The following is a 1153433-nucleotide window of genomic DNA, read 5'->3' as shown; positions in this document are numbered from 1 at the left end:
AAAGCTTCTTCCAGTACAGATTCATGCATCCATCCATTCATTCCACAAGTATCTGTTAAGCAGGTACCACGTGCCAGGTACCGTCAGAGGCACGGCAGACACAACAGTGCATGTATCAGACGAAAGTTCCTGACCTTCTGGAGTTCACACTCCAGTTAGGAGAAACAGACGAGAAACAAGATAACTAGGTAAACACTGTACTAGAGAGAGAGAGGTCGTCGTTGTTGTTGTTGTTATTGTTGCTAGTCAGCAAAGTCTTTACTAAAATAAAGCAAACATCCTGTGAAATCAGATTGTTATGATCATTATACAACTACAGATGTGATAAATTCATTTGAGTAATTTAAAAAAATGAAAAAAAATTAATTAATAAAATAAAATAAAATAAACAGCTCCCAGGACAGACTGGGAGGGGAAAGAAGAGTCCCCCTCTCTATTGTCTTATAGGGCTTTTTATCCCTTAAAGATAGGGGGTACCAACGTGGTTTCTCCCATTGGCCTCGCCCAGTTACCTCTATCAGTCCTTGTCCAATAGGAGTCTTAGGGGTGGAAACGCCCCGTAAGTTTTAGGGTTTCTTTGCTCCTCTTTGCCTCGGGATCGAGATAAGTCTTGAGGAGGAAAAAAAAAATTAAATCAGGGAAGGGGAATAGAGGTTTGTGTGTGGAGTATGAATGCATCCTTTTGCCGGGAGAAGGGTGAAGCGGAATTGAAATTTTAAATAGGGAGCCAGGAAAGGCTTTCCTGAGAAAGTGGCATTTGAGCAGACGCATGCAGGGAGTGGGGGCTGACGGTGAGGGAGTGAGAGGGGAGTGAGCCTTGAGGTATCTGGGGTAAGAAAATTCCAGGCAGAAGGAACAAAGGAGCACAGGCCCCGAGGGAAAGGTGCAGGTGTCATTTTCAAGAGCAACGTGATGGAGCAGACGGGGTCAGAGAGGCTTGATCACACAGGGACTGGCTTTTACCATCGGTGGTTCAGGAAGTCATTGCAAGGAAGGTGCCTAATCAAAGGAGTTATAGGACTTGATGTATATTTTATTATTTCATTTATTTATGTATTTATTTTTATTTATTTTCTTTTTAGGGCCACACCTGCAACCTATGGGAGTTGCCAGGGTTGGGAAGTCAAATCGGAGCTGCAGCTGCTGGCCTAGGCCACACGCCACGGCAATGCCAGATGTGAGCCACATCTGTGACCTACGCTGCAGTTCGAGGCCACACCAGATCCTTAACCCACTGAGCAAGGCCAGGGATGAAACCCACATCCTCTCAGAGACAATGGAGGAGCCTTAACCCACGGAGCCACAATGGGAACTCCTGACGAACATTTTAAAAGACTCCTTCTGATCGCTGTCATGATAGAATCAAAGGAGAGCAAAGAAGCCAGGGCCTTGAGCCCAGTTGGGAAGCTGCTGCAATAATCTAGATGGGAGGCAATGGTGGCTTGGACTCAGGTCTTGACAGTGGAGAGGGCAAGAAGGCATCCGATTCCGTGTACACTGGGACAGTAGGGCTAGAAGGATTTGCTGACTGTCCTTGAGGCCTACGAGAAAATGCAGAGTCAAGGCCTTTGGCCTGAGCCACTGCAAGGAGGGACCTGGCATTAACTTCTATGGCGAAGACCAGATGCAGAGCAGGCTTAGGGCTGAAAAACAGCAAGAGTACAGTTTAGCCCCATTAAGCTAGTGGGGATCCAATCAGGAGATGCTGAGGGGGTCCAAGGCCCACACTGCAGGTTGAAATTCGAAGTCATCAGCACAAAGATGGTGTTTAAAGTCGTGAGCATGGATACGACCACCTAGAGGGTGAACACTGACAAAGAAGAGAAGCAGGCCAAACTTCGAGCTTTGGAGACCTCCCACGTAAAGAACCGGAGGGAGCTCCCATCGTGGCTCATCGGGTTAAGAACCCAGCTAATATCTGTGAGGATTTGGGTTCAATCCCTGGCCTCGCTCAGTGGGTTAAGGATCTGGCGTTGCTGTGAGCTGTGGTGTAGGCTGGCGGCTGTAGCTCCCATTGGACCCCTAGCCTGGGAACCTCCATATGCCGCAGGTGTGGCCCTAAAAGGAAAAATAAATAAGTAAAAATAAAGGGCTGGGAAAACAAAGAGGGAGCAGCAGAGTATACTAAGAAGGACTCCCAGAGAGGCAGGAGGTGAATTTATGGTGATGCAGAGAGGCCTAGGGAAGGCCAGACTCAAGCCGGGGAGAAGGCTCCACCTCCGAAGAGCTGTGAGTGGTCATCTGAGGACAGGCAACTGCGGACCACTGGATGCGGAACCGTGGAGGCCATGAGTGATGGTGCAGAAGCGTCTGGTGGGAGAGGTGGGGCTGATGTCCCCTTGGAATGTTTTCCTAAAAGAATGGGAGGAAACGGAAGGCAGCAACTATAAACACATTTCAAACGATTTATGGTAAAGGGAAGAAAAGCAGCATTGCAGAAGCTGGCTCAAGGGGGAAGGGGGCTCAAGAGGTTTTTTGTTTTCTTGTTTTGTTTTTTTGTTTTTTAAGATGGAAGAAGTTGGAGTTCCCGTCATGGTGCAGTGGAAATGAATCTGACTAGGAACCATGAGGTTGCAGGTTCGATCCCTGGCCTCGCTCAGTGGGTTAAGGATCTGGTGTTACCGTGAGCTGTGGTGTAGGTCGCAGACATGGCTCGGATCTGGCGTTGCTGTGGCTGTGGTGTAGGCTGGCAGCAACAGCTCCAATTAGACCCTTAGCCTGAGAACCTCCATATGCCACAGGTATGGCCCTAAAAAGATAAAAAAAAAAAAAAAAAAAGAAGGAAGGATTAACAGTATGTTTCTATGACCCCATGAATTATCCAGCAGAGAGAAAAAAAAAGACAAAGAATGCCAGAGGCAGAGGAAGAATTTGCTGAAGCAACTTTCTTTTTTTGTTTGGCTTTTTAGGGTCACACCCAGAGCATATGGAAGTTTCCAGGCTAGGGGTCTAATCAGAGCTGTAGCTGCCAGCCTATGCCAGAGCCACAGCAAAGCCAGATCGGAACCTCGTCTTCGACCTACACGACAGCTCACGGCAACAACGGATCCTTAACCCACTGAGCGAGGCCAGGGATCGAACCTGCAACCTCCTGGTTCCTAGTTGGATTCGTTAACCATTGAGCCACGAAGGGAACTCCTGATCACCTCTCTTTACACCATGAAGGACGGGGGGTCAGGAGCTATGGAGGGTCACAGAGAAGGAGTGCATGGAAAGCCTGTCTAGGAGTTTGGAAGAGAGAATGCATTAGGCACAGAGGATTATGATTTTAAAAAACTATTTACCTCCTCATTTCCTAACTTTTCATTTTGTAAGCATTTCAGAATTGCAAAAAAAAAAAAAAAAAAAAAAAAAAAAGCACAAAAACAGTTTAAAGAATTCCCATATGCCCTTCATCCAACTTCCCCAAATGTTAACATCCAACCACAGGACAGCAGTCAGTACCAGAACGTTCTCAGTCACCCAGCACTCTTCACTCAACTACAGACCTTTAGTTGATTCAGCAAAGGGTCCTATTGATGTTATTTTCCCAGAATAGGATCCAATCCATGAGCCCACATTCTCTGTCGTTGTGACCTCCTCTTAGTCTCGTGTAACTTGGGATAGTTCCTCAGTCTGTCTGTCATCACTTTGACACCTTTGAACAAGCTGCCCCTCAGTTTGGGCTTGTCTGTTTCCTCACTATTCATTTTATTTTAATTTTTTTTTTTTTTTTTTGTCTCTTTAGGGCGACACCAGGCTAGGAGTCAAATCAGAGCTGTAGCCGCTGGCCTTCGCCAGAGTCACAGCAATGCAGGATCCAAGCCGAATCTGCGACCTACACCACAGCTCACAGCAACACCAATCCTTAACCCACTGAGCGAGGCCAGGGATCGAACCTGCATCCTCATGGCTGCTAGCCGGGTTCGTTAACCACTGAGCCACGATGGGAACCCCAGTTTCCTCACAACTTAAATTGGGTGCATATGTTTGGCAAGAATAGCACAAAAGAGATGTGTCTTTTTTAGCGCATTACATCAGGGGCATGTGTCTGCCAGGGCCCCCCACGGTGAAGCTACTATTTACTTTCTAATTAATACTCAGGTAATACAAACATTCCACACGGCGGCGTTTCTTCCACCCTATTCATCTCCACTGGCGCGGGTACTGAGTAGGTGGACGACTGATTCAATATTGCGATTTTTTTTTTTACTAAGGGCCGCACCTGCGACATATGGAAGTTCCTAGGCGAGGAGTCGAATCAGAGATGCAGCTGCCAGCCTACACCACAGCCACAGCAACGCCAGATCCAGATCCCAGGCCTCTCCGTGACCTACATCACAGCTCACGGTAACGCCAGATCCTTTAATCCACTGAGCGAGGCCAGGGATCAAACCTGCATCCTCATGGATACTAGTTAGGTTCGTTACTGCCAAGCCACAGGGGGAACTCCTACGAATAATTACTAAGTGAGGATTTTAACCAAGGTATAACTTAAAACGGGTGGAGATGTCATGGAAGAGAAGGGGTAACTGCCTCAATAGATTTTTCAATGTAGATTTAGACCATCGATTACAGAAAAGGATGTTTAATAGATCAAGGGAGAAAAACAGGTCTGATTTTAAAGCTTTCCAGGACTGATTGATTTATACTCATCTTTACTTGAAAAAACTCTGGGGACTTCTGGGAAATACTTATTAAATCCATTTTTGTCATCATAGAGTTATATACAAGCGTACTTAAAACAGCCTGTTGGGAGTGCCCATTGTGGCTCAATGGTTAACGAATCCGACTAGCATCCATGAGGATGCGGGTTCGATCCCTGGCCTCGCTCAGTGGGTTAAGGATCTGGCGTTGCCATGAGCTGTGGTGTAGGTCGCAGACATGGCTCAGATCCCACGTTGCAGTGGCTCTGGCGTAGGCCAGTGGTTATAGCTCCAATTTGACTCTCAACCTGGGAACCTCCATATGCTACCAGTGCAGCCCTAAAAGACAAAAAGACAAAAAAAAAAAAAAAAAAAAAAAAAGTCTTCTGAATTGTAACCTCTTCATAAGCAGGAAAGAAGTTCTAGACTTTTATTCATCCATTCAACAAATAGTCATTGGACCAATATCTGGTCCCAAACTCGAACACCTGGTTTGTGGTTGTGTTTGTTCTACCACTCCACAGGTGACAGAGGAAATTAAGTGTCAAACTTTTAATTAAGACATTCCAGGGGTTCTATGAAAAAAAGTTTTTCCCCAAATGAAACTGAAAATATGATTAAATATTCTGGACTTGTTCTAGCAGATGTGCCTAATGAAACTTTTTTCTTGCAATAGGATTTTGAATGACTCTGTGGCTTCAGGTACATACTTTCAAAGAAATGGAGGCCTAAGGCCAGGTGGACAACGTTGACCAGGTCATAGGTCAAGAAACCTTGGATCTTCATTGGGCTGAGTTTCAGCTTGTGTGGGCGGATGAAGCTGGGGGAAAGGTGGTTAGGAGCCCGTGGGCTGCGGTTACAAAGGCTTGGGTTCCTAACCCAGTTCCTACGTGTATGGTTTTTGTGCCTTGGGACAAACTTCTTTTTTTAAGGGCCGCCCCCAAGGCACATGGAGGTTCCCAGGCTAGGGGTCAAATCAGAGCTGTAGCTGCCGGCCTACGCCACAGCCACAGCAACATCAGATCTGAGGCATGTCTGTGACCTACGATACAGCTCATGGCAATGCTGGATCCTTAACCCACTGAGTGAGGCCAGGGATCCAACCCAAAACCTCATGGTTCCTAGTCAGATACGTTTCCACTGAGCCACAACGGGAACTCCTTGGGACAAGCTTCTTAATCCCTCTAAGCCTGTTTCTTCGTCACAATAGGAAAGGTAAATAGCACTCACATCCCAGCTTGGTGACAAGGTACACATGAGGCGATGCATGCAGGGTGCTTAGCATCATGACTGGTACACAGCATTTGCACCAAAAGTTGTCATATTTCACGATTTTTATTATAGTTACTATTATCCTTAGTCACCACTCTGTGTATGCTTCGTTTTACTTAACTGTGGAGTGAGCAGAATCAACTAGACCGGAATTTCTCTAACATGAATAAGCATCTGGGAAAATGATCCCAAACTTCCAGTTGTCTTTTTTTGCTTTTTTTTTTTTTTTTTTGCTTTTTTAGGGCCACACCTGCGGCATATGGAAGTTCCCAGGCTAGGGGTCAAATCGGAGCCACAGCTGCAGGCCTACGCCACAGCCACAGCAACACTGGATCCTTAACCCACCGAGTGAGGCCAGGGGTCGAACCCACATCCTCATGGATTCTAGTCAGGTTCGTTAACCACTGAGCCACGAAGGGAACTCCCCCCCCCCGTTGTCTTTATCTCTATTACATATCAAACATAAAACTTGGCATAAACTGCTAATGCTGTTAGATCCTAACTATAAGCCCAATATTAGCTTAAAATGAAGTTCAAGACATCAGCAACGACAAATCCAAATTAAGTATCTTTATGAGGAGGGTGGTGATTTTCGGGAATTAAATTGCCTCTCAAACACGGCACTAATGCCCTGTGGTGTGGCTTTTTCTGTGTTCACTGCCAGCACCCTCCCCTGTGTCCTGCAATAGCTCAGTTCTCCCACTTTGCTTTCTTTGAACTAGCGCAGGCTGCAGTGACATTGAGCCATCACTTTGCATGATTTCTTTGGAGCTGGTTCTTTTCGTATTAGCCCTTGAGAGTTAAGGGAGGATGCTGGCCTCAATTCCAGATGCAGCTCTTAATGCCGAGCCTGTAAATGTCATTCCCAGCTCTAAATCTTTCAGTGGCTCTCTACTGCCTGTCAAAATCCAGACCCTGACGTCCCTCCCAGACTTACTTTGGCAGCCTTACCTACCCAACTTCTCTCTAGTCAAACTAGGATACCTTCTGCCATAGACTGAATGTCTAAGTCCTCTAGAAACTCCTATGTTGAAACCTAATCAGGAGATGAGGCTTTTGGGTGGAGCTCTCATGAATGGGATTAGTGCCCTTATAAAAGGAGACCTTAGAGAGCCCCCTTGCCCCTATTGTCATGTAAGGACACAACAAGAAGGCAGCCACCTGGAGAACAGCAAATGGGCCTCACCAGGCAGCAAGCCTGCTGATGCCTTGATCTTAGACTTCCCAGCTTCCAGAACTATGAGAAATAAATACGTATTAGGCAGTCTACGGTGTTTTTGTTATAGCAGCCAGAAGAGACTAAGACACCTGTAAAATATCCTTTGAGATTTTCATTACGGCCAAGCAGGCATCCATCTTGGTCAATAGTTCTTGAATAAGGAAGAGCATGTGTGTTCTCTGTTTACTGGATACAGGTATCTATATGTGTGTATCAGATCAGACTAACAATTGGGTTATTCAGATCTTTCGGATCCTTGGTAATCTTTTGTTGGCTTGCCCTCTTAGAGGCTCAGAGACGGTGTTTATAAAATTCCCCACTTTAGACGTGAATTCATCAGTAACATCTTGTAATTTTGTCCATTTTGGCTTCATGTATTTAGAGTTATGCTGTCAGGTGCAGACAGTTTCATGTTGGCATGTCATCGTGATGCATCGTTTCCCTACATCCTTAAAAATAAGTCCATGACAGCCCACCTTGTCCAATATTCATATATTTTTGCCCCAAGCCTTATGGTCACCTTCCTTGACACTTGGCTGACCAAGGTGTGGATTTTCTAGTTCCAGAGAAAAGGGTCCCAGTTTGGAGGCTCTTGACTTTACACAGGGAGTTTTCATTCAGTTCTCTGTCCGATGCAGGCTAGAGAGCTCATCCCTACTTCCCGTGCGAGTGATACAATCCCAGCAGTGAGCCCCGAAAAGCCCACGTCCAAGGTGGATACCCCCACGGAGAACCACAGCTTCACCTTGACCTTACTTCACTGCCATTAAGTTTTCTGTTGGTTCTAACACCCAGGATCTCTCTTTCTGTTCATCTCAGCTACATATTTCATCCTGCATTTCTCTGTATTTGGGGTGGGGAGGAGGCTGTCCTCATTAGCACTGTTACCGCACAGACTGCAAGTTCTAGTACCATTTCCTAATCAACCCAACAGACTACACATGCTCAAGTGTAAGATCACACACGAGGAAGGTGAGGCAAAAAAAAAAAAAGATGAAAAAGTTAAGTATAAGATAACTTGATCACTATTCATATAAATATATATTTGGTTGGGGGGGAGGCACAAGTTCCATTTTCGTATCATCTGGCAACAAAGAAAGTCACTGTTATACTTAATTATAGTAATGATGGTCATGAGTGTGGCCGTTAGATTACTATTAAATTCTGGAATTATCACTGAGAAAAAAAAATCACGGTTGGCATTCATTGAGCTTTTTTTTTTTTTTTTTTTTTTTTTTTTCGGTCTTTTTGTCTTTTCTAGGGCTGCACCCACCGCGTATGGAGGTTCCCAGGCTAGGGGTCAAATCGGAGCTACAGCTGCCAGCCTACACCACAGCTCACAGCAATGCCAGATCTGAGCCAAGTCTTTGACCTACACCACAGCTCACAGCAATGCCAGATCCTCAATCCACTGAGCAAGGAATCGAACCCACAACCTCACGGTTCCTAGTCAGATTCATTAACTACTGAGCCACGATGGGAACTCCGCTGCGCATTTTCAATACCCCAGGCCCTAGGTTAAGGCATATTGAGGTCATTCAATATGAATTTTCATAACAACTCTATGTAGGGTCCCAACCTCACAGATGTGGACATGAACACTTAGAGGGGTGAGTAACTTGACCAAAGGCACACAACTAGCAAAGGGTGGCGGCGGTACTCAAACGATACCTGCTTGGCTTTAGGGCCCAAATATGTAACCGCTCTGTGTTTCAGCTGAAACAGCAGAGGTAGGCAAACTGGGGATAGCAGGCATCCATAATATACACAGACCCCTTCAAAATCACCAGGGGGATTAATAAGTGCTACAATGTAAAAAAAAAAATAGGCAAGAGACTAGGATAAGTCATGCATAATAAAAAACATTCAGTAATAAAGAAAAGATGTTTAAGCTCATTAATAATCAAATGCTAATGACGATGCTATTTTCCACCTATCAGAGCAGCAAAGATTTAAAAAAAAAATGATTAATTCCCAGAATCATTTAGGATGAAGGGAAATAAACACTCTTATACATAGCTGGTAGGAGCTTAAGTTAGGATTTCTGGAAGACAAATTGGGAGTATTTTATCAAAAAGCTTTAAAATGCTCATGCACGTGGGAAAAAATTCCCATACTTTTGAGAGAACAAGGTTATAAAATAGCAATGGAACAGAATATTTTAAAATCAAAATACATATAAATGTGCAATGTATTTATCTGTAAGTATACAAAATGCTTTTATTTATTTATTTATTTTAGTTTTTCTTTTTAGGGCTGCACATGGACGTTCTCAGACTAGGGGTCAGGACATAGCCACAGTTCCAGCAACGCCAGATCCGAGCCACATCTGCGACCTGCACCTCAGCTCGCGGCAATGCCAGATCCTTAACCCACTGAGCGAGGCCAGGGATGGAACCCACACGCCAAGTTTTTAACTTGCTGAGCCACAAATGGGAACTCCATTAGATGCTTTTAATTATATACTTATATCAAAATGTTAACAATAGTTTTCCCTATTGGAAAGGATTACAGGGAATTTTTCTCTTTTTTTGTTTCTCTGTATAACTGATTTTTCTACAATAAACATGTACCAATTCCATGACCCTAGTTCACGAAATTAGTATGTCTACTAACATTTACTACATGTTTTTGAAGAAAATACTCGAACAGACCGAAAAAGCCAGGCTCTGAGCCTGCAAAATCAAAGGCTGGGATTAGAAAGAGTAAGGTGATATATCCTATTTCATGAAAGAGCCGGAATAAAATATCAGGTGAAAAAAGCTAAGTCACCAAATACTACACATAATGTAATCTCTTTACATAAAAATTATGTATGAGTATATATCATATATATTGTATATAGTTTTAAATATATGTAAATCTGGAGTTCCCATCATGGCGCAGTGGAAACGAATCTGACTAGGAACCATAAGGTTGCCGGTTTGATCCCCGGCCTCACTCAGTGGGTAAAGGATCCAGCATTGCCGCGAGCTGTGGTGTAAGATACAGACTCAACCTGGATCTGGCATTGCTGTGGCTGTGGTATAGTCTGGCAGCAACAGCTCAGATTAGACCCCTAGCCTGGGAACCTCCCTATGCCGTGGGTGCGGCCCTAAAAAGCAAAAATATATATATATATATGTATACCAGACATTTAGGATTTGGGAGAAGACTGAGGAAAAGATACTTTCTACCCTTCTGTGGTTTTTTCCCCAACAAGCATTAATTACTTTGTAATTAAAACAATCAATGAAAAACATGAAAGAGGAGCAGCTGATCAAAATCCATAAAGCAGACACATATTTTTGTTCATTAAATCACAGAAATAGCAAACTCAAGAGCTTCCATTCACCAGAGCTTAACAGCTATGATTGAATGGCAAATAAAATTACTTAGTCTACTACTTTGAAAATCAAATATTTTATAGACATTTTTACCCCAAGATCGGTACACGAGGAAAATACCAATACATTCAGGACTGATTTCGTTACCCTCATGGCTAATTGATCAATCTTTCATGAATGTAAATTAGGAACAGAACCACAGAGCATGAATATGGAAGGAGGCGTCAAGGTGAGGAAACTGAGGTTCCCAGAGGTTAGTCGACTGAGGAGTCCCAAATCAGTTTTAGAAACTCTCGAGATGGGTAGCATGGATGACACCAATCCCAACCGTTCTCATGGCTCTTCCTTGGGAGACTCAGGATGGAGTGACGCAGTAACATAATTCTTACGTAAATTTCATGATCACACATTCCACAAACACACCACCCACTGTTTAAAAACAAACAGAATAGGAGTTCCCATCGTGGCTCAGTGGTTAACGAATCCGACTACGGGTTCGATCCCTGGCCTCGCTCAGTGGGTTAAGGATCTGACGTTGCCATGAGCTGTGGTGTAGGTTGCAGACATGGCTCGGATTCTGTGTTGCTGTGGCTCTGGTGTAGGTTAGCAACTACAGCTCCAATTAGATCCCTAGCCTACCCTAGATCCAATTAGAACCTTCATATGCGCATGGGTGCAGCCTAGAAAAGACAAAAAAAAAAAAAAAAAAAAAAAACCAATAAAAACGAACGGAATAAAACCTCTATAAAGGGCAGGAGACAGGATCTTGATCTTAACCCTGATTGAACTGTGTGGCCTCCAATGGCCTGTGCTTCACCCAGACACCATCAAAAGTCGGTCCCTTCTGCTTAGTGAGATGCTATGAGGTACCCAGAGCAAAAGAGCCTGTTAATCTTTGCACAGATGTTCCTAAAGGGCAGAGGTCATCTGGGGCGGTCTAGAGGTCAAGCAGGAGATGAAGTCCTCACTTCCATCTCAACCTGAGCCCTTCCCCTCTGTGGTTCTGATAGGGATGGAATAGGTACAGGTAGGTGGAGAAGTCCCCAGTAAGGGACCACAGACAGAGGAGGAACTCTGGGACATCACGAAGTTACTAACTGCTCCAGAAAGCCGTCAGCACAGGGCAGGCTTGCTTGATCAGTGGAGGCGCAAGATTTAACTCAGGTCGTTGGGTGGGGGATGGGGTGAGGCCTGCGTTCAGGTTCAGACCCAGGGCAGGAGCTTAAGGACCACCCTTCCGCTGATTTGAATACGGGATACTAAGGAGGAGCAACTGCTTCCAGAAAGGAAGGGGTGGGTCTTTTCCCACCCCTACACCCCTTGGATGATAAAACTGTAGCCTCCCCAAACCTCCTGGCCTACCCGCTAGCATCTCTCACAAGCATCCTATCTTAATAAATCTATTTCTTTTTCTTTTTTTGTCTTTGTGCCTTTTCTAGGGCCGCTCCGTCGGCATATGGAGATTCCCAGGCTAGGGGTCAAATCGGAGCCATGGCCACGGGCCTACGCCACAGCCACAGCAACGCGGGATCCAAGCCTCGCCTGCGACCTACACCACAGCTCATGGCAACGCCGGATCCTTAACCCACTGAGCAAGGGCAGGGATCGAACCCGCAACCTCATGGTTCCTAGTCGGATTCGTTAATCACAGCACCACGACGGGAATTCCAATAGATCTATTTCTTGCCCATCCCTTTGTCTCTGGCTGAGTTCCTTCTGCGAGGAGGCATGAAGAACCTGAACCTCAGTGAGTCCAGACAGCGGCTGAGGGCTTCTAACTTAAAACTGGGGGTTCAAGTCCCAATCCGGGTTCTGGCTGGGTTCAGACCATTCGTGCTGTCAGTCTCCATTCCTTTACCCTCCAGCCAGAACAGGTCAATAACTCAGGGAAAAATCTTGACCTCTTAACAACAGCCACACCTCCACGACTGTGGGACGTTCTCATAGCGGTCCCTTCTTGGATACTTCCACAACTTACAGAAAACACTTCTCTTTGAAAACGACTTTTCCCCTTGAACAAAATAAGTGAAAAACACTCTGGACCAAGTCTAGTCCTCAGGTGTGGGTCTAAAAATCACAGCTGCTCTAATGCATCCCAGCTCGTCTTCCGTCTTCCGGCTCACGGTACAAGATTAGCAAAACCGGCCCTTCTGGTTCCTAAGTAAATAATTCCCTCTGTGCAAATGGTGACAAGCCGGATTGGTTACACTTGTGCTTCCACTTTCACTCGCTGTGGTCTCTCGGTTTAGCTCCTCACTGACCCTCTCTTAGTCTCTTTTCCCTTCACTGGGGACACCAAGTGACTCACAAATATGTACTGAGAAGAAGCAGAGAGAGGAATCACCTGGGAAAGTGATACATGAAGGTACAAGGTCTCCAGACACAAGTCTTTTCAATGCTGGGAGTCTGGGTTTGGGAAGTGGGGGGTGGGGAAGAAGGCGACGGCCTGCTAAAGCTCCTGATGTAGGAAGCGGTGACTAGACTACCTCCTTATGGGTCTGATTCAGGTGGGTTCAAGAGCGATGGGGCGTGCAGGGATCCTGGGTGCGAGGATAGTACCCCACCAGCAACAGCATATACAAGGCCTCCATGATTCAGGGTAAGGTACTCTCCCAGAAGAAGCAGGAGCACAGACTTATTCTCACATGGTTTGGTGGTCTGCATGCAATTATCTTACAGCTACTGAAACTCTTCCTCTTTTTTGGGGGGGAGGGGGGCTGAGGCATGCAGCAGCTTGATGTGGGATCTCAGTTCCCAGACCAGGGACTAAACCTGGGCTGCAGTGGTGAAAGCACCAAACCCTAACCCCTAGACCACCAGGGAACTCCTCTGAATCTTAACCACTAGACCACCAGGGAACTCCCTGAAAGCAGGTCTTAAGCAGAACCATAGTAATATGTCAAAGAGATAAGCTGCTCTGCTTGGAACTGCAGTGGAGGGCAGAGCAAAGCCTCATGCTCTGTCTTCCCTATGGCTCCTGAACAGAGCTGGACACCCGACTCTCCCGTGGGAGGGTATTACTTCACCTGGAATAACTGGCAGAGGAAGTGAAGCAACAGGGTGAGGAAAGAAGCAGTGTCTTGGGACTTTTTTTTTTTTTTTTTTTTTTGTCTTTTTGCTATTTCTTGGGCCGCTCCCGCGGCATATGGAGGTTCCCAGGTTAGGGGTCTAATCGGAGCTGTAGCCACTGGCCTACGCCAGAGCCACAGCAACGCAGGATCCGAGCCGCGTCTGCAACCTACACCACAGCTCACGGCAACGCCGGATCAGTAACCCACTGAGCAAGGGCAGGGATCGAACCCGCAACCTCATGGTTTCTAGTCGGATTTGTTAACCACTGTGCCACGATGGGAACTCCTGGGACTTATTTAAATCCTGATAAAATCTCTGCCATCCAAACATAAGGTTGGGAGATTGAGATTACTGTCAATCTTTTTTTTTTTTTTTTTTTTTTTTTTTTGTCTTTTTGTCCTTATTTTAGGGCTGCACCCGCAGCATATGGAGGTTCCCAGGCTAGGGGTCTAATCAGAGCTGTAGCCACCGGCCTACACCACCGCAACGCCAGATCAGAGCCGCATCTGCGACCTACACCGCAGCTCACAGCAACACTGGATCCTTAACCCACTGAGCGAGGGCAGGGATTGAACCCAAAACCTCATGGTTCCTAGTTGGATTCGTTTCCACTGCGCCACAACGGGAACTCCAAACTACTGTCACTCTTAAAGAACTGTCAAAAGCATGCTAAACTCACTGTGTGATACTGAAACAAAAGTGGTGATTCTCTCAGTCTAGTTGCAGTGTAAGAAAGACAGGTTCTTAAAGTTCCCACTATGGTGCACTGGGTTGAGGACCTAGCACTGCCACCTCTCAAGTAGGGCACAGCTGCAGCTCAGATTTAATTCCTGGCCTGGGAACTTCCATATGCCACCGAAAATGAAAAGAAAAAAAGAATAAGAAAAAGAAAATGAAATGCACATTCTTCAGCAGCATAGAGAATACAACGCACCACGACATATCCAGGCAATCTGTGTTCTTCTCTGCCCACCGTCCCCACACACAATTACAGCCTCATGATACTTAGGACCGTGAGCATAAGGCAGAATTTTGAAAAGCAAAACCATCCTGGGAGTTCCCTGGTGGTCCAGTGGTTAGGACTCGGTGCTTTCACAGCTGCGGCCTGGGTTCAGTCTCTGGTCTGAGAACTGAGATCCCTCATCACGCCTCTGCATGCCATGGCCCAAAAAGCAAATCCATCATACATACTGTTTAAGAACATAAACTGCTATTTGCCTTAGAATGAGGAGTAAGTCACTACAAAGCACTTCTCAGCTGTGGCTCTAAATGCTAGACGCCCTTTTCTGAGGACTAAAGAGAGGGCGTGCAGCCCATACAGCTCACGCTCCTTGTAAGTTTAGGACTAAACCCCAGCCGGTCCCAAGGACTCAGCAGATGACTCTCCCGAAGTCGGGTGCGCACATTAGGAAAAGCCTGAGAATGATTACATGCTTTGGGAACATCTCTCCCTCTAGCCATGTCAGAGGGTCACACTACAGCCCTTTGGCCTCTTCCACCTTTGGGAGGCTCACCAGCTGGCCTGGAGGACGCTGAGAACAAGGCGGCTTTCAGCCTTGGGTCGTGGGTTGGCATTTATCGTGGATTCGATCCAGCTCAATCAATGCGGATGGCAGCTCTCGGACTCAGTGTACAGGAAGGGCATGAGTCAAGACCTCCTTACTCGCATCGCTGCACTTGGCACTGCATTTTCAGGCACGAGCTGTCCCCATGGTTCCTCTGCGGTCCAGGGGGTATCAGCACCAGTGACAGAGTGCAGGGACCTTCCTGGAGCATGCAGAGCGTTTGTCACAACCGGAGGGCTGCAGACCTGGGTCTCCAACATACAGGAGATGTTGGCAAACCAAGTGTGATACTTTATGGATAAATGCCCAGGACTCACCCTTTGACCCTCCAAATACTCTGGTTAACCTCAACTGTCATCACATAAAGCAGGGACAACGCAGATGAGAAACCTGAGCCAGTTGTTTTTAACACCTCGCATCTAATAAGGACTCAGCTGCACCCCGCAGCAGCCCAAGTCCTTGACCCAGATTCTCTCTTTAAATCCTGACAACAGGGAGTTCCCGTCGTGGCTCAGTGGTTAACAAACAAACAAATCCGACTAGGAACCATGAGGTTTGGGGTTCGATCCTTGGCCTCACTTAATGGGTGAAGGCGAGGCGGTTGCCATGAGCTGTGGTCGCAGACTCGGCTCTGATCCTATGTTGCTGTAGCTGTGGTGTAGGCCGGCATCTACAGCTCCAATTCAACCCCTAGCCTGGGAACCTCCATATGCCGCAGGTGCAGCCCTAAAAAGACCAAAAAAAAAAAAAAAAAAAAAAAAAAAGACAAAATAAATCCTGACGCTATCCCGAGTCAGGTACCATTTTACCCCAATTTTACAAGTGAAGAAACAACAGAGGCTTAGAGAGGTGACATAGCTGGTCCAAGGGCACAGAGCTGTCAGGGGGCGGCCAGGGATTTGAACCCAGCCAAGCTGAGCTATGCTGCCTTTGACTGACATTTGATGCAGAAGATAGAGTTTTCAATTAAGGCGATAACTTTAAGAGAAAACCTAAAATCAACACAGAGACCAGTGCTTTCCACAAAGTAAGGAACCGCCACTGACATTTCACCACTCACAGCACTGAAGGCAACGCTGCCTCGAAAACCTAACATGAGGGAAACAAATACTATTTGTGTTTTTGGTGAAGGACACAATCTGACAACATCCACAGCTCTCTAGTATCAGCTGGGCACAGAGAGTCTAAGACAGTCACTGGAGCTAAGGAAATACAGAAGTGTTTCTGAGTATCCAGGCGAGTGTGGATAAACAACACTTATTCTACCTGAGCAACATGATAAAAAAAAAAGTTAAAAAATTTAAAAGCCTCAAGTAGTCATAATTATAGATAAAGCCTTTGAAAAGGACTTAAAATTTCATTTTAATGTCTACGACTGTAAAGCCTCGAATAAAATATTACAAGTTGTTTCGATCAAGTTTAAAGTTGAGCACCTAGCAAAGAGCCTTACCGCAGGTTCCAACAGATCATTCTGGAATGAATGGCTGAATTCATGAAGACGCTTTTTACAACAGACAGATATTGTTCTTTCATTACGTTTGGGAATTTTTTTTAATTCTCTGATGCAGGTTGTATAACATTCCTTATTAATAATGACTGTTTTTGGAGGGGGGGAAATCCCAGGACAAATCTCTAGTTCAAACAAAAGAAAAGAAATAACTAATATCCTGAAGGACAAAAAAAAAACCAAAACAAAACAAACGAACAAACAAAAAACAAAAAACCTACATAACTGGCCCCCAAGTAATTAAGAACAAAAATGAAGTTTTTGCCTTTGCAGTGAGATACGAGAGGCAAAATGAAAAGCAGCTTCTTCAAAATGTCTTTATTAACATTTAAGAAAATAGAAAATTGTTCTCTATGCAGCAGCATGGAAACACACAAAATAAATGTATACATGTTCTCTGGTCACTGGTAAAGAGTAAAGGCTTTTCCCAATACAGCTATAAGAAAATGGTCAGGTAAATTCAGATAAAGAAAATAACCTCTTTCCCCAAAGTATTTTCCTGCCCTGGGTTAGCCTGGGGACTCAGCAGTTTCCCCAGTGTGCTCTCAAAAATAACTCTTCATTTTTTTGAACTCATCTGAACATAAAAATACAAGTTACTGCAGTTATTTCCATAAAGTAAAATGTGGGATTAAATCTACACGGATCAAACGATTTAGTAAACATCCATCCTATTTAAAAGGAAAACAGCCAAACAGAGAGGTGTCTAGAAAATAGTGAAGATTTCTAGCAAGTTCCTACACCACTGCAACAGAGCTGTCTCCTCTCACCCACAGCAAATCTGAGACGCTCCCAGGATTCCCCACTCACTAGGAAAATCAATAGCATTATCTGTGGGGTACCTGGTAAGGCTTTTATCTTATTTTGGCAACGTTAAAAACAAAAACGCAGGATGTATATCACCTTGGCCCTCACCATGACCGTGGCCTCCTTCACACAATCTGCTGAAAGTGTTGTGGTTCAGTTTGACAAGCTTCATCGCATGGTTCTGCCAAACTGTAAAGCTAACGGGACAAACCAACTGTACTGTGTACATCAGATAATGAAAACCCTTAAGGTCAAAGAAGGAGTTACATTATATAAAGAGACCTGATTTTTTTTAAAAAGGAGAAAAGGAAACTGAGGTAGCGATCGTTTCAAAAGTAATTTCAAAATCAATAAGTTAAATAAAAATAATAAACAAATCCAAATTGACTGAGATGCGCACTTTCTAAATCCAGCCTGAATATCATTTCCACAGACGAAGAATGCAATTTGTGCTAGAAAAACTGATACGTGCATATAAACCACACAAAGCCAAAGATTTAATTTTTCATAATAACTATCTCATTTGCCTACATGTTTGGTGCCAAGCAACAGAAGCAGTAAGTGGAAGAAGATAAAATAGTCACACTTAAGGAGGTTACATATTAAATAGCCCTAGGTTCTGCCTGGTACACGCTAGAAGAAATCTGCAGAGAAGGAAGAAGCCAGACGGCTGTTTCCATGTGTGACAAAGCATTTTTTAAAAAACTACTGATGAGCACATGGTTTTGATTTTGACTGTGTAATTCTAGGCATAAATTTTAAAGGTCAAGCATTACTTAGCACAACTGAATCCCAGGAGTTGTCATGGTTCAAACAACTTCTAAGAGGACAGGAACCTGACTCAATTGATCTATTGGAACATAAACATTTTGATCGCTAAAAAACATAAACACTTTCACACTTAGAAAATATGCACAACAAATATAATTTGAGACAAAACCTAGCAATCAGATCTATCTATCGTCACCAACTTTCTTGTCTTTCTGAGGAGCTACTCAGTCATTGCGGTGGACACACACAAAAGTGGAATAAATTCATGGTCTGAGGCAGCAGTTTAATTGGGACGCAGTCATCTTACAAGGAAAAAAAAAAAAAACCACATGCCAATAGTCTATAAAGGAAAACACGGTGCATAATATTTCCCAGAGTCTGATGAAATACTTTTTCACTTTTTTCATCGACTTTTAAAATGTATGCTTGCTCCTAAGGAAAACAAGAAGACTTGGTTAGGGAGTAAATCATGAAAGATCCCCAAAGCTCTAAGGATTCACGCAGAAGTCTCTCATCTTCAAACAACTGTTACTACAGTTCCTACACTTGTCCTTAAAGAACGTAACAAAACACAAGACAGGAAGGAAGCTGCATCTACTTTACTTTCAGAGTTGGGCTTAGACACCTACCTAGCGAGCTCTCACACTTCCTCCCTCAAATTCCCGAGAAACATATGCACATACAGGCAAACACACACGATGGAATCGATCACTGTAGTACAAATCCATCAACACCAGGACCCAAGTCACAATGCGATAGTCAGAACAAATAACCACAACAGTGAGAAATGGGATCTTTCAAAGTCCGCTTAGATCCTTCCTTAATGCCCCCTCCCCCCTTTCCCACACATTTCCTCTTCATTCATGAACTTTAAAGGATCAGAAAGACAAAAACAGGTTGCACTAAAGGAAGAGAAAGAAAACAGAAGGTTCGCTTTTCGAAGGCCACTGCAAAATCAGCCACGGGACCCTGCTGCGCAGAAGTGCAGCATCAAAGACCGCCAGCCCGGACCCTAGATACCCGAGTTAAGCATCTTGCAAGCGAGAAAAGTAAATAAATGACAGTGGTCATTGTCGTTAAGAATAAAGACAGTAATAACGATTGTCACCGCGGGGTTCCGTACAGCAGGTGCACGTGGAGCGGGCTCCTCCGGCAGCCCCACACCGCCTGCTGAGCGAGGCTCGAGAGCTCCGGGCACCGCCCGGTGGGGCGGGGCCGAGTGCCGGCTCCGCGGGTGGGCGCGCGCCCCGCCCGCCCTGCCCAGCCCCGCCCTCTCCTCCTGCGCTTGCGCGTCTGACGGGGTTGGCGTCCCGTTGCTAGGGCCCCTCTGCTGCGGGCGTCCGGAGGCATCTGGGCGGTGGGTGAGGGCGGCCTGGGTGCTTTCTTTTGGGACAACATCCCGCGGGAAGACTTGCAACCTCACTTGGGCTTCACCTGCCTACATGCCCAGGAAAAGGAGATAAAAGAGAAAAAGCCAGTTGTTTTGAGAAGCAGCTGATTGCCTTACGGGATAGTCCAATATTTCCAAGCGTCTCTTCCAGTAATACAAAAGGAAAAGTACTGGCACCAAGTGGGGCGTACCAGGAAGCGTACTTTGAGTGCTGTGTGCGAAGTCATCTTTGGGGGATAAAAAGGGTGCATTCGTGCAGCTCCAGAACCTTCCCTTCCAGGCTGTCAACGGATGGGGATGAGCCAGGCACTTCCATGTCCTGAGAACCAAGCACACATATTTGGTTCTATCTTCTGGCATCATTTCTAATGCCATTTGTCATTGAGACTGTGAGCCAAGAAAATCTTATTATATTGAACACCATTTTATTTTTAGATTATAGACTTATGGCCCAACTGTAGTGGTTGAAATTTAAAATAAGTCATTATTACTGAAAACTTAGTTGTGAGCAATTAGATACTGTGGTTTTTCAGTGGCCATGGAGAGTTTTCCTCACCCTTTTGATCAAAAACGCTTTCCAAATTTATAAACTGATAACATTTTGGAGATAGAAAAAAATGAGTGTCATTTCTACTCTTCTGGAAAATCCGTACTTACTAATTGAAATAATACTGACAGATTGAACTTTTTGCTAACATGAAATTTTAGAATGATCCTGTTGGTAATAGTATGCGTATTTTGAAATTTTTGTATTTATTACACACCTAAATTTTATCTAGATTCTTTCTAGAAGTTTTAAAAAATTATTTTCTTCCCTCTTTTTCTTTTATAGGAATTCCATTTGGACCCAGTAGAGTATCAGTGCAGAAGGACTCTCACTAGGATGTAATCTGGATTCTACTGAATTATTTTTCAGCAACAATTCAAACAGATTCCAAAACCTTTCCATTCTCAACCAAGAGCTGTGAACAACAGTGCTTATTATTAAAATGCAAAACCACCCTCTACTTCTTCGGAGACCTTTAGCTCCCAAACTCCCTAAGTTGTCCTTATGTCTGAAGAAAGCCCGTCCAGGTATGTTTATTAATCAGATATGTTATTAGCTTTATTTTTCATAGAAGTTTCTCAACCTGCAGAGCTCAGCATCACTAATAGTGAAAGACACGAATGGCCTGCAACTTAGATTTGTTGTAGGATGATAAGATCCAATTCATTTCCACAAGCAGAATTGACTCTACTTATTTGTGGATTCTGTACGAGTGAATTTACCTAGCTGCTAGAATCTATTCGCAACTCCCCAATTAGCACATGGTACTTACTATACTTTGGCTTTTTGGCCCCAAAATAAATAATGAGGAACACTTCAAAGCGGTACATACAGCTTTTCCTCACTCCTTTCGTAACAGTGACAAGGTGTGCAGGAGGGGGGTGTTTATAGTAACTCTCAGGATAATGTAAGGAAAAAGGCTAGGGCTCCCCCTTCTTGTTTTAGCGCTCACATTGTAAACAACTGCTGCGTTCCCGATCTTATTAGTGCCAGGTTTTCCAAATTCTGTACTTTTTGTGGCCGATTTCACTGCCTAAAATAGCCCCCAAGAGTAAGTACTGAAGTGCTGTCTACTGTTCCCAAGCATGAGAAGGCTGCAATGTGTCTTAATGGTGAAAATGTATGCCTCTGTGTTTTCCCAAGAAGCAATGGCTCCGTGTTGGGTAATTCAGTGTGCACAGACGCTCTAGAACAGAACTGAGTTTCTGAGCAGAGTGCGAAGAACTGGAGACATAATAGCAAAACAGACTCTGCCACGCCTCATTACTGGTTACCCTCCGGCGGCATCAAATAATCATATCATTAAATGTAAAGTTATGCTGTGATAAGGGCGATGAAGTCAGATGAACCACTTTGATGATTATAACTTCATATAATACCCTTAACCCTCATGTTGGACATGGTATCTAAAGGACTCCCTACTTATAAACAACGATAAAATTAGCATATATTCTCATCTTTCCCCTTTTCGGTTCCCTCCACTTCCTGACTTTAGTTGATTACATTAATTATTTTAGTGTCAACATTTATACTGTAAAAATACGCCTCATCTATAACTTGATTTACAATGCTAAATTTTTACCTTTTGACCCATGGCTGTGAAAGATGTGTGAATCGGGGAGTTCCCATTGTAACACAGCAGAAATGAACCCGAATAGTATCCATCAGGATTCAGGTTCCATCTCTGGCCTTGTTCAGTGGGTTAAGGATCTGGCATTGCTATGAGCTGTGGGGTTGGTCACAGATGCGGCTCAGATCCTGGTGGCTGTGGCTGTGGTGTAGGCCGGCCGGCAGCTGCAGTTCCAATTGGATCCCCAGCCTGAAAACTTCCCTATGCCACAGGTGTGGCCCTAAAAAGCAAAAATATAAAAAATGCAACATTTTTTAAAAATTAAAAATTGGAGTTCCCGTCGTGGCGCAGTGGTTAACAAATCTGATTAGGACCCATGAGGTTGCGGGTTCGATTCCTGCCCTTGCTCAGTGGGTTAAGGATCTGGCGTTGCCGTGAGCTGTGGTGTAGGTCGCAGACGCGGCTCCAATCCCCGCATTGCTGTGGCTCTGGCATAGGCCGGTGACTACAGCTCCAGTTTGACCCCTAGCCTGGGAACCTCCATATGCCACGGGAAGCGGCCCTTGAAAAAGGCAAAAAGACAAAAAAAAAAAAAAAAAATTAAAAAATTAAAAATAAAGGTGTGTGAATCAATACACCTGTGTTATCTCCAATTTCCTCTCCTTTCTCTACCAAATTTTGTTACATCATTTCTACATTGTCATTTCTACATTTCTATATTGTTCTATATTTCCTCATTTACAGTCTGTTCTGTAATAATAATACCCACAGTTATGGAGATACACTGCTGACTACCAGTTCTTTTTCTATAGTTTTTCCATTCATCTTTTGGTTGAAGTTTATTCTGTAGTAGAGTTTCTCACTACTGTTATTTTACGTTTGATAATTCTTTTATGTGGGGACTCTCCCGCCTTTGGCAATTCGGAGATTTAATGACCTGAAGTTAAATGAGCTTTTTTTTTTTTCCTTCTTTTAGGGCCGCCCTTGTGGCACATGGAAGTTCCCAGGCTAGAGGTTGAATCTGAGCTGAAGCCGCTGGCCTGCAACACAGCCACAGCAATGGTAGATGCAAGCTGCATCTGTGACCTACCCACAGGCTCGTGGCAATGCCAGACCCTTAACCCACTGATCGAGGCCAAGGATCGAACCTGCATCCTCACAGACACTATGTCAGGTTCTTAACCCACAGAGCAATAACAGGAACTCCAGCATAGAATTTATGTCCAATTAATGGTGTAGACAGCAGTAGTTCATAAATGTGAGAAACTCTGGGCAGGGATGAGATCTGAACGAAGACTTGAGGAATTCGTAAAAGTGAAATGTATTTGGCCTTGCTGACATCTGGATTTCAGCTCAGCGATGCCGATTTGGACTCCTGGCCTCTAGAGGTGTGACAGAATAAATTTCTGTTGTTTAAAGCCACCAAGCTTGTGCTAATTCATTATGGCAGGCAGAGGAAACTAACACAAGAGGAATGAAGAATTCTGGATGTGTGTGTGTGTATATGTGTGTGTGTAGAGAGAGAGCAGGTGTACCTCTCTGAGATAAAGGAGAATAGAAACTGCTGATGAACTTGATTTAGACATGCTTAGGGCTTCCTGACCCAGATTTTAGAATTATCATTATACATGGAAAATGAATCAGAGTGAGAAGAGGGATGATGCTAGACCCCTTAAAAACACGAAACAATAAATTAAGGACGTGAAGGAATTGCCAAGACAGCAAAGATAAACCACCAAGGTGGGGGGCGTGGAAGAAAGGAGGGAATGTTTTCATGGGAGCCAAGGGGAGAGTGAGTTTCAAGGAGAATAGAGTGGATTAAAATATCAGATGCGGAGTTCCCGTCGTGGCGCAGTGGTTAACGAATCCGACTAGGAACCATGAGGTTGAGGGTTCGGTCCCTGCCCTTGCTCAGTGGGTCAACGATCCGGCGTTGCCGTGAGCTGTGGTTGCAGACGCGGCTCGGATCCCGCGTTGCTGTGGCTCTGGTGTAGGCCGGTGGCTACAGCTCCAATTCGACCCCTAGCCTGGGAACCTCCATATGCCGCGGGAGCGGCCCAAGAAATAGCAACAACAACAATAACAACAAAAGACAAAAACGACAAAAAAGACAAAAAAAAAAAAAATAAGATGCTAAAAAGAGGTCAACGAAAGATAAATAATGATGCACATCCACTGGATTTAGCAACAAGATGTCAATAATAACTTTGTGATAATAGTTTTGATAGTCAAGGTGGCAAATTCCAGGTCATAATGGTCTGAAAAATAAACAGGAGGAGACTTTCCGGTTCAGCTACAAAATGTAAAGCGATTAGAAGTAATCCCTCCCATTTTCACAAGAAAAAAATGAACAAACTGATAATCAATGAATTTTCTTAGATCCATCAGAGAATGTGGGTCACCAGAGCAAACTGCCATTCTGAAATCTGGAGAAACGGGTAAATACACAGAGTCACAGCTAAGATCTGCTTACTGGGATTAGAAGATGCTTAAGCCAGTAACTGGTAGGAACACCTCAATGCTTAATTTTGACAAATTACTGGAGGTTGAGTGTGGACGAGCTGGAGAATGAAAAACTCCTGAGTTCCCAGTCTTTGGGGAGTCTCTCCACTGCAGTGGGTTTTGCTCCCAGGAACCCTAACAGGTTCTCATGAGGATCAAACAAAAATTTTCTCCTGTTTCCTCCAGGAGGAGGAACAAAGGAATCATTTTGAAACACTCCCAGAGCATCATCCATTTCAAAGCCCTGCCTCCTATGGGAAACGAGATTACCAGAGCCTCATCTGACCCAAGGGAAGGGATTTAGGCACATTCGAAATCTCGGATTTATTCATAAGAATATGGAAAAATTTCTTTCCCCAACAGCTTACCTCTACCTCAACAGGGCTCTAATATAATAACCATGGATTACAACTGAGAGAGCTATAAATATGCAGAATTTCGGAAGGAACTTGTAGGGAAGCCCAAAAGTAACAGAGCAGAAAACCAGACAAACAAGCAAACGAAAAACAAAGGGAACTTAAGTCTCCGATACCTACAGCTACAATTACCTCGGTTCCTATTACCTGTAAACATCACACCCAGCTTTCAGCAACAACAAAACTACAAAGCAGACTAGGAAAGACATAGTCTGAGGAGAAAAAGCAAGCATCGGACTAATACTCAGATATAACATTAATGCTAGAATTATCAGACAGGCAATTGGAAATAACTACGATGGGTATATTAAGAATTGTGATGGTAATAACAGATGTGTAAGCTAAATAGATGGAACCTCTAAGGAAAAATTAAAAGGAAAGGCTGGAAATAAAAAACACTGTAATGAAAATGAAAAATGCCTTTGACAAGCTCATCAGTAGCCACGACACGAACGAGGAAAGAATCGGTGAGCTTGAAGATGGACCAATTGAGACTCCTCCACCTGAAATGCAAAAAATAAAAAGGGTAATAGCTTTTAAAAGAGAAGACCCAAGCCTGAGGTAAAATTACATAAGGTGTGGCAGACACGCAATGGAAACATCAAAGAGTGAAGGGAGCCGAAGAAACATCAGCAGTAATAATGGCCGAGAATTTTCTGAAATTTAATGACCAATCACAAAACCCCCCACAGATCCAGGAAATTCAGGAACCACCTACCAGAATAAAAAAATAAACACACACACACACACAAAACCACTTAGGCATATTACATTAAAATTGCATAAAACTAAAAACAAAGAGAAAATCCTGAAATAAGCCCAGGGCAGAGGGAGGGGAGAAATACCTATCAATAGAGGGGAAAAAAAAGATAAGAATTAAATTGAATTTCTTATCAGAAACCAAGCAAGCAAGAAAAAAGGAGAGTGAAATATTTAAAGTATTGGAAGGAAGACAACAACAACACTAAACTAGAATCTGTATCCAGTGAACCAAGTCAGAAAATCAGGTCTACCTAAAGAGGAGTGTGGGAAAAGAAACAAGTGATCTTACCTGGTCTAATAGATAACTATTTGTTCTAAGGAATCGCAGCAGCTTAGAGGTACTGGGTCACTATAGCATATGGATAAATGGAATGAATGACAGTGATGTTATGAGGAAAGGGGGGAGGAGTTGGGAATTCTCTGTTAAAAGATAGTTGCCAACCCATTAAGCAGTGCAGTGTTTTCAATAAGCACTAAAGAAATAAAGTAGACTTAGATTCGTTGTAAAGGTGTACTGCAAACTCAAGGGCAACCACTTTTGTAAAGATTTTTGTAAGTATACTCGATATGGTAAGAGAGGAATGAAACTGAGGAATCGATGGAGAGAAAACGACTCCTAAACTTCTCAATCAAAACCAGAAAAACGTGGCAAATGTTAAACTAACAATGTCAATAATTCATTAAAATATAAATGGTCTAAGTATACCAACGAAAAGATAGAAACAGTCAGAGCAGATTAAACAAGAGCCAACTATATAGTCTCCAAGAAACATCCTTTAAATATAAAAACACAGGTATATTAGATGTATGGTTTTTTAAAAACAGGAGACAGAGAAAGATACAGCATACTAACACTAAGCAAAAGAAAGCTGGAGCCGCTGTGTTCATTTGGGTTGTTTTCTTATTGTTGAATTTAAGAACGCTTTATTTTGGATGCAAGTCCTTTATCAGATGTATGTTTTGCAAATATTTTATCCCAGTACATGGCTCTTTTTAAAATTCTTTTGACAATGTCTTGCACATAGAAGGTTTTCATTTTAATGAAGTCCTACTTGACCAATTTTTTTTCATGGACTTTTGTTTCAGTGTCATATTTGAAACGTCATTGCCAAACCCAGTGTCACCTAGATTTCGCTCATGTTCTCATGTCTTGTTTGAAGATGAGAGAGAGAGAAAATAAAGTTGAAGGCTCTGGCCATTTTGTTGAATGACTTGGCTGTGATTAGTTCCACATAAGCAGAAAGCAAACATTATTTACCTGAAATACCACTGCCCTTTAAATTCACACTCAAGGCTTTTCTAGTCACTTTCATCTATTAGCCTTGTCTCAGTTTTAGATATTAACCAAGTCCAATCTAGATCCATGCTTTGATCTAGCATGCAAGCAAACCCTGCCCTTTCTCCCAGCCCAGACCAGGTCTGCTAATTTTTAGACAAACCCAGGGAAACAGAGGCAGGATACACTCTTCCCCCTGGTTCTTTGACTCCTCACCCCAAATCCTAGTTTCTGTTATTTTCGAAGGTGGGGCTAGGAGTGGGGAAGAGTTAAAGAGCTAAGTATGAAGGGGAGAATTAGTCATCAGTCTATGTAAGCCCTGAAATGCTGGGGGACAGAGGTCAAGCAGTGTCAAGGATTCTCTTGTCTTATTCTAGCTGCAACACAGCACTGGGTGAACCAATACATTTTTGCTGCTTTGTAGGTACGGGGCCGGGGGGGAGGGATGTGGGCAGAGAGTGGTAAGAGGTTATCTTCTCCTTGCGGTGCACACTCCTGTTCTCTAGAGACAGGTCTCTGAGAGTCCCCCTAATTGGGTTTGAGATGGGCATAAATCCCCCTCCTCCACCCACTGTGGGGCGGCAGGAGATCGGGGAAACAGAGCACGCCTCAGCTCTATTGCAAAGAAATCTCTGAAGGCAGATCAACCTCTAGTCATCGCTTATATACAGACAACAGGTGAGACTTGGCCTTCTCTTGGCCATCTCTTTGCAAATCTAGCCTTAATGAATCTATGACCCTCTCATTAGGATGTTGAGGTCCTCATCATTTATCGTGCTCAACTGAGGCAACAGACAAAAATGTCATTTAACATTCTGGCACACTGGCAAGAGAAAGCATAATATAATGTAGTGAGGTCCCTACGAATGAAGGCACAGAACATTTTCTGGACCTAAGAGAGGAAAGAATCGTAACCAGTATAAATTTGTGTATGTTGTGATTACAATGTTATCATGTTCATAAGGCACCTTGTGGACAAGTTCTCCTCTGGTGCAGCTGGTTAAGGATCCAGCATTGTCACTACAGTGGCTTGGGTTGCTGCTGTGGTGCAGGTTCGATTCCTGGTCCCGGGGCAGGGGTGGGGAACAGCCAAAAAAAAAAAAAAAAACAAGACACCTTGGTCTGACATCTGGCATTGAAAAGAAATGTAAATTTCTGCTCAAAGAAGTTTCAAATGAGGAAGAGATAATGATAAATGCTAAACAGCCAAACTCCACTGAATCATTTTTCCCCTTTTATATGACCAGAGTTTTAGTGGCAACTGCTCAAAAATCATCCTTTATGTCCTACTCTTCTCCATCAATTCTGTTCTTCTAAGAGTAGCTCCCTCCTCTTTCTAAATCGAATCTAATTTAGCCTTTTCAATTCTCCAGTTGTTCACTCAAACTTTATCGCGGTCAGCTAAACAAAAGCCCTGATAGCTGAATTAATATATACAGAAACATTTTTATTTTACTTTATTCTATTTTATTTTGTCTTTTTAGGGCCACACGCTCGGCATATGGAGGTTCCCAAGCTAGGGGTCCAAGTGGAGCTGTAGCCGCCAGCCTACGCCACAACCACAGCAACGCCGGATCCTTAACCCACTGAGCAAGGCCAGGGATCGAACCCGCATCCTCATGGATACTAGTCGGGTTCATTAACCACTGACCCATGACAGGAACTCCCCAGAAACATGATTAGAAGGTGAGAGAAGATGAGTGGATAAAGGAAAGCTATGAATGCTGAGACATGAACAGTTTTACCCCAGGACACCTTGATAAATATAATCTGACTGGGCTTTATTTTTTTCTTTTTCGGATTTAGCTGAGATTGGTCAAACTAAGCTACCACGTGTACGGTTCGCTGAAGATAATATCACTTCAAGGGAAAGAGCTGAAACTAGTTTTCCTGATGTCCTTCCGAGAAATCAATCACAACCCCCAGTCAGTATTCAAAATCTCCTTCTTGATCATCATGTACAAAGAAGAGTGACGACTATTTCGACAACCAAAAAACCTTCTAAGGGGATTGACTGGCACATTCCAGAGACTGCTACTGGGTGCATATTTTTCCCAAGGTGCTGTTCAGCTTCGCATCGAGTTTTCGGAAAAGAAATAAGCAAAATGGAAAGTGGCAGAAAATCAGAAGACATTTTAAAAAACATTCTGATTCTCTCCTCAGAGTTCTCCAAACGCCCAGGTGCCCCTTCTCCAGAGCCTCCTCCCAACATCCAGGAGGTTCATGCCGAGCATCTGCTTTTGCAAAACAGAACCTATTCTTTTAAGCAGCCCCTGCTACGTTTAAGCGCAACAGTGCCGATCCCTGTACCGAGGACACCTGTTAAAGCAGAGACACAGCAGCCGGACCGTCTAGGACACTGTCCTATAGTGACGCTAAGTATCACTCATGTTCCAGGTCCCATGTTCATACCAACACCAACTTTGCCAAGGAAACCTCTGAGACAGTCCGTGATAGGTAAATCCAATCTGAGTGTCATCTGTAATAACCCGGCAGGTACAGCGCAGGGGAGAGAAGGCATTCAAGGAAAAAAAAAAAAAAAAAGTGGTTCCTGGAGTTCCCGTCGTGGCTCAGGGGTTAGCGAATCCGACTAGGAACCATGAGGTTGTGGGTTCGATCCCTGGCCTTGCTCAGTGGGTCAAGGATCCGGTGTTGCCATGAGCTGTGGTGTAGGTCGCAGAAGCAGCTCGGATCCCGCGTTGCTGTGGCTCTGGCGTAGGCCAGCGGCTATGGCTCTGATTCGACCCCTAGCCTGGGAATCTCCATACGCCACGGGAATGGCAAAAAGACCAAAAAAAAAAAAAAAAAAAAAAAAAAAAAAAAAAGAGGTCGTTCCTCCTGGGCTTTGCAGCATGGAATGGTGGGATAGCTTTTTTGCCCGGGCAGTTAATACATGGGGCAGAATGCAATAACGGGACTCCTGACCTTGCAGTCTGCCGGGGCCAGACTGGGAACTCCACCCAGAGAGTGGTGATGGGAGCCAGTGAGAGCCATTCAACGGGTCAGAAAAGCTAAGAGAAAGGAGCAGGGAGGATGAACAGTTACCCCTAGGGTTCATCTAGGGGTCTAGATGAACCCTAGAAGCAGAATGCCAAGGCGGATGGATACCTCCATGGGCACGTTTCCACATTTAATCCCGATTCATTAAAAGATGAACAATTATAATGAAGGCAGAACACCCTCGACATGAATTTTCACAAGGTTCTGAACATTTTCCTATTTTTAATTCTTTTTCCCCAGAAAGTCGTGTAACAGAATATGATCATGTAGAAAGTGCCCCAAAGCAAAGCGTCCAAGGTACACGTAAAGGTAAATGCTAGGTTTACAGAATTCTTTTTAAAAATTGTATGCATGATTGCCCTTCCATAATGGTATTCGTGATTTTGTGTGTTACCTGTGTGTAATTCACACGTATGTCTGCCCTCATGTTCAGTTCCTTAAGCTATTTACTCAGAAACTATTTTTAAAGTGTTGGCTATAAATCCAACTTGGTCCTCAGAAACAGAAAAACTGGAGTATCCTTTTTCACTTTTTTTTTTTTTCTTTTTTTAGAGCCGCACCCGAGCACATGGAAGTGCCCAGGCTAGGGGACAAATGGGAGCTACAGTCCCTGGCCTATGCCACAGCCACAGCAACTCGGGATCCGAGCCATATCTGTGACCTCGTGGCAACGCCAGATCCTTAACCCATTGAGCAAGGCCAGGGATCGAACCTGCATCCTCATGGGTACTAGTTGGATTTGTTTCTGCTGCGCCACAAGGGGAACCCTTAATCTGGAGTATTCTTAATCTGAGTGGGGAAGAGAGACACGCAATCGTGAGAGTAACTGCTTGCCATGTGGCAGGCACCGTTTTAAGTGCTTTGACCTTAGCCACCTAGCAGAAATGAAAAATCATCTTTAAAGAGAGATTACATCCTTCTAGATCTCACATTATTTCTGTAAACAATTTCACAAATACAGTGTGCAGTAAACAATTCACAACAGTCAGGTACACAAAGAAAGACCAAATGAATGAAAATGAGCAGAAACAGTAAGCAAATGTCATTAGGTCACTGAAAAATCTGGATCTGATCATTCCAACACCTGATACTCCTATGGATATATTTCTTCTGCTTACTGTTTCTGCAACTGTGTCTGTTGGACAAACTCTCCCACCAAAAGCAAGTATTAAAGCTGCCCCAAATCTACAAAAGAGCCATTAACGTTACGGCAGAGTGACCCTTGAGAGCATGACCTGAGTGGCTACAATCCTTGAAATAAGCTGAATTAGCTGCACATTTACTGTGGCTTTTGCCCGAGGGCATTTATGATGTTGGGAGTAGGGCACAGGTAGAAGGTGACAGTTTTACTGGATTGAGGAGGTGGCCCTCAGACCTCAGAGCTGACAGTACAGCTGGGTTTGGAGGGGTAATTATCTCCAAGAAAAAAGAACTGAATTAAATGTCTGCATACACACTCCCGTAAGGGTTTTGGCTGACGTCTAAATGGGCACGTGCAGGAACACAGCAGAAAACATCAGCCGAGATACTAAGGAATTGAGTGTGGATTTTGACAGTTGCACAGGAGACAATGACTGGAGTTCAAGGTCTGCCAAAGTGATGGGGCCTTGGTAAACGCACAGGGCTGTCAGTTGAAGACCTGTGCCTTAGGAATAAGAATGATGTTCTAAGAGAAAGGACAAAACTAAGAGAGATTATCGCCTACAAAACTCAAAATCCAACCTTGATAAGTCAAAGTGATAGCTTTTTGCATTGATGAAGAAAGCCTAAAGTTTAGTAGAGACAGGTATTATTATCCAGACCCTTTAAAATGTTCACCCACAGTGTCCAGCAACAAATTTAAAAATCACGAGGCATCCTAAAAATAGGCTAAAAGGTCTGAAAATCAGTAGAAAGAAACAGGCAATAGGAAGAGAACCACTGGTTCAAATACTGGCATTTTCAAAAGACGATTTTAAAGTGACTATGATTACCCTGTTGAAGAAAATAAAAATTTGGAGTATTTTTATCAGAGAGCTGGAATTTCTTTTTTTTTTTTCTTTTAGTCTTTTTGCCTTTTCCTAGGGCCCCACCCACGGCATGTGGAGGTTCCCAGGCTAGGGGTCAAATGACAGGAGCTCCTGGAATTTCTATTTTTAAAAATCAGAGTCAAATAAAATTTTAGAAAAGAAAAAGTAATGTAACAAATTAATGATTCAACAGGTTGTTTAGTGGGAGGTTATACACAGAACACGCCAATCATAAAACTTCCTCTTTTTCCCCGTTTCACTGAGATAAAATTCACATCTAACTGTGTAAATTTAAGGTGTACAACCTCATGATGTGCTACATGAATATGTGGTGAAAGAATCATCACAATAAATTAACATCCCCTCACTTCACAGTTTCTTCTTGTGACAAGAACTTGAACAACAACAACAAAAAAAACCTCAAAAAAAAAAAAAAAAATGGAGTTCCCGTCGTGGCGCAGTGGTTAACGAATCCGACTAGGAACCATGAGGTTGCGGGTTCGGTCCCTGCCCTTGCTCAGTGGGTTAACGATCCGGCGTTGCCGTGAGCTGTGGTGTAGGTTGCAGATGCGGCTCGGATCCCGCGTTGCTGTGGCTCTGGCGTAGGCCGGTGGCTACAGCTCTGATTCGACCCCTAGCCTGGGAACTTCCATATGCCGCGGGAGCGGCTCAAGAAATAGCAACAACAACAACCAAAAAAAAAAACTCAAAAAAAAAAAAAAAAAGAACTTAAAGATGTACTCCAGGAGTTCCCTTCATGGCTCAGCGTTTAATGAACCTGACTAGGATCCATGAGGATGCAGGTTCAATCCCTGGCCTCGATCAGTAGGTTAAGGATCTGGTGTTGCCGTGAGCTGTGGTGTAGGTCACAGATGTGGCTTGGATCCCACAGTGCTGTGGCTGTGGTGTAGGCTGGCAGCTACAGCTCTGATTCAATCCCTAGTTTGGGAACTTCCATATGCTTTGGGTGCTTCCATTGAAAAAAAAAAAAAAAAAAAAAGAATCACTAAGCCTATAGAATATGTTGCATCAAGTAATGCAGCAAAAATGGCTGGGAATGTAAAATGTATTTCAGACTTCCCGTCATGGCTCAGCAGAAGCAAATCTATGAGGACAAAGGTTGGATCCCTGGCCTTGCTCAGTGGGCTAAGGATCTGGCATTGCCATGAGATGTGGTGTAGGTCACTGTGGTATAGACCAGTGGCTACAGCTCTTACTCTACCCCTAGCCTGGGAACCTCCATATGCTGTGGGTGCAGCCCTGAAAAGACTATATATATATATAGTCTTTATCAAAAAAAGGCTGTTTTTGATAAAAAGTCAAATCCACAAGAGTCATGATAACAGAAGTGTAAGGGGCTGCTGCTTGGCTACTCCTGAGTTGTTTGGGTTTTGGTTTTTTTTTTTTTTTTTCCTTTCCTGTGTGAGGTCTTCAAACTGAGGGAAGAGACGAACCATCCAGGGTATCTGAATCATGCATCAAGGTGATATTACGGAAAAAAGCAAGGTTGCTCTTTGGGAAGTGATCTCTGTCTGAGTTATGCTTATATGATGTCCTTTGGTGAAGGAAGAAGTCGCTTATGTGATTCATAGTAAGATAAGATATTTTTACATAAGGTACAAAAAGACTCAGATTGGGAGTTCCCACTGTGGCACAATGGGTTAAGAATCCGATTGCGGCAGCTCAGGTCTCTGCAGAGGCACGGGTTCAATCCCTGGCCAGGCGTGGGTTGTAGCCACAACTTAGATTCTTAGATTCACTCCCTGGGCCAGGAATTTCCATATGCACCCATAACCAGCAGGGTGGGGGGCGGGAGAGGCTCAGGCACTGTGGAATCTATCCAGGTAGAAATCTATGAGCTTATGGTTTTCTTTTTGAAAGACAACTGTGCTATCTAATATTAAAAAAAAAAAAAAAGTTTGGGGGTTCCTATTGTGGCTCAGCAGTAACAAACCTGACCAGTATCCATGAGAATTCGGGTTCGATCCTTGTTCCCACACACAGTGGGTTAAGGATCCAGCATTGGGGTGAGCTGCGGTGTAGGTAACAGACACGTCTCAGATCCTATGTTGCTGTGGTTGTGGCACAGACCAGTAGCTGCAGCTCTGATTTGACCCCTAGCCTGGGAACGTCCATGTGCCACAGGTGCGGTCCTTGAAAGCAAAAAAAAAAAAAAGTTTGGCAAAGAGAACCAAGTGAGATTTGGTGGGTGAAGGCCATGGGGTATCTCTTCCATTGGATATGTGCAGGTAAACTATTTGTGATGACTTACTGTTACCATAACAAAAATAGCTTTTAACTTTCACTCTAAGTGACGACATATTTAAGTTTTATGTTTCTTTTGTTCATTTAGGGAGTCTTCAATCTAGAAAACCACCAGAATCACCAATTGAAAACGTCATACATGGTGAAGGTTTTAAGACTATTGTGGCAACTCAATATGAAACAATAATGGCCATGACCGACCTGGCGATAATAAACTGTCAAATACATGGACACAACGCACTGAATCTTAAGGTATGCTAGATCTTTTTATTGGCAATTTCCTGTCGAATCATTAGTTATTCTTACTTTAGGTTTCCTACCTTAAGTTACTCTCCCTGGTATCAAAGAAGCAACAGAAAGTGGGTGGGGTGGGGAAGATGATGGAGTTACGTAGTAATAAGAATTTTGTGAGCTACTGAAGTGAACTTGGTATCAATCCAAACTAGGTTGTTTTAAATTTAGGATGCCAATTGTAATCTTCATGGTAACCCCTCCTACGACACTTTTTTTTTTTTCTTTTTAGGGCCACACCTGTGGCATATGGAAGTTCCCAGGCTAAGGGTCAAGTGGGAGCTACAGCCGCTGGCCTACATCACAGCCACCACACTGGATCCGAGCTGTATCTGCAACCTACACCACAGCTCACAGCAACACCGGATCCTTAACCCAGTGATCAAGGCCAGGGATCCAACCTGCATGGATACTAGTCAGATTCATTTACACTGAGCCACAACAGGAACTCCAGAAACTATTTTTAATATATACATAAAGGTTAATAGAAAGAAATCACTATGGCAAATTGCAAAAAATTAAACACCAAGGAGGTAGTAATGGAATAAACAAGGAATAACAACAGCAACAAAAAACATTCCAGAAAAGGCAAAACTATGGTGACAGTAGGTATATCAGTGGTTGCTGTGAACTGAGGGGCGGGGAGGACAAGTAGGAAGAATAGAGGGATTTTTAGGGCAGTGAAATTATTCTGTATGGTATTGTCAAAATGGATACATTTCATTATAGAACTGTCAAGACTCATAGAATAAACAATACAAAGTCTGAACTCTAACATAAATTATGGATTTAGGTTGATAATGATGGTCCATTGACTAATGTTAGTCCATTGATTATAACAAATATATTGGCGTGGGAGATGCTGATGATGGGAGATGCTGTGGGAAAGGGCTACGTGGAGAAGAAAGATCTCAAATCCATAACCTACCTTTACACTTTAAGGAACCTGAATAAAATAGCAGACTAAACCCAAAATTAGCATAAAGAAGGAAATAATAAAGATGAGAACAGACAGCAATGAAATAGTAGAAAAGCAACAGAATCAATGAAACCAAAAGTTAGTTCTTTGAAAAGATTAATGAAGTTAATTTTTAGCTAGACTAAGAAAAAAAGGGCAAGATATAAATAAATAAAAATGGAAATATCACTACTGGTTTCACAGAAATAAAAGGGATAGTATTTTCTTATAAGAATACTATAAACAACTGTATGCCTGAAAATTAAATATCCTAGATAAAATGCAACATTTTCTAGAAAAACACAAATTACCAAAACGGACAACAACAAGCAGAAATTTGAGCAGACCTATACAAAATAAAGAGACTGAATAAATAATCAAAACCGCCCAACAAAGAACAGTGCGGGACTGGATGGCTTCATGGGTGAATGCTGCTAAACGTTTAAAGAAAAACAAATGCCTATTCATGTCAAAATCATCCAGAAAACAAAAAGCAGAAGAGACACCTCTAATAGTATTCTGGACGCAATGCCACTGTGGTAGGGGATCGCATACCACCAAACAATTCTCAGACACCAGCTGGGTGTCCTATAGCTCAACTCAACGTCTGACACTATCTACCCAGAGATAACATCAGATTCCACAAATCTACAAAAATGATACAAAAGAACCTACAAAACAGAAAGAGACTCGAAGATTTCAAAACCAAACACATGGTTACCAAAGGGGAAATGTTTGGGGTAGGGATATGTTGGCAGGGGGCGGGGAGGCGGGGAGAAATAAATCGGGAGTTTGGGATTGGCATCTACACAGTACTATACAAAATCGATAAGTAACAAGTACCTACTGCACAGCACAGGGAAATCTATTCAGCCCTCTGCAGAGACCTATATGGGCAAAGAATCTGAAAGGGAATGGATAGATGCATATGGATAACTGATTCACTTTGCTGTACACCTGAAACTAACACAACATTGTAAGTTAATTGTATTCCAATAAAATTTAATTTAAAAAACAAACATCTCCCCACCCCCAAACAAAACACATCAGATTCTGCAGGTAAAGGGCTCAGTCCCGGGAGACTGTACTTCACATGCCAATCACAAGTCCAGATTGTCACCTGTGATTATGACCATCCAGCTACTGATGAGAGGTTCCCACCACCCCCTCCAACCCAGGGCGCCAAGCACAAGACCAGGTTGTTACCTCTACTTCTGACCCACTGACTTTTTTGGTTTTAGGGCCACACCCATGACATATGGAGGTTCCCAGGCTAGGGGTTGAATCAGAGCTGTAGCTGCTGGCCTATGCCACAGCCACAGCAACACGGGATCTGAGCCATGCCTGCGACCTACACCACAGCTCACAGCAACACCAGATCCTTAACCCACCGATCGAGGCCAAAGACTGAACCTTCGTCCTCATGGATACTAGTCGGGTTCATTAACCAGTGAGCCACAATGGGAACTCCTGATGACGTTTAATCAGAAATTCCCATGACCTCCTCATTGGGCTCCATTAATTTGCTGGAGTGGCTCACCCAACTCAGGACACCCATTCGCTTACTTGACCACCACTTTGTTACAAAGGATGTCAAAGGATGAGGATGAGCAGCCAGAAGAAGAGGGGCAGAGGGCCTGGCACGAGCAACAGTGCGGAGACGCCACACCCTCTCCAGGTGCCTCTCTCCTGATGCCAGTCTCCGTGTGTTCGCCAAGCTGGAAGCTCTCCATGTCGGCTCTTTTGGGTTTTATGAAAGCTTCATTAGTAGTTGCAATTGATTAAATCATTGGCTGTTGATGACTGAATTGGATCTTCAAGCCCTTCCCCTCTTCAGAGGTGGGGGGATGGAAAGTTCCAATCGTTCTAATCACATGTCTGGGTCTTCTGGCACCCAGCCCCCATTCTTAGGAGCTTTTCAAAAGTCACCTCATGAACATAAACCCAGGAGGAGTGGAAAGAGGGTTGTTCGGAATAACAAGATCCCCATTTCACTTTTATGGCTCTGAAGCAATTTCAGGAACTGGCGACAAGAGACGCGTGTTATGACAAAAGACGCTGCCATTGCTCTAATTGTTCAGGAAATTCCAAGGGTTTGGGGAGCTGGTAGCCAAGCCATGGACGAAGTCCAAATACATATGGGAAATACATTTTGATCACTAAGATGCCACTATAACCCAGATACCCCAGGAAGACAAAGATACTATAAGAAGACTACAGATCAGTAACTGTTGTTAATTAATAAAGTTGCTACATCTATGATATGATTAAGAAAAAAAAAAAACCCTAAACACCAAATTTAAAATTTAAAAATGGGAAATTAGCACATTTCCTACAGACCTTAAAATAGAAACTAATGAAATAACAAGAACAACATTTTCCCAATAAATGCAACAACTCTGATGCAATGGAAACAGTTTGTGAAGAACACAATGTGCTGAGACAGACACAACAAGAGCCAGAACATCAGAAAATCTTGCCTTTGTTAAAAGATCTAGTTGAAATTTTATTTCATGTCTTTATTTTTTGGTCATGCCCGTGGCATGTGAAAGTTCCTGGGCCAGGGGTCAAACCTGTGCCACACCAGTGACCCCAGCTGCTGCAGTGACAACACCAGATCCTTCACCTTCTGCACCTCAAAGGAACTCCCACAAAATCTGAAATTTTAATTGAGTCTTCACACAAAGAAAGCTCCAGGCACAGAGGACTTCAGTGGTGATTCTATCAAACACGGAAGGAAGAAATAATGAAATAATGCCACTGCACCCCAACTTCTTCGGAAAGCAGAAGAGGAAGAACACCTGCTAACTCATTTTATGACGCCTGTGTAACTCTCCTACTAAGGGCAGACAAGGATATTACAAGAAAGGAAAATGACAGGCCAGTCTTTTTCGTAAATGTAAGTGCAAAAATCCTCAAAACATATGAGCAAATCAAATCCAGATATATCAAAAATTTTAACTGAAGGGCCATGTACCATGACCAAGTAAAGCTTTCCCAAGAAATGTGAAGTTGTTTTCATACTTGAAAATCAATGTTTGTTCTCGACAGTATCATCTCAGTAGATGCAAAAACTTGACAAATTCAATACCCATTTAAGATTTAAAAGCAAGGAGTTCTCATTGCGCCTCAGTGGTAATGAACCCAATTAGTACCCATGAGGATTCAGGTCTGATCCCTGTCCTTGTTTAGTGGGTTAAGGATCTGGCACTGCCATGAGCTGTGGTGTAGGTCACAGAGTCAGCTCAGATCCTGCATTGATGTGGTGGTGGCGTAGGCTGGCAGCTATAGCTCTGATTCACCCCCTAGCTTGGGAATTTCCATATTGCTGTGGGTACCGCCCTAAAAAGCAGGAAAAAAAAAGATTTAAAACAAAAAAAAAAGTCTAAGTAAACTAGGGTTAAAAGGAACCTTTTTTCTTTTTTCTTTTTTTTTTGCTATTTTAGGGCCCCACCTGAAGCATATGGAGGTTCCCAGGCTAGGGGTCCATTTGGAGCTGTGGCCAGCTTATGCCACAGCCAACAGCAATGCCAGATCCGAGCTGCATCTGGGACCCACACCACAGCTCACTGCAACACTGGATCCTTAACCCACTGAGGCGAGGCCAGGGATTGAACCTCATCCTCATGGATCCTAGTCAGGTTTGTTAACCACTGAGCCATGAAGGGAATTCCAAAAGAAACCTTTCATAATTAAATAAAAGATGTCTAAGAAAATCTACAACCACTAATACAGATTGAATACTTTTTCCCATAAGCTTGAGAACATGGCAAGAGAAATTTGCCATTCGGTGTTATTCTACGCTGTAATGAAGGTTCCAGCCACTTCAGTATCGTAAGGAAGAAAAAGTCATAAAGATTAAAAAGGAAGAAGTAAACTGTATTTATTAGCAGAAAACATATAGTGTATGGAGAAAAGATTAAGGAAATTTAAAAAAAAATCCCATTAACAAGTAAATTTAGCATGATTGCTGGGAACAATATTTTAAAAATTGACACCAGTTTTAAAAAAGTGTCACCAGAGAGCAAAGTCATAGTGTGGACATCTAGACTTCTGCCTTTCATGTAAATTAACAAACAAACAAGACAAAAGACTTCAACAGATCCTTCACAAAGGATGACACGTAACAGCCAATAAGAACAGGAAAGTGTTCTCATCAGCGTTGTGTGTCAAGGACACTCACTGGGATGACTTAAGAAACTCTTTAAATCAACTATACTTCAATAAAATTTAAAACGTAAAAACTCAGACAACATTCCCTTACTTGTCTGTTCAAAGAGCCAACTTTTTGATTTGCTGACTCTTTCCATTCTATGTGTTTTATTTTATTAATTTTTTGTTCTATCTTTATTATTGTTTCTCCTCTTGGGAGGGTTCCATTTGCTGTTCTTTCTCTAACTTCTTGATAAGAATATGAGAATCAGACTTCCCGTCATGGCTCAGTGGTTAACGAATCCGACTAGGAACCATGAGGTTGCGGGCTCGATCCCTGGCCTTGCTCAGTGGGTTAAGGATCCAGCATGGCTGCGAGCTGTGGCAGGCAGTTGCAGCTCCAATTAGACCCCTAGCCTGGGAACCTCCATATGTTGCGGGAGCGGCCCTAGAAAAGGCAAAAAGACAAAAAATATATATAAATATGAGAATCATTGATTTTTCAGCCTTTTCTTCTTTATTGATTAAGGATATACATTTTCCTATAATCATGATTTTAACTCTATCCCCCGAAGTTTTAAATGTCATATTTTTTAATATTTTAATTTTGCAACGATTTAAAATTTACAGAAGTATTGTCAGCAAAGGATAAAGAACACCTGCGGGCATTGTGCTTCATGACCCCCGAGTACTTGAGTGCATATTCCCTGTGAGCAAGGACACTCTCCTATATAACCACAGAGCAGCCCTCAAAGTCAGGAAATTAATTTTGATTCATTACTCTATCCAATCAACAGACCCCACTCACATTTTGCCGATTTACCCAATAGTGTTCATTGTATCAAACGGATCCAACCCAGGGACACAGGCAGGTTGTATAGTTGTTTCCGTTTCTCTCCAGCTGGTATGCGGCTTGGGTTGCAGCTGTGGCTCAGATTTGACCCCGGGCCCTGGAACTGCCGTATGCCAAAGGTGCAGCCAAAAGAAAAAAAAAGGCAACTTGAAACCAGTACTGTCAACTGGAAGATGCTTTAGCCATGAACCTTATCACTCTCTTACAGTACATACCACAACCTAATCCATTGGTAGCAATGCCTCCTTTCACTATAAGCTGGGGTTTGATCTTCCAGCAGTAGAGTTCCTTGTTTCATTCAGTTAAACACGGCTGATGCTAGGATCCTTAAGAAACAAATGCAGGAGTTCCCATGATGGCGCAGTGGTTAACGAATCCGACTAGGAACCATGAGGTTGCGGGTTCGGTCCCTGCCCTTGCTCAGTGGGTTAACGATCCGGCGTTGCCGTGAGCTGTGGTGTAGGTTGCAGACGCGGCTCGGATCTGGCGTTGCTGTGGCTCTGGCGTAGGCCGGTGGCTACAGCTCCGATTCAACCCCTAGCCTGGGAACCTCCATGTGCCGCGGGAGCGGCCCAAGAAATAGCAACAACAACAACAACAACAACAAAAAAGACAAAAGACAAAAAAAAAGAAAGAAAGAAAGAAAGAAACAAATGCAACAATTACCCTGGAACATTAAAGATACTGGGGGCAGCTAAGTATGTCTTAGCCAGTTTGGGCTGTTATGACAAAACACTGTAGAGTGGCTTAAACAATAAACATTTATTTCTCCCAGTTCTGGTGGCTGGGCAGTCTGAGATAGAGGTGTCAGCCAATTGGTTTCCTGGTGAGGGCTCTCTTTTTCACAGCTGTCTTTCTGCTATATCCTCACATACAGGCAGAAAGGGATCTCTGATCCATTCCTCTTCTCATAAGGGTACCAGTTCCACCATGAGGGCTCCATCATTGACATCATCTAACCCTAATCACTTCCCAAAAGACTTCCCTTCTAAATGCCATTACTTTGGGGATGAGGGCTGCGATATATATTTTTTAGGGGAATATAAGCATTTATTCCATAACAAGGTATATGTTTTCCTCAATAGAAATCAGCATACTTAAGCAAGAAATGTTAGATAGATGTTTGAAAAATAGAAAAATAACAGAGAAATAGAAGTAGAAACATGAAAGAAAACAGGAGGTAAAGAGAATTAAATATAAAATATACTTAATTATTTATTTTAGCATGTAATGGACACTCAATAAATGTTTGCTTCTTAGTAATTGAAATAATGCCTGTCACATATATAACACTATATTACATACATAAGTCCTCAGTGGTTTTTCTATTTTGTTTCTTTGCTTTATATATTTAAGAAATTATTATCATGAAAGACTAAAATAAATGAATGGAAGGTTATTACAGGCTTGTTACATAATGTCAAATATTGTCATTCATATTATGTGCTCATTTTTTTTATTCCTGTATAAAACATTTTGTGCCTTGTTAATTATTAACTCCTTATCTTTTATCATTTTCTTTTAGGGCTTTTTTCTCCTGAATTGTCCAGACTTAACACCTTTGGCTTTCCAATTAATATATCTTAATTTATCATATAATAACATCTGTTACTTTCCCACAGAAGTGAGTCCACTTTTATTATTGTACATATTGTAATAATCTATGATTAATAATAACTATAATTTAAAAATAGACACATCATACCCTGGAGTTGCTATAAAGTAAATATATTTTGGATTGCATTCCTAAGGCTTATTTTCAGAAGTACCAAAAGTAGAGGGTATTGTTTCTTAGGAAGTCCCATGAATCAGGTCTCAAAGACTGTGTTACAGTCAGACTCTCAAATATGTTCTCATATTGTATAATGCATATAAAATAATTTATTTTTCTAATTCTGAATAAAACCTAAAATATGCTTTATCAATATATATTTTTTTCTTTTTAGGGCCAAACCTGTGGCACTTGGAAGTTCCCAGGCTAGGGTCGAATTGGAGCTGTAGCTGCCAGCATACATCACAGCTCACAGCAATGCCAGATCCTTAACCCACTGAGCAAGGCCAGGGATCAAACCTGCGTCCTCATGGATACTAGTTAAGTTGGTAATGGCTGAGTCACAATGGGAACTCCCTATAAATTCCTATCTTTTAAAATGGAAGAAATCAAAATCTAACTTTCCATCTTAAGTCACTAGAAAAAAAGAAGCAAATTAAATCTAAAGAAAGAAAAAGGAAGGAGATTATAAAAATCAGTGAAATGGGGACTGGAAAAAAAATAGAAAAAATTAATAAAATCTAAAGTTATTACTTTGAAAAGATCAACAAAATTGACTACCCTTACTTAGATCAACTGAAAAAGAAGATTCAGGAAAGATTCAAGTTACTAATATTAGGAGTGAAGGATGGGATATCATTATCAACTTTACCAAAAAAAAACTGTTTACGATTTTAAGAGAATACTGCAAATAACTGTATACCAACCAACTGGATATCGCAGATGAAAATGGACACATACCTAGGAAGACACAAGAATGAACTCAAGAACTGAGAAAATCTGAAAGGTTCTGTTAAAAAAAAAAAAGTTTCAATAGTAATTTAATTTCTTTTTTCAATAATAATTTTTAAACTTTCCATAAAGGAAATTCCAAGATCAGATAATTCCATTGCTGAATGCTACCAAATGTCTTAAAAAGAATTAACACACATCCTTTCCAAACTCTTAGAAAAAATGGGAGAGAAAATTTTATCATTCAAACTATTAAACCAGTAATACTCTGATAACCAAACCTAGACAAAGATATAGAAAGAAAAGCAAACAATAGAACAGTATCTCTTATGAATGTAGATGCAAAAATCCAAAAGCTAGTAAACCAAATTCAGCAGCATAGGATTTTATTCCATAACCAAGTGAGTTTTATTCCAGAAATTCAAACTTGGTTAAACATATTAAAAATCCATGTAGGGGGGTTCCCGTCGTGGCGCAGTGGTTAACGAGTCCGACTAGGAACCATGAGGTTGCGGGTTCTGTCCCTGCCCTTGCTCAGTGGGTTGACCATCCAGCGTTGCCGCGAGCTGTGGTGTAGGTTGCAGACGCGGCTCGGATCCAGTGTTGCTGTGGCTCTGGCGTAGGCCAGTGGCTATAGCTCCCATCCGACCCCTAGCCTGGGAAGCTCCATATGCCGCGGGAGCGGCCCAAAGAAATAGCAAAAAGACAAAAATAAATAAATAAATAAATAAAGATTGTAAATTAAAAAAAAAAAAATCCATGTAGGGAGTTCCCATTGGGGTGCAGCAGAAACGAATCCAACTGGTATCCATGAGGATGCAGGTTCAATCCCTGGCCTCGCTCAGTGGGTCACCAATCGGGCATTGCGGTGATCTGTGGTATAGGTCACAGACAAGGCTTGGATCCCATGTCGCTGTGGCTGTGGTGTAGGTGGCAGCTGTAGCTCCAATTTACCCCCTAGCCTGGACTTTCATATACTGTGGGTGTGGCCCTAAAAAAATAAAAAAATAAAAATCCATATAACGTAGTGAAGGGAGAAAAACTATGCGATTATCTCAATAGAAACAAAAAAAAGCGTTTTTTACAAAATCCAACATTTTTTCATGAAAAAAAAAATTCAATAGCTATGCATAGAAGGGGGTACCTTAAACTTGACGTCTACAAAAAACTCACAGCTAATACCATACTTAACGGTGAAAGACTGAAAGTTTCCTTCCTAAGATGAGAAATAAATGAAGACACCTAGCCACTATGTATTCAGCATCGTACTCAAGTGTCTAGCCAGGACCATTAGGCAAGAAAAAGAAATAAAAGGCATTCAGATTAAAAAGGAAGGAGTTAAACTATCACTAGTTGTAAATGACATGGTCTTGTATAGAGAAATTCTAAGGCTTTCTCTAAAACCTGTTAGGACTAATGAGTGAGTTCATTAAGGTTGCAGTGTTAAGATCTGTACACGACAACCAACCGTGTTTCTCCACATGACCAACGAACACGTCTGGCAATAAAATTAATGTTAATTCTATTTACATGAAAAAGAATCAAATATTTAGGAGTACGTTTAACAAAAGCACAAAACGTATCCTGTGAAAACTACAGAGCATTGTTAAATTAAAAGAGACATCCGTAGATGGCAATACATCCCATGTTCATGGATCTGAAGATTTAATACTGTTACGATGCCACCATCTGCAACTTGATCTACAGAGTCCCTGCACTCTATGAAAACGACAAGTTGCCTTTTTTTCAGAATTTGACTGGCCGATCCTAAAGTTTTTATGAAACTGCAAGGGATTCCAAATAGCCAAAACAATCCTGAAAAAACAAACTTGGGGGACTGAAACTTTCTGATGGCAAGAATGAGCAAGCTCTACTCCACCAATATTAAATCTTTATGATATAAAAGGTCCAATTTAATGCTAAAGAGAGCTAACGCAAAACGCACTATAGCCACAGCAACACAGGATCCAAGCAGTGTCTGCAAACCACCCCACAGCTCAGGCAATGCTGGATTCTTAACCTATTGAGTGAGGCCAGGGATCGAATGCATCCTCATGGATACTACTCAGGTTCATTAACTGCTGAGCCACAACAGGAATGCCTCTATTTTTAAATTTCATAAGAAAGGTCAGTATATATAAAATTACTGTGACATCAGAGTAAAACGAGCTGGCTAAGGAATCCGACACCCTATTGGTCACTAAGGTTAATTCCACTTATTTTCCTGCAGGTATCTCCTACATTCCTCAGTCTGCACATAGTTGCTTCTTATGAAACCATGACCTTGATCAAACAGGATCATTTTTTCCATTTAGAAAAGGAACATTCTTTTCTTTTTTTTTTTTTTTTTGTCTTTTTGCCTTTGTTTGAGCCGCTCCCGAAGCATATGGAGGTTCCCAGGCTAGGGGTCGAATTGGAGCTGTAGCCGCTGGCCTACACCAGAGCCTCAACAACTCAGGATCCGAGCCACGTCTGCGACCTAAGCCACAGCCCACGACAACGCCGGATCCTTAACCCACTGAGCAAGGCCAGGGATCGAACCCGCAACCTCATGGTTCCTAGTCGGATTCCTTAACCACTGAGCCACGATGGGAACTCCAAAAAAAAGGAACATTCTTTAATCAAGGGTATAGTGTAATCAAGTTACACTATCTTACCATGTAATTCATATTAATGCTGGTCAGTTATCCTGAAAGCTTACCAAAAATATTTACTGAGATATATGAAATACAGCCATTTAGTGTTAACTTGACTGCATTAGTCCAATGGTTTATAAAATGTAGCAAATAGAGATCTGCATACTTTACTAGTCTACTCATGTTTGTTTCTCTTTTCTGCTCCTCAGGTATTTTGTCTTGAAAATTTACAAATACTGATCCTGAGAAACAATCCTATCAAAGAAATTCCTTCTACGATTCAACAACTTAAGTTCCTTAAGTCTTTCAACATTGCCTTTAATTTGATTACTACTCTTCCACCTGGGTAAGGCTGACAGTCTGAGATCATAAACACAGAAAATCAAGAACTTATAATTTAGAAAAGGATCAATTTCCCTTTTGAAAGCAGCTAGCTACTTCTTAGCCACTTGATAATTCTTATTCTGTTCCAATTAGCTGATTTGCTTTCTATTATTGTGTTAAAAGGATCCTATGGGTTACACAGATGGCAGTTAATCTGGGGCTAGTTAATACACATCCAGACATCCAGACATCCATTATCTGACTACAGATTCAATCATATAAAGCTCAGGTGAGAACCTTATAGCGAACTCTTTTTTTTTTTTTTTTTTTTCCTTTCCCCTTTGGCTGCACCAGCAGCACATGAAATTTCCGGAGCCAAGGATGGAGAGAACTCACGCCACAGCAACGACCGAGGCCACTGCAGTCACAATGCTGGATCCTTAACCCACTGTGCCACAAGGGAACTCCAAGAACCTTATACCTAACTTTTGGTAGCCTTTTTGTATGTGTAAAGCATACTGAACTTGAAATTAGAAATTCTAGCCTATTCAAAGTTGAGAATTACCTATTTGATCTGTAGAAAGTCCATTCTAGGCTTCAACTTCCTCATCTGCAAACTAGGAAATTACTTGTACGATATCTAAAATCCTTTAAATGCTAACAGAAATGTCAGTATCCAGGTATAAAAGAAGTTTTTCTTCCCACATATGGACTGGTAATCATTTATTTAATTGCTAAGGAAAATTCTGAACCAAAAACTTAACCAAATGCCAAAAGAAGATATCTCTTTCAGTTAGATTTTAGCAAATTGAATGTAGGTTAAGGGCAAAAAGTTAAAAGCATAGGGACTCTTCAATAGTTGAATAACATTTTGCAAAAGAAGATTCGAAAAGTAATTAAGTGCATCAAAATTCATTTATAAAGTTGTTAATAATTAACAGCACTGTTTATAATTAACAGTCCAACAAAATCTACATTCATACACTGTAAAACTATTTGGTCATTAAAAAAAATTTTTTTTAATGGCCACACCTGCTGCATATGGGCATCCCCTGCCAGGGACTGAATCTAAGCTGCACCTGCGACCTATGTCACAGCTGTGGCAACTCCCCGATCCTTTAATCCACTGTGTTGGGCCAGGGATCAAACCCACACCTCCACAGCGACCCAAGCTGCTGTAGTTGGATTCTTAACCCACTGTGCCACAGCAAGAACTCCTGAAAAAAAAATTTTTTAAGTATGTAAAAATTCCTGCTGTATAGCACAGGGAACTATTTCCAATCACTTGTGATAGACCATGATAGAAGATAATGTAAGAAAAAGAATGTATACATATACATATATATGTGTATATATACAAAACTGGGTCACTTTGCTGTACAGAAGAATTTAACAGAACATTGTAAATCAACTATAATAAAAAAAATTTGAAATGGGGTTCCTGTCATGGCTCAGTGGAAAGGAATCTGACTAGCACCCATGAGGATGCAGGTTCGATCCCTGGCCTCGCTCAGTGGGTTAAGGATCCGGTGCTGCTGTGAGCTGTGGTGTAGGTCACAGACTCAGCTTGGATCTGGCGTTGCTGTAGCTGTGGTATAGGCCGGCCACTGCAGCTCAGATTCAGCCCCTAGCCCAGGAACCTCCATATGGCCCCAGTATAGCCCTACAAAGACCAAAAAAATAAAAAATAAAGTATGTAAAAATGATATCATTTCTGTGTAAAAATACATATATACACATTAGACATTACATATAAAACATAAAAAAGAAGGAATAAACACTAAAGAAGTAAAGGTGTTGCACTATCCTCACTGCTGGACTCACCTCTGTTTTTTCCACAGTAACATACGCTCTGCTGCCTTGATACTAGAATCAGCCATTTCTCTAAGGAAATCCTGTTTCCTTTTATGGAAGATGGGATTTAAACACCAAGATCTGGGTGGTGGATATTCTCACTGATGTTGGGATGCTATTGCTTTCAGACATTCTCAGAGGACAGTGATAAGTAATTTATGTATGTATACTAACCTGCGTGTACACACGTCTGTCACTGTTACTGTACACACACACACAACTCACTCCCTGAAGTTAGGCAGACATAACTGTAACAAACATTAAAAAAAAAAAGAAAAAAGTTATTATCTTTTCCTCATGGATGGCAGGAGGAAAATAACATAGAAAGTAGCTACATTTAAAAACAAACAAACAGGAATTCCCATCATGGCTCAGTGGTTAAGGAATCCGACTAGGAACCATGAGGTTGCGGGTTCGATCCCTGGCCTTGCTCAGTGGGTTAAGGATCCGGCGTTGCCGTGAGCTGTGGTGTAGGTTGCAGATGCGGCTCGGATCCCGCGTTGCTGGGGCTCTGGCGTAGGCCGGTGGCTACAGCTCTGATTCGACCCCTAGCCTGGGAACCTCCATATGCTGCGGGAGCAGCCTTAGAAAAGGCAAAAAGACAATAAATAAATAAATAAATAAATACAAAAAAACAAAAAAAACAAGAGAAAAAAAGAAAATGGCTAATTTTACCTAATAGAATCAAATGTTTGCCTTGCTTTTTTGATGCCATTTGACTTAATTAGCTAGCGTGTTCCTTGGTAAAGAGAAACTGTTCAGGAGTTCCTGTCGTGGCGCAGCAGAAATCCGACTAGGAACCATGAGGTTGTACGTTCGATCCCTGGCCTAGGATCCAGCATGGCTCGGATCTTGCGCTGCTGTGGCTGTGGTGTAGGCAGCTGTAGCTCTTATTCGACCCCTAGCCTGGGAATCTCCATGTGCCTCATGTGAGGCCCTAAAAAGAAAAAAAAAAAAAAAAAAAAAAAACTGTTTAGAATAAACTTAAGAACATACTTGTGAACCCTGAAGTAAGAAATGACTCTGGAAATGCCCACATTTATTTTCCCAAGTTGCTAGTGATTAAAAAGATAGGGATTGGACGACTTTGTACATCTGAAGAGTTATATCTGATTTCACATTAACTTGGCTGAACTACTCAACTTCTTGTAGCTTCCTTTTTTGGGGGTTGTAAATAATATTAACATTGCTGTTGTCCAGTGATAGATCATTCTAAACTGCTAGGAACACACAGTAGGCTCTCAAAAGGTAATATTTATATCATTGCAGTGGTAATTAATGTTATCACATGCAACTTTAGCTAGCCCAGTCTTCCAAGCTAGGCTCCAGTTTAAGCAGCTCAATAATGTGCCAATAAAGACAGCAATGAAATAAATGTAAAAACTGTGATAGGGAGTTCCCGTCGCAGTGGTTAACGAATCCGACTAGGAACCATGAGGTTGCGGGTTCGGTCCCTGCCCTTGCTCAGTGGGTTAACGATCCGGCGTTGCCGTGAGCTGTGGTGTAGGCTGCAGACGCGGCTCGGATCCTGCGTTGCTGTGGCTCTGGTGTAGGCTGGCGGCCACAGCTCCAATTAGACCCCTAGCCTGGGAACCTCCATATGCCGCAGGAGCGGCCCAAGAAATAGCAAAAAGACAAAAAAATAAATTAAAAAAAAATTTAAAAAATAAAAATAAAAATTATAGTTGATTTACAATGTTCTGTAAATCTCTCCCATACAGCAAAGGGACCCAGTCACATATACATATATACATTCTTTTTCTCACATTATCCTCCATCGTGCTCCATCACAAGGGACTAGATACAGTTCCCTGTGCTAGACAGCAGGACCTCATTGCTTATCCACTCCAAAGGCACTAGTTTACATCTTCCAACCCCAAACTCCCAGTTCACCCCACTCCCTTCCCCCTCCCTCTTGGCAAACACAAGTCTGTTCTCCAGTCCATGAGTTTTTTCTTTTCTATACATAGGTTTATTTGTGTCATATACTAGATTGCAGATATAAGGATAATTAATGCTATTACACGCAACTTTAGCATGTTAGGTATTTGTCTTTCTAACTGACTTCGCTTAGTATGAGAATCTCTAGTTCCATCCATGTTGCTGTAAATGGCATTATTTTGTTCTTTTTTATGGCTGTGTAGTATTCCATTGTGTCTACATATATCACATTTTGATGTGCTAGGCACCATGCAAAGCACTGGATGTATGAAAACATAAAGATGAACCCTTGGCCTCCAGAATGTCATGGTTTAGTGGACAGATATTTATCACACACTGTGATAAGTTCTATGGCAGAGGTAAGCAGGAAAGTGCAGAAGAGGCAGTGCATCCAATCTGAAAGATCAGGAAGAGTTCCTTGGAAGAGGTGACATCTAAGCCAAGAGTTAAAAAATGAAGACATAGATCAAAGAATCAGGTTTGGGGGAATTGGAGATATGTGAGAACTGGCTAATTCTGGGAAATTTAGCAATTAAATTCTGGACCAGGGGTGAATGTGGGGCAGTGTGAGAGGTGAGCTGGCCAATGTAGTCTGGGGCCAGATCATAAGAATCATTATATGCCACATTAAAAGAGCAGGGAGTTAATGAAATATTGTGCTCATGATGCTTCAGTTAATAATCATGCGATGTTTCATCTCTTACTTTAGGGAACACGGGAAGGCTTTAAAAAGAGCACTGACAGGGGAATATTTACTAGGGATTTTGGTGACTGTCATTCCAGTCATCAAGAAGCAACCCCCCCCAGCCCCCCCCCACACTCCGCCGCCGCCAGGAGGCAGGGCTCTCTGTGTCAGTCTTTGTGTTCTTTGGCTCTTACTTTCAAGTACTTCACTAAATGGAAAGACAGACCAAAGATATGTCACCTGGAAAATCTTAGTGCAACTGCACGGATTTGAATCGTGTCCCACAAACACTCATGTCCGTGCAGAACCTGAGATTGCAACCTTATCTGGAAACGGGATCTTTGCAGATGTAACTAGTTAACCTGAGGTCACACTGGATTTTAAGGTGGGCTCTAAATCCAATAAACGGTGGCCCTATAAGAAGGCCATGGAGTTCCCACTGTGGCACAAAGAGATCGGTAGCCTCCCTGCAGTACCAGGACACAAGTTCGATCCCCGGCCCGGCACAGTGGGTTAAAGGATCCAGCGTTGCCACAGCCGAGGCGCAGGGTTGCAACTGCAACTCAGATCTTATTCCCAGCCCAGGAACTCCATATGCCGTGGGGCGGTCAAAAGCGAAAAACAAAAAAATTAAAAATACAAAAAGAAGGCCATGTAGAGACAAAGGTGGAGACTGGAGTTTTGCTGCCATAAACTAAGAGACAAAGATTGCTGCTGCCCCCTAGAAGCTAGAAGAGAAGCCAGGGAGAGCGTCTCCCTCACAGCCTCCACAAGAACCAACCCTGCTCACACCTTGATTTCGGATTTCTGGCTGCCTGAACCGTGAGAGAATCCATTTCTTTTGTTCTAAGCCACCCAGACTGTGGTAATCTGCCACGTCAGCCCTAGGAAGCAAATACAGCAACCAAGAAGAAAATGTACCTATGAAAGTTGTCAGGAATTTCTTTTTCTTTTAGATGGGATTCTATCCACTCCAAACATCTCAAACCAGTCTTAAGGGATCATCATTTTTTTTTAGGAAACTTCATGGTAATTATACCATCTAGAGTGAAAAAAGAAAGTCTCTAAGTTTCAAGATCTGAGAAAAATAGTTTCTCTCCACTTCTACCTATTGGCTGAAGAATTAAACTATTTATGCCCAGTAATGATGAACAGATAATCATTTTTACAATGCATTTTCTCTTTCTATTTAAGGTTATTTTGCTTGTTTAATCTTGAAGAACTCGATATTTCCTACAATAGCATTGCTTTTATTCCAAATGAAATCCAGAAACTCAGGTATTTTGAAAGTAGTAAGTACTCAGCAGACATGTGTCCCCTAAGGATCTATTTGGTGATGACTGTGATGGAGAAAATTGAGTCCTTTCACTTATTTAATATCAGGAAACATAATACTTGAAGCATAAAGTTTGCCAAAATGTACTTGGGGTGGCCATTGTGTACTATTTTTAAGAGATCACATTTTCAGTAATTATTTCAAAGATAGTACTAGAGTTCCCGTTGTGGCTCAGCTGCAACAAACCCGACTGGTATCCATGAGAGGTTGTAGGTTCGATCCCTGGACTCACTCACTGGGTTAAAGGATCCAGCGTTGCCGTGAGCTGTGGCTTAGGTCACAGATGCAGCTCCAATTCAACCCCTAGCCTGGGAACTTCCATATGCCCTGCGTGCAACCCCCACCCCTCAAAAAAGATAGTACTGCTGACCACTTAAATGACAAGCTGCTTTTGCCCATTTATCTGTGTGTGCACCTGTAATTCTTTTTTTTTTTTTTTTTGTCTTTTTGCCATTTCTTTGGGCCGCTCCCTCGGCATATGGAGGTTCCCAGGCTAGGGGTCTAACCGGAGCTGTAGCCACCGGCCTACGCCAGAGCCACAGCAACGCGGGATCCGAGCCGCGTCTGCAACCTACACCACAGCTCACGGCAACGCCGGATCGTTAACCCACTGAGCAAGGGCAGGGACCGAACCCGCAACCTCATGGTTCCTAGTCGGATTCGTTAACCACTGCGCCACGACGGGAACTCCTGTAATTCTTATAAGTTTATTTTTTGTAAGGAAATACATATATACAAAATGCTAATAATACACAGTGCTATAACACTAAGCTCCAATTCCTTCTCACACTAATTTTTGAAAGTCTCTTAAGCTTATTTCTGTCCTAGGTCAGTACCATACAATTTTCATTATGACTTTAGAATAATATTTCATAATCAGTAGGGAGATTATCTTTCAATAACAGTGTCTTTCAATTGGGATCTTTAAGGTCATTTAATACAATACTAAGACTCTCTTCTTCCCCCCCGAAATATAAAATTGTATTGCTTCTATGAATGTACTACTTTCTGTAATTTTCATTTCTAATTGACTATTACCAGACAGAATAGAGAAATGGAGAGTTGAACAAAATAGAGAAAGTTATTTACTTCTTCACATTAATTTAAAAATATACTATGTAAACAGGAGTTCCCGTCGTGTCTCAGTGGTTAACGAACACAGCTAATATCCATGAGGACGCAGGTTCGATCCCTGGCCTCGCTCAGTGGGTTAGGGATCTGGTGTTGCCCTGAGCTGTGGTGTAGGTCACAGACACGGCTCAGATCTGGCCTTGCTATGGCTGTGGTGTAGGCCGGCAGCTGCAGCTCCAATTCGAGGCCCAGTCTGAGAACTTGCATATGCCAAGGGTACAACCCTAAAAAGTCAAAAAAAAAAAAAAAAAAAAAGGAAAAAAAGAAAGAAAAATATACTATGTAAACAAATTATCTTAGTTCTGGTTGAATTTTATTAAATTCTATTTGGTTTTTCTAGGAGCATTATCTTCAGTAAAATGAGATCATTTTATATCTGCTTTTCTAATATTTATACCAATTATTTAATATCCCATGTAAAAATTTTTATATTTTAATAGAATTCAGCCTGTTCACATTTGTTATGACTTACATATTTAATTTTTTGCCGTCTGTTTTATTTCGTATTTACTATTTATTCACTTTCACCTTTTTATATTTTTTTTCAGGATGCTATTTATTCTCTTTTTTTCTCCCTTGTTAATTCTGGAACTCCACTGAACTTTCCCAGTCCACTACAGGCTCTCTTTCCTTCCCCAAAACTCAAACATATATTTATTTAATATTTTATAAAGCAAGATAAAAGCTACTTCCCCCAAACGGATGGTCTGTCTCCCCACTGCTGTCTTCCACCAAGAGTTGAGACCTTTAGAAAACTTGAATGAGAAAAAAAGTGTTGATGTTTAATCTGTCTACGAAAATAAAGTTTTCTTTATATCATTATACCATATTATATTTTATGTAGTATAACATTCATTCTTCCTTCCATATCTGTGATTACTCCTTTTTCCATAATGATGACAGGTTGCAAAGACATAAAATATGTATTTTAACTCTATCATTTACATAAATGCATTTATTTGCATAACAACATATTGGTTCAGTCACTTTTAAAATTAATTCTCTTGATTCTAAGGAAATACTTAACACTTGGTATTTTATTATTACTAAGTTTTATACCAATTTCTGGGAACACGGGGACATATTTCTACATCGGTATTAAACCTCTGTGAATACCTTTCAAAATAGAGTTTCCTTTATTTGCAGATCCCTTGAAAGATTGATTGTTGATGGGAATGAACTGACTACTTTCCCACATGGAATTCTGAAGCTTAACCTTAAAAAAATCCTATTTGAGAATAACTTCACTAATCCCAGCTTTTGGAAAGAGAATTCTATGAATAATCCGCAACGTCTTACTCAACTTGCTTCTTGGTTCTTTTTAAAGAATAATCTACATAAATATTATCCTGTGATCCCAGTGGAAATTCAAAAGTTACTAAAATGGTGAGCAAATTCTGAAGCCCTTTTAACCAAAACACACTTTGTAGCCTTTAAAATATTCTCTTTTTTTGTCTTTGTTGTTGTTGTCGTTGTTGTTTTAGGGCCACACCTATGACACATGGACCTTCCCGGGCTGGGGGACACACTGGAGCTGCAGCTCCTGGCCTATACCACAGCCACAGCAGATCCGAGCCATGTCTGCAAATGGCTCATGGCAAGGCAAGCGACTGAGCGAGGCCAGGGATTGAACCCGCATCCTCAGGGATACTCGTCAGGTTCTTAACCCACTAAGCCACAATGGGAACTCCTAAAATATTCTTTATTACAAGGCCGGATGATACTTTTACCATACACGCACACACCAAAACATACATGCAATTCTTCAGACTGTTTCTTCTACCTCTTCAGGCACCATAATGTGGTCTGACTTCGGCCCATCTCCTAATATTCTCAAGTTATTACTTAAATCCCGTCTGAGGGGCAGGTTGCTGAGTTGTAACTGGCAACATCTAAAAAGGTGAAGCATAAGGCTTTCCTGTGAAACACCAAGGACACAGAGTGGGTTCTTCAGTCTCAGGCGCATTAGGAAAGAAAACGCCTTATTCCACCTTAACTTTGTAAAGAACAGGAATAGGGCAGAAACACAGAGAGCAAAATTTCTTCCCTCAGGGGTCAAGTGAGAATTATTCCCTAGTTCAGGACTAAGGTTCTTAAATCCCACACACTGAGTCCACTTAGGCTTATCACTTCCTTTTTAAAGAAAAAAATTATTTTAATCTTTTTAGGGTCACGCGTGGCAGCATATGGAGGTTCCCCAGCCAGGGGTAGAATCAGAGCTGTAGCCACCAGCCTACGCCACAGCCTCAGCAGCATGGGATCTGAGCCGCGTCTGCGACCTACACCACAGCTCACGGCAACACTGGATCCTTAAGCCACTGAGCCAGGCCAGGGATCGAACCTGTGTCCTCATGGATGCTAGTCAGGTTAATTTCCGCTGAGCGATGACGGGAAATCCTAGGCTTAGCACTTCCTTTCTTCAGATGGCGTGAAACTATTTTTACTGCAGGACTAGTCATCAGTGCTTGTATTACTGACTTAACAAATATTTGTTGTATGCCTAAGTAAAATGGTTTTCCAGGAGTAAATTTATTACCAAAATTTACTCAATAAAAAGGCAGAAATCCTGAGCAGACTAATAACCATTGGAGAAACTGAAAAAGATGATTTATAATCTATCCATCAAAAAAGGAACTGGGGGGAGGTCCCATCGTGGCACAGTGGTTAGGGAATCCGACTAGGAACCATGAGGTTGCGGGTTCAATCCCTGGCCTTGCTCAGTGGGTTAAGGATCCGGTGTTGCCGTGAGCTGTGGTGTGGGTCGCAGACGCGGCTTGGATCCCCTGTTGCTGTGGCTGTGGCCGTAGGCTGGTGGCTACAACTCTGATTTGACCCCTAGCCTGGGAACTTCCATATGCCGCAAGAGCGGCTCAAGGGAAAAAAAAAGGCAAAAAGACAAAAAAAAAAAAAAAAAAAAGGAACTAGGGGCATTCCCTGGTGGCCTAATGGTTAAGGATCTGGCACTGTCATTGCTGTGATGAAGGTTCAATCCCTGGCCTGGGAATTTCCAAATGTCACAGATACGGCCAAAAAAAAAAGGAACCAGGCCCCAGAGTTTTGGTGGGGTTTTTTTGTTTGTTTGTTTTTGTTTTTTGTCTTTTTGTCTTTTCTAGGGCTGCACCCACGGCATATGGAGGTTCCCAGGCTAGAGGTCTAATCGGAGTTGTAGCTGCCAGCCTACGCCACAGCCACAGCAATGCCAGATCCGATCCGCGTCTGCGAGCTACACCACAGCTCACATCAACACTGGATCCTCAACTCACCAAGCGAGGCCAGGGATCGAACCTGCAACTTCAAGGTTCCTAGTCGTATTTGATAACCACTGAGCCACGACGGGAACTCAAGAGTTTTTAATTTTAATGCATTGAGATGCTAATGTGCATGAGATTTGAATGCACAAGGAAAGTTTGAAAAAATCACTAAAGACAAAAAAAAAAAAATTTTAAGAGAATTAAAACCTACCTAGTGAGTTCCACGTATGAAACCAAGAAATCCGAAGTCACCAGAAAGTAGGGACGCTGAACACAGCATTCCTGGGTCAAACCTGTACCCCCAAAGGGGCTGGTGGTCCCAGAGCAGTGAATACTTCCCTTTCTGCACAGCAAATGTTTTTGAGAGAAACAGCCTCAATTTAGACATTGAAGATTCCAGAAAATTAAGTTCAAATATATATTATTTCAAAATTTAAAGAAATTTTCAAATACATGAGGAAATAAACACCAAGAGTAAAAACTGGCAAAAACAATCAACAGATATAAATCTCCAAGGATCTCAGTTACTAGAATTGTGGAAAGAATATGAACCACTTACTTTCAGTGTTTAAGAAAGAAAAATATAATTTTGAACTGCTTAAGGAATAGAATAAAAAACCGTTAAATACGACCAGGCAAATATGAAAAAGAACTTTCAAATGAAATGATATTCTAGAGACTATAAAGTGTAATAGTTGAAATTAACTTGGTCCATGGGTTAAATAGACAATTATCCACATATGAAGAGAAAGCTGAAGAAACTGTTGTGTATACAGACAGGAGGTAAAAAGACAAGGACTATAAAAGGAGAAAATTGAACATACAATCAGAGTCCAGAAAGTGAGAATATATTCAAAGTCCCAACGTCGGGAGTCGTTGTTCAAAGAGATAATGACTCAATTCTCCAAAGTGATGAAAGACAGGAATTCACAGATACTGAAAACTCTACACCAGCTACGTAAGACGCTTGGTTGTGAAATTGAAGAAGATTGAAGACAAAGACTTAAAATCAGATGGGGGAGAAAGTCACAAAGAATAAAAAATCAACTGCCAGCCACAGTGGAACAATGAGTGAATAAATGTTATTTTGTGCAGCAAAACTAACTTTCAAGAGCAAGGGAAAAAACATGGCTTTTTCACATAATGAAACAGAGAATTTATCACCCAAAGATTTTTCACCTTAGTGAAACTTGCAAAGGATGTGTTTTAGAAAGAAGGAAGAGAACGCCGGAAGCATATTCTGAGATGTAAGAAGGGCTGGAGGGAAAAGAAATTACAAAATATGGAGGTAAACAAACATGATCTCTATTATCCATAAAATAACAGTAAGAACAGCAACTGCAGTGCGGTATTAAAAAGATGTAACTAAAATCAGACATCAAACAGAAATGTAATGGATAGGAGTTCCCATCGTGGCACAGCGGAGACGAATCCCACTAGGAACCATGAGGTTGCGGGTACAATCCCTGGCCTTGCAGTGGGTTGAGGATCCGGCATTGCCGTGAGCTGTGGTGTAGGTCACAGATGCGGCTCAGATCCCGAGTTGCTGTGGCTGTGGTGTAGGCCAGCAGTTGTAGCTCCAATTTGACCCCTAGCCTGGGAACCTCCATATGCCACAGGTGCGGCCCTAAAAAGCAAATAAATAAATAAATAAAAATTAAAAATGTTGCAGTTCTCACTTCAAATATAAAAAGAAATGTAATTGATAAAAAGATATCTTTTATGACAAAAGGTATAACGTACATAGAACTATATCAAGTGAAACATATCCAAGATATTTTTAGAGAAAGAGATTAAAACTTTACCAAAGTAAGTAAAGAAATCTGAATTAAATTGGAGAGACACATATTTTCAGGTACAATAAGATTTAGTGCCAATAAAAGGGGCTAGAGAAGGGGCTACTGCTGGGAAAGTAGGGAAGAGATTCAGGAACAAAATGATCTTTGAGAAGAGTCTTAGAAGTGCAGGTATTTGCAGCAACATGGATAGAACTAGAGAGTCTCATACCAAGTGAAGTAAGTCAGAAAGAGAAAGACAAATACCATAGGATATCACTTCTATCTGGAATCTAATATACGGCACAAATGAACCTTTCTACAGAAAAGAAACTCATATACATGGAGAACAGACTTGTGGTTGCCAAGGGGGAGAGGGAGGGACTGGGAGGGACTGGGAGTCTGGGGTTAATAGATGCAAACGATTGCATTTGGAGTGGATAAGCCATGAGGTCCTGCTGTCTAGCACAGAAAACTATATCTAGTCACTTGTGATGGAAAATGATGGAGGACAATATGAGAAAAAGAATGTATGTATACATGTGTGACTGGGTCACTTTGCTGTACAGTAGAAACTGACAGAACACTGTAAACCAGCTATGATGGAAAAAATACAATCATTAAACAAACATACAGGTAAAATTTACATATTTGTAAATATGTGTTGTATTGAAGGGACATTCCCGGAACAGGGAACCAACTGGGGAAATGAACCAACGTTGAATAAAAGAAGAAATGTGTGCAAAGAGAAAAGTGAATGTTCTGCCAGAACAAACCATCTATGAAGAGTAGCCACAAGGAAGTGTGAAAAGGAAGGTTGGAGCTCGTTGATGGGGACACTGAGAAACCATGGGGGGTTTCTTCTTTAGGGCACAGGAGCCAGAGTGGGACAGGAGCAGACCTAGATGGACTAGAGGAGGGGAAGGCTGGCTGGTGCTCAGTGAAATGGTCTTGTTAGGATGGTAAGGAGGGACTAAGCCACAGTAACAGACACGGGACTAAATGGGTCGGAAATAACACAAGACAAATTATGAAGGTGAAATTAACTCAAGAGCTGCCTAGGTAGGTGGAGCAAGTCAGAGAGGAGGGAGTGAAAACGACAGCAGGGTTCCATCTCATCACGGCCAACTGCAGTGATGTTAATACAGACAGAAACAATGGAGGTGGCATTTGTCACCCCATCCCATTCTCACCTTCTAAAGTCTACTCTGGGCTTTTTTTTTTTTTTTTTTTTTTTTTTTTTTTTTTGTCTTTTTGCCATTTCTTGGGCCGTTCCCGAGGCATATGGAGGTTCCCAGGCTAGAGGTCGAATTGGAGCTGTAGCCACCAGCCTACGCCAGAGCCACAGCAATGCAGGATCCGAGCCGAGTCTGCGACTTACACCACAGCTCACAGCAACGCCAGATCCTTAACCCACTGAGCAAGGCCAGGGATCGAACCCCCAACCTCATGGTTCCTAGTCGGAATCGTTAACCACTGCGCCACGACGGGAACTCCTACTCTGGGCTTTGATGCTTAAATGCCAGCTTAATTCAGAGTTAACACTTTGGCCGAGTTCTCTGGATGGCAGCGTAGCTCTGGGCTCGAAGCTGCTCCAAGCTCAGCTTCTGCAGCCACTCCAGTGACTTTGACCTGTCAGGTAGCAGCTGCTGTATTTCCTTTGGACCTCTACAATTTCTGTTCATCTTTTGCCTCCCTCAATCTGCACTTGCATTCTGTCACCTCAATCAGATGGAGACACTGCCTTTGTTGACAGCTGGGTCAGAAAACGTCATGATCCCTAGAATTTCACCTTAACTTCCTTGTGCCTGAGGATGATAGAAACGTTGAATTAGAGATACAGACAAAAGCTGCAAAAGTACTATTCATTCCACTGAACTGCAAAGCTTTGATCGTACCTAATACTTGCAAAGTCATCTTTACTAAAGATAACTCACTGTGCTTAATCTCCCATGTAATTGTATTAATACCAGTGTATTTTCTCAAAGACATATCGCTTACTCGAAGGCAGTAATAGAAATGTCAGAGGGAAAAAGGAAATAACTCAGGCCACTACACTCCCTTCTTCTGAAGCTGACATTCCCCAAGAGTTTAGGTGTCCTGCTCAACCAAAAATTTTGTTCTCTTTATCTTTTCAACACAAGTATTTAAGAGACGAATATTTGGGGACAGTACTCAGAGCTTTCTGAGATGCTGTTCCCAGGTTATACTCCTCCATTTGGCTCAAAGAAAATATTCCCCCCAAAAGAATATTTACTACTAATGTTATAATGAAAATTATCCCTGCCCACATCTTCCCCCCTTTACCGCCAGAGACACCTAATGCCAAACTCTGTTTCCAAGTTTCTTCTGGTATTTGCTCCCAAATTTTCAAAACTTTATTTTCAACTGGGGTAAAATACACATAAGATTTACCCATCTTAACCATTTTAAAGGGTATATTTTTATTTCTGTGGAACCAATCTCCAGAATTCTTTTCATCCTGCAAGCCTGGAATGGGTCTTCATACCCACTAAAGATCAACTCCCCACTTCGCCCTCCCCCTCGGCTTCTGGAAAACACCCTTCTATCTTCTCTATGAATCTGACTACTCTAGAACTCCCATATAAGTGGAATCATAAACCATTAGTCTTTTTACATGTGCGATCAGCTTATATCAGTGAGTATAGTGTCCTCAAGGTTCATCCATGTTGTATCATGTCAGAATTGCCTTCCTTTGGGTGGGTGGGTGGGTGTGTGTGTGTGTTGCAGCAAGTTTTTTTTGTAAGATTTTTATTTTTTCTATTATACTTGATTTACAACGTTCTGTCAATTTCTGCTGTACAGCAGTGACCCAGTCACACACACACACACACACACACATATATATATATTCTTCTTCTTCTTCTTTTTTTTTTTTTTTTTTTTTGTCTTTTTACCTTTTCTAGGGCCGTTCCCATGGCATATAGAGGTTCCCAGGCTAGGCGTCTAATCAGAGCTGTAGCTGCCAGCCTACGCCAGAGCCACAGCAACTCGGGATCTGAGCCGCGTCTGCAGCCTACACCACAACTCATGGCAACACCGGGTCCTTAACTCACTGAGCAAGGCTAGGGATTGAACCTGCAACCTCATGGTTCCTAGTCGGATTCGTTAACCACTGAGTCACGACGGGAACTCCTATATATTCTTTTACTCACATTATTTTCCATCATGTTCCATCACAAGTGACTAGATATAGTTCCCTATGCTTATAGAGCAGGATCTCATTGCTTATCCACTCCAAATGCAATCATTTGAATCTACTAACCCCAAACTCCCAGTCCATCCCACTCCCTTCCCCTCCCACTTGGCAAACACAAGTCTGTTCTCCAGTCCATGAATTTGTTTATTTTCTGTAGAAAGGTTCATTTGTGCCTTATATTAGATTCCAGACATGATATCATATGGTATTTGTCTTTCTCTTTCTGACTTACTTCTCTCAGTATGAGACGCTCTAGTTCCATCCATGTTGCTGCAAATGACATTATTTTGTTCTTTTTATGGCTGAGTAGTATTCTATTGTGTATATATACCACATCGTCTTGATCCATTCATCTGCTGATGGACATTTAAGCTGTTTCTATGTCTTGGCTATTGTAAATAGTGCTGCAGTGAACACAGAGGTACATGTAACTTTTTCAAGGAAAGTTTTGTCCAGATATATGCCCAGGAGTGGAATAGAATGGCCTTCCTTTTTAAGGCTGAATAAAATTCCACTGTATAAATATTTTATTTATCTGTTAATGGACATTTTCAATGCTTCCACCTTTTGGCTATTGTGAATGATGCTGCTTTGAACATGGGCATGCAAATATCTGCTCTCCATTTTTCTTCTAATTCCCAGAAATGAAATTACTGCATCATATGGTAATTGTATTTTTAAATTTTTAAGGAACTACTACATTGCTTTTTACAGTGGCTGCACCAGTTTACATTCCCATCAGCAGTGCATAAGGTTCCAATTTCTCTACATCTTAACACTTGTCACTTTCTGTTTTGTTCTCGGTTTTACGGTCGCCATCCTAATGGGTGTGAGTGGTATCTCCTATGACTTCGATTGGCATTTCTCTAATGATTAGTGATGCTGAGTATCTTCATATGCTTGTTAGCCATCTGTACACCTTCTTTAAAGAAATGTCTATTCAAGTCCTTTGTGTATTTTTTACCTGGATTGTTCATGTTTTCTCTTGTCAAGTCATAGCTGTTCACATATTCTGGATATTAACCTCTTCTAAGTGATTAACAAATATTTTCTCCCTTTCAGTTGCTTTTTCTCCCTGTTGATGGTGTCCTTTAATGTCAAAAGTTTAACATTTTGATAAAGTACAACTTATCTATTTTTTTCTTTTGCTTCCTGTGCCTTTGGTGTCATTTAGAAGAGATTATTACCAAATCCAATATCATAAAGCTTTTCCTCTATATTTTTTCTAACAGTTTCATGGTTCTAGTTCTTTGATCCATTTTGAGTAAATTTTTGCATATGGCGTGAGGTAAGGGTCTACATTTTTTTTTTTTTCTGGCTACACCCACAGCATGCAGAAGTCCTTAGTCCAGAAATTAAACCTGAGCCACCGCAGTGCCACTCCTGAATCCTTAACTGCTAGGCCACCAGGAAACACCCTCAACTTCATTTTTTTGCATTTGGGGGTGTTCAGTTTCCCCAACACCATTTGTCGAAAAGACTGTCCTTATCCCCACTGAATGATTGTCTTGGCACCCTTATTGAAAATCATTTGAGGAGAGTTCCCGTCGTGGCGCGGTGGTTGGCGAATCTGACTAGGAACCATGAGGTTGCAGGTTCGACCCCTGGCCTTGCTCAGTGGGTTAAGGATCTGGCGTTGCTGTGAGCTGTGGTGTAGGTTGCAGATGCGGCTCGGATCCCGAGTTGCTGTGGCCCTGGCATAGGCCGGTGGCTATAGCTCCGATTTGACCTCTAGCCTGGGAACCTCCATATGCCGCGGGAGCAGCCCTAGAAAAGGCAAAAAGACAAAAAAAAAAAAAAAAAAGAAAAAGAAAAAGAAAATCATTTGAGGGTTTTTTTAGGGGTTGCCTCTCTATTTTTTACTGGCATCCTTGGAGGAAGGAGACATGATATATATGAAGGCTGATAAGAGTCATAAATGCCTTTCCTTCTTAATTGGAAATTTAGAGATAATTACCAAAATTGAAAACACAAGGAGAGTAACTCAAGGATGCCAAGCTTCACCCAAATGAGGAGGTAAACAAAGAACAAGCTATGTGACGTGACATTAATCAAGGGAAGCTCGCACATTCTGGCCTACACGTGCCCATTTCCCTCCCGCCAGCTTCTGGCAACCTTCGCTCTACTGTTTCTATGAGACTGGCTTTCAATACCTGGATTGGACTTGAAGCTCAGCCTGCTAGGGTTATGACATGTACTGTAAATAGACAACTTTCTTTACCAGTAGTTGCTCACTAATTGAGCATACACTGCTTTTCTATTTTGAAATGTATCTATAAGGAGTTCCCATCGTGGCTCAGCAGAAACAAATCTGACCAGTATCCATGAGGACTTGAGTTCAATCCCTGGCCTTGCTCAGTGGGTTAAGGATCCGGTGTTGCCATGAGCTGTGGTGTAGGTCGCAGACGCAGCTCGGATCCTGAGTTGCTGTGTCTGTGGCGTAGGCCAGCAGCTGCAGCTCCAATTTGACCCCTAGCCTGGGAACCCCCATATACCATGGGCGGGCCCTAAAAGACAGACGAAAGAAAGAAAGAAAGAAAAGAAAAGAAAGCTATACGAGCACATTTATATAATGAATATAGTTTAAATTGAAAATTTCATTGCTTTGCCATATCTTATCATTTTGTTATGTACGCTTTATATCACTATTTGTAGGTAAAACATCATAGATACAGTGAAGCCTCCTTTGACCCTTCTCTAATCTCATTTGCTTCCTCCTTGAAGGTAACCACTCTCCTCATTACGGATAATTATGATTCCCTTACATGTTCCGGTCTAAGAAAAAAATATTTGCTTTTTGCCCCCAGTTCCTGGCACAGATCTCCTAAGACTCTTGGAATTGTCTGAGTGATAGGCGTGTCTTGTTATTTGCAGCAAAAGGCCCTTTGAACAGTAGCTGAGTTTATACAAATGAAGTGATTCTTGCCGGTGTCTGGGGATGACGAGATCAGACAGCTTCTGGATCAGGGCTGTAGCCAGACAGACCATCTGCCTTCAACAAATAGGCGACTAGATGCCCTAGAGATTGAGTTCTGTCTCAACGGCCAATCACTTAACCAATCATGCCTATAAAGTGAAAATCCCTAAACAGTGGAGTTCAAGGACATTCCAAGTTGACAAACACATTCCATGCCTAAAAGGTGAGGCACCCCAACTCCATAGGGATAGAGGCTTCTGTGCTCAAGATCCTTTGAGACCTCGCTTCAGCTGATTCTCCATTTGTATCTTTTACAACAAACTCTAACAGTTAAGTACAGCATTTTCCCGAGTTTTATGAGTCATTCTAGCAAATTATCAGAACTGGGCAGTGGGCTGTGGGTACCCCCGGTTTGTAGCCATGTTGAACAGAAGTGTAGGCAACCTGGGGCCCCAATACTTGGAGGTGCACCTGAAGTGAGAGTAATTTTGTGGGACTGAACACTTGAGTGTGTGGCGCCTGATGCTTAATTCCAGGTAGTGTCAGAATTGAATTGAACACTAGGACACCTAGTTGGTACCTACGGAGAACTGGAGAACTGGCCGGTGCCAGAAAAACAGCTCGAACAAATACACGGTATCATTTTTCACGGTTTTCAGGTTTATGTAAATATCACAAGATATGCGCTTCTGCAACTTGTTTTTTATGCTCAACCTCTCTTTTTTTTTTTTTTTCTGGATTCTCCACCTCTTTTTATAGAGCTCTAGTTCATTTAAGTTTCCTCATCTGTTTATCCCCTCTCGCTGGTAGACATGCGGATTGTTTCTGACTTGACTATTACCAAGAAGTCTGCCCAAACATCCTAAAGTAAATCTCTTTACACAAATATGCAAGTGTCTCTCAGGCATCGAGTCTGTGCACCTTCAGCCTACGGAGAAACTGCCACATGGCTCTCCAACGTGATGACACCACGGAGGCGTGCGAGCCCCTGGTGATCTTCATCCTCAGCAAACTATGTACAGTCAGACTTTTCCGCGTCGCCCATCTGCCGATTTGGGAAATGGTGTTTCTTGGTTATTTTCGTTTTGCATTCCCTGACGACTGATGAAACTGAGACGCTTCCCTTCTCAGTGTTGTCTGGACATTCAAGTTTCTTCTTCCGTGAACAGTTAGTTCTGTGCTAATGTTAATGTAGTAAGGGGCTGATATCTTTAAAAAAAACACACAAACTGATTTGTGAGCATTTAAAAATATATACCCAGAAGTTTTGGTCGTGGCTCAGCAGAAACGAATCTGATTCGTATCCATGAGGACGTAGGTTCGATCCCTGGCCTTGCCCGGTGGGTTAAGGATCTGGTGTTGCCGTGAGGTGTGGCTGTGGTGTAGGCCGGCGGCTATAGCTCCAATTGGACCCCTAGCCTGGGAACCTCCATATGCTGTGAGGGTGGCCCTAAAAAGACAAAAAATAATAAATAAAAATATATATCCTACACTAATCATACACTAGGTAACGACAGTCCCTTTATTTTTAAAATGATGTATCTATTTTGAGTAATAAAAATAACAGATATTTATTATAGAAGATTTGAAAAATACAGAAAAACAGTATGAAGAAATTTTAAATTTCCTGTGATCACACAGGCTAAGTCCAAGGATAATTACTGTCTATTTGAGATTTGTCCTTAAAAGTGTTTTCTTACTATGAATCGATACTTTGTTTTAGAAAATCAGGATTGTTTTATATAAATATGTATTTTTAGCATTTTAGTCTTTCATTTGTGGATATCTTAGCTCCTCGATGAGACGGTAAGATCAATAATGATAAAGGCCATATTTTATACTACTCTGAGTCTCCCGTAGCATCAAGCAAAATGTCTTTCCTCTGGTGGATCTGATATTTCCTGTGTTGCAGCACGTCCAAATGTGAGTGGTGTCACGGGCCAAGGTTCGGTGAAGGTTTTCGCATCATCCGATCCTACGATATTTTCGGAGCCACCCAGCTTCCTGTGCTATTTTATGTCTGTTCCTCTTCCTGCTACAGAAGAGTAAAGGAAAGCAGTTTGGGTTTTGAGAATGTTCCTGGTAAAAGAATCTCTCTAAATCCCGAGTTGATGAGTTATACAGTGATTTATGAGTCCCCCTTTAAAAGCCACTGAAGTTTATGTGTAGAATCACGCATTTCTTTCAGAGCACAGGTGCTGTGTGGACGATGTAAGCGTTGTCTCATGTGACTCCTCTCTGCAATCCTAGCACCTGATGCAAGTTGGTGATTGTTAGGGAATCTTGGTAGAATACTTACTTAAGAAGGATTAGTAAAAGTCTTCGGATTCCAAAGAAGAGCTAGAGAGTTTCTTTTGGAGCATGTTTACTATAAAAAGAAAAATGTTAGCATCCTTTGTAAAAAGGATTTACCTTACAAGTGGCCTTTTTACCCCATTCTCAGGGATAAGGTAGTATTTCATCAGTGGAGTCTGGGCCTCCTATGGATTCAGAGTCACGTACCCAAGTTCCCAATGTTTGTGCATTTCTGTGGATACCTGTCAGTGCCACTCATCTCAGTTGTAGACTGCTTTGGGGAAATAAAGATTGATTCCAGTACTGTATTTTGTTGTTTGAATTTATTATTCAGGCTCTTAGAAAAGTGGTACTATCTTTCAGGGGTTTTTTTGTTTTTGTTTTTGTTTTTGCTTTTAGGGCCATACCCTCAGCGCATGGAAGTTCCCAGGCTCAGGGTCAAATCGGAGCTACAGCTACCAGCCTACGCCACAGCCACAGGAACTTGGGATCCGAGCCACATCTGCAACCTAAACCACAGCTCATGGCAACAGCAGATCCTTAACCCACTGAGTGAGGCCAGGGATCGAACCCAAAAACCTCCTGGTTACTAGTCAGATTCGTTTCTGGTGTGCCACAACGGGAACTCCCTCTCAGTTATTTTGACCATCATCTTGTAAAGCCTGATTCCTTAGGCTAGGCTAGTGCCAGCATTCAATAGGTTTTCAGTGATAGCCTGTCAAGAAAATAAAACTTATCAAATTACACTGCAAAGCAACATATGCAAACAGTAGAACTTGAGACTTTAAAAATTAGTATTTGGCAAGAGGAAGGTAAAAGAGCATTTTGATACAAGAGACAATTCTAGAAAGGCATAGAATTGTTTCATATATGGCCTACCTTTTGTGTGCGATTAACTTAAATCTAAAATGTCATTGCCAGGGTTCTCTTGTGGTGCAGCAGGTTAAGTAAGGATCTGGCGTTGTCACTGCAGCGGCTCAGGTCACTGCTGTAGCACAGGTTCCACCCCTGGCCCAGGAACTTCCACATGCCATGGGCGCAGCCAAAAATAAATAAATAAATAAATAATTAAAAGGTTGGGGACTTCCCACCTTGGCACAGTGGTGAACAAATCCGACTAGGAACCATGAGGTTGTGGGTTCGATCCCTGGGCTCACTCAGTGGGTTAAGCATCCGGCATTGCCATGAGCTGTGGTATAGGTCACAGATGCGGCTTGGATCTGGCATTGCTGAGGCTCTGGTGCAGGCCAGCAGCTACAGCTCCAATTCGACCCCTAGCCTGGGAACCTCCACATGCCTCAGGTGCGGCCCTAAAAAAAAAAGACAAAAAGACAAAAAAAAAGTGAAAAATAAAAATTGAAATGTCATTGTTAATTAAATTTGGTGAAATGAAATGAATTTATAATTTATACAACTGTCTTATTAGAGAATGTCAGAAAATATACTTTATGTCAGGTTTGTGCATGTTGGGAAGTAATATCATTTAGATAAAAAATAAACTAGGGGAGTTCCCGTTGTGGCGCAGTGGTTAACGAATCCAACTAGGAACCATGAGGTTGCAGGTTCGGTCCCTGGCCTCGCTCAGTGGGTTAACGATCCAGCGTTGCTGTGAGCTGTGGTGTAGGTTGCAGACACTGCTTAGGTCCTGCGTTACTGTGTCTCTGGCGTCGGCTGGCAGCTACAGCTCCGATTTGACCCCTAGCCTGGGAACCTCCATATGCAGCAAGAGCGGCCCAAGAAATGGCAAAAATAAATAAATAAATAAAAATAAAAAAAATAATAATAACAAAATAAATTAGGCGAAATCCTCTTTCAACTGATGATTCCAATAAATTGGGATGCTTGTATTCTTCTCCTTGAGAATTCAATTTTAAGCAGAAACAGGAAAACTTTGCCTGAGAGGTATATGAGGTATTCTCTAGCAAAAGAGTAAAATTATTTATGTAGAAGTACCTGCCAAATTACACATGTAATCCAGAAAGGTTATTTATAGCATAACAAATTCATTATAAATGTAATATACCCACAATTATAAAATAAGATTTTAGAAAAAGAAAATCCGAGTGGCATATAGCCTTTTTTTGTTGTTTTTTTTGGGGGGGGGGGTTGTCTTTTTTAGGGCCGCACCTGCAGCATATGGAGGTTCCCAGGCCAACGGCTGAATCGGAGATGTAGCCACCGGCCTATGCCACAGCCACAGCAATGCCAGATCCAAGCTGCCTCTGCAGTCTACACCACAGCCACGGCAATGCTGGATTCTTAAGCCACTGAGCGAGCCCAGGGATCCAACCTGCATCCTCATGGATACTAGTCAGATTCGCTTCCACTGAGCCACAAGGGGAACTCCGCATACAGCCTATTAATGCGTACACTTTTCCCTGAGTTATTTCTTTGAGAAAGAAGTGCATTTACTTTTTAATTCAAGAAATGTTGGGTTTTGGTTTGAGTAATTGGGTGCTATCACGTTGAGTTAGGAATAAACACTAAAGAATAGGATTCAAGGGAAATTATAATAACACAGAGACATTGCAGAGAAACAAATATACCTTACTTAGACAAATATGAAAATATACTTAGAGCTCATAATCATGTGTACATATACACATCAAAGCGATTATCTTGTTCAACTTTGGACAAATATGGAATAGAGTTCAATCTCATGATGAGTACACACCTTGAATCTAAATGATCTTTCAAAAAAATAACTTCCAGTGTGCTTTTTAAATATGAAAGTAAGACCCACTTATTATAGAAGTATTTGAAAACAGACCTAAACCTAAGAACAAAGACCCAATTATAACGCCACCACCCGATGAACAAGAGGTCATCATTTGGAGATGCCTACATATATGCCGTACATGTTGATAGAACATTATTCTTGTTAAAAAACAATTATGTATCTGGCTCACATCCCATACAACAATTGCTTCCCAGATTCCTAAAGGTCAAAACTGAAAATATAAATATAAGGGATAAATAGGGTCTTAATCAAGACTCAGAATGAGAAAGGTCTTTTTAAGCAGGAAATGAAATTCGAGAGAAAAGATGAACCAATTCACTATGTAAAAAAATTTTTTTAATTCCTGTCCAGCCAAAACTACCGTACACTTCGTCAAAAGACAAGCAACACACTGGAGAAAACATCTGAAACACATAAGGCCGACAGAGAGCGAGGCTACTAACCCAGGAATCTCGACTGAAAAATGACAAAAACCCGCTAGAAACTGTGGAAGCAACAAAAGCATTTAAGTAGGTGTCTTTAGGCACAGCCAGCTCAGGAGCTCAAACTGTGTCATCAAGAGTTATCGATCCATCAATCAATCATCCATCTCTTAGTAACACCTTTCTGAAAGCCTGCCTCATTTCAAGGTAGCAAGGATGACCACTGATGATTCCAGGCTCATGTGCTGGAATGTCAGGAGCCTCCGAGAAAAGTGTACTATCTGCCCCACTGTTACTACAGAATAGACGAGGGATGGTTTTCATTGGCTCAAATTGTTTTCACATCTTCAGAGATGAACAGGTCATTACAGCAGCAGGAATGGAATACTCTGATTGGCTGAGTCACACGCCCATTTCTGTAACTGAGAAAGGGGCAACTAGTCCCCCCCTCCCAAAACACATGGAACAGATTCTTTACAAGAAAGAAGAGTCTGGAACTGAAAATTGAGGCAAGGGAAAATGTTTTGGGCAGCTAAAGTCTAGAACTATCAGATTTTTTACAAATAATAAAAAGATGAACTAGGAGTTCCTGTCATGGCTCAGTGGTGAACAAATCCGACTAGGAACCATGAGGTTGGCAGTTTGACCCCTGGCCTCGCTCAGTGGGTTAAGGATCTGGCGTTGCTGCCAGCTGTGGTGTAGGTCGCAGCTCGGATCTGGCGTTGCTGTGGCTCTGGCATAGGCTGGCAGCTATAGCTCCGATTGGATCCCTAGCCTGGGAACCTCCATATGCTGTGGGTGTGGCCCTAGAAAAGACAAAAGACAAAAAAAAAAAAGAAAAGATGAACTAAATATTTAAACAGCTATAACAGTCAAAATTAAATACACATATTCTTATCCTACTATTAGACATTATTGCTCAAAAATATTTGCACATGTGTGCAAAATTATATCCAAAGATATTTCTTTTAATGATATTTACAACAGTGAAAAATTAGACATGCTAAGTTTTCATCAGTGGAGAATTGGTTAAATACAGTAAATCCAACAAAGTATTATCATTCAGCCATTTAAAAAGTTAGAGAGCTCTGTTTTCCCTGACATGGAAAGATATCCACCAAGTATTTTTAGAGAAATATTTACCAGGTAGTATAGTCACATAACACAAAATTTAAAAGATACAAAAGAGTACATCTTAAAAATTTTTTAACCCCAGTGCCCAGTCCTTCATTTCTTTTCTCAGAGATAACAAATGATGTCAAGCCTTTTATATTCTTCCAGGATATTTTATGTATGTGTAAGCTTACACATATATTTCTTTCCTATTATTTATAAAATATTAACACAGGAGTTCCCTTCGTGGCTCAGCAGTTTAGGAACCCAACAAGGATCCATGAGGATGCAGGTGCGGCCCTAAAAAAGCAAATAAAATAAATAAAATAAAATGTTAACATAATATACGCCCTTTCTGAAACCTTTCATTTAATGTCACTGAGACAGTTTCACATCAGTGCATTATTAGCTTATTTTTATTTTACCAGCTCACACTAACGGACTTTCAACTTTTTGTAACCTCCTGCTATAAAAAAGAAAAATTGCAATGAATCATCTTGTCATTTGCACGTGTTTAGATACAGCTGTGGGAGAAATCCTTAGAAGTGAAATTGTTGGTTCAAAAGGTATGAGTATTTATATTTAATAGGGAGTTGGAGGAATATGTAACATATTTGTTTGATTTACTTTTTTTTTTTTTTTGCCTTTTTAGGGCTATACCTGTGACATATGGAGGTTCCCAGAGTAGGGGTCAAATTGAAGCTGTAGCTGAGGCCTACACCACAGTCACAGCAACGCCAGATCCAAGCCGCATCTGTGACCTACACCACAGCTCACGGTAACACCGGACCCTTAACCCACTGAGAGAGGCCACGTCCTCACCGATGCTAGTCAGATTCGTTTCCACTAAGCCACAAAGGGAACTCCTGTTTCATTTACTTTTGAATGGGTAATGGTAGCACATAATATCCAGTTCAAAAAAGATTTAGGTAAGAGTAAAAAGTAAGTCTGCCTCATATGAATTTCCTCCAGATGCCAGTTTTCAGAGGCAAACATTGCTACCAGCTCTAGAGAAATGCTACACACATATATAAGCATTCAGCTGTATATAGAAGAATCTCCCTTATTCTAGCAGGCTTTAAATTTTTCTTACATTATATTCTATAGGAGCATCATTTGTAAGACTCTTGGAAATGCAGATTCAAAGATCTACCTCAAACCTACTGGATCAGAATCTCTGGAATGGTGTCCAGGAATCTTCATTAACTATGAGCTCTCCAGGTGATTCTATTGCTCACTGAAGCTGGGAATCACTGGTCTTCAGAGGCCAGAGGCCCCCAGCAGATGCTGGTTAAGTAAGAGGTGCAGGTTCTGGTGCAAATACTTTACTGTCTTCTGATTCACTCTCAACTGTACACCGTCATCACTGACATCCCATCTGTAAAAATCAGCCCAGGAATGCAGCACTAGTTTAACGTTTAAAGATCAATCAGTCACTGGGCATCCACTGTAATTTCCAGAATCCCCGGAGCATCAGAGGCAGGAGAATAGAGATGGGTGAGTGTTTCTACTTTGACGTTTTCGTCATCCTTGTCCAAAACCGCTCAGGGGCATATGGAGGTTCCCGGGCTAGGGGCTGAATCAGAGCTGCAGTTAGCAGACAGTCACAGCCACGCAGGGTCCGAGCCACGTCTGTGACCTCCACCACAGCTCATGGCAACGCTGGATCTTTAACCCACTGAGCAAGGCCGGGGATCGAACCCGTGTCCTCACGGATACCAGCCAGGTTCATTACCACTGAGCCACAATGGGAACTCCCAAATGCTTTAACTTTTAATGGGATCACGGAAGGAATAGTGCTGTGTTGTAACTATCTTTCTCCCCTCAATCATATATCACAAACATTTTTCTTCTCTGTTAGTATATCCAATACTGATATGTCATCATGGAAGTGGCCTAACTTAGGAGTCTAATATTCTCTTGCTGAATAAATTCTCTTCAGTTTTTATCAATTGTAAACAATTCAATAAAATTTTGTAAAGCTAAGTCTTTGCCAAAAGTTATGCTTGCTTTGATTTTAATACAAATTTTTGACTAAGATTGTAGACATTGTATGAAAGTTTAAATCTTTTTTTTTTTTTTTTTTTTTGGCCACACCCAAGGCATACAGAAATTCCTGGGCCAGAGATTGAACCCGCACCACAGCAGTGACAATGCAGGGTCCCTAACTGCCAGGCCACTTGGGTACACCCAAGTCGTTTTATTTTTAGGGTAAAAGGTGCTCTTTCCTATCAGTTTCTTTTCTTCAGGAGTTAAAAAATGCCTTTTTACTTGAACTCATAACATCATTTTTTTTTTTTTTGTCTTTTTGTCTTTTCTAGGGCCGCACCCGGGGCATATGGAGGTTCCCAGGCTAGGGGTCGGATCAGAGCTGTAGCTGCCAGCCTACACCGCAGCCACAGCAGCGCCAGATCCGAGCCACAGCTGCGACCTACACCACAGTTCACAGCAGTGCTAGATCCTTAACCCACTGAATGAGGCCAGGGATCGACCCCGCAACATCATTCATTTTAATGAATTAACTAGTATATTCATTTGCCAATGAGAGACAAAAAGTACATATGATTCATTTACCTTCTTTTATTATTAATAAAGTTGATTTGGGTTCCATGTTAAATAGTCATGATTGTATCAACTTTTCTGATTTTCCATTTACATCTTTCTATGATGTTTCTACTGATGTTTATTTTATTGATTTATAAAATTTTATATATATTAAGAACATTAACCCTCTGTCCTGAATGTTGAAAATATATTTTTTTAGCTAACTGCCTCACTTTTACCATGTGAAGTGGGGTGGTTTGTTTTGGGCTTTTTCTGATGTGAGGATTTTTATATTTTAGGTTATAAAATCATGGGTGAACCTGGAGGACAGAATGTTAAGCGAAAGAAAAATACTGCATGATCTCACTTATATGTGGCATCTAAAAAAAACCAAATTTATAGGAGCAGAGAGTAGAATGTTGTTTACCAGGAACCAGGGATGGCAGGGGAGACAGTTGGGAAAATGGGGAGATGTTGGTCAAAATCAATCTAGTCTTTTATATTTTTGTTTTTATTGCTAAGCCTAACAAGTCCTTCCTTATTCCCAAATTTACATAAATAATTGATCTGTATTATACTTTTTTTTTTTTGTCTTTTTTTTTTTTTTTTTTTTTTGCCATTTCTTGGGCCGCTCCTGCGGCATATGGAGGTTCCCAGGCTAGGGGTCGAATCGGAGCTGTAGCCACTGCTCTACCCCAGAGCCACAGCAACGCAGGATCCGAGCTGCGTCTGCAACCTACACCACAGCTCCCATGGCAACGCTGGATCGTTAACCCACTGAGCAAGGGCAGGGACTGAACCCACAACCTCATGGTTCCTAGTCGGGTTCGTTAACCACTGCGCCACGACGGGAACTCCGTATTATACTTATTTTAAGTATACCTATACATGTATATAAGTATACCTATACAGGTGTATACTTTTAAGTACATCATATAGGTGATAGCATATGATGTTTGTGTCTCATCATCTAACTCCACTTAGCATGATAATTTCTAGGTCCATCCGTGTTCCTGCAAATGACATTATTTCATTATTTTTTATGGCTGAGTAATATTCCATTGTGCATATGTACCACATCTTCTTTATCCAGTCCTCTGTTGATGGACAGTCAGGTTGCTTCCATGTTTTGGCTATTGTATATAGTACTGCAATGACCATTGGGGTACACATATCTGTTTTTTGCTTTTTAGGACTTCACCTGTGGCATATGGAGAGTATTGAATTGGAGCTACAGCTGCTGGCCTACACCATAGTCACAGCAACACCAGATCCGAGCCACTCCTGAGACCTACACTACAGCTCACGGCACCACCTCGGGATTCAAGAACACACTTCCTGCAGACATAGTAGTCAATCCAAATGAACAGGGTTTTTTGGGTTTTTTGTTTTTTTTGTTTTTTGTTTTTGCTTTTTAGGGCTGCACTCTCAGTATATGGAGGTTCCCAGGCTAGGGGTCTAATCAGAGCTACAGCTGCCAGCCTACGCCACAGCCACGCAGGATCCCTAACCCACTGATCGAGGTCAGGGATCGAACCTGCCACCTCATGGTTCCTAGTCAGATTTGTTTCCGCTGAGCCACAATGGGGCGGGCGGGGGGGGAGGTAACTCCTGAATAGGGTTATTGTTGTAAAGTGCACAGCAGAGCATTGTGGGAGATAAGGCTAGAGAAATAACCAGAGTGGGGTCCTCAGACTTGCACACTATGCAAAGGAGGGTCACTGACTCCTGAAGAGTCACTGAGGGATTTTAAGAAAGAATGACACAATTAAATATGGAAGCAGAGTAGGCAATTCAGAGAAGGTGCTAAGGTTTCCCCCCAGGCACAAGAGTCATAGCAGGAGAAGAATTTTCAAGAAATATTAAAATATAAAATTAGTACATCTGGAGTTCCCGTTGTGGCTCAGCAGAAACAATTGTGACTAGGAACCATGAGGACACAGGTTCGATCCCTTGCCTAGCTCAGTGGGTTAAGGATGCCGTGTTGCTGTGGCTGTGGTATAAGCCAACAGCTGTAGCTCCAATTCGACCCGTAGCCGGGGAACCTCCATATGCCGCAGCTGTGGCCCTAAAAGACAAACATTTTTTTAAATAAAATAAAATTAGGACATTAGACGTTGTAGGAATTCTTCATGAGGAAGAAGAGGCTAACATGAGGAAAGGCAGTGAGTCTCCAGAATGGTTATCTTGATTTTTATTTCATAGGAGAAAGCCGCACAAAAAAAAAACCCCTTAACTCCATTCTTTAATTCATCAAGCCTATACAACTTTGTCAGAGGGGAAAATTAGTTTTACAGAACTGATACATATTCAAAGTATATGTTGGGTTTAAGGCACAGTCTGTTCCCTTCCAGGCACTAAAGTGGAGTCGAGGCCACTTTAGGTAAGTGTCACATATTTTTAAAAAAATCTAGATTTGTCAAGCAAAATAAGGGTGACTATTCTCTTTATAAAAGCATTTTTTGAAAATCTTCATATGGCTCCTTTAAATTATCAGCCCTAAGGATGATTTAATATACTACCCCTCAGAAATATATTTATTTTATAAAAACATGCATATACATCTATATATCTATAGATATATATGTAGATATATCTACAGATATCTTCAAATTGATTTGTGGGTTTTTTCCCTACGATTTTTTTTAGAATAAGAGGCAGGTCGGTATCTTCTAAGATGCGTTTCTTCATTCATTCAGTTAACAAATATTTATCCTAGACCCTTCCGTTACAACAGTGAATGAAACTAACAGAAGTTCCTAATCTCATGGAATTTACATTCTAATGGGTTGTTCTTTTTTTTTTTTTTTAACTCTTATTAAAAAAAGGGTATGCCACTTTCCCTTTTGCTAGTTTTTCAGGTATTTTCCAGCACAATGCCTTGCACACAGCAGGCACCTTCTATGCTTTTATTTAATGGACTAAATCTCAAGAGAACAGAAAGTGACTCTAACAACATACTGCAAAATGACTTCCCAAACTTTTTTTTTTTTTTTTTTTTTTTGGTCTGTTTGCTGTTTCTTGGGCCGCTCCTGCCGCATATGGAGATTCCCAGGCTAGGGGTCAAATGAGAGCTGTAGCTGCCAGCCTACACCACAACCACAGCAACGTGGGATCCGAGCCATATCTGCAACCTACACCACAGCTCATGGCAACACTGGATCCTTAACCCACTGAGCGAGGCCAGGGATCGAAACGGCAACCTCATGGTTCCTAGTCGGATGCGTTAACCACTGAGCCACGACAGGAATGCCTGCAAACTTTTTTTTTTTTTTTTTTTTCTGGCCTCACCCACAGCATGTAAAGTTCCCAGGACAGGGACTGAACCTGAGGCACAACAGTGACTTGGGCCACGGCAGTGACAATGCCAGATCTTTAACCCACCTCGCCTCAAGGGGACTACTGACTTCGTAATTTAAAATATTCTGATCTATTACCAGACTCAGATGAGATGCCAGTCTATACATTCTTGGGTTTTTTTTTTTTTTTTTTAATTAGATGTGTGGTCACGATGTTTATAAGTTACTCATCAGGAGCAAAAGACACTATATTTGAATATTCCTTATTTGCTCACTTAATCTCTCTTCAAATAGGGTGCTGTCTTTGCATCACTTCAATCTCTTACAACCCATGATAAAGCAGATTCCATTACCCAAATATTTTATACAGAAATGCACTTTCATATACCAAAAGAAGGCAGGAACTTAAAAGTCATTGCTTTTCTCGTATTATCTGTGTGGCACACAAGACACAACGCTCAACATTTCCTTACTCATTTTTCCTCGTTAGGAGCAGATTCTTGATTTTTAACTAGGCATAACTGCCTCCTAGTATAAGATACTGAATTTCCCAGGCTCCCTTGAAGATAAATCTGATCACGAAATTATGGCCAATGAAATATGAGTGAAAGGTTCCATAAGACTCCAGGAAATCTGTTTAAAGGGAACATATTGATCCGAGAGAAGACCCTTTCTGCCCTTTTCTCTAGCCTAGGATGTAGATGAGATGACTGAGCTCCAGCAGCTATTCTGGGCCATGAGGTGACCTTGAGACTAGAAAGTAGAAGCCCAGGGATCTGATGACACCATAAACCACAATATCAGACCTGGTACTGCCCAACTTGTATATGAGGGAAAAATCAATTTCTACACTGGTTTTGCCATGGATATTTTGCATTTTCTGTTATATCCAGGTAAGTCTAACCTGAACAACTACAGCTTATCATAGACTCCAATCAACTATAGCAGCAACAAGCTAATATTCCCTCTACTAAAGTAATCTATCTTGAGCGCCCTTCTTTTTCCCCACAAGCTTCTCTTTTAAACCTGATTTCACTTAGGTTTATATGTCAGGCTGGGAACAAGGTTAAGCAAACTGATTTGCCAAGATCCCACTCGGGAGAAGCAGGGGGGGGCCTGGCCCTTTCACCTCACCAGATATTGGTCTACACGGCTACTGGCAGAAAGAAACCAACCGCCTCTGGTCCAATTAATTTCCTTTTTTGTACCTCTGCATACCTCTTCAAAGGAAAAAAAAAAAAAAAAAAAAAGTTTTCAAAATCAGCAAACCAAGATTGCCTGAGAAGAGCATGTAAGACCTACTTTGACACAGAGGCCCCAACGTCTTCTGGGACACAGATTCCTAGCCTCCATGGTCACATCCCCCAGCTCTCCGCAGACAAGACTAATCAGTCCCAACACTCACACCTTTGAGGCCCTGACCTTGTCAGGATAACCCTCCAAACTAAGCCTTTCTTCGTTTACATGTCAGCACCTTATAAATACATTTGATATCACTACTTTTTAGGTTGCTAAGCTCATGTTTGGAACTGGTTAGCAACTGTAACAAGATGCTAAAAATGGGACTCTTGATGTTTCCATCTTGCTGAGGTTTCAATGCTTAAAGTTTCCAAATCGAGGTGTTATCCATGACATTCCAAATCAAAACACTGTATAGGGTGTGAGTGAAAAAGACGGGCCTGCCGGATGGGTAAACAGAGGCTGTGAGAGCCGTCAGCCACGACAGCCGACCCCCTCCCAACAGCGAGCCCTGAGGACACCCAGGAAAACACAGGTTCCTGGCCCTGGACCCCCGAGGTGCACATCAAAGGAATGAGTTCCAGGGGCTCTTGCATCTTGCCGTACACAGAAAAGCGCTAAATTCCTTAACCTGAGATGTCTGGTTTTCCTTAATCAACAGTCATCTTTCGATGTTCCGACTACCCGGTCTCTGTTGCAAAACCTCCTCCATATTCTAGCCCCCTGCTTGTCTCTTTAGAACAGAGTTATCTGAGATGCTGTGTCTCAGGCTCAAGTCCTCAGTTTTGCCCACCAAACAAATCACAATTCTCAACTTTAAGCTTGTGCATTTTGTTTTAGTCGACAATAAGGTGGACAAAACGAGCTTTGTGAGAGCCAGTCACAGACAGACAGACAGACAGGGACCCTCCAGCTGCTGGAAAGAAAGTGTGGTGGTTGCCTTCCCCTTGCCTTAAGCCCAGTGGGAGAGGTTTCAAGGGGCTGCCTGAGGAGCTTTGCAGTTCACAGGAAGCTCACGGACTCCAGGACCTGGTGAAGGACGCGCACAGAGAGTCCGAAGAGCAGAGACTGCGGCTCGAAGCCTTTGGCGGCCACGCAGCCATAACAGAGACAGGGCAGCTTGGGCACACGTGGCAGGAGTTTTCCTTCGAGTCAGGTGACCAGAGGCAGGCTCTGGCCTGGTGTCATCCTCAGAGGGTTCCCTCTGGGGGCTTTACTGGGCTGTGGAGCCCAATGACTCTGCAGAGGGCTCTGCTGCTGGTGGCACAGGGCTTGAGGGAGAAGGCGGAAAGTGACAACTGCAGGCCGCATCGCCTGAACAGCAGGAGCCGCAGTGGGAGATTCCGGGCTGGCCGGCTCTCCGAGAAACCCACACAACTGCCCAGAGAGAGGGGGCTTTGAGCATCAACCCGGCCCACAGGGCACAGGGCACAAGACTAATCCCCTAATCCCCTCCCACCCACCCCAGTGGGGGGGGGCATCTCTCTGAAAGGTCTGAAGCTGCAGCTAAGCGACGCAGAGCAAGCTGGGGCGGGTGGGGATGAGGGGTGACAGATGCAGCTGATCTCAGCCCCTCCTGCGGTGGGTTCCGGGTCTGACCCAGTAGGTTGTCACTTGCTGAAGAGTTCAGAGGATAATGAGTTCACTGGTACTGCTCGTACGACACAGAAGGCAGGAGACTCTGCGATTTGGCAGAGACTCGGTGCAAGGGCCGGGGAAGGACCAGTCCCTGGACACGGGGCTCTAAAGGGCGGTACAGAGAAAGGGCCAAGTTACTCCGCGAGGGCCCCACGGCCTCACCCTCCCTGGGTCCCGCTTGCTCAAAAAAGCAGCCGCACCCCCCTCGCCTTGGGGCCCTCTGGGCCCAAGGACAGCGCCTGTGTCCAGGACCCTAGGACCCCCTAGCCCTTTGGAGAGAATTTCCACCCCGGACTGCTCTGAAAATGGGAGAGGATGCTTCCCGACAGCTGCAGCATGAGAAGAATAGGATCGGGTCTCTTCAAAGTGTCACATTAGGAATGAAATGCCCCGCCTTCCTCAACAACACCCCACAGCGACGTGCTGAATATGACCACTGGGAAAACCTGAACCAATTAAAATTCCACTGCGTTTTTCTTTTCCTTTTCTTTTTTTGTCTTTTTAGGGCTGCAGCATCAGCATAGGGAGGTTCCCAGGCTAGGGGTCAAATCGGAGCTACAGCTGCCAGCCTACACCACAGCCCCAGCAGTGCCAGATCTGAGCTGTGTCTGCGACCTACACCACAGCTCACGGCAACGTGGATCCTTAACTCACTGATAACCCGCTGAGCGGGGTCAGGGACTGAACCCTTGTCCTCATGGATGCTGGTAGGATTTGTTACCGCTGAGCCACGACGGAAACTCCTTCACTGTATTTCACATACAGAAGGCCGATGTTATAAAATTCTGTCGAAGCCCAAACTGAAACTTTATGGGGACAGCTGGCAAATTCCTCAGGAACTCGGCCAAGCCACTTACCATAATTGCAAGAGTTCAGCAAGAACCATGGGTTTACTTAAAAGGGTACAAATAATAGCTTGATTTTCTTCCTTTACGTTTTTCTAGCTCAATTCCATGGGGCTAAGGGGCTGTAGAAGTTTTCTGTACTAAAAAGAGATGCACACTAATTGCAGTTCCTGATCCCTGAGTCACTCTCGCTTTGATCATACACTTTCAATTTAAGGAGGAGGCACTAAAAAGTAAGAATTACCCGAGTAATTTAGAGTAATGCAAAATTTGGCTCAGCAAGCAGATCGATAGTCTCCATAAGGCCCGGGACAGATGCGGAGACGGTTACAAAAAGTCATTATCTAATTGCGACATATCTGCTCAGCCACGAGATTTCCAATTGACCTTAACTGAGCTTCTCTTGGCCCAGAAAGCAGAATCATAGACAGTCCTTGAAACAGCATCCAGCCAAGGTCACGTTTTTGTAACACCGAGTGTCACAGGAAGAACTGCCTTCACTGAAACTTGCCAATGGCACTCTCCCTTTCTGCTTGGCAACACACCAAGAAAGAGACCCCACGTGATCTGCAGTCTTCCTTTTGGCAGTGCTCAAGAACTCTCAAACATCCTTGCATTTAGATTCCAGCTGCGTTCACTCCATTTTGGTAACAGAGGGTGTCGTTATCATGACGACTGGAGCTACCTCTTTGACCCCCTTTTTACAGAGCAAATGGAATTACAGCTCTTTATAGGACACAAACAGATAGCATCTCCTGTGTTTAAAAAAAAAAATAGGTTTTTAAAAAACAGAAAAGCAATATTACCTTATAATGGTAATAGGGAGGCCATTAGGCATGGTCTCGGCCAAAGGGTCTAGTATTTCAGCTGACAGAGCACAGGGCAGATGGAGGTCAGGTCTATGCCACATGCAGCCCAGGGGCCTGTGAAGGCTTGTGGGTCAATGATGAAGACACCATTCAAGGCGGCTCGTCTACCCATCTCCCCACCTCCCTCCCCCACTCCCCGGGCAGCACCCCCACCCCCCACCATTCTGACCATTCCCTTTTGCTCAGGTCCCAGCTAACCAGCTCTCCATCCCGTAAACACCACTTGCAGCTCTCTCTATTTTCTGTGAGTTCCTGCTGCACCCCCCATGCACTGATGTCCCAAACAGCTGAATTCTCTTTCACAACAGACCTTGCGTTGCTCATCCAAACTCCAGCTCGGTCATTACCAGCCAAAGCCAATCTGAATCTCCTTCCTTAAGGCCAAGGAAGGCGTGTCTTCAAAGACCTTTGAAGCCCTTCAAACAGACCCAGATCCTAATCCTACAAACCTGGCACTAAGAAGCTCAATAAGCCCCCACAAAACTCTCAATTCCAGGCACTGAGCCCTCACTAGCATGTTCCCTCAGGAGAACACGAAGCTGACCCTAAAAGCAACCCATCAAAATCACACATGCAGTTTTCTTGCAACAAAGAAGGCCTTAACCCTTTTTATGACAATGTCTGCATGAAATCGAAAGCTCCAGTTTACACAACTCTGAGACATCTTAAGAGGTCTACTTCAAGAACTGAATGGGGGAGTTTCCACTGTGGCTCAGTGGAAATGAATCTGACTAGTACCCGTGAGGACGCAGGTTCGATCCCTGGCCTCACTCAGTGGGTTAAGGATCCGGTGTTGCCATGAGATGTGGTGTAGGTCGCAGATGTGGCTCAGATCCCTCGTGGCTGTGGCTGTGGCGTAGGCCAGTACAGTGGCTACAGCTCTGATTAGACTCCTAGCCTGAGAACCTCTGTATGCGCAGGTACAGCCCTAAAAAAAATCCGAATGGGCCGTGAGTGGGCCCATGCGCTCTTCCTAAAATAGTATATAGGTTTGTTCAAGCACATAGAGTATCAATAACTGAAATTTCTATGCCATCACGTTGTTAATAATTTTTATCTGGAAAGACTCTGACTTACTTTCATCAGGAATTATGCCTAACAATTATCAAACACACGATGTGTGCCAGTTTTCCATTATTTAATACTCAAATCACTCTATGAAATAGTCTCTCTGAGAGTTCCTGTCGTGGCGCAGTGGTTAACGAATCCGACTAGGAACCATGAGGTTGCGGGTTCAATCCCTGACCTTGCTTAGTGGGTTAAGGATCCGGCGTTGCCGTGAGCTGTGCTGTAGGTTGCAGACACGGCTCGGATCCCGCGTTGCTGTGGCTCTGGCGTAGGACGGCAGCTATAGCTCTGATTAGACCCCTAACCTGGGAACCTCCACATGCCCCGGATGCAGCCCTAGAAAAGACAAAAAGACAAAAAAAGAAAGAGTCTCTATGAGCATTTTCTATTTGAGAAGTAAGGAGACTGAAAGGATGAGTGTTAAAAGGATAAATTTTGAACAGCATAATTTCAGGGTTTTATATATAAACATGCTGAAGGCTCTTGATACAAAAGGCAGTTTGCTTTCTGGAAAATTCACGCCCCGCACTCGTGTACACACCAGCAACCTACACCATCGTCCCCTCGTCTTTTCCACCGCACACTCACCAAAGCACTGAAGCCTGTCATTTAAAATAGTTCATGGTTTGACAGGGAAATTGGTGCCTTACTGTGCTTGTTTTAACTGCTTTTAAATTTTTTCCTATTTTTGGAGTTCCCCTCGTGGCACAGTGGAAATGAATCCGAATAGTATCCATGAGGCCATGGGTTCGATGACTGGCCTCGCTCAGAGGGTCGGGGATCTGGCATTGCCGTGAGCTGTGGTGTAGGTCACAGACGCTGCTGGGATCTGGCGTGGCTGTGCCTGTGGCGCAGGCCGGCAGCTGTAGCTCTGATTCCACCCCTAGCCTGGGAATCTCCATATGCTGTGGGTTCAGCCCTAAAAAGCAAAAAAAACCCAAACAAACAGATTTCCTATTTTCCACTGGTTGAATGTCATAATCCTTCTGAATTTTGTGGGTGCAAAGATGGGCATAAATCCAGAGGAAATGGATTAAATGCTTCGTTATTTTGCCTGGAGCCAAACTTAGCTATTTTATTCTAAAAAAAAAAAAAAAATTAGAAAAGGGAGAAACTCAAAGTATCCCACTCTCCTATAGCTTGTTCCAGAAACAGGAACAGCTACTCTACTTTAAGGAACCAGAAAAAACTTTGTTCCTCTTCTCAACAGCCAGCGGGTCTCCGTCAACATCGTGTCATCAGAGAAGCTGGAGAAGCTGAGGCCAACCGATCCCCAAGATTGGGAACAAGCAGGCAAGGACGTATGTGTCAAAACAAGGCTGAGCCACACTCTGCTTTTTCTCTTTTTTTTATATAAACTCATCGCTGGCAACGGTCATGTTACGGTGTCTCTGCGAACTGAGAACTTGATGCAACGTAATGAATGCGAGGTTATAAAATTTGCACACACCTATACCTGTGCTCGAGTGGAAGGAAGTGGGTCAAACAGCAGCGCTCCCTGCCGCTCACACGGCATCAAAGGGTTGCGTCAAACAGGATGATGGGTGTTGCAAGGGGCAGAGACCACAAACCGTCTACCACCACTGCCGGGCACCACAGATGCCACTCTCTCAACCCTTTCCTGGCAAACAGCGTCCTTGACACATTGCAAGAGGGCAGCACTGACTAAAACGTAAGATCAGGCAAGAGAAAAAAAAAAAAAATCAGGTTGCCAGCCATCTTAGAGTGCATTTGAATTGCCAAGTGTGATGACTCCCAGATGAAACCACGATTTTTGATTTAGCTGTAACCAAAATAGCTAGAAGCGACTGAAAGCCAAGGGAGAGAAGCTATACCCTCAGGAGACACAGGCTTTCTGCTTTGATTGCCTCTGTTACAGCATATGCCGCCCCCAAATACCATCATGAGGTGTGTCTCTCAAAAAGCTCCATATGGAGTTCCCATCGTGGCTCAGCGGTTAATGAACCCAACTAGGATCCATGAGGACCAAGATTCAATCCTTGGCCTCGATGAGTGGGTTAAGGATCCAGCGTTGCTATGAGCTGGGGTGTAGGTCACAGACATGGCTCAGATCTGGCGTTGCTGTGGCTGTGGTGTAGGCTGGCAGCTGTAGCTCCAATTAGACCCCTAGCCTGGGAACATCCATATGCCTCATGTGCGGCCTTAAAAAGACAAAAAAAAAAAAAAAAGCTACGTCTTCCAAAAGACAATGTAAGGACTGCTCTAGGAAAGCAGGAATCATGCTCAGATGAAAGGCATATTCGTTTCCTACAGCTACTTCAATGAATTACCACCAATCAGTGGCTTAAAAGAACACAATTTCATTATCATACAGCCCTGATCATTTAAGTCTGAAATGGGTCTCCCTAGGTTTAGAGATTAAGTCACAGTGTCAGCAAGGCTGTTCCTTTTGGAGGGTCTAGGGTAGAATGCATTTTCTTGCCTTTTCCAGCTTCTAGAAGCGGCCTACACTCCTTGGCTCATGGCCCCCCTTCTATCTCCACAACCAGCAACGTTAGACACCCTTCCTCTCACTGACAACTGACAACTCTTAAGCTTTCCTCTTCTGCGGACTGTTGTCCTTGCAACGCCCCCCCCCCCCCATGATCCACAATCATCTCCCCATCGCCGGATCAGCTGATTAGTAACCTTAATTCCACCTGCCAATGCTAATTCTCAATTGCCATGTAACATGGCACAGTCACAGGTTCCAGGGATTAGGACCCAGACATCTTTGGGGGACCGATACCCTGCCTACCACACAAGGGAACACCAGAGACATCAGGTTTGTATCTCTCGCCCTCACAGCGGACTTCCAGGTGGGGTGCTGACAAAAATCAGAAACTGAGGCTTTGAGGAATTAATTCGTTTTTCCAAAGATATTCTCTAGTAAGAGACAGAGCTGGAACACGACCCCATCTATCTAGTTGTGTTTTTTGTTTGTTTGTTTGTTTGTTTGTCTTTTTTTTTTTTTTTTTTTTTTTTTTTTTGCTATTTCTTGGGCCGCTCCAGCGGCATATGGAGGTTCCCAGGCTAGGGGTCCAATCGGAGCTGTAGCCACTGGCCCAGCAATACGGGATCCGAGCCGCGTCTGTGACCTACACCACAGCTCACGGCAACGCCGGATCCTTAACCCACTGAGCAAGGGCAGGGACCGAACCCGCAACCTCATGGTTCCTAGTCGGATTCGTTAACCACTGCGCCACGATGGGAACTCCCTGGTTGTGTTTTTGATTTGCTTTTTTTGCTTTTTAGGTCTGCACCCTCAGTATATGGAAGTTCCCAGGCTTGTGGTCAGGTCACAGCTGCAGCAATGGGATCCGAGCCTCATCTGAGACCTACATCACAGTTCATGGCAACGCCGGATGTTTAACCCACTGATTGAGGCTGGGGATCAAACCTGGATCTTCATGGATACTAGTCGGATTATTTCTGCTATGCCATGATAAGAACGCCCTTTTTTTTCTTCTTCTTCTTTTTATGGCTATACTCAAGGCATACAGAAGTTCCTGGGGCAGGGATTAAATCCAAGCTGAAGTTTCAACCTACGCTGCAGCTGCAGACTACCACTGCAGTCAGGTTCTTAACCCACTGTGCCAAAGTGGGAACTCCTATCTTCTCATCCTCCTCATTATGCTCCCGCCCAGGGGGGCACGCCTGACCCTTCTACTCAGTCCCTGTGTCAGATGGAGCCTACAACTAGGGAGCGGGAACCTAAGAAGAAATTTGTCTTCCCTTGGGAATCTCAGGGAGTGCTGGTGATGAGAAAAACTTAGGACACTTGGCCTCTACCTCATATGGCATTGCACCTACTATAGGAGTCTGGGCAATTTACTAAAACTTCCAGGTTCTCAGTATCCTCGACTGTAAAACCAACGATTTGGACTGGATGGGGTCTAGCATGCCTTCCATCTCTAAAATCGAATAATCCTATGGGTGAAACCAGGGTGGTACAGAACAGGGCCCCATAATGATCCAGGCTTTGTGGATCCCGGTCAGTCCAAGGACGATGTTATCCGTCTGTCTTAGTCCATGCAAGCTGCTGTGACAACACACCAACCGGGTGAAATTTATGATTCATAGTTCTGGAGCTAGAAGATCAAGGATTTTTGTCCTCAACTTGTTTGGTAAACTTGGGAGAGCTGGTGGGTTTTTTCCTCTGGGTTTTTGTTTGTTTGTTTAGCAAACGGATGCAACAGTAGTAACATTTATATAATGGATATTATGGATATTCTAATTTCTAGAAACAGATACCTATTTTGAATACAGGAAGAATGTCTGTTACATAGGGTGGGAGTTAATGTACGAGACGCTTTTATTCCACATAATGATAGAGGTGAGTACAGAGGTCAAGGCTGATGGCGATTTCACTTGGACACTTAATCGATCGCATCTGTGGTTGATAAGTCAGCTCTCGGAATGATTACCATTCTTTTTTTTTTTTGTCTTTTTGCTATTTCTTGGGCCGCTCCCGCGGCATGTAGAGGTTCCCAGGCTAGGGGTTGAATCGGAGCTGTAGCCCCCAGCCTACGCCAGAGCCACAGCAACGCGGGATCCGAGCCGGGTCTGCAACCTACACCACAGCTCACGGCAACACCGGATCGTTAACCCACTGAGCAAGGGCAGGGACCGAACCCGCAACCTCATGGTTCCTAGTCGGATTCGTTAACCACTGCGCCACGACGGGAACTCCTGATTACCACTCTTATGCAGGTAAACCTGTGCATCTTCTCCTTGTGTTCAGTATTTCCTCCTTGTCTCCGATGTTCTGAAGGTGGACCCTGACATATTTAGTGTGGATTTGATTTTCCTTGTTATGCTGGGGAATTCAGAATGGTTCTGCAAAAAGAGACTGTATACTGTTCCTCTCCAGAAAATTCTTGTTGTTGTTGTTGTTGAATTTCTGGAAATTCTATTTCTTTCTTAGCTCTCTTTTTCGTAGACGCTATGCTGTTATTATAATTTCTAAGCTTATTAAAAATTTAGTCATTATATCGTGTTGAATCAGCTGTGTACAGACTCTAGGACTCATTCTGCCCTGTTCAAAAGGTACATTTTCTAGTGCGGAAATGGTCCTATTTGTTCCCTCTCAGTGAACAACTCAGAGAGTTACTTTAGTAGACTAGGTTTCCACAACTAGCAAGTAAATAAACTCAGCATCTGCTTTGTTTAAAAAAAATTTTTTTTAGTCACTATGTTTCTTTTATAGTTTCTTTCAGATCAGCCTGTATTTAAAATTCTCAGGGAGTTCCCATTGTGGCTCCAAGGGTTAAGAACCCTACTAATATCCAGGAGGACGTGGGTTCGATCCCTAGCCTTGCTGAGTGGGTTAAGGATCCAGCGTTGTCGAAAGCAACTCCGATGGGGCATTGCTATGTCGTAGGAAGGCAGCTGCAGCTCCCATTGGACCCCAGCCTGGGAACTTCCATATGCTGCAGGTGCGGCCCTAAAAGGGAAAAATAAAATAAAATTCTCAGTATGTTCATCTCCTGTTTATTATATATGTTAACTCTCCTCCAGAATGGCTGACTTCCTCTTTTAAATAGACTATCTTTTTATCGTATCCACATTTACTAGGAGTTACTTTTTCCCTGGGAGGCCCAAGGAGCCCTGGGTTAAGAAAATCTTGCATTTGTTTTGGCTGGGGTGCCAGAGCTTTCAATGGCTCTGCATCGGTTTGCACATTCACTTCTTGGCTTGAATTTCATGATCCATAAAAGCAGGATATAGAGTTCCCATCATGGCTCAGCAGGAAGGAACCCAACAAGTACCCATGAGGATGTGGGTTCAATCCCTGGCCTTGCTCAGTGGGTTTAGGATCCAGCATGGCTGTGGCTATGGCATAGGCCAGCAGCTACAACTCCAGTTGGACCCCTAGCCTAAAAAGCAGCCCTAAAAAGACAAAAAAAAAAAAAAAAAAAAAAAAAAGCAAGATACACTGAGGCATCATGCCTGTTTGCAGTGCATGTCCAGAGTTTTTATTTTTCATGGGTGACTTTTTTCCCCCACGTTCCCGCACATACTAAAGTTTCTCATAACTTCCTCGGGCAAGTGGCCAACATTTTTCTAATATGTATTTGTTGCCAGAGCTGCCTGAGTCTTTGCTCAAAACCCATCAACCATCATCTTTCGCGAGAGTGCCTCTGCTCAAAACCTGCCGAGTGAGCCCTCTTCCACCTTTAGCAGGAGTTAATATAAACCTTTAAAGTACGCGGAGATAAGGAGGGACGCAACAAACAAGCAAACAAAAAACCAGATGGAATAAGGAGGGATCAAGACAGCAACAAATCTGACCTCCCACACACCCTGAGTCTCATGACACGCTGATTTTACTAAAAGAGCATAATAAATGACACGCCCACCTGCAGTCAACACTAGACCTGAAGGACCAAAAAACCCCACTCCCTCAAAAAAAGCCCTGTGCCTTCCCTGGGAGACTAATGCATAGGCCTCCCCTTCGTGAGCCTCACTCCTCCTTCGTCGTAACTCGCGATCAAATTAAACCCCTCTCCGCAGGTGGGTGAGACCTTGTCCACGAACCCAGTTTCCTCGTCTCCATACTCTCGCCACGGAATAAAGCTTGTGCGGGTGTGGATCTCCGCTTGGGTTTCCTTACCTCCTTGAACCAAAGCAGAAACTCCCCCACCCCCACCCTCACCCCCACCCTCACCCCCACCCCCAGGGCAGGGGCGGGAGCAGGGTCCAAACAAATTAATTCAGTAACATTTTGCATGGCGCTCCTCCCCCAGCCCCCTGCTTTTCCTGTCTTAAGCAAAATCCTGATTCAGCTCCACTTGGGTTTTGGAAAGTTGTTATCCTTGAGTTTTCTCACTGGAGTTGGCATCCTCCGGTCACTCCCTTCACAGACTGAGCTCAAAACCAAACATTTTCCAAACTCAGAATTCGCCGTCTTACCCTGCTGTCTCAGAAACGGCCTGGGGAAACTTCGAAAGAAGAGGAGTGGCATACCTGTGATGGTTCTAGGTGTCAGCTCGGCCAGGCTGAACTGCATTTTCCAGCATTCCCTTCCCGGTGTGTTTCCAGTTGGAAACCGCAGGAGAAACGTGCAACGAAGCATTAAGCACGTTTCCGGTCCTGGGAGGAACGGTGGGGGCAGCGCATGCGCATTGTCAGGGTTCCATAGGCTCACCTTGAAGATGCTCAGCCGCCACTGAGCCCAGAGACCTTCCAGCATCCTCAGGGTCACTTTCTTTATCTTTTCCACATTCTGGACCAGGCACGAGTGCGGCTCCACTGCAGGAGCACCAGTTCCCCCCCGCAAGCCGTCCACACCGGCGAGGTTCGAGTCCTGGAGTGGGGAGGCCCATGCAAGTACTGTAGGCTCACGAAGGTATGGGCGGGGTACAGTCGAGCGTGAGATGGCAAAGGCGACCGGGGTGACAGCGGCAGAGCTCGCATCATCCTCCAACAGGAAGGGACAAGGACAGACCTTCTACAACCCAAAAGGGGAGAGGGGTTATGTAGAGCAGGCCACCTAGACGAGAGCCTCGACTTTGATCAAAGGACACGGCCAATTCAAGGGAGCCTCGTGGGAAAGAAGCAGGAGGAACAGCAACCCCGACCTGAATCTCCTTCGTCTCTCAGGTCTCCTTACAGCACACCTGATCACCCAGACCCACCTGAGACCAGAAGGCAAGGGAGCCATTGACCCACAGCTTATAGACTGGCTTCCTGGGGCCACCGCAGCTAGAGAGGTTGGTGAAGCACCCGGAGGAGCAGACACGAGCTCTCTGCTCCTGGCTCTGCCTTCTCCTACCACTCCTCATTGGAGGAGAAAGTAGGTAAAGTTCAGCAATACAGGCAGAGAAGCCCTACCAGGTATCATTCACTTGCCCAGGAAAACCAATACTTCCTTTTTTTTCCAGCCACACTGGCAGCATGCAGAAGTTGCCAAGCCAGGGACGGAACCTGTGACACAGCAGTAACCTGAGCCACAGCAGTGACAACGCCAGATCTTTAACCCACTGAGCCACCAGGGAACTCCCAAAACCAATACTTTTAGTGCTAATACCGTCTTTATACCAACATAGTTATTGCATATCCACTTGTTTTTCCTCTCGCATTTGTATGAAACTCATAGCAAAACTTTCTTCGTGAATGCAAACTATTGCATTTAGAGTGGACAAACAACAAGGTCCTATGGTACCACACAGGGAATTATATCCAGTCTCCTGGGATAGACCGTGATGGAAAATAATACACAAAAAGAATATTATATGACTGGGTCACTTTGCTGGACAGCAGAAATTGGCACAACATTGCAAATCAACTATACCTTAATTTAAAAAAAAAAAAACAAAAGCAAAAACCTTTCTTTGTGAATATCGAAACAATGAAGTCTCAGCAACACGTTTCAAGTTTCACCCGGGGAGCTTCACTGGGTTGCAAGCAACACAGACTCTTCAAGGGAACTCAGACAAAGGGGATTACACAAAGTAATAGGGAAGGTGGACTGTCTTTCAAACTTTAAAGCACAAGCTCTTACAGGGACTGGACCCGGAGAGGATTTCTGGTTCCACAGCCTCCCCGGGAGTCTAGCAGATAAGACATCCCATCACTGCGAGGCTCTGGTTTTACTCTGACTTAGCTATACTCTGTGCGTCTCTTTATTCTTGTCTTACTATAGTATGACACAACTTTTGTCACTGCCTTCAGTGACATGTACACTATGCCCAGGCCCCTTTATTATATAGCTCTTTGTGTTTCTTTTTTTTTTTTTTTTTCTTTTCTTTGTTGTTGTTATTGTCTTTTTAGGGCTGCAGCCTCGGCATATGGAGGTTCCCAGGCTAGGGGTTGAATCGGAGCTGTAGCCACTGGCCTGCACCACAGCCACAGCAACGCCAGATCCAAGCTGCTTCTGTGACCCACACCACAGCTCACAAAAACCCTGGATCCCCAACCCACCGAGCAAGGCCAGGGATCAAACCCGCAACCTCATGGTTCCTAGTCTGACTCATTAACCACTGCTCTATGATGGGAACTCCGAATGTCTTTATTCTAACCTCAGAGTTTAGCTTACAGAATTCCAGTCCAGGAGTTCCCGTCGTGGCGCAGTGGTTAACGAATCCGACTAGGAACCATGAGGTTGCAGGTTCAGTCCCTGCCCTTGCTCAGTGGGTTAACGATCCGGCGTTGCCATGAGCTGTGGTGTAGGTTGCAGACAAGGCTCGGATCCTGCGTTGCTGTGGCTCTGGCGTAGGCTGGCAGCTACAGCTCCGATTCGACCCCTAGCCTGGGAACCTCCATATGCCGCGGGAGCGGCCCAAGAAATGGCAAAAAGACAAAAAAAAAAAAAAAAAAAAAAAAAAAAAGAATTCCAGTCTGAGAGGGGACTGTCACTTCCGTTGCTCCATTGTCCCTTGAGGCTCTGACACTGCTATTCAGCCACCTGATGCTGGTCTGATTCACAATCTTTTGTAGGTGGTTGTTGGTCGCCTTCCCAGGCCGCTTTTAGCATCTTTGTGTTTTGCAACTTCAGAGGCCAGCTTTGGTGTGGGTCTTTTTCCGCTTGTCCTGCTCAATCATCCTGCCACCTGGGAATTCAGGTCCTTCAGTTCTGAGAAATTAGCACATCTTATTGCTTGAATGATTTTCTCCACCTATTTTCTCTCTTCTCCTTTCTGGAATTCCTATCCGTTTATACTGAGCATTCTAGACTAATTGTCTAATTTTAAATTCTTTCTCTCATAGTTTCCACAGCTTTAACTTCACTTGTGTTTTATGTGAGATTTTTTTTCAGGATTATCTTCCAGCCCTTTAATTTTTTGGAAATGAATCTTTTTTTAACCTCAAAGAAATCTGTCTTCCTTTGATTATTTTTATGGTGTCTCTCTCTCTCTCTTTTTTTTTTTTTTCTTTTCAAGGCCATTCTAGTGGCATATGGAGGTTCCCAAGCTAGCGGTTGAATTGGAGTTGCAGCTGCCAGCCTACACCACAGCCACAGGAATACGGGAGCCAATCTTCATCTGTGACCTACACCACAGCTCACGGCAATGCTGGATCCTTAACCCACTGAGCAAGGCGAGGGATCGAACCTTCAACCTCATGGTTTCCAGTCGGATTCGTTTCTGCTGCAGCACAACGGGAACTCCTAGACTGCTAATTTTTAAGTTATTTTCTTCTGCTTTCAGCCTGATGTTGCCTCCATGTCCTTCCTGAGCTTCCTTCCCTCCCTCGCTCCTCCTCGCTCTTCTTCCCCCTCCCTGTTCCCCCCTCCCCTCCCCCCCTTCTGTTTTGTAGTTACCTGTAAACCTCTGGTGATCTTGCCTATTCTTTCACGTTTAAGCACGAAGCTAACTGCACGTTCAGTTATGGGAATATATGGGGCTTCATCGCAGTGGGATCAGTTGGCAAGTTCCCATTCTCATTGGAGGGGCCTCCAGGCTTGATGCCTGGAATCTTTTCTCTTGGTTCTTTCAGAGAAGAGAAGAAGCCTCTGATCTTCTCCCCAAGGATGAGGAGGACAGTAAGCCTGGCTGCGAACTTCCTGGAAGCAGAGTGTGGGGAGGGGCTGAGAGCCTACTGTTTAATGGGCCAATTTTCACTTAATTTCCTTGTTTTCAACTTGTATTCCATCTCTCCCCACCCCCTTTACTGTGATTCTACCAAGTTTCTTTTCTTTTTTTGTTTTTTTTTGGGGGGGGAGGGGGGAGTGGAGGGCTTCACGCATGACATGCAGAGATTCTTGGGCTAGGGATTGAACACGCATCGCATCGTAGCAGCGACAACCCTAATCCTTAACCCACTGCACTACCAGGGAACTCCTGTTAAGTTTCTTACAGTCATTTTCTCTAGGGACTAAGCCTTCAGACGCTGGGGGGTGGGGAGGGCAGTTGCCTAACTTCACAAGGATGGGGAGAGTGGCTAACTGCTCCACGGACGACTTCCAGCAAATTCTCCTTCTCAGCCTGTGGCCTTGTGGCACCACAACCTGGAGAAGCCTTTCTGTGGGTTTGAAGACAAACTCTTGGCTTCCCATCCTGCCCCCTCTTTGCAAATCCTCCATCACCCCAAAGTGTGTTGAAATCTCTCCCACCTGATGCTGTTTTCTATCCAATTCATTTTGCCCTCTTGGACTTTTGTTTTTTACAATCGTTTTAATGAGATTCTAAGAGGGAGAGTGGGAAGGGGCACGCAGGTTATCTGCCATGTCTATGCAGCACACAACAATCATTTTTTAAAAAACAATATTTGAAATATAGACGAAAACCAAATGTTTTATCTGAATGCATTTTAAATATAGACATAACATGAGGATTCTAGTTCAGACAAGGCATCACCCCCCCCCCAAAAATTAAGATTACTTGCATGGCTTCAGAACAGAAGGAATATTTTTGCCTCATTTGCCCTTTTTTTTTTTGTCTTTTGTACTTTTAGGGCCGCTCCTGCAGCATATGGAAGTTCCCAGGCTAGGGGTCTAATTGGAGCTGTAGCTGCCAGCCTACACCACAGCCACAGCAAGGCCAGATCTGAGCCACGTCTGTGACCTACACCAAAGCTCATGGCAACGCCGGATCCTTAACCCACTGAGCAGGGCCAGGGATCGAACCTGCAACCTCATGGTTCCTAGGCAGATTGTTTCCACTGCGCCACAGCGGGAACTCCCCCTCATTTGCCTTTTAAACTTTGTTGAGTGACACAGGGCTCTGCCTTCCACTTATAGTCACTCCCACTTGCTGTTCTTAGAGCATCAGTGTTGTGAAATTTGACAGGATATGCACGGAAGGCTAAGTTTAAATGAGCTCCAGACTATATATGCACCTTTGGTCTCTAGAGTTAATCATCTCTAATCAACCATCCATGGATCCACAGGCCTCTCTCTCTTTGGGTTCTTGGCGGATGACCTGAATGAGTGATGAATTTATCTGCTCTTACCGTCTTTGTCGTCTAGAATCCACACCGCTTCTGACTGACTATGGCCCAAGGGGATGACAAACAGTGTGGGTGGGGGCTGGATCTGTAGCTGATTTGAAAAGCTCTGAGTGGAGTTCCCATTGTGGCTCAGTGGGAACCGTCTCGACCAGTATCCATGAGGACTGTGGGTTCCACCCCTGGCCTCGCTCAGTGGGTGAAGGATCTGGCATTGCCATGAGCTGTGGTGTGGGTGGCAGATGTGGCTTGGACCTGACATTGCTGTGGCTGTGGTGCAGGCCATTGGCTACAGCTCCAATTCAACTCCTAGCCTGGGAACTTCCATGTGCTTTGGCGGCTGCCACAAAAGGGAGAAGGAAGAAAGAAAGAAAAGGAATTCTCCCTGCTAGAGAGAGTAAAAATTAATTAACACAGCCCAACAATGTTGTTAGCTAAAACATGTTGACATACTTACATCCTAGAACCCACCAGTTCACCCCTGGGCATGTGCCCGAGAGAAACTCACATACACATGTATTAGGAGCTTTGTCCCAGAAAGTTTGCAGCTTTGCTTTAACAGCCAAAAGTGGGAAAACTCCAAATGTCTACTGTCAACTGAAAAAAACAAAAAGCACAACCTACACGTTGAGAGTTATGTTTTATTTGGTGGACCTTCTGAGGATAAGAGCCTGGGATGCAGCCTCTCAGATAGCTTTAAGGGACGGCTCCAGATAGGTCCAGAAGAGCCAGGATTTATAGCAGTTTTTACAACCAAAACCAGGTAGCGGGAACATCAAAAGATTACTGTTTTTATTTTATTTTATTTTATTTTTTTATTTTCCCACTGTACAGCAAGGGGGTCAGGTTATCCTTACATGTATACATTACAATTACATTTTTTCCCCCAAAAGATTACCGTTAATTAAAGAAAGCCAGATATCTCAAATGAAGGAATTTAGTGCTTTTTTTTTTTTTTTTTTTTTTTTTTGAGCTTTTTAGGGCCAGCCACAGCCACAGTCACTCGGGATCCAAGTCACATCTGCGACCTACACCACAGCTGATGGCAATGCCAGATCCCCAACCCACTGAGCAAGGCCAGGTATGGAAGCCACATCCTCATGGAAACTAGTCAGATTTGCTTCCACTGCGCCACCACGGGAACTCTGGTGCTTTTCTATATACAGGAAGATGCAAGAGACAAGGCTTACTGAAATCACCCCTTTGACAGGCATCTTGGCTAGCTAGGGCCATCCTGAATCCCCTCAGGGTGCCCAGATAACAGTGGCTGCAGTGGCTGATGGCTTGTTCAGCAACATCCTTTTTTGTTTTGTGCTGGCTGGGCCTGCAGCACGTGGCACTTTCTGGGCCAGGGATTGAACCCAAGCCACAGCAGTGACAACACCAGATCCTTAACTGCTAGGCCCTCTCATCTGCAGTGATCTTACTAAACTCAAAAACAATGACTGGAGTTCCTGCGGTGGCTCAGTGGAAATGAACCCGACAAGCATCTATGAGGATGCGGATGTGATCCCTGGCCTCGCTCAGGGGGTTAAGGATCCGGTGCTGCGGTGCAGGTCAGCGGCTGCAGCTCCAGTTTGACCCCTGGCCTGAGACCTTCCATATGCAGCCCTGAAAAGCAAACAAACAAACAAACAAACAACCAAAAACGACGACTGTGTTGAATTCCTTTTTGAACACGGTGACAAGAGACAAGCCTCATGTCTGGATGTGATGCAAGGCCAAATAATGGTACATGCAGATGTGGAAATCTAGAAGAGAAAAGTGTGAGAAGCGGGGCCCAGAAACTTTCAGAAATCCTGGGAAGGACTTGAGAGGCTGCAAGTCTGGAAATGAGCGCCCCCCCCCTCAATCCAGGGTAGCCCTGCTTGGAACAGGCAGTGGGCATTGCCTGTAATCTCTCGTGTGTCCAAGAAGGAAAGTGGGTCTCAGAGAGATTAAATATTTGCCCAAGACTGTTTACTTGCTCAAGTGGCAGAGGCAGGATTTGAACCCAAAGCTCACTGGACTCCAAACGTGTGGCGTTTTCTCACTTCTGGCAGCCAGAGAAGACAAATACTTCCATTGGGTTCCAAAGGGAGGGAAAGGGTAGCGGGAGAGCGCCAGGAGGAGAGAGAGAGAGAGAGAGAGAGAGAGAGAGAGAGAGAGAGATGTGTGACGGGTCTCCTGCTGAGCCCACAGGCATGATGACCAGTAGGTCCCCAGTCATCACCAGTTATCGCCTCCACCCTCCAGGACACATTATCACCTCCAAGCATGTGAGTTCTTCCTCCAGAGTCCCGCCCCCTCGGTCTTTATCTCAAGAGCTTTTCCTTATTCTTCTAATCTTATCTCCAGGATCTGTTCCTCCAGGCAGGCCTAGAAGCTCCAGACACTCCAGTCCGGTGCTGGACTGCGTGTTCCCTGAAGCAGAGGAATAAGAACTTAAGTCGTGGCTCCTGCACAGAAAGGGCCACAAGTTCACGCCTGTGACATTTCCCGCCCAGAGCATGCCACGTCATGGCAATCACGAGACAACGAAGCCAGACTCACTCGGGGACATCCTCCAGCAGGACTAGACTGTTAAGGGCATGAGAGACAAAGAATGAAGAACCGACCCAGGTGGAAGCTTCAAATACAGGACAGAACAGGAGAAACACAGCAGGTGCCACCAGATGGAACATGGACGGCAATTTTGGAATAAGGTTTGGGGGTTTTTGCCAAGACAATACCACCATATCAATGTTCATTTTCCGACTTGGATCCATGAGCTCTGATGATCAAAGAGAGCATTCTTCTTCCCATTATTATTTTTTTAAATCCCCACTGAAATGTTCGGAGGCAAAAGGCCACCATTTCTGCAGTTATTCCCAAACATCTCAGCAGCATCCGCGCACACACGTGAAGGCGGCCTGGGAAGAGGCGGCGCTGACATTTGGGGACCCGAGACAGTGGCGGATGGGAGAGCTTTGTGCTGGCTTTGCAACATTCCGTAATTTGGAAACTCTTTCAAAAGAAAAGGTTTTTAAAAGTTAGATATTCGAGCTAAGGAAGAGACAAAGAAGGAATAGAAAGAGAAAGAGAAGGAGAAGAAGCTGAAGAGGAGGAGGGGTGGGGGGAAGGTGGAGGGAGGGGGAGGGGGACTATTTCCTCTGAACATGCGCGCCCGCCCCCCCATTCCACGCCACAGAGGCGCCCCAGCAATGTTGCCTTTATCCGGAGGTTTCCAATCTGACTGTCTTCCCAAGTGGATCTTCATTAAGCAATTGAGTTGCAAGAAACTAGAGACCCAAACAAAATGCTCTGAAAAAAATTGGGGGACAGGATGCCGCAGCAACCCCCATCTCCCTTAGCACCTCCCTGATCTGTGGTCTCGTCCCCACTCGGGGCCCTGCTTACCTTACTGCTCTGCGACACCTCAGCCCTGTCCCCTCACCCAGGGGCGCATGCGTGGTCCCCCAGGCCACCCTTGCCTCCTTCTGCCTCGTAACTTTCAGGTGGGACTCCCTCTGCACCTCACCTCTGCCCCTCTTGGATAACTGAGGGCTCATCCAGCCGACTAGGTGGCCAGCAGCAGGTCCCAGGGAGTTCCTGTCATGGCTCAGCAGAAACCAACCTGACTAGTGTCCATGAGGAGGCAGGTTCCATCCCTGGCCTCCTTTGAGGTTTCAGTGTTGCTGCAGCTTGGATCTGGTGCATCTGGTGTGGGGCTGTGGTGTAGGCTGGGAGCTGCAGCTCCAACTCGACCCCCAGCCTGGGAACTTCCATCTGCTTCAGGTTTGGCCCTAAAAAGCAAAAAAAAAAAAAAAAAAAGGCACCACGTCCCAGCCAGTGCAAGGATTGGACCCCTGGGGGTCTGGAGTGGCGGGAGAGGAGGAAGAAGGGTGGGCGGGGCAGTTCCCTTAAAGGGGCCGTTGGTGTGGAAGGAAGATGCTCCAGCCTCTGGGGCTCAGCCCCTCAAATGCAGTCTTGAATATTTCAGCCCTCTGAGCTGGTCCAGGGGAGAGAAACAGTACAGAATCTGGTGCTTCTTTTTTTTCTTTTCAATCTCTCCCCTCTCTTACACACACACACACACACAGCAGCAGCAGCAGCAGCAGCTTCAGCTCAGCACTGCTGCCAACCCATTTGATGTCTCCCTTCCTTCTGGAAAGAGTATTTCTGTCCTACCAGCCAACTCCACAGACAATGTTCCTGCAGTCATTTTCCTGCCACTGTGTTGGTTTTTTCGGTCAGGCTCACCAGCTCCACAGTTAACCTCTGTGGTTTATAACTGCAAAATCCAGTGATTTGGATTCCATCATTGGCAGGGTCTCTTCTGGCTCTAAAAATCTGTGGTTGGCAGTTCCAGAGAAATCCGGTCGAGGACACAGGGAGAGCTGCCAGCGGGGCCTTCCCACTGGGTCTGGAAATGCTTGGAGGCAAAGCTGTGTGGCCAGCGCCCTCTCGTGGGCACATCTGACACCTCAAACAGCCACAGCGCCTGGAGGAAATCCCAGGATCAAGACAAGAAAACATTTCGAGGATCATAGTTAACCTTGAACTGAGGGCTTTCTAAGTGCGGGTGCTCATCTCACGGAGGTAACCAAGTGACACCCTGCCTGGTGGGGTTGCTAGTACTTCCACTGTATCTTTTTTTGTCTTTTTTAGGGCCGTATCTGCGGCATACGGAGGTGCCCAGACTAGGGGTCAAATCAGAGCTACAGCGGCTGGCCTACACTACAGTCACAGCAACGCAGGATCCGAGCTGCATCTGTGACCTACACTACAGCTCACAGCTATGCCAGATCCTTGACCCACTGAGTAAGGCCAGGGATTGAACCCGCAACCTCACGGATACTAGTCAGCTTCCTTGCTGCTGAGCTGCAACCGGAACTCCTACTTCCACTTTAGAGGAGAGGAAATTGAGGAACCCAAGGCTGAAATAACTTGTCCCAAGTCACACAGCTCACAGGTCGAAGAGCGGGGTCTGAGCTGTCTTCAGAACTCATCATTATGCTGCCTCATCCAAGGAAAATTCCTTTAAATGTTTTTTAAAATGGAAACCCATTTGGAGATTACCTCGCCGGCATTTCCCTCAATGGCCCACTGTCTAGAGGCAGTTTTGCATGAGGGTAATAAGGTTATGGGGAAAAACAAAAAATGGAGTTCCCTGGTGGCCTATCAGTTAAGGATCTGGCATTGTCACTGCTGTGGGGTGGGTTTGATCCCTGGTCTGGGAACTTCTGCATACCATGGGTGCAGCCCAAAAAAACCCACACAAAAAACAAAAACAGGATAATAAGGTTATGGGTATGTGATGGCGGGGGCAGAAGACAGTGTGCCATAATGAAACGAGTCCGAGAAACGCTGGGTTAAAGAACATGTGTGGGCAGTCCCCGTTATGGCACAGCAGAAACAAATCCAACTGGTATCCATGAGGATGAGAGTTTGATCCCTGGCCTCACTCAGTGGGCTAAGGATCGGGCGTTGCCATGAACTTCAGTATACATCGCAGACACGGCTCGGATCCCACTGTGTTGGTGTAGACTGGCAGCTGTAGCTCTGATTCAACCCCCAGCCTGGGAACTTCCATATGCCTCATGTGTGGCCCTAAAAAGGAAAAAAACAAAACAAAACCACATGATGATTCTCTGCCTTCATTATGCTAATGTGCACTGAGAAAGTGAAGGCAATCTCCAGAAACCTCAAACTCCTTAGACCAGAGCTTCTTTTTTTTTTTTTTTTTTTTTTTTTTTTTTGCTATTTCTTGGGCCGCTCCTGCGGCATATGGAGGTTCCCAGGCTAGGGGCTGAATCGGAGCTGCAGCCACCGGCCTACGCCAGAGCCACAGCAACGCGGGATCCGAGCCGCGTCTGCAACCTACACCACAGCTCACGGCAACGCCGGATCGTCAACCCACTGAGCAAGGCCAGGGATCGAACTCGCAACCTCATGGTTCCTAGTTGGATTCGTTAACCACTGCGCCACGGCGGGAACTCCAGACCAGAGCTTCTCATTAGAGTTTAGTTCCTTGACCTCGGAACCCCCGGGCCCGATGCTGCTTTGGGGTGGGTGTTGCGAGGACTGTCCTACACTACAGGAGGTTTAGCAGCATCCCCGTGTCTCTACCCACTACATGTCCAGGCAGCCCCGCTTCCCAAGTCCTGACAATCAAAAATGTCTCCAGAGGAGTTCCCATCATGGCACAGCGGAAACGAATCGGACTAGGAACCATGAGGTTGCGGGTTCGATCCCTGGCCTTGCTCAGTGGGTTAAGGATCCAGCGTTGCGGTGAGCTGTGGTGTAGGTGCAGATGAGGCTCGGATCCCATGTTGCTGTGGCTGTGAACCTAGCCCGGGAACCTCCATATGCCATGGGTACGGCCCTAAAAAGACAAAAAACAAAAAACAAAAAAAAAAAAGTCTCCAGACATGGCCAGATGTCCCCTGAGGGCCAAGAATGAAGCTGCTGCTTTAGAGCACATTACAGTTTTTTTCTTGAAGCAACCCAAAGGACTAATGTTCCAGGGAACTCACTTCTGGACACAGGTTTAATTCATTTCTGTTTAATTTATAGGTAAGGAAATAAAGGCCTAGGAAGGTGAGGTGACTCACTTATGGCAGTCACTGAACTTGAGGGGTGCAATTTCTACAGTCTGAACCCCCAGTACCAGGTTGAATAGAAGTGGTGGGGGCAGGAGTTCCCCTGTGGTGCAGTGGATTAAGGATCTGGGGGTGTCACTGCCGAGTCTCAGGCCACTGCTGTGGTGAGGGTTTAATCCCTGGCCCAAGAATTTGCACGTGCTGCAGACACAGCCAAAAAAAAAAGTGGTGAGAGCAGATAAAAAACAAACAAAGCCCTGAGTGATGCATATAAAAGCCATGTTTCTAAATAAACTGCAGGCCTTTGGGCTTCAATCCTATCCTAGGTTTTCTTGGGTGATGCTGAAAATGCAGGCTGGGGTGGGATCGGGAGACAGCTTTCCCTCAGATCTGTAAAGTCCTATCTTTGTCACTAGTGCTGCATCACAGATATTCAAACACCCTACACATTTCCTTCTCTTACTGATGCAGCTCCTGGACCCAGGGCACTAGACACTCACCGAAGGACAGACCAGCTCATGGCTGACCCTGTGGTCAGAGTCTGACTGTAGTGAATTTCTATTCTTTAAATCAAAAGCAAGAAAGAGGCTAAGTTCAGAAAGAGTCCTTTTGCCTGGAGTTCCCGTCGTGGCTCAGTGGTTAACGAATCTGACTAGGAACCATGAGGTTGCGGGTTCGATCCCTGGCCCTGCTCAGTGGGTTAAGGATCCGGCATGGCCGTGAGCTGTGGTGTAGGTCGCAGATGCGGCTCGGATCCTGAGTGGCTGTGGCTGTGGCTGTGGCGTAGCTCCAATTCAACCCCTACCCTGGGAACCTCCATATGGCGTGGGTGCAGCCCTAAAAAGACCAAAAAAAAAAAAAACAAAAACAAAAACAAACAAACAAACAAAAAAAAACCCTTCCCTTACTGAATTCTCCCATAGTCCCTTTTCCTTGTGGGTTTCCCAGCAGTGGCAGTGCTGGGACCAAAGCTGGCATCTTGAAGAACAAGCTTGCCATTGATTGAGGCTAGTGTGAATGTGGCATGAGGATCAGGGTGGAAGTGACAGATGGGCAGGTGACATTGGCAGAGAGCACACTCTGTGCGCTCTGAAAGTTGGGACCCCACGGGAGTGGGAAGTTGGACCAGGTGCAAATCTATGTTCTACTCTGCCTTCCACGGGCTTGGTGTATGGTTCATTCTAGAAGCAGGGACGTACCTTATGTCTCTCTGTCCACTCCCACTTGGGGTTTCCACCCCCTGGACTTGGGAAAGCCAGGAGGTGTTCTGCAGCCGGCTGTTCCTGGTTCAGGGCAAGGAGCACTCGGTGCTCTGCAAAGCGGTTCTCAGCCCTGAAATGCACATGCATAATGTCAACAATATCACTGTCACTTGCTTTCCACGTGGCCAGCCCTGCTCTGCATGCTTTACACTTACAACTCATTTACTCTTCACAACAACCTCGTGTGGCAAACGCTGCTATTACACCCATTTTACACATGAGGATACTGAGACACAAGCATTAAATAACTTGCATGAGGTCACAGAACGAGTCAGTATAAGAGCCAGCTTAGAAACTCAAGTGGTCTGGATCCTGAGCCACTTAACCTCTGTCCTCCCCAGCACCTCCCCTCCCCAGGTGTAAAAAGAGCCCTGGGAGCCCCTCCTTTAAAGAGGTAAAGACACTAGACTTACCAGGAAATCATTCTTGATGCAATATGGTGCTTTGTAATGACTGGAAAGATGAGATAAGCCAACTTTTCCCTGTGAAAAGGTGACATGCTGTCTTTATGGGAAAATGACATGTGTAAGTGACAATCTCATCAACCCCCTTCCTAAAGGGTGATTGTCTAGATGATGATAATGATCGATTAGCTGCTTCTCTTCCTGTGGAGACACCAGAGTGAGCTTAAAATCTGTTGACTGGGGCAGCCTTGCCACACACACTTCATTGCTCCAGGCTTGCGGTGTGTGGAACGCAAGGCGATGCTGCCACCTGCTGGGCAATGGATGATGTTTTCTTCTTTTTTCTTTTTTCCTAAACAACATTAAGAGTCAGGGAAAGGGGCAATGATCAATCTCAACTAATTTCCCCAAGTGCCAACTTGGTGCCTACTTGGGGTCATGACCAAAGTAATTTTGCAACTGCATTTCTTCTCACAATTGAGCATATGTATAATTTCAGGTCTTCCTTTTTTTTTTTTTTTTTTTTTTTGTCTTTTTAGGGCTGGACACGGCGCATGGAAGTTCCCAGGCTCGGGATCCAATTGGAGCTATAGCTGATGGCCTCCACCACAGCCACAGCAACACCAGATCCAAGCTGCATCTTTGACCTACACCATAGCTCAGGGCAACACCAGATCCTTAACCCACTGAGCGAGGCCAGGGATCGAACCCGCGTCCTCATGATCACTCAGCCACCATTCCCTCCTCTAAACATGCTCTGCTACTTCTTTATTTTTATTTTTGGTCTCTTTGTCTTTTAGGGCCACACCCATGGCATATGGAGGTTCCCAGGCCAGGGGTCCAATAGGAACTGTAGCCACCAGCCTACACCACAGCCACAGCAACTGGGGATCCAAGCTGTGTCTTGTAACCTACACCACAGCTCACGGCAATGCTGGATCCTTAACCCACTGAGCGAAGCCAGGAATCGAACCCACAGTCTCATGGTTCCTAGTTGGGTCCGCTAACCACTGAGCCACGACAGGAACTCCCTCCCTGCTTCATTTGAAATGCAGGGCAGAGCACCACTGCTCCCCTTCACACTATCATCCTATGGGCTCCTGTTTCACACAGAATCAAGCCCAGACTCCTCCCATGGCCTTGGCGGCCTGATGGGATCCAGCTCCTGCCTGTTCTCCAATCACTGCCTAGGATGCTCCAGCCATGACTTTCTGGTTTTGGGACACAGCAGCTCCCTTGTACCTGGGGTCTTTTGCTTTTGCCATTCTTTCTGCAAATGCTCTGGCCCCCGGTCTTTGCATGTCTGTCTACTCTTTTATTTATTTAATTAATTAATTTATTTATTTGTCTTTTTAGGGCTGCACCCACGGCACATGGAAGTTCCCAGGCTAGGGGTTGAATCAGAGCTACTGCTGCCAGCCTACAGCACAGCCACAGCAACGCAGGATCCAAACCACATCTGCGACCTACACCAGAGCTCACAGCAACACCGGATCCTTAACCCACTGAGTGAGGCCAAGGATTGAACCCATGCCACAGCAGCGACCCAAGCTGCTGTAGTGACAGTGCCAGATTCTTAACCTGTTAAGCCACAGGGAACTCCTACTCTTTGTCTTTAAGGCTCAGCATCAATGTCATTTCCCCAGAATTTCTCTGGCCGTTCATTTAAAAATGGAAAATCTCAAGTCTCTACCACATAATAGATGCATAATAAATATTCGTTTTCTTCCTTTTCCCAGACAGCCCTGGTTCTGGTGCTGTTCACACACAAAGCCAAGGGGAGAAAGAATTATTGCTTGAAGCCCACACTGCCCCAAGCCCTGGCGTTGGTACAGAGCTGGCAGGCCTCAACCACCTGTTAGCATAACAGTGTCCCCTGGAAGGTGGAGGGAACCATCGGAAGTAGGTGAGTTTGGCTTCTATTAGTGTGGGGCTGCATTCCTCAGGACACGGGGAGCCCTGGCTGGAGCCACCGTTGGAGTTCCCGTCGTGGCGCAGTGGTTAATGAATCCAACTAGGAACCATGAGGTTGCAGGTTCGATCCCTGGCCTTGCTTAGTGGGTTAAGGATCCAGCGTTGCCGTGAGCGGTGGTGTGGGTCACAGACATGGCTCAGATCCCGAGTTGCTGTGGCTCTGGCGTAGTCTGGTGGCTGCAGCTCCAATTCAATCCCTAGCCTGGGAACCTCCATATGCCGTGGGAGCGACTCAAGAAAAGGCAAAAAGACAAATAAATAAATAAAAATAAATAAATAAAAAATAAACACCCACCATTGCATTCATACAAAGATGACTTTGCAGAGGCAAGCAGGACTCAGGGGACCTAACTAGTATTCGACCAGCTCTGTGGTTCCTGAATGCAAAGCGCTCCATGGGAGAAAGGAGATGCCAAGCAGCACTTCAAAGCTTCAGGCCACAACCAACACACAGCATCCTTTCCAACAGAATCGCCAGCCTCTCTTTTGCTACGTGCAGGGGGGCTAGGACTCCCGGCCCATGAAGAGCAGAGCAGAGATTGGTGGACATGCTATAAGCTGTAAACACATCCTCCTTCTTGGTTTTTGTTGTTTTGTTTTGTTTTTTTTTTTAATAGGCTAATGAAACATTGTCTTACATTTCATCTTACTCATCTTATTCTGTGTGCCTAATTTTTTTTTTCTTTTTATGGCCGCACCCACAGCATATAGAGGTTCCCAGGCTAGGGATCAAATCAGAGCTGCAGCCGCCAGCCTACACCACAGCCACAGCCACACAGCATCCAAGCCACATCTGCAACCGACGCCACAGCTCAAGACAATGCTGGATCCTTAACCCACTGAGCGAGGCCGGGGATGGAACCCGCATCCTCACAGATCCTAGTCAGGTTTGTAACCACTGAGCCACGATGGGAACTCCCGTTAGTCTGTTTTTTCATAGTTGATTTACATTGTTCCGCATTGGTTCATTTTTTAATGTCAACACTTGTTTAAAGTGAATGGTCCTGAGGATGAGAACAAGACAGCGGGGATAGGGAGGTGGCAGAAGGTGACGTTTCCCAAATAAGCAATGAGGAGTTCCCGTCGTGGCGCAGTGGTTAACGAATCCGACTAGGAACCATGAGGTTGCGGGTTCGGTCCCTGCCCTTGCTCAGTGGGTTGACGATCCGGCGTTGCCGTGAGCTGTGGTGTAGGTTGCAGACGCGGCTCAGATCCCTCGTTGCTGTGGCTCTAGCGTAGGCTGGTGGCTACGGCTCCGATTAGACCCCTAGCCTGGGAATCTCCATATGCCGCGGGAGCGGCCCAAGAAATAGCAAAACAAAACAAAACCAAATAAGCAATGAGAAGCGTCTGCTTGGGTGGCGGCAGGGGGGCTCTGCGGGCAGAAGGCTGGTTTGCAGCCCAGGGCTCGACGCCGGAACTGTGAGCTGGTGCCTCCAGGCTGCCTCCTTGAACCCAGCATCCTCTCCTGGCAGAAAGGAACACTGCAGACATGCCAGGGAGTCAAAACTTCAGTCGCTGCCCCCACGGCTCAGCCAGGCACCTACACCCAGGAGGCCTCCGTCACAAGATTCTCAAGGCCATGTCCACAGGGGGACGTGGGGGAGGACTGCCCCGTCTCATTGCCAACATCCGCCCCACGCCCGCTTCTTCAAAGCAAACACCGAAGGACCTCTGCCTTTAACCAATCCCCAGCTGGTTGTGAAAAGAGGAATCGGACTTTTTCACTTCACCAGAAACTAAAATGGTGCTTTGATGGGTGACATCATGAGAGGCAGACATGTAAACAACCACTGGAAAACCTCAGCGTGGAACTGAGAACACAAGGTTGCCGGCTTCCTCACACCTGGAGCAGTCGCTTTCCCGGCGGCGGAGGGGACCCAGGAGCCAAGCGATTAACCACAGAGTGGAAGCAAATTCTATGCTTTTCTCTGCACTTGGCAGCAGGCGTCTCTGCCTGCACTGTCCTGGTGCTTTTTGTCCCAAGGCTGCCCCCTGATCTTCATCCCTCTGCGTTCCTGCCACCACACTCTGCTTGGGGTCAGGCCTTCTGCTGGGGGCTTCATTTTCATTTCCTTTTTTTTTTTTTTTTTTTTTTGCTTTTTAGGTCCACACCTGCAGCATACAGAGGTTCCCAGGCTAGGAGTCAAATTGGTGCTATGGCTGCCGGCCTACACCACAGCCACAGCAACACCAGATCCAAGCCGCGTCTGTGCCCTACACCACAGCTCACGGCAACACCAGATCCTTAACCCACTGAGGAAGGCCAGGGATCGAATCTGCAGCCTCATGGCTCCTCGTCAGATTCGTTTCCACTGTGTCAACAGGAACTCCTCATTTTCATTTCTAATTTCCGTAACAATCACATGGAACTCTTATCACCCATGTTCCAAACAGAGGCTCATTTAAGGAGCGTGGTCAGAGGCACACACGCAGGAAGCCACAGACCTGGGATTCAGCCCATGGTGCTGGGCAAGGATTTGCACTCACGTCACCGCATCAGAACGTCTCTGGGATGCTTGGCGCTCCTTGCCCGGTGGCCCCTGCTTCAACTCCCTACCTGCAGAGACTCACAACTCTAAAGCACATGTTACTGGACTTTTCCAAGGAAAGAGTATAAAGGTGGAAAAAGAATCACAGATCCCAGCAGGACGCCACAATGGAGGGACGGTCTGATAGGATATATACCAGGGGTTCATCTTCCTTCTGGCAGCTGAGGAAGAAGTGCCGGGGGGCACCACACCGGGAGTAAGGCCCATTCAAGAACAATGTCTGCAGCAACTCACTATCCCCCTCCGCGGTGCTGCACGTGGGAGCCACCCCTCTGCTCCATCAGGTACCAGGAAGGAGCCCCTGTTACCACAATGGGAGGAACTACATCCCAGTCAAACCTGTAGACTGGTGGTTTAAATCACATCCTCCTTCCTTAAAATAAAAAAAAATAAAAAAATTAAAGGACTTCCCATTGTGCTCAGTGGTAATGAAGCCAACTAATATGCACGAGGAAACGAGTTCAATCCCTGGATCCGGTGTTGCCATGAGCTGCAGTGTAGGTCACAGACGTGGCTTGGATCTGGTGTTGCTGTGGCTTCGGTGTAGGCTGTGGTGATTTGACCCCTAGCCTGGGAACAGCCCTCAGGTGCAGCCCTAAAAAAAAGTCCATATGCCGCAGGTGCAGCAAAAGAAAAAAATCCAAAGCATCACTTCCTGGCCGTTCCTGTGCACTCTCTCCCACAGCATCCAAGATGCATCACACCCCCAGGAGCACGCACGTGTGTGCACACACACACACACACACACACACACACACACACTCACCAGTGCCTTACAAACATAGCAGCCTCACACTGAGCCCTTCAAGCAACACACAAGCCACAGCCACTTCCTCAAATCAACGCCAGGGGAGGATGCAAGAAACTCCTCAGCATGATGCCACCAACTCAGGCTTGACCTTACAAGTGAAAGGTGTTTTTTGTACTATCTCAAAAAGATGCCACGGAAGACGTGGGAGTTAGAACGTGGTCTTTGGAGGCAGGCAGCATGCACCTCTTGTGGGAACCTACGTAAGTTATCTTTCCTCTGAGGCTTACTCAGTGTCCTTATGTATAAAGTGGAGACAGTGGCATGACCCTCGCGGAGCGGTGGAAAGGAATAATGACATGCCCCCCGGACCCTGGATTCCTAACAGGGAATATAAGCTATGGGGAAGAATGAAACATTGTCTTAAATTTCATCATATTTTATCTACTTAATTTTTTTTTCTTTTTATGGCTGCACCTGGGGCATATGGATGTTCCCCAGCTAGGAGTCAAATCGGAGCTGCAGCCATCAGCCTATGTCCCAGCCATGCTGGATCCAAGCCACATCTGCACCTACACCACAGCCACAGCGACACCAGATCCAAGCTGCATCTGCAACCTACACCACAGCTTTCAGCAATGCCAGATCCTTAACCCACTGAGCGAGGCCAGGGATCAAACCTGCCTCCTCATGGAGACTACGTTGAGTCCTTAACCCACGGAGCTGCCAGGAGAACTCCCTAAATTTCTATTTCAAAGAGACCTGGCTTGGGAGTTCCTCTTGTGGCTCAATGGTTAATGAATCCAACAAGGAACCATGAGATTGCAGGTTCGATCCCTGGCCTCACTCAGGGGTTAAGGATCCGGCGTTGCCATGAGCTATGGTGTAGTTTGCAGATGTGGCTCGGATCTGGCATTGCTGTGGCTGTGGAGTAGGCCGGTGGCTACAGCTCTGACTTGACCCCTAGCCTGGGAACCTCCATATGCTGCAGGCGTGGCCCTGGAAAAGACAAAAAAAATTTTTTTAATTAAAAATAAAAATAAAAGAGACCGGCTTAACTAATAATGGGACACGGCTCTGGCAGAGGCCCCCGGGATGGGAAAACAATTGATGGGATGAGAAGACACCGAAGTGACAGGAGATACTCATTTCTGCATCTACTCAATATTATCCCACTGAATGAACCAGACACACACACACGGGATTGGGTGGGGGTGAGGGAACGACCTGTACCACTTTACTGCCTGCCTGTGCTGTCTGATAAGTTCATTCAGAGTAGGTTTAGTCAGGGCGTAAGAATGCAGGGATCCAGCACCATGCTCCAGGCTGAGGTTGTGTCGCGAAGGGACCCTGTCACAGGGCTTTCCTCAAGTGGAAAAAGTAGAGAGGAAATGGAACAAAAACCATAGGCTCAGGTGTTTTAAGAAAGCATAGAAATATGGAGTTCCCGTCGTGGCTCAGTGGTTGACAACTAGGAATGATGAGGTTGCAGGTTCAATCCCTGGCATTGCTCAGTGGGTTGAGGATTCGGCATTGCTGTGAGCTGTGGTGTAGGTTGCAGACGCGGCTCAGATCCCATGTTGCTGTGGCTCTGGCCTAGGCTGGTGGCTACGGCTCCAATTAGACCCCTAGTCCCTAGTCTGGGAACCTCCATATGCTGCAGGAGCAGCCCTAGAAAAAGGCAAAAAGACTAATATCAGGAAAAAGCAATTCATAACAGTTTAGTGATTCACCTAACCTGCTCAATGGAATGTCTTTATTTATTCGCTTTTTAGGGCCTCACTCACAGCATATGGAGGTTCCCAGTCTAGGGGTCGAATCGGAACTTGTAGCCACCAGCCTACACCACAGCCATAGCAAGGTGGGATCCGAGCCATGCCTGCGACCTACACCACAGCTCACAGCAACGCCAGATCCCCGACCTACTGAGCAAGAGCAAGGATCGAACCCACATGCTCACGGATACTAGCTGGATTCATTTCCACTGCGCCACTGCAGGAACTCCATCTATGATTTTAATATCATTACTAGCATAACACTGGTCATTAACAGCATTTTCCCATAACTTATTCAAGTCTTCAAATTCCTAAGGTTCAATCTGATATCTAGGAGACAAAATCCTGAGGGGCAGGGATAAAGTTCTACTCACCCACAGATCCCTTGACTTTGAGGGATAGAGGTGACAAATACAGGTTTGCTTTGAGCCATCTGAACGAGCGCCATCTAGAGGCAACTACTTCAAATGGCACCTCCATGCACCGCAAAGCAATTCAAACTCATAGACACAGACGTAACTGCAGAAGCAATGGGTATCCTTTCTACAGACCCTGGAATGAGTAACATCTGTAAGACTGACACAGTTACAAAATGAAATTTAAGTGCTGGAAAAAAAACCCAGAGAAAACATACTTTCGGTTTCATTTTTGTTCATTGGAAGTAACAATCCCTTTCACAAAATAAGCTTTACAAAGAAGGGGAACTGAGTAATTCATCTTGTCAGTTACAATTCATAAAAAACAGGCTAGGTACAACTACTCAAATGCAATTTAAGTATCAAAAAAGAAACCCCACAAACTCTTAAAAAAAAAACAGTAGCAGCAAAAACATTAAAGATTTGTAAACAACATCACCAGTAACAACCCTAGGCTTAATAACAAAGAATCTTCATTCTTTTAAAATATTAAATATATATATTTATATAATAAAGAGAATATTGGCCATCTTTTTCCTTAATAGACAATACTCCATAATAAAACAATGTCAGGACACAAAGGACGCGATAATTAGCTGTGTTGAACAGTCTTCTCGCGATAGTCAGGGGCATCATGTGGCCGCAGAGGGCGGACTCTCCAAAAGCCTCCTCCTGGCTGTGATCCTCGCACAGCGGGGGCACTGGGAGGACTGGAAGCACTGCTTGTGAAAGCAAGCTCTGCACGCTGCAAGCAAGGACACGGCCATCAGCAAACAGGAAGCCGGGTTTCCCAAATACGTACCGATGCCCATCCCCACCCTGGGGAGAAAGGGGATCTGAACCCAGAAACCAGTCTCCCGGAGAGAAATCAGGCAGTTTGGAACTCGGAGGGACGACCAAGCTCCCCATTATCCTGCTCCACCCCACTCCTCCTCCCTGTGCACCCCAAACCTCACTAGCTCACATTCAACATAGAAACACACACCAGCATCGTTACACTTTAAAGAAACAATGCCGTGCTTTAGTTATTAAGCTACTGTCAGGTCATGAAGCTCAGAGAGCTTGATGGAGCAGATGCTGCACTGCCTCCCAGAGCCGCCCAAGACCACTCCCTGAGGAGCTGAAGATGTTGGTGGCCCACGGCTCCGGCGGCATCGTCTCTTCTCTGGAAATGGCCCAAACCAAAGAGAGCTGCCTCGATCAAGGCCATGGCCCCTCGCTGGCCCCAGCTTGCATCCAGAGGCTGGTCAAGGTGCGCTTTACAGGCCTGGCTGGCTCTCTGCCCCCAGTGTGGCTGAAAGGCCACCCCAGCTCCAGAGTTCCCCACGAGATGCGCTGAGCCTTCATGGCAACCACACGCAGCTCAACTTCTCCCTCTGTCCATCCGGCTGTCTCCACATCCAGCGGGTGATGAGCCCGAGGACACTCCCCCAGGGTACGTCCTCCACGCAAATCCCGCTTCTGAGTCTCTCTGCTGGGAACCCATCCTGCACTGCCTAATGGGTGAGGGGAGAGAACCCCGGGGGATGCTGAGAGGGACCTGCTGATACCAAGGATGAGGCCAGAACTCATCACGCAGCTCTCTCCCATGAGAGAGTTTAGAGAGCAAGGGGTCTCCTGGGGCCCTAATACAGGCAGACCTCAGAGATACTGGAAGTTCAGCTCCAGACCATCACGGTAAAGCAAATAACGCAATAAAGTGAGTCATGTTTGTGTTTGGTTTCCCAGCACATATAAAAGTTATGTTTACCCTATACTGTAGTCTCTTACGGAGGCAATAGCATTGTCTTAGAAATGTACATAGGTTAACTAAAAAATACTTTATTGCTACAGCAGAAACTGGCACAACACTGTAAATCAACTATATTTAAAAAAAAAAAATACTGTATTGCTTAAAAAATGCCAGCCAGCACCTGAGCCCTCAGTGAATTAAAATCCTCTTGCACGAGTAACACCAAAGCTCCCTGATCACAGATCACCATCATGAATAGTGATGAGCAAAAAGTTTGAGGTATTGGGAGAATCACCAAAATGTGACACAAGGACACAGGGTGAGCGAATGCTGTTGGAAAAATGGTGCCGGTAGACTTGCTCCCACCGGAATTGCCACAAACCTTCAAACCTTCAGTGTGTGAAAAATGTACCATCTGTGCAGCTCAGTGAAGCAAGGCAAAATAAAACGAGGTGTGCCTGTATAGATGAACAAGGGTCTGCAAACTTTTTCTTTCTTTCTTTCTTTTTTTTTTTTAGGGCCGCGCCTGCAGCATATGAAAGTTCCCGGGCCAGGGGTCAAATCAGAGCTACAGCTGCCGACCTTTGCTTACAGCCACAGCAACACCGAATCTAAGCCCTGTCTGCGACCTACTCCACAGCCTGCAGCAACACCAGGATCCTTTGACCCACTGATCGAGGCCAGGGATTGAACCCACATCCTCATGGATACTAGTTGGGTTTGTTTCTGTGGCACCACAACAGGAATTCCTGCAAACTTTCGCTGTAAAGGGCCGGTCAGTAAGTGTTTTCGGCCTTGCGGGCCATTTGGTCTCCGTAACAACTACTTGACTCTGCCACGTGATTGATGCCAGAGATGCCAGAGACAACACTTCGGGGTCAGGTGTGGCTGGGATTCAGTTACAAAATAGAGGTGGCTGTCACTTGAGCTGATGCAGAAAAACTGGGGCATAGGCCAAACAGAGGTCTCGCCAAACCCTGTTCCAAAGGACATCATCCTTTCTCCCTGCCCCGCCCCAATACTCCTCCCTGTGCACCCCAATCCTCACTAGCTCACATTCTACATAGAAACACACACCAGTATCCTCACACGTTAAAGACATAACTCTGTGCTTTGGTTATTAAGCTCTTTTTTTTCTTTTCTTTTTAGGGCCACACCTGCGGCATATGGAAGCTCCCAGGCTAGGGGCTGAATGGGGGGAGCTGCAGCTGCTGGTCTACACCACAGCCACAGCAATGCCAGATCCGAGCCGTGTCTGTGACCCACACCCCAGCTCATGATCATGCTGGATCCTTAACCTGCTGAGCAAGATCAGAGATTGCAGTGACATCCTCATGGGTCCTACAGCAGGTTTTTAACCCACTGAGCCACAACGGGACCTCCTGAGCTACTACTAAGCTTAAGTTAAATTTGCGCTCAAGCCATCAAACTTAACTTTGCCCCTAAGGGATCAAGCGCTGAGCTCGCTTACAGCATGTGGGATTTAGGTACCTGAACATCGTCTGCACGTTGCCGTCTGAAACGGGAAGATGACAGCTGCGCTCCGGCAGAATTCACAGATGAAGCCCTTTCCTTGGCACAGCTGTAAGAACAGGAGTCAAAACGTTAGTCCTTGTTGGTAACGTTTCTTTTGATGGAGAAGCTGAGGTGCCACGTGTACAAAACTGATTCCAGCCATAGAAGGAACAGGATGCTTTATCCTGCCACGGTGGATGGATCAGAACAATAAATGTGCATTCATTTTGCCTGGAGAAACTGCACTTTAAGGCATTCGAGGCACAAGAGAAAGACAACAATTTTAAACATGTGGTTTTTTGTTTTGGTTTGGGTTTGTTTTTGGTTCTTGTCTTTTCTAGGGCCGCTTCCCACGGCATATGGAGGTTCCCAGGCCAAGGGTCTAATCGGAGCTGTAGCTGCTGGCCTACACCACAGCCACAGCCATGCCAGATCCGAGCCACATCTTCGACCTACTCCACAGGTCACGGCAACGATGGAGCCTTCACCCACCGAGCAAGGCCAGGGATCAAACCCCCAACCTCATGATTCCTAGTCGGATTCCTTAACCACTGAGCCATGACGGGAACTCCTGTTTTTCCTTCTTTTTAAGGCCACACCTGCGGCATATGGAAGTTCCCAGGCTAGGGGTCGAAGAGGAGCTGCAGCTGCCAGCCGACACCACAGACACAGCAACGTGGGATCCAAGCTGCATCTGTTACCTATGCCACAGCTTGTGGCAATGCTGGATCCTTTACCCACTGAATGAGGCCAGGGATCAACCCCTGGCTTCATGGATAATAACTGGGGTCTTAACCCACTGAGCCACAATGAGAACTCCCAAAACGTGTTCTTAAATGACCTCATTTTGCTTCTGACGGCTCCCTTGCGATTCTTCAGTCCCCGAGGGCCCAGAGCTCCCCTTCCACGGGATCCCCAGTCTCCTTGGCGGCGTGTGTCACATTAGAGCAGATGGGAGTGAATGGGGGCCCCACGCAGGGCTGGGCACCCGGACTCTAAGTCTCTCGGCCCAGGCTTGCATCCCACTAGGATGCTCTTGGTCTGACACCTAACAGCTCTGAACCTCATTTTTCTCCTCTGTGAATGGTGGTGCCAGAACTTTCTGCAGAGTGTGTGGGGGTTAAATGAGATAAAGTGCACAACACCCAACCTGGGCCCCGCTGAAGAAGGGACAGCTTGGGACGCGCCCTCCTGGGCCGGTCGAACCTCACCTCACAGCCAGCCACGTGCTCCAGGGAAACTTTCAGAATGTCCTTGAGCGAGGGCACCAGCAGCCCTTTCTTAACCTTGACCAGGTCCTCCAGGGAGAAGAGGTGGAGGTCATCAGTCAAGTGTACTGGCACCTGCTCAAACTCCGCCAACGCGCTGCCGGAGAGGAAACAGAGCGAGTCAAATCCCACCCGCACGGGCCAGAGCAGAAGCAGGGGGATGCTTTTTTCTGGCCCTCCACTTAATTTTGTGATCTCAATTAAAAAAAAAAAAAAAAAGCCCCAGGAACAAAGAAACCTTATGGCCCACTTTTGGCAAATCTGCTTGGACGCCAGAAAGTTAAAATTCCATCACTGCCAATTTCAAAAAGCTGAAGGAGAAAACTGTCTCTGGCAGCCTGCCCACGCAGACACGGAGTAAAAGAAACTCCACCTTTGTTTTCCAAGCCTGGAGAGGTGTCCTGAGCTAAAAATTGCCACCTTATTCATTCCAGCTCGATTTCAAGTCCTCGAGCATCACTGACGGATGTGTCAGGAGAGTTACTATGACACCTGAAGCCACGGGTCCAACACAGAGATTGGGAATCAGACGTCCGCCTGCGGGCCGGTGGCAAAGGCATTCACACCTGAACAGGCCCTTCTCTAAGCCCTCCTGACCTCCTCCTGACTCCCCCAAACCAAGGAGCAGCATCGCCACGCACTGCATCCCCGAGCCGGCCGCTGCCTCCATTGGACTTGACATCCTAGGAATGCCAAACCACACTGGAGTCTCTGCCCAGCCTGGGGTCCTCGGTCACACTGTTTCCTTGACCAGGGGTCCTCTGACCCCTGTCCTGGCTCTGACTTGCTCTTCAGGCTAGGGTTTTTTTCCCCAGGAAGCCTTGTTTGTGAGCTTCATCCCCCCACGCCACCTCCACTTCCCCCAAGGTCCCTTAGGGAGGTGCTTGCAGCCCTCTAGGCCCCAGGGCACCTGCGCACGTGACCGACACACCCCAGCAATGATCCCTTTGCGCTAACTTTCTCCCCAGACTCTACCTCAACATGTGTCCTGTTGCTCTTTTATCTGAAGCACAGAATGGATACTCAAGAAACTTTCACAGATGGTAAGAACTGTAGATATTGTTACATGTTACAGAGAAACTGGGGCCCTGAGAAGAAATTAACCTTTCGCCCCAACACCATGAGGGGGCGCTCAAGGCCAAATGACAACAGAGGACAAGCTCCTCCCCAAGAAATGTACAGAAGCAAAATACAGCATCATCAAACAGAGGTTGGAAGTGGAAAGCAGCTTTAAAACAGAACCAAAAATGTGAAAAACCTATGATTCCAACTATTATAACAAATAATCCTAACTCCTTGAGGAACGTGCTTTTCCCTTTAGAAATCTCCATCAGTGAATTCACGTCTGTGCCTTTATGGCCTTGGCCTCCAGAAGTTCATCCTAAGGGATGAACCTAGGGATGTGGCCAGAGGTTCAGCTAAAGCCTAGTGGTGTCTTTCTTTCTTTCCTTCTTTCTTTCTTTCTTTTGCTTTTTAGGGCCACACCCGCATTAGCTAGGGGTCTAATTGGAGCTGTAGTTGCCGGCCTACACCCCAGCCACAGCCACGGGGGGTCTGAGCCACGTCTGTGACCTACACTGCAGCTCATGGCAACACCAGATCCTTAACCCAGGGAGTGAGGCCGGGGATCGAACCTGTGTCCTCACGGATACTAGTCATTTCTGCTGCACCACAATGGCAACTCCCAATGATAACAATTTGTAAAAGGCCACTGGCTAGAGTTGTTTCACCCTCATATTGATCCATTCTTCTTAACATGTGAAATTCCCCACTGGTGAGTTAGAAGCTTAGGCAACATTCAAGAGAAGGTCTGCATTGCCCAGGAGAGACACAGGAGATCGCCCATCCCGGGGGCACGGGACCAGGAGGCACAGCGGACTGACAAGTGCATGGAGGCCACATGACCTCACCCCCCCCCCTGGGGCCCGCCCTGTCCCAGCCAGCGGTCGTACCTTTCGGCAAACCTGCAGGTCTTCAACAGCTTCTTGACATGGAATAGCTGCTCCTGGATTTCCTAATGTGAGAAACCAAACAGAGAGGACAGGGTGAATGTGATACATAACACAGGCAACGTGGAAGTCAGAGTTACATGTCATTTCTAACCTCGAAATGCTGCAACTCTAGAAAATAAGCCTTTGAAATACACAGTCTAGCCTATTGTAGAGCAGAGAAAACTATAGCCAATCTCTTGTGATAGACCAATGATGGAAGATAATATGAGAAAGAGTATGTGTACACACACACACACACACACACACACACACATGAATGACTGGGTCACTTTGCTGTACAGCAAAAATCGACACAACACTGTAAATCAACTCTAATTTTAAAAATTAAAAAAAAAGAAATACACAGTCTATAGAGGTTCATAACTGAGTCCAGAGAGGTACAGATGGTCCAGGAGGGACTCAGGCTTTGGGGAACCTGAAGTTGACACAATGTTTGGGACCTTTGTTAAGAAAAACACCAAAAACTCTGCTCAGAAGAAGGAGATCCTGCCACGGAGATGCCCTGGAGGAACGTGGAGGACCTTATGCTGAGCGAGATGAGCCAGGCACAGAAAGACAAGAACTGCGGGATTTTACTTTGATGTGCAATCTAAAAAAGTCGAGTTCATACAAGCAGCGAGGAAAAGGGGGCCTCCCCGGGGGCAGGGAGGTGGGGAAACGGGGAGATGCTGGACCAGGGCACAGCGCTGCAGTAACACAGGACGACCTTGCCGAGAGACGCTGTGTGCGGCATGACGACTGCAGTTCATGAGACTCTTATTAAACTCTGGAAATTTGCTGAGAGGGAAAGCTGCAGGTGTTCTCATCCCACACATAGCAGGTAATGGTGTGAGGGGATGGATATGCTAACTAGCCTGACACCAAATCACATGACCACGCACCCACACATCAGATCATCACATGGTTTTGTTTTCTTTCTCTCTCTCTCTCTCTCTTTATTTTTATTTATTTTTATTTTTTTTGCTGCCTGCCTCTCGGCATATGGAATTCCCAGGCCAGGGACTGGATCTGAGCCACAGTTGTGACCTACACTGAAGCCGGGGCAACGCTGGATTCTTTAACCCACTGTGCTGGGCCGGGGATCGAACATGCGTCTTGGCATTGCAGAGCGGCTGCCAATCCCATTACACCACTGGTGTTTGTTTTCTTTTTAGGGCCGCAGCTGTGGCCTATGGAGGTTCCCAGGCTAGGGGTTGAATTGGACCTACAGCTGCCAGCCACAGCCATAGCCACAGCAACAACCTGAGCCACATCTGCGACCTACACCACAGTCTGTGGCAACACTAGACCCTTAACCCACTGAATGAGGCCAGGGATAGAATCCAAATCCTCGTGGACACTATATCAGGTTCCTAACCCACTGAGCCACAAGGGAAATGCCATCATGCTGTACACCTTAAATACACACAATTTTTATTTGAATGGCAATAAAATCCAAAAGCCATGTATACATGACAACTATGCATACATGTCAAATGTGATATGGAGCCACGGAAAGAGCCCAAGCAGGCGAGGGTCTCTGAAGCATAAGCTCCATCCACTGGATGCTAAGCTGACCCCTTAAAGGCTCTGTCTGGATCCCCTGAGCCAGGGAAGATGTCCATTTACGGACCCAGAAAGGCAGCTGCTCACCCGCACTCTGTCCAGCTCCTTGGCTTTCGTGTAGAGGCTGCGGCTGACGTGCAGCAGGTTGAAGACGGGCTGGTGCCATATGCTGTCCAGCAGCCGTTTGGAGAAGTTGCTGACGGAGTACTTCCTGAAGTCCCACAGCTGGAGGATGCGGGCCGGGATGCAGGACTCGGCATGGCTGTGGCAGCAGTCGCAGAAATACTTGCCCAGGTATTCGCAGTAGCGCAGCCGCCTCACGAACTCTGGGGGCGGATGGCCGGGAGGATGAGCACCACGCACCTGCCGCCGGAAACCCACCCTCGTCCGGTCCCACCGCCAATTCCCACTCAAGGTCAAGGCTACGCTTGCAGAGTCTGTGCTGCCCAAGTCATGCTGGGGACGCTCTGGCAGACCCTGGGGGCCTGAGGTCGTGGCTTTTCTCGAGCTTAGCTTTTGTGGAGCAGGTGGTGGAAGAGAGACCCTTCCCCAAATGCTCCTGGATTTGGAAGATGGGCATCGTGAACTGACGTGTGGCCAAAAGAACATGAGATTCAAGGTCTGGAGATTGTGAGCATCCAGACTTGGCCTCCTAGTGGCCGGAACTCCTACAAGCCTGACTATCTTCAGGTTTTCGGTCCTGATGCCACAAGAACCAACTCAGAACTGGATTCCGTGATATCATACATACGAAATGCGTTTTGTACGTGCTAACGCACTCTACCTGTGCTGCTAGGAAGTAGCGCCCAAAAGAGTTCCTGGATAAAGAGTGAGGAAAACAATACCACAAAAAGCACAAAGGATGGAAATGCATGGAAAGAGGAAACACAAATAACCAGTAAAGAAAGGAAAAATACTCAGGCTCAGGGAGTTCCCGTCGTGGCGCAGCGGAAAGGAATCTGACTAGGATCCGTGAAGACACAGGTTCGACCCCTGGCCTCGCTCAGTGGGTTAAGGATCCAGCATTGCTGTGACCTATGGTGTAGGTCGAAGACTTGGATCCTGTCTGGCGTGGCTTTGGCTGTGGTGTAGGCCGGTGGCTACAGCTCCAATTCGACCCCTAGCCTGGGAATCTCCATAAGCCATGGGTGCGGCCCTAAAGAGACAAAAAAAAAAATTCACTGAATACATGTTACACATTATACTATCAATGCAGAATGAATTATATCCATCTCTTCTGGCTTCCTCAGTCCTTTCGTTAAAACAGACAATGACACTGGACAAAGGACACGGATTGATGTCTCCACGGCTGCTGGTGCTTCTGCCCTCTGCGCTGCGCTACCTCTGCAGCAGGTTTTCTGCTCTTGCTCTTACTTTCCAGCCACACAGGACTTTTGTGCAATAGCCTTTGGTTCCTTTGCACGTGGCGGCCTCCCCCACCCCCACGCCTCTGGGGACAATCACTTACGAAGCCTTTCGCCCCGCCCCCAGCCCGCATCAGGTTCCCTGGTGGGAAATCGCACTGCGCTTCTGACTTTCTCTCCCCTTTCGGGCATCCACTCGAGGACCACTTCCTGCCGGCAGCTCCACGCGGGAAGGCCCGTGCTGCTGTCCACAGTGGGCCCTACGTCTGCCTCCTCCTCTGAACAAACTCCGGGAAGGACTTGCAGAGTTGCTGGAATCCCGGTCATGCGCTCAGAGTGTCTGACTCACACATTCAGTGTTCACTGGGGTACCAAGATCCTGTGGTTAACCACGAGGCATGGTCCCTCCGAGACGAGCTGCGAAGATGAGTCACTCCAAGAAAATGCCTTCTAACTGTGATGCACGGCAGGTGTCCTCACGCAGTGCGGGAGAGGGATGTTCGGAGGGGTTTCCGCATTCTCTTTTTATTTCTTGAGGTGGAGCTGCTCAAAGCCTTCTTCCTTCCAAGGCTGCCTATCAAAGGCCAAGGGAACCCTTCCTGGCAGAGCCCTTGTGGCTAATCTTCGGCAGGTCAGACCCACGGACGTCCTCGCAGCAGAATAAGGGAGTCCAGGCTCAAGTGGCAAATGGCCTTTCTGACTGGGTGAAACCTGATTTTCTAGGCCCTCGGGCCACTCCCTGGAACTCGCTCAGAGGAGCCTGGCTCGCTCCTGGCGAAGTCATCTCATCCTTTAACAACTTTTAATTCATTAATTAATTAACTGTAGGGCCACACCCACAGCATGTGGAGGTTCCCCAGGCTAGGAGTCAAATTGGAGCTGGAGCTGCCGGTCTACACCACAGCCACAATAATGCTGGATCTGAGCCCTGTCTGGAACCTACCCCACAGCTCACGGCAACGCCAGACCCTTCACCCACTGGGCAAGGCCAGGGATTGAACCTGCGTCCCCATGGATACTAGTCAGATTCGTTTCTCCTGAGCAACAATGGGAACTCCTATTTATTGATCTTTAATTTTTTTTTTTTTTTATTTAGGGCAGAACCTGTGGCATATGGAAGTTTCCAGGCTAGAGGTGGAATCAGAGCTATAGCTGCCCGCCTACACCACAGCTACAGCAACTCGGGATCCAAGCCATATCTGGGAGCTTCACTGCAGCCTGAGGCAACACTGGATCCTTAACCCACTGAGCAAGGCCAGAGATCGAACCTGCATCCTCACAGGGACAACATCAGGTTCTTAACACATTGAGCCATGATGGGAGCTCCTAACAACTATCTTTTGAGTCCCAACTGTGCACCAGACACACTTGTAAGATCAGGCAATAAAGCAATGGATGAAAGAGACCACATACCTGTCCTCAGGGAACTTAGAATCGAGGGAGGGAGACAGACAATAATAAGAAAAAAAGAAAATCAGTGGAGTTCCCGTCGTGGCGCAGTGGAAACGAATCTGACTAGGAACCAAGAGGTTGCAGGTTCAATCCCTGGCCTTGCTCAGTGGGTTAAGGATCCGGCGTTGCCGTGAGCTGTGGTGTAGGTCGAAGATGCAGCTTGGATCTGGCACTGCTGTGGCTGTGGCATTGGCTGGCTGCTGTAGCTCCAATTTGACCCCTGGCCTGGGAACCTCCATATGCCACAGGTGCAGCCCTAAAAAGACCAAAAAGAAAAGAAAAGAAAACGAAAAAAATCAGTAAAATAGGAAAGGGTATTTTAGGAAAATAAAGGCTAGAATAAAAAAATGAAGAAAGGAGGGAATATAAGGTGTGTACGTGTGTGTTTGTGGCCAGGAGGGGGGCCAGACGGACAGTTTCAACAGCGCGGCCAGGGCAGACCTCAGGGTTTTGAGTGAAGATGGAAAGGGAGGAAGGGAACCAGCAGGGGGGATGTCCGGGGTGCGGGGGGGGGGGGGGGGGCATGAGAGGGACAGAAAACCACAAATGCAAATCCCGGAGACAGGGGTGGGCCTGCCACCTTCAAGGACCCACAAGGGAGGCCATGTAGCAACGTGCCTGATGGAGAGAGAACCAGGAGATGCATCTGAGAGGCAACGGGCCAGGCACATAGCCTCGGAGGTCACGGTGGCCTCTCTACGAAGGAGAGCCCAGTGTCCTGAAGCTCCTATAACAACAACTTCTCATCAAAAACCCCTCTTACAAAAATAGCGTACTGCCCTGCCCGACTCTGTTTTTCGGTCATCGCGTAACAAGCAGAGACCCCATTATCCATACTTACTGGGTTCGATGGGAGTTCCACAGCCAGCACAGAAAAAATTTTGGGCTGCTACCACGAGATCCCTCCTGAGAACAAAAAATGAGAAGAGTTTAACATTTTAGAAAAAGCCATGGAGCACGTTTGAATGACTGGAAAATAAACTGACATCGTGAGACTTTTCTTGCCAGGGTGGCTTGGTTTTATCATTTTTCATTTGGGAAAGAAATACAATTATTTAATAGTTTTCCAGTTGAAATCTCTGGGACTTTTTTTTTTTTTTTTTTTTTTTTTGGCTGCACCCACAGCATGCGGAAGTTCCTGGGCCAGGGATCAAACTCGTGCCACAGCAGTGACAATGCTGGATTCTTAACCCACTGAGCCACCAAGGAGATCCGAAATTTTGGGTCTGTTTAAAAGCCCCTGCTACCACCAAAGCAGAAGTCAGGTGCACAGGTACCTATTCCACTAACGGGTCTTTAGAGACTTTGTGTGTGTGTGTGTGTGTGCTTTTTAGGGTCACACCTGCGGCATATGGAGTTTTCCAGGCTAGGGGTCAAATCAGAGCTGTAGCTGCTGGTCTATGCCACAGCCACAGCAACGCAGGATCCAAGTTGCATCTGTGACCAACACCACAGATCCCGGCAGCACCGGATCCTTAACCCACTGAGCAAGGCCAGGGATCGAACCCAAGTCCTCATGGATATCAGCTGGGTTCGTTACTGCTGCACCACGTCGGGACCTCCTTCAGAGACTTCTTACTCGACATCCACAGGCTTCTCTCTCTAGAGAGAACTATAGGCACATAATAATACATGGGAGAAAGTTCAGGGGGACAAGACACCAAGAGCTAATATACTTGGGGAGTTTACAAATGGATCCGCAGAAATTTAGAGGAATAAGAGATAACAGAAGGCAATGCTCACGAACGTTTTTGGTGAGATTGCCTATTGAACTGTTAGTGTCACAATACCACATGGGATTTGGAAATATGGAGAAAGTTATAAAATCTTTTTACAGTTTAGGATCATCAAAAAGAGCCAAGGTAAACACAGGCGGAACCTTTGGGTGTGCCTTAGGACCCGGGAAAATCCCCGAGGCAAGACTTCCCAGCCAAGGAAAGGAATGCCTCAGAAGGCCTGTAGAGGGCGCGCTTCGGCCCACGCAGCCCCGAGACCTTCCTGCAGGTCTCGCCAAAGAAAAAAAATACAGCGTCTGCAAGGTCACCTCCACCGGGCACAGGCCATGACCCTCACCAGTCCCTTCATAACTCTGCAGTGTGCACGCTGTAGTAAATACCAACCAGAAGGAATGGAAAAACTGAACTTGGTCAAAATGTCCCTTTGTCGATGTCATAGACTCTCAGAAAAAATACATTAATTTACTACTTTAAATTATTATATGTATACTTATATATAATATATAAAACATTTGTTCCCTTTTCTTAGTTGGTTTTTTTATAGGATTTTGTTACTTCTTAGAGAACAAAGATTTTTATTTGCATCCTATTACATTTCTTAAGTACAGACGTTCTCAGAATTTAATTTTCCTTTAAAAAATTTATTCACTGGAGTTTCCACCTTGGTGCAGTGGGTTAAAGGAGCCATGCTGCCACAGCTGCACGTAGGCTGCAGATGCTGCTTGAATTCAGTCCCCAGCCTGGGAGTTCCCATATGCTGTGGGTGTGGCCGTACAAATAAAGAAATTTTATTCGCTGATTTTTTACTTCACATGGCACTGGAAAATAGAGGGCTCTAGTCTTAAAATGATTGTATGCACTTTTTAAGGTTCAATGGTAGTCACTTATTAGGAGCCAATTTAATTTTCAATTGTTATGCAATGTTCATAATGCAGGACACAGAGTTAAATTCTCCGACTGTCAAAACGAAACTTACAGAGCCTAAAAGCCCATGATGAACGTGGTGCCAAGACAGCTAACTCAGGAAAAATACGCCCAACTTTCCTTTTCCTGAAACAGATTTTCCTTTGTCCCTCGGTGTATTATTTTTTGCCTCCACCCATTTCCGCAGAGTCAGGTAGGAGCCATCACAACTTGATTTGTTTTTTTCTTTTTGGCTTTTTACAGCCACGGCTGGGCATATGGAAGCTTCCAAGCTAGGGGGTGAATCGGAGCTGCAGGTGCGGAAGCAGTGTGGGATCCCAGATGCATCTGCAGAACTGCACCTGAAGCTTGTGGCAATGCCAGATCCTTAATCCACTCACTGAGCGAGGCCAGGGATCAACCTCGAGTCCTCATGGCTACTAGTCAGGCTCGTTAACCATTGAGCCATTATAGGAACTCCACTAGTTGGGTTCTTAACCCACTGAGCCACAACAGGAACTCCCATCACAACTTGTTTTAACTGGGTTGGGGGTCCAGGCAGCAACTCAGACTTACTTGAGTGGTGGATGAACATTAAATATGATTTGAAACCTGGGGGGCGCCCAGTCTCCAGTCCCTCTGATCCTTGACTTCAGTTTAATTTCCTGCACCACCTCCAGACTGGATTCAAAGTCTTCCCGGACTCGCTCTTCATTTACAACCTGCATAAAGAACGCAGAAGAGGATTCAGGAGCCACTGAAACAAGCATCTTTCAGGAACGGAAACAAAAAGAACATTCAAATGTGTTTCCAACATTAAAATTCACCTTGCAAAATGAAAACAGCTTCCAACTGGACTCAAGGACCTGGCAAGAGCCGCCCCTGTATCTAAACCCGTCTGCAGGAGAAGTGCTTAAAACCTCACCCCGCTGAGATCACTTTGCTTCGTATTTTTAGGGAGTTCTTTTGCTTTCAGACTTCAAATTACTGTAAGTAGGTCAGTATGACCTGGAATGCTTTCCTGCACAGCAGAAGCTTTGCCCCGCTTAGTCAAGAGGCTGACAGATGGAGCTGATCAGAATCCCCTGTGGTCAGACTTCCCCAGAAACTACCCTCCGCAGACTGCAGAGGCTCCCCCTCTGAACCCTTCGACTTCCTCCTTAGCATTTAACATCCCAACTTCTCAAATTAGCATCTATGCCCCAGTTTGGCCGCTTTTGAGCCTTATTTACCAGGAAGATTAAGATTAACCCTCCCCTTGGAGTTCCTGTTGTGGCGCAGTGGTTAGCGAATCCAACTAGGAACCATGAGGTTGGGGGTTTGATCCCTGCCCTTGCTCAGTGGGTTAACGATCCCGCGTTGCCGTGAGCTGTGGTGTATGCCGGCAGCTACAGCTCCAATTTGATCCCTAGCCTGGGAACCTCCATGTGTTGCGGGAGCAGCCCTAGAAAAGGCAAAAAGACAAAAAAAAAAAAGATGAACCCTCCCCAAAACACACAGAGCTAACTAAACACAAACACATGTTATCCAACCACGCCGAATCGCTCTGCTCATGAAACATACCACGCGTCTCCCCGCCGCTGTTCTCCAGCTGCCGTTTGCCAAGAGGGCCCTTTCACATGTCCCTGCCTGCAGTCCTGCCTGGCCTGACTTAGTTCCGAGATCTCCAATCAGCCCTTCCAAGTTCCCCCGATGAAGTGGAACACTGCCTCCCCACACTTGCAGAGTGCTTTTCTCCTACTTCCATTTTAGCCCCTGGCACAGGGCAGTGCGTTCTACCAGGGAACCAGCCTGGACATGCTTTTTCTTTTCTTTTCCTTTTTTTTAGGGCTATACCTGCCGCATATGGAAGTTCCCAGGCTAGGGTTCAAATCGGAGCCACAGCTTGTGGCAACGTCAGATGCTTAACCACTGAGCGAGGCCAGGGATCGAACCCGTATCCTCATGGACACTATGTCAGGTTTTTAAGCCGCTGAGCCACAGTGGAAACTCCCAGCCTGGACTTTCAAAGGAAGTAGCCTGGGACTCACCACTCTACCACTGACCAGCCTGGCTGAGGGTCTAGAACTAACACTCTCAAATTAAAATCACAATAGCACCTCCCTAATAGGAGTCTGATGAGGATTAAAACATGAATTGCTGAGCACTCAATAAACATCAGGCTGGAGTTCCCGTCGTGGCGCAGTGGTTAACGAATCCGACTAGGAACCATGAGGTTGTGGGTTCGGTCCCTGCCCTTGCTCAGTGGGTTAACGATCTGGCGTTGCCGTGAGCTGTGGTGTAGGTTGCAGACTCGGCTCGGATCCCGCGTTGCTGTGGCTCTGGCGTAGGCCGGTGGCTACAGCTCCGATTCGACCCCTAGCCTGGGAACCTCCATATGCCGCGGGAGTGGCCCAAGAAATAGCAAAAAGACCAAAAATAAATGAATAAATAAATAAATAAACATCAGGCTTATCAGTTCACATCTCCCCCAACACCCAGCAACCTTCAAACAAACACATAAAGGTCTGATGGGAACAGCAGGCAAAATGAGAATTCAGGAACTTTCAATTCAAGGTCAACTCATGTTGCTACTTACTATGGAGCCAGCTGCATTCAGGGAGCTAGCCAGCTGATAACGATCTCCCAACAGCATCCAGCACCTTCGGAATCCTCGGTATAACTCTTTGGCTATTAGCTCAGCAGAACTGAAGTCTGGCTCATAAGTGACACTGAGAGATAAGAGATGGAGAAAATGGGCAACTCTGCTCCTGAGGCGTGTGTTGAGGGTCTTCTGCTTCAGGTTTTCCACCGTCCTCCCTTCTCCAGGCACCAGAGGGGGCGTCACATAAGAGACCCAGCATCGGCGTTCCCGTCGTGGCGCAGTGGTTAACGAATCTGACTAGGAACCATGAGGTTGCGGGTTCGGTCCCTGCCCTTGCTCAGTGGGTTAACGATCCGGCGTTGCCGTGAGCTGTGGTGTGGGTTGCAGACGCGGCTCGGATCCCGCGTTGCTGTGGCTCTGGCGTAGGCCGGTGGCTACACCTCCGATTCGACCCCTAGCCTGGGAACCTCCATATGTCGCAGGTGTGGCCCTAGAAAAGGCAAAAAGACCAAAAAAAAAGAGAGAGAGAGAGAGAGACCGAGCATCAACCACCCACTGAGGGTTATCCTAACGCAATTCCGCCACGCTCAACAGAGCAGCTTGTATCTATGGAGGGGACCGAGGCGGAAAGGGGTGGTGAAAAAAGCACTTTAGAGTCAGGAGACCTGAGTTCAAGTCCTACCCCTGCTATTTAACAGAATGGTGTCCTGAGGCACATCCCATCTGAACCTCAGTTTCTACATCCGTAACATGGGATTAAAAAAAAATCTCACCCAGCCTAACCATGAAGATTAAGTGAGAATGCATACAACATTTCTTTTAAACACTTAAAAATCACTGTAGGAACTTTAATGGTGATTTCTAAGCAGTGATCCCTGTTACTGGAACTGGTGGAATAAGCTCCAAGTGGCCCGTGAGGTCAGAGGTGCTGGCCCCGGGGACGGTGCGTGGTGACCATGGAAGACAGATACCTCTTAGAGGAGCTGCAGGAACACCCACAGGTCTCCGTGGTATTGCTAAACTCTCCAAGTTCTGTGGGGAAACCAAAGAAAAAGTAGTGAGGTCCTTTAGTCTGTTTCACTTAATCACAGTCGATTTTATAAGAATGCAAAAATAGCGCCCTGCGTTGCAGAAAGGACCAGTTATTCAGCATCTCCATGCTTCCTGTTCTTCTTCGTTTCTATTATGAGATGACAGCTAATGCCCAGAGACAGGATGTCCAAATATGCCCATCGGAAATTTCATCAAAGTGTAACTGAGGGACCAAAGAGCTAATCCAATTTTGCATTCAGGTCTATGAGAGGTTAATATCAAGCCATCTTATTTGTTTTATATTGGGGACATAATCTGACCTTGGGAGGAGTCTCTCTGAATGGTGTCTCTCGCTGCGATGTGGCAGAGTGTGTGTGTGTGTGTGTGTGTGTGTGTGTGTGTGTGTGTGTGTGTGTGTGTGTAGGTGTGGTGGGGAGGTACTTGGTCACAGTTCATGAGTTTCCAAATCTTACCTACGATAACAAAATCATCCAAGTCACATTTGCAGGACTCTTTCATCACATCACAGTAAGTAGCTGCTTCAACCACTGGGCTGACCTGTAACACAGCACAACCTAGAGAAAGAAAGGGGCTTTCACCAACAAGGAGTAAAAGAATAACCGCCCGACCTGCAACAGCCAACTAAACAATTTGAAACTGGGGGATGCAAGCGCTAAGAGTTCCTTTCAAAGAATTCAGACATTCGGCTGCAAGAATTAAAAAGTGCAGGGGGCTATTTTTGTGATGATTAACATGATTAAATGAACCAGACGGCTGAGTCACAGTCATAGTCTGTCTACCTCTATGTAAGTGTGAAAACTTCTAAAATACAAAGAATGAAAGAGGAGGGAAAACAATCTTTTTTTTTTTTTTCCACACAGTGAAGCAACGTTGACACAAATACTGCATTAGGTTAAAATGTTCCCCCTAAAATCATATCCACCCAGAACCGATCCCTGTGACTTGGAAACGGGGTCTTTGCAGAGATAATCAGTGTTAGAGCAGAAAATCAATGAAGAGGCAGGAGGCTGGAGCCCCGAGATTTCAAGGCAATTCTATTGACCAACAGATTGGCCAGGAGCTCTGAGAGAGAACCCAGGCTCCCTGGCGCTTAGGGAGCATTAGCTATATAGGAAAGGGGGTTGTTGCTATTTTGAGCACGGGGTTGTTCTTTGGGCTAAGTCAGTATTCAAGGGGGGAGGGGCAGCAATCTCCTTAGGAGTGTGGGTGATGGTTTTGGGTAGGGGGTAGGGAGATGTTGCAAAGAAACATCCCATGACGAGTGACGGTTTAACTGGTCTCCAAGGCCAGTTATTAACTGGTCTCCAAGGCCATTATTGGGGGAGAGATTGGCCGTCTAGACTGTAAGTCTGATGAGAGTTTTGGTGGCGCCTAGCAAGTCAGGTCCCATTCCCCACCAAAGAATCAAGTTAAGCTGAGGTCATACGGGACCAGGGGGAGCCCTAAATCCAATGTGATGGTGTCATAAAAAGAGGGAGGTTTGGACACAGACACACACAGAGAGAAAGAACACTATGTGCAGATGGAGACAGAGATCGGAGGATGTATCTATGCGCCAAAGAGCATCAAGGATGGCCAGCAACCGCCAGAAGTCAGGAGGGGGCATGGACCTGGTTCTCCTTCTGGGCCTCCAGGAGGAACCAACCCTTCCTGGCTGGGGACTGGCCACCACGACACGACAGTGAGAGGATCAACCTCTGTTGTCTTTTTTTTTTTTTTTTTTTTTTTGCTTTTTGCTTTTTAGGGCTGCACCCTCGGCATACAGAGGTTCCCAGGCTAGGGGTCGAATCGGAGCTGCAGCCGCCGGCCTACACCACAGCCACAGCAATGCCAGATCTGAACCGAGTCTGCGACCCACACCACAGCTCATGGCAATGCTGGATCCTTAACCCACTGAGCAGGGCTAGGGATCGAACCCGCAACCTCATGGTTCCTAGTCGGATTTGTTTCCGCTGCACCACGGTGGGAACGCCGACTTCTGTTGTCTTAAGCCACCCAGTTTGTGGTAATTTGTTAACGGCCCTAGGAAACTCATACAAGTATGTTCATGCTTTTCAATCCCTAATACTGAAAGGATGAAAATGCAACCTGACTCTCCCAGAACCCAGGAAGTTAATAAGAAGCTCTAAATGCCCTCGAATTCCAGACCCTGTTCCCTATAGGTAAAAGATCATACTTTTTGCTGTTTTAGGGCTTGCTTTCTGCTCTGTACAAAACTTTGTGGAAGGGGAAAAACAGGCCCCTGAGTATGTGCCTCTATGCTTGAAACTTCTTGAAACTGCTCCTAACTGCTTGTTTGGCTTCTGTAAACCTGCTTGCATAAGATAAAAAGAGGAGAAGTCAATTGCCTAACGGACCCCAGTAAGATCGGGCGTGCCACAAAATGTTGAAAATCCTGATAAATATATCTTGGTGACAATATGTCTCCCCCACCCAGAGACAGGCACAAACATGTAACTCCAGAACAACTTAAAATTAATTGGTCCACAAAGCGCGGGCTCTCGAAGTTTTGAATTGACTGGTTTGCGATATTTTAAAAATGATTAGTTTGTAAAAGCGCGGGCTTTGTTGTGAACCCCATAAAAGCTGTCCCGACTCCACACTCGGGGCCGCAGTCCTCTACCCCTGCGTGGCGTACGACTGTGGGCCCCAGCGCGCTCGGAATAAAAATCCTCTTGCTGTTTGCATCAAGACCGCTTCTCGTGAGTGATTTGGGGTGTCGCCTCTTCCGAGTCAGGACGAGAGGGATTTTAACTCGACTGGCCTTTCAGTTTGGTGCGTTGGCCGGGAAACCCGCGACTACCCCTCACACCCGAGAACCGACTTGGAGGTAAAGGGATCCCCTTTGGAACGTGTGAGTGTGTGTGTCGGCTGGCGTCTCTGTTCTGAGTGTCTGTTTTCGGTGATGCGCGCTTTCGGTTTGCAGCTGTCCTCTCAGACCGTAAGGACTGGGGGACTGTGATCAGCAGACGTGCTAGGAGGATCACAGGCTGCCACCCTGGGGGACGCCCCGGGAGGTGGGGAGAGCCAGGGACGCCTGGTGGTCTCCTTCTGTCGGTCAGAGGACCGAGTTCTGTTGTTGAAGCGAAAGCTTCCCCCTCCGCGGCCGTCCGACTCTTTTGCCTGCTTGTGGAAGACGCGGACGGGTCGCGTGTGTCTGGATCTGTTGGTTTCTGTTTTGTGTGTCTTTGTCTTGTGCGTCCTTGTCTACAGTTTTAATATGGGACAGACGGTGACGACCCCTCTTAGTTTGACTCTCGACCATTGGACTGAAGTTAAATCCAGGGCTCATAATTTGTCAGTTCAGGTTAAGAAGGGACCTTGGCAGACTTTCTGTGTCTCTGAATGGCCGACATTCGATGTTGGATGGCCATCAGAGGGGACCTTTAATTCTGAGATTATCCTGGCTGTTAAAGCAATTATTTTTCAGACTGGACCCGGCTCTCATCCCGATCAGGAGCCCTATATCCTTACGTGGCAAGATTTGGCAGAGGATCCTCCGCCATGGGTTAAACCTTGGCTGAATAAGCCAAGAAAGCCAGGTCCCCGAATTCTGGCTCTTGGAGAGAAAAACAAACACTCGGCTGAAAAAGTCAAGCCCTCTCCTCATATCTACCCCGAGATTGAGGAGCCGCCGGCTTGGCCGGAACCCCAATCTGTTCCCCCACCCCCTTATCCGGCACAGGGTGCTGCGAGGGGACCCTCTGCCCCCCCTGGAGCTCCGGCGGTGGAGGGACCTGCTGCAGGGACTCGGAGCCGGAGGGGCGCCACCCCGGAGCGGACAGACGAGATCGCGACATTACCGCTGCGCACGTACGGCCCTCCCATACCGGGGGGCCAATTGCAGCCCCTCCAGTATTGGCCCTTTTCTTCTGCAGATCTCTATAATTGGAAAACTAACCATCCCCCTTTCTCGGAGGATCCCCAACGCCTCACGGGGTTGATGGAGTCCCTTATGTTCTCTCACCAGCCTACTTGGGATGATTGTCAACAGCTGCTGCAGACACTCTTCACAACCGAGGAGCGAGAGAGAATTCTGTTAGAGGCTAGAAAAAATGTTCCTGGGGCCGACGGGCGACCCACGCAGTTGCAAAATGAGATTGACATGGGATTTCCCTTGACTCGCCCCGGTTGGGACTACAACACGGCTGAAGGTAGGGAGAGCTTGAAAATCTATCGCCAGGCTCTGGTGGCGGGTCTCCGGGGCGCCTCAAGACGGCCCACTAACTTGGCTAAGGTAAGAGAGGTGATGCAGGGACCGAATGAACCTCCCTCAGTTTTTCTTGAGAGGCTCATGGAAGCCTTCAGGCGGTTCACCCCTTTTGATCCTACCTCGGAGGCTCAGAAAGCCTCAATGGCTCTGGCCTTCATAGGACAGTCAGCCCTGGATATCAGAAAGAAGCTTCAGAGACTGGAAGGGTTACAGGAGGCTGAGTTACGTGATCTAGTGAAGGAGGCAGAGAAAGTGTATTACAAAAGGGAGACAGAAGAAGAAAGGGAACAAAGAAAAGAGAGAGAAAGAGAGGAAAGGGAGGAAAGACGTAATAAACGGCAAGAGAAGAATTTGACTAAGATCTTGGCTGCAGTGGTTGAAGGGAAAAGCAATAGGGAAAGAGAGAGAGATTTTAGGAAAATTAGGTCAGGCCCTAGACAGTCAGGGAACCTGGGCAATAGGACCCCACTCGACAAGGACCAATGTGCATATTGTAAAGAAAAAGGACACTGGGCAAGGGACTGCCCCAAGAAGGGAAACAAAGGACTGAAGGTCTTAGCTCTGGAAGAAGATAAAGACTAGGGAAGACGGGGTTCGGACCCCCTCCCCGAGCCCAGGGTAACTTTAAAGGTGGAGGGGCAACCAGTTGAGTTTCTGGTTGATACCGGAGCGAAACATTCAGTGCTACTACAGCCATTAGGAAAACTAAAAGATAAAAAATCCTGGGTGATGGGTGCCACAGGGCAACAACAATATCCATGGACTACCCGAAGAACAGTTGACTTGGGAGTGGGACGGGTAACCCACTCGTTTCTGGTCATACCTGAGTGCCCAGCACCCCTCTTAGGTAGAGACTTACTGACCAAGATGGGAGCACAAATTTCTTTTGAACAAGGGAAACCAGAAGTGTCTGCAAATAACAAACCTATCACTGTGTTGACCCTCCAATTAGATGACGAATATCGACTATATTCTCCCCTAGTAAAGCCTGATCAAAATATACAATTCTGGTTGGAACAGTTTCCCCAAGCCTGGGCAGAAACCGCAGGGATGGGTTTGGCAAAGCAAGTTCCCCCACAGGTTATTCAACTGAAGGCCAGTGCTGCACCAGTGTCAGTCAGACAGTACCCCTTGAGTAAAGAAGCTCGAGAAGGAATTCGGCCGCATGTTCAAAGATTAATCCAACAGGGCATCCTAGTTCCTGTCCAATCTCCCTGGAATACTCCCCTGCTACCGGTTAGAAAGCCTGGGACTAATGACTATCGACCAGTACAGGACTTGAGAGAGGTCAATAAACGGGTGCAGGATATACACCCAACAGTCCCGAACCCTTATAACCTCTTGTGTGCTCTCCCACCCCAACGGAGCTGGTATACAGTATTGGACTTAAAGGATGCCTTCTTCTGCCTGAGACTACATCCCACTAGCCAACCACTTTTTGCCTTCGAATGGAGAGATCCAGGTGCGGGAAGAACCGGGCAGCTCACTTGGACTCGACTGCCCCAAGGGTTCAAAAACTCCCCGACCATCTTTGACGAAGCCCTACACAGAGACCTGGCCAACTTCAGGATCCAACACCCCCAGGTGACCCTCCTCCAGTACGTGGATGACCTGCTTCTGGCGGGAGCCACCAAACAGGACTGCTTAGAAGGTACGAAGGCACTACTGCTGGAATTGTCTGACCTAGGCTACAGAGCCTCCGCTAAGAAGGCCCAGATTTGCAGGAGAGAGGTAACATACTTGGGGTACAGTTTGCGGGGCGGGCAGCGATGGCTGACGGAGGCACGGAAGAGAACTGTAGTCCAGATACCGGCCCCAACCACAGCCAAACAAGTGAGAGAGTTTTTGGGGACAGCTGGATTTTGCAGACTGTGGATCCCGGGGTTTGCGACCTTAGCAGCCCCACTCTACCCACTAACCAAAGAAAAAGGGGAATTCTCCTGGGCTCCTGAGCACCAGAAGGCATTTGATGCTATCAAAAAGGCCCTGCTGAGCGCACCTGCTCTGGCCCTCCCTGACGTGACTAAACCCTTTACCCTTTATGTGGATGAGCGTAAGGGAGTAGCCCGGGGAGTTTTAACCCAAACTCTAGGACCATGGAGGAGACCTGTTGCCTACCTGTCAAAGAAGCTCGATCCTGTAGCCAGTGGTTGGCCCGTATGCCTGAAGGCTATCGCAGCTGTGGCCATACTGGTCAAGGACGCTGACAAATTGACTTTGGGACAGAATATAACTGTAATAGCCCCCCATGCGTTGGAGAACATCGTTCGGCAGCCCCCAGACCGATGGATGACCAACGCCCGCATGACCCACTATCAAAGCCTGCTTCTCACAGAGAGGGTCACGTTCGCTCCACCAGCCGCTCTCAACCCTGCCACTCTTCTGCCTGAAGAGACTGATGAACCAGTGACTCATGATTGCCATCAACTATTGATTGAGGAGACTGGGGTCCGCAAGGACCTTACAGACATACCGCTGACTGGAGAAGTGTTAACCTGGTTCACTGACGGAAGCAGCTATGTGGTGGAAGGTAAGAGGATGGCTGGGGCGGCGGTGGTGGACGGGACCCGCACGATCTGGGCCAGCAGCCTGCCGGAAGGAACTTCAGCACAAAAGGCTGAGCTCATGGCCCTCACGCAAGCTTTGCGGCTGGCCGAAGGGAAATCCATAAACATTTATACAGACAGCAGGTATGCCTTTGCGACTGCACACGTACACGGGGCCATCTATAAGCAAAGGGGGTTGCTTACCTCAGCAGGGAGGGAAATAAAGAACAAAGAGGAAATTCTAAGCCTATTAGAAGCCTTACATTTGCCAAAAAGGCTAGCTATTATACACTGTCCTGGACATCAGAAAGCCAAAGATCCCATATCCAGAGGGAACCAGATGGCTGACCGGGTTGCCAAGCAGGCAGCCCAGGGTGTTAACCTTCTGCCTATGATAGAAACACCCAAAGCCCCAGAACCCGGACGACAGTACACCCTAGAAGACTGGCAAGAAATAAAAAAGATAGACCAGTTCTCTGAAACTCCGGAGGGGACCTGCTATACCTCAGATGGGAAGGAAATCCTGCCCCACAAAGAAGGGTTAGAATATGTCCAACAGATACATCGTCTAACCCACCTAGGAACTAAACACCTGCAGCAGTTGGTCAGAACATCCCCTTATCATGTTCTGAGGCTACCAGGAGTGGCTGACTCGGTGGTCAAACATTGTGTGCCCTGCCAGCTGGTTAATGCTAATCCTTCCAGAATACCTCCAGGAAAGAGACTAAGGGGAAGCCACCCAGGCGCTCACTGGGAAGTGGACTTCACTGAGGTAAAGCCGGCTAAATACGGAAACAAATATCTATTGGTTTTTGTAGACACCTTTTCAGGATGGGTAGAGGCTTATCCTACTAAGAAAGAGACTTCAACCGTGGTGGCTAAAAAAATACTGGAGGAAATTTTTCCAAGATTTGGAATACCTAAGGTAATAGGGTCAGACAATGGTCCAGCTTTCGTTGCCCAGGTAAGTCAGGGACTGGCCAAGATATTGGGGATTGATTGGAAACTGCATTGTGCATACAGACCCCAAAGCTCAGGACAGGTAGAGAGGATGAATAGAACCATTAAAGAGACCCTTACCAAATTGACCACAGAGACTGGCATTAATGATTGGATAGCTCTCCTGCCCTTTGTGCTTTTTAGGGTGAGGAACACCCCTGGACAGTTTGGGCTGACCCCCTATGAATTGCTCTACGGGGGACCCCCCCCGTTGGCAGAAATTGCCTTTGCACATAGTGCTGATGTGCTGCTTTCCCAGCCTTTGTTCTCTAGGCTCAAGGCGCTCGAGTGGGTGAGGCAGCGAGCGTGGAAGCAGCTCCGGGAGGCCTACTCAGGAGGAGACTTGCAAGTTCCACATCGCTTCCAAGTTGGAGATTCAGTCTATGTTAGACGCCACCGTGCAGGAAACCTCGAGACTCGGTGGAAGGGACCTTATCTCGTACTTTTGACCACACCAACGGCTGTGAAAGTCGAAGGAATCCCCACCTGGATCCATGCATCCCACGTTAAGCCGGCGCCACCTCCCGATTCGGGGTGGAAAGCCGAAAAGACTGAAAATCCCCTTAAGCTTCGCCTCCATCGCGTGGTTCCTTACTCTGTCAATAACTCCTCAAGTTAATGGTAAACGCCTTGTGGACAGCCCGAACTCCCATAAACCCTTATCTCTCACCTGGTTACTTACTGACTCCGGTACAGGTATTAATATTAACAGCACTCAAGGGGAGGCTCCCTTGGGGACCTGGTGGCCTGAATTATATGTCTGCCTTCGATCAGTAATCCCTGGTCTCAATGACCAGGCCACACCCCCCGATGTACTCCGTGCTTACGGGTTTTACGTTTGCCCAGGACCCCCAAATAATGAAGAATATTGTGGAAATCCTCAGGATTTCTTTTGCAAGCAATGGAGCTGCGTAACTTCTAATGATGGGAATTGGAAATGGCCAGTCTCTCAGCAAGACAGAGTAAGTTACTCTTTTGTTAACAATCCTACCAGTTATAATCAATTTAATTATGGCCATGGGAGATGGAAAGATTGGCAACAGCGGGTACAAAAAGATGTACGAAATAAGCAAATAAGCTGTCATTCGTTAGACCTAGATTACTTAAAAATAAGTTTCACTGAAAAAGGAAAACAAGAAAATATTCAAAAGTGGGTAAATGGTATGTCTTGGGGAATAGTGTACTATGGAGGCTCTGGGAGAAAGAAAGGATCTGTTCTGACTATTCGCCTCAGAATAGAAACTCAGATGGAACCTCCGGTTGCTATAGGACCAAATAAGGGTTTGGCCGAACAAGGACCTCCAATCCAAGAACAGAGGCCATCTCCTAACCCCTCTGATTACAATACAACCTCTGGATCAGTCCCCACTGAGCCTAACATCACTATTAAAACAGGGGCGAAACTTTTTAACCTCATCCAGGGAGCTTTTCAAGCTCTTAACTCCACGACTCCAGAGGCTACCTCTTCTTGTTGGCTTTGCTTAGCTTCGGGCCCACCTTACTATGAGGGAATGGCTAGAGGAGGGAAATTCAATGTGACAAAGGAACATAGAGACCAATGTACATGGGGATCCCAAAATAAGCTTACCCTTACTGAGGTTTCTGGAAAAGGCACCTGCATAGGGATGGTTCCCCCATCCCACCAACACCTTTGTAACCACACTGAAGCCTTTAATCGAACCTCTGAGAGTCAGTATCTGGTACCTGGTTATGACAGGTGGTGGGCATGTAATACTGGATTAACCCCTTGTGTTTCCACCTTGGTTTTCAACCAAACTAAAGACTTTTGCGTTATGGTCCAAATTGTCCCCCGGGTGTACTACTATCCCGAAAAAGCAGTCCTTGATGAATATGACTATAGATATAATCGGCCAAAAAGAGAGCCCATATCCCTGACACTAGCTGTAATGCTCGGATTGGGAGTGGCTGCAGGCGTGGGAACAGGAACGGCTGCCCTAATCACAGGACCGCAACAGCTGGAGAAAGGACTTAGTAACCTACATCGAATTGTAACGGAAGATCTCCAAGCCCTAGAAAAATCTGTCAGTAACCTGGAGGAATCCCTAACCTCCTTATCTGAAGTGGTTCTACAGAACAGAAGGGGGTTAGATCTGTTATTTCTAAAAGAAGGAGGGTTATGTGTAGCCTTAAAAGAGGAATGCTGCTTTTATGTGGATCATTCAGGAGCTATCAGGGACTCCATGAGCAAGCTCAGAGAAAGGTTAGAAAAACGTCACAAAGAAAAAGAGGCTGGCCAAGGATGGTTTGAGGGATGGTTCAACAAGTCCCCATGGGTGACCACCCTGCTTTCTGCTCTAACAGGACCCCTAGTAATACTGCTCCTGTTGCTTACAGTTGGGCCTTGCTTAATTAATCGGTTTGTTGCCTTTGTTAGAGAACAAGTGAGTGCAGTTCGGATCATGGTACTTAGACAGCAGTACCAAGGCCTTCCAAGCTAAGGAGAAACTGACCTTTAGCCTTCCTAGTTCTAAGATTAGAACTATTAACAAGAGAAGAAGTGGGGAATGAAAGGATGAAAATGCAACCTGACTCTCCCAGAACCCAGGAAGTTAATAAGAAGCTCTAAATGCCCTCGAATTCCAGACCCTGTTCCCTATAGGTAAAAGATCATACTTTTTGCTGTTTTAGGGCTTGCTTTCTGCTCTGTACAAAACTTTGTGGAAGGGGAAAAACAGGCCCCTGAGTATGTGCCTCTATGCTTGAAACTTCTTGAAACTGCTCCTAACTGCTTGTTTGGCTTCTGTAAACCTGCTTGCATAAGATAAAAAGAGGAGAAGTCAATTGCCTAACGGACCCCAGTAAGATCGGGCGTGCCACAAAATGTTGAAAATCCTGATAAATATATCTTGGTGACAATATGTCTCCCCCACCCAGAGACAGGCACAAACATGTAACTCCAGAACAACTTAAAATTAATTGGTCCACAAAGCGCGGGCTCTCGAAGTTTTGAATTGACTGGTTTGCGATATTTTAAAAATGATTAGTTTGTAAAAGCGCGGGCTTTGTTGTGAACCCCATAAAAGCTGTCCCGACTCCACACTCGGGGCCGCAGTCCTCTACCCCTGCGTGGCGTACGACTGTGGGCCCCAGCGCGCTCGGAATAAAAATCCTCTTGCTGTTTGCATCAAGACCGCTTCTCGTGAGTGATTTGGGGTGTCGCCTCTTCCGAGTCAGGACGAGAGGGATTTTAACTCGACTGGCCTTTCAATACCAGTCTGGGGAATTATCCTAAGAATATCATTAAACAGAGAAAAAAATGTGAAAGAGGAACTGATCACAAGGGCGCTCTCTGAAGTCCATTTAAAAGGTGAAAATATTGAAAGCGGTGATTTTGCAAACCACGCTGTTGCCTCAAGAAGTACCGTCACTGAAGAATGTGAGAACTGAAGCAACATGGAAAACTGGGTATGAACGACTGTTCATATAAAATAATCACATTATGAATGTAATTACATCAATCTGTGTCTATAATTACTTTGAAAATGTATTTACTTGAATAAACAGGAGATACACAGCACAGTGAACTGTTGCTCGGGACAGTATTCTAGCCCGCAGCTGACACGGAGGTTACACAAATGGGCTTCAGAGTGGACTTGCTGAGGTTTAAAACCACCCTGGACCATTCCAGCTCGGGGACAAGCAATTCTCAACTTTGGTTTCCTCGTGGGTTAAATGAGGGCGATTTCAACCCCTCCGTGATACTTTTGATCACAATGAGCAGTGACATACAATTTACACGGCAACCTAGTACAGGCACAAAAATCTGTTTCACTGATAAAGTTCCAGGAAGCAGTGCTCACCCTGTGGGAGGTGCATGCTGATCCTATCTGGCTTAGGGGGGTTTTTTGTTTGCTTTTCAATGCTCTCTGGATCAACCTGCAACTATAAGTTGCCCTACCTCATGGACCATAACTATCACAAGACAGATACTTGCTAAAAGATAAATATTTCATCTGTGTGGTAGAAATATTTTAAATATTTTAATATAAATAGAATAAAAATAAATAATGTAAAATATTTAAATAGTTTGCAATTTCATTGAACATAATCATATTTTTCAAAATTTTTCCCCAAAAAAATTTCAGCTAAAACATGAGCTTCCAATCATTCGACAAAAAAAAAATTTTTTTGTCTTTTTTGGCCAGGCCTACGGCATATGGAAATTCCCGGGGCAAGGGATCGAATCCAAGCCATGGCTGTGACCTACACCACAGCTGTGGCCATGCTGGATCCTTAACCCACCCTGCTCTGCTCGGGATCGAACCTGAGCTGCCACAGAGACGATGCCAGATCCTTAACTTGTTGTGCCACAGCAGGAACCCCTCATCAAATATTTATAAAATAGCTATTTCAGGCAAGCTTATTCTACCAAATGCAAATATAACTAAGACCAATTCTCATCCACCTGGAGTTCCCATTGTGGCGCAGTGAAAACGAATCCGACTAGGAACCATGAGGTTGTGGGTTCCATCCCTGGCCTCGATCAGTGGGTTAAGGATTCGACGTTGCCATGAGCTGTGGCGTAGGTTGCAGATGTGGCTCAGATCCCATGTTGTTGTGGCTGTAGTGTAGTCTGGCGGCTAGAGCTCCAATTTGACCCCTAGCCTGAGAACTCTGTAAACCATGGCTGCGGCCCTAAAAAGACAAAAAAAAAAAAAAAAAAAAAAAAAAAAAAAGAAGCAGCAGCAGCAGCAGCAGCCTTAGACAAAGGGTTTTCCCGAGGAGATGGATGTGGAGAAGACAGCACAAAGCCCCACTCGCCTTCATATCCACTGTCGGATGAAGTAGAAGACCCAGATTCCTGCTTTATGTTGCTGAAAAAGGTCACTTCAGAGTCCACCTGATCGTTCCCAAGTGACCTGCTGGTCTCTCGGACACTCCAGGTCTCTGTGTGCTGCTGACTCAGAATATTACATTTCATTTTCTCAATGACTGATATAATCATATCTGCAACATAAAAGTGGGCATTTTCCTGCAGAAAAAAAGGATCAGTTAAAATACTCACAAGCATGATCACCTTTTTCTTTTTTCCACTGAGGGTGTATTAAATTGAAAAATCAAGAAGCTGTATGTAAGCGGAGTAAATGCATAGAAATATAAACGTGCATTTAACGGAGTCATCATAGGACATTATATGAAGTGTAGCCCATATCTTCCAGAGATATAAGACTTAGCCGACTGATACCAAAAGATGACCCAAGTTGAATTTCTTTCTTTCTCTCTCTTTTTAGGGCCACACCTGCAGCACATGGAAGTTCCCAGGCTAGGGGTTGAATGGGAGCTTGCAACTTGTGGCAATACCAGATCCTTAACCCACTGAGTGAGGCCAGGGATCGAACCGGCATCCTAAAGGCTATTAGTTGGGTTCTTAACCCACTGAGCCACATGGGGAACTCCCAAAGGTGAATTTCTTGTGAGGTAAAACCCAAGACTGGTGGTTCCCCAATGTAGACATCACCAATCAATTGTGGAAAATGTAACTGCTGGGTACAGACACTACTAATCAAATGCTGAAATGAAACTCATTTGCCATGCCTCATCCAACCAAGTTTCCAGACTGCAATCAGCACAGCACTCTCGAAGGGATTACCACTCTTAGTGGTTTTAAAAAGAAAAAAGAAGATATATTCACCTTTTCAACATCGACAGGGAGCACAAATGCCTCTGGGGAGAAGGAATTCAAAGGAACGGTTCTTCCACTGACTTGAACAGCACCTGCCCAGAAAGAAAGTTATTAAAAATGAAGAAAAAAGAAGTTCAAAGGTTATCTAAGAAATCAGCCCTAGGGAATGCCTTTTAAATGCTAAAATGCTTTGAAAAGCAGCACAGGAGTTCCCATCATGGCTCAGCAGTAACAAACCTGACTAGTATCCATGAGAATGAAGGTTCCATCCCTGGCTCAGTGGGTAAAGGAGCTTAAGGCATTGCCATGAGCTGTGGTGTACGTCACAGATGAGGCTCAGATCCCGAGGGGCCGTGGCTGGGGTGCAGGCCAGCAGCTGCAGCTCTCTTTCAACCCCCAGCCTGGGAACTTACATATGCTGCAGGTGCTGCCGTAAAAAGACAAAAAATGAAATTAAATTAAAAAGTAGCACAATTCTAGAATAATTAGGATGGCATAAGAAGAAAGACCTTTCTGATGCTGGTAGGCCTGGCAGATGGCAGAGAGTCATTCTTTCTCCAAGAAGCTACCAGAGCAACTTGGGAGGAATCCTCAGAGAAGGCAGGTGAGAACCGCTCCTCCTCACGAAGGAGACCCACGAGGCAATGAGGTAGAAAGAGAAGAGCATCCCGGAAACTACGAAAGGAGACGGAGGGCGGGGAAAAAACAGCCTAGATGCAGGGTCATGAGAAAGAGATCACTCCCTCAACTCACTGTAACTGACCCCAAACTTCCTGTTTACGGGAACAAAATCTAGCTGAAACAATTCAGCACTGCTTCTCTAAAATGATCCTCCTCCAGTCAAAAATGAGAAGAAACTGCAGAGGTTATAATCGGATGACTCATCCATTCTGCACCCTATTAAGCCACTCCATTCCTGGCAGTCAAAGCCACCGAGGGGGGGAAAAAAAAAAACCAAAAAAAACGAGATCTGTCATGTGATCTCTCATTGCAGCCCTGAGGCAGCACTTTGCCACAAGAGCCAAGCTGAGCTGTAAGCACTGTTGTCTCAACCTGATGCATTAGAAGAAAATGCCACAGAGGTCTGGATGGTTTTAAACCCTCAGGGCAACAGAGAGGCAAGCAGGATCCTTCCAACCCCTTGGCTCGACTTCCAGAATTCCATTGTTCCGTGGAAAACTCGGGACCTCCTAGCTTCAGAAGCCACCTGGGGGCGGGGGGGGGGGGCAAATGTGCTCTGAAAAGGACTGGGTAGTGAATGTGGGAGGGTCTGGGGGGCTACACAGGGTCCACTGCAACTGCAATTCAGTCTTGCCACTGTCTCCAAAAAGCAGTTCTACTGAAAACAAACACAACTTGATGCGTAAAATCGGGAGTCTGGCCGGATTTGGCAGCAGGTCATAGTTTGGGGACCCTGAGGATAGAGGAAAAAGCACGGGAAGACTTAGACAGTGGATTCCGGTTCCCTGATGATTATCTTATTAGGAAACTAAAGGACAGAAGGGATGCGAAGGCGCTTTGCAGATCCTGTGCAAACAAAAGGGCTGTGGAATTGTTTCTCACAGCCTCAGGAAATGCTGACGGGCTCCAGTGGTGTCTTTCCCTCCCAAGTAACCTAAGACAGGAAAACTCTGCTGCTGCCATAGGAGAGGCAGCCGATCCAGGAAAATTCCAGGGCTTGTGGCAAATGCCAGTTCTCCCCTTGCCTGCCCCCACCAAAGAAAGGGCCAGATCGCTCAGGACTTCTTCATCTTAATTCCACGGAATGAATCCCTCTATCAAGTTCAAGAATAACTCTCAAAGGACAGAGTGGTGGATAAAAGTACTTAGAGAGACAGCTGAGGGGGTGAGGGGGTGTGTCACTGTTTTTGAACAAAGGAGCTGGGGCATCTGTGTTCTGGGAGGAAGACAAAGCTACAGGATCATTTTTTCTTTTTTGGCATTTTTTTTTCCATATGCACCTGTGGCATATGGAGGTTCCCAGGTTAGGGGTCGAATCCGAGCTGCAGCTGCCGGCCTGCACCACGGCCACAGCAACGCCAGATCCAAGTCGTGTCTGTGACCTATGCTGCAGCCCATGGCAACGCCAGATCCTTCACCCACTGAGCAGGGCCAGGGATCAGACCTGAGTCCTCACGGATACTAGGCAGGTTCGTTTCCACTGAGCCACAATGGGAACTTCTACAGGATCATTTTAAATTGCAGAACTACTTCCTGTAGAGGGACACAAAAAATGATTCGGGGCAGGGGTACACTAGGCCCTAAAGATCATGTTCCATCGCCTTCTAACATGTCATGGTGGCGATCCATAGGAAAGAAGGCTTCCACTGGCGTGTCTTCCTTACCCTTCCCAGAGACAATGTGGTAGGAGACTAAGCTCTCACTCGGTAACCACGAAATCTGCAAGTCGCTCTTTTCCTGAGAACTATCGGGCGGGTTGTTGAACAAAAAGATAGAAAAAAGACCTGCAATCGGACCCTGCCATTTTGCTCAAACTTGGTTCTCATCTCAAAATAAGCCCCTGAAAGATTGCCCCCACTCTGCTCTCTTCTTGAGCTATAAGTAGTATGTTAAAGAGTGTCACCATCTTTGACTTTGCAGAAGATTCCAGTAAAACAAACAAATCTATTTTAGGAAAGGGGGAGGAGGGTTCCTATTAGCGAGAAATAAATCACACATGTGCATGGGCACAGGTGGGCAGCTTTTAAAATTTTTAAATTTCTTTAAAATGTTTTGAAAGAAAAAATATCTTTGACTATTTGAACTAGGGTTCCAACAGAAATACAAATTAATGCAAAGTGTAAATATAACATAGTGAATTTTTTTTTTCGTTTTCGGGCTGCAGCTGCGGGACACGGAAGTTCCCAGGCTAGAGGTCAAATCAGAGTTACAGCTGCCAGCCTAGGCCACAGCCACAGCAACATGGGATCCAAGCGATCAAAGCCGCATCTGTGTCCTACAGCACAGCTCATGGCAACGCCAGATCCCCAACCCACTGAGCAAGGCCAGCGATCAAACCCGAATCCTCATGGATACTAGTAGGATTCGTTTCTGCTGTGCCACAACAAGAACTCCCAACATAATATCTCACAATAAATGAAGCATGCCACACTTATAACAATGAGACTTGTGAATTCATTGTCTCTGGTGTGGATTATCTCATTTTAGGAAGTTTAGTATTTTAGGAATATGTGCTTGACCTAAAAGAAGTGGGAGCCCTAGTTTTAAGAGAAAAAGGTTTTGTCCAGTTTAGAGGAGCTGTGGTTGCTATTTTTAAGCCTTACGATTTTTCTAGCCACGCTCTGTCCAAGTAAGTCTAATGCGTGAGTTCCTCTCCTATGTCACCGCTGGCGTCACACAGAGCCTGCTCTGTCTGGACCACCTTCCAACACCACACTGAAGCCAGAGCATTCCTGGTGCTCTAGCTGGCAGAGTTTTAATGGGCTGGAAACTCCTGAGGGCACATACCCACTCCAAGACGGGAGGTGACACTGCCTATCAACCAAGTTGAGCTAAGGTGAGATTCCCCTGCAGTCCAAGGAGAAGGGAAATCCTTGATTCCAGCCACTGGGGCCAGCCAGGCGGCTGGGCTGAAGACAATATGAACTGAGCTGGTGCCCTGGCTTGTGGGCAAAGTGGTAACGCGGGAGCTTTTCCTGTACAAGGAGCACTTGGCTTCAGACCAAGGTAAGGCGAGCATGAGAACAGACAGGAAGTTACCTGCATCAGCGGAAGCTGTGGGCTGCGAAGGGTTGAGAAAAGCACTGTTCGCCTCCCGACCTGGGGAGGTGGCCGCAATCTTGGAGTTTGTGAACAGAGACGTCAGGGAACAGTGTCCCGGGAGCACGGCCCGCTCTTCCGTGGAGGTGGGAGAGAAGGCACTGCTCTTTTCAGCTGAGCCCGGGGCAGGGGAGATGCCCGTGGAGTCTGCAATGTCCTTGGACAATGAGGTCTCCGCCACGGAGCCCCGAAGACACAGCCCCGAAGGGCTCAAGGGAGAGGCAGCGTCCCCCGCATCGTGCCTCTCACTGTCCCCCTCTGCTGGCACCTGGGGGGTCAAGTCCTGCAGCTCTTGCTGCACACACTGGGGGTTAATCCAGGCAGCTCTGTGCCTTGTGAACCTGACATCTAATTGGCAAGGGGGACGGTCAGTGTCCAGGAGGCTGGGCGAACCATCGATGTCAGCAGGGTCATCGTTGACCGCTTCCCAGAGATCCACGGGAGAGTCCTGCCGGGCTGCAGACTGTGACACCATCTCCCAGGCTCCGGCCTGGTGTAAATTCCTTTGTACGGTTGGGTTAGGACCTTGAACTCCCCACGTGGCCAGCTGGAGGGCTGCGGAGCCTGTCATTGGAGAAAAAGGACTCATCATATTTTGAACTACAAATTCTTTTGAGGAAGCAAAGAACCAAGAAATAAAGTTTGGACTTCACCCTACCCAACACAGCAGCTTCCACTTGTATTTAAATATAAAAAAATGAAGAAATAAATTGGTCAGAAAACTAGCAGCAAACAGGAGTTCCTGTCATGGCGCAGCGGTTAACGAATCTGACCAACATCCATGAGGTTGAGGGTTCGATCCCTGGCCTCCTCAGTGGGTTAAGGATCTGGCATTGCCATGAGGTGTGGTGTAGGTCGCAGACGCGGCTTGGATCTGGCATTGCTGTGACTGTGGTGTAGGCTGGCGGCTGTAGCTCCAATTACACCCCTAGCCTGGGAACCTCCATATGCCTGGGATGCGGCCCTTAAGAAAAAAAAAAAAAAAAAAAAGCGAAAGAAAGAAAAGGAAAAAAAAAAAACCTATCAGCAAACACAAGGGATATGACACTGGGATAAGAAACAGGTTTCAAAGCATAAAAATAATTATTTTTATATAAGGATAAAGTCGTATAAGGACATTGCTGATAAAACAGGTAAAAATGTAAAACATCCGTGCAGTATTTCAGTAAAATCAAGTATCAAACCCCAAATGGGAATACCATCTGGAAGCAGAGACACATTTCCATAGCTTCTTATTTTTATTTAGTTTGTGTTTGTATTTCAACAAAGTAGAGAAGTGGCGTGTGAAACTGAGAACAACGAATAGCTGGAAAACCTTTGTCTTGGTAGAACTTTAGCGGAGCTTCTAATCCTTAGAATAGCAATTTCCATTTATGATTAGCTTGTAATGGCTAATCACATATTGAATAGCTTGTGACGGCTCAGGAACACCCTGCGGACCTAGACTCTGTAAAATAGCCCTCGCTCGTTTCGGCTCCGCTTTTCGCTTTAATCAATTAGGTAATGATTAACATGTTGAGAGCAGCACAAATGAGACGCACTCTCGCCCCTGCAATCCCAGGCCAGCACATGCGTCTTTCTCCCACCATCCTTCACATTGTGAAGTTCAAAGCCACCTTCAACAGCAGAAGCAAGGTCAGCAAGGGGAAGGCCTGGGGGTGAAGGCATCGGCTTCGGTGCTGAGCCTGGAGGGAGGGTGGAGCCCACAGCAACCCTGCCGTCAGCCGGAGACTGTGGGCTCCCGAAAGTACCAGGGCTTTAAATACCATCACGTATGTAGGTGGCTCCCATGTGCATCTCTAGTCATTTTATTTTATTTTATTGCTTTTTAGGGCTGCACTTGCAGCATTTGAAAGTTCCCAGGCTAGAGGTCAAATTAGAGCTGCAGCTGCCAGCCTGCACCACAGCCACAGCAACTCAGGATCCGAGCCTTGGCTGTGACCTACACCACAGCTCACGGCAATGCCAGATCCTTAACCCACTGAGCGAGGCCAGGATGGAACCTGTGTCCTCATGGATACTAGCTGGGTTCTTAACTTGCTGAGCTACAATGGGAACTCCCCAGAGACATCTTTTATAAACCTCAATCAGATGCTACTCCCCTAATCAAAGACCGCCCCTCTTGAAAGCATCTCATCAAATCTGGAACCAAATCCAAAATCCTTTCCTGGTCTATCCAAAGTCCTTATCTGGTCCTTCAGGCGGGATCCTGTCCTGCAGGCCCTTCTCACCTGTTCACCCTCCAGCAGGCCCTGGAGTCAGTCCCACAAGCTCTTGGCCCCGTTCTAGTCCGTCTGCCTGGAACGTTCTTCTCCCAAATGATCACACATCTGGCTCCTTCCCGTCTTATGAATGAATGGGTTATGAATGACTTCCTCTAAGATGTCTTTCCTAACAGCCTCTCACAAACCAGTTCCCTTAGTCCTCATCACATCGCCTTGCTTAATTTTCATCACCGTCATTCTCACTTCCTGATGTGTTTCTTTTTTTTTTTTTTTTTAGCTCCTTAACTGTCAGCCCCGTCCACTCTCTCCCCCTACCCTTACAACTAGAAACTCCAGGAGTGCAGGAGCCTCATCTCAGAGTGGCAGGTGGCGGCTCAATAAACATTACGGACCGAAAGAACAAAGCAGACAAAGTGGAGACAAAGTTCCGGGCCAAGGGAGAGACTGCTGTGCTAGACAGAACCGCAGTTGCATCTAGTACCAGCGACAGGTTCATCCAGGGCTGGAAGTCAAGACATGAGACTTTTTTTTCACCCAGTGTTTAAAGATAGCCCTAAGGTAATGTGATTATTGAACTAAAAATCCTTGGGTTTTCTTGATTTGAGAATCTTGCATTCTAGGTCATAGCTTCTGGAGTGATGCAGATGTGTATATGCATGTGTGTGTATATATATATTTTTAATTTTATTTTCCTCAGTATGTATACCTTCCTGAAAACACAGCACAAGCTCCAAGTCACCAGTCACAAACTATCACAGGATTTGGTGACCACTGCCGGCACTCACTACTCCTTCTCCTGACCTTGTGCCCCAATTTCTCTTTGTCACACATCTTTCCCTGCCCAGTAATTTTAGTGTTATAATTACCAAAAAACCCATTCCATGATGACTATGCTTTTATAAAATTCCCCAAACACAGAAGCCTAGAGTAAAAAGCAAAGCACTCTCATTGCACCAAGTCCCAGCAATCCTTCTTTCCCAGAAATAACACTGTCAACCATTTTACTCCTTCCAGACTTTTCTTTTTTGGCAAGAAGTAGATTTATTAAGATAGGACGCTTGTGAGAGGTACAGCGGGCAGGCACAGAAGCTTTTCAATCAATGAACAGACCTTTTTCAATGAATGAACAGACATATGTCAGTTCAGGAGGTGTGTCTTGTTTTCTTTTTTATACACAAACAAGATTATACTGGACATATTCTAAAGTACCTGCTTTTTCTCCCTACAATATGTCTTGAGGGTGTATGTCCTTTTTCTTAAATCTCTTACCACTTTCTATGGTATAAATATACCATAATTTCTCAGCCAGACTCTTATGGATGAAAATTTATTTTCAGTTTTTTCACCAGTATAAGACATACTGCAGGGAACATCTTCGTTCTTATTACTTTGGGTTGATCTTTTATCAGATTTTTTCTTTTAATAGTTCCAAGTTTAGGTCTGAGTCCACTGCCCATGAAAACCTCACTATTTCCAAAAGAAGGAAGATATGCATATTACTCTCAATTTTCTACACATCATATCTGTATTTGTGAGGGGGAAATGATTACAGATGTGAAATCACATGAAAAATACACAACCTCAAACAAATGGTAAGCGACAGTGATTCCTGTTTTTTCTTAAACAGATTCAAGTTAATAATGCAAAGAGAGGCGTTCCTGTTGTGGTGCAGGGGAAACGAATCTGACTAGGAACCATGAGGTTGTGGGTTCGATCCTTGGACTCGCTCAGGGGGTTAAGGATCTGGTGTTGCTGTGAGCTGTGGTGTAGGCTGCAGACACAGCTTGGATCTTGTGTTGTGGCTGTGGTGTAGGCCAGCAGCTGTAGCTCTGATTCGACCCCTAACCTAGGGACCTCCATATGCCGCGGGAGCGGCCTTAAAATGCAAACATAAAATAAAAAAGATAATAATAACAATGCAAAGAGAATGGCACTGTTTATGAGCCTCACAGACACGGAACTGACTTATTTGCACTGAGCAAAAACAGACTTCCTTTATAAAAAGAGGCGGATGCTTGTTTCACTTCCTTCTAGAAAGTAGCTTCACGCAAACAGCCAGGAGGTGCTGGCTTTGCCAGGATATCAAAATGAGAACATTTTCGAGCTGGAACAGGCCCACAGAAATTCAAAGCCGTATCTAAGGTCATAGCAGGGTGGTGGCAGAAAGGACAATAAGCCAGGGTGGATGCTCATTAAGGAGCATGAGTTTCTCTGAGAGGCAGAGGGACCCAAAGGAGAAAGCAATGCTTGGAAAGAAAGGCCAGACCCTCGCGATGGGAAACCATCTCTGTTTCTTGATCTTTGGGACAACACATAATTCATGAGACACCAAGGTACAGGTGCTGGTTGGTGTTGCTTGTTGCCACATTGCTTGTCGCTGCTAGTTATTCAACTAAACCCGTATTTACTGAGTGTCTACTAACATAACTGGCATTGTTTTTGTTTTGACAGCCCTGGGGCAACAGCGGTGACTAAAAGAAGCTTCCTGCCCTCCAGCAGCTCACATTCTGGTGGAGACGAGACAGTGACTGAACACATGCATTCAGGCACGGAAGGGCCGTTGGGAACAGGAATCTAAGCAAAGCCTGGCATCTTCTCAAAGTCCCTGCCACTGTCATAAATGAGCTCCTTGGAATCAGAGATGCTTCGGTGCAAAGACAAACATCAATTTCCAAACCCATTTTAAAGGAAGAGAAACCCAGCTGCAGAGCGTACTGGCATTTTCCATTGAGATTTTCCTAGGGAGGGTGAGCAGAGGCCAAATTACGAGTTAACACATGGGCAGCAGCAAAGGCCCGAGACAAAGGACAGCCTCCAGGACTCCCCCGCCAAGTCACTCTGGAAGGTCCCCGCTCTCGTTCTCCGGGGACCTGCTGAGAATGACTGCAGCACTAGGGCCACTGCAACCTTTGCAAGAGGGGTGGGCGACTCGGCTGGGCATGAGCCACCAGGACCTCTGTAGTGACCTTGCGAAAAAGCCTTGCGGACCGGATGCCAGCAGCACTTTGATGGCTGATAAACAGCTTTAGCTGCTCATCCCGCTGGCAACCTTAGAGATGCTCTATGAATGGGCACAGCATGTTAGGATTTCAGATTTTTTTCTGCCTCGGCACTAACTAGTACTTCAATATAGAACTGGGAGCATCAAAGACTCATCCTAAATGTTACCTTCTCAGTGAGGTCTCCCCGGTCACCCAATAAGTAATAGCAACTGCCCCTCCCCAGGGGTCCTTTTCCTCCTTTGCAGCTGTTCCATTTTTTCTCCCAACTCCTCAGCGCTCATCCTCATTTTATTTAACCTCAGGGACTAACACCCACTAGAATATAAAATCTTTGAGGGAAATTTTTCTTATTTATTTATTATTATTTTTGAATGGCTGAACCTGTGGCATAAGTAAGCTCCCGGGTCAGGGTGAGCTAGAGCTGCGACCTACGCTGCAGCTGTGGCAAAGCCAGATCCTTTAACCCACTACACCTGGCAGAGGATCGAACCTGGGCTTCTGCAGTGACCAGAGCCACCGCGTTTGGATTCTTAACCCACCGTGCCACCGTGGGAACTCCTGGGCCATTTTTCAAAAATTGTATTTTCATCACGGCTCTATCTCCAGAACCTAGAACAGAGGCACAGAATAGGTGCTCAATAAATATATTCTTTGAGCTTATGAATGAAAGAAGGAACAAATTCACCAACAGTACCTACGCAGGCTTAGGCTGGTTATTTCTGTTGCCCGAGGGAAGCCAAGAACAGATATCACGCTGTAGAACAATCTGGAGATCACGACCTAAAACGCCTGCCAACCATTTCCCCAGAATAAAGGATATTAGAGAAGAGAAGTTACCAACAAGAGTTGAGGGAGGAAGGAAGGTCAAATTCATTTCTTTCAATTTTATGGTATCTTACTGAGCATGCTCAGTATGAGACCAAAGCATGCAGAAGGCAAAACGATCTTTACCAGAACATTCCAGCTCTTTGATTAATACACCTTCCCAGGGGTTCCCATGGTGGTGCGGTGGAAACAGATCTGACTAGTAACCACGAGGTTGCAGGTTCAATCCCTGGCCTCACTCAGTGGGTTAAGGATCTGGCATTGCCGTGAACTGTGGTGTAGGTCGCAGACATGGCTCGGATCCTGTGTTGCTGTGGCTGCGGTGTAGGCGGGCAGCTACAGCTCCAATTCGACCCCCAACCTGGGAACATTCATATGCCGTAGGTGCGGCCCTAAAAAAAAAAAAGAAAAAAAAATATATATATATACAGCTACCCAGGCCCTGTTCCCATTTTTCTGTATCTACTTCCGTTCGTGCTTTGACTTTAAACAAAGGCTCACACTTCCCAAATATGTCTACGAACTCGCGCTCTCACGGATCACACAGAAACCATTAAGATATCCAATGATGTGGCTCCACGGCTTCCATGACAGTGACCAGATCAGAGGAGACAGCTGCACTTCACTACAGCACAGGCTGAATGCCGTGTTCTCACGCTACAGCACCAGAAAGGGAACGGTTCCATATTGGGATGGTGGCTGGTGACATCACACGAATCCTCTCCAGCCAGCCACACGTTTGGCCATGAACCTATCTTTTGAAGGTCAGCTGTCAGAAGAACCCAGAGAAAGGACATAAAGCAGGGTGGGGTGGGAAGGGGAAGACCCAAGCAGAGCTAAGATCAAGGAACCCCAGAAATTGCCTAAGAGAACAGCAGGGTTGCCCAAGATGCATAAATGACCAACTTCCTGTGGGCACCAATTATGTCACACTTACCACTCTCATTCTGCACAATGATAACATATATTTCAAGGGTCATGAGGCCAGTTTGGGAACTGAAATGAGGGGGCCGTTAAGGGACTTGCCCAAAGTCTCACCATGAGTAATCAGCAGAAGCAGAATAAAAAGTCCAGCACCTGATCCAAAGCTCTTTCCACTAGTATTTATATGTTCCCCTTGGGCTGAATTGAGCAGGATATTTTCAATTTCATTAGCAAGGTCATTTTAAGAATTTCCTATCAGATTTGGCACAAAGCATGGGATTGAGAATCATACAGGCCTTTAGAACAACTGTCCCCAGAATTTTATGATTATGACTTACTAGTTGTAAAAAACAAAAACAAAAACAAAAAAACACCTCTGCATTTACATCTCCAACACAGGACTATTTACTTATAAGCTTTACATGTGTACAGATATTCTAATACATTGTATAATCATAAAACATCATTGAAAACAGAATTCTGTGGGAATTCCCCTTGTGGCTTAGCTGGTTAAGAGCCTGATATAGGAGTTCCCATCGTGGCTCAACAGAAATGAATCTGACTCGTATCCATGAGGATGCAGGTTTGATCCCTGGCCTCACTCAGTGGGTTAAGGATCCGGTGTTGTTGCAGGCCAGCAGTTACAGCTCTGATTCCACCCCTAGCCTGGGAACCTCCATATGCCGTGAAAAAGAATCCGACATAGTCTCCACGAGTGAGGATGCAGCTTTGATCCCTGGCCTAGCTCAGCGAGTGAGCAATCTGGCATGGCTTTGGCTGTGGCATAGACTGCAGATGTGGCTCCGATTCGAGCTCTAACCCAGGAACTCCCATGTGCCACAGGTGCGGTCATATAAAAAAAAAAAAAATAGCATTTTGTACTTGCTTTCCAGTGAATCGTTTTGTATCTTAAAGGTAGATAGAGGGACCACTTTGGGGACCACTGCCCAAGTAGTGTTTGACTCAAAATCTTATACACATAAATCAATAGCTTCAAAGAGATCTCTACATGAATATAATTGGGTTATCTCCATCAGACTCAGAAAAATAATGATACCAAAGTCCTTGCCCCACAGCGAGCCACAGTCACCCCCTGTTTCCCAGGAGATCCTCTAAGAACCGCAGGCAGGTCTGACCTAGATGCCTCTGGAGTCTCCGCTTTGCCCTGGGATCCAGCGCGCATGAAAGCCCGTGGGCGCCTTTCGAGAGGATGGTCTGTTTTCTCCACTCCTGCAGAGCTCCTGTGCACAAGCCCCGCTGGCCCTCAACACCAAATGCTCCAGGGGCTCCTCCTCCCAATGCCAGATCCCCAGGCGTGGGGCTCAGGACTCTCACTCCTCTAGGTGAGCCTCTGCGATAGTTACTTTCCAGGCTGTGGGCCGCCCACCGGGCGGGTATGGGGTTGCCCCTCCTACTGTCTCAAGGTGGCCTCCTCTTTGTCTTCTGGAGTAGGATATCTTTTTTTTTGATAGTTTGCGGTCTATTTTGCTGAAGGATGTTCAGCAGGTGGATGTAATTTTGTCGCTCCAGTCCTTCTCCTCTGTCATCTTCAGAAAAATGATACCAAAATTTACCAAAGTAAAGGCAGGGACCTGCGCTTCAAAGCTTGCTAGATTCCCATATTTGGGCAAAATAAAATGGGGAGTCATAACAGAAAACAATCTAACAGTTCCTCAAATGGTTCAACATACAGTTACCATATGACCCAGCAATTCCACTCCTGGCTATGCCCAAGAGAAACGAAAGTATTATGTTAACCGTAAAAACTTGTACATGATTTTTTTAAATATTGAGCTAGCCCTAGAAAAGGCAAAAAGACCAAAAATAAATAAATAAATAATAAAAATTGAGCTATAATTGACATTCAGCACTATATAAGTTTAGAGGAACAGCACAATGAGTCAATTCATATACATCATGAAGTGATTATCACAGTCAGCTTAGTGACCATCCATCAGCTTACATGGGGATAAAATTAAAGAAACAGGAAAAAAAACTTTTTCTCTTGTGATGAGGACTCTTAAGATTTGCTCCGTTGGAGTTCCCTCTGTGGCTCAGTGGTTAAGAACCTGACTAGTATCCATGAGGACGCAGGTTCGATCCTTGGCCTTGTTCAGTGGGTTAAGGATCCGGCATTGCTGTGAGCTGTGGTGTAGGTCACAGACATGGTCTGGCATTGCTGTGGCTGTGGCATAGGATGGCAGCTAGAGCTCTGATTCGACCCCTAGCCCGGGAACCTCCATATGCTGTGGGTGCGGCCATAAAGAGACAAAAAGACAATAATAATGATGATGATGATGATGATGATGATGATACAGCGGGAGGTGCTATGGTACGGGCCCTCGCAGAACAAAGGGAAGGCGATAGTGCAAAACCAGCATCTGTGTGCGCATGTGCAACTTGGTGGCAGTATGACAGATTCCCTATCCATGTGCAACTTTGTAGCACAGACCATCCAACCAGAATTTCCAGAATGTATGTTATGTTATAAGGGGGACAAAGAGACCAAAGTGTAAAAGAAAAAAATAACAGAGGGTATATAAGACAGCGCCCCGCGCATTTGGGGCTCAGCCTTTGGATATGAATCCCCTGAGCCAGTGGCGGCACAAATGAACGCTGCTTCCTGGGAAAAAGCTGTGGTGTCCCGTCTCTCTGTACGAGAATCCTGCAACAGTGCCAGTGGGGGCTAGGGATGGAACACAGTTGGCCGTGTTGATCCCTGCTGAAGGTAGGAGAGGGGCACATGGACTGTGCTCTCTACTTAGCGTTTAAAATTTTCCATGAGAAAATTCCCAAGTGGAAAAAACCTTCAACAGTCGCTCTATCTGTGTGTGTGTCCCTGAGCCACCTCTCTGTCCTCCCTCTCTATCTCTGTACCCCAACACCTCTACACCATCTGCATACCTACACTCTTCTCTACTCCGCTACCCACCCCCCTTTATTCAAATGGGGGACCTTCTCCATCACGCTACTAAAACCTGCATCGCTACAGCTCTACGCCACCCCCACCGAATGCTCTATTTTTCCCCATAGCGCCCGTCTTCTGATCTCTCAACCCCATCATCAGCTCATTACCAACACTTAGATGGCATTTTCTATTGCCTGACAAGGTTCTAAGCTTTCTTTTTTTTTTTTCCTTTAAGATTTTTATTTAGTTGATTTACAATGTTCTGTCAATTTCTGCTGTACAACAAAGTGACCCAGTCATACATACATACATACACATATATACATTCTTTTTCTCACATTATCCTCCAATATGTTCCATCACAAGTGACTAGACATAGTTCTCTGTGCTGTTGTTCTAAGCTTTCTTTTTTTTTTTTTTTTTTTTTTTTCTATTTCTTTGGGCCGCTCCCGCGGCATATGGAGGTTCCCAGGCTAGGGGTCGAATCGGAGCTGTAGCCACCAGCCTACGCCAGAGCCACAGCAACGCAGGATCCGAGCCGCGTCTGCAACCTACACCACAGCTCACGGCAACGCCGGATCGTTAACCCACTGAGCAAGGGCAGGGACCGAACCCGCAACCTCATGCTTCCTAGTCGGATTCGTTAACCACTGCACGATGACGGGAACTCCTGTTCTAAGCTTTCTAAGCACACATGCACACACACTCCATTCTCCTAAAAAACCTATGGGGTAGATAGAACAGCAGCATCTTGATTGATTTATTTATTTATTGCTTTTTAGGGTCGCACCTGTGGCATATGGAAGTTCCCAGGCTAGGGGTCAAATTGGAGCTGCAGCTGCCAGCCTATGCCACAGCCACAGCAACTCTGGATCCGAGCCGTGTCTGTGACCTACACCACAGCTCACGGCAATGGCAGACCCCTAACACACTAAGTGAGGCCAGGGATCGAACCCGCATCCTCATGGATACGCGCTGAGCCACAATGGGAATGCCCATCTTTATTTTACAGGTGAGAAACTGAGGCTCAGTTAGTCAAAGGAGCCAGTTTCCCACCCAGGCAGTCTTGCTCCGAGTCCGCGTTCCTACCCACAAGAGCACAGGGGTGAAGGGAAGGCCTTTAAATCTCAAAGGTGCAAATATCTCTACAGAACAGAAAATTCACCGAGCCTGGAGTGGCCGCTGTGAGCCTGGCAATATCAGTAACACTGACACACTCACCTCCCTCAGCTCAAATCTCCACAGAGACCAGAGTCTAAATCAAAGGTGAGACTCTTGCCCCCCAAAAGACTTTATATAGGTCATAGGATAGTTCAGATGATTTGACAATTGAACCATATTCTTTAAAATACCCTTAAAATAGGAGTTCCCGTTGTGGCGAGAAGAGACAAATCTGACTAATGTCCCTGAGGATGCGGGTTCCATCCCTGGCCTCGCTCAGTGGGTTAAGGATCCAGCATTGCTGTGAGCTGTGGTGTAGGTCGCAGATGCGGCTCGGATCTGGTGTTGCTGTGGCTGTGGTGCAGGCCAACAGCTGCAGCTCTGATTCCACCCCTATCCTAGCCTGGGGACGTCCATAAGCCGCAGGTGTGACCCTAAAAAACAAAAGAAAACAACCACCACCACCACCTTAAAATAAGCATGTACAGAAGTTCAAGTTTCCTCACCTCCTAGGTTTAAAGTGGCCATCCCAAAGCTACTGTCTAAGAACGACTTCCAAACAAAGAGAGAGAGAATAGGGAAGTAACTGACATCTATTTTCAGGACTTGGTTGTTCTCTGACCCGCGAAAGCTCCTTGAAATAAAAGAATGTAGAAGAATGTAAGGACTGGAAAAAAAAAAAAGCCTCTGCCCTCCAATTTTTATCACCTGAAATCAACCAGAGACCCACAGCTTGCAGGCCATGGGTGCTATTTGAATATTTTTTTTTAGGGCCATACCCACGGCACATGGAGGTTCCCAGGCTAGGTCGAATCAGAGCTACAGCTGCCGGCCTACACCACAGCCTCAGCCCCGCCAGATCCAAGTCACATCTGCGACCTACACCGCAGCTCACGGCAATACTGGATCCTTAACCCACTGAGTGAGGCCAGGAATTTAACCCGCATCCTCATGGATCCTAGTCGGGTTTGTTAACTGCTGAGCCACGACGGGAACTGCCCATGGGTGCTATTTCAATGTTACTTGCCAGAAAAGCTGAGGTCTAATTTGCATTTCTCTCTTTTATTAATGTAATGCTAAGGATCCAAGAACAGAACTAAAGAATATTTTAAAACAATATTCAAACATCATTGTTGGACAAATCACATTAAGCAAGTCCTTTCCTCCAGCTTTTCCTCATTTGCCATCTGCCAGCCTGAGGTTACAGATGACAAAACACTCAACTCAGAAACCTCCCTTTGCATGAGTATTTTTCACAGTTCATGCTCCATGTTCCAGAGAGAAATAAAGGATTCATTCAACATGGGATTATTATCACTATCGTGTAGATGCGAAAACTGAGGCTCAGAAAAAGGGAGTGAAGACCACAGAGCAACTAACGCGGCAGCAAGTTCAAGGTCCTGGGTCCTTGCTCCAGAGCCCTCAGTTTCACCCCCGCCCAGGCTGCCTCTTTGTGTGGGATAAAACCCAGTGTGGAAGAAAAAGAAAAAAAAAAAAGCCTACCAATCAAATACAATCGTTATGCCAATGCGAGAGAAATTATGCACTTACTAGCTGTGTGACCTTGGACAAGGCACTTAACCTCTCTGTGCTTCAGTTTCTTTACAGATTCTTGTGAGAACTAAATGGGTTATAACATGCATATCTGAGTCTGGCACACAGTAGTCTATAAATTATCATCATCAGTGTTATTTTGTAAAGATTTACAGTTCAGTATAAGACAGTCTAGTTTTAGTTCCCAAGCATTTAAATCAGTCCTCTTCCAACTTTCTTTTTTAGTTAAAATGGAAAAGCCAATCAGAGGCCGTATTTGCTATCATGGAAAGATCCACTATGACATACAGGCTCTAGTATTGCTCACATTTATAATCTCTGGGAGGCTGGACATGCTTATCTAAAAAGAACTACTTAAATTTTCAGTTATGCAAGGAACCACGGGACTCTCTCCTTTCAGTATTAGAAATATGAAGCTAAATTTAGTAATAAGAGAAACCATTCAAATGTGTCCCTGCTGTTACTGTATGCTCTGACTTGTGTACTATGACTCGCTGTGACTTCCCGAGCTCTTAATTTATCTTCCTCTGAAGACTTTCAAATTAAAATGCTTTTTCTTGCATGTTCATCCTTGGCTCTGACAGAATGTTCCCTGTGTCAGCAAACAAGAACTCCACCTTCAGAGAGCCGACAATGTTTTCAGAGCTTAATGGTCCCAGAAGAACACATCCATCAACTCTAAACCCCCAACTGCCACACCAACGCCTCTCAACTTTCATCAACTCTAAGAGCAGCTCCCCCACTGAGTACACTCTCTAAGGAAGTCGATGAACTAGACAACCTTCTTGCCCTCTGATGCCACACTGTGGATGGGCAGTTTCACGGCGGCTGTGCTGGTGAAGAGATGCTGCAACAAGAGATTGAGAAACACACATCTTGCCCTCTGGACAGGTAATCGGGCAAACGCCAGCACTGGCGTGAAGTTCCTGCCTTAACTCGGCTACAAACAAGCTTCCGTGGGCGGCCAGGAAGGAGGTGTGGGCAGAAATGCGGTGATAGCTTAATTTGTAGAAACCACACTTTCTCCTTTTCAAAACACTACACCTCGCTCCAGTTATCTTCCAAACCACCCAGTGAGGTGAGGGCAGGAACTAGCCTCCCACTTCTCACACAAGCAAACTGAAGTTCAACGAGGTCTGCTGACTTGCAGAGACCTCACTGCTATTCGACCTCAGGACAGGGTCTAAGAAACCCAAGCGCGCCAACCCGCAGTCCCTGCACTTTGCCTGCACATCTTCAATTCAAAAATCCTTCCAAATTCCACTGGAATAACACAGGGCAGCCCTTGAAATATCCCCTTTCCTCCGAGTCTTCATTCCATTAAGACTAAGTAACCCCTGTTCTGAAGCTTCTCCGCGTTCTCCAAGCTGACAGCATCAACTTGGCAGGAAGTCGGTAGCCAACATCCCCGCGTGGTCAAGGGCGGGCGGGGTGAGGGTGAAATGCCGCCTCCTCTTTCCCAGCCGCAATCTCAGCAGGTGGATTTCACACCTGGCGCTAGGACCGAAGCATGCGCGGCGCTTTCATGTTCCTACCCAGCGCGGTTAAGCAGCAAAAAGATTGTTTGCCACCAGGTTTGGGCTTGTTGGGGAGGCGGTCCTCCCCCGGCCTTCGCCATCTGTGTGCGCGCTTTTGTGGAACCGAGAAAAGCCACCGAGTCTGCAGCTGCAACCCCGCGTCCAGAAGGGACCGCGCCGGGCGCAGGCTTTGCGCTCACCTAGAGTCTCCCTGCGCTAAAGTGCCTTGTGATCCGGCTCCTGCGTCCCTCCGGATGCTAGCCAAGCACAGAGTCGCCCGCCTACTCCCTTGCAAGTCAACTCCACAAAAATCTGCGACCCGCTGCGACGAGCCCCCCTCCCACCTTCTCCCAGGGACTTGGCACAGCCCAGACTTACCTTGGGGTACCCAGTCTCCGCTCTGCGCACGCCTTTCTCGACCCCCTTTCACCACCCTCCTCTCCAGCGGCCTCTTCCCACTTGAACCCCCAGCCCCGCTCGGCTCACCCAAGTGGTGGAAAGCCAGGTGGGCGCCGCGCGTGGGCTCCTCAGGGGCTCGGGTCGGAGCAGTGCTGTTAGGTCACTACGCCCCCCAGGGGCCGAGAGACGGAGCGAGGAGGGGGAAGAGGCGCCCTGACGCCGCCACCATTTCTCCCCGCACCAAAAAAAAAAAAAAAAAAATCCGGGGCTCCGGCTGCAATCCGAGAAACTGCTAAGGAAAGGGAAGCGCCACTCCTGGGCCTGGGGCTCGCTGGGAGACGCTGAGGCGGCGAGCTCCTGGAAGGAACTCGGGCCCCCAGCGCTCCCCCGACCTCGGGCCCCGGGCGACGCGGGCTGACGACAGCCAGAGCAGCTGTGCTCCGCTCTCCCCCGGTTCTCTCCGGAAATCACGCCCTACCCTCTCTGGGGGCCCAGGTGGAAAAGAGCTTTTCGGGATCGAAATGAGATAATCGCAGACCTGGCAGACGTGAATGCCCAACCCCAAAGCCCCAAGCAGCGGTTTAGAGCACCACTGTAACTGCCTGAAATGATGATCTATTTTTGTAATTGGGATTCAAGCCCGCGCTGAAACCAATGGGCCCAGCGTGGACCTGCAACTTACCCGGAGCGAGAGCCGCGTCTTTCTGACCTCAGCCGGCTGCTCCCCGGCCACTGGGAGGGCGCCACTGTCAGCATTCGTCCAACCTAATCGTCACCTCGTCCTCTTGCAGCGAGGGGGTTGGAATCCCATCACAGCTGTGCCGCCGAGAGCGCGCAGATCGCGGTGGAGGCTGGGGAGACGCTGCCAACCAATACAGAAAGTTTTCACAAATAGAAACCTAAGCCCTGACAGTAGGGCTGAGTGCACGGCGACCCTGCCCCCTAGGGAGCTGCAGCGCGCTCTGTCAGCGCCCCTCACGTCTCTTGGGGAAAGAATCTCCCAGTTCCCTGCCCTGGTAACAGCACGCAGATAAGCCCCTCCCGGCTTGCTTAAGGAGAGGCCCTTCTCCGTACAACCCGCATCGCACTGCCTCTGGTCCCTTGGCTTTGTCCTTTGTCACTTCCAGGCCGTGGAAGCACAGTCACAGGTATTTTGGGCTTTATTTGCCAGGTGTGTCTTTGAAACACCCCCTCCTTGCTCCAGCCCGGCATGGAGTAGTTAAGAGCTGCGCACAGTCGCAACTTCTTCACATGAAGACCTAAGTGGGAAGCCAGGGAAAGGCTGTCAATCACCCGCTGACCTTGAGGGCAGCCTGAAGAACGTTGGATGCCTGGTGTTCTGCCTCAGGAATTCAAGTCTGCTGAAGGCTGACTGACATGACATTAAATCACGGGCGTTCCGTGGTGGCCTAGCGACAAAGGATGCCACGGTGTCACTGCTGGGGTTCAGGTTCAATCCCTCTCCCAGAAACTTCCACATGGCACCTGAGTAGTTAAAAAAATAATAATCTGGAGTTCCCGCTGTGAGGCAATGGGATCCGCAGGGGCTTGGGAACGCCTGGATGCAGGTTTCATCTGTGGGCTGGCCCAGTAAGTTAAGGACCCAACGTATTCACAGTTAAGGTTTAGGTTGCAACTGTGGTTTGGATCTGATCCCTGGCCCAAGAATTCCATATGCTGCGGGGTGGAAAAAAATAAACAAACATACAAACTGAATCGAGAAAGAAAAGAGTTTGGGATGTGAGCTAACACTTCCTGAGTCTCTATGTGCCAGGCACTTTCCTTAATTATTTTAAGCAATCCTATCAACATCCGTTAAAACAAGAAATCATTTGTTCTGATTTCACAGGGGAGGGATCTCTGGCTTAGAGAGGTTCCGTTGCTTGTTCAAGGTCACAGGGCTAGGGAGAAGCACAGTCATGCTTTGAAGGCAGATGTATCTAACACGAAACTTTGTGTCCAGTTTCCATCCAACCAGTAGCAAGACACAGAAAAAGAATGAAATGGAGCAGCCAAAGCCAGACCCTTTTTTCAGGAATATTTAAAGAAGGAGAGGAATCAAGAGGAAACTGAGAGAAAAATCTTAAAACAAGGGCAAATGTCATGCAGAGTAAATCAGAGTTTACTAGTCAAAAAAAAAAAAAAAAAGAGAGAGAGAGAGAGAGACAGGAGTTCCCTGGTAGACTAATGGTTAAGGATTCAGTGCAGTCACTGCTGTGGCTCTAGTTCGGGAACTTCCACATGGCTCTGGCATGGCCAAAAACAAAACCAACAAAAACCAAACTGAGTAGGTGGTAAACATAGCCCAGAGCAAGACAAGCCGTCTTGTAGGGAAACTGGGAGGTTCTGGACCAAGACAGTAAGTTTGGGCAGTTCTTTGGAATTCCCATCGTGGCAAAGCAGAAACGAATCTGACTAGGAACCATGAGATTGCAGTTTCAATCCCTAGCCTCGCTCAGTGGGGTTAAGGATCTGGCATGGCTGTGGCATAGGCTGGCAGCTATAGCTCCATTTGACCCCTAGCCTGGGAACGGGTACGGTCCTCATAAGCAAAAAAAAAAAAAAAAAAAAAATTGGGCATTTCCCTCTGAAGCCACTTTAAAATCATCTTTACCAATAGGTAAAGATCCTATAAATGTACTTTTTTTTTTTTTTTTTTTTTTTTTTTAGGGTCACACCCATGGCATATGGAAGTTCCCAGGCTAGGGTTGAATCAAAGCTACAGCTGGCAACCACAGCCACAGCCTTGCAGGATCCAAGCCGCATCTGCAACCTACACCACAGCTCACGACAACACCGGATCCCTGACGCACTGAGTGAGGCCAGGGATCAAACCCGCATCCTCACAGATCCTGGTCGGATTCCTTAACTGCTGAGCCATGAAGGGAACTCCTGGGCATCCTATAAATGTGAATAAACACCTTCCATATCTAATCACAGCTAAAGGAGGCCCACATCTGGAAGAGCATCTCCAGAACTAAGTAAGTTCCAGGACAGAGTTCTCAAATTAGAAATACTGGCTGGAAATTGATTCTGTTCCGCCCCCCCTTCCCCAGGGATCTGGAAGTAGAATTTTCCAGGCACCAAATGCTGCAGGCTAGGCTTTCCAAGACTGCCTAATTGGTCGGCCCTGAGAAAGTCACAGATAATTACAAACCAGGAACCATGCAGGAAAAGCAGAGGCGGGTTTGCTTTGTTTTTCACGGGGAAGGTCATCTGCCAGGTTACAGTGTCCTCTGACCTGGGGTGAGAGTAAGTACCAGCAACAACTCAGCACGTCTGCCAGCGAGGCCCCGGCCCAGCCCCCGTTTGTCACACACAAAGCTCCTCTGTGGCCAGGACAGCCTCCCAGGAGACTAGAAGCCTGGCAGCTGCCCATGCAAACCCAGGCAGGCTTCACAAGAAGTGATGACTTGTGCCCCGGGCAGAGATGCGACCCTGTTTTGAGCTCAGCGGACAGAGCCAGCAAGGGGGAAATCGGTCTCTGTACAAAACAGGAAGGAAATGGGCTGAGATGAACCGCACGATGAGCTTCGAGAAGGTGCCTCGTGGCATCCTCACCCCGCGGCCACCCAGGGAAGGAGGGACCAGGCTGCAGTGAAGGAAGCCAGGACACGGGCCAGGGAGCGGAAGGAGCAGGGGAGGCCCCATGGGGCTTGTCTCTGTTTCTTTTCCTTCTGTCTCTCTGAAAGACATCCACTCTTTTCACCCACCAAAACCCAGACTTGTAGGATTCTATTTACATGAGAAAACTAGAACAGGCAACTTCATGGAGGCAGCAAAGAGAACGGAGGGCACTAGGTCCTGGGGGAGGGGAAACGGGGAGCTGTTTCATGGGTGCAGAGTCTCTCTTTGGGAGGATGAGAAAGTTCTGGAGATGGAGGGCAGGGATGGCTGCACAGTAACGCAAAGGTACTAAATGCCGCTGAATCGTATCATTTGAAAATGGTTACAACAGTAAATGTTCTGTATATTTGACCATAATAAAATACATATATATTTTATTAATCTCTCCCTCTCCCTCTCTCTGTGTATATATTTAAATGTATTATCCTGATGTGATATTGGATGCTTCTTTCAAGTAAAAGCCGAACTGAAAGCAAATGCTGGAGTTCCCGTGTGGCACAGTGGAAACGAATCGGACTAGGAACCATGAGGTTGCGGGTTCGATCCCTGGCCCCGCTCAGTGGGTTAAGGATCTGGCGTTGCCGTGAGCTGTGGTAAAGGCCAGTGACTACAGCTCAGATTCGACCCCAGCCTGAGAATCTCCATGTGCCGTGGGTGTGGCCCTAAAAAGACAAAAAAATAAAATAAAATAAAATAAGATCCACAATGACTCACCAATCGTTCTGGAGGCATTCTTTATATTTTCCTACCTCTGTACCTCAAGCCATTAACCACCTCTTCTGCTGTCACATCTGCTCCTAGGAGCTGACCCTTCAGTGTTTCGTGCCTGACATTTCAGAAATTCCCATGGTAGCTTTCTGGCCCAGTGTAGACAATCCCCCAGTCATTTCCACATGGACTGTTTGATAAGGTAAGGCTGGAATTCAGTGCCTGGCATTGAATTTTTCTCTGTAACTGTTACCGAAACCAAAGTTACCTTATTTTTCTTTCTCTTTTCTTTTTTTGGTTTTTAGGGCCGCACCCACAGCATATGGAAGTTCCCGGTCTAGAAGCCAAAGTGGAGCTGTGGCTGGCTACCCAAAGCCACAGCACCGAGGGATCTGAGTCATATCTGCGACCCACACCACAGCTCACCACAATGTCCCATCCCCAACCCACTGAGTGAGGCCAAGGATCCAACTGGCATCCTCAGGGATACTAGTGGGGTTCGTTTCTGCTGCCCCTCAACAGGAACTCCCTTATTTTTCTCAATTTTGTTCTAAATTAAGTTGTCTTGGTATCTTTACTTGAATAAATGGCAAGAAACATCTGCTGTGTGTTGGAGAAACTTGCCTCCTCCCCCCCCCCCCCCCCCCCCCGCCGCAGAGTTTCTTAAGATCCCAGATGCTTATGTAAAGGATGCAGAAGTTTCCAGGCCAGGGACTGAACCTATGCCACAGCAGCAACCTGAGCCACAGCAGTGACAATACCAGACCCTTAACCTGCTGAGCCACCAGGGGACTCTGCATGGGTTCTTAGTTTGGGAAGTTCCACCACTCTGTGCCAAACATGGGTACGAGGATCCTGCAGCTGGCTCATAGGGATTCATTTACTCAGCATTCAGATGTCCCTTCAGAGTCTGACCCTCTCTCACAGACGCTCTCTGCCCTTTCCATTAAAAAAAGGGGCGGGGGAGTTCCCTCGTGGTGCAGTGGAAATGAATCTGACTGGGAACCATGAGTTTGCAGGTTCAATCCCTGGTCTTTCTCAATGGGTTAAGGCATTGTCATGAGCTGTGGTGTAGGGTGCAGACGAGGCTCATATCCCATGTTGCTGTGGCTGTGGTGTAGGTCAGCAGCTGTAGCTCTGATTAGACCCCTAGCCTGGGAACCTCCATATGCCATAGGTACAGCCCTAAAAAAAGCAAAAAAAAAAAAATTTTTTTTTAATTTAAAAAATTAAAACAAACAAAAAAATCTCTTTTTCTTAGCTCCTACTTAATGAGGCTACTTCCCACCCAGGAAACTCCTGCCTTGGAGTCTCCTGGTGGCTCAGCAGGTTAAGGATCTGGCACTGTCACTGCAGATAGACATAAGATGGCTGGAGTTCCCATTGTGGCTCAGTGGTAATGAACCTGACTAATATCCATGAGGATGAGGGTTCAATCCCTGGCCTCCCTCAGTGGGTTAAGGATCTAGCATTGTGGTGAGCTGTGGTGTAGGTCTCAGATGCGGCTTGGAGCCCACATTGCTGTGGCTGTGGCATGGGCCGGCAGCTATAGCTAATGTGACCCCTAGCCTGGGGGATTCCGTATGCAGCAGGTGGGGCCCTGAAGAGCAAAAAAAAAAAAAAAGGAAAGCCCACTCTCACCACTGCTCCTCAACATAGTTTTGGAAGTCTTAGCCACAGCAATTAGACAAACAAAAGAAATAAAAGGTATCCATATAGGAAGAGAAGAGATCAAACTGTCACTGTATGCAGATGACATGATACCATACATAGAAAACCCTAAGGACTCAACCCCAAAACTCCTTGAACTGATTAATAAATTCAGCAAAGTAGCAGGATATAAGATTAACATTCAGAAGTCAGTTGCATTTCTGTATACCAGCAATGAAACATTAGAAAAGGAATACAAAAATACGATACCTTTTAAAATTGCACCTCACAAAATCAAATACCTCGGAATACACCTGACCAAGGAGGTAAAGGACCTATATGCCGAGAACTATAAAACTTTAATCAAAGAAATCAAAGAAGATGTAAAGAAATGGAAAGATATTCCATGTTCCTGGATTGGGAAAATCAATATTGTAAAAATGGCCATACTACCCAAAGCAATCTACAGATTCAATGCAATCCCTATCAAATTACCCAGGACATTTTTCACAGAACTATAACAAACAATCCAAACATTTATATGGAACAACAAAAGACCCAGAATCGCCAAAGCAATCCTGAGAAACAAAAACCAAGCAGGAGGCATAACTCTCCCAGACTTCAAGAAATACTACAAAGCCACAGTCATCAAAACAGTGTGGTATTGGTACCAAAACAGACAGACAGACCAATGGAACAGAATAGAGAATCCGGAAATAAACCCTGACACCTATGGTCAATTAATCTTTGACAAGGGAGGCAGGAACATCAAATGGGAAAAAGAAAGTCTATTCAGCAAGCATTGCTGGGAAACCTGGACAGCTGCATGCAAAGCAATGAAACTAGAACACACCCTCACACCATGCACAAAAATAAACTCCAAATGGCTGAAAGACTTAAATATACGACAGGACACCATCAAACTCCTAGAAGAAAACATAGGCAAAACACTCTCTGACATCAACATCATGAATATTTTCTCAGGTCAGTCTCCCAAAGCAACAGAAATTAGAGCAAAAATAAACCCATGGGACCTCATCAAACTGAAAAGCTTTTGCACAGCAAAGGAAACCAAAAAGAAAACAAAAAGACAACTTACAGAATGGGAGAAAATAGTTTCAAATGATGCAACTGACAAGGGCTTAATCTCTAGAATATATAAGCAACTTTATACAACTCAACAGCAAAAAAACCAATCAATCAATGGAAAAATGGGCAAAAGACCTGAATAGACATTTCTCCAAAGAAGATATACAGATGGCCAACAAACACATGAAAAAATGCTCAACATCACTTATTATAAGAGAAATGCAAATCAAAACTACCATGAGATATCACCTCACACCAGTCAGAATGGCCATCATTAATAAATCCACAAATAACAAGTGCTGGAGGGGCTGTGGAGAAAAGGGAACCCTCTTGCACTGTTGGTGGGAATGTCAACTGGTACAGCCACTATGGAGAACAGTCTGGAGATACCTTAGAAAGCTATACATAGAACTTCCATATGACCCCGCAATCCCACTCTTGGGCATCTATCCGGACAAAGCTCTACTTAAAAGAGACACATGCACCCGCATGTTCATTGCAGCACTATTCACAATAGCCAGGACATGGAAACAATCCAAATGTCCATCGACAGAGGATTGCATTCGGAAGATGTGGTATATATACACAATGGAATACTACTCAGCCATAAAAAAGAATGACATCATGCCATTTGCAGCAACATGGATGGAACTAGAGAATCTCACACTGAGTGAAATGAGCCAGAAAGACAAAGACAAATACCATATGATATCACTTATAACTGGAATCTAATATCCAGCACAAATGAACATCTCCTCAGAAAAGAAAATCATGGACTTGGAGAAGAGACTTGTGGCTGCCTGATGGGAGGGGGAGGGAGTGGGAGGGATCGGGAGCTTGGGCTTATCAGACACAACCTAGAATAGATTTACAAGGAGATCCTGCTGAATAGCATTGAGAACTATGTCTAGACACTCAGGTTCCAACAGAACAAAGGCTGGAGGAAAAACTGTAACTGTAATGCGTACATGTAAGGATAACCTGACCCTCTTGCTGTACAGTGGGAAAATAAAAAATAAAAAAAAAAGGAAAAGAAAGAAAGAAGATGGCTAATCAACTGACCTGGATGATCCCCATGGGTCCAGTGTAATCACAAGGGCTGTCATCAGAAAAAGAGGGAAGCAGGAGTCAACGTGATACAATGTGACAAATCTGAAACCGGCCATTGGTGGCTTTGAAGATGAAAGGAGGCCATGAGGCAAAAAAAACCTGCAGGCAAGATCTAGAAGCTGGCAGAGACAAGGAAGTGGGTTCTTCCCTGAGCTTCCAGAGGAATGTAGCCCAGCTGACACCTTGATTTTAGCTCAGTGAGACCCAAAACGGTGCAATCACTAATTGGTGTTTTTAAAGCCACTAAATTCCTTTTTTTTTTTTTTTTTTTTTTGGCTGCCCCACAGCATATGGAGTTCCCTCCAGGGATCCGATCTGAGCCCCACTTGGGGCCTACACTGCAGCTATGGCAACACCGGATCCTTAACCCAATGTGCTGGGCCGGGGATTGAACTGGCGTCCCTGAGCTCCAGAGATGCTACCTATCCTGTTGTGCCCCAGTGGGAACTCCAAGCCACTAAATTCTTTTTTTTTTTTTCCCCTTCTTTTTACGGCTGCATCTGTGGCAAACAGAAGTTCCCAGGCTAGGAACTGCAGCTGCCCAGCCTAGGCCACAACAGCCACAGCAATGCCAGATTCAAGCTGCATCTGCAACCTAAGCAGCGCCTTGCCACACTGCAGGATCCATAACCCATGAGCAAGGCCAGGGATCGAATCCGAATCTTCATAGGCACTCTATTGGGTTCTTAACCTGCTGAGCCACAACGGGAACTCCCCACTAATTCTTAATATTGTAAATCAGCAACAGGAAACTGCTACAGCTCTATGAGAAGGAACTGTGACTATTATAGCAAGACTAGTACAGACCCCAAGGGACTAAGAGATTTTTGGGTGAACTGACAAAATGCAGTTCCTGGGCTGCAGCGCACCGGCACTGCCAAATGGGTTCCAAGACTCCCTTGAAAATGTCTCAATGTTTTTCCCTCTCTTTCATCAACAAAGTGCTCTGAACATAATATAAACCCTTAAAATATTTGTTCAGTAAATGAGGTTTGGCAAAAGATAGAGACAGAGCCATAACTGGTCTATTTTATTTTTTTAATTGTATTTTTTAACTCAATGAATTTTATTATAACTGGTGTATTTTTGAGAGACTGAAAAATTTAAGGTTTAACCCTCTCTCTAACTAGTTGCAAATGAATGGCTCTACTCTCAAGAAATGGGTAATTAAATTATACGAACTTGAAATAACAGCAAATTTGTTGATGATAATGAACACCACTTAAAGGGAGAATGTGGGCTTGATTTAAAAATCAATGCCTGGGAGTTCCCGTCGTGGCTCAGTGGTTAACTAATCCAACAAGGAACCATGAGGTTGTGGGTTCAATCTCTGGCCTCCATCAGTGAGTGGGTTAAGGATCCAGCATTGCCCTGAGCTGTGGTGTAGGTCGCAGACACGGCTCAGATCCCGAGTTGCTGTGGCTGTGGCAAAGGCTGGCGGCTACAGCTCCGATTAGACCCCTGGCCTGGGAACCTCCATATGCCACAGGTGCAGCCCTAGAAAAGACAAAAAGACAAAATAAATACATAAATAAACTTTAAAAATAAATAAATAAAAATCAATGCCTGGTCTTAGCCGTCAGTAGTACCCTCTCTCCCATAAGAGGAGGCTTCATTTCTATTCCGAGGCAGGGGGAAGCTCTTCGGGCTGGCTGGGGGAAGAGCTTGTGACATTCTTGTCAACACAGCAGACACCCATATCATGTCCAGCACTAAACACTAGGCCTATTCGAAGAAGGGAAGACAAGGAGAGCATATCAATGAATCATGACAACATTCGGTCAGCCAAGCAGGGCTCCCAAGAGTCCTGTTGTCATTCTCTAGTGTTGGAGCTGCTGTCAGAGAGTCAAACCAAGTGTAAATAACAAGGGCCCCTGGAAAAAAAAGCCATCCACAGGAAGGTGCTGACTCAGGAACCCTCCTGGGAAGAGATGTGCTTCTCAAATTGAACTGTGTGCACAGCCGATGCCCTGACTTGGCCACGTTCACACTTCCTGGGCTCCTATGGGCCAGGCGACCCTTTTCTGTGTTCAATGTCCCTAACTAGTGGTGTATTTACTTGGCTTTCGAATAGGTCTATTTCAGTTAGCAGAAATGTATGCAACACACAGAGCAAACGAAGCCTTGCTGGTTTGCACGGCTTCTCTGAGTTTGGCTGGAATATCAGCGGGATGAGTGGGGAGCGGGGGCTGAACACTGAGTCTAAAGCCACGTTAAGGAGGTGGAGCCTTATCCTGATGGCAGTGGGGCTGTCAAACGGTTCTGGATGGTGGGACTGGGGTTTGCACTTTCCCTCCTTGGTGATCTAATGCCTTAGGTTCTCAGACTTTAATGTGCTTGGGAATTGCCTGGAATCTGCATAAAAAGCAGATTCGGATTCAGTAGTTTTCAGGGGGGTGTCCGATGCTGCAACAACTCCTGGGTGATGCCAGCACTGCTGAGCCATGGACCACATTTTCAATAGCAAACGCTGAAACAGAACTGCTTGTCAGCATCCACCATTGATTTTTTTCAGAGCCTGCAAGAAGGCGAGGGAGCAGCTGGAGGGCACACAAAGCTCTCTTCCAGCCTCAAAAGAGCCGTGTGTTTTCCTGGGATGACCTAAGAGCCCAGGCAAAGAACACTGTGGCCATGACCTTAGTCATTCATTCTGAGCGCTGTGTTTGTTCCGGACCATTACTCAGACTCTGTGCTTTCAGCTCAGAGCTCTCTGTCTTGTCTTGCTCTCTGGGTGCTCCGTTACCAAAGAGGCGTCTGTCTTTCCTGCTGTCTTTAGCTGGATAGATTTCACCAATTCTTGAGGTTGACACCGAGCCAAGAACATCACACCCTTCCAAATGACCACCATGCTGTGGTGTCGATAATTTAGGGATGTGCAGGAAGGCTGCAGGTAGATAAATTAGCTTCTTTTAAACTGATACTGCTCTCATAGCCTTTGTTTTGCCAATATAGCACATATATATGAATATATTTATACACACAGTGGTATGTGTGTGTATATATATGCACACACACTATACAATAGTATATATATACAGTATAAATGAAATGATAAAAGTATTTGGCACAGTGTCTATCCAGCACACAGGAAGCATCCAATTTTTGGTAACTATTACTATCAATGCACATGCTTTATAGACAGGTTGCAAGAGCTAAGGAACAAGTGTAAAGCACTGAGAATAGCACGTGGTAGCTGCGGAGCACACCGCTGAGCTCATTTGATGATGATGATGATAACGAGAAGGAACAGGGTACGATGACGATGAGCTTTGCTCCCTCTTCTGTCAACAGAATGACCTTCCCGGGATGAGAACTTGGGAGGATTATGGAGGTAAAGTGATCTGCGTGAACACATTTCACCAACCAACAATAATTACAGCCCAACCAAAACTCTTTCTTGGCATCGCTTGAGCATCACCACAGGTGATCCCACTCTTTCTTTCTTTCTTTTTTTTTTTTTTTTTGCTTTTTAGGGCTGCCCCCATGGCATATGGAAGTTCCCAGGCTAGAGGTCAAATCAGAGCTACAGCTGCTGGCCACAGCCACAGTCACAGCCGTGCCAGATCCAAGCCACATCTACAACCTACACCACAGCTCACGGCAACGCCGGATCCTTAATCCACTGAGCAAGGTCAGGGATCAAACTCGCAATCTCATGGTTCCTAGTCGGATTCATTTCCACTGCGCCACAATGGGAACTCCATAGGCGATCCCACTCAACTCTACATCCCATTTCGCGGCATCCCTTTCCTCCCCTCCAACTCCTTTACACCCAGGCTCTACCCACAAGCATCCTCTCTCTCTCTCCAAATGCCACTCACCTCACTGGGGCTTCCACTGTTTTTGACACAGAGCCCACCACCCAGGGAGAACTTGGCCAACACTGGCGGAACTGAACGGAGTTTTATCAGAATACAGAGTTCTTCCTGCAGAAGTACTAGCACCAATGATTATTTCTCATTTAAAACACCCTTCAGGAGTTCCCGTCGTGGCGCAGTGGTTAACGAATCCGACTAGGAACCATGAGGTTGCGGGTTCAGTCCCTGCTCTTGCTCAGTGGGTTAACGATCCGGCGTCGCCGTGAGCTGTGGTGTAGGTTGCAGACGCGGCTCAGATCCCGCGTTGCTGTGGCTCTGGCGTAGGCCGGTGGCTACAGCTCCAATTCAACCCCTAGCCTGGGAACCTCCATATGCCGCGGGAGCAGCCCAAGAAATACCAAAAAGACAAAAAAAAAAAAAAATTATGAAAAATAAATAAATAAAATAAAATAAAACACCCTTCACCCCCTCACCTACCCAAGACAGAAAGGAGCATGAGGAACAGGATGTGGGCGTCTCCTTGACCAAAACGACACGCCACTCCTCCCCCGTGCTGTCAGCTTAGCTCAGTGGGACAGTGACCAGGGAGTGACCTCAATCAAAGTTAGGGTGCTGCATGCTTCCCTCCAGCTCTGTCTGGAGTGCTATCTTTTGGCCACACCTGCAGCCTGCAGGAGTTCCTGGGCCAGAGATTGAACCTGAGCCACAGCAGTGGCAACTGCCAGATCCTTAACCAGGAAACTCCTGCCTGGAGTGCTTCTAACTCCTTAGGATGCAATGAGATGTTCTTCCTTAAACGTGTACAGCTAGCTAGCTTTCCAGGGGTATCCAGGTAACCACAATTCTTTTTTTAACTCACTACCAAGGGGAACTGAATCACATGGTGCAAATTAAACTCTCCTCTTCACTTCTGTCAACCCAGATACACGCGTACATCTACTCTCCATTTTCTGGTAAGAGGCTCCCGTCATTGCTCCCTGGGTCACATTGCAGAGGCTCCTGGTCCTAAGGCAAATAGAGCAGGCACTTAGATTACACCCCTGGGGGTAAAAAAGAAGAAAAAAGTTCATCCTGGAGCTCAAGAGAAGTTTGCAATCCCTCGAAATATGGTGGTGGTATTTCGAGGGATTGCAAACCAAAAAATCAGGTAAATGACATAATGTCTGATAAAGGACATTTTCTGATGTGTATTGATGGAATTCATACAGTTATAAAGACTGTTCTAAACTTAAATACTTGCTCCTTTGATTCTTATTGGCAAGAAAACAATGGAACAAAATCACACTCATCTGGAAAATCCATGAAAGACGCCTACCATGGATTTGGATTTGGTGAAAGGGCCAAGAGGCCTATTTCAAAAAGCAGCCACAAATTCCCTAAATCAGCTTATATACTTGTGTCTCTATTTTTTCTTTCTTATCAAATCAAATGGCTCTGAATTCACTTCAACACATTTCTTTTCTTTTCTTTTCTTTCTTTCTTTCTTTCTTTTTTCCTTTTTTTTTGGTCTTTTTGTCTTTTTATGGCTGCACCCACAGAATATGGAGGTTCCCAGGCTAGGGGTCCAATTGGAACTACAGCTGCCGGCCTACACCACAGCCACAGCCATACAGAATCGGAGCAGCATCTGCTACTTACACCACAGCTCACAGCAACACCGGATCCTTAACCCACTGAGTGAGGCCAGGGATTGAACCCACCTCCTCATGGATGCTAGTCGGGTTCGTAACCCACTAAGCCACAATGGGAACTTCATACTTCAACACAATTCTTTTTTTTTTTTTTTTCAACAGATTTCAACCAGCAGAAATTATAATGCGATCAAAACCCTTTCTTCAAATTTTTTGAGGATCCGTCATCAAAGACAACCCCATTCATACCTGTCCACCACGATTCACTGCATTCCTTCCCCCCGCCCCAAGTCATTTACACCCAGGATCTGCTCCCAAGCATCTTCTCTCTCTCCAAATGCCACCTAAACCTGCTCTCTCAACTTACAGGACAATTGACCTCTGGCTTCTCTCTTAAATTTTTTTTTTTTTTTTTTTTGCTTTTTTCAGGGCCACACACAGGGCATATGGAACTTCCCAGCCTTGGGGTTCAATCAGAGTTGTAACCATCAACCACAGCCATAGCAACCAGGGATCTGAGCCATGTCTGCAACCTACACCACAGCTCACAGTAACACCGGATCCCTTTAACCCACTGACCGGGGCCAGGGATCGAACCTACATCCTCATGGATATACTAGTCAGGTTCGTTTCTGCTGAGCCACAATGGGAACTCCTCCCTTAAACTTTTTTTTTTTTTAATAATTTTTTTTTTTGTCATTTCTTGGGCCACTCCCACGGCATATGGAGGTTCCCAGGCTAGGGGTCTAATCGGAGCTGTAGCCGCCAGCCTACGCCAGAGCCACAGCAAAGCGGGATTGGAGCCACGTCTGCGACCTACACCACTGTGCCACAACGGGAACTCCTAAACTTTTTAAGATGCTTTCCAAACAAGCAATACTCCTTATTTGTTATGGGTGGGAGAAACTAAACAGGCAAATACAGGATTTGCTTTATTGGGTGCATCTGGTGAGGAAAGATCGCAATACTTAGATGCTGGCTGGTTTTTGATCCATCAGATATAAATGTATGCAGAATACCTTTTCACCTCCAGGAAACTTTCTTAAAATTTTATGTACGGCTTTATAATCTAGTTACTATATTAAACTGTATTAAACTTAGGTCTTCTTTTCCTTTCAACCTCAGAAAGACAGTGTAACTCACTAGTTAAGGCAAAAGGCTTCCACTGACTAACAGATGAAGAGAACGTCCAAACACAGACTTGGAGACCTATGGCCACCTGGGTGACAACAAAGGGGCCACTGCGGTTCAGTGGGGCAGGTATGGTCCTTGCAGATAAACAATTTGGTGCCATGTGGAACACAGCCGAACGTGGCCCTCTCCCTTACACGATACACAACAATTAATTTGAGAAGGATCCAAGACCTTAATGAAAAAGGTGGAACAATAAGGCTTTTTTTTTGTCTTTCCTAGGGCTACACCTGCGGCATATGGAGGTTTCCAGGCTAGGGGCTACATCGGAGATACAGCTGCTGGCCTACACCAGAGCCACAGCAATGCCAGATCCAAGGCATATCTGCGACCTACACCGCAGCGCACAGCAACGCTAGATCCTTAATCCACTGATCGAGGCCAGGGATCGAACTTGCAACCTCAGCATTCCTAGTTGGATTCATTTCCACTGAGCCATGACAGGAACTCCCAATAAGGCTTCTTTTTAAAAAATATGTAGGCAGAGTTCCCGTCGTGGCACCAGTTAACGAATCCGACCAGGAACCATGAGGCTGCAGGTTCGATCCCTGCCCTTGCTCAGTGGGTTAACGATCTGGTGTTGCCGTGAGCTGTGGTAATAGCTCAGATCCCGTGTTGCTGTGACTGTGGTGTAGGCCGGCAGCTGTAGCTCCGATTCGACCCCTAGCCTGGGAACCTCCCTATGCCTCAGGAGCGGCCCTAGGAAAGGCAAAAATACTAAATAAATAAATAAAATTTTAAAAAACATGTAGGGGAATGAATATCTTCATGATTTGAAAGTGAGCAAAAATAATCCAGACACAAGAAGCACTCATCATAAAAGATATGATTGGTATTTGAAATAATATATTCAATAATGCCTACAATTTAGCTGTCTTTTGTATTAGCTATGGTTTGGATTAGAGATTCACAGTGTATGCGAATGATATTCAGATGGACTCAAATGCTCACAGACACAAAGCATTCCACATTAATTTTGTAGCTGCATTACAGTTGCAAAATACCAGACCCTTTCCAAAACGCATGATTTACACGAGAGAACCAAAAAGAGGAATCAGATGTGCTTTTAGAATCTCCCTAGAAAGACAAGAGGATGGAAAGAAAACTGGTCCTCAGCACACAGACAGAGCTCTTGATGAAGGTGTCAGCATAATTTGAGTCATGGGACCCTCCCAGCTACTGAAGTGATGAGCTTGTTTTTCTCAAACTTTTTTTCAGCAGACGATTCACCGTCAGACTTAAAGATGAATCCTGCCTGAACTTGCTGACATTAAAGGTTGGCGGTTCCAGGGAGTTCCTGTTGTGGCTCAGCAGGTTAAGAACCCAACTAGTACCCATAGGGATGCGGATTCGATCCCCTGGCCTCGATTAGGGGATTAAGGATCCAGTGTTGCCATGAGCTGTGGTGTAGGTCAAAGACTCGGCTTGGACCCCTCGCTGCTGTGGCTGTGGTGCAGGCCGGCAGCTACAGCTCCAAATTGACCCCTAGCCTCAGAACTGCCAACTGCTGCGGGTGCAGTCCTAAAAAGCAAAAAATAAAAAACAAAACAAATGAAACAAAGGTTTGTGGTTACAGGGAAGTCTTCATTTTGTTGCTTTTATCTTTTTTTAGGGCTGCACCCACAGCATATGGAGGTTCCCAGGCTAGGGGTCCAATCGGAGCTATAGCTGCCGGCCTACACCACAGCCACAGCAATGCCAGATCCGAGCCACGTCTGTGACCTACACCACAGCTCACAGCAATGCCAGATCCTTAACCAGCTGAGCAAGGCCAAGGATCGAACCCGAAACCTCATGGTTCCTAGTTGGATTCATTTCCACTGCACCACAACAGGTACTTCAACAGGGAACTCCAGCAGGAATAAAATGCTAGATCATCATTTGTGCAACAAGCCACTGGACTACTCCCCCCTTAAAAGAGCTACGTCACTTCTGGCAGCCCTATGACATCATGATTCTTCATTACTGTAACTGCTTTTTTTTTTTCCAAGCTAAAATTTATGCAACACACTTGATCTGCTGGCATCATTTACCATCTTAACCACTTTAGTTTCAACCATAAATCTTCACCTTCCTCTTAAAGGTTTTTGGTTCTCTCCTTAAATCTTTTCAAAGTTCACAGTGAAAACAAGCTGAAACAGGATTGGTATATAAACCCTTCCTCAGCCAGCAGCCTTCCCCTCAGTTCAGTTTCCGAAACACTGAGCTGGGTGTTTAGGGCTGGGGCTCAGAGACAGACATCTGTAGGTTCTCATGCTTTTGCCACTTACCAGCTCCCAGTCTTGAGCAAGGTACTTCTCTCAGAGCCTCACTTCCCTTCTTTGCAAAACAGCCATAATAGTAATACCACGTATGGTTTGTATTTATTAGAGATGCACAAGTATTTGTATTTATTAGTCCATGTGAATGACTATTCAGATGGACCCAAATGCTCGCACACACAAAGCCTAACATTTCACACTAATTCTGTAGCTGCGTTACAATTATAAGATGCCAGACCCTTTTCCAACGCGTGATTTACAAGGAAGGACCAAAATGAGGAAGCACTTGTGCTTTTAGAAGCCCCCTAAAGGAGTTCCCATTGTGGCTCAGTGGAAGTGAGCCCGACTAGTACCCATGAGGATGCGGGTTCAATCCCTGGCCTTGCTCAGTGGGTTAAGGATCCAGTGCTGCTGTGAGCTGTGGTGTAGGTCACAGACTAGGCTCGGATCCGGAGTTGCTGAGGTTGTGGGGTAAGCCAGCAGCTTCAGCTCCGATGTGACCTCTAGCCTGGGAATTCCCTATGTCACAAGTGCGGCCCTAAAAAGAAAAAAAAAGAGAGAGAGAGAGAAAATCCCCCTAAAAAGAAGAAAAGAAAACTGGCTCCCAGTGCTGAGATTTAGACTCCAAATCTTAGCACGGGGTCTGGCATGGAGAAGTTAACTGTTCACGTGATGATCACAGCTGTCCTGTGCCCCAGAGCTACAATCTGGTTTTGCCCGACACTCATATTCCCTAAAGATTAACTCCCAAGCACTTCATCGTCAGACTCTCCCAAGCTCCCAGCATCTAGGCTTCCCAGTGTCCCAGACGGAGGTGGCCATCCTCTTATTATGGAAATTAAAGAAAAACGGGCGCCCTTAAGAGACCGAGAGGCAAGTCTGAAGACACGGAATCCTCCTCATTCCAGCCTTTCCCTGATTATCACGAACAGAAAAGTAACTTGCCAAAGTGTGTCCATCTGGTATTGGTATGTGGTTCTGAGACAGGCCAAGGTCAAACAGGGACTCATTAGGACGCAAAGCACTAGATCACAGAAATGATGGGTGTTTATCTGACTCTGGGCATCTCTAAGCCTCCATGTTCTTATTTGGAAAGATGAGTGTGATAAGATGCCTACTCTGACACAGTGGTTGTCATCGTGAAGATAGATCACATGAATATTTAGTACAGCTGATCACATGCTAAACACTCAAAACATTATTCACAATTCTGATCAGTTCATTAGAACTTAATTTCCCTGTCCATAAAAGAGGATAATAATATCCATTATATAGGTTTTTGTAAAAATTAGATATTTGAAATGCGTATGGCAAAGCTTCTGACATACTGTAAGAACTTAATAAATGTTAGCTTTTCTTTTTTCCTTTTTTTCTTTTTAGGATTGCACCTGTGTGGCATATAGAAGTTTCCAGGCTAGGGGTCAAACTGGAGCTAGAGCTGCTGGCCCATTCCACAGCCACAGCAACACCTGATCTAAGCCCCATCTGCAATTTGCTTGTGGCAACAATGGATCCTTAACCCACTGAGTGAGGCCAGGGACTGAACCTGCATCCTCGTGGTACTAGATGGGTTCTTAACCTGCTGAGCCACAAGGGGAACTCCATAAACATTAGGTAGCTTTTTTTTTTTTTTTTTTTTTTTTTTTTTTGTCTTTTTAGGGCCACACTCTCAATACATGGAAGTTCCCAGGCTAGGGGGTCGAATTGGAGCTGCAGCTGCCGGCCTATGCCACAGCCACAGCAACACAGGATCCAAGCCACATCTGCGACCTACACCACAGCTCAGAGCAACACGGGATGCTTAACCAACTGAGCGAGGCCAGGGATCCAACCTCATGGGTACTAGCTGGTTTGTTATTGATGAACCACAATGGGAACTCCCAATGTTGGCTTTTTAAAACAAACTTGTTTCTTTGTTTCACTAGCCATGTACACCCATACACACCCATACACACCCATACACACCCATACACACCCATGTACACCCATACACACCCTGCATGTACATTTCCCCTGCTCAGCACTGAGAGTTCCCAACAAGGAGGCTTCAAAGTTGCTTCATGAACTTGCACAGTGCTTGAGATTTAAAAGGTCCAGTCATTGAGATTTGTGCCATCGAAACTTACTGGATAGATAAAAATAAGCATTCTTTTTAATACGTGCTTTTCCTTAAATAAAATTATACTGGGGGGGGTCTATAATAACCTGTAAGAGAAAAGATTCTGAAAAAGACAACATATATGTTTATGTATAGCTGAATCACTTTGCTGGAAGTAACACAACATTGTAAATCAACTATATTTCAATTAAAAAATAAATAAAATAAAATTCTTGGAACAACCCCCCCAAAAAAACTATACTTGAGGGGAAAAGGGCAGTTTCTACTTATCCTTTGTCCACTATTATTTTTCCCCTAATCCAAATGGAAAGCATAAACCACACAATCTCTTCGAAACACAGATTCCTGGGAGTTCCTGTCGTGGCTCAGTGGAAACTCATCCAACTAGTATCCATAAGGATGTGGGTTCGATCCCTGGCCTCACTCAGTGGATTAAGGATCCGGCGTTAGCTGTGAGCTGTGGTGTAGGTGGCAGACATGGCTCGGACCCCGAGTTGCTGTGGCTGTGGCCAACGGCTATAGCCGCGATTCAACTTTCAGCCTGGAAACTTCCATATGCTGCAAGCACGGCCCCAAAAAAGAAAAACAAACAAACAAAAAAAACCAAAGATGCCCCTGGAATGTTGTTCTCTCTCCTCAAAAGCCAGTCACTTCCCATCTAACTTCTCATAAAGCCCTACTGGTCCTGTCTTTGTCCCAGTCCATCAGACCTCAAGTCATTTCCCTCTCAGTGAATCAACATTAGCCTTTTTTACAGACTTTTATGTTTAGATTTATGAGTAACTTGATAAGGTGGTCGTGGGTCCCAATAAATGTCTTTTTTTTTTTTTTTTGTCTTTTTTGTTGTTGTTGCTATTTCTTGGGCCGCTCCTGCGGCATATGGAGGTTCCCAGGCTAGGAGTTGAATCGGAGCTGTAGCCACCGGCCTACGCCAGAGCCACAGCAACGTGAGATCCGAGCCGCGTCTGCAACCTACACCACAGCTCATGGCAACACTGGATCGTTAACCCACTGAGCAAGGGCAGGGACCGAACCCGCAACCTCATGCTTCCTAGTCGGATTCGTTAACCACTGCGCCACGACGGGAACTCCATCTTTTTTTTTTTTTTTAAAGAAGCATTTGTTTAAGCAGCTAAATATAGTAATTACTCAATACATTTTTTTCCCTCCACATACTTTTAGAAAAGGAACTGTGCTCTGTGTCAGGGACACACAGCAATGGAGCGTGAATGATGTGTGTATTGATCTTAGGCAAGATAGGGAAGGTCTCCAAAGCCTCAGTGTGAAAATTAAAATACAGTGGAGTTCCCACTGTGGCTCAGCGGTAACAAATCCGACTAGGATCCATGAGGATGCAGGTTCCATCCCTGGCCTTGCTCAGTGGGTTAAGGATCTGACATTGCTGGGAGCTGTGGTGCAGGTTACAGACCTGGCTCGGATCCCAAGTTACTGTGGCTGTGGTATAGGCTAGCGGCTACAGCTCCAGCTCAACCCCTAGCCTGGGAATTTCCATATGGTGCAGGTAAGGCCCTAAAAAGAAAAAAAAAAAAAAAAAACCCTTTTCTTTTTCTGCCTTAAGGCTGCCATACTCTCTGGCCTATGCTAGCTCCTCATACCTGCCACCCCCTGAGCTCTGCCTGGCCCTCTGGGATGGGTTGATGTGGAACCTTCTGCTCCCTGCTAGTCTCATTTTAATAATAGAACAGTTGGAGATGAGAATAATTGACTGTAAAATACTAAAAGCTGCAAACATCTCTGTAGCCTTACACAAACACTCAAAAGAAGCCATATACCAAGCTGCACTATAGAATTTAAAGATGCTTTTATTGAATTAAAAAAAAAAAGCTGCTCTGCATTCTGGTGGAGTGGGGATCTATAGGACTAGATTCTAACAAGTGCAAGTGGAAATGAAGTGGAACTTTGGGGGAGGGTGAGAAGGAGGCAGGAGGAGGCCAGGAAGAGCATTTATCACTTAACTTCATGCTGGAATTTTTTTTTTTTTTTTTAATTTGATGGCGTTCGAAGAGAGGGCAAAGAAAAGGCCCCTGCCACCCCACTTGGGTATGTTCCTGGGCGGCACAGATCAAACGAGCTCTGAAACTGGTCTCCCAGCACAGACTCTTCGGAGGGTTTTTTTTTTTTTTTTTTTTTGGTCTTTTTGCCATTTTTAGGTCCGCCCCCGCATATGGAGGTTCCCAGGTTAGGGGTCGAATCGGAGCTGTAGCTGCCAGCCTATGCCAGAGCCACAGCAACGTGGGATCCGAGCTATGTCTGCAACCTACACCACAGCTCACGGCAACGCCGGATCATTAACCCACTGAGCAAGGCCAGGGATCGAACCCGCAACCTTATGGTTCATAGTCAGATTCGTTAACCACTGAGCCACGACAGGAACTCCCTCTTCAGAGGGTATTTTTACACTGAATCCTGCTGCTGTGTGTGGCTTCCAGAAGCCATGGCTCGCAGAGGCGGCTGCCCTGACAACTCTCAGCTGCTCTGTGCAGTCACCCAAGCTCCCTCACCACCCCACAGCCTTCTGTCCAGGAAGGAGAGCTCCTGACACGAAGTCTGGCCGAGCACCAAGAGGTCCTCATACACTTCATGTCTCGTTTCCTCTTTTTCCCTAGATGTGCTATCCCACAAATGGTTATGTGAAAGCTAACCTCGCTCGTTTCCACTTCCTCTGTCTCATTTGCAAGGGAATGTTTGGACTTTTTATTTATTTAAGTGCTGCATCCGAGGCATACGGAAGTTCCCAGGCTAGGGATTGAATGGGAGTTGCAGTTGCCAGCCTGCACCACAGCCACAGCAACTTGGGATCCAAGTCACATCTGCAAGCTACATCACAGCTCATGGCAACGCCGGATTCTTAACCCAATGAGCGGGGCCAGGGATTGAACCTACATCCTCATGGAGACTAGTCAGCTTCATTACTGCGGAGCCACAATGGGAACTCTGGGACGGGAATGCTTGGCTGTGGAAGGGCAGACACACAGAGGCAGCCTGGCTGTGCGAGTGTGCCCGAGGGTGCTGGGCTTCAGGCTCTTACTCCTGAAAGGAAGAGTATTTGGTTAAGTTGGCATATTTGGTTAAGATCGAATAAATCCAACCCCTTGGATTTATTCCAACCCCTTGGATTAATCCAACCTCAGCAGCTGGGAGCCGGGGTAAGAAATAGAACCTGCTGATGCAGCCCTTTGTAACCACTGCACCCTGGGCCAGACGACCCCAGTGCAAAGCATGACTGAGCTCAGAGCAGCAGGAGGATTTATGCAACCATTTCTCCAAACCACAGTGGAAGCTTCTGAATTGACTGCCAACATAAGGGCGCTGGGTTTTTGTTTTACTTTGTTTTTTGAATTTTTTCTTTCTTTGCCTCAGATTGATCACGCTCAGAGTTTAAGTCAGTCCTGGGTGACGCCACTGACATAGAAAGCCAAGTTTGGAACAATGACAAGAGGCATGACTTTCCACCCAGGCCCTACTTACAAAGTTGGGTGACATAAGTACAATTGCACAAAGAGGCTTCCCCAAAGATTCAGCTTGACCCAAAAAAACTTATTTATATCACAATTTTAAGAAAACTGTTATATTCTAGAAGTAGGCGATCTCAATGTTCAAATGCTATGACTATACTCTAGAATCGGGGTACTTTAAAATGTGTTCCCTTTGAAAGCCCTAGATAAAAGCTTCTCTTTATAAGAGACTAGTTGTTAGCTGCTCAATTTTGACGGTTTTTATCCAAGATGGGTCAATTCTTTGATATTCTTTTCCTACCTCAGGACAGTGGCCTTAGGAATTCTCTTGCTTTGTTTATAGAGCGAGAGCTTGTACATTTACAGTCCAGGTCCCAGTGCAAGTCACTGAGCATCCGGATCTCTATCTCTAAAGCATCTGTGTTCTTTGTTTGGTGGAAGGGGTGGGCAGTAAGCAGCTGGGGGGACTTTAGAGTCTGCACGAGAGAACTGGATTTCCTACCAAGCAATCTAGAAAACAGCAATAAACACTGCCTGGAAACTGCAAGTCACATTCCAAGAGAGGCTGGACTGAGGAAAGGGTTAACTTAGCAATAGTGATTCTTGCTAGATCCTACTAGTGTAGGTAGAATGGCAAAAAAGGAGAATGTGTTTTCAGAACAACTTTCTTCTTAAAAAATATTCATCATCAAGAAAACAAAAAGACAACTCATAGAATGGGAGAAAATAATTTCAAATGATGCAACTGACAAGGGCTTCATTTCTAAAATATGCAAACAACTTATACAACTCAACAGCGAAAAAGCCAAGAACCCAATGGAAAAATGAGGCAAAAGATCTGAACAGACATTTCTCCAAAGAAGATATATACATGGCCAACAAGCACATGAAAAAATGCTCAACATCACTGATTATTAGAGAAATGCAAATCAAAACTGCTGTGAGGTACCACCTCACACCAGTCAGAATGGCCATCATTAACAAGTCCACAAATAACAAATGCTGGAGAGGGTGTGGAGAAAGGGAACACTCCTGCACTGCTGTTGGGAATGTAAGTTGGTACAACCACTATGGAGAACAGTATGGAGGTACCTTAGAAATCTATACATAGAACTATTATATGACCTAGCAATCCCACTCTTGGGCATATATCTGGACAAAACTTTCCTTGAAGAAGATACATGCACCCGCATGTTCACTGCAGCACTATTCACAATAGCCAAGACATGGAAACAACCTAAATGTCCATTAACAGATGATTGGATTAGGAAGATGTGATATATATACACAATGGAATACTACTCAGCCATAAAAAAAGAACAAAATAATGCCATTTGCAGCAACATGGATGGAACTAGAGACTCTCATATTAAGTGAAGTAAGTCAGAAATAGAAAGACATGGGGGAAAAAATATAATTGTAATGTATACATGTAAGGATAACCTAACCCCCTTGCTGTACAGTGGGAAAAAAAAAAAAGAAATAGAAAGACAAATACCATATGATATCACTTATATCTGGAATCTAATATATGACACAAATGAACTTTTTTTTTTTTTCTGTCTTTTTGCCTTTCCTAGTGCCACTCCCACAGCATGTGGAGGTTCCCAGGCTAGGGGTCAAATCAGAGCTGTAGCTGCCGGCCTACGCCAGAGCCACAGCAATGCAGGACCCGAGCCGTATCTGCAACCTACACCACAGCAACACTGGATGCTTAACCCACTGAGCAAGGCCAGGGATCGAACCCGCAACCTCATGGTTCCTAGTCAGATTCGTTAACCACTGAGCCACAACGGGAACTCTACAAATGAACCTTTACACAGAAAGAAAATCATGGACTTGGAGAACAGACTTGTGGTTGCTAAGGGGGAGGGGGAGGGAGCAAGATGGATTGGGAACTTGGGCTTAATAGATGCAGACTCTTGCCTTTGGAATGGATAAGTAATGAGATCCTGCTTGTGTAGCACTGGGAACTATATCTAGTCACTTATGATGGAGCATGATAATGTGAGAAAAAAAGAATCTATACATGCATGTGTAACCAGGTCACTTCCCTGTACAGTAGAAAATAGACAGAACACTGTAAACCAGCTATAATAGATGGCTGGAGCTCAAGATTCTCATACTAAGTGAAGTAAGTCAGAAAGAGATAGACAAATACCATGTGAGATCACATATCTGGAATCTAATATATGGCACAAATGAACCCATCTACAGAACAGAAACAAACTCATGAACCTGGAGAACTAACCTGTGGTTGCCAAGGGGGAGAGAGAGAGTGGGATGGACTGTGAGTTTGGGGTTAGTAGATGCAAACTAATGAGATCCTGCCATATAGCACAGGGGACTATATCTGATCACGTGTGATGAAAAATGATGGAAGAAAATGTAAGAAAAAGAATGTATGTATATATGTATGACTGGGTCACTTTGCTGTATGGCAGAAATTGACAGAACACTGTAAGTCGACTGCAATAAAATAAAATAGAAAAACCAAGAACGGCTTAGAGAGGGCGCAGTACTCAAGAATGATGAGAAATGCTCTTCCGGAGCAAGAGCAAGTAGAGAGACCACGAGGTGAGGTGTTACCCACATCCTTCAAGAAGTTGTCAAGTGCAGAAGAGAAGAGAGATGAGGCCTGTGACTGAGGTCCAGCTGCTGAAGGTGGCTCAAGGCCAGGACTCTAACCACCTGAGAAAACTCGGCAACAACCCGGTTCTTCAGGAGCTGAGAAACCTGACCCCATCATCGAAGCAGGGGTCCACGCTCAGCAGAGCCCACAAGAAAATGTGACTCCATGGGGAGCCAACCAGGAGCTCGATTCTAGGAATGAGTCCAAAGTCAGAGGCAGGCCACAGAGCCAAAAAATTCTCCACTGGAAGACATGTGAGGAGTTCCCATTGTGGCTCAGCAGAAACGAATCTAATATTCATGAGGATGCAGGTTCAATCCCTGGCCTTGCTCAGTGGGTTAAGGATCTGGCATGGCCATGAGCTGTGGTGTAGGTCGCAGACGCAGTTCAGATCTGGCGTGGCTGTAGGGTAGGGCAGCAGCTGCAGCTCCAATCTGACCCCTAGCCCTGGAACTTCCAATGCTGTGGGTGTAGCTGGGGGAAAAAAGAGAAAAAAAAAAAAAAAAAAAAAAGACGTATGATTCCATTTCCTGAGCCAATTACCTCTTCCCCAAGGAAAGCTCAGACCTCGGGCCTGGAACGTGCGCTGTGATGTGTAACACACCCCTTGAAGCACATCAAAGCTGAGAACACTACTGGATTCTCTCTTCTCAGCTTAGGATGCCTGCCGCATTCCAGATGTCCTGAGGGCAGAGCTACACAGGGGCAGGGAAGGCAGACAGGAGCCCCTGCGCCTCCAGAGAAGCCCAGAACACAATGGTCAGCAGCCTGCTTTCAGAGTCTCCTAAAAAGACATGGGCTTCCGAGAACACTGACCTTGGAAAGCCCCGAACTCACACAGGGTAGGGTGGGCGACCCTGTCCACCTCACAGCCTGCTTTTCGCATATTCAAAATGAGCCCTTCGCTGCTCAGGGACGCATTCTGGGAGGGTCACTGAGCCTAACACAGCAGCCAGTTCTGGTCCAGAAACATCAAAGCTAAAAACAGTTGAGACCAGGGTAAGAAGGATGACTTCCGGAGAAGGGCCAGGATGCTCCATGGGAGGCTATGAGAAATTCCCTCCCCTTCCCCCTAAGGGGCCACCCTGGAGATTCCTTGCTCTTGCCAGGGCTGACTCAACTTGTCACATCCCCGGCCAGATCACCACTCAAGCAGAAAGCTTGATAATCCTTCTCGCCCACCTCGTAGCCGTGTCGAGAGGTCAACTGAGGAGAGCGAGAGCTTAACCACAGGACACCTGGTAAAGGTCAGAGATCATCCTTAGTATTAGTTTAGAACAGGACCCTTCTCTAGCCCACTGGAGGCCCGCAAGTCCAATGGCTCAGCGGAAAAATAAGCTGCTTCTGTCTAAAAGGAGAGGGAAGAGTGTTGCGGGAAATGTTTCACAAGTGACCCTCCGGGGAAAAGAGCCCTCATTTGTAGCGCCTACCAGTTCTGTGGTGCCAAGAGTCCCACCACGGGTGACATGACGCTAGCAGTGCGATGCTGCTGAGTAGAGAACGGGAAAAGAGAAGCGGAGGGTGCGAGCTGGGCCCGGGATGCTGTCGGCCGTGCAAAGGACTCGGGGCCCAGAGGTACCTAACCACAGTTTAGGCCCTCGGAGGTGAATGGCTGGGCTGGTTAAGGAGCCAAGTAAAGAGAAATATCCTCCAAACCAGAGTGAGACAGTGTGACATCTTCTTTCCTCCATCCAAGCCCTCAGGCTTCCCTGATGTGATGGGGGCTTTAGCTCTGGCCAAAGTGGAACACACACACACACACACACACACACACACACACACAGACTCAAGACGTGCTGTCCTAAAACTGGGACAGTCCCCACAAACTGGGACAGAGGGTTGGCCATCCTATGTTTCTCACTCTGTCTCCCCTTTCCAGCCTCCCTTCTCTTTAGGTGTGCTCTGTTGAAAAGGATAAAGACACACGTGACATATTTTCAGCTTGCTTAGAGGACGATGAGGAACTCCAGCTGATTTTGATCCCGCCTTCAAGAAGCAGCATGGCCTAATGATTTGGTAAAATTAAAAAAAGAAATATTTTATCCTGTTAGGTCCCATCTAAGTGCCTACACTGAGAACTGGGAAAATAATCATCTTTAAAATGGTGTTGAAATTCAGACGTAGAGTGGACCTATTCTGAGTATGTAACCGTGACTTCCACCTGAACTTGGACCCTTCCCTTATAACCAAAAGCCTCTGAAAACAGCCTAAATTCACTCTCCCCTCCTTCTGTTGCGTTCTGGCCTGAGCACCCACAGCTGTAACCCTGATGCTTTCTGAGGATTATCAGAACGCGCTGGTTGTCAGAGTTCATGGACAGCATCTTCAGCCATGGATGGCTGAAGTTCAAAAGCCTGCCGCGCCAAGCGCTGGCGAGCATGTGGCAGAACGGGATTCGTACACACTGCTGGCAGGAAGGTAAACTGGGAGAACCACTGTGAAAACTGGTTTAGCTGTTTCTTAAAAAGTTAAATATACACATACCCACATGAGCCAGCCTAGGCAGTCATCCAGGAGAAAAGAAAACCCAAAAAGACAAAAAAAAAAAAAAAAAAAAATGCAGGTTCCATCCCTGGCCTTGCTCAGCGGGTTAAGGATTGGCATTGCCATGAGCTGGGTGGGGTGTAGGTCACAGACGCAGCTCAGATCCCATGTTGCTGTGGCTCTGGTGTAGGCCGGTGGCCATGGCACCGATTAGACCCCTCGCCTGGGAATCTCCATATGCCGCGGGAGAGGCCCTAGAAAAGGCAAAAAGACAAAAAAAAAAAAAGAAAAGAAAACCTATGTTTGACATAACACTGTAAGCCAACTATAATGGAAAAAATTTAAAAATGATTAAAAAATAAAAAAATAGGCAGTGGGATGGACTGGGAATTTGGGGTTCATAGATGCAAACTATTGCCTTTGGAATGGATAAGCAGTGAGATCATGCTGTATAGCACTGGGAACTATGTCTGGTCACTTGTGATGGAGCAGGAGAATGTGAGAAAAAAGAATGTATACATGTGCGTGTGACTGGATCACCTCGCTGTGCCGTAGAAAACTGACAGAACACTGTAAACCAGCTATCATGGAAAAAATTAAAATCACTATAAAAAATAAAATAAAATAAATAAAAAGTAAAAAATCCTGAACACAAAAAAAGGAAAACCCATGTTCATACAAAGATACGAACATGAATATTCAAAAGAGCTTTAATTGTATAAACTAAAAACTAGAAACAACCCAAATGTCTACCAACAGAAGAGATAAAGAGAGATCTACAACCACGGTATATCCACAACGGAAAACGACTCAGCAAAAAAGCGAAAGGGGCAGGGGGTGGAGTGGGGAGACAGAGAGAGAAGCAAACAAAGACAAAGCTATCTGATACACGCTCCAACATGAATGAGTCAATCGCAATTAATTAGGCCAGTTCTCAAAATAAGGAACCCAGGTTTGAAAAAAAAAAAAAAAAAGAGTACACACTGTATGATTTCATGTATATAAAATTCTAGAAAATGCAAACTAATTTATGGTGACTGATCTGTAATTGCCTGGGAAGGACAGATGAGGGGGTGAGGAGACGGGTTACAAAGAAGCAGCGGGAAATTTCAGGGCGATGGGCGTGCTTCTTAGCTTGATGGTGGTGATGCTTTCAAGAGGTGTACATGTGTGAAAACTTATCAAACTATGCGCTTTAAGTATGTGAGGCTTAGGGAACACCAATTATCCTTCAATAAAGTTGTTTTTAAAAGCTCCATGCAGGAGTTCCTGTCTTGGGTCAGCGGGTTATGAACCTGACTAGTGTCCAGAAGGATGAGGGTTTGATCCCTGACCCTGCTCAGTGGGGTTAAGGATCCGGTGTTGTGTAGGTTGGCAGTTGCAACTCCAATTTGACTCCTAGCCTGGAAACTTCTATATGCCACAGGGACAGCCTTTAAAAAGCAAAACTAAATAAACAAATAAATAAAAGCTCTGTGCACATTTCAATCCTGTATTTACTGACTCTGCTAGAGTATTTGAGAAATCTGACAATGTCTTTTTTATTTGTTTTTGTTTTTGTTTTTTTGTTTTTTGTTTTTTTGGGTTTTTTTTAGCCTCATCATGACATGTGGAAGTTCCCAGGCCAGATAGGGAACTTGAGCCACATTGGTGACAACACTGGATCCTTAACCCACTGATCCACCAGAGAACTCCCAATTTCCTCCTTTCTGCTGTGTCTCTCTTCCCAGGCTCTCCTAATTTCTTCCTGCCACACTACACGTACTGGAAAGGCCATAGCAGTAGCTGTACAGATGAGATCAGAGTCTGGCCTGTTGACTTTAAACATACAGACCTATTTTCCTACTGTCATCAGGAGCAGTCGCAATAATCACAGAAATGCAGAGAGACTTCTCATCAACCTGCAAATCCAGATGTCTCAACAGAGGAGTTCCCGTTGTGGCTCAGTGGTTAACGAACCCAACTAATATCCACAAGGACATGGGCTCGATCCCTGGGCTCACTCAGGGGTTAAGGATCTGGTGGTGCTGAGAGCTGTGGTGCAGACATGGCTCGGATCCCGAGTTGCTGTGGCTGTGGTGTAGGTCAGCAGCTATAGCTCTGATTCAGCCCCTAGCCTGGAACTTCCATATGTCACAGGTGCAGTCCGAAAAAAAAAAAAAAAGACCAGTGTCTCGATAATTACTTTTGTATTTCCTGGCTGCTATGATACCAGAAAGGGGGATAGATTAGTGTATTGGGGGGATATTTAATCATTTTTATCATGTGTAAGTGACTGCTTTTATAAAATAGGGAAGTAAGGAAAGACGAAAGTTTCAAGAACCAGCTCCCAATTAACCCAACAGCCCTTCCTGTGCCCCTTAAAGCTGCAGAGGTAAGGAGTTGAGGCCCAGGTGCCTGGGTAGTCATTTGGCTTTGCACCCATCACTGCAACAAACTGGTGCAAAGGGTGGGACCTGGCTGGGCCTCATTCTCCTTAGATGCTGTGTAGACACATATCTCTGGCTTGACCCCAAGCCCTATCCTCACCCGTTTAGGAAAGAAGAGCAACTTTCTCAGTCCTCATCTGTCCTGCAGCTGCTCCCATCAAGGGCTTAAAGAAATGGCAAGTGGCCAGGCTTTCAAAGGCCGCCTTGCTTACCAGACAATTGAGTAACTTTTACGAGATCTGCTGCCAACTTCTCAGTTTGCCCGATAGTGACCCAAATATGTTATGACATATGCTTATTTAATAAGTCACTCCATGTGGTTTGAATTTAAAAGAAATATACCAGACTGTGGATGTGCAGTTTTACCAGGACGCTGTAGTGCAACACCAGCCCAAGTTTCTGTCTAAACACCCAAATCACAGTTGTTAATCCCTGGAGGGGTCACATGCCTAGGAAATGACAGGCGCCTGTTTTGAGATTCTCCTTTTTTACTAAACTCAAGGTTGTCATGGGTAACAGTCAAATTTGCTGACTACTCCACTTAAATTTTTTTTTTTTTTTTTTTTTTTTTTTTTTTGCTGCACCCACAGCATGGGGAAGTTGCTAGGCCACTGATCGACCCTGTACCACAGCTGTAACCAGAGCCACAGGAGTGACAATACTGGATCCTTAACCCTCTGAGCTACTAGGAAACACCCACACTTAATTTTTTTTTTTTTTTTAGGAAACTTTCTGCCAAGTTTCACTTTCAAATTGTGTCTTAATGGTAGATGTTCTTAAGCCCCTTAGTTCAAAGATCTCCTATGAATCTATTTGCTGACTTCTTCCAAATAAGGATCTAATCCCTTGCTCAGAGAGAGAGACATTCTGTACACTTATAGGTAAGAAAGTAAACGCTGTCTGATGGAACCATTGTCTAAGGACCAGGCAAATCCCACTCGACTAGGGGAATGTAGGTATGAAGAGAAAGGAGAAATACCACTGCATCCAACAGTGAAAAGGAGAATCCAGGAGCTCAGTGAGATGTGATTGCTATTAGCTCTTTGGGGATACAGAAGCCAGAGGGCCAGAAGGCACTGTCAGTTCTCTGATCTATCAAGGGGCATTTGCATCATAAATCGGTATTAAAGGAGACAGAGGTCAGAGGGACAGAACCATTTAGGAGGAAATAACAGTGATCGAAGCCAAGCAACGCCCCAAGACCCAGCTTCCCTTTGGGGGAGTCTGTTTAAAGAACAGCTTCCTCTGAGAAGTAAATAGGCAGGGCTTCCTTTTTCTGTATTAATAAGAGTCTTCGCCAGCTCTTTAAAGAGTTTCCTACCTTGAGACTCCGAACCTCAGAACTGTGACATGTGGAAAGCACAGAAGGGCTTACTCTTATGTGGAGCAATAGCCCTGAAACTAGTTTTTAACTGCGAAATCAAAAGAGAGAGACACACACACATAAAAAGAGGAACGAGCAGGTTCTGTGGCTATATATAGCATAGCAAGTGAAATAAGCTTTACTTTAACGAAATCATCTGTCAAAAGATCATAGCTAGTAAAAAGAAACATTTTTAATGGTGTAGGGAATTGCACCACTGTAAACAGTCCAATCCGGAAAATGGAAATAATCCTTCAATAATAACTAAAATTGGGAGTTCCCATTGTGGAAACAAATCCAACTGGTATCCACGAAGATACAGGTTTGATCCCTGGCCTCGATCAGTGGGTCAGGGATTCGGCGTTGCCACGAGCTGTGGTGCAGGTTGCAGACGAGGCTCGGATCCCGAGTTGCTGTGGCTGTGGTGTAGGCCGGCAGCTACAGCTCCAATTAGACCCCTAGCCTGGGAACTCCCATGTGCTGCGGGTGCAGCCTAAAAAACACATACTCACACAAAAAGCTAAAGTCAACTGAATATTTGGCTTGTGTACCAGAATTCATTGAACTCTCTCAACACACACAACTCTTCGTTTATTTTCTACATGAGGAAGTGAAGGGAGAGAGGACTCAGTTGCCAAGGGCCCTAAGCAGGTAAGTGGCAGAGCACGGATCTAAAGGCAGCCTCAGTGACTCTCCAGCCCTCCATCCTGTTCCTGATACTCTGCAGATCCTCTGGGAGTGTGGTTGATGGTTTTGCTCATTTGTTTTCATCAGTGGCTTTGTTTTGATTATTTTATTTTAGTTCGGGACTGGGGTAGGGGTGGGGATGCCTGGTCAGTGAGAGTTGCCTGTCGAATCTAAATAATATTTAACATTCACTGAAGTGTTGTGTACACGTGGTGCACAGAAAGCTGAAATGTCCAGTTCAGGAGCAGGGCTCCCTGCCAAGGGGAGACACTGCACGACGTCATGAACGGAGCGCAGAACTGGGAATAAGGCGGCACGGTCTGGTCCTGGCTCCATTACTCATAAGCCACGTGATTTAGGGCAAGCATAACCTCTAGGTCCATGGTGTGTTTTTCTGTTTTGGTTTTTTTTAAAATGGCTTCACCCCCAGCATATGGAAGTTCTCCAGGCCAGAGATTGAATCTGAGCCACAGATGAGTCAACCTCAGGTCCTTTAACCCACTGTGCTGGGCCAGGGATCAAAGATGCAAGCACCTGAGCCACTGCAGTCAGGTTCTTAACCCGCTGTGCCACAGCAGGAACTCCCACGGCTTTTTTTTTTTTTTTTTTTTTTATCAGTGCCTTGAGTTCTGTCTTCCTCACATACTCACTAGAGGACAAAAGACAGTGCCTTCAGCTCTCTCCAACGTTTCACTGCATCAAAGGTTTGGTTTGACTTGATGCTTTCCCAAGTGTACAGAGCGGTGATGGAAAATGTACCTTGTCTACCCTACAGGCCTAGGGGATCTGCAGGCGGGGTGGAAGTAACGCTGCCTTTCTATCTCTGCACCAAACAGCAGGCCAGTGAGATGAAAAGGGAGGGGAATCTTGGGGCCCCTGCAGACAACTACTAGTTTTTGCCTGTTCTTTGCTTCCATTAGGACTTTCTGTCTTGATCTTCAATTTCCAGTCATTCAACCAACAGGTATGGCATCTCTGTGCTAAGCCCCGGGTGAATGGCAATAAGCAGTTGCCTGAAGACCTAAAGCCTGCACTCAAGGACCACAACCCTTGGGAGTTCCCGTTGTGGCTCAGTGGTTAACAAACCTGACTAGTATCCATGAGGATGCGGGTTTGATCCCTGGGCTTGCTCAGTGGGTTACGTATCTGGCGTTGCCATGACTTGTGGTGTAGGTCATAGATGTGGCTCAGATCTGGCACTGCTGTGGTGTAGGCCTGCAGCTGTAGCTCCGATTCAGCTCCTAGCCTGGGAACTTCCATATGCCGCAGGTGTGGCCCTAAAAAGCAAAGAAAAAAAAAAGGACCACAACCCTTAATGCAGCACAGCAAAGTGCAATAGCTATCAGCCAACAATGAAGTTAAAAGTGGAGGAGGTGGGGGTGCAAAGAAAAAACACAATTTTTTTCACCTAGACAGTGTTTTATCAAGGAAATGACATAAGTAGTTTTGCAAAATGAGCTGCTGGTCTTCTGAGGGTCAAGAGACAGCAAAATGGGGAGAAACTGCAAGCAAGACATGGGCTGGATCACGAATGTCTTTGTACGATACCTGGACTTGACCTGCCGGTAAGTACATTCTCTTTCTTTGGAGAAACTCCGTATGACCTCAAAGTACCTGCCTTGGTTATTAACAACAACAACAACAGTCACGACCACGGAGTTCCCACTGGGGCACAATGGGATCGGCAGTGTCTCTGGAGCACTGGGACTCAGGTTTGATCCCCCAGCCCAGCACAGTGGGTTGAAGGCTCCAACGTAGGTCACAACTATGGCTTGGATCTAACCCCTGCCCTGGGACCTCCATATGCTGCAGCGTGGCCAAAAACAAAACAAACCAATTAAAAAAACCACAACCAGCCTGACTATACCTTTGGTGGGTGGAATATCCCAATTTGAAGCTGTGGAAAGACATCATTGCAGTAGAAGCCATGATTCTCAAGGAAGTAGTCTTCTTCCAGAGAGAAGCTAGATGCTATTTAGTGGGGAAAAGATGTCCGAGGACAAAACTTCTGGCCGCATCCTGCTTTTAAAAACAAAAGGCCACCAGAGGGCACCAGACTTCACTTTTCTGGATGGAGAAGACAGCCAAGCCGGCCTTACACCAAGGTCACCATGGAAGGGAATTAGCTCTTATTATTTGACGTGTATTTTTGTCCTCTCATAAAATTAGAAATATATATATTCTTAGTATTTTGCATAAATTTGAGTACAGGCTGGGTGACTCATAAACAACAGAAATGCATTACGGTTCTGAAGACCGGAAGTCTGGGAGGAGGGTGCCGAGCACGGCGGGTTCTGGGAGGACCTCCTTCCAGGCTGCAGACGGCCGCTTTCTCCTTGTGTCCTCACTTGGCAGAAAGAGAGGGAGCACGCTTTCTGGGGTCTCTCCTTAAAAGGGCATCAATCCCATTCCCGAGGGTGGAGCTCTCGTGACCTAATGACCTCCCAAGGCGCCACCTCCTAACGCCCTCATCTGGAGCGTTAGGGTTTCAACCCAGGAACCAAAGGGAACACAAACATTCAGTTCACAGCACCTCCTTTACCTGAACAAGCAGGCGAGGCCAGGGGTCCGAAGAGCTGGTGTCCAGGAAGTTTAGAACCTCAACACTCCATTCATGCCAAGTATCAGAGACCAGAAAGTTGAGTATGGGAAACGTGGTCTTACGACCACGAGAAATTGCTCAGTGATGTGGTCATGAGGAATGAGATTTCAGGAAGGAGAAAATCAAAGCCAGTTTGGTCCTAGAATTTTTTATTTCTTGCTCAAAGGTAGACTAGACGTATGTAGGAGACCACTGGCCAGAAGCACTGCTGCTGGAAAGCAGACAAGGAGCATACTGACATCGAGAGCATTTGCCCAAACTGCAAGAAAATAATACGGTTTTATTTTCAAAGTGACTGAACCTCTTGGAGGTTCACCATTGCTTAAATCTGTGCTCTGCTGGAAAACTTTCTGGAGGTAAAGTGTGAAAGGCAGAATTAGGGTCTGGGCACGGGTCACTGGGAGGCTAAAAGAATTTTGCACTAAAAATAAAAGACATCATTGATACCAAGCTCCCTTTTTCCCTAATTGAAACAGACCACAAACATAGGTTTCCATATCAGCACACTCTCAATGCCTCCAGCTTAAAATAAATCAGGTTGGTTGAATAGAAAACACATGGCCCTTATTCCTTAAAGCCCCAGGAATAGTGTGCAGTTAGGCTGGACCAGGGTTTAAACCTGGACTGCCTGGTTTAAACCCTGGTCCAGCCTCTCCTAGATGTGCAGCCTTGAGCAAGCTAGTTAAGTCCCCAACATTCAGTTTTCTGTAAGATGAAGAGAATAATGGTATCATAGGGTGATGAGAATTAAATGATAAATCTAAACCCACAGCACCGTGGTGTTTTTGGTATTATTATTATTGGTTGGTTGGTTGGTTTTGCTTTTTAGGGCCGCGCCCACAGCATATGGAGGTTCCCAGGCTAGAGGTGGGATCAGAGCTGCAGCTGCTGGCCTGCACCACAGCCACAAGCCACGCGGGATCCAAGCCACATCTGTGACCTACACCACAGCTCACAGCAATCCTGGATCCCTGACCCACTGGATGAGGCTGGGGATCGAACCCACCTCCTCTTAGATACTAGTCGGATTCATTTCCACTGCACCACAGTGGGAACTCCTATTATTATTAAGTGGCTTTGGGATTGGATCCGTTTTCTCTTAGCCTACCAACCTTTAAGCAGATAAAATAAGGGAGACAACACGCCACAGAGGAGAAAAAAAAATAATGGCCTCTGCCTGTAGGTCACTGCATGACCTTGGGGAAATCATTTTACCACTGATCTCAAAGCTTAGTGTGATATCTGTGTAATGATGATGAAGCAGATATGAACTTTCTTCCTCAACTGTGTGCACTAGATGCTGTGACACTCTTCTGTTTTTCTAAAGCCAAGTTTGCTCTGACCCTGACCCCACCTGGGAGGCAGGAACTCAGTCTTAATGGGCTCCTCTCCCCAACCAACATCGGAGAAAGGACCCTCTGCCTTTAGTCCGGGAGTTGCACTGGTGCTCCATCCTCTATCCAGGTCTTTTGAAGGTGGGTCACTCTGACTCTTCTCTGCCCAAAAAGCATAGGGTGATGCGGAGTGACCACTCCCCCTTGGTGTGCCATCCCTTCAAAAGCCTGGTCACCCCCTCTCGGTGCTGCAAAGGATGGAGGCTCAGATTACCAGTACTTCATGCCACCCGAGTTCCAGACCTGGAAGAAGCCCTCTGCCCGCTGTGCTGGCCCAGCTTCTACCACTTCCGCCATAAAGACCTTCACTCTCTTCCCCCTCCCTAGGAAGCTGCTTTAGGCTTTTAAAACAAGTGCCAGGAAGGTGGGGGTATTAGTGGGGTTATGCCCAAGATACCTCTCTTTTCAGTCTTGAAATAAAAGAACATAAAGGCCCAGCCATCTTCCAGAATCAGAAGAGAAGGTACCCTATTCTCAGGTCTAGCAGGAAATCTCAATTGGCTTAAACCAGTCGATGTGTAACGCCCAGTCCTCTTTCCAAGTGAATCTTTCAAGAGATGGGAAATGTGACTCCATTCTGACCAATGATATGTAAGGAAAATATGACACACATTAACCGCTCAGTAAATGACTCATTATTCATTATTCAATGAAGACGATTCATTGGCACAATGATGAGTCTCCACTTTGCCTCTAGAAGAAATTCTGCCATCATTTTATCCTGTTCCCAAATAGCAATTGTTAAATGCTTCGAAGCACACTTTCAATAAATATCATGTATGCTGATTTTTAAAGTTCTTATTTATTTACTACAGCAAATGTGTTTCTTTTTTGTTAACTAAGTTGCATTGATAGTAACACCATCTATAGAGGACAAAGGACATCTAAACCGATTCTATGTCCTGTCTTAATAGTATTCCTGGTTAAAAAAAAAAAAACAAGTCTTGAAGAGATACATAGATAGGAAGAAAAGACTTCAAAGGAATTTCAGCAAGAAAATAAAGCAAATGATGCTATATTTTCAAAAGGTTATCCCTAACTTTACAGTATCCACTTTCAACAATTTATCCTGTGAAGGTAACTGCAGTTCACCTCGCAGTGAAAGAAGTGGATCCCAGGCTTTGCACCTTTGGGTGACAGCTGGCAAACTAACCTTGAAATAGCACATGATAAATGGGAACCTATCCCACGTGACCAGCATCCAGCTCACACTGCATCCCGCCCACAAGGAGTGTGACACCATCCAAACTGGTCCACACCCTGTCCAGTAAGATGAGTACCCTGACCAAATGCCTGCACTTCACAACAATGTGAAAGTGTTAGAAGAGTTTCTAAATGCTTACTCTCAATTTCTATAGGAATCTTCGGCAGCTCTCTGTAAACTGATGGAAAAGGGCATGAGTTTCTCTGACCTCTTTCTCCTCTTCTTCCTTTGAGTTTTGCATTTTCATCCACAGGCACTGTTTCCCTTCAGTCCTGGGAAATAGTGATTCTCTCTTTGTCTGCATATATTACTACTCCCATCTTTCCTGATATTCTTGGGAACATCTCTACAGCAGACACTTTTGATTGCCTACTCTAACTTTCCTCCTGGCTTGTAGAGTCCCAAATTTAGGGGTGAAATCTATCCTGCAGGAAAGATGACTCTTGTTAAAGGTCTTTTTTTTTTTTCTTCCCCAGGGCCGCACCCGTAGGACATGGGGGTCCCCAGGCTAGGGGTCGAATCAGAGCTGTAGCCTTCAGCCTACGCCACAGCCTATGCCACACCAGATCCAAGCTGCACGTACAATCCACACCACAGCTCATGGCAATGCTGGATCCTCAACCCACTGAGCAAGGCCAGGGATCGAACCTGTGTCCTCATGGATGCTAGTCAGATTTGTTTCCGCTGAGCCATGACAGAAACTCCTAAAGAATTTTTTTTAAGATAAAATCATAAGTCACATCCAAATTTAAAATAAACGTGTCAAAGTGGGGTTTTTTTTGTTTGTTTGTTTGTTTGTCTTTTGTCTTGTTAGGGCCGCCCCCCAACCAGTTCCCAGGCTAGGGGTTGAATCAGAGCTGCAGCTGCCAGCCTACACCACAACCACAGCAATGCAGCATCCGATCCTTGTCTGTGATCTACACCACAGATCATGGCAACGCCGGATCCTTAACTCACTGAGAGAGGCCAGAGATCGAACCCGCATCCTCATGGACTAGCCGGGTTGGTTACTGCTAAACCACATCGGGAGCTCCAGGTCAAAGATTTTATTTAACTCACTTGGTAATGAGAGAATCAGTAAGATGTTACAACCAGTCCAAGGAAGAATTCCAATATCCATACACAGACAGGCGGAAGAGGACGGCTGAGATGAATTTATGAAGAGATGCACCAAATCACAAGGCAGTGATCAACTGCATCCACTGCACGTAATTTACTTGCATTTCTCATGATAAGAATCACTTATGTTACTATCAGTTTTTTACAATTTCCAGATTTCTCAAATAGCTCAAAAGCAATGAAGGTGGAGAAAACCGGGGGGCGGGGGGGGGGAGCTAGACCTGTAATCTTTTCCCTCATTTCGAAATCTTTCACTTTTTTTCCCGATACCCCTAGAGAGAGAGAGCAAGGGTGATGGACTCCTCCAGAGGCATTTAAGTGAGACATCAAAAAGGACCTTCACCTCATACAGCCAGGTGAAAACACTGTGCACAAATATTCACATGAGAGGAGTTCCCATCGTGGTGGGGGGGAAATGAATCCGACTAGGAACCATGAGGTTGCAGGTTTGATCCCTGGCCTCGATCAACGGGTCAAGGATCCGGCGTTGCCGTGAGCTGTGGTGTAGGTCACAGACACAGCTCAGATCTGGCGTTGCGGCTCAGATGTGGCTGTGGTGTGGGCTGGTGGCTGTAGCTCCAATTAGGCCCCTAGCCTGGGAACCTCCATATGCCATGGATGCAGACTAAAGACAAAAATAAATTAATTAATTAAAAAAAAACTAAAAAAAATTCATATGAGATAGTCTACAACAAATTCGAAGAACTTGATCTGTGTTGTGTTAGCTATTATGACCCCTGCGAAGTAAGAATGTTCTGTCGTAATTTGCACACTTACTCTTGCCTCCAGCCATCATCCTGGGAGGAAGACCATTATAACAATATAAGACATGAGGTAACTGATCAATGAAGTAATGCTACAAGGTGTAGCAACTCCTGGATGCACCTCCAGGAGTGGCTTGGTCCTTAGATAATTGGTGACCAAACCTGCCTCTCTGACAGGCATTAATGAGGTAGAATGGGTCTTGATCAACAAGACTCTACCTGACCTGGAATGAAAGCCGGTGCTCTTAGTCAGCCATGAAATCTCAAGAATGGGCATGTGCTCAGGGCTATGGAGGAATTTAAAAAGAGCCAGGACACACAAGTGAGACACATCTAAATTCCCATCAGAATGCTTTATGCTCTTGGCTATATCTCCTACAGGTAATTTTTTTTTTTTTTTTTTTTTTTTTTTTTTGCTTTTTAGGTCCACACCCAAGGCATATGGGGGTTCCCAGACTAGGCATCCATTTAGAGCTGTAGCTGCCAGCCTACGGCAGAGCTACAGTAACTTGGGATCTGAGCTGCATCTGTGACCTACACCACAACTCACAGCAACGCCAGATCCTTAACCCACTGAGCGAAGCCAAGGATCGAACCCACCATCTCATGGTTACTAGTAAGATTCATTTTTGCTGCACCACAGCAGGAACTCCTATTTTTTTTTTTTTTTAATCTGGAGAGCAGATGAAAAGTGAAAATAGTTAAGAAGAAGCAAAAGACATTGCTAATAGAAATCAGATGCTGTTTAATTGCTAATTAAATTCATAGAAGCACTTTTGAGCAGCAACCTAGGAAGGATTGGACATGGAAAAGCAGCGAGGTTATCTGCAGGTGTGCAAAGTTCAGGGAGTGGGCTGACCAAGCTAAATTCCTCACCGCTCTAGGTAATGCCTGGTTCTCAAAGGAAGCTTAGCAGCTTGGAGCCACCCATGGTCTCCAGATTGCATCCACTTGGAAGTCTCTTTGACTTTGCTTTTTATTTATTTATTTTAGGGCTGCACCCATGGCATATGGAAGTTCCCAGGCTAGGAGTTTGCATAGGAGATGCACCTGCCAGCCTACGCCACCACAACTTGGGATCCAAGCTGTGTCTTCAACCTACACCATAGCTCACAGCAGCCCTGGAATCTTAACCCACTGAGCAAGGCCAGAGATCAAACTCATGTCCTCATGGATCCTAGTCAGGTTCATTTCCGCTGAGCCACAGTGGGAACTCCTCTTTGACTTTGCTTTAAATTGAAAAGGAATTGATGCTGTGTAGCAGCTTTGCATTCTTAGAAAGATGAGCTTCGTTGACTATGGAAGACACTTAAAATCCTGATCAAGAACATTCCTTCTGGTCACTAATATCTGGTATTGACAACTAGTTATGAGAATACTTGAGATAATTACGCACAGCTTCATTCTGTCATTTACATGTAAACATTCCAAGAATCCTAAACACTGAAAACTCTGTCAGCAGTAGCCAGGCCCTAATCACACGCCTGGAGACGGGCGATGCCGTGGTGCCTCCCATCCTTGTAGGACTGAGGAGGAGATGGGCTTTCGGATGCAGACTTAGACACGGGGTACAAGATGGGATTCAATTAATACAACCAGACTGTTGAGGGAATGGGTACTAGGATCAAAACACAAGCTCAGTTCTCAGAACCGGAGAAGTGGCCTGAAGTCAGACCGGCAATGAAGGCGAGTGGCTAACTTTGGTCAAGGACATAGGTCAAGGGCCTTTTAAATCCTTAAGTGTAAAGGCAGGGTAGATCCTTCAGGCTGGGGAAACGGTGAGTCCATAAAGGGGGGCCTAACTGCTCGATTAGCAAAGAGGGATCACGAGCTTAGGAGCTCAAGCAGGCCTCCACATGGGGTCTGCTCTCATCCATTGTGGGGAGATAATTTGAGCTCTAGGATCTGAGTTCTGTTAGGATGAATTGATACTAAAAAATAAATCTTTGCAAACATATGCTGAACTAGTCTTTCTTTGGGGGACAGGTCTCAAAAGTGAATCAATGTGTCATTGAAGTCAGTCTTAATTCCTCCAATGAGCAGAAAGCCAAAACGTCCTTCAGAGCAGCAGTCCCCAAACTTTAAAAAATTGCTTACAACCTTCAACAAAAAGCCTTTGAGCACCTTCATGTCCATGAATTTCACATGCATAAATAATGTATGTACAGTGTACCTAAAATATTATGTATGTTAAAAAACAAAAACAAAGGCAAAATAGAAACTTAAGATGACATGAATACATGGAAATTCTAACATGCTGCTGTCGCACCCCAGTAGATTATCTTGGGGCCCCTTTTGGGTGGGCACCTTCCATTTCAGAGATCTCACCCTCAGAATATTAATGGTGAGATGCATGGATGCATGGCGTGACTGAGCTTTCAAATGACCCATGCCAGGCCCGGAACCGTGCTGCTTCTTCCTCCCATTCGTTAAGCTGACAGTGAGGGCCTTACAGAGCTCTGCCTTGGTATTCTGAAGCCTTCTGATTAATGGCAGACAGCGCCGGCCTCAGACGGCAGTGCTGTTCTGACCTGATCATCAGAGCAAAGCAAGCGTGCATTGATTCATTTTCTGCATGCAGAATATTAGGCTCCAGCTGCTGAGGTCAAAGACCGAAGGAAACGTCACCAGATGCCAAATCCAGGAAATCTCCTGGCACCTGGGGCTCAAGTTCAGAGCCAGAATCTATCTATTTCCTGGAGATCTGGGCCTCTGGGATCAGAGGACAAGCACAGTTAGACACAAATATGCTGCTAAAGCAACCTAGAGCCGCTCCCGGGACTGCGGTATCATGACTATTACCACAACCCAGCTCCTTAAACTTGTGAGCCTGAGCCTTGAACCCCAACAGGGTCCATACTGAACCCCAAAACTTACTGAGGAGGTCACAAAATCATTTTGTTACCCATTTCTCCATAGGTTTTTTGGGGTTTCTTTTTTGTTTTTTTTTGGTTTTTTTGCTTTTTAGGGCTGCACCTGTGGCATATGGAGGTTCTCAGGCTAGGGGTCAAATCTGCAGCTGCAGCTTCTGGCCTACACCACAGCCACAGCAACTCGGGATCCGAGCTGCGTCTGCAGCCTACACCACAGCTCATGGCAACACCAGATCCTTAACCTACTAATAGAGGCCAGGGATTGAACCTGAGTCCTCACGGATACTAGTCAGGTTCATTAACTGCTGAGCCATTCCTCCATAGATTTTTTTTTTTTTTTTAAATAACAGCTTGGAGATCCTGTCGTGGTGCAGTGGTTAACAAATCCGACTAGGAACCATGAGGTTGCCGGTTCGATCCCTGGCCTTGCTCAGTGGGTTAAGGATCCGGCGTTGCCATGAGCTGTGGCGTAGGTCGCAGACGCGACTCAGATCCTGCGTTGCTGTGGCTCTGGTGTAGGCCGGTGGCTACAGCTCTGATTAGACCCCTAACCTGGGAACCTCCATATGCCATGTGAACGGCTCAAGAAAAGGCAAAAAGACAAAAAATAAAATAAAATAAAATAAAGTAAATAAAAAATAACAGCTTTATTGAACTATAATTCACATTCCATAAAATTCATTCATGTAAACCAATTAAATAGCTTTTGATACATTCAGAGATATCTGCAACCATCACCACAGTCAATTTTAGTACATTTTCATTGTTCCAAAAATAAACTAATTGGGGAGCTCCCATCATGGCTCAGAAGTTAACAGTTCCAACTGGTATCCATGAGGATGTGGGTCTGATCCCTGGCCTCGCTCAGTGGGTCAAGGATCCGGCATTGCCGTGAGCTGTGGTGTGGGTTGCAGACGAGGCTCGGATCCCGAGGTGCTGTGGCTCTGGCATAGACCGACGGCTACAGCTCTGACTAGACCCCTAGCCTGGGAACCTCCATATGCCACGGGTGCAGCCCTAAAAAGACAAAAAAGAAAAAAGAAAGAAGAAACTGATTGGCAATCACTCCCCAGTTTTCTCCAACAAACCCTCCCCCCTTCCCTCCAGCCGGGGGCAACCACGAGTCCACTTCCTGTCTCTGAAGATTTGCCTATTTTACATTTTCTATAAGTGGAACCATATAATGTGAGATCTTCTGTGACTGGCTTCATTTCCTGAGCGTAACGCTTTCAAAGGGCACCCATGCTATAGCTGAGCCACGGTGGGAACTCCAAATTTTGATGATGTCCACCTTATCTATTTTTTCTTTTCTTGCTTGTGCTTTTGGTGTCATGTTTAAGAAACTACTGCCTAATTCAAGACCATGAATACTTACATTCAAGTTTTCTTCTAAGAGTTTTATAATTTTAATGCTTACATAGAAGTCTCTGATCAATACGAGTTACTTTTTCTACATGGTGGGAGGAAGGCGTGCGATTTCTCTCTTTTGTTTGTAGATAATCAGTTATCACAGAACCACGTGTTGAAAAGACTATTCTTTCCCCCACTGAAATGTCTTGGCACCACTGTTGAAGATCAACTGACATAAATTTGAGTTTATTTCAGAAATTAACAATCAATAAATTATGCTCTACCTATGTGATGGAATTTTATGAAACCATTAAAAAGCATTAGGTATTTTTGTATCACTATAAATGTAATAAAATTCATTGAGTAACTAAAAAAATTTTTTTAAATAAAAATTAAAAAGAAATTTTTGTACCAACTGACATGGAAAGACAACAATATACTTTCTGAGTAAAATCAAAATAAAACCACAAAATCCTGACCCAGATTATAAAACCACATGTGGCCTCCCTCTATGGATATTCTTCCATATGCTTTTATGAATTTTATGAATGGGCAGGGTGTATGTACGGGGGGAGGATTTACTCTGTAATTTACCTTTATCATTTTAATGTCCGTGATGAAATAAATATATGAAAATTGAAGTTAAAAAAGCAATTGCCAGTCTCGCCTCCAGAGGGCAGGAAAGCAAAACAGCACCATGAAGCCCAACGGCATCTCTCTCAAGTTCTGCCACACGGAATCAGCCAAAGGATCCCCACTCTTCGTGTCTCTTGTCCAAGTTTCAAACCCTCGGGTGGGAGAATGTGACTGGGGTTCCTGAGTCTTCCCTTAAAGCGGCCCCTGACGGCTGGGAACACAGGTGCACAGACACTTTACCAGGACCCCTCTTTCTGCTGGGAACTATACTAAGACAAGACACCCAACTCCTGGCATTGCAGTATGTCTTAACTCTTCTCTCTGTTTCCAGTCTTTCTTAACTGGAAAGGTACAAAAACCTGAGCCCTACAGAAAGTGATTGGAACAACTGTTTTCTCAGTTCTCTCAAGTTTAAAGCTAGTTCCATTCTAGACGCATAAGAGAGAAGTTGATCTACTAAAAATACATCAGATGGAGTTCCTGTCGTGTGTTCAGTGTAAATGAATCTGACTAGTAACCATGAGGACGCAGGTTTGATCCCTGGCCTCGCTCTGTGGCTTAAGGATCTGGCGCTGCCAAGAGTGTGGTGTAGGTCGCAGATGCAGCTCAGATCCCAAGCTGCTGTGGCTGTGGCGTAGGCCAGTGGCTACAGCTCCAATTCCACCCCTAGCCTGGGAACCTCCATATGCCACGGGTGCGGCCCTAAAAAGAGACCAAAAAATGAGAAAATAAAAATCCATTAGCTGCCTTAAGGCATTAAGGATTAACATTATACAGGAATCCCAGCTGAGAAGGGCTGGCAGCCTTCCAGGAAGTGAGCCGTCTGAGCACGTGCTCTCGGCTGGTGGGTGTTCAGGGCGCTCACCTTCCACCCACATCCCCACCCCGACTCGCACGGGTACAGCCCCATGTGAGCCTGTGGGCTTGCCTCACATACACAAGCAACAAGGGAGACCTGGAACTAGCCAGGACCAGGCCTTCCCATCCTGAGAGCAAGCAACATTTTATCAGTTTTATAATCCGACTCTGGTGATTGTTTCTGTAGGACAATAATACAGGATACAATAATAGAGGATCTGGAGCTTTTCCTGAAAATAAAAGAAAGGCATATTTCCCTGAGTAAACCCTTCCCCCCAGCAGCTCATCAGCACCAGCAGGATAACATCTGAACTTCCTGACCCGGCCCACTGGAGTCACAATCTGGCCCCAGCCCTCCCTCTCCTCCCCTCTCGTACGCTCCCTATCCTACAGACACGTCACCTCAAACCCACGCCCATCTCACTCTTCCCCCTCTGTCCGTGCTGCCTGCCCTTCTCCTCCTCATTCCTCAAGACTCTGCTTTAACGTCACCCTACCATGAAGCTTCCCCATGCATCCCTTCTCCTTCCCGTGAAATTGGAACCTCTCTATTCCACGCCTCCTCGGCCCCTCTTACCTCATTCTGCTACCTCACTCCCACGTTGTCTTCCTCACCATCTATCTATCTGTCTCCTGCTAAGAACATGTATGTCCCAAGGGCAAGAACCTTCCCACACCCTGCATCATCCTGCTCATCACAGATGTCAGGGAATGTTATTGAGTGAACGTGTGTAAAGAAATCCCACTGATGTCTGCTGTGAGACAGAGGCCAACCAGTTATCTGTAGCAATCAAATACATATATATTTGTTTTGTTTTGTTTTGTTTTGTAGGGCATATGGAGGTTCCCAGGCTAGGAGTCGGATCGGAACTACAGCTGCCGGCCATAGCCACAGCCACGCAGGATCCAAGCCTCATCTGTGAGCTACACCACAGCTCACGGCAACGCCAGATCCCTAACCCACTGAGTGAGGCCAGGGGTCGAACCCACAACCTCACAGTTCCTAGTCAGATTCGTTTCTGCTGTGCCACGATGGGAACTCCCAGCAATCAAATATAAAGGGTAATGTTTATGCCTAATTTGAAAAATCCAAAGGATTTCCCTGAAAGTCTTCCCAAGAAACTATCACCACATTTCAACTATTCCAATAAATCAGAAGAAATGACTTCCACCTGAGCTACTAGAGTAACTTAGGGTGAAAGTTGACCAATTGAGAAGAACTGTTCACTGGAGTTCCCATAGTGGCGCAGTGGTTAACAAATCCAACTAGGAACCATGAGGTTGCAGGTTCCATCCCCGGCCTCGCTCAGTGGGTTAAGGATCTGGTGTTGCTGTGAGCTGTGATGTAGGTCACAGACGTGGCTCGGATCCCGCGTGGCTGTGACGTAGGCCAGCAAGTACAGCTTCGATTAGACCCCTAGCCTGGGAACCCCCATATGCCATGCGAGCAGCCCTAGAAAAGGCAAAGACAAAAAAAAAAAAAATATATATATATATATATATATATATATGTAAAACTGTTCAGGTTAGCCTTTTTATTCCTGAAGTTCACTTATAAAATGTCAGCCTTACTTCATGCTGCACGAAATCTTTGAAGGAAAGCAAAAAGGCTGATGATCAAGTTGTTTTTTTTTTCTTTTCTTTGTCAAGAAGAAGAGGAAAATGAATATTGCTATCATTTGAGAGGAAAGTGGCAAAACCACAAGCCATTTGCCTGGCTTGTGACACTTTATTTCTCAGCACGAAATGTCACATGGATCCTATATCCTGTTTAGCGCAAGGAACTGTTATTCATCCCGCACAGGGCAGCATTTGGAATTCATTTATCTGAGTCCCGTAGCCCCGTGCTCATAATACCTACGGTGGGAGGCTCTGGTTTCACCCTCCAGAGCAACAAGGAGACCTCTCAGATGGTATGCAGATCACATGCATCAGATTTTGTGCAAGAGTCAAGATTTGGTTCCGAGGGGACAAATAAGAATAAAGAACAAAATAAAACAGGACAACAAAACAAAGCTAAAAGAAAGAGGGGAATTAATGACAACAACAACGGAGAGCAACCCGTTAATCCAGGAGAAAAGTACATAACATCGTTTTCATTATTAGGATTCTCTTGGTTTTTACCCTCACTCGAGTCAGCCAATAGGGTTCCCATTTAATTCCCAAGGGGCCCTTCTGGTGTCTAGGAAAAATGCCAACCAGGATGGTTCAGAAAAATCTATTTACTCCCCAAAGAAACACGGGAGACCACTTCTCTTCTTGCTCTGATGTTTATCCTCCTCTTATTTCCTATAGGGACTGACGTGAAAATCCAAAAACCAAAGGCTTACCTGTGACATCCAGGAACGGCGACCGATGGGAAGTGGGCCAGCCACAGCCTACTCATCCTGGCCAGGGCCGAGGAGCCTCCAGCGGGGGTGTGGAGGCAGGACACACTCTAGCAAAAGGAGAAGAAAGGTGAGGACCCAGCCCCGTTCCCAGGAGGACAACCAGTGCAGAGCGGACCTGATGCCACTCAAGCTTACACGTTGTCAGGAGGGCAGTGACCTTTATTTTATCCCCAAATGTAGAGGAACAAGCCACGTACTCCCCCACTGCAGTTCCAGATCAATCATATGTTTCCTGGTTGGTTCTTTTTTATTATTATTCATTTCCTAAACTTCAGACTCAGATATCTAAATGCCCACACAGTGTCTAGCTCAGCCTCAGCAATGCTGAAACGCATCCTCTTCTTCCCTAAATCAGCACTTCCTCTATCTCCTCTGTCTCGCTTAGTGTGAAGGCACCACTTCAACCCAGCCATACAGGCGACAAACTGAGAAACCATCTCATTTCCACCCTCTTCCTCAACCCCACTCCCTACCCCGGCCTCACATCACCAGTTACTAAATTCTGGCTAATTTACCAACCACTTCTCAGTTCCTCCCGCCAGCCTTCTCTTTTTCCTGTATGACATTTAAAGAATGTTTGGGTTTTGAGTTCCAGCTATGGGCAATGGGTTAAGGATCTGACTGCAGCGGCTTGGGTCACAGTAGAGGTGCGGGTTAGATCCCCGCCTGGCAGCAGCGGGTTAAAGGATCCAGCATTGCCACATATGCAGTCTAGGCCACAGCTGTGACTCAGATTCAATCCCTGGCCCAGGAGGTGTGGCCATAAAATTAAAAAAAAAAAAAAAAATAGACTGTTTGGTTTTGACTGAATGAAAAAGGATCTTCCCACCCGATTTTTTAGTGTTGGGCTGGAGAGAGAAAACAGAACAGGATTTCACGAAGCTGCCTGAGACGAAGGACTACTAAAGAGGGCTATAACCCAAATTTCCGCCGCTTTCATCAGCCCGTCACTGAACTACTTCTCAAAATTGATCCTCTGTCCTGTCTTTCCGACACTTTACTAATGAGGAACTGTGGGGAAGGGGAGGCCGGGAGGGACAGGACCAGGGCCCATCTCGGGGGATTTTCCTGGACATCAGGCGGTCCCGCCTGCGGGTTTAGAAGAAACACCTCCATGGGTAAATCTCCAGAGGGCCGCGCTGTGACTGCCAAGCGGCAGGGGATGGAGGGGCACACGGGCACAGCCGGGGGCCTGGGACCCGCAGAGCTTCAATGTCACGTGTCACGTTCCATGTCGACGGCTGTACCTGAGCTTGGGCGCACCATCTGGGTCCACCAGAAGCCCCTCGCAGTTGCAGGGGACGTCGCTGGGGTACAGTGGAGACCAGGTGATGAACGTGGGGCAGGTCGCGAGGGCCGCGGCGGCGTCACTGGGCGTGGCCAGAGCGGGGGGGGGGGGTGGAGGGCGTCGTGCGCCTGCGCGACCTTCACCTCGCACTTGCCCAGGGCCTGAAGTTGAACTGCTACCCGCCATTCGGTGGAATGAGGAGCCAGTTCAGGATCTGCTGGTTCTTGGCGTTTTCCTGATGTCCAAACTGGTGGCAGGGAAAGCGGAGCAACACCAGGCCCCGGGGCCAAGGCGCCATTGACGTCCGTTCATCTAGGTGTCCTCAGAACCTTTGTGCCCCAGAGCAACGCTGCCTCCCCGGCCACCCGCCCCGCCCCAGCCCAGGTTCAAGGTTTCCCTGCCCCGCCAGCAGTATGCATGAAAGGCAGACACCCAGTGTGAGGCTGCCACCGCCAGGTGGGCTTCCGGGCGGCAGAGCAGCACACCCCGCCAGGGTGTTGGCAAGGGGAGAGCCCTGGAGTAGAAAAATCCCTCTGCACCAACGCACCTTTCTACCAAACAAAAACGTACTCACAGAAAGAACAGATTCGTGATTGCCAGCGGGAGGGGGAAGGGGGAAGAGAAGGCCTGGGAGTTTGGGGTTAGAGGCAAACCAGTATGTATAAGGGCCTACTGTATGGCACAGGGAACTGTATTCAGTATCCTCTGATAAACCATAATGAAAAAGAATATGAAAACGAACATATATGTATAACTGAGTCTCTTTGCTGTGCAGCTGAAATTAACACACGGTAAATCTACTGTTTTTCAATATATATTTTTTAAAGGTGCCCCTGTCCTGTCTTAATCCTTTTGAGCTAGGCTCTGCATGTGGAATATTATCTAAAATCTCAATAATCCGTGGGTTACAAGAGAGCTTTTCAAAAACCGCAATTGCTTGGAAGCCTGTTGAAATGCAGATTCTTAGTTCATGAGGTTTGGGTGCAGCCTGAGTTTTAACTTTGCTGACAAATTCCGGGTGATGTGGAGGCCACTGGGTTGCAAGGGCTTAGATGGTCTAGAATTTTATTGCCCCGAACTCTAGCTCAGTCAATACTGAACCCTTAAAAGCATGTCAGGAACAGAGCATTACAGAAAAAGGTGGGAAATGGATATGGGCTGGTTAGTGGAAAATTTAAGCAGCTCATCAGACCTTACAATAAAAGCTTCACACTGGATTGAGAGTTCTCATCCTCTTTGTAGAAATGTGTGACTATTTTAAACACGTCATCCCTTAAGACAGAGTGGAGAAAAGGCCATTCTTGACATGGTCTGTTGGACACCCTGACTGCTAAGGCGGGGTCAGGCCTAACAGGAAGCAAACAATAGGTGTGACCTCAGGCTAGTCCCCTTCCCTGTTTTGACTGAGGACACCACACGAAGAATCTGGCTCCAAGTCCTACTTTCCTGGACAAGTCAAGTCCTGTGTGTGTGTGTGTGTGTGTGTGTGTGTGTTTAGGGCCACACCCACGGCATATGAAAATTTCCAGGTGAGGGGTCGAATTGGAGCTGCAGCTTTCAGCCTGCGCCACAGACATAGCACTGAGCGAAGCCAGGGTTCAAATCTGTGTCCTCATGGATCCGAGTCGGGTTCGTTACCATGGAGCCACAACAGGAATTCCCAAGTCAAGTTTAAAGGACTCTGGGCAAATATGTATTCGTTCAGACACTAGTCTAAATAAAGTTGCTGGCTTTTCCAAGTAGATTCCTGCTTTCTTTTCCAAGGAACATTTTCATGTCTAAGAAGGTATAAATAGGAGAGAATGGTTTCCACACACCACGCCCTGCTCCAGATGCACTGCAAACTCTGCAGAGGAAGCTGGGGCAAACTGCTTGTGGGAAAACACACAGGACACTTGGATCAGAACGTGAGCCGTTGAGTTCATCCTCCACTGAGCCATAGGATGCAGAATGCTGAGGCCTGGCACATCCAGCTTAGGAGGATAACGGGTTTCTCTGACCTCACTGCCTCAGAAAAACTCAATAGGTCACATTTCCGGCTTTGGCCACCAAGCCCTCCTTTGGCTTTTCCTTCCTATGCACAAAATTTCAGAAGTCACTGTGTTGCTGAATTTCCTTTGGTCACAGAAAAAACAGTCATTATGATTGAATGCAAGGAACTGATCTGACCTAAAGTCAATGATTTCTTCCTGCAAGTGACAAAGCCTGTTTCCTCCAGCTGATAATGAACCCCCGAAAAGGCACTGAACATGCATTTTCAAAAGCAAATCATCTACAGCCAGGGTGCAGGCCAGTACCTCTTTCAATCAGAAGTGAAATACTTGAAATCAATTCTTTCTGTTGTGGTAAAACATATAGTACCATAAAATTTACCATTTTAACCATCTTAAGTGTAAATTCAGTGGCTTTATGTACAGTAAGAATCATATTTTACAAATAAATAGCTATAAATGGGTTCCTAGTCTCTCTGAAGAAAGAGACCCGATAAGGGCATCAAAGAAAGAGCTACATTTTTCATTCCAAAGAAGGATGGAAAAAGTGTGATACTTCTATATGAATAATTTACAGGCCTAGAACAAGGGGAAAAAAAAATCCTAGATCTTGTTGGAACACTAGCTCTGCTGCTTCTGCTGTTGTTGCAAGTTACTTAAGCACTTTGCTGTAAAATGAGAATGAATATTAGCATCTACTTCTTAGAGTGGTAACAAGGCTTACACTGGATAAGAGGATTCATCAGGATAGGAGAGGTTCAGCTGCAGTAACAAATGAACCCCAATATTTTAGTGACTTAACCTGACAAAAGTTTACTTCTTGCTCATGTCACAGTCTGAGGTGGGGCAGGTGGCTTTCCTCCAAGGGTGATGAAGGATCTGGGCTGCTTCCGAATAACATCTCTGCCATCTTGCAGGGCTTTACTTCCTGATGAATGGAGGACACACATCCTTTACACCCTTGGCCTCAAAGTAGCTAGAGTTAATGTCACTAATGGTTCTTTACACTCTTGGCCTCAAAGTAACTATGTCCTTTCTCGTTACAGTCCTTTGGAAATAAGCATGCGTATCAGTCAGAATCTGAGCAAAAACCAGATGGCGCACTCTAAAGGCCCACTTATTTAATGGATTTACAAAGGTGTAAACAGGGTTAAAAGACACTGCAAAGGATGGTGAAACACCACAAGACCACCAACAACTCAGGACAGGTGCTGGGTTGTCAGCAGCTGAAACTTAAGGCAGGGATGGAAGATGGGAGGCTAGGAACCCATAACGTAATCTCTCTCCTGTCCTGCTGACTCTTGCTGTTGCCTCGCATGGGTCACACTCCACAGTCAGTACAACCTGGTGGGATGCCATCCATGCAAGGTCAGCTTCCTGGGGGCTCAGAGCAGGTGGAAAAGTGGATCTGGAGCAGCAGGTGGAGAACACCCAGCATGACATGCAGAAGGCCTAGCAATGTGCCAGGCACATAGTTGGCACTGAAAAGAAAATGAAGGAAAGAAGCTAAGAGTATAGCACAGGGAACTATATCCAATCTCTTGGGATAGGCCATGATGGAAGATAACATAAGAAAAAGAATGTGTGTGTGTGTGTATATATATATGTATATGTATATATGACTGGGTCACTTTGCTATTCAGCAGAAATTGGCACAACACATAAATTAACTATACTTTAATAAAAACAATTTGTAAAGACCAAAAAAGAACTTAAGAAAACATGAAGTCGCAACAGAAGAAACGGTGGGGGAAAAAACTGTAACTGCAATGTATACATCTAAGGATGACCTGACCCCCTTGCTGTACAGTGGGAAAATAAAAAAAAAAAAAAAAAAGAAAACATGAAGAAAAAAAAAATATATTTTTTTTTTGTCTCTTTAGGGCCATACCTGTGGCACATGGAGGGGTCTAATTGGAGCTGCAGCTGCTGGCCTACACCACAGCCACAGCCACTCGGGATCCAAGCCATATCTGTGACCTACACCACAGCCTACGGCAATGCCAGATCCTTAACCCACTGAGCAAAGTGAGGGATCGAACCTATGTCCTCATGGATGCTAGTCAGATTCGTTTCCACTGAGCCATGACGGGAACTCCTATATTTTTTTTTAAGAAAAAATATTTTAAAGTAGCTTATGTTTATTGAGGTCTTCACAGTTCACTTCACCTCTGACAAAGAGAGATTCACATTTGCTAAGGAGAATTTTTCTCTCCACAATAGATTTTTCTTTTTTTTTTTCTTTTCTTTTTTTTCTTTTTTTCTTTTTTTTTTTTTTTTTTTTTTTTTTTGGTCATTTGTCCTTTTAGGGCCGCACCTGAGGCATATGGAGGTTCCCAGTTCCCAGGTTAGGGGTCTAATTGGAGCTGTTGCTGACGACCTACGCCAGAGTCACAGCAACTCCAGATCCAAGCTGCATCTGCGACCTACACCATAGCTCACGGCAATGCCGGATCCTTAACCCACTGAGCAAGGCCAGGGATTGAACCCAAAGCCTCATGGTTCCTAGTCGGATTCGTTTCTGCTGCACCGGGACAGGAAGTCCTCCACAATAGATTTTTCAACCAGAGCTCACTGTCCAAAGCTGGTTTGTCCTCTTTCTTAAAAGATGGATTTAACGGGAAGAATAGCGTTTTGTTTGCAAAGCGAGAAACACTGAGAGCTACACCCCGTAGAACTTTATCTGTGCAGCCAGTAATTACAACCTAAGTTAGGTTGAATGGCACAGTTACACTGATAACTGCTGTTACTGTTTTCACTCTTTCACCTGCCAACAAGGTCCTCTGGTTCCTTATCTTGTACTCGGGCCAATCCAACAAGACCGGGAGAAGCTGAAATGCTGACACTTCAAAGTACAGGACACTGGGAACAAGCTGGCGAGTTGTTTGTGTTGGGCTTTGCTAAATAATAGGCTGGGTTCAGTGCCAGTAAAAAGCTCTGGAGGGTAGCATTTGATTTTATGCGTAGGAATCTCCTCACTCTGCACGTAAGCGAAACCATCTCTTCCGAGGATCAAATCCATTTCTTGTTGCTTTCGTACCATCGAGTATCTTGATGTCAAAAAACCAGGGAAGTTTTGCATTTGAAGGGAGTTTAGAAGTTGTTTTGCCCAACCTTGTCCCACACCGTCAATGCTTTGCAGGGACGGGGAGGGGGGTGGTGTCAGTCCTTGGACCCTTTCAGGGACAGGATGTTTCGTGACGCCAGCAGCTCCTGCTCCTCCAGTCCTCACAGCTCTCTGAGGTAGCTGCCACCATTAGCCCCATTTCCCAAATCAGGAAACCAGAGCAGAGAAGTAACTTGCCCAGGGATCCTAAGCTCAACTGCACTGAAGCAGGAGTTCAAACCCAGGGCTGTTTTTCTCCAAACCCCAAGCTTTTCTCCATGCAGGTCTCTCGGTGCCTTTCAGGACAATCCATTCCCACCAGGAACTCTCTGAAACAGTCTTACCCGCAGCCCCCATAAGCTTAGCTAACCACTGTTGGTTTCACATGCTCTCCAAAAATGGAAATGAAAAAAAAAAAAAAAAACTATTCATGATAATTCACATTACGTGCCACTTTACCACTTATGAAACATGTCAACAGTTTCACTTGAGCCTCTCAACACTTCTGTGAGATGGGTTATCAAGATCTCTAGTTTATCTGTTAGAAAGTTGAGGTTCAGAGAGTTTGCACATGGTCACATGTGCAAGAGGGTGGCAGAGCCAGGAGCAGAGCCCAGGTCCTTTAGATTTGAGTCCTAGGCTCCTTCACTACAACATACTATGGACAGCAAGAGGTGAAGCAAGGAGGTATCCCTCTGGCCTTGGGTTCCATACTACTTCCTATCTTGTACCAGTGCACTGTGGCCTAAAAGCTTTCCTTAAGAGGTTCATGGAGTTCCCGTTGTGACCTAGCAGGTTAAGAACCCTAGTATCCATGTTATGAATAACTAGTATCCATGAGGATGCAGGTTTGATCCCTGGCCTCACTTAGTGGGTTAAAGGATCTGGCATTGCTTTGAGCTATGGTGTAGGCGGGTAGCTGCAGCTCCAATCTGACCCATAGCCTGGGAATTTCCGTACACCAAGGATACTGGCCCTAAAAAAAATAAAAATACAAGAGGCTCAGCCTTCCTAATAGGCCCGTCTCACATAGACTCCTTAGATCGGAATCCCAGTGGGAAAGTCCATCTCCATCAACTTTACTGCCTGACCTTGGCCCCAGCTGGTACCTGCCCTGCTTTGTCAACAATGTCTCTGGGACTGCATCTTAGGAGAGTGGGCAGATCAGTCAGAATAGATCCAGAACCCCAGTGGTACAGTGATGCTTCTGTTTGGGCCACAGGATAGCAAACAGCTGCTTCTAAATATCCAGATGTTTGACATCATGTAGAACAAAACTTTGATTCATTCGCCAACTATTCCATTGTCATCTAATTAATCAACATACGCTGGAATGTTTTGTCATCCCACAGACAGAAGTGATTTGATTTTCATATTTCGGCTTCCAAGAAGTCTCCCACAACAAAAGCCCACCCCTGCTATTTTCCAGTGCATAAATCTTCTTTCCCTGTTGCTTGCCAATCTGACAAAAAGTCCCCCACATTTTGCGAATTCTTTAATCAGCTGAACACATCTGCATCAAAGGCCAATATGTTCTGCTGAGAAAAAAGAAAATCTTGGTTTTCTCTGGTGCGATGAAGCCCAAACCAATGTAAGCGTGACACATTTTATCTTCCTTTACTCGGTCTTTGATTTTATTTTGTAAATTGAGGTATAATTAAGATATTACATGGTATTAGTTTCAGGTGTACAACAGGATGATCTGATAGTTGTATGTATTGCAAGATAATCACGACAAGGAGTGTAGTTAACATCTGTCACCATACACGGTGACAAGATTGTTTTTCTCGTGATGAGAAGAACGTCTAAGATTTGCTCTCTTAGCAACTTACAACTTAGCAAATTTTGGGTTTCTCTCCCATACTTTACATAAACGCTTCAATGAAAATTATTTCACTGTTTTTCCTAATTATTTGTCTTTTAGCATGGCTACCTGGAAATATATTTTCCAGATACTCTGCAATGAGGATTGGAAGTGGTTGCCAGTAAACAAGATTTCCAAGCTTGCTTTCCAGAAGAGGTGATACCTTGTTTCTCCCTGGGAGGTCCTTAGATACACCGGAAGTGTCTCTACCTTCTTTTAGAGCCATTAGCCGACTGCTACTCAAATTACTAATAGCACCTACATTGTATTAAGCGATCGCTACAGCGGTCAGAGTCTGTGGTAAGTGCTTTAAAGACAGACTCGTTTAATTCTCTCTAGACACCTTTTCGGGGTACACCATGAAGAGCACCGATTTGCAAATGAGGAAACTGCCGCTTACAGAGGATCCTCAGTTTGTTCAAGGTCACGCAGCTCCTGAGCATCAGAGCTGGGACTCTGAACCCCAGCCTAGCCGCTGCCAGAGCCCATGTGCTGAACCCCTTACTCTTCGGCTTTCAAAGTGATCGCCCTTCAGCACAGGATGGAATTGACTCACTCAGAGTATCGGCTCTGCCCAGGATGGCCGGTCCCCGACTTTACCCGCCCGGTCTTCCGGTTCCGCCTCCCCGGAGGCCGCCTGTTCTTCCTGCATCCTGAGGTTCAACCCCACAGATTGCAAGTCTTCCACGAGACACCATCCCTTCATTTGCTTTCTCCATAGGGAGCATCGTACACCCCCAGACTCACTGCCTACAAGCCAACCTCTTTCCATGGGAAAAATCCCTTGCTCATCCAGCAAGGATCACTCAAAAGCTAATGCCTCCGGAGAGTCCACCTGACTCTACGCTGGACCCTCCTTCCTCCATAACCGGGCCTTCCTTGGTGATAGAACCTAACACGTTTATCATCCTTAGAGTGTTGATCACGAGTTTTGAAATATTTTGTTTGCTTGCCTGGTTCTCTCATCAGCCCAGGAGCACTCGGGGAGGGCGCTGATTTCTCTCTGTCTCCCAGGCCTGGTGCGGTAGGCTCTCTCTTGGTGTTGATTGAATAAATGTGCACAAGTGTTGATGACGTGTGAATGATAATGAACGTTTATTTAACACCTCCAGGGATTTCAGACAGGTCAAATCTGTGCTTCTATAGGTTTCCCTAACACAGGACTCAATTTTTATCTTCACAATCTCTGGGCAGAGAGTCTCTGCTTTGCTTTCAGTACAAACTGTGAAAGTAGCCTTTAATGAGAAAGAGAGAAAGAGACACAAAAAGAGAGAGGGAGGGAGGGAAGGCAAGAGAGTGAACGGATCAAGGGCTCTTTTTCTCTGCACCTCAGTCCCAAAGTCTCAAGGAAGATTCGATGAACTCAGTTCTGACACTAGAACGATCACCACCAATAATCGCATTATTCTAACAGAACTGTTCCCCTGATGACCTGGTCATTGGAAGGAAAAGGCCCTTTCATTAAGTGCGAGTGGGGGTGGGGTAGAGAGCAAAGAAAACAGCAGATGTCCGCTGTAGACGCTGACATCAAGGGTTGAAAAACAATCTCTTAGGGGGTTAGCAAAACCTTGTTTATGCAGTCATCCCTCTCAGCGTTTTGGAGATTTTAATAAGGGCCCCTTAAAGGCCAAAAGGTCACCCAAACTCAGAAAAATGCCTTTCTAATAGAGGCATTACAGGCCCTGATGGATGAGATATTTAGGGGCATAAAAGGCCTCTCAGAGTCTTCAAATTACCCCATGGAGGGAGCTGTGAAGGTCCTTTCATAAAGCCAGAGAGCTCTACTTATTGACATGGATACTTGTGTCACGGGTAGAAGCTATGGGGCAGTTAGATTCTAAGAGTTAAAATCTGGCAGCACCCACATCTGCAAAGCCAATGGACTCTAGAATTCCCAAAGCACTGAGCTCAAGGCATCACCCAGTGGCTCTAGGCTCTGTGTTCAAGAATCGAGAATCAATGACTTTTCTGAGCCTCTCTTCCCGCCACTGTAAAAAGCAAACTCACTGAGTTGCTAGGAGAATCAAGCGAAACAAAGTATAGAAAGCTTGAAATTACACAAGGGCTATTTACTTGTGTTATTTTAGGGAGAAATGGAAAATAAAGGAAGTACTCATTTAGAAGGAATGGTAAATAAGCTTTGTGTAAGTACTGGTTTGGACATTACATTTTGCGCCATAATTAAAATAGAAACAAAAAAATGCACAGGGACATGACAGTGGTACAGGTTAAATGAAGGTGACTGTTATATTTTACTACTACGATTTTGTAGACAATATGAATGCAAATGGGAAAAAACCTAGAGATGGAGTTCCTGTTGTGGCTCAGCGGTAATGGACCTGACTAGTATCCATGAGGATGCGGGTTAGATATCTGGCCTCGCTCAATAGGTTAAGGATCCAGCATTGCCGCGAGCTGTGGTATAGGTTGCAGATGCAGCTCAGATCCAGCGTTACTGAGGCTGAGGCCTAGGCCGGCAGCTGCAGCTCCCGTTCAACCCCTAGCCCAGGAATTTCCATGTGCCACAGGGCAGCCCTGCAAGGAAAAAAAAAAAAAAAGAATGAGAAAGCAAGTTCAAATAAAAACAATTTGGTTTTTTGGAGGTGGTAGAGTTGGATTTATATTTTTTTTTCTTCTACTTTAATCCCTGTTAGGCTTGAAATTATATTTTTTTAAAGTTTTTCCTTAAAATGAAAAAAGCAAATTGCTTTGTCCCTCGTCACTCACAGGCATCCTTCTCCTAGATGGTTTGTTAGCCATGGGATTCTTGGCCCTTTGCTTGAGTCCTAACGAATTATGCTAGTCTGCGTGGAGTCCTGAGCCCAGTGAAGACACCAACGAAGGTGGGAGTGCCCGATGTTGAGATGGATTAAGAAATAGAGCCTCTTGGCGTTCCTGTTGTGGCTCAGTGGTTAACGAAACCAATTAGCATCCATGAGGACTCAGGTTCGATCCCTGGCTTTGCTCAGCGGGTTAAAGGATGCAACGTTGCCACTGCCATGACCTGTGGTGGAGGTGGAAGATGCAGCTCAGATCCCGCATTGTGGTGGCTGCGGCGTAGGCCGGCAGCTGCCCCTCCTTAGCCTGGGAACCTCCATATGCCGAGGATGCAAGCCTAAAAAGACCAAAAAAAAAAAAAAAAAGTAAAAGAAAGAATACAGCCTCTTAAACAGAGGCGGGAGCATGGAGGTAGAGCACACATGGGCATGTTGGCACAATTCCCAGTTTCTTTCCCTGCTGACCATTCATTCGCCTTCCCCCGGAATGGGCACCATCTCCGCCTCAGTCAGCGTGTTCCAGGTGGAGCAGATTATTGAGGTCAAAGTCAATCAGCATATCAATCAAGAAATGTGAAGTCTCGGAGCTCCCGTCATGCTCAGCGGTTAACGCACTGACTAGCATCCATGAGGACTCCGGTTCAATCCCTGGCCTCGCTCAGTGGGTTAAGGATCCGGCGTTGCAGTGAGCTGTGGTGTAGGTCGCAGATGCAGCTCGGATCTAGAGTTGCTATGGCTGTGGTGGAGGCCAGCAGCTGTAGCTCCAATTTGACCGTTAGCCTGGGAGCCTCCAAATGCTGCAGGGGCAGCCCTAAGAAGACAAAAAAAAAAAAAGTAAAGTCTATGAGATTTTATCTTGTTTGCAAGAAAGCAAGCTAGCCTGTTACCACTTTATGGCAAAAACATGACTCCTTGACAGACACACACGCACTGTACATTACTCACAGTAAAGCAGTAGCCAGAGTGTCAGCCATTTGCACTGGTCCCCCAAACTCCAACTCCACAGGGTGATGAAAAGGCTAGATGACACCTGCACACTTAGTGGGTTGTGTTACAGCAGAGAAACTCAGAGCCGAGGGCCCAGAAGACTGTGAGTGAGCAGAGGACACTGTGGCCAGCAACCAGTCAGTCTTCCCTCCCCAGCCCCTGCCCTGAAAGCTGAGGTCAAACGGTAGCTCCTTCACCTACTCGGTTGCCTTTGTGACCAAGTGCAGAGCTGCTCAGGAGAAGGACAGGCCTTGGACACCCAGCAGGTATGCACAAGATGCTCAGGGCCATGATTCTCTGTGCATGTGATCCAATCAGAACTACTGAGATGAAATGAAACCTTTGAAGCTTTTGCTTCAGATGATAGGCATCTGACTTCTCTCCCAACCTCTACCTCAGAGAAGAATCTAGAAGAGCCATCTTGTGACCAGTTCAGAAAAGTCTGTATGGGAATGAAGCCCACTCAAAGAAGACGGAACTAAGAAATGGAGAGATCAGGAAAAATGATTCTGATATATCATCATTTGATCCTCTGTATAAAGCCAGGCTTCTCAGAAAACTAAGTATAGAACTACCATATGATCTAGTAGTCCCACTCGTAGGCATATATCCAAAGCTTTCATTGAAAAAGATACGTGCACCCGCATGTTCACTGCAGCACTATTCCCAAGAGCCAAGACGTGGAAACAACCTAAATGTCCGTTAACAGATGATTGGATTAGGAAGATGTGATATATATATGCAATGGAATACTACTCAGCCATAAAAAAAGAACAAAATAATGCCATTTGCAGCAACATGGATGGAACTAGAGACTCTCATATTAAGTGAAGTAACACAGAAGGAGAAAGACAAATACCATATGATATCACATATATCTGGAGTCTAATATATGGCACAAATGAACCCACCTACAGAAAAAAAACAAACTCATGGTCATGAAGAACAGACTTGAGGTGCCAATAGGGAGGGGGAGAGAGTGGGAGGGACTGTGAGTTTGGGGCTAGTAGATGCAAACTATTGCATTTGGAGTGGATAAGCAACGAGATTCTGCTGTATACCCCCAGGAACTATATCTGATAACTTATGATGGAACATGATGGAGGATAATGTGAAAAAAAGAATGTATATATATGTATACCTGGGTAACTTTGCCATATGGCAGAAATTGACAGAACATTATCAATCAACTATAATAAAAAATTTCTTAAAGTTGAAAACAGAACTACCGCATGATCCATCAAAAAAAAAAAAAAAAAAAAAGCCAGTTGTAAAACCAATCCATCTACCTCCAGAATTTCCATTTATGGAAAGCAATTTGGGCACATTTTTCTGTCACTTGCCATCAAGTGACTCCTAATGGTCATAAATATCAATGTAAACCTGTGTTAGAATTCTCGAGAGAAACAGAACCAATAGGATCTAGAGATCTCTCTCAACAGATAGATGGCTGATAGATAGATCAAGTAAGAGAGGAAGAGAGAATGGTATGGAAGAGAGATTTATCATATGGAACTGACTCATGTGATTACAGAGGCTGACAAGTCCCAAGACTTGCAGTTGGCACGCTGGAGACACAGCAGCACTGACGGTACAGTTCTAGCCTAAACGGCAGGAGGCTTAAAACCCAGGGGAGAGCCAGTGTTTTACTTTGAGTCTGAAAGCAGGGGAAAATCAATGTCCCAGTTCAAGGCTGTCAGGCAGGAGGAATTCTCGTCCTCACAGGAGGGTCAACCTTGCTTCACCTGATTGGCTGAGGCCCACCCACAACAGGGACGGCAATCTGTTTTAGTCAGTCTCTAAATTCAAATTTTAATCTCATCCAGAAACACCCTCACGGATACACCCAGCATAATGTTTGGCCAAACTTCCAGGCACCCTGTGGCCCAGTTAAGTTGAGGCAGTAAAATCAACCATCACAATACTTTATTAAATTACATTCATCAAATGTTATGAATGTGAAGGTCTTTCCTCCAGTGAATGTTTCAAGTCCCTGACTGATTCAACAACAGACTTTTCATTCTTATAGACTCTTGAAAAAAATGGGACTGTTTGAAGAATCATCTGGGGTTTTTTTTGGTTTGGTTTGGTTTTTTTGTTTGTTTGTTTTGTTTTTGCTTTTTAGGGCCACAGTTGTGGCACATGGAGGTTCTCAGGCTAGGGATCAAATCAGAGCTAAAGCTGCCAGCCTATGCCACAGCCACAGCAACTCTAGATCCGAGCCGTGTCTGCAACCCACACCACAGCCCACAGCAACACCAGATCCTTAACCCACTGAGCAAGGCCAGGGACTGAACCCGCATCCTCATGGATCCGAGTCAGGTTCGTTAACCACTGAGCCCAAAGGGAACTCGGATGAATCATTTGTTGATTCATTTCATTCAAGGCTTTGCAGGGGTTTTAAGGACTTGGGACTCAATTGTCATACTTGTGTTCTTCCTTAGACTAAATCAAAACCCCTGGGCAAAACCTTTCCTTCTGTTCTAAGTGTGATTCCCCCATACACAGCTCTCTTTTTGAAATACAAATAGGACTGAAAAAAAGAGGGAGAAGAGAGAATTTTTCAAGATAAAAATCTGTTTGGATTTTCTCATGCTATTTTAAGTTCACAATCTTGTCCATTTGATATTCATTTTACATGCCTGGCTTTCATCACAATGATTACCATTTAATTACATTTTAGCTGAAAAAGCCAAATAGCATTTCAGTGAGATTGGGGAAAGACTGAGAGTCATTTCCAGGCTTTTCTGTAGCCTTATATCTCTGTTTTAACTTTAGAGGCTATCTTTCATAATGCAGGGGCTACACTGTAGAGAATTGGCCTCCTGATGATGTCAAGTACATTAAAAAATGGCTTGATTTCATTTCTGTTCCACACTAAGCCTTCATACATGGATCATCCAAGTGTTCATCCCCATTAGGAGCTTCTTCCAAGGGAGCCCACAGTTCAACTGCCAGAGTACCAATCAGCCAGGAAGGAAAAGAAAGAAATGATGAAACCTGACTCACCACAGAGGGGGATTTCTTTTCATTCTTGTCCAGCATTCTCCCTCCACCTTGGCTGTAGAGCGCTAACTCCTGAAGTTCCCGGAGATGCTGAGTAACTTGCTCCAGCCTTCTTGGAGAAGCGCTGGGAGGAAACGTTGCCTCTTTCTGGCTCCTCCCCATAGCGGAGAGACCCACGGATCTTACCTGCCAGCAATGAGAGATGGTCTCCTCCCCGCCTCCTCCCTTCCCGTAGTAAACTCAAGAAGAGGTTTCCCATCTTGAGTCCTCTGCCATTCACCCTAAGACCGTGGTATTTGTCAGGGTGAGGAGGACGCTCTAGTTCCGCCTTGGGACGAGCCACCATCTCTCGGGCACTGGCTGTACCAGAAAGAGAGCCGATGTGTTGCAGTGAAGCCTGGCTTCTTGTGTCTTTTTTGGATTCGTTCAGAATCTGGAACAGAGACTAGGTGACAGGTACGATCAGCTCCTTTCAAATCCCAAACCTACACCAAGGTCTCGCGAGAATTTGCAGGTAAGTAGATTACCGTAATAACTGGAAACCAAGTTCCTAAGAGAACAAGTGCTTAGAAGACTTGGAGGAAGGCAGGAGGAACTTAGGGACGCTTTTTCTCTTCCACTCTTTTTCACATCCTATCAAATGTAACATATAAGACAGTTCTAGTTGCAAGAACTGTATAAAGTGTTTAGTTAGATCTCTAAGTTCCCCTTTAGCTCCAGCTTTTGAGGTGCAACTGTAAATGATTAAACAAAAAACATATTTGCAAAGTAAATGACTATCAAACATGAATATTTTAAAAACTAAAAATAATTGATTGAGAGGTTAAAAAAAAAAAAAAACTTGAATAAGTGAGAAAAATCATGTCCCAGAGGAACACTACATTTTATAAACATGTTAACTGTTCGAAATTAACTTAACTTTTAATACAGTTCAAATCAAAATCTCACAGTGAAATATTTTGGAAACTTCCAAAATGATTTTATTTTCTCCGCACAAATTTTTATTATGTGAACTGTTTAGGCAAACAAAAAATTTGGAAAAGAAGTTCCTTTCCTGGCTTAGCGGTGACAAGCCTGATTAGTATCCATAAGGACATGGGTTCCGTCCCCGGCCTCGCTCAGTGGGTTAAGGATCCGGCATGGCTGTAAGCTGTGGTATAGGTCACAGAATTAGCTCAGATATGGCAGTGCTGTGGCTGTGGTGTAGGCTGGCCATTACAGCCCCTATTCCACCCCTAGGCTGGGAACTTCCATATGCCGTGGGTGCCACCCCTTAAAAAAAAGAAAAAAAAAAGTTGGAAGATATAGTTTCAAGAACATTAATATTTCCACCACATAGGTTTGATAATTATTAATATTTTTCTATACAAGTATACATTTATTCATGTATGAATATATAATATATACACACTATAAATATATTTATATATATGTTATAAATAATTATTTATTCTGTGTTTTTATATTTTTCTTGACTCATATGAAACCAAGTTGAAGATGTCATTATACTTCACCCTCAATGCTTAAATATGCATCTCCTCAAAATAAATTTTCCTGTATAGTCACAATACCATGATCATGTAAAAAAAAGTAACAGGAGCTCCCATTGTGGCTCAGTGGGTTAAGGTCATAACATTGTCACTGTGAGGATTCGGGTTCAATCCCTGGCCTTCCTCGCTCAGTGGATGAAGGATCTGGCATTGCTGCAAGCTGTAGGGTAGGTCACAGATGATGTTTGGATCTGGTGTTGAGATGGCTGTGGTATACCAGCAGCTGCAGCTCCGATTCCACCCCTACCGCAAGAATTTCCATGTGCCGTGGGTGCAGCCATTAAGAAAAAAAAATAAGGGCTGGTCTTCTTGTAGCACGTGAAAATGCAATGTAATGTAATATAGGGATGCATTAGGCCAAGAGGAAGAAAAAAGACATTCATAAGCCGATGGTGCAGCAGTAAAAAAAAGGGGGGAGGGGAGAAAGTAACAATTATTTCCACATACCCATCCCATATTTAAATTTCTTAATTGTTCTGAGAATGTCATTACTGCTTTTTTTCCACCCTCCAAATCAGTATCTAATCATGGTTCACAAATTACATTTCATTATTATGTATGTCTCCCTCTCTCTCTGTCTCTTTTTTTTTTTTTTTTAATCTTTTTTCAGGACCGCACCCATGGCATATGGAGGTTCCTAGGCTAGGGGACCTACACCACAGCTCAGGGTAACACTGGGTCCTTAACCCACTGAGTGAGACCAGGGATCGAGCCCGAGTCCTCATGGATACTATTCGGGTTCATTAACCACTGAGCCAGGACGGGAACTCCCCTATATGTATGTCTCTTTAGGCTCTTGAATTGTAGACAACAGTCCCTCCCTCCACTATTTTTCATGTCTTTGGCTTTTTGAAAATAATTTTGAGATAATTTGAAAATGATTTTGATCTTTGAAAAACATCAGGCCGATCCTTTTGGCCTGGACGTGCCTGATTATCTCTCCACGGTACTTGACTTTGTTCATCTAGTCCCTGTATCTCCTAAAAAGGCTTGATTAGCCCAGAGTCCACATTTTTGTTTGATTTTGGCTGTTGGTTTTTTTCTCCATATGCAGAATTAACAGAAAAAAAATGTATCTATCCTCACCCCACCTCCAAAACGGGGTGCTGGGCTCTGCAAAAAGGGAGATGGCTTCCTGCAAAGGCCTTTGTTCTGCCGTGTATTGTACCCTGATGGATTTCTGAGGGCAGGTTGGCGGGCAGGGGCGAGTGGAAGGTAACCTGCTTTGTCTGATGGAGCCGCACAAATGATGGCGTGTGTGAAGCTCTTGTCCTTCACTAGCCATCCGGGAACCCTACAAACGTGCCAAACAGCTACTTCAGCCCTAAACGGGGTGGACTGGGTGAGTTACCTTGTCAGGCGTCTCAGCAGGGGTCCTCCCCCTCATTGGAGAGGCGCTCTCCTAGGATCAAGATTCCATTGGCTTGACCTGCACGATGGGTTATTTTCTGCTAGTCCAACCACAGGAGTCCCCACACTGATGTTTAGGAATGAAGAGGGCACTTTGACTACCGCAAAGCCTGCGTGGGTATTTGGGGAAAACTCTCCCGACTGTTCTGCTGACAGAATCGTCCTGTGTCACCTCCCCTTCCTCCTTCCTGAGGTCAGCACAGGCAGCATGAAAGAGGAGGTTCAGGCAGTTGGACAGACTCAAAAACATGGGCTGGAGTTCCCGTGGTGGCGCAGTGGTTAACGAATCCGACTAGGAACCATGAGGTTGCGGGTTCGATCCCTGCCCTTGCTCAGTGGGTTAACGATCCAGCGTTGCCGTGAGCTGTGGTGTAGGTTGCAGACGCGGCTCGGATCCTGCGTTGCTGTGGCTCTGGCGTAGGCCGGTGGCTACAGCTCCGATTCAACCCCTAGCCTGGGAACCTCCATATACCGCTGGAGCGGCCCAAGAAATAGCAAAAAAAAAAACAAAAAACAAAAAAAAAAAAATGGGCTCCTCACGTTGTTCTTAAGGGAAAAGGGTGGCCCAGACCATTATGCTCGTAGATCATCTAGTCCAGATCAGCAAATCCCCCTGTTAAGGTTCCCCTCTCCCTTTTCATTTCCACCCCCCCGCCTTGGAAATCAGTTCTGACACGTCTCTCATTCTTTCCTGGTGAGGGCAGCATCTGGGTTCTAAGAACAGGCATCCAAATCAGAGTGAGTGCTGTTCGCTTGTGTCAATGGATCCAGAAAAGGCTCATTTCCTTGGGATGCCCGGGAAGTTTTTGACTGCGGCGCTAAAGAGAAAGCTATTGTATAACATGAGTACATCAGCTGACTGCCTTGCTTTCATCATCCTGCAGTAAATCTTTGCAGCATGCATTTTGAGCCCAGACGACTAGCTTTCCTAAAAAGCTTCCACTCTGTGTATAGCGTTTTTCCACAGTTGAAAAGAAATTCCTTTAAGGCACACATATTCCGTTAATAGTGATAGGGTACTGTCCTTTGTAATAAAAACAAGACTGTGCTTAAAGCACATAATCTAAATAATAGAAATAGTTATTTATAACAATAGTTAAGAGTCCAGAGGAGTTCCCGTCGTGGCTCAGTGGTTAATGAACCTGACTAGTAACTATGAGGTTGTGGGTTCGATCCCTGGCCTTGCTCAGTGGGTTAAGGATCTGGCGTTGCCATGACCTGTGATGTAAGTTGCAGGTCGCAGACGGGGCTCGGATTTGGCATTGCCGTGGGTGTGGTGTAGGCCGGCGGCTACAGCTCCAATTAGACCCCTAGCCTGGGAACCTCCAAATGCCGTGAGTGCGGCCCTAGAAAACACACACACATGCACACACGCACGCACGTGCGCGCGCGCGCGCCCCCAAATTTGTTAAGAGTCCTGAGGCCTTAGGACGCCTTAGGTACCAGGAATGCTACAAAAAACAAAAGCATTTAACAAACAGAATGCCATGGGCGCTGACCAATCAGAACTGACATTAGCCTCAACCCTCCAATAGGACAGCTGAGATCTGTTGCCATGCTGGGTGCCGCCGACCCTCTGCTGCTGGGTCCTGAGGAAGCGAGAGGAATCTAAGGGAGGAGCCAGGCAGGTGGTGTGGGTGTCTGCAGTTGGGGACCTGGGCTCAGAGAAGCTGCTTACTACCTGGTAGGGAAGTGATCTGTATTTAAACAACAAATACCAGGTACATCTGAATCTCAGTAGTGCCAGGCCCTGTGCTACAGTCCTATTCCCTCCACAGCCCGGTGAGAGAAGATCCTGCCCTGACATCCCAGTTACAGATAAGGAAGGCCTACAGAGTTTAAAAATCTTCCCCAAGATCACACAATCAGTACAATGAAATAAGTAATTAAAAAAAATTAATACATTTTGAGGGGGGAACAGTTTTAGGTTTACAGAAAAATTGAGTGGAACTTATTGAGAGTTCTCATATACCCCCCCTCACCTGTCTGCCTCCAGTTTCTCCAAAGATTTTTTTTTTTTTTTGTCTTTTTAGGGCTATACCTGTGCCATGTGGAAGTTCCAGGCTAGGGGTTGAATCTGAGCTGCAGCCTCCGGCCGACACTACAACCACAGCAATGTGGGATCCGAGCCACATTTGCAACCTACATCACAGCTCACAACAATGCTGGATCCTTAACCCAATGAGCAAGGCCAAGGATGGAACCTGCATCTTCATGGTTCCTGCATACTAGCCGGGTTCATTACCACTGAGCCATGAAGGGAACTCCCAGTTTCTCCCATTATTAACATCTTGAATTAGTGCAAACATTTGTTATATTTGATAAGCTGACATTGATACATTATTGTTAAAGTTCATAATTTGCATTAGAGTTCACTCTTCGTTGTACATTCTATGACAAATGTATAATGCTATGTACCCAACACTAAAATATTACATAGAATGGATAATGTGAGAAAAAGAATGTATACGTGTGACTGGGTCAATTTGCTGTACAGTAGAAATTGACAGAACACTGTAAACCAACTATAATGGAAAAAATAAAAATCATAAAAAATAAAATATTACACAGAATAGTTTTGCTGCCCCCCAAAATCCTTTGGGCTCCTCCTATTCATCTCTCTCTCCCTTCCCCAAGCCACAGCAACCACTGATTTGATTTGATTTGATTTTTTTCCATCTCCATAGTTTGCCTTTTCCAGAATGTCATACTGCCAGAATTATATGGTACATAGCCTTTTCAGATTGGCTTCTTTTGCTTAGCAATATGCATTTAAATTTCCCCTTTGTCTTTCTGTGGTTTGACAGCTCATTTCTTTTCGTCGCTGTATAATACTCCATTGTCTAGATGTACCACCATTTGTTTTTCTATTGAAGGACATCTTAGTAGTTTACAAGCTTTGGCAATTAGGAGTAAAGCTGCTATCTACATTCCTGTGCAGGTTTTTGTGTGGACATAACTTTTCCTTAGTGTGGGATTACACTAAGGAGTACAATTGCTGTATCATATGATAAGAGTGTGTTTCGTTTTGCAAAACTACCCAACTGTCTTCCAAAGTCGCTACCATTTTGTACTCCCAGCAGCAAGTAATAAATAACGAATCTTATATATGATTTTGTAATTTGCAAAGTACTTTTACCTCTATTATCTGAACCTGAATCACAGAAAGACCTATTGGTTCAAAAGTAAAGCCATCATATCTCTTTGGTACGCTATGGGCTTTTCTGTGTAATTATGACTGCCAAATAAAGCCTACTTATTCAGAACCTACTTGGTGAATGGCACTCATTTCTTTACATGTGTGTCTTATTTAACCTTCGTCACCATCCTGAAAGGTAAGGATTGTCATCCCCCGTATTACTGAAAAGGAAACAGACTCAGTGGAGGCAGGTACGTTGCTCAGCCTGACAAAGGAATTCAAAGTCAAGGCTGCCTGTTGCCTGTTGTCCTGTCCTGGGTTCCTTACGCTCTACAGCGTTATGCTTCCTCAGGGTGAATTAGCAGGAAAAATTGTGAAAGGCTTTGAGGGGAGAAACAAAAAAAGAAAAAGGATTACTCAATGTCCTGTCCAGTACATCTTTCTGAGTTGTCTTCCCCTTTCCCTGTTTCAGAGCTATTTTACAGCTCTGTAAATTGTAGAAAAATAATAATGATAACGAAATGATTCCTGTCCACAGAGCTGCAGATCCGCTGTGGCTGGTGGAATGCAACTGACCATTGTCCTGAGGATAGATGGTTCTTTGTATCTATTTGTAAAACCACTTCATCATTCCTTATCTGTCTTTATATTTATTAATTCGATTTCTCCTTTGAACCAGCTGAATATGTTATTGGTTCAATGATTAACGAATGAGTTCAGGAAATTCCTTAACAAGTGTTTATTTTATTTTTTGTTTATTTTTTGTTTTTTTTGTCTTTTGTCTTTTTTGTTGTTGTTGTTGCTATTTCTTGGGCCGCTCCCGTGGCATATGGAGGTTCCCAGGCTAGGGGTTGAATCGGAGCTGTAGCCACCGGCCTACGCCAGAGCCACAGCAACGCGGGATCCGAGCCACGTCTGCAACCTACACCACAGCTCACGGCAACACCGGATCATTAACCCACTGAGCAAGGGCAGGGACCGAACCCGCAACCTCATGGTTCCTAGTCGGATTCGTTAACCACTGCGCCACGACGGGAACTCCATCAAGTGTTTATTTTAGACAGGTATGACAGTCCTGATTTTGCCCTTTAAAAAAAAATATCTTTTAACAGAAGTTATTTTTGAGTGTGTGCATCAATTAAATCAGAAATAATGAGAGTGTTATTTCATTATTGTGGTTCTTTTTCACAACTTAGGTGCCCATAACACTAGTATATCAAGCTGTATGAAAATCCTGGACCTTCCTTAAACACACTCGACTGACCAGCTACCTTTTGAGATTAACCTTGAGTTGATCCTTGCCTTGGTTTCTTCTCCAACGTTACCATTGTGTCATTTGGGGCCGCACCAGCCGCATATGGAAGCTCCCAGACTAGAGGTGGAATTGGAGCTGCAGCTGCCGGCCTCTGTCACAGCCACAGCAACACAGGATCTGAGCCTCATCTGTGACCTATACCACAGTTGATGGCAACGCCGGATCCTTAACCCACTCAGCAAGGCCAGGGATGGAACTGCATCCTCGTGGATAGTAGTCGGATTTGTTTCCTCTGCACCACAGCAGGAACTCCTCATTTCCTTCTGAAATGGTTTTTCTCTTTTTCTGAACAATTAAGATGCTCTGCTTATTGCTTCTACAGGAACAAGGTAGTATTAGAAGGGGAATATCCAATAGTCATCCAATTAAGAAGAATTTTAGAATTTTGTGTGTGCTCACACCATGTCACACACTCATTGCGTGACAGGTGATCGTGTGTTGTGTGGATTATTTCAGATATTAGTTTCTCCTCCCGCCAGACTCAGGCTCTCCCCTAGCCATTCATCCTTTCATCCTGAGTAGGCAGAGCACACTTTAGAATTATGTCTTTCTCTGCAAGGGAAGTACTATCAAAATACTTATGGTAGGGAGTTCCTGTTGTGGCTGACTGGTTTAAGAACAAGGCATAGTATCCATGAGAATGTGGGTTCAATCCCTGGCCTTGCTCAGTGGGTTAAGGATCTGGCATGGCCACAAGCTGTGGCGTAGGTCTTAGATGTGGCTCCGATCTGGCGTTCCTGTGGCTGTGGCTTAGACGTTAAGCTGCAGCTCTGATTTGACCCCCAGCCTGGGAACTACCATATGCTGCAGGTGTGGCTATTAAAAAAAAAAAAAAAAAAGGAAAGAAAGAAATTCCTAGTAGAATGGAAACTTGAAATTATTGTATTGGGGGGTGGGGGAGTGTGCTTGGGCTATGGGATGGAAATCCTGTGAAATCAGATTGTTATGATCATTATACAACTACAGATGTGATAAATTCATTTGAGTAATTAAAAAATAAATAAATAAATAAATAAAAGCCAAAAAAAAAAAAGAAATTATTGTAAACTGTAATTTTGAGAACCCCGACATTTTAGAGAAAAAAATCTTAAGCGGAGTTCCCGTCGTGGCGCAGTGGTTGACGAATCTGACTAGGAACCATGAAGTTGTGGGTTCGGTCCCTGCCCTTGCTCAGTGGGTTAAGGATCCGGCGTTGCCATGAGCTGTGGTGTAGGTTGCAGACGCGGCTCGGATCCAGCGTTGCTGTGGCTCTGGTGTAGGCTGGTGGCTACAGCTCTGATTAGACCCCTAGCCTGGGAACCTCCATATGCCGCGGGAGCAGCCCAGGAAATAGCAAAAAAAAAAAATTCTTAAGCATAAACTAGCCAGTCCTTTCATTTGACAGAGGTGGCAACTGAGTTCTAGAGAAATGAAATGACTTGGCCACAGTGACACAGCTGACCACGGATGCTGCTAGAAAGAGGGCTGCATGCTTATTTCCAGTTCAGTTCTCTTTCCAGGATGTGCAGCATTTCAATGACCTTGGCCTTCAGGAACTCTGGTCAGCCATAGAGAACACACTTGTGGTTGCTGAGAGGGAGCAGGGAGGGAGTGGGATGCACTGGGAGTCTGGGGTTAATAAATGCAAACTATTACATTTAGAATGGATAGACAATAAAGTCCTATATCCAGTCTCCTGGGATAAACCATGATGGAAAATAATATTTAAAAAAAAAAAAAAAAGAGGAGTTCCCGTCGTGGCTCAGTGGTTAACGAATCTGACTAGGAACCATCAGGTTGTGGGTTCAATCCCTGGCCTTGCTCAGTGGGTTAAGGATCCAGGATTGGGGTGAGCTGTGGTGTAGGTCACAGATGCGGCTCAGATCCTATGTTGCTGTGGCTGTGGTGTAGGCTGGCAGCTACAGCTCCAATTCAACCCCTAGCCTGGAAACTACCATATGCTGCAAGTGCAGGCCTAAAAATACAAAAACAAACAAACAAACAAAATTCCAGTCACACAGTAGTTTAAATAACTGTAGCACACATTATTTTTCTGAACTTCTCTGATCTTATGAAATCATGCAGTTTGTAAACGCTTACTGTTTTACTCATTTGAAGGAGAAGTCAAGGGCAAGGTCAATGGTAGCAAATTTACATTGACGTGACAACTTGCAAAGATAAATTTTAAGTTAATGCTAGCTTTTTGTTGCTGCTCTCACTATCTGGACTAGGTAGGCGGTATGACTGTCACACAAGCCCCCTCCCTCCATGTATGATGGCCTTCTGGATTTTTCCTGGGCTTGCCGAAGTTAGGTAAGGTTGCCTAACAGAGGTGGACCACATATTTGCCTGTCTACTGAATTCAATAGCTAACGACTATGAAAACAGTCATTATCAAGAGCCCGAATTTGCAATATTACAAAGCCATGGTAATCACGACAGTGTGGCTGGTACCAAAGCAGACATAGAGACCAATGGAACAGAATAGAGAACCCAGAAGTGAACCCAGACGCCTACAGTCAATCTTTGACAAAGGAGGCAAGAATATAAAATGGGAAAAAGGCAGTCTTTTCAGCAATTGATGCTGGGAAAACAGGACAGCCGCATGTAAATCAATGACACTGGAACGTGCCCTCACACCATGCACAAAAATAAACTCAAAATGGCTTAAAGACTTAAACATAAGACAAGATACCATCAAACTCCTAGAAGAGAACATAGGCAAAAAACTCTCTAACATCAACGGTACAAGTGTTTTCTTAGGTCAGACCCCCAAGGCAACAGAAATAAAAGCAAAAATAAACCAATGGAAACTAATCAAACTGACAAGCTTGCACAGCAAAGGAAACCATTAAAAAACCAAAAAGAGGAGTTCCCGTCGTGGTGCAGTGGTTAACAAATCCGACTAGGAACCATGAGGTTGCGGGTTCGGTCCCTGCCCTTGCTCAGTGGGTTAACAATCCGGCGTTGCCATGAGCTTTGGTGTAGGTTGCAGACGTGGCTCAGATCCCGCATTGCTGTGGCTCTGGCGTAGGCCGGTGGCTACAGCTCCGATTCGACCCCTAGCTGGGAACCTCCATATGCCGCGGGAGCAGCCCAAAGAAAGAGCAAAAAAAAAAAAAAAAAAAAAAAAAAGAAGCCAAAAAAAAAAAAAAACCAAAAAGACACCTACGGAATGGGAAAAAATAGTTTCAAATGATGCAACTGACACGGGCTTCATCACTAAAATATACAAACAACTTATACAACTCAACAGCAAAAAAGGCAACAACCCAATGGAAAAATGGGCAAAAGACCTGAATAGACGTTTCTCCAAAGAAGATATACATATGGCCAACAAGCACATGACAGAATGCTCCACATCCCTGATTATTAGAGAAATGCAAATCACAACTGCTGTGAGGTACCACCTCACACCTGTCAGAATGGCCATTATTAATAAGTCAACAAATAACAAATTCTGGAGAGGGTATGGAGAGAATGGTACCCTCCCCTGTTACTGGGAATGCAAATTGGTACAACCTCTGTGGAAAACAGTATGGAGGTACCTCAGAAAACTAAATCTAGAACTACCATATGAGCCAGCTATCCCACTCCAGGGCATATATCCAGACAAAACTTTCCTTGAAAAGTATACATGCACCTGTTTGTTTCCTGCAGCACTATTCATAATAGCCAAGACATGGAAGCAACTTAAATGTCCATCAACAGATGATTGGATTAGGAAGATGTGGTATATATACCCAATGGAATACTACTCAGCCATAAGAAAGAACAGAATGATGCCATTTGCAGCAATATGGATGGAACTAGAGAGTCTCGTACTAAGTGAAGTAAGTCAGAAAGAGAAAGGTAAATACCATATGATATCACATATCTGGAATCTAATATATGGCACAATTGAACCTTTCCACAGAAAATAAACTCATGGACCTGGAGAATAGACTTGTGGTTACCAAGAGGGAGGGGGAAAGAATGGGATGGACTGGGAGTCTGGGGCTAATAGATGCAAACTATAGCATTTGGAGTGGATAAGCAATGAGATCCTGCTGTATAGCACAAGGGACTAGACCTAGTCACTTATGATGGAACATGATGGAGGAGAATGTGAGAAAAAGAATGTATATGTGTATGTGTGTGTGTGTCACTGGTCACTTTGCTGTACAGTAGAAACTGACAGAACACTGTAAACCAACTATATTGGAAAAAATAAAAATCATGAAAAATTTTTTTTAAAAAGAGCCCTGATTTAATATCTTTCATCTGCATTCAAATGGTTGTTTTAGTTGAAAAGGAAGTCCGAGGGAGGAAAAGTGAATAAGAGCCTGGCTTTATTTTTAGAAAACCTGAAACCTTGAGGCTCTCTTGGACTTTCAAGAATGATAAAGAGAAACAGGTATTGCTTAACGCAGCCATCTGGACCCACCCAATCCCGTTTACAGGAAGAAGCGCGTATAACGGGAAACAGCCGGTGGAGGACAGTGTAACCTAATCAGTAGCAAGGACCTGAAAGAGGGGAGCTTCTCCCCCATCTGATCACGAGGCTGCCATGCACCATGTGGGGGACCTGCGCCTTTGGGGCCCGCCCTCTCCACTCCCCAGTTTTCACACGGAACCGCCAACCACACAAGGTCATCTCCACGCTTACTAGTTTGTCACCTGATGAAGTGTGAAGACAGAAAGCACCACTTCTGTTGCAGAAGTTTTTTTTTTTCTCATCTGTTTTTTTAAACATCAGGCTTGGAAATTGCCTTTCCTCTCAGGCGTAATTCACTGCATGACCCGAGTAATCCAGAATCCCTCGGGGATGGTGTCGGGTGAACATCTGTTTAATGCAGCCTCCACTGAACTCAATAGTCAAGCCCTTGCCTTGTGATTTTTAACCTTGCAGGTGTAATGGGTGGCTTCGTTAGGTAAAATCTGTGCCTTCGTGGGAAACAGCTCCAGGTAAATGGGAGGCGATGGATGGGGCTTAAAGATACCGCAAATACAGTCATGTCATTCACCACCGACTCGGCCCAGAGTGGGAGGAACCTCGGTCATTTGTGTCCTAGTTGCAGATTCATGCAAAAGAGATGTCTTGTGTCCATAGGACGTGAGCCACACGCTGGGAAGCCATGCTGTTCGTGAGGTCAGATCTGTGCCCCAACCCACAGGCGGGTACCCACAGCCTGCTGCTGACATATGGTGCCCCGTCATTAGCCAGATGGCAGAAATGCTGCAAGGGGCCTGAACACACATGAATAATCTAACCTGGGCCGTGGGAGGCAATTAGGATCGGCTGGGTGGGGATCGAAGCTGGGGTGAGGCTGTGGAAGCCTCAACAGGAGTTTAAAGGGGTAAAGGCGGGGCTCTCGGTCAGCAGGATGACTCTTTAGCACCAGCATCCCCTCAGGAACCCCGACTCTACTTAGGGGACCCTCTGTGCCCAAAAGAAATGTCAGAGCTTCAGGACAAGAAAAACTTGCTGCACATAAAAAGTAGACTATTTTTGGAGTTCCCATCGTGGCTCAGTGGTTAACAAATCCAACAAGGAACCATGAGGTTGTGGGTTCGATCCCTGACCTCGCTCAGTGGGTTAAGGATCTTGTGTTGCTGTGAGCTGTGGGGTAGGTCGCAGATGCGGCTCGGATCCCTGGTTGCTGTGGCTCCGGCGTAGGCTGGGAACACAGCTCTGATTAGACCCCTAGCCTTGGAACCTCCATATGCCACAGGAGCTGCCCCAGAAAAGGAAAAAAGACAAAAAAAAAAAAAAGTATTTTGGAGTTCCTGCTGTGGGACAATGGGTTAAGGATCCAGTGTTGTCTTTGCAGCAGCTTGGGTCACTGCAGACGGGTGGGTTTGATTCCCTGGCCCAGCGCAGTGGGTTAAAGGGACTGGTGTTGCTGAAGCTGTGGTGTAGGTCGCAGCTGCAGCTTGGATGCCATCCCTGGCCTGGGAACTTCCATATGCTGTGGGTGTGCCAAACAAACAAAAAAAAAAAGTAGACTATTTTTTGAGACTGAATCACAGAACAAATTATTTCTCTTGAGATTTTTTTTTCAATAAAGATTTGCTCAGAATCACAGTCAAAGATGATGCTTGACTAGCCCAGAAGGATTCAGAGAGCTGCTAATACCTTTGAAATGATATGCAAACCAGTGTGTAGGATTTCACGCTCATCTTTCTGGGAAGAGGGTCTCTCTCTTGTCAAAGAACCTTGGAAAATCTGTGATCCCCAAATATTTTGCAGCCACTGGTCTAGAAGCCAGAGGAACCCAGCCTTTCTGATCAGTGCAGAAAGAATCCTGAAGGATCACTGCATGAAGTGGATATGCGGTAACTCATGGCCTTATTTTTGTTTTTGGCGATGCCCGAGGCATGTGGAAGTAAGTTCCCCGGCCAGGGATCGAACCCCTCGCCACATCAGAAATGAAGTCACAGCAGTGACAACTGCCAGATCCTTAACCTACTGAGCCATCAGGGGGCCTTGTATTTTTGCCTGGCCTCTGGGTACTTCCATTGCCCTGCAGCTGGGCCAGGTGCCTGTCCTGTTCCAGAGACAGGTAGCCAGACCCTCTCAGGTCCTTCCAACCAGCTCCCAAGACAGCCCTTACCCCGTATCAGCTCTGTGAGCCAGTGCCCTGGAAGACATCCTTTTAATGAGGTTATACTCTGGCAGCAAGCAAACAGACCATACGGATGGGAGGACAGGAGCAGACGTCCCAGCAGGACAGTTTGCGGCATAGTCAGTGACTTCTAGTGTGATGAGGGCAAGGAGATGGAGACCAGATTCCTGGTCCACATTCTGCACCGGCCAGCGCCTAGCATTAGGCAATTCACCCTTATGCATTGGTTTCAGTTGCCCAATCTGTAGAATGGGCAAGTTGGACTAGATTCCTCAGGCCTCTGGGACTGAGGACCTGGCAGGCTATGGACAAAGTTTGTGGTGTGGCCCTGTCTGCGGAGAAGTATTGGAAGAGCAACTGGTCTTTCATTAGGAGCCGGCTTATTCTTTCATCTTAAACTCCAAGCTCTGTGTTTTAAGACCGGCTGCGTTTTGCAATCTATAGAAGGATTACAAGCAAATACACCCAAGAGGAAGAATATCACTTGTGGGCACAGCAGCAAGATTTCAGTGATGGGTCAAGGTGCTACTGGGGCTGAAAGCTAAAGATTGAATATTTCTGATGATAAAGAGGTGCCTGCTCTGTGGTTTCTGATTTGGAAATATTGTGCAGCAATCTCCTTTCCCACTTCCAACCTCCAGTTCTGTTTTTAGCAGATAATGCATATTTATTTTTATATACTTATTTTTCATTTTTATTTTGTTTTGTCTTTTTGCCTCTTAGGGCCGCACCCGTGGCATAGGGAGGTTCCCAGAATAGGGGTTGAATTGGAATTGCAGCTGCCGGCCTACGCCAGAGCCACAGGAACACGGGATATGAGCTGCATCTGCCACCTACACTGCAGCTCACGGCAACACTGGATCCTTAACCCACTGAGCGAGGCCAGGGATCGAACCCCCATCCTCATGGCTGCTAGTCAGGTTTGCTAACTGCTGAGCCAAGTTGGGAACTCCCGACAATGTATGTTTAGATTCTAGACTCTTCAGCATACAATTGCTAAGGTGTCTGAATCAATATCTTGGCATTTTGGTCCTATCCAGGTCTCGTGACTTTTTCACTCTCAGCCCAAAGGAGGCCTCTGAATCCTTTAATCTGTCCTGGATTCCTTTCTTCTCATCTCCTCTTGGGTCCTGGATGTCACACCCCTAATTCTCCTCTCCACCCTCACTCTGCCTCCTCCTCCGGGTGCTCCAATCTTGCCTTCCTCCCAGACCATCCCTGTCATAAACAGTAAACCAGTTTCTCAGCTGTTTGTCTTTGTAGTCACTTTAAAATGTTTTTCCTTTTCCCAATCGCCAAATTCTTGGAGTGAATCACTTACACCTGCTATTGCTACTTCCTTTGTCTCCATCTCGCCTCTGCAGTCGGGACGTTCCTAAGCTGCCCTGGAGATGCTCTCTCTAAATGGAGCTGCCGTGCTCTCCCTTCTTTGTCTCTGGCGTGAGATACGCCTGCAGGACTCCGGTGCCCTGCATTGAATGTGATTTAGCAGTGGCTCAGCAAACCGTCACTGAATACGGAAGCTCTCTTTCCTCTTCCTTTCAGATCTTTATTTCTGTCTTTCCTCCTTCCTTCCTCTCTTCCTTTCTCTCTCTTTCTTTATGCTTTTTTTTTTTTTTTTTTTTTTTTTTTGTTGTTGTTGTTGTTGCTTTTTAGGGCTGCACCTTGTAGCCTATGGAATTTCCCAGGCTAGGGGTTGAATCGGAGCCACAGCACTGCCAGATTCGAGGCACATCTTCGACCTACACTGCAGCTCAAGGCAATGCCGGATCCTTAACTCACTGAGTGAGGCCAGAGATTGAACCTGCATCCTCATGGATACTAGTCAGGTTCCTTACTACTGAGTCACGAAGGGAACTCCCAGATATTTCTCATCCATTCATCCAGTGTCTCTGTTACTGAATCCAAGTCCATGTGCCCGACGCACAGTGAGGCCAAACGACACGGAAACATCCGTGCTTGGAGCAGAGAAAGGTTTATTTCAGGGCTATGCAAGGAGAGGGATGGCTCCTGCCCAAAAAAGCCCTGAACTCCCTGAAGGCTTTCAGCAAAGCCCTTTTAAAGGCAAGGTGAGAGAGGGCCGTGGTTAGTTGTTGCAAATTTCTTAGAGTCCGAGAGCCTTTGGTCTTATAACTCTCCGTGTAGGTCAGGTCATCAAGTTCCGGTAAACTTCCAACAAAACAAATGTTATTCTCTGTTCTGCAACTTTTTAGTCTAAAAATGTAATGTTCTTGGAGCTCCCTTTGTGGTTTAGCTGGGTTAAGAACCTGGCATTGTCTCTGTGAGGATGTGGGTTCTATCTCTGGCCTCAATCAGTGGGTGAAGGATCTGTCCATGTTGTGGCTGGGGTGTAGGCCAGCTGCTCCAATTTGACCCCTCGCCTGGGAACTTGCACATGCTGCAGGTGTGGCTGTTAAAAAAAAAAAAGTAACACTTTTAAATATTAGAGCCTTAAGAATAAGGCTCTCCTGTATATTTCAGGCTATAGGTAGCTTCTTTTTGCAAAAGGTGCAGAGCCAGGATGACTAGCACAAGTGACAGAGGACAAAGATTAAAATAAGGTTAAAGGAAAAGGAACTTACCTAATATGGCGTCAGACTTGTTCTTCCCTATTACATCTCATTCTAATTCGAGCCCTCCTTGTCCGGCTTCCTATCACTGTAGCAATATTCTGGCTCACTTCTTCACTTCTAGTTCACTCCACAGAGCACAGTATCACTTAAATCTTCCTCAGGACTCACCAACAGTTCCCCAGTGACTACTGATCCAAGCTCCATCTTCTCAAGGAGTATTTTTTTTTCCGGCTGCCTCCACGGCATATGCAAGTTCATGGGTCAGGGATTGAATCTGAGCTGTGCCACAGCTGTGGATCCTTAACCCACTGCGCGGGGCCAGGGATGCAACCCATATCTCATCAATGATCCAAGCCAGGGCAGAGGCAACACTGGCTAAGAACAAATCCTTAACCCACTGCACTACAGTGGGAACTCCTCCTCGATGGGTATTTTATAACAATTTTTTTTTTTTTTTGGTCTTTTAGGGCTGCACCTGCAGCACATGGAAATTCCCAGGCTAGGGGTCCTATTGGAGCTGCAGCTGCTGGCCTATACCACAGCTCACAGCAACGTCAGATCCTTAATCCACTGATCGAGGCCAGGGATTGAACCCAAGTCCTCATGGATACTAGTTGGGTTTGTTACCACTGAGCCACGACGGGAACTCCTTCCTTAATGGGTATTTTTTAAATGTGGCTCATTGAATCTAATCACTTTTGATGGAGCATGATAATGTGAGAAAAAAGAATGTATACATATATTTGTGACTGGGTTACTTTGCTGTGCAGTAGAAAATAGAATACTGTAGGAGTTCCCATGGTGGCGCAGTGGTTAACGAATCTGATCAGGAACCATGAGGTTGCGGGTTTGATCCCTGGCCTTGCTCAGTGGGTGAAGGATCCAGTGCTGCTGTGAGCTGTGGTGTAGGTTGCAGATGCGGCTCAGATCTCGCGTTGCTGCGGCTGTGGTGTAGGCCGGCGGTTACAGCTCTAATTGGACCTGTAGCCTGGAAACCTCCATATGCCACAGGAGCGGCCCTAGAAAAGGCAAAAAGACCAAAAACAAACAAACAAAAAAAACCAAAAAACGAAAAAGAAAATAGAGCACTATAAACCAGCTATAATGGAAAAAATAACAGTCATTATTAAAAAACGTAATTAATTGCTTAAAAAGAGTTACAGATGCTCAAGTGAAACGTTTAAACTGAACAAAGGCACCAGAGAAAAAGTTTCTCTCTCCCGTTGTCCTAGTGTTCCTTCGCGGGAGCTCACTGTTAGCGGTTTCCTGTGCATCCTTACCCATCCTCGCAGGGAGAGTCCGCGCCTGCAGTGCTTCCTGATTGGCCTACAGCTCACCCGCCTGGGGCCCTGCCCTGAATCCAGCCATTGGGGCTGGGGTGCTACCTGCTGGGCGTTTCTCCCAGAGCTGGGAGCTACCATACGTACGTCCACTCACTGGTCTGCGATTTGCGCGGCCTGAGACTATCCTTTGCTCTCATTCAATGGGCTGGAGCTTCTGGTGGCCAAGAGACCTGCAGACAACAACGCCCCCGTGGCTACTGATTCCAGAACGGTTCATCCTCCTTGGGGCGAAGCTCTTTTCATGTCCATGGTTCAGTGTGAATCCCCCTCCTCCTGATTTGGCTCTTTCTGCATCAGCCAGAAATTGAAGAAAGTCCCCTTTTTTAAAATTCTAATTCATTTTGCTTCTGCAGCAAGGTAGGTTGTGCTGCCTCTGGACCTCGTTGCCAGGAGATGAGGCTGCCATGACAGCGTTTCTTTGTTTCTGCATGACCAGCCCCATCATGCGGCATTATTCCCAAGTCTGGGTCTGACCCCTCATCGAATGATGTCTGGAATGATGTGACTTACACCTGAGGTTGCGCGCGGGTACAGTGAAAGACCCTGTGTGCCCCGTGATTGCATCGGCGTGTAGAAAGCGTCCTGTCCTCAAAGCCAGATTGTGTGTCCCGCCAAATCCGGGGAGAAGAGTCACTCTGGGACCCATCCTATAGTTCTGCATCTGACCAAGCCCTAATGACAGCCTTGGGTTGGGAAAATAACCCGGTCATGACATCAAGAGTCTGAACTCTGCCTTGAGGGAACATAGAAATGAGTGTTTTAGTTAAATGCAAAGTATCTGAAGTACAAATCGGAAGACCTGTTTGTTCTCTGAAGATCCACCTGATGAACAACAGGCCTGGAATGGTATTTACTGGAGGACCTGCATTAGTGACACTGGCCTTATTTAAAATGTAGGTTAGGAGGTAAATTTTAATCCTTTATATACTATAGTTATGCTATATATGTATTATATGTTATGTCTGCTACATATGTTAACATATATAACACAAGCACATGCTTTATATGTTATATACATAATATATGTTAAGGTTATATATGTAATGGTATATATGAAACATGAATATATAATACATACATATAAAATGTTTCCCAATGTGTGGTCTAAGGATAACAGTCTTACAAGAAGAGATTTATTGGTCAAAGGTCTGTAAGAAAAGCTGGATATATAGTATCTCTCCCTCTTGCATATTCGCAATGCACTTTCGCATATCAAAGCCTCTGAGATGCCCCAGAGTAAAACAATTTCTAAATTTTTTATTAACCCAAACTTATTTGGCAGCGAAACCCATTTTGCACAACGCCTATTAACAGCCTAAGGACTAAGGTTCAGAGGACTTCAGTTTATTCAGGCAAGACAAGTATTTATTTAAAAAAAAAAAATTTCCCTTAAATACTTTACATACTCTTTTTTTTTTTTTTTTTTTTTGCTTTTTAGGGTCACACCCAAGGCATATGGAGGTTCCCAGGCTAGGGGTCAAATCAGAGCTGCAGCTGCTGGCCACAGCCACGAAACACGGGATCTGAGCCAGGTTTGTGACTTACAGCACAGATTGCCAGATCTTTCACCTGCTGAGCAAGGTCAGGGATCAAACCTGGGTCCTCATGGATACTAGTCGGATTTGTTTCCACTGTGCCATGAAAAGAACTCCTGTTTTTTGTTTTTTTGTTTTTTGTTTTTTGTCTTTTTGCTATTTCTTGGGCCGCTCCTGCGGCATATGGAGGTTCCCAGGCTAGGGGTCCAATCGGAGCTGCAGCCACCGTCCTACGCCAGAGCCACAGCAACGCAGGATCTGAGCCGTGTCTGCAACCTACACCACAGCTCACGGCAACGCCGGATCGTTAACCCACTGAGCAAGGGCAGGGACCGAACCAGCAACCTCATGGTTCCTAGTCGGATTCGTTAACCACTGCGCCACAACGGGAACTCCTTTGTTTTGTTTTTTTAACTAATTAGGACAGATGCTGTAACTTTCCCAGACCAGCACTGTATTTTATATATTCTTTATATTACAAACCAATAACATACCATGCATTATATTGTAACCCAATAACATGAAATAATAAATAGGTGAAATATTTAGGGGAAATAATCATAGTAAAGATATTGTCTAATATTAGAAATCACATTTTTTTTTTTTTTTCTTTTTAGGGCTGGACCCGAGGCATGTGGAAATTCCCAGGCTAGGGGTTGAATCGGAGTTGCAGCTGCCAGCCTACGCCACAGCCACAGCAATGCACGATCCAGGCCATATCTGTGAGCTACACTGCTGCTTGTGGCAACACGGATCCTTAACCCATTGAGGGAGACCAGGGATCGAACCTGCATCCTCACAGGGGCAACATCAGATTCTTAACACGTTGAGCCACATTGGGAACTCATACACTCACATCTTTAAAAAGCCAGCTGCTTAAAAATATGTTTCTTTATAAGTTAAAGTCCTATTAGCTGATGCCCTTATATCCTTAACATCCAATGACTTTTTCCCTGGGATCCTCCTAAGTAACTTCTGACAGGAACCAGAGTGTCGGCTCTTGATCACGATAATTTTTTCCTTACAATTTATTTAAGGAGAGATCAACTTCATTAAACCAAAGAATCCTTTTCGTTACAATCAGTTTCTCACCTCAATGGTCCAAGTTCTATTGTCCTCATAGTTTCTTTCAAAATGCTGTATTAGGAGTTCCCGTCGTGGCACAGTGGTTAACGAATCCGACTAGGAACCATGAGGTTGCGGGTTCGGTCCCTGCCCTTGCTCAGTGGGTTAACGATCCGGCGTTGCCGTGAGCTGTGGTGCAGGTTGCAGACGTGGCTCGGATCCTGCGTTGCTGTGGCTCTGACGTAGGCCGGTGGCCACAGCTCCGATTAGACCCCTAGCCTGGGAACCTCCATATGCCGCAGGAGCGGCCCAAGAAATAGCAAAAAGACAAAAACAAAAAAACAAAAAAAACAAAAAAAACAAAATGGTGTATTATATCTCATAGGTGCTGGTTAGATGCAAAGTACCTTAAGTACAAATAGGGAGACATTCTGGGTCAGAATGTTGTTTTTCTGCTACACAATTGGTTATAACATCTTATATATATAATTTTAAAACATTACTTAAAAGAAATAAAAAGCACACAAAGGGAGTTCCCATTTGTGGCTCAGCAGAAAAGGATCTGACTAGTATCCATGAGGATGTGGGTTCCATCCCTGGCCTCGCTCAGTGGGTTAAGGATCCGGCGTTGCCGTGAGCTATGGGGTAGTGTGGCAGATGTGGCTTGGATCTGGTGTTGCTGTGGCTGTGGCGTAGGCCAGTGGCAACAGCTCCAATTTGACCCCTAGCCTGGGAACCTCCATAGGCCATGGGTGTGGCCCTAAAAAGACAAAAACAAACAAACAAAAGCAACACACAAAATTGGCATTTTGTCCTAAGCTCAAGTATATTTATGAAATAGAACACAGATAAAAGCCCATAACATCCAGTTATACACAGATAGCTCTTCTCTTGTCATTTGGAGGATGGTTCCAGAAGGCAGCCTCTTTGAGATGGATATTTTGATGGCCCAGATTTTGTGGCTTCTTCATTTCAAAGGAGCTGCAGTGGAAAGGAGGGCGTAAATAAAGTCTCCCTGGTCTAGGAGCTAGAGCTCTGTTTTGATAGAACAGGGAGAAAGGCAGAGCGGGGCCTGGCCACAGAGAAGCTTCTGGGGCTTTTCTCAGGGAGGACCACACATGAGCACCAGTGACTGAGGTTGAGGGTTTTGGTTGGGAGGATGGAATGGAGAGGGCAAGAAAGCTGGACTGGGATAAGGGTTAGTTGCAAAACCGTTCAAAATCCAAAGGCAGGCAGGTTTTTCTTTTCAGATTTAGGATCAACTCTGGAATGAGAATGCCTAGAAAATAGGTTGGGAGTTGGGGTGGCGACCCAAACAAAGCTTAGCACCCTCACAGAGATTCGAGGCATTACATTCAATTACAGTTTGGTGTGAGCAAAGCTTGAGAAAAAGCTTGAAGGCAGGTTAAGTAAGATTAACTCCTCTCTCTCTTAAGAAAACTGAGAATCTCAGCAAGCAGTTTGTGGGCTTTCTGATTTCACAGAGAAATAACATTAAACAAACTAATTTGGGAGCTGACTCTAGCAGCCTGCTTTTTTAAAAAAAATGTTATTATTTTTTCTAGTAGCCTGCTTTTTTTTTTTTTCAAATAAGGGTAGACTAATTTGACCAGAATTTATTATTACCATTGTTTCATTTTTTCCCAAGAAAAAAAAAATAGGAGAGCACAGTCTTCCATTGATATACACAGTTCAACATTTATACACAATTCTTAAAATTGAAAACATTCAGCATTAATGAAAAACTCAGGATACTGTTCTAGTTTTTTCTCATTTTGTCAGGTTTGCTTTGTCAGATTCGTGTTTTGGAATGCTAGGAAAAAAAATCTCCTGAATATGTCCCAGGTAGTATTATCATCTTCAGAGAAATTCACATTGTCTTATTCGTTGCCTTACGATATGCAAATATCTCAGACAGACATTATTTACTGAAACTTCTAGGGGAAAAAAAGGACTGAGAGCTGCATTTTATGTACCTAAAAGCTAATGAACACAAACCCACATACTCTGACCACTTACAGAGAAATACTTACTGAAAAATATTTATAAGTACAGATACAAAGAGAATACTTTAGACTGAGAGCATGTGGACAGAGTAACCAGAAAAGGGGCAGAAAAGGGAATATTCTTCCTCCTTTTTTTAGAAAAGAGGAACCTGAAACTGAGAGGTTGGAGAAGATTAAGGTAAAAGATGTAAATAAGCCTGATTCTTCCTGCCTTTGGGGTCAAATGCCTGTTGTTATTTGCCTATGGTTTTGGAGTGCTTTTGCTTAAATTTTCAGGAGAGAGAGTCCAGTCGGTACCCTCACCTACTGTGGCTGGAGGGGGCAGTGAGGACCATGAAAGACACACTTGCCTTGTCTGGAGAAAACACTACTTTGATAAGTTACATGTACCCCAAGATTCATAGTAGCACTATTTACAACAGCCAAGGCATGCAAGCAACCTAAATGTCCATCAACAGGTAAAGAAGATGTGGTATGTATACCTACCTATCTATCTAATACAATGGAATATTACTCAGCCATAAAAAATAATGAAATTAAGTAAACCAGCTATAATGGAAAAAATAAAAATCCTTGTGTAAAAAAATAATGAAATTACAGCAGAAATTGGCACATTATAAATTAAATATTTTAATTAAAAATATGAGATTTGGAGATGCAAAAAAAAAAAGAGAGAATGAAATAATGCCATTTGCAGCGACACAGATGGACCTAGAGATTATCATATTCATATTTTAAGTCAGGGAGACAAATATCATATGATATCACTTACATATGGAATCTAAAATAATGATAGAACTTATTTACAAAATAGAATTAGACTCACAGATGTAGAAAACAAATTTATGATTACTAAATGGGAGAGCAGGGGACTGGGGCATGGGGGGAAGGGATAAATTAGAAGTTTGGGATTAACTTATACACACGACTACATACAAAATAGATAAACGACAAGGACTTACTGTACAGCACAGGGGACTATATTCAATACCTTATAATAACCTATTATAGAAAATAATCTGGAAAAGAGTATATATATATATATATATATATATATATATATATATATATACTTTTCTTTTTTTTAAATTTTTTTTGTCTTTTTTGTCATTTTAGGGCCACACCCACAGCAAATCTTCCCAGGCTAGGCATCGAATGGGAGCTACAGCTGCCAGCCTACACCACAGCCTCAGCAATGCGGGATCCGAGCCATCTCTGCAGCCTACACCATAGTTCAAGGCAATGCTGGATCCTTAACCCACTGATCAAGGCCGGGGATGGAACCCGCATCCTCATGGACTCTAGTTGGGTTCATTAACCACTGAGCCATGACAGGAACGTCAAGAGTATACGTATGTATAACTGAATCACTCTGCTGTACACCTGAAACTATTACAACCTTGTAAATCAACTACACTTCAATCAAAAAAAAAAAAAAAAAAAAAGACACACCTGACTGACTATGACCTCTTCTTGGGCAAATGTTTTCCTCCCCCTTCAAAAGAGAATTCTCAGTGGTTTTCTGAGAAGGTGATATGGGCTGAATAGCCCTGCTCACCTCTATCTGCCATTTTTAACAAGTTTGATTTTTATAAGCTTGTCCACACTTCCATTTTTAGGTGAGAATAAAAGAGCAAAGTCTTAAAGGTGGAAGAGTCTATATAATCTGATATGTTTTCTGAGTACAAGAATTAAAAATAAGTTCTCAAATTTGTTGATTTATTGGTGAAACACCAATTTTCTCCTAATAGCCAATATTGTAAACAGGGAATATTTCTATTTCCCCCATTCTCTCAATCATGTGAATCTTGTTAACTTGGTGAAATGATTGGAAGGTACCAAAGATGAAACATGGGGAAAAAATTCTGCTGCCATCATTCAAACAGTGTGTAAAAAGGACCATCAGAAAATGAGGCTATTTGGAAAAATAAGAGGGAATAAAGGCTAAAATGTGGCAAATTAAATGTATTAACTAGAACTCTTGGCTGGATTTTCAGAAAACAAAAAAAAAATTGACTTCAGTAAACTGTAGAATATTTTATCTATAAGCTACTGGCTTTCTCAGAGAAATTAAGGTGGGATCAGAAACAGTCAGAATCTAGGTTTTTTTTAATTTATTTTTTTATTTTGTTGTTGTTGTTGTTGTCTTTTTGCCATTTCTTGGGCCGCTCCCACGGCATATGGAGGTTCCCAGGCTAGGGATCTAATCGGAGCTGTAGCTGCCAGCCTATGCCAGAGCCACAGCAACGCGGGATCCGAGCCGCGTCTGCGACCTACATCACAGCTCACTGCAACGCCAGATCGTTAACCCACTGAGCAAGAGCAGGGATCGAACCCTCAACCTCATGGTTCCTAGTTGGATTCGTTAACCACTGAGCCACCACGGGAACTCCCAGAATCTAGGTTTTGAACACAGTCAGGAGCCTCCGATCCTTTGGGCGCTCTGTCATTTGGTCAGAAGTTCACTTCTGGAACAACCAAGATGGTGAGCCGGGTGGATATAATAACACAGCTCTTATCAGAGGACCATCTGCATGGCGTCGGGAAAGTGAACCAGGAAGAGGAGTCTTTTCAGAAGAAACAGAAAGGGTACCGAACCAAGCAGAGATGTCCACCTTATTTAAAAAAAAATTAGTGAAGAAGCAAGATAGCAAGAGAAAATGGCTGTGAAGTTTCTGGAATATTTACAAACAGCCAAGATCAGTTTCAAGGGTTAGTATTCTCCCCATTTTAAGGAAAAAAATTCCTTCCTCAGGAACATCATTTAAAAGATGTGTCAATAAATGGCCACCTGTAAAACACAGGTTTTATGTCAAATGGCCTATTGTGCAACATTTAATTACTAATCATGGGGCACTCATTATATGCAAAGTAGTTTTCTGGATTCTGGGATACAGGGAGGAAGCTGTAAAAATGACTAGGTCCCTCCCTCAAGGAGTTTACACTAGAAATCTGGAGAGGGTAAAGCAAACTGGGATAACTAGGTCAACCTGACATAAGAACAGATGACTCGTTCCAAAGCAAACTCTGCCCTTATATCCCATCATTTCTTCTAAAAAAGAATCTGTGGTCTTAAGAAATTATGCTCTAGGAGTTCTCATTGTGGCTCAGTGGTTAATGAATCCGACTAGGAACCATGAGGTTATGGGTTCGATCCCTGGCCTCGATCAGTGGGTTAAGGATCCAGCATTGCTGTGAGCTGTGGTGTAGGTTGCAGATGTGGCTCAGATCCCGAGTTGCTGCGGCTGTGGTGCAAGCTGGCGGCTACAGCTCCGATTAGACCCCTGCCTGGGAACCTCCATATGCTGCGGGTGCGGCCCTAGAAAAGACAAACAAAAAAAGAAAAAAAAGGAAAAAGAAAAAGAAAAAGAAGTTATGCTCTACAGCTTGTATCACCACCATTCATGGTCTAAACAAAATTTGCAGCCTTGCAGAAGGTGTCCTCAACAGTAACCTCCATGCTGATCCCATAGACTGGCACCTGGTCTTCGCTGAACACTTTCAAAGGAAATTTGAAAATTTTCTGTGTCTTGCTTCTCACTGGCTTTTGGAGAAAAGAATAGTGAGGAAAGGGACTGGTAGGTTGCTTTTTTATAGGTACCCTTTCGTTGTCACCGTCATCATCATCATTTTCAAGCCTGGTTTTTACACATCTAGGAGGCAGAGGGGTCGAAGGCTTTGGTGAGAGAGGGTGTTTGGGGGGAGGATACCAGCAGGTGGCGCTTGTCTCCTCCTTGGAGGTTAGAAAGCTGTAATTCTAGAATCCCACAGGAGTCAAAGCGACTTACTATGCACGCAGTCAATGCCAGTGACATAGATCATGCCAGGCGTTAGGCCCCGCCTCGGGCTCAGGTCATCCTCTTTCTGCAACACCACTTAAAAAAAATGACTCCCCCGCTCCAAGCGTTGAATTATTTTCTCACTCGGCCCTCATCCTCACTTCCCCTAGCTTAAGTCGCTCAAGGGGGCGCTGCTCAAGCCTAGGGTGTAGAGCAAAAAATAAAGGCTCCCTCCCAGGGAGCTGGAGCTGGAACTTTGGGAAAGAGTGGGACTTGATCCATCTGCCAGCTGATCTGCTCTTATGGTGTCAGATGCTCTGTCACCTCTGGTGTTGCAGGCGTTGGTCTGGGCTGAACTGAAATTCGCTTGCAGGCAGATAGATGAGCTCCCATGCCCCGCAGGGGTAAGAAGAGCCCACGCGGGTACCTTGACGATACCAGTGCGCAGGCTTCAACTGTGACTGAGTTACCGGCCAGTTGGGGTCAGGGACTTTCTGACCTCTCCAGCTCCACACAGTTCCAAGCTCAGCCACAGCCAGCCCATCTTTCTCCTGTGCCAGAGGGGTCTGTCTACCATAACGCCACCTTCATTTTGAAAGTCCTTTCTTTCTGTGCCTGTGGTTTTCTGCCATCACTCAGAAAACTTTCTGCCCGGCTGCTATTTGTTTGCAGTGGGGTTCAGCCCGAGTTTACAGGAAGGAGGGCGGCCCTAGAACCTGAAGGCTCCACTTTCGAAACCAGCTCCGTCTCTGACTGCGCGGGTGACCTCAGACTAGTTTCTAAACTTCCCCTGGGGAGTGGAGAAGGCGGTTTTTCTGCTCGTGGGGTCCCTGGATTAATTGAGATCATTCCTGTAGACGACTTAGATCAGCGTCTGGCTCATTGGCGGTGCCCACCTGCCAAGGGTCCTCCGTTGGCCAGACCCCCCCACGGTGAAAAACTGCCTTCCCTGTGGGTCAAAGAACAAGAAAAATGTGCAGACTTGAGATAACTTCACCTCCCCGTGATCTCACTGTATTTCACATCCCATCTATTGGCTCGCCACTGTCTTCTCAGATCCCCTAAAACCTCTGCTTCCGTAAAGCCCTCTAAGGGGCAAAAAGAGCCCCAGAGGGACGTTCGGCATTTGAATGAAAGTGACCCCTGGGCAGGCGTCCAGCCCCGCCCCCCCCGCCCCGCCCCGCCCCGCCCCGCGTTCAGAGAGAAGGGCCCGGCGGCGCGCGGCGGAGGAGGGCTCGGGGCTGGGCTGGCCGCTCGCGGGAAGGAGGAGGAGAGAGCGGGCGGCGGAGGAGGGGAGCGCGCCGAGAGGAGGGAGCAGGGGCGGGAGGAGACACATGCGCGCTGCCTGCTGCCGCCGCCGCCGCCGCCGCTGCCGCCGCCGCAGTCCTTAGCTTCCCGGGGACAGGAAACCTTCGAGACCAAGCTGCCGCTGCCGCTGCCGCCTCCCCGTCTGCTCCTCGTACCGCGCGCCTGCCACACCCTCCTCCCGCTCTTGCAGCATCTTTCGGTGGAGCCCTGCAGGAACTCGGCCCGGGCAGCTGTCTCCCTTTCCCGGGTAAAGCTGTGACCCCCCCGCAGGAGCGGCGGGGCGGGGTGGGGGGGCCCGGGAGAAGATGGCGACGCCGGGAAGCGAACCCCAACCTTTCGTCCCTGCCCTTTCGGTGGCTCCTCTGCACCCACATCATCATCCCCACCACCACCACCACCACCAGCAGCAGCAGCTCCACGGAGGAACCGGAGCCAGCGGCGGGCCCGGGGGAGGCGGCGGCGGCGGAGGCAGCGGGGGCTTCAACTTGCCCTTGAACCGGGGGCTGGAGCGCGCGCTGGAGGAAGCGGCCAACTCCGGGGGATTGAACCTCAGTGCCAGGAAACTGAAGGAATTTCCCAGGACTGCGGCCCCCGCGCACGACCTCTCGGACACGGTGCAGGCAGGTGAGAGAGGGCCGTGGGCGGGCAGTGGGTGTGGGTGGCTGGTTGTCGTGCCTTCCCGGACGCGGTGGCCGGTCTGAGATCTGGCCTTGCTGGGGGTCCAGCGGCCCGTGCTCTCCCGAGGAAGGGAGCCGCGGGGGCGATCCCGCTGTGCGGCGCGGAGAGAGCGGGACTGCTCCCCGCCGCAGCGCCCACGAGCGCGGGGGTCTGCGGCTCCGCACCCGGCGGCGGCCGCTCGGGGGATGCGGCAGCCAGGCTGGGACCTGCGGGCGCGCCCCGTGCGCGCCGTGGATGTGGGAGGTTTTCGCCCGCCGCAGCTGCTTCCTGGGCCCCGCGTGGGGTCTGAGGACCCGTCCGCGGTGTCTGCACCTCCGTCCCGGGCAACTCCGCTTTACTGGGAGGCGTCGCGGCTCTTGATGGGGAACCCCAGACAAAGGTGGCGCGGCCTCCGCCGACTGGAGGGCACCGGCTCGGTGCCTCGAGACCCTCTCGGCGGCCTCGCGCAGCGATCGGGCAACTTGGTGCCGCCTGCGAGGAGGTGCCGAGGCTCCCCCTTCCTGCGCCTGTGCGAGGAAGGAGCGGCGGCGGTGGTCGGGAAGCCGAATCGCGGCCACTTGGCAAGGCGGTTGGCTGCCTAGTGCCTTGCCTCTAGCTAACCGCCCACGCGGCTTGGTTTCTGCCACCGAGGCTACCTAGTTCTCAGTAACCCAATCTTTGCGGGGGCCCTGGAGAGGACGGCCTGGCATGTTTTAAAGAAAAAAAAAGTAAAGTGAGCCGGTTTTCCTCGGTGAGCCGGGCAAGTTGTAACTCGCGCCAAGGAGCATACAGGGTTTTCAAGTTATGTCATGTGTTGACATATTTCTGAGACGTCTGCTTTCTCTTTGGTAACTGGAGTTATTGGAGCCGGGATCTATAAACAGGAAGGAAGGAGGGTGGTGGAACGCGATTCAGGCCTTGGGATCCTACAGAACGGATTCGGTTCCCAGCAGTCCAATTTCATCTCCTCGTGGGGAGGGTTTGTAGCATGGCCAGCACCTAGCATTTCCCAGAGCAATGGGTGCCCCATTTGGGAACCACTGTCCAGACTTGCTGGCTGTCATCACTTCCCGGGCCGAGTGTCAGACCCCTTGGATCCCGAATGGCCTGTGAGGTCCAGATCTGCCTGTTTCCTCTTCGGTGGGAAGAGATGGTGGCGGAGGGAGCAGGCAGTGGCTTTTTGGAGCTAGTTTTCCAGTGCTTTCTCCCCCCCTCCCCTTAATTCCACACACATTTATTGAGAGTCCTAATGACTATTTAGGCAGAATTCTGAGTTCACTAGAGGCAAACAGGACACCTCAGGGTCATTGAACTTTGTAATTTGGATTCGGGGAGAGTCCAGGATGGGCAGAAAAGAGGGAATTTCCAGAGCAGAGCTGTCAACAGCTGGGGCAGTCTCTTGATAGGATCTCTTAGTTGCCTTTTCTCAAGTGGAAGTTATTCCAAGAATTGCTTGAATCATTAACTTAAAAAAAAATCTGTTGTTAAGTTCTGCTTCTCTTTTGCCATAGAGTGTACCACGAGCTATGGGAGAATTAGATGTGACTGCAGAAAATGGACCTGGCGTGACCAATAATAATATGTGTTTGTACATTTCAGACGCGGGGATCAAAAGTTGTTCCTCTGTTTGTTCCGCTGATGTTTATTTCCAAAGTGGAGGAAACTTTGGACGTGTCTGCTCTGCTGGCATTTCTTTTAAGAGCAGGGACCACTTCTTTCAGTTAAGACCTTAACCATGGGAGGCATGGCAATGCTTAAAAATATTTCCGTTCACCTCTCTTGCTTGCTTGTGACGAGCTGTGGTTGTGAGTTCTGCAGGTTTTTAATTATGAACTTCCCTTGCATGGTTGGCGCTCAGGAAATTCTACCTAGTTATAACTTGGAGGCTTAACTCCACGTCAAAAAAAAAAAAAAAAAAAAAGAGAGGCAGTGTTCATTATGGGAGGGAGAGTGTCAGTGACATTTTGTGGAAAGTTAGGGCAACTTGCTAAAGAATAGTCAATGAAGGCAGCTCTTTTCCAGGAAATTAAAGCACCTGAATGTGTTAAAGAGTTGCTTTTGCCAAACATCTTTGCCTCAGGTCAAAGCTGGGTATAAACCAAATGTCTCCTGCCCTTTGTTCTGTTTACTGAGCACTGTTCCTTATTTGGAAGCGCAAAACTCAAAATAAAACACGAGTTAAAATTACCTTCAGTTTGGAAGTGTTGACATTTGCTGCATATGAAGAGTTCTAGTAGAGCGCAGAGTTCGAGTAGTAACATATACAAGACAGACACGGTGTCTCCCGGGAGTTAATATTTAGTTTACAGAACATCTCTTAACATCAGAAGGACGCATGAAGGTCCTTAAAGACCTAAGACGTAAAGTGGACTTTTTCATAAATTTTGTTAAGACAGGGAGTGACATAGACAGCTTTTTCTCCCTGTACGGTGGTGTATACTCCAGGCCATTTGGTTTATGCCTTGTAAAAGTAACTCTGTTGGCAGCCGCCTAAACAGAACTGCACTCTTGGGCAATGTAGCTTATCCGGACAGAGGTGAAAACCCAGGTGTAAACACCCAGTAGAGAGGCCCTGGGCCACCGGGCAGATGTCTAAGCTCTGTCCATCGAGTGCGTACGCATTTTTCTTAGGGGAAAAAACCCATTTTCCTTAAATGGGTTAGGAAGGCCCCTGATAGCAGAGGTGGGCTTTGGGGCAGGTTTTGTAGGATGACTAGGTTTGGGATAGAGGGGCTCGTGAACATTCTGTGCCGGGAAAGGTGAACACGTGGAGTGAGAACCTGACAGCCTCAGATCTGCTGTGAATAAAAGGGTGGGAGAGGGCATTCAGGCCTGTTCCAGTTGCTGTCCTCCGCCGCACGGTCACCCGTGGGGTAGCAGCACAGGGCTCTTAGGACCCTTGGAGGATGCTGGGGATGGCCGGAGCCTGGGATGTCTCAGTCTGTGGGGCCAGTGCCCAGCCTGCGTGAGATACCTCTTTTCAAATGTCTGCAGAGGCAGAGCATCCTCTCTGAGATTTGTGGGCAGGCTTATCTGCTAAAGCCTGACTGCCCTGTGCCGCTCCCATCCTACAGCAGCCTGGGGATATTAGCACTCTTGAGTCATTGGGATGTGACAGGATGTGATGAAATCTATTATTTGTCCTCACATACTATTCCATAATTTCAGCATAAAGATTTTTTATTACCAAGATAATGAAACCTGAAATCCCATATGCTTTCTTAGAATGTCTGATCTGTAGTGGTTACAGCTAGTGGCAAATTGTTTCTGCTATTGAATTAAATTTATTAGTCATGAGTGTAAGATTGCTTATGGTGGTAATCACTCTCATTTAAATGGCCTTTTTTTTGTGTGTGTGGTCTTTTTCTAGGGCCTCATCGGCATACGGAAGTTCCCAGGTTTCTAGGGGTCTCATCAGAGCTGTAGCTGCTGACCTACACCAGAGCCAGGGCAACACCAGATCCGAGCCATGTCTGTGACCTACACCACAGCTCACAGCAACGCCAGATCCTTAACCTACTAAGTGAGGCCAGGGATCGAACCCGCAACCTCATGGTTCCTAGTCGGATTCCTTAACCACTGCGCCACTATGGGAACTCCCTCAATGTCTTTTATTCATTACATATATTCTAAACACTTCACTCAGAAACAATGAGTCACATCCTTTGCATTCCTATTATTTTTTCTTACTGATCAGTTCCTCCCTTGTGAGGTGTAGAGGATAATGCTACTAGGACTACTAAGACTGCACGCGTTTGCTGGCCCTGAACCACGTCCAGCTAGGCTCGCTCTGCCACGTTTCTGTGTGTGGCTGAAACCGTCTCCCCTCTCACACCTCTGTTCTCATGGCCTGCATTCTGGGCTGCTCTGTATTGAAAAGGCAGGAGCACACTAATCATGTTTCTAGAATAAGAGCACACAACTGTAGGCCACAAAAACCTCTGGGAATTTTTGATCTGTGCCAATTTATAAAGGTCAGTCCAGGGTTTGCCCTTCAGCATTGAAAGGATTCCAACAGATAATAGTGTGTTAGTCACCATGACTTCTTGGATTTCGGGTGCACGCGGATTATTAGGCAAAAATGTGGCAAACTCACTATTTACATTTTTTAACTGCAATTATTGGCTAAGTTTTTTTGTTTTGGTTTGATCGGCTAAGAAATTTTTTTTTTTTGACCTCTGTTGCAAACTTAAATTTTTCATGTTGTGGTTTAGCACTTCTTTGGTATGAGCATTTCAAGGGTAGAGATACCTTTTGAAATTCATGTCGCTGTTGATCTGGGCAGCGGTCAGCTTCCTCTTGCTCTTGCTGTCCTGCTGGTGTGAACAAAGGCCTTTTCTATCCTGTTACACAGCTTCACCGCTACTTATTTAAACATAAGTGATTTCCTCCTTTTGTCTGTACTCGTCTATTTTTCCCCTTTTTTCATATCTATCCTTCTATCTACCTGTGTCTCTCTATCTATAGGTGTATCTATAGGTCTACTGATTTCCTGTAAGGATAGTTATCCCCTGTATTTATAGGCATATATTTCTATGTATGTAGATATGTGAGTGGCTTAACCAAAAAATAAAACCCAACTGTATTTATGTGTCCGATGCTTTTATTTCTGTATAATTTATAGGCAGTCTAGCAGCATCTGTTATTTCGACAGTTTTTTTGTGGCATGAAAGTTCTTTTGCACTAGAATTTTCAATTGCTGCCTATGTCTTTACAGATAGAAGTACAGATATAGAGACTTACTTTGTTTAGGCTGGGCAGCCTGTACTTTTTTCTTAATAGCTCCCCAAAGTCATATCCCCCTACGTGCTGTATTGAGTGTGCTTTTCCGCAGACTTGGCAATTTAAATGGCAGAAACGCTCCGCTCTGCTTAAGGTGGTCATGGGTTCATCAGACAGACCACATGACTTGAACTTTTGTCTGCGCCTCACAAAAACCTGTTTGTGATGCTCCTTTCCAGATTTGGCTTGGTTTTTGGAAAATTAGACGTAGGTCTGCCTTAGAGAGACATCTGGGGAAACTGGCTTGGGCTTAGCTCTGGTACTGCCACCAAGATCACCATTTGTGGACTCTTGGAATGATTGTGTCACTTGTTGGAATAAAGGTAATTTGGTGTTAATTGCTGTGTTTATTTCAAATGATAAAAGTATAGTCTGTACTTTTAGAGTCCATCACAAGTTTAAGGATGTAAGACCCTAAACCCAGATATTTACATATCGGATGCCTTTATTTGTGTATAAGTTATAGGAAGTCTAGAGGCTTCTGTTCTTGCTACTCTTTTTTTGTGGTGTGTAAGTATTTTTTGGAGCAGAATTTTCGGTTGCTGTGATGTTTCAGATGCATTTTTGTGTGTGTCATGTGAATTGTTTAACGAGAAAGGGGAAAAAAAGCGAGAAAGAAGAAAAATAAGAAGGTCGGGCTTTCGTGTAAGCCTCCATTCAAGAAAACCAGGCCTGCCAAGACAGACGCAAGCTTGAAGTATGTCTGTGTTTTCTTCATCTTAATTTCAGAGTTCAGTAGTATTGCTTTCATATACTGTAGTCAGAAGTCAGACATTTGGAAACCATCTGTTCCCACAAAGTAATTCAAAAATCAAGTGAGATTGTTTACGCAAAAAGAAAGTTGAGGAACTGTGAGAATTTGGCGTTTCTTGCTTTTACTCAGCAAGAGGGAAATGCCTTGATAGTCAGATTTCTGTGTATATTAATATTCTCCCATGCACATCCTCCTTCACTGGCCATAAAGGAGGAGTAGAGGTGGGACCAAAAAACCAGACAAGGGAGTTCCTGCTGTGGCGCAACGGGATCTGCCAAGTGTTGGGAGCGCTGGGACGCAGCTTCGATTCCTGGCCTGGCTCAGTGGGTTAAGGATCTGGCGTTGCGAACTCCATATGCCGTGGGGCAGCCAAAAAGGAAAAAAGAAAACCAAACCAAAATAGAGAAGAACAGTGTTTTGATGTGCAGAACAGAAGCATTTTTAAAATTAATTCAGTTATTTGTTGCTTGATGAGAAAGCATTGCTTCTGTAGTAGTGCGAGGTTGATACGGAACCAGCTCAGCTTCTGGTACCCGAACCTCTCCCAGGATGTTTGAAGTCACCAGGGCCAGCCTTGTGTCATTTTGGATTCTTCCGTGATGCTTGCTTTCCTCCTTCTGCTGTGGTTCCTCAGTCTCTTTGCTGGAGGGGGCTTGAGACCCTGGGCCTTGAAACAGAGCCCGGATCCCTCCCCCTCAGTGAGCCTTGAATTTCCTCTTCACTGTTCAATCCAGAGGGGCTGAGAGGCCCCGTCTTAGTTTCCTCAATCCTCTGGCTTCTCCCGTGGCCTTGCCTTTGACCTCGGACCCCCGCAGCGCAGGCTGTAAATTCGCTACCCACTGTATTTCTCTAACGTCCTCTCCTGTTTTTTGATGTTGGTGCCTTAGAGTGCTACGCCTGGCCTCAACGCATCTGACCTGGTTCCGTCAGCTTGGCTCTGATTTGACGCACTTTATCTCTGCAGGCGACAGGGACAAGTTCAAAGATAGCATCACCAGCAGACTGCCTGACCCGGCCTTCTTTAGATGGCCTTCCTTTCGCTTTTCCAGGTCATTTCTCTCCCTTGGGCCCCCTCCCTGCCCTGGGAGAACCTCCTTAGCCCAGTCCCCCTGCAGCCAGTCCTGAGCCTCCTCCAGTTCCAGCCTCCCTGCCAGCCCCTCCTTGCAGAGCTGAGCCTTGTAATTAGCAGCCTTAGGGCACTTTGGCATCATTTCTTTATGGCATTTTGGGGTTAATTATTGCCTTCCTCTTTGGTACTTTCCCCGTGTTGAAGCTTTCTCCCCCTTTGCTGGCCTGTGAAGTCTGGCTAGGCAGGGCTTTTTCCTTATTGTCATATGTGCCCTCCAAGCCTCTCACAGAAAGTGCTAGATAAACACAGGGCACTCTTCTGCTTCCTCCTTCCTACTCACAGCTCTCTTAGTCCATATGCTTTGTGTGTGTGTGTGTGTGTGTGTGTGTGTGGTCTTTTTTGTCTCTTTAGGGCCTATGGAGGTTCCCAGGCTAGGGGTCCAATCGGAGCCATAGCTGCCAGCCTACACCACAGCCACAGCAACTCAGAATCTAGGCCGCCTCTGCGACCTACACCACAGCTCACGGCAACGCGGGATCCTTAACCCACTGAGCCACGCCAGGGATCAAACCCGAAACCTCATGGATGCTAGTCGGGTTCGCTAACCACTGAACCACGATGGGAACTCCAGTCCATACACTTTCAATCCATCGTCTTAGATCTGCCACGATGCCACCCCCTACCTGTGCATGGTTTGCTGATTGGCCGCCTTTTTTTTGGGTCCTGACCTTATTTTTTCATACAGCTTTTTTTTTTTCTTCGCTTCTCACTGTATTAGTGGGTTCAGTCTGCCATACCAAAATACCACAGTTTGGGTGGCCTAAACAACAGAAATTTATTTTCTCAACCGTTCTAGAGGCTGCTAGTCCAAAGTCAAGGTGCCGGCAGGTCTGGTTTTTCTCCCAAGGCGTCTTGTAGACAGGCCCCTGGCCACCCTCCCTGTGTGTTCCCATGGCTTTTCCTCTGTGTGAACATCGCTGGTGTCTCTGTGGGTCCAGATTTCCTCCTCTTATAAAGACGTCAGTCACGCTAAATTAGGGCCTCTCCGTAAGAGCTCACTGAACCTTTTTTTCTCTGGCCTCGCCACAATGCCAGGTCCTTAACCTGCTGAGCCACCAGGGAACTCCCATAGCTCATTTAACCTTACTTACCACTTTCAAGGCCTAATCTCCCGATAAATCACTTTCTGGGGGACTAGGGGATAGGGCTTCCGTTCACAAATTTAGGGGGCCACGATTCAGCTCAGCACGAGCTCACCCCTGGTGTCACTGTAACTCCTCCCTGGGCCTGGGTGAAGTGACTTTTTTGCCTGTGCAAGGCTGCGCTTCCACCAGGTCCGGACCAGGCTTGTCTTGTTCCCTGCCCCATCCCAGGATCCAGCACAGCTCATGCCGATCCCGCCTCAGCCCAAGGTAGACCCTCCATGAATGCTACTGAGCCCATGAAGCTGCTGTGAAAGGCAGGGGCCACGGTCATACTTAAAAATGGGTGACTCTGGCTAGTCTGGGCCCCCTTGATCTCTCTCAAGTTGAGAATCTTCTTTTTTGGTGGTTGGTGGGTCCCTAGAGTTACTCTTTATTGACAGCAGTGAAAACAAAGATAAGGTTGCTTGCTTCTACATTTGCAAGTGTTTGATAAGCCCTCTGAAATCCAGAGGCTGTTACCATGACTTCTGAGGGGGATGGGTGGAGATTTTATTGTATTAAATATTGCTTGAAATTGACAGTAAAGTAAAAGTAAATAGTCTTTGAGTACCTGTCATGTGTAGGGGCTGTGGGTGATTAAAAATAGAGACATTGGAGGTCCCGTCGTGGCTCAGTGGTTAAGGAATCCGACTAGGAACCATGAGGTTGCGGGTTCGATCCCTGGCCTTGCTCAGTGGGTTAAGGATCTGGCATTGCCATGAGCTGTGGTGTAGGTCGCAGACATGGCTCGGATCCCGCGTTGCTGTGGCTCTGGCGTAGGCCGGTGGCTACAGCTCCGATTCAACCCCTAGCCTGGGAACCTCCATAGGCCGCGGGAGTGGCCCTAGAAAAGGCAAAAAAAAAATAGAGACATTGGAGTTCTCTTCGTGGCTCAGTGGATAACGAACCCGACTAGGATCCATGAGGATGCTGGTTCCATCCCTGGCCTTGCTCGGTGGGTTAAGGATCTGGCATTGCCATGAGCTGTGGTGTAGGTCACAGACATGGCTTGGATCCCAAGTTGCTCTGGTTGTGGTGTAGGCTGGCAGCTGTAGCTCCGATTCGATCCCTAGCCTGGGAACTTCTACATGCCATGAGTGCAGCCCTAAAAGCAAAAATAAAAAGACATAGTTCTACCTCCATACTTGGCAGAAGTGCACAAAGATTAAAGAAATAACATATTTAAAAGTACTGCACATGTTATAGCATTCTCATTAACAAGGGTCATTTCCAGGTAAAGCCTTGCAGCCTTAGCCAAAGGGACTTTCTCTCCTCTTGTGTACCTTAGAGATGAAAAGTCAGCTCTCTTGCGTCTCAGAGACTTGGGTCCACCTCTTGGCTTTGCTGATTGTAAACTAGGCCACTCTGACCAGATGGCTCAAACCCTGAACATCAGTTGCCTATAAACTGATGTCAGCTGTAAAATGGGAACGATCTGTACTCAGTAGTGTGGTGAGGACAATGATTATAAAACAATACGTGACTTTATCAAGCGCTTTCTCTGTGCCAGGCATGCTCCATGTGCTTTGTATGTAAATATATGTATTAAATATATGTGACATATTCATTACTTCATTTAATTCATGCTAAGTGTTCTGTTCTAACTGCAGCAGGAGCGCAGTAACTCCTAAATCTTCCGGCTGTTCGCTGGATTCTACCCAACCAGTATCTGGTCAAAAGTGATCTCTGCCTCTGAAATGCCTTTCTTGACTATCATAACCTGAAGAGGGAGTTCATTATTTTATTTTATTTTTTAATTGAAGTACAGTTAATTTACAATGTTGTGTTAGTTTCAGGTGTACAGCAAAAGTGATTCAGTTATACGTATATATGTGTGTGTATATACGTATTCTTTTTCAGATTCTTCTTATCTGATAGGTTATTACCAAATATTGACTGTAGTTAAAGAGGGAGTTTAGAGTTCTAGAAAGCACCCATTCACATCCCTCCCTCGTTTAATAGCTGAGGACACTGAGGCTCAGAGAGCTTAAGCCATTTAACCAAGGTCACACAGCAGGGAGGTGGCCCCTCCCAGCGGAGGGCTGTTTCTGTGGAGCCGGGAGGATGGGTGCATGGAAGACCCTCATTCCATAACCTTCTCAGGCCGGCCCCACCCGGACCAGCCATGAGGAAGGTCTCTAAGAAAAAAATTCATGTGGCCCAAAGCTGGGAAGACTAAGACAGAAAACTAAAGAGTTCCCGTTCTGGCTCAGTGGAAATGAGTCTGACTAGTATCCATGAGGACGCAGGTTCCATCCCCGGCCTCGCTCAGTGGGTTAAGGATCTGGCGTTGCCGTGAGCTGTGGTGTGGGTCGAAGACGTGGCTCAGATCCTGCGTTGCTGTGGCTGTGGTGTAGACCGGTGGTTACAGCTCTGATTAGACCCCTAGCCTGGGAACCACCTCCATATGCCGCGGGTGCTGCCCTAGAAAAGGCAAAAAGACAAAAAAAAAAGAAAAGAAAACTAAGAGTGGTTACAGATTGGACGTGTTAGTTCAGGATCGCAGTGAGTGTGGTTTGAGGACTTGCACTGGCTCCGTGCGAACTGGATCGCAGAGGTGACTCTGTGTGGCGGGCAGTCACACCCAGACTCGCCAACTGGAGATCCGCCGCGGCCGGTCACAGCCGGGCTTCCTCGGAACCTGGAATACATTTTCCTGGGGAAATGAAGTAGGAAGTGGTGGTTTGGTTTTTCCGCCGATCCTCAGTTTAACCCTCGCAGAGGTGGGCCTGCGTGTGGACGGTGTGTCTTTGGAAACAATGCAACCTCCGTTCCGAGAAGGGATTCTGACTCTGGAGAGCAGGGGCAGCCTGGGGAAGGACCCCTTCTTGCGGATGACTTTGTCTCCTTTGGTCATTCAGAACATTCCCCTCCGTTCCAGGCCACTTGGTCAGTGGGTCCAGCAGATGGGGTGTCCTGCCCCCCTGGCATGGGGAGCAAGGATTGGCATAAGGGGGCGCTGGGCTCTGGGACTCCAAGGCCTCCAGGCCGGAAGATGCTCTCCCTGGCAGACAGGCAGGGATTTAAACATGTTTCTACCTCATTGTGGTATTTTTGACATATTATCTCTCCCATTTATTAATTCTAGAATTTGGAGATTACAGAGGCTCCTTGAACTTCAGGTTTGTAATTTGTTAACAGTGAAAATAACACCCCCCCCCCAGTCCCAGGGTCATTGTGATGCGAAGAGATACGGCCCCCAGCACGGAGTCTGGGTCTGGCTGAGCAGGAGTGATGGATGGATGTCGGCTGCCTTCCTGGATTCCTGTGGGTTATGTATCATAGTTTTCTTACGTAAAATAAATCATTGGGCATCGTCTGCCTGTCATTGACACAGTGGCTAAGAGCACATGTACGTGGCTGGATCTCAGTCCAGGTTCCACCAGGACGTGGCTGGTATGTAACCTCCCTGTGCCTTGATTTCCTCCTCATGAAATGAGGGGTAGTACTCATCGGATACTGCGAGGAGCAGGTGAATGACTGGCTGGGAGTGTCAGGTCGACGCATGCATCCATGTTTGCTGTTATTCTCATTAGAGTCCATTATCTTTAGAAAAGAGGGTCAACTCGGAGCTCCCGCTGTGGCGCAGTGGGTTAGGAATTCAACTGCAGTGGCTCTGGTGGCTGCGGAGGTGCTCGTGTGAGCCCCTCTCTGGAGCAGTGGGTTAAAGGATCCAGCGTAGGCAGCAGCTTTGGCTCAGATTCAGTCCCTGGCCTGGGTACGTCCATATGCTGTCGATGTCATAAAATTTTAAAAAAGAAAAAAAGGCAACTTTCTAAGGCCCAAAAAACTAAATTCCTAGAAATATTGTGGCATGGATAAAATGATCCTGATATCCGGAAAGCTTCAGTATACATGCTTTCAGTCGGTGGAAGCAATATTTGTATTCTTTTGACAGTCTTTGGAAGGTGGCAGGGTAGGTGGTATTTAGTCTTCCAGCTCTTAATATTCAGAGCTAAATTACATGGACGGAAACCCAGACACAAGGGTGAAATGTTTTATTTTATTATTAGAATTATTATTTTTTTTTTGGCAGCGCCTGTGGTATGCAGAAGTTCCTGGGCCAGGGATCAAACCAGGGCCACAGCAGTGACAACTGCCAGATCCTTAGCCTGCTGAGCCACCAGGGAACTCCTAAAATGGTTTTCTTTGGGTTATGTTCCTTACTTAAGTGGGTGAGCCAGGACTCTGTCTTCTGAGGTTTTTAAAATTTTTTTTTATTATTTTTTAATGTGATTTCCATTCATTCCTCAATATAACGTGTTTGTAGGGTTTGATTTGATTTTACCAGGACAAAGAAATCCTGAGGGGACAAGGCTGATGGAGAAGAATGAGTTCAGGCTTCTCCCAGGGGAGAATGGGGCACTTATTCTGGGGCACACACTTCCTGGGATCTAGGCCTGTTTCTGGCTTGGGGAGGGAGAGGACGGAAAGGGGAGGGAGGGGGAGGGAAGGGGGGCGGGGGGGGGGGAGGGAGGAGGAGCATGGCCCCAGAGGAGAGTTTGGCTCACAGCTCTCTGACCTCTGGGAGAGTCCAGTTATGGACTTAAACGCCTTTCCAGATTAAAATAAATAAATTGATCATCCTTTGATGCTCTTGGCAAAAGACAATTTGTGAGTCTTTTCATGTTCTTGGCAGCTGCTCTGAAGATGTATCGCAGATCCTTCTCTGAGGAGTGAGGACCTGTCTACAAAGAGGCAGAGGTTAAAGAATAAATATATAGATGTCAACGCAGGTCTTCTTTGCTATTTTTCCTGGCTTCCAGCATTTGTTTTGAACTTGAACGGGAAGTTAATTTCATCAAAAGCCTGGTGATGGGTTCAGTGTCAGCCTGAAGTTACTGATAAGGGAGTGGGTGGGGGATATGATCTGGGTCCAGGGTCCTTCAGGGTATTTCCTCATTCGATCTTCACAGCCACCTGCCAAGGTAGGTCGTGCCCTTGAAGCCAAGAAGGAGACATCAGTTAGGCCACCTGAGTACTTCCTTGTGCTCGTAAAGGCAGAGCTAAAGTTGGAATCAAAACTCTGGTTGAAGGAGTTCTCCTTGTGGCTCAGTGGGTTAAGAATCCCACCAGTATCCAAGAGGATGAGGGTTCAATCCCTGGCCTCGCTCAGTGGGTTAAGGATCTGGCGTTGCTCTGAGCTCTGGTGTATGTAGGTCACAGATGAGGCTTGGATCCTGCACTGCTGTGGCTGTGGTGTAGGCCAGCAGCTATAGCTCTGATTCCACCCCTAGCCTGGGAACTTCCACTTGCAGCAAGTGTGGCCCTAAAAAGCAAAAAAATAAAAATAAAAAAAAAATAAAAAAAAATTAAATACACAGTTTTTTTTTTTTAGTTTTGGTTTAGAATCTTGTGAGACTTTATGCTACATAACTTGAGCAGCCAGTTTAAAGTTTTACTTGATTTTATTTCCTCCATTGAGAAATGAATGAATAGCCATTGGTTGAGTGACCAAGTAACTTACTGTTTAGAACATTCCTTCTGCAATACAAGTGCTTATATTCACCAAGTTCTTTTTTTAAGTAAATTTCTAGAAATGCATTTTATTTTGTAATGACGATCCTTCAATGCATTAATGCATTGCTTTTACAATCTAATGAAATAGCTCAACAGCACATTTTGGCTCAACTGGCAGCACCATTTATGGCTAGAGAACCCCAGTGTTTCGTTGATGCAAATTGATCTCATTCAAAGCAATCTGATCGTGCAGTGAAGGCAAATAGATCTCTTTAGGTGCCCTTCCCTTGGGGGTGAAGGTGATCCGTCTCTGTGTGCAATTTAAGGCAGTTAATGTGTTTTTTTCTGGTCTTTAGAAAGCCGGGATAAATCAAATTTAATCTTGAGCTGTACCTGTCCTTCCAGTGGCTCTAGCCTTGTAATAAACTCTTAGCTGTGATTTGATCAGATGTTTGCAGTTAATGCTTTCTGGTGTCTCTGCAGTACTTTAAGGGGGGCCATGCCATAGCTTTATGAGCACTCAGGTGTCAAAGTCTGATCTGTTTTATGGCGTTCGGTTGGCAGCTGTGAAGACCTGCTGCTGCTCCCCCACCGCCACCCCCACCCCAGAGTCCTTGCCATCAGAAGGTTAATGAAGACCTGCTCTCTCTCCCCCTAGGAAGTTTGCACCGAGGGAGTTTGGAGGTAATGTGCCCTGGTGGAGCCCTTCCTGTCTGCCTCTCAGGGAGTGAGTGACAGACAGGGGAGCCCAGCTAAGTGCGTTCACATTCAGGCTGCCTGGATCTTTCTAAAGTCATTTCGCGGTTTCGGGGTGTGCGCTGTTCCTGAACCCTCAGGGTGTGTCTCAGTGTCTCGGAACCCTCTTCTCTTCTGTCAGCCAGGCCACCTTGTTTGTCCGCTCTCAGTACCACCTGGGATTTGGAGTCGGATGAGTCCCATCACCTTCTTAAGAAAAAATCGAATGTAATATTCTTTCATTCTAACGTGCTTTGCAACTGTAAAAAGTGTCACACACATGATTTCATATCATCCTGTTATAACCCTCCCCCCTGCCCCGTACTGCCCGTTGCCCTCGCCACTCTCCCTGTGGTGACCACTGGTTTGTCCTTTTTATCTGTGAGTCTGCTTCTTTTCTGCTTTATTCATAGTGCTGGGTGTTAGTGAAACGTTCCCATTAGTTATAGGTCAATTAAAAAAAAAAGCCAAGTTTCCTTTTATTCTGTTAGAAGCATGAGCATGGGCGGAACAGTCCAGAGGGGAAGAGTCGAACTCACAGAGAAAGAGAATGTTCAATTTAGGGAAGCGAAAGCCTAAGAACAAAGATGAGGGAGAATAGATTCTTGAATGGCAGGTGGAGCCATACATTTTGTTTCTTTTCTTTTTGTGGCCATACCTGTGGCATAGGGAAATTCCCGGGATGGGGCCAAATCAGAGAGGCAGCTGTGACCCACGCTGCAGCTTGTGGCAATGCCGGGTCCTTGACCCACTGAGCGAGGCCAGGGATTGAACCTGCATCCTTATGGAGATTACTGTAGGTTCTTAACCCTCTGAGCCACAGTGGGAACTCTGGGAACCGTAGAATTTTTATCTTGAGAGACTGACTTTATACCTTCCTGAATTTTACTCTGGCAGAGCAGGAATATCCAAAATGAAAGGACGGGAGGGGGTGACGTAGTATTTCTCTTCTGATTTTGAAGTTGCTTTTTTTTTGGTCTTTTTGCCTTTTCTAGGGCCGCTCCTGTGGCATATGGAGGTTCCCAGGCTAGGGGTTGAATCGGAGATGTAGCTCCAGGCCTACACCAGGGACACAGCCACGTGGGATCCGAACCATGTCTGTGGTCTACACCACAGCTCACGGCAACTCGGGATCCTTAACCCACTGAGCAAGGGCAGGGACCGAACCCGCAACCTCATGGTTCCTAGTCAGATTCGTTAACCACTGAGCCACGATGGGAACTCCTTGAGGTTGCTTTGTTAGCTTTTTCCGGTCAGCGACTCCCCTACTTCCAACAGCCCTTTTCGGGTACAGAATTAAAAGCTGATGGTTGATTACCTCCCTCAGGCCCTTTCACTGGTCCGCTTGCAGACCATTGAAATTCACCCTAGAGCTCACCCTTCAAAGTAATTAACTATTTAAAAATTTTTCCCTCTGTTAAAGTTTTATTGAAGTGTAGTTGATTTACATCCATTCTTTTTCGGATCCTTTTACCATGTAGATTGTCACAGAATATTGGTAGAGTTTCCTGTGCTGTGCTTTAGGTCCACGTTGGCCAGACATTCCATATACCTCAGTGTACATAGGCCACCCCAAGCCCCCAGTCTGTCCCTCTCTCCCTCACCACCTGTCCCCTTTGGTAACCATAAGTTTGCTTTCAAAGTCCGTGAGTCTGTTTCCATTCTGCAATTACGTTTATTTGTATCTTTTTTTTTTTTTTTTTTAGATTCCACATATAAGTCATATTATATGTGTGTCTTTCTCTGATTAACTATTAAATTAAACTAATTAAACTATTAACTAATTAACTGTTAACTATTAAAACTAATTAACTATTAACTATTAAAACTAATTAACTATTAAAAAAAAAATACTTGGGGAGTTCCCGACGTGGCGCATGGGAAGTGAATCTGACTAGGAACCGTGAGGTTGTGGCTTCGAACCCTGGCCTCAGTCAGTGGGTTAAGGATCCAGTGTTGCCATGAGCTGTGGTGTAGGTCGAAGACATGGCTCAGATCTGGCGTTGCTTTGGCTGTGGTATAGGCCGGCGGTTACAGCTCTGATTAGACCCCTAGTCTGGGAACCTCCATATGCCGTGGGTGAGGCCCTCAAAAGACACAAAGACAACCTCCCAAAAACCAACCAACCAACCAACCAAACAAACAAATACTTGGGAATTCCTGTTGTGGCTCAGTGGGTTAACTAGTATCCACGAAGATGCAGGTTTGATCCCTGGCCTCAGTCAGTGGTTTAAGGATCTGGTGTTGCTCTGAGCTGTGGTGTTAGAGGTCGCAGGTGCAGCTGGGATCTGGCTGTGGTGTAGACCAGCAGCTGTAGGTAGCTCTTATTTGACCCCTAGCCTGGGAACCTTTACATGCCACAGGTGTGGCCCTGAAAAGAAAAACAAACAAATAAACAAGAAAAAAACCCTTGGAGTTCCCTGATGGCGCAGTGGGTTAAGGATCTGGTAATGGCTCCCTTGGGTCATGCTGCGGTGTGGGTTGGACCCCTGGGCCAGGAACTTGCACATGACCCAGGGCATGGCCAAAAAAAAAGAAAGAAAACTAAACAAAAAAGGAACTCTTATGTTCTAAAAATATGTTAACAATACATTAGAATTTTGTTGATCAAAACACATGCGCCCTGACTCCCCGTTTAGCCTGTACTGCTTGTAGCTCTTCGTGCAGGTCACCGGCCTGAAGCGGTGACGGGTCTGCCTCAAATGCAGCTCCTGGGTCTCGGAACCTGTTCTGTCAGCGGAGTGTTTCCCCGTCGTGTGCTGCCTGCACGGAAACAGTTGGTGGATATTCACAGATGTGTGTGTGCGCGAGAGCCAGAAGAGACGCGAGTGTAGACTCTTGAGTGATGGCCACCAGCTCTGCCTTCCACCCTTGGCCCTTCGTGCTCCGGGGAACTGGAGACACGCCGGCTGTGTGCGCTGGGTTTTCTCCGAGCCGGTAGGGCCATCGACTCCCAGGCCGGCTCCCGGCTCCTTCGACCCGTGGGTGCCGGGCGGGCTCTCCTGCAGTGAAACCCCGCGGGGCGCACCTCCCGTGCCTTTGTCCCTGGCTTCCTTGTCTTAGGAACTCTGACCATCCATGAGGTTTAAGACGACTGTGGCTGTTGAGGTGATGGACTTGGAGGCCGGTGGATCAAGGTCAGATCCCTGTTCCTTCGGTTGCTCGTTGAGTGACCTGGAGAGAGATTGCTTCATCTCTCGGAGCTCGGATGTTTTGTCTCTAAAGTGAAAGTAGGAAAACTTATCTCCTGGGGTTGCTGTGATGATTAAAATAACAAATGCTAAGTACATGGCGCTTGGCGTGCACTCTTGCGAGTGTGTGTGTGAGCCATTGGTAGTAGCTGCTTTTTGGAACTGTGCTGGCCCCAGAGGGGGGCTATTTTTAGACCCGAGTGATCTGCTCCCTGCCTGCCATCCCCACCCCAGCCGGGATCTGCATCTGTCTCTGTCACTAGTCTGGGAACATGTCCCTTGGCTGATACAACTGTCACCCTGTTCCCTTCTGTCAGCCCTCCTCGTCCTCCTTGTACCCCCCCCCACCCTGCACAGGGCCTGGGGACTCCTGGTTGCACACAGGGTGGCAGTGGTACCCACTCAGCCTGCAGCTTGCTGAGGGGAGGACTTTGGCTCCTCTTGGCTGCCTAGGCAGCTGCAGCTCCCCTGAGGTTTGGGCCTCTGACCAGATACATTTATCATCTTAGTTGAGTGCTCTGGGGACTCCCTGCAACATTTCTTTACGCTGCATGACTTAAATTTGGGACCCAGTGTACGATATGGCGTGGTGTCTTAGCTCTTGGTAAACATAGAATGGGAGGGAAAGAGAAAGAGAGCGAGCAAGTGAGAGAGAGAGAGAGAGATGGTAGCTGGAGAGCAGAGTGCTGTAAAGGCCAGTTCTATTCAGCGATGTGAATACCTTAGGGTGATAATGCTGAATGGTCAGGGATACAGTTTAGAGAAAATATTTCTGAGCATTATTTTCATTACAGTGACAAAAGAAAAAATAGCTCAATAAAATCATGCCAACTTGGGGAGTTCCTAGTGTGGCTCAGCCATAAAGAGCCCGATGAGTATCCAAGATGACATGGGTTCAATTCCTGGCCCCACTCGGGGGTTAAGGATTCAGGATTTCCATGAACTGTGGTGTAGATCGCAGACACAGCTTGGATCCGGTGTGGCTGTGGCTGCGACTGGCAGCTGCAGATCTGATTGGACTCCTAGCCAGGGAACTTCCCTATGCCGCGGGTGTGGCCCTAAAAAGACAAAAAAAAAAAAAAAAAAAAAAAAAAAAACCAAACCAAAACAAAAAAAAAACTTCTTGCCAACTGGTGGGGGGTGCAATGCAGGAGGCAGAGTGAGAAGGCAGTGCCAGGGGACATGGGTGACTTCAGGTAGTAAAAGGCTTTTTAATCTCTGCATTCAGACCTCATGCTTTTATTACTTTATAACAAGTGCTGTTATTCATTCCTTCATTCATGGATGCAGCAAGTATCTGTTATCCACTCTGCGGACTGTTGCCGGGCTGGTTCTTCCCCTGCTTATCTCCCCATGTGATAAGGGCAGCAACGTGCACAGAGGCTAGAACCTCACTGACAAGGTTGGGGTTCCTGCTCTTCCACCTCCTGGCCTAGTGACCTCAGGCAGGTTACAGAATCCCTCTGTGCTCCAGTTTCTTGCTTGTAAATAGAAGAGGGAGTCAAATGGGTCAGGTGCATAGAACAGCGAGAAACAGTAATCATTAGCTATTACGTGTTTCCTATTTATTGGTCTGCCTCTTTGTTGTCATTTTCTGTCTCCATCATCAAATGCTGAGACCTTGTTTTTCCTTTTCTCTTGTAACTAGTAGCCCTAGTTCCCAGGACCCCTGGTAGAAGCTTAGTAAATATTTGAGCTCAAGACCTGAATGAATGAATGCACAGCAGGCTCCAGGCTGGATGCTTCATTTACCCTAGTGAACCCAGCGTGGTGCCTGCCTTCACCGGGCTGCCAGTTAGTCCAGTGGAAGGAAACTACAGATGTATAATGACAAATGGCAACCCGGGACGTGCAGGCAAAGAACCAGTTGGGACTGTTCTGGTTGAGGAGGAAGTGGCAGTGGCATTTTCAGGCTACATTGTACCCTTTTTTCTTTCTTTTTTTTTTTTTGCTTTTTAGGGCCACACTTGTGGCATATGGAGGTTTCCAGGCTACGGGTCGAATCAGAACTGTAGCTCTTGGCCTACACCACAGCCACAGCAACGCCAGATCTGAGCCGTATCTTCAGATTGTACCACAGCTCATGGCAACACCGGATCCTTAACCCACTGAACAAGGTCAGGGATCGAACCTGCGTCCTCATGGATGCTAGTCAGATTAGTTTTTGCAGAGCCACGACGGGAGCTCCTACATTGCACAGGTGACTCGTCAACAGGACATCTTTTTCCCCGTCGTCCATTTAAAGCCTTAGTTCTTTGTGGGTTCCTCCCCCTGCTTTTAAAGCATTTCTACCCAATTATTCCCTCTCTTCAAACATATAAACTATTTAATATCCGTGTGTTCTAAAGTTTTTAAAAGGAAGGCAAACAAACTTTAATGATTTACAAGATTTTAAAAAGTAAACCCATGTAACTTAAAACTCATTATGAAACCCTTGTTTACTCTTGGTGGTTTGGAATTAGGTTTTTTTTTTTTTTCTTTTTCTTTTCTATTTTGGTATATAGAATATTTATTGGGTTTTCTTCATCTCCTCCTTGTCTGTTTGGATAAATTCAGCCAGCAAAATTCTTTCCGGATGCAGTAATAATGAAAACTGCCTAGTCTTAGGCTTTGGAGGAGGTTTACCTTAAATATTTACAAATACACTCCTGAATGTTGGAATTACAGGTTCTTTTGGCCAATGGAGAGTGAGATGACAAAAAAGAAAAAAAATCAAACCAAAATATGCCCAATGGACAAGAACCACCTTCTTTTGTTAGACAGAGTCCTCGCTAGGGTGGACTCTTTCTTTCATTCCTGTCCTCCCTTGGGAATGACTCAGACCTTGGGCAGCAGAGAATTGCTAGAAGGGCTGGCCTGGAGCTGCTGCTTCTCACCACTATCATCAGCTTGAAGGACTGCATTTCCTGCGGCAGATCAGTCATTTTATAGGCTGGAAGTTGAGGCTCAGCTCTGCACCCTGGACTCCTGGTGAAGGTTGCCTATTGTCCGGCTTAGCATGGCACAGCCAGGAGACGTGTGTGTGTGTGTGTGTGTGTGGTTGTCTAATAAATGAAGAAGCTGTGCTGGGGAGGGCTTTTCATTCATCTACACAAAGGGTTTTGTCTCCAAGTTGAAGGGGACCTTGCTCTCCAGCCTAAATCTGTAAAATCGAAAGTTGTGCACTTGTGTTGGGAGCAAGGGGACAGAGTGGTCTCTGTCCTACTTGTAAACGTGGTCAGAAAGGGATTTTCAGAGCTTTAGCACAGGCGGGTGTTTTTCAGCTGCTTGTGTTGATTAAATATTAGCAGAGGTTCTCGAACCCTGCCCAGTTCCTTGAAATCAGTGGGAGATTGCTGTGTGCGCAGGCGTCCATTTAGGCTGAATTAAATGATTGGTGGTATTTAGATGGAAAGGTACAGAAATCATCGCCCCGTTTATATGGAGATAAATTTGTGTTTAGGTGTTGAGATGTTCCTTATCTCTGTTTAAATTTTTCTTGAAATGCCTGCAGGAACTTCTTGGCCGAGCCCTTGAGCTCAGGCCTCTGGTGACATCCTAAGGTCTGTTGGGGAGACAGGGAATGAAGGTGATTAGCAGAAGCTGAGGGAAGAAAACCCTGGCAGGGGTGATGCGAAATGGTACCTCATTCAAAAGGAACCAGTATCTACCTTGGGAATGCATTTCTATTTCTGGCAGTGGCTTTACTTCCCGAGTTCTAACACTGGAACTAGTCAGCATTCCGGAAGCACGTGCTGATGATAGCCAAGAAAGTGGGAGCCCCGGAGTTCCCATGGTGGTGCAGGGGAAACGAATCCAACTAGTAACCAAGAGGATGTGGGTTCGATCCTTGGCCCTGCTCAGTGTGTCAGGGATGTGGCGTTGCTGTGAGCTGTGGTGTGTGTAGGTTGCAGATGCGGCTTGGATCTGGCGCTGTGGTGACTGTGGTGTAGGCTAGTGGCTACACTTCCGATTCGACCCCTAGCCTGGGAATTTCCATATGCCACGGGTGCAGCCCTAGAAAGAAAAGGAAAAAAAAAAAAAAAGTGGGAGCCCCAGGGCACAGCCATTTGGATTAGACCTTTGCCCTGGACCTTGTATTCATGTAACTTCTCCCTAAACTGCAGAAATGAGAAGCTGCCAGGCACTTTTAGCGATTTCTCTTGCAAGGCAGCATGTTTTAGTAATAATGCTTCCTTTATGTTGGCCCTAAAGGAGAACATTTTTTCCCTTTCCCTGAAGGGTTCAGGTTGTCAGTGTAAAAACTTGTTCGAATTCCCTAGTGGAACAATTTCAGTGCCCTTCTGATAACCTGAAGTTGTTGGTTGGTGCCGAGCTCCACAGAAAGAATTGCATTCTTTATGCTGATTCTCTGCACGTTTCTAGACCCAGGACGCCTCTTGCAACACGGTCCCAAGACTGTTGGTGATTAGAGCTCTGAGTTTTCAAGCTTTGACAAGTTGGGGAACCAGACTGCCTGCCTTGAGATGTTCTCAACCTTCCCCAGCCAGAATTAGAGGCTCCCTCCCTCATCCCACGGAAGTCTGTATTTACCCTTTATCGTTTGTGGACACACACACACACACACACACACACACCTTGCTGTGTCCTTTTCTCTGTTTCTTTGTCCCGACATTGCCAGGTCCACCCAGCACAGTGCCAGGTCCACGTTGATGTTTGTGTTAGCTTTCTATTGCTTCATGAGAAATTGCCACAAAAAAACATAGTGGCTTAAAATAACATGTATTTATTATCCCACAGTTTCCCTGGGTCAGGAGAAAGGGCATCCTTTGATGGATCCTTTGCTCAGGGTCCAACAAGACTGTAATCAGGGTGTCGGCTGGGGCTGCCCTCATCTGAGGCTGGAACTCCTCTTCCAGGTTCATGAGGTTATTGGCAGACTCCAGTTCCTTGTGGTTGTAGAACTCAGAGAACTCATGGTGGCTTTTTTTTTTTTTTTTTTTGTCTTTTGTCTTTTTTTGTTGTTGTTGCTATTTCTTGGGCCGCTCCCTCGGCATATGGAGGTTCCCAGGCTAGGGGTCAAATCGGAGCTGTAGCCACCGGCCTACGCCAGAGCCACAGCAACGCGGGATCCGAGCCGCGTCTGCAACCTACACCACAGCTCAGGGCAACGCTGGATCGTTAACCCACTGAGCAAGGGCAGGGACCGAACCCGCAACCTCCTGGTTCCTAGTCGGATTCGTTAACCACTGCGCCACGACGGGAACTCCTTTTTTTTTTTTTTTTTTAATTTAGTAGAAGGGTCCAAGTCCCTGTTTTAAAGATGTTACCTGATTAGATCAGGCCCACCCCTCCCATCACCTCCAGGTTGATGACCTCAAAGTCAACTGTTGGGATCCTTAATTATTTTTGCAAAATCTCTTTGCTCTATGAATTAACATCATCCTAGGGGTAATATCTATCATATTCATGGACCCCACCCATATTCAAGCAGAGAGACTGGTACAGGGCAGACATATCCCAGCGGGTGGTGGTGGGGGGGCAGATAACTTGGGGAGCATCTTAAAGTTCTATCTACCACATTGCTCAGTAATGTTCAAAGGATAAATGAATGAAATGAATGAATGCTGAGAGGTGGCATCACAGCCAGCAGCTAATTGTAAAATGAGTGAGAAGGTCCTGAGTTCCTCACGGCAAAGTGCAGTGGCAAAAGCAGTTTATCACTAGTGCGAGCTACTTCCTGGAACTGTAAAAGCATATGGAGTTCCCATCGTGGCTCAGTGGTTAACGAATCCGACTAGGAACCATGAGGTTTCGGGTTCGATCCCTGGCCTCGCTCAGTGGGTTAAGGATCTGGCGTTGCCATGAGCTGTGGTATAGGTCACAGACGCGGCTCGGATCCCGCATTGCTGTGGCTCTGGTGTAGGCCGGTGGCTACAGCTCTGATCGGACCCCTAGCCTGGGAACCTCCATATGCCGTGAGCGCAGCCCTAAAAAGACCAAAAAAAAAAAAAAAAAAAAAGCATAAGCAGAAGAGAGGAAGCAGCAAGAAAGGAAGGAAGGAAAAGGAGAAGAAGGAAATCCTGTCTTGGGCTGCTTTCATGTGGCAGTGCCCGGCGCTCTACCCACTCTCCAGGCTGCTGAGGTTAATAGTTGGTCAGAGCCCAAGAGCCTCATGTCTGTTCCCGGGCACAGCCACTGTGGATTCGGAAGCACGGAGGCATCCGCTTAAGGGAACCCCTTTCCACTCTGCTCTTAGTTTCCAGAGATGGAGTCTCTGCCTTTGGCTGAAACGAAAACCCAGGGTGAGTCTCTCTTCCATCCCTTTTAACCATATGCACATGCTGTATCCCCTTGGAATAAGGCAGGGGGGGTGCATTTGGCGTGGAAAGGAAGCCTTCATTTCAAATCTCCTGGCTGTGATTGGCTATAAAAAAAAAATCAAATTGAACCATGGCTGTCTGTGTTTAATTTGCAAGAGCAGAGAAGGATGTGTGCCGTGTGGTGCCCACATGGTATAAAAGCCTCCATGACATAAATACCCCTCGGCCCAGCCTTGGAAGCTTCCAGGGCAGGCAGACAATAGCCCTGCTTCCTGACAGTTCCCAGGCCTGGGTGCCACCTTGTGTAAACACGGCTGCTTTTAGTGCCTCGCAGAAGCTAGGAGATGACACATTAATAGCAGCTGGAGGATCTCATTAGAATTCGGAGGAAAATAGGGAAGCTGGAGCCTGGAAATGTCCAAACAGTTAAAAGAGCCTTTGTGTCATCTGATTAACCATCGGATACATTCTGAGTGCTTTTCTGGATGGGAAGAACCAGCCCTTCAGCCGGAAGTACCATGTTATTCTTCTTTAGAGTAGCCTAGACAGCCTAACCTTGTTTTTCAGTTTTCTTTTTCCCTCCCAAATTGATACACCGGACCCTCGGATGCCTTTGAGAACTGAAGGAGCTTGATGGCCGGTCCCTGCGAGCCAGTGCCGAATTGGCAGCTGCTGGGTCGGAGGTAGGAACATCTGGATTGTGCAGTCAGACACTAATACCCCGGGAGCTGGAAGCACAGGGGTTGGTCCTCCTGTCCAAAGGAACAAGGAGACACTCTCTCGGGGAGCTCCTTGCGGGGGAGGGGTGGGCATTCTCTTGCTCTTATTAATGGTTTTAACTGATGGAGCCACACTGCAGCCTCTCAACTCTGCAGGAAAAAAAACCCTAATGCCGGTGAAAGTTGAGACAGTTTGCCCCGTGGTGTGAAAGGTGAAAGACTTGCCTTGTGCAGGCAACGGACTGCATTTTCAAGAATTTGCGAATAGGTCCTGGAATAACAACAGAATATTCCCAAGGACTGTTCTTTTGAAAGCTTGGTCCGGTGGACTCAGCCGAGCAGGAGAGTCGTCATATGCTCACCAGCAGCATCTAATTATGGGCAGAGTTTGCAGCCTGCGTGCCACCTGATGGGAACCTGCAGAACACAGTTTAACTGTAGCTCTGACTGCCAGCCAGCATCAATGTTCTGTTCTTTAACTCATCAGAGAAGTAATAATCACCATGCACAGTGGCCTGCCTGTCCATGTGGCTTCTTAGAACTCCATGGAACAAGCTGTTGATCTCAAATGGATTGATATGCCCTGTGTCTTGGTGTTTTTTGTTTGTTTGTTTTATCTTTTTTGGCTCCCCCGTGACATCTGGAGTTCCTGGGTCAGGGACTAGATCCAAGCTGCATTTGTGACCTATGCTACAGCTGCTGCAATGCCAGATCCTTTAATCCACTGTGCCGGGCTGGGGATTGAACCTGCGCTCTGATGCTGTCGCGATGCCGCCAATCCTGTTGTGCCATAGCGGGAGCTCCTCCTTGTGTGTTTTTGCCCACGGTTATTTTTCCTTGCTGGGTAATGGTTTTTCCACATATGCCCACTTGCTGCTGGCGGGAAAGAGAGTATTATTTTTTCCTTAAATTGAGCCTTTTTTGGCCGAGTTCAGTAGAGAGTAGAGTCAGCTTCTTTTCTGGGACTTTTCACTGTCACTCTGATGATGTAAACGATAAAGAGGTAGTAACACCTCTGTGAACACAACGACGCAAATCATCTTATTTTCTTCCCTCAGTTACCTTTTCTTTTCTTTGCTTTTTGTCTTTTGTCTTTTCTAGGGCCACACCCACAGCCTATGGAGGTTCCCAGGCTAGGGGTTCAATCAGAGCTACAGCTGCTGGTCTGCACTGCAGCCACAGCAACGCCAGATCCGAGCTGCATCTTCGACCTACACCACAGCTCACGGCAACACTGGATTCTTAACCCCCTGAGCGAGGCCAGGGATCGAACCCGCAACCTCATGGTTCCTAGCTCGATTCGTTTCCGCTGCACCAGGACGGGAACTCCCCTAAATTACCATTTTATCGCCTTCATACGTTTCAGGGTTAATTTTTCCGTAGACTCATCCAAAGGCAGCTGCCTGCTTCTTTGTCCCTTATGTACTTAAGCAATGTGAACAAGGGAATAATCGCCGGTTAAAAAAAACCTGGTTTCAGAAACAGCTGTCCAGATGTTCACCCTCTGGCGACTTAAAACGAGGGAGCTTGAGGTGCATGATCTCAGGACAATCAGCATTGTGACACTTAATCTTGTTGGGGCTTCAGGGTAATTTGAAGGGACTCCCAGTCTATATCTCGGCAAAACAGGACAAAAGCGGCTTCAAGAAGGAGCGAGGCCTCTCTCGCAAGTGGGATGGGCTGGGGCAGCTCCTGGCGTGTTTTGGCACGAACATTTGTTCGCTCAAGGCCTTTTTATAGCATTTGTTCCTCAGCGCCCCCTCCCCCCCACCGCCACTACCTCCGATTTTTCAAAAATTTAGTCCCATGTAACTCAGACGTTGTTATTTGATTGTCTGCTAGGTCTGGAAAAGCTTTATAGAACTATTTTCAGTGAAGGAATTTTAAAACTAATATCACTTGTCATCACATTGTAAGTTGACTATAGACTGTATCTAAAATTCTAAAATAATAAAAAGAGCCACAGTTCCATTACTCTTTGTTTTCTTTTTCTTTTTTTTTTTTCCTTTTGCTTTTTAGGGCCACACCTTTGACCTATGGAAGTTCCCAGGCTAGGGGTCAAATTGGAGCCTCAGCTGCCGGCCTACGTACGCCACAACCACAGCAATGTGGGATCCAAGCCGTGTCTGTGACCTACACCACAGCTCACGGCAACGCTGGATCCTTAACCCCCTCAGCGAGGCCAGGGATCAAACCCGCAACCTCATGGATACTGTCGGGTTACTTACCACTGAGTCACAACAGGAACTCCCCTTTTTTCCTCTGTCTTATAGGGCCTTTCTCTTATTACTGCCTTCTGGGAATCCTGTGTCTTTAGATTGAGGATATGAAATAACCCAAATGGTAATTTGTAAGTTACATCCTACCCTGCAGTTGCAACAACAATAGCAAACCTGCTAAGAAAAAAGGAACCTGTGTTTTCTTGTAATGCCAGTGATTAGAGTTAGTGCCCGCTGCTTTCTGTTCCAGGGGGGAACAGAAACACTAACATTGAAATTGGGGACTTTTTGATCTGATACAAATCTGTAAGACTGCTAAATCACATGTTCACATTTTGAAGCAGAGGTTGTGAGACGTACTTGTGAGACCAGAAGGCAAGTCCCTTCCGCTTTTGCTATTATTGATCCTATAATGTGGATTACTTAGTGCTGATAGGGTGGCAAAACCTACTGTCACCTGTATGCAGCGGACCCAGTTGGAAAAGCTTAAATATGTTGCTGTGATAACAGAAGCGACAGAGCTTTTGGAACAAAGTTCTTTTCACCAAAGAGGAGCAGAACACAAGGGGAATTGGTTAAAAAAAAAATCCTAGGGAGTTCCTTTCATGGCTCAGTAGTAACAAACCCGACTAAGATCCATGAAGATGAGGGTTTGATCCCTGGCCTCTCTCAGTGGGTTAAGGATCCGGCGATGCCGTGAGCTGTGGTGTAGGTCACAGACGTGGCTCCGTTCCAGTGTTGCAATGGCTGTGGCTTAGGCTGGCAGCTGCAGCTCCGATTCAACCCCTAGCCTGGGAACCTCCATATGCTACAGATGCAGCCCTTAAAAAAAAAAAAGAAAAAAAGAAAAAAATTGTATAATTTTCAGTGCTGGATCAGTTCTAATGAAGCTCTAGGAAATGGAATTTATGTACAAGGGCTGACTCTAGGCTTCTAGTGCTATTACTGTTATTCTTAGCAGCAGTAGTACTTTCATGCCACTTCGGTATCGCAGTGTGTAGCTGGAACTTGTCCTTGTGTTAAGAGATGCATCACCAGTAGCCTCACTTGGCTTAATCAAATAAGGGAAAACAGCCCCACAGCACTGTTGTACCAGAAAGTGGGTTCGCGAGTCCACTCCCTGCCGACTTTTGGAACCCAGCAGGTGGGATTGTGTTTGCATCGTTTGTTGGTCTCCTCATTCTTTCATTGCCTCAGTGACCCCCAAACAGCTGGAGAGCCTTTGTTTCCTGTCTCTTACTCCCGGGGCCGCCTCCCACCCCCGCCACCCAAACCTTTGTGGGCTGCAAGGAATATGTGTTGACTGTGCCTTTGAGGCATCTGAGGAAAGAGTGGGAAGAAGTGAAGACAAAGCCACTTTAACAAGAGCCGCAGCAGGGAGCTGGGGGCTGGAGGAGAGGAGACGGGGCAGGAAGGATTGGGAGGAGGGGATTGAGAGAGGACGGGAGGTGAAACTCGCCAGCTTCCCTGGAACGAATGCGCGTGCGAGGCGTGGTTCTAAACACTCAAGGTGCCTTTATTTCATCATTATCACCCTTGTGTGAGATATGAGGGACCTGCAGCACGAAGGGAAGTGATTTTTCAGTTGCCAAGTAGCCGTTTTCAGGGATTAAACCTCAGCAGTTGGACTCTTAGTTTATGCCCTTAACCGTCATATTGGACCGAACAGAGGGGGGAGCGAAAAATCACAACTCGAAGGTGGGCTGGGAGCTTTCAGTGAGTCCCCCCAGCCCTGCTCCCACCCCTGCATTAGTATTCCAGCTGTTGAAGCCCACGTGCTGCTTTTCATGGAGCACGGAGTTCCCAGGCCAGGGATCAGATCTGAGCTGCCGGTGCAGCCTACAGCGCAGCTGCGGCAGTGCTGGACCCTTAACCCACTGTGCGGGGCCGGGGATCCAGCGTGGATCCCAGGGCTCCTGATGATATATAGTCACGCCATAGTGGGAACGCCAAGCCCATATACTCTTGTTCTTTCTATTTTCCCTTCTCTCCATAATCAATCGGTTGCCATCACTTTATGTACTCCAAAAGAACTTTTAAAATTCTTTGCAGAAATGGAAGGGTAGAGCTCGAAGCTGCTTATTCCATGGGACCCTGACAGTTTTAAAAATCAGAGTGCATTTTGCAATTCAGAGGATCCTTATTGCCAGGTTTTTGCACCCATGGGAAAACCACCACCACTCTTGTCTTTTTTTTTTTTTTTTTTTTTTTGCATTTTGTCCTTCTGGTGGCTGAGACCAATATGGGACGACACTCTGTGGTTGCTTTGAGTTCCTTTGGAGTAAGGGGATGAGCCTGCTGCAGTGGGATGGAATTCAACTGTATTACTAGGCACTGCCAGCGGTTATGGGGCTCAGAATAAAAGCTCCTGCTCTCACCTCTTCCAAAGATCCCAAAGACCTGCTTTCTCAGAAAGAAAACAAATAGCAGTTCTCTTTGTTCTGTCCAGCCAAGGGTGGAACCAGGAGCATGACACATTTCTCAAAAATGTATTTCCTAAGAACTCCCCTCTGACCCAAGCCAGAGACCATCCAAGGTCTGTCTCCTGCCATCTCAAGGACTAATCTGAATGTCATAAAACTGAAAACCTTTTTATCTTTTAAAAGTTATCAATTCTCACACCAAGTGCTTAATTTGATAGCTACGAAGACAGGTCAGGTCTGGCTTCCCTTAAAGGTCTCGGTGAAATTTGCTGTACCCTCGTGTCCATCTTCAGTCAACCATGTTGAAAGCACGAATGTTCTGTTCTTTTCTAGGTGCTCTAGAAATACAGCCAGCGAGCGTGCTGGCCAAGTTAAAAAGAATGCGATTCGCTGGACCAAGACATTTTCCTTGCCAAATTAAGCCCGTGGCCTCTGTCGTGCTCTGGCAGTCTTGGTTGGGAGAACGGTGGTGTGGTTTTGTCTAACTTCTAGTCTGATGCTCTTGAACTCAGAAGACACCGCAGGAGAATTTGGCTCCAGAAGGTGCCTGTGGATGTCTGAGTGTGTTCTTGAGTGTCAGGACTCAGTCCGGGCAGGAGGTCTAGCTCTTAGGTTCTAGGCAATTGAGTGGAATAAATCCTCCAGGTTTCTTTTCTGTTTAATAGAATAAATGTGATTTGATCCAACCAGATTACTACAAACGTTTGACTAATTATTATTATTATTATTATTTGCTTTTAAGGGCTGCACCTGTGGCATATGGGGGTTCCCAGGCTAGGGGACGAATCAAAGCTGTAGCTGCTGGCTTACACCACAGCCACAGCAGTGCAGGCTCCAGGAGCGTCTACAACCTGCACCACAGCTCATGGCAACGCCAGATCCCTAAACCACTGAGCAAGGCCAGGGATCGAACCCACATCCTCATGGATACTAGTCGAGTTCATAACCCTCTGAGCCACAACAGGAACTCCTTAACCTTAATTATTGATTCATATTTTGGTTCACATTTCCAATAAGGTTTTTTTGTTTGTTTTTAAAAAAATTTTTTTAGTCACATTGATTTTAAACTCCATGAAGTCAGGTAACTTGTTTTTCACATAACGTGTTTTTCCTTCATCTGGAAGACTATTTTCTAGGGGTTTTTTTTGTTTGTTTTGTTTTGTTTTTTTTGTTTTTTTAGGGCCGAGCCTTTTGCATATGGAGACTCGAAGGCTAGGGGTCTAATCGGAGCTACAGCTGCCGACCTACACCATAGCCACAGCAATGCCAGATCCTTAACCCACTGAGTGAGGCCAGGGAGTGCAACCTCATGGGTCCTAGTTGGATTCGTTTCCACTGCGCCACAACGGAAACTGCTCTAGCTATTTTTTAGAGATGGTGTGTGTAGCGGTTGAAGACTGAAGTTTCCTTATTTTCTGCAGATCCTGGCCTGGCCACTTGCTGGCTGTGCAGCTTTGGGCAAGTTCCTTAATCTCTGGGGGCCCAGTTGGGGATGCCAGAGGATGCTGAGTGAATTAAGTGAGATCCTCCACCTAAAGTGCCTGACAGTCAACATTTAATGAATGGGAATGGGTATTACTATGTTTCTATTCATGTCATTTTATAGCTTTTTAATAGTAAACAAGAGAGTGAGACACAGAGACCAGTACAGTGGTTTTTATGAATAGAGCAACTAAAAGACTGAAATAAATCAAAACCTTATTCTTCAAAGAATGGTTGCAGAAACCAGATGTTTAGCCTAGAAAAGAAGAAGGAAATACAGAAACTATGGTAACTGTTGTCCAGTATCTCAGGGGAGCCTGCCTTCTATTACAAATTTATTTTAACCATCAGAAAGACAACAGAAGCCTGGAAAAGCATTCCATTTGTTAGTTAAAATGAATCTTTCTATAACTTTTTCTGAAGTGTGTATGATTCTGAAATTCTAGGCAACAGGGACTTGTACTCAAAGACCAAGGGTAATTAAGACACATCAATTCTAGTTCGTTCCATTCATCACTGGTGGCATTCTCATTTTAGTTACGGAGTGGCTTTCTTCCAGGGAACCTAAAATTCTTTACACACATAGCCTCATCCTTTGGTATAACATGGTGCTGTGTTAATCCCATTTTTCCACATTTGATTTAAGATCTTCCTGCCCATGGCAGTTCCTTTCATGGCTCAGAGGAAGCAAATCTGACTAATGTCCATGAGGACGCAGGTTCGATCCCTGGCCTCACTCAGTGGGTTAAGGATCTGGTGTTGCCGTGAGCTGTGGTGTAGGTTGCAGACGTGGCTTGGATCTGGTGTTGCTGTGCCTGTGGCTGGTGGCTACAGCTCTGATTCGGCCCCTAGCCTGGGAAGCTCCATATGCCGTTGGTGTGGCCCTAAAGAGACACACACAGGAAAAGATCTTGCTGCCCGGGGTATGTTCTGTGGAGCAGCAGCATTGCCATCACCTGGGAGCTCCCAGGGAAATGCAGACTCTCAGGCCCCGCCTTAGACCTCCTGAATCAGAGTTTGTATGTATTTTTTTTTTTTTTTTTTTTTTTTTTTTGGTCTTTTTGCCATTTCTTGGGCTACTCCCGGGGCACATGGAGGTTCCCAGGCTAGGGGTCTCATCGGAGCTGGAGCCGCCGGCCTATACCACAGCCACAGCCACTCGGGATCCTAGCGGTGTCTGCAACCTACACCACAGCTCGCAGCAATGCCGGATCCATAACCCCTGAGCAAGGCCAGGGATCGAACCCGCAACCTCATGGTTCCTAGTCGGATTCATTAACCACTGCGCCACGACGGGAACTCCCAGAGTTTGTTTGTTTGTTTGTTTGTTTTTGTCTTTTGTCTTTTTGTTGTTGTTGTTGTTGCTATTTCTTGGGCTGCTCCCACGGCATATGGAGGTTCCCAGGCTAGGGGTTGAATCGGAGCTGTAGCCACCGGCCTTCGCCAGAGCCACAGCAACGCGGGATCTGAGCTGCGTCTGCAACCTACACCACAGCTCACGGCAACGCCGGATCGTTAACCCACTGAGCGAGGGCAGGGACCGAACCCTCAACCTCATGGTTCCTAGTCGGATTCGTTAACCACTGAGCCACGATGGAAACTCCAGAGTTTGTATTTTTAACAAGCTCCCTGATGATTCAAGTGCGTATTAAAATTTGAAAAGCAGGAGTTCCCGTGGTGGTGCAGCGGAAAAGAATCCGACTAGGAACCATGAGGTTGCAGGTTCCATCCTTGGCCTTGCTCCGTAGGTTAAGGATCCGGTGTTGCCGTGAGCTGTGGTATAGGTTGCAGACACGGCTAGGATCCCTCGTTGCTGTGGCTGTGGTGTAGGCCAGCGGCTCCAGCTCCGATTCGACCCCTAGCCTGTGAACCTCCATATGCCGTGGAAGTGGCCCAAGAAATGGCAAAAAGACAAAAAAAAAAAAAAAAAAAAATTTGAAAAGCAGCATTCAAGACGCCAACGTTCACTGTGTTTTGGAATCCATTGGCAAGCAGAGTTTCTGCCTGGCCTGGGATTCGTAGCTTTTGTTGCTAATATAAGAGAGATACTCTCACTCCTTTCTTCCCTGCCATGCTTCAAAGCCCCCTCTGCCACCCTGGGGCCTCTGATGGTCCCTGGGGCCTCTGATGGTCCCTGTGTCCCCTGTTTTCTTCTTAGGCTTTTAATTTTTTTTTTAATTTTGTTTCTAATTTTTTTAATTTTTATTTTTAGGGCCACACCTTTGGCATATGGGTGTTCCTGGGATAGGGGTCGAATCAGAGCTGCAGCTGCACCAACACTGGATCCTTAACCCACTGAGCGAGGCCAGGGATAGAACCTGTGTCCTCATGGATACTAGTCAGATTTGTTTCTGCTGAGCCATGGCAGGAACTGCTTTGTCAGGTTCTTAACCCACTGAGCCACAGTGGGAACTCCTCAGTAGGCTTTTTGCTATGCCCCCATATGCTTTTGTTCTTTAAGATTTTGTCCATTTAATTTCTTCTTAAGGGCTCTTGAACTTGAGCTTTTTATTTCTTAATTTTAACATGGCATTTCAGTCTGGTGACAATTTTGTTTTATTTATTTTATTTTTTATTTTTTTTGTCTTTTTGCCATTTCTTGGGCCGCTCCCGCGGCATATGGAGGTTCCCAGGCTAGAGGTCGAATCGGAGCTGTAGCCACCGGCCTATGCCAGAGCCACAGCAACGTGGGATCCGAGCCATATCTGCAACCTACACCACAGCTCACGGCAATGCTGGATCGTTAACCCACTGAGCAAGGGCAGGGACCGAACCCGCAACCTCATGGTTCCTAGTCAGATTCGTTAACCACTGCGCCACGACGGGAACTCCAGCTGACAATTTTAGAGACAAAACGCACATGGTACCTATTTAATAATGTTTTACAAAGCACCAGTTGTCATTAAAAAAAAGGGATCTTCCTGAGATGAGGCTGTCTGTAAAATATGGAAGGAATTTGTGGGTCATTTGGGAACTGATGGAGAAGTATATTTCAGCTTGCTCTAAAAGGTCCTTCCTCAAACTGCTTCCATACAACTCCGCAATTAAAGCGCAGAGAATTCTCAGTTTGCTTCACGAGTGACATGGAAAGAGAAATTTATAGGGTAATAGTGACATTGAGAAGAAGTAGTTCTTTAAGAGAACTGCGTTTTTCATAGGTACCTGGAAACGTTTCCAGCTTTTATAATGAACAGATGTCTTTTTCTCTCATGATTAGTAAGGTTTTGGAAATGAGTAGGAACAACTTGGTGGAGTTCCTGATGTATATTTCAAAACATTTGGGATCTCCTTGTTAAGTATGATGTCTTAAGAGCTGCTGGCACTTGTATTTTTGCTACTCGTAAGAAAACATTTAGTATTTCTGTACCTTGCAGCCGTTTTGTAGACATGAATGTGACCTGAAATTCGTGTGTCTGCGTATACTTTACCTTCATGTGTCTTGTTTATTTCAGTAATTTTCACTCTTTAGGTTACAGCTCTCTGTCTCTTTTTCATTGTAACTGGATTTACTACGGATAAGAATAAACATTGTCATTTATGCCCTTCCAAGAATGATAAATGTAATTGCAGTACTAAAAAAAGCCTTTCCAGCTGAAGGAACAAACCGTGAAGACTGTGGTTTAAGTCTTTGTAAATGTATTTTTCCGCCTTTTCAATCTAAACCATACATTCGCGTTTGGTTGTGCTTCGCAGGTGTCCATTTTAAGAATTTTCTTGACTTTGTGGGCTCCCCGATCTCAGGCAGGACTCTTTCCAGTCCTGGGGGGAAAATTGCACTTTTTTTTTTTTTTTTTTCTTCTCGACCATGCTCGAGGCATATGAAAGTTCCCAAACCAGGAATCGTATCTGAGCTGCAGCTGCCACCTAGGCCATAGCTGTGGCCACACGGAATCCTTATCCACTAAGCCACAGCAGGAATTCCTGCACTTTCAAGTTTATTTTCACTTTTCATTTTGAGGTTTGAAACCTTCAAAGCACGATGCATTCTTCTCACCAGGATAACATGTATTGCCAATCTAACATCTAGAAATAGCTTGACTTGGAGGAGATACAAAGTCAATGGTCATAAAAAATAAAGAGAGGGGAAGAGAGAATGACAGGCGGGGAGAAAGATCGGTGGGTGTGGCCACAGAAACGGCACTTTTTGCCAACTCCACATGGTAATTGTTGCCCTTGAAGATCTTCGGAAAGGTCACACATGGGGTCCAAGGCTGCTGACACATGTGCTTGGCGGTCCAGGACAGCCCCGGCAGAGGCGGAAGAGAACTTCCTTCATTTGTTATTTCATTTGGCCAACTTTGATGGACTCCCTCCCTAGGCTAAGGAAGTCTGTGACAGTTGTGCAATAAGTCTTGGGGGCGGGGCTGGGGTCTTGTCACCCTTTGCTGTCTAGAGCAGCTTTTCCTACCCTTGACTCTCCCCAAGCTGAAAGGACCATTAGACGCAGTGTATAGATGTGGCTTGTCTCCGCTTCCACAGAGGGACCATGACTCGCATTCGATCTCGGTTTCTTTATTAGGAAAATGAGAAGTTGGCCGTGAAATAACCGTAGTCGTGGCTTCTAGCTCAGACCCTAGTTATTGTGTGGTTTGCTGAGGATCAGACAGCTCATGACAGATACTGGACGAGGGTTATAGGTCTAGACCTTTCTCTAACCATCCGGATTGCTGGAGTTGTAAATGTTCTGACAACAGCATAGCCGATCTCGCTGAAGGTAAAGCTTCCTGTCTCCACTGGCCCCGATTCTAGGGAAGAGTGGACGCCTGGTCTGGAGCGCCATCTTGGTCCTTGGCTCCATTCATGGGCCACACTTTCTTTAGTCCCTGGAATGGCAATTCTTCGAAAGGAAACACTATCCTCAAATATGCCCTGAGCCATCAAAAGGGCCTCATAGGTCGCACTGCCTGTGATTGTAATGCTGATTAAGTGAAAACATGTTGAAGCTTGACAACTGATTTTTTTTGGCATTGATGAAATAAGGCAGGTTAGACAGCTTTTCAGGACACTTCTGATAACCTTGTTATAAGTGAAAGACTTTTTTTTTTTGTCTTTTTTAGGGCCGCACCCTTGGCATATGGAGGTTCCCAGACTAGCCTACACCACAGCCGCAGCAATGTGGGATCCGAGCCCCATCTTCAACCTACACCACAGTTCATGGCAACGGTGGATCCTTAACCCACTGAGCGAGGCCAGGGATCGAACTTGCATCCTCATTGATACGACTCAGATCGATACTAGTTCGTTTTGGCTGAACCACGACAGGAACTCCGCAAAAGACATTTTAGAAGAAGAATCAGAAGAAAATAGGGTGCTGGAACATAATTATAGATTCCTGAGAGAAAGTGTTTGACTCAAGCTAAATTTTAGGTTGTCCCTGATTTATGAATGCGCTTCTTAGTAAATGCTTTCTTTGATTAGTTAGGAATTAGAGACAAATTTTAGAGGAGGACATTGTTATTATTGTTTTATAGCAGACTTTTGGTAAATTTCATTAAATGCCATTGGTTTTATTGGTGAACAGTTGAAACATATCTCCCGTATTGTGAACAAATCTGTGATAGTACAGACTTGAAATTAGAATCTTAGCGCAGGTCAGAGAGCTATGAAAGAAGGTAAAAATACGTAAATCACTTCCATTATTATGCACGATGCATGAAATTAATAATTTCTCTTCTGTATCTCGGTTGCTGAAATTAGTCTTAGCATTTCTATTTAATTTTTGGTATGACTAAGTTAATAAATGGTGGGGCTATGATTATGAGTGCTCTGGGGATATTTAGATATAATTTGATATGAGGAAATTAAAGGAATGTGCAAACTTGAGGCTGTATTGCTCCCTCATGGGTAAATCCAGTCATGTATCTCAGACAGAATTATAAATGCTGAGCTCTTTGATTTTTCCTGACTGGCTGATCTTGGAGTAATTTACAATTTACAACATGCTGTTCATGAAAGCCTGAAAACCAGAACCATACAGTTTTGCTATGGTGAAGTGGTTTTTATTTACATAGCAAACCCGGGACAGATTAGAGCAGATAACTCCTGCAAATCTTAAGGTAGTGAAAGTGGTAGCAGCGTTCAGATATAAATAAGTTACCTATTAGTCTGATTAAATGTCTCTGCTAGTTACATGATAAATAATACGTACCTTTCCTTGTTCACTCTTTTGAGTTTCCTTAGAGATGTACTTACTTGCTGTTCCCGTGTTTAAAGTCTCAGCAGCATTGCCACCTCCGCCCTGCACAGCTTTTTATTATAAAAAATTCCAACAGAGAGAAATTGAAGGAATAGTACAGTGAACTTCCATGTTTGTATTTACTGCCTCGATTCCTTAATTGTTGACGTGATGCTGCATATGCTTTATCTGAGTGGGGGGGGTATGTATATGTATATTTTTTTCCTGAACAATCTATGTTGTCACATTGGGGCAGGCAAACCTCATGATGCTTGCCCCCAACTTGGTTAACCATCTGTCTCAAAAATAAAGACATTGTCCTACCTAACCACAGTAACATTTCAAAATACGAAAGGTACTAAGACTTTTCTCATGATCCCTGATCACCAGTCTGTATTCACATCTCCCTGTTTCTCCAAAATGTCTTTCGTGATTGTCTTTTCCCTGCACTAAGATTCAGTCAGTGTTCATGCATTGCAATGGTACGGCCATAAGGGCTCTTTTGTTTTAGAATCTGGAACAGCTCTCTGACCTTTTTTTCTACGACAGTGACTTTTTAAAGAGACCCGGCTGCTTGCCTTGGAGACTCTTCCACCCTGGGGATGTGTCTGGTGGATTGTTTCCCTTGGAGCCATTCAGTTTTCTCCTGCCCCTGTATTTCCTACAAACCAGAAGTTAGGCATAGAGTGTGGAGGTGATTTTTTATTTTACTCTTTTTGGGGGTTGGGGGAGGAGACTAAGAAAAACTGAATGCTGGAGTTCCCGTTGTGGCTCAGCGGGTTAAGAACCTGACTAGTATCCATGAGGACGCGGGTTCGATCCCCGGCCTCGCTCAGTGGGTTAAGGATCTGGTGTTGTGGTAAACTGTGGTGTAGGTCGAAGACGTGGCTTGGATCCTACGTTGCTGTGGCTGTGGTGTAGGCCAGCACCTGCAGCTCGGATTCGACCCCTAGCCTGGGAACTTCCATATGCTGCAGGTGGGGCCCTAAAAAGACCAAAAAAAAAAAAAAAAGGCAGAGATGGGGCGGGGGAGGAAGGAAGGAAGGAAGGAGTGAATGTTGCCTTTTCAGAGCAAGAGTCCTTAACACCCTTCCTAAATTAAGTGAAGAAGAATAATGGCTTTATTGGCAGGTAAGACATGGAAGTTTCTAGTTTCAGATACTCCAGGTGAAGTGATAAGTACGTGTGTACATCAGCGGACGTCCACTTTTGAGGAGCAGATGTGTGTCTTCTCTGAACGTAATTTTCTGTTGCCTGCGGTGTTTTATTTTCTGTGCGGGCTCTGCCGGCTGTCGCTGTGGAAACACGGGGACCTGCTTTCACTTTCCCAGGTTAAAGTTCCTTCCTGCCTGAACAGGCGGATTGGCCCTCTGGCCTTAAAATGTCAAGCTAAGTCCACTTCTTTTTGCATGCCCTGCAGCCGAGCCTACCCTTTGCTATAAATGGCAAAGTTACTGAATTGCCGTGGCTCCACGCCAAATGCTGGAAATAATTTTAGGATCTAAAAACACAGCATTCATAGGAAAATATTTATTTTACGGGCTTTCGATAAGCACGTAGGCATGCTGTTCATTTTCCTAATGAATTAGTTCCTTTTTTTCAGTTGTGAGAAGAAACCTTCATTAAGATCTAATTTGTTGGAATGGAAATGGTTCCAGTAGGATTATTATGACTTCGTTGCGACTCCCTTCTGGAAGGGCATCATGAAATGGATACTTTAATCAAATTTGAGGGAAGAGGAATATAACTGCGCATATGCATAAAGAGGAAAGGCAGCTTCCAGCATTCATTTTTAAATATTATTTTCTCAGCTAAAGCTCCAGGCTAGCCACCAGGTTCCTAAAGGCAATTAAGAAGAGAGTTAGGATTTTGGAGATCTTTGTGTCCCAAATCTAATTAAGTTCAAGTTCTTAGACCTAGAAGGGGCCAGAGAAAGCCAGCAGGTCAAGCCCTTTGCCTTTAGGCAAGTACGATATTAATCCTTATATTCTTAGGTAAGAATTTGAAAGCAATAAATGGTGCTTTGAAAAAAATGAAGGAGCACAGAGGACTGGAGCCTGGATTGTCTTTTTTTTTTTTTAATTGCAGTTTTCCTTCCCTAATAGTAGGTTTTTTTGTCCATTCAATTCATTAGGTTCATATCAAGGAAAATAACATTGACTGTTGGAGAAATTAGAGACATTCAGCCATCGGTTTGCAACTTAAGTCTTTGTGGCGGAGTCCTTCTTGAAGTTTGGAACAGAACTGGGTGGAAAATGTCCCTGGTTTTCAAGGCTTCCCTGGCGTCATTTGGTGTTTGAATCAAAAATAGAATCTTGTTTTAAAACCGTCAGAATAGGCACAGTTCCCACCCAGCAGTGCTGCTTGTGGCTCAGTCCATATTTTGAACACAGCAGCTGAGTGCTGAGGCTCCTCAACGCTTTTGACTGATGTTCACATTTGGTTAGGTTTTTATGAATCTTTTTTTTTTTTTTTTTGTCTTTCTTTTAGGGCTACACCTGCGGCATAGGAAGGTTCCCAGGCCAGGGGTTTAATCAGAGCTGCAGCTGCCTGCCTACACCACAGCCACAGCCACAGCCACAGCAATGCGGGATCCGAGTCTGTGACCCACACCACAGCTCATGGCAACACTGGATCCCTAACCCACTGAGCAAGGCCAGGGATTGAACCCACAACCTCATGGTTCCTAGTCGGATTCGTTTCCGCTGCACCACGATGGGAACTCCATGTTTGGTTAGATTTTTAAAGTAGATCATCTCACATTCTTGGAGAATGGTGGTCTCCTGACTTTGGATGGCTTTTTTTTTGTTAAAAATGGTAGCGTTCCTGATTCAGAGTGAGCCACGGCTGAGAGGCAGCAGTTTCTGGGAGATTTCGCTGCCAGTTAACCCCTGAAAACATAATGCCCGTGCCAGTGTTTAAGTGATACATGGCACTGTGTCATTCCATCCTTACAGCCTCTGGATTTGCCTTTCCAGTTCAGAAGAGGCTGGACACTGGGGGTGGGGTGGGAGCGCAGAGCTAACATTACTGCCTGCCCTGTCCCCCCTAAGGCTCTGTGTCTTTTATATGTCTTTTTTTTTTTTTTTTTTTTTTTTGCTATTTCTTGGGCCGCTCCCGCGGCATATAGAGGTTCCCAGGCTAGGGGTCGAATCGGAGCTGTAGCCACTGGCCTATGCCAGAGCCACAGCAACACGGGATCCGAGCCGCGTCTGCAACCTACACCACAGCTCACGGCAACACCGGATCGTTAACCCACTGAGCAAGGGCAGGGACCGAACCCGCAACCTCATGGTTCCTAGTTGGATTCGTTAACCACTGCGCCATGACGGGAACTCCTCTTTGTCTTTTATATGGACATGAGGGTTCCCTATGACAGGCACACAGGCCTTTGGAGTCACAGTGATCTGGGTAATTTATTTCATCCTCGATGTCTCAGTTTCTTATCTATAAAAGGAGATTATAGGAGTTCCGGTTGTAGCGCAGTGGAAACAAATCCTACTAGGAACCTTGAGGTTGCTGGTTTGATCCCTGGCCTGTCAGTGGGTTAAGGATCCGGCATTGCCATGAGCTGTGGTGTAGGTCACAGACGTGGCTCGGATCTGGCGTGGCTGTGGCTGTGGCGTAGACCTTCGGCTGCAGCTCCAATTGGACCCCTAGCCTGGGAACTTCCAAAGCTTCGGGTGTGGCCCTAAAGAGCAAAAAAAAAAAAAAAAAAAAAGCCCCAAAACAAACAATTATATTGCTAGAATATGTTATGCATTTAGCCAGTCTGTTACAAGTGGTACTTAGCATCACCCCACTTATATGTCTGCCAGTTTAATTATTTTAAACCACTCATGGGATCACCTCATTCCCATCCCTTGGTCTTAGAGCTGAAGACCCTTGTGTGGTCCCTCCTGCTGTGGACTCACATGTCACCTCCTAGGTTTGGGAATTTCCCTGGTGGCTCAGCAGATTAGGGATCTGCCCTTGTCACTGCAGCGGCTTGGGCTGCAACAACGCTGAACATTCAACGCTGCTGAATTTCTGGCTTCCCTAGGTTTGGGTCTTTTCTCTACCTAAAACCTCCTCAACACCTGCTTTCTCACACCCTCAGCCCCCTACCCCACCCCCCGGTCTCCACCTGCTCAGAAATCCCCTGGTTCCTTCTGAGACTTGCACCTCCAAAGTAGTCTTTCTTGTTTCCTGCTGGCTGTTTTCCTCTGAATTGCTAACTCCTATGTTTATAGCTTGTCTTAAAACCCTAAGCAAGTTTATTTAGAAGTCAAGTCATTAAAAAAAATTAAACAAAGTTCAGGACGTCCATTTATTTAGTATGCAAGTTTATCAGTGTATTTTCAAAACAGTTTCAAAAAGAATTGAAACAAATGTTTGTTGCTCCCAAGGAGTTTTATTTCTTTATGTTTTCGTCCTCCTAAAACCTGATTTTAGTTAGACAAGTGTCATTAACTGGAACATGCCATTCTTCAGACCTTTCTGGGAATCCTAGTACTTGGTAGCTGATTCGGTCATGCTGCAAAATACAAAGGCAGAAATGAAAAATCTACACAGAGAGTCGCTGAGTCTTAGGACCAGGAGCGGTCACCGTGACTTTTGTGCACCATCGCTGTGATCCGAATAAAGCACCATCTCAGCTAAGTGAGGCAAGCTTCTGAATAAATGTGTTCCCTCGGTTGATCCAAATGGCTTGTTTTTCTCGAGGCTGCCTCGTGACCCAGTGGACACGCCTGTGCATTGGCACACCTGTGCCCCTCAGTGCCGCTGCCCTGCCAGGCGCGTGATCCAGGTGGGGGCCAACCCGAAGTTGGTGCGCTGCCCAGGTGAGGCTGTTGCTGCCACTACGTCAGGTCCAGGGAGCAGGGCGTTTCCCCGGGGGGACCTGTATTTCACTCCCATCAGCTGCTTCTGCCCTGCTGAAATTTAAACTCGCTCTGATCTGATTTTCTCTTTGTTCCCTGTGGTCGTTTTGGTTCTGTTGGCTCACAATAATGATGGAGAAAAAACACTGCGTTTTTTGGTATTTTTTGGTTAGGTATTTTTCTCCTCTGTTATTACCTGTACAGACATACCTCGTTTTAGTGCTCTTGATATATTGTGTTCTGTAGAGACTGCACTTTTTACCAATTGAAGGTTTGTGGTAAACCTGCCTCTAGAAAAATCTGTCAGTGCCCTTTTTTCCAACAGGATTTGCTCCCTTCATGTCTCTGTGTCACATCTTGGTAATTCTCACAATATTTCAAACTTTTTCATTGTTATGTTAGTTACGGTAATCAGTGGTCTTTGGTGTTACTGTTGCAAAAAGATGATGACTCATGAAGGTTCAGATGATGGTTAGCCTTTTATTAGCAATAGGGTGTTTTCACTTAAGGTCTGTGCGTATTTTACACATAATGCTCTTGCACACCTAATAGACTACAGAAGAGTGTGAACATAACTTTCATATGCCCTCGGGAAACAAAAATACTGTGTGACTCACTTTATTGTGATATTTGCTGTATTATGCTGGTCTGGAATTGAATCCTCATGATCTCCTCAAGCTATGCCTGTATAAAGCTAATTTTAATTTGATATGGTAACATGTAAAGATATCCTTAGGAATTAAGTATTACCACTTCCAATGTTATCAATTTGGAAAGGTGAAGTCATCAATATCATTATTTATCATGGGGTTCCCATCGTGGCTCAGTGGAAATGAATCTGACTAGTATCCATGAGAATGCAGGATCGATCCCTGGCCTCGCTCAGTGGGTTAAGGATCTGACATTGCCAAGCTGGTGTAGGTCACCAATGTGGCCTGGATCTGGTGGTGGTGTGGCTGTGGTGTAGGCAGTGGCTACAGCTCGGATTCAACCCCTCACCTGGCAACTTCCATATGCCGAGGGTGTGGCCCTAAAAAAAAAAAGGGACAAAAAAATTATTCATCAAAAGGGGCCCACCCACAGATGGCATTTACTATGTGCTAAGAAAGAACAGTTTTTAAAATTAAATTTAATATAGTTTTTTTTGGGGGGGGTCTTTTTTTTGCCTTTGTAGGGCCGCTCCTGCCTGCATATGGAGGTTCCCAGGCTAGAGGTCTAATCGGAGCTGTAGCCACCGGCCTACGCCAGAGCCACAGCAATGCGGGATCCAAGCCGAGTCTGCAACCTACACCACAGCTCACAGCTAATGACAGATCCTTAACCCACTGAGCAAGGCCAGGGATCGAACCTGCAACCTCATGGTTCCTAGTTGGATTCGTTAACCCCTGAGCCACAATGGGAACTCCCTAATATAGTTTTTTTAATTGAAGTATAGTGATTTACAATGTTGTCTTAGTTTCAGATATACAGCAAAGTGATTCCTACACACACACACACACACACACACACACACACACACACACACTTCCTTCCCTCAGAGGTTATTACAAGATATTGAGTATAGTTTCCTGTGATATATCCTTGTTGGTTATCTATTTTTTATATAGAAGTGTATATGTGTTAATCCCAAACTCTTTTTTTTTTTTTTTTTTTTTTTTTGTCTTTTTGCTTTTTAGGGCCGTACCCGCGGCATGTGGAGGTTCCCAGGCTAGGGGTCGAATCAGAGCTACAGCTGCCGGCCTATGCCACAGCAACGTGGGATCTGAGCTGTGTCTGCAACTTACACCACAGCTCACGGCAACACCGGATCCTCAACCCACTGAGTGAGGCCAGGGATCGAACCTGAAATCCCATGGTTCAGATTTGTTTCTGCTGTACCACGATGGGAACTCCCCTAACTCTTATCTCTCCTTTCCCCTTTCCTCTTTGGTAAACCGTATGTTTGTTTTCTAGGTCTGTGGTTCTGTTTGTTTTGTATGTAAGTTCATTTGTATCATTTTTTATTTTTTTATTATTAAAATTCTTTTGTTGTTTGATTTTAGGGCTGAACCTACAGCATATGGAAGTTCCTAGGCTAGAGGTTGAATTGGAGCTGCAACTGCCAGCCTACACCACAGCCACAGCAATTCGGGATTCGAGCTGAGTCTGCGACCTACGCCACAATGCCAGATTGTTAACCCACTGAGCAAGGCCAGGACTCGAACCTGCATCCTCATGGATAGTAGTTGGGTTTGTAACCAGCTGAGCCACAACAGGAACTCCCTGTATCATTTTAAAAAATATTCCGGAGTTCCCGTCGTGGCGCAGTGGTTAACGAATCCGACTAGGAACCATGAGGTTGCGGGTTCGGTCCCTGCCCTTGCTCAGTGGGTTAACGATCCGGCGTTGCCGTGAGCTGTGGTGTAGGTCGCAGACGTGGCTCGGATCCCGAGTTGCTGTGGCTCTGGCCTAGGCCGATGGCTACAGCTCCGATTGGACCCCTAGCCTGGGAACCTCCATATGCTGCGGGAGCGGCCCAAGAAGTAGCAACAACAGCAACAACAACAACAACAGACAAAAAGACAAAAGACAAAAAAAAAAAAAAAAATTATTCCATATTTGGAGTTCCTATCGTGGCACAGCAGAAGTGAATCCGACTAGGAACCATGAGGTTGCAGGTTTGATCCCTGGCCTTGCTCAGTGGGTTAAGGATCCAGCATTGCTGGGAGGTGTGGTGTAGGTTGAAGACTTGACTCGGATCTGGCGTTGCTGTGGCTGTAGTATAGGCCGGTGGCTACAGCTCCAATTAGACCCCTAGCCTGGAAACCTCCATATGCCGAGGGTGTGGCCCTAAAAAGCAAAAAAAAAAAAAAAAAAATTCCACACTTAAGTGATAGGGACAGTTTTTTTTTTTTTTTGTCTTTTGTCTTTTGTTGTTGTTGTTGTTGTTGTTGTTGTTGTTGCTATTTCTTGGGCTGCTCCCGCGGCATATGGAGGTTCCCAGGCCAGGGGTCGAATCGGAGCTGTAGCCACCGGCCTACGCCAGAGCCACAGCAACGCAGGATCCGAGCCGCATCTGCAACCTACACCACAGCTCACGGCAACGCCGGATCGTTAACCCACTGAGCAAGGGCAGGGACCGAACCCGCAACCTCATGGTTCCTAGTCGGCTTCGTTAACCACTGCGCCACGACGGGAACTCCGGGACAGTTTTAAGTGCTTTATATATTTAGCTTTCCCATTTAATTCTCACAATAATCCCATGAGGTAGTAGCTATTAGTATCCTCACTGAAGCACAGAAAGTTTAAGTAACTTAGCCAAAATCACACAGCCAGTAAATGACAGGACTGTGATTTAAACCCAGGGAGTCCGACTCCAGGAAACAAGTTAAGACATTCATTGTCTTTCTCTCGCCTACCTATAGTCTTGTTGTTTGGTACTAGATCCCTCTTTCATTTCAGGGGGAAAAAGTGGAAAATCTGTATTTAACAATAAAGCGTAGATTATAATAAATTTCCACACTCACAGGGAATTGTTCAAAAAGTGTATTTGCAGATAAGGTTTCTAAGAAAGCCACTGTAGGACAGACATGGGACCCTGGTTTTCTGATGAGTGCTCCTTATTCAAAGAAAAATTTAGTGAAGAGATTCTTACAGAATAACCAATGACGTTTTATCTCCCTGAAGAAGTAAAGATGCTTTGATTTAAAGCCGCTGTTGTGCTCTTTCCTTGAGGTAGAGAACTTTTAGGGCCACAGGACAGCTGCCCGCTGCGCTGGGAGTTTGGTGAAGCTGGTGGCCTCCAGCTGAATTTTGCAGTAGAATTTGTTATTTGAGGTTTCTCAAAGAGACTTCGTAAGTGACTGCTTCGTGTAGCTTTGATGAATAAGGCAATCACCAAATTCCGTGGCGACAAATTCTGAAAAAGACACTCACCCCCGCTTTCTAGTTGGTGCTTTCTAGAAATAAAACATGCCTCTGTCTGAAACGTGAAGACCATCCTAAGATCACATAACACGCGTGTCACTTTGGAAAACCTGATTGCCTCCAGTTTATGTGGCTCCGGTTTATATGGCTCTCCAGGCGACAGCTGTAAAGAAAGGCTCATAAACAGATTTTATCTGAGTCCCGTTCACACTGCGTTCAGTGCTGCTGCATTAACGTCCCCTCACTTTGTAGGCTCTGGGTTTTCTTCCTACCTTATTCTGAGTTAACAGTCTTTATTTTTATTTTATTTATTTATTTTTATTTTTAGGACCCCACCCAAGGCATATGGAGGTTCCCGGGCTAGGGGTCCAATTGGAGCTGTAGCCGCCAGCCTACACCACAGCCACAGCAACGTGGGATCCGAGCTGAGTCTGTGACCTACACCACAGCTCACGGCAACACCGGGACCTTAACGATCCTTAACCCACTGAGCGAGGCCAGAGATGGAACCCGAGTCCTCATGGATACTGATCGGGTTCATTAACTGCTGAGCTGCAATGGGAACTCCTATCTATTTATTTTAAACATTTTATTGGAGCATAGTTGACTTACAATGTTTTGTTAGATTCAAGGGCACAACAATCTGGATCAGTTCTCCATATACATATATCCATTTCTTCTCAGATTGTTTTCTCATATAGATTATTACAGAATATTGAGTAGATTTCCCTGGGCTATTCAGTGGGTCCTTGTTCCTTATCTCTTTTATTTCTAGTAGTGTGTATATATATTAATCCAAACCTCCTAATTCCCCCCCCCTCCGCCAAGTTTCCCTTTGGTAACCATAAATTTGGTTTTGAAATCTTGGAGTCTGTTGTGTGAATATGTTCTTTTGTATCATTTTTTTTGGGGGGGTCCTTTTGTCCTTTTTAGGGCCACACCCACAGCAAATGGAGGTTCCCAGGCTAGGGGTCCAATCGGAGCTGCAGCCACCGGCCTACACCAGAGCCACAGCAACGCGGGATCCGAGCCGCGTCTGCAACCTACACCACAGCTCACAGCAACACCGGATCCTTAGCCCCCCAGAACAAGGCCAGGGATGGACCCCGCAACCTCATGGTTCTTAGTCGGATTCGTTTCTGCTGTGCCGCAACGGGAACTCCTGTATCATTTTTTATTAGAGCCCCCATGTTGGTGATCTCATGGTATTTGGGTTTCTCCGTCTGATGAGCGTGCAGTCTTTATTGAATAACCATTTTCATGATGATCATTTTCAGGTTTGCTCTCACCCCTCGTTCACTGAAGGTTCATTTCATACCATCCCTGAACCTTCCTGGCTTTGTTCTCTCAACCCCCTCCTCCCCCATTTGCTCATGGCAGGCGGGTAGGAACGTGGTGACGCTGGATCACACATCTTCTTTCTCTGGGGAGCCAGAGGAGGAACAGGCCTGGGGGCAGCTGTTGGGAGAAACCAGAGCTTTCCAAGTTGTGCTGCTGCGAAACTGCCCATCTTGTAATAAGCTCGCCTCCTCGCCACTCACGCCCCGGACCTGCCCTATGTCTCCGTCCATTTCTGGATTCTGCCCCAGGCCGTGTGCCTGTCTCCACCTGGCACCTGCAGAATGGGCAGGAAGTAACCGGACGCGATGTGCGATGCGTGTCAGCGTTGTCACCTAGGAGGCGTGGTGGCTGTACCCCAAACTTCTCGGCTCTCTGAGGTTTTTTACTGACATCTCTTCTGCCTGAGCATCTCCAGCTGGTGCTGAAGCCGCATCTGCCCCTTACCCTTCCACCTGCCTTTTTGTTTGAAATGTAATTGAGGTTTCATTTGTTTTTAATGGTGAACTCCATAGAGGAAGGGGGCTTCTAGCTGTGACTCAGGCTTAGTTCCTATGTCCTAATTCTGCATTTCTGGAGTGTTTGCACCTGACAGGAATTGACTCAAGGAAACAAAAAGAACAGGAAAGGCCCTAGGCACCCAGTGGTTGGCCCAGACACAGAATGTTTGCAAAATCAGCCACGTGACATCTAAGGCCTGGCTCGACCTTTTTTCTTTGAATATTTTATGTAGTAGGAAAGGGGACGTTAAAGTTGGGAAAGTAATTAAGAATGACAGACATCTCTTTCCACGTAATAAATCATAACTTTAATTCTCAAGCTTTTTTAGTTGTAGCATCAAAAGTCTTTCAACAGCTGTAAAAAAAAGACTAAAAACCACCGTATCTTCTCCACAGTGTTTGTCCAATCGTTGCCTATTAGAAACGCAACGTCAGTTTCTCCTGCCAGACCTTTTATAGGAGACTTTATCTTCTCCTGACCAAGGCTTATGAAATTCCACAGGAGTAGAATAAAGGTGAATTTTGTTTGGGGGAAGAAAAAAAAAGGCTTTACAAAAGTAAGCAGTTACTGAGTTCCCGTCATGGCGCAGTGGAAACGAATCCGACTAGGAACTATGAGGTTGCGGGTACGATCCCTGGCCTCACTCAGTGGGTTGAGGATCCGGTGTTGCCTTGAGCTGTGGTGTAGGTTGCAGATGTGGCTTGGATCTGGTGTTGCTGTGGCTGTGGTGCAGACTGGCAGCTGTAGCTTCGATTAGACCCCTAGCCTGGGAATCTTTATATGCCGCGGGTGCGGCCCTAAAAAGACAAAAGACAAAAAAAAAAAAAAAAAAAAAAGACAAAAAAAAAAAAGAAAAATGTAACCAGTTTTGGGACTTTCAAAAAGCAGAAGTTTCAAAAAGCCATGGTTCCTATTTTCGTACTGGACTGGAAGAAGGCGGAGCTGAGACCCGAATAGTGGTGCTGGGGGAGGGGGTTTGAGTCACAGTCAGAAGCACGTCTTGAGTGCTTATTGGTTTCATTCCAAGCCAGTGTTGGGCTGGTGAAGTCTCACCTTTCCCTGCAGCTCTGAAGAAACACTATGATCCCAGGGCACGCCACCCCCCCCCAGTGGTGGGGACCTGCGTCCTGTCCTGTACCCCCGAACGTTTTCTGCCTCAAAGAGGCAGCGTGAATGGTGCACTCTGATTCAGTGACAATAAATCTGAGTCTTTATTTTTCCAGAGAGATAAAAAAAATCATTTGTTATTTTGCAAGGATCCCATATCAGTTGCATTATGTCTGTTGTATGTTTCCATTTCCGTGATGGAAGATGCTTGGTGTGACCATGAATATAAGTAGGAGAAAACCGGGCATCTTTTCATCCTGCGTTTTTATCTTAAGCATATGGGTGGAAAGGAACTATTCTGAAAAACAGAGATATCTTTGTTAGTGTGTGAAAGAACGCCAGCGACTTCTAACTTGAAGTTACATTCAGATGAGACTTTAAAGGCATGAATAGACAAAGGGAATGATTTTGAGGAAGTGCCTTCTGGAGATGGTGGGAAATCCCGTTGTGGGTAGACAGGCGGCTGGTGATTGGATCAGAGCCCCTCAGATGTTGTGGTGGCAGAAGCTGGTGGTCAGACCATTAGTCCATGGTGATTGGCGCCTTGCCTGCTGGATTTGGGGGAGTGAGGGGTGCATTTGCAGTGCCTCCCACAGATGGTCATTTGTGTGCACTGTATGCAGCTCAGAACACCCGAATTTTCAAGTGGCCTTTAAAAGGTTTGCATAGACTTCATATTAATTACTCTAAGTCTAGGAAAGTTTCCAAGTTGCCTAATACAGCTGGTCCTTGTTATTCGAGGGTTCCGTATTTGTGAGTTTTCCTACCTGCTCAGATTTGTTTTTTGCCCCCAAATCAGTACTTCTGTTGCTCTTGGGCTCATTTGCAAATGTGTAGACTGGCAAAAAAATTTGAGTTGCTGGAGGCAATGCTCTACCTTCTTGTTTCAGCTCTCGATCTAAACAAGCAGCCGTTTTGCTGTGGTAACACGCTTTTTGCATTTCTGAGCTTTCCTTCACTGATTTCACTGTTTAAATGCCCCCAAGCGTCGTGCCCAAGTCCTGTCTGTGTTTCTGAGTGCAAGAAGGCTTGAGGTGCCTTTTGGAGAAACTGCATGTATCAGGCAGGTGTTGCAGGGCCGTGGGCTGTGAGTACAGTGTGGTAAGGAAGGAATCCGTATCCTGTGTCGCGTAAGGTGTTTTTAAACCAGAAACGCACGTAAAACAAGATTGCTCTGTTCAAGTTGACCTTCCAGAACAGAACACAACTAGCATATATAATGAGGATCAGCTTTATTTATTTATTTACTTTTTCTGTCTTTTTTTGCTATTTCTTTGGGCCGCTTCCGAGGCATATGGAGGTTCCCAGGCTAGGGGTCGAATCAGAGCTGTAGCCCCCGGCCTACGCCAGAGCCTCAGCAACGTGGGATCCGAGCCGCGTCTGCAACCTACACCACAGCTCATGGCAACGCCGGATCGTTAACCCACTGAGGGAGGCCAGGGATCGAACCTGCAACCTCATGGTTGCTAGTCGGATTCGTTAACCACTGCGCCACGACGGGAACTCCAGGATCAGCTTTAGATAAGAGCTTCTCTTCTCCCCCTCCCGCCCCCAAAGTTGGACAAGCGTAGTTAGAGGCCAAACCAGATGACCCTCCCCAACAGCACCCAACATTCTGGGAACCCCTGGGAGGTTTTGATCCCATGTTATAGTTGGTCTGTCACTGCAAGGGCGGATCTGTGTTGGTGTGCAGTTCCGCAACCCCAGGTACGCTAAAAGGACAGCAGAATTCGAACGTCACAGTTTTTGAGGCGGTTTCAAAGTAAGTCAGTGTCTGGTACACGCTTTCCTCCACAGGTTCCAGAAACACTGCTCTTTCTTTGTGTGCGAAGTGGCCTCTTTGGCACCTTGCTCGCGTGGTTTCCTCTGGCCTTCTTGCAGCCGGGGTGCCTCAGTTCAGCGCACAATCCGAATAAAAATAGACAGCACAGGAACTTGCCTGTCTAGAGGAAAGAGATGGTTGCAGATTTTTAGAAGGTTTTGCGTCTGAGTGGCTGATACATTACAAGCTCAAAAAAAAAAAAAAAAAAAATCCAGTTTCAGAAAATTCAAAGGAAAAATTTGTCTGTCTTTTTAGACTCCCCATGCCTTTTTCTTTTGTAATTTCACACCCCATCCCCACCCCTGAGAGAAAAAAAAGGACACAAACAAAACAGCCCTGTTCTGTGTTTTGAGGAAATGGATTGGGGAGGCTGTTTGGTTAGACAATGAATTAAAGATTCAGAACTTCCTGGATGGGCTTTTTGGAAGGGAAATGTGTGTGGCTGCAAAGCCTGAGATTCAGCTTCCACAGGACACTTGAAAAGTTTGTTCTCAGGAGCTCTCTGACGGCCTAGGGGGTTGAGGCTCCTGCATTCTCACTGCTGTGGTTCTGGTTGCTGCTGTGCGGCGTAGGTTCAGTCCCTGGCCCAGGAATTCTCACTTACTGCCTGTGTGGCAAAAAAGAAAAAAACAAACAAACAAACCAAAAAACCCCAAAAGACCAACCAAGAGAGAACCTGAAATATACGTTGCAACTCTCATTTAAAAAAAAAAAAAAATGGTGTTCTCTGTGTCAGAACCACAGGTTAACACTATGGTACATAAAACTCCAGAGCTAAACGTTGTTTGTATATATATAATATATAATGTATATTTTTTAATCTCTCTCTCTCTATTTTTTTTAGTTGTGATAAAATATATATAAAATTGACCACTTTAACCACTTTTAAGTGTACGGTTCAGCAGTGTTAAGTGTGTTCACAGGTTATTGTACAGCCAATCTCCAAAACTCTTTCATCTTGCAAAACGGAAGCTCTGTACCCGTTAGCTACTAACTCTCCACTCTCCCCACCCCTCAGACCTTAGACATCACCCTCTACTTTCTGGCTCTGGATTTGCCTGCTCTGGATGCTCCACGTAGGTGCAGTCACACAGCATTTGTCTTTGGGCGACTGGCCTGTTTCAGGGAGCGCTGCGTCTTCGAAGTTCATGCAAGTTAGAGCATGTGTCACCATCTCCTTCCTTTGTAGACCAAAGCGCATTCCCTTAGCCACGTACCCTCTATTTTTTTGTTTTTTGTTTTTTTTGTCTTTTTGCTATTTCTTGGGCCGCTCCCACGGCATATGGAGGTTCCCAGGCTAGGGGTCGAATTGGAACTGTAGCCGCCGGCCTACACCACAGCCACAGCAACGCGGGATCCAAGCGTGTCTGCAACCTACACCACAGCTCATGGCAACACTGGATTGTTAACCCACTGAGCAAGGGCAGGGACCGAACCCTCAACCTCATGGTTCCTAGTCGGATTCGTTAACCACTGCGCCACGACGGGAACTCCCGTACCCTCTATTTTACTCATCTGTCCCTCTGTTGAGGGGCACCGGGGTTGCCTCTACCATTGGACTCTGGTGAGTGATGCTGCTGTGAGCAGAAATGTGCTGATACCCCTGCTTTCGATGCTTTGGGTCCATACCCAGCAGCGGCATTGCTGGATCACTGATAATAATTCTATTTTTGAACGTTTTGAGGAAGTACTGTACGATTTTCCATGACGGCTGCACCATTTTCCATTCCTACCAAGTGTGTGCAAGGGTTCCAGTGTCTCCGTGTCCTTGCTGTCACTTGTTACTTTCTGTTAATTACTTAATGGATTGGTTAATTAATGATGGTAGCCCTCCTACTGGGTGTGAGGCGGTATCTCACTGCTGTGTTGATTTGCATTTCCCTCATCATTAGTGAGGCTGAGATCATTTCATGTGCTTCTTTGGCTACTTTCATATCCTCTTTGGAGAAACAAAGTTTCTCTAAGTACTTTAAGTTCCTTAAGTTCTTTGCCCATGTTTTAATTGGGTGGTTTGTTTTTTATGTTGAGGTATAGTTGTTGTTTATATATTATCAATATTTAACCCCTTATCACATATATGATTTTTATGGGGTCTTTTATTTGGGGGGGAGGCTTACCCGAGGCATATGGAAGTTCCCAGGCCAGGGGTGAATGGGAGCTGCAGCTGCCAGCCTACACCACCACAGCAATGCTAGATCTGAGCCACGTCTGCGACCTACACCGGATCCTCAACCCACTGAGCGAGTCCAGGGATTGAACTGGCACGCACCCTCACAGAGATGAGTCCTTAACCTGCCGAGCCACACAGGATCCCCCACCCCCCCACCCCCGCGCCAAAGTTCTTGGACCAAGGATTGAACTCGAGCCACAGCAGTGACATGATGATGTCCATAACTGCTGGGCCGCCAGGGAGCTCCTTCGCCAGGCTTTTAAATGTAGAAACAAACATTTTTATCCTAATAATGTCTTTATGGTTTGGGAATGTGGCTTCCTGTCTTTCAAAACTTGATGTGATTTGTTTTATTTTTTCGGACATGCCTTCTAAACACCTGCATTCGAGGTTGAAATTTCAAGTGTTTTGCAGTTGTTTTCTCAGATAGTTGGATTCCATCAGGCCAAGAATAACAAGAGTTAAGGGTCAAGGCCCTGAACTGTATGGTCAGCTCTTCCAAAGAAGTATTTATCTTTACTCATTTTTGTTTGCCTTTCCTTGGGTTTTGCTGCTCTTACCCCCAGTTTTTTCCACTGAGCTTTTTCTGGGTGGGCCATGGAGTGGCAGGTCTCCCAGCAAGGTCACCGGTGCCTGGCATGTTAGGGACATAAGCTAGCCTTGCATCATGATGTCAGCACTGTTGCCTGACTCTTGAAATCCAGCTCCAAGTCTGAGTTTCCATCTACTTTCTTTGGGAGGAAAAGTCTGTCTGATAAACCTGAGACTTCATAGCTGGTGTGTTGTAGTTGGGTTTGTAGATTGGATATTTTTTGCCTCCCCGTTTGCGCCATTGTCGCATAAACTAGAGATTAGGGATCCAGCTGTGGTTTAATGGTAACTGCCTTGGATGTGGATTCAAAAGATCAGGATTTGTATTTTGGAGTTCCTGCTGTGGCTCAGCATCCTCAGTGGGTTCGGTGGGTTCGATCCCTGGCCTTGCTCAGTGCGTTAAGGATTCGGTAACTACTGTGAGCTGTGGTGTAGGTCGAAGATGCTGCTCAGATCTGGCGTGGCTGTGGCTGTGGTATAGGCTGGCAGCTGTAGCTCAGATTCTACCCTGAGCCTGGAAACTTCCATATGCTGTGGGGGTGGCCCCAAAAAGGAAAAAAAAAAAAAGAATTTATATCTCACTTCTTTCTGTTCTAGCCATGTAGTCTCAAGGAAGTCTATCTCTCCTCACCTTAAAGGTGTCAGGAAGATGAAATGTGACTGTGTACCACTGATCCTGAGAAATTTGGGGTTCAGATTGAACAGAGCCTGGATTTTGGATGTGCGAAGTCTTTGGAGATGGTCTGGTTTCGTTGTCACAAAAATTTAAGTGTGTTTCCTCCCTTTATTGTCTCAACTGTAGTGTCATTATTCCCACCCAGAACACACGTGTCATTTAATCTGGGACGGGGTGTCCACTTCGGGTTGAGAGCATGACTTCTGGATTAGTCTACCGAGGATCTGAATTACTGCCCCGAAGTTTACTGTGCTGTATTCACACAGGCTGCTTCATGTCTAGCACTTAGTCTCCTTGTGAGATTAAATAGAAATAAGAATCCTTTTTAAAAATTTTCTTTATTTAAAGTATAGTTGATTTACTGTGTTTTGTCAATTTCTGCTGTACAGCTTTTTTTTTTTAACCCACACTCAGAGGAATGTGATGAAAATTGAATGAGATAAATTTATGCAAAACCGTGGCTGCACTCAGAAAGCACTCAGCATCTTTATTGTTTTTTTCCTCCTTCCTTCCTTTTTTTTTTTTTTTTCCCCCTGCTTTTTAGGGCTGCACTTGAGGCATATGGAGATTCCCAGGCAAGGGATTGAATCAGAGCTGTGGCCACTGGCTTAGGCAACAGCCACAGCAACGCAGGATCCGAGCCACAGCTCGCAGCAATGCTGGATCCCTAACCCACTGAGCGGGGCCAGGGATTGAACCCGCAACCTCATGGTTCCTAGCTGGATTCCTGTCTGCTGCGCCACAACGGGAACTCCCATTATTATTTCTTTTTTTTTGTTGTTGTTGTTGTTGTTTTGTTTTTTGTCTTGTTGTTGTTGTTGTTGTTGTTGTTGTTGTTGCTATTTCTTGGGCCACTCCCGCGGCATATGGAGGTTCCCAGGCTAGGGATCGAATTGGAGCTGTAGCTACCGGCCTACGCCAGAGCCACAGCAACGCGGGATCCGAGCCGCGTCTGCAACCTACACCACAGCTCACGGCAACGCCGGATCCTTAACCCACTGAGCAAGGGCAGGGACCGAACCCGCAACCTCATGGTTCCTAGTCGGATTCGTTAACCACTGTGCCACGACGGGAACTCCCCATTATTATTTCTTAATCAAAGGACATTGCTGTTGATCCCCCAGCAGGCTTCTCTGGACAGCAGGCTGAAGTTCTGCATGGTCAGAGGGTTGGTTATTGATAGTCATTGCTCAGTACTTTAAAAAAATAAGTGAATTTAAATACATTTATTTCTTGCTGCATACATGGCTGTGTTTTTATAGTAGAAGGTCTGCTTTCTGTGGCTCCATCTTTTAAATCATTTATACCCCTTGCACTTTACATGATCCAGGAGGAGGAGGTGCCTTCTTTTTCACTATAAGCATCAAACGGAGATACAGACAATCTCCAGATTACTTCTTTTTGGCCTGGTTTTGTATTTTGAGCATGGGTGTGTCCGATCACCCAGGGAGGAACAAAGCCATGCCGCTGAGATCGGAGGAGCTGGAAAGCCGTCCAGTCCTCCTCCGGACCCTGACTCAGGCCTTGCCTGAAATCTGTCAGCCCATTCTCTTTCCATCAGCCACCCTCCTTGACATAACCCCAAAGGGTTATTTCCAAGGCCGGCATCCAAAGGGGTGTTCTGTGTGTAACAAAAGTTTTCTAAGGGCCGCACCATCGGCATACGGAGGTTCCCAGGCTAGGGGTCTCATCGGAGCTGGAGCCGCCGGCCTACACCACAGCCACAGCAACGAAGGATCCGAGCCGCGTCTGTGACCTACACCACAGCTCACGGCAATGCTGGATCCTTAACCCGCTGAGCGAGCCCAGGGATCGAACCTGTGTCCTCATGGATGCTACTCAGATTCGTTTTTGCTGAGCCATGACAGGAATGCCAGCTAATGTATTTTTAATAGATCAACTTCTCTAACAAAAGTTTTTTTGGCAGGGGGCAGTTCATATGTGTCACCAGAGCACATAACTTAAGTGGAAAATGGTGGATGCTGACAGTGAATGCCAGCAACAAACTTGAAAATTTTATCAACTGTATTCAGCTTAGTCAATTGTCTTGAAAACCTTTTAAGTATTAGTGAATTTTAAGCATTTAAAAACACTTTCTGGAGTTCCCATCATGGTGCAGTGGAAATGAATCCGACTAGGGTTGTGGGTTCAGTCCCTAGTCTCGCTCAGTGGGTTAAGGATCTGGCGTTGCCATAAGCTGTGGTGTAGGTCCCAGACCAGGCTTGGATCCTGCATTGCTGTGGCTGTGGTGTAGGCTGGCAGCTGCAGCTCTGATTAGACCTCTAGCCTAGGAACCTTCATATGCCGCGGGGGCGGCCCTAAAAAGCAAAAAACAAAACCAAAAAAAAAACCCCAAAAAACACTTTCTAATCTATCTTCAGCTTTTTAATCAGATGACTTCATATTCAGAGTACTGTGAAAAGGAGTTCCTGCCCTGGCACAGTGGGCTAAGAATCTGACTGCAGTGGCTTGGGTTGCTGTGGAGGTGAGGGTTCAATTCCCTGCCTGGTGCAGTGGGTTGAAGGATCTGGTGTAGGTCACAGCTGTGACTCAGATTCAGTCCCTGGCCTGGGAACATCTATATGCTTGCAGGCAGGGCCATTAAAGAAAAAAAGTCCTGTGAAAAGAGGTTTGTTCTGCAGACCTTGTTTCAAATAATGATTCCACTGATGTTCAGATTTGGGGATGGTACAGTGATAATGTCTAAAATCACTTGTCTTTGCTATTGTTGAAATTTTTTTTTTTTAAATCCACCTGGTTGATCCCTCCCTCCCCCTTTGTTTTGCTGGCAGTAACTAGTTTTTCTTCTTGCAAATTACCATGGAGAAGTTTTGGAAGGGTGGGGGAGGGGTTGCCAGATTTAGCAAATAAAAGTTCTGGACACCCACTCACATTTGAATTTCATGTAAACAGTGAGCTCTTCTAGTATAAGTATGTCCCATGCAAGAGTTAAATTTGAATTTCAGATAAACAAGGAAACATGTTTTTAGTATAAGTATATCCCATGCAATATTTAGGATATACTTATAACTGAAAAAATTTGTTAGTTGTCTATCTGAAATTCAATCCTAACTGTGCATCCCTTATTGTTATCTGACAACCCTAACTGGGGTAGGGAGTGGTGGGGAGGGTCCTGAGCGTGACCAGAGGAGAGGTCTCAGAAAGCCACATGTCCTTGTGGCCACCAGAGGTTGCTGCAGCGTGGTGGTGGCCTGACCTCCACATTTGCAGGCCTTTCCCTCTCCCATAGTCGGTCAGAATAGGATGAAGGGGATGGCTTGAGATAGTAGGATAGCTTTATTCTGAAGGAACACATAAGTTAACTTCTTCACAGTGTTATGTTATTATTTATTTATTTATTTAGTCTTTTTGGCACCACACCTGCAGCATATGGAGGTCCCCAGGCTAGGGATTGAATCGGAGCTGTAGCCACCGGCCTACACCACAGTCACAGCAACTTGGGATCTGAGCCACATCTGCGACCTACACCACAGCTCACAGCAAGGCCAGATCCTTAACCCACTGAGCAAGGCCAGGGATCAAACCCGCAACCCCATGGTTCCTAGTCGGATTCGTTAACCACTGAGCTACGCCGGGAACTCCAGGGCCTGCGGACTTCTATGTCATTTATCTCATCACAGATGAGTGTTTGACCTTCATCCTCAGGAGTCAGCCATTGCTGTGACCATCATCAAGTCAGCAAATTGTCCTAGTGCTTTAATGAGAGGAAAAGGTGCCTGAGAGAATGTTCTAGGCCATGTTGGCTCTCGGTTGAAGGGTAGTGAGTGAAAGGTCACAGGATGAGAAGCATGTGGGCCAGGGGACAGGCCATTACATCATGGTGCTGCTTCCTCAAGAAATCAGCCCCTTCATTTTTCAGCAAAGGCCCTGGCGCAGGCCTCTGCTTTCTCAGCACAGAGCAGCAGCACTGAGAAGAGTTTGGGAGTAGTAAGCCCCCCCTACCTCTCCCAAATCTTAACTATTCTGAGTTTAAAGCACATTTTTTTTTTTTTTTTAAACGCAGGAAAATTGGAGTGACATAAAAAACACACGTGTCTGGAATTCTCTCTCTGAGCCTTTTTTGTAAGCAAATAAGCTGAGACTTGGAAGGGCACACCTTCGGTTCCAGGGTGTTTTCCTGGGCTGGGCTCCAAAGCTTCCTGACTCTTGAACAATAATGGGTTCTTTCCATGGTACTTTACGTATTTATTTTATCTCAGACTTGTGCCTTTTATCCATTCATGTCCACTTGGAAAACATACTTGGGTCCTGCAGGAGCAGAGGTACAAAAATTGTGGACGATTTTCTGATGCTCCATAGGCCATACGGGCAGAGGAAGAGGGAATGTCTCCCCCCTCCTCCTCCCTTCTCCCCCCTCCCTTCTCCCCCCTCCCTTCTCCCCCCTCCCTTCTCCCCCCTCCCTTCTCCCCCTCCCCCTCCCTTCTCTCCCCCTCCCCCTCCCTTCTCTCCCCCTCCCCCTCCCTTCTCTCCCCCTCCCCCTCCCTTCTCTCTCCCCTCTCTCTCACCCCCTGCTTTCTCCTTCCCCAACCTTTTAATCTTTTTTTTTAAAATAAGCATAAGGACATTTTTTTTTTTTCTCATCATGTGCCTGTAAACATTTTTGCGGGAATTCTTAACTGGGATTTCTAAACATCCTGATGAGGAAGTTGGGTGTTTCCTCATGAGGTAAATTCCTTAAGGAGAGGTTTGAGGAGTTTTGCCCTTGGGAGTTTTCTTTTCTCTTTCAGTTTCCTGGCTGTCTAAAAGTCTAGTTATGAGGCAAAACCAGAGCTGTCAGTGGTGCTAGTAGCTGAACTATGCGTGATTGGGATTCACATTTTGAGTTTAATAGTGACAAATAACTTCTTAAATATAAGATGTCAAATCTAGGAGGAATCTTAGATTTTGATCTAGTCCAACACTTTCCCTCATTCCAGGAAATGGAGACTCAGAGACATGAAGTGTCTTCCCCAAGGTCACACAGCAATGATAGTGGTAACGTTGGAGAGTCGGACCTGGGGTGCTTAACTCCAGAGCAGAGTTTTCTTCCAGCTGTTGAAGAAAAAGGAATTCAGTGTTGAAACTGAAATACTCCTCTAAATGCCCCAGCTCTAATTGTAGCAGTTTCTGGTGGAAGTCTTTCTGAACTACTTCTCTGTAGTCTGAACTGACCATGTAGCACATACTCCAACCTCTTCTCAGTCTCATCATTATCAACTTTGTTTGGCGAGCATCAGTTATTGCTTGTGGTTTAACACGTAGATGCCCTTATCTGAGGTTTTGTTTTCATTGCCTTCAGTTACCTGTGGTCCAGAAGTATTACACAGAAACTTCTAGAACTAAACAATTCCTAAGGTTTTGCTTTTGGTTTTGGCTTTTTAGGGCCGCACCTGTGGCAGATTACGTTCCCAGGCTAGGGGTCGACTGTAGCTGCCGTCCTACACCACAGCCATCGCAACGCCAGATCTGACCGTCATCTGCAACCTGCACTGCAGCTCCCGGCAATGCCGGATCCTTAACCTACTGAGCGGGGCCAGGGATCGAACCCGAGTCCTCATGGGTACTAGTCGGGTTCGTTACCACTGAGCCACGGACGGGAACTCCCAATTCCTAAGTTTTAAATTGTGTGCCACTCTGAGTGGCGTGACGAAATCTCTCACCATCTGTCTCTGTCCTGCCTGGGATTCCCAGCCATCAAGGTTGTCGTGGCTCCTTGATCCAGGATAACCTGAGGCAGACGATCCTCTGCTTCTGAGGACAGGGGGCAAGGTCAGCTGTAGCCTAACTCTCTGTCCCAGTGCGGGGTCAGTCACCTCACTTCATCCCATCGCATAGCCATTTTACCATCATCCCAGTAGGGTGGGTACAGTACAGTAAGATGCTTTAGGAAGAGAGAGACCACATTCATGTGACTTTAATAAAAGTATGTTGTTAGAATTGTTTTATTTTATTGTTATTGTTGTTATTCTTTTACTGCGCCTTATTTATAAATTAAACCTTGTCATAAGCATGCGTGTATAGAGTTGGGTACCACTTGGGGTTTTTAGGTATCTATTGGGGGTCTTGTGGATCAGGGGAGAGGGCTCGGACTGTGTATAAAACCTCTTGGTCCTTAGTTATACTACAACTCTAGCGGGACTTCCCATGGTGGCTCAGTGGTAATGAACCTGAGTAGGATCCATGAAGATACAGGTTCAATCCCTGGCCTCACTCAGTGGCTTAAGGATCTGGCAGTGCCGTGAGCTGTGGTGTAGGTTGCAGAAGCAGCTTGGATCTGGCATTGCTGTGGTTGTGCTGTAGGCTGGCAGCTGTAGCTCTGATTTGACCTCTAGCCTGGGAACTTCCATATGCCTTGGGTGCAGCCCTAAAAAGCAAAAAAACCGCAAAAAACCAAAAAATCAAAACCTCCAGCACGTCAAGCTCCTTAATAAATAGATCTGAACTTAAAACTTTTTTTTTTTTTTTAAACTTGACATTTTCTTTTTTCTTTTTTTTTTTTTTCGTCTTTTTGCTATTTCTTGGGCCGCTCCCTCGGCATATGGAGGTTCCCAGGCTAGGGGTCCAATCGGAGCTATAGCCACCGGCCTACGCCAGAGCCACAGCAACGCGGGATCCGAGCCGTGTCTGCAACCTACACCACAGCTCACGGCAACGCCGGATCCTTACCCCACTGAGCAAGGGCAGGGACCGAACCCGCAAACTCATGGTTCCTAGTCGGATTCGTTAACCACTGCGCCACGACGGGAACTCCTGAACTTAAAACTTTTTGATATTTTTCCTCATCGTCAGTGTCACTTTTTGCTGCCTTATAATAGCACTTTGTAAGTGTCACTTCCCAGTCTCACTTTGCTGCATTTCTTTCTTTGGTGAACCAGGCAATCCCAAACCTCTTGGAAATGTGTGCATTTTCATAGAGATAGGTCTGGAAGAGTGGCTACCTTTTTTTTGTGCACGGTGGGGTTTAGGATGGATTTTTATTTTTATGTTTTCTGTAAATTTGAGTTTTTTAAAAAACAAAACCTTGATAGCTCTATAATTAGAAACAAGGCTGTGTTGTTTGGACACACAGCGTGCATAGTGATAAATAGATACTGAGTGAGGATTTTCTGGTTCCGGGACCCCTGATGCATTTTCTTTCTCTTCCTTGGAGAGGTTTTGCGGTGAAATTCTACCTGTGAAACTAAGCCTAAGTGCCCCTTTCCAGCGACATCATGGTCTGAGGAGCTGCCTCTGACCGCCTCTGTCAGCTCAGACTGCAGGCATCATTTTCGGATTCTCACATGGCATTTCCCACTTCTTGGTGTTTTCCTGTGTGCCGTATCTTTCCTCCACTAAGCATGGTCCTTGCTTATCTTATGTCTTCTCCTTAGTGTCTAGGGCAGAGCGGTGTGCTCAGTAGGTGTCCAGAAGTAAATATCTGTCGAATGACATCCCTAGTGGCTTATCATTTGCCATTGTTGCTTATCTGGATGCATGTCAGATTTGTCTTGATAGTGGAGGCCGTCTGCAGCGTGACTCCTGGAGTGTCAGAAATGACTTGATGTAATTCCTGTGACTCTGTCTAACAGGTGAAATGTTAGGAAGCATCACAGCAGACAGACCTGACTCAGCGTTTCTGGGTGTAATGGGGTAGTCTTTTGCTTTTTAGCGCAAAGGAGTGACCAAGGTCATATAATGAAAACTAATGAATCAAAAAGACTGCAACCTAATCTTATCTGTTGGTAGGCAGAAATTACATTTTTTATTTGAATGCACATCCCCAGAGCCAAAGCCTTTAGGAAGAACACCGAAATGTAGTTCCTTAGTGAGGGAGGTCATGTAAGGACCACCCCCACCCCCAGTGGATATCCAGGTCCTGATCCTTTTTACCTTACGTGGCAGAAAGCACTTTGCAGATGTGATTAGGTTAAAGATGCGGAGGGACAGCGATTGTCTTGGATTTTCCCAGTGAGCCCAACGCAGAGTAGATGCGGTGAAAGAACAGAGGCAGAGGCTGGAGTGATGCAGGGCTGAAAGCAGCCTCTGGAAGCTGGAAAAGGCAAAGAATGAGCCTCCCGAGGGAACCAGCTCTGCTAACTCCTTCCCTTTGGGCCTGTAAGACCCATGTCTGACTTCTGACCTCTAGAACTGTGAGTGGATACATTTCCGTTATTTTAAGACACTATGTTTGTGGTCATTTGTTGTAGCAGCAGTAGGAAACTAATACAGTCTGCATTGGAAACTTTCTTAATTTCTTCAATACTTTCTTAATTCCTATGGAGCAGTGAGTGCCTGGGACACGTGGGTGTAATGAAAAGAAGGGCCATGCTGGGAAACTGATTTCTACATCATCTCAAATGCTCAGAACAAGACCCCTCACATTCCCTATTCCCCCCAACCCCAGTCTGCACTAACACGCGCGCACGCGCGAGCGCACACATACACACACACACACACACACACACTGCACTTTAATGGGAATAGCTGAGAGAAAGAATGCACACGTGTTTCAGTTGGTTTTAAGCGACTGAGTGCCTCCACGCTGCCAGATTCTGAGAGAGGCTCAGGTGAAGGAAGATACAGCCATTGCCTTTCCCGAGTTGAGACCCAAACCTTTCATTTACGTTGTCAGCATTAGACCTTTTCTGTCAGAAATAACCAACCCTTCCCTTTTTAGAAATTTCTGCTCTCCATGCAACCATGTAAAAGACGCTTGGCATGTTAAAGACTTTTATTGACACCATTTAAAGCATCTTAGGAAATGCCCGAGACCCCTTCGGAAAGTGATTGTTGTCTGCTAACCAGGTGAGCACCTTGCGTGCAGGTGAGGGGTGGGGCGGAGAAGGGCTGAGAGGCCAGGTGGAAAGGCGAGGCTCCCTTTGTAATGAGGGCTTCGATGGGGGGGGATCTCTGCACGGAGTGCAGCTGTTCTCTCTAACACCCTTCGTGATCACCGGTCCTTGTGAGGCAGCGGTGAAGACAGCGCGCATCTTCTCTGCGTGTGGGGCAGTCAAAGGACTTCCTTCCCCGGGAGGTGCCAGTCGTATGGTCAGAGTGGAAAGGTGATGAGTCACTCTGATCAAAACGAAGGCTGGGAGTGGCCGGTGGATGCACTGTGACCCTGGGGGGCAGTCGAAGAAGTCCGGGATTTGTGAAGGGGGTCAGAGGTCACGAATGCCTTTCCGAAGTTGCTTGAACCTGGGGACCAGTGGGCACCCAGGTTTTGTTTGGAGGTTTTGGAGGTTTTGTTTTTGGAGGTTTTGTTTTTTTTTTTTTTTTGTCTTTTTAGGGCCACACCCTCGGCATATGGAGGTTCCCAGGCTAGGAGTCCAATCGGAGCTGTAGCCGCCGGCCTACACCAGAGCCACAGCAACGAGGGATCTGAGCCATGTCTGTGACCTACACCGCAGCTCACGGCAAGGCTGGATCCTTAACCCACTGAGCGAGGCCAGGGATCGAACCCGAAACCTCATGGTTCCTAGTCGGATTTGTTAACCACTGAGCCACGATGGGAACTCCTGCTTTGGAATTAAAGAGGGACTTGGACACTGTGTGGCCTTTGCGGATCTTATTTTCCACGGACAGAGCCTTGTGTCATTGGGGGTAACTTTGACTTTTATTTCACTAAATGTGAAGAAAAGACCATAAGACATAATTGGAGTAACTTCTGAAAAAAAAGAAGTATATGCCTCGTGGAGTCTTCTCCTAATACGGATTTGATGAACATGCTTGTATGACCCATGCTTCCTCAGGAGGGCAAACCAGGTTCTCTTCCTGAGGCTGCAGCTTGGAGGGTTTTTAAGGTAACCCATGCCCCGCCCTCCTCCCCTCTTTTCTTCTTCCCTTCTTATGCGATTAGAAGGCAAAGTTGAGTTCCCGGTGGGTACTGTTAACATGCAGTGGCGTTTGTCACTTGATTGTCAAAAGGGTTAATAATGTGACCTTCACATGGATTGATTTTTATACAGTGCACTGGATTTTTAAAGAGAGACGCGTCTTCCATGTAACTGACAATTAGCTTCCTACGTGACACTCGAGCGATTTAAATTCTTCTGGAAAGGGCGCGATACACTGTGCATCCCTCTTTCATGCAAAGTGGACAGAATACAGTGTCATTCTCGTTCTGGAACGTGCTCGCCCGCCGCTTGCTCATCCTGTGAAGAGAAAATGCACAGCACTTCATTGTGTGATGCGAGCCGTGTAACCCTCTTGAATGAACCGGGTAGAGGCGACCTCTTCCCTGTGGTTCCTTCGGATCCACAGAGCCTCACCGACTTCAGATGAGTGGTTTGTGACCTTTCACTTGGCACCATAAATTTTTTTTTTTTTTTGTCTTTTTGCCATTTCTTGGGCCGCTCCCATGGCATATGGAGGTTCCCAGGCTAGGGGTCGAATTGGAGCTGTAGCTGCCAGCCTATGCCAGAGCCACAGCAACGCGGGATCCGAGCCGCGTCTGCAACCTACACCACAGCTCACGGCAACGCCGGATCGTTAACCCACTGAGCAAGGGCAGGGACCGAACCCGCAACCTCATGGTTCCTAGTCGGATTCGTTAACCACTGCGCCACGACGGGAACTCCAATTGGCACCATAATTTAAGATGGGCCGATAATCTCCACCTCGAGAGGGCACTGAGCAATACCCTGTCCGCCGAGGTCTGTAGCCTTACTCCTCACTCGGGCATGAGCATAAGGCATGAAGGCCGTGTGCCTTTCCCTATTTCGATGTTGTTCTGGGCTGGAGGTCCAGGGCGGTTGCCTTAAACAAAACATCTGCACACCTCATCCTTAGAGGGGGGTGGTTTTGCTGACGAGACTCTATGTTTCCCCCCATGTTTTCATACCACTTGTGCTCCCTTACTAATCACTAGTCATTTTTAAGATTAAAACCCGCATTTGGACAATAACTGAGACATGGAAGCAACGTTCCATGACATGAGAGATGAATGGATGAAGGAGATGGGACATAGAGGTACAATGGATTCTTACTCAACCATAAAAAAGAATGAAATAATGCCATTTGCTCCAACATGGATGGACCCAGAGATTCTCATACTAAGTGAAATCAGCCAGCCAAAGACGAATATCACATGATATCACTTATATGTGGAATCTAAAAAAAATGATACAAAGCAACTTATTTACAAAACAGAAATAGATTCACAGACATAGAAAACAAACTCCAGAAGAATTTAAATCGTTTGAGTGTCACTTAGGGTTACCAAAGGGGATATTGAGCGGCAGGGATTTACAGATTAACAAATAGGTACTGTATTTGTTAGTACTTAGTTGTTATATTTGTTATACTGTATATAAACCGGCTAAACAACAAGGACCTACTTCGTAGCACAGAGAACTATACTCAGTATCTTGCATTAACCTATAATGAAAAAGAATCTGAAAAAGAGTAAATACACATGTGCCTGTAACTCAATCCCTTTGCTGTAATTCCCACCTCTAACACACCCTACCTTGTAAATTAACTATACTTCAGTTAAAACAAACAAACGAACCCCCAACCCTGCGTTTTGAGGAAGCCAACGACAAGAGTACAAGGCGAAAATCATATGTATTTGTGGTTTTTTTTTTTTTTGAGAAAAGAAATAACATCATTTTTATTCAGAGATTATGTGACCGTACACTGAAAAAAATTAGATACTATATAAATCAGCTGGCAATTTGTGTTGAGTATGATTCCTGCACTCCAGATCCCCATATGAAAAAAAACCTATCGCTCTTTATTTTTTCAGTTAAAGTTTAGTTGGTTTGCCATGTTGTGTCCATTTCTGCTGTACAGCGACCCAGTCATGGTCTGTCCCAAGAGGCTGGATGTAGTTCCCTGTGCTGAGCAGTAGGACGTCTTTGCCTGTCCATTCTAAATGGAATAGTTTGCTTCTCCTAATCGCATATAAACACTCAGCTGCTGATCTTTTTCTTTTCTCTTTATTCAACGGTGAAGCATTATTTAAGGAAGGTCTCATAGAGAGTTTTAGAATTTCAGAATGAAAAGAGGTCTTAGATGAACTCACCAAATAGCCAATTAATTCATTCAACCAGAAAGACCTACTGGGAACACCTACTGGGTGGCGGCTTCTGGGCTGGGAACTGTGCTTAGACGGTGAACAAAGCAGCGGTGGTCCCCGTTCCACGGGGCTCATACTCTACGGGGTGATGGATAGTATTCAAGTAAGTGGAAAAAAAAAAATCTCTAATCATAAACTGAAACAAACTATGGCAAGTCCCCTGTAGGAGAGAGAAGGGAGCTTTGAGGGGGGGGACCCTATCTAGTCTTGGGGGGGAAGGAGGCGGGGGATGTTTGAACAGATCTGGAAGATGAGCAGGAATTAATCCGAGGAGGGGGGGAGAGAAGGGGATCTGGGAGAGGGACCCTCTTGAAGTCGTAAATACTCATCTTTTTTTTTTTTTTTTTTTTTTTTTTTTTTGCTTTTCAGGGCCATACCTGGGGCATATGGAAGTTCCCAGGCTAGGGGTTGAATTGGAGCTGCAGCTGCTGGTCTACACCACAGCCACAGCAATGCCAGATCCTTAACCCACTGCACCAGGCCAGAGATTGAACCCTCATCCTCATGGATACCAGTCGGGTTCATTAGCGCTGAGTCACAGCGGGAACGCCTCAACACGCATCCTTAAAGAAAGGTGACCAGGAAAGGAGAAGAGGTGGTATTTTATGAGCTGTGGTTACCAAGATGTCCAGGAGCCCGTAGGACACGTCTGATTCCTTTCTGTCCTCGTTGTCGTGGTTGCCAGTGAGACCTCTGGGCTGTTCACAGGCTCCACCATCAACATCAAACAGAAAAGAAAGCCCGGGAAGTGGACCGCTCACCTCTTCGGCTTTACTTTAAATCCTGCTGGGGATTCATTTGGGAGCCAGTTTGAAATAACAGCCCAAAAATGATCTCTCCCTGGGACATCCGTAGACGTTCATCATTTGAGCGTTGTTTTTAACACTTTGTTGTATCCAATTTTGTACTTTTCGGACCATTATTTTATGTTCAAAGGCAAATTTCCTCAGGTAGTGACAGATATTTATGCTGCCTCTGCCTTCGGTGCTCTTTGGGTAAGTGGTGTAAGATCCGAGGGCTGAAATGTGATTGGCTAGAGCCGTAATTGCTCAACTCTGGCTGTTCATTAGACTTGCTCTGGGAGCTTGAAATACAGATGCTTGAAATACAGATGCAGTTACGTTCTGATTTAATTGGTCTGGTGAGGACCTGGCTGAAACCATTTTGAAATGGGTTCTTTGTAACTTGTAGCTGAAAGCATTCGAATAGACGCAGCATAAGGAAGGTGACCAGAGAATTTATCATGCGACTCTGATATGTCCCTCAGCATCTTCAGAATCCCTACGTCCTCCTCTCAGCCTTTTGAAGTGGTTTGATCCAAATACACTTTTTTTTTCACAGCATCAAAAACATGAGTGGGTTGTTTTGCTTCATCAACATGTTCTTAGCTGAACCGGGTTGTATGTGTTTTAATCTCTTGACACTGGCGTCATTAATTATGCCTTTTGAGGTAGTGTGATGGTTGTTGATCACTGCATTTTGGGAGCCTTTGTCTGGTTCCAGAGAGATGAAATTGATAAAGACCAGAAGGATGACTATGAAAGAGCTTAAGGATGACCTGTGAACCAAATCCTAAAACTAAAGTTGGAAACATCTGCCAAACGAGTCCATATATGGAAAATATAAAAAAAGAAACAATGAATTCATGCAAGACTAAATAACAAATATATTCTTAGAAGGAAAAGTGTATACAATGAAGAAAACAGTTAAAAAATTAAGTCTGAATCCAGTCTGATCTCCAGTGGTAGATATTGTGTCCCAATTACATGTAGAATTTTACCCCGCATCGTATTTTCTGGTTGAGTTTGGTTCATTTTTCCTTTGAAAACGACTTCTCAGTGGATTCTCTTTATTGCAACTCTCTTATGTTTTATGGAGTTCACTCTCTCTGCCGAACTCGGATGAAGGGCACTGGGACATAATAATGACGTGACAAGGACTTCCTCTAGTGTCTGTCAACGTGATGTCAAAATATTTTGTCCCAGGAAGAGATGACAGTAGCTCAGAAAACCCGGTCGGAGTTGAACGATAATCTACACCACCATTTCGGAATTACCATCTGACACACTTGGGATTCTGAGACGCTGACCTCGTTCCACGGCCTCCCCTCCTTATAAATTAATGAGAGTGCTGTTGTTTTTAGTGCCAAGACCGGTTTCCTGTCCCCACTGCTGAATTCCTTGCATAGCAATGAACCTGATTTATGGCTACCACTGATTGGCTCCTTATGCTCTCTCTCTCTCTCTTTTTTTTTCCTGGTTGGCCTCATTTTGTTTCCTCATATTATTTAAAAAAATTTTTTTATTATTATTCTTAAAAAGGTTTCTTCCACGACCAAGTGGCTGGAGATGCAACTATGGCATTTTTTTTTTTTTTTTTTAAATCTGGCTTTCAACTTCTAGTCCTTCACCCAGACCTCACCCACCCTTCATTGTGGATACGTAGTGCTTTTGTCTGATTGTGTCCCAAGAACAAAAGGGACCTTAAGCAGGAAGGTTTTTGTCCCCAAGATGGAATATTTTCGATTGTATTTTCTTCGAGTGTTTCTGACATGTGTAAACAGGACCCATTATGGTATTCTGTGTGGATTGTCTCAAAAAATGAGTTATTATTATGATTAGGGGTTTGCTGGGAAAATTTCCCAGGAAGCCTTAGGCCTTGTGTGCTGGCGAGGAGAACTGAGCAGATAAAGCAGAGCAGATCCTGGACCCCTTGCTTTCTTTGCCCTGTTTGCACCCCTGTAAGGCAACCCCGGTCCTTGTGGTTTGTAAACAATTTGAGTAGCCCCCTCTTGTATTCCTCCTGGAGTAATTAAACAGTGTTTCTTGGAAATGTAAACATGAGACGTAGAATTAAGTTGCGGTAATGCATTTGGCAGAGGAATTGTGTGCTGGGACAAGAAAAATATCCTGGAGTGAATTTCAGTTTTGCAGATAAGGAAGCTGGCTTTATTTAGCCAGTTAGAACAAGACAAGACCTTATGCCCTGATGTCCGTCCCTTTTCTTCCCAGATGAGTCTACCTGGGCACAAAACCAACTTCCAAATACGACGTGAAGGTCAATGGCACAAGACAGAACCAGAGCCCTGTAAACGAAGTTTTTATGCTACAGCTGCGTAAAAATAACTAATTTGCTATCAAAAGACGCTTAGAACAGAACTGCTGTCTGAGATAGCTTGGCCTCTGCCTTTAAGATGACAGCATCCTTGGAGTTCCCGTCGTGGCGCAGTGGTTAACGAATCCGACTAGGAACCATGAGGTTGCGGGTTCGGTCCCTGCCCTTGCTCAATGGGTTAAGGATCTGGCGTTGCCGTGAGCTGTGGTGTAGGTTGCAGACTCGGCTGGGATCCTGCGTTGCTGTGGCTCTGGTGTAGGCCGGTGGCTACAGCTCCGATTGGACCCCTAGCCTGGGAACCTCCATATGCCGCGGGAGCGGCCCAAGAAATAGCAAAAAGACCAAAAAAAAAAAAGATGACAGCATCCTTCACCCCATCCTTTGGTCGTAGCCTGACCCTTAAGAAAATCACGGGGTGGATGGGGTGTGAGGGCCTGGTGGCGAGGTGGGGGAGGGGCTGGTGTTTCTTTGGTATTTGGTGAGTTTCTCAAAATGAAAATACGTGTGATTTCTTCAAGTTCCCAGGGAACTGTAAGTACTAACTATATGGAAAAGAAGTGACCTATCCTTTGTTTTTTTTTTAAAAATGCCCCTGAATAAATCTCTTTTTCTGTTTGGAGGGTAGGTGATGTGAATTTTTTATTTTTTTATTTTTTCTTTAAATTTTTTAATACTTGTTTTTCAGAGGTAGCCTAACCCAGGTTGAAAACTCTCAGATCGGCTGTCAGGTGAATGATTTCCCAGGCAGGCCTCTGGTGGACGGCAGGTGTGTTTTGGGTGGTGTGTACTCTGGATGGGGAGAGTCAGGGAGTCAGGCTTTTGTTCCAGGCAGAGCAGTGGTGGAGAATTGAGACACAGCTTTGGACCCTGGGCCAGGAGAACTTGCTTCTCATCCCGGGGCCAGTGACTTACTCGCTGTGTGGGCGAGTCACCTCCTTTGACTGAGCCTCCCTTTTTCTTTTGTGAAATCAGGATGCCGGCTCATCTGTCCGGTTCCCTTCACCACCGTGTTTTTGTGACTTGCAGCCCACACAGTTGAAGCAGGAGCTCCCAGCTCCTGAAGGGTCATCTGAGCTGTGCAACCGTATGGGCTGCTCAGGGAGGCTGCCCGAAGCTGCCGTGTGACCTGGCAGGGCCAGTCTGGACCTCACGTCCCCCGAAGGTCTCCTGATGTTGGATGCTCTGGTCCTTGCCTAATCCTTCTCTTTAGAAGACAGGTATCTAGGCCTCGCTGTTACAGTTAAGTGGCCTTAGATTTACTGACTCAGATTCTTCTTAGAGCATGATCACTTTAAAAGAAATTTTTCTTTTTTTTTTTTGTCTTTTTGCTGTTTCTTTGGGCCGCTCCCGCGGCATATGGAGGTTCCCAGGCTAGGGGTCGAATCGGAGCTGTAGCCACCGGCCTACGCCAGAGCCACAGCAACGAGGGATCCGAGCCAGGTCTGCCACCTACACCACAGCTCACGGCAACGCCGGATTGTTAACCCACTGAGCAAGGGCAGGGACCGAACCCGCAACCTCATGGTCCATAGTCGGATTCGTTAACCACTGCGCCACCTCGGGAGCTCCTAAAAGAAGTTTTTGAGGAAACGTAACAGCTCTCTCCTCCAAGAGAAGCCCCAGAGCTTTTTCATCATCTGGATAGGATGTCATTTCCTTAGTTTGTATTTGTTCATTCACTTATTCATTCAATATTTTTTTAGATCGAACATTTTTTTAATTGAAGTATAGTTGATTTACATGCTATGTCAGTATCAGGTATACAGCACAGTGACTCAGTTTGACATATACATGTATGTATGTATACATATGTGTATGTATGTGTGTATCATACCCCAGAGAGGCAACTTGCATAGCAGGGTGGGTCCCAGGCTTGGTCAGTTCTGTGAAATTTTGCCGTAGCAATGACATTGTTTTCAGGATTTCCAAGAGTTCTGTCTTTTCCACTTTTGATTCAGAATGAAATTTTTTTTTTTTAATTTGAATAGTTGCACCCACGGCACATGGAGATTCCCAGGCTAGGGGTCGAGTCTGAGCTGCAGCTGCCGGCCTGTGCCACAGCCACAGCAATGTCAGATTTAAGCCACATCTGTGACCTACACCACCTCTTGGGGCAATGCCAGATCCTTAACCCACTGAGCTAGACAAGGGATTGAACCCACATCATCATGGACACGATGTCAGGTTCTTAACCCACTGAGCCCCAACGGGAACTCCTGAAATAGTTTTTTTAAGTTCTGAAAAAAAAAATACTCTTTTCTGTTTCCTTTCCATTATCAGTCATTACAGGCTACTGAGTATAGTTCCCTGTGCTATACAGGACCTTGTTGATTATTTTATATATAGTAGTCTGTATCTGTTTATCCCAAACTCCTAATTTATCCTTCCCCCTTTCCCCTTTGGTAACCTTAAGTTTGTTGTCTGTGGGTCTCTTTCTGCTTTGTAAATAAGTTCATTTGTGTCATATCTTTTAGGTTCCACCTCTATGTGATACCAGATGATATTCATTCAATAATATTTTTAGGAGTTCCCGTCGTGGCGCAGTGGTTAATGAATCCGACTAGGAACCATGAGCTTGCAGGTTCGGTCCCTGCCCTTGCTCAGTGGGTTAACGATCCGGCGTTGCCGTGAGCTGTGGTGTAGGTGGCAGATGAGGCTCGGATCCTGCGTTGCTGTGGCTCTGGCGTAGGCCGGTGGCTACAGCTCCGACTAGACCCCTAGCCTGGGAACCTCCATATGCCGCGGGAGCCGCCCAAGAAATAGCAAAAAGACAAAAAAAAAAAAAAAATAATAATAATATTTTTAAGGGTCTGCTGAGTGGCAAGTGTTGCTAAACAGTTGGACCCAAAGATGCATCAGACACATCCCCTCTCTTTGAGAAGCTTCGTACTCTACCAGTGACACCCTCAGTGTGTTGCATCGGCTGTGGGTGGGTGTTCCTCTAGATAAAATGATAGCTACTTCAAATTAGAGCAAAGCCTGGTGTGTAGGAAAATTATTCTTTGTGTCGGTTGCACTGAATTTTGCTATTTTTCCCTCAGCTCATAAGACAAAAGAAAAGTTGCTGTCCACAAAGGCCCTCTTCTGCATTTAGGGTAGAGGTGATGGATGCTGAGGTCGTGGGACCGAATCCCGCCCCCGTCCCCTCAGGAAGCCCTCAGTGGGCACGGCTTCAAAGCCTACATTTAATAGGAAACGACAACAAAACAGTGTACCCTGAGCAGTTCGTAGGGCTTTTCCCCCTTGTAACTGATATTTTTTTAATCCATCAGTCATGTTTTTGTTTTTTTCTTCCAGTTTTGGCCATGAGGAGTAGCCATGTAAAACTTTACTGTCCCGGAGTTCCTGTTGTGGGGCAGCGGAAATGAATCCTACTAGGAGCCACTAGGTTTCGGGTTCGATCCCTGGCCTCGCTCAGTGGGTTCAGGATCTGCATGAGCTGTGGTGTAGGTCGCAGACTTGGCTCAGATCTGGCATGGCTGTGGCTGTAGCATAGGCCGGCAGCTGTAGCTCCGATTAGACCTGTAGCCTGGGAACCTCCATGTGCTGCAGGTGCAGCCCTAAAAAACAAAAAAAGAACTTCATTGCCTCGATGCCTCTGCCACTGTCCTGTTTTCCTGATAGGGGTTTTGTTAATGTATTTTTATGTTACATGGACGGTGCTTCACAGGTTACAAATATGTTTAGAAGATTCCTGCCAGATTCTTGGGATCTTTAGCTTCCTGTCTTGTTTCCATTTCAAACATTTTCTTCTGACTTCTTTTAGTTTAAGAAGTTGGGTTTGGGGGTTCCCATCCTGGCTCAGCGGAAACGAATCTGACTAGGATCCACGAGGACGCAGGTTTGATCCCTGGCCTCGCTCAGTGGGTTAAGGAGCTGGCAGTGCCGAGAGCTGTGGTGTAGTTTGCAGATGCGGCTCGGATCCCATGTTGCTCTGGTTGTGGTGTAGGCTGGCAGGTAGAGTTCCAATTGGACCCCTAGCCTGGGAACCTCCATATGCCGCGAGTGTGGCCCTGAAAAAAAAACAAAAGAAAAGAAAAGAAGAAGTTGGGTTTGAAGCAGTGACCACGTATGTCCCGGGAAGCCATTAAGGCGCGAATTATTCAGCAAAACAGGCTCAAAATGAGCTCCCTGGTTTGCAGGACAGAGGCAAGAAGATGGTGATATTATAGAAAGAGAAGATACTTCAGTATAGAAACCATCCTTGGAGTAATTTTATTCTTGAAAAGAGATCACATACAAAGCTTGGTATTTTAAGTCAGAAGAAAGGAAAGTGAACATTTGGCTGAAGAGGCTGTTGGATTGGCTTGAATTTTACTACTGTTTTTCCTTTGGAAGATGGAGCAAATGCGCCTTGCGGATTTCGTGTGTTGTGAATTTTAGCTAAAATAGATCCTCATGTTGAAACATTTCCTAAATTCTATACCCACACACTCAGTCCTGGAATTCCTGCCAGTAAAACATTTTCCAAGACACCAGAATTGCATTCTACTTCTTTTAATACTGGATGAAATATACTTTCAAGAGAAAGAGTACATTTAACTTCCTTTTGGTTCAGTAATAATTTAGATTATGAATGGAGAGCATGTAATTCTGGTGTCTGCATTGGGTTGTTAAAATATTTGGACTCAATTCATTTATGTTTTTAAATTTGGGGAGCTCCCCTTGTGGCACGGTGAATATGAATCTGACAAGTATCCATGAGGATTCAGGTTTGATCCCTGGCCTCACTCAGTGGGTTGGAGATCTGGCGTTGCTGTGAGCTGTGGTATAGGTTGCAGATGTGGCTTGGATCCCTTGTTGCTGTGGCTGTGGTGTAGGCTGGCAGCTGCAGCTCCGTTTTGACCCCTAGCCTGGGAACTTCCATATATGGCAGGTGCAGCTCTGAACAAAAAAAAAAAAAGGCAGATAGGAAGAGGTATAAACTTATGAGATGTATCCCCAGCCCACCCAGTTTACCTCCTTCTAGGCAGTGTCACCAGTTTCTTGCACATTCTTCTGTATGTAATAACAGATACAAAAGAATACTACTTTCTTTCCAGTTTTACACTACGATGACATACTGTGTTCATTGTCTAGGGTGTATGCACTTAAGTTCAGGTAATTCTTAAGGGGAAAAGTGAAAAGTGAAGGGTGTGTTGAAAGTCTTTAGTGTTCTCCACTGGAAACTGGTGTGAGGTTCAAAGGACAGTGTGCTTCATCATCACAGAGACCTTAGTAAGGTAACTCAGCAGAACGTGGAGCCGCAGTGACCTGTAAGATCTGCCGTATTTTTCTAAAGCAGTGACGACTTGTGTAGCTGAAGTCAGTCTACAGGAACTTGCTTTTTGGCTCATTATTTAGGGAGAATTTTGCCTTTGGGTTTGGACATTCACACACTTCCCATCTAATTTAAATTTTAGTTATGACTATACTCAGCACTTCTTTCTTTTTTTATAGAAACATAATTATGTATTTTTATTGAAGATAATTGACATAAAATATGAAATTAGTTTCAGATATACAGTGTAATGATTCGATATTTGTACACATTGTGAAGTGATCCCAGTAGGTCTAGTTAACATCCATTTGAAAAATGAGAGCTCTCCTGGCCTCTCATGGCATTTCATGCTATTGCCTTTGTAAAGTATGATCCCAGACTAATATATTTGTTGAGAGATACATGTTTTTCTGCAGAGTTTTACAATCTTGGAAATGCCTCTGGCACTTACTATTTCTAATTTATCTTGTGCTGGGGAGCACTTATTTCTTTTCCATTTTATAGGGATATGAGTAAATCATTAGCCGACGATAATTAACTACTTTCTATCACGTGCTGAAATGTTGTGGGGCTCCTACTACCTTTCTTGGCTTCTGTGAGAAATGTGTGATTCATTGAGTCTGACTGCATTCGGGGCGAGGAGGTTTAAGCATCGCGGGCGCTGAGAACAGGTGCTGGGTCTTGTCTGCCTCGTCCCCCAGAGGCTCCTTCTCTTCCTGTTTTGAGCCGCACGACTCAGGACATCTTGGGATCATTACAGTAGAGCTGTGCTTGAGCACCTTTTCTTGTATTTAACAGCCTTTTCAGCCCCCTTCCCCAGCCCAGACAGAAGGTGTGCCAGTATCATGGCAATACAGTCAGATTTTTCTCCATCTGCATCAGCCCCCCTGTGGGAGGTGCATGGCAGGTACCAAGGTGCGCTTTTCTGCGCATGCTCGCTTAGCGCCTAGTGGCTTCAGGACGGGCTGTGTTTACCCCCCGAGTCTAGCGCGCGGTAGGAATGCCTTGCACGTCGAATGAATGGAGACCAGGCTGACTCTGGAGAGTCCAGCTCTGAGGATAAGTGCCTGGATGCCATGCAAACGAGTTTAGAGCACAAGTTGAGACTTTGTAGGAAACCGTAGAAGATGAACTGAGCGAGAGAATGATGGGCTTTCATGTGCATCCTCAGCAGTTAATTCTCACACATTAGATGCGGGGAGAGGTTGGAGGGAGGCTTTTGACAAAGTCTAGGTGAGCAGCGACGGAGCTCTGCGTTGCTTATTTCCTGCTGCTTGAACTAAATTTCTCGGAAAAGAGAAATCTAATATATGATGTATACAATAAATCTGACATTGTAATACCCTTCATATTATAAAGTTATAGAAAGCCTAGTATAATAAGGGAATACAGGGTGTTAGTAACCATCTTATACTCAGAAAGGATAATATTTTATAAACAGCTGATTTTTTTTACAGTGTCTTATATGATAGTAACGTAGAACCCATCAAGTGGGTAAGAGTGTTGCTTTGAGAAGTGTGCATTCATCTCTTGGTCGCTTTGTCCAGTCTCTTCTCTATGCTCTTAGAAGCTAGAAGGACTGAACAGATGGATAAGATACGGGGCTGTTTGGGTTCCAGACACTGGGCTCCCAGCAAACACTGCATTATTCCTCCTTAGATACTAGACATGTGTGTGCAAGGTACGAGTGTAAATCAGTCCTGAGTGACTTGAATTAAGTGGAATTTTCTAACCAAAGTCACTATTTAAAGAAGCCCTGGGATGAAACTTCTGTGAAATAAGCGCACTCTCATTTCTACCCTTGTTCCCCAGGCAGGGTATCCTGTAGCTTCTGTGTGGATTGAATTCTAGTTGGCTTACAACCTGCTTGGCGTGTACCATTAACCAGCTCAGTGACACGGGAGCCCTCCAAAAGAAATAAAACAATCTAGCATTGTACAATCTCGGCTAGTAAATAGATTTTAATTCTCTTCAGCTTGGGTGGGTGTGATTTGCATCTTCCCTAACAGACAAGCGTCTGCAAGTGTTTTGCCTCCAGAAGCTCATTAAAAATCAGTGCAAAGCCTGACAGTGACTCTAACAGCAGGCAATAACTTGCAGCAGCCTTGTAAGTGGATGGCATTTCCAGTATCAGTGACGCTTCCTCATTTGTCTCGAAGCGCCCCATGGAAGTTTAGTCCTGTAAGATTTAATATGATTCCCACAATGCTGATTTTTTAATCAACCCCAGGGGAACTGTGAAAGAACCTACAGAGGGACAACAAAAATCCTCAGATTGTCTATTTATTGAAATTAATTTATGCTCTGAGTTAAGCGAAAAAAAAAAAATTACTTTCAAGTATGAACAGCCGGACAGCCTGCAGAAATTTCCAACAGTGTTCCAGAGCCCTGTGGTAAAGCCGGCGTTTCTGTCGTGCTCCTTTAACACGCCCTTTTATTTTTGTAAAAAACTTTGCAATTCGTAATTTCAGTGAAGCAGCTTTGTTGTTGCGTCATACTGTCCATTGAGCCGAAGCCTTTTGGGAAAACGGCATTTGGAGAGGGACCCAGGGTGTAATAGCTGATCCCGCTGGCACGTGTCCCAGAGTAAGCGGGGGCTGGAAGCTTTTAGTGTAGTTAAAAGATGCCGGGCTGTCATTTGCATCCATTGACACTGAGCAAGGAGGTTTCAGCCTGCGATTTATAGTCTGCTTCCCAGGAGAGCAGCTGGGGAAGAGCTGCGAATTCCGTGTGAGCTGGGGACCTGTCATCTGGTGTGCTTAATGCAATTCCACCTCATCTTGGGAGCAGTTTCTGGGACCTGATCATCATAATAATGCATGCTCATGGTGAAAGATAATGCTTGTGGTTATGAGAATGTGCAGAACTGAGTTGGGGCTTGGGCATAAAGGTGGCAGTGGGGGGAGAAGGCAGATATTTGATAAATGGATGGTGATGAGGAGAAGGCAAGTGTTTTGGATAAGGAAAGCCACACACATATGATTAAGAGCCTTAACAATATTTATAAAATGATAGCTTTTCAGTACTAGTAAGACAAAGTGGCCCATCTCTGGCTTCCTTTATAAAAATCTACTTCATCCTTGGAGGGTGCCTTTTTGTTGTTTTTGTTCAAAGTCATCCTATCCCTCCAGGGATATGTTTAATTAATCCCATCATCTTCCATTAGTGACTGTGCCAATTTGATCATTCTTTTCCCTTCTGCTGCCCAGCCCCCTTTTCTTGACTCAAAGAATAATTAATGCAACCATGACTCTGTTTCCTCCCCCAGCACATCTTCTGCAGACTGAGTTTATGTAAGATGGTCAGATTTGTGGACATACTAGAACACTCCATTGTCAGAGCCGCCTTTCATTGGTTCTGTTCGCTGGTGTTTGATTTGACTGGCGTGGCGTTTGGAAGTGGTTGTGATCTATGCCGTCATTGGAAAGCACTTTGGGGAGGATCCAGGACCCACCAAACTGATGAGAATGAGCTCACTTGGACAGCCGCTCAGTCTCTCCCCATTCGGGACCCCCACCCCCACCCCCGCTCACAGACATGCGGGCTGTTGTGCTGATAAACCTCCATTTTCAGTGCAATATACTCTTTCATATTTTTCCTTCCCGAGAAGACACAGATGTCTCTTAAAATGGCTGGACTCTCAAGAGATGGCACAGAGTTGAAGAATCTTGCGGGGAATCAGTGGAGCCTGAAGAGCTTCTGTGGCGAGAATGTCCCAGAACAGGTGCAGGACTGAGAGCAATTCCTGTCACAGTTAGAATTCAGCTGCTTAGCTTGTTGACACAATCTGGTTCAGCCAACATGAAGAAAAGAAAAGAAAAAAAAAAAACAACAAAACCCACTAACATCCTTGGAATGACCTAGTGGGATTGTTGATGGGAAAATTCTCAATATTGTGAGCTTAATCTAGCCATTCCAAATATGTGAATTATTTTTTCAAGACACATTTTAACCCTTGTTACGACAGCATTTACTCGCGGAGCGGAATGCTGGGTTAGGCAGATTCATTGGGATCAACCTTCCATCCACCAGAACTCTTCCTGTTACTTTTTTACTGAAAAACCTTCGGGAGTTCCTTGGTACCCTAGCCGTTAGGGATTCTGAATTGTCACTGCTGTGGTTTGGGTTCGATTCCTTCCCCAGGGAATTTCCACCTGCTGAGGCTGCAGTCAAATAAATACATGAATAAAATTAAAAAACCCTTCGGTAGCTACCAAGGCCTCAGGGTCATGTGCACGGAGAGTCTGTTCACCCTCATATTCGCATTACCCGGCTTCTGACCAGGTTCTAGCCCTACCCGTCTGCTTTTCCAGTTTGCGTGCCCAGCCCCCTCCCCCAAGCACATGGTCAGTGAGGAGCTGTTGGCACGTGGGCTTTAGGCTTAAGTGTCTCCCTGGGTCTCCGTTAGGGCTGCCCGCTTCCAAACTCGCCTGGCATCCTCTGTGAAGTCTCTGTTCCCCGCTCTCCACCACGGTGGCACCCATCGCCCCCACACAGCGGCTTAGAACAGGAGCAGTCATTTATTTTGCCCGTGAACCTGGAGGGTTGTGGCTGGAGTCTCATGTGGTCACAGAGGGTGCTGGCAGGTCATCATCAAAGAAGAGGCTCCTTTGCTCCCGGGTCCAGGGCTGGGGCCGGGGAAGGGGTGGGGCGCGGAACCTCTCCACGTGGCCTCCAGTAGCTAGACTTCTTCCCTGGTGGCTGAAGGCTCCTGGAGTGGGTGTCCCAAGACAGGCTGGTAGAACCTGCCTGATCTTGAAAATCATGCAGAGTCACTTCTGCCAAGTGGTATTCATTCAAGGGGTCACAAAGGCCTCCCTGTTTAGGGGAGGTACGTAGACCCCACGTCATGATGGGAGGGATATCTTAGGGGAAATTTTTTAAAAATTTTAATTCCTGGGAGTTCCCGTCGTGGCGCAGTGGTTAACGAATCCGACTAGGAACCATGAGGTTGCGGGTTCGGTCCCTGCCCTTGCTCAGTGGGTTAAGGATCCGGCGTTGCCGTGAGCTGTGGTGTAGGTTGCAGACGCGGCTCGGATCCTGCATTGCTGTGGCTCTGGCATAGGCCGGTGGCTGCAGCTCCGATTCAACCCCTAGCCTGGGAACCTCCATATGCCGTGGGAGCGGCCCAAGAAATAGCAACAACAACAACAACAACAACAACAACAAATTTTAATTCCTAACTGTAAAAATTCAGGTAACAGGAAACTTACTGTCTTAACCATTTTTAGGTGTACACAGTTCGGTGACATTAGGTACAGTCACTTTGCTGTGCAGCTACCATCACGTCTGTCCACAGAGCTCTTGTCTTGCAAAACTGAGGCTCTGTACCTGTTAAACAACTGCTCTGCATATTCTCATACCCACGCCCCCACGCCCAGCCCCTGGCAACCAGCATTCTCTTTTCTGTTTCTATGAATTTGACTCCTCTGGATATTCCCTGTAAGTGGAATCATACAGAATTTTATTTCTCCGTCGGGCTTACTTCATTTAGCATAATGTCCTTAAGATTCATCCTAGTTGTAGCATGTGTTAGAATTTCCTTTTCAAGGCTTACTAATGCTCCATTGTATGCGTACACAGTAGTCTGCCTATTCATTCATCTGTTGATAGACACACGGGTGGCTTCTACCTTTAGACTTTCGTAAATAATGCTGCTATGAGCATGGCTGTACAGTGGAGGACATGTTTTAAAACCAGCAGGCTGTTATGGTTAATTCTTTTTGTTGTTATTGTTGTTTTGTCTTTTCTAGGGCCGCACCCGTGGCATATGGAGTTTCCCAGGTGAGGGGTCGAATCAGAGCTGTAGCCACCAGCCTACGCCAGAGCCACAGCAACGCGGGATCCGAGCCATGTCTGCAACCTACACCACAGCTCACGGCAAGGCCGGATCCTTAACCCACAGAGCGAGGCCAGGGGTCAAACCCACAATCTCATGGTTCCTAGTTGGATTCACCAACCACTAAACCACCACGGGAACTCCTGTTATGGTTAATTCTGTCTTTTGAGGTCTTTTCTTCACTGGACTGGAAATACTTGACCTCAGGAACAGTGAGTTTCCATCTTTCCATCTCTAGGGCCCAGCGAGGCTCAGAGGTGTTTGTTGGATGAGTGATGGCTGGATGGCGGGGTGGCTGGATGATAACTGCTGTAGAGGGAAGATGGGAGGTTTGATTTCTGAAGTGTGGCAAGAGCTGTCTTGTGTCCTGCTGAAGAAGGGCTCATCCCGTGATGTGCATCCTCAGGACCGTCGCTGCCAAGCTCGACTCCGTTATTTTAATATACATATTGCCTAATGTCAGGCAATAAACGTATATAAACATGGGTTGAGTTAAACTGCAGTTGAGAAATGGGCTCTAGACTTGAGGCGGGGACATTTTAAGAAATTTTCGTCACTCGAGTCTTCCACTGTGCTTTACACACAATCCTGTGTGGAGTGCTTTTCTGGGTCATTTAAGGAGTTGTGAAGAAGAGCCACTTCCTTTGATTGCTGGTTTGTTTCTACTTAATTACATTTTAAGCCTGGCAACCTTGATAATGACATGTTACATGCAAACCCTGTGATGACAGACTCAGTTTTCATTAGACCAGTTTTAGCCTTTATTTCATGTGCTGAGATGGGGGGAAAGAAGACATATGTTAATATAGCAAATAAACAGCCACTCATGCATTTCTTTGTTTTCTCTCATTACTTGCCCCTATTGGTGGGTTTATGCAAAAAAAGAACCACCTCCAACAAAAGTGAAAGTGATAATATCCTGAGTTCCTGTTTTATTATAAGTTAGATAAATGCTAGGTAGTGTTTCCCTTTAAATTATTCATGTGACTTCCTTAAATTAGTGTTGGAGGCATGGTTAGGAGTTTTCATGGACCTCATACACAAGTGATGTAGACAGATGATAAAATGGGAAAAGCCTTGGGTTTGGACTCCAACAGGTTGAGTTTGGGTTTTGGTTCTGTCATTTCCTTGTAAACGTGCTACTTGGAAAAAAGGGGCAAAGCAGAAATAATAATAGTTTCTCTTGGCCAATTGGAAAGTCAGTTGAACCCAACCGGCCCCTGCCTGCAAGTATCTGTGCACACACGGAATGTGAGCGTCACATTTCGGCCAGCAGCATTTCAGGCTTCCGTGTCTGCTGGTGTCTGTAAATGTAAATGTGATGCCAGCTGAATCCTCCTTCTTCCTGGGATCCTGAGAAAGGAGGCTCCTGTTTCTGACTCTTTCCTTTAGTTTAGTATCAGACAGTTTTTAGACAAGGCTGGGTGTTTATTTGACAGATGGGGAAGTTGAGGCCGAGAGGATGACAGGAACCATGCAAGCCCCTGTAACACGGAAGAGGCGGAGGTGGGGCTTTGTCCAGTGTTTTTTGGTACCGTTAGGTGGCTGCTTGTCTTCCCGTTTTTGGGGTCTTTCCCTCCCCTCAACCTGGTTCTCCTTATTCAGTGCGGGCGTCCAGGCTCCTCTTCCAAGGGAGCTGCCAGTACCATTCCTGGGGAGACGTGGTTCATGGTTTAGGTCCCTTACAATGACAGAGTATTTTGAAGGGCTTCATGTAATTCTCTCTTTTCAGGTTTGCCTTTTCATTTGTAGTCTTTGGACCCAGGTGATATCTTTGAGGCACCCACATTATTTTCTTTTTCTGTTTCCCTGACCCGATTCACTGTTACAGATATCTCAGCAAAGAGCTTGATACACACCTTCCTGAAAATCTCGAGGTTCCTCAAGTCATGCATTCAAACGTCCGCAGCCGACAGGAAATAGCAGACTGGGCCCGCCACTCTAAATTTGTGCGAATTTGCAACCAGAGCATTAACAAACCCCCCAAAACCAGAATTAAAAGATAGCATGATTCAGAAGACATTAAATTCCTCCTGTACCCAGACATGCTTTCATAAATATGACTTTCATTTATTAAAAAAATATGTGGAGTCAGAGTTCCCTGGTGGATCCGTGGGTGAAGGATCTGGTGGTGTCACTGCTGTGGCTCTGGTCACAGCCGTGGCTCAGGTTTGATTCCCTCGCCTGGGGACTTCTGTGTGCCGAGGGTATGGCCAGAAAAATGTAGGGCTGCTTCCCACGACGAGGAAAACCACGATTCTCCAAGGGGGCGGGGATTGGGAAGGGATGGATGGGGAGGGTGGGGTTAGCAGAGGTAACCTGTTATACCTGGGGGTATGGACAACAAGCTCCTACTGCATAGCACAGGGACTATATTCCATGTCTTAAGATAAACCACAATGGAAAAGAATATAAAAGAGAGAGAGGGAGTGTGTGTGTGTGTGTTTCTATGAATATGACTCCTCTGGGTATTTCCTGTAAGTGGAATCATACAGAACTTTTATTTCTCCATCAGGCTTATTTCATTTGGCATGATGTCCTTAAGATTCATCCAAGTCATAGCATGTGTCAGAGTGTCCTTTTTTATGTATATATATAACTATGTCATTTTGCTGTGCAGCAGCAATTAACACAACATTGTAAATTAACTACACATCAATAAAAAAAAACATGTAGGCCTGCTTCATGGAAGAGGAGGTAAGGAAGGAGATGAGTATTGGAAGCAGGAGAAAAGCACAAAGCCCTGAGATGCACACAGAGCCACTGGCACAGGGGGCACTGCTGAGACTCGGGGCCCAGCATCCTCAGACGGCCAGGGCACCTCCCCGGTGCTGGGTGGAGTGTCAGCTTCCCTATTTCCTTTGTGTCCAGCCGCAGCCACTTGGAGGCTCAAAGCAGTGATGTTGGGGGGCGCACATGTATGAACCAGCGTGACTCCTGCCTCACGCTGCAGCCAGTCCCGTTTCCCGTCTGTCGCATCACAGAAATGCCATGTAGCCCCAGACCACATCTAGTGTTACTGAGGCCATGAAACGTTCACTGGACATGCCCATTGGTTTACCCACAGGGCAATTTTTATAAAGCATTGTGAACGTTGTATTCATTCTGAATGTGACCCTGGCCCACGCTAAATGTCCCCAGCACCGGAAGGTAAAGATCTCTCAGAGGCTTTTCCTAGGAACTTTCATGCCGTGTTCCTGGTAAGCCGTGGAAACAAAAAAGACCAAGGGTCATGTTGCAGAGTTTCTCAAGGGGTTCCAACCTTGGGCAAATGCAAGGAGAGCAGCAGACTGCTGAGATCAGGAGAGAATCCTTTGGGGGGGGGGGAAAGACCTCTCTCCCCAGATGAAAACTGTCTTCTCAGGTCTGTAGCTCATGTCTGTCTTTTGCTTTTCACATCTCACTTGTTATTGTTACTTTTGCTCATCCTATGGAACTGTGCTTTATGTTATCCTGTGCACAAGCATCCTAAGATGATCCGTTATCTAAGAATCCAAGACACACATCCTGCCTCTCTGCAACCCCACAGTTTGACGAGCGCTGCATCCAGGAGTCCGTTCTGTTTTTCTTTCAGTTGTTCTCCGCCAGGCTTTGGGGTGCATTGAGAAATTGGGTTTGGAAAAGGACTTGCATTGTTTGTTCCATGACAACTCCACACAGCATCGAGGCTTTGAATGAAGAGGGAGGGGGTATTTTGACTTCCCTTCCTTTTTCAAATGCAGTTAAACTGATATTCAGAACGATGGTGAGAGAGTTGTAATAAATCTAGGAAAGATGGCAAAGGAAACGAAGCGGCCGGTCGTTTACTGGAGACTTTTTTCCCCCCAAGTTTTAAAGTTTCGTTGCAGTGTAGTTGCTATGCCTTGTTGTGATCATTCTGCTGTGCAGCAGAGTGATGCAGTTACGCAGGTACCCACATCCATTCTCTTGCAGGTTCTTTTCCCACATAGATGAGCACAGAATAGTGGGTAGAGTTCCCTGTGCTCTACGGCAGGTCCCCATTGGCCAGTCATTCCTTATAGCATAGGGTGCACATGCCAGTCCCGAACCCCCCGTCCATCCCTCCCCAGCATCTGTCCCCTCTGGAAACCATAAGCTTGTTTTCAAAGTCTGGGAGTCTGTTACAGAAGCCAGCTGTGAACTTCACTTTGAAACTGCAGGCTTCAGGGAGATCTGCTTGTCTCTGGTTTTCTGCTGCTCCCTTCCCGTTCTGCTCCCTAGATCTGTGGGAACCTTGCTGTCTGAAGGCCACCAGGAGACCTCAAAGTTGGGCTCTGTTCCCTGCTTCCTCTCTCTGAACTCTATTTTGGATCTGCAGTCGAGTTTTGAGGCTTTTTGCAAGCCTGCAACTCTGAGGTATTTTAGAGAACTGTAATTTTGTTTGTTCTCCGCTGTGTGCATGTGGTTTCTTAAAACATGAGTGTGATTATTTTCTGCATCCTTTCCATAGCAAACATTTCCCCCTAAACTACAGACTCCAAAAGTGGGTTCTCCGTGCACTTGGCAGCCTCCCTTGGCATCCTCAGGCAGCGAGACCGTCTCACAGTGAACAACGTGTTACAGTTTTGAGGCTTTCTAGGTGGCTTCCAACCTTGTTTTGGGGTCTGCCCCTCAGGTGTTCTGTGTTTTCCAGCAGCCATGCAGTGCTGTTGAGCTCTTGTGAAATTTAATTTGAGGATGATGCAGTGCTATTGAATTACTATGAAACTTAAAGTGCTATAAACTAGCACTTTGGGGGCATTTTTAGCCATAAACTAGCAATTTGTGGAAGACCATTAGCATATGTAGCCTGGGCTCTGAAGCTTGATTATTTGGGTGTGAATCCCAGCTTTGCAGTTTTTGTTTTCTAGCACTTTTATTTATTTACTTTTATTTATTTATTTTTTCTTACTGTTAGATTATTTCATTTCATTGCCCACCTGCGGCAGGGATTGAATCTGAGCTACAGCTCCCGTGACCAGTACCACAGCTGTGGCAATGCTGGATCTTTTAACCTGCTGGGCTCCTCTTACTGTTAAATTTTTAATGTACTTGAAATTAATTTTGGTATAAGGAGTCAAGTTTGACTCTAGCTTTTTTTTTTTTTTAAATAATACTTTAAGTGTTTTTTTGGGTAACATATTGCATAACATAGGATTGACTGTTTAACCACTGGTACGTGTACAGCATTCACTTTTCCACTTTTTAGCTGTGTGTTATAGGTCAAAATATTTTACCTCTCTTTGTCTCAGTGTCTTCATCTGCAAGTAGGGATAACATCCCCTTTAGGTGCTTTTTTTGTTGGTTGTTTTTCATTTTTGTTTTTTTTTTTTTTTTTTTTGGCTACACCCACGGCATATGGAGGTTCCCTGGCTAAGAGTGAAATCGGAGCTACAGCTGCCGGCTTGCGCCACAGCCACGGCAACTCGGAGTCTGGGCCATGTCTGCAACGTACACCACAGTTTATGGCAACACCAGATCCTTAACCCACTGAGTGAGGCCAGGGTTCGAACCCAAGTCTTCACGGACACGAGTGGGGTTCGTTACTGCTGAGCCATGCCTGGAACTCCCCCTTTGGGTGTTTATGAGATCAGTTAATTCATAGACAACACTCGATGTGCCTGGGAGACAGTAAGTGCTCAATAATAATCAGTGGCCGTGGCAACTTGTATTACGGGCAGGGAGGGCCGGCATCTGCTCATAGGAACTGTGGGTGAGCTAGTGTCCTGTGTATGGTGCATGTGTACGAATGCTTAGCTGGGGCAATTACTGCCCATGGAATCAGCCTGAAGACCCAGAGAATTCTCGTTGTAGACACTTACTTGATAATTTTGCATCACGTCTGTGTTCACTTTAGCACGGGACTAAAATGCAGTTTGAATTTCAGGGGAAAAAAGGATTTTCTAAGATTTGAATTTCAAATTGTTTGTAAGGCAATTAATAATAAAAGGTAGAACCTACTTTGTCTTCAATTATTATTATTATTTTTTTTAGGGCTGCCCCTGAGGCATATGGAAGTTCCCAGGCTAGGGGTTGGATCAGAGCTGCAAGCCCACCTGCACCACAGCCACAGCAACGACAGATCCCGGCCACATCTGCGACCTACACCACAGCTTGTGGCAACGCTGGATCCTTAACCCCCTGAGTGAGGCCACGGATCGAATCCTCATCCTCATGTCCAGTTCTTAACCTACTGAACCACCATGGGAACTCCTTTTTCTATTTTTCATTTTTCTTTTTGTTTGTCTTCAATTTTAAAGCGTAATTCAAGAAGGTTAATAAAGAGAGTAGACTTCTGAATATATTCCATTAACATGGTAACATGTGCTAGCTCTTTTCAAAAACTTTGATAAAAGCTCTTGCTTAAAAGAATATGAGCAACAATTGTTAGGCATGAATTCTCGATGAATTTATAGAGTTTATATAAACAGCCTTTCTCTTATAGTTTCTAGTCGGAGGTAATGGGAAAGTTTCTACTTTATTATTATTATCAGTAATCTTTAATTCTCTTTAGTTCAGCAGGATCTGTAAAAAAGGATACAGACCTCATCTGAAATAAACTATTTCTAAACTTAAAATTCATGTTCCTACAATGGAATATACTAGATTCAGTCACCATCACAAAAACGTCTTTCTTATCAGTGCTGCCCTAGCCAAATGCGAACTTTCAAAATTGGAAATCAGGCATTTTGTAGACAGTTCAGGCTTTGTTTCCTGTTTGGGGGCTAAAAAAAAAATTGCCCAAGAAAGTGTTTCTGGAAGTGAAACCACACTGCTTCTCAGGTGGGACTGAAACCCAGCCGAAAGTCAGATTGGGACTCAGACACAGGGGTTGGGACTCGAACCCACCTGCATCTCAGACTGGAACTTGATCCCGAGATCCCTGACTTAGGAGGAGGCTCGAACCCACTGTCTGTTAATTGAAACCACTCACCTGGTGTCAGGACTTAGCGAAGTTCAGGATCTTTCATCTCCTTGCAGAGAGAACTCAGCACGAGGCCAAGCATCAGGGAAAGAGTGTTTATTAGTGTAGGATGCTTGTGAGTGACACAAGGGGGCTGACAACAGAGCGCAGTCCTGAGAACAAAGAGGCTACAGTTTTTTGTCTTTTTTTTTTTTGCTTTTTAGGGCCGCACCCACGGCCTGTGGAGGTTCCCAGGCTAGGGGTCGAATTGGAGCTACAGCTGCCGGCCTACACTACAGTCACAGCAACTCGGGATCCTTAACCCACTGAGCGCAGCCAGGGATCGAACCTGAGTCCTCATGGATGCTAGTCGGGTTTGTTAACTGCTGAGCCACAACAGGAACTCCAAAGGGACTACAGTGTTACAATCAAAGAAAAAGTGGAGGGGGAGAAGACCCCTTTCTCCCTCATTTTTGGGTTGACGTCAAGGCTTCCATCATTAGTTGCTTCTTTGACCCTTTATGGTTTAACCAGGACTGTCATGGTGCTATTTAAATCATATGTGAATCAGCAAAAGGTTGGTAACATGTCCTAAAATATGGTAATTCATCTCAGGATTGGGTATGGTGTCCCCCTTCACCTAGTTTTTCCCCCTTTTACCTACATTTCTGTCTTTGCTACATGCAGACCTGCTCTTCTCCAAGGGCTGTTCACTCCCTGATTTCATGTAACAAAATTGAGACCCCACCTCCATTGTCCTGTGTTCTAACCATGGGGATTTGTGGCTTGAGTGTGTCTCGAGCATACCTGTGCCTGGGCTTCCTTCAGTGTAGATTGTTGCTCGGTGATTGGATTCTTTTCTTGAGTCACAACAGGAACTCCAAAGGGACTACAGTGTTACAATCAAAGAAAAAGTGGAGGGGGAGAAGACCCCTTTCTCCCTCATTTTTGGGTTGACGTCATTCGCTTTCCACAGTCGACAGACACCCTCAAAATCCCCTTCCTGTCGGAGTTCCTGTCGTGGCGCAGTGGTTAACGAATCCAACTAGGAACCATGAGGTTGCGGGTTCGGTCCCTGCCCTTGCTCAGTGGGTTAAGGATCCGGCGTTGCCGTGAGCTGTGGTGTAGGTTGCAGACGCGGCTCGGATCCCGTGTTGCTGTGGCTCTGGCGGAGGCCGGCAGCTACAGCTCCGATTTGACCTCCTAGTCTGGGAATCTCCATGTGCTGAGGGAGCGGCCCTAGAAAAGGCAAAAAGACCAAAAAAAAAAAAAAAAAAAAAAAAAAATCCCTTCCTGTCTTTAATCTGCTAGTGGGATTTCTAAACTGACTACTTAATTATCCTACTCTATCCCCATAAGAAGGAGTCGCACTTCCCAATTGCCTTGGTAGTTTAGCCTACAATATTTTTGTTGTTCTAGGAATTGGTAGTGACCCTAAGTGTAACTGAAAGAATACTCATTTCTGAAGCCTGGATTGTGATTTGTTCCTAAAAAATGAGTGATAATGTAGCAATTGAATGCTGTCATCATAGTGCACACACTCAGTCAGAGTGTCATTATAAAACCACCATTGGGTAATAACCCATGGAGTAGGGTGCTGTAGTGGAAATAGTACTGGATTTTGGTTCAGGACGTCTGAATTCCAGGACTCATCATGGCCCTCAGGTCATGGAATCAAGCCTTTAGGATTCAAGAAATTATGATGGGAAAGAGAAAGGCATTGGCTTTATGGTAGCAGTTGCTGGAAAGTCTTTTCCTCGTTCATTTTCTCTCATTTTTCACCTTCTTGCAGGGTGCTGTCATAGATGGTTACTCCTTATTTATATGCCGATGTCTTCCAAACCTACGTTTTAATCAAGACCTTTCTTGGGCTCCAGACCCCAAATCCAATGGCTAAGAAACTGTTTTCCTTGGCTGCTCCATAAATACATTAAATCAGTGTATCAAAAATGAAACTCATCAAGACACTTCTTTCCCACCACTACCCACAAACCTAATTCTTTTCCTACATTCCTTTTGAGCAAGTAGCACGCTTCCGGCATTTACCCAACCAAAGCCCCTATTTCTTTCTCTTCACTTTCTATATTTAACAGCTCACTAAGCTCTGCCAGTTCCGCCTCATAAATGTCGCTCCTGTCCATTCCCTTCTGATGATGATGGAAAGATCCAGGACTTTCATCATCATTGTCCATGATGACAACGACAATGATGAAGTCCATTCTTCCACATTAGCCGTCTCTGCCTTTCTTCCTGGCCCTTCTCATTTCTCACCTGGATTTTTGCGGCCGCTCTCTTTAACCACAGTTCCATGCATCCCTTCTTACATCAGTCCCGTGGGCCACAGCCAGAATGCCGGTGACACTTTCTCAGCAAGCTACCCAATCCTCATTCTTCACTTGGGTTGCACCTGCTAGTCTGGAGTGAATTATCCACTTGGCTCATGGCAGTCTCCCAGACACTGGTCCAGAAATTCAGCTTACAGGTCAACGCTACTTTGAAGCCTTTCTCAACCTTTCAGACAGAGTTGATATTTAACCATGCTGGGAAGTGTAGTTCCAATTCAGTGTGTATTTTCTTTTGTTTATTTCTCTGCCTCCCCTGTTGACTCTGAGTTACTTGAGGTTGTGAATTGAATCTTAACTTCATGTCACTCTATACAGTGTCCAGCATGATGCGCCCCCTTGTAGAGACATCGGTAAATGATGGAGTGAATGCAGATGGTTTCCTTGAGGTGGGAAGGGGTAGGGAAGATGCCACAGAGCCCCGGGAGTCCCCCACCCTCCAGCATCTATGACTTCCTGCTGAGGAGGCTTTCCTGTGGTGACTTGCCTTGGCTCTCCCCTTAGATACGAACTCTGGAACCCAAGCTGCAAATGCTAAGGTGATATGTTTTTTTTTTTTTCATCTCCGAATTTTTGATAGGCAATAGTACTTTCAAGTAAGCGCGGTGAAACGCGCGTGCCTTCTCGGAGGCGTCTATGCGCACGACGGCCATCCCAGCCATCTCACTTTTCATTCATGATCACCCGGCACTCACTCTACATTTCTCAAGTGCCGTCACATTCCCACTCTCTGTGTGTCTGTCCCTCCACCTCCTCCCAGCCACAGGCACTTGCAGGCAATCAGAAGGGCACTTGGCCGTGTGTGTGCGCACCAGCCCCTCCGTTACGTTGTCTGCATCTGTGCGCCTGTCCACTGCCTTGCTTCCTATGCTGGAGAGGCTGCCACCTCCCCACAGGTTCACTGGTGTCCCCACCATGCCCCCCCCACTCTGGGCTCCATCCCGGGTGGGGGGAGGGGAGGCCCCGCCCTCCCAGATGTTCCCAGGACTTCCTTTCTTCCTTCCTTCAGCGCTTCATTCTTTGTCACTTTATTGGCGACTTTGCCCAGGTCATCCTGTTCACAGGTGCACTCCCCTGCTCCATGCTTCTTACTTCCTCGTTCCACTTGATTCTTCTCTTCAGCACCTACCACCATCTAACATACTATGTATTTTCCCCTTTGGTTTTGTTTAGGTCGCCCCACTAGAATGTAAGCTCTGGAGGGCAGGGATTTTGGCAGTGTTGACTGCTGTTTGCCCACTGCTCAGAACTATTCCTGGCACCTGGTGGATGCACAAAAAGTATTTGTGCAGCGTGTCTGTTGAGAAGAAGCTTTCCCAGACAGAAAAGCGTAATGAATTGTCTGCTTCCCTCTTAAACCTACAGGCTTCATTTGAAATTTAAAGTTTTGAGTTTATCCAAAAGATGACAAAGCTGAATTTAAAATTCCTCCAAACAGGGAGTTCCCTTTGTGGCTCAGTGGTCAATGAACCGGCTAGGATCCATGAGGATGCAGGTTCGATCCCTGGCCTTGGTCAGTGGGTTAGGGATCTGGTGTTGCCGTGAGCTGTGGTGTAGGTCGCAGATGTGGCTTGGATCCCATGTTGCTGTGCCTGTGGTGTAGGCTGGCAGCTACACCCTAGCCTGGGATTCTCCATTTGCTGCGGGTTCAGCCGTAAAAAGACAAAAAACAAAGAACAAAGAAAGAAAAAGAGACCAAATCTATAATATATGTGCAAGTGCTGGGTAAATTGTAAAAGCATTGTATCCTCTTTACTTTGAAGGTGGGTAATATTAACTTCCCTAATGTTTTTATTTGCTATTTTCAAAATATATAATGAAAGAATCTAATTAATTGATGCTTAGGATTAAGGTAAGTTTTCAGACTTTCACAGTATATTTGATTTCAGGAGTTTCTTGCAAAGGTAAAAATCTTGGAAAAAATTCGTGATGAGTCATTTTTATTATGAAAGACTTTCCAGCAGATAACACTTCTTTTATGGTTGAGGGTCAGTGGTTCTGTCATCAGCTCACAAGAGTGCGTTGTTTCAGTCTTGGTAGTAAACCTGGAATGGCCGTAGAGCTCCGGTGACACAGGAGACCCTGGAGTCCTAGTTGGCTGTTATGCTTTTTTCCCTGCCTCCCGCTCCACTTACAGAAAGCCTCCTTCCTCCTCTAACTCCAGTATACTCATGTGAGTGAGCCCTTCCGGCTCTTGGACTCAAATTCTTTGCCAAAAAAAAAAATTGGGGACAATTACTCATTTTGTAGCACTTGTCAGATCCCTGAATCACTAGCAACTAGGCTTCCTCTGATTACAATGTGACAGAGACTGTCCATGAGCTGGCAGCTGAGTGATTGTCATCAGCTGCTCGACTTTAGTCCAGCAACAAGTTAGTGATACATTTAAAATACTTAGGGGGAAAGGGTGGAGTGGGAGTTTGAGGTTAGTAAATGCAAACTAGTGCATTTGGAGTGGATAGGCAATGAGAGCCTGCTGTACGGCACAGGGAACTGTATCTAATCTTTTGTGATGGAACATGCTGGAAGATAATGTGAAAAAAAAAAAAAGACCGTGTATATATGCATAACTGGGTTGCTTTGCTGTACAGCAGAAATGGACAGAACCTTGTAAATCAACTATAATTAAAAATTTTAAAAATAAAACCTTGAGATGCTCTTAAAAAACAAAAAACAAAAGCAAACCTTAATCCTGGGCTTTAGGGCAGGGCCCTTTCCGCTAGAGCCTCACAGTGAAAGCTTCCGAGCCGCTGTTGCCCTCTTACTCCGCAGGGCTCCCACCCCTTCCCAGCACCTGAGCAGCTGCCCTTCGCCTGCCCCGCCCTGGGGTGGGTGGGGGCTGTGTCTCCTTTGGGCTCCTCTGCATGCTGGGGACCCCGTTCCTGCGGTCATCTCTGGCCGTGCTTCTTCTGACATCGCTCTAGAATTTAACCATCGGGCTCTGTGTCTCCTCCCTTCCTTTCTGCTCCCTGAGATTGATAAGCAGAAGCCCTGCCATGATGACATTTTTTTGGTCAACTGTCATTCATGCAGTTCTGGACACTGCTATCCAGTCTTCTTCTCAGCCTTTATGACGTGCAGGTGTATCAAGCACACGTGGTTGGCGGTGTGCTGAGTGAGAGCGTACGTGTGGAATCGAAAATGGGTGCAGCTCGAGAGCACTGTTAGGTGAGGTGAGTGCGACCCAGTGGCACTTGGTCACAGAGCTGCCTGAGACCGTGAAGGGTGGGGATGTGCTCTCGGTCCCTGTGCGCCTCCCCGAAGTTGTCCCCTTCTTCACGTAAGCTTCCCGCCTGGAGGAGTAGTGTTTTCTGTTATTCTGAGAAATTCTAAATTCTGAAATCGTGTTTGTATTTTGTCACCATTTTAAAAAGCATTTTTTTTTTCCAGTTGTGATGAGAGAACACGTAGTATAAAAAGGACCAGGTCCACCACGTCTAAGTGTCTAGTTCAGTGTGGCATTAAGTACATTCCTGTCGTCATGTGCCATCGCCCTCATGCATCCATAGAACGTTTTCACCTTGCAAAGCTGAAACTCTGCCCCCGCTAAACAGTGACTCACCACTCTGCCTGCCCCCCAGCTTCTGGCAGCCATCATTCGACTTTCTGTCTCTATGAGTTTGAAAACTCCAGGAGCCTCGTCTAGGTGGAATCATACAGTATTTGTCTTTTTCCGATTGGCTTATTTCACTTAGCGTAATGTCCCCAAGGGTCAGCCGTGTGGTAGCATAGGGCAAACCTTCTTTTTTAAGCTGAAAAATAGGGAGTTCCCATTGTGGCTCAGTGGGTTAAGGACTCAGTGTTGTCTCTGGGAGGATGCAGGTTTGATCCCCGTTCGGTGGATCCTTGCTTGTGAATCCAGTGTTGCCACAAGCTGTGGGGCGTAGGTCACATATGAGGCTTGGCTCTGGTTTTGCTGTGGCTGTGACTTGGGCAATGGCTGCAGCTCTGATTCGACCCCTGGCCTGGGAAGTTCCGTATGCTGCAAGGGTGGCCCTAAAAAGGAAAAAAAAAAAGCTAAATAGTATTCTATTGTATTTATAGACCACATTTTGCTCATCTCTTTATCCGTCAATGGAGATTTGGGTTATTTTTACCTTTTGACTATTGCAAGTAAAGCTACTTAAAGCATTCCTATTCCATAAGAAAATTAGTATTTCCTGTTCAAATTAGTATTTCTCATTTTAATTTAATTTTTTTTGTCTTTTTAGGGCCGCTCCTGTGGTATATGGAGGTTCCCAGGCTAGGGGTCAAATCAGAGCCATAGCTGCTGGCCTACACCACAGCCACAGCAACTCAGGATCTGAGCTGTGTCTGGGACCTACACCACAGCTCACGGCAATGCTGGATCCTTAACCCACTAAGTGAGGCCAGAGATTGAACCTGCGTCCTCATGGATGCTTGTCAGATTTATCTCCACTGAGCCATGACGGGAACCCCAGTATTTTTCATTTTAAAGATGGTTACTACTAATGGGGCTGTTTTTATTGTCTCAGAGCAAAATTCTCTTAAAGCAAATGAGAAATAATTCATTAGCTAAACAATCACTAGAGGATAGGTCATTTCAAAGAAACTGCGACTACCTAAAATTTTTTTTTTTTGCTATTTCTTTGGGCCGCTCCCGCGGCATATGGAGGTTCCCAGGCTAGGGGTCGAATCGGAGCTGTAGCCACTGGCTTACGCCAGAGCCACAGCAACTCGGGATCCGAGCCGCATCTGCCACCTACACCACAGCTCACGGCAACGCCGGATCGTTAACCCACTGAGCAAGGGCAGGGACCGAACCCACAACCTCATGGTTCCTAGTCGGATTCGTTAACCACTGCGCCACGCCGGGAACTCCCCTAAAATGTTTTTGTTTTTTGTTTTTGCTTTTTAGGGCCACACCCATGACATGTGGAGGTTCCCAGGCTAGGGGTCTAATTGGAGCTGCAGCTGCCAGCCACAGCCACAGCCATGGCCACGCCAGATTCGAGCCTTGTCTGCACCCTACACTGCAGCTCACAGCAACGCTGGATCCTTGACCCACTGAGGGAGGCCAGAGATCAAACCCGCAACCTCATGGTTCCTAATCAGATTCGTTTCAGCTGCGCCACAGCAGGAACTCCCTGAGATGTTTTTCTTTTGCGTAATTTTGCATGACAAGAAAACAAAAAAATAGTTAATGCACTTCCCCGCTTTCTTGAACAGAACATTTTAAAAGCAGTTTAATTCTCAAATATCTTAATAACTCTTGTTAGATTATTCAGTGTTGTATTATTTTGGTGCTGCAATTATGTTGCACTATGTCGTTTAGAAGGACTCTGACACTACATTTAATGTTTTTAAATTTAAATACTTAAAAAATACGTCACTCTTCATTACTATTGTTGTTAGAAGCATGCTTTTTTATGGCTACCTCCCTTTAAAAAAAATCTATTCGTTGTTTCCAAAAGGCAGTGGAGCTGAAACAGTCAATCATAGTGTTAGTTAAATTGTGTTCAAGAGGGAAAAGCCTCCGAGTGAGGCTTTTAGAGATTCTTTGAGTGAAATGATTACGCTTTGGGACAGGAATTCCCCCTTCCCCCTGGCCAATTCTGTCTGCGCTGGTCGTTTAAAATCTTATCTCCTGATTTTTTTGGGCAGCACTTTGGATAGGAGAGGTGCAGTAGAGAAATCAATTTTTGCTGTCAACATTTCAGTAATGCATTCAGTAAAAGGCCACCTATATGTAATTACCTCTTTAGTATTGTATGGGCTTAATAGGTATCAGCTGCTAATAAAATCACTGGGCCAAGAGTCTAATCTGTCATTGTATCCTTTTTGGCATTTACCAAAAATAATTTCTCTTTCTTACTTCCTTCAGCCTGGGAAGGGTAACCTTCAAACCAACTGAGAGATTGTTCACTCATAATACGCAGTTGGCTTTTTTTCTTCTTTTATCTCTGATTTCTTGTTTTATCATGAAACATGTGTATGTGTGGTTGCTTCATGCACTTGTCAGCTAGATTTTTAAGCTCCTTCCCAGCCCAGGCCTTTTTTTCTTGCCAGAAATTCTGTATTCGGAACCCAGCATTAGCTAACATAATGATAGAGACTATTCTTGGAGTCCTTTCCTCTGTGCCCGGTGCCGCTCTGAGGTCTTTATATGTATCATCTCATTTAATCCTTCCAATAATTCAGAGCGGCCAGTACTATTATTATTCCCGTATTGTAGGTGAAGAGACGGAAGCATAGAGAAATTAAGTAATTGTTTCCAAATCCACACACTAAGAGGTGGGATCAGGATTTGAACTCAGGCTGTCTGCCCGAAGAACCGGCTTTCCTACCACATGCGTTCAGTTCATTCAGTGAATATTTATTAAGCTCTTACTGTATACCAGGGAACAGTGCAAAGATCTCAATCTTCATGGAACTTAACATTCTAGTAGAGTGAGAAAGTTCACCAAAATATGTGAATAAATTGTATGCCTTGTTAGAAGGCTACCCAAGTGCTAAGACAGAAAAATGTCGAGCAGAGGAAGGCAGTGAAGAGGGTATGTTGACACTTTAGATAATCAGGGAAGACTTCCATGGTTCAGGCTGAGGATTTTTTTTTTTTTTTTTTTTTTTTTTGGTCATTTTAGGGCCACACCCCTGGCCTATGGAGGTTCCCAGGCTAGGGGTCGAATCAGAGCTGTAGCTGCTGGCCTGCACCACAGTCACAGCAAGTCAGGATCCAAGCCCCATCTGCGACCTACACCACAGCTCACCAGATCCTTAACCCGCTGAGCAAGGCCAGGGATCAAACCTGCGTCCTCATGGATGCTCGTTAGATTGGTTTCCGCTGGCTGAGCCACAGCGGGAGCTCCAGGCAGAGGAATTCTTTAACAAATCTCTTCGGTTGGACAGCATTTTTTGGTTGTTGGATCTCTCTGAGATGTAGCCTGAGATCTTAAGTGACTCACTCAAAATTTTTATGAAAATCTGCTCATCAGTTCTGCTTGTTTAACCCTGCAAGCGTCTGGTGGTTGTATCTCCACAGAGTCAAGGATGACTCAGCCCGTGGGCTCGCTTCACTGCCTGGAGCAGAGTCCCTCGTTCCAGCGCCTTTCCGAATGTGCGGGAGTCCTGGGAGCGCCCTGCGGGTGCTGAATCACGGGGCGGGTGGGGTGTCTGTGCCGAAGGAGGAGTGGGGGCAGTGAGGAGCAGTCAGAAACCCGGGACATTGTGGAGGGGTCCCCTTTAGAAGGACATTGCTGAGATTCTTCCAGCAGGACCCCTGCCTTCCTAGGGGAAGAGGGATGTGGCTTGTCCAGGTAGAGCAGGTGGCCCCCAACCATCCTTCCATCCAAAGATTCTCTCTCAGCAGCGGTCCCTGGAGGGACCAAGCAGGAGGGGAGGAGGTGGCCTGGCACAGAGGGTCCCCCTTCACTATCAGGAAGACAGCGGGTCCCCTAGGCTTGTCTGTGGGTCGGGGGTTTGGATTTCTCTGTGAAGGACACACATTTCACCCAGTTACTGAGACATCACAATTAGTGTTTATCTTCTAAAATTAAATGTCCGTGATAACATGTTTACCCTCCAGCTCAAAAAATGGATCATTGGGTCCTTCCGGCCCTGGGCATGATTCACTGCCAATGATGAGGCCTTTTCTTCCGACCAGAAAGCAAGACGTTGCAAACGAGGTTCCCAGCTGCCCCTGGTGGCCGGGAGCTCAGGATGTTGTTGCTGGAGAACCAGGGCCTCCAGTTCCTCCCGAGGCACCACTTTCCTTTTTTATACAAAAACAACGTCGTGCCTCCGAGGGTGCTGACTGCACACCAGATTCCATTGACTGTTTTTCTACCCTCCTCTGCTTATTTTTATTCATCTGGCTACTTTATTTTAGGGCTTTGCGAAGCTTGTTTTGGCCGGGGCGAAACTTATTGTTTTATTTCTGGCCGCTGGGCTCGCCTGTGAACGCTTCAGTGAAGAAGCGGCAGCAGGGAGGGTGCGGCTCTGGGGTTTGGATTTGCTGCTGGGTGTTCGATCCCCAGGGCCGCGCAAGCCCCCCGGGGGTGTTTCCAGCCAGGAGGACCCCGTCCAGCTCGGGTGGCAACCACGTACCCAAGACACAGGCTCTGCTTGCCGGAGAAATATTACGACCTGGTCAGAGATGACTTACTTTTAGTCCAGAGCTGTGATAGGGGATCATTCATGCCTCCTGACCCCGGCACCCAAAATGACTCTGTTGATTTTTTAAAAAATTAGAGATGGCCACAGAACAATTCAGCTTCCCTAACTGTCATCCTCCCAGGCTGAATCAGCAATGGTTCAGGGCTTTGGTGGCCTACGTACTGGTTTAGTTCTTGTGTTTACCACCTGACTAGCTCTGGGTCCTCAGGCAAATTACCTAACCTCTCTGGGCCTCAATGTCCACACATAATGGGGAGCTTTAATAAGAGCACCTGTCTCTCTGTTATGGTGAAGATACAATGAGGGAAGAATCTAATTTTCTATGACACAGCCAACTGATAATATGTAAAATGGCACTGCAGCTCAGAATTTTGTTGCTCTGATTGTATCAGAAGCTAGTTGAGTTGTAACTTAGAGTAAGAATCTAATCATCTGATCATGCAGTGATGAACTCCAGAGTGAGGCAGATTTTCTTTCCAGAGTGAGACCCCTCCTGGGCCCAACCACCTGCTCCTGGGAGAGCACCACCTGTTGGTGGGTCTTGGTTTCGGTAGGAAGCAGAGAGGGCAGATCACCTGCCTTTCTCCCTGCTTAATGGGAATCACCCAGACATCCAAGGATGCTCAAGTCAAACCCTAAAACTTCTGGCCATGGACCCTAGGCTTCCAGATTTTGCAAAGCTTTGTTCAAGTGATTCCAGTATACTAAGGAGGTTAAGAAGTACTAGGTGAATATTTTATTTAGGAAACTAGCTCATAAATGGATTTGTTCATACCTCTATGTATTTATAACAGAATGGGGGCAATAAACAACAAAAATAAACACAGATTCTTTATCTCTGTTCATCTCTAGTTTGAAAGCTTCCTTAAGTTTTCTGTCACTGCTGGATCTTTCCATAGCTCCTGACCCATTTCCCCAAGCTGTTTTGGGTTGTATTTCAAAATAAAAATACACATTACCTTCTTAATACTTGCCTGTTATCTATGAGCTCTTCTTTTTTCTGTCTTTCCTGAGCTGGAGAACTTTCCTTGCTCCCATGTTGGTCTGTCTGTAAATCATTATTGGGACAGCCAGGCTCGGGCTTGGGCTGTCTGTCTCAGGCGGGATCTGCCCTTCCAAGGGCCCAGTTGGGGACACTCACATCTGTGTGGGCACCATGAACTGACTGTCTGCTCATGTCTTCAACTACAACCAAGTTCTAGATTTTTCCCTCCTTCTCCCTCGTGTGTGTGTGTGTGTGTGTGTGTGTGTGTGTGTGGTTAAAGAGGGATCAGACCTCATTTTATTTCTCTGCTTTCAGGAACACTTTTAAACACATTTGTGTCATTTTTTTTACATTGTTGATAATCAGATTATCCAGTCTGGATTATCAAAGTCAAAACAGCTTAATCCAGACCGACTTCCTCAGCCTTCCTGAGCGTCTTTCCTGTGGTGGATGAGTGAATGCCCGAGGATACAAGAGGATTTTTGCATTAGCCCAAGTAAATCATAGGAAAGCAAAGCGTACCCTTTTTTGGGCACCCTCTTTCTCTCTCCCAATAGGACAGTTGATTGAGAATTAAATGATAGTCAGACCCAAGTAGGAAAAATAAGTCATGTATTTGAAAACTCATTCTGAATTTTGAGTGAAACAGAGGGCTTATGTGACATTAGGATCATTAGCAGTTTAAGCCAGAGTTTCTACTCACCACCTTTCCTGCAGCCACTTCCAGAATTTAGCCTATCAGGTAGCATATTGTTTTCAGGCCTCTCTCTTTTGAATGTAATGTTTGTAACTCTCTTATCCTCCGGGTCTTTGCACAGAACGTGTTGACTTTACTTTTATTGCATTTCGGACAACTAAAAATGCAGTGATGATTTAATCGCTCTGCTTCCTAATCCTCTATCTTCCGACCATTGCTCTTGCTGAGCATCAGTCCGTGGAGGAGGAGGGTGGGAACTCAGTCAGGCCTTGGAGTTCGACGTACTTAGATACCTAAGTATAACTAAGATACCTAAGTATGCCTGAGTATAATTACTTTATTTCCGTGGCCTTAGATAAGTCACATAAGCCTCCTGAGCTCAGTTTCCTCATCCTTAGGTGGGTGGTGACCCTGTTCTTTGCAGTGGTTTAAATAAGGTAATAGACACAGATCCCCAGATACAGTGTCTGGCTCAATGGATGTGCTCAAGGGATGGTACTTTGACCCAACCGGATGTTAGCTCTTGATTTGTACTTTTTTTTTTTTTTTTTTTTTTTTTTTTAGGTTTAGCACAATTGAAACCTTTCAGCCATATCTGTGACGTACAGCTCGTGGCAATGCCGGATCCTTAACCCACTGAGTGAAGCCAGGGATCCAACCTGCATCCTCATGGATACTAGTCAGATTCTTAACCCACTGAGCCACAAGGGGGACTCTCATTGTTTAAATAATTTGAAAAATCCCTATATTCCTAGAATAAATCCTCTTTGGGATGTTGGTCTTTTTATGTGAGTGCTCAATTCTGTTTGCTCATTTGAATTTAGGACTCACGTCAGTATTTAGAAAGGAAATTCGTATATAGTTGCCCTTTTGTGTATTTCTTTGTGGGGTGATGGCATCAATATTTTACCTTTTACTATTTAAATAAGAATTTGGAAACTTTCCTTCCTTTCGTATGATTGGAAATGGGTTCAGTCTTATCAGGATTGTCCCTTAAAAGTTTTCTAGAATGCCCCCTCTGAGGCCATGTAAACCTGTTTTTATTTATTATGTATTGATCTGTTGGAAGGTCGTTTGGGGAGGTAGCCTTTTGACTTGTATTTCATTATAGTATTGACCTACTTAAGCCCCCCACCCCCGTGTAGTGTGACACCTTAAGTATGTCTGAAATATTGTTTACTGAATATATTCAATTCATACTGATTGAGTCCCTCTTAATTAAGGGTGAAGTGATCTGTTATTGTTGAGTTACAGTTTTCAAGAGTGGCAGCCTTTTTTAATATTCAGTGTTTTATGGCATTTCATAAGCATGTCTACCGTTCCCTGGAGTTCCTGCCGTGGCTCAGAGTTAATGACCCCAACTAGGATCCATGAGGATTCGAGTTAGATCCCTGGCCTCGCTCAGTGTGTTAAGGATCCCGCATTGCTGTGAGCTGTGGTGTAGGTTGCAGACACGGCTCGGATCCTGCGTTGCTATGGCTGTGGTGTAAGCCAGTGGCTGCAGCTTCAATTCGACCCCTAGCCTGGGAACTTCCATATGCTGCGGGTGCAGCCCTAAAAAAAAAAAAAAGAAAGACGTGTCTCCCATTCCCAAATTTGGACTTTAAGGATTGGTCCATATTTTTATTGTTGAGGTGGGGATATTATAAACTGTACTTACTGTATGTGTACACTGCTCTGCAGACCGTCACTAGTTAATCTTTGGTACCTTGGCCAAGAGAGCCAGCTTTCCTGCAGGTCATGCCCCAGACAGTGTCTGACCTTAACAGACACAACGGATCTGTCTCTTTCTTAGACAGTGCAGGTACTCCGTAATCCTAGTGAATGAAATTCTTGTTTAGTATCCACTGTGTGTTTGTTTGCAAAAAGTATAAAACGCATATTCTGAGAGACAGTATATGTTATGAATGCAAAACTGAATGAAATAAATATTATGGTTAAGTATGTGTGTTCAGATATGTTAAAGGATGCAATTGTACACATTTGTCTAGCGGAGAAGTAATTTTCAGATTGAGTGCAAAGTAAATATTGATTCAGTTGTCCTTATATCTGGCCTGAATTTACACATTAACAACAGAGAGCTAAAACTGTTTCAGCAGCATTTTTGCTTTTCCGTGTAAATTGGGCTACTGTGCTAAGAAATGGGAATCACAGCACTGTGGTAAGAGTGGTGCAAAAAACGATACTGTTGATTTAACCGTAGGTTATAATGTTTATTTTAAAACATGTTAAGGAGAAAGTATTGATAGTTGATACGATTGTATTGCATTATGTTGAAGATTTACTGACAAAATATTCTTTCCTTTTCTTGTAGATTTATCTAAAAACAGACTGGTCGAAGTACCAATGGAATTGTGCCATTTCGTATCACTGGAAATTCTTAACCTGTATCATAATTGCATCAGAGTCATTCCGGAAGCCATCGTTAATCTGCAGATGCTGACTTACTTAAATTTAAGGTAGGTGGACTCTAAAGGTTGTAATCCGATTCAATGAAAAAAAAAAAAAGAGTGCTTACATTTCTATCAGGTTTTTCTCTTTGCAATTTCTCATCACCCTTTGAAGCAAATCACATGAAGACTTTTATTTTTTTGGTCTTTTTAGGGCTACACTCACCACATGTGGAGGTTCCCAGGCTGGGGGTCCAATCGGAGCTGTAGCTGCTGGCCTACACCACAGCCACAGCAATTCAGGATCTGAGCTGCATCTGTGATTTGATTCGAGGCCAGGGATGGAACTTGTGTCCTCAGGATGCTAGTCAGATTTATTTCCACTGAGCTACGATGGGAACTCCTCACACGAAGATTATTTTAAAAGTTTCTTTTATGATACATGTGTAGTGCTGTTAGTATTGTTTTTGGTGCTAGACTTCTCCGAATGGCCATATAACAAGGTGTTTTAACTTCTTAGAAGAACTTATGCAGCATCATTTATACTCTTTGTCTGTTTGGGACTTGAAAGTTTGCTGGTGTGTTTTCATCAGGTATTGATATAGATTTTGGAAGCGGAGGATCCGAGGGAAGTGAAAAGGAATTGGATGTTGGGACAGATTAAAGCCCTGTTGGTTTGGGACCCCTGGATTTGCTGCCCAGCACTCACTGAGCCTGTTTGCTTAAAGCCACTGGAGAAAGTTAAAGAGGGGCACAGAGCAGCCCCAGCAAGATATCGTTTGCTGTCTTTAGCCCATTGAAATAGGTCAGTGTTTGCTGAGGCTGGGTCAGTGGTCTGTACTGGCTCTGATTATGTATGACCAGTGTAACGTATTAGGGCAGTGAATAGCCCTGAAGTTAAGAAAACCAGCTAATTTTAAGGTCTAGCTTTTAGATCTTGCTGCTGTGACTGTCAGCTGCTCTGGTCAGGTTTTGGCACCTTGTCTTCTAAATCCTCGCCTTGCATCTGGATGTGAGGAGAGATAGGGAGCTGTTTGAATTAAATCTGTCTGTACTTTTAAAACAAAGTTGCAAGGTTTAAGCATGAGCATGGCCTTCACTCTTGTCAGTTGCAGTGTCTTAGTGTGCAAAGAGTAGCACCTGACTTGTGCTGTGTAATAAACATGCCAAACGTTAAATCGTAGGCTTCCCAATAACCCAAGTATAGCATTACTTTACAATAGATAATAATGTCACTTATATTTTAGGACTTTTGTTTGTTTTCGTTGACCACTGAGAGTTAGGAGTCTTCTGCAGCTTTCTTTGCAGTCAAAAATAGGTGTTGTTTTTTTTTTTAATTATTTTTTATTTTTTCCCAAAAATGCGTTTCTTTTTTTTTTTGTCTTTTTGCTATTTCTTTGGGCCGCTCCTGCGGCATATGGAGGTTCCCAGGCTAGGGGTCGAATCGGAGCTGCAGCCACTGGCCTACGCCAGAGCCACAGCAACGCGGGATCCGAGCCGAGTCTGCAACCTACACCACAGCTCATGGAAACGCCGGATCGTTAACCCACTGAGCAAGGGCAGGGACCGAACCCGAAACCTCATGGTTCCTAGTCGGATTCGTTAACCACTGTGCCACGGGAACTCCCCCCAAAATGCGTTTCTGTTGTGTTTTATTAGGACTGCATTTTTTTTTTCTTCTTTTTTGTCCCTCTGCTATCTCTTGGGCTGCTCCTGCGGCACATGGAGGTTCCCAGGCTAGGGGTCGAATCGGAGCTGTAGCCACCGGCCTACGCCAGAGCCACAGCAACGTGGGATCTGAGCCGCGCCTGCAACCCACACCACAGCCCACGGCAATGCCAGATCATTAACCCACTGAGCAAGGGCAGGGACCAAACCTGCAACCTCACTGTTCCTAGTCGGATTCGTTAACCACTGCGCCAAGACGGGAACTCCAGGACTGCATTTTTTAACTCGGAGTGAGAAATAAATCCTAGTCATGCTTTTAAGTGGCCCTTATTTATTTATGTATTTTTTTACTTCATTTTTGGTAACTAGGATTTAGGTTACTATTCAGATAGCCTAGAGGCTCAACATACCTAGTTTTCATTTTTCTAGGGTCCTAGTTCCCGGGAGCTTTCTTGCATAAGAAGCTTTCAAGCTGTTTCTGCTGCAGCAGAATGTTAATTACCTTGGAATTGCCTGATGGAGCCACCAGAGTGGTGTCTGTAGTTATTGCTGCATTATCCCCTAAAACATCTGCCTTCTAATCCCAACCCACAAAGGTGAAATAAACCAAGAGCATATGTAGTCAGTCTGGTTGCTTTACTTACCTGCTCCTCACACTTTCACCTCCAGCAGCCCTTTGTGCAGCAAGGAAATAGACTTAACTTTGCCTGGTTGTATTAAATGTATGTACACGGAGAAACTTTTGGGCGCACATGACATATTTCTTCTGGGATCATACAAACTATAAAATTCTATGGAGTTCCTGTTGTGGCCCAACTGAAATGAATCCAACTAGGAACCAAGAGGTTGCAGGTTCAATCCCTGGCCTTGCTCAGTGGGTAAGGATCCGGCATTGCTGTGAGCTGTGATGTAGGTTGCAGACGTGGCTCGGATCTGGCGTTGCTGTGGCTGTGGTGTAGGCTGGCAGCTACAGCTCCGATTGGACCCCTAGACTGGGAATTTCCATGTGCCGCAGGTACAGCCCTAAAAAACAAACAACAAACAACCCCCCCCCTACAAATACTGGAGAATCTAATCTTAAAATTTATATTTTGCTTTAACAGCAGTAGTAAAATTGGTTTTTGGTGGGATGATTTTTATGTTGAGCCTCTTTGAGAGAAAAATAATACTGATGTCTCCAGATGGTAGAAAAATTATATTGGAAAATGAATCTCAGGAGTCTTTAAACCAGGAACAGAGAGAATTTGTTGAAACTGACACTGGCTGAAGAGGAAGTAAGGAAGTGTTTGGTATATTGTTTTGTTTTGCTTTTATTTTTTTAGGGCTGCACCTGCGGCATATGGAGAACCTTCCCAGGACTTTCCCAGGCCAGGGGTCAAATGGGAGCTGCAGCTGCCGGCCTACATCACAGCCATAGCAACTCAGGATCCGAGCCGAGTCTGTGACCTACACCACAGCTCACGGCAGCACTGGATCCTTCACCCACTGAGTGAGGCCAGGGATCGAACCCACATCCTCATGGATACTAGTTGGGTTTGTAACCACTGAGCCACATTGGGAACTCTGTGTTTGGTATATTGCCAACAGTTTTGTGATGCCTTCCTGGGTAAAGGAAAAGACAAAGAAATAAGGGGGGTCATTAAGCGCCCAGCTTTTTTAAACTTTGTTTTCTACGTGTAATGGTTTAGTTTCTCATTTGCCTTTATCTTTGCTCCCATTTCTACAGGTCGTTTTATTTTGTTTTGGTTTTCTTTGCTCACATCTCCTACTTTTATATGATCGTGTTTGAAGACATATTCTCTAGTGTTGAATCGTAACTCTTTAAAGGAATTGATCACTAAGTGGAAAAAAATGAAGAAAAAGTATGTCTTTTACCTTTTGGAGATAGTACATCAGGGTACATGAAAAATTTATGTACATCCTCTAAACTCCTTGAAAACCAGATACTAAATACATAAATGTGTGTGTGTGTGGGTGTGTGTATGCACATCTGTAATTATTTTTGAAGACTTCTATCAAATTTACTTCACGAATATAAAGACGTAACATAAAATAGTAACAAAGGGCAGTCTTTCACGTGACCAGGAGATGGTCATTCTGTCTATGCAATTTTAAGGCCTTTAATTCCTGTGTGGGAGTTCCCTTTGTGGCTCATCGGGTTAAGAACCTGATATAATGTCCGTGAGGATGCGGGTTTGATCCCTGGCCTCACTCAGTGAGTTAAGGAGCCAGCATCGCCACAAGCTGTGGTATATAGTTTGCAGATGCGGCTCGGATCCCACATTGCTGTGGCTGTGGTGTAGGCCAGCGGCTGCAGCTCCTATTCGACCCCTAGCCTGGGAACCTCCATAGGCCACAGATGGGGCTGTAAAAAGAAAATCATAATACTAATTCCTGTTTGAGTATTGGGTTGAAACATGTCTTTTAGGAATTGGACGCTTGGAATTGAGTTATTTCTCTGGCAATGATTTGAGGTAGAATGCTGTATTTTCCTAAAGGATTTATTTATGGCTTGTGAAATGGCAGGTGACTGTCAAATCTGTCTGCAAATATGTAATAATCTCTAGAAAATACTGTGGCGTCTAATTAAATGCACATCTTCTAAGCTATGTTGAGTAATAACATCACATGTCAGTCGTGTTGTGTACGTGAGTTCTTGCTGTCTTCAAGCTACTACCTGTACTCCCAGCCGCCCCCACACTGGTAACCAGGAGGAATTTAGGATGTTGCGCTTGTGTGTGGTCACAACGGAGTCCAGTCCACGACAACCAGGGTGAGGCATGCTGGGCTTTTCACGTCTTTTCCTCCCCACGTGAAAACTAAGTCAACGCCTGAAGAGACATGATGGCGTTCTGTTGACTTTTGGCCCCCAGAGGAGAAGCTGCTAATCCAGTTCCTTGGAAAAGAAGCAAGGCACTCAGGAGACTGCAAAAGCACTGCTTTGTGGGAGAGCTGTTGAGTTCCTGTCAACCCAGTTTTTTTTCTGTGATGTTGGAAATGGGATATCAGGCCAACCAAAAAACTTAATTCTATTTTTAATAGTTCATTTTATTGATTGATTTTTTTTTTTTTTTTAATGGCCGCACCTGCAGCATATGCAAGTTCCCAGTCGAGGGACTGAATCCGAGCTGCAGTTGCAACCTATGCCCCATCCTTTAACCCATGGTGCCGGGCTGGGGATGGAACCCACACCTCTGTTGTGACCAGAGCCACTGCAGGCAGGTTCTTAATCTGCTGCGCCACAGCAGGAACTCCAGATTGATTGATTGCCTTTTATTTGAAGAACAGTTGATGTTATATAAGTTACAGGTGTAGAGCAGAGTGACTCACTATCTTTAAAGGTTGTGCTCCCTTTGTAGTTATCCTGAAATCTTGGCTTGAGTCCCTGCATTGTGCAGTATATCCTCAGAACTTATTTATTTTATACATAATAGTTTGTACCTCTTAGTCCCCTCCCTCCCCTCTCCCCACGGGTAACCCCTAGCTGCTTCTATCTGCGAGTGGGTTTCTTGTTTGTTACATTCACTGGTTTGTTTTATTTTTTAGCTTCCACATATAAATGATATTATACAGTATTTGAAAAAAGATGTATTCTAGACAAAAGCATATAATCAAATCAAGACACTGTCACTAATTTAGATGTATTGGGAACGTCCGCATCAATTTCAGAAAAATTAAAGAAATGCCGTGAATTATTTCTGAGCGCGTGCGCACACACACACACACACACACAATGTAGATTGGATCAGACAGAGCACGTTCTGAAACAGCTTTAGCAAATAGGCAGTTTCAGTAGGCTTTATCAATAAATAGCCCAAAAACTTTTTTTTTTTTTTTTTTTTTTTTGTCTTTTTGCCGTTTCTAGGGCCGCTCTCGCGGCATATGGAGGTTCCCAGACTAGGGGTCGAATCGGACCTGTAGCTGCCAGCCTACACCACAGCTCACGGCAACACCAGGTCCTTAACCCACTGAGCAAGGCCGGGGACCGAACCCGCAACCTCATGGTTCCCAGTCGGATTCGTTAACCACCGGCGCCGCAACAGGAACTCCCCAAACACTTTCTTTTCTGTATCACTCAGGATGTTCCCTCTTCTTCCTATTAACTAGAAAGAAAAGCTTGTTTGATAAAATAGTACGGAGAAGCTACTTTTCAAGTTCCACAGATTTCATGTTACTGTACTTAAAATGAAACCTCGTCTCATATGTATTTTTAATTTTTTTCTCTTTTTAAGTAAGTCACATGGCTGATTTTCTAGGTTCCAAAATAAGAAATGTCAGACGAAGCGACTCTGAGTTTATGGGGCCCTTTCAAAACGCATCACCCCCTCTGGGATATCCGCAGAGTCCGGCGGCGTAAATAAACGCTTATAAATATTTGATGGCTCAGCGATAATGATAACAATTGAGGTGACGATGGTGGTGTTGGGGGTGTGTCACTGCCTCCCCAGCTTCTTGGTTGACAGGCTCCCTTCGTGACATGATCTTGAAATGTCCCTTGACTGCTTGGTGCCGGCTGCCCAAGGCTGGTCTTGTACTTAGAGAGGGGTTTAATTAGCACGTGGAAAGAAAACCTTCCTTGTGAAACACGCTTCAAAACATTTGCGTTTTGTCGTTTTTCTCCGGGGATGGAAATGACCTCTTTTGGAAAACATTAATTTATTGCTGTTTGTGTCGCCTGCATTGGCAGGAACCGGGCTTTGAATCTCCGCGTCTCTGTGTTCACAACAAAAGGTTATTTTGCTTTGGTGTAGGTGCCACTGGGTCTCTTCCTGTTAGAAGGCATCTTAGTCCAAGAGAGGTGGCCAAGAACAATACCCATGATTAAGCAAGACTTGTTCCCACATAGGAGCAAACACTTTGAACTTGGGTTACGTAGGAAAGCCTCCCAAGTTTAAAATCTATTTTCAGTTGTCGGAGAGGTTGTTGTTGATGAGGCTCACGAAGAAAACGTACCTTAGAAAAACAGAAGCGCCCAGAGCGGAGAAGCTTTTGGCAACTCGTAGGGCTGTTGTGAAACTAAAAATAGGGAGTTTAGTTTGAAAGTTTGATCTCAGAGAAGTTTGGGAGTAGAAGCTGCCAAAAATGCAGGTTCTTTACAGCGTCTGCTCACATTGCTTCCAGAATTCTTGGTGAGTGGTTGTACTTTCCTGGGGTGAGAGGCGAAGGGCCAGGAGCTGGTTTATTCATTAGAAGCCCCCCTTTTCCAAAATCCCAGTCTCCCAGGAGTGGATGGTGAGGCATCCGTCACCTGTAAAGGAGGGGGCCCCCGTCTCTTGAGCAAAATAGTATCACGCCGTAAAAGGAATCTGTCTTGGCTGCTTTTTCTGAAGCTTGGCATCCTTCTTGTCTGCTGAACAATGTGCAGAAAGAGCCAACTTCCTGATGGCAGTATAACCTGTATCCCCACATTCCTTTGGGGGTTTATTTAGAGAAATAATCTGTAATCCCCAGAACCTAACTCTCTATTTAAAGGGCTTGGGAGAAGCATCCTACTTGCTAGAGTTGCCTTAGAAAAGCACAGATTTTATTTTCTTTTGTGGTTTTGAACCAAAAACCGAATTTTCATTGTTTCTAGGAATTTTAATTTCATTCCTAAGAAATATACCTCCTTGCACGAAAGAAAGTCTCAATTGTAGGACAGAGTTTTTTCTTCCCAGAAACAGAAAATGGACGGTGTCTTCCTCAACTGGAAATGGGAAGGAATTTTGCTCGGTTCAAATGGAATTCCTCTTTCTTTTAGGAAGATCTTATCTCATTCAAAGGGAAATGAGAATACTTTAAGTGTGTATGTATTTTAGAACAAGGTTGTGCTTTGTGAATGACAGATCAGCAGGAAGATACCAAAACACAATGAACCATGTTGGAATTTGGAAGTATTGTCTTCAAATTGGAAAGTATTTTTCATGGAGTGCTGGAGTTCGAAGTGGCCTCCAGAGTTGTTCTCTGCAAGAGCAGCAGCTTGTGGTTTAAGCCTTGCCTTTTCTTTTTCTTTCTTTCTTTTTTTTTTTAATTCCTTTTTTGGCCACCCCAAAGTATATGGAATATTTCTGGGTCAGGGATCAAATCTGAGCTGCAGTTGTGACCTATGCCGTAACTACAGCAACACTGGCTCCTTTAACCCACTGCACGGGGCTGGGGATTGAACCTGTGTCCTGGCACTGCAGAGACACCACCCCCTTGCGCCACAGTGGGAACTCCAAAGCCTTGCTTTTTTTTAATGCGCTCAGTGGGTGTTTGTTTTTAAGGTGGAACCTTTAGTCAACAGTCCCTAAATATTTTAGTTTGTTTATAAATTATTGTGCCTGTAATTGGCATTGGTAGTGGAAGGGCTTTGTTAAATGTAAATGAGTTCACCCTAGGTGTTTCTCCCCAGACTCCAGTCCTTTTAGTACAGCCCATACTTGACAAGACTTCCAAAAGGGATTTTTCCATCCTACACGTCACCTGATCACTGATATTAGATGTTGCTTTTTTTTTTTTTTTTTTTTTTTGTGCTTTCTCAGGCTGCGCTTGTGGCATATGGAGGTTCCCAGGCTAGGGGTCGAATCAGAGCTGTAGCTGCCGGCCTACACCACAGCCACAGCAACTCGGAATCTGAGCCGCATCTGCCACCTACACCACAGCTCCTGGCAACCCCAGATCCTTAACCCACTGAGTGAGGCCAGGGATTGAACTCGCAACCTCATGGTTCCTAGTTGGACTCGTTTCCACTGCGCCATGACGGGAACTCCTATATGTTGTTTTATATCAGTGTTTGTATTGAAAAAAGGAACAGAGTTCCAAAGAGACATGATGGCTTTGAAGGTGAGACTGCTGTCAGAATGTGTTGGTTTGGTTTTCAGTTCTGCTTCTGATCTTAAAAAGTTTTTAAGATCTTTGTGCTGCAAATTTGCTTCCTGAAAATACTGTGAATACCCACTTCTAATGCACTATATAGATTTTTTGCTTATGGTAATCCTCAAATTTTTTTCTGCAAGCCCCAAATGAGCAAGCTGCAAATGGCATTTATTTTTCTCACAAAACAGACCATAGCTCTTTGAAACATGGCCATTTCATCAATAAGCAACTTAGGAGTTCCTGCTGTGGTGGAACAGACTAAGAAGCTGGCGTTGTCTCTGAGGCGTTGCAGGACAGTGGGTTAAGGGTCTGGCATTGCTGAAAGCTGTGGAGTAGGTTGCAGATGCTGCTTGGATCCCGTGTGGCTCTGGCCTAAGCCTGCAGCTGTGGCTCAGCTTTGGTGCCTGGCCCAAGAACTTCCATGTGCCATGGATGTAGCTGAAAAAGAAAGGAAAAAAAAAAAAAATAAGCAACTTATATTTCCTCTAAGAACATTACAGTTTACCAAGTCTTATAACAAGTAATGTAGAGGAGAAGAGAGAAAGAAGGAAAAACAGTCCATAAACAGGGGAAAGAGGATGTGCAGGTTTAGAGTGACCTTTGCCACTGTCCTGTCACCATCATCACATCTTAACAGCTGAATAGGGTTTAGCAGATGCACCACCTTATTTTAGTCCTTCAAAAGTCCTTATTTTATTTTATTTTTTTATTTTGGGCCTTGCCCACAGCATGCCGAAGTTCCCGGGCCAGGGATTGAACCCACATCACGGCAGTGACACCCCGTTTTCAAAAGTAATAAAATGTATGCTATCATGGCTAGAAAATTGTAGAATATGATGTTTAAAATACTATCCTACTTCTGAGTGGAATATTTGTGCCTTGGGAACTCAGGGAGGAGAAATCTTGGTAAAATCCTGTAGCCAGGAATTTCATCATAGGTAAGAGTCCCAAATAACATATTTTCCAGGGAAGAGAAATTAAGTCAGGAATAAATGCACATTCTATACTAGTTTTCTATCTAGTGAAAGATTCAGTGGGTTGGATGCTTAGGGTACAGAAGGAGTGGTTGTGAGGGGAGCAGTTTATTCTGTAAGGTGGCTTTTTTTTTTTTTTTTTGTCTTTTTCTAGGGCTGCACCCATGGCATATGGAGGTTCCCAGGCTAGGGGTCTAATTGGAGCTGTAGCTGCCAGCCTACACCACAGCCACAGCAATGCGGGATCCGAGCCTCGTCTGCGACCTACACCACAGATCATGGCAACACTGGATCCTTAACCCACTGAACAGGGCCAGGGATCGAACCCAAAACCTCATTGTTCCTAGTTGGATTCGTTAACCACTGAGCCATGACGGGAACTCCTGTAAGGTGTTTCTCTCCCCCCCCCCCCCGCCCCGCCCCTTTCCTGGCGTGTCTTGGGACACCTTAATGGCATCTGGACCAGATGGACTGTCAGAATAGACAGAACGAGCTGATCTCTCTGAACGGCGAGGTCCAAATAACCAGAAGATTTGGGTCATTTTGAGAGCTGGATCACGTGGAACTGTGTTATCTACTAATCTCAGCTTATCTCTCTCATCCTCATGCAATCAGGCAGTGTTTTTCTGAAACTCCATTTGGCAACTGGCAAACCACCGCAGAAAGGGCTGGGGAAGTAACATGAGAAAATTGACTCAGTCTGCTCAGTGATTAATCCTTCTTCTCAGGAACAGAGAAAAGTAGATCTGGAGAAAACTCCCCTGTCCACCTCCCTTGGAGAACAGAAATGATTTATTTCTAACCCCAGAGATGCCATTGGATCAGTTAGGGTGTAAATAGAATATCATTTCCGAAAAGTGCATTCTGTGGAAAAATAGTCTCTTGAGTGTTAATAGGTATACTTTTTAAAAAGTCCACATTTTGGGGAGTTCTCGTCGTGGCTCAGTGGAACAAATCCTACTAGTATCCATGAGGATGCGGGTTTAATCCCTGACCTCGCTCAGTGGGTTAAGGATCCGGCATTACCATGAGCTGTGGTGTAGGTTGCAGACACGGCTCGGATCCGGTGTGGCTGTGCCTGTGGTGTAGGCTGGTGGCTGCAGCTCCAGTTGGACCCCTAGCCCGGGAACCTCCATATGCTGCGAGTGCATTCCTAAAAAGTGGGGGGAAAAAAAGTGCACATTTTGTGCTCTCAGTTTTGTGACTCTCCAAGCCACATCGAGCTCTTTTTGCTGTTTATGTGAGGTCTGTTCACCTATGAGCGTCTCCTGCAATGTGCTTGTCAGAGCACCAGTTCGTAAACACTGATGGAGAACTGTGCGCCCAAAGGATCCTTTAGGAACTGACCTGACTAAGAAAAGGATGAAGTTAGAAAGTCTGTGTCTTCCGGATGTCCTCTTCAGAGGCCAGGGAGTCTCTATGAACTGGATATTTGAAAGATAAACCGAAATGTCAGGAGAAAAGAGAAAGGCCAAGGAGACACTAAAGCATGGCGTGCGTTCACAGAGCTGCCAGCCGGGCTGAGTGATGCTTTAGGTAGAACCTTTTAAATATATATACATATTCATGTATTTAGTATTCACTATTGATTAAAAATGCAGTGAAAATGGGAAAAAAAATAAGTACTGGAAAGTACCAAGAATGTATCCATCGCTTATACTAGGACTCTGGTTAAGGTTTTTCCTTCGCCCTGGCTCCTGAATAGGGTTGACCTTTTTTCTGGGGGAGGCAAGGGGACTTTTTCAGTTTCTGAGAGCTCTGTATTATATAATGGGGAAAAGAAGGACCTTGACCGGAAGTCTAAAGCAGCTGAGTCTTTAAATTATCTGCACTGAAATTTCATTGTTGAAGCACCAGAGTCCCTGTGGTTAAAACGAGTCACCGTTTAAAGGGTTGTCTTTTAAAAAAGGTACCATCATGATGCTCATGCGGATATAAAATGTACATCTGTCAAAGACTGTATTTAACCCATTCATGAATGAAGGAACTAGCAAAATGTTATGTCTTTAATTTTAAGGAGAAGTCAACACAGACAGACAGAAAACGTTGTATCTTATTTAAAGGAGAAGTAAGGAGAAGTCAACACAGACAGACAGAAAACGTTGTATCTTATTTAAAGGAGAAGTAAGGAGAAGTCAACACAGACAGACAGAAAACGTTGTATCTTATTTAAAGGAGAAGTCAACACACACACACACACACACACAGTGGGCTTGCTGATAGTTGCCAAACTGGTCCGTATCCAGAGGGCAGTCATCCATTGCCGCTCCTCTGTGCTCCCCACTATGCATCTCTGTTTCTGTGCACAAAAAGGGTTTGCATTCCTCTCCATTTCTGCAAACACAGGGTTGTTAAACAACTCAAAAACAGTGAAAGGCAGAGGTCGTCTGGGAGGGTGTGTCAGGCAAGTCCCCCAGGAATGGTTTTTGTCCATTTCAAAATCACTGTCGGTTTTCTTCCTCTGCCGACTCTTTTAATGTGTGTGTATATCACCGCGTGCAAGGAGGGTGGAGCTCGGTGAACTCTCTGAACAGGACCATAGGTAGAAGAAGACATAGGAGGTTCAGTGGGGATTGTGAAATCCTTCCCTTCAGATCCTGTGTTCCAAAGACTGAGAGGCTGTTGGCATGTAGGCGGGCGGGCAGGGAGGACCAAGGAGATGGTGGGGGTGCTTTGAAGGTTTTTGTTTGGCCAATCATCTAGGGAAACTGAGGGGCGGCCCCGCTGGTGCATTTGTCCCACCAGGAGGCCATCGTGACCTCAGTACCAGCAGAGGACAGCCTGGGGCCTTCAGCAGAGGCCGCCTCTGAGCCTCTGACAGTGGTGCGCAAAGTCTGTAAACACTTGTTTAAAGATAAGTTAGCAGCAGCCTGGGGTCCCTTCATTCCACCTTACAGGATAAGATCCGTAAAGGAAGTCTCCCTTCCTATATTCCTTAAGAGGCGCTAATTTCTTATCTTAAATTTGAGAACTCAGAAGACTATATATGTATTTTTTTTTTTTTTTTAAGGGCCGTACCTGCGGCATATGGAAGTTCCCAGGCTATGGGTCGAATCAGAGCTGCAGCTGCCGGCCTACACCACAGCCACAGCCACACTGGATCTGAGCCACATCTGCAAGCTACACCGCAGCCACAGCAACACCAGATCCTTAATCCACTCAGCGGGGCCAGGGATGGACCCTGAATCCTCATGGATCCTAGTCACGTTCTTAACCCTCTGAGCCGCAACGGGAACTCCAACATTTTCTGCTTTTAAAATAAATGATTCACATTCAAGTTGGAGGCAGGAGATAGCAGCTCAGAGAGATGTGGCCTAATCCTGGTAGGAGTTAGGTTTTGGGATTCATAGTAATTTCACATTTTCTCAGCATGTACAACAGGATCATGGGCAGAGCGAAATTCAGTGAGGGTAGAAAATAATTGACTTTGATCTGAAACATCTTCCTTGGTTTGGTCACATGCTTTCCTGCTCATTGTTCTGCTTCTTTCTGTCGCTTCTCTATTCCGTGTCTGGATGTTCTTTCTCTTTCTGCACCGTAATGCTCATATTCCCCCAGGCTCCATCTTTGGCCCTTAAATCTTCTCTCTCAGACGATGCTTTATTTGTAGCCAATATATTCTCTGTCACCTTGACTCTTTTTTTTTTCTTATTGAGGGCTGCACCCTCAGCATATGGAAGTACCCAGACTAGGGGTCCAGTAGGAGCTACAGCTGCTGGCCTATGCCACAGGCACAGCAACACCAGATCCGAGCCACATCTGCAACCTACACCATAGCTCATGACAACGCCGGATCCTGAACCCACTGAGCAAGGCCAGGAATCGAACCCGCAACCTCAGGGTTCCTAGTCTGATTCATTTCCTCTGTGCCACGACGGGAACTCCACTTTGACTCTTTTTAACACTAGTCCTAATTGTCCCAGTCGACAAAGATTCAGTTCCTCTTGGGTGCCTATTCACTGTTCAAAATTCAGCATGTGCTCAATGAAGCCCATTTTCTTCTGTCCCAAATTAGTACGTTTGGAACCTCTTTTCCTGGCCATGCTCCTACTACTTTTTTTCCAGCACCCTCGCCTGGAATCTCAGAGGTGGTCTCTCACCCTTTCCTCCATCCCTTTTTCTATAAGTCCATCACTGAACCGCCAGGTAGCCTCTTGCTGCCTCCTGCTTGGAATTCAGGATCCTCCTCCTCTTGTTTTCCTGGTTTACCTTACTTTTTATTCCAAAGTAAAATGACGAGGTGTTTTTTTTTTTGTTTATTTTTTTGTCTTTTTAGGTCCACTCCCTCGGCATATGGAGATTCCCAGGCTAGGGGGTCTCATCGGAGCTATAGCCACCGGCCTACACCACAGCCACTGCAATGCCAGATCCGAGCCTCATCTGCGACCTACACCACAGCTCACGGCAGCACCAGATCCTTGACCCACTGAGGGAGGCCAGGGGTGGAACCCGCAACCTCATGGTTCCTAGTTGCATTCGTTTCCACTGCGCCGTAACGGGAACTCCATAAGGAGTTCTTTTTGTGGCTCAGCATTAACGAATCCGACTAGTATCCATGAGGACCCGGGTTGGATCTCTGGCCTCCCTCAGTGGGTTAAGGATCCAGCATTGTGTGGCTGTGGCACAGGCCGTCGGCTACAGCTCCAGTTCGACCCCTAGCCTGGGAACCTCCATATGCTGCAAGTGCGGCCCTGTAAAGCAAAACAAAAACAAAAAAACAAAGTAAAATGAGAAAAGGCTGTGTTGTGTTGAGGGTAGATCAGACTTTGATCTGAAGCCAACCCACCTGGTTTCAACCCTTATTAGCACAGAGTGACTCACTAGTGAGGCAGCTTGGAACTAGTGATTTAAATTCTCCGAATAACATCAGTTTTTGTGTCAGAAGAATAGAGGGTTTTATACTTAGAGTCCAGGATTGGAATGAATCTAAATAATAGTTGTCAGAGTGCCTAGCATGATGCCTTATCAATAATAACCAACTAAGGAATGTTTGTTTAAGTATTAGAGCAGTTAAGCAGAACTGAGTTATTATTGTATTAGTTACACGAGAGAAGCTTCCTGAAGGCTCATTCCCCTGGAAGGGTATGTGGGAAGAAGAGAATGTAGAGAGACTTAGAATCACGCAGATCTACCTGCGTTACACATTCAGTGATTCCTGGAACTCAGTGGAAAGGCACACGTCGTCAAATGAGACCCAAAAAAGGTTCAAGCACCTTATATTTTATTATGAATGTTTTGTGTTGGCTCGGTGTCCCTGGCAAAAGTTGATCTGAGCAGCCTGTTCTCATTTAAATCGCTATCCACAGCCCTTTCTTTTTTGGTGGGGAAAAAATGTTAAAGTAAAAAAATATATATCTGGAGTTCCCATTGTGGCTCAGCAGAAATGAATCTGATTAGCATCCATGAGGACGCAGGTTCGATCCCTGGCCTGGCTCAGTGGGTCAAGGATCTGGTGTTGCTGTGAGCTGTGGTGTGGCTTGCAGATGCGGCTCGGATCTGGTGTTGCTGTGGCTGTGGCCAGCAACTGTAGCTCAGATTCACCCCCTGGCCCGGGAACCTCCCTATGCCACAGGTGTGGCCCTAAAAAGAGAAAACAAAATGAAATAAAAAATATCTATTTCCGTGGCAGAGAAGGCAGGGAAGGGGGGTGTACCTTCCTGGGAAGAGGTGGGTAGTGTCCATTCTACCTGGGACGGTGGTCTCAAAAGTGGAGGAATTCTCTTCAGTGCTGATACATCTTTTTTTTTTTTTAAAATCAAAGTATAGGTGATTTACAGTGTTTCTTCGATTTCTGTTATACAGCAAAGCGACCCGGTCATACATAAATGTACCTTCCTTTTTTTTTTTTTTTCCATACTATCTTCCAACCTGAGAAATTGGACATAGCTCATAGCTCCCTGTGCTGCACAGTAGGGCCTCATTTGCTCATCCTTCTCTAGCCATTGAGTGATAGTTTCCCCACTCGCCAGCAGCAGCGTTTTGCACACAAGCTCAGGTCTCTACATTCTTAAGGCCTAAAACCTCAAATCTACCTTGTTGCCTCTGGAGGTATTTGGCTCATTGATATTCTTGCTCGTATCAGGTGTTGGGTCCTCTTCAAACATCCACAGCTTCTTTCTTGATTTTGAACATTTAGCTCCATTTTAAAGCAAAGAAAGGACACCACAGATATTATAGAGGAAACTTAAAGGAATAGTTTTTAGGGCTTGTGCTTTGAGCATGAAAGAGCCCTTAAAAAAAGGAGAGGAAATAACCAAAAAAGGAGCAAGTTATCAATAACCATACTTTGAAATCTAATTACAGACATTGGTAGTGGTGGTTGCTGACCGTTAAGGGTGTAAAAACCCAGACTATTTTAAGCAAGGGTTTATTTCTGCTCAAGAGGAGACTGACAGGCTCTTACTGTGGGAAACCGGTTCAGTTGCACAGCTGCAGAAACAGGGTGCAGATACGCAGAGCAAAAACGCACAGCACAGTGGTTGGTGCAGCAAGTTGCCTGTGTTCTGAGCTGCCTCAGAGGCTTACTTATTTTTGTTTCTTGCTCTTCATTTTCTTTTTTTAAAATGATTTTTATTTTTTCCATTATACTTGACTTACAATGTTCTGTCAATGTCTGCTGTACAGCAGTGACCCAGTCATACACACACACATATATATATACACTTTTTTTTGCACATTATCCTCCATCATGTCCCATCACAAGGGATATAGTTTTCTGTGCTAGGCAGCAGGATCTCATTGCTTATCCACTCCAAAGGCAAAAGTTTGCATCTATTAACCCCAGCCTCATTGCTTATCCACTCCAAAGGCAAAAGTTTGCATCTATTAACCCCAGCCTCATTTTCTTTTCTAAAGTTTGACTTTAACCTTCTCAAAGCGTGGCCTTTATGTGTGTAGGGTGTGAAACGGATCGGCATAGTGTTCAAGAACTGGTTCAAGATTCACTTGAAATGATGGCTCTGGGTTTCTAGTTTTGCAACATTTGAACTTTTCGAATGACTGTCATCCTTCTGAGTGGCGGGTAGCAGAACTGCTTTCAAAGTTAGACGTACACGTGCACGCCCAGATTTTATGTGCATCCATAATGTCAAATGTCTGCATTAAAAATGTCATGTGAAATATTATTGAAATGATATTTATAGAATTTATCTTTATAAAATTCAAGTCGACCGAGATAGCTCCAGGCAACTGAAAGCCAGGCTCTGCTTGTTGTAGGTGACTGTCTCAGGCATAGAGTGACAGTGGAATGAGTTGGGGGCCTGGGGGTGGGGGGTGGGGGAGGCTGGCGATGCCAGGGAAGGGTTTAGTCATGTGGGGAAATGAGGGTGAGAAATTTTGCCATGGTGGGTCTTCAGAATGAACCAAGCAGGAAAAAGGAAGTAGTTCTCTATGGATATTGTTCCCTGTTGCGTCGGCGTGGAGACAATTAACAGTCAAGTGTCCTGTGCCCAACAGAAAAGAGTCACTCTGCCTTTCAGGAGAGGGAAAGGGGGTTTGCAAAAAAGAGCATAAAACAAAGTTGGCGAGGTATCCTGTGCCAGAGGAAACTTGCTTGGCTCAAGTAAAATAACTGCTCTTCTGTGTATTTCGTGTGCCAAGCACGGCCAGTGCCATTCATACAAGCAATAGAGAGGAGCTCCTGCGGACTTGTTTATGCCCTTTCCTGGCTGAGACGCCTATAGGGCGAGCCTGGGGTGCCCTGCCCTGCCTTCTGTGTGCCCTTTACATGCACACTGTGACGTTTTGTTAATAGGTTTTCATTGGAGTTTCCGTCATGGCGCAGTGGTTAACGAATCCGACTAGGAACCATGAGGTTGCGGGTTCGGTCCCTGCCCTTGCTCAGTGGGTTAAGGATCCGGCGTTGCCGTGAGCTGTCGTGTAGGTTGCATACAAGGCTTGGATCCCGCGTTGCTGTGGCTGTGGTGTAGGCCGGCAGCTACAGCTCCGAGGAGACCCCTGGTCTGGGAACCTCCATATGCCGCGGGAGCGGCCCTAGAAACGGCCAAAAAAAAAGGAAAAAAGGTTTGCGTTGGTTGGTGATTTTATGTCACGATTTCTATCATGTTTTGGAAAACCAGCTAGTAAATGGCGATGATGATCTCCGGGTATTCGAGTTTTCCCGGAGAAATGGTAGGATCTTAGAATCAGAGAAGATGAGAAAGGAAAAGTCATTCATATGATGGTACATTCCTGCCCTGGTCCTCCAGGACAGAAAGAGTTACTGGGTTGGTTTGAGCCTGAAATTTTATAGCCCAGCCTGGTTCTCCCCGGCAGCCTCAGAATGGTCATCTTTAATTTGTGTATGTTTTTAACAAATGGAACATGAAACTGTATTTTAAGACTGGATGAAAATGGGGAGTTCTCATCATGGCTCGGTGGAAGTGAGTCTGACCAGTATCCATGAGGATGCAGGTTCAATCCCTGGCCTTGCTCAGGGGGTTAAGGATCCGGCATTGCTGTGAGCTGTGGTGTAGACCAGCAGCTGTAGCTCCGATTAGACCTCTAGTCTGGGAGCCTCCAAATGCCGCAGGTGTGGCCCTAAAAAGACCCTCCCTGCAAAAAAAGACTGTTTGTATCATCACGTGATAAAAACAGTTTGTGGGTGGAGGATGGTGCAGGATTTTTTTTTTTGTTTGTGATGTACCCACAGCATATGGGAGTTCCTGGGCCAGGGATTGAATCCTAGCCCCAGCTGCAGCCTGTGCCACAACTGTGGCAACACCAGATCCTTAACCCACTTTGCTGGGCCAGGGTTCAAATCTGTGCCACAGAGACAATGCCAGATCCTTAACCTGCTGCACCACAGCAGGAACTCCATCCTCACATACTTTAAGGGAAATAACTTTCTGATAAGCCAGTAATATTTAATGTGCAATACTGAAATTAAGCCTGAAAGCATAGATTTTAATAAGGAAGGCCATAGTCAAAATCCATTAAAATAAGACTCTGAAAGAAACCATACAGAAGTGACTTGGTTTGTGAATTCCAGGGTGGTGATACTTGAGAAGTTGAGCCTGCAAACTCAGGCTATCAAAAGTGTTCAGATTATGTCGAGCTGCCTTGTTTCAACCTGAAAGGAGAAAATCAGGCCAGTAAATCTGTGGGGGAGTCATTCAGCTGAGAAAGGAGGAAGGCAGATCATGAGCAATTAAACCCGCTGCCTTCCTGCCCCTCCTCGTTCCTGCCCGCACCATCCTCCACCCAGACTGGGCAGGGAGGGTGACAGGGGACTCTGCCCTGCGATGGCAGGAAGGCTCAGGCCACCATGACCGAATCTGTAATTTCTACTTCTGAATAAGTGCCCCCTTTCCCTCACTAATTTACTCTTTTGTAATGAGTGAGTTTAAAAAAGTCTTTTTTTTTTTTTTTTTTTTTAAATATTGCTTTCAGATGTGACTCCCGGGCTGGATTTGAAAATAAATGCTGGCCATTACCTTATCAGATAGTCCGTGGTGGTATTTTTAAACATCCTTTCCTCCTCTGTTCATAACACAGAGGGCTGAGGAGACAAGTGCGGGCCAGGGGCTGGTGGAGTGTGGCCTGAGGCACTTATTTGCTGGAGAGAAATTGCTGCCAGATGAGTGGTTTCAAAAGGCTCAGGCAGCTGATGTGGTCTGGAGCGGGGAGCGGATTAAAGGACGTGCAGTTTCTCCTCTTCTTGATAAATATTTTCTGGAGAGCTAATGGGTTTCTGTGTGCATGTGTATTTCCTTTTTCTATTGGGGAAATTACCAGTAATACAGGAACATCCTGCCGTAAAATAGGCGAAGTGCAGGCTGAGGGACGAGATGGATGAGATCGAAGAAGTGTGCCCCAGGGCTGTGGTGTGCCCATCACAACCCGTCCTGGCATCTTGATTTGCCTACAGGCGATAAACTACAGTCTGAATAGAGGAATGTACACGGCCTAAATAAGTGGGCTCTTCCGTCTGCTGCTTTTAGCGTCAAAAGCATTCAACCCCTTCAAGGAAACCACAGATGCTTTCACAAGCCTCTTTTTTATTTTATTTATTTTATTTTATTTTATTTTAATCTTTTTAGGGCCATACCTGGGGCATATAGAGGTTCCCAGGCTAGGGGTCTAATCAGAGCTGCAGCTACCAGCCTACACCACAGCCACAGCAATGCCAGATCTGAGCCATGTCTGTGACCTACACCGCAGCCCATGGCAATGCTGGATCCTTAACCCACTGAGCGAGGCCAGGGATCGAACCTGCCACCTCATGGTTCCTAGTCGGATTGTTTCCACTGTGCCACAACGGGACCGCCCTTGTTATATTTTAAATTAGTTACCCACCCAGGAAGAATTCCAGGGGGAAGAATCCCATGTAATTTCAAATGCTCATGTGTCTAAAGGAGCAGAGCCTCCACTGCATTGCTTAGGTGGTTATGCAGATGCTCTCCCAGGGCAGCGCATCCCAGTCAGATGAGTGCAGAGCTCCTCGGACTAGATGCCTGCATGCAGGCAGGGAGACTGGCAATATTTTATTGGTATTTATTAGGGCCACACCTGTGGCACATGGTCCCAGGCTAGGGGTTGAATCGGAGTTGCAGCTGCCAGCCTACACCACGGCCACAGCCAACGAAGGATCCGAGCCACATCTGCAACCTATACCACAGGTCACGGCAATGCTGGATCCTTAAGCCGCTGAGTGAGGTCAGGGATTGAACCCAGGTCCTCATGGTTGCTAGTCGGGTTCATTACCACTGAGCCACGACAGGAACTCTGAGACGGGGAGGCCTTTAAATCCGAGTTCCTAAGCAGAGAAACACAGGAAAGATCTCCAACTGTAATCGTTGATTCTGTGGAAAATAGGAGTGTAGGAATTTCTAAAAATACTTATCTTTGTTCCCGTTATTCTCTCTTCAAAATAGAAGTTTACGAGCTCTCCTGTTAAGCAGGTTAAGGATCCACTGTTGTCACTGCAGTGGCTTGGGTGGCTGCTGTGGCTTGGGTTCAATCCCTGACCTGGAAACTTGCACATGCCACAGTGCAACCAAAAATATATATATATATATATATTAAATATGGCTTATTTTTAGTATTTTAATTTATCAATCCTCACTTTATGAAATTGCATGTTAATAAATATTTTAAACCACAAATTACATTCTGAGTTATTTACTTGCCACTTTGTAATAAACCAAGTTCTCCTGTCTGGAGGGAGCATCTCAGGAGCCTTTTTTGGAGCTTGAAGAAAGCTCTCCCATCCAGGCACCAGGAAGGCCCCCTCACCCAGCCAGAGGAGCCCCTGCAGGTGACAGAGGGCAGCAGGAGGGGTGTGAAGGCACAGAAGGACAGGCTGATAGCCCTGGCTCTCCCTTCTGCTGCCCCCAGAGATCAGGAGACAGCACCAGGGGTGACCCTGCCGCCCTTATTAACCTGCCAGCCTCACCAGGGGGAAGCTAAGAGCCAGCTGGTCTTTCCAGGGCCAGGACACATCCCCCACCCCTGGGCTCACAACCTCTTTCCCCTTCTGCTGGACCCCCTTAGAGAAAGCTCTTTGCCTTTGTCCCTTTCTGAAAACAGCTTGCTTTGCAGATTTGGGCAGTTGAGAGAAGATACAGCTATCCATTTTCTTGCTAAAACCTGGCTACCTGGGCATCGGGTGTCAGACACCTGGTCAGGTGGTCACAGTGAGGGAATCCAAATTGGAAAGGTTATTTTGACAGCACAACACCTGCTTATTCTTTTTCTTTTTTTCTTTTTAGGGCCACGCCCACAGCATATGGAAGTTCCCAGGCTAGGCGTGGAATCGGAGCTGCAGATGCCAGCCTACGCCACAGCCACAGTAATGCCAGGTCCAAGCCACATCTGCAACTTCCACCACAGCTCACGGCAACACCAGATCCTTAACCCACTGAGTGAGACCAGGGATCAAACCTGCATCCTCGAAAGTACTAGTCAGGTTCCTTACTCGCTGAGCCACAGTGGGAACTCCCAACACCTGCTTTTTCTGAACCCATCAGTCAGACACACCCTTTGGCTAACCACACAGCCATTCCCTCTTATGGTAGCATGGGGAGTAAAACATTTAATTGAAATATGACGTACATACAGAAAAGTGCACAGATCATAAGTGTACATACATCTCAATGAATTTTCACAAATAGAAGCATTCATGTACCTGGTATCCAAATCTGGTTTATCTTTTTATAATGATATGTCTTCCCTAAGTATAAAAGCACTTTGTAGGAATTTTGGAAAACAGAGCAAAGTGTCATGAAAATAAAATCCACTCTTTGTACCCACTCCCCCCTCCCCCCAAAATGACCAGCGATAACGTTTGGGTGTGTTTCCAGCCTATCTGTCTGTCCCTTCACGCACAAAAATAATGCATGCTCATCAGTACACACATAGCCCCGCAGTGTGCAAATGCACACAGAGGAAGTTCCAAAGAATTGCAATAACATGGCACAGATTTGTAGATATTTCACTGCCTGGTTGTTAACTTCCTCAGCAGAATGGCCGAGAAGGAAAGGGAAGCTGAAGACCATCTGTCTCCTTACTTGATCGCAGGAAAAGGGCTCCTTGTGAAGGAGGAGGGGAAATAAGTGGCTGACATACCCTTAGGGGTGATTCATAGATTTCACTTCTCCAGTATTTTCCTCGTCCCTTAGACAACTGGGATTGACGGTAGAAGGTTTAAAAACCTCCGAGCAGAGACCTCTTAATGCAGAACAGGTGAGCTGTGGGCGCACGCTTTTCAGCTTCTCTGTGAAACAGAACCCCTCTTGGCTCCAGCTCCACTTTTACCATAAGGCCAACTCTCCCTTTTTCTTTTTTAATTAGCCCTCTCGCAGATACCCAAGCAGCGTTTAACCACAGAGCTCTTGCTTTAACAAAAGGAAGCTGAATCAAAACGTTGGAAGTGGGCCCAGTGGTTTTGTGAGTTGTGGCCAAACCATCTCCCCATCACTCCAAAGATGGATGCGGTGATGCTTTCCGCTCTGGTCCTCGCCGCATCTCCTGCTTATACCATCAGGCAGGGAGCGGTTGGCACCAGCTGCCCATCACTGCTGGTGGTGCAGCCTATGTTGCCCATCTGCTTGGAGGCTGCCCAAGGACTCAGCTTCTGCAGAGGGGGTCCCTTGTGCTGGGGAAAGTGGTTTCCCTCAGAGCTGTCTATGCCTCTCCTTTTTTTAAAAAAAAAAAAAAAGTTTGTTTTTTTGGGCTTTGAGTTCTTACACATCTAGGAAGTTCCTTGGACTTGGTATATTTGCAAAACCTTTTCCTCCATCACTCCTTTCTCCCTGCTTGGTAAACAGCATGTTCTCACAAACAGGATGAAGTGGCCTGCCTGTTTACCAGAGTTCTTGTTGTATTTCTTTGCAGTCGGAATCAGCTGTCCGCCCTGCCGGCCTGCCTGTGTGGTCTGCCTCTCAAAGTCTTAATCGCAAGTAACAACAAACTTGGATCGCTGCCCGAAGAGATAGGTCAGCTCAAACAGTTAATGGAGTTGGTATGTTACCGATTTTTAAGATGCCCTTTTCTGTGTGTTTACTGATCGCAGCTTATCGAGGGAGTCAGAAGGACTTTTTGCTCCGGTGGGACGAGGAGGAGGTGGTGGCGCTGGTGGCGGTTTGTGTATGATAAAGACGTTCAGTGGGAAAAGGAATAATCATGGCTTTGCTGTGACAGAGTTCCTGAAATTTACAGGTTTCCTGTAGTTTACACTTCCTGAAATGTGCAGGATTTACAGTTCCTGGAGCTTACAGATTATCCTATCATAGTTAGATCCCCTTTTTCCAGATTGCATAAGTGAGCTGGTAATACATGATAAAAAAAAAAATACACTGGCCAAAAAAAAAAAAATCTGCAAATAAGTTAGAAGGCCACAGTTTCGTTTCTTTTCTTTTTGTGTGTGTGTGTGTCTTTTTGCCTTTTCTAGGGCTGCTCCCTCGGCATACGGAGGTTCCCAGGCTAGGGGTCTCCTCGGAGCTGTAGCTGCCGGCCTACACCAGAGCCACAGCAACTCGGGATCTGAGCCGTGTCTGCAACCTACACCACAGCTCACGGCAACGCCGGATCCTTAACCCACTGAGCGAGGCCAGGGATTGAACCCGAAACCTCGTGGTTCCTAGTCGGATTCTTTAACCACTGAGCCACGCCGGGAACTCCACAGTTTCTGAATGTGTATAATTACATTGGAAAGAACAGAGCCTCTGATTCTGTAAGGACATTAGTAACTATTGTTCCAAATTGAAACTTTAAAACGTGGCCATGTCCCTGGGGATAAGAAAGAAGAACAAGTTATAGGTAGGCAGGGATGGCGTCTGAGTGCGTCCCTGAGGCCGAGATGTCAGCTCTCTGATTGAATTACTGACCTCGCTTTTTCAAATGGGCAAGACTGAGTTTTTGTAGACTTCCACTGAGCTCAGATATTTTGGGTGCATGCAGAGGTACGAATGAGCAACTGGGTGACACCACGGTAGTCATAATTTATTGTCCAGCACCCATCCTTCTGCCCTGCCCTTGTGTCCAGCACAAAGCTGAATGTCACAATTACAACCATGAAAAGGACACATTACCTTCCTTTGCGTAGCCTCCAGTCTAGAGCACTGAGGGTCAATGACTTTTCTCTTGTGAGCCGGTTCCAGTTAATTTCTTTGAGGCCACCTGGGGCATGAGGGTGATGGCTTGTGAGGCCCAGACAGAGAATGCTGGGACCCTTTAGTCATGTCTGCACCTGGAATTGGCTTGGAAAGTGACACCACCCATGTTCTATTTGTATCTCTTTTTTTTCTCCCTTTTTTTTCTTTTTAGGGCCGCACCGCGGCATATGGAAGTTCCCAGGCTAGGGGTCGAATCAGAGCTGTAGCTGCCAGCCTCCACCACAGCCATAGCAACGCCAGATTGAGCTGCATCTGCAACCTACACTGCAGCTTGCAGCAGTGCTGGATCCTTGACCCTCCGAGTGAGACCAGGGATGGAACCCACATCCTCATGGATACTAGTCTTGGATTTTTAACCCATTGAGCCATAGTAAGAACTCCCACCACTTAATTGTTTTATTTTTATTTTTCTTTTTTCTTTTTCCTTTTTACGGCCGTAGTTGAGGCATATGGAAGTTTCAGGGTTAGGGGTCGAATCGGAGCCATGGCAGCACTGGATCCAAGCAGCATCTGAGACCTACAGTGCAGCCTGCAGCAACACCGGATCCTTTAACCCACCGAGGCCGGGGATGGAACCTACATCCTCCCAGAGACAACATTGGGTCCTTAACCCACCGAGCCTCAGTGGGAACTCCACATTTGTATCCACTTCAATTTTAGGATGGAAGTGAGTAATTGCTGTTTAAAGGCCATGGAGCTTTACAAAGAGGGCCTTTTTCAGAATGCCTATGACAGTAGTATCTCCACCCATCGAGCGTTGCGGGTGGGGTCTAACCATGCAGGGGTCTTGGTGTCACTAGCATCATGACATCTGGACACATCACAAGGGACTAGAATAAGACACTGAAAGTTTCACAAATCCTGGCAGCCACTGGTTTTCTTGCTTGGCTTTCTGTTTTTCTCTCTACGACAGAGAGGTTGCCACGCCCACAGATCCCAAGTTTAAATGTCCTCCAGCTAAAGCAGTTGGCACGACCTATTTTTTTTTTTGGGGGGGGGGGTCTTTTTGATTTTTTAGGGCCACACCCATGGCATATGGAGGTTCCCAGACTAGGGGTCAAATTGGAGCTGCAGCTGCCAGCCACAGCCACAGCAACCCAGGATCTGAGCTGCATCTGCGACTTTCACCACTGTTCACAACAACGCCAGATCCTTAACCCACTGAGCCAGGCCAGGGATTGAACCCGAAACCTCATGGTTCCTAGTCGGGTTTTTTTCCGCTGTGCCGTGATGGGAACTCCTTGGCATGATGGGAACTCTGTTACAAGAAGTGCCTGGGGTAGGGGGATGGGTGAATCAGTCCTGGGCTTAGGAAGGGTTTGGAAGGGGAAGACGCCTTTGGGAGGCCCCTCCTCACATAAGTCCATGTAAGGGACCCAGGAGGCACCCAAGAGAGAAGGGACAGCTTATGCAAAGGCCACACAGCCAGGGAGTGCACGGCTAGGAGGGGGAAGCAGGGTGACCCCACTGAGGCTGGGTGCCCGACACCTCCTTGCGCAGAGCATCCAGAGCCTCCTGAGCCGGCCCTGCTCACCCGTCCAGCTTCATCTCTTGTCCCGGCCCCTTCACACGCTGGATTCCAACCTTGTTCACTTTCGTGTCTGGACTATTGAGCACATCAGTCTTTCTACATGGACTCTTTCTTCCTTTTCCTCTTCTCTTGGTCTGTTCTTAGCCGAGTTAGATCTCCCTTCCTGCAAAAACGCCTTCCCAGATTTCCAAGCCCAGCTGAGTGCCCCCAGGCCAGCAGTCTCTCCGAATCCCTGAATTTTCACGGAGCCGAGTTGATCTTCTCACTTGGCGTTCTCCAGGCCAGCTCCCGCCATACCTTGAAAACTTTGTCAGGACAGGAACTGCAACCTGCTGTTGTACCCAGTGCTTGACCTAAGACAGACACCCCCAAAATGTTTGCCGAAGGCTGCTGTCAAATTGCAGACAAATCGTGGGCTAAGAAGGTGGCTTGGAATGAATCGTGAGGACTCCAGGTGCTGTGCCAGTGTGTGTGTGTGTGGCGGGGGAGTGGTGGCGGCTCTGTCTTTCAGTCCAAGCTAATTCAGAAGGTGTCATTCCTGCCCAGCCACCCCACGATTTATGGAGTTCCCGGACCAGGGATCAGATCCGAGCTGCAGCAGGTGCTGCGACGCCAATCTTTTCACCCACTGTGCCGGCAGGGGATTGAACCTGTGTCCTGGTGCTCCAGAGACACTGCCCATCCTGTTGTGCTGCAGCAGGAACTCCAGAAGGTGCCATTTTAGTTGATTCCAGAAAGCAAAAAATAAACCAAATAACCCTTTGGATGAAGCTGAGAGATATATGCGTTTCTAAAACATGCTTCTTTTAGGAGTGATAACCCCCCAAATCTGGGTTTGCTAGAATTTGGATGAGGTCTTCATAGGCATAAAGGGTTGGTTTTATTCTGCTTCCCGGGCTCCCTGGGAGCAGCTGGGTGGCACACAGGTGAGTCAGTCTTTGGCAGCTGGAATATGTTTCTGTTCTACTCCGCCCTGGGCTAAGCCGACAGGGTGCCACCCATCAGCGGTGCTGCTGCGGCTGCCGACCGCCCTTCTGCTGAGCCCTGGAGCCAGCCCAGGTTTTGAAGGATGCGCTGAGCTTTTCTTAGGCTCCCTGTCCCAAACCCGCTCTAGGGAAGGCTGCCCTGCCTCCTAGTTCAGCATCATCATCAACTCATCCTCATGTCACTTTTCCACCCACACTTCCTCTTGTACCCTTGAGTCCTAGAATGTTAGAGCCAGAGGGGTTTTAAAGGCCACCTAGTCCAGAGTTCCTGACGTGGCTCAGTGGTTAACGGATCCGACTAGGAACCAAGAGGTTTCGGGTTTGATTCCTGGCCTCACTCAGTGGGTTAAGGATCTGGGGTTGCCAGGAGCTGTGGCTGTGGTGCAGGTTGCAGATGTGGCTTGGATCCTGTGTTGCTGTGGCTGTGACGTAGGCTGGAGGCTACAGCTATGATTCAACCCCTAGGCTGGGAACCTCCATATGCCCTGGGTGCGGCCCTAGAAAAGACAAAAAGACAAACACACAAAAGCATATGAAAATAAATAAATAAAATAAAATAAATCAGCAAGCATTGAAGTTCCCTGGTGACCTAGAGGTTAAGGGGACAGCATTGTCACTGCTGTGGTACAGGTTCGATCCCTGGCCTGGCAGCCTCCATGTGCTGCGGGTGCAGCCCTAGAAAAGACAGAAAGTAAAATAAAATAAAAGCCATCTAATCCAAGCACTTGACATCTTAAAATTAGAAGAAACCCATGGCAGAGAGACCAGGAGCAACGTCGGGAAGGTCATCCGGGCATAGCTGCTTCACGATCTAAGCAGAAATGCTGGTGTCCAGTACTGCCCGTGAAAAGAAGATGCAGGCGGCAAATGTCATTTTAAATGTACCGGTAATCACCTTAAAAAAAAAAAAAGAAACAAGTGAAATTGATTTTAATAATATGTTTTGGCTAACCCCAGATAGCCAAAATGTTATTTCAGCATCTCTGCAATATAAATTTACAGATATTTTACTGCCTTCTTTCTTTCATACTAAGTTTTTGAGGCCAGCTGTATATTTTCCACTGACGGCACATCACAGATTAGACGAACCACAGTTTTCATGCTCAGTGGCCACGTGTGGCTGGTGGCCACCCCACCAGACCCCACAGCTCTGTAGCCTGTGTTCTTTCCGCCCTATGAGCATGCATGATCTGTGCAAAAAAGCATTTATTTGCAAAGTTGGTGAATATTCATACATTGCCCTTATTTAACTGCTGGCCTTGCTTAAGGTGACAGACTAAAAAAGATTAGTTTCCCTTTTTTTTTTTTTTTTTTTTTTTTTGCTTTTTAGGGCTACACCTGTGGCATATGGAGGTTTGCAGGCTAGGGGTCGAGTCAGAGCTACAGCTGCCAGCCTACACCACAGCCACAGCAACATGGGATCCAGACCGCATCTGTAACCTACACTGCAGCTCACGGCCACGCCAGACCCTTAACCCACTGAGCAAGGCCAGGGATCGAACCGGCAACCTCCTGGTTCATAGGCCGATTCCTTTCTGCTCTGCCCCAATGGGAACTCCCCATCTATTCTTATTTATCTTTCATATCTTTTTGCTTAAAATAGTGTGATACTACAAGTATCACGTCAGATGATTTTTGGCTATTAATTGGAAAAAAAAATTCCATGGAGAGCCTGTAGTAATTCTAGAATTGCCTGGGAGGCTTCTGTTTTGTGGTTACATAGTAACCAATGTGTCCAGAGGTAGAGAGAGAGAGAGAGACAACAACACAAAAAAACAGACACTCCCGCTGGGATTCAAGAGTACCTTCAGCCCCCTAGGTACTGATGAAATCTCTCAGCTTTCTATTAGGCTCTGAGCATTGTTTAAAAGATTTTGGAAGAGGAGTTCCCTTCGTGGGTCAGCAGAAACAAATCTGACTAGGAACCAGGAGGTCGCAGGTCCGATCCCTGGCCTTGCTTAGTGGGTTAAGGATCTGGTGTTGCTGTGAGCTGTGGTGTAGGTCACAGACTCGGCTCAGATCCTGAGTTGCTGTGGCTGTGGTGTAGGCTGGCAGCTGTAGCTCTGATTGGACCCGTAGCCTGGGGAACCTCCTTATGATAAGATTTTGGAAGGAATATTTTAAAAACTTTCATATGAGACTCAGAGTATCCTCAACTGAGCTGTCAACTCTCTTCTCTTCCAAGTATGAGCGAATGTTCGGGTCATCATTGTTTTAAAAAACCAAAATGAAAGCAGTGCGGCCCCCTGTGAGAAAGGAGGTGCCGTCTAATGTTTGAGAGCAGTTGGAACAATTAACCTAAGAATCTTAAAACACATAAAGCATTGCCATTCAGTCATTGCGACTGCACAGTGAATCTGGACAAGCAATTTTTCCTCCTTCCATGAAGACTTTCTTTAAGAAACATGTCTGGGGCGTTCCTGTTGTGGCGCAGTGGAAAGGAATCCAACTAGGGTCTATGAGGACGCGGGTTCGATCTCTGGCCTTGCTCAGTGGGTTGGGGATCCGGTGTTGCCATGAGCTGTGGTGTAGGTTGAAGATGTGGCTCGGATCCCGAGTTGCTGTGCCTGTGGTGTAGGCTGGCAGCTGCAGCTTCGATTTGACCTCTAGCCTGGGAACCTCCACGTGCCGCTGGTATGGCCTTGAAAAAAGAAAAGCAAGAAATACTTCTGAGGCATCTTTTCTTGAATCCACAAGAGAGGCCGAGGTGTATTTCCACATAGTTTCAGGAGTAGGGGACTTAGGGAATCTTAGCTCTTTGGACCTGCCCCTCCAGGGTCATTTCCGGTGGGAAGGATCTAGAACTTTCTGACCTCCTCGGCCACTTTGGCTTGTCTCCTTAGAGTTGTAGCTGTGCTTCTATGTTGCTTTGTAAGTTTTTGTATCTGCATGTTCTTTCTGTTAAGGGAAAGAGAGGAGTTCTGCCCTTGACGGAGCACCTGCTGTATGCCAGGCACTCTGCCGGGTACCTGACCTGTATTCTCTCATCTGATCGTGACAGGAACCCAGCATGGTGGATGGCCTGTCTTGCTTGCACAGACAAGTCTGAGTTTTAGAATTCCTTACCCCGAGGCTGGGGCTGTGATGGGGTGGAGCTGGAGTGAAAACCAGCTTTGTCTGATGAAAGCCCCAGGCCTTTGCCCAGCACAAGGTGGCGGTGCCCGCTGGGTCCTGGTCTAGATGGAGCCTCCCGTGGAGAGGAGCCATGGTTTCTTTCTGGGGTCTTCCCTGGTTCAGCTTGCACTGGTTTTCCCACCAAAGTTGAGGCAAGTGATGGACAGCGGGGAGAATGTTACAGAAACGGGGTGTGGTCCAAATGGGCCATGACTGTCCGCGAGCTTCCTCGCAAAGAACCACAAGGCAGGCAGAAGGGTCTGCAGACGGCGCTGGGCTCGACGGAACCTCATTTTACTCATAAAACAGTGTCGGCATCCTGGACACATGATTCTTTTACTTGTCGCATCATGACTGAAGGATAAGGTGTGTTACCTATTGGGTTAGAAATACCGTATGAAGGCCATGTTATAGTAACAGACAGCTGGCTGTACGAAGCCGGGCACTCTACGTTGTGGCTCAGTGGAAGTGAGCCCGACTGATATCCACGAGGACACGGGTTCGATCCCTGGCCTCCCCCCGTGGATTAAGGATCTGGCATTGCCTTGAGCTGTGGTGTAGGTCGCAGACGTGGCTCGGATTTTGTGTGGCTGTGGCTGTGGCTGTGGTGTAGGCTGGCAGCTTCAGCTCCCATTCGACCCCTAGCCTGGGAACCTCCCTATGCCGCAGGTGTGGCCCTAGAAAGCAAAGCAAAGCAAAACAAAGAAAAGAAGGATAAAAAGGAGAAAAGTCAAAGAACATTTCTCTCAAGTCCGTTAAGTATCTATCTTTCTAACAACACCTCTTCATTATTTCTGATGTGGTAAATGGATTTTCCTGATGTCGGAAGGAAATCAGAATTGTTTATAAAATCTCATCTCTTCTTTCTTCATAGGCACAGAGAAGTTAAGATATTTACCTACAGTTACACAGTGAGTCATACAAAAGACGTTTTTCAAAAAAGGACACAGTCGCATGATGGCAGGCCGGTATTAATAGCGTGTATTTCCTGTCAGAATGTTTGTTTTTTCTTCAACTAAATAGCTAGATTCTAAAAGATGACTTCAGCAATAGTATCACCACACTGAGTTTTTGAAAACCCTAGAGTCCGGGGAAGGTAGTGCATGAGAATAAATACCACATGCAGTTTGGCAGCTTAGCCTGGCCTTGCTGGAAATCTCTCTTCATTAACAGAGATCATCTTAGCCCAGTAGTCTGTTGGCTTTCATCAGAAGTCACAGCTTAAACAAACATGTCCAGTCTTTTAAAAAATATTACTTTGAGCAAGTGAGCGTTTCCGGAGCTCCCATTGTGGCTCCGCAGAAATGAACCTGACTAGTATCCACGAGGACCTAAGATCGATGCCTGCCTCGCTCGATGGGTGAAGGAGCTGGCTTTGCCATGAGCCACAGTGTAGGTCACAGATGTGACTCGGATCTGGTGTGGCTGTGGCTGTGGTGTAGGACAGCAGATGCAGCTCTGATTCGATCCCTAGCCTGGGAACTTCTATATGCTGCAGGTGTGGCCCTAAAAAGACCAAAAAATAAAAAAAAAAAAGAAAGAAAGCGAGCATTTCCTAGTTTAATGATCCTTGATCCTAGGCTGATATTTTCAATCCTTGTCATTTTTGCATTCTCAAGGTAAGTTAACAGCTAACCATTAGTCAAGTAAAATGGATTAATCTCCAACATGCACTTAACACTTCTAGAGACGTTTTTTATTCCTAGAAGTGTTGTTTGGAATCTTCTAAAGTTTTTCTTTTATTACTTAAAATCATCTTTTAAGTAACAAAATCAGTGGAAACTAAATATATTTTAAGTCATACCTAATATTCTCTATTTTGTTTTCTTACCTAAATGACAAAATTAGGAGTTCCTGCTGTGGCACATTGGGTTAAGAATCTGCAGTGGCTCAGATTGCTGCAGAGGCGGGGGTTTGATTCCCTGCCTGGTGCAGTTGGTTAAAGGATTCAGCATCACTGCAACTGTGACACAGGTTGCCATGGGTATGGCAATAAATAAATAAATACATAAATAACAAAAGTTAGACTGGAAGGCCCATTAAAAAACTTAAGTTTGAGTTTATGTTATATACTGTATAATGATTAGGTTCATTCCAGTATCAAAAAGAATAGAGCTAATAAGTATGACATATTTATGATTTCTTTGGGGCCTACCTGTATACTTATAATACTGTGACACTACAGATATGGTAATTTGATGTCGCTGTAGCTTGGAATAATTATTCTCCAAGACATTGCTTTGGGCTAATTGACTGTTCAGAAGGGATTCATTTAACTCTTCTAAGAAGCTACTGGCTCCCGAACTCATAGCTTGATTAATTCTCACTCATTATAGAAATGTGGGGCATTCATGTTTGTTTTTAAAATATTTTTCTAAATCTTATCTTTTAAAAATGAACTCTAGGAGTTCCCCCCGTGGCTCAGTGGACACGAATCTGAGTAGCATCCACAAGGACTCAGGTTTGATCCCTGGCCTCTGCTCAGTGGGTTCATGATCCTGTGTTGCCATGAGCTGTGATGTAGGTTGCAGATGCGGTTTGGATCTGGCGTTGCTGTGGCTGTGGTGTAGGCCGGCAGCTGTAGCTCCGATTTGACCCCTAGCCTGGGAACCTCCATGTGCCGTAGATGCAGTCCTAAAAGACAGAAGAAGAAAAAAAAAAAAGGAACTCCAAAAAAAAAAGCCATCTTTTCTTTCAGGCTAAATGTGGACAGGCATGTTCTAGAGATGCAGGCTATTCTAGGAATGTTGCTTTTACAGTTTCTAACTTGAAGTGTCTTATCCCCAAACATCTAAACTATTCTCTTCTCTGTCCTCCTCCTCATTCCCCAACTAATTAGGACATAATTACCTATGGGGTTTTATTTTTGTGACGCAATTCATAACCTCTTTAAAACTTGGCAGGTTTCAGCAGTTGGGAGGGAATAGAGTTTGCACAGTTTTAATCATCCAGCAGTGAAAAGCCTTCATCTAGCTTGTCCGCTGGATCTGCCTGGGCATTTTTTCCCTTGTTATGTTGGCAGAACGGGAAGTAACTGACAGCAGTGCAGAGGACTATTAAAATAATTTGACCTTCACCGTATACCCTTCCAATTATGAATGGACAGTTGGACCTTGTGTTTCTAATTGTCTGCAGATGTCCTGTCCTGTAAGCTACAAGGAACTTGTTTTTGTCCTTATGTGAAGTTTTTTTTTTCTTTTTTAAAGGTAAATTAGAAAAGCATTTTCCCTGCTGGTAAATAAGTATTTAAATAAAGCTGAGGGGGGGTCTTGTTGGCTTCCTTAAAGCCGGTTAGAAATATACGTTGGGGGAGTTCCCCTCGTGGCACAGTGGTTAACAAATCTGACTAGGAACCGTGAGGCTGCAGGTTCAATCCCTGGCCTCGCTCAGTGGATTGAGGATCTGGCGTTGCCGTGAGCTGTGGTGTAGGTTCCAGATTTGGCTTAGATCCTGCGTTGCTGTGGCCCTGGCATAGGCCGGCGGCTGCAGCTCAGATTAGACCCCTAGCCTGGGAACCTCCATATGCCGCAGGTATAGCCCTAGAAAAGACAGAAAGACAAGAAAAAAGAAATATACGTTGGGAAAATTACCTTGTGTTTACGGGGATAGCTCATTCTAATTTCATGGCTGACCAGGGGTAATCGACAAAGTGCGGAGTGAATCCAGTGCCCACACAAACCATTGCATAAGGATGCACGTCACCTCAGGCGATCGCATGCTGAGAACATGCTGCCTAAATAGATCTGTTATCTTTTGGCCTTCCTCACCCTCCTCTTTCTTTTTAAGAGAAAGGTTTTTGAAAATTGTGTCCTTGAGGCGTTCCTGCTATGGTGCGATGGGATCGGTTGTGTCTCTGCAGCACCAGGATGCAGGTTTGATCCCTGCCACGGCACAGTGGGTTAAAGGATCTGGCATTGCCACCACTGCAGCTTGGATCTGATCCCTGGCCTGGGAATGCCATATGCCGCTGGGAGGCCAAAAGTGAAAAAGGGAAAAAAAGAAAAAAAAACTGTGTCATTGAAACTTCTGAAAATCATCAGTTTCACATTAAAAATCTGTGGTTTTCATGATCTGCCAAAGGGTCTTTCTCATGCTGTCACTCACAGATTTACCAAAACATTTTCGATGTCGGTGACATAAATTCTCCCAGGAAAACAATTCCCACTAATTCTTCCCGCACAGTCTCCACTCCTCTCAGTCACTGCCAAGGTGACTGTGCCTGGTCCCGAGTCCAGTAAAAGGACTTCATCTCATATGTTTCTGGGGCTTACCTATGTACGATTTGTGTGAGGGCTCCTTGATTAAAATGGGACCTCTCGCTTATTTGTAACTTGGTTAAAGCAAAGAAAGATAAAGCTTTCATTGAAAGGATTTGTCTCTTGACTTCTGTGGCTGATCAAATGCCATAGTAATTGGGGAAAATGGCATTTCACTTGTCACTACTCCTTTAGAGAAGCATCTTCAAAAAAGCAGAGTAATTTACTGACTCAGTGAAGGACTAAGGATGACTGAGCAAATCTCTGGACCTCCTAGTTCTGCGATTATTTCCTTAGACTTTTACTTATTTATTTATTTGATTTTTATTTTTTTGTCATTTTAGGGTGGCACACATGGCCTATGGAGGTTCCCAGGCTAGGAGTCTAATTGGAGCTGTAGCTGCCAGCCTGCCCCACAGCCACAGCAACGCAGGATCCGAGCCTCATCTTCGACTTACACACACCACAGCTCACGTCAATGCAGGATCCTTAGCCCACTGAGTGAGGTGAGGGATCGAACTGACAACCTCATGGTTCCTAGTTGGATTTGTTAACCACTGAGCCATGACGGGAACTCCTATTTCCTTAGACTTCTGTGCCCATAGATGTGCTCGTGGGGTTTTTCTTTTGAACACTAGGGGTGTTTTTCATAAAATTTGCTGTGACTTTTCCGGGTCAGAAGCAATGCAGCAACAGCCAGCTTGGTGATGGGGGAAGGATATGCCATCAAACACCTAATGTTCTTTTTTTAAAAAAAATTTGGCGCAGCATATGGAAATTCCCTGGCCATGGATTGAATGAACCTGCGCTACAGCAGCTTCCCAAGCCGCTGCAGTGACGACACTGGATCCTTAACCCCCTGTACCACTAGAGAACTCTGAACACTTAATGTTCTTCACCTGCCACCCACCAGCCCCCCACCCCCACCCCCACCCACGTCAGACAGCTGAGTGCAGAACAGCACGGCGGGCTGGTCCCGGTGTGTGCACCAGCCTTTACAGATCCCAGCTTCATTCCCTGTAGGAGGAGCAATGTTATTCCTCTTCATCCAGCGACAGCCGTTTAGCACCTTCCTGACCTTGACAGGTGGGCCCGTCCCCTGAGAGTATTTAAATGAGACGCTCTTAGAGGACAGTGGTCCACTGTGTCCAGCACAGCTCCGCTCGTACACGGACCCTGGGGGTTTCAGAATGCCTCCCATTTGAGTGAATGTGCAACATTTCTGAAACAAAGCCTTGCTGCCTTCTAAAAGCAGGAGTGAACAGGGGCGTTTTTGCAGGCTCGGCAGTGATGTGGGATCTTTAAGGACTTGAGCTCTCGGGGGTCATTTGTAGCCTCAATACACCTGTGGGTCCGTGACATCAGGCGGGACCTGTAAGGGATTTGGTGTGTGTGTGAGAGCCTCCTGTGATCCCAGCCAGAGACAGAATGAACTACAGCATTAGAGAGCATCAACATAAGTGGACTTTAGACATTTCAGCCCGCATTTATTGATCCCTTATTTTTTTGGGGGGGGGGCGCTGCACCCTTGGCATATGGAGATTCCCAGGCTAGGGGTCAAATCAGAGCTGTAGCCCCCAGCTTACACCACAGCCACAGTAACGCTGGATCTGAGCCATATCTGTGACCTGCACCAGAGGTCACAGCAACGCCGGATCCTTAACCCACTGAGCGAGGTCGGGGATTGAACCTGCGTCCTCATGGATTCATTTCCATTGAGCCGGGACGGGAACTCCCCAATCCCTTACTTCGTACCTGGCATTCTGCTCGGCGCCAGGAAAGCGTGAACAAGACGCCCTTTCTTCCAGCGAGGAGCACACAGGCTTAGAGGAGAAGGCAAACGTTTGAGCAGACCTGCATTTGGGACCTTACCCTAGAGTTCCTGGGAGCTGTTGGAGAGGTTTCAGCTGGTGAATGATACAGGGAGATGCACACCCTGTACCTGTTCACTCTGGGGAGGGTGGATCCGCGGAGGAGACTGATGCCTGGAAATAAACAGGAGACCATGAGGGTGTCTACCTGAGGGGTCCTGCTGGTCTGGACTAAAGGCGTAGCTGGGGTGAGGAGGTGGAGAGCCGGGCCGAGGTCTAGAGACAAAAGGAAGAGGGGGACTAGGGCCGATAATAGGGATATAGAAGATTAAACATGTTGTGCTTAGAATAGATTTACAAGGAGATCCTGCTGAATAGCACTGAGAACTATGTCTAGATACTCATGTTGCAACAGAAGAAAGGGTGGGGGAAAAATGTAATTGTAATGTATACATGTAAGGATAACCTGACCCCCTTGCTGTACAGTGGGAAAAAAAAAAAATCGGAAATGCTTAACCTTTCACCAGTAGCTATTGCTGAACAATAAATTATTTGCTTCCACTGCTGAAAAAAAAAAAAAAAAAAAAAAAAACCATGTTGTGGCCACTGGTTTACATGTGCCAAGAGGTGATGCCCAGCAGGGATTGCGAGGAAGGTGGTCGTTTTGCGAAGCAAAGAAGACACCATCTTCAGAGCCCACAGTCTTGCTCATCAAATATCTGTGACGGCGTTCAGGTCCAAAGTTTCCAGCCTTTGGATATGAATTCCGTTTTGAATAAATAATGCGTCCAAACAGTGCATTAATTTAAGATGCATAGTGATGCAGCGTTGGGCTGGAAATTCCTTCTTAGCGCGAACTCTGGTGTGCGCAGGTGGCGGCCAGCTGCCTGGACTTCGCTGCGTGTCATCGGTCTCATCTGTGACTATTAGGGCGTGATAGTGCCTCATGGATTTGTTTTGAGCATGAAATAAGACCCAAGCCTGCGAGAGCAGTGGCAGAGGAGCTCCCAAGGGCTGCTCACATGCTTCCTTCCTTTCTCTCCTCTCCCCGGAGGATGTTCCAGACGTTACCCATTCGTTTCCTTCTCTGTGCTCACAAGCCTTTCTTGGCCTGGGACCTGGAGACCAGCAGAAAAGGGGACCTACCTGTGTAGTTATCCTAATGTTTACATTCCTTCAGGAGATGTCACACGAGCAGTCTGAGTTCCTGAAACAGGGCCTTCATCGTGTCCCTCTGTGTTTTCAATACAGGACGTCAGCTGCAACGAGATCACAGCCTTGCCTCAGCAGATAGGACAGTTGAAATCCTTACGAGAGCTGAATGTCAGAAGAAATTACCTTAAAGTTTTACCACAAGGTAAAAAACGGAAAGTGGGGAAAATGAATCAAACAGGAGACTGTTAGAGTTTTTTGTTTACCTTTGGGAAGTTAGATCTCGTCATGTTTGTCGGTGTCTTTGATAGTAATTACCATTTGCATTTCATGTGCAGATAACAGAAAAGTTATACTCAAGTTGTAATTTTAGTCAAGGGGTCAGTAACGAAATCATTCCTGGTTTAAGGCCGTGTGTGTGTGTGTGTGTGTGTGTGTGTGTGTGTGTGTGTGTGTGTGTGTGTGTGTATTAGTTTTCTCAGGCTCTCATAACAAAGTACCACGGATTGGGTGGCTTAAGCAACAGAAATGTATTTTCCCGCAGTCTAGAGGCTGGAAGTCTGAGATCATACGGGCCGATTCGGTTTCTTCTGAGGCCTGTCCCCTTGGCTTGTTGATGACCATCTTTTCTCTGCATTTTCGTGTCATCTGCCCTCAATATCTGTGTCCTAATCTCGTCTTCTTGTAAAGACACCCATCCTATTGGAGTGGGGCCTGCTCTAATGACCTTTTTTATTTTTTTGGTCTTTTTAGGGCCGCACCTCCGGCATATGGAGGTTCCCAGGCTAGGGGTCTAATCAGAGCTGCAGCTACCAGCCTACACCACAGCCACAGCAACGCAGGATCTGAGCCGCATCTGTGACCTACACTACAGCTCATGGCGATGCCGGATCCTTAACCCCACTGAGCGAGGCCAGGGATCGAACCTGCGTCCTCATGTGTACTGGTCAGGTTCATTACTGCTGAGCCACAACGGGAACTTCTAAGGACCTCCTTTTAACTCGGCTACCTTTTGAAGACTTTTCTCCAAATACAGTCACGTCTGAGTCCTGAGGGTTAGGGCTCCAGTATGTGAGTTTGCAGGGCACACAATTCAGCTCCTACCTGGAGGCAACATGAATTGCTTTTGGTGTAAATGTGTGACCTTCCGGAACGGCCAGCCAGCCTTTGAGTTGTTGTGCTTGGTCCCGCAGATCCTGCCTCCAGAGTTTCAGGTTTGGGTGGGGGTGGGGGTGTCTGGGAGCCCTGACTGGGAAGCTCCAGTGCCTGGAATCCATGATTCAGCCAAGGGCAGGCTCCGGCTGAAGTGAAACTTGGGCTGTTAACACTTGTGGTTTTGATGAATTTCTCAAATCCTGGAGCAAGAATGGCTCTAGAGCCTCAGCATTGAGACTCGGGGCACTGAAAACACAGCAGGAGCACCGAGCCCCACAAGACAGCCTCATTCCAGAGCCAGACTCCGGCAAACCCTTCCCTGCAGCCGTGGGCTTTCCCCGTGTGTCCTTCTGATAGGTCATGTTGAAGTTCAAGTAAAAAGGTACTCAGTCAAAATATTGTCAATCAGCTGTACTTCAACAAAATAAAAATAAACTTAAAAATTAAAAGAACTATTTATTCAGGGAGTTCCTGTTGTGGCTCAGTGGAAATGAACCCAACTAGTATCCTCAAGGATGCGGGTTCAATCTCTGGCCCCGCTCAGTGGGTTAAAATCCACTGTGGCCATGAACTGCAGCACGGGTCGCAGATGCAGCTCCGATCCCGAGTTGCTACGGCTGTGGTGTAGGCTGGCAGCTGTAGCTCCCATTCGACCCCTAGCCTGGGAATTCCCATATGCTGCAGGTGTGGCCCTAAAAAGAAAAAAAGTAAAAAAAAAAAAAAAAAAAAAAAAAAGAAATATTTATTCAGGAATATTATATCATTAAGAACTTGGACAAACACCTTGTGGGTGGTGCTGGATTTGAATTTCCTATTTTGGGGGTTCCATTTGGACCTGGATTAGGAATGCGTTGACAGGCTGCAGAACACTGAATGCTTTCTCCAAAACATACTCTGGTTTTCACAGATCGCATTGATTTCTGTCGTTTTCATTTAAGGACATCAAGGCATACCTGATTTCGAACTTCTCTTGAAAAATATACCTCAGAGCGAAATCCTGTATTTGGAAACAGCATTTCGTTAATCTGACTCTAATGCTGATTTTTGTATTTTCTCTGAGAGCTGCCTGATTTTTATTATTCTCTTCCTGCTTCATGATCTTTGGCTTGAAATGCTTCGTTATGCCAGGCAAGAAAACAGAGCTCATGAATGCGAAAGACCTGTATCAGGTGCTGCGGAGGTGGGAGTTTGAAGGGTTTTCTGCCACCTTCACCTTTCTCATGCCGGCTAGTACTTTAAAGAAGAAAAATCAGAAGCTGTCTTGGTATAAAGATTTATTACTTTATTCCTCGAGATGATTTGATACAAAAGCATTGATTTGGAGTTCCTGCAGTGGGTTAAAAATCTGACTGCTGCGGCCCAGGTCCCTGTGGGGGTGCAGGTTCAATCCCAGGCCAGCTCAGTGAGTTAAAGGATCCAGAGTTGCTGTGGCTGCAGCCTGGATTCAGTCCCTGGCCCGGGAACTTTCATATGCCATGGGTATGGCCATCACAATTAAAAAAACATCAATTTTTCGTTTTGTCATTGTGCAGTTCCAGTTTTGAATGGATGAAATTGTTGTCCTTGGTTTGAGTAAGTACAACAGAAAAACCCTTACATCAAATTTACACACATATAGCCTTTCATAGCATTAAAGAAAACTTTCTTTTAAATGAATGAATTAATTTATTTTTATTTATTTTGTCTTTTTGGAGCCGCACCATTGGCATATGGAGGTTCCCAGGCTAGGGGTTGAATCGGAGCTGTAGCTGCCAGCCTACGCCACAGCCACAGTAACATGGGATCCGAGCTGTGTCTGCCACCTACACCACAGCTCAGGGTAACGCTGGATCCTTAACCCATTGAGCGAGGCCAGGGATCGAACCTCCGTCTTCATGGATGCTAGTCAGGTTCGTTAACCACTAAGCCACGATGGGAACTCCTCTTTTAAATTTAAACTCTTAGGTTAATTATCGAGAAATCATCACAAATTATTAAACTCTCATTTTCAAAAGAAAAATGTAATTACCATGGAGTAGTTTCCTGTAATAGTTTAGAAACGTGTGGGAGAACGTGCATCTGTATCATCGAGTTATTTATTTCTCTCGCCACTCCTTACTCTCTTAAGAGCCTTCCTTCGCCTGAAAAGATCAATTACAAATGTCTATATTTTCCATAATTATGTTTTTTTAGGATTGGCATTTTCATGTACACTCAGAGCTCAAACTTGAGTTTACTGGGGGGGAAAATTTTTTCTTTGGTCATAATTTTCTGAATATCGAGTTCCTTTTTGCTTCACTCTGGGGATCTCTGTTAACAAAAGAGCACTGATAATGTTCTCAGGCAGTGGGTTTAAAGACTTTTCATATTTAGTCATTTGTTTATCTTCTGTGAGTACCCCTCCTCATGTGCTTTCAGTTTGGGGAGGCGGGTGGGAATGTTTGTGGTCTAATTGCCCACATCAGTTTGGGGGTGGTTTTACTACAGCTTATACAGTGGGGAAACTATTTTGTTCTTTCTGGGACCAGAACGGGCAGAGGATTAATGGGGTCATTCATTGCCCCTCTTAGCGGAGCAAGAGGCGTGGGATTCCTTGTTAGTTTTCTTTTTTAAAAAAATTAATTACCTTAATTACCTTAAGTATAGCTGATTTAAAGTATTGTGCCAGTTTCTACTGTACAGCATAGTGACCCAGTCGTAAGTATAAATACATTCTCTTTCTTCTATTATCTTCCATCATATGCTATGGCAAGAGACTGGATATAGTTCCCTGCGCTGTACAGTAGAACCTCATTGCTTATCCATTCTAAGTGCAATAGTTTGCACCTATTAACGCCCAACCCTCTGTCCATCCCATTCCCTCCCCCTTGGCAACCAACAGGTCTGTTCTCTATGTCTTTGAGTCTGTTTATGTGGTTTTTTTTTAATTACTCAATGAATTTTATTACATTTATAGGTGTACAGCAGTCATCACAACCGAATTTTATAGCATTTCCATCCTAAAGCCCCAGTACATCCCCCCACCCCCCAACCTGTCTTCTTTGGAAACCATAAGTTTTTGCCTAAGGGCAAAACGGTAGCCACTATCTCAGAGGCTGCTGCAAGATCTGGAATTGCTCCATCCGCAGCCCAGCAGCTGAAGACACAAAATGACCTCACATTTAATACAAGACTGTCTGAAGCTAAGGTTCTATCTCCTTTGCCTCCCAACAGTTTGCAGGTGAGGGAGGTTTCAAAATAGAAAGCGTATCAGAAGAGGGTCGCCAGACCCTCCCTACAGAGGGCATCTGTTAGTTTGCTTTCTGCTATTCCTTTTGTCTACTTTTAATAATAATGTCTTATTTTTTTCTTCAGGGAACCATACTCTTCCAGTATAAGTCCATGTGGTTTAGTTGGTAGTAACCCTATTCAGTGGCTTCAGGGACAGATACATGATTCAGGAGATGGCCCGTCAGAGTACTGACTCCCTTGACCACGATGCCTGTCTGGCTAACTTCACTTAGCATGGTAATTTCTAGGTCCATCCATGTTGCTGCAAATGCCGTTCTTTCATTCCTTTTAATGGCTGAGTAATATTCCATTGTGTATATGTACCACATCTTTTTTAGCCACCTCTCTTCTGATAGACATTTAGATTGTTTCCATGTCGTGGCTATTGTATATAGTGCTACAGTGAACATTGGAGTACATGTATCTTTGCCAGTCATGGTTTTCTCTGGATAGATGCCCAGGAGTGGGATTGCTGGATCAAATGGTAATTCTATTTTTAGTTTTTTGAGGAATCTCCGTACTGTTTTCCACAGTGGTTGCACCATTTTACATTCCCACCAACAGTGCAACAGCGTTCCCTTTTCTCCACACCCTCTCTAGCATTTATTGTTTGTAGTCTTTTTGATGACGGCCATTCTGGCTGGTGTAAGGTGGTACCTCATCATGGTTTTGATTTGCATTTCTCTCATAATGAGTGATGCTGAACATCTTTTCATGTGTTTTTTGGCCACCTGTATGACTTCTTTGGAGAATTGTCTGTTTAGATCTTCTGCCCATTTTTTGATGGGGTTGTTTGTTTTTTGGTACTGCACTGCAAAGGTGTTTATAAATTTTGGAGATTAATCCCTTGTCAGTGGCTTGATTTGCAAAGATCTTCTCCCATTCTGTGGGTTGTCTTTCTGTTTTGTTTAAGGGTTTCCTTTGCTGTGCAGAAACTTTGAAGTTTAATTAAGTCCCATTTTTTATTTTTGTTTTTATTGTCATTACTCTAGGAGGTGGATCTGAGAAGATGTTGCTGTGGTTTATGTTGGAAAGTGTTTGGCCTGTGTTTTCCTCTAAGAGTTTTATAGTAACCGGTCTTATATTTAGATGTCTTTAATCCATTTTGAGTTTATTTTTGTGTGTGGTGTTAGGAAGTGTTCTAATTTCATTCTTTTCCATGTAGCTGTCCAGTTTTCCCAGCACCATTTATTGAACAGGCTGTCTTTTCTCCATTGTATATTCTTGCCTCCTTTGTCATAGATGAGTTGACTATAGGTGCGTGGGTTTAATTCTGGGCTTCCTGTCCTGTTCCACTGATCTACATTTCTGTTTTGTGCCAGTACCATATGGCTTGGATGACGAGTCTGTTTCTGTTTTGTAGATAGGTTCATTTGTGCCATATTTTTTTTCCATTTTTTTAAAATTACTCAAATGTGTGCCATATTTTAGATTCCACATATAAGCGATATAATATGGTGTTTGTCTTTCTGACTTAATATGAAAATCTCTGCTAAGATTGCTGCAAATGGCATTATTTTGTTCTTTTTTGTGGCTGAGTTGTATTCTATTGTGTATATTTACCACATCTCAATCCATGCAAGTGTCAGTGGACGTTTAGGTTGTTTCCATGTCTTGGCTATTGTGAATAGTGCTGCGGTGAACACAGGGGTACATGTATCTTTTCGATTCTTTTGACCTTTTTTGAGGTGGCATTACCCTTTTCTCCTCCATTTCCTTGTTGTGAAACCATCAGGTTCCAGCTTCCCTAAACCAAGATGCTAATTGTGTTCCCAGTGGGCACTAAAAGGCATATAGTCATCATAAAAACCATTTCTTACTTATTTAACTGTGAGCTGCCTTCCTTCCCCCTCCTGCTACGTCTTCCGGAAACTTAGCTCTCTAGTCTTGCGTAAACATCTTCATTGTAAGTGGCAAGTTGCTGAGGATCTAGGGTCCAGTTAACCTTCGCTACCAATTGCCAAGCTAACTTTAGTGAGTCAGGTTAACCACTGGAGAGATGGATTCATGTTCCTGGAGGTTACAGCAAGGAGAGACTCTTTAGTCCCTCTCGTTCTCAGCCCTGTTTAAGAAATGGAAAGAGATCTTAGTTTCCCCTTTCCTTTGACTTTCTTGATTCCATGCTGTCCTCTGGGTTCACCTGCTTCTCTCCTCTACCTGCCAGTGCTCTTGAAATGCTTCATCAAGGCAACCAGCACCAGTGAGGCCAGAAGCAAATCACTTATCCTGCTATTGAGCGGAGTTTGAGCAGAGAATTACATGGGGCTATTTTAAAAATACACATCCTGTTCAAATTAGAATTCAAAAATTCTAATTTGAAAATTCTAATTCAAAAAGATACTTGCATCCCAGTGTTCATAGCAGCACTATTCACAGTAGCCAAGACCTGGAAGCAACGTAAATGTCCATTGACGGAGGAATGGATAAAGAAGATGTGGTACATGTATACAATGCAATATGACTTAGCCATAAAAAAGAATGGAACAAGGCCATTTGCAGCAACATGGATGGACCTAGAGGTTTTCACGCTAAGTCAGAGAAAGACAGGTATCATCTGATATCATTTATCTGTGGAATCTAAAAAAATTGATACAAATGAACTTATTTATAGAACAGAAACAGACTCACAGACATTAAAAAAAAAACCTTATGGTTACCAAAGGGGAAAGCGGGGGCAGAGAGAAAAATTAGGAGTTTGGGATTAATGGATACAAACTACATAAAGCAGATAAACAATAAGAACCTACTGTATAGCACAGGGAACAATATTCAATATCTTGTAATCAACTCTAATGGAGAAGAATCTGTAAAAGAATATATATGTCTATAGGTGTGTGTATATGTATTATAGACGTCTGTATATAAAACCCAATCACTTCGCTGTGCAACAGAAACTACCACAACATTGAAAATCAACTATACTTCAATAAAAATAATAAATGAAATATTTCAAAAAGCACATCCTGAGTTCCTCTTCCACAGCCACCTGCCTGTCATGCGTTTGAGAACAGCTGAGCTGCCGCTCTTGTGCTTCTGTTCTCACATTTCAGTCTCAGGACTCTTTAATACACAGTAATTCACGAAGGTATGAAAGAGGGACGGTCCCTTCCACACCCGGAGGAGTTGAGTTCTGTGAAGTGGTTGCCAAGTGAACCTTTGTTGGTGAACTTGAAGTTGTCTAGCCGGGTAACGAGGAGAGCCTGCTGCTGCACAGGGGGGGCGGTGGGGCTGGTGGGAATTCTTTCTCCAGGCCACTGCCTTCGCATCCTTGTCTGGACATCGTCTCTGCCCTTCATCGGCTTGGGACCTTGAGTATTGGAAAGCCTGGCACATCACCCCTTACCAGGTTGCATAACAAACGTGGTGAGGCCCGTTTGGAATGAACCCTCCGCAGCCTCTCACCCGGAGATCTTAGGCTTTGCCCTGTGTCACCCTGCATGTCTGGCATTGCTCAGCCCCTTTGCTCGATGGAATATATTTGACTTCATTTCTTGCAGCTGCCAGCGTCCGTTGGCATGCTTGAAATTACTGAGCGTTTACTAGGCCACTGGGCGGGGATTTTAAGCTAAATATAATGTTCTGTCTTGTGTGCGGAGCTACAGAAGACTTTTTTTAAAAGCAGTGGAAGAAAGCCTTATCAAATCAGGATGACGGCGTCTGTTGGAAAATTTGGAATTAGATCGCATTTGTATTTTGAAGCAGAGTTCAACAATCATGAGCATATTGCTTGTACCTCGTTCCGAGACTCTCCCGGCCCACACACGTGGGATGCATAAGCATATGTTGTAACTAGCATATTGTCCATAAGCTAGCAAGCTGTTTGAAAACAGTTGGAAGTTAAAACATAAGCATATCTTGTGTGGTGTGACTTTTGTGATTGTTTTGCTGGGGGAAGAAAAAAAAAAAAGCGTGTTCAAACAATGGATATTGTAAATGTCATGTTTCCAGCTCTTCGTAGAAATAACAAGTTGACACTGCTGAGCCCCCAGTGAAAGCTTTCCTCTCGTCTTTAGTAAAATATTCTATAAACAAGATACATATCCCTAATGTACAACTTGCCTTAATTATGCTAAGTGATACATTGCTTGATGAGCAGAAAATTGATTTTTGAATGTTTAGCCATTTCATCTTGTTGCTTTCTGAGTTTTTTTCTTTTCTTTCTTTTTTTTTTTCTGTTCTTGTAGAACTAGTAGATCTTCCCTTGGTAAAGTTTGACTTTTCCTGCAATAAAGTGCTCGTGATTCCCATTTGTTTTAGAGAGATGAAGCAGCTGCAAGTATTACTGCTTGAGAATAACCCTTTGCAGTCTCCTCCCGCGCAGGTGAGGGGGTCTCCCAGCAAAGCTGTTGGGGGGGGCGGTGGGGGCGGGGAAGGAAATATGCCATCAGTAGCGCCTGCCTCGCTCTCAGCAGAATCACTTTTTTGATATTCTGCTCAATTCGTGTATGAGACTTGATCATAATCAGCCACAAGCTCTTAAAAAGATGAAACTACGTGTGAATCTGACTACAGTATGTTTTTGCAACATCCAGTCTGTTTAGCAGCATTTGCTTCACTGTTCTGGTCACCGCAGTCCCAGAATTGCCGTGTTCAATTATTTCAATTATTCAGTGATTACAGTGATCATTTGTACATGCATTTGAAACGTTTTCATGGAGCATATGGCTTACAAAAGGAGTAATCGATTTCTTTATTTTTTGTGTGTGTTTGCATGTGTCTTTTGTCTTTTTAGGGCTGCACCCGTGGCATATGGAGGTTCCCAGGCTAGGGCTCCATTTGAAGCTGTAGCCACCGGCCTACGCCACAGCCTTCAGCAACGTGGGATCCGAGCCGAGTTTGCAACCAACACCACAGCTCCCGGCAACACTGGATCCTTCACCCACTGAGCAAGGCCAGGGATCGAACCTGAATCCTCATGGATCCTAGTCAGATTTATTTCCGCTGAGCCACAGTGGGAGCTCCAGTAATAGATTTCTTTCTTTAAAGTTAGCTGGGAAATGGAGTTTAAACATTTGAAAATATGTTTGTCAGTTATTTGGAGACAAGCAAGGTACAGGCTCACATATTAAACTCTGTGAGAATAAAATGAAGTAGATATGCCTTCAGAATTGGAGACTTACCAGGTCAGTTATCAGAAGTCTATACTTTTTACAGTTTGTACTTAAATATATTTCTGTTAGAATTTTGCAGTTTAGTGCAAGAGAGATGGGAAATTTCTTGAACATGGTTTTCTGTTCAAATAGAATTTGGAAGAAATGATTGGCTAAAATCTTACCTGTTTTGGAGAGGTCAGATTTGGTGTGCATTGTGAACATGCTGAATGAAAATGCGAAAATGAAAATGTGCGGGAGTTCCTGTTGTGGCGCAGTGGAAACGAATCCGACTAGGAGCCATGAGGTCGCAGGTTCGATCCCTGGCCTCCCTGAGTGCGTTAAGGATCCGGCGTTGCCATAAGCTGTGGTGTAGGTCGCAGACGCAGCTCAGATCCCATGTTCCTATGGCTCTGGCGCAGGCCAGCAGCTGCAATTCCCACTCGACCCCTAGCCTGGGAACCTCCATATGCCTCGGGTGTGGCCCTCAAAAGCAAAAATGAAAATAAAATGTGCACAGCAGGATGTCTAGTGTTTACATTTTGTTTTACCATTAAAATCGAAATATTATTAATTTCTCCATAGATTTGCACCAAGGGTAAAGTGCACATATTCAAGTATCTGAGCATCCAAGCATGCCAGATTAAGACAGCTGACTCCCTCTACCTCCACACCATGGAGAGGCCACACTTACACCAGCACGTGGAGGACGGGTAAGTGTGACCGCCCTTGGTTAGAAACCGCTGTTGGAGTATTTGCTTAGACCAAGACGCTCCAGGTAACTAACTCCAACAGTCCTTTTGATTCAACCAGTGCAGATTTATAAATGAGACTTTCAGCAACTTTTGGAATAAGAAGGGGAAAATTGATGCTGTTGACAACATTTTGGCATCTTTCAAGTCTCATCGACCTTCTCCCAATCAGTCTTTTGTGAATGCCACGTATGTGTGTGTGCTCACACACGTATATACACGTCTGTGTATATCTTTGTATATAAGAGCTGTAATATAAATATATATATGTTTTACTTGTCAGTTAAAACAACCATATCAAACTGAGACATGTTTTTTTCAATTAATGTTTAATATGCTTCCGCAACATTATTAGAAGGAATGCAGGCTTTGTATTTTTTTAATTGTCTTTTAAAAATGCATTGTGCATAATTGTTCCCATTTCCTGTTTAGAATGGAAGCTTTAGAATCATTTCACGTGTCCTTGGCCATTTTTGGCTTAAATTGGGCCTTGGATTCTCAGAGAACAAAATTCTCACCCTGAAAGAGAATGGGTCACGCTGCAGAAATTAGCACAACATCGTAAATCAACTATACGTCAATAAAAAATTTTTTTAAATTTTAATAAAAATTTAAAAAATTCCTATACTGAACACACTTGTTAGAAACATAGGGTTTTTTTGAGAGGTCTTCACTGCAGAAATCTTTCCTGAACGTTTTTCTAAAAAAGTAAATATGGTGACTTAAAAATCTCAGCCTACCCTGGTGGTACCTGCATAGAATGCTTAAAATATGTATTTGTCATTTTATCTTTTTAAACGTACTCTCCAATTTATTTAACCATTGGATACAAGTTTATAGAATTATTGAAAGTCGGGACCTTTTATAACAATCGAAGTAAAAGCAATTGGTAGTTTTTGCTTTTTTATATGCTAGAATTAATAAAGTAATAAAACTGTTAACTGTTTCAAAGAACAGGCCACTCCGAGTGTAAACCCATGAAAACTCTGAACACAAAGACTGTCCCTTGTACTATATTTAGACAGTACAAGTATCTGATTTTCATTAGGCCCTTGTCTTAACATCCTTTAATCCTGGACTGGTGTGTCGCCTTTGGGTAATAACAAGAATTTGTAGAACAAAATCATTATTTGAATATAAGTTGTATTTTGTTGTAAACTTTGTGACTTTCATTTTTTTCTAAGTGAATTTAATATTTACTCTTCTATCCCAGCAAGAAGGATTCTGATTCGGGAGTCGGAAGTGATAATGGAGACAAGCGATTATCTGCCACAGAGGTAAAGCTCGGGATCAGATTTTTTTTCCTGCTGTGCTTCTAGATCTATCTGCCCACGTTTGCTGAACTCCTTCCTCTCTGGTAAAAGACATCAATGCATTGGCATGAGAACATGCGGTAATGTTCGTGAAAGTTATTTGAAATCCTCTAAGTGTTATATAAATAGAAACTGATGTTAGCTTTTTCTGCATCTTTGGTATATTGTAAACGTCTCAAGAATGGAGTCTGTCTCTCCTTCCCCTCCTGCCACAACCCTCACATTATCTAGAATATTCTTGCATGCTTAACACATATTACGAAACAGCTAAGTGGTGTGGAGGTATCTGGGGGGCTTTTTTATAAATGTTGTTTTGTTTTTAAGTGATGGAGTAGTTTAGGGAAAAGCTGGTATATGCCTGCGTAAATGTCAAGGAATCCAAATGCATGTTACATTTGACCCACAGGGAATTGCATGTTGGAGCTGTCATAATTTTTATAGCAACATTTGTTTTCCTGAAACTTTTTGGTAGCGTTCTTTTCAGTTCTTTTCAGACAATTGAATGACCTTTGGCTATGTTTGAGCTAAGAGCCCCCCCCCCACGCTGGAGCTTCCTTAAGTGGCTATAAATAGGTCATTGAGAACATTTGTTAGCTTCTTTATAGTCTGTTAGTTTCCCCAAAGTCTTTCACTAATAAACCATTAAATGGGGCTTCTTGACCAGCAGAGCTGGGAGGGGTTGGGAATGAGTGGATCTTCAGGCCTTCCCTTTTTGAGGGAACTTACTGGATTTTTGTGATTATTGAGTTTTGAAACATTATAAGACTCTTTGAAGATATAATTGGTAGGTCAGTTACCCCACCTAAGGAATCTCCGTCTTTACTACATATAAGTCCAGGAAAAATGCCTTTTCCCTGTTTTCTTCAGGTCTTCGAAGTATAATATGTAGTAACTAAGATGGTTGAATTTTCCGTGACATCCTTCATAAATCAATATATTTTTAAAAATTAAAAATTAGGATACCTTAAAATCTTTCTAATGCAGACTCTTTTCCATGAAATAATTCATAAATCAATATATTTTTAAAAAATTAGGATACCTTAAAATCTTTCTAATACAGACTAGTAGGCAGAAAAAGAAGGCCAGTGTCAATAAAATAAAATTACCTTTCTGAAGCTGCATGAATAGTTCACTGGGGTTCCCTGGGGGAGAAAATACCCAACACATTGCTTTACAAGTTATATTTAATTCAACTCCCTTAGCTTTATTAAAACTCATAAGTCCCCTGAAATAGCCCATTGTTTCAGAAATTACTCACCCAAGCTTCTTTTCTATTAAATTAAAACAGACTCTGCTTTAAACAGATCCTTTATCTGTCTTCTAAGGATAATTAAGTTCATTAATAAAACATTACACAAAGAACTTCATTCTCCTTTTGTTCTCACTTACTGTATAAGTGGGAGGCTAATATCATTCTAAAAGGAGGCCAAGGGTTTATTTTCTCCCTTCTAACTAGATGCCTGTGTTGGAATTTTGCTAAGTTTTTAAGACAGCAGGAAGGTGGAAGAACTGCAGAGAGGATTAGATTCAACAGAATGAGGTGTATGCATTTTCCCTTTGCCTTTTTTTCCCTTTTGTCTCACGCTGTCCTCTCATTAGCTGAGAACACCTCCAAGAAACTTTGTTTTTAGTAAAGGGTAAAGGTTCTGACTTACCCTCTGTCACTTTCTAGTTTTGCTTTGCCTGGAGGTCTGTGGTCAGTCATTTTTGATCCGTGCTTCTCCCTCAAGGTGGAGTTTCAAAATCACACCAGATTCTCTTCTTTGGCTGTTGCCATTGTCTGCTTGATTTAGCATTTGTCCCTCAGACGTTGAAAACACCTTTTTTGTAAGATAAACAAGTAAGAGAATGTGGGGCTCAGTGAATCGCTGTGTAATGAATGAGAGGCATGTTTGTTTTCCGCCAGTTTCTGAGCACTTTGTGCACGTGTCCAAAAGTCAGCAAACATCCTTCTCTGAAAGTCGTAGCCTCGGGAATTTAGGAGCCAGCCTCAGTCACCTGCGGTGTGTTCTGTGGAGGTTCCTGATTTGCGTGTTTTGAAAAGCCTTTCATGAAATCGCGACACTGCAATGGAGACCCAGGAAAATACATGAGGCTTCGTATTTCATGTGTGATGGAATCATAGACGCTCAGAATACACTTCCATCAGTTAGCGTGGGGGAAGCAAGACCCCCCCCCCCCCAAGGAGAACTAACTGTAGTTACTAAATCCACGTGCTGTTCTGAAAATTGCACAGAACCCCTGTTCCTTTTAAGACCTATAATTATTTAGCACTGTTACGTATTTAAAACAGCTTTCTCAGCTTGAAACAGAGAAATAACCAGAAGCTTCATGTTGCCCATAAGATGCACTGTAAATAAATGGGATGTTGTCCCAGGGGTTGACTGCTTGCTTTTCGTGCCTGACCACATGAAACCTTAATATATTTTGGTAAATTGGTGTTGTCCTCAGAGCTCAGGGCACCGTTACTGTTGAAAAGATCAATGAGACATAGGGCTGGTGTGGTGGTGTGTGTACAGTTATTTCTTTCTTCCGTCAGCTGTGACACAGGCCTTCTTGGTGCCCTGACTATGGCTCTTAGGTTAGAAAAATACCATCAGGTTCCTGAAAAAAAAATCTCAGCTTAGAACGTACCTGCAGAGTACCTGAGTGTTAGCTTGATGAATTTTGGCAAAGTGAACACACCTCATAACCAGTTCCTCGTTAGAGAAACAGAATTTTTCCAGCCACCGAGAAAGCCTCCTCCTGCGCCCACCCCCCAACCCAAGAGCAGCCGCTGTCCCGACTTCAAACACCGTGGATCTGTCTTGCCTGTGTTTGAACGTCTGTGAGTGGACTTGGCCTTTGTATTTGGCGTCTTGTACTCAATATTTATGAGAATTGCAGTATTTTTTTAAATCACGGAGCATGCTCTTAGTGTGTGTTGATGTGCCCTTGGATGAAGCCGTGCCCCGTTTCCTTTCAGCCTTCTGATGAAGACACCGTTAGCCTCAATGTGCCAATGTCCAATATCATGGAAGAAGAGCAGATCAAAGAGGACTCTTGCCATCATCACCTCAGCCCCGTTAAAGGTCAGAGAACCAAGACTGGGGCGACGAGTGCTTGTCTTAAGGTTGAAATGCTATGTTTAAAATATGCGGACCAGGGGCAACACTAATAGTTCATGTTTAGTGAGCATTTCCTGGGTACCAGGCGCCATGCCAGTCTGTGACAGTGACCTCATTTAAAGTTTGAAACTCTGAGATGCCTGCTCTACTCTAATCTCCATTTTATAGGTGAGGACACCAAGGCTCAGAGAGTTTAAGTAACTCCTCACAGCACGTGAGCAGGGGAGCTGTTCTTGTTCTGAAGTTTCATACAAGATTCTTTAAGTCTGTGATTGGGAAGAAAATATTGAGATATATTATTTGGGACATTTTGGGTCTTTAGTGTTGTAATGCACAAAATCCCCAAATTGCATTGGCTTAACCCAATCTAAAGTAAGTCCCAATGGGAGGTAATGATTGCCAGGCACCTCTCTTCCAGGTGGTGATTCGAGGATCCAAGCCCCTTTTATCTAATGACGCCACCATCTTTAACACCAGATTTCCAAGTCCCTCTGCTTCAAACCCAAAGAGGAAGAGCATGGAGGTTTGCTCCTGGGAGGTTTTTAGGGCTGAGCCTAGAAAAGTGTCCATCCCTTAGAGCCAGCCTTGGTTACTGGGTCATATCTAACAACATGCCAGGCTGGGAAATGTAGTTGGAAAGTGTGCCCAGGAACCTGGACTGTGTGCTCTTATGCTCTTGACTTTGGACAAGTCACTTGACCTTAATTCTCTCCTCTGGCAATGAGGTTAGATGAGGATATCTCTAACATCTCATGGAGCTCTCGAATTCTCCGGCTCTTTGATAATCACCACATGATCACTGAGCTCTCTATGTCTTGAATACCTTCAATACCCTAGTAATAGGTTTCATGTCTCGATGAGAAAGCTCTCATTTGATTATATATGGCAGGACTTTGCACCTGTTTATTCAAATGACTTTTTAAAATAAATTTTAAAATTTAGTGTTTCCCGATTTGTTGCAGAGATGGTTGGATGACATATGGCTAGAAGAAGACTAGATTAATAGGCAGATTTTCTCCCTAGTAGCTGGACTATGCGCTCACTAGTGATGGGAGAGCACTCCCACTCCAGTGTTTGCTTTCACTTCTTATGTTCAGGTTTTTAAGTTTAGCATTTGCGTTTATCTGAGATGATCATTGGAACCATCCATTGTCCAAAAATATAACTGTATCCGTTTGGCAAAAATAAGATATGCTTTGTAACAACATATGTCATATAGGTGTTTTAGGCAACTTTGTCAAATAAAAAGAATTACATAATTTATTACCACTGAGTTTTCTCCCCTCTTCTAGAAGGGGGTATTTTGCTGGCTGGGAGTCCTTGAAGGTGGCGAGGTCCTACTAGATTTTTTTTGTTTGGTTGGTTGGTTTTGGTTTTTTAAGGCCGTACCTGTGGCATATGGAGGAGGTTCCCAGACTAGGGGTCGAATTGGAGCTACAGCTGCCGGCCTACACCACAGCCACAGCAACACCCGATCCAAGCTGCATCTGCAACCTACACCACAGCTCACGGCAACGCCGGATCCTTAACCCACTGAGCAAGGCCAGCGATCGTACCCGCAACCTCATGGTTCCTAGTCGGATTCGTTAACCACTGCGCCACGACGGGAACTCCGTGTATTGAATTTTGAATTGGAAATACTTGTCACACGCTGCTGAGAGCTCAAAACACCCTCTTTGATGCTTTCTTTTCTCTGTTCCTTGAAAAAAAGAATTGGAGGTAATTTCATTTCTGTCTTGGGAAACTGAGCCCTAAAGAGGCCTTGACTTTTAAGTTCATTCGGTTTGGGGCTTTCTGTGTCTTTTCCTTTTCTTCCTCTTCTTCCTTTTTCTACCTTTTCCTCGCATCCTTGAGGGAAGAGAAAACTTGGGTCCTTCATGCAGAGAAGATGGGAATAATCAGATGATGTATTTGAGAGTTGTCTGTTTTGCTCATCTGACCATGAAGTCATGCTCTCTGCCTTTCTCTGTGTTTTCCTAATAGGGGAGTTTCATCAGGAATGTCAACCAGCGCCTTCCCTTGTGAGGGACGGTGACAACCCTGGAGAAGAAAGAGACCCATTTCCACATGAAACGGATACCCTCCATCCAGAATTTATAAACTATATTGAGGCAAGTTGAGACTCGACTAATGTTTAAATGTATTTACGTCTTTTGGGCGCCTCCGACGTGAAGTGCAAGGTTCCCAACCCATCACCTCTGAATGATGGCTGTCAGCTTATCGCCAGCTTCCTCAGGCCTTTATAGCATCTTCTCAAAGCTAAGCACGTTTATTTCCTGCTATTAGGAGCTGGTCCCTGCCACCCAAACCTCTCCATTTGTCCGTGCATCTTTGATTTTCTTTTGTTTTGAGAAATGACTCAGCTTTCCGGTTGGCAGTGCCTCGTATAGGTTAGCAAACTTAGCAGAATTACCGTGATCCTACGGAAGCTGAAACAGAGGTTCACATGCTTTTCAGTGCATTCTAGGTGAATGCTTTTCTTGAGAGTATATTCATAGTCAAAGGGGAAAAACTGAGACTTTTAAAATCTGGGAAAAATGTCTTCCCTTTTGAGAAAGCTCACTCCGAGGACACACGCTCCTGAACAGGTGGAGAGTGGCACTGCGGTGTTGAAAAGTTGGACAAAGTCACTAAATTGCCAGGTGAACCTTTAGGGGTGGCAAAAATGAGGGATAATATCTAGCCCTTTGTAAAGCTGGTCGTGACGGTTCCACTTTGTGACATGATTAGGTGCCTTGGTATGTTTCTACCTGTCCTTTTGGTTAAATTGTGGCACCCAAGGGTCACAAGGAAAATCCTTTTGGAAAAATTCACATTCCTTGTAGCTTTCGAGATTCAGTGATCTCTGAGTTAGTGTTACAATCAGGTGTGGGCTCTCCAGGGGCTGGTCCTCTTTTTCCCAAGGATGCTGTTACAGTGGCGGGGCTCTATCTAGACTCACGTTTCTGGGCATCGCCTTCAAGGGAGCCGGGAGGAAAGCAGCCAAATTGTACATTCTGTGAGCCTGGTGTGCTTGCGAGGTCTTTATGCCCTCAAGACAAAACCAGTGAACCTGGCATATGACATACACTTGTAGAAAGCTTAACTCTATATCTAACCCATCGTTAATCCATCAGTTCTCGTTTCCAAATATCTCACACCCACTGCCTCCTTTCTGCCCTCCACCTGCACTGATGGTGCTTCAGGGGAGCCTCATCACGGCTCACTTGGAGGATGCCAGAGCCCCTCCCACCCCAGCGGGGCATCCAGCACCCCAACCTTGCATGCCCAAGATCACCCATGTACACACACACACACACACACACACACTCTCTCTCTCTCTCTCTCTCTCTCTCTCTCTCTCTCTCTCTCTCTTCTTCTGCCACCAGACATTTTCCTAAAGTAAAAATCTAATCGTGTTACTCTTCAGCCAGTGGTTCTCACAAGGCTCTCCCAGATTTGATGCCTGTCTATCAGCTCTGAGGCAAATCTGTCATGACAATGTGGAAAATTGGTCTTTTGTCCTTTTTTTTTTTTCTTTTAAAGGGCCGCACCTGTGGCCTGTGGAAGTTCCCAGGGTAGGGGTCGAGTCAGAGCTGCAGCTGCTGGTCTCTGCCACAGCCACAGCAATGCAGGATCCAAGCCACATCTGCAAAGCTACACCACAGCCACAGCAACGCCAGATCCTTAACCCACTGAGCCAGGCCAGGGATCAAACCCTCATTCTCATGGATGTTAGCTGGGTTCTTAACCCACTGAGCCGCAATGGGAACTCCATTGTCTTTCTGGTGTGAAGAATTTATCTTCAGTTGAGAGTCTAAAGATGGAAGCCTTGAAGGAAAACAATGAAAGCAATTAGGAAAATAAAGCAGATTGTTTCAGAAAAGCAAATTTCTCTAGATCTGGAGATTTCAGGAAGCAGGGGGCTGGAAATGCTGCTCCACAGAATGGGTCCTGGGGGAGGAGTCCAGGGGAGCCACGAGGGGGCATGGAAATCTACCAGGCCGGTGTTTCCAGAGCGCCCACTCCTGCAAGAGGCTTCTGTTGGCAAGTGGAGAGGAACGCTAAGCTAATAATAAAATAGAACCCATATCACTTTTACAGTCCGGGGGGAGTGTGTTTGACTGCCAGCCAGGGTGCCGAATCAAGAGTTCCATATTTTGTATAACCCGGCTTTCTCTCCTTCACCGAGTTAGCATCTTGAGCTGTCAAGACCACAGTCAATCCTCATTCGGGGCAGTTCTGTTCTGTAGACTCTGCTTGAACGCTGCTATCTGATCCTGAACCATTGCTCCTAGGACTGGGGTGTGGGTGGGAATACAGAGGTCGGTTCCTGCCAGCCACTGGCCACACGGATTTGTCCACTGGTCAGCATATAAGCTGGTTTTATGTGCATTACTGTCTCAAGACACCTTATTTAACGTATATTGTCAGTTCGTTAACATTGAACTTGCAACCGTCAGCCCCGTCACTCACTCGCGCGGGAAGGAAGCTTTGGTAACACAGATGTTTTCTCTGTAGGGTTCGTCACAGCCTTCTTGCGCTTAGGACAGCTAGACGGCATGTCAGTGCCAAACTAGAGGGCATTTTAAAAAGCAAAATCAGGAATGAACAACAGGGAGGTGTGAAAGTGGGTACTAAAGAGACTCTGGAAAGGACTCTTTTTTACAGTCGGAGAGCTGAAACAGGAAGGCAGGGTGTCTGTCGCCTTGTTCACCCTCAGCTGGAAAGGAGCTCCAGTTTTTCACCAAGCTCTGCATGTGTCTCCAAAAGCACCATGAGCATTAATTTGGGGGTTCCAAATAAATTTTGGTAGGTAGGCAAATTTATAAATACAGAACGCGTGAATAATGTGTAGCAACTGTATAATCCACTACCTTAGCCAAAGAAGCCCCGTGTGCCCCTGTTTTGCCTACTGAAAAAAAAATGTTTTATACCATTGGCTCCTTTTTTATTATAAAACTAAACATTAGAAGGAGGAGTTCCTATTGTGGCTCGTTAGGTTAAGAACCTGACATAGTGTCCATGAGGATGCGGGTTCCATCTCTGGCCTTGCTCGGTGGGTTAAGGCTCTGGCGTTGTCACGAGCTGTGGCGCAGGTTACAGATGTGGCTTGGATCCCGTGTTGCTGTGGCTGTGGTGTAGGCCGGCAACTGCAGCTCCAATTCGACCTCTAACCTGGGAACTTCCACATGCCACAGGTGCTGCTGTTAAAAAAAAAATACAATTAGAAGGAAATACTCTTGGCTCCTACAGTTGAAACCCAACTGGATCATATAAAAATATGTTTTCTTGGTTATTTCTGGAAGTATATTTTCGCCCAGGAGTTTCACTATCATTTGGCTAGTGGCACAGTAATTACTGTATTGATTTGATTAGGTCCCAAAAGTATAATCAATCTAGAAGAAGTCTGAGTGGATTTCAAGCCGGAGGCGGACATTGTATAGCAAGAAACCTCCTTGAAAGACTTGTTCTCTGTGGCACATCCAGGGACTTGGCTGGACCTGAGTTCGTTCACGATGTGTCAGAACTTTGACACAGAAAACAGTCCTTTTGTCTGTTGTTCCTTCCTTGCTCGGGGACTGTCCCCCTGTTCAGGGGTGGCTTCCGATCTAGCCGTCAGCTGAGTTGAAGCCGCATTTCCCCGTGTCTGAGATCCGAGTGGAAAGAGGGGGCGTGCCAACAGTGGGCCGTGCCTTTCTAACTACTCCCCCCCACAGTGCTTCTTTGGGGTAATAAAAGGGGGTGCATTTCAGGGAAATCTGGATGTTTACGCATGAAAACTGTTAGATGCAAATTGAGGCATCTTATGTTGTTAAGTATTTTATACTTCCTTTTTTCCTAACTGCGCGTGCACGCGCACACACACACACACACACACACACCCCCCTCCTCTCACTCACAGTAGAATGTACCTTCTCATGTGACTGATAAGCCCAGTGGAAGAATCTGTCAACACCCGGAGGTGCTGAGAGGGCCATAAGGAATCCAGTTAAGCTTTGCATTTCTTTTATTTATTTTTTTATTTTAGTGATTTTTATTTTGTCCATTAAAGCTGGTTAACAGCATTCTGTCCGTTTTCTATGTACAGCCAGGTGACCCAGTCACACATCCATATATACATTCAAGCTTTGCATTTCTGACTCTTTTCTGACTCTAAGGTATTGTGGCTCTGGGCTAGGGTTTCTTTTTTTTAATTTCATTTCATTTTTACTTTTTTATTGAAGTATAGTTGATTTACACTGTCGTATAATTTTATTTTTAACTGTGGCACAGTGTAAATCACATGAGGCTGACCATCTGCAGCACATGGAGGTTCCCAGGCTAGGGGTCCAATCAGAGCTGTGGCTGCCAGTCTACACCACAGCCACAGCAATTCGGAATCCGAGACGCATCTGTGACCTACACCACAGCTCACGGCAATGCTGGATCTTCACCCACTGAGCGAGGCCAGGGATTGAACCTGCAACCTCATGGTTCCTGGTCGGGTTCGTTAACCCCTGAGCCACGATGGCAACTCCCATCTTAGCGATTTTTAAGCATACGATTCAGTGGTAAGTACATCCACATTGTAACCATCACCATCCTCCATCTCCAAACACTCATTTCATCTCGTAAAACTGAAACTCTTCGCCCTTTCAGCGATAGCCTCCTGGGGGCTCCCTGGTGGCCTAGTGGTTGGGACTTGATGCTTCCAGCACCATCGTCCGGGGTCAACCCCTGGTCTGGACACCCAGATCCCAAATCAAGCCACAACCATCCTACTTGCGGTCTTTAAGAATTTGGCTCTTCTAGGAACCTCACCTACGCAAAATCATACCGTATTTGTCTTGGGGGGAACTGGCTTATTTCACTTACCGTAACGTCCTCATGTCGTCACAAGTGTCCGAATTTCCTTCCTTTTTAAGGCTGAGTGATATTCCACCGTATGGATCGACCACATTTTGTTTCTCCACGCATTTGTCCACGGACACTTGGGTTGTTTCCGCCTTTCGGCCGTGGTGCGTGGTGGTGCTGCCGTGAACACGGTTCGGGGCAGGCTGAGACTGCTGCCTGTTACAGCCGGTGTTTCTCAGGATTCCCCTGTGTTCTGTCCACAGGAGAGGGTTGAGACCCGCATGGAAGTGTTACGGATAGACGAGGACGTGCACTGGCTGTCCAGGGAGGAGCTGTGAGTACCGAGGGCTGGCGAGGAGCCGCCCTCCTGTGAGGTTCATGTTTCGCACAAATGGCAGCCCCGTCCTGGTAGAGCTTCAGTCCCCGTTGGGCAACGATGCTGCTCAGAAGCTGCCAGTGTTCCTCTGTGCGAGGCTTATTATCAAAGTGTGGGGGCCATACAGGGCCGGGTCATCTCTCTTTCTTGGCCTCGGGTTTTATCTGGACATGAGGCTCTTGGGTAAAATGGGGTCTGGGAAATCAGATCGAATTCCTCGACGGGAGAGTGTAGCTTATTTTCACTTGTCTGCACGCACTGACCCCTGGACCAAAAGTGATAGGTGGTCCTGTTCCCCCATCGTTCCTCAGAGCCTTCAGAGTCAAGTGAGAAGCCCATTACCTCGGATGTCCTGGTCTTGAGTCTCATAGTCATAGTCACTGACAGTTATTAAAGAGCACACGCCAGGCACCGTTCTGAACGCCTCACTTGTAGTAACTCGTTTCATCTAAGCAACAATTCTATAGAGTAAGTTCTGTAGTTATCCATTTCATTGATGCCAAAACTGAGGCACAGAGAAATTGACGACCTTGCCCCGGGGTTACGGAGGGCTGGGATTGAACCCAGCGACCTCGTACCAAATGGACATCCCTTCTACTCTATTGTGTATCAAGATTTCCTTGGCCAGCTTTACGGGGAGGGCATAGCTGTCAGACAGTGAACTCTTGGCGGGGGCATTCAGTTTGGACTTGATGGCACGGGGTTGATTTTTGGTTCCCAGGATTTAGTTTTCCACGATGCAGCACAGAGGCGTGGACCTTCCATCAAACCTCACGAGGGTCTTCCCCCTTAGTGAGGATTTACTGCCTTGTTCAAAGGTTTCTCCACTTACAGATCAACATTGGCTCATGTTCTGTAGTGGAAAAGAGTAACTTTGGTTGACTCTCTCTTGCCCTTTAAAAACAGTTTAGAATTCCTTTCAAATCACTGTCGACTATAACAGGCTATTCGTTGGCTCTATTTCTGTGATGCGAAGGAGAATTAGCTTCGATATAGAATTAGAGGGGAAGGGATTTGATAGGGAGAGTTTTTAAACGGTGTCAAGCTTTAGAAACCCCCTTCTCAATCTTCTAACTGTTGTTCTCAGCTCTGCCTGTAAATCAGTATCATTGGTAGAGCTTAACAAAATGTCCAAGCCCGCACAGACCCACTTGGGAATATCAGACGTTTTAGGCACCGTTGATGAGGTTGCTGCCTAAAGAGACTCTGAGAACCAGCATCCCACACTGAAGTCCCATATTGTATGAAAGCAGTAAAACAGCCACGCTGGTTGAACCAGATTTGGAAGCAGTGCAGGCCCGCCCTCACCGAGCACCCCTGGGCATCCCCTTAGGGCTCAGGAAAGCATGGTGAGAGCAGCACCCAGCTAGTCCATTGCCCTGATTTTATAGAGGAGCAGGTGGGGGCCCACAGGCATTGAGACTTTGTGTGAGCCCTTTACAGTGGGGGCTCCCCCACCCCACCCAGTAGCTTTTTCTGCTCTGCTCTGGCAACCTACCCTATAGGATATGGACACACCATCATTAAAATACTGAGTTTGGGAGTTCCCGTCGTGGCTCAGCGGAAACGAATCTGACTAGCATCCATGAGGACTGAGGACGCAGGTTCGATCCCTGGCCTCGCTCAGTGGGTTAAGGATCCACTGTTGCCATGAGCTGTGGTGTAGCTCACAGATGCGGCTTAGATCCCGCATGCTGTGGCTGTGGCGTAGGCCAGCAGCTATACCTGCAATTAGACCCCTAGCCTGGAAACCTCCATATGCTGCATGTGGCCCTAAAAAGACAAAACAAAGTAAAATAAAATAATAAAATAAAATATTGGATTTGTCAAAATCTTTTTTTTTTTTCTTCTTCTTGTTCGATCTGCACCCTTGGCACATGGAAGTTCCCAGGCAGGGGTTGAATCGGAGCCACAGCTGCCGGCCTACACCACAGCCACAGAAATGCCAGATCCAATGAGACCTACATCAGAGCCAGGCCAGATCCTTAACCCTCTGAGTGAGGCCAGGGATCAAACACGCATGGTTCCTAGTCGGGTTCATTACCACTGAGCTACAACTAGAACTCTATGAGTTTGTCAAAATGATTTTTTTTTTTTTTTTTTTGTCTTTTTGTTGTTGTTGTTGTTGTTCTTGTTGCTATTTCTTAGGCCGCTCCCGCGGCATATGGAGGTTCCCAGGCTAGGGGTCCAATGGGAGCTGTAGCCACCGGCCTACGCCAGAGCCACAGCAACGCGGGATCCGAGCCGCGTCTGCAACCTACACCACAGCTCACGGCAACGCCGGATCGTTAACCCACTGAGCAAGGGCAGGGACCAAACCTGCAACCTCATGGTTCCTAGTCGGATTCGTTAACCACTGCCCCACGACAGGAACTCCAAAATGATTTTTTAATGTTAGATGGACTTCTATAAGTTTGCTCTTGAGGACAAGTTTGCTTTAGGTGGTATTCATATTCTCGTGACCACTTTCTGTCTCATGCTTGGTTTCCAGCTGCAGAATAAGTTCATCCCCAAACCAGGAAATGGATATAGCAATGATCAAACAGCTGAGAGAAGCAGTGGATTTTCTGCAAGAACCTGACAGGTATGTTGGTTTTTCCTTGGCCCAGGTTTCCTGTGTAAATAATGCGCACTAATTTATTGAGCGCGTTATCTCAGTTTTCAAAATATTTATACACACGGCATGAGCTAACCATTAACCACCAACAAAGAAAAGTCATTGTCACTGCCTGTTTTTCCAAGATCCGTAAGTAGAAGGGTCAGACTTCTGGAGGGACCCAGATCAATTCCCCCCTTCTCCATCTCTTCATGAAATTCATTCACCCTTCATGCAATTCATAGGGCAATTTTTTTTGTTTGTTTTTTGTCCTTTTTAGGGCCGCACCTGTGGCACATGGAGGTTCCGGGGCTAGGGGTCGAATCGGAGCTGTAGCCACCAGCCTACGCCACAATCATAGCAACGCCGGATCCAAGCCACATCTGTGACCTACACCACAGCTCATGGCAATGCCGGATCCTTAACCCACTGAGCAAGGCCAGGGATCAAACCCTCAACCTCGTGGTTCCTAGTCAGATTCGTTTCCACTGCGCCATGACAGGAACTCCAGTCGGGCAATTTTTGGAATCAAGTACTATCATATTTATTTCTGGTGGTGCCAAATCTATGTTAAAGAAATCATATATTTCTAAAGATTTGGGTGACAAGATAATTTTTTCATTTGTCACTATCAATAATTGGCATTGGGAATTCCTGTCGTGGCGCAATGGAAACGAATCCAACTAGTATCCTTGAGGATGTGGGTTCGATCCCTGGCCTCGCTTAGTGGGTTAAGGACCCGGCGTTCCCGTGAGTTGTGGTCTAAGTGGTAGACGCCCCTTGGATCCCGTATTGCTGTGGCTGTGGTGTAGGCCAGCGGCTACAACTCCGATTTGACACCTTGTCTGGGAACTTCCATATGTCGTGGGTGTGGCCTTAAAAAGCAAAGTAGTAGTAGTAGTAATGATAATAATAGTAATTATGATAATAAAAGGCACTACATGCAGTAGATATATTTTTTGATTTCTTAGCTGAGGATAAGGGAATTCCCATGAACAAAATCTTTTTGAGGAAGGAAGTATATCTAGTATCAGGTAATAACTGCCCTATTGATAGAGAAATTGATCCCAAGCTTTTCCCCAAGAAATTCTTCAGAGACCCTGGGAACTTAAATATGAAGATGAAAAAAAAAAATATGAAGATGACATGGTCTTGTAAGATGGTGTGTGTGGAAATTCTGGGAATGTGTGAGTCCCAGCATGCTGTTGTGTGGCTCTGAAAGCACAGTGACAGGTCAGCTTGCGTACGGCTGGAAATCTTCAGCAATTGATTTGAAAAGCATTTCAATTCTGCACACACTAGTTAGGTGCTTAGAGCGTGGGCATATCGACGGTGTGCCCCTTGGGAGCCATCAAGATGGACGAGACGCAGCCCTTCCTTCTAAGAACTTACGCTGCAGTCAGAGAGAAGGGCCTTGAGCAGTGATTGATGGGTGTACTTGATTTCAGTGCTTGAAGCGAAGGGGAAAAGTGATAAACTAGAGTGAATGCCCCACCCCAGAAGGGAAAGGGGAGATGGCCCAGCTGGCCTTCCTGAAGGTTGGAGAATTTTACTGGGCTTCATAGCGGGCCTTTTCAAGGAGAAAGCACGTTCTGGATTGAAACACAAGCTTATACAAAGGCACCGAGGTCAGAAGGAAGGGAGCAGACTTGAGAAGTCTCAGGTGGGAAGGACCCATGGCGCTGGGGTGTATTTTGTATTTTGGGGTGAGAGAGAAATGATAAGAAATAGGGAAATAGCTGGTGAAGAATATACCTTGAATCAGTCAGTCACTGGTTGCAAACCCAGCGTTAACACCTGTTAATCTGGGTAAGTTATATAACTTCTCTGTACCCCACTTTTCTTATCTTTTTTTTTTTGTCTTTTGTTAGGGCCACCCCCTAACAAGTTCCCAGGCTAGGGGTCCAATCAGAGCCGTAGCTGCCAGCCTACCCCACAGCTGCAGCAACTACGGATCCGAGCCAAGTCTGTGACCTACACCACAGCTCACAGCAATGCCAGATCCGTAACCTACTGATCGAGGCCAGGGATCAAACCTGCATCCCCATGGGTCCTAGTCAGGTTCATTAACCACCAAGCCACGATGGGAACTCCCAGTTTTCTCATCTTAAGATGGGTTACAAGTACTTATCTTTCAGGGTTGTGAGGATTTGAAATGATGTATAAACGGCTGGTGGAAAGGTAAGTTTGCAGAACCACTCCAACAGGCATCCTTTGTAGTATGTGGCCATAATATAAAAATAAATATAAACCTTTTCAATGAATTCTAAAAATAGATCCTAAGGGACAAAGAGATGTGAACAGAGATTGCGAGGGGAGAGATGTTTTTAATAGCATATATTTGGAAACAAGGAAATGGCCTCACAGTTTGGAGATACTTAAATGTAGTTTGGTCATTAAGAAGATGAACTGTGTGGCCAATAAAAATTTTTAAGTTTCCAACAAATTGTTTTTGGCTGCGCCCATGGCATGCAGAAGTTCCTTGACTAGGGATTAAACTCAAGCCACAGCACTGATAATGCTGAATCCTTAACTCGCTGAGCCTCTGGGGAATTCCCTCTAATATATTTTTAGATTGCTCATTATATAGTGTTAATTTTAAAAAGTATAAAAATGGCATAGCGTTTGACCCTGGTGATATAAATAGAATTAGGTTCCAGTTGTCTAAGAAGTTTAGAAAAAAGTAAAACTAAAAAGATAGGTGAAGATGGATTTCTTTGTGTGTGCGTATTTCCCCTTTTTTGCTTTTTAGGGCCACACCCGCAGCATATGGAAGTTCCCAGGCTAGGGGTCAAAGCAAAGCTACAACTGCTGGCCTCCACCACAGCCACAGCAACGCCAGATCCAAGCTTTGTGTGCAACCTACACCATAGCTCACGGCAAAATGGCAGATCCTTAACCTACGGAGCAGGGGCAGGGATTGAACCCACAACTTCATGGTTCATAGTCGAATTTGTATCCGCTCCACCACGACAGGGACTGCCGCCTGTGGGTATTTCTAAATTACCCTTTTTCTTTATACTTTTGCGTATTGTAGAGACACGGCGGTAGATGGTGTTGCCGTTGTTTTTCTTGGGTGATTGTTTGAAGCGGGTGGTGAGGATGAGAGGGAACAGCCCAAGGAGTTTTACACCTGAACCCCTTTTGTCTCCAGCTGAGATGCGAACCAGGAGGAGGATGTTGGGACCAGTCCTGACCAGCTTAGGACTGGATGAATAGCATCCAAGATGGTAATGCCATTTAGCTGCTAGAGGTTTAGGTCTGGGATTTTGAGACTTAGATTTAAAAGTTACTTTCAGGAGTTCCCGTCGTGGGGCAGTGGTTAACGAATCCGACTAGGAACCATGAGGTTGCAGGTTTGGTCCCTGGCCTTGCTCAGTGGGTTAACGATCCGGCGTTGCCGTGAGCTGTGGTGTAGGTTGCAGACGTGGCTCGGATCCCGGGTTGCTATGGCTCTGGCGTAGGCCGGTGGCTACAGCTCCGATTGAACCCCTAGCCTGGGAACCTCCATATGCCGCGGGAGCGGCCCAAGAAAGAGCAACAACAACAAAAAAAAAGACAAAAAAAATAAAATAAAATAAAATAAAATAAAATTATATTCTGTTGTAAAACTTTATATGGATTTGATTTCCTCCCTGAGAGAATCCACTACTTTGGCTGCGTTAGATCTTCGTTGTTCGTCCTGAAATAGCTGTTATGACAGGACAATGCGAACTTGATGATCATGTGTCTGTGCGCCTGTGTAATGGGAATAAAGAAAGAGTCCTGGTTTTGCTTCTGATAAAGAGAACGCACCTCAAGAGGTCATTTATTTCCAGCTGCTTGAATGAAGGGTAGTAAAAAGTTTATATGCACGTTAGGGTTTTCCTGTCTCTCATATTTCATAGGTCCAGATTTCGTTGTTTTAGTTACGTCACTGATGATAGGATTAAGTTTTAGAGATTTATGTTTCATACAACGTCAACATCAAAAATTTTAGTTGAATACTGTTTTAGTTGATTCTGTTTTGCCTTTATGTTAATTTTTTTTTTGCTCTTCAGGATTTCTAATAGTTGATATGATAGCGTTTTCAATAGGCATGTGTTGTATGAATTTATCCCTGCCTTAAGGTCTGTAACTTTTATATGACTTATAGAAAGTCCCTATTTTATAGATCTTTCTAAAAAGTCAACCCTTAAAATTATAGAAATTCAGAAACTATCTGTAAGACAACTTCAGAAATGAAAATACAGATCAAATTGCTTATGAATTCCTTTTTTTGTTGTTGTTTTTTTGCCTTTTCTAGGGCCGCTCCCATGGCATATGGAGGTTCCCAGGCTAGGGGTCGAATCAGAGCTGTAGCTGCCGGCCTACACCGCAGCCACATCAAGGCGGGATCTGAGCCGCGTCTGCAACCTACACCACAGCCCACAGCAACGTCAGATCCTTAACCCACTGAGCAAGGCCAGGGACCGAACCCGCAACCTCATGGTTCCTAGTCGGATTCGTTAACCACTGCATCACGACGGGAACTCCAATGAATTCTTAATTTTTTTTTTATAACCCAAGAGTATTATTGGTGTCTGTCTACAAAGAGATCTTCCTATTAAAACAAATGTCCTTGATATAAATACCATAATATAGCCCATGTATAGTATAGGATAGAACAGTTCGTGAGGGAACCTGATGGAGGATAATGTGAGAAAAAGAAGGATATATATGTATGGCTATACATATGTATGTATGGCTCGGTCACTTTGCTGTACAGTAGAAATGGACAGAACACTGTAAATCAACTATAGTGGAAAAAATAAAAATCATAAAAAAATAATCTAGTACCTTAAAAAAACTTTACTTGCTTCTGTAAACTAATAAAGTTCGAGAATAAACGCTAGTGTGAGTTCCCTACAAATACTATGACCCGATCTGAAATTACTACTGTATTTTAAATAAGTTGGATTTTGATACCCAAGCAGATGGAAAATTATATTAAAATTACACTACAATAAATTTGGCCCGTGGTGGGAAAATACCATGAAGTATGAAATTTCTGCCATAAACCTTTCATTACTTAATCCGAATGATAAACAGAACTTTTTAATATTGAAATTTAAAACTGAATATGCGTAAAAGCAGGAGGGTATGTTAGAAGTTTAATAGATTTGCTAACATCTTTTCCCCCTACTCTCTAGGGTAAACATAGATGTTACAGAGAGAAGTGTTGCAAACTTTTATCCTGTGGAATCAGCAGAAGACTTGGAATTACAAGACTCTGCACTAAAGTATGTTGGCCCTTTTATAACAAAGTATTTTCTCTTGTTACATTGAAACTTTTTTGCTTTAGATTCTACTTTATATCTTCTTTTTCTCTTATTCCTCCAGTGGTCAAATACAGTTGGAGCCATCTCCAGAATGTGAGGTAAGACTGCTTGCTTTCGGATTAACGAGAGATCCGGTGCAATATTCTGCCAGAATAGGGGCCACATACTCTACCAAGATTTATCGTGGAGTTGAACACTCATTAGTGAGATCAGTAGTCAGACCTGTTCAACATCTGGTTTTCCAGTCTTTTTAGCTTTTTTAGTTTTCCTGCTCCTCTGCTATACTTCACCTCCCATTAAAGATGAGAGTTGCCTGTTTCCATTAACTTCACTAAATCTTTATGTCAGTCTTAAGTCAGGCCATGGCAACTAAGACCCACAGAAAACCTGCTTTCGTAGAAACTGAAGGCAAAACCATCCGATGCAGGTTTTTACAGCCGCAGAAGAAGCCTATGAACTGACCGGATGAACATCAACTTGGAAAGACTTGAAAGCCAAAGAATAAGTGATTTTGGAAATGCCTAGGAAGATTAAGAGACTCTAGCAAAGAGCCACTGGTGGGGGAATTTGGGGACAGAGTTCAAGGTAGGTTAGGTGGCTCCATCGGGTAAAATTTGGGTGGCGGCAGAGAGAGCAGTTTGGGCATAAACCTGGAAATAAATCTGCAAGGTTCCAAGCAAAACCCAGGTTTGAGCTGGTGACATGGAAGTAAAGCATTGCTTACAACTCTTTCTTCCCTTCTCCCAGAATGAATGGGCTTCAGATGGTTAATTTCAATATAGCTCATTTCTGTGCCATGAGGTGTCTGAACATGTACTATCAGAAAGCCGTTTTCAGGAGTTCCCGTCGTGGGGCAGTGGTTAACGAATCTGACTAGGAACCATGAGGTTGCCGGTTCGATCCCTGCCCTTGCTCAGTGGGTTAAGGATCCGGCATTGCTGTGAACTGTAGTGTAGGTTGCAGACGCGGCTCGGATCCCGCGTTGCTGTGGTTCTGGCGTAGGCTGGTGGCTGCAGCTCTGATTAGACCCCTAGCCTGGGAACCTCCATATGCCGCGGGAGCGGCCCAAGAAATGGCAAAAAGACAAAAAAAAAAAAAACAAAAGCCGTTTTCACACTCTTAACGGGCTCAGTCTCTGTGTTAAAAAGCGAGGAAAAGAGCTGCAATCACAAAACCCATGTTCCTGGAGAGTATGGTGTCATGGTTGTGGGCAGTGAGTTGGAATTCAGTTTCAGCCGCATGTCAAAGACGTGTTACCCACCACAGGCTCCTTTGAACTGCCCCTCTCTCCTTACCTTTATCTTCTGTGCATCGGGATTAGTCTCACAATGCTGGGCACCTAAATGTTAGCTGTTACTGTTACTCTCATATGTGATGGTTGTGTGCTCCTTAGATTCGCTGAGCTACCTCTTCCCCGGGGGCGGCATCGCTGAATGACCCAACAGTGGGACCTCAGAAGGCCTCTTATGCGAAGGCTGCCCAAGCCCCATTTCCCCAAGCTATCCTTTTGAGACATGGTGCTTTTGGTTTGGTGCAGACTCACTTTTTTTCAGCCTCTTATTTGGAAGTAATTTTAAATTGATGAGAGGCTGAAGAAGAAGTACAAGTTTCTACAAATGGTTACAAAAAATTATAACCTTCTTCCCAGATTTACCTGTGATGAACACTTACCGTATTTCTCTCTTTTTTTCTCCTCCACACACATAATTCTTCTTCCGAAGATTGGTGGATAAGTTTTGTACTTCCTTGTCCTTTTCCCTAAACATGGATGGGAATTTTATCTTATGTAACCTCATTTCAGGTATCACCTTCATAAACTTTACATTTATAACGTATTTTCATCGGATCGGCCACCTGTATTTCAAATGTTAAGATTGATCTTTTTCATAGCACTTCTTCTTCCCCTTTGGTGTGGGATGGTTGTCAGGTGGCTGTAGTTTCCCTTATTCTGAAATATTTCCATAACCTTTCTTTGATTTTTTCTTATGACCTTAAGATTTTCAGGAATATAATGCATCCTTTTTCTTTCTTTTTTTTTTTTTTAGGACTGCACATGTGGCATATGAAAGTTCCCAGGCTAGGTGTCAAATCAGAGCTACAGCTGCCAGCCTACACCACAGCTCACCTACTCAGTGCGGCCAGGGATCAAACCCACATCCTCATGGATACTAGTCGGGTTCGTTTCTGCTGCGCCACAATGGGAACACCTACATCTTTTTTTTTTCAATGAACTACCTCTTATTTTGTGAGGCAAAGTCCCCCCTGGTTCCTCATGATAAAATTCTATGGAGTTCCTGTTGTGGCCCAACTGAAACGAATCCAACTAGGAACCAGGAGGTTGCAGGTTCGATCCCTGGCTCTGCTCAGTGGGTTAAGGATCCGGCGTTGTCGTGAGCTGTGGTGTAGGTTGAAGGCATGGCTCAGATCCTGCATTGCTGTAGCTGTGGCGTAGGCTGGCAGCTGCAGCTCCGATTTGACCCCTAGCCTGGAAACCTCCACATGCGCCGGGTGCAGCCCTAAAAAGAAAGAAGATAAAATAAAAAGAAATTTCTAGCTCTGGTGGAAAAAGATGTCACAAGGGAAAGGAGGAGGAAAAGAAAAGAAGGTGGTGGATTAGCAAGACTAGTGCTAATGATTACGTAGAACTTAAGTGGGACCCTCATTATTTATTTGGTTATTTCTGTATTTTCTCTTCCATCTCATTCAGGAAGAAAGCAATATCTTTACCATAGTCTTGAATCAATTAACCAGCATTTATTAAGTTCTTGTGCTGGATTCAGCCTTGTTTTTGGTGTTGAAGGCTAGCATAGGAAAGAGATGAAGTTGCCCTGACTTTTAAGGCATTTTCAAAATTGTGGAAGAAGACTTAGATATTGAGAAAATTTAGAGAGGAATTTGACATGGTCCATACCCCTGAGAGTTTTAGGTACTCTGGGAGATGGAGAAGGATAAGAGTTAAGGAAAGGGAACTAAATCTAGACTTGGGGAACATTTTGTATTTGGATTTGTTCTGGGAAGCTGTGCTGGAGCAAGACAGCCTGGCTGTGGTCGAATTAGCACAGAGTATTAACGGGGCAGAAATACCGAGGGGCAGGCTTGTGCCCGGGTAGATAAGTGAGGCCAAGATTATGAAATGGTTTGTGACTGTCAGCACATCATGTTATCTGACTTGAAACCCAGTTGAGTTTCCTGTCCGCATGGAGTTTGGGGAGCCCTGGCATCCATTCAGGAAGAATCACAGATTATATTCTCACATGTAAATAATACCCAGTGGAGAAGGATGTTTGGGGAACACTGGAAAAATAGAGGAAGGAGTGTCTCGTGGAGAGAATCAAATCTTCAAGGCACATATTAACACTAAGATGCTTAATTGGGTAGGAAGTTCGTGACGCTTCCCTCTAAAAATATGTTTGTGGCTGGGATTTGTCAACATCGGGAATCTTCTGTTTACAGCACTCCTCAACAACAGGAATAGCTACAGACATCTTAAATGTATACCGATTTGGTGACAGATATGAAGATATTTATATTAGCTGTCACCAAAATTTTGATGAGGATCCATCAGTGGGCTGCTTGATTACCTTCTAAAGAAGGCGGATTGGGGTAAAATAAGCTATCGCGTTTCCCCATTGGGTACCAAAGCAAACGGATGTTGAATTGACAGCATCAAATTTTCCTAGGTCCAGGCATGTGCATTTATTAAAAAGCTTCCAGTGAGATTCTGTGCATTTGAGAACTACGGCCTTGGACCATTTCTAAAGACGCTTAGGCTCCCAGTCGGTGGGAGCTGTCAGGTTGCTTAGCAGCCTAGCAAGGAAAGCTGATGTTCACGGTACCTTGGGCAGAGCTCTTTGCTCTGGGAACCCCCTTTTCTTAGTTTATGTGATACTTTAAATGTATTTTTCTATGAATAGATCTGCATGGTTTTAGGAAATGTAAGTATGACCCTACTTTTTTTTTTTTTTTTTTTTTTTTTTTTTTTAGGGCTGCACCCACGGCATACGGAGGTTCCCAGGCTACGGGTCCAATCGGAGCTGTCGCCACCAGCCTCACCACAGCCAGAGCAACTCAGAATCTAAGCCGCCCCTGCGACCTACACCACAGCTCACGGCAATGCCAGATCCTTAACCCACTAAGCGAGGTCAGGGATTGAACCCGCAACCTTATGGTTCCTAGTTGGATTGTTTCCGATGCGCCACGGACGGGAACTCCTAATATGACTTACTTCTAATTAATTAATTCTGTGTATTATTCATTGTGCTAGGGATGTGACGGAAGTTAGAAAGACTCAGTTCTTGCCTCGGTAATTTGCGTCTCATGCATTTTTTTCTTCTTTAAGGTGCAAAATAATCTAACATTACAGAGGAATGGGAACGAGTATTCTCCCACTGAGGTAAGTTTCCTGAGGTTAATGAAAGCTGAGGTACGTGGTGAAGCCTGACTTGGGACTGTGCTTTTGCAGAAAGCTGCAGTCTGAGACTGTCCTGACTCATGAGTTAATTGTACTGCAGATTCTCTCAAGGAATCTCTCATCCGGCCCTATTCAGAATTAAAGGTTCATTTTATAAGATATATTTTGCAAATCAAATATGGGAACATTTTTATAGAAAAAAGAAGTGAAAATAGCTCAAATAGGCAGCACTTAGAATGTCACGTTAGCCTTAAATCATTCAGGGCATGGTTTCCCTGTAGCTAAGGCATCTGTTCCGTGTTAGCTGTTTCTTCATCACCTGGTGTCAGGAGAGTCTTTATTAGATGTGCCCTCTGTGACGTGTACGTGTACGTGGGTGTGCTTGTGCGTGTACGTGCCTGTGTGTGAATACACGCATCTGTTCTGGAGCAGAAGAGGATTGCCAGTTGCACAAGATTGTGCCATTTTTATAAGGACCACATAAAAAATGGAATGGACCTCCCCCAAGACACCATTCTGTCACTTCTGCCACTGAAATCATTTTCATTGTGAAGAAGCATCAGCGATGCTGTTGTTTAAGTCAGGACTTCCTCACGGCAACAAATGCAAGGAGGGAGTGGATTTATTATAATTCTTGATCATAGAGAAGCATACGTGGTTCTGCTCCAGTTCTTTTAAAAAAAAAGTCCTTTCCACAGGTGGGAAGGAGGAGGGGTGGACTAGGGGTTTGGAATGGCAGTGGTCTAAAGTTAGGTTGTGATGATGGTTGTACAGCTGTGGGTGTATTACAGTTCATTGAGTTATGAAATAAAAGTTTAAGAGTTCCTGTTGTGGCTCAATGGAAACGACTCTGACTAGTATCCATGAGGTTTGATCCCTGGCCTTGCTCCGTGGGTTAAGGATCCAGCATTGCCGTGAGCTGTGGTGTAGATTGCAGATGCAGCTCGGATCTGGTGTTGCTGTGGCTGCTGTGTAGACCGGCGGTTACAGTTCTGATTTGACTCCTACCCTGGGAACCTCCCTATGCTGCAGGCGCAGCCCGAAAAAGACACACACACACAATTTTAAATGTCCTTTCTTTCCAACACCACAGATGAGAGAGAACTCACCTGCCATCTCTCCTACCAACACCAGCACTGCTCTGTTTGGCCTGAAGCCTCGATCAGGTAAATTAAAACCTCTGCATTCGTGTATGTGGTGTGAGCAACTCAGGTGTTTCTCTCAGGTCCTTTAAATGTGTACATCACAGTGTGAGCAGCGCGTCAGCTCTGGTGAGTTGAGTCCTGGTGTCCGAAGTTCTCTGCAGGTTGGGGAGGCCCGATTTTCGGGCTTTGTGGTCAGTGAATCACCTGTTAAGGCCGTATTATCTGTGATCGATCCTTTTGAACCAGAGCAAAGAGACAAAGGTGTTGGGGCGTGGAAGTGGGAGAGAAATAGTCTGTTGATAAAACGGCTCCCCGTTTGCCCCCGTGGTTCCCGGTGCTTGCTGAGTTAAGGATGGTGACTCTTTCTCTGAGACATCTCTCGTTTGTTCTGTGGGTCTTGGTAAGGTTTGGGTCTTTGTTCATATAACGGTGTGATCCTTTCCAGGCTCACGTGCGTGATCAGGAGTCCTTTTTTAAAGAGCCTTTCTGTTTTTGAAAAAGAAGGACTGATTTGAAAAAGAAGGACTATGGATAGAAAAAAATTGGTTCTTCTGATTTCTCCACGTACTTAAAGTTCTAGCGCAGTCTACCTTTTAGGTGCTTCTTTGTTTTAATATTTTTGACTCTTAGGTCTTTTGCATGTACTCACTGCTAATGCTTTTCAGTACATGCTAAGAAAGGGCTCGGATACTTGAAGCAAAAGGTAGTCAAGAACGCAGATGTTTTTGGGTTTTTCAGGAAAACATTTTGGCAACAGTTAAAGTTATACGTGTGTGTATTTTGGAAAAGAATACCCATAGGGCAAAAGAAAAGATGATTCTTTTATAAAGGATTTTTCTTCTTTAATTTTGAGGAAGTTGACTGAGGACTAACTTGTGGGCAGGTGTAATGGTTTCCCAGCATTTGGAATGAGCTATACGACAAAGCCATTTGAGAAGATGCTTGGGTGTGGCAAGGGTTAGGAGATGTTTTATGGAGGACCACCTGGGCATGAATTAGGGCTCAGATGGCTGGCCTCCCCGATTATGGAACTGAGCGTATGCAGCCAGGTCTGAGCTGGGCTTCCATTTCCAAGGTCTCAGGTTGTGCTGGGAGGAATGGAGGCATCCCTGCCTTGAGGATGGATCTGCCTGGAGAGTTCTCTACACACAGAGGACCTCACATTGGGCTGCAGGCTTTCTCCTGTCCCTTACAGGCGTGTTACACCATTTAAAAATATCTTACAATTGAGCCAATCCCAAGCTGAGTGGATCACAAAGGATAATATTCTTTTGAAGGTGCATCTTTGCCATTTTGTTGTAAAACTGTCTCTGTGACTTTTAAAATTATTTTTATGGGGACTGGACTCAGCTTACCAACCTTCTACCTGAACTGTGAACCATTTCAAATTCTTTGTAGTGGTGCAAAAACAAAGTATTTATTTTGAATAGTGTGAAACAAAGCTAATTTCCTCTCTTAGCTTCCAAGCTTTCTATAATGCTGACCAACCAATGTGGAAATTGTTCTAGTTGTTGAAAGCTTTGTGGAGTTTGGTTACTATAAATAATGATGTTTTTCTCCAGGAACATTAAGTGGCATGTTGGAACTTTATAAAACTAGCATCACGTATTGGGAATTGAAAACTTTTATTTAGTAATTTTAAAATATTAATGTATGTTTCGCATTTTCTAGAAAATAATATATACAGTCATCTTAATTGAAGATCATATGACTAAAAAAGAAACTCTTTTTGATTGAGTGGCTTTGGAACTTTAAAAAGTGATTAACTTTTTATTTTAAAGTTAAGCATATAGAGCTCTTTGTTTCTGTGTTATAAATAAAAGACGACTCAAATCAGCAAGATGAAATAGAAACTTAGAGTCTTAAAGTAGGCTGATAGTTTTCTTCGAAAAAAATATTTTTTTTTCTGTGTTTTCCTCCAAAGATAACTGTATATACCCAGCTGTTCATTCCTAGAACCCTGTCCATTTGTTTTACGGGTCCCGCCTTAGGATTAAATAAAATTGTATAGTTAATTCCTAAACATCTGAAGTTAGTATATGGATAGTTAGTGCAAAAAAGTTATTTCTTAAATGACCCACTCAGAAGTGCTTTGAAATTGATTGATATCTATTGCTGAAATGGGTTTGTTATCAAAAAGACTCTGTTAGTGTCCAAAATTGGTTTTATCCTGATCAATATCAAAGACAGTTTTGAGAGCTGTACCCGTGTGTCAAGAGTTGAACAGAGTTGGCTCCATTCAGCTATCAATAAAGCATGCCAGCAGACTTAACAAATGTCTTTAAAGAGAAATTTTACATTGCGTTGGGAAAACAAATTCACCAGTGCGGAACACTGATTCTATAATATTTTATTTCTAAATAATAGATGTATTTACAGCACTTATTAAGCTATGTCTATGAAACCAAACTTTTTGTGTGAATCATATTTGCTAAGATGGTTAGTTGTTGAGAAGGTCTTTGGAAAAGGTATCTGGTAGGTCGTTTGCTTTGTATCTACATAAGGTATGGGTCCTCTTTCTTTCTGCTGACATGATTCATTGGTACTCAAGTCTGTGGGCTTGCAGAACTGTTAAGATTAATGATATTAACTGCATGCAAAGTCTTTGATTGATAAGTACTAACACTCAGTTTTTATCATTCTTTTTATTCCATGCGCCATCTTTCATTCTTCTCCTATATTGTACATTTGAAATGCAATCCCATAATGTGAAATTCGCTTCATTTCCATGCAATCCTTATGCCATTTGTGAAATGCTGCTGCCCCTTTGGTTTTTCCTGGTCCTTGTGCAACTGTACGCGGACTGGCTCTCTCGCTCTCCTGCAGACCCAGCCCTCACTCTTCCTCCTATCTCCTTCAACAAACTTACACAGGCACAAACATGGGACAACTCTAGCTACAGTGTTCCATCTGAAGGAGACAGTGACAATGGTAGGTGGCTTTGTACCTATTCCTCCATGTGCTAATGAGCCAATGAATGAATATACTGAACATGCGTTTCTGTGCAGCTGCAGATAGAGTATAATTCGCCTGCATGCCTGATATGATAAGGGATGATAATACACCTGGAAAGTCCAGAAAAGTGCATGTGCATTGTTCTCTGGTGGTTTTATCAAACTATGTTTATCTTGAATATTCTGAATTTTGGAGGGATTTTACAATAATTTCTTCTCTATCCTTGCTGTTTGGGTTTTTTATTTTCTGGAGGGGTGTGTTTGCTTGTTTATAAACATGTGGGGTTTGCACATTTGAATTATCTCTGCTTCTTGTGCTTCTGAACTTTCAACTTTAAATGCTTTCAGAGTTTGATCTTTTATTATCTATGCTTACCATAGGAGATTTTTTTAAAGTAATTAAGACATACTGTGACTGAGCCTAGAGGGGTGCACTGAGAATAGTAAAAATTAAGAAATTTCTAAAAATGAAATCACTTGCCTTCTTTTTTTTGCAAATTGTTTGTGCATTTGGACTTTTGATGTCTTCTGCCCTTTGAGTTAGTTTCATCTAAATATTCAAGAATGGGAACTTGGCCTGAAAACAAATGTGCAAATCAAAAACCAAGGACACCTAGCTAGGATTAATGTGGATATCTTTTGATTGTAGGCCATTAAATATCTGAAGTAGCCTAAAAGATAAAAATAAAATAAATACACTTATTTACATCTACTTACCACAGATATCTGAATCTCTATATGGGTGTGCTCAGATTTTAAACATTTTATTCCAAGATACCAAGTGAGAAAAGTAATGGTAAATGAAATAGAGAGGATGATTTATGGGGAGAAGTGAGATGTTTGGGATACAACTACAACGCAAACACAGTAGGAAGGTATCTTTTCCCATGATTCCTGTTTTTTAATCTAAGTATGTTATATATAATAAATAGAAAACATATATTCAAAATGTTTGCTGTGATTTATCGTCAAAGTTCAACCAAAAAAAAAAAAATGCATTTCCAGATTTCCTTGCAGAGAAAGACATTGTATACCTTGGCAGGTTAGTTATAAAGGCAATTTTATTATTTCATAGATTTCTGAAAGTTTTAACTAAAAACAAATATGATTAAACAACAGTGACAAAACCAAAGTCTCTTCTTATATCATCCCATTTTAAATTCTGGAATTCGAGGGAGGCCAAATGGAAACTTTGCTGATAAACTGGTCCCTTGACTTAAAAAGGGGGCGAGAGGCATTTTTGTTTTCGGAAAGCGTGGCTATTTATAGGTCTGAGGTTGTTTAAAGGAAGTAAAGCCTAGAATGAAAGATTTATGTGTGATTTGGTATTTCCTTAGGAATGATATCTGAAACCAAAGACTTTTTTTTAAGCTCACCAAGACCTAAGACATTTTACAAAGCAGTAGAATTTCTATCTTTGTAGATGAACTAACTAAAAGGAGAACCAACGAAAAGGGGGGAGGGGACCACGTCCAAGGCTCCTAACTCTCCAATCATCTCCTCTCTACCGGGTCTACCTTCATCACTGGCAGCTGTTATTGAGGATTCTCCCCCCGCCACCACCCTTTTCAGGTCTATACCTGCAGCATATGGAGGTTCCCAGGCTAGGGGTTGAGTCAGAGCTACAGCAGCCGGACTTCGCAACAGCCACAGCAACGCCAGATCGCAGCCGCATCTGTGACCTACACCACAACTCATGGCAATGCCAGATCCTTAACCCACTGAGCAAGGCCAGGGATCGAACCCGCAACCTCATGGTTCCTAGTCGGATTCATTCCCGCTGAGTCACAGCGGGAACTCCTATTGAGGATTCTTTGTGCAAGCTACTAAGTGAAACTGCCTTCTTTTTATTAAAAGTCCTAAAATTTCCATTGAAAATGATCACTGTGAAAATCTTTCAGAAAATAACCCTGCGGTATTTATCTGGTATTTTTCGTATGAGGGCAAATTCCAGGGATTCACGTGTAGCTGTTACACTGGACCACAGAAAAATAATAATGCAGGGATTGTTTTCAGTGTTCATCTCCCTGGGTTAATCACCCCAGATATGGGGCAGTTGTTATTTTCCTCTGTTTGCACTTAGTCTGCCGTATACCCTGGGCAAGGGGTAGTTTTCTGACAACTTTCTGGCAGCAGCAATCCTTATAAATATTTGTGTAGGTTCCCAGATCTGACCTTTCAAATTCAACCATCCTTCTCTTTGTGCTAAACATTGCCTTCTGATTTAAATGCATTTTCCAGTGTATTTTTTAAGTTAATGAAGAAGCACTCTATGTATCCCCAAATATATGAGCTGAACTTGGAAAAGGATCATAGCCCATTTTTACGGTGTTCTTGCTGATCCCTCTGAAATAGCAGGTCCCATTTAGTGGCCTCTCATGGCATTTCACACCTGATGACCCATCAGTCTGGTTTCCTCATATTTTCTCCATTATCTGGTATTTGTGACTCTCTCAACAGGTTTAAATAAATGGCATCATGTGACCAGCTCAACCCAGCATAATGTAACCTGCCTTTCATTTATATTTTTTATTTATTTTTTTGGCAGAGTTGGCATTTTGATCTCTTGCCCACTGTCTTTCTTTGTGTTAAAATCCCCCCTTTAGTTAAATGTCCATATTGAAGTAAAATTTACATTACATTTATGGTAAATGTAAAATTTTAAATATATACATATATTTATATGAAATATAAAATTGTTACATTTTTAATAGTAATATTGCTTTCTAATATTTTGTTTCGCATATATCTCAAGTTCCCTATATTCCCCGGGACTCATTCTTTAAGGAGATAAAAGATTGGCAAACTGGCTATAGAAGGTCCGTGGGAGTTTGCATTCCCACAGTCCCCAAAGTTCTGCCTCCTGAGATAATCGGGGAAGGATGTGGACGCGTGTCTGTATGTCTGTCCACCCCGGGCCGGATGGGGCAGCTTCACTTCGAGTTGTTCTTACCCTGAAAACCTCTCTTCGGCTCTTTGTCTTGCGTGCTCTTAACACTCTGCATCTTTCTTTCCTTTCTCCTTCACGTTGAAGTCAAAACCAGCCCTATCTTCTTTTGAATCCTTTTCCCTTTTTCATATGCAGTGAATTGGTGGGCGCTAATTAATGCTTATTTAAGATCGATATTTAAATTATCCCTGGAAAGTGAATGAATGGACCGATCCCTTTGGGGCAGCTTCTGGACATTTTCTGGAATTGTTTTTTACCTTCATCTTGCATGTCTAGGTAGTATTTTCCCCATTACAAAAAGGAGGAACCCGAGGCTGTAGAGGCAGGTCTGTGGGTCTCAACCCAGGCTTCAGATTAGAATCACCTGTGCATCTTTGGTTTTTTTTGGTTTTTTGTTTTCCTCTTTTTAGAGCCGCACCTGCAGCATGTGGAGGTTCCCAGGCTAGGGGTCAAATTAGAGCTGTAGCTGCCGGCCTGCACCACAGCCACAGCAACGCCAGATCGGAGCCGCATCTGTGACCTACACCACAGCTCACGGCAACACTGAATCTTTAACCCACTGAGCAAGGCCAGGCATCAGACCTGCTTCCTCATGGATGCTAGTCAGGTTCTTGACTGCTGAGCCACAATGGGAACTCCTACACTCGTTATTATTGTTATTATTATTTTCTTTTACCAATTTTATGTTATATTTAAGTAGGTGAAAACCACTGGGTTAAGTAAACTGCCCAAGACCAGAGAGAGGGAATTTGAGCATTTTGAGGGCCGAGGATTTATGTAATTCATTTTTGGGCACCAGAGGGAATAAATGAGTGTAATCAGATTTCTAACTGACATTAACCTGAGTCTACAACTCAAGATACTCTTTCGAAGCTACCATGTTGCTACTAATTTCCAAGAAGAAATGGAGAGCTAAATTCCATAACTTCATGTGTCCACAAAGAAATCGCTTCTCACCAAGTTAAATTTAGATACTAAAGATTGATAACACAGGCTGGTAATTTCTACACAAAGTGCACTTCATGTAATAATTAAATAAGAGGCCTTTCTGGCAATTTTTAGAGGAATGGGCTTTCTTTGCTAAATTGAAAGAGATTCTTAGCACATGTGGAGAAGTGGTTTCTTGGGCCCATCCTTAAGTATCTGTTGGGAGCCTCCCATGTGTTAGGCATGAGGTTCGTTTCTATGGATGTAGCTCTGAAAGAGAGTCGATCTGTGCTTTCCTGGAGCTTCTATTTCAGTCTAATGCAGTCACACCGGAAACAGGTTTTAGGGAGTTTTTCATGGTTAAAAAAATTCAGTTGACTGATTATCAACTGGGTAATCTTTGCCAAGGTGCTCTCCGGGTAGAATGATCTTCGAATGAGGGAGCGTTTCAAACTCTTCGTTTTGTTTATTCATCTAGCAAACGGCTTGGTGGAGCAGGGGTAGAGGTTTAAATTGGAAGCAGACTTAAACTCTTAGAGTCCCGATGGAGAAAAGCAGATCTCTGCTGTAAGACAGAAAGTGATGAGTGCCCTGAGAGATGGAGGTAAAGAATGTTCTAAGTTCCTGGCTGACAGACCACTCCCACGACAGGGAGGAGGAGGAGGGAGAGAGAATGGAAGAATCAGTGGAATTTGACCTGTACCTGCAAGGATGAAGTTAATATTCTGCCTCAGCACAGTCATCCTGCCCAGCAGGATTTTTGCTTAAAAATTTGTCTTTTCAGCTAGAGAAATTGCAAATACGATCGAATTGTCCTTTTCATTCTTTGACTATTGTATGATATACAATAATTAAACAGCTAAGCAGGACTCTGGGTTTTTTTCCTGCATCTTTTTTTAAGCATTTTTTGTTTGTTTGTTTTAGGGTTGCACCTGCAGCATGTGGAGGTTCCCAGGTTAGGTGTCGATTTGGAGCTGTAGCCACTGGCCTACGCCACAACCAGGGCAGCGCAGGATCCTTAACGCACTGAGTGAGGCCAGATATCGAACCTGCGTCTTCATGGACACTAGTGTACACACACACACACACACGTTCATATAGACACTCAGACACTCACTCTGCTCCCTTGCCCCTCTTGTTTTCTTCTTATTTACACAACCAGGGTGGCATCTGATTTGAAAAATAATGTGTTAACGGGGTGGCTCTTAATATTGTCCTGTAGAGCCTCAAGCTAAATTTTCATTCCCCAGAATTAAGTAGGGGAGTTCTTGAAATGCAGTGATATGAAATTAAGGAAAACCAGAATAATTCCTCCGTGGACTCGTTTCTTGAAACTTTGATCAGGCTGGTCACTGCATTTATTATTTAAATATGACTTGAAAGAAAAAAAAAAACTATAGGTAATATAATCAGAGCCACCATAAATGGTCCCAGTTAAAATTATTTTGTCATAATAAACTTGCTCTGTAGATTTATTATCAGTCTAAATAGTTTGTTTTCAATTCATATATAAACACTGTAAACCAGCTATAATGGAAAAAATAAAAATCATTAAAAAGTTCTTATATATACTATGATAACTAATCCATTTAGAAAGCTAGTAGTATTATAGTCAGGTTTCCAATAATTGTATGTACATTTGAAGTGTCCCCTTTTTTGGGGGGTCTTTTTTTTTTAGGGCCTCACCCGTGGCATATGAAAGTTCCCAAGCTAGGGGTTGAATCGGAGCTGCAGCTGCAGGCCTACACCACAGCCACAGCCACGCCGGATCCAAGCCGCATCTGGGACTACATACAGCTCACAGCAGTGCCGGATCCTTAACCCACTGAGCCAGGGATTGAGGATACTAGTCGGGCTCTTTAACTGCTGAGCCACAGCGGGAACTCCTGAAGTGTTTGTTTTAAAAACAACAGCTCCCATGTGTTTTCGTGCTTTTTAATCGCTTCCGTGGATAAAGCAAATAGTCAAGCATGCATTTTGTATTTTTTTTTTTTTTTTTTTGTCTTTTTGCTATTTCTTGGGCCGCTCCCGCGGCATATGGAGGTTCCCAGGCTAGGCGTCCAATCAGAGCTGTAGCCACTGGCCTAGGCCAGAGCCACAGCAACTCAGGATCCGAGCTGCATCTGCAACCTACACCACAGCTCACGGCAATGCCGGATCCTTGACCCACTGAGCAAGGGCAGGGACCGAACCCGCAACCTCATGGTTCCTAGTCGGATTTGTTAACCACTGCACCACGACGGGAACTCCGCATTTTGTATTTTTTAAGATGTACAGGAATTTAAAAGGGAAAGCAATGCCAGGAAATTGAAATGCAGACATCACTGCATTATCTCGTTATCTCATAGAGGGCTCTAACAAGGCGTCGGTATTTGAATAGTGTGCTGTTAACCAAAAGCTCACAGTTAATTTAACTTCCTGATAGTTTCGTATTCAGAATGAAATCTGCCAATAAAAACATATTGAAAATATTAGACAGGCAGTATTAGATAAGATTGCCCCCAGAAAAGAAAAAGGCAAAGGAAAATAAAACCTCCAAAGAAAACATTGGATTTGTTTAAACGGTGTTGGGCTCCCCTTGCTGGTCAGTGTGTGTATTACTCAACTCGGTCCACACTCCTGGGCTTGGTCCGTTTGGTTGACGTCTCTTCTTTGGGGATGTGGATTATTTCTCCATTTTCCATTTTAATATATAATCTCTTTTGGTCGCTGTTTAAATGCATAGATTTGGGGGGGGTAGGGCTTCATGTGGTGCAAAGGCAAATTTCCTGCATTTCCAGTGTCTCCCCTGCTTCTTAGGTTGTCAGACTCTTCCTCATTTCCCTCTGCTCGGTGAGCTTCTCATCTCTCCCTGCCAGTCACCCTACTCTACTTCCTTTGCTTGCCCTGCCTTTAATTTTTAAAACAGCCGGTCTCATTTCCTGCGGGGTTTGGTATTTGTGGGCCTTGGTGACTAGCCTTTGGCTCTTTCTGCCTGTGACTTCCTTGGGTGCCTTGAGGCAGAACCTGTCTGAGGTCCAGAAGGTACAGTGTACCACACAGATCAGTGTAGATCACCCCCTTTCCTTTACCCTGTAAGTCAAGAGTTTCTTAAGATGTGTCAGCTTTCGGGTTCTCGCTAGTGCACCAGAGTGCTGATTCACATATCCCAGAACTGAGTTACAAAGAAAATACTGAGACGGGCGTGTAATGCAAGACATTTATTCAGGTGTTTTGGTTCAAAGATACAAGTTGAGATGAAAATGACGCCGTTGGGAGAGTTCCCTGGTGGTCTAGTAGTTAGGACTCTGCATTTTCAGTGCGGCGGCCTGGGTTCAATCCCTGGTGGGAGACCTGAGATCTCACATCAACACAGTGCAATGTGGCCAAAACCTAACCAAAGCGAGATAAACAAATGAGTAAAATGATACAGTTGGGTGAATGTGGGATAATTGATTATATGGTGGATAGGTTTGTAAGCCTTATTTAAAAACAGCTAATAAATTGGAATAGCTTTTAGAGTGGCTCGTAGGAAGTCTTTGTCTGAATAGGATAAAAATTGTATGATCTTCTTACCCTACATTGTTGAAGATACAGCGATCGAAATTTCTAGAATTGCAGTACGTCAGTGCAAGCCTTCTGCATGGCATTGCTTTTTAAAATTAGAGTGCTCTGCCCAAAATATTCTGAAGCCCTTACCCCCCTCCCCCCACAAGCTGAAAATCTATGGGATACGGGGAACCAACCACAACTCCTAACTGCTCTGCCCCCCTCCGCCCCCCCCCCACCGCCCCCACCTGGCAGAGGGTGGGCACAGAACGTTGACAGTCTTAAGATAAACATCTCAAGGAAGAAAAAGATTCAAGTTTAAATCTGCCTTGGGCTCTGTATTCTAACGACATGGCTATAACCACTCTGCCACACATAGAAGATTTTGTACCTTCTTTATTAATTAGTCTTTAAAAGTTGTCATCCTTCAGCGTTGAGACCATTTATTTTCTCTGCAGTCAGAGGCTTAACTCCTTCCAAAGGGAGCGTCACTGTGAGTTGCTGTTCCTGGAGGTTGTAATTTTAAGGACCTGAAGCCAAAGAGGCTCTCTTAAAGCATCCTCTCATCCTGCCAGTTTTCTAAAAGGGGTTTGGGGTCATCCCTGAAGAGCTGACGTTTAGGATAAGGGTGTCAGTGACATGATAGAAGGCAGATTTTGTCCTCCTGCTACCGCAGCACATGGAAGTTCCCGGGGCCAGGGATCAAATCTCAGCTTGTTTTTATCATGTAAAGCAATCCTGACTTCTTACTCGAAATGAGTTATCTGAATTTAATGAAAGGCTTGTGGAACCTCACCTATAGATGGAAACTTGTATAGACAAAAACTTGGGCAGAAACCAGTGGGAAAAGGAGAGAAGGGGTCGGGAAGGGTGTCAGCAAGGACCCAGCCCTCTCCTTCCTGGATTCAGCGGATTGTCCCCCGAAGGTACAGCTTTTCAGACACACAATCCAGAATAAGTGAAAACATAACCTTTAGCATATTCGAAACAAGCGTTTTCACGTGAAGTCAGAATTTCTGGTTTCTGTGAGTGGTAAATGAATTATTTCAGATAAATTAACAATTTGATTTAAATAGGAACAGCCTGATAGGGCAGCCTGGACTGGGCTCTCCATAAAGACTTTTTTCCCTTTCTGTTACAGTGTTTCTAAGACCACAGAGAAATCTGGAATCTATAGATCCACAGTTTACGATTCGGAGAAAAATGGAACAGATGAGAGAAGAGAAGGAACTGGTGGAACAGCTGCGAGAGGTACTGAGAAGCACCGTGTAACTGACTAACAGTTTGCAGAATTGAAGCAGCAGTCAGTATTTTTAAAAAGCAGACTTTGATGACACGCTGCCAGCAGACCTGGTGTCAGAGCCAGTTCACCTACTGCCCGTTTCATCCTGGGAAAGTCACTCAACATCCCCGAGTTTCAGTTTTTTCATGTATTAAAATAATAAATAGTTCCCATCTACGTTCATGGGATTTTGTGAGGAATAGATGAGAGAATGTAAGTAGAAATACTTACTACCTATGTATAAAAGCTAGTATTGTTTCAGTCCTGGTACTCTTTTTTTGTTTGTTTGTTTTGTTTTTTAGGGCCGCACCCACGGCCTATGGAGGTTCCCAGGCTAGGGGTCGAATTGGAGCTGTAGCTGCCAGCCTACACCACAGCCACAGCAATGCCGGATCTTTAACCCACTGAGTGAGGCCAGGGATCGAACCCGCAACCTCATGGTTCCTCATTGGATTTGTTTCCGCTACGCCATGATGGGAACTCCAGTCCTGGTACTCTTGAAAAAGGAATTGTTACTAATTTAACCTAATAACATTCAATGAATTTAAAGATGTTTATAGCTATTCTTGCTCTGTACCCCAAACTGATGAGAATTTATTTATTTATTGCGGGGGGTGCACTTGTGATATATGGGAGTTCCCAGGCTAGGGGTTGAATCAGAGCTGTAGCCACTGGCCTCTGCCACAGCCACAGCAACTCTGGCTCCTTAACCCAGTGATCGAGGCCAGGAATCGAACCTGCGTCCTCATGGATCCCAGTCAGATTCATTTCCTCTGAGCCACGATGGGAACTCCCTGATCAGAATTTTTGAGTCACTCATTTAATAGGCAAACCATTTGAGTTTGCTGCCAAGGGTGATGTCCTGTGCTGGTTGCCAGGGAAGATTTTAAGCTTGGTGATGGCAGGGGCCATGGCTTCTTCCTTGTTATATTTCTGTTGCCAGCACAGCTCCCAGGCAGAGCCGTGGATGTAATTTTCCACCCTCACGGTCTTCGTCTTTAGTTACGAGGATCATACACACGTATGTGGAAGGTCAAACAGCAGTACAAGGGTCCGTCATCAAAGAACACAGTTATTAAAGGTGTTAGTTGTTAAAAGTATTGTTATTTTTTATTTTTATTTTATTTTTTTGTCTTTCGTCTTTTTTTAGGGCTGCACCCATGGCATATGGAGGTTCCCAGGCGAGGGGTCTAATTGCAGCTGTAGCTGCTGGCCTACACCAGAACCATAGCAATGCCAGATCCGAGCCACCTCTGCAACTGACACCATAGCTCCCGGCAATGCTGGATCCTTAACCCACTGAGCAAGGCCAGGATTTGAACCCACAGCCTCATGGTTCCTAGTCAGATTCGTTTCCGCTGCACCATCACAGGAACTCCCAAGTTACTTTTCTTATAATGATTTTAATTTTCTCCATTATAGCTGGTTTACAACGTTCTGTCACTTTTCTAGCTGTACAGCGAGGTGACCCAGTCACACATACATGTATACATTCTTTTTTCTCACATTCTCAGGCTCCGTCCTAAATGACGAGATAGAGTTTCCAGTGCTGTATAGCACGATCTCATTGCTTATCCATTCCAAAGGCAATCTGGAAGTTTGCATCTGTTAACCCCAAACTCTCAGTCCATCCCTCCCCCTCCCCCTTGGCAACCACAAGTCTGTTCTCCAAGTCCCTGATTTTGTTTTCAGTGGAAAGATTCCTTTGTGCCATATATTAGATTCTACATATGAGTGATAGCATGTGGTACTTGTCTAGCTCTTGAAAAATATTCAGTTATTAAAAGATAAGTTCTTTACATTCCAAGGGAAGTACCATAGCCATTGAACGAGGCCAATATAAGAAGCTTCTTGAGGAGGCAGATCTTCCACCACAGTGTCTCCTTGCACTAGCAAATCATGATTGACTGCTGCTTTGTAGGCTGTATGGATGATGGATAGAGAAAGGAACAAAAGGCCCTGCTCCCATGAAGTCTATCGTCTATTGAGAAGAGTAAGAAGGAAACAGGACACAATTTCAAACAGCAGTGCGTTCCACCAATAAGCAATGAATTCTGTACATTAAATTACGGCTGAATTAAAGTAGGTCAGAATCATTGTTGTTGTAGATGATAGTTAATATATGGTTTAGTAGGTAGTCAGGAAGAAAGAAAGAAAAACCCAGAAACCGGAGTTCCTGTCGTGGCGCAGTGATTAACGAATCTGACTAGGAACTATGAGGTTGCGGGTTCGATCCCAGGCCTTGCTCAGTGGGTTAAGGGTCCAGAGTTGCTGTGAGCTGTGGTGTAGGTCACAGACGTGGCTCGGATCCCGCCTTGCTGTGGCCCTGGTGTAGGCCGGCTGCTACAGCTCCGATTAGACCCCTAACCTGGGAACCTCCATCTGCCGTGGGTGGTGCAGCCCTAGAAAAGGCCAAAAGACAAAAAGAAAACCCCAGAAATCTCTCACTACCACTTGAAGCCACTGTGGTTGACTCAACAGTCACATAGGCAAGTCTCGGACCTCTGCCACCTGCCTAAATTAAACTCTCAGCAGTAAACATCAGCCTGTTAGCTTGGGAGGTCAACTTTCAGAAATATGCCAAAATAAGCTCATAAGTTGAAAGATACCTCTCAAAGAGTGATATAGTTTTATCTTAAAGCCTGAGTCATATTGATAACTTATGTTTTACTTTGGTGATGTAGAATCAGAGACCGAAAGCATGCTTAGAGAAAAATGAGGCGTCTCGACACAGGATAGTTCTGGTCTTGTGGTTGCCAGTGGGGAGGGGGTTGGAGGCAGGATGGAGTGGAGGGTGGGGTTAGTAGCTAAAAGGTGTTATAATGTAGAATGGATAAATAACAAGGTCCTACTATATCGCACAGGGAACTCTCTTCAATATCCTGTGATAAAACCCAACGGAAAAGAATATTTTAAAAAAGAATGTAGGCGTTCCTGCCGTGGCTCAGCAGAAACAAATCTGACTAGTGTCCATGAGGACACAGGTTCGATCCCTGGCCTCACTCCAGCATTGCCGTGAGCTGTGGTGTAGGTTGCAGATGTGGCTCGGATCTGGTGTTGCTGTGGCTGTGGCACAGGCCAGCAGCTGTAGCACTGATTCAGCTCCTAGCTTGGGAACCTCCATAGGCCATGCATGTGGCCCTAAAAAGACAAAAAAAAAAAAGGGGGGGGGGATGTATGTGTGTGTAACCAGATCACTTTGCCATATAGCAGAAGTTAACACAACTTCATAAATCAACCAGACTTCAATAAAAAGCTCCCAGATTAGACACGGGGCAGCTCTAGGAGAAAATTACGGAACACTGTTGCATGCGCTGATTTTCAGCTGCTTCACTTTGCAAATCTCCAAATTAAGTCATCTTTCTTCCACTATTACTCATTTGCAAGGAACTTCTGCTGTAAAGCAGGAATTTCTGTTTGAAGTTTTAAAAACAGATCTGTCTCCTCCTTCTGTGCAGAGATGGAGTAGATGTCCTCTTCCCCGTTCCTCCCACTAAATACAAGTAAACCCTTTGGACCGTAAATGCAAAATAAGCCTAAGACCCCTCTGAAAGATGGAGAGAAGAATGCAGACCAGCTGGATCCCTTGGGCCTAGGAATGACCTGGTGTCGAGTCCAGTGGGTTTTCTTCTTTGCTTCATCTTTCTCAGACTTGGCGCTGAAGTAGTGGAAATCAGAAATGCTAATAGGCACAAATTAAAAAAAAAAAAAAGTCCCAACAAAAGCTAATTTTCTTTAGTCAGAGGACCAGGAAAGAGGCAGCCTAGTGAGATTAGGAAACTTTTAGATGATAAACGCTTTACTCAAGCTAAACACAGCTCCATCCTTACCCGTGCTTGCAAAGAAGGAGCAAACAGCTGGACTTTCACCTCCACTGGGTATCAGAGAAGGCCGAATTGGGAACCAGGAATTTCATCCCCATCAGCTAAGAGCTATCCTGTCCCCTGCCATGGCGTCACTTGGAGCCCATATGGGGAGCCTATCCAGGCTCCCCTACCCCTAGGCATCTGACACCAAGTGGGAATCCTAGCTTTCTGCACTTGCACAGCAGTGACAATGTAGGAACCCCCTTTCCCCTGCCAGAGCAATGTCCCAAAAAAAAAAAAAAAAAATAAACCCAGCAAAAACAGAAAGTTTACATAGGATTCAGTAGGATCCAAAGTTTCTTAACATAATACCAAAATGTCCGGGTTTTAACCAAAAAAATCACTCATTTTACCAAGAACAAAATGAATGTAAAAAGATAATCAGCAGCTGACAGCACTGATATGGCTGAGGTACTAGAATTATCTGACAAAGATTTTACAGCGTTCGTGATAAAAATGCTTTAACAAGCCATTGTAAACACGGTTGAAACAAAGGAAACAAATCGAATGCCTCTGCAAACCAATAGAACATCTTAACAAAGAAATAGGAGACATAGAGAAGAACTGCAAAATACATCATCCAAACTCAGCAGCAGAAGGGAGGTAACAAAGGAAAGCATCAGTGAGCTGGAACAAGGACCAATAGGCATTACCTCATCTGAGCAACGGAGGGAAAACAGACAGAAAATAAATGAGCGGAGCCTCAGGGACCAGGGAGAGTGGAACAGATGATCTGCATTCGTGTTCGGGGAATTCTGGAAGGAGAGGAGAACGAGCAGGTGGAGGCAGCACTGGGGGGAGGGAAGTAGGTGTGCCCGTAAAAGGACAACGCGGATCCTTGACCCTGACTTGACCATCAGTGTCATCGTCCCCATAGGGAGCTTGTGGTGTACACGGTGGCACGTCATTACCTCTGAGAGAAGCTGGGCAAAGGATACATGGGATCTTTCTACATAACTTCATATAACTGCACAGGAGTTTATGATTATCTCAAAATTAAACATTTAATTTTTGTTTTTCTTTTTTTTCTTTTTTTTTCAAAGCGTCGCACCCATGGCATATGGAGGTTCCCAGGCTAGGGGTCGAATCGGAGCTGCAGCTGCCAGCCTACACCACAGCCACAGCCACGCCAGATCCAAGCCATGTCTGTGACCTACACCACAGCTCACAGCAATGCCAGATCCTTAACCCACTGAGCAAGGCCAGGAATCGAACCCTCTTCCTCATGGATGCTAGTCAGATTTGCTTCTGCTGAGCCATGACAGGAACTCCAAAAAGCTAATTTTTTAAAAAGGGAGAAACATTTATTTTTGAACTAAAATATAGTCTTAGAGGAAAAAGCATTTCCGCTGCTAAGTCTGAGGCCATATTGAACTCAAGGAGTGATTCCATTATTTTGTAAATTCGACCAGTTAAAATTTTTAGACACAATTGTGTTTTTTCTACAGAGGGATTTTTACTTTTAGTATCTTTTCAAAGGTTTAAATCATGACAGTGGTATCCACAAGTTCTCATCCTTCTCCTCAATGAAACTTAAGTCTCAATTCATAAAATGCCCATAACTGTATTTTACCCTCCATTGCCTGAGAGCAATTGGCTTCTTTCTGATTCCTTCCCAGAGCATCGAGATGAGACTCAAGGTCAGCCTGCATGAAGACCTGGGGGCTGCCCTCATGGATGGGGTCGTCCTCTGCCATCTGGTCAACCACATCCGCCCACGATCCGTTGCAAGCATCCATGTCCCCTCACCAGCAGTTGTAAGTAACACCATATAGAGGCAGACTAAATTTTACCTAAGACAAATTCCTTGGGACTGTATTGCTGGTTAAACATGCTGATGGTATTACCAGGACCCCGTTCCAATTCTCCTCTTGGACCCCAAACAGCTAGAAGAGCAGAAAAGGAATAACATTTCTAAATGAAGCAACATTTTTACTGCAAAAAGGGAGACTATTTAAAATAAATATGTAAATGGCAGAAAAGAAACATTTTAGGAGTTCCCTTCATGGCTCAGCAGTAACGAACGTGACTAGGATCCATGAGGATGCTGGTTCAATCCTTGGCCTCGCTCAGTGGGTTAGGGATCTGGCGTCGCCATGAGCTGCGGTATAGGTTGCAGATGCAGCTCAATCTGGTGTTGCTGTGGCTGTGGTGTAGGCTGGCAGCTGCAGCTCCGATTGGACCCCTAGCCTGGGAACTTCCACGTGCTGCAGGTGCAGCCCTTTAAAAAAAAAAAAAAAAAAAGGAACTTATTTCAGATGTAAAGCAAATCACATTGAATAAATGATTGCTTGGGGTGCTAAATTTAAGACTGTAGGGACGTAAAGATTCATTCCTCATCGAGGGTATTTAAACAGGGAGAAGTCTTTTTGGTAAACTTCTTTGGGTGGGTGGGTTCTCTTCTAAATGGAACCTCTTTCCTTTATTAATTATTAGGGATTTTAGGATAGCTCTGAAAAGATATGGATTCTATATAAATATCATTAGTAACCTTTCAGGCCAGAAGTGGGTCAGCCAGTCATTAATTCAACACTCCTTGATTGCTCATTGTGCTCAAGGGGGTAGGTTGGAGAGAGTGAAGAACTGGGGGGGAGATGAGTCTGCCTGAGATGCCCTCAGAGCCCTAAATAGCCTCATCTCCCTGTTGGGGAGAGAAGGCCGGCGCAGGGAACCTCTTCCTGTGCTTCAAAGCGCATGTTCCTGTCCAGAAGAGAGCCGTGGAGTCACTCCATGGGCATTCAGATGAGGGCAGGGGAAGCAATGATGAGTTTGTCTTCGAAGCCTACAGAGAGCGCAGATAAGTAGAGGTTTTCTGTCTACACTCTCTGCTGGTAGGTGCGACCGAGGAGTTTAGAGGCTAAGCATGTAGGGTTTGGATCCCAGTTCCACATCTGTAGAAGCCATAGGACTTCGGGAAAGGTATTTAACTTCTCTTTAGCTTGATTGGCTCTTCTCTGTCACGGAACTGCTCTCAGGAGGATGAAACGAGGTCCAAGCCACTGTCGTCATCCGTGTCTCTGCGCACATGCTCAAGAGGCAGAGCCCCCACCTCCAGGCACAGCGTTCATAAAATATCGCATGAAGAGTGTGTGGAGTGAAAGCCTCCTGCGAAGCCCCCATCCCTCGCTCCCCAGGAAAACAGTCTTAGGGGCATTATTTGTCTTCATTTCTTTTCTCTTGGCAGCAAGAAAAATCCGCTGAAGACAGTGGTCTGTTTTCTTCTGCACACTTAAACATACTTCTCCTTTCAAAAGCTTTGCTGCTTTTTTGCCTCTGAAACACAGGAAAAAAAAAAAAATAGACCCCTTTGTCTTCTCATTCCAGTCTGTTTAAGCTGCCTGAGTTTGGGCAGTAAATTTTGTTCTGTATTCCAGAATATAGGACGGGATTACCTATAGGACAGAATTTACTGCCCAAACTGAGGCACGGTAAGTCCCAACTGCTGTCACGTTGTTTGAGCTATGTACCAAATTCTCATTCAGTCATTCTTCCCAAGTTGTGAGAACCAATTCCTCAGCCTCCAGTTTAAATATACAATTGTTGTTTTATAAGGTATGAGAGGATACCTGGAATCATGTATCTACACGTGTTTTATGTTGCATTTGTATGTTTTATTAATTCTTCAGGGAAAAATGCTACATTCTTTTAGAATCCTTTGATTGTCACCTTTTTTATCTTTTTCAAATAAAAAAATTTCATTGAACATGTCATGGGAAATAATGCCTGATTGGAGAAAAAGAGAACATGGAGAAATGCAGGAGGATAATAAGTCGTCTTTTATTCCACCTCCAAAGACAAGCACTATTTACATTTTGGCTGCTGTACTCCTAGTGTTCCTCCTACATATGAGGAGTTTTGGAACTGTGAACTTCTCACATATCCTATTTAGTCATTTTTTAAATTTATGGAAACCTAAGCATTTTTCCACATCATTAAAACTCTTCATAAATGTCCCTTTTAATAACTGTAAAATATTTTAGCTTATGTTATTGTACTGTAGTTTTCCTCCTTAGGAATGTGGGCTGTATTTAAATGTCCACTTTGCAGAAATTCTTCCCTGAGCATTTGAAACTCCCATTGACCAGGTCCAGCCACACTGTGGCTGTAAAATCTGCTTCCATCTCTAGGCTGTGCCGTTGCCGTCCACTCCCATGTTTGCACAGGCTGCTCTTGCTAAACTCGAAGGCTGCTCCCCACCCTGCCTCTAAATCTCCTTGCCTTGCAGCATCACTAGGGCTGCACCTGTAGCATACGGAAGTTCCCAGGCTAGGGGGTCGATTCAGAGCTGCAGCTGCTGACCTACACTGTAGGCACAGCAACGCTGGATCCGAGCCGCGTCTGTGACCTACACCACAGCTCACCACAATGCTGGATTTCCGACCCCCTGAGGGAGGCCAGGGATCAAACCTGTGTCCTCATGGGTACTAACTGGATTCGTTTCCGCTGCTGCGCCACAATGGCGAGTCCCCATCACCAGCTTTCTAATAAAACCCATTGCTTTGGTGGGAAAGGAGTCATTTGCCTGGTGAATTTAACCCTCCATATGGAAATATATTTGCTGATGGGAAAAGATGATGGCTGTGGTGTACTTTTAAGTAAACTAAAGCAGGTCACACACAGTGTGATCTCATAAAAATTGCGTGTGTGTATCCGCACATATACATACACATACGTTTGCAGAAAAAAACTGCATACATGTATGTATAGACATCTATACATACATTCAGGAATTCTACATATAAACACACATCTATGTGTAAACATGTCTTTGTTTATATACACACACAGGTACATACACAGCGTCTACAGGATATAATCCAAAATATTAGCACTGCCTTAGGGGGATGTTCCTGGATAATTTCTTGTCTTCTCTTTGCTTATGTAATATTTTTTTTTCCTCCAATAAACATGTATTACTTGTGCCATATAGAACATTTAAGATTTAACCTGTTATTATAATTATTTCTCTTAATAATTCATTTTTTCTGCATATGTGCATTTACAGCCTAAACTTAGCATGGCCAAATGCAGAAGAAACGTGGAAAACTTTTTGGAAGCATGCCGAAAATTAGGCGTACCAGAGGTAACGTCAAACTTAATTCCGATAAGATGTTATTTAATGTACGTGTTGGGATGCCCTTGTCCATCTTTTTCAGTCTCAGTCTTTCCTGAGGAATAATACTGAATAAGTGATATAAAAGTCTAGTTTAAATTACTCTATTGCAGTGAAATTAAAATGGCCTAAAATGGTGTGGTCAGTTCTGAGGAGAAGGGGCATATATTTTCTTGAGTGTTTTGAAATAAATGTGAAATTCTAAACTTTAAAAAAAAAAATTTGAGTCAGATTGAATCTCTACTCATAGAGCAGAAATTGCTGAAGTTTTCGTGAGCCTTCTGTTGGGGTCCAGAGGATGCTTTGGAGGTGATGTTTTTCCTTATCCAAAGCTGTTAAGCAAAGTTGACCTATAGTGACCACTGATTTGTTGATTCCCTGCCCTCCCCTGCCCCGCCCCCGTGTAGGTTTTGGGTATGTAGATCAAAATAGTCAGCCTTGAAAATATTATCATTATTGTTGGTATCATCATTAGGCAGTGTCATCGGTAATAGCCGTGTTTGTGTATTGCTTTATAGTTGCATTTTACGTTTTCCCCTTTAGCCCACTGCTGACCCATCTGGCAGTTCCCTGGAGCCAGCCCAGCAATAACTGGCTACTTTTTCTTTCTCCCAAGCTAAGCCCCAGCCTTCGCCTCAGGCAGATAGTTGATTTGGGGAAAAAACTTGAAGATTAGTAAATAAAATGATTTCATAGGGAGATAAAAACCAGTCCACTCAGAATTTGGGGGTACGTTGGCAGGCTTCTCACCATTGTGATGAACAGAAATGGACAGAAATTACATTTCTTAAAAATGTCTTGCCTTTTCTAATGTTCCAGGAATAAAGTAGCTGTAAATTCTATGATGAGATACTGTTTTTGAGTATGTGAAGGAATTACATCTTCATCTACTTCTACCCAGTGATAGGAGTTATTGGAATTGAGAAAGGCTTTTTCTCCCTCCCTGCCTCCCTCTCTCCCTTCCTTCCCTCTCACTTTTTAGCTTGGTGCAATTTGAAGGTGAGGGTTAGTGGTGGGCTTCTAATTTTATTTGAGGAAAAGGAGAGAATTATTAAAGTGTCTCCAATCAAACCTGTATCATTTACAAGAAGTTTAACAAATGCATTTTTTAAAAGAATGCCGTCTTTATACAATGGTCACTCTACATGTATTATGGTCACTCTACATGTTTTTCAACAGTGTAAATGTGTGTGTCTGTACTGTATGTGTATTTTATTATTGCATGTACATCTTGGCTTCAGATGTTTGTGAAATTCTCGTATGCATACCTTTTTTAAAATCATTAGATTCCATCATGGGTTAATCAGATTTCCCATGTGTGAATCAAAATTACCATACTAAGTTTCAGATGGTAAATTATTCGTGTCCGAACTCAAAAGCTCTGATGAGTTATGACCTAATCCCTCGTGGTATTTTATAACTCATCAGGATTTTTTTGGCTTAGAATGGTACAAAATGAAATGCAAATGCCCTTAACCATTTATTGTGAGTAAAGATTGGTAATTATGATTTCCTTTTAAAGTGAGGAAAAGGAAATTAAATTACTATCAAAATGCAGAGAAAAATTTATCCTAATTTCTGAATTATGCCCCTGGCACTTACAAGCAACGGATGATTTCAAACAAATGAATTACAAGAAGCAAACCATCTTTTTGCCAGTGTCCTGCCTAACTATGCTTTGTAAGAAATATATCACTTAGGCTATTTTTGAAATTTTTTTAAGATTTGAGGTGACTTTCAAGTTTGCATTGTGAATATATGCGTGCGGGCATGTGTGAACATCTGTATCCATTCTGATGGGTGATGCAGTAGCATTTTGCTAGTGACTAGAGTTACGTCAAGTTTATTGCTACTAGAAAAAGTCTACTGGCTGGTTAGCAGTGGCACTTCTTTAAGGAGATATGTTGAAGGAAGGGAGGAATATTCTAGTGGAAAACCAGGAATTGCCGATTGGAAGGCAACTGGCACATCTTTCTGTATACTCAAAAGGAGTGTGCTTTCATCTCTTGGAATGAATGAGGGATAAAGTAGTGGAAATGAGGAAATGTTTTCATCTAGGAATATGACACTACGTTGGGCAAGGGGTGGAATGACTTCTTCCCACTCAGTTACCCTGCTTTCACTACTTAAGAAGGTTGATGAGTTGAATGTGTATGTGGCACACTGTAATTCATGATTTATACGGAAAAGATAGTTGTATCCTAAGTCTAGTTGCAGAAATTCTCCCCTTGCAATCAGACATTTTAAAAGACTGGTACTTAGAAGCAGACTACTTTTAACATGCATTCTTTTTTGCATTAAACTTAATACTTGGGTGACAAAGTAGTCATTGATTTCCCCGTAGCGTAGTTTAACGCCTTCCTAATCTGCAAGTTTGTCTTGTTTTCTCCTCCATCCGTAACTTGTCTAGTCTACATACGCATGCCCATGAGCCACAGAGATCTGGAACTCTGTATTTTTTTAAGCTAAATATCTCAATGACAGTGATAAATCATCCCGTAAAGACTGAAAATTCACAGCTGTGCTCTCAGCCCCGTTAGTCGCCCTTCGTGATAGAATCACAATTTGAAGCTATAATCCAAAGTCAGGGTCGTCAGTTTATTCACTTTTATCGGTTCATCTAGAAGGTGGCTGCTGAGTAGATTTAGTTAAATTATTATGTATAAAGTAATACAGTAGGAAGTCATTGTAAAATCGTTCCAAGTGTTATAGTTTATTATATGATCTTTAGAAGTCTCCGTGGAGACAAGCCTAGCTGTCTGCCTTGGGCTCGATCAGCGTTCACGAAAGCTTTTATTGTGCGCTTTAGTGGAGCGGTCCTGGTGTGGGCTTACCTATAAACGTGGCTTCTTCCAATTGGCTGCACTCAGAACTGCAGATGATGGAAACAGCCTAGTTGATTTGCAGAAGCTTCGGGTATGTCGTAAACGGGCATGTGGTGCCTGTAGAGTCGACACCACTGATGGACAGGAGTTGACATCGCAGGAAGAAGTCGGTGATGGGGTTCTGGGGAAATTCCGTTGGGGCAACAGCAGGCACATTTGCTGTCAACGGCGGGGGATCCTGGGATGACACAGAGGTTCGCGAATGAGAATGCCAAGGAAAGATGCTTTAACAGACACACGCAGAAATGCCACTCCCTGACAGGTTCCTTTTCTGGCGTCAATGCTAATATTCCTTGCGGGAATTATTTTAGTCTGGGTCACTTCTCTTCCTGCTGCCCATTTTGAGCGGGTTTGGTTTTGGTTTTCTGTTTGGGACCAGTTCCCCAACTAAAGGGACACAGACGTGGGTGGCCATCACCCAGGAGAAGCGTGCGGGTGAGCACAGGGGATCCCTGAGCAGAATGAGGGACACGCGAGGTCGGAGGTGGATTAGCCACGCCTGGGCCCGTAACTGGTTCTGTGACCCGAAGGTACGCGCGTCAACACCTGGGGCAGTTAGCTTGTTACACCTGCATCCTCTTCTCAGCTGCTCCCGGTGGAGGACTGGAAGGAAATAGTTTATTACCATGCTCTGAGGAAAATGAGGTCCAGAGGGGTTAAACAATTTCCTGAGCTTACACTTGTAGCAGGGAGGCAGCAGAGCTGGCGTTTGTTTTTTGTTTTTGTTTTGTTTTTGGTCTTTTTGTCTTTTTAGGGCCACACCCGAGACATATGGAGGTTCCCAGGCTAGGGGTCGAATCGGAGCTGTAGCTGCCGACCTACACCCCAGCCACAGCCACGTGGGATCCGAGCCGCGTCTGCGACCTACACCACAGCTCATGGCAACGCCGGATCCTTAACCCACTGAGCGAGGCCAGGGATCAAACCTGCAACCTCATGGTTCCTAGTAGGATTTGTTTCCGCTGCGCCACGATGGGAATTGCAGAGCTGGCTTGTGAACCCAGTTCTGTCCACACCAAGAGCCTGCCTTTTTCCCAGCACACACACAGGCTCTCTGTGGCAGAGTTCCCTGCTCTGCAAACTGCAGGTGTTGGACTGCAGTGGGTTGAAGCCACATTCTCCAGAGCCCTTGATTTTTTTTCAGAGGCTCCGCACAGGAGGTGAGGGAAAAGCCAAGCCCCAGCCATAGCTCTTTCTCCTTTGCCTCTGGCATGTATTGGATTTCCAGTTAAGAGTTCCTTTGGGGGGAGAGTGTTCTCTTGCTAAATACTGTTTGAAAATCACTGGACCCTTAAGGTTTCTTTGAGCGCAAGTGGTCCATGAACGCTCAGCTCCGTCCCGAAGCCCCGTAATTGCCTTCCCCCATCGGCTGCTCAGCTGCTGGAAAATTACCTCGCATGCATCCAGGACCCTGGAACATCTGGGCATTGGGTGACATTGCTGGCACCATCCTGTAGTCCCTTGTCGTGTTGATGCCAGTGGTTACACTCCGCAGCCGTCTCTGACCTCTGGTGCAGGTGTCCACTTGATCTTGAACACAGGCTTACCCCTGGTGGGCTTCTAGATTCTTCACACTGTAGTCCTTGTATCACTCAAGAATTTGACTCCAGTTGAGCCTTGAGGTCATGAGGCATTTGTGGGCCTAGGGAGGCTTCCTGCTCCTTTTCTGAGTCAGCTTGGTCATTCCTAGCCTCTGACCTTGATAGAGACTTTTCACGGTTACCTCCTGAGGGTTTCCAAATGGATCCAAATTTAGGGCTGTTTCAAAGCTTTTATTATCATCATCTCAGGTCAAAAGAAATCTAGGAAGCATCAAAAGTATTAGATGTTTTTTTCACTCACTAGGGAACTATTTGAGACAGATGGTCCTAGGGCCGTTCAGAGGGGAGTCTCCCAGTCGCTGTTCAAGGAGAGAGCCTTCGATCTCTGGCCTCGCTCAGTGGGTTGGGGATCCGGCGTTGCCGTGAGCTGTGGTGTAGGTCACAGACATGGCTTGGATCCCACGTTGCTGTGGCTGTGGTGTAGGCCAGTGGCTTCAGCTCCGATTCGACCTCTAGCCTGGGAGCCTCCATGTGCCTCGGGAGCGGCCCAAGAAATGGCCAAAAAAAAAAAAAAAAGGAGAGAGCTTTAGTCTTTTTCTTTTTTTTTTTTTTGGTCTTTTGTCTTTTTTTTTTTTTTTTTTTTTGTTGGTTGTTGTTGTTGTTATTGTTGCTATTTCTTGGGCCACACCCGCGGCATATGGAGGTTCCCAGGCTAGGGGTCGAATCGGAGCTGTAGCCACCAGCCTACGCCAGAGCCACAGCAACGTGGGATCCGAGCCGCGTCTGCAACCTACACCACAGCTCACGGCAACGCCAGATCGTTAACCCACTGAGCAAGGGCAGGGACCGAACCCGCAACCGCATGGTTCCTAGTCGGATTCGTTAACCACTGCGCCACGACGGGAACTCCTTTAGTCTTTTTCTGATAGAAGTTGCCCAGGTCTCTGCTGGGAGACGCTTGGTCCTTTTCTGATAGAAATCGCCCACGTCTCCCTTACAGATCCTGATCTCTGTCTACTGGATTTTAAATAAGCAGCCTTGGCCTCCAGCTTCTGTTAGGAGCAAGGTCTTTAATTTAACAGGCTTTCCCTGTTTATAGGAGGAAGGAACTTGGACTGGACATGCACTTTGTTTTCTAGCTGCCTGGCCCTTCGTATTCGGCAGTGTCTGGAGAGAGGAAATAAGGAAGAGAATGAGAACAGCAACTCCACTAGCACAGCACAGAGGCCAAGGGTCCTTGCTAGACGGTGGGAGGTGGAAGGACTTTCTCCGTGTCCACAAGGACAGATCCCTTGATGTCCAGCCTCCGCATCAGCCAAACGGAGTTAAAAATAAAATCCTAAAGTATATTGAGAGTCTAATGATGATTGTGTTGATACAAATGAAATGATGGCTGAATCTTCCTTTCAGTACCTTTCATGTTTGTATTTTTTTTTAATTTTTATCCTGAGATTATATTTGAAAGTAATTGCAAAATCTTTCCTACTTTACATCCGTTGGGTGGTTTAGGACACTGTACATATGTAACTAATCTCAATTTTTTTTTTTTTTATTGAAGCACATTCTGTAAATTGAAGCTACCTTTTTTGTTTTAATCTTGAGGAGATAAGAGTTCCTTTTCCTCTTTGAGCCTTATGCCTCTTTTTCATCCCCAAGTCGATGACTTTAGTAGCAATTAAAGTCATAACTAATAAACACTTTGGGGGGGGGTGAGTTGCTTCTTAGAAGATTTAAGTTTCCATTCACATTGGTTACTTTTGAAGTTGAATAACCAGAGACGTAGATTGACACCAAGTTAGGATTTTATTAACATCAATTCTTAAATTCATAATTTATTAAGAAGAGCCAGTCTCTCAAAACCAGTCATCTCTAGCAGAACCACATCTGGTCAGTGATCTCTCAACCTTTCAAATGTACGTGGTAGAGAATAAATAGTTTCTCCCAGCAGCTTCTTGAGAAAACTTTCTATTTCTAGATAAAGCAGCTTATCAATATTAGAGTTTCTATCTAAGTGCATAAAATTGGTGATGAGTTCTCATATATCCAGAGAAAACCCTGGAAGCCTTTTTCTACCTCGTCCCCCTCTGCCAGATTACACCTTGTCTGTTAGGGCTTTACATTTTCAGAGTGACAGTTAACATTCCTGTGCTGTGACATTTTAGATGAAAAATACTTGGTAAGGCTACTGCCTTTCAAAATTAAATTTAACGAGACACTATATTCTGTCTTAGCAGTTCGTCTCTATCACACTCAGAGTGCCTGTAAGTTAGACCTGTTGCCAGCTCTGTCTACATTTTTCTTTGTATCTGTAGTATTTGGGGAACTTGAGTTAATCTTTAATAGTAATCTTTGTCACACACTCTTGTGTTGACATGTGTGGGAATCAGTTCCCCTCTGGTGATTGTGATTTCTGTTCACAGTAATGGAATTAGCATCTGCACTTGCCTCGGGGGACTCTGAGTGTATTAACTACGGGTTTTTTTTGTAATGATTTTTATTTTTTCCGTTATAGTTGGTTGACAGTGTTCTGTCAATTTATTGCTGTACAGCAAAGTGACCCAGTCACACACACATACATACATACATTCTTTTTCTCGCATTATCCTCCATCATGCTCCATCACAAGGGACCAGAAATGATTCCCAGTGCTATACAGCAGGGTCTCAGTGCTTATCCACTCCAAATGCAGTAGTTTGCATCTATGAATCCCAGATTCCTAGTTCATCCCAATCCCTTAACCATATTTTAACGTGGCTTTAATGCTCTGGAAATACGTGGTGAAATTTGGCCTCTTTAAATTTACTTCCTTTTTGTGTTTTCCTTTTTTTTTTTTTTTTGTCTTTTTAGGGCTGCACCACGGCACATGGGAGTTCCCAGACTAGGGGTCCAGTCGGAGCTGCAGCTCACGGTAACGTCGGATCCTTAACTCACTGAGCGAGGCTAGGGATCGAACCTGAGTCCTCATGGATACTAGTTGGGTTTGTCACTGCTGAGCCACAAAGGGAACTCCTCCTATTTTAATTATAAGAAAAACATAAAGCATAATCTGTAAGTCCCTCTTATTAATAGATTGATATTTGGGAAGCACCAGGGTCGTAAAGCCTCCAGCTTTCCCGGCATTGCAGCCCCGGTTCCCACCGTAGCATCCTCGAGGGACTGATCGAAGGCCCACGGGCTGTGTGACGTGGGATAGGACCCGAGAGTAGCCCACCCTCCACATTATGGTGCTTCAGATTTTTGCCTGCCAGCCAATCTTTCTTAGACCCATGCTTTTCTCTTCAGAGATGGCACTTTAATTTAAACCACCCACCATGACTGTGAGTCTAGGCTACACCCACTTTAATTGAATAAAGCTGAGATTCTGTGGCATCATGAGATTATTTCCAGAGTAAGAAGAATGGTCTGCAGTTGCCTGCCCATATGAGAAGCGAACTAAATAAACACTGCAAACCGCAGACAATCTGATTCTGAGTGCTTTGATGGAGTTGCTGGGGAGCAGACTAGACATTTTTCCATAGGGTTCCAGGAAATGTACTGAAATATGTACTGGCGATAGAGTAATTTGGTTTTCACATAGAAATACTATGTTTGTGACAGTCACATTTCAAGTTTGCATCTGCCTTCTGTCTTATGTCCGTTTTGCTCCGAGTTCACCATTGCAATAGAAAATTCTTATTGCAAGAGAAAACTACGACTCTTAGATGTTCCCCGTCCTTTAATTCCTGCCCAGCATCTCTGTCCCAGTGAAATCCATTCTATGTGTAGCTGTTTTAATTCTTGAGAAAATAACAGTGGTAGTTGGATTCCTCCAAATCCACTGAGAAGAGATGCATGATCTGAATAGATATAACAGGATTTATTAACATCCTTAATTTTTTTTTTCTAAGAGTATCTTTACCTTCGTAGGTTAAAATAAGAGGAGGTTTATAATCTTATCGATACACTTAACATTGTAGTTTCCCACCTTACCAGAGGGCATCAAGCTACCTTCAGAAGATAGGAGCAAAACACGATCTTAGACTCATCTTTCAGTTGCTCTGTGATCTGCATCTCCTTAGCAGTGAGGCTCAAACAAAGGGCAATATTGCTGCAAAGGATATTATAAAATATATATTATATATATATATATATTTTTAAATGCTTTGCCTAATTTGGACCTAAAGCTGCATTTGTAAAATGTATCACAAGTATTTCCAATCGTTAACTTAGAAACAAATCCAGAACTTTTGTTTCATACTGACATAGCAATTTTAAATCACTCTTAATTTGGAGCTGTGTTCATTTCTGGTTCAGGAATTCAGGGTGTCAGAAAACCCTTTCCTTCCTGAGAGCAGTAGGCATCCAGGGGTCACCTCCTAAGACCCAGCCTCGTATTTTTGCATTCGGTTGATGAAGTGAATGTCAAGTAGACAAAACATGGAGGCCCGTGTCCCCCACACCTTTTTAGTGGTGACGAAATGTACATACTATCTCTGTGGGGGACTAGACTTCTATTCTAACAGCAGATCTAAGAAACTGCTTCTAGACTTTTGGTTTGTGCCCAGTTGCAAAAAAGTGAAATGTAATGTACTCTTTTATTTAGCACATGTAAGGACATCTTAGAACTAGCCCTCCCCAGAGTTAATCAGTGAATCTAAAGGAAAACAAGTCAGGCCTATGAGAGAGAAATATTTCATATTCAGTCTTCATAGACCAGGGTAAAAATGCATTAAGAGACAGGTGAGGACTAAACTCTAAAAATTCCGTGTTTCCCTTTAGCAGGGTAAAGATTTAAATGTCCCTGGTTTGAAAAGCTCTTCATTTTATGTTGTTGATGATAACATGACACCACTTGAATATTAAAATTGTTTTTTAAGAGTTCTTTCCCCAACGAAATGTTCAAATTGCTGGAATGCCGGAATGACAAATAAATTACAGAACACACAGTCCCCAGCGAGATTGTGGGTGAAGGATTTCTCTGCCTCCTCTTTGCTTAGACCCCGTTGGTTCTGCTGCTTTTCTTTTGTAATGAACTAAAAAAAAAATCTTCGGTTGCACTGGTTTTACCTGTTTGAAATGAAGGTTACTCTTGCCGTTTGCTAGTACCTAAGAATGTGTGCTTCTCTCCAGCCGTTGTTCTGTGTATTTTTAATTGTATGCACTGTCTCTTTCTGTTCTGACGGCTGCCCTCGGAATAGGCTGACCTCTGCTCTCCGTATGACATCCTGCAGCTGGATTTTCGTCACATTCGAAAGACTGTTGACACTCTGCTGGCACTCGGGGAGAAAGCCCCACCACCAACCTCTGCCCTCCGCTCCAGGGACCTTATAAGCTTCTGTCTTGTCCACATTCTCTTTATAGTGCTGATCTATATCACTTACCGCTGGAATGCTCTGTCTGCGTGATGCCTGCATGTCCATCCCAACGCTCTGCTCTGTCACCCTGCTCCGGGACAGGGTCCTTCCCCGCCTTGGGCCTTTGCCTTGCCAGCTTCTGTCCCTGTCATCTCTTCCGTAATCCCTCCGCTTCTGAAGGCGACCATTTTTAAGTCCAGTTTTTCAGAAGCACAAGCATTACAGCACGCCGTTCCCATTAAATAATTTCTCTCCCTTGCTGAGACTCAGTGGGGACAAAGAGTAGCCACAGCTCGTGCTTCCTCATCCACATTGTGCCAGCAGCAGTGCCATGGGTTCCTCTTCTCTCTCCCAGTGAGCTTTGCTGCCCTGGGTGGAGCAGAAGAAGGTTCCAGAATAGGAGCAGAGGGGATTTAGCATATGAAGATCTTCCCATTGGGTCAGTATTAAAGTCACATCCTAATTCAGGATTGGACAGGTGAGGGGCTGCCTTGCGGGGGAGACAGAAAACCAGCATTGGGGGCCCAATTTGGTCTATAAAAATCTGTAATAATATTGCTGTTGACCAAGTTGCAAAATACCATGTGGAGAAGCACTGCTTTGCTCGCCATCCGATCGATCGCATCCCTCCCTGCCTCCTGCAGCGGAAGCTGTGAGGGGCATTAGGGAAGGTTACCCCCCGCCCCCAGCTTCCACCCTGAGCGAGCCCCTCTGCCCTGCTACTTGATAGGGGGCTGTGCAGAAGGGGCGCAGGGGAGGGTCTGGCCCCCGTTAGCCGCCCCCAACCTCCGGAGCGTCCACTGCACACCACTCTTTCTGTATATTTTTACTTCTTATTCCTTGTTTGGTCTACTCTGAAGCTCTAAGACAAGCATTTTCCAGAAGGAATTTCTATTTTTAAATGATATAATGGGTCATTGCGCTTTTTTTGCTACATCACATCATAACTTCGAGTCTAGAATGTGAAGGACTTGACACTATTTGTTTTCAAATAAAGCCATGAGTCATGGAACATTCTTTGTCCTGGGACTTGGGTTACTGTGGCAGGAGCCAATGAGATTTGCTCTTATTTTGGAAGAATGTGCTTCTCCAGGGACTCGAAGTTTCCGTTTCTCCTTTGATTTCCATGGGCCGTAGCGGGCTGCATTTGTATCTAAGTAAGCTTAAAGGCGCATGTGTTAAGAACTATGTCTGATTTAGGAGCATTGTGATCTGTTTGTAATTAAAAGAAGACACCCCGAGACTCTTACCTAGGCCAGGATGTTCCTGGGTCTGGGATGTCATTTTCTAACCCGAGAAAGCCCTGTCCAAGGTAAAGACAGACTCCTCTTTGCTTCAGTTTTCAACCGGTGGCCAAATATTGCTTCTTAAACTGGAGGGAATGACGGAGATCACGTCCTCAAGATAAATTTCTAGTTTACGCAGATGGAAACTGTCTTTAGAGATGGCTGCTAAGAAGATCATTCTATTTTTTTCTGAACATTTCCATGAATCCAGGGGACTTGAGAAAGTGTAAAACCCAAAGCGTTTAAGAGAGTATATTTCTAAAGATCCTTTGCCGGATCAGATTTTCTAACAGGAGACATTCTTTATCTGATACTACCTTGAGGTAACGGAGCTTTCCCCTCCCGACTTTGTGTTGATTGCTGACTTACCGGGATGTGGCTATCATCTAATTTCCCTCGGCTGTGTATGAAGTAACCCGCAGATGTACTGAATTGCTATTGGTTCGATCTTGTACCCTTCCGTCTGTTACACAATAAAGTCCCATTGCCCAGTGTCCGCGAGCACCCTGAGCCATACGTTTGTTTAATAAACGCATTTTGGGTGTTAATTCCAAGTTTTTATTGGCCCGTCGGTACATTAATTTCTGCACTTCCCCAGTTGCGCTTAGCCCTTCCATCCAGTTCTGCGGTGCATTGAGGCTTCCCGCCAGTGGTCACCCCATCTGGATGTTTCTTCTTTGGCGGGCGGGGCGGGGGGGAGTAGAGGGGAAGGAGAGAGATGTCTTACTGGGTGGTCACCTGGAAGAAAATTCTGTCAGGAATTCCCGTCATGGCACAGAGGAAGTGAATCTGACCAGCATCCATGAGGACGCAGGTTCCATCCCTGACCTCGCTCAGGGGGTGAAGGATCCGGCGTTGCCGTGAGCTGTGGTGTACGTCACAGATGCGGCTCGGATCCGATGTTGCTCCAGCTGTGGCTTAGGCTGGCAGCTGCAGCTCCGATTCGACCCCTACCCTGGGACCTTCCACATGCAGCCCTAAAAAGACAAAAAAAAAAAAAAAAAAATCTGTCCTTAAAGACTAAGGGGCACAATCCTGTGAAATCAGATTTCATTTTCAGTGTTGACCTGACATCATTCTTCATAATTCGATTCTGGCAGCCAGAGTATTTTTTGAGTGCACTTTGATTTCTCATGTCATTAGTGTGTCTGTACCCTAATGTGCTGCTCCTCTGGGGATCCGTTGGATAGTATTTTTTTCATCAAGTAGTCTGGTCACCAGCAGAATGCAATTAAATTTGCCCTTTAGGCAATGCTTTGAATGAACTGTCTTGCCTGTTACCAAGCTGTTAATTTCACTTCAGAATATTGTTAAGCCTCCCCATGGTTCTTCCCCAAGGTACCAACACACCGACTCATATGCTAGTGTGATGCCTGCCGTTGCCAGGCGCCTGGGGATACCTGGCCGACCCACTTGTCATCTGAGAGGTGGTTGGGGATTTAGTTGTGTAATTTATGCGTGCATACTAAATTTCCATCCTCTCACAAAAAAAAAAACTATTTTTTCAGGACGTCTAATACTTGATAAAAAAATTACCAAGCATTTATTTACATATTTTTATTGAAAAAAACTTGAGGATAATTTTAGATATGTATAAAATTGTGGGAAAAGTACAGAAAATTCCCATACACCCTTCATCCAGTTTCCCCTAGTATTAACATTTTATATTAGTTATTTACGTACTCTTTTTTGAAATAGATCTGTTTGAAATAGGAAGTTCTCTTTCTCCAGTTCTTGCAGTTGGTGGCGACTTGTCACTCCGTGTGAAGATTTCCAGGAAGTCCCCATCGTGTCTCAGCAGTAATGAACCCAATTAGTATCCATGGGGATGCAGGTTCGATTCCAGGCCTCGCTCATGGGTTAAGGATCCAGTGTTATGTGAATAAGAAATGAAATTTAGTGAATGGTAGCTCGGGTCTTCTCTCTCAAATCCGTGCTGCTCTCTGTCATGAGGACAAAGGATGATTCCCCTACAGGGTAAAAATAATGGGCAGTAGATTGAAATTTCAGGAGCTTGAAAATGGTTTTGGATTAGGTGAAAAATATTTGAATATGATTTTATTTCAGGAGATTTGGTTTTCAAAATCAGGTTTCTCAATAAACAGGTATATTGAGTGTGAGCTTTTTTTCTTAAGATTATCAGGGTTCAGGAGTTCCTGTCTGTGGCTCAGTGGAAATCAATCTGACTAGCATCCATGAGGACACAGGTTTGATCCCTGGCCTCGCTCAGTAGGTTAAGCATCTGGCGTTGCTGTGAGCTGTGGTGTAGGTGGAAGGCTCGGCTGGGATCTGGTGTTGCTGTGGCTGTGGCATGGGCCAGCAGCTACAGCTCCGATTCAACCCCCAGCCTGACAAGTTCCATATGCCATGGATGCGGCCCTACAAAGACCAACACACACACACACACACACACACAATCAGGGTTCAGTTCCTTGGCTTTCCGTTGGATTCGGTTTATGATTTTGTTCATTCATTCATTCCTCGAACACTGCATGAGAACTCTTTGTATAAGACCCAGCCTTGGGAATAAAAAGGTGACCATGACACATGACCCCTGTCTTCAGAAAACTTAGATTCCAGACCGGGAGTTGGCAAATTTTTTCTGTAAAATGCCAGTAAATATTTTAGGTTTCGTGAGCCATCCCATCTCTGTTAGGAACACCAGCTCAGCTGCTGTAGGGGGAAGGCAGCCACAGACACGGGTCAGTGTGTCTCAATAAAACTTTATTTCCAAAAGCAGGCCATGGGCTGGATTGGCCTGCAGGTTTTTGGCCCCTGTGCCATGGACCTAGCGGACAAATAAAGAGGAATTCAGTGTGATGAGACCTGCGCTAGCTTGGGTACAAGGTTCTGTATGTGAGACTCTGGACAGGGGGCTGATCCTGATGGGACTGATTGGTCTTTGAAGCTTTCCTGGAACCGTGATGTTTACACTGAGCCCTCAGAGGTGTGTAGGGATAGCCAGGTGAGCGGGGTATGGGTTAGGGAGGTGAGAGGAGCGGCAGAGGTGTGTTGAGAAGAAACGTTCGAGAAAGTAGCACGGCTGGGAAGCAGAGAATCCAACGAAGAGTGACGGGGATCCATTGGGTCTGGGAGAGGTTGACGTGGTCTGCGTGTCACATCGGAAGAAGCTGCTCCTGAGAGTCCTCGTTTGACTGGCAGGAAGCCAGGTTCTCTTCACACAGACAGTTTTATTTAAAGGGTCAGTCCGTGTAGTGCCAGCAAGCCGACTGCACAAAATTTAAGGTGCCACGTGGATGACATCACTCTTTTTGTCCAGCAGGTGGCCTGGGAGCAGGTGTGCAGCGATTGGGAGGTGTTAGAAACGGCAGAGGCAGGAGAGCCAGGTGGGGATGGTGTTTTCTGCCAGAACAAATGCCTGTCCCTCCCTGGCAGGAGTAACTAATCAACGTGATGAGGCTTCATAATTTCCATTCTAACTTCTGAAAATGAATGAGCATTCTATAGCTGTCCTGGACTGCCAGAGTAGTTTTGCTTAGTCTAGGTCATGAACACTTGAGATATAGAATTTATTTGATTTACCTATTTTTTGGCCACATCTGTGTCCTCTGCAAGTTCTCAGGCCAGGGATTGATCCAAGCCACAGCCGTGATCTACGCCATAGCTGTGGCAACGCCAGATCCTTAACCCACTGTGCTGGGCCAGAGACGGAATCCACTTTGCTGCAGAGAAAGCACTGGATCCTTAAACCCTCCCTGTACCACAATGGGAACTCGGAGATAGTTTAAACTTTTTAATTTTTTTAAATAAGAAGCCAGATGAGCCAACTGGCAAAGCCAACGCCTTTCCCCAAGTTGAGGGTTCCCTCATAGCCACCTGACCTTGAATTTGGTGGGATTTGCCTGGAGAGGATGCTGACGGGGACAGGGCCCTCTTCCTGTCTCCTGGGCACAGACAGAACCGACTTGCTTGTCGGTGAAGGACCTTATGGGAAACAGCATGATGTCCTGGAAGAGGCCGTGGCTCTAAGATGACACACGTTCAGAAGTCTAGTATCGCTGCTGTGTGACTTCAGCAAAGTTAGACTCTCTCCATCTCCATTTTCTTATCTGTAAAATAGAGGTAGTGTATCTACCTTGCAGAGTTGTCATAAAGAAAGAACCTACGAAAATCTGATAGATTGCTGCCAGGTCTGTAGCAAGCACCCCAGGAGTCTTGCAACGTTTGAATTTCGTCTTTATGGCTTGCCCGCCTTTTCCAGCCTTGCCTGTTGTGACTCAGAAGCGGAGTGAGTGAGCGGGTCGGGGTGAATAATTGTTTCCACACTGGAGAGACAATACACAGGACAGGAGGAGGTCGGCAGAGGGGGGTCGGGATATTTTGGTACAGGATACGGCTTAAGGATTCTGCTCCATGCTTAAAAAAGAAACACAACAAAAAGAGCTCGTGCTGTACCAGAACAGTCTGCTGGTACGTTCTCAATGAAAGCCACTAACATCCTCTAACAGTAAAATCTGAGTGCATTTAAACTCACTGGCAATGTTCACCTCTCGCGCCTTGAAATCCACGGTAGACGGGGTGAGGTGATCCCTCGCTGTTATTTTGCCTCCACCTGTGAATCCACAGCGGCAGCTTCCCCATCCCAACGTCCAGCTCCCTTCAAGGATTCCCTCCCCCATGGGCGAGGCAGTGACAGGACCACGGGGAGGGAAATGGCCTTCGGGTCATCCTTGCAGCCCCTCCCTATTGCAGGCTTCCCTTGTGCATCTTGGTAACCAGCGCCTCAAGTCATAATTCCCATCCGGGTCTCCCTCGCAGTCCTGGGATAGAATAACCGCAGCTGCCATGGTTTTGCAAGGGTTCTATGATCTGATGCGAGTCTTCTTAGGTACCTCCGACCCCATGATGTGATCCGAAGGCACCTCGGGGCTTCTTAGGAAGTTGGAATGAAAAGAGAAAGCCAGGAAGGATGCAAGGGGTACCTTTTTTTTTTTTTTTTTGGTCTCTTCTAGGGCCACACTTGTGGCACGTGGAGGTTCCCAGGCTAGGGATCGAATCAGAGCTGCAGCCACCGGCCTACAGCCACAGCAATGCGGGATCCGAGCCGCATCTGCGACCTACACCACAGCTCACGGCAGCGCTGGATTCCTAACCCACTGAGCGAGGTCAGAGATCGAACCTGCAACCTCATGGTTCCTAGTCGGATTCGTTAACCCCTGAGCCACAACGGGAATTCCAAGGGGTAGCTTTTTATGTCTTCTCTTTACTCATCGCCAGCTGTAAGGGTGGGAGGGAGGATCTTGAACTCTGCACCTGGTTTAGAAGCGAGGAGACCAGGAAGCCGAGAAAGTGCCTGGGAGTGAGGATGTCCTTTAGCTAACATGCTGTGTGACATCTCCAGGGTCCTGTTAGCAGGAGACTGAGGTCTCCGTGTCTTCCCATCCTTGTTTCTCTGGAGCCTCCAGACCTTCCCAACCATGAACCCTGGCCTGAAAACGCAACACTGCTAACCAGTGGAGCCACCACTCAGTGGGACTGGAGCAGTTGTCGTAGAGACAGGTCACAGCTCAAGCTGGGCCCTGGAGAGCCCTCTCAAAGGCACGTGGCACACAGAGATTTAGGCTCTGCACATATTCTAGAATTCAGGAACACTTGGGACTAAATACAGGTGAACACTGAGGTCAAGAAGCAGAAGATCTTGTTCCAAATGCCCTGGGCAAATCCCCTGTTTTTATTTTGTAGTCTATTTATTTATTTATTTTTTAGGGCCGCACCTGAAGCATATGGAGGTTCCCAGGCTAAGGGTCGCATTGGAGCTGTAGCTGCCAGCCTACACCACAGCCACAGCAATGCCGGATCCTTAATCCACCAAGCGAGGCCTGGGCGCGAACCTGAATCCTCATAGATACTAGTTGGGTTCTTAACCTGCAGAGCCACGATGGGAACTCCCAAATCCCTTGTTTTTAAATTTCCGTTGATAGTCTTTGCCTGGTGCTCTCTTGATCTCTTTTTCTCACGGATTTGTTGAGCTTATGTGTCAACATAAAACCCTTTGTAATTTGACGCAAAGAATTGTTTACAGTTTGATATTTATCTTTTAATTAATTTGGGGTTTTTTGGATACACAGAAGCTTTACGCTTTCTGATGATCATCTTTTTTTTTTTTAATTTTTTCCTCTGTGATTTTTTATATCCCTCTTCTAGCTTAGAAAATCCCTCCCCATCCATTTATCAGAGAGAATATTAAATATTTATCTATATTTTATTGAGAAGAGTATTTGGGGTTTTTAACATTGAATTCTTCAACTCATCTTAAATTGATTTTAGCATATAGTATAAAATGAAGATTTGTGGGGTTTTTTTCCCCCAAGTAATCCTTGCACCAGGAGCTTAGCCATAATTACTAGCCATTTATAATTCCCTGCTTGGGTGCTCCGGGAGCAGGGGAGCCATAAGAATGAGGAAACCTGCTCTGCCCCCGTGGGACCCGCCTTAGCAGTGAAATGAGATTCAGTGATCCCACAAACCCGTGGTACACAGAAGGTGTCAGGAAAGGGTACAGCAGCATAAACTTGCATCCCCGTCCCATACACCGTTTATGACAAGAGAATCCTATTTGATACCCAGCAGCCACTTGAAATAATGGTTACAATTGCGTTTTAAAGAATCAACTGGCGTTCCCGTCATGGCTCAGTGGTTAATGAATCCAGCTAGGACCCATGAAGTTGTGGGTTCGATCCTTGGTCTTGCTCAGTGGGTTAAGGATCCGGCGTTGCTATGAGCTGTGGTATAGGTCACAGATGTGGCCCAGATCTGGCGTTGCTGTGGCTCTGGTGTAGGCCGGCGGCTACAGCTCTGATTCGACCCCTACCGTGGGAATCTCCATATGCCGCGGGTGCAGCCCTAAAAAGCAAAACCAAAAGAATCAAGCGTTTTATGTTGACAAGTGGCCATTTCTTAAGGCCCGGCGTCAGAGTGGGAAATACTCTGAATTTGCCACTGGTTAGGGAAGTGGGAGGGATGGGGGCTGGGAAGACGGTGAGCGTGGGGGACCCACTGGCATTTCCGAGGTTGTGGAACAGATTCTTGGAGATGCCATCATGTGTCCTTTGAAGATCTTTTAAAGAGCAGAATGCCCATCTCGGTGGCAGTTTATGGAGAGTCCTGCATTGAGGCAGCAGAAAGATCTGGTTCCTCAAGCAAGAGTCACATGAAAGGAAACAGTTCTGTCCAGAGACTGATTGGCTTCATGGCAAACACTGTGTCCACCGCCTGGAGCTTGAGGCAGATTCCACTTCCAAACTCCTTAAAAACAGCGATCAGAGTTCCTGCTGTGGCTCAGCAGTAACGAACCTAACTAGTATTCATGAGGATGTGCATTCAATCCCTGGCCGGCTCAGTGAGTAAGGACCTGGGTTGCCATGAACTGTGGGGTAGGTCACAGATGTGGCTCAAATCCTGTGTGGCCGTGGCTGTGGTGTAGGCCGGCAGCTACAGCTCCGATTGGACCCCTAGCCTGGGAACCGCCATATGCTGTGGGTGCGGCCCAAAAAAACAAAAAACAAACCAAAAAACCCAAAAAAACTACTCAAACAAACAAACAAAACAGCGATCACTGAACTGTGGAGAACATACCATCTTGGGGTAGATGGGAGTGAGAGTTTGCTGTGGAGTCGTTTGCCAGCCAAGGAGACACGCTCTGCAAAGAGATTTCCTTGTACGGTATCAGGCCAGGGTCAAATGACAGAAGTGTGAAGTTATTTTGTCTCTGCTCTTTTGTAAACTGTTTGGTTGAATACGCAGGGTGCCACACAGAGGGAGTGATTCGACTTGATTACCTCCTTTGAGTCGTATGGCTGGCCATCTTCCAAGAGCAAAAATACAACATAAGAAAGTAGCAGGACATTTGTGTCTTTGACAGTTTTATAAAAGCATCTTAAAAGAGAGGCTCTTAAAAGTTCTGGCTAAAATGACTTATTTACAAGGCTGTTCCTGAACTGTGAAGAAAGCATGCCTCCATTCCAGAGATCACGAGAAATCAAATGAACTAAGCCAAGATTTACGGTCAGTAGGATGCTGTGTGGTCTGTCTAAACGAGCATTCAGACTCCTTTAAATTGGGTGAGAAGTTCCCCTCGTGGAGCAGTGGTTAACGAATTTGACTAGGAACCATGAGGTTGCAGGTTCGATCCGTGGCCTTGCTCAGTGGCTTAAAGATCCGGCGTTGCCATGAGCTGTGTTGTAGGTCGCAGACGCGGCTCGGATCCCGGGTTGCTGTGGCTCTGGCACAGGCCGGTGGCTACAGCTCTGATTCAACCGCTAGCCTGGGAACCTCCATGTGCCGCTGGAGCGGCCCTAGAAAAGGCAAAAAGACAAATAAATAAATAAATAAATAAATAAATAAAATGGGTGAGAGGCTGTGTACAATCTTGCTTTATGAGAATATAAGCTAATGTGTTCTTGATGTGTGGTTTCCAACTGACTGTATGGAGCTCAGTTGTTCAGTGTCATGTTTTCTGAAGTGTCTAGATCTTTGTAGATTTCAGGATGATTAGAAGCCTTCCTAGAACAACCCTCCCTTGTGGAACAGTCCTTGTTTTCTCGGTGACCCCAGAAAAGGTCATTGCAGTGGGTTGAAAGCAGGAGAGGGAGCACAGACGGAGGGGATCAGACAGACCTGCCACAGAGCTCCGCTGAGCTCCCGTCAGTGTCTCAAGATTTTGTGATTAGATTCCAGTCATCTGAAAACCAGTGCCACTGTACGGTGGAGAACTGGCAGAACACCGTAAACCAACAATGATGGCAAAAGTAAAAGTCATGAAAAATAAATAAATGGACAGAACACTGTAAACCTGCGATAATGGAAAAAATAAAAATCATTCATCATAAATACATAAATTAATAAAATAAAAGCCAATGCTTTCTTCTTCTTTTTAGGAAAAACTGTGTCTGCCCCATCACATCCTTGAAGAGAAAGGCCTGGTCAAAGTGGGCATTACGGTTCAAGCATTGCTAGACCTAGCTGTCACCAAGGCTCTTTTCACATGAGACCAGCGGCTGTCCTTTGCGTCAGCTCAGATGCTTCTCCGATCAGGGACCCTGGACTCCGCTCTCGGCACCCGTCCCCTCCGCCCTCCCACGTCCTGCTTGTCGGTTCCCTGACTCTGAACTGAAGGGAGGGCTTAAGAGGAGACCCCGGCCCCCTTTCCTCCCCGACCTCCGAGGTCCAGACGTGGACAGGTATTTACCTAAAACCTGGGAGGGGGGCTGGTTGTGAAGACGCGCGCAGCACGCCGACGCCTCTGCAGCCTCCTTCCTCTTCCGCGCTCACCCACTGCCATCACCCAAACACCAAGCACAACCGTCCCGCCGCCAGGTGCATTTGTTTTCTTGAAACCAAACGCGTTGCCTAGTTCGTGGGGTGGGGGGAGGGGCGGGGGGAACTCCATCAGGTTTGTCGCCACCAAATTTTTCAAGAAGTTTCTTGAGACCATTGCCTTTAAAAAACAACAACAAAAAACACACAACTATTTTCGACATAAAAAATATTTATATAAATATTATTTATTAGTGAGTTGTTATTCATCCTTTGGATGCAAATTGTAAATTAGGAAACTATTTTATTACTGCTTTTTTGTGGTTAAACACTTTATTTTAATATTATAAATATTGAGTTATTTTCTATCCTCTTTGGTGTGCACATAGATCTAGGTTTCCATTGTCATGTTCTTTGCTGTCTATGACTCAAAAAAAAAAAAAAGAAGCAAAAAACAGGCACTTCTGTGACGAGAACTGTTTTCTGGGGAGGCATTATTTACACTTTGGTTTATGCAACATTGGTCTTATTTATATTTCTGCATTCCATCCAGCTTCCTACATTCCAGCAGCCCTTTTGTCCCCCTGATAGAATGAACTGACTGAAATCAAGAGAGCACCCCAAAGTTATGTGTAAATAGCTGTGATGGGAAAAAAAAAAAAAAGACATATTAAACTTGAAGATCAAATGTGAACAATCACCTTTTGGGGTTCATCCTTATTTTGCTATGCACAGAACCTTCACATTTTAACACACAGACGTAGCAAGTATCGGCAGCATGTGTCTTGTATCATTTTGCACTGTGACTTGGGTAATGAAAAGTCTAGCACCAAAGGTAGATACTAAGGAAGAGGCAGGGAAAGTGGAGATGAGAAAAAGATTACCGTTTAACCAAAAAGGTTTCTCGAGGACAGTTTTGGCTGAGCGTGATCAGGAATTATCTTGGCACACAGGACCTGGGTCAGGAAACCAGTACTTCTCCCATTGCCCATTCAAAAGAGGAAATGAGGCGTTCCTGTTGCCCAGCAGGTTAAGAACCTGACCTAGTGTCCGTGAGGATGCGGGTTTGATCCCTGGCCTTGCTCAGTGGGTTAAGGATCTTGCCATGTAGAACGCAGATGGAGCTCAGATCCAGCATTGCTGTGGTGTAGACGGGGGGCTGCAGCTCTGATTCCACCGCTAGCCTGGAAACGTCCATATGCCTTGAGTGTGGCCAGAAAAAGAAAAAAGAGTTTCGCACACTCACCATGTGATATAAGCACAATTTCTTTTTTAAAAAAAGAAAAAAATTCTGAGATGTAGACATGCTTACTTGATTGCAGCTTAGTTGATGGCTTTCAAAGAAGTCTGTAAAAAACACTGCAAGATTTGCAGTGTCTGGTATGAAAGCACAGAAGTGAGTCAGAAAATTGGTGGTGCAGATGCATGCGACCCCAAGGTGGGCTCAGGAGAGGGTTAAGTAAGTAGCATTCCTGAGGCTGAGTGGCCAGGAGAGAGCAAGAGCAAATGAAATAAGGACTGGAGAGGGAGTTCCCCTCATGGCTCAGCGGTGAACGAACCCGACTAGGATCCATGAGGATGCAGGTTCATTTCCTGACCTTGCTTAGTGGGTTAAGGATCCAGCGTTGCTGTGAGCTGTGGTGTAGGTCGCAGATGCAGCTGGGATCCTGCATTGCTGTGGCTGTGGTGTAGGCTGAAAGCTGCGGCTCCCATTCAACCCCTAGCCTGGAAACTTCCATATGCTGTAGGCACAGCCCTGGGGAAAAAAAAAAAAAAAAGACTAGAGAAAACCTAGCAGAGGAAAGGGATCCGTGTTGGTCTGAGAGAGTTACACACACAACCTATTTTAGACAGTTCCGTGAGCCTGCGGCCACCCTGCAGTTAAATTTCCCAGTAACTGCTCTTTCAAAGTCTAGTGATTGCTGATTGCATCTTTGCCTTTGTGAAAAGCCATTGTACATTTTAAGACAGGTCGTAAGACAACTATCCAAGTGAACACGGAAAAAAAGACAGGAGGACAGGATGGATTGAACACAGGCTTAGGGCAGCCAACGCCAAGGCTGCCCTCCAGCCGCCAGAGGGAGGGGTTCCTGAAAACAGTGGTTTGGGTTGGCAGCTAGCAAGTTACTCCTATCAGATGTACTGTGCACTTTAACCTAACTTAAACTATATTTTAAGATTTTCCTGTACTGCACAAATACCTGTTTTCTCAAATAGAAGAATGATGTAAAGAAGAAAGACGTGTGAACAAGGAGGGTCTTGGATGTGAACAGCAAAGGTGATGACAGCAGTAGGAGTTCAGATGACTGCACCTTGATGGGCATGGAGAATGCAGGGTCCTGAAAGATTTTTTTTTTAACCTGTGTATATAGCAACATGAAGCTCTGTAATCCTTGTTTTCAGAGATTTTTTTTTCAAAATTAAAGTATTTCTTTTGATATGAATTTCCAGTATTTTCTTGCGGTTGACTGTATCACAAATGGCCTCAATATTTCATAAAATGGCTTTTTTTTCCCTTCAAAATGCAGTTCTCGTATGGTTAAGACGTCTTCAAGATCCTCGTATATTGTTTCTCTGTGCAGTAAGATGTGCGTGGCCGGCTGTCTGCATCCTCGGTGGACAGAATGTGCCCAGTGCGAATAGCCTTCCTTTTATGATATACCAGCCACTAAAACTTCAAATGTGTACAAACCATCTTCCAGTTGACCTACCCGTGAGACCCCAAGGTTGATTATGGTCACAGAAGAAATTGTGCATAGAGTTTCACCGACAAAACAGATGGTAGCAATCATATATATATATAGATGTATATGTGTATCATATATAGATGTGTGTATGTGTGAAATATACATATATTTTATATCTATATAGAAATAGGAAAAAATTTTTTTTCAAACTAAAATTTTTCTTGGACCCCCAGGACATACAGCAGTTAAAAGCAGAGTTGTGGGAGTTCCCGTCGTGGTGCAGCAGAAACGAATCCAACTAGGAACTATGAGGTTGTGGGTTCGATCCTTGGCTTTGCTCAGTGGGTTAAGAATCCAGCATTGCCGTGAGCTGTGGTGTAGATTGCAGATGCGGCTTGGATCCCATGTTGGCTGTGGCTGTGGTGTGGGCTGGCAGCTCTAACGCGGATTCAACCCCTAGCCTGGGGACCTCCATATGTCACAGGTGCAGCCCTAAAAAGCCAAAAAGAAATTAAAAAAAAAAAAAAGGCAGAGTTGCTATGTTGGGGGGGCGGAAATGGGCTAGAGTCAAGGTGGGCATCAGGTCCCTCCCCCTGCCCCTTGGGTGGTAGCTCCTGAAGCATCTTCAAGGAAGCCTGCAGGGTCTCCAATGCCTGTTGTGAAACCACGTGGTCTGGTCCTCTCTCTGAGGAATCTGAGCCTCAGAGAGTGAAGTGGCGGGTGGTCCTGATTCCCCCGTGCATGAATCCGGGCCGGTGTTCTCATTTCCCCCACACATCCAGCCCACCTCTGGGAGAAGAGCAGCTGCCTTGAGGAATTCAAGGGAAAATTGTGACGGACGATTTCTGTCTTCTCATCCCAACCGACACACAACACACACGACCCGAAACCCACAGCCTGGGCAGGAACGGCAGGGACCAGTGTCAGAGCCTCCACGGTGAAGGGCCACGTCTGCCAAGTCAGAAGGAGCTTCGCTGGCCCGTGATGTTCTGACTGGAGGTGCTGCTCCTGTGCCCACTCCCACAGCTTAGCCGTCTTGCTCTCCTTCTCCTTATGAAGAAGACACTTGGCATCGTAAGTTGGCTGACCCACTGGAATGCGTGAAGGACAAGGGGAGGGATGGCAGCAGGGGTCTGGGGGAGGTGGAGGGGGGGAGCCTGGCAGGGGCATGTTTGAGTTGGGGTTACCCAAGCAGCTCAGCCACACAGCATCGGCCACAGTGGGGATTGTCTCAGAGCCTGGATTCTAGCCAATAGCTGCATCTGGGGGTCTTCCTAGTTCTTCCTGGGGGAGCCTGAGAGATTGGGGTAGTAACGACTCCAGTGGGACTGGTTAGCTAATCTTCCCTCTTTCACCAGAGGTCAGCTAGCACAGATCAGATCCAGTCGCGTCTGGTCCAGGGGATGTATGAACTCAGCGATCATCCGAGCTGGTACTTCCTGAGGGTGGGTATGTGTATAAGGCAGGATTCCACCCGAAAGAATTCCCTTACTGGAGTTCCCAGATCTAACATTGCTGTGGCTGTTTGACCCCCCCCCCCCCAGCCTGGGAACCTCCATATGCCGTGGGTTAAGAATCTGACTGCAGCAGCTCAGGTCACTACAGAGATGTGGGTTTCATCCCCAGCCCAGCCCCGTGGGTTAAAGGATCCAGCATTGGCACAGCTATGGCTTAGATTCAGTCCCTGGCCTGGAAACGCCCACATGCCTCGGAGGTGGCCTTTAAAAAAAAGAAAGCCAACAAAGCCATGTTAATGTCATACAAAAAAATGACCAGTGAGATAGGATAAAGTTTGGCCGCAAACAACAGAAAACTCCAGTAACAGTGACCAAAATAGAAATTTATCTTTCTTAACATGTGAAAGAAAAAGTCCCAGACCAGGGGTGAGCTGCCAGGGCTGAGATGCTCCCCTGGTCAGCAGGTATCCCCTAGTCAGCAGGTGTCCTGGCTTCTCAATTCTGCCCTTTTTTTGGGGGGGGGGTCTTTTTAGGGCCGCACCCGCAGCGTGTTCCCAGGCTAGGGGTCTCATCGGAATTATAGCCACCAGCCTACACCACAACCACAGCAACACCTGATCTGAGCCACAGTGCCATGAAGTGTTCAGCATTTCATGAACACTTCATTCATTCTGGTGTGTCTGCGACCCACACCACAGCTCACAGCAATGCCGGATCTTCAACCCACTGAGCAAGGCCAGGGATCGAACCCACAACCTCATGGTTCCTAGTCGGATTTGTTTCCACTGGGCCACGACGGAAACGCCTTAGTTCTGCCTTTTAATGGATGATCGATCCACTTGGGAAAGGCACTTGAGACTCATCTAAATAGATAAGCAGAACCTTCCAGCAACGGCACGGGACATCTGTATCTATACACACCCAGGGCTAAGACAGCCGTATCCAATCTAAAGATCTTTGAAGAACTACACGTGTTAATGGGCAGAGGACAGTATCCTGCCTGGCAGGTCTGGAGCTGAGGATCCTTGCGCTGAGCACGGTGTCACTGAGAAGGCAGGGCAAACGTCCCCAAGAAGAGGGCAGAGAGGGATTCTCTGACTCAGAGAAGTGTTGAGACCAAGGGGATGGGAGATAGTTACCTGTATGAAATCCGTCTTAGCACTAGTCCCTGTGCTTTTCAAATGCTGGACTTGAAGGTTGATGGGTACAGAAATACTCACGAAGAAAAATCTCCAAGGATTTAGAGAGGATGGCAGGGAAGGCTTGGCATTTCTGCAGGATCAGGTGGGGTTGGTGGGGATGGGGCAGGGAGGAGAAGCAGGTGGGGGTAGGCTGCCTCCTTTCCTCTATGCTTAGACCTGCCAAAGCAAATAAAATTTGGTACTTGACCAATAAATACTCCCTAACAATGATTACTTTTCTGTGAGTCAGAAAGAGAAAGACAAACACCTTATGATATCACTTCTATCTGGAATCTAATATGTGGCACAAATGAACCTTTCCACAGAAAAGAAACTCATGGGCTTGGAGAACCCACTTGTGGTTGCCAAGGGGGGAGGAGGAGGGAGTGGGATGGCCTGGGGATTGGGGGTTAATAGATGCAAACGATTGCCTTTGGAATGGATAAGCAATGAGATCCTGCTGCATAGCACAGAGAACTGTATCTAGTCACTTATGATGGAACATGAGGGAGGATAAGGTGAGAAAAAGAATGTATATATGTGTGTGACTGGGTCATCTTGCTCTACAGTAGAAATGGACAGAACACTGAATCAACTACAATGGGAAAAAATAAAAATCATTAAAAGTCAACAGCTGTACTTCTCCCACCTTAAAAAACACATTACTTTGAGAAGTAGAAGAAAGTATCTGATCTCTTGGAATTCGATCCCCACATAAATACGTACTCTTGTCACAAAAGCTGGGGGCTGGTGATGGGGTGAAGACGCATCTGTTTGAGGAAGACTCCACACGAGACGTGCCGGCGAGTTAAGTGGACACCTCGTCCCACATTTTTATTGTTTTGCTTGGTACCGCGCTGCTTGGAAATGAGGGCTGACTCCGTACCCTTTGGCTCTTTTCCTGCTTCCTGCTTCGGTTCTTCACATCGTTCTCTCAAATCTTCAATCTGCTCTCAGCATGTCCCTTCCCTTTCAGGGGACATGGAGGCCATCAAGCTCTGAAATGTCAAATCCTGTCCTGTCTTGGAGGAAAAAAACGACCCCTTGACCTTCCACGGGGAAACACTCACGCCACGTCTGGGAGGGGTTTGGCGTGATTGGTCTCTGTCTCTGTTCCTTCCTCTCTCCCTTCATCTTCAACCTGTCCTCTCCTTCTGCTGTGATTCAGCCACAAGCTCAAGACTTACCAGCCTTTGGGACGCCCTGCGTTTGACTTTTCTCCCCTCAAAAAAGCATCTAGTCTCTTGCCTTCCCAGATCCTTGGCGGATGTTCTTTGAAGAGTGTCCTATGAACCATTGCGTCTGGAGTGGATAAGCAATGCGATCCTGCTGTCTAGCACGGGGAACTGTATCCAGTCACTTGTGATGGAACATGAGGGAGGATAATGTGAGAAAAAGAATGTGTACATATGGGTGTGAAAAAAAAAAAAAGACGAGTATTCTATGAACAATGCTGGTGCGAAAGCCCCAAGAGTACAGGGGTCTTTGTTTTGTTTACTGCTGTATCTTCAAGGCTTAGACAGTGCCTGACATATAATAGGTGCTTGATGAATGTTGAGTAAAAGAACAGAAAAGAACGGATTGCTCCACTTCCATTCATTCCCGCCTCGGCCCTCCCCTCTCCGTTGGGAGCACTCATCGTTACATACTGGGTCCCGGCGCTGTTGCCAGATCCAGTGGCCTCTTTTCAGTCCTCGTTTCTAGTTGAGCCTCCTGTAGCTTTGAGGTGGTTGAGTCCTTGCTACTTGAAACCTACGAGTTCTCTCTCCGTGCTATTTTTACCCTCTTCGAGTGCGCCTTTATCATTTTCTTCGTAGTGCCCTCCTATTTTTTTCTTCTAAGGAGGAGTGAGGGTTTGGGGCTCTTCTATCCATGCCGAAGCTCCCTGGCGGTGGCCCGCAGCAGCGGTGATGTGCAGATCTGCATACCTCCGCAATTCTAGGTCCTGCTTCCCCTCCGAGATCCAGAATGTGTCTCTGGGTATCTTCACTGGGATGCCCTTGTGAAGGTCATCCACATGGAGCTTCTGCAAGCTTGAGGTGTTTGTGGGTGGTTTGGTTTTTTTAGGATTGCACCTGCAGCATGTGGAGGTTCCCAGGCTAGGGGTCAAATTGGAGCTACAGCCATCGGCCTACACCACAGCCACAGCAACTCGGGATCTGAGCTGCGTCTATGACCTGCACCACAGCTTATGGTAACGCCAGATCCTTAACCCACGGAGCAAGGCCAGGGATCAACCTGCATCCTGATGGATACTAGTCAGATTCGTTTCTGCTGCACCACAACGGGAACTCCCAAACTTAAGGTATTTGAAATTGAACTCCCTCTCTACCTTCTCCAACCCTTTCTTCTTCTCATGTTTTTCCTGATGCCGTGGTTTCAGCTCCCCAGCCTCCCAGGCTAGACACTGGAGGGTCATCACTGATGTGTCCCTTTCAATTGGTCACTAAACCGTGTAGAACCTTCTTCAGGAACATCCTTCGGCCCTGGCATCTCCTCTTCATGCTTACCACCTTAGTGACAACCCCCATCTTCTCTCCCTGAGGTGAGTGGCCAGTGGTCCCTCTGGTGTCCCAGATGCCCTCATCTTACCATCATCCCCTGCAGTCCCGCAATGATACGAGTCGAGCACAAGCCTTATCGTGTCTCTTCCCTGCTGGAAACCTCAGTAATTCCTTCAGTACCTCATTAATACTGAGTACTATGACCTCAGTACTAAGTATTGCTTCAGTGCCTCACTGATACTTGTTGAACAGATTTCAGTGTGAAGTGTTACCTCAGTACTAAGTATTACGTCAGCACCCCACTGATACTTGTTGAACAGATTTCAGTGTGAAGTGTTACCTCAGTACTAAGTGTTACTTCAGCGCCTCACTGATACTTGTTGAACAGATTTCAGTGTGAAGTGTTACCTCAGTACTAAGTATTACTTCAGCACCCCACTGATACTTGTTGAACAGATTTCAGTGTGAAGTGTTACCTCAGTACTAAGTATTACGTCAGCACCCCACTGATACCTGTTGAACAGATTTCAGTGTGAAGTGTTACCTCAGTACTAAGTATTACTTCAGCACCCCACTGATACTTGTTGAACAGATTTCAGTGTGAAGTGTTACCTCAGTACTAAGTATTGCTGCAGTGCCTCACTGATACCTGTTTAACAGATTTCAGTGTGAAGTGTTACCTCAGTACTAAGTATTGCTTCAGTGCCTCACTGATACCTGTTTAACAGATTTCAGTGTGAAGTGTTACCTCAGTACTAAGTATTACTTCAGCACCCCACTGATACTTGTTGAACAGATTTCAGTGTGAAGTGTTACCTCAGTACTAAGTATTACTTCAGCACCCCACTGATACCTGTTTAACAGATTTCAGTGCCATGCATGCCTTTCCAACCTGTTAACAATTTGCTGCTAATACTGTCTGGTGGCAGCCCCTGCAGTCTCCCCTCCCCTACACCCTGCCAGGGTCTCTGATGTCTCTGTTTCCAGGGCCGCACTTGCCGCTTAGAATTTGCTTTGCAAAGTGCTACCCAGGCTTGAAGACTTAGGGCTGAGGCCTTTCTTTGCAGTGAACTTTCCTCTCCCCCTTCAGATGACGTCTCCCTCCTTAGTATTCCCGAAGAAAGAATCTATCCCGCTGTAGTTGAATGTTTCCCAATAAACTTCTTTTATCAAGTTCGTATTTAACAAATAATATTTTTTTGGGGGAAAAGGGCATAGTAAGACCCACAATAATTTATCTGTTCCCTTATAGAAGTCTTAATAATCAGAATAGTCACAGGTATGAGGGATGAAGAAAACGAAATACAACAGCTGATGCTTATTGAGTGTTAGGACCTGAGTGGCCCTGTTCAAAGTTTCATTGTGAAGTTTCATTGCAAACCTGTGAGGTGACACCTGCAACAACCCTCAGCCAGATCAGAACAACTGAATAAGGCTGGACTATTAGCAGGATTATCTTAGAATTTGTATTTTAAAGACAAAATGATCATTCCAACAGCTGGAATAGGCTCTCAACACAACGCAGCAGCAAGATATGGGCTTTGAAGGCAGAAAGTGTAGGTCTTCTTTGTGTGTAAGAAAATGCTATTTGCTATTCAGTCTAGAAAACTTTATGTGTTATGTGGTCAACTGTGCTTCTTCTAATCAAAACACTGGGTGGCAGTATTTTTGCTGAAATGATTTTAGAAGAAACCCCAAAGGAGTAGGCGTTGGTCTTCTGAGAAGAAAAACAATCCGAAGTTCCCGTTGTGGCACAGCAGAAATGAATCTGACTAGGAACCATGAGGTTGTGGGTTTGATCCCTGGCTTCGCTCAGTGGGTTAAGGAACTGGCATTGCCGTCAGCTGTGGTGTAGATTGCAGACGTGGCTCAGATCCGGCATTGCTATGGCTGTGGTGTAGACCAGTGGCTCAGCTCCGATTGGACCCCTAGCCTGGGAACATCCATATGCCACGAGGTGTGGCCCTAAAAAGCAAAAAACAAAACAACAACAACAAAAAGAAAAACAATCCTGTTTACTCAGCAATGACCAAAAAGGCAAGATGCCTTCAATCTACCACCTGAACATCTGTGCTCTATGTGACAACCCTGCATGCAGGGGTTAAACACATACACACAGAGTCAGATTTCAAAAAGCTTTCTGCAACAAATTGCAGAAAAAATTGCAAAAAAGAAAAGAAAAAGAAAAAGTTCCTTGCCTCACCCAGCTCCTATCTCCATGCCCCATTTTCAAATTCGTATTAAATTTGTCTAACAAACTCAATGAGATGAAAATGCGAATTTGACTGGCTGAGTATGTACCGTTACCATCCCAAAGAGAAAGGGTTAGAATTCTCTCTCTACCATCCCCAGAAAATGAGCTTCTCATTAAGCATCATCAATGGCAGAAGGCTGCCACCTGGTGCCAAAGATGGGCAGAAATTGGAAATGCCATGTTCTCGCATTGGAGTCCTGGCCTCAAGCCAAATACAGCAAGGATCTAGATTCTTTTATTATCTCTGAAGACCAAAATGACGTTTGCTCCTGGACTGTCCAGGGCTACTGAAGGATGGGAAGAAGTTTACAAACTATATTTTCCTGGAGGAAAATATTTTATTTCTACAGTTAAGGAGGCCAGGTGCCGGCAGAGTGCAAATTAATAGCACAGCAGATATTCTGTGTTGGTCCTCATAAATTCTTTGACACAAAAAATTGTGGTAAGAGACTTTTGATAGTTTCACACTTGCCGCATGCATCCACAACTTATGAACTATTTAATTTTTTTTTCAGTTTTTTTTTTTTTTTTGGCTGCACTTGTGGCATGTGGAAGTTCCTGGGCCAAGGATGGAACCCAAGACACAGCTGTGGCAACGCCAGATCCTCAACCCTCTGTCCCATGAGGGAACTTCCAACACATTAATTTTCTATGTGGTTGTGATAGGGAAGAATCTTTGTATTCAATTACAAGTTAATCACTAAGGGGATGCTGCCTATAAACTTATAAATTATACATAATGGCCCATCTCTGGGAACCCTGCCTCCCAGGTAATGAGTGTGAAGCTAAAACACCTTTGTTAGCTCGCAGGCACCATCCTGACCAGGCCCACCTGGGAAGGGCGGCGGGGGTGGAGGGAGGGAAATGAGCATATCCCTTCCGGAGGCTGACCGGAACCAGGAAATGTTTGACTTCCTGCCCGTTTAGTTTAAAAGAAGCCTGAATTCTAGCTCCGGCAAGATGGTTCTTCCACATCAGGGCTCTATTTTTCTCAGTTTGTTGTCGTTCTGGTTAAAGTCACTCTCTTGCCCCGGCAGCTCATCTCTTGATTTCTTGACCTGTCCTGAGGTGAGTAGTATGAAATTGGACTTGGAAGTGGTATTAACATATGTTTGTTTGTTTTGTCTTCTTTTTTTTTTTTTTTTAGGGCCCCGCCTGTGGCTTATGGAGGTTCCCAGACGAGGGGTCAAATCACAGCCATAGCAATGCAGGATCTGAGCTGCGTCTTAGAACTGCACCACAGCTCACGGCAACGCCAAATCCTTAACCCACTGAGCAAGGTCAGGGATCGAACCTGCATCTTCATGGATAGTAGTCAGCTTTGTTACCTCTGAGCCACAACGGGAAATCCCGGGTGTTTTCTGTATATTACAAAGTATGCAAAAAATACACACCTTTCCCCATTTTTTTAAGGTTTTATAGAATTACAGTTGATTTACAGGGTTGTGGTGATTTCTGCCGTGCAACAAACTAATTCAGTTGTACATAAAACACATCCATTATTTTTCAGATTCTTTCCCACATACATTATCACGGAATATTGGGTAGAGTTCCCTGTGCTGTACAGCAGGTCCCTGTTGGCCAATCATTCCATACTCCACAGTATATGTATGCCAGTCCCAGCCCAGAGTCCATCCCTCTCCCACCCTGTCCCCTTTGGTAACCATAAGTTTGTTTTCAAAGTCTGTGAGTCTGTTTCTGTTCTGCAAAGTTCATTTGTATCCTTTTTTAAGATGCCTCATGTAAGTGATATCGTATGTTTGTCTTTATCTGACTTAAGTTCACTTAATAGGATAAATCTCTAATTGTATCCATGTTGCTGCAAATGACATTATTTCATTCTTTTTATGGTTGAGTATTATTTCATTTATATATGTACCACATCTTCTTTATCCATTCCTCTGCTGATAGACATTTAGGTTGCTTCATGTCCTGGCTATTGTAAATAGTGTTGCAATGAACATTGGAGTGCACATATCTTTTCAAATTACGGTTTTCTCCAGGTAGATGTCCTGGAGTGGGATTGCTGGATCAGATGGTAGTTTTATTTTTAGTTTATTGAGGAACCTCCATAGTGTTTGTACCAATTTACATTGCCCCCAAAGAGAGTTCCCTTTTCTCCACACCCTCTCCAGCACTTATTGTTTGTAGATTTTTTTGATAATACCCACTCTGAACGGTGTTAAGGTGGTACCTCATAGTAATTTTGATTTGCATTCTTCTAATAATTAGCAATGCTGAGCATCTTTTCATGTGTTTTTGGCCATCTGTATGTCTTCTTTGGAGAAATGTCTATTTAAATATTCTGCCCATTTTTTGATTGGGTTGTTTGGTTTTTTGAAAAAGTGCACATTGTAACAGGAGGGGATTAAATAAAAATAAACACATGTAGAAGCTCTGTTACATTCCAGTGGGTGCTCTAAGGAAAACACGCCTCATTTTGGAGTCCACTGGCGCTAATGCACCTGGTCACTAACATCTGAATAGGATGAGTGTGATTTCATGGGAATCTGGTCTTGCTCTGCTCCATGGTCCTGGGAGTGGGTGAAAGGGCTCTTGTCCATGCCATTTGCAGATGAGAAATCAGGCTTAGAAGGATGAAATGACCTGTCCAAGGTATATTATGGAAGCAGAACACATCAGGTTTCCTTCTTCTAAAAGTCTTATTAAAGCAATTCTACTTTTTAAGAAAGTGTTTCTGAATCAGAACTTAAAGTCTCAGGACTGTAAAGAAAGTACGAAGCACAAAGATGTTGATGCCGATGGCTGTAAGCACAGTTTTCTCTTCCTGCCTTTCAACATTTATTAAACATTAAGGTTTAAAATTCATATTTTATAACCCAAAATATACACCAATAACTTGTTCATAAAAATGACACCATCTATCAAAAGTAAAGCCCCTTTGTCACCCAGTGTGTCTGTCGTGTGGCCAGATTCAAGACAGCCTTCAACAGCAGGAGATCTGCATTTTTTTTTCTGATGAGAATAAGCAAAAAAGTTGTTTGGCCGATTTAAAATATGTTTAAGAACGCTTTAATACAAAATTCATGTCTACTTGTCACAACTTAGTACACATTGTAAAAATATTTATTTTTTTTAATTTTAAATGATTTTTATTTTTTCCATTATGGTTGATAAAAATATTTTTTTAAATGTCAGCTTGGAATGTTTCCACTCCATGTTTTCAAGAAATCATTTTATCCCGACTCTCCACTTCATCACAAACCATCGCACATCACCGTCGTTTCCAAGTGATTTCTAAGTGAGATGCAACATGATTTGAGTTTATAAATGGCACGGCCACTGGAAACTTTGTCCCCCTAAGTAACCATCCTGGTAGAACATCAGGATTTTTTCCTTTTCATGCAGTAATATATTTATAATCCCCACGTCATGACTACCTAATACATTTTTAATGTAAACTTGACAGTAGTATAACATATATGAAAAAGTGTATAGGAGTTCCCATGGTGGCTCAGTGGTTAATGAACCCGACTAGTATCCATGAGGATACAGGTTCGATCCCTAGCCTTGCTCAGTGGGTTATGGATCTGGCGTTGCCGTGAACTGTGGTGTAGGTCAAAGACAAGGCTTGAATCCTGCATTGCCCATGGCTGTGGTGTAGGCTGGCGGTTACAGCTCTGATTTGACCCCTAGTCTGGGAACCTCTGTATGTCGCTGGTGCAGCCCTAAAAAAACAAGTGAATAAATCTTAACTATATGCCCTGATGAATTTTCAAAGTGAACACACTCAGATGAAGGGCATCACTAGTCTCCTAAAGGACCTCACATGCTGCCCTCTCATCACCTCTGTTTAAGGCCCCTCCCTTCCTCCTGCTCTAGGTAACCCCATTCTTACTTCTGATGTCACGGATAAGTCTCGCCTGGCTTGGATCCTTAAATGGCACAAAGTGACTTATAGCTTATAATTTCATGTCTGGATTCTTCCATTCAAGATTGTGTTTGAGGTGCCTTCCATGTTGCAGCATCTGGCTTGAGTGTGTTCATTTTCATGAATGAAGACTATTCCATATATGAAAACTTCAGTTCTATCCATTCTATTGGAGATGGACATTTGGGTTGTTTCCAGATTTGCAGCTACTCTGAGCAGTGCTGCTACGAACATTCTCATATAGGTTTGTGTACATGTTTCTGTTGGCTGCACCTTGGGTGGAATTGTCCAGAATGGCCAGAGGTTCCATCTCAGCAGACTCTGCCAGTTACACTCCCATTAGCAGGTCACCATACAGCCTGGCCCAAGCTTGGGATTTCTGCTGTCTCAACTTTAGCTGTTCAGGTAGGCATATTCAGGTAGTGGCATTTTGTTGTTTTTGTATTTCCCTGGTTTTAGGAAGTTAAGCATGTGTTCATGTATTTATTAGGCATAGGTATATCCTACTTTGTGAAGGACTCAATTGAATCTTATTGCCCATTTTTCTCTTGCCTTATCTTTAACAAAAATTCATTGATGGAGTTCTTAATATATTCTGTTTCCTGGAGGCTGATAATCTCCTGATCACTTAGCTGTTTTTCTGGGGTTTTTTCTTTCTCCCTTATCTGGGTTACAGTTCTCTGTCTTTTCATTTTTATAGGTTTTTGGTGTGACTTTTTTGCAGACAGTAGAGTTGTAGCCTCCTTACTTCTGGTGTCTGTCCCACTTGTGGCTGAAGTTGGTACGGGGGCTTGCTGTAGGCTTCCTGATGGGAGGGACTGGTGCCTGCCCCCTGGTCGGTGGGGCTGATTCCTATCCCTCTGGTGTGTGGGGCTTTGTCTCTGGGTGAGATTAGAGGCGGCTGTGTGCCTGGGGGTGGGGGTCTTTAGGCAGCCTGTTTATTGATGAGTGGGACTGTGATCCCACCTGGATTATTGTTTGGCCTGGGGCTTCTCAGGGCTGATGGGTGGGGCCAGATTTTCCCAAACTGGCCACCTCCAGAGAAACGCATGCTGATGAATATTCCCAAGAGCTTTGCCTCCAATGTCCTTCCTGCACAACAAGCCACAGTCACCCCCTGTTTTCCCAGGAGGTCCTCCAAGAACTGCAGTCAGGTCTGACTCAGATTCCTATGGAGCCTTTGCTCTGCCCTGGGACCCGTGCTCATGAAAGCCTGTGTGCGCCTTTCAAGAATGGGGTCTCTGTTTCCCCCAGTCCCGTGGAGCTCCTGCGCACAAGCCCCACTGGCCTTCAATGCCAGATGCTCCGGGGGTTCTTTCTCCCAGTGCCAGATCCCCAGTTGGGACTCAACTCTCACTCCTGTAGGTGAGTCTCTGTGAAAATAGTTACTTTCCAGTCTGTAGGGCTTCCCACCAGGAGGTATGGGGTTGCTTATAACTCGTAATCACTGCTCCTACCTCCTGATGTGGCCTGTCTTTGTCTTCTGGAGTAGGCTATCTTTTTGAAAGTTCCAATCTGTTTGGTTGAAGGTTGCTCAGCATTTGGTTGTCATTTTGTTGTTGTTAGGAGAGAAATTGAGCTCCAGTCCTTCTATTCTGCCATCTTAATCCCATCTTCTACTCAATTTAATGCAAGGAGTTCCCATCATGGGTCAGTGGTTAACGAACCTAATTAGGATCCATGAGGATTAGGGTTCGATCCCTGGCCTCGCTCAGTGGGTTAAGGATCTGGTGTTGCCATGAGCTGTGGTGTAGGTTGCAGACATGGCTCGTATCTCAATATATTCTGGTTATAAGTTCTTTTAGATACCCATACTGCAAGCACCTCACCCACTTCATGACTTGCCTTTACTAGTAATAGTGCCTTTACTGCATTGTGTTCTTTCCTTTTTTTTTTTTTTTTTTGTCGTTTTAGGGCTGCACTTGTGGCATATGGAGGTTCCCAGGCTAGGGGTCTAATCGGAGCTACAGCTGCTGGCCTACACCACAGCCACAGCAACGCCAGATCCAAGGTGTGTCTGTGACCTACACCATGGCTCATGGCAATGCCGGATCCTTAACCCACTGAGCAAGGCCAGGGATCAAACCCTAGTCCTCATGGATGCTAGTTGGGTTCATTAACCAGTAAGCCACAACGGGAACTTCCTGTGTTGTTTCTTAAAGGGATCTTAAAGAGGGTTTTACAACATTGTAGAGTGATTTACAGGGATTCAGGAAATCTGTCAATTCCTTTGCTTCTTTTTATACCTGAATCTATCAGGTGACTTTTAGAAGCACTGGCATTAGGAGTTCATTTTTAGGTTATTTGTTGTTTACTATAAAATGGTTGATATGGTTTCTTATGTGACAGACTGAGAATTTTTTTCTGATGGGGGAAACACAGGTATACATGAGTTGAGGTACATGTAAGACTTCATCCCACCCTAAGGCCAGGATCTTAAAACCAAGTTCAAATTTACTGGCTTCCTGTCTGTCCTCATGGTCAATTCTGAAGGCCTTTGTCTTTGTTATCATTGACGGTATGTTAGTAACTACTTACTAAGTAGTTAAATGGTTTTGTATTTACCCTGCAAAAAGGCAAAGCAGCTCTTTTCTTATGATGTGCCAACCTGGCAAGGCTGTAGTTCCCAGTTAATTCAATTAAACACTAATCTAGGGGTTGCAATAATGGGATTTTTGCTGATATAACCAAAATCCTTAATCAACTAAAATAAGGATTATTCTGGAAAATCTGGTGGGCCTCACTCAGTTAGAAGGCCTTAAAAGCAAGACTGGTTGAGAAAGAGAAAATTCCAACTGTGGACAACAGCTTCAGCCCTGCCCAAGGAGTCCCATCCTGTTTTTGAACTTCCCTTCCTGATTTAGATTGCTTGGCCAGCCCCCACAATCATATGAGCCAGTTCCTTGTAAAAATCTCTTAACGTATGTATCTACTACTGGTTCTGCTTCTATGGTTTAATCCTCAACTAATGCAATGATTTTAAGACCACACAATTTTTATTTCCAAAGGAATTACCAACAATATGCAAAAAATTTGTGAACTTAAAAAAATATCTTCCTTATGAGAAGGACACAAATCTGTTTAGACTTAGAACCATTTTGGGTATAGCTCATCAGAAGGCTCGGGACTGACTGCGGACACTTAAACAGCATTATTTTTAAGAACCTGAAGTCTTCCTCAATTACCATGTAATACGCATTCTTATTAAATGTTTAAAATGTATAAACTTTGTGCTCTGTAACAGAAAAATATGCTTCTTTAAAAACCAGACTTCACTTATCATCTTTCAAAAATCCGTCCCTTAAGTTCTTCAAGGAACACACTTTGGAATTTACCAAGAGACTGATTTACTTTTCTTGGCAAGCTCATCAAATGAAATTTCTGCGTGTAACTAAAGGAAAATATTTGTATTTATAGTAACATATGAAACAAGTTTCCTAACTACCTATATTTTCATACTGAATCTTAATATTTAATTCTTGTCTTTTGAGAGATATCCATAAACCAATGTCCGCAAATCTACTTGACAGATACGAAAAGAAGTATCACTGATGGGCTTCCAGAAATCTGACTTCAAATCTTAGATTCTCCCACAAATAACTGTGTAATGATGGGAAATTCACCTCATCTTTCTGCGCCTATTTCCTTATCCAATAACTAACAGTTAATGAATACTAGAAGCCAAGCAGTTGCGAGTCACTAGATATATAACAATGAACCGGAAGAAGACAGTCCCTGCCTTCAGAGGCTTGAAGTCTGCAAAGATGAGTTTAGGCTCAATTACCTTCAAACCCTCTGTTCCAGAGTTCACATTCCATGATCTGAACTGGGATTACATTCATAGTTTATGTCCTGGGTCGTTTCCAAATGACCTCGAAAAAGCTGTAAAGAATGAACTATTTCCCACGTGAACACTGGTAAAATAACTTTTTAAATCAGAAGGCGGTTTGATATATTTATTCAGAGGGTGATTCAATTGGAGAAGGAAGCATTTATAGCATTATGAAATCCAGTGTTTTAAACTCTTTCTTTGTCACTCTGTTTATTACAGTTTCAAAACCCTGGAGGGCGTCTCTTATCTGACGTTTCTCACGCATTCAGGTATTTGGCGTGATGTCTGATGTGATCGGTAATGAAGGTTGCGATGAAGTAGTAGCTGTGATCATAACCCTAGAGGACAGAATAGGGAGATAACAAGATGCGTCACCATTCCGAAACATCAGTGCTAAGGACATTAAATGTACCTCTCCTGCCCCTAATTTGCTTATAAATAATCAAACTATCACAATATGAGGAAGGTTAGGAATCCAAGCAAAGCTTATTACACTTCAACACTGTCACTGAAAAAAAAGAATAGCAAAAATGTGGGAAGAAAAGCAAACATTCCGCAGAGCCTCGTTCCTCGAGGCCGCTGTTTCATTTGCGAGCAGAGGAAAGAACCTGTTGATTAAATGTTCAGAGTAAACATGTGGTCACATCCACAAGGACTAAAAGACTCAATTCAGAGAGCTTAGACTCCTGGGCAAGAGTTTCAACTCACAAAAGAAATGCACTAACACCAACAAGAGAATGCTAAAACACAGAATAAGCACACAAACCATCCAGAGAGAGAACAAACACCCCAAGGCTCTATCACCGGGAAGTTAAACACAGCCATCATAAATCACGGGAAGCATTCCACCTCCCACGCGGTAAAATCATATCATATCTTTATCTGATTAAAAAAAGGAGTAACTCATTAAACCCTGATGTCCCTCAGCCAAAAAACTAAACTGGGTAAAAAAGTCAGTAAACTTTTTAAAACCATCATGAAGCAGAGAGAAAAAATGTTATGTGTCAGACAGGGGAGTTGAAACAGATCTTTCTGGTCAAATAAAACTGCTGTCAGGTAATCAATGGTAAAGGAAGAGGGAATCCTGGCTCAGGGTGTCCTCTGAGAGCAAAATAAGTAGTTTTCAAAGGAAAAAAAGAAAAAAAAAAAAAAGAAACACAGGGTAGGAAAAACCTACGGGCATCAAAACACCAGATGATTTTTGAGACAGGCCTTACCTAGCCAAGAGAAAATTAAAACAAAATGGAATACGATGGGAAAGATAAAAGTCTAAGAAGGATTTTTGGCTTTAACTTAATCGAGTGAATAATCGCTGATGGGAGGAAATGGGAATTTTTCTAAGCACTTAAGAAATAAAAACAGACTAATAAAAACATCACCCGGGTTTCAGGGAACAAGGCAAAGACTCTAAGGTTTGATGAACAATGAGAGATGTTCTCAATCTCTTACTTCCAGGGCTGGGTAATGCGTATCTTGGGAACAGCAGTTAGGAAAGCGTTTTAAATCATCCAAGTAACTTAAAAGCAATCTCTCCTGTTGCCAGTGGCCACACGCTAGAAGGGAATCGGACAGGAGAGACGTCAAAATTAAGGCTGAGCCTTGGAATTACTTGGTTTCACATCTCTCACTGATTAGAGCAGTCACAGCTTATTAGTTAAATTTATTGATGAGGGACAGTTTCTTATAGAAAGAAAGTTAAAGAAAAGCATTTTCCACTCTACCTCTTAAATCGTTAAAACGTTAACCATGCCCATGATTCTCAGGCCACAAAACTTGTGAAATAGATCACCAAGTAGTACCTGTCATTTTTCACAGATGAAAAGATGGATCTGGTTGAAAACAGATATAGATGCAAGGGAACAGATGCCTCGAAACACTAGTTAACAAAAACCCTAACGTGACTCAGCTGTCTTACGCTCAGCTTCACGATGTTTAGCACTGTGCAGTTTCAGGCACATAGTAGGCAGCCACCATTATTACTGTTATTTATTATATTATTTTATTTTTTCTTTTTAGGGCCACACCTGTGGCACATGGAGATTCCCAGGCTAATCGGAGCTGCAGCTGCCGGCCTACACCACAGCCACAGCCACACGGGATCTGAGCTGAGTCTGCGACCTACACCGCAGCTCACTGCGATGCCGGATCCTAAACCCGCTGAGCGAGGCCAGGGATCGAACCGCAACCTCATGGTTCCTAGTCGGATTCATTAACCACTGAGCCATGATGGGAACTCCCCCATTTGTTTATTTAATAAGCACTTCCTGGGAGCTTATGAGCTAAATAATTGTGCTAAGTGTGGGATACTGATTAGTGAAAGCTTTTACAACTCCGTGCAGTACTCCTTCCTCCTTATAAGAGGCAGGCACAGGGGCTAAAACAACTTATGAATCCTCAAAAACGGCCTGAGACTTGAGGAGGTACTATAGCCTTGCTTCAGTGTTGTTTCTGGAAGTTTCCATTAAGTCACTGAAATTTTTTCTTCACTATGTTATTTTGATAACCAATAATAAAGACACACGGGTCTGTTCCGCATGAGACTAAGACTTGATCTGTGTACACTAGCTATCAGAATTCTGCTCCCTTGCACATTCTCAATTTAGATACACTGAAACCAAAGCAGAAAAAGAAAAATGAGGAAACAAATACATATCGCTACACACTACAACTTCCCTCTCAAATTTTTTTGACACTTGGTAGAGAATAAATGTAGATGATGAGCATTGAACACCATTAAAAAGAGGAAAATGGGAGTTCCCCCTCATCCTTAAAGATTACAGTGGTACAGACGGAGTTCCTGTCATGGCTCAGTGGTTAACGAATCCGACTAGGAACCATGAGGTTGTGGGTTCGGTCCCTGCCCTTGCTCAGTGGGTTAACATTCCGGCGTTGCCGTGAGCTGTGGTGTAGGTGGCAGACGAGGCTCGGATCCCGTGTTGCTGTGGCTCTGGCATAGGCCGGTGGCTACAGCTCCTATTCAACCCCTAGCCTGGGAATCTCCATATGCCTCGGGAGCGGCCCAAAGAAATAGCAAAAAGACAAAAAAAAAAAAAAAGGAAAATGAAGTTAGGTGAACCATGTACATGATGGCAATAATTGTTCTTTGTCCTCCTTAGACCACTTATTTATATTTATCCTCCATTATGTTTGGCTTAGTTAATCCCTCACAGCTCCTATTTCATAATGAAATACTTGAAATGATAAGCTGATTATAAGACCCTGAGACCTGAGGTAATCTGAAGTCTGTGGACGTTGGCTTGAAAATCTGAAAAGCAGCCTCTCTGAGGCCACTGCCCAGGCCTGTCCATTCAGTCGCTCATTCAATTACGATAAACCTAAACCTCATCCGCTGCAGCCGACGTGGTTCACTCTTAACCTGACCGTGCAGGGAGGAAAGTGAACGGGAAATTGTGCCTGAGCTGAAGACTGACGGATGATTTCAAGACTTTCTCTCTCTCTCTCTTTTTTTTTTTTTTTTTAAAGAATTGAATGCTTCGTCTTGACTGTTCATTTGATACAGATGACTCTGTCAGTTGCTTGGGATATCGGCATTTTAGAAATAAATAAATTGACTTTTTTTCCCTCGAAGAATTTCATCACTGTTCTAACTAGGCTCTTTTTATAACAAACTAGAGATTTTTCAGTCTTTGTTGGCAGGCTGAAACTTTTTTGTTGGTGGTAACAACAGAACTTCCTGGCACAGACATAGGGGAAGTAGGAGAGGCATCCAGCACCGCTAGTGCCAAGAAGTGAAAAGTCATTTGGAAAAAAACCCATAAGTTTGTTACCTCACTTTTAGCTATAGTTAAACACCAAACACTCTTCACTGTCAAAGTTTTCCGATCTGTGTGGAATTTGGTCTTAGATATCAATAACTTGAAAGGGAGGCTTTCACTTTAAGTGTCTTATAAGTGGAAACTTACCTGGAGTTCACTTTAAGTGTCTCATAATTGAAAAATTATCTGGAGTTCGCTTGTGATGCATCAGATTAAGGATCTGGCCTTTTCATGCGGCAGCCCGAGGTGCTGCTGTGAGGCGGGTTCAAGCCCTGGCCCAGGAATTTCCACATGCCAGGGGAGGGGGAAAAAAAAGCTACAAGAGGGAGCTTTCTAAATTCTAAAATAAATTAAGAAAATACTGTGGAATCTTGCTTTGTTGCAGTTCATTTAGAATAAGCTAAGGTTTCTTAGTACTTGCCTCTTGTGATCTAAAAACAACAGGGATTTTCTTTTCTGTACAAGCAGCTATGAAGTTATCAGGTAGTAACTGTCCATCTGAAAGGAACTGGTCATCTTTTCCTTGATCAATTAGTATATCCAGCTGAGAACCTGGATAGGACTTCACAAGATGGGTAGCATCATAAGCCTAAAAAAGAGAAGCGAAATCAAGAAAAATAAATTTGAAAGTGCCCAGAAAGATATTCTTCAGACTGTCCTATACTAGAACCGCAAAAAATATTTAAGTTTTTAAGCTCTAAGGCTGATTAACTTGAGAGTATACTTTTAGGTTTGCTTGTCTGGTGTTTATTTATAAGGTCTTTAGAATTTTAGTCTCAATTATAGCCTCTTCCCTACTCTAAGCAGCCTAGACCAATAGCAAGAATTCTGCATCTCAAGTATTCTTCATATTATAGCTTTTTTTCTTCTAAATCTTTAAGGTTCTTAATCACTTCTCAACTCCAAAAAACGTATTTTTTTTTCCCTTTGTAAATCTTTTCACAAATTGACTATTTCTTCTAACTCCGTTATCTTTTTATATTTCCAAATACTCTCTACTTCAAAAGAATAGTCTGTTTTTGTGTCTCTTCTTGTTGACTCTAATTCCAGACATCAGTCTCTCTTGTGCAGTCTGTTGAACAGCACCAAATGTCTCCTGGCTCCAGGAACTTTCAGAAAGACTTGAATAATCTGAATCATATTAATGACACAAATTTATTATCTGAGGAGCTGCCACTCGTTACAACTTTCTATTTTACCACCCATCTTTAAATGTTAGTTGCTCATGTATACTCAGTAACCACAACTTTTATGCATCAGGATAAACAAAACCCCAAAGATTTCCCCTTCTAAAGTATCGTGTTTTTATTTTATTCAATTAATTAATTTTTGCCTTTTTAGGGCCGAAATATATGGAGGTTCCCAGGCTAGGGGTCAAACTGGGGCAGTAGCCGCTGGGCTACACCACAGCCACAGCAATGTTACCTCCAAGCCAAGTCTGTGACCTACACCACAGCTCACAGCAATGCTGGATCCTTAACCCACTGAGCAAGGCCAGGGATCGAACCTGCGTCCTCATGGATGCTGGTCACATTCACTTCCACTGAGCCACAGTGGGGACTCCAGTACCATGCTTTTTAAACTTGGTTTCTTTAATCTTAAAAGGTGAGAGTGGAATGAGCCCTATGAAGTCACACTAGTTGTAAGGTCTATGATTTCCTAATTCTGCATGGCCTCCTTATTCTAAGAACAAATTAAATAATAGCATAAATATGGCATAATCAAGATAGTAAAATCCACTGCCACTTGGAGAAAAATGATATAAGTAGGTTTCTTTATAAGCTACTTCTCCCCTACTTCTTTGAATCAGTTATTTTTTATTCTTCTCTCTCCCTTTTATTTTATTTTATTTTTTGTCTTTTTGCCTTTTTAGGGCCGCACCTGCGGCATATGGAGGTTTCCAGGCTAGGGGTCGAATCAGAGCTGCAGCTGCCGTCCTACACCAGAGCCACAGCAACTCGGGATCCAAGCCGCGTCTGCAACCTACAGCACAGCTCACGGCAACGCCGGATCCTTAACCCACTGACCAAGGCCAGGGACCGAACCCTAATCCTCATGGTTCCTAGTTGGATTCATTAACCACTGCGCCACGACGGGAACTCCTGTACATCTCTTCTATTAGACCATAAGACCCCTGTGGACAGTAAAGGGTCATCACCTTCATGACACAAGATCTTAAAACGCTACACAGACTCTGCACGTGGTGAGGGCTCGAAACACCGATGCACATACATTCTCAATGCACTGTTCTCAAAGTAATTAACAGCAATAATTTCTAGCATTCTTCCCATCTAATAAAAATTTAAGCCTAAGCCAAACAATAATCTAGTGACCAAAAGATTAACCTTGCAAATGTGTCAGAATTTCAGGGACCGATCTTAAATAAAATAGGGGTCCATGGGTAAATGACTTTGAATCCACAGAAATAAGACCCCCACTCAAGTATTTTCTACTTATTAATATGCACAAGATGATGAATTCATTTGCAAAATATTCAAACTCTTGGTGGAGTTTGCAAATAGCCCATTTCTGCACAAGAGTAAAATCAGTCTCAGGAAAAAGAGCCATTAAAAAATTTTCATTTGGAAGCATCTGCTCCTGTGCTTGAAATAGTAATCTTGCTGTTGGAAATATACTCATAAATGTACATTATATACACATTATCTATTTTTAAAAGCTTTTAAGTCTAGAATTTAAAATCCAAATCTGAGAGATGCTGGATTTTGAAACAGATAAAACAAAATGAAAAGCCAAGCCTTATGGTTCTTATAATACAATTAAGCACATGTTAATAAGAGGTAAGTTTAAATATGGGATATTTTGGGGATGTTAATTTAGGAAAATAAACATAAATTAATCATTAGTAGAAAAAAAATGTAGCCTCAGAATATCTGCCACGATTCAATACAATTAAAAAACCATTCTTAATTGTTTTTGTTATATGTATGCACTTTTGCTAATTATTTCTCACTCTGGATCCTTGAGTAAGTTAGGAATATGATGTCTGTAGTGTGTAGCTACTGAACAAATTTGAAAACTTAAGAATGAGGAGTTCCCATCATGGCTCAGTGGTTAACGAACCTGACTAGGATCAATGAGAATTAGGGTTCCATCCCTGGCCTCACTCAGTGGGTTAAGGATCCAGCATTGCTGTGAGGTGTGGTGTAGGTTGCAGACTCAACTTGGATCCCAAGTTGCTGTGGCTGTGGTGTAGGTTGGCAGCTGTAGCTCCGATTTGACCCCTTGCCTGGGACCTCCATATGCCATGGGTATGCCCTAAAAAGAAACAACTATGGAAACTTAAGAATGAGTATTAAAGAACAAAATAATGCCATTTGCAGCAACATGGATGGAACTAGAGACTCTCATACTAAGTAAGTCAGAAAGAGAAAGATAAATACCATATGATACCACTTATATCTGGAGTCTAATATGCAGCACAAATAAACCTTTCTACAGAAAAGAAACTCATGGACTTGGAGAACAGGCTTGTGGTTGCCGAGGGGGAGGGAGTGGGATAGACCGGGAATTTGGGGTTAACAGATGCAAACTATTGCCTTTGGATAAGCAATGAGATCCTGCTGTATAGCACTGGGAATTATATCTAGTCACTTATGATGGAACGTGATGGAGGATAATGTGAGAAAAACAATGTACATATGTATGTGTGCCTGGGTCACTTTGCTGTACAGTAGAAAATTGACAGGACAATGTAAACCAACTATAATGGAAAAAATAAAAATCATTACAAAAAAAAAAAAAGAACGAGTATTAAGACAGTCATCCAGGAGTTCCCGTCGTGGCGCAGTGGTTAACGAATCCGACTAGGAACCATGAGGTTGCGGGTTTGGTCCCTGCCCTTGCTCAGTGGGTTAACGATCTGGCGTTGCCGTGAGCTGTGGTGTAGGTTGCAGACTCGGCTCGGATCCCACGTTGCTGTGGCTCTGGCGTAGGCCGGTGGCTGCAGCTCCGATTCAACCCCTAGCCTGGGAACCTCCATATGCCGCTGGAGCGGCCCAAGAAATAGCAATAATATCAACAACAACAACAACAACAAAAAAAAAAAAAAAGACAGTCATCCAGTACCTACCTTCCATTTACTTTCATCTGTTCCCAAATATCCACTAAAGGCTTTTTTGCCCCAAGGACAGAGCACTGGGTTGCAAATTGGAGCAAATGCTGACACAGACTTTAGAGACAAAAATAAATTTAAAAACAAGTTATATTTTGCTAAATCAAATATGAACAGATATCTGCAACTCGCTTAAAAACTCGGACTTGCTGAGAAAATCCCTATGAACAGTTTTCCTTTTGCTGTATTACAGGCTTAGATTGAACGCCTCTCCAGATACCACATCCTTTGTGTGTTCTATTAAGAGGGCTAATAAAATCTAAGTGCTAAAATAATGTAAAGCAATGCATGACATTTTCATTATAAAGGCACAAAAGGAAGTTTATGAGTTTCTACTCATTTTTCCACTGAAAAAGTTAACTTTACAAAAATATTCTTGATAAAAATATAAGTAAATGATAACATACTGCCAAAATAATGTTAATCAAGGATAACTTCTAGGAAAAAAAATCTAGAAAACTATAGTTTGAATAGAAGCAATGACAACTGCTTTCTAATACCACTAGCAAACCAACGAGAAACGTCTGGGATACAAGTTCCATACTTCTGATTTTGCAGCATATACTGTGTGGTCAGATTTAATACTCTTCCCCCACAACCCCTTGAAATTCCCAACACCAGAAAAGTTAATCTCAAAACGAAAACAACAGTATCTTAATTTCAATCTTTGAAAGTTCCTAATAGTATATTATGCAAGAGAAACATCTGTCATTAGAAGTTTAGGTCATCTTACTTTGTATTTTCCAGGATTCTTCAAAGTACAAATCAGAGCTCCATGGCCTCCCATGGAGTGGCCGAAAATAGACATCCTTTGGGGGTCTACTGGAAAATTGGCATTTATGAGTTGGGGAAGCTAGAGAGAATAGTTGGACAAAAGATAGGAGAGAAATAAGTTCAGACTTTTTCAAAGTTACATACAATAATCAATACTTCGAAAATCACAGTCTTAGAGTTGTTTACACTTGCAAAGATTTTAAAAAATGTCAGATAGGGAGTTCCCGTCATGGCTCAGCAGTGACGAACTGGACTAGTATCTGTGGGGACACAGGTTCGATCCCTGGCCTCGGTCAGTGGGTTGAGGATCTGGTGCTGCCATGAGCTGTGGTGAAGGTCTCAGACAAGGCTCGGATTTGGCATTGCTGTGGCTGTGGTGTAGGCTGGCAGCTCCAGCTCTGATTCAACCCCTAGCCTGGGGGAACCTCCATATGCTGGGAACCTCCATATGCTGTGGGTGTGGCCCTAAAAAGACAAAAAAAAAAAAAGTCAGCCAATGATTATTAATATTACTACTGGAGACTATAGGGCACATCCAACTTGGAAAGCAACTTTAAGAAGATAATGTGGGAGGAGTTCCCGTCGTGGCGCAGTGGTTAACGAATCCGACTAGGAACCATGAGGTCGCGGATTCGGTCCCTGCCCTTGCTCGGTGGGTTAACGATCCGGCGTTGCCGTGAGCTGTGGTGTAGGTTGCAGACGCGGCTCGGATCCCGCGTTGCTGTGGCTCTGGCGTAGGCTGGTGGCTACAGCTCCGATTCAACCCCTAGTCTGGGAACCTCCATATGCTGCTTGAGCGGCCCAAGAAATAGCAACAACAACAACAACAACAACAAAAAAAAAAACAAACAAAAAAAAAAGAAGATAATGTGGAAAGAAACTTTAAAGTGTTCTAAATTTTGATCTAGTAATTTCACTTCCTGGAGTCTATTCTAAGGGAAAAGTCTTTATGGGGAAAAATTATATTCAAAGATAATCAAATGCAGTAACACATTTTATGGTAAATAATACATACATAAATATAGCCTCTGTTAGGAAAAAGTATTCATGTCGTATGACAGAATACTACCCAATTATTAAAATTATGTTACAAATAGAGAATATTAACAAACATTTATTTTACACAACTAAAAAGAACGAGATAAAAAAATGTTTTATAATTACATGAAAACTAGTCATAACAAAAAGCTTGAAATATACCAAAATGTAATTCTTGTTTGAAGTGACAGAATTACGGGTGATTCAAATTTTATATTATTGTTTCTGAGTTTTTATGAGGTGCACATTAACAGTTAAAGTCATATAAAATTTAGAAAATGCATAAACTGCACACAACTATTATTAATAGAAGCATTATCATTTATCCTGATTACGGTTAATCACTTTGAAATACATCTGAATGAACCTGCTGTCAAAGAAATGCAAAGTTTTATGGAACATGATGGAAGATAATGTGAGAAAAAGACTATATGTACGACTGGGTCACTTTGCTGTACAGCAGAAAATGACAGAACATTGTAAATCAGCTATAATAGAAAAAATAAAAAGAAATACAAAGCTTTTTCATGTACTATTTTCTCTGTATAATATGGGTAGTGTATACAGGCATCAAAATAATAATTCAACTCTTTAAACTTTGGAATTTTTACTAAGATAATAAACATATACCAAATAGATTCAATAATACCATATATTAATTTAAAATTCTTGGGACTAGAAGGACCTTGTGTCTAAAATCAAACTTTTAGCAATAGTTACAATACAAATGAAATTACCTCCTCCGTTACATAAGAGTACATTCTGTAGTTAGTTTTCCAAGGATCTTCAGTAGCATCCAGATAAAATCCGGCCCCAGTGCCAAAATCCCAGCTCTCATCTTCGCCTTTAATATTACAGCCACCTAGGAAAGAAGAAATCTTGTCGCTTCATTTACTTTGTAGTAATGGCCCATGTTTAACAACACACCTTAAAAGGAACCTGAAATTTCATGTGCCTTAAGGCTGTTCACCAAATATTATCGGCTCTCTGCCTGCTGGGGCGGGTACTTCCGGGCCCTCTGAGTCAGGCCATGTGACTCGTTCTGGCCAATGAGGCAGGGGAGGAAATGACCCTGCGGGCTGGGGTGTTCACCGACAAGGTAAAGCACTGGCTTTCTCGGTTGAGGAAGCTCCCTCCACTGCACTCTGAACATACCCTTCCTCACTCTGTTTTACCCATCAAAGTGCTTATCCCCTCTTTGTCTCTTGCAGAGACGTGTTCAGATTCCTTCTCTGAGAACACTCCCCGTGACCAACACTTCTTCACTTCTCTGTACCACTGTATTCTTTTTTTTTTTTGGTCTCTTTTGCCTTTGCTAGCTAGGGCTGCTCCCGCAGCATATGGAGGTTCCCAGGCTAGGGGTCTAATCGGAGCTGTAGCCCCCAGCCTTCGCCAGAACCACAGCAACCCCCGATCCTTAACCCACAGAGCAAGACCAGGGATCGAACCCACAACCTCATGGTTCCTAGTCGGATTCGTTAACCACTGAGCCATGAGAGGAACTCCGTCTGTACCACTGTAATCTTTAAGGATGAGGGGGATAAATGCTTGTGTTCAATTCTCTGTCTTGAACTGAAAATGTCTCCTCATGTACTTGAGTCACCCCATCATGTTTTCCCTATTTACCCATCCCCCAGTGGGATTTTCTGATATTCTTCTTAAAACTTAGTAGGTTTTATTTTTTATACCTGTATACAGTTAAAAAGCCAACCAATGGGATTTCAAATAAAATTACAGTGATATGTAATTTGATGGAAATGACTTCATAATATTGTCGGTTTGCCCATCCAGGAATGTGGCATTTTTCCATTTATGGTCATTAGGAAATTTTATATGCTTTTTTCCCCTATTGGCTTATTTTATCATATAGAGAATAATCATTTCCCTTTTCTCAGTTCTTTAATAAAGAAGGTACGAATTATTCCATTTTATATTTTTGATGCTATTCTGAATTAAACATTTTATTACATCTCCTGTGAGACATGTCTTACTTTTACATAATATGAACCATGAAAGGAAATGAACTGCTTCACGAGTCCAGCCATTTTACTTCCAGATGGTTTTAGCTCCCATTTAAATTCCGTTTCCTAACCATTCCAGGGTCACAAAACAAGTTTCAACTATCTTGATTTGGACTGAATTCTCAAACATTTGATATTCTCATTTCCCTAAGGTAAGCATTATAATCATTTATATTAAAACTAATACTTGTTTAACTGTATGACTGTCTGATGACTAACAGAAATGAGAAAAGTTAATTATCATGTGACAAAGCAGTTTACCCAAGGAATTAAAAAAAAAAAAAATCACTTCCTAAGCATGTAGGTTATTTTGGAACTAGTGCCAATAGGACATATTATTATTATTATTATTTTTGTATTTCAGGGCTGCATCCACGGCATATGGAAGTTCCCAGGCTAGGGGTCGAATGAGAGCTACTACAGCTGACAACCCACACACAACTCATGGCAACATCGGATCCTTAACCCACCGAGTAGGGTCAGGGGTCAAACCTGCATCCTCATGGATACTAGTTGGGTTTGTTACTGCTGACCCACAACAGGAACTCCCAATGTGACCTATTATTAATTGAGTTGCTCAAGCTCTGTTTTAAAGTATCCTCATCTGTAAAATGGGAAAAATACGAGTGATGTGATGAGTAAAATTCAGTGAGGAAGAAGTACAGCATGGTATTTTACAGTCATGATGTTGCTTCAAAGATTAATAAATAGCAAAAATATGAATTGTGTAAATGTTATGCCGCTTAGACCTTAGTCTTTAAGACTTATATTTTCACAAAAGATCTCATAAAAAAAGACTTACGAGGGCTGGTATCTGGAGCAATGACGACAAGGCCGTGTTCTGAGGCAGCTTGATGATAACCAGATTTTGTAATAAAATTTTGTTCTGTGCAAGTTAAACCTGAAGATCAAAAACATTGTTATCTCATGTTATACTGTGAACAGTTTATAAGCTTTAATCTTTTTGTAAAACAGGAAAACAAGCTCATTTATTATTACAAAGATTTTTTTTTAAGAAATAACGCTGAAAAGACATTAAAGTTCCCCTTCTTATAGAATTTATAACAGTATTAATCTAAGAACGGTCTTAGGTTAAATGCTCCCATAGCTGTCCTTTGAAAGTCACTCTCTAAATTTCAAATACTGAAGTCCTTTGGAGCAGATATATCTGGGAATTCAGGATTTTTCAAACTGTATAATGGCAATATGGTGTATAAATGAAACATTATAACAAACCCAATGGATCAAAATCTGCTTCACTATGTAACTACTCACTAGTCTAGTTCTGTTCTCTGGAAACATCTAAAACACACTTGGGAGTCCCCGTCGTGGCACAGTGGAAACGAATCCAACTAGGAACCATGAGGTTGTGGGTTCGATCCCTGGCCTCACTCAGTGGGTTAAGGATCTGGCGTTGCCGTCAGCTGTCGTGTAGGTCGCAGACACGGCTCGGATCTGACATGGCTGTGGCTGTGGCATAGGCTGGTGGTTACAACTCTGATTGGACCCCTAGCCTGGGAACCTTTATATGCTGGGGTGTGACCCTAAAAAGCAAAACAAAAACAAAAACAAAACCCAACAAAACACTCAGATGATATGTCCTGACAGATTTCAATCGTGGTTAGAAGTTCAGACCTTTCATTGCAGTACATGTTACACAACACCCTGGTACTTCCAAACTGGGTTATTACTCCTTTAACAAGAGACATGACCCCTTTACTTTACTCCTGTAACAAGAAATAGAGCTCTCACGAAAAACAAAATGCAAAAATAGGAGAAAAGACTGAACACAGCTTTGAACCACACGTCAGAAAACTTGTTCACTCTTTGAGTGACCTTGGGTGATATATAATTTCCCTAATCCTGTGGGATAATTTCCTATTATATAGGTTACATGATTTCTAAGATCATTTTTAGCCTCACCATACTACGTTTCTAAAACAGACATATAATTTGTTGTTGCTTTTGGCGATACTCGGTGCTCTTCTAGCAGAACTGGTCTGTTTGCTCTTCCCCATCAAAGAAATCAGTTGAAATTAGGTAAGCACTTCATTTTTACCTTTTTTAAATAAAATATCTATTCTCATTTTTAAAGACTGGTATTTGAGGCTTAGCCTCGATGAAACATAGATAAGGGAAGATTTATTAAACCAAAGTTAGAAGAAGCAATTTTAGAGAAACAAAAACAGAACTCTATGACGTAATTTGGTTTCTATGAGTTCTTCTTATGTTTGCTTCTAAAGAGGAAGTGCCAAGATCTTGTGAAATAAAAGTTAGCACAAAGGTTCAAAGTTACTCTCTCACGATCCATTTGACAATCTTAAGATTAACCCTGGTTAAGCAGCCTTAGTATGATGTTCCAGATTGTTGCCAGAGGAGATCTGAGTCCAAGTACAGCATTCTAGAGATCACTGTAAGCAGTTACTTGTCTCTGGTTTCCAATTAGCATTCCACAGGTATGCTGGTTTTACCTGAAATTGTTCTATCTGCATGGTAAAGTCGCTAAGAAATGCTTGGGAAGGTACAAAGAAAACTTATCTAAGCTCTTGCCACTGAGTCTAGAACTTTATATTCTCTGTTAAACTACTTGGTCTAATGGAAAAGGAAGCAAAGTAAGCGTAATTCAGCAGGTCTGAAATTATTCTCAGGATAAAGTAAGAGACTATGACAGGCTTCTCAAGTCTTTCATAAACAGTTCAGAAACACACCAATAAGTCAGGACTGAAGAGTAAGATAAGCCAGTTAAAAAGATAAAGAGACTCTCCCCGCTACCCCCTTTTAAAGGCCGTATCCAGGGCATATGGACGTTCCTGGGTCAAGGACTGAATCCAGCGATTTTACACCACGGCTGCGGCAACGCTGGACCACTAAACCACCCCACCAGGCTGGGATTGAACCCGCACCTCCACAGTGACCCTGGCTGCTGCAGTTGGATTCTACCACACAGGGAACTTGAAACTGTTTTATAAAACTCAAATGCATAACACTCACCAGAGAGCCAGTATAGTGCAGGGCATTTTCCAGTTTCTGCCTTTGGTGGTAAGTAGATAGCAAATTTCATTTTGCACTTCAATTCAACACTGAAATTTTAACAGCCCCAAGACAAAACAAGACAAAACAAAACAATTGCCCTTCATTAGCTGAGAGAGAAACACAAATGATTTAATGTCCAAAATAACTGTTTCCACCAACATTTAAGGATCGTACTTCAGCCCTTAAAGAAATGGGGCCAATTTAGCATAGTGAGTAACCAACCTGAGCCTATGCCATGCATGGTTTATAGTCATTTTGAGCAGAATGAATTAAAAAATAAATGTAATATACTCAATGTAGCACTAATATTATTAAACATTGTTTCTGTTTCTAAAGAGATGTATGAAAAAACCAATCAGTTTTCACAAAAAAATGAATTCTAAAGATCTTAAACTACAGGTTTGCTCCTGGGCAGTGAAATGGACCACATCCTTAATTTGCTTTTATCACTAATATTACCACCACTAATATCAAAACTGGATAAAATAAAGCTCATAAAAACCACAGGTATTTTTCCATGTAAATAGTAATTCATGCAACAGGGATCTTTTACGGGCTTATTGAAAGAATCAAATAGATGGAAGCAGGGAACGAGAGATTTCTAAAATTGTATCTTCTTAGTAATTACCTGTCATGTTCAAAAACCTTTTGCAATCCTCCAAAGCACTTGTTGCTGGAAAGCTGTTTCAGTGCCATTCTTCACCTATTAGTGAAGATTAATCTCATTAATTTCTAGAGAAATCGTTGCTAAAAAAATCTGAAACAAAACTTTTTTCAGATAAATTATCTAAACAAACAACTGTTTCTACCTTAAATTTTTTCCACATGCTGATTTTCTCTGATAAATAATATTATGAAACTAATTTTGATACGTACACTTACACTTGTTATTTTAAAAACTTTAATACTTTAGCATGTCATTACTGATTTATTAACAAGCTTTTTTGTGTGTGTTTGTCTGTGGACTCCTCCAAATTCTTTTTAGAAAGAGGCAGAATATAAGTAAGTTATTAACTTACTACTTTAGCTTAGAAGATCAAAATTATTAATAGTTTTCTTGTTAACTGTAGCAAAGGAGTCAATGGTTATGGTTGATACTAAAATGGGAGGAAAATGATGTATCAATCATAATTTTGATAATAATAATAGATAACATTTATTGAACACTGACAGTGTGATAAGCACTTTCCCATATGTTAACCAGATCAAATTACTCTTCCTAGGAGAGTTTTTCTGAGAAAGAGATATATATACAACTTTCAGATCAACATTCCTCCTTTTAAAACAAACCGGCAAGTAAAACCTAAGGCTCTCCCAAGTGAAATATTTTATTTATTTATTTTTTTTTTGCTTTTTAGGGCTGTACCAGTGGCATATGCAGGTTCCTAGGCTAGGGGTTGAATCAGAGCTGCACCTGCCGGCCTATACCACAGCCACAGCAACATGGGATTCCCAACCCACTAAGTGAGGCCAGGGATTGAACCTGCATCCTCGTGGATACTAATCAGATTGGTTTCCCCTGAGCCACGCCAGGAACTCCTCCCAAGTGAATTAAAAGTACAATTTGCCGGAGTTCCCGTCATGGCTCAGTGGTTAACGAATCCGACTAGGAACCATGAGGTTTTGGGTTCGATCCCTGGCCTTGCTCAGTGGGTTAAGGATCTGGCGCTGCCGCCGTGAGCTGTGGTATAGGTTGCACATGCAGCTCGGATCCTGTGTTGCTGTGGCTGTGGTGTAGGCCAGCAGCTGCAGCTCCAGTTCAACCCCTAGCCTGGGAACTTTCATATGCCTAGGATGCAGCCCTAAAAAGACAAAATAATAACAACAACAATAATAATAATAATAATGATAAATAAATGAGATTAGTTTCAAACCTACCTTTAAGCAGTCTCCTCAATAAATCCAAATCCTTATCTGTGCGCTGGAGAGCTGGGATGTGAACCAGGAAGTCTGACGTCAGAGCCCTTACTCTGCTACTATGCTCTCCTGCCTCCCCAGAGGGTCTTAAATACTCTTACAAAAATGTCTTTTAGAGAAGAGTGACTAATTTTTACAGTATTAGGGCACCACAAGTACACACAGAGGAATTACCGTCTATTCGCAGGTTTATGCTTTCAATCTATAAAAGACCAATTTTTATACAAACTGCCCACAGGATGTTACTAATTACTGAATATTAACTTCAGCTATTCTTGTGTATGACACTATCTTAAATAATGAATTAATGGAGATAGATGTATACTTTTAAAATACATACACATGAGACCAAGGAATAACATTTATTTGTTGAGTTACTCTACAAGGAAAATCCTATTTTTTTAGACCTAGCAGGGACTATGTTTGCGTTCCCAAAACATGGTTCACTGATCATGTATCTAGTACATGAGGTACCTAAGAATCATTTTTTTAAATTAATGAATAAATTTAACTTCTAACTACCAATTATGTGAAAGTTTTTAAGATTAGTCTTAAAGATTAATTTTTTTTTTAATTTTATTTATTTTGTTGTTGTTGTTGTTGTTGCTATTTCTTGGGCCGCACCTGCGGCATATGGAGGTTCCCAGGCTAGGGGTCTAATCGGAGCTGTAGCCACCGGCCTACGCCAGAGCCACAGCAACGCGGGATCCGAGCCGCGTCTGCAACCTACACCACAGCTCACGGCAACGCCGGATCATTAACCCACTGAGCAAGGGCAGGGACCGAACCCGCAACCTCATGGTTCCTAGTCGGATTCGTTAACCACTGCGCCACAACGGGAACTCCCCAAGATTAATTTTTAAGATTAGTTTTTATTCATCTACTTTAGTGATCCATAACTAGTCTATTTCCTATGCTCTTTGAATGTCCTTTAAGTTAAGTGCAAAATCAGATAGTTCCCATTTGGCCAGAGAAAACAAAGTTAAAATATTTTTTTTTTAATTGATAGAATGAAGCAAAAAATAAAACGAAAACCTTAACGAGTTCCCATTGTGGTTCGGCGGTAACGAATTCAACTAGTATCCATGAGGACATGGGTTTGATCCCTGGCCTTGCTCAGTGGGTTAAGGATCCGGTGTTGCTGTGAGCTGTGGTGTAGGTGGCAGACATGGCTTGCATCTGGCGCGGCTGTGGCTCTGGCTGTGGCAGGCAGCTGCAACTCTGATTCGACCCCTAGCCTGGGAACTTCCATATGCTGTGGGTGGGGCCCTAAAAAGACAACAACAACAACAAAAAAAGAATCTTCAAGTATGAATCAAAAAAAAAAAAGTTCAATAAAAAGTATGACATAGCTAAGAAGTAGATGTAACATACTCTGTAGCACATGACCTGGTACCCTAGGTGATTACCTATTTGCTGACATTATTCCATGGGAAAAATAGCATATTTAAAACCAACTTTATCAGATATTTCACTCAGCTTCCACAATAACACATAAAAGATAAAACTTTAAAATTTTAAAACGTAGTTGGCTTGTCCACATTAACTGGCTGATGAGAAATGCTTGGGCAACTCCTGGATGCTGCTGCTATAGGTGTAGAGAGCTAATCCCACTCAGTTGTCAGCCCAGTAGTTGAAAACCAATGTCACCAAAACCAAGACACTATAATTAATGATACGATTTTTTTCAAGCTTGAGGCCATTAAAACTTAACAAAAGTGAAACTATAGGAGTTCCCCTCGTGGCGCAGCGGTTAATGAATCCGACTAGGAACCATGAGGTTGCGGGTTCGGTCCCTGCCCTTGCTCAGTGGGTTAACGATCTCTCGTTGTGAGCTGTGGTGTAGGTTGCAGACGCGGCTCGGATCCTGAGTTGCTGTGGCTCTGGTGTAGGACAGTGGCTACAGCTCCGATTCGACCCCTAGCCTGGGAACCTCCATATGCCTCGGGAGCGGCCCAAAGAAATAGCAAAAAGACAAAAAAAAAAAAAAAAAAAGTAAATAAATAAAAGTGAAACTATACATTGACAAAAAGATAAGGATGAATAAGGCTCCATATATACTGGGATCACATTTTTAACTGTGTACTAAACATAATTTCTTTTCCTTCACAAAAATTCACATGGCTTGCCCATAGATGAATTTTTAATCCACCCTAGGGAAAAACCCACAGCATCCATGAGCTCTAAACACCTCACCCTGGCTCTTAAAATTGTCTTCAACGGTCCCAGACTATTTTTCTGGCCTTGTTTTCTATTACTTTAATTTAGTCGAACTCAATTATGTACATAATTCTAGGATAGCCTGGATGTTTCTACTGGGTGCCATGGTATAACGGTTTGGGACCAGGTAGGTTGTGGAGCCAAACCCTTCAGGTTCAGATTCTGGCTTCACCAGGTACTACTAAGTCGTAGTACTTGGTAGTGGTAGTGATTTTGGGCAAACTACCTCATAGCTCTTTTTTTTTTTTTTTTTTTTTTTTTTTTTTTTTTTTTATGGCCACACTCTCAGCATATGTAAGTTCCCAGGCCAGCGACTGAACCCCAGTAGCAGATGAGGCAAGAGGGATCCTTTAACCCACTGCCACAGCAGGAACTCCTATGCCTCATTTCCCCATCTGCAAAATGGGCCTATTAATATGATCTACCTGATAGGGCTGTTCCTGGGACTAGGTAAGTTAATTCACATACTTGGAACACTGCCGGCCATGATACACAAATGTTAGTTATCATTATTCCCGCAACATCGAATGCCCTCCAAGTTCTGCTCAAGTGCTATCTCCCTGGCGACCCCGTGAGACATGACCTCCAGATCCCTACACAACTCTGACAGCGCATTTACAACACGATCAGGCTTCGAAAGTGCTTGCAAGCGTCCGGAGATGCGCACGGGCTTCCTGACCCAGGCGCCCATGGGGCCTCCGAACATTTTGGGTCTGCTTCCTCCACGAGCGGGGGACACATCCACTTCCCGCAGGAAAAGCTACAGAGGCGTAGCGGGCTCTAGAGACACCCGCACCTGCTCCGCAAAGATCGCACGCCCGAATGCCCCGGGGTACACATGCTTGGAAGCGCAGAGAGGAAAAGGTCCAGTGCCCCTCCCTCGGCTTCCTGCCAAGGCTTGGTCGTTCTCCCGGACAGAGGCCGCGCGGTCTTCGCATTTGCGCCCATGCGACTCGCCGCAGGCCTCAGCGTCCTCCCCTATCCGGCCCCACAGCCCCACAGTGTCATCCGTGCAGCAGGAGACCCTGGCCGGCCCAGGACGTACGGACCTCGGCCCAGCCCCAGTCTTACCTACGGCAGCAGCCGGAGGCCGAGCAGTAGCCGTCAGGGAAAGGCGGAGCTTCAACATGGCCGCTGTGCCACCGCCTCGGTCCCACCCCCTCTAGGGCCCGCCCCTCGGTCCCAACCACCGGACCCGCCCATCTCGGGCCCGCCCACTAGGGTCCCTACTCCTCAGCCCCGCCCCTCATCGACCCCGCCCCGAAGGCTCCGCCCAGAAGACCCCGCCCCCAGCGCCCGCCTCCCTGACCTCACATTTCCCGGGAGAACTCTCTGCGGCTCCACTTCCTGTGACGGATCCGAAGTCAAGCACCCGCCAGGCGCTATGGTCCCGACCCTTCTCAGGGGACGCTTAGTAAGGCTGAGGCTTGAATAAACACGAGATCTGGCCCCATTTAACTCGTGGAAAATGTTTCCGCCTAATCCTTTGAGGTTATTTAGAAACCGGGACATAATTTCAGTTCCCCTATTTGGTAGCTGGGGTTAAACAAAAGCCATTGAAAAAAATCACCTGTGCTAGAAAAGTAGTAGGTGCTTCACCGGTGTCCTTTTTTCTTCCTTCTCTCAGTGTTAGAAGAATTGAGTAATATAGTTGCTGGTTGCTGACTTAACAACAAATAGTTCCTTGACCTTTTGCTTCCTTGGCTTGCCTTAACCAAATTGATTGTGATGTACTTTGCCTGTTGAGAAAATTAAATCTGATTACAAACAAAACAAAACAAAACCCTTAAAAAAATTTAACAGCTAGGCCATCAGATTGTGAATGACATCTTCGGAAGGACAAAACTGGTTTTGTGGGCATGCAGCCCGTGCAGTAGAGCAAGATCGCCGAAGGACCCTGCCCTTAATTTCTTTCCTGTGCCACATTGTTAAGAAATTTTGAAAGGGGCCTCATATTTTCGTTTTGCACTGGACCCTGCAAATTATGTGGCATATCTTCCTGAAAGGACTGGTAAGTGAAGTGACCTCTATTGAAACTGATGTTATAGATGCTACAGAAGAGATTACATGGCGCGGGTCCATTTGGCCACAGTGACTTGTGGGTTGCACCTGTGGAGCTATATCGATTGGAATTCAGCCCAAAATTGGTACTTAAAATACTATTTTCATTTTGAGAAAGCATTGAAATGAAAAATGTTTTATTTTCTACCATTTTAAAAATATAAATCACCGAAAAGGGAATTTTCTTCAAACTGAGTTTCACAACTAAAACAGTACCCAAGGAGTTCCCGTCGTGGCGCAGTGGTTAACGAATCTGACTAGGAACCATGAGGTTGCGGGTTCGGTCCCTGCCCTTGCTCAGTGGGTTAACGATCTGGCGTTGCCGTGAGCTGTGGTGTAGGTTGCAGACGCGGCTCGGATCCCGCGTTGCTGTGGCTCTGGCGTAGGCCGGCGGCTACAGCTCCGATTCAACCCCTAGCCTGGGAACCTCCATATGCCGCAGGAGCAGCCCAATAAATAGCAAAAAGACAATGAATAAATAAATAAATAAATAAAACAGTACCCAAGCTTGCAAGTTATTTAGAAAGGATAGGAAATGATTGAAGAAAGTTATTTACAGTGTGTTTATTTAATAAATTGATTGCTGTGGGGTGTAGAATAGCCTATGCTATGAGATGAAGTCTTTTACGGCAAAGTTCTTGCGTTGACACTGTGTGATGATAACCAGAGCTAAAATTTATTTTGCTTAACATAATACAATTTTAATTTATAGCTCCAATACATTTGTTTCTTCTAAAATTATATATGTATAATTTTATAATATATAGCTTAAAAAGACAGAAAGACATGTGTACTCCCCATGTTCATTTGTAACATTATTTACAATAGATAAGACCTGGAACCTAAGTGTTCCTTGGTGGATGATGGATGAGTGGATGAAAAAAATGTGAGATTATATATATACGTGTGTGTGTGTGTGTGTGTGTGTATATGAAATATATATATATGAAATGGAGTATGTCAGCCTTAAAAAAGGAGAAAATCCTTAAAAAAGGAAACTGAGGGCATTATGCTAAATGAAATAGACAGAAAAAAGACAAATACTGAATGATCTCAAAAACCAGACCGGGGAATTCTCATTGTGGTGCAGCATAGACGAATCTGACTAGGATCCACGAGGATGTGAGTTAATCCCTGGCCTTGGTCAGTGGGTTGGGAATCTGGCAATGCCATGAACTGTGGTATAGGCTAGCCACCGTAGCTGATTCCGACCGTAGCCTGAGAACTTCCATATGTTGCAAATGCAGCCCTAAAACAAACAAAAACCAGGGCTCAAGGATCCAAAAAACAGATTGGTGGGTGCCAGACGTGAGGAGCTGGGCAAAAAGGCTGACTTCCGGCCAAGAGATAAACAAGTCCGAGGAGGCAGCTCAAGATGGCAGCTCTCTCTTGCCAGAGACACACCAAGTCTGCTGCTACTTATGGTACAACTGACCTGCAAACGAGCGGAGCAACTCCTTCACATCAGCAAACGAAGCACATCAAAGCAGGTAGGAGAGGCTGAGACCCAGTCTCGCCATAAACCCCATCCCTGGCATGGTGACCTGCAATTTAGAGGGACCTCACACAGCTGGAGCTTCTCCCTCAGGAGCAAAGGGTTCATCCCCGCTCGGGCCCTCCACCTTTTAAGACCTGCACCTGAGAAGTGAGGCCTCTGAACATCTGCCTTGGAAAACCACGAGACCCAAAAAGCTGTAGGAGCTGAGAAGCAGCCCCTAAAGGGGTTGCATCCTTTGACTCACACCCCCTTGGAATGACAGAAGCAGCCCAGGGGTTGAACATCGCCCAGATTTATGTCAAAGAGATTATTAATTTGCTAATCTTAAAACATCACAGGCTGGCTGGAGGGACCTGGCCTGTGGGGATAAGCTCCAAACAAGAGGTGCTGGTGGGCGCCATTTTTGTGCTCTCCCTCTGCTTTGCTAAAGCTGGTGGGTGTCAAGATGTTTTGTTGTTTCACATTGGACTTTTTTTTTTTTTTTTTCCACTTGGGATGGGGCACCGTCTTCATGCTTTACTTCTGACGTACTCCACAGTGCCAATATCTCCTGGAGGAGACGGTGTACACATCTGCTGCCCTCCCTGGGTTTTGCAGCTACAGCCCAGGGGATGCCCCCTGACCACCTGGCTCTGGAGGCCAGACTGTCGTGGTCAATGCACCCAGGTCGGAAAAAGAATTTTCCAGCATAGCGAGGTGAAGAGAAAGAAGAGTTTATTGCTGTAAGAGATGTTGGGCTAGCAGCAGGATGACTTCCTGATGATCCGGGGAGAGCTGACTCTGAGCCATGGTCCTGTTTTTATAGCCCAGGGAGAGGAGCGATCTTAGGGTATACCTGCCGACCTGCTGATTGGTTGGGGGAAGAGGGGCCTTAGACACCCTTGCTTATTGGTTGGTTGCCTATGAGGCCTCTATAGAGGCGGGGTGAGGAGTGGGCCACATACCTTTCCTAGAAGGGGGAGGACAGAGTAGTACAGGTTAAGGCGGGGGAGGGGCATTGGACTGAGACGGGTGGGGCAATGATAAGGGTGTGGTAACTCTTGTCTTGGCCGGAGGCTTTGAGTTCTGTCTCCTTGAATGGGCCTTGAAGCCCCACACAGACTACCAGCCCAGGGCACTGCTCAGACAGCAGCCAGAACACCCCCCAGTCTTGCTGAGAAAGAGGCCGATTTGCCTGTCCTGGAGCTTTGGCTTAAGGGGCAGACTGCCTTTATGTTCTCTTTCTAAATATCTCAACGTCCCCAAACTGATACCACTTAGGCCTTACCTTTCATTGATTTCAAAGTTTCATAAAGTAAAATTGCATATTCCTGCTTTCATGATTTCAGTTAGATTCATCTCAGTTTTTAAGAAATATTCATTATATTATTAGCATTAATTACATTAATAATACAAATATACATTTGAAAAGAACACAAACTATGGAATAGTGCAGAAGATTAAATAACCAATAAGCCTACTATTTAAGAGAGAATTTAATTTAATTTCTCTATAGGTCATTTGACCATTTAAGATTTGAAAACACGTGCCTCGAAAACTTTTTTGCCTGACACATTTTTGAAGTGGCAATGAAAGCTTTTTCTCACTTTCTAACATGGCTATTTAGAATTTTAAATTCCTTTAAGGTAAATTTTGATAATTTGTGTTATCTAAAAAGGTAATCTCTTTTACCCAGATTTTATATTTTTGGTAGCATTTTCTTTTAAAAAGTTAAAATTTCCACACCTGTGGTTGTTACACTTTCCCCCTTCTTAGTCCTGAAATGTTTGCGTAATTTCTCTTTTTAGCTTGTTCTTTCAGAGGTGATTCTTTGTAGTTGGCCTTTCTGAAGAACAATACTTAGATTTGTGTATGCATTTTTTTAAATGAAAATTTAAAATGCATTCCTACAAGAGGGATTATTGGGTCAGCTGTTTTGAAGGTTTTTACTATTCTTGAAATATACTGCCAAATTGCTTCTAGAAAGTTTATAAGACTCATGTGCAGTGTTTGTTTTTCTCTTTCACAAATTGGTCATAATTGCCAATTACTCAATAAAGTTGGAGAAAAGAAAACCCAAAATAAGAAAAAAAATATTAGGGTCATATTCTATGAATTGTTCTAAAATTACTCCATCCTTTAACAGTTGTATAGTGTTTCATTCTGTGGCTTTACCATATTTGACTGAATCAATGCCTTATTGTTCTGGTGACCAATGCTTCATAAAAACTAGTCTAAAACTTAGTCATGTGAAATAGCATTTTGTTGCACTCACTCTGTGGGTTAGGAATTCAGAGCACAGTTGAGATGTCTTAATCTCTGACACCTGATGTCCAGGGCCTCAACTGGGGAGAACTAACAGCCGAGGTGACTCAATAACTGGGGAATTGAAGTCATCAGTAGATATTTTTCCTTACATGCCTGGTGGTTGATGCTGGCTTTTGTCCAGAGCACCTACCTCTCCAGGTGGCCTGACTTCCTCACAGTGTGACAGATTGAGGATACCTGGGCTTTTTACATGGTGGCTGAAGGCTCTACAGGTGAGTGTCCCAAAAGAACCAGGCAGAAGCTACATAGCCTATTCTGGCCACTTCTGCTGCCTTCTCTTGGTCATAGCAGTCACAAGCCTACCTAGATTTTAGGAGAGGGGATGTAGACCCCATCTCTTGAGAGGAGACATGTCGAAGAATTTGTGGACATGTTTTAAAACCACCATACTGGAGTTCCCTTCGTGGCACAATGGAAATGAGTCCGACTAGGAACCATGAGGTTGTGGGTTCGAGCCCTGGCCTCGTTCAGTGGATTAAGGATCTGGCATTGCCGTGAGCTGTGGTATAGTTTGCAGATGTGGCTTGGATCTCGCCTTGCTGTGGCTGTGGTGTAGGCCAGCAGCTGCAGCTCCGATTAGACCCTTAGCCTGGGAACCTCCATGTGCTGCAGGTGCGGCCCTAAAACACAAAAATAAATAAATAAAACCACCATACCTATTATGAACTTGTAGACTGTTTACAGTTTTGTCCATGACAATGCAGCAGTGAACATGTACATACATATATCTGTGTGCACACAGCACGGATTCCTGAAGGGCATATTTCCCATGAACACAGCATGCATATTTAGAATTTTGATAAATCTACCTAATATCACTCCTATCACTCCTTTGCCAGATTTATGCACATGAAAGAAACTTTCCTTATCCCTTTTCTAACATCAAACTATATTTGAACAGCTTTCCAAGATGAAAGTACTTTCCTAGCAAGAAATTTTTCTTTTTATTAAAGTATAGTTGAACAGTGTTGTGCCACTTTGTGCTATACAGCAAAGTGACCCAGTCATGCAGATATATACACCCTCTTTCTGATATTATCTTCCATCGTGTTCTAGCCCAAGAAACTGGATATAGTTCCCTGTGCTCTACAGTAGGTCTTCCTTGCTTATGTATTCTTTTTTAAAATTATTTTTTTATTTTATTTTTTTGCTTTTTTAGGGCCGCACATGCAGCATATGGAGGTGCCCAGGCTAGGGCTTGAATTGGAGCTACATCTGCGGGCCTATGCCACAGCCACAGTAACACCTGATTGGAGCCACGTCTGTGACCTACACCACAGCTCACAGCAATGCCGGATCCTTAACCCACTGAGCAAGGCCAGGGCTCGAACCTGCAACCTCATGGTTCCTAGTCGGATTCGTTTCCACTGAGCCATGACGGGAACTCCTGCTTATCCATTCTAAATAAAATAGTTTGCATCTACTAACCCCAAACTCCTCATCCATCCCACTCTTTCCCTCCTTCCCCTTGGCAACCACAGTCTGTTCTCTCTGTCTGCAAGTCTGTTTCTATGCCATATTTGAGATCCCACATATAAGTGATATCATATGGTTTTGGTCTTTCTCTTTCTGACTTACTTCACTGAGGATGAGGATCTCTAGCTGCATCCCTGTGGCTACAAATGGCATCATTTCATTCTTTTTTTTTATGGTGCCTTGTGTACATGTACCATATCTTAGTCCATTCATTTGTCAAGGGACATTTAGGTTGTTTTCATGTCTTGGCTATTGTGCATGGTGCTGCTATGAACATACAAGTATATTTATCTTTTTGAATTATTGTTTTGTCCAGGTATATGCCCAGGAGTGGGACTGCTGGATCATATGGTGGTTTTATATTTAGTTTTGTGAGGAACCTCCATACTGTTTTCCATAGTGGTTGTGTCAGTGTCCATCCCACCAACAGTGTAGAAGGGTTCCCTTTTCTCCACACCCTCTCTCGAATTTGTTATTGGCAGACTTATTAATGATGGTCATTCTGACTAGTGTGAGGTGGTACCTCATTGTAGTTTTGATTTGCATTTCTCTACTAATTAGTGATGTTGATGACTTTTTCATGTGCCTACTGGCCATCCGTATGTCTTCATTGGAGAAATGTCTGTTTAGGTCGTCTGCCCATTTTTTGATTGGGTTGTTAGGTTTTCTTTTTTTCCTTGGTTGTTGAGTTGTATGAGTTATTTGTATATATTTGGATATTAAGCCCTTTTGCTTACATCATTTGCAACAGTTTTCTCCAATTTTGTAGTTGTCTTTTCATTTTTCTTATGATTTCCTTTGCTGTGCAAAAGCTTGTAAGTTTGATTATGTCCCATTTGCTTATTTTTGGTTTTATTTTTATTGCCTTACCGAGGGATTTTTAATGGGTGAATAGTTTCCATAAAGTGTATTTTACCTTTCATTTGCATGGTTAGATTGTTTCTAATTTTTCATTACAATAAAGAATTTGAGAATATATATCCTTGTAAGTAAACCTTTCCTACTTTCTTAATCATTTCCTAAGGACGCCGTCCTAAAAGCGGAATTACTAAGTCAAAATTTATTCTCCTTTTTAAGCCTTTGGATATGCATTGTCAAAATAACAGTGTTTATGCCATTTTACATTCCCACCAACATCTCTCATTCCCTTTTTACTCTTTTCATTAGGCAATGCTCTTCAACAGTGGGACACTTTGCATTTTGTGCACATTTCACTACAAATTTCCAGTGTGAATTCAGAAATCACATGTAATAACTGTCTAGTTGTAATTTTCTATGAATGGGATGTTTTGGTGAATGCAGTGTCTCTTTGATCCATATCATGTATTTAAAAAATTAGAAAACTCAATACCTAGACTTCAACACCTGTCATTATCTCCCTGTCCCCCTGTAGTTTGCATTTCCAGAATGACGCTTTGGCATTATTTTCTTTTTTTCTTTTCTTTTTTTGTCTTTGTAGGGCCACGCCCAAGGCATATGGAAGTTCCCAAGCTAGGGGTCGAATCAGAGCTGTAGCTGCTTGCCTACACCACAGCCACAGCAACGCCAGATCCAAGTCACATCTTTAACCTACACCACAGCTCACAGCAATGCCGAATCCTTAATCCATTGAGCGAGGCCAGGGGTTGAACCCGAGTCCTCATGGATGCCAGTCAGATTCATTTCTGCTGAGACACAAGGGGAAGCCCTGGCATTATTTTCTTATATAAATAGCTGAAATGAAAACATGTAATGTTTGACATGGCTTTCTATAATATGTATAAAGCAGTTCAGTGTGTTCTTACAAACTCTCCTATAAGTATTTCTCTAAGCACTGGGAGTATGAATAAAAGTTTGTGTTCCCCAATAAACTACTGTACTTCTGTCCATCAGTAAGAGGTATGAATTGTACTTCCTTATATGTCCTATTTTTTAGGATGCTCAGAACTAAGTTTTCCCCAGATACTATAGCATGTTTACTTTAATCAAGATTTTTATAAAGACCAAATTTTCTTCTGTTTCTTATTTTTTCAATTTTTTGGCATGTGGAAGTTCCTGGCAGGGATCAAACCTATGCCACGGCAGTGACAAGGCCAGATCCTTAACTGCTAGGCCACAAAGGAACTCTTCTTCTATTTCTTATCCCTCTCTCTTTTATGGGAACATTTGGGTCTTGCTTAAATTAATCTACTTTCAATTGTTTTTAGAAGACTGAGAGGGAAGTTCAAACCATAAATCAACTGATAAAAAATTATATCTTTAGTAATAAAAGTGATTTGAAGATTGGGCTAAATATGTATTTGTTTTATATGACTTAGAAGCAATTTAAAAATTAGAGTGCAAGTTATTTTGCTATTCATTTTTCTGTGTCTGGCAAAAGGTTATAGGAATTTGGGAGTAATCAAAGGCTTTATTTTAGATTTTATTATTATTATTATTATTATTATGTTTGCGGCCGCACCTGGGGCATATGGAAATTCTTGGGCCGGGGATTGAATTCAAGCCAGAGCTGCAGCCTGTGCTACAGCTGCAGCCACGCAAGATCCTTTAACCCATGGCACAAGGTAGGGGATCAAACCTGCATCTCTGCAGTGACCCAGGCTGCTGCAGTTGGATTCTTAACCCACTGCACTGTGGCGGGAACGCCCTAATTTTTTTTTCTGAACTATATTTAATAAGACATCTAATGGATCCTTTTGTAACACAGAATTAGCTGTAGAGAAAGTTTTGCTCATTTTAACATTTTGCATTTATAATGGTGATAGATCCAGCAACCCGAGGCTGACATCCTGAGATAATCTGTCTCTGATTCTATATTTTTGAAACATTATGTTTAGAATTTTAGTTTTCTATTACTCTGTGTTAGCTTGGAGTGGACCAAGGTCTGCAAGAAAGGCAGCATCTGGAAATGCTGTAAATATCTGTAAATGACTGTTGCTTTCAGTCCAGACTAGCTCAGTTGAATTTGAGAAAACAGAGCTCGTGTTTCCTGATTCTTATTAAATTATGATTTTTTTTTTCCAATGTCCCTCTTCCTAAACCATAGATGTGGAAGTCAGACGATGTTATATAAACATTCTAGAAGCATTATATTTTGAGTAGGAAACAGGGGTAATGAGCCAGATCTAAAAATGTTTTCTTTGGAATCAACAAGGGAAGGAGAGAACAGAGTTTTTAAAAATAAGAGTAAATGAGTGAGTGGAGAATAAAAGTAAGATAAGAATAAGCTGTGTGAATAGGAGAGATTTTTATAGACTGAAACCTGAATCAGAATGAAAGAATTGGAAAAATGCCAGGGCCATTTTGAACTTATTGTAAATGGTTGGGAAAACAGTGATATTTTATTGTTATATTTGGATTGCCTGGTATACAAAAGGCCATTCTTGCAAAACTGACAGATTTCTGGAATTTTCATAAACTGGTTAGAGAAAACCAGAGGCTAGGATGTTTCAGGAATATACTCAGGTGAAATCAGAGCTCACATAAGAATTTATATCTCACTTTCAGAGTTCCCATGGTGCAGTTCCCATGGCGTGGCGCAGCAGAGACAAATCCGACTAGGAGCCATGAGGTTTCAGCTTCTATCCCTGGCTTTGCTCGGTGGGTTAAGGATCTGGCATTGGCGTGAGCTGTGGTGTAGGTTGCAGATGTGGCTTGGATCCCACGTTGCTGTGGCTGTGGTATAGACCGGCAGCTGTAGGTCTGATTGGACCCCTAGCCTGGGAGCCTCCATATGCCGAGGGTGCAGTCCTAAAAAGCAATGAATAAATAAATAAGAATTTATATCTCACTTTTAATTTTATTGTCACTCGACAAAACTTGATTAATAAATGGACGTTCATCATAAATCTGGTCCCACATTTCTCAATGTGACCTTGAGAAACTCTAATTCCATTGGTTTTATTTAGATTCGTGTCTCTGTGATTGAGTATGAGAAGGATAGCCTAAACAAAGGACTTTGCTGAATGTTTAAAGTGCTGCCATGCATTATGAATATTCCATGGCCTGGGGGTGGGTGAGTGTAGTACTGCTTTTGTCCTGGAACATTCTGATAGATTTGTGCCATCTGGAACGCAATTTGGGAAAGACCGATCTAGTTTACTGCTGGCCATGTTCCCACTGAATCAGACCCCCTCACAATCTTTTTCTGTTCACAGAGTCCTTAACTCTTCACATTCCCCTGATGGCTTGGTTTCTCTATCTTAGCTTTCAATACTGTGGTATTGATAGGGATGGAGTAGGCCCAGGTAGTTGTAGAATTCCCTGTCAGGAACCACGGATAGAGAGGGAAACCTAGGGAACTTTGGGAGATCTCTGGAAGTTAAAAACTGCTCAGAGGGCCATCAGAACAGGGCCGGCTTGCTTGGCTAGTAGAGGCATGAGATTTGCCTCGGGTCACTGGGTAGGGAATGGGGGGAGGCCTGAATTCAGATTCAGACCCGGGGCAGGAGTTTGAGGACCGCCCTTCTGCTGATTTGAATAAGAACCAAGACAGTCCTAGTCTGATCTTACAGGGTCAAATACACTCTCATCGGATATCAAGGAGGAGCTACTACTCAAAGAACGAGGAAGAGGCGGTCTTTCCCAACCCCCACTCCCCTTGGATGATAAAAAGTGTAGCCCACCTGAACTTGAGGCAGAGTCTCCTTGCCTGCCCGCTTGCATCTCTCACAAGCACCCTATCTTAATAAATCCATTTCTTGGCTATCACTCTGTCTCTCTCTGAATTCCTTCTGCACAGAGGCATAAATAACCTGAGCCTCAGTAAGTCCAGACACCAGGCGAGTGATTCTAATTTAAAAACCGTGGGTTTGGAGTTCCTGTTGTGGCGCAGTGGTTAACGAATCCAACTAGGAACCATGAGGTTGAGGGTTCGATCCCTGGCCTTGCTCAGTGGGTTAAGGATCCGGTGTTGCCGTGAGCTGTGGTGTAGGTTGCAGATGTGGCTCAGATCTCGCCTTGCTGTGGCTGTGGCGTAGGCCGGTGGCTACAGCTCCAATTAGACCCCTAGCCTGGGAACCTCCAGGGAAGCAGCCCTAGGAAAGGCAAAAAGACAAAAACAATAAAAATAAAAAAAATAAAAACTGTGGGTTCAAGTCCCAAGCTGGGTTCTGGCTAGGTTCAGGCCATTAGTGCTACCAGTCTCAGCATCACCCATTTCTCCAAGCATTTTATATTTGATTGCTTTTTATTCTACCTCCCCCATCAATCGCCAAGTCCTATTGCATTTTTTTTCACAGAATTTCACAAAAGTTCTCACTTTTTATTTTTCTGGACTAACATCCTCATGTAGGGGCTTTGATCAACATGTGTCTAGGCTGTTTCAGCCTTTTCAACCAGCCTAATTTCTCTCCATGGAAATTTTGTTACTGATAAAGGTGTCATCCTTCCTCTTCTTCTTCTTCTTCTTTTTTTTTTTTTTTTTTTTTTTTGCTTTTTAGCGCCGAACCTGAGGCATATGGAAGTTCCCAGGCTAGGGGTCGAATTGGAGCTATAGCTTCGGGTCTACACCACAGCCACAGCCATGCCGGAACTGAGCTGCGTCTGCGACTTACACCATAGCTCAGGACAACGCCAGATCCTTAGCCCACTGAGAGAGGCCAGGGATCGAACCCACATCCTCACGAAGGGAACTCCCTTCCCGCTTCGTTTAACCATGCTGCCTCCTTGGTTTCCTTAGAGGAACCACATATTATCTCACTTATAGTACTACTAGTGTAATTTTTAAAAGGTTCTGTGCATGATCTCTTATATAAATAAAAACTGCCCCTGAAAGATTTTATTCACCTCGTTAAATGAGGCACCAGTAAGATGTTTAAACTGGTTCAAATGGGAACTTGAGTTGCAAAGATTTTTGTTCTCTGCCTGGTAAAATTAATTTGCATTAAATACTGTGAGTAGAAATCATTTGCATAGCTATTAACTGGAATTATTTGCATGGCTATAAGTTTTCTACAACTTTACCTCTAGAGGGTTGTAAAATAGCCTAGTCAGTAAAACATCAATCACAGATACACACTGGCATACAGTAAGATGACACCCAGTGTCCTTACACCATGCCCAGTCTCCCCTGGGTTTAGCTTGCCAGAGCAGAGGCCTAGCATAGTACCACCAGAGTTAAGAATTTTAAGGCTTTTAATGAGAACTTTTTTTTTTTTTTTTTTTTTTTTTTTGCTTTTTAGGGCCTCACCCAAGGCATATGGAAGTTCCCAGGCCAGGGGTCGAATCAGAGCTACAGCTGCTACAGCCACAGCAACTCGGGATCTGAGCCGCATCTGCAACCTACACCACAGCTCATCCTCTCATCACAGCAGATCCTTAACCCACTGAGCAAGGGCAGGGATCAAAGCCGCATCCTCATGGATCCTAATTGGGATCATTAACCCCTGGGCCATGAAGGGAAGTCAAGAGAACTTTTTAGAAGAGAGATTTTTCTCGTGAAACAAAATGAAAAGTAAATTTCCATGTAGATTTAAATAACCTGTGATTTTACAATGCCCTGCTTCCCATGCCCCAGGCCTCTAAATACTGAGCTAAATATACAGTCTTCTGATAATTACTGCCTAGGTGGGAGGACTGCCGAGGTGCGCGTACAGTTTGTGGTTTTGAGGGTTTCTGTCTGAGCAAGGCTCATCCTTTCAACGATGAGACCCATGCATTGGGCTCTTTGAGCACAGCTCTTTAAAACGGGCTCTACTGAGAGCATAATTCAGTTATAGTGGGGATACTGGTTTAAGTCAAATAAACAAACCTCCTTACCAATCCATTGGAGGCTTTATCCTTTCAGTGAAAGAGTTCAGCACCTTTCCAAAAGCAAATGCCCCTCAGAGGCTGGATTCTTTACGCATCCCTCAGTCCTTTACTTAGTTTTGTCCCTCTGAAACTGTCAGTGGTGAATAACGATGCATATGTAAATTCCAATGTCATGGGCCAATATCATAAAACTGACTTTCCAGTAAAGTGCAACAAAAAACCCACTCTGGTTCAGAGAAAAAGCAAGCTTAGATCAATGTGTGTACCATGCTCACTTTAGAATATAAAAGTGAAAAAAATACAAAGAGGTATTTGTATTTGGGTAAGGAAACACTGGGAGGAAGTGCAAATCTACTAAAGTGTGCTCTCTGTAAATAAATACGTACATAAATAAGTAGATAAATAAATTATAGGGAGTGGCCATGAAGAACAAGAGGGAGTGAAATTCCTAATTATAGTCATTTGCTTTTTGAAACACTTAAATCTATTCACTATAAAATGAATTTTAAAGCAAAATGAAAACATTTATATTCTGTACTTAGCTGAAAAAGAAATATTTATTTAAAAGTTCTGACCATTCATCGTTGACTCAAGGACTATGACTAAAGGGAAAGATGGCCTTGTCTTGCTCAAAGTATGTGCCACACAGCTTTCCATTTGATTATCTGTTTTAGATGAAAATGACATTTTCTCACATCCCCTCTCTTTCATCTTTACTTTTAAATAACCAGTCTTTGTATTCCAGCTTTTTATTCTCTAAAGAAAATAAATGTTTAATTCCAGAAATGAATGCTACCAACTGTTGAAGAAGGCCATAGACTTACTTTGGGCTGTAAATTTTTGTCAATTGCCAGGTCTTCTATTCCCCGACTCTTTAACTTTTTTGAGTAAATGGTTATTCTCTATGTTAAGTTAGCAAAAGAGTAAACAAGTACTGAGAAATATGTCTTTTCTTATGAATAACTAACAATGGACTGTTAAGAAGAAGGCTAGTTTGTGTGTATGGTTACCTCATCTCAGGCCTGTACCTGGCACTGTGAATCCAGGTTATCGTGGAGTCTTGGATATGAGAAACATGCAAGATGAACAAAGTCTGGCTAGGAGAAAACAAAAGATGAAAGATCCGGGCCATCAGTTAGAAACATAAAACGCTGGTTGGAGGGGAAGATATTCACATCACCAATAAAAGACCTAAGAATACGTTTGATCATGAATTGGCGAAACCCACGCAAGGAGGAAGAATGAAATATAAAACACAAAACCTTGCTGAGACTAGTTTCCTGAGAAGGAAACCAGATAATTAAAAAAATGTAAATACCTTTCACATGGATTGACAAGTTTTGTGTAATGCCTATCACAATTCCATAAGTATTCTTGCGGAACTTGGCAAAGGACTCAAGATTCCTTTGAAAGAATAGGAATTAAAAATCTACCACAAAACCAAAACCCAAAACAAGCCAAAAACACAAGGCAGGTTAATAACTAGGTACAGGGATGATTAGACAGGGATAAAGCAAATACATTGACTTGTAAATTACAGAGTCCACATGATGTGTGTAGGGTGTTAAGTGTACAATTCTTTGAACTATTCCTGATATATGAACATTTTACAAATAAAATGAAAAAAAAAATCTGGCACAGCTCCCTCTTCTTATTATATCAAGTCCAAATATCTCTGCCTGGTTTTCAAAACTCAGAGTTAAAAAGTTAGACCATCCATACATGTTCAACAGTATTTTCCACTGCACCCTATTCTGGAGCCAACTGATTTCCTCACTCTCTCTTGCTCCTGCTATGCTCATCTTCCCTTTCACACCTTTGCTCCTTCTGTTTCTCCTGCCTAAGTTGACCTCCTGTGCCCTCTTCACCAAGATTCACCAAGCTTTCCCGAACTTGCCAGACCTCCATTTCCACCATACCCGGGTCCTGCTGTATGCAGCCCTCCTCTGGTCCAGATACTCTGATCTCTTATTATCCTTATGATTTCATGCAAACTCTACAGTGCCTCACTCTTAAGTGCTGGTCTATTAGTCTGGTCATACCTAACTGTGGGCTCATCTCGATGCTTCTCTGTGTTACTCAGCGTCTAGCATGGTTTACTATATGGTTGATCAAGAATTGATCAGCTTGACTGATGGGTGAGCAAGAATCATAGTCATGAATTTAACTGTTGAATGAATCAGTTGACTTCGTTCCACTTAGTGGCTGGCATGGTGCCTGCCATGGTTATGGTGTCTGGTCCATAGGAGATTTTCAGTAACTATTGAAAAGAAGAGAGAGGGAGTGAACATTAAAAGGAAAAACCATTGACTTCTCCTTCCGAACTATCTGGAGCACAGGAGAGGATGTGAAGGGTGAAATGACCTACACCAAGCTATTGTCCTTGGTGTAAAATAGGAGAGCCTCAATGCTCAATGGCCCTCAAGGACCCTTTCCATCTTGCTGTGTGTGGCTCTACATTTGAATCTTTTATGGCAACATTGTCATCTTTTGTTACTTGCATAACTTTCAAAAAGTTATAGGTAAGACTGATAACTTTTACAAAGGACACACTTCTCTTCAGGCAGCATGTACGCCGTTTTAAATGAGCTTTGCAGAGATGTCGGTTAATCAAGAGAAATAGTCGGCCTCTACAGTTAACAAGGACACTGCAAAGTGCCGTGGAACCTTCTGATAGATATAGGATTATAAGGAAAGTGCAATCAAGAATGGAACAGTTTAATGTGTTATTGAGAGGAGATTGAGATATAAATACAATTGAGGTTAACCATGTATAATTATAGATCTAAATTTTTTTTAGAAGGGAGATACGTTTACTGATTGAAAAGAAAATGGTGATCAAATTATATTGTCAGAATGCTTGAACGGAGGGAGGTACAGACTGCCTTTATTTTATTTTAATTTTTTTACAGTGGTCCCATACTGCTGTATTATTTGATAAGTTCAGATAGTTGTCAACATTTTTCATATTGATGTGGAAGTATAACTAATTAGAATGTGTGGCTCTGTAGACTCTGTTTCTGAGAATATCAAACCCTTTTCTGCCCATAGAGGCTTTTCTGGCATTGAATGTATTTTTTGAAATATAACATATATAAACATATACTGAATGCTTTTTTTAAAATTAAGATTTAGCTGAGCACATGCATACAAAAATGCCTTGCAGTTCAGAGGATTCAGTGCAGTGATTGTAGGAAATTTCTCACAAAGCTTAAAGCACTACAGTGACATGAAGCATTGTTTTTATTCTTGCTTACCTGCTGTTAAGAGGTTTGAGATAGTATAGACACAAGGATTTCTAGATGTGTACAATAATGCATTTAAACACCATTTTAAAAAAATGAATACTTTGAACTGGAAAATTCCTAAATTCCTGTAGAATGTTCCTTAATCTTTTGGCTCCCTCTTCCTCATTCTGGGTAGTGATAATCTTATTGTCCCAAACTCAAGCCAGACATGGGATTTATTCCTCTCCATTGCCCTCATGGCTAAGTCTTGTTGATCTTCTCTTCTTTCCACTGCTACGCATTTGTGAATTCAAATTGTTCTGGTTTTACGAAGATAATCTGAACCCTATACATTCCATAACATCTCCAACAGGATCTAGAACAGCTCCCAGGAACCATATACATAAATATTTCTGTGGTGGAACATATGAGTCGTCACACCAAATGGCTAACTAAAAATTACGCCTAGTCTCCTATCAGCTCAGGGCAGATTTTGCCAAAAAGACTTCAGGTCAGGTGTTGCTACCAAATCAAAATATTATTTTTGGGAAGTTCCTGTCATGGGTTCACGGAAACGAATCTGACTAGCATCCATGAAGATGCAAGTTCTAACCTTGGCCTCGCTCAGTGGGTTAAAGGATCCGACACTGCCGTGAGCTGTGGTGTAAGTTGCAGAGGCAGCCTGGATCTGGCATTTCTGTGAGGCTGTGGTGTAGGCTGGCGGCTATAGTTCCTGATTCAACCCCTAGCCTGGGAATCTCCATATACTATGGGTGCAGCCCTAAAAAGACAAAACAAATATTTTTTTTAGTGTCCAGAATGTTTTGGTTTTGGAATTGAGGATTCAGGATCTTGGAACTGAGGTTAAAAGATTGTGAGCCTGTTATAGCATTTTTTTCTGGAGGGCTTGATGCAACAGTTCTCCCATCTCCAATTCATCTTTTGTGTTAGTAAACGATTTCCACATTTAAAAAAATTTATTGGAGTATAGTTGACTTACAGTGTTGCGTTATTTTCAGGTGTACAGCAAAGTGAATCAGTTATACATATATCCATTCTTTTTTTTTTATTACTCAAATGAATTTATCACATCTGTAGTTGTATAATGATCATAACAATCTGATTTCACAGGATTTCCATCCTACAGCCCAGGCACATCCCCCCACCCCCCATGCTGTCTCCTCCGGAGACCATAAGTTTTTCAATGTCTGTAAGTCAGCATCTGTTCTGCAAAGAAGTTCCGTCTGTCCTTTTTTCAGATTCCACATGTCAGTGAAATCATTTGATGTTGGTGTCTCATTGTATGGCTGACCTCACTGGCCTTCAATGCCAGATGCTCTGGGGCTCTTTCTCCCATTGCCAGATCCCCACACGTGAGAGTTTAATGTGTGGCTCAGATCTCTTACTCCTGTAGGTGAGTCTCTGTCAACCAGTTAGTTAGTTTCCAGTCTGTGGAGCTTAAGTATGGAGTTGTTTATATCGCGAAATCACCCCTCCTACCTCTTGATGTGGTCTCGTCTTTTTCTTCTGGAGTAGGATATCTTTTTTAAGGTTTCCAGTCCATTTGGGTGAAGAGTGCTCAGTCTTTAGTTGTGAATTTTGTTGTTTTTAGGAGAGAAGTTAAGCTCCAGTCCTTCTATTCTGCCATCTTAATCCTGTCTTTCTCTCCACACCACAGAGACCGATGCCAGCGACAGGGTAGGGAGCGAGAGGAGATGATGGGGACGAGCTCCCGCTGGCTCCAGTGGCCCCTGGGCCTCAGAGCCGCCCAGCACCGCCGCCTCCTGCCGCTGCTCGCTGGGCTGCGCTTCTCCCATGTATCCATTCTTTTCAGAGTCTTTTCAGGTTATTGCAGAGTATTGAGTAGATTTCCCTTTGCTATATAGCAGGTCCTTCTTACTTATTTCATATCTTTTAGTATGTTTATGTTAATCACATTCTCCCTCTCCCCACATTTGCCCTTTGGAAACCCTAAGTTTGGTTTCAAAATCTTTAAGTCTGTTTCTGAATTGTGAATAAGTTATTTTGTATCATTTTTATTAGATTCCACAGATTAGTGACTTCATGTGATATTTGCCTTTCTCTGGCTGACTTTACTTAGTATGATAATCTCTTGGTCCATCCATGTTGCTGCAGATGGCATTATTTTGTTCTTTTTTTTTTTTTGGACTTTTTGTCCTTTCAGGGGCACAGCCTCGGCATATGGAGGTTCCCAGGCTAGGGGTCTAACTGGAGCTGTGGACGCCAGCCTACGCCAGAGCCACAGCAACGCCAGACCCGAGCCACATCTGCAACCTATACCACAGCTCACGGCAATGCCAGATCCTTAACCCACTGAGCAAGGCAAGGGATCAAACCCGAAACCTCATGGTTCCTAGTTGGATTCGTTTTCACTGTGCCATGACAGGAACTCCTATTTTGTTCTTTTTTTATGGCTAAAGAACAGTCTGAAGATGTGGGTACATATACACAATTTTTGCGTTTCTTGCTTCTTCACCTGTGCTCCTCTTCACCTCTTGCTTCAGATAAAGTCCAGGGCTGTGTGTTGCAACCGTAATCAACTCCACTTGAAACAGTGGGCTTCCCACTGGTGCCTAAATGATCAAAGGTGCAAACTTGGTTACATGTTATCTTGCTAATTTCATAGTCAGTGGCTCCCCATTGCCCACAGGAGAGATTCCCAACAGGCAAGTTTCCAGTTTAGGGTGGTTTTTGTTCCAGCGCCCACCTGTACAATTCCACCTTGTCTTCTGCTGCTCCTCTCTCCCCCCCGCTTCACTCGGCGTGAGATTTACAGTTCTTGGAGTAGCCTTACTTTGCCCACCTCTGCTCTCCTTTATGATTTCAGTGCCCTTCCCTCAGGTCAGCTTGGTGAATTCATCCTCACTGATCACAGTACAGTCATCAGGGAAGGTTCCTCAGCCCTCCCCACGCAGAGTTCGCCACCCTTTCTTCATGTCTCCCATGTGGATGTTCTTTGTTGAATAGATGCCTGCGTAGCTCCGATGACATTCCTGCAGATTTTGTTTACCTGTCTGAGTTTCCACCAGGGCTCCGGTCTTCCTGATGGCAGGGACAATGTCTCTGTCATCTCCACATTCCCAACATCCCCCAAACTCGTATGTGTGGTTTTAACATATACTAGTGGAAAGGATGACTAAGTGGAGTGTGATTATACCTTCAGGTCAGTGTTTCCTGAACTAAGTGTTGAAGAAACACCCAGGGTCTTAGAGAGACCTCAGATTTCTGGGCCCAACCCTAGGTAACCCCAAAGAGAATTCCAGAAGGAGGCTCTGTTTTCTACACTTCAAACCAACTCTCAAGGCATTCTGAAGACAGAGAACCATTGTGTTGGGTGCCCGTGAAGCATCTGGGATCTGTAGCCAGGAGTGAAACTCTCAGACCTAAGGTGATTTTCTCCGGCTAACCAATTTGTGGTTTTTCTCCTTAAATTTTCAAGAGCAGTCAGATACCTCAGCTGTGTGGTTTTTTTTCTTTGGTTATTTTTTGTTTGTTTGTTTATTTGTTTTTAGAACTGCACCTATGGCATATGGAAGTCCCCAGGCTAGGGGTGGAATCAGAGCTGTAGCTGTTGGCCTGCACCACAGCCACAGCCATGCCAGATCTGAGCCACATCTGCAACCTACACCACAGCTCACAGTAACATGGGATACTTAACCCACTGAGTGAGGCCAGGGATCAAACCTGCAACCTCATGGATCCTAGTGGGGTTCATTACTGCTGAGCCATGACGGGAACTCCACCTCAGCTGTTCTTTAGATCCAGCTCCCTATTGCTCAATCTTCTGTTTCTTCTCTATTCTGTAACAAGGAACCAGTGGACGGCAATGCACAGCCCCTCACCCCCTCACAACAATCCCAGGGTGCATGGGACTTGAAGTTGGTAAGAGTTGGGGGTTGAAAGAGTGTCTCTCATTACCTTGACTGGCTGCCTCTGCTTCAGGATTCGCGGACTTTTTCTGTGGAATGAAGGGCAGAGTTGTGTCTAGAGCTACTCAGAAGCTCTTCTCAGTCATTTCTATGTATAGCCTGGTTCTAGAATCCTGAGATTGCCGAACAGCCGGTGCCGAGAAGGTGTCAGCCACGATATGAGAATTCCCCGATTAGAAGGCTCATTCTTCCCAGGAACGGCTCAACTAGATCAGCATGGGGCCTCCCTCTGCCTGGGTGTGTAGGGCTGATATGTCATCCAAGGGCAGATCTGAAAAGGAAGTGTTAGCGTTCCCGCATTCCTCCTTCGCACCCCTCTCTACAGTGACACTAGAGAGAAAAATAAAAACTCACCTGTTGTTCTAAATAAATATCAATCTGGGGAAGCTCCCTGGTGGTGCAGAGGCTTAAGGATCCGACGTTGCTGTAGCTGTGGCTTGGGTTGGACGTCTGGCCTGGAAACGTCCACATGCCGAGGGTGTGGCCAAAAAAAAAAAAAAAAAGAAAAAATCTGGTCCTGATTTCCCCTGTCAAAAGTTGGTGGAACTTTTATCACTATTGCCAAGGAGCATCAATCCTCTTACTTTATTTATTTAGAAATTTTAAAAATTAAAGTAGAGTTGATTTACAATGTTTTGGCAATTTCCGCTATGTAGCGAAGTGACTCAATTATACATACATATACATTCTTTTTTCAATTTTTTTTTTCCATCGAGGTGTATCCCAAGAGATTGGATATAGTTCTTTGTGCTATATGGTAGGACCTGTGTAGCTATTCTAATGTAATAGTTTGCATCTAGAAACCCCAAACTCCCGCTCCCCCACCGCCCCCTCCTTGGCAACCACAAGTCTGTTCTCCATGTCTGTGAGTCTGTTTCTGTTTGTAGATAGGTTCATTTGTGCCATATTTTAGATTCCACACAGAAGTGAACAATCCCCTTATTTTAGAAGAGTCCAAAGGTCATGGTCCAGAAGCTTGGAGATGCTTGCATCCGTGACTGTGCAGTGGATGGAGGCTGGGAAGCTCACTCCCTCCTTGCCAGCATCAGACCTGCAGTGCTTTGATCAAGGCACCTCGTTTTCTGTTCTCTGCCATTCAGCAGCAGCCTGACAGAGGCCTTACTATCTGGCAGCTCTTTCTCACGTGTGGAAGTGCTCACCTCTTTACCTTGCTGAGCCTCAGGGGAACCTCAGCATAGGCCGTCCCTCCCAGCTGCAGTGAAAGCCTCCGTTCCCAGCCTCTCCGCATCTGCTATGGACCAACCTCAGTATTGGGCCTGTTGACCAGGCTCCTCTGGGAAGGAGCCGCAGACCGTTAGAGACAGGTGCAGGCAAGGGAAGAAGATGCCTTCTTTCCAAGTGCGTGTTGGTAAGAGCGCCCCGAACAATAGTAGATGGGTTTTTTTTTTTTTTTCCCTTGATAAATCACCCTAATCTACAAACACCAAGGGAAAAACGAGGTGGGGTTAGATTAGTGTGAGAGGCTGCCAGATATCACGTGTGAATTTTGCCTATGGTTTGTTAACGCTGGAGGTCCCTTTGCCTTCATTTTTGCCTCCCTTTCTGTGGAATATCGTCAGGCATGTTCTCCTAATGGGTAGCTGGCTCTTTGCTCTTGACCCAGTCATGTTAACCTTATCACGGGTTCTGTAACAGCCCAAACCCTGGTCAAGGATCTCCCTCTAAATCTCACAACTCCGCAAGATGTCATCACCTCCATTTAACAGATGAGGTGTGCAGAGGGTAATTTTTTTTCTCTTTCTTTAAATTCTTCCAGTAAACAGTACAGGTAGAATTTGAAGTCATGTCTGTGTAACCCTTAAGCCCATCCACTTTCAAACATGTTCCTCAATCTGAGTGTTCCCGTTGTGGCTCAGTGCTAAGCAATCCGACTAATACCCAAGAGGATGTGGGTTTGATCCCTGGCCTGGCTCAGTGGGTTAAGCATCTGGCATTGCCGTGAGCTGTGGTATAGGCTACAGACACAGTGCTGATCTGGTGTTGCTGTGCCTGTGTCATAAGGCTGTAGCTCTTATTCAACCCCTCACCTGGGAACGTCCATATGTCCCAGGTGTGGCCCTGAGAAGCAATAAACAAACGAACAAAACAAACCAAAAACATGTTCCTAAATTTTTAGCCTTAGTTTTTTTTTTTGTTTTTTTTTTAAATTTTTTTTTAGCCTTAGTTTTAAAACACAATCTTCCCTTAATGGCCTTACTGTGAACTTTGAATCGTTGCAAAATTCACTAAGATAAAGTTCCCACGCTCTATTAGGTAACTTCTTGGTTTTTGTGAAACTAAGGAATATGGAATAATTCGAACAATTATTGCTATGCTGCAGGGGGAAATATATTTTATTAGCTTATTTTTACTAATGTCCGATAGTTCTCTCTTCTTAAAGTTTTGGTTTGTAGATAATTAAATCCATGCTCAACTCACAGGTGTAAACTGGGTATCTCCCTGAGGGCTGCAGGTGCCTGTATCATTCTGTGCCTTTCCTCTCCCAGGTATGTCAGCCCAATGACATAAGTGTTTCTAATTCAGGTACTAAATCACTTTCTCCTCTAGGAGGCTTGGCAGATTTTTCCTCCTGTATTGTCTAATTTTCTTTAGATTGTAACATGGCTATTTTAATCACAGTGCACTGTGACTGCCTGTTGAGATCATCAAATCACAATTCCCAGGACAAGAGGTGGAAAAGCATCACTGAGTTTGGTTTATTTCCTGTCCATTGTATTTCCCAGATTTCATACTTAAGCTTCTGTTTTTTTTTGTTTTGTTTTTTGTTTTTTTTAAATAGCGATGACACTTTTGCCGATTGCACCATAAAAGAAAACTGGCCAGTTCACTTTTTGGTGACATTCTTTAAAGTGTGTAGGGTCTGTCTTTATAGTTTAGGCAAGAGATAGGAAATTGGAAATAGCTGTATTGGAAGGAAAAAACATGTAAAGTTAGAAATGGGAATGCTATTTTTTTGGGGGGGGGTTTCTTTTAGGGATGCACCTGTGGCGTATGGAGGTTCCCAGGCTAGGGGTGTAAAAGGAGCTGTAGCTGTTGGCCTGTGCCAGAGCCACAGCAACGCCACATCCAAGCTGCGTCTTCGACCTACACCACAGCTCATGGCAACGCCGGATCCTTAACCCACTGAGTGAGGTCCGGGATCGAACTCACAACCTCATGGTTCCTAGTCGGATTCATTTCCGCTGCCCCACGACAGGAACTCCAGGAATGCTATTTGACAGCGTTGGCACCCCTTTCCAGAACCGTCAGTAGATTCTGTTTTTGTTCTATCAGGTGTTGACTAGACATGGCGTTGACCCTTCTTAGCCCCTTGTGTGAAAATTCATCTTCTGTCCAGGGATCCAGCGAGGGGAACATTCTGCACTGCCCACCACAGCTGGCTGGATTGGAGCATCTGGACATGGTCTAGTGAGAAGACTGTAAGAGGGGCTTAGAACAAAATCTCTTCCGGAACAGGGAGAACCTGGACCAACCTGCTCGCCATCCCTTAGAAATCTGAAGGGGGAGGATGGGAAAGGTCCAGTAAACAGTGGCAGGTGCAGGAGATGAACAAGGTCACGGTGGACCGCGAGAGAGCACGTAAAAAGTAAGGAGACAATGAAGGAAGCCACTCGATAGCAGCAGAAGGAGAGAAAGGGGTGCAGAGAGGAATGGGCTGGGGGCGAGCAGAGGAATCTCACGAGGACTGGGGGATCTCGGGCCTGTGTAACCTCAGGAGCCTTCGGTTTGGTACAGAGCTGGTTGTGTTTTTCTTTCTTTGACATCAGTGATTCCTGTCTGCTTGTTCCTAAGTGGGTCCTGACAATAAACTCCATGTTCTCTGAAGGAACTTGGCTGGAGAGTTTCCAATGAGTAAACAGGTCTAACACTCATTTTAAATAGTATTTTCCCCCCTTAGTCCAAATTCATTCTTTTATTTGTTAGTGCAAGGAGTAGAAAGGATATATCGGAAATTTCCTTTTGAGCATAATTCTGCTGGGATGAAGGGCATCTAATTTATTCATTTAACCCCCTTTTAAAAGAGGAACTTAATATTAGATATATTCCGTGGGCATAAGGGAAACCAAGAGAAGACATAGTGGGAGTTCTATCATGATGGTATCTTATAAGATCTGGAATGACCCTTCATATGGAGATTTAATCATGTTGATGGTGAACCATATTTATGGGTCAAAGTTATGTTTATTCATAGAAGTCTAATTTACCCTGCACGGTAAGTTAGGAACTTTGGGAGAAACTATGTTTTCACACAGTTAGAATTCCTGTGAGCTTTATTCTTCAGTTTAACTGAGGCCAGGCAATCTCAGGGATAAAGCAGGTGTGAGGGCATTGTGTGCTTGCATTTCTGAATTAGGGAAGAAATAGAGCAAAGAACTGAGAATAAGAATGTTGATTAAAACACAGCTCTGAGAGTTCCCATCGTGGCTCGGTGGTTAATGATCTGACTAGGAACCATGAGGTTGCGGGTTCAATCCCTGGCCCCTCTCAGTGGGTTAAGGATCTGTCATTGCCGTGAGCTGTGGTGTAGGTTGCAAATACAGCTCGGATCCCGTGTTGCTGTGGCTCTGGCGTAGGCCGGTGGCTACTGCTCCGATTAGATCCCTAGCCTGGGAAGCTCCATATGCCTTGGGTGTGGCCCTAGAAAAGACAAAAAGACAACCCCCCCCAAAACCAAAAAAGCCCCACAGCTCTAATGCTTACTAGGTGTGAGCCTGAGCATGTCACTTAGATCTCCAGTTTCCTTATATACAAAAAGAGGTGATAAATGGAGATGATAATAGTGTTAAGCGTGTAGTCTTGATATTGTGAGAATTAAGTAGAATAAAAATTTAAAGGGTCTGCACAATACTTGGCATTTTATAAGGGCTCAGATACATGGCTGTGAAGGTAGTCGTCATATGTGGCTAGTGTTGTATTCGTCGAAATCATTGTTACTGTTCTCGGTGTGTGGTGCAGTCTGGAGATCGCTAACTACGGCTCACGGGATTTGTCTGGCACACAGCCTGTTTTTGTAAATACAGTCTTACTGCAGGCAGCCCCATCCTCTCATTTGCTCATTGTCTGTGGCTGCATTCACACTGCAATGGCAGAGTGGCATACTGGTGACAGATGGCATGGCCCGCAGAACCTGAAATATATACTGTTTGGCTCTGTACAGAAAACATTTCCTTGTCTTTGGCATAGTAGAAATAGGAAACAGCAAAGACTTGACAGCCGTACAGATGTGCACTTGACTTTTGATTCTACTCCTCAGTCCGTGAAATGGGGCAAGTTCTCCTCTGAGACTCAGTTTCTTTCTTGGTTACAATGAAACATAAATAGATATATCCGTGATTACATGTGTGAAAGCACTTAGTATAGAGTAGTTGTTGGGATGTAAATAAGCCTTGACATCTGTATCTTCCTTTTACATTCCTTCTGCTTTCTTTTTTTTTTTTTTTTTTTTTTTTTTTTTTTGTCTTTTTGTCTTTTTGTCTTTTTAGGGACGCACCGCAGCATATGGAGGTCCAATTAGAGCTGTAGCTGCCGGCCTACACCACAGCCACAACAATGTGGGATCCGAGCTGCATCTGTAGCTCTCATGGCTACGCTGGATCCTTAACCCCCTGAGTGAGGTCAGGATCAAACCTACATCCTCATGGATGCTAGTCAGGTTCGCTAACCGCTAAGCCATGATGGGAACTCCTCTGCTTTCTGTCTTATAGTAAGGAAGGTAGATTGATGGTTCTGGGTTTAATTTAATTGTTTCAAGAAATGTCAAAACATTGCTAATTATGCTTTATATACAATTATCATCCACCTATAATTGGGTATTTGTACTTTATCTGAGTTCTTAGAACTAATCGGGGATTGCTCAAAGCCATTAGCAATGTAATCTGTTACTAAATTTAAATAAAAAGTATTTTTTTCCAAGGGGAAAATAATTTGTCTTTCAAAGTCATTAAAAGGCTTTTCTTAGAGAACATTGCATGAATGCCCCTGTAGCTTCAATATTTTATTTACTATGCTTATTACAAGTTGAAGTAACTTGATATTTGCATTGTGATTATGATTATAATTCTAAGGCTGATAAGATTTTCTCTTTTTGAGTGGTCCTCGTGGGTTTTTGGACATGGTCCGATCCATCTGGTAAACGGGTAGAGGAACAAATGTGAGTCATAGTTTCAGCTTCTGCTGCAGACAAGTGCAGGGCTGAATTAATCATAGTCAAGTTCTCTGGTGACTATATTTGAAGACTGAGTGTAATATGACATTTTCATGCAAATCACTCTTCTTTCTCTTCAGTCTTGAACATGTTTAGTTTTTGTAAATGTGTCATACTCAGAATCACTCATGAATAACTATTTCCTATTTTCTTGCTAATTCAGAAAAAAGTCATCATCTCATTTTTAGAAATGATATACTTATAGATATATCCCATTTTTAGAGATCAAAGAGACAAATGATGAAATGTGCACATGCTGAGCAAATTAATTTTAATTTTTATCGCTGTTTTATTTCTTTTATCTTCTTTAAAAAAATTCTTCTTGGGAGGGATAAATTAGGAGTGTGGGAATATCAGATACAAATGGCAATATATGGAGTAGCTAAACTGCAAGGTCTTACTGTATAGCACAGGGAACTATAGTCAATATCCCGTAAAAATCCTGAAAAAGAATGTGAAAAAGAATATATGTGTAACTGAATTACTTTGCTGTACACCAGAAACTAACACAACATTGTAAATCAACTATATTTCAAGAAAAAAAATAAAGTACTTAACTCTTCTCCCACTTAAAAATTCTTCTTTATTTGCTCTTCTATGTTGACTTAATTTCCATCTTTTGGATATTCTTTTTAATATACCCTATTATGAACCCTGGGTCTTAGAATGTAGACCATTCATAGTAGAGCCTGGAGACAGCGATTATGAACAGTCTCTCTAATTTTAATTTTTTTCCCTTTATAACTCATTTCCAAATGCTGTGTTCTTAACACCTTTGCCAATAGCCTACCTACGTCTGCTTTTCACTGGGGTAGGCCATGGCCAAAACATCAGCATCAAGGTGGTGGCCTTGCAGCAGGGGACATCTATCAGATGCTGACTCTCAAGATGCATCATTGGATCGGTGTGTCAGGTTATCCGCCTACTCATTGACAAAGCTGTGGGTTCAACAAAATCAACATGAATTTTATAAAGAGGACAGGATCATTTGTCACAAAACATCTTGCTTCCACTATTAAAAAAAATTCTATTCCTGATCTTCCCACACTTAATAATGTCTTAGGTGTAACACACACACACTGTAGACACTCACTAAGAAGCCTGTTGAGAGGATATGTGAGTCAGCAAGATGGGTGTCTCAATCTGATTTAAATACATATTTTGGTGATATTATCAAATAAACCATATAGGCCATAAACCAATGAGCCCTCCTTAGATTTGTTTTTCATAGAAAAGGGGAAAAGTAGAGATTGGTCACCCTTGCTGACTCAGATGCTTCCAGGCCTGGTGACCTTGGATAATTTCTCTAAATTTTCTGACTTTTTATCACCACTCCCCCTAAATGAGGGGCGTGGACTAGATGATGCCTGAGCTCTTAAATTTATCGACTCTGTTTCTTTTTGTCTGTTTCAATAGTTTATTTTTATTAAAGTATAGTTGATTTGCAAATGTAGTGCCAATTTCTGCTGAAACCGGTCTCATATATATATACATATATATATATCTCCCCTTTCTTATCTCCCATCTTGGTCTCTCCCAAGAGACTGGGTTTAGTTCCCTGTGTTATACAGTAGGGCCTCATTGCTTATCCATTCTGAATGGAATAGTTTGCATCTGTCAACCCCAGACTCCCCATTCATCCCATTTCTTTCCTCCTCCCCTTTAACACTCACAAGTCTGTTCTCCATGTCTATGAGTCTGTTTCTGTTTTGTAGATATGTTCATTTGTGCCATATTTTAGATTCCAGCTATAAGTGATATCTTATGGTATTTGTCTTTCTCTTTCTGACTTCCTTCACTTAGTATGAGAAATCTCTAGCTGCATCCATGCTGCTGCAAAAGGAATTATTTTGTCCTTTTTATGGCTGAGTAGTATTCCATTGTATATACGTCCCACATCTTAATCCATTCACCTCTTGATGGACATTTAGGTTGTTTCTATGTCCTGGCTATTATGAATAGTGCTGCAATGAACATAGGGGTGCATGTATCTTCTCGAATTACAGTTTTGTCCAGATATATGCCCTGGAGTGGGATTGCTAGACAATATGATAGTTCTATATTTAGTTTTCTCCATTTTGGTAGTTTAGATTGATCACTTAGGCTAAATAAATAGAATGCATATAAGAAATTGGGCAAAATAGAAATCACATAAAGAATTTATCATTTACATTTTAGAAATGTAGAGTGCTCTTTTTGGTCTTCTAGAGTTCTTGTAGGAATAATGATGGCCGAAAATAACCATCTTAGCAGAGCCTGAAGGAATTATCTGCAGCATGCTTCTGAGTTTGATTCTGTATGAAATGTGTGTGCTGGTCCTAGGGTCTCAGGAATAAGTTTAGAAGTGATTGTATTATATGAGTCTGTTTATTTAAAAGTTGTTAGTGATACTACTACTACTACTTTCTATTGAGGAGGCATAAAGACTTTTGAGACCATGATTAATCACCAACTGGGTGAAACATTCATGCAAGATCTCGACCACGTGCCTTTGACTCACCTTTGATTTTAACTGTAGCTGTGGTGCAGAGTTCCAAGTTATCCTCTACTGTTGGTGGAATTCCTAATTGTCTTCAGTACCCTGGACGCCACACCATTAATGAGACTTTTACATCTTCCCTACTTCTATCTGCTTCCTGGCATTCTTCCCACAGAAACAGCCTGCACCCAAGTTCTCATCTCAGCTCTGCCCTTGGGGTCACCCCCAACTACGACAAGATCATCTGGATAATGGCATATTATTACCTTTCAATAACTGGAATAAATATAGGATAGGAAGTACCAATTGTACTGTTCTCTAGCAGCCAGAATAAACACCCTTCTAAGACCTCATAATCTTAATTATAAGCAAAAACTTAAATGACCTTGGCTCACTTTCAGCAAAAATCTGGCTTTAAAAAAAGAGATTTTTCTCTGCACTGTGCATTCTAAATCTATTTAGGCTTTTAAAGTTTAACCCTTCAAGGAGATCGAACTTCGCTAGTAGGAACACTTGTTCTTCAGGAAGCCTGGGAGCTGTTTTTTTTTTTTGTCTTTCTGCTATTTCTTTGGGCCACTCCCGCGGCATATGGAGGTTCCCAGGCTGGGGGTCGAATCGGAGCTGTAGCCACTGGCCTACACCAGAGCCACAGCAACGCGGGATCCGAGCCGCGTCTGCAACCTACACCACAGCTCACGGCAACGCCGGATCGTTAACCCACTGAGCAGGGGCAGGGACCGAACCTGCAACCTCATTGTTCCTAGTCAGATTCGTTAACCACTGCACCACTACGGGAACTCCCTGGGAGCTGTTAAAAAGAGCAACTTGATATCTTGGAGCAGCTAGAAACTACAGAAGAGAGGCTGACTTTGAGAAAAATGCCACAGCAGGAATCCTTCCTGTTGAAATCTGATTCTTGGTCTCATAGCTTAGGAAGTCCTTCGATCATTAACAATTTGACTTTTCTCATGAGATTCCCATATAAATGTGAAAGCTGTCATATATTTGAAAAGCATCTAAACAATTTTGGAAAATGTGAGAATTGTGAGTTCCATGATATTCCTTGCACACAGAACTGTGCCTTGGTTCATCAATGCTTTGACCGGACATCCTGGCACTCAAAGAAGCATAGACTGGATCCTGCAGAGATCATTGACTCTAAGTCCTTCATCAAACACTTGAAGGAAAAGAGGCTTCGACTTGTCCAGGCAGCAGACCCAGGTTTCCTGCCTCGGTCTTCTGCTCCAATGGGCTCATGTCAAATCCTGAGGCTCCAAATGGATGTGAAACCTCCCAAAATTGTTGCTCAGGTGGACATACTGGTGTTAAATATCAAAAGGAAGAACAGAGCTAAGACTGATGTGAATAGCATTAAGGGAAAATAAGCCATTTTTTTTTTGCAAGCTGTCTGCACAGATAATAAAAAATTAACAAAAAAATTTTGTCTTCTTGCATATTTACCAGGGCACATATCCATTGAGAGTAACATTATGAGTGTCCTCAGTTTGCAGTGAGTCTTTAAAGATGCAGATGCTTCTTTCAAAATCATCATTATGATTGTGGATTAACATTCAAGGTGAAGTTATACAATTTTATATAAATTATGAAGTGTCCGAAGGTATTTGTTTTTTTGTGGGTCACCTGAGCAATACCAGGAGGATGTTTCCTGCCCCCAAATTCCTTTCTCGCTTGTCTCCCGGCGCCTAAAATTTTTGCCTTTGGTTTCTGTCTTTTGGTTCATCTTTGCAGCGGACAGCTAAAGGGACCTCAGTGGAGACAATGGGTTATCCGCTTGAATTACTTATTGATGCCCTAGCAGAGAGGAGAAACCTGAGGGAGTGGGACATAAAATCACTAAGTTTTGGTGGAAGCAGGAAAGATCTACACTATGGTGAGAACAAAGCAGAAGCAAACAGTTGGCAAAGATGAGAAGCACTCAGAGAAAGGATAATAGGAGCTGTTGAATAGTAATGCGGCCTCTCCCACGATTTTATCTAGAATTTGTTCTGATGGCTAATAATGTATAGAGGCTTTTTTTTTTTTAACGACACATTTATAACATTTATATAGCATCTTACAGATTTTTAAGTACAACTCTAGAATGATTTAAGCAACATGGTTTGTTAGCTAGGGTAGGTACTAGAAGTTCCATTTTAGAGACAGTGACATTGAGGCCCAGGGTTAGTAAGTGACTTGTCCAAGCTCATATAACCCGTGCCCAGGGGAGCTAAGATGGGAACTTGCATCTTTGGGTCCTCAGCCCAGCGCTCTTTCATCTGCACCGAATTGAGCAGGGGAAAGAGTTTATGCTTCTGAGTCAGATGACCTAGGCTTGCACTTGCTACTCTCCTAGCCAGCTGTGTGACCTCAGGTATGTTACTCCCTCCTCTGAATCTCAGTTTCTCCATCTGTGAAATACAGGGAATAATAACACCTATGCTGTAGGCTTGTGAGGATTCCATCAGGTAAAGCAAGTCAAGCGAACCAGCTTAATGCCTGGCATGTGATATGCACTCAATACAGGGAGCTGTAAACACCTGGCAAGGATACCTCCCCTCCCTGTTTCCATTCTCCTACACTTGCAGGTGAAATGATGAATCAGGGCAGCTTTCCAGCTTATTCAAGGATATGGCGTTTTCTTGGTTTACTTTAATTCCCGAAACTAGCTCCTGTAAAAGTGTGTATGTGTGTAAATGCACCTGTTGGTGTCTTCAGGTACACCTGTACATGTGTACCCACAGGTGGAACCAGACATTGTGATTGAACATGGAGCACTTGGCTGCTACAGATAACCAGAAACTGAATCCTGACCATGCATCGAACTCAGCCTGGTGGGTCCTAGCTCTGTGACCAAGCTCCAGAAGCATTGGCTCTGTACCCTCAAAATAACTGGATGATACCTGGAGTTCCCAGCTTGATGACCCAGGAGGTTTCGGGGATCTCTTTTTAGCAGACATAGCCATAGATTCACAAAATTGCATTTATTTTTGAGTATATTTTATTTACAATTATTTATTCTTTCTTGAAATCCTTTAGAATAGCCTTGATTAAAATCATGACATAAAATAATCTTCCCTGTATTTGTTACATATGGCACAGAATAACTTAACACTTTATATAAATATGTTTCATTGATGCACAAATGGAAGAAGCACCCTTTGCCAAAAGCAGTACAGTAACTTAGTTCCATTTGGCTATGGTAGCAGTTTCAAAAATGACCATGAGATGGTGCTGTGCTAAAGTAGATTAAGTGCTTTAAACTGAGCGTGTTCCCTAAAGATGGCACTTAATTCTTTTCTTTAAATGTAGAAGAATCTACCGTTCAACTTAACATAGAATAAAGTTGGTCACTCTATTTTAATAATATAAACTAGGAGTGAGTCCTTTAATCTCAGATCCATAAATTAGTCAAGGACTGTATTTCGCTGGGGTGAGGGGTGTGTTTAAAAAGCTTTAGTAGTCAGAAAGTCCCCAGACTAATTAAGAAGCCCAAAGGTACCATTTTATTTAGCATCAATCAACCACATATAAGGAGCATGGTTCCCCCCACCCCTGTGTTAAAGTCGTCCCACAAAATTAGGTCAACTTCCAGTTTATTTAAAGAGCTGACACCTCTGTTACATTTTAATCTGCTTTGACAGCAATGGAAGATCATAGAAACATTAGAACAGGAAATTCACATTTAAACTGACATGATACAAACATGCACACAGGTGTATATACTACGTATTTTCATCAATGACTCTTGCTTTTCCTCCATATAAATATATAAATATTGAATAAAGTGCATGGGACCATGTCTGTACAAGTATACAGATACAGGTTTGTCTATATACACTTGAATAGATAGTGACGGAGAGAAAAAACACACACATTTGTAATATATATGTAGTCAAAAGACATCAGGCAGTATTTACGTTCATTCTGATCAAGATTGAGTATAGGAGTGTAGACGCCGTAGTCTTTAATATATAATGAGATGTGCGGAGTTATAAACTAAGGCGAGATACATTAGAGCAGAGACTTTTAAACATCTGCATTTTTATCTGTTAGCACAGAGTAATCATTAAGATAGTTCAGTTCAAATGCAGCTTAGATACCAGTGGCTTACTATAAATTCTAGCTTTGGAAAAAACCTTTCAATGTACCTAAAAGAACCTAATTAGGATAGCCCTAATGCGTTTCCACATTATACAATGGTATCTCCCACATTTAGTTTTCAAGGACATAATTTTTTAAAAGGGTGTAGAGGAAAAAACCATTTCTCCTTCAATAGAAACACTTCAGTATTGTAATCACATCTCTAATATCTATTGAATAGGAATGTGCAATTTAACCTAGAGTAATGTAACATCAAGGTGAATTAACTGCTGTTAATTTCTGTCTCTCTTTAACAAATTTTCAGCAAAATATTCTTTTTCCCCCCCTTTTTTAGGGCCTCACCCGTGGCATATGGAGGTTCCCAGGCTAAGGGTCCAAACGGAGCTGTAGCTGAGGGCCTGCACCCCAGCCATAGCAACGCCAGATCCAAGCCACGTCTGCGACCTACAACACAGCTCACGGCAACACCAGATCCTTAACCCACTGAGTGAGGCCAGGGACTGAACCCACAACCTCATGGATGCTATCGGGTTCGTTAATTGCTGAGCCATTTCTGCAAAATATTCTCTCACAGCTTTTTCCAGTGTGGGGGAGTCCAGCATCAGTGAGTAATACCTAAGTTTGTTTTTAGGAAAGTGAAACAAAAAATTTGCTCAAAACCTTGGTAGTCATAGTTGGGGTCCAGGTTAAGTGCATATTCCTAAACTAATTGCAAAACTGACCTTCGGGTCACCCTCCCACCTTTGGTTGGTTGGTATTTGTTGGCAATCAGTCCGGAAACTTACTGAGAAAACTACCCTCAGAGGTGAAACACACCTGTTTCTGAACCAGGTGAGAAGGAAATAAATTGAACTGATTCTCAAAATAAGTCAGTGATTTACTCTTTTTGGTGAGGTCCATTCAAATTAGGTCACTTTCTTTAAAGGCAAAGATCTTCTTTCAATTATTTTTATATATGTAGTACCTTGGACATTTCTTTCTCCACAGTATACATTCAGGAGAGCATTGTGAGTCCAAAGCTGAATAGTTTTAATAAATAATATCGATGGATTTGGAGCCTCACTTTACCTAATGGGTGCCAACAGGTGGGTCATCTGCATTTTTTAAGACATGTCCTAAGACTCTACTGCTGTTAGTAGTCGCAAACCTGAGTTTATTCCTCAATCCTGTCCCAGTTACATCAATACTGCTTACAGCTCAGAGGAGCGCATGCAAAAATGCAGTCGTTAAAGAGCAAGTTACCAGACACTTCTCTGGTGCTGTTTAGGAGAAGCACATTCTAGGAATGCATTTGGTAAATGTTTGGTTATCCTTTTGATCGTTTACCTACTAGAGCAAACACTAAACAAGACCACGTTGGAAATTCAGAATAAAGCACAAGTAGTAGAAGAGAAAGCAGCCAATAGTTATTACATAGCATTTAAACTCTTTTTCGCTTCTCAGGAGGATGAACTTGAAATGCAGCCAATGCCAGCAACCTTGTGAATATTTCAAAGTGGCATCCATGAAAAAGCAGGAATGAAAACGTTGTCAAGTATTTCCTTTAAGCATCTCAGCAATGCAGATCTCATAACACTGTCCTTAGTGTCTTTTTGTTGTTGTCGTTCAAGATATGCATCGTGGTGAGTTTCAGAGAAGATTTGACTTTATTCGAGAGGTCATCATAGTCAACCAGTGTTTCACAAGTTAGAGCGATTTTTATTTACAGCAATAGGCAACCGTCTCATGCTGGCCATTAACAACACAGCAGCAAGGTTTCCACTTGAAAACAGAAGTTAATCTAGATTTATTTATGGCCTCATTGTAATTATACAATAAAAGCTAATTATTTTAAGGACATAACATTTACAGTGTTAAAAACAATATCATAAAGCTCACAGCTGAAATGCTGTCAGAATAGTTTTGGAGCGCACATTTTGCGGCACTGAACCCTGCTTTTCATTGACGGAATAAAATGAAGCACATAGATTCTCTTGTTGCTTCCACTAGACTAGCCTAGTTTTTTCCAGTCTCCCTATTTTGTTTCCTTTCTTTCTTTCCTTCTTTTTTCTCCCCCTCCCAGATAGGGGAAAACTCGCTCAGTGGGCCCTCCACGGTTGCTATGGCAACCACTCCATCATACACAGCTAACCTTTTCGTTCACTGTGTTGCAATTGTCTGCAGGAGCATCTTCTGAATGTTGTTTTCCTAGAGCAACCATAGTGCAGTCGTTTTCTGTGGCCTTGTCCTCTTGCTTTGAATTCTCTTTTTGTCCCGTTTGGAGTTGACTAGACTTGTAGGCCAAGGCTGGTATGGTGTTCACTAAAATTAACTGCAGCGGTTTTTTATTTTCCTTGTACTGACACTGAATATACCTGGAAAAGGCCGACCTGTAGGTCTTATTGAACAGTGTGTACACTAGCGGGTTGACGGCTGAGGAGAGGTAACCGATCCAAACGAACACGTTGAGCAGGGCTCCGATGACATCCTCGTTGCAGGACTCTTTGCAGATGACGGCCATGATGTTGGTGATGAAGAAGGGGCACCACATCACCACGAACAGAAAGAAGACTATGCCCAGCACCTTGCACGCCTTCTGCTCGTTGCTGATGGACTGCATAGTCCTCCTGCCGTAGGAGCCTGGCTCCCTGTGGATGGACCGCTGGAAGAGCTTTTCGGAAGACAGGGAGCTCTGAGGGAGGAAGCTGAAAGAAGCTAATTTGGCCCGTGTCCCAAGATCACTCACACACAAAGTAGCTTCTTTCTGGAGTGACTTGATGGTTAGAAAGTAGGTGATCACCATGATGGTTAAGGGAATGAAAAATGACACAAAAGAGCCAATCAGGACAAAGTTATCATCCGCAAGTAAGCAGCTCCCTTCCTTGAAGACCTTGGAATCATCCTGGAGCCCAAAGACAGGGATTGGCATGGAGATACCTGGATTGGACAGAAAGTGACACACGGTTATTAAGGGAGCGGGTGTATCAAGGCAAGAGCATCACTGCGTCATGGTGGCTCTTGAAAGGATCTCGTGTCGGCCTTGTTTCAAAGCTTAACATACACTTCCAAAGAGGATTAAGATTCCCTTGGACTTAACCTTTTTATAAGTGTATATTATATAGTTCCTTATATGTTTATACTGCCTTATATAGACAATCCTTTGCTTAGACAGAAATACAACTTTATTTTTTCATGCTGTTTTCCTGATTATAACATTATACTTAGTAATTGAAGAAGGAACATAAAGAGACAAAGAAACAAAAATAAAAATGACCAGTGGTGCCATCACCCAGAAATAGTTATCATTAACAATTTGGTGATGTTTCTTTTCTTTTTCTTTTTTTTTGGCTGCCCTGCAGCATATGGAGTTCCTGGCCAAGGGATCAGATCTGAGCCTCAGTTGCAGCAAGGCTGGATCCTTCAACCCACTGTGCTGGGGGCCGGCCAGGGACTGAACCTGTGTCCTGGCACTGCAGAGATGCTGCTGATCCTGTCTTGCCACAGTGGGAACTCCCATGATGTTTATTTTAGGTATACACACACATCATGCATACACATTTAAATACAAATTCAGATATTATTTCATGAGCAATTCTGTAACTTTTTTTCACCTTACCTATCATGAGCATGGTTTACAAAAATAACTTTATAAAATGAAAAACATTTTCTTTCTAGAAACTTTGGAAAATGGAAAAAAATAACCGTGAATAAAGAAAAAAAACATGTATTCTTGCCTGTTAGGAACAACCATAATTTAATTTTCCTTGACTTACATGCATATGTAAATATATATATGTACGCACAATATTTTATGTGCAGTTTTAAATCTTACTCCATTTAAATTAAATCATAAAATTGCACCCATTTTAAAGTATTTTTGAAAAATATGATTTTCATGTGAATTTTAAATAATTTTAACCAATTTTGAGTCTTTTAAAAAAGGCTTTTTATTATGGAAAAATTCTAACATACACAAACAGCACAAATCAAAACAAGGTCCAGCACAATGAACCCATTGCCCAGCTTCAACAATGATCAACTCGAGGCCAATTTTGTTTCACCTTTACCCCCACCGCTGCAACCTTCCCATGCTATTTTGAAACAAGTCCTGGACATCATATCATTTGATCTGTAAATATTTTAATATGTATATACCAAAGCTATGCACTCTTAAGAAACCTAATATTATCACAATACCATTCCCACTCCTACACATAAATTTAATATCCCCTTAATATCAGTAAATACAGCATTGGTGGTCACATTTCCAATGTCCCATAAACATCATTATGTATTTTTTGTGGTAGAGCATTCATAAGGGTAGATTACAAAAAATAAGCAGATACAGATTTTTTTCTTATGGACAAATACAAGATTTGGGCACATACCTAGCCAAGCAGGTGGGAACATGTGTCCATGGTTATTGTCACTTCAATCTGGGGACACTGTAAAGCTCTTAGGCTTAGGCAGAGGTGGGAGCGGAACCAATAAGGGCAACAGGTGGCCTCTAATCATGCTCATTTCTCCCTCCTGATGACAGGACCAGGGTCTGCCACCACCACTCTACAGTTTGGAGGAAGCGGGAATGGCTTCCTCTACTGGCCTGGGACTGGTCAGGCTGAGGCAGTCATGTGATGGCCATAAAGGAAGGATCAGGATGATGGGGAAAGGAGAAGAAACATGAATCTGATAGTCTGTGTAACTTCGTGTAAGGTCGCTTCCTTCTGGAAGGGGTGCCCTGGGAGAAAGTCCGCCAAGTTCCTTTCCAACTCCTGCCTATGTTTTCAGCTCCTTCAGAACTGTAGAACAGGCTGTGTCCTGGTCCTGCTTCTAGGCCATGCTGTATTTATTTATGGCCACACCTGTGGCATATGGAAGTTCCTGGGTAGGGGTCAAATTGGAGCTGGAGCTGCCGGCCTACGCCACAGCCACAGCAATGCCAGATCTGAGCCTCATCTGCTACCTACACCACAGCTCATGGTAATGCTGGATCCTTAATCCACTGTGTGGGCCCAGGGATCAAACCTGCATCCTCATGGACACCAGGAACTCCTGAACCATCCTTTAGAATCTAGTAAGTGGTCACCATCCAGCCAAGAACACAGACTTATTCTAGAGTCAGGAGCTACTATAGTTTGGTTCTTGCCATCCATGGAAAAACTTCCTTTGAGATTCTGAACCTAACTTCTGCCTACTCAGAAGAGAGTTCCTCTCCATCCAACCACGGATCGGACTGTCCTAACCTCACGTCACCTCACTTGCTTGCAAAGCGGGCGGCACATTAGCTTGAGTTAATGTAATGCCTGACACAAATCTTCCTCAGTGACATTGGCCATGATCTCCACAGACTGAACTGACAATATTTGTCACTTGTCTAGGCAAGGCCATCCCAGGATTCTTGGAAGGCGGGGATCAATGACATCAGAGCTGTTCTTAAGGACACTACTCAGCATGGCTAATGACTCTTCATTTCCTTCCTTCCTCTCTGTCCCTGGCCCTTTTCTGGGAACGTTCTGTGGGCCAAGAAGAGACGGAAGAAATGTGGTTCTGAGAGGAACATCCTCTCAAGATGCTGGATACAGCCCAGTTGTGCTTTTCCTTCAAAATAATTTGACTGTAAAAGTTAACGCATGGTTTCTAAGAAGAACGTTTTGTTTTTCTAAGTGTTGGAACGTATTATCTGTGAAAGGTGTTCCGGGTACTCACCTGCATGATTTAAAGTACTTGTTCACTAATTAGAACAGATGCCACCTACTTGCCTCCCTGGACGGGGTGAGGATAAAAGGGATCAAATATATAAAGCACCTAAGACAGTGCTTAGTGAAGAACGCATGTTCTACCAGTGGTGGGTCATCATGAGGTTAGCTTTCTTTGCAGGGTTATTCAGATCAAATGCATTCATTTGATTTTTCTCTAGTTTTGTTCTATTTGGCTTTGCTTGTATATGCTAGACTTTAACCTATGATAGATCTTAAATCAAAAGAAGTTAAAAAGACTTTTTGCTATTGGCTAGTCTACTTTAATAAATAATGATGTAATTATTATCTTCTGCCAGGGTGACAAAGGGTCTAAATCAATTTTAATTTCGTGCAGCTCGAACTGTGGCTTGCTTTTCTAATGTGATGAATTACAGCCATTACGATTAGTCATGATAAACAAAATATCAACTGTCCAAAAAAAGTGGATGATTTTTGTTATGCACCTCTTGGGTGTGCATTTTCCTGATTAATACAAAGGAAGTCACCTCCTTGAGAGCCTTTTGCCCTATTTGTTTGTCACCTGGTAATTTACAGAAGTGGCAGTTCTCAGTTAACTAGAATATAGGATTACCCCAGACACCAAAATCTTCAATTCATTTGGAGTTCAGATGCATGTCCTTGTTTGAGAAGAAGATGGTTGTGTGCGTGCATGAGTGTTCGCATGTGTGTGCGCGCACGCACACACACACACACACCTCTCCAAATGAAAGGTCAGGGAGGGAAAGGGATGGTTGATGCAGCCACTTGACTGAAGCAGAGATTCCTTCATGAGCTTCCTGGGATGGAGAGCCACTTTAAAGTGGCTGGAACAAGAGGACAGCTATCTGCAAGGCGGACCTTGGTTGGAAGGGGCAGAATCCAATGATTAGGTATTTATGTATATAGGTATGTATTTATTTATCTTTTTAGGGCCGAACCTGCGGCATATGAAGTTTCCCAGGCTAGGGGTCCACACGAAGCTGTAGCTGCCGGCCTACACCACAGCCACAGCCGTGTGGGATCTGAGCTTCATCTGTGACCTACACCACAGCTCAGGGCAACGCTGGATCCTTAACCCACTGAGCGAGGCCAGGGATCAAACTTGCATCCTCATGGATGCTAGTCAGATTTGTTTCCGCTGAGCCATGATGGGAACTCCTGATGTGGTCTTTAAATGGCTCATTTGTCTTTATATATGACAAAAATATCTTGAATCCTCTCATATACCATTTTATTCAGTGCTTCACTCAGAGTAGATGGTAAGCAAGGGTTTAGGGAAAGAAGAATGAGAGAGTGAAAGCAATACTCTGTAAAAGAAAGGGGGGATTTGACGTCAAAGAAGTAGCGCACTTAGACAAGCCTGGTGGATATAATAAGCAGTTCAAAACCATGCTCCTACCAAGAGAGATGAAAATGCTGGCTGAGAGCCAAGACTGTGGTCCCAGCCGTCACCAGGGCATTCATTTTCTGGTTGCTTTGTTTGATAATAGCTGTTTTTGGAGACCTGAGATCACCTCTCACTTGAAATTTTTTCATATAAAGCATTTTCCTTTATGAACAAACAGAGAGTAGCTTAAGCTGCGTGACTCTGCATTTTGTTGAATATCTTTTTTTTTCTGAGGCATGGAAAACAGCAGTCAAAATTTAGTATCAGTATGAGCTCTTCCACATTCATTTTAATTTCTTTTCATTAAGACTAAGACAAGGACATGAACAGGAAAACCAGGGGTTGGCTGGTGTCTTTCTTCTAGGGTAGCCCTGCTTACGCCTGGCATATAAAGTCTGCACCTCTGGTTAACATCTTAACCACAATCAAGATAAATAGCTCTAACTCTGTAGCACTGGCTGTGAAAAGCAGGCTTATTTTAAAAATTTTTAAATTTTTTTGTCTTTTTACGGCTGCACCCGTGGCATAGGGAGGTTCCCAGGCTAGGGGTCCAATCGGAGCTATAGCTGCCTGCCTGCACCGCAGCCACAGCAACTGAAGATCTGAGCTGTGTCTGAGACCTATGCCACAGCTCACGGTACCATCGTATCCTTAACCCACTGAGCGAGGCCAGGGATTGAACCTGCATCCTCATGGATACTAGTCAGATTTGTTTTTGCTGAAGCACGATGAGAGCTCTGAAGCAGGCTTATGTTTAACCCTAGATTTTTACACTTCATTGTCTTGAAACTGAAGGCAGAGTTCTGAGACAGTGTTTTCCTTGGGAACTAAGAAGGTTGCTTTCCTAGGTAGGGACCCTCTGCTAGGGAACCAGTGCCAAACCTCAAGGCCTCCGTTCAGGTAGGAGGTGGAAAGAAAATACTTCCGGGCTCCTGCGAAAAAGACGAAAGTTTGGTTCAAAAGTTTCATTTCCCCTGAAAGGACTACTTTTCCTTTGCATTTTAACACATGCTGAATTTTTTTCAAGTTATAAAAATGGATGTACTAGCAGCTTGACAGAAAGCATGACAAATGACTACTGCAGGCTGGTCACCTTTCTGCAGGGAGAAAGAGATTGAATATATAGGCCAGCTGGGGCTGGGACTCACCATCCCACTAACACGATGTGAACTCATGTTACCAAAGGGGACAGGTGGTGGGGGAGGGATAGACTAGGGGGCTGGGACTATGCACACTCAGGTATATGGAGTGACGGGCCTCTGGGGACCTGCTGGGTAGCACGGGGAACTCTACCAATATTCTGTGATGATCTTTGTGGGAAAAGAACCTGCCAGAGAATGGATGTGTGTATATGTGTAACTGAATCGCTTTGTTGCACATCAGAAACGATAAACTACACTTCACACCAATGAAACTTTAAAAAATGAAAACAGGAGTTGTGACTCAGCAGGTTACGAACCCAACTAGTATCCATGAGGATTCAAGTTAGATCCCTGGCCTCGCCCAATGGGTTAAGGATCCAGCGTTGCCCTGAGCTACGGTGGAGGTCGAAGACATAGCTTGGATCCGAGTTGCTGAGGCTGTGGTGGAGGCCAGCAGCTGTAGCTCTGACTCGACCCCTATGCTGGGAACGTCCATATGCCGTGGGTGTGGCCCTATAAAAAAAAAGAAAGAAAAAGAAAAGAAAGCAAAAACCAAGCCAAAAGAAAAAAACAATGTGAGCTCTGAGTTAGCTGAAGAGTTTCTGAATTCCTTATCATCTGTGGTCTGCTGACAAACCAGTGTGCATAACAGAGGAAGCTGGATACTTGTGTCAGTTACTCAAGAAATTTTATGTTTCTTCTTAGATTAATTCTGAATAGCTCTAATAATAAATCACAACATTTCAAAGTGCTTTCATACATATAGTCTATGCGTATATCAGAGGTCCATAACATTGGTTTTAGGAAGATGGTGATAGTCTTAAAATTGGAAAAATCTGTATATTATGTTCATTGTTTTGGAGAAAAGAGAGCCTTTATCAGATCATCAGAAATGTTTCTGCTCCTAAGGCTGTTAGTAACTCCTGAATTATATCAACACCCTACCTACAGAATGTAGACACGCACACAGGCACACACACACACACACACACAGGTACACACACACACAGAGTCCCCAATGATTCTCTATGCATTGATACTTTCTTTTTCATCCTTTTATCCTTTCTTTTTCTTCCAGGAAAGTGGAAATTTCCTCTAGTGAGCCATTATTTTTTGAGGCCAGACAGATATTTCAAAACTAAAACCCTTATTATAATCGACACCTAGTTTCTTTTTTATAAAGTGTGATTCTCGACTTTGGCTGCTTATTAGAATTACCTGGAGAGTTTTTGAAAATTCCATTGTCTGGGCTCCGTTCCCAGAAGTTCAGATATTAGTATTTTAAAAAATGCTAATGCTCAGGCCCCACAGGGACATTATTATCAAAACAAGAGAATAGCCAGGTGGGATCCTAACCTACGACCAGCATTGAGAACTTGAAACATATAGGATTGAAAGCATAGTAAAATGGTTTATTTTGAAATGAAACCAAATCAAGCAAAGCTTTCCAGTTCTGCCCTTTGTCTTCATTAAATAAACCTATTAATTTCCCAACAGGCTCAGGTTCACTTTCCGCAGCAAACCGCGAAGCAGCGTGGAGAGTAGATGGAAAGGACCAGAAACCTGCCCTTTGTTGCTGCCCCATCATCTTGGGCAGGAGTTGTCCGGGTGGCGGGGAGTTTTGAGTGAGGTTATTGTGTTAAGCCCCAAGTCTTTGTTTCAGATCTTCCCCCGCTATGGCTAAATCTCTAAGAAGCTTTTAAACCTTGTGTTCTGCCTGAGTCCATATGCGGTACTTGGGAGAAAGGCTCAATCTCTCTGTGCGGTACAAGCAGTTGTGCAGTCACTGCCCAAGTGGGTGGCCTCAGCATCATGTCCTGGCGACCTCTTGCTTGTCTGACACTGACTCCTTTTCCGTTGTGTTTCATAGCCCAGAGGGTGTACTTTTGAGGCGACTCTCTTGCACTGAAAGGTAAAGAAACTGGCTTCTGACTTGTCAAATGTGGGTTGTCACTGGGACACCTGAAATCCCACCCAGGTCTCTTGTCCCAGGCGGATGGATGCCCGCCCACACCTTCTTCCCCTGACAATACATCATGAAGCACAAATAGAATCGGAATGATACGATGGAATTTCAATAAATTATCAGAGCCGTGTTTTGTTGTTGGAATCACAACTTCTCCAATTATTTCATTCAATTTGTCCCCTCTAATAAGCAGATATCACACATCGATGGAAAAGTGTTCTTTTCTAGACTGTGTATTTAGCAAGGTGTTCATGAGCAGAGGTTATTTACCAAAAAATTCATCTCTGCCCGACATGACTGAACCTCAGTTTAAAGAACTCCATCCTATCTTCTTCTTCTTCTTCCTTTTTTTTTTTTTTTGCTTTTTTAGGGCCATACCCATGGCATATGGAAGTTCTCAGCCTAGGGGTTGAACTGGAGCTGCAGCTGCCAGCCTACACCACAGCCACAGCAATGCATGATCTGAGCTGCGTCTGAGACCTACACCACAGCTCAGGACAACGCCAGATCCTTAACCCACTGAGCGAGGCCAAGTATTGAACCTGCATCCTCATGGATCCTGGTTGGGTTCATTAACCGCTGAGCCACGAAGGGAACTCCCCCATTTGTTTTAAACATTTTAAAGGGGGTAGATTTGGGGAATTCTGCCTGTGGTGCAGTGGATTAAGATTTGGTGTTGCCTCTGTGGCTGCTCAGGTTAGGTCCCCGGCCCAGAACAGAGGGTTAAAGATCTTTGCTGCTGCAGCTGTGGTGTAGGTTGCAGCTGTGGCTCGGATTCTATCCTTGGCCTGGGAACTTCCATGTGCTATGGGTGTGGCACAAGTAAATAAATAAAGGGAGCACCTTTTGGAGTAATTCCTTCTGAAAGCTTAGAGAATGAATCTCACATGTGACATCTCCTTTCAGGCTTGGGTCTAGAAGGTGTGGGTAGAAACAGTTACAGTGTCTGGAGAGTGAGCTTGCAGCAGGTACCTGCATAATCCAGGCCAACAGCTGGTCCGTTCTTCCCCCAGCCTCTCTCATCCTCAGCTTCCCAAAGCACCACATTTGTCATCATGAAAAACCACAGCGTCCCTGATGTTCAAGCCATTACCAATGATGAGAGCCCTTGCAGAGCCCACCCTGCAAGGTCTCTGTGATTTTAATGTCATTATTCAACTTTCTCAATTGTGACATAGCCATGTGGGTTCTCGGTCTAATTTATGTCTTGAACTCTTCAGGAGGGTGTTACATTGAGCTTGACATGGCAGCAAATCACATAGTGTGACTTGAGGAGCTTCTGAGATCTGCCCATTCTTTTCCCCATGGAGTGCTTGGGGCACTCAGTGTCTACTGTTAGAGTGAGGGGTCCCTGTTTCTGTCCCTGTAATACTTCAGAAGGTTAATGATTAATTATTCCAAGCTCAAGTTGCAGAGGTGCAGAGATGCACAGTAGGGGAGACTCCTGGGGGCACGGGCCTCTGAAAGAAGCTCATCATAGGAGAGGGACACAGAGCACAGCCCAGGGATGCAGATCAGAGATGTGGTGTCTGTGGCATGATGGGTTGCCCTGAGCACCATGGGAGAAGGTGCACAGCACTTAGTGACTGGGAGGTACAGACTCACTTCTCCATTTTGCCCTGGACCAGTTCTGACACCATCGCCTCCCCTGAAATGCTGGTCCAACCACTGGGGGCTCCAGAATTTATCTGCAACAGGAGCTAGGGGTGGCAGCCGGATGGGTGGGGGGAGCAAGGCAACCTGTTTTGACTTTGTATGATTATGTGGGGGTGGTTTAGAGGCTGCAGATGGAGATGATGGCCCCAGACCACATGAACCTGCGGCTTACGGAAGTCTCTGGGCTAGGGGTTGAATTGGAGTTACAGTTGCTGGTCAACACCACAGCCACGGCAACACCAGATCTAAGCCGCATCTGCGACCTGTGCCGCAGCTGTGGCAATGCTGGATCCTTAATCCACTGAGCAAGGCCAGAGATTGAACCCATATCCTTGTGGACTCTATGTCAGGTTCTTAACTTGCTGAGCCACCATGAAAACTCCCATATCCTACAACTCTTTTGAGACACATCTCATGACATCGTTCTTCAAGACATGCCCTGTATGAGGTCTTTCCCGAACTATTTCTCTCTATAATTAGATCTCCTTTCCTTACTGTATAGACCTGCATAACCCCATAAATAATTTATACTGAGCTAATTCGCACTTCTAATAGCTTAGAATTTTTCTCTAGAAATGTCATTTCAACCATGAGATGATATTCTCAGTAATGGCAGGGATAGATTATCTTTTTACTTATTGCAAACCCCTCCAGCATCTCATGCAGCTCTGCTCATACTGGGGGCTTAGTAGATGCTTTGGGATTGGTGAGCAAATGAGTGAGTGGGAGAGAAATGATAGGGAATCATAAATGTGGATTCTAATAAATTTTATATCTACCATTTGCATTTATTGGATTGTTTCACAATGTTTTCCTTCATGTTTGCTGGGAAGACACAGTCAAGGAGGCAGTCAATTAGCTACAAAGGGTAGAAAGAGGAAAAGGGAAAGTCTGTGTAATAATGCGTATACGCTCCTGAGAGAACTGCAGAGAGGATGAAACAGCACATGAGCTGACCACCTTAACAGCTAAAATCACAAGGGAGAAAGATGGCTGTCAAATGCAGCACCTGCAGGAGAATCAGGAGACCAGGGTTTATTCCTGTCTGTTCTGACTCACAACCTAGATCTAGGGCTGTTGGTTTTCTCAAAGCTCTTTCAAGTCCGTTAAACGGGTTTGGTCCTGTGATAATCTGTATGGGAAAAGAATCTGAAAAGGAAAGAAAGAAATAGCATTGGAAAAAAAACAAACAGGTATGCACTAAGAAACTAGAACAACACATGGTCAGGAAAGCACAGAGTCGGGCATCAAAAGATGCACGTTTGCATCTGACTCTGTCCATTGCTGGCTGGGTGACCTTGATCTGCTTAATTTTAAAGCCTCCCTCTGTCAGGTGGAGATAATAAAAAGAGGCCTTCCCTAATTTATCTCTAGGGGGCTGGTGAGAAAACCATGAGGTGATGTGTCTGAATTAAGATCCCATGATTAGAATTTACTTGGCACTATGCTAGACTCTGTGGGTACCCCAGAAGACTTTTGAGAAGCTTCTCGAAGCCTAAGATTTTGTCGGGAAAATGAAATATACACAGGTGACTTAGAAAGACAGCAGTGCAAAGTTCCCTGGGGGCCTAGGGGTTAAAGATCCAGTGTTGTCATTGCTGTGGTATAGGCTTAATCCCTAGCCCAGGAACATAAAAAGACAAAATAGAACAAACAAACAAAGAGACAGAAAGACAACAATGCAAGAGAGAATGAAGTCAAGAGGGGAAATAGGTGACAAGGACAAACACTTGATGTCAGAATGTGATTATCACTGTGGGTTTTGTCTCTGGGAAAGGGCTGTGTAGAAGATGGGATGGCTGAGCTGGGTCTTGTGGGTGAATATACTCTGGGCAGGGTTCAGGTTCAAAGGCAAGGAGAAAGGTATATGATTGTTGTACATCCAGGGCTGTAGTACAGCCCACCTTGCTGGGGCTGAGTTCAGCTGTGTCTGGCATGCAACTGTGAACTTGGGAGCAAGCATACATGCTTCTCAGAGGCATCAAGCAGGTCCCCTCTGTGTGACAGCAATCTGTTTCAGTCACTCATCTGGTAATCAAATATTAGGTGAACAGGAGTTCCTGTCGTGGCGCAGTGGTTAACGAATCCGACTAGGAACCATGAGGTTGCGGGTTCTGTCCCTGCCCTTGCTTAGTGGGTTAATGATCCAGCATTGCTGTGAGCTGTGGTGTAGGTTGCAGACGCAGCTCGGATCCCGTGTTGCTGTGGCTCTGGCGTAGGCTGGTGGCTACAGCTCCGATTGGACCCCTAGCCTGGGAACCTCCATATGCCGCGGGAGCGGCCCAAGAAATAGCAAAAAAAAAAAAAAAAAAAAAAAAAAAAAAAAAAAAAAAAAAAAAATTAGGTGAACATACAGTGAACTACGTACTTTAGGAATCTGAGAGGAAGGAGCTTGAGTCTATAATCACTCTACTTCCAGACTTTTAGGGATCCTTCGTGAACTCACCTATCCAAATTAAGACTGAGGAGGAAGAGCATACAGAGATGTATGCAGAAAAACAATCAAATTGTTGCAATAATGCAATCAAGAAAAATCCTGTCTGATCGTTCTGCTAGGCAGCATCATGTCAAAAGATTGTATAACACAAGCTTGTGCTGAGCACTGCTTTTTCTCCAGTCATCCCAATCTCCCCGGCCTCCTCCTCCCTGGCTCCCTTTTTTAATCCACCTGAGCTTTTCTCCCATAAAATGGGGGATTATTTAATAGCATCCTCATTAAAAGATTCTCAGGAGGAATATAAGTGAGAATTGCTATACCGTTGGTAGTAAATACAGAATTGCCTACCAGACAGAAATCATAGAGAAGAATGTTTGACAGTCTTTCTTAATGTGCAGCGTCCTTCATTGCTGTCTTAAAATCCCTGTCGTAGCTGAAGTCGCCTACATCCTTTGTTTGGCTCCACCAGAACTGAAAACCAGCTTGTTGTCATCCTTATAGCTTAGCTTAAAGTTTGTGTCTTGCTTGTGTCCTTTGCATAGGTCTGTGACTAGGGAACCAATTTATCAGTCCCCGGGAGAGGCTTGGAGAGCAAGACTGTCTCCCAGCTGATAAAGCACTCCTCAGAGCTATCATTTTCCCCAACTGACCAAGTAGCAAAGGGTGAAAATGTAATGACCTCTTATGTGGATGGTACCAATTAAGTCAACTGCCAGGAGCACTGAGTAATGGGTGTGCAATATGATAGGACTATAGAAAGTCCATGTTGGGATTCACAGAGCCAGGATCAAAAAGGGATTTTTACCATGCGCTTACTTCCTCTGTGGGAGCAGGGGCCTGATGAAATCGAGGGCGTCTTTCACACAGGTTGGGGTTTGTGGAAATTAGTGCCAGTAGCTTTCTCCCAAGGCAGCTCCAATGAAATGTTCTCAAAGATGGATCTCTCATTGTTTTTTTTTAAATTTTTAAAATTTTTTTTTATTTTTTATTTTCCCACTGTACAGCAAGGGGGTCAGGTTATCCTTACATGTATACATTACAATTACATTTTTTCCCCCACCCTTTGTTCTGTTGCAACATGAGTATCTAGACATAGTTCTCAATGCTACTCAGCAGGATCTCCTTGTAAATCTATTCTAAGTTGTGTCTGATAGTTTTTTCAGTCAGCTGTGGTATTTGGTTTTAAGCATAGAAGCTGATTTGGGCTGATCTAGCACAAAATAAGTTTCATAAAAGGATATGGAGTAGTTCAAATAATTCTTGAGAAGGCTAGGCTCCGGGCTAAAATTCCAGGAGTAAAACTGCAGCACAGACCTGGTCCGACAAGGAAACTGCTGCTGTTTTCCTTGTCTACTCCGCCCCAGTGCCCCCTGCCTTGTCCCTGTCACTTCTCTACCAGGGACTCAATTATGCAACCACTGGGGACCTGGCACCTCTGTTACCTCCACGCTGGCACAGACATCCTATTTGTTCACTTTGCTCTTTACTATGTCACAGTTTTGCCAAGGGGCTACTCTTGGGAGGAACCAAGGCCATGAACCAATGTCCTAGCTAGAAGGAAGGCTGGGGAGTTGAGTTCTGCTTCTTGGGAATTTCTCCAAATATAGAAAGGCAAGTTGAAAGGGATGGGCAGCCACGATTATGGCAGGTACCCATGTCCCCTGACATGGTGGCTGCTGTAATTGGGCTGGGGGCAGGGAGATGCTTCTTCCAAAGATGGTGATGCTGGCAATTTTGGCCTTTTCCTCTTTCCCCTGTGACTATCCTCCTTCTCTGCCATCCCTGCAGTCAGCATGTGTTCAAATATTTAATATTGAAAAACTTGAGCCAACCTGGAAATGGCATACCAATAGCTGTGGACTTGAATGCATACAGAACTAGTGTAGTCATATAACCGAGATGTGTGTTGGGGTAGAAGATGATGGGAGACCACTGCTTGGTACACTGGACGGTGTCTAAGGACAATCAGGTTCAGTTAAGAAAATAAACACATTGTGCAAGTCAAACAAAACAGATCTGTGGGCCGGGCTGATGGTTCATTATTCAGTTAGCTTGGCATGGGTTTGGAGTTTAAAAAGTCTTTTGGGGGGAGATTTTTCTTTATTCTCATCTCCTATAGGCTTCTCATCTTGGCCTTGCTCTTTGGGTCACTGTCCCTGAAACTTCCTATCGCAAGGCTCAAAGACACTTTTGTTTTGGTTCCTAAGTCCTCTAATCAAGCCGTGTCTTTCTTAGCAAGCATGGGATTCAGATGCACCCTGCTCCCCGGACTCAGTTCAATGCTGCTGCCACACACATGAATAAGATCTTGTTCTGAGGGTGTCTCTAGAGAAGGAGGACCCAGAAAATCCTAGCTAGTGACTCCCTTTTCTAACCTGAGCTGAAATTCTGTGTCTTCTCTCTGCCTTAGCGACTCTCTCCGTGAGTGGCTAGGATTCTAGAAGCTTCTTTACAGCTTCCCGCTCTTTTATCACTCATCAAGCCAGTTGGCCCAGACCTACAAACTTCCCATCGACTTGCGGGAAGCCTGAGATGAAGAGCTTTGAGTTTTGATTTCTCTTGGACTGTATTTTCAGCAAGTGATACTAAAATTGCTACTCAGTAAGATTTCATTTACTCTGACTTCTACAAAGGCGTTTCCATCCTGAAATCGGAGAGACATTTCTTTGGTCTAATATCTGCTCCTGAACGCTGCATATTCCTCAGACTACATGTGACCTAGGCTTGTGGAAGGATGCACTAATATCAGGATAAAGAGTGGCTTTAACTAAGAAATCTATCTGGTTGTTTTCAAGTGGATAATTTTATGGCTTTTTAAAGAGCTGCAATAGAGCTTAATGATCATCTAATGAAACATTTTCTTTTGCAGTTGATGAACCAAGGTAGAGAGATATTAATTAAAAAGAGTAGAAAAAACCCCCAAGTTTATAGATGCCTATCATAGATAGTGTAGACACTGTGTAAATGTCCACAGCTGTCGGCAAATTTCATCCTCATAAGGCACAGATGAGGCAGGGACTATTATCCCCATATTACAGGTGAAGAAAATGAATTTCTAAGATATTCCATAATTTGCTCTAGGTTTTTCAGTCAGACCCCTGCAGCCAGGGGTCAAGCCTAGGACTGATTTATTTTCTTTGTACCTTATGTTTTGTTAGGACCTTGGCCTCATAATCCCTAGGCTAGGGGTCCTTTGACTACATCAGAGTGTTTTTCATTAGTGTTTTCATTGCTTTCACTTTATAATGAATACTTTTTTGAATGTGAGGGATTAAGACTGTTCACTGGTAAAAGAGCTTGAGATGCACACGAATGTCACGTGGGAACTTAGACCCAGGAGGTAGGGACAGAAACAGGAGTTAGAAGCGGAAAACCAACAACACCCCCAGCCAAGGGCAGTGAGTCACCACCGATACAAATAGACCTCATTCTCAGAGCTCTTCCATAAAAGCATCCTATCCCAGGTCCCAGATACGTCTAGGATAAGCAATAGACACATATCTAGCTGCTGACTTGGCCTCTCCACTTAGGTGTCTTTAACAGGCATCCCTAACCTTACTCGATAGACCGCTGGATCGCATCCTTCCCCACCCCCTAATTTTCTCCACTTTTCCCATCCTAGTTAATAGCACTACCTCCCATCCAAGTGCACAGCTCAAAGATTTAAAGAGTCATTCTTTTTACGACTGCACTTGCTGCATATGGAAGTTCCTGGGTCAGGGGTCGAATTGGAGCTTCAGCTGTGACTTATGCCACAAGCATGGCAATACCGGATCCTTAAGTCACTGAGCCACAACGGGAACTCCTTAAAAGCGATTCTTTTCATTATCCCCTGTTTGCAGAAAACTCATCAACATACTATGTAGTATACCTCCAACATGTATTTTATGGCCAAATCTGTCTACCTTTCTCTAGCTCCACTGCCATCTCTGCACCCCCATTAAGACTCACACCTGGATTATTGCAAGAGCTTCCTCACTGTTCTCACTGTTTCTGCCCTTACCTGTGTAACCCTTTGCTTAAACCCTTCAGAGATCTCCCCTTGCACCTAGAATAACATCCAACTCCTTACTCTGGCTACAAGGCCCTCAGGGATGCAGTCCTGCCTCCATCTCCTTCCCCATCTTCTGACTCTCGTCGTTTCTTGAGGAACTGCTTGAGCTGCACTGGTGTCTTTCTGATCTTTCAACCCCATCGGCTGGCTTCCACATAGGACTTAGGACTTGCTGTCTCCACTGCCAAGAACACGTCCTCCATATGCTGTGGCTGGCTCCTTCTCATTATTCAGCATCAATTTTAATGCCCTCTTCTTAGTGAGTCCCTTCCTGACAACTTCACCTAAATTCGCCCTTCCTCGCCCTGCCTGAGTCACTCTATATTTCCCTGATGTATTTTCTTTCTTTCTCTCTTTTTTTTCTTTTTGGTCTTTGTAGGGCCACCCTCGTGGCACATGGAAGTTCCCAGGCCAGGGGTCCAGTTGGAGCTGTAGCTGCTGGCCTACGTGACAGCCACAGCAGCTTGGGATCTGAGACATGTCTGTGACCTACACCACAGCTCATGGCAACACCAGATCCTTAAACCACTGAGTGAGGCCAGGGATCGAACCCACGTCCTCATGGATACTAGTCGGGTTTGTTAATGGCTGAGCCACAGCAGTAACTCCCCTGATGGTTTTTATTTATAGCACTTGTCAGTTTGTGAAAATGTATTTGTTGGTCTATTTATTTGCTTGTGTACTGTTCATCGCTTTCCATGAATGTGAACTCCATAAAATGAGGGACTTTTCCTAAGAGAGTGCCTGGCATATCGTATTTAAGTATGAAAAACTAAATAAATATTTTTGAAATAAATGAACAAGCAAATTCAGAGGTCTTTGGGTCATAAAAAGAAGAGAAGAAAACAATTATGATTAAATAAGAGACTTTCTCATTACCTTGGTTATAGTGGTAAGGGCAAGAGTTTGCCCAAATATAGGCCATTTGGGGGACTAGAAATTCTAGGCAAATGAAGTCTTTATAGGTGAGGAAGTTAAAGCTATGAAATAGGGCTTTTAATAGACAGTACCCTTTCTCTAATGTGCTGCGGTTACGAAGATCTTTCATCTTGAAAACCTAATGCTTCTTTAGGGACACTCTGTAGTGATGGTAATATTTAATAATGATCTTAAAAACTTGTGTGACATTTCCTATGTTCCAAGCACCGTCCATCCTAGGTGCTTTATATAAATTAGCTCGCTTAATTGTCACCTCAACCTTGGGAGGCAGGTACTATTATTATCTCTATTTGCTGATAAAAAAATGTAAGATTCCAAGAGGTTAAGTGACTTGTCTAAGGTCACACGTAAGTGGTGGAACCAGGATTTTGAGATGCGGTCCGTATGGCTCCACAGTGTGTGAGCTTCTTGCTCTGTGGCCCCAGCACAGTTCAGCTGTTAGGCATGCAGTCTTGAGGCATCAAACTGTCATATTTCAGCAAATCTGCTACTTAACAAATCACATCACTCCTGGATCCTGCATCATCAGATCTGGGTCCTGAAATTCACATTGGGCCCCAGCTATGAAATACGCTGATGAGTGCATGCCTCCTTGTTTCTTTGTTTGTATTTAAATTTGGCATTGAGAGCTGCTTAGATGCTTTTCACGGGAAGGCCATTTACGGCTTCCCATGGGAGACATGAAAATGAAGAGATTCGGTATGGGACCTGTCATCTAGGAGCTTAAAGTCAAGGAGGAATTATCTACTGTGTCTTGAATGTGCATCTCCTAGTTTTTAAAATTTTACACTTTTATATGAACAGTTTTAACACTTAAAAAAAATTCCAATTTCCTCCACTGTTTTTCACAATGCTCATTCTCTTTCCATGAGTGCCAGCTGACTGGTATCCTGTGCCTGGACTGATGTTGAATGTTCTTCTTCCAACTTAAACTTTGGATGGTTTTGCAGATGGGGATGGGGCAGAGACCCTCTGAAAATGAATGCACAAGTTTATGTTCTTGTGACTGTGTCAGTTTTTCAGGAGGGAGGTAATCCTCTAATATGCTGTAACACAAAAATGATTCTGGATCACTGAACCTGGATGTAGAAAGACTATGTCGTGTGTGTGTGTGTGTGTGTGTGTGTGTGTGTGTGTGTGGTGTGTATGTGTCCTGGTAAAATCACAGTCTCATAGGTTAATGTCTCCTGGATAATGCTCTTCTGAGACTACTGAAGCAATGTATACTTTATCAAGATACAAAAGTCACAGTTAAAAATTTAATGAGCCAAGTAGCTTTAAGGAAATGCAGGAAAAAGTGATAAAGGATGAAGCTTTTTTGTTTTTTTCTTTTCCACTGCACCTGTGGCCTATGGAAGTTCCCAGGCCAGGGACTGAATCTGAGCCACAGCTGCGGCAGTGCCAGAGGGGATGGGCTTTTTTTAACCCATTTAATTGGGTATTCAGGTTAAAACACACACACACACACTCTCTGCAAAACACATTAACTTTAGTGTCTTGGGGAGAAGGTGATTTGCTGTTTACATACATTGTACATCGCTATTTACATCCAATTAAAGTTGAAGCCCTGCTTAGGAGGAGGCAGACCGAGAGAATACTTTCACGCAGACAAAAGACAACTTTCATACAGTGGAAACAGGAACTTCTGAAAAATGCTTCGGCTGTCCACTTCGGTTACAAGGGCAGGATAGTTTTAGAGTAGGTGGGAGAGAGCGCCTCCTTTTAATGATCTCTTGGGCGTGTGGGGTAGTAGGGGATCCAGCGAAGTTAACTGAATGAACCTCTCAATGATACATTCACTGCTTTTCTAAACTTTGGGACAGTAGCAAAGACCCTGTTTAACCAATCCCATCAATGTATTTTTAAACGAATACTCTGTGGGGGGGCGGGCAGAATAATGATCCCCTGAAATGCTCCCACCTAAGTCCTGGAACCTGGATACCTTGTGTTTCACAGCCGAGGGGCGTTGAGGTTGTGGATGGGCATTAAGGATGCCAATCAGCTATCTTCAAACAGGGCGAGGGGCCTGGGTCCTCCAGGTGGGCTCAATGTACTCACAAGCATCCTTAAGGCGGAAGAGGAGGCGGGGACTTAGGTCAGTGATTCACTCTTCAAAGATGGCGGCAGGCGGCTCCTGGAATTTCAAGAGGGCAGGGGGATGCTTTTTTCCCTCTGGAGCCCCCCTGGAAAGGAAGGCAGGCCTGCAGACACCTGGACTTGGCCCGGTAAGACCCATTTTGGACTTCTAACTAGACCAGCAAGTAATACTCTTGTGTTTTTAAGTTGACAAATTGTTGCCTGAGTTTGTGATAATTGTTACAGCAGCAACAGGAAAGTGAGTACATGTTGCCTAGACCTGCTACTGCTCTGAAACTTAGGTTTTGTTGTGGGTACAGAGACACCTGGGGAGGCAGAGAGGGGCTCTCCAGGCTGTGAACGTAGCTTTGGTTGGTACACAATGCTCTCTGCTCCTACTGTTTTAATGGCATTGCCCTTGTGCGTTGGGAGTGGGATTCACCAGGTGAATTCTTCAAAACTGGATGAGTTTTGATGCCATCCAGGCTCATGTATGAACTTGTTAAACCTTTCTCTGAGGAAGAAAATTGACAATATGCAAAGTGGTATTACTTTTCATCTTTATGCTATGGAAGTGGATTTCACATCAGGCACCATGTCGGGTGGAATCAGCAGGAGACTCGGGGTGGGGTGGGGGTGGGGGAGATGGAAGCCTTTCCTCTTCCTCATACACACTGCAGATGTGATGGAGTTTTGTTCTGCTAGAAACATTTACAGTAACTTTATCAAGTCCCTCAAATGCTTTTGGTATTTGAATGGAAATTGGTTTAATTTTGGGGAAAACTAACCTCTTAGTTCTGCAGTTTACGATGTCAGATTATTTCAGTATGAACATGTTATATCTTTTTACCTAGGTCAGTCTTATTATTTTGTCCTAAAGTCTTTTTTTTTTTTTTCATAAGTCTTGAGGATTCTTCATGTTATTTTTGCACCCAGTATTGCTGGGTGGTGGTGATTATTCTTTGTCTGGTGTGTTACTTCTGAATTGTCAGGGGAAGGTTGGTCTACTTGTATTTCCTTTGTAGACTTGCTTCTCAAAGGCCTGAGCACTTTTCCTTGAGTTTAGGTTCCCCGTGGGGATAAAGGGACCTCAGTCGATAGGACGTGCACAGCAGGAGGAGGGGTTATACAGCTCACTCTCTAGCCCAGGTGACCCTGGTGGGGGAGGAGGACAGTCCTTAGGGCAGAGGACAGAACATTAAAATGTGGGCTCAGAGGTTCTCATCATAGCTTAGCAGAAATGAATCCAACTGGGAACCATGAGGTTGCAGATTTGGTCCCTGGCCTTGACCAGTGTGGGTTAAGGATCCTGCATTGCTGTGGCTGTGGTGTAGGCTGGCAGCTGTAGCTCCAGTTAGACCCCTAGCCTGGGAACCTCCATATGCCGCAAGTGCGGCCCTAAAAAGTGCAAAAAAAAAAATGTGGGCTCAAATATGCCCCGTTAGCCCACATTGTACCTGGATGTCTCCATGGATACCTGCGTGGGCTGCCAATTGAGCTTGCCATCCCCGACCCTTTGGGCTGGGAGGAGTAGCAGGAGAGAAAGCTTGGAGCCAGCTGGCTGCTCCCTTCTCCCCTCTCTCTGCTCTCATTTGGTGGTTCTCGACCTTGGAGCACCTTGGAACCATCTCAGAGCTTTGAAATACTGACACCTGGGAGTTCCCATTGTGGCTCAGCATACTAAGAATACGATATAGTGTCCATGAGGATGCGGGGCAGATCCATGGCCTTGGTGGCTTAAGGATCCAGTATTGCTGCAAGCTACTGTAGGTCACATGTGGTTTGGATCTGGTGTTGCAGTGGCTGTGGTGTAGCCCGGCAGCTGTAGCTCCAGTTCGACCTCTAGCCTGGAAACTTCCATATACTGCAGGTGCAGCCCCCCCAAAAAAAAGCTAACACCTGGATTGAATCCAGAGGTTAACTATGAGCCCCAGGTGAGGCCAGGACAGAGGTTTTAAAGTGCCGCAGGTGGTCCTCATGTGCTGCAGAGGCTGAGATCTTCAGACCTGGCCTGAATGTGTCCCACTGGCTGGAGGAGGTGCTGTTTCTCTGCTTTGCTTGATCACCAGGCGGCAGCCCCCACCCAAGGCAGCATGGAGACTCTGGAGAGAGGATACCTACCCTGTCTGTGGCTCTCAGGGCTTTTCCCTTCTGGGGTATGTGTCATTTATGCGTGGACCTGATCCCCTAGATTTTTTTCCTAGAGATTTTTTTTTTCATAGCTTTTATGCTAGTTCTCAGATGAACCAGTTTCCATCCTGTCTCAGGTGTTGAGAAGGGAGGCTGCAGTCCTAGTGACCTGGTTTTGGTAACAACATCTGGAGGCCCTTGTTTACATTTCAGCCAGAAAGGCTAAAAGGAAACCAGCTTGAGTGACTACACCAGAAGGGTCCATGTTTTCAGCACCATGTGTATTTTCCTTCAGAACACTATCAAATTGCGGGGTGGGGGGGCTGGGGGTGGGTTCAGAGAAGACTCTGGACACAGCACCAACTCTGGGATTGGATTCTTAGCTAACAAGTTTACCCCTCAAGATGTGGTCTCTTATCAATGAGCTAAGAAGGAAAGGCCCCAGCAGCATCTTGTAGGAGATGCCCACAGGCATGAGCTGAACTTGAACTCTTGTGGCGAATAGGACAAAAACTTGGAGGGATGTGTGAGGGAGGACCAGCACTCTGAATCTACAAGAATCATCTAGGAGGGGCTGTTACAAAGATGACAGACTTCGGTGGCTGTGAGCATAGCTTTAGTGCTCCCTTCTGTTAGGTTGCTTATTAGAATTTGTTAGAATTTAATGAGACATCTCTGTTACCCTACAAGAGGGGCTCGTAATAAAGCTCATCCAATTTAGCTCATTTCTGGCTTGGACAGGCTCGAGGTGGAAGCAGCCAGAATTGACTTCTGTTGTCAGGACTTCCAGTAGTGGGCTGATTGTTTGAGCCTGGATTGGGATAAAGTATCATGACGACATGTTGGTCTAGCCCTTTCTGACTTCACCTCTTTCTGGGCTGACACTTGCCCTGGGATTGTCTGATGGACATCACTAATAACAGAGGTCAGCAGAGATGCCTCGGTTCAGGGATGTGATCATATTTTAGCACTTGATAATACTCAAGGCAGAACCAGACTCAAGGCAGAACCAGAACAGAGCCTTTGGTCAAGAGATCATACTTGGCTCCCAGAACCCCTGTTAGGAGTTGAAGACTATCTCCCCAAAAGAGGTGAAATCCTAATCCCCCAGGACCAGTGAATGTGACCTTGTTTGAAGGGTCTGTGATGATCAAGTCCAAATAAGGTCATTAGAGTCGTAAGACCTAATCTGCTCTGACCAGTGACCTTTATGACAAGAGGAAATGAGGACACAGAGACAGACAAGCACACAGGGATAACGCTATACGAAGATGAAGGTAGAAATTGGGCAGTGCATCTACCAAGACAAGGAGTGCAAAGGATGCTTAGCGAACCACTGGAGGCTGGGAGAGAAGCATGGGGCAGCGTCTCCCCTCCACGGCTCTCAAAAGAGCTCATCCTGCTGCTCCCTTGACTTTGGGCTGCTAGCATCCAGAACTATGAAACAATACTCTGGTGTTTGAGTCATTGGTTGGTGGTATTTGGGTGTGGCAACCTAGGAAACTGGTAACACCCCCTTTCCCTCGCTCTGGCTCCTCAGAGAAGTGATGCTATGGATGGGTCAGATTCAAGGACACTTGTGGAATTAATCAGGTTGAAATGTGAAAGGGCTGATAGTGAACCAGTTTTGACCTTCAGAAAGGACAACTGCACATGACCCAACCCAATGTATTTCTGGCCAAATCTCAACAGGGTGTGATGGGCTGGGGGAGCTGTCTCTTATTTCCATTCCCTCCCCCGCTTGTGGAAAGTGGGAAGGGGCTCACAGCTGGAAGAAATCCTGGCCACCTTTTCCTTAGGGCTTTCATAAGGTTTTCCTTAGATTTCTGAGTACTCTTTATTCCATGTAGCTTGGTAAACAGGTAAACTAACTGGGGACAGAACCCCAAAGTTTGCCTTTCCTAAAAAGGTCTGAGGTGGGGTGGCAGGTGGGGACCTTTCAGTGTTATGAAAGGCCTATGAAAACCTTAGGGCCTGGAGAAAATGATGAAAAAATAGCAATATGTAACCTTTTTGAAATAAACATCTAAAGAGCTATATAACATTGTAGCCATCAAAGCTGATCTGGCTAGTGACATTAATATGCACATGAAACACAGCTTACATATTTAAGATGATCTAGGCGGGGTCTCCAAAAGTTAGAGTTAGCAAAAGGTGATAAATGGCCCTGGGCACTAGGGCTAATGTTCTTTCCTCTGGTTACCGTCAAGTTAGACTCAACAACTACTTCCTTGCTGGTGTATTTCTTGGCATTCGTGGAAAGATCAGAGACTGGATTCAGGACAAAAGGGATAGAATAAAGCAAGTGTTTGTTTTGCTTCGTCTTTGGCTATACATTTCTCTTGGAATAGCTGATAGGGTTCTAAATAGTGTGGATTAAGAACAGGATTCATGTATTTCTGTGTCCTACCACTAGGATCCTAACCCTCCTTGTAAGAGGACCCAATTCATTCATTCAGTTTCCTCTATAAAAAAAATCTTAAATAGCCATCCCTCAGGCTTGGAAATCAACCTAATAGGCAGTTTTGAAAAAGGCTTGAAGTAAATGCAAATATCTTGGTACAGCTTTCCATCTTCCTGTGAAATCGCACAGAACCTGAACTAAAGATGTAAGAATGTTGCTTCATTCACTATGAGCTTATGAGACTTGAGAAGACTGTAGCAGGATTCTGAATAGAAATAAGCATCTTCTAAATGGACATGGGGCTTGCTTGTCCTTCTACTTGATGGGCTATTGATCTTTTAAGTGAACCTGAGTCTTAGATGTGCCTTAAAGTTTGTGGAAGGGAAGATCAGGTTGCCTTTCTCTGGTGTGGCCTTTTCAACTCTCTTAACTACAAAATGCCAGGGTAAATGGGGCCCCTAAAATCACCATCATTTGGTATGGTGATTTTTTTTTTTCTTTTTTTTGGCCATGTGTGCAGCAGATTGATGTGGGATCTTAGTTCACAGACCTGGGATGGAACTTGAGCCACAGCGGTGAAAGTGCTGAATCCTAAGCACTAGATCACCAGGGAATCTCCCCCGCCCCTCAACCCAGTATGGTGATTCTGAAACACTCTCAAAGTACTTTGATCCTGGGATCAAGGTCTCTTATGAAAAGACCTGTCACTTAGGTTAAAGGGATATCATTATTTAATTATCATTAATCCAGAAAGTTTGTGCTTTTTAGAGCCACACACACGGCAGATGGAAGTTCCCAGGCTAAGGGTTGAATCAGAGCTGCAGCTGCTGGCCTATGCCACAGGCACAGCAACACCAGATCCAAGCCACATCTATGACCTACACAACAGCTCATGACAATGGCAGATCTTTAACCCACTGAGCGAGGTCAGGGATTGAATGGCATCCTCACAGAGACTCTATTGGGTTCTTAATCCTCTGAGATAGCAGGAACTCCCAGAAAATAACTTGTGAAAGTCTCCGTCATGTCAGGCATGATGTGAAGCACCAAGGATACAACCTTGATGGAGACGGTCCTTGACATCAGGAGCTGACAGTTGAGTAGGGGGCATTGCTAATTCAGGGGAATGCATTCCAGGCTGGTAGCTGTTGCAGGCTGCAATGAGCACTACAGAGTGAGATGTGGGGGCAGATCAAGAAAGCTTTCTGTAGAAAGTGATCAAAAACCGAGACCTCGAAAATAAGGCTTTATCTAGACAAATGGGATAGGTTCCCTAGAGATAAGAAAGCACAGCACATAATAAGAACTGAAAGTAATTCAATATGAGGTCAGGATCCTGCAGAAAGAGATGAGCCTGAAGAAGGATGCAAGAGCCACATCCTGCAGGGCCTTGCAAGCCATTTGGAGCAGTTTTAACTTGTATCCTGAGGGCAATGGGCAGCCATGAAATGATTGAAACCAGAGTGGAAAATGGATTAGAAGAGAACTCGACCCGTCAAGAGGCTGATGGGGTACACAAGGTGAAAAGTGACACAGGGCAGTGGGGACAGGGAAAAGCGGGGGATTCATAAGACAAGAAGAGAACTGGAAGAACTTGACACTTGGTATGGGCACAAGGAAGGAAAATGAAGATGGAAGCTTTTTAAATTTGTAGAGTGGTGCCCATCATGGAACCACTTGAGGACTCAAGTTTTATTTAATTTTTGCATTTTAGGGCTGCCCTGATGACATAGGGAAGTTCCCAGGCTAGGGGTTGAATCGGAAGCTGTAGCCGCTGGCCTATGCCACACCACAGCAACACCAGATCCAAGCTGTGTCTGCAACCTACACCCCAGCTTATGGCAACGCTGGATCTTTAACCCACTGAGCAAAGCCGGGGATTGAACCCACGTCCTCATGGATACTGGTTGGGTTCATTGCCGCTGAGCCACAATGGGAACTCCAAAGAACATATTTTAGGGAAAATGTAGTAACTCAGTTTGGAACACACGGATTTGGAGATACTGACAGTATATCCAAGGATAGCTTCTTTTAAACAGATAGGAGTCTGGAGAAGGAAAGTGATAAGGACTCCTCCAGGACAAGCCCCTTAGACATCTGGCTGGAGATAACTCTAGGAAGAGGTGAGTACTGAGCTGAGTCTGGGTGGATGAATAGTGGTGTCATGTTAATGGAAGAGCCCAGAAGGCAATGAGGAGTTTCAGGTAGCGTAGAGGGGTTGGGATGGAGCAGGAAGGCAGGAAATCATTCCTGATGGGGGCCTTGCGTGACAGGCCTTAGGCATAAGGAACTAGGAACAAGCCAATAAGATTCTAGGCAGGGGACAGACCTGGTCTTTTTTGTACTCTACAAATTATTTTATTTTATTTTATTTTATTTTCCCACTGTACAGCAAGGGGGTCAGGTTATCCTTAGATGTATACATTGCAATTACAGTTTTTTCCCCCACCCTTTCTTCTGTTGCAACATGAGTATCTAGACATAGTTCTTTGTACTCTACAAATTAGACTGGGCACTAACATGAACAAGAACTGGAAATGACAAGTCAGCCCATTAAGAGATGCTAGTGCTATTTCTGTCAAAAGATCAAATCCCAAACGAATGCTGAGGCAGAGGAGAAAAAGGAGTGAAACGGGGCAATACTGAGGAGAAAGAAAGGGCAGACATAGCCATGCCCTCTGGGAAGCAAGGAAAATGGCATGAATGATGCTGAGGCTTCAGCTCAGCTGGTGGTGGCCACTTGATAAGATAGACAAGGTGGGTAATGGGAAGGAGTTAGTAAGAAAAGCAGGATAGATGGGCCATAATCCTTGGTTTTTCATTAAACCAAGTCAGGAGTTAAAAGAAAGGAATTTTTGTTGGCTATGAGAAGCAATTATAACTTTCATCTGTAGTAAAGAATTTTCAGTGATGTCACATTATCCTTGTCTATGAATACTGAGGCTCAGGAATTATTTCACTCTGGAAAAACTCCCTTTCTCTAAAAAGAGACAGCAATATTCAACATGGGGCCGAAAAGAGAACACTGCCATAACTTGGTATTTGCATATGTCTTTCCCAAATAGAAATCTTTGTAACAAAAGTATTTTTTAATTTGTCCAAGCCCTCAAGATCTTACAACATGGCTACTTATTTTCTAAGTTTCAGTTGAGATAAAAATGGTCAAAAAAGCCTTCCCTGAAGATCTTCTCTAAATGGTTGCCTTTCCTAATATCGAGGTACCATGTCTCATTCTTGATAGCACTTTTTTCTTCTGCTTCAAGTTATATTTTGTTCAGTTATTTCTTTCCTTCTCAGTTTATCATAGGGTTCTTCGTTGGTGGCTCTGTTGTAGAGAATAGTAGATATTTTGACAGCTATCCCTGGCTAGACTTCTAATCTAAACCTACTCTAAATCTGCTAAAGCTACTCTATGTTGCTGTATAGTGCATAGAAATCTCCATTAGGAATTAAAAAGAGCTCCCCATGGTAACATGAATAAGAAAAGCAAAAGTGGAGTGTCACAGAAAATGGGTGGGAGGGTCTGTGTGGGCGCGTCTGTGTTAGGGCCTGAGATGGGGAGGTCTGTGGCAAAGGAGGATTGCAGAGCAAGCTCCTCAATTTTCTTTTGGTGGAAGAGAAGCGTTGTTGCTTCCACAGAGAAGAGCTTCATTGAAAGAAGCTCCAATTCAACTACTGTGGATTCTATGACTATATTCTGGAGTGGGGAGATCCTGAGGGAGCCTGTCTCCAGAAGCTGGCTTAATTGGGTTCCAACTGGGCAGAATGAATTTTTAATCAGAACAGATTTTATTTGCTTTAAATGAATATTGTTGCAGTTAGCTATTAATGACCCCTTTGTTGATCAATAGAGGCTATCAGTGGCTGACCTTGACAGATTCCATTACTGAAATAATGAGTCTGATGGGTTATGATGATTAACATTTGCGAATGGTTTTACATTTGCAGGGCAGGAGAGGGGTGTGAAATAAAGCTGCTTATTCAGGCGGGTTGACCATGGGGAGATGGAAGGAAGTAGTGAAAAGTGCAGGGAGCTTGATTAAAAAATGAATGGCTCCCAGGAAGAAGTCGTACAAATGAAGGCATATTCAGATACATATCTTGGAATCACCATGTTGAAAAGGTTGATTACTTAAAATTGGAATTACCAGATGTTTTGGGCAGAAATGGGGAACCAAGTGGGAAAATAGGAATTTATCCTTTTAAAAGGTCCTGGTTTATTTCTTAACAGCTGGTGGGAACCTGAACCAAACTGACAAATTGAAGAAAGCAGCCAGGTTCAGAGGGAAATGTAGGAGAGACGCTTATAAGTAGGATATAAAAAAAAAAAAAAAAAAGAGGTGAAATCCGATTGAATGTGAGCACTTCTGAAACTTGGAAGCTTAGGTTTCCAAGAAATGTGATTTTATTTTTTCCCCCCTAAGCAGCTTCCTTCTCAATGACATACTTTTAGATTGTAAAAAAATTTCTTCCCTTATCCTCAAAACTATTAAAAAAAAAAAAAAAAATTCAGTGCCTCCAGACACATGACCCAGCAAACAAATACCAACACAACTCCTCCTATCCGCCCCCCGCCCCCCAGTCAGCTGTGGGAAAATGTGAACTTTTTCTTGTGATACAGTTTGGGCGACTGTGGAAAGATCTGTTGTCAAATTTTCCCTCCCACCTTCCCCCAATTTTCCCATCACAGATTGATTTCTTTGTATCTATTGAGCATCTTGAGTTTTCTGGCACTATGTCCTTAAGATGCACCCATTTCTGGAAGGGGTAATAACTTTGCATCCATAATTAGCTCATACCAACTAAAACCTTTTGCAAAGAGAAATCACATGGGGACCAATGCATGTGAAATGAATTACTTTGGAGACAATAGTTTTCTCCTTGTCCCGGTGCTACTTTTCAGAGGTGGAAGAGCCTATTTTTGGCCTCTTAAACGACTCTGAATAGGAGTTTCCTTCTCTGGCTTATTAATCTCTATTGTCAAACTTCCTGGATCACTAATTAACCGACTGAAGGCAATTTGTTCTATGCCTTTACATATTGCCAAAGAACCCAATATAATGAGGAATATTGAATATACATGGAGGCAAACTCCTATATAAGACACAAATAGACCCTGTCTTGGTGTTGCCTATCCTTGGTTTCTGGATAATGGGTCCAGGATCCTACTAACTGCTTACATAAGAAGTTAACAGGCTTCAAAATGACCTGTGCCCAAGCAAGCAAAATAAAGAACCAGATGACAATGAGTAAGTTCCTTGCCAGATCTGACTCTATTGTAATGAATCAAATTACTGTACCTTCTGTAAGTGCAAAGCCAACAGTTGGTGCACAGCATATGGGCAATGCATACAGTTTTGAACCAATCCATCCATTCCACACCTTAGAGGAGATGACTCAGAGAAAGAAGCTCCTTTAGAAATGGTTTTCCCCATCATTAAGGGCCTATTCTATGTTGGTACCACAATCTAAGTATAGAGGTAAGCACTGTATCAGCTAGGCTGTAGGCAAATTAATATATTAGGGACAACAAACTATACTATCAAGTTTAATAAAATAGAGCACAGGGAATTATAACCACTTGTGATGGAATAAAATGGAAGATACCATGAGAAAATGAATGTGTATATATATGTATAACTGGGTCACTTTGTTGTACAGCAGAAATTTACAGAACATTATGAGTCAACTACAATAAAAATTAAAAAAAATCCCAGTAGGCCGTTATAGGGAAAAAATAGAAACAGAGCAAGGAAAATCAGCTGGGGAAAAAAAGTACTGTAGAATTCATCTGGGGATAGATCCAAGGTGGCTTTTCGGGACATAGAGGCCCCCAATGAGAAACTCTCAAAATAGGAAAAAGAAATGGAAAATCAAACTGGTGGACCCTGATGGGGAGGTCCAGTGGTTAGTGACTCCTATTAACTGAAGTCTTTCTAAGACAACTCCAAGTTTTTGTTGGGTCACTTCACCCTGTGTCCTCTCATGGGTCATAACTTCAGTGGTAAAATACACCACTTCGCAAAACTTGGAGCCAAGACCTAGAGGAAGACGAGGAAGTGAAGTAAAGGGGAGGGTGGGATCAGAAATGATACTTCAACCCTGAAGTCAAAGACTGTGGTAACTGGGGAAAGACGAGGCTGGTCTTCAGGGAGATAGGGAGCAAGTGAGGTAACGAAATGGGCAGGTGCCTCAGGGTGAAGAATTTAGCGTTTAAGCCTAGAGAAAGCATCTCAAAGTCATCCTAAGGGTGATGGGAAGCCACTGAAAAGTTACTAAAAGACCTTCACTTACTTAGCTCATATCGCTGAATTCTGAATGAGTCACATCTGTAGGTTGTTGAAAAATCCCCGTGTTCGCCAAATTAACTGGGTTAATAGGTACATGTATAATGGAAACTTTCTGACTACTTACTAACATTAAGGTATTTGATGAGAATGAAATACACAGAGTACGTGGACCACAGCTGATTTTTTTTTTTGTTGTTGAAATAAATGATGGTATGACTCTTTGTTGAGTATGAATCTTTGCAATTTTTGCAGTCAACTTTTCAATAAAGTAGTATGGGGGGGTTAGTTTTCCTAAGTTATAACTAAAGTTGCTGAGAGCTTGTAACATGCAACATTTTCAATATAGTCTGGCAGTACATCCAAGGAAAATTCTTTGCTTGGTTTATTATAACTTGATTGGAATGCCACTACTTCAGACTCTGTAGAAGAATACTGGTACTACTTATAAAATTACATTTGTTCTGAAAATAAAACAAGTTACGGGTGGGTATGTTAATATTTAGAATGCTTTCAAGTACTTAGGGGTCACTTTCCTGTAAGTGACTTAAATCACGATGGAACTTTTCAATCTTGAAAATACTAAGGACCTCTAAACTAATTTCCTCCTTGGTATAACCCTGTATTACTACATGAATTTCAGAGTAAAGATTTCTTTTAAAAAAAACTGTAAAAAAAAAAAACAAAAAAAAAAAACAAAAAAAAGTTAACATCATAAAATGTATAAAACAAAAATACAAACCTACTGAAAATCTATAATTTAGGTCCTTTAATTCAGACTTACTTGCCCAACATTAGTCAAATAAGGTCATATTATTAATGATCATACAACTTTGAGTTAATGTATTACTTGTACAGATGTTAAGGGAATAGATAGAAATTAAAAGCAAGAGACTACATTCATATTAAAAATAAGAGATGTTCCCTTTCATTTTCTTAGAGCGTTTTCCTTTGTAAAGTTCTAAGTTCTTTATTTGGCTCTGCGTTGTAAATCTTTTAAAAGGCTTCTTAAGTCTTCTAACTAGGAACGTCTTTGTCCAGGACCTAGAGACCAACCCTTGGAAATGCCATCATCATAAGTGACTAGATATAGTTCCCTGTAACTATAATGGAAAAAATAAAAATCATTAAAAAATTATCAATGGTCGTGTTGCAAAAAAAAAATACCATCATCAAGGGGGAGATAGAGCTTTTAAATAGCTTTTAAATAGACATATCTGGTGGCTATCTTTATAGATCTATTGGATTCAAAGCAAAAACATTTTGGGGGTCATTCACTTAGGGTATATGTCTATATGGATACACCTGTATATACACATACCTGTGCTAATGGTGGGGGACAAATCTGACGTATGGAAAGCTGATCGGCATTTACCACTGATGGGAGGACAGGGATGCTAAAGCTAAAAGCTGCTGGAAGCCATGGGGCCATCTGGATGTTCCGAACAAGGTCGGCTTTCCTGCGCCTTAGCCAGCCATCCCATGAGAACTTTGGGCTGTCCTTTTCGCACTCACTTCATTATGTTTCAAGTTCTGCTACCTTTATCTTGCCCACATCCTGGGGATCCTAAGAGGATTCATTTGTGAGAGTTTTGTAAATTGCTTTGTAGATTAAAATTCTCTATAAAGTGTTTATTACTACGGGCAGTCCTGACCGGGAGAGATTAGACTTCTGACAGTTGCCATTTCTAGGCTCAGAGAAACGTGTCTGTGTTATTCACCCACAAGGCTGGCTCACACTGATAGCGTTGATCAGGTGATGTGCTTCCTGATCTGCTTCCCTGTACCGATGACTTGTCTTTCAGCCTTAGCCTGGCCTCACCTTTCTCCTTCCTCTGCTTCCCTCCTTTTCCTGGGGCCTCCCAGCTCCTAAGCAGAGCTCCCCTAGACTTGTCAAGAGCCCTTTGGATAGGGAGAGGCCGAGGAAAGCAGTGTGGCGCAGTGAGGAGCTTCTGTCGTGGCTCAGTCGTAATGAACCTGACTAGGATCCATGAGGGTGTGGGTTTGATCCCTGGCTAAGGATCTGCACAGTGGGTTAAGGATCTGGCTTTGCCGAGACGTGTTGGGTAGGTTGCAGATGAGACTTGGATCTTGCATTGTTGTGGCTGTGGTGTAGGCTGGCAGCTGTAGCTCTGATTCAACCCCTAGCCTGGGAACTTTCATATGCTGAAGATGGGTCCCTTTAAAAAAAAAAAAAAAAGACACACACAAAGTGTGGAACAGTGGATATGGTCCTGAACTTCAAGTCTGGAGATCTGCCTTTGACCAATCCTGCCTTGTAGTTACGGAATCCTGACCGGGTACTTCATCTCTTGGAGCCTAGTTCTCATTGAACACATTTATTGAGCCTTGACTAGGGCCGGGCTAGGTATAGTGTTTGGGGCTGGAGAGTCATCAGAGAACTAGCTCCAAGCCCCTGTCCTCATGGAACTTATATTTCAGCGGGGGAAGCTGAAGATAAAGCATAAGTACAGAATGGAAGATAGCAACCTAAGGTTGGGGGACACCTGGGTGAAATGGATGGGGAGCGGATGGGTGAGAATGTGATCGTTTCTCTGGGGGATCAGGGTAGACTTCAGAAGAAAGGGGCATTTGAGCAAAGACCTAGAGGAAATGAGGCAGTAGGACCAACACTGTACCTATCTTGAGAAGAACTTGCCAAATAGAGTCCAGGATCAGGAAAAGGGGAAACTAAAAACTAGTTGTTGACCCTTGCCTGGAACTAAAAACAAGGGCAACAGCTACTCTTAAAATGGTTACTATAGGCTAGGCGTGTAGTAGACAGAGCTATCTGGTAGAGACCTTGTATCTAAAATATGTCTACTTTACAAGCTGGTCATGGCTGACCTTCATCTTGTCCACTTCTACTGTACAGCAGAGTGACCCAGGCATACACGTAGATACATTCTTTTTCTCATATTATCCCCCATCATGTTCTATCCCGAGAGTCTGCACACAGCTCCCTGTGGAGGAGGTCAGTTCTTAGAGTTGATTTCCTTAGGCAACTGGGAACCTACTTAGTCTGTGAAATTGAAATTCACAAGTTTACATTATCAGTGGAAATTCTGTTTAAACATCTTTTCTTATTATCTCCCTAAAGCTGTGGGAGTATCTTTCCCCTAGAGAGGTCCGATTTCAGGAGCACATAAACTTTGAATAATCCGAAAGCTCAGCATTCTTGGCTGTGCAAGGTGCCAGAGCTGGGTCAGAGTCAAGCTGGATGGAATTACTGAAGGTGGCTGTGTGGCCGGCAATGCAGTCTGAAGACTAAATGCAAGGCACCACTTAGACCGCTTGGTATTGAGAATGAAGGTTTGTACGAGGTCTTTGAGGGTGAAGGCCTTGCTTAGGAACAAAGAAAACTGTTGAGAAGATGATGTATTTGGAGGAATTCAACCCTGTGACTGAAAGCAAATTCCAGCTCAAAGAATTAAGAACACTTCCTTAAATTATCATCACTGGCATTTTTCCCCCTTAAATGAAGGAATCCCATTTTCAAAGACCTGTAACTACTAATACATAGTTCTTTGAGAGGACCCACTTATGGGGATTATACCTTAAATCCCCCATATTTAATTGAATTCTGTTATATGGAATTTCTATGATTTATCTTCAGACTTTGGAAGGAAGTCCAGGGTGGCAGTTCATCCCTGAAGTATCCAAAAGGCTTGCAAGCTGGGTCCATATTCACTAGCCACAGGGAAACTGCCATTTCTCAGGATGGAAACATTATTCTCGGCTATTAAGATTGTCACACAGGCATTCCCGTCGTGGCTCAGAGGTTAACGAATATGACTAGCAACCATGAGGATCTGGGTTTGATCCCTGGTCCTGATCAGTGGGGTGGGGATCCAGCGTTGCCATGAGCTGTGGTGTGGGTTGCAGATGCAGCTCAGATCCTGCGTTGCCGTGGCCTTTGCCGGTGGCTACATCCTGATTGGACCCCTAGCCTTGGAACCTCTATGCCGTGGATGCAGCCCTAGAAAGACGAAAAAAGTGTCACAGAGAAAAATTTCCATACTGACAATACTTTTAACTAGGAAATTAGAGGAAAAGAATGTTATTGCAAGTCTGCATTATTTTCAGATAACTATTGCTGGATTACTATTTAACAGTAATACTTGGGGTGATAAAGGAACCTTAAAGAATCTGAAGGAAATAAAAAGGGATACAAGATTAAAGGGACAGTGAAGGAGGTCACACCAAAAGCACAAGAAGAGAAGAAAAAAATTGGGCTTCAGGAAAATTAAACTTCTATACATCAAAGGACACTATCAAGAAAGTAAAATGACAACCTATAGAATCTGGAAAATCTTGGCAAATGATGCCCGACAAAGGCTGATTATTCAGAATAAAGAATTCCTGGAGTTTCCTTTGGGGTGAAGTGAAAAACGAAATCTGACTAGTACCATGAGGCTGCGGGTTTGATCTCTGGCCCTGCTCAGTGGGTTAAGAATCTGGCATTGCCATGAACTGTGGTGTAGGCCAGCAGCTGCAGCTCTGATTCACCTCATAGCCTGGGAATTTCCATATGCCAAGTATTATGACCCTAAAAGGCAGGGGGCAGGGAGGAGACCCTGGAACTCAAGCATTCTAATTAAAATGCGCAAAGGACTTGAAAGACACTTCTTCAAAGACAAAGGCCAAAAAGCACATGAAACAACAAATGCAAATCAAAGCCACAATGGGATAACACTTCCCACCTACTAGGATGGCTACCATAAAGAGCAAATAACAGAAACTGGAATCCTTGTACATTGCTGGTGGGAATGTAAAGTGATGCAGTTACTGTGGAAAATAGTTTGGCAGTTCCTCAAAAAGCTAAATATAAAATTGCCACATGACCCAGCCATTTCACTCCTCACTAAATTCCCCACATTGAAAATGGGCCTCAAACAGACCTTGTCCGCCAGTGGTCATTACAACATTGTTCACAATAGCCGAGCTGCTCAGTGGATAAATCAAACAAGATGTACATGCAATTGACTCTTCAGTTATAAAAAGGAGTGAAGGAGTTCCTGTCGTGGCTCAGAGGAAGCAAATCTGATTAGTATCCGTGAGTTTGCAGATTCGATCCCTGGCTTCACTCAGTAGGTTAAGAATCCAGCATTGCTATGAGCTGTGGTGTAGGTTGCAGACCTGGCTTGGATCCCTTGTTGCTGTGGTGTAGGCTACAGCTCTGATTGGACCCCTAGCCTTAGAACTTCCTTATGCCCTGGGTGCAGCTCTAAAAAGACCCCCCCACACAAAAAATTTCTGATAGTGCTACAATATAGGTGATGAACCTTGAAAACATGCTAAGTGAAATAAGCCAGACAAAAAAAGACAAATATGATTTCACACATATGAGAGATCTAGAAAGGATAAATTCACAGACAAACTAGATTGGAGGTTACCAGGGGCTGGGGTAGGAGGGAATGGGGAAAAATTGCTTTTTGGTCAGGGTTTCTGTTTGGGGTAATAAATCTAGAAATAATGGTGATGGTTGCATAAGGTTGTGGATAGAAAACCCCAAAATCGTATACTTGAAACGGCAAATTTGTTCTTGAATCACAGTTTGTTTAGATGGAAATACTTTTTATTTGTGATTTTTAAATTAACTTCCAAACTGGTCAAAGGCTTTTTTTAATGGAAAAAGTAAAAATTATTGGGATGACAAGTAAATATATCTGAGGTAATTATAGGCAAGTGGAAGCACATAGATTATCATAGGGATAGAATAACATCCTAGCGTAGGCCAAACTACTGTTTTGAATATACTATTAAAACGAGAACCAGAATTGGGAAAATGGCTAATGATGATAATATACTAACACAAGGGAATGACTTGCCATTAAAATCGTAATTACGAAGCGCATATGAAAAAAACATAAATACGTGAATACCTTACATGAAGTATGAGAATATAGAATAGCATGTAGAGTATCTTTGCTAAAATAGGTTTTATGTGGGAGTGAAAACATTAAACCCATTTTAGGGATAAAATATTTCTAATGCCTGTGGCTTTATTTTTTTTGAAAAAAAAATGAAAACTGCTGGTGGGCTCAATACTTTGCATCGCTAGTCATTACCTTTTGTGCAGAGTAGAGTTGGCGTTTTGAGCTGAGAAACTCCTTCAATTCTGGAGCTGTATCCATTCTATTCAGTTTTAATCTGAAGACTTGTTAGGTGTACATGAGGCTAAAATTAATGACAGCAGAGATAAACTACTGGTTTAAAGATGTTATAAGTTAAATTCCAATTAAGCGTTGCTTGCAATCTCACTAAATATTCTCATTTAATACCAAGACCCAAGACTTCAGGGTTTCTTTCATGTAACTATAGGATGATAGAGTGAACAACTGCAGTCTAAATCCTCATTTTGAAAGTGAGGGAACTGATAAACACAGTTTGTATTCTGACAAAAGCCAGGCAGTAGCCCAGGTCTTAATGCTTAGCCCATATCTGGTGCTGAACTGTGCATGGAAGTGTCCTACAGACAGAGGGGCATGTGCTGGAAGATATAACTTCAAAATGTGGTTGGCTTAGTGATATTCATACCAAACTAGCCACACCTGTCATCCTTTCTCTCCTCCGACTTTTGGAATTTTTACATTGTGAGAATTATTTCAACTTAGCAATAATAGCACTTTGCTTCATGCTGGAAGCTTAGGGCAGGAAAAACTTTCTCAAGAACATAAATGCAACCTGATGGGTGTTTCCTATCTTGGTGAAGAATCTGTTAAGAACCCACAACCCAACAGGTCAATTTTGACCTGAAAACAAAAAAGAAACCAATCCCCAAACCCTGATGCTTTTTAGGACTGTTAACTCAGTTCTACTTGAAGCAGGGGCTGGGTTACAAGAGAACTCTTTCAGGTCCCTCAGTGTTCTCCTGGCCTAACTCAGGATGCTGAACTACTGATGGGGCTGTTAAATAATCCATCATCAGCTCTGAATGCAAGCAACCATTACAGCAAAGGAAACAGGCCAATCATCCTGAAGATATGGACTATTTAGCATTCATTACTGTGTTGATAGGGTTGATGATGTGGTTTATTCACCTGAAAACCAACTCTTTGGAAACAATTACAAAGTGTTGGTAAACTCTGAAAGCAGGGAACAGATGGGAGTTGCAGGTAACACCACCTGTCCTGGTCAGGCCAGTAAGAGGTTTCAGTGCCGTTCTTTATGTCTTGACACCCAACTTCATAACATAATTCTGAAGGTCGAATAGAATCTCTTGGTACCGGAACAAAGGCCTCTTTGTTCAGTGGCTTGCTGACAATTTTAAGTATTGAGATATCTAACAGGGGAAAATGGAATTACAGAGCTGGAAAGGATTATCAAAATGTAATTTAATTCTAGACAAATCCCATCTAAGTCCTTAGCTTTCAAAAGAGCTCCAGGGAAATTACTTCAGTTGTACCTTTATTTTTTCCCCTTCCATTCTGGGAGCTTTATTGATGATGGGTAGTGATAGTGTGAGAATATCATGGTGCTCTTTGAGATGTGGGAAGGTACCTTATTACCTTGCCCAACTTGGAACAAAAATGATCCTTCAATTTAGATTTTTTCTTTCTTTTTATGGCTGCATCTGTGGGATTGAACCCACATCCGCGTGGATACTAGTCTGGTTCTTTACCTGCTGAGCCACAAGGGGAACTCCTTCAATTTAGATTTTCAAGATAACATAAGAGAGGATAAAGAACCAAGTCTAATGCACTTGCTTGAGGAATTGCTCAGTAATGGTCAGTTCTGCCAGCATTTAGCAAATTCTTACTACGCTAGCGATGACTAAATCAAAGAGTAAGAATGATCCCTTCCTGCACCTGAAGGGTTAAAAACCTAGTATGCTCTAATGAAGTAAGTCGGAAAGAGAAAGATAAATACCACCATATGCTTTCACTTATATCTGGAATCTAATATATGGCCCAAATGAACCTTTCCACAGAAAAGAAAATCATGGACATGGAGAACAGACTTGGGGTTGCCAAGAAAGAAGGGGAGGGAGTGGGAGGGACTGGGACTTAAGGGTTAGTAGATGCAAACGATTGCCTGTGGAATGGATAAGCAATGGGGTCCTGCTGTGTAGCACTGGGAAATGTCTGGTCACTTGTGATGGAGCATGAGAATGTCAGGAAAAAAATGTATGCATGTATGTGTGACTGGGTCACCTTGCTGTGCAGTAAAAAATAGAACACTGTAAATCGGCTATAACGGAAACAATTAAAATCTTTATAGAAAAAAAACCCCAAAACCTAATATGCTCTATTGCATGGTTAATAGGCCCGTGCACCACCACGGTACCACTGGTTCCTTGCAAGGAAGTGGAATGCAATGTATGTATCCGAAATTTTTACAAGTGCATGTGTGAGGCAGTTCGTCAAGAGTCTACATTAAAACGTCTAGCCACATCCTAGGCTGATAGTGCCAGCATTGCTCTTGGTGCATTTCAAATCCTGGTCTTCCCTGTGATTTCTGCTCAAGTCAGATCATTTGGGAATGGGCCTAAGACGAGGCCCTCCTCTGTGATCCTAATGTACTTCCAGTGTTTCCTTCCAGAAAAGTCATCCTTCAAATAAATAGGTTCTCGCCCAAGGGTGAAATGGTCTTCAGTTACGGGTCATTATTTTTGGCTTTTCTATTGTTGCAGAAACTGGTTTGAGAAAGGTTTTGATAGCTGCTTAGATAAATACTTCACTGTGACAGTTCAGGCTTCATCTCTGAGTTTTCATTTGTTTTCTTTTTTTTTTTTTTTTTTGTGCCTTTTAAGGCTGTAACTGTAGCACATGGAGGTTCCCAGGCTAGGGGTTGAATCGGAGCTATAGCTGCTGGCCTCCACCACAGCACCACCGGATCTGAGCTGCATCTGGAACCTATACCACAGATCATGGCAATGCTAGATTCTTAACCCACTGAGTGAGGCCAGGGATTGAACCTGCAACCTCTTGGATTCTAGTTGGGTTTGTTATCCCTGAACCACAATGGGGAACTCCTCGTTCAATTTTCTTTTACACTTTTACAAATGGTCTAGCCAAATGTGAAGAAAATAGCTCAAATGGGCAAGCGAGCAAGTGCTGGCTAAAACCCTTAACTGAGGGGAGGGTGCCTGGTAGCGGCATTCTCCGGGCCAAAAGCAGAACCCTATAGTCCCCCATCCCCTGAGGAACATTCCGAGTAACACTGCTCCTGGAATTGCTTTTGTTTTTATGGGATGTGTAAACAGTCGAAAGTGAAACCCTCATTAATGTAATGAAAATTAATGAAAATATTTCTTGCTTAATAAGGCACCCTCCTGTTGTGTCTAAAGCACTAAGTTATTAAAAAGACAAAAGTGTGACTTTGAGCTTTTGCTTGAAGTTAGAACGTGAGAGTCTCATGGTATGTGTCTCTCACTCTTAGCTTCTATGACCAGCCTTGCCAGACCTGTTTCTATGGAGACAGACATTAAACCGGTGAACATACTAGAGAAACTACTATTGGGATGTTCTTTGAAACTTGGATTTGCCAGGTGAGGCCCCCATTTGCAAAACAGGCACAGGGAGACACAGTAAAGATGACTCGCTATCAGGGCAAAACTACAAGGGCTTCTGGGAAACCCTTTTTCTCTTTATTTTCCTCTCCTCTTTTCCTTTCTCCTTCTCTCATTGATTGTATTTATTCAGTCAAGCATAATTGAGCTCTTAGATGTGGTTAAAACCACATACTTTTCCCTTCCTCTTGTGTGAGTCAGATAGATGGCTTTAGGAGACAAAACCAATAGGAAACTCTTTCAGGATATCTGGGGAGCACATCTGTTAAACACACTGATAGAAGGGCAGAGTTGGTACCTCTGCCTCTCGAGCATCCCAAGCATGATGGCTCAATACACATCTAAGCATGGTGATGCCTGAATAGGATGGCTGGAGCCACAGGAGAACACTGGCAGACTCTTGGACCCAGAGGTGTTGGGGAGTTAGCATAACTGAGAAATAGAATCTTTCCTTTCCTTTAAGTAGAGAAATCACAGGTGCATGGTTTGTGTAACGTCATGGGCATCTCCCAGGGGTTCAGAAGCCAGTGCCTATAACAAAGACCCAATAGCCTGTGTGCCAAACAGAAACAATGAATGAAGATTGACTTTCTTCCAGACAGGCTTAAATGTCTTTCATGGGATAAAACAAAGCTGAATAAGCAACAAACACTTTACCCAACAGGTGGGTTAATCGCTCTCTTAGGGAAATAGAGAGCCACCTTGAGCAGAACTTGGGAAATCACCCAGTTGACCCTGAAACCAAAGTTACTATATTGGATGTAAAAACTGGGTGGTTTCTTTGAATAGAACACACAGTAGTAACTTGGTTGTGTTTTACCCATTTGAGCCTGTAAACACATTCACCCATGTAAACCTTTAGAGCAAATCATCTGGGAGTTAAAAAGGAATAGGAACATGAAAACAAATTCATCCCATAGGCAAGAGAGAAATGTAGGAGACACATTAATTCACAATTTTGGGATGTTTTAAAAATCTGAGATGATGGCAAGCATTTACAACGTATAAAGGTTCTCATGAGCACATTCTAATAAGAATTGAGCAGGAAGCTTCTATCCAACTCTACACCCCACCAAAGCCAATGGTCTTAACTTCTGAAATCAAGCCTTTATTAAAAAATGAGAAATAGGGTAGATTAGAAACTACATTTAGGAAGACAATTCAATTTTTTTTTCTTTTTGTCTTTTGTTGTTGTTGTTGTTTGTTGTTGCTATTTCTTGGGCCGCTCCCGCGGCATATGGAGGTTCCCAGGCTAGGGGTCGAATCGGAGCTGTAGCCACCAGCCTACGCCAGAGCCACAGCAACGCGGGATCCGAACCGCGTCTGCAACCTACACCACAGCTCACGGCAACGCCGGATCGTTAACCCACTGAGCAAGGGCAGGGACCGAACCCTCAACCTCATGGTTCCTAGTCGGATTCGTTAACCACTGCGCCACGATGGGAACTCCCAATTCAATTTTTTTTAAAGTATAGTTGATTCACAATGTCGTGCCAGTTTCTGCTGTACAGCAAAGTGACCCAATCATATATATACACATACGTACGTACATTCCCTTTCCCATATTACCTTCCAACATGGTCTATCCCAAGAGATTGGATATAGTTTCCTGTGATGTACAGTAGGACCTCATGGCTTCTCCATGCTAAACGTAAGAGTTGGCGTCTACTAACCCCAAACTCTCCGTGCATCCCACTCCTTCCCCCTCCCCCTTGGCAACCCCAAGTCTGCTAGCTCCGTGAGTCAGAGGAAGACATTTTTCAAGTGCTGGCATACTTCAGGTTTCCTGACTTTGTTTCTAAAACAAAGGCTGTTCCCTTTCGCTAAGCAAGAGACCTGATTGTCGGCGAAGATCAGAAAGTGGTACCTTCTGGAATTAAAACCCTGCAAGATCATAATGAGATGGATGAAACTCTTCATCTGCGGAAATCTTCCGAGACGCAACTCTCTAAAAGAAAGGTGCGAAAGTGTTTCTGAAAAACACCACAACTTCCTGTTCATCCAAGACTCCAAGGTGCCTCCCTCCAAGTCAGCCAGCACCTGTAACATGACTAATGCCAAGTGCTAATCTTTGAGCTGCAACATTAATGTATAATGGGCTATTTTGGTGACAGATGAAATATTGAAAGGGTTCGATAGCTACAAAATCTTTAGCATTCTTTCAGTACTGTCCAGGGAAAGATGTTCTGACTCTAGATGACTAGTCTTGCTTATTTAAAGACAAATATCCCTAGAGTGGAAAAGGGCAATTTATCAGTGTTAAGAGTTATAGAAGTAGCCTTTCAAGGGTGTCTAAATCCATATAGCCAATCCCTTGTATATCAAGCTATACTAGAATGTTTTCCCTCTACATTATTACTCTTTCTGAAGAGTTCTCATTCTCCATTTTCCCAACTTCATCCTATTCTTCAAACCCCAACTCAAATATCTGTCTTCACGCAACCATCTCTCATCCTCCATTCTTCCAAGTTCTTGGCATTTTTTTTTATAATAAATTCTGCTTTCTGTTATAGCTGGCTTTATCCATCAGGCTGTATGTTCTTTGCTGTGTACTTACTTTTTGATTCGTGTTTAAAAAGTTTGCAGATACATGCATCAAACTCTCCTTTAGATGCTTGCATATTCGTTCTATCCTGTGTCTGGCAGGTGCTTAGACTTGCTCTAGCCCATTGTAGACACTCCCTAACTGCACACTGCTATTTGGTATGGCATCTGAGGGGATTGCCCTACTGCAAGGAGAGTCCCATGAAGGTGAACGGGTCCAGGAAAATGGGTCTGTATTACCCACGTATGAAATAAATCAAGTGATTGGAACTTGACTCATGTAAGTCAGCTTCAGAGAGTGTCATTATTCCTGGGTCAAGGTGGGGAAAAGAAGTCGGAACTTGGAAAGTTGATGGTTGGTATTGTGGAATGTGGAGACCCCACTGATGTTCACCTGCAGTGGTGAGATTCTGCCTGGGAGACCCATGAGGCCTCTGAGAGATGCATCGCACCTCTTCGCATAATGATTGCAAAAAATCAGCCAGATTAATGGAAAACTACCCTGAGATGCTATGTAGATTCTGACACAAGAGAACTTGGTTTAGGAGAACAATTGTCCAAATGGGTCTTAAAATCTCAAACCAAAGCTCAGCAGTTGCTGGGGGAAAAACATTCAACATCGTTCTTACAGACCCTATTAATTAGGCATTTATAATAACCACAATATGGTTGGTATTTAGTAGAAAAAGGTAGTTTATTTTTTAATAAATGTTAGGCTTTCATAAGGTATGGGAAAAGTAATCTAAAAATAGCATTGTTGGGGAGAGTTTGGGGTTAACAGATGTGAACTATTACATTTAGAATGGATAAGCAATGAGGTCCTACTGTACAGCAAAGGGAACTGTATCCAGTCTCTGGGATGGATCATGATGGAAAATAATATAAGAAAGGGAGTGTGTGTGTGTGAGAGAGAGACTGGGTCACTTCGCTATACAACAGAAATTAGTACAACATTGTATATCAACTATACCCTAATAAAAAAAAAATAGCAGTTTGAAACCAAATGGACAAAGAAGGAAGTTGGTGAAAGGTGCTTTCAGTTCAGACTCTAGAAATTAATTCTGACATGCATGCCTGTATAGGCATTATCTATTATATAACTTGGGCTGAAGATTAAGTGTATTTTTATTCCTTGTGTTCTCTGGAAACACATAATCTAGTGAGGGAATAAAAGATGATGGTAAGATGTGAAAAGATAATATGTAAGGGCTGTGGAAGAATCAAAGCAGGGTACATATCTCACCCTTGGATAGAAGGGAAAAACGAAGGCTTCCTGGAGGAGGTGATGCCAAAGGTAGAAATTGGCCAAGCAGGGAGATGAAAGGGCATTTGAAGCAGAAGATGCAATGATGAAGGTGAAGGGACGTGGGAATTCTAGGTAACTGACTGTAGATGGAGAATGTGAAATAGAGGTGTGGGCAGGGACCTTCTTTATGGGGCCCTGTGTGTCTCATTTAAGGATCTGTAATCTTATTGGCAGCAAAGTCATTCAAGGGTTTCCAAAAGGAGAGAGATTTTAGTTAAATATTTATTTGATATGGTTAACTTTGGTGAAGAGGTGGAGAATGACAGCCATGGAAGGGGACATGTTTGCCATAACCCAGGAGATGAGATGGGGCTGAATGAAAGGAGGGGAGGCTGATGTGTGAAACAGCGAGGAAGCAGACAGCAGAGGCCTCAGCAAGTGCTCAGATGTGCAGGTGAGGAAGGGGAGGAGTTTGGGGCATCTAGTGATGGAGCAGACTGTAATGCCATATTCTAAATCAAAGATTTCAGGAAGCGGGGGACGGAACACGAACACAGCTTGGGAGCAGGTAAGACTGAGGTTCCAGTGGGACTCGAGGCTAGAGTCCTTCATCACATAGTTGGATGCAGGAGGCCGAGGCCCTGGGGAGCGGGGTAGTCCAGAATACAGATTTGTTAGTTCCTCGGTGTTCTGCTAATAGCTGAAGCCATGGAAATGGAAGGGACTCAGCAAGAGCAAGGAGAGTGAGAGATGAGAAGGGAAAGAGTGGATCTGGGGAGAGCCCTACCATATAAGGAGTAAGAGAAAAAGGAGTCTGCAAAAAAGAAGCAACAGACCTGGGCGGGGAGATGCTGAGGGAGGAGACCGTTTGGAAGAGAGGTTGATACGCAGAATGAGGTGCATGAAAGAGTAGCTAAAGAAAGATCTAAATATATAAGGAAAATTGGGGTTGGGGTTGCCACTGCAGTGCAGTGGAATTGGTCTCTGTAGGGCCAAGACACACGTTCAGTCCCTGTGCTGGCACAGGGAGTTAAAGGACACAGTGTCGCCACAGCTGCAGCATAGGTTGCAAACTGCAGTTTAGCTGCAGCTGCAGCATAGGTTGCCAACTGAAGTTCCCTGGCGGGGGGGTAGCCAAAAAAGAAAAAAAAAATTGGGGTCAAGATAGTCTCCAAGCACATGTCCATGTGTCTATAAGCTCTCATTCCTAATCTTCAATTTAATGATTAAAAGAGGCAAAAAGCACGTCAGTCAGAATAAGCTACAACCCATGAAAATGTCATCTCGTGAGTATTTCACAAATGATGGAGGAATCCCTGGAAGACAGACAGCAGATGGGACCTGGTTTACAGAGAAGCAGAGGCCAGCAGGGTTTGGAGGGCACAGCTTGAAATGTAAGCACAAAGTCAAAGGATATACAAAGGGAAGGAGGAGTTCCCACTGTGGCTCAGGAGAGACAAATCTGACTAGCATTCATGAGGATGCAGGTTTGATCTCTGGCCTCGCTCAGTGGGTTAAGGATCTGGCATTGCTGGTGAGCTCTGGTGTAGGTCACAGATGCTTCTCGGATCTGGCATTGCTGTGGCTGGGGTGTAGGCCAGCAGCTATAGCTCTGCTTAAATCCCTAGCCTGGGAACCTACATGTGCCGTGGGTGTGGCTCCAAAAATACAAAAAAAAGGGGGAGGGAGGCAAGGGGAAGGCTACTGTGGGATATTCTCAAAGGGAATATCCTGAGGAGGCTCTGCTTGGCCATACTCCATCCTTTCTGCTATGCTCCACATTGTGCAGGAACAGGTTCAAGGTCAGCATGGTGATGATGGGTGCTGGTCTGTAGAGGCAGGGAGGCGTGAAGGGCAATTCACTTTTATGCTCTGTAGTTGGAGCTGTTTGACTCTCTGACATTGAGAATGTATTCATGTGTTACTTGAGTATATTATGAAAGTAGAAATAGTCTTTTGGATTTGATGAGCGATCAGGGAGGTTTGGGTGACCTTGAGAAGGACAGTAAAGAGGAGGGGTCAAAGCCGGATGGTGCTTGGAGGTGTGAACAAGAGGTGACAAAATGGAGCGAGTGAGGGCAAAAATCTCAGAGGGAATTAAAATTGATTAGAGGGGGGTGGGGAGACGTCAAAGATTGTTAAGAAAGAGATAGGAGGTAGAGTTAGAAAGTACAGAACATGGATATTCTTGGAATTACCCATTTGGAAACTGAAAACTGAAAGCGGAATTGGAACGTGGGAGTAGAAACAGAAGAGGAATGGCTTTCGGGCCCCTCCTTGGAGCCAAAGGGAATAAGAACATCTGCTTGGAGAAGGGCACCCCAAGGTTGAAAGGAAAGACTTGAACAGAAAAGGATTTGGAAAAACCCACTAGGGTTGCACCGAAAGGTCAATAGCAATGAGAAGTCATGGCAAGGTTGGAAACTACAGACAGGTGGTGTCTGATGCAGTGCGTGACTTTCCCTGGCAGCTCTTGATGACTTGGGTGCCATAACCATAAGGGCTGGTTGTCCAGGGTTTGGGTTAGGGAGGTCCATGAAGGAACAGGTGGTAAGGTGCAAAGAGTGTGGGTGATAACAGACTGATGGGGTGATCCGCTATAGCTCCCGACTTAGAAGGAAACTCAGAAGATTCCCATCTATGGTCCCCAAAGAACTGAAGAGACTGGAGCAAGTAGACTCCCCTGTAGCTCTGGCCCAGCTTAAAGGGAGGAGTTCCTGAGTTCCTGGCACAGCCCAAGGGCCAGGAGGGAATCTTACATAGATGCTAGTCTTCTGCTTTAAGTGGCCAGAAGCAGTAAAATTCCCAGTCCTGTGCTGCCACCGCCTCTGACCTCTCCTTCTTAGAAGAAACTCGGTCCATGAGGCAGGTCCAGTCAACAGAGAACAAAACTTTTTTTCTTTCTCATCGGGTCATCTCTTCATTTTTGCCACCAGTTTCCAGTGGCCAAGGAGAGCTCTTTGATTCAGCACGTAGTCCCATAGCTACTGGCTAGAGTCTGCCATGCAGAGAGACGTCAGCTGTCACTTTGGCAGGCTCTGAGCTGCCGGGGCCATTAAACCGCCTCTTACCCTTGGGCCAGTGTCCTGAAGGACAACCAAGGACATGTCCACCAAGAGCACAGTCTTGCTGCAATGTTAAGTTCCATGTGAGAAGTGGTGGACCAGTGAGGGAGATTTTCCTAAGTTCCTTGTACCTGTGTGTGGGCAGAAAGGGACAAGACCACTGCACTCAGGGGTCAGAAGGAGCTTGGCTGAGTGGTGGCCCTGCAGAGGCTTTGTTTCAGGGCAGTGACAGCCTGGCTGGCTACTTGGCAGCTCTCTGGTGCTGTGACACCCTATGGAGGGCCAGCAGTCCCTCTCAGCATGGCTGAGAGCAGCCTGCTCACATTGGACATTGACCTCCTCATCTACGGGCTGGGGCAGCACCTGGAGCTCCCTTCTGTACCTCTGATGAGATACTAGATACTGCATTGTGCCAGGGGACAAAAGGTGGGGGCAGTTGTACCTCACCCAGGAGAGAAATGGGAAGATAGTAGAAATCCTTGCCTTTCCTTCAGCTTCTCATTTGTCACATGTTTGTTTCATTTCCTGTCCTGCTAGATGCCCCTACTGTGTGATGTCTAAGCATGGGGCTGGGAACGGGTAACCCAAGTCCCTTCCTTCCTGGTTGCATCATGAGTCTTTGAAATCTGATTCTTAGGCTGACTGCTGGCAATAGGGGGTTGGCAATTTTTTTTTCCTTCAGAAGATAGATATGATAGGAAAACTCAGCATGTGTATTTCACTACCATTCCTCTTGGACCTAAATAGGCATATAATTTTTTTAAACCCAAGTGCTAAAATTGGAGGTAGATTTGTTTATATACTATTGACACTTCATTCCATATGGAATCTGAGGCTGCTCACAAACACACAAAAAGTAAATAAGACCAAAAAAAAAAAAATAAACAAGTAACCAGCTATCGCAAAAGGTCTAAAAAATTAACTTACTAAATTACACGCAGTTCTAATAAAATTTTTTCTCTTCTGGGACTAGATAGAAGCTGATTTCCATAATACAAAGAAGCAAACGAAAAGGGTCAGGAAAAGTCTGAAGAAAAGCAACAAGGAAGGAAATACTAGTTGAAGAGTTAATAAACGTCATTAAATATATTCCACTAAAGTATGCTGTAGGTGAATGTGAAAAAATGATCAAGAGAATTGAAAGCCCAGAAATAAACCCAAATATAAATATACATATGAACTGAGTATAATGATAAAGGTGGCATATCAGATCAATGGGGAAGGAGATGGGATAATAAGTAGCTGTGAAGAAAAAATGTAAACCACAGGTTAAGTTCTAAATTGGTCAGGGACTTAACATGTATAAATGAAACCATAAAAAGTAATGGAAGAAAATATGCAAGAATTCCTTTAACTTTGCAGTGGGAAAGGTAATTTTAGAAATGACTCAAAATTCAGAAGCCATAAAGGAGAAAAGAACATTTATAAATAAAACCATAGGGAAAGAAACATCTATCCAAAAAAACCCCCACCAATAATGGCAAGTGACAACATACTGGGAAGACATAAATTGTGCCAACACGGACAAAAAGTTAATTCCCCTAATGTGTGTTAGGAAGAGTCCAAGGACCTTCCAGAAAAGAGTTCAAATGATGGTTGTAAACTTAAAACACTTATGTGACAAGACAAACACTGCGTTCGCTCAGTCATGAAAGCAACCTCATGGCAGAGGTGCTGTTCCCATCATGATGCACTCATCAGGAACCGAAGGTGCAGAGAGGTTAAGTCACTCGCCCAAGGTTACACAGCTCATGGGGACAAAGTCTGGCTCCAAACTTTTGCTTATAGCTACCAAGTTCTACAGCAAAAACTATAGGCAGCCGGCCATAGAAAACATAATATAAATTTGCTCACAAACCTGAAAAGATGCTCATAATCCTACTACATACTAAAATAAATAAAACTATACTGAGAGTTAGCATTTTCACTGTCCCTTAAAGCGGCTTCATTCACCTGCACTGTCTAGGAAGTGAAATGTTTTGAAGGCCTAAGCATTAAGTTTCAAAATCTATGTCTGCTATCCCAGTCGGTGAAGGCAAAGGGCCAGATAAATGGACACAGTGTGTCTCTTCTATTATAAAAGTAATAGTGCATAAAATACAAGGTCATGATTAGCCTTGAGGGAAGAAAAAAATCTTATTCATACTCATGATACCTCAAAATTACTCCATGAACACAAATACATTTCTGAAATGAAAGAAGGGCAGAGAAAAAATTAAATTGGTGTCTCTGCTTGCTTGTCAGGATGTGACAATGTGAAAAGAGTCATTTTCACGTTTTCTATACTTTTACCTGCTAAAGACGGTCGGAGAATAAATAGCATCTATTTTCTTTTCTGATGTGGAGTTAGCAAGGCAATCATCACAAGGAAACGGTTTGCTCATTTTGTATATTGTAGTGGAGTCACGGCTACCTCTGATCAAGGGAATTGGGTGTATGAAGGCAAAATGAAATCCAGAGAACCTCAGGATCATTCTTGATGCAATGCTTCAATCTTTGACTGTCGTCACCTCTTTATTCAGAGAAGCTCACAAAGAGAAAAACGCAACTGATTCGTAATTATGTTCATTTTCTTCAGGGTAAGATAGAAATATTGGCAAAAGTAAAATGACCAAGTCGGTCACAGTAATGAGAGGGAGAGAAGCAGGAAATCTTAATAAACTTGAGTCATCTATGATGAGGTCCCAAGGCTGCTGTCTGTGAAATCCTAGCAAACTTGGGGGCTCAGCTACCTCCTCTACAGAGCCTCTGTGCACCACCCCGTGATGCAGGTGTAACTGTTTGATTCTTGATCTTCCCAAACATCTTATCATCATATATGTGACAAAACTATAGAGAAATATATAAGGGAAAATACAACAATCGGCCACTCTTGATAATTTTACCTTTTTTTTTTGCTACCATAATAAATTTAATAAAGCATGGAATTATATCACAATTAATAGGTAGGAAGGACATAGTCAAAAATTAAGTCAAATGGAATAAATGTCGTTTTATCAAAAACGATCTACATTTTTCTTAAAGAGTATCAAGACTTGGAATGGTTTCTCAGTGCTAATCCTGTGTATCTCCATATGTTATTACTCTTCCCTTAGCAGAATGGGCTCAGACCGTGCATACTACCCTGAAACTTGCTTTTTGCACCTTACATCACAAACACTTGAAGGTCCCATAACCCCAACTCAGTATTTTTAAGAGCTGCAGATGGGAAGTGCTATAAAATTGGGTTGTGATGATCGCTGTGTACAACTATAAATGTAATAAAATTCATTGAGTTGGGGAAAAAAAAGAGCTGCAAAATATTCTGTAATTTAGATAAAAAGAATATATTCAACCACAACCCAGCCCTTCCGCTTTTCTGCTCTTCCCCCAAAATGATACAGATTCTTGCAGATGCTTTTGTTTTTCTGCAGAACAGAGTCTCTCGAGTGGGGTTGGGAGGTCATATTTTGAAAACGTTTGCTAGATTGTCCAAGAGCAAACAATGCATGTTTACATAAACGGAATATGAGGGCATAGGGAACCATCTCCAAAACAGTAGTGGATGTTTTCACTCACTTGAATTTGGCCTATCAGATGGATAAAGAAGGTACTGCATTGTCATTTTAAATTACACTTCCATGGCTGTTTAAAAAAAAAACAAACAGACAAAGCCTTTTTCACGAGCTTGGTCCATTTCAACTTACTTGCTGTGAATTGCCTATGCATATTGTTTACTTATTTCCCTGCTGTATTGCTTGTCTTTTCATTTTTAAAATCAAAATGTGGGTGCTCTTTGTAGGTTAAGCATAGAAACCCTTGGTCTGTTACGCATAGACATTGAAAAATTTTCCTCTGACTTTATGTTGATTTTAGCCATATAAAATGTACTATTTCTCATGTAGTCACCTAGGTCTATATTGCTCTTGATGGTTTCTGCTCTGCATTTTTTTTTGGGGGGGGAGGGGGACTTTCTTTTTAAAGGCCTATTACACCACTGGGTTATTTTTAAATGGTGGCAAAACCTATGAATTGGGACTCAGGGTGAATAAGGCAATAAAAAAATTGAGTGGGGTTATTTATTTTATATATAGAAATAGAAGTATCAGTGTGAGGAGTATTTGGAATGGGACTATAATCCCAAAAGGAATGGATGAAACTCAAACAAACTGGGATGGGGGAAGGGAAGTGAAAACATTGTGGGAGTCGGCAAACATGAAATCAGGAAGAAAGTCAACTCTTAAAAAGAAGGATGCATGACGAATGTAAAAAAAGGAGGGATAAAACAAAGTGTGTCACTTGTCCCAGTTCATGGAGCCGGGCAGAATTTCATTACGAAAAGGTGGCGGGTGTCAGACTTTGTGTTTTTTAAAAAAATCCATCTGTAAGTTACTTGTAAAAATATGTATGTAAAACAAAAGAAGAAAGATGTGAAAAGGTGGGAAAGATACACTGGAGAGATTCTACGGAGGAGGAGGAGGTGTGGTAATATTAATACCCAATAAAGCACATTTTGAGGCCCCCAAACTTGTCTCGAGGTGGGTGGGGGGGATAGGGAGATCAGAAATTGGAGTTAGGACTCTCAAAACACTTGGGATTTGAGGGAGTAAGATTCTGGAGTGAAGGAAAGAGGGAAAAAAAAGTCAAGTAATGGTGTGAGCTGCCTTTCCCTTCAAGGCCTTTACCAACTTGTTAGAGAAGGAGCTGGAGGGGAGAGGGAGGAAGTGGGATGGACGGGGAGTTCTGGGGTTGGTAGATGTAAACGACTGCATTTAGAATGGATAAGCAATGAGGTTCTGCTGTACAGCACAGAGAACTATACCCAGTCTCTTGGGACAGACCATGATGGAAGATAGTATGAGAATCATTCATATACATGTGCATGGACTAGGTCACTGTGCTCTACAGAAGAAAGGGACAGGACACCGTAAATCAACCATACCCTAATAAAAACAAAATTAAAAAAATAAACACAGATGGAGGGGCTGAGCATCTAAAGAGTTAGTAGCAGTCTGGTGGTGCTGAGGAGACAAAACCTGGAGTTGAGAAGTCTTCAGAATGAAGAACAGCTCGGTCCTTGTTCTGGGGTCCTGAAGGAATATGTCCTAGGCGTAGGGTAGACTCAAAACTCAGCAGTGCTCACAAAGCCCAGCCTCACCCAAGCTCGATCCCTGACTGGATTTAGGGGACCTATTCTAATTGCCTGCTCAAGTTAAAGGACCCCTCCATGAAGAATAAGAACATCAACAAAGGACCCACACATTTTATCCAATGTCAGTATTCAGTAAAAGCACTAAGCTTACCAGCTGACAGAACCAAGTAGGAAAAGACCTGGAAAATAGAAATCCCCAGGTAACTCAGATACCCAGATACCTCTGATTACTATTCAAGGAAATAGATGAAAAAATGGAGAGTTATTCCAGAGAAGCAGAATCTATAAAAAGGATCAAGTGGGAATTCTAAAAATGCAGTACCACGTTTTGAATACAATATGTAGTTTTAACAGCAAATGAGAAATAGCTGGTGAGAGGATGAGTAACCCAGGAGAAGAGTCAATAAACTTAGCCAGACTAAAGTAAGAATTGAAAAAAGGTGAAAAATATAGAAAAGCATTTAAGAGTCATAAACATAGGTAAAAATTCTACCATACAAGAAACTGGAGTCTGAGATGGGTTGGGGAAGGGAGAGGGAATGGGCAGAAGCAGTCTTTGAAAAGATAATGTCAAAACCTCAATTCTCCACTGAGCAAAGATAGGCTTAAAAATGAAGGGAAAATAAAGATGTTTAGAATAACAGCCAAAATAAAACTACATGATGCTCTAAAAGACATCCTTTAGGAACCCAGGCAGAATCACAGAAGTGACAAAAGCAATAGAAAAGATCAACATGTGAAAAAAAAATACTGAGGGAATAGGACACTTAAGATGACTTCGAGGTTTTAAAAAGATACAAAGAATCGGAAAATAGGAAAAAATACAAAAGGTAAATTGAATTAAATAGCCCAAGGTTTTTATATTATTTCAGAAGTGATACAAGTAATTTGTACTAGTCTCTATTAGGTCACAAATATTGTAATCACTAAAGGGATTTAAAAAAATGGAGTAACTAATAAGCATATAAAGGGGATGATGAATTAACAGTTATTGATTAGCCCAAAAGGTAAGGATTGAGAGAAACTGGAATAGAGAATAATAGAAAATGAAAAGACTATAAGAGGGTAAATTTAAACCCCAGTATATCTGAGTTACAGTAAATGTAAATGAACTAAAGATTCCAAATAAGACAGTGACTAAATTAAAACAAAGCAACTTTAATAGGCTTCTTAATAAGCAATATACTTTAAATATTAGGTTAGAAAGGAGTTTGACAGTAATAGGATGGAATAGGATATATACAAAAAATGATTAAAAAACTAAAAACTGCAAAGCTATAAATCAGATGAAGCAGACTTTAAAGTAGTGTTATATTTAATAAAGATAAAAGAATCAATACAAAGAGAACTTAAGCTTTGTATGCAGCTAATAACCTAAAACAAGGTAGAAAATGTAAATGAAACATTTCAAAGATACTTGAGATATAATTAAAGATACCATTTGAAAGACATCAGGACAAGAAAGATGGGAAACTAAATTCTATATAGCTTTAAAGAACATGTATGTTCTTAAAAGACCTTAAACATTTTAAGATCTTAGGGAACAATCAGAAAACTGTCAAATTTTGTGTGACTTGGTTGATTATTCTTATAAGTCCCATTCATTTATGAATATCTTCTAGGCATGAAAGGGCAGTTTAATATTCAAATCTACAAGGAAAATGCAATATATCAATAAATCAAAGGGGTAAAACATATCTAAGAGATAGATTGCTATCGATCTAGCTCTCTATCTAGATGCTAAAAAGGCTTTAATCACTGGTAGAAGAAAATGTTGGACTATATACAAAAATCCCAGCCAAGGATTTAAATGTACAACAACAAAAATTAAAAAAAAAGGTGGAAATGGAAACAATAGAAAAATAATTCAGAAGAATATTTATGCTAAGCCCTTTCATTAGAACTGCCTTTCGTTCTCTTTTTAAAAAATACTTCTACCAACTCCTCAGCCACACATCTTACAGACGTGTGGCACTGAGCCTAGATAACCACCTCAGCTCTTCTGAGGTTTCCGTATCTGCCTTCCCCGATTGCACGGTGGGAGACCTCTAAATGCACGTCTTAAGATATTCAGTGCCAAGCACAGAGTAGCTAAGCAATAAAAGTGTGACCAAATGGATGAATGCTGACCTCTGACCAGCACCCCAAGAACCATTCCCTCCAGCCTGCCTGTCTGCCTCCTGGGGTGGCGGCTGGAGGAAGAAGGAAGCAGACTGTCTCTATGGGCAGTAGTAAGGGTGAGGGCTTTCAGATAGGATTGACTCAGGGTGACTCTTAGTTACAAGCTGTGTTATTCTGTGCAATTTGTTTCTCTGCAGCTCATTTTTTGTAAGGTGCTTTGAACACGACTGGGTCTCTGGTCGTTGTGCAGAAACAGCCATTACTAACAAATGATGATTTTTTTTTTTTTTTGGCCACACCTGTGACACACAGAAGTTCCCAGGCCAGGAATGGAACCTGAGCCACTGACAACTCAGGATCCTTAACCCACTGTGCCACAAGGGAACTCGATACCTGTGCTATTCAGCTTGACTAAGACAGGGAAAACGGTGTCAGTATGACTGAGGGTAAAAGATAGGTGACTCTTGCAGCCTTGGTCTTACCAATGGGACAGTGTCCAGGCAGGGGTAAAGCTAGAGTAGATTTGACCGTCGCTTGGCTGGCTTTGTTTACGTTATTCTTGCCCCCACTTTTGCTAATTGCATCTCCCTCTTGGACAGTTGATGTCAGTCCTCAACCCTGGCTGCACCTTACGGTCACCTGGCTTGCCATGGACCGATGAAATCAGAGCGCTGCCCAGGGGTTTTATATGTGCCTGGATTGAGAACCACTGGTCCTTCATTGTCTTGATGCTAGAAGAGCAAGTCCAAGGTTGCAGAGTCCCAGAAGCAGCAAGCATTCTGGGGATCAAAACCTGGCTCCCAAGAAGGAGGTACATTTAGCAGTAAGAGATGTGGTGCCGGGAGCTGAGAGTCTCAGCCCTGATCCTGGCTGGAGAGGAGACCCAGCCAGCCACACACTTCTCTCTGCTCCAGTTTCCCAAATCCTTCACAGAAGCACTAAATAAGATCTCCTATCCTGTCTGCCTCAGACTGTAACAAAATAGAAAACAGACTAAGACCATAAAGAACTTTGGAAATCATACAAAGGTGGTTTGTTAGCGTTGCCATCACAATCGAGCATGACCTTGGCCGTGCTCTTGACTAGCCATAGGGTCCTGCAAGGTCCACCTCACTTTTTACACCTGTCTTGTCATCCATAAAACCGAGTGAACTGCTCTGCAGATGACACATTCCGCAGCAAGGCAAACCACAGGCGCTGACACACAAGGTATCCTATTACTTCACTTGCCATTGATGTGCATTTTGATCATGAGAGAATTGTGGGTAGGCTGAGTCAGAGATGTCAAACCCACCACCAGGTCCCATAGATGCTCAAGTTAGACACTGGCGCACATGTAACCATAAGCAGGGGCAGCATTTCTGCTTTGCAACTTGAAAATGAATCCCAGAGAATCTTGGGTTAAGAACCAAGCCCACTGAGGTGACAGGTGCCATTGGCTTAGCTGCCTGGGAGCTCCCATTCAGCTTCTACTACCTGGCTTTCCTGTCTGTCAAGTGTGAGACAGATCAATTCTGGCAACGGGTCAGGTGTGTAATCAGCCCAAGTGGAGCAGCTTGAAATCCTAGCACGTGATATCCTAACAGGAGGAGGAAGAGTCAAGGAGGTGCTGGAGGCCCCGTGAGTGCCCAGTCCTGCTGCCAGCCTCTGTCCTCACCTTCTCCCTCTGTTATGGCACCTGGGACCTTTCTCTACCCTCTAGAAGCTGTGTCTGCTCTAACAGGGGGCTCTGTATTCTTATAGTGACAACAGGTAGAGTGATTATCAACACTGAGGTCTCGGGGAAACTCAAGATCGAGAAATTTCAAAACTCGAGTGAGTTTGAAAGTATGAGGTGGGGGGAATTCCTGGAGGCGGCAGGGACACAGTTACTCTCGATTTTGGTTCTCTTGGGGGATATGTACATTCTTTTCATGGCCATACCCAGAAGTTCCCAGGCTAGGGGTTGAATCAGTGCTACAGCTGCCAGCTTATACCACAGCCACAGCAACACTATATCCTAGCTGTGTCTGCTACCTGCACTGCAGCTCGAGGCAATGCCAGGTCTTTAACCCACTGAGCAAAGCCAGGGGTGGGACCTCCATCCTCATGGATACGAGTCGGATTCATTTTTGCTGAGCCACCACGGGAACTCCTGGCTATGTATGTTCTTACCCGTACAAAGCAACACAAGTTTATGTTGTTAGCTAGTCACATTAACAGATTTTTCTTCCCTAAAGCAAATTGGATAATTTGCTGGGTTAGAAAATCTCTTGCAACAAACAGAACAATAGACTCAGGACGTGAGCATTCCGTGCAACAAGAACAATTCTACTTAGAAGGCATGAACCATCACTTCAAATAGGATTGAAAAATACCATTCCCACTTACCTACTGATATAGTCCAAACAGCAATTATTTTCAGAAATGCCTTAGTTCTAGAGTTGAATCGGCTGTGATGGATGGGGTTCTGGATGGCAACATAGCGGTCCAGCGAGATGGCACAGAGGTGCATGATGGAGGCCGTGGAGAAGAGCACATCCAGATAAATCCAGACGGCGCAGAGCTTGCTGGGCAGAGGCCATCGGTACCCTATGGTGCAGAAGATGAGCATCAGTTACCAGCTTTGAACTTCTGTGGGGTGTAGTATTTATCCTGCTTGAACCATTTCTGTCCTAGGGAAAGGCACAGGTAGCAGCAAAAGACAATGCAGGCTTTTTTCAACACTTCAAAAAAGCCTAGCAACAACTGTGCTTAGCTACAGTAAGATGGTACTGACCGATGATGAACGTAAGGTTTGAAAACTTCTTGTGGCTGGAATCATGCTGGTGGGTTGCAGACTCGGGTTGTGTCTCTGAGGGTTTCTCTTGTTCTATGTCTTCCACCTAACAGAATCTACCCCTGTTTGTTTGTGTTTGCTTTTTTGCTTTTTAGGGCTGCACCTGAGGTCTTACCCACGTTCCCGGGCTAGGGGTCCAGCTAGAACTGCAGTTGCCAACCAACGCCACAGCCACGCCAGATTCCAGCCATGACTGTGACCTACAACACAGCTCCCAGCAACGCCGGATCCTTAATCCACTGAGCGAGGCCAGGGATCGAACCCACATCCTCATAGATACTAGTTGGGTTTGTAACCCGCTGAGCCACAGGGGGAACTCCCTGTTTGTTGTTAAGGACTTGGGTCAGGAGTTCTGATGTACTTTGGGTTCCTGTGTCAAAGCGCTCTACTGTCACTATTTAGTCTCACGTTTTTCACCGATGGTGTATCCCCTGGGGCTAGGCCATCTTTTAGCCATTGTTACAACTGCTCAGTGTCACAGCGATGGCATTTAGTAGTCTCTCATTGGTGCGAATGAAGAAATCATGAAAAATCCGGAGTAGAGGCCATGTCTTGGTGAAAATGGAAAATCATTACCTGATACTACTTAGGGAGTTAAACTTAGGGAGGTGTGTGTGGGGGGAAATGAAGACAGTGGTGAAGGGAAGTGTGATACTCGTATCCTGAGAACGGTTTCAGGGCAGTGGCGCTCAAACTTGAGGGAGCCCTGGCACCTCTGAAGTGGTTTCTGAAAATGGGACTGTGGGACCTCATCTCTGGAGCTTCTGATTCTGTAAGTCTGTGGTGGGGCAGGAAGATCTGCATTTTTCATAATGTTCCAGGTGGTGTCGATGCTGCTGGTCCAGGGACCATGCTTGGGCCACGGCTGCCTAGGGCCGTGGTTCTCACCCAGGGCTGCACATGGAATCTGCTAGGCAGCATTTCTGTGGCTCCTGATGCCCAGGAGGGTGGGTAGAGGTGGGCCTCAGACAGGAAAGTGGTTTAAAGCTCCTCAGAGGATTCCACTATGAGACGCATTCAGGAAGTCACCTGCTGCGTTGGCAAGCCAGGGGATGCCTCATGGGCATAAAGTCTCCTCTTTCTGTTTTAGAGGGAGATCAGATGGTTATATAAACCTCAGTTAGTTGTGATGACAGTTGAAGTAGTGATCTGTGTGATGGGAGGAGGAAAATGAAGACCACCTTTCATGACATTCTGGACCCAAAGCTGAAGCAACTCTCTATTCACAAACATACTCTCTACCAAAATACCACCACCGTGCTAAGAAAAGGGTGCGGGATGCAAATTTGACTTGGTGCTTTTCACCCTGTTCGCGGAAAGCTTGAGCTAAAAGCAGAGGCTTTTCTTAGCAGTGCCTGGTGAGGAAGCCACGCTCTGCCTGGTCGGAACTGATGTTAGCCCTGGGCGGAGTTTCCTCTGTAAGGGAACAGCCTCAGGCCATAGTCTGGGTTTTCAAGACGGGGGATAAGGAGGGGGGAATTTCCTCATCAGCCCTGCCGAGTCAGGGGGACCAGTCCAGGGGGAGGGAGAAGCGCATCTCCAGGCAGGAACCAGCTGTGCGCTGAGCGGCTGCCACCAGAGGGCGCCATTGCACCCACGCCCGAGGCACCGGCCAGGTCCCGGCTTCCTAAGCCGGCTGGCGGGTGCCTGCCCCACACCCACCGCTTAGGGTCCCTCCCAAATTCCCACCCAGGTTTTAGTTCGCAGACGGGCCCACTGGGAGTCATCTCCCACTCCTGGAGTTTGCCTTCAACGCAGAGCGGTTTAGGAAGTGGGAACTCCTCCAGGATGTCTGGGAAATGACAGGCGAATTTAATCAAATCATCGTGATGTGTGACATTTTGAACGGTCAGGCGGGGGCTGCCCTGGCAATGAGTATTATGGATCCTGTGCAAACTGGCGCCCGCTCTCTGTTGCTCATCTCCTTCCTCCTCCTCTTTCTTCAGGGCTGGGTTGATATTTTTTTTTAGCCCCTAAGATTTGGCCAGAAATTCCCCTCTAAAAGATAGTGCTCACAACCTGTTCCTAGCTCTGGATGACTGCTGGTGGGTCGTGTGTCAGCGGTCTCAATATTCTCTCCCCCTTTTTAAAGGGCGAAATCTGGTCGTATTGACATGTTCTTAAGCACTCATAATCTGGAAAGAATATCACATTCTGCTTCCCGCTGAAGCCGTCCCAGTGTTTGCTGACTTGCTGGGAGGTTTGACTCTTTCAGACTCTTGGGAAGAAAGCAAGATTAATCTCTTCCCATGGGTTTCCCACCCTCCCCCAAACCAGATGAGAGGAGTTTCTGCAGATGCATTTTTAAAGAGTGGAGGGTATAATTCAAAGGCACGCTTCCAAATGAGCTTCTCCGGGCAGGGAACAATTAAAACTGGAGTAATTAATTTATTCTAATGGAGACTCTGCATATTTTAACATTAAACCTGCTGCAGCCCTCATGTTCCCTCTGCAAATGTTCCAAGGTAATTGAGAAGGTTTTGCCACTCCGTTAGAAGTGCTGAAGACAGTGTGACCAAGATAAAACTGTCCTGTCTTGAAGGCTGGCAGATTTGGTGGTAGATAGAAAGGAGCAAAAACCAAGTGGATTCAGAATGACAGAAAGCTGGTGGCTTTATGGCTCTGTTGGGACCTTGATAATTCTACACAAAATCGACATGGTCTTAAGCACACTTTGTCTCTCAACGTAAAATGTACATGTTGCAAAAAGCATACGACTCTCCAATGATCACAAATAGGAGATTGATATATAATTTCTTTAAATGTGAGACCCCATTTTAAGAGTAAAATTTAAGCAGCCTAACAAGTTGGACCCTCCTTTATAAACAAAGCCTTGCCCTTAAATTGTCCCATCAGCCCCGGCTCGGCTGCTAATGACATGCACATGCTCTTCGTTACCAGTGTGAGTACAGCTGGGAAACTAATGCCACTCACCATAGAGAATGGTTAACATGGACACAGGCATGACAAGGAAACCCAGCAGCATATCCGCTATGGCAAGTGACATCAGGAAATAGTTGGTGGCATTCTGCAGCTTTTTCTCTAGGGACACTGCCATGATGACGAGTATGTTTCCAGCAATGGTCAGGATAATCACTACAGCTGTCAACAAGGCAGACCAGTTTTTTTCCTGGAGATGAAGCAAGGAGAAGCAGGGTGGTGAGAGACAGCCCTCACAGGAAAGGTTGGTTCGATTTTCTGAGTCCACGGTCCAGTTAAATGCGTCTGAAGTGTTAGCTTCTCCCGAGTTAAAGTCGTTATGGTAGAGCCTTGTGTCATCGTTTAATTGCATGAAGGAGTTCGTAGGTGAGCTCAAAGAAGTGTTTTCTTCACAGAGAACATCCATGTCCGAGCCGGAACTTGTAGCAGATGAAGAGTAGAAAAGCTAAGGAGTTAACAGGCTCTGCTCACCACTCAGCTTTATGTTTCCGTGCTCTGTCACACTGAGGCTGCTCTACAGGCAGGGCTCCTTCGGTTGGCTTTTTCTCTCCCATTATTACAACAGTTGTTACAGAACTGCAGTGGCTTCTTTCTGTTTCCTTCCTTCAAAATTTTAGTAGAATCTTCTGTTGGGTTTCATTCTTTGTTTTTTCCCTCTCACAAGCAAGGTCAAAAAAGCAGAAGGAACTTTGGACGGAGAGGTGGCTGAGTTGTGAGCATTCCGGGAGAAAAATGTGATCCTGGCCAGAGAAGCAAAGTTTTGTAACTACCAGGAATCTTCTTTCACTCTATCTCATTCGGGTGGTGATGCTGATGATATTAGTTGAGCCACAGCAGCATTAAAAGAGCATGCCCTCCAGAACAGTCGGGCTATAGGCATCCTACACTAAGAAAACGCGGTTAAAAATACATCCAGAGTTAATCCCATAGTAATCGGATGTACTTTGGGTTATAGTTCTCCGTGGGTCTTAGGCTGAATGGCCCCCCGGCCCCTGTCAGGAATTTCAGCTTGAATTATGTGGCTTAGTTAGTCAGAGAAAGAAAAAGTCTTAAGCAAAGGATGAGCAGACAACTTTCCACGCTAGAAATTCCCATTGAAGCGACTACATTTCGTCCAAGAGCAGCCTTTCAAGCCAGAAAGAAAATTACACAGCCATAAAATACAGCCGCCCCAGAACTCACAGAGGTCTTCAGGGTCCACCCGGTAGACACGCTGGGCTGTTCTGTGACTCGCAGCATCTCTCATGGTAATGAAGCCGGTAATGAGTCCCTTCTCCCGGAGCTTCCCCCCAGCATCATAGTAAGTCGATTCCTGTTCTGCTGACTTCAAAAACTGCCTGGGAGAGTCGAGCCAGTGCCAGCGCTGCTGCAAGGTCCGTGGCGGCTCCCTCTGCCCCCGAGCCCGGGTCCTCCCCCCTCCCGTGTGGATCGCCCCAGCCGGGAGGGATCGTCCCCCAGCCCCTCTCAAAGTCGCCCAGCAGACAGCGCAGGGCAAAGGAGGCAGAGCTGGTTTCTCCGGGAAATGGACTTGCTCCCCTGCGGCTGCCTCTTTCACTCCTCAGACCTCCCTCTATCTGTGTGTCATAAACTGCAAGGTAGCAACTGCCAGGGAGGGCGGACCAGAGGAGCTCCCCCCCCCCCCCCCCGCGCTTTTTGCTACACATTAACATGGGGAAGTTTTTGTTTTAAAAGCGACAAACGGGAGAAAATTGCCTTTTGTCCAGGTTCCTAAGGCAGGTAAGCCCCACTGTCATACTGTTGAGTGTGAAGGGTGAAGACAGAGGGTAAATGAAGGCAGGAATTTTTTTTTTTTTCCTCCGGGAGCACTGTAAGTGTGGGGCTTCTTCCACCCAGAGCCCACCCGGCTTAAGGCTGCCTTGGAATTGTTGACCTTGGTGACCAGGGCTCAGCGTGGCTGAGCAGAATTTTGGCCATAACTCTGATAAACCATGAGTATTCTTTTTATTTATTCTTAAGTACATATATATCATGCAACTAGCTTATTTTGCTTCAGCGGAAATATTCCCCCTAGAAGTAATTCAAAGGCTCACTCGTGGAAGAGAGTGAAGTTGGTTTTTCCAGAGGTAACACTAAAGACAGCCAGCTTTACTGGCCAAGAAAGCCTCTTCTCGGGTTTTTAAAAAAGGCAGGTATGTCGAGGGTGTATGGGCTGTGTGTGTATCTATCTTATTTTTACAGATGGGAAAATGGATTCTTTGCTGAATAGTTGAGGTTTTTTAGGTTGCTACCCATCTTCTAACTCTCTGCATTTTCCCTAGACAAATCCACCTCCTCTCATGCCTTCAACATGTCTTTTTGCCCAAACCTGTACCTTCCTAGCAGATGGATTTTCTCTGCTCCCAATCTAAATAGCTGACTGCCCAGCAGGCCTTTCCACCCCTAGTCTAGGAGCCCTTGGCCTCAGCATCTTATCTTTCTCCTGTTCCCCTGCCCCCCTCTGGTTCTGGTGCTTATTTCTGCCCATTCTCTTGATGAAGGCATTGCCAGCTCTTCCCTTCCCTTGTCCTCACTGCCCCGAGCTTACTAAGTCCCCGCTGCCACCTCTGTGTACACATTTCTCAAATCTCTTCTTTCCTGCTGTCCTCTTGCCCCTCTGCTTCCCCTCAGGGAGGGGGTGGGGAGAGGGAGAAAGGGGGTGGTGGTTGCCATGGATCTTAGAACTGGCAGCTGAGAGCGTGGGCTTCGGGGTCAGAGTTCCCTAGTTTGGAGCCACAGCTCTGTAACTCATAAGGGGTAGAACCCTATACCCTCGAGTTGCTTCCTTTGACTGTAATGAAGCTGAAGCTAAAATGTGATGGAAATATTTAACCCATGTCTGGCTTAGAGGATCATCTTAAAGAATGTTGGCCATGTTTATACTTACTAGTATTCTTCTTGGAATTATTAAAAAATGTAGCAGTTTGCCTGCCCAGCACCCCCAGCTCCCACTTTGGAGTCCTGGACTCTTGTTCCTCTCCCACAGGCAGCCTCCATGAAGATGAGACTTGCCACAGGTTTCTGACAATTTTTAAAGCATTTGTACTTGAAGTTCCCTGTGTCTGGAATCCTCCCCCCCAACCCCCCGCAGCCGCCTTCTGTGTCCATCTGGCAAGTTCCTACTCAGCTTTCAAGACTCATCTCCAATGGTGTGTCCTCTGCAAATCCTGGGCTACCACTTGCTACCTGTGTGACCTTGGTTAAGTTACGTAGTCTCTCTGTGCTTGGATTTCCTCATCTGTACATAGGGAATAATAATACCACCTCAGAGGATTGACTTGAGAGTTACATAAATTGACCCATGTCCCTGGCACACTGTGCACCCTCCATGAAGATCAGTTGCTATTGTTACTATTGTTGCTAAGCTTACTGATGACAAAACTTTCCATGGTGCTCCTTCCCATGTCAGCTGAGACTATAGCACCTTCTATAGCCTTCTTTTTGCATACTTCTCATACATTGCATGTAAGCCCCCTAAGAGCAAAGACTGTGTTTTTGTTCATGGTAGGACCCATTGTTGGGGTTTAGAATGAATATTGAGGGAATGAATGATTTCTAACCACTTGTTTACATGTCTGTTGTCTTTATTAAATGATGAGCTTCTTATTCATCTCTGAACCATGGATACCAAGCATGGTGTCCCCTTGGTGGATGCATTTGTTTTTGTTTTTGTCTTTTTGCCATTTCTTGGGCCGCTCCCGTTGCATATGGAGGTTCCCAGGCCAGGGGTCGAATCGGAGTTGTAGCCGCTGGCCTACACCACAGCCACAGCAACTCGGGATCCAAGCCGTGTCTGCGACCTACACCACAGCTCAGGGCAACGACGGATCCTTAACCCACTGAGTGAGGCGAGGGATAGAACCCGCAACCCCATGGTTCCTAGTTGGTTTTGTTAACCACTGTGTCATGACGGGAACTCCGGTGGATGCATTTTGAGGGACTAAGTGAATGGATTATTAGCGTATATTTAAAAGCAGCATCAGGGAGAAACTTAGAACCTCTAAGCCCTTTTTTATTATTTTGTCCAATGGGATACTAATTGAATTTTATTCAAAAAGGCAAAGAGAACAACAAGGTCCTACTGTATAGCATAGGGAACTATTTCAGCATTTTGTTATAAACCATCATGGAAAAAGAAATATATATATATCTGAATCACTTAGCTGCACTCCAGAAACTAACAACATTGTAAACCAGCTATACTTCAGTGAAAAAAAAGGCAAAAAAGGCAAATGAAAGTATGATGTTTAAAAAAAAAAACCACTTCAGGGTAGAGAAGTGACTCTAAAGTTTTTGACGTTACTTTTGTTTTACTGATCGCTGTGTTAGAATTCTTAAAGGCGTCCAGTGGTCTCAGGCCATTGTTCTTCCGGAAGAACACCTAGGTTTCCAGTCATGGCCAAGCCAGTCACTGAGTTTCTTGGTATAGAGTTTATATAGTGAGGGAATTTTTTAGTAACCATTTAAGATTATTTTCAGTTTCTACCGCAGTGGTATGAACGCTTGTCATGGACAAAGGACAAAGCGATTTGGGCAAAATCTAGGTCTTTGGCTGCTGAAACAGAGCTTGTCTGTTAACAGTCTGAGAATTAGATGTGGTAGGAATGGTTTCTTGCAGATCAGACACCCGCTTGGAAGCCTGGTGGAGGGGGGTGTCTGGGCTGCTGTAGTGGACACTGTGGTGTGGGTCTCATCTCCGCCTTCAGCACAGGCGCTCATTGTCTTTGCTGCCAGGAGTGATGGTAGCCTAGAGCTCTCGGCTGAGCCTCCCTGTGAAAATGACCCTCTGCCAAAGAGGCCACCGTACCCAGAGCTGTGCCCCTTCCTAGGGCAGCCAGCATACAGTGGTTGGTCTCTTGTGTGGATATAATGTGGATGCAAAAGTCTGGTCTCCTTGCCTCAAAACTGGACAATCCTTAAGGGCCACCCTGGTTGCAGAGCTCCCCAACTTTATTGTGCCCACAAGTTAAACTCCTCCCCCTGCCTTGTTCTGCCTCCCTCCCTCCCTCTACAGGTGTTGATCTGCTTTCCTCCCATAAATCTCCTGCACGCAAGTGTCATCTCAGAGTCTGGTTCCTGAGGAACCCAACCTAAGACCGCTGTATTTGAACTTGTGTTTCAGTACCTTGATGCACTTCTGCATGAGTTGCATGTCTTGCAGAGAATGGAAAAATAAATATTGTCTATATTGATGAATACTTTCTTGCCACAAACTTGGAGTTCTTCAATAGGCAGGTGGCTCTCCTACCTAATTATTGCCAGAAGGAATTTGAGATTATCAACTCTAAAAGGAAATTTGTTATTTTGGGTAGAGCGGCTCCAGTAGTTAATTGGGCTTTCTCTAATGGCGTATTTTGCTACTAGTTTATTCTCAGGGAGTCACCAAAAAACGATGGCCTAAAATTAAATGTTGATTTTACATTTTCATTGGCTACAGTGGTATTCATATCCCTTGTTGAAATTTTTCCAGGCTAAAGTTACTGAGTTTTGAAACATGAGTGCCTTGTAGATGTTAATACATGTAAGAAGAAAAGTAAGATTCCGTGAACAATTGAATCTGGAACATAGAGCATCCGGTATTTTCCTCTTAGAGATTTACAGTGCACATGAGTATGTTGCAGGCTATGAGAGATACTGCAATGAAGACATTTGTTTTTATTTTTCCCCCACCCTCCCGGCACTCCCTGCACTCTCTGCAGGAAACTTAATTGTTTAAATCAAATTATATTGTACATTCATTGAAATGTTAAGATCTTCAGCAGTTTGATGCATTTTGATAAATATATTCACCCATTTCACCATTACCTCAAACAAGATAGCTACCGCCTCCATCATTTCAGAAAGCTCCCTTTTGCCCTTTTTGGACCTTCACTTAAGTGGAAGTATGTAGTATGTGCTCATTTTGTGACTGCCTTATTTTGCTTGACAGTATGTCTATAAGATTCATTCATATTGCTGTGAGTAAAATACTGTTTAAAATTTTTTTTTTTAATAGATGGCAGTCTGGGAAACTTAAATGGCCTGGATGTTGGGGGTGTCAATCCCTTATTATTCAGAGGAGTATAGTTTAGATCCTCTGTCTGGATCTTTATTTTTTTTTTTAAGGTAGTGGCCATCTTAACCTCCGCTTGACTGTATCTGATTTTTCTCTGAATTGGCAGCAGAGAGTTTGTTTATTCCATGTTCTTTCTTAACATTATGTCCCTGGGATTTCTATTACTCAACTAATACTAATGGTCTAAGAATGAAAAATAAAATTTCACAGATTTCCTGAATGGTATGTAATCCATCATTTCCTTTCGATGTTCCAGTTCTGAGGTTTGGAGCAAGCTAGACCACCTGACCTCTGCATGCTTGGAAAACAGTGTCTTGCATTGCCTTCTGTTCATGCCATTGGCATGTGTGAAACGAAACAACTACTTGAAATTAGCTAATGACTGTCATCTATCTTTTCAGTTTTCCCACAGTGGTGTCTAGTTGAACAATATTCATACATTTAATGGATAATTAACAAAGTGCTGTGTCAAACACTCTTTTAGGAGCTGAGTGGAATGGAGAAGTTGGACAAGGTTCCTGCCCTCATTGATCCACTCAAGGAATTGTTGGTAGTAGCATGTGTGAGTGTAGGGTCGAGGTACAAACTCGGCTGTCAGGCTGTCAATGGCACGTTGGTGGTGGTTAAAGTCTGAAATGGGATGAGATCATCCGGAGAGTGAATAGAGGTAGGATAGGAAAGAGATCTGAAGCCTGAGCCCTGTGTTGCTCCAGTCAAGGAGCTGTAGAGGGACCAGTTAAGCAGATCGATAAGGAGCAACCAATGACTAAGCAGGGATGCAAAATGAGTGGTACCCTGGAAGGCAGGTGAAGAAACTGTTTAGAGCACTCAGCTAGGTCAAAAGTCTGAGTATCATGAGAATTAAGAAGTGATCATCAAATTTGTCAAGATGGAGGCCTTTGGTGGCCCCAGTTGGAACTTTTCCAATGGAGTGGTTGGGTCCGAGAAAAAATGGGGAGAGAAAATTGATCACAAAGACAAATAACCACTTTGAGAATTTTGTGGAGGACACAGCAGAGTGATGGAGTCATAATTGAAGAATGAAGAGGCAAAGACTTTTTTTTTCTGGCAGGATAAGTTATAACATACTTTTGTAGTCATGGGAATGGTCCAGTTGAATGGGGGAAACTGACCATGCAATAGAGGCAGGGGATAGTTGCTACAATGACGTCCTTGACTTGGTGAAAAGGGATGGGTCAAGGACACAAGTAGAAGGCTTCCTCCATCCTGATAAGAGAGAAGACAGACTATGTGGGATCAAAGGCAGGTGACTGTAAACGTGTTGATGTCAGATGATGATCAGAGTCCTTTATGAGGTTTGTATTTTAGTTGGAGGAGAAGAATATTTTTATCTGTCCTTTCAGTTCTACTAAGGAAGTGATGTTTTGATATAAAAGAGTAAGGATGAGTGACAGCTTTTTATATGGGCATCAGGAGGGTCTCCTGTGGCATCAGAGCTGAGAGCAGAAGGATAAGAAGATGGGAGAAGACTCAGCCAGAGCAGCACGTGGGGAGGTCCTGAGGTTGGACTAAGCTTGGCAGGGGAGGGGTGGGTTCTGAGGACCAGTTGGGGTTGGGGGAGGATTGGTGCAGGATGAACTGAGTGGTGGTGAGGCAATTTGTAAGGCTTTCTGGGCCATGGTAAATGGTCTGGATTATGTTCTAAGTACAACGGGAAGGCACTTAGGGCTTTAGGAATGAAATACCATAATTTATGTTAGGAAAGATGATTGTGCTGCTATATGGAGAATAGTGGATGGTGACAGAAATGAAAGCAGGGAAAGTGGTTAATAGATACTGCAGATGCTCAAGTGAAAGATGGTGGTGGCTCAAACTAGGACCATGGTAATAGAGATGGAGGGAAGCATTAGGACTTGTTGGTTTATGGGCAGTGGGAGAGTGACGGGTGAGAGAGGAGGACAGGAATCCAAGGTCAAGGATCTCTCCTAGGTAGAGAACAACTGGGTAGATGAGTGTCATTTATGGAAATGGGAAAACTGGGTTTTAGGGGCAAAATCAATAATTCTGTCATAGATCTCCTAATTTTATTATCCTAGTTAGGATTAAAGTTAGCTACACGTGACAGAAATCTAGGATAATAGGATATTAAACAACTGAGAAGGTTTTTCCTTTCTCATATCAAGGAAGTGTGCAGGGGTCAGGCCAGGCTGACAGAGGCCTTTCTAATCATCAAGATCTAAGGTTCCTTTTGTCTAGCTCCTCTGCCTGCCATTTGCATTGGGAGCAAAATGGATGCTTCAGCTCCAGACATCTTGTCCACATCCCAGCCAGCACACAGGAAAGAGATGTTTCTCCCTTCCTCCAGTGACACTTCTTTTTTTTTTCTTTTTTGTCTTTTTTTGCCTTTTCTAGGGCCACACCCACGGCATATGGAGGTTCCCAGGCTAGGGGTCCAATCGGAGCTGTAGCTGCCAGCCTATGCCAGAGCCACAGCAACGCAGGATCCGAGCCGTGTCTGCAACCTACACCACAGCTCACAGCAACGCTGGGTCCTTAACCTACTGAGCGAGGCCAGGGATCGAACCCACAACTTCATGGTTTCTAGTCGGATTAGTTAACCACTGAGCCACGATGGGAACTCCTTTTTTTTTTTTTTTTGACACTTCTTCTTAATCCCATTGGCCAGAATGTATATACATGGTTGCTCTAGCTGCAAGGGGAGGGGAAGAATCTGGAAAATGTAGTCTTTATTCCAGCTGCTTCTGTGTCCAGATAGAGATCAGGGATTCTGTTACTGAGTAAGAAACTGGGAATGGAAATTTGAGGAAAATTAGCAAGCCCTGCCGCTGGTCTCTAAGAGGAGTTGTGTGAAACCTGTCGAATATGTGGATCAGGAGATACAGAAGGTACATTTGGGAGTCATTCGGCTACATAAGCAGTGTTTAAAGTTGTATGTGTTAGTTTTCTCTTCCTGCCATAACACAGTACCATAAAATGAGTGGCTTAAGACAACATTCATTTATTATCCTTTAGTTTTTTTCTTTCTTAATGTTAGACATCGAGCAAGGGTCTTACTAGGCTAAGATCAATGTTTTGGCGAGGCTACATTCTTTTTTTTTTTTTTTTTTTCTCCTTGCTTTTTAGGGCTGCACCCATGGCATGTGGAAGTTCCCAGGCTAGGGACCGAATTGGAGCTACAGCTGCCAGCCTACACCACAGTCACAGCAACGTGGGATCTGAGCCACATCTGTGACCTATACCACAGGTCACAGCAATGCTGGATCCCTGACCCACTGAATGAAGCCAGGGATCGATCTCGCATCCTCATGGATCCTAGTTGGTTTTGTTTTTGCTGTGCCTGGATGGGAACTCCAGGGCTGCATTCTTGTTGGAGGGTCTATGGGAGCTTAGACCTAGTATTTTCTAGCTTCGAGAAGACATCTGCATTTCTTGCTGTGTGGCCCCTTCCTCCATCTTTCAAGCCAGGAACTAGAAGTTTGCATCTTCCCATGCTGTCATCTCTCTGGTTCTCTGAAAGTGAGAAAGATGGTCTACGTTTAAGAACTTGTATGACTAGGTTGGGCTCACCTAGAACATTCAGGCTGATCTCTGCATCCCAAGGCCCTTAGACTTAAACACATTTAAAGTAACATAGTCACAGGTTTGGAGGACTGAGGGGGGATCATTATTCTATCACATGGTCCTTCAAAGAAAAAGGGTATAACAGAAGGATGGAAGGCCTGGGCCAACCATGCCAACATTTAAATTCTCAGTCTTAAAGGTTTCTAGGATTCCACAGATAAAGCCTGTAAGGAGAGGCCAGACCACCAGGAGAGTCTGATGGCAGAGAACTCGACAGTATCTCAGGCCAGCTGAGACGTCTGCTATCTTGAGAGCTCTATTTAGAGGAAGACCTTGAGTTCACTGGATTTGGCAATGTCGCTTTGTTGGTGACCTTGACAAGAGCAGGTTCACTGAAAAGGTTGAAATATACAAGAGCAACAGGCGGTGAGCCTGGAGAGCTCTGAGAGTGTGAGGAGGAAGGATGTAAATTACGGGGTATACACAAGTGATACCTGGTACGGAGAGAAATAAAGCACGGGAAGGGGAAAGGGACGGGGAAGGATTTCTAAGAGTAGGTGGTCGGGGAAGGCTTCATGGGCAGGTGGTATTTGATCAATGACTTGAAATCAGGGAGGAAACAATCCAGGCAGGTAGATGGGGAGAGGGATGAAGATGGTTGAGCAAATTTCTCTCCTTGCAAAGGCCTGCAGTTGGGGGCCTGACCTGGGTAGGTGCGAAGAAGCAACGAGGTCAGTGTGGCTGGAGTGGTGTGAGTGGGCTGAAAGGCCAGAATGGGGATGGTCTTGCCCGGGCCAGACAAAGGATGTGGCATTTGCTTCGTGATGTGGATCCCGCATTGCTGTGGTGTGGTGTGGGCCAGCAGCTGTAGCTCCGATTCCACCCCATCCTGGAAACTTCCATATGCCACGGGTGTGGCCCAAAACCAAAAACTGAGATGTTCAACTCTAGATGTCTTCTGACAAACAAATGACTATGCTGGATATAAGAGTCTGGAGTAGGAGTTCCCTTGTGGCTCAGCAGGTTAAGGACCTGGTGTTGTCACATCTGTGGCTCAGGTTCGATCTGGGGCCCTGGAATTTGCACATGCTTGGAGCAGCCCAAAAAACCCAAAACAAAACAAAGAGTCTGGTAGAGAGGAGAGTCCAGACTGCAGATGTAAATGAGGAAGCTGTCCGTGTATGGAAGGTGTTGAAAGCCACGAGACCGGAGACTTGCCAAACATCTGAGGAGAGAAAGAAGCAGTTGGAGAACTGAATCCGAGATACCTCAACATTTAGAGGTGAGGAAGCTGAGGGAAAACCAGCGAAGGATAAGGATGTGTGTGTGTGTTGAGGAAGGAGGAAGAGCAGAGAATGTGGGGTCTTGGAAACCCAGGGAGTAAAAAATTTCAAGGAGGAGAGAAGGCAAGTGAAGCATCATGAAACCTGAAGAATCATACACTTGAATTGCACAGTATTACGTGGGAAGTTAAAAGTTCATGTTAAATTATAGAGATTTTGTCCTGTTCTTGAATATGATCTCAACTTGAAAAAACCGGTCTACATGGTCCTAAATTGAAAGGAAATGCATGAAAGCATCTGGGCCTGGCGGTCCGCTAAGTGGTAACAAAATTCGCGTGTGCGTGTATGTGTGTGGTTAGAGAGACAGAACAGAGACAGAGATACTATTCAGTGCATTAAAGTTGAAGAATGTTTTTCAGATGGTGGCAATACTAAACAATACTCGTTAATTGTTAACTGTTTTCTGGCTTGAATTTTATTTTGTTATTAATCTAACCTTTTTGAAAACTGTTCCTTTGGGAGTTGGGGGTTAATAGATGCCAACTATTGCGTTTAGAATGGACAAACAATGAGGTCCTGCTATGTAGCATAGGGGACTATATCTAATCTCTTGTGATAGACCATGATAGAAGATACTAGAAAAAGAGCGTGTATAAATGTATGATTTGGTCACTTTGCCATATAGCAGAAAATGACAGAACAGTGTGAATCAACTATAATAAAATCTGGGAGTTCCCGTCGTGGTGCAGTGGTTAACGAATCCGACTAGGAACCATGAGGTTGTGGGTTCAGTCCCTGCCCTTGCTCAGTGGGTTAACGATCCGGCGTTGCCGTGAGCTGTGGTGTAGGTTGCAGACACGGCTCGGATCCAGCGTTGCTGTGGCTCTGGTGTAGGCCGGTGGCTACAGCTCCAATTGGACCCCTAGCCTGGGAACCTCCATATGCCGTGGGAGCGGCCCAAGAAATAGCAAAAAGACAAAAAAAAAAAAATCTGTTTTTAAAAATTATTTCCCCAATACTTTATTTTTTTTCCTACTGTACAGCATGGTGACCCAGTTACACATGTATATGTTCTTTTTTCTCACATTATCATGCTCCATCATAAGTGACCAGACATAGTTCCCAGTGCCACACAGCAGGATCTCATTGCTAATCCATTCCAAAGGCAATAGTCTGCATCTATTAACCCCAAATTCCTGGTCCATCCCACTTCCTCCCCCTCCCCCTTGGCAACCACAAGTATATTTTCCAAGTCCATGATTTTCTTTTCTGTGGAAAGGTTCATTTGTGCCATATATTAGATTCCAGATATAAGTGGTATCATATGGTATTTGTCTTTCTCTTTCTGACTGACTTCACTCAGTATGATTAAAAAAAAAATCTAAAAAGAAAACTGTTACTGATACACTTTTTCTGAAAAAATATGATTGAATGAGTTCCCTTATGGCTTAGTGGGTTAAAGATCCAGCATTGTCACTGCTGTGGCTCAGGTTACAGCTGAGGTGTGGGTTTGATCCCAGGCTCAGGAACTTCTGCATGCCTCTAGGGTGGCCAAAAATATATGTAAATATAAACATAAGTATAAATATCCTTTATAGCAATTACTGGGCCAAGGAGTTATAGTGCTTTTTCTTATTTATGTTTATTTTGGGTTTTACAAATTTTTTGGTGTTATGTTTATAAACATAAAATAATTTAAAAATATTTAAAATGCTTGAAGGTCATAGGAAGAGAACCGGGGTAATATGTGCTAATGGTGACTAGGATACACTGGCTTCATGGTGAGATCAAAAAAAAAAACAAACCAAAAAACTTGTTTGCTTGAAGCATAGCTTTTGCGTTACTCAGGATTATTATTGGCAAATGGCAGAAATCCAAGACAAAGAAGCATTAAAGGAGATTCTTATGTAACTGACAAGTCCAGGAATGGAAATAGTACTTCAGGCATGGCTGGATCTAGGGCTGTATTTCTGTCTCTGAAATCTGTTTTCTCTAGATGGACCTGATTCTCTTCTACTACAGAGGGCTCACTTCTTGTAGCTGGGAAAGATATTGTTGGCAGTTCTGATTTTTAAGTGCAGCTTGTGGAACAAGGTTTAACTTTAGTACATGCAGGGAGGACCCTGGTTGGACCTTCATGGCGCACGTGCCCATCTCTGAGCAAATCATGGTGGCCACGGGGACAGAGTCCTGGAATTGGCCAGTCTAGGACCTGCCACCTGTCCATACCTGTGGGATGAGATCAGAGCGAAGTGATGGACTGCTTCACTGGGACCCCTTTCCTAAATACGGGTTTCTGCCAGACTAGTAAAACGAGGAGGATCCACGCTATCAGTGGAAGGTGGAAGGTAGTACTTAGCTTATCTATGTTGTGCTCTTAAGTATTTTTATTCAGTCAGACTGACTCTGGTGCCTCAGTCATACTTAGGTGCTTCAGGAGGTGTGGTACTTATTGCAGGCCTTGGGGAAGCCCCTTGGTATATTCTTGCTCTGGATATGAATAGCCCCCCAGTCATTCAGTGTCCCCAAGGAGTAAGTTATTTCCTAAGTTACCTGATTTACTACCAGGCATGACCTAGGCTTGGGAAAAATGAATCTATTCTCATTTAGATTCTCATAGCGCTAGACGATACCTTCTTTCTTACAAGAAGAGCACAGCACTACTGTGAGGTAAAGTCCCGAAGAATTATCCTCATAAAATTTTGCAGATACCTATTGGTTGAACTCCAAAGATCCTTGGACAGGGTTCCAAATTTTGTTCTAGAACCAACTCTGGGCACAGATACCCTGTTAGATGTTTATGGTATGAGCCGAAGGAATGTTGCAGACACATTTACTTTTTACTCCTAATTGGGGAATGTAGTGAACTGGACTGGACCATGTGGCTTGTGAGAGTCTGTTGGTTGGGTCAGAGCCACGCCTAACGGCATGTTGGGTCTTTCCTCCGTGTTCGACTCCAGCCCCACCTGAGGCTGTGGGGGGCAGTGGTGGATGGGAGATTGATGGTCAAGATAGTTTCCCTTGGGGTCAGTTGTACTAAACTAGCTCTATGAGAAAAGCAGCCTATAGGAGGAAATAGACTCATCTAAAAGGCAAATAGTGAGAGCTCACTGCTGAGAATAGATTTTTGTTTTTGTGTGTTTTTTGTCTTTTTTCTTTTTTTTTTGCCTTTTCTAGGGCCACACCTGTGGCATATGGAGGTTCCCAGGCTAGAGGTCTAATTGGAGCTGCAGATGCTGGCCTATGCCACAGCCACAGCAACTCCAGATCTGAGCCGTGTCTGCAGCCTACACCATAGCAATGCCAGATCCTTAACCCACTGAGTGAGGCCAGGGATTGAGCCTGCGTCTTCATGGATACTAGGTGGATGCGTTTCTGCTGAGCCATGATGAGAACTCCCGAGAATAGATTTTTATCCTCTCATTCCTCTCAGTGAAGGCTGTATCTTTTAGCATTATGGCCTAATTGTGACCTTGGGGCTTTGACTCCGCTGTGGAGTAGCCCTGTGGGAGAAGGGGAATCCTGAATTTTGATAGGATAAAATGGGTAGGCCATACACGGCTTTCTTCTATTCCATTGGGTTTAGTAGCCATAGATCAAGCAATATGAATATGAAGTATTGACTGTCTTAGGAGGATAAGGTTTTCACCTTTGTGAGGTCACTTTATTTTTAAAGCATAGTTGGTTTTACAGTGTTATGCCAATTTCTGCTCTTCAGCAGAGCGACCCAGTGGTACACACACACACTCTCTCTCTCTCTCTCTCTCTCTCTCCCTCCCTCTCTCTCTCCCTCTCTCTCCCTACCTTTCTTATCTTCCATCATGGTCTATCCCAAGAGGTTGGATGCAGTTCCCTGTACTGTACAGTAGGACCTTGTTGTTTACCCATCTAAATGTAATATTTGCATGTATTAACCTCAAACTTCCTGTCCATCCCACTCCTCCCCCACCCCTTGGCAACCACTAGTCTAATCTCTATCTGTGAGTCTGTTTCTGTTCTGTAGATAGGTTCATTGTTGCCATGTTTTAGATTCCACATATAAATGATACCATGTGGTATTTGTCTTTCTATGAGGGCCCTTTTTAAGGCCAAATTACTGTTCCTTTTGTTTATCTGATAGCGATGATGTGGGCAGTTCAGCTCCTCAGGTCCTTTGATAAATATCTCAGATGGGGTCCCACAAAGTACAGAAATGGATAAGAAGATTAATTCAATTTTGTTTCTTCTAAGGCCACCCTATTCATTGAGATAAAATTACTCTTACCATTGTATTTCCCATCTCAAAGTGAGGCTCACCTCTCTTGTCCAGGATAAGGTGGTACATCATACACCAATGTCCCCAGTAAGACCTGGACCACCAGTTTGGAGTAACAAGTAATGCTCAATGTCTTATTTGTAAAAATGAATCACTTAAGCTCCTATATGCCCTTAACCCAGGAGGTCCAAGATCTCCCCTTTGAGGCCTCTTCAACTTTAAGACTCTGGGGTCTTAGAACCAAGAGATGAGTTGTTTCAAACTTCACATAGAGAGGGAATTGCAGCTGATGAGTCCAGTACTGCCCTTGCTTCTTGCTGCCACACGGTGTCTGTGTTGAAGCCTCTTTCTGGCATTTTTCAGGAAAAGCTGATCTTCTATAATGAGAGTCCCCTTGCTCCTTGGCATCCTGCCGTGGTCCCCGCCGTTCCTTGTTCATACTCATGCAGTGGCCGTTGCCAGTGAGGTCATTCCTCTGTGTTAAGTGGCGTGGTCCTGGCTCTCTTTCTGCCAGAACCACAAACACTTAGGATCCCGAGAGGTGGTAAATTTTCAAAATAGAGGGCTCAAAGGAGAGATTAGATAACTGCATTTCAGAGATTTTTAGAGGAGACACATAGAATGACTTAGCTTTGTCCTTGTAGGTCCTTTCCAATTTTAATACTGCTTGATTCTGTGAATCTAAAAAAAATGCAAGTAAAAATAAATTTAGGAGTTCCCATCATGGCACAGTGGAAACAAAACCGACTAGTGTCCATGAAGATGTGGTTTGATCCCTGGCCTTGCTTAGTGGGTTAAGGGTTTGACAATGCTGTGAGCTGTGGTGTAGGTTGTAGACGCGGCTCAGATCTGGCGTGGCTGTGGTGTAGGCTGGCAGCTACAACTCTGATTTGACCCCTAGCCTGGGAACTTCCATATGCTATGGGTGCAGCCCTAAAAAGAAAAAAAAATGATACTATGTCTTAAAATTGGTTTTTATTTTTAACTATAAAATAAATGCATATTGTTTAAAAAAAGTCAAACCATGGAAAAGAACTCTCTTCCAATCATGCTGCCCACATTTTATATTCTCGCTGATATTTCCTTTGCATATGCAAGTGTTGGCATAAAGTATATGCATACATGTGATATATAGATGTTACACATCTATATATAATGTTAAATTTGTACATTAAAATTTAAGTTACATATATTATAAACATATAAGCAATATAATTCTACTGATGGATATACCATGACTCATTTGATCAGTCTTTTCTTGATAAACAGGTTAAATAATGCATTAGGATTGAAAGTACTCAATTTTAAAAGTACCACCAATGGGAGTTCCCGTCATGGCTCAGTGGTTAACGAATCTGACTAGGAACCACGAGGTTTCGGGTTTGATCCCTAGCCTTGCTCAGTGGGTTAAGGATCTGGAATTGCTGTGAGCTGCGGTGTAGGTTGCAGATGTGGTTCAGATCTGATGTTGCTGTGGCTGTGGCGTAGGCCAGCAGTCATAGCTCGGATTAGACTCCTAGCCTGGGAACCTCCATATGCCGTGGGTGCAGCACTAGAAAAGACAAAAAAAAAAAAAAAAAAAAAAAAAAAAAGGCAGCTGTGCCTCTGGTTTGATCCCTGGCCCAGAAACCTCCACACACCGTGGGTGTGGCCTTTGAAAACAAAACAAACTATATCGAGTCCCTTGTGATGGAGCATGATGGAGGATAATGTGAGAAAAAGAATGTATATATGTATGTGTGACTGGGTCACCTTGCTGTACAGTAGAAACTGACAGAACACTATAAACCAGCTATAATGGAAAATATAAAAATCTTAAAAAAAGGAATATACCCTGATATTATAATAATAAAAACCGAAACAAAAGCAGTGTGTGAGCTGTATATTCACATGTGGGAGTGTATTTTCCAAAAATAACCCAATCCTTTTTCGCTAATGAATGTAAATGTTTATGAAGTATTGATACTTGGAAAAAATTTCTTTTCCTTTATGTATACACGTTCAAGACCTAAGAAATAGAACAATTTTCGGAAGCCACAATCTTAGTAGCTACCTAAAAACCCCGACTTCCGCTTGGAGCCCCTTTGTCTCTCCGTTGGCGATTGTCTGCTTTGACTGTTTCCATCAATGTTCGTTTAAACTGCGTTCTCGTAACTTGGTCCCAGGTAATTTCTCTACAAAGATGAAGTGCTTTTCTCTAGATCGTTTGCCATAAAGAAAAGTGTCAGAGGCTGTATTGTGTTCGGAGGAAATACTTGACCTCCTAAGGCCCTGTGAAGATTTCACACACAGGCCTTGAATAGATCTGTGCCTGTGATCAGGGTCTTCCCAGCTCTCTGACTTCTAAGTGTGTGTGTACCTTTACTATCAGCTTTGCATAGACGCTGAAGGAAGAGAAAAATCAGCATGCTCTTAATACTTTTTATCTTCTTTCCTCCTTTTCCTTCCAATTTTGATAATTACATCATTTCTAAACATTTCTGGGGCTTACAACGTTAAATCCACTTGGTGATCATAATCCTCACATGGCTTTGGGCTTCATCCCACAGTTTGCTGGGATGGGTGCTTAGCAACATCTCTTTGGCCGTCGATGGCTACTTAATCTCTTGGTTGATGGAGGGTTATTCGCTGGTGGTTTCTTTAAAAATGAGTCATGGAACTATAATGCTTGAGGGCTTCGTAGTTCAAAAGACACATCTCTGTCTTTACCTTTGAACAATGTTTGGTCTAAAGTTCTGGTCCCATTTTCTTGAACACTGTACACAAAATTTTGACCATTTTATTCAAGTGTGATGGAGATATAAGAAGCTGTACATGTTTAATGTGTACAACTTGATGAGTTTGAAAATAAATAGACTGGTGAAATCATGACTGCAGTCTATGTAGTAAACTATCAGAAAGTTTTTTACTGCCTCCTTCCCTTCTCTTCTCCCCTTTCCCTCCCCTCTCTCCTACCTAAAAGTTTGCTAGCAGGGTAGATCTTCCCTCCCCTCTCTCCTACCTAAAAGTTTGCTAGCAGGGTAGATCTTCAGTGTACAGTGTACAAGACAGAGTTGTTGACCGTCGGCACTCTGCAGTCTGCAGTGCAGTGGGTATCTAGGACCTACTTCATCTCCTGTAACTGAAACTTTGTACCCTTTGACTAATACTCCCCCCATTTTCTCCTCCTCCCCAGCTCCTGGCAAATACCATTTTACTGTCTACTTCTGTGTGGGACTATTTTCGATTCCTCATGTAAGCGGTAGCATCGAGTATCTGTCCTTTTGTATCTGGCTTATTTCATTGAACATAATGCCCTCCAGGTCCATTCACGTTGTGGCAAATGGCAGGATTTCCTTCCTTTTAAAGGCTGAATAGTATTGCGTTGCACGTGTATATCGCAATTTCTTCATTCATCCCTCAGTGGACATTTACGCTGCTTCCATGTTTTGGCTGCTGTGACTAAGGGGGTGTTGTACATACTGTCTTCGCATCTTCAGGGGTTGAATGTGGTTGTGAAGAAGTGCCAGTTCAGGGAGATCGTTGCCCCTTTTCAAGTGTATTAAACTGTCTTGATGCTCAAATGACTTTGTTGTTGTTGTTCATGTGTTTAAAGCTTTTGATGTATAGTTAATCAGGAAATGTATTACTATTGGTGGTTCTGTGTCATTTTTTTTCTGAAACATTATGTGCCCTTTTAATGCCTTTTAGATTAAATTATTCTTAAATTTATCTCTCTGTCTGTTTCTTTCTGTCTGTCTCTTGGTCAGATTGAGTTAGAGTTGTTTGATGTATTCTACTCGGTAGGAAGGTGGTCTTAGCAATACTCTACAGCAGGGATCATCAGACTCTGGTCCTTGGGTTAAATGTTGCTTGTTGCCCATTTTTTTTTTTGAATAAAGTTTTATTAGCAGACAGCCATGCTCATTAACTTATATATTGTCCATGCTTTTTTTTTCTGCTACAATGGCAGAGTTGAGTTGAGACAAAAATCATTTGGCCTACGTATTCTAAAGCATTAATCTGGTCCCTCATTGAAAAAAAAAAAACTGCAATTCCCTGTTTCAGAAGAACTAATTATCTATAACCTTACAGTTTTCTCCTTTAATTTTTCCATTGTAGTAACTCTAAGAATAAACCAGAAACGTCCATTTCCCATCTCTGTCACTCTGGTAGATGGCATGTTATTTGGCACATAAACCAACTTTTTATTTCTTAGCTGTAAACTTGATCACATTTTTGTAAGTCATCAATTCGCATTTTGGGAGATGTTTGAAAATTAAACTTGTGAAGATTTAAAGGTAAAGAGGAAGGTTATCTTTTCCTATTGGTCAACCTTTTCGAAATTCTGAAGTCATGTAATATATCAGTCTTTAATGACTACGTAACTGCCCCCAAATTTTGTTCATATTAGGGGGTTCCTGGTAGTGCAGCAGGTTAAGGATCTGGCATTGTCACTGCTGTGGCTTGGGTTACTGCGGTAGCACAGGTTTGACCCCTGGTCTGGGAACTCCAATGCTGTGGGCATGGCCAAAAAACATTTTTTGTTAGTGTCTGTTTTGGGGGTGGTCATGTCCAAGACTTGTAGAGCCATTTACAATTGACTCTAGTGGCCAAGGAATGTACTAGAAGATGGTAGAATATAAAACAACTTGATTCACCCAAGTACCCCTTTCTCTTCTAAGCTACATTTTTATTTCCATTCCAGGCATATGTTTCCACTGTTGTAATCAGAAGTTACAGTGATTATATACTGACTGTATGTGCTTTTCTGAAAACGAGGCTAGTGAGAGAGGTGTCATTTTTGCCCAGGAAATCAGTGATGGAACCTTAGGCAGGGCGCTAGAAACAGGCCAGTATGGTTGATAACTGGCTTTGATTTTGTTGACAATGTACTTGGTATTTTTCCCCTAAATCCTTGATTTTTTTGATTCGAAGACAATTAAAATTGTGGTTGAATGGTACCCTACTTTTCTTTGTGTGAATAATGCTGGATAATTTTAAGCTTTGCTTATTTGTCTTAGTTTTCAACCTTTGCTCCTCTCAGTTGTCTCCAAATCCCATCAGTTGGGAAGCCCAGATGAAAACTGGGTGAGGCCAGAGGCGCTGTACACAGTAGATGTTCAGTCAGTGTGCCCTGACTAACAAGATGCTGGCTCTGCCTCAATCTGATAATGATCTGCCTTTTTTTTTTTTTTTTTTTTTTGCTTTTCCCAGGCAGCAGCCACAGCATATGGAGGTTCCCAGGCTAAGGGTCCAATTGGATCAGCAACACCAGATCCGAGCTGCGTCTGTGACTTACACCAGAGCTCATAGCAATGCTGGATCCTTAACCCACTGAGCAAGGCCAGGGATTGAACCTGCGTCCTCATGGATACCAGTCAGATTCATTTTCACTGAGCCACGATGGGACCTCCCTGATGTGCCTTTTAAATGGAAACATGCTCATGCTGACTCTCATGCAGGTCAAAATCCTTCAGTATTCAGATAGGTCTTTTTTTTTTTTTTTTTTTTTCTTTTTCTCTGGTGCGTTTGAATTTGGCTCCTGGAGTTTGATCATCATTTCTTTCTTCCATGACACTTATTTTCGTGACACCCCACCGAGTCAGGATCACAGCTCCTGGTTGTTAAAAACAGTGTGTCACAGCCAGTAAGTATGCTTTCAGACATCACATTATGTACCCACGGATACAGTTGCTAGAGAAGATAGCCATCTTTTTGGTAGCTTAGTCACCAACTACCCTTTGCTTTCCCACCCTCGAAAAGCATGTAAAATTGGAAATATTTAAAAATCCTCTGGAATTGTCTAATTTTAAGCTGGTATGAACATTCCCTTGTACTGTGCTTGTCCACCCTGAGGTTGAGTTATAGTACTGGTTATGCACCCTTGCTCCATTTAAGAATAACAGTAGATGCTTTGGTATGAAACGTGAGATTGCATCTTGTTTTGAAACCAAGGAAGAGAAACAAATGTTGATGGAGCCCAGTCCTAAGTGTTAGGCTTTACATGCATGTTCTATAATCATGGCAAAAACTCTGTAAGAGAGCAGAAATAAGAATCTATGACACAGATGCCCTGCAGAAGGCAAGAGCTAAGCCTGAGTTTAATCTTGGCCAGTGCTGTTGTTGGGGTATTTTTTTTTTTTTTCTTTTTAGGCTTGTACCTGTGGCATATGGGAGTTTCCTGGCTAGGGGTGGAATTGGAGCTGCAACTGCTGGCCTATACCACAGCCACAGCAATGTGGGACCGGGGATCCGAGCCTCGTCTGCAACCTACACCACAGCTCACAGCAATGTTGGATTCTAAACCCACTGTGTAAGGCCAGGGATCAAACACACATCCTCATGGATACCAGTCGGGTTCATAACCCACTGAGCCACAACAGGAACTCTTGGGATTTTTCCTGTGGCCACATCGGAGGCATATGGAAGTTCCTGGGCCAGAGATTGAATCTGAGCTGCAGCTGTGGCCTATGCTATAGCTGTGGCAATGCTAGATCCTTTAAACCACTGTAATAGGCTGGAGATCAAACCCGCTGTGCCACAGCAATAACTCGTAGTGTTGGGGTCTTAACCCCTGTCTCCATTACTCCCTCTCTTTCTATTACATCATATTTTCTTTGACTATATATTTTACACTTTATTATGTCTTGGCTTTTAAATTTTAAACTGCCAAATAACTGCTATTTGCTTTGTGATGAACATTTTAGTTTTATTTTGCCTTCATTATGTTGCTATCTAATATATTACAGCAAAGTACATATATTGTAAGTGTCGAGCTTGATTAATTTTTCCTGAAATGAATATACCCATGTGTTCAGTATTCAGGTTGAGAAACAGAAAAATTCCAGCATATAAAGAAATCCACTTTATTTTCCCTTGCAGCCCTTCTATATTCACAACAAGGGTAATCATATCTTGACTTCCAACAGCAATAATGAGTTTTATCAGTTCTTAGATTTTATGTTAATGGAATTCTATTATACGTGACTTTTTGGGTATCTGGCTGCTTTTGTTGTATGTTTTGTGAGATTCATCTTATTGTTGCATGTAGCTGTTGATTGCTTTATAGCATTGATTGTGTGCGACTAGACCACAACGTATTCAGGCTACTGTTGTTAGGCTTTTGGCTAGTTTGAATATGGGGCTGTGATGCATGTGTTGTTATTGGTCTAGTCAATGTCTTTTGGTGAATAAGTATTTTAATGTCGAACATATGTTTAGGAGGGGAGTTGCTGAGTTATTTTTTAACAAAAAAGTTTTAGTAGGGATTCTCAGTCATTGGCCCATTCAACAAATATCTCTGAAGATTTTTCAAAACATCTATGCCTAAATTCTACCTTAGGAATTTAGATTCAAGTCTTTTGGAGTGAGGCCAAATTTTGCTCATTAAAACAAAAACCAGGGAGTTCTCTTGGGGCACAGCAGGTTGAAGACTGGGTGTTGTTGCTGTAGCGCTTGAGTCATGGCTGTGGTGCAGATTCGATTCCTGGCCTGGGAACTTTCCATATGCTGTGAGCACAGCCAAAACAACAACCCCCCCCCCCAAAAAAAAAAAAAACTCCATAGAAATATACTTGTGCAGCTGACGTTGAGAATCACTGACCTTTTTTTGAATGACAGAACAATGTTCAGTATTCTATAGGTACCTTTTCTTTATTCCATATAAGGATATGTATACATTCACTATAATCTAGTGATACTTTTTTATATTATACAGACACATTATTTATACTTGGCTAATTATTTTCTGTTTTGAGCTTTTATTTTCTTGGAAGAAGAATAAAATACTTGAACCCAGTTGAGTTCCATCTAGTATTTACTCAGCGGTGTGTTCCGCACTTACGGGATTTGATATCCATGCAACAGGTGTCTTAGCAGATCAAGGAGTTCAGTATCTTTTATTATAAAAGTAATCCATTCACTTTGCTTAAAAAAGGCAGTAGATAGAGAAAATGAGAATAAAACCTCTGCTCGTTCACCCACCTCCTCACGCCCACTTCCTAGAGGCACCCCTGCCCTCCTCCTTTCTAAGCATACGTGAGGTATTTGACTTTTCTTGGTGGCAGTATGGTAGTCTGGTTTGTGTCCTGAGGCTGGTTGAATCTCTCAGAGCCTCACTGTCCTCTTCCACCTCATGGGATTACTGCGGGGATTAAAAGTGACGGCATTTTGGAGGACACTAAGTGCAGTACCTGGCATGTGATGGGAACTCAATACTCAGAACTATTAGGATTATAACTCTGATAGCTGTTAATCTGCTTTCATAACAAAGCACGTTTATGGCATAAGAAAGGAAGGTGCTTCATACGAGACTCTTGGGCAGCGTTGCTCATCTTATGAAAATGTCGGTTCCATTTGAATCCCATTTCCACATGAGCAGAAGCAAGTGGGAAGCTGGTCCCACTCACAGAAAATGTCAGAGATAATGGTTTCATAATTTGCTGAGTTAAAACGTCAAGCTGCTGGAAGGTAAATTTTCTTGGGTCCAGTACTTCTCTCACTATATCAGGGTATAATGGAGTTGCATTTTTTTTTTTTTTTGTCTTTTTGGTCTTTTTGCCTTTTCTAGGGCCGCTCCCGTGGCACATGGAGGTTCCCAGGCTAGGGGTCGAATCGGAGCTGCAGCCACCGGCCTACACCAGAGCCACAGCAACATAGGATCCGAGCCGCGTCTGCAACCTACACCACAGCTCACAGCAACACCGGGTCCCCAACCCACTGAGCAAGGGCAGGGATCGAACCCGCAACCTCATGGTTCCTTGTCAGACTCGTCAACCACTGCACCATGACGGGAACTCCCGGAATTGCATTCTTAAAGTCTATGACCTGTGTGGGCATCATGCATGTAGCCTTGTATCTCCCTGCATAAAAGCACTTTCTTAATGTCATAGTACAAGTGCTCTAATTGCTAAACTATTGGACTGCTTTTTGGCTTGAGTTTTTCATTCTCCATAGAATGAGTTCCTGACACTTTGCTAAAGCCTCCAGCTTGCCTTTAGTTGTCATACAACAAGCTATGAGATTGGTTAGTGTGGTTAGATTTATACATAAAAAATCATCAATACAACCTCAGTAGTTTTACTTTAAATGGACTCATTTCTTTAAAAAAATAGATTTATTAAGATAGGACGCTTGTGAGAGATACAAAAGAGCAGGCAAAGAGGCTCTGCAAAATGGACTGATTTCTGCTGCTTCCCTTTGCACATCTCAGCATACTTGTGTACAATTTGAGATGGAGTTCACAGACCCACTGCAGATGTGGTTCCCTTATTGTCTGTGAGGGTCTTAAGGACTAGCAGGATTTTATACATCGAGTGCATTATGTAACAGTGTGAGGACCAGAACTGTGTCAAAGAAATGCACACATAGGTGGGTGAGTGCTCCTTGCTGTGTATAATAAATATGTTCTGAAACAGTTACGGCTAATTTTTGTAAATCTGAATTTTCTGAGAGGTAGGGATTGCTCTTTTAAATTAACCCCAGAAAACCTTCTGAAGGGATCATGTCTTCAGTTGGGAATCATTTCTCTTTCTAAGAATGGAACAGAATCACCTTTTACATTGAATTGTGGGCACATTGAGAGCATAAGAATGAGTATAAGAATAAGAGCATAAAAATCAGGTTTCACTCATGGTCCACACAGCCCAGTAATCTAAATTGATTACCACTTAGGCTATCCAGCTTGAAAAAATACATGTCCTCCTATTTCTATGAACTATGATTCTCTTGTATTTCTAATTACTGAAGATGAACTAATTTAAGGATAAAAAAGTGAGGTAGGATCAAAACAGCTTGGCTCAACTACTGGGAAAATGAGAGATTTTCCCACTGAAATGGAACATCTCAATGCCATTATATAGTTATATCATAGGTTAGTCAGTCTGGGCAAGTGCATGCTTACCATGTCATCAATACTAGTAATAAGAATATTTCTGTACATTTACTACCTCATACTAGATGAGCTTTAAACAATTTGTGCCTCGTGGAACCAAAACAATAGGACATGTACCTGTGGGGTATCCTACACATTGTAAAAATATTCCACTTGGTTCTGAGGGGTTGCATAATTGTGAACAGGCCCGTTTCTTGGAAAATTCTTTCCCAGTAAGAAATAGAACTCATCTAGTCTAGTTTAAGGTCAAAGGAACTTGAACTGCAAGGACACAAAGACATGCGCCTAGCAGATCTTAAAGGCGGAAGTGCTCCTGTGCCTTCCAGTGGTGTAGACCTAGAACTCAGCTTCCAGGAGTCAAGCCAGCTTGCTCTTCAGATGGCTCCTTTTCTTTCCTTGCTAATTCTTATCTGTCGCATCATTAACCTCATTCTCTAATCACTCACTGCAAACAGCTTCCTCTGCTTTATCTGGTTGAACATCTCTTAGCTGAGCTGTGGCTCAGTGGGGTAAGAATCCGACATAGTGTCCGTGAGGATGGGGGTTTGATCCCTGGCTTTGCTCAGTGGGTTAAGGATCTGGTGTTTCCACAAGCTGTGGCACAGGTTGCAGATGCGGCTCTTTCAATCCCCTAGCCTGGGAACTTGCTTGTGCTGCAGATGCAGCCTTAAAAAAAAAAAAAAAAAATCATTTCTCAGCTCAAGCTCCCAACAAAGACTTGCTATTTTTTTTTAAATTAACATTTTAAATGTTGAGATAACTGTGGATTCACATGCAGTTGTAAGAGTATCCTTAGCTTCCTCTAATGGGAACATCTCACTAGACAATCGTACAATATTAGGATGAGGATATTGACATTGGCACAGGAAAGATACAGAATATTTCCATCACCACAAGGCTCCTGATACTATCCTTTTATAGCCACATGCACTTCCTACTGTCTCCACTCCTTCTTTAGCCCTTGGCAACCACTAATCTGTTCTCCATTATTATAATTTTGTCATTTCAAGAATGGTGTGCAAATGGAATCATGCAGCATGTAAGCTTCTGAAATTTGCTTTTTCTCTCAGCGTGATTATCCAGAGAGAGAGATCCAGGGTTTTGTATATTAACAGTTTGTTCCTTTCTATTGCTGAGTATGTTTAACTCTGCAGTTGGTTTAACCATGTACTTGAAGAACATCTGGGTTGTTTCCACTTTGCTCTTACAAATAAAGTCTTTTGTAAAATTTGTGTACAGGTATTTGTGTGAACATAAATGTCATTTATCTGGGATCAATGCTCAGTAATGCAGTTGCTGGGTTGGAAAGTGATGGCATGTTTTTAAAATTTTTCCATTTTGTTACAACATTACAGATGCATTGCCCTCTGAAACATCACATTTAAGAAGGGGACAAATCCTTTAAATCCCAATGATTATTAATGAAAATGACAAAACTTTGTTTTCTCTAAACATTGATGAAAAGTGACATGTGTCTGGTTATTCTTGTACAAGAAGGCCTGATGTGTAGCCAAGATGATTTCACATTTACTTTTTTTATGGTCTAAAGGAGCTGTAGTATTTTACATTCACACTAGTTAGGCATGAGTGATTCGGGTTCTTCATATCCTTGCCAGCACTTTGTGCTGTCACTTTTTATTTTTAGCTATTGCGACAGGTGTGTAGTGATAGCTCATTGTGCTTTTAATTTCTAGTTCCCTAATGGCTAATGATAGTGAACATCTTCTCATGTACTTCTTGGCCAACTGTATGTTCTTGTCAGTGAAATATCCGTTCATGTCTTTTGCCCATTTTTAAATGGAATTCTTGTTGAGTTCTGAGAATTCTTTATACATCAAGATATGTTCCTTTGTCTTATATGTGGCTTGCAAATACTTTTTCATATTACATAGCTTTTTTTTGTTTGTTTGTTTTTGTCTTTTTAGGGCCCTGTGGCATATGGAGGCTCCCAGGCTAGGGGTTGAGTTAGAGCAGTAGCTCCTGGCCTATACCCAAGCCACAGCAATACGGGAGCCAAGCTGCCTCTGCGACCTACACCATAGCTCGTATCAGCGCCGGCTCCTTAACCCACTGAGGAAGGTCAGGGATTGAACTCGTGTCCTCATAGATACTAGTCTGTCTTTTCATGTTCCTGATAAATCTTTAACAGAGAAAAATTTTTGATTTTAATGAGATCACATTTATAAAGTTTTCCTTTCATGGATTGTGATTTTTGTGTCAAATTTAAAAACTCTTTACCTATCTCTAGACTCTCAAAATTTTCTCCTATATTTCTGTTGGTTTTATAGTTCTGCAGCTTACATTTGTCTGTAATTAATTTTGAGTAATTCTTGTAAAGTTATTAGATTAGGTAGAGTTTCATTTTTTGCTCTATAGCTGCCTAGTTGCTCTAGTACTGTTGGTTGAAAAGGCTGTTTTATTCACTGAAATAGTTTGCATCTTTGTAGGATAAGTCGGGCATATTTGTATGGGATTACCTTTGAATCTTTCTGTTTTGTTATCTATGTGTCAATCCTTCTGCCAACAATAGTCATGATTACTCTCTCTATATATAAAATATCTCTTGAAATTGAGTAAACTGATTCCTATTTTATTATTATTTTTTTAAATTACAGCTATTCTAGATTCTTTGCTTTCCCATATAAATTTTCAAATAGTTTTGCCTATATCTATAAAATTATTGGAGTTCCTGTTATGGCTCAGCACATTACAAACCTGACTGATATCCATGAAAATGCAGGTTCAATCCCTGGCCTAGCTCAGTGGGTTGAGGATCTGGTGTAGCCTGCAGATGTGACTTGGATCCCACATTGCTATGACTGTGGTATAGGCTGGCAGCTGCAGCTCTGATTCAACCCCTGGCCTGGAACCTTCCATATGCTGCAGTTGTAACCCTAAAAAACAAACGAAACAAACAAACAAAAAATTTAATTTTGATAGGAACTGTCTTAACTCAATTTGCATATCAATTTAGGGAGAATTGACATCTTAAATATGTAGACTCTTCCAATCCATGAATATGGTATATCTCTTTAATTTTTTTTTAGGTCTTTTATTTTTTTCATCAGCACTTTAGAGTTTAGCATTACAAGTCCTGTTTGTATTTTGTTAGATTTATATATAATTACTTTATATTTTTTGAATGGCTGTAAATGATACTGCATTTTAAAATTTGGTGTCCTTTATTCATTGATAGTATATAAAATAAAATTGATTTTTGCATCTTTACTTTATATCCGTGACCTTGCTAAATTCATTTCTTATACTTCTGAGTGGTTTTTGGAGACTCATTGGAAGTTTCTGCATAGACAATCATGTCATTTGCAAATTGGGACAGTTTTCTTTCTTCCTATCCAATCTGTACATCTTTTGTTTCTTGTCTTATTGCACTGGGTAGATCTTCTAACACTATGTTAACTTAGAATGGTAGAAGTGCCTTAATCTTTGCTTTAATCCTGTTTTCACCATGAAGTATATTAGCTGTGGGTGGTCTATAGACGCTTTTTATAAAGTTGAGGAAATTTCCCTGCATTCCTGTTTCTTGAGTGTTTTAAAATCATGAATGGATGTTGAAGTTTGTCAAATGCCTTTTCTGCATCCATTGGTCTGATCTCATGACTTTCCTGCTTTAGCCTATTAAGATAAATAAAATTGACTTTTTTTCTAACTTGAAATCAGTCAAGTATCCCTGAAATAATCTCCACTGGCAATAGTGTTTAAATTCTTTTGATGTTAAAGACTATTTATATTCTTTTTATGTGCTCCTATTTGTTATCTTTGGTTAAGAATTTTTGTGTCATATTGATGAGAGATATTGACCTACAGTTTTTTGTACTGTTTGTGTGTGGTTTGGGTATTGGGGTGATACTGGTTTTATAAAACATGGGAAATGTTTTCCTCTTCTGTTTTCTGTAATAGATTATATAATGATGTTAATTATTTCACTATATGGTAAAGGTTTGCTGTGAACTCACCTGGGGCTAAGATTCATTTTTTGAGGAGTTTTAAAATTAATAATTCAATTTACTTAATAGCTATAGGGCTATAAAATTATCTATTTGATATTGGGTGGGTTGTGGTAGTTTGTGTTTTTCAAGGAATTGGTGTATTTCAACTAAATTGTAAAATTTATGTGTGTAGAATTATTCATGATAGTTACTTTTTTTTTCAATGATTTTTATTTTTTCCATTAGAGTTGGTTTACAGTGTTCTGTCAATTTTTTTTTTTTTGGTCTTTTCTAGGGCTACCCCTGTGACATATGAAGGTTCCCAGGCCAGGGATCCAATCGGAGCTGTAGCCGCCGGCCTATGCCAGAGCCACAGCAATGAGGGATCTGAGCCGCATCTGAGACCTACACCACAGCTCATGGCAATGCCGGATCCTTAACCCGCTGAGAGAGGCCAGGGATTGAACCTGCAACCTCATGGTTCCTAGTCAGATTTGTTAACCACTGTGCCATGACGGGAACTCCTGTTCTGTCAATTTGCTACTGTACAGTAAAGTGATCCAGGCACACATACATAAAACTTATTCTTTTGATGCCTACAAAGTTTGGGTTTCATCCTAGGTTTTACTCCTGCTGTTGGTAATTTATCTTTTCTCTACCTCTTTTTTTTCAGTCTTGCTAGAGATCTGTTGGGTTTTTTTTTCTTCTTTTCAAAGAACTTTCTGTTTTTTTTTGTTGGTTATTGTTTTTGTTTTTTTTTTTTTTTTTGTCTTTTTATGGCTGCACCTGCAGCATGTGGAGGTTCCCCGTCTAGGGATCCAATCTGAGCTGTAGCCACTGGCCTACACCACAACCACAGCAACAGGGGATCTGAGCCGTGTCGTCTGCGACCTACACCACAGCTCATGGCAATGACAGATCCTTAACCCACTGATCAAGGCCAAGGATCGAACCTGAATCCTCATGGATACTAGTCGGGTTCATTAACTGCTAAGCCATGATGGGAACTCCTATTTTTTTTTCTGTTCATTTTCCTTGATTTCTTTTCTTATTTCATTCCTTGCATGAGGTTTATTTTGCTTTTCTTTGCTTCGTTTATTGATTTGAGACTTTTCCTTATTTCTAATGTATGCCTTTAATGCTGTACATTTTCTTTCTAGAGCTGTTTTCTCTGCATCCCACATTTTTTTTTTTGTCTTTTTATAGCTGCACCCAGGGAATATGGGGTTTCCCAGGCTAGGGGTCGAATTGGGACTGTAGCCACTGGCCTATACCAGAGCCACAGCAACACATCTGCAACCTACACTATAGCTCAGGGCAATGCCAGATCCTTAACCCACTGAGTAAGGCCAGGGATCGAACCCATGTCCTCATGGATAGTAGTTGCTTTTGTTAACTGCTGAGCCATGACAGGAACGTTCACAATTTTTGATATACGGCATTTTCATTTTAATTAAGTTCAGTTATCCTTTGTATCCTATAAACTTCTTTGACACATGGATTATTTAGAAGTACGCAGTTTAGGAGTTCCCATCATGGTTCAGTGGAAATGATTCCTGTATCCCTGAGGACACCAGATTTGATTCCTGGCCATGGAAAATGGGTTAAAGCTGTGGCATTGCTGTGAGCTGTAGTGTAGGTTGCAGACGTGGCTCAGATCTGGCATTGCTATGGCTGTGGCTGTGGCCAGCGTCTGCAGCTCTGATTCATCCCCCAGCCTGGAACCTCCATGTACTTCAGGTACAGCCCTAAAAAAAAAAAAAAAAAAAAAAAAAAGTATGCAGTTTAGTCTCCTAGTATTTCAGAGTTTTCCCTGTTTTTATTTTGGTACTTATGTGTAGTTTGAATCTACTGTGGTCAGAGAACATGTTTTGTTAGATTGTAATTCTTTATAATTGCTTGAGGTTTGTGTTATGGGCAAGGATCTATCATACTGTGGGAAGAGATGACCTTTTAGTAGCCAGTAGTGAGCATCCTGCCTCTCCAGCTAGGCTTCCTGTGGTACCACCTCATCAGAGGAAAGAGGACCTCGTTTCTGCAAGTGTGGGCAGAAATCCAGGCTCCTATGTGGTTTCCACAGACACCAAGGTCAGGATAAGTGTCCTGGAGATCTGCTCGGTCTTCTCTAGCACCACGTGGGTTGTGGGCTGTGAGCGCCTCACTATAGTCTGGTCAGCGTGGAAGCATAGTCTCTTTACCCTGCCTTTGCTGAATGGGACCACAGTTACTTTGTGGTGTGTGAAGTAGCGTGCTTTTTAAGTGAACATTTTCTATCTTCCTAGGCTGTCGCTTTCTTGATCCTTTGGCTAGAGAGAAGTTCTGGTTGAGGCATTTCTTGTTCATTCCTCTTGGTGTTTCTGAGTTGCTGTCTCCTCCAGCACCCAGTGTGGGCTAAATGAGGCAAAAAGAGAACCTAGGAGCTCCCCAGGGAATGGTGTTCCACTGTTGGGTCTCATGACCCTAGTCATTCTACCACTTAATGACCACCTTTCAGAGTCTTAGGTTCATTTTATATATATATATTAGCTAGGGCTTTATCTTAGTGGAAGACTTAGTGGAAGGAATAGGGAGCCATATGTCTATTCTCTATTGCTAGTGGTAAAAGTTCTCTTGCTGGAGTTTTTGGAGACCATTTCAGAATCATAGGCGAAGACCACCTGATTGGCCCTTTTTTGGGGTCAAGTGCCCTCTTCTGTTGCATTTATCCATTGGGAGGTCAGCAGCCCCCTGGCTTATTACCTACCCAGGTAGCATAGTGGAGGTAGAACCTTTGAAAAGGGGATTGGAATAGTCTGATATTCAAGGAGATGGTGGCTACATAGACTGTGAAGGTTTTTAAGAACTATTACCTTACTCCTTATGTGTTTCCTTTTTTTTTTTTTTTTTTTTTGTCTTTTTGCTATTTCTTTGGGCCGCTCCTGCAGCATATGGAGATTCCCAGGCTAGGGGTCTAATCAGAGCTGTAGCCACCGGCCTACGCCAGAGCCACAGCAACGGTGGGATCCGAGCTGCGTCTGCAACCTACACCACAGTTCACGGCAACGCCGGATCCTTAACCCACTGAGCAAGGGCAGGGACCGAATCCGCAACCTCATGGTTCCTAGTCGGATTCGTTAACCACTGCGCCACGACGGGAACTCCTGTGTTTCTTTTTTGAGAAGAGATGCCAATTATTTAGGTTAGCCATACTGGGGCAGTCTGGAAACTGCATAAATGGCAAATTAAATAGGATGTAATGTAATGTCTCTACATTAGGTGATAGACTGAATATTTCTTTTAGATAGATAAAATTTAAACTATAAATAAATCATGGATGTTGATAATCTTTAATAATAAATGGGGAAGAAATGCCACTAACAATCTTTGTAAATCTTTGAAACTATCCACTTCCATATGCATTACTTAAACGTATTAGTGCAAAAATACAATCTATTAATCATAGCCTACTCAGTTGGAAGATGTTCATTACAAATTCCTGACAAATTTCAAATGTCATTTTCCTGTCAGAAATTTGACAGCCTCTACAGTGTTTGCTGTAGCCTTTTTAACAGTATTTAAAAATCAGTTAGATTCCTGCAAATGTAATTAGGTTAGAGATGTTCTGTCTCTGATAAAAACCCTCTAATTGAACAGAGGGATGTTTTCTGTAACCTCTTTCCAGTTCCAGTTACCCTGACAGTTCCTCATTTTCTCCCCAGTTTCTCTGAAACAACCTCTTGCATTTTATTCATTCATTAGCTATTTATTAAGGATATACCATTTTCTAGGCGGTGTTGTAGATGCTGGGTATGCTTAGGTGAGGAGGGTGGAATTACGTTTCTCTCTTAGAGGGCTTCCATTCTATTTGGGACGGTAAATCACCATATACACACACAGATGTGTAATATTGGACCTAGTGGATGATGAGTGTCAAAAAGAACAGTGGCACAGTGCTAACAGGATAGAGCGTAAGGAGTGGCGGGGGAGCATTTTTGACAATATTCTTAGGAAAGATTTTTCTGAGATTGTATGAGAGCTAAGAGCTGAGTAGCAGGAGAATCCAGCTCTGATAAGAATGGAGGCGAAAGCACTCCGGGCAGAGGGAAAAGCAAATGCTAAGATCCTTGATGTGTGATTGACTTGGGGTATTTGGGGAACAACAAAAAGTCCAGCGTAGCTAGAGTGGAGGAAAAGGGGAGGAGCGGTGGGACATGAAGTTGGAGAAATAGGCAACTATCAGATGATGTAGGGCTGTGCAGGTCATGGCAAGAAGTTGGAAATGTTGGAGCACAAGAATGTTTTGACTCTTGGGTCGAAAATGGACTGAAGGAAGCAAGTGCAATAGAAAAAATGTCCAGATGGAGGTTGTTGTAAGAATTGGGCTTGAACCAGCTGGAATGGGTGAATGCAGTAAGGTGTCAATGGATTTGGAATATTTTACGAAGGCAGACCCCATGTAACTTGCTATTGGCTTCAATGTGAGGTGTGAGAGAAAGATACGTGTCGAGGGGGCAGGTGACTTTGAAGTTTGTGACCCGAAGAACTAGAATGGAGTTGCCATTTACTGAGATGTGAAAGGTTATAGAAGAAACATATTTTGGGGTGGAGGGTAAAGGTTAAATCTATTAAATTGAGGTGTTTTTTTGACACAAATGGAGATACTGAGGGAGTAGTTGAATATAGGAGCCTAGAATTGAGACTAGGAATGGAGTATCAATTTGAGAGTCCTCAGCATTTATGTGATGTTTGAAGTCATGGGATTGGAAAAAAATGCCTAAGGAGTAAATGGAGTTGAAGAAGAGAAAATGACCGAGCCCTGAGGTGGTCCAGAGATGAGTCAGTAAGAGAAGGGGAGGGAAAGCTGGCAAAGGAAATGTGGGGAGCAGCTACTGAGATGGTAGGAAACTCAGGGCAGAAACCTATTGTGAAGTCCAAGAAAAGAGTGTCGTCCAAAATGACCATGATGTCAAATGCTGCTGAGGAATAAACCAAGAGAAGAACGGGAATTGAGAATCAGTTTTGGCTATATAACCCGAAGTGGGATTGCCGGATCATCTGGTAGTTCAAGTTTTAGTTTTCTGAGAAACCGCCATACCATTTTTCATAGTGGCTGAACCAATTTACATTCCCACCAAGAGAGCACCAGCCTTCCCCTTTCCCTACATCCTTGCCAATGTTATATTATCTCTTGTCTTTTTCATGATAGCCCTTCTGATAGGTGTGAGGTGATATTGCAGTTTTGATTTGCATTTCCCTGATGATAAGTAATGTTGAGCATCTTTTCATATATCTGTTGACTCTTTGTATGTCTTCTTTGAAGCAATGTCTATTCAATTCTTTTGCCCATTTAAAAATCTTATTTTCTGGAGTTCCCGTCGTGGCGCAGTGGTTAACGAATCCGACTAGGAACCATGAGGTTGCGGGTTCGGTCCCTGCCCTTGCTCAGTGGGTTAACGATCCGGCGTTGCCGTGAGCTGTGGTGTAGGTTGCAGACGCGGCTCGGATCCCGCGTTGCTGTGGCTCTGGCGTAGGCTGGTGGCTACAGCTCCAATTAGACCCCTAGCCTGGGACCCTCCATATGCCGCGGGAGCAGCCCAAAGAAATAGCAACAACAAAAAGACAAAAAAAAAAAAAAAAACTTATTTTCTTGTTGTTTTGACTTGTATGAGTTCTTACATATTTTGGATATTAACCCCTTATCTGGATATATGGTTGGCAAATATTTTGTCCCATTTCGTAGGTTTCCTTTTTGTTTTGGTGGTTTTCTTTTGCTGTGCATAAGCTTTTGGTTTCACATAGTCCCACTTGTTGATCTTTGTGTTTGTTTTTTAGAGTTATGTCCAAAAAATCATTGCCAAAAGGATTTTCTTCTATGTTGTCCTTAAAGAATTTTACAATTTCAAGTCTTAGGTGTAAGTCTTTAATCAATTTCAGTTAATTTTGGTAGGTGATATAAGTTTGGGATCCAATTTTGTTTTTTTGCATGGAACCTCTCTCATATTGCTTTAAAGGAGACTCTTGACATTTTTGTTACATCATTCTTCAAATGTTACTTGTTGTCTTGTAGAGAAATGGAAGTTTTTGAGAGCATGTATAGTTTCTAATGTTCTACTCTAAACAATTTTACTTAACTTCCAAGGATTTGTGCTACCTTCAAGACTAAATACTCCAGTAACAATTCAGTGGCACACACATAACTCGGAGCTTGCTTATTCCTGGATCTTTTTTTCCTGAGAAGGTTTTCGGTGGCTTGTAGCCTTGCCAGTAGTTCCTTTGTCTGCTTGCTAATGGGCACCAGCAATGGTGCTGTTCTCAAGCAGTCCTATCTCAGCAGGTGAGAAAGGGTGGGCTCTTGAATGAGCCAAGACCTATCTGCCATGTTGCTCCTCTCTCCTTTCTTAAAGTGTGCATTTCTTAGGAACCTGTGCTCCCATAGAAGTTGGGTTGCACATTATTTCATGCCTGCAAATTCATCTGAGACTGTGTTAGTTCGGTAACTCACATAGTAATTCATGTGCCTGACTCTCCATCAGGAACACGCAATACCTCATAGCGCATTTCCCCAACAGTTGTGAGGCTGGTGACAAAATAGCTCTACAGTTTTCATCCAACTGGTAGGTGGTACCCCAGAGGGTCATCATGACTTGATCAAGTTTATTCCTGGGTCTGTTAAGACGATCTGCTTAAGAGTCACAGTGAAGATGTATTTTTGGTCCATGGAGGTCTGAGGAATTATGTCTTAGCCACCTGTGGCCAAATCCTTGACAGACACTGATTTTAGGAAGGGGGACTGAGAGTTTCAACACAGGTTTTTAAAGCCAGTCTGGGACACTTTGAGAGGAAAAATGTTTACATCAGTGTAATAACCAATAAGAACAACAAACTTGAAGCAGGGAACTACAATTCCAAGCAACAGGGAAAGACTGGGAATAGGAAACTCTAAGATATTATTACATCCATAACAAGGAACATAGATGGCTGAAAAGACTGAAAAATGGTTGAAAATTAGAGCTTTGAAACTATATAAATGTAAGGTGGAAATTGAGCTCTGTCACTTAGATTAAACTTTCTAAGCTTCAAGTTACTCATCTGTGAAATAGGGTAATGCTACTGGCTACTTCATAGAGGTTTTGAGAGAATTAAAGGAGATAATGCCTATAAAGTGTCATGCATGGTACCTGGCACATAATAAATGTAAACACTAAGTATTATTTATTCTGGGTACAATTATATCAAGGCTGATTCGCTAGACATAATCTAATTATATGGGGGCTTGGTTGTAGTGCACCATTGGCATCTGTGTGTGTAAAGACGGAGTCAGAATGGCATGTCGGTAATTATTTCCTAAAAATTGATGGGTTTAAATGTGACAAACATCTTTGTGGTTTATAGCTGCAATGGAAAAAGGTGAAAGATCATGTTTCCAAACTTGGTGTTTGAGGGAGTTGTGTGATTTGGTAGGTACACATATGGATATGTTACTTAGCTTCTGAGCTCCAATTTATTCCCCTATAAAATGGGAATTATAATAATAACCATACATAGAAAATCCAATTAAGTAAGCATTGATACATATACTTTTACACATTAAAATATAATAGTAGTTATTATTATGAACAGATGCAAATTAGCAAGTAGACTTACTTAAAAAGGCTACCCTCAAAGAATCCAGTTTCCATGTTAAAACATTGTTTCCCCAACACCCTTGTAGAGAGGATGCCAATGGAATGTATCAGCAGCTGTTACATGGAGGTTCAAATGAAGACCTTGAGTTAGATGACAAAATAAATGCTTCCATGTTTAACTAAAGTATTATTTAGTATAATGTGATGCAAGCATCTGACTTATTTGCAGTGTATGTGGGGTTTATTCTTTCAAAAAGTGTTTGTGTTTCTACTATGTGCCCTACACTAATAGTATGAAAAGTTTCATAAGGTGACACTAAATCGAGATGGGTTTTACCAGATTAAGATTTAAGTACTTGTTCTATGCCAGGTATTATGTTGATTGCACAGCATTTGATTGTCCCAATATTATGTGTTAAGTACGACAGAAACAGAAACATAATGACTGAAATAACTTGCCCAACGTCATACAACTTGTGAGTTGCAGAGTTGGAGTGACTCCATGGTCCATGCTTCTAACCTCTACATTCTTTGGTGATGACACCCAAGACTAGAAGTGCCTTTGGTATGTTTAATTTTACTCTGTGCTTTTCCCTCATAGTATTTGTCAATTTGGGTTGTTGTTACATGAAGAATGGACTGTCTGCTCAATTTAGCCTCGGTGCCTAATAAGATCCAGCACATAGTAGATGTTAAAAAAAAAATACTAGCTAAATGAATGAATTAGGTTGACCAAAGGGGAAGACATTGGAGGCAGAGGAAATGGTGTGGCAGAATAATGGAAGCGTGAAATGACATGGGTGTTCTGGAAACAAGAGCTACCCACCATTGACTGCAAATCGTATGCTAAGTAAGATTGTCAGTGTAGAACAAATATGAATTCTCACAAAAGTCCTTCAGAACAAGTATAGTTTTTTGTATTTCCATGTTAAAAATGAGGAGATCAAAGTTCAAATAGATGACATAACTTGTTCAAGATCACTTAACTATTAAGTGATAGGGGTTCAAATGAAGATCTGGGTAAATCTCAAACACAAGCTCATAATACAATAGTATCTCCCTGTTGGTATTTCAAGATGACATCATTCAGAGAGAGAATTGTTCTTTAGAGCCTAAAGCTCTCAGAAAACTTGGGAATTGATATTCAAGGTATATAATTCCCATAGTGTATCTAATGAAAAGTATAGACTACAGAGGAGTTTGCCCATGTGTATAGTATATACATACATTTAATTACTTCTCTATTCCTGGACACTCCAGTAATGATTAGAATTATTGTTGGTATATAGATAACATGAAATATTTTCCCCTAATATTCTAAGGTAGTATCTTATACTCAAAATTTGACGTTACTCGGTTAGGCATATTCTGATATAATTGTCTATCAAGGTCTTTGAGATAAGATCTCCTCTCTGTGGGCCAGAAGCAGGGTCTCTCAAAATGAGAATGATAGTCCCGATAGCACTCAACTTGTGGAAGGCAAATCATCAGAACTCAGAAGGCACATGAAGGTAGAAGAGGGAATTTATGGCTCCTTAATTCTTACTCCCTTGGAGTTTTCAGCATCAAGGCATGCTTGGGGGCATTCCTGGCAAGTAGAGAAAAAACGACCCATGACATGTGAAGGCAGACAGAGCACTTAGAAGACCCCTTGTTGAAAATCAATGTGGTGTATTTTACATGCAAACCTTACCATTCATTGTTCTCAACTCAGAATGCAAATAGAATTATCTAGGGAGCTCTTAAAAAATACTGATGTATAGGTCATGCCGTATTCTAGACCAGTGGTTCTCAAGTTTGGCTGCACAGTGGAATTCTTTGGGGACATTTAAAAGCTACTGATGCCTGGCACATACCCAAGTTTTTTATTTAATTGGTTTATTGTAAGGCCTGGGTGATAGGACTTTTAAAACTCCCCAGGTGCTTCTACTGTGCTGCCAAGTTGGAGAATGATTATCATAAACCAATTGAATCAGAATCTCTAAAGGTTATCAAGTTCAGTGATTGTTGAACTTGTATTCACAGAAGAATCATGTCATAGCTTATTAAAGCAAGGATTCCTGAACCCTATCCCCAGATACTCTGACTCAGTAAGTATGGGGTGAGGGTCCATGAATTTGCATTTGTTACAGACTCCCAACTGCTACTGATACTGCTGATGCTGTGTCCACTCTTTGAGTAGCCATGATCTCGTTTTATGCTACTCTTAGTGCTTGTTTTCTTTTTATTATTCCTGAATTTTAACTGAAATCTTGTCCAAGTGTTTCAGTATTAGCTCATTTTTTGCTTGAGGATATAAGAAATGTATCCTATGTTCTAACCTAGGTCAGAATATGAAACAGGAGTGACAGGTCATGCATGAGGCAGCTGTACTCAATAAAGTAAATCTTTGGGTGAGAGGAAGGGTTACGAAGTCTAGTGGTTAGTCCTCTTCCACCTCAAATTCTTTTTCATTATCAGTGGAAGATCTGGGGTTTGATGTTTTTAAGACATATGATAATTTGAACTAAGAGTAAATAATACAAGACTCCAGATAAAAGTGACTGCATTTTAAAGCAAACATGTTAGAACTTATAACTCAGAGTTATGCTCCTGCAAAATAGTCACCTTGGGAAGACAATTGCATATTTGAATGAGGGTGAAATAAACCCAAATCTTTTCTAATTTTCATTTTCAGAGATGCTTTTATAACTTATCTGACAGACTTTGAAATATCTTTATGATACCATCAGCAGTAACTTTTATTAAAAACATTTTTTAATAAATAACATTTTAAACATACAGAAAAGTAGAGAGACTAGTGTGCGTTGCCATATATTCAACATCAAGATATGTTACCAGACTTTCCATATTGCTCTATGTATAAATTTCTTTTTTCCTCCTCCTTTCTGAAGTGTTAGAAGGCGAATATCAGACATCATGTCATTGCACACCTTCATGCTTGAATGTACATCTCTAAAAAAGAACATCTTTAAAAATAACTACAATATCTTGGTCTTAATCAAGTGTTAATTCCTTAGTATCATACAATGCCATTGTTTCAGAGGTGCAAAGATGTCTCTTTTTAATTTTCCTTCGGGTCAAAATTCGAACAAGATCTATGTGTTGGGTATTATGTTTCCTCCATTGTTACTTTTCATTTTCATGACATTTTAACTGGTTACAGCACCTGGCCAGTGACTTGGCAACAGAAATCTGTAGATGGTCCTAATTTTAGAATAGTTTTGGGAGTTCCCGTCGTGGCGCAGTGGTTAACGAATCCGACTAGGAACCATGAGGTTGCGGGTTCGGTCCCGGCCCTTGCTCAGTGGGTTGCTGTGAGCTGTGGTGTAGATTGCAGATGCGGCTCAGATCTGGCGTTGCTGTGGCTCTGGCGTAGGCCGGTGGCTACAGCTCCGATTGGACCCCTAGCCTGGGAACCTCCATATGCTGCGGGAGCGGCCCAAGAAATAGCGAAAAAAGACAAAAAAAAAAAAAGAATAGTTTTTTTTTTTTTTTTTTTTCTTTTTTGCTTCATTGTGTTGTGTTGTCATGTAGTTTGCTTTTCTATCTCCTGGGTTTTTCTTTTCTTCTCTTTGTAAGTTAGCATTAGCTTTAGATATTTGATTTGTTTTGGCTTAAAATATTTTTGGCATGACTACTTCATAGGATGGATTTTATGTACTCCCTATCGCATCACATTAGAAGCCAGCGATGTCTGGTTGTTTTAATTCTGAAGTCCTGATCCCTCCATTGTGAAGCTCCCCATTAACCGATTGTCTAATGGTTTCTTCCTGTTTGTGTTTGTTGCCTGACTCAATTATTTCATTTAAGGACTGAAAGATAGTGATTTTCTAAATGTATTATATTTTCCTACATGGTTTAGCTAGAATATTTTGATTCAAAATTAACTTTCACCTCCTTATTCAGGTTTATTCCTAGGTGTTTGATTATCTTGGGGTGCGATTTTAAAAGGTATTGTATTTTTATATTCCTTTTCTAATATTTCATTGTTAGTATACAGAAATGCCACCAATTTCTGAATGTTAATCTTGTATCCTGCTACTCTGCTGAATTCGTTGATCAGTTTGAGTAGTTTTTGTGTGGAGTCCTTAGGGTTTTCTATATATAGTATCATGTAATCCCCATACGGTGACAATTTCACCTCTTCTCTTCCAATTTGGATGCATTATATTTCTTTTTGTTTGTCTGATGGCTGTGGCTAGGACTTCTAATACTATGTTTAATAAAAGTGGTAAGAGTGGGCATGCTTGTCTTATTCCAGATTTTAGTGGGAAGGCTTTCAGCTTTTCTCCATTGAGTATTATATTTGCTGTGGGTTTGTCATAAATGCTTTTATTATGTTAGGGTATGTTCTTTTTATACCCAGTTTGGTAAGAGTTTTTATCATGAATGGATGTTGGACTTTTTCAAATGCTTTTTCTGCATCTATTGAGATGACCATGTGGTTTTTGACTTTTCTTTTGTTAATGTGGTATATGATGTTGATTGATTTGTGTGTGTTGAAGCATCCTTGTGAACCTGGGATGAATCCCACTTGGTCGTGGTGTATAATCTTTTTTATATGTTGTTGTATTCAGTTGGCTAAAATTTTTTTGAGAATTTTTGCATCTATATTCATCAAAGATATTGTTGGCCTTTGTCTGGTTTTGGTATTAGGGTAATGGTGGCTTCACAGAATGTCTTTGGGAGTGTTCCTTCAGCTTTTTGGAAAAGTTTAAAAGGATTGGTATAAGTTCTTCTTTGTATGATTGGAAGAATTCACCTGTGAAGCCATCTGGTCCTGGACTTTGGTTTGTAGGGAGTGTTTTTATTACATGATCAATTTCATTTCTACTGATAAGTCTGTTCAGTTAATCTATTTTTTCTTGATTCACGTTTTACAGGCTGTATGTTTCTAGAAAGTTGTCTGTTTCTTCTAGGTTGTCAAATTTGTTGGCATATAATTATTCACAGTAGTCTCTTATGGTTGTTTTTATTTCTTCAGTATCCATTGTGATTTCTCCTTTTTCACTTCTTATTTTGTTTATTTGGGTTCTTTTTATCTTCTTCTTGGTGAATCTGGCCAGAAGTTTATCAATTTTGTTTACTGTTTTAAAGAACCAGCTCTTGCTTTTATTGATTTTTTTCTATTTTTTTTGAATCTCTATTTTATTGATTATGCTGAGAACTATAAGATATCTATCTAGGAAATTGAAGAGGATTCAAAGAAGTGAAAAGATATTCCATGGTCCTGGGTTGGAAGAATTATCATCATAAAAATGGCCATATTACACAAAGCAGTCTACAGATTCAATGCAATATCTATCAAATTACCCATGACATTTTTCACAGAATTACAAAAATCCAAAAATTTATATGGAACCATAAAAGACCCAGAATTGCCAAAGCAATCCTGAGGAACAAAAACCAAACAGGAGGCATAACTCTCCCAGACTTCAGGCAATATTACAAAGCCACAGTCATCAAGACAGTGTGGCATTGGTAACCAAAACAGACATACCAATGGAACAGAATAGAGCACCCATAAATCAACCCAGACACCTACAGTCAATTAACTGTCGATGAAGGAGGCAATGATATAAAATGGGAGAAAACAGTCTTTTCAGCAAGTGGTGCTGTCAAAACTGGACAGCTGCATGTAAATCAATGAAACTGGAACACACCCTCACACCATGCACAAAAATAAACTTAAATGGCTTAAAGACTTAAGCATAAGACAAAACATCATAAAACTCCTAGAAGAGAACATAGGCAAAACATCTTCTGACACCAATCTTACAAATGTTTTCTTAGGTGAGTTTCCCAAGGCAACAGAAATAAAAGCAAAAATAAACCAATGGGTCCTAATCAAACTGACAAGCTTTTACACAGCAAAGAAAACCATAAAAAAAAGCCCAAAACAATACCCAAAAAGACAGCCTATGGAATGGGAGAAAGTTTCAAATCATGCAACTGACAAGGGCTTAATCTCTAAAATAGACAAACTTACACAACTTAACAGCAAAAAACCCAACAAACCAATGGAAAAATGGGCAAAAGATCTGAATAGATATTTCTCCAAACAAGATACACAGATGGCCAACAAGCACGTGAAAAAATGCTGAACATCACAAATTATTAGATAAATGCAAATCAAAACTACTGTGAGGTACCACCTCACACCAGTCAGAATGGCCATCATTAACAAGTCAACAAATAACAAAGGCTGGAGAGGCTGTGGAGAAAAGAGAACCCTCCTACACTGTTGGTGGGTTTGTAAATTGGCATAACCACTATGCAAAACAGTATGGACGTACCTCACGTAACTAAATACAGAACTATCATATGACCCAGCAATACTACTCTTGGGAATATATCTTGACAAAACTTTTCGTAAAAAGATATGTGCACCCTTGTGTTCATTTGTTGCAGCACTATTCACAATGGCCAAGACAGGGAACCGACCTAAATGTCCATCAACAGATGAATGGATTAAAAAGGTGTGGTATATATACATGATGTAATACTACTAAGCTGTAAAAAAAGAACAAAATAATGCCATTTGCAGCAACATGGATGGGACTGGAGAGTCCCATAGTAAGTAAAGTAAGTCAGAAAGAGAAAGACAAACACCATATGATGTCACTTACATCTGGAATCTAATATATGGCACAAATGAACCTTTCCACAGAAAAGAAACTCATGGACTTGGAGAACAGATTTTGGTTGCCAAGAGGGAAGGGGAGGGAGTGGGATGGATTGGGAGTTTGTGGTTAATAGATGCAAATTTCATTTATAGTGAATAAGCAATGAGATCCTACTGTACAGTACAGGTACTATATCTATTCACTTGGATTGGAACATGATAGAAGATAATGTGAGAAAAATAATATGCATATATATGTATAGGTATGACTGGGTCACTTTGCTCTACAGTAGAAATTGGCACAATAACTGTAAATCATCTATAATGGAAAAAGTAAAAATCATAACCTTAGAAAAATAACAGAAAAACAATCTTTCCATCATCAACTAAGACTGTTTAGATATCCAGAAATACAGTTCATGTAGGTTAGGGCAGAATGACTGTTTAATTATTTCCTTTTAGCTTCTAATTGCCAACTTTCATAATAAGAAATGGTTGATCAGTTCCTTCCAAAGATGGTAAATGCATTTTCTGTCTTTCATTTTATCTCTTCTAACATCAGTACTAATCATTCATTATTTTACAATATTCATTGTTTCCAATCATTCTTTTTGATAGAAACTCTTTCTAATTAGCTTCTTGATCTTCTTGGCATAACCCACTTGTCTTTGATAGATTATCACTGGTGTAAAATATCTCAAAAATATGGCAAATATTTGACAGGTCTTTGTCAGAAAACTTTGTTGCATATGATGCAAAATTGAGCTTGATGACACCAGGTTTGTTTAAGCAAGCAACAGGAAAACCCAACATTTAACCATAAAATAAAACAAAGTTTTTGTGGTTGGTTAGCTTATTTTAGAGGTAAATCAAAAGGGCTACAATGGATTTTAGGAAAAGTTTTGTGGAATTTGAGGTAAAGACCTTTAATCATACTACTTTGGTGAAGGGAGGTATATGTGTGTTGTAAAGAATGTAGCCCAGTGTCTCAGGTAGGTGAGTGTCAACTATTAGACCTTTGCATTGAGTTTCTTCTATTTTTATATTCTAAAATTTTCAGATTTATTCTTTATCCATTTATTTATTTGCTGAGACTTTGTTTTTTCATTTAAGAGTTGTTATGATTGTTTGCTGGAGCTTTTTAAATAATAGCTGCTTTCAAGTCTTTGTCAGGTAGTCCTAATATCCATCTCATCTCAGTGTTGATGTCTGTGGGTTGTCTTTCCCATATAACGTGGGGACGGAGAGTTTTCTGGTTCTTTGTGTGCTGAGTAATAGTGGATTATTTCTGACACATTTTGAATATTAGGTTGTGAAATTGTGGGTCTTGTTAAATCCTATGGCAAACAAGTGTTGATATTTTTGTTTTAATAGCCTGATTAGCTTGAAGTCGAAAGTTTAAAACTGCATTCAGTACACTGGGGTTCCAGTGTCAACAGTTTTCAAAGACTTTGCAGTGTTATTTGAATGTATTGCATGTGTGCATCAGCCAGTGATCAGTCTGGGATCTGGGTAATGGTCTTTCAGTTCAGTTCTCAAAGTCTTTTATATTCTGGTTAAGATCTTAGCCATATGTACACAGGTCAGGGATAAGCCGAGTAATTAATAAACTGCTTCGTCTTTTGTCTTTTTTTTTTGTTGTTGTTGTTGTTATTGTTGCTATTTCTTGGGCCGCTCCCGCGGCATATGGAGGTTCCCAGGCTAGGGGTTGAATCGGAGCTGTAGCCACCGGCCTACGCCAGAGCCACAGCAACGCGGGATCTGAGCCGCGTCTGCAACCTACACCACAGCTCACGGCAACGCCGGATCGTTAACCCACTGAGCAAGGGCAGGGACCGAACCCGCAACCTCATGGTTCCTAGTCGGATTCTTTAACCACTGCGCCACGACGGGAACTCCTCCAATAAACTGCTTCGTAAGATCATTTTCGTAATCTTCTCCACTATTACAATCTTCTCAGTTCTTTCTAGACTCCTGGGTATCTCCTTTTCAGTCTTTTGACCAAAAATACAGGGCTTTAGTGATCCTGGTGTGCCATGGATGTCTACAGCTGCACCCACATATGAGGACAAATGGTGGGAATTCAACCAGAGGGAAGAAAATGGCAAACTCACCACTGGTTTGGTAGTAATTTGAATTGTGGTCTTTATTCCCAACTCACCTGCCCCTGCTTTTCAGAGTCTTCCAATTCTTCATGCATTCAGTCCAGGTTTTAAAACTGAACTCAGTGGAAGAGACAGGACCATCTTACCCAGAACCAGAAACGTTTGCTTAGAATTTAAAGATTGACGTTCCCCCCACCCCCCAAAAGGGTCAGATAGTAAATATTTTAGGCTTATAGGTCATATGATATCTGTTGCCACTACTAACTCTGCTAATAGATCACAAAAGCAGTCGTAAGACTTTATTTTAAAAACAGGTGTCTGGCCCGCAAACCATAGCTTTCCAATCTCTGTTTTTGATAACAAATTCAATGTTGACTGAGTGAAGGAATGGCAGTAGGAAATATAAAAAGTTTTATCATTTCACCATCAGTCTGTCATGGATGATAACTCTTAATCACTTTAAAACTTGGGTTTAATTACTTAGGTCTTTGCTTAATGTTGGTTTTTGACGGGGTTAGGTTGGGACAGTTAATTGGCTGATTATCTGAACTGGATGCATAAGCATACTTGAGTGGTGCTACCTCTGCAGCTGTCATTCAAGAGGATGACAAGCAGGAATAATGCTTTCATGGTACAAGATTGACATTTCTTTTTCATTTTTTAAAGTTTTATTGAAGGATAGTTGATTTACCATGTTGTGATAATTTCTGTTGTACAACAAATTGATACAGTTAAACATATACACAGATTCATTCTTTTTAAGATTATTTTCCCATATAGATTATCACAGAATATTGGATAGAGTTCCCTGTGCTATACAGCAGGTCTCCGTTAGCCAGTCATTCCACAGACCACACTGTACCTGGGTCAGTCCCTATCCCCTGCCTCTGTCTATGCCTTCCTCCACCTGTCCCCTTTGGTAATCGTAAGTTTGCTTCCAAAGTATGTGAGTCTGTTTCTCTTCTGCAAATAAGTTTGTTTGTATCCTTTTTAAAAAGATGCCTTATATAAGTGAAATCATATAATGTATGTCTTTTATTGTCTAACTTCACTTTAGTATGATAATTTCTAGGTCCATCCAAGTTGATGCAGATGGCATTATTTCATCTTTTTATGGCTGAGTAATATTCCATTGTATATATGTACCACATTTTTTAATCCATTCATCTGTTGATGGACATTTAGGTTTCTTTCATGTCTTGGCTATTTTGATTTGTGCTGTAATAAACATAAGGGTGCATGTTATTTTTTGAGTGAAAGTTTTGTCTGGATATATTCCCAGGAGTAGACTTGTTGGATCATGTGGTAGTTCTGTATTGCTTTGAGGAACCTCCATAGTGTTTTCCATAGTGGGTGTACCAATTTACATTGCCACCAGCAGTGTAATGTGGTTCACTTTTCTCCACACAATCTCCACCATTTATTGTTTATAGACTTTTTGATGATGGCCATTCTGGCTGGTGTAACATGGTACCTCATAGTAGTTTTAATTTGCATTTCTGTAATAATTAGCAATGTTGAGCATCTTTTCATGTGCTTTTTGGTTATTCTGTATCTCTTCTTTACAAAAAAATCTATTTAGATCTTCTGCCCATTTTTTGATTGGAATTTTTGCTTTTTGAGCTGTAGAGGTTGTTTGTATATTTTGGAGATTAATCCCTTGTCTGTCACTTGGTCTGCAAATTCTTTATCCTATTCTGTGGGTTGTCTTTTTGTTTTGTTTAAGATTTCCTTTGCTGTACAAAATCTTTTAAGACTGACATTTCTAACTAACGCATGTAGACATATCAGCCCTATATTTACCATTTACCATAGCAGAGATTGCTGATATTAGTACTGGTTAATCAGAAGCATTATTTTTCACTTTTGTCCCCAGGCTACACAAATCTCATTAGAAGTGCATTCTAATGAGTGTTCAAGTGTGTAAGCTGATGTGTATAAGGGTCTACCTGGGTTGCCTTTCAGGCTTAAGTGTTATCCCACCGACTCCATTTTTCCCTATGGGCACACAAAAATAGTTTTATAAGATCCCAAGAACCAAGGAGAATTGGCGGAGAATGTATTGTCTTGATTTCAAGAGGAGATCTTTCAGGAGAACCAAAATTTTCAATTTTATATTCTGGACTCAAGTCTGGCCAATCTTGCACAAAGCGGGCGTCCCTAGAGGTTCTGAGACTTCTGTCTGCCTGAGATTTCACGTCTGGTGGAAGCTGATGTGAGTCTGTATTCTGGGGCTCTCACTGACGTGTACCATGGTCCTTTCCTTTAACCCTACTTTCAGCAACCCCTTTGAGGAGCAATGAGCTTTTCCACATGCTAGGTCTGATAATGAGAACAAAAAGGATATAAAGAGGAAATGATGGGAGGATAGACTAGTAGGAGAGAGGAAATTATAAAACCAACACTCCTTTTTTTGAATTAAAAAAATGTATTAGGGTATAGTTGATTTACAATGTGCCAATTTCTACTGTACAGCAAAGGGACTCAGGCATACATGTATACATTTAAAAAAAAATATTTCCCACTATGGTATATCCCCAGGAGATTGGATATCTGCTGTGTTTCCTGTGCTATACAGTAGGAGCTCATTGCCCATCCTTTCTAAATGTAATAGAGTGCTCTTCTTAGTTGGCACTGGGACATGGCAGAGACAATTGTTTAGCTGATAGGACATTGCTAGGGGTAAGATCAAATTTGTGGCATGGCCATGGTCACTGGGTTTGAACCTTACTTCCTCACCCTAGGATATTATTCACTGTAGATGGTGACTTTAGTAATAGCTTTTTGGATAAAAAGAAAACATGAAATATGTGTACAGATTTTTACAATTAAAACCATTACGAAATTAGTGGAAAAAGCGAAATATGATATTTGATTACGTTTCATGCTTGTGTGATCTGGGTTACTTAGAAGTGAAGGGACGTCCAGAGATTTTAGGTATCTTTCTCAGTGTTGCCTAGCTAGTTAGGCACCAGTTGCTGGAACTCATGTATTACTCTTTCTCCTGACTGGTTCCAAATGGCAGTACATATCAGAATCATTTGGGGGAGCTTTTAAAATATGAACATACTTGATACCTGTACATCTCCAGTAAATCTGAGCATCTGAGGGTCTGTTCTAGCACATGTATTTTGTGAAATCTTCCCAGGTGATTCTGATATGCAGCCCAAGTAAGAGTTCTGTTAACCAAGCTGAGTGTTAGGTAGAAAACTCTTGAATGAATGATGTGCATTTACAGTTACCCAACTTAGAGAACAAATGTAATTTACTTTTAGGAAGCAAACCTCTATGTATTTTGTGAACTCACCAGTTAACAGTTAGGTGTTTATGAAGAACTCTGTTGGAAACATTCTTGATAATCTAACTAAAATATGTCTAGGATACCATTAGGATAGAGTTTTTGTTGTAATTTTCTGAAAAAAGTACAGAGCAGAGTCTGTTTTAGGAGTTGACCTTTCTTCAGGATCCATTGCCAAATTTTAACCATTCCTAAATTTCGTGCAAGGATTTTTGGGTTTTATTTACCTTTTTTCCATAATTGCTATAAATTAATATTGGTACAAACAAGTAGTTACTCCAATATTGTCCTTCAACTTTGACTAAAACAACAATGAAAATAATCCCCGCATAATGTAGAAGGTTGATATGACCTGTTGACTATAATGATCTTGCATTTCTGCTTCCAAATGGCAGTCCATATCAGAATCATTTGGGGGAGACTTTAAAATATGAACATACTTGATTCCTGTCTTTTTTAGGGCTGCACTGGTGGCACATGGAGGTTCCCAGGCTAGGCATTGAATTGGAGCTATAGCCACTGGCATACACCACAGCCACAGCAACACCAGATCTGAGCCGTGTCTGCGACCTGCACCAGATCCTTAACCCACTGAGTGAGGCCAGCGAGTGAACCTGTGTCCTCTTGGATGCTAGTCAGATTTGTTTTTGCTGAGCCATGACAGGAACTCTTCTGCTGTATTTTAAATACTTAGCATCTATATCCCTTGGAGAAGATGACTCCAGATCAGAAAGAGAGGCTCTCATTATTTATGCAGGAAGATTTGATAGCTTAGTTTACAACATAACAACAACAATAACAACAAACAATAATAAACCCCCAAACCAAACCTTATTATACACCTTAGCGGAGACATTTCTAAGGAATGAAACCCCCATTTGGACTGATGGTTTTGTGAACATCACTGGGCCAGGACTGAACTACTGAGCTGAATTCTTGCTTTGGCATAGACTGTGAGTAGATCAGACTCCCATATCTGAGCCTATTGAAGGATCTACATATTGTGTTCTCAATGAAACTGGTCTCTGTTCCTCTTGACTGCAGTTTTCAAGCTGCTGAATTTTGCACCTGTAGCAATTTCTGGCTGATTTTCAATAAAAACCCAGGGACTCACAAATTATAGAGTAATAACACCTTGTAACAAAAATTGAGCACCATGGGCTCATGTGGTCTTTTGCATTAAATGTATCATAAATTAGAGAAAATAAAGATGAATTAAGGAGCAAATACTAAAATTTTGTTGCTCTCAGCTTATGTGGAGGTAGGAGTTATACAGGCATTTTCTTAGTGTTTTCATGGTCTGGATAAAGCCTGCTTTTTCAATTATATCATACAGCTTTCTAGAATCCTAAGTGTCAGGAATAATGAGGTTCTAGGTTTTTTTTTTTAAAGAAAATTATATTGATCCTTATTAAATCTAATAGTGAGATCTTTGCAAATAATTCAGATAGTACTGCTGTCAATCAGCAGAGCTTCTCAGAGGAAAATTAATTGTCCTGTGCAGTGGTGCAGGGAGCTGTGTGGGTGAAACAGAACATGGGCACAATCTCTAGCCTAATGTCTAGTGTCTGCTTTGATGTTGTGGGTTCTAACCTCATGGAAGACTTGTACTCTGACCTTACAGTTATTTTCATATCTATTGATTGAGCAGATATTATGATATATTAGTAAATAAATGCAGAATAAAGTTAGAAAATCACTGTCTTGGCACTTGGCAGCAGAATAAAATCAATAGGTGTTTAACCTATTGGGCAAAGGTTGTTGGGAACAGGAAGATGATACAGTCTTGCAGTTGTCCCTTAGATAACTTATTATTTTCGTTTAATACTCTTAAAAAATTGAGATATAATTGACATACAACACTGTGTAAGGTGGGTGTGTTGATTTGATGGACTTATATATTACAATAATCCTGTGGTACCATTAGCTAACACTTCTATCATGTCACATAACTATCATTTCTCCTGTGGTGAGAACAAGATCTAGTCCCTTAGCAACTTTGAAGTTTATAATATAAGATTGTCACTACCTGTGTGATGTGTGTAGTAGACCTTTGGAACTTACTTACTGCCTAGTTCCAAGTTTGTATGCTTGATCATCTCTCTCACATTTCCCCAAATCTCCAGCCTCTGGTAGCCACCATCCTACTGTTTTTATGACCTGAGCTTTTTAGGCTCCTTATGTAAGTGAGATCATAGAGCATTGGTCTTTTCTTGTCTAACTTAGGTCGTTTAGCATAATGCCTTTAAGGTGCATCCACATTGTCACACGGACGGGATTTCCTTCTTTCTCATGGCTGCATAGTATTCCATTAATGAGTAAATATACACTGCATCTTTATTCATGTGTTGATGGACACAGATTGTTGTTTTTTAATCTTGGCTATTGTGAATAATGTTGCAGTGAATATGGGAGTGGTGCAAATAATCTCTTTGAGATACTGATTTCAGTTCTTTTGAACATATGAAAGTGTGGAGTGGGAGTGGTGTTGCCAGATGATATGATAGTTGAATTTTCAATTTTTTGAGGAACCCTCACATGCAGTTTTCCACTGTGGCTGAATCAACTTACATTCTCATCAACAGTGTACAAGGGCTCTCTTTTCTCCAAATCCTCACCAGCAATCATTACCTCTTGTCTTTTGGATAATCGCCATCTTAATGGGTATGGGGTGATATCTCATTGTGGTTTTGATTTGCATTTCCCTGATGATTAGTGATGCTGAGTATCTTTTTATATACCTATTGGACACTTATATGTTAGCTTTGGAAAAATATCTTCAGGTTCTTTGTTTTGTTAAGTGGATTACTAGCTTTTTTGTTGAGTCATGTGAGTTATTTCTGTATTTTTTAATGTTAACTCTTTATCCCATGTATGGTTAATAAGTGCTTTTTCCCATTCTGTAGGTTGTCTTTTCAATTCATTGTTTGCTTTGCTGTAGGGAAACTCTTTAGTGTTTTGTTGTTGTTGTTTATGGCTGCACCTGTGGCATATGGAAGTACAGGTCTACACCACAGCCACAGAAGTGCCAGATCTGAGCCATATCTGCAAACTACACTGCAGCTTATAGCAATGCTGGATCCTTCACCCACTGAGAGAGGCCAGGGATCGAACCTGCATCCTCATGGACACTATGTCAGATTCTTAACACACTAAGCCACAACAAGAACTCCAGAAGCTCTTCAGTTTAATCTAGTCCCACTTACTTATTTTAGATTTTGTTGCTTGTGCTTTTTGGGTCTTATCCAAGAAATACTTGCCAAGGTCAGTGTTAAGGGTCTTGTCCTCTGTTTTAGAGAAGTTTTACAGTTTCAGGTCTTAACATTTAAGTTTCAGATCTGATTAGAGTTTTTGTTAGTGGCATAAGACAGGGGTCCAGTGTTATTCTTTTGCATGTGGATATCCAGTTTTCCCAACACTGTTTATTAAAGAGATTGTCTTTTTCCCTATCATGTAATCTTGGCACCCTTGTCAAAAATGAGTTGACCATATATGTGCTTATGTCTACACTCTCTATTCTCTTCCACTGCTTTAAGTGCCTGTTTTTAATGTAAGTGCTATACTGTTTTGATCACTTTGTAATGAGGTATAAAATCTGGTCAGGGGATGCCTTCAGCTTTGTTCTCAGAATTGTTTTGACTGTTCATTGTCTTTTGTGGGTCACCCAATTTTTTAGAATAGTTTTTTTTTTTTAAACTTCTGTGGAAGATGCCATTGGTATTTTGACTAGGATTTCACCGAATCGTGGTTTGCTTTGGGTAATAGGGACATTTTCACAATATCAATCCAAGAATACAGGCTATCTTTCCATTTACTGTGTCTTCAATCTTTTTTGTCAATGTCTTATATATTTTGTTGTACAGATATTTCATCTCCTTGCTTAAATTTATTTCTAGGTATTTTATTGATTTTTGACATCGTAAATGGGATCACTTTCTTAATTTCTCATCTGAGGGTTCGTCGTTGCTGTATACAATTGTAACTGATTGCTACATGTTGATTTTTATATCCTGCAACTTTACTGAGTTCATTAGTCCTAAAAATTTTTTAAGGACGTCTTTAGGGCTTTCTATATATAAAATCGTGTCAGCAGAAAACAGGTAACTTTACTTTTTCTTTTCTTACATGGATGCCTTTTATTTCTTTTTCTTGCTTAATTGGTCTGAGTAGGATGTCCAAAATTATACTGAAATGACAAAAATGGGATTCTTTGTTTTAGAGGGAAGGATTTTAACTTTTCACCATTGAGTATGACGTTGGCTGTGGGATTGTTGTATGTGGTCTTTATTATGCTGAGGAATATTCTTTGTATGCCCAGTTTATTGGGTGTTTCTATCATGAAGGGATGTTCTATTTTGCCAAGTGCTTTTTCTGTATCAGTTGAGATGATCGTGCGCTTTTTATTTTACTGTATTCATATATCGTATCATATCTATTGACGTGTATGTTGAATTACACAGAGAAATGCAACTTGATATTCACGATGAATGATTCTTTTAATGTGCTGTTGCATTCAGTATGCTAATAGCTTGTGGAGAATGAGGCAACTTATGAGTTACAAAGGGAAAAATGAATCTTTGTAATGGAGATAGATGCCAGGGATGCACTTAACTAAGTGATCAAACAGTGTCTGTAACGGTAGGACAGTGGGTATTATTTGTCCTATTTCAGTGAAATAAGTACACAATATCACCTCTTTAACTTTTTGGCCAAAAAAACAAAAGTTAGCTGAATCTATTAATGAGGCATCAATCAGACAAATTAATTGCCTGACATATTCTACAAGACCATTGGCTGCCCTCTGGCAAAACTCAATGCCATTAGAGAAAGTGAGGGTAAAATTCTATCCTACAAGAGACTGAAGGGAATATAACCAAATTCATCCTCTGAATCTCATTTTGAGCCTGGGTCAGAAAAACAATCTCTAAACTTTTAAAATATTTTTAGGAATTGGTGAAATGTAAATACAGTGTCCTCCCCCCCCCCCATTTCTTCATTAGATAAGTGAATCAAATTGTGGTTGTGCAGGAGAATGTCTTTAGTTGTAACCTTAGGAGGTGATGCTAAGGGATTTAGGGGTGAAGTTGTGGACTCTGAAATTCAGTTTTCCAAATAGATCAGGGGAAGAAAAAACACAGGGAGTGAAAAAGAATGGCCAGAAATGCTAAAGATTGGTGAATCTAGAAAGGGCCTAGGGGTGTTCTTCATGTGCTATTCTTTCAGCTGCTCTATAGATTTGAAAGCATTCAAAATAAAGAGTTGGGGAAAGTCTGTTGATTGAGTCAAACATACATGAACACCTCTTAAATGTAAGAGAAAACTGAGTCCAAAAAGGCTTTTGCAATAAGTTGAATTTTATTGAATATAAAATGACTGCTTACATTTGAACAGTCAGAACATTATATGTAGATGACACATTCAGCCTATAAGCATTGAATACTAGCAGGTAGACTCCCACAGCACTTGAAATAACTGGAAGCCTACTCATGCTCACCTCTCATAGGTGTGTTTCCTTGGGAGGAAGTCTCTGATCCATTGAAGTTAGCTTCCTTGTCATCAAAGCTAATTGGATGGATCTCTGTGCTGAGTGTAAAGCTACCTTAATTAAAAAAAAATAATAATGAGAAGTTCCCATCGTGGCTCAGCAGAAACAAATCTGACTAGCACCTATGGCATCACTCAGAGGGTTAAGGATCCAGCGTTGTCATGAGCTGTGGTGTAGGTCACAGACATGGCTTGAATCTGGTGTCGATGTGGCTGTGGTGTAGTCCAGTGGCTACGGCTCCGATTTGACCCCAAGCTTGGGAACCACCATATGCTGTGGCTGTGGCCCTAAAAAATAAATAAATAAATAAATAAAAATTAAAAAAAACATACCCTGTGCAGCTGCTTTGGAAGATACTGTTCATTCCTGGGCCGATGGCATCTGCATTGCTGGGATGGCTGCCCTACTACTGACCTCTGTCCTGTGCACCTTGCGAGTTCTGTGGAGAAAAATACCCAAACTCTTTAGTTCTGTATAAAATCAAAATTGGTTTGATATCTTTAGCTTTCTGTGGCTATCCTGCTTGCTCTCAAACTTCTGAATCTCTTACCCCAAGGGGGGCACATTTTGCTTTGCTTTGTAACCACTTCCTGAGAATCTGCTCCATGCTCTGTTTTGTTCAAAGCATGGATACAACCATAAATATAATTTTCCAATGCAATGGTAACTCCAGAAAGGGGAGTTCTTAGTTAAAAAGCATGGCTATCAATGCAGACCAATAAACAAAAGACAGCTTGAAAGAAAGTCTTTAAGGAGTTCCCGTCGTGGCACAGTGGAAACGAATCCAACTAGGAAACATGAGGTGGTGGGTTCAATCCCTGGCCTTGCTCAGTGGGTTGGGGATCCAGCATTGCCATGAGTTATGGTGTAGGTCACAGATGCGGCTCGGATCTGGTGTTGCTGTGGCTGTGATATAGACCGGTGGCTATAGCTCTGATTGGACTCCTAGCCTAGGAACCTCCATATGGTGCTGCCCAAAAAAGACAAAAGACAACAACAAAAAAGTCTTTAAAATATTTTATTTTTCAAGAGCCATTTTTATTGTAAAAGCAAGGGATTACATAAAACACATGTATCACAATGCAACAAGGCAACTCTCTTTGTAAGTTAGCTATGGCGGGGAAAGGGCTTCGTTAGTCACCTTAGCAGCCTGCCTCCTGCACCTTTATATTTGCACTTCCTCATTCTCTTCACAGCTGCTTCTGTTTCTTCTAAAAGTGACCACTATGCCGGCTTCTAAAGTTACCACTTTTTTGCTTTTCTTCGTAATTTCATCACCAAAGTGTGCAACCTGGGGCCCCCTCCCATCCTCCCTCCCTCTCTTCTTTTATATAAAGTCCCTATGTAGTAGAGTCTAATATAGTATAAAAGAGTCTAGTCCTTTTACAGTGTCCTAAACGTACACTTTTCCTCCTACTCCCACCACCTCTTTCCCTTGCAGTGTGTGGAAGAAACTCAGATCTTTGATCTGTGTGTAGAGTTTCTCTCACTCTGAATAATGCTAATCGCATCCCCAACATAAGGCTTAGCATGTTTCTCTGTGCTTTTTGTTTCCTGTGTATTGTTAGGAGGTTAGCCAAGTATGAGTATTTGACAGCAGTGTGTGATTTTTGCTGTTAATGTTAGCAGCCATTGCTGCACACGGCTTAGATCTGGTCCTTCGTTAAGATAGCAAAGCAATGCAACCCTCTGTCATTCTTCATCTGTTGAAACCTTCTACAAGAGGAAACTCACCCTTATCTACTACGTGATTATTCTTAAGTATAGCTAGACTTAGAAAGACAGCACTTCTTCCCCAGTGGTCATCAGCTTTCAAAGTAATGAGTTGGTTCACTCTGATTTTTTTTTTTCGAGTATAGTTTATTTAGAGAGTTCTGTCCACTTCTGTTGTACAGCATAGTGACCAGTCATACATATACATACACACTGCTTTTCTCATACCATCTTCTGTCATTGTTCTACCCCAAGAGATCGGACAGAGATCCCTGTGCTGTACAGTAGGAACCCATTGCTTATCCATTCCAGATGACTCTGATCTTGCCAGGCTGAACAATCAGGCTATCCCTTTTTGGCAAATATTGCTGTGAACTTAGGGGTTTGAATACCTTTGTGTCTCCATCCATTGCAGTTAGAATCTTTATTAACCTCACATCGGCCCCTCTTAGGCTATGGAGGACTCCTTAGGTCCTTCGTGTATACCCCTAGGAGTCTTGGCCTCTTTTTACTCTGGTAAGATAATAAATATAAGGTAATATACTCTGGTCCAGCCTGTTTTGTGTCCCAAATTTGTAAGCAGCTATTCCCTAAGGGTTGCTGGTATCTTTCAGTGGAAAATAGTTTTCAAGCCCATAACCTTGGTGTGAGGATACTCACCGCTACTGGTTGGTCATTGTTTCTAGACCTTTACAGTGGATGTTGGGAAAGAAGTTACCTTAATAACAGTGCATGTGGAGTGACGAAAGCAGAGAGATCCTGCTGTATAGCACGGGGAACTATATCTAGTCACTTATGAACATGATGGAGAATAATGTGAGAAAATAAGGTATATATATATATGTGTGTGTGTGTGTGTAACTGGTCACTTTGCTGTACAGTAGAAATTGACAGAACACTGTAAACCAACCATAATGGAAAAAATAAAAATCATTAAAAATTAAAAAATACCAGTGTATATAAAGTTGTATGCTGAGAAATGACACTTTCAAGTCAAATTGTGATGACTGGGTTTCTGTTTAATAGGTTCTTGTTTCTTCCAAGAATTCTGGTTCTCATGGACCTGGGATGATTGAATTAAAATGCCATTTAACTGCTTATTCATGTTATGTACATAGCAGGCTCATAATCACACACTGATATTACCATCACCAATATAAAAACAGTTAACATTTCCTTATGTACCTGTTCTTATTTTTCCTCATTAAAAAAATAGTTGCATGATGTTTTTGTCAGACTATAGCTATGAAATACTATATTACTAGTCTTTCAACCATCGTTCAGCCCTAGTTCTTCAGGTAAGTGTATATTTAATGCTTATCACTCATCGCTATTTATATTTAGTAATCTGAAACTTGTTCTCTAGCAGATTTCTCCAGGAAACCATGGAAAAAATCCCGAGTTCTTGTGTGCTGATATTGGTTTGATGTGGTTATTATATTTGCAAGTTAGACAGTATTTAAAGTCTGTGGCTTGCTTTTACGTTCCTTGAGATCATAAACTTTAGTTACTCTGTTTTTCTTGAGCATAAGAAAACTGTTGAAGAAAGCTGTTTGAGAAAGCATTGCTGCTTTCTTTGCTTTGTAAGTAAGTTAGTCTTTTGCCTGGATATAGGTTTCTTTTCCCCCTTAAATTCCCTTAATTTACTAGAATTTTTCTTGGGGTTGGTAATTTTTATTTTCCCAGGTACATCTTTTGTTTCAATATCTTGTTTCAAAATGTTTTAATATTTTTATTGACAGAAAACGTTTTATCAAGTTACATATATTTTGTAGTCCGTTCCCACAATTTTATTTTCCTCTTTGGGCACTCATAGTTATGTACATTGAAGCTTCTCTGCTTACTTTAAAAATTCATTACTTTCTCTCAAATCCATTTAAGCTATTCCTTCAAACCTTACCTCTTTTTAAACAGACTTTACTTTTTAGAATAGTTTGAGGTTTACAGCAAATCTGAGCAGAAAGGACAGAGTTGAGTATAGCTCCTGCCCCTCTCCCCACAAAACCTCTCTCCATCATCAACATCCCACACCAGAAGGATGCATTTGTTAAAATAGGTAAATGTACACTGACACGTTGTTATCACCCAAAGTCTATAATTTACTGAGGGTTCACTCTAGTGTTGGACAGTCTATGGGTTTTTGACAAATGTATCCACTGTTGCTGTATCATACAGAATACACTTTCAGGGTAGTGGGTGCTGAGTTGTTTATGTGAACATGTTTCATAATTTTCAATTAGTCCTCCAACCTTTGCTGCCTTACATCATTTCAAAGAAGAAAGAGTAAGAGTGGCCATTTTCTGTCTAGGACCACAGGCATGAATTTCTCACTGGTAAAAGAATCCTTCTTTCCAAAACCATGAACCATGCTTTACTTCCTAATTCTCTTCACTTCTAGGTTATATTTTTCTTTTTTTTTTGGCGGGGGGGGGGTGTCTTTTTGTCTTTTAGGGCCACAGCTGTGGCATATGGAGGTTTCCCAGGCTAGGGATCCAATCGGAACTATAGCCGCCGGCCTACACCACAGCCACAGCAATGCAGGATCATTAACTCACTGAGCGAGGCCAGGGATCGAACCCGCATCCTCATGGATGTGAGTCTGTTTTGCTAACCGCTGAGCCATGAAGGGAACTCCATATTTTTCTTTTAAAAAAACCCTTATAAAATTGGGTTGTAATAATTGTTGTACACCTATCAATGTAATAAAATTCATTAATAATATGTATATGAATAAAATTAAAATCTTCTCTAAAAATATAAAAAAACCTTTTTAATTCTACTTCTAGTTTGCTTTATGTAAATATTCTTTGGATGTATAAGGAATGCAGAATCCTAAACTTTTACTCTTTGAAGGATTTTTGGTTGAATTACTGAGATCTTAGTTCAGTATAGAAGCAATCCTGGTAGTTGATGAAATAGCATATTATAGGGAAAGAAGGGAACAAAACCATAATACAATAAATTGGAAAAATTAACTTGAAGTCAAACTTTAAAATTAAATACATTTTTTTCTAGCTCAGACACATGAAAAAAAAAAAAGTCCAACAGCATTTTAGGTCTTTTTGTCAACTATCATTTCTGTTGTGTACCCTTAGTGTCCAGACTTTGTATGATCCCAAGTTTGTTCTCTACGTAAAAGGGGCCAGGTCTCGTTGGAGGTATTTGATTTCCTACTTTAAGGCAGGAGAAAAAAATCAGGATTTGTGTGGAATATTCTTTTGTCAGAAAGCAAGAATGCCTTCAGAGATGTAAGGGGCAGTAAAAGGGTGAATAGATCTGCCTAAGAGAACTCAAATAACAACAACAACAACAACAGTATTAATACCTAGAAATTTGCGTCAGATAATACCAACAATAATACTTAGAATCAGCATCTATAAAAAGCCATGAATTTATAACACCCCAAATAAAAGTTAATATTAAGTGTGCAAAGAATAGTTTATATTTAAAAGGAGCTCATATGTACTGGGATATTAAAAAAAATTTTACTGAGTTTTACAGTAGCGAGCACTATCATGTGTGGTATTTTCCTTCGGTTAAATACATACACACATGCGTGTGCACACACACAAACACACTTGTTTCTATCTGTGTAAGCAGGAAAGGAATCCTGCGTTATGTAGGAACTCTACCAAGAACACGAAGTCGTGATTAGCATTTGTGGTCATATCAAATAACCTAGCAAATTAGGCATAAAAGTTAATCAGACCTGTTGTTCAAGAAGCTGGAGATTATAAAATTTGTTGCCAGTAAAATAGCCTGTCTCTATTCTGAGCCTGATAGCTCAAAGGGGGGAGGTATTCATGGAGATGAAACCCTAGATGGCTTGTGCAATTAAAATTTTTAAAAATCTAGTAGAAATGGCTACTTTTAATAATACCCATAGACTAGGTGCATATATCATTGTGACAGGCCAATCCAGGAAATCCAAAAGGTTAAGAATAAATCATTTTCAGAAAAGGCTCCAGCTTAAAAAAATGCAAACTATTGCATTTGGAATGGATAAGCAATGAGATTCTGCTGTATAGCACTGGGAACTACATCTAGTCACTTGTGATGGAGCGTGATGGAGGATAATGTAAGAAAAAGACTGTATATATGTATGAATGAATGAGTCACGCTGCTGTACAGTAGAAAATTGGCAAAACTCTAAACCAGCTATAATGAAAAAAATAAAAATTGTTTAAAAAAACTGAAACTTAAAAAAATTTATTATAGAAAAGGACTCTGCTTATGATACTCGGTGTCATATATTTGAATTACCCAGAGCCATTATAGTCAAAGCTGAGGTCCTGAGCTGGAGTCTCCCTGCTGACAACTAGAATCTGCAACCTTGATTTGTGTGGTGATGATTTTTTTCTTACGTATCTGGAAAGATTAACAAGACTCTTAAGAGCTTCTAAAAATTCCACCAGCAATATGTCAAAGTAAGGATAAGAATGAGAAACAAATTTAAACTTTTTTTTTTTAGCATTTTGATAATGACCTTTAATGTAAAGGTATCATACAGTTTATAATCAGTGTACTTTGGTAGGATTTGTTTGCTTTTTTAGATGCTTAATATATTCAAAGGAATCAATCATACTAAATCTATAATCACTACTTAAGGACATGTAATCAAATTTCTAACTGATGTCTAAGTGCTCAATAAAACAAGCTTGAAAGTTCTCAGTTGTGAGTTTAATAAATGGCACTGACAATGTGAAGCACCCTATCCGTGTATATTCCTCTCCTTCAATAAAAACCCCTTGGTCATAATCATTATTGGTTCTCTAGCATTTTAATTGAAAACCAATCTTCTCTAATACATAAAACTTTAACTTGCCTTTCAAGTTCTTTCCCCTCTGCATTAGGAAGCTGTAGCAATGAGATGAAACCAGCCTTGTGACTCACCACGCTGTGATCCATCACAGTGTCCATCACCAGCCCTTGGTCATCTATTTCAGTTATTGCCGATATGGAAGCTGAGGAGAACCAGCACCATGAATAAGCTGGTTGTGGAGAAGCAGAATTGTCTTATTGGATAGTAGATTTGCAGACAGGGTCTGGTAACATGGTCTCAAATGAGGTCCTGAAGGAGAGAAATACGAGGCAGAGAATGGTACTGTTGAAGTGTTTGTAGCGGGTATCTGTTGTTTTGTCTTCTGCCCTTTCTTCTGGGGGAGCTCTTCTTTCTTCATCCCATTCATGTGCTTCTGGTGGTGGCTACAATGATAGCCCCTGATTTCCTCCCTCCAGAAATGAGCATATGTTGCATGAGGCACCTCTTGATCACAGATGCATTAAAGAAGGCAGTAGGGATAGGGGACCATGAGTCGAAACTCCTTCAGTGTGTATTTATTAAAAAGCCGGAGAGAAGATTTTCCCCCAATTCTCAACCTCTCCTTTGGTCGTGATTTGGAAAGTATGATCCTGGATGGTGACAATGTCCATGATCCCTGACTTAGGAAAGAGCCCAGCATTACTGAAATAGAGAATGAGGGTGATTCTTAGACAAGAGCAAGATCGGGGGTGGGAGGTGCTTGAGAGGAAGATCCGGATGGTGTTGTCTCTGCTGCTAGCACCTGAGGTCTCAGAAGCTGTCGTGGGTATTATAGCACTTATTCCTGTTGGGCGAGTGTGCAGGCTACTGATTGCTTCTCATCTCTAAACCTCTCCTTTTTTGTCCTGTTGTTTGCTAATGCATCTGGACTTAGAGGACTCCCATTTGTTTTTTACCAGATGGCTTGATGCTAAACTCCCCCAATAGGTGGTGCTGTGGAAGGGAAAGCGAGGTGAGAGAGGGAAGGAAGAGCCTTTGGTCCTTTGCTGTCTCTCTGTTCTGTGGTGCATGCAGATCAGCGCTCAGTGGGTTGACTTCCTGTGATTTTGGCAAGTAGCCTGGAGCCTGTTTCTTCTTTACCTTGACTAGTGGCTACATGTTCCTATCACAGCCATGTTCTCAAATGCTGGAATCTCTGTCTTGCTGGGGGAAGGTCCTTCTTTTAAGTTTCTAAGTTCCTTATACACTTCTTTAAGTCTTAACAGTGGCAACAGCGTTCTGAAGTTGCTACCCCATTATACCTTAAACCTTTCTTTTACATCTTTCAGTAATGACCTTTTACCCAAATTCTTAATACAATTTTATGATTCTTGGTATTAATATTGTCCTTGTTCAAATTGCTGGTATGGTTTTTGTCTTCTAATTAGACTCCAATGGATATAGACAGCTGACTGAATTTATTACTCTCTAATATACTATTTTTGCTTAAGGGAACTCAATTGGGTTTCTTCCCTTATTCCAGCCCTTCACATTTATTATTTGGACTCATTCAATAAATCATCAAGAATATGTGAGGCACCCGGCCAAGCCCTCTATTGGGGCTTGGGGTAGAAAGATGAGTGTGCTAACATACCTTCAAGGTAGTAGATAGTCATGTACAAAATAATGCTGACACACAAGGTGTTGGGTTGAGAGATAGGTAAATGATTAAGATGCACCTAATGATAGGGAGTTCCAGGTGTGGCTCAGAGGAAATGAATCTACTCTATCCATGAGGATGCAGATTTGATCCCTGGCCTTGCTCATTGGGTTGGGGATCCAGTGTTGCCATGAGCAGTGGTATAGTTCACAGACATGGCTTGGATCTGGCATTGCTTTGGTGGTTGTAGGTCGGCGGCTGCAATTCTGATTCGACCCCTGCTCTGGGAACTTCCATATGCCTTGGGTGTGTGGCCAAGCTGTAAAGCAAAAAAAAAAAAAAGTGCACTCTGATAAGTATTATAAACAAAGGATGAGGAAGCCTAGAAAAAAGAGTGTTTAAATTGGTAGGAGGGCAGGTTGAGGAACTGGTCAGGAAAGTTTCACAGAGGAGTCAAAAGATTTTAGCAGAAACTTAAAGGATGAATTACATATTAAATAGGGAGGAAAGTGGCAGAGGGAATAACACAAACCAAGGTAAAAAGTCTGGACTTAGCCTGTTCAGGGAGCTATAGCTGGCCACTGGATATAAGAGGATCTGAGGGGAGAAAAGCTGGGGGTTGTGGTTTTCTAGTTGGATCGGAAAAGGCAATGTGAGTTATATTAAGGAGTTGGGGTGTATTTCATCCGTAGCAGAACATGCAAAGTTTTTTCTTGGTACTGTATATTGTGCCAAGTGATTATATGCATTATTATATTATTAAAAGAACGATATAGAGTGGATAATCTTATTTGCATTGTGCATATGATACTTTTTTTTTTTCAAATTTTAGGGCCACACCCACAGCATATAGAGGTTCCCAGGCTAGGGGTTGAATCGGAGCTACAGGTGTCAGCCTACACCACAGCCACAGCAACATGGGATCTAAGCCATGTCTGTGACCTACACCACAGCTCATGGCAATGCTGGATCCTTAACCCACTAAGTAAGGCCAGGGATCAAACCTGCATCACTGTGGATACTAGTTGGGTTCAATGAACCACAACTGGAACTCCTAATTTCTACTTCATATGTAATCCACAAAGTAAACCTAAGTACAGTAAAGGACAATGGTTCCCCCTTATGTGCAGGGAATATGTTCCAAGAACCCCTGGTGGATGTCTGAAACCATGGATAGTACTAATCCCTATACATACTGTGTTTCCTCCTGTATGTATGTACCTGAAAGGATGTTTAATTTCTAAATTAGGCCCGGTAAGAGATTATCAATAATAACTAATTATAAAACAATGATTATAACAATATAGTGTAACAAAAGGTGAATTTGGTCTTTTCTCTTTCAAAATGTCTTATTGTTCACATGCAATGCATTTTTCCATCTTAACTAAGCACACGTCGCACACTGGAGGCATAATTTTTGCTGTTCGAGCTCTGTCAGCAAAACCAGCATGAGTTTTTTTCCTTCTTCACAATTTCACAGTCCAAAGATTCATTCTCGTCATAGATCTTAGCAACCTAAGCATAGGATTTTTTTTTTCTTTCCTTGTTAAGTCGAGAACTTTCACCTCTTCGCATAGAAGAAGCACTTTATTGCTTCTTTCAGGCATGTTTGAATCACCAGCAGCACTACTCTTGGGCTTTGGGGCCGTTATTAAGTACAATAATTTTTACTTGAAAACAAGCCCTGGGAAACCTAGACAGTCAATGTGGTAAGTGGATGGCTACTAAGTGGCTAAAGGGTGGGGTAAGGGGGACAAACGGATGGTCCACATCTCCAGTGGAACAAACCAGGGCCATGCAACATTTTATGACGACACTCAGGATGGTGCACAATTTAAATCTTAGAAATTACTTGTTTCTGTTTATTTTATTTTACTTTTTCAAGTGCAGGTGATTTTGGAGTTCCCACCATGACTCAGTGAAAACAAATCTGACTAGCATCCATGAAGACACGGGTTCGATCCCTGGCCTTGCTCAGTGGGTTAAGGATCCGGCATTGCCATGAGCTGTGGTGTAGGTCTCAGATGCGACTTGGATCCTGTGTTGCTATGGCTGTGGCGCAGGCTGGCAGCTACAGCTTGGATTAGACCCCTAGCCTGGGAACCTCCATAAGCCGCTGGTGCAGCCCTAAGAAGACCAAAATACATACAAATATATATGTATATATATAGCTAATTTACAGTGTTGTGCCAATTTCTGCTGTACACCATAGTGACCCAATCAATACACATTCTTTTTCTCATATTATCTTCCATCATGTTCTATCCCAAGAGAGTGGATGTAGTTCCCTGTGCTGTACAGTAGGATGAATTACTTATTACTAAAATTTTCTACTTAGTAGTTTCCTGCTATGGTTGACCATGGGTAACTGATGCCATGAAACATGCAACTGGGTTGGGGGACTACTGTAACTTTATTGTGTGCATATGACCATGCAATAGTAAATGAATATATTTACCAAATATATCCAGCATCAAAGTCTAAGTCTTTTGCCACTACTGTTTCCACAGACAATAAATGCTTAATGGGGCTATTTTACAGGACAGAGACTCAAATACAGTATATTGTCTTTTGCCCCCTAATTCAGTGGTGTGTCAGAGCTGGCTAGTACAAGTTTACAGGGGCCAACTGTGCCCATCTGTTTCCAAATATGATCACTGATATGTGTCAGTAGCTTGGAATCATGGAAATAGGCAGACACCAGAGATGAGTTTTCTTTTTCTGTATACCTGGTTGTTAAACGTATAGCAACACTGCTGTTCTAAACTCTTGGATTTTTAAATGTACAGATTACTTAGACCAATTGTTTTTCTATCTATTATGATTTCTTCTAAATTGAATGATTTTTGTTCCAATAGTTAGCAGTCCTTCCAGAATAGTTAAATTGCATTAATTCACATAGTATCTTCATGTAAGAGCTGATATTAGAATAAAGTCAAAACATTCACCAAGAGCCCTGTTTAGTATTTAACCACTGGCTTCATTACTATTGTTATTTATTAATAAAAAATTATTCTTAATTATGGATTTTTATCCCTTTTTCTAAAAAGTATTAGTCAACCTGAATTGCCATTGCCATTCTTTTTCTGCCTTAAATATATGTGCTTATGTACTTACTTTTAATGACTGGGATAATATTTGCTTTCCCTCGACTGTTTTCTTTTCCCTTTAAACGTGTCAAGTATGTAGTTCATATTTTCTCTAATTAGGCTCATGTTTTCTTTAGCATTCATTTTTGGCTTATTATAATTATGTTCCGTTCAATGATGTATTTATGGTCAGGGGAGAGCCCCATGCCTGTAAGGAACAGCAAAGACTATACCTTGAACAACTACATACATCTCAAAGTAGACAGGGATGTGAAGGAGACCATTATTTATTCTTATTTAATGCACAGTAAGCAGAGTATCAACATGGTAGCACTGATTTCCTTGCCCCTGAGCCACAAAAGCAATGCAGTGAACCCAGGGTGTAGCGGGTTGGGTTCTAGGAGGGGAACACAGGGTCCAAAGGAAAACAAGTCAGGGTCAGTGCCAGTAATTACAGTGGACAACGGATGGGCCAAAAAACAATCTTCATGGCAGATATGCCACGCCCCACTCTCCTTCACCTATAAACATAGAACCAGAGGGCATGGGCTACTCCAGGAGATGTCATTAAACTTAATCTGGCTGACCTTTACATGGTTTTGGTTAAGCCTCATGGGCAATGTTCCCAGGGAGTTGCAGACTTGATTGTCATCCATGGCATAACTCAAGGCTGTTGGGGCTTCAGAAGACATGCATGCATTTGTATCAGTTGCCTTGAAACAGATGGTGACAGTCTGTGTGTTTGACATAAGTTGGGGAGGGGAGGTCCACACTGGGAGCTGTTTACATTAGTGTCAAGCACAGAAAGTAATTCCTGGATGGCCATGCCCACCTGAGTCTTCTGTTCTCATAGCATGGGGACAGGGACCATAAACCCAGCAGAGGACCAATGGCCAGCTTAGATGCTGCTTGACTCAAGCAGACCACAGGACTGCTTTGCCAAGTTGTGATGGTCGATCTAGGGGACAAGGAGAATATTGATCATTTTCCTCTCCCCACACTTCGCAGGATCTAAGGTCTTCCTTCCTTCAGTGTCAGTATTGTTTTCCTCCTCCAAATCCACATAGTTTGTTCTAATTTAGAACGTACTTCTTCCCTTTGCCCTTCCTTTTGCCTATGATGGGTTATAGGCATCAAGGGGGCTGGTGTACCATGGTAGAACTTGTGATGACCCAAGGTGCCCCATCACTTCCCAAGTGGGCCATCATAAGATTGTTTTAGAGTTTACTAATTCTTTCAGCTACTCAATCTGCTTATGGGCTGTGATCTGTCCTACTTAATAAATGAAACCAGGTATAGTTTAAGCCACAGGTTGGAGTCGCCCAAACCCTGTTCCCTAATTGCCACCTACAATGAAACTAGTCAGGCCTCCGAGATGTAGGGTAAGTGGGAAAAAAAGAAGAGGAATGGTTGGCTATTGTCAACCTTTGGGATCACGTGCATTCCACTCCCCATGTTCCCTTCTGAGTTTACATGAGCATTTATTCCAAAGGGCATGATCCCTTGTCAGGGACAGCTATATTTAATGCCCTGTCTTGGATGTTGATGCACAAGGCTGACAAAGTGTTCTGTCCAGAAATTTTTTTCAGCCAGGTGTGTAAATGTCCATTCCACTGGGTGATGACACTAGTATTGTTAGAATCAGGGTGTGAAGTGTCTTTCAAAGGCCATGTCCATTTGTCCACTGTTGGCCTCCTTTTGCCATGAGTAGGATGCCACTGTCATATAGTGAAATGAAATGGCCTGGATATAAAAAAACATGGTATATCTCGTTTCCAATGCTATTACGATGTGGCTGTAGCTGGAGTAACTGTCAATGGCCTTTAGACCCTAGTGGTAGCAGTGAGATGGCAGTAGAGGGCCAATGTAGACTACTTGCCAGAAATGGGCAGGAGCTTCGGGCTATGAACTCTGCTTAAGATTTAAGACTTGTGGTTCCCCTGGGGACAGAGAGACGGTAGACACATCCCTAGTTGTCCTCTTCAAAAGCTGTCAAATCGGGTTACAGGGATTCTGGGCCAGGCAGCAGAAGTCCTGAAGGAATAGTTTGTTCTAAGGAGGCTGCCCAGATTCTTAGTTCTTCCATTCGAGCACTATCAGTGTCCGTGGAAGAATCCAGTCCTGCAGAGCAGTTGGAGTTTCCTTGGTCTTGGAGATGTCTCCCTGAGCAGCCGTGACGTTTCATTAAAACATAGATCCAGGAGTTCCCGTGGTGGCGCAGTGGTTAACGAATCCGACTAGGAACCATGAGGTTGCGGGTTCGATCCCTGCCCTTGCTCAGTGGGTTAAAGATCCGGCGTTGCCGTGAGCTGTGGTGTAGGTTGCAGATGCGGCTCGGATCCCGCGTTGCTGTGGCTCTGGCGTAGGCCGGTGGCTACAGCTCCGATTAGACCCCTAGCCTGGGAATCTCCATATGCCGCGAGAGCGGCCCAAGAAATGGCAAAAAAACAAAACAAAACAAAACAAAACAAAAAAAAAACATAGATCCAAAGTAGGAAGCCTTATTGTGGAGCATGGTTCTGTCTCTACTACATTGGATGCCTAGATAGAAGCATGGAGGGCAGCGTGAGCTGGCTTAGGTGTTGCCGTTCACCTTTGGAGAGAGTCATCTTTCAGTACCTCCCTTTTCTTTGACACTTTCCCTTAGTGGATTTCAAAATGACACTTCTTCCTAGGATAGCCTTCTCATAGCATCTCAGATTTCCTCCGTGTATTTCCTGAGGATGAAATACCTGTTCATTCTGAATTGGGTCCACTTCTTCCCTTTCCTGATTGAATCAAATGATGTGTTATAGTTACCAGATTGCTTTAGGAGTGATTTCTCCAAACTAATGGGTAGAGCTAAAAGCAAAGGGGATGAGCTGTGGGAACATCTCCAACTGGCTTGGAAGTACACTAAATTGAGCGTGTATGTTATAGCCAGCGGAGCAGTGACTGTCATACTGTGCAACAATCCCTGTCTGATTACTTTGGCTCAACATTTTTCAAAAACATGTTCAGCATAAATCATGTATATGCATTTTCTTTACTAAATAAAGACAGTGATTATTTTGTCAAGATCAGGTACCCTCAGATATTTATTTCAGAGAGTGAAAGTTTATTCATGGAGTTCAGAATTGTCTAATCCCTTACCAGCCCTGAAAGTACTGTTTTTTATGCTCTTTCAACGTCCTAATGTCTCTAGGACAACAGTAAAAAATATAGACTGTGTACTATCAACAAACCAAAAAATATTTATAGACCACTGTCTATATAGGAGAGAGGGGAGAGAAGTTTATATGTACGGACCAAGATTTACTGAGGTGGAGGTGAGGAGAGGAGTGGCAAAAGGAAAATGGACCTTACCAGTTTGTAATGTGTCAAGGGAGAAGGCGTGCCTATGTGGCACATGGACAGAGGGGTGGGGCTGGGATGAACCCATGGAACTTCACAAGGCAATTTTAGAGGCTAGAAGGATCGGAAGAGAATGAATTGGATGAAATAGTCATTCCTCCTTGATGTTATAGCACCAACACAAAATTTATAAAAGTGATAGTTCACTTGTTAAAGCTGAGCGAATTTATATAAATGTTAGAACTCAAATATCTCTGATTCAGGGGTATCAAAATATTTAACAATCAGTAATGCATATGGCCAGTGACCAGTCAGGACCCTGGTCACAGTGGTGGAGCCCCTTTATGCAACAGGTGTTGACCCTTTCATTTTGAGATCCTGGACTTGTCAAGGTACTTCTGAGGGAGGGGTTGATGATGGGATAAGGGGACACTCAGGAGGTGCTGTCCGCTGGCTGTATACTAACTTATGTGGACTTGTTTTAGTATTTTATAAACCATTATGGCTATGCTAGTGTGTACTGGCTAGGTATGAATTGGGTCCTATGATCTAAAATTCTACATTATAGGATTTTTTTTTCTCAGAGAAAATGAGCCCAAATATTGAAAATACTATATGCATGGTAGTAGTCACTGTGATAATTTATAGATGGTAGGACAACTGGGAATAACCTATATATTCCATAGGAGACTATTTAAGTTTTGATGTACCTAGCAGAAAATTACACAGCTTATAAAATGATGGTTATGAAAGATTTAAGATAACATGCAAATGCCTCTGATACTCTGTTGAGTTATAACACTGTTGCATGAACAAATTTATTTATTTTTAATGATTTTTATTTTTTCCATTGTAGTTGGTTTACAGTGTTCTGTCAGTTTTCTATGTACAGTCACACACACATATATACATTCTTTTTCTCACATTATTCTTCATCATGTTCCATCACAAGTAACTAGCTATAGGGTCCCTGTGCTATTCAGCAGGATCTCATTGCTTATCCACTCCAAATGCACTAGTTTGCATCTGTTAACCCTAGACTCCTGGTCCATTCCATTCCCTCCTCTTCCCCCTTGGCAACTACAAGTCTGTTCTCTAGTCCATGGTGTGAATGTATTTAAAACATACACACGGATGAACATACCACCATGTTTTCTGTTACTTACTATCTGGGGTTCTGTTGAGTATGGACTCAATGGAAATTCCAAAACCTTTTTTACATAAACTTGTGTTAGACCAGATCTTCTCAAACTTGTGCTGTGGTTTGAAAAACAATAAGGGTAAAAATTTTAAATTGATCTTTATGAGAGTTTGTCTTGCATGTTTGAGCTCATAGTTGGAGACATCCACATTCTATTAGCATATGAATTCTGCCACCAAAGCTAATTGCCTAGGATTCACTCTTTTTAATTTAATCTTTTAAATTACTTAATTTTATTTTATCATTGTACATGCTATAAAATTGAGTTGTGATGATCATTGTACCACTAGGATCCATTCTTGTTTGCTCTCTTCTCCTTATCTCCTGATCAAATAATCAAGTCTCAATCAGCAGCATCTTCAAAATCTTGCCTGAAACTTACCCTCTCTCCCAGCTTCCACTGTTATCATCCTACTCTAAGATGCCCCACCTCCTGTCTGGATGCCTATGAGAGTCTATCAGCTTCCACCCCCACCCCATCTCCAGTGCCCACAAGCAATTTTCTACCTAACAGCTGGGGTGATCATTCTGGCATGTCAACAAGATCTCATCACTTGCCTGCTTCAAAGTGTCAAATGGCTCTCTACTTGTCTTAGAATAAAATTCAGACTCCTTGTCAGGGTCTGTGTCTCCTGCCTGACTTGGCCCTTGTTTACATCTATAATCTCATCTTTTCCCTTTTTCCCCTCACAGGTGATGCAGCCACTCTCTCTGGTTTCCTTCCCTAAAGCCCATCAAGCTCATTCTGCCTCCAGACATGTGCCCAAGCTACTCTTTCTGTCTGAAAATTTTGCCCACAGAAACTTCAGCCACAGACTCCTTCTTGTCATTTGAGTCTTAGCCAAGATAGTTGGTATTTCGACATTGGTTAAAATGTGCGGGCATTTTATACGTAGGACTCTTCGCATTGTGCAAATGCTATGAAATATCTATCTTTAACAGGCAGACATTGAAGAGATAGTATGAAAAACTCTCCTCATTGGCTTGCTAGGTATATTTTAAAATTGCTTGTGTGGCTTCTCATTTTAAGAACAGTTGGAGGGTAGGGAACATGGTTTTCTGAGCATTATGGTTACATTTGTCAAGAAGTAGTCATTTCCTACGGGACTTAAAGGGATTTAAAGAGGGGCGAAACTGTGTGTGTAAAGGAGAGACAAAAGAGGAAGGAAGTGTATGTGGGGCTGCTTAAAGCTGCATATTGCTGAGCTTCCAGCAGAGAAAGCTTGAGACCCACGCCCTTCTGAGAATCTGCTAGAGTGGTGAGCATGGCAGAAACTGGACCTATGGTAACGGCTACATCTACACATTTGCATCTGTGATTGCTTATTTTCAATTTAAATACGTATACCATTGTTGCCTTGATCATGCTAATCAACCACCATAGTCGTTACTATTATTTTATTACTAATACAAAAATCGTAATATTTTTATTACTAATCATATGACTACTAAATTTCACTTGAGAATAATTTTGTTCTACCACAGGTCATTTTTTCCTTTTTTGTGTTTTGAACTACAAAATAGACATTTGAATTTGTATGTAAAAGTTGAAAAGGTGCTTGAAAAGGGGGAAGCATTTTTTTCATTTATAATAATTTTTTTTTCCCATTATAGCTGGTTTACAATGTTCTGTCAATTTTCTACTGGACAGCAAGTTCACCCAGTTACATACATGTATACATTAACTGTGATGAATAGAGACTTACCTGACACTGTGTTTGTCATACCTAGAAATTTAAGAAATACTCTTGTCAATGTTTTCGGCAGTAGCCCATCCTCTTTCTGCATTGTAACATTCTCCCTTTTGCCTGTGTAATTTCTTCCTGTGTCATTCGTCTCAAAAGGTGTAGGATGTTGGAGTCTTATAGAACACTACAATCAAATGCCATAGGCCCTCATTTCAGAGGTGAAGAAATGACAATTTGAAAAGGAGGTAGGGTCATATTAACCTATTAAGGGGACATAATATAAGAGTGACATTAGAAAGATAGTGGAATAGGAAGTTCCAAATCTTCCAACATCCATTCTAGAGACCAGTTGGAACAAATCCTATTAAGAGGATCCTTCACCCCCAAAGTGAACCTCAGATCAGCTGCATTCATGACATGACTTCCCTGCAATTCAATGTGATGTGATCAGGAGAAAATTTCCAGCACCGGGCTTCTCCCAGGAGGAGGGAAAGAAAAGGAGGGACTGTACACTCAGTGTTCATACTTCTGGTTGTGAAGGTGGGGATGCTGCCAGAGGAACTGGCTTCTGTGTTGCCTGAATCTAAGCACTGACAGGAAAGGCACCAGGTTAAGGGCCACTGAGAACAAAGGCAAAGATTTTGGGAAACACTGTCTTAATTGTCAGAGTCCCTCCCCTGGCTCAGTGCAGAATAAGTAAAAGAAACTTCCAGCTTCTAGATTCTGGTGAGGAGAAGAGTTGGAACATGGGTTCAACATTTCAGCATTTTAGGGGGCTGAGGGACTGGTTTCTGTCTCATCTGTTGAGGAGCCCTTCGAGGGCCTTGGCATACTTTAGATACCTGGGGGCCACTGAGAACAAAAGAGAGATGAAGAGCTTGCTATTGCTGCAGATGACTTGTGGGACAGCAGGCAGAAGCTGACCCAGCTTGGTGGCCTTTCCCTTGGTGGGAGAAGGGGATGAGAAGCATGGAGCATGCATCCAGTGTTCTAACTTTTACTAGTCTGCATGAGGGACTAATTCAGTCTTGTCTGACTTGGAACACTAATGGCACCTTGGCGTAGTCTAGAAGCCTGGGGTCCATAAAAATAAGAGAGGAAGGAAGAGATTATCAGCTCCTTAAAAAAAAAAAAAAAGAAAGAAAGAAAGAAAGAAAGGAAAAAACCTGGCAAATCCATAACTAAAACTTTTAACTTCATAAGACACATCCACAGAAAAGGTTTGAGAACCCACCTGCCACAGTCTTTAGCTCGGCTTCTTGGTGAAGCTCTTTTTATGTATGAAGCTAGTCCATAAAGACTAGGAAGCATAGCTGTTTGTTGTTTTTATTTTTGTGTAATTTTTTCTCAAATGTGTGGATCCCAACCTAAAGATACAAGGCACGTGAAGATGAAAATATCGTTCAGTCAAAAGAACAAGAAAAATCTCCAGAAACCCACTCTAAAGAAATGGAGGTATATGAATTACCTAACAAAGAACTCAAAGTAATGTCATAAAAAATGCTTAATAGCTCATAAAAATGATGCATGAACAAAATGAGACTATCAGCAAAGAGAGAAAAATGTTAGTTTTTTTTGAGCTGCAGAGACAAATAATTGAATTAAAAAATTCACTAAAGGTGTTCAACAGGCTTGATCAAGCAAAAGAAAAAATATCAATGAAACATAAGACTGATAATTTTAAGTTATTCAGGAACAAAAAAATAGTATTCAAAAGAGTGGGAGGAAGCTTAAGGAACTTAAGAACACTATCAAGGAGATAAATACACAAATTACAGAGTCCTAGAAGAAGCAAGAGAGGGGGACAGAAAGCTAATTTGAAGAAATAATAGCTGAAAACGTCCACCTCTGGGGAGGGAAATAATATGCAATGCAACAAGTCCACAGACTTCCAACTAAAATGAAACTAGAAAGTCCACAGTGAGACACATTATAATTAAATTGTCAAAAACAAAGACAATTTTCAAAGTAACAATAAAACAGTGACACATCATGTATAAGGCAGCCCCCATATGTGTATATCCAGATTGCTCACCAGAAACTTTACAGGCCAGAAGGCAGTGGGATAATATATTCAGAGTGCTAAAAGAGAAAAAATGACAACCAAGAATTCTATATCTGGTAAAACTGTCTTTCAAAAATGAAGGAGACATAAAGACTTTCCTAGAAAAACCTGAGGGGATTCATCACCAATAAACCTAATTTACAAGAAATGCTAAAGGAAGTCCTTCAAGGTGTAATGAAGAATGCTAGACAGCAAAATGAAAGCATATAAAAGCATGAAGCTCACTGATAAAAGTAAATATATAAGCAAATACAGAATGTTGTAATACTGTGTAATGGTGGTGCCTAAATTGATTTGAATTCTGGCATAGAAGTTAGGACAAAAGTATAAAAATAACTCTTCACAATATTTTAAGAGATAAAATATAAAAGATATAATTTATGATATCAGTATCATAAAGTGTTTAGGAAGAATAAAAGCAGTAATTTTGTATGTGGTTTATGTTATTATCATAAATAGATTTTGATAGCTATACTTGATGTAAGTCCTGTTGTAACCACAAAGAAAATATTTATAGATGATTCAAAAAGAAAGTAAAAATGTATCAAAGCATGATACCACAAAATATCAGTGAAGAACCAGGGAAGACAGCAAGAGAGAAAAAGAGTAACATAAGAAATACAAGACAGAAAACAGTTACAAAAATGTCAATATTTTACCCTCCCTATCAGTAATTACTTTAAATGAAAACTCCCTAATCAAAAGATACAGTGGCTGAATGGATTTAAAAAATCTAACTTCATGCTAAATCACTGTATTTAAAAATTTTTTTAATTTACTTTAAATTGAAGTATAGTTGATTTATAATACTGCATAAGCTTCGGATGTAGCAAAGTGATTATTTTTTTCATTTTGTATTCCATTATAGGTTTCTACAAGATACATAAATCCTTGTGCTATACAGTAAATCCTTATTGCTTATCTATTTTATGTATTAATTTTTTCCTTTTGTCCTTCCTTTCCCTTTGAGAACCATGAATTTGTTTTCTATATCCATGTAAAGTCTATTTCTGTTTTGTATATAGATACATTTATATTTTTTATATTTCATGTATATAATATCATATTTTTCTTTTACTTCACTAAGTGTAATATTCTCTATGTCCATCCATATTGTTGCAGATGGCAATATTTCATTCTTTTTTATGGCTAAGTAATATTTCATTGTATGTATATATGTACACACACACACACACACCACATCTTCTTAAGCCAATAGTCTGTTTCCATGTCTTGGAAGCAGAAGTGGTCTTAGTTATATCAGATAAAATAGACTGAAGTCAAAAGTGTCATAGAGACAAGTGCTTCATATAATAGCAAAAAAATATAATAATTTAACAGGAAGCAGTAGCAAGTGTAAATATGTATTCATTCAACACTAGAGCACCGAAGCACTGAACTAAAGGGATAGTTAGTAGTAGAAAATTTCAATATCCCACTTTCAAGAATGAAAGGAATATCCAGACAGAGGATCAAAAAGGAAACAACTTGAGCAATGCTATAAACTAAATGAACCAAATGTACACATACAGAACATGCCGCCCAACAGCGACAGAATACATGTTCTTAAGAACACACAGAACATTTTCCAGGATAAATCACATGTTACGTCAAAAACTAGTCTTAAGGAATTGAAGGAGACTAAAAGCATACCAAGTATATTTCCCACCACAGTGAAATAAAAATACAAATCAATAACAGAAGAAAAACTGGACAATTCATAAATTAAGGGGAAATTAAACAGCCTGCCCTTGGACAACCAATGAATCAAATAAAAAAAATCAAAGTGGAAATTAGAAAATATCTTGAGACAAAGGGAAACAAAACCTCAGTGTACCAAAGCCTATGGAATGCAGCAAAAACAGTATAAGAGGAAGTTTACAACAATACATGCATAGGTTAAAAATGAAGGAACATCTCAAATAGCCTAACTTTATATTTCAAGGAACTAGAAAAAGAATAAGCTAATGTCAAATTAGTAGAAGGAAGGAAATAATAAAGATTGGAGTAGGAATAAATAAGGCATAGAGAAACAGTAGAAAATTAATAACAATGAAACTTAAACATTTTTAAAAGATAAATTGACAAAGCATTAACCTGCCTAACCAAGAAAAAGAGAAGTCTCATATGAATAAAATCAGAAATGAAAAAGGAGACATAATAGCTGAAATAAAATGGATTGCAAGACTGCTATAAACAATTATTCACAACAAATGGGATAATCTATAAGAAATGGATAAATTCCTAGACACAACCTATCAAGACTGAAATTACAGAAATATGGAAAATCTGAACCTGACCTCTAACTCGTAAGGAGATTGAATCAGCCTCCCAATGAGAAAGGCCTAGAACCAGATGGCTTCCCCAGAGAATTCTTCCAAAAACTTAAAGAATAATTAATGCCAATCCTTCTCAAACTCTGTGAACAAAATTGAAGAGGAAGAGACACTTCTAAGCTAGCATTTTTAGGCCAGCATCGCCTTGATGCCAAAGTCAGACAGATCCTACAAAAGTAAAACACTACAAGACCATACCTCTGATAAATATAGATGTAAGATTTCTCAACAAAGAACTAGCAAACCAAATTCAACGTACATTAAATGGATTATACCCTATGGCCAGTATAGACCACAGCATGACACCCCACATTAACAGAAGGAAGGACCAAAATTACATTACTTAAACATCAGTGCTGAAACTATAAAATCTGACAAGAAAAACAATATAAAATCTTGATAGCATTGTTTTTGCAATGATTCCTTAGATATAATGTCAGGAGCACAGGAAACAAAAGCAAAAATAGGCAAGTAGGAGTACATCAAACTAAAAATCTTCTGCACAGCAAAGGAAGCATGCAAAAGAGTGAAAAGGCAGCCAATAGAATGGGAGGAAACATTTGCAAATCATCTGATAAGGGGTTAATATACAAAACAAAAACTCATATAACTCAACAGCACAAAAACACATAATCCAATTTCAAAATGGAGAAAGAAACTGAATAGATACTTCCTTAAAGATGATATGTGGATGGCAAATAGCTCTGTGAAAAGATGCTCAACATCACTAATCATTAGGGAAATGCAAATAAAAACACCAAGATAACCACCTCAAACCTGCTAGGATAGGTAATATATATTTAAAGAATGTTGGAGAAGATGCAAAGAAAAGGGAATCCTTGTACACTGTTACTGGGAATGAAAAATGGTGTAGATGCTGTGGAAAAAAATATGGAGATTCCTCAAACAATCAAAATTAGAACTACTGCATGATCCAGCCACCTGCTTCTGCTTCTGGGTATTTATCCTAAATAATTGAAAACAGGATTTTTTAAAAAAAGTTTTTTAATTTTTAATGATTTTTATTTTTTCCATTGTAGCTGGTTTACAGTGTTCTGTCAGTTTTCTACTGTACAGCAAGGTGATCCAGTCACACACACACACACACACATACATTCTTTTTTCTGACATTATCATGCTCCATCATAATTGACTAGATAAGAGTTCCCAGTGCTATACAACAGGATCTCCTTGCTTATCCATTCCAAAGGCAGTAGTTTGCATGAAAACAGGATCTTGAATAGATGCTTGTACACCCATGTTTATTTCAGCACTGTTCACAATAGCCAGGAGGTGAAAACCACCTAAATGTCAATCAGTAGATGAATGGATAAAGAAAACTTGGTTTGTATACACACAATGGAATATTATTCTGACTTACAGTGTGGATGAACCTTGAGGATATTTTGCTAAGTGGAATAAGCCAATCACAGAGGGACAAATACTAGATGATTGTACTTACAGGAGGTTATCTGAAGTAGTCAAATGCAGAGCAACACGAAATAGAATGGTGGTTGCCAGAGGCTGGAGGTGGGGGTGGAGTTCCAGAGGCCCTGGAGTTCAGCAGATGTAGTTTCAGTCACCGAAGAAAAAACTTGAGACCTCTGCAGTTAAGCCATGCACATGTAGTTAACATACCATGCTGCTCAGTGAAAGAGAGGGTAGATTTCAAGTTATGTTTTTTTACCACAATAAAATAGAGGGAGAACACAGCATCAAAGATGTGTCATCTCTGCCACTCCTCCTACTCTGGTCTATACCAGATTTCTGCAAAGGCAAGAAAACAAATGGAAAGAAAACAAAAACACGTTCAGTTTGGGGCCTGAAGATTGATAATATTGTGTGTGACCAGATGCCTTGATGCTCCTGTTTAGGAAAACCTGTGATGAATAGCTTGTGATACTGGTGTTGATGCTGTTGGTGATTTTCAGTTTTAATACAAATACTCTTTGCTTTTAAAAGTACCTGAAATTTTAATTTATAATATTGTACATAGAAATATGACGTGGAATATTATATATATACAGCAGTATATCTTTATTTTTCTTTACTTTACTTTGCACTACTCTACTTTATCTTACTCTACTCTATTCTACGTTACTCTACTGTACTTTACCTTACTCTATTTTACTCTACTCTACCCTACTTTACTCTACTCTACCCTACCCTACTTTGCTCTGCTCTGCTCTACTCTACTTTACTATTTTTTTTTTTTTTTTTTTTTTTTTTTACAGCAGTACCTGCAGCCTATCGAAGTTCTCAGGTCAGGGGTCACATCGGAGCTGCTGGTACCAGCCTATGCCACAGCCACAACATCACTGGATCTGAGCCACATCTGTGACCTACATCACAGCTTGTGGCAATGCCAGATCCTTAACCCACTGAGTGAGGCCGGGAATCAAACCCATATCCTCATAGAGCCAACATTGGGTCCTGAAATCACTGAGCCACAGTGGGAACTCCCAGCAATATAGCCTTTGTATGAAGTATTTTTTATACTTTTTTTTGGCAGAACATATAAAATTTATGTTTACGTAATAGAATAAGGTTTCCATATAAGGTTATGATTGCACCATTTTACATTACTGTTAAAAATATATAAGGGTGCTTATTTCACTTGCCAGTATATACTTCAGATACAATATTTATTTATAATACATACAATTTATTTTATATACATATAGATACAGACTCCTATATACTACAGAAGATAGCTTTTGGAGGACAGTAGGAGGGATAAGAAGAGGAAAACAGGGGAGCTGAGTCTGTCTGAAATTAGAAGTACGTGCTCTTCCTCTTTACTTTGACTTGATGGAGGAAGGGTGGTTATTTTTGAGATGGGAAGGGAAGTGCAGAAGCTTCACTAGAGCATGCCTGGTCCCTCAGCATTCCCGGCCAGGTGTCTTCACCATCCCTTGTCCCGAGGAGCGACCTCGTGGCAGAACAGATGTTGGCTCTGGGCACTGGGGAATGTGGCTTTTGTCCTGTGCTCTGCTATCAGCCAGCTAAGGCACATGGAAGCAGCTCCCCAAACCTGGATTCCTCATTTGTCAAATGAGGAAATTAATCTACCTGTCTTTTAGATGGATTTCCTTGTTTTTTCATCACCTTGTCGGTTTCAAATGTTTTTCCCTTCTCAGACTGTACTCTGATTTTGACTTAGTAAATATGGCGGGCAAAGTTTTCAAGTCTGTCCCACACTGAATCTTTGGTCTTTAGTCACTTCTGTGATACCCGGGAAACTCTTTGCTCTGAAATGCAAATTTGTCCAGAAGAAAGGAAGGAACAGAGGTGGGATGAGCTGCTTTTAGCAACATCCCTCCGCTCAGGTATCTGTCAGTCTCTGGCTGATGCTGGGTGAGTGCTGGTGGCAGGAATGGTCTTTTGCAGAAAACAGCAAGTGAATCCACAGCAGGGGGTTTTACCATTTAACCCCTCAGTTCTGCTGAATTTTCCTCTGGGTGTAATTTGTTAGTATCCATTGTTGATCATCTGAAGGTAATTACACTGTCTCCTGTCAGAATGTGTCTTAATAGTGATGGGCAAGAAAGACCCTGCATGGATTTTGGCAGAGATTAGGGCCTCTGAGCCCATGCACTGTAAGATCATCATTAAAAAAGCAAGGGGGAGGGAGAGGAAGTGGGATGGACTGGGAATCTGGGGTTAATAGACCAAACCATTGCTTTTGGATTGGATAAGCAATGAGATCCTGGTGTATGGCACTGGGAACTCTATCTAGTCACTTACGATGGAGCATGATAATTTGAGAAATAAGAATGTATACATGTATATGTAACTGGGTCACCTTGCTAATACAGCAGAAAATTAACAGAACACTGTAAACCAGCTATAATGGAAAAAATAAAAATCATTATGAAAATACAAAAAAAGGAGGCTCTACTATAAGATAAACAGGAATAGCAATAATAAAAAAAACCCCAAACACTTGAGCACATATTGTAAACTAGGCATCGTGCAAGATGCCTTCTCTTATTACTATTTTGCTCATCCAACTGTAGTTCAGCAGGGTTTTTTTTTGTTGTTGTTATTTATTTTTTTTACATTTCATTTATAATTATGTGCCAATTTCTGCTGAGCATAATTATTAATTTTTTAAAACTATGACCTTGAAATGGAGACCATCCAAGGTAATATGGTAACTTAGAGTTATTCTCTGAATAAATTTTTAGCTTCAAAAGAGGCAGAACAGAACCTGAAGTCCTTGACCTGTAGCTTTCTCTTGTGCCCTAAATGCAAATTACTGCCTTGTCATTCGATCCTACATCCCTGGACAAGGATACCTCTCCAATTTCGTATATGATACATGGCATATACTCAAAAGCAGGGTGAGGGCAGAGGTAGAAGTTCTTTTTTAAAAAATTTTTATTGAAGTATAGTTGATATACAGTGTTGTGTTAGTTTCTTCTGTACAGCAGAGTTATTCAATTATTCTTCTTTTCCATTATGGTTTGTCACAGGATATTGAATATAGTTCTCTGTGCTGGACCTTGTAGTTTATCCATCCTACATATAATAGTTTGCCTCTACTAATCCCAAACTCCCACTTCTTCCCTTCCTACCCTCCTCCCCCGTGGTAACCACGAGTCTGTTCTATATATCTTAGTCTATTTTTGTTTTGTAGATAAGCTGATTTGTATCATATTTTAGATTCCACATATAGGTAATATCAAATGATGTTTGTTGTTCTCTGTTGGACTTCACTTAGTATGATAACCTGTAGGAGCATCACTTTGCTGCAAATGGCATTATTTCATTCTTTTTGATGGTTAAGTAATATTCCATTATATATGCATACTACATTTTTTTTTTTTTCAAATCTTTTTTTTTTTTTTTTAATTTTCCCACTGTACAGCAAGGGGGTCAGGTTATCCTTATATGTATACATTACAATTACATTTTTCCCCCACCCTTTCTTCTGTTGCAACATGAGTATCTAGACAAAGTTCTCAATGCTATTCAGCAGGATCTCCTTGTAAATCTATTCTAAGTTGTGTCTGATGAGCCCAAGCTCCCGATCTCTCCCACTCCCTCCCCCTCCCATCAGGCAGCCACAAGTCTCTTCTCCAAGTCCATGATTTTCTTTTCTGAGGAGATGTTCATTTGTGCTGGATATTAGATTCCAGTTATAAGTGATATCATATGGTATTTGTCTTTGTCTTTCTGGCTCATTTCACTCAGTATGAGATTCTCTAGTTCCATCCATGTTGCTGCAAATGGCATTATGTCATTCTTTTTTTATGGCTGAGTAGTATTCCATTGTGTATATATACCACCTCTTCCGAATCCCATCATCTGTCGATGGACATTTGGGTTGTTTCCATGTCCTGGCTATTGTGAATAGTGCTGCAATGAACATGCGGGTGCATGTGTCTCTTTTAAGTAGAGCTTTGTCCGGATAGATGCCCAAGAGTGGGATTGAGGGGTCATCTTCTTTATCCATTCCTCTGTGATGACCATTTAGGTTGCTTCCATGTCTTGGCTATTGTAAATACTGCTGTGATGAATATAGGTTATGTAATTTTTGAGTTATAGTTTTGTCTGATTATGTGCCTAGGAATAGAATTGCCAGATCATATGGCAACTCTATTTTTAGTTTTTTTAGAATTGCTGTACTGTTGTCCATAGTGATTGCACCAATTTACATGCCCACCAATAGTGTGGAAGGGTTCCCTTTTAGCCACATTCTTTCCAGCATTTAATTATTTGTAGACTTTTTAATAATGGCCATTCTGACTGATGAAAAGTGGAACCCCATTGTAGTTTTGATGTGCATTTCTCTAATAATTAGCGATGCATAAGTTATTTTCTACTCTAGGTATTGTTGAACATTCGAATACCCTGATCTATGGCAGATCCTGTCTGCTTTATTTCCACCTTCCAGATTCCGACTCATAGCCTCCTCTTCACGACACCTCTGCATTCCTTCTAACTCTGAGACATATATGGGACCTTTTCTATATTTTTAATTGAATTTGATGGTTTGATGTGCAATCGTATATCCCCAGAGAGGCCCTCAGGCTGGAGAAGTCTTTGAGTGTAATATTAGGAACTTTCTCTTGTGGGTCCTGCCTTCTATGTCAGAGGAGTCCTGCTTAGGAGTGTTATTGGCCTCATACCTGTTAATCAGCCAGAAAGTGTATTTACTGAGCACACTCTCAGGCACTAAGATTACTGTTACTGTGATATCATAAGTTAAATATGCAGGCGTATTTTAAAGAATCTTGAAACAGGTTACTCTCCTCTGGGGAAAAAAAAACAATTATATCAGTAAGAGCTGAGAGTTTATCATATCCTCTCTTAATTTCCACGCTTAAAAACTATGAAATCATGACATTTCTGTCACCCATGGCGTTTTTCTTAGTGATCATAAATGTAAAAGCTAGGTTATAAAGGTGGCCATTTGAGATTTAGTTTGTGGATTGGAATTAATTAGTATGAAATTGATTTTAGTCTTAGACACATTTGAGAGAAATGTAATCATTTGTTAAATAGAGCTTAAGTGATTGTATTTTTTGGTGTTGTTTTAGAATAAGGTCCAAATGGTAATACCTAGCATTTATTAGGATGTTGCTTTATTATAATCGCCAGGTGTTTTCACAGGTATTACCTCATTTAGATATGGACTCTGTTCACAAAAAGCGTACGTTGAATAATTTGGAGGAGGAAAAACCAACATATGTGAGTAACTATTAGAGAATGATTAAGTGGTTGTTGAATAAGAATCTAAATATCATAGAGCAGAGAAAGGTCAGTAGAGGTTGAATAAATCCCATTAAGTGAGAATCTGCCTACTCCTTTCTCTGGTTCGCTTTGTAAAAATGTATTTGTTGAACCTCCTTAGACTCAGACCACAGCACTGTTATCCTAGCTCATGAATCACTGATTCATCAGAAGGGCAGAGGTTGTTTGCACTCTCCAGATACAGAACATGCTGGTGCCTAATCACCTTTGATTGATTCCCTCATTTTATAAGCCAGAGACATGGCAATTATAGAATAAAATCATGGCCAGAAGAAACACTGAGAATAGTAAATTCTTTGATTCCGAGGGAGAAACAGATGAATTGTTCCGCTGGCGTTACATGATTTTGTTGCTCTTTGCCTCTGCCATGACACTGGATTCTCCCTGAAGACCCACGGAAGGTCTTGGAATTTGTTATGTTTCCCATCAGTTTCCTGACGGCACAGCCTCATGACCTCAAGTCACACCATTTACCTCTCATGGGAAATGTGTGCAGCAGGTGGAAAATTCAGACTCAGAATTAGCACAAGTTTGCATTAGGAAAAGGGAGAATTCGCTTATAAATTCTTTTTGCTTGAACTACATTGTGTTAGGAGCCCATTTATTTCATGGCAGTCACCCCCGCGTCCTACAACTCAAGGGCTATAGGGAACAAGACGCCCCAGAAAGGGCTCATATTGGTTACTCTGGTTATCACGTGTGTGTAAGATTTTTTTTTCTTTCTTTCAGTAAATGCACATTTTAGAAAGGAAGGGAAGAGGGAAAGGAAGTATAGCTTATTGAAGTGTTTTAGTTGTTGGTCCTTTCATAATGTGTGATTTAAGGCTCACAGTGATCCATATCATATCAAGAGATCCTTATGATATCACGTGGTAGTTGGCTTTCTTTTCTGACTTACTTCACTTAGTATGATAATCTCTAGTTGCATCCAAGTTGCTGCAAATTGCATTATTTCATTCCTCTTTTTTGGCTGAGTAATATTAATATTCCATTGTATATATGTACCACATCTTTGTCATTCATCTGTCAATGGACAGTTAGGTTGTTCCCATGTCTTGGCTGTTGTAAATAGTTCTGCTATGAACATAGGGGTGCGTGTATCTTTTCGCATTATGGTTTTCTCCAGGAGTGAGATTGCAGGATCATATGTAACTATTTTCAGTTTTGTGAGGAATCTCCATACCCAGGGGCTGCGTCAATTTACATTCCCACCAACTGTGTAAGAGAGTTCCCTTACTCTCCAGCATGTATTATTTGTAGACTTTTTTTTGTTGTTGTTGTTTTAAATTACTCAATGAATTTTATAACATTTATAGTTGTGCAACAAACCACATGTGTGTAAGATTAATTGCGAAAGCAACACTGTGTTCAATGTTGTATTTAGGCATCGTAAGAAATTAGCATCTTTAGAACTGAAGGGTTTATTACATGGAGGCCTGTAATTTTGTATAGAACCTGAGTCAGTGATTCTCAAACGTGAGCAGCATGACACATTTTGGTTTCTTGAGCCTCTTAAAAATACTGAATCAATCAATCTAGTACGGAACCTGGGCATTTGCATTTTCAAAAGTATTTCACAATTTTCCACTAGAGTTGGTCCATCTTGCTTTAGAAATACTGAGCTAGATTATTAAAAGATTGAGAGTTGAAACAATTCACTGCAGTTTACCTGAAAACAAATTCTGATGTATCGGCTCTAACTGAGCCCATCTTTTTTGTGATACATTAAGTCGGGTTAGTTTGAGTTTATTCACATGTGAATGATACTGCTTTTGAGAGTCTTTTCAACTTTGGAAGACTGAGTGTTTTTCTACTACTTTATTACTGTTTTATGTCTTATTCAAGAAATATTCTTAGAGTTATTTTGCTTCTGAAGTAAAAATCTAATGCTATATATGTGAATTTGGACTATTCTGAATTCACATGCATAATCTTATTTTTTCTTTGTTAGATTATTCAATCAATTGATTTTATTAGTGCTGTATCACTTCACTGCGGGGAAGTTTAGGCTTTAGTAACAAACAATTTCTGATATTTTTTTGGTGATACGTTATTACCTAAAATGCCTGGTTTTACTTTAGGGTTCACTCTGTACGTTCTGTGGATTTTGACAAATGCAAATAATATCCACCATTACATTATCATACATATAATTTCAGCTGCTCTAAAAATGCCCTGAGCTCCACTTACTCTTTCCTGCCTCTCCCCACAAAAACCCTGGCAACCACTGATCTTTTACTGTCTCCATAGTTTCGCCTTTTCCAGAATGTTGTATTATTACAGTCTCTTCAAATTGGCTTCTTTTGCTTAGCAATGTGCATTTGAGCTTCCTTCATGTCTTTTCATGGCTTGAAAGCTCATTTCTTTTTAGCGCTGAATAATATTTCATTGTCTGAATTACCACAGTTTGTACATTCAGCTCCTGAAGAACGTATTGGTTGCTTCCAAGATTGGGCAGTTTAGACTAAAGACGCTATAAACATTTATGTTCAGGTTTTTTGTGTGGATGTATGTTTTCCACTCATGTGGGTAAACACCAAGGAGCATGATGGCTAGATCGTATGGTCAAACTTCAATATTTATTTTTTGCTCAAACAAGATGTTGATTTTGAATTAGATTGGGGTCACTGCTCTCTTCTTATCTAGGATCTCAGGCTCAAAAGCATCTCTCAGCAGTCACTGGGTTTCCACGATCAGCACGGTAGAAGAAACAGGGAAAGAACTCTAGGGGGTCTTAAATGAGCAATTCAATACTCTAGCTTGGAAATGACCCACACCATCTATGCTCATGTTCTCATGGCCCCACGTCCACAAAAGGGAGCCAGGAAATTCAGTTTTTGATTTCCCAAAAGGAAGAAGACTGGATTTCAGTGGGCAGCAGTGATAACTACTACCATTTGCCCATGTGTTCATAAACTGTTTGGTTTACTCTTTTAACCACATATGAAGTACACTCAGCCCTCTCTGAGCATCACAACCCCAAGTCCCATTTATTCATAGCATCAAACTCAAAGCTCAGATCTCTGCATCATGCACAGTAGTCTCTACACTGGTGAGCAAGGAGTGGGGGGATGGGTAGGAGGATGGCCCTTCTCTCTGGGTGTTATCTGGGGGTGGAGACTGTTGCTAATTGGCCTTTCTGGGAGGGACTCCTGCTCTGTTACCCTCCACAGCCCTTGGCTTCACTCTCTGGGGGATTCTTGTTTTTCTAACACCCTTTGTGATCTCATAGGAAGTAAGGGTTGGGCCGTAAATTATTTGGGGTCTAAACTGATTGTTCTCAGCTCATTTCTTGGCTGGACATGTGTGAAATCCCAAGTTTTGGTTTGTTTTGGTAATCCAGCTCTGTGAATATCTTATCTTTTTGCTTATTTTAATCCGATCACCAAAATTTGCCAATAGCCACACCAGCAGTTGCTTTCTAGGTTTTCCTGGATTTGCTATGTATCTCTGCCTTCTTAGCCCCAGGCCTCTCTCTTAGCTTAATTGTGGATTCTGTGGACCCCCTGCATCCATGGCAGAACCATGGCTTTAGTCTACCTTCTGCTGAAGCAGTTTTTTTTTTTTTCTTCCAACTTTTACAGTTTACTGGATGCCACCTAAATCTGTTCAGAAATTTTTAACTGTCGGCGAGTCAGCTAAAGTCAGTGTAATTCTTGCTGCAGTGCGGAGTTCTAGTTGGCATTTGTCGCTAAAGATAATCTCTCATCTTTCCCCCCCTTATTCATTGGGCTTGAGATTTGGGTGTGTCTTCAAAACTTAGAAGTTTCTGCTTTTGTGGACTCTGTGCCCCAGTATTTTTTGCTTGCGATGGGGAGGTAATTAGGTTAAAGTCGTTAGGATGACCTCTACTACAGTATGATACGTCCTTATAAAAAGAGAAAATGTAGACACAGAGATGGGAAGGTGGTCTCAGAGGCGAAGATGAGGGCAGAGCTCAGAATAATGCATGTACAAGCCAAAGAACACCAAAGGTTGTCAGCAAGATCCCGGAAGCGAGGACAGAGGCATGATACTGATTCTCCCTCTCGATACTCGAGAGGGACCAACACTGTCAACACATGGATCCTGGATTTCTAGCCTCCAGGGCTAAGATCAATATGTTTTCTCTTTTCCTTCCTTTAAAAAATAATTTTTTTTAATGGCCATACCCACGGCATACAGAAGTTCCTGGGCTAGGGATTGAATCTGAGCCAGAGCTGAACCTATGCCACAATTGCAGCAACGCTGGGTCCTTAACCCACTGTGACAGGCGGGGAATCTAATATCTTCATAGTGACCTGAGCTGCACTTGTCAGGTTCTTAACCCAGAGTGCCACAGGGGGAACTTCCACATTTTCTACTGTTGAAGCCATCCAGTTTGTGGGAGTTTGTTATGGCAGCGCTGGCAAACTCCTATACCCTGCAAATGAAGCCAACCATGTTAAGAAAGTACCATACCGTTCTGATTCCTAATCCCTTCTGGAGATGTATGTTCACGAAGTATATCTATCAGCTTTCCAAACTATCATAGATAATCATTTTGTCAAATGCTATTACTATGTAACACAGAGCACCATATTCCTGGTACCAATTTCTGCCTTTATTTGGGGTAGGTTATGCTGCTGTTAGAAACAACCCTGAAATCTCAGCTCAAATGGTTCAAGGATTTCCTTGAAGGACCAGAAGCTCATCTCCATGGCTTTCTCACTCAGCTACTGTGTGGTAGAGCCTTGATGGGAAACAAACTTACTGAGTCCAAGTTCAGTGTTTTTTTCATCTTACCACCAGGTATCTGGGGATTAAGGCATCAAAGTCAGAAGTCGAAAATACTGCAGAGTACCGTGGAGAACTTGGCCCAAAGAATAAGATGATAAGAGAGATAACAAATACAGTAGACTTTGCTTCCCCCAAACAGTGTCTTTGGCAAATGAATCTTTTTTTTTTTTTTTTTTTTTCCTCCAGGGTTTTCCTCCCACTCCGTATTCTGAGTGTCTGCCCTTTGATCTAAAACAGAGTAAACTTCCATACGAGAACATTTGATTTTTTTCTCCAATCTGACTATTTATAACCTATTTAAAATTGATTTATAGTCATACAGTCTTCAAATTAATTCCAGGCATAAGCCCGGAGAAGGTCATCTTCCTCACGACTTTTACAGCTTCTCAGGGTTTTTCCTCTGCCTGGTTTAAAGGGACAGCTTCAGCTTCACTGCCTTGCTGCTCCTGCGTTTAGCATGCATTAACCCAGCCTGATGGCCCTGACCTGGCTTATCACACACTTTTCTCTGCTTGAGGTTATCCACTCAGGAGGCCGCCAAGGCCAGGAAGGCAGAGATGGTGAGCCACTTGCTCAGTGTTGGATCGCTAACTGGTCTGAGAGTTGCCTAGTCCTCTTCCTAGGGCATTGCCATTCAAAGCCTCAACTTCGTTGCTCCTCTGAGGCGGAAAGAGCTGCCATGAAAGTGACAGCTGGTCCCATGCGGAGTATTGCAACCCAGGAATGGTTTGATTTGCTCTAAAGAGATTCTGTTACGGTCTGCTCTGCCACTCTGGGCTTCCCCTGTGTCTGCTCCTACTCACTCTAGTTCGTTCTTTTTGTTTTTTGTTTTTTAGGGCTGCACCTGAGGCATATTAGAAGTTCCCAGGCTAGGGGTCTAATTGGAGCTACAGCTGCCGGCCTACACCATAGCCACAGCAACACGGGATCCGAGCCACATCTGTGACCTACACCACAGATCACTACAATGCTGAATCCTTAAGCCACTGAGCAAAGCTGGGGACTGAACCCATGTCTTCATGGATACTAGTTGGGTTTGTTGCCACTGAGCCGTGATGGGAACTCCACAGAGTATTTTTTAACATTGGGCTTGTATGTATCATCTTGAATTATAGTTTTGTCCAGATACATACCCAGGAGTGGAATTGCTGGGTCATATGGTAGTTCTATATTTAGTTTTTTTGAGGAACCTCCATAATGGTTTTCCATAGTGGTTGTACCAATTTACATTTTAACCAATAGTATAGGGGGGTTCCCTTTTCTCCACACCCTCTTCAGCATTTACTATTCGTTGACATATTAGTGATGGCCATTGTTAGGCAAGAGTGCATTGTTTTGCTTTGTTGTTACTTGGAAGTGTAGTCATAAGAGAGAAGGAAAGGACATTGAGTTGTGCAAGGAACAACTGATACTGTAGGTTGGCTTATTGAATACCTGTTCTCACTCTGTCGTGGCTTGCTCTCCTCTACCACAGTGACAGTGCAGGCAAGGGGCTTAGGTTCTCCCGAACCAATGAAGCAGTGAGAGAGTTGGAGACAGATGGCAACCACAGTGGCCGTGAGCAAGGAAGAAAGGCGGTGGTGGAGGATCTGAGTGTGTGGGACAGCAGTGGCCCAGCTCTGCCAGTTTGTTGTCTGGTGGTGGTACCCCTGGGGACTTGCTGGCTCTTCTCTTGGCTGAGCAATACCAAGCTACGGGGTGTCTGCGTATGCAGCAAGCAAGTTTGGTTCTCCAGAAGCCACAGAGATTGTCAGTTGCACAGTTCTTTTACCAAAGACCAGTTAGCTTACATTTCTCCGAATAGACTCGGTCATTTTCAACTGCACCCTGGTATATACACTACATGTTCTGATTCCAGTTTCCTCGTCTTTGTACTTTATTAAGGCTTTTTCTCAAGAAGGGAATATACAGCCAAATGAGTTTGATTAGTCACCTAAGTCCTACTTGTAAGTTAAGTAAAATAGACTGGCAGAGTGCACGGGGACACTTGGTGACTAGTCATTTTTAAAGTTTTCACCTTGGAGGCTTTAGATTAATTTCTAGAGTCAAGGCAGTTTTAGTAGATTGTTGTCACTGATTAGTTGTATGACTCCATTGAAAAGACAATAAACTATGTTTCCATAATGAAAAATTTGAGTTGTTTGTTCTTGCATTAACTAAAGTTGCCGTGTTACTAATTACATTTTGAAGACAGTGAAGTTATGGATTCCCCAAGGGTTTTAGAATTTCTAACTACTCCCCAGACTTGTTACTCTTTTGTTACAAGTTGCTTGTTTTGTTACAAGTTCTTGCATTGATTAACTGACTGTCACTAATGCTATCTTTGTGGCTATTTTTGCAATAAGAGTGGTGGCTGCTAGAGCATGAATTTCCCCCCTTCTCTGGTGAGGCTGTGTTTAAATTCCAGCATGAATAAATATCGTAATTCACATGGGCTCCACTGGGAGACCTCAGAAACACAAACTCAAGGGGTGGAGGAGGAAGTCAAGTCTGTGGATATGATGTAACTCCTAAGGACATATCAGAGGAGTATGATCAAATCTGCTTGGTTCTGGTCTGAGGTTTAAAAATGTCTGATTTGTCAGCCTGGTAGCATAAGTCAAACCCTGGTAGTCAAGGAAACACTTCAAGTTCAGATAGGTGGTTGTGGTCTGGTTGGTTTCCGGAAAGAACTTAATGAGTGTCTAGGATTTTTAAATGCAGCATCTAGCTTTTAGGAGAAGGGAATTGTCAGGAGCATTTCAAGTCATAAGGGTGCTAATCAGGTGGGCTATGGTTCAGGCAGAGGTATAATATCAGCCAGAAGCAAAAGTTCTGAGTGGGAAGCCGCAGTAGATACACACAGTCTGGTATTGGGACAGAGGGATGTGTGTATGTGTGTGTGTTTGTACCTGTGCAGGGGGCAAAGGGGGAAGGCAAAGAGATGAGTAGTGAGGCAACCCGTGATTTTTGAGTTTTACCTGAGGCACCTAGAAACCTATATGTAAAAACCTAAATAGCAGCAAGACTGCAAAACTCCCAAGAGTTAAGGTGAGGCTGTTGGGTTACTTGCTGCCACACAGCTGTTACTTCAAGAAGCAAGGAGGGAGTTTCACTGAAGGCATCAGTAAGCCTATTGAGGGAGGCTAGGCAGGCAGGGGCTGACAGATGGGTAAGGGAGGCATTGCGCTTTGAAATGGGAAACAACGCAACTAATTTACACATCCTGGATGAATGAGACATTAGCAGTCACTTTCGGGCCAATTATGTTGGCCATCACATTTTCATAGCGGCAGTTGCAGCCAATATAATTAGGAAGTTTTTGAGAGTAATTTAACATTTCACTGAATGAAAGACCATTCTGAGGGGAACACAGGTATCCTCTCTAAATAATATTCACAGCTATGCAAAAGCAAATCAGTTAACACAGGGACATTTGACAACAGAGGCATTGTTCCATATTTTTAAAGTGACAATTTAATTAGGTATTTAAAAAGGGAAAATAGAAACACTGTTAGCTATCAAAGGTGGTGATGCATAAGTTGGCTTAAATTTTGGCACTAAACTGTATTTGTTATCACTAGTTCCTGGATTCCAACTCGTTATTGAATATGATCTATTTCCTCTTATTTTCTCTCCTTTATTCCCTCCCCCCATTTCCCCACTAAGCTCTCTTTGCCTGGTTTCTCTTTTCTGTGAAATTCTGGGGTTCTTTCTCCTACGAACCCACCCAGTGATTAAAGCTTTGAGAAGAACTGTTGGGTTCTTGGTAATTCTTTGTTTAAAAGGAAAAACCATTCGTACCATGCCTTTGACCAATTCCGTGTTCCTCTGCAAGTCTGCCCTTCATCTGTCTTTTCTAGTCAGAGTTCTTTTATTTTCACATCTTCTTTTATATTCCAATCTTTTGTTTGAGACTGACTCACCGTCTCTTGAAGATATGTCTTCTTCCCAGAGAAGATGAAAAGATCTATATATTTCCCATATATAGGTATAAAAATATATAGGTCTCATTTTCTCTAATTTTGTCTATACCAGTCAACCTGTTAGAAGCCTTTACTTTAGCATTCTCCTTAATTATATACAATTAAGAAAGAGTCCTAATTTAATCTCAGGACAAACACCAAATCCAACAGAATTTGGTCATCTGTTATGGGCTGAATTGGGTCCCCCCTCCCCGCCAATTCATGGAGTATTGAAATCATAAGCCTGGAAAATGTGACTCTATTTAGAGATAGATCCTTTAAAGAGGTCGGGAAGTTAAAATGAGGTCGAAAATGTATGGCTGGTGTTCTCCTAAGAAGGGATGAGGACGTGTTAGGACAAGAACAGGAGGACGAAGATGCGAAGATGTTGGGGAAGGACCTCAAGCCTCCCTGGCAGCACCCCGATGTCTCCTCCAGGTGGCTGTGCACAGGGGGACCTAGTTCTTCGCTCCCTTTTTCTCCCTCTGTTGTTCACTAAGCGGACCCCCTTGAGTAAACTGCCAGCTTGCCATACTTAGCGCCTCTGCTCATCTCTTTTCTCCCTTTCCTCACGGCCTGAGGCTAATCTTTACATCCGCAAAGCAAGCATAAAGCCTCGGCTGTCGTTCCCGAACTTCCAAGGCCCAGTTCAGAGTTCCCCATGAGCAGTCTTCCACTCAGGTATTCTTCACACTTGGTGTTGATAAGAACACGTGCCCCTTCGCCACACTGTCCTAATTCCCTGTGCATGCCTCTCCCATCGTGTTGGTCACATTAAACTCCAGAATCTAGGTGGCGTGGGGAAGCCATCCACAGTGTCAGTTCTCACCGTGCTGTCGTCCCTGAGGCCGACTCAGTACTTGAGAGCATTGCTAGATGGATCCAACTTCCCATTGTGCTAATGAGAGATGGACAGTCTACTGCAGGGTTAGTGGGGAGTTGAAGTGTGAGTGAGGCCAGCGTGGCAATGTTCCCGTCCTACATCTTAACCTGTGTTCACTTCAACCACCCGATGCTTCCTTGAAAATCTCTACTGAACATGGCAAGAAAACTCTCAGCCCTAGGCTGCATGTTTCACTCCCCCCCGCCCCCCAAACAAAAGCACAGGGAGAGAGAAATCTGCCAGTTATGCTTATGTCCACCAAAAGGAGAGGTTGAGTTTCCTATGACAAGTGCATCAGCTTCAAAGTAAAACAAGACTCCACAAATACCAGAAGAGTTGTCTGGGGAGACTTAGACGGAAAAAAGCATAGCTTTTAAAGGTCCTTATTTTAAGGATGTAGCTAGTGTCTTCTGCTATGTGGAATTGATAGTAAGTTCCTTTGTGATCCTGAAATAGGTGTATTACGTGTTAAAAGCTATGTTAGTTTCCACTGTGGTTTAAGTGAAGACAGAATATTGAATCTTTGCTTTTTAGCTTTGGAAATATACATGTCATTAACCTATGCAAGGCTTATGAATTGTAGGGGTAAATCAGATACTGGTTTGTACATATGTTTGTTTTTGCCATCCTTCTGTGGCATTTTCAGACTTTTTAAAAATGATTCTGTGGATCGCTAGTATGAATGCCTCATTATTTTAGTTTTTCTTATGAAAAGCATTCTGAAATGATTTGTATTGTTTGTAGATGGCTCAAGAACTGTCCTTCACATTTGACCTTGAAAAGGAGAATAGACCATCTGATCTGATAAGTTAGGAGAGTGCATATGAAACATGTCTACAGAGGGAAAAGGAAAAGAAATGCCATTATTAAAACATGGTAATACAAATGATCTAATTGTCCGCCAGAGTAACTTTGAGAGACATTCATAAGATAGGGAACTGCTTAGAGTATTCATCATTGGTTTTGGTGGGACGGGGTTAGGACTTAAAAATGAAAAGGCAATGCAGAAATAATCTTTATTAGGCCCATACATGATTCCTGGAAAATTATCTGCAGTCTCAGGCTCCCTTGCATTTCAGGCACTGGTTTAAGCCAGTTGTAAAATCACTTAGCTAATTTCTCTGAGGTTTTGCCTCAAAGCAAGTCTCTTCTCTGTGCTTATGCCTTGGAATTTTCTTGGAATTTATATGTACAGTTAACATGGATTCTTTAAAAAAAAAGTGAATGACACAAAGCATGTGTTTTTTTTTTTCTTCAGTGATCCAGGATAAAATTGGTTAAAAACATATTTTGGAGTCGTATTGGTGATCTCACTTGGGGCCGCCAGCTGATTGATGGTTCAGATGGGATCCCAGGTGATGGTTTAACAGGTCATTCAGGTGGAGAAAAGTCCTTAGCATATGAACAAAAAAGTGACACAGAAGATCACTACTGAAGCACAGCTATAAAAATGATCGACTCAAGGTTGCCTGTTCCAGCCATGTCTTTGTAGGCCTTTGGGGCCTCATGGTGACAGTGGTGTCTGTCATATTCCTGGACATAAGACATGTCTGTTAGTCATTTGAGTATCTTTTGGCATCATTCTGTTTCTAATTCAGTGTTTGCTTCTTGAATCCAACACTGGTCCAATTATCTTCCAGAGATGGTAGAGGTGGTCAGTGGCCATGTTAATAACAAGGGCAAGTACCGCTTGCTCTGAGCCTTAGTTTTGTTGCCTGTGAAATGGACATTATAATGCCTATATCACTGTCATTTGCAACAACCAGAAGTCAATCTCTCTTCCTCTCCCACTCTCTCTCTCTCCCTCTCGCTCTGTAATACGTCCACACAACTCCTCCTCATCACTCTAGTGCCAACTGCTTCATATACTCAGTATTAGAAGTCAAGAGAAAAAATACCTTCTGAAGGCAGCGTTACTCGTAGTTTGTGGAGCGCAGTCTATAAACAGTTTCTGTTACCCTGACTCAGGGTGTCAGCACCATTGTATAGAAGACCAATCTTAACCCCCAGAAAGAAACACCTCACCGTGAACAGGAATGATCTGCCTGCCAGATCCCCTGCTCCTCTCGGGGGGCTGGACGTGGAGTCCCAGTGTGACCCCAGTGGCACAAGTCCCAGAGTTGCTTAGGGCTTTGGTCGACTTTCCATCCAGAAGAGAAGGTCAGAGAATATCCTGAGGGGAAGAATGGGTTTGCGCGTCGGGTACCCTGCCAGGATGACTGCCCATTTGTCCCAGACACCAGAGAAAGACTTAGAAAGCTGTAAGATAGGCACTCCAACTCATGAGAACATCTGACTTGCGGACCCTGTGTGTGGCGGGGACCCCTTTTTTTGAGAGCCTAAGGGAGATACTGTCTGAATCAGTGGTTATTTTCAAAAGTCTCAATTCCAATCACTGTTTTCAAAACTCCCTGTGTTGGGGCTATGGATTTTCAGGCTAAACTCTACCTTCTCCACGTAGTGTTCACCAGATAAAATTTAAAATAATGGAGGCTGAGAACCTGTAAGAATTCCTGGAGAGAAAAGTTCAATCAGGCTACATCTTAGTGTGAGATTCAAACAAAGCCTCACTGTTTTATAGCTTTCTTTTGCTCAGGAAATAAGAGTTTGACAGTAGAATTTCTTGGGCTTGTCATCTCAGATCTTCCTGGACTTTCCCTTTTTTTCTTTTGGTCGACAAGAGATTTTTTGGGGACATTTCTGCAGGTACATAAAGCATTAGACTGTTTAAAACATAAACATCTGTGCTGCTACCATCTGTTGGTTGATTGCTTATCACTCATAGGATGACCTGATCTTTTTTCTCTCTCAATCATTTACACTTATTTCCAAAATTATCAGTCAACAATTAAAGAAAAATAACAATCTAGCTTTATTAGTTACTTAATAAAACTAACACTTAGCTTTATTAGTTATTTGCCTTTATTAGTTAAGTTCTCTAAGATCTCCTATTTCTGACTTTACTGACTCGGGAATGCTTCTGATCTTTTCCTCATTTTTCCTCTTAGTGAAAGTAGCCAACTATTTTGTTGTTTTATTTACAGCATTTCTAGCATATTTATTGTCCCCCTAAGTGTCAGCTATCTTTGTATTGGCGAATTGAGATATCTCAACATGCACTCATATGTTGAAAAAGCCCACAAACCCTACTATTTTTATATATAATGGTATTGATTTTTGACTTCCTTGATTTTTGGCATTAACCTCAAAAATTCTCTTGATTAGGTGATTTGTTTGCATGCCAAACTTATGCTGGTTTTATTAGGAAATATGAATTAGTATATTTATTAACCATTTAGAAATGAAGCCATTTAACCTGAATCTATTTTTAAAAATTGTTTGATTTTAAGAATATTTTCTTATTTTAATAATTACGTAATAATTATATTACAGTTATGTTATAACTAGTATAATAATATTTATTTACTTAGTTTTTTGCTTTTTAGGACCACACCTGCACCATATTGAGGTTCCCAGGCTAGGGGTCGAATTGGCTGCCCCTGCCAGCCTATGCCACAGGTGCAACACAACCTGCAGCATAGCTCGTGGCAATGCCAGATCCTTAACCCACCTAGTGAGACCAGGGATCAAACCTGCATCCTCACAGTTACCACTTGGGTTTGTAACCTCCTGAGCCACAATGGGAACTCCATAATTTAGTATTTTTAAAGAATATTTTAAAAATATTTGGTAATGCCTAAGCCTCCTAAGAGATAACTTTAGGGAGTCCCCTCATAATAAAGGTCAAGAAGGTATGTGGTTCCTAGCATCAGTACTGACCTTCACACCTGGCGTTTGCAGACCTGCGTTGCATCTCTTACTTTAGAGGGATGCAACAGAAAGAATTCAACGGACAAGGAATACCTTATCCCAGATTATTGCAATAGGAGAAAGAGGAAGAAAGGGAACTCAGCTCTTGGGAAACCAATTGTGGCTGAGTTTTCAAAGGCAGGAGTTAGCTAGGTGAAAAGTCCTGAAGAAATTTAGAAGGGAAGTATGGCAATGTGATTAAGCTCTTTGTGTTTGCTAATTTGTGGTTTGGAAAATTAGGCTCTTCTACCTTTTTGAGACTGAGAGGAGGGACTTTATCTTCCTTGATGCTGACACATCAAAGAGATGGCTCTCAGGTCCTTGAGAAAGACATTCCTGGATTATAAAACTAGCAAGAGGCTAGGAGAAGATTTGCATCTTAACAGAGGCAGAGAAATAATTTATAAGTGCTTTTTTTCTTTTGTTGTTCAAAACATATAAACAGTGACACATATAAATACATCCATTCTTGGGAAAATTCCCATGTAGCTTATTACAAACTATTGTGTAGATTTTCCTGTGCTATATAGTAGGTTCTCATTAATCATCTCTTTTATGCAGTACTATGTATGTGTTGTTACCACCCTCCCAATTCTTCACTCCCCTTAAGTGTTTTACTTACTATGACTTTAAGATTGGTTTTAAAATCTGAGTTTGTTTCTATTTTCTAAATTCTTTTGTATCATTTTTATTAGCCTCCATGTAAAGTGATATCATATGTTTGTCTTTCTCAGTCTAAATTACTTCACTGAGTTTGAGAATCTCTAGGTCCATCCATGTTACTTCAAATGGCGTTCTTTCAGTCTTTTTATGGCTGAATAACCGTCTATTGTATATATATACGCCACATCTTTATCCATTCCTCTGTCAGTGGACTTTTAGGTTACTTCCATGTCTTGACTATTGTAAATAGTGCTGCAATTAATTTTTGGGTGGCATATATTTTCGAATTATGGTTTTCTTTGGATGGATGCCTAGGAGTAGGATTGCTGGATCATGTGATAGTTCTGTATTTAGTTTTTTAAGGAATCTCTGCCCTGTGCTCCATAGCAGTGGCACCAATTTGCATCCCCACTAATGTGGAGGAGGGTTCCCTTTTCTCCACACCGTCTCCAACATTTATTGTTTGTAGACTTTGAGATGATGGCCATTCTGACTGGTATGAGATGATACCTCACTGTAGTTTTGATTTGCAAATATCTAGTAATTAGCCAAGTTGAGCATCTTTTTATATGGTTTTTATCTATTTGTATGTCTTTGGAGAAATGCCTATTTAGATCTTTTGCCTACTTTTTGATTTTTTTGTTTTTGTTTTTTAGAAGTAAATCTCCATGAGATGTTTATATATTTTGGAGATTAATCCCTTAGCAGTTGCTTCATTTGCAGAGAGTTTCTCCTATTCTGTGGGTTGTTTTTTATTTTTTCATTCTTTCCTTTGCTGTGGAAAAGCTTTTGTTTAATTAGGTCCCATTGTTTTATTTTTGTTTTTATTGCCATTATTCTTGGGAGTGGATTAAATAAGATATTGGTGTGATTTATGTCAAAGAGTGTTGAGCCTATATTTTCCCCGAGGAGCTTTATAGTATCTGGGCTTATATTTAGGTCTGTAATCCATTTTCAGTTTATTTTTTGTATGGTGTTAGAGGATTTTCTGATTTCATTCTTTTACATGGAGCTGTCCAGTTTTCAAAGCACTACTTATTGAAGAGACTTATCTTTTTTTTCCATTGTATATTCTTGCCTTCTTTGTCATAGATTAATTGACCGTAAGTGCTTGGGTTTATATTTGGGCTTTCTGTTCTGTTCTACTGACTTACATTTCTGTTTTTGCACCAGTAGTATTGTTTTGATTACTGTAACTTTGTAGTATAGTCTGAACTCGGGGAGCCTGATTCCTCCAGTTCTATTTTTTCTTTTTTAATCTTTTCTTTTTAAATCTCTTTTAAAATATTTTTTTCTTTTGCTATTGAGGGTCTTTTGTGCTTCCATACAAGTTTTAAAATAATAGGTTTCAGTTCTGTGAAGAATGTCATGGTAACTTTGTATGGATTGCATTGAATCTATAGGTTGCCTTGGGTAGTATAGTCATTTTGACAATATTGAATCTTCCAATCCAAGATCATGGCATATCTTTCCATTTTTGATTTCATTCATCAGCATCTTATAGTTTTCAGAGTACAAGTCTTGTCTCTTGTCTGTTGTCTTTTTTTGTTGTTGTTGTTGTTGCTATTTCTTGGGCCACTCCCGCGGCATATGGAGGTTCCCAGGCTAGGGGTCCAATCGGAGCTGTAGCCACCGGCCTACGCCAGAGCCACAGCAACGCGGGATCTGAGCCGCGTCTGCAAGCTACACCACAGCTCACGGCAACGCCGGATTGTTAACCCACTGAGCAAGGGCAGGGACTGAACCCGCAACCTCATGGTTCCTAGTTGGATTCGTTAACCACTGCGCCACCACGGGAACTCCAAGTCTTGTCTCTTTAGGTAGGTTTACTCCTAGGTATTTTATTCTTTTTGATGCTGATGCAGTGGTAAATGGGATTGTTTCACTAATTTCTTTTCCTTTTTTATGTAAAGATGGAGTTTTTAAAAAATGATTTTTATTTTTTCCATTATAGCTGGTTTACAGTGTTTTGTCAATTTTCTACTTTACTGCAAAGTGACGCAGTCACACATACATATATACATTCTTTTTCTCACATTATCCTCCATCATGCTCCATCATAATTGACTAGATATAGTTCTCATTGCTGTACAGCAGGATCTCATTACTTATCTAAAGGTAATAGTTTGCCTCTATTAACCCCATATTCCCAGTCCATCACACTCCCTCCCCCTTCCCCTTGGCAACCACAAGTCTATTCTCCAAGTCCAAGAGTTTCTTTCTATGAAAAGGTTCATTTGTGTTGTATATTAGATTCCAGATAGAAGTGATATCGTATGATATTTGTCTATTTCAGACTTACATGACTCAGTATGAGAGTCTCTAGTTCCATCCATGTTGCTGTTTTGTTCTTTTTTATGGCTGAGTAGTATTCCATAAATACAGCACATCTTCTTAATCCAATCACCTGGTGATGGACATTTAGGCTGTTTCAATGTCTTGGCTATTGTGAATAATGCTGCAATGAACGTACTGGTGCATGTGTCTATTTGAAGGAAGGTTTTGTCCAGATATATGTCTAAGAGTGGGATTGCTGGGTCATATGGTATTTCTATATTTAATTTTCTGAGATACCTCCATACTGTTTTCTATAGTGGTTGTACCAATTTACATTCCCACCAACAGTGCAGGAGGGTTCCCTTTTCTCCACACCCTCTCCAGCATTTGTTTCTTGTGGACTTATTAATGATGGCCATTCTGACGAGTGTTAGGTGGTACCTTACAGTAGTTTTCATTTGCATTTCTCTAATAATTAGTGATGTTGAGCATTTTTTCATATGCTTGTTGGCCATCTGTATATCTCCTTTGGAGAAATATATATTCAGTTCCTTTGCCCATTTTTCCATTGGGTTGTTGGTTTTTTTCCTGTTGAGTTGTATAAGTTTGTGTATTTTGGAGATTAAACCCTTAGCAGTTGCATCATTTGAAATTATTTTCTCCCATTCCATAGGTTGTCTTTTTTTTTTTTTTTTTTTTTAGTGGTTTCTTTGCTGTGCAAAGGCTTGTCCGTTTGATTAGGTTCCTTTGGTTTACTTTTGCTTTTATTTCTGTTGCCTTGGAAGAATGACCTGAGAAAATATTTGTAAGGTTGATATAAGAGAATGTTTTGCCTATACTCTCTTCTAGGAGTTTTACAGTGTCTTGTCTTATATTTAAATCTTTAAGCCATGATGAGTTTATTTTTGTGCATGGCGTGAGGGTGTGTTCCAGTTTCATTGATTTACATGCAACTGTCCAATTTTCCGAGCACCACGTGCTAGAAAATACTGTATTTTTCCCATTTCATATTTTTGCCTCCTTTGTAAAAGATTAATTGACTTTAGGTGTCTGGGTTTATTTCTGGGTTGTCTATTCTGTTCCATTGGTCTGTGTGTCTGTTTTGGTACCAGTACCACAGTGTCTTTTTTTTTTTTTTTAATAATAATTTTTTTTTTATTTTCCTACTGTACAGCAAGGGGGTCAGGTTATCCTTACATGTATACATTACAATTACATTTTTTCCCCCACCCTTTGTTCTGTTGCAACATGAGTATCTAGACAAAGTTCTCAATGCTATTCAGCAGGATCTCCTTGTAAATCTATTCTAGGTTGTGTCTGATAAGCCCAAGCTCCCGATCCCGATCCCTCCCACTCCCTCCCCCTCCCGTCAGGCAGCCACAAGTCTCTTCTCCAAGTCCATGATTTTCTTTTCTGAGGAGATGTTCATTTGTGCTGGATATTAGATTCCAGTTATAAGTGATATCATATGGTATTTGTCTTTGTCTTTCTGGCTCATTTCACTCAGGATGAGATTCTCTAGTTCCATCCATGTTGCTGCAAATGGCATGATGTCATCCTTTTTTATGGCTGAGTAGTATTCCATTGTGTATATATACCACCTCTTCCGAATCCAATCATCTGTCGATGGACATTTGGGTTGTTTCCATGTCCTGGCTATTGTGAAGAGTGCTGCAATGAACATGCGGGTGCACGTGCCTCTTTTAAGTAGAGTTTTGTCTGGATAGATGCCCAAGAGTGGGATTGTGGGGTCATATGGAAGTTCTATGTATAGATTTCTAAGGTATCTCCAAACTGTTCTCCATAGTGGCTGTACCAGTTTACATTCCCACCAGCAGTACAGGAGGGTTCCCTTTTCTCCACAGCCCCTCCAGCACTTGTTATTTGTGGATTTATTAATGATGGCCATTCTGACTGGTGTGAGGTGGTATCTCATGGTAGTTTTGATTTGCATTTCTCTTATAATCAGCGATGTTGAGCATTTTTTCATGTGTTTGTTGGCCATCTGTATATCTTCTTTGGAGAAATGTCTATTCAGGTCTTTTGCCCATTTTTCCATTGATTGATTGGCTTTTTTGCTGTTGGGTTGTATAAGTTGTTTATATATTCTAGAGATTAAGCCCTTGTCAGTTGCATCATTTGAAACTATTTTCTCCCATTCTGTAAGTTGTCTTTTTGTTTTCTTTTGGGTTTCCTTTGCTGTGCAAAAGCTTTTCAGTTTGATGAGGTCCCATGGGTTTATTTTTGCTCTAATTTCTATTGCTTTGGGAGGCTGACCTGAGAAAATATTCATGATGTTGATGTCAGAGAGTGTTTTGCCTATGTTTTCTTCCAGGAGTTTGATGGTGTCTTGTTGTATATTTAAGTCTTTCAGCCATTTGGAGTTTGTTTTTGTGCATGGTGTGAGGGTGTGTTCTAGTTTCATTGCTTTGCATGCAGCTGTCCAGGTTTCCCGGCAATGCTTGCTGAATAGACTTTCTTTTTCCCATTTGATGTTCTTGCCTCCCTTGTCAAAGATTAATTGCCCATAGGTGTCAGGGTTAATTTCCGGATTCTCTATTCTGTTCCATTGGTCTGTCTGTCTGTTTTGGTACCAGTACCACACTGTTTTGATGACTGTGGCTTTGTAGTATTTCTTGAAGTCTGGGAGAGTTATGCCTCCTGCTTGGTTTTTGTTTCTCAGGATTGCTTTGGCGATTCTGGGTCTTTTGTGGTTCCATATAAATGTTTGGATTGTTTGTTCTAGTTCTGTGAAAAAAGTCCTGGGTAATTTGATAGGGATTGCATTGAATCTGTAGATTGCTTTGGGTCGTATGGCCATTTTTACAATATTGATTTTCCCAATCCAGGAACATGGAATATCTTTCCATTTCTTTACATCTTCTTTGATTTCTTTGATTAAAGTTTTATAGTTCTCGGCATATAGGTCCTTTACCTCCTTGGTCAGGTGTATTCCGAGGTATTTGATTTTGTGAGGTGCAATTTTAAAAGGTATTATATTTTTGTATTCCTTTTCTAATGTTTCATTGCTGGTATACAGAAATGTGACTGACTTCTGAATGTTAATCTTATATCCTGCCACTTTGCTGAATTTATTAATCAGTTCAAGGAGTTTTGGGGTTGAGTCCTTAGGGTTTTCTATGTATTGTATCATGTTATCTGCATACAGTGACAGTTTTATCTCTTCTCTTCCTATATGGATGCCTTTTATTTCTTTGGTTTGTCTAATTGCTGTGGCTAGGACTTCCAAAACTATGTTGAAGAGCAGTGGTGAGAGTGGGCATCCCTGTCTTGTTCCAGATTTGAGTGAGAAGGCTTTCAGTTTTTCCCCATTGAGGATTATATTTGCTGTGGGTTTATCATAAATGGCTTTGATTATCACAGTGTCTTGATTAGTGCGGTTTTGTAATATTGCCTGAAGTCTGGGAGAGTTGTCTTCTGCTTGTTTTTTTTTTTTCCCACATCTGTAGTTGTATAATGATCGTAATAATCTGATTTCACAGGATTTCCATCCCACAGCCCAAGCACATCCCCCCACCCCCCAAAATGTCTCTTCCAGAGGCCGTAAGTTTTTCAGTGTCTGTGAGTCAGCATCTGTTCTGTCTGTCCTTTTTTTCAGATTCCACATGTCAGTGAAGGCATTTGATGTTGGTGTCTCATTGTATGGCTGACTTCACTTAGCATGATAGTTTGGTTTTTTTTTTTGTTTTGTTTTGTTTTTTTTTTTTTTTTTTTTGGTCTTTTTGCTATTTCTTGGGCCACTCCCATGGCATATGGAAGTTCCCAGGCTAGGGGTCCAATTGGAGCTGTAGCTGCCAGCCTATGCCAGAGCCACAGCAACGTGGGATCCGAGCCGTGTCTGCAACCTACACCACAGCTCACGGCAAAGCCGGATCATTAACCCACTGAGCAAGGGCAGGGACTGAACCTGCAACCTCATGGTTCCTAGTCAGATTCGTTAACCACTGTGCCACCACAGGAACTCTAGCATGATAGTTTCTAGGTCCATCCATGTTGCTAAAAATGCTGGTATTTCGTTCTTTTTGATGGCTGAGTAATATTCCATTCTGTATATGTACCACATCTTCTTGATCTACTCCTCTGTCGATGGACATTTAGGTTGTTTCCATATCTTGGCTATTGTAAATAGTGCTGCAATGAACATCTGAGTACATGTGTCTTTGCGAGTCATGGTTTTTCTCTGGATAGATGCCCAGGAGTGGGATTGTTGGATCAAATGGTAGTTCTATGTTTAGTTTTCTGAGGCATCTCCATACTGCTTTCCACAGTGGTTGCACCAATTTACAGTCCCACCAACAGTGTACTAGGGTTCCTTTTTCTCCACACCCTCTCCAGAACTTATTATTTGTAGACTTTTGGTTGATGGACATTCTAGCTGTTATAAGGTGGTACCTCATTGTGGTTTTAATTTGCATTTCTCTCATAATGAGTGATGCTGAACATCTTTTCATATGTTTCTCGGCCATCTGTATGTCTTATTTGGAGGATTGTCTGTTTAGATCTTCTGCCCATTTTTTGATGGGGTTGTTTGTTTTTTTGGTATGGAGCTGCAGACGTTGTTGATAAATTTTGGAGATTAATCCCTTGTCAGTCGATTCACTTGCAAAGATTTCCTCCCATTCTGTGGTTGTCTTTTTGTGTTGTTTAGAGTTTCCTTTGCTGTGCAGAAACTTTGAAGTTTGAGTAGGTCCCATTTGTTTATTTTTGTTTTTGTTGTCAATACTCTGATAGGTGGATGGATCTGAGAAGATGTTGCTGTCGTTTATGTCAGAATGTGTTTGGCCTAGGTTTTCCTCTAAGAGTTTTATGGTATCTGGTCTTATATCAAGATCTTTAATCCATTTGAAGTTTGTTTTTGTGCATGGTGTTAGGGAGTGTTCTAATTTCATTCTTTTCCATGTGGCTGTCCAGTTTTCCCAGCACCACGTATTGAACAAGTTGTCCTTTCTCCATTGTATAGTCTTGCTTTCTTTGTCATAGATGAGTTGGCTGTAAGTGCATGGGTTTAATTCTGGGCTTTCTATGCTGTTCCACTGATCTATATGTCTGTCTTTGTGCCAGTACCATGCAGTTTTGATGACTGTTGCTTTGTAGTATAGTCTGAAGTCCGGGAGCCTGATGTCTCTGGCTCCATTTTTCTTTTTCAGGATGTCTTTGGCTATTCTGGGTCTTTTGTACTTCCAAACAGACTTTAAAATATTTTGTTCAAGTTCTGTGAAAAATGTCCTTGGTAATTTGATAGGGATTGCATCGAATCTGTAGATTGCCTTGGGTAGTATAGTCATTTTAATAATATTAACTCTTCCAATCCATGAGCATGGTATATCTTTCCATCTATTTGTGTCATTCTGCTTGGTTTTTGTTCCTTAGAATTGCTTTGGCAATTCTGGGTCTTTTGTGGTTCCGTATAAATTTTTTGATTGTTTGTTCTAGGTCTATGAAAAATGTCATAGGGTAATTTGACAGGGATTGCATTGAATCCATAGATTGCTTTAGGTAGCATGGCCATTTTTACAATACTAATTTTTCCAACCCAGGAGCATGGCATATCTTTCCATTTCTTTGAATCCTCTTTAGTTTCTTTGTTTTAATGTTTTATAGTTCTCAGGATTACTCCGTGGTCTGGTTTATTCCCAGGTATTTAATTTTTTGGGGTGCAACTTTAAAAAGTATTGTATCTTTGTTTTCCTTTTCTAACATTTCATTGTTAGTATACAGAAATGCAATCAATTTCTGAATGTTAATCTTGAATTCTGCTACTTTGCTGAATTCCTTGATGAGTTTGAGTAGTTTCTGTGTTTGAATACTTAGGGTTTTCTGTATATAGTATCATGTCATCTGCATACAGTGACAATTTTACCTCTTCTCTTCCAATTTGGATACCTTTTATTTCTTTTGTCTGATTGCTGTGGCTAGGACTTCCAATACTATGTTGAATAACAGTGGTGAGAGTGGGCATCCTTGTCTTGTTCCTGATTTTAGCGTGAAGGCTTTCAGCTTTTCTTCATTGAGTATTACATTTGCTGTGGGCTTGTCATAAATGGCTTTTATTATGTTAAGACATGTTCCCTCTATACCCTCTTTGGTAAGAGTTTTTCACTGATTTCTCTTTCTGATCTTTCATTGTTACTGTATGGAAATGCAGTCGACTTCTGTGTATTACTTTTGTATCCTGCAACTTTACTAAATTCACTGATGAATTCTAACAGTTTCTCAGTAGCATCTTTGGGATTTTCTAGGTATATTATCATGTCATCTTCAAACAGTGGTAGTTTTACTTCTTTTCCAATTGGGATTCCTTTTATTTCTTTTTCTCTCTGATTGCAATAGCTAGAACTTCCAAAACTATGTTGCATAACAGTGGTGAGAGTGGACATCCTTGTCTTGTTTCTGATCTTTGCAGAAATGCTTTCAGTTTTTCACTGTTGAGAATGGTGTTAGCTGTGGGTTTGCCATATATGGCTTTCATTATGTTGAGGTAGGTTCCCTCTTTGCCCATTCCTGGAGAGTTTTTATCAGAAATGGGTGTTGAATTTTATCAAAAACTTTTTTGGCATCTATTGAGATAACATATGGTTGTTTTTCTTCAGTTTGTTAATGTGGTGTATCACACTGATTTGTAGATACTGAAGAATCCTTGCATCCATGGGATAAATCCCACTTGATCATGGTGTATGATCCTTTTAATATATATTTGTATTTGGTTTGCTAGTATTTTGTTGAGAATTTTTCCATCTGTGTTCACCAGTGATATCGGCCTGGATTTTCTCTCTTTCTCTCTTTTTTTTTTGTCTGTGGTTCTTTGTCTGGTTTTGGTATCAGGGTGATGGTGGCCTCATGGAATGAGCTTGGGTATGTTCTTTCCTCTGCAGTTTTTTTGGAACCACTTTTATTGGATAAAATTTAAGAAGAGAAATTATAAGATATGAATTTCATCATCATAATGACGATCACTACTTGTGCCCAGCTGTACTCAGCCCCCTGTAAGTTATCTCACACCTCTAGAGGCAGGCAATGCAGCCTGCATAACAGAAAATCACACAGTGTACAAATTAAAGATGGTGAGATGTAACTAAACTTTCTGAATATGAGGTTAGGAGAAACAAAATCTAGTAGCATAGGTTCACCTTGCATCCTAAATGGCCACAACTGTGAAGTGTTTATCGTGTACTGTGTTAGAAAGTGACTTAGATTCAACTTTTCACTGTTTGACCTCACTGGGAATTTTGGAACTGATTCCATTGTTGACTTTGGGTGGTGGGTACAGGAGGAGGTCACTCATGTCTGTTCATGCCTTAGTTGAAGTAGCAGTTTAATGAAATCTCTGAGTTTTGGAGAGCCTCTTAACAATTTATGCATTCAGTTACTCGTTCAAAAGATATCCATTTTCTACAGTATATAACGCATTCTGAATTCTGTCCTTATGCAAGGAGCTTAGGGTTTATTTGAGGATATGAAACACACATATAAAATAACGATACTTTAAAAGAGAAAGTGATGAATTTTTGCTGTTTGTTGACATATATTTATCCCTTAGACTGAGTTTCTTGAAGGCAAGAACACACATTATGTTGGAACTAATGCCTGAATCTTTTGTACGCAGGAGGTAATCTGTTTTCCTAATGCCTACCTCATTTTATTCCAACAATTCTTAATACATTTAGCAATCTAATATGTGCCAGGTACTATATTAGGCAGGGGGAACAGGGCAGAAACAAAAAGACCATGTCTCTGAGGTCAAATAGCTTATCTTGAAAAAGGAAGTATTTGCCTCGATCTTAAAGTATGAAAATAATTTCTAAACATGCAGCGACTGAACAAAAGAAAATTCTAGGTAGAAACAACAATGAGGGCAAATCTATGAAAACAAGACATTGTGGCGTGGTAGGGAGAGCAATTAATAGCTCAGACTGACTAGAAAAAAGAACAAATCACCAAAGAGAGAACATAAGGTGTTGAGGCCATGATAAATAAATCTCTCTTCTTTGCTTGGGTTCTGAACCATGTGAGAACAGGTAAGGATGGAATTAGATGGGCAGTGGACCTGAATTAAAGCTGTGGGTCAGTTAGATTGACTTTCACTGTTACAGGCAGAGCTGGACCAGCAAGGCCCTACCTGTGGTGAGAATTTGTCTCTGCTTCATTTACAGAGTGATTTCTATGTGTTGGCTTTCTCCTAAAAGGGAAAAGTGTTAGGTCAACACCCATCCCAATTGTTTTCCCCAAACTTATAAATTAGATAAGTCACTTCACTTACCCAATATTAGAAAAGCGTAAAGGTTTGCATCTAGTAACCCCAAATTCCATGCAAACTGTTGGATTTATAGTGGTTAAGCAATGGAAACCTGCTGTATCACACATGATGACACATGATTGAGGGTAATGTGAAAAAAAGAATGTATATAATTGTTACTTTGCTGTACAGCAGAAATTGACAGAAAATTATAAATCAAATGTAACAGGAAAAATAAAAATCTTAAAGTATAAGGGTAAAGAGGGTCAGGGTTAAACTAATGAAACTCTCTCCTCAAGAAACAAAATACATCAAAAAGTCCACAAACAATAAATGCTGGAGAGGGTGTGGAGAAAAGAGAACCCTATTACACTGTTGGTGGGAATGTAAATTGGTTCAACCACTGTGGAAAACAGCGTGGAGATGGCTCAGAAAACTAAAAATAGAATTACCATTTGATCCAGCAGTCCCACTCTTGGACATCTATCTAGAGACAACCATGACTCAGAGAAGCATGTACTCCAATGTTCATTGCAGCATTATATACAATAGCCAAGACATGGAAACAACCTAAATGTCCATTGACAGAGGAGTGGATAAAGAAGATGTGGTGCATATACATAATGGAATATTACTCAGCCATGAAAAAGAAAGAATGTTATTTGCAGCAACATAGATGGACCTAGAAATTATCATGCTAAGTGAAGTTAGTCAGTGAGAATCCAGTGTCATATGCTATCACTTAGATGTGTAATATAAAAAAAAGGACACAATGAACTTCTTTATAGAACAGATACTGACTCAAAGATTTTGAAAAACTTAGTTTTCAAAGGAGACAGGTTGGGGTGGGGGAATGGGCTGGGGGTTTGTGATGGAAATGCTATAAAATGATGATAATCATTGTACAATTATAAATATAATAAAGTTCATTGAGTTAAAGAAACAAAATGAAACAACAAAAAATAGAAAATAAAACAAAAACAGTTGGAGGGAAGCATTGCTTTTCATAAATAACCCCTTTATATAACTTTTAACTCATTGGATTAGAAGGGGAACATCCTCATGCTCAGGAAAGGAAATCTGAAGTTTCTCAGGACAGCCTTGTGTGCACCTTCCTGAAACTCTCATATTAATATCCACCATTGCTCCTTTGAAAATCCTTCCAGACTGCTGGTGGGCAGATTGTATTTTGCTTCTAGAATCTGAAATGATTAGTGAAGTAATTCATTACCTGAAGTTAATCCATTCTCAAGACTGAAAATTTGTTCCCTGTTATATATCCCGTCCAAATTAGTCTGGCCACATTGTCCAACACAACTTATCAAAACCCTGCAATGCGATTAAGTGACAATATTAAGACATTCGTATAATAGGCTTTATAAAGACCCTCTGATATAAAAGGCCAGCAAGCATAGAATTGCCCCAAATCTGAATGTTAAAGCCCCACAACAAATTCTTGTGTTTTTGTGAATTAAAAGTACAGATGGAAAAACTGGACCAATGCTCTGTTCAAACTCAAGAGTCAGATTCTAGCTTTATCCCCTGGATTTTATCAAGTACTCTCATGTTCTCGAGTAGTTCCTATTGCAGATATGAGTTGGTTGTTTGCATTTAAATATTTGACTTGACTTGTTAGGTAGCTTTCACCCAAGGAGTTAGGGTTAGGTTTTTAATGTGGAAAAATTCGATTTATGGACATGTCTATGCACAGGTCTTGGTCAAATTTCTTGCTTAGAATCATCCCCTTTAATCAAATCTCAGAGGAACCCAGAGACCCTTAGAGGCGAAAAGACCTTGAATTTTGGGGAGGGAGGGAGAATGATCTTTCCATCTCTGTCGCATCCCCTCTCTTCCACTTTAAGATTGTCCACTAGAGAAAAGGAGAAAGGAAAAGAACAATTCTAGAGCTGTCCATACTCTTATAGAGGTGGGTGAATCAGTTCATTCATTTAGCAAACAGTTAAGTGCCATCTGTGTGCCTTTGTTCTAAACATTGGGGATATGTTGGTGATCAAGATAAAACTTCCACTCTCATCCTGAGAGTCTAAAGTGCGTGGTGGTACGTAGCTGCAAGGGTTTGAGGTCTTGCTAAAAATCACAGGACTCTCTCCTGATTCTTTGGAATTAGGTCCACACTGTTCTTTTTTGCCTTTTTTTTTTTTTTTAAAGAAACAGCATGCTATAAAAAAAAAAGAAATAACTTGTTATTAAGAATAGTTCTTAATTGTTGCAAATGGCCACAATTGGCAAACTTTGTCTTAAATTACTTTTCAAAGGCAGGAAATAAGAAACTGGAGGACATACTGAACAATATTATTTCTAATTAGATCAATACCTTTCAATTCTAAGGTATCTTTTAGATTCCAAGGGTGCAATGGCTGTTAAGAGAGAATATAGTGACGGGTATTTTCCCACCTTTTTACCCTATGGCTTTTGTTCCTTCTTAGAAGATAAAACTGGATAAGTGCCAGGTAGTGGATATGATTCTAATGGATTTGCCATTGTTGCCACCGCTATGAATTATAGAATATAGCAGTACTCTGCAGGGGCATCTAAGTTTAAGCACCTAGACTTTTTCTGTGCAAAGCTTCTACCATTTCATTTATAGATTTGAAATGTCTTTGGTGCTTCTAAATTAAACTCTTAGATATAATGAGAAAGGGTTAGGTGCCTATGGAACAGCACCTGGAATTCTAACCTGATTTTCTTATTGGTTCTTTCCTACATCTGAATGTAGAAGACCTCTTTTGACTCTCAGGGGCTGCCACAATAGTTAATCAGTGAAACTAACCTCTCTTGTGGAATATGGTGATAAGTTGTCTTTCATAGTTGACTTTGTGTCATCTTTTATGCTCTGTGTCATTCTTCTAACCTTGTGATGAGAACCCTTAGTTTACTCGCAAGAGCTTTCAAATATACCACACCTCAGTGTTCACTATAGTCACTGTATGGTGTGTTACATCCCCAGTACCTGTTCATCTTAGAAATAGAAATTTATTTATTTTTATTTATTTATTTATTTTTTTCCTTAGCTATTTCTTTTTTTTTTATTTTATTTTCCCACTGTACAGCAAGGGCGTCAGGTTATCCTTACATGTATACATTGCAATTACAGTTTTTCCCCCACCCTTTCTTCTGTTGCAACATGAGTATCTAGACATAGTTCTCAATGCTATTCAGCAGGATCTCCTTGTAAATCTATTCTAGGTTGTGTCTGATAAGCCCAAGCTCCCAATCCCTCCCACTCCCTCCCCCTCCCATCAGGCAGCCACAAGTCTCTTCTCCAAGTCCATGATTTTCTTTTCTGAGGAGATGTTCATTTGTGCTGGATATTAGATTCCAGTTATAAGTGATATCATATGGTATTTGTCTTTGTCTTTCTGGCTCATTTCACTCAGGATGAGATTCTCTAGTTCCATCCATGTTGCTGCAAATGGCATGATGTCATCCTTTTTTATGGCTGAGTAGTATTCCATTGTGTATATATACCACCTCTTCCGAATCCAATCATCTGTCGATGGACATTTGGGTTGTTTCCATGTCCTGGCTATTGTGAAGAGTGCTGCAATGAACATGCGGGTGCATGTGTCTCTTTTAAGTAGAGTTTTGTCCGGATAGATGCCCAAGAGTGGGATTGCGGGGTCATATGGAAGTTCTATGTATAGATTTCTAAGGTATCTCCAAACTGTTCTCCATAGTGGCTGTACCAGTTTACATTCCCACCAGCAGTGCAAGAGGGTTCCCTTTTCTCCACAGCCCCTCCAGCACTTGCCATTTGTGGATTTATTAATGATGGCCATTCTGACTGGTGTGAGGTGGTATCTCATGGTAGTTTTGATTTGCATTTCTCTTATAATCAGCGATGTTGAGCATTTTTTCATGTGTTTGCTGGCCATCTGTGTATCTTCTTTGGAGAAATGTCTATTCAGGTCTTTTGCCCATTTTTCCATTGATTGATTGGTTTTTTTGCTGTTGAGTTGTATAAGTTGTTTATATATTCTAGAGATTAAGCTCTTGTCCATTGCATCATTTGAAACTATTTTCTCCCATTCTGTAAGTTGTCTTTTTGTTTTCTTTTGGGTTTCCTTTGCTGTGCAAAAGCTTTTCAGTTTGATGAGGTCCCATGGGTTTATTTTTGCTCTAATTTCTATTGCTTTGGGAGGCTGACCTGAGAAAATATTCATGATGTTGATGTCAGAGAGTGTTTTGCCTATGTTTTCTTCTAGGAGTTTGATGGTGTCCTGTCATTTATTTAAGTCTTTCAGCCATTTGGAGTTTATTTTTGTGCATGGTGTGAGGGTGTGTTCTAGTTTCATTGCTTTGCATGCAGCTGTCCAGGTTTCCCAGCAATGCTTGCTGAATAGACTTTCCTTTTCCCATTTTATGTTCTTGCCTCCCTTGTCAAAGATTAATTGCCCATAGGTGTCAGGGTTAATTTCCGGATTCTCTATTCTGTTCCATTGGTCTGTCTGTCTGTTTTGATACCAGTACCACACTGTTTTGATGACTGTGGCTTTGTAGTAAGAAATAGAAATTTATACCTTTTGACCACCTTCTTCCACTTCTTCCCACTCCTGCGCCCTGTCTTGTAATCAGAAATCTGATCTTTTTTGTCATTTTTTAGATTCCACATATAAGTGAGATCATACAGTATTTGTCTTTGTCTGTTTGTCTTACTTCACTTGGTAAAATGCCCTAAGGATCATCCATATTGTCACAAATGGCAGAATCTGTCTTTAAGGCTGAATAATATTCCTTTGTGTATATATGTGTGCATAATTTGGTGTATATGTACATATGTATGTGTATATAAATATAACTGCATTTATGTATAGATATGTATATATATATATGCTTGTGTATAATGTACCTGTGTGTGTTATACCATACCACAACTTCTCCATCCTTTATCCATTCATGTGATGATACTTCGGTTGTTTGCATGTCTTGGCTGTTGAAAATAATGTTGCAGTGAACATGGGAGTGCATGTTCCCCCTGTGACAAATCATTTTCATTTCTCTCATTTATTCCCAAAAGTGGAATTCCTGGATTGTCTGGTAATTCTATTTTTGATTTTTCGAGGAAGCTATATACCATTTTCCATTTTGGCTGTACCAATTAAAATTCCATCAGCAGTGTATATGGGTTTCCTTTTCTCTGCATTCTCACCAGCACTTGTTATTTCTTATCTTTTTGAAGGTAGCCATCATAACAGTTGTTAGGTGATATCTTAGTGTGGGTTTTGATTTGCATTTCCCTAATGATTGGTAATGTTGAGCACCTTTTAATGTACCTGTTGGCTATTCATATATATGTATATGTGTGTGTGTGTGTATATGTGTATATATGTATTGAACAAAAGGATCTGCATATATATATATATAAATTGAGAAAAGGGTCTGCATAGACATTATATACATAGATTATTTCTTTTTCCTATTGAGTTGTGTGTTTTTTATATATTTTAGATTTAACCATTTAATAATGATTTGCAAATATTTTTCCCATTTTGTAGGTTGTAACAGTTTATTTTTAAGTTAACGGATCTGCTATCCTTTCTAGGGGGAATATTTTTAGTTTAATTGTTTCTATTCATATATAATAGACATGTTTTGGATAAGAGGCTGATAATCTGAGTCTTATTCCTTATTCTGCTTCCTGCAAGGCATCTGAGGACATGGGTGATGGATATAGTTTAAAAAACTCCATGATGGACTTAACTTCCTGTTCTAATAAAAACAAAAAATTTTGCAAGAGACTTTTGCTCTCATCCTAAAATACCAAAATAATCTGGATGAGCTACATAATTAAAGAAATTATTAAGAGCCATGGACATGAAAAAAACCTCAATAAATTAAACTCCAAAAAGTGATGAGCTTTTCATAAGAGAAAAGAGATCCACAGTGACACACAATCCCAACCAAGAAAAGGGGGAGGAATCTTCCAAACACAGGAGAAGAGAAATAAGACTAACTTAAATGAGAATAACAGCTAAGTGGGGGCTGGTGCAACAGAAGTAAGAAAAGCCCCAGGTTCAGAGTGAGACTCAGCTACCACCACCTCCACTTCCCCCACTGGTCTTCACTGAGTGCTCTGAGTAGGCACAGGGGAAGAGAGTTGAAAAAACACTTAGGTGCTCCAGGATTTCAGTGAGTCTGAAGAGTGAGTTCAAGGAAAAACCTGGGCACCTCACAGACAAACTATTGGAAGCCAAAAGAAAATACAGATCTTAAGCCAAGGGGTGAAGAGAGAGACATTGCATATAGGAAAACAATTCCCATTAACTTTGCATCAGAAAAAAATGAAGACAAGAAGAAATTACACCTTCTAAGTATTGAAAAATACTCTGTAGTCCTAGACTACTCTAGTCAGTGAAAATAATATTCAAATATGAGGGTGAATTCAGACAGGTAAATGCTGAAAGAATTCATCTGCAGAAGACCTACACTGCCAGAAGTGTTTAAAAGACTTATTTCATGCTCATGGGAAATGATTTTAGGTGACTAAGATAGAATCTCAGATCTGTAGGAAGGAATAAAGAGCACCACAAAATGTAAATACCTGTCTAATATAAAGGAGAAATGTTTTAATAACATTTTATATGCCTACAAAAATACATTTATTTTTAAAACTATTAACTGTTTAAGCAAAATACAGTAATGGTATATGGTGGTGGTTATAGCATATTGTGGAAGAAAAATTAAGACAAAATAAGCACGAAGGGTAAGAGAGGGTAAGTGGAATAATACTGTTTTAAGATTTTCCATTATATATAAAAATATTATATGTAATAAGATATATATTGTATGTATAAAATAGAATATATATGATATAATTATATATCTAATATATTATAAATTATAAAGATTAAATTTTATGCATATAATGTATATTTTAGTGCATATTTTTATATATAATTATTATTTGAAGGTACATCATAAAAATGAAAGAAACATATTGTAATATCCAGAATCAATGTGTGGGATGCAATTTGTAGCATTAAATGTTTGTTAGAAAACACATCTAAAATCATAGCCTAAACTCCTACCTTAAAACAATTTGTTAATTTAACCTCAAATTAAGTTGAAGAAATGAAATAATAAAAAATAAGAGCAGAAATAAATGAAATAGAAAAGAGACAATCAGGAGAGAAAATCTAAAAGGTCAAAACATAAATCTTTGAAGATTAACAAAATTGGTAAATCCTTAGCAAGCTTAAGAAAGGAGGAAAAACACAAATTACCAGTATCAAAAAAATGAGATTACTACAGATCCTACCAACATTATAAGGTAGTATAAGGATTTGTAGCAGTAAACTTGACAACTTACATAAAAAGGCATAAAGAGGACACATTAAAAAATGTGTCATCAAAATGGTCAAAGAAGAAAGAAAATTTAATTATTACTAACATAATTAAAAATTTGAATGTGCAAACAATAACCATTCTACAAGGAAAACTCCAGGCCCAGATGGCTTTATTGGTGAATTAATATTTCTTTTCGTGGCCATGCCCATGGCATGTGGAAGTTCTGGGGCCAGGGATTGAACCCATGACTCAGCAGTGACAATGCTGGATCCTTAACCTGCTGAGCCATTTATTGGTGAATTATGTCAAACATTTAAGGAAGAAATAAAAATATGGAATAGAAGGGAACACTTCTCAATTCATTTTGTAATATAAGCGTAATGTAATAATAAAACCAATCAAAAATAAAGAATAAAACATCATTCTTAATGTAGACACAAAAGGCATTAGTAAAATATTAGCAAATTAGATCTAGTAAATTTGTAAAGGATAACAATAAATCATGGTTAAGTGGGATTGATTCCAGGAAGGCAAGGTTGATTTTGCACGAAAATAAATCGGTGTAAATACAGCATTGAAAGAACAACAGAGGAGTTCCCGTCGTGGCTCAGTGGTTGGTGAATCTGACTAGGAACCATGGGGTTGCAGTTTGATCCCTGGCCTTGCTCAGTGGGTTCAGGATCTGGCGTTCCTGTAGCTGTGGTATAGGTCACAGATGCTGCTCGGATCCTACGTTGCTGTGGCTCTGGCATAGGCCGGCAGCTGCAGTTCTGATTGGACCCCTGGCTGGGAACCTCCATGTGCCATGGGAGTGGCCCTAGATAAGGCAAAAAGACCAAAAAAAAAAAAAAAACAAAAAACAAAAAACCCAAAAAACACAAACAAACAAAAAAAAGCAGAAAATACTGTCATTTCAATAGGTACGGCACGGCAAAAGTATTTGACAAAATACAATTCTGCTGAGCATACAAGGAATTGAAAATTTCCTCCATTTGATAAAGGCAATCCTCAAAAAAACAAACCCCAAACAAAACTAACCCAAACAACCCTATAGCTAACATCATACTTAATGATCAAACATCATCATTCTCCTAAGATGAGGTGGGAAGAGTGTCAGCCGCTCCCATTGCCTCTTGTACTAGAGGCTAGAAAATAAAACACAAGGCATTAATAATGAGAAAAGATTAGGTAGGGAAGATGATTGTATGCATAGAAGACCTATGGAACTCACCCCCACCCCCCAATTCTGCTAGAACAAATAAATTAAGCATGGTGGAAATGCTTAAAATTCTTTATTCATAGGAAATGTTGTGTGCATAGAAAACACTCTGGGATCAATAAAAAACCCACTGAAACAAATAACAAATAAAAAAATGCTAGCAAAGTCACAAGATACAAGGTCTGCGTGCAGAAGCGAACTTCATTTTCTACATGAACAATAAACAATTTGAAAATAAAATACCACTTAAAATAGTATCAACAGAAAAACTAGGAGTATATTTACAGAGTAAGACCTCTACACTGTAAATTGCAAAACAATGCAGAGGAAAATTAAATACCAAAAAAGTGGAAAGCTAAATCGTGTTTATGAATTAGGCGATTCAATATTTCAGTACTCATTCTCCATAAAACTGACATAGATTCATGCAGTGCTTCTCAAAATTTTTGCAGTATTTTCTTTTAAGAACTATGAAATAGGATTTTAAAGTTTATACAAAAATGCAAAGGACATAGAGCAGCCAAAACAATTCTTTACGAAAGAAAAGTTGAAAAACTTACACATTTGACTTCACAACTTACTGTACATTTGCAGTAAGCAAGATAGTGCCAAACAAGGCTAAGAACGGACAAAGAGACTAATGGAACAGAATGAAATCCAGAAGTAGACCTGCATATGCAACCCACTGATTTTTTTCAAGGTATCCAGTTAATTCAATGGGGAAAGAAAAGCCCTCTAAATAAAATATTCCTGGAAAAACTGGACATGTGTGTGTGGGAAAAATTCAACTTTTTTTTTTATTCCACATATAAAAATAAAATTTAGAACTCAACATAGACTTGTAGAAGATCATAAAACTTCTAGAAGAAAGTGTAGAAAAGTATTTTTGCAGTTTCTGGGTAGGAAGAACTTTGACTGGAAACAAAAGGCACTAAGCATATTTTTAAAATTTGATAATATGTATCAATCAAAATTAAATATTTTTGTCTTCAGAAGATGCCATTATGAAAATGAATAGGAAAGCCACACACTCAGAACATGTTTTTGTGACACGTATCTAACAAAGGACTTGTATCCAGAATACATAAGCTATTAAAAATGTAAAAAAATGAACAATCTAATTAAAAATGGGGAAGATATTTGAACAGACGCGTCACAAGAAATATACAGCAATGGCCCATAAACACAGAAAAACATAAAACCTAGTCATCAGGGAATGCAAATCAAAACCACAGTAAGAAAGGCTTTCACACACATTAGAATGAATAAAATAAGATTAGATATTGGTGAAGATGAAAAGCAACTGCTATTGTGTGAAATGATGCAGCCACTTTGGAAAACTGTATCTACGAACCTCGCAGTTTCAATCTTATGTTTTCATCGAAGAGAATACCTGTGTTATATATTAAAAAAAACCTTGTATAAAAATATTTATAGCAGTTTCATTTGCAATAACCAAATTTTGGGTATAATATGAATATCCCTCAATAAAAGTATGGATAATCACATTTTGGTTTCCTCACACAACAGAATACTATTCGGTAATGAAAGGAAATTAATGACCAGAACACACAACAACGTGGATGGTCCTCAAAAGCATGTCAAGCAAAACCAGATCCAACTGGTAAACATTGTGTGGTTACCATTTATATAAGACCCAAGAATAGACAAAATGAATCCCTGAATCTACAGTGATGGAAATTATAAAGTGGTTCTGGGAGGTGCAGGTAAGGGCAGGAATTGACTGGAGGGGGAGGCATAAGAGAATTTTTTGGGGTGTTGTAAATGTTTTATATATTTTTCAGGCAGTTGATATAGACGTATATACAACTGTCTAAAGTCATGGTCAATAGTCAAAAGTTAGGACATTGGAATACCTGGTGTATCCTGCTTACTTTATTTATGGCAGAGGCGGTGAGGTGTCACTACCTTATGGTACCATAATTATTCATGTTGCATTAAATGAGACTCCATTTCAGCAAACCAGAGCACGCTCTCCTGCTGGCCTTGAAGAAGAGAATGGCCATGATGTGCACTGCCTGTGGGGAGGGTCCTGTGGCAGAGGACTGCAGCTGCTTTCCCAAAACGGAAGGTCTCCATCTTACAATAACAAGGAGCTGAAGCCTATAAACAACCACGTGATCTTGGAAGGGGCCCTCAAGTTCTAGTTGAGCATATAACCTGGCTGACGCCGTGATTATAGCCTTGTGAGGACTAAGGGGTGCCCTGACTCCTAACCTAGGGAAATTGAGGTAGTTGGTGGGTGTTGTTTCGAGCTGCTAGGTTTGTGGTGATAAGTTACCACAAACTGATACCAGTTGCTGAAACCACAGCAACTGAACACCAGTATGGAAGTGCTGATGTACCGATCAAGACCCCCCAGATAAAATCAGCTCATGTATCAACAACTAGAAAATGAATCTGAAATATTTCTACTGTGTTCAAAAAAACGAATTGAAGAAGAATACTTGAGGCACATCTGCCTCGTTGTGAGAGCTGAGTGACCTACTGGAAACAGAAAGATAGATGGGCCCCCTTACCCTGCCTGTGCCCTGATATTCTTGCCTCCCTTAATGTTGAACGTGAGCAGCTCCAGATGTTCTCACCTTCTGTTTCAAGTCATGGTAGCTTGTTTTTTGGTGCCTGTAGGTTCAACAGCAGTAAATGAGGAAAGGCCCCAGTGTCTCTTCCAACCCTTTTGCATTGTTCAACTCAGTACTTTTAAAAATGTCTCTGAACTTGCCTCTGTCGTGCATGTTCATGGTATCCTAAGGAGAGTCAGTATGAATTGATGAACTGTTACTTGAGCTTTGCACCAGGAGCTTCTCGACTTATAAACTGTTATTTTATCCAGTTCTGATGAAGGGCATGAAGCTATGGGCCAGAATGGCTCAGCTCTGCTACCACCAACAGATGATGTTGGTGGTTTGGGCAGTGTCCTTAGGAATTTTGGAATAAAAGGTGTTATGAATCTCCTGAATGTATTTGGACTTTAAACTTTTTGGAGTCAGAGGGCATCAGTATCACCTTAACTTTGTAGACATAGTACTGAGGCCCAGGAAGTACAGAGGGAGACGATTTCTCCATCACCAGTGAGCCCACCCCCTTCTTCATCCACTAACAGTGCTCCACTTGGGCACCTGCATCCTTTGGCTGGTTCTAGATGCTTATCCACTAAGTGAACATCCTTACCTGTGAGAGAGGAGGTGATTTGGCCAGATGATCTACTATTTTTAAACTGAAATCATTGGTAGTATTTTTTAGTGGCTTATTGCCTCCAAAGCTTACCTAAAATAGCATCATAGAAATAAAGAATTCTCACAACTCAACAGTAAAAATATAATCCAGTTAGAAAATGGACATAACACATGAACAGACATTTCACCAAAGAGTTATGCACATGGCAAATAAGAACATGAAAAGACATTCAGCAGCATTTAACACTAGAGAAAAGCAAATTAGAACCACAATGTGATATCACTATATGCCTGAATTAATGGCTAAAATTAAGAAAAAAAGACAACACTAAACTCTGGCAAGGATGTAAAGAACTAGATGGCTGATACATTGCTGAGGAATTTAAAAATAGTACAGTGACTTTAGAAAAGAGTTTGATAGTTTTTAAACTAAACATTCAATCACCATATGGTCCAGTACTTGCACTCTTGGGCAACTCTGGGAAAATATCACTGGTTCAATAAAAAGGAATGTATTACTGAAACATCCAACATTGTGGATCAGTCTCAAGGGAATTATGCTGAATCAAAAAGCCAATCCTAAAGGGCATGTACTGTAAGATTACTTTTGCATAGCGTTTTTGAGATGGTAGTATTAGAGAATTGGAAGGCAAGGTTAGTGTTGGCCAGGGATAGGGGTTAGGTAGGTGACATTATAAAAGAACAGTAGAAGGGATCCTTTTGGTGATGGAACTGTTCTGTATCTTGTCTATGGTGGTGGATACACGAGCCGATACATAGTATACAATTGTATAGAACCTACTACGCATATGTGCACCATTGAATACAGGGAAAATTAGGAACATCTGAGTTAGGCTGGTAGATGGTAGCAATTTCAATATTCTTGTTATCATATTGTATGATAGTTTTGTGAGATGTTACCATTACGGGACAGTGGGTAAAGGGTGTACAGAATTCCTCTCTTATATCTTACAATTGCATGTGAATATACACTTATGAATTTAATAAGAGTTATACGTACCCTGTGGGAAATAAAAAGCAGAAGCATCAACAGACATTTATTTTTTCCCCCAAATGTATTTTGATTGAAATATAGTTGATTTACAAAGTTGTGCTAATTTCTGCTGTACATCAAAGTGATTCAGTTTTATATGTATGTATATAGATTTTTAAATATTATTTTCATTATGGTTTATCAGAGGACATTGGATATAGTTCTCTGTGCTATATGGTAGGACCTTGTTTATCTCCTCTATATGTAAGAGCTTATATTTGCTACCTCTCACTCCATCGCTCCCTAACCTCTACCTCTTTGGCAAACACAAGTCTCACCAGGCATTTCTTAAGCACTTATTGTGTGTCCCTGTGGCAGCCACTGCCCTGCCCTAGAGATCACTTCTTTTGGTGACACAATTATGAAACTTTCAGAGGACTATGTAACATAACGGTGCTCTTAGAAAGTGTCATTTGGCCAACTTGGCCCATCCGGACAGCAGAGAAATGACAAAGTTTTTCCTTTGTCATCCTCAGTTAACATAGCAGTGATGCATACTGACTTGAATCATTTGACATTTCTTTGATCGCATAACTCCTGGGTACCAGGTGAAATAATAGAAGAAGAATTCAGCCTAAATCAAAAATTGACATTCTTAGCAGAATTAGAGACATCTCATTGTGTAAAATTCTGCAATCCCCTCATAGTTTCAGCCTAGAACTGTAAAAACTTGCATCTTATGATGGGAATATATCTGGTGATGCAGGCAGGCTTGATACCATCACCTTTGCTGTTTTGACTGGGGACTGCTGGTTCTGGGAGGTTTTATACAACTTAATATATACACACAAAGATTTTTAGAGATCTTGAACAGTGTGTAGTTCGGTCATCAGAAGTAACATTTAATGAAAATTTCCTTTTGGGTCACTCTAAAATGCTTTTAGAGTTTACATTTCTTTCTCTCTTAGATGCTAATGAAATGTTCTGAACAGGCTTCTGAGGTGATCATTCCAATCTGATGATTAATAGATGTGTTCCTGTGTTCCAATATGTTATCTTCTGTTCATAGAACTATGCTGTTATTAACTACACAACTTAGAGTCAACATTTGCTGAAAACAAAAATAATTGTCATGTACTTTGTGCTGGTTTGCATTTTGCCTAATAGCTGTCAAGTGGCAGCATCTTTCTCTTGAGAACAAATTTGCTGCAAGATTAATTTTCCCAGTGATTACTCTAAAGATTTTTAATGGTGGTACACATTGGAAACTGTGGTAGTAACACATGCTGACAACTTGGGCTTGGCCATTAGCCTTGACCAATTATGTCATGCACTGGATAACAAGTACTTTATTTCTTTTCTTTACAATGTTGAGCTGTACAAATTGGTTTGAAAATGGACATGGGAAGAGGCAGTGCTTTGGGGATCCGGTGCATCCTGTTCACAGGGCTTCATTCTTGGTCTCCAGCAAAGGCAAGAGTAATGGTGTAGCTGACATCTCTGAGCACCTTGCATCCTCAACTCCAAAGAGTTCCCCTGTTTGGTCTTGGATCAGTGCAGAATCTCACTGTTCAGTGCTTTCTGTTTGATTCCTTTATACTTCGGATCTTAAGCTTTTGATCACTTTATTTACTTTTTTTGTTGGTTCTCCTTTTATTTATACTCTTTTTAAATTTTATTTTTGTTTAAAAATTTTTAATTATCATCGATAATGTTGTGTCAATTTATGCTGTACATAAAGGTAACCCAGTCATACATATATAATGTGAGAAAAAGAATATTATATTTATATATGTAATTTATACTCTTAAAGATCAGTGTTCCCTGGGACCTTCACGTCTTCACCATTTAAAACCTAGGGAGGAGTTCCTGTTGTGGTTCAGCAGTTAATGAACCCCACTAGTATCCATGAGGATGCGGGTTCAATCCCTGGCTTTGCTCAGTCATTTAAGGGCCCAGTATTTCTGTGAGTTATGGTGTCCTGCATTGCTGTTGCTGTGGCCAGCAGCTGTAGCTCTGATTCAACCCCTAGCCCGGGACCTTCCATATGCTGCAAGTGTGGCCCTAAAAAGGCAAAAGATAAAAAAGAAAGAGAGAAAGGAGAAGGAAAACCTAGGGAATGGTGTTTCCAGAATAGATACATTTTGATGATTTTGTTTGGAGAGTCAAAATATGAGAGACGGAGGTTTGAATGAGGAGTACAGCTCAAAGTGTGGCTGAAGTTTCTTCTTGCTAGGATTTTGGTGGTGTTAATGTGGTTGTGGGATTTTCTTCCAGATTATTCTCAGCTCCTAAATAAAAATATAATAAGATATATATATACAAATGTTTAAGATTAGTTCTAGTTTGTTGGATACATTTTATTTGTCAATATTATATTACTCACCTTTGCAGGCATTTCTAATCTTTGAATTCTCATAACGACTTTTATAAAAGAATATTTTAATCTTCATTTGACAAAGGTCTTGAGCTCACTGCAGCCAATTTACTAATTAAAAATAATGAAATAAGCTGTTGATGACATCTTTTAGGCATTGTATTGGACGGTTTACAAATATAAATGTAGTAGATATGAATTTGACATTGTAATACTAGGATGAGAAATGGCTCATTTATTTCTCTTAAATTAGTTAAATCTGCTTCACTGGGGGAAAATTCAATTTCCATTGCGGGAGGGAGAATGGATGGGTCAGGGGAGCCCTTTACTTCTCTAATGATAGATAAGAATGTGAGGTCCTTTACCATACAGACTCTGTGAAAAAGTCCCTGTGTTCTTTAACCCACAGTAGCTACTGCCTTGCCAGGACTTTTTTGCCTCTTGCTGGCAAGTCTAAGATTAAATCCAGGGATGGACTGACTGGCTTGCAGCCAGTGTCTAGCAACTCACCCACCTTCCTTCGCCCTTCCCTGTTCACTTGCCTTGGGCTGAACTATTAAACATGATGGCACTCATTTTCCCTGGCTTGATGCCTGGAGCCCCTTCAGGAAGAGAAATTATCTCTTCGTCCAGTTGTTCCCTTGCTCTTAGCTCAGGGACTTTGAAAGCTGGCATCAGGAGCCTTTTCGTGACTGCCAGCTAATCAAAAAAGACAGAGCTGGGGGAGGAGGGTCGGCTCACCATCCTGCTCCTCCTCTGTGTCCCACTTTTCATTGAATGTCTGTCAGGTATTGAAAACGCTGTGGAAGTACACTGCCTGACAAAGGGACTAGATGGCCAGGAAGTTAATTTGGGAATGTTCAGTTATTTGTTGAATCAAATGAGCAGAGGAACATCAAAAGCCCCAAGCATATGAAAGCACCTATGAATCAGAGTAAGGAAGTTAAATTGCTTCTATTTCTCCAAAGAAGAAGAATGATCAAGGCCCTAAAACTCCGTCTTGGGTAGTGCAGAGCCAAGAACTGAACCAGTACGGCACAGAGAAAATTAGACAGAGGAAGCACAGCACAATAAGACACAGATTGTTGGTCTACGGTTTGCAGAAAGAAGATAAGAGGAGGAGAAGACCAGAATGAATTGTGAGAGACAACCAAGAATGGAATTAGTATTGACCAACTTTCCAGGGAAAAGAGCTGCTGCAGCACTGACATTTACAAATGAGGAGACGGATGATGATCAAAGGGGCTTAGATACTAAATTAAAACATGTGACTATAGGCAGGAAAGCATAAGAACTTAAAAACATCTATTGATAAAGGGTGCAAAAGCAACTACCTGGAAGCTTGTGGCACTAAATGATCAACATGACATAGATCCAAGGAAGCTGAATGAAGAAAACAAAATTTCATGGTCAAATTGAGAAAATACCCTAGTTTTTAAATTAGCCTGTCTATGGGCAATTTTAGCAAAACAGGGCAGCAAAAACACATGCCCTACATGCCTAAGTGTGATTCATAAGGCCACACTTTAAAATGACAAGGAAAAACTCAACATCTAGGAGATGACCAAGGCGAGCTAAGTTCTAAATGTACCATCTTTGTAGCAGAATTATAAAGTTTCTTCTTAAAATAGTGAGTCTTTGAGAAGGCACAGCTGACTTACATATGAAATTGCATGGCTTAGTCATCGAATTAATATATTTTTTCCTGGCCATGTCTAGACATTGAAAAGTAGGCTGTGGGTTGAGTGCAAGCACATGATAAGGGTGAGTGTCCATCTTGTGGCAGGAAGTGGTTGTCAAATTGATGAATTCCAAGTCTGTTCTTAGTAATTTCATTAATAATCTGGACAAAAAAGACTATGACTTTTGGATGGACCTGAATTTTTAGTACAAGTGTGGGCTCTGGATAACCTTGGGGAAGTTAGATAATGTCACTGAACTGCTTTTGAAATTGTAAAATAATAACAGTAGCTATCTTGTAATACCTGTCTCCAAGGGATGTTAAAACATAATAGGATAACATAAGCAAAGTGCCTGATGCAGTAGACACTCAATGCCTACAGCTTCCTCTTCTACTCTTACCTGTTCTTGTAAGTATAGCCTGTCCTTGCTGGGTGTGAGGCTTTGTGTGTATTCTCTTCTCTTTTATACAAGTCATCATGTCTTGGTTTATCATCAAGCCCTCTTTTTTCTCTGCTCCCCTTGCTCACGGTCCTTACAATATTAATGCAGTTTGCTGCTCCTGGACATGTATTCCTGCATATTCTTCAGTTAGTTTGACGCTATAATTAAGCACCTGTGAAGTGCGTTAGGAATTTAAATTCTATCTTCAAGGGGGTGGTTTGCACCCTTGGCTGTATAGTAGAATCACCTGAGGAGCTTTAAAAAATACTGATGCCCAGACTGCACTCCAGACCCATTCATTTAGATTCCAGGGTGCTGGACCCAGAAACCAGTTTTTTTTTAAACTCCCCAGGTGATACTAATGTGTAGTTAAGGTTGAGAATCCTTGTTCTAATGTTTTGACAAGGTACTTCATCTTGATACCATCTGGATACAAACTGTACATTGTCTGAGCTCATTTAGATTTGCAATAAATAGAAAAATTTATTTATTTCTCTTTAATTTTAATGAAATTTTTCTCTTCTGATATCAATACTGTGCCCTGGGGAGTCTTATTTGAAATTAAGTCAGTAAATTTCAACAATAATTATTGGTTTTTTTGGTAAGTTTGTTTTATATAGAAGGTCCCATTCAGTGCTAAGTGATGTGTGTAGATGTTGAGTGAACGTATTAATAAATGAAGGAGTGCAAACTTAAGTCACCAAATTAATTGCAGCAACAATAAGGACTTGACAGGATTTAAAATCCCAAAGACTCTGAGGCTTTTAAGAGTTGAACCTGGCCCCTAGAGTGCAGTTTTGATAGCAGAAGGGAGAACTTGGTTTATATGTTCTGCTTCTGAATCTCTCTGAAAATAGACCATTCAGCTCATCTGTATTTTTCTGCAGGGAGTATCACTCAAAACTTAAACTCTGTCAAAGAAAAATTGCACCTGCAGAGTCAAATAGGCAAGGTAGATTTTATTCAAGACTATTGCAATAGGGGAGAAAGATTGACCTCAACTTGTCTGAAACAAAGGGGGGGAGGATTTTTCTATTGTGCATTTTTTTTCTAAGCTATAGTTGATTTACAATGTTTCAGTTCCTGCTAAAGTGACTCAGTCACACACACACACACACACACACACACACATGCTTTTTTTATATTATTTTCCATCACAGTTAATCCTAGGAGATTGGATATAGTTCTTTATGTATAGAACCTGTTGTTTATCCACTTTAAATGTAATAGTTTGTGTCTACCAACCCCAAAGTCCCCATCCATTCCACTCTTCCCTTCCTCCCCCTGCCCTTGGCAACCACATGTCTCTTCTCTGTGTCTGTGAGTCTCTTTCTGTTTGTGGATAGGTTCATTTGTACAATATTTTAGATTCCACATATAAGTGATATCATATGGTATTTGTCTTTCTCTTTCTAACTTCACTTAGTATGAGAATCCCTAGTTGCATATATGTTGCTGCGAATGAAATGATTTCATTCTTTTTTATGGATGAGTAGTATTCCACTGTGTATGTATACTACATCTTCTTAATCCATTTATCTGTTGATAGTCATTTAGGTTGTTTCCATGTCTTGGCTATTGTGAATAATGTTGCTGTGGACACAGGGGTGCACGTATCTTTCTGAATTACAGTTTTGTTCAAATATATACACAGGAGTGGGATTGTTGGATCATATGGTGGTTTCTATTTTTAATTTTCCAAGGAACCTCCATACTCTTGTCCATAGTGGTTGTGCCAATTTATAGTCTCACTAACAGTGTAAGAAGTTTCCCTTTTCTAAAAGTGGGAGAATTTTTAAGCACTGGTGTGAACTCTACCCAATATTCTGTGATAATCTATATGGGAAATAATTTGCAATGAGATCCTGCTGTGTAGCACTGGGAACTATGTCTGGTCACTTATGATGGAACATGATAGTGTGAGAAAAAAGAATGTATACATGTATGTGTAACTGGTCATCATGTTGTACAGTAGAAAATTGACAGAACACTGTAAACCAGATATAATGGAAAAAAAAAGACTATCATTATATATAAAAATGTGTGAATATGTATAACTGAATCACTTTTTTTGTACAAAAGAAATTATTACAACATTGTCAATCACCTATACCTCAATAAAACTTTTAAAAAATGAAAAATACTGAAGAATGTAAAATAGACTTTCATCACTTTGATTAGATCTTCTGGCTTTCTAATTGAGGCTTCTGGGCTCTATTCCTCCCAAAGACTAGGAGATAGGGGCATGATCTTCTTTGATTACATTTCAAAGAATGGTGTCTATCCTTGAGAAAGACATTCCTGGACTGTAAAATCGGCAAAAGGCTGGGAGAAGCTTTACATCTTAAAGAGGCAGAGAAGGAATTTACAACTTCAAGCTGTCTCAAGTAAATGTTAGGAAAAGAGAGGTCAGGATGGCATTGTCAGGAGGAAATCTCTGCACATTTAATTACTCTAAGGAGAATGTTGAGAAACTTTGGTTGCCCTCATGAGCCATCCTTTCTGATTGCGTCAGATATGTGTAAACTCCCACTGGACAAACAAAGCCCCATGCAGATGACTATGCTCAGGTCAAGAGTCCAGCCAGAGCTTTGGCTAAAGCGTTATAAACATTCCTGCACAGAACTTATCATTGGGCCTGGAGATTGAGTCCATTGCTGAGCATTAGAATTCTCTGGGGAGATTTTCAACATTTTCAATGCCTGCCCCCCCCATCTGAGTATCTGATTTAATTGGTCTAGGTTGACTCAGGCCCTATATTGTTTTAAAGCTGCTGGAGAGATTTCAGTGTACAGCCAGGGTTGAAAACCACTGAAGGAGGCCAAAGCTCTCATTTAAGTTGTGAGAGAGAAATGGGGCCAGACAGGAGGGGACGATGGCCTATGACTTTGTCTGTCAGTTACAGCCCACCTAGGCCCCACGCTCAATCTCTATTGATAGCTCAGTGCTTTCACTCAGTGTTCTCCATAGTTTCCACATTTGGACTTGAGGTAAATAACTAAATTTCCTTAAATTTAATTTCTCTTCAATGTGCATCTGATTAGTCGTTTCAGAATAAAATCTTGGTGTGTTAGGGGATGTGAGCGTTCCATGTGGTAAGGTGACTGTGAATAAGGCCCTTTGCTTCTCTGCCTCAGACTCTCATCTTTAAAATTGAGACTGTCTGTACATCTGTTTGAGCTATGATTTTTCAATAGAAGAAATCGTCTGTGTTCCTTAGTCCTTGGCTATGTGTCTGTCCATAGAATAGCACACAGATTTTGAAAACAATTTTAGCAGGTCTCTGTCTGGATGAGTCTCATTTCTGGGGGACAGTATAAGCACAGAAAGGGCCTAAAAGAAGGGCATCTTCCATTCCTAGAGATGTGCAGTTGATCCTTGGAGAGAGAGTCTGGTATGGCTGGCTTAGTAGGCAACCTATGCTGAATAGTAAATATTTTCCTTTCAAGATGATGCAAACATTGTTTCCTCATTGTAGTTTGCCTTTTTTCTTAAATATACTTTGATACCAAAAAGATTTAAATTTTTGTGAGGCCAAATCTCTCTCTTTTATTTATGGTTTTGAGGCTTTGCACCTTGCACAGGAAAGCCATTCTTCCTAGAGTATCATTAAAAGAGTCCCTTCTTGGGTGGCTGGGTGCATGTACTGTAAAGAAGAGGTCCTTGTAACCAGGCTTTTTGATTTTCAGTTAGGAAATGTGCTCTCCCCACTTTGTCAGTATACTTTGGAACTAGTTTTATAGGTGCTTGGGCTGGGACAATCAAAGAGGAGAGGAGGGGTTCTTGCATGTTCTTGCATTGTTCCTATGCTTAGCCTCATAGTACTTGACTTAGAATTGTCTGGAGATGGGGGCACATCCAGAAACATGAGTCCAGAAGACAGATGACTTCCTGTGGGTGTGTGTACCTCCAACAGAGCCTTGAGATATATTGTAGCTAATGAGTACTTATTAAAAAGTATTTTGGGAGTTCCCAATGTGACTTGGCAGGTTAAGGACCTGACAGAGTCTCCAGGAGGATGCTGATCCCTGGCCTCGCTCAGTGGGTTAAGGACCCAGTGTTGCTGTGAGTGCAGTATGGTTTACGGATGTGGCTCAGATCTGGGGTGGCTGAGGCTGCGGCCACAGTTGGAGCTCCGTTTCAACTCCTAGCCTGGGAACTAACATATGCCACAGTTGCAGCCATAAAAAAGTATTTTGAAAATCATTTCCATGAAGGTTTATTATTTTCTGCTCTTCTTAAAAAGCTGTAAGAAATGTGGACTTTGTGATCAAGGTGACCCGATATTTCGGAGGTATCCCACTGATGGATCAATGATATTTATCTGTAGAACTTATAAAATATGTCACCAGTCATTTTTTCAGTTTCTTAGACAATAGATTATTTTAAAGGACTTATTTAGGTTTTAAAGGACATAGCTTATTTATTTAGGACACCGAATCTTTGATCTTTCTAGTTTATGGCATGCCAGGAGTGAAAGAGGAGGAAACAAACCTTTGCTGAACTCGTACTTTGTGCCAAACTTTGATCAGAGATCTTGCTTCTGTACTTTTCCACTATTTCACAGAAAGTGATATTTTCTTTTTGTTTTAATGTTTGAGCATTTGAGCCCCCTAATGAAACTTGCTGCTCTTAAAGATAGTTCTAGCTGGATTCTCGTTTCTTTTTTTTTTTCTGTCTTTTTAGGGCCGCACCCACAGCAGCATATGGAGGTTCCCAGGCTAGGGGTCTAATTGGAGCTCTAGCTGCTGGCCTACACCACAGCAATGTGGGATCAGAGTCACATCTGCAACCTACATCACAGCTCACGGCAATGCTGGATCCTTAACCCACAGAGTGAGGCCAGGGATAGAACCCGCAATCTCATGGTTCCTAGTCGGATTTGTTAACCACTGGGCCACAATGGGCACTCCCTGGATTCTTGTTTCTAGTTGTATCTCTCACCAGTCTCGAGAGTTACACCTAGGAGATGTTGATTAATATGTGTAAAGAAAAGGAATTCTGCAGGTATCACTATAAAAACGAGTTATATGTAATTAATTATGAATAAATTGAAAAACAGAGCTTCAGATAATGAATCTTTTAAAATTTAGGGTATTAGCTAAAGTGAGCATTTAAAAAATTATGGCATTTCATGAAGTCATGGATGACTCTGAGTTGAGGGCCATGGAAAGAGCTCAGCTTAGAAATGAGACAGAAGTGGGTTTGATTTCCAGCTTGGCTCTTTGGCAGCGGGGTGCCTGAGTTGAATTAATGTTTTGGAAGGTCTGTTGGCTCATTTTCAAAAGAGGAGTAATAATTACTTCATGGGGTTGTGAGGAGAATTAAAGAAAATAAAGTATGTAAAATATATGGAAACATCAAATATACATGATTTTTCCTGTTTAACATTTTGAAAATGTCTATATAGTTCACAGCTCTCTCAAGAACTCTGATGTGGGTCTATTACCTTGAGCTCAAAAACACTGCTATGGTTTCTTGGGTTGTAAAGTCATATTATATATTTCCTCCTTGACAGATGTAGAACATCTTTTAGTATTTTCTAGAGGCCTGTTCCAGAGCTTGATGTTGTAGTTATTAGTATTTTTTTCCCCTGGCAAATCTATCTTACTCCAAAAAAAAAGCCAAAAAACAAAAACAAAAAAATCCACAAAAAACAAACAAACCGAAAAAACAAACAAACAAACAAACAAACAAACAAAAAAACAAAAAAGCACAACTATTTGGGTGTTCCTGTTGTGGCTCAGTGATAACAAGCCCAACTAGTATCCATGAGGATGTGGATTTGTTCCCTGGCCTCACTCAGTGGGTTAAGGATCAGACATGGCTCGGATCCCACATTGCTGTAGCTGTGGTATAGGCTGGCAGCTGCAGCTGCATTTCAGCCCCTAGCCTGGGAACTTCCATATGCCATGGATGCAGCCCTTAAAAAAAAAAAGACAAAAAATAAATTAAAAAACTATTTGGAATTTTTCCTTGTCCATGGAACTCAATTTTACTCCTTTTATAAGTAAAATCTCCCCTTTCATTGTCTGTAAATACTGCATATTTCATAGAAAAAAAACGATGCAATCACATGAGAAGTATTTCATTTTCCCAGCACCAGTTTTACAACTCATTTTCCTCTGTTTGTACAGAGTGTCCACTCCCTCCCCTTAGAATAGAAGTGTGTGTTCTTTCTGCCAAGGCCAACCAGCCTCTCTACAACCCTTTCCATCTTCTCAGAAGATTGGCTTTTGCTGTAGTGTCCTCTTGCTCTCCTCTCACCAGTTTCTACTGGCTTGTTGCTATCAGCATGCAATGATGCCTTAGGAATGGTTGTATTAATATTTTTACTGACTCCACGTCTTCCTCCTGCTACTGCTCTGTCCTAGCAAACACCTCTACAAGGCTGCCTCTTCTTACTGTCTCTGCTCCTTCAGTTACATTTTCCCACAATCCAGCTCAATGTGGCTTTTATTTCCTCCCTCCCCTCCTCCCTTCCTCCCTCCCTTCCTTAACATCTTCCTGTCAAGGATTTATTTCTATTTTTTAGTTTTAATTTTTTGTTGAAGTATAGTTGATTTATAATATTGTATTAGTTTGACGTACACAGGACATTGGTTCAGTTCTACACACACCATCTATTTTTCAGATTCTTTTCCCTTATAGGTTATGACAAAATATTGAGTGTAGTTCCCTGTGCCATACAGTAGGTCCTTGTTATCCCTTTCATGTGTAGAAGTATCTATATGTTAATCCCAAACTCGTGGTTTGTACCTTTTCTTCCTTCCTCTCTGTGGAAGTGGCTCTAGTCGGGGACACCTGCTATGTCAGCACTCGACACCTGTAGGAAGTTCTCTGTCCTCATCTAACCGGCTCTGTGGGTGGCACTCGGAGGACCAAGAAGTGCTCCTCCTTGAAGCACTTTGTACACACCTGTCCTGTGACTCCACATCTCCTGTTTGCCTTCCGACTCCCTGGCAGCTCTTTCTCATTCTCTTGCACTAGCTTCTCCTCTATACACACTACTAAATCTTGAAATATTCCAGATGTCTTTTCTATGAGTCATATCCAGTGTCCAGACAGTTGCTCACACCAGTTCCCTTTCCCTCTTATAATCTCTCTCTCTCTCCTCTTTCCTTCCCTCCCTCCTTCCTTAAGTTAATGGACTTCAGTTGACTATCTTCTATGTCTTTTTCTAGGCAAGATATTAGGGTTGGAAAACTGAATAAGATGTATTCCATCTTCAAGCAATTCAGTGTCTACTAACAAGTTAGACGTGGAAAGAAATAATAATAAAGAAGTGCTATGAGAGGACTGTGGGTAGGTACTGAAGGGTACACAGGACAGAGGGGATGAGGGTGGGAGCCACTCCTGGGGGGCTTTCTCCCTGAGCTAGGAATGGCTCACCGCATTCTTATTCCAAACCTGTAACCCACAGGGGACAAAATGAACTGAAGATCACACATTAATTTTTAAAAATGTGATCTTTCAGGTAAAAAAGAAAATGCAGCTATCTCAAACCATCTGAGTTTTAAAATATTAATTAGAAGCAAGACATTTTACAATTAAAGTAATTTAAAAATCTCTTTGGCAATTTAGTTTTTACTTTTATTAAAGCTGTATACATCCATAGATTTTAAAAGTCAAATGGTTCTACCAGGTCAGTTGTTAAAAACAAAGCTTTTTTGGTTCGCTTCTCCCTCCATTCCTGTTTCCCAAAGATAACCCCTTTCATCTATTTCAGCTACCTCTTTAAGTGTTTCTACTCCTATTGCTAATTTAGTTTCAATAAATGATTGTCTTCCTGATTGTGTTTTCCTCTTGGTGAAGGGTGAAGATGTCATACTCTCACCTGCTTCTCCAACATGCCCATATACAGCCTTCCCCTATCTTCCTGTATATAATTTTTCATTTGGTCTATATTCAGTTTTTATATTTTTGTGACTGTGACATTTTATCACTGCTATGTCATGTAGTATACTATTATTACATTGGATTTTTTGTATACTTTTTTTCCCTTGGTTGTAATCCTTCCGTTCTGGTGGTTTACTAAATTTTTAGGTGACTATTACTAATTTACCCCAAGACTCTGCTTAAAAAGTGAATCTTTTCTGTATGAGTTCAGATGCATCAAACATCCTGTAAACACAATCTTCATGGTGACTTCCCACTTGGAGCCCTTTGCATTTCTGCTCCAACCAGGATTGGAACCTCTCAAGATGTGTTGTACAGCTCTAGTCCTGAGACGTCCCTAATCATTATTCTGGGGATTACCTTTGTTTCTCTTCTGTATTCGTGGCTGTGGGTTCTGTATTCCTTATTCTTTTATTTCTTGGTTTATATTCCTGTTATGGCAGAGTTCCTCTATCAGCTTCCTAAGAAAGGATGTATAAGAATAAATTTTAGGCCTTTTTTGTGGGGGTCACATCTGTGGCATATGGAAGTTTTTGGGCTAGGGACTGAAGCCGAGCTGCAGCTGCAACCTAAACCACAGTTGCAGTAACTGGAGATCCTTAATTAACTATGCCACAGTGGGAACTCCAAGACTTTAAAAAAAAAAATCCTCACAATTAGTAGCTTTAATTTTCAGGGAAAATTAAATAATTTTTCTTGAAAATATTTGTCACTGTTCCATTATCTGCTGGCTTTCAGAGTCTCATTGAGGAGACGAATGTCATTCCGATTCTTCTTTGGCTAGGACCTAACTTTTTTTTTTTGCTTTTTGAGCCTCATCCATGGCATATGGAAGTCCTCAGGCTAGGGGTCAAATTGGAGCTACAGCTGCCAGCCACAGCCACAGCAACACAGGATCTGAGCCACATCTGTAACCTACACTGCAGCTGATGGCAGCACTGGATCCCTGACCCACTGAGTGAGGGCAGGGATTGAACCTGCATCCTCATGGATACTAGTCGGATTCATTTCTGATGAGCCACAATGGGAACTCCTAGGACCTAACTTTAAAGAATGAACTCTACGAAATCATTTTCTCTTGACTCTGGAATTTCACTAGGAAGAGATATATCTGGGTTTTTCTCTCTTCTCTTGAGCTACGCACTCAATGGGCTCTTCAGTCTGAAAGTTCACAAATATCAGTTCTGGAAGTTTTTCTCAATCAGTTCTTTGATTTCCTTTCATTGATTTTGTTTTCTGTTTATGCAATTCTGTTATTTGGATACTTAGCTTACTAGACTGATTTTCTAATTTTATTTATCTTTTAACTCTTTTTGAGCTACTTTTTGAGGGATTTCTGTACCTTCATTTCTATACCTTCTCTGATTTTTTTCCTGTTACTGCATTTTTAACTTCCAAGTGCTCTCTTTTGTCCCAGAATATTATGCATTTATAGTATCCAATTTTTTTTCATGGTTGTAAGATCTCTTCTTATCAGTCTGAGAGATAAGAGTTTTTAGTGTGTTTTCTTCTCCCTGCAATGTCTGTTTCTTCCAATTTCCTCTTTCCTGATGGATCTGATCTCTGCTGTATGAGAGGCTTTCCTTAAATGTCTAGTGTTCTCAGGCTCATCGCTCGTATGTAAGGCAGAGGGACTAACAATCCTGATTCTAAGCATCCTGTGTGTGTTGGAGATGGGGGTTCCTCTGCACTATTTTGTTGGTGGTGGCCATCACTCACCTGTCTGTATCATTAGATCCTTCCTCTTTGTTTGATGATACTTGCTTCAAAAGACTTTCTGTTACCTTTGGAAGGTACAAGTCTAGTTAACTCTGCTGTGGGATCTGAGCTGAAGAGAAGACTGGGGACCTTACCATTCAGTGAGGAGACTTCCACTCATTCAGTATCCCTGTTCTTAACTCTGCCTGGCACTCCTTTGAATCCCCCAATTTACCCTATTCAGAGAGAAAAATTTCTATCATTCATTGAGATGGGAGAGGGTATCTGTTTTCTTTCCAGACAGATTTTCATCTAGTCAGCTCTACCTTCACCCAGTCCTTTCAGATGTACCAGGTAACTTCAGTTCCTGAACACCTCCAGGATTAGTTGTGTACACTGGCTGGTTTGGGGTCTCCCCATGAACCAGACTGGTTTCCATGTTGGCAGGTTTGCTAAGTCATTTACCGGCTGGTTTCTAGCTTCTAAAATCTCGTTGATGCTGTCTCTTCCTTGTTCTCTTTGTCCTTGAGGATTTATGCCTTCAGGGGGAAAAATCCATATTTTCACTTTACAGGTGTTTTGAGAAGAAAAAGAAGTTTAAAATATGTATTTAGCCTTCCATTTTTAAGCCAAAGCTTGCCAGTTTATTCACATAATCAGTTAAGGAGAGACTGAAAAGGAAAAAAGGCATCATGAATACAAAAAGAGTGAATAAAGTAAAACTGGGGTGGTGGAGAGGAAACTATCAAGAGGAAGCAGGTAAAGAGATGCTCACATTACAATGATGCTAATTTAATTCCTTCATTTCCTTATCTATTCGTTCATGTTTCCCTAGAGCCTTTGGACTGGAAAGTCTGATAGATGTTGCACATAGCAAATATGAGAGTCGAAAGTGAATCTGAATCAGTGTCTTTCTTTGATAGTAACAATACCTAACCTATATGGCGTGCGCGCCCCCCCCCCCCAATCTTATAGCCTGGTGTCTTCAGATTATTTCAACTAAAAAGAATTATTTTTATTCAAAGCCTAGTGAGATTCAGGCATGGTTCTGGGTGACAGAATAGTATTAATTTCTTTCTGTTATAGCTGCTGTTTGTTGATTTGTTGATACCAACCTTACTTTGTGGATTACTCACTTTTCATACCTCTTCAGGTATTATTTCTCTTTAAAACCATGAAAGAGACTAAATCCATTCACATGTGACTATGCAATATGCTTTTGTATTCTTATACTGGTATGTTTATATCTTTATGTGGCCAAAAAGCAATACAAAGATTTTTCATGTGTGACTTAACACATCTTCACTTAACTTGTAGTTACTTGTGGTATACTTAGATGGTACATGAAACTTTTGCTTGAAGAGCAAGTATATAGAGCTTAATAAAAAGAGCTGACAATACCAAAGTAGCTGTATGGCTACATCACTAGAGGTTTAGAGTAACGTAGGGGTAGAGAATTTGGTAATAATAATTGTGTAATTAGGTAACATGTACTGAATGCTTGCCATGTGCCGAGTACCTGTGTTAACTCATTTAATCCTCAGAGTGAAGGAGATGCTGTATTTATCTCCCATTTAGAGATTGGAAAACTAAGGCATAGATTCAAAACCAGTGGGAGAGGTTCTCTTAAGAGAACCTAGATCACAGTCGTCATCAACATCAAGGTCCTCCACTGCAACGGAATCATCTGTCAAAGAAAACCAGGACTGGATGGTAGTTAAGGCCATAAAAACAGATTTCACACGGGAGCTTTTGCAATCAGGAAAAAGAGAACTCTGCATAGAACTGAGCTCAATTCCAAATACAGCCAAAGAGCAGGGTAGGGGTCTGTGGATGGAAAATTAGTAAGAGTAGGGTAATCCTTTGCTAAATAAACTAATAGGATTCTGGCTGAAGACAGACCAGGTTGATGAAATATTATTTGGAGGATGGTGGAGAATGAATAATTTGGGTGGGTAATTCTGGCTAACCTGACTTAGAGGAATTTTTGCTGTAACTAGGTCCTACAAAATTAGAGACAAGGTCAAGCCTAGTTGAGCAAATGGCTCACAGGAGCCTGACTCAACCTAGGTCAAGGGAAGCATCTTTCTCTATTGATGGGAACTAAAAAGCCTCTTAGAAAAGGTCCCAGAACACCTCAAAGGTATCCAGGGAGGTGATAGATCAGCCCAGTTTTGTTTGCTCATTTATTTATTTGCTGGTTTTAGGGTTAGATTTGTACCGATGGATGAGTGGCTTGATAAGTATGGAGGAGCCAACGAAAGGAATTGCAAAGCTTTGAAATTTTTAGTGTTGGAAGAATAACTTAATATTAGAGATTCTTAGTTCATGTCTCTGCCATTTATTCAGAAGGACCCATCCATGGATTTTAAGGGAAAGGTTTTGTTTATATTGGTTTTATAGAAGGAGGCACTTTGGGAATTATTCTTAATGCTCCATATATCCACCTAAACCCGGTTTATGACTTGGAAATTACCATCTTCTAATATCAGGGTCTCCTAAGTCATATTAGCGGTCATGGTTTGCAAATGAACACCTACACCCTACTGCCACTGATTTTGACTTCCTTTCCTTGTATTTTTAGTTTAAATAATTAACGGTCATGCAGTTTTCTAGCAGTTGCTAGTTCGTTCAGGCGCTTAAGGAAATGACAGTGTCAGATGCAGTGCTTACTGGATAAATGAGGCTGCACCATCACTTCAAGAGTTGTTGCCTCTTAGACAACATGATGGTTCTAAAGAATTCTGGATCAACCTCTCTTTTCCAAAGATGATCCTGAATTCCTCCAGTCCTTGGTGGCTACTGTATAGAATCAAAATTAATTTGAGTTAGAAACCTAAGCTCATACCTTTTTATAAAGAATGTGTGTTGGTCTTTCATCTCTGTTTTCATCTCTAAACATTATAAGTAAGCTCTCCTTGGAGTTCCCGTCATGGCGCAGTGGTTAACGAATCTGACTAAGAACCATGAGGTTGCGGGTTCGATCCCTGGCCTTGCTCAGTGGGTTAAGGATCCGGCGTTGCCGTGAGCTGTGGTGTAGGTTGCAGATGCGGCTCAGATCCTGCGTTGCTGTGGCTGTGGTGTAGGTTGGCAGCTGTAGCTCCAGTTCGACCCCTAGCCTGGGAACCTCCATATGCTGCGGGAGCGGCCCCAGAAATGGCAAAAAGACAAAAAAAAAAAAAAAAAAAAAAGTAAGCTCTCCTTTATATGAGCTAGTGTTTAAGTAGTCTAATATTTACCACTCCCCCAAAGGATCTAATGTTTAGGTGTGTTGTTGCACTAAAATCTGTCACTTGCCTTATATAAATCATGTCATTTTTCATTTGGTGTTATCTCTTATTTTTTATTGAGACACAGTTGATTAACAATATTATAGGACTTTGAGGTGTACAACATATGAGTCATAATTTTTAGAGGCTATATACTCCACTTAGAGTTATTATAAAATCTTGGCTGTATTCCCTCCCTGTGCTGTACAAGATATTATTGTAGCTTCTTTTATACACAGTAGTTTATACCTCCTCATCTGCTATCCCTGTCTTACCCTCCCTTGTAGATCTCATAATTAACAAAAAAAAAAAATGACTGCCTTTGTAAATAAACTTGAGCAAATGCCCTAGCCGTCCTGGGCCTCACCTTTGTCCTCTGTTACATGGGGATGATATCATACCCATCTTCATGGGTTATGTGAGAGTGAAAGAAAAGTAGAATCAAGTCGAGTGAAATGTTGTCGGGTAAAAATGATCTCGCAGTAAATGTCAATTATTATTACTACCAATGAAAAGCTCTCATTTCCTTTCTGCTCACATGCTGCTTTTGAACATTGGAATATAGAGAAATAGTCCCTTCTTCAGTAGTCACCTGGAAGTGTATCTGTTTACCCTCTTCTTTTATGCCACGTCTCTGCAGGTAAGAGGCAGAGGGCAGAGATGATCCAGCCCAAAAGACTATTACCTAATGAGTCTGTGGAATCGATCTTTAGGATTTGAGCTCCCGTTGTCACTCCGTGGAAGAGAAAGCCACACCTGCCTTTAAGTGAAAACATTCCCCTGTTGAATGGTGCTCTCACAACATGATTCTCTTTTCTGGCATCTCACTGGTGGTAACATGAGCATCTACCTTGACCCATTGGGAAAATATCTGTATAGAAGAGCCTTGTTGAATGTCAGGCATTGGACGCATTTGAAAATTCAGTGCAAATGTGGTGGAAATCCACTGCAAAGTGAAATCTCAAGTCTTGGTGGGGAGAGTGTAGATTTCACAACATCCAGGAATGTGATTAATCACAGGAAAAACCACAGATAGTTGAAAATGTGGTAGAAAATGTGCTGTGCTATTTAACAGTTGAAGAGAGACAACGATCACGAAGTGCCAGACTTAAAAATAATGGTTTGAGTATCAGAGGTTCTAGTGTCCCTTGAGAAAATTAAAAATTCTCAGAGTTCTCTTGTGGCTCAGTGGGTTGAAGATCCTGTGGTCTCTGCAGTGGCTTAGGTCCTGCAACATAGGTTCAATCTCTAGCCCAGAAATTTTTGTATGCTGTGGATGTGGCACACATAAATAAACAAACAACCCCCCCCTTTTTTTTGGTGAAACATGTTTCTTTACAGTCATCTGTAAGGATCAAGTATAAATTGATCCGCATACTTGTTTTTGAAAAACCAGGTTTCAAACACTTGTTTTTTTCCCCTAAGAATTAGTGCTGTGTTGCAATAATAAGCAAACATATTACGTATAAGAGATAATAAAGGTATTTCCATAATCTTAGGTTTTTTTTTCTTTTTAGGATATAGTCCCAAACAACCCCAAATATCTTTGTTTTCAATATATTCACATTCAAAAGAAAAGAAAAAAAATCTTTGTGAAATCCCTACCATTCCTTAGGTAAGCTTCTTATGCTTTTCTTAGTGGCTATCAGCATAGGTCAGAAATTACTCATCTTCAGTTCTTCTGCATGGATTATTTGGGAATCAGTTGCCAAGAGTGCAAAGCTCAGGGAAAAAAAATTAAGATTCAGTTTGTACTTGTGCTTCTGGAGTTTGAAGCACCCCCTTCCTGTACTTTCAATTTACATTATCCTCAAATAGGTTTTCATCCCTGACTGAACATGCCAATTAATATTCTAGCTATTATTATGTCATTCGTTTCAAAAAAAGTTGCAGTCAAGCCCAAATTAAGTTACTGAAAATATGAAGTTAAGAAAAATAAACCTTAACAAAGAAAAAATTCCTACTGAGAGGAGAAAAAAAAGTGCTCTATTTGACATCAAATTTTAATGTTATCTTGCAAGAATGTCAATTTCTAACTTAGCTCTGGTCAAGTGTATGAAATAAATCAGTTCAGAATTTCTATATTGATGGTTCCAGCGTTTACTGGGGAAAAGATAGCCGTTAAGATAAAATTTCTGTTCCAACTATTTATTCCATAGAAAGGAGATAAAAGCAGAAACGTTGAAGAGTTGTGTTGGTCTTGGGAAGCTTGGCCGTTTTTGTTTATGAAAGGCCAAGCTAATGCGATGGGTCCTTCTCAAGGAAGTAGCTTTCTAAAATTAACTGTTCTACCTCGACGCTCATTTGCAATTCGGTCTTCTTCCTTTGAGAATGTGACTTGATAAACATCTCTAACGAGTTGGCTTTCTCCAGGTCCTTCTCTGGCCTCCTCTTCACTTCTTTTCTTACTATGTTCTCTTTCTTAGTCATTTCATCCACTCTGAGAATGGTAACTCACACATTGAGGCAGATGATTCCCAAATTTGTATTTATAGCCCTGTCTTATCTGTCAAGCACAGTCTCACATGTCTAAATATCTGCTAGACATTTGCACTTAAGTGTACCACCCGCACCTCAAACTCAAAATGTCTTAAACTTACTTTCTTATTTTCAGCTTTTTTTTTAAATGATAGCCCTACTCTTCCAACCAGGTACTCTCAAAACATGCAAGTATGATTGTATCTTTTTTATCTTTCTTTACATGCAAGTTGTCACCAAATCCCTCCAGTTGTGTTGTGTTTTGTTTTTTGTTTTGTCTTTTTAGGGCCACACCTGAGGCCTATGGAGATTCCCAGGCTAGGGGTCAAATCGGAGCTGTAGCTGCCGGCCTACACCACAGCCACACCAGAGCCTAGCCGCATCTTTGACTTACACCACAGCTCATGGCAATGCTGTATCCTTAGGCCACTGTGTCCTCATGGATGGTAGTCAGATTTATTTCTGCTGGGCCACGATGGGAACTCCCACCAATTTTTTTTTTTTTTTTTTGTCTTTTTGCTTTTTCTAGGGCTGCTCCCACAACATATGGAGGTTCCCAGGCTAGGGGTCTAATGAGAGCCGTAGCTACCAGCCTATGCCACAGCCACAGCAATACTGGATCTGAGCCACGTCTGTGACCTACACCACAGCTCACGGCAACGCCGGATCCTTAACCCACTGAGCAAGGCCAGGGATCAAACCTGCAACCTCATGGTTCCTAGTCAGATTCGTTAACCACTGCACCATGATGGGAACTCCTCACCAACTGTTTTTTAAATGAACTCAGCTCAATTGTATAAACTCATCTATTGGAAGCTTCTTATTAGGTACAGCCCCGTGCTAAGGACTATGGTGTCAACAGCAGACATATCAAAACACGATATAAATTCTGTGCTCAGGACGTTGTAACCTAGCAGTGAAAATAGAATATGGAAGTGAATTTCATTTCCAAGACTGTCAGATGAATTTTCTTACATATCATACTGTCCTGCTCAAAACCCACCGATGTTTGTTTTCTTCTAAATGAAGGCCATATTCTTAACTCTGGCTTCGCTCAGCCTGTAATAATAACTTACCTTACTTCATGAGCTAACTGTGTGCCAAGCTTTGTTCTAAGTACTGTTCTAAATATTTCACCTGATATTTCAATAATCCTCATAACAAGCCTATATGGTAGATATTACTGTTATCCCTTTACACTCTGTAAGAGGAAGGAGGAAGCTAAGATGCAGAGTGATCAAATAACTTGCCCAAGGTCACATAGCTTATAAATGAAAGATCCAAAGGTTGAACCCTGGAGTCTGGCTCCAGAGACAAGTCTCTGAACCTCGGTGCCCTAGTGCCTGCCCTGTACCTCTGGGCTCTGCTTTTGCTCAGTACAAATGACAGGAAAGGACCCTGACCCTCCAGAAGCCAATCTGCTGGCTGGACCGTCACTTATAATTTGTGTGTTGTGGCTTAAGGAGATGAACTGGACCTCTTGGAGGTTTGTCTCCTGAGAATTTGAAATAGAAAATCACAACTCCTACCATGTACACTGGTGCTTAAAAAATAGAACTTTTGTTCTATTGTTTTTTTTTTTCTCTATGATTCTGGTATATTTTGGATGCTTTTGAATTGAGAATTTTAAATTGAGATTAAAAGGGCTTTTACTTCATATCGTTTAATGTAAAATGTTCTTGTTGATCCTTTTAAAGAAATTTAATTCAGTTTAAATATTTGTGTCCTGTTTTTCTTTCCAAATGGTCAACCTTTTTAATATTCTTTTGTGCATTTTCTCTGGTGGCTTGTCAGCTGTATTTATTTATTTATTTATTTTAGTTTTCCCAATTAGAATCGCAAATTTAATATTTGAGGTGTTTGTTTTGACATATCTCTGTAGTTTTCTCACTAGTCCAGATTTACTGATCCAGAATAGTAACCTTGTCTGGAATACTCCATCCTCCTCACTGCCTGTCTGACTTTTCCCTTTGCTTTTTTATATTTCTGCAAACTTCTATTGATTAATCAGTCATAATTATCCTTGTTATAAACACTTCACATTTGTCCAGGTTATTTTGACTAATTTTAGTTTCCTTTAAGTCTTTTAAATATAATTTTTTATTTGTTCAAACTTAATTTTCTTTTGTGAATTCTTGAGAGGCTACTAGCCATTTTTTATAATGACCAAGTTAAAACTAATTTAAATTGTTTAATTAAAATTGAAAAAAGGTAACTCAGAATCATCATTATAATTAAAAATATTCTCAATATTTAAATCAGTATCACAGAAATATCTCTATGTGAATTAGTGTTTTAATTTTTTTATTAAAGTATAGTTGATTTACAATGTTGTGCCAGTTTCTGTTGTACAGCAAAGTGGGCTAGTGATATATATATTCTTTTTCTCATTTATCTTTGAGTCTTATTCAGCAACATCTGAACGGAATCAGAATTAGCTGAGATAACCCTATAGGAAAAATGATGAAATGATGGAGTTCTGAGACCTGCTAATGAAAGATAATTTTCTAAACATTTCACTAGAAGTCATAAAAATTGAAGATACCTGTTACAGCCATTGAAACATTCTTGTTACATTTCTTAACCATTCTTAACAACAGTTTGATACATTTAGGAAATGGACTTTTCTGTCAGCTGGCTGCTTGGTAAAATAGCTTTCCAGAAATAAATTTTTGGTCTGTATTGGCCTCCGCACCGAAATCCCCATGGTCAAGTCAGTCTTAATTCTCTCAGCATTTCAGTAGCGTTTGTTAGAATTAACTTCTCCACTGTTTGACATGCTCTCTTGACCTGACTTCTAAAAGACCATGCAGCTGTCTGGTTCCTTTCAACTCCCTGCATTCCCTTCTCTGGTTCTGGCTCTTCTTAACATCTCACTGTGGGTGTCTTTTCTCTCCCTACACAGCTTTTCCTGGAGATCTCAAACAGTTCCATGGTTTTTAAAAGGTCCTCCTGCTGCTCTCTCCGGAGCTTGTATGTCTAGTCCTTGCCCTGGTTCTTGACCTCCAGACTCTGGACCCAACTGCTGTCCACATGGATTTCTAGCCAGATTTCAACTTCAGCATGCCAAAAAGAGAACAGTTAATTTCACCCTACCCCTCTGGTCCAAATCACTACCAGTTTTCATCTTTGGGTCCAATTCACTGCCAACCGGGAGCTGCTTCTGCTCTTGCTCCTCTAAGTTCTCAGAACAGCCAGCAGCGTCGTCTTATTAAAAGCACACTCCAGGCTCGATAGCCTGCACTGTCTTTGTATCTATGCTTTTCTGTATCTATGCTCTTCTGCAGGACCTGTCTCTGCCCATCTCTTTATCCCTCCTTCCTTTTCTTACTCTGTCCCAATTCGGCTCCCTCCACATACTAACTAGTATTCTTGTTTCTAGAATACGCCAGGCTCGTTGGCATCTCTGAACATTTTCTACTTGCTTTTCCCTCTGCCGGTGGCACTGTTGTCACTAACATTGTCTTGTTTTGATCTTTGCTCAAATGCTCTATCCCCAAGGAGGCCTGCTCCAATCCTCACATATATGGTTGGACTCACTCCTGTTTTCTGCCTTGAACCTTTTTTATTTTCTTCATGGCCACCAACTCTACCTAATGTTATAATGTGTCTCTCTCACTAGGCTTCATGAAAGCAGGGACTTTGTTTGACTAACTCAGTGCTTTCCTAGCACAGCACCTGGTACATAGCAGATGTTCAATAAACATTTGCTGAGAATGAACACATATGAGAAATAAATTACATTTTTCTTGGCTTTGTGAAACTTTGGTAAAAATGGCCATCTTCAGGCTAACAAAACTGTCACCCTTACAAGCTCATAATCAGTGTCCTGATGGTTTTCACTGTTTTACAACTGTTTCCAGTGTCAATTGTATATCATACTGCTGCCAGTAAAAGCCATAGTCAAACTTCGTAGGGACTGCAAGGAGCTGGTTCAGGCAGATTGGTCCCTTCCCTCCAAAGACGAGTTTTTGGTTACCTGGAAGGGCGATTCTCTTGAATCAATAGTCCCTGGGCTGGGTCACCTTAGTTATTCAAGAAAATAATAAAAAACACCAGGAGAAAAACTAAGGTGTCCTTCTAGATCCCAAAACCTCCCTAAGGAAGAGGGTTTTAGCTGGAGTTGAAAACAATCTATTCAAATGAAATATTAACATTCAGTGGAATTAGAATATTTTTGACATAGGTTCAAGAGGGCTTTATTTTGTGTTCCAACTCACAGCCATGCACATTCAAGAAAATGTACTGTCGTTTTTATTATTATATGGCCTTCAGACAATACATGACCAATGGTGTCAGTGTTCTGCCAGGATTTATCCTTGCCCTCTGTGAGCACCAGATCTTATATCTGTCACTGGGCTCATTCATTGTGCTCAAAATCTTTATCTCCAATACTCGGGAGAGATTAAGATGTCTCACAGGTTAGAAAAGTGCTGAATGGAGCTGTTGATGTAATGTTTGAAGGGTGACCTGAGTACTAGAATGATGTCTTAACACATCATATTCAAACCTGATTATTTGTTTTGTCAGACAATTTTCTCTGAAAGAAAAAACAAAACAGAAGAAGCAGCGTTTTGCTTCCACGCATGTGTGCATGATCTCGCACCTTCAGATTCACATGGGTGTGTGAAAGGGCATGTGGTTAAAGAATAGGTAGCAAGGCAAGCAAAAATGAATTGAGAACTTAGAACTTGCTGGTAAAGAGAATAGATTGTGTCTTTTTAGTGCATTGGTGGTGTTCATATGTTTCTGGAAGCATGCCTTGTCTCTCTTCCTCCTAGTACTTGCCCTTTATTCCTTGCTGATGGTGGTAACATTGCATTGGTTCAAGATATTAGCATTTCCTTTTTCGCTTCTTTTTTAAAAAATTATTTATTTTAGGAGTTCCCATCATGGTGCAGTGGTTAACGTATCTGACTAGGAACCACGAGGTTGTGGGTTTGATCCCTGGCCTTGCTCAGTGGGTTAAGGATCTGGCGTTACCATGAGCTTGCTCAGTGGGTTAAGGATCTGGCGTTACCATGAGCTGTGGTTACAGATGCAGCTCAGATCCCACAGGGCTGTGGCATAGGCTGGTGGCTACAGCTCTGATTAGACCCCTAGCCTGGGAACCTCCATATGCCTCTGGAGTGGCTTAATAAAAGGCCAAAAGACAATAAAAAAAAATAATAAAACTATTTATTATTGGAGTTCCCATCATGGCTCAGTGGAAACGAATCTCACTAGCATCCATGAGGACACAGGTTCAATCCCTGACCTTGCTCAGTGAGTTAAGGATCCATCATTGCCGTGAGCAGTGGTGTAGGATGCAGATGCAGCTTGGATCTGGTGTTGCTGTCAGTTACAAGGGAACCCCCATAAGGCTATCAGCTGACTTTTCTACAGAAGCTCTACAGGGCAGGAGGGAATGGGAAGGGATGTTTGTCATTTTTAGATAGGATCATCTGTTCCATATTTTATTTTTTTTGTCTTTTTTTTTTTTTTTTGCTATTTTTTGGGCCATTCCCGCAGCATATGGAGGTTCCCAGGCTAGGGGTCAAATCGGAGCTGTAGCCACTGGCCTATGCCACAGCCACAGCAACACCAGATCTGAGCCGCATCTGCAACCTACACCACAGCTCATGGCAACGCCGGATCCTTAACCCACTGAGCAAGGCCAGGGATGGAACCCACAGCCTCATGGTTCCTAGTTGGATTCGTTGACCACTGCACCACAACGGGAACTCCTGTTCCATGTTTTAGATTCCACAAGTGAGTGATATCATGTGGTATATGTCTTTTCCTTTCTGGCTTACTTCACTTAGTATAAGAGTCTCTAGCTCCATCCATGTTGCTGCCAGTAGCATTAGTTTGTCTTTTTAATGGCTAAGTAGTATTCCATTGTATGTATGTACCACATCTTTTTAATCTGTTGATCTGTTGATGGACATTTAGGTTGTTTCCATGTCTTGGCAATTGTGAATAGTACTTACAACATAGGGGCACATGAATCTTTTTCAATTAAATTTTTGTCTGGATATAAGCCCAGCAGTGGAATTGCTGGATCATATTATAGCTCTATATTTAGTTTCCTGAGGTACCTGCATACTGTTTTCCTCAGTGGTTGTACGAGTTTACATCCCCACCAACAGCTTAGGAGAGCTCCCTCTTCTCCATACCCTCTCCAGCATTTATTGTTTGTTGTCTTGTTAATGATGGCCATTCTGACTGGTGTGAGGTGGTACCTCATTGTAGTTTTGATTTGGATTTTTCTAATAATTAGTGATGTTGAGCATTTTTTCATGTGCCTATTGGCCATCCATATGTCTTCTTTGGAGCAGTGTCTCTTTAGGTCTTCTGCCCATTTTTCAATTGGGTTGTTTTTTTTTGTTGTTGTTGAGTTGCAGGAGTAGTTTGTATATTTTGGAGATGAGGCCCTTATCTGTTGCATCTTTGGCAAAGATTTTCTCCCATTCTGTGGTTGTCTTTATGTTTTTTTTTAATGGCTTCCTTTGCTGTACAAAAGCTTTTGAGTTTGATGAAGTCCTATTGATATACTTGTGGCTTTATTGTCATTATTCTAGGAGGTGGATCAAACAAGATGTGATTTATGTCAAACATCATTCTTCCAAAGTTTTCCTTTAGGAGTTCTATAGTGTCTGACCTTATATTTATGTCTTTAATCCATTTTGAGTTTATTTTTGTATATGGTGTTAAATAGTGTGATACTTTCTTTCATTTACATGAAGCTTTCCAGTTTTCCCAGCACCATTTATTGAAGAGGCTATCTTTCTCCCACCCTATGTTCTGTCCTCCTTTGTCATGGATTAGTTGCCCATAGGTACTTGGGTTTGTATCTGGGCTTTCTATCCTGTTCCTTTGGTCTATATTTCTGGTTTTGTGCCATTACCATATTGTTTTGATGACTGTAGCTTTGTAGTATTATCTAAAGTCAGGAAGCTTGATTCCTCCATTTTCATTCTTTTTCAATATTGCTTTGGCTATTTGGGGTCTCTAGTGTTTCTGTACAAATTTTAAAATATTCTCTTCTAGTTCTGTGAAGAATGTCTTTGGTAATTTGATAGGGATTGCATTGGATCTGAAGATTGCCTTGGGTAGTATAGTCATTTTGACGATATTGATTCTTCCAATCCAAGATCATGGTATATCTTTCCATCTGTTTGTGTCATCTTTGATTTCTTCCATCAATGTTTAATAGCTTTCATAGTATAGATCTTTTGTCTCTTTAGGTAGGTTTATTCCTAAGTATTTTATTCATTTTGATGCAATTGTAAATGGGATGGTTTCTCTGATTTCTCTTTCTGAGCTAAGACATTAGCATTTTCATGGCATTTACACTATTTTATCTTTACCAAATAAATACCTTGATGCTCCTTTTGTGTTGATTTCAAGCCAAGGAGCTAAGATACAAGTGATTCAGAGTCTAGATTCTTTAGACTTAGATTCTGTGAGATGAATAAATAAAAAAGAAGACTATGATTGGCTCTTTGACTAATCTGTAGCAGAGAGAGGAGGGAATTTTATATATCTCTCCTGTTCATCCTACACAAATCAACCAAATGTCCATTCAGGAGAGTTTCAGGGGATAAAAGTACTGCTGGTAAACATTTAGTAGAAAGAGAACAAAGGAGGAAACAGGAAAGCATTTTAACATGATGGACAGGCAGCCAATCAGGGCAATTTTCTACCAAGAAACTCCCTAGTAGAGGATGGGGTAAGAGGTGGTTGCATTTTGGTACCTCTTCTTTCCTTGCCTGTGACCCTACTGCCTGCCCAACCCTCACCCCACTTACCCCCTCTATTTGGAGCCAGGGAGTCAAAAAGATTTTAAAATGACACTTAAGGGCATCCCTAAGAAGATAAAGAATTGAGGGAAGATGGGGAACAGCACTGCCACCCACTTGATAATGTTGGCGGTAGAGAAGGATGTAGGATTTTGGTTTGGTTCTGTTCTTGAGATCCTGTTAATTTTTATCCCATTGGCTGGCAGGGTTTTGTCTTCACGTGGAGAAATGGAGTGTGCTCTTATGGCATGATGGGCATATGTTTTAGAATCAGTCTCAATTTGAGTATATAGTTAAAACATTTAACTCACCATATTATATTTGGAGCAAAGCATTTAACTCTGAATCTCAGTGTTCTCATCTGTAAATGGGGAGCACCAAGAGCTGTGTTGAAATGCTGTTTTAAGAACTGGCAGTAGTACAAGCACAGTGCCTGTCACATGGGCCGTCCTGGAACTGTTTCCCTGCTTCACTGAATTTGCCTCCATTGTGTGGTGTTGTTCCCCACCTAGTCCCCATGCCACACAAGTTGAACCTCACAGAGACCAGTTAGCTCAGGGCTGTTGTGACTTGTGCTTAGGATGACTCCTCTACCTCTTGATGAACCAGGCAATGATTCTGTCTAGTTGGGGTGAGAGACATATAGGAAACCACTTTCCTGACTAAAACTAAACTCAAGTTGGCCAAGATTTTAACTTCAAAAGAAGAGACTTTCTGGTGGTTAAAGAGGGAGTGTGATGGCCCCACCAGGCAATTCGGATTCTCTTTTCTGAATTTTGCCTTTTCAGTGGGTGAGGGAGCTTTCATTGGAGTGATAATTTAATGCTGTCCTTCAGGGATATACCAAGCCCCCTTTTATGGACTGTAAGTGTGGGCACAAGTTCTTCCTTGATTTTTCTTCGGAGATAGGAGGCAGGTGGTAAGTCTTTAAAAAAATGGAAGGCAAGAGAGAGGGGAGAGAGGGAAGCAGAGAGAAACACACACACACACACACATGCGCACACACACTGTCCCCAACCATAGAATGTCTCTTGTTTGTAGCACCAAGGGACGAGGCACACACTGGGGTGATTTTAAAGAGAAACCAGAGGGCTGGTTTATATAACCCTCAGAGGTCTTCTGTGTTAACTCAACAGCTTGCCTTGGAGCCCTGCAAACAATAGATCTCTTTTGATCAGCTGGGCTCCTTGTTATGTAGCTGGTAGGAACTAATAAATCTGTAGGTCTCTGTTCTCCCCTCAGAGATCATTGAAGAGAGAGTACACACATTCAATGTGGTGAGGCTCACATAATGAAATTTCAAAAACCTTTCATTAGAGATTACTATTTTTGGCCAAGCTGGAAAAACAGGAACTCTATTTACCTAGATTTACAATACTGCCTAAAACAACTAAAATCTCAGACAAAAATATGAAGACATTGGACATGAACTAATGAATGGGATCTCTGATCATAACAGGTAGGATGTGATCCCTAAGGGATGAGAAACAAGCAGAGTGCATGCTCTGATTGCCCCAAACACTGCCTTGAGAAAGCTTCTGGTCTTTGGGGCAAGGAGATAGAAAACAGGAGGTCTCCTTGATTGGAACTAGATGGAGCTGAGAATCGGGGAAAACAAGGCAGCTGGAGTTTGTAAGCAAAGTACAGGAGAGAAGAGAACTGCAAAGAGAAAACTGTATAGAGACCTGCAGAGCTTTCTCTTTGGGTGTTTAGTGAAGAATTGATCAGTACATGTGTAGAAGAAAACTACTCAAGGTTGGAGAAAAAACTACAAAAAAGAATGAGAAGTGACAGCCTCTGGAATTGTGCCTGTTTTCGGTATCCAGGGTAGAAAAACCCATAATTCATGGAAAGTTTGCTAGAGAAATCAGAAGAATATTGCTTTAGCTATGGAGTATGAGTGACCCTCAACTAAACTGCTCTGGCCTCATTGAGCAAAGAATTAGATTCAAAAGGATAAAACTGTTACCAAGGAAGTTAACTATATCCAGAACAAAGTTCAAGAATAGTTATAAGAATATAAAAATAATTTGTATCTAAAAGATAAAAATCACAATGGCTGGAATTCAATACACAATTACAAAGCAAGATAAAAGCAAAAGAATAAAACAGAAACAAAACTTTCTCTTATTAGTAACTGAAACATGTAACCAGAAAGAAAAAGGGCATGCTCAACGACATCATTGCTGTGAGATTGATTTCTTTTGGTTTCCTCTTCCTTAGTCAACTGGTCTACCTGCTGTTGCAGCAATTTTGAAAGTGTAGACCTTTCATGGAAATGGCTGGCTTTGTCTTTGCTTGTTCTGTATGTCTTCTATACTTAACAAATAACGGTAACAATTAAGAGACAATTGAGAGTTTCTTTTTTTATATTTGTCCAGAGACTGATTTGACCTTTGTAGAATCACATTTAAAAATTTTCAGGTAGTGATAAATGTAAGTTACTAAATTCTTATCTAATTTCATTCTTTAATGTCCTCCTTGGGCATTAGGATAAAAACCAACCCAGCAAAACAAAAATATTCCACATCTGTAGTAAAAACAAAAAAACCCAAAACTGTGTGAAGTTGCCTCTGAAACACTGTAGCCACCCCCATTGTTCTGTAAGACTTTTGCTTTTCAGAAGAATGATCAACTATCATGTCTTAGTTTAAAGCAGTTGAAGTAAAGCCTGAAATCTGCCCCCCCACCTGAACACAGTCACAGCTTTCAAAAAATTTAATCATTTGGGAAATTTTTAGTGTTTCCATCAGAGCTTTCAAAGTTCAGATGACCTCAGGGTGTTTTTGTTGTTATAGCCTTTTTTTTTTTTTTTTTTTTTTTTCTCACCATCTTTCCATCTCCTGTGGAGTCTCTTTTTTAGTCTGTTCCCTAGTTCTGCCTCTGAGATATTGATACCACTAGCAAGAAAACTCCTGCCCTGTATGTTCTCTTTAATTCTTTTCTGAAGAACAGGCTAGTCTACTTCTGTTCTCTTTGAATCTGGAAACTGCTCTAGTCACATGTCTGATTGATGCCTGACAACCATGTGAACAACCAAGTCTTGGCAGGTGGCTACATTTATACACAGAATTGAAAAGAGGTACCAGGCATGAGCAGACTGACCAAGCTCTTAATTAAACTGGTCATGCAAAAAAATATAAGCTGTCTGATGTTAGGAAGAGCCCGTTATTTGTCTTGATTAGAACTATGATTGATGCATATTATATATTCAAAACAATTGGTATGTTTCTGGAAAAATAGGCAGTGTAAGAGCAAACACATAAATTCCCCTTATAGATACTGCCCGTGATAACTGAAAACAAACACAAGTTGAATGGGAAACTTGCCGAATTACCCAAACTAGGGAAAGGTGCCAATCACATGCCAGGACCCTGGAAGTCTCCGCTAAGTGTAGTCTGCCTGGTATTATTTTGAAGGAAGTCATAAAGAGTCAGCTAATCTCTCTCTCTGTCTCTCTCCTCCTCCCTCTTTATCCCACTTTCCCTCTCCCTCCCTCTCTCTCCACCCCCACCCTGAGTAAAATGGTACAGAATTCTAGGAAGTACATAATAAGTTTTGGAAGATGGTCACACACTCCCAATTATTTTTATTATAGTTGGTTTACAATGTTGTGCCAATTTCTTCTGTACAGCATAGTGACCAAGTCTCATATATATATGTATATGTATTTTTTCTCATATTCTATTGTATTCTATTCCAAGAGACTGGATATAGTTCCCTATGCTGTACAGTAGGGCCTCATTGCTTACTCATTCTAAATGTAGTAGTTTGCATCTACTATCTCCAAACTTCGAGTCCATCCCAATCCCTCCCCCATACCCCTTGGCAACCACAAGCCTCTTCTGTATGTCTGTGGGTCTGTTTCTGTTTTGTATATAGGTTCTTTGGTGCCACATTTTAGATTGCACATATAAGACAGTACTCCCATTTTTGAGGATACAGCGATAGCAGTGAAGAGCGCCATGGGAAACCAAGGGCTATTTCACTTGAGGCCATGTTTAGCTTCCCAGATAAATACTTTCAGGATTTACAACAGAGACTGGAAAAACAATTATCACCAAAAAAAAAGTGTATGAGCAGTAGGATGCTTCTCTTGAAGATTTAGTAATTGGTGGGTCCAATGAAAATTCCAATCTCCAACTCAACAGGCAGAAGTACTAGAAAAAAGACTAGACACAATTAGTCCATATGTCTGAGGTAGGGGCACACCTAACAGTCAGAGAGATGTACAGATGCAAAAGTTAAAACACAGAGAACAACTATGATGCAAAGAAGTGGCTCCCTCATTGGTACATTCCATGGCCTAGCTCATTTTCCATTATCTTTAGGCTCTTGAATATTTGAAATTAGTTAGAACTAGAGTATCTAACACTCCAGATTAATATCTAAGAGAATTTCAGAAACATTTAGATAAATTGTAAAGATTCTGTTTGTTTTTGAAAAAATACCAGGTATAGGAAATAAAGGCAGTTACTGAAAATGGAAATGGAAAGATGAGATTTCTGAGAGATATTTTGTATAAGTAATGTTATAATCATGTAATTTATGTAACATTAATGTTAGATCATGGTAAGTTAAAGAGATATAGGAACATATTTTGAAAGATTTACAAGCAAGAAAATAAACTTCAAACAGGATCTGCTTTCTGCTCTCATGTAAATTAAAAAAATAAAAGGACTCTGGAAAAATAAAGAGAGATAAAACATCAGATTTTAATGAACAAGAATATGGTAGTGTTGAGGAAAGGATTCAAGGAAATGAAAAACCAGAACATGAAATTAAAACAATTAAAAATCATGTTAGATGCTGTAAGGAATGGAATAGACTATATTGAAAATTCAATCAATGAGGTAGGTACCAAGATTGTGAGGTTTCATCTTAAGGGATGAAGAAATGAAAGTGAATGAAATTGAGACAAGTGCAGAGGACATTCGGTGAAGACCCAACACAGAGATAATTTGATTTTTCTAAAGAGGAGTTCTCGCTGTGGTGCAGTGGGTTAAGAATCTGACTGCAGTAGCTCCAGTCACGGAGGAGGTGTGCATTCAATCCCCAGTGCAGTGGATTAAAAGATTCGCATATGTTGTAGCCATGGTTCAGATTCAGGCCCAGGCCTGGGAATGTCTGTATGCCTCTGGTGCAGCCATTAAAACAAACAGGTGAACAGAAAGAACTGATGGTTGTATTCTTAGCTATGATGAGAGCAGTTTTGAATTGAAGAAAGACATAAACAAGCAGGTCAAAGAGCCTATTCCGTACCAAGCAAAGTTAATGAAGATGAATGAAAACCTAGACATAATGAAAGTTTGGAATTTTGAGAGACCTCCATTTGCCAGGAAAGGGGAAATATCAAACTGGTCTCACACTTGAAATACTAGATCTTTCAAGAAAAAAATATCAGAGCTGTACCTAAAGTGTTTGAAGAGTATTTTTGTGCCTACCCCCTCCAACTGCATGTCAAGCCAGGTGGTTTCTCATTTATAAAGACTATGAAAATATAGTCCCAGATACATAAAGGCTTTTAAAAGTATCATTTATTCCACATACTGTATCTGTAAAAAAAATTAAAGATGGATTTTAATCAACCCCAAAACAATTTAAAGAACTGCAAATCAAGAAGTCACAACATCAGAGAAATAACAATAAGAAAACTAGATTAGAATAGAATTAACTTTAAATAAATGGTGTAAATGCAATTAGAAGATGCAAATATTAATATGCTTAAAAGAGAATGTGTAGAATATAGCAGAAAAATAATAACGACCATAATAAAATTCCAAATCATACTAAAGATGAAAGAAGAAAATGTGGGAGAAAGAAAGGGGAAAAGTTGATGTGTACATTTTTTTTTATGTAGACAGAGAAAATAAAATTCTACCTTTGTTTAGAAAAATGTTTAAATTGTTTTCTAAACATGAAAAGTAACAGCTAGTAAAAATAAAAGCAAATTATATTACTTCCAAATTACTAGCAAAGCAAAAAAACAAAACAAAACAAAACAAAAACAACTGGAAAATTAAAAGCTAAAAATATAAACTAAGTATCAGAAATAAGACGTACCTATGCCTGACATGATAAGAATTGCAAATTGCATGAGTCAGTTTAATAAAATATCTATTTCGGATTGGGTACCAAACCAAAATGAAACTCTGTGCCATTAACAAGTAGCATACTTGTTAACAACTGTCTCAGAAAAAAAAAGTAGAAAAACAAAATATCCCATACAAATGAAAACATAAAGTTAGACTGCAATATTTTCAGTAAAGATGGGTTTAAAAATCTGAAACGTTAAATTGATCAAAGGTAGAATTGTACGTTATAATGAAGGGGATTGTCAAAAAGATGTAATTTTCATCAACTTTCACATATAGAAGAATTACCACTATACTAAAAATGGTGGCACTAAAAAATGGTTAGGAATAAAGAAAGATGAAAAGAATAAAATAAAAAACAAGTAGAAAGATACACCCATGTATACATAAAACAATTTAAAAAATTGTAATAGGAAAACCTGAGATGATCTTTTTCCTCTAGCAGTTGACAGACAACGAAAAATTGCTAATTTCGTATGTTTTCAAGGGTATGGTGAAATGCATCCTTCCAAACACTTCAAATTGTTAAAATCTTCCTGGTGGGCAGTTTGGCAATGTGCGTTAAAAGAAAACAGCTGCAACAAAACAAACAAAAACAACCAAAAAAACAAAAACCATTAAAAAAAAGTTAATGCCTGGAGTTCCTGTCATGACGCAGCGAAAATGAATCTAACCAAGAACCATGAGGTTGCGGGTTCAATCCCTGGCCTCGCTCAGTGGGTTAAGGATCCGGTGTTGCTGTGAGCTGTGGTGTAGGTTGCAGACATGGCTCGGATCTGGCATGTTGCTATGGCTGTGGCTTAGGCCAGCAACTATAGCTCTGATTAGACCCCTAGCCTGAGAACTTCCATATGCCACAAGTGTGGCCCTAAAAAGACCAAAAAAAAAAAAAAAAAAAAAAAAAAAAAAAAAAAAAAAAAAAAAGTCAATGCCTTTTGTCTCTTCTTTCTTCTTTAGGAAATTATCCTAGGGAAATCATAGGACATACGCACTGATACCTTTAATCATTTACCAGAGTGGTGTTTAAGGTCCCTATCTCAAAGCAAATGTATTGGCTTGAATCAGAGATTTAAATGTTGAAACATCAAACCCTCCTTGCCAAATTCATACAAAGAGAAGACATAGAATTTTCTTGTGAAAATTTGAGAGTGAAATGAATTAAATATTGAACAAGAGAATATTGTTCCAGCCTTCATGCCTTTTCCCTTTCTGTTTCCGTTGCCTGGAACTTTGCCTCTCTAGCTCCATCCAGGTAGCTCATTCCCACGTGACTCAAATCTCTGCTCAGAGGTCATCTTTCTTGTCAGCCTCATCCAAAACCCTGGTCCTCCTCTGCCCAGCCTTGCTTTGCAACATCGCATTATCCTGTATTCTCTTTCTTTGACATGTTGGTCCCCACCTGCCTTTATAATAAAAAGAAGTATACATTTATAGATAGAAACCCATTTTTATAAAACTAACACGTTTTTATTTGTTCATATCAAACTGTGAAAAAGCACTAGAATAATTTGACTTGTTTCCTTCTCTTTGCTAATTCTATTTCCTATTTATTTCCTACAAGGGTATGTGGAACTTTTGATATCAGAAAGAGAAAATTTCCAGAACAGCTGTTGAATGACTTTTTTTAGGGTGTTCCTACCTTTGTATTTTTCCCTGGTATATGAAGACACTAACAATGTGCTGTTTTACATATGAAGACTGTGGTATTAAACGGTGTGGGTACATGCTCTAAGGGGTTATTTTATTCTGTATTCTGAAGAATACAATAGCCAGTCTTCCAATTCATCAGCATCCCCTTGAAACACTGGCTGGAACAAATCTGGTGGCAGGACCCTGGAGAGCACCAAGCTGGCTGGGCAATAGCCAAGGTCACCTGTGACTGTGTTGCTGAGAAGAGAGACAGGAGTATAATAGATGAAACGGTCAAGGTTGTGGCCAAGAGAGAGTGAAATATATGTCTTGATGAGGAGAGATGAAGACCACATGCCAGTAAGAGCAGGGAACTCAGCAGCAGGAAAAAACCAGAAATGACATATAGGTCCAACTATGGGGAAAAGGGAAATGGTTCAGGACCCAGTCCTTAAGCAAGGGCCCCTTAGGGTTGCTCTGCCACGTGTAAAGGAGCTATTTAAGCTGGGTCTATTTTTTCCTTTTACTCTAATTTTTAAGTAGAATTTTAGGTTATAAAAGTAACACATGCTCATCATGAAAATAATTTGGATAATACAAAAGGAATAAAGTGAAAAATTGAATTCTTCTACTGCTGTCAGGACTCCTGCTTCAACCCAGCCTTATTCCCACTCTTCAGAGTCAACCACTGTTTCCTACTTTATTTTCCTCAATTTGCTATGGACTTAAAACATTTATCCATCCATCCAATGATCTACCTATTTCATTATATACCAACTATATTATTCCATACAAAAGCTTCAGCAAATTGCTTTGTTAACATTTTCCATATGAATACAGAAAAAGATCTTATTTTCCTAAGGGCAATCATTCTATTGAATGGATATTCTAAATACGGATATTTGTAAGTATGTCTGTTGGAAAAACTTCCTAGCATTTCCTGGGTCAAATGGTACGCAAATTTAAATTATTTTTATTGATACTATCAAGGTATTGGCCAAACAAGTGTGATAGTTTCTTTTCACAACAGGGTTTGAGAATGCTCATTTATTCCTACCTTACCCATACTAGATATTATTACTGTTTTAAATCTTTTCTGCACTTCTAGGTGAAAAATGGCATCTTTTTAAATCCATATTCCTTTGCTTGCAAGTGAGATAAGCCTCTCTTTATAGATTTCCTGACTATGGCGTTTCTTTTCCTGTGAACTCTAGTAACATCTTTTGCTCATTTTTTTTGCTCATTTTTATTGTTCATCTTTTTTGGCTGATTTATAAGAGATATCTTCATGTAAAGGATATCAATAGTTGATCATGTGTGCCGCACAGTTTTTCCTGGCTTGCCTTTTTTTTTTCCCTCCTGTAAAAAAAAAATTAAAAATTTGATGTCGTCCAACTTATACTGGCAGGTGTGGGAACCGCCACTGGAAATCTGTGGGACTCATCCTGCATTGTAATGAGAATAAGATGAGGACATGACATGACAGAATTTTACATGATCACAAATCTATTATTGGAGAGAATGTGGACCTTTTTGTCAAATCTGGGAATCTAGAATCAGGATCACTGTATGTCGGCTGGAAATAAGTAGTTTTTAAGACGTAGAGTGGGTAGTGAATTTATGGAAGTCATTATTTAAGAGGTAGTATGGTCAAGAAATCAGTAAATTTAAGAAAGACTGAATCATGTTTTTAGAAAAGTGATACATATAATTTTGAAGGAAAATTAAGGCTATTCCTAAGGGTTTGAAGAGATACCATTAAGGTCAAAAGAAATTTACCTAAATTCATAGGCAAAGACTCAAAGGTCATTATAGAAGCCTGTGTTTAGCTGTTTAAAGTGCCAGCTCTAGAGTCAAAATGCCTGGGTTCACTGTCAGGCTCTGCTGTCACTTGCGTTGGATAAAGTGCCTTAATTTCTCTTTGCCTGAGCTTCCTGCTAAGAAGTACTGTGATAGCAGTGGTACCAATTTCATATAGACATAAGTAGAGTGATTTAGAATGTTGCCTTGCATATAGTACAGATTTTATCGATAATAGCTGTCAATGTGGAAAACTGGATTGCTGGAGGATATTCGTTTTTAAGGAAATGGAAGGGTGGATTGACATTCTTTCTCAAAATCTTCTTCTGAACTAGAAATGAAAATAAAGCTGATAGTATCCATGAGGATGTGGGTTCCATCCCTGGCCTTACTCAGTGGGTTAAGTATCAACTGTAGCTGTGGCTTGGATCCTGTGTGGCTGTGGTGAGGCCAGCCAGCAGTAGCTCTGATTCAGCCCTTAGCCTGGGAACATCCATATGCCATAAGGGTGGCCCTAAAACAAAACAAAACAAAAACAACAAAGCCAGAGACGTGGCCAATGTGAATGATGCCATTTCTGCCCTATTCTTGCTCCTGAAACAGCTTAACCTCTCATTTGCAGTGACCAGGGTTGAACAGCTCAACTGAGGGGTGAAAGGTCAAGCTGTAGAATTACTGTTTTTAGCAAATAAAAATAAAGGCTCTGGTTAAATCTGAATTTCAGAGAAACAGTAATTTTTTTCGTGGGAGCATGTCCCACACAATACTTTGAACATGCTTATACGAAAAAGAATTGTTTATCGCTTAGTGGAAAATCCAATTTATGTAGGCCTCCTGTGTTTTATCCAGTAACACTAGTAAGTGTGCAGCTAATGACACAGGACTGGGTGTGTGCGCAGAGGGATGAAGCCGTCACGCTTTGGGAGGGTGGCCTGGTAAGTCCTATCCTTTCCATTCTGAAACATACTTTCTTCCTGTCCCTGCCCAGATCCAAATTTTTATTTCGATTTTAGATATTTAAGATGCGGTTTGTTTTATTTAGTGACTAAAGCAGGACAGATTTTGAGCTCTATTTTGATTTTTGGCAAAGAGTAATATTTGGTGGGAGGTATTGATAAGTATGCCTTGGGGGGAAATGGATGGTTTATACCCTACAACTTACTAAATGAAAAACTGTGGTATACATGAAAGGAAACTCATTTTTGCATGCTTTGTGGTGTTATTTTGCATTGTCAAGGTGTTGGGGATGACTCTTCTGTACCGTCATGCTGATGGGAATCCTCCAACTCTGGGCTCAGTCACGGAAGTTCGCTGGATTCCCGTAAAAAGGAACTATTACCTGTTAACAAGAAAGAAGCCCACGCTCCAGAGAGACAACCTATTTACAGACAAATTGTTGATTCCCTGGGCATGGTAGTAGCATGTTTGTATTCCCTTGGCAATTCTTTGGGGGAACGCTTTAATTTGGAAGTGTTGGAAAGAGTGAAGGCGTATAAAGATCCTATTATTTATTTGCTTGTGGAGATTCTTCACATCATCTTGAGTCATCAGGAAAAAAAAATTGAGAAAGTTGGTCTTTATTCCAAGTGCTTCCACGTTGGAGATAAAGATTTCTTCCAAAATGTCTCTCTTCTCCCAAGGATGCTCTTGTGAGGCAAGTGGGTGTCTCATGTTCTTATCTCTTTGTCTTACCTGGGGCTTTAGACCTTGGGTCAGCCAGGGTTATAGCAAGGGATGCTTTCTTCGTCAAAGCCTGTGTTTGTCTCGGAAAATGATACCTCTGTGTAAGTTCAAGGGAATAATTTAGCTCTTTTTTTCAACTTGGGCTTATTTCTGAAATGTAGCACAACACCCACAAGATGGAGAAAATAGAGTGGTTGAGGGAGTGGGAGAAAAAAAGAACAGCTTGGTTGCAAGGTTGGCATCCTCGCTTGGGTGTGGCGTGGAATGAGAGAACCTCTGAATCCCTGGCCACAACCCTGGGCAAGGCAGCGAAGTTGTTTTAAAAACAAGCAAGCAGGACAAAGAGAAAACAGGAGGTTTGACCAGTAAATCCTATGGACTCTTCTTAAGAAATGCTGCTAAACAAAACTATGAAGTCATAATGAAAGCAACATTCCCCATCTGCCCCATATTTTTCCTTAACACATTCTAGGGTCACTGTGCTTAGGAGCATGTCACAAAATACTGTGTCATGCTGTCTGTGGTCAGTGTCGGGTGTCAACTTGATTTTGACGAGACTGGGATGAAAAAGGGAAGCTGGATGTAGGCGACTTCAATCCCCAGCCGCATCTCTCAGCACACGTCTGCGGCATCAGAAGGCACCTTTATGTAGCCTTGGCTGTATTTTTCAGTTTTGCAGGGCTTCCTGGAATGTCAGGGAATATAATAGACATATCAAATTGAAGAAATGTTGAGTTATTTAAAACTCAAATGTGGGCTTGTGGGGTAATTCTTATTCTCTATCTTTCTCTCTCTTTTTCTTTCTTTCAGAAATTCAGGGCAGGAAACAGGAAAGCAAGGCTCAGATGATAGGACTGTGAACTTGCATTTTGACTTCTCCTCTGACATGACTGTTGGCCAGTCTTAGGATTAATAGCTTTGTAGCCTGTTGTAGGGAGAAGTGTTTTTTCCTGCTTTGCTCCTGATTCCTGTTGGAGCAACGTCACTAGCACTGCAGTTGTAGCCGCCTCTACCTGTCATGCAAGTTTTCTGGAGGGAAACGTGACCATCTCAGTGGGGATTTGAGATGGAGAAACCAGGCGTGTACAGTTCAATTCCACCCTTTCCCCTTTTCCTTGGAGCAAATGTGCCTCCTGAGCACATCCACCCTTGTGTCTGTGGTGGGTTTCACAGTAAAGGTTGAGAAGATCTCTGGTTACAGTTTGGGAGGGGAAGTCTGTATGTTTTGGAGCACTTAAAGAAAACCACTTCCTTGCAGATGCACACTAACTCCTCCAGTATCCTCTTTGTTAGAACAAAGGTGGTATAGTGTATATATTTTTTCTACTAGCCTTATGATATTGTTTTATTTCTCAATTGGTTCAGAAACCTCTCTAAGGACAAGAAGTATTATTTATTGAGCCCCTTCGTGCCTCAAGACAGTTGTTCAATTCAATGTAATGTCAAGTACCCAGAGAGTAGCGGTGTGGGATTCAGAAAGGATGAAACAAAGCAAACAACTTGCTGGCATGTGCAAAGGCGGTTAGAGTTGGGTGACTTTAACCTAGAGCAGGTGAGGAGGTGGAAAGAATATAGACTTCCCTCTGAGCCCAATGTGTAAAATGACATGTGGACAATTCCTGAAAAGAAACACTCTGCTTTGTTATCCACTTGGCGTGAGACTGACCAATAAACATGGCTCGTATTTATGATAAGGTACATTAATTATCAGCATGTGCTTTCTTTTCATTTAATCCTTACTGCCAGCCTATAAGACAGGTGCTCTTGTTGCCCATTTTACAAATGAAGAAATGAAAACAGAGGTTAAGAAATTTGTGTCAGGTCATAAATGGCAACTCTGTATTTGCCTGGTAAATGGCAGAGCTGGGACCTACTGCAAGTGGACTGTCCACCTTGGACTCTAGAACTCTCTTACTCCAACCCTTGTATGAACTCTGTGCCTGTAATTTGCATTTGACTATGCTGTTTTCTCTACTTTTCCCCCCAAAGGTTATGAAAAGTGGTTCAATTATAGATCCAAATTGAAATGCTCGCTAAATCCTTATTTTTTTTTTCTTCCTGAATACTCTTTGGCTGCTTTTGTCAGTGCAGGAGCTGGAGAACTTCCTGCAGAGAAATGACAGGAGAATTGAAATTCGTAGGGAAAAAGTGAACCAAGCCAGGGACATTAAGGAGCAGGACAAGAAAACTGAAATAGAAAGCCATCAACCAGGATCCGGGAATGGCACAGAACCTGGAAATAGAATTGGGAAAACTCCCGAAGAAAAGAGGTCTATCACAGAGTGCTACAAGACTGCTATACCCTTTTTGGGAAAGAAAGACAACTATATTTTGTTGGATAATGTTTTATCAGAACAGCTTCAGAAGCAGATTGAAAAAAATTCTGGAGCAACAGCAGCATGAAAATAGGATACCAGTTTCTATGGCATGTGTGCACTTTGCAGTAAAGAATTCATGGAAAACACAGCTGTCTTTTAGAGTCATGTGGCTTGAAAACCAACCTTCAAGATTTTACTGCTGGGAAGTTCCATGTCATTTTATGCGCATTGAGAAAAAGTAGACAACATGTGATATGAATGCTGAGCTCACTGGAGACAATGGCACAATGAAGGTGCAGCACTGGAAGATGAGTGCTACAAGTCTAAAGCATGCTGATTTTAGGAGTTCCACTGTGGTGCAGTGGATTAAGGATCAAGTATTGTTGCAACTGTGGCATAGGTCACAGCTTTGGTTTGGATTTGATCGCTGGCATGGAAATTTCCATATGCTGTGGGTGCCACTGAGAAAAAAACCCCAAAAAACATGGCTAATTTGAAACTTGGAAAATCTATGGAAGAAATGTACTTGGAAGATCATCAGAAATTGTTAGATGTTGGAGTTTCCATCATGGCTCAGTGGAAATGAATCTGACTAGGAACCTTGAGGTTGCAGGTTTGATCCCTGGCCTCCCTTGGTGAGTTAAGGATCCGGTGTTGCCGTGAGCTGCGGTATAGGTTGCAGACGCGCTCGGGTCCCTCTTTGCTGTGGCTGTGGTGTAGGCCTGTGTCTGCAGCTCTGATTGGACCCCTAGCTTGAGAACCTCCATATGTCATGGGTATGGCCCTAAAAAGACAAAAAAAAGAAAAAAAAGAAAAAAAAGAAAGAAAGAAATTGTTAGATATTGATGAAGGGGACCAGAAAGATGACCAAGAAGTTCATCTTTTCTGTAAACTGACTTTATGCAAAAATGCAGGGGAAACTAACTCAAAAGCAAAATATCTTCTTGGAGAGTCTATGCAGGTTTGTCCCATTCAAAAGAAAGACATGACTTGGATTTTATTTTTGTCATAGGGAGGTTCATTATAATTAAGGTAGATGCTATGGATATCTTTAAACCAAAATGGAATTAAGGATGTCAAAAAGAAGCTAAACAACAGCTCCTAAAAGGTACATATGGGAATAAGCCCAGTATTAAGTTTTCAGTCTATGGAAATGACCTTTGTTGAAGATGTTGTCAGTGATGATGACCTCAGAAGCAGAATGAAGTTCACTGCAGCATCAGGAAAGTTACATCCAACTGTGAAGCTAAGCAGTGCTGCAAACCAGTTGAAGTGTCTATAGTCAGGTATTGGAGGTTTTTCCTGAAAGGTGGGAAAGGGTTTAGATTTGAATGTTAGCAGGTTCGTGTTCTCAGCAATAAAGATTTAAAGCTGAGTGTTGTTTTTAAAGAAATCAAGTGAAAGGATTACATCAATAAATTGCAAATAAAGAACCCGCATTGATGAGTCACAAATAATACCTAGCAGACACCCAGGCAGGTCAGAATCCAGATCTAAAGTGCCCAAATGTGTGGGGGCATTTTAAATTCCCTAGAATCATGGACTTGATATGGGCGGTGTTGATTCTGTAGCCCTTCTTGCCTGATTCATGCACAATCTAGCCTTCCACAGCTCTGGGAACAGCTGCAGGCACAGAAATGCTGTGTAAGGACCCAGGGATAGAGGCAAAAATAACATCTACCGTCAATGGACTAAGCCTGTTAGTCATTCTCAATAGAGTGTGAATGACTTGAATCTCTATGTTCCTTTTTATTAGAAGAGAGCCTAAGAATTTTGATGGGCTTGTATGGAAGGTGGATAATTTGTGAGCTGAGAGCCTGGACAGGAGGCCAGAGTTTGAGTTACATCTTTGCCTGTGACTCTGTCTCATCCTAGTAACTTCCCAATAACTAGTAGTTGAATTGTATCAAAAGGGATGTGTAAGATCATTCAAAGACAAACTTCAATAATTCTATTTTTTTAGTTTACAGACCATTCCAGATCCTTGTCTAAAATGTCACTTGGGATTTTATAATTGGCAACATTTGAAAAGCAAGATGTTTAATAAATATTGAACAATAACAATGAGAAGATCTGTGTATATCTCACCATCTGGGAATTTTCACACTAGTGTTCCGTTTTCATGTTCTTATTCATCTTCTTGTATTTAATTAGACTCATTGTACTAACATAAATAATTCCTTTCACTGAAGGAAGTTATTAAATATCCTCCTTTATTATTAATATTCAAAGATGAATTACATAATTTCACATTCTTGGGATGATTCCTCGTATTTTTGCTTTTGAAACATTTTGTTGTGTATCAGTTACTTTGAGGGATTAATGTTACTGATTTGATTCTGTGTTAGTGATAGACATAATCATGGTAAGTGATGATCAGTTTCTTAAAATACTAGATAGCTTCTTTCTTTAGTCCTTGTACTGTGCACAGTGCAGTTGTTCTTGGAACTTGTGATGATACTCAGCTTTTTAAGTACTCCTTTGGTTTCTCAACTGGGACCATAAGTAATGGTTTTGAAGTCCAATTATTGTTTAACTACTGTTTAGCCTTAAACAACTTTTTTTTTTGAATTCTCTTTTGTCAGTGAAATTCATCCAGGGTTTTAAAGATAAGTATTATTAAAATGTGCACAAGATAGGAAAAATCTTCAAATATCAGTCCTTCCATTTTATGACTTCTTTCTTTTTTTTAAAGTATAGTTGATTTACAATGTTTCTTCAATTTGTTTCTTCAATTGTTTCTGTTGTACAGCAAAGTGACCCAATCACACACATTTATCTGTGTTGTACAGTAGGGCCCGATTTGCCCATCCATTCCAAATATAACAATTTGCATCCCAACTCCACCCCCCCACCAATGCCCATCCATCCCACTCCTGCCCCCTTCCCCCCAGGAACCTCAAGTCTGCTCTCCTTGGCCATGATCTGTTTCTGTTTTTTTAGATAAGGTCATCTGTTCCGTATTTTAGATCCCACAAATAAGTGATATCTTATGGTATTTGTCTTTTCCTTTCTAGCTTACTTGGTATGAGAATCTCTAGTTCCATCCATGATGCTGCAAATGACATTAGTTTGTCTTTGTTATAGCTGGATAGTATTCCATTGTGTATATGTACCACATATTCTTAATCTATTCATCTGTTGATGGACATTTATGTTGTTTCCTTGTCTTGGCTATTGTAAATAGCACTGTGATGAACATAGGGGCGCATGCATCTTTTTCAATGAAAGTTTTGTCCAGTTATATGCCCAGGAGTGGGATTGCTCGGTCACATGGTAGTTCTATATTTAGTTTTCTGAGGACCCTCTGTACTGTTTTCCATAGTGGTTGTACCAATTTACATTTCCCACCAACAGTGAAGGAGGGAAGGGTACCTTTTTTCCACACCCTCTCCAGTATTTGTTATTTGTTGACTTTCTGATGATGGCCATTCTGACTGGTGTGAAGTGATAACCTCATTGTAGTTTTGATTTGCATTTCTCGAATAATTAGTGATGTTGAGCATTTTTTCATGTGCCTGTTGGCCATCCATATGTCTTCTTTGGAGCAGTGTCTCTTTAGGTCTTCTGCTCATTTTTCATTTGGGTTGCTTGGTTTTTTTTTTTTTTTTGTGGTTGAGGTGCATGAGTTGTTTGTTTATTTTGGAGTTTAGGCCCTTATCTCTTGCATCATCTGCAAAGATTTTCTCCCATTCTGTGGGTGGTCTTTTTGTTTTTTTAATGGTTTCCTTCGCTGTGTTCCATTTTACTCCTGGACATTTAATACCTGATTAGCTGTCATTACGTGGCCTACCCCTTGGCAGTAATTGTAAAGCACTGTTTTAGACTTTGGTCTTGGTGATGGTGGTGCTGACTGAGCCCTCTATGCGTTACAGTTTCACTACATGTCTTTCCCTTCTGTGAATTCTGAGCTCCTTAATGACAGAGTCTCTAAGTTTTTAAATTTTTTATTTCTGAGTCTAACTCAGTACCTGGCATAGAGTAGGTATTCAATGAATGTGTGTTGAGTGAACAATATACCAAGATAGGTGAGGACCTTAATAAGGACACTGTACTTTCATAGATGCCATTATTTTCCATCTCTCACACTCTCTGTGATAGAATTCAATACCATCAACATTCTCAAATCTGATCCATGTGCCCATAGGACCCTATGTGGAAAGAATTCCTCCCAAGTTCTCATTTTATGTTTACCTTTATAAAGAAATTAAAACAAAAACAAAACCCTCCTTGGAGTTCCCATCATGGCTTGGCAGAAATGAATCTCAATAGTATCCATGAGGGTGCAAGTTTGATCCCTGGCCTCGCTTAGTGCGTTAAGGATCCGGCATTGCCACGAGCTATGGTGTAGGTTGCAGAAACGGCTCAGATCTGGCGTTGCTGTGGTGTAGGCCAGTGTCTATAGCTCCGATTGGACCCCTGGCCTGGGAACTTCCATATGCCACAGATTTGGCTTTAAAAAGAAAAAGAAAAAAAAAAACAACAAAGAAAATCCTCCTTGACCGTATAATTTCCTTGAGACTGCATTACTCCAATTGAAATTGTAAAGCCATTTAATTTACCAGGCACCAAGCTTCTTCTCTGCTGTCTGAGAGCTGGGAACTTTTCTGTAATCAGACCCTTTCTATGATGTGACTTTTACTAGTGGATGCCAAGTCTGTCTGCATACACGTGATGCTCTGCTCAGATGCCAGGGGCCCTATCTATGCAAAGACTTCTACAAAACTGACATCATTTGCAAATGAAAAAAATAGTTCTTATAAACAGAGGGACAGAGAAATGGTTTATTCCTCTCATTTCTTTTGTGTTTCCAAGGTGGAGCTCTTTCTCCACCTTCCCTATCCATGTACTTTTCATATTGCCTGCATGTCATCCAGATAACCACAAGCTCCCACTTCTTCAAGGAGGAACTTTCTCAATTCCCTTGGATAATTCTCTGGAATGCATTAGTTGGAAGCATGTTATAAAAGCTAAAGGCAAGCAATGGAAGAGAGGGGAGGCAGGAATAATCTGCCGAGATTTTGCTTGAGGAATGAAACTTCATTTGGGTTGGAAACCTTTGCTGTGGGGGCTGCGGCTCCCATTGGCTGCTCCTGGCTATGATAATGACAAAGATCATTAGAGCCAGCCTCTCCGGTGATCAATCCACTGGCGGGCAGTGACTTCCTGATTTTGTGAAATGATTGATAATTGCAATCAATATGTTTCTTAATGGCCTTGTCAATATGTTCTTCTTTTGACTGAAACACTAATAAAAAAGACAGAAAGTTTTTGTTTGCTTCCCGCCTATGGGGAGGATGATGAATATCTTCAAGTCACCTGGAAGTGAGGAGAATGGATTTTCACATATGTGCTCTAACAAAATCAGCAATATTCAGACTCCACCAGAACAGCTTTCTACATTTATGTGTGCCCTCAACAGTTCTTCTTGGGGCCTCGAATAGGACTTTAATGATGAAATTGTACAAATACCAGCTGGTGAAATTGACTGAGAAATCTGAGGGTGACTGTCTTCCTTTTGGAAGACCGAAGATGCCAATGCATGTTCTTGCAGTATTTGTCTGGTTTTGAAGGCAGTACTTACCTGGAGACAGACAGGGATATGTGAACCTGGCAGGCTGGACCAGCTCTCTAGGCTTTTCATGAGCTGTGTTCCTAGAATGCCAGCTATAGCCTTACTTCTCTGATGTCCTGAAGCCACATCCACTGGGAACCTCCACGTGCATCTCAGATGTGCCCTACTTCTTCAATCCATCCTGACAAAGTGTGTCTCAGCTCTCCTTCCTCTTCTTCCCTGGGGAATTTTGTGGGGTCCATCTTGATCAGACCTTGGCTGTAATTCAACACACGCCTCCTCTTAAGGATGGCAAGCTCTGTCTTCCATCTTGGCATGATTTAAGGGCTCAATTTCTGTCCTGATGGATACTCTTAAGGACTGAATCCCCACCCTGGTACCAGGTGTAACTTTCACTACTTGAAACCCTACTCTGCCCCTTTCCCTACCTGCGTTTGGAATCATTTGATAGAGAAAGCAGACAGAGATCAAAACCATAGCTTTGTTACTGATCAAGGCGACTGGACGACACAGCTTACATATGCTGCTCTAGCATGTTCTCTAAACCTAGCTCTAGAACTGGAGTCACTCATCCAAACAGAGGCAGCACTGAAAGTCTGCAGACATGTCCCACCCACCCTGCCTGGGGATCGGTGCCTCTGGGAGCCACAGTCTGGAGAAGCCAGAGGCATGTCCTTCCTGCAAAGGCTGCCCCTCTGGAGGAAGGGAGAGAGGAGGCACTAAACTGATTATGTGGTTCTTCTCTGAAACGCTAAGGAAAAGCATAAGGGGTAGAGATAGGCTAGGGGTATTCACGGAAGGTCTGTGTCTTAGTTCCCGGTATTGCTGTGGCTGTGCTGTAGGTCAGCATTTGCAGTTCCAGTTTGGCCTCTAGCCTGGGAACTTCCGTATGCTGCAAGTGCAGCAGTAATAATAATAATAATAATAATAATAATAATAATAATAACAATAATAGTAATAATAATAATAATAATACAAAGGTCTTGGAATTCTCTTGTGGTACAGTGGGTTAGGGACCTGGCATTGTCACTGCAGTAGCTCAGTTATTTCTGTGGTTTGGGTTTCCTGGCCTGGGAACTTCCACATGCTGTGGGCACAGCCAAAATAAATAAATAAATAAATAAATAAATAAGCAAGCTCTCACCAAGGTGTCAGCAGGGCTGTGTTCCTTCTGGAGGATCGAAAGGAGAATTGTTCCCTGTTGTTTTTTTTGTTTTGTTTTGTTTTCCATTTTTTCTAATGGCTGCTCGTGCCACTTGGCTTAGGTCTCCTTTCCAGCAAGCACACCTCTCAAAGCTCTGCTCCCATCGTCACATCTCCTTTTCTTACTCTACCCTCCTGTCTGTCTTTTAGAAGGACACTTGTAGTACATCAGACCCAATCTTGATCCCCTCTAGGATACTCTCAAGAGTTAAGAATTTCAAGACCCTCAATTCCACCTGCCATGTAGCATAAAGTAGCCACAGGTGTCGGCAGCTGGGGTGTGGACCTCTGTGCGGATGCCATTATTCTGCTTATCATAACCTGTCATTGTAAAAACCGGGGTTTTAGGGAAGTGCCTGCCTAACTTGCCTCTGGGCCTTAGTGTCCAGGCCGAGACACTGCCTCAATCAAGCTCGATCTCCCAGTGGCCACACCTTCTGCCTGATAGCAGAATTCTGAGTGTTTACACCTGCATTCACTGTCTCTGTGCCACCCACAGGTAAAGGCCACTTTCAGTGTCGTAACTGAGACTGACCTACCTGGGAGCCACTGTGCTTTATGTTAACAGCAGCAACAATGACAGTACAGCCCCATGCTTTGGAGCTTTATATGAATCATTTAAAATTTTCAAATGAACTCCCCAATAGATATTAACAACTCTATTTTACAAACAAGAACTGAAGCTCAAAAAGGATAAATTATTTGTGCAAAAAAAAGAGCAGGAATTTGCCTATGGGTCAGCAGGTCAAGGGTCTGGTTTGGTTAGTGCAGTGGCTTGGGTCACAGCTGTAGTGGGGATTCGATCCTTGGCCTGGGAACTTCCACATGCCCATGGGTGCAGCAAAGAAAAAAAAAAAAAAAGGAAAGAAAAAAAGAAACACACACAAAACAACAGCAATAAAAACTAGCAGGAAATGGGTGAGCTTGCCATTTAAACTGAGTTCTTTGCTTTCAAACACAAGGTTTTTTTGTTTTTTTCCCTTACTGCTTTCCTGCCTTTCACCAGAATGGATCCCCAGGCCCCATCCTACCATCAGCAATGAGCCTTTTCCTGTTCCTTGTTTGTTATCCCTCTTTGCTGGTTCTGTGCAGCCGAGGGCCCACTGGTCTCATTGCCTATGGTTTAGACCAGTAGTGAATCCCAAATGTGCTTGGCCCCTTGTACTTGATTCTCCCATTTCTGTCCCAGTACAGCTCAGGAGAGAGCTTTCCCTGGAGCAGCTGTGACTGCAGAGGCAAAGGAATGCCTTTCAGGAAAGCTCAGGGAAGCCAGCCCCAGGGCAGCCCCTGGGAAATTGGATGACTGTTTCTTTCCAGGCAATGAGCAGCTCCAGTTCTGTTCCAGGGTAATTTGGGTGATCGTGACAGGCAAGGCAAACTGGAATTTAAAGGGAAGAACAAGAACATTTTCTTTAGCAGTTATGACGAATCTAGAGAAATAGTCCAAGCACATGTTGAGGCTTTATTGTGTAAACATCGCATTGTGTGCACAACTTAACGCAGTACCTGGAACAAGGCTGGTACTTAATAAATATTGGATAAGTTCAGCCCAAATACTCAGATGTGTTAAAAATGACTCTGATCACCATTTGATGCCCAGAATACTAAAAGTATAGAACATAGAATCAGCTGGACTGACATCGTGATTTTAGCAGAGCTGCTTTCTAATGTTTCCTCATTATTATTAATATTAGCATTTACTGAGGAGTTTCCACGTGCCGCTCGCTGGAGAGAAATGCAGATACCTACAGGTGACTCTATACTACGATCTGTATCAGACACAATGCAAATCCCTCTTTGGTTATATCCTTAGTTAAGCCACATACAAGACCAACTTTTAGCTTTAATATGTATTTGATCTTGGAAGCAATAATACTAAACAAACAAGCTTACATAGAGCAGTGATGAGAAGCTTCCTTCTGCGATTAAGTTAGTGACTTAAAATTTTGGATAATTATTTTTTTAAGCTAAGATAATATTACCAAGCAAATTTGAATTGTCCCAATTCACATGGACCAATGGCATTATCTGTTTATCTTGGAGTTCTGAAATTCGCCAAATACGTAATGGTTAAGAACATTAGCTTCAGTTTGAGGTGTGTTTAGTTTCCTCAAATGCTCAAATATTTGAGAAGATGTAATGAAAATGATAAAGTAGTGTTAGTTTTCTTTTGAGCCAAATGGTTGATTTCTGATGGACTTTATTTCTTTATTTTGCTTTTTGAAATTTGTTTAAAAATGTTATGTTCTCATTATATTTACACATTTAAAGAGTTAACTAATTATGTGAGATTTGTTAAGATGAAAATAATCTTTATCTCCTTCTCCAGAGATTCCCTATTTTAAATATTTTTATTTTTTTTGGTTTTTCCCTTATTTTTTTATTTTTTATTTTTTTTAGGGCCACATCCTCGGCTTATGGTAATTCCCAGGCTAGGGGTCAAATCAGAGCTGTAGCTGCCGGCTTACACTACAGCAATGCCAGATCTGAGCCATGTCTTCTTGAACCTAAACCACAGTTCACTGCAACACCAGATCCTTAAGCCACCAAGCGATGCCAGCGATCAAACCTGAATCCTCATGGATGTTAGTTGGGTTTGTTGTCACCGAGACACAATGGGAACTCTCTCTTTAAATATTTTTAGCTAAGATTTTAGAATTTCCCTCCATGTCTATAAGTAATATAGTTGTATTACGTTTTCTTTCATTAGATCAATTTTTTACTGAATTTCCACTGTAGAAGATGAGGGATTTGCTGTCTTTCCCCTGTTTTACTTCAACAGGCATCCTTTCCTTCTCCCACTCTGTTGTCTCAGTTCATCTGGATTTTGATTTCTGTTAGACTTTGTATTTTTAAGACTATATAAATGCTATTTGGAGACGAATCAATTAGGAGGCTATGATTGCATTTTCTTTATGCCTAGCCTTTTGTTTCCCCTGGAGTTAATAATTGCCTGTTTTCTTATGTGCCCAATTTTCTATTTGGGTAATGGTAGTTTAATCCCGAACTTTCTAAGAGTTGTCTAAATCTGTTCTGAATACCTGAGTTATTATCAGTTTCATCTTTTTATAGATCTCCACACCTTCTGACTGCTTCTTTTTGGACTGCTCCCTTTTTACACCTGTGGCCCAGATGTGTTGCCTTAGGAATCTTTCTTCATCATCATCCTCCTGACTATTCCCAGTATTCCTTTTGCCTCTTCTGTGTTGAATCTTCTGCTTCTTGTATTCCCTGTCTTTGTTTTTAAAGTTAAATGTGGTTTAAGGACTTGATTAGTTGGAGCACACATTTTCTGACAGTTCTTGGGAATGGATGCAAGACAAAAATTTTTTTGGAATTTTGCATATCTATCAATGTCTCCGTTCTAGCCTTACATTTGATGAGAGTTTGGTTGTAAATAATTATCTTTTTGTATTTTGAAGGCATTGTTCCATTTTGTTTTAGATTTCATAATTGCTGTTGAGAAACCTTAGGATTTTCTTCTTCTTAATCCTTTGGGTATGACTTTTTTTTTTTTTTTTTCTCTTGCATGATTGCTCTTCAGCTCTGATCCTGAAATATCTACAATGATGTAGACTTCGGTGAGTCCACATTTATTCATCTGTTTGTGCACTTGGTGGGACCTTTCAATCTAAAACTCAGGTCTTTACGTCTGAAAAATTCTCTTGCATCATTTTTATAATAGTATCCTTTCTGTGTTTTCTCTTTCTGAAACTTCTTGTCATGTAAATATTGGATGATCTGCAACTGATGGAATGAAGAAACATTTGAGACTCCATCTGCCTTTAATTAACTCAGACATTAAAGAGGATTGAAAAAAAGTAAAGCAAAGTCACTATTGTCACTGACTATTTGCCTTGGAAAATATATTTTTTTCATAAAAATATGTACATTTCTATATTGACCACAGATTATATATAATGTTTTATGTTGACTCAATGAATATTGAAAATTTATGTTTTAATTTCTAGTATGATAAATGCCGATAGATATGATCTACATAAACAGAAGGTTTTGGGGGTCCTCCATAATTTTTTAAGTTTTAGGGGAAGGGATCCTTAAAACAGAAGGTTTGAGAACTGTTGCTCTAAATGTTCCTACTTAGATTATCATATTCTTGTTTCATGGAGGCAATGTTTCTCTTATCTCTGATAATATTGATGATAATGTTTTTGAAACTTCCTTGTTTTCAGATAGTCTCTGTTTCTACTAAGTTGCTTTCTTCTGTTTGTCTTTTGGTATCTGTCTTGAGGCTTTCCTGAGATTTCTGGTACACTGTGGTTGTCTTCATGTAAACGTGAGGACCGGCAAAGGTGATCAAAAGCTATGAGTATTGTTTTGTTTTGTTTTAACTTCAGGGTGTTGAGGAAATCACAGGTGTGGAAGTTGGCATCTTTAGAGATTTTCTGGAGTTCCCTGGTGGCCTAGTGGTTAAGGATATGGCATCATCACTGCTGTGACTCATGTTTGACCCCTGGCCTGTAAACTCCCGCATGCCACAGGCATGGGCCCCCCCCCCCCAAAAGGATATTTCCTATTAGGATGAGCTAATTGCCCAAAGAAGATCCATGCCACCTCTTGCCTGGAGAGTAATAACAAGTGTGCCATTGTTCTGGAAGCCAATACAGGAGCCACCTCGAGGGGTGTCGGCATGTATCGGGTCCAGGTTCATCAAACTCCCAAGTTCACTAAACTCTCCCACTTTTTTTCTGTGTGTGAATTCCCAGAGCCCCTATTCTTTACTCTCTTCAGAGAATAAATCTCAGCATTCTGGGGCAGGTGCAGTAACCCAGCAACATGGAATGAGTTTTAGATACACAGAATATAATGCATATTTTCATGTCTTTAAACCAGACTTCCTTATCCTAACATTTCCCCAGAGCCCTACATAACCTAGGAGTGGGTTAAATTCTTAGCCTTTGAGAATCTATTGTGCAAATCATACTACTTCCCAGCTTTCCCCACCACTGGTGTAGAATTTTGCTCTTTGAGTTCTGCCAAATGCGTTGCCACTTGTCCATTTGCTTTTGAGTTTCCAAAATTCTGTTTTAGTTATTGCCTCTCTTTTTGTCTTTGTCCTGTGTATTTAGACTTGTTTTTTAAAAAAAGCCATTGTTTATAGTTCTTCTAGGGCTTGCTAATCTATAGCAAAATTGGTTGGCTGTGTTAGATGTGCCATTTTTATTCGAAACCAGGCCCGGTTTCTATATGGGCCCAGGCACATGTCCAGCACTTATTTTTATGAATGTTCCATTCTGAAGATTCAGTAATTATGTTAAGTTCTGTTGCCAGAGCTGTCTTTTAGCACTCCAGTTAGTTTATTTTTAGCAAAAGGACAGATACATTGACAAGTCTAATATTAAAAATCTTCCCTAAGGCTTTTTTTAAAATTTCTTTTAGGATCAAGTCCTTATGTGAAGATATCTGATTTCAAAAAAGTTTATTTTAATTTAAGAAAGAAGAAGTTGCTATTTTGAATAACAGTCCCACAACAATAAATGTTTCCCTCTGTAGATGTTGGTATTAGGTCAATGTTAGCCGATAAGCTGAGTACAAAAAGCAGATAAGCTAGATATCCTATAGGAATATTTTTGATATTAACATTACACTTCATTAATATTTACTGAACACCATAGTGCTTGGGCTCTAAGTCATACCCTAGTAGTATTTAAGGAGATTCTGTCACTATTTTAAGTTCCTCAGAGACCATTTAAGGCACTGTAAGTGCTAGAATCATTTTTAGAAAATGACTAATCAAAATCTACCACTAGAAAAAAAACAAAACAAAACTGGCAATACTCCCTGCTTTGGTGATGAGTCTTCAAAAGATGTTTGCATTCCCTGTTTCTTTAAGTGGCTCAAGAAATGAGATTCTTCCCACTTCAGGGTCTTTTGGCTGGAATGGTCTGACGTAGATACATTTCTTGAGCTTAAGTCACCCTTTTCCTAGCTTAGGGACAGTTCTTCCTGCTCCTCCTTGGAGGGATTAACTTTCTTTCTGTACTCAGGGCAGTGGAGTTTTCATATATGCCTAAGGCAAATCAAGCTGGAAACAAGAAAGAAAAAAAATAAAAGTGGATGATACTTTAGCATTGGGGTTGCTGGGAAGGATTTGATTTTGACAGTTTATCTTGTCATTTTTTTGTGACTAAAACTGAAATGGACATTTCTATGTTGATTTCTGTCAGCAGTCTGAATACTATAGTAATAATGCAAGGACTGGACTACTTAGAGCCAAGAAAGGGCTGCAAATGTCAGCATACCTGACAAGACGCAGGTTGCAGGTCAGAAGTCAGGGAGGAGTGACTAAATAATAAAGAAGAGTCAAGAACAGGACATGGAAGTTTGTGGTTAAAATCAGCAGCACTGAAACTTAGACTGTCAATTTCCTGGGGTGGAGGCGGGGCCCCAGTGAGGCTGCATTTATCATAAATCCCCCAGGTGATTCTTGTGGAGTTTGTAATTCATAATTTTAAAGTCCATTTTAAATACCTTAATAGGCTCTTCTACTTCTGTTGAAATGCCTGACTTTCAGTTAAAATTCAATACCATTAGTATTATAAATATGTATGTCTAACATATTGCTTGTATCTTATAAAATTTTTATGATTTTTGCTGTTGAAGTGATTTAGCAGTAGTAACTCACTTAACTTAGGATTAGCTCTCATTTCTTTGCAATCATTGTGCATTCTTGGAAATTACTGAGAAGTCAAAACTAGCCTACAGATTATTTTCATAGGTTTGGATTTTTCAACGAACATTAAATTTAATTAGGAATGAATCTGGGAAAAAATGGTATGTTTTATAGGTATCTGCTAAAATTTGATTTCCATTTTTTTAGGTTTAATTTGATACTTTGGAGCCGTAGCTCACTTCCATATACATATTCAGCTCTGAAGAGCTTTTGGGTCTATAAATATCTGGAAGGTAAGACAGCTTGATCCTGATGTAGAGTGTTTGGTCCTGATGTGGGTGCTGAGACGCAAATAGATGAATCCAAGATAGAGAAAGCTTTGATCAAAGGAGCGCTGATGTGGATGTTAGAATTGATAACAAACTGAAGAAGTGTAAAACCGACATAGCAATGATCTTCACTTACCTGAAGAATTATTGATTGAAAAAAGGACTTAAATTGTTATCCACAGGCCAGACTTAGGATCAGTAAGTGCAATTTATGGCAGTGAATTTTGGCTCAGTATAAAGAAGAATTTTCTAGCACTTGAGTATCCCATGGGTGGAATGAGGAGATTTATAAGACGTTAGACTCTTTTTTACTTGTTCAGCATGCATGCCCCATCTGCAAGAGTATGGTGAGTTTTTGATCAATGGCTGGTTTAGATGACTCGAGAGTCTCTCAAACTCAAATTCTATGAGAGGAGGTTTAGAAATCCACATACATCATCAGTAGGCTTGTATCCATGAGGTTGCGGGTTCCATCCCTGGCCTTGCTCAGTGATCTGGTGTTGCTGCAAGCTGTGGTGTAGTTCGTGATCTAGTGTGGTTGTTGCTATGGCCTAGGCCAGCAGCCGTAGCTCTGGTTGGACTCCTACCTAGCTGGGGAACTTCCATATGCTGCAGGTGTGGCCCTTAAAAAACAAAAAACAAACAACGAAAAATAAAGGAGGATAGATTTCATTTGAATATAATCCCGGGGAAGTTCACCTTGGTGCCCATTATAATCAATAAGTCTGTCGGCAGATGTAAGGATATCCTTTGTCTCTAAGTAAATTCATTTCAGCAGCCCTTTAATTTCATTTGATTTTTTAAAATTAGATGTCTGCTAAAGGAGGTAGGAGCCTCCTAGAGCACAGCAGTCCATCTTATCTGTCATGAAATTTGAAAAAGCAGAAAAGTTGCTCCAAGGAATATAAGTTCAGTTAACAGTAGCACTAGCTGGAAAGACGACTTAACCTTTGGAGGCCAGGCGTCTTCTTTTTGTTATTTTTAAATTGCAATGGCTGTTTGTCTATAGTATTCCTATCTAATTAAAAAGAAAAGCTTCACAAGAAAAGAAACTTTTCTGAGCACATTGATAGGTCTGTTTTCATTCTCTGATGGGCACATGATGGGGGACGTAGTTTTGCAGCTTTTGAGTGTTCTGCACCAATTCAAAGACAATAGGATGAGTTGCAGGTGACATGTTGATATAATGTCCCACCAACAAGCCTCAAACCTAACACATAGATGCTCATATTACCATCACATCAGCAACAAAACCAAATTGATCTTGACAGACAATTTCTTATGCTTCTTATAAAAGATAACCTAAAAATTTCGGCCAGTGAAAAGCTCACCAAGATGTTTAGAAACTGAAGCTTTTTTTTTTTTTTTTTTTTTTTTTAAATCCACTTGCAACACACCGTTGTCTAAAAAGGAGCAAATAGCTAGTTCTCTCGTACTTGATTGCTTACTGTGAAAGGCACCTTGTTCTAGGTATTTTGATCTGTTCTTTAGATCTTGGCCTTGAGAAATTTTAGGGTCTTAAATCTAGAGATTGCAGCCCCTAAGTTGGTTTTTTTAAATCTACATGTATTTAATTTATTCTGATGGGAAATATGAGCTCTATGGATCAGGAAACAGACCAATGACTTACAGAACATCTGTGACAGTTCCCCAGGCCACAGTCCCTCCCAGGCAGCATGGAAAGGGCAGATGTCACCTGCATGCACAGTGGGTTCGAGAGGAGCTCTCAATTATGACTTTGGGAACTTACATGGGGCACACCTGCCCTCCTCTCCTTCAGAGAGAGGGAGTGGTGGTGGGGATGCTTTTGAGCTTTTGTTCTGTGGGATGTAGACACACCCTCTCTAGTGAGATGAAAGCAGGTCCCTCGATCTGCTACTCTTTGGAAATATAAACAAATGGTTCCTAGGGAGATAAGCCAGTGACTATCTCTGTCTTTAACTTCTAAGACTTGTTTGCCATTCAGCATCTTTTAACTCAGGCTACTAGCACTCTGACACTCTGATCAGGGATGCCTGACCACCATGAAAATAATAGTTGCCACCTGATACTAACAGACCCATGGTATGACTTAGATGTCACATGCACTTGAGGGTTGAGACCCTCTGTCCACCACATATCATTTCCCATATCCTTTATTACGGGTTTCCTCCCTCCCTCCCTCCCTTTCTTCTCTCCTTCCTTCCTTTTCTAATTGATTCCTTGTTTCTGTTTTTATTTTTATTTTATTTTATTTTTTATTTTATTTTTTGTCTTTTTAGGGCTGTACCTACAGCATATGGAAATTCCCAGACTAGGGGTGGAATTAGAGCTGTAGCTGCTGGCCTATGCTACAGCCACAGCAATACCAGATCCTAGCCACGTCTGTGACCTACACCACAGCTCAGCGACACTGGATCCTTAGCCCACTGAGAAAGGCCAGGGATCAAACCCACATCTTCATGGATACTAGTTGGGTTCATTACCCCTGAGCCACATTGGGAGCTCCCTCATTGTTTCTGTTTTTAAAGACAAAAAGTATAACAAAAATGGCTATTGGATGAGCAGCCTGATGACTTTTTAAAACTTAATAGCTATGGAGTTTCCATTATGGCTCAACAGTTAAGAACCCGACATAGTGTCTGTGAGGATGCGGGTTCAATCCCTGGCCTCACTCAGTGGGTTAAGGATCTGGTGTTGCCATAAGCTGTGCTGTAGGTTGCAGATGTGGCTCAAATCTGGCGTTGCTGTGGCTGTGGAGTAGGGCAGCAGCTGCAGCTTCAATTCAGCCACTAGCCTGGGAACTTCCATATGCCGCGGGTATGGCCCTCAACAGAAAAAGAAAAAAAAAAAAACCTTAAGAGCTTCACCATAATACAAAATTCAGTGTTTTTAAAACACACACCTGTTCTTTTTCAGATTCTTTTCCCATTTGGGCTCTTACACAGTAGTGAGTAGATTACCCTGTGCCATACAGTAGGTCCTTGGTAACTATCCATTTTACATACGGTAGAGAGTGTATGTCAATCCCAACTCTCTAATTTATACCTCCTGCTCCCCTTTGGAAAGCATAAATTAGGTTTCAAAATCTTTGAGTCTGTTTTTGATTTATAAGTTATTTTGTATCATTTTTTGTTACGGTGATTTGTCTTTGTCTGACTAACTTGACTTAGTATGATAATCTCTAAGTCCATCCATGTTGCTGCATATGGCATTATTTCAGTCTTTTTATGGCTGAGTAATATTCCATTATATATATGTACCACATCTTTATCCAGTCCTCTGGTTGATGAACATTTAGGTTGCTTCCATGTCTTGGCTATTGTGAATAGTATTGCAATGAACATTGAGGTGTATGTAACTTTTCGAATTACGGTCTTCTTTGAATAGATGCCCAGGAGTGGGATTGCTGGATCACATGGTAGTTCTATATTTAGTATTTTAAGGAACCTCTGTATTGTACTATTCTCCATAGTGGCTGGGCCAGCTTACATTCTTTCTTGCACATGAATATCTAAAAACAGCGTTGGATATTTGCGTAATTAATTCTAAGATCATTTACATTTAGCTGTGGTTGTAGGCTGACTATGTCCCCCTCAAAATCTGTTTGTTGAAGTTCCAAACTCCAGAACCTCTGAATGCAATTGTACATGGAGATAGACCCTTTGAGGAGGTAAAATGAGGTCATATTGGTGGGCTGTAATCAATGTGACTGTGTTTGAAGATAGGGCCTTCAAAGAAATGACTAACTGAGGTCACTAGGGTGAGACCCTAATCCAACAGGACTGGTGTCCCTGTAAAAATAAGGGGAGACATCAGAGGTGTGGATACACAGAGAAAAGGGTAAATCAGAACATAGCAAGAGGCCAGGCTTCTGCAAGCCAAGGACAGAGGCCTCGGCAGAAGCCAAATATCCTTACCCCTTGATCTTGGACTTCCAGCCTTCAGCACTGTGAGAAAATTAATTTCTGTTGTATAAGCCATGAACGTGTGGTGTTTTATAATGGCAGTCCTAGCAAACTGTACTGATTTTCTTCATTTATGTATGTGGTACCTAAGTATAAAGAGTGTACTTACTGTATATGAGGACAGTCTCTTAAGGCAGGTAGGACAAAAGTGATGGAGAGAAGAACAGTGAGGCCCGAAAATCTTATTTATAGAAATAAATGGTATAGTAAGAACTGAAATCCAAGCTTCTCTAATTCCTAATCCAATACACCTGCCTCTGATTCTGGAGCAGAATGGCTATTTTGGAAGTTTTTTGGTTATGAGAATTGTTCCCGTGAACTGTGACCATGTAACCACCTGCAGAACTCAGGGGCTTAAAAACAATAGCACTTTATTGTTTCTCATGATTCTGTGTGTTGAATGGTTCAGCTAGACAGTTCTTCAGTTCCATGTGGTGTAACTAAAGCCGCTCATGCAGCAGATTTCAGCTGGGGACTCAGCTGCTGATGGAACATTCAAGATGCCATCTTTCCACATGGCGTCTCATGGTTTCATAATCTAGTTTGAGCGTCTTTGCAGCCTGGGACCTGGCACCTTTCCCTCCAAGGGAAAGAGTTCCAAAAGCACAAATTTCAATGTGCAAATATTTATCAAGCCTCAGGTTGCATCACACTTGCTAATGTCCCATGATCCACTGGATAAGCTCAAGAGTTGAAGGAGCAGATGACACAGAGGCATGCATCCTGGGAGGCAGAGGTCACTAGGGGCTTTTGTAACAGACTTTTTAGTAGTCTACCACAAGGAGAGAGCTGAAGGTTGCCTTAATTGGATGCTTGTGCTATGAATGAGAAAGGCTCCCAGGATGCTGGCAAGAAATGCACATACACATAACTGGGTTATCCCATTGTGCCAGGAATTCAGAGACCGCTGTACTGATGTTCTATTCTTCCTCTTCCTCCTCCAATCATTTGGGTTTTGGCCCCTCTACCAATTGCTCAGCTCTCTTTTTCTCCTATTTTGAATTTAAAATATCAAAAAATAGTATATGATTATTCCAAGTAGTCACTTTCTTACACCCCTGTTACACAGAGCTTCATGTCCAGTCCTTTGGTAGGGCTCTGGTTCATAAGCCTATGCTGGTCCAGCTGGCTGTCATCAGAGGAGAGCATGGTAAGAGCATGTTGACTCTTGCAGAAGGAAACAGGGCTCAAGAAAAGAAGCCCTTAGTGGTAGCTGTCAAGGATATTCTGAGTCTTAGCCTATTTTTTTTGGCTTGTCATTGCATTGTTCCATCTAATGACATGGTAACCTTAAAAGTTTGTCCCCTTTGGGCTTACAAATGCCTGTTCAAGGACCCACTATCACTGCCTTTGCTCACAGTGATCATTTATCTGGTTTTGTGGACAGTGAGGCTCTAACTGAGCTGATTTAAGGAAACTATCTCTTTGGCACCGGACTTCTAGGAAATCCTGACTCTACTTTGATGACTGCCTCTAAATCTTTGAGGGCTCATAGGTTCAAACTGACCCAGAGTTTCAGTGCATCCTTGGCATCCACAAAGGGAACATGAAGTAGTTGAGAGCTACCAAAATTACAAATAACACTATAATATATTACTGCCATAAGGGTAACAGACACATTTAAATGAGCCTTTTGTTTCACTAAGACGAGTTACCATGCCTGTGAAGATAAATGGCATACTACAAAGATGTGTTTAGCTGCAGATGCCAGCAATCCTATTAATACAGAGCAATGATGTTTCCCTAAGAACCCCACCCACCTTCTACAATGACAATTTTATACTTCAACTCTCTTTACACTTTCCATCTAGCCCCACTTACCACTTTATCTAATGACCTTGTCTTTACAAATAATGACTGGGACATGTCCGCTTCTTGCCATCTCCAGGTATATATGTGGGAATGCACCTTCACTCAGCTCTTCGTTCATCCTGCATCCACCCTCACCACGTGTCCTCTGGACCCTTGCCATTTTCATCACCTCAAAGAATTTCTTACTTCAGGAATATATTCCCTTTTCTATATTTTCAGTTTCTTTCTGTCTCATCATTTCAATCACACAAACCCTTTCCTTGACACTATATCCCCTTTCAGGTACCATCCCACTATTCTCTGTTGCTTAAATTCTCAAAAATGTTGTCGACACATTTTTCTCTCATTGTTCACATCTTTTTTTCATCCCTCATCTCATTCCATTCTTGGTTCTTTCAATATATAGAAATGTCCACATTTCCAAATCCTTCAACTTCTTACTCTGCGTAATCCATCAGTAGCTGTGGTCCAAGGTGATCTCTCCCATCTTTGAGACCATCTCTTTAGTTTCTGCTTACCTCCTGGACTATCCCCTGTGTCGCCTTTCCTTATCTCCTCCTACCAGTACTGGAGTTTTATGCAACTCAGTCTCGAAACCCTTTCTCTCACATTCTCTCTCCTAGATAACTGCCTTCATTATCAGGGCCTTAGATGACAGCTGTATTTTGATGACTGTCATCTTCAGTGAAGACATCTCCTTGATGCTACCCACTTCACATAGATATTTCATATTCATTGTAATTTCATATTTCAGCTTTGCTTATAGTTTTCTTCCTGTTCTTCCTCCAGTCTTCCCAAATCTTGTACATAATTTGCACCATTGATCCAGCTGGAATCCTGGGTGTACCTCAAGCTTAGAGATATATGCTTAGAAGAATTTCCAATTGAATCACAACTGTGTATTAAATACAGAATAACGGGACAAAGTTATACTTTGTTATGATCTTTGCCATTTACACCTTTTATCTCATTCCGTCTCTGTTTCTGGTCCAGAACTGCATCTTCTAAAACAAATTGATACTTCATCTTTACAGATTCTTTCGGTGGAAGCAGTAGGTATTGCTTGACTAAAAAAGTCACTAATCAAAGGTGTTAAACTCTTCTCTTAGGTTCAGGAGTAGTAATATTTCACTTTTCTTTTTCTTACATTTTCCAATGACATTTGTTTTATTTTTTAATATTAGAATATATTTGATTTATAGTGTTGTGTCAGTTTTTGCTATACAGCATAATGACCTAATCACACACATATATATATATAAACACATGTCCTTTTTCTCATTCTATCTTCCATCATGTTCTGCCCCAAGAGATTGAAAACAGTTCCAGACAATCCACAGAGTGGGAGAAAAATCTCTGCAAACAATGCAACCAACCAGGGCCTAATCTCCAAAATATACACACAGCTCATACAACTCAACAACAAAAACAACCCAATTGAAAAATGGGCAGAATACCTAAATAGACATTTCTCCAAAGAAGACATACAGATGACCAGTAGGCACATGAAAAAATGTTCAAAATCACTAATTATTAGAGAAGCACAAATCAGTGACATTTTTATATCTAGATAAGGCACTCTAGGAAATTAATGTGTGCCAAATAAGTGCTCTGGTAGACAAGTCCAAGGTTAAGCCTTTTTTCCCCCATTTATTTCCACAAAATTTGTTCACTGTCCCATTGGGAAGAGTCACATATTATTCATTGTGGAAAATAAAAGTCATCTCAGGGATTTATCAGAGATGTTGGAACACCTGTCCTAGTTTGACTCTAGATAATATGTTGCTTCTGAATTATTTTGAAAACCTTTGATATCTATTTACACTAGAAAAATTGGGGGCATTTCAGCCGTGTGAGAACTTTGCAAATATTTTGACATAATATATGAAACTTCAATTTTGGTATGGTATTTTTTTTTTTAGTTATTTAGAACTTAAAATAAGAAATATCACTTGTGATAATTTTGGGTTTTAAATTCTCTTTTAATAGTCATAAAGGAAATATATAAACTTTCTCTAATGTTCTATGTTAATTTTTAAAAAAAGTTTCCATACTTACATCTTACATACAAAGTGTATCATATACCTTCATTTTTCTATTTAATTTTTGAAAAACTTCTAGTTACAAAAAGAATTAGTAAACCAAAATTATCACTATAAATAATGTGTGACTGTTTAGTATCCAGCCCATTAAAATCTAGAATAAGATTTGAGAATTTTAACAAGCATTTCAGATTAGTAATCATCTATTGAGCACTTTCTATGTCTCTGGCACTGGAACAAGTAACTTCCCAAGGTCAGCATTAATGGCGTGCATGATGCAGTTTACCTGCTGGCTTGCTTGGCAGGCGTTGCTAATTTTTAACTACAGTCTTTCAGAATGAATTCATCCAAAGCTGCCTTTGCAGTTGGTCTCATTATAGGTCACTTTCATGGCGGGCACACTATATTTACAATTTCAGTTTTAGCAGGGTCAAGATTTGTGAAGGGTCTAAGATTTTAACCTAACTTGCAGCTAATAGATAATCCTCTTACCTTTTCATGGAGGCTAGCAAGAGACATGAGACTCCTGGGTCAGAGATAAAGGACTTCATTACTGAAGACAGCAAGCAGCATGAGCATCAATGTGTGTGTGTGTGTATAATTATTTTTTTTATCACATCTGTAGTTGCATAATGATCATCACAATCCAATTTCACAGGATTTCCATCCCACAATTCAAGCACATCCTCCCACCCCCCCAAACTGTCTCCTTTGAAAACCAGAAGTTTTTCAATGTCTGTGAGTCAGCATCTGTTCTGCAAAGAAGTTCAGTCTGTCCTTTTTTCAGATTCCACATGTCAGTGAAAGCATTTGATGTTGGTGTCTCATTGTATGGCTGACTTCACTTAGCATGATAATTTCTAGGTCCATCCATGTTTCTAAAAATGCTGGTATTTCATTCATTTTAATAACTGAGTAATATTCCATTATGTATATGTACCACATCTTCTTGATTCACTCCTCTGCCAATGGACATTTAGGTTGTTTCCATGTCTTGGCTATTGTAAATAGTGCTGCAATGAACATCGGAGTACATGTGTCTTTTTGAGTCATGGTTTTCTCTGGATAGATGCCCAGGAGGGGATTGCTGGATCGAATGCTAGTTCTGCATTTAGTTTTCTGAGGAATCTCCATACTATTTTACACAGTGGTTGCACCAATTTACAATCCCACCAACAGTGTATAGAGTTCCTTTTTCTCCACACCCTCTTCAGCACTTATTGTTTATAGACTTTTTGATGGTGGCCATTCTGGCTGGTGTAAGGTGGTACCTCAGAGTGGTTTTGATTTGCATTTCTCTAATAATGAGTGATGTTGAACATCTTTTCATGTGTTTTTTGGCCATCTGTATGTCTTCTTTGTAGAACTGTCTGTTTAGATCTTCTGCCCATTTTTTGATGGGGTTGTTTGTTTTTTTTGGTATGGAGCTGCAGAAGTTGTTTATAAATTTTGGAGATTAATCCCTTGTCAGTTGATTCACTTGCAAAGATTTTCTCCCATTCTGTGGGTTGTCTTTTTGTTTTGTTAACACTCCCTAACGCCATACACAAAAATAAACTCAAAATGGATTAAAGACCTAGATATAAGACCAGACGCCATAAAACTCTTAGAGGAAAACACAGGCCAAACACTATCTGACATAAACGACAGCAACATCTTCTCAGATGCACCTTTTAGAGTAATGATAGTAAAAACAAAAATAAACAAATGGGACCTAATCAAACTTAAAAGTTTCTGCAGAGCATCAGTATATTTTATATTGATTCCCTGAGACCCAATCCTCACCAAGGTAAAGGGTACATGTAGTTGTGTGAGAACACTAAGTCTAGGGAATACAAAATTTTATAATGGGCAGTAAGCCTTCTTGCCCTTTGCCCTAGAGGGAGAAATTACTTCTATTCTTTCAAGTCTGTTCCTACACAAAGATCTTTGGAAAAGATAGACTTTAACAAAGGAGAGTCTGTGCCTTTGCCTATAAAACATGTAGAACAGAGAAGACCCAAGGAGAATTGTGTCCCAACAAACAGAATACATTGTCTCCCCAATGCAAAGGATAAACTCAGGATTTCATCCTCTTCAAGCTCTTCCGTATCACACATTCTCCAGAAAGCAGGAAGATAATTGAAATTGTTGGGATGTTAATAAATGAGTCAGGGCACTCTGTATACAACTAGGAACCCATCTAAGCAACCAGTTTCAGGTGAAGCGATCAAAGTTAACAATCCTGTTTCCAGGTGAAACACAGGTACTGTATCTGTATTGGAGCCAGGTTACCTTTTCAGTATTAAAATAAATCAGCAAAAAGCCATTTTAACAATTTCGATTATTCTTTTTGATTGGTTCTGCTATTAAATGTAGATCTCAGTCTTGCTCTCTTTAAAAGTTTATCCAATCAGTATCCATTTTTTGTTTGTTATAGACCTTTCCCAATATACACAGAAGTGGAAAAAGTAGTATAGTGAACCATGTGTATACATCACTCAATTTAACCAATTGTTAACTCATAGCCAATCTTGTCCTCTGTCTCCCTACTTCCCTTGAATTGTTTTAAAGAAATATCAGATATCACATCATTTTGTTGAGGCTATGTCTTAAGAGAAGGTGGTTTTGTTGTTTTATCCTTTTTTACCCATTACTTTACTTTAAAATTTTTTATTAAAATATAGTTGATTTACAATATTCCTTCAATTTCTGCTTCACAACAAATTGACCCAGCCACACACATACACATCCTTTTTTCCCCCACACTGTCTTCCATCATGCTCAAACCCGAGAGACTGTACACAGTGCCCTGTGCTGTTCAGCAGGACCCCATTACCCATCGCTTCCAAATGCAAGAGTCCACATCCATCAACCCCCGAATCCCCCTCCATTCCCTGCTTTTCTCCCCCCGCCCCAGAAAACACAAGTTTGCTCTCTGTGTCCATGATCTGTTTCTGTTTCACAGGTAGGATCATTTGTGCCATATTTTAGATTCCACATATAAATGGTATCATACGGTATTTGTTTTTCTCTTTCTGACTTCAATTAGTGTGAGAATCTCTAGTTCCATCCATGTTGCTGCAAATGGCATTATTTTGTCCTTTTTTATGACTGAGGTAGTATTCCATCGTATCCATGTACCACATCTTCTTAATCCATTCATCTGGTGATGTACATTTGGGTTTTTTCCATGTCTTGGCTATTGTGAACAGTGCTGCAATGAATATAGAGGTGTATATATCTTTTTAAAAAAATTTATTGTTTTTTCCCCAATACATTTTTTTCTAATGTTCAGCATGGTGACCCAGTTACACATACATGTATACATTCTTTTTTCTCACGTTATCATGCTCCATCATAAGTGACAAGACATAGTTCCCAGTGCTACACAGCAGGTTCTCATTGATATTCCATTCTGAAGGCAATAGTCTGCATCTGTTAACCCCAAGCTCCCAATCCATCCCACTCCCTCCCCCTCCCCCTTGGCAACCACAAGTCTATTCTCCAAGTCCATGATTTTCTTTTCTGTGGAAAGGTTCATTTGTGCTGTATATTGGATTCCAGACATAAGTGATATCATATGGTATTTGTCTTTCTCTTTCAGACTTACTTCACTCAGTATGAGAGTCTTTAGTTCCATCCATGTTGCTGCAAATGGCATTTTGTTCTTTTTATGGCTGAATAGTATTCCATTGTGTATATATGCCACATCTTCCTAATTCAATTGTCTGTCGATGGACATTTAGGTTGTTTCCATATCTTGGCTATCTGAATAGAGCTGTAATGAACATGTGGGTGCATGTGTCTTTTTTAAGGAATGTTTTGTCCAGATATATACCCAGGAGCGGGGTTGCTGGGTCATATGATAGTTCTCTGTATAGTTCTCTAAGGTTAGACATGTATATATATTTTTGAATGTAAGTTCTGTCCAGATAAATGCCCAGGAGTGGGATTGATGGATCATATGGTAGTTGTCTATTTAGTTTTCTAAGGAACCTCCATACTGTTTTCCATAGTGGTTGTACCAGTTTACATTCCCACAAACAATGAAGGAGAGTTCCTTTTTTTTCTACACCCTCTCCAGCATTTGTTTATTTGTTGATTTGTTAATAATGGCCATTCTGACTGGTGTGACGTGGTACTTCATTGTAGTTTGGATTTGCATTTCTCTAATAATTAGTGACATTGAGCATTTTTTCATGTGCCTGCTGGCCATTTGTATGTCCTCTTTGGATAAATGTCCATTTAGATTTCTGCCCATTTTTTTATTGGGTTGTTTGTTTTTTGTTGTTGTTGAGTTGCATGAGTTGTTTGTGCATTTTGGAGATTAAGCCCTTGTCAGTTGCATCATTTGCCAAGATTTTTCTCCCATTCTGTGGGTGGTCTTTTCATTTTTTTAATGGTTTCCTTTGCTGTGCAAAAGCTTTTGAGTTTATTTAGGTCCCATTGGTTTACTTTTGTCTTTATTATTATTATTCTAGGAGGTGGATCAAACAAGATATTGCTGTGATCTGGGTCAAAAAGGTTTCTTGCAGTGTTTTCCTTAGCTTTGTGTATTTAACAGTTAAAGCCTTAACTTTATGTCTTTAATACATTTTGAGTTTATTTTTGTGTATGGTATTAGAGAATGTTCTAATTTCATTCTTTTACCTGTAGCTCTCCAGTTTTCCCAGCACCACTTACTGAAGAGACTGTCTTTCCTCCATTGTATGTTCTTGCCTCCTTTCTCACAGATTATTTGACCACAGGTGCTTGGATTTATTTCTGGGATCTCTGTCCTGTTCCATTAATCTATATGTCCATTTTTTTGGTGTGCCAGTACCATAATGTTTTGATGATTGTAGCTCTGCAGTATAGTCTGAAGTCAGAGACCCTGATTCCTCCAATTCCATTTTTTCTTTTCAATATTTCTTTGGCTATTCAGGCTTTTTTGTGTTTCCATATGAATTTTAAAATACTTTATTCTAGTTCTGTGAAGAATGTCATTGGTAATTTGATGGAGATTGTATTCAATCTGTAGATTGCCTTGGCTAGTACAGTCACTTTGATAATACTGATTCTTCTAATGCAAGAGCATGGTATATCTTTCCATCTGTTTGTCATCTTTGATTCCTTACATCAGTGTCATACAGTTTTTAGAGTGTAGGCCTTTTGTCTCTTTAGATAGGTTTATTCCTAGGTATTTTATTCTTTTTGATGTGATAGTAAATGGGAAGGGATTTCTCTTTCTAATCTCTTAGTATATAGAAATGCAGTCGATTTCTGTGTTTTAATTTTGTATCCTACAACTTTACCAAATTCATTGATTAGCTCTAACAGTTTTCTGGTAGCATCTTTAGGATTTTCTAACTATAGTATCATGTCCTGTCTGCAAACAGTGATAGTTTTACTTCTTTTCCAATTTGGATTCCTTTTATTTCTTTTTCTTCTCTGATTGCTGTGACTAGGACTTCCAAAACTATATTGAATAACAGTGGTGAAAGCAAACATCCTTGTCTTGTTCCTGATCTTAGCAGAAATGTTTTAGTTTTTCACTATTGAGAATGATGTTAACTGTGTATTTGTCATATATGACTTGTACTGTGTTGAGCCAGTTCCCCTCTTTGCCCATTATCAGGAGAGTTTTTATCAGGAATGGGTGTTGGATTTTGTCAAAAGCTTTTTCTGTGCCCATTACTTTCCGATAGTTTATTCCTATGTTTTGGCCTTAGGAAACCTAATAACCTGCAAGATACTGTATTAGAATATTGTTTGGGGACTTGAGGTATAGTCACATTGTATTGTATTTTTGTTATTCTTTAACAGTAAAATCTTAATTTTTACTCATGAAGATGGAAATGCCAATATGATCAAATCTGGGCACTGAAAGAGAGGATCTGAAACTTGAATTTTTTCCTTTTGATAAAGACAAATCCTAGTCGTGGATAATTTTTTTAGAACCCCACAAAGATGTCAGTATTCTTTCTCTCAAAGGCTACAGGGCCATGAAATTCCTTTAGACAAACTTGTAGTGCTGAAAATTCCTGTAACCTTCCTTAATTAATCAATTGAACCAAGCCATGAATCAGCTTTTTTTTTTTTTTTTCCTTTGAGCCTTCTTCAGTTTATATACAGCTTTAGAAATGAGTTACCCTAAAATGAAAGTAGGACTCGGGCTTCAAAATAGAGCTGGCCCCATATTCCATGGAGATCTCAGTCTGTATGTTGAGAAAAAAGGTGATGCTGGTAGAGCTTCTGACTTGGTAGAACTCTTTAATCTCTCAGAATTACAGCGTAAGGTTTCTTTTCAACTTCAGAGTATCCTCCTTGGAGACAATGACTTGTCTATCACAGTTTTGGTGCTAATTCTTAACATAAATAGAATTATCTTAAATTTGTGACTCAAATACTATTATCTTATAGCCTCCTGGTGGATAAGCAAACTATGGAAAATATGGGGCAGGAGATGGTGGTGCAAAAAGGAAGCAATCTTTTTTGAAGGATGGGATTGTTGATGGTATTCATCACTGGAAAAGACCTAAACCTCTGTAGGATAAATGTATCACAGATTGGCATTGCTAAGGAAGAGGAAAGAACCAAGGAAGCCTGAAATGTGAAAAAGGAGTATTTGGTAAGCAGCTGGAAGTTGAGTTGAGTCTGGAGGCATGACAATTTCATGGCTCCTGTCTTAGGTAATCAGATGAATTTCACGGAGGGAAGAAAATCATTGCCACCGCAACCTTGCACAAACACACTGGTGTGTAGCCCTTCAAGGATCAGAACCAAAATGAAAGGACATTGGTGAACTTACCTGTTTGGTGTTGTTTATTCCTGTTGTTGTTTGGTTGGTTTTTGTTTTTTGTTTGTTTTTTTTGCTGCACCCTTGGCATATGGAGGCTCGCAGGCTAGGGGTCGAATCAGAGCTGTGGCTGTTGGCCTACATCACAGCCACGCAATTCAGAATCCAAGCCCATGTCTGCCACCTACACCACAGCTCATGGCAATGCTGGATCCTTAACCCACTGAGTGAGGCCAGGAATTGAACCCACATCCTCATGGATACTAGTCAGATTCCTTTCTGCTGAGCCACGGTGGGAACGCCGTGGTTGGGTTTTTTAAATAGTTCCTTTTGGATACTTCCCATTTTTCTTGTGACGCATTCTAGCACCTTTTACAGTGCCCTCTGTTTTTTCTTTGATTTTCAAAGTATTCTCACATGTACTTGGTGGAATTTTTAGGAAGAAAATCCAAGATGATCACCTGTACAGTAGAGTGGCACTTAGGAATACAACTTAATTTCCTCTTTTCATTTTAGGTGAGGATTTTAAGAAAATGGCTATACTTTTCCATGCCGATGTCTTTGTCCTATGTTATCTATGCACTTGTGCATGTGTCATGTGTTAATTAGTTTTTTTTTCTCTTAGCTTTCCACCACAAAAAACATTCTGGGAATGAATGTTGTTCTTAAAAATCAACTACTACCATTTTACATTCTCACATGTGAAAATTTTATCTTATATTCTTGTTCACAGGAAAACACAACAAGATCCTTTAAATAGAATATTCGAAGATTCCTTTTTGGAGAGCACCAGCCGTGTTTCTCCAATAGCTTCTAATAATATGAAGTTGGGGAGAGCGGTGCACTGAATCACAGGCTTGCAGTGTTATACAATCACTTAAGGTCAGTTACATAAGGAAATAGACAAATAAGGCAAAAGCAAACTTCTGCATTTGTGAAAAAAAAATCCAAGGTACATAGAACGGAAATGGCAATCAGTTAAGAGTTGGCTGCATTCAGGGTCTTATTCATCACTCATCTGCTTTTCAGGTTGCTTGTTGCAGTCAGCTTTTTTAGGTTATTTATACCTTATGATTGCAGAGGGAATGTGAGGAGAAATATTAATTTCCAGTAACTAAACACAGTCTTATTAATTTCTTAAGGCCTTTTTTTCTTAAGGCCTTTAGTAGGTCTCAAGATGTTGAAAAAACTGACATTGAAGGATTGGGAGTGGAAAGCCCAGATGTGAAAGGACCAGCCCTCTCTCTCCCAACATTGCATAAGGAGGGAGCTGGTGAGGCAGAATAGAGATACCACTGAACTTGGAGTTAGCACATCCAAGCCTGCCCTTACTAATAGAGGATTTGGGGCAAATCCCTTGCCTTCTCCCAGCCTCAGTTTTTCCTTTTTTATAAAGTGTGGGCAATTGTACATGCCCAGATCAAAGGGTCATCAACAAGGTAAAATGAGATAATGAATGTTACAGTACTTTATAACTTCAAGTGTGCCATGCACACCTACATCTATAAGGTGTTCTTATTCAAAGTTTTGTTCTAATGAAGCACACAGATAAAGACATCCCTGGAGAAAGATGGTTGGGATAGTCACGGATAAATCCTGCCCTTGAACATGATCTTTTCAGTTGCTAAAGGGATTAACAGATACTTTTATAAGGGTGTATTTTTTTTTCCCCCAACAACTTGGACACAAGTTTCAAAAGATCATGGCAAGTTACTGACTATTCCAGCTGTTCAACAACCTGAAAGTAAAAGCTATAACCCCTGTCCTCTAAGCCAAATATAGGCAATGTCACAGATACACTTGGTCCTCTATCCATGCATTCTGCATCTGTGAAGTCTACTCACTGTGGATCAAAAATACTTTTTAAAAATTCAAGAAAGTTCCACAAAGCAAAACGTGAGTTTGCCAGATTCCAACAACTATTTACATGCCATTTGCATTGTATTTACAGCAATTTACACAGCATTCCAGTTGTATTAGGTATTGTGAGCATTGTAGAGATGGTTTTAAGTAAACAGGAGGATGTGTGTGGGTTATATGCAAATACTCTACCTTTTTATACAAGGGACTTAAGCATCCCTGGATTTCAGGATCTGCAGAGGGTCCTGGAACCAGTTCCCCAGGGAGTGACTATACCCACCTTTCACCAAATTATCAAGCATTTTCAGTTTTACACACAATCCAATAGCATCTGGAAGAGACACATGATGGACTATTTGGGGTAGTATTTAAGCTTAGGATGGTTGTATTAAAGGCACTCATTTTGTTTGGAATTTAAGAGAGTATTGGGAAGGGTGAAGAGATGAAGAAGTTTATAAATTCCTGCAATCCTTTATTGATCAATCCCTCTCTTATCCAGAGATCTGTAGATTCAGCATAGGGACTGAAAAGCAAGGCCATTCTAGAAGGCATCTTGGCCTGCTTGCATCTTCAGAGGGCTAAGAGGGAAGCTTGAAGAGGTTAGATGACATATTAATTTATTGGACTGATTAGTGAGGGCTTGGCCTCTTAGCTAAATATCTGGCAAATCTGAAATGAAGAGTTGAGATAATCAGAGGCATGATCTAAACAAGATTCTCCAGTTAGTAACAGCAGCTAAGTATTCATGTAGGAAACATTTGACCAGAATTATACTAATAATTACAGCAGTCCTGTCTTTGACTTTGCATGTATAAACAAACACTGCCTAGGACTCCTCTCTATACCAGAACCACATTGCCGAAAGTATAGCTATTTATGCTCTTTAAGGCACTGGACTAATAGCCTGGAAAATCTTGGAGGGTTTATAGGATGGAACCACTCTTGATTTATCTTCATCTTTAACTTTCCAGGAAAAACAAAACCAGAAAACCAAATGGAAGACTGACTTTTGACCTCAGTGTGCATTCTAATTCAAGTTGCAAATTTGCATCATTGGTTTCACATTACTGAGTTAAATCATGTTTGCCTTTTGCCAGGTCAAAATTTTAATACCAGCGCTTCCTGGAGTGGCACATAAGTAATTCAATGAACACAAATTAATACAGACACAGAGAGATCACTACTGTGCCTCTGTTTCCAACAAAAACTGAATTTCCTCCCAAAAGAACTCATAATTAGACTATAACCAGATGAATGTGCACTATAAAAGAGTACAGATCTCAACCAATGTGGAGGCCACATCCAACTACCCTTAGATGTGTTAGAAAACTAATACCGGGGTTCCAGGAATGATAGTCAGCAGCCACCTTTATCACCATCCCTGGCTTTGGCTGGGACAACTGAACTGATGTTAGCATGCTCGCATGGGGGCATAGAAAGAGGCAGGGATTTGGGGGCAGAACAGTTTGGGTTTGAATACTGGCTTTGTTACTTACGAAATATGATGTAATTTCCACTGGGCCTCGTTTTACTCTGAAATGGAAACACGGTATCTCAGAGACAAGGATGAGTGAACACAGGTACAGTGCCTTGAACCGTGTCTGACCCAGAAATGGCAGTCAGTGCATATGGTGTCCGTTCTCCTTGAACAGGTAACAGAAGTAAGAGAATTGTGGCTACTTGAGGAGGTAGCTGAGGGTTAGTCTGTCCACTTAGGGATCATCGAATCCTCTCTATGTCACAGCAGAATGGATCTTGGGATCTGGGTTTGAGCTATTCCTCTGGGTCCTTTCCAGGCCTCTTCCTCCACTGCCCATTCCAATTTTCAATGTGGTATCAAGCAACACCAGAGCCTATGATATCAGGAAATCCAGGAGCGCCTATAAATGCAGGCACATTGTTTACAGTCCTTTGTGTGCCAGGGGAAAATCCTCCATTAGTTCTATTCAAAAAACATTGGGCCTCAAAGAGAACTCAGGGAAATTTGCAGGAATGGCTGATAGCAGGTTTGGCACCATCCTGCTTCTCTTCATGATCCCCTCCCAACACAACTTGGGCAATTTTTTGGTACCTAAAAGTCATGCCATGGCAGCATAGTCACTTCAAGTGCTTCAGAAACAACTTCCTTTCCCCTTTAGCCCCCTCAAACCTTCACTTTAGCCCGATGTCAGGTAGATTTAATAGAAAAGCAAACAGATTAAATTAAATCTCTATTGAACTCAGCCTGTATTTATTGTCCTTGGTCCTCAGGGCTATGCTAAGTGCTGGGGAGGTAATGATGAGCAAAATACAGCCTCTGCCTTCACGGAGGACATAATCTAGGGATGTCAGGGTTCCATGTGGAAAGAACCATGATAGTCACAGGAGCCAAGTCCCACCAGAAAGGAGGAGGATGCCAGGGACTATACCAGGAGCTTTCTAATATATTACCTCATTTAATCCTCCCAGTGTCTCTGGGGGGGAGGTTTTAAGTTTCCACACTTATGGATCAGGAAACACCTGCACAGAGATTTTGAGTAAAACAAACATGTCTTAATGGCAGAGCAGAGTAAGGAGTGAGTTGCTCTGCCCAGGGAGTAGAGAAGTTTTCACAGAAATGGCTTTTACCATTAGCCTAGAATCAAGATGAGACATTTGGTAGACATGGCAGAGATGGAGGAGGGGCTTGGCACTGAAAGACGTACGTGGATGAACTTCTTCCTCACATGCTCAGAAATGCCCACTCAAGTCAAGAATGCGGCTCACCACGTGGAGGGAGGTCTTCGGCTCCAACAACCCTGACCGAGTTGCCGTTGGGATTTACTGTTGCTACCAGCTGTGTCTAGAGAGTGGCCACAGACCATTGACTTGGCTCCTCTTAGCTCAGGGATGCAAGCTGGGACTTGTAAAACTTCACTGAACATCAGTGGAGGGTGAATACAGTGCAAAGCATTTTAGGGTGTGGTAGATCACCCCGTGTTGCTTTTTCAATTCTACTTCTGCTGTTTCTTGATCACTGGGGCTGCCTTGTTTGACCAGTGTCCCTGACTTCCAGTTTCTGTGGGAAGATAGGAGCCTAACTTCCATATGCAACAATGAGCAAACACAAATGGCCTAACTACGTAGACGATGCTTCCCCCTAATGTCTGCTGATATTTTCCACGGATTTACTTCATCTCCTCAAAATCCTCCCACCTTTTCCCATCTGGAAAATTAAAATATGTGTGAATGGGCTCTTGATGGAGTGAAGAGTGAAGTTCCATTGTGAGGTCTTTTTAGTGCGGCGCTGAGATGGTGAGCTCTGAAGTTTGAGGGGCTGTTAGTTTCTGAAATAAGCTTTAGTATTTACTCAGTCATAATTCAATTTTGCAATCAACTATCAACAAAACAAGAAAGACTTCACTGATGTTACAGAGTAAAATATAAATGTTTTCAGTCTTGATGATGTGAAGTATGGAGGTGGACAAAGGGAAGGACAGAGGCAGGAAAGGATAAGGGTAGGGATGTGAATACAGCAGACTGGAAAAAAGGTAAAAATATTTCATTAAAAAGAGATCTGGGCATTCCCATCATGCTCAGTGGGTTACAAACCCAGCCAGGATCCAAGAGGATGTGGGTTCGATTCCTGGCTTTGCTCAGTTGGTTAAGGATCTGGCGTTAGTGTGAGTTGTGGCGTAGTTCACACTGGATCTGGTGTTGCTGTGGCTGTGATGTAGGCCAGCAGCTGGAGCTCTAATTTGACTCCTAGCCTGGGAACCTCCATATGCCATGGGTGCAGCCCTAAAAAGCAAAATAATAATAATAATAATGTAGAAAAAGATATCTAATAAAGAGATATAATAGGCTCTATTGGGGAATGGGAAGAGGGTAAAGAATATTAAGCATGTTAAATACTTAATTATAGGAGTAATCATTTTTAAAGTTGCTAAGACAACAGATAATATACTAAATACTTAAAAGATAAGTATGGTATTTGAAAATGAAGAACTAAAATTAGAGATTACATGATTGTCTCTGAAAAGGAGTTTTGGGGTGGTGAAGATTACTGGCTTTGTTTTATGATAAACATTTTTGCACATTTTGATTGTTTAACCCTGCCGTCTATTATTTTGATAAAAAAATATAGATTACTTCTTCAAAGTTTCTTTTTGACTGTTTACACGCAGGCTTTTCTTTATTGAAATTCCTGCCTCAGCACAGCCTCCAAATCTCCCCAGATCCTGCTGCCCTTGGAGCAGTCTTCCTTGAATCCTCACATCTCTCTCCTACTCTTTTTTCTTCTTTTTTTTTTAGGTCCACACCCGCGGCATATGGAGGTTCCCAGGCTAGGGGTCAAATCTGAGCTGCAGTTGCCAGCCTACACCACAGCCACAGCAGCGTGGGATTCAAGCTGCATCTGCAACCTGTACTACAGCTCACGATAACACCAGATCCCTAACCCACTGAGCAAGGCCAGGGATCAAAACTGCAATCCTCATGGATACTAGTTAGGTTCCTTACCACTGAGCCACAATGGGAACTCTTCTCTCCTATTCTTAGTCCGAGGTTAGTCCTTTCTTTTCCCCACAACTCCTCTTTTTCAGTGAAGAACACCCCCCACCCCTTCTTAGAAGGAAGCAGGTACCAGACACTTCCCTTCTTAGAAGGAAGCAGGATATTATCAATAACAAAAGGCAGCCAGACACGCCAGAACTAAAATTTCCTGTCACGGTTTCTTTATTTTCCGTCACACCTTGAAAACTTCCTTTTTGTGATAATCTTTGGAGTATTTGAGGAAGGCTAGTAGCCTGCCCCTTTCCCCTCAGTATCTTTCTTCCTGAAACCCTCTCTCTATAAGCTAAATTGTCTCCAGGTTTTCAACACTTGTCATATGCCTCTTAAGCCCTTTGTCATGTTCTGGAAACGTCACAGTCCTGTTTGCTCACCTTTGGACCACTCTCTGTTAATCTCCTCTTGAACAGTTGGCTTCCAGGATGGAAGAGAAGGCTCTCACGGTTGCTCAAGACCTATTCTTTTCCTTCACTGCTCTTTTCCTGCAGCCATGTTCATCTGAGTCCCCTGTGCTTATCACTGCCGTCGCTGTTTGTAATGCCGGATGGTGTCCAGTACCCCTTTGGACTCTCATTTTGTGATGACTTGGCTTCTGGCGCAGTCTCTGTGCTTTCCCTGGTTTATGGATCTCCCGAAGATGTGGGGAATCCTAGCATTGCTCCCCCTATCGTGAGGAGGAAGATTGGGCCATGTTTCTTCAACACAAATCCTTGAAAAATCATATTCTCTCTTCCTCTTTAACTTTTCAAGGAATTGCTGTTCTTCCTGTCTTCACTTGCTTCCCTCCCATTCACACTGACCCCTTCTGGAGTCTCAGTTTTGCCTTCGTCACTACACTTGACTTTTCTGACCAAGATGGCCGGTGAGCAAAGGCGCGGTTGGTGTCCTCAAAGGGGGTGTCTGAATCATGACCCGACCTGACTATGTCTGGAATTAAACATTCCCTCTTGAACAGATGGGTGTATTTCCCTGCTCTTCCTTCTGTCTTCTGGTGACTCTTCTCTTTTTTAGGATCCACTTCCTTCACTTGTTCCTGGCATCCTCTTTGGGATCTTTTCCCTTCTAGATCTACTAACTCGAACCAGAAGACCGTTTTCTTCCATTTCCAAAATGACTGTCAACCATCGCTCATTTGGCCAAAGCTCTCCCTTGAGTTTTAGACCTAAATATCCTCCCACATAGTAGTCTGCAACCCCACTCCATTGTCAGATCCCATGTTGTGAAGGTAAACGTATTTCCTAAAAATTGTAACATTAAATCGGTATCATCTACTTTCAGTTTTATTGAAGTATAGTTGATTTACCATGTCATGAAAATGTCTGCTGTCCAGCAAAGTGACTCAGTAATACATAGAATCTGCTTTAAAATACCCAGGAGATGTATTTCTAGGAATTTATATTTCTGTTAAAAATATTGCAGTTATGATCTTAGAACCTCAGAAATACAAATGTTAGTGAACCATTTATGAAAATAATATCAACTAATTCTTATTAAGCACATACTATGTGCCAGGGACTGTTTTAACACCTCAAGAGGTATACAGACAGTACCTCCTTAAAAACTGCTCTACAAAGTGGTACTATGATTATTTGCATTTCACTGATGAGAAACCTGAAGTACAGAGAATCACATCATCTTTTCCAAGCCACACAGGAAGAAAATAGAACAGGACTTGACTCCGCACCCTGACGTCAGTGCCTAAGTCCTTGGTCATCTGGTTATACTTCCTTTAAAGCAAAACCCTGAGAAACTGTAAGAAATTCTTAATGAAACATTACAAGAAATTAGAAAAGAGATCAAGAAGATGATTAGATGAAAAGACTCTTTGAAGATGAGGGTAGAAAAGAACTCTGAAAACCAGATTGAAAATATGAGGAAACTCCAGTGCAAAGCAGAAAACGTCAAGGCTACGGTCAGCATGAAGGATCCTAACATAGAAATTTGGGTCACAGTTAAATCACTGCCATCAATATGGTGCTTTTTCAGGAGACTGCTAATTTAGGTTATAATAGAATGTATTAGACATATACAAACCAAAAAGCATTAATAAAAGTTGTTAGCCAATAGTATCTTCTAGAAAGTTACACAGTGTGTTAGGTACAACTAGATATTTTTTCATTAGTTACTGGAGAATTTTATTTCTTCCATTATGAATTTTCACACCCCTCTCCCTTGTCACACTCATAAGTATATTTGCAATGCCTGGAAAGTTCTATAAGAGGGTTAGTAAACTATAAAAATGAAACTTTGTAAATACTGGCGGACTGGGGAAAAGAACTTGAAACCGATGAAGACGACCTGAGGTCTGATGAGGTGGCCAATCCTCTGATCCGCCCACGACTGGAATTCATGCCCCTTTCTAGTCACTGGTGGACCAGGATGGTGATCACAGCTAGATCCAGCTTCCTGAATTGCAAACCTCACCACTTCAGGAGTATCCCTGAGCCTTCCTAATCCCACTCTGCTCACCTATGATGTGACTCATCCCAGCTCCTCATGGGGCTGCGTGGGTGAAGTTGTTGCTGAGTCAAAGCGGTGGGTGCTGTTAGGGCACGGGAACCGCGGGGGACCCCGGATGTGGCTCTCCAGCTGTGTCTCTGCACTTCTCCAGAATACTCAAAACTCGTGTGTAGTGCCTGCGTTTCTCATTAGCTAACGGATGGAGTCTGACGTGTAGTTTGTTATCAGTAAATCTACGGTGAATAAACACAAGGGTCAGGGACAAGTGGAGAGAAGTGTGCATGTCTCTTTACTCCCCCTCCTTCAACCCCTCCCCTATGCATCATCTTTCTAGGTCACTCTCCACCGGGGAAATTGGAGTCTCAGTTTACCGTGTCCATGCCCGGTGGGAGAGCAGCAAAAGGCTCTTCGGAGAGTAGGATGGTGTGACAAATCCTGGGTCTGTGGGTGGGAGATGGGGGGTGGGGTGGGACGAGCACAACAGCATTTGCGTGGGGTCTGTATACCAGCTCTGCTATTTCTTCTGAGGACGAAATATCATAAAAGCACATAGTTTTAGAGATTTTGAAAAACTGTTGGATGGGATTGCTCTGCAGAGGTGAGGGTGTCAACGTCAATATTTACCTTTTCCGTGCTTCTCTTTCCTTGTTTTCTTAAACTGAGTCTTCCTAGTCAATAAGAAAAGAGGTGGTGGAGGGGGGGGTGGGGAGGGGGGATGGATTGATTCCAGAAAGGAAGAAGTGGCTTATTTTAAATGACCATTCAAGCTACGATTGAAACTGTGCATCTTATAATTACAAGGTTGAAATATGCACTAACACATAAAGACAACGATAGCAGTAATTTCACAAACGTCATATGAACAAACTGAGAAATCTGTGGAGCACAAATGCTCAATGACCCGAATGTATTGCTTGTATCATCTTTGCAAACCTGGCTGTGATGTAAATAGCCCTACTGAAGCAGTGTGACTAAGCATTTCTTTATCCTAATGGTAGAATACCCATATTTAAATTTGCAAAGGCCTGTATTAATATGTGAGAATTTTGATCAGAAGAAACTGTGCTTATACACCGGGAATCTTGGTGCCTCCTTTGTAGCATAAGGCTATTTTTCTTCGGCAGTACAAGCTTCACGTACAGAAATATCACTGTGTCACTTTGTAAATATCCACTGTGGATAGGAATAGTCTTAAAAGGACTCATTCTCACTGTGGAGGAGTTTATACCACATATTAGAAAATCACGTAAAGGGAACACAGGCCACACACTCTAGACTATAGAAAACAGATGTCAGACACATGTACATTTGGTTGGAAGTGGCAGAGTTAACTTCTTAACTTAAAAGAAAGCATTCAGCATAAGGATCTCAGTGTATCTCTTGGAACTTGGGGACATAAAAACAGCCAGATTGCAGGAAAGTCTGTCTCTGAAATCTGCTCAAACATTTTAGAAAAGGATGCAGCTATTCACAAGAGAGCAGGTGAGAGTGTGGGTGCTTCAGCGTGGAGCCACTAAAGTTACTAGGAGTTGCAAAGTAACTCCCATGAACAAATAAACTGGCATAGGTCACAGCTGCAGCTTGGATTTGATCCCTGGCTGGGAGCTTCCATCCATATGCCACAGGGGTGGTGAACCAGAGACTCCTGGGTTTGTGTCCCTTCTGAGTCTTCCTACATGAAGACCATTTAAAAAAATGAATAACAAAAAAATATATATAGGAGTTACCACTGTGGCTCAGCGGAAACGCATCTGACTAACATCCGAGGATAGAGTTTCGATCCCTGGCCTTGCTTAGTGTGTGAAGGATCTGGCATTGCTATGAGCTGTGGTGTAGGTTGCAGACTCGGCTTGCATCCCACATGGCTGTGGCTGTGGTATAGGCCAGGCCAGCAGCCTACAGCTCCAAATCGATCCCTAGCCTGGGAACCTCTATATGCCATAGACTCTAAAAAAGACAATAAATAAATACAAACATATATACATACAAAGAAAGTCACTTACCTTTTCATTTCCTCCCAGATTTATTTTTTCCTCTGAAGAACATTCTGCATAAAATAAAATTTTATTACCTACACATGGCTTCTGACAGGAAGGACTGTCAAATCAGGAAGTGTAATTATTATTATTTTTGTTTTTGAGCATTAGAGCCTATTGTTGGAGGGGTGTGTTCACACATTTTAATGAAACAACTCACCCTCAGGGTTTCTCATATCTGGCCTCACATAATATGAGGAATTGTTGTTAAGTGGGGATTTCTGAGTGGAAAGACAAAATGGTTACCTCCAAATTCTAAACAGAAATAATGAAATGAATTTTTTTAAGCTAAATGTCTGGATTGCCTTACCTAGTCTATGTTGATCCTTTTTTTTTTTTTTTTTTTTTTTTTTTTCTCCTTTTTTTTTTGGCTGTGCCCACTGCATGTGGAAGTTCTCGGGCCAGGGATCAAACTCATGGCACAGTAGTGACCCAGCAGCTGCTGTGATGATAACACTGGATCCTTAACCTGTTGTGCCACAGGGGAACCCTGAGTTTGCTTCTTGTAGACACAGCCTGCACTGTTTGCTGAAAGGGCTGCTTTCTGGTTCTACCAGGCTTATACTTTCAGACTGAAAAAATAACATGTCTCCCTAGGGACTCCTTTTCAGACTTCTCTGTTCTTAAAACTGTTTCTTTGGAATTTCTTTTTTATTGATGCAAACTATGACAGTTGGAACAGATAAGTAATGGGGTCCTATGGTTCAGCACAGGGAACTGTGCCCAGTCTGTTGGGTTAGAACATGATGGAAAATGTATGGAAAAAAAAAAAAAAGGAATGTGTGTGTATGTGTATTTGGGTCACTTTGCTGTACAGACAGCAGAAATTGAAGGAACATTGTAAATCAACTATACTTTAAAAAAATAAGTTTAAAAACATCTTTTTTTAAAGAAAAAAGCTCTGAGCAACTTGTGATTTTCCATATGCATCAGGAGAGTTTGTGAATTTACACTACATTTGTTCATTGAACACATCTTTTTTGACAGCTTAAGTTCCAGGCACAGTGCTAGGTACTTGGGATATATCAGTGATTTAAAAAAAAAAAAAAATTCCCCTCAAGGAGCTTATATTCTAGTGGGGGAAGGTAAATGAGAAACATAATAAGTAGTAAGTGATAGGTTACATCAGAAGGTGGTAAGTGCTATGGGGGAAAAATGGGGCCAGGTAAGGAGGATTGGGAGTGTTGGGGGTGAAGGGCTGAGTGTAGGTTTCAATTTAAAATAGGGTGGTTTGTGCACAGCTCATTGGGCAAGTGACTTCTGGGGCAGAGATTTGAAGGTGACAAAGTTAGCCCTCCTGACGGAAGTGGGTTCGCAGGCACAGAGGTTGGCCAGCGCGAAGGCCCCAAGGGTGTGTGCGAGGGGAGGAAGGAGGCCAGTGTGGCTGGAGGGGAGTGAGTCAGGGAGGGGCCCTTGGGGGGGGGCGTCAGAGAGGAGGGGGTCTGAAATCAGATCTGTGGGCCAGATAGCGTGTCAGGAGTTGAACCGTGTCCCCCAAATTCCTAGACTGAAGTCCTAACTCCGGTACCTGAGAATGAGACCTTACTGAGCAAGTATAATAAACCTAAGATGAGGTCACCTCAGGATTAGAGGGGGCCCCTGCCCCAATAATGGTGTCAGAGGGGGAATTTGTAGACAGCCAAATGCGGGGAGAAAGAACACCATGCGAAGATGAAGGTACCGACGGGGGTGGTGCTGCTATAAGCCAAGGAATGCCAAAGGTGACCACAGACCACCAGAAGCTGGGAGAGAGAGAGCAAACCCTCCCCCACACCCTCAGAAAGAACCAACCCTATCCTATGACAATAGGTCACAACGCTAAAAATAATAATAGTAATAAGCGCAGTTCCTGATTTGATAATCCTTGCTGTAGGAGGCCATGTGTAGGCAATACAATTTTATTTTAAGCAAAATATTCTTCAGAGGAAGAATAAATAAATAAATCTGTTGGGAGGGAAATGAAAAGGTAAGTGACTGTCTTTTATTTATTTTTTAATTCATTTTCTTCATGTAGGAAGATTCAGAATGGACTCAGACCCAGGAGTCTCCATTCACATTTATTTATTTATTTATTTATTTATTTATTTATTTATTTATTTTGGCCACATCCACAGTATGTAGAAGTTCCTGGGTCAGGGATTGAATCTGAGCTGCAGCTTCGACCTATGCCAGTTTATTTGTTCATTGGAGTTAATGTTTTTGTAGTAACTCTGGTAGCTATACGCTGAACCACCCACACCCTCACCTGCTCTTTTGTGAGCAGCTGCATCCTTTTCCAAAATATCTGAGCAGATTTCAGAAATGATAGGCTTTCCTGCAATCTGGCTGCTTTTATGTTCCCCAGTTTCTAGAGATACCCTGGGATCCTTCGAATGAATGCTTGCTTTTGCCTAAGTTAACTCTGCTACTTCTGGCGTCTAGAACTCTGAGTCAGTGAACTTCTGGGTTTAAGTCCTGCAGCTGGTGTGGCACTTTGTTACTACAGCCCTAGCACTGGAGTCCATGAATCACTGGAAGGACTTGGGCTTGGACTCTGAGTCAGAGGACAGGCACTGCGGAGTTTTGAGCAAAGGCAGGGCGTAATCCGACTTAGAATTTAAAAAGACTCTCCTGGATGCCCTGTTGGGGAAGAGAGTGTTGAGACGCCGAAAGGGGGTGCTGACATCGTAGAAGTGGGCCAGAGGTGATGGTGGCTCAGACCAGGGTGGTGGCAGTGGATGGCGAGAAGTGACTGGATTCTATGTTGTGGAAGTCGGGTTAATAGATTATGTGTGTGTGATGAGAGAAAGAGAAGTCAATGAGGATGATGACAAGGTTTTGAACTTCAACTACCAAGTGAAGTATGAGTTTCTGGTCCCTGGGCAGAGGAAGGCTGTGACTGGGGTGGGTTTTTGTTTGCTTTTGGTGGCAGGACTTTGCATTTTGGAACTGAGAAGTATGAGGTTTCTTACGGACCCCCACGTAAGTGTTAGCAGGTAGTAGCACAAAAATATATGCATATCCCTTTAATGTTCCTGAAAAATGCTAATGGAGATAAAAATCCATTAAAGTAGAGGGAAGTCAAATGCAGAGACTTAATGCCGACTCATTTAACAAGAGCCATTTAGGGGATTAAATGAATGCCACACCGATAGGGAATTAGAGACACATGAAGATGCTGCAACTCCGTAAGATAGCTTTTAATTGGAAATGGGGCAAAAACACCTCCGTTCTCAGGGTTTATCTGCTCTTTTACATACCATACATTACTTACGCCCTATGTACATGGAAATGGGTTGAAAGAATCTACTCAGAGAAGGTAGTTATGTGTTCTTTCTTTACCATGATAGAGAAGTTTTTCTAGGTGGTGCCGTTTTAGCTTTCTTTCTATTTTGTATCATCAACGGGCTTTCCTCTCTGTTCAGCTGCAATTAATTATGCTGAAAGTTTTTATTTAATGCTCCTTCACTCCTGAAAAATCAATATCCATGACCATTAGTCTCCAAGTTATTTCCATGAGATGCTTTAGCGTCCATTAGCATGCAAATGAAAGGGAGTGAGATCCCAGGTCTGGTGCCTTAAGAATTAAAAGGCTTGCAAAATTGTTTATTTTGACTTTTTAGAAATGGTTACATTCAAGACACACTCCTGGCCTCAGCCGCACTTTTCTTGGGTATTTTGAGCGCTGTTTTCTTGTGGGTGATGGCCGAGAAAGCAGCAGTTGGGAGACAGAAGGGAGCTGGTGGTTCTAGGAGCCTTTGAAGTGGCAGGCAGCCTGCTGGGGTGGAGGCTGCAGGGCAGGTGGCAGGGGGTGGAGAAGCTGTGAGGAGAAGGCAGAGGCATGAGGACCAAGTAGAGATGGTAGAAAATGTTGAAGGCAGAAGAGGCAAGCAAGAAAGTGGGAAAGGGAGAGAGTGTTGGCATCCTGAGCGGCCTGCCACTAAGAGATTCAGATTGGTTCTTTGGCCTGCGCATACTAGAAGGAAGATTCCTTTATGATTGGGATGAATGTGGCAAATGTTGTTTAAGGATCACTTGGCTGCTGGGTGGGGTTTCAGGGATGAGGAGGTGATGTCCCTGAGGCCAGCTTTTGGCCACTACAGTAAGTTGATAAATTTGGTTCTCAGAGGGGTGTATCTTTGCACTGGACTGTCACATCAGGCCTCTGAGTTGGAGATCCACGGTGGAGGTTCCCTAGGGACCCAAGTCCACCTGGCTAGGCTGTGTGGGTGACAGCCTGGTGACCTTTCTTCCTCCTGAGCTCACATACCTGTCTGCTTCCCTGCAAATGTTGCCAAACTGCCTCCCTTTTAAATTTCTATGGGAAGTGCCTTCCTGACAGCACACAGAGTGGGTTACAGCATAACAAGCAATGGGATGGAAACACAGTTTTGTTTGTTTGTTTTGTTTTGTTTGTCTTTTTTAGGGCTGCACAGGTGGCATATGGAAGTTCCCAGGCTAGGGGTTGAATCAGAGATGCAGCTTCCAGCCTACGCCACAGCCGCAGCAACCCTGGATCAAAGCTGCACCTGTGACCTATGTCTCAGCTCATGGTAACACCGGATCCTTAACCCCGCTGAACAAGGCCAGGGATCAAACCCACATCCTCATGGATACTAGTTGGATTCTTACTCCCTGAGCCACCTTGGGAACTCCTAGAAACAGAATGTTAATGTAGCAGCAAGAAGTAGTTGAGGAGAGTCCGCAGAGGTTGCTGAGAGCCTCACCATGAAAGACAGGTGAGCTTAGATCAAATACCTTTTAGACCCAAAAATAAAAATATGAGTTGGGAAGACCCAAAGACTGTGTTGGTTCTTCCGCCTTGAGAAGAAATGTTGTAATAGGTGATACTTACTGAGTACAGCTTGCCAGGTGTTGTCTCAAGCATTGGAAGTCATCCATTTACCTGATACTTAGAAAACTCCTCTAAGTTACATCATACTGCTTTTTATGTTATGGTGAAACTGAGGTCGCAGAGGAGTTAATTAAATCATCCAAGATCCCTCAGTCTGAAAGTAGGACCTGGGATCCAAAGGGAGGGAGTCTGGTCTCAGGACCTACTGTGCCTTTGACTGTGGTGCTACCACGTAGCATCTAGTTTTTGTCCCTGTGGTCTTCTGTTTGCTTTTTCTTTCCCGCTGGGTTATAGCTCTTAAAGGCCAAAAGTGATGCAGAGCAAGCCCCCGCAGCCAGGGCAGCACTTAGGCACAGTGATGTCCCTTCTGTGTCATCCACATGGCTGATTGATGCTCTTTTTGGTTTTATTTGTCACCAGACGGCTGTGGGGAAGCCACCTGAGTATCACTAAGGAGAAATCTGGGGCTAATAAGGGAAAGCTTTGCAAACAACAGCATCAACTACCCTGCAGCAAGTAATAGCCTTTGTAGCACTTCTGGTGTGTTTTGTCAGCTTTGGCATATGGCTTCAGGATAAGAGATCCTTTGATGGAAGGTGGGGTCAGGATACAGATACAGGTCACGATTCACATCTGACTTGGAGAACATGAATGAATGTTGACATTCATCACGAGAAATAGATAATATGGATACGTTCATCCAAGCTTCACTTCCATTTAAATACCTTCTTGAATAAAATTTTCAAAAAATTAAATGTATGGAAGCAAAATGCTTCTAAGGTGCCTCTGGGTAGAGGAATTTAGAGGATGCCAGCATGAAAGAGAGAGATACTAAAGATTAAGATGAGTAGGCAGTTTGGGCAAATAGAACTCTATGTTATTTTCCTCAAATGTCCAGTTGAGCTCCACCAGCGTGAAATGGTACACAGGAATATAGAAATAAATATAATTTATCAATATTGAAAAATAAGCAAATCACACAGATGATGATGGTCCCACAGTTGAAGTTGTAGCCAAATGTGGGAGAACTACTGGCAATTTCCGTCTTCTTAAAAAAATTTTAAGTCATTTATTCTTTTAGGGCCCCACATGGGGCATATGGAAGTTCCCAGGCTAGGGGATGAACTGGAGCCACAGCCACAGCAACACCAGATCCAAGCCACATTTGTGACCTACACTGCAGCTCATGGTAACACTGGATCCTTAACCCACTGAGTAGGGCCAGGAATCAAACCCACATCCTCATGGATACTACTCAGGTTCGTTTCTGCTAATCCACAATGGGAAATCTAATTTCCATCTTTTAAGAACCTAAGACATTTTGATCATGAAAACTGTATCTTGATAGCTCTGGGGACTATGTTTTCACAGCACAATCAAATATGATTTCGAATCCCAGGGGAGGAATCATAGCCCCATTATAACCAAAAGGAGAATGGTATCTAGAGTGGATGGATGCTGTGTACCACTCTACCTGCTCAACCAGCAACAGCAGTAGGTCTAGCCAGTAAGACGCCTACCAGTCTCCTAGGTCTCTGAGTGTGGAGGAGCTATTGGAGGGTGACTGTCCATATCAGGATTCCCAGCCACCTCCTTGCTCAAGGTGGTTTCTGAGACACATCCAAAAGGGCCCTAGTTCCTGAACAGAGGCTGACAGTCACCAGCCCCCAGGCTAATTCTAAATGTCTTTGCTAGCCTCAAGCATCACCATCTGTGTGTCTTGCCTTCTACTCATTCTCTCCTGCTTTTCTCAGAGTTCTCCAGTTTTGTTTTTCTAACTAAACTGTATCTAGGCATCACTTGACCTTTTTGTTTTCCCCCCACAACTTTCTCCTTTTATAAGAGTAGTTTGAAGCAAGGTTTTTGAGCAGGCAATTTTCAAACCATTACTGTCTCTGAAAACAAACAAGGAATTGACTTTAATATCATGGGGAAGTTGGAGTTCCCGTTGTGGTTTAGTGTGTTAAGAACCTGACTAGTATCCAGGAAGACATGGGTTCCATCCCTAGCCTTGCTCAGTGGGTTAAGGATCTGGCGTTGCTGCAAGTGGTGGTGTAGGTCACAGATGCAGCTGGGATCTGGCATTGCTGTGGCTGTGGCATAGCTGCGAACTTCCATATACCATGGGTATGACCCTCAAAAGAAAAAAAAAGTCATGGAGAAGTTTTTTACTTAATTCCTACCTAGGAGACTTGCAACTTTATCAAGTTCTTCTACCATTAATCCCCGAGATGTCTGAGACTGATTTTAGACTTGGTAACTCTGTTGTCTACATATAACTTTGCTTTAAACTACATTCCCACATGAGGAGAAAGTCATGAGAAAAAAGTTACAGATGCTTGAAGGTACTGTAATCAGGAGAAAATGTGAAACGAATTTTGGATCTTGAAAAGTTGGAAAGAAGAACTGAGTGATGGGAAACACTGCTTGGGGTGATACTTGAATGCTGTATATGGCATTTAGAATTTAGACTTGTTAGCTATTCTGCAGGTCTGGCCTTTTTTTGGTACTTGTTTTCTGTTTGTTGTGAATGCTGTTAATTGGATATTTGACTCATGCTGGATTTTTCACTCTTTGAAATTAGGACATAGAGATTAAGTGAACCTATACTCAACCATGAAAAAAAATCAGCCTGTGGATATTAACTAATTTAGATAAACACTGAAAGCAAGTCAACAGTAGCAGTACAAGTGATGTGTCAACTTTGGGTCACCTTGCCCACAGGTACATTGGTGAGTGCATGATGTTCATACACTGAGTTATTCCACACCTGTCTGCATGGCTCCCACCCTTCTGGCCAACTTCTCATCTTCCCTGCTCCTGCCTCAGACTAGGTCCTAATTCTCAGAGCCCATTGGTTATGCCTGCCTCCATCATCTTGGCTTCTGGGCAGCAGGATTGCCACATGGGCCAGTGGATTCATGGATAGGCCACTGGGCTGACCTTTTTATTTGGCAGGCCCTGTGCCTCCCCTCCTGCTCAATGGACATCTCAGACCACTGCTGCTGGATGCAGTTCAGCTCCAATGTTACCAAAATATTTACATTCAGGAGTTCCCGCTGTGGCTCAGTGGAATTGGTGGCATCTTGGGAGGCTTGGGATGCAGGTTTGATCCCCCGCCTGGTACAGTTGGTTAAGGATACAGTGTTGCCACAGCCGCAGCTGGGGTCCCAAGTGCAGCTTGGATCTGATCCCTGGCCCAGGAACTCCATATGCCATGGGGCAGCCAAAAAAAGGAAAAACAAAAGAAAAACAGCAATCCTTACATTTTAGCCAAAGATCACTGAAAATTGGGATGTGAGAGGACTAGAAGATTAGCGTGTCGGTGGCTAAACCCAACTTTAAGGACTCGAAAATAAGGATGTAATAATCACTCCAAATCAAGTGTGCATCCAGTAGATATGTGTGTGGATATACAATTTCAGGAATCAGGCCAATGCTAAAATACTAGGAGCTCCACAAAACACGCAAAGCTTGAGTTCCCAGCTGACTTGCCATCTGAAGAATACATAAAGCTTTAAGGATCTTTCTTACTCCCTTTCTTACTCGTGCTAAATGTTGTCTTTTCTTCCTCGGAACACTTTCCCCGGCTGACCCTGCACATCTGCCCTTTTCTGCTATTGTGATTTCCACGTGCCCAGCTTCCCAGTAGGGCCCAGGGATAGCCGCAGTATTAACACTGGCCCGTGGGAAGCAGCTGGGGAGGTTCTGTGGCTGTTGAGCAGATGGCCTGAGCCAACTTTCAGTTTAAATGCCAATAAGGGCAGCAGGCATCACCTCTTGGGGAAGTGTTAAAACGAACTTCTAGTATTTTATGTTTTCCAATTGGCATCCTTCAAAGCTTTATGACGGACCCCACAGGAGTTGGTAAGAGCTGGCCTTCCCTTTCTGCAGTCATCACTGCTGCACCACCAACGACCAGACATGGGGAGCGAGGTTGTTACTGGAGGTATCAGGAGTGTTGGCCTCATGCGTCTGTGTACGTGCTGATAACGGAGAGAAAAGGAAAAAGGAAAACCACCAGCCCAAAATACCCACTCCGGCATCCTGAAAACACTTAGAGCTGCTCTCTTTGGTATTAGCCATATGTCTCCATTAAAACCCAAATGACCTTGAGGTACAATACATTCAGTATGAAATCATTCCTGTGATCTTCCCCTCAGGTGCAAAGGATGGAGAGAATCACCCTGAATCTGTAGGTCAAATTCCGTGCATGGATTACATATTCAGCACACTTTACCAATTATAAAACTTTTAATATACATTGCCTTCTTTGCTTTTCAGCACTTTTTTTTTTTTCTGACAAATGAGGCAGGGTTTATTATGATAGTTTTGCAGGTGATTTACACCCGTGTTAGGAAAACTCAGTTCATTCTACCTCTTGTATAGAGGAAAAACCCCATTTTTTTCCTGCTAGGTCTTTGCTGTGTCTCTCCTTTACCTGCAAAGGAAACACGTGACTCCTGGTCATCAAATGCATGTGAGTTTTTCTCACACCAAGCATATCTCTGCAATACCAACTGAGTGTCTTAGAATTTAATTTAATGTTAACACCATCTACCCGGAGATAGTGTCTGACCTCCCACACAATTGCTCTTCCCCCACTTGCGATACCAATCACCAGGTTACTCAGAACTTTTAATTTAGCCACAAACTGGAGCTTCCTAAGACCCCCCCCCCCAGGTTTGATTAGTTTGTGAGAGTGACTCACATAACTCAAGGAAACATTTACTTGCCTTTACCAGTTTATTTTTTTCCATTTTTAAAGTTTTCTTCAAGTACAGTTGATTTACAATGTTGTGATAATTTTTGCTGTACAGCAAAGTAATTCAGTTATACATGTACACGCATTTCAGATTGTTTTCCCACATAGATTATCATAGACTACTGAGCAGGGTTCCCTGTGCTATACAACAGATCCCCTTTGGCCAATCATTGGGTATACCTCAGTGTGCATATGCTAGTCCCAAACCCCTGTCCATCCCTCCTGCCCACTACCTGTCCCCTTTGGTCACTGTAAGTTTTTCAGTCTGTGGGTCTGTTTCTGCTCTGCAAATAAGTTCATTTGTATCCTATTTTTAGACTCCATATACAAGTGGTATCATATATTGTCTTCCTCTAACTTCATTTAGTGTGATAATCTCTAGGTCCATCCATGTTGCTGCAGATGGCATTATTTCATTCTTGTTTATGGCTGAGTAATATTCTACTGTATATATTACCATATCTTCTTTATCCATTCATCTATTGATGGACACTTAAGCTACTTCCATGTCTTGGTTATTGTAAATAATGCTGCTATGAATATTGGAGTGTGTGTATCTTTTTTAAATTATGATTTTTATTTTTTCCATTATAGTTGATTTACAGTGTTCTGTCAATTTCTACTGTACAGCAAAGTGACACAGTCACACACACACACACACATTCTTTTTCTTGCATTATCCTCCATCATGTTCCATCACAAGTGACTAGATATAGTTCTCTGTGCTATATAGCCGATCTCATTGCTTATCTACTCCAAAGGCCATAGTTTGCATCTACTAACCTCAAACTCCTTCCCCCTCCCTCTTAGCAACCACAAGTCTGTTCTCCAAGTCCATGAGTTTCTTTTCTGTGGAAAGTTTCATTTGTTCTATATATTAGATTCCAGATATAACTAATATCATATAGTATTTGTCTTTCTCTTTGTGACTTACTTCACCTATTATGAGGGTCTCTAGTTCCATCCATGTTGCCGCAAATGGCATTATTTTGTTCTTTTTATGGCTGAGTAGTATTCCATTGTGTATATTTACCACATCTTCTGAATCCATTCTCGGGATAGATGCCCAGGAGTGGTATTGCTGGATTGTATGAATCTTAACCACTTTATTAAAGGATGTAGGTGAAGAGATGTCTATAGTAAAGTCTTGGAGGATCCAGATCACAGGAGCTTCTGTACCTCTGGAGTTGGGGTGCGTCGTCACTTTGCCAGTCTGAATGTGTTCACTAGTCTGGACATTCCTGAACCCTGTGCTTTTGGGATGGTATAAAGATTCCTTCACCTAAGTATGATCAGTTAATAACTCCACTTCGTTCCTGGAGGATTGGGGACATGGCTGAAAATTCCAAGCTTCTAATTATGGCTTGGTCTTTCTGATGATCAACCCCCACTCCCTCTAGGAACTCCTCAGAGTCACTCAAAAGACAAAAAATGCTCCTAGTACTTTAATCACATACGAAATTACAAAGGTTTCGGGAGCTCTGTGGCAGGAACTGGGAGCAGAGACCAATATATATTTTCTATTATGTTATAATTATAAATCACATAGTGAATATTAGGGAGAGACAAATTTCAAATGAGGGTTTTCTAACTCCAAGCTTTTGTTCTCTCCCTTTAGCTCGGTGGAACATTTGTATTGGGGTAGAAAAGAAGTTGAGGTCCAGAGCAAACAACGGTGTGTGAGGAACTCATGTAGGCAGAGGCAGGGCAGTAGGAAAGATGTCTGTGGGCCACTGCGAGCTAACTGGAGGTCAGTGGGCCCAAGTGGTGAGGGAGACCAAAAGGGTACAGAGCACTGAGATTGCTCATGTGTCCAGCAATGGTACATTGAGTGTCCAGAGAAATCACTCCTTGTGCATGATGCCTTAAGATGCTTGATATTTTAAAAGCATGCCTTTAAGTGTATGCAAGTATGGTATGTACATGGGGAGAGGGGCCCAGTGGGGATCAGGTCGAGGAGGCCAGAAATGAAGAGGAAGTAATATAAATTAGATAAACAGGATTTATAATGGCACTCATATTCAATATCATGATAACTTATAATGGAAAAGCTTTTTAGTTTGTTGTGGTCTTTGTTTTTGTTGTTGTTTTGGGGGCTGGCTTTTGTTACTTTGACTTTTGGTGTCAAATCTGAAAAATCATTTCCAAGATAGAGGTCAAGGTGCCTATCGCCTGTGTTTTCTTCTAGGAGCTGTATGGTTTCAGGTCTTATGTTCAAGTCTTTGATCTATTTTGAGTTAATTTTTTGTATGGTGTAAGATAGGGCTCTAACTTCATCCTTTTGCCTAGTACCATACTTTTTTTGATTACTATGGCTTTGTAATATGGTTTGAAATCAGAGAGTATGATGCCTCCAGCTTTGTTCTTCTTTCTTAAGGTAGCTTTGTCTATTTGGGGACTTTTGTGATTCCATACAAAGTTTAGGATTGTTGTTGTGTTCTTAAAATGTATGTTTATGTTTATGAATTAAGAATATACATTTAAAAATTGATCCCAACTCTGGCGAGAGGCTAGAGGTGAGGAGAAAAAACAAAAACTAAAATGGGAGTTGAGTGGGTATTGATCAACGGCTATAATTCTTTGTGTGCACATATGGTGCCAGGAACATTCCCCACATATTTTGTAATCCTCGCAGTAGTCTACAAATAAGTGTTGTTGTACAAGTAGGTGTTAATTATCAAAGAAAGTTAATATTCCCAGATTTGATGTACTTACCTAAAAGCGTACATTGTGACATTGAAAACTAGGTTTATCTGGTTACACAGCCAGCTCACTTTCTCCTGAGCCTGGCTGCATCCCTCACTGTTCAATCTTGCTCAGCTATACTAGAGAGGTCATAACTAGGAAGGAAACAAGGGCTGTTCTCACTCATTCCAGCTGCCAACTCCTGTGACCTGCAAAATTCTCTGTGTGGCTGAAGCTCAATTGGGAATAGGTGAAACTTTCCATTCTGCTACAGGAGTTTCAAGGCTTGTTTCCTCAGTCCCTTCCATAGCAGAACTGGGGCTCCAGCAAAATCAGAGAGGATCCAGACACTCCAGGCACCAACCACGTGCAACTCAAGGCATTGATCAAAAGGTAAACACAACACATCTACATTTTCTGCAAAAATAAATACATTAAGCTTTACTTCATTAGGGTCTTCTCCCCATAAATTCAGTGCATATGTATGTGTGTGTGTTGGGGAAAACGGAAGAATGGGGAAAAATTAACAAATGGAAAGGACAAGAAGATTTATAAAACTGGGTAAGAGGAAAGGAGATCATTATGGGAGTCAAATAGATTCATTGTTGTATTTTATCAATTCAACTTAATTTTTGTAGTAAGGTATAGCTGATTTACAGTCTTGTGACAATTTTTGCTATAGAGCGTAGTAACCCAATCATATATATATATGATTTGTCACATATTATCTTTGTCACATATTATCTCCCATCATGTTCTATCCTGAGACTGGCTATAGTTCCCTGTGCTTAGTTTTGCTTTTTGTCTTGAAATGATTAATAAGGTGAGCTTATCTTTATAATAGCAATACCATTAACTTATACCTCCATCAGTTGATCAAGAAATAATCTTAAGGATCACTCATCCCAACCATCCTGTTTTACAGAGGAGAGAACTGAGGCTCAGGCCCTCACCAAGGGTAGAGGTCACTAGGGGCAGGTGAGTATGGAGTGCACAGTGGGAACCAGAACCTAGGACTCTAGCATGGCTTCCACCGCCTCATCTAAACTTGCTTCCACTCATGAGAAAACCCCCCTCTGCTCACTTGGGCTTTGATCCTGAACATTTTCCAGGAATGGAGGTTGCAGCACTCATTTACCAACACAGTCCATCCCATGCTAGAGTCAGTCCTGAATACAGAAGGAGCTTAAGCCAGGCCCCAGGCTGGGTTTCTCCATTGCCTTTGAGAGAAGGGGTATGATGCTGAGAAGACTGTGCCTGTGTAATGAATTCATGTCCACAATCCATGAACAAACTGAATTCAGACTTAGAAAACCCCAAGTGACTCTCGGGTATGGATAAACAAAGTCCTAGGGAAGCCAGGACAGGGCCCACCCAGAGTTCTTGGCCCATCAAAGGCGCACTATCAGCTTTTTAGCAATACACAACTGATGACAGGGCTGTTTTATTTATTTATTTATTCATTTTTAATTTTTATTATAGTTGATTTACAATGTTCTATCAATTTCTGCTGTACAGCAAAGTGACCCAGTATATATATATATACATACTCTTTTTCTCATAATATTTTCCATCATGTTCCATCACAAGTGATTGTGTATAGTTCCTTGTGCTCTACAGTAGAGCCTTAGGGCTCATCTACTCCAAATGCAATAGTTTGCATCTACTAACCCCAAACTCCCAGTCCATCCCAATCCCTCCCCGCTCCCTCTTAGCAACCGCAAGTCCATTCTCCATGTCCATGAGTTTATTTCTGTTCTGTAGACAGGTTCATTTGTGCTATATTTTAGATTCCACATATAATTGATACCACATGGTATTTGCCTTTCTCTATCTGACTTATTAATTTTTTTGTGGGCTTTTTGGCTGACATGTACAAGGTGATTCTGCTCTCAAGACAGCCCTGCTGTGAATTACTTAATAGTGCAAAATCTAATCATTGGTGGCAGAGAATCCTAAGACGATGATTTTCTAATTTAGCCTTGTGGTGGCAGCTTTGTTAGTAATACTGTGATACATTATGTAGATAACAAAATGCCATTTACTCAAGTTTTGCTCTAGGAATCCTTCTGTTTATGTGAGAAATAATCACCAGAAATAATACATTGCCTTACTTTACATCCTGGTCTCTTCTCTGGAAAATGAACCTGACATAATGCATTGTCTCTAAACGAGACTTTTGGAGGCAAAGCCACCTCTTTTCCATGGCACATACTGCATGTGTAAAGGAGCAGGAAAGCATGAGGTCACAAATCCAGGTGAGCAAGAAGCACTGTGCATTGGCTTACTTTCTTGAGAGTATGTGCCTATTTCTCATCACAAGTGGAAAGTTCAAATCCTTTATTCCTGGGTTCTGTGCCCCCCGGGATGGATGGTACAGGGTGCCAAGGATTCAAGGCATTGGTCCTGAGGCCACCACTGCCCAGGCCCCAGGGCACTTCATGACTGCAGCCACTCTGGTCTCTGTGCCCTGCTCCATCTTCTGGCAAGGCTGGGACCAGGTGGTGGACCATAGCCCCATGCCCTTTTGGTTTGTGCCACTTCACCAGAGGGCAAGTTTCCTGAGGGCAGGGTGTCCTTCTTGCTTCTTAGGGACCCACAAAGCTCCATCTTTCCGGGACCCAAAGAATCTCTCCTCCCAGCCTTGCTGCTTGCCAAAGGCACATTGTCTTTCTGCTTCCCTTCAGGGAGTCAAGATTCCTGAGGCAAGACAATGAAATGAGCTGGGAGGGAAAATTAGAAGCAGGAAAAGCACAGTTTAATAGTGCAATAAATCATCCTGCCATAATAATATCATGTCTATAAATTGGGATTTTCCCCTCTTAGAGAATTTTTGAAAATTCCACAGAAGGAAATCAAGGGTGCAATTATTTTATATTCCATATGAAAAACAAAAGTGTGTGTGTTTGTGTGAAATACATATATACAGATAACATATATATACATACAGATATGCAACTATGTGGTGTGTATGTATATCTTATATATACACACAAGATATATATACATACAGATACATATATACATGCATATATATACGCATATGCACTGTTTATTCAAGTATATATAGAAAGCATATGCAAATGGGCATGCAAGATATATATGTATGTACATACAATATGTATACACAACACACATACACACAATTTAATTGTGTGTTTCCATTATAGAGTCACAAATCCCTACCAAATGATCAGAATTTAATTTCTCTTTGTCTTTTCAATACAATCCTGAGTTCCATCATTTGTAAAATAAAGCATAGCTAACATTTGAGAATATTCTTCTCCTTGCCACCTTATCTTTCTTTCATTCATTCCATTTTTCTTTCAAGTTTTGTCCAGCTATGATTTTTTTTAATGTATGTATGGCTATGTTCATTTATATTTCAATTATTGTTGTAAAATTTGCTTTTGACAGAAATATCGGGTCCAAATATTTGCTGCCTCCCTCCGTGAGGGGCACTGCCCTGAACTTAGTGGAGACCTGTGACATGGGGGGCATGGTTCTAACCTAGGGGAGCTGTCCATCAAGAGGGTTAGATGGGGTAGGTTTCTGACAAGTCGGATGGAAAATCAAGAACAAGTAATGACTGAGAAAAAGGAAAAAAGCCAGGGTGGGGGTTCAAGGAAATACAGGAAGTTTGAAAGATGAACCAGGAAGTTCCCGCTGTGGCACAGTAGGTTAAGAATCCAACTGCTATGGTGGCTTGGGTTCAACCAGGCACAGCGGGTTAAGGGATCTGATATTGCTGCAGCTGTGGTGAAAGTCTCAGCTGTGGCTTGGATGCAATCCCTAGCTTGGGAACTTCGTATGCCATGGGTGCAGCCATCAAAAAAAAAAAAAAAAAGATAAACTGGGTTGAGACAGGCAACTTAGATAAAGAAAGCAGGAGTAGAGTTGCATTTTGTGTACCAGAGAGCTTGAAGATCCCAGAGAATGTAAATTTGGAAACCCAAGGATCTCTCTCAAATTTGGCCTTTGACAAAGTACAATTGAGAATCCTTTGTGAAAAGCAGCCTTTCTCAGAGAAACTGAAAAGGGCTAACAACTGCCGGAGTCTTTGGCCTCTGAGAAGTAGAATTCCCCTTGCAGAGGGCAAGATGCCTTTGTACCTGGGAGAAGACACTAACTTGGTCTCCAGCAACCTCAGCAAGCCAGGAGTTTTGGAAGAAGAGGTCAAATGAGTGAAGGCAAAATAGATAGTAAACCCTGGAGTCATAGCTGGGAGGAACGGAAGATTATTTGGTCTTGTCCCCTGACTTGACAGAGGAGGAAACTGGTCCAAGAAGAGGTGCGATGTGTTCAGGGCCACATGGGTCACGAGTGGCGAACCTCTTTGAGAACCCAGATGGAACTACCTCTTCTGATGTATCTGAAAAATGTTTGGGTTTTTCCAAGCATTCCATGGCTTTTGTCTTAAAGATAATGAAGTCATTTCTTGGATTGAGGGGGGAAAAATACTTATTCAAGTGACAGCACTTAAGGATTCAAGGTTTATCATGCTTGAGAAGTAACAGTAAATAAAAGCGATCAATCATTGCCTAGATTATAGAAGTGACTCCCAGGGGAGAAAAACAAGTTAAAAGAGGAAGCAGGATTACGCTTAACTCATGTCATACTCTTGAAACATTTCTCTGTTTTCTGGAATCTCTTATTGTCACTGCATACATTTCTCGTGCTTTAGAGAAAACCGAGGTTTCTTTCTTTTCTTTTTTTTTTTTTTACCCTCAAGATTGATTCTCGGTCAGGGAGACTTCATCAAACCATATATTGAATTGCATTCCTGAATTCTCTATGTTCTACTTTAAGTAGATCCCCACTGTAAAAGCCAGCTTATTATGATTTTTAGTTATCTCCTGAACACTGGCATAGGTTTGAGAATAAATGGCCCAACCCTGTATGCATTTTCTTTTCTACTGTGGATAGAAACACTAACTTGTTGGGGAATTTCCATCAAGAAGGAAAACTACTTAGAGATAATGAAATAGCAGAGTTTCAGTGTGAAAGTGTATGCCCTATTATATAATATGCATTAAGATTTCCTGGTATATCTATTGTCAGTTTGGTAGATTATTCCCCAGAATTGTCTGTGCCACATAAGTTAATAGAAGCCAGTGGCCCTTTCCACTAGTACAGCAGTTGCAATTTTCTGCCTATTGAGAAACAGTTCCGCCTCTGCAGAAACAAGAAAAAATTAACCCCCAAACCAAAATGGATCAGAGCAATACTTATGAGTCTAGAGTTATTCTATTATAATTTCTAGGACTTGGAAATCCTGAAAGTGTCTTTGGATTCCTCAAATCAACACAGAGTTTGTGAGGTGTTGGGGTACATTTTCAGAGAGTACGGCTTTGAAGAAATAAAGGTTATGGAGTTGCCATTGTGGCTCAGTGGGTTAAGAACCTGATGTAGTGTCTATGAGGATGTGGGTTCAATCCCTGGCCTTGCTCATTGGGTTAGGGATCTGGCGTTGCCATGAGCTGTGGGGTAGGTCACAGATGTGGCTCGGATCCCATGTGGCTGTGGCTGTTGCTGTAGCTGAGGCCGGCAGCTGCTAGCCTACTTAACCCCTAACCTGGGAATTTCCATATCCTGCAGGTACGGCCCTAAAAAAAGAAAAAAAAATTAAAAAAGAAATAAAGGTTCTGAGGAGAAGGACCTTGCAAATTAAAAAGAGCTTCATAATTTAAATTCACATGTAAAAGAGCTATTCATCAACATTTCAAGGTCCCTGAACAAAGTTTTTCTTGGCCAGGGGACCAGTAGTTCCCCTGCTAGCTGTGTAACCATCGGCAAGCTGTCAGCTCTGTCTTTCTATGCTTAATTTAGTTCCTTTACCAGTAAGATGGGATTAGTGAAAGAATTTTCTTCACAGTATTCTTGGGGTTCGGTGAGTTAGGACTAGTAAGTCCCCTAGAGCAAGGCCTGGTTTACAGGGGAGAAAAATTTAATCAATGCTGGCTCTGTTCCGGGTAGACCACTGCTCACCTTCTGGTGGTCTCTTCAACAGCCGGGAAGCTCAATACCTAAGAGGTGATCTCGGCAAGCCCCTTCCTTCCTCAGGGGCTCAGTTGCATTCTCACTAAATGAATCAGCTTCACCATTTTCTCCAGTGTCCAGTTGGGGTGAAATTCATTTAGTGGTCCTGACCGCCTAACAGCATTTTTTACTGAAGCAAATTGAAATGGATAGAAAAGGACACATCAGAGAACCTCATATATACTTAAGCATTGCTTCGTGATGCTTTTGTTTCCATATATTTGGGGAGGGTACTAGATTGAAATGAAAAATGAGTATTTTACTGGTCATGCTCCATTTATTTGTTAGTCACTGGATTCTGTGATATCCCAAGTTTCCTTTTCTCTTGAGGGATTGAATATTTGGGAAGGAGCAAAGTCCTGGACAGCAGGACCCTGGAGATGGAGCCAAGAGGCTCTGCTGGGCATGACCCTTCCAACCTCTGTGACATGTGGGGACAGTCTCCGTCTCTCCTCGACCTGTTACAAGGAAGGAATAGATGAGACAACGTATTATCAGTTAAGTATTGTTATAAAATTTGCGTATTGATTCTGAGCACGGAAATGTCTTTTGCCTTAGGACCCCTCTTTCTGCATCATCTGTTGCCTTCACTCCATGCCTTTCCTTAGGTCAGCCCCTTGGCTTGAAACACCTGTCCCGTTTTCACTATCTTGCTCATCTTCTAAGACTTGGCTCAGGCACCATCTCCCTCATGGCACCTTCTCTAAACTCCAGATCGTATTCCAATAGTATCCCCAAAGTATATCTCTTTTTACTTACCACCGTTGCTTTTTTTTTTTTTTTGGCTGTCCCATGGCATATGGCGTTCCTGGCCAAGGATCAGACCCAAGACACAGTTTTAACCTAAGCTGCAGCTGCAGCAATGCCAGATCGTTAACCCACTGAGCTGGGCTGGGGGTTGAACCTGTGTCTCAGTGCTTCCAAGACACTGCCAATCCCATTGTGCCACAGCGGGAACTCCTACTTACCACATTTTAAAGTAAAAATTGTTCATGAATCTGACACCCTTACTAGGCCATTACACTTCTCATCTTCCTACTTAATGTTTCATTTCCAAACCTTAGCCCAGTATCTGCATGTGCTGGGCACCCTGTAAACTATTTGCTGGGCTAAACTGAACTGCCTTTATTCCTGCTTGTTTATCTTCCTGTTAATTCACTCTGATTCCCTACTCCCTTTCCAACATAGTTGCAATATTTTTCCTATCCCTTATCTCTTTGCTAGCTTGTAACATGGCATAAATAATAGCTAATTGGGCAGCAACAATTACCTCTTTGGTCTTCCTTCTTGCAGCGTCTCCAAGGGAGGCTATTCTAAAAGTGTATTCGGAAAGGAGAAACAGTAATTGTGGCAGAGACATAATAGCCAGATGAGAACGGTGGTGAAGTCAAGTTATTTACACATTGTGACATTGAACTGGAAGACCAAACATGAATATGCAGGCAAAGGAGGAGTCAGGGGGAAAGCTTGGAGCATGGAGGTGATTTGCAGAAGGACAGTCTGGTCCAAGCCTCTGCGTCTTTTCCTCATGTGCCCACAGCCCAGAGGGGAGAGAAGGTACTGCGTTCACTATGGCACCACGATTAAGCTCCTCCCTCTGCCCAGAGAAAAAGGGAGACCCCAGTGGCCTGATGACTCTTCAGTCATTACCCAGCCACCCTGACCTGAAAACCTCTGATCCTGCATCCGACATATAAATAATTCACAAAGCAATTTCCAGGCAGCCATGTTAGTGCAACCCAGAAATCAATACAGCCCTGAGCACAAGGACAGATGCTTTTGCAAACCCCAAGTCTGATCCGATGGTTACATCACTCTCTGGCTGTGGAATGTCTCATTTCTTGTCACTGCCGAGATGCTGGGTTGATATATCAGGCGAAAGAGGTAACAGTCACCTTCTCCTGGCTGTTAGCTGATTCTTGTGAGAGCACAGGTTACAAAAACATCTGGTTTGTCTCCCATGCATTTATCTGTTTATTCATGCATGGAGGTTTGTTCCAGGGGTAACTCAGGCATATCATATTCCGGGTTCTAATAAATTGAAAATTGCTTCTGCTGAGATTTTGACAAGTTATTTTCCTGCTGGGAAGCAGTCAAGACTTGTCTGTCTTTCACAGAACATTTAAAGTGGCTTCCACTGTGTCAGGTACACTGCAAACAATTTACTGTGTTATACCTTCAAGGGAGGTTCAGTATGTTTTTCAGAGCTCCAGGCCATCCAATTTGCTATTTAGTGTATATTACCAATTTCAATTGTTTGTCTGCCAACTCTCTAAAAGGTACTGTAATAATAATAACAACAACAATATTAATAACACCACATGGTGCCTTTCCTCTTGAATGAACCTTCACTTGTCTTGCAGATGGCATGAATGGAGAGCGAATGGCATGCTGTCATTCAGCTAAGTTCTATCTCCACCCTTTCAAGTGCCTGGTTGCAAACAAAGCGTTGTCTCATGAATTATCTTATTTGACCCCCACAATGGAATGATAAGTCTGTTGGTGGGGAATAGCATTATCTTCAACTGACAGAAGAATGAACATTGTCTTAAAGATTTTTGGCGTTCCCGTCATGGCTCAGCAGTAACGAAACCAACTAGTATCCATGAGGACACAGGTTCAATCCCTGGCCTCGTTCAGTGCGGTTGAGGATCTGGCATTGCCGTGAGTTGTGGCATTGGCACATGGCTCGGATCCCGTGTTGCTGTGGTGGTGGTGGTGTAGGGCAGCAGCTGCAGCTCCGATTTGACCCCTAGCCTGGGAACGTCCATATGCCATGATGCAGTCTTAAAAACACACACAGCAAAAATTAATCAGCATACCAAGCGGTGGGTTTAGAAAGGGAAAGGGCCAATACCCAGATCATCTGACCTACATCCAGCGCCCTTTGTGCTGTCTTGTAACCTGTGGCCCAGCCCTGGGGGTCTTTCCAACAGCTCTAGTTACTTCTTTCATGTTACACGAACTTGAGTTTGGTCTTCCCTTTTGAACTATAATTTTCTCCAAATATATGCCCAGGAGGAATCTTGATGGACTGAAGAGGAGAGCAGCACTTGTGCTCTTCCTGGCTGGCGATCACCTAGGAGAGCTAAGGGTCCACAGTTAAAGTCACTGCGACATAATTTGAGGTCATTAGGGGGCCTTTTCAGAGTGTTTGCTCTAATAAAAGAAAAGGATTGAAAAAACTGTTTTCCTTGCTGCACTTTTTGGTTCCTTTTTGGGACGTTGTGACATTTAGAGTGTGGCCCAGTTGTTTTGGGACCAAGTGGGCAGACATTTCTGGCATAAAGCCAGTGGCTTTCCGAAAAGATGGGAAGTACCTGTGTCTCTGAGGACACCAGTGAGTTTCTAAACCAACCACATCTACCTCTGGACTGCTTGTTAACATGTTTATGTTTAAATTGTCCTGATCGGATTTTCTGTTACTGGCACTTTGCATTCTAACTGATGGACAGCTGTTCTTTATCTGTACTGTTCTTTTTTTAAAAAAAAAAATAGCGGAGTATAGTTGATTTAACATGTTGTATTAGTTTCAGGTGTACAGCAATATGACTTAGTTTTATATACATCCTTTATTTTTTTTTCCCATATGGGTTATTACAGAATATTGAGTAGATTTCCTTGTGCTTTATGGTAAGTCCTTGTTAATTATCTATTGTATATGCAGTAGTGTGTGTGTTATACCCATTCTCCCAATTTTCCTCCCTTCCACCGTTTCTCTTACATAAACTAAAAGTTTGATTTGGAAATCTGTGAGCTTGTTTCTGTTTTATAAATAACTTCTTTTGTATCATTTTATTAGATCCTGTGTATAAGTGATATCATATGATATTTGTTCTTCTCTGACTTATTTCACTTGTACAGTTATTTCTAGGTCCATCCATGTTGCTGCAAATAGCATGATTTCATTTTTTATGACTGAGTAATATTCCATTGCATATAAATACTCTATCTTGTTTATCTATTCCTCTGATGTTGGACATTTAGGTTGCTTCCATGTCTTGGCTATCATAAATAGTGCTGCAATAAATATTGGGGTGCAAGTATCATTTTGAACTATAATTTTCTCCAAATATATGCCCAGGAATGGGATTGCTGTATCATATGGTAGTTCTATATTTACTTTATAAGGAACCTCCATACTGTTCTTCATAGTGGTTGTACTATTTTATATTCCCACCAACAGTACAGGAGGGTTCCCTTTTCTCCATACCCTCTCCAGCATTTATTGTTTGTAGACTTTTTTTTTTTTTCTTTTTGCCTTTTCTAGGGCCACACCTGAGGCATATGGAGGTTCCCAGGCTAGGGGTCTAATCAGAGCTTTAGCCGCTGGCCTACACCAGAGCCACAAAACCTGGGATCCGAGCCGCGTCTGTGACCTACACCACAGCACATGGCCACGCCAGATCGTTAACCCACTGAACAAGGCCAGGGACCGAACTTGCAACCTCATGGTTCCTAGTCAGATTCGTTAACCACTGCGCCACAACGGGAACTCCTGTTTGTAGACTTTTGATGATAGCCATTCTGACTGGTGTGAAATGATCCCTCATTGTAGTTTTGATTTGCATTTCTCTAATAATTGGGGATGTTGAGCATCTCTTCATGTTCTTTTTGGCCATTTGTCTGTCTTTGGAGAAATGTCTATTTAGATCTTTTGACCATTTTTTGATTGAGCTATTTTTGGGGTTTTTTTTTTTTATAAAAAGCTGGATGAGCTGTTTTTGTATTTTGGAGAGTAATTCCTTGCAGTTGCTTCCTTTGCAAAGGTTTTCTCCCATTCTGTGGGTTGTCTCTTTTTTTTAATGGTTTCCTTTGCTGTATCTGTACTGTTCCTGAGAGAACAAATAAGGTGTCTAGCAAACTTGAGGTTTGTCCACTCTCCTCCAACTCCAGCAGGTGCTGTGACTCATGTTCCAGAGCCACAGGAGCCCTGTTTTGATACACCAGCTGCTCATCAAAAGAATCTGTAACACTCCCTGCTGAGGGTTGTCACAGCTGCTCAGGCACCTTTCCTTGTTCAGCTCTGCCTGCCTGGCCCTCCCTTTCCCTATGCTTTCTGCTTCTCCAGATGAGTGTTAGTTTCACCTTCGGTTTCTTCCCCACCCCCTTCTCCACCCCTTCAGCTTTTGCCTCCTTTCTGGTCTTCAACTGTTTGTTTACACCCTACACCTTGGCCGTGCTCTGCTCTCTGACATTTGTATGCATTTGATTTTAGCTCAAGGCTCTTGTTGTGGTTGCTTAATTATTAGGGTGTGATTCGTTGCCTTCTTATAGAACCTTATAGAAGAGAGCTAACGTTTATTGAGCGTTTAATATGTGGTCAGTATACTGACTTAGGAGGTTGCTACATTTAATCTTTAGAAGACGTCTGTGAAATAGGTATTATCTCCATTTCCATTAGTAGAAATCTCAGCATATAGGTAAACTACCCAAGGTCACACCTCTGGAAGAATGTACCCATGAGGCCAACCAGTTGAACTGGACTCCGAGACCTGTGTCTTCTGATAATAGGCATCACAGTATATGATGACTTCCTCCAACCTTAGTTTGTCTTCTCTGATCTTTCAGTGACTGGCTTAACCTAGACTCAGTTCTGACCACCAAATTCTCCTTCTGAATCTAATCTTAGAGAAGCATGGAAATGTTGCATATGTCCATCACATAATTACCTTTCCTCTGAAATGCCTTGGGTCCTGTTTGCTCTATGTCCAGGCAAGGTCATCTAATTCTGTTTAACTAATAAACACTAGAAAAGATAACTAGTGAGACTTTTGGCTAAGATACTTGGTTGTGAGGCATCAGTTGATTTTTGGTATCAGTTATTTTTTAAAGAGCACCTATCTAGTGTGACCTTAATACAAGTGTCAGCTGTGTGTTTCTTGAACAGACAGATCCATTTGGTGAAACACTTGATCTAAATTTGATATGATTTGGAGTATACATTTGTATGATGATACGCATTATACTTTTATTTATAATCAAAATTTTATCAGAAACTTAAATGCTCAGTGATAAAGGCTTAGCTAAATAAGTCATAGTATCCTTGATGGAATACCATATAGATCTTAACTATTTTACTTTGGGAAATATGTTATGACATAGGAAAATATAATGGAATATTAAATTTAAAAGTAGGGTTCTGGGTTACATACACTATAGGGCTTTGCATTCATAATGAATATACATGTTTATGTGTGTAAAATAAAAGACCAAATGGAAATATTACCATGATGTTACCTGTGATAAGATGTTGTTTATTTTAATTACTTTCTTTATTTTTTATTTTTTTTTGCTTTTTTAAAATTGTCTGCAATGCATAGATTTTATTTTATTAAATGTAACAAAAAACCATAAAGAGAAAAGTGATTTATAAGTAAATTCTCATTAATGTTCCTTAAAGAGTGAGCTTCCTATCTGATAAGGTTGAAAAAAATAATTTGATTTCTTAAAAAAACCCCACAACTTTTCAACAGCATACCTATTGCTTATAACACTGTGTAATTGTTTCTTTACAACAATGTATTGTATTTGTAATGTATTTTCATAATACAGTGAATAGAGGGGTTGCTGAGGTTTCTGTGGGGATTCATCCTACCTGTGGGCTTCCTCTGAGTCATTCCATGTCAAAGAGAGAATCGGGGTTTGACTTTCTTGTTCAAACTTCAGTGCAGTACATTACAGATGGGCTACATCAACAATGGGTAGATCAGTGACTGAGTAGTATTGTTTTAGATGGTGGTACATCCAGAGAGGAAAATGTCACCACTGATGTGACAGAAATTTGCTTGGGGAAGGGGACATGGAAGGTTGGCTGCATTTAATTGGATGATTGGGAAAGACTCTCTGGGGAGGTGATAAAATCAAATTAATTGAGAACTGACTTAGACGAAGTTCTCACCCAAGTAAAGATCTGGGGACAGAGAGTCGTTGTGATGGAATAGCAAATGCAGAGGCTGTCAGATAGGAAAGACCTTGACAAGGTCAATAAACAAAACCAAACAGACTATGGGCATGTGGATGGAGCTTAGAGAGGAAGGGGAGAGGAAGACAAGATGAGTTAGGGATGAGGGCAGTTCCCACATCCTATGGACCCTGGCAGGAGACTATTTTGTGTGCCATGTTTTCACATTGTGATGAAAGTCAATACACACAATAGAATAATAGAGCTTAAACATTCAGATTAACAGGGGCTGCCAGGCTCAGGATCTAAAAAGAAATTGAGTTGTGCCCCAGAAAAATTAGACTTGACAGAAATGACAGTTTTAATAAAATGGGAAAGTATAAATATTAAATGATATCTCGTAGTCTTACTGGTGGGTGAATGGTGACCATGGGAATAGTCAGAGAACAAAGAAAGTCTATGAATAGTTCTGTAGGCTGATAATGTTTTGATTTGGTCTTCAAGGAAAATTCAACAAATGTGGTCTGATAACCATGGCTGCAATGACTATGATAAATCAGGCAACTGTATCATTTCCTGATTTATGAAAGCAAGGTCAAAGAATCATCTGCTTACATTATGCTCTATATATTTGGCCAGCATGGCTAACTCATATTTTCAGGTAGTTCAATGATTATTGAGGGTACCACTCAAATTTTATGATCAAAATTTAGAAATCCTTGGTTTTCAATAGTGGCCTTCAACTTTTTAAATATATTGTTTTTAATGAGTAGTTTAAGGCTGACAGCAAAATCGAGGGGGGCATACAGAGATTTCCCATAGAATTCCTGAACTCAATTATCAACATCCTCCACCAGAGTGGTGCATTTGTTGCAATTGATGTACCTACACTGATATATCGTACTCACCCCAAATCTACAGTTTACGTTCAAGTTCATTCCTGATGTTGTAAGTGGCATGTATCCATGATTATGGCATCATACAGCATGTACTGACTGCTCTAACAATCCCCTGTGCTCTGTCTATTCATCTACCCCTCACCCAAGCCTTGGTAACCACTGATCTTTTTTACTGTCTTCATAGTTTTGCCTTTTCCAGAATATCATATAGCTGAAATCACACAGTATGTCGCCTTTTCCCATTGGCATCTTTTGTTTAGTAATATGTATTTAAATTTCCTCTATGTCTTTTCATGAGCTCATTTTTTTTTTTAGCCCTAAATAATATTCCCTCATCTGTATGTACCACCCACCGAAGGACATCTTGGTTACGTCCAAGTTTTAGCATTTAGGAATAAAGTGGTAGAAACATCCATGTGCAGGTTTTTGTATGGACATGTTTTTAAACTCCTTTCAGTAAATATTAAAGAGCACACCTGCAAGATCATGCTCTAAGAGTATGTTTAGTTTTGTAAGAAACGATCCAAGTGGCTGTACCATTGGGCATTCCCTCCTGCAGTGATACATTGTTTCACATTCTCACCAGCATTTGGTATTTCAAGCATTCTGGATTTTGACCATCCTAATAGGTGTGTCGTAGCATCTCATTTTAATCTGCATGTCCCCGATGACATGATGTAGAGTATCTTTTCTGTACATTTTCTGTCATCTGCATATCTTCTGTGGTGAGATGTTACTCAAGGTCTTTGACCCACATTTTAATGGGGTTGTTTTTTTCCTACCATGGAGTTTTAACAGTTTCTTGGTCCATTTTCAATAACAGTCCTTTATAAGGTGTGTTTTTTTGGCAAAGATTTTTCTCCCAGTCTTTGGTTTGTCTTCTCATTCTCCTGACAGTGTCTTTTGTGGAGAAGTTTTTAATCTGAATGAAGTCTAGCTTAGCAAGTACTTCTTTCATGGACATAGCTTTCAATTTATCACAGAAAATGTTCTGTACTGTTATGTATGGACAAAGCCTAAGCACTGTTTTGAAAAGAATACATATTCATTAGCTCTTCCTTGAAGAGAGTTCTTCAATCTAAAATATATCGGGTAGTTGCTTTCAGTTTCCACTTTAAATCAATCAAGCCTTATAAGAAGGCTGAAAGTTTGAAATTCAAATATCTTGAACATTTCCAAACATGCAAGCATTGTGCTTAGATTCATCTTACACGTCATTTCCAGGGAAAGGCTTAGGTTGGATCTAGAAGAGTTCATTGCTGGATGACCCAAGTTTGGAAAAATACATTTAACTTGAGAGGTCAGTGTGGTTCAAACCAGAAAGTAAAATACAAACTTTTTGAGTAATCACATTGGTAAATATATAGACAAATACAATAAGTAAGAAAATGTAAGTATAGTTGGGAATATGTCACCTTGTAGGGCTTCTTTCTGTGGCCAACTGGCTTTTCCCTGGTTTTATTTTGCACCTTTTGAAATGTGATATCACACTGACATAGATAAAACTTTTTCCAGTCTTTTGAGGCTATGAATACTTGATCACAGATTTCAGCAAGAGGAACACAAAACATGATTGAAACTTGGTCATATCAATATTGAATACATGTGAGGCATTAGCATTTTGGTTGATGGCTTAGTATTTGGTAAGAATGACCTTCATAGACTGCTGGATATGTAATTTCCAAAAATTAATTCCATTGTATTATAGCTGTTCATGTAATAAACCAGCAGCTACCTCTGTGATTTTTAATAAGAACATTTAAAACATTGCCTGCAATCCTTAGCCAGTAGATTTCATGAGTCATCAAAATAAGAAATGGCTGGATAGCCTCAAGTGTTTTGAGTTTTCTTATTCTTTTGGCTAGGTTTTGTGCATTCATTTTTCACTGACAACATTTTTGTGGTTATAAACAGTGTAATTAGAAATCCCAAAAGCTATTTAAATAAATCAGCTAAAAGTGTATGTCCTGAAAATTAGGACATCCACAAATTCATACGGGGCACATTGTATTTCAGATGAGTAGTTTAGACATCTCGATAAATATTTCACTATATGGTGCATCAAGAGGAAAAAACGTTATGTAGTTTTTGTTTTGTTTTGTTTATGTATTTAGTGTATTTGAATTGTCTCCTGTCCATATTGTCTTATAGCAACTTTGGATGTTTAGACGGGTGGTTATATTTTGCTGCTGCTACAAAGGAAGTTGAGGCTGTTTTAAGGCAAATCACACCCGTTGTGGTAATATTGTTGAAGGCTACTCTGGCACAGATGTGGCCTGCTTCTGTTTTGTTAACTCAGCCTTCTTCTGAAGGTGACCTCACAGTATCTATGTAGGTACATTGTCTTGAATTCGTCTCAGACTTAATTGGGGGTGTCACCACCTAGAAATTGATTTTCCTAGGCACCAGTGAAGGGCTGATACACTGTCATCACTCACTGCCTGGTCCTTTGGAGTTGAAGGTGGACAAGTCTATCATCCAGTGCTAAGCATCAACACTGGAGGGTATCATGGAATTTCAAGTTTAGAAGGGATTTTAAAGGTCATTTTGAAAACCTTTTTTTTTTTTTTTTTTTTTTTTTTTTTTTTTTTTTTGGTGACAGTTATAGGTTTATGGGAAGTTGAATAAATAGTACTGAGAGGTCCGAGATCATTTGTGTTAATGATCCACCTTGCCTTGCATGATCTATCCTTCTGGAATGGAGGCAATTCTGTCCTGAAGATTTAACCATCAGGATACTGAAACAGGTGTCCAGATCAAAGGACCAACTTAACAGCTCATAGAAGCTAGTGAAAGTAACACCCATGACCCAACAAGGAAAATCCTTATCCAAGTGGCTTCAATTAGAGAACAGGCAGTGATGACACTGGAACTTACAAAGAGGGCGCCTTTAATTCCAGAGTTGGGGTGGGGGGGACAAGTATATATGCAGTCACCTGGTTTCAAATTCTGTCTCTGTCATTTAATCAGCTATCTAATCCTGAGGGGATAACATTGTTTTGTGTCTTTGTTTCCTCCTCTGTGGAATACCAATAATAATACCTTCCTCATATGGTTGTTACAAAAATTAAAATAGCTAATAAGTATAAGACACTTATACTCTGAGCAAGTGCTCAATACATTAAAATATTATCGTTATTGTTGATTTCATTTCACTTCTGAAAATATTAATACAGTTATTATGTGTGGCAGTTACATCCCATACAGTGCCTGTGAACACTGAATTAGCAAATATTGAACTATTGTCTTTCAGTGAAATCCAGGACTGGGTTCCTACAAACCTCTGGTCACAACATTTTTGTCAGTTGATCAATATATAACCTTGTTTTATGTGAATTTCTGTTTAAGGACACCTTATTATATATGTGTGCGTGTTAGATATTTTGTACAAGACTCAGATAAGCTTCCTTTAGGCTGAGTTATGGTACTCTTGGCCATGAGCTCAATATTGAATACTGTTTATATTATAGCATCGCATATAGACTAATTCATAATTATAATTCATAATATATATTATGCATTTTAATATAAATATTATAATTTATAGATAATGAACTTTGAAAACTCATGGCCAACAGCACTATAACTCAGGCCTGGAAGAAGCTTCTCTCACACGTGTATTTTCACCATAATGCATATCCCAGCTTTTCTTGCTTTTAGGGGCATCAGAAAGTCCAGTGCTGTTCTTGGAGGTGATTTTAAACAGCAAAATCACCAACAGAAAGCACAGAGATATGAAAAATGCAGCGCTGAATAAGCTGCAAAAAAGCACTCTTGCTTATATAATGAGAACTGAAAACCTTTGTTCCACTTCAGCCAAGAACTTGGGCACAGGATGGGGGGCACTTAAAGTTTTCACTAGTCTGCACATGCGCATGTCCGCCAAAACTTGAAAAAAACCTCAAGTATTGATTTGGGGGTTATAAATACATTTTAGTGAGTTTGATGAGTCACATGTAGGGAATTTGCAAGTGATGAGGATCAACTGTAGTAGTTCTTTCTGCCTACGCAAATGGGCTCTTACACTGAATCCTGAAAATGTAAGTGTAAAGGTCAGAGTATAAAATAAGGAGACCAGTTTATATGCATGTCTTGCGGACTCAAGGTCCCACCCATACCTCTGCTCTGGTCTCCTCCTCCTCAACCTCTGTTCTGCTCTGGGCCCTGTGCTGTTAAAGATCCCTGAAGGGGGATTTCCCTGGCGGCACAGCGAGTTGAGGATCCAGTGTTTTCACTGCTGTGGTGTGGGTTCGATTCCTGGCCTGGGAACTTCTGTATGCTGCAGGCACAGCCAAAAAAAAAAAAAAAAAAGCCAGAAAAAAAAGATCCCTGAACAGGATAGGGCCTCCTAGGCCTTTAGGGTAGAGTTCTCTCTGCCTTTGATGGGCCAAAGCAGAGCATCTAGCCTGCAGGCTCTGGCTTCATGTAGCCTGGGTGTGACAGCTCAGCTGCTGATGATACATGAGGCCTGGGGTAAGTCCTGCACCCTCACGGGCTATAAAATTGTGATAATGAAAGCATTTACCTAAAAGGATGCTGTGAGAATCAATGAGATCATGTTTAAAAAAAAAACACCATGCCTGACACATAGTATCATCCTGCATTTTCCTGTCTAATAGAATTTTTTTAATTTATTTTTATTTTTTTATCTTTTACACCTGCACTTGCAGCATAGGGAAGTTCTTGGGCTAGGGGTTGCGTCAGAGCTGCAGCTGTGGCACCACAGCCACAGCAACCCTGGATCTGAGCCACATCTACGCCTACACTGCAGCTCTCAGCAACACTGGATCCTTAGCCCACTGAGCAAGGCCAGGGAACAAACCCGCATCTTCACAGAGACAATGTCGGGTCCTTAACCTGCTGAGCTACAGCAGGAATCTCATTAGTAGGATTCTTTCAGCCTGCGTCCATGTCACTTCCTCTGTGCACATCTTGCAGATTCCTCAGGTATAACCAGTCATTTTTCCTCCCTGTTCCCAACTCTCTTTTGTCCATAACATTTCCTAAAGTACATGAGGAAATTCATGGCTGACAAGCCTCCCTCCCTGTTAGCTCTCTGAATGGGGAGACCCATCATTTCCATCTTTGTTTTCTGGGTGCCCTTCAGGAAGCAAGATCTACCATAGGTACTCACCAGTACTTGCTGAATACTCGCTGAGTTATTAAACCAAAGCACACATTTATAATTGCAGCTCATAAAAACTAGTGGCTTAGATAATTGGAAGGAAAACGTTGGATAGGTATAAAATATCTACTCTTTTTGGAATCAAAAGTACAGACTTTGAAATTCCCATCATGGCTCAGTGGAAACAAATCTGACTAGCATCCATGAGGCTGCAGGTTCGATCCCTGGTCTCACTCAGTGGATTAAGGATCTGGCATTGCAGTGAGCTGTGGTGTAGCTTGCAGATGCAACATGGATCCTACGTTGCTGTGGCTGTGACTTAGGCCGGGGGCTACAGCTCACATTTGACCCCTAGCCTGGGAACCTCCATATGCTGCAGTTGCGGCCCTAAAAAGTCAAAATACAAAAGAAAGAAAGAAAAAGGAACAACAGACTTTGCACAATGTGTTAACTGAAGCCTAAACATACACAACAAATTATGCATTCTTTACCCCAAGTCCCCAGAATAGGGTTTCTCAAAGTGTGGTTATCATCACCCGGGAAGTGTATTAATTATGTAGATTTCTAAAGTCCACTCCAGATGGGCTGAATATGCATGACATCTAGCAAGCTGCCCTTGTAATGTTTGATAACCTTAGGGTGGCAGCCCAAACTTTCCGGCATAATCTCATGGAACACACGCATTTACATGCATTAGGATGTCAATGCCTTGGTGAGGGACAGGGATCAGAACAGGACAAGATAGAGAAAGAACACCATAAATTGTTGCTGGTTAAAAAAGTCGATGAATTACGCAGGTGAAAACCAAGTTCCCTGTCTTCAGCACTATGGACTGCATTACTCAAATGAGGGCCCTGCAGCCCACCGCTTCTCAAACTTGAGTGCAGTTAGCAACCACTTGGAAAGCCTATTTAAAAGGAATCTGCAAGATTTGCTCCTAAGTCTGGGGAGTGGAGGTGGCGCCGGACCACATGTGACATGATTTTTAGCCTGATCTGTTTTTAACATGATCCCACGTGATCCCAGGGATGGTGGTCATTGCTCCCCGCTCTGAAGAATGCAGTCCATCAGGCAAGCTCTGTTGTATTTTTCCAGGAAATACACAACAGCCTGCATGTGTCCACATTACGTTCAGAGTAAGAAGTATCATTTAAATTCTCTTCTTTTCTGAAACTTAATTTCCTTCTGGATAGATGAGAAACAGGACCGGGTATATGTGGATCCTTGTCCACCGTCTTCTGTACATGCCCTATTGAACGTGTGAAAAACGGTGTTGGCGCCTTGGTCTCCCAAGATGGTTTCCTCTTAATTGTGTGTTGTGATTATTGCGGTTGTGTAAATTTCCATTGGCGTTTCTTTTTGGTGAAACTCGTTTTTCAATCGTTTACAAGTCTAGGTCTTCATTAATACAAGCTATGCCCACCTGCTACTCCAGCTGCTTGTTTCCAGCATTTTGAAGGAGAAAAGATCTTGGTGGGGGGAGGTTACAGGGGGTGTGTAGGGACTGGAGGAGTTTCTATACTGACTGCAATGGGGAAGGGGAAGCAGAAAAGCCAGGTGAAGTTTTCTGTCCCTGGGCGGCACTTAACACATAGTAATGCACAGATACCTCTGCTTTTATCTGCAGCTTGAATGCAGGCACATTAAAAAAAAAAAAATCTCCAAGAAGCTCTTCTGCTGATGGATTAAAAGAAGTTAATTGTTTTTATAGTGTTGCCGTGAGGTAGATAGGGTCAGCCATTGCATTTGGTTTACTGATTAGTGTTGTTGTAAATTGCTTCATTAGAGTTGTGCTGTAAACAGTAGTATTTATTACATGATGTTCTATCATCCTCCTGGGCTCTCATGACCATTATCCATTTGAAGGTCCAGTGATCTAATGAGATTGGTAACTAGGAGCAAGACAGTGGGGAAGAGCCTGGAGTTGACATTAGAACATCTGGATTCCAGCTCTTGCTTCATTATTGATTGGTGGAGTCAGCTTGATCAAGACTTAACAATTTCAGTGATACTCAATTTTTTTGTTCTGTTTTAAACATCAGGGAGAACAATGGTGACCTTGATTCCCTCAGCACTGCTGAGGAGCAGATTCATTCCCTGGCCCAGAACTTCCATACGCCATGGGCACAACCAAAACCAAAAAAAGTCTCACTCCCACTTAATCTATTCCCTTAGTTTCTCTCTCAAAACTGGTCTTGACTAGCTTTCTAGAGATAGTCCATGCATGCATAAACTTGGGTTTGTTCATCTTTTTAAAAAAAATTTTAAGGGAGTTCCCATCGTGGCTCAGTGGAAACGAAGCCAACTAGGAACCATGAGACTGCAGGTTCGATCCCTGGCCTCGCTCAGTGGGTTTAAGGATCTGGCATTGCTGTGAGCTATGGTGTAGGTTGCAGACGTGGCTCAGATCTGGCATTGCTGTGGCTCTGGTGTAGGCCAGCTGCAACAACTGCAATTAGACCCCTAGCCTAAAAATCTCCATATGCCGTGGGTGCAGCCCTCAAAAAAACAACAAACAAATAATAAAAAAATAAAAATGTTAAGGTTTTTATTTTTCTCTTATAGTTGATTTATAATGTTCTGTCAAATTTTGCTGTACAGCAGAGTGACCCAGTCATAAATACATATATATATAAATATACTTTTTCTCACATTATCCTCCATCACGATCTATCACAAGTGATTGGATACAGTTCCCTGTGCTGTAGAGCAGGACCTCATTGCTTATCCACCCCAAATGCAATAGTTTGCATCTACTAACCCCGAACTCCCAGTCCATCCCACTCTCTCCCCCTCGCCCTTGGGAGCCACAAGTCTGTTCTCCATGTCCATGAGTTTGTTTATTTTCTGTAGATAGGTTCATTTGTGTCATATATTAGACTCCAGGTATAAGTGATAGCATATGGTGTTTGTCTTTCTCTTTCTGACTTACTTCACTTACAAGTCAACAAATAAAAAATGCTGGAGAGGGTGTGAAGAAAAGGGTACCATCCTTCACTATTGGTGGGAATGTAAATTGGTACAACCATTATGGAAAAAAGTATGGAGGTACCTCAGAAAACTAAATTTAGAACTACCATATGACCCAGCAATACCACTCCTGGGCACCTATCCAGACAAAACTATTATTGAAAAAAATACTTGTACCCCTATGTTCATTTCAGCCCTATTCACATTAGCCAGGACATGGAAACAACCTAAATGTCCATTAACAGATGGATGGATTAAGAAGATGTGGTATATATACACAATGGAATACTATTCAGCCATAAAAAGAGCAAGATAATGCCATTTGCTGCTACATGGATATTCATCTTTTTTTTTAGAAAATCACAAATGGTGGCATAATACATGGTAGAATTCATTTAAAATTTTCCCACTGAACAATATTTTTTTCCATGATTATCTTTCCTTTCCAGTCCAACTTTTTGTTTTCTCTAAAGTTAGTAATTGTCTTGATTTCATGCTATTCTGTGAACTTATTACTGATGGAGCCCTGAGTACCTGTCAGTTTTCTAAATGTGATCTTGATCTATTCAGTCCATCATATACCCTACTGATGTTGCCTCCTGAAGAGGCTTTCCCTACATCCTCTGATGTGTTCCTTTCAAAACTACCCATCACCAGTACCTGGTACAAGCTCACCTCCTGGGATCTTCCTTCACCATCATCCTGGGCATTTCATTGCCTCTCCTCTGGGAGTCCCTGTTTCCTACTTTTCCATTCCTCCTACTTCTCATTTTCCTCCACCCTTTTGGAGAAATGGGTAGGATGTAGTTTTTTTCCTGAGGTCTTGCACATATGAAAATATCTCTATTCTATGTTCACATTTGATTGACAATTCAATTGAGAATTAAGGGGTTGGTGTGCAAAAAAAGAGTTAACATACTAGGCTTGATAATGCTATCCTCAGAAAGGCCTTCTTGCAAGGTTGGCCCTTGGCTGGTATCTTGGAACTTGAATTGTAAGCAGTTCCATACAGTGATATAAACATTCCCTAAGTGATAAGAGTACTTTACCATGCCTTAGTTGTTTGCGCAAATGATATTGGTTTATACGGAACATCTGCTTTCTTTCTGGGCATCTGGAATTTTGGTACATGCTGGGCAGAGGATGCCTACATGACCAGCCTCTAATGAAAACAAAAAACAAAAAACTGGGCATTACATCTCTAATGAGCTTTTCTGGTGGATGCCATGTGATGTCACAGCTGTGGAAAGAGGTAAACACATCATTTGTGATTCCACTGGGAAGAGACTCTTGGAAGTTTGAGCCTGGGGTCCTCAGGACTTTAGCATACATGCCCTTTCCCTTTGCTGGTTTGGCCTTGTCTCCTTTTGCTGTTATAAACTGTAGCAGTGATTACAGTTACAGCCAGAGTGGGTCCCGCTAGTGAATCACTGAAATTGGAGGAGGTCTTGGGAACCCCCTTGATGTACTTAGAAACTACTTTCCTTCAGAATTTGTAAGAATTTGTCCACTGCCTTTCAGTTTCCATGTTGTTGAAAACCTATCTGCAAAACAGAAACAGACTCACAGACATAGAGAACAGACTTGTAGTTGTCAAGGGGGATGGGGTGGGGAGTGGGATGGACAGCGAGTTTGGTGGGGGTAGATGCAAACCATTACATTTAGAATGTGTAAGCGGTGAAGTCCTGCTCTACAGCACAGGGAATTCTCTCCGGTCTCTTCTACTTCCCATTGTTTGAATATTGGACCTCTTATCAAGTCTTCTAATATTCTTTTTTTTTTTTAACCTCTCTGATTTTCCATATATCTTTGGCTAATTTTATATAAATTTCTTTGATTTTATCTTATAAATATTCTATGGCATTTTTCATTTCTTCCCTAATATGTCAATTTTTAAGAGCTTGTTTTTGTTCCCTGAATTTTTTTTCCAATGGCATTTTATTCCTTTTTTCCTCTTTTTTCTATGAGTATGTTAGTGATAGTTATTTTGAAAGTCTTGTTTCCCAGAAGAGTCCCTGTTTCTGCTGGGAGCACTATAGCAACATGATTCTTTCGGTTGCTTTCAGGTCATGGACTTTCTTTAAATCTTTGATACCCCTTGACTATCTACTCATATTTAAGACTTGGGCAATAGAAATCTGTTTAAAGTCTCTGAACTAGTGTGTTTGATTTTGGAGCCATCTAGCCAGGCAATTTCCTTGGAAGGTTTACTGTTGAGAAGTTCTTGAGTCTCTTAGGCTGCTTAGGATCCTTGAACAAGGAGCTGAGTGACAGAAAACGGTGTGAATCTCCTCATTCTGGATGTAAGTACTCAATTAGTTACCCCGTGGTCAGTATGATATTTCCGGCCTCAACTCTGCTTGGTGATTCTCCTGTCCAGAAGCCATCAGCTTTTCCCTTTCCAGAGGTACTGATTCCCATATTGAAAAGGAGAAATACTTGGGGATTTGACCGATTTTTAAACAGACTGTAATTCCTCCTCTTTTCTTTAGCACATCATCATTCCCACTTGCAGAGATAATTGGTGTTGTCAGTTTCTGAAATTTGGGGTTTCTGTTTGGTGGTAGAGATTGGATTAATTCTTGGCTTTCTTCACTATTGGCTATAATTGGCCTATTGTTTTTCCTACAATAAAGGGCTTTCTCAAATATCTGCTAACTAGCTGCAAAAAATTTTTGCTATCTCTTCTATCATTCTCTGTTCTTATAAGTGTATGCGTTTCAAAAATCTCTCCGTGGTTGTTTTAGAGGGATTTTTGGAGAGAATAAAAGTAAATATATGTGCTTAAAAGGTCATTGTAACCCAGAATTTCTTATACTGTTAAAGCATGTATTAATATATCTTCCATCTTTGAATCTGTAGCACCTAGAATATTACTGGTAAATATTAGGTCCTCAACATATTTTAGTTGAATACACATATAGGTATGTATGCATATGTAAATAGATGTACATGTGCATATACAGTTGTATATACATCTGTATAACATATATATCATAGAAGTATGTCATACACACACACACAATTTTGGTTGCCAGTGAAAGAAATCTAACTAAATGAGCTTAAGTATAAAAGATAATTTATCGTCCTATGTAATAAGAAATTCAGGTATAGATCTTGCTCTGAGCACCGATGGATCTCAGAGTGCCAATGGCATAATGAGCTCTCCTGCACTCTCATGCTCTTTTGGAAACTCTCTGTGTCTGCTTTTGTCTCTGTTTCTGCCTTATTCTCCCCTTTACAGACATAGAGCAGGTACGATGATTTATATCCTTTCGCTTCATGATTCTCCCTGCACTAAATTGAAAAATCCCAGAAATGAACTATTATTGGTCTGGCATTAGTCACATACCTACTCCTGAGCCAATCAGTGTGGCTAAGAGAATGGACTCTGTCAGGGCTTGACAAACTATGGCCCATGGGCTAAAACTGTCCACCTATTTTTTTCTTTTTTTTTTGGTTGTTGTTTTGTTTCTTTTTTCATACCACATGCTAAGGATGCTTTTTGGATTTGTAAATGGTTCCATTTAAAATACTTGCTTTAAAAAAAATACCTGTATGATACCTTCCATTTTCCCTTTAGGTCCTCATAGCCTAAATACTTCACTTTACCCTACCCTTTGATATGATGGCTGAGTCTGGACATGGACCACATTCATGCCCCTGACTAGGGGCATGGGATACAGGGATTGTCAGCCTCATTCCAGACAAATGTTTACAGTGGAGCAGCAGCAGCCTCCCGAATAAAAAATACATCAAGGTCGCAGTCATCCATTTGCATGGTAATAATTTTTCCCTGAATATAAAAAATTATTTCTATAATTGTTGCAGCCCAAACACATACTCATGTAGATGCTATGTAATTAAAACTGTTTCTCTTCATTCTTCCAACCCTTGAGAGCTGTTACAGTTGTAGCACTATTGGGAGAAACTTAATCTATCTTTATGACTATGAAGGATGGTGCACTGGCCTAAGGAGGTCTTTCTTCAGGTTTGGTTGGAATGAAATTCATCTGCCTCATTTTTAAGCTCTGTACTGAGAGAGAGAGAGAGAGAGAGAGAACTAGCCATTTGATTTGGATCAATTCAATTGTTAATTTGTTATTCAACAAATATTTCTTACTGCCTACAAGACACTGGGCCAAACACTGGGCATACAAGATGTAGTTTCTTCCTGCAAGAGGTTTATGGGCTGATGGAATGTTTGAAGCACACATAACTTCTTCAATGTGGTTTTCAAGGCCCTTCTTCAGCTAGCTTCACCTCAGTGATTTACACACATCTCCCTACTTCAGCTTATTTAAAACATGCATTTCAGTTGAATCATTAACTTCATCTGACCCCTTTTTAGGGCATACGCACTCCTATCTCCAGACTTGGTTCCCTTTCTAGAATTGCTTCTTCAGAAATCCATTTCTAGCATTTCCTCTAATTCTCAGCCCAAAGCTTATCTGCTCTTGACTAATCCAGCTATAATTGACACACTTCTAGAGAACCAAAGTCAACACCATATAACCCAACTCTAGATGATAGGCCATTCCATAATTATATCTTGGATTTTTCATTTGAACATCTTGAGGGCTCTGCTATTTAGGAGTCCATAAAATCTAGTGTTTCACTTACAAATAAGATAACTTTGATCTTTGGGAATCGAGATGGCAAAAAGATCACATCCTATTGCATAACTTGGTAACAGTAAAACTTTTAATTTCATTCTCTAGAGATATCCATTTAGAAGTAATATGTATACATTCATTTACTCTTCAACCCACTTGAAATATATCCCATGGGCAAAATACCACATGGCCTTTAAACAAGTCTATTCATCGTAGCATTATTTGTAATAGCAATTGAAATGTCCACTAACAGGAAATTGGTTCAACGAATTATGGGTCATTAACCCAGTGATGTACTATGCAGCTGAGAAAAGGAATGGATAAGATAGCAATATACTAATATGGCCTGATATCCAAAATGTACTGTGAGCATTCTTCTGCATGTTGCCTTTTTAAACCTATCATTGTATAAGAAATAGGATGGAAATGTATTTACTTATATTTTATAAAAGAAACAGTGAAAGGATAACCCCAAATTAGTATACGGTTACCTGCATGGGGGAAGACGTAATCAGTGGAGGAACAAAGATGGTAGGGAGACTTCTGTGAATGAGCCTCTTTATATAGGTTCTCTTTTTGGAATCCTGTAAAAATTCATACATAATTAAAAAAATTAAACTCAGATGAGAAAAAAAGCAGTCTCTAAAAATTAGGGGAAAAAGAGAAGAAAACAAGCCTAACTGTATCAAGTTGGTGATATAAACACAGGGAAATAATTACTTCAACTGAGTTGAAAGCAAAGTTATTTTAGTCGAATGTCCTCCTTGGGATTTACATCATGGACAAGACAATCATCATAAACTGCATTCAGTTAACTCAACATTAATGATAATACTCATATTATGATTTTGAAACTATTACAGAAATAATCTGATACAAACCAAACAAGTAACTGTTAAAGCCTTTATGAACTAAGACTGTTCAGCAAAGAGAAAAAGTAAAAAGTATAAAATCAAGGAAGTCAAGTAAAGCTCTGTCTTAAATTTGAAATAGAAATAGCAGCATGAACTTACTTATTTTTTTCTAATATACATGTTTCCTGGCTTTGCCCATTAAAAAACCTTAGGAGCAGTGACAACCCAAAGCAATGAGTTTTCTTATCATCCAGATTGTGGTTTCTAATGTCATTTTTCTACTAAAAGGGAGCAAGACTCCTTGGCTCAGCTCCAGGCCTGAAATAGTTGTGCAAAATGAGTCTGATATACCTTATTATGCCAGGAAAGGAAAAGCATTATCTAAGATTAATGGTGTTATTTCAGTGGAACCCTGAAACAACCTAAAAGTCACTCTGACTGGCTCAGGATGGGACAGGTTTAAGCATTAAACACATAATAACTGCAACTGAGTAAAATACCTTCAACATAAAAATCCATAAGTTCTTAATACTAAGACGTATGAAACAGCTCACAGGATGGCATTGAAAGATAGTGGGCACCAACTCAGTGAAAAGTTTTCAATAAAAAGAATTACAATTTTCTCCTCTCTTTGCTGTACCAAATACAACCCTTTGGGTATAATGCTCGCCTGTCGTGCATGAATCTGTTCATACATGGTAGATAAAAGAGAAAATAAAATCACCAAAGTGCAAAATACGCAGTTTTCTACCCAGGGAATTACCACGTTACACCTACTGTGTTTGAGCACTGTGTCTTCGAAGAGCATAGTGGCTTGTGGAAGAATATATGGAAAACTTAGACTCTTGTATCACTTTTTCTCGTCCTTCAGTTAATGATGAATATTGCCCTATCAGTGTGAAGCATGCTTTCCTGAGTTTGGAAACTTTAGTACAGAATCTAAAACATACGTGAATGTCTTGGTTATAAGAATCCAGGCAATGAATGAAAAAGGAAAACCTTGTGTATTGAAGAGAAGCTTGAAATAAAGTGTTTTGAAACAACCAAAAGAATATATGTTATGGAGAGAATCTATGGATCTACAGGAATTGTGTACCCTAAGATGCAATGCGATGAAAGTAAAAGGGACAGTAGATCTTAGCCCATCAGTTCCCTGCTTTCACTGGACCTGAAAAGCACCTGCAGTGGCCCATGAGATAAAGATGAGGATGCTGAGTACAGCAGGATATCACTTAGAAGCACCCAGTGTCACTGAGATGTATAAGCTGGTGCTTCTTTGCGAAAGGGAGAAACCAGTAAAACAACAAAATCCAGGTTTCTATTTTAAGCCAATGTAAAAAAAAAAAAAAAAATACCACCACCAACCGAAAAAAAAACAGGACAAAAGCTATAGCCTCTGATTTCATTACATTTTATCCTATGAATGATGCTGTGTTTCCTTTTTTCCCACTGTACAGCATGGGGACCAAGTTACACATACATGTATACATACTTTTTCCTCCATTGTTGTGTTGCAATATAAGTATCTAGACATAGTTCTCAATGCTACACAGCAGGATCTCATTGTAAATCCATTCCAAGAGCAATAGTTTGCATCCGTTAACCACAACCTCCTGATCCTTCCCACTCCCTCCCTCTTCCCCCTGGGCAGCCACAAGTCTATTCTCCAAGTCTATGATTTTCTCTTCTGCGGAAACGTTCATTTGTGCTGGATATTAGATTCCAGTTATAAGTGATATCATATGGTATTTGTCTTTCTCTTTCTGACTTAGTTCACTCAGGATGAGAGTCTCGAGTTCCATCCATGTATTTTCTTCTTCTTCTCCGTAAATTAAAAGTTAAAACACTTGAATATGTCCACTTCTGCCAAGCAGACTTAATGTCTACTGCTAAGGTCAAGTTCATTGTTTACTATAATATTTCTTTACTAGGAATTAAATACTAATTTTAAAGTGTCACATATTTGAGCTTCATTTACTTACGCTGTATCATCTGTGAGATTATACAAGTTCATATTCAGTCTCAGCCTTAATTTCCCACGAGCCCTGTTAAAACTAATTGACAAAATCCCACAATACAATGATTTGGGGAATATTAAATGACTATGGTTGATGAAAGTTTTTTTTTTTTTTTTTGTCTTTTTGCCATTTCTTGGGCAGCTCCCGTGACATATGGCGGTTCCCAGGCTAGGGGTCGAATCGGAGCTGTAGCCCCCGGCCTGTGCAAGAGCCACAGCAACGCAGGATCTGAGCCACGTCTGCAACCTGCACCACAGCTCACGGCAACGCCGGATCATTAACCCACTGAGCAAGGCCAGGGATCGAACCTGCAACCTCGTGGTTCCTAGTCAGATTCGTTAACCACTGCGCCACGACGGGAACTCCGAAAGATATTCTTTATAGAAAAATTGTAGCTAATTCTGAATGAAGAGAAAATGATGTAACGAGAAAAGCATTCTTGGGTGTTCACATTGTGATTCAGTGGGTTATGGACCAAACTAGTATCCATGAGGATACGAGACTGATCTCTGGCCTTGCTCAGTGGATTAAAGATCCGGTGTTGCTGTGAGCTGTGGTGTAGGTTACAGACACAGCTCAGATCCCATGTTGCTGTGGCTGAGGCATAGGCTGGCAACTGAAGCTTGGATTCCACCCCTAGCCTTGTAACTTCCATATGCTGTGGGTGCGGCCCTAAAAAGCAAAAAAAAAAAAAAGAAAAAGAAAAAGCAAAAAAACAGAAAAAAAAATCATTCTTTTGTGACCATTGTTGAAATATTAGACAGTAATCATCAGTAGCCATTAAAACCACTTGGCGAGAGGTCACTGGGAGCTTTATAAGTGTTATAAAATTATAATGGATTCAGGCTGACACACTTGAACATAATCAATTTTAGCATCACACAGGGCCTCCTGACGAGATACAGACATGAAATATTTGCACCAAAAAATAAGGGAGTTCCCGTCGTGGCACAGTGGTTAACGAATCCGACTAGGAACCATGAGGTTGCGGGTTCGGTCCCTGCCCTTGCTCAGTGGGTTAACGATCCGGCGTTGCCGTGAGCTGTGGTGCAGGTTGCAGACGCGGCTCGGATCCCGCGTTGCTGTGCCTCTGGCGTAGGCCGGTGGCTACAGCTCCGATTGGACCCCTAGCCTGGGAGCCTCCATATGCCGCGGGAGCGGCCCAAGAACCAAGAGATAGCAGCAATAACAACAACAACAAAGACAAAAGACAAAAAAAAAAAAAAAAAAAAAAAGCAAAATCTGGACCTACTCCCGATCTTTAGGTCTAACACTTCACAATAACGATAGAAGATAGAGGAAAACATTAACCACAAGCCCAAGAGAGCAATCATCTAAATCCAGAATGTGGGACACTGTATGAGACAACCTGGTGTCTCCAACAAATAAATAGTATGTAAAAATAGCAAAATAGGGTGACTCCTATCAAATAAAGATTCCCAAGAGACATAATGGACACATGCAATTCATGGATCCTTTTTGAATACTATTTGAATAAACCAACAGGAAGAGGGTATTTTACACACATAGGGAATTTATTTATTTTTTAATTTTTTCTCTTTTTTGTCTTTTTGTTTTTTCCAGGGCCACACTGACAGCATATGGAGGTTCCCAGGCTAGGGATCTAATTGGAGCTGAAGCTGCTGGCCTACACCACAGCCATGGCAATGCCGGATCCTTAACCCACTGAGTGAGGCCAGGGATTGAACCTGCAACCTCATGGTTCCTAGTTGGATTTGTTAACCACTGAGCCACGAGGGGAACTCTGACAAATAGGGAATTTAAATATGAATTGGCTATGAAATAATATTAAGGAATTGTAGTTAATTATTTTGGTGTTATAATGGCTTGGAGATTACATTAAACATCTCAGTTGGAGATGCACATTGAAGTATTTATAGATAAAATGGCATAATTTTAGGATTAAAATCATACTCCAAAAAGACAAGGGCTTCCATCTATGGCTTAGAGGTGAAAAGACAGATTATCTTTTCTGACATTTTAGCACCAATATGTAATAGTAAGATCACATATTTCCATAGGACGAAGAGAGATGAACAGGAGAAAGACTTGACAAACTGACTGCTAGAGAGAAGAGCCTGTTCAGTGCTCAAATTCTTAAAAAAAAAAAAAAAAGTAGCCCCTGGCTGGCATTGGAAATGAGAGTGACTGGCAGTGACAAATCTGTGATGGTGGCAGCACTTGAGGTTGGGCTAAATCAGAGTTAAATTCAGCCCATTAAAGTTAAAGCACAGCCACCGATCAAATCAACACTCAGTGAAATCCAGCTTATTTCATTTTAGCTACTACAGACCCTGCTCTCTGGGAAAAACAGAGCAATGGAATAATATTTCTCAGTCTCCACTGTTTTTCTATACATTATATCTGGTTATTGGTCAAAAATCACTAGGCATAAAAAGCAAGAATGTAAGACCTAAATTTATCTGGTGGTCAGGTGAGGGGATGGAACCAATCCATAGGTGAACCAGATATTGGAACAAGCAGATGAAGATTTTAAAATATTGATTATAAAGGTCCAAGGATTTATAGGCAAATATGGAAAGAATGGGTCAACAGGAAAGAATTATCAGCAGAGAAATGGAAACTACTAAAGAAAAATCTGATCCAGGTATAAGATATGTAAAACAAATATCTGACGTAGGAAATACATTGGTTTTTAAGGGCAAAATAAATACTAAAGAAGAAAGTATAAGTGAAATTGAAAATAGGCTAGTACAATTTATATGAAATGAAGCACATGAAGAACAAAAAGACTAAAGACCATGTTGGAGAGCAATGGGACAAGATAGCAAGGGGTCTAACATGCATGTCCTTGTACTTGGAAATCTCAGAACAGTAGAGAAAGAAAATGAAGCAAAAAATACTTGAAATATCAACTGAAAATTTTCCAAAATGATGAAAAGCATATCTGTACATAATAGGGTATAATCACTGATACCACATTTAGTTTATGGTAACAGATAAGGGATGTTGTTACCTTATTACTAAACTGTCACCCTTTAGCATTGGTACTTTATCCTTGCAGTATCAGTTACTTAAATTGTTTTCTAATATCAGGGACGGACAACAAGTGGGATTATCTTCTATAACCAAATACAAAATTGTGCTACTTATGAGTTGGTCTTGACCATGACTGGAGATTAAATATTCTTTTTTAGTATTTTGTGTGTGTGTGTATGTGTATACTGCACCTGTGGCATATGGAAGTTCCCAGGCTAGGGGACAATAGGAGCTGCATCTGCCACCTACACCACAGCTCACAGCAATGCTGAATCGTTAACCCACTGAGCGAGGCCAGGGGTTGAACCTGCCTCCTCACAGACACTATGTTGTGTTCTTAACCCGCTGAGCCACAATGGAAACTCCAGTGTTGTATATTCTTGATGTATGGAAGCACCCAGCTGAGATATTAGAGTAAATGTACCCTAGCATAAATTAAACTTAAGAAGAATGCATATTTAAAAATCTCAGTGGAAGGAGTTCCCGTTGTGGCACAGTGGTTAATGAATCCGACTAGGAACCCTGAGGTTGCGGGTTCGATACTTAGCCTCGCTCAGTGGGTTAAGGATCTGGTGTTGCCTGAGCTGTGGTGTAGTTGCAGATGAGGCTTGGATCCTGCATTGCTGTGGCTCTGGTGAAGGCCGGCAGCTACAGCTCGGATTAGACCCCTAGCCTGGGAACCTCCATATGCCACGGGAGCAGCCCTAGAAGAGGCAAAAAGACAAAACAAACAAACAAACAAACAAACAAACAAAAACCCTCAGAGGAAAAAATAAACAAAGATATACTTAAAAGAATATCAACTGAAAAATTTCCAAAACTGATGAAAAACATCAGAAGAAATCCACATAAAATCAAATGTAATAAATGGGTTCAGAAATGTCTCAGGATACAATGTCAATGTAAAAAACAAATCAGTGATATTTCTATTTACTAGCAAAAGCAATTAGAAAATGAAGTTCCAGGAGTTCCCGTCGCAGCACAGCAGAAACTAATCCGACTAGGAACCATGAAGTTGCAGGTTCGATCCCTGCCCTCAGTCAGTGGGTTAAGGATCAGGCGTTGCTGTGAGCTGTGGTGTAGGTCACAGACATGGCTCAGATCTGATGTGGCTGTGGCTGGCAGCTGTAGCTCCAGTTGGACCCCTAGCCTGGGAACCTCTATATGCTGTGGGTGCGGCCCTAAAAAGCAAAAAAGAAAAAAAAGATATTAAAAAATTAACACTGCTTACAAAAGTATAATTAACTATAGATATCTACAGATAAATATACCTCACGGGAGTTCCTGTTGTGGCTCAGCTGAAACAAATCTGACTAGTATCCATGAGGATGCAGGTTTGATCCCTGGCCTCACTCGGTGGTTAAGGATCCAGTGTTGCCCTGAGCTGTGGTGTAGGTCGCAAATGAGGCTCAGATCCCACGTTGCTGTGGCTGTGGAGGAGGCCAGCAGCTACAGCTCCAATTCGACCCTAGCCTGGGAGCCTTCATATGCTGTGGGTGTTCACCCTAAAAAGACAAACCCACATCTCATTGATAATTACAACATTTGTTGAGAGAAATTAACACCTATTCATGTATATAAATGGGGGAAAACATCATGCTAATGGATTGGCGGATTTCATATTTCTCCCCAGTTAATCTCCGGACTCAATAAAATATCAATAAAAAATGCCAAAGAGTATTTCATGAAAATCATTAAGCTGATACTACAATCCATATGTAAAATGAAATGCCCTAGATTTTAAGTTAATCAAGAGATTCTTTTTCTGAAGTAAGGATAGACAAATGGATACAACAAAATTAGAATCTAAAAATACACCCACATATACATAGTCAAATATTTGATAAAGGCATCAATGTAATTCAACGAAGAAAGGACAGCCTTTTCAATAAATGGTGTATAACAAACTAGATATCTGTGTGGGGAAAAAAAAATCCCACATAGTGTGCAAAAATTATCATGAAATGGATTATAGCCCTAGATGTAAAAGCCAAAATTATAAAGCTGGCAGGAGAAAATACTGGAAAAAGCAAACTGGAAGTTAGGAAGTGTTTTTTTGTTTGTTTGTTTTTAAATATGGAACTCCAAAAGATCTAAGTATAAGAGAAAGAAAAATGATAAACTGGAGTTAATCAAAATGTAAACATTTTCTTCTCAAAAGATACTGTTAATTAAAAAGCAAAATCTTTCTGTTTCTGGCCCCAACTGTAAAGAGCCTGGAAGTTGTCACAGTAAGAAAAAGCTGAGGTAGAGTTCCCTTGTGGCACAGCAGGTTAAGGTTCTGGTATTGTCACTGCAGCAGCTCAGATTTTTACTGTGGTATGCGTTTGACCCCTGGAACTTCCACATACTGTGGGTGTGACCAAAAAGAAGAAAAATGCCGAACAAACTGAAGTCCTCTTAGATCTGTTGGAGAAGTGATGTCACAAAGCAAACAGTTGACCTGATAAATGGAGAAAGAAGTCAAAACAGAGTCAAAGTTTGCCTGGAGCAGAAAACTTTGCTGGGGCCAGAAATTGGTAGGAATAAGGAATAGCTGACTAATAACTGGAGACTGAGAGTGGACTAGTTTAAGAGATTAAAAGGCCCAACTCCAGCCCTGAGGAAGCGTGAACTTTGCCCACTCACAGTCTTTGATGTGGGCGAAGGGAACCACTCAACACTGGGTCTCACCAGCCTTACCATCTAACTTAAGGGGTGGGGGAATCCAAGGAAGACTTGTGAAGGTCAAGGCCCAGGGGCAAAGGCTTAGAGTGGGAATTTGGAAATAACCAAATCCTTCAGTAAGTAAATATGTATTTATCACAACCTGTAGCACATCCATTCAATGAAGTATTATTCAGCAACAAAATCTACAAGAAAACATGGAGGAATCTTTGATGCATACTGCTAAGTGAAAGAAGCCAGTCTGAAAATGTTACATACTGCAAGATTCCAACTCCATGACATTCTGGAAAAGGCAAAACTCTACAGACAGTAAGAAGATGAATGGTTGCCTGGCATTGGTTGGGAGGGAATGAATAAATGCATAAACGGAGCACAGGGCATTTTTAGGTAAAGGAAACTGTTCCGTATGATACTTTAGTGGTAGATACATGACATCATGCTTTTATCAAAACCCACAGAATTATATAGCACAGGAAACTATATTCAATATCCTGTGATAAACCATAATGGAAAAGAATATGAAAAAGCTTATATGTACAACTGAGTCACATTGCTGTACAGCAGAAATTAACACAACATTGCAATCACCTGTAGTTCAGTAAGATTTTTTAAAGAAAAACCCCACAGAATTGAACAACAAAAAGAATGAACTCTTAGCTATGTGGACTCTACTTCCTTGTCAGTATTGGTATATTCATTGCAAAAAAAAATAAATAAAAACATACTAATGCAAAATGGTAATAGTAGGAGAAATGGTACATGGAAATAAAAGAGAAAGTATATAGGAACTCTCTTTCTGTAATTTTTCTATAAACCTAATAGGGCTTTAAAGAATCATCTTTTTAAAAATGCTATTGGGAGTTCCTGCTGTAGCTCAGTGGATTAAGAACCTGACTAGTGTCCATGAGGATGTGGGTTTGATCCCTGGGCATGTCATGGGAAACTACTTAGCAATAAAAGGAATGAACTACAAACATCCATATAAGATGATCTCGAATTTAGGCTCAGTTGAAAGAAGCAAAAGAGTACATTTTTATGATGTTCAAGAACGCAAATAATTAACTTATGAAGGAAGAAATCAGAAGAGAAATGGCCTATTTTTGTAAATGAATTTATTGGAACATACATGCTTATTTGTTTATAATCTATGGAAGCTTTCACACAACAACAGAGTTAAATACTTGTGGCTGGGACTAAATGGGCCAAATAACTCAAATTATTTACTATTTGAACCTTTCCAGAAAAAGTTTACGGACCTTTGGTAAAAGTGGCCACGATGAACAAAATGCTGATGATTACAGAGGCCGGACAGTGGTACGCAGGGATCCGTTTTACTGTTCTCTCCACTTTTATGTGGTTAGACATTACAATACATTTTAAAAAGTTGGGGACCATCAGCTTGAATGAGACCTTGCAGGGCTTTTGCTGGTGAAGTTCTGAGTAGAACGTTTGAGGAAAGAATATGAATTCTCTGCTGGGGACATACAGGTGCCAACTAGTGATTTCCCTGAGAGTTGTGGAAAAGCAGGAAAATGTTCCAACAAAACTGTTGTTATGACGTTCTGATTGCCGGAGTTACCTCCTACCCTCAGCAGGGCGGCATCTCTCTAATCTCCGAAGAGTCACAGACTTGGCCTTGCTCTGCCTTTATTCTACCATCAAGGAGAAGGCTTGTGAAATGGCTCAGGGAATGATCAGGCCTGAGTGCTCGGGCCGGGAGGAGGCTTCAATGCCTGGAGCGCTTTTATTTCTGCCATCACGCCCCGCTACGCCCCCGCCACCTCCTCCCTTCTTTCTGGAATCTTCTGGGCCTTTCTTCTTTTATAGCATTTTCCTTTTAGATGGACCCGGTCGACTCCTTGGCAGCTTGTGTATAATGCAAACAGTAGTGCACCTCCCACGTGGAGTGGGAGTTTAGGCAGCAGACTGTGCCTTCAGCAGTCTAGCAGGTCTGAGTGGACCGGCAGAAAGGGGGGTATGTCCTGCATCACATAATTGAGGTCTCTTCCAGGTCTTGGATAAAAAAGGCTATTTTCCTTTATTTGTCTATCTCTTGTCCCCCCCGAGGCAATTTCAGAATTGCTAGTTAAGGGTTTCTACACCAAGATCAGATTTAAATTCTGACAAAAGAGGGGGCGGTGGTCACCTGCTGGTTAGGCTTTGGGCTGAAGTAGTACCCAGATTAGGAGTCCATGTAGCATTCAAACAGGGCCTTGGTCCAAACCCTCGGCCCATAGTAAAGACCATTCCTTTGTCAGGAATGTACCCATGAGGCTGTGGGTGGAGTGGCCAGCTGGTTGAGGATTCAGGTTTTTGAAACTGCATCCACGTCTTTGTTCTGAGAACCAACCAGTCTCTGATAGTTTTTGCATGAAGTCAACCCTCTAAGAAAGTCTTCTGTGAAATCACGGCATGAAAGGTGATGAGGAATAAAGGGCAGACTTTAAGATTTAGCCAAGAATTGGGCCTAGTATAAGGGCTTTTGTTCGTGTATTTTGGAGACCAACTCTGGGACTGCAAATTTAGTTGGTGTGACAAGGGGCCATGTGTAAATTTTGCTGTGGATCTAACTTACTTTTTCCAAAACTCACACATTGTTATATTTATACAACCTTATAGGTCAGTGCCAGTTGTGAAATTATTAGGCTTTTAGAAAATTCGAGAATCTCACACTAAATTTAAAAACTCATTTTTCAAGCCAGGTGAACATTTTCCTTTCCTTTCAATATTTTTAACGCATTGAGTATAATTAACATTTAATTGGAATCTCAGTTTACTGAGTCAATGAAATGATTCAGGAGTACAGCAGGGAGCTATTGAGAACAGATAGAGACTTCAGAAAGTGTGGAATCCAAATGATAATGTGAGAAATAAGGTTAGATATGGGGATAGTTGTAACAGTTAGTAGAACTTATGTATGGGAGGGAAATGTTGGCTCATAACTTAAGCTGTAGGAATGATTACTATTTTTTTTTTTTCTCTTTATGGCATATGGAAGTTCCCAGGCTAGGGGTCAAATTGGAGCTGCAGCTGCCAGCCTATGCCACAGCCACAGTAATGCTGTATCGGAGCTGCGTCTGCGACCCCTACACTACAGCTTACTGCAACACCGGATCCTTAACCCACTGAGTGAGGCCAGGGATTGAACCCTCCTCCTCATAGGTGCGAGTTGGGTTCGTTACTGCTGGTCCACAACAGGAACTCTGATTTCTGTTTTTAAATGCTTTGCACTAGTTGCTGAAATACTATTTGAAAACCTCTTTAAAGTTAATTTTTTGGGGGTGGAAGAGCATATATTATGTCACTAGTCACCATGTTTTAGAATGTGATGTGTGAGGGGGCAAGTACATTAACCTCCCAATTATATGCCTTTTGATAGCAAGTCATACTTGGAAGGCAGATATGATAACCACTATACCACCAATGCACCGGCTCCAGCTAATATTTGAATTATACTTTATAATTTACTGCTTTTGTTCCCTTACTTTGTTTCATCCACACAACCAAGCTGTAAGTTAGGAATCATTAACATCGCCCTTGGACAAATAAATGAGAAAACAAAAAGTGAAGGTCACTAAGCCACCAAGTTTCAGAGTCAGAGCTTCCGGTCCTCCTGTCTGCAATCTAGGCTGGTTCTACTGCTTTCTGCTGCTGAGGTCTTAATTAGTGTAGCAGACACTAATTTACCTTCTTGTCAAACACAGGAGATCGGCACTTTGCACTCCTGTGCAAAGTGCACAGAATTGTGAAGGTGGTTGTGTAAGCTGAAACTGTGCAAAGCGATCTTAAAGGAAATTTTTTTTAAATGTTCCATGACTTCTAAACATTTCTTGTCAAAATTTAAGAACCCTGTTACAAATGTGTAGAGAAACAAAATATAAAATGAACACTTCAGTTTATGTAGTACACTATTTTAGTACACATGGTGTTTAGTACACTAAAGCCTAAACCAATGCAGACTCTTGCCTTTGGAATGGATTAGCAATGAGATGCTGCTGTGTAGCACTGGGAACTATGTCTGGTCACTTATGATGGAGCATGATAATGTGAGAAAAAAAGAACGTATACAGAGAGGTGGAACTGGGTCACCATGCTGTACAATAGAAAATTTTACGGAACGCCATAAACCAGCTGCAATGGAAACATAAAAATTATAACTTTGCCTTAAAAAAGAAATAAAAAATAAAACCTAAATCATTAGACACCTTAGGAATTAAAAGGTGGAGTTCCTGTTGGGTTAAGAACCCAGCTGGTATCCATGTAATTGCAGGTTCGATTCCTGGCCTTGATCAGTGGGTTAAGGATCTTGTATTGCTGAATGCTTTGGCATAGGTCACAGATGTGACTTGGATCCAGTGTTGCCATGGCTGCGGTGCGGGCCTGTAGCTGCAGCTCCAATTCAACCCCTAGCCCAGGAACTTCCATATGCCACAGGTGCAGCCACCAAAAGAAAAAATAATTAAAATGTTTTCTTTCTGAAAAAAAAAGTATCAAGAGCAGTTTGACGAGGGCTTGCCACCTTGTACAAACTACCATGTGGAGTGAGAACCTTCTCTATGCCTTTGTAAATTATAAGACCCTTTTATAGGTTTGGATCAGCCTCCAACATTTTATACTTTACTTTTTTAATGCTAGAAATTAGCTCTGAGAGAGTTCTCTTAATCTGAAGGTTGTCACTCTTGTCACCTCCTCTAGGACACCTTTTCCCCTTTTCATCACAACTGCTTTCCTCATTTCATTTGGAAATTTCTTCTCAATAAATTTGCTTTCAAAATTCCTTTCATGGCATATGCAGAGTCTCAGAACCAAGACACTATCAACTTTCCCATCATTAGCTCCTTCTTCTGTAATTCCATTTGCAATGGATTTGAATTTCACTTCCAGAATGATCACTTTTATTTCTTTGCTGTGTTTGTATCTTTGTTGGCCAGTTCCCCCTTTTAAGAGTCTGGTTTTGCAAGTTGTCATGTAGGTTTATCACTGGGAGACAAGGAGGCAACCCAAGTACTCATTCGTTGCCTGTGCCTGAACTAAATAACAGAGGCGCAGTGACCAATCACCAAAAAAAATTGAAAGGCATGATGTGATTGGTCACTGATCATGATGCACATTTGTTATATACGTAGTGATTTGCAGACTGAAGAGCTGGCAGCAGAATGCTTTATGCAATGACTCCGTTCATAAACTGTGATAGTGAAATTTGAATCATATTTTGAGGAGACTGGCGGTATTTTTACTATGGAATTGGAAATTTGTATTTATCAGGACAGTGCAAAGCAAAATGTGCCTGTATTTGAGCCTGTGATCCTCTGGTGACCACTAACTTGGAATCTAGATAAACAAGAAAGGGAAAATTCTGTTGCTTGGAAAGGAGAATTACTGCAGGCAGAAGAAGATTGGACAGTGGATGCCTTGACTAGGTCAAGGGTGTGACATAAGTTTACAGAAAGAAAGGCAAAGTGGAAGATGACTAAAGCTAACCACCCACTTTTGCCTTCCACTAAAAGCCACAGTTACTATAAAATCTAGTTTCCTGACTAGAGAAAACACACAAAGCTGTGTCCTTAAATATAAGTAAATTAGTACACACATATAATATCTCTACTGTAACTTCTGTTCATGTTGGTTGTAAAAGTAACACATGCTTGTAAGATTTCAATACTGTAGAAGGGAAGGAGGCAAAAAGTAAAATTCCTTTTATTTGCCAGTCTCTCTTCTGAGGAGGTAATAAGTGCCAATAGTAAAATATATTTCAATAGTATGCCATTTTTATTTTGTCTTATGTACATTAGTTTAATAGCAGCTATGATATTATATGATGCTTCCTTTAATTAGATGTATGTGGAAATTAGGAAGAACATTACTAGTGGAAACATAAAATGCATTTTTAAAATTAGCCTTTCTAGGAAGAGAAAAGATGAAATCAATCGATTGCACTTATAAAAACCAAAGCCACACTTCTGTTCCTGCATTGAGTCCATATTGGTGGTGAATCCATTAGAAAATACAAAAAGGAAAAAGACCTTTCTAAGAACCAAGTTTTCTAGTTTACTTGTGAAAGTACGCATTTCAGAGTACTTGATTTCCTTTGGATTGGGGTATCGGAACCCAAGGATCTCTGTCACTCACAGTGACCTTGAAATATTCAAAAACAGGAATATGTTTTAATCCAGAAATAGTTCAAACCTCTAATTTGCCATAAAAATGATGTGGCCATCATACAGTTAATTTTTCTTTTAGCTTTTAAAATTACAGTGCATTGAAATACTCAAAAGAGTATTAATTATATAGATGTTTTGATAGTACTCATGTGTAATTACATATGCATAAGAGTGTTACTTAATGTAAAATGAACACACATGAATACAGCCCTGAACTTAAGACCTAAACCCATGACTTTGAAGACCACATGCTTCAAAGGGGAGCTTGTTCCTCCCTAAACTTATTCTTGAAATATAACCATTGTCTTGAATTCTTGGCTTTATTCCCTTTCTTTTCTTTGGGGTTTTAACACAAGTATTTGAATTCCAGAATCACTTCATTTCTTTTTGCACCCTTTTGACATTTAGATCAATATTATTCTTATAAAATTTTCTGACATCATTTTCTTTTTTTTTGTTTAACATTATCCTTATTTAACCATGAGTGTTTCACTACATTTTATCCTGCATTTACAGTACTGTATGGCATGCTGTTATACGAATATGCAACAATCTATCATTTCTTCCGGAAATGGACGTTTGGATTGCTTCCTATTTTTAAACTACCTTAAGGGATTTTTGCATGTGTTTTCTGGTGTACATTTGCCAGAATATCCCTGAGATTTACACCAAGAAGAGAAATGACTGCATCAGAAAGGCTCTGCACATCTTCAGTTTACTTAGTCCTTGCTTTCTTCTTTCAAAGATTATATGACTTTACCTTCCCAATGGCTAAGCATTGGAGTTCCAGTTCTCCATACATTGCAAAGGTGAGTTTGAAATTCACTGTGGAATTAACTGACATCTGACAAACGCCACCAGTTAGCCTTGGCCTTCTTGAAAAGCGTAGGGATTTCATCCTATTTGGCAAATACAGTCACTGCTGACTTTAGGGAGAGCAGATTCAGAGAAGTGGTGGGAACAGATACTGTGGGAAGGATGTACATTTAGGTCAAATTTTTCTTAGTAAGATAAGGTGGCCTTCTGTCTGCTGAGAATGAAAGAGGAAGGACACTGGGAAAGGTTTTGAGTAACTGATAGAGATCTTGCAAAGTAAAGATTGTTAGGCTGTGCTTATCAGGACCCATTTACTCATTAAACATTAATTTTTTAAAATTGAAAGTCCCTACCACTAGGCATGGAAGTAAGACTCAGTCCTGGATCTGAGAAAGCCTAGTGAGCAAGTCCAATGTAAATAAGTAATTATGCCACGAGATGCCTGCTAGGCTTACAGTGCTGTAGGAGTGCCAGAAGGAGTAGTTGGCTCTGAGTGAATGAACAAGGAAGGGCTCGTGAATGACAGATAAGGAGGGAGCATTCTGTAGCTTGAGGGGCACCATGCCTAGAGTGGTCTGAGCCGAGTGTTTCTAAGGAACAGGACACTGGCGAGAGTGGAGGAATGAAAGGCTGAAGAAGTAGGTCTGAGCCGAGTGTTTCTAAGGAACAGGACACTGGAGAGAGTGGAGGAATGAAAGGCTGAAGAAGTAGGTCTCTACATCACAGGTCTAGGGATTTATCTTGTGAATAGTGCAGTAGTGTCAGAAGTTTTGTTTTTAAATTGTTTTTTAATACACTGTTTTTTAGAGCAGTTTTAAAATTCACAGCAAATTGGAGCAGAAATGAGGGTTCTCATCTACCCCCTGCCCCTACACATGCATTGGAAGTTTGTAAGCTGAGTGTCTTGATGGCAGTATTTTCAAAAAGGCACCTCCAGTAATCATCAGGAGACTGGAGCAGAAGAGCCAGGGAGGAAAAGCAGTTAGGAGACTCATTCTAGAAGGGAGCGTTGACGAGCCTTGGTGACTCTCTGAAGGAAGATTTTTCACTTTGCAGGTGGAAGGCAGCATAATTAACCAAGGCTGAGTGTCTGAGGGGAAGGAAAAGTTGAGTAGGTTCTACACAGAGAACAGTTTGATCTCAGTTTGGGGCAGTTTCTTTTATTATCTCAAATGTTCAAAGAAGCTGAAATATATGATACATAGCAGAATAATCATTCTTACAATTGCCTGCCCTAATGAGCCAAGGTTTTCTTTATATAATTCCAGTGCCTATTTTGTCTGCCACAACTTAGTAAAACTAAAACAGTGTTGCTGTTATAGAAGTCAAAATAAATGTCTATTACAGTGGCCATTATATAAGCTCTGCAAAATCACTATTCAAGGAAAGTAAATAATATATTGAAAATATTTTGATCTCAAACATAATTACCAAGAGCTGCATGTTCTTGTATCTGATCCCTCCTTTTAAAATTCATCCATCTTGCAATATGTGTCAGTGTTTCATTCCGTTCTGTTGCTAAATAACATCTTATTATGTGTGTATGCCACATTTTGCTTACCCATTCATCAGCTGATGGTTGTTTGGGTTGTTCCCATCTTTTGGTTATTACAAATAATGCTGCTATGAACATTATTGTGGAAGATTCTGTGTGCATATATGTTTTCAGTTCTTTTGGGTATGTGTGTAGCAGTGGAATTGCTGGGTTATATGGTAACTCCATGCTGAACTTTTTGAGAAACTGCCAAAATGTTTTTCAAGGTGGATACACCATTTTACATTGTTTCCAGGAATGTGGGATGTCTTTCTGTTTATTTGGGTCTTCATTTTTCTTTCAGTAGTTTTTATTTTATTTTTTCAGTGTGTGGGTTTTAATTTTTTGGTTAAACTTATCCCTAAGTATTATTTTTTTCTGTTTGATGCCATTTTAAATGGAATTGTTTTCTTCATTTCATTTTTGGGTTGTTAATTACAAGTATATAGAAATACTGTTTATTTTTATGTATTGAAACTTGTATCCTGCAAATTTGCTGAACTCATTTATTCTAATTTTTAATGTTATTCTTTTCCTTAGGATTTTTTTATAGATTATATCTTTTGAGAATAAAAGTAGTTTACTTTTTTACTTCCCATGGGTACCTTCTCTTTCTTCCTTCTTTTCTTTCCTTCTGTCTTTTCTCCCTCTCTTCCTTCCTTCCTTGCTTGCTTTCTAATTGCTATAGGAAGACCCTCAAACACAGTGTTAAATAGAAGTGGCAAGAATGGACATCCTTATCTTGTTCCTGGTCTTAGGGTAAATATTAAATATTTTATGTAATGGTGTTAGGTACGGAGTTTTTAATAGATGGCCTTTATCATGTTGAGGAAGTTCCCTGCTATTTCTGGTTCATTGTTTGTTTATCATGAAAGGTGCTGAATTTTGTCAAATGTTCTTTTCTGTACCTATGGAAATGATCACGTGTTTTGTCCTTTTCTATTAATAAGATGTTTTATAGTAATTGGTGTTTGGATGTTAAAACAACCTTGCATTCCTGGGTTAAATCACACTAGTTGATAGTGCATAGTCCTTTTTATATGTTGTTGGATTCATTCTGCTAGTATTTTATTGAGCATTTTTGTTTTTATCTGCAAGAAATTTTGGTCTATAGTCGTCTTGTGTTTTGAGTGCCTATTTTTTCAACTCCTGCTTTCCAAAAGGGTTCAGAGTTGAAGAAGGTAATAAAAGCTCATGTGCAACTACTGAGGCATTAATTCCTACCTCTGCCACCCAATTTACTCACAAATTCAATAGCAGTTTATTGTGAATCCATTATCCATACCTCTGTTTTATGTTTTGGGAATATAGCAGTGAATAATGCAAGTTTTCTACTGACAAAGAGCTTAGCAAATAAGTAAGTATAAAATAATCAAAATATATGAAAAAACGAATTCATACATACATGTCATGCCAAGGCTAGTAAGTAATTAACAAACCAGGCATGGTGAAGGGAAAGATGTGAAGACGTTGGAGGGAGCTCTTAGGTAGGATCAGTAGTAAGATCTGCTTAATGAGAAAGACATGAGTACAGTTAAGTTGTCAGTCGTGTGGACATGTGGGGAAAGAGTTCTCCAGATAGAGGGAATAGTAAGTGCAAAATCTGAGGCAGAGGCAATCTTGATGTGTCTGAGGATTAAAAAGGAGGCCGGTAGAGCTGGGGTGGAATCACCAGTTAGAATTATGTCCTGCTGCACACAGCTGCCAACTTCATCTATCATGGCTTAGTTAAATAGGGCTCTTAGTTGCAACATGTGTGGAAGGTGGTATGGAAGCTCCGTCATGTCGTCAGGAACCCAGATTATTTCTAGCTTTTCTCTCTATCAACCTTAGGATAAATTGAATGTGCATGTTGTCCTGAGATTTCAGGATGGCTGGTCTACTCCTATTTTCCCTTCTGGCTTTAGAGTGGGGAGAAAGTGAGAGGTGAAGATGCCAAGGCTTCATGTCAACTGAATCAGCTTCTTTAAAGGTTTTCTTTGTTTTCCAGCTGGGAAGCTATTTAGCAACGTATGCTTATTTGGCCACAAATAGGTATATCTTGTGAACACCCCTAGCTGCAAAGAAGGCTATGCATGGCCATGTGACCAGTGGGTTTTTTTTTTTTTTTTTTTTAAAGCTGAGCCAATTACCTGTACCTCTAACATGGTAATGCTTGGAGTAGGAAAGTAGGAAAGCATAGATATTGAGTAGGAAGTTAGTAGTCTCTGCTTCATGAGGTCAGAAATGTAGTGGGAGCGGGATAATGTAGGGTCTTATAAATTAGTTAGAGACTATGCAGAGGGGTCATGTGGTATGACTTACCCACTGTTTAGCCTGGTCTTACCTGGATACAGAGCATTAGACAAAGGTTTGTAATCAGGAAGTTCATCTGGGAAGTAAGCAGGAGTGTGGGACCAGAGAATGTGAAATAGGAGAGGAAGGGAAGGCTCATAGCTATGATTAGAATCAGAATCTTACTAAATCTGAAGGTACTGAATACTGGGGGAGTTATCACCAACCCACTTAACACTGGCAATGGGGTTGTTCTTGCTGTCTGACAGACAGCTGATCCAGCTCTAAAAACTCATCTGTAGAATTTGCTTGGACTACTTCTCATAGCAACTCTCTTATCCTGAATGTCCCCTAAAATCAGAGCCTGAGATGAAAGCTTACTGAGGGTAGTTTCTTTAGGGAATGACCAGGCCTAAGGGACTGGGGGGAATAAAATAAAAACCGTTATAAGAATGTATTCTAAAATTGGTTGTTTTTGAGAGAAGGCCAATCAGTGGTACTCAGTCATTTTAGGACTTTTTAACAGAATAGTCACAATTGTCTAGGGAAAGGATGAACAGAAAACCCATATACCCACTGGCTTTCAATACTCCTTACTTGAGTGTCGCTGGGGCTGGGGTACTAAATCCCCTGCACTTCTGAGTTTCTCGTGCTTGATTGGCAAGGGGACTCTTGCATGCTCCCCAAGTTGAAGTATCTTAGACCCGAGGGAACAGAGCAAGGGATGCAGTACACATTTGAACTGATGTGCTTTTGTCATGAAGGAAGTCGAAACTTGCCAAGAAAGGGCAGGCTTTATTCAGTGACAACTCTTGGAACTGAAAGCGGGGATATGTCATATCTATTGTCTTCCTACCCTTGTCTTGGTTGGATTTGAAGATAATAGGATATTTTCTTAATAGCCTCCTATAGATATTTTTTGTTTTCTTGCCAGCTGGAGGTGCAGACACATAATTTTTCCACAATGTAACCAACCAAGACAGATTGCTGAAAACTGGGCAACCTGTGAACATCTGTCTCCAGCACAGAATCTCCAGGGAAATATTTATGGGTGATAAGAATTCCAATATGTACGTGAAATAAGGAAGTGAAATGGTGCAGCAGTACAGCTGCTTCCATTACTCTTCCAGTGCATGGCAGGTCAGAGAGGGGGGATGTTTAATTTGCTGCCAGCTCATGTCTAGGTAGAGCCAAAGGTGGGGGAAATCTGAAATCAGAACCTTGGCTCTCTCAGAAGTGGTCAAGAAAAGCAAAGGAGAAACAGGCAGGGAACACAACCATGATCTACTGGCTGGTATACGTTATGAGCAGGGAAAGATATCATTCAGTAGTAAATGTACAAGGAGTCAAGGTTACCAGTTACAGTGAAAATCAATAAGCAATTTATAATAAGAATAGAAAAGAGCCAGATTTGAGCCAAACTGAGGACTAACCTGGAAGCCAACTTCCCAGATTACGCTGAAAATCTGCTCCAGAGAAATATGGTTTCCATCACAGTTTTATATCTTGTCAGAACCAAGAACATTAAACAAGTTAGGAATACATTTCAAGAAAACACACACATGCATGTCAGCACACACCCAGCAAGTCAGCATGGCCTTGCAGCTGGGAAGGGAATCTTATCATCAAAGGAGTGGCAGCACTGACATCCCAGGAGGCAGGGCATTCAATCTTATTTTTAACATGGACATTCTTAACTTCTGGTCAATGTGCCCTTTTCTCTAATAATTAAAGCAGATGTAGAATGTATGGTTGTTAGGCCACAAACAGGCTATTTTAGTTAGCATAAATTTCCTATTAACTTGGGTATAAGCTAGATGACTTCTCTATATCTCAATATGTGAGATTTTTTTTTTTTTTTTTTATCACCAGTGAGGTAAGGGACAGGGGGGCCCTTGGATGAATAGCAGGCTCCTGTGAGAGCTCACATAATAAGCCTCCCTTTCTCTTCAGTGCTGGAGCTAAAAATAGTTGACTGTGGGGGACCTGCTTACTCACCGGGTGAAAAGGCAAGTGTGTTTACACGCTGGTAAGAAGGCGAAGCTGAAATCCCAGTTTTGCTCATCACAGTGTTTATTTTTATACTTCCGTTAATGCTAATATCCACCTTCTGAGATCTTGGCTGTAGTATGCAGAATAATGGCCTCCCAGCGATAGCTGCATCCTAATCCCTGAAACCTCTGAATATGTGATCTTACAATACAAAGCAGAAGGGACTTTGTAGATGCAATTAAGCTAAGAATCTTACAATGTGGTGATTATTCTTGATTATCTAGATAAGCCCGATGTAGTCAAATGGTTCTTGTAAGAGGCAGAAGGTGAGAGTCAAAGAAGGAGAAGTGGGGTCCCCACTGGGGCTCAGCAGGTTAAGAAATGGATGTGATCTTCATAAGGATGTGGATTCCACCTCTGGCCTCCCTCCTTGGGCTAAGAATCTGGCATTGCCTCAAGCCGCAGCATGGGTTGCAGGTGTGGCTCAGATCTGGCGTTGCTGTAGCTGTGTGTACGTAGGCCTCAGCTGCAGCTCAGATTTGACCCTTAACCCAGGAACGGCTCTAAAAAGAAAAAAAGAAAGAAGAAGGTGTGATCATGGCATCAGACATCAAAGTGAGACAGATTTGAACATATTTGGTTGCTGGCTTTGAAGATGAGGGAAAGAGGCCAAGGCATACAGGTGGCCTCTAGAAGCTAGAAAAAATCGAAGAAAAAGATTCTCCCTAAGAACCAGAAGGAATGTAGGTCCACCGACAGCTTATCCTTAGCCCAGTGAGACAAATTTCAGCTGTTGACCTCCAGACTTGTAAGATAATAAGTGTGAGATAATTCAGGCCCTATGTTTGTAGTGTTTTGTTTCAGAAGCAAAAAGAAATAACAATGGCCAATATCTGGTTACCACTGCTGGCGTTTCCCATTTTCCATTTCACTATTAAGTTAGACAACCAGGCATACCTCAGACAACTATTTCTTCCTAGACACCAATTTTTTTTTTTAGTAGGAATGCTGCCTTTCCTACCCTGATGAAGTAGGCTGAACAATGAGAAATCTGAAGATTCTCTTTCCATCTTTTGCTGTGGCTAAAACTATTTCTGTGTAGTTAGCACTCAGCATTCTCTTACTGGAGCTTGAATGGAACCATATGTCTCAGTGTTCTAGAGTCAAAGGTGCCATCAATGCTGAAGATAGTCCTTATACAAATTTCCAGGAGCCGGAGTTCCCGTCGTGGTGCAGTGGTTAACGAATCCGACTAGGAACCATGAGGTTGTGGGTTCGATCCCTGCCCTTGCTCAGTGCGTTAACGATCCGGCATTGCCGTGAGCTGTGGTGTAGGTCACAGATGCAGCTCAGATCTGGCATTGCTGTGGCTCTGGTGTAGGCCGGCAGCTACAGCTCCGATTAGACCCCTAGCCTGGGAACCTCCATATGCCGCAGGAGCGGCCCAAGAAATGGCAAAAAGACCAAAAAAAAAAAAAAAAAAAAAAAATTCCAGGAGCCCAAGTGCTCATGGTCCTAAGGATCAGGGCAGAGTTCAGACGATTGCTAAAAAATGATCCTCAATAGAGAAGGCTACGTGAAGGAAATCCTCTTCTCTCTTCTCTTCCCTTCCTTTCTCCTGCTGAAATGAAGGTATGGTCCTTTCATTCCTTCTACCAAAAGTTGATCTCCATCCTTCTCCTGTTGCCATCCTCTGAGAAGTAGAAAAGAGGGGTATCAGCATGCCTGCTCCTCTATTCTACAACATTAAGGACAAGTACAACATTATTGATCTTTGTGTTTTCAGTACTGGCAAAGAAGAGAGATTCAATAAATATGTGTTGAACAGCATCCAAAATTCCACTTTTGTAAATGTTCTTGGGTGCCCCAAAGTCGTGTAAATCCTCAGAGCCTCTTGTTAAAATGTAAATATTCTTTTGAGAAATGAATTTTTGGCTGTTATCTGATAGTGCCGTGAAGGAAATTAATTACTCAATAAACTCCAGACCCACTGGAAATAGAACACTCACATTTATTAAACATCATCTGCATCTGACATGCCTGATTTATATTATCTCATTTAAACCACTCAACAACCCTACACAGACTCATTCTCTCCATTTTATAGATAATGGAAGTAAAGTTCACAGACCTACAGTTCATAGAGAAGCCAGTGCTTTTTCTGATCCACAAAAATGAAAGGAAAGAGTACATTTTGAGAAGGAATAGGGTGTGACACAAATATTTGCCCTCTGTCTTGGCACTTAAAAGTAAGTCAACTAAAAATAACTCAGGCAAACAATTCCATATGAAGGTTTCCTTGGGATCTGGCATTATCACAAGAGTGTCATTTACTAGGATTATGAGTAAGATCTACTCTGAGGCTGAACAAGATAGCTCTTTTGGTCACAAAGCCATATCTGAGTTCTTAACTCCAGCTCCATCAGAGCTAATGCTCTGAATATAGCTATCTCAAAAGATATGTCTTACTATATTGATTCTTTTTAGGAAAAAAAATGTTCAGTTATTCTCACTTCATAGTATCATCCTTATCACAATCAGAGAGTTTCTGGGTCTATGGACTATTTTAGTACATTTGGTACTTCTGATTTATCTTCTCCTTTCTTTTTTTCCCTTCTTTATTTTATTTCGACACCTTAGTGTTTGGAAATGTTCTCCAAACTCAGCCAAAGCGTGAATAAGTAATTCACCTGGTATTTCTAATATTTTTCTTTAGATTTTGTTTTGCATTTTATGAGATTTGTGATTTCTAAATCTAGAAGGATTTGAGCAAGACTCTGACTGAGGTTGAAGAGTGATTAACTCTTTCCAAGTTAATGTGGGCTTCGGAGGCAATCTTATAGTTAAAATTGCCTTCCTGTCAAAGGTATAGCAGTATTGACAAAGCACTTTCTGAATTACTAGGGTTCTCATAAAAGATGGAGATACTATAGAAATTCCTTATCTCTAAAGAACAGCTGTTTATGAAGAAGTCTCCACTAATAAAAAAGTGGTCCATTTAAATTATTTTGTATGGAAAGCTGATATTGTAGTTGATATTACTCAGCATATATAGTTTAAAGTTTGACTTTATTAAAATTTCCTTTTTGATATCTTGCAAGTATTTTGATTAAAAATAAGACATTTATTGTATTGGAAAAAATAGCACTTGTTATAAGCATTAAGAAGAGAACGCTATCAGTAAGATGCCATGAATAGAAGGTTCCAGCCCTCATCCCCCACAAAAGCACTGATTTAATGGCTATTCACAGTTAAAAGTACAGTCATGATAGCTCTGGTGTTCAGATGAGAGATTATAGCTCCTTGGTGAAACTGACATGGTTTGAAAAAAATTGAAAAGGGTAAGAAGAATAGCTTCACTTTACCCACATCACCCCAAGGTGCACAGCATGAGTGAAAGGGATCAATTCAACCGCAAATTCTCCTGTGTAGTAAAGAGAGAACAGAGTTAATGTTTGATTTTCCTAGACTGGGTATCTGAGTGGCTTGCTTCTGTCACCTTTGCATGGAACACTAAAGTGGCACAGCTAGATCACCTAGAGGAAGCTAAGAACAAAGGAGCGGGGTGAGGGCTCTAAAAAACCAGTGTGCAGATCCCAGTGGCTGGCCTGAGGCCCTGGTAGCAGGCCTGCCTGCAGCCTGCAGCAATAGGCTTGCTCATGCAAGGACTCCAGCAGCAGACCTACATGCTCGAGATTCTGGCAGCAGACTTGCCTGCCTGTGGACCATGGCAGCACGCTGTTCCCAGACCCTGCCAGCTGGCCTGCCAAAAGACCCTTCCAAATGGCCCACCCAGAATCTCTGGCCAGGCTGTCTGGTGAAAGCCAATCTGTAAAATCAGAAATAGTTGACTGTTTTTTCAAATATGCAAACACGGACGCAAGGCTGCAAGGACCATGAAGAATCAGGGAAACACCACTACCAAAGAAACAAACAAACAAAAAGCTCCAGTAATGAACTTAAGGAAATGGAGATGAACTACCTGACAAAAAATTCAAAATAATAGTCTTAAGCTCAGTGAACTACAAAAGAAAAGACATAGACAGCTAAACAAAATCATGAAGACAATGTGTGAATAAAACGAATAGTTAAAAAAGAGATGGAAACCAGAAAAATAAAGAATAAAACAAATTCTGGAGCTGAAGAATATAATGACAGAACTGAAAAATTTAATACAGAGCTTCTACAGCAGACTTGATCAAGCAGAAGAAAAAATCAACAAATGTAAAACCAGATCATTTGAAATTACCCCATCAAAGGCAAAAACAGAAAAAAAGAATGGAAAAAAACGAAGAAAACCTATGAGGCATAGGGAATATGATGAACAGAATCAAAGTCCACATCATGATAGCCCCAAAAGGAGACGAGAAAGGGACAGAAGTCTTATTTAAAGAAATTGTGGCTGAAAAGTATCCAAATCTGGGAAACATATCCAAATTAATAAATCTCAAAGGACCCCAAATATGTTAAAGAGATCTACACTGACATATATTGCAATTAAATTATCAAAACACAAATACATTTTAAAGTAGCAAAAGAAAAGCTACTTACTTACCTGGCAACTCCTCTAAGATTATCAGTGAATTTCTCAGCAGAAATCCTGCAGATCTGGGAAGAGTGGGATGATTTTATATATATGTAAAATGCTGGGGAAAAAAAAAAAAGCCTACCAACTAAGAATATGATAGTAGGCAAAACTATCTTTTAAAAATTAAGGCAAGAAAAAGACTTTCCAAGACAAATGAAGACTTGATGGAATTCACCACCACTACAAGAAGGGAGTTATTGAAGTTGAACTAAAAGGATGCCAAACAGCAACACAAAAGCGTATGAAAGTGTAAATCTCACTGGAAAAGGTACATGTCACAGATGAATACAGAATAATGTACCACTGATAGGATGATAGATAAATCACTTTTTCCCCTAATGTAAAAGTCAAAAGTATTAAAAATAGATAGGTATGCCTGGGGGATATTGTGGGTTTTGTTCCGGACCACTGCAGTAAAGCAAGTCACAAAAATTATTTGGTCTCCCAGTGTGTGTTTTATGTTAGGTTTATGCTATATTGTAGTCTCCTAAGTGTGCAGCAGCATTATGTCTAAAAAATATATACATATTTTACTTTAAAAATCGTGTATTTCTAAAAGTTGCTAACTGTCTTCTGAGCCTTCAGGGAATCATAATCTTTTTGCTGGTAGAGGGTTTTGCCTTGATGTTGGTGGCTGCTGACTGACTAGGATGGTGGTTGTTGAAGGATAGCTCTGGCAGTTTCTTAAAACAAGACAAGAATGATGTTTGCCACCTCCATTGACTCGTCTTTTTGTGAATGATTTCTCTGTAGCATGTGATGCTTTTTGATAGCATTTTACCCACAGTAGCGCTTCTTTCAAAATTGGAGTCAATCCTCTTTGATCCTGCTACTACTTTATCAACTAAATTTACGCAATATGCTAAAGCCATTGTTTTCATTTCAGCAATCTTCACAGCATCTTCCCCAAGAGTAGATTCCGTCTCAATAAACTGCTTTATTTGCTCATCCATAGGAAGCGACTCCTCATCAGTGAAAGTTTTGTTATGTGTTGGCAGCAATTCAGGCACATCTTCGGACTCTACTTCTAATTCTACTTCTCTTGCTATTTCCACCACATCTTCAGTTACTTGCTCCACTGATGTATTGAACCCCTCCAGGTCAGACATGGGGTTGGGATAAACTCCCAAACTTCCTGTTAGTGTGGTTATTTTGACTTCTTCCCTTGAGTCATGAATGTTCATAATGGCATCTTAGGGAATCAGGATGATACAGGATATAGTGTCTAAGAACCTGGCATTTGAAATCAACCTAATACATGCAGGTTCACCTTTTGAAATTTCAGTTCCTCAATCTAAGAGGGGGGATAATAATATTCCTTAAAGGATTAAGGGATATCATGTTTTTAAAATGTAGCAGCTCAGTGTCTGACAACTCATAGCTATTTATTATCTGAAAAGTATGTTGTCCATATTAGTCACTACATAATAAAAGAAACATGATCCTTATTTTTCATGTTTATATCATGAGCTCACTGATTTGTAGTTCTTTCTAATAAAACAGGCCCTCTTCCTTCTAAATTATTAGGGTTATGCTTCATTGTTTTTTCTTTTTGGGTTATTCTTAATTATCAGGGTTGTATTTTAACATTTTAATTCTTAATTGTTGTTTATAATGTAATGCTAGATTAATTAAAAACTCTATGATGTTCTCTATGAAGCGGAATTATGGGTGGAAGTAGTATGCATAGGATGTTATTTATCGGGGCCTTAGTTTCTGAGCCAACAAATAAACTTCCTTTTAAAGCAATTTAAGGAGTTCCCATCATGGCACAGCAGAAACAAATCCGACTAGGAACCATGAGGTTGTGGGTTCAATCCCTGGCCTCACTCAGTGGGTCAAGGATCCAGTGTTGTTGTGAGCTGTGGTGTAGGTCACAGACGTGGCTCAGATCTGGTGTTGCTGTGGCTGTGGTGTAGGCCGGCAGCAACAGCTCCAGTTAGACCTCTAGACTGGGAATCTCAATATGCTGTGGGTGCAGCCCTAAAAAGACAAAAAGGCAAAAAACAAAACAAAACAAAAAAAACAAAGCTATTTAACATATAAAATAATCTAAAGCTGACACTATGAGAGCACAATTCTGCCACAATCCAGAGGACTTACTTGCCATGCTGTGGGACTTGTTCTATCAGAACTGACCCCATCAAAATAGAATCGGTGGGGATTTAATGGATTCTGTTCTAAGAGTAAACTCATAAACTGTCTCCAGGGCTGTACTAACATCTTTAGTGCACCAAGTTATCTGATCCAATAAATGTTCTCTGGAAGTCAAAATCCTTTTAAAAAAAGTTTTTGTCTCATTTGCAGTGATGTAAGTGTGTGATGGGTGGTAAGCTGTTGTTGCCAAAATTAAAGAGACACTGATACACAAAAGTTTCGCCGACCTCTTCCCCAAACCCAGATCAAGAGGGGTAAATAATAAACACATATGCCAGAGATAAAATGGAACTTTGGAAGCTATGGTCCATTTTATGGGCCCAGCACACTCCTGCTGTGCCACTCTGCTGGTGGACTATTGTCCATTTTAGAGCTCAAGAAAATAAAGCTCAGTGATCACAAGTATAACTAGCATTGTCATACTCAATCCAGGGTCCTAGATACCTGAGCAACATTACAAAGCTTCCGGAGCCATGTCTTAGAAAAAAATTAAGGCAGCATAAACTCACATAAAATATTGTCATATGTATGTTTAGATGAGGTGATGGACGGGAAAGGTATGTTTAAAATAGGCAGTCCTGACAGATGGTTGAGATTGCATTCTTATCAGGCTATAAATTCTCTGCTTGGGCTGTTATCTGCGAGTTTGAGTCTCTATGGAATCTCTTATACTCACAGAAGTTTACTTTCCTTTCTCATGTCTTATTGCATTGTACAACTAGAAATCAGCACTTCAAGGTTGTGTTGTTTGTTTTGTGGAAAACTGAAAACAAGTGATGCTTTGCTTTCATTTTAAACTTTTGTGGCTGGAGAAGAAATGCCTGGGTAACGAGGTTTCAGTGAAATTTTCATATTTAAAAATCTCCATGTGTTACTCTGTGGAAGGATGGATGAAGACATGAAGAGATGATTTGGCTCCATAAATTAACCTTGCACCTCAGATTATTTTGGTTGCGGGCAGGGGATAGAAGAGTCTTTAATCTAAAAGGAGCTATTGATAAGCTAAAAGATGAAGATAGTAGAAAAAAAAAGAATTTTTGCTCCATTTAAAAAAGCATAAGTGATTGACACTGATATTTCAATTTTGACAAACCTTGCTACGGAGATTTTTTTTTTTTTGGCTTTTTGGGGCCACACTTATGGCACATGGAGGGTCCCAGGCTAGGGGTCAAATTGGAGCTGCAGCCGCCATCCTACACCACAGACACAGCAATGCCAGATCCAAGCCACGTCTGCAACCTACACCACAGCTCATGGCAACGCCAGATCCTTTACCCACTGAGCAAGGCCAGGGATGGAACCCTCAACCTCATGGTTCCTAGATGGATTCATTTCCACTGCACCACAACAAGAACTCTGCTACAGAGATTATTAAAAAGATTAATCTCTGTTATATTTATATGCCTTAAAAAGCAATATACAAAAGGACAGATTCATCAGATAGCTCATCTTTGGGTTAAGGCTTTATTTATGTTACATAGTACAAAACAAATTCTTTTTTAGTAAGAAATTAGACATGCTTCAAAATATGACATTTAGATTATTTGTTTTTGTAATTATTTTATATTTTCTGTCTCAGAATTAGTCTTTTGAATTAGGAGTCAAGAATATCAGGATCCAGTGACAGCTGAAATGGTCTTTATTGGCTATAACCCTCTGGGGAAATTCACTCAACTTTCGGAAGCTCACTAACTTCCTTTGCAAAAAGGGAATAATAATCTCACTCACTCCACCCACAACAGAGGCTTCGGACTATTGAACTTTTGGTAGTAAATGTCTGTTCAGCATCTAACTCTAGCATAGGAGTATTAATCAAGCTTGTATACGTGAAGTCATTTTGCAAGTTTGAAAATCATGATGTCAGATTTTGGAGGAAAAAGGTGAACATGAATAATTGGTATCCATGAATACTCAAACATTTCAGGTCACAAGTAACATTAGAAGAATTAGAAACATTTATTTACTAAATGGGTCTGTGTGTGGAAAGGCAGGGACTGATGAGAGTCAAGTATATATCTGTGTGTACATACCCAGAGAAATGCACGTGTTCTTTGGCGACTGTATTAATTGTTAATCAATACATCAGATCTCTTTCTAACAAGTTCAGTTATTAGCTCCAGGTTTTCATCTGGTAGGAGTTTTTATTTCCTTGTGAGTTTGTGAATTTCTTTCTCCTGTACATTTAATGTCCTTTTAAGACATACATGCAGAAGTGCCTTAGGAAAAATTAAAAGATGTTTTGGCATCAAGGCTCAGCGGTAACAAACCTGGCTAGTATCCATAAGGATGCGGGTTCCGTCTCTGGCCTCGCTCAGTGGGTTAAAGAATCCAGAGTTGTCATGAGCTGTGGTGTAGGTCCCAGACATGACTTGGATCTGATGTGGCTATGGCCGTGGTGTAGACCAGCAGCTGCAACTCCAATTTGACCCCAAGCCTGGGAATTTCCATATGTTGTCTGTGCAGCCCTAAAAAGAGGCATAAAAAAAAAAAAAAGGCGTTTCTCCTGGAGTGAAATGATAACATCCTAATGAGAACATCTTAATGGGTAGAAGAGTATTACGTCTTTAAAATTAAAAAAAAAATTAAGTATAGTTCATTTGGGGAGTTACCATTGTAGACCAGTGGCTTAAGAACCTGACAGTGTCTTTGAGGATGCGGGTTTAATCCTTGGTCTCTCTCAGTGGGTTTAGGATCCGGCATTGCTATAGCTGCAGCATAGGTCACAGATGGGGCTCAGATCCAGCATTGCTGTGGTTGTGGTGTAGGCCAGCAGCTGCAGCTCTGATTCGACTCTTAGCCTGGGAACTTCCATGTGCTGAAGGTTCAGGTGTGGCCCTAAAAAGAAAAAAAAAATTGCAGTCGATTTACATTGTGCCAAGTCCTAAGTGATCTCTCTCTCTCTCTCTCTCTCTCTCTCTCTCTCTCTCTATATATATATATATATATATATATATATATATGTATATGTTCCTTATTTATATTATTTCCCATCATGGTCTATCCCAGGAGACTGGATATAGTTCCCTGTGCTATACAGTAGGACCTTATTGTTTATCCATTCTGAAGGTAATAGTTTGTGTCTACTAACCCAAACTCCCAGTCCTTCCCACTTCCTTTCCCCTCCTCTTTGGCAACCGTAAGTCTAGGGAGCTGTGTCTGGATCGATCATTTTTGTCTCATCTCCAGTAGCTCCATAAATGGCCCCCACAACTATGATTATAATGAGTCTATATTCTAAAGGGAGTTAATGATGCTACCAATGCTTAAACATTCTCTAAAAGATGTTCGTAAATTGACTACATAGTCATGTATTTATTGCATTCATATTAAAGACACGAAGGCAATGTATATTTACACTAGGGAAAAATCCATTAGGGAAGCAAGAGATTTCATGAAACAAAAACAACAGACAGTGAGTGGTAGACAAGTGAGCAATAAACTATGGGGAACAAACTGTAAGTCAAAGAGGAATGTGAAGATGGAAAATGTCAGATGGAAATCAGATTGGGATTTGCAAAGTGAGCAGGCATTGGACATATGCAGAGAGAAAGAGCAGAACTGGCAGGTCTAGGTAGAGCCGTTAGGTGTCAAGGTGGTCAGTTAGAAAAGTAATCACCAAGTCTCCATTCATTCATTGCAACATTGCAAGAGAGAGGCAGAGTGAATCTCCATGTTCCAGAAATAGCACCAAGTAAGGGTCAGTAGATGCAGCACAGACAGGAAGAATCATCCCCAAGAGCCCCACACAAAAGGCTTCTGCCACTTTATGGACCCATGGGATGGGCAGGTCTAAGCGTGAGAAGGTATTGAGTCAAAGTGGAAAAAGTGCCTCAGTCAAAGCCCCTGATAATGAGGTCTCTGAATGGAGGCAGCTAGGCTAGGGGGTGCAGAAATGCCTCCAAGTGTGGCTGGCCAAGGGAAGGTTAGGTTGGAGCTGAGCCCTTGACTGCACTTGCCCCCAGAAGACTGCAGTGCCTTGTTTGTGCACTCAGAGTGGGGAAGGTAGCTTCCTCCCCATGAGACCTGCTTGGCAAAGCCTCATCATTGCCTGGAGTCAGGCCTGAAAAATCACACATAGGATTTTGAACTGGAGCCAGAATCTTCAGTGTAAGGAATAGCAACCTGAGAAAAAGCATGGCCAGAGGTTTCTCCAGCCAGAGTGGAAATAAGCTGGAGAGATGGGGGAAGTTCAGGTTGTAATCTCTGTAAGATTCATAGGGAAGTGTTAGATTGACTAGAAAAGCAAGTGCAGAATTCCAGTGCTGGTTTTGTCCTTTACTGGTTGAGATGACTTGGGCAGAACATTTTCATCTCTCTGAGGAGTATGTTTCTTCATCTACAACATGAGACGATGATATTGCTTATAGGTCTGGGTCATGTGAGGAAGTATCTGAGAAAATAGGGCAAGCTCTCAGATCAGTCAAGGCCATGTCCACTTGTGTGCTCAAACCTTGGCATAAAACTCATCCTACTTTAAGCTTGATCCAGCGACAGGGCTGTGGGTAGAAGGAATAATGGTCCCCAAATATATCCACCCCTCAGTTCCTGGAACCTGTGAGTGTTAGCTTATGTGGCAAAAATATGGCCTTTGTAGATGTGATTAAATTAAGGGTTTTATGATGGGGAGATTATCCTGGTTATTCAGGTGGGTCCTAAATGTAATCACTAAGGTGCTTACGAAAGTGAAGCAGAGGGAGCTTTTGGCTGCAGATGAGGAAAAAGCATTGTCATGGCAGAAGCACGTATTGGCCATTGGGGACCTGCTATAGAGCAGAGAGAACTCTACCCAATATTCTGTGATAATCTATGTGGGAAAAGAATCTGGAAGAGAATGGCTCTGTGTCTATGTATGACTGAATCACTCTGTTGTACAGCAGAAATTATAGTTGATTTACAAGGTTGCAAATCAATAAAACTTAAATTTGTAAAAAAAAAGAAAAAAAGAGAGAAGCAGATATTGGAGTAATGCAATCACAAGCCAAGGAATGTGGGCAGCCTTAGACACTAGAAGGAACAAAGAACAGATTCTCCTCTAGAGCAGAGAAGAGCCAGCCCACTGACACTTAGATTTTAGCCCTCTAAGACTCAGCTCAGAATTTTCACCTCCAGAACTATTTTAATGCATGTGTGTTGTTCTAAGCTCCCAAATTTGCAGTAATGTGTTAGAGTGGCAACAGGGTACTAATACAGAAGCCTTAGTTATCATTTGGGTGGACACTGAGGGCAGCTTGGCTTCTGACAGTCAACTTGGACCCATGTCTGAGTGTTAATACACTTTTCTACCAAAGAGATGGAGGTATTGGGAGATACTTTCTCCTGGATTTGCTGCAAGGATGCAAAGAAATAGACCACTGTGCCCGGTGAGGCAGGAGAAAAAGAAGTCAACTCATTTGCAAGTACACAGGAGACATCCATCCCTTGGAATCTTACGTTGGTAAGAGGCAGTGTTCCAGCAACATGTGGTTGTTACTGTTAAAGGGACTCTGATACCCCTTGATGATGTGGTCAAAGGGATTTTTGTTATATAGTCTAATGGACCTTCCAATAATAATGATGGTCTGAAACTTGGATGTTTTTAGGCTCCAAGGTCTGTATAGAGAAAACAGCTTTTAGTCTAGTGTCTAGGTTTGCATTAACTAGAGGCCTTGACATTGACTTTACATCCCTGTTGTATCTGTAGCAATGAGAATGGCCAGCCAGCATATGCAGAACCCCTGAGACTTTGGTATGTGATGATGGGGGCTGGGGACCATGCAGATACCGGGAGACCCCTGGTATCAGATCCACCAAGCCACAAGCTTGACTCTTTGTTGGACCTCCTTTTCCTTCCTTTCTTCCGTCTCTCACCTTCTGGCCATCCACCTTCTGCCATCTGCCTCCTGCACCTCCACTTCAGGAACCTTTGCAGAGAGGAGGGGAAAATATAAGTCATAGAAATCAGTTTTGTTACTTGTCCGCAGTTTTCGCACAAGGCTTATGAGAGATGAAGGTGAAAATTATTGACAGAGGTGGATTTGGAATAGCTGTTGAGTTCTCTTGTTTGGTGAAACTGTTTTAGTTGAGAGCTGGAGATCAGGGTCTTGTTTATTTGCCACGGGTATTTTTATTCTGCGAGTGGAGAATTTACTGATTTCTAAGCCTTCTCTGTAAAAAAAGAGAAGGGGGAGGGACTGGAGGAAGAAAAACATTTCTAAATGCTCAGAATTCTTAGTAGTTACTGACATGATTCTCTTTGGTCTCTTTCATGGAATTGATAGCAGACAATTTATTTTGGAATAACTTCCCATCCTTTGCTTGGCATATGGTTATACCATCAAACATTAATCTCTGGTCCTTTGAGTTTGTTTTCCCCTGAGACATATGCCTGTTTTGTTCAACATGACTTGAAAGTCAGCTCTACATTCTTCTCCTTGATACTTCATTTCCCACAGTTATAGAATAAGTGGCAGAGGCACGACTAGATATTTGTACTATGGTGTCTGAAGGGCTTATTGCCAATTCTGCAAAGACTTATTCCTGGAGAGCAGAATAAGAACAAATGAGTGAAAACCACAGGGATAGGCTATGGGTCTCTTGCAAAGAGCCATCTTGTCATAGCTAGAGCCATTCAGCGCTGCAACAGGAGGGGTGATGTTGAAGGTATTAAAGCAAAGATTGGGTGGCTGCTTGCTAAGGATGCTGTAAAGGTCATTAATGAGCACAGTAAGGATGGAGTCATAAGAAAACTCATCTCTTCTGATTTTGAGATTCTGTTCGTCTAAATGTGTAACTGAGTGCAATGAGCCTATCACTGTATTTTATTTTCCTCAAATAACTCAGCTCTGATATGCGCATATTCAACTTAAGCTTTCTTCCAAACCATCTAGTCCTCCCTCATCCACCCATCTATTCAAATCACTTCTGAGCTTTAAGGATCGGTGAAAGCTTCACTTGTTTAGCCTTTTTTCCCACTCAGTGATCTGTCTTTTCCCTGATTAGCGTAATAGTCACTGAGATACGTTACTCCAGCACTTAGTCACACAGCAAACCTCGTTCATGTCTTATCTCCTCTGCAAAACTGACACCCTGAAAGGCTTGAACATGACAAAGCTGAGTAAATACCAGGGGTTCTTTTGTTTGTTTTTGTCTTTTGTCTTTACAGGGCTGCACTCTCAGCAAATGGAGGTTCCCAGGCCGGGGGTTGAATCGGAGCTACAGCTGCCAGCCTACGCCACAGCCACAGCCACGCCAGATCCAAGCCACAACTGCAGCCTACATCTCAGCTCATGGCAACACCGGATCCTTAGCCCACTGAGCGAGGCCAGGGATTGAACCCACATCCTCATGGTTGCTAGTCAGGTTCATTAACCGCGGAGCCACAACTCCCCAGGGTTTTTGTTAATAATTAAAATTCATTTCCCATATATTGGGTAGGAATGAATAATGAGCTTTTCAGTGAAGTTTCTCTTTGTCATGGATAAGACCTCTAAAATGTACTACCACATCAGTTACCCAACAGTCTTGATAGGGTGATTGTTTCTTTCACAAAATTTATTAGGTGGATATCTTTCTAGATCCAGGCTTTAGAAATGCTCAACTGTTTCTTTAGCATCATAAGCCCTGAGTATCTCTGTTCCTGATCTTTTGTAAATGTCGCTTTCGTGGCAAAATAAAATAATGACACAAGCAGCTTTATAAAAGATAGCATATGAGAATGTAGGACTACAGAAGTTTAAAAGTCAAACTAGAAAAATGAATTTCATAAAACTTTAATAATGGAATAGTATTACATGACCACCAAATATTTTAGTTTTATCACAGTTATGACAAAATGAAGAAGAAAAAAACAACCCCTTAACCCTTTCTTCTAAATTTGTTTTCACTCTTTTTACTTTTCGAAGTCTGTTTTTGTACAGACTTAATTAAGGAAGACCAGTTGTGGCTGCTATTTAAGGTACACATGAGAACAGACAGCCATTCCTGGGGTGACTCTAAGGATGTACTACTATTTGATGGATTCTCAACATTCTTTTCCACAAAATTGTATGCTGAACTATAGCAAGCCAACATGAATTCATTTTGCAAACACATATCAAACAGCTTATCTTGGGAGTTCCCATTTTGGCTCAGCAGAAATGAATCCAATTAGGAACCATGAGGTTGCGGGTTCAATCCCTGGCCTCACTCAGTGGGTTAAGGATCCCGCATTGCCATGAGCTGTGGTGTAGGTCACAGACAGCTTGGTTTTGGTGTTGCTGGTGGCTGTGGTGTAGGCCGGCAGCTGTAGCTCTGATTAGATCCCTAGCCTGGGAACCTCCATATGCCACCTGTGCAGCCCTAAAATGCAAGAAAAACAAACAAAAACCAGCTTATCTTATACCAAGAGTTAATCTCACTTTGATTAATTTACAGGATTTTTAAATGAATATGATAATACCTGCTTTCTGTGGCTTAGTATTGTGTGTGAAATGAGAGAGGACCATCAGCTTGGGAGGAGTTCCCTGGTAGCCTAGTGGTTAAGGACTTGGCATTATCACTGCAATGGCTCTGGTTGGTACTGTGGGTTGGGTTTGATCCCAGACCTGGGAATTTCTCCTTATCATGGCCAAAAATAAACAAACAGACAGACAAAGAAAAACAACCCAAAAAACCCCAGAGACTTGGAAAGCCATGAAGGCTTTTCCCGGCTGCCAGACCCTCTCTGCCTTGGCACAGCAGGTCAGACCTGGCTCAGACTTAGTACCTCTATGGAGCATCCCTTGACAACCCTTCGGAGCAGCCTAAGCTTCCTACCCCTGCTCCCCATGCAGAGATGGTGGAGCAAAATGAGTGAAATTAGTTCATGAGTCTCTCTCTCTCTTTTTTTTTGTCTTTTTGTCTTTTTTAGGGCAGCACCCGCAGCATACAGAGGTTCCCAGGCCAGGGGTCTAATCGGAGCTGTAGCCACCAGCCTACACCACAGCCACAGCAATGCCAGATCTGAGCCACGTCCGCGACCCACACCACAGCCCACGGCAATGCTGGATCCCCAACCCACTGAGCAAGGCCAAGGATCGAACCCACAACCTCATGGTTTCTAGTTGGATTTGTTTCTGCTGTGCCATGATGGGAACTCCAGTTCATGAGTCTCTTGATCTTGGACCTGATGTCTAGGCTGGATGGTAGTGTTTATTTTACTGTATCTCTTCAAGCGTGCGTGCACACACACACCCACACACACAGTATATAATTAGATATTTAAGTAGATGTATAAATATTATATATAATTTCATCATGAGTTCAGTTTTAAAGAACTATAACAGTAGGAAATAGGGTGGGGTGAGAAAGAGAATTTTTCCCACCTTACAATGAAGCTCCCAGGAGGGGCTGGGGTGGGTTGGGGAATGCCATTCTAGTTTTCCAGTCTGTGCAGGTGCAGTGCTAACTTTTACACAGAAACTTCTGTTTCAACAGTCCTATTCTAGGTCTCCCGTGAACTGAAAACTAGATAGGATTTTCTCAGTGCATTATCCTTCTATCTTAAAATGAATGCCAAGGCCTTGTAAATTCTATAGCTTTCACTGCAATATTTGGTAGTGTAATGAATTTCCATCTTTTTACTATATATTAGTATTTTTTTTAAGGCCACACCTGTGGCCCATGGAAATTCCCAGGTCAGGGATTGTATCTGAGCCCATAGCTGTGACCAAAGCCACAGATGTGACAATTGTGGCTCTTGTAACCCACTGTGCCAGGTCAGGGATCAAGCCCATGCCTCCACAGCAACCCAAGCTGCTGCAATCAGATTTTTAAGCCGCTCTGCCATGGTAGGAACTTATATACATGTCTTTTAGCAAGAAATCGAAATATAATCTGGTGGAGACTATTGATAAAACACCATTTAATGCTGAAATTTTTTTTATTTTTCTGTGTGTTGCCAAGCAGTTATATCCTTTTGCTTAGATTATAATACATGGCCTGTGAGTTTAAAAAATTATTTTATTTCATTGTCGTAAAAACACTTCATATGAGTTCTGCCCTCTTGACAAAATTTTCAGTGTATTCTACACTGTTGTTGACCACAGGTACAATGTAATACAGTAGATCTCTTGAACTTGAAACTCCCGATAAATTAGTCATGCTGTTATTATTGCTCATAAAGAGGAAAAAGATGGTGTCTCTTCTGATCCTTTGTTTCTTGTGAAAGTTTTCTGACTAGGCAATCAGTAAGAGTACAATATTCAATTCAATAAGCATTTTTATTCAGTCCTACATGTTATTTGCACATTGAAGAAAGAAAACATACAAATCACTGATTATGTTCCATGGATAATAATGTACATGGATAATGAATAATAGTAAGTAATTTTAACTGGGGGATCACAATAGTACAAAAAGAAATCCCATGGAGTAAATGACATCTGAATTGGTTCTTAATGAATAAAATTTCATAAATGTATAAAAAGCTGTATTAGGCTGAGGAATTCACATTAGCAAAGACATTACATGATAGAACAATTAATAAGTGTGTTAAATAGAGTATTTTTAAACATGTACATGTAAGATACACCAGCCACTTTTCTTCAAAAACAAACTTAGGTCATTTCAGCCTCAGGGCCTTTGCACATGCAATGCCCTGTATCAGGGATGCTTATTTTGATGTCTTCAAGTATTTGGCTAGACTTTCATATCCTCAAAGAGATCAACTTCACTGTAATATTTAAATTTGCTTTCTCTGCCCACCCCACCCTCTATCATCTCATGTGCTTCCCTCACAAGATTTTTTTCCTCTAAATACATTGTCTGCACATGCACTGAGGCGTTTGGTCTTTATTCTGCAGGTTGTAGAATGCCAATGGTGTCTTTACAAGGTGGGCAATGACATGGTTTGTTTTGATTTTAGGAATTTCTAAATCAGAGGTAGGGGATTATTTCATGGGTCTAGTTGAGGACCTCTAAATGCTATGCACAGCTCAGTGCTTGAGGGAACAGATGAGTTAAAGCCAATTCACTTGAAATCGGTCACAATGTACAATCTTGCTACACACCAGTCCCTAAGGAGTGGCTTATACTAGATGTGTTTGTGCACAAATAGGAATTTTTACATATAGATATTACATATCTGCACAAATATAGAGATTCATTAGAAATTTGTAATTCCTTTTTTATATTTTTCTTTTTCCTTTTTTTATTTTTATTTTTTAGGGCTGCACCTGTGGCATATGGATGTTCCCAGGCTAGGAGTCGAATTGGAGCTGCAGCTGCCGACCTGCACCACAGCCCACCACAATGCCAGATCCTTAACCCACTGAGCAAGGCCAGGGATTGAACCTGCATCTTCATGGATACCAGTCGGGTTCGTAAGGAGATGAGTCACAGTGGGAACTCCCCTTTTTGTATTTTTCATTGACTGTTCTATCTGCTTATGATGCTCGAGGTTAATCAATCAACTCTTAGTTACAAGGTGTCCCCAGTCGCCTTGTTTTGTAGGAAGGCAAAAGTTAACAAAACTCAAAATATTATACAGCTAATTACATTGACTTAGGCCCTGACAACCACCCCCATTGTACGTGTAAAATGGCTATGTGGGCCTCAGCAGGGAGGAGAAAACCTTTTCTGACTACCCCACCCTCCGCTATTTAAACTAATGTACTTTTAATTTAGAATGGAATAGTTTTACTTATTTTTATTTTATGATTTTTATTTTTTCCATTATGGATGATTAACAATGTTCTGTAATAGCTTTAGATTTATAGACAAGTTAAACAGAAAATACATAGACTTCCCATACACCCTCTCTCCCTCCCCCCATGCCCACATTCCATGCATCGTTTCATTTGTTATTAACATCCTGCATTGGTGTTATATATTTGTTATGATTAAAGAGCCAATGTTTATAAGAAAGGGAATGTATATGTATATGTGACTGAGTCACTGTGCCATAGAGCAGAAATTGGCACACCAGTGTAAATCAACTATACTTTAAAAAAAAGAACCAATGTTGATAAATAAACTAAATTTTTCACATTTGGGATCATTGTGCTAGATAGTTCTGTGAGCTTTGACACATATGTAGTGTCATGTACTGTACAGAATAGTTTCACTGCCCTAAAATCCCCTGTGTTCCCCTGGTCATCCCTTTTGGCCTCTAAACCCTGGCTACTGCTTATCCTTTTACTGTCTTTATAGGTTTGCCTCCTCTGGAATGTCACATACTTGGGATCATACAGTACGTAGTCTTTTCAGACAAACTTTCACTTAGCAATATGCATTTGAGATTCCTCCATGTCTTTCTGTGGCTTTAGAACTCCTTCCTTTTTGTTGTATCCTCTGCATGTACCTCAGTTGGTTGATCTTTTCACCTATTGAAGAACATCTTGGTTGCTTCCAATTTGGGGGCAACTGTAAATCTCTTATAAACATTCATATGTACTTTTTTATGAGGATATGTGTTTTCAGTTCAATTGCCTAAACACCCAGAAGCACAATACTGTATCTAAGATTGTTTTCCTTTATACAAAACTGCCAAACCATCTTCCAAACTGGCTGTACCATTTTTGCAGTCTTACAAGCAATGAATAAAATTTCCTCTTGCTCCACATCCTCACCAGCACTGGGTATTGTCCGTATTTTGTATTTTGTTCATTCTTATAGGTATACAGTGGTATCTCATTTCTATTTTCATTTGCAATTCCCTAATGACATATGATTTGACATACGTTTATTTCCCTTTTGCATATCTTCCTTGGTGAGAGGTCTGTTCAGATAGCTTGTCCAGTTTTAAACTGGATTTTTTGTTGTTGTTGAGTTTTAAGTGTATATTTTGGATACAAGTCCTTTATCAGATGTGTTTTGCTAATATTTCCTCTAAGTTTATTTGTTTTGTCTTCATTCCCTTAACTTTGCCTTTAGTCAAGTCCAACTTATAAACTTTTTCTTTCATGGATCATGTCTTTGGTGTTGTACCTAAAAACTCATTGCCAAGGATTTCTGGCTGTGGCTCAATGGGTTAAGAATCTGACAGCAGCAGCTTGTGTCACTGCAGAGGCCCGGGTTTGATCCCTGGCCCAGCATAGTGGGTAAAAGGATCTGGCATCACTGTGGCTGCAGATTCTGTCCCTGGCCCTGGAACTTACGTATGACTTGAGTGCGACCATAAATAAATAAAAATAAAAACTCACTGCTAAACCAAGACAACCTAGATTGTCTCCTCTGTTATCTTCTGGATGTTTTATACTTTTGCCTTTTAGGCCATGTGATTCATTTTGAGTTAATTTTTGTAAATAAAATCATTTTTTTTTTTTTTGCACGTGGATGTCCAGTTCTTACAGTACCATTTGCTGAAAAGACCATCCTTACTCCATTGATTTGCCTTTGCTCCTTTGTCAAAGATGAGTTGATTAAATATGTGTGGGTTTATTTCATGGTTCTATGTTCTCTTCTACTGATCTGTCTGTCCTTTCACCAAAATCATACTCTCTTGATCATGGAGCTTTACGGTAAGTCTTAAAGTCAGATAATGTCAGTCCTCTGACTTTGCTTCTCCTTAGCATCATGTTGGTTTCAGGGCATGGGCTGTTCTTCCATATAAATGTTACAGTTTGTCGCTATTCACCGAATAACTTAGTTAGATTAGGACTGAGATTGGTTTGAACATAGAGCAATTTGGGAAAAACTGACATCTTAAAAATATTGAATCTTCCTATCCACACACATAGAATATCTCTCAACTTATTTGGACCTTTGATTTCTTACATCATTTTTTTTCTTTTTTTTTATAGTTTGTTAGATTTTTACTGCAGCATTTTGTTGTTGTTGCTAATGGTTGTGCTAATGGTTGTAAATGGTTTTGTGTCTTTAATTTCAAATTCCAATTGTTCTTTGCTGGTTTATAAGAAAGAAATTGCATTTTATATATTAACCCTATATCCTGCTATAACTGTTACTAGTTTCAGGATATTTTTTTTGTCATTTCTTTCAGGTACTCTACATAGACAATCATTTCATGTGCAAACAAAGACAGTTTTATTTCTTGATTTCTGATCTGTATATTTTTATTTTCTTATCTTATTTGGTTGCATGAGTTAGCACTTCTAGTGCAATGTTGAATAGTGCAGTGAAAATGGCCATCCATTTCTTATTTCCCATTTTAAGGTCTAGTTTCTCATCAGTAAGTCTGATGTTAGCTTTTTTTTTTCATAGATATTCTTTATCAAACTGAGGAAATTCTCTTTTATTCCTACTTTACTGAGAGTTTTATCTTGAAGGAGTATTGCATTTTGTCAAAAGCTTTTTTGGCATCTATTAATATCATTATTAATAGACAATCAAGGTAATTAAAAATTTTCTTTAGCCTGTTGGTATGATGGTTTGCATTAATCGATTTTCCGTTGTGAATACCTAGAATAAATCCTGCTTGGCCATGTTGCATAATTCTTTTTAAAAAATTGAGGTATAATTGACATAAACATAATTTTTATATGTTGTTGGGTTCAAATCATTAACATTTTCTTGAGGATTTTGTACATCTATGTTCATGAGGGCTATTGGTCTGTAATTTTTCTTGGTATGGTTTTGTCTGATATTGGTATTTAGCTAATGCTGGCCTCATAGAATGACTTATGAAGAGTTCTCTCTGCTTTAATTTTCTCAAAGAACTTGTAGAGAGCTTATATAATTTCTTATTTAAATGCATGTTAGAATTCATAGTGAAAGTGTCTGGTCCTGGGGCTTTTTGTTCTGGCAGATTATTCATTATAATTTTTTTTAAGGGCCGCACCTGCAGAATATGGAAGTTCCCAGGCTAGGGGTCCAGTCGGAGCTGTAGCTGCTGGCCCACACCACAGCCATAGCTATGCAGGATCCTTAGCCCACTGAGCAAGGCCAGGGATTGAACCCACGTACTCATGCATACTAGTTGGGTTCTCTAACTGCTGAGCCATGGTGGGAACTCCAGATTATACATCATTTATTCAATATCTTTAATCGATCTAAGCTTGTGTACGGTATTCCTTCTATCTAGTATTGCTAGATTGTGTCTTTTAGGGAATAGATTCATTTCACCTAAATCATAAAATTAGTGGGCATAGAGTTGTTTATAATATTCCTTTATTGTCCTTTTAATCTCCACAGGAGCAGTAGTAATGGTCCCTCTTCCATTTTTGGTGTTAGTATTTTATGTCTACTCTCTTTTTCACTTGGCTAGCCTCACTAGAGTTTGTCAAGTCTATAGGTCTTTTCAAAGAACTCGCTTTTGTTTTCATTGATTTTTCTCCATGGTTTTCCTGCTTTCAAATTCCATTGATTTTCATTCTAATTATTACTATTTCTTTTCTTCTCTGTACTTTGGATCTAATTGGCTTTTATATTTCTGGTGTCCTAAGGTGACAGCTATTATTGTTGAATTTAGAATTTCTATTTCTAATGCATGCGTTCGTTGCTATAAATTTTCCTTTAAGCATTATTTTTGCTATATCCCACACATTTTGATAAGTTGTGTTTTTGTTATCATTTAATTCAAAATATTTTTATATTTCTCTATTTCTTTCTTTTATATTAACTTTTGTGTTGCTTAGAAATGTGTTGTCTAATCTCCAAATATTTTGAGATTTTCCAGCTTTTTTTCTGTTATTGGTTTCTAGTTTAATTCCGTAGTGGTCTGAAAATATGCATTGTATATTTTCCATCCTTTTCTTTGTCTTTTTTGGAGCGCACCTACTATGTATGGAAGTTCCCAGGCTAGGGGTACAATCAGAGCTGCAGCTGCCAGCCTACACCACAGCCACAGCAATGCAGGATCTGAGCCACATCTGTAACCTATGCAGCTTGCAGCAATGCTAAATCCTTAACCCACTTAGCAAGGCACGGGATCCAATCTATAGCCTCATGGATACTAGTCAGGTTCTTAACCTGCTCCAGCTACAATGGGAACTCCTGACTTTTATTCTTTTAAATGCATTAAGGTGTGCTTCCTCGTTCAGAATGTGGTCTAGCTTGGTGAATATTCCTTGTAAACTTGAGCTGAATATGTATTCTGCTGTTGATTTCATGAAGTATTCTGTGAAAGCCAAAGACATTCAGGTGACTGTAGTTGCTGTTCAATTCAACTATATTCTTACTTATTCTGTACCTGCTGAATTAGTTAATTACTGATAGAGAGCTACTGAAATCTTCCTCTGTAATAGTGAATTGTCTATTTCTCCTTCCTGTTGTATTACTTTTGCCTTATATGTTTTGACCCTGTCTTAAGGAGATGCACATTAAACATTGTCTTATGTTCTTGGAGATTTGTTGCCTTTATCATTATGCATTGACCCTTTCAATCTCTGGTCATTTCCTCCCTTTCAAGTCTGCTTTGTCTGAAGTTAATATAGCTACTCTAGATTTCTTTTGATTAGTGTTAATATAGCATAGCTTTCTTCATTTTTTAACTTTTAATTTATCTATGTTTTTGTATTTAAATTGAGTTTCTGGAGTTCCCATCATGGCACAGTGGTTAACGAATCCAACTAGGAACCATGAGGTTGAGGGTTCGATCCCTGGCCTTGCTCAGTGGGTGAAGGATCCAGCGTTGCTGTGAGCTGTGGTGTAGGTTGCAGATGCGGCTCAGATCCCACGTTGCTGTGGCTCTGGCATAGGCTGGTGGCTACAGCTCTGATTCAACCCCTAGCCTGGGAACCTCCATATGGCATGAAAGCGGCCCTAGAAAATGCAAAAAGACAAAATAAAATAAAATAAAATAGAGTTTCTTTTAGACAGCATGTAGTTGAGTGTTGTTTTTCCACTCTGACAGTCTTTTAATTGGTATATTTAGACCATTCACATTTAAAGTGATTATTAATATTGAATTAATAGCTAATGGGCTTGTAGCTATTCTCGTTACAAGCACAGTAACATCATCCTTGTTCTTAGTTTGGTTTGTTTGTGGCTTTTCAGACAATAAATGTGTAATTGAACAATAAAGTTTCTAATTACTCTGTTACCATGTTGATAATAAGGGGAAGCTATGAGAGCAGCCTAATAGCTGTTAGTTAAGTTCTTTACCTATTTCCTCATGTACACACAGCTACCAGCATTGATCCACTTCTGATTCATAGATATAGAATGATTCTTGTGCCACTAGTGTCATGGTATCATGCAAGATTCCCATAGATAATATGATTCTATACTCCAGAGAATCAATAGGAAAGATTTTACATTTAACCCTAAATTTTTAAAGTATTTCAACAACATTTATTCAGTAGTTATGTGGACATCTGGAAGCAATATTTAAATCATTTCTGCATATACATCACACATATTGTACACATGCAGTCTGAAGTAACTGTTTTGTATTCTGTATACAAGTGGTTATTTTTATAAACTCCAAAACACCTCAGCTATATCTCAGTTGCATATTAAAATAATGGAGTGAGAGAATCTTAAATTAACATACTTCAGTTTAATTTTTAGTGCAATATGCAAATTTTAAATTGGGGCAAAGCCAAAACGTGCATATGCCTGCTGGCATTTCCTTCTTCTACTCTTAAGTTCTCACTTTTCCATTTCTGAATCTTTTCCCTGGTAGTTTCTCCTTCTACTAACTGACCAGTGGCCTCATTGTCTCTCCATCCTGACTCTTCCCATGATAATAATCCTTAATCAGGAAGTTATTTTATAAACTGTATCATCTTGAGGTGAAATAGTTTTTTTTTCCTTTTTATGGCTGCACTTGTGGCATATAAAAGTTCCTGGTCTAGGGTTGGAATTGGAGCTCTAGCTCCTGCCATAAGCCACAGCCACAAAAACACCAGATCTGAGCCATGTCTGTGACCTAATGCTTCAGCTTGTGGCAATTTGGATCCTTAACCCACCGAGCAAGACCAGGGATCAAACCTGCATTCTCACAGACATTAGTTGGGTTCTTAATCCCCTGAGCCACAAGGGGAACTCCAAAAATAGATTTTTTTAAAGTTTAATTTGATGCTCTCTAAGGAATTTTTATTTCAGAAAGAAACAGAAAGATTTTAGCCAAGGAAATAAAACTTCACTTGTGGAATTTCCTGGATCAGTAGACTTGAGGAAGTATTTCAGAAAGAGAGTTAAGGGGTAAGTTTAGTGGATTTGAAAAACAACTTTCATGTGTCTCTGAAATCAAGCTATAGCTAGGTCGGGTCTACACTGTTTGATCCAGCCTGGAGGCTGCACACTCTGAACCTTAGCTGCAGGCTCCTGTTTGTGAGAGTTTCATAGAATAAACAACAATATAGCTTTAGAAATAGAGCTTTGGATTCAGATATCACCACATAAGTTCTAGCTCTTTAGGCAAATTATATAAGCTTGTTAAGCTTTTATTTTCTTATCTGTAAAACGTAAATAGGTTAGTGTGTGGATTAAAAGACAAAACTTAGTTTTGTACATATAATCCTAGAAAACAAATACAGTATGTATGTACTCAAGCAACACACATGTACACACACATGTGCGCGCACACACACACACATGCACATGAGAGAAAAAGAGAGAAAGAAAGAAGATCAAATCTAGCCTTTTTGACTCCAACATTTTAGGAACTGAGGAGTAAATGTGAGAAAGTCCTAGTCAGAGCATTTAGGCAAGACAAAGAAATAAAATCCACCCAAATTGGAAAGGAAGAAATAAGATTGTCTCTGTTTGCAGATGACAAGATCTTATATTGTGAAAATCCTAAATATTCTACCAAAATAAGTATTAGAACTAACAAATGAATTTAGTAAAGATGCATGACACAAAATCAGCATACTAATAAGAGTTGCATTTCTATACACTAAGGATGAACTGTCTAAAAAAGAAACTAACCTCATTTACAGAACATACTCAAAAGTAGATTAAACCAAGAATGTAAAAGATCTATACACTATAAACAATAAAATATTGATGAAATAAATTGAAGAAGATATATAAATGGAAAGATATCCCTGTGTTCATAGATGAGAAGAATTAATATTGTTAAAATGTTCAGATTACACAAAATGATTACAGATTCAATGTGATTTCTATGAAAATTCCAGTGGCATTTTTCACAGAAATAGAAAAAACAATCCTAAAATTTGTATCCAGCACAAAGTGGATTAAACATAAGATGTAAAACCATAAACATCCTAGAAGAAACAGGGAAAAAGCTTCTTGATGTTGTTCTTGGTAATGATTTGGGGGGGGGATGACATCAGAGGCACAGACAACAAAATCAAAAATAAATAAGTCTACACCAAACTAAAAAGCTTGTGCACAGCAAAGAAAAAAAATGAGTGAAAAGACAATCCAAGTAATGGGAGAAATTATTTGCAAATCATATATTTGAGAAAGGGTTAATATCCAAAATATATAAGAAACTTCTACAACTCAAGAGCAAAAAAATCCAATTAACTACAGAACTGGGCAAACGACTTCATAGATATTTTTCCAAAGAAAACGTGCAAATGGCCGACAGGTACATGAAAAGGTGTTCAATGTCTTTAATCACAAGTGAAATGCAAATCAAAACCACAAGATAGCACCCACACCTGTAGGATAGCTAACATTAAAAAACAAGTATTGGTGAAAATGTGAAGAAAGGAAGCCCTGGTACACTGCTGGTGGGAGCCAACAATATGGAAGATCCTAAAAATAAAAATAAAAATAGAACTACTATATGATCCAGAAATTCCACTTGTGGGTGTTTGTTCAAAAGAATTGGGGGAAAAAAATTAGAATCTTGAAGAGATACCTGCATTCCCATGTTCATTGCAGCATTATTCATAACAGCCAAGATAGTTAAACAACTTAAATTGCCATCAACAGATGAATGGATTAAGAGAATGGTATATATATATATGATGAAATATTATTTAGCCTTAAAAAAGGAAAACCATACCATTTTAACAACATGGTTAGAGTGTATCATGCTAAGTAAAATAAGCCAGACACAGAAGATGAACACCCACTTAGATGTGGAATCTGAAATCGTCAATCTCATAGAGGCAGAGAGCAAAATCCTGATTACCAGGGGCAGGGAAGAGGGGAAAATGGGGAGGTGGTGAGGAAAGGGTACAAAGTTTCAGATAAGATAAATAAGTTCTTGAGATCTACATAGCACAGTTCCTAGAGCTAATGATAGTGTATTTTATAGTTAAGATTTGCTAAGAGGTAGATTTTATGTTGTGTTCTTACCACACACAACCAAAATAATAATGATGATAATCTTAATGATAATAGCGAAGTGGGTAGGAGGAAAACTTTATCAGGTGATAGATAGTAGGTTTATAGCCTTAATGGTGGTGATAGTTTCACAGATGCATACGCTTCCCCAAACACATTGAGTTTTGTATATTAAATATGTATAGATTTGTTATGTCAATCATACCTCAGTAAAGAGGTTTTAAAACAACCAAAGAGACTTTAGAAACCTCTCGGGCTGGTGTAGTTTGTAAGAGATGGAATGGGGATGGGATGCAGGAGGCAGTGGGAAGTGGCTGGTGCTATTGTAGGATGACTAAAGGAGGGAACCACTGGTGGGGTTAGAATGAAGATGGGATCTAGGGGGAAGGGATGGGGAGGAACAGTGGCTACAAAGAAGGAAAGGACAAATGGTACCTAGGCTCATTCAGTTTCAACTTTGACTCTGACTCATCCGTTTGTCATTGTAAGGTGTTTAGATTGGAAAAGCGAGACAAACACTCCCATTTAAAGCAGGAAGTATTATTGTAAATGAAATGTCTCCACTGAGTGGGTAACATTTCTCAACTGTTGGTTTGTAGTTGACAGACAGGAAAATAAGACCGCCAGGAGTGAATTCTGTGTTCTCTCTGGGACTTTAATTGGATAGCCAGGACACCTATCATTTTGAATTTTATTTACCAGTCTTCAATCGGGAGAGAGTTTCCAGAAGCATGGAGACAAGTTGAAAAAGCAAGCCTGCCCTAGAATCGCACTTTATTGATTTGGTGCTAAAACAGAATGGAAAAAAATTGACTGAAATATTTCTGTTTAGTTACCACTAAAAAGGATTTAAAAAGGAGACATAAGATATGTACAGTTGTGTTCCTTAAATCAAATATTATTTGCAGTCTGGAGAGGTCCTGTGGTACCTCTTGATAAAGGTGTAAAATCTTGATAAATTGGAATTCCTTGTGCACTTTCCTTGCAAAGCCATCACGCAAGAGAGAGCTAATGCAAACAGGTCCTCCAGGGAAAGTCCAGGAATAATACAGATTACGTATAGCCTTCTCTGCATGTCTGGTATTGAACATGTGGAAGAGTAACAACTGAAAACTGAACAATCCAAGGACCAGCAAGATCTCCCATAACCAAAGAACATTAAATTTTCTTTTTATATTTTATACTCTAAGGAAAATAGAGCAATAAATTCATGTATGTTTTTGCCAAACAAGTGTTGAAATTAAAAACAAAATGAAACAACACAGAGAGGATTTTCTGGCTTGACCGATGTCTACCTCAATGTGTGGTTAGTGAATATACCCACTCCTGAGTATTATTTGAATGTTTCATTCTCATAAGAGGCTGGAAGGAACAGAAGCGTTATACATGACTGCACCAGGAAAGACCTCCATGAGAATTAACTGTGTCTTTTTTTTTTTTTTTAATCCCTCTGGTTATTTCTAGTGGATGTTATCAACCAAAGAATTTCCAGTCCTCTTGATAACCACAAAAATATCCCTCCCTACTCTAACCCTCAAGTGAAGTCTGTTTGTAGTAGGGCACAGATGCATAATATGTATGGAATAGAAGCAGAGGGAAGAAGAAAACAGGAATGCCTTATCGTTCTCTTGGTTGGGAGTGGAAAGATGCTGCACTGTTCTCTTCCTTTTCTGAAGCTGGCATAGAAAGATGGACAGGAGATGGTCCAGCCTGGAAGTGCTCCCTACAGGGAACGATTGAGTAGATCCAGGACAGAAGGTGGAAGACCTGGCAACCTGTGTTTGGCTTAGGCGATAGGGAGAGAAGGGGATCTGGAGGCTGACACAGGAACCAGCCCAGCTCACTGGGTTATGAAAACATACGGTGATTTAGGGGAAAGAAAACAGCAACACTAAATCCAAAATTAAGAGATTGCACTTACACAATGTGCCTGGTTTCACAACTCTGGCAACAAATTTTGATCTCCATACTCTCTATCTGTAGTCTTATCTCTACCATCCTACCTCAGTTCATACCAACCAAGCTCCTCTAGAAGTACGTTGTGACTAAAAAACTCTACGGTCTATCCAGGGAAGCTAACCCCATGTATACCATTAACTTCTGAGTTTCAAAGAAATTGCTTATACCTGAGCTTTTGAAATAATCCATTTGTCAACTGAAGATGCAGTGAACTGACTATTTTACATGCGCAAGTGGTATCTTTTTTCAGTTTTTACTAAACCTCTTTAGATCTTTCCCTTTAATACTGAAGCATATTATCTCCTGGAAATAGGTTTATAAAAGATTAGATCTGCCTGATTTCATTCTGCTTCACCTGATTACTGCTTGCCTGAATTAGGCCTATCTTTGGAGATAAATGACGGCTTCTACCCATCATCAGTACAGAGGGTGACATCTCTATATTTTATTAACTGGCCATTGTTTTTGCTCTGTGCTTCCTTTTCAACCTAGTCTTGTGTAGTTTATCTCTACAGGCAGGTGTTAATATGCCTTACTGTATTAGGCACATTTGTAAATAAAAATAATGAATACCCAGACAGGTTAATGGGCTTGCCCAAAGTACCTAGGTAGCCAGCATCTTTAATTTGGCATTACTAATAATTTTAACTGCACCACTCTTTTTTTCCTTCAGTCTTTTTAGGTCCACAGCCATGGCATATGGAAATTCCCAGGTGAGGGGTCAAATTGGAGCTGTAGCTGCCAGCCTACACCACAGCTACTGAAACATGGGATCCGACTGCATCTGTGACCTATACCACAGCTCATGGCAATGCTGGATCTTTAACCCACGGAGTGAGGCCAGGGATTGAACCTGTGTTTTCATGGATACTAGTTGGGTTCATTACTGCTGAGCCACAATGGGAACTCCTGAACTACAGGACTTTTGACCTAGAAGGGACTTAGAAACCATCTTCTAAAATCCTCTCTGTTGAAGTGATTGAGACAGGTGCAAGCAGGCGCTCTCTGTTGGTGGCGTGAGACATGTTTCCCTAATTGGAATGAGTTTTCCACATTACAAAGCACCTGGGGATAATCTCTATTCAACTTTCCAATTTATTGTTCAGTATGGTACACAGAAACCTTTGAAATCCAGACTGCTGTATCAGTTAGTAGGCTCTCAATTTTAAGCACTAGAGTACCCAACTAAAAGTGGCTTGAATCTTAAGAATTTATCCAAGGGGGAGAGGGGAGAGAGTGGGATGGACTGAGAGTTTGCTCTTAGTAGGTGCAAACGATTACATTTAGAATGGATAAGCAATGAGGTCCCACTGTATAGCATAGGGAACTATATCCCCAGTTATGTTTTGCTTTTACTTGTGAGAAAAACACTCAGAAGTAGGTTCCCACCAACAAAAATGTGATATCTTATTTTAATCATTCCTTATCTTTGTAACTTAGAAAACAGAATCAACCTAAAAAACAAAGCCGTTGAGACCAAGTGGTGAGACTAATGCATGTTTAAGACAATCAAATGAAGGTACCTATAACCTCAATGTCCAAAGAAAAAGCATTGTTGTTCACATTGTGACCATAATTGTGTCTGAGTCAATTAAATTACCCCAGGGCTCTGGGGAGAGATGGGCATTCTAAGATTGTACAAGAGTGGCTTGAATCACAAGATTCTTCTTGTTCTTGAAAGATGAATAAGTAGGTGTTGGTAAAAACAAAATATCTTTGCCAACCTGCTTGTAGGCATTACCAGTAAGCACTAAAATGAGCTTTTGTAAGAGACTTAGGAACAAAAGTTTATAGAGTTTGAATTCTCTATTTGTGGTTCTTGGCAGGAGACTTTTGTTTCTAACACAAACTGTCCTGTCCTTTAGCTGTCAAGGTGAATCAGCTGTCTACCCTAAGCATGTCTGATTGATCAATTGCTTACCATCATTTACTAAGCAACACACAATGTGCTAAATTGACATTTGATATTGATCTTTCACCATAAAAGACATAATGTGGTTTATTCTGGGGCAATATGACCAAACTCTATTTGATTTCACATTCTTTTTTTCTGCTATTTTCCCAGAAGCCCTTTTAAATTTGACTGGAATTGCATGCTGTGTAGCATAACAGGATAGAGTAGTTGATATCCTTACATGGTAATCAAGGTACTTTTTTTTTTCAGGATCTTCTAGCTTGGAACAAAAATAATGCCATCAAGAGCAGTAACAATAAGAAGAGAAATACATTCATTAAGTGTTTGTGTATAGTAGTCACTCTTAAATTTGCACAAGTTATGTAATCACATCCTAAGAGCAGCTGGATGGATGAATTTGGCACCTTTGTAATGTATAATTTAAAGATGACTCAACTAAAAGAGATTAAGAACCATTCTCAGATCCCCCAAGTCCCTGTGTCTTCAGAAACATTGCCCTGACATGTCCTCGTCTCAGGAGACCAGGGCTTTAACATCCCACCACAAAAATATCTATTACTTCACACATTTGATAGAATAATTTTTTTTAACTCCCAGAAAAGCCACATTATAAATCTGGTTGCTAAGTTATAGGGAACAGTGTTTTTTAGTGACTTAACCTGTACCTTGATCACTGGGAATAAAGAGAACTAGGATAATTTAGGGCCCTCACAGAGCATCCTGGTCCAGAGTGATCAGTTCAGGGGATATGCAGTGTATCTAGCCGTCATTGCAAATTTACCAGGCCTATTTTCATGATAAGGGGTTTGAGGAATCCTGTATTTTTTTAACCTTGGTTTTCCCAAACTTTTGACTATATGGCTTTTAATCAATTGATGGTATTTATTAAATAATACTTAATATCTAATAACATTGCTCTTACACAGGCACGAGGTGGCAAACATAGATCTAGAAAAGATACAGAAAGCCCTTGTGTGTAATTTTCCCAGAGCTGCCTTTAATTTATGTTCAACTAATAAGTGTGATTTATACATAAATAACCATATTCAAAATACCCACATATTTTATTATGGGATTTTAAAACAATGGCTACATTTCAAAATAACCATATATCATAAAATCACCTCTTAAAGTATAATTCAGTGGTCTTGGTATATGCCCAGCTGTGACACCATTACCACTGTCTAATTTTAGAACATAATCTCAAAAGGAAAGCCCACACTAATTAACAGTGTCTCTTGTTCCTAACTTGTCCAAACTTATGGTAAATACTAATCCGCTTCTATAGATTGGCCTATTATAGATATTTTGTGTGAGTGGAATTATGCAATATTAGATCTTTTGTGACTGGCTTCTTTCACTTAGCATAATGTTTTCAGGGTTTATACATATTGTAGCATAGGTCAGTACTTCATTCCTTTTCATCATCAAATAATATTCCATTATATGGATATACCATATTTGTATATCCTTTCCTTTGTTGGTGATATTTGGGTTGTGTCTACTTTGGGGCTATTATGAATAATATGATTGTGAACTTCATGTGCAAGTTTTCAATACTCTGGGGTACATACTTAGTAATGAAATTGCCAGATCATAGGATAACATTGTGTTTAACTTCTTGAAGAAATTCCAGACAGTTTTCAAAAGTATCTGCAGCATTTTACATTGTTACCAGCTGTGTACGAGTGTGTTCATTCCTCCATATCCTCATCAACACTTATTTTTTTCTTTTTTAGAAATTGTAACCATCTTAGTGGTTTTGAAGGGTTGTTTCATCATGGTCTTGATTTGCATGTTTCTAACGACTGATGATTTTGAGCATCTTTCTGTGCATATTGGCCTTTTACATAGCTTCTTTGTAGAAAAATGTATATTTAAGTTCTTTGCTGATTTTTTTATTATAGTTAGTTGATGATAACCCATTTTTTTGAATTGAGTTATTTGCCTTTCTGTTTTTGAGTGGTAAAACTGCATATACACCAAATACAAATTCCTTATCAAATATATGAATGCAAGTATTTTCTCCCACTATATGAGTGGCCTTTTTACATCATTGAAGGTGTTGTTGAAACATGGCAGATGTTTGTTTTAAAATTTTAATCGAGGAGTTCCTGTTGTGGCACAGTGGTTAATGAATCTGACTGGGAACCATGGGGTTGCAGGTTCAATCCCTAGCCTTGCTCAGTGGGTTAGGGATTCGGCATTGCCGTGAGCTGTGGTGTGGGTCGCAGACATGGCTCGGATCCCACGTTGCTGTGGCTCTGGCATGGGCTGGCAGTTACAGCTCCGATTAGACCCCTAGCCTGGGAACCTCCATATGCTGCGGAGTGGCCATAGAAAAGGCAAAAAGACTAAATAAATAAATAAAATAAATAAAAAAATAAAATTTTAATCGAGTTCAGTGTTCATCTTATCTTTTTGTTGCTATTATTGTTTGTGCTTTTGGCGTTATATCTAAAAAATCATTACCTAATCTAAAGTCATGAACAGCCATTCTTTCTTCTAAAAGTTTTATGGTTTTAACTCTTATATTTAAGTCTATGGTCTATTTAGAGTTATATTTTGTAGATGGAAGTAAGGTTCAACTTTATTCTTTTACATATGAATATCCCATTACGTAATGCCACTTGTTGAAGAAAATATGTGTTTTGAAAATTGAATTGTTTTTGTGTCATTAGTTTCCTAAGGCTGCTATAACAGAGTTTCACAAACTGAGTAGCTTAAAACAACAGCAATTTATTGTCTCACAGGTCTGGAAGTTAGAAGTCTGAATTCAGGGGGTTAGTAGGGCCATGCTTCCTCTGACATTTGCAGAAAAAAAGCCCTTCCTTGTCTCTTTTAGCTTTGGGTATTTCTTGGGAGTTCTTGGGTTATTGATATATTTATTATTCCATTCTCTGCTTCTGTGATCATATGGTTGTCCTTCCCTGTATGTCTCTCTCCTCTTCCTATAAAGACACCAAAGTAGAATGGTAAGACCAACATAAGAAAGCCATTTCTACTCCAAAAGGAAGAACTTGGAAGGAAGAGAAAGGTCATGGATCACAAACATGTCTAAAACCCAGCAGGACGAATTCATTCGATCAAAACCAGTGGATAACTCTATTTGGATCAATGAATGCTTTGTCCTCCTGGCCTACAGATACGGTGGCCTCACCCTCCAAGCTCCAGGAGTCTCAGTCTTGCAGCCTTGGAAGGCCCTGTTGGCAAAGCCTCTACATCCATGGTTCTTTCTTCTTATATTTTATGCTGTCTGTTCCTTTCAGTCCAGGCTGGTAGTATTTCTGCTGGTATAAAACACAATGTAACTCATAGGAAATCAAAACATGAAACAAGAGAGTCCTTCCCATGTTTCTTCTAAATAACTACATGTCTATTTCTGACTTCTGCTGAAATGGCTGATTGGATGCATCAATCAAATACCTAATCTCTTCAGGGAAAAAAAAAAAAAAAGTTCACCAACAGCCTTGACCCTCACTCAGAATTCTGTGTCTGGATAAGCTTAAAATTTTCCAAATTCTCAAGTTCAGACTTCTTTTTGTTGCTAGAAGTGTGGTCTTCCTTAGGAATATGTCTGACCTTTTCAAAGCCTCCAATATACATCTCACTCTCAGATTTTCCTTCTGTTTCTGGTGATTTTTCTCATTTGCCCCAACTGATATTGCTGCCCCAGGCAGCTGTGATGTTACTCTTTGGCTACTGACTGTTTTTAATGTATGCTCTGGGGTAGCACTTTTCCCATAGACAATCTCTAAATCAAGTCAACTGAGCAAATGTTCTAGAGCCCAAAAGAGGGAAAACAAGCATGTCATGCAAAAATCATACAAAGTACTTCTCCCGGAAGAAATAATTACCCAAAATGGAAGATCAGTTTTTTAAAATGGGAGGAGCAATAGAACTACTGAGTAAGAATATCCAACAAAGCAAGAGCTGAATAATGAGACCAAAGTCAGAAAAATCAAAAGCTCGAAAATGAGATCATAAAAGGAAATAAAATTAAAAGATAGCTTGTAAACCTAATGAAACTAATGAAACTAAAACATAAACAAATCAGAAACAAGATGAGAATAGACACTGCTGAAAATGGAATTATTGGCATAGAGGAAGGTCTTGTAATATTAGAATAAAAGGGAAACACAGTTTTTTTTTAAAAAGACAAAAATTAATGTATAGAGAAGTATAGAAAAAGATATAATCTAACCTAAGGATGATTTATGTGTGTGAAGTATGGATTTAACGAATGCAATATAAATTACACGTAAATTATAAAAGAAAAATTCCCTATTATGAATAAAAAACAAAATTTGATTCTTGTATATAAGTGCATAGTGTTACATGAAAAATATAACAGGACACTCAACACCAGATGTAAACTAAATAAGTTATTGAACCTTAAAGAAAAAGAAATAATTCTGGTATTCAGACGTAGGAGAAAATAATCAAGGAAGAAAATTATAGACTGATCTCACACTTCTCTAAAGCATCGTTCAATGCCAGAGAACAGTTCCAAATGCATGTGAATGCTGAAAGAGTAAAAATATGACAGGAGAATATTCCATACAGCAAAATGTCCATCAAAAACAGCAACAACTCTTTGATATTTCCAAATATTACATAGCCTGAGCTTTTCTTTAAAAAAAATTACTTGACAATGGACTATATCCATTAAAGAGCTAAATAAAAATTGAGAATTTTGGAGTTAAAGAGATATGCTAAAAGGATTATCATGAGAATTGATTAATTTAAAGATTAAATCAATACATAGAATATGGGAATTTTCTTTTTGATTTCTATCTTTGTGCTTTGCTTCATTATTTGAGTTCATTATAATGAACACATGTGATTTTCCCAGTTAATTTTTTTTAGAAATAGGCTAAATTAGGAAATAATTAGCAATTGTTAATGTAGGAACTTAGGAATATATATTTTTGTTATTGTTGAGTTGTACAAATTTTTTTCTCAGTTAAAAATTAGTATGTGTAAAAAGAACTGAGTTAACCCTACTTCATGAGTTCACGACTACATGAAGAAGAGAAACCATGATAAACTATAAAATGACATAACATTGATAAAAAACATGAAAATTAATGCTTTATGTAGGGGATGGGGGCAGGCCAATAAATCCTCTGTACAGTATGGAAGATAAAAATGAGCCTAGTAATCTAATTTGAAACTGTATTATAAACCCCATGAAGCCACACAAAGAAGTACTAACCTTTTCCAGCAGACAATGGGAAGCTTTTAAAACCTAAGAAGGAATGGGGTCAAAGAGGCAGAAAGGAACCTTAATCTTTCAGAAAATAATTTTAGAATTGCATGGTAAGCACATATCAATGAGCAATTTGGCTGTGCTGCTAAAGAGCAAGGAAGATTTTCAAAATACATTAAAATTCTATTTTAGACAGGAAACCAAATATTTATATGTGCTATTTCATGAAAATACTTGAGTCATAATACAGCGTGTATAGGTAAGAGCTCAGGAAGAAGTTTTATTTGTTGCATTTGAGGAAGAAGCAAGAGGTATAGATGGAAATGAAGAAAGCTTCAGTCTTCATGATTTATCCCAAGACTTTCCACTACGCTATGCTGAAGCACAATTGAGAAGAAAATGACAAGCATACAACTCAGACTACATAATGACAGGATTATCTCCTATTGTGGGGATCAAAGTCACTAACAACTAATTTCTCTCTTATTTCCTCACCTGTGTAATCAAAATAGTACTTACCCTACCTAAATGCTAGGATTCATGTAGGATTGGTAATGGGATAATGATAATGGGATAAAAGACTTCTTTATTGGCAGAATATGGAATTCCAAATTTTCTTGTTCACAGAGCAATGAGAATATTGCCAGCAGTTGTCAACACTGACTTGTTCAGAACTCTAGAAATTAACCAAAACTTAAAAAAAAATCTGAAGAATGTTGATTCAAAAAGTGACTAAATGTCAGTAAGAACAACTAGATTTGTATCAGTTAAATTAACCCTATATCTATTCCCCTATCCTAAACTCCATCATTGTAAGCATGATAAGCACAGTAGCTGTGGAAACTATCAGCCAAACAGGCAATGGAGGGCTGAGACAGGTTTGAAGCCTCTCCAAAAAGGCCCATCCCAAGGAAGGTGTCAGTATTTCATCTACCTGGCAGTTCCCTGGAAAATTCCATTCACAGAACTTGATTTGACTTGATTTAGACCTTGCCCTGTGGGAGAAGCCTTACCCCAGAGCATATGTCAGAAATAATCAGTGGCACTAGATTAACATCACAGCTGCCCGAGGCACCAATATCAGTTGGGAGAATCAAGAAACATCACCAAACCAAAAAAATATATTTATATATCACCAAAAGCTTTAAAGCAAAGTCTATGAATGAGACGTGCAGTGTACATGGGGACCTTCAAAAGGCTCAGGCATATTTTGGGGAATCTAGAAAGCTGCACTCAGCCACCTATCTCAGTCTTGATGGAATATTCTGGTGTTTGTGAAACTTACCTTTTCAGCCAGTCTGAGCTCTTGGTTGTCTCTCAAACTCATGATTTTAAAGCCATCTACTTTCTCTTGGTGGCTCCTTAGCAGTTGAGGGTGTACCAAGACCTGTCAATGCCCCACAGGGAGGCTCTCATTCAGCACCTTAATGCAGGATGCTTGGAAGCTGGACTCTCAGGCAGCATCTTTTCTTTTTCTCTTTTTCTTTTTGGCCATGCCCACTGCAGTGACAACACTGGTTCTTAACCCACTGTACCACAATGGAATCCTCGGGCAACATCTTAACCTAAGCAGACTCTTTTCAGGGAAATACTGGGAGATGGTTGTTTCTGTCTGCTCCCTCTGTACTTAGCCCTTAGGGGGCAAGCTGGTCAAGAACTGTGTGCTACAGTCCAGTGAGACTTAGGAATTCAGGCTCTACTTAACACCAGATTCAGGCAATCAGGGGCTACATCCCTTGGGTGGCATCCACAAATGCATGTCCACATCCTCATTCCAGGGGGACACCAGTGACTTGGAGGTGCCGGAGGGAGAACATGGAGACAGTGCCCCCTGGCCTTTTTGGGCTCCAGGGAAGCTTGCAGTTACACCCTGGATGTGTGCTAAATTAGAAGGCTGATCCTCTCTCTAGAGCTTCTGAAAGTATGTAAATCAGTCTTTTTCTGGAAGACTAGGAGATGGGCATTTCTGTGTGCTCTCTCTGAGCTAAAACCCAGGTGAGTGTAGCCACAGTGCGTACGTGCAAGCTCTTTGAAAACCATTTCTTTGTTTGCTATGGTCTTCTGGGTTTCCTGAGTTCAAGTCCCATTGACTTTCAGAGCGAGCTGTCTGGATGCCCATCTCTCAGCTGGAAGTTGTAAAAGCTGGGGTGTGAGATGTTGGGTCCATACCCTTCACCCCATAGTGAGAAGCTGTGAGCGGTGAGTTCCCTTCTGATTGTATGTCAGTGTGCCAGGAATGGGATTTAGGGCAAGAGTATATCTCAGCCTTTCCTACCCATTTTGACAAAGGTGTTTTCTCATTTTGCTGAACATAGAGGAGTCACTCAGCTAGTTTCTGGATTGATTTCAGGGGTCATTGCTCCATGAAGAGACATTCACTGTGTTCATGGGAAGAGGGACGTTTAAGAGCCTCCTAAGTCACCATCTTGGGCTGGAATCTGAAAAATCTCTTAATACTCCCTAAGCCACAGCCTTCTCTGTCTTTGCTATGATCATGATTACATTAAAACAATATTTATGAAATTATTGATGTATGTAAGTTAAATTAATGTAACATGATTAGACATCTCATTTTTATTGAATAATTAGTACATGTCATTCATAGCATTGTGATTGCAATGATTATGAAAATAATGACCTCAAAAATTTATTGAACACCCCCTATGTGTAATTTGTTCCCTTTCCCTGATAATTAGCAGTGTCTTGGCCAGCAAAGTCAAACTTGGTTTTATTTGACTCCAACTCTTTTGTGTCCAATCATTATTACTTGACCCTCTGCTCTGATTTTATCTGTACCTCATTCTCTTTAATTTTTTTCATCTTTTTAAAGTTTTGTTGAAGTATAGTCAATTTACAGTGTTGTGGTCATTTCTGCTGTACGAACATGTGATCCAGCTATACATATCCTCATTCTCTTTAAAATGTCCTCTTAGTAGTTCAGTTTCTATGAAATGAAAGTTTCTCTGAGAGTATGGCTCACTTCTTATCTGTCTTTTTTATTTTAGCCTCTTACAACTGATAAAGCCTAAAAAATTATTAATAATTTCTCCTTCCTTAGTGAAACTCTCTTTATCAGAGAAGTTGCTATTAAACTCTATTTGAAAAATACATGTTTTTACATATATTATATTATATTATATTATATTATATTATATTATATTATATTATATTATATATTAGCTAGGGAGATGCCTAATCAGCATTCTGTGAAGTGACTTACCACACATTTGGTGACTATGTCATTTACTAATGTGAATTATACATGAGGCTCTGTTTACCTGAAAAGTAATATATAAAGCACCTAGATCTTCACACTCTTCACATTCTCTGGGATAATATATTAGTATTTAAAGCTGGTAGTTTATTAGTAGATTATTATTAGATTTGAAGTTTACAGCTTAATTGTCTATGGTCTCTGAAAGTGGAACAGTTCTGTGTGGGATGCAGCTTCTATAAAGTTGCTATTTTTTAGAGTACGATTTGTCAAAAGTTACTCACAGAGCAACCTGAAACCCAGAGGAGCGCTAAATATAGGCGTTGCTATTGAATCCTGTTGCTCTCGTGTGCTGTTAAAGAAAACTAACAGTTCTGTACATAACTTTGATCCCATTGTTTACTTACCTTGTAATACAACAAAATGCCTCTGTATGAATGTATTTGTATTTTGTAGTTGATTGATTTTGTCATCATTATTGTCCTTCAGCAATTATCATGAGATCACTGCCTAGCATTTCTACATTTTTAAGTTTTAAGTGCCCAGTATGCTTAATTTTATATAAGCCCCATATTATATTATTCTTTGTATAGTCAGTTATCTTTGACAGAGATTTCAATAGTAAGAAAAACATTTTTTATGTATACCTACAAGATATCCTTTTTGGTGGTCATTATTCCTCCTTAGAAAACGAAATTTTTACTAGTATCATAGTCCTTCTACCTGAAGGACTTTACTTTCTAAAAACATCTTTTGAAGTAAGTCATCTAGTAATAATTTCTTTCAGTTTCTGTATATGAGAAAAAGTTTTTATGTCACCTTCATTTTTTTGTTTTTTGTTTTTTTGGTTTTTATATAATTTTTATTTTTTTCCCATTATAGCTGGTTTACAGTTTCCTGTCAATTTCCTGCTGTACAGCATGGTGACCCAGTTACACATACATGTATACATTCTTTTTTTTTACATTATTATTCTCCATCATAAGTGACAAGACATAGTTCCTAGTGCTACACAGCAGGATCTCATTGCTAATCCATTCCAAAGGCAATAGTCTGCGGAAAACTATACATAGAATTACCATATGACCCAGTAATCCCATTCTAATGTATATATCTGGACAAAACTTTCCTTGAAAAAGACACATGCACCCCACATGTTCATTGCAGCACTATTCACAATAGCCAAAACAATGGAAACAACCCAAACGTCCATCAACAGATGAATGGATGAAGAAGATGTGGTATATATACACAATGGAATACTACTCAGCCATGAAAAGAGAAAAATAATGTCACCTTCATTTTTGAAAGAGATTTTCACTGCATATAGATTCTAGATTGATTAAAACATTTTTTAGTAATAAAATATTGTTTCGCATTTTTCCAGCTTGCATTGTTTTCAACCAGAAATATATTATTTTTGTCTTTGTTTCTCTGTATGTAATTTATCTTTTTTCTTTGGCCTTTATTGCTTGCTTTAATCAATTGATTATGATGTCTTTTAGTGTGGTTTTCTTTATGTTTTGTGCTTGGAGTATGTTGAGTTTCTAAGTTCTGTAGGTTTATAGTTTTCATTAAATTTGGAAAAATTTTTGACTATTATTCTTTCTTACCTTTCTCTTTCACTCATTCTTTGGGGACTACAAGTCCATGTATATTTGGCATTTAGAAATTGTCCCAAAACTCACCAATAGTCCATTCTTTTTATTTTTGAGTAATTTTTTTCTCTACTTCTTTTTGAATACTTTCTTTTGCTGTTTCAAGTTAACTAATATTTTCTATTCCAATGTCTAATATGCAGTTACTCTTCCTGTATTTTTCATCATTAGAATTTGAATTTGGGTCTCTTTTTTACCTTTTATATTACTACTTAATATGTCCAGTCTTACCTCTGCCTTCTTGGACATGTCCAGTTAAGTTATAATTATTTTACTGGTTTTTATTTCTTTCATACCAATTGTATTAACTGCATCATTTCTAGGTCTGTTTCTATTGATTGATTTTTCTCCTCATTATGGGTTCTATTCTCCTTCATCTCTGCCTGCTTACTAATTTCTTATTTAATGACAGTGTGAATTTTATCCTGTTGGGTTCTGGGTATTTTTATAGTCCTATAAATATTCTTGAGCTTTATTGTAGAATGCAATGAAGATACTTGAAAATTTTCAGTCCTTTTAAGATGTTTAAAGTATTGCTTTTAGATCTTGTTAGGTAAGATCAGAGCAATGTTTCATCTAGGGTTACTTTTTCCCCACTGAGGCAATTGCCTTCTGAGCGCTGTGCTGTGTCCTCTGAATGATGATGTTTTCATTTTAACTATCTAGAGTGAAAATAATCCTAGCCATCTCTGAACTCTTGTCATTTTGGGTATTTTTTGTCTTTTTTTTTTTTTAGGGCCACACCTGGGGCATATGGAGGTTCCCAGGCTAGGGGTCAAATTGGAGCTATAGCTGCTGGCCTATACCACAGCCACAGCAACGTGGGATCTGAGCTGCATTTGTGACCTATACCACAGCTCACAGCAATGCTGGATCCTTAACCCACTGAGTGAGGCCAGGGATTGAACCTGCATCCTCATGGATACTAGTCAGATTTGTTTCTGCTGAGCCACAATGGGAACTCCCCTGGATAGTTTTTAATTCTAATCTCCAGTGGTTTCCTCATGTACATACACTGGTCAATTCTCTGATAAATACTCAGGTTAGACCCTCTGCAGATCTCTGTAGTTCCCTCTGTGTGAAATTCTCTCCTCTCTGCCCTCTGCTTTGGCTTCCCCAGACTCCCAGCTCCATCTTTCCACCCCATGGAGATCACCAGGACCCTCCTATCCTTTCTCCTTGCACACAGTCTGGAACTCTCTCTAGGAAGTAAGCTGTTGGAGTCCTCTCCTTATTTTCTCCCTATGTCTCAGGCAATACTATTTCTTACTTTCTTTCACTGCCTGATGTAGTACAAGGTCTTAAAAAGTTTAAAGGAATTTTCTGTCCATTTTTGTTTGTTCCAGATGTGGGGGTGGGGGTAGATCTGTTCTTGTTATTCCATTGCTTTCAGGAGTAAAGTCAAAACTTTTTGTTTTTGAAATACAGATTAATATATTTTACCTGGTATTTACTTTTTCTCCTTTTTGCCTCTTAACTTTTACTCTTCGTTTAAGAAGTTTCTAGCCTTAAATAACCACAGTATCCTAAAGGGTCCTAGCAGGTGCAAATGAGGGCTTGTTCAGCAGCAAAGTGCATGAATTGGTCACCGAGGGCCAGTAAGCAGTGTTCTGGAAGTCTCAGGAGATGCCTGCATGGACAGATACTTGCAAGGACATGGTTTTCACTCCTCATGACACCACAGCTCCATGAAACACTTGGGATTTGGATATAACCCCAAGCAAACAGGGAAATCCCTGAATTGACTGAGATTCCATTTCTTCCAACACAACAGAATACATTTGAATTTTATAACTCTACCTATATAAAACATTGCATTGTCTGAGATGAATGGAGTATTAGGACAGAGGAGTTGTTCATTTTGGTGAGGGGAATAGAAAAGCGACGATTATAAATATTTACCCATATTGGATTGAGGTGATAATGACCAATAAGAAATATGTACAGGTATCAGGGTAATAAATGTAAATTTAGAATCTGCATGGGAAATTCATGAGAATGAAAGAAATCCCCAAGGAAATGAGTTTAGACCAAGAGGAATGAAAATAAAACTGGTGTGAAGAAGCAAGAGATGCCAGGAAGCAGGGAAAGAACATTCAAAGCCACTGGCAAACAAGGCGAGTTAGGGTTCACAGAACAGAATTTCAAAAAGTAGATTGTCAGTAATATTTTGGGCAGAGAGGATGAATTGTGTTAGATGGAAAATTCACAGCACACATGCTGACACTCCTACCTCCCACATCCTTAGCTGCCAGCACTGAACTACAGTGATGTTCTTTTTCATTGGACTCAGGCATATCCTCACAGCTCTTCTCAGTTTAGTTTTCTAAGCATTTAAGATGAGACCTGTTAGCCTATTAGAACTAAAGTTAGGGACTCACTTATAACTTGGCCTTAGAAGCATGCTTTTCTCTCTCCCACAGTAAGAGAAATATTACTCTTGCTTGATATACAATCCAATATGTTTATTGCCCATTTCTATGTGGCTACTCAAAAGATCTCTCTTCCTAATAGTGTCTTACATTGTATAGTCCTTCTTTGTTTACAATCATGGTTCCATCTTATACCAGCTTATCATACAAATTGACCTAATGGTAGAATGAATAAAAATTATGATGTTTATAAAATTTACTTTATAACGATTATGAAATTTACAAATTTAAATGCATACATTATAATCTATAAAAATAAATATTCATAATTTCATAATAGCAGAGGTTGGATGACTTGATCAGAATCACATAGATAAAAGGAAACACAAACCTCTTTTCCAAGTCCATGATTTTCTTTTCTGAGATGTTCATTTGTGCTGGATATTAGATTCCAGTTATAAGTGATATCATATGGTATTTGTCTTTGTCTTTCTGGCTTATTTCACTCAGGATGAGATTCTCTAGTTCCATTCATGTTGCTGCAAATGGCATTATGTCATTCTTTTTTATGGCTGAGTAATATTCCATTGTGTATATATACCACATCTTCTGAATTCAATCCTCTGTCGGTGGACATTTGGGTTGTTTCCATGTCCTGGCTATTGTGAATAGTGCTGCAATGAACATGCGGGTGCACGTGTCTCTTTTAAGTAGAGTTTTGTCTGGATAGATGCCCAAGAGTGGGATTGCGGGGTCATATGGAAGTTCTATGTATAGATTTCTAAGGTCGGGGTCATATGGAAGTTCTATGTATAGATTTCTAAGGTATCTCCAAACTGTTCTCCATAGTGGCTGTACGAGTTTACATTCCCACCAACCTTCTCTGGGTCCTAGTTGTACTCTTTTTCAGTTTAGTTCACTTTTTCATAGTTGTCCAGATAATAATTCAGTTTTTCATGCCTGGCTCTCTACCCTGCACTCTGCTAACATGGGTGAGGCTGAACTGTTCTGTCTACCTGTTAAAGAATATTAAATTATTCGGGGTCTACTTGTGCTGACCACTCAATCACTCATTGTACATTTGCTATTTTATGTAATTCTTTTTTTCTCCTTTGTTGAGTAAACATTTCCATTTTATTAACCTCTGAATTCCTCTTAAAAAGACAAGTAGCAAGTAACAATTTAGTACTCATTAATGTTTTACTTTCACAGAAATCAGTGAAAGGAAACATAACCAATGTATTGAATTTCAAAATGGACTATTCGCCATGTAAAGGCCAAAGTCAAATCCATCCTAGGATTGCTCTACCTGTGAAAGGAGTTAAATTATTCAATCTACTTGTGGCAATTACTCACTCTTTGTACCTTTGCTATTTTCTGTAATTTAGGAGTTATTATTTTATTTTAGATGGATGGAATTTTTATTTTTAGGTATTATTGTTTTTAAAGTATTATTATTAAACAGTTAAGAGTGAGTACATTTCAAATTATTTTTTATTTTTATTAAAGAATAGTTGATTTACAGTGTTGCATCAATTTCTGCTGTATAGCGTAGTGACCCAGTCATACATTTATATTCACTCTTTTTTCTCAAACTGCCTTCCATCATATTCTATCCCAAGAGCTTGGATACAGTTCCCTGTGCTATACAGTAGGACCTCATTGCTTATCCATTCTAAATGTAATAGTTTGCATCTACCAACCCAATCCTTTTCCATCCCACTTCCTCCTCTCTGCCTTGGCAACCACAAGCCTGTTCTCTAGGTCTGTAAGTCTGTTTCTGTTTTGTAGATAGGTTCGTTTGAGCCATATTTTACATTCCATATATAAGAAATACCATAAATTGGAGTTCCCATCATGGCACAGAGGAAAAAAACCTGACTAGGAACCATGAGGTTGCGGGTTCGATCCCTGGCCTTGCTCAGTGGGTTAAGGATCCAGCGTTGCCATGAGCTGTGGTGTAGGTCCACAGACATGGCTCAGATCTGGTGTTGCTGTGGCTGTGGAGTAGGCCCCTAGCCTGGGACCTTCCATATGTTGTGGGTGTGGCCCTAAAAAGACAAAAGCCAACAAAAAAATAATAAAAGAAATAGCACAAATCATATGGTATTTGTCTTTTTCTTTATTACTTCACATAGTATGAGAATCTCTAGTTGGACCCATGTTCCTGCAAATGGCATTATTTTGTTGTTTTTTATGGCTGAGTAGTATTCCATTGTATATATGTACCATGTCTTCTTAATCCATTCATCTGTTGATGGACATTTAGGTTGTTTCCATGTCTTGGCTATCGTGATTAGTCTGTGATGAACATAGGGATGCATTTATCTTTTTGAATTATTTTATACGTGAGCACACAGAGGCTTGGAGAGATTAAATAACTTACCCACGATTTGACAGTTAATTGTTGATTGGAATTCTAACCATTATAATTCTATTGGTTTTTTTCCTGGGCTTCAACCTCTTGAACTAAAAATCTTCTAACAGCTGTTCATGTCTTTAGTTACCTCTCCTGAGTCATTCATTTGTAATGTACCCCCCACCACCATCCAAACCACCCCCTTTCCTTGCAACCACCAAAGATACAAGGGCTGTAAAGATGAATGTCCGGCTGTCTGTGGGTCTGTGGTCCACACGGTGTCCAGTATCTGAAACACAAACATCTGGACCACTCTTGTTCCTTGACTTGCAAAAAGCCATTAATCACTCCTGGAAAAGTCAGAGTAGTTTCTTTTCTATGATCTGGTAATCAATCCTGGGATCTTTGGTCGGTTGAAATTCTGTTTGACCACCACGCTCTTCATCCAGAGCCTAAGTGCATGGCCGGGAGAATCCTCATACCTTTTAACAGCCTGCTCTTTGCTAGCATGCAGACAGCCTCATCTCACTGGTGTAAGTTTTTTCCTCTGAGGTTAGCATCTGGGCAGACTGACAGTGCGTGGGTGGTATCATCACCATCTGCGTTTGCCTGGTAGGGATCTTACCAGCTGTTACATAGGATCCTGTGAACTCCGTGTCCTCAAGGGAAAGCAAAACAGAGGAACACCAAGTCCTTTTTTCCTTCTGAAGGGGAATATGAGTGTAAGGAACCTGGGGGTACAGAGCAAGGCAAAGGGAACCCCACATTTGTTGCAGCGAGGCTTTGCTTTTGTGCGTGCCTGAGGACTGATGAGACCAGAGAAAGGCTTGTGGATTCAGAACAGGAAGTCACAGAACTTGCGTTTGTGTTTGACTCGCAGGAACATGTCACACTGGGTATTCAAACCCCCCCACCAGCATTTCAGAAGAGGAGAAGGGGAGTTCCCGTCATGGCGCAGTGGTTAACGAATCCGACTAGGAACCATGAGGTTGCGGGTTCGGTCCCTGCCCTTGCTCATTGGGTTAATGATCCGGCGTTGCCGTGAGCTGTGGTGTAGGTTGCAGACGCGGCTCGGATCCCGTGTTGCTGTGGCTCTGGCGTAGGCCGGTGGCTACAGCTCCGATTCAACCCCTAGACTGGGAACCTCCATATGCCGCGGGAGCAGCCCAAGAAATAGCAAAAAGACCAAAAAAAAAAAAAAAAAAAAAAAAAAGAGGAGAAGGAACACAGAATTCCTGGGGTCTGAAGGACAGCCCCAGAGAAGGACATATATTTTTAGATAACCTGATTTATCATAAAAATTCATGAGGAATCTATCTGATGAAATAGAAAATAATGCTTTCCCACCATACTTCTAGGAAAATAGATGCTCTAGGAAAACATGTTTTCCTGGGGCTTACTCCATTGCTCATCGGTTATATATGCTCTAGTTTGAGTAGAATAGCATTATACTGAGAAGCAGATCTTTGGGATATAATGGTCTGGCTTGCTTTCTTTTTTTCCTCCTAACTTTAAAGGAGGTTAATGCCGCAGGCGTCTTCTCTTGCCACTCCATTCTGATAGGGTTTCAGGGCTCCCAAGGGCAAAGGACCTGATGAAAGAGAAACGACCAGCTCAGGTTTGTCTCACAGCAGTCTCTCCATGGTATGAAGGCTTTGGCAGTTGAGAAAGTTTTACATATAACTCATCTTTGCCTCTCCAGCTTGGTGATTGGCATTTAAAAAGCTTGAGGATACTGTGAATGGGCTTCATTTTCCAGAGCAGTATTTGACAAGAAAATCCCCCGAGTCACCCCCCTTGGAAGGGAAGGGCTGTGTGGTCCTCGAGATTGCCTTAGTGCCATAGGGGTTCTTGTAGGATGATGGAACTGTTCTGAGATTGAATTTGTTCTTACAGATCCGAGGGTTTGTAATTATATCTGTACAAGGAATTCTTTTTGAACTCAACAGGGTGTTAATGGAAAATTAATTAGTTAATTGCATGAGAGACTCTGACGATAAGAATTCATTATCATTGTACCTAAATTTATATATGGTCAGTTAAAGAAATGTCCTATAGCTCTCTATGTAATGCCACAATATATGATTTAATCAAAATGAAGACAAGACTGATAGGGAATCAAACCTTTTATTTTTAATCATTACATGTTATGAAAGAGTATTTAAGGTTATTGGTGTATTTAGCAGACTGTATTTCAACTTGCTGTGACCTATTTGGGGAGCATCAGTCAAGAGTGGTCACTGTTCTCAGCCAAACCATGACTCCTACATGGCAAGCACTCTAATTTAGTAATAATAATGAAAACAGCAGAAGCAACAACAACAATTAAGCTAATTACTACCATTTTGGAGAACTTTTTGTGCCAAATGCTGAGGCAAGTGTTAGGCATCTCACTTAATTTTTCAATTAAATGAGAGAGGGACTGTTATTATTTCACAGGTGAAGCAGTTGAGGATTAATGCTCTTACATCACCTGCCTGTGGTCACAGAATTGGAGGTAAGAGTTCAAACCCAGGTCACCTGGCTTCAGGGTCCTTGCAGTAATTATGACTTCATATCACCTTCCAATGAGCCAGATTTGCTTTTGTTCTCCCCACCTCACCTCCAATACTTAGCACAATGCTCTGATGGATGCCCCAACACTTACTTAGTTGAATGGGACCAAAAGGTAATACATGAATATCCAGGGAACTTTTTGTAGACGATATGTGGTAGCCTCATTTGGCAATAAAAAAGATGGATCAAGAACAAAATCCTGATTGTTTGCCTTCTCCTCTTGGAAAAAGCCGGAGTTCAGCTTTGGCCCTGGGATCTTTTACTTCTCAATACTTACCTCTCCTGGTGATGATCCCAGTATTGTCTTAATCATGACAGTGAAGCAGATAATCTAGGCTTTTTTATTGTATTTGAAGCACTAATTTAAATAAGTTTACTGAATAAAGAGTACCTTCCCCCTCCCTTCCCAGGAAAAATGACAAATGAACCTCTCAAAACTCTTACCTAATCTTACCAGACAAATGAGTTCCATTCATTCATTCACCTCTTCCCTTACCCTCTCAAACTTTCCTTCATTCTTTCAACACATTTTTAAAATTTTTGACATAATTTTGCCTTTAGGAAGTTCACGCGTAGTGAGGGCCACCAGCAAGTAACGAGATGCTTATAACAGAGTGTCCGTACTGACCATTGAACACAGGGATATGGCAACTGGTTTGCTTGTGACTCAGGCTTTTCCTGGGATGCAGGACTTTCAGTTGCCAAACCTGGGGGAGGCCCTGGCAAACTGGTACATCTGGTTACCCTCGTTGTGGGAAGATAGAGGAGAAAAACCATGATACTGCTTCAAGAAGCAGGAACAAGTTACCAAAAGACGTGGTTGTAAGGCTGAAATGTCAGGCCAAGCAGATGGGAAGGTCAATTCCTTACCACCCTGGTCTAGGAGCACCCACTTCATATCCCCAGGACTCCCTGGAAGAAGGGATGTGATATGTGATGATGGACTAGACATTCCTTTGCTAAACGCACGAGAGAGAAAGATGGACAGAGGAGCGGGGATGGGGCGGGGGTGTCAGAGAAGAACATAGGCACAGGTTTGGCCTTTCTGAATGAAACTAAGCTCTTTTAAAAATTATTTCTCTCTAGGGAGTTCTCACTGTGGCTTAGCAGTAATGAATCTGACTAGTATCCGTGAGGAGTATCCACTGGCCTTGCTCATTGGGTTAAGGATCCGGTGTTGCCATGAGCTGTAGCATAGGTTGCAGATGTGGCTTGGATCCCACATTGCTGTGGCGGTGGCATAGGCTGGTGGCTACAGCTCCAATTCAACCCCTAACCTGGGAGACTCCATAGGCCTGCCCCAAGTGCAGCCCTAAATAAAGAAAAACAAAAACAAAACAAAACAAAAATCTTTCTAAAAATTATAAATCCCATCATACACATTCCATTCTTTGCTGTAATCAAAGCCTGAGCCATTTTGCAGGGCCTCTAAAACAGTTTGCTGTTTTTCATCCCATAGATATCACAGAATGAAACATTCTCAGGAGAGGAAAAAAGCAGCCAGGTACAGTGGCAGCTTCTCCTTTTCTACGCGGCACTGCGTCACTCTGTGCCTTCCATGGCACAGCTGAGTCACAGCTGATGCTCTCAAGAGCGACCCAGGCAGGAGAACAGGCTGGAGCCTCTGTTGAGGACAGATGCCCTCGGTTCCTGAGACAGGACTGGACCTCCAGAGGCTTGCTATGTAAGGGTGGCATGAAGCTGCCAGAAAACATAATCACTGCAGTGATTATTATTATGAGTGCCTTTTAATTGCCGCGGCATCATGCCGAGTATCTTGGGGGAGGAAAAAGTGGGGCCTTATGAATAAATGATCACTTAAAATATTCAAATAGAGGATTACCATATACAACTCTAGAACACTTTGCTTTACATTACCCTGAAGCTAAGGGCTTCCTGCAAAGTCTGGAAAAGTCATGCTCAGTGGCTGAGCTGTTTCAATGTCTGGCAGCTTAAAATACCTATATCCTTGTTTAAGAAAATTTATATGAGCTTATATAAGTATGAGTAACAGACACATTACAAATTATTTAATTATGTAATATGGAGATTTAGGATGCTTATTTCAGGAATGTATTGGGGAAAAAAATAGCATATTAAAAAACAATGTGATTTTAATCCCCTATTGGCACTGGAAATTCACAGAGAGCTAAGTTTGCTTTAGAAAGACATTTTCTAAATCCCCAAATTTCCCCTTTATATAGTGACACTCAAAACCAGTATATTCATTCAAAAAGATACGTGCATCCCTATGTTCATTGCAGCACTACTCACAATAGCCAAGACATGGAAACAACCTAAATATCCATTGACAGATGAATGGATTAAGAAGATGTGGTATATATATGCACAATGGAATACTACTCAGCTGCTAAAAAGACAAACTAATGCCATTTGCAGCAACATGGATGGGATGGAACTAGAGATTCTCATAGTAAGTAAGCCAGAATGAAAAAGACAAATACCATATGGTATCACTTATTTGTGGAATTTAAAGTATGGCACAGATGATTCTGTCTACAAAACAGAAACAACATGGCCAAGGAGAGCAGACTTGTGGTTCCCAGGGAGGAAGGAGTGGGATAGACTGGCAGTTTGGGGTTCATGGATGCAAACTCTTACATTTGGAATGGTTGGGCAATGGGGCCCTACAGTACAGCACAGGGAGCTGTGTATGATTGGGTCACTTTACTGTGTATAACAGAAATTGAAGAAACATTGTAAATCAACTACACTTTAATAAAAAAATTAAAAAAAAAACGCTAGGGAAACATAGTAGAAGAATTTTCCTATAAAGTTTAACAGATCAAAAGACATGATCCACTGAAAAGAAGTAGGAAAAAAAGGGTAATTTGGAGTCGGTGTCATTAGGAAGGGATGGCTGGTGCCCAGGCCCCTGGAGCAAGCTCGTACCTCCTGTCTCCTGAGCCTTAGGCCATCACAGTCCCCACAGAATCCCAGAAGGTAAAGGGAGGGTGAAAGGATGAGCCAGCCCTTGCTGTTTCTGGGATCAGAAATAAGGTACTCTGGGAAAAGAGAGTTTTCTAGACAGATGGACCAGAAATATCCATCCACCACCTCCCACAGACTCGGTTGGGCATTCCAGGAACCCAGGAACTCCTAAAACCCATGGAAGGAAGGAATTAGAAAAGGCCCAGTGTTGGAATGGAAAGGCTGTAGGTCAGAGACTGACAAACTGTGGCCTTTGGGCCAAGTCCTGCAAGTCTGCTTTTTATAGCCCTGAACTAAGAATGCTTTTTTACAGTTTTTAAAGAAGACAAGAATAAATAAGAACAGGAGGGGAAGGAAGATAAAGAAAAATAATACCAACCACCATCGCCACACCACCAACACCACAACCACCATCACAAGAACAGTAAGAACAAGAAAAAAGGAAAATATGCAACAGAGATTGTATGTGGCCTGCAAAGCCTAAAATACTTATTAATTGGCCCTTTAGAGAAAAAGTTTGCTGACCCCTGCTGCAGAGCACAGGGGCATCATAACATAGGCAGGTCACAGCCCCTGATGATTTCAGCATCTGGATCTGGTACATTCCCCAGAAGTCCAAGCAGAAGTAGATCCACCCTGGTGGATACCAGCACAGGGACCAGAGCAAACCAAACACATCACCACATGGACTGGGAGAGCAGGGAGGAGAGCTGTGCATAGAAGAACTCCCCTGGTAAATCCATGAGGAAAAACAGTTCAACATGAGGTCAAATACGGTCTCAGGAAGAAGAAGGAAAGTAAACCATATTTAGAGAAGACAAATGGCCATGACTGGGAGTTTTAGTCTTTTTTTTTTTTTTTTTTGTCTTTTTGCCTTTTTCTAGGGCCGCTTCCCACAGCGTATGGAGGTTCTCAGGCTAGGGGTTGAATCGGAGCTGTAGCCACCAGCCTATGCCACAGCCACAGCAATGAGGGATCCGAGCCGCATCTGCAACCTATACCACAGCTCACGGCAACACTGGATCCTTAACCCACTGAGCAAGGCCAGGGATTGAACCTGCAACCTCATGGTTCCTAGTCAGATTTGTTAACTGCTGCACCATGACGGAACTCCCCATTTTGTTTTTGTTTTTGTTTTTGTTTTTAGTCTTGAACTGAGTATCACATGAGGTTATTTTCAAGAAAAAGATGGACTAAGCTTAAGAACTTCTTATTTTAAGCAGTTTACTTTATTTTCTGGGATATTAAAATGGAGCTCTAAGATGAAATGAGAATAGCTGTTGAAAGAAAAGACTACTTTTTGGAGTTCCTTTTGTGGTACAGTGGGTTCATGATCCGTCTTGTCTCTGTGGAGGTACTGGTTCAATCCTGAGTGCAGTGGATTAAGGCTCCAGCATTGCTGCAGCTGTGGTGTAGATCATGCCTCTGGCTCATATTTGATCTCTGGCCCAGAGACTTTGCTATGTCATGGGTTTAGCCAAAAAAGAAGGAATAAAGAAAGATCACTTTTTGCTTGCCTGTGCTATTCATATTTTAACCCCCATTGCATTCACTTTATAAAATAATTCTTTGTCTTAGGGTAGGAAATGTTGTGCTGTGGTAACTAAATAATTTTGAAATGTTAGTGGCTTAACGCAAAGTTTATTTCTTGCTCGTGGTACTTGCCCCATATTAGTGGGCAGAGAATTCTGCTCCACACAGCCTCTCAGACCCAGGATGATGGAGGCTGTGATTTCTTGCAGCTGTACCAAGTGGACTATGTAGCCTTGGGGTCACTGCAGAGGGGAAAAAATGTATAAATGAAATGAGAATAGCTGTTGAAATGTAAATGTATAAATGTATAAATGTAAATGTAAATGTATAAATGTAAATGTATAAACATCTACTGTAGTTGCCTTATCCTTGAAGTAGACACTATTTCTGTTCATAGTCCATTGGCCAGAACAAGTCACATGATCCCAATCTAACAGCAAGGCTTGGAAAAGGAAAGGACTCTATTTACCCTTTTCAAAATTTACATTAGAATTTCAAAAGTGTTCATGGTTTAGAAAGCATGCTAAAGTATTTGTAGACAGATAAGGAGAGACTGAGAGTTATAAGACAAAACCAAAAGTTCTGGGGTCAAGGCAAAATAATAAACAGTAAAAAAAAGTATGACAAAATAATGAAAAACAACAAAAAAAACGTAAACCTATGGGAGAACAATTTGATTTCCCAAGAAGTACTTCAACCATTAATAAATAGTTTAGATAGTCTGCCTTTTTATTTTTCTTTCTTTTTTTTTTTCAATTTTGGCTGCCCCACGACATATGGAAGTTCTCAGGCCAGGTCAGATCCAGGCCGCAGTTGCAACCTAAGCTGCAGCTGCCACCTCACTGGATCCTTAACTTACTGTGCTGGCTAAGGATGGAACCCATGGCTCAGCTTTCCAAAGGTGCCAGTAATCCCCTTGCACCACAGTGGGAACTCATTTTTTGGATAGGTTTTTTTATTTTTTTCATATAAAGCTTCATTAGATATTTGTATATTTTGGAGATTAATCCCTTGTCAGTTGCTTCGTTTGCAAAGATTTTCTCCCATTATGTGGGCCGTCTTTTTTTTTTTTTTTATGATTTCCTTTGCTGTGCAAAGCCTTTAAGTTTAATTAGGTCCCATTGGTTTATTTGTGTTTTTATTGTCATTATTTTACCAGGTGAATCCAAAAATATTTTGTTGCAATTTATATCAGAGTGTTCTGCCTATGCTTTCCTCTGGGTAAGTCAGAGAAAGACGAATAACATATGCTATCACTTATATGTAGAATCTAATAAAAATGATACAAAAGAACTTATTTTAAAAACATAAACACTTTGGCGAGGGTCCTGATCATGAATGGATGTTGGACTTTGTCAAATGCTTTTTCTGTGTCTATTGAGATGATCATATGATTTTTGACTTTTCTTTTGTTAATGTGGTGTGTGATGCTGATTGATTTGCGTATGTTGAACCATCCTTGTGAACCTGGGATGAACCCAACCTGGTCATGGTGTATAATTTTTTTGATATGTTGTTGGATTTGGTTGGCTAAGATTTTGTTGAGAATTTTTGCATCTATATTCATCAATGATACTGGGCAATAGTTTTCTTTTTTGGTGGTATCTCTGTCTGGTTTTGGAATGAGGGTGATGGTGGCATCAAAGAATGTCTTTGGAAGTATTCCTTCTTCTTCAACCTTTTGAAAGAGTTTAAGGAGGATGGGCACCAATTCCTCTTTATATGTTTGATAAAATTTACCTGTGAAGCCATCTGGTCCTGGACTTTTATTTGTAGGGAGTGATTTTATGACCTCTTCAATTTCATTTCTAGTGATCAGTCTGTTCAGTTGGTCTGCTTCTACTTGATTCAGTTTTGGCAGTCTGTAAGATTCTAGAAAATTGTCCATTTCTTCCAGATTGTCATATAGTTGTTCATAGTATTCTCTTATGGTTTTTTGTATTTCTGCTGTATCCGTTGTGATTTCTCCTTTCTCATTTATAATTTTGGTTATTTGGGTTCTTTCTCTCCTCTTTTTAGTGAGTCTGGCCAGGGGTTTGTCAATTTTGTTTACCTTTTCAAAGAACCAGCTCTTGGTTTTATTAATTTTCTCTATACTCAAAGCCATTTATGATAAACCCACAGCAAATATAATACTCAATGGGGAAAAACTGAAAGCCTTCTCACTCAAATCTGGAACAAGACAGGGATGCCCACTCTCACCACTGCTCTTGAACATAGTTTTGAAAGTCCTAGCCACAGCAATTAGATAAACAAAAGAAATAAAAGGCATCCATATAGGAAGAGAAGAGATAAAACTGTCGCTGTATGCTGATGACATGATACTATACAAAGAAAACCCTAAGGACTCAACCCAAAAACTGCTTGAACTGATTAATAAATTCAGCAAAGTAGCAGGCTATAAGATTAACATTCAGAAGTCAGTTGCATTTCTGTATACCAGCAATGAAATATTAGAAAAGGAATACAAAAATACGATACCTTTTAAAATTGCACCTCACAAAATCAAATACCTCGGAATACACCTGACCAAGGAAGTAAAGGACTTATATGCCAAGAACTATAAAACTTTAGTCAAAGAAATCAAAGAAGATGTAAAGAAATGGAAAGATATTCCATGTTCATGGATTGGAAAAATCAATATTGTGAAAATGGCCATCCTACCCAAAGCAATCTACAGATTCAATGCAATCCCTATCAAATTACCCATGACACTTTTCATAGAAGTAGAACAAACAATCCAAACATTTATATGGAACCACAAAAGACCCAGAATCGCCAAAGCAATCCTGAGAAACAAAAACCAAGCAGGAGGCATCACTCTCCCAGACTTCAAGAAATACTACAAAGCCACAATCATCAAAACAGTGTGGTACTGGTATCAAAACAGACAGACAGACCAATGGAACAGAATAGAGAACCCAGAAATAAACCCTGACACCTATGGTCAATTAATCTTTGACAAGGGAGGTAAGAACATAAAATGGGAAAAAGAAAGTCTATTCAGCAAGCATTGCTGGGAAACCTGGACAGCTGCATGCAAAGCAATGAAACTAGAACACACCCTCACACCATGCACAAAAATAAACTCCAAATGGCTGAAAGACTTAAATATACGACAGGACACCATCAAACTCCTAGAAGAAAACATAGGCAAAACACTCTCTGACATCAACATCATGAATATTTTCTCAGGGCAGTCTCCCAAAGCAATAGAAATTAGAGCAAAAATAAACCTATGGACCTCATCAAACTGAAAAGCTTTTGCACAGCAAAGGAAACCCAAAAGAAAACAAAAAGACAACTTACAGAATGGGAGAAAACAGTTTCAAATGATGCAACTGACAAGGGCTTAATCTCTAGAATATATAAACAACTTACACAACCCAACAGCAAAAAAGCCAATCAATCAATGGAAAAATGGGCGAAAGACCTGAATAGACATTTCTCCAAAGAAGATATACAGATGGCCAACAAACACATAAAAAAATGCTCAACATCGCTGATTATAAGAGAAATGCAAATCAAAACTACCATGAGATATCACCTCACACCCAGTCAGAATGGCCATCATTAATAAATCCACAAATAACAAGTGCTGGAGGGGCTGTGGAGAAAAGGGAACCCTCCTGCACTGTTGGTGGGAATGTAAACTGCTACAGCCACTATGGAGAACAGTTTGGAGATACCTTAGAAATCTATACATAGAACTTCCATATGACCCCACAATCCCACTCTTGGGCATCTATCCGGACAAAACTCTACTTAAAAGAGACACGTGCACCCGCATGTTCATTGCAGCACTATTCACAATAGCCAGGACATGGAAACAACCCAAATGTCCATCAACAGATGATTGGATTCGGAAGAGGTGGTATATATACACAATGGAATACTACTCAGCCATAAAAAAGAATGACATAATGCCATTTGCAGCAACATGGATGGAGCTAGAGAATCTCATACTGAGTGAAATGAGCCAGAAAGACAAAGACAAATACCATATGATATCACTTATAACTGGAATCTAATATCCAGCACAAATGAACATCTCAGAAAAGAAAATCATGGACTTGGAGAAGAGACTTGTGGCTGCCTGATGGGAGGGGGAGGGAGTGGGAGGGATCGGGAGCTTGGGCTTATCAGACACAACTTAGAATAGATTTACAAGGAGATCCTGCTGAATAGCATTGAGAACTTTGTCTAGATACTCATGTTGCAGCAGAAGAAAGGGTGGGGGAAAAACTGTAATTGTAATGTATACATGTAAGGATAACCTGACCCCCTTGCTGTACAGTGGGAAAATAAAATATTTAAAAAAAAATCTGAAAAGACAGAGAAAAAAAAAACATAAACAAACTTGACAGATTTCAAAACCAATCTTAGGGTTACCATAGGTGAAACCACTGGGGGGAGGTAAGAATTGGGAGGGGGGAATAATACATAAACTCACTGTATAAAATAGATGATTAACAATAACCTACTGGAGTTCCCATCATGATGCAATGGAAATGAATCCGACTAGAAACCATGACGTTGTGGGTTCAATCCCTGGCCTTGCTCAGTGTAGGTGTGGTGTAGGTCGCAGATGCAGCTCATATCCTGCATTGCTGTGGCCATGGCATAGGCTGGCAGCTGTAGCTATGACTGGACCCCTAGCCTGGGAACCTCCATATGCCATGGGTGCAGCCTAAGAAGCAAAATAAATAAATAACAAGAACCTACTGTATATCACAGGAAAATATGCTCAATAGTTTGTAATAACCTATATGGGAAAAAAGAATGGATATATTTATATGTATGACTTTGATGTAGATGTTACAATATAATATTGTAAATGAACTATATGCCAATAAAATTAAATTTAAAAAAAGAAATAGTTGCTAAAACTGTTCTGAGTTTGAGATCTAAAGCGTCTATATTAGGAACATGACATTTACCTCTGTGATATTCATGAAAAATTGGTTTACTCAAAAACACCTCAGAGGTTTAAGAAGTCACCTGAATTGTGCTATCATGCATTAATTACTAGAGTAATCCAGGAGGAACCTAATGGATGTTTGTTTTTTATAAGCATGTTCTAGATGTTCAGAATTAACATCACTATGATTGAAATATACATTATGGATCTTGCATATTTTTAATATTAATCCTCTTGCAGCACCTGGCTTTCCTGTGGTTTCATCCACTTTGCTTTCTAACCTAGTTTCCCACAGCTAAGTCCATCTTGTGAAAAGAGCAGTATGACTTCATGCCCTAAGGATTGTATATCCCAAAACATACTGGGCCACTTGTTCAGTCTAATGCATGCTCTTGCCTGAAGCCGTCTGTAACGTTTTTCTAGAATCCACAAAGTGAGTATCTTTGTGGTGAATGAAAGGACCAGCTCTTAGCCAATGAGGCTTGAAACTCTAATACTTAGAAACCTGAACACAGGAAGGAATAACCTGGCATTGACCTGCGTCTACATGTATGCATTTAAAAAAAATAATAGGTGTTATTTTTTAGAAAAGTTAAGATTTACATAAAAATTTAGTATATAATTCAGAGTTCCCATATACTTCCCTAGAGTTTCCAATATCTACGTTTCACATTATTATTGTATATTTGTTATAAGTAATGAACCAACACTGATATGTAATTTCAGTGAAAGTCTACAGTTTACTTCTATTTCCTTAGTTTTTCCCAAATGTCATTTTTCTGTCCCAGGATCCCATCAAGGAGACTACATTAAGTTTCATCTTCATGTCTCCTTAGGCACCTCTTGGTGATGAAAGTTTCTCAGATTTTTGTTTTTTGATGACTTTACCAGTTTTTAGGAGTCTCGTCAGGTATATTGTAGTATAATCCTCTATTTGAATTTTGAAAATCTGATGTTTTTCTTATGATTAGATCGATGTAATGGGTTTGGGGGAGAAAGATTACAAAGATAAAATGATATTTTCATCACATTAGACATAGTCTTTGTCAGGTTTCTCCACTATAGAATAACTCTCTATTCCCCACTTTCATGCTGTGCTCTTTGGAAGGAAGTCATTATGTGCAGCCCACACTTTCGGAGAAGGCAATTATTCTTCTCCTCTGAAGTGTGGTGTATCTACATAATTTATTTCTAATTCTTCAGTATAGGAGAATTGTCTCTTCTTTCCCACTGATTAATTTATCATGTATTTATATCAGAATTGGCTCATAAATAGCTATTTTATACTTTGGGTCCAGTACTGCTTTGTTTTATTCCTCAAATTGTCCATCTTTCATCATTGGGAGTCCATTCATCTGGCTCCTGTGCTCCTTTGACATATTTCCATCAGTGGTGTGGGGTCATTTTTCCTGTTCTTTTTTTGTTGTTGTTGTTATTATTTTAATTTTTTTAACAAGCTATTCCTTACTTTCTGGAATGATAAGATGCTTATCATATATATTTCCTTCTCTAGCCCTAAAATCAGCAACTTCTCCAAGGTTCCTTGGGTCCTTTTATTGGAGAAAGGGTATTGAGAACAAAGATCTGGGTGTTGTGACTGTGGTGGTATTTCCTTTAGAGCCTCTCAGCAGATAGAACAAAGAAAAAAAAAATATATGAAACACATGTGTATATATATGTCTATAAATATTTCTTTATGTAACCATATCTATATTAAACTTAAAATGAGTTCTTAGTGACGTCTCTAATTCTAATCCATCACCACATGGATCATTAGTTTTGGACTTTTGCTTCTCTGTACCCTCCCACTCCAACAGTGAGAAACTTGAGTGTCACCATCCGCCATCAGTTTACTTATTTGTTCACTTCCCATGTATGGGTATGGCAGTATCAGAATTCTTCATTTGTAATCTCATGGGAAATAATTTTATCTACGAGAGTACAGAGCATCCATTTCATTTCCGAAGTTACTTAAATCAGCACCTTTTCCCCCTACCCTCTTCACTGAGGCTGTTTCACACATTTATAATACAATTACATTCTCTTGTTACAGTCTGTGTTCCTTCAGGGATCCTCCAACCTTCTAACTGATTAGCAGAATTTTTAAAAATTGCATATAAAAGTTTGTTCTTGGGTTTTGGCAAATGCATAAGGTCATGTACACACCTACCATTGCAGTATCATACAGAATAGTTCCACCACCAATAAAAATCCCCTAATGCCTTTTTATTCCTCCCTTCCCCCAGAATCCCTGGAAACCACTGATCTTTTTAATTGTCTTATAGTTTTATTTTCCTGAATGTCATATATTGGAATCACACAGTATATACCTTATTAGGTTGGCTTCTTTCACTTAGAAGTATGCATTTAAGATTCCTCCATGTCTCTTTATGGGTTGATAGGTCATTTCTTTTTATCACTGAATAATATTCCCTATTGTGGATGAACTATAATTGGTTTATCCTTTCTCATGTGGAGACATGTTGGTGGCATTTGGTGATTATGAATAAAGTCACAAGAAATATTCATGTGCTAGCTTTTGTATGGTTGTTACTAAATCTGCATAAACCCCTAGGAGGACAATTGCTGGACTGTATGATAAAACTATGCTTAGCTTTGTGACAATATGTCAAATTGTTGTCCAAAGTTGCTGTATTATTTTGCATTCTCACTAGCATGACAGTTCTTGGTGCTCTACATCCTTGCCAGGAATTGATGTCATCTCCCTCCCAAATTTTTAGTCATTTAATAGGCTTGTATTAGTATCTTATTTTTGCTTTACTTTGCAATTCCCTAATACTAAATATTGAACATCTTTTCATATACTCATTTGCCATCTGTATATCTTCTTTGGTGAGGTGTTTATTTAGATATTTTGTCCATCTTTCATTTGAGTGTGTTCTTATTGTTGAGTTTTAAGAATTCTCTGTATATTTTGGACACATGATCATTATCAGATATGTATTTTGCCTATATTTTCTCACAGTATTTTTTAATAAAGTCTAATTTATCTATTTTTTTCTTATATGGATCCAGCTTTTGGTGTTGTACCTAAAAATTCATCGCTAAAGTCAAGGTCACCTAGATTTTCTCATTTATTACCTTCTAGAAGTTTGGGCATCCTGAATAGTAGTCTATTTTTATTACATTAGTAGTCTACCATATTGCAAAAATGACCAAAATTAAAAATATTGGCATAGCAAATGTTGGCGATGATGTGGAGCAACTAAAACTCTTTAAAAATGCTTGTAGGAGTATAAATTGGTTCAACTATTTTGGAAAACTTTGGAGGTATCACTAAAGCTAAATTCACATTTACCCTATGACCTAGAAATTCTACCTTCAGGAGAATGGAGTAATTTTATCTACAAAAAGACTCATATGAGGATGTTCTTAGCTTTATTTACAAAGGCAAAAGAACTAGAAGCAACACAAATGTGCAACTTAAATGATAATGTATACATAAATTATGAAATCGTCATACCATGGGATAATATCCAACAGTTAAAAAAAAAATCTTGCTACACTCAACAGCCTGGATGAACCTCACAGATGTTCTGCTGTGCAAAAGAAACTAGACGCAAGAATCTATTGCATGATTCTATTTATAGGATGAACAGCTGCCTGATTTTAGCATTGAAAAGTCCACATCTGGGAATCCCCTCAGTATCAGCAAACTAGACTGACCAGTCATGCTACCTTCATGTGATGTTCAAGAATAAGTGTAATTAATCTATGATTACAGATGTTAGAATAGATATTACCTCTGAAGAGCACATCAAATAGAAAAAGGCAATAAGGAACTTTCTGCCCTGGGGAAACTCTATCTTGAGCTAGGTGTTAACTCTAGGCTATATACACATCTACCAATTCATGGGCTGTATACATAATTGGAGTGCAGTTTATGTATATAACTGTACTTCAATAAAACATTTAAACAGGAGTTCCTGTTGTGGCTCAGTGGTTAACGAATTCGACTAGGAACCATGAGGTTGCAGGTTCCATCCTTGGCCTTGCTCAGTGGGTTAAGGATCCGGTGTTGCTCTGAATTGTGGTGGAGGTTGCAAATGTGGCTCGGATCCCACGTTGCTGTGGCTGTGATGTAGGGCAGCAGCTATGGCTCCCATTCAACTCTTAGCCTGGGAACCTCCATATGCTGGAGGAGCAGCCCAAAAAATGGCAAAAAGACAAAAAAAAATTTAAATAGACATTTCTGGCAGAGTTCCGGAAACAAATCCGACTAGGAACTGTGAGGTTGCGGGTTCAATCCCTGGCCTTGCTCAGTGGGTTAAGGATCCCGTGGTGCTGTGGCTGTGGTTTAGGTCAGCAGCTACAGCTCTAATTAGGCCCCTAGACTGGGAACCTCCATATGCTTCAGGTGCAGCCCTAAAAAGACCAAAAAAAAAAAAAAAAAAAAAAAGACATTTCTGTACTCCTTGGCTAGGGATCTTAGCAATGTCTTTAAAACACTCCTAGTTTAGCTTTCTCACATGTAAAGTGAAGATAACAGTAATTATCTCTATGGCTGCTGTGAGTTAAATAATATTTATAAAATGTCTATTATATATTAGGCATTCAGCTAATACTGGGTCACATCTTTGTGAATCTGCAGGTAAATGCCTTTCCCAAGTGAAGATTTTTCTGTTTCCAGAACTTCACTTCAGAGAGCTTTCCATGCTTGAGTCATGCATTAGCTTGTGACAAGTTATTTTTTAACAACTTTTCTTCCCGGCAGTCACCACCTGTGATGAAAACACAGAGGAGGAAGTTACATCCCAGCGGCTAAGAATAATAGCAAGCAGTCTTTTGAACTATTTAGCTGGAGGAAATGATGAAAAGTTATTGAGTCATCAGATGTATTTCCCTCTGTTTTCTCAGGAGATGTTTTCTACTTCCTGTGAGACAGACCCAGGAAAATTTGCTGAAGAGCAGGCAATTGGTGTGAGATCTTCTGCAAACATTCTTTCACTGAAGGTAACTTAGAGGTCCCACTTTGGCCTAAGAAACACGCGGAATGTCTAGTTACTTTCTCTTGGATCACTTATGGCTTAGGTCACATTGCCACTCTCAGAAGGGATGCTTGTAAGACACCCTCTTGCAACACTTAGAGTAGAGTCTATAGATTCTAAGTGCTGAGCAGTGTATCTTGATGTTTCCAGATCCTGAACTCTGCAATTGCCACTTCATGCATTTGCTTTTACATCCTTATGAGTGAAATATTTGGGTTTCTATTCAGTTGATTTCTGCATATCTGGAAAGTCTATCAACCTGGCTAAGAAATCTTGTGATTTTTGGAGACAGCTTGGCAGGTGTCCAGGAATACTGAATGTTCCTGCCATCTAGTACAGTGTACTATTCTATTTGGTTCTCCATTTTTCTCTCTTTACATAAATTTCTGGGAAATTTTCACATTATATGCAAATATATAAAAGCATATGCTTTATTTTTCATTTTTCATTTTATTAGAGTATAGCTGATGTACAATGTTGTGTTTGTTTCAGGTGTATAACAAAGCGAATCAGATATATACATGTCTGTTCTTTTTCAGATTCTTTTCCCATGGAGGTTATTACAGAGTAATGAATAGATTTCGCTGTGCTATGCAGCAGGTCCTTTTTACTTATCTAATGTATAATAGGATGTATATGTCAATCCCAACCTCCTGATTTTTCCCTCCCCCCCCGTGTTTCCCCTTTGGTAACCATAAGAAATATTTGAGCCTGTTTTATGAATAAATTCTTTTGTGTAATTTTTATTAGGTTCCACATATTAGTGATCTCATATGATGTGTGTCTTCCTCTGTTGGACTTAACTTCACATAGTGTGATTATCTCTTGGTCCATTCATGTTCCTGCAAGTGGCATTATTTTGTTCTATTTTATGGCTGAGTAATATTCCATTATATATATACACTATATCTTCTTTATCCATTCCTTTGTTGATGGACATTTAGTTTGTTTCCATGTCTTGGCTGTTGTAAATAGTGCTGAAGTGGACATTGCAGTGCATGTATCTTTTTGAATTATGGTTTTCTCTGGATAGATGCCTAAGAGTGGGATTGCTGGATCATATGGTAGTTCTATATTTAGTTTTTTTGTTCTCCATAGTGGTTGTGCCAATTCGCATTCCCACTAACAGTGTAGGAGGGTCCCCTTTTCTCCATACCCTCTCCAGCATTTATTGTTTGTAGGCTTTTTGATAATGGCTATTCTGATGGTGCAAGGTGATACCTCATTGTAGTTTTGATTTGCCCTTCTCTAATAATCAGTGATTTTCAGCATCTTTTCATGTTTGTTTTTTGTTTTTGTTTTTGTTTTTTTTTGGCCATCTGTCTTCTTTGGGAAAATGTCTATTTAGATCTCCTGACCATTTTTTGAGTGGGTTTTTTTTTCTTTTTTAATATAAAGCTGCATGAGATAGTTGTATGTTTTGGAGATCAATCCTTTGTTGTTGCTTCATTTGTAAACATTTTCTCCCATTTGGTGGATTGTCTTTTCATTTTTTGAATGGTTTCCTTTGATGTGCAAAGGCTTTTAAGTCTAATTCAGTACAATTTGTTTATTTTTGTTTTTATTTTCATTAGGAGGTGGATCCAAAAAGAAATTGCTGTGATTTATATCAGAGTGTTCCACCTATGCTTTCCTCTAAGAGTTCTGTAGCATCCAGGGTTATATTTAAGTCTTTAGTTCATTTTGAGTTTATGCTTGTGTATGGTGTAAGAGAATGCTCTAATTTCATTCTCTTACATGTATATGTCCAGTTTTCCCAGCACCACTTATTGAAGAGACTGTCTTTTCTCCATTATATATTCTTGCCTCCTTGTCATAGATCAGTTGACCATAAGTACATGTGTTTATTTCAGGGCTTTATATCCTGTTCCATTGATCTATATTTCTGTTTTTGTGCCAGTACCACACTGTTTTGATGACTGTAGCTTTGTGGTATAGTCTGAGGTCAGGGAGACTGATTTCCTCCAGCTCCATTTTTCTTTCTCAAGATTGCTTTGGATATTTGCAGTCTTTTATGTTTTCACACAAATTTAATTTATTTTCTTCTAGATCTGTGAAAGGGAAAAAAAAGCCGTTGGTAATTTGATAGGGATTGTACTTTATCTGTAGACTGCCTTGGGTAGTATAGTCATTTTCACTATGTTGATTCTTTCAAAAAAAGAGCATGGTTAAAAGTATGTACTTTAGAGAGCTCTTCTGGGTGGGATTTGGTAGAAATTAAAATTATTCAGAAGAGATGGTTAATGTGTATGTTGTTTACAATTAGGACAATTCTAGTTCCCATGAAATAACACTGACTTCAAATTAAAAACCTGGGTTTGAATCTAGGTCTACTCTATAAAGCTGTGCAAACTTGGACATTTAACCTCAGTTTTCTGCATCTGAAAATTTGGAATAAAAAGTAATACTTGCCCCTCAGGATTATTGAAAACCATTTATAAAATCACGCATGTGAAAAAGCTAGCGCACTGTTTTCTTAGTAGATGCTTCGTGTATGGCAGATTTATGCTATTCATTGCCACTCAAATGGTTCCTCAAAGTTTAGGAAGTCCACCCTGAGAGCAGATAGTGAGGACAGGGGTGAGCATAATAATACTCCTACCTCATCCACACAAACCAGCCCAGACACATACCCAGGTCTTTGGCCCAACTAATGTTTCCACCTCTCTTCTGTCTCCTCTGTGTTTTGTCCTTTATCCAGTGCTCAACTACTGGAAAGGGGTCTGTAGAACAAATGCATGATCAGTCCTTGAGAAATTTTAAATAACAAGCCATTAATTGCCTGAAGGAATTAGCTGACCCTTGCTTGTTTCTGGGAAAATCAATAGTTTCTTGCCAGGTTTCCAAAGTAAAAGAACTGAGTCTTATGGAACATTGAAGACGTTAAGATGTTAAGGCCTAAGATTTTTTCCCCTTCTTCTTTCTTTTGCCTTTGTATCCCCATGTCTCAAGAATAAATTTTGCAGATTAGAGATATTGGCCCAGAGCAAGAACAGCTTGTCCACCATGTTGAAATGAATTTCTAACTTATTTCATGTAAAGACCTAGCCACATTTCTTATAGATTTTTTAATAGTTCAAATTCTACTTGTAGCATTTAATCTACTGATTTGACGCTGGAGATGATATAAAAATTCAACTTTATTGAAACCTTGTTGCTTGAATTGGAAGCCAACAGGACCATTTAATGGCCTCTGATGACTTGCTTTTTTAGAATATCCACTAGGAGAGTGATTTCAGGGGCCAGCAAAATTGTTGATCTCCCCTCTCTCTCTCTCTCTCTCTGGGAGTTGGGAGAGGAGTATAGTCTACCAATTAGGAGTAGATTTTATGAAATGATTTCAGGAAGTCAGAATCACCAAGGCCCACCCTCCATATCCTCCATGATGAGTCAGAGTCTATAATTAAAATCCAAGTCCACCACTTAAGACCTTGTTTCTTGGAAAATAATCAAATCTCTCCATTTGCACCTCTGTTCTGTTCCAGGGTCCTTCAAACCCTGCCCTCTCAGGGGATGTTATGTGTCACGGAGAACAATATAAGGTGAAGCCACCTCACTCTGAAACCCATGTTGGTGCTCCTCCAGAGAGGGAACACTCCATCTTCTCCCAGCCTGGATCTCAAGCATCTTAGTTTTCTTTCTAAGCAGGAATTCTAAGCACTACCCAGGAGTTCTCTCTCTAGACCAGGAAGGAGTTCTTCTTGTTATATATTAATCATCATCTTCCCTTTTGTGACTTGGTTAGGTGCATGAACCTAGTCAAAACTACTACCCAGACCTTTGCCCAGGGAGTACCCATGCCTTTAGTTACCCCTGCCCACAACAATACTGCTTCCATAAAGTAGGGATCTTACTGCCATAGCACAGTCAGCAGGCTCTGCACCATCCAGATGTAAATAAAACTGATTCTACCAAGCCGGATTCCCAATTCCCTTGTGTGATGACAAAGATGCAAAATGTCCTGTGGTCCTGCCTGTTTTCTTCCCTTGATTGGTCTCTTTCCTTCCAAAGTTTTTATTACCTGCATAGTTTCACCAGCACTTACTCTTATTTTAGGGCCACACCTGTGGCATATGGTGGTTCCCAGGTGAGGGATCAAATTGGAGCTGTAGCCACTGGCCTACACCACAACCACAACAATGCCAGATCCGAGCCACATCTGCCACCTACACCACAGCCGTGCTGGATCCTTAACCCACTGAGTGAGATCAGGGATCAAACCCGTATCTTCACGGATGCTAGTCGGGTTCATTACTGCTGAGCCACAATAGGAACTCCTCACTAGTACTTACTACTTTCTAACCTTGGTGCTTTTTATCCTTTCAAGTTTACTTACAATCATCCTTTCTCACTTTTGTCCAGCAACCTATGCCTTTAACATCATCACCAGTCTTCATGCAAATACAGATCTGAGAGCAGATTTGGGATGATTTAATTGCTACCATGTGGTGACCAGGAGTTGATCCAGTATTAGGTTCCAGGATCTGGGGCTGCAATGGGAATTATAATCTGAGGCAAAGGCTGAAGAGTAGGCATATTAAAATATCAGGATTCTAGGAGTGGGGTCCTGTGCAATAGAATTTTCTGCAATGATGGAAATGTTTATACCACCCTGTATTGTCCAATAATTAATAACTAGCCACTTGAAATGTGACTGGTGCTGCTGAAGAACTGAAATTTTAATTGTACTGGCTTTTAATTAATTTTAATTTAAATAACCACCTGGGGTTAGTGGCTACTTGATTGAACAGCTCATGTCTAGAGGGAAGTATACTAATTCCAAGGGGGCTAGAGGGAGCACTAAAGACCACGGATCCAGCACGGAGTGGGGAGCTAAGAAGAAGAGATTACAGTCAAAGGCAAGTTAGGCAGGAGTGAAAGAGAAACAAGGAAGTAGGGAGGAGGGATTACAAGCACTTTTCTAGAAAAATTGTTTTTACTACATTTTATGGATAAGTTGAGTTGTTCTCAGAACTTTAGAGAGAAGCACTGGACCAAAGATATCTAGATGATTCTTTTTTGCCTCAGCCTTTCATCCTTACACATCAGTCAGTTTTCTCTGCAAGATGGTCTGAAGCCCAAACACCATGAAGATCAGCAGTACAGCCTTCACTTTGCAAATCAGTACAAAGAGAACAGAAGGTGAGGACCCAGTTAGAGGTGCAGGTGGGTGGGCACATGTTAGGCTAGTCATGTGTGGAAGCCCCCCCCCTTTTTTTTTGGTCTTTTTGCTATTTCTTTGGGCCACTCCTGCGGCATATGGAGGTTCCCAGGCTAGGGGTCGAATCGGAGCTGTAGCCCCTGGCCTGCACAAGAGCCACAGCAACGCGGGATCCAAGCCGTGTCTGCAACCTACACCACAGCTCATGGCAACACCGGGTCCCCAACCCACTGAGCAAGGGCAGGGATCGAACCCGCAACCTCATGGTTCCTAGTCGGATTCGTTAACCACTGCGCCACAACGGGAACTCCAAGAAGCCCCTTTTAATAATTACATCTTACCAGTGACATAGAAGTGTCGTTATCAACTGAGTGATGGTAAGGAGGAGATACTGGACATCTATTGAGAGGAAGTGTGTGAACTAGATGCCTGGAGAGTAGGTGAATGAAAGAACTCAGGAAAAATAGGAGGATATCTGGGAATCCCCTAAGGCCCACTTAAAGTGAGTGGCCATGGATTTAAAGGAAGTTGGCATGACCCTATGTCCTTCTCCAGCCATGCCCACCTGCCCAAGCTAATTTTCTGATTTAACTGGATGGTGCAAGGAGAATACAATGGAGATAGAAAGAGAAAGGCATTGAGGGTGTGTGCTGGGGGTGACTACAATGATAGACTATAGACTCAAAACAGGGAAAATGGAGAAATGAAGACATTTTGGATTGTGGAACAGTGAAATGCAGTAAGATCAATGGGTTAAGGGCTTGGGTAGGTTAAAAAAATGGGGATCTTAGGACAAGCCAGAAAGATAGAATGTGGTGGTTGAAGAGCAAGATGCTTAAAATAAAGTAATGGAGAATATGCTATTGTTGATTTAAAAATATGTATATATCTATGGTGTAATAATGGGAGTGGGTGGCTAAGCCTGGATGGAAGATGGGATTACTGGAAGAGGTTAAGAAATTCAGGGAGTTCCCATTCCAGCTCAGCAGTTAATGAACCCAACTAGTATCCATGAGGACGCAGGTTTGATCCCTGGCCTTGCTCCGTGTGTTAAGCGCCCGACATTGCCAGGAGCTATGGTATAGGTTGCACACAAATGAGGCTTGGATCTGGCATTGCTGTGGCTGTGGTGTAAGCCAACATCTTCATCTCTGATTAGACCCCCAGTCTGCAAACTGCCATATGCCGAGGGTGTGGCCCTAAAAAGACAAAAAAAAAAAAAAAAAGAAAGAAAGAAAGAAAAAAAAGAAAATAAATTCTGAGGTCATGGGAATGGGAGAATGGTACATGTGTGTGTTAAAACCACCTGAAATTATGACAAGAGAAAGTGATGGGTGAGCTAGGTTTGAAATCTTCAGTATACGAGAGGAATGACCTGATGATGTGTTAATGACTGTGGCAGTAGGTGTTATAATCTAATGGCATGAGTTGCCAGGCTGGGATGGTCTAGGAATAAGGAGAGACGGTGGTCAGGAACACGTGAGGAACAAGGAAGACATCAGTACTACTTCTAGGCCCTAAGGTAGCAGGAGTATGGGAGAGAGCGGAAGAGGAAGCACTGCCTCAGGGAAAATCCAGCCTTTTACAAGACCGGAATGGAGAATATATAGACAACCATAGAGAAGATGGGGACGATTTTGCTGACCCTGGACCATGAATTCCCAAAACCTCCATGGAAAGACTTTAGAAATTAGGAAGAGGGATATGGGACCAGAAAAGAGGATGAAGAATTCTGAGAGACATTGCAGTGGGGGACGAGGAAGGACCTTTTGGAACTAGATTTTGTTGTTGATGAATTTTATGTGATATGCAGGACATGGTATGGTTATGAAGAATATTAAACACCTATGGGTGCAACATGAGGGAACATCTCTTATTATTTTTGCTCCAGTACCTTCCCATGATGCTGGAGAAGATATGAGCAGCCCCACTACTTCTATTCTTAAGATAGGTACCTCAGCCACCCTCTCACCCATGATGAAACCATGTTTTCTAACATTTATTTCTTCTGACTCAATTTCATGAAGGGTCATATGCTGGGTAGATTCAGGATGTCATGCCCATATCTTAACTGAAAGAGAGGCAAGGAAAGCCAATTTCTGGCTTTCTTTGTGAAAAGAAACTCCAAACACAAAAGGGAATTCAGAAGCTTAGAGATCTTGACCATGGCAAATGGACAAATGCCCACTAGAGACTCCAAAAAGCAACTAATGTTTTCTGGGGCTCTGCTTAAGGATGGGGTGTTTTCCCATCAATGATTTAATTCAGTCACATTATAAATATTGGTTGAGTACTTGCTCTGTATCAGACACTGTTCAGGGCACCAAGAATATAAGGATAAGAAAGACACAGCCTGACCTTTAAGAAACTCCCCACTACTGGGGAAGACAGACATAGCAAATAAACAAATAATAATGCAGAATAAAGGGTGCTATTTAAAAGGATTTTACAAGAATCAAAGAGAGGACAGCTAAGTGCTTGGGCTGGTTGTGATGGAAATGGGAAATTAGAGATGGCTTTGTTTAATGTTGGGTCAAAGTTCAGGACAGAATTTGTTTTGGGAGAATTGAAGAAAAGGCGAGAATACCTCTGGCCAAGAGAACTGCATTGCATATTTCAGTGTGGCTGGTGTCCTGGTGGGGAGAGTGTAAACAGGGTAGAATTTGGGAAAAACAAATGGCAGAAGGTGTAGTTAGAAAAGGAGGCTGAAGCCCAACTATAAAGTAGACGTCTTTAAGAAATTTGCTTATAACCTACAGGTGAGGGGTTGTCAATGTACTTGTGCTTATCTGTTGGTTTGCCATTATGGGAATCCTTCTTTCAAATAGTACAGGATGCCTACCCAAAAAATACAGCTTCTGTGGTTAAATTAAGAAGAGGGAGGGGAAAAAAAGAGGAGGGAAGGAACAAATTCCTACTCTTTTCCCCTGTTAGTTCATAAGGTGCCTTCGTGGGCTCCTGTGGTTCCAACAGGGTCTGATGGAAGGCTGATGGAAAAGGCATCACCTGGAAAAGATCATGCATATTTCATGTTTTAGGAAGATGACTTCAAAAGATCTGAGGAAGGAAATGGATCTCCAGGAAGCAGAACTGAAATTGGGAGGCTGGGGACGGGGAGGCCAGTTGGAAGCCTATTACAGGGGTTCACTGCTGATAGGATAATGAGAACATGGACCAGGATGTCAGGATGAGGAACCATTGTGATGCTTGAATTTATGGAGGAGGCTGTTGTGTTGCTTGAATTTATGGAGAAGAAGAGAAAGAAGAGTCAAGAATTTGTAAAGATTAGCATATAGTAGAACTAGTAGTTGTAGCAGGTAACGTGGAGCATAGAGGGTCACAAATTTAGAGACTATCAGAATAGGTCCTTAAACAGTATTGGCATCACTTGAGTTTGTGGTCCTGGAGGGATCATTAGGTAGAGGTATTCAACATATAGGGAAAATATGTGCCTGAAATGAAGGAGAGAAATGGTGCTAAATCTATAGAAGTGAGGGTATTGGTAGCTGGTACCATGGATGTGGACAGGCTGGCTCAAGGAAAACACGGAGGGAAAGGAAAGAGCAGCAGGACAGAAGTCTAGAGCACATAGCATTTTGAGAGGGTGAGGCAGAGAAGAACCATGACCTGTGTGTAGACATGGTGATGGAAATCAGAGGAGACCCTGTTAGTGTAGGTCTTATTATTTGTTCAAAATGTCTCATTCTGCCCCCACCTTTACCACGCCCAACCACCACTCCTGCTGCCATGCTCTAGCTCCATGTGGCGTTGGCCCTGGCTTCAGCTCATGGATTATTAGCAGGCATAACAAAGACCATATTGAACCAAAGCTTTAATGATGCCTGAAATGGCTCTGTTTCTTTTGTTTCTGTCCTTCACCGTGAGAACAGCAGGGGCCAGATGGCAGCTAATCATCATGGATCCCAAAATGAGAAGATGCATGGAGCCCAGCCAATCCATAACCAACATGTAACCCTCATGGATTGTGAATGAGAAATAAACATTTGTTGCATAAGCCATTGATTTTGAGGGCTGTTTATTGCTATAGCAAAAACTGACTAATACTGTCACATTCCAGGAAGAAGAGAGCAAACAGCATGAAGGAAGAGGGACCAAACAGCAGAGATGGCACATAGCTTGGGAGTTAGAAGAGGCTGCTGGATAGGGTAAGCTCCACATAGGTGAGAACTATGAGATGTCTGATGTATATCCAGGATCAGGGTTTACCTTGAGCCAGACAATGAAGTTTGTTTTGGACACTTCCCCCTCTCGGTTACCCAATCCTCCCTATTACTTTCCTATCCTCTTGTCTCCTGATGTCCTCCAGAAATAGACATGTCTTCTCTACACAGTGGCCTGACCTCTGTATTAGGGTCTTCTGGAGACTCAAAAGCCTTTGAGTCTAAATGATGTTCAGATTCAGCGAAAGGGTGGACATGGGTAATTTTAATCGCACGGCAATCTTTCTAGGAGGACGTTCTGCTCAGGGTAGATTTCCTGAGTACTTGAGCTTTGTGGGGTTCTATTTTCATATCTTTTTAAAATAGTATAAAATCTGAAGGGTTAGCCAAGCTGTACACATTCTTATTGTCATATCTTTTTAAAATAGTACAAAATCTGAAGGGTTGGCCAAGCTGTACACATTCTGGGCAACCACATTTAATGAAACGAATACTGAAATTCTGTAAGCAGGACGTGCTCGCTTGAAGGTCAATTCGTCACATCTAACTGCAGAGGACAGCAGTTGTAAACTTAAGGTTTGGGGTTCATATCTGGGCTCAACAAATACCTAGATCTGTGCATTTAGACACCTTAACTCTCTGTACCTTAGTTTACTTTTTTTATGGTGAAAAAGACTATCTTTTGCATTTTCTGATAGTAGTTAAATCAGAAAATGCTTAAGCAGCTCGGAGCACAGAGATTGGGACAGAGCCCTCACTCAACGTTAGCTGTTATTCTATTGATACTATTGTTATTACTACCCTATGTTTTAGGATTTGCATTGTACATATAGTGAAAGTCCCAACCTAATTCTAAAGTGGGATTTCAATGTGTTTGGACATGAACTAGCCAGGCTGCTGCCAGGAGTCAGAGTCGACTTGAATGAGAGTTTTCAGTGAAATGAGAATGGGAGGATACTGCGTGCCGACAGAATGAGGGGAGGAAGAGAGCCTGGCATCTCTCCCAGAGAGTGGGTACCTATCGTGGCCCTGCCCGACTGACTCGATTCCAAGAATTGAGAGCTGACCCCTACTGAGAGGGGGGCTGTACTCGAAATCCCTGTGGCTTCTAATGAGGTGCTGTTTTTACAGGTTTTTTTTTTTTTTTGATGTAAAGTTAAAACAGTAGAGTTCACTTGGGAATCTGACTGTATTGTGGGAGGATCTTTCTCCATCCTTCTGTCTGGAAGAGCAGCTCCCACCCAGAGAGCACTGGGAGAGTGCGCTCCACACCTCCAGGCCATTGGTCAGCTCACGGAGACGGCATCACCACCACGAAGGCAGCCTCCTCCTCTGTGTGACTTCAGAGGTAAGACAGGCTTCACAAGGCTTCTTGGGCAATAGCCACAGTGATGAGGGGATCCCAGCAGGAGAGCACAAAGAGATGACTTGAGAATTCCTACAAGACTCCACTGAGATAACTATGGATGGTTCCTTGGTGGCGGGAGGGATGGACTGGGGGCTGGGACTGGCATCTGCACACTGTGGTATATGCAGTCTCTGGCCATCAGGGACCTGCTCTAAAGCACAGGGACCTCTGCCCAATATTCTATGATAATCTAAGTGGGAAAAGACTATGAAAAAGAGTCAATATATGTAAATATACAACTGACTCACCATGTTGTACGACAGAAATTATCACAACATTGTAAATCAACAAGACGTCAGTAAAGCTTTAAAAAATGGAAAAAACATGGATAGTTCTTATGAATTGACCACATGTAATTCCTCGTCTCATATAGCCTTAGGCCATAGGGGATTCCGCCTTGGATCCATGCAGCTGATGAGAGGGCTAAACTTAAATAACAGCTCTATTTCCTCCTGGTAGTTTGGTTGGATTCCCAATATCCCCACATTTTCTTTATCTCCCTCAGTGTATGTGAGAAAGTCCATGTAATGGTTATATCCCTTTATTTTGGGGTTAAGAATGCATTTTCCCCAGGGGAAGAAAACTCACTGTAACTTTTATTAGAAGTAGTGAAGAGTGTATGAAGACAATAAAAGAAAGTTTTCAAAAGAAAGTAAGTGTGAAGAACATGAAGGTACAAATGTGATTTATTGAAGTCAGCTGGAGAATGGCTGATGGTGGGTGTGGGAAGATGGGACTGTCGCAGAACAGAAGCTGAGGCCACGAAGACAAGTTCTGTCAACTTCACAGCTCTGTTCAGATTCTACATCAATTCTCAATCTAATGAGGAAGGAATATCCATTCTAGTACATAGACACTATAGACTTGGTCTTTTATCCAAGGATTGGGCATGTCTAAAGATTGTGTGTGTGTGTATTTTTAAATAACACAATACTAGCTATCGTAACAGATAAGTTATATTGTAACAGATAACGTAAAATGGGTCAGTGTACCAGAGTGGAGAGTAGGGATGCCCTGGTGGACTTGGCCAGGTTTAGCTTGTGACTTTGAAGGCCATCCTGTCTTATAGACATGGAGCTGTACCACCCTGCTCTCCTTCAAAGGACTTGTTTTCAGATGTCAAGTGACCAGACCCACTTTCTAGAGTGGCCCACAGCCCAGGGTTGAGGGAAGTGGGCATACTAGCCATTTTGGTTCTACCCGAGTCAACACTATAGGACCAGTTTAGCTCCTGAGATCCCCTGGGGTCAGCCAACACTGGCATCAGCCCAGTTTCACAGCTTAACTTGCCTTCTGCCCCATCCTGCTTTTTCCTTACCTTCCACGGGTATTGGTCCCCAGGCATTTCCTAATAAACATTCAGCTCAGAGTCAGATTCCCACAGAACTCAACCTGGGAATCTCTGAGAAATGACTGACAGCTTGCTACAGGAAAGACAAAGGAGGTTACCCATGCAAGGTTTCCTCTGAAAGGGACACATATCACTTCCTCTCACATCATTAGCTAAAACTCAGTCACCTGGTCAATCTCTCCAACTCCTCATTTTATAGACTCAGAGATACCCAGAAACATTGGCTGGCTACCCAAGATGATACAATTCATTCTATAATTCAGATCATTGTACTCCTGACCCTTCTCGGGAAATAGTATGGTTTTATTTTTTCCCTTTAGGTAATAATAACTCTGTAACTATGTCCATCTCTTTCTTCCCATCCATCTCATCTCTTTCTTCGTCGTCGTTTCAGAAAAAAACCTCAGAAAAAAATCAGAAGTAAATTATAGCAACTGTGTAATCTCTAACAAAATACATTATTTCCTTTTCTTTCATGTCATGACCCACTCTTCTAATTTATCTTTGCCCTGGTCCTTCCCCCCCCCCTTTTATTTATACTTTATCATGTTATTGTGGTTCTGCTGTGAATTACCTCACATTCTTTTTTTAGAATGAGTCAGGGTAGGTGTAAATAAGTGAATAAATAAATACATAGAAGCATGATTCAGAATTCTTTATACCATAGCATCCTATTACAAATCCTTCCATTAGCGTTGAGCATCATTACAGGAACATTTCCATCTCATTATAAAATGAACTGACTAAACCCACAGAAGGTCTGGCTTGAATAAAAATTATATGCAAGGCACCTGTTAAATAGCTACTGCCTATTAAAACTTCTGATTTCCAGATGGGAAATAGCAACATAATTTATGATTTATGATTCATGTAAACGCTCCTTTCAGGAAGAGTGCCTCTCTGGCAGATAAAGTTTAATTATTCTCCAAGGAATGTATTTTCTTTCTTTTCTTTTTTTTGGTGCCTACTCACATGTTAGGTACTGTAGTCTTCTACTTCGTGGCCAATGAAACTTGGGTCTGGAGAGATCATTGCTCATAGTTATACAGCAAGGAAGCAGCAGCACTGCCCCCCTGGGCTATTTTTTTTTAATGAAACTCTCTAATTTAGAAAAACCAGCCCAGTAGAGGATTTTAATGCCACTATAAAAGAATGTAGTAGCCAGAGTCAATGTATTCCCATGATAATGCCCTTTGAGATACCTACTACCCAGGCTTTTCTCTTGAGTTATGTGCTCCTGACCCTTGAAAGGATTGTGATTCTGTCTCCTTCCATCATCTTGTGAACATTCCTGCTCCAAATTCAGCCTCCTCTCTGTCCTCCCTAGTGATCCTCAAACCCACACCCTGTGATAGTCTTCCTGTCTTGCTGGTAAGACAGGTCGGGGGTCTTGTCCAATTCCGCTCTCCAAATGAGTTTTGGGAGATCCTGTTGTGGCTCAGTGGAAACGAACTCAACTAGTATTCATGAAGACACAGGTTCAATCCTGGCCTCGCTCAGTGGGTTAAGGATCTAGTGTTGCTGCAAACTTCAGTGTAGGTTGCAGAGGTGGCTCAGATCCCATGTTGCTGCAGCTCTGATTTGACCTCTAGCCTGGGAACTTCCATGTGTCACAGGTATGGCCCTAAAAAGCAAAAGCGAAAACAAACAAACAAAAGGAGTTTTGTGTCTGTGTGTGCTGCCCAGTAATAAGAGCCCCGAAAGTGTCAGGGGTGGGGGGGGGGTGGGGGCTGAAAAAGGAAAAAGACACAGAGCCTGCTGCCTCCAAACCTAAGCTTGAGGTTGGAATACCTCAACTGAGATACACTGTTCCCTGACAAGCCTTTGGTTTATAAATGCTTCCTTATCTCTCAGGCGCAGCATGTATTTTCCTAGAAATTTGTTCATGAGCTTTTTAGTTGGTGCCCTTCCTTAGTGATTATATTTGAACCCATTTCTTTGGGAGATCTTAAACTCCAACTGGGCTTTGGAAGAGGTGAGACCTTGATCTGTTCTCCCAGGAGAGGGACTCCAGCTCTGGTCACTTCTTTGGGGGTGATTTATAGCTTTCAACAACTTTTCTTCTATGAGGTATCAGGCCTACCAGCCTTTTGAAGATAATTCACTTCTTCCCATCTTTTCAAGATGATAGCTGTGGTTGTCCTTCCCAAAGTAATTTATTCCCATTGAAACAAGTAGTATTCATCAATTCATTCATTCTCTTATCATCCACATATTTATTCAACAAACATTTTTGGTGAGTCTGCTAAGAGCCAGGTGCTAGAATGTAAGCTCCATGGTGGCAGGGACCCTGCCAGTTTAGTTTATAGCTGCACTGCCAGGGCTTAATCCCATGGCTGTTACTGAATAAATAGCAAATTTAATGTAGTGCCTGTTGTGGCAGAGACTATCAGTTGCCTATACCAGCATCCATTCTCTCCTTCCCCCTTAGCTAATAGGGCCCTAGTTTTGAGCTAGGAATACTGTCACTCACCTTATTTGCAGCTAGTTATGGGCATGTGGATTTGTTCAGGCCCAAGGTATCCATGGTACCAGCAGTATGGTACTACTGGGAAACTGCTTAAGGGAGGTTGGTTCACCTGTAAAGAGTGTTCTTTGTAATCCATCTCTTTCCCTCCTCTTCTAGCTTGTAATGTAGATTTTTTTTCTGACTGTTAGCATTGAGGAATAATTAATATAGATGAAGTGTACAAATCTTAATGATAAAGGTTAATCAATTTTTATAGGTATGTACACTCATAAAACTATTAGCCAGGTTAAGATAAAATATTCCCAGCACCCCTAGAAAGCTCCCTTATGACCATCCCAGTCAATAACTTTTCCAGAGGTAACCACTATCCAAGCAGGTTAGTTTTGCCTGATTTCTTTATTTCTTTATTTTTTTCTATTTTGGCTGCCCAACAGCATACAGAGTTCCTGGGCCAGGGATCAGATCTGAGCCACACTTGCAACCTCTGGCAACCTACTGTGCCAGGCTGGGAATCAAACCTGCATCCTGGTGCTGCAGAGGTGCCACTGATCTCATTATGCCACAGTAGGAATTCCAGTTTTGCCTGATTTTGAGCTTCATATAAGTGGAATCACATAGTTAATCAGGCAAGATCTCATCAAGAGACAGAAACTACTCCAGTAATTTGAATAGGGAAAACTTTTTATGACTTTATTGATTTAAAAAAAAATTATTGTTGACTTAAAATGTTCTGTCAATTTTTGCTGTAAAGTGATCCAGTTACACATATACAAACATTCTTTTTCTTACATTTTCCTCCATCATGTACCATCACAAGTGACTGGGTACAGTTCTCTGTGCTACACAGAAGGATCTCATTGCCAATCCACTCCAAATGTAATAGTTTGCATCTCCCAACCCCAAAGTCCCAGTCCATCCCTGTCCCTCCACCTCCCCCTTGGCAACCACAAGTCTGTTTTCCAAGTCCATGAGTTTTTTTTCTGTTGATAGGTTCATTTATGCCATATTTAGATTCCAGATATAAGTGATATCATACGGTGTTTGTCTTTCTCCTTCTGCTTACTTAGTATGAGAATCTTAGTATAAGAATTCTTAGTATGAGAATCTCTAGTTCCATCCATGTTGCTGCAAATGGCATTATTTTGTTCTTTTTTATGGCTGAGTAGTATTCCATTGTGTATATGTACCACATGTTCTTAATCCACTCATTTGTCAATCAAAATTTAGGTTGTTCCCATGTCTTGACCATTGTAAATAGTGCTTCAATGAACACAGCTGTGCATGCATCTTTTTCAGTGAAAGTTTTGTGTGGATAGATGCCCAGGAGTGGGATCATATGGTAGTTCTATATTTTGTTTTCTGAGGTACCTCCATACTTGGACAGGGAAACTTTAATATAAAGAATTACTCAGCTGGAGCTCCCTGGCGGCTCAGCCTGTTTAGAATTGAACATTGTAACTGCTGTGATGTGGGTTCAATCCCTGGCCCAAGAATTCTACATGCTGTGGGCATGGTACCCCACTCCAAAAGAATTAATGATTTAAAAATAGTTAATGGAATTCCTGTTGTGGTTCAGTGGTTAGCAAATCTGACTAGGAACCGTGAGGTTGTGGGTTCGATCCTTGGCCTCGCTCAGTGTGTTAAGGATCCAGCGTTGCTGTGAGCTGTGGTGTAGGTTGCAAACTCGGCTTAGATTACGCATTGCTGTGGCTCTAGTGTAGGCTGGTTGCTACAGCTCCGATTCGACCCCTAGCCTGGGAACCTCCATATGCCATGGGTGCAGCCCTAGAAAATACAAAAAGACAAAAAATAAAAAATAAAAAAAATGAAAGTAGTTAATAACTGGAATTCCCATCGTGGCGCAGTGGTCAACGAATCTGACTAGGAACCATGAGGTTGCGGGTTCTATCCCTGCCCTTGCTCAGTGGGTTAACAGTCCAGCGTTGCCATGAGCTATGGTGTAGGTTGCAGATGCAGCTCAGATCCCGCGTTGCTGTGGCTCTAGCATAGGCTGGCAGCTACAGCTCTGATTAGACCCCTAGCCTGGGAACCTCCATATGCCGTGGGAGCGGCCCAAGAAATGGCAAAAAGACAAAAAAAAAAAAAAAGTAGTTAATAACTAAGATGGGTAAAAAAGGATTCAAGGGGGTACAAAGTAGCAAATATAGATGGCAGGTACTACCTCTAGGGCTTAGGGCGAGGAAAGATATTAGGAATTTAAAGGATGCTCTATCCTCATCCCTGAGATTCAGACCTGGATGGAGAGAGTTTAACTCTCAGAGGAGCAGACTGCTGGTGGCTAAGAACCTTGCTGGAAGTTATAGGTTGGCACTTGCCCATAGCAGTGGCTTGCCAGCTGGTGGAGGACACAAGCCTATGTGGGTCTGTGGGGGCTGCTGATGTGAGCACTACTGGGCCACCCACATGCCAATATGCCAGGTTTCATACACACTCAAAACAGTACCCTGAAACTGGAGAGGGAAGCCTCCTCTGCCTGCTACAGATTTGCAGTGTCCCTGCTAAACTATTTGTTGATAAGACTAATAGGGAATGAACTGGCAAAGGAGAATGTATATAGAGCCAAACGCCAGCATCACAAAGCAAGGCAAAAAAGATTTAGAGCTGAGAGGCAATAAATTGGTAATTGTCCCAAATAGCATATACTCTATCTTTTTTCATTCATGGACACTGGGTTTGATAGCTGGAGCTCTAGCAGCTAGCTGGAACCATGAGGCAACCTCAAGAATGGAAGCCTTGTACTAGGATGGTGAACATAGTGTTAGGAGCCTGGGTCTCTGGTGTCAGCAGTAAAGCTGCTATACCAGCCTAGAACTTCTCAAAAAATATGGACTTTTTTTTTTTTTTTAATGTGAAAAGAAAATAGCACATTACCTCGTTTAAATCATGTGATCTTTTTTTTCTTGATATATGCATGGAATCAAATGGTAACTAATATACATACTTCCAGCTGTTTATTATCTGGGTGAGATTGTCATATAAACAAAACCATGATCAAAATGAGGAAGATTCAGGAAGGAATTAGAATTGGTTGTTTTCTTTGTGTCAGGCCCTATGCGAGATAGTTGGTATACTGGCAAGATTAAGACCTGCCTATCATACAGTGTTGTGTCTGAGTGTCATATCAGCCACCAAAAGATGAGTCGAGGTTTTCTGACTTCTCGTTTAGTGCTTTAGTATTTAATAACCCAAATGTCAGATGGGATCAACTTTTCTATTAAGAACTAAGTAAGGTTTCCCAAATGTCCGATTTTGTGCCTTTGTCTCCCAAATCTAAAGCTTTTCCTGAAATTCCTGTCAATTTAATGGTTGGGGAAGGAGAAGGAAAAAGGCAGTTGTGTAAAGTGTTTAAGTTTTCACAGTTACCTCTGGTTCTGATTTGTCAGTTCATGGATCAGTTTTCTATCTTATTAGTTCATGCACTAATTTTCATACTGTGTCAACTCAGCTGTGACACTCACACCAATTACCAATTTCAAAAAAAAAAAAAAACCCACTCCCACAAGTCAGTATTTATGTGTAATAGTCTCTACTGAAACATACCCAAACAGTAGCCAGAGAAATATCTATACTTTGATTTTTATTTTATTGTCTTTTGAAAATGTATATTTTAAATGTTCAAAGATGATAAATTGGGAAATAGTAAATAGACAACCCAGTTTTCTAATGGGTTGCTCATCTTTTCTGAGTGAGAGAAATTCTTATGTTAAATGAGCCCTCCATGACAAGATTTTTTTCTCAATTTTTCTTCTTTTGTCTTTCCTTGCAGTGGTTTGGCCAGGGGCTTTAAAAAATTTTCATAGGCATCTTTTTTTCAATATTTTCTTTTAAAGCTTTAAGAGATCATATTTTAATTAGAAAGCTCTTCTACATTCCATGGTTATAAATAATTCTCCCAATTTTTTTTCCTAGTAATTTTAGGGCTTCCTTATTATATTTAAATCGTTAATCCATTTGGAATTGATTCTTGCATAAAATATTAGTTTACATCTGATTTGTATTTTTTTCTAGATGGCTATCCAATTATCCCAATACTACTTAATATTTCTCCATTGACTCAAGATACCACTTTTATTATTTATTGAATTATCACTTGCATTTTTTGTATCAGTGGATTCTATTTTGTTCATCAGTGTCTATTCTTGAACCTGTATCTCAATGCTATAATACTTGATTTATACATTTTAATAATTTGCAAGACTAATTATCCTCATTACTCTTATATTTCAGAATGTTTCTAACTATTCTTTGCTCACTGATATTTTTACATGAGTTTATAATCACCTTGTCTAGTTTAAGAACTAAATCCTGTCGGTATTTTTATTGGAATCATGTTAGAGCTACAGATCAATTTCGGAGAATTTAAACCTTTTTGATACTAAGTCTTCCAATTCCAGGCTTTGTGCCTTTCCATGTATCCATGATTTTTTTTTCCCCCACTACAGGGGTGTTTGACAGTTTTGTCTCCAGAGATATTATATATTTCTTATTTTTCAGTTGCTTCTCTTGAGTTCATCAAAATATTTCATGTTATTTCTAATTAATGATAACTTCACATCCTCTTTAAATTTTCTGGCCCCAAATGTCATCAGTGGTGAGGTTGAAAGATCCTCTGCTACATGATTTTTGCCTTCCAGCCATATCAGCCTTCTTTTTTTCCTCAAATATACCATACTTCTCCCTTCTTAGGATCTTTGCCTTGACTGTTTCCTCTCCCAGGAATATTTTGTCTCCAAATTTTTACCTAGTTTTCTCCTTCACTCATTCAGGAGTTGACTTAAAAACCTCTTTAGATAGACCTTCTTTGACCAACAGTTAAGATGATTTCTTTACAGAACTTGTCACTCTTCGTATTTTAAAAACAGATTTGATGGTAGTGACTTCTTCTGTTACTATTTACTAGTGAATCCCTCACGCCTTCAAAAAATCAGGGTAGGTTGAATTAAATTCTAAATAGCAGTTCTTTCCTTCATCTCCTGTGAAGTTTTCTCTTATTTCTCCACTTCCTGGCACCGCATCTCTCACTCTTGGCCACCAGCTTCTTGGTTTAGGAAATAAATCTCCTCCTTAAAGAAACTAAGCCAAGTAGTTCCCATTGTGGAACAGCGGGTTATGAACCTGACTTGTATCCATGAGGATGTGGGTTCGATCCCTAGCCTTGCTCAGTGGATTAAGGATCCAGCATTGCTCTGGCTGTGGCAAAGACTGGCAGCTGCAGCTCTGATTTGACCCCTAGCCTGGGAGCTTGCATATGCCTCAGGTGCAGCCCTAAAAAGAAAGGGGTGGGGGAGGAAAGAAAGAAAGAAACTCAGCTAAGAGGAAGAGATGAGGCCTGATGTCTCAAAGTCTACTGAAGTTCCTCTGTTTTTCCTCCCTAAAGTCCAAATGTCCTTCATGTCAAGTTATTGACAACTATGGAGGGAGCAACCATGGCTTCCATCACATAGTGGGCAGGTTCTTCTTTCTTCCCCAAAATACCACCTTGAGGAGAGGATACAATTGATTGGCATGTGTAGCTCAGACTCTTCTAGGGGTAGTTCATAGGCTCAAAGGAAGAGCTGCAGGGTCCAGGGCCCCAGAGACTAGAATGAGGTCTCACATCACCAGGCTTTTCCTTTCCTTTCTCCTTCATGCAGCTTCCTGTCAATCTATCCCTCCTTAGCCTCCGTCTTTAGAAAGGCTTCTCCAGGTCGCTAGACTGAGTAACTGCAGGGTAAAACGAGTAACTGCAGGCCCTTTCCAAAGGGCCTGTTAAAGGGAAAAAAAATTATTGGCCCTTCCTGGGTCACATGACCACCTCTGGACCAATTACCACATACTCAGGGTATGAATAGGGAACTCTGATTGGCCCAGCTCTGCTCACATTCCCTTAGTGACTGGAATGCCTATTTCCAATGCTGCTGGGGCTTGGGTGGGGGAGAACTGCACGGATGGGCAAAAAAGTAACAGTTCTTTGCAAGCCCTTATTAAATAAGAGAGAGTTTTCCATTGTGTGTGTATTATTTACAAAACTGTATGTTTGAGCATCAAATTACATAAGAAAATAATAATGGTTGAAGTGCTGTGATAAGTTTGTGCTTATTTTAGCACTTCTTTTTGTTTGTGGTGTTTTGAGAATTTGACCTAGATTTTCAGTTTTGTCAAGTTGAATTTATCTACTCTGTTTTACGGTTCAAAAACCCCATTGTTCAACCCATTATTTCCCAGAGGTATTCGTTCCATAAGGATCAAGTCCTGTGAGCATCTCTTACCAGGAACTGGGAGATTTTGCCGGCCCCTTGCTGACATCTGATGTGAGTTATAGGGAAGTGTTTTATCAGTTTCAGCAGCCTAAACCCCAGCCTCAATAATAGCCTACACAAGAAGATTCACTTGCACTTTCTGCTATGTAATTGAGAAAAGATGTGGCTGGACCTGGCTTCTACTGCAGACTCCATTCACTCTTCTCTGTAAAACTTTGGGAAACCCCATAGACTTCTCAGATTCTCATCTATCAAGGGAGATTTTATTACCAGCTTCACAAGATTGTGAGAACAATATATATGTAAATTCACTCCATCAGTTGCAAAGCACTATATATGTATTTTTAATAATGATAATTATCAAGCAGCTTTAAATCTTTCGAGTAACAACATAGGTGATAAATACCATAGTCGTGAACAAAGTTCTAACAAAATGTAATGCATTTATAGTCTGAACTATTCATTTTCCAACACAGCCAGAGATAATTGTGAACATTCTCCATTTCATATGTAGGCTTTGTCCACTAACTTGATGCAAATACAGCATATGTCCTATACCTTTTAGAATATCCTTATCATGTCTGCTGTAGAGCAGGGTGCATAGAAGGCACTCCATAAATGTAGGCAGTATTGTTAAGGGGCAGAATCATGGGGCAAGTGAAAGCAGGGTTGAGGAAGTTGAGAAGGGAAGCCTGGGGGCAGCAATGGAGCTGGAGCCTTTAGTTGTCAAGTTCACGAGTCTGAAAGCAGGTGTAAACAGGATGTTAGAGGTCTAGTGTAGGTGTCCCTTCTTGAGTCTCGCCATACACCCCTGCCTTCAGAGTTGTGACAGATGGTGAATAAATAGAGACCTGGGTGAAGTGGGGGAAAAAAATGAGCTTTTATTAGGGCTCTCCAGAATGACCAGAATTGAAGAATGCAATGGGGCTTCTTTCCCACGGAGTCCTTAGAAGCATCACAGCTTTGATTGGCATACTAGGTTCAGACAGTGGAGCTGAAGCCAGACTGGCCCCACCCATTCGGGCTTGTCTGAAAGATTCGGAGACTCTTAGTTGTCTATAGCCACTGGAATCAATTGCCACAAACTTAGTGGCTTAAAACCATACAAATTTGACAAATTTCTCATCTTACAGTTCTGAAAGTTAGAAGTCTAGCATCAAGGTGTTGGCAGGGCTGGTTCCTTCTGGAGGCTCTGGGATGGAATCCATTTCTAGACCCTTTTTTCTCAGCTTCTAGGGGCCTCCAACATTCCTTGGCCCTCATGTATTTTATGAATAGTAGTTTGTATCTGTTAATATCAAACTCCTACCCACCTCCCTTTCTCCTTTGGTAACCATAAGTTAGATGTCTAATAATACACCATTTGGATTATAACCTCTTCAAGTTTTATCAAAGTCATTATTAAATGTTTATGATAGATTCAAGGTGGAATTTTCCAAGTAACAAGATGTCCAGTGAGATATCTGCTGTCATCTCAGAACTGAAGTTAAGGTCCCAAACTGAGGACAAAAACTATGACCGTCATCCTCTTGCCTTCTCTCTGAGTTTGAACTTCTTGCCTCTAAAAAGAAGTCCTGTGATTCCACTGGGCACACCCGGATGGATAATCCAAGATAATCTTTCTATCTCCAGTTTCTTAACTTAATCACCATGAAGGCAAAGTCCCCTTTGCCATATAAAATAAAAGATTCACAGGTTCAGTGGGATTAGGATTTGAACCTGTGTGTGTGTGTGTGGGGGGGTGCATTATTCAGGCAAAAACAGAAGTCTAAAAACTCAACGGAGAGAATAACCCAGGTGGTGACAGGAGCTGCTGCTTGCGACTTAAAATAGTGATCCACTCTTTATTATTGTGGTGCAGTGACTGTCAGGTGGTTCCTGAAGTCTTACGATCAAATTTGTCACTTGGCCTGGAGGGCAAATCCAGGTGGCAGTGGGGGGGGGGAGGTCTGTAAAAGTAGCTCCCTACTGCTCCCTTATGAGGAGAGAAGCATATGTCTTTTCAGAGAGAGGGAATGGGTAGGGATGTTGTCTTCCAAGAAAGAGGAGAGGAATTGCTAAAAATCATGGTTGCTTCCTTTTCAGTCCTCTCTGGAGCCAACTTTGAGGATGGATGGTCATCTGTATACTGAGTCAAGACACTGACTCTCTCTCTCCACTTTCTCCTTTCTCTTTATTCCTAATCTCAGGGGAGATGGAGAAAAAAGAAGGGGGAAAACATAGCAACAAAGATCAAAATAACAAGGAAGCAGAGAGGAGAAGGACAGTGGAGGAAAGAGAAGAGTTGTTGAGGGAAAAGTGGGGAAGGAAATGAATCAGCATCCCTAGAGGGTGATGGTTTCAGCTGCAGCCCAGTGGAAATGTATTGTGCACCACCAATGAGAGCTATGCATGGTATTTTAAGTTTTCTAGTAGGCACATTAAAAAAATAAGAAACTCAACATAGCCAACATGTTACCTTGTTAATGTGCAGTCAACATAAACACCTGTTAATGAGATCTTTTTCATTATTTTTTTTCCTATGCTAAATACTTGGAATTTGGTGTGAATTTTTTTTTTCTTTTTAGGGCTCCCCCCGTGGCATATGGAAGTTCCAGGGCTAGGGGTCAAATTGGAGCTGCAGCTGCCAGCGTATACCACAGCCACAGCAACACCAGATATGAAACACATTTGAGACCTACATCACAGTTCACGGCCACGTCGGATCCTTAACCCACTGAGTGAGGCCAGGGATTGAACTCACATCCCCATGGACCCTATGTTGGGTTGTTAACCTGCTGGACCACAACAGAAACTCTGGTATTTTGTATTTTGCAGTATATCTCAGTTGGGTTCAGCCACATTTCAAGTGCTCAAAGGCCACATAGGACTAGTGGCTACTGTCCTGGGACACGTAGCTCTAGAAGATTTCACTTGCCCTTTGATTTGGTTTTGCAGGGGAGGAAGATCATTTAATTCCTCAGAAAAGGCAGTGAGGATTGATGAAGAATGCTTGACTAAGACAGAGAAAAAGAAACTAGGTCCGTTATCGTGACTCCATCCATAACTCACTGGGCAGATGACTTTTCAGTTTCCTGTGAAGGAAGCTGATGCTTGAATTTCACATTCCCCACAGTGAGAGCTGCAGAAATGAGAACAGACTCTAAAAGGCAGTTTGCACTCCCTGAAAACAGATGCTGCAGTAGGTAAATTTAGTAGGCGGATCTGTTTATTATGTTGTCTTGTTAAATGCAATGTTATTGTTAATCCCTCCTGTGAGTTTTAATACTTGATACTGCTTCTGCCACTTTATGTTGACTCAAGAAGTAAAAGGAGGCTTAATGTGTTGCTACGGCAATGGGTGCTCCTAAGAGTAAGGAGCAGAAGAAACAGCAAAGGCGTTTTTTCCCCAATGCTACTACATTCACATCTGCTATGTGGTGCCTTGTTTTGTCTCAGCTTACTTGCCATATGTGTTTACTCGCCATGGCACGAAACTTTAATTATGGTGTAGCTGGCTCTCTCCGTATCATAGGGACACAAAAACTGACTGCAGGGAAGTCAACAGAAACTGCTCTTAGGTGGTGTCCACCAGAGCAAAGCGAAGGTGCCAAGCAATCATGTGATGAGTAAGACCATGTAGAAAGAAAAAACAGATTATTCATTCCTTGCCCCCCCCACCTCCTTTTTGCATTATTGGACAGAATTTCCAGAGAAAGGAGCAAGATCTTTACTTTACATGACTTCTATAAGGTTATCTTGGTTTGGCTCACTCCCTAGAGTTCTCTTTACTATGGCCCAGCACTTCTCAGTGACAAAACTGAAACAGTATTTTTCATGCTAGTTAGGGACAATGCAACATTTAAAATGAGTTTTTTATTGCAGTGTAGTTGACTTACAATATTGTGTTCGTTTCAGGTGCACAGCGAAGTGATTTCAGGTGTGTGTGTGTTTCAGATTATCTTCCATTATAGGTTACTACCAGATATGGAATAGAATTCCCTGTGCTATACAGTACATCCTTGTTGCTCATCTATTTTATATATAGCAGTTGGTATCTGTTCATCTCAAACTCCTAGTTTATCCCTCCCCTCCCCCTTTCCCCTTTGGTAACCGTAAGTTTGTTTTCTATGTCTGACAACACATTTTGATCACAAGCTATTTGAGGCTTATCAAAGTCATTATTATGATAGATCCAAGGCATACTTTTATATGTGACAAGATGTCCAGTGGGTCATCTGCTGTCACCTGAGTTAAGGTCCAAAACTGAGGACAAAAACTACTACATAAGTCCTTAATGAAACTAGGCAGTGAGCCAGCAATAGCAGTAGCCACCTCCCAGTACATCAATATGATAAGAAATTGAGAAAGGAGGGGAGACATTGTATTACTGGGGGTGCATTGCTAATAGAGAAGCTATTAATACTTCTCTATGGGGCTGGAGAAGGTATACTTTGCCCTTCTTGGGTTGAGCTGACTGAAAGAAGGGGAGATGCATCTGTTTTCTGGCTGTATTCTTGTTGAGCCCCCTGAGTCCTGCTCATACTTGGGCTGCTCCCTCAACGGGAGCTGGTAAGAGAGCCCCAGAGGGAATGTCCCCCAGAACAGAGCTGTCACATGATCCATCTGCTTGTGTGGAGCACAACTCCAGGCTCCCGGCTACCACTGTAAGTGTTCACTGTTGTCTTTCTCTTGTTTGCTGTGGGGAAGAAGGTATTTGTTATGTGTCTTCTGAAGTTTGGGGGTATACTTGACCAAGATATTGGGTCCTCATCTAGTTCAGACATTTCTAAGGGTTAAAGATGGACGGAGTATGGCACTAAATTTAAGGGACCTTGTGGTGATGTTCCTGAAAAGAAAATGAAGTCAACCTCCACCAATTCCAGTCCTCAAGTCTCTCACTGAGAATATGTGAAGGAGAATCCATCTAATCCAGGATCTACACAAAGGACACTGAGGTTGGAGGAGAGGAAATAACCTTGAAGCTGCCCTGGTTTCTCCACACCCTTTATTTGTAGACTTTTTGATGGCGGCCCTTCTGACTGGTATGAAGGGACACCTCATTGTCATTTTGATTTGCATTTCTCTAATAATTAGTGATGTTGAGCATCTTTGCACGTGAATTTTTTTTTTTTTTTGGTCATCTGTCTTTTTTGAGAAACATCTATTTCAATCTTCTCATTTTTTGGATGGGTTGTTTTTTTGGTTTTGTTTTTTTGTTGTTGTTGTTGCTTTTTGTTTTTTTTGCTATTGAGCAAAATGTACCCTATCGTGCATGTGGTTGTGATATGCAGGGTAGTGTAGCTTGAGTAGTGAGAGGGAGGACAAGTAGGTCACATAGATGATTGTCAGAGAAACCCAGAGGCATGGAGAGGACTTGAGGCAGTAAAGTAAACTCTTACAGGATGAGTGATGTATTACATATAAAGGGGAAGAGGGAAGCGTGGATAACGTTGATGTCCACCTGTAGAGAGAGAAGGGGTGATGAGTTGGTAAGCAGGGTGTTTAGGAAAAGAGGGTAATTTGCTTTGGGAAACAACCAGGGGCTATAAAAAGAAGCAACTAAGCAAGAGGACAATTCATTAGGATTTCCTCAATCTGTGAGATTTTGATGCTGTATAGTGTCTAGCGGGGAAATGATTGGCATTTAGTACGGTGTCCATGTCCCCAAATATTGGATTTTTTTAAACTGTGATTCATGCAGTTGCTGGAGACTAAATGAAAGAATTTTGGAAATGTGAGTCACAGGGAAGATGTGTGATATAGTGAAAGGCTTACTCGATTTGGAATCAGAGGAGAGAGGCTTGCATTTGGTACAGCCTAAGAGTGTGAGAGATAAACATAGGTAGTAATCATGGGAGCTTCTATTTCTTGACACAGATGTGATCATGGCCAACCACTATGCTACATGCTTTATATGCATTATTCTCATAATAACATATAAAAAGGAACAGATACTGTTTTATCATAATTTTCCAGATGAGGAAAATGAGGCTTAGAGAGGAAATGAGAAGGTCACACAGCAAGGGTGTATCCAGAATATAAGCCAACATGGGTCCTCCTCCAAAGATTGAGCTCTTCACAGTCTACGGAACTGCCTTTTAAACATCAAATAGAAAAATCCAAATAAGGCAGGAACTAAATGAAAACAGTGCCAGGAATAAGGTTATACATAGAATCCTGTACCAGTGCTATCAGCAAGACATAAATTAGGCTCTGAATTTTTCATAGAAAAGAATGTAGGATCAACTACACGATTTGCAGTGTCAAGATAAAATCAAGTGCTACAGAATTATTCTAATTGTAACATTAGCAAGAAATGTCTTCCAGAAGTTTTCACTATGTTCAATATAATACACTTCTTCTTCAGCAATATCCTTAATGCAGACGCAATGATGAATATCAGATAAGGCAGCAGTCTTACCCTTGGCTAAGTAATAGGATGTTGAAATTAGTTTGAACCAAGATACAGAAGTAAAGGAGATGAGAATTACAAAAGCTAGATCACACATGTACAAATGCTACATCATCCAGATCAATTATAGAAGCAGTTGTCAGAGTGAAGATAAGAAGGATTTCTGGATGTGTCTCTGGAAGATCTGTTATAAAGCTGTGAGTCCCACCCCCGCCCCTGGGGGATAGGTGGGATTCAGGGTGTGTAACCTTCTTCACCTCAAGCCTAGTGAGAGGTTAAATTTAGTGTAAATAGGTATGTGTGTATCCCAGTGCCCTTTGTCTTGGCTTTGTCTCTCTGGATCTTTGAATCCTAGAGAAGAGAACTTCTTTGTTCCAGTTCATCAAGCTGATGAGTGGAAAAGAGAAATGATACTAAACAGAAACGATAGTGAAAGAGGAGCAGAATGAAATCAGCCACCACCAGAGTGGCTGTGTATGAGCCCAGGGCTCATAAAGTCACCTCCAGGAATGAAAAAGAAGGGTATTGACATCCAATCATAGAGGTGTGATAGACAGGTGCCTTGGAAGTCTGTGTATCGCCTGGAGTCCAAGAGGAGAAAGACGTCATTGGTATTGAAGAGAATCTCCATAAAGGGAACATACAAGTCCGCCAGAGGACTGCACAAACTAGCAGAGCCATGTGATGAGTCTGGGAGGTGTTATTCTGTTACTGTGGTCTTGGGTGCAGGGGAACACAAAGCCACCATTATTGTGAAGTTTGATGATTAGATGTCGAGCGTGCTTTTCCAACTGAAAGATGCTTCTCCACATGTCCCTCACAAGTAAAAGCTTTAATAAGTCAATAGGCATTGAAATGGGCAACAATTAATGGGCCGGATTCCCTGAGAGATTTTAAGAAAAAGATCAGATAGGAGTTCCCGTCGTGGCTCAGTGGTTAACGAATCTGACTAGAGACCATGAGGTTGTGGGTTTGATCCCCAGCCTCGCTCAGTGGGTTAGGGATCTGGTGTTGCCGTGAGCTGTGGTGTGGGTCTTAGATGCAGCTCGGATCCCTCATTGGCATAGGCCAGCAGCTACAGCTCCGATTTGACCCCTAGCCTGGGAACCTCCATATGCTGTGGGTGCAGCATGATAAAAAGACCAAAAAAAAAAAAAAAAAAAAAAAAAAGACACAGAAAAGAAAAGAAAAAAGATAATGCATACTTCAGTTCTGAATGGGGGAGAGGAAAGCCAAGTAGGGATTGTGTGATTTACTCATTGTGTTGAAGAGCCAGGGCCAAGGCCCTACACAGCCTGTTCTTCAGTCCAGGACTCCATCTCGTCTGTGAAATGGTTTTCTACTAGAGAGGAGCTCGAGAAAGTATCTTTTACATACCCAGGCCCTGTTCATTTGGTGGAGGTGCTTTGTCACCAAGGTTGAGAAGGACATTTTCCGCTATAGAGACTGAAGTACATTCAGAAAGAAGTGACCAATCTGAGCTTACCTGGAAACCCCAAACACTGCCCCTCTCTCCTTGCTGCAGGGTGACTAGGGTCTCTCCTTAGATTGTCCCTCCTAGAATTGGGTGTCTACCTCTTCCCTTACAGGCTGCAGATTCATGTTCTTGATTCCTCATTCACTTACCCAAAGCAGCCATCTTCATGACTTTGATGTTTCTAATCGTTGGCAGTGCAAGTGGTCAACTGGTGTAGCTTATTCAAGTCTGCCCTTATGCAGAACCTTCATGTGAGGCCACATGAGATCTAAGAGGTCTTATAAAGCAGCACTTTGACATTCATTTATTTCATCTTTCGGTGTTAACTCTCCTCCATTTGCTGAGTTAGAACAGCCTGCTGTTTGCCAAAGGCACTTGGCGCTCTCGTATCTGGGGCCATGGCTGGGAGTCACGATGTAGGTTATTGTTAAACCTTCGCTTTGGCTTCTGTGAGCTTTTCTGCATGTGTCATATGCCTGACATTCTGGGAAAACTCTCATTCTCATTCTCCCCTCACTTACAGACTTGGCTAGACACTGGATCATCTGTCTACCTACCGATTTCTCTCTTTTCTTGACTTTGGCTACTTACTGGAAACAAAGATCATAGCTGGTCAATGACCCTCTTTGTTTCTGGCCTATAATTCACAGGCAGTTGAGGTTGTTATGGGGGTGGATTTTTATCCCTGCTATGCACATACCAGCACTGGCCCTTAATCTTCTATTGCTCTGTCCACTCTCACAACACCAAGGACCTTGGCTTCTTTGTTTTCAGAAGCAGACGTCTGAGCTGAGCCTTAGAAAAGAGTTCAGATGCACCTCAGCATAGTTTCGCTATAGGGCACTGGTAGGCAAACTCCTCTTGGGTGACCAGTTGGTGCTTTCTCACATGAGGCAGAGTTCTCCATAGCCCAGCCTAGAGGGGTTGGGGAAATCTCAAATTTCCTAACTTCTTAGTTTCTGTTTAGTCAAAGATTATATTAGACATGCTCTTTGTGTAATGCCTTTAACTTTTCAAAATATATATATATATATATATATATTTTTTAGGGCTGCACCTGCAGCATATGGAAGTTCCCAGGCTAGGGGTTGAACCAGAGCTGCAGCTGCCAGCCTACACCACAGCTCACTGCAATGCCAGATCCTTCACTCACTGAGCGAGGCCAGGGATCAAACCCACATCCTCATGTATACTGGGGGGGGGTGCATTACTGCTGAGCCATGACCGGAATTCCTGAAAATAATTTACTAATGATCATGTGCTATCTTAGAAGAATTTTTGAGAGGCAGAAAGGAAGAACCGTTGGGACTGGGAAAGTCAGCCAACAGGTTAGTGACTTGCCCAAGTTCACACAGTGGATAAAGGGAAAGCTGGGATGAGGATTCATTCTCTAACCACAGAGTCTACCTGACATGATAACCCTAGTCCTATCATCTGCTGCCAAAACACAGAAAAACAAAGCACACATTTAAAAGGTTTTCTATTTTTGATCCAGAAATATGAGCAATCCACATGGTGACTTGCCTTAGATTTTACTTGACGACTGAGAGGCTATCTCTCCCTTTCATTAGTACTTAGGAAATACATGTGCATTCTTTCGTTTATAAGGTAGTGGAGAAAAGTGTGCCCTTTCAGTTGTCTCATCTACCATGTAATAACAGCCTATGAAGTTAACTTGCCATTTTTAAGCACAAATTTTAAGAGGGCTTTGCAAGAAGGAGAGACAGGGGCTGCTCTCTCTCTCTCTCTGTTTCCTTATCCTTGCTTCCCATTGGCTTTTCTGATTAACCTTCAGTGTTGAGTTTTGCATTCATTGGATGTTAATAAATATAGCGTTTGATTCCTCCCTGCTTCCTTCTCTTGCACATAGTCCTTTTTCAAGATCTCTTTGTCCAACACACTGCCATTTGACAGTAGCTGTTTAATTCGGCCAATAAGAGGGCTACATTCTGGAGGCTTTAGTGACTTAAATTTGAGGGGTTGCAGCCAGTCCTCACATGGCTATTTTTGATTTACCGTAGGAGGGCCTAATATTGCACAAATGCGTCCAATTTATTTGTTACTTTATCTATTTGTTTAAAATGTTGGAATATAAAATTTTTTTGAAGATAAATGTCAAATACAGTATATTCTTTGTTCCTTGATATCATGATGAGGGAACTATTTTTTCCTGCCTTGACCTCCTTATAATTATTAGTTTTATGTCTGATTTTCCTGAGTCAGTTCTAATGTGCTTCAAATACATGCTAAAAATCAGGTTGGTATATGCTAAACAACCCTGGTCCATTGGCTTTGTCCCTTTTCTAAATTGTGTTTGGAGATTTACATTTGTATCTCATTATTTATTATTAAAAACACAAATAACCAAACCTCAAAAATGACAGTTTATCACACACTTAAGGATGCAGCAAATTAAAATGAGATTTTAAATTGTAGTGTGCTTAGGTATTGTCTGGTAACTTTTTGACTAATTTTCCACAGTTTTTATGGATGCCTGCTAAATTTAACTTCAGTCTTCCTTATGCTAATTTGAGAATATTTACATTTCTCAAGTGATTGAGTAAATGCTCACAGGAGTTCCCATTTGCTTTCTGCAGCCTAGTTAGCTCAAGCTCATTTACCTGAAATACAGCTACACCCCTCTCTTTAACTACCTGCTTTAAAATTATCAGAAAGAAAACATTAAATTCCTCTTCAACCCTCCCAAATAATTTCCTAAGACTTCTATTTCCCAGATTGCCTCCTCTGCATATGCTCATCCCACCAAGAAAGGTCCTTGGTCCCTTCTTTTCTGCTCCCCAGCCAGCCCTCTTCCTTGTGAGGAACAACACACAAAAGCACTCATCTGTGTCTTCAGGGTGCTTTTTTTTTTTTTTTTTTTTTTCTGTGAACGTTCTTTAATACAGGGTCTTTGTGGCAGATATTACTTGGCTAACCCAAACCCATTTCAGTTCCCCTCTTCCCATTCTTTCATGTGGTGTAGAAGCTGGAAAAGCTAAATACCTTCTTCCCAGCTTCCTTTACAAGTGCATGTACCCACGTGACCCTGTTCTGGCCAATCAGACTAGAGAAGAGATCTATTGAAGACATTACACTCGGAACAAGACTGCTATGATAACACATTCCCCATTTGGCTTCTCCTTGTTATTTGATCTGACTTAAATTATTTGACAGGGTGAACAAAAATCACCTTGGGAGGGGGAGCTTGGTGGTGGCTGATAAAAAATGAGATCAGTGGCCTGATTCCCAGAGATGCTAGTCAGGCACTCCTGAGTGGGAAGCTGGAGGTAGAATTATAAACAGCTGCTCAGCTAATGCTAATGCAGATGTTTGGGATAAATCTTTGTGAAACTCTGCTTTATGTTTCCCAGACAATTTTACACCCTGGTTTCCATCCACTATGAAACAATTTCAAGTATACTGGAATAGATAAGAATGGATTTTAAACATCAAAAGAGGATTACTGAGGAATATTAATAGTACACTATTTGAAAAGTTCAACAGTGTTATTTCAGGCTTGCAAATGTTTTCCCTGTAACTGTACAACTATCTGAAACCTTCTTTTAGGTAAGCCTTCTTTTTAGTAGTAAGAACTTTTTTCTTTTCCTTTTTTTTTTTTTTTTTTTTTTTTTTTGAGAACAAGTGTCTGAAGACCATACTTAGACTGCTAGCATTTATGTTAAGTGAATCCATATACACTTGGATCAAATATCCCTTGAATTGACTAAAACATGAAGCATTTCACATGGGTTAAACATTGCAGTAATTTCTCTCTGGTTTTTCAATCCTTAATTTGTGTGGGTTTCTTTTTTTTTTTCTCCCCTATATTTAAAGTGTTCATCGGAAGCTTTCATATAAATTTGTTTTATATATATATGTTATGTATCTACCATTACTAACCAAACAAATAAGAGGTACTCCAGTAAAATAAGAATCACTGGAAGCAGAAGAGAATGTTGAATAAAATAATCCTTGTCACAAACGTTCTTATACAGGTAAGAGGAGATCCATGCTATAATACCTACCCTGTCACTGTGTGTGTGTCCTTGGGATGCTCACAATGTTTATAGTATTCGTTTACCTCTTCTCTAAAAGGGAATTGCAAAAAGATCTTGGCTTCAGAGCAGGTTTTTAAAAAAAAAAAAAAACAAATAATAGTGTCCAGAGATTTTCAACTTCCTGAAAAATGGCTTTTTCAGCCATTCTCTTCAAAACTTACTGTGAACCCCATCTTCCATTAATGAATACGCCAGGGATCACCAAGCACAGTGCTGTGACAAGTTGTGTGTTGTGATCAATTTTGTTATATATAGTATATAATTTATTATCAAGTGGAAAACCAAAGTTTGAAATGATTTTAAATTAGAGTAGATTCAAGATTTTTCTTATAAAAATAGCATGTATTCCGAAAGCCTGTCACTTACTTTGTGACATGCTTTCCAATCTTTCAGAGGAGTTGAGCTTAAAGAGACCCTATAGAGAACCTATCAGAACATGGGCTGTGTAGCCCAAAGGCTTAAAAGATATTGTGATATTTTATGTTTGGATTTTATACTTTTGTAACCTAAGTGTTCCCTCTACTAAAGATGACCTTACTCCTACTCTGTGTTTCTCAAAGACTGGTCTTTAAACCATCTGTGTCAGAATTCTTGGGAGTGTTTGTTAAAATGCTCATTCCTGGCTAAGAGAGCAGACTTAATCATGATCTCTAGGACGTAGTGGCCAGAAATCTGTGAGTCCAACAAACTCTTCAGGTGCAGACTGTAGTTTGAAAATTCCTGCCATGGTATATCGTCTTGTATTTCCACGCTGCGACTTTCTGCTACACCCACCTCACTCTGTCCCTCCTCAATTATTATCAGCTCAAAATCCTAGACAGAATGCTAATAAATGCTAATAGATTGCTGAACCGCCCATAGAGATGCCAACATAACCACAGAGAGGTCAACACTTAGCCGACAGTGTCTTTACTTTCCACGACACAAATTCCAATTGAGAACCAGAACATCATCGGCATCAAGACACTCCTATTATATATAACCCCTCGGTCACCTCCTTCAGCAAAGATAATAACTACTGTGAATCTTCTCATCATGGATGAGCCTGCCTATGTTTTACTTTTAAATCAAATTGAATCATATAGTATTTCATCTTTTGTTTTTGGCTTCCTTTACTCAATGTTCTTTCTGTAAGATTGATCTGTGTCACCTGTAGTAGTCCATTCATAGAAATTACTGTATAATAGTCCAGCCATAAATTTATAATTTGTCTATTCTACTGTTGATAGAAATATGGCTGTTTCATTTTCATTTTGGACTTGAATAGTGCTGTGAATATTCTATAGTTATACTTTAATATTGAGAGACGTTCACTGTGTGAAGTTTCACATTTCTCCTATATTCTGTGCCTTTTTTTTTTTTAATTTTTATTGGAGTACAGCTGATGAATTTAGGTATTAATTTCAGGTATATAGCAAAGTGAATCAGTTATACATATACATATATCCATTCTTTTTCCCCATAAAATTCCAGTACATTAGGTAAACCTCCCTGTGCTATACAGTAGGTCCTTATTATCTATTTTATATATAATAGTGTGTATGTATTAATCCCAACCTCCAGTCCCCCCTGCCATGGGTTCCTCCTTGGTAACCATAAATTTGATTTTGAAATCTGTGGGTTTGTTCATTTTGGAAATAAATTATTTTGTGTCATTTTTATTATTTACATATCATTTATATATATGATATTTGTATATTTATCATATTAATTCAAGTAAGTCAGACAATCTCTAGATCCATTCATGTTGCTGCAAATGGCATTTTTTTGTTCTTTTTTATAGCTGAGTAACATTCCATTGTATGTATGTACCACATCTTCTTTATCCATTGCTCTGTCAATGGACACTCAGGTTGCTTCCATATCTTGGCTAATGTAAATAGTGATGCAGTGAACATTGGTGTGCATGAATTTTTTCAAATTATGGTTTTCTCTAGATATATGCTCAGGGGTGGGGGTGTTGCATCATAAGGTAGTTCTCGTTTTAGTTACTTTTCTTTTGACTTTGTAGGGCATCACCCATGGAGATTCCCAGGCTAGGGGACAAACTGGAGTTGCAGCTGCTGGCCTACACCACAGCCACAGCAATGCAGGATCCAAGCAGTGTCTGAAACGTACACCACAGCTCATGGCATTGCCAGATCCTTAACCCACTGGGCAAAGCCAGGGATTGAGCCTGAATCCTCATGGATACTAGCCAGATTCATTTCTGCTGAGCCATGACAGGAACTCCCTAGATTTAGTTTTTTAAGGAAGCTCCATGTAGTTCTTCATAATGGCTGCACCAGTTGACATTCCCACCAAGAGTGCAAGAGGTTACCCTTTTCTCAGCACCCTCTCCAGCATTTATTTTTGTAGACATTTTGATGATTGCAGTTCTGACTGGTGTGAGGTGATACCTCCTTGTAATTTTGATTTGCATTTCTCTAATAGTGATGTTGAGCATTTCTCATGTGCTTTTTGGCTATTTGCCTGTCTTTTTAGAGAAATGTCTATTTAGATCTTCTGCCCATTTTTTTGATCAGGTTTTTATTTTGTGATATAAAGCAATATGGAATGTTTGCATATTTTGGTGATGAATCCCTTGTTGGTTGCTTTGTTTGCAAAAATTTTCTCCCATTATGTGGAGTTTTTTTTTTTATTTCTCATGGTTTCCTTTGCTGTGAAAAACTTTTTAAGTTTAATTAGACCCCATTTGTTTCTTTTTCTTTTTCTTTTCATCACTTTAGGAGTTGGATCCAAAAAGATACTGCTGTAATTTATGTCAAAGAGTGTTCTGCCTATGTTTTCCTGTAGGAGTTTTATAATAGCCAATCTTACATTTAGGTCTTTAATCAATTTTGAATTTATTCTCATGTATGGTATCGGAGAATGTTCTAATTATCTTACATGTAGTTGTCCAGCTTTGCCAACACCATTTATTGAAGAGACTTTTTCTCATTGTATATTATTGCCCCCCTTGTCATAGATTAGTTGAATTAGGTGTGTGGGTTTATCTCTGGGCTTTTTATCTTGTTCCTCTGATCGATATTTCTGGGTTTTTGTGCCATACTGTTTTGATGAATGTAGCTTTGTGGAATACTCATAAGTTAGGGGGCTTGATTCCTCTAGTTCCTGTTTTCTTTTTCAATATTGCTTTGGCTATTTGGGGTCATTTGTGTTTCCATACAACTTCAAAATTTTTCCATTCTAGTTCTATGAAAAATGCCATAGGTAATTTGATAGAGATTGCACTGAATCTGTAGATTGCCTTGGGTATAATCATTATGACGTTATTGATTCTGGTATAACATTGCATAGTGTTCCATCTGTTTGTGTCATCTTTGATTCTTTCACTAGTGTCTTACAGTTTCCAGAGTACAGATATTTTGCCTCTTTAGGTAGGTTTATTCCTAGGTATTTTATTCTTTTGAGTGTGATGGTAAATGGGATTGTTTCCTTAATTGTTTGTGTATAGGAATGCAAGAGATTTCTGTGTATTAATTTTGTATCCTGCTACTTTACCAAATTCTTTGTTGATTTTTAACAATTTTCTGGTAGCACCTTTAGGATTTTCTATAGGATGTCATCTATAAACAGTGATAGTTTTATTTCTTCCTTACTAATTTGGATTCCTTTTCTTCTTCTTCTTCTTCTTCTTCTTCTTCTTCTTCTCTGATTGTCATAGCTAAGACTTCCAAAACTATGTTGAGTAAAAGTGGTGAGGAGTTTCTGCTGTGGTGCAATGGGATCAGTGGTGTCGCTGGAATGCTCTGTCATAGGTTTGATCCCCAGTCTGGCACAGTGGGTTAAGGATCTGACATCACAGTAGGTCACAACTGTGGCTCAGATCTGATCCCTGCCCCAGAAACTCCATATGCCACAGGGCAGCCAAAAATGGGGCAAAAAAAAAAATGAGTAGAAGTGGTGAGCGTGACATCCTTGTCTTCTTCCTGATCTTGGGAGAAATACTTTCTGCTTTTCACTATTAAGAATGATGTTAGCTGCAGTGGGTTTGTCATATATGGCCTTTATTATGTTGAGGTAGTGTCTTACAGTTTCCAGAGAACAGATCTTTTGCCACTTTAGGTAGGTTTATTCCTAGGTATTTTATTCTTTGGGTGTGATGGTAAATGGGATTGTTTCCATGCTCACATTCTGGAGAGTTTTATCAAAAATGGGTGTAGGATTTCGTCAGAAGCTTTTTCTGCATCTATTGAGATGAGCATATGGTTTTTATTCTCCAGTTTGTTAATGTGGTGTGTCACAATGATTGATATACTGATACTGAAGAATCCTTGCATCCCTGGGATGAATCCCACTTGGTCATGGTGTATGACCCTTTTAATATACTGTTAGATTCAATTTGTTAATACTTTGTTGAGGATATTTTCATCTTTGTTTATTGTGATGCTGGCCTATAATTTTCTTTTGTGCTGTCTTTGTCTGGCTTTGGTATCAGGGTGATGGTGGCCTCATGGAATGAGCTTGAGAGTGTTCTTTCCTCTGTAATTTTCTGGAAGGGTTTCAGTAGAATAGGTGTTAACTCTTCTCTAAATTTTTGATATAATTTTGGCTGTGAAGTCATCTAGCCCTAGACTTTTGTTTGTTGGAAGTTTTTAAATCACAGTTTCCATTTAAGTACTTGCTATTAGTCTATTCATACTTTTTTCCTGGTTTTGTCTTGCAAGGTTGTGCCTTGGTAAGAATTTGTCCATTTCATCTAGGTTTTCCATTTTATTTTGTACCTTATATATTTAAAGTTATATTATTAGGTATATTACAAACTAGAATTTTATTAGTTTTTGTCAAGCATGTATGTTGTAGAGATACACATGTATTTCTAGTGTAAACACAAAAAATGCATTAACTCATAAGCTAGTAAGAGAAAAATGAACTAATAAAAATAATAAATAGAAGAGAAAAAGAAAAGTCAGGAAAAAATAGTAAACAATTCTAAGACTGTAAATCGCCTCCATATATCACTGATTACATTATACTTGAATGGACTGAGTAATCCAATAGCAGCATAAAGAATTTCAGAGCTCTACGCTTTTTGCAAGAGGTGTATAATCATCCCTTGGAATTCACAAAAGATTGGATCCAGGACCCACAGCTATACAAATCCACAGATGCTCAAGTCCCATGGTCTGCCCTCCGTATCTGCAGGGTTCTATACTCACAGATTCAACCAACTGCAGATCCTGAACATAATGCACAGGTTGCCATTGGTTGAATCTGCAGATGGGGAACCTATAACTATGGAGGGCCAACTGTATTTTAAATGCAAGGCAGAAAATATTAGAAATCTTATTTTGGCTGGTATTGTAGCCACATTAACTTTTTAAAGTTTTTCTTTGCATAGCATATCCTTATTTGTCATTTTAATATTTTTATGTCCACTGTCAGCTTATTATTGCTTCTTTGAAGGTAATATATTATTTTCCTTTCAGCTATTTTAAAATAATTTTTCTTGTTTTAGCAGTTTGTGATTGTCTAAATGTAGCTTTCTTTATATTTTCCCATTTGGATTTATAGAACGTTCTGCATCTGTTTCCTGATGTTTTTATTAACATGTGAGAAATTTATCTCATATCTCTTGAAATATTTGTCTCATTCTCTTTTGCTTCTCTTCTAGAACTCTTATATGTTAAGTATATTTTTACTGACCTATCTTCCATTTTACTAATCTTCTCTTTTGTCAAATCTATCATTAAACCAATTAGTTTTTAATTTTACTTATTTTAACAGTTCTCTAATTTTACACTTGTATAATTTTCATTTGATTTTTTAAAAGATTATTTTTCCTGATAAAATTTTCCATCTTGTGGAGTTTCCATTGTGGCTCAGTAGGTTAAGAACCCCATGTAGCGTTTGTGAGGATGTGGGTTTGATCCCTGGCCTCGCTCAGTGCATTAAGGATCTGGAGTTGCTGCAAACTGAGGCACAGGTCCTGGATGCGACTTGGATCTGGTGTTGTTGTGGCTGTCATGTAGGCTGGCCGTGGGAGCTCTGATTCAACCCCCAACCTGGAAACTTCCATATGTGACAGGTATGCCCCCCTCCACACACACAGATTTCCATCTTCCCATTTCTTTTCTCAAATTTATAAAAATTACTTTCATGTTCTTGTCAGATGATTCCAATAACTCAACAATCTCTCCATCTCTTTCTATTGCTGATTTTCTTGTCTCTTGCCATTTTGTTTGACTTCTAATTTTTGAATAAATGGCAGATACACATTAGAAAAATTTTGGAGGATCTGGAAAAGTTTACCTTCTCCATAGAAGTTTATTCTATTCTCAGGTAAGCAATGGGGAGGATAAAGTCATAGATACTACTGAAACTACGATCAGAGACTGAGCTCACTCAAGTTACCTTTTATTTGGTAATTTTTCTCCTTATTTCTGAGTAATCCCCATCTGAGAGTTTAGGATATCTACCATAATGTTCTTTTTGGTGTGTCCTGAACTCTAAGTTTTGTCTTGCACCATGAGTCTTAAAACCCTGATGTTATTTTTCCGAGTTTTGCTGTTTGGCTTCTTTCTTCTTATGCTCTGCAGTTTAAGAATTCATCAAATACTTCATGGAAAAAGAAAAAAAAACCTGCCAAGACTCAGAGTTTGTCTTCTTTACACTTCTTTTCATTCTGAAAACAAGACCCTCATATCTTGGCTACTTTGGCTTCCAACTTTTATTTTCTTGGCTCCATGAAACTGCCAAAAGCTCTGTTGACTTTTCGAACTTCATGAGCAGCCCCTCTGTCTGATTCTCAGTATCTAACTCTAGGCCAAGAATCAGAAAATATCTCACTCAGTAGGCCAGAAAATATTGGTTATGTCTCTATAGTTCCCTTCTTAAAAATCTTACAGTAGCTTTTCTTTTTCTTTTTCTTCTGGCAACTCTCTGATGCCTTCAGACAATTTTTTTCTTTAGTTTTATATGGATTTTTGTCTTTGCTATGAGTGATAGAATTGATCTACCACACCCATTCCATATTAACCTTAAAAGCAAAAGAAAGTAGAGACCAGTTACATCTATGCAAGGTCACAAGTAAAGTATCTACATAAGTAATTGTAGGGGAAGGCCATCTCATACACGCAGTCATTCAACCACCTAATAATGGACCTTGGGTCTAGAACACTTCCTTGCCAAAGACAGAGTCCTCATAGACTGTGCTGGGATTTGCCCCTTGGGTAGGAATATCTTTCCAAGTGTCAGCCTCAACATGTATTCCTTTGTTTTGCTTGAGTGTGTGTATTACATGGCACCCAGCCCCCTTCACTATTATATCTGTTCCCAGCAGGGAGAGGACAGGGTCCTGCTGCTGCTTCACAAGAGAGGAACCTACAGGCTAAATGCCACTTGGAAGCTGCTGAGAAGGACCCACTGGCCATGGGGGACCAATGCCCACTACGGAAGGTGAACTTGCTTGCTCTTCTCCGCGTGAGTAAAGCTTGTTCCATCCAGTGCTTGACTGCACTGTTTTCATAGGCAATTCTAAGGCCATTGTGCAAAATAGGCAGTTGATTCTACTTGCTCGACAGTCATCCTAGAGAAATACCAACATATGTACTAATCATTTATTCACTGTTCCAGTTATCCACTGCTCCGTCACAGTACTAAATGATTTAGAACAAGAGCAGTCACTTTTTCCGCTCACAAACGTACAATGTGGACAACACCTGGAAAGGGAAGTTCATCTCTCCTCCATGTAACATGTGCTGAGAGTTGGAAGGGTAGGGGGCTTGCAGTGGCTGGGGGCTAGAATCATCTGAAGGCTGTCTCAGTCACATATCTGCAATTTGATATAGGCTGTCAACTGGAACCTCAGGCAGGATGATGACAACAACAGCTGTACATGACTTCTCCATGTGGCTGTTTGCTTGATTGCCTTCTTTTTTTTGTGTGTGTGTGTGTCTTTTTTAGGGCTGCACCTGAGCATATGGAAATTGCCAGGCTAGGGACTGAATCAGAGCTGCAGCTGCAGGCCCACACCACAGCCACATGGGATCTGAGCCACATCTGTGACCTACACCACAGCTCACTGCAACACTGGATCCTTAACCCACTGAGTGAGGCCAGGGATCAAACCCACATTCTCATGGATCCTAGTCAGTTCATTACTGTAAAGTCATGATGGGAGCTCCACATTTGCTTTCTTAAGGATCTTTTGTGGGTTCCATGAATCTCCCACGAATACATCTCTAAAGGCCTGAGCTGAAACACTAGCACAGCATTACTTCTGCCACAGTCTATTAATTCAGTGTCAAGAAGAGGGGACACAGACCCTACAGTCTCACTGGGAGGCGTGAAAAATATTTTTGAGTTATGTTTTAACTCAAGACTCTGCAGAGTTCCCATTGTGGCTCAGCAGCAATGAACCCGACTAGTATCCAGGAGGACACGGGTTCAATCTCTGGCCTCACTCAGTGGATAAAGGATCTAGTGTTGCTGTGAGCTGTGGTGAAGGTTGCAAATGTGGCTAAGATCCTGCATTGCTGTGGCTCTGGCGTAGGCCAGCAGCTACAACTCCAATTTGATCCTTAGCCTGGGAAGTTCCATATGCACGGCACTAAAAAGAAAAAAAAAAAATCTCCACACTCTTTGATCTACCTAATTATCATATGTACAAATGTGCATGTATTCTCCTAGGTGTTGGTAATGAACAGTAATGATCAAAATCTATCAAGATTCTTCCCTTGCAGTAGGAATAGAAAATTAAAACAAACACATAAATCTGTAGTATAATTTAAGATGGTTATGGAGGCAGATGGTATCAGTGGGTGGAAAGTGATGCTCAGGTTGAAATTTTTCAGACAGTGTCCAGAAAGTGCCTCATTGAAATGGTCAACTTGGAGTTCCTGTTGCAGAACCCAACTAGTGTCCATGAGGATGCTAGTTTGATCCTTAGCCTCACTTAGTGAGTTAAGAATCCTGTGTTGCCACAGCTCTGGCAGCAGCTGCAGCTCTTATTTGACCCCTAGCCTGGGAACTTCCATATGCTCCAGGTGCAGCCCTAAAAAGTTAAGAAAAAAAAAAAAAAAAGAAATGGTTACATTTAATCAGATACCTGAATGAATACTTGTAAGATCTGGGGGAGGAACATGACAGGAAGAGGAGATGAAAAACAAACCTGTACTGAGGGGGGAAACGAAGTTGGCAAGTTCGAGGGACAGGTAAGCAAAGTTGTTAGTGGAAGAAAAAGTCAGAAATATTGGCAGGATTAGGCATGTGATGTCTTAAGGATTGTACTGAGGAATATGAATTTGGATTTTATTTTGGGTATTGGGGGATGATATGGGTGGGGTTTAGGTAAAGGTTAACAGATTTCTATTTGTGCTTTTAAAACATCCTTCTGGTGGCTCTGTAAATTGACTGGATAGTGGCAAGAACGGGAAGTTGGCAAGAGATGAAGTTACCTTGGACTTGCGTGGCAACAATAGAGTGGGTTAAAAGTAGGGGGATTCAGGATATGTTTTGAATGTGAAGCTTAAGACAGTCCAGTGCAATGGATATGTATTATGGCAGGGACAGAAGAAAATATTATTTGCAGGTTTGAGCTAAGCAACAAGGTGAATTGTGCTGCCTTGACTGAGACGTAAAAGAATAGGAAAGAACAGGTTGCACAGGGGTATAAATTGCATTCTTAAATATGTTAACTTTGAGCTTCCTCTTACGTATTCAAATGCCAAAAAGTTCTGAGTACATGAGCATAGCGTTTAGGGGAGGCGTTCCCATCATGGCTCAGTGGTTAACAAACCCAACTGGTATCCTTGAGGACTTGGGTTGGATCCGTGCCCTTGCCCAGTGGATTAAGGATCTGCCATTGCCATTAGCTGTGGTGTAGGCTGCAGATGCAGCTTGGATCCCAAGTTGCTGTGGCATAGGCTGGGAGCTGTAGCTCCTATTCAACCCTTAGCCTGGGAACCTCCATATGCTGCAGGTGCAGCCTTAAAAAGACAAAAGACAAGAAAAATAATTTAGGGGAGAGGTCAACATTAGAGTTATTAAATGTGGTAGTCTTCAAGTTTATAAATGATATATAAAGTCATTGACCTGGTTAGAAATCACCAAAAAAGTAAGCGTGGACAGGAAGGAAATAAAAACTATAAAACATAACCATTTTCAATTCATTAAAATGAAATACTTGAGGTCACAATTTTTTTTTTTTGAGAATGCACCTTGGAAGGAAAGAATTTTTATGTGTCCTATAAATTCTCAAAATATTACTCTGATTATTATTGGTCTCAGAAAGATAAGCAAGAGTTTCCAAGAATATCTATTTTTCCAGAAATTTAACTTTTCATCTTATCTGGGCTGTATATCACATGCATCATACCATTAATTTATTCTATAAAATGTATCACCTAGATAATATGACATTTTTTGCTTATAGTGTGAATAAAACCATCAGCTCTATAGTAATTGATCTTAATCTGTGAATAATGTAGACCTTCTGATGCTCAGAAAACTGAGTCATCTTGTAGTCTTGCCTTAAATGTAACTCTAGCAGATTTGAAACCAAATACATAGAAGCAGCATGACGTCTTTCATTAAAAAGAAAAGAAAGAGGGCCTAGGACTGAGCTCAGAGAATGTTCAATAGTTAGAGCTCATGAATAAGAAGTGAATCCCATTACAGATAATTGAGAATTAGAAGTCAGTGAAAAAAAGGAGAGAATAACATCTTAGAAACCAAGTTAAAAATAATGTCTTTCATAAGAAGAGAACAGTTATGTCTGTTTAAATGCTGAAATAAAATGAGAAATAAAGGTTAGGTATTAGATTTGGCAAGATTGGTCACACGGTTAAGTATCATCTCAGTAGACTCTGGAGACAGTGTTGTGACTGGCACAGGTAGATGTGTGAATCCATGCAGGAAAATAGAGATGTTGAAAAAAAGAGATTTACTATAAAAGAAAGTCGGAGACTAGGGAGTTGCAGAAGGAAGACATGGAGCCTAGGGAAGTTTTATGACATTTCTTACAGCTTATTTGTACCCTGTTGAGGATAATCCAGAAGCGAAAGGGACGTTCATGGGACAGAAGGCGGAAGGGCAGTTGTAGGTGCCATAACTGAAGTAAGCACGGCTTCCAGTGTGCAAGTAAAGGAGTTACATTTAGAAACAGTTCACTGGTTGGGTTAAGAAGGAAGCCTGTGTGGGTGCTAGGGAGAATAGGCTGGTAGGTTTGGTGGTGGAAATACTAAGTAGTTTCCTTTTGATTACTTTGATTATACCCATAAAGTAGATGGTAATCATGACCTGAGAGTAAGGCGAGGTGAAGGAGTGTATGAGGCGTGAGGAGAGAAAATGAGTGAAAGCCTCACCCGGAGAAGAGGAGAATGAATTAACCAGCGCCCAGAGTAATTCTGAGAGGTAGTGTCCACAGGTTTGGGGCACTTTTCAGTGAGCAAGAAGGAAAGACAATCTTCAGAGACCAAGAAATTGTAGCGTTCTAACGAGCACCGTGGAAAGATTTGAGAACGCAGTAAAGAATTGGAGATGGGGTTAAATGAGGAGAACTTCAGATGAAGACATTCTGAAAGCTGGGGGCTTTAGCGCTGCAGGTGTCTACACAGATATGAATCTTCATGGGATTCCCTTTTGTCCAGTACGACCTCCAAGTGTTTGCGGAAGCCGACGTTAAGTTGATGTTCTTAATGGCGATCTGAGAATACTCTCATCTACCCTCCTTATAGAAAACTATCAAACAGGATCCCTATCTCACTTTAAAGATACAAGTAAATTCCAGATTGGGTAAAGACATAAATTAGAAAAAAAAAATTGAGACTTTAAGTATGGGGAAAAATATCTTTGTGCCCTTAAAATTGGAAAATATTTTAGTCCAGTCACTAAAATTGAGTCCATAAAAAGGAAAAATTAACCAACTTGATACCATTAAAGACAGGATTTTAGCCTGACATCAGTATCATACATAAATGACCAGGGGAAGATGAGAAGTCAATGTCCAATATAGAAAAAAACAAAAGTTATGGACAAAAGAAATAGATATGCAGGTCACAGAGCAGAAAAATAGGCTAATACACATCTGAAAAGATACTCCACTTATAGCCAGGAAACTATAAAATAATATTTTGATTTCCCTTTATATCCACTTAATTGGAATGAGTAACAATTACTTATAACAGTATTCACGAGTGCCCATGAGAAAAACATAAGCTTGCCTACATTGTTGATAGTAAATTTGGTGCAACTGCTACTGACAACAAGTCAGCAGTATCTAGTAAAAGTGAAAATGTGTGCACGCTATCACTGATCATTTTCATTTGGGGTACATTCCTGGGGAAAAATTATACTCATGTACATAAAGAGAGATATACAAGAGTATTTTAGTAGTGTTACTCATGAAAATGAAAAAAATTTGCAGCAACTTAAAATACTTTGCTTTGGGGAATGGATGTATGAAATATGATATATTCAAATTACAGAAAATGATGGCACAGTGGAGGAGAATGAATTTATACATCTACCACGCCAACCTGCACACATCTAAAAAAGTCATATTGAATGAAAAAAGCACATTTCGGAGAGACTTCCCCATTTTATAATCTATATAATGTTTTACATACACTAAAAATCGCTATTATTTTTGGATAGCTATGTAACTAAAAATATACAACATTGAACTTGGAAAGATTCACATTAAATTTATCATAGCAGATATTTGTCTGTGGGAGAAGGCACATTTAAATTCCTTTTCTTCATTTATAAAATTAAAATATGGCACAAATGAACCTATCTACAAAAAGCAGAAAAAGACATAGAGAACAGATTTGGGATTGCCAAAGCGGAGGGAGTGGGATGAACTGGGAGTATGGGGTTAGTAGATGCAAACTGTTCCATTTAGAATGGATCAGCAATGAGGTCCTACTGTAGAGCACAGGGAACTATGTCCAATCACTTGAGAGAGAACACAATGGATGATAATATGAGAAAAAGGATGCATACAGGTCTATGACTGAGTCACTTTGCTGTACAGCAGAATTTGGCACAACACTGTAAATCAACTATAACAAAAATAATATATAGATTATCTTTGATATAACATTTTGTTCCATTTCTGTATTTTTAAATTCTCAAAATCAAAGTGAAAGGAAATAAAGACAGATGAAAATGAGGAAAGATTTAACAGTGCATCCAAACCAAAAATGAGCATTTCTATTAGTAAAAGCACAACAGCTGTGATAGTTGAGGAAAACAAAGGAGAGAAATACTACTGAGTTATCTGGGGTCTTGAGCAGAGTTCTGAAGTCAGATTTGCTTTGTCCATTTTCCATTCCTATTTATTCTACAGTTTAAGTCACCTCTTACATCCAAAGTGTTTTTATTTATTGAAAAAGGTAAGTTGATTAGAACAATGATTCTCTTTTATTTTTAAACTATTTAGTGTTTACCTTTCTTCCAGTTGTGAACTTTGACCTATAAAGTTTTGGCATTCATCTAATTTGTTAATTTGAGATAAAGAAGAGAACCACAGTGGAATTTCTGATAGAAAGAAGACGGCCCAGCTACGTCATGGTATTTTGGTGCCTGCAGAGACTGTACATCACAAACTAGCCCAAGTCCCCAGAAAGAAAAGATATGACGACCTGATTAAATGTCTCAAAAGGTTGAATACATGATGAGAGAGGATTACATATGTCAAAAAAATTTTTCCATTTTATGTCTCAATAGATAGGTATGTTGAGGACTGTTGAGTTCAAATATTCACTAAGAGATTAACCTATGTATGGGCCTGTTTCATCTCCAAAAGCAGAACAGCAAAGCCAAATGATGTCTGACCTGCCACTCAAGTTTCCAGTTACAGAAAAGACCCTGCTTCATTCAGCCTGCCCACCCCAGCTGCCCTGATCTCAAAGTGCAGACAGATCACAGGTACTGACCCCAACATCACCTATCAAAAAGGCAGCTAGTTCTTAGCAGGTAATCACCTGGGTTTTATCCAGAATTGTGTGTGTGTATGTGTGATTGAGAGAGAGAAGGAAGGAGAGAGGGAATAAAGAGGGAGAAATAGGCACAGTTCTGATTGCTGTCAGCTGCGCAATCTTGCTCGACTGTGGCTTGCAGGGCACTCAGAACTCTTGGGAAGTTGAGGCAAGGGAAGCAGGCATTTCCAGCCACAAGGCCTGCTTTGTATACAATTTGTTTGCCGGGGCAGAAAGAATTGGTGAGCTCTTGATGCTAACTCAGAATAATATTGGTCAGGAGAGAGGGTGATTTACTCAAGATGTGCAGCTTCCTTTTATTGAAATATTTTAAAGATGGAAGGAGGAGAGTCAAGAAACCAAATTAAAGCACACATTTCAAGTAGTGTAATGTGCATCTGGCATGTTTGATTCAGAACATGTCTGTCTGAGTGTTATTGGATTGCTTTATAAAGGTGTTTTCTAGAGGGCACGGACCATGTGGGGTGAGCAGGTGTGCTCTCTCTCTCCCCCAGCACACAGATATACTCCCCCAATACTGCAAAACCACGGCTTTCCAGAATGCCCACCTGTATCAAATGGCTCTCAGCACAGAGTCCTGAATGTCTTCTGGTTGTAAAACCACTGAAACAAGTAAGAATAAATGATCCTGAGACTAAGTCCCCATAATTATCATTGCAGAGCCTGGTCATGCTCATGGTCACGATTACCTTTAGCTTTAGTTGCCTTTCGTTTGCTCTGGTGAGAAAATCAGCCAGGCAAACTCCCCCTTTTCCCATCTTCTCGGTAGACTAAAGAAAAGTCACTCACTCTCTTCTCTTTCTAATAACCTGGCAGCAGTATGTGTCTGTGTGTGTACGAATGTGTATGCAAGCATATGTGACACAAGTGTGTGTCTGTGGGTTATGCATGTGCATATATGTGTGTATACATGCTCATGTGTGTACCTGTGTGGGGGCTCATGTGTACGTGTTTTTAAGGGGGAAGAGTTGCTAATGTAGGAGTGTGTTGTTGCAAAAATCTTTAGTGTTTCCCACATTGTGAGAGGTAGGCTCTCGGCAGGGCCTTCTCTGTCCTTCCTGTCACTGCAAAGGCCTGTTGGGTGGGACATCTCTGACCTCACTGTGCTGGATGAGGGGTTCGAGCTAAGGGAGACTGGTTTGTGTGCAGTAAAATGTGAAGGAGCATTACCTAAGACTAAATGCCCCAGGACATTAGACTTGACCTCTGTATAATGCTTTACAGTTTATTAAAATGTTTCCATCTAAGTTAATTTGTTTAATAAAGATATGGTCTTCGAGTTCTGGTTGCCGCTCAGTGGGTTAAGAACCCAACATAGTGTCCCATGAAGATGAGGGTTTGATCCCTGGCCTTGCTGAGTGGGCTAAGCTGCAGTGCAGGTCACAGATGCAGCTCTGATCCTGTGTTGCTGTGGCTGTGGTGTAGGCCGGCAGCTGCAGCTTTGATTCGACCCCTAGCCTGGGAACTTCCATATGCTGCAGGTGCGGCCATAAAAAGAAAAAGAGAGAGAAATATGTTGTTTACACACTTTTCCTCCCTTATCTTAACACTTGCATTTACTTATCTAGCAGGGTTTTTTTTTTTAAGACCTTAAGAATAGATGAAAAATCAAGAGCTAAAGAGAATCCATCCATTTGACCCCAAATAGAGCTTTCTATTGGCAGAATCATTTAACCAAGCAAGAGCCTGCTTAGTGGGGTGCTCTCCTAAGGAGTCAGCATACCCCAAATTGTTTTTGACACTGAAGCTTGAAGGAGGCCTTATCAACCCCCAACAACTCTACTACAAGAGATAGAGACTAACATCTATGACATTCCTACTATGCTTCACCTGTCTTATATTACTTCTCACACCAACCAGTGAGAATAGCTCTTAGAGTCCCATCTTCTAGATAGTCAAGAATTTTATATATCTTACACAAGTCCTTAGGGCGGTAAGTGTTAGAGCTAACATTTGCACCTTAGTCATCCAGAATCAAATCTATGCTTCCTATATCACACTGTGTTTTAATCAAAAAGGAAACTAGAATAGCTTTTTCCTCTATGTCATGGTAGCAGAAAGAATTTACAGGTTTTTTGAGTGATACTTCTACTTAAGAAGCAAAAAATATTTTTTGCCTCATCTAAAATATGACTCTTTTCTGTTCTTCTAATGCTAGCAGATATAAACCCCATCTCCGTGTTATAGTCCATATAATCCTCTGAAAAGGAAGTTATCAGAAAATGGAAGGGATCTAAACAAACAATAAAAGAACATGTGCTTGAAACTAAAGGAAAATAGATGGTAGATTATGATACACATGTGGCCAACCAGCCAGAGCTTGCTGTAAGAGCCAGCAAATAGAGAGATGTCTAAAAGCCTCCCAGGAGCCATGCCCCCCTGGGGCAAGGACAATATTAATTTTCTCCTAGCCCTCGAAGTGCAATACTTTATTCCATGGTCTTTCTAGCATTAACCATTGCCAGGGGGGCCAAATACAGTAAATGGATCAATGACTTGATGCTATTAGGCAGGTCCTATGAAGAAAAGAAATAACTGCAGTCTCCTTGGCAATAAGACATCAATATGAGCCGTCCTCCGAGGAGGCCTCTGGGGTAGAGTGCCTACACACATTCTTGATCAATAACGCATTAAACAAGGATGAGTGTACCAGCCTGGCAAACAATAAACAGTGCTGAGTCATCCACAGCCCCTCAAAATGAACCAGGCTTTAGATGATGCTAAATAGAAGTTTTAATCATCTTAAGCAAATCTTGACATGCTCTCATGCATGACTTCCTGGGAAGCTGTGGTCAGGGCTGGACTTACTGCACACACTCAAGCAGCCCTTTCTTGACATCTCTGAATAGCAGTAGTAGCAACAATAGTGGAGTTATAAGTAATAGGTAATAATGATAGCAATAATTGATAGCGATGATTTCTAATTTCAGTGTGTGTATTAACTTGTTTAACCCTCACAACAACCCTATAGCATAGGTACTATTATTATATTCACGTTAAAGAAAAAGGAGAGGTCACTAAGATGGTGACACACTGGAGGCTACCAAGTTTCCCTCATCTCACAAATACACAATATACAGCTACACGGGGGTCAAGTCCCTCTGAGGAAAATTCCAGAATCTAGTTGAGTTACTCCTACACATCAGGCAGCTGAGAAAGCACCCACATCAAAGCAGGTGGGAGAGGCTGAGACATAATACACCATGAACACTATACTCCTAGTGCCTTACAATGGAGAGGGAACCTCCAATTCCCAGCTTCTGCAAGAGGAGTGAGGAGTTTAGACCTCATGTTTAGCACCCCAGCTTTTAAGGCTATTGCTCGAGGTATAGATCCAAATCGCCTGTCTCTGAGAACCAACAAAGCTTGTGTTCCCAAGTCCCATAGCACTATAGCAAACAAAAACTGAAGGTTTTAAATGGATGTGCAAACACTTCCTATGGCTGGGCTCAGTGCAGGGGAAACAGGCAAGAGAACCCATCTCCCAGGTTCTCCTGGGAAGGAGTTTCACTGCATACTTTTCCAAATGCTGCCTGGGGATTCAGCTTCTGATCAGCCTGCATCTAGGTGCCAACTACAATCCTTCCCAGAGCTCAAAAGAGCTAGTGGACACTTTGCTTACATTCTCCCTCTCCAACTTCCTGGAAGGAGCTTGTTCACACATCTCATGCACCAACTTTTGTGGCTGCCCTCTAAAGGGTGATCCCTCTTATTATCTAGCGCTAATAGCCAACAGGGCTCAGCATTCATGAGTCCCACAGGACCATATTAAACAAAAAAAGCAGTTTTCAAATGGGCATGCAAGCCCTTTTCTGCAGGCTTAGCACAGAGAGGGCAAGCAAAACACCTGTCTTGCAGTTTCTCCCTGGAAAAGATTTGACTTCATACTTTCCAAGCTTCTGTCTGAGGTTCTAGCTTTTAATCACCTTGCATATGGGAGCTGAGTAGGCTCTTCCTGGGAGCCCGAAAGAGCTGGTAGTCACATCCTCCACCATCTCACTTGACTCAATCCAGTAGTAAAAGCAAGTCTCAAGATTCTCCTTGTAAAGAGCTTTTCCACGTATTTAGCACCCCAGCTGCCAAGACTGCCACCCCATGGGATGGCTTTCAGTTCACCTAGCTCTAGGACTCAAGAAGATTCAGCATTTCTGAGCTCCTTAGAACCACACAAAACAAAAAGGCAGTCCCCTTTGAGCACACAAGGACTCCAAGAGCTTATCCCCCCTGATTCAGCACAGTGAATAGAAAAAACACTCAGCTTCTGATTTCTCCCTGGTAGGGGCCCTACTGCATACCCAATGTCCTGATTTTCCTACCTGATGCCTGAAGGTCCAGTGTACAATTAGCTTGCACTAAAGTGCTCAAGGAGCTGGCAATTGTATTCCTCTGGGAACCTAAACAAAAATATGAGCATTTCCAACACATTTGAGATGCTGAAGGGTTTTGTTATACCCTCAAATACTGGGAGCCACCAATAAGAAAATGGCAGTATGGATATGTAGAAACATTTCAAGGGCAACCAGGAAGTCAAGCCAGGCTGATTGATAAGGTTAATCTGCTATCTGAGGCTAGTCTGTCAAGACCAACCAAGTGGCTGTTTGACATTCAGAAATCAACACCGAGGGTCAAAACGAAGATGTAGGGGAATATGTTCTAGACAAAAGAATGAGAGAAATCTCTAGAAATTGGCTCTAATAAAATGGACATAAGTGATTTACCCAACAAAGATTTCAAAATAATGGTCATAAATATGCTTGCTAAAGTCAGGAGAGCAATGCATGAAAAAAGAGACTCTCAAAGAGAAAATACTAAAATGTACCAAATGGAAATCATAGAGTTGAAGAATATAATCTAAGTGAAATAAAAAATTTAATATAAGACTTCAAGGGCAGACTAGATCAAGCAAGGAAAAAAAAAAAGAATCAGAAAACTCAGAACAGGGCAGTGGAATTCATCCAATCAGAGGAGCAAAGAAAGAAAAAGAAAGAAAAAGAGTGAAGATAGCTATTAAAGGTCTATGTGACACCATCAAGGAAACCAATATATACATTACATTATAGGGGTCCAAAAAGGAGAAAAGAGAGAAAGAGGCAGAAATCTTATTCAAATAAATAATGGCTGAAAACTTCCTAACATGGGGAAACAGACATTCAGAACAAGGAATCCCAAAAAGAACAAAATAAGAAGGATCTAAGACCCACACTGAGACATATTATAATTAAATTGTCAAAAGTTAAAGACAAGTGAGAATCTGAAGGCAGCAGGAGAAAATAAACTTGTTAATTACAAGGGAACTTCCATAAGACATTCAGCAAATTTTTAAGCAGAAACCTTGCAGGCAATAAAGGAGTGGGATGATCTATTGAAAGTGTAGAAAGAAAAAAAAACTCTGCCAGCCAAGAATACTCTTCCCAGCAAAGCTGCCTTTCATAATTGAAGTAAAGGTAAAGAGGTTTCCAGAAACAGACCAACAAAAGTTAAAGTACTTTACCACCAGCAAACCAGCCTTATAATGTTAACTAGAGTTCTTAAAGCTGAAACAAAATGATGCTAATTAGTTGCATGAAAACATGTGAAAATATAAATCTCACTGGTGATATATAGTTAAATTCAGGATATTCTAAAGTTGTAATTATGAGGGGGATTAAATCACTTATAATTGTAGTATAAAGGTTAAGGGTATTAAAAAACATTATTTATTAGTGGTATGCAATATAAAACTATAAATTGTGACATCAAAAATGTAACACCTGGGGAAGTATAAAAATGTATAAGTTCTGTATGCATTCAAAGTTAAGTTGTTATCAGAAGAGATTGTTGTATGATATTTTATGTAAACCTCATACTAGCTACAAAATAAAAACCTATAGTAGATAAAAAGAATGGAATTGACGTATACCACTATAGAAAATAATCAAATAACAAAGGAGGAGAGCAAGAGAGGAAGGAACAAACGAACTACAAAAGAGCCAGAAAATAAAAAATGACAATAGTACGTCTATACCTATCAATAATTTATTTAAAAGTAGATGGACAAAATTTTCCAATCAAAAGACAGAGAGAGAGAGACCCAACTATATGCTCATTATAAGAGGTTTACTTCAGCTTTAAGGACATATACAGACTCAAAGTGAAGGGATAGAAAAGATATTCCATGCAAATGCAAGCCAAAAAAGAATTAGGGTAGCTCTGCTTATATTGCCCCAAAATAGAGTTTAAGCCAAAAATGTAACAAGAAAAAGAGAAGGTCATCATACAATAATAAAGGGTCAATTACTTATAAGAATATAACAATTTCAGCTATTTATTCTCTCAATATTAGAGCAGCTAAATATATAAGGCAAATATTAACAGAACTGAAGGAAGAAATAGACTACAATACAACAATGTTAGGGGACTTCAAAGTCCCACTTAGACAATGGATATATAATTCAGACAGAAGAAATAACAAGGAAACATTTGACTTAAATGACACATTAGACCATATAAACTTAACAGGCATAACAGAACATTCCTTCAGCAGCAGAACACACATTCTTTTTAAGTGCACATTGAACATCCTCCAGGATGGATCAATTATTAAGCCAAAAGCCTTAATTTTTCTTAATTTAAAAAGATTGAAATCAAATCAAGTGTCTTTATGACCACAGTGGTAGGAAACTAGAAATCAATTAAAAGAGGAAAAATTAAAATTCACAAATATATGAAGATTAAACAACTTATTTCTGGAGAATTAATGGATCGAAGAAATCAAAGGTAAATAAAAGGCAATCTTGAGACAAAAGAAAATAGAAACACAACATACCACAACCTATGAGATGCAGCAAAAACAGTTTTAAAAGGAAAGTTCACAGTGAAAAACACCTACATTAAGAACCAAAAAAGATCTAAAGTAATAACCTCACTGACATTCAAGGAACTAGAAAAAGAGATAAATTAAGCCCAAAATTATTAGAAGGAAGGAAATAATAAAGATCAAAGTGGTAATGGACTAAAATAGAGACTAGAAAGACAATAGAAAATATCAATGAGTTGATTTTTTCATCAAAGTCTAGTTGATTTACAATGTTTCTTCAGTTTCTGTTGTACAACAAAGTGACCCCGTCATGCATTTATGTACATTATTTTTTTCTTTTTTCATATTATCTTCCATCATGTTCCAACCTAAGAGATTTTTCTGTGCTGTACAGTAGGACTCCATTGCTTTTCCATTCCAAATGTAATAATTTGCATCTACTAACCCCAAACTCTCTGTCCATCCCACTCCCTCCCCCAACCCCTGGCAACCACAAGTCTGTTCTCCATGGCTGTGATCTTTTTCTGTTTTGTAGATAGTATCATTTATGACATATTTTAGATTCCACATATAGAAGAGATTCTCATACTAAGTGAAGTAAGTCATAAAGAGAAAGACAAATACCATATGATATCACTTATATGTGGAATCTAAAATGAGTTGGTTTTTTGAAAAGATGTACAACAGGTAAATCTTTAGACTAAGAAAAAAGGAAAAAGACTGAAAATCAGAAATGAAAGAAGTTCATTTGTGCCATATATTAGATTCTAGATATAAGTGATATCATATGGTATTTGTCTTTCTCTTTCTGACTTACTTCACTTAGTATGAGAGTCTCTAGTTCATCCATGTTGCTGCAAATGGCAAGTGATACTTCAAGATGACTAAAAGGGAATCAAATCCAATTAAGTAAATTATTATATTAAAAATCTAAAATTAAATCATCTGCTTTTCATAATTAAAAAAGTGGAAGAGGTGACATTACCACAGGTAAGAAAAGAAATGCTAAGGATCATAAGAAACTGCTATGAAAATTATGTGTTAATACATTGGATAGAAACATACTACCTACCAAGACTGAATCATGATGGAAAATTTGAAAGCACTAATTACTAGTAAGGAGATTGAATCTGTAGTCAACACTTCCCAACAAAGAAAAGTCCAGGACCAGATAGCTTCACTGGTGGACTCTACCAAACATTTAAAGAAGAATTAATACCAATCCTTCTCTAATTCTTCCAAAAAAACAGAAGACAAAGGAACAACTCTAAACTCTGTTTAGGGGGCCATCATTATCCTAATTCCAAAGATAGAAAAGGACACTACAAAAAATGATGAATGTGAATACAAAAATACTTAATAAAATATTGGCAAATGGATTTCAACAATACATAAAAATAATTATAGTCTATAATCAAGTGAGATTTATTCCTGAGATGCAAAGCTGGTTTGACATATGAAAAATCAATCAATTTGATATACCAGGTTAACAAAATTAAGGATAAAAATCGTATGATCATTTCATCAGAAGACAAAGAATTTCACATAATTCAACATCATTTCATGATTAATACTCTCAACAAAAAAGAGAACAACGTACTGGAAGTCCTAGCCAGAGCTGTCAGGCAATAAAAAGAAATAAAAGGCATCAAATTAAAAAAAGAAAGTTGTCCCTGTTTGCATGGCATGCTACAGAAAACCTCAAGACTACACCAAAAAAAAAAAAAAAACCTGTTACAACTAATAAACTATTCAGTAAAGTTGCAGGATACAAATTAAGAATTAAAAAATTACTATAAACAGAAACAGATCATGGACATGGAGAGCAGACTCATGGTTGCCAGAGGAGAGGGAGTGGGATGGAGGGGGAGTTTGGGGTTGGTAGATGCAAACTATTATATTTAGAATGGATGCACAGTGGAGTCCTATGTATAGCACAGGCAACTATGTCCAATCTCTTGGGTTAAAACATGAATGGAAATAGTATTTTTTAAAAAAAGAATCTATGTATATATGCATGACTTGGTCACTCACTCAGCTGTACAGCAGAAATTGAAGGAACATTATAAATCAACAATAAAAATTTTAAAAATTGCTATAGGCCAACAGTGAAGTATGAAATAAATTAATAATCCCATTTACAACAGCATCAAAAATAATAAAATGACATTAATTTAACCAAGGAAGTGAGAGATCTGTAGACTGGAAACTATAATACAGTCACCCCTCAGTGTCCACAAGGGACCCTCAAGGATTCCAAAACTTGCAGATACTCAAATCTCTTGTATAAAATGTCATAGTACAATTGGCCCTCCATATCCATGGGTTCCATATCTGTAGATTCATTTGTCTCTTGATCAGATTCAGAACCTGTGGATACATGAGGCCAGCTATATATTGATGAAAGACATTGAAGAAGACATAAGTAAATAGATATTCTGTGTTCATAGATTGGAAGAATTCATATGTTTAAATATCCACACTACCCAAATTGAGCCACAGATTCAATGTAATCCCCATAAAAATCCCAATGGCACTTTTCACAGGAATAGGGAAAATAAGCCTAAAATTTATATGGAACTACAAATGACCCTGAATAGCCAAAGAAATCTTAAGAACAAAGCCTGATGCGTCATGCTTCCTGCTTTCAAACTATATTAAAAAGCTACAGTAATCAAAACAGTTTGATATTGGCATAAAAACAGACATACAGATCAATGAAACAGAAAGGTTTCATTGGAAACTATCAACAGAACATAAAGAGTACCTATGGAATGGGAGAAAACCACATATCTGATAAGGGATTAATATTCAAAATATACAGGCAGCTCATATCACTGAATAATAAAAAAAAAATTATAAACCAATGCAGGTCTTAACATTTTCCAAAGAAGACATACAGATAGCCAAAAGGTACATGGAACGGTGCTCAACATCATTAATCATCAGGGAAATGCAAATTAAAACCACAATGAAATATCGCTTCACACCTGTTAGGATGGCTATTATGAAAATAGTAAGAGATAACAAATAATAGTGAGGATAGATGTAGATAAAGGGAATACTTGAATACTGTTGGTGGGAATGTAAACTGGTACAGCCTCTTTGGAAAACAGTATGGAGTTTCCTCAAGAAATTAAAAATAGAGCTAACATAGGATCTAGCACTCTTACTTCCGGGTATATATCCAAAAAGATATGAAATCATTACCTGGAAGAGTTTTCTGCGCTCCCATATTCACTGCACCATTATTCACAGTAGCCTAAGTATGGAAACAACCTAGATGTCCATCAGTGAATGATTGGAAAAAGAAAACATGACACACACACAAACACACACATGCATGATGTCATGCATGATGGAATATTATTTTGTCTTAAATAAGAAAGAAACTCTACCATGTGTGAAAACACGAACAGACCTGAAGGGTGTCACACTATTTGAAATAAGCTAGTCACAGAAAGACAAATACTGTATTATTTCATTATATGTGGAATATAAAATAGGCAAACTTGGAGAAGCAGAAAGAATGCTGATTACCAGGGATTGGGAGGGTAGGGGAAATGGGGAAAAGTTAGTAAAAAGATACAAAATTTCACTTATAAGATAAATACGCTGTGGTGCAGTGTGTTAAGAATCTGACTGCACAGACTTGGGTCATTGCAGAGGTATGTGTTGGATCCCTGGTCCAGCACAGTGGCTTAAAGGATCTGGGGTTGCCACAGCTGTGGTGAAGATCACAGTGGAGACTCAGGCTCAATCCCTGGCCCAGGAATTTCCCTATGTCATAGATGTGGCCATAAAAAAAAGAAGATGCATGTGCTTTGAAGATCTAATGTGTAACCTGTTCACTACGGTTGAGATTCCCATAATGATTGTTTAATTGAAATTTGTTAAGAGAGTATCATTCAAGTGTTCTCACCTAAGAAGTAAATAAATGAGATGATGAATTGTGTTAATTAACTGATTGTGAAATTCTTTCACAAGTTTAAATTGTGGTATATTAAATCATCACATTGTACCCTTAAAATACATCATAGTTTTGTCTATTACACTTCAATGAAGCTGAAAAAAAGAGAAAGAGAAAGAAAGGGAGGCACAGAGACATTAAGAAACTTGCCCAAGTTCACAGAGCTGGTAAATTCTGATTCTGAATCAACTGGCTACCAAATTTGGATAGAAGCAAGAGGTGTGGTACACCACTTCAGGCAGGGATCTGCTGAGGGTATATGTCACCCATGTTTTTTAGATAGATTAACCAATCTCACACACCTATGCACCTGTATTTTAAAGTATATGTAGATGCTGTTGTGATTACTAAAATGTAAATTCATTGCATTAAAGTCATTTCAGTTCACAAACCTCTTGAGAGCAAAGACTATATTTATTCAGTTCCCTGCCTATCACATAATATAAGCATTTTATACAAAAACGTGTTGAGTGGAAATCTGATATAGATGAGCTGTCCTTAAGGGGGGGGGGCTACTAAAAAAGTTACAATTTTCAGAGGAATAATTTTTTTATTTTAAGAAAAGATTCTCATAATTCCAAAGTTTGGAAACAACTGACTAAGAATCTAACTTTTTGTTTGGGTTGAATCTTTCTCAATCATATATTGCCAAACAGACGACATTGGGTGGACCTACTGGTAATACAGTCCCAGTACTGAATATGAAATCAAAGTGGAACTGCTCTTTATATCCTTTTCTCTTTGTCTAAACACCATCGAGCTCATGGTAAAATGTTAGAGACCCAGTGGGCATTAGAAAAGATTAATTGGATGCTGACCTTGGCTTTGCTACTGAGGTACAGCCCAGACACCTGTGTGTGTTGGAGTTCTCCTCCATGAAAAATGGAAATGCTAATCTGGATGTTGGTAGAACGTGAAGGCATTTTTATGAAGCAAACATTTACATAACAAGCCATGAATGTTGTGTGTACCTTTGGAGTGAAACATGAAATACACACACACACACACACACACACACACTCACATATAAATATATATAATATATATAAAACTGGTCTCAGTCCCCAATATGTCAAATTGGAAGAGACCCTAAAGGAGACTCCTCAGCTGAACACCAACAGAGACTTTTTCTCCTGCCTATTTCTGTCTATTTTCTCCCTAAGTACAGTTATCTCAGGTGGAAATGGCATCAGTATGAACTTGACGTTGTCCTATTAAGTCAGCAAAGTGCTTAGGGAGGAAACCACATACAACAGTATCAGTAAGTATATGAAAGAGGAAACATTTCAAGAATCTCCTTGTCAAACAGTAAGTCATTACTTGAGTCAGAATTAGTTAAAACACTGCAGGTTCTCCATCTCATATGCATTTGGTCACCTTCCGCTCAGGGTCCAGATGCTCTGACACTCAGCACAGAAGCAAACGGACATAGAGGAGCCCTGTGGCTGCCTGTCATTGGAAAGGGCCTCCCTAAACAAGAAACTTAAACATTAAACCTTACTTTAGAGTTCTAAACAGAGGGAATTAAATAAAGGCCAACTAATTTATTCCCTAAGGGTATTTTAATTTAAAAGATTACTACCACAACCAGAGAAATGTTGAGATAGGTATACTTAGCACTAGTAATATTTTGCATTTTGGGGGGTTGAGAATTTTAGTATCTCTAAGGAAAAATTTCATAAACAAGTAAATTATGGTATCACTAAATCAGCAGGGCACATTATTTTCTTTCATCTTTAATGTCATCCTTATTTCAAAGAGGCCCAGGTGAATTTATGATGAGAATTCATAGTCACCAACTGTTTTTTTTTTTTTTTTCAGCTGGCATTACTTCATTTTTTTTCCTAACTAAAGAACATTTAATTTCAAATTTTCATTTTAAATTAAGAGAAAGTGATTATGGTACAGTTACATGTCTCACACATATGAGAAACAAACCTACTTAGCATAAAGTGAATGATTTTGGAATTCTAAATGTGACGTAGAAGTCAAAAGGTTCTTATCCAGTACCTCTAAGGTGCAGTCATATCCCTCTAAGGCAGAGAGAATCTCCTGTCAAGAGGTCATATCTCTATTTCTTAAGATATAAGTAGTAACACAGTCCCGTAAGAGTTCTTTCTCATATGGTACATATACACAGTGGAGTACTACTCAGCCATAAAAAGAATGAAATAATGCCATTCTAGAGATTCTCATATTGGTGAAGTAAGTCAGACAGAGAAAGACAAATATCACTTATGTGTGGAATCTAATAAAAATGATACAAAAGAACGTATTCACAAAACAGAAACAGACCCAAAGATTTCAGAACCAAACATATGGTTACCAAAAGAGAAATACTGGGGGGACAGATAAATGGGGCGGCTGGGATTGGCATATATATATACTACTATATACAAAATTCATAAGTAACAAGAACCTACTGTATAGCACAGGGAAATCTATTCAATAATTTATTTAATACTGTGTGATAGCCTATATGGGGAAAGAATCTGAAAAGTGTGTGTGTATGTATGTATGCGTATAATCAATTTATTCTAAAAAACAAAGTTCATTCTGGCTCTAAGATACTTAGCGTTCACAGACCCCAAATAGCTTCTCTCAGATGGTAAATGGCATTAAAATGCCAACTACTCTGGTAGTTTCTTTGTTCCGGGGGGTACTTGAAGCATGTTAGTGTGTATAGAGGATGTAAATCAGGGACACAACTTAATAAATGAGAGTCTGTAGTTCAAATACTTTTAAGTGCCTTGGGAAATAGCTACTTGGAAAGATTTAAGAAACATCAGAACTTATTTGGACAAGTTCATTTACTCTTTCCTTGGCTTGGTAATTATGGTAACTGGAACAGAGAAAGAGAGAGGGATACTTATTTTTCAGGAGGATTCAAACACACACAGAAATTCTGGGTTTGTAAACAACAGTCATTTGTACCATTAAGATGAGGGAGCAGATAGGGTGACCTATGCTTAGAGGATTGTGGCGTATCTGTGAAGAGAAGCAGGGCTGAGAACAGTGGTTCAAGGTATTCCTTGTTTCGCACCAAGTCCTCGGTGGTGATTCTCTTCATGGTGCCCAGCTGGGATGCCCAAGGTCCTTCCAAAAAGTTGCCTTTTTTCAGCATTAACTTACGTTAACGTTATGTTAACTTATGTTACAGTTTGGCCTGAAATCCCTCACAATCAAGAGGGTCTTAATGAATCATCCTCATCAGAATTAGAAGCAGTAAGAGACAACAGGGAAGTAACTTGCTGAGAAATACATCAGTGACAAGAGTAGGTACCTCTCACTCCTACTGTCTTCTACCAGTGAATTGTTCTTAGTGGTATAAAGAAAAACTGCTTTACTATTACTATTATGATGATGATTATTAATTAGCATTTCCCCACTATTTTCAATATTCTGTTATTACAATTCTTTATCATAAAGCACTTTGAAACTTTTCTCAAGGAACTTCGGTTTTATTTAATATTAAATAGAATGTGTAAAATCTGCTGTTGTTTCAGTAAACATGGATATTAGAAGGATGGAATCCAATGTTAAGTATAGGGCTAAAAAATATATCAAATTTCTTGAAAAGGGAACATTGAGGGGAGGGATAAATTAGGATTTGGGGATGAACAAACACACACTACTGTGTATAATATAGATAAGTAACAAGAACCTGCTGCATAGCACAGGGAAATCTACTCAAAACTCTGTAATAAACTATTTGGGGAAAGAATTTGCAAATGAATGGATATGTGTATATGTATAACTGATTCATTCTGCAGTACACCTGAAACACAACAATTATACTCCACTAAAAATTTTTTTTTTAAATATTTTTTGAGGTAATCCTCAAACAAGGAAAACACAGAGATGTAACTGAGGTGCTAACCTCTTCATTTTCTAACTTCTCTCCCCCACTCACCCTGCCTCCTCATTTATCCTACCCATCGCCAAGACCTCCTCCCTCTGGGTGGATTCTTTTTCTACTAATCATCTGACTTTTGAAGGAAGCATGTAAAAGAGTGAATGAAGAAGGGGTTAACTGGAGGACCACACAAATAACCTCTGGTGGGTGGGCTGACACTGTTACAGCCACATCATTCTTGCTAAAAAACACTTCACCTTACTAAGATTGGTTTACAGGAGATGTCTAAGATAAGGCAGAAGAAAAATTTGAAGAGGCAGTGACTCAGAAATCTCCTTAGTATGATGAGAGGGACATTTCTGAAGTCACGATTTAAATACAGGAAATAAAAAGCCAGAGGAAATCAGTTCAAAGATGATGACCCATGAAAGCTGCAAATGGTATGAAACACCCCACTTCAATCACCATTGAATGTCCAGCTACACAAAGCAAGTTGGAAAGGGAACAAAGGTCATGAACTTGCATCACATTCAGTGCAATGACAAGTGAGTGAAAAAAAATCAATCAATCAACTTCCCCTTGCTCCTTTCCCATCGCCTGACTCCCAGATTAAGTCTTTTGGGAGAGTTAGGGTAATATCAAGAGTCTGTAATTGTTCTTCCTTTGCTGCTGTTATTGCAACCACACCATAGTTTCCAAAATACTATCCTATATGTGTTTATATTCAACAACTCATCCCTTGGCAAAATGGCTCTTTCAATCAAGCACAAGACTTTATTTGCCAGGTACGTTACGTGGCTCCATCAAGGATTCTTAATTCGAATATATTCTCAATTAATGTTTGGATAGACCACATAGGTTGAAGAGCTATCTGACAGCTGGCATTTGGATATTGTAGACCATTTCCACAGCTATGCCTCAATTGTGACAGTATTTTTCAACGTTGTTAGACTTAATGAAATTCATGTTACATATTCATGAGTCATCAAGCTGTCTCCTGACCTCTTGATTAAATTTTTCCTCAACTGGTCTAAACACCAGGATGTCTGTTAAGTATGTTTATCTTCTCTTTATTTAAGCCAGTATTTCTTACAGTAAAGTATTGCATTTGGAATGTTTCTCTTGACCCTCTAGTGTCTTTTCTCTAAATTACAAACAACTTGCTAATGTTGGCTGGAAAAAATTAATTGGAAGGTAAAAGAGGCACTCTTAAAATAATGCAAGAGCCCTACACTGTTTATACACTTTTAAAAAGGAATTGCCATAGAATAAGTCCAGTTGAGATTCAAATTTAATTTCAGAACTGTCATTCCATAGGCTTAACAAATCTTGTTAATAAAATAATGATGAACAGTTGATTAAAATCAACTAATTAATGGCTGTTCTTTGTTAACTAAAGGTTCTGGCCTAGGCAACAAGATACCAAATGCATAAACTGTTATTTTTGTGCACAAATAGCTCATAATTTTGTTGAAAAAAGAGGGATATAGGCAATTATCATACATTAGATTATGATAAATGTGAAATAGGGGCATAAGCACCAAGCCATGGAGACTCAAAGGGAAGAGAAAGCAATTCTTACCTCTACAGAGGTCTTTGTAGAGCATGTGAACTATAACTGAGTCCTGAAGGCTAGGTTGAGTTACTGGATGGGTGGAGAATAGGGGTGGAGAGTATATTCTTCTTTGGAGAAAGAGCAGGAGCACAGGCTTCAATATCTGAAACTACACAGAATATTTGAGAAATGGCATAGTTTGGGACAAATAGAAGGTGGTGTTGAGGGTTAGAAAAGTCATTTGGGTGCAGATTATAAAAGATCTTGACCACCAGTATGAATGGACAGCCTTTTGATAAGATAGTCTTAGGGGCTTTTTCAGCAAAGGAACTCCATCATCTCAACCACGCTTTTCAAAAGAGCCAGGGGCAGTGTGGCATGTACGCAGGAAAGGGAGGGGGCTGTTTTGACCTTTGCCCAAATCATAAAGCTTTGAGAAATTATTTTTATTATGAATCATGTTTTCCAAAATGGCCCTGAAATTAGGAGGCATGTCACGTGCAAACACAAAAACATCCCATCTGAGGATAGACCTTTCAGTGTTCCTGCCACACAAAAGGGCCTGTGTTGTGGTCTAGTAGGGTGACCATAATCCTGGAAATCAGGTGCTTGTTCATTCTGGGATGCTTAGCACCACATATAAAGTCCAAATGATTGCCCAATGACAGGTAAAGCCAGTGTTTCTAAACTTGATAAAGAATAGCAAAATAAGACAACAACATAAAATTCCATATGGGGGGTTGACTGAATAAGTGAAGACAGTGAAATGGTTTTATTTAGGAAGAGAGAAGCTCCTAAAGGCCTGGGCCAGAGACTGATAAGTGAAGTTTTGGGGTCCAAAAATCAGAGAGCATTGGTCATCATCGAGCTGAGAACTGAGGAGGTATGCTGTGACATCAGGCTTAACTCTCCCTGGGGTCTAGAGATGGTGACATCATCCAGCACAGTTCAGACTCAGTAGTTTCAAATTAGCACAAAATCTCCTTCTGCAAAAGTATAAAGAGCCTGTGGGACTTTGACTTTCATTTAGTTAGCTCCTACTTGTATGCCAGGCACTTTGCTAGGTACTGGGGATAAAAATCTGGCCCTATTAGAGCCTCTATCTCAAGAAACTTCAGCGAGAATGATCCCATATACTTGTTTAGGTTACAAGTGGAAAATATGCATTTTTTTAAAAAAAATGTGAGATTGCTTGGCCCAATACAAGAGGTATTGGGTTGTGACTACTAACCCATGTCTTCACATCCTATGATGGGAAACATGGCTACTTGGGTCCAAGTTGATGTTTTGGGGCAGCCTTCCCAAATTTCCTTGAGCCCTTGATAAGGCACAGTAGTATCCAAGCCACTCAGCTCCTCCAAGGACATGTCCCCCATGGCTCAGTTGTCCTCTGAGCCTTCTTACGAAAATTTTCCCATCCGACTGGTTTTGTGACCACTGTCATCAATAAAAGCATGAGAGGAGTGGTCTCAGTGGAAGAAAATATTGCAGAGATGGATAACCAGAGGCCAAGAAGAGACCTTTGAGGAATGTCCACATTTAGCACAAAGAGTAGATTGTAGAACTATCAGTAAGCTTTGAAGAATTAGTGAAAATACTCCTCCGTGGAAGCCAGAACCTTCAGCACGTAAAGATTTATGTTAGGCTAAGACTAAAACTGTAATAAGTGGTTTTCTTTTTACGTCCATTTACTGTACTTGAAGTTTGCCCAACTCGGAGGTGTCTGCATGTTGACTGATTATTCGGCTCTATTTCAGATTCAGCTCATACTTACAGCACATCTATTCTATTCCAGGTACTTTTTCACACTTTTGAAAGAACCTTCTAAAACCAGGCTTTACTTGAAATGCTATCCGAATGTTACCTTGTTCACCTCTTTTGTGTGTGTCCTGCTCCTCAGAGAACCATTCCCACCTTTCTCCCGATAGAGCCACCAAGATGGTTAAGGATCTGCTGAAACCACGGAGAGCTCTGCAAGGAGTCAAGACATCGTATTTTCTCATTAACTGCACTCAGCAAAGTAAGCCACATCTCCATGTCACTTGTAAGAGTAAACCCAGTCAGGGCCCTCTGGGGACCCTGGGCACAAAAGCCTTTCTATGTCCCTCATTTCTTGTTTCTAGGAAATACGCCTTATTCAGCTTCCAGGACCTTCCCTGATTTTCAAAGGGTAGCTTCAAATGGTTGCTTATCAGGGAAGGGAGGGGATGCAGAGACAAGGGAGGAGCAGTCAAGAAACACTAGTGTAGCCTTGGGGGCAGGGTTCTGGTTCCTCCTCAAGGGATACACTTAACAATTATCTTTGAGTTCTAAAAACTCCCAACAAATGGAAGATGTTAACTACTTGATGAAGCATTCTTCATTCGGGAAAGAAAGTCACAATGCAAGCATCTTAACGTGTTCCAGGACCGCCTGATGCTAGCAATGCAGAAGAACACAAGTTTGCACCTACCCTGATCCTTATCTGTGGCCCAACTTTCCACTCCCAAACTATAAAACCTCTTTATTCTTCTCTCCCAAAGGAAGGTACAGTCTTTAGGGCATTCGTCTGCTGTGGCCTCCTTTGCCTGGCAAAGCAATCAAAGCTACTCCTTTCTCCTTCGCCCCAAACTCTGTCTCTGTGTTTCTATGCGGCACCAGTGGACAGAGACTAAGTTTTGGCAACAAATGGATTTCTAGATTCCTGGCTTTGCCAATAATTAAATAGACTTACAGAAGGAAATGAGAAAGTTCTAGGTGACATTGGGAAAAGCACTGTTGTGGTTACGTTACAATGAAGCCTGTCTTGCCAGAGGAGTAACCATGAAACCTATACCAGCACCAGGCAAAGGAAAAGATCTGTTTATTCTCTCTCTTTATCTGTTGGAGAAACAGAAGTATGAAGCCTGCTTAAGGCACTTATATAAATACCTTTAATTTGCACTACTTAAGAACTTCAAGTCTCTGGGGAAAAAAGGGTTGAGAAAAAAAATTTGACTGGAGATGCCCATACATGTGCCGTAGGTGAATTCTGAAGAATTTTTTTGTTTCTTTTTCCTATGAAAATGGGATACTTTTAATCCATTTTGTATCTCAGGGCACAGCACCTTTATCATTAGATTTACTTTCTTGGCCAAGAAATTGAGGCCTATGGAGCTTCATTGGAGATTTCAGTTCCCAGTAGAACCAGGTGAGGGATTACAACTTTGAGCTCTTAATTCTTAGTTCTGGGCAAAAGTATCAGAGCTTATGTTTGCTTCTCAAATCAGACAAAGAATCCTCTTTCACGTTCTCTCAAATTGCCAGCTTCAGTCACCAAAAAAACACTAACGGGAATTTCTTCCCCAATCTGAATCTCTTTTCACAGAGCATTAAAAGAATAGTCATCCAGGACCCTGAAGAATATCTAACCAAACCGTTTGAGAAGAAAACTGTTTTCCTCTGGCTCTGTGCTCACTCAATTTGCATGTAGGCCAGTGGTCACAGTGAAAAGCCAGATACCCTCTTTCAGGTCATTCACAAATCAAACAGAAGAAAATGAGAGATAAAAGATGTATGAATAAACTTGAACATAGAAAATAAGGGAGAAAACTAAGGATTCAAAAACCTGGTTCATTGAAAAGATCTGTAATCTTGATGCAGCTCTACACAAACAGGAAAAAAGGAGAGAGAGAAAAGATACAAATTACCAAAATTGGGACTAAAAGAGGACATACCACCCTGAATCCTCCAGACATTTAAAAATATATTAAGAAAATATTACAAATAACTTTATGTCTATAAACTCAACAACGCAGAAGAAATAGACAAATTTTCTTGAGAAACATAGGATTCACAGCCAGTTCCAGGAAACAGAGTAAGAGAGGATAGTGCCCAGCATATTTTATGAGGTCAGTGTTATCTCTGTACCAAAATTAGACAAAGATATTTTAAGAAAACTGTAGAATAACATCCCTTCTGAACATAGATATATAAACCCTTAAGAAAATATTAACATGTTGAATCTAGAAATATATAAAAAATATCATATTGCTTCCAAGTGGGATTTATCCCAGGGATGCAAATTGGTTCAGTGTTTAAAATCAACTGATGTATTTTACACATTAACAGACTAAAAATAAATCTGACCAACTCAAAGTCAATACATTGTATAAAGTTCAATAATCATTCACAACTTTTAAAAAGATCTCTCAGAAACTAGGAATGAAAGGAAAATCCACAAAATGCCCTGATAAAGGGGATTTATGAAAAGCTACAAGTAATATCACACTTAATCATAAAAGCTGACTATTTCCCCCCATAATACTAGGGAGAAGAGCAAGAATGCCTCCTCTCACCATTGATCTTGATGTTTTGGCTATTGTAATAAAGAAATAAAAAATTTAAAAGGAAACTGTCTTTATAGATAATATGATCATGTACATATAAAAGTCCCCAAAATACACAAAATAAAGCTACCTGAAATAGTGATTTTGGCAAGTTTGTAGAATTCTAGGTCAATACACAAACACAATGATCTCTCTATAGTCTAGTAACAAACAAGGGGAAATTGAATTTTTGAAGTAATAAATATCACAGCATCTAAAACTATAATATACTTAGGAATGAATCTGACAAAAGATGCCCAAGATTCCTATGGTGAAAACTATAAAACACTGGTGAGAGTAATATAAGAAAAACTATACAAGTTAAGAGGTACTTATGGACTAGAAGACATATGTTGTAAATATGGCAGGTCACCCCAAACTGATCTACAGAATCGACACAATCACAATCTCAGCAGGCTTTTTTCTTGTAAGATTTTAATTTTTCTATTATAGTTGATTTACAATGTTCTGTCAACTTCCACTGTATAGCAAGGTGACCCAGTCATATATATATATATATATATATATATACACATTCTTTTTGTCACATTATCCTCCACTGTTCTGTCAACTTCCACTATACAGCAAGGTGACCCAGTCATATACAAATATATATATATATATATATATATATACATACACACACACACACATATATATATACATATATATATACACACACACACATATATACACACATATATATATATTCTTTTTGTCACATTATCCTCCATCATGTTCCGTAACAAGTGACTAAATATAGTTCCCTGTGCTATACAGCAGGATGTCATTGCTTATCCACTCCAAATGAAATAGTTTGTATCTACTAACCCCAAAATCCCAGTCCATCCCACTCTCTCCCCTTCCCCCTTGGCAACCACAAATCTGTTCAAGTCCATGAGTTTCTTTTCTGTAGATAGGTTCATTTGTGGCTTTATTAGATTTCAGATACAAGTGATATCATATGGTATTTGTCTTTCTCTTTCTGACTTACTTAGTAGAAGAGTCTCTGGTTCCATCCATGTTGCTGCAAATGGCATAATTTTGTTCTTTTTTATGGCTGAGTAGTATTCCATTGTGTATATGTACCACATTTTCTTAACCATTCATCTGTCAATGGACATTTAGGTTGCTTCCATGTCTTGGCTATTATGAATAGTGCTGCAATGAACATAGGGGTGATTCAATGAAAGTTGTGTCTGGATGGATGCCCAGGAGTGGGATTGCTGGGTCATACGGTAGTTCTATATTTAGTTTTCTGAGGTACCTCCATACCGTTTTCCATAGTGATTGTACCAATTTACAGTCCCACCAATAGTGAAGGAGAGCTCTCTTCTCCACACCCTCTCTAGCATGTGTTATTTGTTGGGTTGTTAATGATGGCCATTCTGACGGAGACTTTTTTTTTTAATTGCCAAACTTATTCTAAAATTTATAGGAATCTGGGGTTAATAGATGCAAACTATTGCCTTTGGAATGGATAAGCAATGAGATCCTGCTGTATAGCACTGGGAACTATATCTAGTCACTTATGACAGAGCATGATGAAGGATACTGTGAGAAAACAATGTATATATGTATGTCTGACTGGGTCAATTTGCTCTACAGTAGAAAATTGACAGAACACTGTAAACCAACTATAATGGAAAAAATAAAAAAATAATTAAAAAATAAAATTTATAAAGAAAATGGAAAACACTAGAATAGCCAAAACAACTCTGAAAAAGAAAAAAGCTAGATGACTTACACTGTCTGATTTATTCACTGTAAAGCCATAGTAATCAGTGTGGCAATGATAAAAAAAAATAATCCATGGGATAAATACAAAATCCAGAAATAGATGAACAAATATGTGATCAATTTGTTTTAGACAAATGTCTCAAGGCAATTCAGCCATGAAAGGATAACCCTTTCAATAAATTGTGCTAAAAGAACTAGATTATCCATATGCGGAAATATGAACCTCAAGGCTTACCTCTATCAATATTAAAAAAAATTCAAATAACAGATCTACACATAAGAGTGAAAATTATAAAATTCCAGAAGAAAACATAGGAGAAAATCTTAGTGATTTTGTTCTTGGCAATAATTTCTTAAACATGACATGAAAAACTCAAACTATAAAAAGATCAACAAATTGGATCTTATCAACATCTTAAAAAAATTTGTTCTTCAAAAGACAAAGTTAAGGAAATGAAAAGGCAAGTCACAGATGGGGGAAAATATTTGCAAAATATATTTCAAATATATGAAAAATCCTTTAATTTAAAACAAGCAAAGAGACAACCCAAGACAAAGTAGGCAAAAGATTTGCATATGTGTGTTACCAGGAATTGATTTGGGGGTCTGACACGTGGTAGGGGTGAAGATATTTTCATGACCTTGGGATGGGGAAGATTTTATGTCAGAAAAAGGCCAAATGCTAAGGAAAAGTTTTGATAAATTATATTCAAAGGAAGAACTTATTATCACAAGAGATGTAATAGAATGAAGAGTCAAACCCTGCTGTAGGGAAAATATTTTCAGTACATAGAACTAGCAGATAACATGTTTCCAGAACATACCAAGAACTCCTACATCTAAACAAAAAGGCCATTAGAAAAATACACAATAAAGTTGAATAGGCCCTTTCCAAAACAATATCCAAAGAGTCAACAAGATTATGAAAAAGTCCTCAAACTCATAAGTGATTATGGAAATAGAATTTAAAATTATGGTGATTTACTAACCACCAAAATGGCTAAAATTAAAGACTTAACAATAGCAGATATTCCCAATACACCAAATGGAACTCTTTTATGCTCTGAGCATATAAGTGGTTGACAGTATTCACCAAAGCTGCCCCAATGCCTAGTGACCCTACATACATTCCTAAAGTATGTATGTATGTATATTTGTTCACTAAATAATATACAATGATGTTCACAGCAGCACTATTCTTAATGACACTAATATGCAACCTAAATGTAATCATAAACATGTAATTATACCATGTAATATGGCAATGGGAATGAATGATTTATTGGTGCATGGATGGATAATTTCATTAACAGAGATACTGAGTGAAAGCAGACAGACATCAAGTAGTATGTACTGTATAATTCCACTTATATGAAGTTTAAAAACAGTCAAAAATAACCAGTGGCAATAGAAGACAGGCCAGTGTTTACTTTCCTGGGGGAAGAATCTTGACTGAGCAAGGGGCACACGGGTTATTGGGAGTGCTGCTAATATTCCATTTCTTGGGATCGTGGTGGCAGTTACATGGGTGTATTCACTTTTTGAATATTCATCAAGCTGAACCTTTGCAATGTGAGCAGTTTTCTTGATATAGAAACTGTCTGGAAAAGACGGACCTTTCTGTAGGAGATGGCAGGAGATCAGGAGCAAGGTGGAAATCCCACAGGCATCAACCAGATGCACTGTTTCCATTCTTGTATGAAAGCTACTGTACTGTTAATTTAGGTCCACAGTAACCCCTGATCCTTGAAAAGTTAAGCATTTCTTTTCCCTGTAGCTTCAGTGCGTGCTGGTAAATTCACCTTGTTTTTTGTTGTTATTTTGTTGTTGTTTTTATTAAAGTATAGTTGATTTACAATGCTGTGTCCATTTCTGCTGTTCAGCATAGTGACCTATTCATACATCTATGTACACTCTTTTTCTCATATTACTTTCCATCATGTTCTATCCCAAGATATTAGATATACTTCCCTGTGCTGTCCAGCAGGACCTCATTGCTTATCCATTCCAAACGTGATAGTCTGTATCTATTAACCCCAACCTCCCAGTCCATCCCACTCTCTCCCCCTCCCCCCTAGAAACCAGAAATCTGTTTTCTAAGTCTCTGAGTCTGTTTCTGTTCTGCAGATAGGTTCGTGTGTGCCCTATTTTAATTATACACACAGAAAAGCTGTAGCTGATCTGATCCTCTGTGCTGCCCCCAGGTTCCTGGTCTCTGCCTGAGTGATCCTGCTTTGAAGACTCTCCTTTGACAGTTCTCAGATTCGACCCACCATCCATCCCACAGTGGTCTCCAAGTTCACTTTCTTGCTTCTCCTTCCTCTCACTCCCACTCAAGGGTTTCTTTCTTTTGGGAAAAAAATGAAACTTTCATCCTTTCCCACTCTCTGCTTCATTCTCTTAGGTGGAATTCCTCCTTTCTCTACAATATTCCCCTCAGGATTCAGAAATGAATCAGAATTCTCAGACACTGAGAAGTTGTTAAAGTTGCTGAGAGAGTGCGTGCATGTACTTTTCTCTGAGGGGAATTTCTGATTGGGGCAGAATTGCTATATACCTCAAAATTATTTTTTATCTCATGTCATTTTTCAGAAAAAGTAATGAGGTGGTGGAAAAAAAAAACATTTGTTTAAATATATAATATGAAGGATTTTTTTCCTACCCACTGTTTATGTGAATGTAGATTAGTTTATATGAAGGTAACATTGCTCTCAGCCCTTGAAGGAAATCTAAGTTTCTGAGCAAAGCAGATTGGTAAATAAATGCTGATATATCCTAAAACTTGATAATGCTCAGATAAGTTCAAAATGTAAAAGACACTTTCTTTTCCCTTTTTCTCTCCCGTTCTTCCTTCCTATCTTCTTCTTTGCATTTTCTTTTCTTTCTTTTTTCCTTTTTCCTTCTTCCTTGCTACCCAAACAGACCAATGTCTAATACAGACCTACTTATATGTCTGATTGAGCCAAAGAATCAAACAGACAAAGAGGAACTTGAGCAATAGCTATGTTTACAGGCAGCTTATCATTTTGATGTGAGATCTGGGATCCTGGAAGAAAAATGTGAAGAAAAATGTTCTACCTTTGTACTTGGATTGGATAAGGGAAATTCAATTCAATTACCTTAAGAATCCATTAGCTAATGAATAGTTTTATCAGTGTTCCCAGGAAAGTTTGGCTCAAAAGCCTTGATGGGGAGTTCCCGCCGTGGTGCAGCGGAAACGAATCTGATTAGGAACCACGAGGTTGTGGGTTCCATTCCCAGCCTCGCTCAGTGGGTTAAGGATCCGGTTGCCGTGAGCTATGGTGTAGTTGCAGATGCAGCTCAGATCCCACATTGCTGCGGGTGTGATGTAGGATAGCAGCTGTAGCTCTGATTAGACCCCTAGCCTGGGAACCTCTATATGCCATGGGTTCTGCCCTAAAAAGACAGAAAAAAAAAAAAAAAAAAAAAAAGGCTTGATGGGCAACTGCTTAGTTTAAAAGAGACCGAAGAGAGGACAAACTAGGAAAGAGTGACCCATAGAAACTTGCACTGTAAATCAGAATATGTAATTTGGTAGGGATCAAACATCTGAGAGTTGGGCTGAAAAAAATATATAGCCATAAATTCTATCTAAGCACAAGATTTATGAATTTGTAATTCTTTTCTCTGAAAGGTGAATGGGTGATTGAAGTCATTGAGAACCTATACAAATTACGTGCTTTGTGAATAGGGAATTGATTGAAAAGAATGGCCTATTGTATTGAAGCTACAAACACTTCCCCTAATTTATAACTTAGAGCCAATCATCAGCATCCTAAATTCAGAAATGCAAATTCACAAGTGCATATAATTGAGGGCTCAAATCAAACATTCTTTCGTCAACCCTCTAGTTGCCATTCTACCTAATTATCTTATGTTTGCTTGTTTGTTTATTGTCTACTTCCACCAGAATCCAAGTTCTTCTGTTTTGGTTGCAGGAACTTAGTTGGTCTCGTATCTTTACAATTTATAACAGAGTTTGGAACACACGAGTTCCTCATTATTCAACTGAATGTCTAACACACTAATTGCCAAACATATTCACCGTGGTGCCCATACAAGTGCACTTTTAAATCTCTTAGCAGTAAGAATACAGGCAGTCATGTAGGGAAGTTCCCATAAATCTCTGTCAATGGCTGAGGAATGAATGAGCACAGGTACATGGTCTGAAAACTCAGCGGGGACTAAGCATATAAAATAATGGTTCTGAGTTTGGGGTTTCAATAAAATGACAATGACATGTTTTAGGGATTCATATTTTGCATCACACTTTGGGCACCTGAGGTTCTAAACCAGAGAATGACAATAACTCAAACTTCCCAGTTCATTTATAATTATTGGCAGTTCCTGGAAGCAAATTCTTCACCTCCATCTTCTCTAACGGAAGGTGTATGAAGCATCCCTTTTCCACATAAATTTTTAGGTTGTATTCAACCATACACTTCATCTTGTCTCAAAATTTTCTGAACAATAAACAGTTATTGGCACCATCATCATCTCAAGTCACCAAAACCATTACTGACCCCTTCCATGTAACAGATTCAGGGATGGACACCAGGAGAATCTGCATTGTGGTGGGCAAGATGATGCTGCCCACAAATGGCCACATCATAATTCTAGAGCCTATTACTATGAAACCTGGCATGGTGAAAGGGACTTAGGAGAAGTGATTAAATTTAGCACTGAGTGGAGGATCATCCTGGAGTATCTAGGTCAGCTGAATGTAATCACAGGGAGCCCCATGTGAGAGAGCGAGAGGAGGGTCAGAGTCAGGAAAAGCAATACAACGATAGACACAGAGGTGTGGAGGGATGCAGGGCCAGGGACCAAGGAGTGTGGGCGGCTTCCAGAAGCTGAAAGAGGCAGGGAAACAGATCCTTCTTTACCATCTCCAGAAAGAACTAAGTCCTATTGATACCTTGATTTAACCCAGTGAAACTCATCCTAGACTTCTGACCATGGGAACTAGAACACATGGTTGGTTTGAGGGAAATGTTACAGCTTCTTGGTGACAAGTTGTCTCCCTGGGCATCTCTCTCATGCACTGGAATTAAAGGCACAGCGTGGTTAAGGAAGGAAAGCTCTGGTCTAAGAGCAAGGGCTCCTGACTCAACTGTCCTGGCTTTGCCACTGCTGAGTTATAGACCTCAGTTTTAAGTCACTTAACTGCTTTGCTCTTCAGTTTTCTCATATAGGCATGGGGTTTATTCCCAATTTCAAGGGACTATTATAAGCAAAGGACCAACAAAAGCAAAGGAAATATGTATTTGCAAACAGTATGCTTGGTTGCTCTGTGTGTTAGAAATCTTAGCTCTCATATGTTTCAGGCTTGGTTTGGGGGAAGGAATTTAGATTTGCACCTAATGATGCCAGTGCCATTATATGATACTTGGTATTATTTCAATGAACATGCAAGATGGCGTTGACCTTAGGTGTGGGCAAGTAAAAATAATTTACTAGTTCTATATGATGTGGTGTGAGGGCACAGGTGTACACATGTACACAAACACACAGATACATACACACTCCATTCAGAAAACAAAACACTGGTTCTTAAAGACACTGCGACCCAAATAGCTAACTGATCTCAAACATGAGAAAGTTTAAGAAATATATTGCAACATACAAACAAAATAGCATCATGCTCATATAGTAATAGTAACACACATGGAGCACTGACCATGGAATAGGAACTATTTGAAGCACTTTTCATGCATGGCTGTATCAATTCCCCAAAACAACCTTATGGGATAAGAGCTGTTGGCATATTCATTTCACAAATGAGGAAACTGAGGTACAGGAAGGGTACCTGATCAAAATCATGAAGTTAGCACAGCTAGAGTTCCATGTTCTCAATCTCTCCTGCCTCTCAAGGGAGGTCTTCCATCTCAGATCACTGAAAATAATCTTGTCCTAATTCCTGCCATGATTCTGAGATAGAGTTTGTATGGAGAAATAAGAATCTTTATTTCCTATAACTTGCTATCATGGAGCTCTTAGTTGCCGGACAATTTTTCCACAAAGGATGTATTTATTTCCTCCCAACAGAAATAGATATAAAACCTCAGGTAAGACTAATCATCTTGACTTTTGCTTTGAACAGCAAATTAAATTTGACTGGAGGGATCCCAAAGATCTAGAGAGGTGTCTTTTAATGATACTATTCTAGAAATTTGACACAGTAGGTAAAATCTGAAAAAATATTTCAAAAGACCATCATTAATAAGTCCACAAATAACAAATGCTGGAGGGGGTAGAGAAAAGGGAAGCCTCCTGCACTGTTGGTGGGAATGTAAGCTGGTACAACCACCATGGAAAACAGTATGGAGGTACCTTAGAAATCTATATATAGATCTACCATATGACCCAGCAACCCCACTCTTGGGCATATATCCAGACCAAACTTTCCTTAAAAAAGACACATGCATCTTCATGTTCATTGCAGCTCTATTCACAATAGCCAAGACATGGAAACAACCCAAGTGTCCATCGACGCATGATTGGATTAGGAAGATGTGGTATATATACACAATGGAATACTACTCAGCCACAAAAAAGGACAAAATAATGCCATTTGCAGCAACATGGATGAAACTAGAGACTCTCACACTGAGTGAAGTCAGTCAGAACGAGAAAGACGAAAACCATATGATATCTTGTATATCTGGAATCTAATATAAGGCACAAATGAACCTCTCCACAGAAAAGAAAATCATGGACTTGGAGAATAGGCTTGTGGCTGCCTGGTGGGGAGAGGGAGGGAGTAGGATGGATTGGGAGCTTGGGGTTAATGGATACAAACTATTGCCTTTGGAATGGATTAGCAATGAGATCCTGCTTTTTAGCACTGAGAACTGTGTCTAATCACTTATGACTGAGCATGATAATGGGAGAAAAAAAGAATGTATACATGTATGTGTAACTGGGTCACTATGCTGTACAGTAGAAAAAAATGTATTGGGGAAATAACAATTTAAAAAAAAAAAAAACAAATTCTACTTATATAAGCTATTCCTTCTTCCCAGGATTATTCCTGCCTCCCTTTCCTCCTGGTCCTCATTCTCATGAAGATTCATCTCCAGGACCACTTCCTGCCGAGGAGCCCCACGCTATCATCCCCCCCTTCCTCTGCTGCAGATAGTCTCAGTGATCCAGGTGCAAGCTCCACAGCACAGGTTCTTCCCTCCGTGGTGACATTTAAGCCACTTTGCAGAGGGTTTTTTTTGTTTGTTTTTCGGTCTTATCTTCTATGTTTTAAAGCTCTTGATAAACAGTGTCCTTTAACTTTATAACCTCAGCATTTAGCATGGACCTGGGATCTCAATCTACATGCATAGAATGAATGCCCATAAGAATTTTTATTCTTTCTCATAACGGGTTTTATATAAGAACCATCAGTCTCGTCAGTGGAGAGAAGAGAGAAGTGGAGAGTTGATGAAAGGGATCAATGGAAAAATGGTTACCGGTTAATTCTGTGGCTGTCAGGGATGTTATGTGTCATCAGGGACAGGGATGGAGAGTGGGAGAGGACCCATGAAGTGGAGTGTCTTTTGTTTCCTCCATCATCATGAGTCATCTGCGAAAACAATAGAGGCAGATCCACCAGGTCCTTGACCCCTGGCAGCTCTCTCCTCTGGGCTGCTCTGGCAGCTGTCACCACCCACCCTACCCCAAGTGGACTCATTAGCCAGAAAATGCAGCCCAGCTGGGTTACTTTCACCATGTGTCCTTGTCATCATTAGCCAGTGTTGGATCCTAGTAACTAATGGAAACCAAACTTTCCCAGAAAAAATAAGTCCCCTGGATTTTATGGGAGAAAGATGTGAGAGCATTGGGGCTGAGTGGGAGGGACACGCACTCTGGCTTTCTCTCCACCACAGTTTTGAGGCTAAGGGACCTCTTTGAAGTTGAAGATCACAAGGCTTCTAAGCAAGAGAATATTTCAGGAAAGGTGGTAAATAGCAGGGGCCTAGAGTTAACCACCTTAAAAGAATCAGTTTGTAAAGTGTAAAACACTCTGCATATTTTAATTAATTTGTTTGTAACCCCCTACCTGGCCTGTGCATGGGTTGAACACATACATGTGATGAGGGAAGGCAAGTAAACTCAGTTCTGTGGGAAGAAAAGAGATGAGGGAGAGAAGACTGTCCGGGGCTCAACTCAACAAAATGAGCACTGTCAGACCGAGCCCCGTGAGAGACAGCAGAGCATGTAACGCTAGGTCAGGCAGGACTTCCCAACAGCCCAGCGAGTGGGAACGGAGCCAGGCAGGCAGAACTCCAGAATCCACCTCTGTCTGGATATGAGCAAAGGATGAGAGAACAAGGAAGTCCTGCGGGAATTCACAGGAGGTCCCCGCACATGGCGACATGCACCTGGACTCAGGTGTCATCTCTGATGGAATCTTAGAAATTAGGGTGTCATGACTATAATGATTTCAACCCAAGCAGACCCTGGGTGATGAGGTTGAGATTAGAACGGATGTCTTGTTCTAGCCTTCCCCTCTGCCTCCTGCTGTATGCCCTTTTGTGTTTCTGAAGAAGCATGAAGTAAAGTCGAAGAATGGTTCTTTTTGATGTTTATGAAGACTGTTCTTTGTTTGGTGGGAGCCGGGGTGGGGAGACAACTATCTTTAACCCTACCCCCCAACATGGGAGTTCCTGTTGTGGCGCAGTGGAAACAAATCCGACTAGTATCCATGAGGATGCAGGTTCGATCCCTGGCCTGGCTCAGTGGGTTCATTGCCATGAACTGTGGTGTATTTCACAGTCAAGCCTTGGATCCCACATTGGTATGGCTGTGCCATAGGCCAGCAGCTACAGCTCTGATGTGACCCTTTGAGAACTTCCATATGCCGCAAGTGCAGCCCTAAAAAAAAGAAAAAAAAAGCTTTAATACATGACTCTCTCCAGGTTTAAGCTTCAGGTTTTTTCATGCTTCATTTTAACACTCACTGTACAGTATTTGTTCCACAAGACTCTGGTCTCTTAAGATGTTAACTATGTTAACTGGGACAGGTCTTTCTGTCTGTCTCTCTCTGTGTCTGTCTTTCTTACACACACACACACACACACACGTGCTCACACAAGTTTTATGATCCTATCTCAGGTCCAAACTATTATTCTAACTACTTCATAGATTTTTATTATTGCAACTAAAATATTTATGGAGCCCCTTCTATGTACCTCATAATGTGTTAGATACCACAGAAATATAGGGATATCATATAACCTAGGTGAGAAGAAAAGTGTAAATTTTAAACTTATACTATTCATATGGTTTACGAACATACAATCTATACTAATGTATTTTGCTGCTTTTAATTAACTTTCTTACGTGTTACCTACTTCACCTCTCAAAAACTGGTTGGGAAGGTTATCAATATTCCCATTTTAAGATCAGAAACCTAATTTAGGGGGTTAATAACCAGCCCATGGTCACCTGGTCCATATGTGACAGGGTCAGGAAGAGAAGCCACATCTTCTGAAACTGACAAGACTCCAGAGAGTCCAGTGTTTACAGTCCTGTGGAGGGACTCTGAATCACAGGCCTTAGAGCCATGCTGTCCTCTTGAGAGATAGAGGAAAGCAGAGTGAAGAGTCTGAAAGTGAATGGGGCATGAAGCCAAAATAGGAGAATGGCCAAGTGGGTTTGAAGCTCTAAGCCTGGACAATGCTGAGCAGACATGGGAAAGGGACCAGCTGGAAAACAAGGCAGAATGGATGGCTACTCTTGCCAAGTTGGTACGTGACTAAAGCAGGGTGAATCAGTAATTGAAAGATGAGACTTTCTTCCAAGAAAGATTTCACACTCTGTCCTACCAATGATAAAACCCAAAAGGGGCCAAGTATCAATTAGTTGGCCAAGTACATGTAGATCTATTTGAACCCAGGGCCAGCCAGGCTTAAGAAAGAGGAAACAATCTCCCTAAATTGATTCAACACAAAACCTTTCAAAACGCCAGCAGGAAATATTTTTTGGCTGTGCCCACTGAAGTTTCATGCCCAGGGACTGAGCCCACACCATAGGAGCAACCCAAGCCACAGCAGTGGCAACACCAGATCGTTAACCCACTGAGCCACTAGGGAACAGGGAACACTAGGGAACAGCAATTGAGGAGCCAATCCTAATATTTATAGAAATGTGAAGAACCCAGATTATGCATAACAATTTTGAAAAAAACAAAAAGAATAAAGTTGAAGGACTTTCAATTCTCAATTTTACAACTCACTGTAAAGTTGCAGTAATCAAAACAGTATGGTACTGGCATAAAGGCGTAGAGAGAGAATAAAATTGAGAGCCCAGATATAAGACCTAATAGTCAATTGATTTTTGGTAAAGGTGCCAAAGTAAACATTGGTGGAGTGGATACTCTTTTCAAACAAATGGTGCTGGGACAATTAGATATCTACATACAAAGAGATTAACTTAGACCCTTATCTCATACCATATACAAAGTTAACCCCAAAAAGTGATGAGACCTAAGTATAGGCAATAAATCTATAAGCTCTTTAGAAAAAAGGAAAAAATCTTTATGACATTGGGTTAGGAAAAATATTCTTGATATACTACTAAAAGCATGAGCCTCAAGGAGTTCCCACTGTGGTGCAACAGGCTCCATGGTGTCTCTGCAGTGCCAGGATGCAAGTTCAATTCCTGACCAAGCACAGAGCGTTAAAGGAGTGATGCTATCACAGCTACAATGTAGCTTGAAGGATCCCTGGCCTGGGAACTCCATCTGCCATGGGGAGACCAAAAGAAAAAAAAAGGCAAGTAAATACATGAGTCTCAAAAGGAAATAAAATGATAAACTGGACTTAATCTCATACTTCTGAATTCTCTTTGAGTGGTTTAGTAAGATCCAACAGATGAGTGTTGTACAGTAAATGAATTGAAACCTCTTTGTGTCAGTAAGCTTTCTGCTCATTCTCCCCTATGCTCTGGAGCAAAAAAACCCATCAATTCCCAGTAATTACAATTAGTAATTATCATTACTGGTATTAATTCCTGTTGTTTCCTATTGCTCCAATAATAGATTATCACAAAATAGTGGCTTAAAATGACAAATGTTATTATCTTACAGTTCTAGAAGTCAGAAGTCCAAAATCAGTCTTACTGGGTTAACATCAAGGTATTGATAGGCTCTATAAGAGGTGCTAAAGGAGAACCTGTTTTCTTGCCTTTCCAAGACTCTACAGACCACCTGCATTCCCTGGTTCATTGTCCTTTCCTCCATCTCCAAAGCCAGCAGCATAGCATCTTCAGATTCTCCCTCTTACACCTACTTCCATCATCACAGCTCTCCCTTACTTTCCTACCTGGTTTTAATCAGGACCCTTCTGATTGCATTAGGTCCACCTAAGAATCCAGAATAATCACCCCCTTTCAAGACACCTAATCACATCTACAAAGTCCCTTTTCTCATGTAATATAGCATTTTACAGGTTTCAGGGTTAGGAATGGACAATTTTGGGGAGGGGGTTTATTATTTATCCTACTATAGCCATTAAAAAAATCATCTAAAATGTTAATTCTGCTTTCTCCAGTGTATCAATTCGTGAGAGGGTATGATGAAACTAAATATGACATTTTGACATGCAATTGAATCCTAATAAGGTCTTCCATTTAGTAGGGTGTGTGTGCGTGTGTGTTTGTGTGTGTCTAAAGGAACCTGTCAGAATTCAAAGGTGATCTATATTTTTACTTTGATACTAAGAGACTAAAAATATCACCAGTTGCAAAATACAGTCATAGGGATTGGAGTGTGAACAAACCATCACATTCCCAGTCCTCAGTGTTTTGAGGAAAGGGGTATATTTTAGGGTAATTGTAGGACACCAGCTGGTAGAAAGCTTCAAATGACGTCTTTAATTTTTTTGGTTTTCTTAAACATCTGGTCTCTTCTGGTAGATTTGTATGTTGAAGAATTTAAATTTTCTTTGGAGTTCTAAAGCAATTACTCTTGTCATACTTTTGCAGTTTCTACTTGACTCCCCAGCTAAAATTTGAGATGATTTCAAATTCCAGAGCTAGATTTTGTGACTCTCTAATGTGGTAGTATAAGAAAGTATTGATTCCATTTCCCCCATGGTAACAATTTCACAGTATTTTATTGAAGCAGAACAGGATTTACCCCACAAGAGTGACATATATCATGGTTTGAAAACTTTGCTGTTTTAACACCTGTATCCTGGTGCTCCATTTTATAATTATAGGTAGTTATTTTTCTTCAAGGAAAAACATATATTCATCAATTTGTTTTTACTTATAGTCTGCTTTGTTCTAAAAATACTTTAAGATCTTAGTTTTCATTTGAAAATATTTGTCTGGATCAGCTTAATATGATGTAAAAATCTCAATGGCACTTTTAAAATTTCTCCTTGAAACCCTCCAATTCAGAAATGAGAAAAGCTTCCAGAACTCTTCAGAGCCACATTCTGGACTCCAGTGTTTACAGACCGTGTCAGGTGGTAGACCGGATTTGGCATACTAACAATAGTTAATATCATGGAGTGCTCTCCTGGATATATGCCTAGGACAGTGTGGACTTCCGCCACTGCCCCTGAAATCTGGTCTGTGTCCAGCTGGGTCCTAACACACTTAAAGCCAAGAGAGTTGGGTGAGGGGGTTGACCAGGTGAGAAGAACCTATTCAGCCAAGTGCTAGGAGGTTGATACCCATGCTGTGGTGGGAGGACCCCACGTGGCTCAGGGGTCAACTTCCATCTCCCATCGAAGTGCTCTGCAGGTATTTTCTTGGTTAACCTTGTAACATCCATAGGAAGCAGGCTCATAGTTATCCTCACTTTATAAATGAGGACTCTGAGGTTGATCTGAAAATAATCTCTCCATCTTCCCAATTCCCTTGGTACTTTTTTCAGTCCCCAGTTTAAGGTATTCTTTAAAAGCATGAGTTTCAAGGTCCATCAGTGTTCAAATCCTAGGGTGGGCACTTACTAGCTGAGTGCCCTTGAGTAAGTTACTTAATTTCCCTGTGCCTCAGTTTCCCTGCCTGTAAAATAAAAGGAGTACAATGAAGCTATCAACAAAGTATAAACAGACTCAAGGACATAGAGAACAAACCTGTGGTTGCCAACAGGGAGGGGTGAAGGAGTGGGATGGACAAGTAGTTTGGGGTTGGTAAGATGCAAACTATTACATTTAGAATGAATAAGTAATGAGGCCCTACTGTATAGCACAAGGAACTATATCCAATCTCTTGGGATAGAACATGATGGAAGCCAGTATGAGAAAAAGCATGTGTGTGTGTGTGTGTGTGTCTGTGTGTGTATACACATATGATTGGGTCACTATGCTGTACAGCAGAAATTGACACAGCACTGTGAATCAACTATACCCTAATAAAAAATAAATAAATAAATAAGTAAAATAAGTAGCAGTGCTTTTCTCAAAGGGTAATCACCAGATTGCCTGAGATAGGGCCTAGAAATTATTTAGAACAATGCCTGGCACATAACAGATATTAACTAAATCTCATTCTTAATTTTATGATGGCTTTCATCTCATTCTTTGTATTTGAGTATTTTATAAGTTATTGTTTTCCCTCCTCTTAGAAAGTAAGCTCTTTGAAAAGATGCTGCATTATTCATCATGAACCCCTTGGAGTATCTAACACAAAACAGACCCTCAATAGGTATTCAATTTGTGATTTACTTCTTTCTTCCCATTATAAAGCACAGTTGTCTTCTTATTAAATTTATCATCATCAGAAGAGGGCCAAACTTGTCTTCATACAGCAGGGAAACCAAATTAAATGTTGTGGTATCTGTTAGACTAAAAAGGGACACCGCTGTGTATTGATGGCTGGTGTGAACATATTCCATGGGAAGAAGGGACAGTTTATCTGGTGACATGGATGGCATGCTTTTTTTGGCTCATGCCATTGCTGCAAACACTTTCCTTGCATAATGAACTCTCACTAATTATATCCCAAAAGGCATTTTTTTTCCTTAGCTGCTATTCATTTATATGGAACTCCTTTTAAGTAATCTGTCCAAAGAAATAGAAAATAAGATTTTGGGGAAAACTGCAAGGTAATTAGAGCCATGTTAAAATATCTTGGTGTTAGAGGCAGAGAACTTGGAAAATATTCAGATATACAGATTGCCACATCTGAAATGGTACATATCCAAAGAGCTCATGCAAATTAGCTAGTCTATCAAGTTACCACCAGTTGTTTCCTGAGTTCAATGGACAATTAGAAAAGTGTTTTTTGAGTCTTTGGAAGGAATTAAATCCAAAGCTGATCTGTACCCACCCCCCCACCAAAAAAATGTTGATTCAAGTAATTGGTTCAAGAAGTCTTAGTTTGAGGACTTTTACAATATCTCATTTTCTTTGTACACTGGAGTGAGATCAAAATGAGGTAATTCATTTAGGAGTGCTTTGAAAAATGTTACTGCAGACTTCATATGTAAAGTGCTATTATTGCAACTAGAAGAAATTAGCCCTTAAACATTAACAATGACAAATAAAAAAATGGTGTTCGGACCTGTTATTTAAATTCAGCAGGAATAACTGGATAGTTTTTTTGTTAGGGTTTTCTTCTTTTTCTTTTCTTTTTTTTTTTTTCTTTTTAGAGCTGCCCTGAGGCATATGGAGATTCCCAGACTACGAATCGAATTGGAGCTACAGCTGCTGGCCTACACCACACCCACAGCAATGCCATATCCAAGCCACATCTGTGACCTACACCACAGCTAATGGCAACGCCAGATCCTTAACCCCCTGAGCAAGGCCAGGGATCAAACCCGAAACCTCATGGTTCCTAGTTGGATTTGTTTCCACTGAGCCACCAACGGGAACTCCTGGACAGTTTAAAAATGAGTTCTTGTAACCTGTGATTCTGTGATGACTCGTATGCATAATAATAGCAGTAGTTATCAATTTTTTAATACCATATGCTGGGTCCTTTGTAATTCATATCCCACAAGATTTGTCACATTTCTAAGAACTCTGATTTCCATTCCAAGTGAAGAACTGGAAGTTAGGAGAGATTAAGTGCTTGCTCAAGATCACACAGCTCATAACAGGCCTGAGTCTCTCAGACATCCAAACTCGCATCTGGTTGACTCCAGACCCTGCCTGTGACATCAATCTGTACCACATCCTGTTTTCCACACTGCCTCCCACTGAGTTCCCTATTCCCTTGGACTTGCAATGCAGAGTCTTGGCCCTCCATAGTTCTTGCACATTCTTCTTACTTTCAATACTTCACAATGTGCTCAGGGGAATCAAAATGATCGGAAATATCTGGCATTGAAATGCATGATAAGGCATGATGACACAACTTCTCCAAAACTCAATAATACCTGTGTCATTATACTCAAAGGTGATGTGGAAACCAATAGCATCCTGCTCTCACAGTAACTCATCCTCAATGTTTGGTGGAAAAGCAACATTTGATGTGCTGTGACACCTGTGTGCCTCCTTCTTATTCTCTGAAAAGAAATGACCCATTCTTCTTCTCAAAAAAAAAAATCAGTAAGTACTCTCATATTTGTTATTTTTCATATAACACAGATATCCAACTTTTTTTCTTCCTTTTAGGGCCAGACCCACAGCATATGGAGGTTCCCAGGCTAGGTGTCGAATCGGAGTTGCAGCTGCAACAACACAAGATCCAAGCTGCGCCTGTGATCTACACCACAGCTCATGGCAATGCCAGATCATTAACCCGCTAAGTGGGGCCAGGGATTGAACCCACATCCTCATGGATACTAATTGGGTTCATCACGGCTGAGCCATAACAGGAACTTCCAGATATCCAATTTTGGTGTGTAACAGTGTTTTAAGGATCTGAATAAACTTGTTCATTTTCAAGACAAGGCCCAGAAGGGCTGTACCATAGCCAAGGTCATGTAGACATTGCTCAGGTGAGTCCCTGTGCACCTGCATCAAGCAAGCAGTTACACTATGACTTCTATTCACTATTCTGCACATGCTTGCTGGAGCCCTGGTGAAGTGCCATGCTCTGTGGAGAGTCCTGAAGAGTCATTGTCTTGCTTCGAAAAATCTTAGAGCCTGGGGAATAGGTACTGACAAGAAGAGAGACAAAAGCAAGTCTGAGTAATAAGGGGTAAGCAGGGATGTATATGCAGCATCCTAGTAACTGTGAATGGGATACATTCCATCAGTGAGTCTGCCTTCTCAGGATTCACAGCACTTAAAAGTGAGACTCTTGCTACAGAGCATGAGTTTCCTTCACTGGAGCTAGACTCCCATCCTTGGTGCCTTTTTCCCATGAGGGATGTGCTAGTGCATTTACTCCGCCTCCATACATATTCTTTCCCTCCAGAAGGCTGCATCTCACCAACTGCATCATCTGAGCTCTCTTCCTCCTTAGCATCTGATTTAGTTTAGTGAAAGGAAACACTGCCAAGAGATCAGAAGAGGGGAAAAGGAGTGGTTTGGAGTATCCCCTCTCCAAATTCTCCGCCAGCTTTGGCACATGGGTGTCCATGTGCAGCATCTGCTGAGTAACCTTCCTCCACAGCTCTGGCTCCCACTGGGTGCCAGGAACACCCTTGCTTCCCACTGCCCCAGTAGCCTTAGGTTGGTGATGGTTTCCTGGGGTTACATGATGGCATCTCCACATTTTCCCCCCTTAATCCTGACCATATTTCTGTAACTCAACATAATAGAGACCACATATGAAAAGCCCACATCTAACATCCATACTCAATGGTAAAAAAACTGAAAGCTTTTCCTCTAAGATTGGGAGTATGACAAGGATGCTCACTCTCACCAATGTATTCAACAAAGTACTAGAAGTCTTAGCTAGAGAAATCAGTCAAGAAAAAGGAATCCAAATTGGAAGAGAATAAGTAAAACTGTCCCTGTTTGCTGATGACATGATCTTATATATAGAAAACTGTAAAGACTATACCAAAAAAACTATGAGAACTAACAAATACAGTACATTTGTAGGATACAAAATCAGCATGCCGAAAATCAGCTGTGTTTCTGTACATTGAAAATGAGCTGATAAAAAAAATTAGAAAGCAATTCCACTTTCAACTGACTCAAAGAATAATTTACTTAGGAATAAACTAAGGAGCTAAAATTGTATACACTGAGAACTGAGCACCATTGAAAAAGAAATAAAGAAACAAGGAAATGGAAGATATCCTATGGTTAGGGATTGAAAGAATTAAGATTTTTTTTAATGTTCATACTACCCCAAACAATCTACGGATTCAATGGGATCTCTATCAAAATCCCAAAGGCATTTTTTACATAGAAAAAAAATGATTCTGATATTTATATGGAACCACAAAAGACCCTGAATAACTAAAACAATCTTTAAAAAGAACAAAGTTCGAGGCATCATACTTCCTGAATTCAAAATATATTACAAAGCTACAGCAATTAAGAGAGTATGGTACTGACATAAAAGCAGACTTATGGACAGAGAAATAGAAAGCCCAGAAATTAACTCATACATCCAGAGTCAACTGATCTCTGATAGGGATCAATGTGGGAAGAGCTGCCTTTTCAACAAATGTTGTTGGGAAAACTGGGCATCCACCTGAAAAGAATGGAATTGGACCCTTTTCTTATACCATACACAAAAATCAGCTCAAGATGGACTAAAAACTTAAATATAAGACCTGACATTCTAAAACTACTGGAAATAAAAATAGGGGAAAAGCCTACTAACGATGGTTTTGACAATGATTTCATGGATAAGACCTCAAAAGCATAGGCAAAAAAAGCAAGTGGGAGTACATCAAACTAATAAGCTTATGCACAGCAAAGAAAACAACCCAAAGAGTAAAAAGGCAACCAATGGAGTGAGAGAAAATAACTGCCTATCACATATATGATAGGGTTAGTTTCCAAAATGTATAAGAAACTCCTATAATAGCAAAAACAAACACAAAGCAATAACCTAATTTTAAAATGGGCTAAAAAAAATTGAATAGACATTTCTCCAAAGAAGACATAAAAATACGTGACAAACAGGAATATATAAAGGTCCTTCACATCACTAACCCTCAGGGAAAGGAAAATCAGAACCACAATGAGATATCACTATAAACCTGTCAGGATTACTATTATTAAAAAAAAAAATAGATGCTTAAGAAATAACTTCGAAATCTTTTCCAAAGTCATCAGCCTATGATTGAGACTAAGCTAATCATAGACCACATTAGTAAGATTGTTCACGTGACGGGAAGGGGTGGCAAAAAATTATGGAAATCGAAGCTCTATAAAGCAAGTGAGGGGAGGGTGAGGAGGGAAGGGAAGTCAATTGGAGAAATGCTGCTGAACTAGAACTTGAACTCCTCCAACAGAGCACCGGTCATCTACACTCAGGACAAGATAGGAAGGTATAGATGTCATGGGATTAGTCGATTCTGTTTATGTGGAACTTTATAGGGGTGTCTAACTGAGTCACCAGGTCCCTAAGCACGACCCTGGGAACATACATATTTGAGATATGGTCATTGTCATTTAGGCTTTGCAAGCAGAGATGGAGAGCTCTGTCTGATGCAGCCACTTGTCCGTTCAAGCCTGTCTCCCGCCTGTCAGCCAGAATGCTGTTTGTGTTGTGCTTGTTTGCTTTTGACAATATCCCTAGATCCCCTTCTGTTACAGAAAATGATGCTCCGTGTAGCACATTCTTTCACATGCCTGAAGTTTGCCATTAAGTCACCAAATAACAGACTTTATAGTCTTTCTTCTTTTCATTCCCAACAAAGGTTTCAGTACTCCAGATCCAACTACAGCTACTGCATAGAGATGCCTTGAATTTATGAAAGGGGTACCTGAGGTTTTAAATACATTTTTACCATTTGAAACAGCAGGAGTCCCACAACTCAACTCCCACTCTGGAAATGCAGCCCGGAAAGGAGTCTACGCTTTCCCTGCATGGAAACCAAACTATTAGTATAGAATGATGAGATGGCCTGGGGACATGATTAATATAAATGGACCTATACATACAGGTAAAATTCTCTTTTAGTATTAGGCCTACGGGTAAAATCACTTTACAGATGCCAGGTGATTGTCATCCAAGCAGGCAAATGGAAATTGTTTTTTATTCTTCATAAAGCTGACAAGAGAGAATGCTTCTCTGAGCCATAGAATATGAATATGAGCAGGATTGGCTGTGATTCCAGACCTGCCTATCTTTGGAGAGACTGACAGCACTGGCGCTCAGAGTTTAGAAATCAAATCTGAGAGAGGGCATGCACGTGAATAAATTAGCATATCTTAGTGTCTCCAGATTTCACCGCTGTGAACCTCATTTTCCTCTTGGAAAAAAAAATTAAAACATAAATCACTTACATGGGCAGGACCTAAATGTTGTGATTATTCATTCAAAATCTAAGTGAGGTCTTTCGTTAAATATTAATGTTTGGCAACAAAAGAGAGAATAGTGCCTGTTGAACAAGTGCGGGCAGTGCTATAAGCTACTTTCAATAGACAATTTTGATATGGGTGATAATAGCGAGTTTTCTATTTTACAGATAAAAATGAAAAGCCAGACAAGTTTGTTAGCCAGTTATTTCTACACTGGTAAGCATTTAGATTTTGGCTATGACATCACTAAAATGTGGATAACTGCTACTTCTTTCCAGGCTCATGAATTTTCTTGTACAGGTTCTCTTGCAAAATTTAATGTTATTACTGACAACCAACTTATTTCCAAGAAAAGATAAGCAGATCAATACAAACTTCTGTAAGTGTTCTGAGCCTTTCAGAAGGAAGAGTTGCTCTGAGTATGTAAATGCTATGGGCTTAACGAAAGCAGTTTCAAAAATGAGAAGATAGAAAACAGGCAAACTGTGCTTTGACCAATTTCTAAGTCTTCAAGTCAGATTTTATTGAATCGTAATTCAAGCCCTTGGAGGTACTAATTTGACCCTGATGACAGAGGCAAGGAGACTCATTCGTGTGGAAAATTGTCAGATTATAATAAACCGAAACACCAGAGTACACTGTTGATTAACTTTTACAATTATAGCACCACAGATAACCCAAGACATGAAACTGATGTGTTTTATGTGGATTTATTTCCCCTAGAGAGGACTCAATGCTAATAGCCTGTGTCGGAAATCTATTCCTATGTCACAGAATCCCGTCATTCACCCACTGTGGAGACAAAGAATGATTCTGACTCACTTGCTACATAAAACTTAAGAGAACAGATCCCAAATCTTGGAATCATAGCATAGATAGCTTTGTTTTTGCTTTCCTGCCCTACCTTCTTTTGGTGGCAGCCCCTTGTCTTCCCTTTGAGGAAATATCCTGCTCTTCCATGGCTCAATCTTGAAATGATAGTTAAAGAGTCCCTTCCCCTACCTGCCCTGGGCACGTGACCTAAGCACAGTCAATCAGCCTCTACTTCCTGGGAACAAAATACATGAGAAAAGTGTTTTTCCTAAAAATCTGGATATGTTGCCTTTCCTTGAGTTCTTGTAGTCATTCCACTTCCTCCCAATAAGGCCTTATATTGTTTAAATTAACTGGATCTATTCTGTTTCTGTTGCTTATAGCCAAAGACTCTAGACACATAAAACCATGGACGTCTATAGTTGGCAGGGATCTTCATAGAAAAAAAAAAAATGCAGGAAACCCAGGGAGCTATGGAAACCCAGAAGAGATGGTGTGAGAGAAATTCACAAGCCACAATATTAGGCTGGTTGCTACGTGGTCCTTAAAAATAGCCAAGGAGAGATGGAGGGTTGGTGCAGTGACAGGCACATTAGAACAAGAGTTAAGAAACAGGAGTCCGATTCACTTATTTCACAAATAAGAACGTGAACGCTCAGAGAGAAGTTATTTACTGAAAATATTAGAGCCACCCATAGAATCAAGGTGTCCTGAACTCCAAGTCCAGTTTGCTGGGTTTGCGTCACATAAAACTTCCTACAAATTTTGCTTTTACTCATTTTAAGTGTTTGACGTGCTCAATTGATGGCTGCTTCCAGAATTAGACTATGTATTCTCAGTAGTCAAATATATGTTCTGCAAGCTGAGCCCATGACTGAATAGGAGTCGTAATAGTCTTCTCTCTGACTTGCACCATCCAGCCCTAAGAGCTAGGCATCTGTTCATCCTCAATGTTTATTTCAATGTTTTCTTCTTGAGATTTCATCCAGTTTATCTGTCCCAAAGGAAATGATCGATGTTGGCAAAATTAACCTGGCCTTCAGGCAAAGGAAGTTAAGCCCATGACTCATGGAGTCAGCCTTACTGCCAGAGCAGATAGAGATAAAACAGATCAGAGAAGATACTCCATGTTTATTCTAGTTTGCTGGCTGACTTGAAAATCAAGTCTAAGCAGAGACCACAAGTACTTATGGAATATCTGTCATATTCCCAGCACAATTACAGGCTTTCTGAGAACCAGCAAAACAAAAACTATTCTTCAAAGCAATGGAAACTCTTTATAAAAAAAAAAAATGCTAACAAGAGCTAAATTTTACATGATAGGCCACAGCGCAAGAGTTTCTCTGATTAAGTACCTTTCTGATCCATTGGTCATAAAAGCTCAGCCACAAAACGAAGACTATTAAAAATCAAAGTTGGCAACCTTCCACGTCATATGCATCCCCAATATGGAATTAAAAAACCTTGAGCCAAAAAGAAGTCATGAAAGCCAGAGATATAATTTCCTTCAAAGGAGTTCAAAGCCACTTAGAGGTAATCTTTCATTTTTCTAATCCATTTCTCTGAGAGAGAATTGAGACAAAATTCTAAATTCATACTTTTTTTTCCCTTCGAGTATGAATGGAAGGAAAAGGTTAATTATGGCTTTAGAGATGTTTAACAAGGTATAATTAAATATCAGCTTCATGGGCCCTTCAACAGCCATGGGGAATTTTAACAGAAGAGTTGGAACAGCAGAACTTTTTTCCAGCCTGGCCGAGTACCATTGCTCTCCAAACAGAGTCATGAAACTGAAGGAAAAGCACTCCTGCAGCAAATTCAGCCACTTTGCCCAACTGCAGACATGTAATTTTGGTAGGAATAAAAGCTGGTACAGCAGATTAAAACAAAAACAACATGTCATGTCTAATCTTGATTTGACTATTATTCAGATGTGTGATCTTAAACAATTTATTTAATTTCCACATCTGTAAAAGTATGAGATCCACTGCTAGTAGTAAAGAAGACTAAATATAAGGAAGACCCTCCAATTAAAACATTGGATAAAGTATTTTATCCAAAATTAAAAAAAAATACATTGTGCTATTATTCACCAAGGGAAAAATCTTCTGAGGCAGAAAACCAAGTATAAGACCGAGCATTTCCCTTGGAGTCACCTAATGAACCTTGAATTTTGAGTTTTGCTTTCCGTTCTGTAAAAATTCTAGAATAAAAAGAATGCCTGGGGCCCACGCTAAGTGGAGAGTCTAACAAAAAGACAAAGACAGCAAAAAGACTGCATTCTCCAGGGAGTTCCCTGGTGGTCTAGTGGTTAGAGCTTTGCACTTTCACCAGGAGCACTGGTTTCAATCTCTGGTCTGGGAACTGAGATCCCACATCAAGCTGCTGCACACATGGCAAAAACAAACAAAACTACATTATCCTTATTCTGAGCCATAAAAAGGCCTTTTAAAAGTTCAAAAAATTGATATCCTATAAAAAGGGACAAAAATGTCCTTAATTTAAAATTACATAATTTATTGTGGGTAAATTTTAGATATACTTTCAAATAATTCATGTAAATGTTGTCTTTATGCCCAACCTTGTCTAGAATTGTCCCATTGTGTCAAGTGTCTTCATATAATTCATGATCATGCAAACCTTCATTCCCAGATATGTCCTAATTTCGAGAGTAGAATATATGATCATACAACTGAAGGCTCAAGAAAAAATTCATAATTTTTAATTACTTAGAACTAAATAATAATTATGTATTTACATATGGAAAACTGTGAGGTGCAATTCAAGTGATAATCAGAGGAACAATTACGGCCTAAAATTCTTATAAGAGGGAGCTCCTTCATGCATTAGCAGCTAACACAACTAGGATCTACAAGGCTGCAGCCTCATTCGGTGGGTTAAGGATCTGGCATTGCCGTGAGGTGTGGTGTAAGTCACAGACATGGCTCGGATCCTGCATTGCTATGGCTGTGGCGTAGGCCAGCAGCCTTAGCTCTGATTCGACCCCCAGCCTAGGAACCTCCATATGCTGCAGATGCGGCCCTAAAACAAAAACCACAAAAAAAAAAAAGCAAAAAAATTATGCTGTACAGTAGAAAATTGACAGAATACTGTAAACCAGTTATAATGGGAAAAAAAATAAAAGTCATTATATAAAACAAATTCTCATAATAGAAACAGGGAAAGATTAATTGGCAGAAGTGCTATTTCTAGGTTTGTTCTCTAAGCACTGTATTTGCTATTGACATTTTAAAAGGGACAATTTCTTTTTTTTTTCTTTTTCTTTTTAGGGCCGCACCCACAGCCTATGGAAGGTCCCAGGCTATGCGTTGAATCAGAGATGCAGCTGCCGGCCTATGCCAGATGCACAAGGGATCAAGCCACATCTGCCACCTACACCACAGTTCACATCAAGTCCAGATCCTTAACCCACTGAGCGAAGCCAGGGATCGAACCTGCATCCTCATGGATACTAGTCAGGTCCGTAATCACTGAGCCACAATGGGAACTCTCAATTAAAAAAAAGCAGAAATTGGATGTTTTTAAGGTGTGCAACTTGATAGTTTGATACATGTATACAGGGAGAAATATTCACCACCATCAGGCTACTTAACATATCCATCATCTCATATAGCTCCCATTGCCTGTTTATTGTTCTGCAGTAACACTTAGGATCTACCCTTTTAACAGATTTCAAGTATACAGCATAGTGTTGTTACCTATAAACACCATTTTATGCATTAGATCTCCACAATGATTTCATATTGCATAACTCAATTTTTTTAATTTTATTTTTTAATTATTTCCCCAATACAATTTTTTTTTCTCCTGTACAGCGTGGTGACCCAGTTACACATACATGTTCACATTCTATCTTCTCACATTATCATGCTCCCTCATAAGTGACTAGACATAGTTCCCAGTGCTACACAGCAGGATCCCATTGCTAATCCATTCCAAAGGCAATAGTTTGCATCCATTAACCCCAAGCTCCCAATCCATCCCACTCCCTCCCTCTCCCCCTCCCCCTAGGCAACCACAAGTCTATTCTCCAAGTCCATGATTTTCTTTTCTGTGGAAAGGTTCATTTGGGCCCTGTATTAGATTCCAGATATAAGTGACATCATATGGTATTTATCTTTCTCTTTCTGACTTACTTCACTCAGGATGAGAGTCTCTCGTTCCATATATGTTGCTGCAAATGGCATTATTTTTTCTTTTTTATGGCTGAGTAGTATTCCATTGTGTATATATACCACATCTTCCTAATCCAATCATGTGTCAATGGGCATTTGGTTTGTTTCCATGTCTTGGCTATTGTGAGTAGTGCTGCAATGAACATGCGGATGCATGTGTCTTTTTTAAGTAGAGTTTTGTCCAGATACATGCCCAAGAGTGGGGTTGCTGGGTCATCTGGTAGTTCTATGTGTAGATTTCTAAGGTACCTCCATACTGTTCTCCATAGTGGTTGTACCAGCTTACATTCCCACTAACAGTGCTGGAAGGTTCCCTTTTCTCCACACCCCCTCCAGCATTTGGCATAACTAAAATTTTTACCCCTTGAGCAACATCTCTCCCATGTCCCCATGAACCCATCTCCTCATAATCACCATTCTACTGTTTCTAGGAGTTTGATGATTATCAATGCCCGTGGAAATGGACTCATATGGTATTTGTCTTTTTGTGTCTGGCTTATTTCACTTGGCACAATGTTTTCTAAACCTGTCTATATTGTTACAAATAGCAGGATTTCCTTCTTCTTCTTTTTTTCTTTTTATGGAAAAGAAAACCTGCAGCATATGGAAATTCCCAGGTTAGGGGTCAAATAAGAGCTGCAGCCAGCTACTGGCCTATGCCACAGCCACCACAACGCCAGATCCAAGACCCATCTGTGACCTACATCACAGCTTGCAGCAACACTGGATCATTAATCCACTAGGCAAGGCCAGGGATCGAATCCACATCCTCGTGGACACTAGTTGGGTTCTTAACCCACTGAGCACAATGGGAACTCCCAGGAGTTCCTTCTTATTTTAGGATGGAAGTAACATTCCATGTATGTACACAACGTTTTCTTTATCCATTCATCTATTCATGAGCATGTAGGTTGTTTCCGTATCTTGGCTCTGGTAAATAATGCTGCAATGGAGCTTTCTCTTTGAGATCCTGATTTCAATTCACATTGATAAATACCCAGAAATGAGATTTCTGGGTTATGTGGTAGATATATTTTTTAATATTTTTAGAAACTTCCATATCATTTTCCATAGCAGCTATACCAATTTACATTCACCAACAGTTTAAAAGGGTTGCCTCTTCTTCACTCTTTCTAACACTTGTTGTCTTTATTTTTTTAATAGGCATCCTTACCTATGTTAAGGTCATTGTGGTTTTGATGTGCATTTTCCTGATGATTAATAATGCTGGGCACATTTTCATATACCTGTTAGCATTTGAGAGTGCATTCACTGCTCTTGGAAAACTGGTCAGAAAAATTAAAACAGACTCAAAAGTAAAAACTACATTCTTCATACAACAAGTGAAGATACAAAAAGTTGCAGGGGAATAATCAGAAAATTCTCAGTTGCTCCTCCATAGCAACTTTTAAAGCCAGAAAAGTGGGTTAAGTTTTCTAAACTTTTGAGGAAATGCTACGTGCAATAATTTATTCAAATCTTACCCTTCAACAGACATTCTCACGTTTGCAAGACTTGAGGTATATTACACTTGAAATGCTTTTGAAAATAACAACTTGATTATGGCTCCAGTTAACAAATAGAAAATCGATAAAAAAGGATCTCAGGCCCAATCAAAAAAATAGGCAGAAGATCTAAATAGACATTTCTCCAAAGAAGACAAAGAGCCAAAAAGCACATAAAAAGATGTTCAACACTGCTAATTATTAGAGAAATGCAAATCAAAACTATAATGAAGTATCACTTCACACTGGACAGATGGCCAGCATCAAAAAGTCTACAAGTAATTAATGCTGGAGAGGGCATGGATAAGAGGGAAACCTCCCACACTGTTGGCGGGAATGTAACAACAACTATGGAGAAAAGTATGGGGGTTCCTTAAAAACTATATGTAGAACTTCCATGTGATCCAGCAATCCCACTCCTGAGATATATCTGGATGAACAAAAATTTGAAAAGATACATGCACCCAACGTTTATAGTAGCACTCCTTACAACAGACAAGATGTGGAAGCAACCTAAGTGCCCATCAACAGATGAATGGATAAAGATGTGTGTGTATACACATGCACACACAATGGAATATTACTCATCCATAAAAAATGAAATAATGCTATTTGCAGCATTATGCTAGAGACTATCATACCAAGTGTATGTCTCACTTATTTGTGAGACAGAGAAAGACAAATATAACTTATATGTGAAATCTAATTTTAAAATGGTGCAAATGAACTTATTAACAAAATAGACTCACAGACTTTGAAAACAAAGCTATGGTTACATGAGGGGAAAAGGGGAGGAGGGATGAACTGGGAGTTTGGGACTGACATATACACACTGCTATATATAGAATAGACAACCAACAAGAACCTACTGTATAGCACAGGGAACTCTACTCAATATTCTGTAATAACCTACATGGGAAAAGAATCTGAAGAAGAATAGAAATGTGTATATGCATAATTGAATCAATTTTCTGTACACATGAAATACAACATTATGAATCAACTATACTCTAATATAAAATAAAAATTTAAAATAAAGATAAATAAAAGCCAGTGTTGGAGGTCCCTTCATGGCTCAGCAATTAACAAACCCGACTAGGATCCATGAGGATGCAAGTTCAATCCCTCGCCTCATTCAGTGGTTTAAGGATCCAGTTGCTGTGAGCTGTGGTGTAGGTCACAGATGCAGCTCAGAGCTGGCACTGCTGTGGCTGTGGCACAGGCTGGCAGCTGTAGCTTGGATTCAACCTCTAGCCTGGGAACCTCCATGTGCCTCAGGCGCAGCCCTAAAAAAAGCAAAAAGAAAAAAAAAATCAGTGTTAATGATACAATGAATTCTTTTCTTCTTCTTCTTCTTTTTTTTTTTTTTTTTTTGCCAACATTCATGACATCCAGATGTTCCCAGGCCAGGGATCGAACCCATGCCACAGCAGTGATAACGCTGGATCTTTAACCCACTGTACCACAAGAGAACTCCAATAACCAAGATTCTTAAAGAGACAACATAAAAGTTGGTACATGTGCTAAATAAATTCCAGTATTAGGATAGTGTTTTTTAAAAAAGAACTCAGGAAAAAAAATACATGATAAAAAGAATGAGAATAAACAACTCTCAAAGTTATGGTTACAGAATAGAAAGTATACCTTAAATGAAGTAAAAATAATAACATAACAAATACATGTTGGAAAGGAGAAAGAAGACATGGAGTCAAGAACACAAAAATACTAATTTCATCATTTTTACAAATATTGAAAATTACTTAAATTGGTATTATAATGGCATTAATGTTTTAAAATTATTTATTCTGCAAGTATTTAATGAAGCTTTACTGCATGCATTTTAGGGACTGCTTAGAGGATCCAGTGGCAAATAAGATAAATTCCTCACCAGTATAAAACTCACATTCCAGAGGAGTTAAAAAAATACCCAATATGTCAACTGACTTGTAAAAATCAACTTATTATAGTTTTAGATTTACACAATAATTGCAAAGATAGTACAGAGTTCCTACATAACCCACACGGTTTTCCTCTGCTATTGACATCTTACAGGCGCATGGTACCTACTTCACAATTAATAAACCAAAACTGATACACCATTATTTACTGAAATTCAGAATGTAGCTCACACTTTGCACTGATTTTCTTAGTTTAAACCTAATGTCCTTTTTCTGTCTTGTGATCCCATCCAGATATCACATTAGATTTAGTCTTACTGTCTCGTAAGGCTTCTCTAGACTGTGACAGTTTCTCAGACTTGTTTTTGATGACTTTGGCAATTTTGAGGAGCGCTGATTAGACATTTAATAGAATGTCCCTCACTTGGGATTTGTTTTGGGTTTCTGGGTTTTTTTTTCCCCCCATGATTTGACTGAATTTATGAGTTTGGAGGAGGAAGGACACGGAGGTCAAGTGACATACTCATACCAAAGGCATATACTCTCAAGACACCTTATCACTGTTGATGTTTTCATGGATCTATCATGAAAATTTCCGCTGTAAAGTTACTCTTTTTTCCTCTATCTATGCCATGCTCTTTGGAAGGAAGTCACTATGCACCCATCTTTAAGAAGAGAGAGTTGGAGTTCCCGTCGTGGCACAGTAGTTAATGAATCCGACTAGGAACCATGAGGTTTCGGGTTCGATCCCTGGCCTTGCTCAGTGGGTTAAGGATCCGGTGTTGCCATGAGCTGTGGTGTAGGTTGCAGATGCGGCTTGGATCCCGCGTTGCTGTGGCTCTGGCGTAGGCTGGCAGCTACAGCTCCAATTAGACCCCTAGCCTGAGAACCTCCATATGTCGCAGGAGCGGCCCTAGAAAAGACAAAAAGACAAAAAAAAAAAAAAAAAAAAAAAAAAAAGGGAAGGGAGAGTTATAATTCAAGAAGATTACCAACATAAACTACTTGGAATTATTCTGCATAAAGGATTTCTCTTTTATGTCCCATTTCATTATTCATTCATTCATTTATATCAGAATGAACTCATGGCTGTTTATTTTATACTTTCAGTTGTAATTCAATACCACTTTATTTTGTTCAATTTTTTCTAGGTTTGGCATTGAGATGTGTCTCTGTGACATACTCTCACCGTGTGTGTGTGTGTGTGCATGTGTAATGTACACCTTTAGTACTTATCCTTACTTTCTGGTGCACCAACTCATCTTCTCTATTTCCTGCCTCAGTCCTAGATTCAGAGACACAATCTCATCTCCAAGGAATCCTTTTTTAATTTTTATTTTCAAAGAATGTTATTCAAAATTAAGATCTAGGTGTTCCATGTGCTCGTTGCCCTGGATGTATCATTACTTCTAGGCTTTCTAACATAAGGAAATGTGTTTTTGCTCACCTGTGTGTATGCACATGTCTATAAATACTCTTCATATGTAGCCATCTGCATCTCTATTAAATTAATAACGAGTTCACATTGTCTGCACGTAACCTATTACCATGTTGATCTTGCTAACTTCTCCTGTTTAGCTGTAATTTCCACTCCAGCAGTGAGGAATCTGGTTCCCACTCTACCCGTCCTTTGCTTAATTGTTCAGTTCCAGTGTGTAGACAGACAGAGTGGTTTAAAATTGTCAACCTGTACTGCACACACAGATTTATCGAGAACAGTGCTTGTCTACAGTTCCTTGTGCCCTTAGTTATTCAGAGTACTTTCATTTCCAAAGCAAATTTGTTCAACCCGCACTTCTCCCATCCTTCTTGGTGAGATGGTTTCATACATGTTTAAGGCAGGTGATTCTTTGCTCACATCTTGTATGCCGTCCTGACATCGCTGAACCTCCCAAATGCTTTTTAAAAAATTTTGTTACTTTGGGGTTCACTCTTGGTGCTACAAAGTTCTTTGGGTTTTGCCAATGTGTAGTATCACATATCCACCATTAGAGAATCATATAGAATAGTCTCAGCCCCTAAAAATATCCCCTGAGCTTTACCTATTCAACACTCCCTCCCAACCCTGGGCTCCTGGAAGCTGCTGCTCTGCTTACTGTCTCTAGTTTTTCCTTTTGGGGGCAGAATATTGTAAAACTGGAGTCATTCCGTATTGATTGACTTCTTTCACTTAACGATATGTATTTAAAATTAACCCATGTCTTTGTCCGGTGTGGCAGCTCTTTTTTAAATCACCGAATAGTATATTTCTATGTGAATGTACCACAGTTTGTTTATCCACACACCTATTAAAAGGTATCTTGGCTGCTCCTAGTTTTTAATGATATGAATGAAGCTGCTATAAAACATTTGTGTGCAGGTTTTTATGTGGAGATAAATTTTCTAATCAATTGGGTACTATACTAGGAGTTCAATTGTTGTATCATATGGTAAGACACTGTAAATAAAAAAGAAATTACTGACCTTCAAGGGGCTTATTGCCAAGCACATAAAGCAAGAGTTAAGAAATACTGCAGTGAAAACTAAATGTAAGCATGCTGTGGAGACAATGAAGAAAGGTGAATGTATTTATTCCATTAAAATCATAACTGCGTATGGCATTTGATGTAAAAAGGAGGGAGGGCCAAAGTTGTATAAGAAAATTATAAAAATTCATTTAGTAATGGAATTCCATAGAGAGCCGAAAATCTAAATATGAAATTAACAATATTTGACAAGGACAGTAAAAACTGGAAAATTAAAGTGATAAAGTTTACCAATATGCCTGAGACTTGTTAAAACTGTATATAATTTCTGTCTCTCTCTATACATAAGCTACTTTTGAAATAATAAAATATTTAATGCTACATTCTGAAAACATTTTGGGTTTCCTATAGTAGGAGTTTCATTTTATTTTCTCATTTTGTAAAAAATACGAATTGCCCAATTATTTGAATAGCAATTGTTTAAGCTTTCATGTTATATCTTTTTAAAAAATTTCATGGCTCTGGCATAGGCCAGTAGCTGCAGCTCTGATTAGACCCCTAGCCTGGGAACCTCCACATGCCATAGGAGCAACCCTAGAAAAAGGCAAAAAGACAAAAAAAAAACCCAAAAAAACAAAAACAAAAACCATGTCTTTGTCCAGTGGACAAAATGGAATACTACTCAGCCATAAAAAAGAACAAAATAATGCCATCTGCAGTAACATGGATGGAACTAGAGAGTCTCATACTGAGTGAAGTAAGTCAGAAAGAGAAAGACAAATACCATATGATATCCCTTATATCTGGAATCTAATATACGGCACAAAGAAAACTTTCCAAAGAAAATAAAACCATGGACTTGGAGAACAGACTTGTGGTTGCCAAGGGGAAAGGGGAAGAAGTGGGAGGGACTGGGAGCTTGGGGTAAATAAATGTAGAATGCAGCCTTCGGGATAGATTAGCAATGGAATCCTGCTGTGTAGCCCTGGGAACTCTGTCCAGTCACTTATGATGGAACACTCAATGTGAGAAAAAAGAATGTATATACATGTATGCGTAAGTGGGTCACCATGCTGTACGGTAGAAAATATATGATAAAAAAAAATTCTATTTTATTGCCTGGAGGAGGTGATGCAGGTGAGGTACACGTTTTCAAAAAGACTAATTCCAAAATTAGTTTCTATTGCAAAAGCCCCTGTCCATCTTTTATATTTATCCCTCACTTGCCCCTATAAGTATCTGCTGCAGTCAGGCTCTCCACATAACATCGCCTAAATGCTTTTCATCTTATCTGTAATTTCACTCATGCTTCCCCCTTCATCCACTGTGCTCACTTGACTGCATTCTTCTTGTTCATCTCTCCCAGGGAAGTCCTCCTCTCGCAGCCCCACTGATCATGTACCTGGGATACTGCTTAACTGCACTGCCCATAGAACATAAAATATGTCCCCTTTCATTGATATTTGCCCTTTTTTCACACATGACCTGGCTCCCCAACTAGACTGTTCATCTGTGATATATAGTCTTCTACTTCTTGCTTTTTCTAATAAATTCCTGGTGACTGGCTCTCAATAAGCCTTCAGGTAATACCCAAGGTGCATGGTAGTGAGGGATGCTTCTAATGACGTCGGTGACTGGGAAGGTTATGTCGACGACTATCTTCAAAATGGGTCTGTCCACATAATCAGACATGAAGGAAAAAATTACAGTGTTAACACCGAAGACTTATTAGATGTTAATACCGTCCATAGTCATTCTCCCCAAGCCCTGGGGATGCTATTCTTCTTCCCATTTTAATGGCTATTCAGAAGCCGAAGAACCATTCCAAGGTTACACACAGGGGGTGGGTGGGGGGTTCCTGTCCCCTAAAGCCTTGCTTTTCAGTGATGTGTGGAAGTATCATGAGAGCGGAAAAGGCTTGATGAGAAAACCAGCTGGGTGCATTCGGGCCCAGATCAGGTGTGATGGACCAACTGCTACCTGGCAGTAAAGATTCTCTTTTGAAAGCTTGTAGTCACTGAGATTCAAACTGCTACTCTGAACCCTTGGCATTGTAACTTTCCAAGCAATTCTTCCTTAACACCTTAGAATTTATGCCAGTTTAGCTCTGGAACAAAAATAAGACACAACTAAACTTCCCAAAACATCTTGTTCCTGATAAATAGAGTCTTTTACAAGACATGTCACATCCATAGGTTTGGGAAGGATATGACAGTCTAAAATACTAGCCTTCTTATAAAGACTTTTACCAGAAAAAGAAGATATAATTAAAAAGAAGATATAATTAATAAACATAGACCATCCTTTTAAAACTATTCTTTATTGATTCCAAATATCTTTATTTGGAGATGATGGAAACTGTTCCCCTTTCCCTTTTGTCACCTAAAGTCTCCAGCAAATATCTTGACCCAGAGAAATGTCAGCCTGGAGTAAAACAGACCCAAGGCACTTAGCTTCCCTCTATCTGCTGCAAGTTCCTTAGGACAGGATCTGCTTTTCCTGGCTTGTTTTGTTCTTAATTTTGATTAAAACCTAGCGGAAGATATTTCTATAGAAATGTTCAGTATTCTGTGTTGCACTATTTGCACTGGGGTATGTAATCAGCACTATTAACCAGAAGCTCTGAACATCTGGAGATTACATCTTCTGAAATAAAAATAATGAAAGAAACAAGTATATTCCATGATCTTTGGGCTATTGAGGAGTTATGACTTCAATTGCCACAGGGTAAGATAACTCTGATAAATAAGAGTCTCTCTTATTTAGCAGAAACAGGCCAAATGGTTGCTCAAAGACTAAAGAGGTTTGGTCCATTGATAATGCGTTATGTTTCATTTGATTTTCTTCAGTCATTTATTAAATAAAATGCTCAGAGATCTCATCTAAAACTTCCTGGTCTCTACCTATGTAATTGGAAGCACATTAGGCTCTCCCATCAGCCAAAGTTTCCAAACAATAGTCTGCAATCGCCTCTACTTCTTAAAGGCCCACTTAACTCACAAACTATAATAAAACTGCTCTTAATGACCCCATAATTGTATACCTTTGTTTATGGCCACACCCACATTATATGGAAATTCTAGAGCCAGGGACTGAATCTGAGCCCTGGCTGCAACCTACCCCACAGCTGCAGCAAGGCTGTATCCTTTAACCCACTATACTGGGCTGGGGATTGAACCTGTGCTTCCACAGCAGCCAGAGCCAGTGCAATTGGACTTTTTTTTTTAAGGACTGCACCAGCGGCCAATGGAAATTCCCAGGCGAGGGGTCCAATCGGAGCTACAGCTGCTGGCCACAGCCACAGAAGATCTGAGCCGTGTCTGTGACCTACACCACAGTTCACTGCAATGCCATATCCTTAACCCACTGAACCAGGCCAGGGATTGAACACACAACTCCTGGTTCCTAGTCAGATTCATTCTTACTGTGCCACGACAGAAACTCCTGGATTCTGAACCCACTGCACCACAGCAGGAACTCATGATAATTGTGTATCTCGATAAACATGTTTTAGTACTATTCTTATTGGGCCACTGTGATATTTTTGGCACTGCTTACCTCTCCCATGTTCTTAAAACTCTCTTCCTTAAATGTCCCTGGTTCATCTTGAACTTTTTTTAAATCTAACTTCTTTGCAGATTTCTCCTATTTTTACCATTCTTAATATTTGGAATTCCTCAAGGTTCATGTTTGGCCCACAGCTTTGTGCTGCTATACACCTGTCCTACATCCTGGGTGATTTCAGGTATCTTTTATGGTTTGAGCCACTACCTATATGCTGATGGCTCCAAAAGGTACATTTTCAGGTCAGAGAAACCCCCCCCCCCCAGAGCTTCAGACTCCTATCCCCAAGTGCATCGTGACTATCCTAGAAGATGAGCTCAAACTCAGCATACTCAAAACTAAATTTGCCCTACTCTTGTCTACACCTGCTCTCCTTTTATGTAGGTCAGTTGCCTCCATCCGTTGCCCTGTCACTCCAGCTAGAAGCCTGAAAAGTAATCCACCATCTACCATCTTTCACATCCCAGACTCAATAAATTGGGCAATTTCACCTCACATGTAGGTCTCATTTCCACTCCCTCTCCTTCAACTTGATCCTTTTTAATATGCCATGTTTCAGACCTTCGTGGTCTCTTGTCTACACTGTGATAATAACCCCTCCATTCTATTCCCTAACTCCAGTTTGCTGTATTACTTCTCAGAGACCTACCTAAGACACAAAGACATCCCTTCCACGGCTTCCCTTTTTCTCTAAAATAAACCACAAGTTCCACGGTTTAACCTACAGGGTATTTATGACCTGACCTCTTCACACCGCTTTAACTTGACCTTTTGTGTCTCCCTCTACTTTCCTCTTTCAGTAAACTGCTCTTTCCTTTCAATGTCAAGTTTCACAGGCTTTACCATTCTTAATCTTTTCTCCATAGGGGACTACCGAGATAAAAACAATTCTTTTGTGCTGAACACGTAAAATGTATTTTTAAAATAAAGCCTTGGTTTTCCAGGGGAAACATCAACCACAATCTGAGATTATGTAACTTTAATGTGTGTGTGTGTGTATGCATGTGTGTGTGTACACACAAATATATAAAGGCTGGGCAATACTGTCTTTAGTGTGAGCAGGAAGACAGTTATCTTTGTGTTTGATTTTGATTTCTGTGGGGTGGTCTTTTAAAGGTGTTGATTGAGCTCTTCGCCTTTTTAGTAAGAAATAATGTGTGTGCGTGTGTACATGCATGTGGTTTATATGTGCACATGTGATAAGGTACGTGAATAATTATGGACTTAAAGGTTTTTGCACAGGATGCTGATGAACATTGATTTAATTTCTCCAACTGTCATCCATGAGCTACTTCTGTTTTTAAAAGGAATTGGTTCTTAAGCAATGAGAGCTTTTAACAGTGGGTTATATAATTATTGCAATGTCCCTTTTAACAGCTGTGTTTTCTCCATGTGTATTTTTAGCAGGAGCGCTTGTAAAAGCAGAACCGTGTGTCCTTCCGCCCAAAGCCCTCCCTACCTGCATCCATCCGTTTTCTTGTCTTTTTCCCCCAGTAAGCAATCATCGCACTTACCTTGCACTGAAATGTTGATTTTTCTCAATAATTTGTCATTTTACTTTTGAGTTTTATTTTTTTCTATTATAGCTGATTTACAGTGTTGTCAATTGCTACTGCACAGCAAAGCGACTCAGTCGTACATATATATATATATACATATATACTTTCTTTTTCTCACCTTACCCTTCATCATATTCCATCACAATTAACTGGACAGAGTTCCCTGTGCTGCACGACAGGATCTCGTTGTTTATCGACTGCAAATGTAATAGTTTGCATCTATTAACGCCAGACTCCCAGTCCATGAAATGTTGATTTTTAAGGGAACTTATTTTAAAGGGCTCACCTTTTTGTTTTCTTAATAAGATCACTTCTTGGACAAGTGTTACATGGATATTTGAATTCTAATGAATAGTCAATGTTTGGATATGTATTTCTCTATTTATGACGGTGATGCCAGGAGAGGGCAAAATGTCCCCAAGTGTTCTTAAGAGGCTTTCCTTTGACCCTGCCAACCAAATCCCACTTATTCATTCATCAGTCATCTAAAGGATTCCAATTTTTTTAAGATTAAAATCATGCATCACTGCCTCACTGTATTTATAGTGTTGTGAGGGCAGCAGCAAGTGAACTAAAATTATTGAGTAATATATAGAGAATACCACAACTAGATATCTGCAGAGGACTAATGAAGCCAAAAGGAGGGTACCTGGCACCCAGGAAGGGTTGAGAAAGCTACCAGGAGGATGATCCATACGGGTCGAATACTTGGGAACTTCATCCAGGCCCTTCAACCCAACCTACCCTCCTCAAAGCTATTTTGAGATATTTCCATAATCCCTCTCAAATGACTGCACAATTTGAAAGAAAGAATGGGTCATGCCGAGTTCTAAATTAATTTAATTTTGTCCTATCTTATTTAAAAGTTAGCAAAAGTTATCACTAAGCCTTCACTGAGCACCTACTGTACACCAGATATTGTGCTAAGTGTTTGGAATATAAAAATGAGGAAGAAACAGCCCCTGTACGAAGGACCTAAAAACACCTGGAAATAATGAGTAACTAGTACAGTAATTATGATACACACCGTCGTTTGTAGGATTACAGAGAAAGTTCAGGAAACCCAGCAGTATTCAGGATGCGAGGTAAGAAGGCCAAGAAAAGGCAGGTGCATAAGGTGACAGCTGAGTTGAGTAGGGTGAGTAGGAGGTAAGGAGAGAGCAGGGCAGGTCCTAGAGGAAGGAATGTGATAAGCAAAGCCAAGGAGGTGAGAACCCTCGCAGGGTTTCATGAAAACAGCCTAGGGTGTGGTGAGAACTCAGACAGGTGTTAGGTTTGGGAGAACTTAAAGCAACGTACAAACAAAGAGCAAGAAAGCAAGCTGCGGGGTCGGCAGGGACAACGTTGTATAGGCACTGTGATTTCATGGGGGGAGGCTGAGGCCGCAAAGGACCCTCGAGTGTCACTGGCTTGGAACAACAAAGGCACATAACTCACAAAGGACCCGGGGTCTGGGTCCACCTTGGCTCTGTGCCATGGGCCTTCTTTATTCCAGGATCCAGGCACCCCCATTTGAGACATCATTCTTGTGACAAAGGACAAATAGTCCTGCCAGTGGAACTCCACAGTGACGCTTAATGCTTCTGCTCCAATGTGATCCATGTCTTTTCTACTCATGGTTCACTGGGAGGCGGAAGTTCCTGGCCCAGGGATCGAACCTGCACCACAGCCGTGACAATGGCCATGAGGGGCTCCACAGATCTATAATTTTTTAATGTGTTTGTGTTCTTTTTTATGGCTATTGGATTAAGTTCACACAAGCTTTGAAAAATAAACAGGCCAGCTTTTCCTCTATTTTTCAGAAATAAATGTGAAAATGATTATGTATTGGTTATTTTTTTCCACCAGCATTTCTTATTGTGTATATTTGCATTTTGCTATTTTTCCTTACACTATTGCACTGATTCCCAGCTCAGACTGCTGATGAAAATCATCTGGAATGTATACATATCATAAACCTAGGCCCTTCCTGTAACACAGTAAAGTAAGAATCTCTCCAGTAGAGAGAGAGAAAGCATCTATTTTTAAAAGCAGGTATTTTTCAAAAAAATCCCTCTGCACAGGTGATGATAATGTGCAGTCAGGAACACCCTTGAGTTAGTTTATTTACTCAATAAATAACTTTTGAATGAATTCTAACATCTTTTTGTTTTTCATCATTCTTTTATCTGCCTTGTATTAATTTTTCTTTTCTTTCGGTTCATTTTGTTTTTCTAAATTTCATGTCAATATTTATATATTTGTGTATTATATATTATTCTGATATCTTTATATGCTTTATACAGTATAACGTTTTGAATTTTCCTCAGAGTTGCTTTACCAACATCCCATACATTCTGATCTATATACTATTATTAACATTAATTTTTTTTAATTCTGCAGTTGTACATGGTAGTTGCTTTCTCAAGTTTTTGTGAGTTTTTTAATTGAAGTGTAGTTGATTTAAAATACTATATTAGGGAGTTCCCGTTGGCGGCGTAGTGGAAACAATTCTAACTAGGAACCGTGAGGTTGTGGGTTCAATCCCTGGCCTCGCTCAGTGGGTTAAGGATCTGGCATTGCCATGAGCTGTGGTGTAGGTCGCAGACGCGGCTCAGATCCTGCATTGCTGTGGCTGTGGTGTAGGCCAGTGGCTGCAGCTCCAATTAGACCCCTAGCCTGGGAACCTCCATATGCTGCAGGTGTGGCCCTGAAAAAAGACAAAAGACAAAAGTAAAATAAAACAAAATAAAGTAAAATAAAATACTATATTAGTTTCAGGTGTACAACATAGTGATTCAATATTTTTATAGGTTATATTCCATTTATAGTTATTATAAAATAACAGCTATATTTCCCTGTGCTGTGCAATATACCCTTGTAGCTTATATGCGTTATACATAGTAGCTTGTACCTCTAAACCTCCATCTCTATCTTGCAACTCCTCCTCTTCCTCTTCCCAGTAACTACTGTTTGTACTCTTATCTGTGAATCTATTTTTGTTCTGTTATATAAATTCATTTATTTTTTAGATGCCACGTATAAGTGATATTTATAGTATTTGTACTTCTCTGATTATTTCACCAGGTATAATACCATCCACATTGTTGTAACTGATAGAATGTTATTCTTTTTAATGGCTGAGTAATATTCCATTGTATATATGTACCATATCTTCTTTATCCATTGTTTTGTTTTTTTCATCTTTTTAGGGCTGCACACAGGCCATATGGAGGTTCCCAGGCTAGGGGTCAAAGCTACAGCTGCGGGCCTATGCCACAGCCACAGCAATGCCAGATCCAAGCCACATCCCCAACCTATATCATAGCTTGTGGCAACGCCAGATCCTTAACCCACTGAGCAAGGCCAGGGATTGAACCCGGATCCTCATGAATACTAGTTGGGTTCATTCCCACTGAGCCACAACAGGAACTCTGGGTCTAGGTTTCTTTCAGCTCTCCTGTTGGTCTCACTAATGCTCAAACCAGCTAAGGGAACATGTCTTCCCAGCATCAGACCCTGGGGCTGTGGTACCCATCATGGGGCTTAAACCACTTACTCCCCAGGGAGCATCTCTGAGCCGTTCATCATCCTTCTCTCTTGTGTCCCCTTTCCAGGGACTCAGGTCCCAACCTGAGCTTTTCTCCTCCATTCCTACCCAGTTCCATGCGAACCTTTCTTTATGGGCTTGGTTGTACAAGAGTCTTTCTGCCAGTCTTCAGTTTGTTTTTAGTCAGAATTTTGCTCCACATGTAGATGTATTTTTCACATGTATGTGGGGGAGGTTAGTCCTGCATCTTCCTTTTCTGCCATCTTGACCTCCCCTCTATTGCTCTGAGTTTCTGAGTAGAATTTTTTAATTTTCAGATGGAAGAAAATTTTAAATTATTATTATAAATTTCTCAGTGTTATTACATTGATTATCAGGAAATCGGAGTGCCCATTGTGACGCAGTGGCTAATGAATCCAACTGAGAACCATGAGGTTGTGGGTTCCATCCCTGGCCTTGCGGTATGGTTACGGATCCGGCGTTGCCGTGAGCTGAGGTGTAGGTCGCAGACGTGGCTCGGATCCCTCGTTGCTGTGACTGTGGCATAGGCCAGCAGTTACAGCTCCGAGCCTGGGAGCCTCCATATGCCACGGGTGCAGCCCTAGAAAAGACAAAAATAAAAATAAAAAATAAAAAAAATAAAGGGGCAAATGCTGACTGTATGCTCTCTCTCGTGGAATTTACTGAGCCTTAATTTGTAGCCCACTAATATTTAATTTTTATGAATATTCCATGTGTACTTGAAAACATGGTATGTTATGTATTTTCAGTGAAGAGATATATATATACATATAGACATAATTTTCCTTATTATTTATGTATTCTATACTTGGTTCACATGCTCCACTTTGGACTTAGAGAAAGAAGTAAATCAAAGCACCCTGCTACTGGGCTAGGCTAAAACATTGCCTGCAAAGTCTGCTTTAGAAATGTTGCTGCCGTGTTAATTGCTGCCTAGTCTCTAGCGCTACAAATCACCCATGTGCACATTATATGGTTTTTGAGCTAGAGTTCTTTGTTCCCCTTTGGTTTTAAATTTGTTTGTATTTACCTAGCTTTGCCTATTTTTAAAAACGAATGCTTAATTTTTTTTTTTTTTTTTTGGTCTTTTTGCCTTTTCTAGGGCCTCACTCGAAGGCACTAGGGGTCTAATTGGAGCTGTAGCTGCCCACCTACGCCAGAGCCACAGCAATGCAGGATCCAAGCCGTGTCTGCAACCTACACCACAGCTCATGGCAATGCCAGATCCTTAACCCACTGAGCAAGGCCAGGGATCGAACCTGCAACCTCATGGTTCCTAGTCGGATTCTTTAACCACTGAGCCACAATGGGAACTCCCTTAATTTTTTTTTTTTTTTAATTGTATCTCCTGGATAAAGCCTACAGGAAAATTCTTTTACTGGGAGAATTAAGTCGGAATTCATTTCTGAAAATTCCATTTGACTCTGCTCTCCTCCTTCCCACCCACTCCCACCCTTCATGTCCAATTTGGTAGCAAGCCCCCTAGATAATATGACAGAGCTCACCGACTACCTGGTGAGAACCACTCCATTTCTGTCATTCTCACCACCCTTGTCTGGGCTCATATCACTGGTTGTCCAGACTCCACCAACAGTCCCCTGTCTGGTAGCCCCTTTCTTCATGGAAATCAGAAGTCAGAAATGCCCCCCTTCTTTTTTTTTAGGGCTACACCTGTGGGATATGGAATTTCCCAGGCCGAGAGATGAATGGTAGCTGCAGCTGCCAGCCTACACCACAGCCACAGTCACACCACATCTGTCTGAGCTGCATCCATGACCTATACTTCAGCTTGTGGCTACACTAGATCGTAACCCTCTCAGGGAGGCCAGGGGATCAGGGATCGAATCTACATGCTCACAGACACTACATCAGGTTCTTAACCCACTGAGCCACAATGGGAACTCCCAGAAATGCTTTTTTTTAAAAAAACAAAAAAACACTCAGTTCGATCATATCACACCTCTGTGCAACACATTATGAATGTTTTCCCCTAAAATTCAACGAAGGTCATCTGTATGGGCCTATGCTTTCTTTTCCCCCGACTAATGTCAACCTCATCTCGTGCCACCATCTCCTAAGTGATAAATATTCTGGCATCTTCTAGTCCTTCCAGCACAGTTTCATTTTCTTTCTGGAACATTATCTCCTCTGTTTCTTCTACCTGGAACTGCCTTCGCTTCTCTCTATATCCAATTAGCTTTTACTCACCTCCCATGGCTCAGCTCACATATTTCTCAAGAGACCATTCCCCACCTATATTAGGCCCTTCCTGTTATTTCTTTGAAAGACATTTTCCTTTATTGCACTTATACAGTTGCTACTTATAGAGCTATATGTGGGCTGTCTGTCCCTCCCCTGCTAGTGCTCTGTTCCTTTATAAGAGGACTTGTCTCTGTATTATTTATTCTCATCTATCTAGCATCTAGTGGTTGTCAAGTAGAGCTCCTCTACATATATTAGTTGAGTTGAACAAGTTTCAACTACGTTAGAGGAAATTCAGTCTTTGAGAATTTAGATGACTTTGCTTATGCATTAAAACTTTGGGGGGAGTTCCCACTGTGGCTCCATGAGTTATGAACCCAACTAGTATCCATGAGGATTTGGGTTCAGTCTCTGGTGTCACTCAGTGGGTTCAGGAGCCAGCCTTGCCGTGAGCTATGGCGTAGGTCACAGATGTGGCTTGGATCCCATGTTGCTGTGGCTGTGGCATAGGCCTGCAGCCACAATGCCAATTCAACCCCTAGCCCAGGAACTTCAAGATGCTGCATTTCTGGCTCTAAAAAGCAATAAATAAATAAGTAAAACTTTGGGAGAATCATACTACTTTGTGGTTCTAGTTGACTCCTATAAGGATTTTGAGAAATTTTCATTACACAAAGTCAATAAAGTTTAAAATGAAGTCATAGGTGTATGTAACTGCACAAGCCCCAGTCAGATACTGGCTGTGCAAACAGTGCATGTTTAGCCCTTGTTCTCTGGTCTCCCTTCGTCCAAGGCAGCAATATTCAAACTGGGTAACACTTCCCCAGGCTTGTTAAGCCCAAGAGCACGAATCATATTTGCAGGGGATCCAATGCCATGTCCACTTACACTAACATTCGATTTCTTTGTTGTTGTTGTTATTATAATGTTATTGACTTTATTCCCCATGCTGAATTTTTATTACTCAATGAATTCATTACATTTATAGTTGTACAATGATCATCACGATCCAATTTTATAGGCTTTCCATCGCACAACCCCAGTGCATCCCCCACCTCCCAAACGAGTCAGAACCCACTGACCTTGAGAAGGTAACAGGAAAACTCTTTTATCCTGTGACACTAAAAAACATTAACATGAACAGCGTCACTGTTATTTTACCATGAGATTCTCTTCAAGGGAGACAGAGGTCCTCAAGGAGCTAAAATTAAAAACTGGCATTTAAAAATCTTCTTTTGTGGCAGGGGGACAAGATGTAGACAGAAGCAAAGTGTAAAAGAAGATAAAAGAGCAGACTTTCAAGTTACTTTTCATCTTGGGGGGTGGAAGGGAAAAAAAAAAAGTTCCTGAGAGCTTTCTCAATATAGGAAGTGTGGATATTCTTGGCCTAATTCCTGTCTGGCACGTCTCTGCTCTGCTCCTCTCCCACCATCCCTCCCCCAAGCCCTCTGCTGAGCTCTCATTTGCATAATGAAACTGCTTGACAGAGATGCGAAGAGCATGGAACAAGTCATGCACTGAGCCAGGGATTCTTCAAATGCCATCCCTTCCCTGATCCCACAATGCAAGGGAAACCGATAAACCATGCGAAGAGAAAGCTGCAGTGTCGTGCTGATATTCCAAAGGCCCTGACATATGTTTTCGAAATTGAAGAATCTGTCATGAGCCCACTGGCCTGAGGGCAGAATGAAATTGTGCACCACCAAGCGGGTGGGGAGGGGATATGAAGATTTGTGAGAACTGAAATGGAACTTTTAAATACGTGGCGCAGCTCCTGGAGCTGGTCAAGGCTGACCCCGTATATGTGATGAGTTAATTCTCTCCATGATGGGCATGACTTGTCCCATTAAATTCCAGCCACTAGAGTCACTGGGTTGGGTAAATTCCCTTTGGGAAATTACTCCTAAAATATACATAATTTATCTGGTGGTTGATGATTTTCATACACGCAGATATATATATACATATATCTATAAGAAGTCAAGAATTTTTTTTTTCTCAAAACACTGAGGAATAAGACAAAGGGCTAATTCTGAGTAGGGCAAAATTGTGGAGAATAAAGGGGGAAGCACATGCTAGTTAAGTTTGATCTGTAAGAACATTGTAATATAAGGCCTTAGGCATGAAGGTTGATGCAGAAAATAGGCTTTTGCCTTCCCCTTCAGCTTTGCCTTAGGCCTACGCTGCTGATGTGCCCAATCACCAGATCTTTAATAGTGTTCAAAGGAAAAGTCATTTAAAACACTTGTGAGCTGAAGCATACATGGATTTTGATCCGTCTTAGCTAAAGACTGAATGGAGATGTTGGCCAGAACACAGGCAGCAAAGTCCTTCTTGGTGGGAGTTATTGGGCTGCCATTGCAGTACAGACTAACCCCCACCATAGCCTGACTCCCTCCTGAGCAACATCTGCTGGTCAGTGATGTTTCACACATCATCCTGTGGGGTTTAACATTAATTATAGCATGCAGGGTGAACCTCAGCATCCACTGGTTCCAGTTCTGCTGCTGCTGAAAAAGATAAGCTTTGTGGTATCAGATGCCTTGTCTGATCTGTGCATGGCTGTATTCCCAGTACCTAAACCAATGCTGTTACATGATCAACGCTAAATAAATGTTGGGTCAACAAATGAATGAATGAATGAACAAAGAGGAAGCTAAAGCTCAGGGAAGAGACCAACTCACCTGGTTTTAAAATGGAATGTCCTACAATGCAGGAACCATCTCGGTCCCAGACAAACCAGATAGTTGAGGTAGTTGAGGACTCTATTGTCCATCCGCATGGATGAAACTCATATGGTTTGGGCATGAGAGCTTATTCATCCAACAAATGCTTTTTCAGCATAAAACATGACCCGGACACTGCCCCAGGCACTAGGATGAGGTCAGTGCCTGAGACATAGAAACACCTACTCAAATGGAGTGGCTATCCTGGCATGGTGGTCCTTAAGTATACAGACTAATGGATACACGGATAGTACAAGATCAGGTAGCAAGATATTCTATGAAGAACAATGATGCGGCATAAAAGAAAAAGAGTGAGGGGGTAGGGGCCCTGTTTTGGGTATGGTGATTGGCAAACATCTCCCTGATTTGAGTAGTGTCTCTCCCAAATGAAGTAAGGGGGTGAACTTTGAGGATGCATGGGGAATGTATGCCGACACAGGAAAAGCAAATGCACAGGCCCTGAAGCAAGAGTGTGCTAGGCTGTTGGAAGAACCACACTTTGTTCTTGTTTGACCCACTCTCTGGAGTTTAGTGCTACAAGAAAGCCAGCCTGTATGACCATCTTGCTTCATCTGTGCATTCCTTTATTTATCCACTTATTTTAAAATCACTGGTCTAGATTTCTACCCTGCACCAGGGGCTATCCATACACCATCAGACAAAGATGGCATTGCCTCATTCTTGCCTAGCCTTTCCCCCACGGGACAGGGCCATGCCCCAGTATCTTCAGTGGCTGTCAGAAGCTATACTCTGAAGACATTAAAGATTTTAACCAACTCTACAGCCTGACTAATCTCCCCATTCCATAGCCTGGGATGTACTGATATTAGGTTCCCCTCCTGAGGTTCATCACTGCAGCAAATTACAGAGTTGAATCATTGAAAGGATTCATGACATTCTCTAGGGTATGCAGCACTCTTCTTGGGCTTTAATCAAGGTAAGAATGTGATACATCAGGAAAAGTAAAGGCAGGCAGATGTCAGAGTTCTGAGTCCTCCAAGGAGAGTTCCCAGTGTCTTCTCTCAAGAGTGCAGGCTGTGCTTCAACTTTGGATGATTACACTCTAAGACACTAGAAAAGAACCTTGATCCCAGCAAAGGCACATGTCTATTGAGAGTCTTTTATATCCCTTTGGTTTATAGGGCTAAAATCAAGCTGGCTAACCAGTTAGATTGGGGCAAACCATCAACCTGCACATTTTCAATACACCCTGCAGAAAAGGTAGTGCAAGATATATCCAAGGTAATTTTGGAACCCCCTTAGCACATTTTAAGTCATGAGCTACCACTTTTTCTTTTTTGGCTACCCCACAGAATATGGTGTTCCTGGGCCAGAAATCAGATCTGAACCGCAATTGTGACCTATACTGGAGCTGGAGCAACTGTAAATCTTTTTAACCCACTGTGCCTGGCTGCATCCTGGTGCTGAGGAGACACCACTTATCCCTCTGTGCTACAGTAGGACTCACCACTTACCCCTCTGTGCTACAGTAGGAACTCTCACTTTTCATCCTTATCTTGGCAGAAGGTCAGGACCAGACTCCCATGTACTTTCACCACTGTCACAGCAATTGCTTTTAGCACTAAACAGCCAAAAATGTGAAACTCCATCTGTGTCCATCTTCTTCCTTCTCTACCTGCCCACCTCTTCCAGATCCACAAATTAAAACATACTTATCCACCTGCTGAATCCTGAATATACAGCTTCTGCCCATATGTCCACTTTGCCACTTAGTATCTCTGCTTAAATACCCAGTAGGCATCTCCAACCTATTAGGCTCAACATAAATCTCCCATTTCTCTATCCAGTCCCTTGCCTCTCCCAGGCAGTCCCTTCCCAGTATGCAGCACAAAAACTCATCCGCTTCCCTTACCACTGCCATTCAAACATCAGCACATTCATCATCTTTCTTTCAACAAGATTCCAATTTTGACACCAACATGCTTCAGGCTAGATTGTATTTACAGAACAGGCAAGGAGGGTGAGTTGGGGGGTGAAGGGGGGGGACAGCTTATATAAACCTGAGAACTTCCTTTCCAGTGGTAGCAAGAGCTGAGGCTAGAACTTGAAATACCCAAAACTCAAGACCAAGAAAAAGAATGCAAAGTGAGGCCTTAGATGGGCTCAGAAGCACACAGCTCCTCAATATTCAAGTGAAGCATTCTGAAGCACTAGCCACAAGAAAACCTTGAGATGAAAGCTGTCCCTGCCTCAGACAAGAAATATGTGACATAGTTTCTGCTGGGAAAAGAAACAATACAGAGTAAGGCCAGCTCAGGACTAAGAGAAAGAAGGGAAACCAACCTACCTGAGTTGGTTAAGGGTGGATTTTGATCTAAGAAGAGGTTGGTTGAATTTACTTTGGTTGAAGTGGGTAGTTTTCAGGCAAAAATAAAGTTAATTTCTTAATGCCCAAGATGAGAGCTAGCAAATTCTACCTGTACATCAACTAAAAGAATAAACTGTTTATTTCAGAAAAACTTCATATTTTATCTGAGGCTTCAGAATGTAAAGAGGTTTGCTGAATTCGACTGATACAAATGCAAACAAAATCATGTAATTATGGAAACTCAAATATACTCCTTTTAGAGTCACAATTGACACAAATAGAGTAACTTTCTCACAAAAAAAAATAATTCATAAGAGCATTGCTAAATAGGCATTTGGCATCTTATATATTAAAAACAAGTCACTTAACATGATACTATACATAGAAAACCCTCAAGATGCTACCATAAAACTACCAGAGCTCATCAATGAATTTAGTAAAGTTGCAGAATACGAAATACTACACTGAAACTCTTGCATTACTATATACTAACAATGAAAGTCCCCTTTACTAAGGAAACAATCCCATTTTCTACCACGTCAAAAAGAATAAAATATCTAGGTAATAAACCTACCTAAAGAGGCAGAAGACCTGTCCTCTGAAAACTATTAGATGCTGATGAATGAAATAAAAGATGACACAAACAGAAAAATATATCTAGTTCTTGGATTAAAACAATCAATATTGTCAAAATGACTGTACTACCCAAGGCAATCTACAGATCCAATGCAATCTCTATCAAATTACCAATGATATTTTTCATAGAATTAAATCAAAAATTATTTTAAAATTTGTATGGAAACACACCAAATACCCTGAACAGCCAAAGCCATCCTGAGAAAGAAAAATGGAGATGGCAGAATCAAGTTCCTGGACTTCAGACCATACTGCAAAGCTACAGTCATCAAAATAATATGGTGTCAGCACAAAAAAAAGAAATATAGATAGTGGAACAGAATAGAAAACCCAGAAATAAACCTACACCTCTGGTCAATTAGTGTACAACAAAGGAGGAAATAATATACAATAGAAAAAAGACAGTCTCTTCAATAAGTGGTGTTGGGAAAACTGAACAGCTATATATAAAAGAATGAAACTAGAACATTCTCTAAAACCATACACAAAAATAAACTCAAAATAGATTAAAGACTTAAATATAAGACTAGACACCATAAAACTCACAGAAGAAAGCATAGACAAAACACTCTTTGACATAAATCACAGCAATATTCTTTTGGACCCACCTCCTAGAGTAATGAAGATAAAAACTAAAAGAAACAATGGGACCTAATTAAACTTAAAAGCTTTTGCACGGTAAAGGAAATCATAAACAAAATGAATAGACAACCACAGAATTTGAGAAAATCTTTGCAAACCAAGCAATTAACAAAGAATTCATCTCCAAAATATACAAATTGCTCATGCAGTTCAATGTTGAGAAAACCAAACTAAACAGCAAGCAAACAAACAAAAAGAGCAATAAAATACAAACCCAATTTAAAAAATGGGCAGAAGATCTAAATAGACATTTCTACGAGGAAGACAGACAGCCAAAAAGTACGTGAAAATATGCTCAACATCACTAAATGTTAGAAAAATGCAAATCAAAACCACATGAGGTATCACCTCATACCAGTCAGAATGGCCATCATCAAAAAAGGTCTATGAACAGTAAGTGGTAGACAGAGTGTGGAGAAAAGGGAACCCTCCTACGTTGTTGGTGGAAATGTAAATTGGTCCAACCACTATGGAAAACAGTAGGGAGATTCCTCAGAAAACTGCAAGAGAATTATGATCTAGCAATACCCCTCCTGGGCACCTATCCAGAGAAAACATATTTTTTGAAAAGATATGTGCACCCTAATGTTCACTGCAGTACTGTTTGCAATAGCCAAGACATGGAAACAACCTAAACGTCCACTGACGGATGAATGGATGAAGAAGATGTGGTACATATATACAATGGAATGTTATTCAGCCATAAAAAAAATCAAAATAATGCCATTTGCAGCAACATGGAGAGACCTAAAGATTATCATCCTAAGTGAAGTTAGAAAAAGACAAATATCCTATGATATCACTTAAATGTGGAATCTTTAAAATGCTACACATTAACTTACTAACAAAACAGAAACAGACTTCAGGGATTGTGTGTGTGTGTGTGTGTGTGTGTGTGTGTGTGTGTGTGTGTGTGTCTTTTGTTCTTTTTAGGGCCGCAGACTCACAGACTTCAAAAACAAACTTCTGGTTATCAAAGTGGAAAGGTGGGGGGAAGTGATGGATTGGGAGTCTGGGACTGACACATGCACACTCTCCTATACAGAATGGATACTCAGTATTCTGTGATAATCTATATGGGAAAAGAATCTGAGAAAGAATGGATATGGGTATACATAAAACTGAATCACTTGGCTGTACAGCAGAAATAACACAAAATTGTAAATCAACTATACTTCAATAAAATATTTAAAAGTCAAAAAAAAGTTGCTTTTGTTTGTTCTCACGTTCGCTTATAGCAGTGCTATTTGTAATGGTACACACAGTATAAGACTCTGGCTTGTCACCTTAAAAAGAGAAAGTTCACTCGCAAATGAGGAGAGCAAAGTAAGGAGGGAGCACAACAAAAAGGAAACCAACAATAGCAGAATCACGTAATGAATTAAACGTGATGCTAGAAGCATCACATTAGAAAAAAATGAAGAAAAAAAGAACACTAGCTAACAGCACTCACTGCAGAAACTTGTTTTTGTTTTTTGTTTTGTTGCTTTTTAGGGCTGCACCTGTGGCATATGAAAATTCCCAGGCTAGGGGTAGAAACAGAGCTATAGCTGCCGGCTACATCACAGCCACAGCAACAGGGGATCTCAGCTGTGTCTGCAACCTACACACACCAGCTCACCACAATGCCAGATCCCTGATCCGCTCAGTGAGGCCAGGGATCTAAGCTGCAACCTCATCGATACTAGTCAGATTCATTTCCACTTTGCCGCAGTGGGAACTCATGAAGAAGCAATTGTTAGTGTGCCTTTCAGCCTTATAGAAAAATGACCTTGGAAGTTTCTTTGCACTCTACATAAATATGACTTCTGCCATAGAAAATAGATTATACATATCAAATAGAAACAAAAATAAAATAACTTCAGTAGCCAGCTGTGTTGACCTTAAAAGTAAGCTTATGAATAGGTGATTTATTAACTAGCCTAGTAACTTAAGATGTTTTTGTCAGAGTAGTGACAAAATGTAACTTGATGACATTTACATTTTTAAATAGTTGGAGTAGAATAAAATGTAGGCATTTTTAATGTGATAGTATTATATAGACGGTAATAAAATATTCAGTTGTAATAAAATTACATGTGTGGGTGGATTAGTGTAGAAATAAGAACTGGGGAAAAAACTGTCGAATTTTTAAACATCTGTATTGCAGTAAAAAAAATCTGAGGGAGTTCCCATCATGGTGCAGTGGAAACGAATCCGACTAGGAACCATGAGGTTGTGGGTTCGATCCCTAGCCTCACTCGGTGGGTTAAGGATCTGACACTGCCATGAGCTGTTGTGTAAGCTGCAGATACAGTTTGGATTCAGCATTGCTGTGGCTGTGGTGTAGGCAGGCAGCTATGGCTCTGATTAGACCCTTAGCCTGGGAACCTCCATATACCACAGGTGTGGCCCTAAAAAGACAAAAATAAGAAAAAAAAATCTGAGTTGCTGTATACCTATATTTGTACTACTGATTAGTATGAAAATAAATATTAATTGGTCAGAAAACCCACTAAACCAAGATAATCTAATGTGGTGAATCATAAAGACTAAATTACACTGTATTCTAAATGCAACTTTGGTACAACCCTGATTCATTCTCTTCAATAATAATTAAAAATATGGTCTGTTCATGTATAAGTACTTTAGCTATACAAGAAAAAGCTTAAATATATCATGACACCACAACTAAAAATGAAAAGAACAGTTTCAGGAGACAGCCTCCTGGTACTGAATTAAATCATTTCAGATCAATCCTAGGTTGCTTTTCTCCCCCAAGGAAGACACTACAAGCAAAGGATTCAGTTAGAAAATGCAGCAGCCAGCAGTTTTTAAGATTCTTTTCTGTCAGCTTTTCCCACTTGTCTACATTTCAGCATTAAGTGACCCTTCTGCTGTGGAAAAAAAAAAAAATGTTTAAACAATCTTCAATTTAATTCAAAGAAATAAAACAGGGTCATTTAAATTCAGAAGCAATCTGGGGTGTTTTTTTTTTCCCCCCCTCATTTAAAGCCAATTGAAAGTTCCACCGGGCAAAGAATTAAGGAAGAGAAAAAAAAAAAAAAAAAAAAACACAGTCACTGGCTTAATTTATTATACATTCAGATCACTTAGTAGAACAGACAGTTTTTATTTGTCTCTGGATTTCGATTGCTTTTAAATGTCTTCCAGAGAATGTACAGTCAACATTTCCTCATCCCAGACTGAGCCTGCATCCAAGATTCCAAAGTCAACGAAAAAGCCAAGTTTTTCATCCACGTAATTGAAAGCCGTATTAGTTGAGTCATGAAATACCCTTCTCATTAAGCATGATGTGATTTTATTTTATTTTTTTCAGTCAGATCCCCCTTCACTTTAGGTCTGTAAACAAGTTCTATCTAAGCCTCGTGAAGAATTAGAATCAGGGCAAAACCTATTGTGTTACAACCTGAGGTGTATCATGGTCTTTCTGTGCTCTCGGAGAGAATCTCAAATTTATTTTCTTGAATTAATTTTTTCTTTTTTAAGGCAGCACCTGTGGCATATGGCAGTTCCTCCAGGGCTAGGGGTAGAATCTGAGCTGCAGCTGAGGGCTACACCACAGTCACAACAACACTGGATCTGAGCCGCATCTGTAACCTATGATGCAGCTGGTGGCAACAATGGATCTTCAACCCACTGAGCAAGGCCAGAGATGGAACCCGCATCCTTACAGACACTAGGTCAGCTTTTTAACCTACTGAGCTACAGCGAGAACCCTGAGAGTCTCAAATTTAGATAACATATCTTTAAAAGCCAGAATACCTGGGGTCTCAGTTTAAAATTACAAATACTAGCGTGTTGAATTACTTCTCACATTTCCTGAAAATACTGAGTCATTTGTGTCTTGCTTTTATTTTTAATTTAGACTGTATGTTATACTATTACTTTCTTGTGTTAATTGTAGTAGTTCTTCATAGAAACTTTTTGAAGAATACCCAGATACCTACATAGTGGTTCATTGAGATGATTTTGTACAGTGGCCATACAAATCTTCTGCTTTCAATATCTTGCTGTTTCTGGAGTTCCTGCTATGGCCAGGCGGAAAGGAATCCCACTAATACCCATGAGGACGCGAGATTGATCTCTGGCCTCACCCAGTGGGTTAAGGATCCAGCATTGCCCTGAGCTGTGGTGTAGGTCACAGACGTGGCTTGGATCCTGTGTTGCTGTGGCTGTGGTGTAGGCCGGCAGCTGCAGCTCAGATTTGACCTCTAGCCTGGGAACTTCCATATACAGCAGGTGCAGCCCGAAAAAGCAAAAAAAGCAATAAATAAATATCTTGCCATTTCTGTTCATTTGCTTATTTCTTTAAAGTTTCCAAGACTATGCCATTATTTCAGGGAGCCCCCTTGCTCCCAAGTGTTCAAACAAACACAAGAAGGCTAAAATGTAGCTACTGAAAAAAGCAGAGGGAGACACAAAATCTTTTAGTCAGCTTTGCAACAAAGTTTCCTCCTTACTCAACCAAACAAAAATCTCCAACTCTAAGTGCAAGCTATTTTCTGTATCCAAAATGAGACTTGAATTTAGCTTTAAGGCAGATTGTTCATCTCATGCAGAAAAATAACCCAAGTGAGTTTTGTAATTAAAAAGAAAAAGAAAAACTTAAAAAGTACCCGATAGTAATTCCTGGGGAGGAATACAAAGTTTTTTGCAAACCTAATGTCTGTATTTTAGACTGAGAAGCTACGGGTTTTATTCAATGGCTTAAGTTGTGAAATAGGATCCAGAGTTTTATAACCTTTGGCAAGATTTGGAGGGAGACAGGTGTGCCTTGGCTTGACTTTAGAGTGGCTTTACTGACAATTATTGCTTGGGCTCAGAGACTTGAAAGGGCTCTTTGGGGAGTTCCCATTGCAGCTCAGCAGGTTAAGAACCCAACTAGTATCCAAGAGGATGAGGGTTTGATCCCTGGCCTCACTCAGGGGGTTGAGGATCCAGCATTGCCACAAGCTGTGGCTTAAATCATAGATGCGGCTTGGAGCTAGCCTAGCCTGGAGACATCCATGCGGTACCCCTAGGAAAAATAAGGGGGGGGGTTGCTGATCATCACTTGCAGGGGAGCTGGAGTCCATGGAAGGAAAACACTAGCACACGCTATTCATCTCCTGCTGGTAAATAGTGGAGTGATTGAGCTTGACTGGGCTTGAACTCGGACACCAAACATGTAGCTATTTAAGATCAGTCATTTCAGAACACTGATATTGGCCCATTTTGTCCTGATGCTACTTCTCTGTGTGAAGCCATACACCAAGATGGGATAACATCAGGAGGATCGTGGACCTCAGGAAGCTTTCGTGTACAGACCCCCAGAGCCCAGCATGGTACATTGTACTTCCAGTAATTCAAAGGTGGGTTCCTTTCCTGGTCTAAAGCTACCTGAACTGCAACTAGAAAGCAGCAGTAAATGGGAAAGAAGCATTCCTCGCTCTCAGCCCAACGTGAGATAAAGGATGGTAATCTTACTTGAATGATCTAGAAAGCTCGTAAGCACAGAAAAATACGTGTGTTGATGTCTTGCCGCTCACCTTCCTCCATGAAGTGGGAAGATGAGCCTTCTTTAACCTCCCTTTCCCTTCCCTGGGTAAACGCTTACAATTCATGCTATGTCCATGGAACACAAGGTTTGACTGGGACTCTGCCTGCATCACTTGCTTCTGAGATGCAGATGGGCCCAGTATCAGCACTAAGGTGCATATAAGACAGATGCCTCCGCTCCTTGTGCAGATCAACTGAAGAAATGCCCCTGAGAACCTGCTCCACATCTCCTGAGTTCTCCAGTCCGATGAGGAAGAGCGAAAGGCTTCAGAGAGCATGAGCAAGAGGATGGTGAAAACCATCCTCAGAGATAACTGCCGTCTATGTGTGAGTCACTTCTACACCTTTTGAGGAGCGGCTGGTGCTTCCTTCTAACCACAGCCCCAGTGAGGAGGGCTTCACCCAGACCCCTGAGAGGGCTTCAGCATGGCTCCATCCTGGACAACTGAGCTGCTGGAGAAGGCTTGAGGGTGGAGCCTACAGAGACCACAGGGCAGTGTCAGCCTGCACCCCCTGATCATGACAGCAAGTGACATGTGGGTGTTTTACTGGACAGAAGTGGGTCTTATTGGAGAGAGCTGCATAGATGGCTGTTTTGAGTCCCACCCAGAGGAATTACATAAAGGGAAGAATAATTCTTAACAAAAAGAGGCTGAATGCCCAGGGATGAGAGTGGGGGCCTTAGTGACTGTAGAGAAATCGGCCACTTGGGTCATGAGAACCACAGCAAGGAGGGTCCCAGTAGGGAGGCCTTGATGACAGAGAAGTCATCAGCCAGGCCCTGGCAGGTCCGACAGGTGTAAACAGCTACTAGGACCAGTGAGCACAGAACCACCCACCAGGTAGCAATAGCCTTGCCCTTTCACCTCTACTCCCCACCCAAGTTTAGACTTAGGAGAAGTTCAAAAAAAACCAAAACAACCCACATAGGAAGGAAGCAAGCAGATGAGAGAACAGGAAGGCAAATCCACATGAAGGCTCACAATCAGGTCTACACTGGGGGGAGGAAGAATTTTAGCACAAAGTTATATCTAGAACTTGAGTTATTATCTGCAACTGGACATTTATTCTAATTACAAATTTAGGTTGTGTTGTTCTTTTAACATAACCACAGATCACATAAGAGTGAGCAGAAAGGCCAACGGGAACTGCCAGGAGAAAGTTATTCTCATTGAACAAAGTTGAAAGGGGTAGTAAGTTTTTTTAATATATATATATATATATTAATAATATCCTATGAATTTTCTTTGTTGTACGTTTAGGCTATAGATAAGTGGGGAAAATTTACAACAGCAGTTCTTCATCAGAGCTTTTTATCGAGTCACCTAGGGAGATGCTCCACACACACAAGCTCAGATTTAATCTCTAGATATTCTGAATCTGTCAGTTGTGGTCAAGTCCCAGCAAGTGTATTTTTGTGGTTAAACATCTCCAGAGAATTTTGATGAAGAACAGTTTACTTACATAAATCCATGGATTACAGTTCAATAATAACAAGTCACTGAAACAAAACAGGTTTGGGGAGGAATGTGACTCTCTGTTGAGTCGGAATTAATTTTGAGCTTGAGGGGCCACACTGTTTGGATTCTGTCCTCTTTCTCCTGTTTTGTGAGGACCGGCAGCTGCTGCCAAAAGAGTAACAGCTCATGTCCTCAAGAGCAACGTGTATGCAATTGTTGGAAGCAGGACATGTTTGACAAGGGACCCCACGTTGTTGAGAGTAAGAGTCACTGAGGAAGGGGCCTTCAGGGAAGACTGTGGTTTTGTGCCCACGTGAGGACTGTGGCTGGAGGAGGCCTTTAACCATCGCTGCTGAGTTTATGGAATTCTGTCATCCCTGCAGTTCTTTCAACTGGAATGAATGCTAAGTAACTGTAAGTGTATAAATTCTTATGCAGTCTTCAAGTTCAATGATATGGGGCACATCACAGTTAAGAATGTTCAGAGGAGGAAAAAAAAAATCAGTGCTTCATACCACGTGGGGCAGCTAGAATCAGTTGGCTTCTTTCAAAGCTTCTTTTTAGTTGACACTTATTTTGCCAATGGGTTGGCACTATCTGTAACTACATTCAATTGATCATATACATGGGAGAAAATCAGCCCCTTCTTAAAACTGGTGTAGTAAGAGAGAGAAAATCCACTATGTGTAACTGAACCCCGCTCCCCACCCCCTCCCCAAAAGAATATGTGAGAATTTAGGTATGAGTTCCCTTAGCTGAAAAAGAAACACGTTAATGTATTAAGTGCTTTACACTTTTCAAAGTGTTCTCATGGACAGTCTTTTTTTTTTTTTTTTTTTCCCCACTCCTAACAATCCTAGGCAGAAGATTTTAGGCAAATACTAAAATCCATCAAATATTCTGCAACTTAAAGTAGCTAAAATCCCTAAGTGATTAAGCTTAACTTTTACTTTTTTTTTCTAGACTCTGTAGACACATAGACAGTAACTCCGAGCAATTCCACAGTTGACATGTGCAATTCAGTAGAAAGTTATCCTCCATAACAAATCTTGCTAATGTGCTACCTTTTCAGAAGTTTACTTTATCTAGACAGGAGCTTTGTATGAGAAATGGAAAGTCAGTCCAGGTACTGCTATGCAGTGGCTCAAGACCTCATGGACCAGGACCATCCCAGACTTCTCAGAGTCAATACCTGAACCTGTGAGTCCCTTTCAAAAAGCCAACCAAGGGTGGAAGTTCTCTCTCTTTAGACTTATCATCATTTGTTTACAGCCTGACAGCAGAGTCACCAAGGATAAAAATATCTCTGAGAATCCAAAGCCCTTCCTCATAATTAACAAGCACCTGTTCTCACAGGTGAGGCTAGTGTGGACAGGGCAAAGGTGCACAAAGTCTGAAACAGAGCAACCCAATCCTCACTTATTTCAACTGCAAAACCTAAGTTGACAATTCTGGAGTTTTTGATTAGCACCAAGAGAAAATATCCATGAGATCAAATTGACAACATCCTCATGGAAGCCCATGGAAGGTCAAATGAATAAAACTCCTGATACCCCTTTGCTTCCCATCCCCGCCATATTTCTGTCTATAAATTTTATAACAGTATTTTGCAGATCCTGCTAGCCATGGCTTTAGAGTTCTAAAGAAGGAAAGAAAATTTGGTCTGAGTCCAGATTCCACAGAGTCACCATGTAGCCTTGGTCAAAGCCTCTCAACTTCTACACACCATCCTTTTGACATCTGCAAAACTGGGATGATACCAGCTACCTGGCCCACCTTCGGGTGTACTAAGATCACAATATGTAGAATTTACAACCTTCAGACAACTGTACAAATAGAAGACTGTTATGTCTATAAAATGCCTATAAACATGCTCCTAGGCAGCCCATCACAGAACACATTTGGGCTTCCCAGTCACTTCCTGGAACACTCTCAGCTGATAGCCTCTCCCTTTTGCTACCATTGCTCAACCTGGCCTTGACCTTCTAGACATTACCACATGCTTCTGGCCTTGGCTTCATTACAGAGTTGACTTATCTGTGTTGATCTCTGGCAAACATCCTACGTGACCAAGCTCTGGTCCCAGATTCCCATCCTAGTCTCAGCAGAGCTTGCTAGTGTCACTCTGAGGATCTGTCCCTGAAGGAGAAAGGGAACGTATTTCTTCTCTCTGGATAATATGAGAAAAAGAACATATATATATGTGTGTGTGTAGATATGTATATATGTGTGTGTGGATATGTATATATGCGTGTGTGGATATGTATATATGTGTGTGTGTAGATATGTATATATGTATACATACACACATATATAGTAACTGCGTCACTTTGCTGTGCAGCAGAAATTAATAGAACACTGTAAATCAACTATAATAGAAAAAAAATCTTTTTTTTTTTTGTCTTTTTAAGGCCACACCCATGCCATACAGAGGTTCCCAGGCTATGGGTCTAATTGGAAGCTGTAGCTGCTGGCTTACACCACAGCCACAGCAATGCAGGATTGGAGCTGCATCTGCAACCTACACCACAGCTCATGGCATCACTGGATCCTTAACCCACTGAGAGAGGCCCGGGATCTAATCTGAGTCCTCATAGTTACTAGTTGGGTTAGTTCACCGCTGAATCATGACGGAACTCTGAAAAAATAAAAATCTTAAAAAAAAAAAAAAAAAAAAAAAACCTTTCTCTCTCTCACCTGCTGATTCCCATGCCCATTTCTGGCCAAGTGATCCTGCACAGGGACAAAGGACAATCCAGTGGGACACAGCTAGGGGTGAAAGGGAGATGGTGGCCCTCCATAGGGTCAGTAGCAGGATGGCGTCCCCCTCAGGTGTACCAGCTCCCCTGCACTGAGACCCACCCCAGATGGCTTGGGAGTGAGAAGGGCAGAGAACCTAGTTCTCCCCATTCTATGAGGGCAGGTCAGCTTCCCTGGCAAAGGAAAGAGAATGCAGCCCCCTATCCTGTACACTCCAAACCTGTGTGCTAACCAGCTCCTGATAGTAAGCATCAAAGAAGAGCTCAGAGAGATGGGACAGTTCTTGGCTCCCTCTTTAAGGCACAGATACAGTGTCGGCACAACTAGTCACAACATACAGGGAAAATCCTTGACAGAACACTTGAACCTCTGCACAGCAGGATCTTTAAAATTCTCACAACAGATGGAATGAAAGGGAAAATGGACACACTAGGTGCCTACGTGTGCCAGGCACCGAGAGGATGCTTGCCAATGTGACCGCATCCAATATTCACATCAATTTTAGGGAGCTGCCTGGTGATGTAGTGGTTAGGACTTGGCACTTTCACCGCTGCAGCCCGAGTTCAGTCTGTGGGAACTGAGATCCCACATCAATCAAGTTGCTGTGCACTGCAGCCAAAAATAAACAATAAAGAGACATTTAATTTTTTTAAATATTCATATCAGTTTTGTGAGGCAGCTCAGGAACAGCTGTCATCTGTGCCATCACCCCCCAATATGTTATCAATACCGTCCTTGTATTTTCATAATTTCCCATGTTATCAGTTCTGCCTTCCAACAGCACAATTTCAGAAAACTGGCCACTCCGGCCTCCCTTCCAACTCTGGTACAGACGGGAGCTCTCAGGCCCACCAAGCAGTTACACCTACATGAGACTTCAGTTTCCAAATGAGCCATAGGGAAGTGAAGGCCTGTCAGGCTGTTCCTATTGCTGTGTGGGTGACAGCAGAAGAGCCCAGTTTTAAGATGTTATAACAGGAAGGGGGAGCCAGCAACAGCGGGCTTCTCATGGGGTCACTGCCGCAGCCTGGCTTTCATTACTGTAGGTGAGAGATTAGCCTCGAGTCTGTTTCTCTAGCCCTCCCAGCAATTTTAAGCTGCCTCCTGTGCTTTAATAAATACCCTTTTGAGGTAGAAGAAAACTGACTCATGGAGGCTAAGCGACTTTCCAAATGTCACACAGTTAAAGACGAGATGAGAGTGGCAACAGCGTCATCGCCACAAGATGCTCAACTGTTTACTGAAATGCACTGATGGGCTCTGATCCATCCTCTCATGTGTACCGTCATATTTAGCTTACTGATTCAGCCTTCTTTGCTCTAGCCTAGAACCTACGGACAGAGAATGTGACCATCAGAGCATCAGGCTGCTTGGGATAAAAAGGGCCATTTGGCAAAGAAGTACAATGCTTGGCACAAGCATTTAAGTGCAACAACATGCCGTCAACTGAAATGACCTGCGGTGACTCAGTTGTGTTCCTCCAGCAGCAGGCTATGTACCCTGGGATGCACTCTGAGTCATTTCTAGGCATCCGTGTTGTCACGGAATAGAATCCGCAGCTCTTTATCAGACAGAACCACATTGCTGAGGATTATTGGGAGCTGCAAGGGCCAGTGGGCTTGCCAGTGACTCAGAAGGGCACCGAGGGTAGAAATGAGACCTTACGAGGTGACTTGCGTTACTGCTCCTGTGTGGTTCTCAGGGAGGTTTTTTTGGTACATTTTGATCTAGCCATCTCAGTGATGACGAGGCAAGTCGCCCTTTGGGTAACATGCACTGGGAGATATAAAAGGATACACATGCAGTAGATGGGCTGGCAGAAGGGAACAGTCCCCAAATTGAAATACGTTCATTTTGACTAGGCACCTGTGGGTTACGCAGCTTCTCTATCTCAACCTTGTATCTCCCACCCATCTGCAGGTATGTTCCGAGAATGAAACTGGCTTTGACTTCCTGCTAAGGAACCCCATGAGGCAGCAAATCTGCTGAAAAAAGTCATCACAAACCAAAGAGCAAACATTTTCAAATTATCATCTTCTTGTCATTATCCATGGCTTCCACTGTACACGCTGCCCGCGCACTGGGCTTTTAATAATAGGTCTAAAATAACAGTATCTACTAACTTTCCTCTTCACTTGCTTCATTAGAATATCCAGAGCAAGCGTGCAATTACATTTGCATTTGATTTTGGTTCTAAGCTATTGCAATTGCCACTAGATTTTAGCCTGATCCCAAGCCTTTCACAAGAGGAACTGAATAAAATTGATAATTATTGGAAGTTTCAAGATATGAACTCTATGTGCAAAGCCAGGCAGGCAAACCATGGGATGTGTGCAAACCACGGACGCCCTGAAGTGGATCTTTAGTACCAGATTGTTAGTGGAAGAATTCTTATTTCAAACAAAGTCTTACTCAAAAACTCCAATATGTAAAACAGATATAAGGAATATTTTTACAAGGTTATACATTTTTAATGTGTAAAATATACTTGTTTAACAATCAGAGAGAATGTTCTTGCCTGCTTTGTCAAAGATTAATTGACCACAGGGGTCTGAGTTTATTTCTGGGTTCTCTATTCTGTTCCATTGGTTGGTGTCTCTGTTTTGGTACCAGCAGCACACTGTCTTGATGACTGTGGCTTTGTGATATTGCCTGATGTCTGGAAGAGTTATGCTTCTGGCTTGGTTTTTGTTCCTCAGAATTGCTTTGGCAATTCTGGGTCCTTTTTTTTTTTTTTTTTTTTTTGGCCATTTCTTGGGCTGCTCCCACAGCATATGGAGGTTCCCAGGCTAGGGATCAAATCGGAGCTATAGCCACTGGCCTACGCTAGAGCCACAGCAACACAGGATCCGAGCCACGTCTGCAACCTACACCACAGCTCACGGCAATGCTGGATCCTTAACCCACGGAGCAAGGCCAGGGATCAAACCCACAGCCTCATGGTTCCTAGTTGCATTCGTTAACCACTGCACCATGACGGGAACTCCATGTTCCATATACATTTTTGGATTGTTTCTTCTACTTCTGGGAAAAATGCCATGGGTAATTCGATAGGGATTGCATTCAATCTGTAGATTGCTTTGGGTAGTATAATAAGTGATACCATATGATATCACTTATATCTGGAATCTAATATAGGGCACAAATGAACCTTTCCACAGCAAAGAAAATCATGGACTTGGAGAATAGACTTGTGGTTGCCAAGGGGGAGGGGCATGGAGTGGGATGGATTGGGAGCTTGGGGTTAATGGATGAAACTATTGCCTTTGGAGTAGATTAGCAATAAGATCCTGCTGTGTAGCACTGGGAACTACATCTAGTCACTTATGAGGGAGCATGATAATGTGAGAAAAAACAATGTAAACATATATGTGTAACTGGGTCACCATGCTGTATAGTAGAAAAAAAATGTATTGGGGAATTAACAAAAAAAATAAAATTAAAAAAAATTAAAATAAAAAAAGAATCAGAGAGATGAGTGTATATATATATATATGACTGAGTCACTTTGTCATACAGCAGTCTTGTAAATTAACTATATTTCAATAAAATGTAAAAGAAATATCAAAGACAAATACCATATGATATCACTTATAACGAATCTAATATCCAGCACAAATGAACATCTCCTCAGAAAAGAAAATCATGGACTTGGAGAAGAGACTTGTGGCTGCCTGATGGGAGGGGGAGGGAGTGGGAGGGATCGGGAGCTTGGGCTTCTCAGACACAACTTAGAATGGATTTACAAGGAGATCCTGCTGAGTAGCATTGAGAACTTTGTCTAGATACTCATGTTGCAACAGAACAAAGGGTGGGGGAAAAAAATGTAATTGTAATGTATACATGTAAGGATAACTTGATCCCCTTGCTGTACAGTGGGAAAATTAAAAAAAATTATTTTTTAATAAAGTAAAAAAAAAAAAGAAATATCAATGATAACAGTGATGCATACACAAAAATTTGAAAGCACGAGTGTGAATGACAGTTTCAGTCCCATATTAGAATCCACATCCAGTACATGTTTGGGGTTGCACAGTAAGAAAAATGTACTTCACATAGATAAGCATTTTAACTAAAAATTTGAACTGCTTGTTTTGGAACCTCAATATATTATTCAGTAATCATGACTCCTAAACTTTACATAAGAGTACAATGAAACTGGGTGCCATGTTTGAACCTTACGGACAAAAAAAGTCAAGCCTAAAACAACTGCTGTGAACATAAAAGTAAAACCAAAAGCACCCGAAACTGAAAAAACACCAAAAATATTCCAATACAGTATCATTGTGATGCAACCTACCACATGTTCATCTGTAATTACACAACTCATGATTACTCACTGGCACAGACCCAAATTGGCATGAAAATACAACTTCCCAAATGGGAAATTTTTATAGAAAGTTCACATATCTGTAGAAGTGGTAGTTTTAATTCGTCTTGAGTGTGAGTGTATGCACACGCACACACACACTTTGCTAGAACCACACGTTAGCAAGAGATTCTCCAGATGTTAACAATGTTGCATATCCTGTTACAAGGCATAGTGATTCAGTATTTCTGGACCTTTCAAATATATCTTCATGATAAATCTAATTGCAATACAAATATATGACATAGTTACGAACTATATTTTCCACACTGTACATTTCATACCTGTGACTCATTTATTATCCAACTGGAAGTTTATACCTCTTCATCTCCCTCACCTATTTTTTCCTCCCTCTACCACACTTTCCTCTGGCAACCACCTGTTCCTCTGTATCTGAAACTCTGTTTCTGTTTTGTTACTTTTTTTCATTTGTTTTTTAGATTCGCATAAATGAAATCATGCAGTATTTATTTTTCTCTGACATTTCACTAAACATAATACTCTCTAGGTCCACCCATGATGTTGCAAATGGCAAAGCTTCGATCTTTTTTGTGGCTAAGTAATTTTCGTGTGTGTGTGTGTGTGTGTGTGTATCACATCTTCTTTAACCATTCATCTCTCTTTCTGTGGACACTTAGGTTGCTTACATACCTTGGTTATTGCAAATAATGCTGCAAAGAACACTGGGGTGCACATATGTTTTTAACTTAGTGTTTTTGGTGGGGTTTTTTTTGTTTGTTTGTTTTTGGCTAAATACCCACAAGTAGAATAGATGGATCATACGGTAGTTCGATTTTTAAAATTTTTTTGAACTATCTCCAGAATGTTTTTTTATAGTGGCTGTACCAATTTATTTCTTTGTAATGATTTTTCCCATTATAGTTGATTTACAGTGTTCTGTCAATTTTCTACTATATAGCAAAGTAACCCAGTCACACAATTCTCATATTATCCTCCATCATGTTTCATCATAAGTGACTAGATATAGTTCCCTGTGCTCTAACAGCAGGATCTCATTGCTAATCCATTCCAAAGGCAAGAGTTTGCCTCTATTAACTCCAGACTCCCAGTTCACCCCACTCCCTCCCCCTTAGCAACCACAAGTCTGTTCTCCAGGTCCATGTGTTTTCTGTGGAAAGGTTAATTTGTGCCATATTTTAGATACCAGGTATGTGATATCATATGGTATTTGTCGTTCTCTGAGTTACTTCACTTAGTATGAGTCTCTAGTTCCATCCATGTTGCTGCAAATGGCATTATTTTGTTCTTTTTATGGCTGAGTAGTAGTCTTCCATTACATATATAGACCACATCTTTTTAATCCATTCATCTGCTGATGGATATTTAGGTTGTTTCCATGTCTTGACTATTGTGAATAGTGCTGCAATGAACATATGGATGCATACATCTTTTTCAAGGAAAGTTTTTTCTGGATATATGCCTGAGTGGGACTGCTGGGTCATGTGGTAGTTCTATATTTAGTTTTCTGAAGTACTTCCATACTGTTTTCCATAGTGGTTGTACCAATTTTCAGTCCCACCAAGGGTGTAGGAGGGTACCCTTTTCTCCACACCCTCTCCAGCATTTGTTATTTGTTGACTTGTTAATGACGGCCACTCTGACAAATGTGAGGTGGTACCTCATAGTAGTTTTGATTTGCATTTCTCTAATAATTAGTGATATTGAGCATTTTTTCCATGGGGCTGTACCAAGTTATATTCCTACCAACAGCACATGAGAGGTGCCTATTCTCCATAACCGCACGAGCACTTGTCTTTTGGCTAACAGCCATTCTGATAGGTGTGAGGTGATGTCTCACTGTGGTCGTGATTTGCATTTCCCTGGTGAATAGTGATGTTGAGAATCTTTTCATATGCCTGTTGGTCATCTGTATGCCATCCTTGAAAAATGTCTATTCAGATTCTCTGCCCATTTTTAAATCAGATTGTTTAGTTTTTTGATGTTGAGTTATATGATAAGTTTATTTGGAAAAAAAATAATATATCACCTATTGCTGGATGTTTTTAAATTGTGACTTGAAAATATTCAATTTACTCAAACTTGTGAAAAACTTGTCTCTGAACTCTGAAAATCACTGTCATAAATCACAACAGATGCATTAAAATAAAGAATTAACGAGAGAAGGTAAACTCTTCATTGCCATGACCATGACTGACTCAGAATGGAACTAACACCATCCATCTGGTCCAGTCCAGTGGAAGTATCCAAATGTGGATGGGTCTGATGGATCCAGTGGATCCCTGTAACCCTCCCCATGAAATCAGCCATGGCAGAAACTTATGGGACCTGGGTTTCAAGCTACACAAGTTGCTAGTGTTCACATAAACAAGTTCAAAAGAGGTCAGCACATATGAAGAAATTCCTTTCCATAAAATAATAAAATGGTACTTGCCCCAGAATCATAGCCCCCATCTGCAGGTTATTTGTCCTGCTTCCAAAGAAGCCTGACAATGGGTCATACACTTTGAGGGTTGTCATGTGGGTAGAATAAATCCATCCTGTGCATGGAACACATATTCTCCCACTGTTGTCACAGAGCAACAACTGTCTTAGAGTTATTTTTAATGGAGCTATACACTTCTTAATAAGGTCTTTTTTTCCCTTTGAAATTGGATACAAATCAACAGATTGTCCAGCAGCCCAGTGTATAAAAGGGGTAAAAATGATCCAAATGTGTATTTGTCTTAACAATGATCTCCATGAATGCATGGGACTGATGAGAGGTGCGAACACTGAGTGTACTACGTAGCTCGCCAAGTATGTCTGCCTTTTAACAACCAGGGTAGTATTGTGCTTATGACAGAAGAACATTGTGTTGGAAGGTCCATAAATCATCGAGTGCCCTGTCCATGCAAAGTGTGTAAACAGCACAGAATTTTGGCAGGATAAATACATATTTTGACATTTTTAGTGGCTATCAAGATTAATCATGAGACAGTATTCCTTTAGTTCATTTCCCTCAGAACTCTGCTTGTTTACAGTGCCTCTGGCGTGTAAATGAATTTCTACCTTGACTCCATATCCTGGCCCCACTTACTTTTGGCAGTGTTAAAGATAATTCTATCGTTTCACAACATATCAATCACTAAATCTGTAAGCTCAAGAGAGAAAGATGCAATTTACTAGTTTCAAAGTTTTCTGAGGAACCAAGCAGAATTCCATTCCTATACTGTGTTGGAAATCCTGTGAAGGAAAGGAGCTGGTTGTTGCTAAAGAAAGGTTGGGATTTCCCTGGAAGCATGGCCATGTAATTTTGGTCCAATGAATGAAACTATAGAAGGACTTCATCCAGGCTCAGGACCAAAGTGAGCCTGAGGAGCATGAAGAGTGTGGCTCCTCTTAGATAGAATTAACCAGGAGATAGTAACTCTGGTTATTAGAGCTTCTCATTACAGAAGACCCCTGGAATTCTGATGAGAATGGGTGAAGTTCTAGTTATAGATTTGTCACATTCAGGTGGGTTTGATTAACCAGAAATGAACCTAAGAGACACCCAGGATAGCTTGGCAAATTTTCCCAAAGGTCTAGGAGCAAGAATTGGCCTTAAACATAGGACTGATGAAACCTGATGAAGATTTGCAATGCACAGTGCACAGGAAGCTCTATTGAGAAAAAAGGAAAGTAAACTTATTGTTCCCTTCAACTATCCCAGGCCTCAGTGTAGTTAAACAGAAAACAAAATATGGAGCAAAAATTTTTCATGGGCCTCATAATTCAACACCCAAATCAAAATTTATTCCAAACAGACTCCTTCTGGAATAAGAAATTTTCAATCTTTTATCGCCCTAGTTCTTCCTAATGAATAAAGGCTTATGAAGTCAACAAAAGCATTTTAAAATATTAAATATTCTTAGGAAATACTATGTACTTAGGATTTTTTCTAATATTTCCTAAATGCCTAGTAAACCTTAAATCCTATGATCCACAAGTCAATTGGTGTTTGTCTCAGTTGAAGGGATTTGAGCCTCCTCTTTTTTAATGTGTCTGCCTTCCTTCACAAGCTTGTCCTGGTAATGGTCTCAATAGTTAATCTTGAATTATTAAGTTTCCCTACTTCAAACTACCTTTCATAAGACCAAAAGAGATCTTTAGTCAGGGAAGGCATGCTAATACAGAAAGAGCACTGGCCTGGGCATCAAATAATCGAAGAGACAGCATTCCATCACTTGGATGAGTGGCCTTGAAGTGATCCCTTATTTATCTGATGCTTGATTTTCTTCTCTGAATATCAAAAACATTGAATAATATGGCCTTTTAGGTTCCCTTTAAATTTAAAGTTCTACCCTAAAGACTACACAAAACTACTAGAACTGATAAGCAAATTCATAAGGGAGCAAAACACAAGAAAAATGTACAGAAACCTGTTCTCATTTCTTTACACTAACAATGGCAAAGCATAAAGGGAATGTAAACAAATAATCCCTTTTAAAATCTCGTCAAAAAATAAAATAAAATACTTAGGAATAAACCTCACCAAGGGGAATAAACCTCTTTCATCAAGGAGGTGAAAGACACATACTGAAAACTACAAAACATGAATAAAAGAAACTGAAGGTGATTCAAAGGAATAGAAAGATAGTCCATGCTCCCGGATTGGAAGAATCAGTGTTGTTAAAATGGCCATACTCCCCAAAGCCATCTATAGATTTAATGAAATCCCTATCTAATTACCCATGACACTCTTTATATAACTAGAATGAATAATCCTAAAATTTATGTGGAATCATAAACGACCCAGAATTGTGAAAGCAATCCTGAGGAAAAAGAACAAAGAAGGAGGCATGACCCTCCCAGACTTCAGAAAATTCTACCAAGCTACAGTAATCAAAACAGTGTGGTATTCGCATAAAAACAAATATATGGATCCATGGAGCAGAATACAGAGTCCAGAAGTAAACCTACACACCTATGGACAATTAATCTTTGACAAAGGAGGCAAGAGTATACCATGAGGAAAAAACTGTTATTCAGCAAGTCATGTTGAAAAAGTTGCATGGCCCCATGTAAGTCAATGAAGTTAGAACACACCCTACGCTATACACAAAAATAAATTCAAAATGGCTTAAAGTCTTCACAATCAGCCATAATACCATAAAACTCCTATAAAAGAACATAGGCAAAACATTATCTGACATAAATTATACCAACGTTTTCTTAGGTCAGCCTCCAAAGGCAATAGAAATAAAAGCAAAAAGAAACAAATGGGGCCTAATCAAAAGCATAAACTTTTGCACAGCAAAAGAGACCATCAACAAAACAAAAAGACAACCCACAGACTGAGAGACAATATTTACAAATGATGTGACATACAAGGGTTTTTTTTCCAAAATATGCAAACAGCTCATATAATTCATTAACAACAACAAAAAACAATCCATTTGAAAAGTGAGCAGATCTAAACAGACACTTCTCCAAAGAAAACATACAGATGGCCAATAGGCACATGAAAAGATAATCACTAATTGTCAAAGAAATGCAAATCAAAACTATAATGAGGTACCACCTCATACCAGTCAGAATAGCCATTGTCAAAAAATTCTACAAATAAATACTAGAGAGCCCGTAGAGAAAAGGGAATCTTCCCACACTATTGATGGGAATGTAAATTGGGACAGCCACCATGGAAAACCACATGGAGGTTCCTCAAAAAAAATAAAAATAAAAATAGGGAGTCACTGCTGTGGCACAGTGAGTTGTTAAGAATCCAGTTGCAGCAGCTCAGATGGCTACATAAATGCAGGTTTGATTCTTGGCCAGCACAGTGGGTTAAAGGATATGGCATTGCCTCAGCTGTGGCGTAGGTCATACTATGGTTTGGAGTCAATCCCTGGCCCAGGAACTTCCATATGCTATGTGTGTGACCATAATAAATGAAAAAAAAAAAAAAACTAAAAATAGAGTTGCCATATGATCTTAAAATCCCACTCTTGGGCATAAACACAGACCAGACTATTATTCAAAAAGAAACATGCACATCTGTGTTCATAGGAGCACTATTTACAATAGCTAAGACATGGAAACAACCTAAGTGGCCATCAACAGAGGAATGGATAAAGAAGTTGTAACATATATTCACTCAATGGAATACTACTCAGACATAAAGAAGAATCAAATAGTGTCATTTGTAGCAAAACGAATGGACCTAGAAAGGATCATACTAAGTGAAGAAAATTGGGAAAAGAAAGAGAAGTACCATATGCTATCACTTACATGTGGAATCTAAAATAAAATGCTGCATGCAAATCAATGAAACTAGAACACACCCTCACACCATGGACCAAAATAAACTCAAAATGGCTGAAAGACTTAAATATAAGGCAAGACTCCTGGAAGAGAGACAAAACGGCTGAGAGAATTAAATATAAGACCATCAAACTCCTGGAAGAGAACATAGGCAAAACATTCTCTGACATCAACCTTACGAATGTTTTCTCAGGTCAGTCTCCCAAAGCAACAGAAATAAGAGCAAAAATAAACCAATGGGATCTAATCAAACTGACAAGCTTTTGCACAGCCAAGGAAACCAAAAAGAAAAAAAAATACAACTTACAGAATGGAAGAAAATAGTTTCAAATAATGCAACTCACAAGGGCCTAATCTCTAAAATATACAAACAACTTATATAGCTCAACAGCAAAAAAGCCAACAACCCAATTGAGAGATGTACAAAGGAGGTGAATAGACATTTCCCCAAGGAAGATATACAGATGGCCAACAAGTACTTGAAACAATGCTCAACATCCCTTATTATTAGAGAAATACAAATCAAAACTACCACGAGATACCACCTCACACCAGTCAGAATGGCCATCATTAATAAGTCCACAAATAACAAATGCTGGAGGGGGTGTGGAGAAAAGGGAACCCTCCTGCACTGTTGGTGGGATTTTAAGCTGGTACAACACTATGGAGAACAGTATGGAAGTGAAGGTACCTTCGAAAACTATACATAGAACTATCACATGACCCAGCAATCCCACTCTTGGGCATATATCCAGACAAAACTCTACTTAAAAATGACACATGCACCCACATGTTCATTGCAGCACTACTCACAATAGCCAAGACATGGAATCAACCCAAGTGTCCATTGACAGATGATTGGATCAGGAACATGTGGTATATACACATAATGGAATACTACTCAGCCATAAAAATAACAAAATAATGCCATTTGCAGCAACATGGATGGAGCTAGAGACTCTCATTCAGAATTTAATAAGTCAGAAAGAGAAAGACAAATACCATATGATATCCCTTATATCTGGAATCTAATATATGGCACAAAGGAAACTTTTCACAGAAAAGAAAATCATCGACTTGGAGAAGAGACTTGCGGTTGCCAAGGGGGAAGGGGAGGGAGTGGGAGGAACTGGGAGCTTGGGGTAAATAGATGCAGAATGTTGCCTTCAGGATGGATTAGCAATGGGATCCTGCTGTGTAGCCCTGGGAACTCTGTCTAGCCACTTTCAATGGAACACGTAATGTGAGAAAAAAGAATGTATACATGTATGTGTAACTGGGTCACCATGCTGTGCAGTAGAAAAAAATACATATATAAAGAAACAAAAATTTTAAAAAATAAAATAAAATGCAAATAAACCTATCTACGAAACACACATGGACTCACAGACATGGAGAACAGACTTGTGGTTGCCTAAGGAGGGGAAGTAGAGGAGGGAAGGATTAAAAGTTTGGGATGAGCAGGTGCAAACTACTATGTATACCATGGTTAACCAACAAGGTCCTACTGTATAGCAGGAAACTACGTCCAATATCCTGTGAAAAACCACAACAGAAAGGAATATGAAAAAAGAATATATATGTGTAAATGAATCAATCACTTTGCTGTACAGGAGAAATTAACATTATAGGTCAACTACACTTAAATTAAAATTTTAAACATAAATTTAAAGTTCTATACCTCTTGTCTTATGTTAATTCTATTTCCTCATTTGAAAAATAAAGAACAAATGAGGCAGCCATTATCTGGCTACCCTGCTTGTTTCATAGGATGTTTTGAAAAATATGTAAAATCCAGGAGGTATCAGAGCCCAGTATATTCTCGACCAAACTGCAAGCCAAGCATCATGCTATGTATGCATTTTTATATACAGTATATCAAAGAACCTGGCAAATGTTAAGTGGAACATGTCATTTCCCTACCATCTTGCTCTACTCTTTAACCTACAATGTTTCTTTACAAGTCACTGCCTCTTCCTTGTGTTGGGAGTAAAGAGTGGGAATCAAAAAGGAATTTATGGATGTAAAATTCAATCTGCTAAAAGTAAAAATACCAGAGTGCACAGTGTAATTATAATGTGTGTCAAAAGACAGCGGACAAAATTTGTACATCATGGATCCAGCAATGGAGAGATTCTCTTAAATTAGAATTGTAATTTTTTGTCCATGAATAAATCTTTAGACTTGGCACATATTAAATTAATGTAGAGTGTGTTTTTTTCCCTACCTCAAAAAAGCATGGGTTTAAGCTGTGAGAAACCAAAGAAGTAATTTAATTCAATGTTCTCATTTTGGGAGTTAACCGAGACCTGGGATACTTAGTGGCTTGCACAGGATTACGACTCTCATAGTGGTGCCGGGACTCATATGCTATTCTTTTCATCCTCAGTCTGCTGTTCATTTAGTGACAGAAGAGTAGGAGCAAGGAGTACTGAGAGGAAGGGGAGAGTACTAGTTTTTTATAATAAACCACAATTTTGCTTCCCTATGATCCAGTCTTCTTTGAAGCTCAGTTAACACCAGCTATTTTCCTTTTTTGTCCTTTAGCTGGTCCCCAGAGCACTGAAGAAGGAAGCACTGTGGTTCCCAGTGCAACAGCCCTGATTCTAGCTTTAATGGGTCTCCTGGGACAGTGCACAACCTCATCACAACCTGACATTTAGAGGAGTCCACTGGGTGCTCCCAATGTTCTATCATTAAAATCACTAAGGAATGTCCAAATTTGCATTGAAAAGTCTTTCAATAAAGCCCAATGTTGGAATGAGCCAGAGGAAGCTCAAAGCCTCACTTTTCCCTTGACTTCACAGTCTCAAAAATGAAAAGAAACCACTGGAAGATGGATCTATAACTTATGATTTTGAGGGGAAAAAATATAAGCTCTTTACCAAAACACAGCAATTAGATAAATTCTTCTGGTTGCATCTACAGGCTATAAAACATATATGTAAATGCAGAACTAGACAGATTCTTTTTCTTTTCAAGTAATTATACCTTCCTCTGCTCCTCTGCTCTTGGAGCCAAAGTACGTCTGATAGGACATAACATAAGGGTATTCTATATGAGGCTGAGACTTTGCATGGTTGGAAGGAGCATTTTCCAAATGAAGAATATTAATATCTTAGTTATTGAAAAACAAGGGGAGGAAAGAGTGTCTTGTAAGCATGGGGCAGTGACTGTAGTTTTCACTTTTACTTCATGACAAGTAAGGGGCTGTGAGAGCTAATTATTATCCAGGAAGTATAATTAAAATATTAGCTCATGAAGTGTGATTATAGAGTGCAAGTCTACACAAAACTGAACATATTGCTACACACTGAGATTTGAAAAGTTACTTTTGTTATTATCATTGCTAGAATAATAAGAAGACAGTTACACAAAAAGGTTCAGTGGGTCTCTGTACTTTCAAATGTGGTTGTGTACTGCCTTTTATGGAGAAATTCTAGTATAACACCAGGTCATCAGAGCAAATTCCTAGTATGCTCAAAACATTGAATATTGTAATCATTACCTTCTACTTTCACAGTCCCCAGAATGTTAGAATTTTTTGCATTGTGTCTACTATAGGGTCTTTCCTATACTTGCAAATTTTTATAAAGCACCTATTAAAGACAATTACACTAGTTTATAAGAATCCACTGAGGAAAAAAGAGGTGGGTTTGACATTCAGATATTGCCCTTTTTTGATAGTTACAAAGTGAATGGAAGCAAATTAGTTTCACAGAACTCTGGAGAATCTCTGAGAATCACCAGGTACAGCAAGGAACAAGAGGAAAAAGTAGGACTGAAAACCAGAGGGAGGTCAATAAATATGAACTGCAGACTACTAAACCAAATTTAATTCATTCAAAATGGCCCTAAAAAAAGGAAAAACTAATCACTCACCTTTGACAATCTCTAGGACACCAAATCATTATTCTGAAAAATCATAAAGGAAGAGAGTCAAATCTTTAGTATCTGCTTTCTTGTACAAACTAAAATACCCAACTATTAGTTTAGAGCAAATTCTTGTTTACAGCAGAATTTCAGTGAATAAAAGCAGAAGAAATAAGAATTAGAAAATCACTATTTAAAAACTCCTAATAAAAGATCAGATCTGGGCGATGGCCATGACTAACTGTAAAAAACATTAAATCCAAACACCCATTTCTGATAAAAACCCTTCACAAAGGGGGTATGGAGGGAACCTACCTCAACACAATAAAGGCCATGTATGACAAACCCACAGCTAACATCATTCTCAATGGTGAAAAGCTGAAAGAATTCCTGCTGAGATCAGGAACAAGACAAAGAGGTCCTCTCTCGCCACTACTATTCAACGTAGTTTTGGAAGTCCTAGCCACAGCAATCAGAGAAATAAAAGAAATGAAAGGAATCAAGGTTGTAAAGGAAGAAGTTAAACTATCACTCTTTGCAGATGACATGATACTATACTTAGAGAATCCTTAAGACTCTACCACAAAGCTTTTGGAGCTCATCAATGAATTTGGCAAAGTCTCAGGATACAAAATTAATTCACAGAAATTGACTGCATTTCTATATACTAACACTAAGAGATCAGACAGAGAAATTAGGGAAACCTTCCCATTTGCCATCACAAAGAATAAAATACCTAGGAATAAACCTATCTCAAGAGACAAAATTCATTGAGGAATATTTAAAAAAAAAAAAATTTAAGTCTGGGGAAACATTAAGCCTATGGGGAAATGGATTAGGCTGGCATCATGGGAGGCCACTGCAATGTCATATCATCACTAAAAGGTCAGACATCACAAGCCTCTTTCTCTGACACAATGGGAAATACACATTTCAACCACTGAAAATTTCTTGCCCATGAACAATACAAAAGTCTGAATTTAAGTGAATGTATGCAACAGATAATTGATGTTAAATGCAAGAGTACAAAGAGCAAAATTCAGAACTTGAGAAATTCATTGGGATAAAATATCTAATTCCTCCCACCAATGAATGACATGAAGAAGTCTTAAGAGACCTATCAACCAAGTGCAATGCATGATACTTGCTTGGATCCTGATTTAAACCAAGCAACTCTCAAGAGACATTTTCTGAGACAATCAGGAAAAATAAGCAGAGGACAATGCTGGAGAAAGTCATTGAGTGGATGGGACCACCAGCTGATGCAAAGCTGGACCCCAGCAACCAGAGGTTCCTTTCCCTCTTCCTGTCCTTATAATGTATGTTCCACCCACTGTTCCCACACCAGATGACACTTCAAGGACACAGCCTTCAGAGTATTGTGTTATAGAGACGATATAGACTGTATGTGACTGAAGCCCATTAAGTCCTCAATATAAACTCTTGAGATTCTGGCTAGTGGGTGTAGAGATCTACTTATTTTGAATCTGCCCAAGACAAGCTTCCTATGGAAGTTCTCTTGCTTTTAAAATTGCTACCTACTAACCTGGAGTGGTCTGCTTCTTTCTTGCCCTCCATGTGCAGAGAGAACATGGAGGAACTCTAATTTCACCTGGGGAACTCTAAGGTTTCAAACCAACAACTAGACATTAGATAATGTTAAGGAATTAATATTAATAGTTCTGAGTGACAATTTTTTTAACATATCAGTATCTACTAGAGGTATACACTGGACCCAAAGGTGATATTATACAATGTATGGTATTTTAAGTGTTCTTCAGTGGAAAAAAGTAGTGTGGTATGAGTGAAACTAGAATATAAAAATACTGCTAAGTATTGAAGCTGTCTTATGATTAATGAGGGCTGATTATAATATTCTCTTATTTTTTAATATTCTTAATTTTTATAATAAAAATATTCTTAAAATATTGCTTTAATTATTATACACTAAGAGACCTGTAAGCAATGTTATGAATTACATATTTAATGGAGGAAAAAATCTGGGTAAAACAATGAAAGATTTGTTTCTTAGTATCCTGATTTTTTCTGGTTCATTAAAAGAATTAAATCTAGTCATATTCTAAAATAATAAAGTGGGTGCTGTTAAATTTGCTACTATCCAAATGAAATTATCTTGGCAATATTAGTATTTAACGGAAATTATGGGAAAAAATCATTATAAATAAAAAAATAAAACAGGTTGTAATACAAAAAAATTACTGAGAGAAGAAAAAAATTGATAGATTCAGTTTTACTATAAATATTCACTTCTGTGGTGAGACAAAAAAAAAAAAAAAGCACATATCTCCATGCCTTACTATTAACTGTTACTTTTCTAAATTTACTTCTTTATCCCTTTACGTGTATGTGAGAATCAAATCAGATATAATACGTAAAGCCCTCAGGCATAATGCAATGGCAACTACATCTAAATTTTTCTATATCACCTTTATGTTTCATACACTATTTTTTCACTTGATGAAAGTTCAATTGTAAACACACTTGTAAAAAATTCTATTGCGTATTAAGACAAAATGTTAAATCAAAGGGCCAAGAGATACATTTCTATAGCTCAAACACAGTTTAAAATCTGTTCTTACAACACTCATTTTTCTCTTTAATCCTTCATGCAGTTCTCCTAAAATATAAAGCAAAATCCCCACCTCCCCAAAAAATGCTTTTTAAATTATATTCTTCCTTATTTTGGTCGGTAAAAAACAAACAAACGAAAAACAAAACACACTTATATTACACTAAAACCTGGATTTAATCACTTGCACTTTGTCTAAGGTAGACTATAATGTATGTAAGTGAACAATTGCCAACTTTCAGATGCTAAGAGAGAACTTAACGCATGCCCCTTTTAGACAGGTACCAATTCATGTAAGACATTACATGAGACAACCAGACAAGACAGTTAAATAACAAAAATTCAGTATTACCACTAAATTCAAAGGAGCACTGAGTTTTTTAAAGCAAATCTTTGATGGTGGTGGTACATACATTAAGCAGACATAACAACAGCAATTAAGGCATCCATGAATATCGTTAATGCTGGGAACTACAGAGAAGTAGTAAGAACTAAAACACAAAAACGATCCGTTTTAATGGAAAGATATACCATGCTCTTGGACTGGAAGAATCAATACTATAAAAATAATTAAACTAACAAAGGCAATCTACAGATTCAGTGCAACAATTATTAAATTACTAGTGACATTTTTCACTAGTAATTTAGAACTGGAACAAAATATTTTAATATTTGTATGGAAACACAGAAGACTTCAAATAGTCAGAGCAATATTGGGAAAAACAACAAAACAAAACAATAACGACAATAACAGAACTGGAAGACTCAGGCTCCCTGACCTCAAGATTATACTACAAAGCTATAGTCATCAAAACAATATGGTACTGGCACAAAAACAGACATATACATCAATGGAACAGGATAGAAAGCTCAAAAATAAACCTAGGCACCTATGGTCTACTAATCTACGACAGATGAGGCAAGAATATGTAATGGATAAAAGACAGCCTCTTCAATAAGTGGTGCTAAGAGAACTGATCAGCTGCATGTAAAAGAGTGAAATTAGAACACTCTGTAACACCATGCAAAAAACAAACTAAAAATAAAAACCTAAAAATAAAGCCAGTTACATAAAACTCCTAGAGGAAAACATAGGCAGAACACTCTGTGACATAAGTCACTGCAATATCCTTTTGGATCCACCTCTTAGGGTAATGAAAATAAAAGCAAAAATAAATAAATGGGACCTCATTAAACTTAAGAGCTTTTGCACAGCAAAGGAAACCATAAACAAAATGAAAAGCACTCACAGAATGAAAGAAAACCTCTGCAAATGAAGCGACTGACAAGGGATTAATCTCCTAAATATACAAACATCTTATAAAGCTTTATCATAAAAAAAAATAACCTGGATTCTCCTTGTTGGGCAGTGGAAACAAACCTGACTAGGAACCATGAGGTTGCGGATTCGATCCCTGGCCTCACTCAGTGGGTTAAGGATCTGGCATTGCTGTGAGCTGTGATGTAGGTTGCAGACATGGCTCAGATCCCTTGTTGCTGTGGCTGTGGCATAGGCTGGCAGTTGTAGCTCCAATTCAACCCCTAGCCTGAGAACCTCCATATACCACAGGTGTCGCCCTAAAAAGAAAAAACTGAAAAATGGGGAGCAGATCTAACTAGACATTTCTCCCAGAAAGACAGACAGTCAGATGGCCGAAAAATACATGAAAAAATGCCCAATGTTGCTAATTATTAGAACAAAATATTTTAAAATTTGTATGGAAACACAAATTTTAAAACTACAGTGAGGTATCACCTCACAACAGTCAGAATGGCCATCATCAAAAAGTCTACAAATAATAAAATGCTAGAGAGGGTGTGGAGAAAAGCGAACCCTCCTACATTGTTGGTGGGAATGGAAGCCGTTACAACCACTATGGAAAACAATATGGAGGTTCCTCAAAAAAAAACTAAAAATAGAACTAACATATGATCCAGGAATCCCACTCCTGGGCATCTATCCAGAGAAAACCATAATTTGAAAATATACATGTACCGCAATGTTCACTGCAGCACTATTAACAATAACCAAGACATAGAAGAAACCTAAATGTCCATCAACACATGAATGGATAAAGAAGATGTGGTATGTATGTATGAAAAAAAAAATATATATATATATATAATGTAATATTACTTAGCTGTAAAAAAGAACAAAATAATACCATTTGCAGGAATATGGATGGACAGAGACAATCATACTAAGTGAAGAAAGTCAGAGATAGACACATATCATATGAGATCATTAATATGTCTATTCTAATAATTATACAAAAGAACTTACCTACCAAACAGAAGCATATTCATGGACATAGAGAACAGACTTGTGGTTGCCAAGGGGGAGGGGTGAGGAAGTAGGATGGACTGGGAGTTGGGGGTTAGTAGATGCCAACTATCCCATTTAGAATGGATAAGCAGTGAGGTCCTGCTGTACAGCACAGGGAACTATAACCAGTCTCTTGGGCTAGACCATGATGGAAGATAATAAACGAGCTGATGGAAGAAAAAGAATGTGTACACATATGTATGACTGGGTCACCATGCTCTGTGTCAGAAATTGATGCAACACTGTAAATCAACTATACTTTAATAAAAATAAATAAATCAATCTGAAAAAAAATTTATTCACAAAACAAAAACAGACTCAAACATTTCAAAACCAAACTTAGGGTTACCAAAGGCAAAACGCTGGGGGTAGAGGTAAAATAGGGGGTTGGGATTGATATATACACACTACTAAATATGGAATGGACGCATAACAAGATCCTACTGTATGGCACAGAGAAATCTGCTCAACTCTATAGTGATCTATATGGGAAAAGAATCTGAAAAGGAATGGATATATGTATAACTGATTCACACTGCCATCCACCTGAAGCTAAGGACATTGTAAATTAACTGCACTCCAGGAGTCTGCATCTATTAATCTCAAGTTCCCAATCCACCCCACTCCCTTCCCCTCCCCCTTAGCAACAAGTCTATTTTCCAAGTCCATGATTTTCTTTTCTGTGGAAAGGTTCATTTGTTCTGTATATTAGATTCCAGATGTAAGTGATACCATATGGTATTTGTCTTTCTCTTTGGCTTACTTCACTCAGTATGAGAGTCTCTAGTTCCATCCATGCTGCTGCAAATGGCATTATTTTGTTCTTTTTTATGGCTGAGTAGTATTCCATTGTATAGATATACACCACATCTTCCTAATCCAATCGTAGGTCGATGGACATTTAGGTTGTTTCCATGTCTTGGCTATTGTGAATAGTGCTGCAGTGAACATGCGTGAGGGTGCATGTGTCTTTTTTAAGCAAAGTTTTGTCTGGATGTATGCCCAAGAGTGGGATTGCTGGGTCATATGGTAGTTCTATGTACAGTTATCTAAGGTACCTCCATACTGTTCTCCATAGTGGTTATATCAACTTAAATTCCCACCAACAGTGCAGGAGTGTTGGAATGGGTAAGCAATGAGATCCTGCTGGGTAGCACTGGGAACTTTGTCTAGTCACTTATGATGGAGCATGATAATGTGAAAAAAAAGAATGTATACATGTATGTGTAACTGGGTCACCATGCTGTACAGTAGAAAATTGACAAAGCTGTAAACAAGCTATAATCGAAAAGGAAATAAAAATCATTATATTAAAAAAAAACACGATACTCCAGTAAAATTTAAAAAGAAAACTAATCCAGTTTGTAGACTTCTAGAGCAATATCATCCCACTATAAAACATAAGCTGTATAAAGACTACCCATTACTGTTAAAAGAGATATGGTGTAGGAGTTCCCGTTGTGGCTCAGTCGTTAATGAATCCAACTAGGAACAATGAGGTTTTGGGTTTGATCCCTGGCCTTGCTCAGTGGGCTAAGGATCCGGCGTTGCCGTGAGCTGTGGTGTAGGTTGCAGACGCGGCTTGGATCTTGCGTTGCTGTGGCTCTGCTATAGGCTGGCGGCTATAGCTCCGATTCGACCCCTAGCCTGGGAACCTCCATATGCCGCGGCAGCAGCCCAAGAAATGGGAAGAAAAAAAAAAAAAAAAAAAGATACAGTGTATACAGACACATTTTAAATTATAGTCATTTAAATAATAAACAAAGTATTTGTATATAACTTGAAAACATATCTATGTACAATATTTCTTATGGGTCTCAAAATTTAATTTACTTGGTATAATTATTATTTCCATTTTCCGACTAAATGTATTGAGATTCAGAAACATGCCTAAAATAACACAGCCACAATCCAGAAAGGTAGGGTCTCCAACCCCGCCCTCTTGCTGCAAAATTTATGCTATCACATGTTTCATGCTGCAGTTCCATTAACGAGGGTAAGTCTATACTCCGAGAAAACTTTAAGTGCAACATTAGAAAATTCTGTTAACATTTAATTTTTTTTTAATCTCACCACACTCTCCTAACAGTATACGTCAGAATTTATGACAGTGAATGGGGGCAGTGGCAAACACATTATAGTCGTTTAGATGTAATTATGTCACCATTGTTCCTATTCTATCATAGATCACTGAGGTCCCTATTTGTCCTAATCATTGTCATTGATGCAGAGTAGATCATCAATTTATGTCCTTCAGGTGCGTTCAGCCTCATTTTTAAAAAACACTACACAAACTACGTGAGCCTAAAATCTTTGCCACTTTTGGTTGAAAATATTTTGTGTATCATTAAAAACCTTGGTTATGCAAGGAGTCCATTGCTCTCTCTCCCCAACCAAGGCAGTGGGAAAATAGACTCCAAGTACCCTTGATTAGTGTCTTTTTTCTGCTAAATAGGTGCGCCAGCGGTTACAATTAGTACAATTCAGAATTCTAATGCTTCATCAGTGAGAGGATCAGTACAATACTCACTGCTACCAAGTTCTTAATTAAACAAGGGAATAAAGAGAGATCACACAAATTTACACAAAAATTGAAATAAGTTTCTGGAATAAACCACCTAAGGAGCCGATATTAGGTGTTTTGGACATATTCAGCCTGCAATTTCTAGTCTCACCACGGAAAGAAGTTTGAAAGAAAAACTGACACAGCTCCTTCCTCCTCCTTCCCCCAACTTCTTTTGTGCTCCTTGCAAATAGTTAATCGGAATCTAGTCTTACGTTTGTGATAAAGAAAACCTGAGGTCCCTACCAGCTCTAGAGGATATACAGGTAAGATATATAACCATTTGCCCTATGTCAGCAAAGGCTTTCAAGGACCCTTCTCCCTGTTCTTTGTAGTGTTTTCTTTATCTTTGCCAAACCTGTGCTGCAATTTCCAACCTGCCAATTCTTTGTTTTTTATTTTGGTTTTCATTTTTAAAAGTTTTATTAACATATATTGGATTTACAATGTTGTGACAATCCCTGCAGCACAGCATAGACATGTTATTATACATAGACACACAGCCATGCTTTTTCAGATTCTTTTCCAATACAGATTATCACAGACTATTGGGTGGAGTTTCCTGTGCTATACAGCAGGTCCCCTTTTGGCCAGTCATTCATATACTAGAGCGTGTGTATGCCAATCCCTGCCAATTATTTTTTTCGTTTTTTTTTTTTTTTTTTTTTGCCCTTTCTGGGGCTGCACCTGGGGCATATGGAGGTTCCCAGGCGGGGAGTCTAATCGGAGGTGTAGCCGCCGGCTGACACCAGAGCCACAGCAACAAGGGATCTGAGCCACGTCTGCGACCTACACCACAGCTCATGGCAACGCCGGATCCTTAACCCACTGAGCAAGGCCAGGGATCGAAGCCAAAACCTCATGGTTCCTAGTCGGATTCGTTAACCACTGAGCCACGACGGGAACTCCCCTGCCAATTCTTTAAGACCTTACATCATCTCTTTTCCACAAGGTTTCCTGGGTCCCCAGCCCAAATCAACATCTCCTTAACTTACTATCTGATGGAATTTGTCTCTTGACCACAGTGTTTATTTGTATGCGCTGTTATCCGCGTCAACATCCAGAACTTCATTTCTCTCTATATTTACATCCGCATTTCCTATTTCCTCTGACTTTAACTACCCAGAGAAGTTTATTCCCTCCAACTGGGGGCCGCCTAGAATCTGGCACTTACTGTTTGTCAAAGTGGATTGAGCGTCAAATAGACTGAAATTGTGAATTGTCCCCACTCCTTATTCCTTCCAGGTGTCAAATGTACCGGGTTTTACGAACCTCGTGACTGATTGCTAGAACTTACTGAATCACGCTCACGCCGGATATATTCCAAATTGAATCAGGGACGTTATCCTGTCAGACTACACACTGCAAAGTGATTTGGATTCAATTCTCTTAAATGGTTGAGTATCTGTGATGTCCGCTGCTACACAGTTACATGCTTTGGGGCCCCCAATCTCCAGGTAGAATTTCAGAGGCTCACAGAATGTGTGTTTCCTTGTTCTGCTGCTTTCTACACGAATAGAAGCAAGGTACTTCGAAGCCCTGTGCAAAACAGAAACAGCAGTATAGTACTGGTGGCCTAGCAACCTCTCAAAATCATTACGTGGTAACATCTACAGAGTGCCTTCTGCTTGTTAGATCGAGTGGGGCTTTGTTAAAGCCAGCCATTACTGGTGTCATTAAGGCAATACCTACCAGAGCAGGGTCCTATCGCCCAATATTTGCCATGACTTCAGTAATTCTTTGAAGAGCTAAACTAGTCATAATTGGAAATAAACTTTAATAATGTGTACAGAGTAACCTCAGTTAACCAACACAGAACTACAGCCCTAAAGCAGCCAGCTTTCTTCATAAAGAGAAGGCTGGTGTCTTTCTCAAGCACCAATAATCATTAAAGCAGTAATGAATACTTGTTAAGAGCTATGTGCCAAGAATGCATCTAAACATTTTTTTATGCAATACCTCCATCAATTCATATAGGAACCCTGTGGAACAGACAATATTTTTATTCCCATTTGATACATAAGAAAAATAACACATGGAGAGCTAAGTAAAATGATGAAGGCAACACAGAAATTGCAGACACAAGATAGAGATGCAGGCAATCTGATCCAAGGGACAGGATTTTAACCTCCATCCTTATGCAGCTAAAAGAGCAAAGAATGGGGATTATGGGAGGAAGAAGATTGTTCCTTTTCACCGTGTTTCATTTGCAAAATGTTTCATCTGATTCATGGTTTTGAGGTTGGATGGCACACAAATTACAGATTGGAAAGAAGCTGAGGCAGCTGTGGTTCTGAAGCACTTCCGCTCTGGAAGACTTGCCGTGGTGGCAAGAAGCCTAGGTGCAAAGAAGGCAACATTTCCAGTCACCATCTTCTGTAAAGTGATGAGCACATGCTTCCTTGGGTTGGCTGAAGCTGCTAATACAGCACTTAATGGGATCATGGGATCAGCCCCATCCACGTCTGCGTCACCAAAAGTTTCAGCTCTGTTATTAACTAGGAGAAGATGTGGTAACAAGACGCATTCTTGTGTTCACAAGTTATTCCAGACTGATCTCATTTGTTTTTTTTAAAGAATTTCTAAATTGGCAGATAAAGAGAATGCCATGAAATTACGATACCTGGAATGCAGCAAAAGTTTTAGCCAAGCTCAAGTGCAAGTGGATTAATATCATAGGAAGATGGATTTGGACCTTGTTGCAGGACCAATGAGGGCTCATTCATGAAAAGGAAAGTCAATTTCATGGAACGTAAGTTTCAGGATGCAGAGTTTTTTTCCTGTCATCTTTCACATTTCTATCAGTAATTCGGATGAGGAAATAAAAAGCAAGCATATCTTATTTGGGGGTTGTAGGAAGCTGGAGGATACCCGATCCCAAATGCAGAACCAAAAACCAAAGGGTTTAGCAGGGTAGGATGTGGGACTCAAATGAACAAGACAGAATATCAATAGGGCTTGACTCATTCTGTGTAGCTGTGGAAAGCAGGCAAGAATTGGCCATTAAAAATTATTTAATGGCAATTTTCAATTTAATGTGGAAAATACCTTTCTTTCTTTCTTTCCTTCTTCCTTTATTTCCACTGTACAGAATGGGAACCAAGTTACATTTTTAATGGCTGCATCCACAGCACATGGAAGCTTCCGGGCCAGCACCTAAATACAAGCCACAGCTGTGGCAACGCTGGATACTTTAATCCACTATGTGGAGCTAGGGATGGAACCCACACCTCCACAGCAGCACAAGCCCTGCAGTCGGATTCATACCTTATTGCATCACAGAAAATACCTTTATAAAAATTGGTACTATGTAAAAATACTTTAAATATTTTAATAAAGTTGAGGGAGTTCCCTTTGTGGCTCAGCAGTTAATGAACCCGACTAGGATCCATGAGGATACACGTTTCATCCCTGGCCTTGCTCAGTGGGTTAAGGATCTGGCATTGCCATGAGCTGTGGTATAGGTTGTAGATGCAGCTCAGATCCTGTGTTGCTCTGGCTGGGGTGTAGGCCTCTGACTACAGCTCCAGTTTGACCCCTAGCTAGCCTGAGAACTTCCATATGCCGTGGGTGCGGCTCTAAAAAGCAAAAAAAAAAAAAGAAAGAAAAAACAACTGAATAAAACACTTAGCATAGTAAGTTTTATATTAGAAAAATTAGTTGCACACATGGTTCTCATGTTTTGACAGAGCACAGAATGGTACAGAGTTTTATAAGAATATGTGATGCACTTTTTTAAGTCCAAGTATGCCACTGGAAAAATTAGTGAATCCTAGACTCTCTGTAATTCAGTGAATTTCTTCAAAGAATCAGCTCAAATGAAAGAACTAGCTTAAAGCATTTTTAGAACTCATGAAGCCAAAAGTACACAAGTTCTAACAAATTGTCCACACAATAGTAGCACTGACTGTGTAGGACTCTTTAATAAACCCCTTTAGGGAGTTCTCTTGTGGCTCAGTGGGCTAAGGATCCTGCATTATCGCTATGGTGGCTTGAGCTGCGGCTGTGGCATGGGTTTGATCCCTGGCCCACAAACTTCCACATGTCGCAGGTGTGGCCAAAAAGAAAAAAATATGTATGCTCCTTTATAAACAGTCATAGCACTCAATAAAGAGAACATTCAGAGGAAACCAGAGGTCAAAGTGACCTTGCTTTTCCTTAGTTAGAACTTAGTGTGCTATTCCTTCTGTTGCATACAAGAGCTGTAAAAAATTGTGGCTATTTTAAAGTCAGTTTATATCACTAGAACAAAGGACAAGAAAAGATAGAACATTTTAATAATAAAATTTAGCTTCTTTGAGTCTATTACTGCCGAAGATTTTTTTTCTATTTATTTTTAACTTAGGCCATGTAACTTAAGAGATTTTGCTGTCTTGATTTGCTTTCACTGAAAAGCTGTTGATTTTTTCATTTCTTTGTGAATCAAATTCTACTAACATTTTTATATGCCATTTGAATAATATATGTTGGCATTAGAGTATAAAAATATGAAGTTATATTTAAAATTACTTGAATATTCTTGCTACTACATTAGAACTGTTTTTTAAAGCTATACTGTAAGCATCTAGGTATACTGGTACCATAGTTAGTAATTACTATTAATTTTCAAAAATTGCAAAACACACGTTTGCCACAAGGCAAACTAGAAGAAGTTTTTTAGAGAGTGTACCATAATTGAATTTCCATAAAATAATTGGTATAACTCCTTCTGCCATCTAATATGTGAACTTATTAGTTTAAAATGGTGAAATAAATTCAGACTGTGCTGTGAACACATAACAATGATTCATGCACAGACACACACAGGTGTGTGCACACGCATGCACAGAAAACCCCAAAGACATATGTAAATTAGAAAAAACAAATAAGCATCTCTGGTGGAATCAAGTTTTAAAAGAGGGAATAGGATAAAATTAGAGCTGTTTTGAGCCCAGGCTGCTAAAGCGAACAACAAGGGCTTTGGTCTTGCAGAGTAAGGGAAACTAAAAGCATTCCATATCAAACGGGGTTGGGGCCCAGTGGGAGATGGGGGAAGTACTGGGAATTAGAGTCACTGCTTAAATCTGAGGGCTGAACACCACCCATCCTCAGTTAAAAGAAGTGCTCATTTTGCATCCTTACCTTCAGGTATTATACATGCTGATCAGAAGAAAACAGAGACTTACTGTCATGAAGGAGACTCTACTAGTGCTTATGTAATTTGCTCTGTCATATTCCCAATATTATCTAAGACAGAAGCTTGAAAACGCAATGAGAAGAGCTAGTATTTGTTAGGAAAACCAAAGATACAATAGAGACAATTATAAACCTGGTCCATAGAAGAAGGTAGGAGCAAAGAAGAGGGAAGAGGGGTTTTGAGAGAAGCTTCAGTAGCAAAGAGAAAGTTGGAATGGGACAGAGAAGAAGATGGAAAAGGAGAAAGCAATGGAAGGAGAGAGAGAGAGAAATACATATATATCTCTACATCTAGAGGGGGAATGAAACAGCTTTAAAGCACTAAGAACTAACAGTTCATAGCAAGTCAGTCACAAATGAGAACATAAGGACATACACATAGTAAAAGGGTTAACCATTCATAGATCCTTAAAGATCTATTGAAGTATATACAAGAGAAAGAATGAGAGATAGTAAGACATCATGATTACAAACGGAAAATGATTTGAAACTACTAAATATTAATTACTGTATTCACAGTAAATGAAATTTTTTCTGTGTATGTATTCTGAAGCGTCACATTAAAAATGTTCAGTCAAGAAGGTTGCTTAAGAAGTAGTTAAAGCAGGCTGTTGTAGTTGATAGAATGATTCATATATGAAATAAATATAGATTCACTCGAACCATTCATAGCTGAAAATTTCTGTTAAAATGTAAAAATAACCAAAAAGATTGAGCTTCCAAATAAAGAGAAAACTACATAGGACTTTATCAATCCAAGACAGAGAAAAACAGAAAATAGGAATAATAGTATAAAGGAAAAACTATTCTGTTACTTGTGAAAAGAGTAAGAAAGACTTTACTTTGGACTATTGCAATAGGATTTCAAGACTATTACAGTAAAGGACAGCAATCAGGCTCAATACATAACACAGCAAAGACAGCTGAAGAGTCATAGCCAATGAGCAGAGTCAGGGGGCTAGTGGATGGGCATGGAAAATTACTAAGAGGAAACATTAGGGGTAGGGAGATTCTTGATAAACTGACTTAACAGGATTTTTGTTGAAGTTAGTCTGCAGTATTCAGAGATCAAATATAGACAATGAAGAATTTGATCAAATCAGAACAGTGATCATTGATTGGTATTCATACTGAACTGACTTGGCAGGATTCTTTCTAATCATGAACTAGGGAGGCCAGGGACAGAGCCCAAGCATGAAGTCTAGTTAAAAAGAGAGTTCAGAGAAATCTGCCTCAAGTTTGGTCAAGGGGAGAGCCTTTGTCAGTAATAATAATAATAATAATAATAATAATAATAATAATAAGGTAAATAGAAAGATAAAATAAGCTAGACAAAATATTTTAATTGTCACATCAAATGTAAATGCATTAAATTCACCTATTAAAATATGTATAATCTGATTATTTTAAATTTAACTGCAGTGATCATTTTGAGAGACTCAGATAAGCAGGAAGTTTGAAAATGAAAATACGGTAAACATCTTCCTAGCAAATGGCAAAGTTAAAGAGAGATGTTAGAATAACTTATCAGATAAAATAGAAAAATACTAATAGGTAAAATGAGGGACACTAAAAAGAATATCAAGAAATTACAGAAACCATGAAACTGAATGCATGTGATGGTATTACCTCAAATTAGAAAACAGTTTTCCATTTTAATAATTTTTTGTAAAGGAAAGGAGACTTCTCTTGTATTCATTATGGAATAACAGGAACTACATTCATCTTCCTACTTTGCACAACTCTAAAAGCACATGCATGTAAGAAATAATAATATTCAGACATTATACAATGAGAATCCCAAGATAGCAATCCCTCAAAGATGGCAACCAAATGAGATGACTCATGACTTCTTCAACTTATAGACTAGGAAGAGTTTCCAGGACACAGCACAGGGATGGAACATCAAATGATCTGGCACTTTCCAAAAGCCAGGATACAGAGTTTGGTGCTCAAGGAGATTTAGATGGCTATCACTTGGGGGAACCCAACATTGGAGAGGATTAAGGTGCACAGAAAAGAGCTCCAGAGAGCTGCTGAGAGGTGATCTTGAATCTTTAGCTATGTTCTAATCTGAGTATGGGAGAGAACGACATAAATCTGAAGAAAACATCACTGATGGCACACAGGCAAAATATTCTTGGGGTTCCCATAATGGTGGTAATAGTTCAAAGTCCAACCAGCAAGAATAGAAAACCTCCTAGTACACAGAGTATTGAGTGTATCCTGAAAAAAAAAACAAAAACATTGACTCAGAAGTTGGGCTCATTTGCAGCAACATGGATGGACCTAAAGATTATCATGCTGTGGGCTAGGTCGCAAGAGAAAGACAGGTATCATATGAGATCACCAATATGTAGAATGTGACAAAAGATGATACACGAGAACTCACTCAGAAGGCAGAAATAGACTCAGATTCTGAGATGAGACTGATGGTGTTTTCCTGCTTTCTCTTCATGCCTACTAATTTTTTATGGATGTTGAATGAATGCTGTGGATTTTGCACTGTTGGGACATATTTTGTTACATTCCATCAGATATTGTTGGATATTGTTCCAGCATGTAGTTATATTACTTGATGTCCATTTGATCATTTCAAGGATTAATTTTAAGCTGCAGGGAGTAAGGGGTTGGAAAGTTGGGATTCTGTACAAAAGTGATGGTGACAGGGACCTGCTGTGTGGCAGGGGGGGTCTGTTGAATGCTCTGTGATGACCCATATGGGAAAAGAATCTGAAAAAGAAAGCACATGTGTGTGGAGGAGATGGATTTACTTCGCTGTGCACTTGAAACTAGCACCATGTTGTGGGTCAGCTATACTCCAGGGAAGTTTATTTCATTTTTTTGGTTTTTTGCTTTTTTTTTTTAGGGCTGCACCGGTGGCATATAGAGGTTCCCAGGCTAGGGGTTGAAAGGGAGCTGCAGCTGCTGGCCTATGCCACAGCCACAGCAACATGGGATCCAAGCCATGTCTGCAACCTACACGACAGCTCACAGCAATGCCAGATCCTTAACCCAATAAGCAAGGCGAGGGATTGAACCTGCATCATCCTGGATACTAGTTGGGTTCTTAATCTGCTGAGCCACAACACCAACTCCCCAGTGAAGTATTTTTAAAAAATAGAAGAAGTTGGACTATATTAGACCAAACTCTGCTCTGGATACATCCAGAGCTTAAAATTAATCCTTGAAATGATCAAATGGACATCAAGTAATTTAACTACATGCTGGAACAATATCCAACAATATCTGATGGAATGTAACAAAATATGTCCCAACAGTGCAAAATCCACAGCATTCATTCAACATCCATAAAAAATTAGTAGGCATGAAGAGAAAGCAGGAAAACACCATCTACAACCAGGAGATAAAGCAATACACTACACAGAACAGAAACGAAAGAGATACTGTAACTGGCAGAAAAGATGGTCACACATCTTCCCTGAGATTATCTCTTTATCCATTGAAATTGGGGATAATGGCAAAAGCATAGACAAATAGGTCAAGGGAATAGAATAGAGAGCTCAGAAACAGATCTGAGTCGGTCCAAATTATTTTTCACCAAGCTACAAAGGCAACTTATTGGAAGAAGAGTAGTCTTTAACAAATGGTACTGGAGCGATTGGCTATCTATGGTGGGAAGGGAGCCTTGACTTACACGTCACATCTTATACAAAAATTTAATTCAAAATGGTTAAGTGGACCATGGGCTTAAATGTAAAACATAAATCTAAAAAAAAAAAAAATCAGAAAAACATCACAGGAACTCATTGGGAAACAGGGCTGGGCAAAGATTTCCTAGGCAGACACTGAAAGCACAGTGCATAAAGGGATTCCAGATCCTTCAGGGGACTTCATCAAAATTCAAAACTTTGGCTGTGAGAAAAACTCAAGTGAGAATACAAAATGACAAGCTACAGATAGGAGAACATATTTGTAAAGTATGTAGCACATATCAAAGAATTCGTATCTAAAATATCTAAAGAACTTCCAAAATCTCATAGTAATAAAACAGCTAGAAAATAGACAAAATTTATAAACAGACATTGCAAAGAAGAGGACAAACCAATGACAAATACATGAAGATGTGTTCAATTATTAGACATTAGGGAAATTCAATTGAAAACACAACGAGGTATCACTACTCACCTATCTGAAAGGCTAAAAAAGAACATAAATGACAACACAAAATGCTGGTGATGATATGAGGAAATTGATCACTGATACATTACTTGCAGGACAATAAAATGGTAAAGCCACTCTGGAAGAGTGTGGCAAACATCGTTTTAAATTCAATACTCAATGTTCTGTGATAGCCTATATGCAAAAATAACCTAAAAAAGAATGGTTGCATGTACATGCATAACTGAATCCTTTGCTTGTACAGCAGAAATTAACACAACAGTGTAAATCAACTAATCTTGAGTAACACTTTAAACAATATTTTCAAAACTACAGTTGAATACAACTTTAAAAAATAGAAGAAAATTTTCTTAAAAAAATACTGCCCTTACCATTTCACAAAGTAATTGTCTCTTAGGCATTTGTCTCAGAGGAATGAAAACTATACACACAAAAATACCCCCACACAAATGTTCTATAGCAGTTTTATTTATAATGACCAAGAGCTAGAAACAACCCAGGTGTTCTTCAAATAAGTGAATGGTTTAACAACCTGTGGTATATCCACACTGTGTCATATTCCTCAATAACCAAAAAAGGGAACAAAATACGGAGGTACAGAACTTGAATAAATCTTCAGAGAATTAGGCTGAGTGGAAGCAGCCAAACGCAAAAGATAAAACTGTATCATTTGACTTATATAATGTGCTTGAAATACCAACTTTTTTTCTTCTTTGTAGGGACACTCCTGTAGTATACAGAAGTTCCTGGGCTGGAGGTTGAATCAGAGCTACAGCTGCCAGCTTACACCACAGCCACAGCAATGCCAGATCTGAGCTGCCTCTGTGACCTACACTGCAGCTTGCAGCAATGCCAGATCCTTAACCCACTGAGCAAGGCCAGGGATGGAACCTGCATCCTCACAGACACTCTGTCAGGTTCTTAACCTGCTAAGCCACAATGGGAACTCTATAAATGCCAACATTTTAGAAATGCAAACAAATTAGTGGTTGCCTGGAGGGCACCAGGAGGAAAATGAATTTGACTACAAAAGCGCAACTAGGGAGTTCCCGTCGTGGTGCAGTGGTTAACGAATCCAGCTAAAGAACCAAGAGGTTGCGAATTCAATCCCTGGCCTTGCTCAGTGGGTTGAGGATCCGGCATTGCCGTGAGCTGTGGTGTAGGTTGCAGACATGGCTCTGATCCCGCATTGCTGTGGCTGTGGCATACACTGGTAGCTACAGCTCCGATTGGACCCCTAGCCTGAGAACCTCCATATGCCACGGGAGTGGCCCAAGAAATGGCAAAACAACAAAAAATTAAATAAAAATAAAAAAATAAAAGCACATCTAAAAGATCCTTGAGATGGTGGAATAGTTCTATAACTTGACTGCATCCATGCCAATATCCTGGCTGTGATATGCCTTTAGTTTTGCAAAGTGTAACCATTGGGGAAAACTAGGCAAAGAGTAGGTAGGATCTTTCTGCATTATTTCTTACAACTACACATAAATTTACAGTTGTCTCAAAATAAAAAAGTTTTAATTTTCAAAAAGTGGAAAGTTCTTATCATCACCCAGAACATTTTGTGGCATTTAGTGGAGTCACCAGAAGTGTCACACTTCAGTAGTAGTGAAAATTCTCCACATCTGTCTTTGTAAAAATCTTAAAAATAGATCTTCATGCATCAAAATGATAAGCGCCTTAAAGTCCTGCTAAAAATGGCACACGACATCCCTTAAAGACAACAAATTCTAGATATTGACAATATATTATTCTCTACTTTCAGCATCTCGTAAAACATTACCACACATGCCTCACAGCAGGAAAATGTGGCTCAAAATGTGAAATACTAGTCATAAAATAATACGGCTGATGGTAAAGGCATAGGTAAATGTTTAAAAAGTGATATAGGAGTTCCTATTGTGGCTTAGTGGGGTAAGGACCTGACAGTCTCCACAAGGTTCAATCCCTGACTTCTCTCAGTGGGTCAACGATCTGGCATTGCTGCAAGATGTGGTCTGAAGTCACAGACATGGCTCGGATCTGTCATTGCTGTGGCTGTGTGGCAGGCTGGCAGCTGCAACTCCAATTCGACCCCTAGCCTGGGAACTTCCATATGCTGTGCGTACAGCAGTAAAAAGGAAAAAAAAAAAGTGACTCTAACTATGTAAAGTTATTTAAAGAAAAATGTGAACATAATGAGAGAAATCAAAGACAGAAAAATGCATTTAAACAAAGAACCAAGGAGACCTGGAATAAAAGAGGAAAGTCAGGCAGAATGGTAAATAAAAGATTTTTCCTCATTTTTAAACTTATTCAAAAGATTATTAATGATTTAAAGCAAAAATTCTAACAGTGTATTTGAAACTCCTAACAAATATAGACAAAGCACATGACAAAAATAATAAATGGGAAGGGAAATGAAAGCATACTGATGACATCAGCATCTTAAATTTTAAACTGGCATAATTTCATTTGTTGTTAGACTCTAACCACTAAAAGATAAAATAAGACAACAAAAATAAAAATATTGGGCCTAAAATGGACTGTGAAAATATTTTCAACTACTCTGAAAGAAAAGAGAAAATGGGGGAAATCAAAAAATATGCTTAATAGAATGTAACAGCAAATTTAAATCTGACCATATCAATAATTACATTGAATGTAAACAGTCTAAACAGTCCCATTAAAAAGAAGCTATTGTCAGACTAGATTTAAAAAATAGACTAACATAAAAATTTAGGCTGTCTACATGAAAACATGGTGGAAAAATACATACCACCCAAACACAAAACATAGCATATACCCTACCCAACTTTGTACTTGTGAGATCCTGAGACTAAGTGTCTCCTTCAAGTCTGCTCGAGGCACCCTACATACCTCACCCTAGTCCTAGCACTGGTATATGATTGTCACACTTGGTAAGTACTTAATATACATAGATTTTCTTGTATATACATAACATCTTAAGACATTGAATTAAAAAGAGTAACACTCACTCAAAATGGGGAAATTTAATAAGGTAAAAGCAGAAATTAATGATTAGAAAACGATAGGAGAACTCATAAATTCAAGGTTTTTTCTTCTTTTGAAAAGGACCAAATAAACCATTAGCTAACCTCCAAGAATAAAAAAAAAAAAAAATACTACTAAAAAAAGTTATATATACTTTGATAAAATAGAATATAAATAATTTAAAAATTTACAAAATAACCACCTAATCAGAGAACACCATTTCAGAATCATACATGACTATTTTGCTTAATCCTAAATAATTAAATTGGAATGCCTGAACAAAATGAATATTATATTGTATGTATATCGGTAGCTTCCCAAATACTGAAGTATATCATTTCTAAATCCCAGTTAAATGTGTATATTAATATTATATTGATATATCGCTTGAATCTGTTTGCTGATGGTGTACTTAGGATTATTCCATAATTATTCACAAGCAAGAGTGATCCACAGCGTTTTTTTCAATGTTATTCTTTCTAGGGTTTTCTGTGCCCACGTGATACTGACTTTATAGAAAGGATTTAGAAAGCTTTCTTGCTTTCCTGTGCTGTAGAATATTTGAACATAGTTGGAATTAAGGATTAAATGACAAGACAAATTCATCCGTGAATTTTTTTTTTTAATAAAGGAGGCTGTCTAGTTTTTTCACCACTTTACTTTGGTTTTGATGTAATTCACTTGTTTAGTCTGTCCCTTTCTTTTGGTGCCCATTTCGGTAAAGTGTATTTTCTTAGAATAGTATTCTGGACAAGAGGAGAAAGGTACATGAAGCCGGGGACATTAAAACATCCTGCAGCCATCAAATAATATTTTCAGACCCTCACATTTCTGCTTACCTGCAACTGAACTCAATCCTGACCTAAAACCTTAAGTGATAAATTAATGTCTGTCAAATACATACATGGATTAATAAATGAAATACACACAAATTATGTATATCATGGATAAGTAAAATATACTGATGAAATCTAGTTGAGATTTTTTTTTTAATATACTGATGAAATCCAGCTAAGATTTTTATTTTGGCTCTTCGAGAATTTTTACTTCCAGTTATGATTCCTGTGGAAAGTGCGATGAATAGTCTCCCTTTTAAGTCATGTGCATGACTTCACTACTTAGTTTTTGATTTTTGTTATTTTATATCCTATTTGTCCCACAGTCATTTGGGTCATCGATGTTCTTTCACTGTATCAGGATCCTACAATTATTTACATATTATTTAATTCATTTCTGTATTCATTTGACAAAAAGTTATTGCATTTCCAGTACTGTTCTAGACATCAAAGATACAGGTAGGACAAGAAGCCGACTAGGGGAGGACAGCTGGATTTTCCTCAAAGTTTGCTTAGCAGACAGGTCTTCGGAGTTCCCGTCATGGTGCAGCAGAAATGAATCCAACTTGAAACCATGAGGTTGCTGGTTGCCTGCCTGGCCTCGCTCAGTGGATTAAAGATCTGGTGTTACCATGAGCTGTGGTGTAGGCCGCAGACGTGGCTTGGATCAGATGTTGCTGTGACCTAGGCTGGCAGCTGGAGCTCCGACTGGACCTCTAGCCTGGGAACCTCTGTCTCCGTCACTTTATTTCTCGGTAGATTTTACTCTGTCCTTTTACTCCTTGCCAAAGGCTAGCTCCTATGTGACTACATGAATGCAGTTTCAAGTGCCTGTATTGTCCTGAAGCCCTCACTTTAATGGTAGTGCTAGGAGGTGAGTACATTTCTTATATTTATTTATTTTATTTTATTTTGGTCTCTCTTTTTTGGGGGGGGGGGGGCGCACACCCACAGCATGTCAAAGTTCCCAGGCCAGGGATCAAACCTGTGCCACAGCAGGGGTAAGGGTGGATCCCTTAACCTGCTGCACCACAAGAGACCTCCAATAATACATGTCAGTGTAGTTATAGAAGCCAAGAAAAAGTTAAGAAAGGTTATATGTACAAAAGGGCCCGCAGGTGATGCTAGACAATGCCCACAGCTAAAGTCCTGGAAAAGATATTTATTTTCCTCAATCCAGAGGGTGAGGCAAAAAGCACAATAGACTAGGATTTTTGACTGCAAGGAGAATTCCAGCTTCCAAATGCAATTACTGCTTTGGTGATTGCTATCTTTTTTCCCCCAGTATTAATTAAAGTTCTTTTTAAGCTAACTCTGAGGTAAGAAGAACTGCTCGGTAGTTCAGTTCTTTCTGACAGTTCTAGGAAGGGTAGCTAAGCTAACAGTGCCTGTCTTCCTCAAAACTAATTAAATACATCTCCTGAAAGACTGCTGTTCATGCTATAGGCTCTTTTCTGTGAAGTTGCTTAAATTTGTAGTTCTTTTCTATCTCCAGCTACAGAAAAAGTAATTTCAAAATCAAATTAGCTGCTAATCGTATCCATCGCGGCTTGTGTTTCACACACTGAACTACCTCCAGATGGCAGGTGGAAGCTCACTGGGTCGCGTACATTCTGTCCTAAATGGAAGGGGTCTGTGGAGCTGGTTTGGGTTTCCATTACTCCAAGTGCGTGTGTAGGAATCCCGAGGTCACTTGTCAATGGCAACATATGGAGCGAGAGACTGGTTTGGAATTTGAGAATGGGGAAGCTGTTCCTGCTGCAGAGGCTTTTCTAAAGCCTCTTGCTCACGAAGTTTAAAATCCTCTGAGACTGCGTTCTCTAAGCCTGAAAATGAGCAGCCTTACTGCACAGTCTTTTTTTCTCCAGCATCAGCATAATCAAAAAAAGAGACAGTGGCGCTGGGTGCTGGGGTTCCTCTTTCCCCCAAACTTCCAGATTAAAATTGATTGTTTTCTTTTATACTTGGTAGAAATATGCACCTTTGCACACACATTAAAAGATGAAGCATTCTTCTGAGTTCCCTTTGTGGCACAGCAGAAACCCATCCAACTAGGAACCACAAGGTTTTGGGTTTGATCCCTGGCCTTGCTTAGTGGGTTGGGGATCCTGAGTGGCTGAGGCTGTGGTGCAGGCTGGCAGCTGTAGGCTCTGATTCCACCCCTAGTCTGGGAACCTCCATAAAAAGATGAACTGTTTTTCAAACAAATACTCTCTATCTATATACATATAATGCCATACATATGATTCTGTTAACTTGTAAAAAGTTTGTATCATTTTATGAGGACATTTTTATGGTTCTTCCTAATCTCTCTAAATTGCTATCAAATATTATATTGCTTTGTAGGGAAAATGAGAATGGAGCTCTATTAAAGGAAGAAGAAATAGAGCACATGTACTTTATAAATTTTGTAAGGTTATTCCATTTGCAATGGACTTGAATTTGAACTTCTCTCTGTTGTCTCTTTCTTGGTCATCACTCCAGATGCTCAGTAGAAACCAGAGGCACAGTTAGAATCCCTCCTGTGTGACAGCTGCCTCCCTCATACAGTCCAGTACTTGAGTCTCTGTTATGTAGATTCCTTGCATTACTTTATTTGCTTTTTTGTTTGTTTTAAGGCTGCACCCACGGCATGTGGAAGTTCCCAGACTAGGGGGTCAAATCTGAGCTGCAGCTGCCTGCCAGCCTACACCCTGGCCACAGGAACAAGGGATCTGAGCTGATCTACATCCCAGCTCACGGCAACGCTGGATCCTTAGCCCACTGATTAAGGCCAGGGACTGAACCCACGTCCTCATGGCTATTAGTCAGATTCATTTCTGCTGTGCCACAGCAGAACCTCCCTCCCTTCACTAGTGAAGCACCTGGGGAATATTTTTAAATCCCAACAGCAATAATTATCCATGTATAGTTTGAGAATATGAAATATTTGAAACATTGAAGACAAGTGCAAAGGGCAATGCCACAAATTTCTATACTCCATCACTTAGCCCCATTGTTATCGTAACACTTAGCCTTATCTGCTTTAGCCTTATCTGCTTTAGCATTCTTTAAAAAAGAAAAAAGAAAAAAATCACAGACAGATGTGAAACTCCTTGTGCTTTCTCTCTCTCTCTCTCTTTTTTTTTTTTTTTTGCTATTTCAAACCACAGAAATAATCCCATAAACATACAACTGGTGATGATCCTTCTAATTCATGGTTAGGATTTTACTCTCTTATCTAGAATTCTTTTGCAGGTATATTCCTTCATATCGATGTTCAAATGCAGTAAGTCTTACACGATACTGTTTCACTCCATACCCTGTTTTTGAGATTTAGACATGTTTGTATAGGTAGCACTGTTTATTTTTACTGCTATAAAATATTCCACCTTCTGCACATATTATTTATTCATCCATTCTTCTCTCAGTGGATACAGAGGTTTCCTTATTTTTATTAGCACCAAAAAAGCTTCTAAAAATATTCGTGTATTTGTTTTTCTGGGATATATTTTTAAGAGCAGAAGTGTTGAGGTGCAGAATATTAGCATCTTCAACTTTAACCCATATTGCCAAGTTGCTCTCCCAAATGGGTGCATCTTTCTTCTACTAGAAAAACATGATAGTTTTTATTTCTTTGTAATCTCTCCAGCATTTGCTGAGGTCAGACTATTTTTTCCCATTTGTATGAAATACCACACTGAGATTTTAATTTACATTTCTCAGATTGCTAATGAGTTTAAGCATCTTTTCATGTTTATTGGTCACATATGTTTCCTCCTCTTTGAAGTCACCTATTATCCGAACGTCAAAGTTACTGTATTTTACAACTTCATACTCTAAGGGCTTAAGGCTGATAAATAGTTTCAGCAACAGAATGTCCTTTTTTTTTTTTTTGTATACCATGACTTTATTTTATTGATTTATATACATTTTTGGCTGCTGCCTATACTATTTGGAAGTTCCTGGGCCAGAGATCCAACCGGCGCCACAGAAGTGACCAGAGCCACTGTAGAAACAATACTGGATCCTTAACCTGCTGCACCACGAGAGAATTCCAGAATGTCCTTTTAAATGCCCTTGAAATGTACTTTTTTTGGAGGGTTTGGGGCCCCTCTGTCTCATGCTATTATGCAAATAAGTACCCTTAAAAGTTATCTCAAATAAAAGAGAAATAATAACTAGGCTTCTCCTTGATGCTAAGAACAAATGAGATACTATCTGGCAATACTTTTGAAGGAGTAAAATGCATATAAATGTACTAATTTCTAATGATTTTAAGGTAGGAAGCAGTGATAATGCAAAATCATCTAACAGTTGGCTTGTAACCCATCCCATGATTATCTTTGATGGACGGGAATGGTATCCACCATGAGCAGTCTGTTTATCTTGGAATCAGGCAACATGGCAGAATGTGTGTCTTTCATACTTATGATGAAAGATGGCTCCAGCATCCAAGTTCCCAGTTGGAAAAAGTGCAAAGGAAAACAGGCAAAATGTGGGCACTACTAAGTCTATTTTTTGAAATAGTTTCCCATGAAATCTTTACCCAAGAGACTTCTATTTGGACTTCGCTGGCCAGAAGTACAGCATAGGTCCCCTAGTAAAGAGTATGGGATATGCATTATCTGCCCCACTTACTGCGTATCAGGCTATTAATATAGATAGAAATTTATGAGACAAAGCACCTACTATCAAGTTGCTTAGGCCTAGTGAACTCTGCTCCAGTAATTCCACAGTTATTAATGTTATAGATACATTTTTATGTAAGGACACATCCATTTAAATGTAACTCATAGCTACATAGTGTAACTACTTTTCGTTTCTCCAGCTGTTCACTAACATGAATAGTGTTTCTACGAAAATGTCAGTAAATAGGATTTTTTTTTAATGGAGGTGACTATTTCCTCAAGTATATAGTTATTTGCAGCAGTTAACATTCCATAAAGATACTGCAGACACTGAATTAGTGAATACTAAGCCATTGCTCCTAGAGAAACATAGGATTACATTGCTACAAACCTCGAGTCACATTTTTGTCAACTGATCAGTGCATGTATGTTTCAGTTTAAACACAGCTTATTTAATATGTATTATTGATTCATTAATATTGAACTGATGGCCAACAGAGCTATAACTCATGTATGGATGAAGTTTATGTAACACAGGCATTTTCTCTTTAAGGCACATCACAATCTTCTCACACCTACAAAAACTAAACAACACTTCAGCACTATGTTTGGGGGCCACATTCAACAACAAAATCATCCACAAAATAACAATACCCCAAAATTGTGGTACTAAGTAAGCCACAAAAAGAGTACTTGTTTACAGAATTGGAGACTCAATTTCTTACCCTTCGTCAAGTGTTTTGTGAAAGACTAGAAAAGTGAATTAAGTACTGATTTTTGTTGTTACAAATAATGTGAACAGTGAGGATGAATGGTATCTCTAAAAGTCAACTACTGTCTCTTTTGGTATGAAGAGTCTTCAGTTCATACCTGCTCTGGAATGCCAAGGAAGTCCCTTAGACAGACTGCTAAAAACCCAACATTGACCAAGCAAAGTCATTGGCTTCAGTAACCAAACCACAGAAGGAGATAAGATGTCTAGACCCAGAAATTGCATTCATCAGAACCCTCTCCTTTTATCTTATCAAGGCTTTGCTTTGAAATCTTCATTGTCTCAAACTAGCTTTACTCCATGTTGCCAAGGACATGGCTCTGTTCAGGTCTGGACTCACATTTTATCACCTAATCCGGAAAGAAGAGAAGCACTTCTAGTTACTTCAAGTTTGAAGACTCCCAAGAGAAGGACTTGGGAAGAGCCCTGGCCTGAGTCCTTGATTACTGCCTGGCATCACTTGTGGTGGGGTTTATTACCAGAAGGGTGGGTTGCCTACTTTGGGTTTTGGCAGAAGTGCTGTCTGCTGTCTACTGCATCATCATATCTGTCCACGTGTGTTGTTTCTCTAGCAGAATGAACTCCTTAAAAGTGGAAGCCATGTAATATTCACTTTAATTTCCTCATTGCCTAACAAAGAGCCTAGAGATGGTACTTAACATGTATTAAATAAATATTATCAGTTTGTCCTCCAGAAGGATAATCTCTCAATGTTTATCCAGAGTCCTGCCAACAATGGGTTTTATCACTTTAATTCAGATTTTCTAGATACTAACAAAGAATTCTTTAACATAAATTTGATGATGCATATTAATATATATTACATATTAAAAGAGAATCATGCAGGAGGGAAAAAAAAGATTTTAGGACAATCTTCTACCTGTAAGAACTTAAATTATAAAACTCATTTTGAAAGACCAGTCCTTTGAAAAACTTGAAATACCCTAACATCTTATATGGAAAAAAATCAAATGAACAAAAAAATAAAAGACAGCACAATACCAGTTGATCTCTCGGATATTTCAGTATTTTCAGTATCCCAAAGAGCTTTAAATAAATAAAAGCCTTATTCTTCAACGGGCTTCTTACTTTGGAAACACCATTTATACAATCAACCCTTGGAAATGTTGGCTTTATTAGTAGCAAATTGTATTAATGGACTGCCCTCAAAAATCATTACTATTAGAATCTAATTCACTACTCCTGCCACTCATTGGTGAATACCCAGGGAGAACAGACTGTAAAGGTAGATACTATTCTTGTCCAATAAGGGTAATCATGAAACACATTGAAAATTTAATTATTAATTGCTTTTGTGTTATCACTGCTTCCCACACTGGAGGAATAATTAAGAATTAGTACACTCATCCAGCATTTTATATCTTCTAAGTACTCCAGATAGTATCTCATTTGTTCCCATTATCAAGGTGAAGCCTAGTTATTGTCCCTGTTTTATTTGAGATACTATCTTAAGACCACGTGTTTACTTAATAGCATGACACAGAGAGACCCTCAAATCCTCCAAAAAGTACATTTCAAGGGCATTTAAAAGGACATTCTGTGGCTGAATCTATCAGGTTTATGTGGCAAATTTCTTATACATATTTCTTGACAGTAAGTCATCATTTTGCCAGACTATTCGATGGTCTTCAGTTAAACATAAAAGCATTGTCTAGGGAGCTTTCACTTGAAATATGGTGATTCAGTCGTTGTGTGACAGGTCACAGGAGTTAGGTTGGAGGAAATGGGTTCTTTCTCATGCTTGGGGTCATCAGGTGGGGAAACTTGACCAAATTGCTTAATTTTTCTGGGTGTCTTTATATACAAATGAGGAAATAGTAATATCTATTTTAAAGGGTTCTTGTGAGATTACGTGAGATAATGTATGTGAATGATGCTGCAAGACTGTAAATCATTAATACATAATTACATGACATGATTGTATTTATCTACCTGACCACGTATCAGGGAAAATGCTGCATGAGGGCTGAGTCTGTGTCACTTTTATCTTAATGATTCCTCTCAAGATGGATCATAATAACGGGAAGGGGGTATAATTACATGTGAGCAAAGGTTAGGTAAATGCTTCTTACAATGATTATGTAAAAGGAATTGATCTCGAGACATGAACAGCAGTATTTTCCCATTATTTTAAAGTTAATTGCTGGGGCAATAGAGAAACAACTTTATAGACAAGGAAAAGAAGCTAAAATTTCTTTTTACAAACATCAGGTTCCAATGTCTGTCATAGGTCCTTTCAGCAGTGTCTCAAGTAACGGCCTGAATATCCCCAACCATTAAGAATTATTACCACTACTTTTATAGATTAAATAAGTGAAGCCACTGAGAGTGAATGAATCTGCTAAATTCATTCGGCTAGTATGGGGTTCACATCCAGGTCTTGCTCTCTCCAAAACTTGTTCTCTGGACTATTGTGCCCTAAACCCATTCAGTTGCCTTGGGTCCCTTAGCTTTTCATGGTAGAATTAATGGAACCTACTTTCTACTTGGCCATAAATAGATGTCACTTGTCATTGTGACTGCAGATGCCACTGTTAGTTTGAATTTTCTGGAGCAGTATGTCCCAAATTGTGTTCCATGGGAAAAAACGGTCCCATGGAATGCTACACAAATAAAAAGCTGCACAGTATATCCTGCCACAGAGATTCCCAGAATACCAAAATAACACAAGGGTTCTGAGAGTTCCTCCACCAAGGAAATCTGATGAATTTTCTTTAACCCAAAGTGTCTTTTGACCATAAACGTCTTCCCCTTACCACAGAGCACTGATGACCATCCAGGGAAATGGTATTTTATATGTTGGGAAATACTGCTTTAGGACTTTCTGCAAGCAAGTGCTCTTTAACCTGATAAGACATTATCATTATATGAGACATAAAACGAGCTCACTCTGCCATCGAGTTTGTTGCATTGTTGAGGCCCAGGAGCATCCTCTTTAGGAGAAGAGAAACCAGAGGGCAGAGATAAAGCACAGAGTGTGGTTCAGCAAGCAGGTGCCTTGGTGAAAGGTTCTGGGCCAAAAGAAGCCTTGGTTCTGAGGCAGGAGCAGCCAAAGTTGAGAGGCAAACAGGTTGTTCCTGAGGATAAATCTACCTCCTTCATGATTTTTACTTAAGGCCATTCTTAGGTGACTGAAGAAAATACTTGTTCAAAGTAGGAAGTAAGTTGGATTTACTATTATATGAATTCGAGGTTCCCATTTGGGTATAATGAGAACAATGCTTGAATTCTGGGGTGATCTTGAACTCATCCCTCGTGGAGAAGTTGTGCGTAAGGCCAAAGGCCCTTGTTGAAACGTGGGTAGAGGGCGTTGGCTGATGGCACATTTCCTTGTATGTGGAAAAACGTTTCCAGGAGAGGGTGATGGGAATTACACTGTAATTTCTTGTAAAATGTCATAGGAGGAGGAGGAGATTGATGGGCCAGGGAAGAATCTGAAGAATGTGCCACAAACATTCTTTAAATCCATTGATTCTAAATAGCAAAGAGTGGAGCAGGGCAATCCTCCATGGCTCACCATGTTCCTTCACAAGAGCTAGCGCAGGCATTTCCACTCCAGGTAACCTGCCTTTCTAGGGGAGAACTGGGATTGTACAGTTCTGTCTCAGCTAAGGGGACAGCACAGTCTTAGGAAGCTTGCTTCTACCCATTTAGCCCTTTAGATGTTCCAAATATTTTTCAGTGCAGCTTTACTTAGTAATACAGCTAGTGTTTCAATCTCCAGATATAGGATTCCTGGGTCTGGTCCTCAGTCAGTTAGGACCTGGGGGGTTGGATATATAGCCATCATTTTTATCCTCCCAACTTATCACAGTCATTTGCTTGCCTTCTCTTTTGATGCCTTTAGCAGGAAGGATGGCAAGGTGTCATTTTGGGGTCTACTGCCACCATCCCCAGCAGTTATTTCATCCCAAGTCCTTGCACTTCACTCAAGAAAGCTTTTCCTCTCCCCTTCGACAACTTGTTTTTTTAACTGGTTTTGGCAGTCTTATTCCATGTTCTGGGAAACTGGACAAGTTAAATAAAGTTGTTTCACTCGCAGGATATCTGGGTTCTGCCTGCTATTTTTAATAACACTGTTGATTGTAGACTCATGGGGACCAAGAAAGGCTAAGTATCCAACAACAAACTCAGGATGTGCTTGTCTGCCCTAGAAGGACAGAGACCATGACTTCTAGGCTCTTCCTCTGACGCCACTACGTAGGAGGCACTAAGACAGTTATTGAAGGAATGAAATTAAGGAGTGTGGTTCATTAGCAGTGGGAACTTACAACAAACCCCTGCCAGTTATGTCTTGTATGTGGCCACGATCAGAGTCTATACACGCCACATCGTTCTCTTCTCTTTCGCCCTGAGGTGGCATTCCAAGATGAAGCCAGAAAAATGGTACTGCTGTTGCTGACTATAGGGCTTGGCCTCACATCCCACTGCTGTCTCCCACAGGGATGAAGTGGACTATCTTAAAACCTGAAGACTCACTCTGCCTAGACCAAGGCCAGCAGCATCCCCATTGATCCCATCTGTTGAGCTTGGCCCTCCAAGGGAAATAGTTTTGTTTTGTTTTGTTTATGAAGGGGGAGGGGGTTGTGGGGGAAGGTGGAGGAGAGTATTTCCTTCCCAGTGGGAGCTGCTCCATGGACCAGCTTATAGTACCAACTGGAGAGGAGGAAAATACTCACAAGTCAGCTGTGAGGGTTACTTTTAGATGTCAACTTGACTGGGCTACAGGGTAGCCAGACACTTGGTTAAATTTTATTCTGGGTGGGTGTTTTTAGATGAGATGAACAGTTGAATCAGTAAACCAAGCAAAGCAGACTGCCCTCCGCAGTGCTGGCAGGCCTCACCCCATCTGCTAAAGGACTAAACAAAACAAAAAAGTCACTCTGTCTTGAGCTGAGACATTGGTCTTGTCTTGCTCTCGGACTTGGGACTTGAAACTCCAACTTAGACCATCAGCATCTTGGCTCCCCAGCTTGCCAGTCTCAGCACTTCTCAGCCTCCTTAGTCATATGAGAAAATTGCTCAGTTTCTGTTTATGTCTTTGTCAGTATCTAGATGACAGGTAGATGCATCTCTCATTGGGTCTAGTTCTCTGGAGAACCCTAAGGATTCCAAGGAGAACAGCCCAAATAGAACACTTCTTAATGATGCAAATTTTTAAATCTTATTTACTTATTGCTTTTTTAGGGCCACACCCATAGCCTATGGAAGTTCCCAGGCTAGGGCTCAAATTGGAGCTATAGCGGCTGGACTATACCACAGCCACAGCAGTGCCCAATCCCAGCTTCACCAGTGACCTCTACTGCAGCCCACGGCAATGCCGGATCCTTTAATCCACTGAGTGAGGCCAGGGATCGAACCCACATCCTCATGGATACTAATCAAGTTCTTAACTGATGAGCCACAATGGGAACACCATCCATTTTTTTTTTAAATAATTTACAAGAAAAGCACTGCTCTCTAGCACCGCAGCCAGTTTTATATAGGCCTTCTTGATCCAGACCCAAGTCCTTGGTCTCTATAAAGTTTACAGTATTAGCCTAGCAACTAAAGTGTGAACTTAAATCTACCATTTAACCTTAGTAGAAATCAGACATAAACTAAGTATGAACTGTATTCTGGAGAATAAGCTGTCTTCAGATGACTGAGTCCACCCTAAATTTGCTTAGGAGTTTTGTCCAGAATCTTAACTAGGAGAACTAATTGTCGAATCCTCTGCACTAAATGGATTTGTGACAGGTATACTGTTCAGGAAAAGGTCACTTACTAAAGGACTTGCAATTTGAAATGGATTGTGAACAGTAGTTGGGATTCTTTGGGGTTGTCAGAGTACAAGAAAATAGAAAGCAGAGAACAGAAAACAGAAGCAAAGTATTTGTCTACACAGGGGAGGTTAAAATAAAGAGTGGAAATTATCATGGAAATGAGAGAGGTTCCCGTAAGTTTGGATTTGGTCTTATGGGAAAGTTACACCTCTGTATAAATGGAAATAAAGGTAGAACTGAAAGGATTAAAAATAGAATTAGATATAAAAATCACGATCTCCAAAGGTAAAGACATAAGAGTCTTGAAAAGAAAAGGTGGAAATAGTAATTAATGACCAAGTACTAAAAATGACTGTTGAAATTAGTTTATCTTAAAAACATTCTCCAAGGTCTGACCAAATAACTGCTTCAGAAATGTTTGGGCTTTCTCCCTCCCATACTTCCCAATCTCTAGAACTTCTCTGCATCTGCTGAATCAAAACATCTGGATAATGCCCAGGAATTTGCATTTTGAACAAGACTTTGGTGGTAGTTATATTATTTTATCATTTAAGGTATTAATGCATCTTGCCTTATTGGACCGTGTTTCAGTTCTTTATCCATTCATGCTGTTGCTTTGAACTTAGGAGTACATCTTTGATATACCAGAACTTTAAAAACTCTACTTTCCTAGAGAACAGACATATGGCTGCCAAGAGAGGTGGGGAGGAGTGGGATGAACGGGGAGTTTGGGGTTCCTAGATGCAAACTACCACATTTAGAATAGATAGGCATCTCCCAAAGCAACAGAAATAAAAGCAAGAGTAAACCAATGGGACCTAATCAACCTGAAAAGCTTTGGCACAGCAAAGGAAACGAACAAAAAAGACAACTTACAGAATGGGAGAAAATACTTTCAAATGATGCAACAAACAAGACAAGGGCTTAACCTCTAGAATATACAAGCAACTTATACAACTTAACAGCAAAAAAGCCAACAACCCAACTGAAAAAGGGGCAAAAGACCAGAATAGACATTTTTCCAAAGAAGATGTATGGAAGGCCAGCAACCACATGAAAAAGTGCTCAGCATCCCTGATTATTAGAGAAATGCAAATCAAAATTACCATGAGATACCACCTCACACCAATCAGAATGGCCATCATTAGTAAGTCCACAAGAAGAAAAGGGAACCCTCCTGCACTGTTGGTGGGAATATAAGCTGGTACAACCACTATGGAGAACAGTATGGAGGTACCTTAGAAATCTATACACAGAACTACCATATGACCCAGAAACCTCACTCTTGGGCATATATCCGGACAAAACTTTTCTTGAAAAGGACACATGCACCCGCATATTCACTGCAGCTCTATTCACGATAGCCAAGACATGGAAATAACCCAAATGTCCATCAACAGATGATTGGATTAGGAAGATGTGGTATATATACACAATGGAATACTACTCAGCCATAAAAAAGAATGACATAATGCCATTTGCAGCAACATGGACAGAACTAGAGACTCTCATACTGAGTGAAGTAAATCAGAAAGACAAATACCATATGATATTATTCATATCTGGAATCTAATATAGGGCACAAGTGAACCTTTCCACAGAAAAGAAAATCATGGACTTGGAGAATAGACCTGTGGTTGCCAAGGGGGAGGGAGAGGGAGTGGGGTGGTTGGGGAGCTTGGGATTAATAGATACAAACTATTACCTTTTGAGTGGATCAGCAATGAGATCCTGCTGTGTAGCACTGGGAACTATGTCTAGTCACTTATGATGGAGCATGGTAACGGGAGAAAAAAGAATGTGTACGTGTATGTGTAACTGGGTCACTATGCTATACAGTAGAAAAAAACTGTATTGGGGAAATAACAAAAAAAAATAATGTGAAAACTCAAAAAAAAAGAATAAATAGGTTGTGTTACATGCATAAAAAAAAATAGATAAGCAAAGAGCTCCTACTCCATAGCACATCAAACTATTACCCAATCTCTTGAGATAAACCATGATGGAAGATATACGAAAGGGTGTGTGGGTGTGTGTGTGTGTGAATGGCTGGGTCACTTTGCTGTACAGCAGAAACTGGCACAACATTGTAAATCATCTAGTCACCAATTAAAAAGAAAAATCTATGTTCCTGTATATAAAGGCTAGAAAACTTTCTAGTCTACATTGGAAGCAGTGTGTTCATTGCCAGAAAAGGAGGAGCAGTCCTGGAGAAGAAGATCCCCCTTGGAGTTGCTCTTCATTACAACTTTTGCTAAGTTTGGATTTATTTTTCTAAGACTTGGTACCCTCACACTCAGCTTTAATGATCAGTTTCCATATGGGAGTCGCAGACAAATTCAACAGGGAATTGCCCTTTGAAAACGAGAGAGATTTTTTTGGAAGCATGTACTGTTCCACTCATATAAAATAAACATGCAGCAAAAAGAACTTATTTTCAAGATAAAAGCAAACATGGAACTGTGCAGCAGGTCCAGAGATCTGCCTTTATCACCAATGCGTTCCTGGACCACAGGTAGGCACTTCATTCCTAGTTTGTGAAAGTAGACGATTGGGCTTAAGAATTCTTAAGATCCTTGGAGTTCCCATCGTGGCGCAGTGGTTAACGAATCCGACTAGGAACCATGAGGTTGCGGGTTCGGTCCCTGCCCTTGCTCAGTGGGTTAATGATCCGGCGTTGCCGTGAGCTGTGGTGTAGGTCGCAGACATGGCTCGGATCCCGCGTTGCTGTGGCTCTGGTGTAGGCCAGTGGCTACAGCTCCGATTGGACCCCTAGCCTGGGAATCTCCATATGCCGCAGGAGCGGCCCAAGAATAGCAAAAAGACAAAAAATAAATAAATAAATATATTAAAAAAAAAAGAATTCTTAAGATCCCTTCAAATATCAACAAAATGTTTTTTTTTTTTTCCTGTAAATGCTTTAAATTGATTGACTATGCAGCTATTAGTTCTGGCAGAAAAGTACAAACTCCCATATGCTTCAAAGTTCAAAACTAGCACAGAGCATATATCTTGCACAGTTTTCAGCCTATATTTAGCATACAGATGTTCCAAAGCATTTTGATGCCTTAGAGGAAGTCTGGGATTTCTGAACACTTTGATAGCATAAATGCAGATCCATGGCTTTTGAGAGATGCAAGGAATTGCCAAGATTACACTGTGCAAAAACAAATTGGTAAAACAGCATTTGACAAGTAGTTTCATTTCTGTGAGTTTCCATCTCAACTATTTTTATTTATAAAACATCTTAAAAGAATACTTACTGCAACTATAACTACATATATATTCTTTATGAATAACATCTTGACCCCTTAGAGTTACTACACTATCTATTATTAAAGAATCTAGCTTTTATATTCCAAACTTCTCCCAAGTGTTTTGCCAAAATCCTTCTAGGAACTTGGTGACGCCCTATTTTACAATCTGTATGTCTTCTTAATTACCTCTAAACTTTAAGCTTTAGAAGGACAAAATAATTGTGAGACGAGGTTTGTATCAGATACCAAATTATCCAGAGTGTATGACTGGGTGTAAACCGTGCTATGAGAGCCCTAATCAGATGATCATTCATTCTCCTGCCATAACCCCAACAACCCATCATAAAATATGGGTAGAAGGAATATTCATAATTGCTGTATGTAATAATACTGATATTTTAGAATTCATTCATTATCAAGAAATCAAGATTTCACCCAAGTTCCACAGAAGGTGACTTAAGTCTTAAATTCTTTTCACTGTTACTTAGATGATTCACTGTGGGCTAAAGACCAGGAGGTCCATTCATCCTGAAAGCCAGAAAACACTGGTCTTTCACTGAAAGCTTATCTATTTCTTAAGTTAAAAAACAATGATATGTGTATGTATGAAATACTTTAAATCTCATACAATTCCAGACTTGTGTACATCTATATTATTGCGTTTTCTAAATTTTTTTTTAAATTTAAACTTCAAACTACACCTTTCTTTAAAAATTCTACAATATCAAAACTAGGGCTCTGCAAAAATTTCTCAAAGCACAACTGATTACACCCTCTCTCCTTTCTATAAACTTATAGGAAGTGGAAGCAGAAGCCAATAATCAAGCCCTTTACAGCTGCATCCTTAGCAGCTCGCATCATTATTCAGCAAGTACAGTATTACCAGAAATCTTCCATCTTAGATTGCGAAGGGACTTGGGTTTTAATTTGCACCTGTGCATATTTCAATAAAGCAATCAGCTCCCAATTAGTCAATGCCAAGGTTCAGATTGCACAGGTAGACAAGACTTTCTGTGTACAAGGTATCATCTATCCAGCAGCCACTCTTTCTGTCAACTCTGCCCCCTTGTGGCCAACGTGCGCGAAGGTCATAGGGCCAACTAGGAAGGGGCACCAGTATCATGATTAACAGTAGCACAGAGTTTTTGTTCTACATTGGAAGGGAGGTAACTGTAGTTTACTGAGCAGGATGGCATATGAATTCAAAAGATGTAATTTCCAATTCCTACTCTGCAACTTAGTGAATCTACAACTTGAAGATGATCACTTAACTTCCCTGAAATTATTCTTCATCTATTAAAACTGGCAGAGGAGTTCCCGCCCTGGCTCAGTGGTTAACGAATCCAACTAGGAACCATGAGGTTGCGGGTTTGATCCCTGGCTTTGCTCAGTGGGTTAAGGATCTGGCATTGCCTTGAGCTGTGGTGTAGGTGGCAGACGTGGCTTGGATCCCACATTGCTGCAGCTCTGGGGTAGGCTGGCAGCTACAGCTCTGATTGGACCCCTAGCCTGGGAACCTCCATATGCCGCGAGAACAGCCCAAGAAATGGCAAAAAGACAAAAAAAAAAAAAAAAAAAAAAAAAAAGACGGGCAGAGGCATAGACCCATAAATTAATGGGTCAGAATAAAGAGTCCAAAATGAGACCCACACAGATGTAGCCAACTGATCTTTGACAAAGAAGCAAAGTCAAATCAATGGAGAAAGGACCATCTTTGACTTTAAGCCATGACACTGGAACAATTGTACCAGAGAATTGTACATGCAGAAAAATAAACCTGGACACATTACTTACACAATGCAGAAGATTAACTCAAAATGGATCATATACCTAAGAATAAAATGCAAAACTACAAAACTTCTAGAAGAAAATCTACAAGACCTTGACTTGGCAATGGATTTCAATAATCTAACACTGAAAGCACAATCCACCCAAGGGGGAAAAAAGTGGCTAAATGTGACTTTACTAAAATTAAAAACTTCCGCTCTGTGAAAGACATTGTTAAGAGACTGAAAAAAAAAAAAATCAAGCCATATGCTGGTAGAAAATACTGGCCAAAAAAAAAAATCTCTAATGAAAAGACTTGTGTCTAAAATATAAAATAGAACATAATAAAGTTTAATTTGCCTCAATATTAAATAAGGTGCCAATTGTAAAAGTTCTCAACATACAATTGGAATTTTAAAAAGGTTTACTTAATCTGATGACAAATACATTATGTTGCAAATAGTTATTTAATTTTCCAAATCCTCTGGTAAATATTATGTCATTGCCTCACTCATCCACCTCACTCACCCACTCATAATTCTTAAAGAAACAGCCCCAAAGATTTCCCAGTTTACAACATGTCTGATTCTAAGAGGAATAAGTTTACCATGATTCATACATTTCTGGGAAAGACAGAAAATGACCATCCTAAATGCTTATGAAAAAGATGCTTGCGATTACACACCAAAAAAGCAGTCCTTGGATCTAGCCCCACAACAGATTGTTTCATAACTTGAAGAAAATTTAATTGTACAGTCTTTCAATGATAGAAAAAAATCATACTATGTTTTTAACATTTTAATCTCCAAGTTAAGCTTTATTCTTACTATTTAATTACTATCTTATTTTTCTGTATTAAAATCGGGCTTCATAGAGTCTGCTTCATTGATTCCAATTAACAGCCTAACCTACTCTGCTCCATTCCTTCTCCAATCACCCATTAAGTTCAAGCAGCACTGGGCAGAATACGCCTTGGCTCTCTCTCCCCTGCTCAAGTGTAACTGCAATGACTGGAAGGACACTGTCCCACATCTTGCCAAAAACCTCCAGGCAGGGTCCAGGAGACAGATCCCAAGAAGTTTACAAAAAAAGAAACCATGCACCCTCAGAGGGAAACTAAGGAGATAACAATAGGAAACCGCCTCAAGCAAGACTATTAAACAGAATATACATTGTGTCCACTGAGGCTGCACAAATTTGAATAGTGTTGATGAAAAAAAACATAGAAGGCTGCAAGGAAGCGTTTATTCGGCATCATAAGAATTGCAACTGGGGAGACACGGATTCAGGCCAACCAAAAGAATATTCTGGAGAAGAGAAAGGAGGGCTTATAAAGGCAAAAGCCATGAGTCTGCACCCTGACACAAGAAAGGAAACATTTGCCCTAATGGGTAGGATGTCACAAGTTATTTAGGGTAATAATTCTATCAGTATCTTGGGTTTCTGGACCGTTGTGCAGATGTTCTGGATGCCTGTGTTCAGATAATAAATGGTCAAAAGGTCAGATTCCATCTGAGCTGAGATGTGCGTTAAGTCATAATTCCTCAACGGCCTCCCAGTTCCATTTAAGAGAACTTTCCTAACAGTATCAGCTCTGTTTTGATAGTCTTTTCATGATGGCTATCATGTGAAGAAAACATGGTGGCCGCTTGTGACACTGGAGAGTTCAGTCTCAAAGCAGAAAAGGATCACGGGGGATGATTCAGCACATGGTGCTGGGTGGGAAAGACGCATGAGGAAATTAACACGAGCAATGATAAAGTGCTGACACACACCCCAGAGCTACAGCGGAGAGTCTGTTTCCCCAAATAAAAAGGGAAGAGGATGGAAAGACAGTTAAGAAGTCAGTCGACGGGGGCACGTGAGCTTGCTCAGAGTTTGCTCTGTCTCAAGCAATTCAACTTGACTTCGCTCATCCTCTGTAATAAATCTCTAAAGCCCCTGTCTGCTATAGCATGTGCTAAATCTAGGCCCTTTCCTTGCGAAAAAAATTTGAGGATTACCTGCTTCTCATCCAGCAGCTGTGAGAATAAGCCTAGATTTGGTACCCGCTGAAAATGGAGAAAGGAGAGGTTGGCCTCTTTCAAGGGAGATTGATGTCCTAGGCATCTGAAATTTATACTAAGGGCATGTACCTGCTAATCCTTTACCCCAAGTTGCCCCCAGAGAGTGAAAGTAACAGTTTCTATTTTGGAAGAGATCTCAGATGTGAAAGCCAGGCAAAAATAGCTCTGTCTTGGGAGTTCCCACTGTGGCTCAGTTGTAACGAACATGACTAGTATCCCTGAGGATGCAGGCTAGCCTTGCTCAGTGGATTAAGGATCCGATGACGTTGCTGTGAGCTGTGATGTAGGTCACAGACACAGCTGGGTCTGGCATTGCCCTGGTTGTTGTGTAGGCTGGCAGCTTCAGCTCAGTTCGACCCTAGCCTGGGAACCTCCATATACCTCAGGTGTGGTCCTACAAAGAAAAAAAAAAAAAAAAAGAAAGAAAAAAAAGAAAAAAAAAGCTGTGTTACTTCAAGCTCTGATTAGCATTCTAGATCTAGACCCCAGGTGGGTTTATCCTTTTTTCTTCCACTAATTCCCCCAGTCACGACACTGTCCAGTGGAGAAGATGAGGTTTCAACAGTGCTTCCTTTCCTACCAGATGACCGTGGGAAGTGAATGTACTCTAAATATAATCAGCCTCTTACCCGGCTCCAGGAGTAGTGTTGTTTTGAATCCGGCCACCATCACACCATAAGGAGAGCATCCCCCATAAGCTCAAGTGCTGTAACCCGTGGGCCGCCGCTAGCTTTTGCACTGCAGATATTTAAACGTAATTGCATGTAACACTTTATTTATAGTAATGAAAAAGTACTTAAAAGCCAATTACATAGTTGGAAATTGCACATCTCTAAACAGATGTAGAATAATTAAAAAGAAATCTACCACCCATCTACCATCTACAGAAACTCCTTGGAATTACCAACATGATTTATGTCAGAATCCTCCAGGCAGTTCCTCTGGTGAAATGGCTGGCCTGTATTAGGTACATTAGCCTAATGCACCTTTCATATGGCTTAATGGGGAATTGACGTGTAGTTTCCATGCATTCGTTATTCTTTTTATGATCAAAATTATTCATTCAGGAGCAATACGTTTCTGTAAATTTCCTTTGCCAAGAAGTGGTTTTGGTGAGCAAGTCCTTTGAGGTGTTTATCGGTAGACATGGGATAAAAGGATGGTGTTTTCCATGGGGATGAGGGAAGGGTGTCTTTACGCAGATACATCATTCACTGACTGCATCAAGCTCCCCATATGACACCAGTCAAAGAACCTAAACTAGGAATTCGTCATAGCTGAGAAGTCCCTGGTCAGCTTCCATTCATTTTGAGGGCAAATAGGAATAGAATGAATAACGGAAACCCATCCCTCATGTTATTCTTATCCTTAACTATTTCCTTCTGAGCCACCCCCACACACAGTTGATCAAAAGAGGAAGTTCATAGGTATCTTTGGTCGTGGAAGGATTGTTATACTCTAAAAGCTAACAACACACAGGAATCTGACCATCATTATAGATGAAACCATTTTGCACCAAAGAAGATTCTTGTTCCATTTGGAAATTTAAAAAAAAGTCCTCGAGGAGTTCCCGATGTGGCTCATTGAAAATGAACCTGGCTAGTATACATGAGGATGCAGGTTCAATCCCTGGCCTCACTCAGTGGGTTAAGGATCCGGCATTTCAGGGAGCTGTGGTGTGGGCTGCAGATGAAGCTTGGATTGTGCCTTGCTATGGCTGTAACTAAGCCAGCAGCTGCAGCTCTGATTCAGCTCCTAGCCTGGGAACCTCCATTTGCTGAATGTGTGGCCCTAAAAAAGCAAAAAAAAAGGAAGGAAAAAAAAAGAAAAAATTCTGAAAAGTTTGACCTCTGGACTTAACAGAAAAATAGTCTCTTGGAAAACTTCTATTAATAACTTCAATATTATATCAGTGTATTTTTCAGTCTTGATCCAGCATAATTAACATTTTCACTAATAAAGAATATATATACATAACATATAAAACATAGCTATGTCTACCTAGCAAGGAAGGGAAATTGAACTTACTGTGGGTTTGTTACATTCAATTTTTTTTCTTCTTAAAAGAAATAAATAATCTTAGTATTTTTTAAACTCCCAATGGTTTGTACATTGTTTGGAAGCTCAAACAAAAATACCTTTTTCTTACTCTCATATTCTTCAGTAGCCTCAACAGAAATTTAGAAACTTTCTCCTCAATGAGTATGAAGGGGAGGGTGGATTATTTTGCTCCTTCCCTCAGCCCTGCCACATCAGGCTCATCTTTTTCTTTGTTTCGCATCCTCTTTCATTCTCCTCTGCCTTCCTTCTTATCAAAACCTGCTGTGAGGAACAGGCCTGGTGTGAGTCATTGTCAGGAGTATGACCGTCAGTTGCCGTGTTATCTTGTTTTTCAGGCAAATAAGCTGCAGGTGTCAGGAAATGGGGGAAAAAGAGATGTTTTGAGCAAGTAAGCTCTTTATTGCCCACCCAAATCATTCCACACTTTCAACTTACAAGCCGCCATGTAGTATTTAGTCTGCAAAGAAGGAAGGAGGGCCCCTCAGATTTATGGGTCAAATACAACTGATGAGGCTCCATTTTCTCCATGACCCTGCTCCCCTTCTCCCCCATGCATTTGGCAGGACACATTGCCCTTGGGTTTCATGACTGTGATCCCCAAGTCTGACTTTTTAATTTTCACTTCTTACTCATCTGTATCTATTTTGTTAGTTTCTATCTATCCTTCAGTCAAGGTTCTTCTACTTCTCATTCTGTTTCATACTGTTTCACCCTTTCGAGTTTTTCCAAGCATGTTCTTCTGATGCTTGACTTCACAAGAGATGGATTGTACCTAATGTTTCTGAGGAACAGCTTTACCATCATTTAAGACACAAGGTGACTTTAAAACACTAGGCAAACCATATGATTCACACCACATCTCCTAGCTCAGATGACAAAGTCTAAGAAGAGGGGGGTGAGTGACTTAGGTAAGGTCACTGGCAGGGGACTAGTACCATTTCTCTTGACACCCAGGAGTTTCCAATCCATTTCTCAGTTGACTGGACCACTGTGCACCAGGGCAGAGAAGGCATGAGAATGGTGGATGGCCAGGGCAGACACCAAGTGCCATGCAGAAGGAGGCTCTCTTCTAAAGATGTTTGCCTGCATCAAGCAGACCTCACACTCTGACCATTCAAACTCTCTTTCCACAAGGAAACAGAGTTGGAAGCAAATTGTTCCTTTGCCTCTTTATCTAGTCCTTTACCAAACATTTATTAGTCATCTAACCTTGCCTGGGTAGTCATACTACAGGGCCAGGGAAATAGTTTGTGGTAGGTATGGGCTAAACTGTGTCTCTCCCACAAAATTCATATGTTGAAGCCCCTAATACAGCAGAATATGACTCTTTTGGAGACAGGTAGAGCCTATAAAGAGGTAATTCAGGTTAAATGAAGTCATTAAGGCACACCTTATCCAACATAACGGGTGTCCTCATAAAAAGAGAAGTTAAGGACACAGACACGGGTGCATGAAGAGGAAAGATGTGAAGACACAGGTGGTAGAAAGTGGCCACCTACAAGCCAAGGAAAGAGGATTCAGAAAGAACCCAACTTTCCAACAACTTGACCTTGGACTTCCAGCATCCAAAACTGTGAGACAAATAAATTGCTGCTGTTTAAGCCACTGAGTCCGTGGTGTTTTGTTATGGAAGGCTGTTAACTAATACAGGGTTCAAGGATGAACACAAAAGCATCATTGCTACTCAAGAGCTCACCATACATCAGGACAGACAGTGGTATGGGCCCTGGTATTAGAATGCTAGCGTTCCAGGATGCAGAGAGGAAATACCAACTAACTCCTCTTTCTTGGAGACCATGGATGTCTTCACAGAGAAGGCAAGATTAAGCTGAGCAGTAAAGGATGAGAGCAGTTGACCCAGAAGAGAAGAGGAGAGAAAAGCATCCCAGGTAGAATGAACAGAACGGGTACAATGCTCACATGTGGAAATGCACAGTGCTTTCTGGCAACCAGTAACGGTGCAGCTGGCATGTTGAACAGATGGGAGGTTCTCAGGGGATGAGGCTGAAAAGCAAGATTGGAGCAATATTTTATAGTGAGTAGAGGGTGACGAAAAGAAGTTTGAAATTCTTTCTTAGATAAAGGATTTTTATGCATGGAAACTGTGACATGTTAGATCCTAACCACATTTTTAGGATCTGAGGACAGGGTCTAAGGTAGAGGAAAGATCAACCCCAAGCCAGAGAGACAAGTTATGGAGTGAGTTCCATGGCCCAGACAGGAATGTCAAAAACCTCATCTAGGGCAGCGGCAATGGACATGGAGGTGCACAGAAAGATGATGAATAGTGGCAAATTCAAGAGTAAAAGGATTCCTTAAATGTCTCTGTTTCCAGAGTTCCCATCATGGCTCAGTGGTTAACAAATCCAACTAGGAACCATGAGGTTGCGGGTTCGATCCCTGGCCTTGCTCAGTGGGTTAAGGCTCCAGCATTGCCATGAGCTGTGGTGTAGGTTGCTGATGCAGCTCAGATCCTGCGTTGCTGTGGCTCTGGCATAGGCTGGTGGCTACAGTTCCGATTTGACCCCTAGCCTGGGAACCTCCATATGCTGTGGGAGCAGCCCTAGAAAAGGCAAAAAGACAAAAAAAAAAAAAACAGAAAAAAAAAAGTCTCTCTTTCCTACTGTCTAGTCTTTGGGACTATCTCTAAGGAAGATGTTGACATCAATAGGACCAGGAAGCAGAAAGTAGAGGCTAGGATCAGAGGTCCTGCAAGTCTAAACCTCAGTCATCCTGCTGATGCTATAAATGGTAGATATTCAACCCCATCCTCTGAGCCCATTGAAGGGATGGAGACAAAACACAAAGAGTGGAAAGAAACCATGTTTGCACAAGAAAAATTTTACATGTCAGTCAAAGTGGACAGAGGCTAGAACAGCCCACCGAAGAGGATCATGAACTCACTCCTCTCCCGGAGGATGGTTGAAACCATTTCTTGGAAAGTCTAGGTTGCATTTCATGAAGATAAGGCATATTTGAGTATTATGTGTCTAGATTATGCTAACTCCAAATGGAAAAAACATCACATTGACCGGACTGCTCCACTCAGAGCCCATGGTCTCCACACCCATCAGCATCTCTGAGTGAGTGTACAGCTCCAAGAAAGGCTTATCCAATGAGAACAGAGGACCAAGCAGCAAGGTAATGGATATGGGAGAGTGAACATGACTGAAGGCAAAGTGCTGGAACCTTGAGCTGAGAAGTCAACCTGGAAAATGAGGAATGAACCTGAGCATGGAAATCATGTAGAGGAAGCACCTGCTGGTATCAAGAGCAAACACTCAGTCGCTGGTTTCCCCTCTTTTCCAGCTTCCATGCATTTCCCAATGCTTCCTTCCCAGATAAGACTTTGAGGAGAAAATGATCCTTGCTTGGTTTTCCCTGAAATGCCCCACTGAGGGCCTTAAGACATCCAACATTCCTCCAACTCTTCTCTCCAGAAGAGTACAAGACTAGGGCTGAAATGAGGGCTCTTGGGCAGGCAGAGGAGTGAAGGGAGTCTGGCAGAGGGGTGTACACAGTCTCCTTCAGAGGGAAAGAGAGTCAGGGTTTTGCCTCTGCGTTGGAGAGAGGCTTAGCCCCCCTCCCCTACCACAGCCAAACAGCAGTTCTGACCGATTCCCAGACGAATCCTAGGGTAATAGAAAGTACTTTGGTATCAGCATCTTGAGGGAACAGAGTTTTCAGCTTGGCCCCTAAGATGGATGGCCACCCTCATACTCCTATTCTCAACAAGACCCTGCCTGTCTCCTGTAATATATCATGATCAATAATATCTACTCCCATCCCCTCTGGCAGTTAGTTTCCTGGTCTCTGCAACCCCATTCCAATTAAGTGGAGATATTCCTGGTCTTTACTGTCTTAGAAATACAATTTTCAACCCTCATTCTCCTCCACGCCTGGTCATGGGACATCATCAGGAACTTCTTCCATGAAAGCAGTGAGCAATGCAAGTTCGACATGGCTGTGTGTGCCAATGCTTGCAACCCATCTACCATGCTCAGCTGCCCTCCTGAGCAGGTGTGTCTGGTGGAACCAGCTGACCATGGTCTAGGCTTCCACTGCTCAGCATGGGTTCACAGTGTCCTTGCCTCAATTCCCTTTTAGGGCTGTGATAGGAAGAGTTGCGGTCCAAGAACACCTCTCCTAATAAGGTGAATTACCACAGCCTGAAGTTGCATTCTCAGTAAGCAATGACTAATTCGGTGCACTGAATCTAAAGCTGCTGCTGGAATTGAGAGGCTTCCTTAGTCCATAAAGAAGGTCACTGCCATGAATCTGAATCACAAGGGGGTTATAGGTAGGGCTGTTCCTGGTCATCACTGTGCCCTGGCTTTACTCCAATGTTCAGCCACATGTGAAACGGATAGCTTCAGAGAGGAACAAGAGAGAAGAGCAGTAAGTCACAGTGAGTTATGGACAAAAGGGAAAACAGAGGGAGAAGGCACTGTTGCCATGCCTACAGCTGCAGTTCCACAGTAGTAACCTCCTTTATTCACAAGTGCCAGCTCCACCCCTCCCTCCCCGCTGCCTTTTAGACTCATTGCTCAACCCCCTGGTCTCCACACAAACATGGAGTCATAGGAAATTGCCCTGATTTAGTAAATCCTAGAGTCTGCCTTTGTTATTACTTGTGAAGGTTTGTTTTTGGGAAATTGAGGAGAGAGCCAGCCAGTTAAACGGTAAGCACGTTAAATCTCTCCCATAGGAGTGAACCAAGAGGGCATTTGACATTAAGTTTGGCTAAACTTTTAGACAGATTCTTTCTTTTGGTCCCTGACTTTCCTTGTCTTAGTGCATTTACTTTAGAAAACTTGCAATTAAAAATCTCTTCTTTGCCCCTTTTGAGATGCAAATTTTCTCCTGGACTCTTTCCAGTTTTTTTTTAGAATCCAGGAATGTCCTCAAGGACTGGGATTCATCCCCTTGAACTGTAACCATGAAGGAAATAAAGATGCTCATCTCTCAGTATCTGTAGGAGGAAAGGACTCTAATTTTGGTCATCAATTAGCAAACACAAAAGGCCTAAGGACACTGAGGAAACTCCCCTTAATGACCTCCAGTACATTCCTACTAGTTAAATGCAACACTTAACAACTCTCCCACCTTTTGTTTCAGAGGAATTGAGTTTAATCTCAATCCCTCCCTCCCTCTCTCTCAGCATTTATCTTGACCTCTATTGCAATAAATAGTCTTGAGAGAGAGATTGGAGCAGAATCCAGAGTCTGAATCCATTGGATTCACTTCCTGAATTTTGTACAGCTATAAAGGACTTTCTCTAAAACCAAAAGCTGGTCAAAAGTTGGACATTAAGTCTACTTCCTGAAAGTGTTCCATCCCTGAAGGTGGAGTGAGGTGCAATGGGCATTTTTTGAGAACTTTCTATAGATTGGGCTCAAGATCCTTCCAGTGCTAAGCAGACAGGATCAACTTTCATTACCATCAGTACACGTACGTGTGACCACATGTCCTTGCAAAATGACTGTAAGATTTTAAAAATTTGTGCCATGCAACATAATAAGGGCAAACCATGATAAACTCATGGCTAACATAATACTCGATGATGAAAAGCTGAAAGCTTTCCTTCTAAGATCAGGAGCAAGACAAGAATATCCACTGTTGCCATTTTTATTCAACATAGTATTCCAAGTCCTAGCCACAGCAACGTAACAAGAAAAGGAGGGGGATAAAGGCATCCAAGTTGGAAGGGAAGAAGTAAAATTGCCACTATTTGCAGATGACATGATACTACATATGGAAAACCCTAAAGACTCTCCGCCAAAAAAAAAAAAAAAAAAAAAAAAAAGAACTAAAAAATACATCCAGTAAAGTGGTAGGATACTAAATCAATATACAGAAACCTCTTGCAATCTATACAACAACAAACTATCAGAAAGAGAAATTAAGAAAACAATCCCATGTATAATTGTATCAAAGAAAATAAAACACCTAAGAATATATTTAACAAAGGAGGTGAGTGACCTATACTCTAAAAACTCTAAGACTTCAAGGAAAGGAATTAAGACATTACAAATAAATGGAAAGATATACTGTGTTCACGAAGAGGAAGAATTAACATTGTTAAAATGCACATGCTCACCAAAATAGTCCACAGATTCAACACAACCCCCATCAAAATACCAATAGTATTTTTCATAGAAATGGAAGAGGTAATTCTACAATTTGTATGGAATCCAAAAAAACCTCCAGTAGCCAAAGCAATGTTGAGAAAGGAAAACAAACCTGGAAGTATCACTCTTCCTGTAGTTTATATAGTTATATTAATCCATAGTTTATAGTTATATAAATCTATAATACAGAGCTATAATAATCAACAATGTATGGTACTGATGCAAAGTGAACAGACAGAACAGAAAGGTCAGAAATAAACTCATGTTCATACGGCCAATTAATTTACAACAGAGGAGGAAAGATTATGCAGTGGGGAAAATGTCTCTTCAGTGAAAGGTATTGGGAAAACTGGACATGCAAAAGAATACAACTGGACCACTTTTGTACACTTTCATGCTGTACAAAAATAAACTCAAAATAGATTAAAGACTTAAACGTAAGACCTGAAACCATAAAGTTTCTAGGAGAAAACGTAGGCAGGATACTCTTTTACACTGGTCTCAGCAATATTTCTTTTTATCTGTCTCCTCAGGCAAGGGAAGAAAAAGCCAAAGTAAGCAAATGGGGCTGTGTCAAATTAAAAAGTGTTTGCACAAGGAAGGAAACTGCCAACACAATGAAAAGCCAACCTATTGAAAGAGAGAAGATATTTGTAAATGATGTGTCTGATAAGGGGTTAATATCCAAAATCTATAAAAAACTCACACAACTCAATGTCAAAAAAAATCTGATTTTAAAATGGGAAGAGGACATAGACATTTTTTCAAGACAAACATGAAAAGAAACTCAGCGTCACTTATCAGGGAAATGAAAATCAAAACCACAACGAAATAGCACCTCCTTCAGAAAGGCTATTATCAAAGTGACAAGATACAGCAAGTGTTGGTGAGCTTGTGGAGAAAAGGGAACTTCCCCTCATGCATCATTAATGAAAATGTGTACTGGTGCAGCCACTGTGGGAAACAGGATGACGTTTCCTCAAAAACTTAAAAGTAGAATTGCCATAGGACCCAGCAATTCCACTTCTGGGTAGCTATCCAAAGGAAATGAAAACATGAATTCAAAAAGATATTTGCGCCTCTATGTTCAAACAGCATTATTTACAATAGCCAAGATTTGGAAGCAGCCTAAGAGATCCATCAATAGATAGATGGATAAAGAGGTGGCATCCATTTACATACATACACATGGAATATATCTCCATAAAAAAGAATGAAATCTTGCATGTGTGACAACATTTGTGACAACACTGTGACAATATCTGTGATAACACTGCAACCCTGAATGCACTTAGAGGACATTATGCTAAGTGAAATAAGTCACGGGAGAAAGACATATGCCATATGATTTACTTTTATGTGCAATCTAAAAAAAAGAAAACAGAAACGGACTCATAGATACAGAGAACAAACTGCTGATCACCAGATTTTGCGGGTGCGGGTATGGGATTGAGTGAAATAAGTGAAAGAAATTAAGAGGTACAAAACAATTAAGTCACCTGCATATAAAGTACAGCATAGGAAATATAGTCAATAATATTTTAACGCCCTTTTGTGACAGATGGTTACACCATGAGCATCAATTTGCCATGTATAGAAATGTCAAATCACTGTGGTGTAACTTGAATAATATTCTATGTCAACTATACTTCAGTAAAGAAAAAAATTGGAAAAAAATTAACATGCTGTAACTTTTGATTTCTTATGATAGAGCCTATCCTTCTTCACTTTCTGAGTCCATTTTTTAATCAAATATCTGACCTTTATGTTTCTACTGCAGGTTTGACTTATTCTGACTTAGCTTTCCTGATTTAACTCCTCTGACAGTGAAGGCTCTCTTGCGCTGATGTGTTTGCAGCTACCTAAGTCCAGCCCAGTAAGACTGTTACTCCATGGTAGACCCCAGCTGCCCTAAATATGGATGGAGGATTCCACACGCAATTTCCTTTTTCACGTCCTCCTATTTCATTTGTTATGTCAAGGGTCTATTACTGAACATTTCCTAAGGAAAAGGAGATGATGTAACAGAAACCTAGATCCCTATGAATAATTAAATCCTCAGTGGTCACTTTGCCTTCATCATTTCACCTTTAAATAAAGGCTCTAACATTTACAAACTGCTGCCTGACTAACGTGCTTAAGCACACAGCCCAGCTATTTACAGACCAAATTGCCTTCAGAAAGGGGAGTGAAATCCCCTCTCACATGAAAATGCTCAGAAGCAATTAACTCTGCTGGATATAGTGTTATCTACGGAAGATTATAAAGGAAAATAAGAATTATGTTCAAGCTGAATTAAATTCTGTCCTAAGTAGAAGTAGGTTTTCACATGCACATAAATAACAGTATTTTGGTAGATGCGTTACTTGATTTCCAGGCTTTAAACAAATTCATAGACTGCATTTGCTTAAAAATTCGTGCAGCGTGTTGAAAACACATTTTTCTCAAATTCAGAATGGCCCAATGTGATTCAGATGAGTTTTCATTTCCTTCAGACTAATCACAAAGCAAAAATTCAGTTAATTCGCACAGAATTACCCTCCTTTTACGTTCATATTACGTATCTCAAGATTTCACTTGCGGTCATTTTTACACAGCATCCTTTTTTATTTTCAATACCAACATCCATAAAGAGACAGACAATCCTGTTAAACTCATTTTGACTGCACAGCTTGATCCACTGTACAGTATTGCTCATTTATTTATTTATTTATTTTTTGGAAGGCAGTGAAGACCAAAGGTTGCTTCTCAAAACCCTGCCTATGCCCCAATGTTAAGCTGTCATCTGTGTCTTCAAGTCTGACCTGATTTCATTCCTATCCATCAGCCCCGCTCTGAGCTCTGTGAGGGAACTTGCACTCCTCTGCTTTGCGATGGAACTACTTGGACAGTGTTTCCCTACACACACACACAATTGCATGTTTAAGTGCAGGTTCTTAGCTATCACGCTGTGGGTTTCAATTTTCTATGGCATCAAGTTTAGAGCTTCCTGCACAGTAGGCTCTCAGGGAATGAATAAATTATTCCACATTTCAGGAGACTGTAAATACATGGAATTGACTTTATTGACCACATAAGCACCCTATTAATTAATTTCCTCTTCCACACATGTCAACATACATATGTACACATGACAACTATGTACACTTGGAAAGCATTCTTTCTTGACTCTTTTTAATTCTCTTATTTTATCTGCTGCAAGCAAGGAAATATTAAGCATAGAAATGCAGACAACATCACCATGCCCAAGCCACAGCTTATTGAGCCAAAGCTCCAGAAAAATTCACTCCCAGCAGGTAACTCTTGTCATTCAGCCCACATATAATTACTAGATCCCTTTTATGTGGCAGGTACTTTCTTCAGACAGAGACAAAGTGGTGAGCAAAACAGACATTGCACCTGCCTTGTGATGTTTGCGATCTACCTGTGGAGATAGACACCCAGTAAACATCAACAACAACAACAACAAAAATACCAATTTTGGAAAGTGAGAGAGAGGAAAAGAAAAAGAGGAGATTATGCTATGGATGACTCATTTTAGGATGAGTGATCAGGGAAAGCTTTTCTCAAGTAGCACTACTCAAGGTAACATTTGAAGAATGAGAAATTCTAGTTGGGGAAAGAACATTTCACACAGAACAGCGTGTACAGAGGCTTACTGAAGAAGGTAGAGTGTATTGTATATGAGATGACTGGCCAATGGGGACCTGCTGTAGAGCACAGGGAACTCTACCCAATATTCTGTAATAACCTACATGGGAAAAGAATTTGAAAAGAAATCGCTATGTGTATCTGTATGACTAACCCACTTTGTTACACAGCAGAAATTACCCCAACACTGTGACTCAACTATAATTCAATAAAACTTTAAAACCAGGAAGGTAGTGTGTTTTAGGAACTGAAATTTAGTGAAATATGGAAAGAGAGTAGCATTTCCATAGACTGGAGAGAAAGCCAAGACCCAAATATTCCTGAGCCATGAATGCTTTGGTGAGACTTATGAAAAAATAAGGCTGGCTCCTGTGTAGGGAATGGATTAGAAGGGGAACAATACTGGGAGTTCCCTAGTGGTCTAGTGGTTAGGATTCGGGGCTTTCACTATTGCAGCCTGGGTTCAATCCCTGGTCTGGGAACTGAGGTTCCACAGCAAGATGCTGCATGCAGTGGCCAAAAGAAAAGAAAAAGAATGAGAACAAAACTGAAGTGGGAAGGCATATCAATACGTGTAGACAGAGTAGAAAGACTTGAACCCTCTTTTCCTTTCAAAACACACCAATTTAGCCATACTTCATAAATAAGCCCTCTTTAGGAAGAATCACAATCTAATTGAAAGACTCCTACATTTCTTGGAGAATGAAAATTCAAATTCACCAAAGCTGATAGGGAGATACAGGATGGCCTCTTGGCAGAGACCCTGACTCCAGGGCAGTGCCATACAATCAGGAAGAGACCCACTAGCTCAGAGTTTCTCCCAGGGGAGAAAGAGGGGGGTTGGTCCATACACTCACCACAGCAGCTTTTCTGAAATGGCTCCCAGAGAACTGCTTCCATGTTCCCAGCCTTGGACCTCTAATGGATCTAGTACAGGTGAGCTTCCCAGAGGGGAAAGGAGGTGGCAGCTTGATAGACACATTGAGCCTTCTGCTCAAGCACAGAGCAAGCAGATGAAAATCCCAGATCTCAGCTTCCTTCCACCTAAGTAGCAAAGGAGCTGATTTGTGCATCAGTGCTTCAACTTTTCTGGAGATTCCCCAAGAACTAGCATGTCTCACTAGTCCAGGAGCTCTAACGGATTCAGCATCACCTAAAGGCTTGGGGGAGAAGGGAGGCAGCAGTTTGGACTGGCAGATGCTGTAAGTACCCTCTCAGCTCAGCAGAGAGAGAGGAAAGAAGACAAGTAGACAAAGACCATGGCTGCCTGCCTCAACCTGGGTAGGGAAGGAGTTCATGGGGCTCCCAGAATGTCTGGCGGGGCTCATGGGTGGGGATCTTCTCTATGAGCAAAGTCCATGAAGACAGAGAGGACTGGCTTTGTCTGACACATAGACACAGAGAATCAAGGAAAATGAAGCAACTATGAATGTTACCCTAAAGAAATAAGTCTCCAGGAAATGATCCAAATGAAACAAAATTATATGACCTACCTGACAGAGAAAGAAAAACAACTCTCATAAAGATACTTACTGAGGTTGAGAGAACAAATAGCAACACATATACAAGTATGAAACTCATTGATAAAATTAAATATGTAGAAAGAAATTGAAGACATGAATAAATGGAAATACATTTCAGGCTCACTAACAGGAAAAATCAATTTTTAAATGGCCATGTTATCCAAAGCAATCTACAGATTCAATGCAATCCCTATCAAAATCCAATGCCATTTTTCTACAGAACTACAACAAACAATCCTAAATTTGTATGGAGTCACCTCCGAACACCCAAAGAAATCTTGAGGGGAAAAAAAAGAAAAGAAAAATCCAGGGACATCATAGCTCCTTGATTTCAAAGTATATTACAAAGCTATAGTAAATTAAAGCAGTATGATATTGGCATTAAAATAGACATACAAATCAGTGGAACAGAATAGAAAGTCCAGAAATAAACCCATAGATGTATGGTCAATTAATCTGTGACAAAGGAGTCAAGATTACACAATGAGGAAAGGACAGTCAACAATGGTGTTGGGAAAACTAGTGAGACACATGCAAAAATGAAGATTGACCACTATCTTATACCCTACACAAAACTCAATGCAAAAAAATGGATTAAAGATTTGTATGTTAAGACCTGGTCATGATTTTTTGACTTTTGACACCACAAGCAAAAGCAACAAAAGCAAAAATAAACAAGTGGGACAAGGAGCTTCCATCATGGTGCAGCATAAACGAATCTGACTAGGTACTATGTGATTGCAGGTTTGATCTCTGTTAAGGATCTGGCATTGCCACGAGCTATGGTGTAGGTTGCAGACACAGCTTGGATCTTGCGTTGCCGTGGTGTGGGTGGGCAGCTGTAGCTACAGTTGGACCCCTAGCCTGGGAACTTCCATATGCCATCGGTGAGGCCCTAAAAAGCAAAAAAACAAAAACAAAAAAACAAACAAAAAAAAAAACAAGAACAAAGAAAAACAATTGGGACTAGATCAACCTAAAAAGCTTCTGCTCTGCACCCATCAACAAAACGAAAAGCCAAAGGCAACATACTGAAAGGGAGAAAATAACTGCAAATCATCTATCTGATAAGGGGCCAATATCCAAAATATTTATATATAGAGAGAGACTCAACAACTCAAACACAAAAACAAAAAAAAAAAAAAACCCAAACAACCCAATTTAAAGATGGGCATAAAATCTGAGTATTTTTTTCAAGGAAGACATCCAGATGGCCAAGAGGTACATCAAAAGATGCTCCACATCATCAGGGAAATGCAAATCAAAACCGCAATGAGATAGCACCTCACGCTTGTCAGAATGGCAATTATCAAAAAGACAAGACATAGCGAGTGTTGGGAAGGATGTGGAGACAAGGAAACCCTTGTGCACTATCGGAGACAGAAATAGGTGCAGCCACTACAGAAACAGCATGACAGTTCCTCAAAAAATTAAAAATATAACTACCATATGGTCCAGCACTTCCACTTCTGGGTATTTATCCAAAGAGAACAACAACACTAACTCAAAAAGATGTATCTACCCACGGAGGTGAATCCAGTGTTCACACTCTCAACCACCATAACTACGACATCACAAAATAATTCTATATATTCCTCAAAGATGTAAGTTCACCAGGAATGTTTATCAAATGCATGGGACAAGGACATATTAAACTCCTGAGAGTAGCCACTAACATGAGAGGGTAGGTGGTGGGACAGAGTGAGGAGGGGAACGGTAGTGAAGACCAGGGATTAAACAGAGAAAGAGTAATATAATAAAGTTCTAGAGGGCCAACGAGGACAGCATGTCCTATACTGATTAAGTCAACTCTTTTCCTCCACATTGAAAACAAAACAAATGTCAAAATTCCTAAAAAAAAAGGAAAGAGCAAGATACAATCCTAATTAAGAACATCATACATTGGAAACTGACATATAGCTCCATGTAAGTTCAAAAGAGCTGGTTTTTCTTGCAGAATTGGTGCAAATGATCATTTCTTGGCTCCACAGGAAGTAGTCACTTCCTTGATAAAAGAAAAAGACAGATGTGTACAAACTAGTGGCTCACCCAAGCCATCCAATGATGAAACATGAATCTGAGAACCCTCCTTTCTTTTGTTAGACATCAGGGCTTGTAAGGAGTGAACATTCTGAGGCATGCATCGTGCTGAATCATTACAAAGGCACTCGCTTAAACTGAATCATCCCAACACTTGAGTGACACTTTTTTTTTCTTTTCTTTTTTCCCCCCATTTTTAGGGCCACGGTTGCAGCATATGGAAGTTCCCAGGCTAGGGGTTGAATCGGAGCTGCATCTGCCAGCCTACACCACAGCCATGACACCACATCCGAGCCACATCTACCAGCTATACCACAGCGCTTGGCAATGCCAGGTCCTTAACCCACTGAGTGAGGCCAGGGGCTGAACCTGCATCCTCATGGATACTAGTCAGCTTCTTAATCCAATGAGCCACAACGGGAACTCTGAGCAGCATTCTTATAAAAGGCAATGCTAGATATTCAGTCTTTCCCCATGTCATCCATACCACCTCATACAGAGAATATAGCTCATTATTTTGAATGTTCCACTTCCATCACTTGGGAATAGCTGCAAAACAAGACTATTATGAACTATTTTCTAATTAAAGAGAAAAACTGAATATTTCAACAAGTCTACAATACACATCTCAGAACCACTACTACACACCACTACCACCATCCTGCCGCCAAATGCTTGTTTTAAAAAATGTATTTTAACATCAAATGCTAAGAGTCAAAGGAGGTAGGACAGCAGGTGCCTATCCTAGAAAATGAAAATGAAAACATAAAAAAAATATATGCTGGACCTTTATCCTCCAAGCACCGTGTTTCGGGGTGGGGGCAGGGGAGGAGGGGGAAAGATAAGCAATAGAAAACCAAGACAACATTGTTAGGTAAACCTATTCTATTTAAAACAACAATAGCTCTAATTATAGGTGTCTGTACACAAACATCTATTTACATATTTTTTCATGTGATGTCTATCTCAAGCAATAAAGTTATATCTTTTGGGAAGACAAAGAGTTGCCTCCTAGGTTATCTTGAGCCACCAACTCCAGGTTTCTTTTCAATCTATAATCCTCTTTGTTTCTATGTTAGATCATAAGGTGTCATATTTAAGAATCCCACCATAGTCCTGAATTTTCACTTTTGAGTCACTGAATGAAAAATAATTTTCTCTATTGTCTTCCCCTTCTCCTACCCAGAATTCCTGGCACAGCGTCTTGAAAAGCCCACAGCCAAAGGACCTCAGGACATTTGGAGCCCTGTGAGCAGGAGTGAAACACTTGGCTTGATTTCACCATTCTTCCACTTACTTTAAAATGGCAACTGCAAAATTCTCATTGAATGGATTGAGCAGCTGTCGGGTTTGATTGTAGCTTCAGTGAATTTGTGCCTTTGACCTCCACTGAATTGCTTCTTATTGCTATTTGCAGCAATGTTCCCCGGTAAATCACAACTTCTGTCCCTATGGCAACCACATCTACCTGAGATGTTACTGCCTCTTTCTTTTCTCTCTCTCTCTCTCTTTTTTTTTTTCTTGCCGGTGGAAAAACATAGTTAGAAGGGGAAATAACCAATCTAGAGCCTGGCTCTTTCGACATTATCACGACATCTTAGACTGTGTCTTCAATTAGGAGTCCCTGAGCCGAACTCAGTAGTTGCATGCACAAGCATGCCATTGCTTCAGCAGGTGCAAATGAAAGGCAAATGTGCAAATTATGTACATAGTTATCTACTTCTGGATATGAAATAAGGACTCCATGTCATAGATGCATAGATGAAGGATGTTCTCTGGACAGGTATAACTGCTGGCAATTCTGGGATAAAATATGTCCTTTAGGCTCTGTGATGACTATTTCTCCTTTTTTTTTTCCTCCCAGATACTTCCATTAGATCAGTACTTCTAAGAGTGTGATTCTTGCATAAAATTACTGGGGGACACACTAAAAATCTGGACTCTTATGTTCAACCAGGACCTAGAGTAGAGGGCAATCACCTACATTTTGAACAATTTTCTTTCTGTTTTTTTTTTTTGTTTTTTGTTTTGTCTTTTCTAGGGCTGCTTCCCTCAGCATATGGAGGTTTGCAGGCTAGGGGTCGAATCGGAGCTGTAGCCATCGGCCTATGTCAGAGCCACAGCAACTCGGGATCCGAGCCTCGTCTTCAACCTACACCACAGCTCACGGCAACACCGGATCCTTAACCCACTGAGCAAGGGCAGGGATCGAACCCACAATCTCATGGTTTCTAGTCGGTTTTGTTAACCAGTGAGCCACAACGGGAACTCCTCCTTCTGATTCTTATGCATACCAAAATTTGAGAACCACTGCAGTAAACAACCTTTAGGAGGAAAGACCCCATGCTACTCCTCTTTGTATTCCCAGCATCTTTTATAATGCCCATCAGATTTAAAACAGGGTCTGGTCTGCTCTCCTAACATTGACCAGCATCATAGCCTAATGAAAACCTCTTGAGTCAGGTGGTCTCGGTCCTCTCCAGGAGCTTAACACTATACTGAAGCAGGATACAGCTGCCCATAAAGTTAGATGAGACGTAATTTCTCAGATTGACTCTGTCTATAGCTATAGGTTCAGGAGTAACTGGACTTTAATCCAAGACCATGTGTTTGCGAGCTTGTAGCCCAAATCCTAACCACAGTGTTGGATCTCAAGAGGAGAGCTTTTCTGTTGTTTTTCGCCTTTATTTTGATGACTTTAGATGTTGAGATCATTCGAAGGTGCCAGCATGGAGAGCCTCTGCAAGGCTGTGCCAACAGACATGAAGCTATCTGCAAAGTGGCTTGGATCTCTGACCATTCTGGCCTGTAGCAAAGCAGAACTCTCTCTTCACAGCTCTGTCCCAGAATTTTGCACAAGGGACAGAGAGTCTGAAAGATGAGACCTGAGCCCATACTTAGAGCAAGAGATTCATTCCCTCAGAGAGAAATTAACAGATCCCAAATTTTGGACCTTGGCCCTCAGCTGATTCACGATTAAGGACAATCTTTCCCGTCTCTTTATGTGACCCCACCAAGGGTATGGGATGATTCGATTTGTCCTTTGTAACTTTAGTATGTTTTTCCATATAGGAACCTATAATTCTCTGACAATAAAATGAAACTGAAGAGATTTTTATTAGTGCGTTATTTTTAGGGTGTCCATTTTTTAGAAACTGGAAAAATATTTCTTTGCATTTGTCAACATGGGGGGGTGCATAGTGGGGAGGAAAGAGAGAGGGAAGAGGGGGAAATAGTATTTTCCACACATATAACCATCTCAAGAATTCAGGAATGTCACACCAGAAGGCACACCATCATGATTCCTTTCCTGTATGCTAGATTTCTAGAAAAAAGAAAATGAAGATTTGAGGCTTGAAGGTAGATACGTGGATGCCAAGATGAAGATCTTTTTTTGAAAAATAATTGTAGCAAGAAAGGGCTGCCACAGTCCCCAAGTGATCGAAGGGAGCATGAGAGGACTGGGAGAAAAGTGGCAGGAAACAGAGCCTATGCTGTCCAGCACAAGATTTCTGCAGAGAGGAAATATGTAGGAGTATAGTAGCTGCCATTTCTTGGTCTTAAAATAGCCAGTGTCATTGCAGGCATTTCCAAGGTGAAAGAAGAGGGTGGGTGGGCCCAAGTCCAGAAGGGCAGGGGACAGGGACACAGGCACTAGTTCAAGAATAAAAGTGAGTCCCACTGAAGGGCTGCAGGTGAGGCAATGGTTCCGAAGTGGCCAGAAATCACAGCTCCAGATACTCAGGATGGCAGGGGAGGCAGGAGGAGCCAGGGTGTCGAGATCCAAGGAACCACCCAGACACAAGTTGTACCAGCAGCACTGTGGAAGGCACTTTTGGGCCAAGAGTGTCCAGAAAGCCCTATCTGGATTCAAAGGGCACCCACTCCCTAGTATTGAGAACTTATAGGTTTTGCACCAGCTAGTTTCCCTCTAACTTGCTGCTTCAATTCCCCAGGCAATAGCCCAGACACACAATACCCCATGAGAGTCCAGTCACTAATGTAATGATGCCTGCTTTGCAGTGCTTTTCTGCATTGTAGTTGGCTTCTATGAAGGTGAATCCACCATCATCATGGCCAAAGGGTAGTAGGGTAGATGATTTTACCAACATCATCCTCTATGGATACATGGGTCAAAATTGGGACATAAGTCAATTGTTTTGGTCTTTTTTTGTCTCTTTAGAGCTGCACCCACGGCATATGGAGGTTCCAGTTGGAGCTGTAGCCGCTGGCCTACACCACAGCCACAGCAGCATGGAATCTGAGCCACATCTGTGACCTACACCCCAGCTGACGGCAATGCGGGATCCTTAACCCACTGAGCAAGGCCAGGGATTGAACCTGCCTCCTCATGGATGTTAGTCAGGATTGTTAACCACTGAGCCACAATGGGAACTCCAAGCACACAAGTCAATTTTGTCTTCTTTGCCACTCCCCTCACTACCACCATCAACTGCTTCACAGTAAAATTGGTAAAAACGACTTGTCTGATATCACACCTCTAAAAAAAGAAATAGATCCCTAGGGCAGAGTAGGCAACGTTACTGTTTCGTTATTTCCCCTTACACGTCAGTGTCTTTGAAATATAATGGACAGGCTATATTTGCACATTTGGTGGATTTACTTTGTCATGGAAAATCATTATTTTTCTTTCACTGTTGTCTCCCATGGCCTCCAGGAACAGATGTTTCTTTTGAGCATCTGGCAGCTCTTGTCCAGAAATATCAGCTTAGGGGGACATGGTTTTGTCTAGCAGATTAGACTACTACCCAGATATAGCCTAGGAGCGGATGTGCATGTGACACATGTGCATTTATAAACCACAGGTTTGGAGCTCTAATATGCATGAATCATCCAATGGAACAAGAGAAACAAACAATAAGGACAGGTAGAAGTGGTCTTTTTCTCTGAGACTTCTATTTTCTCAACTATTTGTTTAAATAAGGGTTGAGCTTTGGGTACTATCTTCACTAAGTGCAGCAGAACGCAATGATTCAAGGTCTGCTGTGCCACATTTGCCTAAGATTAATGTGCTGGGCTTTGTGTTCAGGATCCTTTGCAGTCATATTCAGTGCCCTGTATGCACCTTTGTTGTCCTAGCTGCCTTCTGGCCTGATGACTTCAGGGAAGTGTATGGTAAATCCCAGATCTTCCCTTAAGTACAGATTTTATTGGCCATTATCCTTTGAGTAGACACTGAAATATTTTCCTTCAATATACCATTTTGGACTTTCCTTATATGTAAACATTAGCTCTCATGGTCTAGCTGAGTTCAGGGCTCTTGGTCTTATTTCATATAAAATACTGCATTTTTTTTTTGGGCGGGGGGGTCACACATGTGGAAGTTCCAGGGCCAAAGATCAAACCTGCAGCACAGCAGAACAGCAACCCAAGCCATAGTAGTGACAATACCAGATCCTTAACCCACTGAGCCACCAGGAAACTCCCCCAATACTGCCTTTAATGCAGTTATTTTAGAACCTAATATTACTCAAAGATAGTAGTCCATTTTTTCTGTAACAGTTAACATTTTTTATTATTATTAATTATTATTATTATTATTATTATTATTTGTCTTTTTGCTATTTCTTTGGGCCCTCCCGCGGCATATGGAGGTTCCCAGGCTGGGGTCGAATTGGAGCTGTAGCCACTGGCCTACGCCAGAGCCACAGCAATGCGGGATCCAAGCTGTGTCTGCAACCTACACCACAGCTCACGGCTAGATCCTTAACCCACTGAGCAAGGCCAGGATCGAACCCACAACCTCATGGCTCCTAGTCAGATTCATTAACCACTGCGCCATGATGGGAACTCCCATTTTTGCATTTTAATTCCAGAAAATATCTCCCTGTGTAGTAATTCCGAAAGTAAGGAACTGAAATATCAGGGAGAATTTTATACCACTCACAGACTCAACGATTTTTCTGCACATTCTTCCCCTCAGTTTATTTAACGACACTGAGGCCCATGGTCCTTCCTGGTAATGCCTCTGTTTGCACTGAATTTAGAGATTTCACTTGGAAATTTCTGCCCAGAAAGAGGTCACATTACCCAAACTTTCCTGCATCTATGGGAAGCCAAGTAGCCGAGTTACTCTCAGTGAAATATGGGTAGAAAAGGTATAACACATTCTCAAGCACGTTTACATGGGTTTCAATTTTCTCTTCTCTCCCAATTTACCAGACTTTAATGCCCAAGGTCACCTTGAAAGTCCCATATTGCAGATGCAAATCTCCATTGCCTGGGTCCCTGAATGACTGGGTGGAACATGACCTCTTACATTTTTTGACTGACTCGACTTTTTTATATGAGCAGGAAATAAGTGTCTTGTTGGCCCCTTTATTTTATCTGCAAAAGCTTGAGCCAAAGATCTGGAAACATTTGCCTTTGTATATACATTTTAATCTTACAGAGATCCAGTCATATTTGGAATAGTTTACATTAAAAAAAATGTACATGCATGGTGGCAATGATATGCTCATTACCCGAGAGTTATCTTCAGGCTACTTGACAAATCCCTAGGGTGCTTTTTTCCCATGTTGCAGACACAGGAAGGTAGTTCTCTACTTTTCTAGAACCCAAAGAACTTTAACAAAAGCATGGAGTTGGGGGTGGGTACGAGTGAGAGAGACAGCTCTTTCATCCATTAGAAGGTTTCTAGATTGTTAAATCAAAATTACCAAGAGCTACTAGCCTGAGCCATTCCTATTCTGGATTACAAGATACATTCGAACTATGCTGTAACTATCTTGAAAATAGATGTTAACAAGGGAAGGGGAACACACACACCTCTTTCTCTCTGCCTTCATGCATTTTCATTTACGGCCACCGCATAAAAGGTCCATAATACCTCATCCTCTTACAGTTTTTTCTGAACAACTGTCAAAACATTAACCATTAGAGGTAAATGATATACTGACTTCAAATAACATGTGTTTTTAAATAACCCTACTGGAGTAGTAGAGTGAACTGATTAAGAGCATAAACCTTGGAGTTGAAGACCAGGGTTTAAAGAGCGAGGCTGTCACTTCCTCTGCAACCTTGGCCAAATTACTTCATCTCTTTCAGTCTCAGATTTATTTTGCTACAAATTACAATAACTTAATCATTGGATCACCGTGAGCTTTCAATGACATCATGCCTCCCAAGTACCCAGTAAAGTTCCAATTACTATATTAGGCACTTAATAAATGTCATTACTGTTATCCAAATGATTTGAATAATGAAACTACAAGTATAAAATCATATATATATCACCAAGGATCATCCCAGGATTTGGTTTTCATGGGCAAAACTCAAAAGCTCATCAAGGAAAAAGATTCTCTTTCCAAAATGGCAAGTAGAATCCAAAGGAAGAACAAGGTAACCTCCAAGAACATGCAATCCTGTTACAGGGTCTGTGATTTACTTTGGAAAACGTCAGCAGGGTCAGGTAACATTATGTTTTTACTCAGTAAGTTGTCATTTTAGAAGCCATCAGTTGGCATTCTGCCTGAAGGGCCACATTCAGAAACAGCTCCTGCAAGTTATTCAACTGTTGGTATCTCAATAGACAATTGACAGCTCGCTAATTAGCATACTAGAAGATAAGACAGATTTTCCTTGACAGAAGCAGTGATTTATCATCCAACATGATGAATGTAGAAATGGGTTCTCATTAGAAGAAAAGGGTATGTTAGTTGAGTGGATGCAGTCATTCTGTGTGTTGACTAAAACCATTTAGAGACATTCTCCACCCTTGAAAGAAAAAGCTACAACCCACCCAGATGCATAACCCTCGCTTTTGTGGATGGAGTCCATGGCTTGATCCCCCAACAATTCTATGTCTAGCCATTGGTTTCTAACTACAGAAATTCTATGTCTAGCCATTGGTTTAGGAGAACTCTAATTACAGAAATTCTGGTCCTCTGCCTGAGTGCTGTTTTCATACCAAGGCAGAAAACTTGGTCAGAGAATATAGCAGAAGAAAAAGTTCATGCATTCTTTGCTAGCAAACGTGTATCCAATACATATATACACAGCTAGAAGAATGTGATGAGACACTTGCTTTCATTATCACCTGGTCACAAGGTGATGGACAGTAGCTAGCATCAAAAAAGCTCACAGCCACCTATGACAAATTGGCTATGGCCTGATGACAGTAAGTCTTCTACCACCTCCCTCCTCCTTTTAAGTACTCTGGTCAATAGCCAAGGACAGCCATAATAATTATTCAATCCCCTATATGGCTGCCCACTTACTCAAGTGGAACCTGTCAAGCAACACAGCATAGTGTTCAAGCCCTGCCACTTACTAGCCACACACTAATTAGCAAATTGTTTCTCCTCCTGTGCCTGAGTTCCTATATTGGACAAATAGCTTAATAAAAGTACCCACCTACTTTGTAGACTACAATGATGATTAAATAAGATGATACAGGTGAAACACAACTTAATATGTTCTAGCTGATATTCTCTAAATCCCCTTCCAGAAACTTAGTCTGATGTAGTAACGATATTGGCTGACATTGAGTGTTTCTCGATTAAGGCAATTTTAATTGCATCATGTCACAAACTTCACTTGCATCTTGAAAAGCTGCCAAGAGACTCCATTGGAACTTGGTCACTGAGTTCAGAAATGCACCTGTCATTCTGTCTAGGGTATATGATCTTCAACTTAGAAGCTAGAAAAGTTGGAATTTCCCTAGTTTCCTCCTTTGTACAGATGCAACCAACTTACTTTCTCTGCAATTGCCTTTTCCTTTTCAAGTGCCTCTTTTGCACTATAATCACGGGATGACCCCATTTTTTATGGTCTAGCAGACTTCCTGCTCTTAATGAAAGCAAAAAAAAAAAAAAAAAAAAAAAAAAAAGTTTCTGGCTTATCTCCTTCTTCTCCCCACCCCTACCTTGGACTTGAGAGGTGGTAGGTTTTTCAGGAAGGGTCATAGGAGGTAGGAGAGAACATGGAATGAGGGCATACATTGAATGGGGCGTCCCTCTCCTCCCTTGGACTGTATTTCCATACATCAGCTAGGTGCTCTTTTTCCTTTTCAATAGCCTCTTTGATTTTGTTGTGTTAACCTCAAACTTTTGGATTGCTGGGTTTTAATAGTTGTGTGGCTTTCATAGATGCTCTTTCTGAGCCGAACATTATTCCAGACTTCCAGTACAGTGTTCCCTGTTTCATTGAAACTTAGTAAGATTTATAAAAGTCATTCATACTCAGAGGAAAAAAATTCTAAAAACAGAGAAAGTCTATAGCGTGAATGTAAGCAATCACCAAGTTGTGGACTTGTTCTTTAAGGTCATTTCTTCATTTAGTTGACTAAACAAAGGGAAAAGGACACGAACATATAGAGTACTACAGGGATATGCTGGACATAGATGAGCCTGGAAACAGTCCCTTGAGAGAGGTATTTACAGCGCCCTCCTTGCAGATGTGAATATTGAAATCAGAGAAGTTAATCTGCGCAGACACAAGCCATCATGACAGAGGTTGTGTTTGGACTTCCAGCCCATACACCTACCAGGTGCCCCGCTGTTTGCACGACGTCCTCTACTCACATCCCTCCTGCGGATGGTGACTAACCCTGCAAAGGCTTTCAAGAGTCTCCTCCCCGCCCAGAACTGTTCAACAATGACAAAGCGAGTCTCTCGCTGCAGCTTCTGCCTCTCGTGTTTTCTGCCTCAGAGTAACCGTCCAGGATGTTTCCTAACACTGATTGCTCGAGGCAGCGGCTATGTGTCCTCACCACAGGCATCTCTGCCACATCCCAAGAGGCACAAATTGAGGCAAAGCCTGGAAACCCCTGGGAAAAGGCAGGTATTCTAAAAATACATCATCAGCTGAAAGAGCATGAGCTGTTTCTCAGGTGGTGCTGAAATGGCTATTCAAAGTATTTTCAGGCTTCTTAAAGTGACAAAAATGCAGACCTGAAATTTGGCAGAATTGGATTTTTAAAGTCTTGGGAATTATTAAGATGAAAGATGTTTTAAGTGACCAGGTTTCTGCACATCCTCTTTGACAATAATTGGTACTTCAGCTTCTGAAGCAGTTAACCAAAGTCCTCACAGATATTTTTAATACAATGAACCCTCCGAGCTCTGGTTTGTCAGAACTGAGGGAAACAGCAGGATGTGTTAATTTGAGGCAGTTCCCGAATAATACAAAAGTGTATGAGCTTGCAGTGAATAGCTGTAGAGTTTCCTTAAGTCTTTTGAAAACTTTCGTTTTATTCTTTTGTGTGTACATACATTCCTAACAGAAATATCAAAGAAAACATAAAAAAAAATAAAAAGAAGTAAAGTTCACCTGAAACTCCCTCCAAAGTGTTCGCTAAACCACCATTTATGTTTTGACCCATCTCAAGGCAATTTTTATGTTTTGAAACTTCCTATCTCCTCCTTTGTCTGCTATAGTGCTTGTTCATTTAGTCATTCAAGAAACATTTATTTGGTCATTGTCATGTGCAGATGCTGCACCAGGCCCTGAAAAGAGAACAAGCTCCTAACAGGCTAAGGAAGACAGACCATGCAATAGACAGGCACAAATGCGATTATAAAGCTGGGGTTAAGCTGTCCTGTTCATCTTTGCATCTTCATTTTCCCAGGGTGATGGGGAGAGGGGAGATGCTAAACAGATATTTGCTGAATGAATCATCTTTTGAATCAATGGACAGACGCAATGTATTAAGTACAAATAGAGGCAGCTTGTGGTCACACTAAGGACAAGCACATGAACGTGGCCAGCAAAAATTTTGGAGGGTCGTGTCCAGACAACAGATTGAGGTATGAGTAAGAATTAATCTGGCAGCTGGAAAAGCATGTGCAAAAGCCAGACGGGAAACAACATGGTATGTAGAGGGAAATGCAAGTGACTGGAATTAAGAGTTGGTGTAGACATGTGGCAAAAGACGAGCCTTGAATGATAATTGAGGCAAAGTCAGAATAGGCCACTTATGCAAACCAGCTATGAAGCTGGAGTTCATCTAGGGGCAAATGGGTAGCCAACATTATTTATTTTAGCTTATGTATTAGAAGAATGAAACGATTTCCATCTCTGGAGTCTAAACTATGTCCCATCCTCCTGTACCTTAGTCTCTTAAAGTTCAGTGAGTTGCCTTTTCGAGGAAAATTAAGTTGTATCTCAAGTCTCCAGTAAACATAAGCCAAGTTATTTGGCTCAACACCTCCGCTGAATATAAATCAGACTGGATATAATCACATATTCTTAAACACATTCAAGATTAGCTAAGACAGCTGCCTAAGGGTTCCGGGGGAAACCATCCATCATTGTGAAACCGCTTTCCAAAGTTCCTTAGGAAGGTGCCCATGAGCTGGGGTCACCCTTGTGAACTATCCAAGGGCGCATCAGGTAAAGCCCTTCATGAGGCTCTGTGGAAAGATCCCTGGAGAGGTGCCAGGGAAAGCTAGCCATGGGGATGTCCCAATTTCTGCTGGCCCCTGGGCACTGCTGCCAAAGTTAAATCTATTTCAGAAATGCAGAAGAAACCTGCCTCGATTAAAAAGACAAACCCCCTTCCTCCTCCCAGGTCCCTCCAGTACTCTCTACTCACAAAGCTTAACATCACACCACCTGGCAAAGGAGAAGTATTTACAACTCTATTATAAACAGAGATGCCAACTCTCCTATCACAGAGCCAGCAATGACAGGTGTTTGGGGAGATGAGAAGCCACATGAACACTGCTACAGACAATTTTTAAAAAAGTCCAGAAAGACAAAAGCAATTCGAAGAATCTGAAGATGATATCCAACCAAGATTTGTTCATCCTGGAAATTTTTTTATTTTTCTCTTGTTGACCTCAGAGTAAAAGGAATAGAAATCAGTTTCCAAGGCCATCAAAAACTATGGAATCTACAGGAGACCTTCTCTGATATAAACCAGGCCTAAAAGTTGTAAGAGCAACATAAAGGTGAATCAAAAGTAGGTAAGTCCTTGCATGTAATCAAGGCCTAGGTATGATTAGCTTAGCTCATTCAAGAGATACTTCTAGCTTTGACCTTGGTTTAAGATGACCCAGACAGACTGTATACCTAGTTGCAAAGAAGCAAGCTAAATATTTGAAGTCCCTTAAGTATCTGATTTTTCACCCCATCTTCAAAAGACCATTGAACACTCTGTTGGATTCTTGATCCTCCAGAAATGAACCCTATCATGGGACAAAGTAAAATTCTCATCATGCTCATTTTTCTCTATGTTCATAAACTTGAAGGAGTAAAATTTCTTGAAGAATTTTTACAAGACTGCGTCCATGTTTGTAGTTGTTCATGGGGCCCTTTTCAGATCTGATGAGGAGAGAAATGCAAGGTGTAAAAATTCAAAATAAACCAATAGATCTTCTAGAAATGAAAAATATACAATATTAAAAAGAAAAACACCCAGAATAGGATTAACCATCAATTAGACACTGATCAAAGAGATCAGTGGTCACCGATTCTCTGTCCACTTTTATTTTCTTCCTTTGTTTCCTTCATTTAGAACAGTTTCTATTGCTTTGTGTTTAAGGTGTCTAACCTCCTTTGGGGTGATACAATCTGACTTACTTGAAATTGAGTCTTAGAAGATGACAAGGCAGGGAGAAGGAATACTTGAAAAAATAATGGCTAATGGTTTCTCCAATACGTTGGAAAATACAAACACAGAGATCCAAAAAGCTGTAAGAACCTCAAGCAGATTCAACAATGCCAGAGAACACTGTAGTCTAGAAACAGTTACTGAGAGAAATTTAAAAAGACTTAAATACATGGAAGAGAGATACCATATTCATGGAATGAAAGACTAAATACTGCTAAGATCATCAATTCTCAAAACGTTGATCTAGAGACTCAATATAATCCCAATCAAAATCTCACAATAGTTCTCAGAAATTGCCAAACCAGTTGTAAAATTTGTGTAGAAGTGCAAATTCTCTAGAATAGCTAAGAGAACTGTGAAAAATAAGTTCAAATTTGGAGGATTTAAATTTCCTTAAGACTTACTATTACTAACATAGTGTTATATCAGAATAAAATAGACATATATGGAACAGAATAGGCAATACTGAGATAGACACACACAGGGTAAATTGGCTTTGGCGAAGGTTCCAAGGCAGTCCAGTAACAAAATCATCATCTCTTCAACAGAAGTTCTATAGCTAATAATTATAGGCAAAAATATCAATTAACTTTTGCTCACAACATACACAAAACTTAAACTGGATCAAAGATCTAAAGGTAAAACAATTATACAATTTCCAGAAGAAAACATAATAATTTTAGTACTGGTGGTTTGGAGAAAGATTTTCTTGAATAAAACATACCCCAAAAAACACAAAAAAAAACCCAATGAACTCTCAAGAAAAATCAGGAAATTTAGCTTTAACAAAACTGCAAATATTTACATTTAAAAAAGACACAGCCATGAAAATGAGAAGGCAAGCCACAGACTTGGAGACAATATTTGCGCAATAGATACCTGATTAATGGTTATACTTGGACTAGTTAGTAAATTATTATGCCCCAGGAAGAAGATTCAGCAACCCAAATAAGAAGTCTACAAAAAGATTCTGACACTCCACTAAAGCAGATATGGAGAAGACAAACACATGAAAAGGTGCTCAGCCCTATTAGCCATCAGGGCAACACAAATTAAAAACACAGTCAAGTATCACTACACACCTGCTAGAATGAATGAAACCCGTCCTCGCCCTCCAAGTCTACCTCTATGGATTCCATTCATATAAAATTCTAAAAAATGCCAACTAATTGGTAACAAGAAGTCGATCAGTGGTCATGTAGAAAAACTGGGGGGAGAATGGCTGGAGTCACAGAGAAACCTGAAAGAGGAAGTACGAAGGCACAAGAAAATTTTTGGTGTAATGCATATGTTCATTATGTTGACTGTGGTGGCGGTTTCACAGGTGGGTACATATAGCAAAATTTTTCAAATTATACACTTTAAATATGTGCAATTTATTGCATATTATGCCTCAACACAGTTGTCAAAGAATAGGCAAAAATAAATTACATTGGATACACTGATGCCTACATAGATGGTCAAACTACAAAGACGAGCAAGTGAGATACTAAAAAGTCAGGATAGTGGTTACCTAGAGTCAAGGGAGGGGAAGGGTTTGCGATCTGTAAGGAACACGTGGTGGCTTCTAAGGGACCAATTATTATGCTCTGTTTCTTGACCTGGGTAGTGATCCATGGGTGTTTATAAGATATGCGTGTGTGTGTGTTAAGCACTTTCCTTTATCTTAGTTACATTTTGTAGACACACATGCACACAAAAGGTGAAGAAGGAAAGGGAGAGGGAAATACAGGCAGACGAGGGAAAGAAGCAGGGAGACAGAGAAGAAGTGAAAAGCAAGAAGCAGAATAGTGAAGCAGGAAGAACACACAATTAAGTATGTGGGTGGCCCCACCCACCACTGAAGCTCTGGGGTGGAGTTAGTTCATCCAGCTTGATCTACAATCCACACTTTTCCCATAATAAATGCTGCTAAGAGATGTTTAAATGATCACCTACTGCGGGTCAGCATACATTAAGTACCTAAAATTTATTGTCAAACTTGAGTGGTACTCTTCCACCCTGGACCCTCAGGCTCCTATCATCCAAGCTCACATCAGATCATGGCCAAGAGCATGACAAAACAGTCCTTTGGTATGTTGACAGAAATGAAAAGGCCTTGTGCAAAGGATATTCTAAGAAACAATATGAGATGAACACAGAGAGGCCCTGGGTTCCTACAAAATCAGGGGTTGTTGGTCATAGCTCATGTTGTCAGTAGGAAACTCACCCAACACACGTTTGTAAAAATATGTCAGTACCAATAAGAACGGTGGGAAAAGCAGTCATTGGTAAGGTTGAGAGACTCAGGCTCAGGTGGAAGCAATTCATCCTATACCCACTACAACAAACGTGCATGAAAATCACCTGGGGTTCTTTCCGCAACTCGGATTCTAACTCAGTACATCTGAGGTGAGGCCTGAGGCTCTGGATTTCTAACAACACGCTGAAAGCCATGGATCCTCAAGACTACACGTTGCATAGCAAGCCCACAGATCTCTTTGACAAAGGTTTAAAATGAAAACATATAGTTAATTTAGTCAGATCTAAGTCATGCATATAGGTGGCATTAGAACCTTCCAGCCAAAACGCACGATCTTACCAAAAAATAACCCCCCATAGAAGAAAGAGACCAAGACAGCACTGAGTCTCAGGGCATGAGGGAGATGGAGCCTGAGGCTGAGGAGTCTGTAAAGAGAGATAGAAATCGAGAGGGAAAGAAAGAGGAGCAGTTATAGACACGACAACAACATCGTTCAACTGAATAACCCATGTTCGAAAAGCAGAGAAGGAGGTAGCCTGGTGTTTTTGAAGTCAGACCCGGGAATGCTTGACCCAGGGCATTAGGCTCACTGGCCCCAAAAAGGCAAACTCCAAAGTCTTAACAACAAGCAATGCCAAGAAATCAGTGCAGGCAAACCAACACAGCCAAGGTAAGCGTGAGGTCACAAGGTCCAGAAGGCAACCAAGCAGATTCCTAGATATGGAAAGTGAACTTACCTGCTCATCTTCATCTTCCAGAAGAAACCAAGCAAGGGAAGTCAATGTGTCCTAATCCCAGAGGAAAGAGCGTGTCCAGCAGGGAAGCGAGGAAGGGAAGAAGTGCAGGGGCTGGAAAAGCCAGCAAAGGCTCAGCTCTGCTACCCACATCCAATCCACAGAGAGCAACATCCTCTGGAACCAATGAAAGTCCTACACTCCTTTTCACTGCGTGGGGAAGAATCACGTGTGAGTTAAGTGGCTCTAGCTGTGAAAACTGGCAAACAGGAGGAGGTAGGAGGCTCCCTGGTAGAGCCTGGAGTCTCAGAGTGAGGGCTCAGATCAGCCATATCAGCATCCCCTGGGAACTTGTTAGGAAATGTAAATTTTCAGCCCCATCTAATCAGACACTGTGGAGGCAGCACCCAGTATCCTTGGTCCTATAAGCCCTCTACGTGATTCTGATGCAAGCTCACTGCAGTGAGGTCTACTGAAAACATGGTGGAGAAATAAGACCAGGTGTGGCAGGGGACAGCGATTATAATGGTTCAAAGAACCATTGAAGACAAAAGCCTAGTGACAGGGAGAAGAAAACCTAGTATATATTATGTAAAATAATAATAAAACATGCCCAGTGATGGATAAAGTTGAGCAATGGTATTTCAAGGTAGAGTTTTATCGATGTTGGGGGACCATGCAGCCATGTGTGGGCCAATCATGTTCTGATGCTGATAATGGGTGGCATCATGAGTGCCAAGAGGGGTCAACTCATAACACATGTTTGAAAATTCTCTCATGATGTATTTTGAAGAGACTCACCAAAAAGGAGTGCTCTAAGATGCCCATGCTTGTGAAGAAATCTTCACAGAGGGGAAAAACAAACTGAGAAAAACAACCATGGTGGTCTAATGGCATCTGTTTGAAAAAACATTAAGAAAGAATTTTGTTTTAAATATGAATGCAAGTGTAAGACACAAAACCCAAAAAAAAAACCCGCATAGGGGCTTTCATTACAAGTACCCCTTGTTTATGGTGTTTTGCTTTATGGAGCTTCACAGATGCTGCATTTTTTACAAATTGAATATTTGCGGCAACCCTGCATTATGCAAATCTATTGGCTCCATGTTCCAAGAGCATTGCTCACTTCATGTCTCTGTGTCATGTTTTGGTAATTCTCACAGTATTTCAAGGTTTTTCATTAGGATGATGTTTGTTATGGTGATCAGTGAGATTTGCTGTTACTGTTGCAAAAAGATTGTAATACACCGAAGGCTCAGATGTTAGTGAGCCTTCTTCAGCAAGAAAATAATTTCTATCAATTCAAAAAAAAAAAAATGAAGCGATGTGAAAAGGCTATATAGTGTATGATTCCAATGATGACATTCTTGAAAAGGCAAAATTATGAAGACAGAGAAAAGATCAGTGGTTGCCGAGGGTTACGGGAAGAAAGGGATAAGTAGGCAGCGCACATAGGATTTTTAAGGCAGTGAAAATACTTCATATGATACTGTAATGCAGGATACATGTCATTATACATTTGTCCAAACCCGCAGAGCGCACAACACCAAGAGTGAGCCCTTATGTAAAGTGTGCCCACTGGATGGTTGTGATGTGTCTGTGCAGCTTCATAGATTGTAACAAATGTAGCACTCCACCAGGATGTTGATAATGAGAGAAAGTATGCATGCCTGGAGGCAGGAGGAATATGGAAAATCTTCATCCCTTCCTCTCAGTTTAATATAAAACTACTCCCAAAAATAGTCTTTTAAAAAATGAATGTGCTGCCACCCCAGAGAAGGCTGTATTTCAGCCCATAGAAGCGATATGGTCTTTATGAAATTTTAATCTTGAAAAGTACATAATACTCATAACACAAGTTTGCAAGTCATCATATAATTAATTTGGATTTAAAACGACTAGTTCCAAATGGTACCTTTCACTACTAAGAGGAAAAAGACTTACATACCTGAACTGTGTTTCTATTTGAAGAGAGACAGGAGAGCCAAAGAGACAGACACACAACAACGAAAATGCACGTCGATGGCAGATGACATTCCAGGAAAATGCTGTGCTACAGGTTCTAGCACTTTCAAATGCACTGCGCACTAGAAATAAATCCCGAGTGTGCCAGATTATAGTTTCCTATCAACGGTCGATAGTACAGAGATATTAAAATGACTGGATGTCTATTAGATGTGTAAATGTAATTTAAATATTATTCTGAGTGCATTTTCTTAAGTGACAAGAAAAAGTTTCATCTGAAACAATCTGTAATATGTGGAGTTATGAGCCGCATAAACTCAATATGAATATTCATTTCATAAACATCTGCTTGAATACAATATATGTGGCTTAAACAAATTCAACATGAAAAATATTGCAATTAAAACTAAAAGCATTTAAGAAGAACATTGTCTTGAAAGCAAAAGATTTTATTTGCAGGCAGTTAATAAGGTTATAAAAGAGTATATAAATGGCACAATGACAAAGAAATAGCTTGCTGAAATTAGAAAATACTAATGAGAATTGTATAAATAATACATTTTTGCCTTCACATTACTTCAACCAACACTTAGAGCAAAAGATAGTTAATTGACTAAAAAAATTAATGAAACAGACTCAAGGGAGTTATTTCGAGAAGCAAATTCTCAGAACAATTTTGACTATTATCTCCACTCTAAAATTGTTTCTTAATTTATAAATCTTAAAATTTTCCATTCAGGAATTTACATTTCTTCAGACCTTTATAAATGTAAAATTTTTAATCTTATACTCTTTCTAAAATAATTCATATTTTATTAGGAAAATTTAAAAATAAAAAGTATAAGAAAGAACCTATAACATTCTTAATGTCATGATATTATGGTATATATTACATCATGGCAGTTTTATTTTACAGTAATGGAAAATAGGATTTTAATGGCCTTATGATGATTTCAATGTTCTTATTTTATTATCCACCAGGAGATATCAATTGAATGAAAATGAATCTTATTGGTTTACCCGCAAGAAAATTCTGAGTTAGTAAGGCTTTAGAGTTTAATCTTCTTTTTCTGGGAATCCACAGAATGTCAGTTTGTTAGAGCAGGAAGTTGCTTTGTCTAGTCTATTCTCTAAACGTTCCATTAGCAAGATAAAATTAGAGTATCACGGCAGAAATGCAGTGCTAAATTTTAGGGTATACAGTGAAAATGTCAGTAGACATTTTAATCAAAATTGAGCAACTTTCCCAAAGAAACAACTATACATGCCTGGCTGTAGCTTAAAGAGTAACAGAAGTGAACCCACCAAATGAACCCTGTTACATATCACTAAAAACGTGTACAAGATGATAGTCATGTGAAAAATCTCACCCAGAGATTTTATATCTGACAATTTCTCTGTGAGTTTTTTCAGTGTGGTCTTGGTACAAAAATCAAATGATAGAGAAAAATACAGATAGTACCTGTCAGCTACACTTCTTTGTATATATTAAAATATTGATGCGACTTTCAGATATTTTGAGGGCTGACCCAGTGCTTTGCACAAAGGAAATGTGGAAATTTAGGAGGTTACATTTGCTGGAATACAGGTATTCTCAGTTTGAGATATGAATGATAATGTGCCCTGCCCCATCCGCAATTTTACCTTCCAAGGTAGTTTCCATGTTAAGAATGAGATAAAACACGTCTTTACCACAAAGGATTAAAGGCCAAATGTACTGGCAAATTTCTCCCTGATTCAACAGCAAACATCATGTAAGATTCTCCAGATACTGTACCATATGCTTCATCACCTTTTACTTTTTATTTAAAAATAAAAGCGTGGGGTAATCCTTTCAAAATTACTTCATACTGTGCTTTTGCTAGAAAATGGCTGCAGAGTTATTACCTCCACCTGTTCTGCCAAGCTGGGAGGCAGTGGCTCTGGGCCAAAATTATTAAAAAGCTTAAAAAGTTTCACCCAACTCTAACTGCTGGCATGTTGCCATTCAACACTTTTTTTCTCTTTGTGTCTAATATCCAACCAAACCTTCAAGATGCTCAAGACTGCTTTTGATGGCAAGCGTGGTCTTTCCTTAAATGTAGAGTGAAATTTTGCTTCCAGTCCAAGGAATTCTAGAAGGAATCTTGCCTCACAACAAGGACCACACAGCTGAAATGTTTAAAAACAAGACAAACACATTCCCACCTTCTCTCCAATTTTGGAAGACACTGAGTCTGAAATAAAGAAGACAGGGATTAAGTACACAGGTTAGTTTATACTAGCCGTTTTTCATTTTCCAAATCTACTTACTTCTCTGATAAATCCCAAACCAAAGGAGATATTCAATGTATCAATGATACTGATGTTGTCCATTTTTCCTGGTGAATTGTTTTTTCTCTGGCATGACGCAAGAGGAAAAACAAAATGCCCATCTCCACCTAGACAGTGTCGCAAAGAGCTCAGCCAAGCTCAACCAGCCAACACATATGTATATGCATGTACACACAAGCTCACCTTGAAAATTTCTGTTTCCAGTTTTGTATATTTAATTATTTACTTTTTCTCTCTTTTTTTTTTTAGCTGCTCCATGGTACATGGAGTTCCTGGGCCAGGAATCAGATCCAAGCTATAGTTGCTACCCACACCACAGCTGCGGCAACACCAGATCCTTAACCCACTGTGCCGGGCCTGGGATAGAACCTGAGCCCTAGAGCTGCAGAGAGGCCACCAATCCCTTTGCGCCACAGCAGGACTCCTAATAATTCACGTTTGACACACGGCAGTCACACATCTGATTCCAGAATGCTAACCCCATCCTCATGTATAAAACAAGGAGTTAATTTTATTGTGGAAAAGGCATGATTTTTCTATACTGGGAAATTGAAATGCACATAGTGTTAAGTTATTCAGAATTAGAACTTTAACTTGCAAAGAGCAAAGATGCTGAGATACAGAGAACCAAATTGCTTCATTCATGTGTCGTGTTTTTTTGTTAACCCTTAGTTACAATCATGACATTAACCCCTTTCCCTCCCTGCTTCTTCATCTTAGACACAGAACCCTTGGGTGAGGCCACTGGCTTGAGTCCTTCGAAAAGTCAAATGTGACCGATTCCATTTGTTAGGTCAAAATATTTAACAACTGGCTGTGCCAGGCATTAACTCTTATTTTTTAAATTTGAGTTAGAGTTGATGTACAATATTACATAACTTTCAGGTGTACAGCATAATGAGTCACACGTTTAAAGATTATCCTCTGTTTATAGTTATAAAATATGGGCTATATTCCCCATGCTGTCCAATATATCCTTGTAGCTTCTTTTTTAAGTTTTTATTAGAGTATAGTTGATTTACCATGCTGTGCCAATTTCTGCTGTGCAGCAAAGTGACCCAGTCATACATACGTACACATGTTATACACATTCCCTTTCTTGTATTACCTTCCATCATGGTCTATCCCAAGAGATTGGATATAGTTCCCTGTGCTATACAGTAGGACCTCACTGCTTCCCCATTCTAAATGTAATAGTTGGCATCTACTAAGCCCAAACTCCCAGTCCCTCCCACCCTCCCCTGCCTCCCACTGGCAACCAAAAGTCTGTTCTCTATGTCTGTGTGTCTGTTTCTGCTCTGTAGGTAGGTTCACTTGTGCCATATTTTAGATTCCACACATAAGTGATATCATATGGCATTTGTCTTTCTCTTTCTGACTTACCTCACTTAGTATGAGACTCTCTCATTGTATCCAAGCTTATTTATTTTATACATAGTAGTTTGTACCTCTTAATCCCCTGCCATTACCACACTCCTCCCTCTTCCCACTGGTAACCACTAATTCGTGCTCTGTTTCTGTGTGTCTGTTTCCTTTTTTGTTATATTCACCACTTAGTGTTATTTTTTAAGATTCCACATATAAGTGATATCATACAATATTCATCTTTGTCTGACTCACTTCATTTAGCATAATAACCTCCAAGTCCATCCATGTCGTTGAAAAAGGCAAAATTTCATTCTTTTTATTGCTAAGTAGTATTTCATTGTGTGTGTGCATGCACGTGTGTGTGTGTGTATCACATCTTTTTATCCTCCAACAGATTCTCTTTTTTGAACCAATTAGTCACCCTCTTTGGCATGTTCAATTTGTCACCCATAGCTGTACCCAGCTACACAGAGACTCAGAACCAGCGTATTGACAGAGGATTTACTACCTAATTGTTCTTCCCTTAAGAGAATCGCAATCGCTCTCTGTTGATGGTGAGAGAGACCCTGACAGCCTCTCTCCTATCTGTCTACGCTGCCCCCTTAGAGGGTTTTCAGAATTTACCCTCAAGCCCCAGTAACTATAGTTATCCTGGTCTAGTAGATTTCGGCAGCTCTTTCTCTGCTGCTGGCATAGTATTTGGCTGGTAAATAGACTTCCCAGCCTCATTCAGTGTGACAGCCTCTTGCTCGGTAGCTGGTCCTATTAGGAGAATTGCTCTTTGACTTTTCTTCTTTGCTTTTCCACTACTAGCAATTCTTTCCAGGAAGACAAGCTGTTCTCCATTTACCTCTAGCACCAACAGAGATTGAAAATAAAGTTTATACTAATTATCCACTATTCTTGGCATACTTCTCATTTCCAATGCCCTTTTCTTTCTCAGTCTTTTCACTTTTCTGAGAATTTCTCCCTGTTTTCTGAATTTCCCCTTCTCCTTTTTGGTACATTTTGACTCCTCTCCTAACCAGGCCATAAACACCGTCAGAATTTTTATGATCTCTTTACCCTGGTCCTCTGCATTCCCATTCTCTGTCGCTGTTTTTTGTTTTTGTTTTTTCTATTCTAATCCCGCATACCACTTTGTTGCAATGCAAATCATCGAATCTGGACTCCTAGTAACTCACGCATGCACTTACCTGGGTCTTGCTTTTTTTCCAGACACTCTGGTGACAGAGATCATGGCACTTTAGTAATAAGATGTTCTGAAGACTTCCCAAGATAAGGAAGTTCCTGTGACCTCCAGCCTCCGTGCAGCAAATGCTTTCTGGGCTTTCCAGGATCCCCAAGGCCTTGTGCCCAGGAGCAACAAGTTCAGAAACTTCTTTCTGCCCCATGACTCTGTTCTTATGGGTCTCTTAGCTTCACACCTTAACTTTTGGTAGGGAAGTTCTCTCTGAGGAGGTGACTTCTGGGATGAGACACGAAGGAAAACAAGAAGCTAGACATGCAAAGATCTGAGGGGAAAAGCATTCGAGGCAAAAAGAACTTCAAGGTCAAAGGCTCCACGATGGGTGTGAGCTTGGAGTGTTTGAGGAAAAACAGAAAACCGTGGGTTGGAATGTGGTGAGGTCACAGGAGGAAGAAATGTAAGGTGAGGCTGGAATGGAGAAAAAGGGACAAGTATCATAGAGTTTTGCAAACAAAGGAAAGAGTGCTAATTTCACTTTTTAGTACGGTGGGAAGTCCTTGGAGAGCTTTAAACATGAATGATGCCATTTGATTTGTGTTTTAAATAATCATCAAGCAGAGTTTCATGGAGAGTGAGCTATAGGTATTCAGAAGGGGAAGCAGTGATATCATTTAAGATCATAGCCATCATTTCAGAAGTGGGGTGATGCCAGGATCAGAGGAAGATGGGGAGAAATGGGTGAACTGGAGACACGTCCTATCTGTCAGGATCACAGACGCCCCTGCTGGATTGATTATGGGGTGAATAATAGATGACTGCTAGTTTTTCGCCTCAAGCAAAAGTAGTACCATTTACCGAGACTGGGAGACTCCTAGGATCAGACTGGGTGAGGAGTGGAAGAAATAGCTCTATTTTACACATATTGGAGACATCTGCTAGTTTGCCAAGCAGATGTGTTGAATAGAGGTCAGGTGCCCACCTGTGGATATCAGCAAATCAGGCACACTCGGCCTTGTTGGTCAACAGGATTTATTTAAAGCTGTGGAACAGGACTCTGTGTGAGGAGAGACAGAGGAGGTCCAGACCTGACTTTGGAGCAGTCCGTCATTTGTGGCCATGAGAGGGAGGGAAGGGCTGCAGTACAAAAGGGAATTGTCAGTGTCAGGGGCCAAGAGAAGAATGCTGGCAAGGAATTCCGAGGGAATGACTGACTGGCCCAAATGCCCAAATACACTCTTTCTTGCCTTAGTGCCCAGAGAAGAGAAATGAAACACCTTCTAGTCGTCAGCTGCCTTTCCAATTCGCAATTATCTCCTTCCCCAAGAACTGTCTACATTTCCCGTGGAACCAGCCAATGAGCTCTTCCTTCACCCAAAGCTCTTCCAGTGAAACACCTTCAGTTAGCAGTAGACTTACAACCAGAGGCAGGGATCTCATTTGGGGACGGTCTCTATGTACTTCTCCACTCCCATCCCCTGACCCCAAGATTATCTTCCAAGTTTCACAAAGGCGACACCTCCATGTTTTTGGTCTTGATCCACTCCACAGCCATGCTGGATCCTGGAAGGGCTGAAGCATCCTTCCATGGGCCCCTATTTGGTGAAGAAGCCTGGGATAGTCAGTTTGATTTGGGTTTGGAGAACTTAATGATTTAAAAACATTTTTCTCTTTTGGTTTCCTACATTCTTTGCAGAAACTATCAGCTGTGGTTAAATTTAGTTCCTGTTTGGCTTTAAGGATTACTAATAGGTACCCCTTCATTAGCGATGTCTATGGGTTGATAATCCCAAACCAGGAAAGTTCAGCATCTCCTTTAGAAAGTGGTGGGTTGACAAGACCCACCATTGATCTATTATCTTAGCCTTTAGAAAGAAGAGGAAGGTCTCCACTGCCTTGATTGGCAGAGATACCCAGTGATGGTTCACTGAGAAATGTCAACAGACCACACCAAGGTTGACTCATTTCACAGGGACAGATACTCTCATGGTTTGTAGATTTGCCCGCTCTGCACCTTCTCCTTCCCCAAATTCCTTTCCAATTAATGTTTGAGTCACCGTTGTTGCTATGATTCAGTCCATGCTGACGTGAACGGATGAGGCAGGTTATAACTTCCACTTTTTTTGCCTCTAACATTTATAAACAGCGCACATATGCACCTGATTGTTAGGCTGTTTTATCTTCACTTTGATATTTTCTGACAATATACTTATTTTATCCATCTCTTGCTCTTTTCACAGGAGAGTATTTTGCTGCATGCGTGCACATGCACACGTGCTCAGGAAAAAAATAGGGTAGATATTGATTGGAAGGAAATATTGTTTTTTGCCACAAAAGAAGGAAGTCTGTCTGACAGTTCAGCAGAGCTATAAAATTCCAATCACAGTAGGGTGTAGAATTCTCCGCTCACTTCTCATTGACTGCAGCTCAGGAGGAAAGCTATGATTAAAGCACTAATGGGCATATGACTAGAAGGAAAACAGAGTAATGATGGCATTTGAATACATGATTCATTGGTACAAATGCAAGGAACTCCAAGTCATGGAAGACAGGACACATTGTTCCAATGCCCAGACGTGCTGAGGCCAGTGCTCCGTGTTTAGAAAAAACAGAGCAAAAATTCTCCTTCTTATCATGACTCCACAGTGGTCTTCCAAATATAACTGACTGGAAGAATAAAGTCACTGCTCTGCCCCCAAGACAGGAGAAAGGATGCAGTTGTCTGCAAAACTGCCAGAGACCCTGAAGCAGGCATTTCAAAGTTGGTTAGCAGGGTCTTTGGGTTAATAGGAAACAAAGCTGCTCCTTTTTTCACCTTAAGGTGAAGATGCCTTCAGAAGAAGGAACAGAGACAAGCTCACTGATTTTGCCAAGGCCACCTGCCCTCCAAGGTACTGAAAGATTTCACCAAGGAATCTTTTTTTTTTTTAACTTTTTTTAAAAAAAATTAAAGTATAATTGATTTACAATGTTGTGCAAATTCTTGCGGTATAGGGAAGTGCCCCAGCCATACATACATATATATATATTCTTTTTCTCTTGTTATCTTCCATCATTGTCTTTCCCAGTAGGACCTCACTGCTTATCCATTCTCAATGGAATAGTTTGCCTCGACAGAGTTTGGGGCTCACCAAGGAATCTTACGGATGATGTTTATATGGCAATAGAATGCTTCCAGTTACCTATGTTTCCATCACCCACCACACTCATCCGGATTTACACTTTGACTCTTAACTGATTTCCTGGTTTCTATCCTGCTGCCTCGTGCCCAGACAGTCTCTCTTTTAGCAGAGTTGTTGGACCATGTGCCCCAGCTGTAAAGCCTCACCAAGTGGCTATTGGGTTACTAACTTTCAGCAAACTCACCTTCCCTTTTTTATAAGATTTTTATTTTTTCTATTTTAGTTGATTTACAATGTTCTGTCAATTTCTGCTGTACAGCAAAGTGACCCAATAATTGATGTATTGTATATATTACATATAATGTGCATATTATATATATAATTCTTTTTCTCACATTATCCTCCATCATGTTCCATCACAAGTGACTAGATATAGTTCCCCGAGCTATACAGCAGGATCTCATTGCTTATCCACTCCAAATCCTTCCTCACTCTGCTTTGGGATGTTGGGACACTGGGGCTGGATGTGGTTCTTCCCTAAAGGAAGGGAGGAAGGGGGATGGAATTTATTCTTTCCTACTTTGCTTCCTCTTGCTGTCAACATCACCCCAGAACTGGGTCTTCACTCTGGACATGGCAGGTGGTTTCAGAACCAGCCATCTCCTCCAATTAACAATTTCAAGTTCACTCTCAGAACAGCCAGATTCTACCCCTCCGAGAAGCCAGCTCCAGCAGGCAGCTTCCCTCCTCCCAGGTCTGGATCTCAACTCCACAGGATCTGGATCTCAGCTCCTCCAAGCTTTAAGTTCTAGCAATCCCTTCCCTTGTTCCCCAGACCCAGGGATGGTTGCTGTTTTCTGCAGGTACTTCCACAGTGAGACCTCAGTGTCTCCCCTTTGTTTTGGATGTTCTTTAAACCTTGGTTGACAGTTGTCTATATCAAATTTTCCATTCAAATAAGCAGGTGGTTTCAACATCCTGACAGCACCCTGCCTGCAAACAGTCAAACTTCTCCCTTCGTGTCCCACTTCAAAGCCTTCCTGGACACTTTACCCCATGGGACTCAGGGGAATGGATGGTGCAGTCCCATTCAGAGGCAGGAGAGTGGACTTAATGGCCCCTCCATGCCCCTTGCTCCATTATATAGCTTCTGGGTAGGGCCATTCCTATGCCCAGGGCATTTTGTAAAAAAAAAATTATATCTAATGGTAAGTTATCTATGCTGTCCCAGGGCTGCCCACATTTTTCTTTCAAGCCCCAGGTTTCTGGGAAGTTATATGCTTTGCTGAGAAACTGTACCATCCCAGAAGTAAGTTATATTTAAATGCCCAAGCAATTCCTTGGGAATGAAGCAGTTGAAGGCTAAATGAAGACAAATGGATGGCGAATGCTTGTGTGATTTATATAGTGTACACGTGGGAAATTCAGGGTCTTTCCAAGGAGCTGGTGGGTTTTATAAAGTGCATGTAAATTTTCAGCTTGGACCTTGCTCTGTTTGATATATGACTGAGGGATTTTTCTAAATAGCTATCCTTGGACCACAATCTTTAGCTGAGTTTACTATACTTTTTGTTCACCGTAAAAAGCACAGTTTGTTCAGTGTTTTTCTTTATTTGCATTTGTTACCAGAGACTATCAATTTATTGAAGAAGTCTCATCATTCATCGGATGCTAACTCAATTCCTGATGTTTACATGCCTCATCTTCCTAAGGAGAGGGGGATAGGGGCCAGACTGCATGAGGACAATGGTGTGGGCAACCCCTGCGGGGGGGTGGGGATGGAGCAGGGTGGTGTTGTTGTATCTACTTTCCAACTCCACTAGATGCTGGATAAGAAGCATTTTATATAAATAGTTTATTTTGTAAATGCTAGAAGAGTTTGGATGACTGAATCTTTCAGAGTGACAAACGCGTTGGAATTCTTTAGAAATTCTCTATTTGTCAAATTCACATCAGAAATTCTCATGTTTGGATATGTATGTGTAATACTAAGTTCTTCCAAGGACAAGGTATTTAAATCATGATAAAAGGGGAGAGCTTGTTTTGTCTTTATATATGTGTGTGTGTGTGTGATGCATATATTATATGTGTATAATGTATATATTTTTTTCTCTCACACACACATACAAAGGCATATATACAGTTGACTCTTCAACAGTGAAGGGGTTAGGGGTACCAGCCCTGCCAGCTGTTGCAAATCTGCATATAACGTCACAGTTGGCTCTCCACATCCATGGGATCCAGCTATGGCTCATGTAGTACTGCAGTACATTTTACTGAAAAGAACCCATGCATAAGCAGACCTGCACAATTCAAACCAGTGTTATTCAAGGGTCCACAGTACTTTTTTTTAGAGTAGTCTTAGGGTCACTGCAAAAGTGAGTTTAAAGTACAGAGAGTTCCACTAAAAACAATGACCAGAAGATCCAGCAATCCCACTGCAGGACATCTATCTGGAGGAAACCATGATTCAAAAAGAAACCTGCATCCCGATGTCCACTGCAGCACTATTCACAATAGCCAAGACATGGAAGCAACCTAAATGTCCATCAACAGATGAATGGATCAAGAAGACGTGGAACATATATACAATGGGATATTACTCAGCCATCAAAAAGAATGAAATAATGCCATTTTCAGCAACGTGCATGGGCACAGAGATATCATACTAAGTGAAGTAAGTTAGACAGTGAAAGGCAAATAACATATGATATCACTTATATGTGGAATCTTTAAAAGAGGTACAAATGAACTTACTTACAGAACAGAAACAGACTCACAGACTTTGAAAAACGTATGGTTACCAAAAGGGACAGGTCTGGGGGGCAGGGGAGGGATGGACTCAGGGTTTGGGACTGGCATATGCACGCTGTGGTGTATGGAATAATTGACCAATAGGGAGCTGCTGTATAACACAGAGAACTCTACCCAATAGTCTGCGATCATCTATGTGGAAAAGGAATCTGAAAGAGAATGGACGTGTGTACATGCATAACTGAGTCACTTTGCTGTACAGCAGAAATTGTCACAACATTGTAAATCATCTCTACTGCAATAAAACTTTTAAAAAAGACAGAGAAAGGAGAAAAAAATAAAGTACAGAGAGTTCCACAGGCCCCCATCCCTCCACCCCACAGCCAATCTTTTTTATGCAGAAGAACTAAACCAAACAGATTGTATTCAGCTTTGTGGAATGAGGAAAACATATAGAATAAGTCATAAGAAAGGCTCTCAGGTACTACCATCCCAAGCTGATTTCAGTGTTTCACAAAATACCCAGCAAATATGACAATCTTGAGCACACGCTTCTTTCTAAATTTCACTTGAAATAATAGAACATTAAAACAATCATACAAATTTCTGCTATACCACTCTAAAATGTAGAATGACTGTATTACTAGTTTCTATGGTGTCATTCACATAGTTTTCTTCATAGGCTTTTTTTTTTTTCCTTTTTTAGAGCTGCCCCTGTGGTATATGGAAGTTCCCAGGCTAGGGGTTAAATCAGAGCAGCAGCTGCCAGCCTACAGACACTGTCACAGCAACACCAGATCTGAGCCACGTCTGCAACTTATGGCCCAGTCTGTGGCAATGCTGGATCCTGAACCCACTGCCTGAGGCCAGGGACCAAACTTGTATCCTCATGGATGCTAGTCAGGTTCTTAACCCACTGAGTCACAATGGGAACTCCTATTCATAGGCTTTTAATGAGCTCAAGACCAACACAACATTCCCCACCAAGGTGATGTATTTGCTACGATCACTGAACATACACTAACACATAGTAACACACATTAACACCCAAAGTCCATAGTTTACATTAGGGTTCACTCTTGGTGTTGTAATGCTATTTGTTTTGCCAAATATATGATGATATGTGTCCATGATCATAGTATCATAAAAACTAGCTTCACTGCCCCCAAGACCCTCTGTGTTCCACCTGCTCATCCCTCGCTCCCAGTAACCCCTAGCAACCACTGATCTTTTCACGCTCTCATTTTGCCTCTTCCAGATTGTCACAGAGTTGGAATCATACAGCAGGTAGCCTTTTCTGATTGGCTTCTTTCACTTAATAATGTGCCCTGAAGTTTCCTCCATGTCTTTTCATGGTTCGGTAGCTCATTTCTTTTTAGCCCTGAATGATTTTCTCTTGTTTGGATGTAACCCAGTTTATTTGACCCATTCACCTACTCAAGGACATCTCAGCTGCTTTCAACTGTTGCAATGATGGATAAAGCTGCTATAAAGATTCACGTGTGGGTTTTTGAATAGACAAAAGTTTTCAGCTCATTTGGGTAAACAGCACAGCGTGCCATTGCTGAATCATATGGTAAGCATATGCTTAGTTTTGCAAGAAACTTCCAAACTTTCTTTCAAGTGGCTATACTATTTGGCAGTCCCATTGGCAATGAATGAGAGTTCCTGTGGCTCCACATCCTTGCTAACATTCAGTGTTTCAGATGTTGGCCGTTCTCATAATCATAGTCATTTTTCATAATGATAATTAGCATCTGTAAGGTCTAACTTGGTGTCAGGCTGTTTTACATGCTTCCCAACGAGTATCTAATTGAATTCTCACAATGACACTATGAGAAAGGACCTATCATCATTCTCACGGTAAAGGGGATAAAATTGAGGAAGAAAGAAGTGATATACGAGGCCCAGGGTCAGAGCTAATAAGTGGTAATGCGAGATTTCTAACTAAGGAAGAACTTCTCTCTCAACCATTCCTCCATACTTCCGCTCAGATAGCAACTGTGAATTTCAAAGTAAACAGGACACCTTCTTATATACCCCTCCCCACATTGTTTTCCTCCTTTACTTCAGAATACTTTTACTTCTCTTAGGAATAAAGATTCTTTGCACATTTCCAAAATGAAAAGCCAGGCCCAAACGTGTCCTATCAAGAACAAGAATCACGTTTTCATATTTCTATTAATTTAGAGCTAGCTTGTTCTTCAGAGAAGGGCCAAAGACTCAAGTTCACATTATTAATTACAACAGCAAAACGGTCCATAGAACTTACTCAGAATGTATGCTCTCTGCAGGTCCCGCTATGGCACAATGCGTTTAGGCTCCAGCATTGTCTCTGTGGTGGCATGGGTTCTATCCCCAGCCCGGCACAGTCGGTTAAGGATCTAGCATTGCCACAGCCATGGCACAGGTAACAGCTGTGGCTTGGATTTGATCCCTGGCCTGGAAACATCCATATGCCACAGGTGCTGCTGTAAAAAAAGGAAAAACAAAATTAGAACGATACGTGATGATTTCCAATGTACCTAAAGCAAAGTGGCTAATGATAGGGAGTTAAATAAATTATGGTGTACACTCTAAAAATATCTAGCAGCCTTTTTTTTGTTGTCGTTGCTTTGGGTTTTTTTTTTGCTATTTCCTGGGCCGCTCGTGCACAGCATGTGGAGGTTCCCAGGCTAGGGGTCAAATCGGAGCTGTAGCCACTGGCCTACACTAGAGCCACAGCAACACAGGATCCCAGCCGGGTCTGTGACCTACACCACAGCTCACCGCAATGCCAGATCGTTAACCTGCTGAGCAAGGGCAGGGATTGAACCCGCAACCTCATGGTTCCTAGTTGGATTCGTTAACCACTGCACCACGACAGGAACTCCTCTAGAAGCCTTTTTAAAATCATGTTTTTCAAGGGATTTTTTTTTCTTTTTAGGGCCACACCTGCAGCATACGGAAGTTCCTAGGGCCAGGGGTCAAATTGGAGCTGCAGCTGTCAGCCTATGCCACAGCCATGGCAATACCAGATCCTAGCCACATCTGCGACCTATGCCACAGCTTGTGGCAGTGCTGGGTCCTTAACCCACAGAACAAGGCCAGGGATCAAATCCACATCCTCATAGATACTAGTTGGGTTCTTAACCTGCTGAGCCATAATGGGAACTCCAAGGGATATTTGATAATGTAAGAAAGAGTACACTGAAAATTGAAGTTAAGAAGATATATTGGAGTTCCTGCTATGGCGTGGTGGGTTAAGATTCTGACTGCAGGGGTTCAGGTCACTGCAGAGGCAAGGATTCAATCCCTGGCCCAGCGCAGTGAATTGAAGGAGCCGGCATTTCCATCCTTGCAGGATAGGTCACAGCTGAGGCCTGGGTTCAATCCCTAGCCCAGGAACTTCCATATGCCACAGGTGTGGCCATACATTTTAAAAAAAAGGATTTAAATAGCACGTTCATTTTCAAATATTTGTTAAATGTTATGTACAGTACTGTGCTGTAGTGTAACAACTATATATAGTTTGTATTATGTATATAAAGAATACACATATAGAAAAATTTCCAACTTTGTAAAAACGGTCCGTAGCCATAAAAATATTTATGCAGAGAAAAACACAATATGTTAAAAACTGTTACGGTTGAATGATAGTATGTTTATTTAAACTTTCTTATTTGGCCTTTTCAGTTTTCTACCATGAGTATGTATTAGTTATGTATTTTTAAATTTGTTTGTATTTTTATTTAAGCATAGCTGATTTACAATGTTGTGTTAGTTTCAGGTGTACAGCAAAGTGATTCTGTTATACAGATATATATGTCCGTTCTTTTTCAGATTCCTTTCCCATGTAGGTTATTACAGAATACTGAGTAGAGTTCCCTGTGCCATACAGCTGATTTTTGTTGATTATCTATTTTTGTACATAGTAGTGTGTATATGTTCACCCCAGACCCCCAACCCACCCTTCCTCCATCTTTCCCCTTCCGGAACCATAAATTTGTTTACTTTTTTTGTATTTTTAGGGCCGCACCCACAGCATATGGAGGTTCGAAGGCTAGGGGTCTAACCGGAGCTGTAGCTGACAGCCTACACCAGAGCCACAGCAACGCCAGATCCTTGACCCACTGAGCAAGGCCAGGGATCGAACCCACAACCTCATGCTTCCTAGTCGGATTTGTTTCCGCTACGCCACAATGGGAACGCCCATAAGTTTGTTTTCAAAGCTGGTGAGTCTGTTTCTGCTTTTTAAATACATTCATTTACATCATTTTTTTAGCTTCTACATTTAAGTGATATATGATATTTGTCTTTGTCTGACTTACTTCACCTAGTATGATAATAAATGCCAATGTTCTTTAAACTTCACTCTGAACAAGGGGAAGGAAACCTTACTTTGGGTTACTTTCCAGGAGACAGCTGGCCCTTTCAAAGAGAAATGGACTCAATAAAAAGGAACAGTAAAGGAATAAATAAAAAAGGAAGAAGAGCAGAATGTTGCCTTCGGGATGGATTAGCAATGGGATCCCGCTGTGTAGCACTGGGAACTCTGTCGAGTCACTTATGATGGAGCATGATAATGTGAGAAAAAAGAATGTATACATGTAAGTGTAACTGGGTCACCTTGCTGTTCGGTAGGAAAAAAAAAAAAAAAAATATATATATATATATATATATATATATATGATTTTTAAAAAGGAAGAAGAAAAAGGAAAAACATTAGTCTGACTCTGCAGAGTCAGAGCCTGGCCCCCTCCCTTCTGGCTGAGAACCTTAGGACCTGTGTTCTAAGAAGGTTCTGATGTGCAGCTTGGCCCCTTTCTGGACAAAGCCTAAGACTCACAGTCAACCCTTCAACTGGTTGTCCTTGAAAAAGAAATCACCTCTATCAGATGGCACCCATGGAGGGATACAAAACCGTTTACATTTGGCTTTTTAATCGATTTATAATGACAAATCCTGTGCCCAGGTCGGATTTATAATGACAAATCCTGTGCCCAGGTCGGCAGAAAGAAAGACACTCCATGGGAAAAGGTAGAGTGTCTACAACTTTACCGATAGGAGAATCTTGCCAAATTCAAGCACCGTGATTGATGGGCCATCCCATCAATTCAAGCACCTGGGCCATCCCAGGATTAGAATCCAACACTTCTGGGAGTTCCCGTCGTGGCGCAGTGGTTAGCGAATCCGACTAGGAACCATGAGGTTGCGGGTTCGGTCCCTGCCCTTGCTCAGTGGGTTAACGATCCGGCGTTGCCGTGAGCTGTGGTGTAGGTTGCAGACGCGGCTCGGATCCCGAGTTGCTGTGGCTCTGGCGTAGGCCGGTGGCTACAGCTCCGATTCAACCCCTAGCCTGGGAACCTCCATATGCCGCGGGAGCGGCCCAAGAAATAGCAAAAAGCCAAAAAAAAAAAAAAAAAGAATCCAACACTTCTGTCTAACAGTTTGATGCTTATTTTCCCTCAGCCATCAACAGCACCTGGTGTCACCACTGGCTCCTTACCGACCTCTTCCAATACTGTGTCATGAACCCCAAGCTATGCATTTGGATATCAAGGATTAGAGAGGACGGGTAAGCTGTCAAAAGTCACATAAGAGGCAGAGGCTGGCTCTCTGAACCTCACCTGGACTGTGGGTCCCCACTTCTGTACTGCTCAGAAGCCCTGAACACATGCTTCTCTCACTAATACATCATCCAATGAGCATTTACTTGTCTTCAGCCTGGCACTAGAAACATTTATTTCTAAATCTCACAGCACCCCTGCTAGGAGGTTGATTTTACTTACAGATGAGAAAGTTGAGATGCAGTGAATAACTGGCCCCATCTTGCTCAGCTAACAGATGCCGAGACAAGATAACACATCTCACTTGGCAAATCTCAACCTTTCCATACTTTCCCCAGAAAGCTCATTACTGCAGAGCTTACATGAGAAACACACACACACCCTATTCCGTAGGCCATGGAGCCAATACCCGGTTACCCTGCAGGTCTGTTTAAGCTAATTTAACAGGCTTCAGTGTAAACCTCCTCTTCTCTGCCATGTGCTTACATAGAATCCTATTCTAAATCTGCTCTGGGGCATAAGATGTTCTGGATGTTCTGTGCTAGAATAAAGCAGATGCCATGAATCACTGCAGACATACGATGGGCACCACAGGTAAGCCTGAGGGCAAATGGGCTTCTTCTACTTAACTGACATCCTTGTCCAGGATTTATTTGGTTTTATAAAATTATCTTCTTCTATGCTTTCTAAAGCAAATCTATTCATGCTAAGTGAAGTAAGTCAGAAAGATAAAGACAAATACCATATAATATCACTTACATCTTGAATCTAAAATATGGCACAAATGACCCTGTCTAGAGAACAGAAACAGACTCGCAGACATAGAGAACAGACTTGTGGCCAATGGGGCGGGGAGACGGGGGGAGTAGGATGGCCTGGGAGTTTGGGCTTAATAATGCAAACTGTTACACTTAGAATGCATGGGCAATGAGGTCTTATGATACAGCACAGGGAACTACATGAAATCTCTTGGGATAGAACATGATGGAAGATAGCATGAGAAAAAGGATGTATATATACATATGTATGACTGGATCACTATGCTGTGCAACAGAAATTGACACAACACTGTAAATCAGCTATACTTTAATATAAATAAAATAAAATGAATAAAATAAAAAAGTAAACCTAGCCCATGCTCGAAGGCAGCCCTAACTCCGCCAAAGGAATACAATACGAGCCACAGTGTAATTTAAAATTTTCTAGTGGCTCCATTAAGAAAACCAAAAAAGAAATAGATGAAGTTAATTTTAATAATGTTTTATTTACTCAAATATATCTAAAATATGACACATGCACCAGCATTTCATTGCAGCTCTGTTCACAAATAGCCAAGACCCGGAAACAACCCAGATGTCCATTGACAGACAATTGGATTAGGAAGATGTGGTATATCTACACAATGGAATACTACTCAGCCATCAAAAAGAATGACATAATGCCATTTGCAGCAACATGGATGGACCTAGAGACTCTCATACTGATTGAAGTAAGTAAAAAAGAGAAAGACAAATACCATATGAATTCACTTATATATGGAATCTAATATAAGGCACAAATGAACCTTTCCACAGAAAAGAAAATCATGGACTTAGAGAAGAGAGTTGTGGTTGCCAAGGGGGAGGGGGAGGGAGTGGGGTGGTTTGAGAGGGAGTGGGGTGGTTGGGGAGCTTGGGGTTAATGGATGCAAACTATTGCCTTTGGAATGGATTAGCAATGAGATCCTGCTGTGTAGCACTGGGAACTATGTCCAATCACTTATGATGGTGCATGATAATATGAAAAAATAGAATGTGTTACATGTATGTGTAACTGGGTCACCATGCTGTGCAGTAGAAAAAGAATCGTACTGGGGAAATAACTATTTAAAAAATAACAATAACAAAAAAATTTTATATATCTAAAATATCACTTAATGGTCATTAACATTAATGACTTTTTTTTACCTTATTTTCACACTGTCTCTGAAATCCAGTGTGTATTTCAGGCTCACAGCCCATCAGTTCAGAAAAGCCACATTCCAAATGCTCAATAGCTATATATGCCCAGTGTCCACTGTATCAAACGACGCGTCTCTAAAAGGACCTTGTCAGCTTGATTCATTTTGCACAGTTGCTAAAGAACAGGTATACATTGAGGAAACTGCATCAAGGATGGGTTGAGGTGTAGGTCCAATATTTGTGCAATTATATTTTTACTCAAACAGTACTACATCTTGGAGAATCAGCTGCTACAAATATCTTTTTGTTTTATCATGGTAAGAACACTGAACATGGAATCTACCCTCATGCGACTAACACAGCATTCTCTTGGCTGGCTTCTCCCATCTCCCATTGGCCCTCTCCAACCCATTCTCCACACGACACCAGTATCTTTCAGCTCTTGGAATGTACCATCTCCTTCCCATCAAGAGTCTTCGAGGAGTTCCCTCCATGGCTCAAAGGTTAATGAACCCAACTAGGAGCTGTGAGGATGTGGGTTTGATCCATGGCCTCACTCAGTGGGTTAAGGATCCGGTGTTGCTGTGAGCTGTGGTGTAGGTCGCAGACAAGGCTCAGATCCTGCGTTGCTGTGGCTGTGGTGTAGACTGGCAGCTGTAGCTCCAATTTGATCCCTAGCCTGGGAACTTCCACATGCCACAGATGTGGCCCTAAAAAGAAAAAATAACAAAAACAAAAACAGAGAAGAGAATGGTGTCTTTAGAGCCTGGAAGAGAGAAACCAACATGCCAGGGAAGAGAATAGGATTTCAACTCTGAATCCCCTCCAGCGAGGGTCATCGTTATATTAAACTGCGGAGAAATTTACTTACCTTCTATGCTAACGTCAGACTATTATTTTCTGTGTTTTATTCTTTCTCTGGCTGGAGTCCTTAGCAAAAATGATCACCTTTATCCAAGATGCATTCGTTTAAAATGACTGTCATCAGCAGAGTACATAAGACGTGTTGCTTTGGTCTCTTACTCCTCTGCTCTGACATAATTCCAATTAACGGTTTGTTGTTTTCTCTGGAAGGCAAACATTTTACTCCAAAGAGAGTGACAAATCGCTGAGATAAATTGTACAATAATCAAGAACCTGAATGCAGTTTTCTCTAGGAATTGAAATCATTTCCTGAGAAATTCAATGTGCCTGTTGCATCAGGAGAAATGCTATTGCCAACACTGGATTTACAGAGCCTCTTAGGCCCACGTGATCTCTTGTTCCATAAAAGCAGGCAGGTTCAAGGGCTGGCCTACCACAGCAGGAAAACAGCTTGCCCATTTTCAAATATAGCATCATGGGGCAAAAATTTGTTCTCAGCCCAACAGAAGCATAGAACCAAGCCTCTTCACTTTCTCTGGCCTCCTCTTTCATTCTCATCTGAACTCTGCAGAGCAAAACGGAAATCCTGCTGTCTGCCCAAGGACTCGCCACCTTTTATGAAACTGAGCTTCACTGGGATCTAAGGAGTTCAGTTCTATAGTAAGTTTCACATCATGATGGTCAGTTCCCAGGAAAGCTAACCTGAGGTCAGGTCGATAGACAGTAGAGAAAACTACCAATCTAGTTAAAAGATTTTTTGTATATCTTTTATACCCTGAATTAGGCATTTTATCCCAGCAACCTAAGTTCTTTGCCATTATTTTCAATATAGTGTGTTTGGACAGGAAATGCTTTAGTTAAGTCCAAGATAGCATCTCAATGAATTTCCTTTTTTTTTTTTTTTGGCCACGCGGGCAGCATGCACATGTTCCCAGGTCAGGTATCAAAGCCAAGCCACAGCACTGATGGCCCAGGATCCTTAACCCATTGAACTACCAGGGAACTCCTGAAATCCTCTTCATCTGATCATTTTCCTTCATGCATCTTAAGGTCTGATATTGGATCTTTAAAATTACAATGATGTTCGTGTGCATGTTATTCTCTTATCCAGAATTTTCCCCTCAAATCAGTTTCCAACTATGTCCCCAGCATTTCAGGTAGCAATTCTTAGTCACATCTGTGTCTTGGGAACACTGGTGAGACGTTCCTTTGTTATCATACTTGCGTGTGTCTCATAGGTGCTCTAACAAAATACCACAACCTTGTTGCTTAAAGCAACATGTTTATTCTCTCCTGGTTCTGGAGGTCAGAAATCTGTAATGGATCTTACCGGTCCCACCAGGTGTCAGCAGGGACAGTTTCTTCTGGAGTCTTCAGTGGAGAATTCATTTCCTTGCCTTTTTCAGCTTCTAGTACCACTTCTTTCAGGGCCTCTGGGTTTACAGCCCCTTCCTCCATCTTCAAAACACATCACTGGATGGGAGTTCCATTGTGTCTAAGCAGTAAGGAACCCGACTAGTATCCATGAGGACTCGGGTTCGATCCCTGGCCTTGCTCAGGTTAAGGATCTGGTGTTGTCATGAGCTGTGGTGTAGGTGGCAGATGCAGTTCAGATCCCACGTTACTGTGGCTGTGGTGTAGGCTAGCGGCTGTAGCTCTGATTCGACCCCTAGCCTGGGATTCTATATGCCGCAGGTGTGGCCCTAAAAAGACCAAAAAAAAAAAAAAATCACTCAAATATCTGATGACATTATCATGTCAACTTCCCCCCTGCTTGTGGTCAAATCTTCTCTGCCTCCCTCAGATGGGGATGCTTATAACAATGTTTAGACCCCACTTGAATAATCCAGAATAATCGCTCCATCCCAAGGTCCTTAACTTAATCGCACCTGCAAAGTCTCTTTTGCCTTATAAGGTAACATATTCATAGATTCTGAGGATAAGAGCATAAATATCTTGGGACCACTATTTAGCAAACCTTGATAACCATACTCTTGGTATCTTCAATTGTGCCTTTTGGTCAATTCACATAAAACCAGCAGCACAGCCAATGTCCAAACCCCCAGCCAATATACAGCAGGCTCACTTTGCACCTTATCGGTTCCTTAGTGGTAACGGTCCCCATCCTGGGCTCAAAGTCATTACAGGTTCTTCTAATGTGGAGCCAGTAGACTCATCTTCTGCACCATCTCCCCACCACACACACAGGCAGCCCTCACCTGTGCCCCAGTCCAAGCGTCCTGACAAACACGAGCTCCTGGATTTAAAAATCAAATGTGGAGTTCCCAGGGCGGCCCAGCAGAAACGAATCTGACTAGTATCCATGAGGATGCAAGCTCGATCCCTGGCCTCACTCAGTTGGTCAGGGGTCCAGTCATTGCCATGAGCTCAGGTCCCTCGATGCCTGTGGCTGTGGCGTAGACTGGCAGCTGTAGCTCCAATTCAACCCCTAGCCTGGGAACTTCCATATGCCATGGGTCCGGCCTTAAAAAGCAAAAATAAATAAATGTAAAATAAAATAAAATAAAATAAAATAAAATAAAATAAAATAAAATAAAATAAAATAAAATAAAATAAAATAAAATAAAATAAAATAAAATAAAATAAAATAAAATAAAATAAAAAAATAAAATAAAATAATAAAATAAAATAAAATAAATAAAATAAAATAAAATAAATAAAATAAAATAAAATAAAATAAATAAAATAAAATAAAATAAAATAAATAAAATAAAATAAAATAAAATAAAATAAATAAAATAAAATAAAATAAAATAAATAAAATAAAATAAAATAAAATAAACATGTTTTCAGTGGCAGAAACCCAAAATCTCAGAATCCAAATAGCCCTGAGTTTACAAAGGGCAGCACTTAGGTAATGCTCAAACATGTTGTTTAGGCTCTGTTGGATAGAAAAGAGGAAGCAAATGAGCTCTTCAGTTGTTATCTTCCACCGAGTAATTTTTTAAAAGGGCCAAATGACGGATGATAAGAACAAGAAGATGGATCCCACACACATTCTCCAGGCCATTTCACCATCATGAAGATACTTCCCTGTCTGTTTATAACCCTTAAATGCCATCTAGTTCCCCATCTACCCCTGAGGATTCTC

The 1153433-nt window shown here is 42.1% G+C and overlaps 6 protein-coding genes and 9 long non-coding RNA genes across 55 annotated transcripts; 8 read left to right on the top strand and 7 right to left on the bottom strand.

The window, feature by feature from the left end:
- Positions 1-19370: 19370 nt before the first annotated feature.
- LRRC63 (leucine rich repeat containing 63) lies at positions 19371-66331 on the top strand. Of its 15 annotated transcripts, none has more exons than XR_014819471.1 (12): positions 19392-20281; positions 20387-20628; positions 28434-29084; positions 29868-29936; positions 33990-34153; positions 41681-41779; positions 45504-45640; positions 51293-51376; positions 53712-53951; positions 58267-58407; positions 63467-63535; positions 65641-66331. XR_014819471.1 is itself a non-coding variant. In XM_084981791.1 (10 exons), the coding sequence occupies exons 2-10, from the start codon at positions 20544-20546 to the stop codon at positions 65882-65884; spliced, it is 1773 nt and encodes a 590-aa protein (XP_084837917.1). In that variant the 5' UTR covers positions 19392-20281; positions 20387-20543; the 3' UTR covers positions 65885-66331. The 15 variants fall into 15 exon arrangements, 5 of the variants coding, with proteins under 5 accessions (XP_084837917.1, XP_084837920.1, XP_084837921.1 ...); XR_014819472.1 differs by having other exon boundaries at positions 19448-19521; XR_014819470.1 differs by lacking the exon at positions 58267-58407.
- A 43270-nt stretch (positions 66332-109601) lies between these two features.
- Positions 109602-159064, bottom strand: RUBCNL (rubicon like autophagy enhancer). 7 transcript variants are annotated; one of them, XM_084981788.1, is made up of 15 exons: positions 158927-159064; positions 149496-152252; positions 143670-144293; positions 139959-140041; positions 139088-139298; positions 127000-127101; positions 126466-126526; positions 125489-125621; positions 123487-123632; positions 121113-121177; positions 117543-117781; positions 115851-115912; positions 113842-113995; positions 112607-112697; positions 109602-110128 (listed from the first exon to the last, which is right to left on the bottom strand). In XM_084981788.1, exons 2-15 carry the CDS (start codon positions 149521-149523, stop codon positions 110016-110018), a joined length of 2112 nt encoding a protein of 703 aa, XP_084837914.1. In that variant the 5' UTR covers positions 149524-152252; positions 158927-159064; the 3' UTR covers positions 109602-110015. The 7 variants fall into 7 exon arrangements, 6 of the variants coding, with proteins under 6 accessions (XP_084837914.1, XP_084837915.1, XP_020921249.1 ...); XM_084981789.1 differs by lacking the exon at positions 158927-159064 and adding an exon at positions 158224-158608; XM_021065590.2 differs by lacking the exon at positions 149496-152252 and having other exon boundaries at positions 158224-159064.
- Positions 129093-137454, top strand: LOC110256218 (MLV-related proviral Env polyprotein). 7 transcript variants are annotated; one of them, XM_084981775.1, is made up of 2 exons: positions 129093-129377; positions 130518-137454. In XM_084981775.1, exon 2 carries the CDS (start codon positions 131490-131492, stop codon positions 134922-134924), a length of 3435 nt encoding a protein of 1144 aa, XP_084837901.1. In that variant the 5' UTR covers positions 129093-129377; positions 130518-131489; the 3' UTR covers positions 134925-137454. The 7 variants fall into 7 exon arrangements, with proteins under 7 accessions (XP_084837901.1, XP_084837902.1, XP_084837905.1 ...); XM_084981776.1 differs by having other exon boundaries at positions 130233-137454; XM_084981779.1 differs by having other exon boundaries at positions 134565-136906.
- Positions 159065-159086: 22 nt separating the features above from the next.
- Positions 159087-207298, bottom strand: LOC146398582 (uncharacterized). Of its 2 annotated transcripts, none has more exons than XR_014819486.1 (3): positions 206957-207298; positions 205650-205756; positions 159087-159106 (listed from the first exon to the last, which is right to left on the bottom strand). It is a non-coding gene; the product is annotated as an uncharacterized LOC146398582 (long non-coding RNA). The 2 variants fall into 2 exon arrangements; XR_014819485.1 differs by lacking the exon at positions 159087-159106 and adding an exon at positions 159611-159729.
- A 41001-nt stretch (positions 207299-248299) lies between these two features.
- LRCH1 (leucine rich repeats and calponin homology domain containing 1) lies at positions 248300-465770 on the top strand. Of its 9 annotated transcripts, none has more exons than XM_084981785.1 (20): positions 248300-248962; positions 350056-350200; positions 372946-373072; positions 387175-387280; positions 395737-395800; positions 397155-397282; positions 398535-398598; positions 401600-401705; positions 403725-403852; positions 408821-408891; positions 411425-411517; positions 416701-416790; positions 416891-416927; positions 421169-421222; positions 422334-422406; positions 425212-425316; positions 433886-433995; positions 439512-439649; positions 442898-442975; positions 462948-465770. In XM_084981785.1, the coding sequence occupies exons 5-20, from the start codon at positions 395741-395743 to the stop codon at positions 463056-463058; spliced, it is 1446 nt and encodes a 481-aa protein (XP_084837911.1). In that variant the 5' UTR covers positions 248300-248962; positions 350056-350200; positions 372946-373072; positions 387175-387280; positions 395737-395740; the 3' UTR covers positions 463059-465770. The 9 variants fall into 9 exon arrangements, with proteins under 9 accessions (XP_084837911.1, XP_013835975.2, XP_084837909.1 ...); XM_013980521.3 differs by having other exon boundaries at positions 395664-395800; XM_084981783.1 differs by lacking the exon at positions 462948-465770 and adding an exon at positions 452609-454598.
- On the bottom strand, positions 263933-267267 carry LOC146398581 (uncharacterized). Its single transcript, XR_014819495.1, has 2 exons — positions 265044-267267; positions 263933-263979 (listed from the first exon to the last, which is right to left on the bottom strand). It is a non-coding gene; the product is annotated as an uncharacterized LOC146398581 (long non-coding RNA).
- Positions 270104-275181, bottom strand: LOC146398580 (uncharacterized). Its single transcript, XR_014819494.1, has 2 exons — positions 272078-275181; positions 270104-271155 (listed from the first exon to the last, which is right to left on the bottom strand). It is a non-coding gene; the product is annotated as an uncharacterized LOC146398580 (long non-coding RNA).
- Positions 293275-299212, top strand: LOC146398579 (uncharacterized). Its single transcript, XR_014819491.1, has 2 exons — positions 293275-295097; positions 296824-299212. It is a non-coding gene; the product is annotated as an uncharacterized LOC146398579 (long non-coding RNA).
- On the top strand, positions 319642-325126 carry LOC146398578 (uncharacterized). Its single transcript, XR_014819496.1, has 3 exons — positions 319642-320191; positions 321510-322333; positions 322381-325126. It is a non-coding gene; the product is annotated as an uncharacterized LOC146398578 (long non-coding RNA).
- On the top strand, positions 377110-380565 carry LOC146398577 (uncharacterized). 2 transcript variants are annotated; one of them, XR_014819492.1, is made up of 2 exons: positions 377110-378082; positions 378798-380565. It is a non-coding gene; the product is annotated as an uncharacterized LOC146398577 (long non-coding RNA). The 2 variants fall into 2 exon arrangements; XR_014819493.1 differs by having other exon boundaries at positions 377376-377894.
- An 8569-nt stretch (positions 465771-474339) lies between the features above and the next one.
- On the top strand, positions 474340-535650 carry LOC146398576 (uncharacterized). 3 transcript variants are annotated; one of them, XR_014819488.1, is made up of 4 exons: positions 474344-474477; positions 492954-493026; positions 494819-494914; positions 495659-495787. It is a non-coding gene; the product is annotated as an uncharacterized LOC146398576 (long non-coding RNA). The 3 variants fall into 3 exon arrangements; XR_014819490.1 differs by lacking the exons at positions 494819-494914; positions 495659-495787 and adding an exon at positions 503502-505676 and having other exon boundaries at positions 474340-474477; XR_014819489.1 differs by lacking the exons at positions 494819-494914; positions 495659-495787 and adding an exon at positions 535545-535650.
- On the bottom strand, positions 481244-501182 carry ESD (esterase D). Of its 2 annotated transcripts, XM_005668414.4 has the most exons (10): positions 501116-501158; positions 497786-497836; positions 496536-496610; positions 495866-495954; positions 493677-493775; positions 491591-491715; positions 489775-489894; positions 489000-489098; positions 485331-485498; positions 481244-481471 (listed from the first exon to the last, which is right to left on the bottom strand). In XM_005668414.4, the coding sequence occupies exons 3-10, from the start codon at positions 496601-496603 to the stop codon at positions 481391-481393; spliced, it is 849 nt and encodes a 282-aa protein (XP_005668471.1). In that variant the 5' UTR covers positions 496604-496610; positions 497786-497836; positions 501116-501158; the 3' UTR covers positions 481244-481390.
- HTR2A (5-hydroxytryptamine receptor 2A) lies at positions 532981-597253 on the bottom strand. 2 transcript variants are annotated; one of them, XM_013980517.3, is made up of 4 exons: positions 596858-597253; positions 595670-596415; positions 592288-592488; positions 532981-537017 (listed from the first exon to the last, which is right to left on the bottom strand). In XM_013980517.3, the coding sequence occupies exons 2-4, from the start codon at positions 596079-596081 to the stop codon at positions 536218-536220; spliced, it is 1413 nt and encodes a 470-aa protein (XP_013835971.2). In that variant the 5' UTR covers positions 596082-596415; positions 596858-597253; the 3' UTR covers positions 532981-536217.
- Positions 595856-996312, top strand: LOC106505291 (uncharacterized). The gene is made up of 10 exons (XR_014819487.1): positions 595856-595919; positions 767181-767217; positions 918607-918702; positions 927977-928064; positions 929211-929427; positions 958780-958922; positions 965257-965375; positions 983381-983418; positions 983524-983643; positions 994756-996312. It is a non-coding gene; the product is annotated as an uncharacterized LOC106505291 (long non-coding RNA).
- Positions 996313-1131653: 135341 nt separating this feature from the next.
- Positions 1131654-1136485, bottom strand: LOC146398575 (uncharacterized). The gene is made up of 2 exons (XR_014819461.1): positions 1136103-1136485; positions 1131654-1133441 (listed from the first exon to the last, which is right to left on the bottom strand). It is a non-coding gene; the product is annotated as an uncharacterized LOC146398575 (long non-coding RNA).
- Between the last annotated feature and the right edge of the window lie 16948 nt (positions 1136486-1153433).

The sequence above is a fragment of the Sus scrofa genome, chromosome 11 (genome assembly GCF_054392235.1).
Source record: "Sus scrofa isolate SSC_HxYL_T2T_F1_AM1 chromosome 11, Sscrofa_HxYL_maternal_Yorkshire_Landrace_v2.0, whole genome shotgun sequence".
In the NCBI taxonomy this organism is placed as follows: Eukaryota; Metazoa; Chordata; class Mammalia; order Artiodactyla; family Suidae; genus Sus; species Sus scrofa.
The sequence above is the reverse complement of the archived record's forward strand: the minus strand, read 5'-3'. Positions and strand labels throughout refer to the sequence as shown.

Coding starts and splice junctions, on each gene's coding strand:
- LRCH1 (XM_013980520.3), top strand. CDS start 248,644: ATGGCGACGCCGGGAAGCGAACCCCAACCTTTCGTCCCTGCCCTTTCG. Junction 387,281..395,663: donor CCTTAAAGTTTTACCACAAG/GTAAAAAACGGA, acceptor CTGTTCTTGTAG/AACTAGTAGATCTTCCCTTG. Junction 395,801..397,154: donor TGCAGTCTCCTCCCGCGCAG/GTGAGGGGGTCT, acceptor ATTTCTCCATAG/ATTTGCACCAAGGGTAAAGT.
- HTR2A (XM_013980517.3), bottom strand. CDS start 596,081: ATGGATGTTCTCTGTGAAGAAAACACTTCTTTGAGCTCACCTACGAAC. Junction 592,489..595,669: donor CATGTTAACCATTCTCTATG/GTGAGTGGCATT, acceptor TCTGCACCATAG/GGTACCGATGGCCTCTGCCC. Junction 537,018..592,287: donor TGTTTGGACTATATCAGTAG/GTAAGTGGGAAT, acceptor TGTCCAATCCAG/GTATCTCCATGCCAATCCCT.
- LOC110256218 (XM_084981775.1), top strand. CDS start 131,490: ATGGGTGCCACAGGGCAACAACAATATCCATGGACTACCCGAAGAACA.
- LRRC63 (XM_084981791.1), top strand. CDS start 20,544: ATGCAAAACCACCCTCTACTTCTTCGGAGACCTTTAGCTCCCAAACTC. Junction 20,629..28,433: donor TCTGAAGAAAGCCCGTCCAG/GTATGTTTATTA, acceptor TTTCGGATTTAG/CTGAGATTGGTCAAACTAAG. Junction 41,780..45,503: donor TCTGTTACTTTCCCACAGAA/GTGAGTCCACTT, acceptor TCTGCTCCTCAG/GTATTTTGTCTTGAAAATTT.
- ESD (XM_005668414.4), bottom strand. CDS start 496,603: ATGGCACTGAAACAGCTTTCCAGCAACAAGTGCTTTGGAGGATTGCAA. Junction 493,776..495,865: donor TGCACTATACTGGCTCTCTG/GTGAGTGTTATG, acceptor TTTGATCTTCAG/GTTTAACTTGCACAGAACAA. Junction 481,472..485,330: donor TTGTTTTTAGATCACAAGAG/GCAAGTACTAAG, acceptor TCTGTCCTCTAG/GGTTATGATCACAGCTACTA.
- RUBCNL (XM_084981788.1), bottom strand. CDS start 149,523: ATGGCCCAGGAGTTCCCACGGTGGCACG. Junction 112,698..113,841: donor AGCACGTGGCTGGCTGTGAG/GTGAGGTTCGAC, acceptor CTGTTCTTACAG/CTGTGCCAAGGAAAGGGCTT. Junction 110,129..112,606: donor AACGTGCAGACGATGTTCAG/GTACCTAAATCC, acceptor CCTTGCTTGCAG/CGTGCAGAGCTTGCTTTCAC.